The sequence below is a fragment of the Galleria mellonella genome, unplaced genomic scaffold (assembly GCF_026898425.1).
Source record: "Galleria mellonella isolate WM207_F2 unplaced genomic scaffold, CSIRO_AGI_GalMel_v1 utg78, whole genome shotgun sequence".
Taxonomy (NCBI): Eukaryota; Metazoa; Arthropoda; class Insecta; order Lepidoptera; family Pyralidae; genus Galleria; species Galleria mellonella.
The window spans coordinates 5,588,706-6,533,793 of NW_026442151.1; the positions used below are offsets into that span (position 1 = coordinate 5,588,706).

At 34.1% G+C, this 945,088-nt stretch overlaps 35 protein-coding genes, 2 long non-coding RNA genes and 1 pseudogene across 70 annotated transcripts; 20 read left to right on the top strand and 18 right to left on the bottom strand.

Moving 5' to 3' along the window:
• The first annotated feature begins 104,310 nt into the window (after positions 1-104,310).
• On the top strand, positions 104,311-116,867 carry LOC116413393 (uncharacterized). The gene is made up of 6 exons (XM_052901497.1): positions 104,311-104,583; positions 106,855-106,932; positions 108,475-108,634; positions 115,308-115,372; positions 115,842-116,001; positions 116,689-116,867. The coding sequence occupies exons 1-6, from the start codon at positions 104,311-104,313 to the stop codon at positions 116,865-116,867; spliced, it is 915 nt and encodes a 304-aa protein (XP_052757457.1).
• A 76,240-nt stretch (positions 116,868-193,107) lies between these two features.
• On the top strand, positions 193,108-194,796 carry LOC113517606 (uncharacterized). Its single transcript, XR_003402267.3, has 3 exons — positions 193,108-193,285; positions 193,706-193,757; positions 194,633-194,796. It is a non-coding gene; the product is annotated as an uncharacterized LOC113517606 (long non-coding RNA).
• A 54,178-nt stretch (positions 194,797-248,974) lies between these two features.
• Positions 248,975-274,521, bottom strand: LOC113517536 (guanine nucleotide-binding protein subunit alpha homolog). Its single transcript, XM_026902234.3, has 3 exons — positions 273,811-274,521; positions 258,636-258,904; positions 248,975-250,067 (listed from the first exon to the last, which is right to left on the bottom strand). The coding sequence occupies exons 1-3, from the start codon at positions 274,309-274,311 to the stop codon at positions 249,710-249,712; spliced, it is 1,128 nt and encodes a 375-aa protein (XP_026758035.1). The 5' UTR covers positions 274,312-274,521; the 3' UTR covers positions 248,975-249,709.
• Positions 274,522-277,974: 3,453 nt separating this feature from the next.
• LOC113517467 (RNA polymerase I-specific transcription initiation factor RRN3) lies at positions 277,975-287,698 on the top strand. Its single transcript, XM_026902134.3, has 7 exons — positions 277,975-278,385; positions 278,654-278,753; positions 282,201-282,353; positions 283,816-284,031; positions 285,025-285,389; positions 286,326-286,554; positions 287,073-287,698. Exons 1-7 carry the CDS (start codon positions 277,977-277,979, stop codon positions 287,278-287,280), a joined length of 1,680 nt encoding a protein of 559 aa, XP_026757935.1. The 5' UTR covers positions 277,975-277,976; the 3' UTR covers positions 287,281-287,698.
• A 29-nt stretch (positions 287,699-287,727) lies between these two features.
• On the bottom strand, positions 287,728-291,893 carry LOC113517455 (probable RNA-binding protein 18). Of its 2 annotated transcripts, XM_052901651.1 has the most exons (4): positions 291,684-291,893; positions 291,427-291,516; positions 289,932-290,138; positions 287,728-289,360 (listed from the first exon to the last, which is right to left on the bottom strand). In XM_052901651.1, exons 1-4 carry the CDS (start codon positions 291,696-291,698, stop codon positions 289,088-289,090), a joined length of 585 nt encoding a protein of 194 aa, XP_052757611.1. In that variant the 5' UTR covers positions 291,699-291,893; the 3' UTR covers positions 287,728-289,087. The 2 variants fall into 2 exon arrangements, with proteins under 2 accessions (XP_052757611.1, XP_031768408.1); XM_031912548.2 differs by lacking the exons at positions 291,427-291,516; positions 291,684-291,893 and adding an exon at positions 290,230-291,411 and having other exon boundaries at positions 289,932-290,096.
• Positions 291,894-292,957: 1,064 nt separating this feature from the next.
• Positions 292,958-294,670, top strand: LOC113517515 (uncharacterized). Its single transcript, XM_026902204.3, has one exon. It carries the CDS (start codon positions 293,190-293,192, stop codon positions 294,114-294,116), a length of 927 nt encoding a protein of 308 aa, XP_026758005.1. The 5' UTR covers positions 292,958-293,189; the 3' UTR covers positions 294,117-294,670.
• A 3,390-nt stretch (positions 294,671-298,060) lies between these two features.
• On the top strand, positions 298,061-333,443 carry LOC113517461 (SEC14-like protein 2). The gene is made up of 10 exons (XM_026902126.3): positions 298,061-298,221; positions 321,993-322,062; positions 324,783-324,826; positions 325,707-325,824; positions 326,656-326,807; positions 327,846-327,984; positions 329,525-329,724; positions 330,019-330,161; positions 331,029-331,177; positions 332,764-333,443. The coding sequence occupies exons 1-10, from the start codon at positions 298,159-298,161 to the stop codon at positions 332,886-332,888; spliced, it is 1,203 nt and encodes a 400-aa protein (XP_026757927.2). The 5' UTR covers positions 298,061-298,158; the 3' UTR covers positions 332,889-333,443.
• Positions 317,741-320,980, bottom strand: LOC113517460 (armadillo repeat-containing protein gudu). The gene is made up of 6 exons (XM_026902125.3): positions 319,934-320,980; positions 319,541-319,847; positions 319,111-319,456; positions 318,631-319,014; positions 318,337-318,551; positions 317,741-317,929 (listed from the first exon to the last, which is right to left on the bottom strand). The coding sequence occupies exons 1-6, from the start codon at positions 320,530-320,532 to the stop codon at positions 317,798-317,800; spliced, it is 1,983 nt and encodes a 660-aa protein (XP_026757926.2). The 5' UTR covers positions 320,533-320,980; the 3' UTR covers positions 317,741-317,797.
• A 2,055-nt stretch (positions 333,444-335,498) lies between the features above and the next one.
• Positions 335,499-337,358, bottom strand: LOC113517561 (thioredoxin domain-containing protein 17-like). The gene is made up of 3 exons (XM_026902266.3): positions 337,007-337,358; positions 336,090-336,171; positions 335,499-335,759 (listed from the first exon to the last, which is right to left on the bottom strand). The coding sequence occupies exons 1-3, from the start codon at positions 337,149-337,151 to the stop codon at positions 335,606-335,608; spliced, it is 381 nt and encodes a 126-aa protein (XP_026758067.1). The 5' UTR covers positions 337,152-337,358; the 3' UTR covers positions 335,499-335,605.
• On the top strand, positions 336,702-342,205 carry LOC113517531 (uncharacterized). 2 transcript variants are annotated; one of them, XM_052901565.1, is made up of 5 exons: positions 336,702-336,976; positions 338,902-339,033; positions 339,417-339,583; positions 340,387-340,480; positions 340,655-342,205. In XM_052901565.1, the coding sequence occupies exons 2-5, from the start codon at positions 338,922-338,924 to the stop codon at positions 341,767-341,769; spliced, it is 1,488 nt and encodes a 495-aa protein (XP_052757525.1). In that variant the 5' UTR covers positions 336,702-336,976; positions 338,902-338,921; the 3' UTR covers positions 341,770-342,205. The 2 variants fall into 2 exon arrangements, with proteins under 2 accessions (XP_052757525.1, XP_026758029.2); XM_026902228.3 differs by lacking the exon at positions 336,702-336,976 and adding an exon at positions 338,510-338,749.
• An 8,865-nt stretch (positions 342,206-351,070) lies between these two features.
• LOC113517614 (peroxisomal membrane protein 2) lies at positions 351,071-355,332 on the top strand. The gene is made up of 4 exons (XM_026902348.3): positions 351,071-351,347; positions 353,441-353,533; positions 353,971-354,256; positions 354,377-355,332. Exons 1-4 carry the CDS (start codon positions 351,259-351,261, stop codon positions 354,464-354,466), a joined length of 558 nt encoding a protein of 185 aa, XP_026758149.2. The 5' UTR covers positions 351,071-351,258; the 3' UTR covers positions 354,467-355,332.
• LOC113517612 (serine/arginine repetitive matrix protein 4) lies at positions 354,909-382,623 on the bottom strand. Of its 13 annotated transcripts, none has more exons than XM_031912572.2 (13): positions 382,470-382,623; positions 382,023-382,283; positions 378,074-378,181; positions 367,172-367,387; positions 366,555-366,614; positions 366,417-366,443; positions 366,301-366,333; positions 365,910-366,039; positions 363,806-363,858; positions 361,127-363,226; positions 360,039-360,113; positions 359,295-359,390; positions 354,909-356,698 (listed from the first exon to the last, which is right to left on the bottom strand). In XM_031912572.2, exons 2-13 carry the CDS (start codon positions 382,259-382,261, stop codon positions 356,572-356,574), a joined length of 3,264 nt encoding a protein of 1,087 aa, XP_031768432.1. In that variant the 5' UTR covers positions 382,262-382,283; positions 382,470-382,623; the 3' UTR covers positions 354,909-356,571. The 13 variants fall into 13 exon arrangements, with proteins under 13 accessions (XP_031768432.1, XP_031768429.1, XP_031768430.1 ...); XM_031912569.2 differs by having other exon boundaries at positions 359,295-359,423; XM_031912570.2 differs by having other exon boundaries at positions 360,039-360,128.
• Positions 382,624-382,844: 221 nt separating this feature from the next.
• On the top strand, positions 382,845-385,001 carry LOC113517472 (THO complex subunit 6). The gene is made up of 4 exons (XM_026902140.3): positions 382,845-383,121; positions 383,197-383,586; positions 383,950-384,112; positions 384,422-385,001. Exons 1-4 carry the CDS (start codon positions 383,018-383,020, stop codon positions 384,740-384,742), a joined length of 978 nt encoding a protein of 325 aa, XP_026757941.2. The 5' UTR covers positions 382,845-383,017; the 3' UTR covers positions 384,743-385,001.
• LOC113517338 (uncharacterized) lies at positions 384,993-408,017 on the bottom strand. Its single transcript, XM_026901993.3, has 5 exons — positions 407,295-408,017; positions 391,894-391,982; positions 391,252-391,797; positions 388,292-388,512; positions 384,993-386,900 (listed from the first exon to the last, which is right to left on the bottom strand). Exons 1-5 carry the CDS (start codon positions 407,500-407,502, stop codon positions 386,435-386,437), a joined length of 1,530 nt encoding a protein of 509 aa, XP_026757794.3. The 5' UTR covers positions 407,503-408,017; the 3' UTR covers positions 384,993-386,434.
• Positions 408,018-409,413: 1,396 nt separating this feature from the next.
• On the top strand, positions 409,414-411,684 carry LOC113517336 (dynein axonemal intermediate chain 4). Its single transcript, XM_026901991.3, has one exon. The coding sequence runs from the start codon at positions 409,483-409,485 to the stop codon at positions 411,682-411,684; it is 2,202 nt and encodes a 733-aa protein (XP_026757792.2). The 5' UTR covers positions 409,414-409,482.
• Positions 411,685-412,366: 682 nt separating this feature from the next.
• Positions 412,367-416,714, bottom strand: LOC113517501 (rabenosyn-5). The gene is made up of 6 exons (XM_026902186.3): positions 416,160-416,714; positions 415,441-415,588; positions 414,943-415,160; positions 414,172-414,366; positions 412,931-413,188; positions 412,367-412,575 (listed from the first exon to the last, which is right to left on the bottom strand). Exons 1-6 carry the CDS (start codon positions 416,580-416,582, stop codon positions 412,501-412,503), a joined length of 1,317 nt encoding a protein of 438 aa, XP_026757987.1. The 5' UTR covers positions 416,583-416,714; the 3' UTR covers positions 412,367-412,500.
• Positions 416,715-417,277: 563 nt separating this feature from the next.
• On the bottom strand, positions 417,278-433,504 carry LOC113517230 (tetratricopeptide repeat protein 27). The gene is made up of 12 exons (XM_052901433.1): positions 433,263-433,504; positions 432,748-433,136; positions 431,034-431,295; positions 430,202-430,436; positions 422,209-422,433; positions 421,277-421,448; positions 420,660-420,735; positions 420,186-420,360; positions 419,429-419,615; positions 418,504-418,679; positions 417,838-417,985; positions 417,278-417,543 (listed from the first exon to the last, which is right to left on the bottom strand). Exons 1-12 carry the CDS (start codon positions 433,321-433,323, stop codon positions 417,280-417,282), a joined length of 2,370 nt encoding a protein of 789 aa, XP_052757393.1. The 5' UTR covers positions 433,324-433,504; the 3' UTR covers positions 417,278-417,279.
• A 1,297-nt stretch (positions 433,505-434,801) lies between these two features.
• On the top strand, positions 434,802-438,555 carry LOC113517226 (uncharacterized). Its single transcript, XM_026901829.3, has 5 exons — positions 434,802-434,990; positions 435,064-435,181; positions 435,258-435,451; positions 436,373-437,006; positions 437,090-438,555. The coding sequence occupies exons 1-5, from the start codon at positions 434,899-434,901 to the stop codon at positions 438,107-438,109; spliced, it is 2,058 nt and encodes a 685-aa protein (XP_026757630.2). The 5' UTR covers positions 434,802-434,898; the 3' UTR covers positions 438,110-438,555.
• LOC113517229 (uncharacterized) lies at positions 438,395-444,675 on the bottom strand. 6 transcript variants are annotated; one of them, XM_052901438.1, is made up of 6 exons: positions 444,505-444,675; positions 442,211-442,311; positions 441,249-441,388; positions 440,404-440,577; positions 439,395-439,558; positions 438,395-438,533 (listed from the first exon to the last, which is right to left on the bottom strand). In XM_052901438.1, exons 2-6 carry the CDS (start codon positions 442,308-442,310, stop codon positions 438,485-438,487), a joined length of 627 nt encoding a protein of 208 aa, XP_052757398.1. In that variant the 5' UTR covers position 442,311; positions 444,505-444,675; the 3' UTR covers positions 438,395-438,484. The 6 variants fall into 6 exon arrangements, with proteins under 6 accessions (XP_052757398.1, XP_052757400.1, XP_052757397.1 ...); XM_052901440.1 differs by lacking the exon at positions 442,211-442,311; XM_052901437.1 differs by lacking the exon at positions 444,505-444,675 and having other exon boundaries at positions 442,211-442,652.
• Positions 444,676-444,680: 5 nt separating this feature from the next.
• Positions 444,681-445,428, bottom strand: LOC128202173 (uncharacterized). The gene is made up of 2 exons (XM_052901441.1): positions 445,154-445,428; positions 444,681-444,846 (listed from the first exon to the last, which is right to left on the bottom strand). The coding sequence occupies exons 1-2, from the start codon at positions 445,250-445,252 to the stop codon at positions 444,697-444,699; spliced, it is 249 nt and encodes an 82-aa protein (XP_052757401.1). The 5' UTR covers positions 445,253-445,428; the 3' UTR covers positions 444,681-444,696.
• Positions 445,429-446,848: 1,420 nt separating this feature from the next.
• Positions 446,849-575,263, top strand: LOC113517335 (E3 ubiquitin-protein ligase HECW2). Of its 6 annotated transcripts, none has more exons than XM_052901428.1 (16): positions 446,849-446,998; positions 450,704-451,083; positions 494,207-494,308; positions 494,398-496,527; positions 496,612-496,756; positions 497,447-497,672; positions 498,520-498,705; positions 500,677-500,823; positions 503,129-503,221; positions 503,812-503,978; positions 560,857-561,051; positions 562,080-562,346; positions 571,115-571,280; positions 571,513-571,725; positions 572,811-572,977; positions 574,139-575,263. In XM_052901428.1, the coding sequence occupies exons 2-16, from the start codon at positions 450,747-450,749 to the stop codon at positions 574,395-574,397; spliced, it is 4,800 nt and encodes a 1,599-aa protein (XP_052757388.1). In that variant the 5' UTR covers positions 446,849-446,998; positions 450,704-450,746; the 3' UTR covers positions 574,398-575,263. The 6 variants fall into 6 exon arrangements, with proteins under 6 accessions (XP_052757388.1, XP_052757387.1, XP_052757390.1 ...); XM_052901427.1 differs by having other exon boundaries at positions 446,850-447,046; XM_052901429.1 differs by having other exon boundaries at positions 446,869-446,956.
• LOC128202172 (uncharacterized) lies at positions 563,429-566,282 on the top strand. The gene is given in 2 exon segments (XM_052901434.1): positions 563,429-564,786; positions 564,788-566,282. Coding segments are annotated over 2 exon segments (1,239 nt in total). The 5' UTR covers positions 563,429-563,917; the 3' UTR covers positions 565,158-566,282.
• A 794-nt stretch (positions 575,264-576,057) lies between the features above and the next one.
• On the bottom strand, positions 576,058-577,995 carry LOC113517228 (plasminogen activator inhibitor 1 RNA-binding protein-like). The gene has a single exon (XM_026901831.3). It carries the CDS (start codon positions 577,828-577,830, stop codon positions 576,664-576,666), a length of 1,167 nt encoding a protein of 388 aa, XP_026757632.1. The 5' UTR covers positions 577,831-577,995; the 3' UTR covers positions 576,058-576,663.
• A 643-nt stretch (positions 577,996-578,638) lies between these two features.
• On the bottom strand, positions 578,639-580,741 carry LOC113517333 (glutamine synthetase 1, mitochondrial-like). The gene has a single exon (XM_026901988.3). It carries the CDS (start codon positions 580,668-580,670, stop codon positions 579,441-579,443), a length of 1,230 nt encoding a protein of 409 aa, XP_026757789.3. The 5' UTR covers positions 580,671-580,741; the 3' UTR covers positions 578,639-579,440.
• Positions 580,742-581,089: 348 nt separating this feature from the next.
• LOC113517332 (glutamine synthetase 1, mitochondrial-like) lies at positions 581,090-582,889 on the bottom strand (annotated as a pseudogene).
• Positions 582,890-582,922: 33 nt separating this feature from the next.
• Positions 582,923-586,237, top strand: LOC113517542 (DNA-directed RNA polymerase III subunit RPC9-like). Of its 3 annotated transcripts, none has more exons than XM_052901542.1 (5): positions 582,923-583,156; positions 583,234-583,282; positions 584,387-584,507; positions 585,041-585,193; positions 585,977-586,237. In XM_052901542.1, exons 3-5 carry the CDS (start codon positions 584,427-584,429, stop codon positions 586,070-586,072), a joined length of 330 nt encoding a protein of 109 aa, XP_052757502.1. In that variant the 5' UTR covers positions 582,923-583,156; positions 583,234-583,282; positions 584,387-584,426; the 3' UTR covers positions 586,073-586,237. The 3 variants fall into 3 exon arrangements, with proteins under 3 accessions (XP_052757502.1, XP_031768458.2, XP_026758041.2); XM_031912598.2 differs by having other exon boundaries at positions 582,924-583,156; positions 583,234-583,339; XM_026902240.3 differs by lacking the exon at positions 583,234-583,282 and having other exon boundaries at positions 582,925-583,156.
• Positions 586,238-588,228: 1,991 nt separating this feature from the next.
• Positions 588,229-597,526, top strand: LOC113513582 (glutathione S-transferase 1). Its single transcript, XM_052901541.1, has 6 exons — positions 588,229-588,379; positions 593,257-593,408; positions 594,152-594,210; positions 594,835-594,982; positions 596,094-596,287; positions 597,380-597,526. Exons 2-6 carry the CDS (start codon positions 593,265-593,267, stop codon positions 597,504-597,506), a joined length of 672 nt encoding a protein of 223 aa, XP_052757501.1. The 5' UTR covers positions 588,229-588,379; positions 593,257-593,264; the 3' UTR covers positions 597,507-597,526.
• A 1,921-nt stretch (positions 597,527-599,447) lies between these two features.
• LOC113517328 (serine/threonine-protein kinase 17A) lies at positions 599,448-823,335 on the top strand. Of its 2 annotated transcripts, none has more exons than XM_052901512.1 (7): positions 599,448-600,006; positions 818,773-818,944; positions 819,436-819,736; positions 820,140-820,368; positions 820,942-821,225; positions 822,031-822,164; positions 822,256-823,335. In XM_052901512.1, exons 1-7 carry the CDS (start codon positions 599,861-599,863, stop codon positions 822,517-822,519), a joined length of 1,530 nt encoding a protein of 509 aa, XP_052757472.1. In that variant the 5' UTR covers positions 599,448-599,860; the 3' UTR covers positions 822,520-823,335. The 2 variants fall into 2 exon arrangements, with proteins under 2 accessions (XP_052757472.1, XP_052757473.1); XM_052901513.1 differs by having other exon boundaries at positions 599,449-600,006; positions 822,328-823,335.
• Positions 801,555-809,860, bottom strand: LOC128202188 (uncharacterized). Its single transcript, XR_008253633.1, has 3 exons — positions 809,726-809,860; positions 802,878-803,092; positions 801,555-801,647 (listed from the first exon to the last, which is right to left on the bottom strand). It is a non-coding gene; the product is annotated as an uncharacterized LOC128202188 (long non-coding RNA).
• LOC128202184 (uncharacterized) lies at positions 803,627-805,178 on the top strand. Its single transcript, XM_052901524.1, has one exon. It carries the CDS (start codon positions 803,664-803,666, stop codon positions 804,786-804,788), a length of 1,125 nt encoding a protein of 374 aa, XP_052757484.1. The 5' UTR covers positions 803,627-803,663; the 3' UTR covers positions 804,789-805,178.
• Positions 823,336-832,377: 9,042 nt separating the features above from the next.
• LOC113517330 (protein HIRA homolog) lies at positions 832,378-855,107 on the bottom strand. Its single transcript, XM_052901505.1, has 20 exons — positions 854,867-855,107; positions 854,552-854,725; positions 853,872-854,033; positions 853,165-853,322; positions 852,629-852,737; positions 851,800-851,960; positions 851,017-851,185; positions 850,370-850,464; positions 847,945-848,115; positions 847,534-847,691; positions 846,793-846,957; positions 845,781-845,991; positions 844,132-844,234; positions 843,214-843,348; positions 841,797-841,943; positions 840,330-840,426; positions 839,676-839,840; positions 837,736-837,857; positions 836,216-836,307; positions 832,378-835,237 (listed from the first exon to the last, which is right to left on the bottom strand). The coding sequence occupies exons 1-20, from the start codon at positions 854,901-854,903 to the stop codon at positions 835,100-835,102; spliced, it is 2,769 nt and encodes a 922-aa protein (XP_052757465.1). The 5' UTR covers positions 854,904-855,107; the 3' UTR covers positions 832,378-835,099.
• A 112-nt stretch (positions 855,108-855,219) lies between these two features.
• LOC128202182 (solute carrier family 2, facilitated glucose transporter member 1-like) lies at positions 855,220-881,304 on the top strand. Of its 5 annotated transcripts, none has more exons than XM_052901510.1 (13): positions 855,227-855,451; positions 865,866-865,966; positions 867,472-867,541; positions 870,418-870,564; positions 872,035-872,195; positions 873,396-873,520; positions 875,117-875,257; positions 876,059-876,196; positions 876,796-876,992; positions 877,821-878,033; positions 878,851-878,953; positions 879,975-880,143; positions 880,789-881,304. In XM_052901510.1, exons 5-13 carry the CDS (start codon positions 872,101-872,103, stop codon positions 880,895-880,897), a joined length of 1,290 nt encoding a protein of 429 aa, XP_052757470.1. In that variant the 5' UTR covers positions 855,227-855,451; positions 865,866-865,966; positions 867,472-867,541; positions 870,418-870,564; positions 872,035-872,100; the 3' UTR covers positions 880,898-881,304. The 5 variants fall into 5 exon arrangements, with proteins under 5 accessions (XP_052757467.1, XP_052757470.1, XP_052757469.1 ...); XM_052901511.1 differs by lacking the exon at positions 855,227-855,451 and adding an exon at positions 863,452-863,683; XM_052901507.1 differs by lacking the exons at positions 865,866-865,966; positions 867,472-867,541 and having other exon boundaries at positions 855,220-855,451.
• Positions 881,305-887,591: 6,287 nt separating this feature from the next.
• On the bottom strand, positions 887,592-901,998 carry LOC113513957 (calcium-binding mitochondrial carrier protein Aralar1-like). The gene is made up of 9 exons (XM_052901535.1): positions 901,782-901,998; positions 900,375-900,617; positions 899,815-900,141; positions 899,177-899,319; positions 898,281-898,480; positions 892,781-893,058; positions 890,301-890,551; positions 889,347-889,565; positions 887,592-888,812 (listed from the first exon to the last, which is right to left on the bottom strand). Exons 2-9 carry the CDS (start codon positions 900,611-900,613, stop codon positions 888,619-888,621), a joined length of 1,851 nt encoding a protein of 616 aa, XP_052757495.1. The 5' UTR covers positions 900,614-900,617; positions 901,782-901,998; the 3' UTR covers positions 887,592-888,618.
• A 3,887-nt stretch (positions 901,999-905,885) lies between these two features.
• Positions 905,886-911,504, top strand: LOC113509974 (uncharacterized). The gene is made up of 3 exons (XM_052901504.1): positions 905,886-908,196; positions 908,343-908,446; positions 909,717-911,504. Exons 1-3 carry the CDS (start codon positions 905,886-905,888, stop codon positions 911,199-911,201), a joined length of 3,900 nt encoding a protein of 1,299 aa, XP_052757464.1. The 3' UTR covers positions 911,202-911,504.
• A 79-nt stretch (positions 911,505-911,583) lies between these two features.
• LOC113509973 (uncharacterized) lies at positions 911,584-915,564 on the top strand. The gene is made up of 3 exons (XM_026893392.3): positions 911,584-913,361; positions 913,616-913,725; positions 913,796-915,564. The coding sequence occupies exons 1-3, from the start codon at positions 911,597-911,599 to the stop codon at positions 915,368-915,370; spliced, it is 3,450 nt and encodes a 1,149-aa protein (XP_026749193.3). The 5' UTR covers positions 911,584-911,596; the 3' UTR covers positions 915,371-915,564.
• A 1,193-nt stretch (positions 915,565-916,757) lies between these two features.
• Positions 916,758-924,386, bottom strand: LOC113509972 (solute carrier family 25 member 35-like). 2 transcript variants are annotated; one of them, XM_026893391.3, is made up of 6 exons: positions 924,208-924,386; positions 922,090-922,331; positions 919,507-919,709; positions 918,870-918,993; positions 918,402-918,544; positions 916,758-917,483 (listed from the first exon to the last, which is right to left on the bottom strand). In XM_026893391.3, the coding sequence occupies exons 2-6, from the start codon at positions 922,326-922,328 to the stop codon at positions 917,290-917,292; spliced, it is 903 nt and encodes a 300-aa protein (XP_026749192.2). In that variant the 5' UTR covers positions 922,329-922,331; positions 924,208-924,386; the 3' UTR covers positions 916,758-917,289. The 2 variants fall into 2 exon arrangements, with proteins under 2 accessions (XP_026749192.2, XP_026749191.2); XM_026893390.3 differs by lacking the exon at positions 918,402-918,544 and adding an exon at positions 918,576-918,718 and having other exon boundaries at positions 924,208-924,385.
• A 255-nt stretch (positions 924,387-924,641) lies between these two features.
• Positions 924,642-929,691, top strand: LOC128202185 (uncharacterized). 2 transcript variants are annotated; one of them, XM_052901531.1, is made up of 3 exons: positions 924,642-925,289; positions 926,387-926,479; positions 928,610-929,691. In XM_052901531.1, the coding sequence occupies exons 1-3, from the start codon at positions 924,983-924,985 to the stop codon at positions 928,645-928,647; spliced, it is 438 nt and encodes a 145-aa protein (XP_052757491.1). In that variant the 5' UTR covers positions 924,642-924,982; the 3' UTR covers positions 928,648-929,691. The 2 variants fall into 2 exon arrangements, with proteins under 2 accessions (XP_052757491.1, XP_052757490.1); XM_052901530.1 differs by lacking the exon at positions 928,610-929,691 and having other exon boundaries at positions 926,387-927,660.
• A 337-nt stretch (positions 929,692-930,028) lies between these two features.
• LOC128202189 (uncharacterized) lies at positions 930,029-935,191 on the bottom strand. The gene is made up of 6 exons (XM_052901536.1): positions 932,360-935,191; positions 932,086-932,263; positions 931,638-931,842; positions 930,559-930,749; positions 930,359-930,486; positions 930,029-930,253 (listed from the first exon to the last, which is right to left on the bottom strand). The coding sequence occupies exons 1-6, from the start codon at positions 935,189-935,191 to the stop codon at positions 930,029-930,031; spliced, it is 3,759 nt and encodes a 1,252-aa protein (XP_052757496.1).
• Between the last annotated feature and the right edge of the window lie 9,897 nt (positions 935,192-945,088).

Sequence of the window (945,088 nt, forward strand, 5' to 3'; positions counted from 1 at the left end):
TAAAATTATAAATACTTATATTGTAATAACCTCTATTTAAGCAAATAAAGTCATCATTCTTTCAGGCATTTCTTCATGCATTCATTCATTCATGCATGCATTTTTTCATGCATTCATTTATTTATGCATTTATTCATGCATTTATTAATGCATACGTTTATTTTATCATTCAATCAATAGTTAACTCATTCATTTATTCATTAATTCATTGGCTATCTTGAAGCGATAAGACGTAATTTAAGAAAATAACACACATACAAACTTAGCCATAGTATCTATAGATTCGTCGACCAATGTGAATGAGATCTATGTCACAAGTAAAGATCAGACAGAGCAGATGTTGGAATTTTAGACAAGGCGGTACGTAACCGTTACATTAGCATATAGACCACTTCATTGCAATGCGAGACCCGCATTCGTAATTTTTGGAATTTCACGCGGCACGAATACTCCGTTGATGAAACTAGTTAATTAACCAACTTTAAAAATGAGGAGATTCTCAATTCACCTGTACTTTTTATTTGCAAGAATGAAGGTATATTATACAATATTTTTATACATAGTTCTCTGCTGATTCCGATATTCTGTTTGCAATTGTAATCTATCTTGTGGTTCTATATTTTTTTTTATAAAAACTGTATTTTTTATAATACAGAGGTTATACGAACTTGCGGTTCACCTGATGGTAAGTGACTACCGCCGCCTACGAACACCGAAGGAATTACAGGTGTGCTAGTTTTTCAAAAATGATTTTTTTCTTAAAGGTTATGATGTCGTACTAACTTTTGTTAAATAATTATAATTTTAATATATATATATATATATATATATATATATATATATATATATAATTTTGTCGTAATAACAATTTTTATTTATTTACTCGTTCACTTGTTTACTTATTCATTAAAATAATTAGGATTAACGAGATCTTAAATTATTCATAACTTTCATTGCTGCCTAGAGATAGACACATGGATGTGCATAAGAAATTCGATTCTCAGTCAAGTCAATTTAAGAATCTCACTCACTCGGATCTGGTCGTTTTGGGTTGTACACCCAGATGTTCGTTGTTTTATATTTCATAACGCAAGATGAACTAGCTTAAAACACAGATGATTGGTGTAATTGCATAGCACTTCTTATTGAGTATTATTACAATGCTCGGGACCCTTTTTCCGTGTGATGGCGTAGGACCACCACTCTGTTTCTTCCCCTGGATTTCGTAAGAGACGATAAAAGCAATAAAGTAAATGTATCAGTGACAGAAGAAGAATAGGAAAATTACCTAAACCAAGTCAACTAGTAATCGTAGTAATAAAACAGAACTGTGGTAATAGTATAACCGAATATTCTCTTCTCATGAAAGAGACCTCTCACCTACAGTACAATATTGGGATAAGATATAGCGAATCCATTAATATGATATATAGCAAGACAAAATAAAGTTTGAAAATGGAACACCAAAATTTTTTATATTTCCCAAAGCTGCCAAATAAATATACAGCCCGTCTGATGCTAAACGATCACTGTAGCCTACAGACGCCTGCAACACTAGGAGTGCCACGTAGGCGTTGCCGATCCTCGAGAAACTTTAATAAACCATTTTTGAAAAACTCCATACTATAGTCTCTAAGGAAAACCATAATTTATTTATTCATGTGTAATATGTGAAGGATCAGACAGAGTAATGAATGGCAGGAGAAGAGCTTTTTCAACAAAGAATAGATATAGAATATGGTATTTGTAAGTTACTAGCTGTGCTTTCGAATGTATTTGCTCGGATTTCAACCTTAATTATTCATCAGGAATAATATTATTACCTATGAAAAAAACCGATCTTTTAGCAAAATATTCTATTCGTGTGATAAACGTTTATCTAAATCCGTCCAGTATTACGTCATTACGAAACAAACAAATGTCTTCAAGAAGTTTCATAATATCACTCAGTAGTTAAAACAAGCTCCATAACGCAGTAACTTTTTTTATCTGTAATATTTTTCACACTACGGTAATAGATTATGTATATATTTTTTATTATGATATTAAATGGTAAGTGTTCTATTAATACTATTAATTTTATATTGCACATTCGGATATGGTAGAATATAGAATAATAAAGTTGTATAAAAGTATATTTGATTTAATTTGAAGATACTAAAGGACAATTTTACAATTTTTTTTAAAAGTTTCCCTCTGCGTCATCGATTTACGCTGGCGAGGTACTAGTGAAGAATGGCAGGTAAACAAATATGATTTCAGATCAATTGGACTATTGTGACGTATTTACAACGGTGAAAATGGAGAGGATATCAATGTGAATAAAATGCTGATTTCGATTCGATCGGTTGATCCAATTTAGGAAACGTACATTTCTTTACTGGGTCAAGTCTGGATATTACACAATATACATTATTTTAATAATATTTTCAAAGGTTGTAATTTAATACGTAACCTTCAGTAAGTTTTCCGTGTCATCGTACGTCAGACTCAATAACTATGTTTTCAGTGCAGTTTTACAATTGAAGTACGACTATGAATATATGTTCAAAATACGGTTTATATTATTATAAAGATGGCTGCCGAGGAAACAGAAAAATCTTTGTGAAAGTATTGTTCTAAAGCGATGTTTTTTGTATATAATGTCTTTACGTCTTTTTGAGGTATCAAGATCGGTGGGTAATATTTGATGTTGTTTTAAAGTTATGTACAAAACAAATAGTTTTCTAACTGAAAGAATTTCACAATCTCGGTACAATTCATGTGTCGGGTAGTAGATAGAGTGAAATTGCCATAAACTTAAATGTAATAAGACTTAAATTATTTTGTTGTACTGATATACATTTCTTCTTAAAGTGTAAGTTTTCTTTTCCTCCTGATGTAAATTATTTCAATGCTAAGGGGCTCTTCCTATCATAGCACACCTAGGGTGGCTTCTTCTATGCTGAGGCATAAAAGAAGCCACCCCTTCCTATCTCGTGGGTATCGCAAAAGACGAGTAAAAGAGGGCGGGGCATGGGCAGCAGCGTCTCTCTTAAAATATCTCTAATAGTCTAACTAGGGTTGCCAACCCGCCTGCCTACGAGGCAACTACTGGCAAAACTCCCCTTATGGGGAAGACTTGCGTTCAGCAATTAACAGTTGAAATAATAATAATAATAAATTGAAAAACAATAGGGAAATATTCTATTCCCACAAAACCTCTGATCGAATCTTTTTGGACACTTTGATCATTGTCAACAAACAAACCTATATCAACCTGGACGTATAACGTGTTTCTTTATAGTTCGCATATTTAGTAAACAATTTTGGCACAACTTCTTATTGAAATAACAAATGCGTAAAAAACTGACATATAACGAGAATCAAAAAGGTTTCTGGGTTCGTTGATCTTTGTGTATTTTTTCTACCTTTTTTGCTTTACTTACTAATTTAAAAAAAGACATGCATAGACATCCTAGCATATTAATTTTATTTATTTATTTTAACTTTAATGCACAGTAAAATTCTAAGTCCATTTGGCGGACTTAATACCAGACAGTGTTTTCTACTAGTCAACCATTGGGCAAACTGAGAAATAAGTAGGCGGTGCAGTTTTGAATAGAGGAAAAATAAAGTAATACTTGATATTATTCATATAATATAAACAAATAATTAAACTAATATATACACATAATATGTTAAATAAATAAATAAAAACAAAAATAAATATATAAAATATCACTATATCAAACAATTAACTGTAATAGAAAATCAAATAACAATCTATGACTCAAACAGATTTACCATATTATTTAAAAATACCTTTTTTCTTAGGCAATATGCGGCAAGGAAATGTGTTTTTTTTTTAATTTGCTTATAAAACTTGCTCTTTTAGGTCTCCATTTCTCAAAAACTGCCAAAATTTTGAACAAGATCTATATTTTATTAAGAGTACGAAATGCAATACATTATATTTGCTGAAATTTTTATTTTTATCTAATTTATTTGATATCGGTTTTTATATCTGCTGCATATATAGTTTATTAGGAGTTTTCTACTTTTATTTTTCTTCAAATGCAAGCGTAGCGAGCCGAACCTCAGCTAACCGCTAGTGTCACCAGAAGTTTTTTTTTTATTCCGATGGGACAAGAGCCGCTTTTAAAATACTTACCGCAGTTCGTTGAGAGCGTTTGACATTTTTACGACGTACTTTATAGTTGGTACGTGACGTGTGGTGACCCTGCAAAGAACATGCTTTTAAGTACAATAAAATAAAATGACTGAAGCCGAGTTACAAATGCGTTTTTTTTATTTTTTTTTTTCTTCATGAAAATAAAAATGGAGTTACAGTATTTTTTTTGGGAAGGAATTCACGCAATAATTTAGATAAATTTATAAGTAGCGCAAAAGTCTAAAAGTTTTTTTTTTTTAGTTTGTTTATTCATAAACAAAAATTTGTATTCGAATGTTTATTTCGTCATATTATATTTTAGGGCTGGCAACACGCACGTGTTATCCCTGGTGTTGCAAGCGTCCATAGGCTACAGTGATCGTTTACCATTAGATGGGCTGTATGCTTGTTTCCTTTGTGGTATAAAAAATCATTCTTCCATGTTCAAAGTTCCCATAGCGTAGGATACGAATTGTCCACAATTTTTATACTAAGTTTTTTTCATACAACTTAGAATGACAAACAAGCTGACGGCCCACCTGATAGAAAGTGATAACCATCGGCTATAGACACAAGTAATACCATGAACATAACAGCGTATACTGTTTCTCCCCTATGTGTTACCATTTCATAATTTTGCAAGTTTAATAAAATTATAAAAATTTAGAAGTCTAATCATTTTTAAGCGCGATATAAATTAATTTTAAATAGGATTATTTTTTTTTATTATTTTCTTTATCCATAAACAAATTCACCACGTTAACCGTAACTACAAAGTATATACGAAAAGTGTCAGAAGCACACAATTCACTACCGAAGCAAAATAGTTTTCATTGATCAACGCGAGTAAAGAAAATAAGTGTAGGTTTGTGAGCCCGTAAAAATTAAATTACCAAGATGTTGTTTTCCTTAAAAGGTTAAGTAAGGTGAGTGCCCTCCACGTTCATACCTATGTACCCTTAGGCGCGACCTGCAAACACTTCTCTTTTGTTATTTTGATGATATTCTAGTACAGTTAGCTAAATTTTTTCATGCGAATTGGAACGGTAAACATATTATTAGTCTACAGTGAAACCGGTTTTTTTTTTAAATGGATGATAATAGAATGGTAACCCCATCCGCGCTATCGGTATACACCGGCGGGGCACCAGTGAAAAATGATAGGTGAGGATGAAATAGGTCAGTTATCCCATCGTGACGAATTCAACAAGAATTGTTCACGATGGTTTCCAGGAGGAACCACGTGGAGGTCAACTTGATAAGGTATATTGCTAGCAATGGGGCTGTCAAACTCCATTGCTAACAATCCTTTTCCCCCCAGTAAAACCGGTTAGGTCATATCTAATATAATCATCGGGGGAAGGGACTGTTAGTAATGGGGAGGTTACTCCTCATTGCTATCAATACACTCTATTAGAGTTAAGCTCGCTTTTGTACATTTGATTACCTCTGTCATATTCTTATAACTGGTGTGTACAATAAAGAATTAAAATAAATATATCCTATCATGTTGACCTCCACGCGGTTCCCCCTGGAAACCATCGTGACTAATTTATCGTTGAATTCGTCACGATGGGCTAACTGACTTGTCTTTTCATCCTCACCTATCATCCCTTCCTGGTGCCCCGGCAGTGTATACCGATAGTGCAGGCAAGGTTATAATTCCATTAACATTCATTAAAAAAATATAATCATCATCGTCATCATACCAGCTATCCACTGCTTAACATGGGCACAAATAATATAATAACTAATATAATAATAAACTTTTATTATGTAACAAGACGATGTCTGTAGTATTCATAGAAAATATTTAAAAAATATTGATATTGGAGGTGTTAAGTTTTTAATATTTTTTACATTTCTAATCCTTAGATTCTTAATCTATAGCATAGTCTATGGAGCGTTTATTTAATTTTTTCTTTCTCTTCCTGTCAACTTTATTGTAGTATTTGTACTTATCTACAATAATTTATGCTTTTTAAATAAAAAAAAAAATACTAAATTTAAATTTAATTTAAATTGAATGTGATTTATCACAGTTGTGTTCCTAAAGGTTTAATTTAAAAACATGCATTTTTTAAAATTAATGTAATTTTTAATCTTACTAATATTATAATTGAATGCATTATGAAGAAATTTAGTATACAACTAACTTAACATATTTACAATACAAGCCCAGCCGTGGGAAACAGGTAGTATTAAAACAATAGAGATTTATTTATTTATTGTTACAAAATAAGAGACTGAGTTTTAAGACTGTAATTATAATTTCAAAACTTGGTTTACAATTTCTCAACCTGACTGTACCAGTCTATCGCCGGGTTTGGCAATTCCAGTGAGAGCACACAAAATGGGCTATGGGGTTAACAAGGATTGTGTCATGTTTGTGTTAAGGTTCCTAACTCAATAGAAAGACAAAATCGATGTTCAAAGCTGTTTTGTTTCGATAGTTATAGAAAAACTTTGTGTAAAAATAAAAAATATAACTAGGTAGGTATAATGTTTATATTTTTTGTATAATCCCATTAATATTAAATGAAAATGTATGTTCGTATGTTTGTTAGTCAATCACCCTTAAATAGCTTCACCACTATCATCTCAGTTATTATCTGTCCATTGCTGAACATAGGCCTCCCCATAAACTGCCATAAGGAACGGTCCATCTGCATCCACTGACTCGAAGTATATAAGATTATTAACATATTTGGAGTGAGTCATTCAATCATGATGAAATGGCTCAAATGAACAGATTTTTTTTTATTTATTTAAATACTATCTAATTTTGTGTACCTACAAATAAATATAATTAAAATCCTATGTTTGTTTTCCATTTTCCAGTATATTATATAATTTTAGCTCCGACATTAACATCACGTAATACCGGTTTTATTTATATTCTGTGATGTGGAATTTTCTTTTTATGGGTGCCTTACTTTTCACATAACACTCGATGTCATTCACAAAAAAATGAGGAAAATTATTGTAAATTTTCATTCATCAAAGCCTATTGTCGTTTGAGTTTATGAACGTTTGAAATTAAATAAACGTATAGAATTACATAATAATATAACATGCTATTTGCGCAGTTGTTTAAAGAGGTCGTATCCACATATTGGAATTTTAAACATATTAAAATCTATGCAAGAATAATATTTATAATGAACTAAGTATACCTAACCTATATATAATATTTACTTTCCTATGACCTTCCTTTTCCTACAGTTTAATTAATAACCAAGCTTTCGGTCACTAGGGTTGGCCCAGGCATTTCTTTATTCTATAGGGTTGCCAATATTTATTGTTGCAGAGAAATTTACTGGCAATAAATATCAGGCACAATGGATCGCGTTACAATGAGTTCAGGAGTTACCAACTTTCACTACGATTGGCTCTGACTCTTAAAGTCCACTTATTGGTATTTTTTTTTTTCTTTTCGAAAATAATTTATATTTTATATCTAATGTTATACACGTACCAACTTTATTTGAACACTTTATCAATTGAGAACTTTTCAATGAGAGACTTCTAGAGATGATTGATTTATTATTACTTATTGTGTTAAAAATCTTTTTTTTTTACTATTAAAAGGATCCCATTGATTGGATTGACCACGATGACACCTGATGGAAAGCGATGATGTGGTCTAAGAAGGGGCTCGCAGGCCCACGAATACCCTAATGATATGTGCCTTAAATTGGTGCAGATTATATTTAGATGGACAAACATAAGCAGGGAGAGAGTTCCACTCCTGGACGTAGGCATGATGAAGGAAGATCTACATAATAAAAATATTTTTTTCAATTTGTAATACCTTAGACAAATTTGATATAGGTTAGAGAAATTTAGATAGTATAAGCACATAAACTTTAATTATTCGTGGTGTAACATAATAAAAAGCTTATGTTCATTTTTATTCGATATATATGTATGGAAAATTAATGTATTCACTGTATTTTTTCGTTTACGACAATTTTTTTTATACAACTTAGAATGGCAAGCAAGCTGACGGCCCACGTAATAACCGTCGCCTATAGACATTAGCAGTACCATGGACATAACAGAGTATACTGTTTGCCCATGATACTCCCCATGCGTTGCCATTACTGAGGACTCAGGTGTTATTCCTCTATACCCTCCAAACCGAAACACAGCCATGCAAACACAGCTGCTTTACGGTTGAAACACGAATGGGACAGAGGTGCCCAAGCAAACGACTTGTTTTGACTTCATCTAGAAGTCTTCTTTACTTTACAAAATTTCTCATAATTAGTTTAAACTAAAATATCAGCTATCTATAAGCACTTTTCTGTTTATTTCTTTTACAAAACTACTAACTGTGACCCACGATTATATCCACACGTCTTTTCAACCGACTTTTTATTAATTTTTGTTACTTGTTTATATTTTAATGTTTATACATGTTACTCCGTCAGTTGTAAACCGATATGCAAGTCTTTTTTTTTTTATTCTGAAAGGATATACTTGCAGATTGGTTTCATAGAAATTAAAATCGATTAAGTAGTTTAGTTTTTTAATTAAAATAACTGATTTTGTCACAATTGAAGTTTGTCTTTATTTTGTAAGACACAATCTTTAATTATTTAATTGCAACACTGTTCTACTAGTAGTGCGATATAAAAATAAAGGGCAAAATAAAACAGGAAGAAATAGGGATAGGTTAGTTGAAACTTTAACTGAATTCCTGAAAAAGGGTAAAAAAAAGCCGTCAGGTGTTAAAGTATTCAGTACCGAGTTGGAAGTCGTGGCTGCGGTTTTCTTTTTAATTCATTTTACTTTAACAAGGTAGAGAACGGATAAATTGCCGTATCTGTTTGAGCAATCGTTTCTTATAAGGTCCTTCTTCCACAAACATAGAAATGTTTAATTAAAAAGATAAGCCAAAAATAAAAACAGAATAATTAAATATTGTTGTCACTATGTTCGTGTACAATAAAGATTAAAAAAAGAAAGAAAATAAAGATTCTAAAAAAAAACTATTTCAAACTTGATAAAATTCCATGTGGAACTAACAGTTACACCTTTTTTTTTTTTAATAGGTTAAAATTGGAAATAACATAAATTTGAATAAATGTGGCCTATAAGGCCACGTAACATAACACACTGTATTTTTGTGTTACGTTATACAATAACACATAAAAATACGGTTAAAGTTGTTTAAAAAGACACTTATTTTAAACAAACCTTGTATATTGGGGTAGAAGATAGATACTTAAATAGTTTGATCAAGTTTAGTGTCAACTCGTTTTAATATTACAATGTATTGTAAAGTAAATAAGACACCATCGACCGCATTTTATTTTAAAATATGCGTAGACTTTGTAAAAAGACTTAACTGTTCCGATGATCTATGCACAATTAGAGATTATAGCAAGATTTTATTCATTTATTCATTATTGATCACTTTTTCAAGTGTAGAAATTAGAATGTGTTCAGTTTTCAACTTTTTATATTTTTGTATAGTAATAATAATATAACAAAAAATATAACAAAAGAAATATAGCAATATAATAAGAAATATAATATAAATGTATAAAAAGGAGATTTGTACTAATGTCGGCGACAGCAAGTATTCGAAGAGGTTGATAATTCCAAGATAATGAAGTCTTAATATAGTGTTGTATGTGGTATTATATTGTATGTGTAAATTCATTTATATATTAAGAAAAATATTACTTTATCTTATGGTATACAAGAGACATGATGCCCTAGTCCATAGATAAGGTGATCACCACGAAGAAAATATTTTAATCAATCAAGAAAAATTTTTGTTAATATATATCAAAAAGGCTCTTAATATGATATTTTTTATTTATTATTTATTTTAGGATAAGTCCACCATTGTATATTAAATTTTTTAATGTGTCCAATATAAATTATGTACAATAAAGATTTTACAATACAATACAATTTAATTCTATCACTGTTAAGTAGTTTTAACCAAAAAGAACTGCAATTCTTACCAAAACTTTTAATTTAATTAAATTCAAATTTTTTTTTTGTTATATGCAGCATGACATATGACAAAACCGTTTTAAGCGAACACAAAGACAATATTGTCTATAAATACGAACTGAAAAGAGAATTATACATTCAGTTGATCGTAGTTAAAACAATTATAATATAAATTATGACATAATTTTATTACCTTTATTTTAATGTTTACTTGAAGCATGTAACACGAACCTTTGTGTCATCTACGGTCATTATTCAGCAGTGATCATTATGTGGTTGGAAATAGAGATTTTACTATATCGTCGATATTAATTAATCATTGATCCAAAATACAAATCTAACTACTTAACCTAGAGGTTACATACTTAAGCAGATTTGTCGAATCTAATCGACACAACTATTTAAAATTAATGACGAGACATAATTAGATTATTATTCTATTTGCTAGACATTATGTCAATTCAATATTTGCGAAATTTAATGTTTATTGGCTTATCTCCATCACATTGTTTGGAGTCCGCGTAATATTTGTCTCTTCCATTGATACATTAGGTCTCTATAATATTTATTTAAACTTTAATACACAATTATATAAGTAAATGTACATATGGCGGATTTAACACCTAATGGCGTTCTCAACCAGTTAATCTTGAGGCAAGTAGAAAATTAATATATACCTATATACTATATATGTCTAGATCCATTTTTGTTTGGAGCATCTTTCATATAGAGTCCCTTTGTCTTTTCTTCATCCTCTCATTCTCATGTTTAACTTCTTTTTTGAAACATTTGCAGAATGTAAAGATAAGATATTCATTTTAGATTTTATCGCTCGATATTGTCGACGATCTTTATTTAGGCGGAGTAACCTAAATACTGATTTGTAATGGAATTTCTGGCGTTTGCTCATTTTACTGCTGGATGCTTGAACAAATAATTTCACTGTTTGTTATTTCCTTTGATGATGGTTGGTTCGCTTCTTAAATTTAGATTTTGAGTAAGTTTTAAAAGGGTAACTTTGTAAACATAACTTGTGGAATATTTAAAAATATCTTTGAATATGGTTCAAAGTTTTAACAAATTGAAATAGATAGTAGATAGATAACCTTTATTACCAGTATTAAGAAAATAAAAAAATTAAAATAACAAAAAGAAAAAAAAACAATTAATGTTGCTGGTAATAGGAGCCGCCTCAGCTGTTGCTATATATGTACAGCTCGAGCGAGATGTATCTATATAGCGCTGATTTTCAGGCGGCCCCTTAACTCCTTTACCTTTAGCATGCGTGCGGGTCGCCAATGCCTATTTCATACATGGATGGATGTAGTGGATACAGCTGACCTAGGACGATTTCTTGTGATATTCTGAAGGAAGGAAAGACCCTATCTATAATCCGTTGTGGATAATTCCTAGATTACTATTTTAAATGTTAACTTTCTTATTTAAAAATTATTAGCTCTATATGCAGCCTGAGTCCGGCATTCCGGCAGTCCGGCAGTCGGAGGTTATGAATTTTCGTGCATATATTTGATACAGTAAAAATATAAACGTAGCCAAATTTTGGAAATGCCTAAAAAACAACAAAATTTGACTATTTTTATTAAAATAGACACAGATCTTCAACAGTTACACTTGTTAGTAGTAAGTTAGTAGTAATTCTGGATAATATCAATGGTCATAGTTTTTTTTTTTTAAGTTTTTTTTTTCTGAATAATATCAATGGTCATAGTCATCTTAATACTTCGTAAAGAGGGGAAAGGGACTGCTAGTAATGAGGTCTAATATACCCATTGCCAGTAATATACTCTCTCAAGTCGACCTCCACGCAATTCCCCCCTGGAGATCATCATGGTTGATTCTTGTCGAATTCGTCATGGTGGGCCAACTGACCTGCATTCATTCTCACCTTCACTGGTCATCTTCCACTGGTATCCCGTGTCGGTATATACCAATGGCGCGGGCTACTAAGTACTTCTTAAGAATTAAGGTATTACTAGCAAGGAAAACAAATTAACACCAGATCAGTTATCATCTTATCTATATTAAGTAAAAAAAAAAATACAACAACTTGAATAACTCCTTAAAGTTAAGGAAGTTATACTGCATTGTATGAAATATAAAATATTCTAAGAGTTTACATATAGGTTATTTGCTATCAATATTGTTGCAATATTCCTGAATAAACACTTGAGGTTGTATATCAATATTTCCTTTGTTTTCAAAATAAGTCCAAACATTGCTTTCTAAGTACAAATACGCAAGAGAGTTGGTTTAATGATTTGCTTTAACAACTTCTTAGAATTCAAACAATATATAAGATAATATAAGTTTTTATTTTTATTTTTAAATTGTATGAGCCTCTCATTCCATTATAATGTTCAATTCAGACAATGCCACTTGTTTAAAAAGTGTTTGTTCTCTTTTTATAATGTTGTTTTTAAAATATACCTATATTTTTAAATTTATTAATTTTAAATGAAAATACCATTTGCTGATATGATCTCTTTCAGATATAATTCGCCTTTGCTTATTTTATTACTAATTATTACTAATTAATAATTATATACTAATTATTTTAATACTATTATTATTACTGTATGTTTTAGTGCAGATATGTATATATATGTATGTTTTACTGCAATAAAGAATATGTATATATATTTGTTTTTCATTTATTTTATAATTTTCTTTTTATAAAAACTATATTGCCAGATACCTCAAAAGTTTATTTTGAATATCACTGACATTATTTGGTATTAGATTAGCTAATAACAGTTTTATGTGTGCTCATCCGTCACCTTTTGAATATTCAAAATCTCTTTTATTGTGATCATTTAATGAGTGATTCTTTTTACCAATTATGACCCGTGTATGTAGTCAGAAAGAAAGAAAGAAAACAATTATTGCTAACAACAAAAAAGTTACATAAATTATCAATTTAAAAAAAAAAACTTTACATTTGTTATTGCCAACGTGGTCACCACTCAGCATGTGCTGCAGCAATTTAATTGCTACAGCGCTGATATTCTGTGGTGCCCATGCGTGACATCACGAACGACGACAGCTTCTATCTTATATTATATATATGTAGTCAATAGTCCAACTTATTTTTCATATCCGTATATAATACAGACCTCTTTTTTTATACAACTTAGAATGACAAACAAGCTGACGGTTCACCTAATGGAAAGTGGTAACCGTCTCCTATAGACATGAGCAGTAACATAGACATAACAGAGTATACTGTTTTGCCCATGATACCCCTCATGCGTTGCCATTCCTGAGGACTCAGGTATTATTCATCATCACCCATTTCAAACTGAAACACAGCCATGCAAACACAACTGCTTTACGGTTTAAACACAAATGTAACAGAGGTGCGCAAGCAAGCCTATTAAGACTACAGGTATAAATAAGCATTTTAGAAGTGAAGTTACTGAATAGGTATTAACATCCTTCATCATTTTTTCATTTCAGCCTTTCAGTACTTGTCACGCTTGACACGCAGTTTGGTAACCGTAGTTAGACTTTTAGACATATTTTAAGAAAACGCTGCTATACATCCCTCCATCAATAAGTTCCTTTAGTCGCTTCTTACGACACCCACAGGACAGGAAGGGTGGCCTATTCTATGCCAGGACCACACGGACACTTATAACATTACAACTTAAAACTACCTACCTAGTTCTCAAGAATAATAACATAAGATTGAGAGGTGTCAGATACTCGTATTGTGTGGTACTCGTAGCGTTTTTCATATATTTTAATGGATGCCAATATCATGATAGTCGCTATTGGTTTACGCTCACTGTATCTTAGTGTGTGCCCGCACCTACAACCCCGTAAGGGGATGCGGATGAACCTCTGTCTCTGTCTCAGTGTGTTCATTTAACTCTTTGTAACAACAAAAACATAAAAACATACAATGACAAATAATTATTAGTTATTTATTTAAACTTTATTGTACCAATAAAATGTGGTACAAAAGGCGGACTTAATAGTACAGGCATTCTCTATCAGTCACCAATTAGGATGTGTAGAAATCCATCACCCATCATCTTAGTACTAGACTTAATTTGTACAATATTACCAGAGGGAGACTTTGTACAAAACTCGATTGTTTGGGTACCTCTGTCCCATTCGTGTTTCAATCGTGAAGCAGTTGTGTTTGCATGGTTGTGTTTCGGTTTGAAGGGTAGGATATGGCGTGAATTTACTGGGTACAGAGGAATAACACCTAAGTCCTCAGGAATGGCAACGCATGGGGGGTATCATGGGCGAAACAGTATACTCTGTTATGTCCATGGTACTGCTCATGTCTATAGGCGACGGTTACCACTTTCCATCAGGTAGGCCGTCAGCTTGTTTAGCATTCTAAGTTGTATAAAAAAAAACCATCGACAGCTCGTATTTCGCTCGTAGGACAGTTTCCAGTATTTGCATTTTTTGTTTTTTTAAAAACCAGTGGTAGCAGAAGGACTCACAAATAATAATGTTTGTAATATAAATCAAATAAGTCTGGACGTTCCGTAACCGTTAGGATTAATAGCAATTAAAGCACTAATTCAAATGTAGCAATGAAACAACAATAAAATTGTTATAGCCTTGTTTCGAATGGTTAGAAACGAAAGGTCCAAATGTTTCGCTATATATTTCACAAACGCCCAATTACTGTTGTATTCTGTCATCAAAGTGAATCGATGAACGACATTTTATTTGTAACTTGTTGTGTGCGCAACTTCGTTTATAGTGTATGTTCGTATATCGTTGAAACCATAGATGCCAAGATTTATATTATACTAGCGTTTACCCGGGACTTCGTCTATATGATTAGGATAAAAAAAAAGCTTACATCCTTCTGCAGCCTATATAGCATGTGTATACCAAATTACACAGTGATTGGTTAAGCCATTGAGGCGGTATAAGGTAACAAACTTACTTTCATACATACATACATATCTGTCACGCCTGTCTCCCATTAGGGTAGGCAGACACAATGGAACGCCAAATGCTTCGATTCAAACAAACCTCTTTCGCTTCTTCCACATTCATCAGTCTTGTCATACTCACTTTCACGTTTATAATATTTGGAAAAATACCTAGATAGATGATAGATGAGGATGAAAGCAGGTCAGTTAGCCCATCCTGACGAATTCAATTGGAAATGAACAGGATGGTTTCCAGAGGGAACCACGCTGAAGCCAACCTGACAGGGTATATTGCTAGCAATGGGGTTATTTGACCCCATTGCTAACAATCCCTTTCCCCCAGCGCAGGCGGGTTTCTGCTTCATGTTCACCCATTAAAAATACCTACTACTACTCAATAAATGTTTAATTTAAACTTTACCAAAACAGTATATAAATGAAATGCAAAATTATATGACGATAAATATGAATCAATAAAGCGACAAGTAGGATTTGAAAAATCTTTTTGCATTTAATAGTTTATTTCTTCAATAATGTTACAAGCTATTTCAAACCTCGATACGACAGTCAAAGTCACGGTATACAGATAGTTGCATAATTGCTTCACTTAATGATAAGTAGATACAGTATTAAAACCATAGTATAATTCAACTTGTATTCTTAGTTCTTTAAACTGCAAACTTCAAACGACTTCAAAAAGAAGGTTCTCAAATCAGTTGTATTTTTTTTTATGTTTATTACCTCACAATTTCATCATTTAAAAAACAATTTGGAAAAATCTTTTTTCTATCTGAAATAATTTACTTACAGATTAGATCCATAGAAAATAGTAATCTTTATTAACATCGATTCAGTGGTTTAAATTTGAAATCCCAAATAACTAGTTTTACCACAATTGAAGTCGATTCCTTAGTGGAATACAATCGTAAATTATTAACAAGATAGCATTTAGACTATAAGCTAGAAAAATAACAGGAATCTCTAAATTAGTGTACAAAGTAAAATATTTCTAACTACATTGTACTACGTTTCAAAATTTAACATTTTTAAGAGCGGGCAGTAAAGATGGAGGGTTTCCTTATCGATGTTTAATTAAAACATGGACTTTACGACAGACCGACAACAAATTGTATAATTAAATCCAATTTGGAGAATTTGATTTCTAAAGGTATTTTGATATTAATTGGGCTTTAACTAGGTTACTAAAAAAATGTTAAATGTTCACACAACAACAACAACTAATCAATATTACAATATGTTAACTAACACATTGAAACTGCCTTTCAGATATATCCGATAATACACACGGTATCTGTGTTGGGTACACACAAATACAACAAGAGTATACTAAAGTGATCCTTTAATTAAGTTAACCTTTATGAAATAAAAAAATTTAGTCAAATTATATTATTTCAGTGTTCGTATTATATATGTATAAATAAGTACTCTTGTATGTACCACACAACACCTTGGAGGGAGGTAGTGTGGAGGAGGAGGTAATGTGGATTACTAGTCTCATTGCTAGCAATATACCCTCTAAGGTCGACCTCTACGTAGTCCCTCCTGGAAACCATCGTGCTGAATTTCAGGTATATTCATCACAATGGGCTAACTGACCTGCCTTTTCATTCGCACCTATCATCCCTCACTAGTGCCTACCATTGTATACCGTTAGTGTAGGAGGGATAACCGTTCCATTATCATCCATTAAAAAAAACGAAGCAGATCCACAGTTCTGTATTATTATTCACTGAAACAGATGGATGATGCATTTTTATTGCTGGAGAAAATCACTGTTACTTACCATCCTTTACACCATGTACCAACAGTAACCAAAAATCCTTCTTTTATGCCCAGCAATGGGACATCGAGGAATGAACATTCTGGTAATAAATTAGTTAGGGTATTTGACCCCGATTCCGGGCGAGATCCAGATGTAATAAACATTAGGAGGAGCTGCTGTTTTCCCATAATATATAATAACAAAAAACCTCTTTCAAACGGTCAAATTTAAATATTACAATCACGTCACGTACAGACTTCTGGTTTTATGTTACCCTAATGACCTCGTAATGGGACTCACAGAGATACGTGTACCGAATTGTTTATTGTTATTACATATAATTTATTATAAACGTTATATAAAAATGCCTGTTTGCCTAATATCTGTAGACACGACTGCGCCATAGATGAAATTTGACACGGAAATCCGAACACAGCAACCTGAATCTTTAATTCAAGAAAACGTTGATTTCATATTGCTTTCAAAACCATTTATAGATAGTCATTAAACCAGTGTTTCCCAACCTTTTTTTCTTGCCATGCTCCACTTGAACATTTCTAAAATTTGTATGTCTCCATACATAATTTTTCCCGCCAAAGATTACTTGACGACTCTAATCGCCCAATTGATATTTTTGTAACGTCAAACGAAATTATACCCAATAAATGTTTACGGATTTTTTTTTTCATTTACTTTTTTTATTAAATTTGGCACCGATATCTACTCGTAGCATTGCATTTAAATGGATCGGAGCAGGTTAAAATCGCTTCAAGTCCATTTTTTAATTGCCCCCCGTTAACTATCAAATTGCCCCCCTGTGGGGCGTGGGCTCCACGTTAGAAAACATCGCATTAGACGGTCTTTTCAGACTCTTAGTATAATTTATTATATTTTATAGGCCCCCTCTTCCTTTCCTGTGAGTATCGTAAGAGGTTTAATGATAGAAAAATAGACAGTAGGGGCCCTCTTAAAACATCTGTAAAAGTTTAACTGCGATTGCTAACCCATCTTCCGAACGTGGCATCTACTGGCAAAACTCCCCTTATAGGAAAGGCTTAATTTCAGCAGTTCACAGTTAACCGCTGAAAGAAAAAAATACTCAAAAATCAAGTGTTTATTTCTGAGTTAGAAGCTAAACAAAACATTTTTTTCTGTTAATCGATTTCTTATTTATTTATACTTTATTGTACAAAAAATACATTCTTATAATTTATATTAAATAAAAATCATTCTTAATATTTAATTAGTTAAGAAATTTAATCTCCTGACAGTTTCATTCTACAAAATTCGAATCTATAATACATTTCTCAGTTATCAAGGTCTAGTTCGTTCCCAGTTTTTTTTATGCATGATAATGGAATGATAACGCCGCCTGTGCCAACGATATACACTGGCGGAGCACCAATGAGAGTAGATAGTAAGATTGAAAAGACAGGTCAGTTAAGGTAGTTTCCAGAGGGAACCACGAGGAGGTCAACCTGACAGAGTATATTACTAGTAATGGTGCTACTAATCCCCATTTCTAACAATTCCTTCCCCCCCCCAGTCCATTCCCAGTTACACCACGAAAGGAATAAAGGTTTCGTATAATACGAAAATTTACATATGAAATATATAAAATATGATAAGTATACTTAACATCGTCGTATTTTTCCTCGCCCTTGTTCCATAACATTTCCGTGACCCATTAATTTATTCGAAAAACCGAGAGAATTCCACACACGAGTACAAATTTTACAAAAATACCACATTAAGAGTAAGATATAAAATAAAAATACCAGATAAATTAACTAAGAATAAAATATTTATTACAGGACCTTTTTTCACTCATTTTTTGTCTAACCCAACCGTAAACTCTATAAAATTACAATAAATTCTTTCTTTACTAACAAGATAAATGACATATTAGAGAACATTAGTCGTAAATTAAACTACGAGACAGTTCCAACTAACTACAGCCATTACAATTAGTTTGGGACCTTGAACTGTATAATAACGCCGATTTACTCGTGTAATACTAATCTTTAATAAAAGTTTTAACGCACACACGACAAGTATGTGGTAGAATATGGTAGAATATTTTTTACCCTAATATACGTAGATTTATAAAAAAAAAATTGAAAAATTATTTCCAGTACAATAAGAATTTAATTCATCATCATCATATCAGCCGTTAACTATCCACTGCTAAACATGGGCCTTCCAAATAAAGGGGGCAGGGTCCAGTATTTGCCACGCTTTGTATGCAGTTTGGCAACCACAGTTTGGCTTTGGTTATATATTATGAGGAATACTACTGCCCATCCCTCAACCATTAAGAAAAAATTTGGCCCATTCCCTGCCAAGAACATACGGCAAAAGTTCGTTAATATTGGTTAAATATAAAGTTAATAAATTATCAAATTTATAGAAAAAAGTAACAATTCTTATATAATTAATCAACTACCGTTAAATATAGGTCACTCTAATACGTCGCTACATATAACTAGTCATCTATGTCTGTGAATAATGTAAAATTTTGTATTTCTTCAATTATTCTAGCATTAAATGACTCTGTCCTATTTTTGGCGTTATGAGATAGCTACTCAAAATTGTTTTTTATATTCATAACTTTCTTAATGTTATTTCTATATACTTTTTATTGTATAATTTTGTTTGGCCAATTTAATTTGGCCGTGTGATCCCTATATAGATAGCATGGCATAGAATAGCTCATCCCTTCTTTCCTTGTGGTTATCGTAAGAGATGACTAAAGTAACTTAATGGTAAAGACATGGGCAGCAGCGTCCATTTTAAAACATCTCTAAAAGCGTAACTGCGGTTGCCAACTCACCTGGCAAGCGTTACAATTATTGGCAAAACTCCCTTAATGGAGAAGGCAGCAGTTTAGCAGTGGACGATTGAAATGATAGTAATTTATTACTTATATATACCATCGTTAATAGTGTATTTTTGTGCCACTTAGAATGGCAAATAAGCTGACCATCCACCTGAAGGAATGTGGTAACCGTCGCCTATAGACATGAGCAGTACCATGGACATAACAGAGTATTATAGTATATGAGTTTCGCTCATGATACCTCCCATGCGTTGCCATTCCTGAGGATTAAGATGTTATTCCTCTGTGCCCTGTAAATTCACAGCCATATTTTACCCTTCAAACCGAAACACAGCTATGCAAACACAACTGCTTCACAGTAGAAACACGAATGCGACAGAGGTGCCCATGCAAACGACTTTTGTACAAAGTCTCCCTCTGATAACATTTCTGTAACACAGTGTACGTGGAGCCTTATATTATTTATAGCCTATGATATCTCATAAATCGCGATAGGTATTGTTACTAAGAAGTTTGACTATATATTGCGATGGTTTATAATTCCCAATATTTGTTATTATATATTACAAGCATTGTTATGTTATATCTCTACTGTGGCATTAATTTTCTAATATTAATTTTATATTCGTTACTTCGTTCTCTTTGATTTTTTATTTAAGAAAACGAAATAATAATAAAAATGAAATAAGATTCAAGACGGCATAAATCTATTGCCAGATTCTAAGTTGGACCTTCAGGAATATAACCAAAAACCGTATCTAATTTGGCGCAGCATTTTTTGCGTAATGCCGAAACAAACAATAAGACTGACAGACAAAATTTCTGAAAATTATTGTTTTAATATCTATTGATATTTTTAAAACCTCTGATATAATATTTATAAAGATCTCCCATGTACATGCATCGTCTAGTTACAATTTGTCTTGTATTAATAAAATATTGCATACCAACTACAAAAATAAATGTTTCCTATCACAATATAATATTTCAGAGATATTAATTTTGTAGCTTTCTGCTTCCTTCTCGTTGACAGCCGCGAAGTCGACACCGTTCTGCTACTGCCTATCGTCCTGACATAAAAACTCATTTTTGTTGAAGTATTTTTCAATTACAAGCCTCCCCGGCATATAAATCAGTGTTGTTATTGCCTGACGTCGTGACGCCGTCACTCAAAACTGAATTATATATTATATAGGTAATAGCAAACGCTCGCAGTTTCGCTACCCGTTTCAGAATTATTCGCTTTGGAATATAATATCTTTTTATTTCCTACTTCGCCCGCATGAACTCGTTTGACTTGTTTCATGTTGGTCCGCCATTGCTATGCTTACTCTCCCATATATTAGTGGTTTTACATATGCTTATTTACTAAAAAAAAAGCTAATTAATTAAATAAAATAAAAGTTAATAAAAATAATCTATTTTTAATTTGATCCATAAAATTATATTATTATTTAGGTATAAATGTGTATTTATATTTAGTATATATGAAGTAGCGTTTAAATATGTTTCAATACTCTCTTGCACTATTGATGCCCATTCAAGACTTTCTGTACCACTGTTGGGTTGACTAGAAAAGATCTCTTTTGTAGAGAAGTTCACCTCTGCTCACATTATTTCTAATATTTGTCACTATTAGCGGATTTCTGGGTGCAGTAAAGAATATACAAAATACACTTTTTATACATTGCAGAAAAATAATACTTTTGCAAATCATTTAAATAATTATTATATATAGTATGATAAACAAGTTAACCATCGACCTGATGGACTGTAACTGTTTTCTATAGACATCGTTGATATAGTGTTATGCTTTGACTATCCATCATGTGCCGCTACTAAAAACCAAAGGACCGATTATTGTATCTAGTACAATATCGATACCAGCTTGAACCCTTCGACTCAGTGCAACGACAAGCTATAAAAATTGTCGATAATCCTAAGAAGAGAGATGATTACAAACGGTATCCAACCCTTAAATCTTAAGAGAGATTTTGTCTCACTCTTTGCGTGTTCTACTGCTTGTACAATGAATTATGCTTAAAGGAATTGTTCAATATCAAGCCCACGTCCACTTTCTACCATCGTACGACTCGTCATCGACAGTGAGTTCTCCCCCATACGCTATAGTCTTAATGATCGCGTACATTGCGATTTCAAAGATGTTTTCTCCCCCGAACACTCAAGTCATGGAATGTTCTTCGTGCTGAGGTTTTTCCAAGAGACAACAACATGGGGTTCTTCAAAAGAAGTAAAGAGGTTTCTTCAGGGTCGGCAATACATACGCAATACGCCTGGTATTACAGGCGTTCATAGGCTACGGCAACCGCGTACTATCAGACGGGCCGTATGCTTGTTTGTTACCTCAGTGGTATAAAAAAAATATTATTATCGCCGCCATATGCGTGTATGCTTTAGAAAGGCAGTCATGCGAACACAATCCATTTGGCAGTAAATATACATACACACTTTTTGAAGTCGGTTAAAACAAATAGTTGAAATGTGTTTGAAAATTGCCGTCAGGTATCGGAGACGTCGCGACCCTCATTATACTCTGCATCATCATTTCCGCCTCATTCATTCTTTTTATTCTAAATCCCCTTCTGTTGAGGAAGTTCGTTTGTGAAAATCACTTCCGACCTCGATTCGGCGCTCTCAATCAATAGTAAGTTTTGATACATTTTGAAAATATATACTGTACTTCAATAAATATCGATTGACCCAGTCAAGTCTCACTACAATTTGCCATGTTTATTTATTGTTCCTTTGGGTGTAAACTTCTTGTTCTATTTAAATATAAAAAATATGTATTGAAAAGTTCGCAACTTGAACGATTCCAAGTCTCTACATACTGTCTTTAGTAGCTTTGTAAAAACTCTTTTTAAAACTGAAACAGAAGGAGATAGAAAAATGGCGATGCAGCTAGGAGAAAGGATGTTAGTACAAATTTTGTACCTCGTCTGAACATTGTCAAACATGATCCACATAGTAGTAGTAGCGGTAGTACTGTTTAATAATTTACTACTGTTATAAAAACATTACAAAATAGATATTGCTCAATATTATCCGCCCCTATTTAGAACGAAAATTAGGCAATTTAAGCATAGAGCACAATTCTTAAAATATACTATTTGTTTAGAAAATACTCATAAGTTTCAATTTAATAGTTGTATGTATATAAAGATTTAAAAGCAACACTCCAAACCGAAGAAATTAAGTGGTTACTATATAGTATTAAAGGGATCTTTAAAGCTATATTTTGTTCATATCCTTACCATGCAATTTCCTCTAAGGCCATCGAAATCCTTTACAACAACTTCCGAGGTCGCGCTCCCTTTACAAGTTATTTGTAAATAAGTAACCTTGTATGCTATATATAATGCTTTCATATACTTTGTCCAAACTATTAAATTAAATAACGTTATTAATTAAAAAATAAAGACAAATAGTTTAAGAACGTATTACTACGAGTAGTAACACATAGAAGCGCTACACAATAGTTTAGTGTGTTTTCTAAATTAATTGAATCTCTCTATTTCGTATAAAATTTCATTTTTTAGGCAATGAAATTTTTATTCTACTTTTATACTATATAAACTTTATATTTGAAAAGGAGATTTTCAATTCGAATGTATTTTTTATGTTTGTTACTTTATAACTCTGTCAGTTGTAAACTGATTTAAAAAAAAATTATCTGAAACTGATATACTTACAGATTGGTCCCATAATTTTATCAAAATCGATTTATTAGTTTAGTTTTTAAATCAAAATGACTTTAATTCAATTGTAGCAAAAGGTTTTGCTACAATTGAACTCGGTTAGTTCTTGTGAATTTTTTTTTATATGCTATTTTGGTGATAAAGAAGCATATGGCCCGTCTGATGGCAAACGGGATTACAATAGTCTATGGACGTCTATAATACCAGAGATGTCACGTGCGCGTTGCTGGCCCTTAAGAAACCTTAATACGCCCTTAATAATCTTAATTATACGAATGCATAAGAATAAGTACTGTTTATTTATTCTTTTAGTATGTTTTCTTTAGTAAGCATTTTATACAAAGGTATCAACAGAGATAATTTGCCATTTTCCTATAAAAATGGATATTCTGATACTTTACTCACCATACCAGAAAGCATAGATACAAAAGGAAAATCTAAGAATGAATAAACGTTACAATTTATCCGTTACCCCGTTCGTAACTTTTGTTTTGTCTATACAAAATAAATAAACATAAAAAGTTTTCCTCGGATACCTATATTCCTGCCATCTGCTCCTCCATTCCCGTGAGAAAAAATATTTTCAACGGACATATGCGAAGTCGGAAATAATTTTTGTGTTGTAACATGTATGTGGGCTTTGAAAACATGCTTCCTCATGCGAATGGAGCCGAAACTCGTTATGCCAATTTGGTTGGCTGCCATCACTGTAACAAAGCTTTTGTGTAGGTGTCGCGCTGTAATAAAATCTTTTACTCAGTATCACAAAGTGAGAGCTGAAACACGGCTTGTCTTCTGCTTCTGTTAGAAGCTTACCAATCTTTAGTGAAGTATCTCTAATTTGGTATTTTTACATATACCTACTGTAATAGGTATATGAGATTTTAATACCTTAATTTAAGGAGTATTTTTTTTTTTTGATGGGTGAAAATTGTATGGTAACCCCGCCTGCGCTAACGGGATACGCTGGCGGAGCACCAATGAAGGGTGATAGATGAGAATGAAAACAGGCCAGTTAGCCCATCATGATGAATTCATCAGGAATTAACCATGATAGTTTCCAGGGGGAACCGCGAGGAGGTCGACCTGGTTGGGTATATTGCTAGCAATGGGATTCTCAGTCTCCATTACTAACAATCCCTTTCCCCCTAAGGAGTATTTGATTGTCTACTAAACACAATTTATTACGTTATTAGTTTCCAAAACTTATAGGTTTCTTTAGGTGACCGGCATTCATTTCATTGAAATAAGACAGATAATACCATAGCAAAAGTGGCTTATAGGAAGGAAAAAGTTGTAAGTGATGAGATTGAACAGTCCCATTGCTAGCAATACACCCTACCAGGTCGACCTCCACTCGGTTCCCTCTGGAAACTATAGTGGTTAATTCTTATTCAATTGGACTTGGATTACTGGGGACCTACCTTTATCTTCTCTTGTCACCCTTCACTGGTACCCCGACAGTGTATATCAATAGCGCAGGCGGGGATTCTATTCCATCTTTACCCATTAAAAAAAATACTGGCTTATAGTTGAAAATTGAATTTAATTATTTGTTTTTAAAATAAAACATCTAATTTAGCGAATACAATTTTTAACAAAAAAAAAAGTAAAAAATTTGTTTATCTACAAAATTCGTTTGCTTAGGTATCTTTGCAATTGCAACTGATTTATTTTATTGGTATGTTTTAATTATATACTATATATTATAAATTGTATGTTCTAATACTGCTAAGTATTTTGTATTCACACAATTCCTTATTTTTGTAGTGAAACTCTTTGAAAAAAGCAACAGCTGAGTTTCTTGTCCGTTCTTCTTGGCTAAATTTGAATGGGCGGTAATGAAATAAAAATGACAATTCAAAAATGCTTAAATCTAAATTTACTTAAATAAAAATATTTCTTTCTTCCTTCCTCTATATCACTTATTTTTTTTTTGAAGTGATTAAGCTGCACTTGCATGGTTGTGTTTCGGTTTAAAAGGTAGGATATTACAGTGAAATTACAGAGTTTGGATGCATAATATCACATTTCTGAGAAATAGTCACACATGAGTGGTAGCTCTGTCCATATTTATAGATAATAGTTACCAATTACCATTAGATAGACCATATGTTTATTTAATATTCTAAGAATTATAAGAAAAAAATCGACACATTTATTTATGGGTTGCCGAATTTTATTATTACAACAAATCATATTTATTTAGTCGGCAACGCATACGTGACAACCCTAGTGTTGCAAGCATCCATTGGCTACAGTAACCGTTTACCATTGGACTGTATGCTTGTTTTCCACCGTCAAGGTATAAAAAAAGTAAGTAAATACCCAAGAGAGCTAAAAAATAGATAAAAAAGATGAACAGTATAAAAAATATGAATATTTTGTAGTATGGCCAGAATGTATGGCAATATAATATACTGTGCCGGCCCCAAGTAATGGGAAAACGCATGAAGGATAACGAGTAGGATATGGGTATGCATAATAACAACTACGTTTACGCAAGTTACGATGTAAATATATCACAGACATTATTTTAAATAGATGTCGTACTCGTTTCTTTGTATCTACTTTTATTGTAAAAAGTAAACATATTATGTATTATACAGGTGACCTTTAAAGAATTCGCATCTTTTTAAGATAATGTTTTACTAACGAAACTGAATATTTTCATAAAAAAAATTAATGGAAAATATTTTTAAGCTCCCACACTATTGCTAATGCAACGCGGTTTGCTGTCCAGTATTATGGAAAGCTCTAAATATTGCGACATTTTTCGATGCATTTTTTATTTAAAAATCTGAAACATTAATACAATAGGTCCTCATATTGTATCAATGTTGTAACTAAAAGGATGTAATTATTTAGATTTCATTCCTTATTTAGTTTTAAACTTAGCCAAATTGACTTAAATGTATTTTTATTAAAAATACTCAATTATACATAAGTCAATCCATTCGAATACACTTGTTAAATGGCCTCTGCGTAGTAATTTTGTTCCTAATAAACTTAAAATAGACTACTTGGATTCCGGTTAAATTACAATTCGAATTTATCTCGTTACGCTGTTAGTAAATAGTTTTTAAAACATCGTAGTTAGAAGAAAAAGTATGAATGTTCATAAAAATTGGATTCATCTATCTCCGTTTATATCTGTGATGTGCATCCACCTTGCTAATGCAGCATAAATGTAATAACAACTTCGTCCTGGTGCACTAATGGATGCAGTACTTTTTTGCATCCATTACCATACGTAATGTTAGCACACTGCAATGAATATAATGGTATTATTACATAAATATTATTTTTTTTTTTTACTATAAAAATAACCGAATTGATTTAAGTGTTCTTTTGTTTACTCGATCGCTCTCGTTAAAAATACAATATTTCAAATATACAATAATTAAAATATGTATGTATATTTACGAAGCTAATAATACGAAGCGGTAAAGTCCCCCATTGTTTTCTCATTGTGATTATTTCTTGTAATTGTTTATATCTTTATAAGTTTACTATTGCAATCTTTTGGAGGAAACAATAAAGAGTATCTAACTATTTATCTATTAATTTTGTTTAAACAACTGATATTTTTACAGATTAAAATTTACTTGTTATTGTCTTACGTCATATTTAGGGGTCAATTGCCCAAAGGTCACCTTAACCCATTTTAGTCTTCTAGAAATAAAGTAAAATATCATGTTACTTAATATCGGTACCCAATTTGACCCGAACCTATAATACAGAGGGGCTACGGAGGAAATAAGACTTGGAGCTTATTTCCTTCATGCGGGCTAGGCAATTCGGTAAACACATACAGTCACTTTGTTTTGGTAAAAAAATGTATTGGACCTTTTATCTTTATAGGCTATAATTTCATGGATTATCAGGTTATCGTAATTTTATTAGAATACGCTACAGTCCTTTTGGTCAAATGTTTGATAAATATTGAGAATTATTTGCTAATATTACATGTAAAAGGACTATTTTTTCTGAAGTATATATCTAACATATTTTTTTTTATATAACTTAGAATGGCAAACAAGCTGACGGCCCACCTGATGGAAAGTAGTAACCGTCGCCTATAGACATGAGCAGTACCATGGACATAACAGAGTATACTGTTTCGCCCATGATACCCCCCCCCCCCCATGCGTTGCCATTCCTGAGGACTCAGGTGTTATTCCTCTGTACCCAGTAAATTAACGCTATATCCCACCCTTCAAACCGAAACACAACCATGCAAACACAACTGCTTCACGGTTGAAACACGAATGAGACAGAGGTCAAGGCCAAGCAATCGACTTTTGTACAAAGTCTCCCTCTGGTAAAAATTTATGTTAAATTTATGTTTTTGGTTCGCAATACAACGAAGCTACAAGATAAAAACTGTTCATTGTTTTTAATTTGCATTTATCGTTAACTACAAATAAAAAAATAGAAATGAAAAGAATGAAATCTACAAAAATACTTATTAAAAAAATCCCATGCATTTATTTGGTCGCTTAAAAACATAGTTATCATAGAAATATTGAAGTACTTGGGGAAGAAAGGATACAGTTGACCAATCCTTGTTATACGGTCTTCTAAATTTTATATCATATTTCATCAGGCGATATTCAAGACTTCCACGGTAAGGGTAAACTTTCTTGAAATATAATGAAATGATAATAAAGCCAAGGCTTGTCCCTTCAAGGGCCCGCGCCGATTGATCCATTCAATCGAGCATCTTCAACATACGTCACGTATGTAAAAATATCACAGCATCCCTTAAACTGGGTTAGCAGACGAATAAAAAAATCAGAAATCGTAAAACCCAGTACTGAATAAGGTTGTGCTGAGGTCCATTTTATAAGCAACAAGCGGGAATAGGAGCTTGCCTTCTTCTTATACTTACTATACATTACAAGGTATCAGTCAGTTTTTAACTGTCCACTGCTGAACATAAGCCTCCCCCTTGGGGGGTTGTGCCAGTAGTTGCCACGCTTGGCAGGTGAATTGGCAATCACAGTCAGACTTTAGAGATGTTTTAAGAGGGACGCTCCTGCCCGTCCCTCGCCATATTACAAAGTGTGTACTGTTTGTATATTATTATACAGTTCTGTTGGTACAGATACGGATTATTTTGTTACTACGAGATTTTTTTAGTTTTTAATAATATATTTTTTTTTCTAGGAAAAATTTTGAATCCCTATTAATGAATACTAATACTAGTTTTAAGGAATGAATTTCCTTAATTAACATACTATGTACTTGAGAATATATCTTTATACTTGAGAAGCTCTGATATTTTTAACTCTTAAACATATTATATATATAAAAAACATCAAACCTCTCATAAATTATTTTGGCTATTCAACTTTTTTGTCTCTTTCTTTTTTATGTTTAATTCTCAATTTAAAAGTAAGTGACAAAACAGTGTAATAGTTGAAGTAGATTTGTAGTATGTTTAAGTTTTAAAAATACTGAAAATCACATTGTAAATAACAGAAACATTGTAAATACATACCTAATTTTATGTACATTTAATTCAGCCATACTGTTTATTTATTTATTTTTCATATACATAACAAAGGCATACATAGCGGACATAACACCGGAAGGAGTTCTTTATCCAGCAATCACGTCGCAAGCAGAAAGTTTTATACAATGCAATATAATAATAATAATATATATAATGCAGATATTGTTGGTATATTACATATATTACAAATCTAAAACATATAAAATATATTGTTTTGTTTTTAATGAGTGATAATGGAATGGTATCCCTGCCTGCGCTATTGGTATACGCTGACGGGGCACCAGTGAGGAATGGATGGAAAGTGACGATGAAAGCAGGTCAGTTAGCCCATCGTGACTAATTCTACTAGAATTACACTAGAACCGCATGGAAGTCGACCTGATAAAGTGTATTGCTGACAATGGGTCAGCTAGATCCCACTACTAATAATGCCTTTGCCCTCTTACAATATATATTAACTTAACAAGTATTTAACAAGGTAGTTGTCTGGAACCTGACAAAAGGAATACAAAGAAACTGTTGTGCCTATTACTTTAGTTCTATTATGTTTTATTTTCATAATAAATTAAATATTGTACTTAATCCTTAAAGGTGTCACATAGAAATGAAACACTGCCATCTGCTTATGAAATACGAACAAGTTTGCCATCGAAACACCCATTTGAAGTCTGATGCCTGTGTTTTATAGCCTGCAACCGACGATAAAAGTCATCTCTAACAAGTACTCCCTGGGATTTTAGATTTAGAATAACATGATCTTACTAATGTATTTTCTAAAATGTACTAGACAATATCAATTTATTTTTCAAAGGTGATTTTTACAAATTTATTTTTCGATGCTTTAGTATTATTATAAGTACTTATATAAATTGGTTAATTTCAAATATGGATACAATTGAGAGCAAAACATAACTACTGATTGCATCTGTTGGCTTTAATCATCACCATCAATATCTCAGCCATTATCCATTCACTGCTAAATATAGGCCTCCCCAACAGACAGCCATAAAAAATGGTCATGAGCCACATGTAACCATTAACTCCCTGCAATGTATTTGACGTCGTCACTAAATCTAGTGGGGGCAAGAGTCGTCCTACACTTTGCGCTTGCCCGTACGAGGTCTTCGCTCAAGAACCTTCCTTTCACATCGGTTGGCATTTCAGCTTGCTTATCCTTAGGGCTGTGTCGGTTACTTTGGTTTTTTTACTGATATATATTGTAATAAAAAGTATTTTCATCATCGTCATACCAACACATGCCAAAAAACTTGCTTGATAAATATATAAACAAGTATTCGGACGTCGTGACCAACTTTCATATATATTATTTATATTATGAGTTGTGTTAGTTCTTTACTGTATTTTTTCCTAGATTGCATTGAAGCTTTCAAGAGTCGATTCAAATGAAATAGCATGAAATATTCTTGGTGAAAGCGTGGAGAATTGGTTTTTCCAGTCAAATGCAGGAATCTCGCAAGACAGGAGATGGAAATTTCAATCAGTCAGGTGGAACTAAAGGGATAATCTTATACCTAGTACATATATAGGTATTTGAAAATATTGATGACAATATATTAAACACGAGTTTATAAGTTATTATATACATATATGATTATTTATATGATTATTTTTATATAACATACTTTCACAATACAAACCAAATCAGATAGTAAAGATCGAAAACGACTCCCTTTCTTGAAGTGAACGTATTATCCAATTCATTTACAATTTATAAAATTTGTTGGAATTCAACGTAAATTTATAGAACATCACCTGTTTGAGATCCATCGCAAACTAACCTCTTTTAAAATATAGAAAAAATAAAAAACAAATTTTGTATATGACAATTTCATTTGTTCGATAATTTATGTTTCTTCTATGAATTACAAATAAAACGCAATCCTATTTATTTGCCTTTTACTGAAATATATGACAACAAAAAAAGTTGAGTAGATGATTAAATATGGCGTACTTTTGTATGATACCCGACACTAAATGTGCACCACTGGGGGAAAAGGGATTGTTAGTAATGGAGACTGATAATTTCATTGCTAGCAATATAACCAACATCAAATTTTTTGAAAACTATTATGGTTAAGATGATTAATGATATGGCCTGTTTTCATTCTCATCTATCACCCTTCACTGGTGCTCCGCCACGTATCCCGTTAGCGCATAACCAAACCATTTTGAATAAAAAAAAAATATGCACCACTTCTGACTGCAGGTAAAAAATGCACCCATATTGTGCAATGTTTTAAGAGCAGTACAATATCTGGTACAAAAAGTATCTCAACATAATTTCCAAATACGAGTGTGTTTTTGGAATGAATAGAGAAAATACCCTAATAATATAAATAGATAAATATAATCTTTAAATTTCATATCCATTAAACAACCGCTTTTCATCAGAGGGGTACTTCCGTCCCATTCGTGTTTCAACCGTAAAGCAGTTGTGTTTGCATGGCTGTTTTCGGTTTGAAGGGTGGGATGGTGTGAATTTACTGGGTACGGAGGAATAACACCTGAGTCCTCAGGAATAGCAACGCATGGGGGGTATCATGGGTGAAACAGTATACTCTGTTATGTCCATGGTACTGCTCATGTCCATAGGCGACGGTTACCACTTTCCATCAGGTGGGCCGTCAGCTTGTTTGCCATTCTAAGTTGTATAAAAAAAAATCAGGTGGGCCATTAATTTGTATATTTTTTTCATAAATAGTAATAAAAAAATTGTGTTAGATTATAAACACGTTACTAGTAAAAAACCACGGGTTGTAACTAATATGTCCACCAATTAAACAGTCACATACACGTTTATACAAATATTTGGAACACGCATTAGCCTCGATTTAAAAAGTTTGCAAATTTCACCAGCGCAGCGAAAACACTAATTGAAGTTTCTCCCTAATATAGGAACGCGAATGTTATGTAAACACCAATCTACAAAGAGCTCTTACTTTATCTAGATCTAATAAGACCTGCAATGTCTAGTGATTTATTAACCTAGTTTTAATTTTGAATTTTTGTATAAATGACAATTAAAATAGCATAAATGTTTGGATATATGTCACTATCTAAGTGATTTTAATGTATAGCATAGTTAGACCATTTCGAATTAAATAACTGTTTAAAATTTATAGAAAGGCAACACTGAGAGCCGTCTGGCGGTCTCGGCTTAGGTCGGCTTTGTTCGCCACTTCGTGTCATGCTAAGAACAAGGAAGTTACCTGAGTGTCATGCCACCGAATCAAACCAAATCAACGCCTTTGTTTGATATTGTTTAATGTTCAATTAATTACGATGAGAATTAACAGTTTTACAGTCCACTGTTTTATCATTAAACCATCATCCTACATTAGTGAAGGGCTAAATAATAACAAAGTCACAGGTCACAATAATAGTAGGTAATACGCTTTGTAATTTAAAATATAATTAATTCATTCGAGCCTGAATATTACGGTGACAAAATCATAAAAGACACGTTGCTCTAAACCACATAATCCTCTAAATTGAATTTGTTACATAACATACCTTCACCCTTCCGCTGATAATTATCTTCAATTATTATGAATGGCGTAAACCAATTTTGTGCTCTTTCATCAGTCTCTTCAAATCTTTGGCTCATTTTATATTGGATATTAAACATTCACAATTAAACGGCTGGATGGAATTGAATGCAATATATGTATATAGATGAAGTACCTATATTCGTAACTCACTGCATCCTCATAGACGAATTTTTATTAAAGCCATAATGGATTATAGCAAGGTTTTAATAACATTATCAATATAGACAGGAACACTCTGCCACCTACTAAGTAATATGTATATATTATAATATTATCACAAATAAAATCGATATTGTTAGCTGTACGACAGTTTGTGTGTGACAGTCGAAATTTCGTGAATAAAAAAATAGTGACAATATTTTCAATCGCCCATTTTCACTCAATAAATAAATACACCATTTCAGTATGGAGCAGCTACGTAATGACAGACACAAGGCGACTTAAGAAAGAGGATGTAAGTTACTCTAAACTACGCGAAAATCTATCAGATTAGTACTAAACTACGGAAAAAAGTTTTTTCGCTTCCTTATTACGTTTCATTCGATTTTTGTTATACAACTTAGAATGGCAAACAAGCTGACGGTCCACCTGATGAAAAGTGATAACCGTCGCCTATAGACTAGAGCAGTACCATGGACATAACAGAGTATACAGTTTCACCAATGATACCGAAACACAGCCATGCAAATACAACTGCTTCACGGTTGAAACACGAATGGGACAGAGGTACTCAAGCAATCGACTTTTACAAAGTCTCCCTCTGGTAAGATAAAGGAGTATGTCTTCAAATTGTCGATAGACTTTACAATTTGGTGTTTTTTTTTTTTTATCAAGTAATTATTCACCCGTTCCAGCTGAGGGTCAGTCAATTAATATAAAATTAGTTTTATATGTATTTACCTTATTCATGTACACGAGTCGGTAATGGAAGATCGATTATAAGGATAACGAAGAAAATAAATGAGAGAAAGCCGTAAACAAGGGATATTATGTATTTTGTTTTAACGCTTCTAATCTATCTATACTTTCTACTCGTATTTATTTTGGTACCAATTTTGATTAAATTCAAGTTGGTTCGTTTTAGCAACCATATTACTCAACAGCAGTTTATGGCGGAATTTTAGGCTGAAGCTCATCCAATGTGACCGCAAAGTAGGGTAGAGAGTAGAGAATTTTTGAGCACCTCATTAATTCAAAGATTCTTTTAAAGTTTTTCGTGGGGCCTCGGATTAATTAAATTCGCTTTGCTTAGCCGAAATGCACGCGTTTCTTTTCAAGAAATTTCAAGAAAATTGCTCATAGAACGTTGTTAATACAGAAAATGCAGTCTGTATTAAAAGGGAATATAAATTACTTTCTTTCTAGGTGGAGCCCATGTTTTGATTCATAACAACCTATTCACTAGTACTGAAATATCACCTGCCACTTGTTATAGCAGGTTTTATATAAGTAAAGAATACAAAATCTCATATTTATGATATATAAGAAGTTGGCCATAACCATAATATAAGTACTAGAACTATTTCCTAATCCACGCTTGGCGTGAATTTACTGGGTACAGAGGAATAACACCTGAGTCCTCAGGAATGGCAACGAATGGGGGGTATCATGGGCGAAACAGTATAGTCTGTTATGTCCATGGTACTGCTCATGTCTATAGGCGACGGTTACCACTTTCCATCAGGTAGGCCGTCAGCTTGTTTGCCATTCTAAGTTGCATAAAACGCTATTGACTACATAACGTAACTTCCTTTGCGTTGAAACCTTTTTTTTTGTATAGGCATGCACTAATCAAGAATTTTCCGATTTCCACAATACTGAAAAGTATTTAATTCGCGCGAGTGAATACGCAGAAAATAGCTAGCAAAAGAATAAAACTAGAGACTCCCCAGATGTTTCTGATCTGACCTCGAAACTTGTGTAAACCTTACTTGTCGAGCCTTTTACGATTCTGTAAATATACCTAACAGTAACAAATATTTGACAATCTATTACGCAAAGGTGAACTCTTAAAGGACTAAAAGTTTATCAGCTTATTTCGTAAATGATATTTGATGAAACTTCATCTAGAAAGATATTATTATTTCTTTATTTTTTTTTTTTTTTATTTGCTTCAAAAGGAGATGGTGTTCAATTTGATTGTATTTTACAAAAATTACAGTTCAATCGATATTTCTAAGCCAATTTCGATAATACATATTTTTTTTAAAGTAGATACATATTTCCCTTTCTGAATCAACAATATACAATATGGGAGAGGATTTGTTATTAGTAGCAGAAATAGGCCATATATCCCATCAGAGCGAGTTCTACATGGTTCTCCCTTGAAAATCTATCCATTCATCTTGGTTTATTTCTGGTCCATTGTTTACTTACTAGATTTCATTGTATCATTAATCACTCAAATTAAAATCATCTTTATTCAAATAGACACTGTTTACAAGCACTATTAAATTGTCGTTTATACTCTGCTAGAATATACTTATTCAAAGCTCAGGCACGAAAATAGAATGGTATGTCATTCTATTTTCGTCCTATGTAACTTTATTCTCGCCTATCATCTCTTAGTAAACCCCGCCGCTGTAAACAAATGCAGGTTATTCTATTTTCATTTAAAAAAAGAAATATTTTTATTTAAATAAACTTAGATTTAACTATTTTTGTTTATATATATATTACGTTCATTCGGAAGAAGTTCAGAGGGAGACTTTGTACAAAAGGCGATTGCTTGGGTACCTCTGTCCAATTCGCGTTTTTACCGTGAAGCAGTTGTGTTTGCATGGCTGTGATTCGGTTTAAAGGGTGGGATATGGCGTGAATTTACAGGGTACAAAGGAATAACATCTGAGTCCTCAGGAAAGCAACGCAAAGGGGGGTACATATCGATGGTACTGCTCATGTCTATAGGCAACGGATACCACTTTCCATCAGGTGGGCCGTCAAGTTATTTGCCATTCTAAAAATTTCAGGCAAGAATTTATTATATATCTTCAATTAAAGGAATTTCGCTGGAACTTTTCTTTACATCACCTAATTCACCTCACACTAAGGTCGCTGGTTTAGTGTTCCCCGAAAAGTGCTTTGTAATTGTCGATTTTTGAACTAACCTGAACTGAACCTACCCCAAAATACGATGATTTATTATTATTTGCATCAATTTCCAAATATGGTGCTGGCAGTATTCGATCTCGCTATAGTTCAAATCATACTAAAATTTCGCGCTGTCCAGTGTCTATACATCCCTGTAATGTCATTTACAGATATATATAAATATAATGTGTGTTTGTTGTGATAATATATATAGCGAATAAAATTTAAAAAATGCATATATACCAGAGGGAGGTTTTGTACAAAAGTCATTTGCTTGAGCACCTCTGTCCCATTCTTATTGCTACCGTGAAGCAGTTGTGTTTGCATGGCTGTGTTTCGGTTGGGATATGGCGGTGAATTTACAGAGTACAGAAGAATAACACCTGAGTCTTCAGGAATGACAAGGCCTGGGGAGTATCATGGGCGAAATAGTATACTCTGTTATGTCCATGGAAATGCTCATGTCTATAGGCGACGATTATCACTTTCCATCAGGTAAACCGTCTTGTTTGCCATTCTAAGTTGTATAAAAAAAACACTATATATGCTAGAATTCTCGTTATCTATCGTAATCGTTATAGTTCTTTCAGTTTTCATTTTCATATTAATTCGTTGGCAAGAACTGCACAGTCCAAACCTAATTATAGTAAGTTGACCCAACTGATCACCGCAACGCATATCCGAGGCGCTAAGCTGAGCTATTAGGTAACTTTAATGTTACTATCTAGCCCGCAAATGGATCGTTTCAACTGAAGCTTACAAGTCTATGCTAGTTTCACATCTTAACTACGTGTATTACTGCAGTAAGGTAATTATAACTCCCCCCCCCCCCCCCCCGTTCGCCCTCCAAATCACCAATTGCGTTAATTGCGTAGATTTCTTAATGAAACAATTTATTGAGGTAATAATTCGTCTCGTAATAGATATAGATCTACCCTAAGCAAATTAGCTTTTAAACATAAATTGCGCTCCTATTTCTTAAAAAAAGACAGATTTATAAACTTCATTGTCTTTTTTCTACTTTACCTTTAAACTTTACTGGTTACTCTGTTTAAAGCATAGATTGTTTTATTTTCTGTTCTAATAAAGTTAATTATTTGTTATAATGTTATTTTATGTATGTATTAATTATATGTATATATGTTTATTTGTTTTACATATTACCTACGTACTTACATATAATATCAGTGAGAGACCAACTGAGTAGGCAATTTTTTATTCATAGTCAGTTTGAATAACTATTGTATGGATAAGAAGGCCATATTTTAATCAAATATTTACATTTATTTTTACTTCATATTTAATTCATCATTATTTTTTTGTTTTCATTCCTTTTGTCTGTTCGTATTTTTTTTTTTTTGTTAACTCCTGTTTTTGTTGCTTTGTGTACAGCATCTTATATCTATATTATGGCTACTTGTGAAAACCTGTTAGTGGCTTATTTTGTGATTTTAAACTGTATCTATTTGCTCTAGTGTAGCCCTGGTTTTCCTGTAAATAAATGAATAAATAAATAAATATTATATGTATATTTATATTAAGTATTACTTTGTTTCCTCAATTAATGAAAGCACCGCCTATTTATTTATCTGTTTGCCCAATGATTGACTGGTAGAAAATACTGTTCATGCGTTAATTTCGACAAATGTACATGGAATTCCACTATGCATTAAAGTCAAGTCAAATAATATGAATAAGTTCCTAAAAGACAAATATTGAGGGATGGGATAAACTCATCTACAGCGATGACTGACAACAGGCAAGACTCATTATGGGTGCCCTAACTGGACATATGCCAATAAGGCATATACTATACAAGTTGGGTCTATCTTCAGACACATTGTGCAGACTGTACGGTAAGAAATCGGAATCCATGGAACACTTAATATGCAACTGCGATTCATTGACAAGCATGTGTATGAGTCTACTGGGAACGGCTTTTCTAGAGCCAGGGGACTACAGATATTTTAAACCGCGGCATATCGTTAAGGTAACACATAGGACCTATGAAATGATGATATAAGGCAGGGGGAAGCACAAAAGAACCTGATGGGTCGACGTGCAACGGCTTAGCTGACCCCATATAATATAAGATATGATTAAATAAATATGGATAGGTACTTATAAAATGGTATATTTCAATTTGATTTAGCCATGAAATAATATGTATGAAACGACTATTACCTGAATCGCTTTGTAGTAGATATTTATAAAATTTCATTCTTCAATAAATTGTTATATAGTTTCATCCGTAATTACACCTTGATAAGGATAAAAAGCAGTCTATAGCCTCCATACCAAATCCTACGTGTACCTATGTCAAATTTCATAACCTTTGACTAAAAAAAAATTATGACGTCAATATTGACAAAATTAATATGAAACCAACACGGGAGCAGAGAGATTATTATCATATTTTAAAATGTAAAATAAATCTAAACATAACCTTCACGGAATTGGAAACAGAAAACTTCAGAATTGGAGGAGATATTGCGCAATATGTATACAAAAAAACATAACACAATGCGTGAATTTCCTACTTTGAAGTCGATTGTAAAAGAACGAGCGGAGTTAGATTAAAGACCACTACCGTTTGCACACTTCATATTAATTTGCATCAAATTGCCAACCCGATAGGCGACAATTTATTTTGTTTGAAGTTCACCCAATTTCACGGTGGTACGTGGTGTAAAGCTTACGATAGGAGCAATAAGCTCCTCTATAATGTAAGACAGCACGAATAAACAACGTTCATATATTAGTCAGGATCATAAACAACAATCCAGGGAATGATCTATGTGTTGTTACTTAATATTTGGATGATACATGTAGTTTACGTGCCTTATTGCCTAGACACTAATTCTGTTTTTTTTTTTAACTTGGAAGGACAAAAAATAAACTCACCTGATGGAACGAAGTAACAGTCACCTATACACATGGAGAAGGGGGAAAGGTATTGTTAGTAATGGAGACTGAGAATCCCATTGCTAACAATACGTATACCCAACCAGGTCGACCTCTTCGCGGTTCCCCCTGGAAACTATCATGGTTCAATTCGTGATGAATTAATCATGATAGGCTAACTGGCCTGTTTTCATTCTCATCTATCACCCTTCACTGGTGCTCCGTCAACATATCCCGTTAGCGCAGGGTTACTATTCCATTTTCACCCATCAAAAAAAAATATACACATGGAGAACATTTCGTCATAGTCGTAGAATACTGACGGATCTTTACATGTAATCTTTGTCAAATGCGTCAGTATTCTACGACTATGACGATTTATTTTCAATTCATTTCAAAAAGAAGGTTTTTCATTTAGTATTTTTTTTTTCTTGTATTTGTTACGTCATAACTTCGTTAGTTCTAAACCGATTTGGAAAATCCTTTTTTTATCTAAAAAGATACACTTACAGATAAGTCCCATAGTTATATAAATTTTATCTAAATCTATTCAGTAGTTTAGTTTTTAAATCAAAATAATTGATTTTGATTTAAAAACTAAACTACAATTTAAATCAAGTTCTTTTGGTGGTTGGTTGAATGTTTAATAATAATAATAATAATAATAATTTATTTGGAACAAAAACATTGGTTACAATATTATTGAAAAACGATGATATCCGCAGAAGTATAAAACTGTGTCGCGAATATCAACGCCCTCCTCCTTATAGCAGGATTCCAAAATAGACAAAACGTATAGTAGTTATTACATCAACGAAGATAATTGTTTGTATCTAGCAACTAACCAACCACAATACTAAATAATAACTATAAACTACAATAAATAAAATAAAAAAGTAAAAATTTAAAAAAACAGTAGCCTACATGTTAACTTAAAAAATAAATAATAATAATGTGTGTGTATACGTGTGCGTGTGCGTGAGCGTGTGCATGTACGTGTGTGTGTATATGTGTGTGTGTGTGTGTGTGTGTGTGTGTGTGTGTGTGTGTGTTTGTGTGTGTGTGTGTGTGTGTGTGTGTGTGTGTGTGTGTATGCAGGTGTGAGAAAAGTTATAAATTTATTCGGAAAATTTTATAAGATCTTCTGTTTCATTATAAGATAAGGATTGGAGAAATTTTAAACATTTATCTTTGCATAAATGGTAAGGTAAAGGATATATCTTTAATTCTTTGTTTAAGCTATTATATAGAGAGGAACTAATATGGTGATAATGACGGCTCGCTATAGCAGTGCGTCGAGGTTCAACTTTACAAATTTTATAAGAATTACGCTTCGATTTTATCAGATTTAGTTCATACGGTTGTTCAGAATGCTTACGTAGCATAGTATTTAAAATAAATAATTGGCGAACAGTTAAAACCCGACAGAGCACATACAGTTCAATAGTGGGAAATAAAATTGGTTTTTTAGCCATTACTTTCAAAACAGCTCTTTGAGCCCGTTCAAGCTTCAGCAAAACTGTTTTAACAGCTCCACCCCAGGAGGTTATACAGTCTGTAATACAGACTGTGCCAGTGCATAATAGACAGTTTTTAGGTTGTTAAAATCCATGACACCTCTTAACCTCTTAAAGACGAATATCAGTCTTCTTACGCGGGACACAGTACAATCAACATGTTGCCTCCATGTCATCGAACCGTCCAACGTTACCCCAAGATATTTTATACTAGTAACACGTTCCACGGATATACAACTGCAAGGATTAGAAACTGTTGGAGTTGGACAAATATGTGGACGAATTGAAAACGCGGAAGAAGGCCGAGAGACACTGTTTATAGAGAAGGGAATAAATTTTGTCTTTAAGAGATTAAGTGTAAGAAGGTTCGACTGAAGCCACCCCATGACATGTCTCAGTGCATTCTCTGAATGCATTTGTGTCTCCGTCCAGGTACGTCCACTGATGAGGAGAACTGTATCATCCGCATAGGTAACTATTTTACAGTTTTGAATAATTAAGTTACAAAGATCATTGATATAAATTAAGAATAAGGTAGGCCCTAAAACACTACCCTGAGGAACACCATAACTGATATATTCATCTTCACTTACATAACCATCAATAGTTACACACTGAGTACGGTTTGTAAGATAGCTTCTGAACATATCAAGAGCTATACCTCTAACACCCACACTTTCTAGTTTCCGAAGCAAAATAGGAATAGAGACAGTATCAAAGGCTTTAGAAAGGTCTAAGAATATACCCACAGTTTTTTTCTTATTGTCAAAGTCTTTAATAATTGTATTAGTAACTTCTAAAACTGCATCCTCCGTAGATTTTTTATTTCTAAATCCAAATTGGTTAGGTGATAGTATATTACGACTCTCAATAAATGTAATTAATCTACGGTTTAGGATTTTTTCAAATATCTTTGAAAAAACGGATAAGACTGAAATAGGTCTATAATTAGAAATAACATCTCCATCTCCACTTTTAAAAATTGGATGTACTATTGCTTTTTTAAAAGCGTTAGGAAAAATACCCATATTAATAGCACAATTGAACACATATTTCAGTATGGGAATAATTACATGTCTTGCTGACTTAATTATTGAAGTAGAAACACCGTCCCATCCAACAGCACAGTTGGTCTTTAAATTAATGATAATATTTTCAATCTCCTCTTCATCCACATCGAAAAAAGCCATAGAATTGGGAGAAGATGGACTGCAGGTATCATGCCTGTGTTGTAGAGGCGTAGCTGAATCATGTCGTATCCGAGAATTACCGTGAAACCGTGATTCAATGGTGGATGCTAGATTCTTGCCAATGTTAGCAAAGAATGTATTAACGGAATTAACAGAAGATAAGGGATTATTACTTAATTTCAATAATTTTGTGGAATTAGTTTGTCTTTTCTGAAGATTTGCCATTCTCTTTATCAAACTCCATGTTTCCTTTGAATTCTTTTTGACCCTTTGGATCTCATTCTGTTGAAAATTCGTTTTAATTTTTTTTAAGAGATTATTACAAAAGGTACGATACCGTGTGTAAATTAATTTATGAGTTTCATTATTGGGATTCTTCCTAAATTTACGGTATAGTTTGTCTCTATGTCGTATACATTTCAGTAGGCCAGGAGTAATCCATGGTCTAATGATGCGTTTTCTACTGGAAATTTGTATATTACGACTATGAATTTTGACAACGTTGGATACAATACTAACTAAGAGATCAGCAGACATATCAGGATTATTAGAGTCAAATACGGGAGAAAAGTCTGTAGATTCTATTTCTTTTACAACAGCAGAGATATCACAATGTTGAGAGAAACGCCTTGCAGAGGTTGAACTTACTTTAGTATGGCAATGGAATAAAATAGGAGCATGGTCCGTTATGAGTGAATCAAGAATGATGGTGGATGCATAACCTAAAGAGCGCAGCATAACATGGTCTAAGCAATTGTTTTCTCTCGTAGGCAAAAGATGAGTTGGGAGCATTCCATGCATCGCAATTAGATTTAGATATTCATCGGAATTCGAGTCAGTATTAGTGGGTGCTATGTTGATATTTATGTCACCAATTACAGCACAAGTTTTAAAGTTACTTAACATCTTAAGTGTATTATCAAGACTTTTGTAAAAAGAAATTAAATTATTATATGAAGGAGAGCGATATATTGCTATGACGGCAAGGTTATTGGAATATTTTAAGATAATACAATTTGCATCCTGAAACTCGGGAATTTCTACAATGTACTGAAGATCGCTTTTAACATATACCACTACACCATCATTTTGTTTTTTAAAATTAGATTTAAAGGATTCATAGCCGGAAAGTATGGGAATATAAGGAGTTTTGCTCAACCAACATTCCGTTAAAATTATAATATCAATATTTAATTCTATTCTATGAAGTAATGTTATAAAGCTATCAAAGTTACAATTAATACTACGAATATTGACATGAAAAATATTTATTGAGTTTGTGTCCGACTTTAAATTTATAGGAATATCCTCGGGGGAACATCTTAGTGATTCTGATAAAGAAATTTGTTCGATATCATCATTAATTTGATTAGTATTATTCATAAGAGATATAGGAAACAACCAAGGATAAGAAACGCGGATCATGGTTAAACCAGAGAATGGGATCAGTGAGAATGAAATCTAATTGAAATAAATTGAATATAAAGTTATTTATGTCAGAAAATCTGTAATATAGATTAATATTGTATTGTAAGTGATGTGTATAATTGTATGTGTGTGTTATAAATGATTGAAGATAAAAAAGTAGGCTAGTGTATACATTATTAAGAAAATTACATAGTACAATAGTAAAGAAGACTAAACAAATATTACAATATTTCATGAATATGTAGCAAGCAAAAACTGTTTCTGTCACCAGAGTACATAGTCATTTTGATATATTATCCAACACGGTGTCATCTGTTACTGGAATCAATGAACCATTATCACTTTTTTCGAAGAAATATTTTTCCATGGGATACCCAGCAATATTTATAATCGTTAGTTTTTGCAAATTCTCTGGCCAGATAAAACAATTTCTTCATTTTGGAAGACAAATTTTCCGAGATATAAATAGGAGATACTGGCCCACTTAGATGAAGCGTTTCTGTAGTTAATTTAGAGCTTCCCTTGTTTGCTATTAAGTACAGGAGGTTTAAAACTTTTTGTTTTTTTGAGTCATGTAACATTAGGAAAATTTTTTAATACTGACTCACATATTCCCTTAGGTCAATGTTATTTTAATGATTTCAACTTCACTTTAGCAGCCTAAATGGTCGCGTACAACGCGGTTTCAGAGATGTTTTCTCCCACGAACACTCAGGTTATGGAATCCCTGCTGAGGTTTTCCTAAAAGACTACAGCATGGGGTTCTTCAAAAAGGGGGTAAAGAGGTTTCTTCAGGGTCGGCAACGCGCGCGTAATGCTCTGGTATTGCTGGCGTTCATAGGCTACGGTAACTCCTTATCATCAGGTGGGCCGTATGCTTGTTTGCCACCTCAGTGGTGTAAAAAAAAACTTTCTACAGTTTAATAACAATGCCAGTTAACATGAAATCATTTTATATCCTACAGGTTGCGCGAGTCCGGTAGAATAGGAAATGTTACTCTGATAGACAGTCGGATTCGAGTTCAGAAATTTATATTATTTTCAATTGCACCTCAATTCGTCTTCGAGATGAGATGAATAGAACCGAGATCCATTATTTTAATTAATTTACTGGATGAAGATAAAAATCTATATCTCAAGATGGATCAAACAATGCACATAAATAATTTCATTAAAATCGTTAAATTATTTTCTGTCTTCTGTAAAATTTTATCCGTGTTATGAGATATACCATAGACAGAATATTTTATTCCAATCTTACAGAGACAGTCACAGGTAGAACTAGTACAATGTACATTTATACATCGTTTGGTCCCAGCATAGAAAAGGCCACCCCATCCTTTCTCGTGGATATCGTTAAAGGCGACTAAGGAAATATAATGATCATTGGATAGGCAGCAGCGTCCCTCTTTAAACATCCTCAAAGCTTAACTCCGATCGCCAATCCGCATGGTAATTACTGGCAAAATCCCCCAATAAGAAGAGTCCTATTTTAAAAATTGCTTTAACTTGGCAAATATCTTGGCTATCCTGTATATGATATGAGTAATTAATGAAAGAATTATGCGAGCGTATAATTATAATTTTAACACGATCGCATAAGATTTATAAGGCTTGGGAGGATTCGTACGATTCGTGCACACAGAAATATACCTACTCATAATTAAAGTAATTAAAACATAAAACATAAAATTAAGGATACAATATTATTATAACATATACATAAATACAAGTTTAAAATAATCTATTTTTTGTGCAATGCCACAATATAAAAAGCATATTGTTTTTATACTTATTCCTATATCAAATACATGTTTTATTTCAGTTATTTGTACATTTTATGCCCTATATTTTAGTGTATTTTCATAAATTATAAACATTAGCTTGTATTAAAATATAATATAAAAAATTCATTACACATTAGTAAGTTTGAACGTTGGTTAATCACACATACTTAAATGAGATAATATATTTGCAAATAAACTTATATAATATTACCATAAGATCTCATTGTGCCACATTTTAGCAATAAATTTCATTATTTCATTCAAAAAGTATGGAAACACAGGTGGATTATACTCAAAAAATATACTGTGACGCCCGTTGGTCATATATTTCTGTTTCCCGTAAATTAAGATGTTATATCTCCATACCCAATTCACCTTTACATCGGCATCAAACGAAACGATATCATTTGTATTATTAACAATTCTGACAATCTTTGTCCTAGCTATTTTTCATGCAACAGTATCAAATTCCCATAAGGAATTGACTTCCCCATTCTCCATATACGAACAGTACACAAGTATATAAGTATACACAACGGCAGTAACTGATAGGGGTCGACAGGTGTAATAAATAGGTGAGGAACTCGACCCTTTCGGCCTTACTGCATTTCTTTTTCTTTCTCCGTAACTATATTGACCTCTGGGTCTCGAATACTTTGATGGGAATTGGATTGTGTTAAGAACATAAGAACACAATCTTTGGAACCATATCCCTGTATAGCTTGCACATACGCAATTTTGAAGAAACAATCGATACAATATATTGCAGGTATACCTTATTAAAAAAAGGTGAAAGATTTATTTAAAACCTTTTACTTCTTCAATGCAATTTGGAATAGCAAACACTCTGACGGTCGACCTGGAGGAAAATAGAGATGAATAGCACCATGGACCTTACAGAATACACTTGACTATGCGTTGCCATTCCTGAGACTGAAACTTTTCACCATATGTTATTCTACCCTTCAAACTAAGACAGTGTATTAAATAAAGATCTTTTAAAAATAAGTTCACCTCGGATTTTTTTTTAAAATAGAACGGTGGTTACCGTCCCATTTTCACCCAATACTTGTGCTTACATTATACGCTGGTGAAGCACCATCGAGAGATGATGAATAAGAATGAAAGCAGATCAGTTAGGGCATTATGTCGAATTCACGAATTAAACACGATAATTGGCAGAAGGAACAGCATTGAGGTTGATCTAATAGGATATATTGCTAGCATTGGCGATGTTAAATCCTATTACTGACAATCCCTTTTCCCCATAATTGCATGGTTGTTTAGGGGAAGAATTGATTAGGAAATAGAGTTCTATTTGCTAATAACATATCCAGTTAAATCAACTTCCAATCAATATGGTTAAAATTAAGGATAGTGAACGTTTTACTAGGCGTAATTTTGCGGAATTCCATAATATTTATTATTTGATATGAATTATTTTGTTTAATTCCGCTACCATTAGTATGTATGAGACTGCCAACACTCGAAGATTAACCACCATTACCATTATATATTTATATATTTACCATATTTCTTGCAAATAAATATTCAATTCATTCATTCATTACCAAAAGCTTACTTACCACATACTTGCATATTAGCCATCAATATCCGACTGCCATTTCATCTACGCAGGTTTTGCGACTCGTGTTTCACTTCTAAATGAGGCATCTTCAGACAAATGAATAGGTCGCTGCTCGAAGCCTAGCGTTAACTATTTGGCACCCAAACTGAGAACTGTCAATCTTCGTGTGTTGACAGTCACACACATAGTAACGATTGCGAAATTCAACAAAATATTTCTAATTAAATAAGGTCAGTGTATTTTTCATTATTTGGGTAACTGGCCTGAAATTTTCTCATCTATCATCTATCATTACACTGCCAGTGTACCAACGGCACGGGTGAAACTAGTTTTCCAATTTTTTACCATAAAAAATTTACCTTAGCTCAAATATGTATATATGTATAGGTAGATATCGTCTCTAATAATAATGTAATCATTACTGTACTTTATAAAGTGTTATTTGAAACATGTGTTTCAACTTTCTATTAAATTCTCTATAGCCATTCGTCAATAACCACATTTTATCGGCAGAGATGTTTCTAACCAAATAATAATGACAGTCATCAGTAAACCCAGTCAGGTCTCGCCCCATTCATTACTGAGGATTTTTACCAGGCTTTAGCAATGAAGGAGTTCCCGTAGGTTATTGGAAATCGCTAAGTTAGATAAATGATTATGTTCACACTTTTATGGTATCTTGAACGTATTATAACCACCCTATAATTATTTTATTATTATTTCAGCCGATAGACATCCACTGCTGAACATAAGCATTCCCCATAAAGAGAGTTTTGCCAATACTTGCCACGTTTGGCAGGAGGGTTGGCAACCGCAGTTAGGCTTTTAAATATGTTTTAAGAGGGACGCTGCTGCTTATCCCTCGCCTTCTCTTAATCGCCTCTTACGACATCCACGGGAAAAGGGACGGCCCATTCTATGCAAGGACCACACGACGAATTAAAGTAATACAGCAATTTGTATGCACCCTACAATTACAAAACTATTTTTTTTTTTTTAGTATAATTATAATGGCAAACAAGCTGACGACCTATCTATTGTAAAGTAGTGACATGACATAGACTGCCATAAACCTTATAAACTATACAGCGCATTTTGTCATGCTCATTATCACCTCTCATTACTCACTACTCATTGCCACTTATATTTTTTTTTAAATGGATGACAATAAAATGGTAATATACACTGGCGGGGCACCAGTGAGGGATGATAGGTGAAAATGAAAAGGCAGTTAGCCTATCGTGATGAATACACTAGGAATTCAGCGTGGTGGTTTCCAGGGTGGACCACGTGGAGGTCGACCTGACAAGTTATATTACTTACAATGGGACTGGTAGTCCGCATTACTAACAATCTTTCCCCCTCCCCCCTCACTTCCGTAGGTTGTATTTTTACTGCCATATCACTTCAAACTGAAATAGAGGCATGCAAATACTGCTCTTTCATACTCATACAGACGACTTTCCTTAAGACTGCATCTGGATTAATCATAACTCAGAACATAATCCTTTATATGTTTCGTTGAGAAACTTCGAGATTCAATGAGATACTATAAAATTATATTTCGATTTCTTATGACATCACTAATATCATACAATAATTAAATAATTTAATCTTTTAATTTGCAGTTTTTGGATGTAACTATTTGACACAAAATCTCAAACATTATCTCTTTCAGTTACGAGTAGATTCGTTGATTGATATCTCAGTTGAAATTGAATTTATTTCTAATTCTAGGTTTTTTGTAATAAATAATAATGGAATGGTAACCCTGCCTACGATAACGGTATACGCTAGCGGGACACCAGTAAGAGATGATAGATGAGAATGAAAAGGCAGGTTAGTTAGCCCATCGTGATGAATATAACTGAATACAGCACGATTATTTTAAAGAACCTCGTATAAACTATATCTAAGTTACTCATTGAACATTAACTTAAATTGATTCATAATATATTCTTAGAAAAAGATACATACTTTGAAATTATTTGCTTAATAAAATAATATGTAAATAATAACTCTGTGGTACCTGTCGGTGGGAAATCCCAGCCCTGGTATGGAGCCTCTTGTAGAATAGCATCTCGCCTGAAACAGGAGTGCTTCCTAGCCTGGGCCAAAGGTGTGGCTTCGCGAGATTCTAACATCAGTGCCCTTAAAAAGAAGTATAACTTTGCCTCTAGGTCCTTCAAAAGAGTTTTGGCCACAGCGAAGTCAGAGCATATTGGTAGAATTGGCAAGAGATTGGCTAGTTTACCTTCGGGATCTCGAGCTTTCTGGTCTCTTGCCAAAGCTGCACAAGGGAATTTCTGTCAGTCATCTTTTCCACCATTGCGCAGGGAGGATAACTCGTTGGCTCTGAACGCCAAAGAGAAGGCCGATCTCCTTGGATCTCTCTTTGCATCAAACTCGACGTTGGATGACGGGGAGAAACTACCGCCGACCATCCCGCGTTGTAGGAGCTCTATGCCGGATGTTAAATTCACGCTAAGATCAGTGCGTAGAGCACTTCTTGAAATCCATAAGTCGAGCGGGCCCGATGGCATTCCTCCAAGTAGGACGTGCGCACCAGAGTTGGCTCCGGTTCTTACGCGTCTTTTTCGGCTCTGTTACTCATCAGGTATAGTCCCAAAGTTTTGGAAGACTGCTCTGGTGCATCCGATCCCTAAAAAAGGAGACCGCTCAGATCCAGCTAACTATAGGCCCATAGCTATCACTTCCTTATTCTCGAAAGTCATGGAATCAGTTATTAACCATCAACTGCTCCGGTACCTAGAGGATCGCCAGCTGATCTCAGACCGCCAGTACGGCTTTCGACGGGGACGCTCGGCTGGTGATCTTTTAGTTTATTTAACACACCGATGGGCAGTGGCAATCGAGAATAAGGGAGAGGCCTTAGCTGTTAGTCTGGATATTGCGAAAGCCTTTGATCGGGTGTGGCATCGGGCACTAATCTCAAAACTACCTTCGTTTGGGTTGCCTGCGAGATTGTGCAGTTGGGTCGCCAGCTTTCTTAAGGAACGTAGCAGGTCGTAGACGGAGCATGCTCTGACTTAAAACCTGTGAATGCTGGTGTCCCGCAAGGCTGTGTACGATCTCCGACACTGTTTCTTCTGCATATCAATGATATGTTACAGATCAGTGATATTCATTTTTATGCGGACGACAGCACAGGAGATGCATTATACACCGGTCATGCAAAGATCTCGCGGGCACATACCGATGAGCTCCGGAACAGACTTGGGTCTGAAATCGAAACTTCACTCGATAAAGTTTCGATCTGGGGTGAACGCAATCTTGTTCACTTTAACCCTAAGAAGACACAAGTCTGCGCGTTCACCGCAAAAAAGACACCGTTCGTCGTATCACCTCACTTTCAGGGCACTTCCCTTGATAATAAGTCGAGTCTGGGGATTCTTGGCGTCGATATATCTAGCGACGTCCAGTTTTGCGGTCATCTGGAGGAAAAAGCTAAGATAGCTTCCAAAAAGTTTGCTCAATAGGGTAATCACGCCAGAAAATGAAACTATATAAAGTTCAAGTGAGGCCACACATGGAATACTGTTCTCACCTGTGGGCAGGAGCGCCACAGTACCAACTCCTTCCGTTAGACCGCATTCAAAGTCGGGCAGCTCGAATTGTTGACGATCGGCGTCTTACTGTCCGGCTCGACCCACTGAAACTGCGTAGAGATGTTGCATCTCTGTGCATACCGAATTTATCATGGGGAGTGCTCTGAAGAATTGTTCGGATTGATATGCAGATTTTCACCATCGTACAACCCGCCATAAACTAAAATTTCATCCCAACCATCTGGACGAGTGGCGGTCCTCCACCGTGCGTTTTTCAAGGCAACAACCACTCTTTGGAATCAACTTCCAGCAGCAGTATTTCCGAACCGATACGACAACATAACCTTGCATACTTTTTAAAAGGCCGGCAGCACACCTGCAATGCCGTAGGTGTTGTGGGTGACCATGGGCGGCGGTAGTCACTTACCATCAGGTGAGCCGCATGCTCGTTTGCCCCCTGTGTTGTAAAAAAAAAAAAAAAAAAAAAAAGCCACCAATTTAAGGAGATATTGCTTGAATATTTTCTAAGTGACATGACACTTGTAATATTTTACGTAAAATCTTATTTATTCTGAAGCGACAAAAATAAACCACTCAAGTTATTGTACAAGTATGGCAATGTACTATATCTGTAAGAAGCTTATTCCGGTAAGTTTGAGTTCGCTTTAATGCGATTGATTTTTATATAGAAAAAAAGTATAAGTAATATTTCATTAATAACTTAGATTTGTGGGTGAACAAGAATTATTTAAGTATATATAACTTATTTACTTTTATACCACGAGTGCATCAAAATAGTGGCCAAGAGAGAAACAAATAGAGAATGTCCAAGGTGTCCAAGGTTTAAAATAAGCGCCAAAGTCTAAGAACTATTTGCCATCTGTCATAGGATCAATAAAGGATCAAATTCGACGTTGGAGATTGAATAGCGCGGATTCTAATTATCTTTTTTGCATAATCGAACGCCGGCAAAACTTACCCAGCTAAACCAATTTTTTTTAATGGGTGATATTACGCCCTTCATACGATTTCTGTTTTGACCTAATGGTGCCATAAGGCATTAAGCTCGCCACTTGTACAAGGTTTTATTGTGCAATAAAGAATAAAAAAATAAATAAATATTAATTTGGTAACCCCGCCTACGCTATCAGTATACGTTGGTACAGCTCCAGTGAAGGATGATAGGTGAGGATGAAAGCAGATAAGTTAGCTCATCATCACAAATTTCACTCGAAGTAGCCACGATGGTATCCAGGGGAACCGAGTGGAGATCGACTTGATATTTTGTATTACTAGCAATGGGGCAGTTAGACCTCATTACTAACAATACATTCCCTCCCCCAGCGATGCCAATTAGGCTGAGGCTGGCACTGCAAATTAGGTAAATATTCTATGAATGAATTTTTTAATATGATATAGTATAAAGCGTGCAGTAGGGTGATTCTACAGTGGTCACCGCCATTACGAATTCACACTAATCACCGCTATTTTTTAACATCCGTACAGGCTAATCCTTAAAAGCTGAAAATTTTAGAGCCTCCTTTCAATGCTATTTATTAATATTAAAGTCTCCTATCAATGCTATTTATTGATTTTAACTTAACTTTGCCATATATTTTATCATATTCATGCCTATTTAAGTGACACTACCATTTTTTAAAACATGAAGAAAAAATTCGACCTCATTTGCGCTATTAGCGGTAAAGTAGAAAAGACAGTTTCTTTACTTTCATACCATAGAGCTACTTAACTCCGTTACTAACAATTTTATCCTCTCGACATCGCTAGTTTTCATTCAATTGGTAGGTAGACATTCACTAATAGATTAGCATATCTTATTCATACAAAAAAAATAGTTATCTGCCGCGTACAGAATATTTTGTTTTAATTACCAAACCGGTAGTTATTAACTTACGTGTAATTAGATCGGAAAAGCTCGACTAATTTCGGAATCAATTCGTGATCCTTAGTCATGAGTATGATTAATTATACCGGTAGTTATTAAAATATAATATAACATGTGCTTACAAAACTTTTAACGTACAGAGTATATAATATTTACAACATACTACATACACACTTTATTATATAATTAGGAAAAAAATTAAACTCGCTTTATTTACCAGAGGGTGACTTTGTACAAAAGTCGATTGCTTGGATTTCTCTGTCCCATTCGTGTTTCAACCGCTTCACAGTTGTGTTTGCATGGCTGTGTTTCGGTTTGAAGGGTGGGACACGGCGTGAATATACCGGGTACAGAGGAATAACACCTGAGTCCTCAGGAATGGCAACGCATGGAGGGTATCATGGGCGAAACAGTATACTCTGTTATGTCCATGGTACTGCTCATGTCTATAGGCGACGGTTACCACTTTCCATCAGGTGAGCTGTCAGCTTGTTTGCCATTCTAAGTTGTATAAAAAAATATATATATAGATTACTTCATTCTCATTCGTTAGATTGAGTTGATATTTTGTGGCTAATAATGTGGACAAGGAATTTGCCGGCTCATTTATTTTATAGACACTTTATAGAGTAAGGATAAAATGTAAGACGTATACGTAGCAAATATGCGAAGAAAATATCCAGCGTAAATTCAAGGATCAGATTAGATTTTTTATGAACCGACACCATATTATTCGTGACTACAAAAGATCACGCTTTACAGAAAATTTTATTATATAATTTTATATCTTTCATATAGACACTGAGAAAATTAAATAATCACTTCAAAAACAAAACGCTGGATAAGCTATTTGGTATAACAGTATGTTAAAATCAAAACCATTGTCATTTTTTAAGGAAGGAACAAGAAGAAATAGAGAAAGGAACTTGGGTCCAAAAAACGATAATAACACAGAATATCTAATTTTCAAGTTGCTTCGGGAAGAATGTTCTGTTTCGTTGACAGAACTTTTCCATAAAAGAGCTAACCAGAGGGACTTTGTACAAGAGTCGATTGCTTGGGTACCTCTGTCGTCTGTTCGTGTTTCTACCGTGAAGCAGTTGTGTTTGCATGGCTGTGTTTCGGTTTGAAGGATGGGATATGGCGTGAATTTACTGGTTACGGAGGAATAACACCTGAGTCCTCAGGAATGACAACGCATGGAGGATATCATGGGCGAAACATATTCTGTTATGTTCATGGTATTACTCATGTCTATAGGCGAAGGTTACCACTATCCATCAGGTGGGCCATCAGCTTGTTTGCCATTCTAAGTTGAGTAAAAAAAAACAAAAGCTAATGATTTCGATTCGATTCTACATTCACGTTTTTATTTTGAGCTTTCTTTCTCTTGTGTATTGTTTAATGTACTGCAAATTGTTCTCCTAGTTTCGGAATCAGATACTTTTAGAGCAAAAACGGTATAAGTAACACATAAATATCGTATTCAATATCCTAATACGTTAGCAACAAAGCCTAATAATAAATTTAAAGTGATCTTCATTTCTCTCTCGCTTCTCTCTGTTCGACTATTTCACGTCACATCAATTATCTTTCGAGCCAATTTTCGCACCTGAGTAATGAAATGAATACCATACCCTTCTGAATATTTTCTAATGGAATATTATTATTTTTAATGATTTCCAATAAAAGAGGGTTTTTAAATCACTTTTTTTTGTGCGCATTACGCGCTATCTGAATTTTAAAGAATTTTGGGCAATTTCTTTTACAATTGTTAGTTTTATTCCCGTATTTATTTCAAAATAAGCTATTTCCCACGTCTTTACCCATGTGAATCCCGGCATAGAATGGGTCACACTTTTTTTTTCCGTGGGTGTTGTAAGGGGAACTAAGGGAACTTAATGGTCGAGAGATAAGCAGCAACGTCCCTCTTAAAACATGGTCAAAACGTAAGTATGGTTGCTAATCCGCCTGCGTTCAGCAGTGGACAGTTAAAGGCTGTCATGATGATGATGATGATGATGATGATGATGATGATGATCTTATGTATTAAGTTAGGATATCATTTACCCGTGAAATTAAAACTAAACTATTACTTAATTAAAAGTTAAATTATTTCATATACGTATAATTAAACTTGTATTGGATATGTTTCATATTACCATTAATTACTGCAGCGGCAAATAATTTGTCACTGAATTTCATAGTGACAATTATTCCGCGTTGAAGTTAATCGACATTCATTACTTGCTACGATACATTTGGGTTCATGTAACTGACCCATAGCCACTCAACGTAATAGACCAATTCGAAATTGTCAGTTCATATGGAACACAATACAAATGAGTTTCTCGTACACTATGCGATTTTAAATGCTAAGTCATCATCATATTAGCCTTTAACTGTCCATTGCTGAATACAAGCTTCCACCTTGGGGGCGTTTGCCAGTAATTACCACACTTGGCAGGCGGATTGGCAACCGCAGTAAGGCTTTGATGTTTAAGAGGGACGCTGCTGCCTGTCCCTCGCCCTCTCTTAGTCGGTTTTTACGACACTAAATCTAAACTGCTAAAGTTAATAACTTGAAAGGTTATTAATTTACACAAGGACCCATATATATATATATATATATATATATATATATATATATATATATATATATATATATATATACAGTGAGTGTAGAAAGTATTCGTACACCTAGGGTTGTAATAAAAAAAATACGAATTTGATAGACTTTCTTTTATTTATCTAATTTAAATCAATACTATTAAATATTTTAACATTCCCGCACTTAGTTTATGATAATTTTTGTTTTTTAATAAAAAAAATTATACAACATAAAAATATTTTTACGTTAACTAAGCAAATAATGACAAACAAAAAGTATTCGTACACTTATAAAATTTGTAAGTAAATGAATATTAAAAAAATATTAATATTTTGTTGGACCACCGTTAGCATTGATGATAGCTTGGAGTCTCTGCGGCATCGAATCAACTAGTTTGAAAATATAAGAAGACGGTATCAATGCCCATTCTTCGCGAAGCGCAATTTTTAGTGTTTTTTTACTCGAAATTGGTCGATTTCGAATTTTATTATCGAGATAATCCCACACATGCTCTATAATATTAATATCAGGTTATTGAGGAGGAATCTCTAGGTATTTTGGAGCGTTAAACAGGATCCATGCTTTAGTATTCCATGCTTTATGTTTAGGGTCATTATCTTGTAAAAATATCCAATTATTGTTAAAACCCATTTGAGCTGCACTAAAGAGAAGATTCTCTTTTAAAATATTAATATACGTTTTGTGATCCCTAATTCCATCAATAAATGCAAGTTTTCCCACCCCAAAAGCACTCATGCAACCCCATACAAATACTGACCCACCACCGTGTTTTACCGTTGGACATAAATTTTCTTTCTTATATTCCATATTAGGTTTTCTCCATACCATATGATGTCCATCCGATTTGAAAATATTATATTTCGATTCATCTGAGTAAATAACAGTTTGCCAAAAATGATTTTTTTCATTAATATATTTTTTTGCGAATTCTAATCTTTTTTTTTCTATTAATATCATTTACCCAATACTTTTTACGCGCAGTTCTTCCATGATAATCGTTACTACGTAATACGTTCCGAACGGTACTGACAGAAATATGGCAATCATTGATATTATTAATTTCTTGTAACACTCGAGGGGCACTAATTTTTGGATTTTTTTTTTACACAATTTAAAATTTTCCGATCCAATCGAGGCGTGATTTTTGATGGACGCCCCACCTCTGGGTTTGTTTTTTAGTGTTTTAGTAATAGAAAACCGATCAATTACAGTCTGTACGGTTGAACGTGGTCTATTGACAAATTTTGCAATTTCACATAATGATTTGCATTGATTATGCAAATTAATAATTATTATTCTCTCCTCTTCACTCGTTTCTTTTGCTTTACGACCCATTTTTGTAACTAAACACGTCTATACTTGTCACTCTAAAACGTCTAATATCTATACCTACGTATTAAAAATGACCTTGGCATTGTAGGCATATGAAAAATTCGATTGAATAAATGATTTATACAGAATTTCATTTAAAAAAGAATGAATGTACGAATACGTTTTGTTTGTCATTATTTGCTTAGTTAACGTAAAAATATTTTTAAGTTGTATAATTTTTTTTTTAAAAAACAAAAATTATCATAAACAAAGTGCGGGAATGTTAAACTACTTAACAGTATTGATTTAAATTAAATAAATAGAGGAAAGTCTATCAAATTCGTATTTTTTTTATTATAACCCTAGGTGTACGAATACTTTTACATATATACTGTATATATATATATATATATATATATATATATATATATATATATATATATATATATATATATATATAAACTGAACTCATATTTTAACTAACAATGACTGCGATATCTAATTATATTTACAAACATTTAAACATACCACATTCCTTCATTCATGAATTAATTTGTCTAGTCTTTCACCATTTTTCTTAAAAACTCTGTATCATATCATATTACAAATTATTTTGAACAAAGATGTACCTACAGCAACTTTGTAAGAGTTATTTTTCAATAAACCCATAATTGAAAGGAGCATTAATTATCAACGGGTAGTGTAACAAAAATAAAAAAAAAACAGTATGGTTATAATGTTTCTGCTAGTCAATTACGACTATAATTATTAATTATTATTCACTTAAATTATAATTCTATAAGACTATATTAATCAACAAAGACCTGCTAGATAAATCGCATAGCAACATAAAGTTTCTAAATGTGTGGATGACCTTACAGTTGCTACTGTACGATTCGCAGTCACTGTGTAATTATCACAACGCCTTTACAGGTCGTGTAGCGGGCAAATGTAAAATGCAAATCCGATTGTTTTGTCGCTTCGATTTTAAATCACGTCATGATGTAATTAATGTGAGGTCCAGTCTTTTAATGCGGGCAATACTTTATGTTGGTTTTTGTCGCGACGTAAATGTTTATTTTGCTGTCGAATTTTACTTTATTTTATATATTTTTTGTTTATTTTTTCCTACATTACTGATTCAATATTATAAGAAGGAGGAAATAAAATGGATTTTATAACATTTAATAATATTTAATTTTGATTTTTAGAAACATTTATTTATATATTAATATTTCTATATCTCTGTCTCTTAAAGTATAATTAAAATTCCAACGGTTTTGAATGTTTTAATAATTTTCATTATAATAACCGTTGTTAGAGATTATTAGAAATACACTATTACTTTTTTTTTTTAAATAATAAGGGGACAATCATTTTGTTCAAAGTTAAACCTATCTAAGTAAACTGATTGACAATTAAGTCGGAATCAATCGGACAGAAGTATCTTTATAAACAAGTTTATACCGCGTCAAAGCAACCGTGCTGATTGATAATTCAAAGAGGTAGGACAAAGCTATTTATGTAGACAGTTTTGTACCAAATCATTCGATATATCTCCAAATCCAACTAAATATCTTTTTGTTTTTTAATAGTTGACACCAAATCTGCAAATATATATCTACACCGCATTTATCATTGGTGACCTAAATTTTGTTTTTATGTTAAAAAATAAAATTTCATCATTACCCTCACAAATATTTCATAACAAAAGGTTTCATTATCTCGAACAACGTCTAAATTGGAATAATGTAGCGGAAATACAAAATGAAAACGCTGTAAATTACGATGAGACGTCCATCTAGATATGTAACTCTGAATCAGTGCGAGGGTTCAGTACAAATCGAAATCCCATTATAAAGTAATTAATTACAGACTTCGCTCCCCAAAAAAAAACGATGAATTAAGTCAAAATGAAACGAACACGAATTTAAATAAACTGTATAAACTGAAAAAAAAATATAGTTAAAAAGTATATGACTTCACTTACTTAATATAAACAAATACAGGGTCATGCAGGCACGGTTGATTTGTGATAGCAACATGCAATTTATTACATATTTAATTTTGTAATATTATTACATATGGTTTATTTTTTAAATAGATGGTAATGGAATGGTGACCCTTTCCTGTGCTAGCGGTATATACCTACTGGCGGGGCACCAGTGAGGGATGACAGGTGACAATGAAGCAGATCAGTTAGCCCATTATGACAAAAATTCTAGTTTCTAGAAGGAACCGCGTAGAGGTCAACCTGATAGGGTATATTGCTAGTAATGGGGTCATTGAGCCCTTAAAATACAGTCATAGATACCATGACAGACTACGATCAAGCAAATAAATTATTATTTAACTTGACATTCCAATAATTAGTTCAGGCCAATCTAATACCTACCGATTTATTCAAATCTATTAAATAAATCCATTACCTAAGTCACATTATGCTGCAGATACAAATAACGACTCTCTCTCTTTCCATTTAAGAGTTTTCTCCTGTTGGTGCAACTAATTCATGCATTTTCTTCCAGCCAGCTCTATTCCAGGCCATATCATTGACCCCTCACTATACGACATGACAACTAGTGTTACCTTTGTCAGTCCTATGTTGGTATTTCTTCTTTCTTTTTTGCCCTCTATTTTTCCTTTTCCTATAATGACATATATTCGAAAATTATTACTCCCCTTTTCTGTTACTAGATAAAAACGGCCAACGAATGCAACTAATCTGTGACCGTCCCGATGATGTAAATATTTTACGTGACATCATTCCAAAGGACTCCTATCAATATTTCCTATGCCATAAACTGGTTATGTGTTCCTTACTCGAATATCTCACGTCCATGCCAAATTATTTACGTGACACAATTGTCATGAGGTGGATCAATAAGTCACTGTTGTATCCTAGATTCGCTTTAATAACTAGCTTTATGTAAAATAATTTTGTAATATTTCAAACTAATATTATTATAATGTGCCTTTTAAATGTGAAAATAAGCTTGTTTTTATAAAGTCTTCACTCCAATCTTCGTGAAATTTTGCATACGTTTTTTTGCGTGGAGAATTATATATATATATTTTTTTTTATCCTGAGAACATGGAGGAAATCGAAGAACAGTTAGTATTTCATAAAAGAAAGTAGTAATATACGGTGTTCAAAGTTAGCTTAGTTTAATATTTATTATATTGTCGGATGATGTATGGGCTAAGAACTCAATCTTATTAAACCCACTATATGTATATATGTTTTCCATAAGCATTTTATAAAAATGTGTTATACTAGAGATCGACGTTACAATAACCGTAAAACCGTGCTGCTATATTTCGATGAACCCTAAAAATATTGTTAAATTAAGTTGATTTGCAAGGAACGAGACCTTTGTCTATATTATCCTTTTGTAACAGGAAATTGAAAAGTTAATGACTTGTTTTGTGGGAAGCGTTGATCGGGGATCGGTGTAAAATTTGTACAAATTGAACATGGCGATGCGATACGATGCATAACTTATTATTTAAAAATCCCATATTACGATGTTCCACTAAACTATTCTCCGACACCGCTCAAACGATCTCAATGAAGTTTTGTAAATATTAATATTTTCCCCAACGTGAGAAATAGGATAGTTTTAGCGCAAAAGGATCTAGTAGGTATCAGTAGGTATTTGCTGAATCTAATACTAGTGTATATATATATAATCTATCATCATCATCGTCATCATCATCTCAGCCATTATCTGTCCACTGTGAAAACATAGGCCTCCCCCATAGACTGCCATAAGGAGCGGTCCTAAGCCACCTACACCCACTAACTCCCTGCAATGTATTTGATTTCGTCACTCCATCCAGTGGGAGGTCGTCCTACACTGCGTTTGCCTGTACGGGGTCGCCACTAGATAACTTTTCTTCCCCATAGATTGTCGGTTCTTCGAGTTATGTGACCAGCTCATTGCCACTTCAGCTTGCTTATCTTTCCTATAAGATCTATATAAGTTAATTATATGTTACAAAATATTTACCCCGGCATATTTTTTTATTTTAATTTAAATTCAAAATAATATTTATTCAAACAGACTTGTTTACAAGCTCTTTTAAATCATCATCTTTTATGATCCTACTTCTGGGTCCGGAATATTGTTATCTACTGAGAAGAACTCGCAAGAAACACAACAGTTACTCTTTAAAATCTTTGTTAACAATATTTGTGTTTATTTAAATATATTATGTCTATAATGACATGATTCTTGAGCCCATGCATGATCAACTAACACCATGCATGAATGCAATTCAAGTGATCGTTTAACATGTGGTAGGCTTTGCTCAATAAATGTTTCTTAATAGCAGTTTATAATGATTTATAATAATTTAAATGTAGAAATGGTAGTAACAAAAATCTAACAATTAAAATCAAATCATTTACGATTTTGACAATTTATGACAGTTATATAGCCATATATTAATAGTCTCACAGGTACTATTCTTAATCTATGATGACTCTATTGGGACTCCCATAAATAAAACAAATATCACGGTGCTCTGTTAAAATCTATCGACCTTTGTAGATTAATTAATTAAATCTTTAACTTAAAGGGTTGAATGTCCGAATCTTTGATGGATGGATATTCCCACCTATAGTATTTGGAATGGAATAGATGGGAGGAAGGTATTGTTAGTAATGGGGCTAATTAATTGCTAACTTATACCTTGTTAAGTCGACCTTTACACGGATTCCCTTGGAAACCGTCGTGATTAATCTTGATGAATAATCATCATGATATGTCAACTGATCTGCTTTCATCCTCACCTATCATTGTTCACTGATGATGCCAGTGTATACCATTAAAGCATCATCAATATATACATTACATCATCATTCAGACAAAATATTGAGATAACATACATCATATTTTGAGATGGATCATCAGGAATATCGTTGTGAAAACTGTGTTCAATTTATTACAAATAGTTCGTGTAACAAACATACAGACAGACGGGCAGACAGTCAAAAAACCAAAAACTATTGGTTTATCTTGTGTTGCTCCTATGGATTCCTCATATATTTTTTTCTTAAATATCTTTCATGTACAGATATCGTTTAGTTATAATTTTGCTTTTATTTTGAGAAATTTTTAATTAAAAGAATATATTTTTTAATGTACATACATATACTTATTGGTCGATAGATAAGCAGTAACGTCCCTCTTAAAACAACACCAAAGCGGTTGCCAACCTACCTGCCAAGCGTGGGAACAACTAGCAAAATTCTCCTTATAGGGAAGGTTTATTTTTAATGACGTTGACATTGACGGCTGATATAATGATGATGATGATATATATGTGTATATCTCCTCTTTTTTATAGCAGTCAGATAAGATGGAAAACAATAAAATAAAAGAATAATAACAATAGAAGAAAGTTACAACTCACACTGTGAGTACAAAATTACTAGTGAAATTACTTTTATTAACAAATATATAGGACAAAATACGATTCTATCCAGAAAACAATGTCGTCCATACTCCGGTAATCTTTTATTTCTTTCTTTTATTATTGTTGACAAATGTCTAACATATTTGATTTTTTTATATAACATTTCGAATTTTAATGACTCATTTAACATTTATTCTTTTTAAGTTTTAATATTTGCATGCCTAATTATGGCGAAATATGAGGACTTATACTTATTGTAACATCTATACACTTACCATGTTTCTTGTAAATAAATAAATAAAATCGCGAAGATAAAAACAAAACAAAAGACAACACACGAAATCGCTTACCTCTTCTCTAAAATATCCAACCAGTGGCTTATTTTAATATTTTTTTCTTACTGCTTCATTTTGAACAATTATTATTAAGAGTTACATGACACTTTCTAGAATATAAATCAAAAAATTACATACCTAATTGTTTACAATTTTTCAGATAACATTAAGGAGCATATATTAAAAAAAATAGTTAAATAGATTGTATGGTTTTACCGTTCAGCTCTGTCACACTGTAGACAGTAGAACAAAACGGACTTTTTTATCCATTTAAACCTCCTATTTGTTTTATAGTACTCGTATGATATTATTAAAAATAAAGAAACAAAAATTTTACATTTTTATTTTATAAAAATATAATATTTTATAAATAAAAACATCAATTTAGTCCTACGAATTTAATATGACTAAATGACCTAAATGTTAATCACTATATTCTATTAAGCCAGATATTCGCATTTAGCTTATTATTTAATTATTGCCACTTTTTGTTTTTGATGATTCCTTTTATCAGACATGGTACTCGTAAAAATACTATTAATCGTATAACTAAAAAACTTGAATTGCAAATAAACTGATAGTTATAAATAATAATGATGGAAAGTAGTAACTGTGGTGGTTATTTATAGACATGAATACCACAATATATACTGTGACGCCCATGATACTCTTTATCCGTTGCCATTCTGAAGAATGGCATGAATAATATACCTCCTTACTATTTATACATTTACACACATCTTTATTACTTATTAATTATTAATATTATTTGGTGCTTCATTACTTAGATTAATAAGTTTGTTAACGCTATTTACTATCTATACATCATTAAGGAAACCTTTAGCCAGAGTTAGTATTGGTATTAGTTTAAACTTTCAGTCAAATTCAAACTCATTACAAGTGACCTTTCCGAGATAGGCTGGTAAACCACTAAACTTCGACGCTCTCAATTTGAAACCTCTTTCTAGTAAATATACTCCCTGTTTGTGTATAAGAAAGCCTGAAACTGGATTTTCACTAAGCGTTAAATCTATTTCTTAGATATAAATCAGACATAAATCTTTAAGTGAAATGGTGCAAACAAAGTAATAAAGCCCTCTTACATTCGTTTATTCTCGTATCAGGTAACGCGAAAACACATAAGGCATATTTTAAAGTTTCCAGTGTAGAAAATAGTTTAGAGGAAACTAAAAGAATAAAACTGCTAAGTGTGAATTTGACTAGCACAGTTGAGTACCATATCTTTGTATTGTTCAATACATTTTCAATGCTAAAATCCATGTTTTCATTATTTATCACCTCATCACAGTCGATCGCTCTCTAATATTTGATAATATATTTCATTATTATTTCTGCCGGTAACTGTCCACTGCTGGACATAAGCCCCATAAGGGGAGTTTTGCCAGTAGTTGCCACGCTTGGCAGACGGGTTGGCATCCGCAGTTAGGCTTTTAGATATGTTTCAAGAGGGACGCTGCTGTCCATCCCTCGTCCTCCCTTAGTCGCCCTTTACAACACCCATAGGAAAAAAAGGTATGGCTCATTCTATACCGGAACACACACGGCAGTATTTGATAATATAGTGCGGACACAATTGACAGTTTGGCAACTTTCACTACCTGTTTTATTGAATCTACTGATTAAAAATAGTATTTGTGGTTCTAAGTTAAATCTGAAAACTACATTATATTAATTATTTATATTTATAATAAGTTTACTATTGTAATCTTTTGGAGGAAACAATAAAGAGTGTCTATTTATCTATCTATTAATTCTTTTCTATGGTATTAGCAATCTATGAACACCATTTTATATAATAATATTAATAGTACTCACGTCAACTCTCTACTGTCTCACGTCTCATTTTATCTCAAGCATATGCTGTGTCATTGCCATCATATGCTTGATTCATATGTTACTTACAAAGACTAAATGCTTGCCATCTTTGTTTTATTTTAGTTTAAAGGACGGGATATTTGTGAGATTTCACTAATATCCCATCCTTTAAACTAAAAACCGAAGCATAACACTATAGTCCTCTCTTTGTGTCTCACGTCTCATTTTATCTCAAGCATATGCTAGCAATAACGAAATTCATATGTTACTTACCTAGGTCAGTCATGTATAGGTGGTAAATACTTACTGCCAGGACAGTATGCTTGCCATCTTTGTCTTTTGAAATAAACAGACCAGATAGAGACTTTGTACAAACGGTGTCTGCATGGATCCATCTATCCAAGCGTTATTTGCATTTGTATAAAGCAGTTGCATTTGTATGGTTTCGTTTCAGAGTAAAGGATGAGATATCAGTGAAATTACAAACTGGAGCATAAAACCACAGTCCTTAGGAATAGCAGCATGTGAGAAGTATCATGGACATCAATTAAATATATTAAAAATTAAATAATATTCCTGTAAATATAAATATAAATCAGAAGGGGAATATTTATATAAATCAGGAATTTTTCTCTGTATTGTTACAGACTAAAAATTCCTGATTTATATAAATATGGTTAAATATAGAACTAATTTAATTCAATTCAATTCAATCATTTATTGCTATTTCATGTTGTAACAATATAGATCTTAAGTTATTAAAAGTAAAAAATCAACATGAACCCTGGGAGGGCACAGCAATCACATTAATAAATATTTCATAAAGTACATAACTAAATTTTTACATTATATATATGTATCGTCGATTAACATAAAATAAATAAAACATTATTACATTGAAACAAATGGGTACAAATACAATTAAATTATCTCATTGAAAAATTCCTGTAGTGTATAATAACTTTTTGTAATTAATTATTTTTTTAGAGCTATTTTAAACTTTTTAGAATTTTATTGTCATATTGTTTTAATAACTGTTGTATGTCAGTAATGACAAAATATGTGAAACAAACTTTTATAATATTACCATAATACCTTATTGTACCACATTTTAGCATTAAATTTTATTCATTATTTCATTTCTTACAATATATTCGAAAATGTCCGTAATGTCTATAGGCGATAAGTACCACTTTCCATCAGGTGGACCGTTGCCTAATCCATTCTAAGTATCTTAAAAAAAAAAACCTATAAATCTTATATACACAGTAACTCTTTGGTGTCAGTAGTCGTTGAAACAAAAAAAATATGTATAAAAGCAATGCACTGCACCTAGTATAAATCAGGAGGCGGACGCTTGCAAATTGCACCATGAAAATATATGCGGGCTTTTAAAGTTGCGTTGCGGCAGCTTGATGTACTGGGTGCGGAAATAATTTAGTCCCCATATTTCATACACTCCGCTACATTAGAGCAACAGATTTTACAGATTTCATGATGCTCACACATTCGCACAATAATTTACTTAAAAAACAATTTATCTTACGGCGTAAAGTGTTTTAAATTGTTTTCATAGTAATTCGAAACATTTGCGTTTATCATAAAATCATAAACGATATATTTTATCCCATAAATATAATTAATAATATTATTATCATTATAGCGAAAGTGTCGCCGAATATAGGTTTCTCTCCTTCTTTTTCTCATAATAAGAAGAAGACCGCTGTTGTTAATAGATGATATGGAATACCTTGCCCGCACCAACAGTATACGCTGACGGGGTACCAGTGAGGGATAATAGGTGAGAATAAAAAGGCAGAATAAGGCAGAGAATAAAATCGTGATGAATGGTATATTCAATTGAATTGAGATTCAACAGATTCGATCTGATATACCCAGTCATTAAACTTTGGACATATATATATATATATATATATATATATATATATATATATATATATATATATATATATATATATATATATATATATATATATATATATATATATATATATATATAAAAGAGAAATTGGTAAGTTGTGGGCTCTTCTAAACAGATAATAACCTTCCGAACCCTGCAGTAAATTAAAAAAAAAAAAGACGAGAATTAAAAGTGTTTGTAAACAAGTCTATTTAAATAAAGATAATTTGAATTTGAGTGACAATCCCTTCCCCCCAGAAGACTACTCTTATCAAGCTATACAGACAGTTTCTTTTAGAATGAACTTTAGATATTTACTTCTTTTACAAATACATTTTAATAATAACTTTATGATGAAAAAGGACGATAACGTAACACATAATGACATAATAAATAACATGACATGATTATTATAGGCTCACTGACCGAAGTATTAATATCATATTATTAATAATATTTTTAACCGACTCCAAAAAAGAGGATGTTCTCAATTCGGTTGTATTTTTATACTTCACCAGAGGGAGACTTTTGTACAAAAGTCGATTGCTTGGGTACCTCTGTCCTATTCGTGTTTCAACCGTGAAGCAGTTGTGTTTGCATGGCTGTGTTTCGGTTTGAAGGATGGGATATGGCGTGAATTTACTGGGTACGAAGGAATAACACCTGAATCCTCAGGAATGGCAACGCATGGGGGGTATCATGAGCGAAACAGTATACTCTGTTATGTCCATGGTACTGCTTATGTCTATAGGCGACGGTTACCACTTTCCATCAGGTGGGCCGTCAGCTTGTTTGCCACTCTAAGTTGTATAAAAAAAAATTACCTCATAATGACGTCATTTGTAAATTAAACTGAATTTTTAATAATCAGTTCAGTAATTTAGTTAATAAATCAATTATGGTTATCCCACGTACAGTTTTTTTTTTTTGTGAATTCTTATTTTTTTTTTTTGTTACTACAACACTTGTTAAGCGGCAATCAAGCATAGTTTGATAGCAAATAGTTATTGTAGCTCATGCAACCAACAGTGTCACATGTCTGTTTTCGATGAACTTCATATTAGATACACTGCACCACATTCTTTCATTATCGTCATCAACATCTCAGCCATATCTGTCCACTGCTGAACATAGACCTCCCCCATAAACTGCCATAAGGAACGGTCCTGAGCCACCTGCATCCACTGACTGCAATGTATTTGATGTCGTCACTCCATCTAGTGAGTCGACCCTCCACCAAAACTGCGTTTAACCGTACGGTATACAGTAGTCACTAAAGAATCTTTCTTCCCCATTAGTTGTCGGTTCTTTGAGCTATATAACTAGCCTATTGCTACTTCTACTTGCTTATCTTTAATAAAGAATAAATACGGGTAAATACAGATAGTAGTAGGTACATATTATGGACAGATTCAATCTATATTAAGACGATCTAATAAATAATTCATTTTATATATGTTTGTGTACATCTCATTGATCAACTATCCGATAGATTTGGATTAAATTTAGTAACAAGATTATGGAAGAATTAAGTTTGGATATAATTTGATATAAACATTTTTTCACTTATAAGTTCTACTATAATATCGCTATATAATTAATATGCGTTAGAAGAACGAAACATTTTTTTCTTTTTACAGAACTCAATCACACAAGGTCTATTTTGACATTTTTTTACTCTACCTCCATGTGTAACACTAACATCTTTCTGTACCCCCCCCCCCTCCTCTTCCTCCTAAACCTTACATAACATCCTAGTGGCCATTTTTACCTAAAAGTCAAAACACTAACGAATACTGTCAATGAAAATAAAATATTTAAATTAATAAATGAAAACAATATTTTACATCTGGAAATTTCATTACCTTCAGTGTCCTGCTCGTGACAAGTACAATAAAGGAAAAAGGTAAAAACTAAGCTAAATGTATACAGCATATTATTTAATGGGACACCGTAAGTATATAACACCTGAGTTCTCAGGCATGGCACCGCATGAGGGTTATCATGGGCGAAACAGTATACTCTGTTATGTCCATGGTACTGCTCATGTCTATAGGCGACGGTAAACATTTGCCATTAGGTGGGCTGTGAGCTTGTTTGTCATTCTAGGTTGCTTCTTTGAGCGACATCTTCATAAATATAGAGTATAATTTCATACAGATTGCATGAATAGAGTATGTTTTTTATATATTTTCATATGAATATCGAAAAGAAACCATTTATTTTTTCTCTCGATTTCGTCAAATTTGCACCAAATCAGAGAAATACCTGCAATATTTTACAAGACCCCCTCTCCCCCAAATTGCGTCACGTAATACTTGAACGCTCCCAAACGCCGATTTGTATGAAAAATCTAACATAATCCACAGCAAAATTAGAAATACGCGGATAGCTGACAATCAGAAACTGTCAGATAAAACTGTTCTTAAAAATTCTAAAAAGTACACTTGTAATAACAAATATAATGTAACAGTTCCAATGAAATACGAAAGCGGAGTGATATATCAAAGGATTTGTGCATATTGGTACGACCCGACGGCCGGCCCGCCATAAATTTTGTTTGGCTCGGCCAAATAAAAAGTGTACAAATCAAAAGTTACGCACCCTGTTATTCTAGAGAGATATTTTATAAAAAGTTATAATCTTAGTAGAATAATCATACTGGTAGAGAATGCTGCTAGCATTAATTCCGCCTTTTGAACCATATTTACTTTTGATCAATGAAGTTATTTAAATAAATGAATAATATCACAAATGGAGAAAGAGATTGTTAGTATAGTGATTTAATTTCTTATATAATGATGCATTGCTAGCAATATCATCAGGTTTTTATCATATATTTCAGGTCGAAATGCATACGTCCTCCCCTAAAATAATTCCCAATAAATTCCTAACCAAGTGGCCCACACCTGAACTAACTCCAACTTCACCTATGTTTACTCACTAGTACCTTTTTCGCCAGTATATACCAATAACGCAGGCGGAGTTCTTATTGCATCTTCCATTGAGCTTTAGTTGTGTGTATAAGCTGTATTTTGTATATATAGGTTACCAACCGGCCTGTCACGCTTGGCAACTACTGGATTCTGCCTTATTGGTAAAGTCTATGTTACTGCTGAGCAGTTAACGTCTGATATGGTAAGATATTAACATACAAATTGTCCTATGTCACAGTCTACGTGAACTATTGTTTACTGTCTAGCACGTGCCTCTTTATGTCTTTATAGTAACAAATAAAAAGTATTCACACTCTCTCTCTATTATATTTTTTCAGCTTTGTACTATGAAAATATAGAAAGAACTCAGACGACTTTAGTACAAATGATTGCTCTGACCGTTCGAGCATTGAATTTCTTCTTTCTATCAAAATACATATGTATACCTACACATTTGAAATTGTATTTTAAGAGCATCTGTCTAGACTGCCATGATATTATTTTGAAAAGTTCAATAACATTATCAAAATATCCAGATAAATACTATTGAAAGCAAATCGTAAAAGAGAATAGATATTTCCATTGCAACAATACAACTATTAAATTGAAACTTATGAGTATTTTCCAAACAAATAGTATATTTTAAGAATTGTGCTCTATGCTTAAATTGCCTAACTTACGTTCTAAATAGCATATAATAGCTAATATATATATATATATATATATATATATATATATATATATATATATTTTTTTTTTTTTTTTTCTTTGTAAAACATGTTCAGTTTCGTTAGCAGAATACATGTTCTTACACGTTGATTGCCACGGCAATTTACAGAAATCTGGCCTAAGGTAACAATTAAAAACAAAAACAAACATTAAAATATTATTTTATTCCTTGGTATTGAAATAACTTTCATAATTATATTTTTGCTTCGTTTTTAATTAATTTTCTGTTTATGCAAGCCAGCATTCTTATTCTATTCAGTTCCCAGAAGCCATCTATCAATATAGTCCGGTTTAATAGTAGCTGCACAAAAATGGCAAGTAAACACAGGACGAGATTACTCCTAGTGGGCGTCCTAGAAAACAATGCAATCTACGAGTTATCTAATAGTTGGCAGTCAACGTGTTAAAATGGTAAATTACAGTTATACTAAATTAGCCAAAAGTCACAAGCGATTTAAAAAAACCAGCTAATTAATAACACAACTGCGCCCCCGCTGACAATAAGAATTTAATTAGAAAATGCTGTAGTTAATTGCAGTTTAATCTTAAGATATTTCTCTAAAGTCGTTTAAAACTTGTCTTCCACTTCAGGCGCTGAAGAGAGAACTTTAAGTGCCTCATTTAACCCCAATATTGTGGAACTATTCTAATTTCGAAGGCATTATATCGTACTTAGACTATCAGTGTGCAGATGTATAATGGTAATTAATATGAATTAATAGGAGAAAGGGATTGTTAGTAATGAAATTTGACAGCTTCATTGCTAGCAATACACCCTATCAGATCGACCAACACATGGTTCCCCCTTGAAACCAGCGGTTAATTGTTGTGGTCACTACGGGCCAACTGACCTGCTTTCATCCTTACCTGTCACCCTTGACTGATGCCCCGGCAGCGTATACAAACAGGCGGGATTACTTTTCCATCTTCACCCATTAAAAATAAATATGAATGAATATTTTCTGTAAGTTCTCTCTTAAGATTTACTTTTATTACCATAAGAGAATATTTATTTTTATTACAATTTTCACTCACTTAAATGCTCCGTGTGGTCTCGGCATAGAATAGGCCATCTTTTTCTTTTCCTATAGGTGACGTAAGAGACGACTAAGGGAGGATGTAGGATGGGCAACACCGTCTTCTTAAAACATCTCCAAAGCCTATCTGCAGTTGCCAATCTGTCTACCAATCATAGCAACGACTGGCAAAATGCCCCTAGGGGAAGGCTAATGTTCAGCAGTGGACAGTTAATGGCTGATATGGTGATGATAATAAAAACTTACTAAAAATTTATATTATTACAGAGAATAATATTGAAATCGTTAGCTTAGCGTCCTTGGAAGAGACTGTTCTACCGACAAAGTCGAATAGAATATTATATGTAGGACATTATAAATCTTCCATACTAACATAAATAAATTGTATTCCACAAAAAACCGACTTCGACATGCAGTTATTTAGCTTTTTTTTTTTGTTTGCGGTACAGTATTTAAGGCATCTCGTCCTCGCTATTGGATACGGGTGACGAAATGCCTATACAAGAGGGTACATGGTAGACGCAGTTTAGACGCAATATTTGAGGAGCATTAGGAAGGTACTACGGCCGGATACTGCAACAAAAAAAGAATATGTGGTCGGCCCCCGAACTGGCGACCTCTACTGCCTACCGGTCTCCAGTTCGAGGGACAACCGATCACCGGCCGTAAAAAATTACACAGGGCGTCTATGAAAACACACCAATCATGTAGTTGCATTACACTGTGCCAGTTATTTTGATTTAAAAACTGATCTACTGAATCGATTTTGATAAAAATTATACTGGAACAGTCTATAATCAATAAATATGCTGCATGATGCCGGAATAAATATACAGATAGAGAAACATACAAAATTACTAAAAATTATTGTTTTGAATCCTATTGCCCCTTAAGAATCCTCACATCAATTTTTATTAAATATCTTCCAAGTACAAACATTGTCAAATTATAATTTTATTATTTTACGAGTGAATCTATTAATTGTTATTAGTTATAATTAGTTTATTAAAATATTAGTCTACATTAAAATTAATTAGAACCACTATTTATTCTAATTAATTTTAGTTCAGTAAGCAATCTCCGCTAAAGTAGTTCATCATTAAATTAAACTAGTAACTAAGACAAATAGAATGTGCAAGTAGACTTTCTTGGAACGCTATCCAATTAGAAATAAGGAGACTAATAGTATGTTTCTATACAACTTAATGAAATGGTAACCGACTTTTGTTGAAATTATCAGAAAAACACTCTCTAAATAACTAGATGTGTACCAATCTTGTTTCTACCGTGAAGCAGTTATGTTCGCATGGCTGTGGTTTGATTTAAAAGGTATTGCAGTGAATACACAGGGTTTATATGTACAGTAAATTTATGATGCAAATGCAACTAAATAATTATATATTTATACTATCGACGAGATAAGTAGAAAACGTATTGCGTTTTGGACACCTTTTTCTAAAATATAATAGACAAATTGCTTCATATTTTTCCATAGTAAAAAGTAGAAGTGGCCAGGAGGTAGGCTAATGTTAAGCCGTGAACAGTTAAAGGCTGGTATAATGATGAATACACTAGTGCAGGAGCAGGAAAACCCGCAATTAAAACTAATATTAAATGGTTGCCTAGTAACGTAGTAGTAATCTGATATCCTCTTTAAAAAGAAAAATCCATGCACAGTGATGGGCTATTAAAATGCTAATTTACTCAGCTGATATACACCCGTCTAAATAACAAAAATAAGAACCAAATTATTCCATTTCTATTATTATTTTATTATTATTATTATAGCTTTTTATCCACTTCAGTGGTCCCCAAGGGTAAAAGCCTCCTCCATCTTTTTCCACTTCTCCTTATTTATAGCAATACTTGTCCAGTTTTTTCCTGCTGTCTTTATTATGTCATCTGCCCATCTCTTTCTTTGCCTTCCAACATTTCTTTTTCCTGCTGGACCTCGCCATTTGTTGTTTGAAGAGTCCACCTTTTATCCATTTCTATTATCAGTTAAGAATTATTGCGATTTTCTTTTTATGAAAACTTTATTCCGACTATTAGAAACATTAAATAAAAATCAATATTTATAATTTAGGTCAATGGCTCTTTTCTAAAGAAATGGCATATGTTATATCACTCACATTTTATTATAGTATTTACACAAATTGACTAATTGTGTGACCCCCCCCCCTCCCCCCCTCCTTAATAGGCCACCCCTTCCAATCTCTTAGGTATCGTAAGAAGAGACTAAAGCCACTTAATATTGTAAAGGGTCACAGTGAAAAATAATATTCTTTAGAACAAAAATACATATAATACATATAGATACAAGACGAGACAACCATTCTCTACAATCCCTAGAGGTGGAAGGTTGAATTTCAAATCCGATAAATTTCTTACTAGCGTTATACATCAGCTTCTCTTTAGAGGGATGGACAGCAGCGTCCACCTTAAAACATCACTAAAAACCTAACTGCGGTTGCCAACCCGTCTACTTAGCATGGCAACAATTGCCAAAACTCCTCTTATGGGGACGGCTTATGTTCAGCAGTGGACAGTTAACGCCTGAAATGATAGTGATTTACACTGCAATGGCAAATACATCAATAAGAAAAAAAATTCAGCCATCCTCAAGTAATGCATTCATTATCAACGACTGCATTTTTTTTTATTTACACAGATTATATATAACAATTTACCTACAAGAAATGAAATCTGTACCTTTCCAGCTTGAGTGACACGCTACACGATCCAAAATCCCTTTACAAGTGCGAGAAAATGTGATTCAGTAGATTTATAGCGTTCAGGCCATTACGGCTACAGCGTTTTAGCAAATTAATTAAGTCTCGAGTTATCCACAACGAAGGATAAGACGGATTGCCCACTATGGTGTATCCGCATTGCTCATAATCATGAAGCTATTGTTAAGAAAAACTGAATGAATAATCTAGTGGAATGCGAACAAAAGGTGATGATAATCATCACCGTCATCATCACCTCAGCTGTTATCTGTCCACTGCTGAATATAGGCCTCCCCATAGTCTGCTATAAACAACGGTCCTGAGCCACCTGCGTGCCGACTGACTCTGTGCAATGCATTTTAGGTCATCAGTCCATATAGCGACGAGGTCATTCTACACTGCGTTTGCCCATATGGGATCGCCACTCAAGAACCTTTTTCCCCATCAATCGTTGGTTCTTCGAGCTATGCGACCAGGCCATTGCTACTTCAGCTTCCTTATCCTTCGGGCTATGTCGGTCACTTTGATTCTTTTGTGGATATTATCGTTTCGGATTTTGTAACGCAAAGAAAGTCATAATTTAAAAAGGGCTAGCCCTCTCCATAGCCCGTTGTTAGTCTAATAGTTATTGCATTAAAATATTAAAATTTTGAATAAGATGTTTGGGTGTTTTTTACACAAGTACGAATTTTAATGGAATTAAGACTACAAATATACGAGGGAAAGCCGTAAGATATATCTACATAGTCTACTAATATGATAAAAATCCTGTCACTTATAGAAAGCTACATTATCAGCAAGTAACATAGGCTACATATAATTTTCGAAACTACTATCTACTCGTGCGAATCCAGACCGAATCACTAGTATTTTATGTATAAAAAGAGAAACTGTGAGATCAAATACAAAAGAACATTTCGAAAAAAATACGATTTGAAAGAAGTAAGACAACAAACAAATAAATGGAGCTTATTTTATTTCATTCTAATACTAAACAATATTATCAAAGAACTGAAGCAATATCAAATATCTAAATCAAAATATATCAAAACATTTGTTTCACTAACACAAAACAACGATTTGACCTCTAAAATGTCAAACTAAACTTGAAGAGAACAAACTAAAGCCGCTAGATCTGAATTTCTCAAATTACAAAACAACAGCCAGCGAAGTCAACCAGAAACGTATAAAAAGATTAAACTCGATCCCTCGCAACTCGCCGGATATCGACAAAATAAAAAATCGAAATATGATGAGATATTCAAATGTTATGGAAGTTCTCTGAACAACATTAGGGAAATCGCACTCTAGAGACGAGAAGGATCTGCGTCGCCCGTAGCCACATCCAGAGCACACTAGTTGAATACATTTATTTACATTTAAATAGATACCTCCGACTCCACCGTTTTCGTTGTTCTCTTTAAGTATATTTTTGTTATTTCATACGTAACAAATACGATTGCATTTCCACGCAAACGAGCCGTGAATGGAATCTTCTAGTATGAATTATTAAGGTTTGTTGTGGACTGCTTTATTGCGAAATGAAAAATGATCCATTTTAAACTCGTGAAATTGACTTATTTTAAAGAGACAAAAAGTTTTATTCTTAAATCGCGTCTATTTTTGTATGTTACAAGATATCTTTACCAAATAACTTTTTTTTGTGCGACTGAGAACGGCAAACAAGAAAAAAGGAATGGAAAATTGTACCCGTCGCCTATAGACATGAACAGTATCATGGATATAGCAGAGTATATTAGGATTATCCATGATATACCTCATGTATTGCCATTCTTGAGAAATCAGATGTTACGTGTTACGCCTTTCAAACTAAAACACAGCTTTTTTTAAACTAAACTGATTTATTATTTTTAGGGTTTCGTAGTTATAGTACAACTTTATCTTTCCGTCCGACCATATGTCACAGCGCTATATCTCAGCAACTATATGTAAAACTATTCGAAATTTTTACTTTTCGATTTGAAATATTAATATTGTTCAAAAGTTAAGCGGTAAAGTATTGATCAAAGGTTAAGCGGTCTAAAAGCAATACCCAAAATTTCAGAGTTAACCTACTAGATCAAGTGGCGCTTCCTATAAAAAGTCTTCACTTGTATTTTTTAATGGTTTTTATTTTTTATGATGCATAGTTTTTTGATTATGGTCAAAAATGTGAAAAAGAAATTTATTCCCCACTAACCTTTGAAGCTTTTGAGCGAAAAATCTGAAATAATCACAGTTTATAGAGGTAAATATGAATATGTTACTACAGGATAAATCAAACGATGTTACTAACTAGCGCCGTTTTTAAGAAATTGTCAAAAAACCTCCAAAAACAAACTTAGTTATGCGGTCCAATTTTTATCCATACTTATGATCCAAAACTAGAAATTACGAATTGTAGTATCAACAATTAATAACTATTAGGTATCTATTTAGCATGAGAGACGTAATAAAAATATTTTTATCTCATGGAATGAAATGCATGGAAACCTCGACGTGTGAGTTCAACTCACACCTGATCAGTTTTCGTTACAATCAATATACGGTTTATTCTCATCGATATCGGTTCTACGTTAATTACTACTTTAGACTTTGTACAAAAGTTATTTGCTTGGGCACCTCTGTCCCGTTCGTGTTTCTACCGTTAGCAATTATGTTTGCATGGCTGTTTCGGTTTGGTGGGATATGGCGGTGAATTTACAAGGTACAGAGGAATAACATCTGAGTCCTCAGGAATGGCAACGCATGGGGGGTATCATGGGCGAAACAGTATACTCTGTTATGTCTATGGTACTACTTATGTCTATAGGCGACGGTTACCACTTTCCGTCAGGTGAGCCGTAAGCTTGTTTGCAATTCTAAGTTGCGTAAAAGTAAAATTAACTATGTGAACAATGACAGTATAATTAAATTTTATTATGTCTAATAAATTATTTTTTATTAGACATAAGGCCATGAATGGCTTAATATTGTACACCAGAAGCGGGTAGACTGCGTCGTACATCATATTACCTACCTATCAACCTGTAATTATGTGAATTCATTCATTCATTCATTCATAACCGACTCATCCTAATTTTATTTAAACCCATTCAGGAATTTAACCGTGATTAACAAAAATTAACATATCAGCCTTTAACTGTCCGATGCTGAACATAAGCCTCCCCCTTTGGAGGCCTTGCCAATAGTTGCCACGCTTGGCAGACGGTTTAGAAACCGTATTCAGGCTTTAGAGATGTTTTAAGAGGGATGTTGCTGCTCATCCCTTAACAACAACCAAATATACAAACATCTAAATCTCTTCACAAACATTCATATTTTTTTTTAATTACTGATTAGATTTAATAAAAACACAGCATTTGACAAAATAACACCTTAGTCCTCAAGAATAGCAACGCATAAAAGGTATCAAGGGCGATACAGTATACTCTGTTATGTCTATGGTACTGTTCATGTCTGTAGTCGACGGTTGCCACTTTCCATCAGGTGGGCCCTCGGCTTGTTTGCCATTATAAGTTGCATAAAAAAAACAAATATGGAGAGAGTCATGCCGCAATTCGTCGTCACGTCACGGATGATGCATTAGTGTACCGACAAGCATTATAGGGGTCCGCGGCGGCCACTGTCATGTTGTGGCCAGCATAGCCCTACGTGATCGGGGAGCGAATGTGGCGCGTGGTCCGGCCAACGATGGAATAATGTGGATTGTCTTTTACTCTTTTTTTTACTCATGAAAATTGTATCGTGTAGAAACGCACATTCCAAATGTGGCATATCACAACTGCCATATTTCTAGATAGATAAATCCTTTATTATTATCAACAATAATAAATAAAAATTATAGTTAAAATCGTCATCATCATATCAGCCTTTACTTTACTGCTAAATATAACCTCCTCTTTGGGGGGTTTTGCCAGTAGTTGCTACGCTTGGCAGGCGCATTGGCAATCACAGTTAAGATTTAGATGTTTTGAAAGGGGCGCTACTGCCCATCCTTCTTTCTCATCATCATCCTTAATCGCTCCCAGACTTCTGTGGGAATGGAAGAAGTGGCTAATTCTACGCTGAGACCATACGGCAATAACAGATAAAATAACAATAAAGAGAAAAAAAAAATCACTACATTTTGCTAGTAATAGGAGCCGCCTCAGCTGTTGCTATATATGTACACCTCGAGCGAGATGCACCTATATAGCGCTTATTTTCAGGTGGCCCATTAACTCATTTAACTTTAGCATTCATTCGAGTCTCCAATACCAACTATCTACTGGCTTAAAAACTGTATGGAGACCATGTTATTTTCTGTCTCTATAGAACGTACCTAATAAAAATGTAAACTAAAGAACAATTGATCCGACCATAAGACAGTCTGCTATGTTGCAATAGTCAAATGAAATATTGTTTAATTTTTTTTTTTTTATATCACTGAAGTAGCAAACAAATAACTGATTAACTAATTGAATGTTTCCATATGTTACTATTGGTTCCAGGATTACATGAGCTCGGTTTAGTAAAATATAATATATAGCCTTTGATAACCTAACTGTTTTATTTTTTATTAACCGAAGCAAAAAAAAAAATTTAAGATTATTAAACATAAATAAGTATCTTTTTTAATACATAATTATTAAATATTCCTACAGATTGAAACTCGCTCGTACATTTTTTTTCAACCGATACAAAAGGGCGGATGTTTTTAATTCGTTTTTTTTTATGTTTGTTTCCTGATAACTTTGTCAGTTAAAAACCGATTTGGATTTTTTTATCTAAAAGGATATACTTACAGATCGGTGACATAAAAATTTTATTAAAATCGGTTCAGCAGTTTAGTTTTTAAATCAAAGTAACTGATTTCACCAATATTGAAGTGGGTTTGTTTTGTGGAAGGCAAACTTATTTTAATATGGTTCGCTCATCGATTTTCGATTATCTTGTATTTTATTTTTAAACGCAAAAGAGGTTTAATAATATGATCTTATTAATGGAAAAGTGACTTTTTTTATTTTTTTAACTTAAGGCTTAATCAATTACTATGAAATTTACTACACACGTATTATATGAAATGGAGAAGTTTATAGGTTACTTTTTATCCCAGTTAGTAAGCATATCCCGGACACGCGGACAAAATCGGGAGTAAACGCTAATAGTGTAATAAATAAATTGGTTAATTTTTCCATTATTCGTATCTTTTTTTTTTCTTTAATATTCTTTTATATTTACAATTATAAAATAAATAAATTAAAATTGCAGTTATCTTTCCTAATTTTTTTTATACAACTTAGAATGGCAAACAAGCTGACGGTCCACCTGATGGAAAGTGGTAACCGTCGCCTATAGACATGAGCAGTACCATGGACATAACAGAGTATACTGTTTCGCCCATGATACCCCCCATGCGTTGCCATTCCTGAGGACTCAGATGTTATTCCTCTGTACCCAGTAAATTCACGCCATATCCCACTCTTCAAACCGAAACACAGCCATGCAAACACAGCTGCTTCACGGTAGAAACACGAATGGGACAGAGATACCCAAGCGATCGACTTTTGTACAGTCTCTCTCTGGTAAATAATAACGTAATGATTTTTTAAAACTAAAGGTAAGGTCCATATAATAATATTGTTGAGTATAGCGATCTGCTATAAGTATAAAAGTATTTTCTGCTTACTATGTTAAATACTAGGAACCACATAACTGAATCAGATAATATTAAAGGTTAGTTGTTGGTATGTTTACGTTTTGTCGAGCAATTTTGTTAGGAATATTAGGGTATAAAATATGTTGTGTCTAATATATTGTTTGTGGTAACGACTTCCGGGGTGTAGCGGTGGGCGCATTGCTTTACGAGTTCGATTATCACGTGGTGTAATTTAGGAAATGAACTTTTCTAAATTGTCTCGGGTCTGGTTTAACGGAGTTATACTACCAAATAAAAATCTATGTAGTTATTTATTTATAATATCACCAACATAAGATACAGCGAAGCATTTCAATACAATACAGTAGTTGATTAGGTCTAACTATTCTTACATTTTTTCATTCTTACATGCTTTATGTTTGAGAAATATTAAAATGGTATTAAATTATTAAATGAATAAATAAAATATTAATAATATAAACGAATGATAAAAATTATGATTAAAAAAATTATACAAGCATATATCTACGTATGATGACTCACGGTAGTTTATTATCGAACAAAAAAAAATAAAACGAAATATTAATAGAACAGCGTGTTTCAAAGTTACATAGTTTGAAGTATAACAAAATACAAAAAACTTTTTTTTTTACACCACGGGGCAAATGAGCATGCGACTCACCTGGTGGTAAGTGACACGATATCTTTATAAGACACCAGCTAATATGTGTATAAATAATATTGTACGTTCTTGTCCATTCCAGTTTGTATATGTATTTCATGGTGATTGATTAAACCGTTAAGACGCTGCGAGATAAAAAAACAAACACAATTTATAGTATAAAACCTAATTACGTAAAATAAAGACATAAATTTAAAAAAGTCTTAAATTATGTTAACACCATATCAATTTTATATCTATAATGAAATATGTTTTGATAAAAATTTAATAGTCATGTTTAAGTGCATAATATCGTTGTATTACATTAAATTAATTTAAGATAACGTTACAGGTCCATATTGTGCCAGATACGAGTCAATATTTCTAAAGTAAAATTGAAAACTTAACAAAAGACCGATCCTTGGAGAAATCCAGATATATTCAGCGTCAACGAAACGTGAGTGCGTGGCCGTTCCCAAAAGAAAAGCTTCGTGCGGGAATTTTGTGATAATTATATAATTTGCCTGCAGTTTTCTCGCTTTCTATCAAAGTTACTTAAGTAGGACTTAGGAAAAAATTATGTGGAAACAAACAAAAATAGAATTTTTACATTTCTACAATTTTTCCATATTTTTCTTTACATAAAAGACAATTTTTACAATTTTTCTCTTCCTAAAAACCTTTCCGAACTTCACTGAATATTTGGAAAAAATAATTTAACCAAATTGATCCGATCGCGCAACACATGCACGCACGCACGCTTCCGCACGCACACGCACACACAATGTAAAAGTAAGTGTATTTATTTAACGGCTCAACCAACCATCTTGCAATTTAGCATACATGAAGTATTTTTTATAGAGAAGAATACAGATTATACCTTATCTTGTACACTCAAACAAACTCGTGGACATAGCATTTTACTGATATTTTAAATGTGAAAATAGTTGTTTTTATATTTACTTACTTGTTATTTATTTAAACTTAAATATTGGAATAGATTTGATAGACTTTTGTCACACAAACAGACCATATTATAGACTCAGTAGAGGAAACTTTGTACAAAAAAAGGTTTGCTTGCGCACCTCTGTCCCATTCGTGTTTCTACCATGGAGCAGTTGTGTTTGCATGGCTGTGTATCGGTTTGAAGCGTGAGATATGGCAGTGAATTTACAGGGTACAGAGGAATAACACCTACATTCTCAGGAATGACAACGCAGCGTTATCATAGGCGAAAAAGTATACACTGTTATGTCCATGGTACTGGTCATATCTATAGGCGACGTTTACCATTTTCCGTCAGGTGGGCCGTCAGCTTATTTGCCATTCTATGTTGCATAAAAATAAATTACTATATGAAATAATTTTTATCCAATTTCGAATAGACAGACCAGCGTTACAGTTTAGTTATAAACTTCTGTGGTAATGCATTATATTTTTATTATATACTACTTGAATAAACCCTATCTAAAACTATTACCGTAGTATTGTATTTTGAAAATGGCGTACTTGAAACCAAATAAAACAAATATATGGTTTCAAGTACGCCATTTACTTTCTAGGTGTATTAAAGTTAAATAAATATACTATCAGCAAGTATAATTAGAAATGTGTGTTCATTAGAGCAACACAAAACATCGAACAGCGCTAACTGACAGTTTTTGTGTCATGACGAAGGCAGTTAATTGTGTCTTGTTTACTAATTACACAGGGTTAAAGGGTTTGACACCGTGGGTTAACAGCAGTACGTTCACTGAATAGATGATGAGTTTCCGGGAAACTATACCCAGTCACAAAACTAAGTAGCTAGAATATAGAGGGTGAAATGTTAATGAGCATCCTTTTAATAATTCTACTAGTGGAATTAAAAAAGAAAACTGAAAATTTTTAACAATTTACCGAAGTTATCTCGACGTTTCGAATAGACGGATGTAGTATTGTCATGTGTCCGCTTTCAAGGCAAAAGTTGGTTCTTCTCATTGTCCCACATTACACAAATTGTATTCCTACACTGAGAATTTTTAGGTTGAAACCTGGTTGAAATGTCGAAATAATTTCATATATAAATTAACATAATTTACTTAAATATTCGCATTAATTCCCGTTTCTTATAAAGCATAAATGATAAGCCTTATGGTATCGGCATAGAATAGGCCACCCCTTCCTTTTCCGTGGGTGTCGTAAGAGCCAACAAATGAAAAGCAAAGGATGGGCAGTAGCATCTCTCTCAAACCATCTCTAAAGCCTAACTGCGGTTGTCAATCCGCCTGCCAAGTGTAGTAACTACTGGCAAAACCCCCAAGGGGGAGGCTTATGTTCAGCAGTGGACAGTTAAAAGCTGATATGATGATGATGATGATGATAAAGCATAAAACATGCAACAAAGTGGATAATCAACGACTGATTTACTAATATAATCATGGTTGACCGGAAGAAATCCATTTAAGGGATAAATCCACCTGTATTCATTTTGGTATAACCTAATATCCATATTATAAGTGAATATACAAAAGTAAATAAATATATAATAAAAAAAAAATATTTTCATATTTTCTAATGATGATTATTGCCAATTTATATTTTTTTTCTCAGTTAACTTATTAAGATTATTCTTTAAGTAAACACAAACTAGTATCATTATTTATATCTTAAAGTAACTACTGGTCCCGGCTTTACACGGGTGTATTAGTAACGATTTTCCAAAAACACTTTCTTTCAAACAAACCATCTCCTGAGAAATACAAACAAAGAATAATTAGCGGATAACGTGTAGCAGTTCTGAAGTGAGGCGCTTACATATAACGATACTCAATTTTTATTTATATAGATTAACAAAATATTAAACAAATTAAAAAAAAATACATACTTCTCATATGAATGTACACTATCTAATTATATCATTTAATGGACACAGTATTTTTTCATCTTCCATTTTCTCAATCAGTCATTATGCTGTGTTTACTCCCTCTTCCTCGTAATTATTTCTTATCACACAATCCATCAATCTTTCTTTTGGTATTTGTTTCCTCTTATAATCGTCCCCATTCAAGGGTTTAATATGTACTCTCTTCAATTGCGATCCTTTGTTTACATATGCTGTAATAGTTGATTGAATAAAAATATTAAGTTTATTAAATACTAGCGCCCATACTAACTTTTACCTGCAACTTCGTCCGCATGACCGGGACCTTCTCCAGTCCATATAATAGCTGTAAGTATACCAAATTTCATAGTGATTGGTTAATCCATCAAGGTGCTATAAGGTAACAAACGAACAAACTTTATTTCACTTTATACGATTATTTAGCATGGTGTCCGAGTAGGTCCTAGCATAGAACAGGCCACCCCTTCCTTTCGCGTGGATGTCGTAAGAGGCGACTAAGGAACCTTATGGTGGAAGGATAGGCAGCAGCATTCCTCTTAAAACAAAACCAAAATTCAAACTGCGTTAGCCAACTCACCTGTCAAGTATGGCAACTACTGGCAAAACCCCTCTGAGTTTAGTTGCCAGCAGAACATAGTCTTCCTATGGGAAATTGGTCCCTATGGGAAAACGGAAAATTGAAATTATCGCTCGAAAAGAAGTGGGGCGGTGACGTGGGAAAGTGAAAGTTAAATACATGAGTCATTCAATATCAGTCTTTAGTCAAATGAGAGATAAATTTTTGCACATTAATTAAAATATAATTAACACTCCCTTATAAAGGTATGGGAGAGGGTATATTAAGCAGTGGACAGTTAACGGGTAATACAACAACATATGATAATTTAGTATGACAATTATGTTCACAGCGTCCTGTTGGGTAAAAAAAATTGAAAAAACAATCCTAAATCGAAACTTAAACTGTCAATTTTCGTATCAGTAGGTAACTTGTTAAAAAATATAATGTACTGTACTTTACTCCAAAATTTCTATACAGAACTCGCCTAACAGATTAAACATTTTATTCCGTCTATCTCGACACAAGAGCCTATTGGAAAACACTTGATATTTCAATAACGTTGTCCACAGACTCCGGTCTAAAATGAGGGCTAACATACGAACTCAGAAAATACTAATCTAGTCCTTGTGCCCTTGTAATAAAGTTTATTTTGATCGATTGTCATTGGATTTTTTTTTAATATCGGCGTCCGAAGCGAACAATAAGACAGACAAAGGCGGACCGCATCAATCTTAGGCACCTAATATTGTGGAAATGAGCGACTGAGATTGATGAGTAGGTACAAGGAGATATTAAATATCACAGTGACTTCATTTAATTAAGTCGTAATGAAATACCTCCGTTAAAATTTTGACGTTGTAATGCATTGTGTATGTTTGGAATTTGTGTTCTAACAATAATGTTTATTATGTACATTTTCGAACAGCCATATTGTAAATCAGATTTATCATAGCATCGTTATTACTGACATTGAATTATCATCATCATCGTCAATCATACCAGCCTGTGCTGTTCACTGCTAAACATAGGCCTCCCCCTTTTTGGGACTTTTAACTGTAGTTACCACATTTGGCAAGCGGGTTAGCAACCGCAACAGGCATAGGTGATGTTTTAAAAAGGACGCTGCTACCCATCCTTATACTATTAAGTATCCTTAGTCGCCTCTTACGATAAATTACATTAAATGATACTATAATTTAAGATTTTTGACCTTCAATAATGAACAAATTAATATGGAATCAACATTAAATCATCATCATCGATTTAGAATTGGAGAAGATATCTTGTAACGTACATTAAAAAAATATGTGTGATTTAAGATAATAATTCTTTTTATTTCATTTAAAAATAGTTACAATTTAAATAAATTCTAATTTTGAAATTTGGTTATATAAAAACTTAAATTTTATAATAGTTTTATTTATACACATCTACGTAATTACACATAGACAACACTCACACTAACACAAACAAACATGGTTATTGATACGAAATCTAATTTGCAGCTCGATAACTGCGATACTACCATCCGATGATAAGGAGATACACCACTACAATTATAACTGAATAAGTATTTCGAATTGCGTAACCATCTCTTCAGAAAACAAATAAGCTTTTGTCTAAAAGAACTAACTTTCCTTCATATAATAGACGTATCTCCGATAATATTTTTTTGTCTAAAACTTACAAACTTTCACAAAACACAAAATTAATAGGTTTAATCACGATTAAACTATAATATGCAACTAGAAGAATGAAACACATTGCACAAAAGGAGGAACACTTTAAAAATCTAAAATTTCTGAAACATTCAGTTTGTTTCCAAAAATAAACAAAGCCAGCTTCCTTATACGTTGCTAATCCTAAGTACTAAAGTGTTATGTCACCGCTGAAAATTTCACTGCAATATCCCAACCTTCAAAATGAAATACAGCCATCCAAGCGCAGCTGCTCGACGGCAAACACACGAGTGGGACAGAGATTTATTTATAGAGATAAAGTTCTCATCAAAAGATTATTCGTGTCCACACTAAAAGTAATTTCTTAGAAGTAATTTGATGATAAAAATGCTGTTTACTCGTGGAATTTCGTTCCACATAGAAGTTCAAGAGTATGTTTGTTTAAGACACAACTGACCCCAAGATAAGAGACACACATCGGCCGACGGCTTTTAGACATTAGTACAAAAGACGGGGGGAAAGAAATTGAATCTAGAAGCTTTCGTTGCGAAAAACATGAGATACGTCATCTAAATGAATAGGTTCTTTTTTGTATTCTTTTTTGTATTTAAGATAATGCTATGAACAGTGTTGATACATTTGTTCGGCGACGAATATTTTATCGTTTGAACTGGAGATAAAACCTCTAATAACGTTATTTCGGGCTTATTATTAATGAAGACAGATTTAAAGTACGAGTATCACTTGGGTGATATGTTTTAATAATAATAATAGATTTTATTCTACAACACAAAAAACACCTACTTGAACCGTGCCCAATTTTAATTTAAAAAGCAAATTATTGAACCGATTTCGATGAAATTTCTATGGAATCTGATAAATTTTTCACTTTTAGATAAAAAAAGAATTTTCCAAATCGATTCTGATAAATGACAGAGCTACAAGATAACTAACCTTCTTCTTTTTCGGAGTCAGTTAAAAAATGAAATCGGAATTAATCTAGTTATAGACTCACCTCTTACCACATTGGAAACTCACAAACTTATTGCACCCTTAAAATCTTGCCCCCTTAATACTCTCACTCACCCCTAGAATAATTTAGTAGGGTCACTGGACCCAGCAATGAAATTTACTCAAAATACACTTACACTAAAAAGTGGATTTATGAAAGAAAATTACTATAGTAACACTTCAGTGGAAGCCGTTTATATTATATACACAATAAAATATCTTTTAAATTTGATGTTTTTTGTACCATTTTTACTCTTGTATTTTTACTACAACCATAGAGACACAGTTTTTTCCTAACTGACCTGTTTTCATCTTCACCTATCAACTCTCACGGGTACGGCCAGCATTATCATCCATTAAAAAAAATGGGGTCGCGGGAGAAAATTAATTGTTACTAATTAGGTCGCATTGCTAGCTGTATACCCATTATGACCCCTCAGCATAGTGACCTCTGGAAACCATGATAGTAAATCTTGATGATACGTCACCATGGACCAATTGGCCTGACTTCATTCTCATCTATCTTCCCTCACCAGCGTACACCGATAGTGCAAGCAGAGCAACAGTTACATTTTCATACCATTAAATAAAAAATAATGGCCCCCTATTTCCCATTACTAACAAACCTTCCTCCTCAAGGTTTGTACTGTTTTAATTCACATATTTGTTTACTATTATAATTGTATTGTATTGTAAAATCTTTATTGTACATAATACAAATTAAGCACTGATAAATTATTTAATATACAATGGCGGACTTATCCCATAAAGGGATCTCTTACAGTCAACCTTTGAGAAGCTGAAAGAAAACTATAGAATGAATAAGGGTAATAACCGTACAATTAAAGATAAACGAAATAATATTATATATATGCATGCTATATGATTTAAGCAAAACATGTGCACTCTTAAATATAATTATAACATCACTGTATACCATGTTTTACGCAAATAAATATTTATTATTATTATTATTTGTATTATAAATAAACAGGGACAATTATAGATGAGTTTCAAAATTTTCTAACTTCTGTGAGAACAACGGAACGTTTTACTGTATAGGTTGTTCCCAATTACGAATTGGGTCACCCTTTCTTCCCCATGGGGACGGTTACACGATCTCTCTAAAGGAGAAAAAAATACTGGTTTCAGGTAACAGTTGGAAAGCGGACCTTCATTTTCGACTTTATTTCTCTAAATATACTTAACTATTAAATATTATATTGTCAAAACAATTTTCTTTTAGTAATTTTGTCTGTTCCGATGTGTTGTACGTTTTGGTATCTATCGATTTTTGGTATATTATTTTTTCTTAAATATTTCCCAAGTATAGACATGAATTATTTACATTTATTATTTACAATATATAAGTATGGTATATTATATATATATATATATATATATATATAATATACCAACTATAATATACCGTTGCCTATAGACATTAGCAATACCATGGACATAACAGAGTACATTGTTTCGCCCATGATACCCGCATGTGTTGCCATTCCTGAGGACTCATGTTTTATTCCTCTGTACCTTTTAAATTCTAATAATAATTAATAATTGTTAATTAATAATAATAAATTTAAGATAGTTCTTGTTCTTATTTTGGTTGATTAAAATATGACACAAATTACTAATAAATAATAATTTAAATCATACATAATAAATAACTAAGTAACTAAAAGAAATAAGATAAACACTGAATATACATCTACTCATAGGATATGAATGAAGCTACTGGTAAACAGAGCTATTCTTAAGAAGGATACAGTAAACAATAATGTATTAACAATTCTTCTGAAACAATATATTTGGTGTTCCATCTTCCGCTCCGGATGTTGTCTACATGAGAAAAGCTAATAAAATGTCTACTCGTCTTCAGATCTAGGAATATTACGAGATCAGTTTGTTGAACAATTGACAAATAATTTTACATACGAACTGTGTTATGTGTAGTGTATATAATGCCATTGATATATGTATATGTATCCATACAGAGGGAGACTTTGTACAAAAGTCGATTGCTTAGGTACCTCTGTCCCATTCGTGTTTCAACCGTGAAGCAGTTGTATTTGCATGGCTATGTTTCGGTTTGAAGGGTGGGATATGGCGTGAATTTACTGGGTACAGAGGAATAACATCTGAGTCCTTAGGAATGGCAACGCATGGGGGGTATCATGGGTGAAACAGTATCTGTTATGTCCATGGTACTGCTCATGTCTATAGACGACGGTTACCACTTTCCATCAGGTGGGCCGTCAGCTTGTTTGCCTTTCTAAGCTGTATAAAAAAAAATTAATACATATTCCGGGTGAAATGTAACTCTTGCTCATAAAATCTAAGACCATTTATATGCCTATTTTAATTACTGCATTGTTTTGTCAGTTATTTTAAATTAGGAATTTAACAGTCTTAGTCGCCTCTTACGACATCCACGAGAAATAAAGAGGTTGCCAATTCTATGCCGGGATATATATATATATATATATATATATATATATATATATATATATATATATATATATATATATATATATATATATAATATATATATATATATATATATATATATATATATAATACAAGAATAAGAGTCTTAATAAGAGCAATAGATGCGAAGACGATAAATTTAGATTTTTGCCCGTTTGTCACGACATAAACTAAAATTTCATCCCAACCATCTGGACGAGTGGCGGTCCTCCACCGTGCGTTTTTCAAGGCACTTTCTCCCACGCACAACCACTCTTTGGAATCAACTTCCAGCAGCAGTATTTTAGAACCGATACGACAACATAACCTTCAAGAAAAGAGCATATTCCTTTTTAAAAGGCCGGCAGCACACCTGCAATGCCGTAGGTGTTGTGGGTGACCATGGGCGGCGGTAGTCACTTACCATCAGGTGAGCCGCATGCTCGTTTGCCCCCTGTGTTGTAAAAAAAAAACTATTTAATCGAATTAAAATCAAGTGTACGAAGTCACGAGCAAAAGCTAGCATTTAATAAAAAATTAGGCATCAAAGAGATACGTACCTAAATATTTAACTTTATGATATTGGATGCGTGAGGAGATAGCAAGAAATCGAGGTGTCTACACGACGAGATTTATGGATGTAGATGAAAGATAAACCCGTGAAATGTGAATATTTGTAGTCGAACATCGTGTGTAAGATTTATATTATTGAACATTCTAGATTACGGAAACCTAATGTTTATAACCATTATCATATATTTTATGAAATAAAAAATGTTTTATTAAAATAACGAGATTAATTGAAAATTTTCTTTTTCAATCAAACAAATCTTTACTAGTTTGGGACCAACACCGGATGTATTTAATTAAATTTTTTAATTAAAGTTGATCATACCCTATCAATTTATGTTGATTAGAAATCATCGAAATTGATAAAAAAAAACACCCGTATTCTATAAACAAAAAAATGCAGTCAAATAGAAAAACTATTTTTTTTAAGTCACTTAAAAATACAAATAGCCCATAGATCTTATCTATCCATAGACCTACCTATAAGATCATATGATTATATATCTTTAAAACATGTTCATTTTTTTACAACAACAACATATATATATAACGAGATTTTTATGAACTTACTATGTTTGTCGTTTCTGACAATTATTTAGACTTCATCCTAAGACTTCATCCGAAAGTCTCTGTCACAGTGTAAGACGAGATGCTATAACGGAAAGGGGAGTACTCGTATGTCTCCTAAAGAAGACTTCCGGATGAAGTCGAAACAAATATAAAAAATGACAAAGATAGTAAGTTCATAAAATTCCCATTATACATAAATATAATATATAGACGTATGATTATATATTTATAAACATTATATGTTTTAAGTATATTGTTTTTATATTAAAAAATTTAAAATTATTTATTAATACTGCTTACGGCGACACTAACACAAACTCCCTTTTTATACTTACACCATTATATTATATTTCTTCTAAATTGATATGTAGTATATTAAAAAGATGAAAACTGAACGCTTTGTAATTCCTATATCTATTATAAGAATGATTGCTCAATTTAAGATTAACTATCCGTCTATTAATTTACGAGCCGCACCTACAATAATATCCATGTCAAATAATATATTAGTCAAACGACACACAATGGTTATTTATTTAATCTGTACACTGTATTAGGGCTGAATGGCCTAATGTCGAGAATAATCTGAGACGCATATTTCATTCTACGCTGATATATTGAGTAGGTAATTTGTCTCCGTGCGAGCCGCTCGGTGAACTAAATATAATGGAAAAGCCGAGGAAAAGTAAACCTGTATTATTTTTATCGACATGAAAACTATCTACCTTCATAGCAAGTTTCTGGCGGGGTAAGTAGAGTGACTGATTGTCAAATACCTCTATACTTAGATACATCTCTTGCTTCCTGCACTATCTTGACTTGTCTTATGCATGATTGTTTCAGAAACTTGAGAAAGAAAACGGTCTTTCTAATCATAGGTGTTGTTGTAGCTATCTCAGGCACCAGTCTCTCACAATTATATTTATAATTTAATTACTTTAACATAAGTACGTCTCATTGTACTTCACTGTGATTAATTGTGTTTTTATTATTATAGTTTATTGATGAACTAAGAATGCAGTACTATTATTCCTTTTCATCCCAAAAATGTTGAACTTTAATTATATTCAACAGAATTCATAAAGAAGTTTTAAACCAATTTTGAAAATCCTTTTATGTCTGATATTGAAGGGATATAATAATAATAATAATATACTTTGTTATTCAGACTACAATTTGGTCCATTTTGTTAGTAACAGTTTTCTTACAAACTATGTTAGTAAAAAAGAAAAGCAAATTAATTAAAGCAGTTCACTCAGATGTGACCCAGCCGACTAAATCAGCATCCGAATGAAATGCTCAATTACAGGTGAGTTATATTTATCGCCTATTATTTTTAGAATGCTGTTGGTGCTTGTCCTAACCCTGTGTAGTAATGATGCAGTTCTCTTTCTTCTTATAGCGTAGTAGTCATCTACGCGAGATTGAGCAAACATGCTGGAGGCGCTACAAAAGCGTGGTAGCCCCAACAGCACTCTAAAACTATTAATATGCTGGATTCAAGATATACTTACAGATTGGTCCCTAAAAATTTCATCAAAATTAATAACCAGTAGATTACTTTTATAATTAAAATAACTAGTTTTGCCACAATTGAAATCAGTTTTCTTGGAACAGAATGTAACACAATCTCAAATTATGAATCCATAAAAACACATAATGATAATCATGTCTATTCATTTATATTCTTTCTATATTTCTGTGTTTTACACCAACTAATACAAAGCTTAATAGGTATAGACGACTTTAACTGATTTTGATAAATCGATAAATCGACAAATGTGCGGCTTATCTGACCATAGCTTAGGACCTGATTGATAAGTCGACGGTTAAAACGGATGTGAACAACTTGCAAATTAATAACCCGCTCATTTGTAACAATAGAATCCCGACAATTTACATAATTTACAGTATGAGTTTAATTAACAAAAAACTCAGTTCTGTTTTTCATACATAGATACTACGTAATTATCATCTGAATTTAATGCTGGTAAAACAAAAAACTCAGTTCCGCATTAACATTCATTAATACTGAATGGCGGTCTTTCCATGTAAAGGAAGAATGTTAGACTTCTATTACTATGGTCAAGCGGATTGGTTTATAGTTTAGGATTTTAGTATGAGTTTTCCTGGTGTTACAGTACTGTGTATTGAGCTATGTTTTGCTAATTAATTATTTTAGGGATAATAGAAGAAATGATACTTTATCTTACTCTGTCAATACAAGTCGAAAATAGTAGATTCATAAAAAATGACGACTTATAACAAAATTAATTATATATATATATATATATATATATATATATATATATATATATATATATATATATATATATATATATATATATATATATATATATATATATATAAGTAAACTGAATAATAAGTAATTTTAAGTTGTAAATTTTTATGAATCTATTGCCCAGTTCGGAATCTTAAAACAACAGCGTCGCTAGCTACTGGCGCAGCGGTCGACTTAGGCTAATATAAATAGCTTTCTGTGATCAATTTAAACTTCTGACAACTCTCTGGTGATGAAAAATACCATTGACAAATCAAATTTATTACAGCGACGTTGGTGAACTTGTCGCCTAAACTTAAATATGCTCGGAGAAGGTAAGACGAGTACAATACAGTACAATCCAATAACAATGGTTTAGGCTTTATACTAAACTTCATGTAAACTTACTATAACTATTTCACTATTTTTTTTTAATATTTCTATTAACACTATAAATTAAATATATTCATTGATTCATTATTTGAATTTACAACAACAGTTATAATCGTTAAAAAATACCTCTAATCCTAAATTTGTCATTTCATCCATTATACCTTTCAAATCAAATAAGAAAAATCTAAATTCAACACTGGCAAAAATGTACTCTTTACTCTAACAGAAAGTGGATGAGTTGCCGTTAATAAAAATAAAAAGAAGATCAAAGATTAAAGTCGTGAGCATTTTTTATTATATTTCTTGCTATATTTAGATATAATAAATACCCGTAGACGAATTGTTATTCCTTTGACTTGCAAAGAGACATAAAAATCATAACAGAACCTTAATAGATAAACGAGAAAAGGTCCAAATCCGTGGCCAGGGTGAACAATGACGGTTTTTCTTTGGGACCTCAACAGTATATTACGAGATTTGGCGGGTAAAGGATTGCAGACTCGCTTTTGTAGGTAAGTGGCGCTGTAATGTAGATAGAGCAGGTAATTTATGTCGGTGAAGACTCATCGTTTATAGATAGAAACGTTCAAAATAATATTTTGAATTTTTCTCCATAATCTTTACTAACATTATAAATTAAAAGTAAGCTTGATTGTTCGTTACTCTCTAGCGCCTTAACGGTTTAACCAAAATCTATGAAATTTGGTATACACGTACTATATAGGATAGAGAAAGCTACTTTTATGCCTGTTAGTAAGTATATCTCAGGCATGCGGATGAAGTCGTGGGTAAAAACTAGTAATATATATACTAATAGTAATGTATATTACTAGTTTATTAACTAATAAGAAATAAAATGTATTTGTTCTTTTTAGTAGTTCTTATACAATTGTATCGTTATGTTTGTAAATTGCCTTGCTTATTTCCTATATTGTATAATGCAAATAAAGTATACTTATTCACTCATTCTTTTTAGTTTTTGGAGTAAAATTAAAAAAATTAATGTCATTTTAAAAGCGGTCCTCTAACAGTGAAAATAAATATATTCCCCAAAAAACAAGAATCAAAAAACAAAAATTTTTGAATACACACATACAAACACAGAGTATCAAGCATTTTACAATGAAAATAAAATATTTTGCAGGTACAAATAATCAACCAACTTCAAAAAGAAGGAGACTTTAAATTCGGTTGATTTTTTTACATTTGTTACCTCATAACTACGTCAGTTCTAAAGCGAATTTAAAAAATATTTTTTGTCTGAAAGAACATCATACATAACTACTTACAGATTACTCTCATAAAAATGTTATCATAATTGACACAGTAGTTTAGATTTTAGATCAAAATAACAGATTTTGTTACAACTGAAATTGGTTTTTTTTTTTAAAACACAATCTTTAATTATTCAATGATATTTTGTTAGGAATAAATGAAAAATACTTTTCAGAGAATGTATCCTATATGTAACGATAAATTCAAGTAATACTATAAAAGAAAAAGTTTGTAAAGATGTTCGTATAATTTTAAATGATGATTATAATCATCATAAATATCATCTATAATAATAAATTAATCATATTCTTAATTAATACATCGAATAAATAAATTTTATTCTACAATAATACAAACGGATAAAACCACAGCTTTATATTTAAACAAGTAATAAAATATTTTAAGAACAATGATAAATCTTACCCATTCCATTGTAAAGCTTCTAAAGTGACATGTTGCTGAATAAATGTTATTTGGAAATTGCTGCTACATAAATAACCCTTTTTGTTACATTGTCCTAAAACCTTTTTAGGCCCTAGACTATCTTTAATCCCTTAACATTAAATAAATTTAATTTGTATCGATATAATAAATACTTGCGCACATGCCTTCTTTATTGGTGCCCCACCATTGTGCACTATGGTCATGGGCGAAACAGTATACTCTGTTATGTCCATGGTACTGCTCATGTCTATAGGCGACGGCTACCACTTTCCATCAGGTGGGCCGTCAACTTATTTGCCATTCTAAGTTGTATAAAAGAACTAACAATCTCCCCCCCCCCCCCTCCCCAATGCTTAAGATATCAAACTAAATAATATCTAGAAATATTCGATGACAGTTTAGTATTACGAGTATTCTAAACTAATATTATAAATGCTAAAACTAGTATGTCATGCTATCACGTCTAAATTGTTATCGGATATGATGTTATTTGGTATAGAAACAGATGGGGCAATTGAGACATAACCGTCTCAATTGTCTCATCTGTTTCTAGTCCATTTTTCTCATGGTCAATGAACATATCTCGGTCATACGGATATATATATATATATATATATATATATATATATATATATATATATATATATATATATATATATATATATATATATATATATATATATATATATAATTCAGGGTCCGGTTAGATTATGCATCAAAATACAATTAATTGTTGATTTATAGAAATACAAAAAAATCTAAAAAATATTGATATATGGCGGGATTTTTTTCTTTCGTTCCACGTGTTTCCCCCTGGAAACTATTGTGATTGATTTAATTTGCTTAATTGTTGAATTTCTCACTATATGCCAACTAAACTGCTCAGTCATCATCATCTATCATCCCTCCCTGGTACTCTGGCAGGGTAACCATTTCATTATCATCCATTAAAAAAAAAAAACCTTCAGCATTCTACGGGTACATATATAATTTGTACATGATATTATGAATCTACTATCGTAAATATATTATCACTAATCTTTATAAAATTTCAATAGTATTTATTTTTAAAGTCGTGTATTTATTTTTCCTACATATTAGAAGAAAATCAACATCAAACATACATAAAATACTATTCCAACGTCAAGGAAATATCTTAAACAACCTTTATGTGAGTAGAGAAAATAGAAAGAGTTATTGGTATAAAGTGCAAGAGGAATAAAATAAGAAACATGCAAATAAATAAATTGTACGCACCTACAATACATTCATTTATCTATATATTTTAGATTTTTTTTAATGAGTGATAATGGAATGATAACGCTGGCGGGGCAACAATGAGGGACGGTAGGTGACGATGAAAGCGGATCAGTTGGACAATCATAACGAATTCCACTAGAATTAACCACACAATGATTTCCAAAAGGAGGTCAACCTGGGGGTGGTATTGCTAGCAATGGGTCAGTTAGACCCCATTACTAACAATCCCTTTCCCCCTTACATATAAGAATTAGAATTAGGAAGTGGCATGTCCAAAATCAATCACATATTCAACTATTCAAAATCATGTTTTACTTACGTGCCTTCACGGGTTTCATTCAGGATCGAATATTATTTGAATGATTCGGTCACAAGCAGGAAAGGATCGTTTAAGATTCGGACGTCGATTTACCCGCACAGAGACGTTTGTCACGCGCGTGACCTGAATGTTACACAGTTTGTATTGGACGGAGAATATCTAGAAGCAGTACCAACACACAACTTTTATGTAAAACAAGCTCATGCCAGCTGCTTCGCTTTCGCAAGCACATATAGAAGAATGATATATTGCTTTTGTATACTAAACAGTACTCACGACTGTAGTTATAATGTTGTCAGAGCTTCAATATGCTAGTGAGAGTAATAAACAAACTGACGAGCTGCAGTCGCATGATGAAAAATGGTGACCTCTGCGCCGCCTACGACGTGAGTTGCCTTGTACTCGTAAGTACAAGAATTAGGGGTGAGTAATAATATATAATATCTATATATTTTAATTGCAATATCTATATACGGTTCCAATAACAAATATGTTAAAATATCTTATCCAATATTATTTTTTGGATAACTTTTAACATATTCAAAAACAGATATCCGACCGATATGAGCATCGCCCATATCGGATCGAAATCGGAATGGGTGATGACCTTTTTTCCGCCATCAATGTCCAAGGGTACCCAATAAATAGATATCGGATCCAGTATCCATATTACCCATACATACTAGGAACATATTGTATTACCGAAGTAGCTCTTATTCGTCTTCTTTCCTAAGGACTGAATTGTTATACCTTTTGAATCGGACTGTGGGTAGACCGAAACACAACAGTACATGTTTTATATCTTTTGTGATACTTGAAGCACTTTACATACATTGATAACCTAATAGTTTATAAGCATAGTTTGGTAGTTTTGTTTTTGATTCTTGTTTTGTATCTAGTTTTTATCATTAATTCTTTTTGTAGTAAAAATTAACCTATTCTGTTTCATCTCTGTGAATGTTGAGTACAACTATAATTGGATTGCAGACTTATAATGCTATTGTTGTATTCTATTGTTAAAAGTTTTGTTTGTAATCTGTTGTTGTATCACAAAAATAAAAATAAAAATAAAAAATACAAAACTGCCACTAAATAAAGTAAAGGGGGGAGGGGGAAATAAAATAAGTAACGCAGATTCCCAATCCCATTGCTAGCAATATACTCTGTCAGGTCGACCTTCCACGTGGTCCCCCTGGAAATCATCGTGCTGAACTCTAGGCTAACTGACCTGCCTTTTTATTTTCACCTAATATCCTTCGCTAGTGTCCTGCCAGCGTATACCGTTAGCGAAGGCGGGATTACCATTCCATTATCATCCATTAAAAAAAACAGTATGATTTACAATTCTTACATACGTAGTAAAAATAGACAATTGTAACACGCATGTACATATGCATGTGTTACTTTTCTGTTCTCTAAAAATCAGAAGTTAAATAGCAACATGTCTTAGTTAAACTTCAGTTACTTTTTTTTTATTTCCTATAACTAAAAGAAAATGGTGAACTAAAGATATAAATAGATGACACATGATGGTATAGTCTGCACTTGTCAAATTTAATAATCTATTTTTTAATTTAACATTTCCCGAACGCTAATTTTATATTCGTATAATTTTTTTTTAATACATTTTTAATACCAAATAAATATTTATTGTTATGTTATTAAGAATATTATTTTTTAATTACAATATACGCAAGCAGTTAGTATGTAGTAGGTAGTGGCGGTTAATATAATATTCCATACACAGTCACAATAATGGCGTACCCAGTTCTAATTAATTGCTACGATACGAATTCAATTTCACCTTTTCTATAGGCACGTGGCCTTGCAATAATGTAATTGGAAATTTAACCGTTCTGTCTCAGTCGATAACATACTATTCAGCATTTATAACAATAATAATAATATCAACTGTGTTTTATTGTTATATCTCTGTAAGTAAAGACCGCTTAATAGTTATTATTAAATACTATTCACATACATACACACAAACAGACACACACATACGCACGCACGCACGCACGCACACAAGCACGCACACACGCACGCACACACGCCCATATGCACGCATATATTACATATATATACATCCTCGCACTACATAATACTTACCGATACACGTCTTATTGCATGCATAAATCTTTATAGATTCATTAGAAATCTAAATAAAATTATCTGTACTGCTAGAAAGCTTATGATAATTTCTTTAAGCATATATGTATATGGTAATACAAATCCTGTTTCCTACTTAGCCTAGTTAATGTAAGTATCAATGATAAATTTTGTGCTTATATAAACATACTTTATTGTCATAAATACATTTTTATTTTATTCTATAAGTAAGAATTCAATATTTTGATTGTTGTCTCCAAAAATTGTCTCAAAAGTTAATTATAAAAAAATCATTCTATAGTATGATTGCCATTGCATATTGTATATTTTAATGTGTCCAATATAAAGTATCTTCTATATATATTTTACAATACTATTATACGTCTTAATTATTTTAATCTATAATTCATCAATTTTCAGGTTTTCCCAAAAACTACAGTATGGAGTTTTTAAAAAATGCAGTAATGAGATTTCTTCAAGGTCGGTAATGCTCACACCTAGTATTGCAGAGATTTATAGGCTACGCTAACCGCTTGCCATCAGGTAGACAGTTAGCCTGTTTCGCTTTACAGTAGTATAGAAAAAGTGAAAGTGCTTATAAAAACAGTTGTTTTGAGTATATGTTACAGTTTTTTTTTTTTTTTGATGGGTGAAAATGGTATGGTAACCCCGCCTGCGCTAACGGGATACGCTGGCGGAGCACCAGTGAAGGGTGATCGATGAGAATGAAAACAGGCCAGTTGGCCCATCATGATGAATTCATCAGGGATTAACCATGATAGTTTCCAGGGTATATATGTTACAGTTTACTAACTGACCCGCAAGGATTGTTTTTCCCCGTAAGAGAACACTTGCGGATCCATTTTTCTTATCGATGTAAATGTTATCCCGTCGCTCAAGTTGGGGCAAAAAATACACATTTACGATGGTTAAGTGGCTTCAGAGATTAACGTGAACGAACATCAGGACATTATTTATTTATTATATTACTCTCATATGGATTTATACCATAGACCACTCCTTCCTGTCCTGCAGGTGTCGTAAGAGGCGACTAAGGGACCTTAATGGTCAAAATATGGACAGCAACATCCCTCTTAAAATGTCTCCAAAGCCTAACTGCGGTTGCCAAGCCGTCTGCCAAGCGTAGCAATTACTGGCAAAACCCCTAATGGGGAGGCTTATGTTTAGTAGTAGACAGTTAAAGGCTGATATGTTGATGATGATGAATGATGATGACAGATATTGAACGAGGACCGAAACTATGTGGTACTAAATTGGATTTTAATTTTTTTATACCACTGAGGTGGCAAACTAGCATACGGCCCACCTATTGGTAAGCGATTACCGTAGCCTATGAACGCCTGCAATACCAGAAGCATTTTACCAGCCGGCGCGCGTTGCCGATACCCCGAAAGAATATCTTTATTTGTAAATAAATAAATAAAATTTGAAATTGGCTTAGTTGTTATATGATAACGCTATCATATGATATTAAATTTGGATACTTATTGACAAACTTGAAAATTTTCAATATATAAATACAAGTCAGGGTCAATAATTTAAAATTTTTAAAATGAGGTATACAACTGCCAGTTAATATCTATATATTAAGAGATTAAAATCTGTTTTGAGCCCAGTAGTTAGATAGACATATCATTAACTAACCAATATTAATCCATATCTAAGAATCAAGGATAATTTTCTCATTACTTGCATTGCTATGTATATATATTTTGCTATTTATTTGTTCTCCTATGGAAATGTCAAATATAATGGATTCAAATTTATTGTGCTATCTAGGTAAGTCAAGTGAAACACTTCCGTCAAATTGCTTCCAAATAAACATTCTATTTATTATATTAAAGTGGAATTCAATTATATTAACACAATTGAATTAACCCGCTTCAGAATTAAGTAATTGGAAATTTACACATAACTTTTGTTGACAGCATTATCATTCTATAAGTAGACTTTGTGGAATCGACACGTACTTATTGAAGAAACTTATTATATATTATTTAAAGAAATGAAATCGAAAATTAAAATCATAAATTATTTTGTATTTCTCGAAAACCTGTTGTGCATATATCGCAATTTCTACAATTATAATGGCAAAAGGAAATATTTAATATACTCACGGATTTTTATAGAATTATTTATTTATTCTTCCATATATGTTAAATCTCTGACATCTGCACTGAGTATCATATCGTTAACGTTTGGTGAATTATCTATAATCACTTTAATACTGAACACAGCGAATTTTTCATACTCTTCAATCACTTTAATTGAAAGCTTCCGACTGTCTCAGAGTTTCGGTATGACAGTTAAGAACATAAATTCAACACACAATTTCTTTAAAACCGACAATGAATATCGAAAATTACTGAAAATGTTAAACATTTGGTGTTTTTTAAATGCGATGTTTTACTTAGTTATATGTGTAATATTTTCGTCGTCCGCTTTCAATCAATTTATAACAAATGGTTACAAAATAGTTGACTACCTATCTCTTTTTGCCGCTCTATACGATGGTTGGTCACAAACTCGATTTGTAGTCGAAATCAATGCTTTTTTCATACTTATTATTATAATCAATTTTCAATTGAGTTGTCTTAACACATCTTTATCTGATACAATGAAAGCACACCAACGTAATACTTTACAATCCGTCACAATGAAGTTGTCTAATGAAATAAGTATAACGAAAATTCAAGATTGGTCGACTATTTATCGTTATATAGTAACAAGTTGTAAGAATATAAATAAATGTTTTGGTTCCCAGGTAAATATTTGGCTGTCTAATATATATATATATGTATATATTGCCTCACTTCAGAAATTTAAGAACTTTATAGTCTGTTATATTTTGTTTCAGATTCTGTTCACATTCATGGTGGCATCGATATATTATATCATTGTATGCTACCGTTTAATAACCGGTATAATAAAAGAGGTCTGGAGATTTTTTTTTATATTTAATATTTTTTCTGATTAAGCCTGGCCCTGGCAAAGAATGGGCCACCCCTTCCTTTCTCGTGGGTGTCGTAAGAAACGACTCAGATAATCATCGAGATATGGGCAGCCGAATCACTGTTATAACATCACCAAAGCCTAACTACAGATGCAAATTCACCTGCCAAGTGACAAAACCCCCTAATGGGTGAGACCCATGTTCAGCAATGGACGTTTAACAGCTGATATAATTATAATGACTTTTCCCGAGGGAAGCTTTGTACAATATAACTTGTACAAAGCTGTAAAGGCATAGCATAAAGTCTCAAAAATGACATCGTACATGGAGTACTATTGTTGTTGTTTTTTTTATATACAACTTAGAATGGCAAACAAGCTGACGGCCTACCTGATGGAAAGTGGAAACCGTCGCCTATAGACATGAGCAGTACCATGGACATATTAGAGTATACTGTTTCGCCCATACGTTGCCATTCCTAAGGACTCAGGTGTTATTCCTCTATACCCAGTAAATTCACACCATATCCCACCCTTCAAACCGAAACACAGCCATGCAAACACAACTGCTACACGGTTGAAACACGAATGGGACAGAGGTACCTAAACAATCGACTTTTGTACAGTAAATTCTACAATATCCATGGTGCTGTTTACGTCTATGGGCGACAGTTACTTCCATCAGGTATAACATTAGTTTGTTTGTCATTCTATTAGAATCTGCAGTTGTCAAAAGTCTTAAAAGATGATAATGGTCAACTAAAGATCAAAATAACAAATTCTTTACAGACAAAATATCGACACTTTAGCGGCGTTGAGATGACATTTACGTTAATTTATTACAATGCATTAATATTGCCCATTATGTTCTATGGGCAGAAATTATCCAATCAAACGTCGTTGTTAAAAATTTCCTTGACAAGGTTACACAATGATTTGTTATTAAATTGTAAGTATATTATTATTTATTAAATCTTGTCATTACTAAAGTATACTCGGTGGATATAATACCTAAATACATTCTCCACTGGGTAACGGGGGGAAAGGTATTGTTAGTAACAGTATGTAACAGCCACATTACTACCAATATAGCCTATCAGTGGCCCTCCACACGATTCCCCCTAGAAACAATAATGACAATTAGTCACAATGGGCCAACTGACCTGCTTTCGTCCTTATCTCTCATTGATGCCTCGCCAATGTATACCGATAACGCAAGCAGGTTTACCAGTCCATTTTCATCCATAAAATAAAGTTTACTAGGTGACGATTCATAATACCAAAATTTAAAAAAGCCTACTCCAATAAGAGGGGTTTTCCAGTAATCGCCACGCTTCACAGGCGGGTTGGCAACCATAGTTAGAATTTTTTTTATACCACTTAGAATGGCAAACAAGCTGATGTCCCACATGATGGAAAGTGGTAACCGTCGCCTATAGACATGAGCAGTACCATGGACATAACAGAGTATATTGTTTCGTCCATGATGTCCCCCATGTGTTGCCATTCCTGAGGAGTCAGGTGTTATTTCTCTGTACCCAGTAAATTCACGCCATATCCCACCCTTCAAACTGAAACACACCCATACACAACGGCTTCACGGTTGAAACACGAATGGGACAGAGGTACCTAAGCAATCGACTTTTGTACAAAGTCTCCCTCTGGTAAAGGCCAGACTATAATGATATTTTAAATGGGTCACTGCTGCCTATGCCACGATCATTAAAGTCCCTTAGTCGCCTCTTACAACATCCACAGGAAAAGAAGGGATGGCCTGTTTTATGCCGGAATCACATGGCTACTAAGCAGTATAACAAGTAAAATCAATAATATAATTGATTTTATTTATGTACTAGTATTTCAATGAGTAGAACGCTTGTGTTCCCATATAAATATATGTATATATAACATTAGGTATTTTAAAGTCTGTGCGTACTTATTTGTGTTAATGTAGTAAATCGAAATAACTAATAAAAAAGCTACCTTATTTGTTTAATTTTCCTTTAATTTTAATTACCTTTATTCAATAATTTCAACGTATAGATAAATAGATAGATTTATTGTTTCCTCCAAAAGATTACAATAGTAAACTTATTATAAATATAAATAATTACAAGAAATAATCACAATGAGAAAACAATGGGCGACCTTATCGCTAAGAGCGATCTCTTCCAGGCGACCTTTGGATGGAGAGGAGTAATTATAAACAATTTGGTGAGAGGCACGATGAAAAATTTTGTTAGTTCTAAATATGGGAGATGTGATTAACGTATTTAATGTAATAAAACATATTTCCAGATCCAGACCTAGCTATATTGAAACCAGTTAAAGATCTAAAACATCTAGTAACATCTCAACCGTTGGAGTTAAAACTGCTACCAACTCTACATATTCGAATGAATCTACTCCCAACATCGCTTGGATTCATAATCGGATATGTTGTAATCGCTTTACAATTCAATAATGTATTATAAATTATAATTAAATATTATTGTAATATAGTATTATGAATAAAATATTAAATATTAAAAAAATCATCTTACAAAAGCGTTTTCTTTTGATGATTTAAGCATTTGATCCACAATTGGTGTATCTTTTTTCATAGTTGATAATGGAATGGTAACCCCACCCGCGCTATCGGAATACACCAATGAAGGATGATAGGTGAGGATGAAGGAGGTCAGTTAGCCCATCGTGACGAATTTAACAAGAATTGTTCACGATGGTTTCCAGGGGGAACTAAGTGGAGGTCGACCTAATAGGGCATATTATTAGCAATGGGGTTGTCAAATTCCATTGCTAACAATTCCTTTCCCCCTATAATTGGTGTATCAGCCATTAACTGTCCACTGCTTGAACATAAACTTTCCCCATAAGAGGAGTTTTGCCAGTAGGTACCACGCTTGCTATGCGGATTGTGTGTGTGTGGTTGTTACCACAGTTTGGCTTTTGGTGATGATTTCAAAGGGACGCTGCTGCCCATCACTATAAGTACCCTCAGTCGCCTCTTAGGACACTCGCAGAAAATAAGGGGTGAACTATTCTATGGCGGAACCACACGGCTAAAAATGAAGTCTATTTGTTCCATAATAAACTGATTTAAGTCTTGCCAAAATTAATATGGGATGGAAACACGTTAGTAATTTAAGCGATTATTAGTAATGCGAATTACTAGTCCCATTACTAGCAATATACCCTGGATGGTCGACCTCCACGTGGTCCCCCCTAGAAACTATCGTGCTTAATATCAGATGCATTCATCACGATGGTCTAACTGACCTGCCTTTTCATTCTCCCTATCATTTCTCACTGGTACCCCCCAGCGTAAACCATTAACGCAAGCTAGGTTACAATTCCATTATCACCCATAAAAAAGCAAACACAAAAGTAATACAAGTAAATCTCTCGATAAAATGGTTATAAAAATCGATTTAGAATTAACAAAAATATTGCTTATTAACATATGCACTTAAAATATACAATGAATGAATGATTGGCCTGCCTTTCTTTGCAACTGAACCTATAATGAAGAAATGTCTTGATTTAAACATTTCTCCATACCAAATATTACTTTTACCTATGCCAAATTTCGTAATAACTACTTGATATTTTAAAATGTAAAAATATTATATTTATTTAATTTTTATTATATTTATAAAATGTTAAAATATAACAAATTATTAATGATTTATCTTTTTTTGTAATTGTACTGTAATATTATAATTCAATACGAATATAAAAATTTGATCATCCAGACAGACAACAACTATTTGGCGGCACAACACAGATTATCACAAAATTTTGACACAAACGGATTAATGAAATTAAAGGAAATTCAGTAATTGCAGGTGTGCTAGAATACAACTAACAACAACAACAATACAACGCATACAACTCATGCTCTTTTTAGGGCAAAGCAAAAAGCTGAGTTGTGGCCATTTTGTATTACTGTTTTAATCTTTTGTACATGTATCTTTTTTTTATCTTTTTTCACTTTGCTTTTGTATCTTTTGCTGTTTTTGTGCTGTAAGTGATGCAAATAAATTATCTATCTATCTATCTATCTATCCTAGATGAGACATAGAATACTCGTTATCCTATTTTACGTGGGCAAAGTCGCGTGATACAACTGCTATAGTAATACATTGTTATTTCAAAAACCTAGCGCTAGCATGAACTCTGTAGAAACGTCACCATAGAATTATACAAATAATGCTATGATAATATTAAATTTCGTCTGCCTCCAGAATTAATTAAATGTCCATAACTATAAATAATATCATTTAATTAAATTAAGAGTATCATTCGACTAGCAGACACTGCAGCATAGACTCTTATTTCAATAGACATGAAGTGTAAAATTAAAATTATAAACAGTTTAGTGTTTGTCGCAAATATATTGTGCATATATCACAACTTTTATACTTATAGTGAAAGAAAAAAGTATTTAATCAGTAGTCGAATTTTTATAGAATTATTCATTACTTCCGCATTATATGTTAGGTCTCTGATAATTATTGTAAACGGCACATTTTTTAAGATCGGGGATATGTCGTTGTTCTTCGTCGCATTGCACACAATTTTCTTTACATATACCTTTACAACATTAATAGGAATTTATCGACATTCACAATGTTTCTATATGACACTTAAAAGTATAAATCAAGTACATAGTTTTTGTAAAATCGATCGCAACTATAGGAAATTGTTTAAAAAGTTGAACATTTGGTGTATCCTACATCTGATATTCTTTATAGCTCTACGCATAATATCTTCCCGGTCTGTTTTCAATCAATTAATAAAGTCTACAAGTTATTCCGAATTCATACCAGTGTTTGTCATGAACGCGTATGAGACGTGTTCGCAGGCTCGTTTTTTAATCGAACTGAACATGTTCCTGATACTTATTATTGTACTGGATGCCCAATTGAGGTGTCTTGTCAAATATTTGTCTGATACGATAAAAATAAAAGTGTATAAACAAAGCACTTTAAAAACAAACAGAACTAAGTCGATACATGAATTAAGTACAACAATTGTTAAGGATTGGTTGACTATCTATCGCCATTTACGGACAAGTTGCAAGAATATAAATAAATGTTTTGGAACACAGGTAAATATTTGCCAACTTATCTATTTATTGATTTAAAAAACTTTTTTAATACTGTATCTCCATATTGAAGTTATTTTTTGCCCATTTAAACGCCGGTAATAATATTACCTATTATTGTAAACATGAAAGTTTGTAAAGGTTTTTTTTTTTATGGATGGTAATGGGATAATACCTCGCCTGAGCTAACAGTATACACTGGCAGGGCACCAGTAAGGGACGATTGGTAAGGATAAAAAGGAATTTCAGTTAGCCTATCGTGATGAATTCCACAACAAATTAGTCGCGATGGTTTCCAGGCGGAACCGCGTAGAGGTTCACCTGATAGGGTATATTAATGGCAATGGGGACTAACCTCCTCATTACTAAAAATCCTTTCCCCCCAGGAGTTTGTATTAGGCATGGGTAATATCTGTACCACTCCGATATTTATATATTGGTTCTTCTGAAATGATGGCGGAAAAAGCCATTTCCATAACGCCTATGCCAGGCAGATTTAACTAAATGTTTCTAACAGTTGCTTTATTTCAATATTATACATTGGAAAACCGATATATAACATACTTTTTATTGGGCAATATACAGCTATTACTACGATATATAGATATAACTATATATTACCCATCCTTAGTTTATATCCTTGTTACTCAATCATGCTTGTTTAAGCTGAACAGATTTAAACGTAAGTTGGAAATACTTAACCTAACTAACCAAGTTAATCTACCCGTTGTATATGTAAATATAGACTGCTCTATATACTGATAAATGCGAGTAAAGTCGCGGGAACTACTAATATTTATATAGATATATCATAGTAGATTAATTGTGATTATTTGTGATGTATACAAATAATCACAATTAATCTGGTAGGTATATATCTAATGCAATTCACACTATGAAACCGCGCGTATGCGTGCGCGTGTGCGTGTGCTTTTGTATCTCTCTCTCTCTCTCTCTCTCTGTGTGTGTGTGTGTGTGTGTGTGTGTGTGTGTGTGTGTGTGTGTGCGTATTTAGTGCGTGTGTATGTGTGTCTGTTTAATAGAACTTTATAAATAAAGATTACCTGCATAAAATTTGTTCGCTAAATCACCCTATAAAGTATAACGTTCCATAATTGCACATAAATAATGCTATAAAACTTTGCGAATGCCATAAGGTGAAATCGTTCAGTTATAATAATAATAAAATTATATACTATCTTATCTTATATTCGTATATGGGGTCAGTTAAGCCCTTGCACGTCGATCTATCAGGATCTTTTGTACTTCCCTCTGCCTTATACCATCATTTCATAGATCCTATATGTTACCTTAACTATATCCCGCGGTTTAAGATATCTGCAGTCTCCTAGCTCTGGAAAAGCCGTTCCCAGTAGACTCATTCGCATACTTGCCAATGAATGACAGTTGCACATCAAATGTTCCATGGATTCCGATTTCGCACCTCACAGTCTGCACAATGTGTCTGAAGATAGACCCAACTTGTATAGTATATGCCTTATTGACATATGTTCAGTTAGGGCACCCATAATGAGTCTAGCCTGTTGTCAGCCACCGCTGTACATGAGTTTATCCCATCCCTCAGCACTGTCGTTTAAGAACTTTTTAGAATGTCTAAGACCCCTCCAGTTTTCCATTCGTTTTGCTATTTTTTCTTCACATACTCCTCAAGGGCAGAATTAACAACATTTGATGCAAGTGCAACATATGGTTTAGGATCTATCATTTTTTAATTTAAGCCCCTTCTCGCCAACTTATTGGCCCTTTCATTACCTTTAATTCCTTTGTGTTTAGGGACACATACCAAACTAACCCTATTATGCCTACCCAAAATTTTTAAGTTTTGAATAATATTTAAGGTTAACCATGTTATATACTCACTACTACTAACTTTTGGGGGAAAGGGATTATCAGTAATGGAGACTAATAGCCCCATTGCTAGCAAGCCCTGTCATGTCGACTTCCACGCGGTTTCCCCTGGAAACTATCGTGACTAATTTATTGTTGAATTCGTCACGATGGGCTAACCGACCTGCCTTTTCGTCCTCACCTATCACCTTTCACTGGTGCCCCGCCAGTGTATACCGATTGCGCAGGCGGGGCTACCATTCCATTATCATCCTTTAAAAAAACTACTGTTTATATTCACGGGAGTCGTGCAATGTATTCATAACAAATAAATTTGTTGTATTACACAAAGTGATCGAAGTTCAAACAATGTCTCAGATACGTAAACTCGTTTATTCTTTATTGATCGCGTGTATTTTGTTTCAGATAATGTTTTCGTTCATGATGGCTTCAATAAATAGTATAATAATATGCTACCGTCTTATTACCATTGTAGTTAAAAAGGTATGAAAAATAATTTTAGATTAATATTAAATTAATCAATGATTACCGATAGGAAAGAAAGATTCTTTAGCGACGAACTCATATGAACAAGCGCAGTATAGGACACCATTAGATGGAGTGACAACCTCAATGGCATTGCAGGATATTAATGTACGCAGATGGCATGGGACCCGTTCCCAATGGCAATCTACAGGGGAAATCTATGTTTAGCAGTGGACTTTTTTTTATACAACTTAGAATGGCAAACAAGCTGACGGCCCTCCTGATGGAAAGTGGTAACCGTCGCCTAAAGACAATGAGCAGTAGCATGGATATAACAGAGTATACTGTTTCGCCCATGATACCTTCCATGCGTTGCCATTCCTGAGGACTCAGGTGTTATTCCTCTGTACCCTGTAAATTCACGCCATATCCCACCCTTCAAACCGAAACACTGCCATGCAAACACAACTGCTTCACAGTAGAATCACGAATGGGACAGAGGTACCCAAGCAATCGACCTTTGTACAAAGTCTCCCTCTGGTGAAAAGGACTTAGGAAAAAGGTGGCTGATTCATTGAAATTAATGCCTTTCATTTCGGCTTGGGAATTAAATATATCAAGAAGTCGATGATAACCTCAAACATGAGGTTAAGCTGGTATGCTACTTAAATGTCTGAAAAAATATTTCAAGATGGATCAACTAATACTGCTCTATCGATTGCAAATTCAACTCCACGTCAAATATTGTGATCATTAATTAAGAATTATCAAAATATATGTAATTTTTTTTTATTATTTCTTTAAAAGTAGAAGTACATCGACTATGTTTAAACTTTTCATTACTAAATTTCATTTCGATTGCATTAATATTAATTTGACATCTTATATAGCACTGTGACGAACAGACGGACGGGTAAAATTGCATCACAGTACTTCTTTTTAACTTTTCAATATAGAACCTTAAAAAAAGTAATGGGTCTTTTAGGTTTCTGTTATGTCTGCTATGTAAACCACTTATTAGTAAGCAATAACTGAAAGCAGTTAAAAATTTTGATTATGAACTGCTTTCTTGGTCTTTCTCTATAATAATTCAAGATTATGTTCCACGAAATGCGACTTCAATTTTGACAAAACCAGACATTTTGATTTGAATACTAAAGTACTGAAACGATTTTAATATTATTTTAATATCTGTGAGTATATTCTTTCAGATAAAAAAATAATCTTTGAAATCGGTTTACAACTAACGTTATAAGGTAACAAAGACATGAAAAAAAAATAAAGCAATTGAGAACCTCCTTTGGAATCTCGGTTGAAAAGAAGATCAATCTTCTTGGTTCCTTACAGCAATACACCAGTTAAACGACCAAAGACAGATTTTTACTGGTACACCGCACGCTAACTCACGTAACTAACGTGTTGCAGGCATCCATAGACTACAGTAATTGTTTAACTTCAAACGGGCTGTATGCTTGTTTGCCGCCTTCGTAGTATAAAAAAATTAACAGTAAGAAACTTCATCTGCATATTAATTAACAGACTATATCATACAATTTCCAGACCCAATATCGTTATTTAAGTGGTACAAATATGTCACTGACGTTATGTTATTACGCTGTAGTAATATTACCCATTATGTACCACGGACAGAAATTGGCCAACCGAATGACATTATTAATAACTTCTTTGGCGAGGTTACACAACACTTTGTTAATAAACTGTAAGTACGTTATTCTTGTACTCTTTAGTCGCGACATAATGTTCAGCCCCGGCATAGAATAGGCCACCCCTTCCTTTTTCGTAAATGTCGTAAGAAATGACTATTAGAACTTAATGGTCGAGGGATGGACAGCAGCATCCTTCTTAAAAGATCACTAACGCGTTGATATAATAATAACATTATTCTTGTATTACTAAATATTGCTTATATACCAATATTTATATTTCTATAACGGAACTACTTAATTTTATATTATTATATCAGCCGTTAATTGTCCACTGCTGGACATAGGCCTCTCCCATAAGGGGGGTCAATAGTCGCCGCGCTTGGCAAGTCGGTCGGCAGTCGTAGTTAGGCTTTGGTGATGTTTTAAGGACGCTGCTGCTCTTCCCTCGACCATTAAATTCCCTTAGTCGCCTTTTATGACACTCATGTGATAGAAAGGGGTGGCCTATTATATACCAGGCATACACAGCAATTTGTGTTCTACAAAAAATATTAAACTTCAATTATAATAAAAACCAGTTATTTTAATTTAAAAACTAAACTACTGAACCGATTTTGATAAAATTTCTATTATCTTTTTAGGACCAATTACTAAGTACATATATCCTTTCAAATAAAAAATATAAAATTTCAAATCGATTCACAACTAACGGAGTAATGAGTTAGCAAATATTAAAAAATAGAATCGAATTGAAAGAGAAGAAAAAAAATTAAGAATTTTTGAAGTCAGTTGTAAATGTTTCTTTATGTAAACATCTGTTATGTCTATTGTAAACAATAATTTTTCGACCTCACCATATTCCATGATGTAATGGGGAGCAAAGACGAACTGAGTATCTAAGATATCGCTTCAAATATTGGATCATTGTTCAGGTGACTCAGGTGAGACTCAGGTGTTATTCCTCTGTACCCAGTAAATTCACGCCATATCCCACCCTTCAAACCGAAACACAGCCATGCAAACACAACTGCTTCACGGTTGAAACACGAATGAGACAGAGGTACCCAAGCAATCGACTTTAAAACGGTGAAAATTTGAGGTTGTATATATTTTTCAATGCTAAAACATAATAAAAAAAAATTTAAAAATTTCTCAAAAAAATATTTTTTTTTTGGGGAGGGTTACCCTTATCATTGAGGGGTATAAAAATAGATGTTGGCCGATTCTCAGACCTACCCAATATGCACACAAAATTTCATAAAAATCAGTAAAGCCGTTTCGGAAGAGTTTGGTAACAAACACCGTGACACTAGAATTTTATATATAAGATTAATCATAATAAAATTAAAGCAATTCAATCACTTATGTTTATTGAAAATATTTTATGTATTTATCATAATTTCCGTACTTTAAAAAGAAGAAAAATATATATCGCCAGTTTACATATAATTATAGAATTGATTTTAATTCTAATCAAATTTTTAATTAACGTTACGTCGATGATCATAGAATTTCTTGAATCTATCGGTGAGATGGTTACAATGACAATTATTTTTCAAATTATAAATTTAATTTACAATTATACAATCATACTTGGTAGCGTTCAACATTCAAAATCTTTTGAGCATTTACTTAAAAGCATTTATGGCGCGCAAGCGTTCTTCAACTCAAATGTTCTTTATCAAAAAATATTAAGAAATTTAAATATGTTTTGTGTAATCAATGGTATATTAGTTCTGATTATTTCCATATCTTATTATTATTATTATATGTGGTGATTATATCCGAATCTTGGTCACAAGCTCGCTTCCTTATTGTTACACACATGTACTTGACACTTAATATTGTAATACAAAATCAGTTAGGGTTCTTGAATAAATCTGTAAGAGAAATCATAACACATTCTTGTGAATCCTTACAAATTGGCCGACCAAAGCCATTTGTCTTGTTGACTAAAAAAAGAATCAAAGATTGGACGACTATGTATCATTATTTGCTGACAAGTTGCAAATTTATGAATATATGTTTCGGTAAAGAGGTAAGTTTGTATTTTCCCTTCTCTCAGTTCGTTTGTAAGTGAAATTACTGTATTTTGTTTTTATTCCAATTACTTGTTACATGAATATTCTTTTTTTTCTAAAATTGTTAATATTAGTAGTACTTCATATTAATAAACTATTTCGCATTTTAGATTTTATTTTCATTTCTCATAGCCATAATGTACCACATAACCATAAGTTACCGGTTAATAAATGTGGTAGTTAAACAGGTACGAAATAAGATTTCATACATAAAATTCTCTTATAACTAAAACTCTCAATTTGAGCGTAAGTGACAATACCTTTTTTTGTTAGGAAGGCAAAAAAGCAGACGATCCGATTCCACATGGAATCGACTAACGTCGCCCATAAATACTTGCAATCCGAGAGAAATTGCTTGTGCGTTGCCGACCTTTTAAATATTTATAAGCATATTTTTTTGAAATGCCGTTATAAGGGGTATTAGAACGTTTTGTCACTTTCTCTCAAATTGAAAATTTAGGTTAATATATAATATAATATAATAATAATATATTTATATATGTCTCCTCACAAACAAATTTACACATAGGTATTTCGGATAAAATAAAATAAAAAAATAAAAACTTACTACACTACAATAACAAAATAGTTATAGACGTTTGACTTTTTATGAATAAGAAGGTAAGTAGATACTAGTATATTATATTACTGCAGATTTATCTCATATAAATCCTACAATATAATAATGTTAGTAGAGGCGATTAGGGGAACAAATCACAATACACTACATAGTACGTAAGAAGGAAATCTTGAAATAAAAACCTAGAATCTAGGTGGTACCAACATTAGTCGAAATACACATACTCGTATGTTAATCCGGGCGTTCTTACATTAAAATATAATGTGTACTTTGGAAAATTTCAACAATAATATTTTTATACCGTTTACAGGTTTACTATCCCTATATGGCTCTACACAGATGACTATTATGTTATTTTATTACATAGGTTTAGCGATTCCAATTATTTTCTATGCACAAAAACTGTCAAATAATTCAAAGAAATTAGTAACTTCTTTGGCGAAGCTACATATTTTATTACTACAGAAATGTAAGTGCCAAGCCATATACGATTAGCTGCTATTTAAATACTAAGTTTTTTTTTACATAAATTTGACAGCAACAATGCGAATTGCGAACGTGGAATAATGCATATGTCCGGGCCAACCTATCATAATCAAATAGACATGTACTTATTTATGCTACTTAGAATGGCAAACAAGCTGACGGCCCATCGGATGGAAAGTGGTAACCGTCGCCTATACACATGAGCAGTAGCATGGAAATAACAGAGTATACTGTTTCGCCCATGATCCCCCCACGCGTTGCCACTCCTGAGGACTCAGATGTTATTCCTCTGTACCCTGTAAATTCACTGTCATATCCCAACCTTCAAACCGAAACACAGCCAAACACAACTGCTTTAGAGTAGAAACACGAATGGGACAGAGGTGCCCAAGCAAACAACTTTTGTACAAAGTTTCCCTCTGGTACTTGCTGAACGGGAGTGAAGCGTTTTTCCAAACATCGTGTAGTCGAGGAAACCAGTTGTAAAGTTGTTAAGTGAAACATGTCTAAACCTGAAGGCTATTAACACTCGATTTTCTCTGCCTACACCGCGAACGACGTTGCGTAAAGATAGACATTTAAATAAATACAATCGCTGTTAAATAACTTATCGTACGTTAATTAAAATAGTTTTTTACAGCTTGAAAAAATTATTAATAGTAATTCTATTTCAGATTCAAAAACATTTACACTGAAATCCCTTAAAGACTTCCAACATCTTGTGATGACACAACCTATGGAACTTAAATTATTTTTATCATCCTTACCCATCGGCATGATACTCTTGCCGATATCTTTTGGATTCATATTAAGTAATCTCGTTGTTATTTTGCAATTAAACCACGCCGTTTAAACTAATAATAAATTTGTCGATACATCCTTTATCTATTAGAGACTCCGTAAATCCTTTAATATCTGTTTTCAATTAGCCACCTGATTGGCAAACTGATAGAAAATTCCGTAAGGAATTAAATTCGCTAACTGTAATCTCAATATTTTATGCCATAGGTATATTCTAAATAAAGTAAATATTGTGATAGCCCGAAGCTATTACATCATGTGTACCCTAAGTTTTGTACAGTATTTAATTAACTCAAAGGTTGTCTGGAAGAGATTGTTAAGTGATAAGGCCGCCTTTTGTATCATTTCTCATTAAAATTAACTGTATTTATTATTTTATAAATGGTGCAATAAAATGTAAATAAATAACTTTAAAAAAAATGCTATAATGTATAATTTTAGTTGTTGCATTTATAGACAGAAGCAGTTGCTTAAATAAAAAAAATACACCTAAAAATCTTATTAGTGCTTCTAATTAATTTAAAATCGAACATAAATTTCATTGTAATTAATTTATTGAATAAAAATTAAATAGAATGTATATAGTATAATTATACTAACATATAAATATAGCGTATGTATATATATAACATTTAACAACTAGAACCCCCAATCAATCACCTTGTCCTTAGAATAAGTGATTGAAATATAATCAAGTAAATGTACGATGTTTTTATTTTATTGTCACTTCATGGTTAATTCCATTTATTTTGGTGTTAGCCTTCACAAGTTACAAGTGTATCAAATATTTATAAAGAATGCCTAAAATCAAATCTATTCAATCATTAATATTTATTGGAAACACTTTATGTATCTATCATAATTTCCACACTTTAAATGGTAGGAAAAAATATTATACCATTGCGCATATTGTTATTGAATTATTTCTAATTCTATTGATATTCATAAAAAATTTTACATCGTTGTCTTTAGTCATTAACTTCGTGGATGGATTATCGGTATTGACAATTTTTTTTCTAAATGTCAATTTGATTCACAATTTTGCGACTATACTTGGAAGCCTTCAACATTCAAAGTCTTTTGATGAATTACTTAAAAATATTTATGGAGCTCACACTTCCTTCAAGACAGATACCCGATATCAGAAGATATTAAAGGAAATAAATGTATATTGTGTTATTAGTGCCATATTGATTATATCTTTACGTTTTTTTTTAAGTTGGCAACTTGTAGAGTATATAAACAACTACGTTGGTCAGGACTATTTTTATCTCTTCTTATTTATTATGGCTGCTATTTCCGAAGCACGGTCACAAACTAGATTTCTTATTGAAATCTACATATACTTGGTACTGGTAATTGTAATAGAAAACCAGTTAAAATTATTAAATGAATCCATAACAAAAACGATAATGGGACCTTGTAAGTTTATATTAAAACAAAAAGCCGATGCAATTGTCTCATTAACAGAAGAAAGGATTAAAGATTGGACGAGAATTTACCGTTTTTTGCAGACGAGTTGCATTAATATGAACGTTACTTTTGGTAGACAGGTAAACTATTAACATTTATTTATAATGCACCCAATCAAAATATAATTTCTTAGTTTAGTTAGTTACTCTCTAAGGTTAATCTAATATTAATAGTTTTAAGTTCTTATTTTTTGTCTTTATGACATGACACATAGTGCACACGCTAAAAACAGTTTTAGAAAGTGCATTCTTCTGCAAAGAAAGTTTTGGACGACAAAATTTAGGATAAGCATAGAAAAAATTGCGTAATGGAAACACAGATTATGGAAACAGAGACTATGGGATTGATAGCAGGATATATATTTATAATTTTAAGTTTGTTACCTTGTACACAGTAAATTACTTAAATCGCTACTGTCTATATATTGACGAAATTGGAAAATAAATCAATGCAACCACTTATCAACCTGCAAATAAAATAACCTAATATTCGTAGCATTATAAAGCTACTTATACCTCTGTACATAATATCAATATCGATAGTATTATAAAAAAAATAACTATGGACTGGTTGCATAGATATCATAGAAACAGTTTTTTGTTCAAAGTGACGCAGGCTTAATCTTGAATTTATTGCTGTTGTTTTCAAATTCGTCATATAAAGTAGACAAAAGCATGACTTATACAACCTACTATTAGTTCCTTTTTATTTTCATCATTTAGAATTCCAAATTCAAAATACCTCATTTCATATTAAAAAGAAAACATTATAAAGACTAATAGATTTGCTACAGCTATGAATGAACCCTTTGATGTTGATACGTGTATGACAGCGGAAAAAATAAATGTACCATAGTATTGTTTTCTAATACAAGTTTCATCCTGGTAGCTATAATGCACAGGCGGTACGCAATAATCAAAACATGTGTGTACTTGGAACACACTTTGTATAACAAATAAACGCACGATCTTTTTCTTTTGTATGCTTCTATTCTCTTTAGGTAAATCATTACATTCCTTTGAAGGTGAAATAAATATAATGATGTAGAATATAAATATATCTAAAACAAGTTGAGAAAATTACATAAAGCTAGTCGAGTTTTGCCTCAAGTTGTCATCAATTAGAAATATTGAAAATTATTCAAATGTTTTTGAAAATTGATAGGTAATTCCATTGCAAACATTCTTAAAACTTATTATTATAAAATATTTTTTAAATCATTTTTTAAAAACTTCAGCCATGAAAAAAATTTTATGCATTAATAATAAATGTTTATATTGTTACTATTTCAGATGCTATTTACAGTTATCGTAGCCATGATTTACTATATAACCATATGTTATCGTTTCATCAACGTTTTAGTAAAAAGGGTAAGAACATAACTGTATTACAGTCTAATAATCTTATAGGTACCCATATCAAAAGTGTCAATATGTTACTGTCATGCGAACAATAATCACGTGCATATTATAGGCAAGTCCGTTACGTGACTAAATTGGATTAACAATCAAATGCGCCCGGGATTTCATTTAATTTTTTTCTTTTCACACTGAATGTGTTAATAATGCTAAATAAACTATTATTTTCAATTTGGAATAAAGAACTCTTTAGTCTTTTAACATAACTACTCTTGAGAGCTAAGTAAAAAATGTAATAAACATTATTCCTTAGCTCACTGACATATAATAAAAAAAAACATTTATTTTAAAAATTGGCGGGAATTTGAAAAACGTATAAAGCGCAACTAGATTAATCTGTATTCAGAGCAAACAAAATCACTAAATCGTACGACATATATCGTTGTTTGGATAAAATTAACATAAAATGTATCATTTACAGGTTGTCTACCCCAATTTCGGTGCAATGCAAATGATGGCTCTAATATTTTATTACACGGCTACAACGTTTCCAGTTATGTTCTATGGACAGAAATTACCCAATGAACTGGCCATACTGAAAATTTCTTTGGCAAAACTACATGTTAATTTACTACAGCATTGTAAGTAAGCTACTATTTAATTTATTAGAATAATGATAGTAGGTAGGTATCTTATTGTTCCCTACAAAAGACAGATTATTAGAAAACTTAGCAAAAACATAAATTACGAGAAAAAGATCACACGTTGATTCGCATTTTTCTATTTACTGTTAAGTACAATAATATTTTATTGTTGGCAATGAACGTTTTATTTATTTCAAGTGTCTATAATTAAAATTTTACAAAGAAAATCGGTGCCTCTAATTGTATCAGATTAATAAGGAACTATACGGAAATATATCTTATCGTTTACAAAAAGATTTGTCAATTTAGATTTAGCAACGTAATCACTTAATACAGCTAAAAAGAAATCAAACAGTTTTAAAGTTGTTATAAATAAACTTTAATAGGGGGAAAGGAATTGTAAGTCATGCGGACCACTAGTCCCATGGCTAGCAATATACCCTATATTGCTGGACTGGTATCAAGTCGACCTCCACGTGGTCCCCCTGGAAACTATTGTGCTGAAATCCAGGTGTATTCATCACGGTGGGCTAACTGACCTGCCGTTTCATTTTCACCACTGGTGCCTTACCAGCTTATACCGTTAGCGCAAGCGGGATTATCATTCTATTACCATCTATTAAAAAAAAACTTTAATTAGTGAATAACTGCATTTTCAATAAAATAAAAATAAATAACTTACAGATCCAGATCTGTCAACACTGAAACACATTAAGGACTTCCAACGACTAGTGACGGCTCAGCCATTGGACTTGAAGTTATTCTTACCCTCCTTACCAGTTGGTATGAACCTGTTACCCATGATAATCGGATTAGTAATTAGCAATCTTGTTGTCATTTTACAACTAAACCATGTCGTGTGAATGTCGTGTATAAAAACTCCTTCAATATTCACAAATAAATATTGGATAATCCTAAAAGTGGCTTAAAACTTCTATTGATCCTAAATATTATCGATGCTTGGTAAACATTGAAATTCATCTTACTTGTATTACATAAACGAACCTTATGAAAACAGTATGTGTTCTCACTTATAAAAATTTATTACTTTAATGAAAAAAAAATTAATATACATAATGGGTGAGCGTTTTGGGAGACTGTAAGGCTCATCCAGTTGTTGTAATAAATAAATAAATAAATAATGGAATTTCCGTATATGTCCTTAATCTATCTATCCTATTTAAGAGCTGCGCTCTTGTCGGTGGAGCTCTCGTCACTCATTATAATTTTCAGCGAGTCTCTTCACCTCTTGATACGACACGACACCAACTCCTACCTTGATCCGCCTGATGTAACTATGCCTTGGTCTCCCTCTTCCCCTCCTTCCTTCTATTTTACCTTCTATTATAATGTTCATAAGTTCGTCGTATTATATGAAATGCCCCAACATTTTTTCCCTTCTGTACTCAATAATTATAATTTGCCTCTTTTCCTTAACCCTAAGCAGTACCTCCTCATCATTAATTACTTAATAATGTTATTTATTTCGTCATTGCTATCATTGCCATTAATGGTATACTGCCAATTATTGTATTATGTATATATTACTCGAGGGACTGTAATACCGTCCATATTTGTACTCATTAAAATCGTAATTAAGTTTATTTTTTTTATAAATAACACGATCTTTAGCACCTAATGTTTTGGGCCGTTTTATTTTTAGATATAGTTGATTATATAAGTTGACTATATTTATCGAGTAAAAAGTATTATTAAATAAAATATGAATAGAAATAATTATATTAATCCAATATTAAACAACAAGATGAAAAGATTATTTGTAGTACCCAAAACAATACATACAAATCTAAAGGAACAGCTATGTTAAAGAAAATTTTCTCTTCCGTATACCTACAGCTGGATAAGATTTATTGCAAAGATATCGTGCCCATTCTCCACTGACATACGATATCCTGCAGTTTTATTGTCTTGGAGTTTGATAACTAAAGAGAATAAAAAGAGAACTTTTATTACTAAATTACTGTAATTGTATACATTTATCGATTTTTTATATAAGTGTCCATAATTATTATGTGGTTATTTGTATGGATTAACTATATTTTTGTATATTGTATAATTCATATCTTAGAAATTAAAGTAGATAATATGGAATTATTCTGTAAAATACAATAAACAGTGCGGCTAATTCATTTGGTATAATCGGGGCTTGTTTTAGATTCTTATATAGAAGGTAGTTTTATGTCATTAAACTATTTATTGCTGTATCTTAACATAGGAACGGTCACGTTATTTGATAACCAAGTGTCTCCATTAATCAATTTTCTTATTACTGTAATGTATGGAAATATTCGGGTGGGTAAGTAATTGAAAAGCTTTCTTTAGTTATGTGAATATCTAGTCAACCTATGTACTCATAAGTACCGGTAAATATTTCGTGTTCAACTTTGTACTTCTTTTTTTGTTTCTAACTGTGTCGTATACAAAAATTTGTTATGTCTAATATTAATATAATTGAATGTTTAATCTACATTGAAAATATCTTGTGCATTTATCGTAATTATTGCAATAAAAATGGAATAAAAAAATATATAGCGAATGCACATATTGTTATAGCATCAATTTTTTCTGTAACCATGTTCGTTTTTAACTTTACGTCGCTGTCTACAGAAATTCGTAAGTCGGCTGCCGAATTTTCAATACTGAAAGTTTCATTTAAAATTGTAAATTTCATTTTCATTTTGATAACACTATTTGGTAGTCTCCAAAATTCTAAAATTTTTGATGAGTTACTGACAAATATTTATAAAGCTCACGCTTTCTTTGAGACAGACGTCCGTTATCGGAGGATATTAAAAAAGATAAATATAATTTGTGCTATTCATAGCATAATCTTTATATACTTACGTCTACATTTGAGTTGGAATATCATACAACGTTCGAACAATAATCAAGGGGAGCCCAATTACTTTCATCTTATAACACTAATTGTTGTAAACGTGTATGACATATGGATACAAAGTCGATTTATCATTGAAATCTACATGTACACTATACTGATAATTATAATGGAAGCCCAATTACGATTTTTGACGAAATACGTGAAAAAAACTATAAAGCACTCACCAAAATCGTTCATGAAAAAAAGAGAGGATACTGTTGTCATCACTAAAGAAATGATTAAAGACTGGTCGAATATTTATTGTCGTCTGCACACGAGCTGCAAAAATATCAATATATGCTTTGGTACACAGGTAAATAATTGGTTTATTAATATTTTTTTTTTTATGCAACTTAGAATGGCAATCAATCTGATGGAAAGTGGTAACCGCGCCTATAGACGTGAACAGTACAATGGACATAACAGACTATACTGTTTCGCCCATGATACCCCTCATGCGTTGCTATTTCTGAGGACTCAGGTATTATTCCTCTGTACCCTGTAAATTTACTGACATATCCCACCCTTCAAACTGATAGACAGCCATGCAAATATAACTGCTTCTCTGTATTACATATTGTGAGCAAAACATTTAGTTTTTGCTTGTCAATATATATTTTTTTATTTGTTATCTAATTTGTAACTCATGAATACTCAAATTTATAAACATCCGTGCAATCAACTGCCAAATTTTAATTTACATACCTACCTATATTGTAATTATATTTGTACTAGAAATTTTCTTTTTCAGATACTATTTTCATTTCTCATATCAATAATACATCATATAACAGTATGTTATCGAGTAATAAATATATTAGTGAAAAAGGTAAGTAAATAATAAACCGGTCAGGTGCGAGGTAAACTCACACGCCGTGGGTTCCGTACTGAAATATATTAATTTAACATAAAATGTTCTTTATTCCATATCTTATACAAAATAGTTGCCTAATTGTTATTTTTACTGATACTACAATTCATAATTTTTTTAGGCAATAATTCTAGTTAAAAATTGGAATCTATGTTTATTTTTAAGATTTTTTGATAATTCTTGTTTTCTAATAAAAATTTGAATTCAAACACTACAAATTATAATAAACTACTTATATATCTATGTACAAATTCAACAATCATTTAACTAGAATTACTTTTCCACAGGTCGTTTATCACCATTTTGGAAGTGTGCAATTTCTATTTACGACATTTTTTTATTTGGTGTTAGTATTCCCAATGATGCTCTACGGGCAGAAATTATCTAATGGATTGGCAAATTTTAAAACCACTTTAGCAAAGTTACATATCATTTTACTACAGATGCGTAAGTAATTTTTTTATTATTCATTGCATTTATTTATTCCGTTAAAGGATTTTTTTTGTTAAAAAAATTATACTACAATCTAATATATAAAATTCTCGTGTCACGGTGTTTGTTACCAAACTCCTCCGAAACGGCTTTACCGATTTTCATGAAATTTTGTGTGCATATTGGGTAGGCCTGAGAATCGGCCAATATCTATTTTTAATACCCCTCAATGATAAGGGTGACCCAACCCTAAAATTTTTTTTTTGACATTTTTTTTTATTTTTATTTTAATATGATTTAGCACTGCAAAATACATACAACTTTAAATTTTCATCGTGATTTTTATATGCTGCAATAGGGTTGCCAGATGGCAATCCAATGTAATAATTGTAGTAGGATAAATTTTCATGTTAGTTTGTAAGTTCTGAAAATAATGTATATGGTAAAACAACGTTTGCCGAGTCAGCTAATTTTCTATTAAAAAGTATCCCATTGAAAATAAATATTTTTAGTGAGGTAGAAGCCAGAAATTCTTAGCGTCTTAACCGACTTCAAAAAAGGAGATTCTGAATTTGGTTAAATTCATTAATTTATTATTATATATAATATATTGAATAGAAAATACTTATTGCCAGAAAAACACTTGGTTATAACAGAAAATAGAGTAATATTATATATAAAAAGTGTCTTATATTAGGCAAAAGGAACAGCTGATGCTGTGAGTGCCCCAGTGCAATGTGTACAGCTGCACAGCGCTGGTTTTGACCAATTCTTAACAAAATACGACAAAAATACAAACAGCAATACTGCAATTGCATGTTACAAGAATGTCTTCATAACTCCATCAGTTATAAACAGAATTTAAAAATTATTTTTTCTCTGAAAGGATATGCTTGCAGCTTCATCTCATAGAAATTTTATCAAAATCGATTCAGTAACTTAGTTTTCAGATCAAAGTAACCATAGTTAAAGCTGTTTTTTTTTTTATGAAACTCATTCTTAAATTATAACTATAAATAGAGACTGTTAAACTTTAGCTTTACTCTAATTTTTTGGGGTACCTTGTTGTTATAGTATGCACAATTGGATAAATGGGGGGACGGATTGTTACTAATGGAGTCTAAGGAACCCATTGCTAGCAATATACCCAACCAGGTCAACATCCACGTAGTCCCCTCTGGAAACCATCGTGCTGAATTCGAAGTGTATTCATCACGATAGGCCAACTGACCTGTCTCATCATCCTCACCTATCATCATTCACTAGTACCCCGCTAGTGTCGGTATAACGATAGCGCAAACGGGGTTACCATTCCATCATCACGCATTAAAAAAAAATTGGAAAAATGACAATAAAATAAAACTTTTCTCCTATTTTTTTTTTATTTCTTTCTGTATGACAGGAATGTATTGACAGATCGGAATAAAGTGGCCTATTAGTCTTTCTCCACCTCTAATTGATATAGACTGTAAATTAAATGTCATTACAATTAATTAAGCTTCTAAAACGCCAAGATAACTGTTCTACAGTAGTAATACAGAACATAAAATTTTAATATTTAAAAAATTAATAGTTTACATTTTTTTGTTCTGGCAACGTCAATTTTATATATATACATATATATATATATATATATATATATATATATATATATATATATATATATATATAAAGAATATTTGTTCTAAGTGGCAATACTGTATTGTAATCTTTTCAATAATTACGCCACGTGGACAAGGTGGAGTGTTATATCAATTTATTAGTGTTGGTTCAATAAACTATGATAAATTAAAAATAAGCATTTTCATTAGCAGTAACAAATAAACAAAAATACTTTCATATCACTACGTAGTATAAAACAAAGTCGATTCCCGTCTGTCTGTCCCTATGTATACTTAGATCTTTAAAACTACGCAACGGATTAGTTTTTTTAATAGATAGAGAGATTCGAGAGGAAACTTTATATGCATAATATAGTAGAGAGACACTGATAATTTTAGAGGTTTCTAATGTAATGTAATGAGAGCCAGCGGCACTACTTAGTATCAGCATTGCACTCGCGCGAAGCCGGGTCGGGTCGCTAGTTTAAAATACTAGTAAAACACCTAAAAAATTCTTTTTTTGCTTTTTATATTTAAACTATTTTGTATATATTTTATATTTAAACTTCAACTATGTGTTTCAAATAAATTATATTTCATATATCTATACTTTGTACTTATGTACCCTTTTTTACTTTTTTCAGAACCAGACGTGCCCATAGTAAAATCTGTTAAAGACTTTCTGCATCTTGTTATGATCCAGCCTTTAGAGTTGAAATTAATCATGCCAACTTTAATAATGGGCATGAACCTACTACCCTTGTCAATTGGACTCATAATAAGCAATCTAGTTGTTATTTTGCAATTTAATCACATCGTATAATTTTTTTCGAAAAGTATAAAAGTATTTATAAATTATGATTGTATTACAATTTGCCTGCCGACTTGTGAAATAGTATTATAGTAAAAAAAATAAATTATAACATATATTATATAACCTGTAATCATAAAAACTAAAACCTTTTACACAATTTTAACTACTTATTACATTCTTTATTACTTTCTTTCAAATTGGGAATTTGACTCGAAAGAAAGGGACAAGCAGTTCAATAGCTAAAATAGGTTTATAAGGCGTTTGAAGTTTTTAAGAATAAGAGGGTAAGAGTATATTTTCTGTCCAACTTTGCTATAGAGCAAAATATTGATGACTACCATCACAGAATATTAATTTGTTAATACTTATTACTTATTAAGTGGTACTAAATATTCTTATGTTTTTTGTATGTATTTGCATGGTATTTATACGTACATCTTTTCCCAAGAGACTACAGCATGGGGTTCTTCAAAAGGGGGTAAAGAGGTTTCTTCGGGGTCGGCAACGCACGCGTAATACCTCTGGTACTGCAGGTGTTCATACACTACAGTAACCACTTACCATCAGGTGAGTCATATACTTGATTGCCACCTCAGTGGTATAAAAAAAAACATCTTACAAAATATAATGGAGTAAAATATTATTAACTTTTTAGTCACCAATAGATCAATGAAAGAAACTTTAGTCTCTTCATACACAAACAGTAAATAAAATGTCTCAAATAAAAGGAATTCAATATAATAAAAAAATTTCACATTTCTTATATACGTATATTGTATATACATATATAAGTAACGATTTGTTGCTGCATTCTAAATTTCAAAATCTAACAACGCTGCAGAATTGCCCCGGGAAACAGGTAGCAATAATATAATTTAGCAATCTAAACTATTAATGCCTTGCAATTTATATAAATAAATGAATGTATTGTATTTGCAGTCTCTAAGTAAGTTAGTACAAGTATATTATACTACATGTATATGTATGGTTGTATCCATTACTCTCGATTCTGTCCTATATAAATATAAATAACAATATCATAGATAGACAAATCGAAACGACATGGTAAACACGGTATAAATGGTGGGAGAGTGAAAAGTCATGTTAGGGTCGCATTTTCTTATAGACTTCCATGGGATATATGTATAGCAGAGGCGTTGTACCCATTCGCCTGTGACAAGGCGCCCTACGGCTATTATTGTCTTTAATAAACTTTGGGGTTCTGTAAATAATGGAATAAAAATAGATTATGTTTCACAAAAAAAAACTCCAACTTGAATTGTGGCAAAATCAGTAATTTTGATTTAAAAACTAAACTACTAGACTAATTTTGACAAATTTTCTGTAGGACCAATCTGAAATAATATTCTTTAAAATAAAAAAAGAATTTTTCAAGTAGGTTTAAAAATTATGAAGTTAAACCTAAGAGTATATAGATAGAGCATGGAGTCTCAAAAACTGACCAACTAATTGTCAAATTAGCTCTTTCGCTTCGCTTTCTTTATAATATTCGTAGTTATTATTGTTTCTTAAAAATTAAGTAAATTTCATCATCCTTCACTGATTTTCCAGCGTAATCCAATAGTGGAGGCGGTGTTAACATCCCATTTTCAGCTATTAAAAAACACCCACTGTATCTAAATTATGTATACAGTATTAAGTATTAGTATACAGTTACGTAAAAACCAATGGCAGTAGTTTAATTAAAACGTTCATTAGATACATAATGGAATTACACATAATGTAATGGTGATTCTGATTTTAAGTGGATTTACCCAAACTTGTATATGTATGTAAGTTGAGAACATTTTAAAGTTTTTTTATTGTGTATAATCGTCATTTAAGAGTTATTATTAAAGGTTTATTAACGTTAAAAACGCAGCAGTTTTTTTTTTTACAAAGTTTCTATGCCAATAGATGGTAAATACGTAATGTAAAATATAGAATGACTGTTAATACAAAATGTCTAGGACTAGACTTCTGTCATTTTCTACACTTATATATTACTTTTAGCTCGATTAGTTTTCAGTGTGTGTATACTGCTATTTCAGAGAGTGAACAATTTGACTTTCTGTCTAAGAGTGCGTAATATACAGCGATATCTATATATTGTAGTTATTTATTTATTTATTTATAAAAGACACACCAACAATATGCTCACAACAATGAAGCAAACAATGTACAACGATATAAGCAAGTAAAAAGTGAAAAACTACTATTAAAAAATGCTTAAATCTAAGTTACCTTGAACAAAAACATCTCACTCCTCACTACCAAGCTTAAGACCATATGAACACATAAATTAAAGGTGTATACAGCTCTCACAGGTAAGCGTCAATTTATACTAAGTAAAAATTATACAATTAGAGAAGACCTAATTATCAATCCATATTATTAATAAGCCTAGTAAACTGCACTAAAGAATCACCAAAGATTACGATATCATGGTCAACGTTTACGGCTTTATTATAGGATCATAACATTCTGTTGAGGGGAGAATTAGATCCTAAGATAGTACGACAAGCGTATATTGAAAATGTGTTAACTATTTTAGCAGTTCTAATATTGAAATCAAGCGTATATCCTTAAGAAAATCAGGTATCAAAAAAAGGCCATTTAAAATCTTGAACAATATTATAAGATCTATAACCTTTCTACGCTGACTCAGTGACTTCATCCCGAAGAATTCCAGACGATCAGCATAAGACGCAGTTATTGGACATAATTTCTCTTTGTAAGCCAAGTAACGTGTGAAACCTCTTATTCGATGTATAATATTAAAATGAAGACACTGATCAAAATTAATATATTCAACTAATTAAAATAAATGATGAATTTTGGAACCCAATATATTGATATCAGAGCGGTACCAATATTACCCATGCCTATTATTAACTATTGTTACTTCTGTCCTGGTTAGTCCATTAGGTACTTAGTATTTAATGTACCAAGTTCCAAAACTTCTTTTTTATATTATTCCTTTTTTAAATGCTATATTCATTTCTCATAGTTACAATATGTTACATAATAGTATTGTATGTTACCAAGTAATAAACGTAGTAATAAAAAAGGTAAAGAATGTAATATAAATCATACCTGATGTATTTAATAATCATTTATAGAGGGTGAAATCAAAATGAGTTCTATCATTGAACATTGAACATACCCAACGAGAAATTGGTAAAAAAACAAAAAACAATGAAGAGCCTCCCATGCTAAATTGACAACTGGATGCGCTGTCAGCTACACTCAGTGTATGCGTATTTCCGAAAGCAAAATAATCGATATCTACTCGTATTATTGACATATAGTGACTATATGTTATTGAATCAGTAGTTAGATATGTCGAATATTTGCAGTTTATGACGGATTTTGCCAACAAAATCTTATTTTTTTTTTTTTATGTAACTGAGAATGCCAAACAATCTAACGGCCCCCCTGATGGGTAATAAAAACCGCCATCTATAGGTATGAACAGCACCACGGACAACATGAAACATGGTATTCATGGACCATATTGTTTCTGTGTTCGCTTAGCATTGTGTTATCACATGACGTACTATAGTAAAAAAGTAAATTAAGGTCCAAAAAAAAACGACTTCAATTGTGGCAAAACTAGTGATATTGATTTAAAAACTAAACCAGTGAACCAATTTAAATAAAATTTCAGTTTTAAAAGATTTTAAATTTTAAAAGATTTAGAGCTGACTAAGTTATGACGTAACAAACATTAAAAAAAATACAAGCGAAATTAAGGACCTCCTTCTTTTTGATGTTGGTTAAAAAACATCGATGATACTCGTCATGTTTTGCCATTTCTGAGAACTATATTGTCATGCCTCCGTACCTTGTAATTTTATCGCCATATCCCACCGTTCAAACTAAAACACAGCCTAGCAAGAACAACTGTTTTACGGCAGAATTACCAGTCAGACAGAGATGCCTATCTCTGTCTGACGTTGACGACTTTTTTTATACAAAATCTTCATTTATTTTGCTAATTTATAATTTTATTATCCTGCCCCCACCATCGCTCCCTCGTAAGGCTTTACACATGTAGAATTTGGGAAGTCAAAGTTAGACAAAGTTAAAATAATTCAACATGGCCGACCGCTAATTCACGAATTTCCTCCATAAAATATACAATACCCAGAAGTTGTTATAGACATTCGCAGGAAAAACAAAATTAAAACATTACTAACTTTTGATTTATACAAATTCAATGCTAAAATATCTACATTTAACCATCCACAGATCGTTTATCCCTATTTCGGCGGTATTCAAATGGTGTATATACTGTTTTATTACATGGCGATAGTATTTCAATCATGTTTTATGGGCATGTTTTATACCCAGTGGATGGTGTTATTTGAAAACCACTTTGGCAAAGTTATATATCAATTTAACGCAGAAGCGAATGAAAGCACTTTTTATTTTAATTCCTAACAAGAATATATCTCTGATTTATACATTTTGATACAAGGAATATTGTTTTACTATATATTTCTATTATAAATGAATTTTTTTCAGCCATCTTTTCCACCATTGTGCAGGGAAGATTACTCATTAGCTCTGAACGCCAAAGAAAAGGCCGACCTTCTGCATATCAGTGATATGTTACAGATTAGTAATATTCATTGCAGCCGACAATATAGTAGATGCATCATACGAGTATACCGGTCACACAAACATCTCGCGGGCATATACGGATAAGTGCCGAAATAGATTATTGTCTGAATTCGAAATTAACTTGATTAAATTTTGATCCGGGGCAAACACTATTATATCGTGCTATACAGCTGTGCAAAAAAACTTCCCGTAGGTATTGAGAATAGTCCGTCTATATATATAGTAAGAAAAATGTATATATGTATGTATATATATATGTATATGTATATATATATATATATATATATATATATATATATATATATATGGAGGTTTATATTTATTTTTTCAAATATATATAATAATTTGTAATTTATGTAATTATTTGTTTGAATTTCTGTTTTGCACTACTCACTACTTCATATGCCACTGTGTTAGGTTGACTGGAAGAAGTCTCTTTTAGAGATAAGTTCGCCTTTGCTAACATTGTTACTGTATGTTTTAGTGCAATAAAGAATATATAAACAGAATCTTGTTCGATTCAACCCTAAGAAAAGATCTTCTGCGCATTCACCGCAAAAAAAAACGCCGTTTGTCGTATTTCCTCGCTTTAAAAGCAATTCTTTTGATAATAAGTCTAAGGTACCTTGGCGTTGATACCAGTTTTGTGAACATTTGAATGAAATGGCCTGCAAAAAAGTGCAAAAAAGTAGATGTTAACTCAATAGAGTAAGATGGTATTTTAGGCCAAAATATCGCTTTTTGCAATTGTATAAAGCTTAAGCCGGTCATATATGGAATACTCTTTTCACCTATGGGCTATTGGACCGCATTCAAAATTGAGCAGTTTGAATTATTAATGATCAGCGCCTTACTATCCGACTCGACCCACTGAAACTGCGTAGAGACATTGCATCTCTATGCATCTTTTATCGAATTTATCATGGGGAGTATTTTGAGGAATTGTTCGAATTGATACCTGCTGCTGATTTTCACCTTCTTACAACCTGCCACAAACTAAAGTTCCATCTCAACCATCTGAATAACGGTCCTTTATCTTGCGTTGCGCACTTTCTTTCATGTACAACCACGCTTTAGTATCAACTTCCAGCAACAGTATTTTCAAACTGGTATGACATCGTAACCTTCAATAAAAGAGTACATACCATTTTAAAAAGCCGGCAGCATGCCTGCTGTTCTTCTGGTGTTGCGGATACTCATAGGCGGCGGTAGTCATTTGCCATAAGTGAACCGCATGCTCGTTTGCCCCCTATATTATAAAAAACAAATTTAACCTTTGGAATATAAATTACTCATGTCAACCTTTCCCATGGGTATAGACCTACCCTAGCTCACCATATAAAGCTATTCAGTTTCACAGACAAATAATAGAATGTCGAGTATTATTTTTTTATGTTATCTTATATAAGAATAACGTAGAATTTATAAGTTTTTTATTCATTTATTCCACAGATCCATCATGTATGTAATAATGGGGCAGAGGCATTGACATTTCCGGGACAATTTGTAAAAAGAACTAACGCATCCCCAAATTGGAATTCAGTTAGGGAAACAAAACGCAAATCGAAATTCGAGTTTCGGGTAATAGACATTGTTTTTCACCGTAAGATTTTTTTTTTTTTATAAATTTTTTTTTGCTTACTATTTATTTCCCGTGGCTTTTCTGACCTAATTCAAAAATAAATTCTTTATATTAAGTAGAATATAACCTACTTGTATACCAAATTTCATTTAAACCTGTTCAGATAGTTATTTAACATGCAAGCACACGAATATCTTTACGAAATTTCACATTTATAATATTGCTAGAATAATTCTTATTATTGTTTTATCGCTTTATTACAAAGGATAAATTATCTTCATTGAAACAAATAATATTATATTAGTACCTATTAGTACTTAGTATTATGCATAAATCATATTAAATCGCTCACACAAAAACAGCAAATTAATGAAAACAAAAAACTAAAGATTAAATGGTAATACACAAAAAAACTAAATTAGCGTAAGTAGCTCGGTACTCAAAATTATTGGATTGATTAAAATTGAAATTAAATTTATTCTTACAATAAAATACTTTGTAGAATTCCAGTAGGTAAATAACGGAAAATATTTACTATTTTTGTAGCATTTCATTAATGAAACTTCGTAATAAAATTATTCTGATGAGTGTACAAGCAACCAACCCCTACCACGTGTTCTTGTGACGGTCGATTCAACTGACCACAAACAATAAATAAAAGAATTGCATCTATTTTGAAAGTCTTTGTCTAGATAAATATATTTTACGAAAATAATTTGAGCAAAACCATAAATTATAAATTTCGCATAGCATATATAAATTATTTTACATATAAGTCCGGAAAGCGATAATCAAAAATAACTCTTTTTTTATTCCATGTAAGTTCGTTGTCATTTTTTAACAATTTTTTTAACGAACTAGAGGGCAAACGAACGTGCTGCTCATCTAATGATAAATGTTTGCCGCCGCTCATTGGCACAATTTGATAATGATTTTGAACAACTTTTCTATCATAAGTTCAGGTTTCTCCCGGTAGGTATTTTTATCCTTTTACTCCCAAATACATGGGCCGATAAAGGAAACACTAGGTAACATGTCGTATAGGGAGATCAAGGATATGGCCTGGGATAGAGCTGGCTGGAAGAAGATGCATGAATTAGGTGCACCGACAAGAGGAAACTCTTAAATGAAAAAAACTCCCAAATTATGCAAGTGCCTATGTACCTATGTATATATGTTTGTACTGTCATCCCTTTACAGAAACAAAATGCCCAAACCACCGTTTTGGTAATTAACTAAAATTAATATTCTATAATTAATTTACATGCATGAATACTTAATGGGCGATTATGAAAATAAAATATTATTCATATATGATTCCATAACAGGCTGATTCTCGTTATTGAATAAATTTACAAAGCCATTATAAGTAGGATTAAAATTCATAGTCATATCCGTTGTGCATTGTCGTCTATGTAGATAACGAAAAAGTTTTTAAAATGAAAAAGTCAGAAATTAAATATCGAATTCGATGTGACTATAATTTTATTTGTTTTGCATTAGTTTTATAATAGTTAATGGTTAAATTGGTATAAGAAAAAAGAAATATAAAATAAACAAAACTACAGCAATGTTTACACATGTATGCAATAACAAATATTATTAAATATTTTTTATTAAAATTTAAGATTTGTAATATCATTCATACAACATAGAAATAGTACACAAGTTTGGCATTAAAAAATTTAAATTCTCATAATCGTATATTCACAAATAATTGTTTTTCAGAAATAATTTCGTCACATGTGAACCAATGGTACCGCGGTAGCATTACCCGAAATCGAAATAAATAAATATCGGGGGCATTAACGAAATACGATACGCGAAGTCAGTCAGATTGTCGGTTGACATTTGTTCGATATGATAGGATTTCGTTTTTGCTGCCAACTCGAGCTGTTATAATAATTATATATAATACAGACTGACTAAATAACTGCTATAATATCAGCGTTAGTGTTCCATCTATATTTATTATTATATTTATAGATTTACCAGAGGCAGATTTGATACAAGTACAAACGAATAAATTCTCTTTATTTATGTTGCTAAATAGCTTGCTTATTGGTCACTTGATTAGAATTATTTCATTTAATTTCGCAACCGTTATTATGCGTGTTGGGGCTAATACAAAAGACCATGGAAAGGTCGTAGTTTTTCTGTCTGAAAAGCCTGTCTATCAATAATAATAATATTAAAAGTTTACATAGTACCGATAGTCCTCTAATCTACAGATGTCATTCCCAACCATTTACACCATAGTCTAAAACAAATAGGTCTACAAAAAAATCTCTACATTTCCCTATAAAAGGCTGTCATATTAAATACTTGCAGAATAGTCAGAAAATTCTTAGATATAGATGAGGATGAAGTAGCCACCAAGTCATACACAAGCATAACCTTCCATACAAACATACATACTGTACTTTCTTGGTCACGTACCCGTATGTGTAATATATTTACCAGCACTAAAAGCTGAGAAATTTAAAAGGCAAGTATAAAAATAGTATTAGTATATGTGCTACTGCCATCATACTAACAGCAGTGAAATAAAATAAAATCTTACTAATTAACTAAACAGTGATAAGGACTTTCGCAAAATAATACCTAAATCAATACAAAAGCTTACTTATGACAATGTTTGATTTAAATATTAAGATATAGTTACAAAAGTACAAGGCTCAATTTGTAGCCCAAGATTTTCATATTACAAGGGATAGGTCATAGATCTCGGCTAATACCTATTGTACTATAAATATACATAGAATACTGTAGCACCGTTTACAAATCCTACGCTTGTCTGCCACTTGTATATATAAGATATTCTTATTTTAATATAATATATGCAATTGTAGTTTTAGAGTAGGTGCACACGTACCTATTCTCTAAAACTACATACGTAAGTAATTTAAATATTATGTTTCTATTTTATCTAGATTTAGTTTTATAAAACCCACTAACCAACAGATCATAAAGCTAGATATTAATCCTTCCTTACCACAAAGCAGATCATAAATAAAAGCACTCGACTTCAGTACGGTATACTATCGCTGCCTTCCGGGCGACTGGCCGCTCCACTTGAAGGATAGCCGTTGAAAAATACTTGTAACACCGCAAAAGTGGCCTATATGGACCTTTATAAGCCAGTAAATGGCAGTTTAACCCATTTACGGTAAGCTATTTATAACGTTATGAACTAAGGTGAAAATAGCCAAGTATGTAATATACCAGTAAAGTAGTAAATTATAAATACGGATTACACAAAGTTTACTTTATTAATAGCGGTCTTTAGAAGAAACAATAAGAAGAGACGATTGGACACAATATATAGTCTGTATTCTGTTTCATTTGCTTTTAATAAAAAAGGGTTCTCAATTCGACTGAATTTTTATACTCGAAGAATTTAAAAATACTTTCCATCTATTAAAATTTGACTATAAATATTATACACACTCATATCTTCGTTACCTACGCGCATACCTACTGTTCCTATCTAAAGAGTACTTACGTAATACAGCTTTTGTGGTTTTTGCTATTACCCACTCGGTTTACGAGGTAATCTTTAGCGCCATCTGTGTTAGTACTTCCATTCACATAATATATTTGATATTATGTAAGTTTTTATACCTACATACATAAATACAGTCGGTATGTATTTATTATTTATTTCCAAGTACATTTTGATGAATTTCATACACATAATAGAGAAATAAGACTCTTTGAAATTGTCAATTTAAACTTCGTGTTATATATAAGAGAATTTTCTTTGACGACAAACAGCTGTGCCTGCAAGGCTTGTTTCAATTTGAAGGAGGACTCCGACAGGTGTTATTAGTTTTTAACCAACTTCAACAAAAAGAAGATAGTTCTCAATTCCGTCGTATTTTTTTATGTCATCACTTCTGATTCTGTCAATCCATTTGGAAAATTTTATTTTTATCTAAAAACATATGATTACAGATTAATCCCATAGAAATGTTATCAAAATCGGTTTGGAGGTTTAATTTTTAGATTAAAATAGCTAATTTTGTCACAATTAAAGTCGGTTTTTTTATGGGATTGCGTCTTTAATTATCGGCAATGATAACGCATAAGAAGTTTTACTGTGTACTTATTCTATAACATCCATGTTGATATTCATGTTTATAAATGACGGTTGACACCTTTCTACTAGGGGATTTTATTTACTTATTATTCCATGTTTAAAAATAAAATTACAAAAGAAAATTCTCAGAATATTTCGATATAAGTTTTGAACTATTACTTGTCTATTCAACGAATCTTAAGCTACTTTGTGTTTATTTAAGGTAACAATTACTTTAAGAACTTTATTTTGACTAAAAATATTATGTGTGTATTAACAAGGACTCTCAGTGAACAGTGCAAACTAAACAAGCATATGGCCCAACTAGGTTTATTCCCAAAAAGTGTTTGCAGATGATTTGTCTCAATGAGGAAGAAATGCCGTGGCACTTAATTTGTAATTATAGCCTACTCATATATAAACGAAAAATCTTCTTTGGAAAATATACACTATTTTTTTTTATACAACTTAGAATGGCAAACAAGCTGACGGCCCACCTGATGGAAAGTGGTAACCGTCGCCTATAGACATAAGCAGTACCATGGACATAACAGAGTATACTGTTTCGCCTATGATACCCCCCATGCGTTGCCATTCCTGAGGACTCAGGTGTTATTCCTCTGCACCCAGTAAATTCACGCCATATCCCACCCTTCAAACCGAAACACAGCGATGCAAACACAGCTGCTTCACGGTTGAAACACGAATGGGACAGAGGTACCCAAGCAAACGACTTTTGTACAAAGTCTCCCTCTGGTAATATAAATCCACGCCAGTGAATGATCAGTGTTTTGTTAGTAATAAATTCTATCAAACCTATTGCTAGTCAGATCATAAACGTGATTTTCACGTGATCGTTCCTAAAAATCATCGTCATTAAAAATTGGTAAATCATCACAATAGGCTAACTAACCTGCATTCATTCACACTTACTGCTTTTCTGCCAGCATATACCGATAGCGTTGAATTTATCACTTCATTTCACCCTTTTAAAAAATCGGTGATAATCTAAATACTACTAATATCCTACCGCTATCATATGAATGAAGCAATCAGATCCATCTGATTGAGTAAGAATAAGTAGGGTATCTCATTTCCTTCATTCGTTGTCACCTGTACCATCAATCACCACGCCAATCGCCGTATCAGCCGATTGCATTCCCAAATCGACATTGACTGATTCAGGACTTCTCATCTACTTGATACACTAATGGTAATACAATTTAAGGAGTATTCTGTAATTTAAAATGCTAAGAAATATCGTTATGTACACGTTTTCTCTATTATTATTAAAACAAATAAAGAATGACTTAAATGGTGTAGTTTAAAAAGAGTGAAGGAGGAATGGGCAGCAGCATCCCTCTTAAAACATCTCCAAATCCTAACTGCCTGCTTGGCAGGCGGATTGGCAACCGCAAAAGTAAAAAGCTGATATGGTGATATATTTGATTTGAAAGTACTTATAAAAGAGTATATTAAAATAAGTATTAAGTAACATTTTCCATTCTTCCATTCGCTTTTCACTTTGTAGTTTCAGGATAAAGAAATATTTCAAAGGTATGGGATGATTATTACATTCGTAGTTAAAGTTTGTCATTGCTTCCATGCCCTAACATTAATTTTACGGGCACAGAAGCCTACATATAAGTGATAATATAATATGATATTTATTACCAAAGTTAAAATGACACTCTGGAAAGTAATTTTACGGAATAATTCTCAATTAGAATAGGCTCCAAACTCGATTCGGTATTCAGATCCGTGGGGATATGTCGACTAATCCCAACATTGTCTTGATTGATATCTGCTCGAGCTGTGATTCAGACAGACTCGGTTTGAATCTGCTTTATTTAATTTATTTTGCATGCAAGCAATTACACGGAGACACAAGGGAACATAGAATGGTATCCTATTTAATTCTGCTTTATTAACCAACGTTCAATCTCACAATTCAATGATCCGGATATATTCAAAAGAGTGTACTGTAATGCTACAAAATATTAATATGAGTGTATATTGTACATCTATATCTGTTAAATTTATAATTGTAAAATCAAACTGTCATTTGAAAAAAGTCGGTCATGTGCAAACGAACACACACACCGAGGGTTCCGTATATTTATATATATGTATAAATATGAGATAAAATGAATTTTATTGTATTTCTCATACGAAAGAGTCATCTAATAGTTATTGTTATTACAATTCGTAATTTCAAAATTTGGGCCATAATTGTTTTTAAAAAACTGGGCCACTGACTTAGGCTAAAATTTTTTTAAAAGGTTTCTTGATTACTTCGCAAAAATGGTCATAATTAGAATTAAATAATGTTAATTAAATAAAACAATGTTTGTTTTATTTTTCCTATAATATTCTTATATTACTACAATTATTTCAGATTTTTCGCTTCAGTAACTTCGGAGTTAATGAGCACTACGCAGCATAAAAATAAATAAAGACCAGTTTTAAAGTGTACAAATAGAGCCCGTTCAAAATTTTGAAATTTTGAGTACCGTTTTTGGTCTCTCTAGCAAAGAAAATAAAAATAGTTTTTGAAATAATTCTAATAGAATATATACGAGCCAATAATATGTAAAACTGTTTCAAATTTCAAATCGATAGCATCATTAGTTACTAAGATATAACGCTGTGACAGAAGGACAAACGAACGGACAGGCGGACGGACGGATGGATGAATAGACGGACGTACTTAGTCGCTCCATAAGATTCCTTTGTATCTTTTTGGTACGAAAGCGTTAAAAACGCCATTTGAATCGGCAGTAGAATAATAAAAAAATAACTATTCAAAATTGCTTATAATTAAATTTACTTGAAATAATAAAAAAATAACTATTAAAAAATGCTTATAATTAGATTTACTTGAATAAAAAATATTATTGTTCTTATATCATCTAATATTTAAATGGATTTAATTAAAATTTTCTTATGATTATAAATATTTATTGAGAGCTAAGTGTAGGCGTAGATAGCGAAAAAATAAGAGCAAAAAAATTCCTCGTCAAGAAATAATACTTAATAGTAGTACCAGAGGGAGACTTTGTACAAAAGTCGATTGCTTGGGTACCTCTGTCCCATTCATGTTTCAACCGTGAAGCAGTTGTGTTTGCATGGCTGTGTTTCGGTTTGAAGGGTGGGATATGGCGTGAATTTACTGGGTACAGAGGAATAACACCTGAATCCTCAGGAATGGCAACGCATGGGGGGTCTCATGGGCGAAACAGAATACTCTGTTATGTCCATGGTACTGCTCATGTCTATAGGCGACGGTTACCACTTTCTATCAGGTGGGCCGTCAGCTTGTTTGCCATTCTAAGTTGTAAAAAAAAAAAAAAAAAACACGTGTACGTACCTAATTAATAGGTACGTAGTATTTGGCACGGAGAATAACACAGCCATACTTTTATCCCGGCCACGTGGACATAATCTTATAATTTAATTTAAATTTATATAGTTATACTAGCTGACTCGGTAAACGTTGTTTTACCATATACATTATTTCTAGAACTATACATGAAAATATATCGTACTACAATTATTATATTCGATTGTCATTTTGCAAACCTATTGTAGCATATAAAAATTGCAATTAAACAATAGAGGTTGATAGTAAAAGCGTGAAAATTTGAATTTGTATGTATTTTTCAATGCTAAATCATAATAAAATAAAAATAAAAAAAAATTGTTTAAAAAATATAAAAATTAATTTTAGGGGTAGGTCACCCTTATCATTGAGGGGTATGAAAAATAGATGTTGGCCGATTCTCAGACCTACCCAATATGCATACAAAATTTCATAGAAATCGGTAAAGCCGTTTCGGAGGAGTTTGGTAACAAACACCGTGACACGAGAATTTTATATATTAGATTTACATTATATTATTTCATTGTACGAAGGCTGGCTAAATTCAATCAATTTCAATTAGGAGGACCTCTAATAATTGAAGCCTACTAAATCACGTTAAATTGAATACCGGGAGAGCACATTTCGTAATTTGTGGTTACAACTAAGCTTTACCTATTACGCTCGGTAGTCCAACACAAATTAATAAGCATTATTTTGTTCACAGCGTAACAATGAATGCCACGCAATATTCGTTATTCAGAAAGTGTGACTTCTATTACACCGTACTGTGAATTGGCGTGAATTTACTGGGTACTCAAGAATGACAACGCATGGGGGGTATCATGGGCGAAACAGCATACTCCGTTATGTCCATGGTACTGCTCATGTCTATAGGCGACGATTACTTTTCATCAGGTGGGCCGTCAGCTTGTTTGCCATTCTAAGTTCTATAAAAAAAGGTTGTATGCTTATTTGCCACCTTTGTGGTATAAAAAAGAATCTTAAGTAAATAAACACATCACGTCATGTTTTGCGTTTTTGCTTATTAAAAGGACTTGGTAACTTCATAAAAGATCTTATGTTTAAAATCTTTGCATAATAAATACATACAACGATATACTGATTTATGTTAAAGTATAGTTTTTTTTTTTTATACAACTTAGAATGGCAAACAAGCTGACGGCCCACCTGATGGAAAGTGGTAACCGTCGCCTATAGATATGAGCAGTACCATGGACATAACAGAGTATACTGTTTCGCCCATGATACCCCCATGCGTTGCCATTCCTGAGGACTCGGGTGTTATTCCTCTGTACCCAGTAAATTCACGCCATATCCCACCCTTCAAACCGAAACACAGCCATGCAAACACAACTGCTTCACGGTAGAAACACGAATGGGAGAGAGGTACCCAAGCAATCGACTTTTGTACAAAGTCTCCCTCTGGTGTAGTTTTAATTTTAATCTATTTTAACATGTTATTAACAACCCGCTAAATGAATATTCTGCATATATTATTTAAAAAAGAAAATCGAAACGAAAAAAAAAACGAAGCTATTCTTGTACTGCATCAAAGATAGTAAGATAGCAAATCTTACTATCTTCGATGCAGTACAAGAATAGTTTCGTTTTGAAGAGATTTCCTTTGGTGAATGGTGAATTTATATTTCTATCTAGATATATATTGTACATATATATATATATAATCATCTTTTTTAATATTTTTTTAATTCAATTCACTCATAATCTTATTTTCTGATATTGCTCACAACTTAGGTTACATGTTTATTTTTGTTATTTACTTAATTTTCTTACACTGTATAATTATGTTAAAGTGAATGCTGTTAATATCTATAATAGGCATGTGCATTAATATTGTATTATATTTAATGTTTGTTATACCTATATGTTATAATGCAATATGCTGTTGGTGTTCCTTAAATAAATAAATAAATAAATAAATCTACTTTTTAGATAATCTCGCAAAAAGTAAAGAAACGTGGCTACTGAGGCACGATGAATAACGTCTCAAACATTATTTATAGTATTGAAGACTTAAACATCATCTTAATGCTCATTTAATACAATTGTTAAAAAGTTAAAAATATCTGCTAATTCTAATTACAACAAATTTGTAGAATGACAATATTCGTAAACCCACTTTCATAAATTGTCACTTAATAAAAACTAAAGGAAAAAAATCGAAACACCAACGGAACGGTGTGTATGTCAGTCGTATTAATCAAGTAGAAGTTTTGCGGTCGTATTAACGAACAATGAAACAGAAACGTGTCACCATTGTTGAATGAAACTCCGGCTTATGACTGAGTGAAATTCTTAACAACGATAATTAGAACGAACTGCCCATTGTGTTGAGGAAATCATTATGGCCTACCACTTGGAATTGATCTCCCTACCTTGAATATTCCTCCTAGTTTCCACAAGCATGTCTCTTTTGAGAGAACAAGATCGACTGAACGTTGTTTCTTGAAGTATTTTTTATGAAGTGTGTCCCAGTAAAGAAAGTTTTAATCATAAATTAAAATTATGTTTTCGGTATTATAACTTTTTTTTTATACGACTTAGAATGGCAAACAAGCTGACGGCCCACCTGATGGAAAGTGGTAACCGTCGCCTATAGATATGAGCAATACCATGAACATAACAGAGTATACTGTTTCGCCCATGATACGACTCACGCGTTGCCATTCCTGAGGACTCAGGTGTTATCCTCTGTACCCTGTAAATTCACTGTCATATCCCACCCTTCAAACCGAAACATAGCCATGCAAACACAACTGCTTCACGGTAGAAACACCAATGGGACAGAGGTACCCAAGCAATCGACTTTTGTACAAAGTCTCCCACTGGTAAACTACTATGGAATATAGGTAAACGTCACCACTACCGCAACAAATCATAATATCCTATTTTTTAATAAGACTGATAAGAGGAAGATATATGCTTACTATTAACATACCGGCCATTCGGTTTGGTATAGTTTTCCTTCAAAGCATGGTGTATCGTTTTTTATTCATATAGTCACTTTATACAACACACACACACACACACACACACACACACACACACACACACACACACACGCACGCACGCACGCACGCACGCACCCACGCACACGCACACGCGCACTCACACGCACACGCACACGCGCACGCACACGCACACACACACACGCTCGCACACACGCACGCACACACACACGCACACACACACGCACACGCACACACGCACGCACACACGCACGCACACACACACGCACACACACATACACACACAGACCTACACACACACATAAACACACACATACACACACACACATTTTATTTTGTATATTCATTTTCACAAATTTTAATTTTAGCTTAATGCAAGCTGTACATGGTGTCCGAGTTGGGGGCCTGGATTCCTGAGATACAGATCTCTGATCTAGTTTAGGGTCCAGTCTCCCACAAGTTTTACAGACCATTTTAATTAAAAAAAAAAAAAAAAAAATACAAGTCTATTGTAGTCACTACCCAAGCCAAATATCACACCCATTCCCCCTTCACCCTTAAACCCCTTTTAAAGTTGTTCCTACTTATTTTATTAAATCTACGTTTGACAATTGATTTTGATCGTATTCATAAAGTTGCTATAGAAATACGTATTTGAAAGGATATAAGTTTTTATTAGCTTAATTTAGAAACTTGAATTTTCGCAGAATACGTTTATTAATTCCAACTTCGTTGCTATCTTTCATCATTCTAAAGAAAACGAAAAAAAAAATAGAGAAGACAAAATATGTATATAGAATGTAGGTTACTTACGATTGTGTGATCTATTGATCAAGGTTTGTTTTATTCTTCTATTAATATATTTTTTGAATATTATATATGCAATTACGTAGACTATCGAAGGACCACTAATTGTATTTGTAAAATATGCTGGTTCTTGTATGTATATATTATTTATTAATTATATTTGTTCGCACACAAATAGAGAAGACAAAATTACAAAAAAAAATACATAATTATATTAATAAATAACTTTGGCAATAGATGAATGATGGAATAAATATAAATTCACGTGACAGAAAAACTTGACTATAAAATATACATATCTTTGACTATTTATGACCGCTGCAGTTATTTTACTATTAAGTTATACAGCCTAGCATTCCCCTAAACTCTCACAGTAATTTTAATCCAAACACACTTTTTATTAAAAATCGTTTAAGCTGCAAATTGCACTAAGCATACCGAACGTACATACAAGTTTACAAGAGGTAGACTTTATACAAAAGTCGTTTGCTTGGGTACCTCTGTCTCGTTCGTGTTTCAACCGTGAAGCAGTTGTGTTTTCATGGCTGTGTTTCGGTTTGAAGGGTGGGATATGGCGTAAATTTACAGAGTACAGAGGAATAACACCTGAGTCCTCAGGAATGGCAACGCGTGGGAAGTATCGTAGGCGAAACAATATACTCTGTTACGTCCATGGTACTGCTCATGTCTATAGGCGATGGTTACCACTTTCCATCAGGTAGGCCGTCAGCTTGTTTGCCATTCAAAGCTGTATAAAAAAAAATTATCATAAAAAATATTGGCTCTTTTTATGAGCAGTCGGATAAAAATTAAATACAAAATATTTTCTATGCTCAAAAATACAAGTTAAACACTATATCGAATGGAGCAAACAAACCCAGCACACCCGCAGTTTGTTACGACGCGTGAAACACATACGAAGCGGAAAATTTATCTTACAACCGACAGACTTATCTCAAACATACCGAATTGTCTATACCTCATACGATTTACCCCATGACAAAGTTATGTCATCGACTCCACAGATAGTGTTGAGACGAAAACAGAGACGAAAAATAAAGTAGATATTTCCAAATAGATGTGCCTAAGTTGATTACTTAAATTTGTTTAATGATTATAATATCCATGGAGAAACCAATGTGATCAATTATATAAAATAACCGAAAGATCAACGAGTTAAAGTGTCAATAGTCCAACCATATTGTTAGAACTATCGGTACTCTCTCTACCGAGTCTCCCTCTTGAAGTTGTTTTTATAAGTGAAAATGGAACGGTAATCCCACCTGCGCTGTCGGTATACACTGGTGAGGCACCAGTAAGAGATGATAGAAAAGTTCAAAGTAAGCCAGTTGACCAACTTTTTTTCGACGAATTGTCACGATGGTTTCCAAAAAGAACAACGTGGTGGCTTATATTGCTAGCAATGTGGCTGTTAAACCCTGTTACTAACAATCCCTTTTTTATTACTAATTACCTCCTGAAGATTGTGGAACCATACAGGGCTGTGTGGTCCCGGCATAGAATGGTCCACCCCTTTCCCGTGAGCGTCTGAACTATGGAAATAGCTATGCTCGGAGTTTCTTTGCGTAACAGTATCCAAAATTAGGATATCCGCGAAAGACACAGTGACCGGTATAGTCCAACGAATAAGCAAGCTGAAATAGCAGTGGGCTGATCACATGGGCCCGATAACAGATGAGTAAGAAACGTTCTTGAGTAGCGACCTCGTACAAGCAAGCGCAGTTTAGGACTAATATGATGATAATGATGATTTTAATCCAGCGTGACCACAACTTTCTTTTGACATTTACTTGTCAACCTTAACCGACGGCTAATGCCGTAATATTTTTTATTCGTGACATATCGTCCGCTCTCTAAAACGAGCAATGCGGTAACGAACTCCCGATTTCACGGCCCGCCGCCCCCTCGACGAGGATGCCGACCGACGTTTGAGGGAAAAAACGATAACACGCTTATAAGCAACTGAGAACGCTGGTCCGGTAAACAAGCATAATATTGATACCTAATGAATAATTGAACAAGCACTGTGACTAATATTGAATGGACTATTTAGAGAGGAGCGTAAGTTTTAGATGAGATTATGTCACCGAAATTCAGTAAATGACATCTAATCGCCTACACGAATGTGAAGAGAATATCAGATGAATGGTTCGCCTAACAGAAAGAGACTGGGAGGAAAGGGATTGTAAGCAATGGAGTTTGACAGCCCCATTGCTAACAATATACCTTATTAGGTCGACCTCCACGTGGTTCCCCCTGGAAACCTTCGTGAACAATTCTTGTTAAATTCGTCACGATGGGCTAACTGACCTACTTCATCCTCACCTATCATCCTTCACTGGTACCCCGCCGATGTATACCACCAGCGCGGGTAGAACTACAATGCCATTATCATCCATTAAAATAAAAACAGAGAGAGACTGGGGGGAAAGGACTGTTAGTAATACTGACTACTTTTCCCATAGCTAGCAATATACCCTGTCAGATCGACTTCCACATAGTCCCGCTGGAAACCATCGTGTTAAATTCCAGGTATATTTATTATGATAGGGCTAACTGACCTGCCTTTTTCATTCTCACTTATCATCCCTCAATGGTGCCCTTCCAGCGTATACATCCATTAAAAAAACATAAAGAAAAAAAAAAGGAGAATTATACATAAGCCATCTCTGTCCCACGTGTATTTCTGTCGTGAATATTGTGGATATCACATTACTTTTAACAATATTAAATTGCTTCATTACACTTAGTTGGAATGGTGACGACGGTATGGCGGTATTTGTCACATTTATTCGAATTATAAAAAAAAATTATTGGAATAATTCGAATAATAATAAAATTGTAAATAAGGTTTTCATTCACAATCCTCGAATTAATTAAAATTCAAACTTCATTATTCTATATCGAATCTCGCCGATTCACAACAATTCGGAAGTGATAAAGTGATTTATAAAGTTAGCATTAATATAAATAATAATTAATTTAATTCCTTCAATTTAATTTTTTATGGTTCATTGCCCTAAAGGTTAAACGGATTCATAATACTGATACTCTGAATCATTATTATTATTTCAGCCGTTAACTGCTGGACATAAACCCCCATAAGAGCAGCTTTGCCAGTAGTTGCCACGCTTGGCTGTCGAGTTGGCAACTGCAATTAGGCTAACACACGATGGACACACATGACAAACTCTGGATCATACTAGTAATTAAATATTTTTTTTAACAGTTTAAAAGATTTTCAATCACAGATAATAATTAGCTCAATTGAAAAGGAAAAATCTCGATAAAAAAAGCTACATAAAAATTAATACAATTATTACTGTGTTTCGGTTTGAAAGGTGGGATATGGCATGAATTTACTGGGTACAGAGGAATAACACCTGAGTCCTCAGGAATGACAACGCATGGGGGGTATCATGGGCGAAACTCTGTTATGTCCATGGTACTGCTCATGTCTATAGGCGACGGTTACCACTTTCCATCAGGTGGGTTCCATCAGCCTGTTTGCCATTCTAAGTTGCATAAAAAAAAAATTACAAAAAAATAATACGAATAATACATAACAACAATAATTGAAAATAATAACAATAATTGGAAAGAGAACAGATAAAAGAAAGAACAATAGACGAAGGAAAGGACACCAATATTAAACAGAAAAAAAAAACATTTGAATAATTTAAGGATCGTTCTAAAATCGAATCCTTTTAATAGTACAAAAATAATTAAAATCTATCCGTAATTGGTAACATAAGGGAGAAACAAGTGAATATAGAACATTCTCCTTTTCAAGTCGATTATAAACAGACAAACAACTAACAACCCAAAATTATATACTAATGTAGCAGTAAGTTTATTTACTCATACATACATACATGACATGTTCAAACTTGTACATACTCGTACAAGTTTGAACATGTCAAACTTAAAATCTCATTTGGCTAAAAGATTGTTTAGAGCGATCCAATTAAGATACACCACACACGAGCGATTAGTCGCGCAAACTCCTGCTTATCTAATTTACTAATTAACTTGCAGTGGTCTCACGGCTTTCCCGGTAGGTATATTAGAATTTACCTAGAAAATACTTTAATCTTTCAACGAAGGTCTCAAAGAGAGTTTATGTTTGGCAATTTAGTAATTTAGAATAGTTATAGAACTATTATTTTCTCAAACATTCTTGGAAATGTGAGCATTATTTCGACAATCTTCTTCTAGATAAATCAAAATTGCCGTACTGGCCAGATACATGCAGGCAGCGGCCGGCAAAAGTTGTATAAAAATCCATATCTGTCATATTTTGCGGCCAGATAAATTACTATGAAAACTCATATCTATCCTGTAATTTAAAAATGGAATGCTTCGAAACATGGGTACCAAGGAGATAACTAATAAAAGGTTTTATTTAAATTTCGAATTTGCTTGCAAATAGAAAGCTGTTTAATGAAAAAAAAAACAATGAAACAATAAGGCGCGTGAAAATTATTATTGTTTGTTATTCGTCTTTGAACTTAAAAAGTAAAATTGTGTTTTTGATTTCCGCGCATTGTTTGAGAAAAGTACTATACAAGCCTTAGCCACAACTAGGCATTGATGGACTCACGTATGTGTGCCTCGGCTACGCCTCGGCCCACATTTGCACGTTCGTCCATCAAAACCTTAGTTGCTGGCCGCTGCAGTAATGTACTATAAAATATAAAAATCATATCCAATTAATAAAATTGTCATATGATTGAATAGTTTTTAATTTCTTTTTTCTCAAAGAAAAAAATTATGTTCATGACAATAGTGTCTGATGGCAGTCATTTTATCAACCGTTAACAGCCCACCACTGAACATAGGCATTCCCCATAAGGGAGGTTTTGCCAGTAATGGCTCCACTTGGCAGGCGGGTTGGCAACTGCAGTCAGACTTTGATGACGTTTTAAGAGGGACGCTGCTGCCCATCACTTGACCATTATATTCCCTTAGTCGCCTGTTACGACACCCACGGAAAAGGAAGAGGAGGCTAATAGCAGTGATGGGGTAATATAAGAGGCATTTTTCTTATATTATTGTTGTAGGTTACACTCGACACACGACATACCTATTTATTTATATTTTACATTTCGCCTAGAGTACTACCTCAGCCAGATTTATTTAATTTGTTATCGCTGTTTTCATCACCAGAGAGTTAATCGAGTTAAAATTACACACCATATTTTTATTGTCAAACAGATTTGAACTTAAACATTAAATCGAAGTTATGGCCATATTTGCTTGTCTTATTTACTTATATAAAAATCCCGTATCACGACGTTCGTTGAAGCTAATCTACGAAACTGGTCAAACGATATTAATGAAATTTTATAAATGTGTCGTACAAAACACAAGTATACAATGTTTGTTAGTAATGCAGACTACCAGTCATATTGCTAGCAATATACCCAAACAGGTCGACCTCCACGTGGTCTCTCTGGAAACAGTCGTGCTAAATTCCAAGTTTATACATCACGATGGATTAACTGACCTGTTACTTCATTCTCACCTTTCATCCCTCACTAGCGCCCCGCCAGCGTGTATCATTAGCACAGGCAGGATTACTATTCCATTATCATTCATTAAAAAAAATACGCATATACAAGACAAACTTGTTATATTAATAGGAGGGAAAGGGATTGTTATTAATGGAGACTATAGGCGACGGTTACCACTTTTCATCAGGTGAGCGGTCAGCTTGTTTGCCATTTTAAGTTGTATAAAAAAAAAAAAAAAAAAAAAAGACTGAGAATCCCATTGCTAGCAATATACCCAACCAGGTCGACCTCCTTGCGGTTCTCCCTGGAAACTATCATGATTAATTCCTGATGAATTCATCATGATGGGCTAACTGGCCTGTTTTCATTCTCATCTATCACCCTTCACTGGTGCTCCGCCAGCGTATCCCGTTAGCGCAGGCGGGGTTACCATACCATTTTCACCCATAAAAAAAAAACTCGTTATATTTTGCTTCAACTTGAAAGATATATTTTATCCCAATAAGAAAAAAAGATCTAGTAGGTAGCAGTAAGGAGTCAACCAGGTGTCCTACAAAATATTTACACTACGTTCCCTATCTAGCTAGAAAGATGACTGTATTAAACATTAAAAAGCTATTACGTCATTATATATAATGATGTAACAGTATAGAGTGCTGTCGCTCGTTAACAATCGTCCTAAGTTTCACTCCTGATTGTTAATGGGGCAGTCGGGTCATTTTGGCCCACTGATGGAATTTCAGTGTATCCAACATGTTCCCGTTGTTTCCACTTCGTTAGCGGAGGGTTAATAGGTTGTTTGTGATTGGTTTAGTTAGCGATGAGTTACACTATTTAAGTAGCGACACAAGGGTTTATGATTAATTTTACACACAATTTAGGTATTTGCAGTACCACGTTATAATGTCTACAGTAGGGGGGAAAGGGATTGTTAGTAATGGAGACTGAGAATCCTATTGCTACCAATATACCCAACCAGGTCGACCTCATCGCGGTTCTCCCTGGAAACTATCATGGTTAATCCCTGATGAATTCATCATGGCCTGTTTTCATTCTCATCGATCACTCTTCACTGGTGCTCCGCCAGCGTATTCTGTTAGCGCAGGCGGGGTTACCATACCATTTACACCCATAAAAAAAAAATGTCTACAGTAAGAGTGAAATGATGGTATAATTATATTAATATATGTATTTTTTTATCCAATACATGGGCGCCGTCATTGCTCTCAAATGCTTTCTGTTTTTAATATCTAGTAAAAAATGCCATATGGCATTAAGCTTATTAAGTTAGTTTCATCCCAATCATCTGGACGAGTGGCGGTCTTCCACCGTGCATTTTTCAAGGCACTTTCTTCCACGCACAACCATTCTTTGGAATCAACTTCCAGCAGCAGTATTTCCGAACCGATACGACAACATAACCTTCAAGAAAAGAGTATATTCCTTTTTAAAAGGCCGGCAGCACACTTGCAATGCCGCTGGTGTTGTGGGTGATCATGGGCGGCGGTAGTCACTTACCATTAGGTAAACCGCATTCCCGTTTGCCCCCTGTGTTGTAAAAAAAAAAAGCTCACCATTTGCACAAATTTTATTTGGCAATAAGGTAGAAATAAATAAATAAATAAACCTGTTTTTCTATATTTGACATATATAATAAATAATCCAAGTTTTGTTATTGATTTTAGTTATTTAAAAAACAAACCATAGTCTACATAGAAATTAGAAATTACGTATTTGCATCTTTGAAAGGAGCATTCTCTATCTACTAAACTGTTTTTTTTTTTTTCTAACGAAACATGGCACAAAAAAAATAAAAATACATTACGCCATATTTTGATTTTCGACACATGTTTCCTTGGGAAAAATATTCGGTTTCATTGGTAGAACATTCCCTTGAAAGGTTTCCAATAGTTTCAATTTCACCCTGTAGTAAACAGAATCCTATAAGTTTTCTTCCCATGGTTCTATGAGTTTTGGTAAATCGATTGCGGCTAACTCTTACATAATTTGGTACATACCACTAAAATGGTTGGAACTTCACAAAAGAGTTCAAACAATAATAAACGGGATAATCGTCGCTAGGGGGCGCCACAATGGGAACAACTTTAGGGTGCCTGATCATGATTGATGGTTGAAGTTTAAGTTTACACCAACTTCTGTAAGATGGAAGTGAAAGCGGGTTAGCGGCGGTCTTTCAGCTTTGCTACAACAAGTTTGCTTCCAGGCGCTGATAATCAACCCTAATTGATGTACTATCCACGTTGTTTCAGGTTGTTACATACTCATTCTATCCTGTTAGGTATGTCTTTACTCCTAAGCTGTATTACAATATAATAATACTTCTTTTTTGTGTGGTCCTGGTATCGAATACGCTACTCCTTCCTTTTCCGTGGGTGATGTAAGAGGCGACTAAGGAAAGATGAGGGATGGGCAGCAGCGTCTCTTAAAACATATCTAAAACCCTAACTGCAGTTGCCAACCCGTCTGCCAAAAGTGGCAACTACTGACAAAAGACTTATGTTCAGCAGTGGACAGTTAATGGCTGAAATATTAATAATCAATACTTCTAAACTCCAATTAAGTTAGTAATCCCACTAACTAAATTATTTTTAGTAATTGTCTTACCATAACCGAAATATGTTTACACAAATCTTCTCAATTGATAAATTTGGGACAAATAAAGAACTCAGGGGACAAATAAAGAAGAACAATGCCATTAATTTTTATAACACGAGTAATATAAAGCAATAAATGTCGAGATGTAGCAATAAATTTGACTATAAATACCCATTTTAGATATTTTTTTTATAATTTTAAGTACATAGAACGTCATATGATTAGTCCAGATAAGCAGTTTAACTATTTAACCTTATTCTACAGTTAATTAAGTTTACTAGATGCTTCTCCAAAGGGCCCAACAGGTCACATAACCAACCACCAACTTGAACTTTCGATTTTAGCAAATCAGACGCTAGAATCAACAGCCTTGTCATGACAATAAAATAAATGAAAAATGTCTCTGTCCCATTTGTGTTTCAACCGTGAAGCAATTGTGTTCGCATGGCTGTGTTTCGGTTTGAAGAGTGAGGAATAACACCTGAGTCCTCAGGAATGGCAACGCATGGGGGTATCATGGGCGAAACAGTAGATTCTGTTATGTCCATGGTATTGCTCATGTCTATAGGCGACGGTTACAACTTTCCATCAAGTGGGCCGTCAGCTTGTTTGTCATTCTAAGTTGTATAAAAAAAAATCTAATGATGCAAAGGGATATTAAAAAAATAATGTCAAAATGACATCGTCGTAAAAAGTTTACTAGCGACATATATAATTTTCATTATAATTTGAAATACCCTTGCGTCTTCTATCTTCATTTATGTCTGTGGTAAGTTTCCTACTAATTGGAATGTCAGGAGGTTAGTTGATCAGTCGGATTTATGTGAAGAAATATCGGCCTGACCAATTGGACCTATCGATTTTTCATTCGTAGACACTTACAAAATACTTAGCTAAACGTAATTAGCGTGACAGCAAACAATCGACAAAACTCATAGTGTGATTTTATTTACTGTTACCATTAGTTATTCTGTACCATAGAACTAGACGTACGTAGTCATGTGCTTATAGACTGAAAATGAAGCAAAAGATATTTACACTAGTAAACATGTATAATATAATAAACGTGTGCATGTTTTATAGCTAACATGCACTAGAATGACTCTTTTATCTCACTCTAATATATTTATTTATTTGCACTTTATTACACCATTTATAAAATAATAAATATAATTAACTTCAATGAGAAGTGATACAAAAAGCGGCCTTATCGCTAAGCAATCTCTTCCAGACTACCTTTGGGTAGATGACATTGAGAAATAAAGCAAAGGATGAGTGACGCACTATTATATATATACCAATATATACATACATATATATAAATAAATATATACATAAACACACACATAATTAATAGCACACATGCAAAACGAGAGAATAAAAGTGAAAGATGAAGAGAGAACACGACAATATAATACTTAAAGGGAGAGATAGTAGGACTCAAGAAAGGTTTTGAAGCTAGCAAGACATTTAACATACTTGTTGGTATATTTTTGTCTTTTTAAATTTACCAGTCTATACATTTTAATCTAAAGCGTTCACTTATACATTCTTGATATTACACACCCATTATTAAAAGTATATCCAACACCCTTGTTAAACTCGCCACAAAATAACCCCAATTATCAATGGAAAGTCATAAAACGCGCAAAACGCTTCATTTATGGCGACGCCGTCTATGTTCCCATAAAATTCTAGTGTTCGTTATAAAAATAAAATAAATCCGACCACCCATCGACATAATGTCGCAAAAAGTTGGTACGACATTATTTCTTTAAATTTGTGACCATAAATACAACTTTAATTTTTATGGCCTAGAGGCTTTTAATCTTCATATATGGCAGTGAAATCACAGGGTACGGTTTCATAATACTCAGGAATGGCAATGCGTAAGAAGTATTATAGGCATCATAGTTCACAGTTTGATCTGTGATTTCCATGGTACCTATTCATGTCCTATTACCACTTTCCATAGGCTGTTAGATTGTTTGCCATTCACAGTATCATAAAAATATTTAACAACATATATATAATTCACGACATCCACTGAAAATGAAGGAGTAGTCTGTTCTATGCAAGACCACACGGCCAACTATTAAAGGCGCAAAAAAGAGGCGACTAAAGGAAGGTAGAAGATAAGCGGCAGCGTCCCTCTTAAAACGTCTCTAAAAACATAACTGCGGACACCTGCCTGCCAGGGGGAAAAGGGATTGTTAATAATGGAAACTGAGAATCCCATTGCTATTGCATATACCCAAACAGGTCGACCTCCTCGCGGTTCCCCCTGGAAACTATCATAGTTAATTCCTGATGAAACTATCATAGTTAATTCATTATGATAGGCTAACTGGCCTGTTTTCATTCTCATCGATCACCCTTCACTGGTGCTCCGCCAGCGTATTCCGTTAGCGCAGGCGGGGTAACCATACCATTTTCACCTAACAAAAAAAAACCTGCCTGCCAAGCGTGGCAACTACTGTCAAAACTCCACTTATAGGGAAGACTTATGTTCGGTAGTGGACAGTTAATGACTCAAATGGTGATGATGATATATATTTTAACAATAGATATTTAAAAATAAATTTGTCCATACGTATAATAAAGTTATAATACTGGCCGGTCAGAGAAACGACGTCCATCCCGAGACAACATGTGGCCGCTGCTTTACGACCGCCATCAAACAGTGGAGTGTCCCCGTAAAATATATGAACCGATATTTATGAGAGTACTACGGCTGTATCAAAATTTTCATATTTTTAGTCTTCTTTATTTTGTATATCAAAACAAAATGTATGTATTTGTTGTTTACTTTTTTTTTTCAATTTTCAACAGTGATAGATAATTTGGCAAATAATCTTTGCGTGTTTTTATTCAAATAAAATTTCATAAAAAAAGAAATAGATAAAATAAAAAAAAAATGTTATGTATTTGTTGCACATTTTGTATTAAATTTTATATTTAAACAACTAGATGCGTTAAAAAACACGATTATACCTACATATATAAAATACGGTAAGAAACATCGACTGACATTTGCCTAATTGTTTCTTTATAAATTTCCAATTACATTTCATCAAAACATTAAAACGGTGATTAAAAACTAAACTTAAAGATACCTCTGTCCCATTCGTGTTTCTACCGTAAAGCAGTTGTGTTTGCATGGCTGTGTGTTCGGTTTGAAGGGTGGGATATGACAATGAATTTACAGGGTACAGAGGAATAACACCTGAATCCTCAGAAATGGCAACGCATGGGGAGTAATATGGGCGAAACAGTATACTTTGTTATGTCCATGGTACTGCTCATGTCTATAGGCAACGGTTACCACTTTCCATCAGGTGGGCCGTCAGCTTGTTTGCCATTCTAAGTTGTAAGAAAAAAAAACTTAATATTTAATATTACGCTTAAGATAGTGTTATTAGCAAATAATCTTTAAGTATCTGGAATCTTGTAGACAACGATGACTATTAGGGCCGCCATTTCGACTCTCTCACTTAGAAAGTATTACGGCGGTACAAATTGCCAATTTCCCGGATAGGCATAGAGGCATATATACCTTAAGGACAGCAGGTGCGCCTGTAATTGAGATTTATTTTACGAGTGGAACCATTTTTATAATGAACCTGCTTTTTACGGCAAATGCCTTTTTGGCTCATCAAATAATCGCAACTATTACGAAGTCGCGCGCCGCAGCTCACAATAAATCCTTAAATCCCCTATTTAAAGCCTTACTAATATTATAAATGTAAAAGTTAATTTGTGTATTTATTGCCTCTTGACACCTTAACGACTGAATCATTTGTCATGAAATTTAATTTTAAAGAATCAAAGGGCTTTTATATCCTAAAGTCATTCAATACTAACCACGCTGAATATATATATATATATATATATATATATATATATATATATATATATATATATATATATATATATATAAGGTAGTGTAGATATTTAGATGTTTGTTATGCATGCCTGAATTTTTTTTATTATAATAATAATTATTGTTAGATAGAGAAACGAGCTAGAATCCACTTAATAATAAGTATTCTATAAATATTGCAACTTAAGTAGTACTACATTTTCTGTTAAGCTTCGTAATGTATTGCAAGGAGAAACGTTAGATGATAGCTCATTCTACAATGTACATATGCAAGGAAGAAAGCCATAAATAATTACAATACAGTACGAATCACGATTATTACTATTCAACAAAGTTCATTATATATAAGCCGTAAACATAAACTCATAGAAGCGACATCTATCCTCACAGTCATTGAGACACTTTTTTCAAGATATTACTACCCAGGTTTTAAGTATGTAAAAATAATCCTAAATATATCATTTGGTAATCATAACAACAACCTACCCACTCAAGCAAATTATACAAGACTACCACTCAAAAAACCTATCACATTATTTTTCTTCGTAGATTATAAGAATACAGAAAAGATTTCTTTTACCTACATACTTACACTTTTTGTTTCTACTTTTTATTTGAAACAACTATGTTATTTCTTTTATGAGATTCATAGAATTCGTATAAGATAATTTATTCTATTTTCCTCCATAATGAAAAGTAAATATAATTCCTAGTGTTGCTAAATAATTTTTAAGTACCGAATATAAATCGATAGTTAAATTGGGTTTGTTAGGATTAATCGATATTATGTTAGTTGCTAAAAATCTATTTATTTTTTAATAATCAATTATATTGTTGTTATATCAACAATTATAAGATTATTGGTGGCCCCAATAGATAATTAATAAAATCAATACTAATAGTTTTTCTTCGATAATATTTAAATTATAATAGATTTATATGCGTAAAACTTTGTATCGATTTGATCCACAATATCGGTACTAAATCGACCTGATAAATAGCATCGATATTATCGATATAAATATTATTCTAGGCAAAAATTCAATTAATTGGAAGGCAACACTAATTATACATATTTCAAACTACTAGCTAATATGCTTTTTGACTATGAGCAGCGGCAGTAAATATCTGTAAAATATTAATATCAATTCTATTGACACAAAACGAAGCGCTTTATGCTAACATGCCAATATGCCTGAAGCTAGCAGCTTTGAATACAAATATATGTTACGATAAATTATGACAAAATACCTGCCAAGCATGACAACTACTGGCAAAACCGCTCTTATGGGAAAGCTATGTTCAGCAGTGGACAGTTTAAGGCTGATATAAAAACAATAACAGCCTTAGTATAAATACCAAAATGCTGCTCTGTAGCAAAATGTGCATAAGCTTTTTATGCATTTGACGATTTTTCAATTTCCGCCAGAGCGACTCTAAAATTTTTATGACTATTGCAAAAAGATAGTCCAACAGTCATATTTATAGTAAATAACACGTATTGATGTCCCACCGAATTGTTTTATAAACATTTTTATGGACATTCTCATTTTAGTGAATTATTCGCCTATACCCACAGGCAAACAAGTTTTTTTAATGGGTGATAATGGAACGATAACCCCCCGGCGCTATCGATATACGCTGGCGGGGCACCAGTGTGGTATGATAAGTGACAATGAAAGCAGGTAAGTTAGCCTACCGTGACAAATTCCACTAGAATTATCTACGATGGTTTCCGGGAAGGAGAAACCGCGTGGAGGTCGACCTGGTAGTGTGTATTGCTAGCAATGGGTCAGTTAGACCCCATTACTAACAATCTCTTTCCCCCGACAAACCGTATTATAATTTCGGGTACCTTCGTACCCATAGTTATAATTATCTTATAATATGAAAAATATAGAAGAATAACGTAAATGAGATTATATGCCGATGACAAAGCAAAACTTTTGATTGCAACTGACATTTACATAACCCTTGTGATTTATAAATTCAACCATAGTATCTTAGATTATATAGATAGAGCCTCGAGCCTCAAAAACGGGTCAACTTTTTGTCAGCTAATTGTCAAGCTGCCTTTTTTATCAGTGTTCTATATAGTTACGCATGCAATGCATCTTGTATCTATATTCCATTATTTAATAAATGAAATGAGTTTTTGCGCATTAAAGAGGTGCAGAATATAAGACAAAATAAATATAGAAGTTATAAAGGAATCAATCGTAACTATTTATTACGTAAAATAGTATGAAAAAGTTAACCCGCTTTTCTCGAAGCATTTATATGGAGCCATATAATCTTATATATCTATATAATCTAAGCATGATGTATGAGATGTTATATGTTTAGGAAACCTATGTGAACTGTAAGTCTGTAATTATATGTAGACTGGAAACGAGTTTATTAATTTCCCGAGCTAATTTCATATTAAATACAAGCTTGCAATTAATATCTTTTCTTTCGACAGAATTTCTACTTTAATTACTTTTAAAATAGCAAATATGAACGTGATATCATCATAGAAGGATTTTGCCAGTAGTTGCCATGCTCAGCAGATGGGTTGGCAACCGCACTTTAGCTTTAGTGCTGTTTTAAGAGCATGCTGCTGCCTATCTCTCGACCATTCAGTTCTCTTAGTGGCCTTAATGGCCTTAAGAGCTTACGACACCCACGAGAATGGAAAGTATGGCCCATTTTATGCCGTAATCACACGGCGAATTTATTTATTTATTTAAGGCAAACAAACAGCTAAAATAATACATAATTATATACTTAAATAATAATTTGGCAGCCACTAGAATTTGCACAAAATAAAATACAAGTAAACGAAACACAAAATTAGACAATACTAAATTAAACAAATATAAACAAAATTAAAGAAACAAATACTATTGAAAACTACAGCAACATTGTCAATAATAATGCTCAGAAGTTAATAAAACATTTTTTCAGAAAAATACATTATTTGAGAATAATACCTATATAACCATTAAAAAAAATATGATAATAATTTAGAATAAAAAAAATAGGAAAAATTAACAGGGTGTATTGCTAGCAATAGGGGCTACTAAACTTTAATAAATACTTAATAATAATTACTAATATTACTAACGATTGCTTTTCCCCCCAGATTTAAAGTGTTTTTTGTTGGATGAAAATGGATTGGTAACTCCGCCTGCGCTAATGGGATACGCTGGCAAAGCACCAGTGAAGGGTGATCGATGAAAATGAAAACAGGCCAGTTAGCCCATCATGATGAATTCATCAGGAATCAATCATGATAGTTTCCAGGGGGAACCGCGTGGAGGTCGACCTGGTTAGGTATATTGCTAGCAATGGGATTTTCAGTCTCTATTACTAACAATCCCTTTCCCCCCCAGATTTAAAGTGTTAAACCTCTGTGCATTATAATTGCTTTTTAAAAATTTTTTATTTAAAATACCAATATTAATAATGTACCAATTTGCATTGTACAAGAGAGAACACATCTGTGAGCCATGTACTGACCATTCTTTGTAAGACCCTCCACAGGTTGGAGCGCCATCTGCATTCAATACCTTTATGTCCAGTGAAGCTGAAAGGTCATGTGCTACCAGCTGTGTTGCAGTAGACCGAAAAGTTATATTAATATCTATATGACTGTTATGTTTATCTAAGTTATTAAAATAAAATTACTTAATAATAAATTAAATGTGTAATGTTTAATCATCATCCGCCTTTAACTGTCCACTGCTGAACATAAGCCTCCCCCTTGGGGGGTTTTGCCAGTAGTTGCCACGCTTGGCAGACAGATTGGCAACCGCAGTCAGACTTTAGAGATGTTTTAAGAGAGCTGCTGCCCGTTTCTCGCCCGTCCTTAGTCAGCTCTTATGACGTCCACGGGAAAGAAAGGGGTGGCCTATTCTATGCTGGGACCACACGGCTTGATAAGTGTTTAATGGATAATAATAGAATGGTACACTGGTGGGCCACCATTGGGAGATGATAAGTGAGGATGAACAAAATACAAACGAATCTATTGATGCGCTTTCTTGCTCTTTTTTTTAGGCGCTGACCGAAACAATTCTATCGATATAACGAAATAAAAATGAAATAATGACCCCGCCTGTGCTATCGATATACACTGGCAGAGCACCAATGAGGGATGATAGGTGAGGATGGAGTAGGTCAATTGGCCTACCGTGAAGAATTCAACATTAACCACGATAGTTTTCAGGGGGGACCGCATGGAGGTCCTCCTTGACCTGGTAGGATATATTATGAATGATAACGGAATGGTAACCCCGCCTGCACTAACGGAATACACTGGCGGGGCACCAGTGAGGAATGACAGGTGAGGATGAAAAGGCAGGTCAGCTAGCCCATCGCGATGAATACACTTAGAATTCAGCACGATGGTTTCCAAGGGGACCACGTATAGGTCGATCTTATAGAGACAGGTAATCCACATTACTATTGGGAGGAAAGGGATTGTTAGTAATGTAGACTGAGAATCCCATTGCTAGCAATATACCCAACCAGGTCCACCTCCTCGCGGTTCTCCCTGGAAACTATCATGGTTAATTCCTGATGAATTCATCATGATGGGCTAACTGACCTGTTTTTATTCTCATCTATCACCCTTCACTGGTGCTCCGCCAGCGTATCCCGTTAGCGCAGGCGGGGTTACCATACCATTTTCACCCATCAAAAAAAAAACCACATTACTAACAGTCCCTTCCCCCTGATAGGGTATATTGAAACCTCTTTGTATATAATCAAAAAAATATATTATATATCTTGTATATATTAAAAAAATGTTGACTTGAAGTAATTGTCATATTTTGTTTATTCGGTCCTTTTCACTTTCTGTTTTCTATTTATATTACCTTTCTAAAGACATCCTGTTTCTATACCAGCTTACAGTCCTATAACCCACACTAACACTACAACTTGTATGGAGAAAGAGACGGCAGGGGCAGGGAACTAGTCTACAACCAATGTGTTAGTAGAAAATTTTAATTCACACACACACAAAGTCAGCATCGGCTAGATTTCAACGCACGACCTTTTCGGTCTTGTCGAGATAGTACACCGCTGGGCCACGACACTCTCAAAGCAGAATATTAAACAGTTTTTAGTAGGTACTAGAGCCAAAGAGTTGTTTGTGCAACTGAGAATTTCATTACCCACAAGGCGGGTGGAAGAATGTTTACCTAACGGAGCGGTTATAAACTAGTATTTCAGATAGATTTATGGATATACAAAATATTTAAATAACATTTTCTAGTCTGTCTTTAAACGCGAAAGACTTGTTTACTGAAGTGCCGGATAAGAAATACATATTTAAGTATTTATAGAAGATGGAATTGTAAATCTATATATTATTTCTATGTTTATCGCTTCCGACAATTGTTTTGTCTTTATCCAGTGCGAGATTACGATACCAGTACGATATTGTGGATGGTTGTGGATTCTAGTAGGCTGATTCAATCTTTGAGTGTTAGCAATCGCATGGACTTAATAACCAGTGATATGGATTTCCGTAAGATAACACCTAGTTCAGTAAAAAACTAAATTGTAAATAATCACAGCTACGTGTGTGTATTTAAAAGTATAAAACCGATAAAATATACGATATACTTATAAATAATAAAACATAAGTCATACACCTGTTTTTAAACTAATCTTTCAGAAACACCTCTATAAATAAATCATTATCACCCAACTACGAGTATGACGCCATTGAAGTACACTGTGTGTTAAACTGGTATATATACTTTGTACCAAATTATAAATCCAATTCTAAAGCCAATTAAATAGGGGGGAAGGGATTTTTAGTAATGCGGAGTACCAGTCCAATTGCTAGCAATATACCCTACAAGACCAACCTCCACGTGGCCCCCTGGAAACCATCGTGCTAAATTCCAGATGTATTTATCACAATAGGCTAACTAACCTGTCTTTTCGTTCCACTGGTCATCCCTTACTGGTGCCCCGGCGTATACCGCGCAAGCGGAGTTACCATCCCAATATCATATTAAGAATAAAAGCCGCGGGATACAGCTAGTCAAGAATAAACTAAAAAGTATCAAATTTCACGAAAACCGCGCCATATAAATCAACTTCGCCAACTGGTTGAACGCTTGAGATGTAGTGATAGTGACTTAGTCGGCCATTTTCTTTCAGTGCACGTGAGGCGCACCTTCAGAAGTTGTTTATCTCATGCATCGTGAACTTTTTACTTTGTAAAGCAGTTGCATTTATGAATACTTATAAGGGATTTTAGAAAAGGGATATAACAACTCTCTTTTCCTTTCGGTATTATTCATAATACTGAATAACTTTTGGGTCAAAATATAAAAATAATCTTTCAATCTTTCACACTAAATCGACCACGGCACCGCGCGGATTCAATTAATAGTTCAAGAAAAGAGCTTATTCATTTTTAAAAGTCCGGCAGCACACCTGCAGTGCCGTTGGTGTTGTGGGTGATCATGGGCGGCGGTAGTCACTCATCATCAGGAGAGCCGCATGCTCGTTTGCCCCCTGTGTTGTAAAAAAAATTTTTTTTCATATTTCTACTCAAATTGTATCTATTTTCTTATGATAGATAGATATAGATCTCTAACATCATATCAGCCATTACCTCTCTATTACTGAACATAGGGTTCTCCCTATTAGGGGGTTTTGACAATAGTTGCCACGCGTGGCAGGAGCGTTGGCATCTACTTTGGTGATTAAAGAAGGACCCTATTGCCCATCCCTCAATTATTAAGTTCCGTTAATCACGTCTTACGACACTCACAGGAAATACAGTAATGGCCCAATCTATTTCGGGACCACACGGCGAATATCTATATAACACCTAATATAAAACTTAACGATCCAATTAAATAGTAGCATTTATTTTACTGTTTTATATACACCAAGCTAAAAATGTCACATTAGTTTGTTTTTTCAAAATTTCGATTATAAAATCATATTCAGTATATAGCAATTCTCTTTCTACCATAGCGTTTCTTATTATTAGATTGTTCCAATAAAATTATTGAATCAATATTTCAGTGTGATTGAATGCGAGCTTGTTGCCATTACTTCGATGAATATTGTGTGTTAACGGTGTTTCCACAACCAGAGAATCTGTTAGAAATTTAAATAAACAAGTTTTTTAGTATCAGCCAAATTCGATCTTATTTAACTTTGAAGTATATAAGTACATATAAGACGATACAGTATACATTATTCTTTTCTAGTGTCCAGAGGACGAATTTGAAGTACTCGAATGTTGACACGTACCTCTTCTTATACTACCGAAAAATAAATGATAAATAAAACCAATCTTGTAAAATTAGTAGCATAGAACCTAGGTGGCTTTACACTCATCTAATTTATACCACGTAAACCTCTGAATACTGTAAAGGGAAATCGTTATTATAAATGTGAACATATATTTACTTGATCCCACAGCACTCGTTGCCCTGGGGCGAGACTTAATTACATTGACAAATAACAGGCGGGAGCTTCATCTTGTGACATGAGATGCCGTTTTTAGACGTGGCTAAATGTGCTTATCACGCCTTTAGCAGAACTAAATTGCCTGCCAAAATCTATGGAGTATAATGGTACAACAACCCCACAAAATATTTATTATTGTACAAATTACGAGGTACTTGATGGAATCTTACTAGACGATTTCTGTAAATAGGAGTTATTTAAGGAAAAAATATATAAAAGGTTTTAATAAAAGCAATAGAAGCGAAAACCATAACTTTTAGGAATTTTATATATCTGTTTATTTATCTATTGGTTTGTCATGTCATGATTGCACTAATTTGATAAAACAATATATATATATATATATATATATATATATATATATATATATATATATATATATATATATATATATGTTATAGGCATGTATAAATAATATAATAGTAAATCATATTATTAGTACAACAATTATCAAGTTTTTTTTCTAGCCGAATTTCTTCAAAAAAATATCATTTTTTCTATCTTTATGCATTGTGTGAGTTTAAATTTAAAATTGCAATTTGATATCACCGCGTAATTTTTATTGTAAGAACCAATTTGAACTAATTTTCTAATACATTTAAATCTAAACTATTAATAATTTTAGTCTTTGATGGTCCATAAAACGATAAATTCACGAAATTATCAAATTATTAAAACACTCCCAGTTGACCCTATTATCTAGTTCAATTTCTAGACTAAGAAAAAATCAATATATCCATAATACTATTAGAGTAGATACGTTGTTTACTGAGGGACAGAAGTGACTTTAACAAAAACTGGGTCTAATCTGTAAATGTGGGCTATAAAAATTAATAAACCAATCTCTCCTATAATACGTAGACCATTCTATAATACCTTATCATACGTACAATTAATTTTAATTATCTAATTGATAGTCAGCATTAGCTTACTATGACCGGTCGTACCAAATAACCATAAACACTAAAAATAATAGTAAAATCATCGATTTACAAAATTATATACCAAGATGCATATTTCCTTGCGAAAGTTACATTTAAAACTGTCCGTAATTAAAAGGAAGTTTTCTTAAGACTAAATTAGAGTGGAAAGGAGTATTTTAAAAAGTATTAAATAATATTGAATTAGAAATTATGAATTAGAGAAGTACTAATAATAGAAAATTTCGTATTTACCAGCGTTACGAAACATTGATGTCATTATCATCATATCAGCTTTTAACTGACCACTGCTGGATATAGGTCTCCCCCTATTGGGGCTATTCCCCTTGGGGGGTTTTGCCAATAGTTGCAACGCTTGGCTGGCTGTTTGACAACTAAAATTAGGCTTTAATGACGTTTTAAATTCGACATAATTAACATCAAATGTCATTAGCAGATTAGAAGTAAATGCATAATTTGGATCAATTTGAATATATCCACCAAACTTTCAATGACAATTTTTAGTTTATGGTTGTATAGGTATTTCGGGTTTTGCTTCGAAGCAGCTTTGTAGATTCTTTTTCCAGTTTCGTCAAGATATGAGCAGTGCCGATTTTCAAATAATGTAGTAATTACTCGCTATGTAATGTCAGGTGCGTTCACCATCTCGTTGTCAGATAGTCAGCCCCGCCATAATAAAATCTCAAACTGTCTACAATGAAACTCGAGTACTTCAAGGAACAAAGTTTAAAGCGTACCTACGACACCGGCTGTTCGCTACTACGTGAGGTGCTATTTAAAATGGTCACGTTTTACTGCAAAACTCCACGGCACCGGGGGCGAAGTTAATGCGCTCTTCACGTTTTTTGAGGTTTTTAGGTCGCAATAAAATTGGATCTTCTAATCTTGAACAGAAAAAATGAACGAAATCTTATCGGCGAAGTGTTTAAAGAGTTCCGTAGATCAAACTTTCAATTCGTCTCATCATATCTCTATAAGTCTGCAGACTGTCCAAGTGACAAGGCATGTATGTCACAAATTTTGTAAAATTAATTACACTAATTAAATCTTAATTTTTTATTTTTTTTAAAATTACACTAATAAAAACTTGTAATTAATATTGACATAGGAATAAAATGTGATTTCTTTGACCGCTATTTAATATATACGTAGAAAGTATTTGTAATGTGGTATAATATATTTACAATATTTGATATAAACACCAATGTATGTAAGAAGAAATTAATCGCATTTTATCAAACATTGTAATAGTCACATTAAATCACAAAATTTTTCATTGTAAATATGTATATATGTATTTTTTCATTATATTTCTAAACTAATATAGTTTATTTTTTCTTGTTAGGTACATTGTACAGATCTCCATCAAGAAACTCTTTTAGGCTGCAAAATTATACCGAATCTACGTGATGACCTGAATTTTGAGTTTCATATCGTTATACCGAATTTTCTACAGGAATTATTTTATTACATTTATCAATTTAATTTTTTTACCTTGAGATGAAACAAGGCGTAGGAAAGAGATAGCGTCAGATCTTCATTAGCTAGATATTCAAAAAGCTAAGTAGTGATTGGATAAAAAAATTGTATATTATCGTCAAGTAAGTTGGGATTCAAGAGGAAATCAGTCTTAATATTATATTACAAAATAAGATTTAAAAACTGTAACTTGACCAGAATAAATTACAAAAACTTTAATGTAACTAAGGCTAAATAAACTTAAAAGTAAATAAACATCTTATTAATTTTTGAATTTTGCCCTCTGACTTTTGATTTTAGAATATACATATGGACAAAAAAAATCTAAAAATGATAACCTTATGCAGACATAGACTAGTTACAATTTAATGTTTAAATGATTTCATCCAAATTGAATTAGAACTTTATGCGCTACGATGAAACATACATAAACGTAAGCATACATTTTTTTATGTATGATAATGGAATGGTTGCGGTGGGGCACCAATGAGGGTTGATAGATGAGAATGAAAAGACAGGTCAGTTAGCCCACCGTGATGCGTATACCTGGATTCAGATTGATGGTTTTCAAGGGGGGCCACGTGGAGGTGATCCTGACAGAGTATATTGCTAGCAATGGAACTGATGGTCCAAAGTACTAATAATTAATCCCTCCGCCTCTCCCCGCCCCGCAAGCATACATTATCTAGACTACTAATAGCCCTACTTTTGCTTGGCTTTGCCGTAGTTGGGACAAAAATATATAAATATTACTAAATGATAACTAGCGATACGATAAATATGTCCATCTATACACAGAACACCGTCAATCTGCTTGTAATATATATACCGGAGGGAGACTTTGTACAAATGTCGATTGCTTGGGTACCTCTGTCCCATTCGTGTTTCTACCGTGAAGCAGTTGTGTTTGCATGGCTGTTTTTCGGTTTAAAGGGTTCCCACCCATAGGGTGGGAACCCGAAACCGGGTACCTAAGGGTATGGCGTGAATTTACTGGGTACAGAGGAATAACACCTGAGTCATCAGGAATGGCAACGCATGGGGGTATCGTGGGCGAAACAGTATACTCTGTTATAGCCATGGTACTGCTCATGTCTGTAGGCGACGGTTACCACTTTCCATCAGGTGGGCCGTCAGCTTGTTTGTCATTCTAATATATATATATATATATATATATATATATATATATATATATATATATATATATATATATATATATATATATATATGTAAGTACATAAAAGTGAAAATGTAGGCCCGTTCGACAATGGGAAGAACATCAAATAAACTGACATTACTCCACAGAAAGTTTCTTAAGGATTCTTGGAACCATATAGGAGATATCATAGAGGCAATGTAACGTACCGACGTACATTATCTGAAAGAGACATACAAATGTACAGGTAGCAGAGTTTCGCTATCTGTGGTAATTGACATTATAAAGAGATTTATATTTCTTTCCCCAAAATAACAGCAAATTATCAATATCCATGTTATTTTTTTAGGATTCTATAAAAACAATTTGCACAGATTAATTTAGTGTCTTAATTGAAGACAATGACAAAGAATACTAACGTGATAATAATATTATCATCGTATTGAGTCATTTACGGCAGGCAAATAACAGAGAATATCAATTGTTTCTTTCCTGATGTTTCTTTCTTACTTCCATACCTCTTACCAGTGAATATCGACCTGACAAGGCATATTGCTTGCTATTGCAAGTATTATCCTATTGGACTCTAGTTTCTAATAAATTCTTCTTGCTCCTTCTCCAACCACCTGATTGAATATCTATTTAATACAACTGCAAAAAGAAATGTAAGAAGATAGAGATTCATTTTCAGAAGTGGTATATAGGATAAAACATGACCATAGCATTTAATGGGATATTTATGGTATTCTTTATCATTATATTATCTTCTTTATCATCTGGCTCTCCATTCCCAATAGTATAAAATAACAAATTACATTTTTTACATAGAGTTTGTTAGGATGGCTCCCATGGTACCCGTTGGATACTATAAATCGTTTGACCTTAAGAATGAATTACCATTATTACTGCACACAAATTAAAAGCTGCTCTCTTCCGTAATACGTATTGTTTTTTTTTTTATATACATAAATGGAATGAGAATCAAACTTGATGTAAAATGGTAAACCGTCGCTTGTAAACATAACCAACACCATCGTAATGTAATTTTACGTTTGTAGTCAAAAACAATATTTAAGTATAGCTAATTTTAAACTTTCGCGATTTATTGTAGATTTTATTTTATTTATCGGTAATCACATCGCATTATATCTTTATCAAGAGTTTAAATAAAATTTAGGTATATTAAATAAAATTTAGACATGTATACAGTATAATAGTACTATAGTATCGTAATCCATTCCTTAAAACCGAAAATCTTAAACTAAAACTCATTAATAAAGTCACAAAAAAAATAGTTTATCTTAGAACAAAAAAAATTTATATTAAAATCTACTGTATATGTTATTAAAATATATTAAAAATAAATTAAAATTTGTACATACCTTGTTTTTTTTCATTTGTACAGAATATTTAATTTTTTTTTTAAATTTTTTTTAATAATATAATTATTTTTGTAAGAGAAATAAATGTTGACAACCCTAAACTTACCTAAACATACATTTTAATACACTGTATTTTATTTATTTATTCATTAGTACAAAACTGTGTACATGGCGGACTTAATGCTAAAAGCATTCTCTCAGCAGTCAACCATAGGGAAGTGTCAGAATACTCGAATGCGGTACTACTAATTATTGATATACATAAATACTAAAATTACATATATAAACGAATAAATATATATGAATAACAAATATATTTACACATATATGATATATACTATATTATACACGAATTTGGGAATAATATAAAGTACTGTATATAGTAGACGTATATATAGTATATATGTATTACCAGTTCTACATTAGATTAGTTTTACAAACCTATCCGACTAGTAGTTTAACTGTTTTCTTGAAACTTACGATAAACACCACTTCGCTTAGTATAAATTATTTAAATATTCTTTGTCGCCTAAAACGGAGCTACGTTCAAAGTCTGGACTAAAACATTCTCTTAGCAATTTATTTCTGTGACTATGGTTAATATTAAAGTGCCAGTCTGGAAGTAACAAGGCTTTATTACTTTCTTGTTTCAGGCATATTGCAAGCAGAATTACCAGTGAGAGACTTTGCAAGAATTGTCTGTATGGGTACCTTTAACCCACTCGTGTTTCTGCTGTTAAATAGCTGGATTTTTAAAGCTAAGTTTTAGTTAAAAGTAGTGAAATTATAAGATTAATTTATATATAATTGTAGTGCTGCTCATGTCCATAAGCGACGGTTACCACTTTATATCAGGTGGGCCGTCAGCTTGTTTGTAATTCTAAGTTGTATAAAAAAAATAGTGCCATAAAATATTATCACATTATATAGAACTACTTTTAATAACACTGTGATTTTATGCCAGAACTGTGATCTTTAGCTCTAATAGCAATGCATGAAAGCTACCAAGGATAAAAACCATTACAGTGTACCTATTCTGTAAGGTCCTTGAGGTTCCAAGTTCGATTGCCGATCGTACCAATTGTGCAAACGATCTTTACAAAATTACCGCTCACCACCAGATTGTTCATTGCCCAAATTCTCATGACACAGATAACCTCGATTGCATTTTTTTATTGATATTTATTTAACGTTCAAGCGTTCAACGTTTGTATACTTTACGTCTTCTACTCATATAATATGCCGTAATTTAAACTCGAATGTTATATAATTTGTATTTTTAAAGGATAACAATATAAAGATAATCCCTTCTGCGCCAGTTTACGATAACAGGATACCTATGAAATTAAAATCTAATTAGTTACTCCTACTATGGATTACCCTCCTTTGCTCAAACTCATTTAATTAATAATTCTAATAATTACTAAAGAAACAAGAAAAAAGACTATTATATGATTTAAGGCAATTGAAAAATAAATACATATCAAACTATAAATTTGTTTTTGAAAAATACTAAATGTAAATGTGAAATAATTAATTTCTTACCTAGTTATTATTACAATGACGGTTCCTCGCAAAAAAAGCCATAAAAATGTTAATAACCAAGGACTCGCCGACATATTCAATTTTGATGTAATTACTAAGGCCTTGTTGTTTTTTAAGGACCGTCGAATGTAGTCCAATCACTTTATTATGCGAAAATGATCGAGCGAAGGCCGAGTACATTGTTTGTTGTGAAATATTTCGATTGACAGGGTTGTTAAAATATACTTTTGAATATTCAACTAAGTAGATTGTATCATCTGGAAGACGAATTTTTACTACAGTGTTGGTAAACAAGCAAATAACCTGTCTGATAATAAATCTTTTTTCTTTCTGACCGGTTTTTTTCTGAGTGAACATTTAGAATTATATAAAAAACACGTTAGAGAGGAACTTCTAGCAAACTCCGTTTGATTAGAAAGGAAAAAACTATGTTTAAATTGTTATTATTCTGTGTTTCGGTTTGAAGGGTGCGATATGGCGTGAATTTACAGGGTACAGAGGAATAACATCTGAGTCCTCAGGAATGGCAACGCATGGGGAGTATCATGGGTGAAACAGTATACTCTGTTATGTATGGACATAACAGAACCGTGCCTATAGACATGAGCAGTACCATGGGGTACTGCTCATGTCTATAGGCGACGGTTACCACTTTCCATCAGCTGAGCCGTCAGCTTGTTTGCCATTCTAAGTTGTATAAAAAAAATGTAAAATAAAAAAGTTTATTAGAACACGCTAACTGCATTCAACTGAAAAATAATTAATAAAAGATATTTAAAACTCATACATTAATAAACAATATTGCATGAAATTCACAGTGAACTGACCCTCTTAAACTCATGCAGCTTCCTGGTACGATCGCATGCACGCACTATAGAACTAGCAGACGATGCCTACTGGTGAACGTATTGCCCCTACCACTTGTACATAATTCCTGTCGAGTTTCTTGTGCTAATTAGACGAGATTTTATTATTATTATTTTAAACTTCAAAACTACTTTATTTATAAATAAATAATAAAAGATATTTAACTTTAATAATGACGATTTTAATTTAAGACACTGTCTATGTAAACAGTGTTTAACAATACTCTAAGTGATTTAATATTATTTAGTCGGTGTAATAATGTTTATTTGTAATTTTATATGCCAAAGTTAATTGGAATATTGTAATAAGATTTATTAATTTAAATACCATTTATTTTTAATAAAAGTGACTTTTTTTGTTTAGACATAAATATATGTTATACACACTTTTGTAGTAAAATTTTTATTCAAATATCGAACACATGTTTAACTTTTTTATAATAAAGCGAAGACAATTACTCAATATGAAGTTAAAAAATTTTACTGATTATTATTATAAGTATCAAAGCGAGTTTATTTATGTACTCGTATTGCCCCTTATCGCCATAATGACTTAATCAATCATCATTAAATTTGGCATACATATAGGTAGTATTTAGAGTGAAGATAGAAATATGCAACTTTTTACCCAGTTAATTTCATATCCCAATCCCTCGAATATAGCTGCAAGAGAAAACTATGTTTAATAACAAAATCTCACCACAAGACTTGAACCAGCTCTTATGACGTGCCAAATCCACAAATTATCATTGTACTTATTTTAAACAAACCGTTGGGAAAAACAATTATTCAGTTAATAAGCAGACGATCCTGAATTTCCATAAAGCGAGTTCACCGCAGATATTCAGACACTGACTCTTATCTTGTAACAACAACCTAAACCGTTAAATTAAAATAAGCATTCCCAACTTCATTTACAAAATCTAATAATGTTGTAAGAATAATTTAAGATTTTATTCCACAGTAAAAAAAGCGCCGGCTTTAATATGGCCAGTGACCAGTTAATTTGATTTAAAACTATACTTTTCTCACTGTGATAATTTCTTGTAATTGTTTGTATTTATAATAAGTTTACACAATAGTAATCTTTTGGAAGAAACAGTAAAGAGTATCTATCCCACTGATTTTTATTCAAAATTGGTTTAGATCTACTAAACTAAATCTGTGGTTCTTCTATGAAAACATGACCTTTCAAATAAACAAAAAGATTTCCAAATAAGTTTGTTATGACATAACAAATAAAATAAAAATAACAATCGAATTGAAACCTCCTGTTTTTTTTTTAAGTCGATATTTTACTGAACTTGGTGTTATTTTGCGGTAGTTCATATTACTGGTTACATACATACATACATATCTGTCACGCCTGTCTCCCATTAGGGTAGGCAGAAACAATGGAACGCTAAATGCTTCGATGGTTAGTTGATTGAAATTATTTTATTTAATTCCGCTATTATTGGTATGTGCCAACACTCGAAAATTGACTACTATTATTGTAACCAGTAAAACAACCCTCCAAATTACCTATCAATCTCTAAAGTCTTTTTTTTATTTAATAGTAATTGATAATGTCATTTAGTGTTGCTTAAACCTTAAACATTACGACGCAAACTAATCTTTGCATCTGTGTAATAGCTGCAGTAATCTAATGTCCCTAATATTAAAGGTTTTAGGCTATCATCGCTCCACACAAATGTCTCTGACCTAGCTTACAGGACGACGAATGTACGAGTATTTATTAAAATAATAAGCGCCAAATACTCAGAGTTCGTTACGCCAATAACTGGTCCACAAATTAGGGTACCCAATGTATAAATTGCTAAGTACAACACTGGATTTGTGTGAAATAAATCAAGCCTTATTTCAGTGGCATAAAGTTTAGGTTTAACATTAAATTTCTACAAATTACAGTCGTAATACGTTAAATTCGGTTATGTTTTATGCGAAATCATAGAACTAACATCTGGCTGCAAAACTCTCGCCATCCAAACTCGGCCAATTTAGAAAAGTTCATTTTCTAAATGGTACTCGTATCTATCGACAAGTAAATCCGAAATCAAATCTCCAAATCAGCAGCTTATTTTGCTAAAGTTCGAAGGTTGTAAAATAAATAATTATCTAGTCTGCATTTTTCTGATGTAAAAAAGGGGAAAATCCTACCACTATCACTCAAATTCCTGAATTTATTTGGTTTGTTATTACTGTTTTCACTAAATTTAATTTTGAATTAATACACAAAGTTTTAGCGCCAGCCAGATTCGTGCAATCGACAAAAGTCGTAAAAATATAAAAACCAATAGTAAGGGATATGAGAGCTATAGAAATAGTATACAAGTGCAACACACATAAATCTGAGAATAGAATGGAGTGAAGTGTTAACAGCTTTGCACACACTCCGACACTTCGAGTTGTAAAGTGGAGACTACAAGTGTTTACTGGTGTCCATACATGAGCACACAAATTCTAGTCTCAAACGAGAATTTCTATGGTTTTAAAATTCGTATTATGAACTTAATTATACAGAACAGTGAACATGAGTTATAGAAAAATGTCTTTCATTTATTAAATAATAATTATAGTAAGTCGTAACGTATTGTCGTAGGCGACTAAGGGAACATAATGAGCAAGGGATGGGCAGTAGCGTCCCTCTTAAAACACCAACAAAGCCTAACTGCGGTTGCCTACCCGCCTGCCAAGCGTGGCAACTACTGGCAAAACTCTACTTATGAGGAAGGTCTATGTTCAGCAGTGGATAGTTAACGGCTGATATAATAACACGTAATATACACGCAAGCTAGCATGCACGCATGCACGCACGCACGCACGAACGCACGCATTTTGTCCTAAATTAAGCAAAGCTTGTGCTACAAATACTGTAAATAGCTGTCAGAGATATTTTAATTTTTTTGTACATGTATTATTAGAAATATTGCTAATATATGAATTTCATATGCCAATAATTATTACGAGACTAAAAAAATTCGAAGTGAACGTTTTTTTAATAATATTTCTAAAATAATAGCATGTCATTAGTAAATTATATTATAGATAAAACGTTTAAATTGTCAATTAATCAGCGGCCATAAATTTCACATTACAAGGTGACACTGCTAAACCACCAATACAAATTAGATTTATATCCAATTCATCCAATTGTCCGAGATTCCAAACCGTCCAATTTCATACACCATAATTAAAAAAAAAAGAGAGCGGAATCCAATAATTATTGCAATTCGACAATAATACCTTTTTGTATAATGATCAGGAAGTTAATATTCGCAGATATGTTCAAAAGCATTATTTATATTCACGTCCGTATCGGAATAAATTGTCTCACGGATTCTGTTTTAAAATTCAGCACGATTATTTCTCGGTGCGACTGAAAACTGGTGTGTTTTATGAGGATGCTCATTTTAATGCTATTCGCATCTATTGATGTGGAATTGTGTGATACACCAGGAGAAACACGAGGTATCTGCTGACTCCATGAAAGAGAATAGGTTATCAATTATACTGCACTGTACACGTTTATTTCTTTGTTTATTTTCTAGGTAATGATTTTTAGCAAGCAACAACCAATTTTGATTTCTATTTATACAATTTAGAGTAACAAATACTTAACTGATGAAAAATTAGACACGTTGTTTATAAATTTGAATAGTACTGCAGATATCCCTGAATGTACTGTGATGTAGGCAATATAGTGTATTCTGATATGGCGATGCCAGTTTGTCATTGCTATGATTAAGGTGTTAAGTTTCCGTGCCAAATAATTTCAATACCCTTCAATCCGAAACACAACCATACAAACAAAGCTTCCTGATAACAGAATCTTGAATAAATATTGTTAGGGGATAAGGACTATTACTTACGATTACTAATGATTTTTACATAATGTATATAATTTTTAAGCTTAATCTCTATAAGCTTAAAAATTAATGTAGGCAGACTTTATAAGTCATAGACAATGGATGACAGTGCATAGGAAAAACCATAGAATAAGGAACTACCCTTGTTTTTAGTTAACTACTACGCAACATGATGGGAACCTGCAACGGTGAATTTAACTGTTAAAATAAAGAGTTCTAATATGCAAGAGCAGTTATTTTGATTATAGTACTACACACATAATATTCTAGCTTCACAGACATAAGATAGCAAACGACGCAAGTATCTCAATTTATATGAAAACTAAGCTTATCATTTCTACTTGCTCTGATATTATGAAAGTTACTTTAGCTAATGCTCCTATTAGTAATTCTATAAAATTTTTATGATGTTTTTATATAGGGACTATTAAGTTTAATTTAGGGCAAAGAATTAGCATGCAAAATACATCGGCATGCTGTGTTGCTAGATTAAGTATTCTTTTCGTAATTTTGGACAAAAATTTTTGCCTTCGCAAAATTTTGGAGATACGAAATGGTTAAAGAAATTTTTGGGAAAAAATGTAATGTAAAATGGCCGTGGAGATTTTGGATATTTATTTAACAATTCTGGTATATATAAATCCATATAACAGTATATAAATTCAACAAAATATGCGAGTGATGGTAAGCAGTAAGTAAGTTGAAGAACTTACTTCTTCAACTTACTACTAACTAAAAGGAGTGTAAAAGCTTTTTTCGTAAAACATAATGAAAACCGGTCCAAGTTTGTAATTGGGTAAAAGTGTTAGAATTGTATCAATTTGGAGCAAAAAAATTGGCATTTGGGTAAAAACCAGTAATCGCATCTGGCAACCCTGACTGCATGTACTGCTGTATCTATTTAAATCTAACCTGTATAGAGCTCAGTGTAATTACAATATTAATTCTTCTCTATTCTGTCCTAAAACTATCAAAATCCTAGCCGTAATCCGGTTACATGCGCCGCTACGCTTGTATCAAAGTGAAAGAGATTAGCACCGTGTGACACGTAATGGAACAGCAGAGTGCAATTTGAGAGGTAAACCATCATGTCGCTAACGCCTATCTAGACATAGAATGTACAATTATGCTTTTAAATAAACTTCAAAAGGAGATGGAACTCAATTCAATGGTAGTCAGATCAAATTTCTCTTATTATGAATTGAAATTAAGGATTAGCCGTGTGTGCTCCGGCATAGAATGAGAGACCCCTTCCTTTACCGTGGGTGTCGTAAGAGGCGATTAAGAGAGGATGGGGGACGAGCAGCAGCGTCCTTCTTACAACATCTCTAAAAGCCTAACTGCGGTTGCCAACCCGCCTGCCAAGCGTAGCAACTACTAGCCAAACTCCCCTTATGAGAGAGGTTTATGTTCAGTAGCGGACAGATAACAGCTGAAATAAAAAAAATATTGAAATGGTTTATATTTGTCATATGCTTTACTAATTAAAATCTTGCTTATTTTTCTCAGAAAAAAGGAAAATTGTTTATTATACATAAATTTTTAAGATATGAGAATGTAAAAATATGTACAATTACCTATGTAGGTATAATTAAATATTTTGTTCTACTGATATACCTGAAAAAGGTAAAAGCCCTTAAAATAATAATAAAAAAAATCCTTCGATTGTTAGGCAAAATTTGAATCATCAAAATTGGTTCAAATTTTGCCTAACATACGCCAAAAAGATATTGTTCAAATGTGAACATGCTTTTTGAAGTCGCTTGAAATTTTTGATTTTACATGTTTTCGAACCTTGACGTAAATCGACAGATCAATAGAATACTAAAAGAGAATAGTCAAAGTGTACGGTACAGTGCGGATAAAAAGTGCAATTTGAACGCAAAGCCTTCACGTCACAGGCTCTATCGGCGTCGAACAGTGTAGGCTTATGACAATATACCAGTTTAATCCGGATCACGCCGGTCCATTGTTTTGGAAGAATGCCCGCATTTCACGCTAATATCTAACTAGTAATTTATCATTTAGTGGCGATAAAAAATACACTAGAGTTTAAAATAAAAATAATACTTTTATAAATAATTTAAGTAATATAAAAAAATGTTTTCATAATGTATTCGTTCATACAAACAAACACATTTAAATTTACATTTACAGTATTATAGTATTCATCGTATGGTCCCGGCATAGAATAAGCCACGCCTTCCCCGTGGGTGTCGTAAAAGGCAACTAAGGAAAGGAAGGGCGAGGGATGGGCAGCAACGTTCCTATTAAAATATCTCCAAAACCTAACTACGATTGCTAATCCGCCTGCTAAGCGTGGCAACTACTGGAAAATCCCTCAAGGGGGAGGCTTATGTTCAGCAGTGGACAGTTAAACGCTGATATGATGATGATGGTCATAATGATGTATATTATACTAAGAATTGCAATCCTATTCCTTCACCGCATTAAAAAAATATAAAATGTGCCAAATAACTTTTTTTTTATGCAATACAGAATGGCATATAAACTGACGGCCCTTATAACTGTATTCTTAGGAAGGGTCGTTAAAAGAGTTACTAATTAGTAAGTGCACTGTTACTATTTTGGTAAACAAAGACATTTATTACATTACAAAAAAAAATTTAACCCAGTATTATACTGTTGTTATTTGATACAATGCTGATACAATTGAAAATGTTTTTTATCACCTTAAACCCGTTTAAAATTCCTCCCAAAGCTGACGCTGGAAGCATCTGAATCCTTGCGGAAGTTTTCAAATAAATAAGTACGTACCCTGACAACCTACTTGGCTAGTATACCGGAAATTCACCGTGTGGCATCTAAAGTTTTAATACCGTTAACTTTAATCTCTTTAATACTGGAATTCAGAGTTCGTTCTTTTTATAAATTTTCACTTTATAAATTAGTTTGAAGTATAATCTCTCTAAGATGAATTTATGGTTAAAGAAAATAAACATGTTTAAAATATACAAATAAAAAATCAAATTAATTACGTACTACGAATAATATCCATAAATAGTATACGTTGTATGGTTTTGAGATAGAATAAGTTTGGATTTTTTTGGATAGAATAGGTTCATAATTGTAATCAGTAAAGTAATCTATAAAAATGTTATAACATTTACTTCTAACTTACTGTCAAATGATGTTTACAATGTAATGTTAGCAAACTGCGTATTGATAAATTTTTGTATTGTTTTCTTTTTAATGGTTCATTTCTGTTTGCAAACTGTTATTGTAACTTATAACAAATAAATAAATAAATAGCACGATATAGGAATAATACATCCAACTTCTAAGATAAAAATTATCTATAACATTTGTTACCTTGCAATAAGAGGATATTCACATTTCTTATGTATTTTTATGACTATACTAGCGGCCCGTCCCGGCGTGGCACGGGTGGACATTTTTACATTTTAAAAAGTGGCCATTAAGGCTGCACACGCGACGGAAGCTTAAAAATGGAGTAACTTCTCCCGTTTTACCAACATTTCCCTTCACTGCTCTGCTCTTATTGGTCGTAGCGTGATGAAAAGTACACTATAACCTGCACAGGAGTATGAAGAATAATCGTACCAAGTTTCGTTAAAATCTGTCGAGTTGTTTTTGTTTCTGTAACGAACATACAGACAGACAAACAGACAAAAATTTTACTGATTGCATTTTTGGCATCAGTATCGATCATTAATCACCCCCTGATAGTTATTTTGGAAAACTATTTCATGCACAGAATTGACCTCTCTACAGATTTATTATAAGTATAGATTACAGAATTACTTCGTCAACTATGGACCAATATTGCTCATTCATGCTTACGTGTTACTATTAAAACCGCTGTTTTGTTAAGCAAGCGAAATCTTTCTTCTTGCGAACCAATGTCTATTTTTATAACTACACGATTCCGTGTTCTAACAACATTACTTCCAATGTTAAATATAACTGAATGCATCGTTTCATTAGCATAAAGAATATCTAGAAAAATGATGAAACTTAATAGCAATAGTTTGGATCGCGAAGCCAACGTTTAAGACGTTAGGTACTTCGCAAAAGCCGTGTCGCTTGCCAAAAACATTTCGAAGTGTTGTAAAAAGTCTGAATTGCTCAAGTATTGAATGGAAGACAAATTATTAGTTTATTAGTGATATAAAACTTTGCCTTCCCACGTTTAAATAAGAGCGACTTAATTGTGCTTCTAAAAATAAAAAATAATTGTAAGACATGATAGTTTAAGATGAAGCAGTTGTGGTTGCATGACTGAGTTTCGATTTGAAGGGTGGGATATTGCAGTTAATTTACAGGATACAGAGGAATAACAACTGAATCCTCAGGAATGGCAACGCATGAGGGGTATCATGGACGAAACAGTATACACTGTTTGGCCCATGGCTTACTGCTCATGTCTATAAGCGACGGTTACCACTTTCCATCAAGTAAGCTGTAAGCTTGTTTGTCATTCTAAGTTGCATAAACAAAATGTATCTATAAACAAAAAAGACTGCCGCCAGCTTGTTTACTAAGATGCGTACAAAATAATGTTATCGGATAATACTTTCTTTTTTTGTACGCCATTTAGAACTTGGGTAACAGTTAACCACAGACAACGCCCGTCATCTGCGCAGGCCGTAAGTGGTCCGTTTTTGCAATTTAATTACGGAACACTAACACCACTATAATGGGCCCGTAAACAGAATTCAATTAGGAGACACACTGGTCCTGTGTTACTTACTAATGGACACGTCCTTAACATCTCACAACTTAGAATTAATGATGTTTCGTATTGAGAAAGAAATTTCGAACACGAAAGAAAGCTGTTAAAGGAACTCGTAACATTAACAAATATATATATATCCATATTGTTGTAAATGTATGATGAATACCACATATATATAATTTAATTTTTAAATATAATTTAAAATTGGTGCTAAAAAAAAATCAACACTAATTGTAACAAAACCAGTTATTATCACATCTTTTTTATTTAATAACCAATCAGAAATTTTCTAAACTGTTCATTTGTTATTAAAAATTGATAAATAAACCCAATGTTGCCACACTCTGATTAGTTTTGCGTACAAATTACTCCGAAATCTTTGGAATTACTCGTAATTTATCTATGCCATAGTCTCTAGAATAACTTTCAAACTTTTTGAAGATACTTATTTTTTTTTTTCTCAACTCAATCATGCTTGTTATCATCGTAATATAAATGTGCACTTCTAAATTTTATATAACGATTCCTAAAGCATAATAAGTATGAAATTCGCTTCAATAAAATTGTCCATACTTTACTTATATGACAATTTATAACGCCGTGTAACCAATCTGTTAATGCGTACATCGACAATTGGAACAAGCCAAGAGACGATTGATTTGTTTTTAAAGGAAAATATTTATTCCAAATTTAACATTTGTTATAAGGATTTCCTTTGAAGTTGAAGTAAATAGATACCTGTGTTTCTATTTACATTTTGTAAATGTAAATTAGTAAAAACAACTCCCTTTTTCATTGTTTGAGGAAGTTGGTGTGAAATTTCAGAATACAGAGGCGTATTCCCATGGCGGGGGATAAGATAGAATCTTTTATTAACCGACTTCAAAAATTAAAGACATTATAAAATTTTGCTCTACACTGTTTTTATGAAAAATAAGAATTTACTAAAAAAAATAACAAAGTTAATTAATTAATTAACAAAGTTAACAATAAAAATAACAATGTTATTTTTTTTTAGTAAATTCACTTCATTTAATCTCTCTATTACGGAAAAACACCGATAACAAATCAAATGAATCCAAGTGACGGCTGTAGACTCGCTTTTTGCTACGTTGAATTCAATATGCTCGACGGTGGCGATATAGTGAGTGTTACGCTCACCACAACGGTGACTGTAGGCAAGTACCTCTAACTATCCTATTATAGATTAAAGTCGTGAACAATATAATTTTAAGAAATTCATCAACCGACTTCAAAAAAAAGGTCAAAAGTCATTATTTTTAAGCAGATTTAGAAAATTCTATTTTGATCTAAAAGAATATACTTTTACATTTGTCCTATAAAAATTTAATCACAATAGAATTTGTATATTAGTTTTTACATTAAAATAGGTGATTTTCTCATGTCAATCGTGAGATAATCAGCTATTTTAATGTAAAACAATGTAAATGCTTCACATTATAAACAATGTAATGTAAAGCCGGTATTTGTTTATGGAAGAAATCTTACATTATACATTTGTAAGATTATTTTTTTAATTAAAAAGATCACTCTTTTGGTAGATATTATATTAATTTGGTTTTCACTGAGTATTTGTGTTTTTTTTAATCCCCAATTGTTCTAGTATAGAATCCGTATCATTTCCCATCTGATCGACCGCACTAGTAATTATGCGGTCCCATCAAATGTTTATAGGCATCGGTTCCACTAAATGACCAATCGACGGTCACTCGTCGTTTCTCGCTCCGGCGACCTGTCAGCTACCCTCGTCCGCAAGCTGACCTGATCGCTATGTGATTGGACAGTAAATGTAAACGGTAATAAAGAACGGATACAGTATCTCGCGTGACATCCGCCCCCTGATTACGTGTCTTGCAATCCGTTTACGATAGCCAATAATTGCATATTTATTGCTGTCAATCTTCTTTTTTGACAGGTTTTGTATTGATGATGATCATGATAATGTCAGCCGTTACTGTCCACTACTTAACATAGGCCTTCCCCATAAGAAGGATATTGCCAGTAGTTGCCACACTTGGCTACCACTGGCAACAACAATTAGGCTTTGATTATATTTTAAGAGGGACGCTGCTGCCCATTCGCCAACAACTAAGTTACCTTAGTCGTCTCTTATGACACCTACTGGGAAGAAAAGGAAAGCCCGTTCTGTGCCAGGACCACATGGCAAAGTCGTTTTACGGTACAAGACAAAACTGGTGGTCTACCATGAAATGAAATTCCGAAATTTCAGGCTCAATTTCGTGTTTTTGTTTATACCAAAATGGGATCAATAAATGGAGTTTAACATTTCGTTCATCATACATCCTATCATAAAAGTTCAAAGGAACGATATTTTAATATTTTTAATCATTTCAAACGTCATGTATTATGTAATTTTAACATCAAATTTCTGTTTCGTTCGTCCCCGAAGTTTCGGAAAATATTTCATGGTAGGCCCTCTGGAATAGCAAAGCGATATAGGAACTAAAAATTTTATTTTATATTATTATTATGTATTTCATAACGGAAAGTGCGTACATACATTCAGATGACCAAAAATTATTATATATAATAGGAAAATAACTCTATTTAACTAGAATATGTACCATATATTGTATAATTTAAAATAAGGCCACTAATATAGCATGACCTAACAGAACTTGTTTTCTCCTGTATATTTCTCATTCTCCAGTTTTTCCTATTGCCGTAGAAATTTTTAGAATTTATTAAAATGATTTATTTAAAAAGTCTATAAACTAAAGAGTGAACATATAGCATACGTACAACATACAGTCCTGTGAAAGTTTTGAAGAGAGCTACATTTTTCAAGCTAACTAGCATAGCCTTCTTTACTTCATTACATTACAATTCAGATCACATTGACTTGGACTGCCGAACTACGGTTCAATCGCAAACTAATCAACTCAGGCCTCACCAAACTTTCCATTGTACTGATAAACTGTGAGAAGTACAATCATTAAAAAAAAAGTAAACAAAATATAACTAGCAACTATCTATTAGGTATTTTAGCTTATGAACGTGCTATTAGCTAAAATAAAAAATGTATAAACTTAAGTTTGCCTAGATCTTTTTGTTTAAAAATTATCGCAATATTGCAAACCGCTCTACCCGTTGAAATTGATGCTCCTTTCCACTTTCGAGTTTGCTGGACGAGAACTCTTTTAAAGTTAAGCTCGCCTTTGTACATTTGCTTACTTCTGTCATATTTTTATGTATTTTTGTGTGTACAATAAAGTATAAATAAAAACAATAATTAAAAAAAAGAACAAACAAAACCCAGTAAACAACTATCCATTAGCTATTTTAGCTAAGTAATGCTAAAATTTTCATTAGCTAAAATAAAAAAAAAGAAATATATTTAAACGTAAAAAAAAATATTATAACTATTTGAAAATTATTATCAGCAGACAGCGATATCGTGCTGAAAAATGTAAACTTCGAATGTTTAAGGTGTTTTAAAAGAAATATTTAATTGATTATAACAAAACGGCTTAGATTAGCCTCACTCAGCTCCAGATTTTTGCAACCTATTCGAGATAACACCAGGATACTTATATTTTACCAGACGGAGACTTTGTACAAAAGTCGTTTGCTTGGGCACCTCTGTCCCATTCGTCTTTCAATTGTGAAGCAGTTAGTTGTGTTTGCATGGCTGTGTTCCGGTTTAAAGCGTGGGTATTGTCATATACAATGAATTTACAGGGTACAGAGAATAACACCTGAGTCCTCAGGAATGGCAACGCATGGGTAATATTCATGGGCGAAATAGTATACTGTAGTGTTATGTCCATGATGCTACTCATGTCTATAGGCGACGGTTATCACTTTCCATCAATCAAGTGGGCCGTCAGCTTGTTTGCCATTCTAATTTGCATAAAAAAATTCTGCCTAACCACAATTATTCCATATTTTAATCTAATATCATAAATATGAAAGTTCATAAACATGTTTAGATATATTTTATAGTTATAGAGCTAAATGGATCTGAATTTTAAATGCACAAATATACCGTTTTCTTTTTTTAATAGACGAAATGCTGAATGTATGTATGTATATTCCTCATGTGACACTATCCACTAAAAACTTTGCCGTTTTCCAGTATAGGAATGATGAGATGACAGTCAGATTTAATATTGAGTTCGAGTTAATATTCATAAACTATAAATCATGCAGTCTTAAAGTTAACAATAGCTTAGATATCGGACGGATAAATCCCGCGCGGCCTTCAATAGTGTTACCATTGAGTACCTAAGCCTAGTACGTAAGAATAAATTTGCCCGTCTACATAAGAAAGAATAAATCTCTTGTAGTATACATGAAAAGCACGTGTTTCAATTAATGGAGGGTTATGGGAAAATAATTAGGTTTTTTTTTTTTTTTTTTTTTATACAACTTAGAATGGCAAACAAGCTGACGGCCCACCTGATGGAAAGTGGTAACCGTCGCCTATAGACATGAGCAGTACCATGGACATAACAGAGTATACTGTTTCGCCCATGATAGCCCCCATGCGCTGCCATTCCTGAGGACTCAGGTGTTATTCCTCTGTTTAAATTCACGCCATATCCCACTCTTCAAACCGAAACACAGCCATGCAAACACAACTGCTTCACGGTTGAAACACGAATGGGACAGAGGTACCCAAGCAATCGACTTTTGTACAAAGTCTCCCTCTGGTAAATAAATATGCTCACGAAACAAAAGTGCCAACACTTTTGTTTAAAAAAGAAACCTTTTTTAAACAGAAGTGTTGGCACCATATTGGACTTATACCAATTTTTAATATAATTTAATATTTAAGTTAGTTGTTTTTATTTAAGATTTTTGAAACAAAATCTTCCTAATTTACATAAACAATTATAGTACGTAGGTAGATACAAAAATAATAATAATATACTTTATTATAAATTACATAGCTAACTCTAGCTTGATATTTTTAATACCATAAACCTATCTTTCTCTATTCCAGATCCTTTTGCAAGAATCATTTGATATTATAGATTACTTCCTAACATATTCGCATTTCATAATATCCTTGGCCATTATGATAACCCAACAATATCGACCCCAAAAGGGTTCCCCCTGAAAACCAACATACTGATTTCCAGGCGTATTCATCGCTGACCTTCCTTTTCATTTTATCCAATCATTCCTCAATGATGCTCTGCCAACGTATACCGTTAGCTCTGGCGGGACCACTCCATTATCATCCATTAAAAAAAATAGGTACTCTTTATTACTCCCTCCAAAAATATTACAGTGATCTTAGAAAAAATACAAAAAATAAATTACAAAATAAGGTCACATTAAGAAAACATTTTCGGATACTTATCTCTCTCATTACATCTATTCCAAGTAATCTTGGATTAAGAGAAGTAATATAATATAAATAGTTAAAAGATATAAATATAAATGAAAAGTTAATTTAAGTATTCAATGTCTTAGGATTTTACACTACAAGCAAAAGCAAAATCTTAACAAAACCAATTAAAAAAATAATTTAAGACACTAAATGAAACTTTAATTTTATTAAAATTCTGTTTTCAAAATATTTAAATTTCCAAACTTATATTATTTTGTTTAATGACAATTCCATTTTTAAATCTAATTATTTATTTCAATTATAAACCAGTTCTTACCTCAAATATTTACATTTATGGTAGATGAATATATCTTTAAATCGAAATGTTTGTATTTCTAAAAAAAATATAATTTTAAAGTCTATTTCCAGCACGGTAAGGTATAAAACTATTAATGACAGCTGTCAACTGAGTAAGTCTAGAATTCTATCGCAATGAATTTCCGATGAATTATACAATGTTTTTCAATCAATATTGTTCGATTGTAACAATTATTTTTCTAAGCAATAATAATTTTATCGTAATAATATTATAAATTTGGAAAATTTACAAAATATGTTTGTTACTCAACCACATTTGAAAAAAGGTACAAAAAATTAAAAATTAAACATACAATAAATCTAATAATAAGTAACTCTAGTTATAATAATATTTTTTAATACTTGTTAATTTAATTCACTAATTATCATATATTACTGATATTATTCACAACTCCTGTTATATTATATTTATATTTCCAAAAGTAATAATGTAACTTTTAATTCATTTGTTATTATTAACTAATACTTAAAAATTGTTCTATTTCTTTGCATACTGTATAATTATGTTAAATAAATACTATAAATATCTGTAATAGACATGTGTACATTGTATTATATTTAATGTTAGTTATATTTATATATGTTATAATACAATATGCTGTTAGTGTTCCTATGAATAAATAAATAATTATGTATAAATTTAAGTTTGTCTAGTACCTTTGTTTGAAAATTGTCACAATATTGTACACAATTCCACCCGCTGACATAATGCTCCTTTCCACTTTGGGTTTGCTGGAAGAGAACTCTTTTAGAGTTAAGCTCGCCTTTCCACATTTGATTACCTCTGTCATATTTTTATGTATAATTGGTGTGTACAATAAATAAATAAATAACTACCTAGTTCAGATGTTTAAGAAACAATGAACGCATTCCTTTCTTACACTTTTATTACTTGCAAGTAAGTAACCAATGAACACAACAATGTGTAGCTATTATATGGCGCGGTCGAAACTTTCCCCTGAAAGCCTTTAGCCAGCCAAGTGAAAACACCACGCTTTGTTTCCACACTCCTTAAAGGCAGATAGGGGCGATTAACATGAAAAAGAAAACCGTTATTTTCTTTTCTTGCGTAGAATTTATTAACGTCTGATAAACACCTTTTGAAAAATTCTAAAAACATTTTTAATAGCGCATCGTGGGTTTAATCCATTGAAAGTATCCATTCTGTGTAGTTTGATGTGGTTTTATGCTATAAAATAAGTATATAATATGTTTTCACTATCCTTTTATGAAGCGTTATAGAAATACACACTTCACTTGAACTTGGATTAAGTTGTTTATCTATACAAATAAAACACAAAATGTATTATAACGATAAATAAAAATCACTAACTATATCCAGAGATAACGAGAAAGTTGCATCACTATTAAAGCCTAACTGCCTTTGTCAACTTGCCTGCCAAGCGTGGCAACTACTGGCAAAATCCACCTTATAGGGGAGGCTTGTTTTCAGCAGTAACAGACAGTTAACGGCTGATATAGTAATGACGATATACAAAAACCTATAATTTTCTGAAAGTAGGGAGACTTTGTACAAAAGTTGATTGCTTGGGTACCTCTGTCCCATTCGTGTTTCTACCGTGAAGCAGTTGTGTTTGCATGGCTGTGTTTCGGTTTGAAGGATGGGATATGGCGTGAATTTACAGGGTACAAAGGAATAATACCTGAGTCCTCAAGAATGGCAACGCATGGGGGTATCATGGGTGAAACAGTATACTCTGTTATGTCCATGGTACTGTCATGTATATATGTACATGTCTATAGACGACGGTTACCACTTTCCATCAGGTGGGCCGTCAGCTTGTTTGCCATTCTAAGTTGTATAAAAAAAAATTAAAAAATATTGTTATTCTAAATATACAAATATAATGATGTAATTATATTGTAAGTAATCATTATTATTATCATTAATTAATGTTTTATATAATTAATCATTTGTATACCTCATGATGGTGAAACATATCGCACTATATTTCTACAACATCAAACATACAACTAAACCTATGTATGTTTATGAAAATAAATTATTGATTGATTGACGAATAAACAATAAAAAAAAAATAACATGGCGTTTATACGCCATTTTATTTTTTTATTATAAACAACCTTATAAATTTAAAAGTGAGCTTATTTGTTTGTTAACTTTTCGCGCCTTAACGATTTAACCAATCATAATGGGGAGACGTGTTCTCTGAATCCGTAAATCGTATCTAAATAATCTTATTTCTACGTTCTATTTTGAATAGAAAAAGGTAAGGCAATTTTTCATTCCACTCACGTGGACGTATTTATAGATATAAACTAGCAATTATATATTAGATATTTATAACGTCCACCAATCTATTGAAGAAGATGTTGACACAGATAAATCGAATCTAAATAATCTTATTTCTACGTCAATGATCTATAAACCGTAACAACAATGGGGACTCTAACAGTATTTCCATAACAGTAAATTTCATGCAGATATAGGGGTACACTGCGGGCCGTTATCAAATCAGCGCGGATAAACTCCAGAATAATAATGATTCTGACGAGCTTTGTTACATAAATTTACATAAATTATTCATAACTGAACGTTTTTATTTCACGTTTCGCTACAGAACACTTTGTTGGCAACATTGTACTCGTATTGTAACGGGGATGGTTCACAACAATTAGGATTTATTATTACAGAATTATTTAATAGTTTGTTAGTTGTAGATATTTTTTATTAGGAATATTTTAAGGTAATGTCAAAGGTCGAGGGACGACCTAAGTGAAGAGATTAGTAGCTAATGATTTATTACCCTTTAACCACAATAATTTTAACAAACAGGTGAGTACACGTTCATTAACTTACAGTTCCCTATAGAGTACCTAATTTACAATGTCAATTTATGGTTTCATTATAATATAATCTTAAATTATACAGATAGAATGTCTCGATACAAATACTTCAACGAAAACTAATTAATTTATTAATAACTGTAATATACAGTATAATTCATTATAGATGTTTAAAATAGAATAAATAAACCTCTAAAAGACTAACTACAGTTGTCAATCCACCTGCCAAGCATATCAAATACTGGCAAAACTTCTCTTATGAAGAAAACTTACATTCAGCAGTGGACAGTTTACGGCTGAAATGATTATAGATGTATCCAATAATTTTTGGATTTATTCATTCAACTAGAATTTAATAAATAAAACAATTCAACTAACTTTTCACTTTTGTCTACACGTCCGGGATATATTCACTGACCAGGATAAAAAGTAGCCTATGTCCTAATCTATCTCATGTAGTACATACATACCAAATTCCATACTAATTGGTTAAGCCATTAAAGCATTATGAGATAACAAGAACACAAACTCACTTTTACATTTATAAATGAGAAATTACAAGTACATTCTGTTATCATTTAATTTTGTGTACGACAAATAAAAATAACTACTTCAAACGTAAATTAATTGTAATATGGGACTGACACAAAATTAAAGTAAAATTAAAATGCGCTTATTACGAAAAAAGAAATGAAAGAGACAAAATAAGAATATCACTTATGTCAGAACTGATATCAAAAATATACTCTATCTCTCTCTTTTCATTTAAGTTTCCTCATGTTGAAACAACTAATTCAATTCATTCATAAACAACTAACTCTATTGATTGTATAAAATTAATAATTATTGAAATAGATTCAAAATTGACAAATATATCTCGCAGAATATATACATATCTTTAAAAAAATAGTAAAATTGCGAAAAAAAAGTCGTATTAAGAACTTTCTTTTTCAAGGGAAAATGCTACCAAACCCTGTGGCTACTTTGTAACTACAGATAATTGGACGCAACGGCATCCCGTCACAATTATTATAGAATCAACCGACCTCGAGAAGCTCGTAAAACCAACAAGTTATTGGGGAACAGAATCGAACTTGTCACATTTTACGGGCATGTATTGTACTTGAAACAATAAATCTCACTAACATTATTATGAATATGATAGTTTGTAAAGATATTTAAATATATCAATAATGTATTTATTTTAATTTTACCAGAGGGACACTTTGTACAGAAGTCCTTTGCTTGGATACGTCTGTCCCATTCGTGTTTCAACCGTAATGCAGTTGTGTTTGCATAGCTGTGTTTCGGTTTGAAGGGTGGGTATGGCGTGAATTTACAGGGTACAGAGGAATAACACCTGAGTCCTCAGGAATGGCAACGCATGGGAGGTATCATGGGCGAAACAGTATACGCTGTTATGTCCATGGTATTGCTCATGTCTATAGGCGACGGTTACCACTTTCCATTAGATGCGCCGTCAGTTTGTTTGCCATTCTAAGTTGTATAAAAAAAAAATTGAAAGTTTATATGGCAATTTATTTATATTCTTGCACACATTAAAATGTTTATTTTTTTTTAATTAATGATAATGAAATGGTTACCGCATCTGCGCTAACGGTATACGCTGGCGGGGCACCAGTGAGGAATGATAGGTGAGCTAGTCCATCGTGATAAATACACCTGGAATTCAGCACGATGGTTTTTAGGGGGACCACGTAGATGTCGACGTAGCAATATACGCTAGCAATGGGACAGATAGTCTGCATTATTAACGATCCCTTCCCCCTACATTAAAATATGTCTACAGGGAGCTTTTGATGCCTGATGGCATTCTACCAGTCAAGCGTAACGCTAAACAGAGAGAGAGAGAGTAAATAGCAGTGCATTCATCTAACAAAATCAAAGCAATCATGCTTAAACGAGTGAATGATCTAATTTACACAGAGGAATCTTTTTTTTTCAATTTGTTTGCAATCCATTGAAAAGTTCTCATTTGTAAAATTAAAACCTAATGAATTTTAAAGGAAGATTGTTGGTTATGTTTATAATTATTACTACTTGTTTAAGTAAATTTTGTTTCACAAAAATAAACACAAACTTAAATCTGAATATCACCGAAAATGAATACAGAATGAGAACAGAAAAATGGTAATGATATTGATTAATTCATAATAAGATATATGTATAGCTGAATTACTTATATATGCATTTAATCACATGACAATCAAACAGCAATCTAACACGTGCAGGAGCCTAGAGCCCTCAAAACGCGTCCCACGACTTTGTTTGGAACTACCTAATAACGAGCTCAACGTTAAAAGGTATGCAGCGGAAACGTTAATACGAAAACTATGAAACACATTTAATTTTCGTTACATTGAAAAAAAATTGATTAAAAAATACTGTTACATCTTGCAAATATAAAGAATAACTAGTTTAAAACTAGTTTAAATAGATATAAAAGTTGAACTGCCTGATAACTTGAATTAAACATCGTTATTTACTGTAATATTATGTGTGCCATGTAAAGGTTAATTAGGTATATCAATTTGTATGTGAACTTATCCCTTCTGTATATAATTATTTGAAATTACTTAAGATTTAAGAACTCGTTTAACACTGATTTATTAAATACTGTTTAAATACTGTCTCTGTTTACTAGTATTATAATAACGAAACTCAATTAGATCAGCTTGAACCACATCATAACTTTCTTTAATCTACCTCTCCAAACACGCCGTCAGCTGTCAAAGTCTAATATCTGTATTGTACCTTCATTTTATTGATGATATTTATTATTCGACTACCCTGTGACTACACCACATTGACAGCTAAAGATAAACGGGATGAATAGACCTTCCATTACCCAAATAGTTCCCTAAAAATCTCATGCAATTATTTAGCGTAATAGTACTTGTAACTAAAAAAAAATTGAAAAACTGATGAAAAAAAATTAATAAGAGTTAGAAAGCATAAATACAATATTACTTTATGCCTAGTTTCTGGAAATCTCTGTCGATTTCTCGAATTATATCTTGCACAATAAAGAAAGTCGTATTTATAAATATCTAGTCTTTTGAAAAATATTAAATGTACCCACGCAACAAGAAAAGATATACCTACGTACACTACCAAAATAAATTGGCAGGCGTAACAAAAGATTGCACGGCGTCAGCAATATATTTCATATTTACATAATACAGAGATACATCGGTTATAAGATAGATGGAGTCTAGAAGTATATAAAATGGACCCATGTAAAATTATATCCATACTTTTTTTTATAACAAAATAGCGGCCATTTCTCAAATGAGAATGTTTGAGCGAAGGGAAATGCATTCGCTCTCTGATGTGGGATATCCCGTATTGTGAAAGGGTTCCGTTACCCCTTATAATATCGTCAGTCTGGCCATGTTATGTCATTAAGTTCAATCATCATGAAATGTTCCGTATAAAATTATGCTCCCAAAATATGATTAATGTTAGCAATATAATAATATGTAACTTTTTTGACAGTTCTTCCCATATCATAAATATGCAAATGAAAATGCCTTCAGATTTACTATTCTCCTTATATTGCCATCCGTTTAAGCGAAAATCTCACACAACATCTGCTTAGCCTAGTTAATTGATTCCGGCTGAAGATTTACAAGATCTCTTGTATTGAAATCCTTATCGGTTAAAATTATTTATTTTGCCCAATACATTAGTCAACACATTTTCAGATACAAACATTACCAAAAGAAATGTACCAAAAGTATAAGTAAAAAAAAAATAGTAACCAGTATCTTCGATTGGCCAAGATTAAATCACTCTAAAGTCCTGATTAACCGGTTTTCAGAAAATTAAGGACTCTTTTGTGCAAAAGTAATAAGTAAGTATTAACAAGGGCTCTTACTGGACACTGAAAACTAAACAAGCACATAGCCCAACTAGGTTTATACCCAAAAACTGTTTACACAGTTTGTCACAATGAAAAAGAAACGCCGCAGCACTTAATTTATGACTGTAGCTCACTCATAACATAAACGATACATCTTCTTTGGAAAGTGCACTTTATATCCTGAGGAGATAAAAAACATCGCTACAAAGAACATCTTAAAATTTCTATCACTGATAGGAATTAGAAGCGAACTTTAAAAAGGGCGAGTACAAAAGAACATGGAAAGGTCACAGTGTCACAGGATTTTCTGTCTGAAAAAGTCCGTCTTTCAATAGTAACAAAATCTCGGATCTGTTAGAATTTTTTAAATTATTTCCTTAGTCGTTTCGTTACATATAGTTACATAAAGTTTGGTAATATATATTTTTTTTTAATTAACAAATTCAAAACAAATAAGTTATTAATTATATTTAAACGGTATAGTTTATTTATAACATATATTGTCCTACTGCTACATATAGGGAGACCAACTCCTTTCTTTCATTATTTCTCTATTCTATTCTTACTATTTGTGGGCCATTCCATCTTGAATACGTCCAACTAAGTAAATAAAATTAAACATAGTGTCTTCTTTAGAGCTTGATGAAAATCCTTTGACATATTACTCTAATCTACCGCTTAAAGTCTCAAGACGTGAGTACTTCGCTTGCATATGCAACAAAGTTTACTAGCAAACTTACCTTTTCATCTTCGTCTGATGAAATGTGACTGCTGCCGTCGACACAGGTGAATATATTTAATGAAATGTATCTCATACGACATTTCAACGTAATATATTTCATATTTCAATGTTTATATTTCAATTTCAATTTCGAAATTATTTTTAAAGACTATGATATTAACCGGGTTACACACAGCATAGAATAGGCTGCCCCTACCTTTCCCGTGGGTATAGTAAGAGGCGACTAAGGGAGGGCGAGGGAAGGGCAGCAGCGTCCCTCTTAAAACATCTCTAAAACCTTAACTGCGGTTGCCAACCCGCTTGCCAAGCGTGGCAACTACTGCCAAAACTCCCCTTATGGGGAAGGCTTATGTCCAGCAGTGGACAGTTAACGGCTAAAATAATAATAATTTTTGTACTTTGTTTTACTGAACTAGGTATTAACATGCGGAAGTCCATATCACTAGTAATTTGATTAAAATTATTTTGTTTAATTCCGCTACCATTAGTATGAGTGTGGCGACCAACACTCGAAGGTTGACAACCACTATTACTATCAGAAGTTCCACAACCATTCATATTATTATCAATTTTCATCTGCCATTTTATTTACTCACGTTTTGCGACACGTGTTTCAGCTCTAAACGAGACATCTTCAGACAAATTATTAGATCGCTGCTCAGAGCCTAGTGTTAACCGTTCGGCTCCAAACTCCAAGACTACTTTATTTGAATTCTATCTGCATTTTACATTAAATATATAATTTAATTGTAAATAAAGAAAGAACTTATTTTAAAATGTTACAATTTAATTCGTTTTAACCGTATATTTAGTATGTAAATTCAGTTAATCTTATATATCGATTTCTCGTCACAGTATTTGTGACCGAATGAGAATGATTGTAAATACAAAAGAATGGTAGAGGACTTGTATTACGCCGACCCCAAATAAATAATTTATATGAGGAGATTTAGCAGAATTCATTTATTATTTTAAGGTATTCACTTAATACGTTCTTACCAAAAAATAGTAGAAACCAAGATAATATCAAATAAAAGCATTTATAATACGGATAGAAACACTTAAAACAGTTTCCAGATGCAACTGCGCCCTCTCAACTTTCAGTATCTTCTTATAGATCTATTTCTTATCTAAATTGAAAATTCGCGACACCTGCGCATTCCCAATTCCCTTTATAACATGGAATAACAACTACAAGTATTGGACTAGTAGAGTTTCTAGACTGTTATGTTTGAAGTCTTAACATTATCGTCGACTTGAGAATTATACATATTTCGATACGTGAAATATCAATAAACGAAGTAATTAGACTCAAATTATTCATCTGCCCAATTCAAAAGCAGAATCAAAGTTAAAACAAAGAAGGTGCTCGACTATTGGTGTTGAAAACTTGACAATGTATAAACATAAAGAAATAATAAATTTAATCTATTTTAAATAGACTAGTGGGACTTAACGCGACGCAATTGCATGTAAATTGTACCTACTCCTTCAGCTCACATCAGTCTTGACGTGACCACGATGTGATGTAATCCATTTCGAAACCTCAACAATCAGGTATATAGGTACTATTTACCTGCAAGTGTGTCGCATTAAGTCCCGATAATGTATTTAAAATATGTGTAAACAACACGATACTTTAGAATTCAATTATATCAGAATACTCTAATGTACAAGATTTTTCGTAGATACATTTTTTGAATTTAGAATGTGTAATTGTATACTAATGAGCAATTGTTTTTCTGCTAAAAAAATCAGCTTCATTTGTTATAAAATTAATATGGAGCAGACACGCAAGGTAACGACATAGAATAGGCCATCCGTTTCTTTCCTGTGGGAGTGAAAGGTTGGGTAACAGCGGTTCTTCAAAACGATCACCAAAAGCCAAACTGCGGTTGTCGACTCGTCTGCCAGGCATGGCAACTACTGCCAAAACCCCCCTTATGGGGGAGACTATGTTCAGCAGTGGACAGTTAATGGCTGATTCAACGTTCAACAAATACGGAAAAAACCCTATAGATTTTAAAAGGAATATTAAAAGCAGTTAAGAATTGGTAAAACAAACGCGTAACATAGTCACAAAAAAATACGAATAAATTAAAAAGGATTCAATTATTTCCCGTTTCGAACTTTTTCAATTACTTAATAATTGTTAGAATATAATTTTCATATTTTAATAATTTTTCTATGTCAATTCGCCGTTATGTTCTAAATTTCAATATTTAAATTTAGAACCTTTTTCTTTTTTATATAAGTCGCTTAAAAATGTGTACCTACTGTCGAATATCTATCACAATAATTCCTTTCACGTTGTTCCAAATGCTGTCTTCACGTTCCCTCTTTATAACTCCAAGAATTGTGACCCATTTTGTAGATGAAAATCATTTTAATTTCCAAAGACTTTGTATTACAATGTTTTCAATTTATTTAGTATTATTGGCTTTATATTGAAATTACCATTCGTTGGTACAACTTGTGTACCGACGTTGTACTCGTAAAATATATACGAACTCTGTAGAAAATTCTATGCAAATATGAAACTAAATTTATATAGATTATATGAAACTGGAATAGATTGTGTGTCCCAGTTCTTTCACTCACGTACAAATTGAATAATAAAAGTAATAATTAAAGATTATGCCCTACAAAAAAAAGACTTCTAATGTGTCAAAACCAATTATTTTAGTCTAAAAATTAAACTAATGAACCGATTTTGATAAAATTTCTTTGGAACTAATCTGTAAGTGTATTATTTCGAATAAAAAAGGAATTTTCGAAATCAATTCAGAACTGACAAAGTTATGAGGTACATAATAAACATAAAAAATATACAACTGAATTAAGAACCTCCTATTTTTAAAGTCGGTTGAAAGAATACAAAACTAAAATATCTATATACTAATTTAATTATTATTCTAGTAAAAACCGGTTTTATATATAAAACTCATTGTTTACTGTGAATGTTGATAACGCAAACGGTATTTTTATCATGCAACCTAATTTAATTTACATCTAAAGCACCTAGTTCGTTTCAAGTAATTTTAAATACTTATCGAATTAAGTATTAAATTTCCAATGCTTCCCCGTTTTTCCACATTAATTAACAGAAGAACTAAAAGAAAATAGATGCGGTTTTCTATAATGTAACGTTAATGCAAAACTTTATCTTGTATATACATGTACATACATATATACAATCCCAACTTTTTATATAGGTTTTTTATACAACATAGAATGACAAACAAGCTGACGACACATCTGATGGAAAGTGGTAACCGTCGCCTATAGACATGAGCAGTACCATAGACATAATAGAGTATACTGTTTCGTCCATGATACCCCCCATGCGTTGCCATTCTTGAGGATTTAAATGTTATTCCTCTGTACCCTGTAAATTCACTGCCATGTTCCACCCTTCAAACCGAAACACAGCCATATGCTTCACGGTAAAAACACGAATGTGGCAGAGGTGCCCAAGCATACGACTTTTGTATAAAATCTCCCTCTAGTAATTAATCGTATGTGAGTATTTTTAATACATACTTGGGTAAATGCCTATTTTATTCAATATTCCTGAATACCGTCAAGCAATAAGAGTATACCTAAGTTCATCATCATATCGGCCATTGTCCACTACTGAACATTTTCATCCCAACCATCTGGACGAGTGGCGGTCCTCCAACGTGCGTTTTTCAAGGCACTTTCTCCCACGCACAACTACTCTTTGGAATCAACTTCCAGCAGCAATATTTCCGAACCGATACGACAACATAACCTACAAGAAAAGAGCATATTCCCTTTTAAAAGGCCGGCAGCACACCTGCAATGCCGTTGGTGTTGTGGGTGATCATGGGCGGCGGTAGTTACTTACCATCAGGTGAGCCGCATGCTCGTTTGCCTCCTGTGTTGTAAAAAAAAGCAGATCTTCCCCTTAGACAGCTGTAAACAACGGCCCTGTTCCATCTGCACTTACTTAAGTACTTAATATTTGGGAGGGAGGGGGCAAGGGATTGTTAGTAATGCGGACTACCAGTCTTATTGCTAGCAATATACCCTGTCAAGTCGACCTCCACGTAGTCGCCTCTGGAAACCATCGTGCTGAATTCCAGGTTAATTCACACGGTGGTCTAACTGACCTGCTCTTTTATTCTCACCTATCATCTTCCATTGGTGCCCTGCCAGAGTATACCGTTAGCGCAAGCGGGGTTACCATTCCATTATCATTAATTAAAACAACATAAAAAAATAAATTTAAACAGAATTAATTTTATTACACATAGTTTATTTCCTACTTATCTTATCCACTAGGTAGAAGAAATTAAGTACCGTCGTATCAAGTTGAAAGTTGTTGTTGAAATTACGTGAAGTCGAATTGGACCGCTATTTTTCTATATAAAGACGTTCATTCGTAATGTAACTTTAATTCGCTACAATTTGCTTTAAATTGCAAACGATTTTATTTATAACATAACAAATTTAAAATGTCGAACAAGACAGCAATGTTATTACTTGTTATTTTCTTTGTTGCAGCAGCTATTTTTGAGGTATGTTCATAATAAATTATATTTATAAATATTATAATGTGTTGTCGATAAGTCATTGATATATCCTATCTAATAGAAAGTGATAACCTACGCCCATAGACATGAGTAGCACGTTAAACTTTGTCGCATACACTATTTTATTTATAGTACCACTCATTAATTTAATTTATTTATTTATTCTTTATTATAAAAAAAAATTGGTACAAAAGGCGAACTTAATACTATATAGCATTTTCTCTCAGTCAGCCATTTTGTTATAAATGAAGTAATACTTTATTGATGTGCATTTATTTTGTTAAAAATCTTTTCTTTCTTTAATAACTTTATATTTTTATTCTATTATACCATAATTATAGCGCAATATATATATATATATATATATATATATATATATTTATATATTTTTTTTTTTTATTTTAGGTAGCGCAATGTTTACCAAACCCGGATCCGCAAACTTTCATTTTGGACGGTTGTAAGTAATCCATTAAAATCCTTTTCATTGAATTTATTGATAGTATAACCACTATATTGGTACCTATACTATAGTAAGAGTACATAGGAAAAGGGATTTTTTAGTAATGAATATCAGTAACTCCACATGGTTCTCCGTAGAAACAATCTTAGTAATTCTGTGAAATTCGTCACAATGGACTAACTAACCTGATTTCGTCCTCATCTATCATCCTTCACTGGTGCCCCGCCAGCGTATAACGGTACCACAGCCGGAGTTGCCATTTTATTATCACCCTTAAAAAAAATAGTACTAGTACTACGTAGTACTACTCCGTAGAGTACTGCTACTCCCTGCACCTCAATTATGACTGTTTATTGAGGAGACTCCTAATAATTATTTGGGAATACAGTAATAGTGTCTGCCAAAATTTCAACATTATAAAAAGAATCATCGTCATCATAACTGCCTTTAACTGCTCACTGCTGAACATACCATAAGGGAAAGCTTTGGAGGGTTTCGCCAGTAGTTGCCACACTTTGCGGATTGGCAGCCGCAGTTAGGCTTTAGTTTTGAGAGGGACGCTGCCCGTTCTTCGACCTCCCTTAGTCGCCACTTATGACACCAACGGGAAGAGAAGGGGTGGCCTATTCTATGCCGAGACTGCATGGCCATAAAAAAATACATGAACGGATTTTTTTTCTTCAAAATGCAAGTTAATTGAACCGGTATTTAAAAAAAAAAGATTATGGACTTTGGAACATTCTACTCTAATAATATTAAAAAACAGCTATATGTTTCATCATATCTCATCAAAGGAGACAAAAGGGTCTAAATTATATAAAAAACTTCACGTCATTTATAATATGATGCCCTAAACATCTTTTTTTTTTCAGACGATCCAGACGACTATGCCAGTATCTAAATTCAAAGACATTCACATTTCACATTATTTACATTCTTATATAAAGAAAACATTTCTAATTATATTTTTTATGTATTTAATAGCACTCCGTAATGTAATACTATGTACCGACATGAATATATTTGAAAACAACTATTTTATGTATTACTTAGAATAGCTAACAAGCTAACAGCGCACCTAATAGAAAATGGTAACCGTCACCTATAGACATAAACAGTAGCATGGGCATAACAGAGTATTCCCTTTATCGCCCATTACACCCTTCATGCATTGCCATTCCTAAAAACTAAAGTGTTATGCCTTTGTACCATTTAATTTAATTGCCTTTTCCCACGCTAAACCGAAACAGCCATGCAAGCTTCACAGCAGAAACACAATTAAGACAGAAAAGGACTCTTTTCCTGCTTACGTTTTTCCATCCAAATATATGAAATCTACTCCAATTTAAAGCAAATGTAAATAAGCTATCCAGGTCCACCTACCATCTCCAGATTAATTGCGAGGCCCTTCAATAGTAAAAAAATTGGTATCTTTTTTTATTATTGCATTTTTTTATATTGCTTAAATAGCAATGTAAATATTAAGCAGATGATTCTTTTACAAAGTTGTCCTCGATAAAGTAAAAAAAAAGGAAAAATGTTCTCCATTTATTTTTGTATAGCTATCAATTCTGATCCGATTTGCGAATTCTTTTACAATCGATATTATTTACTCTTATGTCCAAAAACATCAAAATGAGAAAAATCGGATCAGAATTGGTAAATATTTTGATATTAATTTTGTTAGGCCTAAAGTCGATATTGTTTTGTTGGAGCAAATTTAATACACAAGTGTTGTATCGATTTCATTGAATGCATACTTTTTCAAACGACAATATTATTTACTTATTAAAATAGGTAATACGTATGTATTATTACGAAAAAGAGGTAAAATGTTAGACCGCTTTATACGAAATGACGATTTTTTAAAGAGCATTCTAGTAGAAAAATAGGACAAAAGAGGAAGTAGAAGATCGAGAAAGAACTACATGGGACAGATAAAAGAAACACTAGGTGTCATGTCGTATAGGAGAATCAAAGATATGGCCTGGGATTGAGCTGGCTGGAAGAAAATGCATAAATTAGTTGCACTGACTACCCTTAAATGAAAAGAGAGAGACATATTATTACAGTTCTATTTTTTACAGTTCAAATTACCTTTGGTGAATTTCTTTTCATTCGCAAAATTCATTCATAACTTTATGTCCATTAACAAGGCATTCATAAAATACAATAAAAAAAAAATTATTATGTAAAAAGTTCGATTCTACGAATTTTTCTGTATAAGACAATATACGTAAATATAGAAAGAAATATTAAATTTATTCATAATTTAAATGAACATAATTCTTATTATTATAAATTCAATGAGTCTAATATGTATTTTGATTTATATCCTGTCAGTATATTATATACTTTACATGTTATAATATTTATTGGAGCTCTAACTATATTAAAACAATAACATAATATATATCCGCCGTGTGTACCTGGCATAGAAGGTATCATCCCTTCCTTTCCTGTGGATGTCGTAAGTCCCCACTTAGAGGACTTAATGGTCGAGGAATGAGTAACAGCATTCCTCTTAAAACATCACCAAATCCTGATTTCAATCGCCATCCCGCCTACCAAACATGGCAACTATTAGCAAAACCCACCCTTATGGGGAAAGCTTATTTTCAGAAATGGATAGTTACGGCTGATATGATATGCACATATACATATCTGTCACGTCAGTCTCCCATTGGGGTAGACAGAAACAATGAAATTCTAAAAACAAATGTTTGTCTTATTTTTTTTAAGAAATGAAAAAAATATCATTTTTAAAGAAATATAAAATATTATACGATAGAGATTATGACAACTACGTATGTAACGGAACATAAAAAGAGCAAACATATTTCCAACATACTCTTAGAATTCCCACGAACTAGCACAAAGAAAACTTACGAGTTTTCCAAACACTTATCTGAAAACTATCAAGTGCTTCGGAACAACGATAAGAGATAATATATTTTAGTGGCTATAAACATTAAATCGAGTTTAACGAGTGTGGCGTCCATTTTAAAAATGCCTTCTATACCGCTTGTTAGAGTGCAGATAAATCTATATTTTACGGCTGGACCGTGTTAGTGATACACTATCCTGCAAGACTTTACCGCATCCATTTAATTAAGTACAGACTCTCATAACCTACTATCATCTTATTTTATCTTATTCCTATTTCTTATCCTTACTAATATAATAACATTGTCACTAGATTATGTCTTTACATGGAAATGACTTGGGTGTCGTAAGAGTTGACTAAGGGAGGGCAAGAAATGGGCAGCGGCGTCCCTCTTAAAACATCTCTAAAAGCCTAACTGCGGTTGCCAACGCGCCTGCCAAGCGTGGCAACTACTGGCAAAACTCCCCTAATAGGAAAAGCTTATGTCCAGCAGTGGACAGTTAACTGCTGAAAAAATATGGAAATGATTTAAGAAAAAATAATATAAGAGGTCTTAATAGGACCAAGAGATGGCAAAATTGTAATTTTTAAAAATTTTGAATGGCTATCTGTCCGTTTGTCTGTATGTTTATTTCGACATAATGTAAATGCTATTGCACCAAATTGAATGCAGTTTTTAAAGTTTTGATCCTGAAGGTCTAACTTAAAATCTGGTGTATATTTTATATTAGTACCCCATCGAGAATTGATCAACACTATTGGTTATTCCTACTTAAAGTTTACTCGTACAAAGTACCGGGAAAAGGCTGGTACAAAAAATTACACATTTATACAATATTTGTTAATGACTTACCCAGTGATTGGTATTAAAAAATTGAATAAATCCTTAAAAAATATAGTTTTCAAAAAAGGGTAAATAAAAACATTTATCAATTATCAATTTGAATTTCGAAAAGAAAATGTGTGTGTGTAGTTGTGTATGTATACTAGGTGATTATAATAATCAAATTTAATAAAATTAAAGACCAAAAGTTGGTGTCTTGAAGTCAATTTATTTTTAAGCAAAATTTTTCTATGCAACTTAGAACGGCAAACAAGCTGACGGCTCAGTTAATGGAAAGTGGTAACCGTCGCCTATAAACATGAGCAATACCATGGACATAACAGAGAGTATACTGTTTCATATGTTACCATTCCTGAAGACTTAGGTGTTCTTCCTCTGTACCCTGTAAATTTACTACCATATCCCACCCTTCCAACTAAAACACAGCCATGCAAACTGGTAGAAACACGAATAAGACAGAGGTACCCAAGTAAACGACTTTTGTATAAAGACTCCTCTGGTAAAATGAATAAATTTTAATCTATAAATACTCATATAATGCAACTTGTGCTATAATTTCCTATATACAATACATTTCTACTGCTTTTATTATCTGAACATCATAAAAAAACTACCTAAGGGAACAAAACCAATCGTCTTATGCAAAAGATAGAAAATTCGAAATGAAATCCTTTATATGCGACAAAACTATAATAAACCATCACGAAATGTAGTAAATATTGCCATGAATGTCATCTGCTGACCTATACAGAGAGCGGGGGCGTGATCCATCTGTGGGTGGCTCCTTTATTAGGAATCTGCAGACATTCAATAGATAAATATTTTATAAGGCGTTGAATTCAGATGTTCTTTTGCTTCTTTCCAGGAATAAATCGAGTGTATCTTCATAGTTATATTTAAGTAGCTGTATTCCGTATTTTCACCCGTCGTTGTATCATGGTGTGAAATTTTTTTTATGGATTTTTTTTATTTATTGGATGATAATGGTATGGCAACCCCGCCCGCGCTAACTGTATACACAGGCGGGGCGCCAGTAGGGGCATGACAGGTGAGAATGAAAAGGCAGGTTTAACTGACCTGCCTTTTCACACTGTGATGAATACATTTGGCATTCAGCACGATGGTGGAAGAACATGTAGAGGTGACAGGTTATACCACTAGCAATGGGACTGGTAGTCCACAATACTACCAAACCCCCTCCCCCCTTGATGTGGAATTGTCTACAGACTTCCTCAAGATTTTTATTTTTATCAAGAATTACAAATTCACTTAACATGAAATCAACAATATGTTTACTAAATAAAGTTACTAGAAAAAACATACATTCGGAAGGTACAAATAAATAAAAAACAGTATTTGCTCACCCAAATATTTATATATCAGATATCAATATATCGATATCGAGCACAGAAATGAACTATCAAATGCAAAAAAATTTAAATCCGACTGATAGTTCAAGAAATAAACGCGTTCAAAGAAACTCTTCCACTTTATTATATTAGTTTCATTGCCGTGTGGTCCCAGCATAGAATAGACCACCCCTTCCTTTTCCGTGACTGTCGTAAGAGGCGACTAAGGGATTTTTTTTTATACAACTTAGAATGGCAATCAAGCTGACGGCCCACCTGATGGAAAGTGGTAATCGTCGCCTATACACATGAGCAGTACCATGGACATAACAGAGTATACTGTTTCGCCCATGATACCCCCCATGTGTTGCCATTCCTGAGGACTAAGGTGACCTCCTAGGAATGGGCAATAGCATCTTTCTTTAAACTACCCAAAAAAAAAGTTAAGGAAAAGAAATTTTCAGTAACTGAAAAAAATTTATGGCCAATACTCTATGAAGTCCACTTCCGAGTCTATCCAGTCTATGAATATTTACACAAAATGCACCGCTCTGAATGGCATACTTCGGAAGCGTTCTCTTACCTGTTTATTCAATACAACTTCCAACTATCCACTGTAGCTCACTCGTCAACCAATCCCTAAACTATTCACCGATCTGAATATATAATGTTACAAATGCCTGGCTATTCGTGTGTTTGTCTGGTCCGACAACCATATAAATAACTTTGCACAGTTTCCAACTTGCCGACTACGAGGATGTTGGTATAACAGATTTTGTATATCTTGAATTTCGTGACTCGACTGGGATATATCGTCGTATATTAAATTTATGGCTCGTTCAACGGGATCCTTATTAAAAATGACAGCGTCTTTATTAAAGAAAATTTCGAAAATAAGAGATCATCAATTTGACGGTATTTTTGTATACGTAAGGATGGAGATGTGTCGTTTAGTAATGAGAACATTTACTTAATTACAGACATAATTATTTAGATATACAGACATACATACAGATTACAGACATAACTATTTACCAGAGGGAGACTTTGTACAAAAGTCGATTGCTTGGGTACCTCTGTCCCATTCGTGTTTCTACCGTGAAGCAGTTGTGTTTGCACGGCTGTGTTTCGGTTTGAAGGGTGGGTGGGATATGGCGTGAATTTACTAGGTACAGAGGAATAACATCTGAGTCCTCAGGAATGGCAACGCAGGGGGGGTATTATAGGCTAAACAGTATACTCTGTTATGTACATGGTACTGCTCATGTCTATAGGCGACGGTTACCATTTTCCATCAGGTGGGCCGTTAGCTGGTTTGCCATTATAAGTTGTATAAAAAAAAAGATATAAAGGAAGTCGAGTTCTTCTTTTCAATCTTTTGATTGTTTGTAAAAGTTTTAGGTTGAGGGTTCTATGTTGGTAGAAACTTCAACAGGAGACTGACCTACATCAGACCAGAACTTTTCATTACATTGATTATTATAAATTGTGTATGTTACGTAATTATCTTGGCCAATTTTGCAATAAACAGAGTTTACATCCATGATAATTCCATTGAAGGCCTCATTTTTCATAGTATAAAATCTCTTATCTTATTCTTCATCTGTTATCTTCATTCATTCTTAATGAAACAACAATGATATACTTACGGCTTAAAAGTTATATTTTTGTAATACAACAATGACATACTTACGGCTTAAAAGTTACTTACCATAGGTATTAAAACTTACGGTAACCTAAATGTAACCGGCAGTACACCTGAAATTTCAGTGCTGCGAGTGTTTATGAGCAGTGGTAGTCACTTACTATCGGATGAGCTGCATACTCGTTTGTCCTCTTTGTTATAAAAAAAAAGTATATAAAAGTATTTTTTTCTATTACACATTTTGAATATTATTCAAGGATATAATTTAACGATATTGGACATTAACAAATAGCGTCAGACTACATTTTGTGAAGTTCAATTGCATCCAGAGACGAAGGCAATCTGAAAGCGCAATTTACGGAACTATTCAAAACCTCACCACCACTATTTCATGCTTTGAAAGTTCAATTTGTATACATTTAGAATATTTATTGATTTACGTTCCTTAATAGCGCAATCAATAAATATATTCAATCGCTCCTAACCCGATTTCGACATGATATACACATACTTTCCACTCTTTATTATATACTTTATGATCCCAACTCTTCGTCTTACTTTCGCTTCCGGTTTTGAACCTTGACCCCTCCCTCACGTCCTAGGCGTGCTTGCCTGATCCAGTTCAAGGCCCTTGAACTCCCTACTTGTAAAACCTATTTTTTTTTTAAACTTCTTCATTCCGTGCTACATAACTATGGTACAGACTTCCTTCTAACGTACAGAATAGTCCTTCTATTATTCCCCCTCAAGAAAAGATTGAAATTTTCCTTTTTAACTAATAATAATATTTAATACAATGCCCTTACTTATATACCGTATATATATGTATATATATAATTTATTTATTTATTATTATTATATGTTATATTTTTGTACTTAAACATATGTGTTTATTCACAATTTGTCTACGTATTTTTCTTAGTATTCTATTTACTTTGCTCTAGTCTTTAACGATTTGCAGGGGATACTACGTTGACGATCGCAAATATTCAAATAAGAAAAGATTTTATAGAACCAACGTGTGGTCTTGAGACGGTTTATAAAAATGAATACAGTGAATAGATATATCTAAAGGATAAAGACGGTTGGCACTCTGCGTAATTAATAAAGGAGTCTACGTGAATATAAATGTAAGCAGAATATTACTGAGAGACAACATACTAGAAGCCTCGCACGAAATGTTTGTATTTTTTGTCATAAAGTCCCTCAAATGCTCTAGATGATGGATAGGAACGCTGTCTTTACAAATCGAGAGTTCGTTGAGACAGGCCAGCTTTGCAAAACCTACTCCCACTATATAGAAAGTTATGATTAATTGATCTTTTTCTTCCGGCTGGTAAATAATATTGGCGTTTCCTTTATAATCTAGATAAATACCGAAAATATATCATCTATTCGCATTAACAAAAATTAATATCAATGATAACTTGTGATGTAGTCACTTAAACACACACACACTATTCTAGTTCACTAGTGGAACCATGAATAAAAATATTCTTGCTATTAGACAATTTATTCTTATGTTTATAAACAACGAGCACCACTTCCAATCAGGTGGACCGTCAGCTTATTTGCTATTCTAAATCCCATAAAATGTGTTTATGTAAAAGGAGGGGGATCGAGACATCTTTATGTGTTTTACCCACTCATTTTCACGGGGAACGGTCGCTATGGCAATGAACTGTTGCTAATATAACCAAGGACATCAGACGCCCATCCTTAAAATCCAAAGAATCCATTCGTATTTCAACCGTGAAGCAGTTATGTCTGCATGGCTGTGTTTCAGTTTAAAGGGTGGGATATGGCGTGAATTTACTGGGTACAGAAGAATAACACCTGAGTCCTCAGGAATGGCAACGCATGGGGGGTATCATGGGCAAAACAGTATACTCTGTTATTTCCATGGTACTGCTCATGTCTATAGGCGACGGTTACTACATCCATCTGGTGGGCCGTCAGCTTGTTTGTCATTCTAAGTTGTAGAAAAAAAAATCTTTTTTTATTTCTCTAACTATAATATCTAAGTAGTATATTTTATCTTAGTACATAACACATACCGTATTATATAATCGTGTGGGGGAAAAAAAATCATTAATAATGCGGATTACTAGTCCCATTGCTAGCAATATATGTAAGGTCGGCCTCCACTTTTTCTCCACTGGAAACCATCGTGCTGAATTCTAGATGTATTCATCATGGCGAACTAACTGATCTGCTTTTTCATTCTCACCTATCATCCCTAGTGCCCCGCCAACGTATACCGATAGTGCAGGCCATTTCATTATCATCTATAAAAAAATATGCCTATGAAAATTACATGTGTGTCGTTTGGTTGCTGCGATTAAAAAGCTACTTGAATGAATGCGCCCTAAAACAAATATAACACCATGTTTACCATATCGGCCTTTAACTGTCTACTGCTGAACATAAACGTCCCCTTTGGGGGTTTTGCCAGTATTTGCCGCGCTTAGCGCAGGCAGGGTTACCATTCCATTATTATCCATTAACAAACAACCTAATGTATGTACGTGTACGAGTATTTCTTAGTATACATAATCATACATAGGTAATTGCTCCCGTTTCATGAAAAATATTTTCCAAGGACGTTATTCCATACCGTTGTTTGTTTGTTAAAGCATTATATTACAAGAAAACATAGTGAGACTGGATTTATATCGTGTACTTCGATATTATTTCTTGTTTTTCATTTACTTACTTCCATTAAACAGTTTTTTTTAATGTGTGAAAATGAAGCATTGACCCCTTGAGTTGTTACTCAATCGGACAACGCTTGACTGCCGTTCAGAGATCCCAATGATTAATCTTAGTATAATCCACAGAATTTTTAAATTCATGAATGGATTATTTAAAATTTATTGTTACTTAATTAATCAGAATCCTTTGTGTACTTTTTTTTTTAATGGGTGAAAATAGAAATGGTAACCACTATCGATCTTACCGAACAGTCCTGAGCCTCCTGCATCTACTGACTTCCTGCAATGTATTTTAAATAATAGCTCATTTAGTGAGAAATAATCCAATACTGCGTGGGGGAAAGGGATTGTTAGCAATGGAGTTTGACAGCCCCATTGCTAGCAATATGCCCTATTAGGTCGACCTCCACATGGTTTCCCCTGGAAACCATCGTTAACAATTCTTGTTGAATTCATCACAATAGGGCTAACTGACCTGCTTCATCCTCACCTCTCATCCTTCACTGGTACCCCGCTGATGTATACCAATAGCGCGGATGGGGTAACCATTCCATTATCACCCATTGAAAAAAATCCTATATTGCGTATTCTGTATATTTCAGCGTATAAGATACACTTAAAGCAAACAAAACTAACAAGACGTCAAAAAATATTTACCCAACAGGCGTGTCGTATTTCACATGAAAAGAGCTTCCGCCATTACCACTAGAAAATATAACAACAAAAGGTAGTCGAACACCGATTGTCGCCATCACGTGTCCCGGTTAACGACACATCTGCATTACAAAAAATGTTTTATCGTGTCAGATGTCAGGCTGGGGAACGGCCGGAGTATCCGATAAAGCGCGCGAAATGTATGACTTTTATCGGGAAACTACACAGGTTTTAGAATTCTAAATTGCAGGTTGGGATTTGTAGTGGGTTTTTATTTGCAGTGTTTTACTCTAACGCTTTATACTTAGACTAGCAACTCCTCCTGACTTCGTTTAGGTAGTCAACGACGTTAAAGAATTGTTATAACAAATCCTAAAATCAAAAGTGTATGGTTCCTAATACACAAAGTATTGCTATCCTTTTAATTATTAAAGTCATTAATTAATATAAAAGATATTTTGTGAACAACTTGATTTCATTAAAATTGTTATTTTTGGGATATATGTACATACTTAATAATTAAATTCAAATATGAGAGGTTAGGTGCCTATTTTTAATATGAAATTCGTGGCTTGGAATATACACCGCGGCTTTATGAAATTTTCGACTTAATTAATTCAACATACATTCATAACAAATATTGAATATTCACCTAATAAAATTTACACATTATTATCAGAGAATTTTAATGAAGGCGAGGATAATTCAAAAGTTTTTAAACTTTTATGATTTTGAGTTCCACTTAATATGTATCTATGAGTTTGTTTTTTAATTCTTAGTTCCCTCTTGAAACCTTAACGGTTAAAAAAATTGGCTACTTTAATCAAAATCAAAGCGCGAATAAAAACTAGTACAAAAAATAAGTTGTAAATATTTAACATTTTGCCACGAGATGTAAATAAACTCTTATTTATATTTATATACCTTTTTATCGAAATTAGTCGTTGAAAAATAATAGATAAAATATAATAGGATATAAAATTTATAATAATTAATATTAAACGTAATAAATTATTAATAATAATAATAATAATAAATTTATTTGCTTTAAATAGGGTAGGTATCGGTGGTCTTACATTACATAAAGTTTCGTGCCTATTTAGCCATTACAGAATAGCATGCAAAATGTCACGTTTTTGACAGGCAGAATTGATTAATTTAATTTATGACATCGACAACTATATTAGATATTTATCTATTCTTTCTTGAAAAATTCGTCAACAGAGTAAAAACTTTTGCGAAGAGAGTAAGCTTCCCCGGATATATCTTACGATGCCAACACAATTTTAAATTTATTTAATGGAAGTTCCTTTATATCCGTAGAACGACGGACGAGGTTTGTCTGCTTCAGGGAGGGCAACACAAGTATGCGCTCCGTAAAAGAAAAGTTTTTTAAAAATTTTATTTTACAATTATTCAGGCCTCTTTAAATCAATTTTATCCCAAAACTACAGCCCACAGGACAAAGACCCGAAACAGCCAATTTCGTCGCCTTCTGGAGACAGCTGTGGTCTGAACCTGTGGACATATGGATGCACTTGTGCCGAATAACGCCGATGAACGCCATTGCCATTACGGAGGAGACGTGGTTGCCGCGATCCGTCGGGCTCCGAACTGGAAAAGTCCGGGAATCGACGGATTGCAGCACTACTGGTTAAAGGCGTTCTCGGCCAGCCATGCGACCTTAGCCGTGCAATTCCAGAGTGTCGGACGCTTTTTACAACCGGGATCACTCATTTTTAAGACGGACGATACCGCGGATCCATCTAAATATCGCCCCATCGAAGTCTTACGACAATATATGGTTAACATCCGTTTGAGGAACATGTGTACGAGAATAAGAAGTCAGAACGGGGGCCAAATCCGGCGATTGATGCTGTCGCTGGCCACGTGGTCAAGGGGAACCGTGAATTTCTCCGCCGCCTGGATAGATTATAAAAAGGCGTTCGATTCCGCCCCATTCAATGGAGGATTTTTACAAGATCGACGGTACAAAACTCACGGAACGATGACTATCCAGGGCGCGATTGAAACCGCTGACCGGATAGAGATTTTCATTTGAAGTGTCTGAATCCACTCAGTACTTTACTGGAGAATTCGGGGACTGGATTTCAGTATGGTCTCACCTTCTGTACATGGATGACTTGAAACTGCTAGCTCCGAGCGTTTGACGGAGCTGCTAAATATCGCTCTAAACGATTATAGCAGCTCTATTAGGATGGCGCTCGGAATAGACAAGTGCGCGGTCCTCCATGTGCAGAGGGGACGGGTCACTCAAACTGAAGAGATCGCCACAGATCCCTCTAATATTAAAACCCTCTCCGAGGCTGAAACATACCGGTATCTGGGCATGTCACAAAACATCGGTGTGAAGGAGACGGATATAAACAGACGGAATTTTTTGCGCGCCTTACATTAAAACAAGTTCGACTTTTGGCGTGCTCAGATGGTCTCAAACCGATCTCGAAGCCCTGGATTCCACTATGTTGCATCACCCGAAATCGTCAGTCATGAGGCTGTATATCCCGCGGAAGGCTGGTGGTCGAGCTTGACGTTAAGACCATGCACAACCGCGAGGTTGGACATATTTTCTGGAGAAAATAGACGAGGGTTTGCATAGAGAGGTCATAGAATGTGACAAAGGATTCACCCCTCTTTCTCTGGCTAAAGAGGACTGGCGAAAACCCAAAGTTTTGGGTACCTCTCAGCGGGAGGCCGTATGGAAAGAGAAGGAGTTGCACGGAAGGTTCTTCAAAGCCCTTCACGGGCCGTACGTAAACACGAAGACCTCCGTGCACTGGCTACAGTTCGGTGATCTCTTCGGAGAGAGAGGGTTTTGTCTGTGCAATACAGGATCAGGTGGTTAAGACGAACAATTACCGAAAGCACATTCTGAAGGATGGCACTGAGGACATCTGTCGGGCATGTCGCCAGAGAGTCACTCAGACATGTGCTTTCGGGTTGTTCAGCTCTTGCCAACACGCAGACACAACCTGCAAAATCTCCATCAGCTCTGAAGTACGGCCTCGCGAATGAGAGGTTGCCGTACTATAAGTACGAGCCCCAGCCGGTCCTCGAAAGCGACAGCGGTTTGGGACCGATCCATCATCACGGACAGAACCGTTCTTGCGAACAAACCTGATATCGTGGTGATGGATCGGGCACTCTCGAGGGTGTTTTTGGTGGATGTCACCATACCGCATGACGAGAACCTCGTGAAAGCCGAAACCGAGAAGAAGAGAAAATATCTCGACCTGGCTCACGAGGTGACCGGTGACATCTACCGAAATCATCCCAATCGTTATGTCGGTGAACGGTCTTATCCCAACCAGTCTGGAACAACATCTCAGACGGTTGGGATTCCAGGCGGCTCACTCCCGGGAAAGATGCAGAAAGCGGTGCTCTTAGATTCTGCCCGCATTGTACGCCGGTTTCTCTCCCTGGGGCCCTGAACCCCGGCCGACTGTGCTTCTGCCGGGGGTTAGTTGCCATCTCCTCTCCTTAAGAGGGGAGATGAGAATTTTAGTGAAATTTAAAAAATAATAATAATAAATTTATTTGCTTTAAATAGGGTAGGTATCGGTGGTCTTACATTACATAAAGTTTCGTGCCTATTTAGCCATTACAGAATAGCATGAAAATGTCACATTTTGACAGGAATTGATTAATTTAATTTATGCATCGACAACTATATTAGATATTTATCTATTCTTTCTTGAAAAATTCGTCAACAGAGTAAAAATTTTTGCTAAGTAACCATTTACGTAACACAATTTTAAATTTATTTAATGGAAGTTCCTTTATATCCGTAGGTATATTGTTAAAGATTTTCAAACACATCATATAGGAATTTCTTAATAAACGGCTAGTTTTAGGAATTGTATTGGTCACTAGTTTTTTAGGGTATCTTGCGCTTCTTTGTATTTGCTCTTTTGCTTCTGTAAACATGTGCTTATTCAATTTAACAAATATACCCGCTTCAAGTATATACAGACTGGGAACAGGAAATATATTTAGAGACTTAAAATAAGGCCTACAAGAAACATCAGGTGCAATATTACATATAGCACGTATACAACTTTTTTGCGCGACTAGAATTTTCCCAACATCAACGCCATTACCCCAAAGTAGCAATCCATATCTAATCATGGATTCAACATATGAAAAATATGCTGTAATAGCAGTATTTTTATTGGCTATCTTGGTTAATTTGTAGAGTACAAAAGGGAATCTTTTAATCTTTGCACATACCTTTTCTATTTGTTCTTTCCATGTCAATTTAGAATTTATTGTTAATCCTAGAAATGTCACACAATTTGCATTATTTATAATTTGTTCATTTATATGTATATTAATTGAAGTATTTTTAAAGTTATTAAAATTCATCATTTTTGTCTTTCCTACATTTATTAGAAAATTGTTTTCTTGTGTCCATTTTATAATAAATGTCAATGTATTTGTAATGTCCATTTTATGTTGCAATATTGAACATTCTTTATCTGTAGAGACAATAACTGAAATGTCATCTGCGAAAAGTATTGTTTTATTATTTATTATGTCAGCAAGATCATTTATATACTCGTATACTAGAAATAATAGCGGTCCAAGTACGCTTCCTTGAGGGACTCCGTAACTATTGTATTCATATTCAGATTTAAACATTTGTACCGTTGATTTAGAGTCTAGTTGTTGTATTTCCACACATTGTTTTCTGTTTTCCAGGTAAGATTGTAACCAACTCTTTGCTAGTCCTCTAATACCATTAGATTCCAATTTTAACAATAATTTATCATTGGACACAAGGTCAAATGCTTTAGACATATCAATAAATAACACAGTTGTATAATTTCCTTTATTAACATTTTGCAAAGCCTCATTTACAAGTTTGAAAGCTGCTAATACAAAACATGTGTATTCACTTTCATTTAATTTTATGTACCTACTGTTATTTCCATAAAAAAAAGTCAAAGATCGTTTACCAATATGCCAAATGTATAAAAGCAGATTATACACATGTATCTTACATAGCACTATTAGGCATAGAATAGGCCACCCCTTTCTCGTGGGTACCCTCACATTATCACTATTGTTTTCAATATACCGTAATCACGTAGTGCATATTGCGTTTAAACAAATTATCGCGTGACATAACCTCTCGTATGTGAACTGTCAAAATGACAATTTATGCAAATCTGTGGATATCACTACAGGACTCTCCACAGATAGGGGATTAAGTGTTCAATCACTGGGTTCCATGCTGATGAAAGCGTATATTCATCTTTCTTATTGGAATTTACGTATTTATTTGTAATCGCGTCCCCTTAAGTCTCGATCGTGAATTTAAAATATTTAAAATTAGCTTTATCCATTTTTATAACATACGTACGTATTCCATACTATACGTATTCTTACGATATATGGGTTATTATGTTAGCCATTAATGGTCCACTGCTGAACACAGATTTCCTCCTATTGGGGGCTTCTGCCAGTCGATGCCACGCTTGAGTGGTATCGACTGGCAGAAGTGGTGGTGGTGGGTTGGTAACCACAGTTAAGCTTTAGTGATGATTAAAGGGGGACGTCGCTGCCCATCTCTCGACCAACTGTATTATTACTTACCATTTGTTTTATTTAATATCTTGCAAGTAAACACTTCAAGATACACTTAAGTTTTGAAAACTCTTAAACCAACTCCTTTATACTGTCTCGAGACGTTCCCTAAAAATATATTACAGCGTAGTTACGATCTGAAGGTTGGAAGTTTTTATGATATTTTGTTGTTCACATCAGGAACAGGTAAATGTGCCAGTGTTTACGACCCAATTAACTCGAAGACATTACGTGAGAGCTAGCGCGAGCTTTTTGTCTTATGAGGACTTCATAATAATCCGTATTTTGGAGACCTTAATCAAGCCAAGGCTGATGTCTATACAAATGCTGGTGAGTAAAATATATTATTGTATTAGTATCTAATTTATGATTTTCTAATGTATTTAAAAATAAAAGAAAAATAATTCATTACATGACACAAAATAAAGTAACTCACAAATCCACGGTTTATTTTTATGTCATTTAAAAACGTTCACTCAGCAGCTATCGGAGAATTCTTGCAAAATCACGACGTTAAACTTTTATAAAAGTTTCATTTAAGGAGTATAAAATGCACTTTTAAATAACTATGCTATTTCTTTTATACCACGAAAGAGACAAACAAACAAACAGCCCCTCCGATGGAAAACGGTCACTGTAGCCTATGGCCGCATACAACACTAGGGGTGTCACATGTACGTTGTTAACCCTAAAGAAACCCCAATATACCCTTTTTGAAGAACCCCCATACTATATGCTATATGCTGTTTCTCAAACTTAAAATGTAAATTGGACTCTTTTTCCGCAATAAGCCTCTCATTTGGGCCATTGTGCGTATGAAACCTCTTCTCTCTTCTCAAACATAATTACATTTCCAGTTGTTTAAATGGCGTTCTTTATACTCCTAGAAATTATTACCACACTAACTACTTATCTACAAAGACAAGGATTACCCTTCGCTTATAAATCTCATCTTTTCAACCAACCACTATTTAAACATAGCAAACTGCCTTAAGAATAGCTCTCTGAACCTCCTAAACTATGACTCTCTATAGAACATTTGACATTATCACTACATGTAATGAAAAATCGTCTAACACTACAACTTAGAATGGCAAACAAGCTGACGACCCACCTGATGGAAAGTGGTAACCGTCGCCTGTAGACATGAGCAGTAGCATGGACATAACAGAGTATACTGTTTCGCCCATGATACCCCCTATGCGTTGCCATTCCTGAAGACTCAGGTGTTATTCCTCCGTACCCAGTAAATTCACGCCATATCCCACCCTTCAAACCGAAACACAGCCATGCAAACACAACTGCTTCACGGTAGAAACACGAATGGGACAGAGGTATCCAAATAATCGACTTTTGTACAAAGTCTCCCTCTGGTATGCTATAATATACAATGTCGCTAGACAAAAACCATTCTTCTCCGTTAATTGTTAAGGTTATTCGAGTTATTACTATACTACATGGCCTACTTATTTCCACTTCAGGTTAATTCTTCTATAGATATCCCCATTTCCATCCATTAATACTCATTTTTTATATTCTCAACTAAATTACGTTTACTTTAGTAAAAAAATAACTATATTAAATACACTATTACATATTATATATTACAAATATGTAGATTAGTTTCTTATAATAAATGTAGTGCACTTGAGTTGCTAATTAAAACGATTAAATCAAGATTTTTCAAATTGTAATTCTATAATGTAGTTTCATTATTGGATTTTTATGAGAATCTGACATATAGAAATGGTTTCATTCTTAGAAACTCGTGTAACCCTTGGAATACTTTAGCGATCTCGAGCCTCAAAGGTCTGATCATCCACGCTCAAGCCCATGGGAAATTCAAGTTTGTTTATTACGCGGAAATTAATCACAGGAAAGATGTTAGAATCGATTCACAGATAGAATGTGTAAAAAGACAATTTACGTAAGCGAACTTCGACACGTCTATCTAAAATTTAAATACATATGTACCAGACAATCATTTTATCACTTCTATTGTAATAAGTATTTTAACACACTTATAATTATTACTCACATCGGAAGTCACTATAGTCACGGCGTCATTTTGTAATTCTAAAATACAAAAATATAGAAAGAAATTACAATAAATAGTAAGATTATAACGCGATATCTAAATACTTTTTTTTTTTTTATTTGTATATAGAGAGGCAAAAGGCCATGTCCCATATTATATCTTTTATATAGATCTGACCAAAGCGTTAGCGTTTGTTAGTGGCCAATTGTAACTCATTCTGATAGAAACATTATGCACAGCCAGTCGACTTCAAACAAAGAAATAATCTCACTTTAAAATTTTGTAATATCAATAAGGAGGAGATGAATTTGGAAATCTAAATAACTAATACCAAAAATGTGTAATAAATAACGTACATATCCAATGCTTACCATTACTCCTGAGTTTGCTTATTACATCAAAATTTTTTAACTATCTAATTCATCTTATCAATAAGTTGATACATTAATTAGCACAAGTAACAACGTATGAAAATTCGCAGATAGCAGAATCCGAAGTTAGTCAATCCAACATAAACCACTGTTTATCGTTTTGTATTCCAAATCAATTTTTACTAAAAGTCATAAAAGAGCGTAGGAAACAGTATGTGTTAACGTAACTTTATAGTTACTTGGTAACTTGGTTGTGAGTTATAGAGTAAATATCCCGCTAGAATTTCGAGGAGGCGGAAAATTACACTAACTTTTAACGTATGCATATCAACTAAAGTTTACTTTAATAAGGTTTTTTGTCGACTCGGCTCGTCCGTCGCGAAGTTTGGGACTAATTACTAGGTGTGCGGTGGAATGTTGGATTTCTGAGTTGAATTTTTGTTACTAGACTTTCAAAGTTTCTCACTTAAATAGAGTTTTCCGTAATCAAATTAGTTTTGCGCGAGGGCTTGTAAATTGACACAGCGCCCTAAGAGGATTGCCGGACTAGCGACGTAAAATTAGATTAGATAAATAACGGGCAAACATGTCGGCTGAGATCTGGATAATGTGAGAAAGTTTTCCCTCTTGTTTCTACTTACCTACTTACAAAATTTGTCAAAGGACATATTCTAACATTCCTTATGTAGACTGTCGTAAAGGCAACCTTTTTATATAGATAGATATTAAATTATAATATTTTAATATTTTAATTGTTGTTATTTTAAAATTCTTTTAAATTAGGCAGGCAAACCGCAAAGCCCATACAGCCTAGTCATATAGTATCACATACCCGTTCCGTTAAATGCTATAAAACTGCGAACAAAGGAGCATAGATCGAAAAGTCGGTTAAATATGAAAATATTCTTTTCAATTTTCCATACAAACCGCGCGGTCGCGTAATAGATTTAGTACGAAAGATTCAAAAATTATTTTCATATTTCAAAACATTTTCCTTGCGAAAAGTTATACAATTTCATGAATACTATCGCTGGATTTCAGGTTGTTATCCCCTTTCCGTTAGACGTAATATAACGTACTATGTAGGAACTTATTCTTTATGAATATATACTATAAATATAACATACTTTGGCGCCCAACACAATCCCAATGTGTTGCCAAGGTGTTAATGCGTTTACAAGACGTTATGCCGCTTGTGTCAGAGATTGGATGCACTGGCTATCTTATTATTCAGAGCTAAACGTTCGTTGTCTAATGGAAGGATAATTATCTACATAAATATTATACTAAATTTACATTGCAGTATAAGCCATGTAAAATGACTTTATAAACGTAGGCAATATACAAATATTTCATAAAAAAAACTTCTTTTATGGAAACACACACACACGCGCACACACATACGCGCAAACACACACACATGCACGCACACAACCACACGCAGATGCACGCACTGATACAAACATACACACACCGAAGATCGGCGAAATATTTCATAATCACATACATATAATATTGAAAATATTTGTATTTGTGTGGAATGCAATGCATGTTTTATGGATAGTTTTACCTTAATGCCCCACAAAGAGAAATGGCAGCTTCAATCATAATTAATATTAATAATCAATACCTATGAAACTCCATTGTTTAAAAATAACTGAAATCATGTTTTTTTATGCGATTAGTAGGATAAAGTTATATACACAGTAGCTACCAGAGGGAGACTTTATACAAAAGTCGATTGCTTGGGTACCTCTGTCCCATTCGTGTTTCTACCGTGAAGCAGTTGTGTTTGCATGGCTGTGTTTCGGTTTGAACGCCATATCCCACATATGGCGTGAATTTACAGGGTACAGAGGAATAACATCTGAGTCCTCAAGAATGGTAACGCATGGGGGGTATCATGGGTGAAACAGTATACTCTGTTATGTCCATGGTACTGCTCATGTCTATAGGCGACGGTTGCCACCTTCCATCAGGTGGGCCGTCAGCTTGTTTGCTATTCTACGTTATTTAAAAAAAAGGCTGTCATCCTAATTAATTTTGTTTGTTGTGGATCGTGTTAAATACATTTGTGTTAAGTACTCGTATAAGTTCTTCTCTAAGGTATTTTCACACTTTGACTGTGGCGCTTATTTATGATAATAAAATTGGATAATGATACTTATAAACCAGAGTACCTAATTTGGGTAAATTAATTTTCTTTATGGCAACATTTACAATGCTTCACAGTTTTCTCATTAACTCCCAGTTAACATTACCTACCCAGTAGTCAAAGTAATGGTTAAATCTAGTATGCTTATAAAACAGTTATGGCCGCAGTAAAGCAAAGTTATGCCGTGTTAAGTTCTTTTTATTAGCTTCCATTAATCCACTGGTGTGACTTTGTGAATTTTTCACGCCTCAAAGGTAACTAACTACACAAAAGGAACTGTGTTCAGAAGTTTGAAAATTATTTTTTATTAAATAAAGGTTTATTTAATTAATTAGTCTCACAATGATTTCTAACCTCATTACTGCTCCTTTTTGAAGTTTCCACAACTGAAATTTGAAAAGTTTGGAAACGACGAATAATTATACGATTGCGTCATAATGATGTCGACCAGCTTGCGTTTTTCTCGTGTTTTATTTTATTTGCCTACGTAAAATCTATTTACATATATAGACATATATGTTGTCGATCTGTTCCTAACTGCATGTAGTTACTTTCTTATTTACCACTTGTTGCTCCTTCCTTATTTGAATTACGCACTACAAGTTACATTTAAATTTCGAATACAAAAACATTATCCTTTCTAATACATACTGGTAATGACTTAAGAGGTAATGACCTGTGCCGACAAGAGACTTTGTATATATTCGTGTATTTACGCAACGCGTTCGTTTTAGCGCACATTTTTTTTAAATACATACACACTAAACATAGAAAATATACATACTCAATTATAACAAATCTTTTGAATGTGCTGTGACTAATGTATGCGTGTGTGGTGCACTCTCTTTCAAAGAGTTTTACAATAACACAATTTTTTTTAAATATATATATATATATATATATATATATATATGTACAAGTATGTCATCACTACTCAAGTAAATAAAAAAAATACACAAGGCAAAAGAACACTAGGAACTGCTTTAATTCGTTTACCATTATTATTACATTTAGGAGGAATAAGTAATATATCTACCGGAATCTTGAAGATGAATTTTTATTTCTTTCCAAGTTTCAACACCACGGTTTGTTAGAAGAAAACTTTAACAGGCTTAAGATATCTCATTGTTTTGCTGCGTTATGTTTCTAACTAAATGTCTCTCTATAGAAAAAAAAAAAATATATGTACAGTGGTAAATAGTAAAAATGCTGAAATAATAAATATTGGTCTGATCACAATGAATAAATATTTTTTTAACACATAAAATCACACAATAAATCAAACGTTCCCATATTGAAACAAATTCTCGTTATATAAAATTATTTTGTGGCATATAATTATATATATATATATATATATATATATATATATATATATATATATATATATACAGTAACACATCAATGTCCTATTTTATGTTTAAATAATATCTAAAAATCCCTTTTTATTTTACCTCCCTGCCTTCGATCAATGTCATATAGATCTGTCTATACGCAATTAATCTACTCAACGTTTACCATGTCCACTTGATTTGCATTTCAGATAGACCTTATTTACTTGTATTGTTCTTATATCCTCTTAAACTTCCTACTGTATAAGCATTATTATATTCGGTCACCACGGAAAGTAACTTTCACCCCCATTCGTGTAGGCATCAACTTTTCAACTTGAATATTAATTTTCTACGAAATACGTTCCTCTGTTATTCATTATGTTATATTAACTACGCGTAGGATACAACCATTGATATACAAAAATATAAAAAATACATTCTTATGCAAAAACTACCCTGAAAAAGATAATTACATGCTGGCATATTATATCTTGACAGTCACAAACATACTAATAGTAACAAAATTAAACAAAATAATTCTAAACAAATAATCCGCAAGATAAGAACTAGTCCCGTATATTATTCTAAATACTAGATATATTTTTAAACAATTTATAATTTTTTTATAATTTTCCGAGATACCTTACTATCTGACTACTAATAATAATCTTTATTCACTATCTTTTACATAGTTTAAAAATATACCCTCTAAAATATAATTAAATACCTGTATTAGAAATCTCAAAAATCACTAAAACTCACAAATTTGTACATAATTTGCACCAAAAATAGAATGAAATCTATTTTCACAAATGTTTCAATATTGTTTATTGCACTAAAACAGACGGTAATATAACAATTGAAGACAATGTAAACAAAGGTGAACTTATCTCTAAAAGAGATCTCTTCCAGTCAATCTGACGCAGTAGCATAGGAAGTAGTGAGTGGGCAGCAGTAGTGCAAAACAGAAATCAAGACAATAATAAATGTTCCATTTTCTATATCTTTGAGTTTTTTGCACCACCAACCAATCGATGCAATCGATTTTAATATAGAGCATAGGCTCAAAAACGGGTCAACTTTGTCAGCTAATTTGACAATTAGCTGACAAAAAGTTGTAGTATTCTATATACATATGCATACGATGTATCTTCAAAGCATTATTTAATAAATAAAATGAGTATTTATGCTTTAAAAAGTTGCAAAAATTATAACATAAAATAAATATAGAAGTTATAAAGGAATAACTACTTACTCATAACTATTGTATGCAAAATTGTATGAAAAAGTTGACCCGTTTTTCTCGAGGCATTTGTATGGAGACACTCTATCTATATAATCTAAGTTATGACTATACTGTATTTAGGTGATTTTGGTACTATCTATTTTATTCCCGTACCATATCTTAACATGTATACTTTAAAAACTGTCTTATATATATTAATCTATTAAACATCGACCAGTTATCTTGCTACCTTAGATTTTGTTCGACCGGCTGAGCACCTGCCCCCAGGTGGCACCTTGCAGTGTCCAATCTGGCAGTCCCTTAATAGACTATAAACCTGTTTGGCTGCTACAGGTACAACCTGATGAAATGGAATGTGGTGAATATCTCGAAAAACCTGCGTCTGTGGACATTGTCTCACCTCCTATCCTGTTCTTTGCACCCTTTATCTTGCAAGACAGAGGACCTGAATAAGGCAACCAACTGTGCTGTGGAAGTTGCCAAGTTCCAGTCCAAATATATTTAGGTTGCATAATGATACGAAAGAAGAAAAGCTATTAAAACATGCAGTCGGTTAAGCGATCAAGTAACACTGAAACTACATAAGTGATATATTTGGAAGTATACATTAATAGATATATTTTCCAGGGGAAGGCTTTAGATAGTCATCGAAGAATCTATGTTATCTAAGTTACAACAACTAAGCAACCGTTAACATTAGACGAGCTGTTTGTTTTTTTTTTTGCCATCTTTTGTCTTTCTATAGGTATGAAATATCCTACAAAATGTATATAAATATAAGTATATTTATGTTTAACTCGTTGAATATTAAAATTGGATCTGTAAGAGATTGCCCTAGCGATAAAACCGCCTTTTGTACCTTTTGTATAGATTTTAATCTGTACTTTATGCTACCGTATTTATTAATTGAATTGTTTAATTATCATTGTATATTTTTATATTTAGAGTGCAGTAGAGAGTTGAATAAATAAATAAATATTCAAAATCACATAGTTTCTATACATATCCTAAAATTAATTGAGGAAAACTTTATTGAAATTGATTGATTAAAATATCAAACACAACCTCCATACACGTACATGTAGCTACTACTCTAACGCCAACCGTTATACGATAACCCTCCCAATAATTAATGTTCCACCATTTGATATTTACAGTAATGAACTATTAATATCGATGTACATAATGATGGCAATTTATGTCACCATAACAATTTGTAATAAACATATTTGATATATATTGAAACATATTTTTGTTGTAGAAGAACTAAATAACTCAAACTTGGTAGTTTTTAAATGATTGTTACTTATTTATGTATTTTTGTTCTTTGACGTATTAATTAAGGTAATTTTACTATAAATTCTTGTGAAAATATCCAAACATCTAATAATGTTATAAATATAAATTGTATTATATTTTATCGAATGCTGACTTAATTGTTATAGTTATGTTCCGCATCTTTGTTTTATTTTTAATTATCCATTTTTTATTTTTAAATTCAAATAAATAGATAAGAAGTAGATTGAGATTTGAATACTGAATTTTTGTGCATAAAGATTGTAGTGCTATGTAGTTAATTAACACATAAACTTTTTTTAAATAAAAATACATTAAACGAGCTAAAGCATGCCACGTAGTCGAAGCACTTGGTAGAAGTTAGTTGTACATAATTGTTACATTTTGCGCGCATAATTTCTCAACGTAGGCGGCTTCTGGAACTTTCTTTCGATAAACAAGTTATCTCAATCAAAATTTTCCTCACGGCCGGCTTACTTGGGAGTTTCGTGTCCTCATTAACACGCCTCGTAAGTACGGCTCAGGCATTGCTACGAATACACATATTTTGTATACGTTATTTTATTATCTACAATTATCATTTACTAGTGGCATAATTAATATAGAAAACTATTCAATATCTTTGGAAATAAATTGGAACTTTATTCTCATAACTGCAATTGAAGACGGGATGGACAGAGACAATTGTCGACTGTAAGCGTTATAGTAAACTTATCACCTGAATTTAATTAATTACTGATAATAAAAATAAATATTTATGCTAAAAAAAGGTTAAACACTCATAACATCGGATACAAATTATCTAGGTTTTTTTTAAATGCGTTTATCCTTGATATTGCCTCACCTGAAGGTAATTGATGAAAAAATCTAAAATTGAACACTCTAACCTATAGTACATTACTGCAGCGGCTAGCAACTGAGGCACTGATGGACGAACGTGCAAATGTGAGCCGAGGCGCAGCCGAGGCACACATTCGTGAGCCCATCAATGCCTATTTATGGTCAAGGCTTGTATAGTACTTTTCCCAAACAATGCGCGGAAATCAAAAACACAATTTTAATTTTTAAGTTCAATGACGAATAACGGACAATAATAATTTTTCACGCACCATAATGTTCCTTTGTTTTTTTTTTTCAATAAACAGCTTTCTATTTGTAAACCAGTTCGAAATTTAAATAAAACCTTTTAATGGGTACCTCCTTGGTAGCCATGTTTCGAAGAAAAAGGTCATTCTATTTTTAAATTACAGGACAGATATGAGTTTACATAGTAATTTATCTGGCCGCAAAACACGACAGATATGGACTTTCATACAAATTTTGCCGGCCGCTGCCTGCATGTATCTGGCCAGTACGGCAATTTTGATTTATCTCTAAGAAGATTGTCAAAATAATGCTCACATTTCCAAGCATGTTTGAGAAATAATTATTTTATTAACCATCGATATAAAAACGACAAATTGTATTTTATATACCATACATAATTAACAGATTCTTACTATGATTATTATTTTATTGTTTATTTCATAATAGATAAACTCAAAAACCACTCAAGCGATTTTTAAAATTCATTCACTTTTTAAAAAGTTATATTACCTGTGAGTAACATAGGATATATATTCTTTTCGAACTCTATCTACCCGTTCGAATCCGGACCTGATCGCTGTAACACATAAAATAAGAGTATGACTTAAGAGTAAAAATATCTGTATGTAATCTTAACAACTTATTTATACCCACCATTGAGTATGGCCTCTCCTCTTAAGAAAATAGTATGCTTGCTATAAGAGAGATATAAGAGATAAATGCATTAAATTTCCATAATATTATGATTTTTTTTAGTGTAAATGTGATATTATTTATTTTCTTATATATATTTTTTCTTATATACTTGCGAATTTGTATACCTCTATAGATGAGGTTGATCATAGAGGACTTATTTTAGCATCCATTGTTACCTATGTATCACAAAAAAATGAAATAAATGAAATTTAATTACTGTTGGAAACTCTAGCATAAAGTCTGTAATTAACACTGTGACTGCAGCAAGCACTCTTTGGTGTACTCTCGTGCTATATACGGATGTTTTTTGTATTGTATCTCCAATAAATCAATCTTATTTCATAAATTCTAATATGTTATCTCAAATAATCTCCAATCCAACTCTCCAACACTTACCTACTTATAAATACTGCCACTCTAGTTAGCCAATCCTTTAATAACGTTTTATTTTCTTCTCTTGACCTAATAGGTATATTGTGCTTTATTCCCTTAATCACCTTTTCTTAGTAATAAAAAATAATAGTTGATACATAACAATCTTACTTCATCGCTACACAAATCTTCTGAAAGTTATTATTCTTCAAAACTAAATAAACCTTCTCTTTCCTACTATATAATATTAGTATCGCCTTTATATTATAAATTCGAATAAATAAACAACTGAGCATTTTATAAAACAGAAACCTGCGATAAATCTTCTTGGATCGCTAATTAAAATGTTAATTAATTATAAAAGCTTCTTTTATACCTCACTCTTCGTTTTTTTTCTTATTGGGTGTAGGTATATTTTCTTAAGAAAAATATTTTTTGTAAATATTGTCTTTCTAGCAAAACAAACCACTAAAATTGTAAGAGTAGCTATACTTTCTTTTTTTTTGTGCCATTGACACCAAGCTAGGCTCAGTCCAATTTGCAATATGTTCACATTAAAACGCCGGAATACCTCTGTTCACACATTTCCGGAAATACGGTATCATTATGTGTTACCATTTTCCGTGTAAATCGTTGATTTACCATTTTCCTTAAAATACCTATAGAACTGCTTGTTATTAATATATTTCTACCAATTCCTATTGTTATCCTTGCTAATGTTATAAATGTAAAAGCGTATTTTTTTTGTTGCCATTTGGCAATTTAACCAATCGAATCGCTATAAATTTGGTGTATATGTAGGTAGATACGTACTAATTAGGATAGATAATGGCATAAACCATAGTTTATCCCTGTCAATGGATATAGCCTGGACATATGAACAAAGTTTCGGGTCTTAAACTATTTTTTTAAACTATTTATAACGTTTTTAAAAACAGAAGAACACAAGCGTCAAATGTTGCCAGAGAGCTGTGGTTTTTACTTTTTACTGTGGAAACGTGGCAGTTTTAACAAGGAAAATAAACGCAATGCGAAGTAATTGTGTATTCCACGTTCAGTACAAACATTTGATACCTACCTAGGTATATACGGTTCGAAGTTCTTTAATCAAATTCTAATATTAATGTTAAGTGAATTAAAAAATTTTGCAATGTATAAAGAACCTGTCTTAATGAATTGTAAATAAATTGAAATATTTTTCTCTAATTTTTTCGCTAGCCGAATGATACTTAAAATTTTAGGAAAAAATTATACAAACACAGAAACAGTCAGTTTAACTCTTTATTGCCTTAGTAAAAGCTTGTCTGTATAACATGATATAAAACTACTTAAATACTTTTTAATTTAAATATTTTTTATTATTATTTTAGATAATATTAATTTACAAATTAAGTACATATATTTATTTAATATAATTACTTAATTTTGTACAAAGTATAAATAATTTACTGCTGAATAAGGTACTTTTAATTAATGCGCTCAAAATAATAAATATAATCGTAAAATTAAAAAAGTATTTATAATTTTCATCTGCCATACTGCCCATCAAAAATGTCTAAATCAGCAATGTATTAAAAAAGTATAAAGAGGAAAAATTAAAAATAATACAATGTTCTTAAAACAAAAGAAAATCATTAACAAAGCTGTTAAAAACACAAATTATTAAATATACATTTATTTACGATTCATACAAACTCCGTTCGCTTAGAAAAATTAGAAAATAATTATAATCTTTTGAAAACATGTATTTTATTTTACATTTAAATACAGAGGTACATTTTCATAGAGCCATTCGCGTAATCAGGATACATAGGCTGTACGAAATATGTAGTAAGCTTAAATTATATAGATGGAGAATCGAACCTCAAAAACGGGTCAACTTTTTGTCAACTAATTATAAAATTAGCGGACTTGTTTTTTTTTTTATCAGTGTTCTATATACTTACGCATAAAATGTATATTGACGTTTTATTTAAAAAATAAAATGAGTGTTTAGGCATTAAAAAGATGCCGAAATTAAAAGACAAAATTTAAAAAAATAAAAAAATATATAGAAATTATAAAGGAATCACTCATAACTATTTATCACACAATTGTATGAAAAAATTTACCCGTTTTTCTCAAAGCGTTTCTATAGAGACACTCTGCCTATATAATCTAAGGTAGTGGCCTATCTCCTCCATCCCAATACTGCGTGTTTACAAAATTTGATTTAACAAACGAATAAATAAAAAATAAAACACAATTTCACATAAATAATATTAGTAAGGATTTTCTGTACAGAAAAACAGTAAATTCGAGCCTCCCAAATTAATACTTTTCAGCGCCTTTGACGCGTAACAACCTGACCTTGGACTCGAGAAGGCAGTGAAAAATTGAAATAGGACTCGGAGACGGCTTTATTCGATTCAGTTGCAAAAATGGCGAGCATTTTTCACGCGTATTTGTCACGGATATCTACACTGTGTGTCATTTCGTCGCGTCTCTATTTGAGAATTTTCTTACATGTCTCGCAAAATTATAAATTCGAGTATTTATTTTATGTTACATTAACTGCTATAACTTCATTTGTTATTTATAGCTACGTTGCGAACGCGACCCGTATCTATGATTTCATCCGAAATATATTGCTTGGCCTAATCTAAATCATTGTACTTAGCTAATTTCATTCAAACCCCTTTAAAAGTTAATAAATAACAAACGTCCAAACTCCAAATAGTATTGCAAAGTAAGATCTTCTTAAAGGTAAAAATACATAAGTAAATATATATAAATGTGTATTAAACTACTACTGCTCAAGTGAGCATAGTTCATTTGAACTCGATAAAGGATATATTTAAAACTATATAAAAATCTAAATGGCCAGCAATTCCGGAGCTATCACGTACCAACCGTTCGTTTTTCAAAACCTCCAAGAACCCGCTGCAAACCACATGGCCTAGTACGTGACGCGATTCTCATTGCACGTTCTTATTTTTTTTTTTAATAACATAAATTCCTCGTGCTTTTATTTCTACATTGTCATGTATTTAATGAATCATTTTGTGTCAACATTAAATATTTAGTCAAACACGTAGCAATGTTTTACATTCAAAATTATACCAGCTACTACTAGCGAAATGACTGTAAAAATTTTTGTACGGATTTTTTTAAGTCGGTGCTGTAGTAACTTTAAACCAGTTTTCACTATAATAGTAACCGCGGCAATTCCTAATTGTGCCAATAATGTATTTAGACTGAAGAAATACCTGCTTGTTTGCTAATGAAGTGTCGTAGCGTGGTTGGTGCGGAGCAAAGGATTCGAAAGTCGCGCCGAATTCTTAGATAACCCAAATCAAGTCCAGTATCCTTCGATAATCCAAACCACCTTTTGTCATTCTGAAATCATCTAGGTTAACATATAAACTACTGAACTATTTTTTTTATACAACTTAGAATGGCAGACAAGCTGACGGCCCACCTGATGAAAAGTAGTAACCGTCGTCTATAGACATGAGCAGTACCATGGACATAACAGAGTATACTGTTTCGCTCATGATACCCCCCCATGCGTTGCCATTCCTGAGGACTCAGGTGTTATTCCTCTGTACCCAGTAAATTCACGCCATATCCCACCCTTCAAACCGAAACACAGCCATGCAAACACAACTGCTTCACGGTTGAAACACGAATGGAACAGAGGTACCCAAGCAATCGACTTTTGTTGAAAGTCTCCCTCTGGTAAAACTAATAACATTCTAATCACGAAGCTGATTGAAAGCTCGGACAAACGAAAATACTTCTACATCACTTATTCTGCAGTAAAACAGCAATTCCCGCCTTATCGTGTAGATTAGAAAAGATAGCCAGCGCAGCGTATGAGAGACGGAAGTGTTTAAAAGATAATCATAAATCTCTATTCATGAAAATACATGTACAAGTAGTTCGCGAAAGTGTTCAAACAGGTTTTATTCTCATAAATCAAACGGTCCCGCGGGATAGTCAACAAACTATAACTCCGAATCGAATTAATCTGATCCGCACCAACGACGCTGCGGGCGCCCGCTATTACTTGAATAAAACTGGAAAGTTTTGCCTTCGCAGCACTAGACACCGTACTCGCCTCGTTATATCTAGACTTAACGAGACCTGAGTTTCGCTGGTGTAAACACCCTTTTTTTATACTTCACTAACATTACCAGCTGGCCGGCTAAACCATTTTCCAACCAAGTGTTACTATAAAATCATTTATTATAAAGTTTTTCATTTTAGTTAAATATAAAAATAAGATGAGATAAGTTTTAAGTTTAAACCCTTATACTTTAATAACAATAACGGAGTATGCTCCAAAGAATTAGTCCTAATTGAGTCATTGCATTGAGTGGCGACACCACTAGATGAAGTAACGACCTGAAATGCATTGCAGCGAGTCAGTGGATGCAGGTGGCTCAGGACCGTTCTTTATAGTAGTCTATGGGGGAGGCTTATGTCCAGCAGTGGACAGATAATGGCTGAAATGATGATGAAGAGTTATTGCAGTGTCGAGAAAATGTTGGTAAAATGATCATAAGTATACATCCAATTTGTAAAAACTACTTCAATAGAGCTATAGGCATTCTATAATAGTAAAACTTTATTACTATTGGTAATGAAACCGAAGAGAACAAGCTGTCAACACTTAATGGAAAGTGATAATTGTCAAATACTAAGGTCATTTGACCATTATTATTTTATGAAACATTATGGAAAATAATAATTATCTAGTTTCTACTAATATCTAAATTTAAACATTTTTTACAATTTTTCACATAGTAAAATTGTATAAAATGTTTAAGTTTTAATGGCAAGGTAAAAACAAGGCACTCTCTTTAATGTACAGAAGGTACATTTGATATCAGCAATCTTAATTAGTACAAGGCATGTTACTACATGAGCTGACGATATGATACTGTGATTAGGACGTTGATAATGTAACTACTGTACAATAATTTGCAATAAGCTTAGTACTGTGACCACATTATGCGTCCTGTCCTGCTGTATCACTAAATTCTATGTACCTACATTACGTTGTTATCTGGGCAATTGAGTCTGCTAACCGCAGAGTTACGTTAATTACGTCATTAAATTGTAGTACTCGTAACATTAAGTAAATAGTAGAGACCTATTTAAAAACAATACTTTAATCGTAAAAATATTATTTCATTTTAGACATTATTAGAATTTTCTAACCGTAATGTATACAAATCTTTTTAAAAACATGCTTTAAGTTTCATCACAAAACCAGTTCGACAGTACCATGATATTGTATTGTCATTTACAACGAACTTATATCTGTATGCCAATTTTGAACGAAAAAGTTTACATACTAAAGCAAGTTTAATAAAAACTTGAAAACATTACATCGTAATCGCTACATATTTTGTAGCTAGCAACAAAAATTGAAACGATAACTCGGGCAAAATGCTCAGAGCCCAGCGCTGTCAGATCATCTAAAAAGAGACATTTTCCCGCTACATTACGCCCCACAATTCAAATTTAGAACTACAGTATATCCCAAGCATCTCATCGGTAATACAGCACCGTAACATGTCGCCTGGGTGCAAACATCTGCTGCCTGACATATGAGCCGTTCGATCCGCACATTACGTAGATTGGCCCCCTCGCTACGAGCTTGGTAGTCTACGAATACACATACAATAACGCGTTATTAGCCTTATAAGATGAGGGAGCGAGACGATTGGCCTTACTTCTTTGGGTTCAGTAAGAACCTTAATGGGTTCGGCTAAACGGACATGTAGAATGAGTAAGGAAAATTTATAGCTTAAATTTACGATCTACGACCAATAAATTTAGTATTTACTGGTATCTAAGTAAAGATCCTGACCGATAACTAGATAGGTACTGAAGGTTCTTTTATATTTTTTCTCTAGCTATAACCTGCTGCTAGGTCTACGTGAATATTTATATATAAAGAAAACAATAATTAATAAATTCTTTGTAAATGCGTTGTCTTATCAGAATACGTGTTGTATTTAGAAATAACGTAATTTGTGCATTTTTGTACAGCCACTGTCAAGGCTTGAATACTTATTTTATTCTACACATAGGGTTCAAAACTTATTTCTATGTTGTGATTTTTTTTTTTTGTTTTTATTGATTTTTCTAAAATGTTTTGATTCCTATTGTTTTGCGCATGTTTGTATATTATATTACCCTAAATGTAAATTTATATTCTCGATGGACCCGGCAAGGTGATGAGATGCTAATTAAAAAACAGTATTACTGCTTCTACAGGAACTTTAAGCTGAATTGGCATCCTTTTTCATTTTCATAACATTGACCGATTTCAACTAGACTTTATATAAAAATTAAAACTTGTTTTTTCTATTTTTATAATGTTGTTGAAGTCTAAGTATATGTAAGTAATGTGGTATTTAAAATAAATTTTTATTTATTCATTCATTTTTAAAGCAAGTAAAATAGCAAAGTTACATTGTATTTTTTTACGGACAGTGGTCATAGGAACTCGTAAACTAAGCATGATAAATTAATCATGTTTAAGCTCGTATGATTCACCCATGATAAAAACCATAATCCTATGTGGTGCTTATTCCTTCATTTCTTCTTCATAGAAGCTGTAAACACAGATCATCATCATCTTCATCATCACCACTTGCTATCGTTGCTTCATTAGTATTATTGTATGTGTGTATGTATATTTATATTTGTTTTATGATATACATTTGTACATGTAAGTAATATTTGTTCAATGTATTCATGTAAGTATATTTATAAAATCATAATGTGCAGTAGTTCTCCATTGTATGTATATATATATATATATATATATATATATATATATATATATATATATATATATATATATATATATATATATATATATATATATATATATATATATATATATATATATATAATTTATAAGTTAATTTGGACACGTCCGTAACTGTTTATCTATAACAATTATTGTTACATTTCTATTTTTCCAAAAACTAGGAAACAATGCTATACAGCATCCAGTCCGCCATTTGTACCAAACATTTTTTGTAATGTAATCAATAAATATATATGTATAATGTAATAATATCAATAAAAAATAAATAAGCCTAAAAGGTACAAGAACTTGGTTTCAAAATATGTTTTTAAACAGACTCATTTTTTTTAATGAATGTAATAAAAACGTTCCTTAGACAAAAATATTTTTACCTTCAAGATTTGAAGAGTTTGAAGCGTTTCGCTGTTCAATGGCAGCCGCATCTGCCGCCTCCTAGATGTGATACGATGAATATTACAGGGCGTCATATCTCGCCGGCGCAGTAACGCTTGCTAAGGGCCTTCTAGGCTATTATCATTATGATATGATATATTTATATATCATATCATATATTATATTGCACTAAGCACATAGACAACCTTGATGTCCTTATAGCAATTTAGTCTACGCACCCATCTAATACGCGCTAATAAATTACAAAACCCAACAGAATATGTTATTAATAAATTAAAGATTTCCTTTTAATGGATGACAAAGGAATGGTAACCCCGTCTGCGGTAACGATATATGCTGACGGAGAACCAGTGAGGGTAAAAGGTAAGATAAAAAGGAAGGTCAGTTAGCCCATCGTGATGAATACGCCAGGATTTCAGTATTGATGGTTTCAAGGAGGAGCCACAAGGAGGTCGACGTGACAAGGTGTATTGCTAGCAATGGAACTGATAATACGCATTACTAACAATCCCTTCCCCCCAGTTAAAAATGTTTGTATATTATAAATTCGAATTATAAATGTGAAAGTTTGTAAACATGGCATATGGCCACGGGTGTACACTTTTTAATGAATTTAGTACACAGGGGGCCATATCCTATATTAACGTATAGGATAGTTTTTTTACTTCACTTTTTTATCATAATTTACGCAGGCATAACCGCAGGATACGTTTACCATTTAATCATTCTCAGCAGATTTTTCCTAATCAGCTAACGTTTAGCGAATTCATCATAACATTTCGACAGTGGGGCCGATTCAGCTATTACTATTTTATAAACCATCATAGATTAAAATCATAATTATTTTGACTTCAATCTATTTTTTTTAATGGATGATAATGGAATGGTAATCCCGCCTGCGCTATCGGTATACACCGGCGGGCACCAGTGAAGGATGATAAATGGGGACGAAGTAGGTCAGTTAGCCCATCGTGACGAATTCAACAAGAATTGTTCACGATGGTTTCCAGGGGAACCCACGTGGAAGTCGACCTAATAAGGCATATTGCTAACAATGGGGCTGTCAAACTCTATTGTTAACAATCCCTTTCCCCCCGACTTCAATCTATTAGAAAATTAGTTCATATAGGTCTTTTATTTTAACACAATATTATAATTCACAATGATAATAAATTTAAATTTTAGATATAAGTTTAGAGAAACGACGCCTCAGAATCAATCCCATTGTACGACGTGAAGATTTCCCTATTTAAGAGATGGATATTAATTAACCTACATTTACAAACGAGTCAAACGACTTGGTACAAACTTTTATTTTATATACCCCTTCTCTTCGGTATATGTATTTTTTTTATCGGTGAAAATGGCATGGTAACCCCGCCTGCGCTATCGGTATACACCGGCGGGGCACAAGGGAGCGGTGATAGGTGATGATGAAAAGGCAGGTCAGTTAGCCCATTGTGACGAATTCAATGATAAATTGGTCACGATAGTTTCCAGGAGGAACCGCGTGGAGGTCGACCTGATAGGGTATATTGATAGCAATGGGGACTAACCTCCCCATTACTAACAATCCCTTCCCCCTAGATGTACGTATTAGGTAGATATATATTTTGTTTTGTTATCACCTCTTATGACATTACCACATGAAAATATTTATTATTAAGATGGCTTTAACCTAAAACTTCTACCTAAAATGTTTTTATTAAACAAATAAATTACAGATATGTATTTTTTTTATTATTATTATTCCAAATTTCCATGTTTGATATGAATAAAATAAATTAGCTAATTTTTAATAAAATTAACTACATAGATAAAGAATACCGTCTAAGTTTTTAATCAAATTGTCAAACAAATGACAACAGTATTTCACAGTTTCAATTTCATGTGAACAGCGGAATCTCATGAATTCCTTGGCCGCTCGTTCAGTTATATAGTTTTAATTAAATCTTCCGCGGCGCAATGTGTTGTGCGGACGGCCGTTGACTGGCTCACGACCGGTCAGTGCTCATTATGCCCGCTTTATTAAACGAAACTGTCCGTGCTGCAATCCACCTAGAGATCAGTACCGCTGCGGGACACACGACTAAATTAATACGTCTGACACGAAATTAAAATTAATAGAAAATAATTAAGATACAACTTATACTGACCACAGATAATGACTATCTAAATAATCTCCTAGCGTATTATAATATGCTTGTAAAAACTTTTAACACCAGAGGGTGACACTCTCATACGAATAATAGCAATTAGTTACTTCTAGAAAATTTTAGACAAAAACGGGCTACCACTTTTTTTTCGCGCATTTTGGGGTATATAAAATTGTCATGCAATTAATGAAATTTGTAAGAGGTAATAATCGATTACGTCTATAATATAATATAAAAAAAACGCAACGCACATTGTGTCAAAAGTCCACACTTTAGTTTTTTTTAACCTTTTTAACATATACTCCATCTCGATGATTATAGGATAGAAAACACATTTCTTTTCCGTATTTCCAATATAAGTACCTAATATTATGTCTACTTAATCTTTCTTCACATAGTCCGATACAATATTTGTATCGGATTTTGATAACCGTTATCCATACTAGTACGTAGATACATATACCATGTACTATCTTCATATGTACAAAAACTACGAAAACTAGAAAACAAGCTTTGAATATCGAACAATGAACTAACGGCAATCTTAAATTATGTTTTTAGCTTAAATTTTAATCCTAAAGTTAGAAAATTTAAGCCCAATCTAATTTTGAATGTACGATAAGGTGGACGCGAAGTCATTGATTCAACTAATATAATATCTAATAATACGTTATTAAGTAGTTGTCTATGGTACAAACTAAATAAGTTAGCTGTAATTTTATTCTGTGTGTATCGCCCTATCTCAAGAATTCAAATTTACCTAGGCATGTAGTTCTTAACGCTGCAAAACTATTTCCAAGACCTAAACTTTTCCAGCAAAAGCGATCTTAGTTATATAGATAAAAGACAATGGTATATTGTCTAAATTCCATTTTGTAATAAGAACCATAATAGATTAAGATTTTAATTAAAGATAAACATCATTGTGAGTCCTTTAATAGATATTGTTATTAGGTAGGTATTTCAGTCACTATAGTTCCTAGGTGCCATGCATACATTTCTATTGCTGACATTGTGTTTTGTCTTGCTGGCACGCTTATTTTTTCATATAACGCCATCTAGCGAAAATCGCATTTATGAAATTCAGATTTCCTAAATGCGATTACCACTAGATAGCGTTCATTAATGCCATCAATAAATGCCACAATAAAAAGTCGAATTTTATGAAATGAGCAAACGTTTTAGTTATAAAAAGAATAAATAAGTGCATAGGTACCTAAAATCACTTTCAAATCATAGACCTTTATACAATTTATAGCATATATTAAAAATAATACTAGCAGACTTCAAATAATTATACTAAAGACAATGACTAATTTGATATTTAGAACCGATCCCTATAATACTGATCTCGAATCGCTCTCGGTCCACTCTCGGTTGGATAAAATAATATTACGTAAAAAACACCGTGTGTATTCCACACAAACTGGTCCCGTTTCGCTCAATCTCGAAATGTTTCTACTGACCATACCGAAAGCGGAGCAAGAGCGAATCGAGACCAGCATTATTGTGGGGATTCGGCCCATTTTTAAACTGCAAGAAATGTAGTCGTTAGCATCCTTAAAACTATGTGTATTACTAGCGAAACTAAACCTTCACCAAAGAACATCTTGCATACACCGCATGTGAAGCACAGATATGAGTAATATACCGATTCGATATCTATATATTACGTTCCTCTGAACATTAAAATTTTTAGTTTTACGTACCTACTGCTAACGATTTAAATATCATTCTATATAAAAAGTTCCTATTTTAAATATCTATTATATCTTTAACTAGTTAAAGATATAATAGATATTCTATTCTTTCGTTAATTAATGACTAGTCATTAATTAGCGAAAGAATAGATTATTTAGCATTTAAAAGTAAAAGGGTAAGTGAGTTATAAGTACTCAAATAAACCTTCAGCGCCGCGTTATCTCTTTACAAAGTGTTTCTAATCTAAACGAGCCTTCCCTAAATTTGTTCACAAGTACCATGGCAAACATTCCCCGTACCGACACCATTCACATTTTACCGTCTCGTACGGAACATCGGTAATGTACTTTTTTATGGCTACACCACCCGCACTTCTGGTTTATGCAAGCGACCATTGTAACATTTGTTATGGGCTGGAAATGGTATTTTATTGTTAAAAGTTTCGTAAGCACATATTATATTTTAATATAATAACTACTAATTTAACTTGTGTGTAGTTAGATCGAGAAAGCTCGACTAGTTTCGAAATCAGTTCGTGACCCTTAGTCATGAGTGACTATGATGCGAGCAGAAGCCTGACTAAAAATGGAATTGTAACTTGAATGTGATAAGTTAGGAAGAAAAGAGATTATCGTGACGGATTCACATGATATTAACCATAACGGTTCCCAGGGTGACCTCGCAAATGTTACTAGCAAAGAGATGTTAGACCCCATTATTAACAACACCTCTCTAATACCCAGTCATCATAAACTTACAGCGCAACTTGTAGTGATTACCATTCTATTTTTCTCAACTTCATAATTATGAAGACAATTTTACTGACAATAAAAATATCTCACAGCGGTAATAAAACTATTTTAAAATATTACTTACGAGACGAAGAACAATTTTTTAAATATTTTAATTTATTTTCAAATTTTAATATATACATTTATTATATTAAATATTATAGTTGTTATTCTCAAATAATATATTGCGGGGTGACTTCTGAGCTTTGTTTTTGATAATATTGCTGTCGTTTTCAATGGTATTGTTTAATTTTGTGTTTTCTTCACTTGTATTATACACTTATGCAAACTTAAGTGACTATTAAATTTAAATGTTCAATTATGTATTGTCATATCTGTCTGTTTGCATTTAATATATAAACAAAAAATCACGATTATCTGGAAACTACAAAATATATTTATTTCTCCATCTACAGTAATCATTATAATTTACTTGATGTTACATTCAAATTAAACATACCAAAGCCTACGAGTACTTACCTTTCGAAACATGTTGACGGGAATTAGTGGTAAACTCGTGAAAATGCCTGCCACGGGAACTCCACAAGCGACAGCTCGTTACGTTCATAATAACCTCGACGCGAGACCGAATACATTCAAATTAAACAATATAATACGTGATAAATATTTACCGTGTAACACCTTCATTACAATTAGGGTCTGCATAGACGAGAAACTTGTCCGTGGACGACAAATTTCCCTTTGGCTAAACCAGGGACACGCCCCGGTCTCGTGTGCGTTATGCATGCAATTCTATCTATGTAACCAACAAAGGAAAAGGCTTTCTAAGGTTATCCTTCGCTTGAACATCGCCTAATTTTTCATTATTATTTGAGAAACGTTTCATTTTGCGAGGTGTAAAATTATCGAGTTTTAAGGTCGATGTTACCTCGTTACAATCATTAATTGACTTCAGCGTAATGTTATATTTATATACCTCATATATGTAAGGCAATGTTGCCAGATTAACTATTGTTTTCGCACTTTTGGGTAAACATTTTTTTGTATGAGAAATTTGAAGAAAAGTGGAATGGTCTTGGAGAAATTTGGGTTGTTTTGACAGTTTTGATACTTATAAACCATATAACGATATATAAATATAATAAAACTAGAGATCCTACCCGGCGCGCACGAGTAGATAGAATATTCTAATATAATATACAGCCTATGTTACTCGTTGACTATGTATAATAGCTTTCTATAGATGAAAATTGTTTTGAAATTGGCTGAGCAGTTTTTTTAGTTTGTCCATTACAAACAAACAAACAAATAAATAATTTCTCTGTATATATTGTTATAGATATGTTAATGAAGTAAGCAAAAAGGAGTTTTTTTTTTTATCATTTACTGTGTAGTGTATGGCAAAACACAAGTTTGTAACCAAGTGAAGTCTAGAGTTACAGAGCGGTAGAACATACAAAGGGAGGCTCCCTTTGTGTGTTCTACCGCTTGTAAAATGAATTCTGTTCCGAGGAATTGTTTGAAATGATGCTTACAGCCACCTTTTGTCATTGCAACACTTACCATCGACAAGGAATTCATCCTCACACGCTTGAGCCTAAATGGTCTCGTAAAGTGCGGTTTCAGAGAAATTTTCTCGCACGAATGATCAGGCTGCGGAACAGGCTTCCTACCGAGATTTTCTCTAGAGACTACAGTATGGAGTTCTTCAAAAAGGATATATTAAGGTTTCTTCAGGTCGGCAACGCGCACATGACACCCCTGGTGTTGCAGGCGTCCATAGACTACAGTGACCATTTACCATCAAACGGAATGTATGCTTGCTTGCCACCTTTATGGTATAAAAAAAAATAGGTAAATGTAAAGAAATTTGTATTAATTTAGAAAAAAATATTTGACATTTTGGGTAAAAATAAAAAATTGTATCTGGCAACACTAATGTAAAGACAAAATGGTGCACATTAATAGTGTATATGTTAGTACCTATCATATGTAAATGGAATCATGAAATAAGACGGGTTAGACGGAATTATACAGATCTCTTTCCATAAGAGTAGGATATAAATCTATTATCTATTATCAGGTAGATGGGATTGTTGGTTCTATTACTAGCAATATACTCTATCAGATTGACCCCCACATGGTCTCCCTAGTAACAATCGTGATTCATCCCTGGTGAATTAATCAAGATGAACAGGCTGACCTACCTTTATTCTCACCTTTCATCCCTTACTAGTAACTCTCCAGTGTATATCGATAACGCACGCAAACCATTTCAATCCCATTAAAAAAGAACGTATGTATTATTATTTGCGACTTTATATGTAACAAGGCGCTTAGACAATGTGTTTTTATTTAAAGTTTATCTTGTCTTTTGGATTGTATTTCATAAATACATCTATGTTTATAGACATAAAATTGAAAAATCTTAAGAAACCTTAAAAAAGCCTATAAATACATAAATTCTATATAAGTATAGATATATAAGTATAGATATACATAATAACGCTACATGCGATTGCGTGTTTGTCGATTACTATCGGCACCGCCGGTTCACCCCTATACTGCTCAGTTTGCTCCCACTTATCAGGCTATTTCTCTGCTCAATTCTCTGATTGCTCAGCAGCCAGATATTGATATATTTAATTACAAATTAGATATATTTATTAAATGTTGTTTAAAATTTTTAAGTTTGTAAAATAAACCTATGGCTCACTACACGTTTTAGGATACTATAAGTGTGGTGAGTAATTTATAAATAAATAAATATTATTTTAAGGTTTAGTCTGTGTATTTATCATAGTAGAATATCGATATAAGACACATATCTATTTAATGTTATCTCTCTCTCTCAGGTGGGTCGTCAGATAGTTTGGCATTCTGCGTATCATGGAAAAATAAAATACAATGGTTTATTTAGTTGAGATGTGGGAGGATCGATCTTGATTCCTTATAATAATTAGCAGAAAAATACGAAGATAAACAAATTATTTTTACTTTCACTAATTCTTAAAACAAGGCACGAAGAAAACAAATTAAATATAGAAGCAACAAATAAACTGCCGAGCCGTAAACTATTAGGTAATGACTACAATTGGAATTGAAAAAAAATTAAACGCCGACGTAGATACTTCAAAGGTCATATTGAAAAAAATATTTTAGCAATAAGGTAGTCTGTTACAATTAAAGATGCTTTTAATAGATAATTTAAATATACCAATCTACCTACAGTTAGGTATATAAACTGCATCTACTATGTATCATCATCATCAGCCGTAAACTGTCAACTATTGAACATAGACCTCCCCCTAATGGGGGGTTTTACCAATACTTGCCATAATTGGCAGAAGGTTTGACAACCGCAGTTCAACTTTATTAATAATTATTATTATTATACGCCATTGTACGCCGGTTTCTCTCCCTGGATCCCTGAACCTCAGCCAACTGTGCTTCTGCCGGGAATTAGCTGCCATCTCCTCTCCTTAATAGGGGAGATGAAAATTTTGTAGAAATCTAAATTTAAATTTTATTTTCAGACTACAATTTGGTCCATTTTGATGAAGTTTTAAGTGCCACAAGTTTTAACTTATTACCTGCCTAAGTCCTTATTTCGCATTTAAATAATTTTAATAATTAATATATATATATATATATATATATATATATATATATATATTCAAATATAGTTAATTTGAATAGTTTCTGCTTAGTTTGTTTCAAAGATGACAATTTTAAAAAGAAATAATATTATAAAAGTATTCAATTTCATCAAAAATACCACCACCACCATAATACCACCGAATATTATTTATTATCTTGTAAAACAAAGTTAGGTACAAAGTTCACGTTGGCGCTTTCAAACAATATTGTCTGACAAGCTGACAGCTTATAACCAAGTGGAACTGCTACATCTTGCTCTGCGCCTATTCGCTGATATTACAGGTTCCATTTCAACTGGTTTCCATTGCTATACAAACTCGCAGATATTTTCCTCAATCTGTGTAAGAGAATCAATGGAAATGGTGTTTTGAGAAGTAACAATATTGTTGGTAAACATAATACAGACTTCAGAAATTCGGTAATACGGTCACGCTCGAACTCATTCACGTGAAACGGGCAAGTCATTGCGGAATATTCGTCGCTTTTCTTATTCAAAACTTGACACCTACGTGTCGTAGTTCATCTGGTGTTTCGCAGCGTCACACCTCACGCACCATTTATACAAATATCTCTGTTATATTGATCTCTGAATACGTCATTATACGTATTCCAAACATGTAGCCGATCGTTAAGAGGTACACAAATGTTAAAAAAAAGGAAGTTCTCAACTTGCCTGTTTTTTTATGTGTAAGTTATCTTCTAAACTAAACTGTTCATGATAAAAAAATTTACAATTGATAGTGTTTACTCCAGTCACAGATAATACTTGTAATATACTTATATTATAAAACCTTTCCCGTGGGTGTCGTAAGAGCCGACTAAAGAAAAGCGAGGGATGGACAGCAGCGTTCCTCTTAAACATCTCTAAAGCCCAACTGCAGTTGTCAATCCGCCTGCCAAGCGTGGCAACTACTGGCAAAACCCCCAAAGGGGAGGTTTATGTTCAGCAGTGGACAGTTAAAAGCTGATATGATGATGGTGTTTAATTTTGTTTGGATCTGGCTAAATCAGATGTTGCCAGTCTTGCGGTATAAACCATTTTATTATTTTTAAGACGACCTTTTCAATGTAGAATCAGATCAAATATTTTTCCTCCGCATAGCCAAGTTGCCAAGCGTGGCAACTATAGGCAAAACCCCCCATGGAGGAGGCTTATGTTCAGCAGTGAACAGTTAAAGGTTGATATGATGATGATGAAGTAATATTTGTTTTAGAGCACACACATTCAAATAGCTTTTCACGAGTAATCGCAATAACCAAACAACACACATATATAGGCATATTTTTGTTTATAGATGATAATGGAATGGCCTGCACTACCGGTATACGCTGCGCACTTTGAGAATAAATTATTTTTAGCGCCTCCATTTTTTCACCTACTTAAAAACCACTATTACTTCAAATTAAATTAATCAATTATTGTGTAAATTAATCATTTTTTTCTAGGTCTATTACCACCCCCCTTTAGGCCTGCAGCGTCCACAAGGGGGCCTTATCGCCCACTGTGGGAAAGGCTTGTTTAGATCAACAACAAAAGACAATACTTAATTGACTTCATTAACAAACTATATACGTAAATAAGTTTAGTTTCGATCTAAGAAATTCAATTTAACATCCACAATATGTTTATCGATTCACTAATAACATACTAACGAGAACCATCTTGACACAAATAAGCCTTCTATCTGGCTATTATGATTGACCTATATCAGTTATAAAAACAATACGGACTAAGCTAGAAAGGTGAGGTCAATCTGTAATGGTCGCTCCATAATGACACATTGCAATAGTTTTCGTCGAGTTGATGAGGGTGCAGAGCCGTTCGGGCGGAAAGCCGATAGCAAATATGAGTAGGTGCGCCCTTGTGTGTGTAAATTGTGTATGTTATTAAGTTTGATTGATTATTAACAATAATATTACAAACGTCAAACAGTTTATAGAACTTAGTTTACATGTCTATATAATTACATGTAGATACATACATAAAGTATTAATATATCTCTGAGTAAAATTCAGATGATATCCTAATACTAAAATACAAACAATTTGGTATTAGAATTAACGATTATTTCTTATTAACTAATAAGAAATAATCGTTAATCTATACTTATAATAAATCTGTGGAGAGGTCAATTCTGTGCATGAAATATATTTCCATAATAACTATCAGGGGGTGATTAGTGATCGATACTGATGCCAAAAATGCAATCAGTAAATTTTTTTTCTGCCTGTCTGTATGTTCATTATAGAAACGAAAACTACTCGACGGACTTTAACGAAACTTGGTACAATTATTCTTCATACTCCTGGGCAGGTTATAGTATACTTTTCATCACGCTACGATCAATAGGAGCAGAGCAGTGAAGGTAAATGTTGGAAAAACGGGAGAAGTTACTCCATTTTTAAATTTCCGTCTCGTGTGCAGCCTTAATGGCCACTTTTCAAAATATAAAAATGTCCACCCGTGTGAAGCCGGGACGGGCCGCTAGTCCTTACTAATGTTATAAATGTGAAAATGAGTATTTGATTGTTACATCTTAACGCCTTAACGGTTGAACCCATCATTTTAAAATTTCGTATACACATATGATATGGGATAAAGGAAGACATAGGCTACTTTTTATTCCAGCTAGTGAACATATACCGGTCACGCAGAAAAAGTCACGGGTAAAAACTAATAATATCATAAATGTTGAAATTAATAAGATATTTAGAAGTATAATTTTTTTATGCAACTTAGAATGGTAAATAAGCTGACAGTCCGCCTGATGGAAAGTGTTAACCGTCGCCTATACACATGAGCAGTACCATGCACATAACAGAGTATACTGTTTCGCCCATGATACCCCCATGCATTGCCATTCCTGAGGACTCAGGTGTTAATCCTCTGTACCCTACAAATTCACTGCCATATCCCACCCTTCAAACCGAAACACAGCCATGCAAACACAACAGCTTCACGGTAGAAACACGAATGGGACAAAGGTGCCCAAGCAGACGACTTTTGTACAAAGTCTCCGTCTGGTGAATAAGAAAAAAAAGATTAGAAACCAGAATGGAAGTACAATTACTTACATAGATATTTCAAAATGTGTTCAAACATACAATACCTGGTAATTCGTTACCACAATTGTCCCATACCTCTGTGTGCCAAATCGGATAATGTCCAGTGATTATTTGAGCCAATCGGTCAATCTCATTTGCGCTGAAACGAACTAATTTCGACTGTCCAAATGCCCAATTTAAAATTGAATTAAAATTTATTCCACCATAGTAAATAATTGTGCCCGAGTTATTCTCTTGGAGTATAATAAGGGGGTATGGGAATTATTATTACTATTGATAAACAAGTATGTAGTTTTTTAGAACACCCAAAAACGAACCAAATCAGAACAGTTCTACTAACCCGCCTGCCAGGGGGAAAGGGATTGTTAGTAATGGAGACTGAGAATCCCATTGCTAGCAATATACCTAACCAGGTCGACCTCCTCGCGGTTCTCCTTGAAAACTATCATGGTTAACTGGCCTGTTTTCATTCTCACCTATCACCCTTCACTGGTGCTCCGCCAGCGTATCCCGTTAGCGCAGGCGGGGTTACCATACCATTTTCACCCATCAAAAAACCCCTAAGCGACGGAGGAAAAAGATTGTTAATAATGCAAACTACCAGTCCTGTTCACAGTGGCAGATTTGCAGTCTTGGCCGCCCTAGGCCCCAAGCCATGTAGTAAGTACCAGCCACCCCTTTTTGCCAACTTTATACGAAATCGATTCAGAAATTTAGTTAACTATAACATCTGCTAGTTTGTAATATATTCCGAGGTTTTTTTTAGTTATAAGTACTTTAAGTTATTTCTTGTTATCATCAGTAAATTTTTTGTTACAATTGGCCGCCCCTAATATCTGGCCGTCCTAGGCCCGGTCCTTCTGGGCCTTAGAGCAAATCCGCCACTGCCCGTTCATAACAATATACCCTATCAGATCCACCTCTCTGTGGTCCCCCTAGAAACCTTTATGCTAAATTATAGGTGTATTCATCACGATAGGCTAATTGACCTGCCCTCTAGTTTTCACTTATCATCCCTCACTGGTGTTCCGCCAGCGTATGCTATTAGCGCAGGCAGCGTAACCATTCGATTATCATCTATTAAAAAAAAACTGCTAAGCAACAGGCGGACCGTATAATTGTTTGTCCCCTAATACTGGTAAAAAAAAGCAAATATTGTTTTCCCATCAAATTACACCGAACAAGCTTCCAACTTCATCCGAGCAACTGAACGCCGAATCTCTCGGGAGTACACTAATACAAGTTTCCCCCTGTTTGACCATTAAATGAATAAAAGATGATTTATATCAAAGCTTTACGTTTTATTATTAAAAAAAAAGGGACTTCTTTTCAAAACAAATTTTCATCGTGAGTTTTTTATTGAATATTTAATGCATTTAATAAATTATTCATGTAATACCTTCGATTGTATTTACACGCGAAAAACAGATTTTTCTATTGTTTTCTGTGGAGTGAATACTTATTTTTTGTCAGACTTATTATCTCAGTGATATTTTTTAATGGATGAACCTGGTAACGGCGTAACCTGCCATCGCGGGGGAAGAATTCTTAGTGATGGGGGACTAAAAGCCCTCTGATAGCAATATGTCGACTTTCACGTGATTTTCCCTAGAAACCATCGTGATTAATTCTTGTCGAATTAATTCTACAGGGTCGACAACGCACACGTGACACCCAGCGTTGCAGGCGTCCATAGGCTCAGTTAAAGGCTAATATAGATAGATAGATAGATAGATAGATGACATTTATTACCTTTACTAAGAAATTAAAACAACAAAAAGGAAAAAAAAAACAATGTTGCTGTAATAGGGGCCTCAGCTATTGCTATATATGTACAGCTCCAGCGAGATGTACCTATATAGCGCTGATTTTCAGGCGGCCCCTTAACTTCTTTACCTTTAGCATGCGTGCGGATCGCTAATACCTATTTCACGGATGGGAGACTCAACACGCTTACCAACAAATACATAATACATTACAACACATACATAAAACATTACAATAAATACATAAAACATTACAACAAATACACAAAAAATTACAACCAAAACCGAGAAGAAAAAACTCTGAATAAATTATTGCACTTGACAGTCGAAGTTTCTCAACTGTTTTGAATTTGTTTTCCAATAAGACTTTTTTAAGTTTATTTTTTAAAGTAATTTGGGACATATTAACATGACAACGAAACTTCCTCTAAAGAAAACAGTTTTATGTGCAGGAAGCTTAATTCTGTCTGTAAATTTACTTCTAGTATTTCGACTATGTGACTTTCGTCCAAAAAATTTTTTCATATAGCGTTGCAGGCGTCCATAGGACTCAGTTCAAGGCTAATATGATGATATGATGGTTATTTAATAATTAAAATCCTAACTGCGGTTGCCAACCCGCCTACCAAGTGTGGCAAAACATTCCAAAGAGGAAGCCTATGTTCAGCTGTGGACAGTTTTTTTAAAGGGTGATAATGGAATGGTAACCCCACGCGCGCTATCGGTATACACTGGTGGGGCACCAGTGAGAAATGATAGATGACGATGAAGCAGGTCAGTTAGCCCATCGTGACGAATTCAACAAGAATTGTTGAATTGTTGAGTTCCAGGGGAACCACGTGGAGGTCGACCTGATAGCTGTCAAACTCCATTGCTAATGATCCCTTTCCCCCTAGCTGTGGACAGTTAACGGCTGATAGGATATGATGATAATGATTATGCCACTGATTAATGAAATAAAACATAAAGTATATACATGCATGATATTTTATTACACTGTACAATAAATATTGGACTGTATACAAAATATAGAGAAATTCCAAAAGATATTGTCAACACTCTAGCATACAACAACATGAGTGTAAAATGACTCCTTAACATATGTTTAAAATTCGTAACATATAACTATAGTAACCATTTATCCAGCGGGCTCTGGGCCGTCTTGTTTGTACACAAAAATATCCTATAGGCCTAACCCAGTGCAATTATTATTGATGGAGGATATTTTTCGAGCGTTACAAGAATTGGCACCCCTAAGCGTAATACTAACATTACTCAGAAACTGTAGGACTTCACGGAATACAAAACGTGTGAACTTTGACCTGTTGATGTCCGAAAAAAAAAGGAAAAGAATATTTTAACCTCTGTAATCTGTGATGGTCAAAGGCATTTGTCGTCTGTTGCTTTCATGTTGCATGTAATACGACGTATGAGTACAAAGAAAAATCCTAAACTCTATTTTGAAACATACTAACATAGGTCTACTTTAATATACATATATTTTTAATATATACATACTCTACTTTCTACACTGACTCATCAACAGAAAATGTTTTATAATAGTTGCATATTTTCTATATAGACATTGTCAATAGACAACATATGCCGTATATATATATATATATATATATATATATATATATATATATATATATATATATATATATATATATATATATATATATATATATATATATATATATATATATATATATATATATATATATGGCAAATGCAATCTCTGATAAAAGGCAAAATATCTTATTCCTCAGGAATGACGCAAGAACGATGCCATAGGTGACACAGTTTAACATATATATAACACACATTCTGGTTCACAACAATTTTTTACCTATCAAACCCCCTACAAGTGATAAATTCGATAGACACATTTTTATTACTATATGCATAGAAATATACTAGACACCAGAGGTTTTATATCTCTATGTATGCAGTAGCAAAAGCATATCTTAGTTTACCGCTTGTCGAGGGGTGATATGTTGGTATTTATAAATTTAGGTATATGTCTCAGTCCATATTTATAAAGAGAGTAAGAAACAGAAAGGTTTATCCATAGCCTTGTAATTTCGCACTATGTAAATCCTAATGACTTTATGGATTGAAAACGTATTCAAAAAAAAATTGTTAAACATTCCAAACATTTATCACATCTTTGAAATAATACGCTAACAGCCTCACATTATTGACTATTTATTCAAATTTTAATAGCCTAAATTAGTTCAAATATTATCCTAATAGAAAAAGTTCACAAGTCTTAAAGTTTAAATTTATCTAAATGTAAACGCCCTACAGTTTCTGACATTGCACCATCACAATACCTTCGACTTAGTCGCTATTTGAGACCCATGTTCCAAACTCACTACCACTTACGCTTATGTTACATAATACACGACCGTCCGACGATCTATTGTTTGTAATCTCTCACATCATTAATAATGGATATACACTACAAATAAATAGAGTCGATAATTATAATATTTGTGCAATGGCCAAATATATCTTCAATTCGAACTGTCAGGTACCGTCAGCATGAGACACAAGATTGCTGCATCCAAATTTAAATAGACAGTGTATGTATGGTTAGGATACCTTTAAAACATGGAATAATATACCTTTTTTAATGAGAAAATTGGGTAATAAATCCAATAATAAATAAGTACTGAAAAAAAAAGCGTTAAATTAAGCATTGAGTGAAACAGCAAACTACGTAACGGCCAACTTTATGGGAAATAACAACCATCACTTATAAATAAAAGAGCACCATAAACGTCACAAAATACACAATGACACTTATGATATACTTCATGCGGTGTCTTCCTGTTATACGTTTATACCCAGTCATTTCACTGCTATATGGAATATATCCACCATTCTAATCGAAACATCATTATCTTGTAATCACACACTTGACAATAGAAAAACAAGCAAATCAAAAGAGTTTCGTAAAGTCCCACTGTTCATAGCACCACTTTGAATAAATAGCTATTATGGCAAATTTTAGCGGTTTAAAATACCGCCATGTATTTTTTAAGCCCATTTGCCTATCTATTGCGTCGCTTCACTTTATCATATCGCAAATTAAACAAGCGGATTCCCAACAATTTTACAACTAAGTGTTGTGACAAATATATGGAAGGCTAAATAATGGAGTAGGTAAGGGAAGTTTATATTTTAAAGGTATCATAATTGTATATTGAAATATATACATTCAGAGGCAGTTATTATAAAGGTAAAAATATTATATTTCCTCACATATTTAATAACTTATCCTTTAGATTTATATTTTTAAATAAAATAAACATTAAACCTGAAATAAGGATATCTCATGCAGACTGTACCTACTAAAAACTTAATCTGTCGCGAGTTTGTAACTCAAGATTATTTAGAACACTGTTTTACTTACGACAACCAGTGAAAAAGTAATAAATAATATTGCTTGGAAATATTTTGAGCAAAAATAAACCATCGCTTCTGGCGTGTCTATCGGTTTCATAAAAAAAAAAATCTATTTACCTTGCCACAAGAACAATTATATAATTCAGAACTCTATAGAACCTACACATTCTGCATATATCGTTAGTGCGACATTGTACTTGTATTCAAAGAACTATTTCATTTTACAATTTGGCCGATCACATCTTCCTTATGAATTTTCGAATCTTATACAAGCTTATGGGAAATCACTACACTAGACATTACCGAGATCGTGATACTGTATTATATAAATATCACATCATACATATTCTACAACTGACTTTATCATACTCATATTACCTAATTAAAAAAGAATTAATTCGCCATTAAGCCATTTCCAAATTATTTTTATATCTGTTTATACGAACCATAGGTACTATCCTAAATCTATGGTTCGTGCGGACAGATAATAAAATCAAGGCAGCTTACTTTAAAAAAAATGTGACACGACGATAAATTTCAGATTTTCTTATTAAAAAAAAACAAAATTTAATTACATAACACTATCCACTCGTGTATAAAAAGTACACAAGTTATTTGTATTATGCTATTATTATTATTATTTTAATATCTTAAATATAAAAATTTGCAAAGATGTTTGTATCCAAACACGCTTAAATGACTTAACAGATTAGAATGAATTTGGTATACAAAGAATACCACACGTAAAATACTTGATGCAGGCAAAACCGTAACTTAGAACTATTTTTCTTATATTAACTTTATTTTGTGGCTTTACGTCGCTACATGCAATAATCTTTATGCAGTGATTCCCCAACATCCCTATGTACTTTAATTATATAAATTTACTCTTAATGAGTACAACAAGCGGAAACCTAAATGATAGTAAACAAGGTACCTACTGAACAACGCCTAGGAGCGTAGTCGAAATCTGAAAATATTTCTTTAATACTGTAATACTCAAAAGATTTATATTTCTTTAAATCATTCATAGAATTAAATAAAAAAAAAAGGATTTTTTTTAGTCTATAAAAAAATAAATCAATCATGTGACTACACAGTTTTAGTTTACTTAAAAACCGTTTTCGCCTGTGCTCCTTGAGGAAAATTGTTCAGTTAAATACTTTATTACAATAAACATGTTCAGTTTTAACTATGTTTCGACTTGGTATTCCCATAACGACTAATCCTGTATAAATCTCAAACCACTTCTAGATTATTTACAGTGTTTAATCAATGCCCAAAATATAAGTCAATTTAATTAATCGGTTAATTTAATCGGTGTTCCAATCCCTGATTAGTAACGAAGCGCTACTGACATAGATTCTAGACTCTTGTTCATATCACAATTTGCATGCATAGTAGACTTTGATTTACTTTATGGAAATCGTCAATCAAATTGTCTCATTTCTGGCCATTAAGGATTCCATCCTAATTTGTAAGTATATGCCTCACGGGTCATTCACAAAAGCGCTTGTAACTTTACACCTTAGAATTATCAAAAGTATAAAAGTACGTAAATTTATTATTGACTTCGAATCTAATAATTTTGGGCTTCACTAAAAAGTACATAAAGGAAAGGATTGTTAGTTGGGCCCTCTAAACCCCATTACTAGCAAAATACCGTCAGATCTTCGCGTAGTACCGCTGGAAAATATCATGGTTAGTTTCTGTCGAATTCGAACGAAGTGATCTGGGGGTCTACCTTGAAATGGAATTCCGAATTTTCGGACTCACTTTCGTGTTTTCGTTCATACCGAAATCAGCCCAATAAATGGAGATTAACATTTCGTTAATCATAATTCCTACTGTAATAGTCCAAAAGAACGATGTTTACATTTAAACGGTATATATTATGTAATTTACCATCAAATTTATATTCCGTTCGGTCCCGAAATTTCGGAAAATAATTCATCTTTCTGCTATCTCCCTTATCTATTACCCCCCCACTGATGCCTCACCAGCGTATACCTACTGACAGTGTATACGGAGTTACCATTTACTATCATTAAAAAAACAATGGATACAGTAATAACATAATTACAATAACCAAGAATATTAACCGTTATAATCATTATACTACCGTTATTATACTACCGTTATAAAAGTTGCAATATTAAGTAAAATTATAAGCGCTTTAGTGGAATCTCCCCATTTTGACCTTTGGTATAGATTTTGTTAATAATGAGTATTAACTGGTCTGTTAAATAATTTTTGATCTTACTCTCTATTATTATCAATTATTTGATCGAAAAACTTGACTTTTAAATTGTTGCTTCAGTTTCAAATTTAAAAGAAAAAAATACGGAGTTGCTATCTCAAAAAATGTTCAATAGAATTTAAAAAGTATACCTATAATTTTCTTTACGGCAATCGTGTCGCATAAACGACTTCATTAGATGTTTAACCTATCTAATCTCTACCAAATAGCCGAAATTTCATTAATAAATAAAAATACTGGTAAGTAAAACAAACCTTTGTATTCGACAATCATTAAAACTTTGAACAGTTTCACGTTTTAGCTGGTGTATGGTGGCAACAAATTCCTTACCACACAATGGCACTATTAAATGCAATTTATCACTTCTGGTAATCCATCTATCTGGTCTTGGTAATATCCAGTTGAAAACAATTGTAGGCAATAGATGGCGTTTTATTGAAATTTTAATCATCTCGGCTCCGTATATCAAATCCCAATGATAATTATCAATTCTTTCAATTAATTCTATCAACCAATATTTGTTCTCCTACGAACGAAATTTATAAAAAAAAAAATAAAAAAAAATATTAGGAAAACGCGACCATTTCCGCGGATAAACGCTAATACAGCTGTAAAATTAAGAGGTACATATTTACACATAGCCATAATCCATTAATATAAAAAAAAATTTACAAATGAATAAATAGAGACATCTATTTAAAATAACCATTAATAAACCTACGTTTCCAAATAAATACACTAAAGCTTAAAAGACTTAAACACTAAATTATTATGATCGAAATTATGCTTTAATTATAGAAAAAATAAAATTTCCAAATCAGATCCTGAAGCAGCCGACCCGTAAAATAATATACGACCATTTTACATTTAATGCCTTCGCATATGAGTTGTAGCGTAAACAAAACCGTATAGAGTGTAACATTTGTCGTGTATCGCATAGTACGAGACGATTGGTCAGGATTTATATGAAATAGCACAAGTCGAAGTAGATACGAACGAATACATTGACAGCTGACCGTGTGCATCCAAAATACAGTAAAAGCTCCTTATTCACGCTTCCTTTATTCGCGGATTAAAAAATTACGACCCAATCCCTATATTCGCGGCTAAACATTTCTTTATTCACGGATCTAATCTGTGTATATTAATAAAAAAGATTCGGTGTCATTTGCAAACACATCGGCAAAAGTAGTAACAAAAAAGTAAAACAGACCTTATTACAACTACACTTAAAGTATGTTGTCAAATGCTATTGCCGCTGGATAAGTGGTTCGATTTTCTATATTCACGGTATATTCACGGAATGTATACCCCGCGAATAAAGAACTTTTACTGTATATAATTACACTGGATTTAGTTACATGCATCGTAGTATATATTAGTAACTAGCGACCCGCCCCGACTTCGCGCGGGTGCACATTGCATCAAATCACATTAGAAACCTCTAAAATTATCAGTGTTTCTCTACTATATTATGCATGTATTATACATATAAACCTGCCTCTTGAATCATTCTATCTATTAAATAACCGCATCTAAATTTGTTGCGTAGTTTTGAAGATCTAAGCATACATAGGAACAGACAGATGGGAAGCGACTTTGTTTTATACTACGTAGCGAAATACAGATGTGTTCCACATGGGTGCTAACAAACATTTATATACTCGATTGACTTGTATTTTTTATACAACTTAGAATGGTAAACAAGCTGACGGCCCACCTCATAGAAAGTGGTAACCGTCGCCTATAGACATGAACACTACCATGGACATAACAGAGTATACTGCTATATATTGCTATTGTTAAAATGATAATGAATATAAAAGAGCAAATAAATTATTAAATTAACATGGACCTTTTGAAATGACATAACAATGTAAATAAAAATAGTATTAAGGACCCAACATTTAGATGTCTATGTATGGTGAAACATGTATTTATGCTTTTTTTATATGTAATACATTATATTTCCTATTTCAAGTGCATAATTAACACTGTCAATATGAGAACTCAGTTTGTATTTTGTTCAAATATAAACTTTGAAGTAAAAATAATTTAATTAAAATATTAAAAACCCCGCTCTGACCTGCACCTTTTGACATAAATCGTGCATTATAGTAATCTCGTATTAAACTCTGTACGATTACATCTACGCATCAAATAACATGCGAAAGCACTTATACCGTCATAGTTGTAGAATACTGACGGATCTGACAAAGATTACATATAAAGATCCGTCAGTATTCTACGACTATGACGATATATATAGAGAATAAACAGACTTTTGTGCCCATAGTATTACTTTTATATCATACGAATATATGATAGTGATTCTAGCAGCGTTCAACTGTGCATGGGACGGAATACATCGTAAGTGTAGTTCGCAGTAAAACGAATCATAAAAAACGTGAGCAGTGTTGTAGAAAATGTTTTATTGTAATTATTAAAGCATTCAAAAACGCTTGAGCGGTTATTTTTTATGTTAAAACATCACCATTCCACGTAAAACAGTGATAAATACAAAAGGTTTCGTTGCTGTTTACAGCCTAACACGATTTACAAAATTTAATCACAGTGTAGTCGAATTCTCGATTCTATGTACATATTTTATTCCCGGTAGGGAGTTATCAAAAAGTGTTCCCAAAATCAAAGAACACGAGAATGTTCCCCGCTTTGTGGCACCCTATTTAGAGCAATATTTGTGACTTATCTAAATTGATATTATTATAAATAAATCAATTAATATAATGGCCGTGTGGTACAAATTGGCACTGTAATATAAAGAACCAATTATTAACGCATTAAATTGTCGAAAACAAACTCTTACAACAACAACTACGTGGATATATATATATATATATATATATATATATATATATATATATATTTTATATATATATATATATATATATTTTATATATTTACTGGAAATTTTATTATTCAATCGATACTAAGTTTAGACTATAATTTGCTATATGGGTTATGAATTGTATACAAAACAGTCAAACATGTATACAGAGTGAGTATATATAATGTGGCGGAGTTATAATGAAGATTTTTATTATATTTCTGACAGATGTATGTACTTATCACGATATATACAACTCAAGTGACCCGTCCTCGATTACCATATACTCACTGCATACACACAACGAACAACAAATCATTTCATCATTATAAATGTATTACATTACAATATTCTAGCCCCCTGTGCGTATATATATATATACGACTACACGCGTAGATATATACGTAAAATTGTCCAAAAGTGATCATAATAACATTACATTTCACGTGCAAAATCTAACTTTTTGGTCATAAATATACTGATATACAAATTTTATCATTACAATATGATAATCTATACACAATACACCAAACATTTGCATTTGGTTAATAAATACGTCCTCGCGTTACAAACGTTTACTACAAAACTGCCGACCTTCACTATACATAACTTGTCTTTTCAAATTAGCTTTTACTATTATGCTGTTTTGACAATACAGTGGAGTATCGGAGTGGACTATCTTAAATACACGTGCAGGCAACATAGTGCGTAACATAGTATTGCCACCAGCTATCACAATTTCACTATACCAATAAAAATCTCATGGAAATGAAAATAGGAGTAACGCCGCCGCATTCGTCACTGCAGCATAAGAGATTCTAGGTTACGATTGAGGATCGTGTCTTTGACTGAGTTGAAGACCACCTCAATGTTGTGCGTGTCTATGGCCGTGGTGAAGTGGTGGTAGAGGGTTGTCTTTGGTTCCCTCCGGACGTTGGCGAACATGTTTAGCAGGAACATCTGCACGTCCCGCAAGTTGTGCGGGTCGCCCGCGAACTGCGGATAGTACCAGCGTATGTCCGTCTCCTTGCTGGCGACCTTCTTCGCGAGCAGATCAGACTTGTTCAGGAACAGGATCACAGAGATGCCCTTGAAGTTCACGTTGTTCACAATTGTGTCGAAGATGTTCAACGCTTCTTCGAGACGATTCGTTTTTCTGGAATTAGATTGGGATATTTGTAAATAATGTATAATCGAAAAGAAAACTATTGTCTACACAAAATAGGCCACAAATCGGTTTAAAATTGACAAAGATAACGTGTGTCGTATTACACATTGATTGATAATGCTATATTATATTGATTTTTTTTATATTACTGAGGTGGCAAACAAGCATATGCCCCACCTCATGGTAAGCGGTTACCATAGCCTATGAATACCAGGGGCATTACGCGTACGTTACCGACCCTGAAGAAACCTCTTTATCCTTTTTTTTTTTGAAGAATCACAAGCTGTAGGATTATGGAAAAACCTCGACAGGGAGCTGATTCCATAATCTGAGCATTCATCAAACAAAATCCGAAGTAGTTAGTTAATATTTTAACAGATTTAATTATCGATTTTTATAATAAAGAGAGCGAAACGAAACTTATTTAAATTATACTGCTGCGCCACAGATGTGTACAAAAAACCTCCGGTCACGTGCGAGTCGGACTCACGCAACGAGGGTTCCGTACAAAATCATCAAGGCTAATTTTTTTTTTTTTGGTGAAATCACTACAAACTTACGGTTTTTTGGGCTTTTTTCTTTACTTGTATTACATAACATTCATGACAAGCTACATGATTCTAGATCAACGGGAAGTACCCTATACGTGTCGATTCCCTTTGCGGATGTCAAAATATGCGATATAAATGTAACATAAACGGCCGTATCTTTTGATTACGTCGATTTAGAACCTTGATTTTTTTACTGCTTTAAGAAATTTCAGACCTGAGCATATAATATTAATATCAACTTGACACCTCTACGTGTTCCCAAAAAAAAAGTCCTTGACAGATGGACGGACGGACGGACAACGAAGTGATCCTATAAGGGCTCCGTTTTTTTCAACTCTAAAAATGTGTTAAGGTACGTATGTATTTCAATAAAAACAAAATAAAGTTAACACGCATATAATAGGATAAATAAAGTTAACAAACACATAATAATTGGTCGAATATATGGCCATAGACGACACAAGCCAGTTACTGGTGTCCCTCTATATGGAATATCTACTACTTACGCGTAATTTATCTCAATCAAGTGAGAACAATCATCGTCTTACATAAATAGGGTCTTGTTACTAACGCAACCAGAAGGTATGATTAGCTTACTATTAGTCCGCAAATAGGCAGATAGGAAGGTCATTGCCCTCTTTATAAGATAGCAGTTCAAGAGACGCAGTCATATTTTTTGCTTGCTAAATATAATAAATAAAGATAATAACAGACGAAAATTTATGTTTTTCACTTAGGTTAGGTTACTACTAAAAATATAAACAATTTATATTTAATTAAAAATATTTAATTAAAAAAAAACCCGTGTGTGCCCCGCCATAGAATGGGCCACCCCTTCCTTTCCCGTGGGTGTCGTAAGAGACGACTAAGGGAGAGCAATAGAGGGACAGCAGCGTCCTCTTAAAAAATCTCTAAAAGCCTAGCTGCGGTTGGCAACCCACCTACATTGCACCTACCAAGCGTGGCAACTACTGGCAAAACTCTCCTTATGGGGAAAGCTTATGTCCAGCACTGGACAGTTAACGGCTGAAATAATAGACTACTTATAGCAATGAACATTATTGTAAAATCAATAAATTATATCAAATAAAAAAAGAGATCTGCAATTCACTCAGATAATACCTTAAAGTTTATTTTGAATTTCAAAAGAGCCGAAGTTTCTTAGTTTTTTTTTTTTTTTCATTTAAGAGTTTCCTCTTGTCGGTGCAACTAATTTATGCATCTTCTTCCAGCCAGTTCTATCCCAGGCCATATCCTTGACCTCCCTATACGACATGACACCTAGTGTTTCTTTTATCTGTCCCATGTAGTTATTCCTCGGTCTTCGTCTTCCTATTTTGCCTTCTACTATGCTTTAAAAAAAAATCGTCATGTCGTTTAAATTGGCCCAGCATTTTGCCTCTTCTATTCTCTATTATTTTAATTAATGTTCTTTTCTCGTTCACTCTTTTCAGGACTACCTCATTCGTTAGTTTTTCTGTCCAGCTTATCCTTCTTCTTTCTTAGTTACAAGTGCAAAAAAATTGCATAATTTTAATTATTTGTATTATTTTATTAATTAAGAGCTTACTTTCAGAATAATCCTATACTACCGTTCAATCGTTATATATGCACATATGTGTGTTTCATAACAGAAATATCGACGGTTGTGCAGTCTTTTACCGTATTAAACATACGGAAATCTAATAGACCTAACATATTGAACTTTGATAAACAAATAGTAAATTGAGAGATGCCTTAATATTACTTTTATTTACAAAAACAATTTAATAACTATCTGGTATCGTTATTATAACTTTTATATAAGTACAGATAATCTTTCATCAAATATATATTTTTTTTTTCTATATACAGACAACGCGTGCCCGAGTCACGGCTATGACCTCGAATCAGTCGCCGGATGTCATTCTGAATCATTACAAATAGACAACATTGTATATAGTATAGACAGAACAAAATATGTAATTATTTAAAAAGAAAAATTACTGTTTACTTGTTAAGTTTTAAAGTAATTACTGAGAATAACAAGGATGCTTCATTTATAGGGTAAAGAAAATATATCATTTTAAATAAAACATGTTCGTAATATAAATCTTATTATAATTTTTGAAGCTATTTAGCTCATAACCAACGATAAGTAAATTTCTTAGACACCTTTTTTACTATCCAGAATAACACACACCAAAAATTCTTTGCATTTTTTTATCCAGAAATAAAATTAAAATTATTATTTTAAATTATATATATGTCGGTCGTACAAACTAGTACTTATTTATAGGACGAACCCATAAAGATTAAAAAAAACTACTGCAGTAAATATTTAAATAAAAAAATAAAATGGTCAAAATCAAATTAGAATTTGCGAAGATGTAACATAAACACAAAAACATACAGGCAAATGACCTCTTCGTTTCCGGAATAAGGATTCCGGAAGGCCTGTAAATATTAGTTTTCAAAGGTGAAAACTAATATTTACAGTGGATCGTAAAATCATTTAAATTTAGAATTAAAATAATAAAGTACATATGTAAAAACAATGTACAGCCAACACCGTGGTGCTAGGTCGTAACGCTTGGGCCAGTAAGTACTTACCTACTTGTAATTAATATTCTTTACCACGGACTATGACACCACAAAATGGACAGGAGTACCTAATCACCGACTCATACTATAATCTAATTGGTTAGAGTGCTAATCTATCATTTACAGATATGATTAAAGGTTGTAAATAAATAAATTAAAGGAAATACCAGAGGGAGACTACAAAAGTCATTTGCTTGGACACCTCTGTCCCATTCGAGTTTCTACCGTGAACCAGTTTGCATGGCTGTGTTTCGGTTTGAAGAGTGGGATATGGCAGTGAATTTACAGAGTACAGAGGAATAACACCTGAGTCCTCATGAATGGCAACGCAATGGGGGGTATCATGGGCGAAACAGTATACTCTGTTATGTCCATGGTACTGCTCATGTCTATAGGCAACCGTTACCACTTTCCATCAGGTGGGCCGACAGCTTGGTTGCCATTCTAAGCTGCATAAAAAACATAAAAAAGAACGGAAATGTATCCCGCCTGCGCTATAAATATACGCAAGCGAGGTACCAATATAATGATTGGTAATGACTAAATCAGTTTCTTCAGTCAGATTTCCAAGAAAAGCCATGTGGAAATTGACCTTTTTTTATGACCATTTCTTAATTTTTCAATAGTAAAATCAAGTAATTGAGTGCATTATGCAAATCAAGACCAACAGAATTCCCATAAAGTTTATCTACTTTGTTACCTTTTTTCAAATTATTACAGCTTTACTTAGATGATTAAATAAAAAAATAAACTTGTAATGCTTTGTTTGCGCAAATCTCGCACGTGTTCCTTATGTGTCTAGCAAACATCATCATCATCATCATCATATCAGCCTTTAAGTGTCCACTGCTGAACATAAGCCTCCTCCTAGGAGGGTTTTGCCAGCAGTTGCCACACTTGGCAGGCGGATTGACAACCACAGTGAAGGTTTAGAGATGTTTTAAGAGTTACGCTGCTGCCAATCCCTCGCTCTCCCTTAATCGGTTCTTACGACACCCACGGGATAGGAAGGGGTGGCCTATTCTATACCGGGACCACACAGCCAAACATACGAGATACAAACAGATTTTCAACAAAGCTAAATGGTTAAAATACTTAATCCCAATTTAGTTTTTATCAGAAACATTTAAAATATCATTTGACATTGCGTCATTTGTGGTTAAATTCAATTCCAATAACATGTGTTCTTTGTATATAAATATATATTTATTTGCATAATATACTATGTATTTAAATATACAAGATTCCCCCGTAACCGCAAACTTACGATGCTCAAAGCTAATTTTACGATAAAAGTTTATAATTAGCAATATTTCATAGCCGGACAATTTTTACGAGCGCGTAAATCTTGCGAGTCCATTAAAAAACATTCGTTAATAATTTATAATATACGAATAACACATAAATCATTTATCATCACACACACTTTGAAGACTAGATTCAAATACCTGAAATAGGTTATACAGGTTAGTTATCCAAGATTGAATATATCAGATGAACTCATAAAGCACTGTTTTTCTAGTTTTATATTGACTTTTCTCTCTTTTTTTTATACCACTGAGGTGGCAAACAAGCATACGGCCCACCTGATGGTAAGCGGTTACCGTAGCTCTCTCTCTTCTTATTTAAAAGTTTCCTCTTATCGGAGCAACTAATTCATGTATTCTCATCCAGCCAGCTCTACTCCAGGTCATACCTTAAGTGTCATGTCGTATAGGGAGCTTAACTCCCTATACGACATGACACTTAATGTTGGGGGGAAAGGAATTGTTAGTAATGGGATTTGACGGCCCCATTGCTAGTAATATACCGTATCAGATCGATCTCCATCTGGTTCCCCCTGGAAACCATCATGGGTAATCCTTGTTGAATTCGTCACAATGGGCTAACTGACCTGCTTGACTGACACTGGTGCCCCGCCATTATATACTGATAGCGCAGAAGGGGTTATCATTCCATTATCACCTATTAAAAAAAAGACACCTAGTATTTCCTTTATTTGTTCCATTATTTCTGTTCCAATTATTTCTCGGTCTTCCCCTTTCTCTTTTGCTATGTTTACAGTTGCAGTTGTAGTTTTATATTACAGGAATTTGTTTTAGTTTACTTATAAATAACGTTTTAAATTTCACGCATAGAAATAGAATGCTACTATTATTAAAAATGTGAAAGTTTGTTATTCAATCACGCTTAAACCACTTAAAGGATTTCAATGAAATTTGATCCGTAGGTAGGTTATATCCTAACTGAAGACAATATTTTACGTACTGATTAACGCGGGCAAAGCCGCAGTAAATGGCTAATTGTCAGTAATTAAAAAATAAACTAATTTTAAAACTACCCGCAACTTTGTTAACGTAGACCTTGCGTGACGGGGATAACAATTCCAAATATTTGAGCAGTTAAAGGTAAAAAATAAACAAATTTACTTTAACATTTATAAAATTTATTATTATTATCAGTCGTTAACAGTCCACTGCTGAACATAAGCCTTCCCCATAAGGGGAGTTTTGCCAATAGTTGCCAAACTTGGCAGGTGTGTTGGCAGCCGCAGTTAGGTTTTTACATATGTTTTAAGAGGGACGCTGCTGCCCCTCCCTCCACTATAAGTTCCCTTAGTCGCCTCTTACGACACCCACGGGAAAGGAAGGGGTAGCCCATTCTATGCCGGGACCTACACAGCGATAATATATATAACATTAGTAAGGATGGATACCTTTATAATTTCCCGTCTTTAATAATGTAATAACAAGTTAACATACGAAGCACACGTAATACGCGTTGGATGCCATTAAAAGATTTCCATAACTATGGAATTAAGATAGCTACTCGCTTTGAGGGACCGATATACCCCGAAAGAGATAATTAAAAACATTGATTACACGTTTCGATTTTAATTAAGAGATACACTTCAACGAAAAGAAATAAACTGATCCCATAAAATTAATGAGGTAAATATCATTTGATAGGATGCCATGGATTTTTTCAAGCAACGTTTGATCATAGAACATTAGACACGGTCAGTCAAATGTATTGAACTTACATCCAACAGATTGTCCACGGAAACTCGAATGCCATAAAAATATATAGGCGTACCCCAATCCTAATATTTACCATACGCAATACAGATCTGTAACACTACATTCAGCTCCTCATAAACAGCATTCATATCAGACTTCACTGCTGAACATATGCCTCCCCTTGCGTTTTGCCAGTAGTTGCCACGCTTGGCAGACGGATTGGCAACTGGAGTTTTTAGAGATATTTTAAGAGGGATATATTCGCCTTTTACGACACCTACGTAAAAAGAAGAGGTGACCTATGTCGGGGCCACACAGCTTTTTAAAAACGGTTATTAAAAACAGCATTGTGCTACTAATATCTTAAAGTTGTTTGTATGTTTGTTACTCAATCAAGCTCAAAGGCCTAAACGGATTTGAATGAAATTTGTTACACAGGTAGAGTATATTCAAGCTTAACACATATATTATATATTGATACAGGCTAGCGAAGTCATAGGATACAGCTAGTTAAATATAATGTCGAACGAAGCCAAATTATGGAATAGATAAATATGTGACCAAACCAAGTAAGCATTAACAAAAGTAATAATCAAAATCGTAAATAAAAAGAACGAACGAATGAAGGACCGCCTTCCATTTCGAAATCGCTCAAAATCGACTACTCTTGCAATAATGTCAATTGTACGTGTATCTGTATAAGATCAAACATCAAACGAGATCGCCGGCGAACTTTCATATTGGGACCAAAAAACAATTCTTGGGATTCAGTGTGTATATAAACAGCTAACGGGTGAGCTGTCAATCAGATGAATTCCACTCACTATACAAAAACCGACATGTGTACAATAACTCTAGCGATACGTAGAAAACCATAACCGCGCGTATCATAAAAAATTGCCATATTCAATAAATGGAATGGACAATCCTTATTATTTTGATAGAAAGATCGGGCTTTTTCAAACAGATTAACCTGTGACACGGGGGAATGGGATTGTTAGTAATGGTGACTGAGAATACCATTGCTAGCAATATACTCAACCAGGTCGACCTCCTCGCGGTTCTCCTCGGAAACTATCATGGTTAATTCCTGATGAATTCATCATGATGGGCTAACTGGCCTGTTTTCATTTTCATCGATCACCCTTCACTGGTGCCCCACCAGCGTATACCGGTAGCGCGAGTGGAGCTGCCATTCAATTTTTATCCATCAAAAAAAAAATCTGTGACACTGTGACGTTTCCATGATCTTTTGTATTCGCTTTTTGTTAAGTTCGCTGCTAATTCCTATTAATGATAGGAATTTTAAGATATTTTTTGTAGCGACGTTTTTTATCTCCTCAGAATATAGAGTATATTTTCCAAAGGATATGTATGAGTGGGCTATAGCCACACATTAAGTGCTGCGGCATTTCCTTCTCGCTGTGACAAAATTTGCAAATACTTTTTGGGCATAAGCCTAGTTGAATCCTTACTAACATTATAAATAGGAAAGCGATTTGTTTGTTACCTTTTAGCACCTTAACGGTAACTAAGAGAACAAAGCACCATAGCAGTGCAAAAATAGAAAAAATCGAAACTCTAGTCAGCGTAGTAATAGTAAGCTAAACATTTTGTTGTAAAAACTATGTACTATATACTTGTAGCTATTTCTGGAACATTTATGGATTAAAGTACTTTTATTGTAAAGGCAAACAGCTGATACTCCTTCTGTTAATAAGCAGTAACGACCATATAACTTATTCTACAGATTATGCATTGCACATGCATTTACCGTAAAAATAGGCAAAACGATGATACATACTCGTAACTAGGTCAAGGCCACAAAACTCTACGACAGACAAAAGATGCAAGTTTAATACTTGCTGTACTTTTATGTATAGTAAAATCAGAAGTAGATTTAAGATAATAATCTTACTATGGAAATCTTTGTTTAATGGGCTATAACTTTTTAGTACAACTTCTAACTTTACAGGGTTATAAGGTCCATAGGTCATGAAAGTTAACTCCGGAACACTACTCAATCTAGCTCTTTTGCAAATATTCAGTGCAAAAAAGAATACTTGCTATTACCAGAAAAAGATATCATGTGTATAATGGTATACTCTGTTGTTCGTAGTGCTGTTTTTATCTACAGACGACGTTTACTACTTTCCATCAGACGAACCGTCAACTTATTGGCTATTCTAAGTTTAAAAAAAAGCATATAGTGAATCTGTTCCGAACGCTTAAAGCTATCAAAGTACGGACTAAAACGATCCAATAAGGAATTCCTTTTATTACAAAATAGTAAAAAAATAATAACGGAATGCGTCATAGTAAGAAAATTCTATAAAACACGCAACTATAGCATACATAACTAATTCCTAATACTAAATTTGAAAGTTAAAAAGCAACATTACCTGTCTTCTGACAACACTTGGTCGAACTCCGAGGATGACACCAGAAACAATATTGAGGTGACAGAGTCGAAACACTGAGTCCACTTTTGCCGCTGCGTCCTCTGCCCTCCCACGTCCACGAATACAAAGGGTACGTTGTTAATGTTGATTGTACATTCCGAGATGCCTTTCGTGGCTTTCCGGCAATGTAGGATGTCTTGATGGGAGGGCACATAGTCGGGCCGAGCTATGCGTTCTAGGTCATCGAAGAAGTAGCTCACTGAGTCGCTCTGAAATCCAATAAGGTAACCCATTAACAAATCTTACAATATGGTGCTCGCAAATTCGAAAGAACCAATGTGATGTATATTTCTGTTATTATAGCCGGGTGACTTTAACACAATCAAATTAGGATCAAATAGGAATCACTTTAAGACGTCAATTAGACGTCACATTTAAGTCTATTATAATAAGTTTACTACTGTAATCTTTTAGAGGAAACAATCAAGAATATCAATCTATTTGACGTTTCTCTAATATGATTCCGATTTGGTTATGTCAGAAATGACTACACTGGACTGAACTCTGTATAAATTTTTTGATACAATCTAAACCACAATACTGTACGGCCACACTCGTTTTTAAATTATTTATTTTTCATGTATACCTCAATGTATATGTATCAAAGAAACATATTTTCTTTCTTACTTTTGAATGTATTTAATTGCCATTAGCTACAGGATATGGTGACACAGATCGAGATAGTCTACATAAGTACAATTTATATTTAAACTAAGCGTGTCAATACAAAATAAACTACTCGGTATGATGCTATAGAAGCTATTTAATTGATAGCAAACCTTTGCCGCACAAAACCCTTCTTAGTATATGTATTTTTTTTTTGGTTTCGATATTTAGCAGAGTCAATCAGGTTTTTAAGTCTATTTTAAAGGCAAAATTGGAAAAAAAAAACAATAAAATAAATATGCTTAAGACAATCCCTAATGAAGTACAAACAATACAATAAAGATACCAAAATATTGTCAGGTGTGTAGGTACCTAGCGATAAATATGAATGTACACATTACACATGAATGTAAATGAACAATAAAACGCACATTAACATAGTAATATACATAATTACATACATAATGGTGATGAATACAAAAAAAAACCCACTACTTAAATAAATCTAGTAAAAGTCAGTGTATTAAATGTGTTGCTTAATTATATTATAATAATACATGTATAAATAATAATTACAGAGAAAACAGAATGCAAGAATCAAAATACTCTCTTTGTTTTTCCTTCACATTAAAATAATTGTCTTTATACTTAGATCACGTTATTGGAATTACATACACTCGTATCAGCTGATATTGGTTTCCATACAATACCTACCTTAATAATTTAATCATCCAAGATTTTTAATTTCCTGCAAAGAGGCTATAAAAATACTTCGGTGATAAGAATCACAAAGCCAGTGTTATGAATAACTGTATTACATTATATGGACATTGACACTGAACAATGCACAATACATTAACCACGCCAAGCAAATGTACCTACACATAAATAACAAAATGTAAGTCCCAAACAATCAACCAAATTGATCCTCAAACCTCAAACTTTATATGATTGATCACATACGAAAAATCTGGACGTCGAACTAATCCAGAAAAGCGTTTCCTGTGTATATTAGTTCGGCCGAAAAACAACATGGGCAATGTGTTCGACCGTAATACAACTACGACATAAAAACAGCATTTTTAATAAGTACTCGTATATGGTGAATTAGGAGCCGTTTGTGCTAAGTGGTCACCATCGTGTTAGATATCCATCTAGGTAAGGGCATAACAGGTTCATCACTATTCTAAGGATGTGGAATGCTCGAGGTACAGTGTTAATGGTAGTGGATAACAAACCAGATTACAACACCATGTAACAAAACACCATGTAACAAAACAAAAGAAAAATGATTATTCAATTATTTGAAACTCAAGATATAGCTTTGATTTTATGCTTAAAATTGGAACTACTAAAAGGAACATAGAAGACCGCGAAGTAGTAATACCTACTGCGGAGTCTTGGTCTGGGAGTGAATCAGATTACCATAGCTCCTGGAAAAGAAGGGTTTATTGATTTTAACGTGCAAGTTGTAAAGTCTCCAAAGCCATAGTATATATGGTACGGGGTATATACATACCATTAGGTTGTTTTGTGCTTCAAAAGGTTGGGATTATAAGTGATTATATTTCACTAATGCACAGGGTACCTATACCTGGGCCTCTAGATAAGTGGCATCGATGAATTCATTTGCCAATTGTTAAATAGAAAACTGAGAATTAGTGTCTATCTAACGCAAAAAAAGATCAAACGTGCTACGACTGCAAGTGCTCTAAGTTCTCATTTTTACTCCAAATAAGAAAAAAGTACCTATTTGGACTTCGACTAAATCTCCACTCGGAACACTCAAGAGTTTTTGACGATAAATAATATTAGACTTGCCCATGTAAGAAAATGCAGCATTACTGATGAATATCTTTCAATTGATAATTGATTCAGTATAGAAAAGGTTATCTGTCGCTAAAGTTATATCGAATAATAATAAAATAGCACGCACAATAACAGTGTAAGACTAAGAAAAACTGCATCAATGGTCAAAATGTAAAATTGCATCATAATAATTGTTATTCACATGCGATGCTATAATTCGAAGAAACTGTAATAAAATAGTACAATTCAAAACACTACAAAGTCCAATAAACTTATGTCACGAATTAAAGTTATAAAATTATTACATAATTGTAGTTATCTTTATTGTTACGTAGCCAACTGGGTTTAATTTACCTTGGTCGAGATCATAGATTTGCAATTCTAAATAACCGAATATTTTAGTAATTTGGTACGGTAAACCGAAACCGGTCGAATATTAAACCGGAATGTCTACGTAAGAAACCGGATGGCTAATTATCTGAACCCCGCCTTCTGCTGCTGGCAGATGAGCTTGTACACAAGCCAGGTTCGATTCGAACTTAGTCATATGTTTATATCTATGACGTCACGAAATTACTCACTCCTCACAGACATGCTTGGTTTAACCAGAATGATGTATTGTGGATATAAAATAAATAAAAAGATTGCTTTTAATCTCGTTGGACTAATTGAAACCATGGTCAAGTTAGAAGAGAATTAATTGAATTTTATATATATGTAGTTTTATATACAATGTCATCCCAATGTTTCTTTTTTGAGAAAAAGAAAAACATTCTCCACGTTTTCTAAAATGGGAATAGAATCACCTTACGATATCTATTTTTAATCGAATAATAAACATATTGTGAATACAAACTACTCTGAAAATACAACTCGTATTTGAAATCGTATTTCTTAAACCACTTGTAAAATCCTTTATTTGTTTGTGTGTAAATATTATGGTACTCGCACAATTCTAAACCAATATGATTTTTTGCATTCAATGGAGTTTACTCTCATATCAATTTTGCCACCGATTGAAGCCGTAGATAGATCGATAAATGGATACCTAGAAAGGGAAGGGATTGTTAGTAATGCGGCCTACCAGTCCCATTGCTAGGAATATACCCTAACCCCCTGGAAACCATCGTGCTAAATTCCAGGTGTGTTCACCACGATAGGCTAACTAACCTACCTTTTTATTCTCACTTATCATCCCTCATTGATACCCCGCCAGCGTATACAGTTGGCGCAGGCAGGTATACCATAATCATCCATTAAAAAAAACAGATAATCTTTATCCCTTCAAAATATTACAAAAGTAAACTTATAAATACAAACAATTACAAGAAAATATAACACGCATTTTTTTTTTCTGGAACAATATCTTGAATAAATCGTTCGTAATACGAGCACAATGTTAAAATTCACTTCCTTTACAAATATTTATTTACATTTTACCTCTCACATCAAACAGGTTTCGAACCAAAATTAACTCTTTAAAAAAGGTTTCATTTACACAATGCCGGTCAGATCTTTTATTCTACGAATTCTTCAAGGTAAATTACCATAAATTGGATATCATCCATATTTTTTTTAAAAACCGAGTAAGTAGCGACGCCTGTGTTATGACTTTTATCAGTAAAAGGTTTTTGACAGTTGAAATACGAATTTGAATAAATTTATTTAACATATGTATATATACTCACGACTATAATTCCTGAGGGAGTAGTCCAAGGTATCTGTCGACTACTACTTGTGTAACTAACGTAACATTGGAAAATCCAAGCGCCGGGCATATTACAATCCAACGTGAGTAAACTTGCCGCTATCATCTGAATTATTGGTTTGTTATTATCCTGTGGTCCTTAAATAGAATAGGCCACCCCTTTCTTTCTCGTGGGTGTCGTAAGAGGCCAATAAGGGAACTTATGGTCGAGGGATGGACAGCAGGGCCCCTTTTAAAACATCTCTAAAAGTCTAACTGCGGTTGCCAATCCGCCTACCAAACGTGGCAACTCATGGCAAAACTCCTCAAATAAAAATGGGGAAGACTTATGTTCAGCAGCGGACAATTAGCGGCTGAAATAATAATAATAATAAAAAAATATCGATATTTTCCAACTTTAGTCGGAACTTTAAGACCCAAAACTGACTAAAAAAAATATAAAGAAAATGTTCCAATTAATGTTTACAACTGAATTTGTACCCTAAAAACAAAACTTTGCATTTTATATTGGTCTAACTCAATAAAAAAAGACCTTGACTTTGATATTAACGTAAGTGACCAACATATGTTTGAGTAAATAACAAAAATTGAAAAAGTTTAAGTAAAAAAATATATAAATGAGTGTTCCATTATTTTTAAGTCTGTTATTGATTATTAAAATTCTAAATGAAGTCATAAATTACTATTAGTCTAAATTACCACATACTATAAGGTAGAATATCCACCGCATTATCATCTTTGTATAAAATTGATATAAACAAAACCAACGACGTCCTAAAGTATACTGTGCCACCCATAACATCCACATACGATGTCTTTCATATGGCTAGATCATTATTACTTTAGATTAATCTTTCAATCATATTTAATCAGTTTCTTTGCCATTCGCAGTCGTATAAAATAACTTATACATTATCATTCGATTCATCACTAAAATGACTTCACCATTATTATTACCAGAGGGAGAGTTTGTACAAAACTCGATTGCTTGGGTACCTCTGTCCTATTCGTGTTTCAACCGTGAAGCAGTTGTGTTTGCATGGCTGTGTTTCGGGTTGAAGGGTGGGATATGGCGTGAATTTACAGGGTACAGAGGAATAACACCTGAGTCCTCAGGTATGGCAACGCATGGGGGGGTATCATGGGCGAAACTGTATACTCTGTTATGTCCATGGTACTGCTCATGTCTATAGGCGACGGTTACCACTTTCCATCAGGTGAACCGTCAGCTTGTTTGCCATTCTAAGTTGTATAAAAAAAAACATCTAAAAAACACAATGGAATATAATCTCCAACTAGATAACCAAAAGGACCTCATAGTTTCATCACTGGTGAACATAGGCTTCCTCATACTGGGAAGATTTTGCCAGCATGTTTTTGGTATTATTTTAAGTGAGACGCTCCTACCCATCCCTCAAATATTAAATTTCCCTAATCACCTATTACGATATCCACATGAAAAGGGGTAGTCAAGTCTATGCGGAGACCACACGACAATTCAAGTAATCTATGGCTACTGGTAATTTAGGTTCATCCTATATTTTATCTATACTCAGTCACCTAGACTACCAAGTTGACGAAGAACCAGTTTAAATCAATTAAAAGGTACATGTACGGCGCTTATCTGTTATGCCTACATCAGGTTATGAAATTCATAATACAATTATGACCTATTACATTATACTAACCGAAGTAATTGAGTAAATGAATGAATAATTACTATCATACTTTGCAGTTGGTCGAATCGATACGATTGCCACATTGCACCCATCGAGCGCTATGAGACTAGAATAACAAACACACGATTATAATAACATAATAACTTAGTCACAACACGAGCAATTAAAATACCAACACGCCAAATTATAAATGCAACTCTATAACAAAAGAACAGAGCTCATAACTGAACGTAAAATTAAGCAGGAAGTAGGGCAGATCTGTTAAATCATCGAATTTGAAAAATTACATCCTATTGTTATTTGTGCACGAAATGGGAGCAAATTATGTGAATCATAGAACCTTGTCGGATAGTGCTATGTGATAATTAAGCCCTAAGTAATTGTAATGGACATTAACACACTACGTGTGTACGCTGCGTTTTAACTAAGCAAGTATCAAGGTTAAAGCTTACGCCAAGACGTTACACAATGCAAAAAAAAAGCATAATTTAAGATGAAAAATAAAATGTCTAATGTTTAACTCGGTGTCCTGAGAACAAAGGACAACAACACAATATGCGACTTATCACGTCGGAAAAGTTTCTTCTAAGTCAGTCAGCTCCAATTTCTGAACAAGTAATCCCCCTACAGTAAATATAGAAAAAATATAATAATTAATATAATAATTGAAAACAACACTAATTATTTATAAAGAAATCAACGAACATTGTCACATTCCAAAAAAAATAATAAATCGAAGGAATCCGGATCAAAGATATGTCATATTATGTATTATAAAGATAACGATAATACAAAAGGCGAAAACACAAATCACCAAATTTCAGAATATATTGCTTTATTTATATAGATAGCGGTTATCTATTATGGTAATGAAATCGACTATCTCGTATTATGAAACCCCGTGTTGTTTCGAATTACTACGGTGTATCGGTGATTCATAAAAAAAATATGCATACAGGTACTAGAAAAATCAGCGAGCTCTTACGTAATGATTTCATTTCAATTATATGTTGAATTTACGGGAAAAACAACATCAATGCCAGAAATGTTGGTAAAATCACTCAAGGTCAATATACGTTTTACAATACTGCGACAGATAAACACGGGACAGTCCATGTAATGAACAGTGGTAAACTTTTTTTTTTTATACAACTTAGAATGGCAAACAAGCTGATGGCTCACCTAATAGAAAGTGGTAACCGTCGCCTATAGACATGAGCAGTACCATGGACATAACAGAGTATACTGTTTCGCCCATGATACCCCCCATACGTTGCCACTCCTGAGGACTCAGGTGTTATTCCTCTGTACCCAGTAAATTCATGCCATATCCCACCCTTCAAACCGAAATACAGCCATGCAAACACAACTGCTTCACGGTTGAAACACGAATAGGACAGAGGTACCCAAGCAATCGACTTTTGTACAAAGTCTCCCTCTGGTTCATGCTGCGATCATGTAACGGACAACACCAAAGACGTCACAGAACATTAGCCCATGGAGGTCATAATGTATTCTACGATGCATACTCATCTATTACCACTCCTGGAGTGTAATGAGTGTTGCCTCTTATATCTGAGAACAAGCTATCTTCAGACGGAAACAATGCTGCTGCGGCACGGCAGAAACATAGGTAGTGCATACCTAGGAACTCGCACAATATTATACCATTATACATAGTATCATATCATACCATATCAGCCGTTAACTGTTCACTGTTGAACATTTTTTTTTTTTTTTTAATGGATGATATTATACCATTATACAGTGAAGGATGATAGGTGAAGATGAAGTAGATCAGTTAGCCCATTATCATATCATACCATATCAGCCGTTAACTGTTCACTGTTGAACATTGACCTCCCTCATAAAGGGGATTTTGCCAATAGTTACCACGCTTGGAAGGCGGAATGGCAACCGCAATTAGGTTTTTTTTTGTTTGATGGGTGAAAATGGTATGGTAACTCCGCCTGCGCTAACGGGATACGCTGGCGGAGCACCAGTGAAGGGTGATAGATGAGGATGAAAACAGGCCAGTTAGTCCATCATGATGAATTCGTCAGAAATTAACCATGATAGTTTCCAGGGAGAACCGCGAGGTCGACCTAGTTAGGTATATTGCTAGCAATAGGATTCTCAGTCTCCATTACTAACAATCCCTTTCCCCCCACCGCAATAAGGTTTTGGTGATGTTTTACGAGAGATACTGCTGCCCATACTTCGACCATTAAATTGCCTTAGTCACCTCTTACCACACCCACGGGAAAGAGGGATGGCCCATTCACCCACAAAGAAAATAAAAAACTGTGCGTAACATCGCAGTTCTCAAACGAATTCGTCGGATGAAAAGTAGAAAATATTTTTTTCTTAAATAAAATTTATTTTTCTTCTTTGTTTTAACTTCAGCTTCTCAAAGGTTGACTGTAAGAGATCCCTTTATGGGATAAGTCCGCCATTGTATGTTAAATCATTTATCAGTGCTCAATGTGAATTATGTACAATAAAGATTTTACAATACAATACAATATTTTCCAGATTTTCTAAATAACGTAATTTTATAATTATTAAATAAACTGTGTCCCGAAGCTTTCCACGCGTGAATTAGGATAAAGTGTAGGTGACTGTGTTCATTTACTGTGCGTATAAATCATTACAAGCTTACAAGCAGGATTAAATATTAATTACTAAAATTTTAGTGTATATGAGCAGCGCATACCGAATAAATGCATCTGTTTTAACGATTATTATGTGATGCGCATTCATTAGAGCAAATGTACTTATTCGCACACATGGTAATGTCATTCTATTTCAAGAATTGATTTGGCAGTTTAAAGGAACCTTGGATATTATAACATTTGTTCGTTACTAATTTTCATAACATCCCAAAAGAGTGACGCGTAATTATCTTTTTTATAAAGTTTACCATTTTTTGTATTTTAGTAGGTACCTGTATGTAGACAATAAGAGACAAAATAATTTTACGCGTAACAATGAAATGTCAAATATTCTATGTATATTATATACTATATATTATATTAAAAAAAAAACAGACTTTGAATAATACCATATTAAATCTAGTCTGACAGGTATGGTATACTTAAAAAATGTAAATAATTTTAAATACTTAAATAATAATATAATTTACTTCCATCTACTATCGCCATTAAAGGATACTTCTCAGAGACTTATTTTAACCAAATCAAATATTGACGACTCTGAGAATTTTATATAATTTTTCAGCCATTAAATTGTGAATTGTCAATTATATTTTATATTTTTGTACTATTCAAAATTCATTCTTCATAATCAATGATATCGCTGCATAAATTTATTATGTTCATGGATTGTTATTGTGGGGCGTGGCAAAATTTTATCAAGTTTGGAAGCACGCACGTAATACCCTCAGGGACAGAATATCATAAAGCCACGGCCAAGTCTGGAGGACACGATTTAAGGTTCGACAATTTAAGCAATTTTAAACACATTAAAAAACAAGTTGTCTAACATTCAGAAAGCGCTAAAAAGTCAAAACAGAATATTATCTTACACGTTCTACGAAGACGCGTGGAATAAACCTATTTTATTGCTTTCTTTCATATTCATAAAACTCAAAAATATAATATTAATCGAAATTCTTTTTTGTCCTGTATTGATCAATCAATCAATCATTTATTTGCAAAAACATAGGTACAGCTATAAAATTTGATGTTGTAGAAATGTAGTTCGCTATTTCACTATCATAGGATATACAAATTTTCAATTATATGATCTTTTATATCTTTTTGACATACATACATTGCCCCCGGGTATATACCAGTACAAGATTTCTCCACACCCTGGTTTATACTTCGATTACATCTAGAAAGTGTTGGCCCTAAAATTTTGATATCAATTCCACGACAACCGACATCAAAAAATGTGTGTGCCAGTTTAAAATATCAACAAACAAGCATGACGAATATGCAGAGCACAGCACGTCACGTAAATTATACTGCGACTCTCTTGCACTTTCACATTATTACGTTGATACTACTGACGACTAAAGTGTATCATAATTGGTACACCTGGTGGTCTACCACGAAATGAAAATCCGAATTTTCGGACTCAATTACGTGTTTTTATTTATATCGAAATCGGCCGAGTAAATGGAGCTTAACATATTATTCGTCATATATCCTACTATAATAGTCCAAAGGAACGACATTTTAACATTTTGAATATTTTTAAAGGATATATATTATTAGATTAGTATGTACTTAATTACATAATACATACATACGATTAAATTTCTATTTCGCTCAGCCCCGAATTTTCGGGAAATATTTTATGGTAGACCCTCTGATTGAATTATGCTCAAAAATATCTCGGAAAAAACAGTCAATTTGGAGGAAATTATTCTAGCAACTTTTATCACTACTATGATAAATTAAGGACTAAGCTGTTAAATACTCGTAAAAACACTTCAAGATTAATCGGATCTGGAATGGAACTGATCTAAACGGTAGTATGAGTACACACTTTGTTTCTAACATAGTGATATTATAACAGATCGAGATCGAACTGAGAACGAACCGAGTCCGGCATAGTGCCGGCTTGTCTTCGTATGATCTCTTTTCAACAGACTTCAAAAAAGAGGGTCACAATTCGGTTGTATTTTTTTTTTTATGTTTATTACCTAATAACTCCTTCAGGTGTAAACCGATTTGGAAAATTCTTTTTTATCTGAAAGCATATACTTACAGATTTGTTCTATAGTAATTATATCAAAATCAATTCAATACTTTAGTTTTTAAATCAAAATAACTGAATTTGTCACATTTGAAATAGTTTTTTTTTTTTGTGGGGCACAATCTTTAATGATTTAATAAATTGTTATTCCTTTAGGAATATAACCAATAGGTACGGGCCTAAGCAATTAATTCTCTATTGATGGGAAATAACATTAAAATCTAATTAATCCGATAGTATTTAGAACTATAGTCATTAGACATTATCTTGGACAAAATTCTATTATACTATCTAAGAGCGAACCTCGAAAATTATGATGGATGTGTGGAGGAACGAAATTGGACAAAATGTAACAAAATACGTGTAACTGCGATTTTGTCCGCGTCACCGGGAAATAATATTTGAAGGATATAAAAGAAGAAAAGTATAAGGCCTATAATCCTTCATGCTAAATATATATATATATAGTCCAAATTTCATGACTATCAAACGGACATCAAAATTTCATTATTAGTAGTATAGACTAGAATACATTTTAAATAAGCATAAAGAACAAACAAAAACAGAACCAGCAACTGAGAGCAAAGATTGGTTCGATTTTGTGTCCATAGTCCACTAAAAGTATTATAGGAAAGGATGCGGTTAAAAAAATAATAATTCCGCCATATTTACATTTACTTATATAAATGTTAATTGAAGTTTAAATAAATAAATAATTAAAGTCTTAAACATACTAATGGTAACGGAATTCAACAAAATAATTCTAATCAACTAACCGAATAAAACAACTAATTGACTAATGGACTTCCGCAAAATAACACCAATTTCAGTAAAACAACACAATAAACTCGCCTTTACTGAGGACTTAAATGATATCCCTCTTGTATCGGATATTGTATTTCTACCCTTTGTTGACCTTTCTAACCAAAAATGTCTCGGATTGATGCTTCATAATAAAAATAGGTAAAATGTTAGTACCTATCCAGAGAAGTAAAAACTTTACCATCAGTGCAGTGCAGAGTTAAAATATTGAGAAAAGACATGAAGCAAAATGGTACCTATCCTACAGATTAGAATGAAATTTAGTACAACGACGGACCATATCCTGCCATTAAAAAATAGGCTAATTTTTATCCTAACTCATCGTTATATCATCTGCAAAGCTACGGGATATAACTAGTACTTCATATAAACGTGCTCTCTCAAGACGATTTCGTATATGTATAAATAATTAATTGTAATTACATTTCTTATCTCGTTTGATTAGTCATAGACCGGTTGCGTCATGCGTCATACGCAAGGCTTTAGAATACAAGCATGTATTATTTGTGGTATCACAATAAAAATTCAATATTCCGTCGACTAAGAAAAATATTATTGTTCGTGGCGTTGTAAATGCATAAATGTTTAAGGAAAAGATATACTTGTATTTAACGTGCTTAAAGGCCACTGTTAATAATTGCAAATTTGTACAAAATTAAAATAGAAGATTGTATCCACTGGAATACTCATATAACAATCACGTGTCATGATATTCCCCTTCACGCCAATCTTCAAAACCCCTCATCCAATTTAATGAAGTTTTGTAAATGTCATATTATGTGCTAGAGTAACTTGAGAGATATGATAGTTTCTATTCTAATAAGAAAAATAGAACCAGTAGATGGTCAAGAGTTTATAATAATATAAATTATATGTGTTAATTATATTATGCCACATTTACACAAATGATTTATATATAAACTTGACTAAAATTGTATAAAAACATATTGCCATAAAATGACTGGTTATTAAGAGCAAGAAAAATAAAAAATAGATTATAAGAACAACAATTCTATTGTGTTCTATAATTTATTATATGAATCATTTGTTATTTTATAATATTCACAATGATTTCTATTATATCGCTACAAAATAATGTATTTATGTCCTACACTTACTTACTTATTAGAATTTTAATTATTTATTTATTTCATACAAAAAATTGTCACTATTGAGTAATATATAAATAAAAATCATAATTAAAAAACATATATTTAGAATTTAAAGGGGGTTTTGTTATTTAAAATAACATAATAACTATAAGTATACTCAATCAGTATTTTTTTTTCTATACTGAATTTTTTTTATAACTCAAGAAGGGGCAAAAGAGCTACTCATCTGGTGGCAAGTGACTCCGCCGCCCATGACCATCCACAACACCGGGAGAATAGCAGGTGTGCTGCGGGCTTTTTAAAAACATATAAGATCTTTTCTTGAAGGTTTTTTTTTAATGGGTGATAATAGTATGGTAACTCCACCTGTGCTATTGGTATACACAAGTAGAGCACCAGTGAGAGATGACAGATGAGGATAAAAGCAGGTCAGTTAGCCCATCCTGATGAACTAGAATTAACCACAATGGTTTCCAGGGGGAACCATGTGGAGATCGAGCTGACAGGGTATATTGCTAGTAATGGGGCTATTTAGCTTCATTATGAACAATCTATTTCCCTTCTTTCTCGAAGGACTATATGTACTGTATCAGTTCGGAAATACTGATTGCTGGAAGTTGATTTCAAAACATGTTTTATTTATTTATTTTTTAATAGACGAAAATGAAATAGTGACCCCACCTGCTATCAGTATACACTGGCGGGGCATCAGTGATAGATCATATATGAGGATGAAAGCAGGTCAGTTAGCCCATGTGACGAATCCACAAGAATTAACTACAAAGGTTTACAGGGCGAACCGTGTGGTGGTCGACCTGATAAGGTATATTGCTAGGAATGGGGCTGTTAGATCCCATTACTAACAATCTCTTACCCCCTGTAAAACATGATTGTGCATGGAAGTAAAAGACCGCCACTCATACAGATGATTATAATGTAACTTTAGTTTATGGCCAGTTGTATGATTATGAAATTCTACAGCAAGTATCAAAATCGATATCAAAACACTCCTCATGATACATTCTATATATATATATATATATATATATATATATATATATATATATATATATATATATATATATATATATATATATATATATATATATATATATATATATATATATAGATAGGACAGGACATAAAAAGTTGTACCTCATAGTATGCCTAATGTATTGCCAATCCTGAAAGCTAAGGTCTATCATATTGTATAATTGCAAATGTTACATATATAAAGGTTTTATGGCTGATTGGCAAACAATGACAAGGTTAGAAAAGTCATAAAATATATTTGTTTTAACTATTTCTTTTATATTTATAGTAGCTGTGCTGTAATACCATAAAAGTCATTTGCTTGGATACCTCTGTCCTATTCATGTTTCTATTATGAAGCAGTTATGTTTGCATTGCTGTGTTTTGGTCTGAAGGGTGGGATATGTCAGTCAATTTACAGGGTACAGAGGAATAATACATTAATCCTAAAAAATGGCAATACATGAGAGGTATCATGGGTGAAACAGTATACTCTGTTATGTCCATAGCACTGCTCTTGTCTATAGGTGATGGTTACCACTTTCCATCGGGTTTCCAGCTTGTTTGCTATTCTAATTTGTTGTAGTGTTCTATCACCAAGTAGTTGTGAATGAATGGCTGTGACTATCAATGAAAAATAAAAAAATAGTACAGAGACAACATCTGCTAAGGAATGGCAATATATGCTTTACCAGTGGAGTCACAGTATGTTGAGGGGCATCCATAATATTTGTGTCGATAGATGATGCTACAAGTTTCCATCAGCTTACATTATCTTTCAGATTTTTACATTGTATGATTAAACCATAGTTCATAAGAAACAAGTATTAATTAATCCTATCACCTCATTTAAAATCAAAAAGGTATAAACAAAATATATGTAACATTAAATACAAACATATCAATATGCATAGTAAACACCAACTTTAGGTATTTAGTATTGTTGTATGTTTTATATTTTACTTAATAATTTTGTCCTTAGATTTGCAATATCTATATATCTTACTTGATAAAAATATTATGTACCTAGTAATCCATTATCAATTCTGAAAATTATATTATAAATAATTTCTCAGAATCTATTTACGATACGACCATCTGATGTGGCAAATATTGTTTTACTTGCACCTAACAGGCTAATTTTTTCTTGTCAAATAAAAACTATCCTTACTCTCAAATTGAAGCACATTTACAATACTTCATTAGAATCAGTTGAACATGTTAAATATGTACAGTTGTATTTGTATAATAAAAAAAATTGTTCATGTTACATATATATTACTTGCTTTAAACTTGGAAACCTTTCTTGTGAGATTACATTAATTTTTTATTTATATGTTGCTACATAAAATAGAATTTAAGAACTGAAGATCTGAATTTTGTTTATTATTAAAAATAATTTAAAAATAGCATTAACATTTTCAATTCTATTATTATGCACAAATAAACTATGTATGTATATAACTCTTATCAACTATAGTTAAATCCTTTGTCACATTCAATAAAGTATTCACTGGAATGTCTAAAACCGCAATGAAAAATCGCAATAAGCCTATGTAGATACAAAGGATACAAGACCCATTGTTTACTTAGCAAATATACATTAATTTATCACTTACCAATTGAAATTCTCTTCGCCTGTCGTATGCCCTTTTAATGGCTCTGTCCAACCACAGGGAGTGAATATGCGGCGCATAATGCATGAAAAGTCTGCTGTCCAACGATGATGTACTATTGAAATGTAAAGCCTGCTGCCCCACGTCCAAATTCCTAGGATTTTCCCACGGTATAGCAAGCTTATCCCTTGCGTCTACCAAAACTTGTATACCTTTCACAATATTTTGATATATTACGTGCTGATACTCCCGCACAAGTTCTGGCTCAAACTTCACCTTGTGTATTATCCTCATCTGTTTCAGGAATGTTGACTTTCCGCTTTCACCCGCCCCTAATAGCAACAATTTAACCTGCCGCCGCAATGTCTGTTTGTCCTTCTCCAATATTCTGTCGATCTCTTTACTTCTGTATCTCTGTTCTATTTCTTCTGGTGATAATTTGAGACGAAGCCAGCAGGTCAGAGCCTCAGAACAACAGGTACATGACCACCAATCGTTGGCCATTTTGCATGATTATCAACGCCCATAGAAAAGATAGAAACTAAGTCACTTAAGTTACATTATAATTTTATAGTTTTTCATGTGAGCATTTTCGTAATAACACTGCGTAATCACTGATAAAACAATATAATAAACTACAGTACATAAATCCGGAATTAGGAAATACACACGCATTACACCCCTCCCAAACTCAAAAATGAGAATGTACAGATTAAAGATAAAATTTACAATACACTACTATCTATTCATTAAAGCATCTGTGGTACAGATAAACAAAGAAAGAAACCTAAATTAATGAGTCTCGTCAGCGGTCAATTATATATTTATTTCTTATCACATACGTAATATGTTTGTAATTCTACAATATTACAGTAATGTCACACACATTAGTGTCACAGACATAATTAGTGTAATCGTTTTTTGAAAATGGTTTTTTCTGTAAATATATGTATGTGACCATTCTAGAGTTATATGTAACTGAAATTGTAAAATTAATAAAATTAACGTAATTATTATAATTTCTATTTCATATCGTAAACGTTCAAAACTTTATCAAATCTTTGGTTATATAGATGAAATGTCTCCATACAAATGTTTCACTAAAAGTAAGACAAATTTTTATCTTTTTTTTTATTATTTAATGTTTTTTTTTTTTTTACTAAATCTTATACAAAATATTTCTGATTATTATATGATATTGCATTTAGAGAAATAAATGTTTAAAACGTAATTACATTAAATTGTGCAATTTTGTGGTTCTTTTTTTTTATTTATGTAAAATCCTAAAAAAAATTAAAACTAATTTCACTTCAAAACGCAAAAATAAAACTTTTTTAATTTGATTCTTTCGAATGCGCTCTGTACCGTGTCATATAAACAGGAAAAAAAGAATAGTTTGTTCATACTTCCTCTAAATCAGCTTCAAGTTTATATTGTGTACACATACATTATTATGTTTTTCCCTTTGCATTGCCAATCTATTACCCTCATATATTATAATTTCAATTCGTTGACTTTCAGAACTTTATGTAAATATGGCGCCTGGAATATATAATAAATTACCTAAATCTTTCATAGCCATAGGTGACATAAATAATTACAAAACTAAACTGTATGAATGCTTGAAAATAAATTTAATAAATTTCCTTAATGTAGGCTTTTTATACTTTAAATGACATTATTGTATTTCTTTTGTTTTTTTTTTTCTTTTATATATGTAAATTTGTATACTTCGTTGTATGAAGCTGATCATAGAAGACTTTTACCATCCATTAATATCTACTTATGTATCACAAAATAAATAAATGAAATGATATACAGCAGCAACAAATGTTGGTCGAGCTTGATCAGCGAGTACACTTGACAAATGTAATAACGCCAATTACATATCTGGCGTAATTTCATTTCATGTTGGCCGTCAAATGAAGGTGAATGATCAGATAGTCGCCGTCGCTACAATATAGAATACTAATAATTTTCGTATTATTATACGAAAAACCGACAGCAAGCATGTCGCCGACAACCGTTGACAAATACTCAAAAATGGCTAGTATACGTTCATCGAGTGCACTTCCCAAGTATTCACGGCCAACGTGTACTGAAGTCTTTAAATTAAATATTTATTTTTACCAATTCTTGTTCAAAATGTTCTTTTGAGAGTTTTTAAGGTTTTTACAATACGTATTAGCTTTTAAAGAAGTAGCTTTTTATAGTATATTTATATAAAAAATATAAAGTGTTTCTTATTTATTTATGTACCTTTCAAATAATGAGGTTAATCCTGAAGTGCCATTTTTCTATCCCTACCTCTAAAGTTAATATTTCTTTTTGATATCACGGCCAAATCTTTATTCTAAAGACCAATATGAACTAAATTTCTATTAGATTGAAATCAATTGACAATTAATTGTAAATATTTATTTATTTGTAAGACTATAATTTCGTGAAACTGTTCAAATTCATCATCGTAATTTTTTAAATTTGCTACTGGGTTCGAAATATTGTTATCTGTTGAGAAGAGCCTGCAAAAGACTCATCAGTTACTCTTTTAAAAAGTATATTTATTTAAATGTACTTGTGATATATCGTCATAGTCGTAGAATACTGACGGATTTGACGAAGATTACATATAAAGATCCGTCAGTATTCTACGACTATGACGATATGTGGGTACACCTAATTTTTATAATAATTATATTTGGAGGTTTTTGTCTACGATTAGAAGTGATTTGATCAAAGTGTGTTTTATTTCTCTCCGTCATATTAATACCCAAATATGATAAATAACTATCAGATAGTAAAGTACTATGTCCGAAATTACATGGTCGTTAAAAGCCTGTGCATGATCGACTAACACTATGCTAAACTATGCTCATTTGTCATTCAAGGAATCGTTTAGTGTATAATAGGCTTTGTTCAGTGGGTGTTTTTTAATAACAGTTTTAAACTTATTAAAAGGTAGATCCAGCATATCTTTCAGTATTTTCTTATAACATTTAATGCCCATTCGAATAAAAGACCTATTAACTTATTCTAACCAATACTTAGGAACAGCAAATTTATATTTGTATCTAGTGTTAAGATTATTGAGATTGATATTCTTAAGAAACAGTTGATGATTCCTGCGTATACACAAAATGTTTGCGTATAGGTATTGTGGAGCTACGGTGAGAATATTTGCTTGTTTAAATTTGTGACAAATTATAAGTTTTTTTTAACTGGTTTAAAGAGAGCTTTAAAAAGAATAACGTCTTAGAATCGACCCCAGTATTACTTAAAATTAATTACCTACATTTTAAAATGTGTAAATAATCAGAATTTATAATGTTTTATTCATGTCTCACGCCAAATCATTTTCGAGCCTATAATGTATACGTAGACTTCTATGTTTATTTATCTCACTCTGATGTACACAAATAACTTAGTATATTCATTACATAGATTAAGAATAGTACCTGCGGTCTTCATTATGTTAAATTCATAATCTACGATATTAAGGACTTGACAGCTGTGCTTGACAGACGAAAAAGACGAATTGACAATAATTGAAGCGACATTAGAAAAATAAAATTCCAGACAAATTATCTTTTTGAAGACTAGGCAGCATGGTCTCCGACCTTAGCCTGTTCCAAACGGAACAAACGTACTAAAAAAAAAAAAAAAAAAGACGAATTGAAAAGACTACATGCGACACGACACGAATTCTTTTATTTGTCGTGTATAACTTTCCTTGAGCACGTGTTCTTGTGTTTAAAATTCAATTTTTCACAATAAAGCGCAATAGTTTGTACAGACGGAACATTAAAATACAATTTAATAAAAAGTATTTCATACAGGTGACAAAACCATAAGTTACAATGTAATTTTACGAAGAACTATGTCTAAAGAAGGTTATAGTGCAGAAAAGAAAGAAGGAGATAATAAAGTGGTATTAGAGAGACTACAATCTTACCTGAAAGATAAGAAAACCACAGAGAGTGCCGACACAGTTGCTGGTTGCAGCAAACCTAGTACAAGTTTTGAGCAAAGTGTACTTACAGTGCCAACGGCTCTTGAAGACAGTAGTAACGTTTTAAGAGAAGTCCTAAATCATAAAAAGGCAGAATTACTGCGACAGCCTGAAGTAATTGCATATTTGAAATCAGTATCGTTGGACCTCAAGAAATAAAATGGCTGTTGCAGCTCGAAAAAGTGTTGTATCTCTGATGCAAAAAACTTTGGATAGACAAGAAGCTTTATCCAGACTGAAATTTAAATTCAATAAAAACCAAGTTGAACATATACTATTAAGTTATATTCATAATGGTAATGTAAGCGCATATAATGATTTACTGAAAGTGTTGCAAAATTATCCATTGAATGATGATAATTTCCACATTTTAATTGAAGACAGTTTGTCATGTGTTGTTTTGCTGGGGAAAGATTGCAGCCAATTTGTTGAACTAGTTTGTGGTGTGGAGTGGGCGAGCCGTAGCCAGGAGCTGGTGGAACTGTTTAATAAATTTGTTATGAATGTTGTTACTGCACACTCATACCACTGTCCAAATGTTATGAGTTCATTATTGAAATTTTTTAAAGGTAATTTTTTTTAATAATTTTTAAACATTAAGATATTTAACATATATAGTATTAAAAACAAACCCACAGGTCTTCTGTTTTACTATAGTACTCTTCAAAATTATTTATGTAGCAATAGTTATAATGGCAGTCTCAGACTAATTATTTTATTTATTATATCAAGACCAAGTATCATTTATTTGTTTTTTGTACAACAGACAACAATATTGACAACTTTCATAATTTCATTGCTAGGATTTATTTAATTTGTTATTTCATCATATTACAGTTGATGGTGAAAATTGGGATGACAGTCCACCTGCTGAGAAAATAGCCATTTGGTCTAACATTCATACAATTATTGCACAAATTGTTGCAACCATTCCTATGTAAGTACTAATAATAATAATAATAACCATTAATTTGTATATAATATTTATTGAAATTACAATTATAAATTAGGTACTATAATAAATAGATTTATTTTCTCTTCACAATTCATCACAGTGAGATACAATGAGACATGCTTATATTAAAATAATATTATGAATGAGGTGTATTGAAAAAGAAGATAATATAAAATGCAGTTCATAAAAAATACTTTTTTTTTTTAAATATTTCTTAAAAATGTTTTATAATTTAACAGTTAAATGGAATTACTTCTTAACTAATGCAGAAGAAATATTATAGGAAACTGTATTTCAAAAACTAATTACTACATATTGATGTAACTTTTTTGTCTCTATATAATATAAAAAAGGAGATAAATAATTAAATGCTACATTAATTTAATTACTTATTTAATAATTAATAATATGAATAGAAGAATATTTTCTATTGGTATACACATTAGAATGTTTAGAATTATTTTCCAGGGTGGCCTGGAATCTTAAAAAAAAGTGCATACATACACTCAGACATATTTTTGTGAAGTCTCTCTCACATCCTTTGGGTGAGCACAGTCTACCTGGTGCCCCCTAAAATTTGCCTATATGGTATAAGAGAGAGTGAACTTCTATAATTTGTTCACATATGATTATAATAGTCTGAGTGTAATGTAATAATACACACATATCTTTAAATGAAAGGACGGCAGATGATCATTTAGTTCATGTAATGGTAAGAAATTACCACAGACCATGGACACTATAGATATTGTAGGAGTTGTCTGTGTATTGCCCTCCTTTTAATAAGGTATTTTTACAGTCTGTAACAGGAAATTTCTCATGAAATATATACTGTAGTGGACTGTCATCCATCAAGATTTTGTTGATGTCAATTAAATATGTGTGTATTGTGGAAATTAGTTGCTGATACTAAGTTGAATAATTTCTCTGGACATTTCCTGTGGTACAAACTGTAGGACCTACAATGAGATGCAACATCTCTTTGTGTAGACAGAGAATCTGCTTGATTGGAAATTTCCAGATCATTAATGATTCGATATGCTCTATATTTGATGTGATTAAATAAAAAAAGTTCATATTGCAGTGCTTTGATCCAGAGATGAGAGCAGTACTCGAGAAGATACCTGTGCCTTGTAGAATTGAAGGTATTAAATTTATTTGAAGTACTGCCTCACTCTGATAAGCTCTCTGAGCGTTTTAGAAGCCAATTTGGCTTTCTCTTCCAGATGACCGCGAAATTGAACATCATTCAAAACATCGATGCGAGGGTTTTTGATGTGAGGGGTAAATTTAAGGGTGTGCCTTTGAAGCGACTTGTTATGACAAGTGGGGCCTTTTTCGCGGTAAGTACATAGGGTTTTTCCTTCAGGGGGTTATAATGCTGGAGGTTTTATGCGCCTCCTCTCCCTCATACCCGGCGTAATCAACGTCTTTAACGTACACACAATTTGGATTATAATAACATAATAACGATACAGTTTCGTTATTGAAATCCAAAAGAAACAGTAAGAGATAATATGAAGATTTGTAGTACACTAGCATTCACAGGCATGGAATTAGAGCATGATCTATTTACAATAAAGTACTCGAAAGCTCTACTCTGTGAAACTAGAAATCCAAGTGCACAATCTTTTGGGAAATCGAAAGCAATGAAACTTAAATAGAAATGCTTTGTACCATACATGTTCAAAGGCCTTCTCTATGTCCAGAATATCGATTAAAACCTTGCTTTTATTCTCCGCTGTTTTGGCCCAGGTAAGTATAATTCAAAAATATTAAAAGATTACCACTTGAGCAGCCCTGAACGGCGGAAGACATATTGGTGATACTCCGGATATCCCAGCAGTAACCAGTTGTTTGCGAAAGTGAATTGATAATTCAAGTAAAAATTAAACAAATTTACTGTGAGAATGTGAGTGTGTATCATTTACTTCTCAACTTCTTTTAGTCTTCAAAAAACCCCAACATATCTATAACATAACATAGTCTAACCAAGTTTGACACTTGGTTATACGACGCTGAGGTGTTTTGATTTCCATTTTGTAGTAATATTTTCCAAGACCCTCAAAAAACGCCTTAATTTCGGAGATAATATCACATCAATTCGAAATCTTCGCGCCTAAACCATTTTTTTATGTTTGGAAAAAGGAAGAAATCACTCGAAGCTAGGTCAGGAGAATACAGTTGATAGGGAAACATTTCGTAGCGTAAATCTACCAGCTTGGACATTTGCAATGGCGGAAGAATGAACAGGAGCATTATCGTAGTGAAACAGGACTTTCTTCTTGACAAGATGAGACCGTTTTGTTTTGATTTCTTAATTGAACTGATCTAAGCATAATACTCTCCATTTATTGGCTTCCTTTTTTGGAGGAAATCAAGATTGTACCTTGTGCTTCTCAAAAAACCATAACTTTGCCTGCTGATGGAATCACCTTGGCTTTTTTCGGAGCACTGCCACCGACTTTGACCTATTGCTTAGATTGTTGTTTTGTCTTTAGTATGTAAATATTAATCCATATTCCATCTATAATGATGAAACGATGCAAATACTCATCTGGGTTTAGTTAAAACAGCTTGGGAAAGTGTTACTCTTTCACGTTTTTGGTCAATTGTCCACAAACACAGCACTCATCTTGTCGAAAACTTTTTTATGCAATATGTCAGATACTTGTTCATATGAGATAGTGTTGACTATCTCTCTCACCTCACTCGTCAACCTCCCTATATGATTTCGTGGATTTTCATGATCATTTCTGTAGTGGTTACCACAATTGGACGTCCTGAGCGAGGAGCCTCCTTCGTGCTTGTTCTACCACGACAAAACTCAGTAAACCACTTGTGAATCATCGTATGTGACAGAGAAGATACACCATAAGTCTTATCAAGAGATTTTTTCTTTTCCGTGATAGTATTTTTGAGTAAAAAGTAATGTTTTATCAACATTAAATTTACTTTTATATTTTTACAAAGAATAGCTTGTCTAGACTAGGTCTACATGACTGTCAAAGCAATGCCAATTCAAATATCGGTTTGAAATTTCGTGTATGTATTCGCAAAACAATAACCTGTCCAAAAATATTGTAACTCGTATACTGACTGGTATTACCACTTCATTAATTTTTACGGAATTTAACAATATTCAGTCGTATATTTTCCATAATATTGGAAAATAAATAAGTAATGGTAATACGTCGATAGTTGAAAGGCTTTAAGCTGGTACCATTGTTAAGGAATGTGGAATATGTGAATCCGAATTCACATATTTAGTCTTTCAAGAATTTAGATCTACGCCAAAACAATACAGGTGACAAACAATACTGGCATCTATACCAAACTCGCTCCAATTCTAACACGAATATTCATCTTACAAGCACTATCTGGTACAGGGTTAATTTATTATTAATTTATTAATGTGTTTATTTACAGGACTAGTGCTGTTCTCATTCAAACAGTTTTAGAAGAATTCCCGTACTATAAAGCCAGCTGTTACATTAACAGAGTGTTCGTACATAACTTGATATGGATGAGCAAATACATACCTCTACTACAAGAACAAATTGTGACAGTTATCATTAGCAGGTAAGAAACAATTAGCTTTAATTTATGTTCATTAGCTCCAAAGGTGGGCGCTATCGACTACATGACGAACTCATATTTAGTTAATTTTGAATTGATTGTTCAGTTTTTTTTAACAATTTACTCTCCACTTGTTCATATTCAACTGGTATTCTGAATTTTGTATCCAGCAAGAGACAATCCAATAATGCAAATTTAGAAGATAGTATAGTTTGTGATTTTATCAAAAGATCGTAAGGAATAGTGTGGAAAAGATGTCAATTGCACATCAGTAGACTGCTGGTCAAAGTAACTCTTAGTATACATAATTATCTGTCACGTCTGTCACCCATTGCGATATGCAGCAATAATGGATCGCCAAATGCCTCGATGCAAACAAACAGACTTCTTTCACTACATCAATCTTTTCGCGTGTATGAAAACCGGAAAATCGCCGGTTACAGGTAGTTTTAATTTGGCCTTTCTACCACGTCACCTATTTGGTCCAAGTTTGTCTAGGACTCTGGGGCGACCCCTACTGACCTCTCCATTCATTTGTGCTCGATAAATCTCTAGTAATTTTTTAATCCATCCTCCCCAAATGGCCAAACCAACACAACATTCTCTTTTTGATCTTTGTCTCTGCATCATAATTTAATTCACACATCTCTCTAATCACACTATTTCTGGTTTTTTTTTTTTTATGTAATGTACAACACACTTTCCAGATCTTATCTCTACAACATTAATCCTGCTTTCATGCTTCTTCTGCCATACCTACTCACTTCCATACATGAGTGTTGCTGTCAGTACTTCCTGAATTATGGCATGGCGAACTCTGCTCAATACATTATTACTTGCCATAATTGTGAGCAGTGCACCGTTAGCCGTGTTTTCCGCTATTGCTCACATTTCAATGTCTCTCTTACACTTTCCATCCGTCGTAAACAATAAACTCAATTATAGAAACTTTCTTACTCCACTCTTCTTCTTTTATCTCCTTACCATTATCTGACATACTGTAAATCTTTCATTCCTCTCAATAATCATTACCTTCGTTTTCTTCGCATTTATTTTCATACCTTTTCTTACTTATGCTTCATTAATTACTGTCACCAGTTCACCAGTGTAATCGGTCAGCGGCGAATAAGAGTTAGCTTTCTTATAATGGAAAATACCATTAACAAACCATATTAATTCGAATAGGCAGTAGGCCACATTGCATTCTAATATATTCGACGAAATGTGGACTTGTATGCACCATGATTAATAAGTCGTGTAATGCCTTAATCCTGAATTATTTTATGACCTATATTAATTTGTTAATACTAATAATATGTGATTTATTGTTCTCTCAAGTATACAAGTACAGAAATCGACTTAAATTGATGGATTGAAAAAAAACTGGCGCCTGTGCTGGGCAGGATAGAACCGACCTGTAATGCCCTGTGCCTTTTTTGTTAAAAATAAATCATATTTCTTGCAGAATGGTACTAATGGATGTTAATATAGTAGAAAATTCTAAAAATAAAATGCAAACAGAAATATTTGAAATGGACATAGAGCAGGAGAATAGTGTATCAGAAACTCTAGACTACTGTATGTTGGAAATATTGAAGTGGCTCGAAGACGAGAGGGACACTGCGCTTAGTATATTTTGTAATGTGTTTGAGAAGGTTATATTACCAACTCACGGTATTAGGTAAGTTGATTTTCTTTTTTGTAATTTACATTGAACTATAATTTGATATATCTGTCTGGAATAAATTTACATCCAATGAAAAGTGCTTGTATTGAGTACATAATTAAAATAAATAAATAAAATCAAATATAAAAAACGATTATTTATGTCTTCTGAATGCTTTAATATTAGTAAGTTTGGTTATAGAAACAAATTACTTGCCTCTTTTTAAGAAAAAGAGGTTAGGTTAGGTTTATTTTTATTTATTTATTTATTTTATATTTAATCGTGTAATTTTATTCTAAAGTTGTTAAATTTCGAGAATATTTACTGAGATTCTTATTATTAGTTTTACCCTCTTATTCACAAAATGTAAAATGTCTCTTAAACCTTTTTAGCTATTGAAGTGTTTTGTGTTTTTGTTTCGTAGCAGGAATTCGATAGAATTCCCAATTTGATAGAAAATGACAAAACGCTCTAATAGCTATAATAGTCTTGTAAAACACTCCTTCCTTTCCCGTGGGTGTCGTAAGAGGTGGCCTAACTGCGGTTGCCAGTCAGCCTGCCAAACGAGACAACTATTGGCATAACCCCCAAGGGGGAGGCTTGTGTTCAGCATTGGACAGTTAAAGGCTGATATAATGATGAAGATGATACAAAAAAATAATAAAAGGAAAAATGTAACCCTTAAAAGCCTGATTTTTTAAATCAAATAAAAAAATATATAAGTGTATCCTTTACTATGTTTACTAATGGGGAAAAATATTTAAAAAAATCAAAACGATATTTTTATATATTTATTTTGAAAAAAACATTTAGTATCATTTTTGATACTTTAATAATCAAAATATTTAAATTTATTTAACAATGAAACAATGCAAACCCCGGTATCAAAATTGAAACTTCAGGCATTTAAGGGTTAAAATAATGTACATTACAAATGGTTGATTTATCGCCAAAAAGTGTATTAGAAATAAACTGTAAAAAAAAATTATTTAATCTCTTTATTTACAGGCATGTCCAATTCTTACTGCTGTACACAATATCAATAAACCAGCAGTGCGCCGACAGAATCCTCACAAACTTGTGGGTTGTCGCGGCCGGTCTCCACGGACTGGGCCCCGGCGCTCTAACAACGAGGAGGACCGCAGTCAGCCACCTCGCCGGTCTTCTGGCCAGATGTGTCCGAGTACCTAACACTAGACTTATACATTACTTGAGAAGTATGGCTGAATGGTGTCACTCCTATATAACAGCAACACAAGAGTCAACGACAGCAAGTGACAGCACAAAAGCGCATGGGGCATTCCACGCAATCTGCCACGCCATCTTCTATCTTGTAGCATTTAAAAATCATCATTTATTTATGAATAAAGAAAGTGAGTATGTTATGTCAATTAATATGCATATAAAATTAATTAAGGAAATCTTATCTTCTATTATCTATAATATAATCTTATATTCTATCTTATCTTATGAGAAAATTTGAATATAGGACCGAAAATTTTATCTGCCTTCATAAAGAAGGTGGTACTCAATTCAGTTGTATTTTTTTTTTTTGTTACCTCATAACTCCGTCAGTTGTGAATCGATATGGAAAATTCCTTTTTTTTTCGTCTCAAAGGATATGCTTACAGATTGGTCCCATAGAAATTTTATCGCAATCGGTTCAATAGTTTGTAAATCAAAATTACGTGTTTGTCATAATTGAAATATTTTTTTTTAACAATCTTTAATTATTATTGTATGCGACTTAAAATAGTAAAATAATGGCAGATAATTAAGTAAAATGGCAAACAACCTAATTACCATTTGTTGATAATTGTTAACAATCCCCATAAACACCACAAAATGCCAATAAAGCAAGCATTTCTACATTACAATAGAAATAGGTAAAACTAACGTAGCAAAGGGGGGTGGGGTTATAATTTTATTAATTACAGCTACTCATATGTAATAATAAAAATAATTGTTAGAGTATGGTATACCAAGATGGCAATAGTAACTAAATTCCCATCATTTTCTGCTGTTGTAAAATAATTGCATTATAGAAAGCAGTTACACAATTGTCAGTACTGCTAAAAGCCTATTTTTAATATCGATATGCATGTATATGATAAAACGAATTCTGTTTCCTACAGGACAGGCTCAGCCTAGTGTAGGAAGCAATGATAAATTCTGTGCTAATACAAACATACTTTGTTAAATAAATATATCTTTATCTTACCTTTCCAACGTACAAATATTTAAAAGTGATATAATGATATCTGCGTTGACAAATTTCATAAAATTAATATAAATATATCGCATTTCAGGTCTCAACTTCATCGAGTCCCTAAACCTACCTAGACTAGTGAACTGCAACCTGAACCCGCTTCTCACATGTCCACCACAAGTGACACACGCATTCTCCTCAGTGACGAGAGCTCACCAAGTGGTATATTGCCAAGCTATTATAGACAAAAACATGAGACACACATTACAGTCAGCAACAGTTGAACAATATGACGAATGGTTTCCATACGATCCATACTCATTGCCCAAGTAAGTAGTTATTTTCTTTTATACGATTTAAAAACAAACGAGCAAAGCTCCGGACAGTGGGACTATTCTCTATGAACGTGAAAATCAGTTGTTATTAGTTTAAAAGGTATAAAGGCATTGACAACTTTTTGATCCAGATCTTATGGTTGTACACACTCTGATGGTGGTATTCTGAATATCTGGTGGTAATATGAATTTCTGATTGAAATTTAGTTTGATTATAGCAACTACATTGTAAACAGAGAATCTATCGTGAAATGTTTTTTGAAATCTCGGAGCCGAACAAAGCACAAATTTGATGTTAAAATTACATAATACATATTGTTTAAAAATGTTTAAATATAGTTCTTACGCACTTGTATGGTTGGATTTATGATGAACTAAACGTTAAGCTCCATGTAGTGGTCCGATTTCGGTTTAAACAAAAACACGAAATTGAGGTCGAAAATGCGGAATTTCATTTCATGGTAGACTGGTATGTAGGTAGGTCGCATTATTCAAGATATACTTACTTTCAGATCTGGAAAAATAATATGGCCCCTCTGCATTGAATATAAAGACTTCCTGAAAGAAGGTGATGACGAAACTCAATACTCTCGCATGAAAAAGAAAATGGAAGCTGAGGAAGATGATTACCTGGTAGCAGACCCGTCTCAAAAACTAGCTAGTTCTCTTACAAATTCAATATCACCAGGTTTTCGAACAAGTGAAAGTATATTTGTATAATTCCACAATACATGAGTAGCTATTAAGACCATAAATTATTATAGATTGAATTTATTTTGAATTATTCAATTATAAATAAGTATATAGAAACTCCATTGTTTTTAAAAACAATGGAGTTTCTATATACTTATTTATTATACTTATTTTTAAAAACATCAGATTTCTATGTTTTTATTATATAAATGATTTGTTTATGATTGTGGAGAATTTGCATACAATATATCTATATTATCTGGACATGCGTATTCTCTTTTAACTAAAAAGCTTAAATGCGTGCATTCTCTTTTAACTTCATTATATTTTTTTTTTAAAAACAGACTTATGTCATTGAACCTGTTATTTGTACTCTACTGTCTATACAGATTAAGTTTGTTATACTTAACCTGTTTTTATTATAATAAAATATTTAAAAATGAAACTGGTTTTAATTACAATCAAACGACAATGTAAAAGTTACCTTTTATTGGAACAAATAGATACAACATTTGTAATATCTAAAGCCAATGATATTATAATAAAAAAATCATTGTATCTAGCAGTCCCTTTAGCTAATAACATTTCAAAATTTGTTGAGTTTCTATAAATTATACATTTGCAAACATTTATTACTTAAAATTATACTGAACACAGAAGTATTATTAATTGTTAAGTTTCAAATATCAGAAGATACTTTTAGAAACTAATACTTAAATTAAAAACACACATTCACTTCGTATTTTATAAATGGAATAATATCTTATGTACCAGCAGTTTATGCGTAGCGTCACCATATAATAAATCGGCAGTATGCGTTAGTATAGTCGAGTGCTACAAATTTTTTAAGCAATAAATATAATAACAATACTATAGTGTGTCTATACAATAGATAATATTTTAAGGAATCCATTGAGCAAGTTGTGTGTTATCGAGTAATGCACAAAATATGCTCTTCAACTTGTTTCTAACTATCAGCCACCTGAGATTTACAATTATTTTTATACATCATTAAAATCTGTTATAATTATATAAAAAAAATTTAATATTTAATAAACAATTTAACACAATGAAAAGTACCACACGAAATATATAAATAATTGACGGTGAATCAAATTAATTCATTGCTTAGTCTGCGCATTGTAGCATGATGTGGCTGAAAAGTCTTTTTTTATACCATTTATAGATGACAAAAAAGGATAGGGCCCACCTGATGTCTGCAATACCAGGGGACAATAATAATTACGCGCGCGTTGTCGAACTTAAAAAAACCTCTAGCCTACAGCGTGGGGTTCTTCAAAAGAGGGGTAACCTCCTTTGAAGAACCCCATGCTGTAGGCTCTTGGGAAAACCTTGGCAGGGAGCTCATTCCATAACCTGAGTGTTCGTGAGAGAAAACCTCTCTGAAATCGTGTTGTACGCGACCATCTAGGCTGTAGGCTATGAGGGTGTACTCCCTGTCAATCTCGAGTTCGTAAAACCGTAAAAAAGAATACTAAAACGTAACTTACGGATTCAACAAAACATTTAATTGTAGTAAGGACATATCAATTATATATATTAGAATTGACTCCAATGTTTAAAAAAAATAGAACTTATAATATTGAGTATTCAAAATAATTAATATAATCATAATAAAAATTAAGAAAAAAAAGTTTATAATCAGTTATTTGCTCTTGCAAACTGGTTACATTTTACTGTAAGTCAACTGTTCTGGTACAGTTGTTTCCCTAAACTTGCTAGAATGTTAGCATCTAATCATACCATGCTATAACATGCAGAAGTTAGGTGAATTAAAGTATGGTATTTATTTAAAAATAAAATCTTAACATGATTATCTTTTTTTATGGTATGGATGTCGTCTTTTAAATGAACTAATAGATTTATTTGGTGGTTGATGTTGTTTCGACTGGTACTGAGTAATGACTGGTGTTTCATTTGCTGCTAACTTATTTATAACAAAGTCATCGCCTGGTTTCATACTTTCCATCATCTTGAGTTTGGCCTCTATGGATTGAATGGCAGTCTTTTTGCTGAGTTTCAATTCTGGTTTTGCTCCTGCCAACACTGCAATTCCCAATTCTGGTTTTGGTTTATCTTGATCTTCCTATGAAAATAATAAAAAAAAAATTGGTGCCTATACAAAATAACAATGAAAATAATTTTGTCATCAACAGTCCCATGCAATTTTAAGCCGCATGAATTAGTTTATAAGGGAGGAAAGGGATTGTTAGTAATGGAAGTAAAAGCTACATTACTAGCAATATAACCTATTAGGGCAATCTCTATGTGGTTCCCATAATCTTGTTAAACTTGTCACAATGAGCCATCTGACACGCTTTCAACCTCATTGATCATCTCCCACTGTTATCCCAGTAACATATAGTAAAGTGTAAACTTTGTGTGTAAAGGTAGAATAGTACAACCATGTACCAAATTTCATATCCGTTCTGCCGTTTAGTATAATCGCATAACAAACATAACACACTTTTGCATTTAGAACATTAGTGATATTTTTTATAATTAAAAAAGCTGTCCATCTGAAATTGCTGTCTCAGGCTTTAATTTGTGTAAATTTTTATATACTATATAATATACAATTATATCTTCTACATTATTTAATGGTGTTATAATAAAATAAATCTAAAAAATATCTCAATATACAAAATTATACTTACTGCCATATTCTTAGCAAATTTCACACTAATCCTTTTCGTGCCAAGTAGCTGGCCATTCAATGAGTTCATGGCATTGATAGCATCTTGCCTCAGCTTGTAAGTAACAAAAGCGAAGCCTCGTGGTTGCCCAATATTGGGCCCACTCCGATGAAACAGCATGTCGAACTTCTCGATGTTTCCATACACACGGACCATTTTCAGTAATTGATACCGGTAATAGAAAAAAGGTATAGTTTATTAAAAATATTCAAAGGTATTCAGAAAAAATATATTTATTAATTTAAATAACTCTATTCACCAGAAGAAAATATGGTACAAAAAGCAGACTTAATGCTAGTAGCATTCTTTATCAGTCCACCTATACAACAATATATATCCAACAAACTATACTATAGATAGATTGTAGAGTTATTTGCTTTACCTTGGTAAGTACTACAGTAATGTTATTAGTCATGGAAATGATTTTCAATTATTGTGAAACTAGTAATTTTTTTTTTAATTAAAATTCCTCCTGAACGAATTTAGGTAAAAATTCTATGAGACCAATGTGAAAGTATATTCTTTCAAATAAAAATTTCGATTTATAAATATTTCTTTTATTTAATTATATTAAAATAGATTTATAATAATTTCGAGTTATATGATAACAAACAGAAAAAAACAACCAAGGAGAGAATATCCTTCTTTTTTTAAACTGTTGAAAATATTTCTATAAAACAGTCAACTATTATAAAACAAATGACTATGTGCATTGTTGTTGTTAATATACAAACTGTGCACGTGGTGATAGAGTGAAAATACAGTCTATATCACTCCATTTTATACAGAATATGTCATAAAAAGAGATTAAGGGAACAAAGTATGAGAGAAGCAAAACTCGAGATAAAACCTTGTATGATATGCTTGGCCACCTGGTTAGAGTGGTAATAGAAGACAACATCATCCACTTACAGGCATATCTATGTTTAGCAGTAGAATGTTATTGATTGCTAAGTAATCTCTAGCAAAAATCCCTTAGGCCTAAAAATAATAATTTGTAATGCAAAATATGACCCCTAGAGGGTTTGATGACCTCAAATGCATTACAGAAAGTCAGTGGATGCAGATGGCTCAGAACCGTTGTTTATGGCAGTCTATGGGGGAGCTCAACATTCAACAGTGGATAGATAATGGCTGAGATGATGACAATATGACCATACAAATGTAAACAACATAGGCAGGTGTTGCCTCTGTAAATGGTGTTGTTGCTTTATAATAATATAATGTAATAAATAACGTAAACATCATAATCAACATTTCAGATTCTAACCTAACATTTGATTTCCTTAAACTTACAATGGTGAGTGGATATTAATGAACATGGCAAGACTTGTTTGTAACCTATTTAAATGTAAAACCTAATTCTAAATCAAGTATGGCAATTACATTTTGGTTAAACTTTAGTATTTTTGATTATAATCTAAAACATAATTTATAAATAACAGATAAAATAATCATACTCATTAACTCGCGTGTCCAGATTGCCTATCCAAAGCCTCTTGTCACACACCTCATTCTGCTGAACGGGCTCCAAGTGTAAAGGTAACTGTAAATAAAAAGATATCTGATCAACCTGTCTTTGGATCATAGAATTTAAAAGTGGCCACAATTCAAGGCAACTGAATTAATATAAGTATAAATAATGTAATGTGTTTGTCATTTAAAGTAAAAATACCCTAGCGTAAAAACTACATGAATGCTAAAAATACATACCGTAACATCATCCATGTTGATGACGAAAATAATTATAACAGATTTGTAAAATTAGTAATCTAGATGTCACGTCAAATACAGAAAAACTGTTTTCATGTTGTATTTATACAAAACTTGACACAAAAAAATAAAACAAGAAATTGATCGATTCAGTGGAAACAACAAGAAAAAAGAAGACCATAATTTTTTTTTTTGTTTTTTTTTAGTACGTTTGTTCCGTTTGGAACAGGCTAAGGTCGGAGACCATGCTGCCTAGTCTTCAAAAAGATAAATTGTCTGGAAAAGAAGACCATAAATTAAATGACAACTTGACAATGACAACGACTACTTTTTTCCATAATCCCAATTTTCTCGAGATTGGTCAAGCAATGATCGTTTGTCCAAACAGCTTAATTTTATTTTATTAATTGCTCATCTTCGACAAATTAATTTAGAGCAAAAGACAATTGCTTTATTTTCAAATGACAAAATAAAACATGTTTATATTTGTTTATACCCAAACATCCATGGCAAATAGAAAAGGACGCTAAATAATGATCAGTACTTTTCTCTGGCTCTATTTATTTAAGCTACTTATAACATATCTCTTACATGAGTTCGTGACTTATCACGATCGTATGTATATATAATGTTCTACTACCCAAGACATATTTCTGTGAGGCTAGTTTAATTACGAATTAACAAAAAGGACCTGATAATACAACTCATATCCTCTTTTTGCTAATTATATTAGCGTAAGAAGAAAGGAGGCAACCGTATATTTTTATTATTCTTGCTATGTTGTCTTTGTTCTTAGGTACCTACAACGTGAATTTGATAGTGCCATAGATATTATATATATTTATTAGACACGTATTACTATCATAACTTATGCCATAGTAGATCCTAAGAACAAGGAATTATATAGAAAGAATGATACAATAAAAATGTAAATCATATGGTTGCCACCTTTCTTCTTATGCAAATATAATTAGTAAAAAGAGGACAAAAGATACACCATCAGTTGCTATTTTTCTCAATTCATAGCAGGCTAGTGTCTTTTGACAAGGAATTACATAAAAGGAGTAATAAAATTGTCAATTCATAGCTAGCTAATTTAGCATATAGCTAGTGTATAAAAAATGTACCAAATTCAGATATTACCAACTTGCATACTTTGTACATAAACATTATATAATTTGCAGTTTTATCATTCCTTCTATGTAATTCCTTGTTCTTAGAGTAGATCAAAAGTATTACATATGACAGCTTGCGACAGCGAATAAAAACTATAATATAATACGATACGAATGACATTGACAGACTCACAACAACGAAATAGAATTTCGACTCGAATTTCTATTTCATTAATCCATTATTCCTTGTTTATATACTCTTTGTAATTGTAATCCATTTAATAATACGCAAACGAAATTTTGGGATTATATTTTTTGGATACTTAATCAATTTCATGACAAGAAATAAAACGCAATATCTTCATGATCACTTGAAAAGTTTTTCATAGTTATGAAGAAAATAAACAAGAAAATACCTGGTATTCTCCCGCCTCCTCCTAAAACTGAAATTGATGGTAAAATCGTTGATTTATCATCTAAAACCATACAAGAATTGCAAGAACTTAGCAACAGACAGTTAAAACTCCTTAACAATAAATCTTTCATAAACAAATTACCAGATAAAGGAGCTAAGATACAGTCATTTTATGATAAAATAGTCAATACTTTGAAAGAAAAGAAAGAAGAAGAGCAGACATGCCGATTGTTTAGTGGTATGAAACTTGCTCTTGATAATGTGGCTGTAGAGAATGTTGAATGGGAAGGGAAATTAGCAAATAAGAATGATGAATATCTAGATTCTGATGATGATAGTGAACCAGAGGATGTATTACACATTCTTAGTCAAAGCACATCTCTTGAAAAGAAAGTAAAGGTTTTAGAGCCTGAGAAATCCATAATAACACCAACAGACTTGGCAGATATACCACATGTAAAATATTTGGTTGACAAAGCTGAGCACAATGTGAAATTAAAACCTGTGGGACAGTTCAAACCATACAAAACAACAAAATCAGATGTACATAATCCTGAAAAAGAGATCCATAGGAAAAAGCATAAAAACTGGGAGGTTACTGCTGCTACTCCACCGCCAATTGTGCATGGTCCAGCAAAATTATTGTCCTTAGAGGAATCATTAATACTCCAAAAGTCATATAATGCTCATTTGAAAGAGATTGAAGCACAACATGCTGCTGAGAAATTGCTAGCTCGAACTGACATTAAAATAGGTAATTTACCCGAGGACACCTCTAAGTTTGGGAAGTATCGAGAGGCAGATAGTGATGATTCAGATGTGTCGGACATTGAGGGCAGTGATAAGGAAGTTCATGATGAGGAACCAGAAAGAGGTGGAGTAGTTTTTACTGTTATGAAATAATATCAACATAACAAGACTGTTATATGTGATAGATCTTTTTAACATTTGAAGTTCAAATTATTTTTGGATTTCATTTTGTTAGGTTCTTTCTTTATCATGAAGGTGGGACATAAGCATACAACCTAACTGGTGTTAAAATGTCACTGTAGTCTATGAATACCTACACCAATAGGTGTGTCACATGTACGTAGCCAACCCCAATGTTACAAGAATATTATACTTTTAAATTAATATATTTTATCTAATGTTCAATTTATATAATATATCTTATCTATTATTATTAATTTATGAAAAAGTTATCCCTTAACCAAAAATCCAATAAATAGTAATTTTTATTTAGTGATCACTTTCATGATATATTATGGACTTTATTTCATAAATTCACCTCAATTTGTCAATCGACAATATAAAAATATATAAATTGAGAATTACCCCTTTTTTGATATTTGTAATGAAGTTGTGTAGTTTATAATACATGTGTACATATAAAAAATATTATGGATATAATAATTATAGTCCATAATTTATTGAACTATAGAAAATGTGATTTTAAAATTATTTTTAATAAATATATTTTTTTAATAATAATTGATGACTTTTATTTTGTTTTGCTATATTGCATTTTATTTTCATAGTTTTTTATATGAATATGACTTTTTTTATATCTATGTGTTAAGATTTATAATATTTTTATATTTAGTTTGGCAACAATTTTAACTGAAAGGGTTTCTGTATTAATTTCAATAAAACTTGGTTAAATTTGTTGAAACTGTTACGGAAACACAGTCTAAATGAAATTTTATAATAAATTTATTTTTATTTGTACTACTATTGCATATTGGCAGACTCTGTTGATTGAGTTAGTTATGTTATTCATTTGTTTACATTTTCATTAAATTCTATTGAAATATTATGATAATGATAAGCACACGATAGAATATTGAATACATATAAATATTAGATATAGATCAAGGAAGGACTTGGTATTGTGTCGTACAAGAGGTGAAGAGACTTTCTGAAAATCATCGTGAGTGGCAAGAGCTCCACTGACAAGAGTGCAGCTCTTAAATAGGATAGATAGATATTATTAGAAAAATAATGAATAGTATATTCACAATTTATGAAAGGGTACAAGTATTTTACATTTATACAATATTTTTTATAATATAAATATTACACAATAACAGAAAATATCAAAATAGCACTCCAATACACAGTGTGTCAACTGAATGAGTATTGCTATTGTCTTACTAATGTATTAAAAATGGTACAATATATAAAAACTAGATGATACCTACACATGAAAGATAAGTACTTAAAAAAAATATGAGGAGACTTAATATGACTAATCATTGCCAAAACAAGTAAGTAACTTAGTAACTTCGTCTGTTTGTCTGTATGTTTGTTGCGGCATCACAAATAATTTTCACAAAATTGGATTCGGTTTTCACAGTTGTATTTTTGGAAAACTTAAGATCTGGTATATGTTTAAAAGAGGTCTGTTTAATTGGTTTCCCTACTTCTGAAATCCACGCATATTAAGTAGCGGGCAAAAAAGTAGTTATATAATACGTTAGCATCACAGGCCTCGACCCAATCATAACACCTTGTTTACCTTACATTTATTATTACAGGTAGCTATCGACAATCTATGCATTTCATAATATTCAATTACGAAACATACCTACCCAAGGGTCTAATGTAATTAGCAAAGGACTGCTAAATGCCTTCAGTCATCGTCGTCGAAATCTCTTGTACTAATCCACAGTTTTATATATATTCTTTATTGCACTTGTATGTTACATATAAAATAATGTATTTATAAATGTGAGCAAGGGTGGATTTATCTCTGACAGAGATCTCTTCCAGTCAACCCAGTACAGTAAGAAAGCCGTTTGTTAGCGGGCAGCTGAAGTGCTACAACTATTAATAAATAAACAAATATATAGTTAAATAAAATATATAATAAAATATTACATAAATACATACACTATAAATACATATAATACCTACCTACTTATATAATATATGTTAAAATAAATGAATATACTACTTACATTATAAATTTAATGATTTTAAGATTTGATAGTTCAATTAGAAAAATACAAAATAAAAAAAAAATTACTGAAGGGAAAGAAAATGTGATTTCAACCTTTTCTTGAAAGAGGTAATAGAGGAACTCTCTTGTATGTGGGAAGGGAGTTTGTTCCATAACTGGACTCGAGAAAGAGTTGCTCTTAAAATGTGTCCTACACACAGGTAGTTCGAGCTTCCTGGACTGAACTTGACAGCGTTTAGGACGGACTGGTGGTGGTAATAATTTAAACCGGGAGCTGAGGTACGATGGAGAATTGGGGAAAGAAAGGATGTACATATCACGTCGAAGTCGGATAGGGAACCATTTTAACTGGTTGCGAAAGGCAGACACGTGATCGTATTTACGAAGATTTTATCTATAAAATTGACTGGTAAAATAATAAAAATATAAAGACCAAAACCATAACGTTAATAAATAAAATAAATATAATAAAGTAAGAGTTCTAAGTACCTGTGTGCCTTATGGTGGGAGATAGTGTGAAGATAAGAAATAATCCAATATTATTTAAATATTATTAAAAAATATTATAATTGAGTAAAATATTATCTATTTAATCAATAATGTATATAATATGATCGATTATAAAGGACAATATATTATTGTTTTAAAATACCTAGCTCTCAATTATAATCGATTATTTTGTATAATACATATTTCACTACAAAAAGGCCATTGATAAAGTAAGGTCTTGATAGAATACCCAAAATTTTTATGCTATACGAATCTATGGAGGGTTCGGATTACAGTATATAGGTATATTGAAAGGTATTTTTTGAAATGATTCAATAATTGATGTAATCAAAATTACAAAAAAAAAAAATATTACGTATTTTAAATACATGTGAATTATTACACTTTTTTCAAGTAATCTGTTATGGAACTTTGACGAGTGGTATTAATTGATAAAGAAAATGCTTTATTATGTATATTTATTATTTATATTACAGCACTGCATAGCATGACCAGATCAGCCGTTAACTGCCGACTATTGAACTTAGCTTCCCCATATTGGGGAAGTTTTGCCAGCAGTTGTTACGCTTAATAGGCGAATTGGCAATCGCAGTTAGAGGCTTTGGTGATGTTTATAGAGGAATGCTCATGTCTATCCTTTGGCCATTAAGTTCCCTTAGTCGCCTCTTACGACATCCACGGGAAATAAAGAGGCGATTCATTTTATGCCGGACCACACGGCAATGGCCGGAAACACTATAGATTAACTGATAATGGATTATTTGGTAACTTTAGTTGGTGATGACGGTTACTTTGCGTAAATAATGTAAATATGGGGCAAGTTCGTTTCTTAGTAAATACGATATTTTCACACAAAACGGTTTTTTTTTTTAAATTAGCTCTTATTTAAATATTCTGTACCCCTAGAAGTTCCGCGGGAGAGGTCAATGTCCATTGGCAGTAATATACCCTGTCAGGTCGACCTCCACTCACAGTGGATTACATAGTGATTAATTCCCCCTGGATAACATCATGATTAATTCTTGTTGAATCCGTCACAATGGGCTAACTGACCTGGTTATATCACATATCACCACTCACTGGTGCCCCGCCAGTGTATACCAATAGCGCAGGCGGGATTACCATTCCATTATCATCCACTAAGAACTCTTCGACGTTCTCTCCGTCTTTTGGTTAACAACTTCAATACTCTTAGGTACCTACTTGAGAAATGTTGAAGCTGAACGTGCGTGCACAATTGACTGCGTACAACGCACAATTTGTTATTGTTTACTCGGGCTGCACAACGATTGTACATTCAACAATATACCAACACAACAATCATCCGATAAAACCTTTCCAAACCATTCACGCACAAACTAAATACCTAGAAGATACTAGGCAGGCATTCGCGTGTTGACGCTCGCTCGTGAAACACGTGTAATATCAAAACGTCTTTATTTTTTATTTATAAATTAATTTTGTTTTGTGATAATGGCGCCAGTGTCGAACACAGTGGTCGGAATCGATGACGATCAGAGATTTGCTTTAATGAAGGTATGTACTTCTAAAGATTTATTTTTGACTTTATTTTGTGAAATACTTTTTCGAATTATCTAAGCTAAATGATTTCTATTCAATCCCATCCTTGACACTGCATTTATATACTCGACGGAAGTGATACAACTATTGTTATTTTGAACTTAATATATGTTGCTAATATTTAGATTCTTTTTGTACAAAATGCCGTTTTAATATTTTTTCCTGAATTTTCTTTTATTAGAATGTAGATATATTTATGAAATTATATTATCAATAAACAAGGTATCTGTTAAAGTTAATGAATCAAGATATATGTCAGGGTTTATCTATATAATGGTAATTGAGGATTCTGGCATACCTTTATCTACCTACTTCGTAAGATCCTTGGTGATGTAGCAATTTAATACACTGCTTCATCTTCTGATGGTTGCGAGTACAATCCAAGCGCAATACAAACATTTGTTCCCATTCAAGATTATATCTGTTTAGGTGGTTTCTATGTAGATATAATATAGATATAGAATGTAGTTATTTTTTTTTTTTATAAATATTGAGTCATTATGCTGTATAGGGAAGAACGCTGCCTATCCTAAAGTACAAGATTATCTATTTGGAGAGCAAGGTTTCACCTATGTTTAAAGATGTTTGTTTCATTTACTTTGAAATAAACTGTTCTTATTATAGTGCAATATCTGCTTAATTGTGTTGCTGATAATATTTAGTGCAAAAAAACAGGTAGAAAAATATATTTTATGTTGGCTATTTAACCTGTATATAGCAACTAATGTTCTTATTTACACCAATTTATTTTATTACGAATAAACAGTGTTTTTTTTTAAATGGGTGATAATGGTATGTTAACCCTGTTTGCGCTATCGGTTTACACTGGCGGGGTACCAGTGAGTGGTGATAAGTGAAGATGAAAAGGCTGGTCAATTACCCCATTGTGACGAATTCAATGATAAATTAGTCGGGATAGTTTCCAGGGGGAACCACGTGGAGGTCGACCTGATAGGGCATATTGATAGCAATGGGGACTAACCCTTTCTATAACTAATAATCCCCCCTACACTTTACACATGTATAGTATAGTATTAAATTAAAAATTAATTATATTCTGTCCATGTATATATAAGTATGTTACAACGTACGTACGTACATAGACAACTCATAATGTAATCAGAGTAGGTACTTGGCTACAGTTTTATTAATGCTCTACATGCATTGTCATTAAATGAATGTAAATACGTGAACAAAACCAGTATAAATAAATTCAATTCAATACGAATGACTCACGTTAGCTATTATTCAACAAAATTATAATCTATACCACAAATGAGGCTATGCCAAGTGTTTGAGTATCACTTTCAGTACCACCATTACTATTAATGCCATTGATACTCGTATAATGGTAACACCATCTGATGTCAAGTGTTTATAGACTACGTTCTTAATACACGGAGGCCTGTGACGCCACATCTGAACTAGGGGACGCCAGCGGAGCAAGGTAACGCCCTCTGCTATAAACCACCTTCTAAATACACGAAGGCTATACCCAACCAGGTCGAGGTTCTCCCCGGAAACTATCATGATTAATTCCTGATGAATTCATTATGATGGGCTAACTGACCTGTTTTCATTCTTATCTATCACCCTTCACTGGTGCTCCGCCAGCGTATCCAGTTAGCGCAGGCAGGGTTACCATACCATTTTCACCCATCAAAAATAAAAAATACACGAAGGCTCATGACACTATGTTACATCCAAATTAGGGAGCGCCAGCAGTATTTTTTTATGTTTCTTATCTCATCACTCCTATCTAACTTTTCATTTGAAAACAGAGCTACGTATGTTGATGTATGTGTCTTTGTATGTTCTTACAGATATTAAAAGAATTTACCAAAACGGTATACAACTGACAGTGTAATGAGGTGACAAACGTAAAAAAATACAACTTGAGAATCTTTTTTTGAAGTCGGTTGGAAAAAAGCAAAGGAAAAGAGAGACAAAATAGTATCTAAATCTATTACTTAACGTGTAGAATAATTTCACTTTCTATATTCTACGAGTTATCTTAGAATAAACATTAGTATAAAAACATAGATCATAACACACAGCGTCATCTAGTCTCAAACTGGGAAGAACTCGTTCTATGGGTACTAGACAATTAATAGACATACTATTTTTTTTTTATATATACATATATATTATACAAAGAAAACACCCAAACAATACAAACAGACATATTAAAGGAATACAACAATTGTTTTGTGCGAGGAACGAATCTGCTTGCATCAAAATATCGATAGATAAATCGTCGCTATCGTATATATGAAATAGAACGAAACAGCAACATCCGGCATCTTATTCTTTCACATGCATTTTCTAATAAAAACTTATCTGTAGATAGATTGGTTTGTGTCGTATCTAAGGGACTGGCTTGATTTCGAATTTATTAATTCAAATATATTACGTCTATATCCGTGATTAATTTCCTGTCGATTGCTCCTTTATACCTGCGTATAAAACAAAATTAAGATTGTTTTTATAGGCCGCATTGGATGTTGTTGCAGACCTGTGTTTGAAAACAAATATTTAAATTGTTTATTTATATTAATTCTCAAGATAATGGCAATGTTTGTTCATTTACTCGTGTAAGAGTGACACGGTGATGTCCTTTATTGTCAGGCTTCTAGGACGTCTCCATCGTAGACGAAGGCCTCTGACGTAGCTTACTTGTGTAATGAAAAACCAATCGAGAGACAATAATTATTGTAAATAATTCATTAAACATTTTGATTTAATTTTGTAATGAGCTGATACACTGTTACATTCAATTGCTTTTTTTTTAATGGATGATAATGTAGTGGTAATCTTGCCTGCACTAACGGTATACGCTGGAGGGGCACCAGTGACGGATGATAGGTGAGAATGAAAAGGCAGGTCAGTTAGCACATCGCGATAAATACACGTGGAAATCAGCATATTGGTTTCCAGCAGTGACCACATGAAGGTCGACCTGACAGGGTATGTTGCTAGCAATGAGAATGGTTGTTTGCATTACTAAACAACCCCTTCCCCCCAGGTTAGATCGTTGGGCTCCTTATTGGTTTATTATCCTTATTGGTTGAACACAACGATGACTGTTTCATCCGTCATACTTGTGAACGAGTGCTTCTAGTAGGACTGATAAAAAAACTGTCGTACTTACCTCAGCCCATATAAATGTGTAAATATATATATAAGTATAAAGTGTAAGTACCTTTATATTTAATTTACCATTATACTCATTGTACTACCATTTATAAATATATATTTATGTAAATAAATAACAAGTGGATAGACATTGCAAAAAAAATCATCTACACCACACTTTTCTTCTATTTTTCTCCCCTTTCACTTCGGGTGTCTTGTCACCCGTATCAAAAGTGAGGACGGGACACCTAGTTTTATGAAGTGTATCAAATTAAAAAAGTAGAGCCTAGTCTTTTTAAGAATATTGTAAGAGACTGTAGTTTTTTTTCTATTTGAAGTATGTCATTCATTTATTCCATTTGAATTTTTATCGTAAACTCAATTCTTATTTGAAAAAGTCAACAGTTGAGTTTGCCTGTTCTTCTTAATTGAAATTACATTTTGAATTGGGCGGTAGAATTAAAAAAATTAAATTAAAAAATTAAGTTAAGAAAAAAAATTTACTTTATTAACCAAACATGAAATTAATGAATTATTTTTTTAAACCGGACCGAATAAGATCTATTACTGCTATAGACACCAACTTGGTATTAGTCACGTGACATCATGTAACATACCGCCAAAATAACATTCAATCAATAACCACATTTTTCTTATTAATCCGGTTGCGTCCGTATATTATAATAACAATCTAGTTTTTTAATTAATTGATTTAATGGTACGAATTAATAGGCATAATGGTATAAACGAAGCTATCGTTTAAATACATTAACAGCACCAGTAATGTTTATTATTAAATTCATTATTTATTTCATAACAATATGCATTTTTTTTATACAACTTAGAATGGCAAACAAGCTGACGGCCCACCTGATGGAAAGTGGTAACCGTCGCCTATACATATGAGCAGTACCATGGACATAATAGAGTATACTGTTTCGCCCATAATGCCTCCCATGCGTTGCCATTCCTGAGGAGGCAGGTTTTATTTCTCTGTACCCTGTAAAATTCACTGCCATATCCCACCCTTGAAACCGAAACAACCATGCAAACAACTGCTTCACAGTAGAAACACGAATGAGACAGAGGTGCTCAAGCAAACAACTTTTGTACAGTCTCCCTCAGGTAAATGCATTGTGTCGAAAACATTAAATATCTAGCTATGCATTAGACAATGATTAATAAATGTTGAATTCTTGAATAACAATATGAATAATAACTAACAGCTCTCCGTACCTAAACTGCTAGTCGTCTCCTTTAGATATGAAAAACAAACGGGTCGGTGAATACAATGAATTTTATTGTCATCATCATCAGTTTTTAACTATCGACTACTGGCTTTGATGATGTTTTAATGGGGACACTGTTGCCCATCCCTCTAGCATTAAGTTCCCTTAGTCATCTCTTACAACACCCACGGGAAAGGAAGGGGTGGCCCATTCTATATTGTCTAATTACAATTTTGTTTTTGGGGGGAAAGGCATTGTTAGTAATGGAGACTGAGAATCCTATTGCTAGCAATATACCCAACCAAGTTGACCTCCTCGCGTTTCTCCCTGGAAACTATCATGGTTAATTCCTGATGAATTCATCATGATGGGCTAACTGACCTGTTTTCATTCCCATCTATCACCCTTCACTGGTGCTCCGCCAACGTATCCCGTTAGCGCAGGCTGGGTTACCATACCATTTTCAAACATAAAAAAAAAAATTACAAATTTTGAGGGGAAGCGATAGTTAAGTCTAATAGCTCCATTGCTGGCAATATCAGGTTAATCTCCACACGTACCCCTGGAAACCATCATGGTTAATTCTTGTCGAATTCATCATGGTGGGCCAACTGATCTGCATTCATTCTCACCTATCATTTTCCACTGGTGCCTCGTCGGTGTGTACCGGTGACGCGGGCGGGGTTGCCATTCCATTTTAACTCATTAAAAAAAAAAATTTAATAAATCATAAAAGACATCAGTAAACTATACACACAATTTTATGTATATGAAAAAGTTTATGGCGATTGATTAGGAGAAAGAGGTAACAAACAACTTCATTTTCAAATTTACAATATTAATAAGTGTCTTAAATTAATGTTTAATTTTCTTTTTGTGTTATTGTTAGTAAATTCTAATCTTAATACGCACGTAGCTTTGATGTCTGCCTAACCTCGCTGCCTTAACAGTGACGCTGTCATGACATTATTTTTTTTTAGAGTTATGTCAATGACTGAAGACATATATTAAACAATAAAGACTAAGTTATAAAGTTCCTTTAAAATTAGAAATTATAAAGTTTCTTTAAGATTTTCAAATGAAAAACATTTGATAATCATCATATAAATAAACCCTTAAAAATGTATAGAAAGCTTTATATTTATTCCATGTTTTAAAATTAACAGGCAGGTAGAAATTAACAACATGTTTTTATACATTTGAATCTTTATCTTAAAATAAAAAATGCCAATATTAATGAGAAAGAAGGCTTACTTATACAAAATAGACATTTCTATGTCTATATATTTTGTAATGATTTTTAAAATTGCCTATTGCGCAGTATTAAATTGTACGTAGCTAGTGTAAAAACCAATAATCATAGAATCACAAATAACATCTATAGCTGATTAAAAATATTCGCATACCTACAATAAAATATAATACCTATACTATTTAAGTGTCGATTAGACTGTGATTGTAGTTACATATAGTACTTCAGTATTTTATAATAACGTACAAGTCTTTTATCATGATGATGTAATTATCATATGATATATATATATATATACCAATATACCAATTTTAATTTGTAAATTTTTTCAGTAGCCTATCTTTTGTTTTGTTGTAAATTAGTGGATCATGTTTAAAACTGTGAAAATGGAGACAGGAAAATACACACAATATTTTCATAATTCACAAGTGCAAAAGTAAGCAAGTAAGCTTATAATTTTACTAATTGGTAGATAGATACACACTAACTATCATACAAAGTAACCTGCCAATTCGATTTTTAATGGAAAGCTTTTGTTATAAAATTGAAATCATTATTGAAGCATAGATACTGATCATCCTAATTCTAGGATTTCGTCCAACCATATTCTGTTATATTTTACACCATTACATTCTCATTTAACGTTCATCATTAGAAAAAAGCAAGTAATAAAATAAATAATTAATACAAATTACTATCAGTGGACAAATTTCTCAACCATTTTTTTCGAATGTCATTACGACTGATTCCCAAATGGAGGGTTACAGATTTTAAAATATTTTCAAATGACTTATTTTTATTCTGTGTCATTTCATTCATAAGCTGTGACCACAACTTCGTCTAGATTGTAATCGAACATAACTTAATTCTAAAAACGTAATGTAACTTAAACCACGAGATAATTTCGTAAATTTGTTTATCATACTTCTCAAACATTGTACTTGATTGTAAAAAATGTAACTTAAACCACGAGATAATTTCGTAAATTTGTTTATCATACTTCTCAAACATTGTACTTGATTGTAAAAGATTTACTCGATTGATTGATATAAAATAAATTAAATATTATAAATAATTGATTGGTGTAAAATAAATAGAATCTGTATATTCATGACTTATTAGTCTGATTACTGTTTTTTTTTTATGGCATGATAAATAAACCAATAAAGACCAACTTATCTGTTTCATTACCTATCATCTTTCATTGGTGTCACGCCAGCGTATAACTATAGCGCAGGCGTTACCATTTCATCCTCACTTATTAAAAAATCCATTTGTTTAAATCCCTTTCTTGATCAATTATATATTTATATAAACGACAAGATAAATAAAAAATGCGTATGTACACAGTTAGCAATAAAATTCTATTCTATTCTATTCTATTCTGAAGTTTTATTATATGTCCCCGTACCTAGTAGCTCAACTGCCTTCAAATCGGGGGGAAAGGGATTGTTAGTAATGGAGACTGAGAATCCCATTGCTAGCAATATACCTAACCAGGTCGACCTCCTCGTGGTTCCCCTTGGAAATTATCATGGTTAATTTCTGATGAATTCATCATGATGGGCTAACTGGCCTGTTTTCATTCTCATCTATCACCCTTCACTGGTGCTCCGCCAGCGTATCCCGTTAGCGCGGGCGGGGTTACCATACCATTTTCACCCATAAAAAAAAAACTGCCTTCAAATCCAGTAAGCAAAACTTTTTGGCGGGAAAAATACGAGTACCTAATACTTGACGTTTATGCAACAGGTGTCATTAAAGTCATAAGAAGGAGATTTAGAATACGAGTACATTGTTAATCCCCTTAAATAATATTCGCGAGCAAAACTTACTGCAAAGATAGACTTTGACCCTTATTACCTGATATTAGAGTTATCATTTGCATCGATAAGATCTATAGATAATAATTGTAAGTAACGTATTAATACATAAGTATAAACAACATTTTTGACATCTTTTAGATTTTTTCTTGGAAACAAAACAATTAATACAGTGCCCTGGATGAATGTGATATACATACCTACTTATATAGTAGTGCCAAACTAAGACAGTCTACATATGTATGTACAACAATAATCTCTATACTGAGGCACCCATCAGCTTCTATTATCAATATTTATTTATTTTCATACCTATCTACATATTATTATCAATTTATAGGCAATAAATACTTCTGACTTCTTCGTGTATCCCGGCATGGAATAGGCCACCCCTTCGTCGTAAGAGGCGACTAAAAGAAGACGAGGGATGGGCACCAGCATCCTTTTTAAAACATCTCCAAAGTCTAACAAATGTGGCAACTATTGGCAAAATCTCCCAAAGAGGAGACTTACAAATTCACTTTCCCATTTATAATATTAAATAAGAGGGGGGAAGGGATCGTTAGTAAAGCGAGCTACCAGTCCCATTGCTAGCAATATACCCTGTCAGGTCGACCTCCACGCGGTTGCCCCTGGAAACCATTGTGCTGAGTTCCATGTGTATTCATAACGATTGGCTGACTGACCTGCCTTTTTTCATTATTCACCTATCACCCCTCACTGGTGCCCCGCTAGCGTATACCGATAGCGCAGGCAGGGTTACCATTCCATTAATCATCCATAAAATAAAGACATCTGTTGAGGTCTTGAGCAATTATTTAATTACAAAGGTCATACATTAATATTAAATACATTATAACTTACGATTATGTAAAATTACAATCCGATTCCAAGCTGTCGAAAATTGTTACCGTACGTCAATTTTAAATTGCGTCACGATATTTTATGTATTCTTGCACCATAGAATATTAACACCATAAGAATATGGAATGAACCTAATACTATGTACAGCGTGCGTACTGTGTACAGCTTTATGTCTCTCATATACCATACACATACACCATACACCTATACTTGTGTAGATGTCTAAATTACAAAAAATAATTATTTTCACAAAAAAAAAACATTTATTAAACTAATTAAATAATAATTTACAAACATTGTAAGTACATACCATTGTACATAAGGAATGTATTCTACGTCGTCCATGGTATTGTACATGTCTAAGTGATGTTTACCACTTTCTATGAGGAGGGCCGTCAGCTTGTTTACCGTCTTAAGTTGCAGAAAAATATGCTCAGTTTATCTATCTAATGTAATAAAATTGTAACTCAACTATTGTTTTGGTGTACCTCTTGACTTTCTATATTAAACTTAATAAAACTTCTGCATTTCCATTAATATATTTATTTACTTTTATCTTTCTTTTTTTATACCACTGAGGTAGCAAACAAGCATACGGCCCACCTGATGGTAAGCGGTTACCGTAGCCTATGAACGCCTGCAATACCAGAGGTATTACGCGCGCGTTGCCGATCCTGAAGAAACCTCTTACCCCCCTTTTAAAGAACCCCATGCTGTAGTCTCTTGGGAAAACCATGGCTCATTCCATAACTTGAGTATTCGTGGGAAAAAACATCTCTGAAACCGCGTTGTATGCGACCAATTAGGCTGTAGGGTATGAGGATGAACTCCCTGCCGATGGCGAGCCGTACGATGATAGAAAGTGGCCGTAGGCTTCATATTGAATAATTCCTCTGAGCACAATCCTGTATAATCAACAACTCTTTCTTGTAGTACGTTTTCTAATCATGGACAAGACTCTTACCACAGATAATACAACATCCATAAACTATTATATTTGTACATGGAAGACATTTAGAAAAATCGATATAAGGAACTTTCATAAGAGCAATACAAGCTAAAACAATAATCTCAATTTAGTGGTTTTTAAATTTAACTTAGAATGGCAAACAAGCTGACAGCTCGCCTGATGGAAAGTGGTAATCGTTGCCTAGTGCTGTAGTTATTGCGTGTTGTTAGAACAAACATACAGATAAACAGACAGACAGACAAATTAACACCCCTCATTTCAATTATATTAGTAAAATAACAATATAACTATATAATATAATCTTAAATTGTATAGATAGAGTGTCTCCATAGAAATGCTTCGAGCAAAGGGGGTCAACTTTTTCATACAATTTTGCATGATAAATAGTTATGAGTCATTCCTTTATAACTTCTATATTTATTTTGTCTTATAAATTTTGTATATTTTTAATGCGTAAACACTCATTTTATTTATTAAATAACACGTCAAGATACATTTTATACGTAATTGATTAATAAAACGAGTAAGCTAATAGTCAAATTAGCTGACTCGTTTCTCGACTCGCTGACAGGTCCACAAAAAGTTGACACGTTTTTGAGGCTCGATGCTCTATCTATATAATCTAAGAATATAACATATATGTATAATAAGAAAACAGTAGTCTTCTCTGTTCCAAATACATATACTAAATTTGGCTATTTGGCTGACGATTGGCTGAGCTGAAATGTAACAAACAAATTTTCTATTTTGATTCATACTGCATCCAGGTACAACTAAATATTTATTGCATTGCTCTGGAAATTGTATAAATGTGCTACTATTTTATAAGAGAAACTTCACATGTGACTTGGATGTGTGCATCGTTTTAGATATATACAAGTGTGTATGTAGAAATCATTTTTTTCTTAATGGATGATAATGGAATGGTGGCCCCGCTTGCGCTATTGGTATACGCTGGCGGGGCACCAGTGAGGGATGATAGATGAGGGTGAAGCAGGTCAGTTAACCTATCGTGACAAATTCAACAATAAACCAATCATGATGGTTTCCAGGGGAACCGCGAGGAGGTTGACCTGATAGGGTTTATTGCTAGCAATGGGGTTGCTAATCCCCATTACTAACAATCCCTTCCCCCCTGTAGAAATAATTCTGCGTCCATGTTTCTATTCTATGACACTAATTACGTTCTTAGAGTGAAAGTAACTCCATCTTTGTTCTTATGGTTGTAAGGCTGAACAAATACTGATGAAATTTCGTAATATCATCATTTTTGCCGTTAATTGTCCACTGCTAAACAATATATATATATATATATATATATATATATATATATATATATATATATATATATATATATATATATATATATATATATATATATATATTTATACTTATGCTGGTTTCGTATCAATTTTGCTGCCGCCATTTTTGTTTGTGGAGCAAAATAGATTATATATATATGTATATGTATATGTATATATATATATATATATATATATATATATATATATATATATATATATATATATATATATATTAGTGGAGCAAGATAGATTGCTTTCCACGTTCTATATTGAAATACATTCAATCTGTATACGAGAAGACATCTTGTCATGTTTATGGTAGGTGTTTTTTATTACGGTTTTAGCCGCTGTTTTTTGCGCAGCAAAATATACTATTTGCAAGATGATACATTAACCTAATCTCTATGAAAGTATACAAGATATGACGACGCGTAGATACAACAAGCATCCAATCACTATACATTACGCTATGCATGCAACTCACAGCTCATACTTTCGAAACTTTCTATCGTCATTCAATTTACGTAGCATATTATTAGGAACTAAATAAGTACGGTTAAGTATTTCTATTACTAGTATTTACCAGAGGGAGACTTTGTACAAAAGTTGTTTACTTAAGCACCTTTGTCACATTTGTGTTTCTACTGTAAAGCGGTTTTGTTTGCATGGCTGTGTTTCGGTTTGAAGGGTGGGATATGGCAGTGAATTTACAGGGTACAGAGGTATAGGTATATCATAGTCCTCAGGAATGGCAACGCAAGGGAGGTATCATGGCTGAAACAGTATACTTTGTTATGTCCATGGTACTGCTCATGTCTATAGGCGACGGTTACCATTTTACATCAGGTGGGCCGTCAGCTTGTTTGCCATTCTAAGTTGCATTATAATAAATAATAGTTTCTATTATTATTCTTCTATTAGAAGTATCTGTATAGATTTTATATAAAAAAATCCATTTACAAATCGAAATGTGCTTTAATGACATTTTTTTTATACAACAAAGGTTGCAAACAAGCATATAATCCGTCTGATGATAAACGGTTCCTGTAGCCTATGGACGTTTGCAACAGTAATGCTGTCACGTGCGCGTTGCTAACTCTGAAGGAATCTTAACATACCTTTTTTAAAGAGCCCAATACTGTAATCTCTATTGTATTCTAATATGTCTATTTAAGTCATATGTAGATATCGAAATATCTATAATTCTAATATTATTACGTAAAACGCGTACGTAACCTGATTTAGATTTTCTCACAAACCACAATTTCTCAGCTGTTATGCTGTCGTTAGAGAGCATAAAATCAATCGAGTCATTATTACTATTTGATATAGCCATTACTTCATCGGCGTTTTAGTTGCTCGCAATAATTTGTGGTAATCTGAATTCTATTTGAAAGTCCAATTTCGTTTTTTTTTCGACAAAGTTACAAAAGTAAGTTGCCCAAGATCGATCGTAAAATAAGGGCCATTCGAGGTTATGCTTCGTAGACCTTTAGGGACACGGTAAGATTTGTTCGGATAAAATAATAATTATAGTAAAATATCTATGTTATCTGTGACTAGCTTTTTGATCGCCGCTTTGTGCGTGTTGAATTCAGAAATAAAAAATAAATGACTAGACCACGTCTAAATGGTGAATCAATATAAAATATAGTTATACCAGATTTTTATTTACACTTGTGAAAACCGCATCTAATTTGGTGCAGTAGTTTTTGCTTGATACCAGAACAAACATCTAATAACAAAATTTCTAAAAAATATTGTTTTGCCATTAAAAATTATTTGTCTTATTAAAATCCTTCATACATAGGTATATATATATATATTTTTAAATAACTCCCATTTAGAAACATCGCCTTACTATAATTTTATTATAACCATTAATTATCTGTGATAAGTAGATACAATAGAATTTTAGTTTAATTGACTAATAACTGAGCTAAAGCTTAATGAAGTCAAAAACCTCTATTTAATAATAATTCAGTATAATTTGTTTATTGTGTTTGCGAACCTAGGCGGTTTATCAATTAAAAACATTAATAATATATTAAATAGCTTAATCAATTAAAATTATTAAAAAATAAATGCTAAGCGGAAATAAACAATAGTTTTTGTTATGTATTGAATTTATACAGAACTAATAAAGTAAGAACTTTAATGGATACTCATTAAAGTAAGAATTTTAAAAAATATTCATTAAAGTAAAAATTTTAATGTATACTCAACAAAGTAAAAATTCTAATGAATACTCAATAAAGTAAGTATTTTTTTAATGTATTTTTTTTTTATACAACAAAATAAATGGAAAGTGGTAACCGTCGCCTATAGACATGAGCAGTACCATGGACATAAATGTATACTTAATAAAGTAAGAATTTTAATGTATTTTTTTATACAACTTAAAATAGCAAATAAGCTAACGGCCCACCTGATGGAAAGTGGTAACCGTCGCCTATAGATGGAAAGTAGAATTTTAATGTATTTTTTTATACAACTTAAAATAGCGTCGCCTATAGACATGAACAGTACCATGGACATAAATGTATACTCAATAAAGTAAGAATTTTAATGTATTTTTTTATACAACTTAAAATGGCAAATAAGCTAACGGCCCACCTGATGGAAAGTAGTAACCGTCGCCTATTGACATGAGCAGTACCATGCAAATAACGACATAAATGTATACTCTAAAATAGCAAATAAGCTAACGGCCCACCAAATAAGCTAACGGCCCACCTGATGGAAAGTAGTAACCGTCGCCTATAGACATGAGCAGTACCATGGACATAAATGTATACTCAATAAAGTAAGTATTTTAATGAATACACAATAAGGTAAGAATTTTAATGATTGCTTATTAAAGTACTTACTTTATGCAAAAAGAACCCTTTAAGATTAATTTCACAGACTACGTTTGGAGCACGAGTCTAAACACGCGGAAAAACATCATTTAATATTGCATATAAAAAGATGGCTGATGATGGATGACGAGGGAAGGGCAGCAGCGTCCCTCTTAGAATTTCTCTAAAGCCCAACTGTGGTTACCTCAGCTTACCAAGCGTGGCAACTACTGGCAAAACCCCCATGAGACAAACTTATGTTTAGCAGCGGATAGTTCAAAGATGATTATATAAAAATACATTATCTATTGATTCGACAGTAACGAAAAAATACCTAATTTTACTAATATAACAAAATTGTAATTAAACAACCTCTTTCTATAAGGTGTGATGATGAGAATTTATTTTATATATTTATATGTTGATACGTTATTAGGTCAAGAGTATGAAGTAATGTATGATTTGGCCGTTTTATTCATCATCGCTACCGTTGAGAAATGCATTGAGCGAGGTCATGGCGCTACCACTAGCATCTTTAATCGTTGTGTAAAACGTCGTATTTTGAATGTGGCATACAAATTTGTTGATGTTGGTTGTTTTTGGTTGGTTTACTTTTTTTTTTATATGTATCGCAATATAATGTGTTCACCAATGATTCTTTTCGGTTTTTAATTCCATATATCTTCATAAAAATAAAAAAGAAAACACATATAGATTGTATCCAATAAACATAAAAAAAAAATATTAAAAAATAATCGTCAACATCATCATATCGGCCTTTAACTGTTCACTGTTGAATATAAGCCTTCCCTTGGGGGGTTTTACCAGTAGTTGCCACGCTTGGCAGGCGGATTGGCAACCGCAATTAGGCCTTAGAAATGTGTTACGAGGGACGCTGCTGCCCATCCGTCACCTTCTTTAAATCGCCTCTTACGACACCCATGGAAAAGAAAGGGGTGGCTTATTCTATGCCGGGACCACACGACCAATAAAAAAAATAACTACATCAAATAGTTAAATACTGTAAATTAAGTATATACATCACAGAGAAATTCACCTATTTGTTCTTATTACAATTATATTGTTTAGCCTTGAAAGATTAATGTTATCCGTAAGTAGGTAAATAATATTGTTTCTTGTAGCATATATTTGCATATTTAAATGTAATGTTTATGCAACTATTGAAATATCAGAACAATAATCACATTTATATATTTAGTTCAAGATAAATATAGCGCTGTTATCAGTGCATCGCACTTGCTTATGTATATATAATAAGCTAATATAAGGCTAATGTAGTAAGCTAAGCTAATGTAGGTAACATTTATGTAATTAAACAGAAATATTTGTTATTCATTAACAAATTAACTAGATATTAATGTATTAAACGGTATTACTGGGTGACCACTCAATTCGATCGATTTTTTTTTTCTTTTTATGTTAAATCGTGTCTAATTAATTTTGTAATGGACTTTATTATTTTATTTTTTTATTGTTGACAAGTATTCGACGTATTTCATATTTTTGTATTTTTATAATATTACGAATTGTTTTAATGACTCATTTAATTAACAAATGTTAACATTAAATATACTTTTTAGGTTTTATATTTTGTATGCCTAATTATGACGAAATATGAGGACTTAAACCTATTATTAACATTTAACACTTACCATGTTTCTTGTAAATAAATTAATTGATTAATTAATTTTGTATTTTTTTATGAAACAAAATATTATTTTAATATATTATGACACTGCTGTTCACCTCTCAACCATTAAGTTTTTTTAATCGCCTCATACGACACCCACGGGAAAGGAAGCGTTGACCCATTCTATACCGGGACCACTATTTTAAATAGAATTTATTTATTTTTAATTCGTTAGCAGACACGTTATTATTATGAATTACAATCTTTTACACGTACAAAAAACGGCAAAGTTTAAAAAAAATTGAGGTCAAGGTTAACTGCTTTACTACTCAGCAGGTAAATGTACAAATACGAGTACATTGCAACTAAAATCAAAATAAATACAAAAATATATACCTAAATAAACTTGCAGTGGAATTTTGAAATAAAAAGCGAAGTGACCTTCATTATCATCCAAATCCAGAGGACTGATTAAGGACTTATTATATTACATATAAATTTAGTATTTATTATAAGTATAATTTTTTTTATTTAATTTTTTTTGCACAGTTATATAATTATAGTTTATATTTATTGTATACAAAATTTACAATACTATAATTTATATAAAATAAAGATGTACAACAGGCGAGCTTAACTCTGTAAGAGTTCTCTTCCAGCAAACCCTGAGTGGAAAGGTGCATTAATTACCAGTGGGCAGTGTGCGTACAATATTTAATACATAACTATTTCATACATAACACAAATAATACAATATAAAGTTAATTAATTAATTATCTATCCGTTATAAATTATATATTAAATTGCGAATACCCTATTAATGTATAATATTAAAATTTATGAAGCATGGTACATTATGTTATTTAGTATTTACACTGTATTATGAATGCTAAGAGGTGAAATTAAAAATCCGTGTATTTTATAGTAACAAATGAAATATGTAGGTATTACATACAATACAATACATGACTAGCAATATATCCAATCAGGTCGACCTCCTCGCGCTTCCCCCTGGAAACTATCATGGTTAATTCCTGATGAATTCATCATGACTAACATGGCTAACTGGTCTGTTTTCATTCTCATCTATCACCCTTCACTGGTGCTCCGCCAGCGTATCCCGTTAGCGCAGGCGGGGTTACCATACCATATTCACCTATCAAAAAAAAAAAAAAAATACATGACTAAACAATAAAGTTATCAGACGTATGACTACTATGGTACTTAATACAATGAATGGCGTAATATGGAAAAAAAATTGACGTACAACAGTGAATTATATTGCTCCACAGGTGAAGGCGAAGGCTGATATCTCATCAGAGGAATTAATTATTCTATCGACAATAATGTTGATAAAAATAAAAATGAAAGATAATCAGCGCTTAACAGTGATTCTTGAAGATAATTATATTATACATTAAAAAAAAAAATTAACAAAAAAATTACGTACAGCTACAGCATACATAGGTGTTTTACATTGTCAAATCATTTGAAAAAGGATGGTGTGATTAAAACAATAAGAAGAAACGAGACAACCAGTGTTTATCATTTACACGGAAGTACGAATATACAAATGTTATAGTGGTGTTTATTAACATTAACTTAAGGATTCATTTTCGTCATGTTTTTAACGTAGGCATCCACCTTCTTTTACTTTAAGCGAACTTTAATTCAATTTCTTTCTTTTTTTTTTGCCGTGTGTCAGCCAGGCATAACCTTGTGGTTCCATAACCGTGTGTTACGAAGCGAGGAATCTCTTCCTTCCGTAGAGATTAAATAATCGCAAACAAGATTTGTGTAATCGAACAAAATTGGAGTATTAAAATTGAAGATAAATATTTTAATAGCCTTAAAGTTTAAACATTTGTCTGCAAAAGGCGACTCCGATCCTAAGCTTAATTTTATTAAAAATATTTATTATTTAAGCGGCGAAATTAAATGAATAATCTATTTTACTGTGCAACAAGCAGTTTTTTTTTTTCGCAAAGTAAAGCGGTACCTTCAAGAATTAATATGAGTTTAATTCGGAAATCTTTACTAATATTATAAATGTGAAAGTGAGTTTGTTTGTTTGTTAGCTTATAGCGGCTTATACGGTTTAACCAATTACAATTAAATTTGATAACTCACGGTCAGTAAACATATTATATCACGCGAACAAAGTCGCGATTTTACTCGCTAGTAAAAGATATCATTTACAAAAAGAACTGAAATCATTAGCCAGAACTAACGTCGTAATCGACGTCATATAGTCACAAAAATTAAGATTATTTGAAAACATCTTTAAAAATTTAAAAAAGTTTAAAGTAAGTATATATATTTATATTTATGTATGTATTTGGATGTATGTGTTTATTTATGTATGTGTATGTATATATATGTATGTACTATGCTGTCACAGATATTATTTTTTACAGATCTATTTCTTTTAACGCGCCACCTACCTATTTATGCTTTAATTCCTTCTTCCCAAAGGTTGTTTGGAAGAGATTGCTTAGCAATAAGACCGCTTTTGTACTACACTATACGTATTGAAAATTGTTCAACCAATCCTGTTATGATGGTGCAATAAAGTGTTAAATAAATAAGTCGTTTAAAAATTAACAACTACCACGAATTGTCATGCTGCGTATAGCGGCCAAGCTTATGACTCATTGTAATGCGCGGGAGTGAGTGAGCCGCGTAATTACAATATGTTATGGTTCTGCATCTTCATAGTTAAAAACTAAACCTTTTTGGAATCACTTTGTATTCCGCCTGTTAGTTCATCACGATCCTTTTTTGTGCAGATCAGCTAAGGTGTCAAGCTGATTTTTATATGTAGCGGGTACTAAAGAAAGAATTAAGGTTATGAAACATTAAACACACCTATATAGATACCTACCAATTCCCATAGTGACAAGAACGTGATCAGATTTATACGTTATATATTTTAATCACAGATTATTGACGGTCTCTATGGCGCTGATTTGCGTAAAATAATTTTCGGGTATGATTCTTGATCGGCCCAATATTGGATTAAGCTTAAATCACTAGGTTTGGGATACAGCTAGTAATCTATACTTATCTATGCGGAAAAATTACACACTGTCGATACAGTTTTATTTTCGGTCGTACAAAATCTTGTAATTTGGCATTTATAAGTATATTGATAATTTTTGCTGTATGTACCTACATAGAACGGACCATTCCTTCCTATTCCGTTGGTGCCGTAAGAAGCGACTAAGGGAATTAAATGATCGAGGGATGGGCAGCAGCGCTCTTCTTGAAACATCACCAAAGGCTTACTAAAGGCTTGCCAACTCGCCTGCCAAGCGTAGCAACTGATGACAAAATCCTAAGGAGGAGGCCTATGCCCAGCAGTGCAGTTAATGGCTGTTATGATAATACTAGTAGATTTTATAGTAAAATCGTACGAAACCCTCGGAGCGCGAATTCACCAGTACATGTCCTAGTTTTTCCATAATCTTAATGTATGTCAATAAGTCATCAGTTTATCAGTGTCAGTGTCGGAATGGAAGGTTTATTTACAACATTGTAGCATCACTACATTTTAGTTTTGAACATTAATTGGATTTGACCAAATCGCAATGGTATGATATATTGGAATAAGGTCTAACATAGTGTAACAGTATAGACGTAACACAGTAATTATTTGTACAATAATTAGCACTGTAAATACGTAATGTCAATGTCAAATCGCATTATTGCAGTTCATGTTAATAATTACCTACGTAATGAGCGCAAGCTGCAAGAACATAGGTATTTATTAATTAATTTATAATCTGATTACAATATTGTTGTAACTACATGTAATAGGTGGGTATAGATTTAAATTATTTAGCTTATAATCCAAAAATATAATATTGCTATATAAAGATTAGACATTGTAGAGAAGAACTATTTAATCGTGCTTTTTTTTATAATATATACACAAAATAGTAAAAGCAAAGCGCCGTGTGGTACGTCGCTTTTTGTAAATGGGATCATGGGTTATTCTTACTCAGGCCATCTTTTTCGAAAATAAACTTTAAAATACTTCAGTTGTCAGAATCAAGTAATTTTATATTATTCTGGACTGTTTTCTCTCAGATGTTCATTGTCTGTACGCAAAGAATACTAGCTTAAGTTAAGGACTAAGCAGTTGATGGAATTATGTGATTCTTATTATTTTTAAACCGACAGGTTTATGTAATTATTACACAACAAGAAAACCTTGACTTTCCTTCATATGGCTCGCAATTCCTTTCAGGGTCCATTCCTGCACTAAAATTGATCTGATTCATATCGCCTTGTATTCGAAAAAGGTTACTTGGTATTATTAATATTGTAAATATTTAGTTAAAGGATAAATTATAATAATATTCGTGCATGCATGAAACAAGTTATAATTACAAATCCAAGTTTAAACTACTATTTTATTATTAAATTATTTTAATTGAATTTATCTCAAATCATGATAATTATTGCTTCAGTTTAATTTTCTCCGTAGCAAGAGCCAATTTGCGAATGTTACAGAGGCAGCCAGCAGACGCTTCTTGTAATATTGGGTCTTTAGATCCGATTGTTTCCAACAGGAAATGTACTACCCCAGCCTGTAAAATATGACAAATTATAAATTACTTTTTTACATAAGAACGTTTTAATAAATGTATGAGAACAAACGAGTGATTGGGATTCTGTACTTCTGCAAACACAAAATTTTATTACCATGACGTAATGAGTATATAATACAGTTTCGGCATTTATTGCTTATACGTAAGTAAGCATTATTACTGTAAGAATAATATTTAAGAAATAATTGCTACTATATTGTAAAGACGCAATACTCGACATTTGCTCATTTCGCTGAGCATATTAAAATTTATCGCCAAATCCAAATTCACGAATTAAGGCTTATAAATCAGAGTAGTTTCACTAAATTATATTTTTTATATTTAATCTATTGATAATTGATATATGATTAAATAAAATATTGAATAATTATAATCAAAATATTTACCGCGTGCATTGTAACACAGTTTATAGAGTAGAAAGAGAGATGGTATAGAGCCAATGCAGTTGCTCTGTGCACGCTGGGATCACGAGATGTCATATAATTGACCAAGGGAGTAATGGCTCCACGTTTACCAAACTCTTGACGATTCTGTGCCCAATCGCAACAATAAGCAATTGCTACGCCCAGATTAGCTCGAAGATGGTCGTCTGTTGTACTAACTGCAATCAAAATTGTACGTTAAATAACTTAATATTATGAATAAAGATGCAATCGATATTATAACTTATAGATACTCGCCAAGTTTCGATAGCTTTCCAACAACGCCATGATCAGATATAACAGCTAAATTCTCATGATCCTTAGCAATTGTTGCTATAGCAGCGCAAATGGCGGACAAAACGTTATGATCATCAGAATCTAATAAATCAACAGTCAATTCTAAAGCACCGACAAAAGATCTGACCATCTCGCCTGAGTCTGCCGCATTCTGAACACAAGGACTTAATGCTAATGCAGCGTTAGTTTGAACTTTTTTAGAATCGTTTTTCAATAACGACCATATGAGTCTAACGCCATCTAATTCGTCAATTTCGGTCATACAGTTCTGTTCCTTGGCGCATTCCATTAATACCAATGGCACATTCTCCAAAAGAGGTTTATGTGTATTGTTCAAATGGTGAACTGAAAAAATCATAGAAGTGAATGTTGCAAAACTTACAAATAAATCAATAGTATTTTAAATTATATATATAGAAGCTTCATAAACTCTGTACTTACTTAGCATAGGAATACCACCTGCACTTCTAATTTTATCTCTATTAGGAGGATATTTAGCGCATTCCGCTAAAGCTCCAGCTACATTAGTTAAGACTCCGTCATTTTCGTCATCCAATAATTTAACCAATATAGGAACTGCACCAAGCTGATCTAATTTCTTAACGCTAGCATCGCTGTTAGCACATTTCCATAACGCACCAGTTACGGCTGCCATCAGTGGTTTGTTAGCTCTGTTAGTACCATCTTGAGCAGCTTCTACCAGTAGCTCTAGTCCTCCAGCTTCACGAATCATGTCTCTTGTTATAGAATCACTTGCGCATTTATATATGGCTAAACTACAATACGTCTGTGAAAATATGTAATGAAGTGCTACGTTATAGTTTATCTGTTTATTTTGAATTATCACAATGCTGATAAAATATTAGCATACCTTCAGATCCTTATCTTCGTTAGCCAAATGTTTTATTAAATCATTGACCATTTTCTCAGTTTGTATAGCTAACTGAAATGAAGTCTCATTTGCACACATTTGTAGAAGTCCAACTGCAGGGATTGCCACGTCTAGATGAATTGTTTTGAGCATCCGTGCGATTAGAGGTATCATGCCATACTTCCTCATTGCTTCCCGATTTCTTTGAGATGATGACATAGACCAGAGAGCTTTCGCTCCAGCTCGTGCAATATCCAAAAACTGTAACTCGTCGTGATTTAATTCTTCACGTGGTGTAACTAGATACCTGGTGATCGTAGATAATATTAGTTATAACTTAAAATTTTTGTAAATAACGTTACATAATTTCGTTGAATAATATTTTCGACTTACCTTTCTTTAATATCCAACAAATCAATTAATTTGGGTATTCCGCCGAATTTTCTACAGAATTTTCTACTTTTACGAATTCTGCCTAAATTGGCAATAGTTTCCGCTGCGAGTATTTGTACGTCTCTTGCTGGGTCTGACAAAAGTCCCACAAGCAACGGAATCGCTCCCAAATCTGTAACTTTCTTCCTAATTTCAATATTTGGTGTTATATCCTTTAAAACGGCAAGGCCTCCCAAAATACAACATAAATCTCTGGTCTCTAACAAATTTACAAGCAGTTCTAATCCACCGATTTCTTGAATCGCTCTTTGGTTTACTTCTATTGTAAGGTCGTGATCCTTCAAACAAGACAGTGCAACCATAGTAGCTGTTTGATTACCAGCCTTCATATATTTGACGAGTTTTTGTATATGCCAATATTCTGGAGGTATTTCCGATGACTTGATGAGATCTGCCCAGTTGTCCTCAGTTGATGATGTTGATGAAGCAGAAGATGCTGAAGTATCAGATCCCTCAGTAACCATAACAATTCTAGGTAATCCAACAGTATCCTGTCCCCCATCCACACTAAACGTAGATATATTGTCGCCTTCCGCCATGATTTATTTAGTTGTATAAAAAAATATCGTATTTAAAAAAGTAATATCAAATGAACAATCTTAGTAATCCTAGCGTCGTTATGTCAATGTGGTTGCTTAGTAACACAAGTATTTTTTAAGTCCTAATGAACTCTTATGTACGTACTGTTTTTCATTTTAATCTAATTTATATACGTACATTACAAATATTTATTATTTATATAACTAATACTATTTTCTTCTTCTTTTTACGTTGATAAATTTATCCGATGTCTATAATATAATGCTATATAAGTATATATGCAATTAAATACCCTAATCTATGAGTACGTATATAGGTTGATACTTTACATAATTCTTTGCTTTTCCCAAAACAATATGTAATTTTTTACGTAAAAATTGCTTTTCTCAAGATCTCATTTACTAAAACTCCCAAAATATATTTGAATAAGTATGTAATGTGCATATAAACAAGTATACGGAACTAAATTTAAACGAAAAGACGGCAGTAAAATAATTCTTTATTATAATTATTTATCTATTCAGTAAAAATTGTACGTTCTTAGCTTGTTCTGTCCTTTTTCTACGATTCTTTTGTTCTATTCTTCCTGTTTGATGATCTAATAAATATAGAGGCCAAACTAGTCACGTCGGAACAAATATATGTCACCGTAAAAAACATTTACTTCGTTCTCAATGTTGATATTAAATAAAATAAATATATCGGTATTAAGTCAGACCGATGAGCTGAACAAATGTTTTATATGAGTAGGTACTATTGTGTAATTACTAGCAATCCGAATATATAATATCAGGTTAACCTCCACGCGACCCTCCCTATTAATCCAAGTAAATTTGTCATAATGGACTTTTAATCCTTCATCGTAGTAATGGTTCGACTGGGAGGGAAAGGGATTTTTAGTAACATGGACTGAGTTCCATTGCTAGCAATATACCCTATCAGGTCACGTAGTTCCCCCTGGAAACCATCGTGCTGAATTCCAGGTGAATTCATCACGGTCGGCTAACTGACCTCCCCATTCATCTTCGCCTATCATTGCTCATTGGTGCCCCGCCAGAGTATACCAGTAGCGCAGGCGGGGTTACCATTCCATTATCATCCACTGAAAAAAATGATCCAACTGATCTTACTACATCTTTATCTGGTTACTTTCATAATATGACATGTGATGACATGGTTTCTAAAGTAAAGCTGTATATTTTATGTAACATTTATTATACCACTGAAGTGACAAACAAGCATACGAACCACCTGATGGTAAGTGGTTACCTTAGCCTATGAACACCTGCAATACCAGAGGTATTACGCGTGCGTTGCCGACCCTGAAGAAACCTCTTTACCCCTCTTTTGAAGAACCCCATGCTGTAGTCTCTTGGGAAAACCTCGCCAGGGAGCTCATTCCACAACCTGAGTATTACTTGCTTACCTCTATATAAACATATTGTGTTCTTTGTTTCAGTTCCGGAGAAGCGTGAAAGATGTGGTGAAGCCAGAACATAACGATCATTATTTACTGCGATGGTTAAGAGGTAATATATTAACACAGTAGTAGTTTTATTTAGTAGATGTATTTACACTTCCTCTATTCATGTATTCACTATTCACGGATTAAAAAATTGCGACCCAATACCTAAATTCGCGGCTATATAACTTTATTCGCGGATCTAATCGGTACAAATTAATAAAAAGAATTCAGTATCATTTGTAAATACATCGGGAAATGGACTAATAAAAAGTTAAAACAGACCTTATTACGATTACGCCTAATGCATGTTGTCAAATGCTGTGAAGTGGTTCGACTTTTTATATTTACAGTTTCTACATTCGCGGTATATTTACGAAGCATATACTCCGCGAATAAAAAGCTTTTACTATATATTGACAAACATTTCATAGAAGTGAATTTTGCAAAACCTACAAATATTTAATTAGTATTTTAAATTCTATATCAGCATAAGTACAGAGCGTCATGAATTCTGTACTTACTTAGCATAAGAATACCATGCACCCTTCGAATTTTATCTTTATTAAAAGAATCCTTAGTGCATTCTGCTAGAATTCAGCTACATCGGTTAAGACTCCATCATTTTCGTTATCCAATAATCAAACCAATGCAGGAACTGCACCGAGCAAATCTAATTTCTTGACGCTAGCATCGCTATTAGCCAACACAACGATATTACGATGGTTAAGAGGTAAATTGTATAACCTCAAATACATTAACAATCAGCTCAGTAGGTACCTTAGGTTGAGAACTGCATCTACGTGTAACACGTTACGAAATCAGAAGTCGACATACGCAAATATTAAAACCAATCTCAGAATAGTGGAAACATTTTGTAAATTTTAGCTTATTATAAACTTTTTTTGTGAATCAGAAAAATATAATAAAAATTACTTACACTTAGTATAAAAGATGTTGATGGACATAATAATGAGAATTGCAGGTACTTAATCTATGTGACAACAATGTTTTATTATTATCTTAATTCTGGCTTTTTTTATCTGTGAATTGGTTCGCGTGACTTGGGTACATATATTAAGGATAGTAACTGAATGATAAAAAAAATGGCCTAAGTACATAGGTACTCTATCCCAAATACTACATAATACCAAATTTTAAAAGTTAAAGCACAAAGAGGTAATAAAGGCATTTTATTCAGATTTTTATATTATCTAGTTTGTATATATATATATTTATATATATATATATATATTCTTTATTGCACAAAAACATACAGTAACAACAATAAGTTAATAACAATGTTAGCAAAGGCGGTGTTTTTATTGGTGATAATGGAATGGTAACCCCACCCGCGCTATCGGTATACACCGGCGGGGCACCAGTGAAGGATGATTGTTGAGAATGAAGCAAGTCAGTTAGCCCATCGTAACGAATTCAACAAGAATTGTTTACGATGGTTTCCAGGGGGAACCACGTGGAGGTCGATAAGGCATATTGCTAACAATAGGACTGTCAAACTTCATTACTAACAATTCCTTTCCCCCCTAATATTACTTAGAGGGGGGAAGGGATTGTTAGTAACGGGGAGGTTAGTCCCCATTCCTATCAATATACCTTATCTGGTCGACCTTCACGTGGTTCCCCCTGGAAACCATCGTAAACAATTCTTGTTGAATTCGTCACGATGGGCTAACTGACCTGCTTCATCCTCAACAATCATCCTTCACTGGTGCCCCGCCGGTGTACACCGATAGCGCGGGCGGGGTTACTATTCCATTATCACCCATCAAAAAAAAAATATTACTTAGAATTCATACTTTCACAATTTGTAACAAACTATATATAAGTAGGTACCTAAGTTCATAATGATCATTGTCAATTCAGTGTTAATGATTACCAGTTTTAACATAATCTTATGTATATTTATTAATATAAATATTATTTAAGTGTCTATCGTTCATGATTTGAAATACAACATAAGTACCTACTCGTATTGCATGTATTAAATGTACGATAAATTGATGTAGTTTCTCTTTTCTATTACACTTATATAAAAAGAGTTACTAATAATTTATTTAATTACATGGTTACGTAAACTCTCAAACATAGACATTTGTTATTGACTATGGTATACAGCAAACTGTGATTTGGGTCTTTATACACAAACCAGTGACCCGTCTCGACACGGATTCAATTGGCTACTTAATATAGCAACGTATCAAAATCCCGAAGTATGCTGTGAAACAAGCAAACATATAATTAATACTATGTATTTAAAAATGCTACAGGCTTTCATACCTACAATACAGTTTCATACTTACAACTTATTTTATACATTATACTTTTCATACCTTAGTACGACCCATTAATATCTCACTGTTTTTTTTTTTTGTGATAATGAAATGGTAACCTCGCCTACACTATTGGTATACGTTGGCAGGACACCAGTGATAGATGATAGTTGTGGATGAAAGCAGGTCAGTTAGCTCATCGTGACAAATTCTACTAGAATTAACCACGATGGTTTCCAAGGGGAACCACGCGGAGGTTGACCTGATAGGGTGTATAGCTGGCAATGGGTCAGTTAGACCCCATTACTAACAATCCCTTTCCCTCCTTCCCCTCCAATATTTCACTGTTGATCATGGATAGAAACACGTAGCTAGTATCTCGATTCGAGTAAAGCACCTTTAGGAGTATTATTTCGCTTTATTTCTCTAGGTTTTATCTTGGCATATTCATAATAGCTGAAAGTTTGTCTGATTAAACTTTATTATATTTCAGCTAGAAACTGGAATCCAGATGCGGCAGAAAAAATGCTACGAGATGTAAGTATTTCAATACTTTTTTAATTTGTATATCTTTATATTGCTATTACTTATTAACTTATTGTGACGGTAACGCTTGTTATCGAAACTACTTATTTTAATTCAATGTAAAAGCCAACAAAGATGTCTGATTGGTTGTTACTCGAGTACGATTTAAGGACACGAATAAAATTCAGTACACACATGGACCATATTCTAGATCTTGCTTGCAACAAGTACTATTTTACTTTGCAAAGAAAAAGGCAACATTAATCGTTACAAAATTAAAATTACAATACGGGAGTAAATACTATTAATTGCCTTTTTGCGTATTTTAAAATACAACAAATGGTGAAGGTTCTTCTTTTGGAAGTCACTTACAAATAACAAATTACGAGTACAATAGTTTATTATGCAAATTATCGGTTTGTATTATCCTTACTTGTCATAATATATTTAAATTGCATATTATTGTGAAAAATATATTTTAAATAAATTATTTTTCTCTACTTTAAACATCACCAAAACCTAACTGCGGATGCCGATCAGCCTGACAAGTGTCGCAACTACTGGCAACCCTCTTCCCCCCTTACCTCCTAGGTAAATGATAGTACACTTAAAATGAAACATGAATAACAGCATTTTACTTAGATATGTAAGTGAGAAGCAATCTTTTATTGAAATCGAATGAAAAGAGAAATTTAAGTATTATTTTTAATAAATTAGCTCTTTATTTTTTTTGTCAGTAGATATAATTTTAATACCAGCATTAGTCCTTGGCTTTCCAAGTATATAAACAGATAAAATCCTTATTATATATGAAGTTAGGATATAACCTATCAATAGGTATACAACATCCATTAAAACAAAAAGTGTGATCAAGTATTGATTATGTTTACAGTCATTAAAATGGCGAGAAAAGTGGGGAGTGGACGAGCTACAGCATTGGGAAGGACCAGAAATTCTACAGAAGTATTTTCCCAGTGGCAGCACGGGATTTGATAAAGAAGGATCGCCTGGTATGTAAAAATAAAAACTGTTAAAGAATGTGTTGCAAATTATATAACTTTCCCTGTACATATTGTATTATCACGTGCTCTCTATGCCCTATGCTCGTACATGCTAATCTTCGAAAGCATCCAACCGACTTCATTTTGTAATACCATCGATGAAGTGCAACATATAGCGGTAGAGTGGCGTATAAACTCGATGGATGTGCCACTTTAACCTGAATAAATTAAATATTATTCTTATTCAATCTATATTAGCTAAATCCAAGTCAGAAAATTTTGTATATCTCTGTAAATTATTCATACCCATTAATTCCTCTTTTTCCGTGACTAAGGAAAGTAAATAAAACATTTTTTGAGAAAGAAATATAAATAAAAAATAAACTTTTGTGATTGCATATAATTGGTACCGGATTGAAATATAGAATAATTTTGCATTATAAAAGACGGGAATTAATGCATTTTGATAAACGGCCTTAGTCAATATACTCGTAAAGACGGTCCGTGTAATCTGGTCGAAACGTTGAGATAACCCAGGCAAATTATCATAGTTTATCGACCTCTCTTATAAACCATAAATCATGCAACGCGAAAAATTAATAGAATATTTTTGGACCCTATATGTGGCGCTATTGTCGAGATATGAAACACCGTAAATGATATCAAGATAAATACAAATAAATTACTATTTATTTCTCTATCTTTCCAGACAATAATCGATTTTAATATATTTTGAGCCTTGAACAGACAGAATTCTTTCAAGTTTCTGTCAATTCCATGTACCTATAGATAGTTTATTTTCCTCAACATGCCATGCCATTCTTTACGGTCTATTTTCAGTTATAATTGTCCCATTAGTGGGCCTTGACGTGTGGGGTATGCTGCATTCATTAAGCAAATCTGACGTGATCCGAATGGTGATAAAACACTTGGAGAACTACCTCGCCATAGCGCAGAAGCAGGCGTTAACTCATGGACCCGCTGCTTTGCAGGTAACTTTCAGTATCTTTCGTAATTTTTCATTCTAAAGGCTGTCTGTAATTAGTATATTTTAAGAAGCCATTAACAGACCACTACTGGGGATAAATCTATTTTTTTTTATATAACATAGAATGGCAAACAAGCTGACGGCCTACCTGATGGAAAGTGGTAACCGTCGCCTATAGACATAAGCAGTACCATGGACATAACAGAGTATACTGTTTCGCCCATGATACCCCCATGATATCCCACCCTTCAAACCGAAACACAGCCATGCGAACACAACTGCTTTACGGTTGAAACACAAATGGGACAGAGGTACCCAAGCAGTCAACTTTTGTACAAAGTCTCTCTCTGGTCTACCTCTTCTATTAGAGAAGGATATTTATTAATAATGAGGTATAACAGCTCCATTGAAAACAATACACTCTATTAAGTAGACCTCTACGCAATTACTCCTAGACACCATTGTAGATTTGGATTTTTGATATTGTTTGTATAAAATTAGGAAAACAGATGGACAATGCCCTGAAAATATATGAAGGATATGTCACGTTGACAAAATTGTCGAAGTTAATTTAGTTAAATTTAATGTTTTGTGTTGTTTACATATACATATTTCAAGTCATGATCAGCGCGATCAATTCAAAGCGACGCGTTTATATACATAGGTATCTACTATTTGTTCGTAATCGCGTCACGATAAATTCCGATTATGAATTTAAATACAGCTAATAGATATATTATTATCAACCGATTTCAAAAATAAGAAGGTGCTCAATTAGATTGTATTTGTTAACAGACGGAATAATGAGGTAATAAACATATTGTTACCTCATCAAAATATGTTTCTTACCTTATAACTCCGTTATTTGTAAACCGACTTGAAAAATTCTTTTTATCTGAAAGGATATACTTACAGATGGTCTCAAAGAATTTTTAAAAATCGATCCAGTAGTTAAGTTTTTAAGTTAAAACAACTGATTTTGCTACATTTGAAGTAAATTTTTTTTGGGAAACAATCTTAAATTGTGGGTCTCGTATTGCAGGCTACAGTCATCTTCGACCTAGAAGGATTCAGTATGAAGCAGTACGCGTGGAAGCCTGCCGCCGAAATGGTGTTTACGTTGCTTCAAATGTACGAAGCAAACTATCCAGAGATACTTAAGATATGTTTTATTGTAAACGGTATGGAATTTACTTATATTGTTTACGATAGATTCTAATCAGCTCATGATTATTTTAGTAGGATAAGGTACAAATTCAACAAAAGAATCAATTATCATAATTAATACATTTTGTACAATGATAATATGAATTCTGATCAGATACAATCAAAGCATTATCATATTTTTATATATGTACATTATCGTTATCACTTCTCTATAGTATCAACTAGTTATCTGTATAATAGAATAAATAACAAAAAAAAAAAAAATACTCGGTATCAAAAATAAGCTTGAATGCTACGATACTATCAGCCTATTTTTTTTTTTTTTCGAAACTTTAGAGGCGAACGAAAGAAAAAATTTATATTACATTTTGAAAAAATGAGGTTCTTAAAAATAAGCAAATCGACGACATTCGTCTCGAAAATGACCTCACTGCACTCGCTAAAGACCAAGCGAGCAAAGAGGAACGCGCAAAATGACTGACTCATTAGGTCCCTCCAATTATTCTCGACCATTTTACTTATAAATCTATTTTAAATCGTGGCCATTTATCACGTCAGATTTCCGTATAAGTAAAGCTGTATATTTTATGTAACATTTATTATAACCACTGAGGTGGCAAACGAGCATACGGCCCACCTAATGGTAAGTGGTTACCGTAACCTATGAACACCTGCATTACCAGGGGTATTAGGCTCGCGTTGCCAACCCTGAAGACCTCTTTACCCCCTTTTTAAGAACCCCATGCTGTAGTCTCTTGGGAGAACCTCGACATGAGCTCCCTCATTCCATAACCTGTGTGTGTTTATATGATTGTTGTGCCCTTCCAGGTTTCAAGTTGATACTGTACCTTAAATCCTTAAGATCTATATTCTTACAACATAAAAATATAATAAATGATTGAATTAAATTGTATAAGGTTTTTAGGGCTGCGAAAGTGTCTAGACACGTAACAGGCAGATAAGTACTATCATATCATAATGTCTATGATCAGTGGTACCCTGCACTTTAGTTGTTTTGTTAAGAGAGGGACTGGCTGAAAACCAGCGCTGTGCAGCTGTTCACATTGCGTTGGGACACTCACAGCATCAGCTGAGCCGGTTCCTTTTGCCGAGTATGGGACACTTTTTGTATATGTTATTTATATTTTATATTGTAATTGTAAGGCAATAAACGTTTCTATTCTATTCTATTAAAGAATTAACCCTAGTGTTTGTAACAGGGGACTTAAAAATCAACAAATGTCAAATGCATTTATAATTTAGACGTTGACTTTATAGATAGATAGATACTCTTTATTGTTTCCTCCAAAAGATTACAATAGTAAACTTATTATAAATATAAACAACTACGAAGAAATAATCACAGTGAGTAAATAATGGGCGACCTTATCGCTAAAAGCGATCTCTTCCAGACAACCTTTGGATGGAGAGGAGTAATTATAAACAGTTTGATCGGAGGCACGATGAAATTCCATTATTACTTTAATTGTATTTCAACCACCGAAACAAATAAACTTGCCAATTTTTTATTTCCATTTCATTTTCTAATTCCAGCACCGAAAGTATTTTCTCTCGCGTTTTCCGTTATCAAGAAATTTATGCACGAGTACACCATATCTAAAATCAAGATCTACGGCAGTGACTCTAAAAAGTGGCAGGCACAAATACTGATGCACGTGGACAAAGACCAGTTGCCTGTATTTTACGGCGGCACTATGGTGGATGAGAACGGAGACCCAAAGTGCAGCCTAATTGTAAGTATGCCAAATAAATACCTGCCGGTGAGAAGGGAGCGGGGTGTGGATGTAATCTTAAGTATACTAATAAAATCCAGATTTCCAAATGAAACTTAGTTGGCATTTTCCAATTTTGAACACCTTTTGGACCTTCTAGTAAAGGAAGTAATATTTTTTTTAATAATTTACGTTGCAATGTACAGGTAGATGAGCTAGCTATAGAATATCGCCGAATATACAAAGTATAGGCGACTCTAGAAGTTTTTTAAACTATTTTTGCACTAAATCATCTAAAAAAATATTTTATTTTAGGTGAAACCTGGTGGTAAAGTGCCAAAGAGCTACTATTCAAAGAATTCCGACAAAGAATCGTCGAAAGAGTACACACGAGTTACGATCAAGACTGGCGAAAAGCACTCGGTAGACTTGTTATGTGACTCTGATAGTGTTTTGAAGTAAGTTAATTTTGATATATATGTGGTGAGATAATACTCACCAATGTTTATAATATATATCAACTTTTATAATATAATTGAGTTTTAAAAACAAGCAGACAAACAAACATTTTGTTATATATATATATATTTTTTTTTATTCAACTTAGAATGGCAAACAAGCTGGCGGCCCACCTGATGGAAAGTGTCGCCTATAGACATGAATATATATCAACTGTTTCGCCCATGATACCCCCCATGCGTTCCCATTCCTGAGGACTCAGATGTTATTCCTCCGTACCCAGTAAATTCACGCCATATCCCACCCTTCAAACCGAAACACAGCCATGCAAACACAGCTGCTTTACGGTTGAAACACGAATGGGACAGAGGTTATATATATATATTTATATCATGACGCTTGGACACGGCACTCACTCGCAAGATGCGCGCGCAGGTCGCGCAGGCGCTTTGTGATTTTTGGCTGCGCGCGCATACCGCGCACGGGCCAGCGACGACAGTGTTTTGTTAACTTGGACAATTTAAAAGTTTATTTGTTTTATTGTGAAATACTTATTATTTTTTTTTTAATTATTGATTAAATTTATTTACAAGATGAACCCTACTATTAATCCTACATATACATTAGATCTTTGCAAAAGAGCACACTCATTTCTAGTATAGAATTTATATATATATACACTTATTAACTTACATTACCTAATTACTTACTTATAGAGGGAAAGGAATTGTTAGTATCTAGTTCTTGCAATCAATATAATTTGCGTTCGTGTTAGTTTATATTCATTTTGTCACTATTAAAACAGCTTTTTTTTTTTGTAAAATGTAATTCTAAATTATTGTCCTTAATTAAACTGTATATTACAGATGGGAAGTCGGCATAGACAGTCACGATATAAAGTTCCTAATAAAGCGAACCGGCGAGGATGGCACCGAGAGCGTCGTGCACGGACCCAGGAAGGTGTCAGAGGGGCCGTTGGACATCGGCGTGTTGCCCGTCACAGGACCTTCCACTTGTAAGGCTTCATTCAAAATAGTTCAAAACAACACAATAATTCTATTAGAATAACCAATTCGCGTAGGAAAATACTTAGAACGGCGAATAGACAGATTTTTTTATGTGCTAAATCAGGGGTGACCAACTTGACTAGACTCATGATCTACTGTTTACTGATGAAACCCTGTGGGATCTACCAATTACATATTTCTTGAAATCCTGATCCGGGAATACCAGATGTGTTTTTTTTTTGTCTAATTGGCAGTTTTTTTTTTTTCGTTTTTTATCGATACGTTTTAATTTTACCGGATCACAAATTTGTATCGATTTTCAGTACATTAAGGCATCATAAATCGACTGACGAAAAAGACTTACCTATTTTTTTAAAGTTTACCTTCCTTGTCTTATCCCCTCTTTTGTTTTGCTACCTTTATTCATATAAATATACTAGCTCTTATTCGCGGTTTCGCCTGCGTTAATATTGATTTTGTTCAACAATTCTGGCTGTTGGTATAGCCCACCCTCATTAAGGAATAATTTGAAAAAAGAATACTTTAATTATAAATTATAAACAATAATTCTGCACAGTTTAAAGCAAATCGGAGGACGCAATAAAAAAAATCATACAGTAATTACCTCTCCCTCACTCCATCCTCTAAAAATATTTCACTAAAAAGTAGCCCATAACCGTTTCCAGGGTCATATCTATCTCTATACCAAAATTAATCGTAATTGATTCAGTAGTTTAGGCGTGAAACTCAACAAACTTTCGCATTCATAATTTTAGTTAGGATACCATTATAAAGTTTATAACTACCAAAACTGCCAAAAAATTATCCAAATTTCTAGTTCATTTCAATTTTCTCCAAAAAGATTTCCAAGATTTTTATTTCTCCAAAATTTCGCAAACAAGAAAATTGCGTAAAAAATTACCCAATCTGGCAATGTTGCCAGAATCTCAGGAGCGCAATCGAATATTCTCCAGTTTAAGCAAAGCCATTAGAGAAACGAAAACAATACTTATAAATACAATACAAAAAAAATAAAATACAATAAATACACCAGTATAAGCATTGCATTTGATTTCCCTAATGGCTTCTTGCAACATGCCTACTAAAGAAATGAATATTATCATTGAGAAATTCTGTGACTGTAGAATGAGTTGCACCATTCGCCTCGTTTTTTTTTTTTTCAATTAAAAAAAATACTATTAAATATTCAGCCGTTAACTATCCACTGATGAACATCAACCTTCCCCATAAGGGGAGCTTTTCCAGTAGTTGCCACGTTTGGCACGCAGATTGGCAACTGCAGTTAGGTTTTCACAGATGTTTTTAGACGCTGCTGCCTAACCCTCTACCATTAAGTTTCCTTAATCGCATTTTACGACACCCACAGGGAAAAAGGCGTAACCTCTTAATTTATACTTTACATACATACATATCTGTCACATCTGTCTACCATTAGGGTAGGCAGAAACAATGAAACGCCAAATGCTTCGATTCAAACAAACCTCAATTTATTCTTTAATTATATAATAACCAAGTTTATTACAGCACACTTTCATAATTAGTCATATCTTATCTTACATTATTCCTTCCACAGATACCGTCATATTTGATAACTCTAGCTCTTATCTGCGGAGTAGAAAGGTATTCTACGACTTACTAATTACAATACCGACCAGGGATCTCAACATAAGCGACGAGCCAGATGACAACAGGAGGTAACCTGCCGTTCTCAACAATTCATGAGATTCCTAATTAACTAATGTACAACTACTTAGGTTACGTACTTTGTATAGTTAACTATAGGTAATATAATCCTTAGTGGACAAAATCAAATTGTAAAAAAAATGTGCTAAATTCTATATATTGACTGTGTAAAATCTGTTTACCATGATCACCATAATGTAATTAAGTAATAATTAATAAATATAAATCAATAATTCCGACCCAATTCAAGAATGTTCTGTGATAATTTTTGTTTATGTTTTTAAAATCATTCTAAATTCTGATGTGGACAATCTGTTATACATCTATAAATTTTTATTGTTTTTTTAGTACCTAAGTGTTGTAAACTATATTTCCAAATTTTATTTTAGATAATAGATACTACTTTAATTTTTATATGTACTTTAATATAATGTATTATGTATATATACATTTATATACCTCGATCTCAAATTTTTCAAAAAGACAGTCCAAATAAATTTGATAATTGTATTTTTTTTTTCTGCTGATTTTGATATTCATTATAATCTAAGATATTTATGGTATAGGTATTATTTATTTTATAGGTATATACGAGGTCTGTCCGGAAAGTTCGTATAAAAGTGTTCTGGAATATAATGTATTAGTTCTGGTATATATACATTTATATCGAAACTCGGCAAGAATGGCCGTGAAAGCAAAGAGTGGAAGACATCCCGGGAACCACGAACAAAAAAATCAAGAAAATCCCGCTCAAATGTCAAGACAATGTTGATTGTTTTTTTCGATGTTCGGGGGATTGTCCATCAATTCGTCCCTCCAGGCCAGACAGTTGATGGAAAATTCTACGTCGATGTGCTCAGACGCCTCAAAGCTCTTGTGGCACGAGTTCGTCCAGAATTGGCGCGAGAGGGGCGTTTTTTCACCACGACAATGCCCCTGCCCACACCTCTCTTGTTGTCCGTGAGTTTTTGAGTAAAAATTCCATTACGGTGACCGATATTCGTGTGACTTCTTCTTGTTCCCAAAAACCAAATTGGTACTTCGGGGGCGGCATTTGGGGGACATAAATGAGATAAAAAAATTACGACGGGGCATGAGTATAGGTATTATTTGCATTATGTTATGAAGGTATAAAATTGATACCTGAATAATTGTAAAATAAAATTTTTAAAAAACTTTTATACGTACTTTCCGGACAAACCTCGTACATTTGTGTAATTCAATTCCGAAGTAGAATTTTATCACTAAAATATTATAAATTGTATTATCTACGTAATATATATCCGTCACATTAATAATCTTAAATGATATTGATATAATTTCTATAGTAATGAAAATGTTGGATATATGGATTTTATGTCCCATCCGAGATCAGTAAAGTGGGAATTACGCCTGTCGTGTTATGACGGTAAGCACTTATCATTAGGCGAAGTGTATGCTTGTCACAAGTATTATATAGAAAAATTGCGCAAATAAAAGAGTAAAGAGAGGTATAAAAAAAAGGTTGTTTACAATCATAATGACTATCAAAAATAAGCACATTATGTATTTTATACGGATTAAGATTTTTATGTAAGCTTAAGCATTCTAATTGTACAACACGGCTGATAAAAATAGCAGGTTTATAGGTTTGTAAACAATTTTTTATAATTATCTATGACTATTAATGACTGAAATGTTTTAAATACATATAAAATTTTAGTTACACCAACGGTATAGGTATAAATATATCAATTCTAAAGAATAAATTCTTATAGATTGACTTTTTTAAAATAATTTTCAGCATTTTTTTTAATGACGGGGGAAAATATGTAAGCTCCTATTTTTTATTAATGAGTATGATGTTTTTAATATAAATTTATAAATTGATTTTGCAGTTTCATTTTCTTCAAGAATTATTTATATTACAATAAGTATTCATGAAATCCTAGAAAAATTAAGTTTTATGAACTTAGAATGGCATACAAGCTGACGGCCCACCTGATGGAAAGTGGTAACCGTCGCCTATAGACATGAGCAGTACCATGATACCCCCCATGCATTGCCATTCCTGAGGACTTAGATGTTATTCCTTTGTACTCTGTAAATTCACTGCCATATCTGCTTCACGGTAGAAACACGAATGGGACAGAGGTATCCAAGCAATCGACTTTTGTACAAAGTCTACCTAAGTGTACCATTATTAAATTTCAAGACAGTGATTCATAGTGTAGGGCTCTTAAACGACTTCTGGGCCCTCGCTAACAGGGTACTGATTCGAAGCACGCACATTTACTGAGGGTATTCAGAAGGAAAATAAATTTATATGAGACGTGGAATGAACGATATTATTAGGCCAGAACTAAAGATGAATTTATTTAAAATGATAGCAGACAAGATTAGCATTAATAACTATGATGTATACATGTTAAACGCGTGAGGTATATAACGCGAAGTTAACTCCCTACGACCGCGGACGGCCAGTCTCCATGCAAAACCGGTTCTTAAAGCGTCAGCGCAATGTTCATAAGCAGAGCGGAATAATATATTTAAGAATATTGTATAGATTTATAAGAAATCTAACTGATCCAATATAATTAGACAACATTTGAGAAACCGCTACTATATAGAATAAAAGTAATAGAATTGTTAATGAAAAAATATATTTATTAACAATAGAGCTTATGATTATATTTTATACATAACATACAATGCGCAATACAATACAAAAGTGACTAATTAATTACAAAATATTAGTCTTCTTCTTCAAAAAGCATCTGCAGTAGTTCCCTTTTGGTACATTGCTCCCCTTCTAGTCTTTGCACACCCTTCCATTTAACAATAGTTGGGATCACCATGAGTCGTGTTCGACTATCCGTTCTGAAGGGGCAGGCTTTGTCCTTCCAGCTAGAATAAATTATTTTATTAATGATTACACTCTTTAAACTTGACGACTTCAAAATGAAATTGGCTAGATGCAATTTTTCAATCAATTTCAAAAAGAGGAGGTGCTTTTATTTTAAATTTTTCATTATTGTTATACAATGAAATTCAAAAATTAAGTAAAAGGATTTATTCCCATATTGCCCATGAGAGCAACAAATTATAACAAAATAAGTATGAACTTATTTTGTAAAAACAAAGGTTATTTAATGTTATCTATGAACAAAGATAGATTTATATATATGTATAAATCTACCTTTGTTCAATGCTAATTATGCCGATCACAATACTTACTATTCTCTATTCCCAACATCAACATATGCAAAAATTACACTCTTCTTCAATTCAGTTAGATATGCTTTCACAATGGGTTCCGCTGCAATTTAGAAATTGGTACTTTAATACCTTTGAGAGTATTTAAGTGTACATATACCAAAATACTTTATATATAACAAATAAAATGTTTCTAAAATATTTATAAATACATTTTAGATCTTTATATACTTAATAAAATAACTTTATCCAAGATTTAGTTAAAATGACAATAGTTCTTTGACAATATATACACCAAATCCTTCCATTTTCTTATTTACTCCTAGAAAACAAAAAGTAAAAGGTTTGAACCTTTTTTCAGGCATGGTATTGATGCATTTAATAGTTTCTTCATAGCTACATAAAATGAAGATTTCTATCTTAGATTTTGGTTTTGGCTTTCCTTTTTAGGTAAATACATTTAAATGTAACACTTGATACAATAAAATAAAAATAGTAGAAGATTTGTCCAATTATTTTTATAAATAGATATTACTTAAGTCACATTAATATATGACAACTCTTGTATAGAAAAGTTTATAGATTAATAACAAGTTTTAAATATGTAATTGATTATAAAATTATTTTGTCAGATTTTAAATATATGACATATATACGTGACTTCGTCCGCGCAAGCGGGCATTATATATTTATGCATGACGATTGGTCGTATCATTTAACGTGTCACAAATCAATAATAACAAATAAAATATAGCTAAATAAAAAAAACTCAATTTTACATTTAGAATAAGAGTAGAGATTATATATGATCATAGAAAGATATAAAAATATCTACTTCGGACTTATCAACTGTGAAACTGGATAACGATGAAATTGTTATCTTTGGAGAAAATTATAATTTATATTATGTAGGTATATTTATATATTATAATATTAACCTTCTACACAGTCTGGACACCAACTATTGCCGTCTGCGCTTTTTTCACCACTAAAATAAAAAAATACTGGAGGACCGTTAGGATCTATATTCTGTGTATATTTTGCAAATTCCTGAAAACCTTTGATTTCCACATTCGACACCATATTGATATTAAGGCACTTTATAAGTTCCTATTACAAAATAAAGTCAGATGACTATACTAACGGCAAATTAAAAATGTACAATATTATAGAACAAAATTTAAAAAGTAACAAATAATTATGATAATAAATAATAATTTTAAAAATTCCCAATTCAGTAATGAACGACACCGTACACAAGTGGATTAGTGATGGGACTCGAGTGATTTTTTTTCACTCGAGTCACTCGGTACTGATAACTTACTCACTCGAATGCCACTTGAGTGAAGATAAAACTCGAGTGATTTTTATTGACTCGAGTCACTCGGAATATAAAACTCGAGTGACCAAAATTTTAAAACGAATAAAACAGTATTAATTTTACATAGAAAATGTGTATTCATTTTCTCAAAAAAAAAAAAAAAATCTAAACAAAATGTAAAAAATAGAAAAACTAAACCTGTCATACATAATCAAGAAACCTCTTATATCAACTATCAGTCAAATTAAAATATTATACCATAATCTACTACTAATAAGTAATCCAATTTAATTTATTCTAACAAGGAACTTTCATGAGATCCAAATATAAACAGTTTTATTATGTTCTTACACAATTTAAGTAATAATATACGTGTTTTAAAATTAACTTAAATAAAACTTAAATAAACTCAACAAAAAAAAAACAAAAATAATGTATCTTTAATGAGATAACAAATTTAACTGAAATTGGTGTAATAACTACTTTATAAAAATAAATTGATAAATTTTTTCCCTACCAAACGGCTTCGATAATATCGACTTCAGTACACTTGCTAAAATAATAGAAGAATGTTTCTCCGTAACCTCTTTAGTAGTAACAGTTTGCGAAAAAAGTTTTGAATTATAAGTATTGTAATAGTTAGGTATGCTTTATTATTGTCAGAAGTCCATAAATCTGTTGTAGCAGCTGTATATTCAACTAAATGTAGAATATCTACAATTATAGTGCGTGCGGCATGATAAGCATCAGGAAGAATTTTTACTCTTAAAAGTTTCCTGCTACCGCGGGTAAACCACTCGAGTGGTACGAGTCAACTCGAGTCACTCGTAATTCGAGTCGACGCGAGTCACTCGAAACTTGAGTCATCAAAAATTTAACTCGAGTGCATGATCGAGTTGAATCCCATCACTAAAGTGGATACAGAGTAGATAGTTGACGACGAATTGACGCATGACAGTTAAAGCCATAGAAAGATAATAAAACATAGTAAGAGATATGTAAGTGCTAGATTAGAGAATAAGATAACACGATTGCTTCCAGAATTGCTTATAGTTATTAATTATAGTCTTGGTAGATACTATTCATATTCATTTACGTACCGTTGTCCATCTTTATCTATGTCAAATTGATTGTCAACTACGGAACGGCGATTATGCGGCGGTATGCACTAGCGCATGACAGTTATGTCAGTTGATAAAATATGAAAATAGTTTTATTTGAATTTGTTTTATATAATTTGATTGTGTTTCGTTTATATTTTGTAATTCTAATTGTTTTAAGTCCTAAGTTTTTTCCAAAATGGACGCGACAACATCTATAAAACCAAAAACTATGGCGGAATTATTACCTGGTCTTAGTGGTGTGTATTTTTTATCTATCAATATAAAATATTTATATAAAGTTTAAAATCTGCTTTCTTTACTATTATATATCAAATAAAAAACCAGTAGTTACGTTATTTGTCCATCATAAATATTATATATGTATAATTTTCATAAACTATGTTTGTAGGTATTCTTTCAAGGGATGTAATGCAGACGCTTACCGCTAAAAAACAACCAAGGCCTACAATGGCACAGACTCGTACAGCTGAGAAAGTTTTGAAGCCATTAACTATTGCTGAAATGCGTGCAGACATACAAGGTACAAACACATTATTCTTAAAGAATAAATGTTTTTATAATTTATTTATAAGATGCATTCAGATGTTTACCAAATATTTAAACAATTACTGGATTTAGTCACTTTCTTCACCTTGATATACCTATAGCCTAAAGCTTTATTTCTTATTATTGGAGTTGATGCTAGATATTATTAGGATTTGAAATTCAATTTTTAAATATCATGTAAATAGAACAAGTGTTCTCGCTTCTAAAATATATTGGAATTTTTATATTTGTGCCACTTTGTTTTTAATTTTCATTATTACCCAACTGCATGTTATGGTATGTAGAGAATTTTGTTTACAAAAAGTAATAATTAATTTAAATTTTCTACTTTAAATAGTTTCCATAATACTTTTTCAGCTTTGAAAATACAGTCTCCTAGAAGAGTCGCCCAAAGTACAAGAGCAACTAAGAAAAAAATATGGAACTCTTCTGTAAAGATTGATAAGAAAATAAGTCATACAGCAGATGGACAGATGAAGAATAATCCAGTCAGAAAAGTGCTCAACTTCCAAATGAAACCCAAGGTAAAGTCATAGTCAAGCTGGTCTCAATTTCATATAATATTATTTTTTTAATGAAGTTTGAGATGTGTGACAACAAAAAATAATCTTAATGAATATTATAAACAGGAAAGATTTGATTTTTTATTATAATGAATAAACTTAAAAAATACCTGATTTTAAATATTCATTCACCTATAGAAGGCTATATTATCAATGAGTGACTTGAGCTGTATTTTGTTTGTATTTCTACCCCTATCTCAGGGGCAAGTCACTAGTAGTACATATAAAATACATATATGGAAAGAAAAAGAAATAATATTTGTTTAATAAATTTAAATTTTTACACGAAAGGAGCAGATAGATTTTCAAAATAATCATATTTTAGGTAGCTTTTTACAACCAATTCAATATTATTTGATGAAGTATACATATATACCTATTATATTTATATTATCTATATATCATATTGTTTTATATTGTACTATTTTAATTTATTTTTGTATATATATATATATATATATATGATATATAAATATCCTAAATTTTTTATTTGCTTATTACATTAAGCTGTCATTAATATATTTTGTTATTTTTGTCCACTATTGACTGGTAGATAATACCATATGGTGTTAAGTTTACCTTCTACAGTGTCTAGATGTATTGAAGGTCATTAAAAAATATATGATCAGCAATTAAGGTCAATTTATTAGTCATCCAAACTACGAAATATATTTTGGTATTTAAAAATTGATATCATTCTAGTTGCAAAATTTACTTTTCATCTTGATATACTGTGATTTGAGAAATAATCGTAAATTTTACAGTTTGTTACAAACTCAAGAGTCATTGTACACCAAGTAGCAGAGACACCAAGATTTCCAAAACCTGATTTTCGAGCAAAGAAATCACTTCTTCAAGGTATGTTTTTTTTATGTATTTCTACCACTGATTAACATCAAATTATTGAACACAAATCCTTTGTTGATAAATACTTGTAATATATTAATAATAAATATTTATTAGATAAAAGAACAAGTACTTACACCTTTTTTAATCATCATCATCAAGTAACTGATTACGTGTTATTTGCAGCCAAAAATACAGTGAGGATTAGTGGTGTTTGTAATATACCAGATACACCAGTGGTGGCTAAACCAATTAAAAGCAAGGTGACTCTTGCAAACAAAGAGAACAACTCAAACCAATCCAACATCATAAAAGATAAAAAACAAGTACTGCAAAGACCTTTAAGCAATAAAAAATTGTTACCACAATTAAAACCACCTGAAACACCACTATCTAATGAATCTTGGAAATCTAATTGTGACGCCAGTTTTCTTCAAAGAGAGAAAGAAATAAATGATATAGAGATGAAGATACAAGCCATTTCTGAGGAGCAAACTCTTGAAAACATTGCAGAAGTGTCTCCACCTGTTTCTACTCCATTCAAAGAGTATCGGAATGTGAAGGAGTATTTTAATAACTCAAGTGAATTAGAGAATTCGGGTCTGTACAGTGATAACACAATTATGTGCTTTGATAAACCTGTCGAAACTGGTGTCAGCAATAATGATAATAAAAGAGAAGAGAGTGTTATAGTCTCCCTCTGTGATTTACTCACCAAGACAAAAGTTACAAACCAAGAAACGATTAGCGCTGAACTTAATGATTTGTTACAAGTTGCAAAACAGACTGAATACAATATTAAAATCATTGACAGTGGTATTCAGACGCTCAACACTATCAAGGATTCACAAATTAAGTCTTTGCAGTATGTAAAAAAATTAATACATGACAAAAGAAATGGACAATCAATTCCTGAATGTGATAAAGACAAAACCTTAATGATTAAAACCAAAGTTACAGCAAATGATTTAAAACAAGAATCATTAAGCACTGAAAAAAGTCCTATACTTGTAGAACGTTGTTCTGTTATTAAATCACCTTCCTATAAGATACCAAAAAAGAACATGTGTCTGAGAAAAAAAGTGTTTTATAAGTCAATGCCAAATATTTCAAATAATATTGGAACACCTAACAAAGATATAGACAGACGAGCTTTGGACATGTATATGAAAATGAAAGAGCAAATGAACTTTTTGAATACACCTCGAGTTAAAAACAATAACAGAGCCGTACCTGACACCCCTACTGTTACTTCACACAATTTACAAAGACAATTAAATAAATTGTATGGCGGTAGTTAGGGGCATTTTTATAAAACAAGATATTAAAGAAATATTTAGAAAAAATATGTAATGATTTTACAATAAATTAGCATAATTTTTTAAGTTTGTATAATTTGTGCTTTGTTTATAATATGGCTGCGGGATGGTATTTAAAAAAAATCATTCCATTCTATATAATAAGGAAATAGCTGTGCTATAAGGACGAATATAATAATTACATATTATATCCTCTAATTTAACACAATTGTATAATATGTTTTAGTATAAAGAGTGAATGCACTTTATTACCAATAATATTTTTAGTGTGACTATTATACTTGTGAATTTTTAATTGACTATTAGTGGTATAATACACTATTATATTTATAAATGAATAATTGAAGAATATAATTTTAATCTCTTTCTAAAATTTGCAGTATCTGATAGTTTAGAAATAAAAAAAATAAGATCATTCCTAAGTGGTTTCCATTTCAACTCTATATATATGATTTTAATTCTAAAGTATGCATATAATATACTGGTCGAAATCTATAACATTATCATTTCTTAAAAAAAAGAAAAAGAAGAATTATACTTGTAAACATTGTTAAAGAAATCTCGAATCTCGAAAAACGACAGTCATTTAAAATTCCTCTCATACTAATATTACAGTTAGAATACTTGTCTTCAGCGCGCTGTTTCATACCTTAAAATATTGTTTTACTGTTAGAACACTCAGATGATGCTAACATATCCTCTATATTTCTGACAATAATATAGCACTAGAGTTTCAGTTTAATTCCTCCTCTATACAATCAGATCAGATGATCTATTTAGTTGCATACATTTTTTCTATAAATTAATCTGTATAATTTTATAAATTAAAATTTTAAGTTTTATCTAAAATTATAATAAGAATTAATCATGTTTAGGTGCAAAAATTTAATGGCCACCCATAAACTGTTTCCCATATATGTTTATAGATGTCGCTATGTCATATCGATGTTCAACTACTGATAAAAAATATGTAATTTTTTCCACTTTCAATAAATAAGAACCATCCACTTCAATGCCCCGTCAAAACCAAACATGGCCAAGCTAATAATGCAGTGTAAATACTTGTTTTTAATAGTTTTTTTTTTTTTTTTTTTTTTTACAACACAGGGGGCAAACGAGCATGCGGCTCACCTGATGGTAAGTGACTACCGCCGCCCATGATCACCCACAACACCAGCGGCATTGCAGGTGTGCTGCCGGCCTTTTAAAAAGGAATATACTCTTTTCTTGAAGGTTATGTTGTCGTATCGGTTCGGAAATACTGCTGCTGGAAGTTGATTCCAAAGAATGGTTGTGCGTGGAAGAAAGTGCCTTGAAAAACGCACGGTGGAAGACCGCCACTCGTCCAGATGATTGGGATGAAACTTTAGTTTGTGGCGGGTTGTACGGTGGTGAAAATCAGCAGCAGGTATCAATCCGAACAATTCCTCAGAACACTCCCCATGATAAATTCGGTAGAAGATGCACAGAGATGCAACATCTCTGCGCAGTTTCAATGGGTCAAGCCGGACAGTAAGGCGTTGACTATCGATAATTCGAGCCGCCCGACTTTGAATGCGGTCTAACGGAAGGAGTTGGTACTGTGGCGCTCCTGCCCACAGGTGAGAACAGTATTCCATATGCGGCCTGACTTGGGCTTTATATAATTTCAGGCGGTGTTTTGGCATGAAATATCGTCTCACCCTATTGAGCACTCCTAACTTTTTGGAAGCTATCTTAGCCTTCTCCTCCAGATGACCGCAAAACTGGACGTCGCAAGATATATCAACGCCCAGAATTCCTAGACTTGACTTTTTATCAAGGGAAGTGCCCTGAAAGTGAGGAGATACGACAAACGGCGTCTTTTTTGCGGTAAACGCGCAGACTTGTGTCTTTTTGGGGTTAAATTGAACAAGATTTTGTTCACCCCAGATCGAAACTTGATGGAGTGAAGTTTCGATTTCAGACACAAGTCTATTCCGGCACTCATCGGTATGTGCCCGCGAGATCTTTGCATGACCGGTATATAATGTATCTCCTGTACTGTCGTCCGCATAGCAATGAATATTACTTATCTGTAACATATCATTGATATGCAGAAGAAACAGAGTCGGAGATAGTACACAGCCTTGCGGGACACCAGCATTCAAAGGTTTTAAATCAGAGCATGCACCGTCGACTACGACCTTAATGCTACGTTCCTTGAGAAAACTGGCGACCCAAATGCACAGTCTCGCAGGCAACCCAAATGAAGGTAGCTTTGAAAGCAGCGCTCTATGCCACACCCGATCAAATAATTTTTAAACTGTCAAATAGTTTTTAAACTGCTCTTGTAATTTGTATTTAAGACTGATAAACCACACCAACGTCACAAAGCTTGTTCTTCATATTTACTTTTGACTTTCACGCTGCTTGTTTTATATTTTATAAGAGACGGGAAGTAACGCAATCATTTAGGCAAACTATAATAATTTACCTGAATTATCTTGAACTTTCGAATAAAGAAACGGTCAGTTTTATGTACCAAAAACCCTGAATATAGTGACAATTAATGTGATATGGGACTATGAATGGATAGCAAAAAATACTTCTATCTCAGAGACGAGATAATGCCCTACAACAAGACAAATTTACTCGTGACCACAGCTGGTGTAAAATGAGTTTAAATATATTTGTAAATTTTACTCACGCAACATACAAATGTAAAAGTAGCCTATACCTTCTTTATTAGTTATTTTATGCATGACCTATTATACCTGATAGTAGGTAAATGGCTATGACTTTAATATTTGTCACAAATGTATTTCATTTTGTGATGATATTTTAGGTACAAATTGCCAGAAAGCTCTTTTCATAATTGTTGATTTTAACCGACTGTCAAGAAAAGAGGTTAATATATTTTGATGTATGTAGATATCCATGCATGCCCGAGTATATAACAAAAAGTGTTTGTAGCCTACACACACTAGTAAACTAACGTGTCAAATATTCGGACTAATCTGGACTTGAAACGGACCTAATGGATTTTTTAAATTTAACGGCGTTTGGCTTCAATCAACAACAAAGTTGGAGTGTTCTCAACTCCTACATTGTACAGCCATAAACTGTCAAAAATCTGAAAATACCTAGTTTATAAATATATTTATTTTGTTAAGAGCATCTTTGTTTTATTCTAATAATTAATTTCTTCAGTAATATACGTTAAATCTCCTGGCAAAACTATATTTTTTTTATGGTTAAATTAATAAATATAAGCATTGTAACTTTAAGTCAAAATACCGAGTTATTAATATATTTAAAAAATATTTTTTATAAGTAATCTAAATAACTATTTGGCAATAAATTATATTATTAAATTTTTTTAATCTGTGTCACTTCAGTGATAACCATATTTTTTTTTTTTTTTTTTTTTTTTTTTTTTTTTTTGTGGCGTTCACCCCGATATTAGGGTATTTTGCCAAGAACAAAACGGGGAAACGATAATAGTAATAAAAATACCTAACACAAACGAATTTAGAAAGGATAAGGATTAGGTCTAGGATATTTATAGGATATGAAACATATACTTGTACATATGAGAATATACTTATAAATATATAGGAAAAGCAATTGATGCAACTATAAATGTATTCATGTAATATAACTAAATCTTAATATTGTTATCATATATATATGAAGATAGTATTTTATAGATAATAGGATCATTGGAAGAAAGTAGAGTAAGAATAGAAGTTGGGAATGGAACACGGATGGATCGGAGATGATTAAAAAGGGAGGTGTGGTCAAATTTAGAACATGAGAAGAATATATGATTCAAGTCCGCCACTTCAGCACCGCAATTACACGACGAACTTTGTACAATACCAAGCTTGTATAAATGAGAAGGTGTGCATACGTGACCTAGACGCATACGAGTTATAATACTTGTTGCGGTCTTTCCAAGCTTTAATTTACAAAACCATGGTTTGAAAGGAATATCGGGTTGTATAAGGCGATAAAATCTTCCTTTTATTGTACTTGTTTTTTCCCAATATTCCTTCCAGGCATACCTTAAATATATTTTTGGGAGACAAGCTAGGTCACTACAGTAATTATGATACGGATACATATCACCACAAGTTACAGCCTCTCTTGCAATAAGGTCAGCTTTGTCATTGCCGCTAATACCACTGTGTCCTGGTAACCAGGCAAAAGAAACGGAATAACCTCTCAACATGCAAAGATAAAGACTTTGTCTTATGTCACAAATAATGGGATAAACTGGTTTTGATTTAAACGGATATTTGGCTAGAGCTTGCAAAGAGCTCATAGAGTCAGTGAAAACTATTGCCTTATGTAATTTCATTAAAAGTATATATTCTACAGCTTTTAAAATACCATAACATTCCCCGGTAAAAACTGAAGACTCCGGTGGAAGTTTAATTTTTTGAACGATATTAAATTGTGAATGAAACACACCCACACCTACACAACCGCTATTGTCTGGTTTTGATGCATCAGTAAAGATGTAGTGCCATTCATTCCATTCAATGTCAGTTATAAACATAAATTTGGCATTCAATTCTGAATCATTTTTTAATAACCCAAAATCATATTTAATATTAGGAGATAAAACTAAAGATTGATATGAGCATTTATAAATGGGAAAACAGGACGATGTAAAAGTGGGAGATTCTATGGATTTATATTTTTCATAACTTTGTATTAAACATGGAGGTTTTTTATGTTTCCAATAAGATGAAGACGAAATAAAGATATGTAGTTGAGATAACTTTTGAATAAGCGGATGATCAGATAATTGTAAACAACGAAAAAAGAAGCGATCAGATAGATATTGTCTTCTTAAAACCAAAGGTGGATCACCGATTTCGAGCTGTAAAGCATTGATTGGACTTGATTTCATTGCTCCAGAGATAATCCTCAAGGCCTTTGATTGAATTAAATCCAATTTCTTAAAAGCAAATGAACTTCCTGGAGCTAACAAAAAAGTTCCATAATCAATGACACTCCTTATAAGACCATTATAAGCAAGTTTTAGTGAAACGGGATGTGCTCCCCACCAAACTCCAGCAAGGCACCTAAGAATGTTGAGGTTACGCTCACATTTCGTAGAAATATAATTACAGTGGGACAGACCTGTTAATTTATTATCTAGCACGATACCTAAAAATTTAATTTCAGTCTTTATAGGAATGTATGAGTTATCATAAAGCACCTTAATTTGTTGCGGTGATCTCATTCTTGAAAACAAAACTACACTACTCTTGGTTACAGAAAGATTAAGACCATTTGCATCTAACCACGTTTTTAACAAATCTAATGAATCAGATAATTTGGCAGAAGCAGATTCTATGGACTTCGCAATAAAATATAATAAAAGATCATCAGCATATTGTAAAATTTTGACGGATTTATCAAGGAATAATTCTAGATCGTATGTGTATATGTTAAATAAGATTGGACTGAGAACAGATCCTTGTGGAAGGCCTTTCCATACTGTTCTAGATAATTTGGTATCTTCATCTAAATTCATATATATTGTTCTTTCTGATAAAATATTAATAATGAAATTAGAAAGCATTACCGGTACATTTAGAGCTTGTAATTTAGTTTTTAAAATAGAAATTATTACATTATCATAGGCAGAATTTATATCTAAAAAGGCTGAGAGGATTGACAAATTTTGTGAGAAAGCTATATGAATATCTGAAATAAGAATGCTCACATTATCTAAGGTGCTCTTACCTTTCCTAAAACCAAACTGGTTCGGGGATAGTAAGTTATTACTTTCTAAAAACCATTCTAGACGGTTTTTCACTAAATGTTCAGCTAGCTTTAGTAAGACAGAGGAAAGTGCAACAGGACGGTATGAAGATGGTTCAGAAGGTGGTTTATGAGGCTTTAGAAATGGTATAATAATCTGAGACTTCCATGAAGTAGGTATATTTCCCGAAATAATTATGGAATTAATTATATTTAAAAAGTAAATTAATGTCGCATCGCTAGCATTTTTAAAAAAGGAATACGGTATACCGTCTTCTCCCGGTGCAGAGTCTTTAATAGAAGCTAGAACACCTTTAAGTTCTACTAGAGTAAAAGGAGAGTCAAGTTCGAATAATTCGTCAGAGACGGATAGAGAAATATTGTAAAGGCATTCCGGCACATAACTAGGAGCAAGACGATCTAAAAATTTATTCGCTAAAGTTAAATCGAGTGCAGAACGTGATGTATGATCACTAAAGGCAGATCTGAATCTTTTAATATTATTCCAAACGACTGATGAATTAACTTCTGGACAGATAGAAGAACAAAATCTTCTCCAGCCTTCTAATTTCTTTTTTTTCAGTAGTTTTCGAGTAGAACGTGAAACTGCGGTGTAAATTTCAAAATTTTCTGGTGTCATGTAATTATTATAATTTTTTTCAGCCTCTTTACGATTTTTAATTGCTTCCTTACAATCTTTGTCCCACCAAGGTGGCGAGGGAATTTTCCCTGAAGCACTATTTTTAACAGGAAATAATAAATCAGCAACCTCCTTCATATTTATCATCAAGTCATTACAACATTGATGTTCATTTCCATGGTAAACAATAGGTAACTCCGATATTTTATTATCTAAATATTGTTTGTAAATATTCCAGTCTACATTTGATAAATTATATTTAAGCCGAGGACCACTCTTTCGACTTGAGGGAATGGAAATTGGAAAAGAAAGAATGAGGGGAAAGTGATCGCTTCCGAAAGTAGAGGAATGAGGATACCACGACAGTGAAGAAGCTAAATCAGAAGAACATATTGAAATGTCAGGAGCACTAAACCCTTCATTCGGTGCAGTTCTACGTGTTGGTACATCTGAGTTAATAATACATAAGTTGTAAGTGTCAATTATCGTCAGGAGTTTTCCACCATAAAAATTAGAAGTAGAACTGCCCCACGATTGGTGTTGAGCATTAAAATCGCCCATTACGAGAAAAGGTTTAGGTAAAATTGAAAATAATTGTTCTAGTTGTGAATATATTTGGCATGTAGGATCAGGAATATATAAAGTAACAAAACAGATACCATTTATAATTATAGCAGCTGCATTAATGCCGCTATATACAGGAAGCGAAAAAGAAGAAAAAGGAAGGGAGTTTTTGACCAATATGGCAACACCGCCATATCCGTCAGCTCTATCATCACGGAGACTTGTAAAGCCTGAAATCCTAAAAGGATATCCTGGCTTTAACCAAGTCTCTTGGAGAGCTATTATAAAAGGATTATATTTATTAATCAAATAAAATAAGTCTGATTTCTTGTTTGTTATGCTACGACAGTTCCACTGAATTATTAGGACTTTGTAATCCATTGTGAGAAGTTAATAATTGAGAAAATACATTGTAAATGGCATCGTTGGACGGTGGTAAAGTTGTTTGTATCATTTTCGATTGCGATAACACTTTAATAAGCATGAGAATAATATCAAAGATGGATTGATTATTGTCAATATTATTTGATGATAATGCACAACCATTAGAGGGAGCAGGAATATTATATTCCTTAACTATGGCTTCATGGGCAGAACGATCATATCCTTGTTGTGCTTTTTGAGGAGAGCGTGGTTTAAGTGTAACTGTTTTTTTATGTGATGATTGAATATGTGGTAATGATGATTTCTCTTTGAGGAAAGAAGATTGAAAATGAGATTTATTGGACGGAGATGATGATGTTAATACATCTGAATATAGTTTAGAAGTGGGAGGATGAAATTTTGATGCTTCAGCATAAGAAACACAACTGTGGGCCATTGTTTCTTTAATGGCTTTCTGACGTGCATATTCAGGACATTTCTTACTAATTGCTGAATGAGAACCATTACACAAGATACAAGAAACATTTTCCTCATCTACTTCACATTTATCACCTGTATGATTTTGCCTGCATTTATAACACCGAGGATTTGAACGACACTGCATCTTGACATGTCCGAACCTACAGCAGTTATAGCATTGGATAGTGGGGTAAATGTACAAATCTACAGTTAATGATGTGTAAAACATAAATACTCTTTTTGGTAATATTTGTCCATCAAAAGTAATAACAATGGTTTCAGTATTAATAAAACTTGGTTGTCCTTCATTAATGGTCTTTTTCTTAATTCTTCTGGTTTTTAGAATTCTCCCACAACCTATAGGTACTGATATATTTTGGATTACTTCCTCTTCTGTCCAATCTTTAGGAATACCCCTCACAATTCCCATACGGGTTACATGGAAAGAAGGTATAAATGCCTTAAAATTATGTGTTTCTAAGTGACTATTATTTAAAAATGCATTTGCATTTTCAAAATTTGAGAAAGAAAGCGATAAACGGTTTCTTCCTATTNTTTTGAGGCTACCATTCACTATATTATTTATCTTATTAGTGTGTAAAAAGCGACCAAATGCAATAGGATGTAATGTAGTGTTATCATTAGGATGTGTTTCATTTTTTTGTACATGAACGACATAAGGAGCTACATCCTCGGCATTGTACAAAGTTCTGCTTAAAGTACTAGGTGGAGAAGCAGGTTTAACAGACTCGGTATTATTTACAACTGGTATTGATACTAGAGTTTGATTCTCATCCTCAATACATTGACAATCACTATCTTTAATTTTAGATTCGAGACCTTTGGTGTGCCTCCTTCGTTTTTTATTGCAATGTTTGCAAATGCGACGTTCGCCACGTACTCGCTTACGTTTAGAACTTGCAACGCTAGAACCATCTGTGTCCATACTAGATTCACCCAATATATCAAAACTATTATTAAATGGGATAGTTATATTTGCAGACACCTGGGGGTTGTCCCCCCAGGGTCTATAGGTGGATCCATAATGTCTAATTAATATAGGTAATTTACTTACCAATATTTACAGCAACAAACACTATTACTACAAAATATACAATTATATATACAATCTAATACACAATATATAAATAAAACTAATCCTTATATAATTAAAAATAAAATTAATTTAAAGAAGATCAAAAAACACTCCCGCTTTTTTAAACGTTTCCCGCGCTTTTTCATAACCATATTCAAACGTCACCTTACATACCAGTCAATTAGCAGGTGGTGATGGCGCTGATGTCGCTATCAAGAAGTGAATTAATTCTCTTTTTGTAGCTTAAATTGAATAATAGGTTATGTAATTTATTATTAAGAAAAAATAAATTTATAAATTATAATCTTTTATATTACGCAATTAAACTTAATACGAGTATATTAATAAATTGTCCCCATATGCCATTAGTTCCAATTTTGAACACCGGAAAAAAAAACATAACCTTTAACTAACCTAACTATATGTTTATTATGTTAATGTCTACATAGTTGATAAATGTTATCAAATAATAATAATAATTGACTATTCATTTATCATTGAGCGAATGCGACGTGTGTGTATACATACATATCGTTGGGTGCTGCCGTGATAATTTGTTTATAGGACCTATTGTGAATCAATCAAAATGTCTCTATCGAAGCCTATTATGAAATTATTGTCATCTTATTTCCAGAATCTATATTTACATCCCATTAGAACAAAATCTATAACAAGGTAAGTACTGTTTTATATTATACTTCTTAGTTTTATTTCCCCAAGAAAAACTTGACAATATAAAGTATCAAGTCACTGCTGATAGGGTTGTTTACTTAAAGTTATTTATAATTGCTTCAACTCAATCTATACATATACTGAATTATTAAAATTGTATGTTATTCATACTTACACTATTAAGTCTGTAAAAATTACTTCGAAAATTTTTCGTAATGTTTTGTATTTAATAATTAGTAAAAACAAATATTGGGCTTCCATTGACCTAAATATCTAAATAGGTGAAATTTGCAACCTATTTTAATAGTTATTAATTCGACTATATATGTATATATTTGTTTATAGGATATTTTCGTCAATATTTGTACTTTTAAACCGATTTTGTTGTTGTTGTTATTTCCACACACCCAATGTTTTTAAAATTCATGTCTACTTTTTTAGAAAAAATAGGTCAGTGGATATCCTTAATATCTTAAATTATTGATACTTAATATCAGGATCGATCGAATTATATTTATTTTCAAATCCTGTTATAAACGACAGTTTGATAATGGTATAAGTTATTACTATTCGACTGCGAATATTTACGTAATTAGATATTATTGACCTTTTGAATCGGTGCATAGTAAGTTCATACTGTCTGTTCAAAAATTAATAGGTAGTTAAAGAAAACATCTTGTATCTATTGACGCTACTATATATAATGTACTTCGGACTTGTTTCGATTTTATTCGCGATTGATAAAGTTATATTTGTTGAAATCGTTATTATAGATAACAATTTAGCATATAATTAGGTACTTACCTACATTTTTATTCGTAAGCAGTGGTTCAAACATTAAAATGTAGTACTTCATATAAATATATCGAAGTGCTTGTTGTTTAAAAAAAATACGTAAAAGTGATTTGTTTATCTGTTACTTCACCTCATCTTACTTTTATAAGATTATTTATGATTAATATGGATTTATGGAGAAAGTCATGGGCTTCAATTTATACCGACCAATCAACATATCTTGGTCACACAAATGCAGTTGCAGGCAATGTCTAGTAAAATAAAAGCTGGTGCTTTAGCAATACAGCAAATATTATGTGATATTAATACAAGTATTATAATTATATATAATGAAATTTAGATTTTGAAACCATTTATTTTTCTATCTATTTAGGCTAAATGTTAAAAAAAAAAACCCTTTACTGATATCGAAAGTGTGTCACTAGTTTATTTTTATAAATTGATCGATATGATCATTTATATACCTTACCTATAATTTATAAGTGTTTATACACTGTTTTGTATTTATTATAAGTAATATGCATTCGTGCATACACTTATATTCTTTCATACCTTCATATTCGAATCTCATAACATTTCGCAATGGTATCTTCATGGTGATAATACGGATTATGACTCAAATCAGTCATGCTATGCTCTCAAAACAAAGAAGCTTTTGAAATTCCTAAAAAAAAGTAACCAGAATTATTCTTATATCGCCGCCTACAACGACCATAGTCATCAATAGAAGTTATTTATTATGTGAAGGTTTATTAAGAGCTAATTGCCTCTAGCGTCAGAGGCTCTGGTTAAGTCTACTCTTCTTTATTGGATGAAAATGGAATGGTAACCCCGCCTGCGCTAATGGGATACACTGGCGGGGTACCAGTGAAGGGTGATCGATGAGGATGAAAACAGGCCAGTTAGCCCATCATGATGAATTCATCTGGAATTAATCATGACAGTTTCCAGGGGGAACCGCGAGGAGGTCGACCTGGTTGGGTATATTGCTAGCAATGGGATTCTTAGTCTCCATTACTAATAATCCCTTTCCCCCCAAGTCTACTCTTCAGGCTACAATACTGGAGCAGCAAAAAATTGTTCGTTCACTTCTTGCTGCTTCAGATCAAAATTAATTACCTAACTATTCACTATACAAAACTTAATAATTAAGTTAACACTCACTATACCAAATATCCAAATCTATTGAGGCGTTTCAGCGTAATTACCATACAAGTGCATCCATTTGGCCAAGTAAAGTATTATTTAGACGGCCCCATATCCGATGTGAGAACTTATTGTATTATATGAATGTATTGCAGCTGCGTGGTGGGTGTAACAGGCAGTGTAGCATCACAGTTACTGGATGGCGGCCGAATTAGGCTAGATCCCGTTTTGGCTTTTGGACTTTATGGGTAAGCTATTATACGTGCACATCAATAGTTCATTACAATTACCTAGTACTAAATAGTAACACATCAGGAAATTTATTTACCATATAGACAATGTTACGTCACCAGTGATTAGTTGCCATGTAGCCATGTAAGATTGGTGATAAATGATACAATAATAATATTAAAAATGGATAATTTGCGTTTCAACTCGGAAGTTATTCATGTAACTTGTATATTTTCCATTCAACTTTACAATTAATATATTTAAATTTGCCCTTAGATATTGGTAGATGTTACCTAGGTGTAATCTTAACACCTAGGTGTTTGCCGAGCTTAATAATTAGCTATATTTAGCTAGTGTTTCTTCAAGGATTAAAATTTTTTATTGTTTACACTAACTAGAGGTCTAAATTCAACAATTGCACTTTTTTGATCAAATACATTTTTTTAATTTCCAGATTATTATTTGGTGGATCTATTCCTCATTTCTTTTATGGAGCACTGGAGGGACTGTTTCCGGAAGATGTAGTCGCATTCCCAATAGCAAAGCAACTGTTATTCGAAAGATTACTGTTTGCTCCCTTCATGCAAGCGTTCTCCCTGTACACGTTAGCCAGATTTGAAGGCAAAAACCATGCAGCGGCATTGAAACAATTGCAAGTTTTATATTGGCCTATTTTACAAGCAAATTGGAGATGGTTAACTATATTCCAAGTAATCAATTTGGCCTTTGTGCCTTCGATGGTAAGTAGACTTTCTATAATGTTAACTTTATATATTTGTAATAAAATACTGACTAAATATTTTACCTTTGAATAGAACACTTAATACCTCCTAACAATTTACTTTCATTTTCCTTTTCAGTTACGGGTACTCTTCATGAATTTAGTTGGACTGGGTTGGTGCATATTTTTAGCAACAAAAAGACGTCAGCAATCTCAGAAAAAAGAATAAGCATGATCAGAATTGGTCATTTACAACAGGGTGGTGGATGTGAATAATTTCAATTACTATCATAGGGACTGGAAACCTTGTCATAATCACTTGCTTACGATACAGCGGTATCTTTCCATCCACTGTATCATATACTATCTCGTTATCGAATTGTTAATTTGATATAATTAATCGAAAGCATTTGATAGAAAAAAAAGTCCATAAACGTCCAAAAGTAGGCCTTTTAGAAGATGCTCAAACAACGAAATCACATCACTGATTTTGTATAAAAAATAAGTATAAATAAGTAGGTACTGGGATTCTTACTTTAAATAAATGCATAGTTGTCATGCAAATTTTAGAATAAAACATTCCTCAACTATGTTAATCGCTTACTATTTCTGCATTTGTAGAAGATAAATATATTTTTGTAAGACTAATATAGGTGTAAATAAGAATGATGCAATTCTTTTTATATTAATTTATTTGACAACAGCAATTGAATCCATTAAATCGTTAGATATTTTGTCTAATATATTCTGTGTAATCGTCTAAGTATATGCTGTTATTATCAAATCGAATCAATTCTTTCGTTTAGCGGTGCAAGATATTTGTTATATTTACAAAGTTTTAGGGAAATCAATCTCCAAAATACTGGTTGACAATAACCGAATAAAATTATAAATTAATAAGTCGGAATTGTTCCACGTGGGTGTATGTAGCATAGATATATCGCATGATTTTTTTACAAGTTATAAAAAATATGGGTATGAGGATCGAGATGATTTCCCTTTAAACTGTATAAATATATATATATGTATAAATGTTGATACATTTACAATTTATACATTACGATAATTTTATAATAAATATTGTTGTCGTTACAAGAGTTTGTTTTATTATCGAATTCATCTTTCACGTTTCATTTATTGCTTAATAAATAGTAATAGTAGATCAGTTGTTTAAATTTTATTATACACAATATTTCGACTAGTCTTTATCACTAATAACTATCGTTTTAATATCAATAACAATATCTTAATTTAATATAAAATAAATAAGTTACTGTGACTAGAGAATTAAAATATTTAAATAAATTAGTGTAAATACCTGCAGTTGTCAATAAATATATTGCACTATACTCTAAAACGTCGGTACTTAATGACTATTAATGTAAAGTACATCTGGTACTAATGAGTTATGTACCATTTACAAAAAAAAAAAAAAAAATTATACAAATAATATTATCAACAACATAACTTTTAACAAAAAAAAAAAGAGTATAAATATGAGATCAGAAATAAAAATAATTAATTTTGGAATGAATGATCGCAGTTTGTAAAACTTTTGACTAGATATAAAAAACCTAGAGACTACACATTTGATATTTAAATCGCGTATTTTTTTTTATAAGAACGCAAAAATAATATATTCACCTTAAACATCTATAAATTATCGTCTGTAAACATCACTCAGCAATATAAATATGTTTATTACACATATTTTATCAGTCAATATGATCATGTATTGCGTTGTACTAGTATATTACGTGCGCTCATATCGTGTCTTTACGATTTTCTACTTTCAGTATTCAAACTTTTTAGTTAATAAATAAATGACTAGAATAAATATAATGAATATTAAGTAATCAATAAATAATATCAATTTGAACGTGTATATATATCACTGCAATAATGCACCATAGAACTTATACTTGTCTAATTACGATTATCATTTGAACTGAAACTGTTAAACATCTCGTAAACGGTTTGTTCTACAGAAATTGAAAGCTTACGGCTCGCTGTTTGTTCCCTTGAAATGAACTAGATGAGACTCATATGGCATTTCCAAGAATTACCACCAAATAAGAATAGTAGGATAATTTTAAGCTTTACTAACAAGAAAATTAAAAACAATGTGAAAATATGAAACAAAATAGTAGAATGATTATTTTAGTAAAACTGCTATGTTGCGTACATTAGTAATAATTAGTTAAATTAGTAGATAAAGTGGGGAAAATACTACCCTACTATTCTTACCAGTAGTATAATTAGTAATTCTGGAAAAATCCCGATTATCTAATATTTCCTATTTTTGCTAATACGGTAATTTGTTCCAAATTGCTATTAGTCGTGCTCAGCTTGCGGCGGTGATCTGGACCAGCTTCTTTGCGAGGATCTACTGCTGTAGTAACTGCCGCTGGTCGGCGTCGACGGGGTCGGCCTCCGGTACGGTATCGGACGCTTTCGGGCGCTGTTAGTGTTAGTAAGCATTTATGATTGTTAGTCATGTTATTAGGTGATTAGTGCAACCATGCATGCTCATGCGTGATAAGCGAAATTGTAATAAAAATTTAAATTTGTTTAAACATTTAATGAAATTTACATGTTTTTAATGGAATATTTTGAAACAAATGAGTTCATTATTGTAATGTTGGTATAAATTGAAGCATTTGTAATAAATTAAATCACTTACCTTAATTTTTATTGAACTGATATAAGAAAATAAAAAAAAATATGAATATTATGTTGCCATAAATTTATCAACAATCTACGTCTAGACATAGATTATATATTTTATTTATGGAAGTAAAATATATAGTCTCTGATCAGAGCATAACAAAAGTACTAGCTGCAGCTACCATGCGGCGAAACAAAAAAAAAAAAAAAAACAACAATTTTCAAAATAAAATTTAATAATAATAATATAATAAATCAAACGGATTATAAATGAAACGGGAAACAAACATGTCCTTTAAGCACACTAGCACATGTCTACATTGGATCGACGACGCCTCCCAACATCTCTTATTCACTGCAAATAACATCCCATCTATCTTCTTCTATACTTGTATTTATTGGGCGGATAAGTAAGATCTATTATGGGTGCGCTACGGAGGAAAAAACAATAGGTAAATTAATGTGAACTTACTTCTAATTATTCAGTTTAATACTGACTGATATTATATTTATTATCTAACTTTATATAAAAAAAAAACAATATTTTAATATTTATGTGTAGCAGTCTTAGAATAATAATTACAAGCATTGAAAATAGGACTTCATATTTGATGCTATACACACGGTATATCATCAGAGAATATGTAAGAATATGATAATACCTAAAACACTATATATGTGTATATATTATAATAGCACACCCATGTTAGCACATCAAAATATTAACCGATTATGTTAGATTCGCAAACACTCAGATTAATTCAAACATTAAAAGACACCGACTGATAACACTACGAATATTATATTTATTTCACAGCCAACGTCAACATCTTTTATATCGAAATAAATGTATTGGATAGTGAATAATATATCAATAGTGAATAAGAACACTCGTTGAAATATAATAATGGGAATTATAATAAAAATTTACGACTTATAATAAGCAATACACAATATAACTTAAGCTAAATTATCGCACAATCACTGCACACTAATCGGAGCTACTACTTGTGTCTTCTGAACTCGTGCTATACTTTCGTGACTTTTTTCTATAAAGAAAGAAAAATAAAACAGATAGTAATGGGCCAGAAATAAAAAAAAAAAAAAAACAAAATATGCCACGTCACGATAATAGTATATCGGGTGGAGGTATTTGCCGAAAATAATTGTTTATTATAATAATACATTTGAAATATTTTTATGTACCGTGACGTAGCATAGACGCAAAATAAAATATCGAAAGCACAACCGTGAAATTAAAATATATGAAGCGCCACACAACAATAGGTTAACATCTAGCATAGTTTTAATGACATCTGTTTATTCTTATGTTTGGATATATGTTTTTTTTTTTAAATAATCACTAGTGAAACTGCATTTCAGCTATTAATATTACAACATACAAATGTCATTAATACAATACAATGTCATAAAAAAAAAAACATTCCCTAAGTTAGTTTCACACAATAACAATGCTTTTGGTAATATTTATATGTTATAAGTAGATTTAGAGAATTACTTTGGTTTCAATATCAATCTACTGGCATTATTTTCGAAGTATTGTGACCTATTGTTTGGATTTTCCTCATAACACTAAAATTATCTTTCATTTACAATTTATTTTTCATTTACATTATCTTTCATTTACAAAATTACGCGTAGTTCTTAAATGTTAATGTTATTAAATAAATGGATTAATTTTAAAACAGAAAATCTTAGACTGTTAAATATTACCATCTAACAAATAGATCAGATATAGTGGCAATAATTTATCACAAGAAATAGTATAAAGTTGGGATTTTTTTTTCTATTAATAATAGGAAACTTAATAATGTTTCTAAAAATGTATCTAAAAATCTTATATAGAGATTAAGTTATTTAGTTATCAAGTTATTGAGGTAAATATAAATCCGTATATTTAGAAATTTTAAATAACTCAAAAATCGTGCTCTGTCTAATCAGAAGTTGACACTGAATTGCTTAAAAGAAGTAAAGTCCAACATCATATTATAAATTACTACTTGATTCTATATTATAAATATTTTAAAATACATATCCTGCATTACTGAAACTATCCAATAAAGCAGCGTATTTATTTTAAAACATAATATAATATAATATTTATTTAAGAAAGATACAGTTGCATAAGGTACAATTTTCAATTTTTACAATTTATATTAAACGAGGAAATATCTGCATTACCATCAGTCCCCAAACTAGGCCAGGTCTGTATCTTGGGGACTAGACTTACTTAGAGAACTTTCAAAGTCTGATAAGGGCACTGAATAAAATTTCGACGCTGTAATACCAAAAGCATTGTGTGGTAGTGTCGTGGGAGGGACGCTGTGTGTGTGTGTGTGCGTGTACAGTGCACGTCCGGGCGCGTGTACCTCGTGATGCGCCGCCGGTCCAAGAAACTGGGCGAGCCGGCGCGCCGCGGGATGGACGGCGAGCGCGAGCGGCTGCGTGCCGCCGACGGGCTCGATCTACGGTAATCGGCGTACACGCCCGTCATTGTTCTGATCGTCAGTGCGGTACGCGGTACGTATGTCGCATGCATGCATCGTATCATCGATATCGAGTTCATTAGCGGAAAGAGAATTGAAAACTTGTATTAATTATTGCGGTCGCTGTCGTATTTAGGTGTTAATACGGGTGAGCCCTTTCGATCTGTAACTGTACGACCAAAATGTGAATAGTACTGATTTCGCCATATTGTGACGTTAACAGTTCAAATGTAAGACAAATAATTTAGAAAAAAAACTGTTACGCAATGCAAAATAAATATTCTTGTGAACTTAATTTATTTTGCATTCGTTGATCAGTTGATTGTTCACGCTTTTATTATTTCAGTAGCGCTGTACTTAAACTCCTCTTATTCATAAAAATAACCTATTTAAGCTATTGAACTATTTCGTCTCTTTCTTTTACACTAAACTCTCAATTTGGAAGAACGTGACAAAATAATATAATAGCTAAAGCAGACTTGTTTTTTTTTTTTTTTTATTAGTTTTTATGAATAAGGCAGTAAGAGTACATGTTCATAATAAAAAAAGAAAAATAATGGAAATGTCGAAAAAGCTCACGTAACTTGTCAGTTATAAGATACCACATTCATAAAGTGTATCGGTTACCTCGACGAGCGCGTGGACCTGGAGGAACTGCGCGAGGACCGCGACGAGCTGCGACTGCTGTACGAGCTGGAGCGACTAGAACGAGAACGCCTGCAATTTATAAAACAGCCGTTTTACAATTATTGCGCAGTAATACTACAAAGCACACTACGAAATTGAACATGAAATACTAGATGTCACTGGAATCGCGACTTTTTTTATTATTTTGTAATTAAAGAAAATATGAAGAAAAGAATCTAAATTGACAAGTAATTAATATATAATAAAAAATATTTATTTATTTCTGACCAAAAACTTCTAACTTTGAAAACGACTGGTTTCCATTTAACCGTTCAATCTTTATTTTACGCTTTTAGGGATTTCCAAAAACCCTTCCTCAGTGGATGTTCCTATAATAAAATGCATCAACTACCAAAATTTCAGCTTTATAACCCTTGTGGTTTAGGTCGTGTGTTGATGAATTAGTCAGGATAAACGATTTTATAATTATATAGATAGTAAAAAATAATTAATATAATAATTAATAAAAATGAAACTGAAAAAATGTAAATTCAATGGTTAATATTTGATCATGCCATTTGATGTGACGAAACATAATGGACATCTTGTAAACTTGACAAATGCAATATTTACAATGTTTCTGGCAAATAAATTTAATTTCTAATTACAATTGCCAATCTGCCTGCTGCTTCTACCTCTTATGGGGAATGCTTATATTTAGTAATGTATTGTTAACGACTGAAATAATAATACTATAATAAATATAGTACTAAATACCAGAGGGAGACTTTGTACAAAAGTCGATTGCTTGGGTACTTCTGTCCTATTCGTGTTTAAACCGTGAAACAGTTGTGTTTGCATGGCTGTATTTCGGTTTGAAGGGTGAGATATGGCGTGAATTTACTGGGTACAGAGGAGTAACACCTGAATCCTCAGGAATGGCAACGCATGGGGGTATCATGGGCGAAACAGTATACTCTGTTATGTCCATGGTACTGCTCATGTCTATAGATGACGGTTACCACTTTCCATCAGGTGGGCCGTCAGCTTGTTTGCCATTCTAAGTTGTATAAAAAGAAAAAAATTACCTGGACGAGGAGTAGGAGCGCGACCTCGAACGGGACGAGCGGGAGCGTGAGCGGGAGACAGACCGCGAACGGGACTTGGAGCGCGAACGTGGCGAGCGAGCCGAGCGAGCCGAGCGGGCCGAACGAGCCGAACGAGACGAGCGTCGCGAACGCGACCACGAGCGTGACCAGCTGCGCCGGGAAGCGCTCCTGTCGTGCCGTTTCGCGTCGGGCGAGTTCTCCGCTACCTTGGGACTTTTCTCTTTTTTAGGACTAGCCGGCGCCGGACTGGCTTTCTTCTCGACGACCACCGGAGACTTCTCCTTTTCTGTCCCTGAACAGATTTTGTCTTTCGACTTGTCGTCGTCCGGTTTCGACTCATCCCGGCCGGCGTGGGACGTCGACGGCCCGTTCGTCTCCTCGATCCACCGCTTCGACGCTTTTGCCATCATGGCCATTTTTTCTTTCAATCTATTCAGCTCCTCGATGTCGAGCTCATCCTGGCGAGCTCGCTCGTCCACCCTGAGGTAGTCGTCCGCGGAGTCGTCGTTCTCGCTCGAGGAGCTTCTCAGGCAGACTGCCATCGGCTTATAATTCTCTACTAACTCCTTACTTTTCTTTTTCTTTGGTTGCAAGTCAGACGGTGATTTTATGTATTTACGTTTATCTTTTTCTGGTAGCTTCTCTATGATGTCGCGGTAGCGCTCGGGGCTCCGCCGCGCCGGGGAGTAACTGAGACTAGACGTACTTCTGCTTTTTCGCGCAGAGCGAGATCGCGACTTGTCTCTGTGAGAATCGCGACGCTCATGTTTGCGGTTTTTATCATGTTTGAGATCACCCTTAGGTGTGGACATACGGCGATCAGACTTTTTACTCTTTAAATTATTTGGTGGATTATCACCCAATTTATTCTTCTTTGAACTTTTACGATCTGGAGAAAGAGATTCGGACTTAGATAGGGATCTTTTACGCTTTCCTCTTACATCGGGTGATGGCGACTTTCTTCTTGAGCGGCTTCGTTCCCGTCTGTTATCTGTGTTTTTGTTTGTTTTATATTTATCAGATTTGTTTTTGGAAGGTGGTGATTCCTTTCTTTTTCGACCTTGTTGTTCTGAGGGGCTCTGTCTCCGCTGTTCTCTAGGAAGCGGAGATATACTTTTCTCTTTATGGTGACGAGCCTTGTTTTTCGAACTTTTATCTGTCGCGTATTTAGAAGGTCTTTCAGATTCTGAATCTGATGTTGACGGCTTTCTTTCTGATTTAGAATTTTTAGAACACCGTTCTATTTCTCGACGAGATTCCCTATTTTTATATGTCTTATTTACTGGAGATCGGTCTTTATATTCGGGTGACGTGTCCCGCTTATCCCTTGAAGGGCTTCTATTTTTCCTGCGCCTGGGTGGTTCATCGTAACTTTCTCTCTCTTTGTCCCGGCGCTTTAACGATTCTTCTTCATATCGATCGTGATTACTTTTTTTACTCTTTTCATACTTTTCTTCTTTTTGATTCCTGTAATAATCTTCCTGTCTCCTCTTCCTGTAATCAGGAGATTCACTTCTTTTTTGCATTCTCAAATCTTCCCGCGGCGAACTCTCTTTTCGATTTCTACCTGTGTCTTTCTTGTTGTAATAGCTTTCTCTGATCGGACTATCGGCTCTTCTCCTATCAGGCGTGGGGCTTTTGCGCCGCTTCTTTTCGGGTGGTGGAGATGAACTAGTGTCCCTGTTATGTTGTCTTTTGTCTCTTTTTTCTGCTTTACGCTTGGGTGGCGGTTCTTCAGAATCCGATTCGGGAGAGGAGTGACGGCCGTGTTTGGAGTGCCGCGTCGTTTTTGGTCTTCCACTTTCTCTAGACGGTTCCCTTTGTGTTCTATTTTCTACTTTGGTAATATATGATCTATGCCGGTATTCGGGTGAAGGTTCACGTTCATCCCTCGAGGTGCTACGATCGTCCCGCCTCTTGCTAGACTCCTGTCGAGAATTCCTGTTGGCAGTTTCATCTCTTTTGTCATATCTTTTTCTTTCCCCACGCTCCTTATCCTTTTTCCTGTTTTGTACATCGTCCTGTCTGCTCTCACTCCTACGTTCTCGTGGTTTCTCTTTACTGTATTTAACTGGAGAGCTAGAAATATAAAATAAAAATAAATAAATATTTACATCTACAATTTCTGATAGAGTAGTTAGGGGTTTGTCAATGTTGCCGTAATAAAAAAAAATAATAATTACGATAATATACAACTACCACATAAAAGTTAAAGTTACTGTAAAAATTATAGTTAATATTTAAACAAACACGGCAATAAATATCATATAACAGTTGCAATATCATAAATGTTCTTTTTGTAATGTTTATGCAGGTGATGAAACAATAATAAATTTGCCAGGAGATAAATTACCTCGTTTGTTTGCCTAAAACTTTCAATTTAGCTATGTGCGTAATAGGATAATAAACTTCATTTGTTTTCAACAATTCTATTTACGAACATTTGGCCTCATTTCTTTCACGTATTCTAGCTACAGCCATAAAAATCGACATCTTTTACAGGGTGATAAAATAGTTTATTACATTTTACGTTTTAATATTCAACATGTCATGCAATAGTTATTGTTTTTATTTTTTACAGGTAACTCTAATAAACGTGACTGAATAAAACTGCTATACTGAAACTTTAATTATGTAGTAAAATGAAAATTAACGCACCTCTCACGACTCGACGCCTCACTACTGCCACGACGCCGGCTACTCGATTTTTTCTGTTTAAAATTCAACAAAAACTATAAAAATCACATTTCACGAGAAATAATATGAAACACCAGTGCCAATACAAGAAGACTATAGTGGTAAAGGCAACTAAAATATATGTATTACTAAAAATACAAGAAATTCTTCAGAGCCTTTTTATATACATATATATGCTTTATACGCAATTAACCTTTTAAAAAAGGGATGAAGAATTTCAATAGAAAAAAAATAAAATACCACTTTACACATGCAATCTAATAAGGAACCATTTAGAACATAATATAGGCATTAAATTAATTAAAACTTTATATGAGAAAATTAAAAAATAAATACTTTTAAGCTATTGATGGAAGCAAGTATAAATAAAGGATTAATAACTGGAAATTTTCATTTTATTATATAGAATGTTATCAGAGTCTATCCATAACATTCTCATGTAAATTAGGAATACAATTAAATATAAATAATACATGTATTGTAAACAAAGTTACAACAATTGTTTTTGGCACCAGTGTGTGTCACTTAAAGTACGTAATACTATGTTAGTAACACATTACAATAACAATATTCTCAAATTAAGTATATAAATAAACGTAATACACAAAAATCAAATGTAATACACTGGGGGAACGTACCTTATTTAACAAACGGTGGTGGTATTGTATACCATTTAAACATGTGGAGCATCCTTAATTAGTTTTGGGTAAATGAGAAGAGGGAGAATGTTATGGATTAGTTACATTTGAACATTCAATTATCTCGTTTTATAAGATGTGCCATACAAAAACGTGGCTTGTGACCTGAATTGTATAGAATTCTAAATTTAATAAAGCAATTTAATAAATGCAAAAATTGTGTGAGCAATTCCGCTATACTACAACGTTAGTATAGAAGATGGCTTAGTAACATGTTGGGCACGTTTTTCTAACACACATCTGAGTAATCGCGTCATTCGGACATATTAACCACCATCTGTTTTAAGGACTACAAACACCATGCATGTAAATAACTGTGCACACGTATCCCCATAACCGCCCGCTGTCTCTAGTCATCAAACATGTTAATCACAATGTCATACTTCAAAATGCATTACCAAATTCTCACGTTGAACGTTATTTTAGTATTCACCTAACATAGTGTCTTACTGAGTGTTATTGTTTTGTGATATACTTACAGTATACGTTATTTCTTCAGATAAAGATGGCTATCCTATGAAATGATGCACAGTTAAAGAGATAATTTTTACTGGCTATTTCTTGTATTTACAGAAAAATAAAAAAAATAAAATTAAAATAAGGAGACAAGAACCACATTATTACATTGGACTGTTTCGCCCCCGGATGGTAAATTGATTGATTATATCAAGTGTAAATGTGTGGGGAGATTCAGCTATAAAGATTGAAAGCTGAGGATTGGACATTCTACAGAGAGCATGGCAAAACGAGCTGGGTGGTGCCCACGTTAGTCACAGCTGGTCGTCTGATGCAAGATGAGGACAGAGGGTTGTGTAGAATTCAAAAAAACTCATGAGAATCGTGAACGTGGAGAATGCTAAGATAATGGAAATTACTAACACATCAGGATCGTTATCAGATAGGTGTCTCGGGTATTCATGTGAAACAAAGGAAGCACAGTGCCATATCAGCTAACAGTCCCGCAACCTTCCTACAAAGGGCTTCAGATTGAGTAAAGGTAGTGAACAGTTGAGTGTTGGCATGATAGAACAATCCCATAATACTACATGTAACATGTGTATATATAATCATATTTTATATTATATTGTAGTCCCCAAAAACCCATGAAATTATTAACCATTACGTTAAAATATTTTAATTCAAAGATTATATTTCAATATAGTCCGAAAAAAAAAATGTTAACTTACATAAAAAAAAAAAAAAAAAAAACAAATATTTACAAGATATCATAGTGAAATATATATAAAAGACGCTAAATATAATCTTTGAACTACACATAACCTACTCGGTCTAAAGATTCAGAAGCTAATTGTCATGAACAAGTTAACATAGAGTCGAAGGTTAAGAGGAAATCAAATAACAATTACCTTTTTCTTCTTTTTCTGCTTCTCATCTTCGGAGCTGCCGGAATCGCTGTCCTGGGCCGCTTCGGAACTACTCGAGCTGTCCGTATCCGGTGATTTGGAACGCTTTTTCTTCTTCTTGTTTGATTCTTGTCTGAACAAAAAGAAATAAGTAAGTGACATAAAGAAAACAATATAAGAAACAAACATCGAAAGGAAAATAATGCAGTATAGAAGCACCAGATATGAATCACAATTTTCAAGGTCATACAAAATGAAGCACACCTATTGAAACTGTAAAGACAGTTGCACACTATTAATTATGTAAAACAATTGCATACAACCTTTTGTTCGTAGCAATACTTAATTTAATTTCATACTAATTTATGCAAGTATAAAATTATGTTTACTATACCTACGAATGTAATCCCATAACAATTTTCTTTCGCTGTAATTATGAATAATAAAATGAGGCGTATGTTTAGCCATTATATAAGATAATGTCCAGAAAAACAAAAACATTATACTTGCCTCTTGGACAACTGAAGTGTCACCTGTCTGGATTTAAACAATAATTTGTAAAACTAGATAAATAGGTGCGTCATTAATTTGAAATTTGTTAAAATAAACCTTATATATATATAACTTGTAATACAAAACCGAACATACTTCTCTTTCTTATTCTTCTTCGACTTTTTCTTCTTTAACTTCTTAGCTTCTGGTGATGTACTGTAATATATTAAACAATTTTAAATTAAAACAACATATTATCAAAAGCAGTTACATTAAAAGTTTGTAAGTTATTGTTAATTAAAAGTTACACTTTAATCAAACAAAGCTAAAAAGTAATAATCCTTCACAATAATGAAATAAAATTAAACAGCAGCAGTCGAGAAACGAATCTCGTTAATTAGACACGCTTTAATTTCATTTGTGCTATGAAAGTAATTTGAAAGAGAAAACATTTTTTATGTTATATTAATGTTCATATTTAACCAGAGGTGGGAGACTTTATACAAAAGTCGACTGTTCGGGTCCCTCTATCAAAGTCAATGTATGCAAAGCACCTAGCATGACTGTGTTTTGATTTGAAGGGTGGAGTTTAAAGTAAAATTACTATATTACAGACACATAATCCTCAGGAGTGACAATGCATGAGGTACCATTAATCTATGACATCTACAGCGCTGCTCATGTCTTCAGACGCCAGTTACCGCTGTCCATCAGGCAGGCCATCAACTTATTGTGTGCTATAAAAAAAAGCAGGTAAAAAAAGGGACAGGTACCTTCTCTTTTTCTTCTTTTTGGTGACGTGCACATCGTGCGCCTCCCTCTCGTGGCTCGGCGTGCGAACTAGAGGGTACCGCTGGGCCTGCTCCCGCGCCCGCCGCTCCGAGTCCAGGCTGGTGCCCTCCACGAAACGAGGCGAGATACCGAACGCGTCGCGCAATCTCGCGTTTTTCTCTTGCTGCGCCTCGGCGATCGCGTGCGTTTCACGAACGCTGCAGAATGGAACGCACCCGATACAATACAGTACCATCGCAAGTACACGCCGGCGTCACTCGCTTTAATTTATAGTGATTACCGAAACAAAACATCAGACATACGACAACATAACCTTCAAGAAAAGAGCATATTCCTTTTTAAAAGGCCGGCAGCACACCTGCAATGCCGTAGGTGTTGTGGGGGACCATGGGCGGCGGTAGTCATTTACCATCAGGTGAACCGCATGCTCGTTTGCCCCCTGTGTTGTAAAAAAAAAAGTTTCATTTCATTCTGGATAAAAATTCTTTTCCTTCTAGACGTATCAAATGTACGAGGTCTGTCCGGAAAGTTCGTATAAAAGTGTTCTGGAATGCTGGGGAGGCCAGGTAAGCGCAGGACCCCTTCCTTATGTTAACAATGCTTCAGTTCTGGTCTGACCGCCGTGCGGTTCTTGTCACGCCATCTGTGAAGTTACCTCTTAACGAAACCCCGTCTGGAGCCCGCTTCCGTTGAAGAGCAGCGCGTCGTAATCAAGTTTCTCTCGAAACTCGGCAAGAATGGCCGTGAAATTTTTGCCGATCTCAGAACAGTTTATGGGGATGATGCTGTGAAGGAACCAACCGTCCACAAGTGGCTAAAAAGATTCAGAGAGGGCCGAGAAAGCGTTCAAGATGACCCACGTTCAGGACGTCCTTCCACTTCACTTTCCGACGGAAAGACTTCGAACTTGTGTTAATGGGGACCGTCGTTTAACGGTCAGACAGGTGGCTGAAGAGCTTAATTTGGGCAAAACCGTGGTTAAGAAACGAACTTCAAATGAAAAAAATTTGCGCCAAAAGTTTTTGAGTAAAAATTCCGTGTGACCGAACACCCCCCCCTATTCGCCGGATTTGGCCCCGTGTGACATGTTCCCAAAAACCAAATTGGTACTTCGGGGGCGGCATTTGGGGGACATAAATGAGATAAAAAAAGCTACGACGGGGCAGCTGAGAAACCTACAACCAGAGGACTTTCAAGGAGCCTTCTCACAGTGGAAACGGCGAGCACAAGTGCATTATGTCACAGGGGGAGTACTTTGAAGGGGATAAAATTGATTACCTGAATAATTGTAAAATAAAATTTTTAAAAAAACTTTTATACGTACTTTCCGGACAAACCTCGTATGCTATACAACTTTGTTAAAAACCTTCTTCGTTACAATAAACTCTATTTTATTTGTGCACAAATCGTGCAAACATTTACATATTCACGCGATAGAGATGATTAAATGCAATCGACACTATTTTCATGTGATATGACAACACAATAATTTAATAATAAGTATGTTTTTTTAATCTATGCACCGACATTTACTCTCTCTGTTTAGCGTAACGGTTGACTGGCAGAGAATGCCATCGGGCATTAAGTCCGCCCTCTAGACATATTTTAATGCGTGCAAAAGTATAAATAAATAAAAAATAAATGAATAACACAATATAAAAACCTAGTCATAGTGAAGCGTCAAAGAAGACTAACGAATATTTACCTTGGAAGCTTTTAAGTGCGCTAAAAATGGGGAAACATCAAATAATTTAGCAAACTGTACTAAGTTCGATCATAACAAATTTTCTATATCGATCTGGCGTCGCCTATTAAAAATCATTGTTGGCTTTGACCGAGTATGAAATCAGTTAAATTTCAATTAACACAGTTGCTTTGAGCTTGTAATTCTTAATTAAACATCGGCTGCGGTGACTAGCGCCTAACGACACACATACTAAACGTTAGCAGAAATTAATCGATAAAACTGAATGCACACCTTATAACAGATCGCATGGACTTCCTCTCCTCGTCATTGGAGAGACAGACCTGCAAATTGTCGTTAAAATTGGTGCGCTCCGGTTGCGAGCAATTGCACCGACAGCAGCATGAGTTTCTCAGGCCAGCGAGGAGAGTTCTCAGAGCGGGTTCTAGACTGTCCACCACGTGGGACGGGCCCTGCTGCATGGTCGCGGGGACCACCGACGACTCCGAGACGGGATCGTGAGAGGAGGCCCGCGCTCTCTGCTGGGGCCCCGCGAGCACCGCTTGGAATGTACCCCGCCAGAGCCGTTCGAATACGACTCGGTTATTTTGTTCGCGACGCGGCGCCCTACCCCTTTGCATCTTAATGTACGAACTTAATCTAATGGAAGACTTGGTTTCTTATAGCTAATACTTAAACTAATACATGGCGGTGTGACCGCTGGAAGACTTTGTTGAGGCGTGGGGCGTCTGATTACATTTCAGAGCGGCCGGCGGCGGGCCGGCGGCGCTACTGAGGTCTACCGATAACAGGAAACAGCGACGCGCGCAACCTGCGCAAACATCGGAAATTCGCTTGGATGCGACGCGTCCTCTCAAAGGGAATGTTCACCCTCTCCCTTTGAGGCGATATAAGCTAAATGCCACCGAACAATCGCAGCGTTTTGAACTTTATTATAACGGTAAAGTTCACCTTTGATAGAAATATTGTCGCATAAATTTGCCACCGATGTGAGACAAAGGATGACTTATCAATAATGATTGGCGTATTTTATATATATATATGCTTTATTATGGACCAACGGATGTTATTTGTTAAATGTGAATCGAATACGATTTGCCGTGCCCGCTTACGTGCTGAGGTGACGAATGTCATCGTGTGTGCAATCTGACATGAGCATTGAAAGAATAAAGATATGTATGTATGTTAAATTACAGTTATTTTAACAACCATAAACTGAATTTAGATATAATTAAAAATATTTGTAAAATCAAGTATGTAACATATATAACGCAACACACATACACACACACACACACACACACACACACACACACACACACACACACACATACACACACACACAAACACACATACACACACACACACACACACACACACACACACACACACACACACACACACATATATATATATATATACAGTGGGTAGTTATATATACATAAACATTATAAGTACATAGAAAAATTTGTTGCAATGCGCATAGAGCTTAATTTTATTACGTCAAATGACGCTACTCAAAAATTTAACAAGCCAGTATGTAATTGTATTTCTATTGACAGACTTTTCAAAATAAAGAAACTGTAACACAATTCAATTGTTATTTTAAATTTATTGGTTCTTAGAATAAAATAAAATACGTATTATATTTATACCCAGTATTTTTCTTGGCAAGACTCCCAATAGTGAAAAACTTACATAATAATTTATCAATCTGTCGATACTGTCCTCTAACAAATATAAAAAAAAAACTATTATGGGCGCCCAATTTAAAAAAAAAAGAACAATTAACTTATACAGGCATATGTGTTAATAGAATATATATGAAAGGCGACAAATATTATTTTAAGGGCCTTAAAAAAGACTGAATATGCACGATAAAGCAGGCGATCGCATGTAGGGGTTTAGTATGAAAGTTAAAAAAAAGGCAGGAAGATGGTGCACCTTCCTGGCTTTATCTCACATCATTTAAGGCAGCGTAATATTTATATTTTCTATTCGCCTCTGCAGCCATTCCAGTCAACTTTCCCTTTCTGACCTCATTTCTTTTTAAATCTTCTCTACCTTCATAATCATGTCTACGTATTTCTTTTCATATAATTCTCTCTCTCTCTCTCTTTCTCTCTCTACGCATGCTTAAAAATAATACTCATATTATATTCCATTTGTTTGACGAGTTTCCAGTTTGAAAAATCTAATCACTAGGTTTCGTTTCGGATTATTATTTCTACTCATTCGCTCTAACACACTCGTATAAGATGCTCATGTAACGTGGATGTCCACTAAGAAAGGATTTTTGAGAATTTACAAAAGGAACAGGATAAAAGGATTTCCGCGCCGGTGGATTTATCTCTAATAGGCCAGGATCCTATTATTTTATTTTTTACTTTTTCCTACGAGTTTAGATAGAATTTTGTAGACAAGTAATCTAACCTGTACTGGACTTTACCAACGTATTGTACAATCAATATATTGTACTGTTAAATCTTTATGGTCCATACTTAACATTGGACATATAAAAGATTTAATATACAGTGGCACACTTATCCCATAGATGGAATTCTAACAATTAAACTTTGAGAAGCTGAAAGAAAACTATAGAATGTTTGAGGGTAAAAATTATATAGCTAAAGATAAAACTTAATAAATACCTAATTAAAATTAAACATACTGTTTCATACCTATATTATAATATTAAGTAATTATATACACCTACATATTTAAACACACACACACACACACACATATATGTGTGTGTGTATGTGTGTGTATGTATATACATAAACAAGACATAAATATATATCTATTAGGCGCAGTAAATATGCTAAATGCAACATGAATACAAACCAGAGGCGTCCGCGGCAGAACTAGTGCGCCACTATCTTTAGCCGCAATCACAACATTTAGGTGCGGTAATATGTTTTGGCACGCATACACTGGGCGAAACCATTAATTACAATACACATTACGCCTGTCTCTCCCGTAACATTATTCGAGCGTTTTCGTGATGAAACGCGACTCGTCACGTGGCACAATTATTAATGTCATAATCGAGTACCATTTCCATTGGGATTTTCAACCGATTCTAAAAAGAATGTGATTATTCGGTTATATATATATTTTTATTATTAGGGGACATTCAAGTATTACAGAACGCAATTTATGAAGATTTTTGACCCTTTCTCCCTCCAAGTAACGCATCGTAATATTTTTTCTGTACCTCCCCCTACATGTTACATAACACCTCAGTGCCCATTTTTACCTAAAAGTCACAAAACTAACGAATACTGACAACGAAAACAAGTAATTCTGTGTTTATTTGTATAAAAATATCTGGTTTTGCCACAATTAAAGCCGTTTTTTATGCAATCTTATCTTAATGATATTTAGAATATTTTGTATTTTGTTTAATTCCTTTTTTTGTATTTACTGTGTCTGACTTGCGCCATCTACCTTTCTCTCTGTACTTATCCATTATTTATGCCAGGTTGTCTGTAAGAGATTGCTTTTAGCGATAAGGCCGCCTTTTGTATATGCACATTCTGTATAAATACTCCTTGTATACATCTCTATTGTGCGCAATAAAGAGTTTATTATTATTATTTATTATTAATGAATTACATTGTCTCAAGGGCTTAATAAAAAAATTATATTACTAGTAAATTGCGTTGTGTAATCGCTTCTAAGTTTATTCAGCAACTAGTAATCCACCCCGACTTAGCACGGATACATAATAATCTATACTTATAATAAATCTGTAGAGAGGTCAATTCTGTACATGAAACATATTTCCAAAATAACTATCACGGTGTGATTAGTGATCGATACTGATGCCAATAATGCAATCAGTAAAATTTTTTCTGTCTATCTGTATGTTCGTTACAGAAACAAAAACTACTAGACGGATTTTAACGAAACTTGGTACAATTATTCTTTATAGTCCTAGGCAGGTTATAGTATACTTTTTATCACGCTACGATCAATAGGAACAGAGCAGTGAAGGGAAATGTTAAAAATGTCCACCCGTGCGACGCCGGGACGGGCCGCTAGTAACAAATAAAACAAATTTTGATTTGTTGAAATTAATATAATACCTACCTATAATATTCACTGATAATGTAGCTTTCTACAGATGAAAAGACAGAGAAAGAACTCATTTATTTTTGGATAGTATTATAATATAAGTGAATTACATTATGTTGCATGTTAATCTATACATTTTTAATACGTAATCAACTATTTTTTTTTTTTTTTTATTGGTGAAAATGGTATGGTAACCCCGCCTGCGCTAACGGAATACGCTGGCGGAGCACCGGTGAAGGGTGATAGATGAGAATGAAAACAGGCCAGTTAGCCCATCATGATGGATCATCAGGAATTAACCATGATAGTTTCCAGGGAGAACCGCGAGGAGGTCGACCTGCTTGGATATATTGCTAGCAATGGGATTCTCAAAATTTCAAAATTTAAAAATTAAATTTAATTTATTAATTTATATAAATTTAAATTAATAATTAAATTATCTTTTAACAATCGACTTGTTAAACAAACTAGTGTTAGCAAACAAATGTGTAATCGAATATAAACATTATTTGAAATTCCAGAGTATATGATTCAGTGAGAGAATTAAACTGCATTCACTTGCATTGCATTTAGATTCGCACAAAAGTCGAAGACAGAACCTATATTTGTCGATTATGCTAAATTGCATGCTTCAACACCGGAAACCGGAAATGATTGGATGCATGTATCGGTATTATTTTGTTATTGGTAGGTAATTTTACAAAATAAACAACCATAAGTTTTTGATAAAACTAAAATATCTTACTGATATTATTATAAATAGACAATGTTCGTAAATGGGAAACACATAAAACATATAATGAGGCATCTTAATGAAGCCAATAGAAGCCAAAACAATTATTAGAAATTTAGTCTTCTCTGTATGTATGTGTTTCGGCATCATGTAAAAACTACGGCACCAATTTGGATGCGGTTTTCATAGCTGTGTTCCTGGAAATGTAACTTAAAATCTGGTGTATGTTTCATCTTTTAGTACATAAAGTATGAAACATACCTTTATAGCTAGATTTGGCCTCTTCATTACTTTTCCTTCTTCTGAAATCCAGACATACCAAAGACTATATAACACGATATTAATATACTAATACTTATAGTACTGTTCCTCTTTCGATATTCTGGGGATAAAAGAGTGGTAACATATTGTATCAAAGGGCACGATAGTACTTCCGGTAAGTAGAGCACAGCCCTACTATCCTTTTCTCGAACACACGGCACTTTTAACCCCCTCCCCCTCAATAACTTCATAGTGATAAGTTTTTATTACATCATCACATTAACAGACATTAATAGGTACATAGTTATTATCATGTGTAAACTATGTCTAAACAATAACCTATTTCTGACCTTAACATTTGCAATACTTAAACATGAGAAGCCTGAATTTACATGAAACAAGGTTCTAAAATAAACAAGCCCTTAATTTATTATTTAATCTAACGCCTATACAGAGGAGCTGCGCTATTATTGAACTGGGGTGCTCCAAGCGACATATTAAAATCCTGCCTCCCTTCTAAGGGTGTGGGGTACGGACGTCATGCACCACGATCGATATACAACAGCCACACTAGTCGGTCGCGACGATAAAAACGTCCTGCAACCTTTCCATTACTGCTTTCCTGATAACCTAGATATACTAGAACAGCGTAAACTACCATTGTATAATAATATTAGATCAAAGAGGTTTCCAAAGCGGCTAAGTTTTTAAGTTAGTACATGTATTCTTAACATTTTTCGTTCATAAATCATTAGGTTGATATTGGCTTTTATAGAAATACCTAATAGTGTGTTGAGGCAATGGATTTCATTTATTTATCCACTGAACTTTTAATAGGTAGTTTCTGTAACCAATTTATTAAAGACTAGCGGCCCGTTCCGGCTTCGCACGTGTAGACATTTTTACAACATTTTAAAAAGTTATTTATTGTGACATAACGATAATAGTTGGATATATAGTATCGCTAAGTTTTTTATAGTTATTGATATTTTCTTCAATATTATAGAACATACTTTTGTTCTATCACCAATAGTTTCCGCAACGCACGCGACGAAAGATATTTTATAGTATTTTTTTACAGCTTGAGTTACGTTACTAAAGTTTTAGTAAGGATCCCTAATCTTTTCTAGCAATAAATATAGCCTATGTTACTCAGGGTGAATGTAGCTTTCTAATGGTGAAAGAGTTTTTGAATTGGGCAGTTTTTGAGTTTATTCATTACAAACATACACACAAAAATACAAATCTTTCCTCTTTATAATATTAGTGTAGATGAGTGTGTAACCTGCAAAACCCTTGATGTTGTGGGTGATCATGGGCGGCGGTAGTCATTATCAGGTGAGCCGCATGCTCGTTTGCCCCCTGTGTTATTTAAAAAAAAAATCCCTCCTTTTTAAAATACAGTGAAACTTGGTTAAGTAGGACCTGAATAAGTGAGAAACCTCCATAAATGGAACTCATGTTCTGCTAGTGGGACGAAGCAAACCTCTATATCTCAGATCCGTTCTTTTGATTTTATAGTCATAGGTACCTCTATATCTGAGACAGTGAGTGAATTTCATATACATTAACCTCTGTAACTGAGAAAACATCAATTTATTACCTCTCTAACATGGACTATTTTACATTTAAATTTGTTACTTACTTCTTCTAACCACAAATTAACCACTTAATTAAAGACAATCAGTACCCACAAATCAATATTCTTCAGGCGATGAGGTTTGTTAGGAAATCTTTGTACAGTTATTTTGAAATGACATCAATTGGTGACCAAAGTATATTGGATAAAATTTGTCTTAGAAAAACATTTAATGGTTAATACTTCCAAAAGACAAACTAAAATGACCGATTTTTATAATTGATACATTCTATTTAATTTTGTTTCTTACATTTATTACCTTTAATATTATTTTATTTGTTCTCTAAGATTAAAACTCACTTTTATTTGATAACCACGCTTCCACAACTGAAATAACCTGTATTCTGACCTCTATTAAGTAACCCTTCCCCCCTTCCTTTGTAAATGAGACAGATATTTATTTATACCTGGATAAATGATAAAGTGTAAGTGAAAGTGGAATACCTCGATAAGACAAAGGTTCCTTAGTGTCTCACTTAACCAGGTTTCACTGTATACGCCAGTCACTCATACGAAGGCGTGGGTAAAAACTAATATAAATTGTCTCTTTCCAACCCTAACAATATAAGTATATACTGTCTCCCTCACACGACCCGAAGGAAATACAAAAGTAATTAACAATACTCAGTAGCTATTGATTCGATTGAAAGAGGAAATCGCGCGTAAATAATTTGTTACACATGTGGTGTGTGTATTTTACTGTAGTTTGTGAAATAAATAGAATTCTGAATAAAATACTCATTTCAGTTTCCTATTTTTAATTACTGCTGGAATTCGTAAGGCACGTGTGTTAATTCCCACGGCCTTATACCAGGATGGAATAATTTACAGAGTACCGAAGTATATTTCTCAATAATGGTAACCTAGTATATTCTACGGTGCCCATGGTACTATTCGTATTTATAAACAAAGGCTACCACTCTCCCTTTAGGCACACTATTAGCTTATTTGTTCCAACCATCATGACCTAAATGGTGGCCAATTAGACCACAATATTTGCAACTTGGACACATGCAATTCCAGAAGAGTCTTACAGTGAACACTCAGCTTGTGAAATGTTTCCAGCTAAGGTTTTGTATAAACAATTAAAGCACTGGGTTTCTCAAAAGGTGTTTCAACCGTGAAGCAGATGTGTTTGCATGGCTGTGTTTCGGTCTGAAGGGTGGGATATGGCGTGAATTTACTGGGTACAGAGGAATAACACCTGAGTCCTCAGGAATGGCAACGCATGGGAGGTATCATGGGCGAAACAATATACTGTGTTATGTCCATGGTACTGCTCATGTCTATAGGCGACGGTTACCACTTGTACATCAGGTGGGCCGTCAGCATGTTTGCCATTCTAAGATGTATAAAAAAAAATTGGGATACCTCTGGTATGGCAGACATCTTTAAGTTACTGTAACCATTTTCTATCAAACAAGCTGTACACGCCTATTTACGTATTATCTCAAGGAAGAAATCGTAGTTTTTGTTACCTATTCAGTAACAGTGTGTATAGTATAATCGATTACAAAAATAATTAATACGATCAATCAAATATTGAGTTTTCTATCGCTTATTGCAAACAACTTTGCAATAAACAGTAGGTATTTTTTTATGTTTAACACATTGTTGTTGAGAATTTCGTGACAGAATAGGCTGAAGCCAAAACATGCGCATAAACAGGCCTCGGTATTAGCACATCTGCAAGTCCAATTAATTAATCATCTTCCAATAGGCTGTGCAAATACATATATAATATCCAAACAATTGCCGCTCGTTATATTACTGTGTACAGCGACAAGGGTTGTACACTTACAAATTGAGATTGCGTTTTTATGTGATCATAAAATAAAATCTTGCAATAACACGAAAACGTGCATGTGCTACAATTACTGAACGTTATAAAGTTTTATCGATAATGTTTTAAAACAATATTTATCTGTAGTAACTTTACTATCTGCTACTGTAATCCATTCTTTATTTTAGAAAACAGAAACACAGATTTATTTAAAACTATTCAAAATTCCAAATAAAAAGTAAAAATACAGTTTTTACTGAATAAACTTACTGAAGATAGATTATAAATATACAGTCAAAAATAGTCTGTAAATAAACAATCGACCTCCGTGGCGCAAAAGTTGTTTTGCATAAATAGGGTCTCGGGTTCGACTTTCGGTTGGGTGAATTTATGAACAACATATTTTTTATATTACATCAAGTCTAGCTTTGAATTCTGGCTCCAGCTATCTATTAGGTATTTAATCCCAATCTTAAAACTGGTAAGACTTTGTACGAATTAATAATACCGCCAACTTCCAAGTTTAATATTAACTTTTCACGCTACTGGCGTTTCTAAAAACAAACTACATCCTGTTTCGCGCTAACTATGATCGAAATACGTTGCTAAACGTGCCTACCAGCACAAACAATTTGGTCGAAGTTTCAGATAAATAAATTTACGAACAAGCAATACTCACGCTACCCTCCCGAACTCGTCTCTGGGCACGACCTTGTCCCCGGCACCAGTCTCCGCGAGTTTCGCTCTGAAGGCGGCCACCCGAGCAGCTATCTCCTCCTTCGGCAACCTGCGTAGCCAGACCAATGAGACACTCATTACTGTACGAATATACAAAATACGGCGCGACCGTCCGCACTGGACACGTCAGGCACGCATGTTATCACGGCGAGACTGCACTCTACAGCTGAACAAGTGTAAATGAGTGAAAATAATAAATGCTCACTGAAACCGCAAACGGACCACCTGAACCTACCAATGCATGATACGCTCGCTGCAATCGAGGGAATTACTTTTTGAGAACTATAAAATAGCGATAAGGCGCTCCGGCGCGTAGTACTAAACTGAGGTCACCGTGCCCAGTACGTAGGGTGGTATGGTCTCGCTCGGTTGAATTATTGATTTGACTCCGGCGCAACAAGGGCTGCCGCCCCTAAAAAGAGGGTGCGCGACCATCGCAATATCTACAGGGGTCCGTTTTCTATTATACAATATAATAAAAGAAACAAAGGGATTTTATTGGGCCGTAAATCAATAACAACACTTGAAACTGGATAAACATGTGTGATTTGAAATAAAAATGCTACAGGTTGCAATATTTAAACTTTTTTTTTATAATGTATCTAATCTACTCATCCAACATGTACATTTTCCTTTGCAAAACAAAGCCATTTTATTGAGACAAAATATAAAACGAAATATGTCATATACCTATTGTAAGTAAACAAATTAGATTGAAAAATTCGAATTTAGAATGCGGAGCAATCTACGAGTAGATTTCGCTGCACAATTAAAAACAACGTACCTTTCAATTATTACAATAATAGAATACAATCTACACGGGAGTAAATACCATCGATAGAAAAAAATCTAATTAGTTCAAAAATGAGCGACGAGCAACGTAAACACGAAAAAAAAAACAGACAGGTTAAGAAGACGCTTAAAAATATATATCTATAAAGTGTTAGGACATATGTTGGGATGTTATTCTATGTTATTTGAATATCTAACATCATTGACCATAAACGGAAAAACGTATTTGAATGATATATATATATATATATATATATATATATATATATATATATATATATATATATATATATATATATATATATATATATATATATATATATATATATATATATATATATATATAATAATTACATATATATAATTAAAATACTTTCGATTGACGTAACAAAATTGAAGGAAATGCGACATCGGCCTGTCTACACATCTATTTATCTGTACTTTACAAACCTGTCAAACACAAATGTAGTTGTTTTGACGTGGTCTAAATATTTATTTTAACAAACAGTGAAGTTTGAAAGTTTTTACAGAAATGATTTCACTAGGCTTTTTGGACTATTCAACACTAGAGTTGATAGGCATTTTATGTGAAGTTATCTCGGTCAGTTTTAGTTTTGACAGCTTAAACAGCTGATCCGATTTTATTGAATATTGAATAGTCACTGTATACCATTAAAGTTTATATGCTACAACGTCGTCAATTCGGAACAGATTGGCACAGTTCCTTTTGCAATCGATAGGGTTTACTCCCGCGTTGATTCCATATTGTGTGCGTGTGCGTGTGTACGTGCGTGCGTGTGTGCATACATTCGCGCGTGCGTGTGTGTGCGCGTGTGCGTATTCGTGTACGTGAGCGTGTGCGTGTACGTACAGGTGCACAGTCTAGTTAACAAATAACTTTAAAATCTACCTATTACTACAAAATCCTAATGCAACGCGATTCAAATGGTGGATAAAATTTCTTTGCGTATCCTATATGTTAGTTCATAATATCACTGCCAAAGATGGGTAATCAACATGTTCTGTCTGAATTGGGTAAACATGTTCACAGAACATGATTTAGAAACCCTTTATATTTTGTAGCTGAGGCCATTCTTTGAACAATAATAAAATGATAAAAATATAATAGCGTAGTAATTCTAATAGATTTCATAGTTGGCAGATTGCCAATTTTAAAAATAAATGTACTCTACCAATGATTGATACAGTAACTGTGGGATTAGTTACCAATAAAAGTAAATAAATTAGATCAAATTATATTTAGATTGAGTAAAAATGGATTGATTTCAAATTTAACTTTGTATAAAGATTTAAGTCAATATTATTATTATTAATTAATTAATTCTACAAGTAATGTTAATGCAATGTGATTGGAATGAAAAAAATGCCCATTTCTATAATATAGAGATCTTAAATTATCTAAAAATCTATTCTTGGTTGGATATTAGTTTGTTTAAATTTCAATAAAGCTAATTAGTAAAACACTTTCAAATCAGGGTAGCAACTCATTGAGATTTACGTTATTATCAAATTCTGGGAAAGCATCCAAAATATCTATCTAGGCTACCTATTTCCAAGAAGAATAATTTGCTATTTTTTTTTTACAAAATATTACAGTTCTGATAAAATTATCATAAGACCAACACAGGAATAAATAGTTTATATTAAAAAAAAGTAATCAGCAAAATCAATTCAGTCAGGGAAAAAATTTGTTAAATTAATTAAAAAGAAGCGGTTTCTTTTTGAAGCTAATTGAAAAGGAGTATATTACCAACTTAGAAAAGTTTATACCAAATTAGTAACAAAACACTGATTTTAACAAATATAAGGTGGCTACAATACACAAAATATTTATGTGAAACCTTTAAAGTTATATAGGGTGAAATTGGAATCAATGTGTACAAGTGTGTGCTGAAAACCAGTATTATGTTCAACTAGTCACAATCTAATAATAAATAAATAATCTTCAACCTAATGTATATCTATACTCTGTTAACAAGAAGAATTCCGCACAACAAAAAAACTGACATCATTAAAAATCAAATATAGAACTAAAATAGATACCTATTTAGTATAAGGGAAGTGTTTATAACTTCTCATCTAAAACATATCTACATTCTTGTAAAATAAATTCATTTTATTTAATTGTAAACCCCACTGATTGTAAAAATATTTACCCATAAAAATGTCAAACATCACATAAACCAATTTTAGCTATTATAATATTATTTTGTTTGATCTTTTTCTTTTGTACTAATTTATGAATTTGAAAGATAGTGACAAAAAACTCTGGTAGCGGAGGGAGGGGGATTATTAGTAACATGGACTATCAGTCCCATTGCTAGCAATATACATTGGCAGATCAACCACCACGTGGTCCCCTCTAAAAACCACTGTGTTGAATTCCAGATATATTCATCATGATGGGCTAACTGACTTGCCTTTTTTATTCTCACCTATCATCCCTCACTGGTGCTCCGCCAGCACATACCATTAGTGCAGGCGGGGTTACCATTCCATTATCATCCATTAAAAAAAACAATGTAACAGTAATATATGTAGGAATTTTTAGTTTTTAAGAATAATAGGGTGAACTAAAAACACAATACACAATAAATATTTCAAATTAAGACATTCTTCTTTTTTTTCTTAATGATAATAATAGATATGATTTTTTTTCTCAGCAAATTTTACAGAAAAGAAGCCACACAAAAAAAAAAGTTATGATAATTATATTAATACTTAATATCAATTAGCTCCCAATATAATTATAATTACGAATAGAAAGAAATATGTATAAATTAAAAATTCAGAAAGTCAATAATGGAATAATAAAATTATAAAAAAAAATATATATATATATATATATATATATATATATATATATATATATATATATATATATATATATATATATATATATATAAATTGAGTAGTTAAGATTATTTACATTTTAATGGGAATTTAACTGTCTAAATAAGGATATTATATTGTATTTATTTTCCCATAACACATGTGTAAAGCATTATTTAAAAAAAAAACATTGCAGTGACTATTATATATAGTTTTACCTACCAATTAGTAATTGGTAAACTCACCCTTGCTCTTCAAGACTGTCTTCAAGTTCTGCGCACTTGACTTCAATCTTCCTCTTCCTTTCATGATCAAGGATTTCTTGATTAGGTTGTTTGTTTGATGCCGAATCCAATTTTGCTATTTCTTCTTCAGTGCGATAGTTCACAGAATCTTTTGTTTTTCTCACTGAAGCCCAATTTCTTTGAACATATCCATTGGTGCCAGAGCCTCGGGGTGTCGTCAAACCGATGCCGTTATACATTTTATTGGTCTATTTTGTCTTTCTAAAAGAAAATAATATTTAAAATTTAGAAGCAAGACTTTTACAGCGCAGTTTGACACGAACGCTGATACTAAAGACATGTGAAAATTATATAAAATGCTCTCGGACTTTGATGTAATTCATTAATTTATTTTAATTTTTAAATAACTCTTTTTAAAGAAGGACAATTTGGTCACAAATCACTCACCATGTAATTCTATAAATGTAGGTTTCGGGTTTTATATTTCGCACGGGCAATAAACGTCCATCTTGCTAGAATTTATTTTTTTATTTAGTGATGTACGTATATTTTCTTAGTTTAGTATGCTTTTACAATCCATCGATTTAATGTTCTCCATAGATAGTTGACTCGAGCCTGTATCTATCATATAATTATGACTTCTTTTTCATATAGCACCTATAAGAAAAAGAAAGCATATATCTCTATCACTGTTCTATAAGCGTTAAATTTAGCGCCTATATATATCGTCAGTAGAGCTTATTATGTTTTTACCATAGATATCTAACATTAATTATGACATTTACAAAAATTAAAGATCCATCATATTGAAGACTAGGCAGCACGATCTCCGACCTTAGCCTGTTCCAAAACAGAACAAATGTACTTAAAAAAATAAAGATCCTATTTTGAGGTTATGTTATTATTTACTTAACTATTTTCTTTAACATATAACACGGTGATGTTTGTTGTATATATTGTTAAAAAAGTACATAAAAAAGATTCAATTTAAAAATATGCTCGACAAAATTTTATATAACACCGTCCTGTGTCAAACGTTTTCAAGATGTGGGAAGTATTTAATTGCCGGTAATATTTACGGACAAATCGCTATATTCGAGTACGTAATACTCATTTTTAAATTTTATACATACAAGTAATTGATTTCGTCGATTTATTATAGTTTTACTTACAGCCTCGACCGTATACTTAATCCAGTGGCCGAGCTTCTTACTGTGGATTTTAATAAGCCCAAACACATCCATACACTTGAGTCCGAAAAACAAGTATGCAGTCTAGTTACTACAGAGAAGTTCCTTATCGTTGGATCTGTGAATGAAATATCAGGATGGGATTGGAAAGGATTTCTTAATTTTAAATTAAATAAACCCTCTTGGGTAATAAAAATGCCATCACATTCAATTTTGGAACAAATAGACGTCAATAGTTTATGGTTATCCGAAGATGAAAATAGATTGTATGCAGGTTGTGGAGACAATAATGTTTATGTCATCAACTTAGAAGATGGGAAAATTGTATCCACATTTACTGGCCATGAAGACTACATACATTCAGTACATGGAAAGTAAGTATAAATATCTTTACATAATCTTTGTTACAGTATGCAGGGTAAAATAGCCAATGCAGTTTCTAATGACCTCAGTACAACATGTGTTAAAGTCGTTAGAGGGTTGATAGGGCCTAGGTACATGTTTAAATAAAAATGTATTCACCAATAAAAAATACTGTTTAAAACTAGTATAATTATGTGCCAAATATTGTATATATTGGTTTTTTAATAAGGATACAGATTAGAATATTTACTGCCATGATAATTTTTTTATTAGCATATATGTATAATTGATAATTTTCTTTTTATAATTTAATTTAATGAAATTTATTATAATTTTATCAATAAAATGTATGAATCCAAAAAATATATTTCTAGAAATCAACAGTTAATAACTGCAGGTGAAGATGGTTATGTCCTACTATGGGATTTGAGAATGGGCAAAAGCCATAACAAACTAGAACCACACGACAATAGCAAAGTGAGCCGACCTGATATTGGCAAGTGGGTTGGCTCTGCTACACTGAGTGATGACTGGATTGTAAGTAGCTATTGTTTTTCCTATATCGATTAATACTTTATGAGTATTAACAAAATCTACATACTGCAATATATTAGAAAATCTTAAAATTTGCTTGTGAATTGGGTTTTTTTTAATGGGTGATAATGAAATGGTAACCATGCCTGCGCTATCGGTATATGTCCATGGTACTGCTTATGTTTATAGGCGATGGTTACCACTTTCCATCAAGTGGCCAGTCAGCTTGTTTGCCATAAAAAAATCTGATAAGTAAATAGTAGTTCTTGAAAGATATGTTATATTTTAAACAAAGCGTTAATATTTTTCTAGGTATGCGGCGGAGGACCTCGTCTCTCATTATGGCACCTCCGCTCCCTAGATGCCGTCACAGTATTTGATATCCCCGACCATGGTATTCACGTGTCATTCTTCCATGATGACTGTGTGGTAGCCGGTGGCGCGGCTAAACACCTCTACCAACTAAGTTATTCAGGGGAAGTCAAAGTGGAACTGCCTGTTTCAGCTACAACTGTCTATTCAGCAATATTACGGACACAGCCACACAATGTCCTAACTATTGCTGGCTCCAGTCCGGAAATCGATCTGTGCACTACATTCAACTACAGGGATCAAGTTTTACATTTCCGTTAAGTAATACCTACCGGTTTAACTTACGTGTAAAAGCTTAACTAGTTACTAAATCAATTCGTGATCCTTGGTCATGAGCGCCTGTAACGCCAGCAGGAGGTTGACTGCGTATTTCGATTTAATTACACGTAAGTTAAACCGGTAGTTATTAAAATATAATGTGTGTTTACGAAACTTTAAACAATAAGAGTTCCGTTAAGGTTAACTTAAATATTCATTTAATGATGGTGAAGATATGGAAAATAAAATATCATTACAATGTAACAACATTTTTATTATTTATAACAATTCCTACTAATTCTATCAATTACCTGCTACCTCCAGCTTCTACCGCATCTAATCCGGCGATGATTGGGTTTAAAATTCTCAATTTCGATTCAGATCAATAGTTTGCAATGAATACTTTCATTAATAGACTTATCTCGCAATGGATTGCCTAAACGAAAAAAGGGTATGGGCGCTTTTATAATTTACAGCAACACATAACAAGGCACATTTATATACATACATACATATCTGTCACGCTTGTCTCCCATTAGAGTAGACAGAAACAATGGAATGTTAAATGCAGGTAGAAAAGCAAAATTATATATGTATGTATATCAATCAAATAAGAGTTCTTATTTTTTGTTGATGTTGGGGACATTCACGACATAACATCATGGATAGAAAAGTAAATGTGTTACATATGTCAACCACATATATCTTGGTTTTTCATTATATTGTAACGATAAAATCATACCGTGACGGTACAATAAATTATAAAAACGCCCTTGTATATATACAAATCCATATTTACATATAATTATAGCTAAAGTTTGAACGTTTATTTTCTATTAAAATAACAGTACATGATATCATTCATACATATTGGGAGCAATACTGAGGCGCTATTTCACTAAAATTAAAATTTCAATTTGACATCACAGCGAAATCTTTATTCCAAGGATCAATACAAACCAAAATGTCTACTAGATTTATAATAATAATAATAAATAATAATTTATTCAGTTACAAAACATACAAACTTTAATGGCAACTTTATACATTAAAATAATAATTATGTAGTAGCATTTTAAATGGTCCTCACTCAGCTTAAGCTGCAGTGTATTGCTGCAGCGCTGATTTCTAATGGGACCACTCGATAGGTAGAACTTGAGAAACAGTATTAAATCTATAATAAACTATTAATTGGACCTTATAAATGATATCAATATTATATATGAATAAAAAATATATTGTTTATTGTATAACATACATGATACAATAAGGTATGTATATAGTAGATAGGTTCTGTAAATAATTGTGTATTGTAATTTTATCAGTTATAATTTATCTGCCAAATTACAGTTTTTGTACTTGAATCAAATGTATTTTTAAACGATATTTAAAAAACAAAACTGCCAGATTTGACAGTTTCGCCAAATTACTGTTTTACTAACTTAATTTGGCGAATTTACAATAATTTTGAATTAAATCTAGGTATTAGAAATTCCTTAAAATAATGTTTTCACTGTGATTGGATTTTTAATTTTAGATTTATGTTTAGAGAAATACCACCTCAGATCAGCGTTTTCTTTATGTGCAAAATGTTTTAAAAAATTAACTGTAGGATGCGGAATTACAAAATAATGATTAAAAAAAAAACAAATTGCCTCTATCTGGCTCAACAAATCATTACTTCTTACACGAATTTTAAATATAGCCATGCCCAGCAATAACTGCAGGTATGAACCCGTGGCTCCCGTCCCTCTTCGTCACGTAGAACCAGTCAGCATCCATATCAGTTTCCACCCCTTTCCCTTGTACCAGCGTCACTACATCACCCTGTTTTACCGATAACGTCTTATTTAAATCACTGCCTTTAAAATCACTGGTCACCACCAATAAAGTTTGTCTTTTCACTGTTAATTCTTTTATATTTTCTTTTTCTGCCACTCTATCAATGTTGGAGCAAACTGATTTAGTCCTTAAGTATAGGCTGTCAAAGTCTTTTTCCGCGCATGAATTTTTCAGTTTCTTCTCGATGCGCGGCCGGTACTGGCATTCTGAGCGAGTCCTGCCGCGAAGTTGTTCCTTCTCTATGTCGGTGAGGTTGCCGCAGGGACGGGGATATATGTCCGTACTGCTCTCCCAGCACGGAGTCTTTCTTTCTGGTGTTCTGTAACATTAAATATATTCCTCTATTATATATAGGAGAAGAAGTGACAATTGGCTGGTCTCATAGCTCGAAGAACCGACAACCGATAGAGAAGAAAGATTCTAGGGTCACATAGCTCGAAGATATATACTTTATCAGATCGACCTTCACGCGGTCTTCTCTGGAAATCATTGTGGAATTCATCAGTATAATATACAATAAAGTATATTAGGAACCAATATCATCGCTCATAATATATTAAACGAATTGAAACAAGACATCTTTTTAATAATACATTATATCTTTAGTACGATAAACATATAGCGCGTTTAATTTATCAAAAATAAACGATTAAACAAATATAGTTTTTATATAAATAATATAATTAATATATTTATTTATTTATTATAAAAATTAATATAATGTACTAAAATATATTAATTACTAAATAATAAATTAATAAAATCCAGGGACAAATGCAAAAACCTTTTTTTTTTTATTGCTCATTGATGCTACAATGATGATAGGTACATACTTAACAAAGCAGCTTTTCGTACATATGTACATAGATTTTAGAATTAAGAAAACCAATAGAAAAGAGCACATCTAGAATCTGGCGAATCAAAATAATACATAAAACAGATTTAAAATTAGACCTTCAGAAAAACAACTAATTGGATGGTATTATTTTTTTTATACCACTGAGCTGGCAAACAAGCATACGGCCCACCTGATTACCTGAGTGGTTACCGTAACCTATGAACACCTGCAATACCAGAGGTATTACGTGTGCGTTGCCGACCCTGAAGAAACCTTTTTACCTCCCTTTTGAAGAACCCCATGCTGTAGGCTCTTGGGAAAACCTTGGCAGGGAGTTCATTCTATAACCTGAGTGTTTACTATATACTATAATTATACTTATTACCTGTGAATTGATTTAGTGGTTACGAAGATTAATGTGAACAAACATCGTAACACAAGATTTTTATATTAAGACATTACATTGACAATACAATACATACAATGACATAAGACATTAGCTGACTCGACAAACCAAATTTCAAGTCGGTATAGCTTTTCTTTTCTAAAAACTTAAAATGCCACATTGGTCCAGTGCAGTGGCGGACTAGGCCCATCAAAGGCTCGAGGTGGCAAAGCCGAATGAGGCCCCAGTTTAAAAATTTGATTTAATTTTACTAGCTTTTTATTCAGTTTACATTTATATGTATAACTTTTTATGTTACAAAGAATTTAAATCTTACAACTGAAATTTAAATTAAATTTAAACATCCATAGTCTAAACAAATCTCTTAAATAAATAATAATAAATAAAGAGTCAAATAAATAAATATCTTGACCATCCATTGCACGAAGCATAGAAGAAATATACACGGAATACAACAAAATCTTACCTATTAGGCAATATTCCCAACGGTAGGCATGCGCTGTACAAAACATAACCCTCTTCACCATGTGGAGTTTGCACGTATAACCAGAGTTGGTTTTTGAACACTGCATTCACAACTGTACCAAGTGGCAGCGTCAACTCCCTCTGCTTGTCCTTCTGCGTCTGGTACAAAGTGGTAGGATACGCCACCACCACGGGAATGTTCCCCGGACGGTCTATGGATGCCTGGAAATAATATTGACTAGACTTAATAAAGCTGAGGAGAAAAGATTTTTGAAGATGGAAATAAGTATGACCTGACAAGCTGTATTGCTAGCAATGGAGCTAACAATCCCTTCTCCCCCTCCTTCACTTCTCTGGATTGCTAAATTTATTTTTTGCACATAATACCGCAAAAAGCCGAGCATAGCACTTTCTATACTACTATGGTGGCAAACAAGCATACAGCTCATCTAATGGTAAAAGGGGTTAGCATAACAGTTGAGCCTACACCTTTTGAAAGAAAGAAAGAAATATTTTTATTCAAGTAAATTTAGATTTAAGCATTTTTTAATAGTAACTTTTTTTACATAATGCACATTTTGTAATGTAATGTAATTTTTGAGTACATAATATACTTAAAGCCCTGCACTCAATCTTTTTTATTGAAACACCATTGTAATTAGGTATTCTTGTAGAAGAAAAAAAAGGGTTGTTAGTATTGAATAATAGATAATCAATTGGCTTATCTATTATTCAAGCTAGTATTATTCCTATTACGTCGATCACCTGTGCCTTTGCCGTGTGGTCCCGGCGTATAATGGACTACCCCTTTCATTCCTTTAGGTGTTGTAAGAGGCGATTAAAGGAACCTAATGGTCGTAGGATGAGCAGCCCTCTTAAAACATCAAAGCCTAACTACAGTTGCCAATTCTCATACCAAACGTGACAACTACTGGCAAAGCCTCTGCCTATATTCAGCAGTGTACAATTATCGACTGACATGTAATGATAGTGAAGTCGATCACCAGGTGGTACTCTGGAAACCATCAGGTTAATTCCTAGTCAATTCCTCTCGATAGGTCAACTGACCTGACATGATGTGACCCATTACCATTCCCTGATATAGGCGGAGTTGCCATTCCATTTTCATCCTATTGTAAGTATTTATCTATGATTATCTAATCTGTACAGCCAACCAAAAAGTACTCTGTGAAGAACGTGATGAGCTACATTTGTACTCGTATTTTTGTAATTGTGATTTCTGTTATTAAATCAAATTATAACAAAAAGAGTATTTTATTTTATCCCATACACATCCCATAGTAAATAAACTTTCACTCATTAGATATTAATGTACATGTTCCATAAGACATTAGTTTAAACCATTCGCTACTTACCCATATTTTTAAAACTGCAAATAATCATTTTTGATATAACATAAACATAGGGTTCCGTGGAAATAATGATTACAGAATACAACTCTGGGAAGATAAGCGGTATAATGATATTAAACGCTCGCAAGTTAAAAGGAGTTCCTTTTAACTTGCGAGATTCTGTAGATTTCCTAGTAGTGCGCTATTTCGGTAGATAATGAAGAAAAATGGTCAGCAATTGGTATTCTCTGTGTTATTTACACACTCCGTTTGTGCTATAGTCTCCATAATGAAATTTGTGTTCTAATTTGCGACCTGATATATTCATGGTCGAAAAATATCATTTATGCCAGTATCTAAGTGCTACTGTATATTTTATATATTATTTTTAATCTTTTTTGTATTACGTATAAAAATATTTATGCTATATACGTATTTCAATAAAATTAATAATTTAATATATAATTCCTTATTTATATATTCTTTATTTCACTTGTAAGTTACATATAATGTAATGCATTTATAAATGTTGTGAGCAAGGATGAACTATATTTTTTACCAGAAATATTTTTATAGGGTTTCTCAAACAATCTAGTACTTTATTAAAGAAATATAACAATAAATAAATAAAGAAAAGGTCAGAGACAAATTACAGGAACTTTGTAAGGGCAACTTTTAAATCTCCCATGACATATCATATTACCCGTCGGAATGCTCTGGCGCAATTAACACCGTGACGTTTAACCTCAGGAAGATATATTGTTGTTTTAAATAAACCGCATTGATGAATGGACCTGTCCACTCGTGGTTATCGTCGCGACTAGCCCCAAGTGACACAAAAAACGTTCAAAAGAACACACGCAATACGGTACATTATCCCGAAAATTATAAGCACTTCCAAATTACCGTTGTTAATAACTGTGCCCCAAATCCAATAGCGAAAATCATTATTAAGCCCTCGGAGAGAATTTCGAAAATTGTAAATGCCGTGCAATTTATGGCTTGCCCAATTTTGCGCCAATTTCGCGGCTGCATTGTCTTGCTCCGAGGTAGAGCAAAAAGCTAAAGGATATATGCCATAATGTCATAATAACATCGCAGACGTGAATAATGATCGAGATTTACAAGTGCATTTAAAATTCTTTTGTAAGCGAAATCTGTTAATACCGTAATAACGTACCCCGAATGTTGGATTTTAATACGAACATGTAACCTGAACGCAATTGTGATTTTGTAATACGTAAAAGATTTTCATAATTTCATCTCTAGAAGAAAATGGGGTAATCTTTAATCAGTAATAGTACCTACATTATAAAATTATATTTTTGTAACAATTATTGGACTAGTAATTGTGCTTTAATCCATTGATCCCAATCCTTATTTTATTATACTATAATATATTTTAACATATAGCTCTTGTGATTCTTATTAATTTTTCCGAAAAAAAAAAGAAATGTTTCCTCAAGTTGAATTAGTTAATATTATTTTTAGAATCTCAAGTAATAACTGTACAATAAATCACGTTGACCATTAGTACAATTTAGAAGTAAAATATTATTATATTTTTATTAATAAATATATAATATGTATAACATGTTTTAAAACTTACCGCACTTAAAAAGCTGTCCAAATCCCTAATATCGTAGCCAAATTTGTTGTTTTGATGTTTTTTCTTCCTCCTGTGCCGATGCCTGTGTTTTCTCCGTAAATACTCCTCAGTACCAACACTTGTATCAGAACATGTATTCTGTCCGTTTACAAACTCATCGCATGCACTCTTAAACCTATAGTTGTGATAATATTCGTTGCGCCCCATCACTCTATCCTTCATCTCCCCACTCTTACACTTAGCTTGATCGGCTTCATTAAATTTTTGGTTGTGCCTTTGATGTCGATCTACATCACTTCCGATAACTTTTTTTGATTTTTCCTCAGTTTGTCCTTTTTGCGGTAACTTGTTATTTTCAATATTCTCCTTCAGCACCCACGTTAGAGATATTTTGGATTTATGCCTCTTAGCTAGCGGTGTCGAATGCCATAAACCCATCTCTTGGATCTCTGCGTATTCAACGTGAGATTCCGAATCGTCATTAACTTGAGACGTTATTTTACAATTAACTAATAAATCTAGGACTTCACATGGCGCAGCGTTATTCTGAAATAGTAATTGGGCCTTAGTTTAGATCTGCATCAACAAATAAGTAAATTTAGAACTTATTAATTTATTAATTCCAAATAAAATAGCAATTACCGAATTATGTAACTCTTGCCGTGATTGTTGCCCATTGTCGTTACTATCAGTCTCCCGGTACGGTGGTGGTAAGTCTTTGAACGTAATATCTGCAAGCAGAACGCGCCGATTAAAAATTACAATCGATCGTAACTCTTCAACGAATATGATTAATACTGGTGTTATTACCGCAGTCAGCTGAGCGGATTATTGGGCATAAATAATCAAAGTGCAGTCAAAACAATGCAAGTGGGCGAGAGCGCGAAACAATGCCCTGCCGGGGGGATGCTCGCTCCCGGACTACCCGGCTGCCGACTTCCGTGGCAACTACACTACACGCCTCTACGCGCCTCACGGCCACTCTGGCCTGCGCGAGCGCCGATCGCCATAAATCCTGAAACGCGCGCACGCGCCGCCCACCGTCCGCGACTTCGCGCCCAACACTGGCCGCTCATCGCTGATACACTATCGAGTTGACCCTCTAAAAAATCTCGGAACATTCTCACGGCGGTGAGCGTGCGTACGCCGTACTCATGTGAACGCAATGGACTACGCCGAATGCGCCTCAGGACACGATTTGCAGCCAATACAAACTTTCGGTCACCATGACGCTGTGTTATGCATATGTACATATTTGCGTAATTTGTAACACTGTTGGACAATGATACAACAGATTTTGAAGCGCGATTATGTTGTTTTAATCCGTTATGATGATGATAGTGTCGCATGATTACATTTCTGTTGAATGTAAAGTGTTACTCTGACAGATGAAACTGTAAAGCCATTCGTCACGTTTCTGTAATTAGATGTTAAGAGTGAAACAATAAGCTTTGAACGGCGCGTCGTTTAACACTTCTCACGCCTTTGTATTAGACGCCTTGATGTTTCCACACCTGTGTTTGCTTTTCGTTAGTGCAGTTTCATCCCGTCTGACATCGAGGGTAAGTATTTGGAATCTCCTTACTGAACACGAATTTACTTTTTCCTTTTTGGATCCATTCATTTTTTTATCATTATATTGTTCATATAGATTTTTAGGTACATATTTTACTTTTTTAAATATTGTTAATAAGCAAATCTTTGTGAATTTATTACAAGTTAAGAAAAATTTATATTAAAACTGACGTTGACCCATTGAAATATATTTTAGTCCTCAATTAAAATGCAGCATAACTTTTGATCACAGCCTCAGCTCACAACAGCAAAATATCAAAGTATCTCTAGATATATACGGAATTATAGGCATATTTATAGGGGAAGGGGAGGGAGAGTTTAAAAAGTGCATGTGCACCTTATTTAAGAAGCTAGTTACTCCTGGAAGATAATCTTAAATACATAAATGCATGGGATCACAGGTTGAGCGCCAATGCCTCGGCCATGCCGGCGCAGCCGCAAAGCGTTCCTCTCCTCGCTATTCATCAACACGTGCCTAATGAAGTGCGCGGGCGCATCGGGAACATCACGCATTCGCCAAGAAAATTGTTTACTACGAATTGTGTGAATATTCAAATTTCTTACAGTTCATTGACGAATAATGATGGGTGATATTATGCTGTTTTATTGACTATATAAAATTAATTTTATCTACGTCTTACTAGAGTACCTAATAATTTCATCAAGAACTTTATTACCCATGCAATACTAATTGTGCCCAGACTCTCTTAATGTTAAACTCAAGCTCTATTTTATATTAATCACGACAATTGCGCCAAGAGTTTATAAACGTAATAAACGTACTCACTTTCACACATAAAAACTATATTATTCTTATCTGTGATATATATGTGGATAAGAAGAAATAAAGAACATTAGGTGTAAAGTTTGTCGTTTATTATAACCATTATTTAATGAGTTTCTTATATGCAAATACGATCTATCTGTCAAGATAATTTGAGTCCAACAATTCAGAATATAGGCCTTCGTATTGCTTGGCCATTGGTAATGTTCTGTTTATTTAAAGCAACGCCGTTAAAACGCTCGCCGCCATATTTTCGGCGATTTTTCTTTTCACCGATAGTGACAATTTTACAACTTTCTTTATGTTGCCGCTTGCGAAAATAAAAATAAAGTTACATGAGCAATAGCAGTTTGCGTACTCTTAGCATTCCTCAAAATTGGAAAGTGAGACGCCGGTTCGTCGAACTGGTATCTTTTATAGTATTTAGATAATATTTTATTAGGGATTGTGCGAAAAATTTGTCATCGTTATTAAATTCACGCTTTAAGAAACTTGAATCGTCCCTGCTTGAATATTTCGTTTAAATGTCCTAAATCGAGTGCTCACTCAAAACCTTTTTCTTCATTTCAAATTCGTAAAATTATTCCAAAAATCGTCTCTTATTCAGAGTCTGAAACTCACATAATATTATTATTAATGGCAATTGACTTTTTCAGTATTTTAGTACTTACATTTTATTTGTTAAAAATGTTTCTTAATTTCATTAGCACTTAGTTTTTCTGAATTTGGTATGTTTGTTGTAATTTTCATAATAGTATTGTTTCTTATAGTGTATTTCCTTCACATGTACTAAGAATCTAAGCAAACTTTTTTGGCTGATAAAATATTTAGGTAATTGTGTACTTCTAATAGGTGTAAACTTAGAAAAAAAAGTTATACTTCTAATAAATCTTCTATTTTAAAGGCTGATATGATATTAATGATGATGATGAGCACGGCCCACTCAACTTCCCTTCTATACACGCCTATTAATACATGTATCGTATACTATAGAATCGCCTTATATGTATATATATTATCTACACTAATATTATAAAGAGGAAAGATTTGTATTTTTGTGTATATGTTATATTTATTGCTAGAAAAGATTAGGGATCCTTACTAAATCCTTACTTTAGTAACATACAACTCAAGGTGTAAAAAAAAATGCTATAAAATATCTTTCTTCGCGTGCGCCGCGGAAACTATTGAAAGAAAATATCAATAACTACAAAAAATTTTGCGATACTCTATATCCAACTATTATCGTTATGTCACAATAACCACTTTTTAAAACGTTGTAAAGATGTCCACCCGTGCGAAGCCGGGACGGGCCGCTAGTTAGTATATATAATGGTACAAATAAACATTATGTGTAGTACTACAGTTTCGTCTTTTTCTCTGTAAGTCCTAATCCGCCTTCGAGTTACACTGATCCTAAAGATTAGCCCGCTTTTATACTATAGTTTATTAGTAAATAAAATTTAAATATATACACAATATCTTTGTGGATACAATGCAATTACATTGTTCATATAATTTTCATCGGTCTGTCAGTTCAGTATTGTACCTATATATTTCAACTTTCACCGGCGCGCGGCGTCTCGGATACGACAGCGGCGTTCATCTCTCTCTTATTTCACGGTTTTATTGCGCTCAATTATATTTTTATTAGTGTGTGCTGTAACAGTTGCTGTTATTTAATTGTGGTGCCATTATCTAAGTCGCTAAGTTCTGGTACAATGCGTTTGGAAGCTTATCTTTTATCTCGCTGCAACCTACGTCTGTATTAATAGCTACAATTGATTTATTGCCCTTTAAAGATATTACCAAAAAGTTTATTTTAATTTTAGAAATATGCTTTAATTCTATAAATGGTTTCGTTAATTCAATAAAAATTGTGTGATAACGTGCTGTGTTATTATCAATCAAATAATCAATCAAAGACTATGGTATCATACTGTTGGATAAAGACCTCCCTCAGTTGCTTCGCACGATCGCTGTTCAAGCCGTACCAATCTTTTTAGTACTGGTCGTTTCTCCATCGCATACGAGGTGTTCCACGACTTCGTTTTTTTTTTCTGGGAACTGGGAAAAATGTGCAGGTGGGCCAAACTACCTACCGCTAGACATGCGACTCACTCAATGTCCTGCTTAATCCCACTTATAATACAAGTACATACGTAGTTTAAAAGTACCGAATACCTAACCATACTATTTGAAAAGAAACAATATTAAAATAAATCTACCTACGAGGGTTTCAAAATACCTAATTTATTTATTTTTTATTATATCCTAGCTCCTTAACAACTTAACCAATCCCTTTACACATACTATATGGAATGAAGAAAGACTACTTTTTATTCCATTCATTTAATAAATAATAATTTAAAATTAGACGACATTGTTGTATTTAATGCTAAAAATAATGTTTTAATAGTTATCTATGAGTATAAAAGCTCTTTCAAACTAAATGTAAAAAACATTTTTCATCCCTTTTTCCATGTAAATATGTATAGCCTAGAGCACGTTACATTGAGGCACTAAGTACTAGCCAAGTGTTGCAAGTTACCTGAATGAAAGAGCAAAGCTATCATCAGTATGAATTAACCGTATCATCTACGTATTCATCAGTTGACCCTACGTTATGATTTTGTTACATTTTGCCATTACATCACCATTAGTTTACATAGTAACTAAATTGTTGTAGATAGATACGAACTAATGTTACAAGCATCTACTATTGAGTAGATTAATTATTGAGACTTAAACAAAGATTATATTAAATAAATTTAAGTGCTTAAGAGCAAACGAGCATGCGGCTCATCTAAAGGTAAGTGACTACCGCCTCCATGAGCATCCACAACACGGAAATAACTGCCGGTGTGCAGGGGAAAGGGATTGTTAGTAATGGGGTCTAATAGCCACGCGATTCCCCTGGAAACCATCATGTTTAATTCTTGTCGAATTCATCATGGTGGGCCAACTAACCTGCATTCATTCTCACCTATCATCTTCCACTGGTGCCTCGTCGGTGTATACCAATAGCGCGAGCGGGATTACCAATCCATTTTTACCCATTAAAAAAAAAACTGCAAGTGTGCTGCCGTCTTTTTAAAAAGGAACATGCATTTTCTTTATCTTAGACGCAAAAGCGTATCTAAGGAGGGGGGCCTGGTGAGCAGTACTCACCCTAGAACTGTCTGATGCCCAACGCAGGACTAGGAGAGGAGATTTTAGTTATGGGCAAAATCATATCTAAAAGTAGGTACATATGGACTTTTTTTAAGAATCAAGCCCTTCTGAAAATTAATCCTAAATATACGAATGCTTAAACTAACTGAGGACACTGCATTCAGCAACAATAGGGTGACAGAGCAGGCAAAATGCCAATGGGGTGGAGCTCGTGGTAATTACCAAAAATGAAACTACAACATCGAGATTTTTAGATAAGGGAAAGCCCCAATCTGACGAATTTACCATGGGCCTTAGATGCTGTAGGGACACCATTCTAATATTTTACCACGGGATTCAGATGGTATAGTTACGCCACTATCTGTACTGATGGGATGAAAGATGATAACCGTTGTTTTTAGACGTAAACAACATTATGGGCATCATAACACACACTGCTATATTATCCACAGCGCCTATATAAGAATTATAAAATAATTTAATACGGAAGTTATTATTACATATCTTATAATGCATACAAGTAGTAACAAACCATATAGCAAGTTTGTTACTCTGGGGCAAAAATATGTATAATAATTTGAATAGAAATACATATTTGCTATTTTTAAAGGTCAGTCACCTTCAGTTTCACGGCGTCTCACATTTATCGCTCTGGGCATTTGCCATACTGGGTGATTGCCATAGATTAGATACCATTTTATCACAATTAATAATTATTTAATAATACACCGTCTACTTATTTTTTGGTTTGCCCAATGGTTGACTCGTAGAGGAATTTAAATGTGCATTACAGTTTAAATAAATAAATATATCTAGTGTCTTTTTAAATATTGTAACTAGTGGATTGATCGATTAAAACTGGCCGAGCGAATGGTGGATGTATTGAGTGTGATAATGCGATTTATACATTTTTGTCACATATCCCGCACCGCGCTGTGAAAATAGAAAACAAAGTATTAAAGCCGTACGCACGAGCATATCGCTATGAAGGGAATGTGTCCCCACAATGAGCCGGTGCGGAATGCCAGGATAAATCTCACGACGGACGGCCCAAAACGTGCGCACACGCTACCACCGTGACGATACTGTGCACGCGTGCGCCATTGTTACGCCGAAAATTGTGTATTTTTGGAATGCCCCATAAAAATCTTTATTATATATATATATATATATTTTATATACAACACTACTTACTGCTTCTTCCATTTTAATCAGTATAAAATTTGATCTTTGTCACGTCACGCCATTTACGATTCGTACATTCGATCCAGCGAAAGTGACTCCCTCTAATAGTAGTTTTAAGGCCAATTTCATTATACACGAAAATCAACGACACAGCTTACGACACGAGACGACCGCTTTACATTTTCTCCAAATTCAAAGTACGGAAGAAGTAACTGTTAATGAATTCAAAGGCCTAAATTTTAGTATGTGCCACATTGAATACGGCTGGTTCTTCAATATCAACTTAAATTTGTTAAATTTAAAGTGAACTTACAAAAAAATTGTATAGAATTGAGCATTTCTTCTTTATTGAAGCAAATAAAATTGTGAGCCTACTTTCCGAGATATAGTACTCACATTGTAACATTGATGACAAAATAAAAATATAACAAATAGGGCAAATCGCTGCTATCCTCTGAACTGAAGAGACAGGACACATTAATATGAAAAAAAAGAAAATAAAATTTACACATGTGTGAAAAAAAAATTATACATCACTATCGAATTCATTTGGCGAGAACTTTATATTGATCACATGCTGCATATTAACTACGAAATATTATTTTGCTTATTTTTTTTTATTTAATACTTATTAAACAAATAAAAAAAACATTCTTTTACCAATATGCCAATGTACGTATGTACCTAATGTATTATAACAATGTTATGCTGTCCTCTCGTCACTTTGCGATTTAAAATTTCTTATCCATAGTCATAGTTACGTAACTTCTGTGGTAATGCAATTAATATTATGATGTTATGGAACCGGTCTAATGTCAGAACCAGAAAGTGGGCATACGTGCTTCATAACAAAACATTGCAAACCCATTGAAATTGTTAATCACAAATAATTTTAAAAATCTAAGCTAGAAAATTAAGTAATTCGTTATTTACGTTTAAATTATTTAGTCAAACTTAATAATAAAAAAATACTTTAAACAAAACTATTAATATTTTATTTAAAGTATTAACATTGTCATTAGTGAAAGAAACAAAAACAAAAAAAAAAACTTTTTTAGTATATTAACTAATAGAAATGCAATTTATTATCGGTACAAAAACCTGTATTAATTAATAATTAATTAATTCTTTAATAGCGATTAAGCCATCCACTCTGCCTGTATATTGCATAATACCAGAATTAAGATTACGTAGATATTAACCAGATGTCAACGGATGAGATTTTAGGTCAATTACATACTGACTGACAACTGTTTATGTGCTGGTAGGTAAAGCTAGTCGAAATTATTGCCAAAAAACTTTTTTTTAACTAGGTATGACCATAAATAAAAAATAAATTAATACCACAGATAGATACGATAGATGGTGCATTAATTAATTTTATATCATCATCATCTTCCTGCCCTTATCCCAATTATTATTTGGGTCGGCGTAATATAGTTTTACCTATCTATATTACAAAAAGATTTGGCTTATATGAATAGTTTTACGACTGGCTGCCTGTCTGACGACAACCCTTTTTGGGGGTTTAATTAAATTTTATATAATATCTATCTCACACTTTAAAACAATATTCAATATGCAGGCAAAATGCAAGTCTCCACAAATAGATGTTACAGAAATGAATGATTGTACCTCTCCAGACGATTTTGTATCTACTTAAGTTTCTCTTAGCATAAATGTAATTATAATTTTTATGGTAGCAACAATTTTGTGTAACATTTTCTGACAAAAGTCATGACGTGAGTTTTCTAATCCACTCAACTCCCAATACACTGTCTAACCATTAATTTGAGCATATCTTTATTATGATCATTATCGATAAGTCATTATGTTCGTCCACGAAATACATTATCCACGCCCACGCCGGTTAGAAGAATTAAATGCACCTAATAATTATTAACTCGGATCACTAAAAATATACAAGTATGTATAAATATTAAGAATCTTGGCTAGTTGCGTAGAATTTTGTTTTAAAAGCGTCCAGTTGCCAGACTTACGAAGGGCCCATCCTGGAATCACTGTCGGATCTGGTAGTGTGCAGTATAAAATTAAGGGTAAGTGTAGGCACCCGATAATTGCACCGTGAGAACGCATGCGCCCGCCGCGGTCTGCGCGCGCGCCGTCAGCACAAAAGTGACGTGATTTTGTTTTTAGCGAGATGCAGTGAAAGTCTTTAGCTGCGTATAACATAATTCAATAACGACATTTTATCGTTATACGTTGTTCCGTTATTATTTATTTACATGCCGAAGTTGTAAAATACGCTTTTATATCTTTTAATAATTACATATTTGGTGTTAGTGGCCATAAATTGTCGAAATTAGCTTTCCAACGGTTAAATACAAATATAATATACGTAGATATATTTTATATACGGCAGCTATAAAAAAATCTTTATTTAAAACGTTTCTTGTAGCATTTTCTTTTAGGGTATATTGTTATAGAATTTAGTTGCTAACCCTACCTCCCCTATGCATCTCCAGACAAGAGTGCACACAGCAATCGGCAAAATGGTAAATTACTGCGCGAGCGCATTACATCGAGCAAGCATGCCGCATACACGTAACAATATATGTTCGGCACGGATAGAAGTGAACACAAAACAGTCTTATTAGTAAATTATGTACTTATTAATATAAATAAGTAGCAGTAATGCTGCCATGTTAGTAATTTTGAATAAGGAAAATGTTCAAGTACAGTGACACCGGAACTCGTATACTTTCGCAAAAAAAAATGCTTGTAATTCATAATAATAAAATCATTATTGGATCAACATGAAAATTAACTTTAACAATGGCAAAAATAATAAAAAATCGATCAATTCAAATTTTTATACTGGAACATAAGCTAGTAAGTTGAATGTTGGTTAGTATTATAATGATGTATTGCCGTGTGGTCCCGACATAGAACGGCCCACCTCTTCCTTTCCCGTGGGTGTCGAAAGAAGAAACTAATGGCCGAAGGATAGGCAACAGCGAACCTCTTAAAACATCACCAAAGCTTAAAAAAAAATCACTATTTGATTTGAAGATATTGCGTAACATGTAGGAAGCTTATTAGGATAAAAAATAAGTCAATCCACTCAGTTGTTAAAATAGTTTTTTTTATGCAACTTAGAATGACAAACAAGCTGACGGTCCAGCTGATAGAAAATGGTAAACGTCGCCTATAGACATGAGCAGTACCATGGACATAACAGAGTATACTGTTTCGCCCATGATACCCCCTATGCGTTGCCATTCCTGAGAACTCAGGTGTTATTCTTCTGTACCCTGTAAATTCATTACCATATCCCACCCTCCAAACCGAAACACAGTCATGCCAATTGAGCGGATTCGGAGATTAGCGAGAATGAACATCGTGACACGGAATTTTACATATTTAGATGCAAAGCCATGTAACTAACAAAACTCCATAACAAAAGCTGAGACGAGTTTAACTCTTAATTTTGAGACATGGTAGATACTGTCGCCATCTACCTATAGCTATTGTTTCTACAGACAGCTAAGTCGAGCAACGTTTTAGTCACAGAGTACTTTCTTTGTATGATTTAGTCCGGAGGTCTCAAGATCGAAGCGGAAGCCTAAATTCCTTATATATTTTTTTTTAATTATAGTCAATCCTCCTTACTTCGAGAGTCAATAAGCTTTCATGTACAATAGTCTAGAAGCTAAACATCAGATTGTACCAACCATATACTTCTAGTCTTTTTTTTAATAAGTGTAAAAGTAATGGTAACTTCGCTTGGGCTATAGTCTACCATATATGAAGCTTATTTGTCCGTCGTGACAAATCCGACAAGAATTTATCACGATTGTTTCCAGGGGTAATCGCATGAAAATCGATCTGACAGAGTGTATTGCCGACAATAGAGCTATTGGACCCTATAATAATTCCTTCCCCCCCCCCCTACAAATCTAGTAGTAGCAATACACATACTATTTTAAATATACAATCTTATTTCTTTTAAATTTTAAAGGCTCTCGCCCAATGTATATAAAATAAAATATCGTTAACACCACGATGTTTCAGTGAACTCGAATAAACATACGAAATAAATTCTGTGACAGAGAATTCAAAGATTATAATATTTCATCTTTGCACTTTCAACCGTATATTAGAATTATTAATTTGATTTGCTTTAATGTGCGAACGTATACTGGCAACAAGTAATAAAAAAAAAACAAGTTTTATGATTTGAAAGCGACATTCTGGCTTGCACCATATTTTATTGGCCTGAAGACACATCGATCAAAGAAAGCGAAATGGTCCGTGGTTAGGTTAGTGAAACGACTGCTGGTGCGGTCGCAGACATGGTGAATAATGGTGATACTGTGACCAATAGATAATGACCTACAACCGCAATCATTGGTCATGGTCATTCGCTTATACCATACGTAATGGTGAAGTGACATATTGGCAGCTTGTCAAGTGGTTGGCTTAATACGTCATCCTACGAATATTGTAAATATAAACATAAACGAATATTTGTTATTCAATCACACTTAAAAATATGAATTATTGAATGTTTGCTTAACAAATTTCGCAAACCATAAATACTGAAAAAAAACAGTTATAAATAAATAACTGAGTTTTAGTTTTTGATAAATACACGAGTACCTGAAGGTCGTAAGAGGCGATTAAAAATACCTAGTAGTTGAGGGATGGGCAGCAGCGTCGCTCTTAAAACATCACCAAAGCCCAACTGCGGTTTCCAATCTGCCTGCCAAGTGTGGCCACTACTGGCAAGACTCTTCTTATAGAAGAGGTCTATGTTCAGCAGTAGACAGACCTGATATGATGATGATGATACGAATATCTATATAGCAGCTGTAAAACATGACATGCGAATCGTAGCGTCTGTTACTAGGTTACATCTAGGTGTCATTTTTATAACTGTATCACTGTGAATATTGTGACAACGTGCATATTAAGGCACATTTGTGATATTGATACTGAGCGAGATATCCGACGAAATCATAGTAAGTAAACTGCAGTTTTTATTGTTTGATAAACCACAAAGAGAAGTAAATTGTTTTTATCGCTGAAATTTTTTTGCTTTAGCTGTACAGATAGCATGAAACTTTTAACATTTAATTATTACATCTGTGCAGAGTTGCAGAGGTATCATTAACAATTCGACGTGGCTGATGCTATCACGAATGCCCGATGATCACTGGCTGCTTTTCGGTATTCCGACGCCCGCTATTCGGGAAACCGATTAAAAATTCACAAAAACGAGCTTTACGTACAGTAATTTAGGGTCAAGAAGGAGCGTGATCTCGCGCAGGCGCAGTGGATAAAAATTATTTATTTGCGTGGGGCGCGGCAATTAGGGGGGCGGAGCGCGTCTGCGCGCACGACCTCTCGACCCCCAGCCTGCGCCCGCGCCTCCGCCCGCCTGCACTGTGGACACTCGCTCTCCCTGACACGGTGACGGCCCGGCGAAAGAATTTCAAAATTGCATCGCTTCGCTCTCTTGGACACGATTTCGCTTACGTTCGTGATCATTTCTTTTTTCGCGGAAACTTTATGGATGAACGTTCGGCAAAACAAAAAACGTTTTAAACTGTACAGGCTTATTTTTACTTCAAAAAACAAAACGACAGTAGGTATCATCAATTAAAACAGTTGTTAGCGGGAAAAAGGATTGTTAGTATTTCATACTAACAGTCTCATTGCTATCAATATACCCTGTCAGGTCAACCTCCACATGGTCCCCCTAGAAACCATCGTACTGAATCCCAGGTGTATTCATCACGATGGGCTAACTGACCTGCCTTTTCATTTTTACCTGTCATCACTTACTAGTACCCCGCCAGTGTATACCGTTAGCGCGGGCGGAGTTGTCATTCCATTATCGTCCATTTAAAAAAAAAAACATAAATGTTACGGTGTCAGTCAAGATTACAACTTACTGGCGTTTCTACTGTTCGTAATAATGTTAAGTATCTATAATTAACTGGATACATTCATATTATTATTACTTGCATGGTTAAAAAGATGCAATTACGATTAAAACATTATGCATCGATCGACGCACGTGAACGCATGCGTTGTCCAACACTCCAACGCCGCGGCGCGCCGACGAAATGTGGGCGGCGCGGGCGCGGGTAGATATTACCCCGTCTCTAGTATCTGATGCCGTGCACTTAGCCGTAAGCTTTTGCTTTTGTTGACTCGGAACGATCTCAACTAGCCATGAAGTCGATTAATTTAACCGATACACTCTCAAACGATTATTCGATATGTAAGTTATATAACGCTCTCACTTTTGATAACATAGCTGTAATGTTATGTTGTTGCTGTGATTAGATTCGTGATTTAAATATTTTCGAAGTGTGATCGGTAATAAAATATTGGTTTTCTGATTTACTTGGGTAAAATATCACTGTCTACAATATGGTGTCTGTGGTTCCTGTGCTCGCTCGGAATGATGTGGTCCCATGGCGTGCTATAATAATAAAAACTTACCTGTTTCCTATGTTTTGTTAGAGTATGGTTGAAGGCATTTTTTTTTTTGGTTTAATGAATGAGTTTTCTGTTTCTATTAAGATACCACTCATAGTTCCTTGTTAGTATAAAAATACCCAACAAACAGAGTCGCCAAATTGGGTAATTTATTTATAATTTTGAATAAAAAAAATTCTGTTCGCGAAATTTTGGAGAAATCAAATTCGTGGCGAAATTTTTGGATAAAAGTGAAATGGGCTTGAAGAAATTTGAGTAAAACTTTTTGAAGTTTTGGAATTTGTAAATCGCGGCATATAAATTTCATTAATTTTATATGCCGTATCGCGGCATAAAGGTAGCAAAACAGAAGATGGGATAACACAAAGAAGTTAAAAATGGAAACATATGGAAACGCGGATTTTTATTCCTCGTTCGCTTTATTATTCATAACAAAACGTGAAAATCAATACAAGGCGGGCTTAGTTAATGCTAAAAACGTTCTTTCCCAGTCAACCTTAGGGAAGTGTTAAAATACTCGAATGCGGTCTAATAATAATTGATATACGTACAAAGTACATACTAAAATTTACATATATAAACAAATAAATATATATAAATAACAAATATACTTACACATAATATATTTTTTTTAATGGATGATGGAATGGTAACCTCGCCTACGTTAACTGTATACGCTGGCGGGGCACCAGTGAGGGATGATAGATGAGAATGTAAAAAAAAAGAAAAAAGCAGGTCAGTAAGCCCATCGTGGTTTTCAGCACGATGGTTTTAAGGGGGTACCACGGGGAGGTCGACCTAGTTGGTATTGCTAGCAATAGGACCCTCAGTCTCCATTACTAACAATCCTTTCCCCCCAGAGGTACTTACTACGATATTATACGCGAAGACGAGAATAATAGACAATATTCACTACTCGGATAAAGTGAACATAAACATTTTTTTACGACCGTTTAGACGAAAGTCTCTTGATGGTATCAGGAAGAACTTGAAGGTGTGATTGGGTTAAAATAAAGCAAATCGTATAAATTTGGAGAAAAAATATTTGGCATTAGGATAAAAATAGAAAATCTATCCAGATTATAAAATTTGAAAAGATACTACTACTTCACGATGTATATATAAATTCCATCTAGAAGAAGTCACGAGGAAGAACCAGTTCGTAATAACTATTAGTAACAACCGGCACTCAAGATTCAAATGTTGCACACTTAGATTATAGTTGCACATTATTATTTTATCTGTGGTTGCAGCTCAGGAAATCACAATCGTAAAAGACTTGTTCATACTCAATTAAGAGTAAACAGAACTTTATTTAGTAGAGAGCTAGTCGATTGTACTGTCAACATACTCATATATACGTTTAGTGCATCGTCACTGCATCGAGAGCGCGACAAATCGCAAGAATGCATCAATTTGTTGAATGCAAATAAAAAAAATCCTTGGCCAATCCTTCACAATTACTAAGGTACGAACAAGGAATGTATAAAAATTTTACTCTGACGAAATTATTCGTAGGACGAAGAATTAATAACAATAATATTATTTATTGCATTGAAACTTACAGTAATAATAACAATTAGAAATAATGTAAGCAAAGGTTAACTTATCTCTAAAAGAAATCTCTTCCTGTCAACTTAATTAACTACCAAAGAACAACAATTCAAAGTATTTAATTACAAAATTAATTTACTTTTTAGTTTCGTTTCTAAAACTACTCACTAAGGAATTCTCCTTTCTTTATAATACTGAGGACAAACGAGCGTACGGCTCACCTGATGGTAAATTATTTTACTTGCTTTTATCCGCAGATTGCCTTTACAACTACAGCGGGCGCGTGCAGGAGCGAGTGCAGATGGTACTCCAAGCCCGTGAAAGGGGAACGACAGAGTGTCGGCTCTTACCGATAAATTGAAAAAAAATTGCGAAAAAATATGTCTCAAAATGATTCGACGAAATGACAATGCAGCTGACTTACAATTGGCATACTATTGACACTTAATGCTCTATCTGTATAAAATCTATTTAATCTACGATCGCGATATATTTTTTTTATAACACAGGGGGCAAACAAACAAGCATTTCACCTGATGGTAAGTGACTGCCGCCGCCTATGAGCACCCGCAACACCAGAAGCATTGCAGGTATGATGCCGGAATTTTAAAAAGGATTATGCTCTTTGCTTTCCTACTAGGGATTTAAAGATTGATACGAACTTTTCTGAATTGATCAATTCTGAAAACTAAATTTCCTAAATGATTGAAATAACGCCGGTGTGGATCGTGAACATTAGCGATATAGTTCTAGGGCATCTCTGACGCCAGGATAAAGAGGAGATACAAGGATCAGGTAAAGAAACTTAAATTCAGTTTGGTAACAATTTAGTACTCCGTCAAGCATACAGAACTGGGGGAAAGGGATTGGTAGTGGTACAGTCCACATTACTTATGCGGACTACCAGTCCCATTGCTAGCAATATACTCTGTCAGATCGACCTCTGGTCCCCACTAGAAACCATCGTGATGAATACACCAGGAATTCAGCATGGCTAACTGGCCTCCCTTTTCATCTCACCTATCATCATTCACTGGTACCCCACCAGTGCATACTGTTAGCACAAGCGGGGTTAGCACTCCATTGTCATTATTCATTATTCAAAATAACATTCAAAAAAGTACCTACACATTTTTTTACTACGGTAAAATATCTCATATTCATACAGGAGAGAAAACTAAGTTCGTTAAATTATTTATCATCTATGTACATGTTCATCATCACACACATAAATATTAGATCAAGAATATTAAACCTAATAAATAAAAATATTATCAAAAAAGTAACAAGAACTCACGCTCGCGTAACTTCCTAATGAACTTCTTCATGTCGAGGTGGGTGAACTGTCGCCAATCCAGGGGTGAGTGGAAGCAGGTGTGTTGGCACGCGCTCGGACCACAAATGCACCGGCTCGGAATAAAGCTGTCCACAGTCACGGACGGTTGCCCAGCCGGTAGCGTCCCGGGGTGGATAAACTCTACATCTTGGCTGCACCATGTTACCATACTCTTTGATCCGTGGCGTGCGAATTTGGTTACCCATTACATCTGCCATTGTAAAGCTTGAATAATTGCTAGGTATTGTCTTTTTTTATGATATAACCAACAAGTATACCTACATCTGTACAGTATAATCCTACCTATAGACATATACCTAACTACTAACATTTATCCAAATATGAAAATATAAAAGTTGGTGTTTCACATTACTTAAGCCACCTAATAACGTATTTCCAAACTAATACTAAGAAAGTGGAAACATTTGTTTTTTTTTTTTGCAACTTAGAATGGTAAACAAGCTGACGGCCTACCTGTTGAAAAGTGATAACCGTCGCCAATAGACATGAGCAGTACCATGGAAATAACAGAGTATACTGTTTCGCCCATGATACGCCCATGCTTTGCAATTCCTGAGGACTCAGGTGTTATTCCTCTATACCCTGTAAATTCGCTGCCATATTCCACCCTTCAAACCGAAACATGCCATGCAAATACGACTGTTTCACGGTAGAAACACGACAGAGGTGCACAAGCAAACGACTTTTGTACAAAGTCTCCCTCTGGTAATGTTTAGTTATTCTTTCGCCTATAAAAATTTTAAGTTTAGCTACTAGTACCTTAGTGAAGCCGAGACGAGTCGCTAGCATATAATAAAAGTTTAATTATAATTTACATTTCTTTAGATACCAAAATATTACAAAAAAAAAATTACCAAACTCATTTTGCAATTTTGCCGCTTAAGGAAAATATATGCTATTCTTTTTAACAGTCAACGTCTCTGATGATTTCTAATGATTATTCTTCTAAATCTGTTCAAAACTGGGAAAGATATAGCATAATATACACTTATAAAAATACAAGCATAGGTACTGCTCTAAAGATCTGAATATACCTAATCCTACTACTTGGGGGGAAAGAGATTGTTAGTAAAGGGGTCTAATGAATCTATTGCTAGCAATACACCTTATCAGGTAGACCTCCACGTGGTTCCCCTTGGATACCATCGTGATTAATCCTTGTTGAATTGGTCACGATGGGCTAACTGACCTGCTTCATCCTCACCTCCTATCATCTCTCACTGGTGCCCTGCCAGTGTATACCAATAGCGCGGGCGGGGTTACAATTCCATTATTACCCATTAAAAAAAACCTACTACTTAATGCAATAATACGAACACCTAAAAATTACATCCTATTTCCTTGGAAGTCAAGTAGTCGCACGATATGTATGTGAGTCAGTTCTAAGTCAAAATCTGTTAAATTTTTTGCATTTGTTCAAATGAAAATCGAACCAGGAATCTCATTTTACGCTTAGCGGTACAGAGGTCGTCAAATTTAATTCGCGTGATAGGCAATACAATTTTAATTTCATAGTCTCAGAGAAACTCTTTTTAACCTAGAAATGGAGATTGCATAAATGTGGTATTGCGTAAGTACTTACTAAAAGTAATGTAAAATCATTAATTCTTTATTATTTCCTGTGTGCCTATAATCAGTTTTTTTAGAACTCATATATAAGACTAGCGTTTATGGACTGTAACATAATAAAAGGACCGTATGCTTGATTTTCACTCTTGTCGTGTAAATCTTCCATAGAAGTCTCAGCTATTTTGAATTTTTCATACAGAAAATAATATATTAGCAGTTAGATGTCTAATGTTTACCATATGTTATACAAAGTTGGTAAGGCAGCCACGCGCGAAAGCGGATGTGCGCTTGGCTTACCAGAAAGCAACAAGAAGGGCGTGCGATATGGTCTACGGAACCTCAATTAAGTAATTAAATAACATCTATGTTAGCTTACTTTGTAATAGATTTTAATTTTATGCAAAAAAACTTTTTACGATTATGTAACTGAACCGTCATGACGTTTAACATAAACATTTTGACGTCACATTAGTAATCAATTCGAATTTTTTATCAACTAATTATTTTATTAGACATATTTAATTTATACATTTCAGATAATAAATTATAGAAAAAAAAAATGTCTGTGTTAACTGTAACTACCCCATCAGTTCCGAGTACATTTATCTCGAAGACGGAACATTCACGAATCAGCTTCATAGAAGAGTCTTCATCAAAAACTAGCAAATTGACATTCTCATTTATGGATAAACGGCAAAAATATCGCGTAATGGTAGATGGTGTCGAATTGACACCAGATAACGTCGTGGATACAGATTACGTGACCGTGGAGGACACATTTACACACGCAGCCTTTGAAAGTAAACAGCGGGTTAGGAGCGACGTGGGAATAAAGGGTTCTAGATCAAAATCCAAAATAGCAGCTGACGCAGGCATGAAATTATATGCGACTACCATCTCCCTTGACGACATCCGTATCGATTACACATGCAATACTGAAGAAGAATTTGTAGCGGAGGATATAGATTTAGAGATAGCCCCTTCAGCTTTTTATTTACCTAAAAGAATACCAATAATGTCTTATCCACCAGAAATATTTGTTACTCTTAAAGAAACTGAAACGCATTTCTTATTTGAACTGCCATCATTTTCTTATGAAAAGGGAACATCAGAAAACAGTGCTATTGAGGAAGAAAATGAATATTATCAATACATTACCGTCGGAAAAGGCAGAAATCGTAAAATGGTGATAGAAGAAACGCAAACTAAGCAATGTATTACGCAAACTCGCCATACGTTAGCTACTAGACCCCAGAAGAAAAATGCTTTTGCATTCGCGTCCACGTGGGACATGCATGATACTTACGCGCGCCTTTCAAAAGTAAAGACTAAAGAAGAACCTGATGAGATGGTCATGTACCAATCGGCTGCACCAAAGTTATTACGTAAAAAAAAATCACTAGTGTCAGAATCAGACGAGGAAAGAAAAGGCAAAACTTTAGAGGAAATTGCAAAAACACCAGAATTTTACGATGCGGCACTTTTAATAGAACGCGTACTGTCCACTTCAGAGTATTCTGAGGCCCAAAAGAAATTCCGTGGTCTTGTTAGCATTAATCCACTGTCGTTAGATTTAGTATATATTTATTCTATGAAACCTCTATGGACTTTAGAGTGTGAAGAGACGACTAACCGGCCAATAACAGGGATCTCTTTCAATCCCAAAAATCCAAATATTTTAGCTGTGGGTTATGGTAAATTCTGTTACGCTGAATATCATAAAGGTATCGTCTGTGTATGGTGCACAAAGAATCCTTGTAAACCAGAGAGATTGTACTACTTTGAAGACCCGCTAACTTCTGTAGCTTTCTCTGAAAAGAAGCCCAATTGGTTAGCTTGTGGCTTTGCTAATGGCGATGTGCTAATTTTAGATATAACATCTTATACGGTTAAAATCCTAGCAAAAAGTAAACGCGACACAAATCCTTGCTTTGAGCCTATATGGGTCACTAACTGGCGCGTCATGGAAAGCCATAGCGAGTTCGTCATGACTACTTGTCAGGATGGAAGAATTAACAGACTCACGAGCACGAAGACACACGACTTCATTTGCAGTCCTATGATGCGGATATCGACCGTCGAAGGGAAAATGAAAGGTATAGAAACAGCAAAACCTTGCTTGAAAGTTGACGTCCCTATAACAAGATACCCGGCCGCTCTGTGCATGAAGTGGCATCCAACTATCGACCATATTTACTTTATTGGGACTGACGAGGGTTGTATTCACAAATGTTCCACCCATTATTTAAATCAACATATAGAAGTTTTTAGAGCTCACGCAGGTCCGGTCTACGATATACAGTTTTCACGGTTCATGAAAACGTTGCTGGTTTCTTGTGGTGCTGACGGTGCTATCAGACTATGGATGGAAGGTATGGACGACGTCATAATGACGCTGAACTGTTCATCAGCGGTATACGGCATCGCTTTCTGTCCTATCAACGCCACAATCCTCATATCCGTCAGTGAAAACGTGTTATCCATTTGGGACCTTCGACGAAAGACACACATCCCCTGTGCGGAGTATACATTTCCGGGACACGTTGTATTATCGTATATAAGATTTTCAGCTTCTGGGGACAACGTGTTCGTGGGAGACAGCGTGGGGCGTGTCCATACATTCCATCTGGAGGATACGCCACTCCCGCCGTTCTATCAACGGAAGATGCTCGACGAAGCGATCAAGAAGGCATTATGTACGAGGCCGCAGTTGTTAAAGCAATTAGACAAATTGGAGAAGTTTAGAGAACAACTTAAGTGACTGTTGCCGCAATAACCATAGGTTTACTCCTCAAAAAGAAATGGCGGTCTCATTCGTGCGATACTGTACAACTGCGTTTAATTTCAGCTGATCAGGTAGCAAGTAAACTTAGCACAAGCGCGGATCCATCCTTCAAAAAAGGTTGTGGTTACAGCCACCCGTAAATCTGCCAAGCGTGAGTCGGAATATGGACTCAGTCGTAATCGGTATAGTACATTCGTACAAAGGAGATATTTATAATAGGTATATGGTATACCTTGACTAGGATTTACTACAGTGAATAGTACCATGTGGGCTAAATTGTGGACCAAACTTTTTTTATGCTACTTAAAATGGTAAACAAGCTGCTGCCCACCTAAGGTAAAGTGAAAAAAAAAGAAATACTAGTAAATTAATATAATTATAAAATAGTAGTTCGCTCACGAAAGTTACAAAATAAATAATAAAAGTAATAATTAAAGATTGTGTCCCACAAAAAAAAAACGACTTCAAATGTGGAGAAGCCAGTTATTTTGATCTAAAAACTAAACTACTAAATTGATTTTAATAAAATTTCTTTGGGACCAAATGGCCATTAGCCGCCTATTTTTCTGTGCCTAACCTGTAAAAGACCGTGATGATATTTTGTACTATTTTTTTCTTTACAAACAGATAGGAAGGTGTGATCAAGAAATAATCATACTTTTTGTAAATTTGTTTATTTCTTATACCTAAAATAAATAATTAGGTACAAATTTTACAACTAACCAATAATAGCTTATTAAATATAAAACAAATGGAATAACATATTTAATTAATAATTTTAATTTAAAATGACTAGGTTTTGTTAGAGAGCATTTGTAAGTGATATTCTTTCTTCAGATCTTTTAGATTTGCTTCTAATATTGCGACCTGTAAACAAAATTAATATTTTAATATTTGGCCAAAACACACAAAATTTGAACTAAATGGAATTGTTTAGTAAATTATAAAAAGATCACCTTAGACTACCACCTATCAAGGCTGACTACTTATTATTTTTTAAAACTTATTCCTATTATCTATGTTAAATAATTGCTCATGAAATTCTTCAAAAAGGTGTAATAAGGTTTCTTCAGGATCGACAACGCACGCAAGACAACTCCTAGTGTTGCAAGCATCCATAGGCTACAGTGACCACTTACCATCAGATGGGTCCATAGCCGGTTTGTTAACATAGTAGTATAAGAAAATACTATTTAGATATATAAATGAATAATCAATATACCTCTTCAAACCTAAGCTCTTTCCTAGCTTCCTTGATGTAGCCTCTAATGATGTTCATTTGCTCGATCAACGGGTTGTCATCGTCGACATCATTGTGCTGGACCCTGGACGAGCTGGGCCCGGCCGTGTCCACAGCGCGTTCCATTTCCATCCGCTGCCGCTCCATTTGTATCTGCCTCTCGGCACGCTCGTACCGCTGTCGCCGGACTTCCTCTATTTGAGCTTCTGTTGGTAACTTGCGGAGGGATATGAGATCCTCCTAAAATAAACAATATATATTATATATAGACTTATTTGTTTATATTTTTTTGTATATATGTTCAATCACTTTAAATATATGATATATATTTATACATAATCATATATTAGGTAAAAACAAAAATGTACACAGATGTATTTATCCCTTAAAAGATTTCTTCCAGTCAACCTTAATCCCGTGCCCATCTCAGATCATATGAGCAGAGCATTTAATTATGTAGAGTACACGAAGTGTCATTTTTAAGGAGGCAGGCCCAGTCTGGAAAATAATCTTAAATAATTTGTTTTTTTTTTATGCAACTGGTTTTTTTTTGCCCACCTGATGGAAAGTGGTAACCGTCGCCTATAGACATGAGCAGTACCATGCACATAACAGAGACATAATGTACATTACTAATAGCAGTGTTTAAGTATGATATACAAACTGCTAATTCTGTATGAATTTTGATATTTTTGCATTCTATATATGTACTGGTCCCATACTTTTGTTACTATTTAAGCAGGTTGTTTTGTACAAAAAAATCTTAAAGTACGATTATTATTATGTATTTAAATGAATGGTAGAGAATATCTTAATAATATATGTAATATAAAAAGATCATGAATAATTATAATTTCCATACATGCTCATCCATTTTATGCGTTTTTTTTTATGGGTGAAAATAGTATGGTAACCCCGCCTGTGCTAACGGGATGCGCTGGCGGAGCACCAGTGTAGGGTGCTAGATGAGAATGAAAACAGGCCAGTTAGCCCATCATGATGAATTCATCAGGAATTAACCATGATAGTTTCCAGGGAGAACCACGAGGTTGACCTGGTTGGGTATATTGCTAGCAATGGGATTCTCAGTCTACATTACTAACAATCCCTTTCCCCCCCCATTTTGTGTGTATTGCATGTTTCAATTTGGAAGATGGAACAGTTTCTATCTCATTAAAAAAACCCAGTAAGAGCAAAATAATATTTGCCAAGTAGGCTAATACCTTTATATAATGTGCTGCAGCCTGTCTAATAGAATTCTGTAGCTTTAACTGTCTAGTCCCAGGCTCTGCTGGGAAACTAGCTATCTGCTTGCTCAGTAAGTCAATACCCTCTGCTAACTTGCCTATGCGACCACGCATTGCATTCACATCAGAAAGGTTGTATGTTGTCTCGCCATCAAATAAACTTTGACACATCTGAAAAAAAAAATATTTACAAGGCAGAATATGGTATGCCCAATATATTATTATAATAATATATTGATAATTATTAATATGATCTTACTTATATAGTAAAATTGTAACTGGATGATGTCTATGGATGGGAGATATTTTTGAAGAATTTAAATTTGGGAGGTCTTAATAAAAGCAATAGAAACCATAAATTTATAGTATTTTCTCTCTGTATATCCAACATTACACAAAAATGTTTGTTATGTTATCACACAGAAACTATTACACAAAATTGAATGCAATTTTTACAATAGTATTTCTATAAGTCTAACTAAAAATGTGGTATATATTTTATCTTAGTACACCTTCTGGAAGTAGCCTACTTCATTGGTTGGAAATAATATTACTAAAGATAATTATCATAAGATCAATATATATATATATATATATATATATATATATATATATATATATATATATATATATATATATATTTAATTAATACCACTTGTATTCCACAGTTGAAATGTTATACAGCACAGAATAAGTTTTTATCAACAGTAATTTATCAAGATGGTACAAAAAGTTTGCTATACTAACTTTTTCATACATAGCAACAGCTGATTTAGCCTGTTCCATCAAACTTCTCATCTGCTCATAAGCTGTCATCAATACAGTCTTAGCGTTCCGACTCTCCTGCACTTGTTTCCGTAGTTCTATTAGTTTATAACAATGCTCACAAAGTCGTAGCCGTGACCTTTCTGAATCAGGATCTGGTTCTGAGGAAACCTGAGAGGCTGATGGGTCAACAATCCCTCCTAAAATTTAAAAAAAATCTTATATTGTACCTAAAAGTATTTATATAATTCTTAATCTTGTCATTGTATTACAATAGGACATAGATCAATTTAGGTGCAAATAACTTTTTTATTAAAACAAATATAAAGACTGAGTTTGCATAATAGGGATCTCAAAAAGCTCAGCAGTTTCTTAAGGAATTTGATACAATCTTGGCTCGATCTAACTCAGAATGGATAGCTAATTAATTTTTTAAGATAAACAAAAACTTGAATAATAGAGAACATGAAAAAGACTTACTAGCAATTTTTAAATCAAGGAACACAGAACAATCATGACAAAGAATGGAGCCACACAATCTACAATGATGTTTTCTTCTAGTCAGGTTGAAAGATTTAGCACAGCTTGGACAAAGTTTCACTGATGTCCCATCCAACCATGGTACAACCTGCAAATTTTTTTTTTTTAATTAGACTCATGCCTCAGTAAATAGTAGTTTTTAGGTTTAATTACATTTATTTTTAACTTTTCACTGAAAAGTTCTATATAAAAAAGTAAATTAGGAAAATTGTTCAAATATTTTAAATTATTATAAAGGTTATTTCCATTGTTTTTATTACATAACACTACAAGGTTGTGATTTATCACCTGGAGATAAACAAGATAACCGATGATTTATGTCAATTTTATTTTGACATAATTTTTTATTATCATTAATTACTTTTTATACATAAATTTCAAATGTATCATAAAAATCAATTTAAATTATGCTAAGATATTAATTATTTCTATACAGATAACCAATATATTTATAAGTGTATGACTATGTAAGTCATTGATACTGAAGTTGTTAAATTAAATATAAATTAATATAAAAGTACAACTTAGATGATATTGAAATAGTTGTACACAAAGTATTCATCTAAATACATGTATGCCAAATTTTTTGACAATTAATGTAGCTGTTAAAGTTCAACATATAACAAACTCACTTACATATTAATAGAAATAGTACTTACTTCCTGTTCATGCTGTTTTCTTTGGTTTGGTTCTTCTGGCATATTACACACTAATTTATCTAGTCTTATTAGCAAATTATTAGTTTCCGTCGCATACCTCTCCAGTCTCGAAGACCGTACAGCCTTAAAATAGTCGGTAGAACTTCGGGACACACCTATTACCTGTTCTTCTTGAGAATAATATTGCTCTTGTTGATTAAATTTTAACGCACGATCAAAGGTTTCTTTCAAATCCGTATCGTCACTATTCAATATAATCTTTTTCGCTTTACCAAATATATCCTTTAGAGATTTGAGAACATCTTGTTCTTCTTGGTGTAAATTCTCAAAGTGGCTCGTTAGTTGTGACGCTGATTTCAAGTCAGCTTTACAAATAGGACAAAGAAAGCCTTCTAATATTTTATCCTCGTCAGCAGCAGCCATTCTCGGTATTTAATTTTCAATTGTACATTCTAAGACCACAATTAATAAAAAATAATGGTAATATAAACTAGAAAAGTAAATTGAAATAATGTAATTGAATCACTCCCACCAATTACCAAGACTAACTGTCAATGTCAGTGAGACAAATTGATGCATAATGCACAAATCAATTGACATATGACGACCACAGATAATAAAATTATGTCCCCAGCAAAGATTGGCCTTGTTCTTAAGTCCCATACTTCGTAGATATAGAAAATTTGAAATAAATTCTTTTTATAAGTTACAAATGGATTTACCTTTTATATTTCAGTTAGAAATTAATGCACTAATTGTAATAAAAAAAATAAATTAATAAAATATCTGACTAACATCATCTGCCTCTCTTTATTCCAATTCTTTGGAATGCAATATAATTTAAAACGATCCTTTATAACACTCTTAGGAATTAAGTAAATTTTATTCCTAAATTGTACAAAAAAGACAGCGTCGATACGTTTACGACATTAGATAATTTTATCATTACATTAAAAAATTACTTATACGCGTTGCGTATGTTCAAATTTCATTTTTATTAAATATCAAACTACCTTTAAAATAGACTGCAGGAATGTGAGAGTGAAACACTGCTACTGATGATATAGATGACTGGTACTGATGGGATACGTCAATACTATGTTACAAAATAAACACTCTTTTACATAATTGATTTCATATATTCAGTTATTTCAGAGAAAACATTCTTCAATTCCTCTAGGGCAGTTTTCGTTTCTGGCCAATCTTGCTTTTCGACGGCGCGTATGACACCTTGCGCAGTCAGTCTGGCTGACGACAGTTGTTGATCGCATTGCAGTTTTTCTTTGTCTTCTGTTTCTTTCCTAGCTTTCATACTGTAGTCAAGAAGCGTTTGAGCGAGTTCTATGACTTTCTTACATGTTTCGGGGCTGTTGGTCCAGTCACTCTGAAAATGTGAAAGCACAAACATTTAATATAGTTGGTAAGGGATCACATTGTTAGTTTTAAAAATTAAAATGTTCCGGAAAATGTGAAACTATCCACAATAAATAAATTATTGCTAAATAAATAGCAAAAATCTTCCAGGCAACCTTATTTTTACTGTTTAATGGCTTAGTTTATAAAAGACGTTATAAAAACGTTACAAATAATATCAAATTGTCTCTAATTATAATAAAAACATTAATAAAATAAAAAAAAAATTATTTAAATTGATTTATTAACTTTTTACGTTGTTTACCTGTGTGAAACCTCTATAAGCTTTAAGTAGTCGCTGCGCTTTTAACAAGTAAGTTGGACTTAAATCTGAGTACAGCTGCCATATCTCCGGCTTATTCTGATGTACTGATGTGATTCGACCAAATAATTCCAACACCCGTTTTCTTAATCTAAAAAAAAGAAAAATAATGTAGGGTACTGTGACGAGAGCACGAGCCTAACTGTCAGTCAAGTTCGTACTCACGTCAGTCGTTCATAACTAAGGATCACGAATTGATTTCGGAACTACTAGAGCTTTTTTTCATCTAATTACACGTAAGTTAAACCGATAGTTATTAAATTAATTTTAACAATAAAATGTAGGGTCAATAAGATCCCAATGGAATGTAATCGAAAATGATGGAGTTCTGAGGAAACAAACATATACATAATAACACAATCAAATTTAGAACCTCCTTCTTTTTTGAAGGTGATTAAAAAATATATAAACACTTAGGCAAAGAAAACAAAAAGGTAAAAAGAAATTATAACAAATAAATAAATATATTTATTTATGAATATAAATATTTGCATTGTGTAGGAATCGAACCAGCGACCATTGGAAAATGAGGTGGTAGGTTAAACCGCGACATACCCAAATTCATCATTATGAGATCGAGATGTTCTTTTATTGTAATTGAGCAATTACCTGGCGGTACTATTCCCATCAGCGTCCTTAGCATCTTGCACGATAGCGCGAACGAGAAGCGACAGCACGTCTATATCTTCATACTTGTGCTGGAGGTCTAGCATGCGGTGGCAGCCGCGTATTACGTCCTCAAAGTGGCCGGTGTCGATGCTAACTAGTATTACATTCTCCCATAACTAAAAATAACATTATCAAAAGCCAATATAATAATAATAATAATACATCATTTTATTTTCTCTTCACAATTCAAACGGTAAAATACAATGAAATATGTTTATATTAAAGTAATATAATCAATAATGCTGGCAGAAATATTATTCCATTATAAATAACAAAAAATTGGGTTGTCAAAGTATATCTTTAATAGATGATAATAGAATGGTTTATCTGACGTTAAATTTCTAGCTCCCTTTTATGATACGAAGGCCTATATGTGTTTTTACTACATGACAACTTTACATACCCTTCAAAGCACGTGAAGAGTCATTTTTAAATGATCCAAACATTCATTGGAAAATAGAGGTAAGGCATATATCGGAACTGCCAAACACAATAACAGATTTTAAAAAAATCGGTACCGTTCCATTGAAATCGTAATAGCTGTTCCAGTTGTATAACCGATCACATCGACTTAACACGAAACATGCTCTTATCGTATCTAGCATATGGAGTTAACCTATGTTAGAAAGAGATCGCAGCTGTTCTATGCTCTAAAACAGTCTTATTAAAAGACTATTTCAATATAACATGTTATTTTGAAACAAGCTGTTATTTGTTACAAGGACCACATCTATTTGAATGTTTCAGTGGTTTAGTCTGTTCCACCTTGAGACCACGTCTGGACCACATTAAAACTTTGTCTGGCTGAATTGTAACCTTTATAACTTCATACTAAATACTTATACTTATAAACAGAAAACAGTACCTTCCAATTGTCATAGTTAAATCTGAGCGCCTCCATCAGCGCTTTGTAAGCACGCTTCTTGTCTCCCTGCTTGACGTACACTTTGGCTAGATTGTTCCACGCTTCGAACGTGTTCGGCTGGAGATACGTGTAACGACGGTACGCACGCGCTGACGTCTCCCATTTTTCAGTCACTAATGCTGCGTACCTGCAAATATATATATTATAATAGTGATAATAATGAGAATTAGTTTGTTTACGTCAATGGAAAAACTAAAACGAGTTGATTATGCAATGTTACCTAAGATAGACTTGTTTATTGATACGTTGTTACTCAGAATTTTTTGTAATAAAATCACTTATATTAACTTACATTTATTTTAATACTAATACATAATTAATTTTTAGTACAGTAGAAGGAGGTAACATTGACATACTTAAAACTACTTTCAAGTGAGGCCTGGCCCTTAAAAAAAGATACATTTGTACTTTCAAATATGTCTTTGCAAAGTTACGCATGCATCCTGGAATTAGAACGATCCTTCCCCCCCCCCCCCCTCCCAATACGATGTTCAGAAATGATAGTTTTTTTTAGGTCTTTCTCTTAATAGGTTCGGATGCATCGGATTATAGTCAAAACGAACAGAAAGAAAACCAAATAAACATTAAGTTGACTCAAAATCGGAACCGGCAATCTTAATGCTAATGAGGGCATTCGACTCCAAATGTAATGGACGTGAGATAATGAAATAGAGAGATATATTAAATATGTACTTACCCTAATCTGAGCCAAACACTCTCCTGTATAGAATTAATTTCGACTGATTTCTCGTAATGTGGAATGCACTCTTCATACTCCTTGTGGCTGAACAGAAAGTTGCCCCAGTGTCTCTGAGCTCTGCTGCTTTTACGATTTGAGAACTCCCATGCTTTTTTATAGTGGGATACATCATCTGTGTAATAGATAATTGAAAAATTATATATTTATTAATTATCACAATTTTTTTCGAAATTTCTGTCGCTCCTAATCGCAAATTTTTTATGCAAAAAAGCTAACCAGTGAAAATCATGGTAACATAAATAATACACGACGAACATAAAAAAATTATTTATTTGATAAAATTATTATGAGATCAATAAAAACTTTTTGATTATAAAATAACCATTAAAATATAGTTCTCAATAATAAAAAAAAATAGTCAAATTGCAAAAGATGCCCCTATTCAAGTTGATTGAAAAAAAGGTACAATACCTGTAGCGTCGCCAAGCAAGCAGTACAATTTCACTGTGGGGTTTACATCGATTTGCTGTTGAATGACCTCCGCTGCCTGGAATAAAAAAAAATGTGTCTTAAATTTAAATAAACTTTATTTGAGTAGTTTTACACAAAATATCTTTTAAACTTTAAATCCTCATTTTTGGGGCGAAAAGTTTGTAACCTGCCCCTCTAGACAAGTGGCAAGCGAATTCGTCGATGGAATCAACATCGCTATCGAGTCCGTGAGACGAAGAGAGAGAATTCGCTTGCCACTTGTCTAGAAGGCCGAAACAGTTTGCGAGTAGTTCAGGGGTCAGAACCCCATCAATATAAATTAACATTTTTATTAAATAAAACATCTTATAAATAATCTTTATAATTATATCAATATATGGCCCTTAAAACATCACCAAAAGCCTAACTGCGATCGCCAAGTCGCCTGTCAAGCGTGGCAAGTACTGGGACAAACCCCCTTATGGGGGAGGTCTATGTTTAGGAGTGGACGAATAACGGCCAATATGATGATGGCCCTTGGGGAAAATTGTTAAATTTCGCTGTTTCAGACATAATGTCTCTGAATTGTAACATACAAATACATATTTTGTAATTACCTTGTGCCGTAGTTGTAATATGGTATAGCATACTATAATATCCTCCCAAAGTTGTAGCTTCTGGTATTCCTCGAGCGCTGCTTTTATAAGACCCAAGCTCACGTAGAGGTCTGCCAGCTGCTGCCTCCAAGACCAAGCAGGTTGTAACCCGCTCGCCCAAAGATATGACAATCTGAAAAGTAAATCATTAATATCATCTTTTAAACATTGAACTTTCTCATTATTATTGTATATTTTTATGCATTATTTCGATGCAATATAGAGTCAATTAAATTAATAAATAAGCATATTATTTGGGGTTGGCACAACAAATTTAAATAAAATAAAAAAAACATGCTCATGTTTACATGCTTACTAATATTATAAACGTAAAAGTGAGTTTATTTGTTCCTTATAGCGCCTTAACGGCTTAACCAATCACTATAAATTATACTATATAATACACATATCGTCATAGTCGTAGAATACTGACGGATCTGACAATTATTGCATATAAAGATCTGTCAGTATTCTACGACTATGACAATATTACGTGGGATGGATGACAAATTTGACAAGAATTAACCAAAACAGTTTCCTGGCTGAACTGCATGGAGGTTGACCTGATAGGGTTTAATGCTAGCAATGGGACTGTTAGACCCCGTTTTTGAGAAGACCTTTCTCCTCAGGATTGTGGTTTTTTTTAATGGGTGATAATGGAATGGTAACCTCGCCTGCGCTATCCACTAGCGGGGCACTAGTGAGGGATGATAGGTGGCGACGAAAGCAGGTCAGTTAGCCCATCGTGACGAATTCCACTAGAATTAACCACGATGGTTCCAGGGAAAACCGCATGGAGGTCGACCTGAGGGTGTATTGCTAGCAATGGGTCAGTTATTAACAATCCCTCTCCCCCTCCCAGATTGTGGTATTAAGTATGATAGAAATCTGACCTGGTAGTGGAGGCGACCCCAGTGCGGTCGTTGACAATAGTCTCGCACTGCAGCATGGCGCGCTCGACGGTCCGCTTGTGGCCCGCCTCCAGCTTGCAGCGGATCAGCAGGGCGGCCACGCGCGTCGCCCACGCGCCTTTCTTCTGTGATAGTACAGCTTCGATGTACGGCTGCAGCTCCTCATACATCAAATCGTCTTTGGGCTGTGACTTTTGAATGTATTGTCTGAAAAAAAAAAAGAAACAAAATACTCAATTAAATTTATATTTTTGTTTGATATTCGAATTTTGTAAGACATAGGCGTATTACTAAAAATGCGTATATTTCTCTAGCAAAGCAATAACGCTAATATTCAATCTCTCGGGCAGTGAAATTATATGGTATGAAACTATGAAGGTATAACACCTTAGTCCTCAGGTATAATAACCCATGAGGATGTCACAGAGTACACTGTGATGTTGATAGTTCAGTCCACATCTGTAGGTGGCGATTACCTATAATAACCTATAATATACTATTTTCTATAAGGTAGATCATTTGCTTGTGGGCAGTTATAAAAATTAATTTAGTACATCTGAACGGTGTGGACTGCCGTACGGTGAGCGTGGACTGTAGGGGCGTTGGTTCAGGCTGGAGTGAAACACAGGGATTACTATTCTGAAGCCTCCGGTACCGTCTGAAGAGAGTATTTTTTCTTCTTGTCCTATTTCTTCTCGAGTGTAGTGCGCCGCTGCCCGGAAGCGAATGCCGCTCGACGGGAGGCGGCCTATCTTTATACCCGCCCGCTCGCACGATAACGTTTCCAACTCGCGATAGCGATCTGTGCGAGCGGGACGGGGCGAAAATGAACGAGACGCGTGTCTCTTCAGATCGGTACTCTATAGCGTCTATTTATTTATTTTATTTCAATTTACAATTTCTTAATTCTATTTATTGTTACAATTTCTATTCGTAGGTAATAATGACAACACGCAAAGGAATACTTTATTTAACTTACACTATCTTAAATCTATGTAAATCTATATAAAATAACAGAATACAGAAACGATTAACTAGGACTTAACAACTATAAATTACGATTACATATATACAAATAATGTCGCGAACATAATCTCCCGCCGCAGCTCTCGTAGCTGGAGTTAACTCGTGTTCGCGTCGCTCGATGTCGATGTGGGCAGTATGATCAGCTTCTTAGTGGGTCGCCGTAGGATGCCCTTGTTCGTCCGCACGTCGACTGCTCGGATCTCGCCGTCTGGTCCAGGGTAGGTCGTCACCACCACGCCTCGCGGCCACGTGTTGCGAGGCAAGGTCCCATCAGCTATTAGGACCAGGTCGTCCATTTTGATGGCTCCGTGTGTAGCTCGGGGCTCCCGCCGGTGTTGCAACTCGGGTAGGTACTCCTTCACCCACCGGTTCCAGAAGCAGTCAGCTAGCCTCTGGCTGGCACGCCACTCCTTGTGTCCTGCCGCGTCGCTCTCTGTGAAGCTGCCTGGCAGTGGGACGCGCGATGGACCGCCCAATATGAAGTGATTGGGGGTTAGGGCGCTGTCGTCGTCTGCCGATGTTGACACGTGGGTTAGCGGTCGACTATTGAGGGTGTGCTCGACCTCGACCAGCAGAGTGTGGAGGACTTCTTCCTTGGGCGCCCGCTCGTTCAACGTAGCGGCTAGTGCGGTCTTCACGCTACGCACCAGCCGTTCCCACGCACCTCCCATGAAGGGTGCGCTCGGGGGAATGTAGCGCCACCGGATGAAATGGACTGATGACTCTTCTTGGATGGCTTCCTCGGCTGCTTTCTTCAGTTCGACGTCAGCACCTTTGAGGTTGGTGCCTTGGTCGGACCATAGCTCAGTGGGACACCCTCTGCGGCTTATGAAGCGCCGCAGGGCCATTATGGCGGAGTCCGTGCTGAGGCTGCCGGCGATTTCTAGGTGGACTGCGCGCGTCGTTAGGCAGGTGAAGAGCACTCCGTATCGTTTCTGGCGAGTGCGGCCCACTGTCACGGTCATAGGCCCGAAGTAGTCTAGGCCGGTGAACGTGAACGGTCGTTGATGATGCGCCAGCCTGCTCTGTGAATGGTTGCCCGTTGACGGCTGCGCCGGTCTTGCTCTTCGTAGGCGGCACAGCTGACACCTCTTCAGTTCACTGCGGACGGCGTGTCGTAGGCGCAACACCCACAAGTGTTGTCGCACCTCGTTCGTGGTGATCTCGAAGCCGCCGTGGTGAAGTTTCCGATGCACCCATGCGATGTATAGGCGCACCCAGGCGTGGTTTCCGTCGACGATGGGGGCTCTCGTTGCTCGGCTGACAGATCGGCGGCGGCTGCTATCCTCGATCGAAGTCGCAGAATGTCGTCGTTGTCTATGACGACCGACAGCTGTATGAGTCGACTGGATGACGGCAGCTGTTTCCCATGTTTCAATGCTGCGATTTCGTCGCCGAACGCCTCTTGTTGTATCGCGCGAATCCATAGCCGTCGCGCGCGATCTAGGTAGTGTGTGTCTATGGGGATGAAACACACAGATGGACTATTGCTGTTCTTGATTTTCATCTTCGTCTTCTCTCTATCGACTTTCTTCGTGCGGGTCCAAGTGGGGTCGGCGCTCTCTTTCTTCTTGTTTCTCTTTCGGATGGCGGTGCAGCGTTGACTGGTCGGTCGCAGGAGGTCGATGAACTGCAACACCCGTGCTGAACTGCGAACAAGTTTCAACCAATTAGAAAAACGTGACGGATCGGGTAATGCTATAGACAACTGCGTCGCGTTCTGTAGCTTGTGTACGCGTTCTTCTCCCGTTTCCGCTTGACTATCGTCGCTCGTACTATCTTCACGCGGCCACTGCTCTTCGGGGAGGTACAGGAAGTCCGGCCCACGGAACCATCTATGCTGCGAGCCGAAGTCCGTCGGTGGGTCGCGTGTGGCGTCGTCTGCTACGTTGTGCCGCGTCGGTATCCATCTCCACTCGTTCGTCTTCGTTTCTTCGACGATCTCGGCGACTCTATGCGCGACGAACGGCTTGTATGCGCGAGGACCGGTGCGTAGCCATGCGAGCACGGTGCGTGAGTCCGACCAGTATACTCGGCGAGCGGGCTTCAGGTCGTGTTCTTCGACTGCCGTGCGCGATAGGCGACACCCGAGGACGGCCGCTTGCAGCTCCAGTCGCGGTATCGTGGTCACCTTGCTGAGTGGGGCCACTCGTCCCTTTGCCGCGATCAGCGACACGTGGACCTCGCCGGTCGCGCTTACGGCCCGCCAGTACACGGCACAGGCGTACGCGTCCGAGCTGGCGTCGACGAATGTATGCAGCTCCGCTGTATCGGCCGTGGCTACCTCCGGGTAGCACCGCGGCACCTCCAGCGCGGACAGCCGTCGCACGTGGTCCATCCAGCTCCGCCAGGCGTCCGCTTCCCGTGGTTGCAGCTCGGTGTCCCAGTCGATACCGGTACGCCACGTCTCCTGCAATATCTTCTTCGCCTGTATGGTGATGGGAGTGGCGAGGCCCAGTGGATCGAACAGCGACATAATCGCTCGTAGCGCTTCCCTCTTCGTCGGCGTCTGTTCCCCGCTGGCTATCTGTGGCGGAAGCTTGTGGTCGTTGAAGTTGAAGCCTAAGGTGTCTTCAGAAGGTCGCCATACCATCCCCAGTATCTTCTCCGCGTCGAGTTGTACCACGCTGTCCCCGCCGGTGTCGGAGAACGCGGCGCGCACTTGATGCGAGTTCGACGCCCACCGTTGGAGATAGTAGTTGGCTCGACCGTGGATCTGTGCGACCTGTCTTGAGACGCGTACGGCTTGCTCTTCCGTGTCGAAGCTGGCGAGGTAGTCGTCGACGTAGTGGTTCATGACCACCGCCGTTGCTGCCTCCGGGAACTCTTCCTTGTACTGTTCTGCGTTCTTGTTCTTGACGTAGATTGCTGTACACGGTGACGATGTTGCGCCGAATATGACACTCTTCATCCTATATTCCACAGGTGGACCCTCTCGTCGATCTCCTCGCCACAGGAACCGTTGCATGTCCCTATCTTCTTCCCGTATGGTGACCCGCATGAACATGTCCTTTATGTCCGCCGTGACTGCCACCCGTCGTTGCCGGAACCGCATGAGGACCCCCGGTAGCGATTGAAGTAAGTCGGGGCCCGGCAGCAGCATGTCGTTCAAACTGATGCCCTTCGTCTTGGCTGCTGCGTCGTGCACGATCCGCAGTTTCCCCGGTTTCTGCGGGTTGATGACGGCGAAGTGTGGCAGGTACCACACCCGTTGGGAACTCCGTGGCGGGGCGACTTCGGCATACCCGTTCTTGAGTAGCGTGTCCATTTGTTGTTCATACCTCTTCTTAATTTCTTCATTCTTGTCGAGTTTCCTTTCGACCAGTTGGAGACGTCGCATTGCCGATTCGTAGTTGTCCGGCGGCACAGGGTCGTCCTTCTTCCATAATAACCCCGTCTCGTATCCTCCCGCCGGTAACGGACGAGTTTTCTCCTCTAAAATGCGTAGGGCGCGACGTTCCTCTTCATTGTAAGACTTCTTCGGTGCGATTCCCAGCGATTCGAGCGCGAAATGTTGCTTCATCATTTCTTCCATCGATTGTTCCTCTTCATGTGTCGTCACTATGTGGCTGATTCTGTGCACCTGCTGTCTTGTCCTGCCGCGACTCGTACCGTGCAGTACCCATCCCAGGTCGGTGAGTGATGCGACCGGCTGCGTGTCGGATCCTCTTCTGACTTCGTGGGCCAGCAGTAGGTGCCAGTTGTCTTGCCCCAGCAGTACCGTCGGTTTGCCCTCTTCGTAGACCAATTCCCTCTCTATGTCCCGCAGATGTGGACAGCCCTTGATGACGCTGCGTGGTACCGACTGCGGTGATAACTGCAGTCTGTCCATCGTCCGTGCCCCCACTGTGTATTCTTGTGAATTCCGCCCGCGGATCTTGAAGTGAACACGCGTCGATTGAGCTGCGTTGATCCGCGCCCCGGCCACACCTTCCATGTAGAATGGTGCGGGGGACCCGTAGCACCGATTCGCTCCGCCACCGTCGTCTCGATGATGGTGCAAGTCGACCCGTCGTCCAGTAGCGCGTAGGTGTCGCACGTTCCCGTGGGACCGGTGACTCGTATCGGCAGGATCTTCAGGAACGCGATCTTGTCGTTTTCCCTTGCCGATGCGGTGACTGCGGCGGACTTGTCCTCGACGACGTGTGTTGTCACTTCATTCTCCGGCTGTTGTCGCGTGGTGTGCAGCAGAGGGTGATGAGTCTGCGTGCACTCATCTACTCCACATCTCTTGCTCTTGCAGGCGTGGCGAAATCTTCTCACTTTGAGGCAACGGAAACACAGCCTATGAGTCTTCGCTAGCTCCCATCTCGCCGATGTGTCCGCTTCCTTCATCGTCTTGCAGTCCGATGGAGCGTGTCCCTCTCGTCGACACATCGGGCACGGTGGTGTAGCGGGTTTCTCCTGCGTCGTGTATGTCTTCGCCGTCTTCCTAGGAGCGGACTCCCGCCGGTCTTCGGACGGTATCTCCTCGGCGGGGGCGAAGTTTCCACATCGTGCGGCGGTCCTTTGCAGGAACTGAGAGAGTGTTATGAGGTCCGGTTGTCCCTCCGGTTGGTCGTTGGCGAAATCGTAGTACTTGAAGCGTAGTACCGACGGCATCTTCTCTGTGACGTTTCTCACTATTTCTTCGTTGTATAGGTAGTGACTCTTGTTCAGCGCTCGTATCGTGGCGACGACGTTCTGCACCTTGCTTGCGAAGAGGCAGACGTCTCTTGCGTTGTCCGAGAGTCGTGGTAGCGCGCGGAGTTTGTTCAGTTCGGCTGTGACGAGTGCTCCAGGGCGGCCGAACCTCGCGGCTAACATCTTCATTACTTCTTCTGCGGTCGTAGACCCGACGAATAGGGAGCGTGCCGCGTCCTTTGCGGCCCCCTTCAAGCTTCTGCGCAGTCTTGCTAGGTTCTCTTGTTCTGTGAGTTGACTTGCGCTCTCTTCATAGGCCATCTTCCATGGTAACCACTCGCTCGACGATCCATTGAAGACTGGCAACTCGGTGACTCTTGACGCTGTGGAGGGCAGTATGTTGCGAGCGGCCATCTGCATGGCGATCGCAAACTCATTACAATCGATGCCCACCTTCAGCACCGGTTCTTCTTTCTTCATCGACTGCATCGCTGCTGCTATCGTAGGCATGGCGGCATGTGGGTCAACGTGGCGTGCGTGGTCCCGGTGAAGTGCGTCGCTGCTCGGCTGTGGCGGCGGCGCTCTCGAATCCTCTTCAACGGGTCTCGATGGGACGAACCCCTGACGCTTGCCGGTGACTTCTTCTATCTCTGGTACATGCGGCTCCATTGTGAGTGCCAGCGTGCTTCGACGAACCCAATCCGACGTTCGTTCTCTTCTGACGGTAGCGTCGTCGTCTTCTACTTCCTCGTCGTCCTCTGATTCGGCTTCCAGGGCGGCGACACGTGCGGCGGCCAATTCCACCTCCTTTCGAAGTAGCTCCTCCCGTGCCTTGGCCAGAGCCTTCTTCTTCTGCGAGGCCGTGGTGCGAACCGTGCGTGCCGTGCCGTGCTTCGGTTCCTTCTTCCTTGCTGTCTCCTCTGTCGTTCCTGTGGCTTCGGTAGTCTCCGTGGCTCCTGTGGTCGTCGTATCGCCGGACGTGTTCGCAGTCGATGTGGTGGCGGCGGTAGACGACGTGGCAGCGACAGAAGGCATTCTGACAGCCGCAGACGACGTGGTGGCAGCAACGGACGGCGTGGCAGCGACGGACAGCGTTCCGGCGGCCGTAGTCGACGTGGTGGCGGCGGACGTTGTGGCTTCGGTGACGGCGATTTTTTGTTGCGACGACTTCATGTTTCTCGTAGTCGGCATTTCAGCGATCCGGCTTCAGAATGGTCTTCCTCCAGCGATCCGGCTTCTCGATGTACCAACGGTGTTCCTCCAGCAATCCGGCTTCTCGAAGGACCACAATGAACGGTGTGGACTGCCGTACGGTGAGCGTGGACTGTAGGGGCGTTGGTTCAGGCTGGAGTGAAACACAGGGATTACTATTCTGAAGCCTCCGGTACCGTCTGAAGAGAGTATTTTTTCTTCTTGTCCTATTTCTTCTCGAGTGTAGTGCGCCGCTGCCCGGAAGCGAATGCCGCTCGACGGGAGGCGGCCTATCTTTATACCCGCCCGCTCGCACGATAACGTTTCCAACTCGCGATAGCGATCTGTGCGAGCGGGACGGGGCGAAAATGAACGAGACGCGTGTCTCTTCAGATCGGTACTCTATAGCGTCTATTTATTTATTTTATTTCAATTTACAATTTCTTAATTCTATTTATTGTTACAATTTCTATTCGTAGGTAATAATGACAACACGCAAAGGAATACTTTATTTAACTTACACTATCTTAAATCTATGTAAATCTATATAAAATAACAGAATACAGAAACGATTAACTAGGACTTAACAACTATAAATTACGATTACATATATACAAATAATGTCGCGAACAACATCTATTTTATAAAATTAGTAAATAAGTCATGATAATAAAAATAGTATGTTACAAAAATGGTAATTAATTTATTTTATAAATGGATTCACTGTCGTAAATAATAAATTCACAGATTAAGAGAGATAATTTATATGATAAATAAAGCCTCAACACTCAGCATTGAAGGGATGATTAAGAAACGGAAAAAGTACATTTAAGGCAATATGATCCTCAAGATTGGCAATGTATATATGGTGTACCATGGGAATCAGAGTGACTTCTTTTTATAGGTCAAAGTGAAATGGTGACTGACGGGGCTCTAGGTGAGAATGAAAGAAGGTCAATCAGCCTATCATGACGAATTCAACAAACTATTAACTAATATAAGTTTCAAGCGGGAATCACATGGATGTGGACCTAATAGAGTATATTGCTAGTAATAAGGTATTTTCCATCAGGTGGGTTGTTAGCTTGTTTGCCATTCTATATTGTATTAAAAAAAATAAAAAAAGAGTAATTACACAGTCAACAAACATAAAATCTGCTCCAAGCTGGGTAGCTCTGCTTGGGTAATCTTCTCATTATAATCAATCTTATTCAGTCGCACATCGTCTTGTAATTCAATCTCTGGTGGAAGCTCTGATGAACCATGGCTTTCTTCAGCTGACGGACGATCCACACTCAAGTCCAGTTCACTAAATAATGCTAATTGTGGTAAAGATCGCTGTTGAAACTTTGTTCTTTTACCTAATATACCTGTACAAAATAAATGTAGGATGTTGTACACAATTATGATAATTTTGAAAAAATGTATTACAAAATATATAATAATATACATACATACATATTTCAAATGCTGTGTCTATACTTAAAGTTATTTAACAATTATTATTATTATAAATCTAAAACAATGACTATGGTTCTCTAGAAAGGAAGACTTATCACAGCATTTATATCTATTGATTTAAAATTTGGAATTGTTTTACATATGCAAAATTTATTGCAACAAATGTGAAATTAAATATTATTACATTGTAGTATCACTAATAATAACTATCAAGACTCTATTTCATATAAGATATGCTATAAAGGTCATATTAATGTACAGAACCCTCAGCATGTAAGTTCAAATTGCACCTGGCCAGTTTTGTTATAGTATATATATATATAATTGTAAGTTAATACAACTTTATATCAATAGATTTATGATTTAAAAGTAATTTTTAGATCATAAATATACATAATCTTTAAGCCTAATCTAGAACTAATACATATTGTTTGAGTACAATATCAGCTGATAAAAATTATAATGTTGACTACTGGAAATGTAAAATAGATGAAATGTATATTTACCTGTGAGCTCCAGCTTCAAGCCAGCTATTTCTCTTGCCTTTGATAAGTACTCCTCAACTTTATGTATCCTAGCATAAATCAGAAATGCCTGTGCAATTTCCAGAGACAGCAAAATTTGTAATCTTGGTTTGTCCTGTAGTTTCTGCAGCTCATTTGTAAGCTTTGCTATGATAAGCTCCAGTTCAGCATACAGTGTTGCACTGGTGTCCTCCAGCGCCCTCTGATGTACTACTATTGTTCTGAAATACCACCAGAGGTGCAGCTGAAAATTATATAAAACCTTATTTCGTCATCATCTTTGTAATAATTAAATAATGCTGGATATGTGTTTTTTCTCATAAAAAGATATAAGCCAACTATAGTGACTTCGGCCAAAAAGTTCATTTTTTCACATCTCACATTGGTGTATTATGCTTTATCCCTTTAGAGTATATAGAGTATATATGTATAGTATAAAAAGTACAGTAACACATTCTATTTTTACCTCATTTATAAAAGACCTATCTCACTTAATATTATAACGTAAATAGCTTTTATTCTTTGAGGGTGGCACCCAGGTGTACTGAAGCCTCAACAAAAATTAGATTAAAGAAAAAATACTAGCTTTTACCCACAAATTTATCTGCGCATTCTGGATAGTTTCACTGACAAGGATAAAATTATCCTGTGTCCTTCTCCATCCTGCATAGTAAGTATATGCCCAATTTCATAGTAACTGGTTAAGCCATTAAGACACTAGCTGTTAATGGCTTAATGGATCACTACAAAAACCTTTTAGCAGAGGTAACAAACATACAAACTTTCATATTAATAATATTAGGATATAAGGCTATTTGTATGGATTACAAACAATCAGACACTACATTATAATTTACAATATAATTATTTAATATTACAATGTAATATCTGTGATGACTTTCACTAAATTGATTGACAGATTTGAGTAAAATTTGGCAGACAGATAGATCCAAGACAGATTAGCATATACTTTTTGTCTTAAAAGAAGCAAAGCAATAGATTACAATCAGTTATATAATTGATCTAAACAAGTAGCAATAATAGACAATGCTTCTGTCTCATTTAATTACATCAGATATAACTTGTGGCAATAAAACATGGAGGGAAGGGTATGTTAGTAATGCATACTACTAGTCCTATTGCTAACAATATATCATGTCAGGTTGACCTCCATGTGTTCCTCCCCCCTGGAAATCATTGCGCTGAACTCCAAGTTTATTCATCATGATGGCTAACTGACCTGCACTTTCATTCTCACCTATCATCTCTCACTGGTGCCCCGTCAGTGTATACCGTTAGAGCAGGCCGGGTTACCATTCTGTTATCATCCATTAAAAAAAAAATAATAAAATATTTGAATACAAAAGCAAATGTATTGACCCAGCCATATACTATGATTCTATATATGAATAGATATGGTCATTTTAAATTTGACTGATACCAATAACTTTGTGTCAATTCAAATTTCCAACAAACTATTGAGTGAGGAGAAATATCTACAAAAACCTAAATTAATATTGAGTGACTAGTAGACTCTCTTTTATATGTTCAGTTGAAATATGCTCAGCAATATGCTAGCATACTCATGGTTATACTCACCATGATACCAATTGTCAACGAAACACTTTTTACTACTCCTTTAGGAACTAGTCATGAAAAAATTTAAAACTAAAAAAAGGCTATCAATCACACTCACCAAATTTTCCTCTATTGTATACAGTGCTCTAAATATTTGTAGAGAGAAATATAGAAGTTCTGGATATAAAATGTTTACAAAAACAGGTTCCGAATCTCTCTGTAGTTTTAGTGTGGCATCAATATCTTTAGGCCAATTTGAGCGTAAGTAGTTGTCTAAATCCAATTTATCTGGGTGCGGATTCCAATTTTGGTCACAAAATGTCAAGAATGATTTAATTGCGATACATAGGATTGGTTCAATACAATTTTCGTCTTTCCATGAGTTTATGTATTGTACAAGCGAATCTATGTCAAGTTTAGTATCCAATAAGGTTTTACATACATCAGTTTCATCTATTGACCATATTCCAGACCACATGTTACTGATAAATTTATCTTCTTTGTGATCTGAAAAGTGCGAAATTATTTATGATTAGCCGTGACAGATTAGCGGAAATAATTTTTTAATATAATTCATATAAATTATTACTTCATTATTTTTTATTATTTTTAACATATAATAAACGTACATACCACCAACATGTTGATCATCGAAATTGCACAAAAGCAAAATATTGCTATCGCTACACTTCATAATATTAGTCAACTATTATTTCTTAGGTAATACTTTGAATTATATTTGAAATCGTAATAATTATTCGTACATTTATAATAAATACAATTTCAATTTTTAAAATAAATTCTTTATATGATAACCTCAATAATAAATAAATGTCAAAACAATATGTGAGGAATCAAGTTTATAAAGTGTCAAAACGAACTATTTGACAAATGACATTTAACATTTTCTACTACTGTCATAGATTAAGGATTACAGGTGCTATTATTTTCTTAATTCATAGACTAAGAACAAGGAATTATATAGAAAGAATGATAAAATAAAAACTGTACCTCATATTTATTTATTTTATTTATTTATTTAACACTTTATTGCACCAACATAACATGATTTGTTAAAACAATTTTCAATACGTATAGTGTAGTACAAAAGGCGGTCTTATTGCTAAGCAATCTCTTCCAGACAACCTTTGGGTAGAAAGGATTAAAGCATAAGTAGGTAGGTGGCGCGTTAAAAAAGATAGATTTGTAAAAAATAATATTTGTGACAGCATAGTCATATACATATACATACATAAATAAACACATACAACCAAACATATACATATATATACATACACATACACATATAAATATACATACATATACATATATACGCATAAATACATATAAATATACCATATTAATACACATATATATAACACACATAAAACTGGAAATACGTAGGACTAAGTGATTATAAGGATAGGTAGTGGGCTTTAACTAAGTTTTTAAAAATGGGCAACGATTGAGCGCACCGTATAGGGGTAGGGAGTGAGTTCCACAAACGAACTGCTTGCACGGAAAAGGATTTGGAGTAGAAAGAGGAAGAATGGGTAGGAATTATGAGTTGGAGGTTGTCAGTACTACGTAAAGAATAAGAATTAGAATTGCTCTCTCCAAGAAACATAAAACGTTCTTTTAAATAATGAGGTGTAACTGGATTAAAGAGAATTGAGTAAAGAAGGGAAAGGATGTGCCAGTTACGACGAAGACGGATAGAGAGCCACTTGAGTCGTGTACGATATTGGGATACATGGTCATATTTGCGAAGTCCAAATATGAACCGTATACATAAATTTTGAAGACGCTCAAGTTTATTTAACTGCTCTTCAGTGACATTTGAATAACAGGAATCGGCGTAGTCAAGGATGGGGAGGAGCAATGTATGAGCATATGGGTGCCCCCTTTCTTTTTATGCCAATATAATTAGTAAAAAAAGAACGAAAGATACACCATTAGTTGCTATTTTTCTCAATTTATAGCAGGTATTTTTTACTAATTATATTTGTATAAAAAGAAAGAAGGCAACCATATGATTTACAGTTTTTATTTTATTATTCCTTCTATGTAATTCCTTGTTCTTAGTACGAAGATCACAAAAACTGTAATAATTATCTATCTGTGATTTAGGTAGGATATATTTTATCTGTGGCTGGCTCCTATTCTCTGTGACTGGACATTACACCCTCTGTGGTTGAATTTAGCGTGCTTTTAGGTTAAGGAAATATGAAGTTTTTCTATAAAATATATTAAGTAATATTTAGGAAATATGAAAATTAGCCATATTATGGAATTAGTGTTGGTTCTACTAATAACTGTTTTGTGCAGTATTCTTGTATTCAAATTACTTTACAAATTAAAGTAAGTGTGCATATAACATACCGCTTTCCCGCCTGTTAAAATATCATAATTAATTTTATATTCTTTGATGTAGGTCAGCAGTACCGTGGCGTGTGAACTGTTGGTTCTGTAACAATAATTTTTGGATAAAATACTTACATCGGAATTCTTGGACTTGCCCTAATTGTGACCAGTATAATGGATTCACTAAGGTTCGACATTCATTATATTTTAAGTCAAATTTCACTTTTCTTAAATCAATATGTTGATCAAATATATGTTTTTTAGGACGGTGATTACAATAAACCTATTATCACTACAAATGAGCAAACGTTTAGTACGCCAAAAGTGTTTCAGAAAAGTCCTCCAAAAAATGGTCTCTGTAAGATGTGCAACATAAATCAGCAGTTGAAGGTGGCACAGCTTGCAAGCTTCGTGCCAATAAATGAGAAGAAATATGATGAAGAAATAGATACATATAGGTGAGCATAATTAATAATTACTAATAAAAAAGTATATTCTCTTTTCCCCATAAATTCTTCATTCTTTTTTTACCAGGTCCCTTTACAGGAAGTAAAAATAAAGTCCCCTTCTTTTTCCTCGATCCTTTCCTTCAAATATGATTTGTTGGTAGCAAATATCACCAACAAACACATTCCTAAGGAGGGTTTATGTCCTGCAGATGGCCAGTTGTAAAACTAAAAGATAAAACCTTGAGTAATATATGTAAAAACATATTACATTGACTTCAAATAATTGGGATAAGGGCAGGAAAATGATGAATTACTAATAAAATATATGTAAATAATTACATATATGGATGGTTATAAGGAAAAGAAACCTAAAAATGCTTATTAAGAGATGTATGTATGAAAGATAATATGGCTAGAAAGTGAGTGAATAATGAACTATGCATTATGTTAACCTCAATTGGTTATAGAATAAGTGCACAATAGTATAACCAAGTTAAAACTAAGTAGTGACTAATTGCTTATAATTTTGTAGTTTATTTTTATAAGATTTTTTGCATGCTTTTAAAAGCAAGCTAAGATTGGGATTTTGTAATGCATAAAATATAAAAAATTTAAGAATTGTTATTACTTGGAGTTCAGTACAATTATTAAATTTCATCAAAATTTTAACTGTGAAGATTGCTTCCAATTTGATGTAGTTTTTGCATGACCAGAATAAACATACAGACAGGCAAAAATTATTGATTGCTATTATTAAAACCACTCATATTGATTTTCCATAAATGTCTCATGTACAAACATATAGTTACAATTTTATTATATTTCTATATAAGATGATTATTGACAATGATTATTGATTGATTTGATTATTTTATCTGTATATGCACATTGTGAACACAAAATAATTATATTTGGTATGTTTCATTTCAGGGCGCAATTAGATAAAGCCTACAAATTATGCAGCCCGTGCAAAAGAGTCCTCCACATGAAGCTTTACAAAGAGAAACAGACACTTCTCGCTACCAAATTACTGGAGACTAGATCCACAGATAAGAGAAACCAACACAAAGACAACCAAAGTCAAGTTCTTAAGAGCTTCATAAATAACACCTCGATGATAATAGCGGGCATGTTATTTATTGCTGTGACATTAGAATTTCATAAAAACATAATGAAAGACAAGAAATTGTATACCTCTGTAACAAACATAAAGGAAATTGTATCTGGTCTTCTAGAAAGAATAGCTTGTATTATAAAAATGAAGACATTGATGACATTTCCATCATTAGAAAATTACCTCATTGACTTAGACAATGTATTATTTTATAATGATAGATGGCCAAAACTATTTACTTTTAATATTAGTAAGTTAGATAATATTATAATATTGACGCAGAAAACGCTAGGTGGTTTTGTATGTTTGTTACAAATAATAGGACATATATGGAATGTAAATAAACAAAAGTATACAATTTTAATTGATTTACTGTGGTCAGTGTTTGTATTGACCGCTGTAGCTCATCATTCCACTGCCATAGATCCAATTATTATGAGTATAATTAAGGTGAGTTTATAATAGAATAATAAAAAATAATAATCAAATAATGTAATTGAATGTATAAAAATCTATGGTTTTCATTGTTACAGCTGTCCAGCACTTTGATAGTGCTATTAGTGTATAATAAGATGAAAACTAAAGCCTCTACAATTATAAGAAGTTCTGGAACGCCAAAGGGAATGAAGAACCTTACAAATGGTACAACTTATCCATTGCTAGATGATGAAGATACTTTATCCTTTGGTACCGATGATGATGTGTCGCTGAGTAAATTTGGTTTACACAACTTTTCAGATTCATCTACTGAGACTATAAGTCCATTGAACAGTGGCTTACTAAATGGTAAATCATTCTCATCACGATGTGATAGCATCTGGACAAAACCCAAACATAACTCTACATTTTGTGTTAACCCTGTCATTACTAAAAGTCCCAGTTGTGTTTCTGAAGCTGTTACTGCCAAATCTTCTTTCAATAAATACCAGAATTTAGTTAAAGATGACTCCGATTCAGATTTAGATGAAAGTATAAGTTCTTTGCGTATTGGTAGCCCAAAGAAACCAATGAAAAGTAATTCTGTATTTTCTCTTAGAAAATTCAATCCCACTCCCACTTTTGCGACTCCAACGCCATTGAATCGCTCAAGACCTCTTATATCGCCAAGTAAGTTGGGTCATAGTACTTCATGGGTCGCTGGTGGTTATTGGGGTTCTGAAGGGGATCGACAGATTTTCAATGTAAACGGCAGTCGTTCCTCCAGTCAAAGCTCTGGGTTTGAATCTCAGACATCTAGTATGACTCAACGTAATATTTTTTCGCAGCCTCCTTCACGTGAAGAATCTATTTGTGGCGAACCTATGGTCATAGACAACCAAGTTCCCAGTTTGAATAGTTTTCAATCGCCTCAAAATTTCCGTAGCGTCAATTCACCAGTGTTCCCCCAAATGCAGTACAATGGCCACGTGCACATACCTCAGCCAAAATTTGCTCAACCGAACTTCATATCGCAGAGTGTATTCACACAACAGCAGCCACACATACCAAACAGCATGTTCAAAACTCCCGGGCTGATTAAGTTGCCTCAAGTAAATTCTTTTGCGTCTCATTAAGTAGACTAGTCAGCCTTAACTTCTCTTATATGTGAAAATAGTACATTATATTTTTTGCCTATTTTTTTCGCTTCGATATTTAGTCTTTTTATTTTGTTAAAGGTTCCATGAACTGCCATTATATTAAAATATTTGTTAAGTTATCACGTAGTATTTGTAAGTGGTTGTTAGTCGTAATGTTTGAGACTAAAGTTAGCGTTAAGACTATTTGCTGATCTCGTGTTGAAGCCTGTTGTGGCTATGTGAAAGCATTAAGAATTATTGTATTGTTACAATTTTTATACGGACGTCACTGTCCTCTTGTCGAACAAAATGTGATATTATAAAGACTCGTAATTTATGCAAAAAGTGAAGAGAAAATGATTCTTGATGTTATCATTGTTTTGGTTTTGTCATTTTAAATCTGAAACTTTTTGTGAAGCTCCTGCAATAAAAAATGTAAAATATTATTGAGTTTATATATTATATTTAAGTTAACTAACCGAAAAATATAGGGAGGAAGAGATTGTTAGTAGTGTGGATCACCAGTCCCGTTGCTAGCAACATACCCTGACAGGTCGAACTCTACGTGGTTCCCCTTGGAAACCATCGTGCTGAGTTTCTGGCGTAATTTTCACGGTGGTATAACTGACCTAACTTTTCATCTCATCTATCATCCCCCACTGGAGACTCGCCAGCGTATACCATTAGCACAAGCGGGGTTACCATTCCATTACTTACCTTCATAAAGTTTCAGCCAATTCAACTGATCGGTTATTTTATAGCATGTTATACATGAGCCTTCAGATTGATATAACTTTTTTATTTATAAACCGATTGAAATAATATATAAATAAATATAATAATAAATAACGCTGAGATTAGCGTGCGTAATAGTTTTTCTTATATTTCGTCCATGTACAGAGCGGCCAGTAATATATATATATATATATATATATATATATATATTGATCTCATTATTAGGGTCGATATCCGTAAGTTAAGCAAGATAGATACACTTGTTTCCTCCAAAAGATTACAGTATTACCTATTTTAGATACAACCAATAATAAGAACTGTTCATTGTGGGAACAATTAATGAAAAAAAGAAAAGAATGTAACGACAAGGAGTGGCAATGCATTAGAAGTATCATGGACGCCATAGTATATATTTTTTACAGATGAAAATAAAATAGGAACTCCGCCAGCGCTATCCGTAAGCTAAGGTTGTTTTTTTGTTTCCTAGAAGATATTATTTCTGTAGAAAATATTTTCTTATATAGAAAAACTTAGACATTGTACTAACGAATTTCGTGCCCTTCGTTCACATTTTTGGAGATATTGATGAGGTTGTGGCGGTAAGTAGGTATCTTCGTACAGAGTGGATGTATAGTCAGAGACATCGGTGCAGGCCCACTCGTGCTGTTTGAATTTCTTCAAGCCCCATTCAGTGACATTTCCCTGTACAGACTATAGCTACAAATGATGTAAAAAAATAGGAATAGGATTATTAGTAATGGGGTCTAAAAGCCTCATTATGAGAGGGAAGGGATTGTTAATAATGGAGACGTTAGTCCTCATAGCTATTAATATACCCTATCAGGTCAACCTCCACGCGGTTCCCCCTAGAAACCATCATAACTAATTTACAGTCGAATTCGTCACGATGGGCTAACTGACCTGCCTTTTTTATCCTCACCTATGATCCTTTACTGGTGCCCCGCCAGCGTATACCGATAGTGCAGGCGGGGTTACCATGCCATTTTTACCCATTAATTAATTACTCACTGGTATACACTGGCGAGATACCAGTGAGAGGTGATAGATGAGGATGAAAAGGCAGGTCAGCTAGCCCATCGTGACCGGGGGGGAAAGAGATAGTAATGGAGACTAAGAATCCCGTTGCTAGCAATATACCCAACCAGGTCGACCTCCTCGCGGTTCCCTGTGGAAACTATCATGATTAATTCCTGATGAATTCATCATGATGGGCTAACTGGCCTGTTTTCATCCTCATCGATCACCCTTCACTGGTGCCCCGCCAGCGTATCCCGTTAGCCCAGGCGGGGTTACCATTCCATTTTCATCCAATAAAAAAAAGCCCATCGTTACGAATTGAACAATAAATTAATCACGAGTTCCCAGGGGGAACCGCGTGGAGGTCGATCTGATAGGGTATATTGATAGTAATGGACTCCCCATTGCTGACAACCTGCCCATTACTAACAATCCTTTTCCCCCTATAGGTGATGGTTACCACTTTCCATCAAGTGGTCAGTTTATTTGCCATTCTCAGTAATAAAAATATAACATACGAAACATTTCATTAGATCCGGCTGAGGGTAAAATTGATGAGCACTCCACTTGTAATATCGTTGAATAGGGCCGCACAACGGCTTTGGTAGATGGTTGTAGACAAGATCAGTGATGGTAGCGAAGTTTGCACAGGTGTCGTGGGTATCGTGACGTATTATTGCAGATACGTTACCCTGGAGAATATAAACAAAAACATCTAATAGATCTAGTACTAGGGATATTCAAGACAAGTACGTATTCATAATATTTGTGTATTAGAACTCGGACGTTATATTAGAACTTGGTTCTCCCTTGTGAAAGGTATAGTTAAAAGTCTAGGATATAATAAAAATCTCAATCGAAGTAATTGTATATAGCAGCATAGGACTAAACCCTTACGATTTTATATAAAAATATCTAAATCGATTCAAAATTAATGAAAATATTACGTAACATATTACCAAAATAATAATATTACAAACAAAAAAAGAAAATTATTCAGTAAATGCGTCGTGACGTTACAGTCCCAGAGATTAGAAAGGGCGAAAGATACAGTAAAATAGACTCTAAGTATCCACAACTGAAAATAGGACTCCCTCTAGACACAAGGTACATTCTTGAGTCACCTGCTTTTAATGATCTATTATCTGCGGACATCCTTATTTTAGATTCTATCATGCTGATAAACTCATTGATATCCATGTAATATGTAGCTCTTCTCTATAACTAGCTGAGAGAGTTGGATCTTCCTCATAACTGTATCAGACCATTATCAAATAAAATTCATCGTAGAGAAGACGGTATGCACGTGCTTTAAACAATAACTACACCTAATTTCCGGTTACCACTAAGTATAGTTGAGTACCTGTAAACTGTTTAATTTATTTAATCTGAAATCAGGTTGTCTCGACTCTGGTTTCAATTTTTCTTTGTCTATAATGTCTTTGGGCGGGAAATATAACGTGCCACCTTTGGGACATTCGGTCTTATCCTCCACCCAATTGCCTGTAGTAAAAAAAATCACAAATAGCTTATGTAAAGATAGAAAAATAATAAAAACAAACGTGGCATAATCGCAGTGATAGATATTAATTAGATAGCCAAGTACATCATTTTGTAATTTTTCTATAAATCTGTAAGTCATGTATTTATTGGGTTTTTATCCAATAATTTCCTAAAAGTTCAGGAAATTTATTGTACCGTTATATTTATTAATAGCTTTTTGCCCAATGATAATAATAGTTTTTAAGTTAGCTTTTCACGACCGTGAAAATCGATGCAAGTAGTATTTCCGTGATGCCAGAACAAATATTTAGACAAGGGGGGAAAGGGTATGTTAGTAATGGAGACTGAGAATCCCATTGCTAGCAATATACCCAACCAGGTCGACCTCCTCGCGGTTGCCCCTGGAAACTATCATGGTTAATTTCTGATGATAATTCATGATGGGCTAACTGGCCTGTTTTCATTTTCATCTATCACCCTTCACTGGTGCTCCGCCAGCGTATACCGTTAGCGCAGGCGGGGTTACCATACCATTTTCACCCATTAAAAAAAAAATATTTAGACAGACAAAAATTCTAAAAAAATATTGTTTTTGCTTCTACTGCTCGTATCAAGAACCTTCATATATTTTTTTCTTAAATAACTCCCATTTACAGAATCGTCTAGATATTCTTTTCTCATGATGTGGCAAATAAACAGGCATGAATATTACGATATTATTGTTCTATAAGTGATCGGTTAAAAATAAGACAGAAAATTAGCATATAGAACAGATTTAAAGACAAAAGGAAATTAGTGTTTATATTCGCAACTTTCCCTTACCTAAAAGTACTCCTGTATTAAATACAGGAGTAGGTTTTAAAGCTTTGGCGATAGCTTCAGCGCGTGTCGGCGACTTTGCTCTGGTGCTAATTGTCGTCATTCTAATAAAATAATAATGTGAGTATTGGTAAATAATTTAAATAAAACATCGCTTATAATTCCGTTAACATCTTATGAAATTGGCATTCCTGTCACAAAGACTGAAATAGTAATGTTACAAAGGTTTTATTCTTTATCGGTGTAAAATAAATTTTGTAGTCATTTACTTTACTTCAAAGTATGGGATAATATAGCAGTGAAATTATAGGATACAGAGACATAACGTCTTAAACCTCTGGATAGCAAAGAATGAGGGCGTCACAGTGTATTCTGTAATGTCCGGTAAGCCTCCAAGATATTTTTTGTTTAGTGAAAATGGATTTTTTTAAATGGATGATAATGGAATGGTAACTCCACCCGCGCTATCGGTATACACCGGCGGGGTACCAGTGAAGGATGATAGGTGAGGATGAATTAGGTCAGTTAACCCTTCCGTCTGGGGACCTGCTGGGTCCGTGGCCCAATGGAGGCCATTAAAAAGGTCACCACCGCGGTGCATATCCGCATCGGTTGGGTGTCGGCACGGACGAAGCTGTTGCAGCAAAGGCAACTGCGTTGCTTCCGGTGCCTGGAAAGCGGGCACGTGAGAGAGAAGTGCTCTTATAAGGAGGACCGCAGCGGTGCATGTTTCCGCTGCGGTATTAATGGGCACAAAGCAGCGGAATGTACCACCACCCCGCGGTGTGGGATCTGCGTCGCGGCGAGTCGGCCGGCGGATCACTGGGTGGGTGCAAAGACATGCACCCCATCCAAATACAAGCAGCTGAATCGGCCAGCCGTTCAGGCCCCCTCTACAGGCCGCGGGAGAGAGGAGATGGACACGGATCAAGGTCCAACGTTCTACTCCGGCGATCAGGGCGGCTAGCCGCCGTTCGCCAAAGGGCTGGGGTGACGACCGCGGGGGCGGTCCCACCCCAATTAACATGGCCCTGGGAAGTCGCGCGCGTATCCCCGCGTGCTTCCCATTGAAGAGTAGGCGGGCACTTAACATCAGGTGCCTGCTTCATATTTGAGTCGGGGCCCGCAAGCCGGTGCGGGCCAACGCCGTTGGAGCTCGGTGGATTTCGAAAGAGAACCCGAGTCCCCAACACTTTGGCGCGGCGAGGGATGCCGTGGTGGTTTTAGCCGGTAGGAGTCCGGCAGTATCCATATGCCTCCCCCGAGGCATATGGGTCTGCATGAGGCATTTCCCCACGAAAAAAAAAAAAGGTCAGTTAACCCATCGTGACGACTTCAACAAGAATTGTTCACGATGGTTTCCAGGGGGAACCGCGTGAAGGTCGACCTAATAAGGCATATTCTTAGTAATGGGGCTGTAAAACTCTATTGCAATCCCTTTCCCCCCAGTGAAAATGGATTAGTAACCCTATCTTCGCTATCGATATATGTTGGCAGAACACCAGTGAAAAATTACAGATGAGGATGAAAGCATGTCAATTGGTCTTGACGAATTCAACAACAGTTAATCATGATGCTTTTCAGAGGGACCCGGATGGAGGTTGTCTAATCAAGTGTATTGCTAGCAATATGGCTGCTAGGGCCCATTATCAACAATCTATTTCCTCCTCCTCCTAGTTAAAAATCACCATTTTTTTAATGGATGATAATGAAATGATGACCCCACCTGTGCTAACGGTACCTATATAGTATATGCTGGCAGGGCACCAGTGACAGATGATAGGTGAGAATCAGAGCATAATGGTTTCCAAGGGTGACCAACCGTGGAGGTTGACCTCAGACAGAGTATATTGCTAGCAATGGGACTGGTAGTTCACATTACTATTCCACCTCCCAATGGCTACCATTTATATGAATTATCTACAAATTTAATATTATAAGCTTAAGTTAGTAATGAGACTAACAGATTCATTATACTTTTTTAGATTGACCTTCTCACAGCTCTCCATGGAAAATGAAACCAACCTAGTAAATTTGTCATAATGGGCCTGCTTACCCGACTTTATCCTCATCTATTATCCCCTGTTAGTACTATGCTAGCATATAGTGTAGAAGAGTCGAGTATCAATTCATTTTTATTCATAAAAAAATCTAAGGCAATATAGCTTTCAGTACAATTCTTAACAACCATCAAAGGATTCTCCAATAATATTTGTATGTAGGTATTTGAAATGAGGATATTCTTAGAGTATATATTTTTTTTAGACCATTTTTGCAAAAATAAAATATAAACATACCTACATACAGTTGATTCATAGGCAGACTGATACTGTTATGCCTTACTATTTGCTTGGGTCTCTAATATGTTAATTTTTGGATTATACACACAATACCAAGGACTGTGGATACTCTATTGTGTATTAACACAAATAAAATTTGGAGAGGATCACTACCAATTAAAAAATAACAACAGTTGTGTTATAATAATATTATTCGATTTCCATAGACACATTCAGGTTTTCTTTTGGTAATGAATGAAGTAAAACAGACAGCTGGCTTTCTAGAGGTCCCGACTGTTTCACAATGTTTGTTAAATTCTTTTCTATTTCCAATATATCATGATTGATAGTCTCCATACTCTGAAATAAATATTAATGTCAAATGTACAACTAATCAAGGCAAGGATTACTGTCAATGTTTTGAGAACTTTTTCCTTATCATTTAGGTTCCTAAGGGTACTCAGTGCTCTGAATAAATAGCCGTCATATTTCTCTATCTTAAATACTACGTATAGACTTCGAGAATTTAAAAACAATTGGTTGATCACTTACTAGTGGATTGAACCGTTAAAGCGCCAAGAGATAAACAATACTTAAAATATTAATAAAGATATATGAACATACTACTGAACTCATTTAGAATAGTTTGTTAATATGATCCACTTACCTCGATCATAGATATGTATAAGTGTTTAAAATGTTTGTTGCTGTACTGTATAAAACCGCTTACATTGGACTCTGTATCTGATGGCGGTATAGAAGCCATAATTATTATAATTTACAAACAAGATATAAGTGATTTTGTTATTTTTTATAAATTTCTATGTTGCTTAAAATGCAATATTTTGTATAGGTAGCTATTTAATAAAATGTATTTTTAATTCAGTTAAGTTTATAATGAATATTTTAAAATTTTGATTTTTTTTTTTTTTTTTAGTACGTTTGTTCCGTTTGGAACAGGCTAAGGTCGGAGACCATGCTGCCTAGTCTTCAAAAAGATAATTTGTCTGGAATAAAAAAAAAAAAAAAAAAAAAATACTTAATTAAAAGATAGCAAATTGAAAATATACTAATCTGTGATAATGTGTCTGACACTGCACAGATGCTACAGTACAAAGTCCGTTGATCGGTTGGTAGTAATTTAGCAGACTACTGGCTAACCTAAGAAAAAAAACAAAAAAATAAATTATTGCACGGTATTAAAATATTACACTGTTAATTAGGTACGTGAGATATGATTAAAGCAACTAAAAGCAGATTGATGTAATTAATCGCATTTACTAAATAAAACAAAAAATTAACTAAGTATATAATACAATAGCGTTGAAAACTACGTGATAATTATGATTGTATGATTCGTGATTCGATTATGATATTTACTGCCTATGGTAGGTAGCGTAAAAAAAAAATGTTACTTAAAAAAAGCGTCTACGATTTACTTATTACGGAGATATTAATAATCAATGTATAAATAGATATTACGATTTTAGCTTTTTAATCTACAAGACTACAAAAAAACTAATGAAGTAAATGGCAATAACCGTTTATGGTTTGAAATTAATAACTACTTAGATTAAAAATAAGTGATTAAGTATTATGGAATTATGGAATGAATTCACTAATGGAAAAGGTTAAATGAAGATAATATGATGATGGAAAGCAAAAAGATAGATAATGGAGCGATCTCACGGTCTTTATGCACTATCCATATAATCCTTTTTGTTTTCTTGTCTTGAAAAGCGTTGTAGGGCCCGTAGAATTCTGGTCGGAAGACTAAACAGCAACAAATTCCCAGCTCCAAAACGTTGAAGAACGGCGTTGAAAGAAGCCCGTCAAACCGTTGAAAGAACCGTTGATCGAAGACGACCGCGTCGTTGTTGGAAGCCGGTGGAATTTATCACGATGTAATTTAAACAGTCCAGTAATTGAATAGAGCTTGAAGGACCATATGTTCAGGGAGAATAAGAGCGGAATGTTGTTGTAAAATACAAGTTTAGCCCGACAATTTATTGTGCGAATATATGCGTGTGCGGTTGCCACTATGCTGTCTTAAAATTTTGATTTAAACTGCCAATTAAACGTCAGTTAATCTGTGTTGTTGCGATGTTCGACTAATTAGCACAACTATCATTGTTCATCACACAGCCGTGTAAAAATAGCAAATATTTACGTTTATTTTATTTTGATAGGCGTTTATAGCTTTATTCTAATTAATTAAATATTTTTTCTCCTAAATGATGTAAATCCCAAAAAAAATAAAAAGAAAACCGTTAATGAAGTCCTTAATAGTTTGTTTTTTTTCTGTTCAAGAATGTCAATGCCGTGAATGTCAATGTCATGTACGTATGTCAAATCATTTGCTCCTGCTGCGGTTGCTTTTGCTGCAGTGAAAAAGAGTCAATGTACCTATGGAAAAAAAGCTTAAAAAGAAAAGCTTTTCATTTCAATACTAAATAAAAATTACTTTCCGGTAAAAATAATGAAAATTATTGAAAGTTTTACAGTGAAAAGTGTATGTAGTGTACTTATTACAAATTTTTAATTCTAATACGTGAAAATGGTAGGAAAGAGTTGTTCGTTGGTTTTTTTCAGTGCTTTTGTTTATAAATTATAATAATTTTATTTGTCGATTAATGCAGATTTTCTATTTATATTTTAATTGCGTTTGTACAGTATGTTATTTAACGAAAGCCACTCCTTACAATTGGTTTTAATATTCATTAAAAGGGTCTCAAAAACATTTTTCCTTTTTTCCTACATTGTTTATAGTACCAAAAACTAAATAAAGAAATAAATTCTCAGAAAAAAGAAAAAATATTGTGTAAAAATTTTTTTAGTCCTTATTGAACAATACTAATGTTAGTTTTAAGAAATGCATTTTATTAATTAACATACTGTATTAATTGTTTGTAGTATTTTGAACTTAATCATTTTTATATTAAATATTAAGATTGAGAATATTTTAGTGGTTTAATATTTTATTTACATATTTCTACTCCCATACTCCCATTTCTACTGACTTTGCATGTAATTTTTTTGTAAAAATACCATTAAACAATTTAAAAAATGTATAATAAATTAATATAAAAAATAAATTTATATTGTATAAAAATTGTGTGGGGTCTGGTAACCTTATTAAAGAATTTATTTATCCAAAAATGCAATTTATATTTATCATATAAGTCTATTTTGTATTATTATTTGTTAAATAAATAAATATTAAATTTCTTAGTGATTTCACATGTTCTTTGTCTAAATAATGAGGAGTAAGTATGCTTGTCCTTAATAATATATTCATGATATATTTTTATCTACCATTAGTTGATCCAACAACATAGTTTGGAACAGTACATAATGGAAAAAGAAAAATAGTTGTTATTGGCTATTTTTTTCAATTATTTTCTTCATAAGAATCATTCTCATACCGAATTTCTATTTAATTTAAGTTAAAGTTATAAAAAAAATATATTAATAGGAAAAAGATTATTTTAATAGGAATGGCATGTCGAATAAATTTTAGGTTTTTGGTAATGTATATAGAAAGTTAGATATTAAATATGTAACTTTGTAAAAAAAAAATATGTTATCATAATATTATATTCATGTATATATAGTTGGGCTTCCTCAAATTTAAAAAGTGAGTAAAGCTAATATAAATAATTACAATATCAATAACATTCATTGTAATAGTCTTTCATAATAAATAAAGCAAGAGAAGCTTGTAAGAATAAAGGCCTTTGGCACATATTTCTCTCTGCCTACCCAATTGTTAGTCCTTAGGCACTGATAATATAAAGTATACTAATACTTAAAATATAAAGATAAATTGCTTGTAACTTATATGCAGTTGTTTAATGATATTTGCATGATATAGTATACTCTTATGACAGTTACCAATTTTTATCAAGTGAGCCGTCAGCTTCTTTGGCATTCTAAGTTGCATAAAAATATGTTTATAATCTTAGAAAAAAGGTTGATATATATATATATATATATATATATATATATATATATAAGTAGATATATGTATGAATGTTAGTTTATGTTTTATCTAAATCCTTTTACCTAACACGTCCAAGCATCTTAACAAACATTTATATTTATTGTAATTATATTACTAGGATTGTTTGAAAACTTTTTTGATAGTTCTTTAGAAATAAAAAATATATTGAAATTTTTGGAGTGATATTCTTTTTTATAATATAGTATGATTTTTCAAGGATTTGTCTATAATAAGAAATAACTAAAAGTACTCTTATTATCATTGTATTTAAATAACAAAAATATTATTGTTTTCAAAATATTTAAGAAGTTAATCAAAGGTTAAATACATAATAATACATACATAATTATTTATTACAGAAAGTACTTAGAAACATAAAAAACTACCTACATAAAAATTTTAATTGTCAATAAGCAATAATAAGATTTTTCATTTTAAAAATTTTAGTGATACAGAGAAGAATGCTATGTTTTTATATTTCATACATTGAAAACACGCATTATAAAATTAGATAAAAAGTGTGAAATTGGTCAAATATTTATCGTAAAAGTGTGTGGAAAAGTATATTTTTTCTGGAAGTCACAATGTGAAATTGTGAATGAGTTTTTCTTTCATATGATATCCCACATGGTTTAAGGCAGCTTCTTTACAAAAAAAATTTTTTTTTGCAGTATGATTGGTTAGGTTAGATAGTTAATTTTAAACTTACGCATTTTTTCACATATTTTAAATACACTGTTGGGACTTAATGGGATGAAAAATTTCATATAAATAGTTCCTACATTCCTTGTTTTTTATTGCCGACGTTTCGACTTGGTCACGACGTGGTACAATCCCGATAGTATATTTATAATAGTTTAATAATATCTAAGTTTAAATTTTTTATATAAAAACCTAAAAATACTTTAGTGTTACAATGTATGATATCACAGACAGCAGTGTATTGTCCGCGTTTGAATTTCTAAAATTCATATAACTTATCTATCTTTATGCCAAGTCCCTTGTGGGATAGGCAGAGAGAACCGATTGCCAAGGTCATAACAATGTTTTTTTACTTTCATAACTTATTTTATCTAACTGAATTAGGTATGTGTTATTAGAATAGAATAGAAACATTTATTGCCATACAATTACAATATAAATTATAAATAACATATACAAAAAGTGTCTCATACTAGGCAAAAGGAACCAGCTCAGCTGATGCTGTGAGTGTCCCAGCGAAATGTGAACAGCTGCACAGCGCTGGTTTTCAGCCAGTCCCTCTCTTACATAATATTATGATCAGTTGAAATTTTGTTTTAATTAATAAATACAGTAGGGACTCGATTATCCGGGCCTCACTGATATGGTTTCGTTATTATCAGGATTGTCAATGATAATTTAAGAAAATGTCTTAATAAATATTGATTTTGGTTGATAAATTTAATTTGTTTGTATTATTTTGTATAAAAACCTGTACACGGACGAGATATATTTTTAAAGTTAATAATATAATTTCATGTATTTAATTATCCAGATTTTCGATTAATTGAATGCCTTACTGTATCAGTGAGTCTAAATAATCAAGTCTCTACTGTAAATTCATTCTTGATCAAATTAATATGATTCATCGTTTTATCTATTATTCATCATGAGGTGAGAATAAAATATTTTTGGATAAAATTAAAATCATCAGAAATCGGTTTAGAATCGGCAAATATAAATAGATAAAAACATATTTATTGTTGTTTTCTTCAAAAGATTATTATATTATGTCACATTAAAAAATAATACCGTCAAATTGAGAACGAGCATTCAAAGTGCTGCTACAAGAAAATTGTGAAAATGAATATGGTTACAAGTTAATGAATTGTCTAAATTAAAGAAACAGTAGGTCGGCGACGGCGCCGGCCAGGCTGGCGTCGCGACGTCGCCGCCTCGCGCCTGCTCACCCCGCTACCTTCCACAAATGCTCCCTCCTATCGGTACTCACTACACAGACAACACTAGTAGCCCTTGCTCTTAATATCTAAAAGGTTCTAATTTTTGTACACTGGTTTCGTTCGCCTATTTTATACTTATCTTGTCGCATTAGAGAAGATTTTAAAATAATGGAGTGTTCTTATTAGTCAATTAGAGAATAATGTATAAGTGGTTATTTTTTTAAAATACGTCTTGTTTTTGGGGAATGTTTGCAATTATACAAGTGACTATTGTCTGTTCAATATTTTTCAGTTATATTCGAAGTAATGTATAAATAATAGACTCGAAGAACGTCATGTCAGAAGAACATGACGCTGATTGTGCGACAAGTAATAATAAATACCGAAATGATCAAAAAAATGAGAGCAGTGAATTTGTGAATATCGTACCTGATGAGCTGAAAGAAGAACAGGAAGAAGAATATGCCAATACAGCTGAATTAATCACAGAAAGTGCCATAAATAATAAACATTTAAATAGTGAAAAAAGTAGAAATAATGACGAATGTAGTGCCAATGATAAACTTCAAAGCGATCTTAGATGGACTCTTGAAGGTGCTGAATTTAAAATATCATGGAGTCTTCCGGAGGGATTGGCGACCGGAAAGGACTACATCGCTTTGTGTTATGCAGGTAAGGAAATAATACTTATATATACCTACGTAGTTTTATAAAAAATCATTCATATATTTTCTTTGAAATAATTTGCATTTGATACGTTGATTCATAAATTTTTTGTTTTATAAAAACCTCAAGGATCTATGCAGTAATCGGTGCCTATCATAAACAAATCAATTTATTTTTGTTTGATTATGTTCTGAATTATTACGTTGTTTACAGCGAGATCTAAAATAAAATTTCCACCATAATACGAATTATATACTTAGTTACAATTTTATGACGCCTATAAATATGCACAATTTGTGTTGATCGACATGTTTTCTAGCGAAGATGTGAGCTTTATAGCTTAGTTATATTGAGGTTTACTAAATAATCGATTTATGCGGCGACCACTTATTCTGGTGCATGCAGATTTATCTGTATCTGATCATTTCTTTTTATTCAGCGACTCTAAGAAGAAGGTTATAAATTTAACGCTATTTTTTTGTGTATAAGATGCTATATTTTTAGGGTTACTGCTCGTGTTGTTCCCGTACTAATAGTGAATCATTTTCAATTAAACAGTTTGCAAAATTATTTAGTATTGTTTGGCAAACAGTTGTCAATTCATTTGGTGGATAGTGATAAATTTAAGTAGTAAGTTAATGAATATAGAACACAAAAACTAGGGATATCTTAGATTGCTTTAAAAAGCAAAGATGACTAGCAACTCATAGCACTATTTTATGGTGATGGAGTAAGATTACAATGTGTCGGTATTACTTTTCGTCGCAAAGATGTCTATTTTTCAACCGATTTAAAAAAGAAGGAAGTTCACAGTTCGGTTGTATTTTTTTATGTTTGTTACCTCATGACTCCGTCAGTTCTAAATCGATTTATAATTTTTTTTGTTACCTGAAAGGATATACTTACAGATTGATCCCATAGAAATAGTTATCAAAATCGGTTCCGTATTTTAATTTTTAAATCATAATAACTGGTCATGACACAGTTGAAGTCGGTTTTTTGGAACACAATCTTTAATTATTAATGGATCAAGATGGGCAATTAAACAATTTTAAAATAACACATCTAGCCATATAACGCTACCAAATTATAAATTTAAAAGGTTCAGTAACAAAAAATACAAATACCCGGGTTTTTTTTTTCCATGTTAGTCACGTATTGTATTTAATATTTGTATAGAGTTAAAAGAAAATTATAAATACAGGGTTTATAGCAGTTGTTCTGTTTTCACTATAAAAACATGTGTAAACGCAATACGTAACTCGGAGGAGGGCCGATCTCCTCATGTAACTGTACAGCAGCGGTGGCCGGTCCCGGCAACTTATTGCATTAATTGGCAACAGGAAGTGAGTTCACTGTACAACGTCTGCCATAGATGTAGGCAGTATCGCGGATTGCGGTAGTCTGCTATCCATAGCCGTTATACTTGTGGTTATGAGGAAACGGTATTTTTCACAGAATAGCCACTTCTACATTATTTATTTATGCTACACCGGTGTGCTCCATGTTTTTAAAATTCTGTAATCATACACTATACGACCTCCTTGTTCCTCATCTGGGTAGATAGTGGGATTAAAACAAACATCTTTCGTTTCCCTTACATCAATCTATTTACATCTTATAAACTCGTAGATTTCCAGTTATTAGTCTTTTTTTAGCACATCTATTTGGTTGATATATATCCCTGCTTGGTGGCTCCTACTGACGTGTTCACTTATTCATGTCCGATACGTCTCTTCAGTAATTTTTCTTTTTTTTACACAACTCAAAATGGCAAACAAGCTGACCATCCGACAAGTGTTTCTCTGGTTTTTCATCTTGACATTCTCTCGAAAGTACAAGGAATGAATAAAACCCATATGATTTTCAATCATATGCTTTTTAAGGACTTTTTTTGTTCGTCTGTCAAGACCTTTTTTTTTTTCAGGAACAGATGTAGGTATCAAGTTGAAATTAATATCATATACTCAATTGTACAATCCATTGAAACTGTGGAGAAATCAAACTTTTTAGTCAACGCAATTGAAATATACGTTCGTCCATAGTGTACATCTTAGTGTTTGAAATGGAATCAAACTTATAAAGTACTTCCTGTTGACTTAGAATCATGAAATTTCACGAGAAACAACAGTACGACAGTACAGCATAAGGAAAGGGAAAAGTCTGGTAACCATAAATTTGTAGTTATGCCACAAAAAATACACATTTTTTTAAATTGTACTTTGTACATAATATTCGGTGCAGAAGTCCTATTCGCACTTTGTTTTTTTTATTTTAAATAAATATAATATGAAAGTGTACCATAAGCCCACTAATAATTTTACATTACATATATGTTAAATCTCTGAAAAATCAAGATACAGTATTTGCTTCTTTAACCACGATATCTTGACAATTTCTTTAATAGGGTTTAATGTGTTCCATAAACGTAGAGCAGTGTCTATTTTACTAATTGTGTTGCTAAGGATCGTATCCAACAATAATAATTACTTATTGTAGTTTGGTTCAAATGATAAATTCCCCTGTCAACATTATGCCAAAAAATATTCTTTATATTCAGGCAACAGCTTTTTGCCATTATCATTTAAATAGAATTTGGCAACAATTTTAATAAATTCTAAAACCATATTTTGACATGCTAACCGGGCTAAAAAACATTTTGATGGAAAGATAGCTTTTTTAATTCCTCTGATCTGTGCAATCGATAATGTGTTCTGGAGAGACGATAATTATAAAGAAATTCCTGAGGTAATCTCGTGTAATTATGACGACTGAGTCAACAACAAAAAAGCAAACTGCATCATTACAATATTATGAAGCAACAACAGCACGAACTGTTCAAGATGCTGTTACATAAACCGCTGCATTGTGCCCGTTTAGCCTTTCACCAACATCGGTGCTTGTAATTTTCTTGTTCGAAATGTTAGCAATGCCGTAATCGCATATCGTGAAACCTTAACGGAGTGTACAAATATTCACCTTCTCATTATCATTATGGTCACAATTCCATAGATAGCTAATCGATTAGATGATATGCTTGTTGCCGCAAGATGACTCCTACACCTTCAACCGGATTTCGATTATTAAGTGCTTTCCCTTCCAAAATTGTAGGATAAATATTAACTTTCCTCTCTATAGACGAATATACATTTGACAGTTCTTATTTATAAAATTGTTTAACATGTTTAGGTAGAAATTAACGTTGTAAAATGTTGTGTTATAATGGTCGATCAGAGCATCGTTACCATAAAATTGCAGGTCACCAGCTCCGAGCTCGGTGACCGCATGAATGGGCCCAGCGGGTCGGCCCCGCACGCCTGTGCCCCGCCACTCGATTTGTGAATGAACCGGCGCGTGCCGCCTTCTCGTGGTGTCGTGGTCGTGGCTCAGTCGCGCCGACGAGCAACGCGTCAACACGCGAGCGCATGGGTTCGTTCCATTTTTGACGTTTCGAAATTTGAATTTGTACGTGTTTGTGTACGTTTGACGTTATTTGACAATTGACTCTTTGGGTGTGAATCGATTGCAGTTTATAGCTGATGTGCAGTTTCCTTAGTAACGCTAAGTCTTGATCATTTTACTAAAGGTGAACCAGCCGTTGGGGAAAGTAGCCATTCGCTGACATCGGTTCTTTTACGGTAAGCAATACTTATATTGTTTTTCATTTATTACGAAGACTAGGCTGGCTACCTAGACGAGGTGACACGTAGGTAGGATGTAGTGAACGACAAATACGACTGTGGGTTGGGTTTGTAGGTGGGAGCCCACGTAAATTGATTATAGTAGGTGTCGTATATGATAGGGTATTCTTTAATATTTAGCGCAATTCGTTTAAGCAATATTTTACTACAACTTTCACTGTCACGTTACAAATAAGTACATGTAGTCCAATGATCTTCAAGTTATTGTCTGAAATAGTAGAATTGTATATCTGTATATTTTTATTTCAATAAATAGTCTTTAAACATACGTTTATTGTTAATACATTAATGACCGGTTTATCAGGTTTAAATAAGAAATACTTAAGCATCTATTTATCTTCATCATCATTCATCATGTATTAAAAATCTTCATTAAGATAACAGACTTTATGTACTTTACAATGTTCTTTTAATAAGTTTCCTATATGTTTTATTCCTTTAAAATTTCGGATCTCCCAGCTATTAGTTTGCTTTTTGTCACGAATAGTGCATAAAAATCTTTGAAAACGTTCAGATTTTAAGCGCCGGCCAAAACACAATGGCCCATACGTTTAATAAGGCGCTAAGGTTCCTACCTGATATATTTCTCGCCAAATGGTTCAATGCAATGTGTCGTCTCATAATTGATGGGCCCCCATTGTTTAGCGCTTATCGCCCCATGATGCGGGTTTTTCTATTAAATTAATTTGTCGAAGGACGAACAATATAAATGTAAACGTTTATTTTAGGCGTTCATTTATAATTTGAGATATATATATCTGCACACTCGTGGGATATTATTAAAAATCAATTGCCAAATGTATGTAATCGCATCCCTAAAATGTCTGCGCCTATTTGGATATTTCTTTATTGCTGTGTTTGCAATAAAACCAGTAATTTGTTTGTAACCTTGTCCTGGTGACAAGATTTGTATGAAAGAAAATGTTTGAAAAATCATGTCAAAAAGTGAAAAAACTAGATAAAAAGATCTACATGATTATAAAATGTGCCCCGTGTATGCAAGCAGAAAATCAGCGCTGAACGCACATCAGTCCAGCAAAAGCTGAGTTTGTATCTATTACCAGGCATACTGGTACTTAACTATGTATTTACTCATATATGTGTTACTAACATCATAATTATTGTACCATATCCGTAAAAAATAACAAATATTATTATTATTATTACATGTAAAATAATGTGTGATTAACACAGAAGATAGTAAGGAGATCTTTAAAAATATAGACAAAATCGACAGACTGACAATGAATTATGGTTAAAATTATTTGTCATTTTGTTTCATTGCATCGTTAAGGGAAGATTTGGTCTCATTTTCTTCTTTAGTATACTCGTGCGAAGCCGAAGAAGGTAGCTTCTTATTTGTATTTCTTTCATTAATTTGATTCAAATTTGAAATTTCCAGAGAAAAGCATATTTTTATGAACACTACCTGTAATGTAAAGTTACGTCAACTTGCACTTAAAGTGCATATTTTTGTAAATCTTAATCAGTCACTGAAGAATCTGGCTATGTATTACTATACAAGTCTTCTTTCTGATTATTATTTGAATTTTTCATCATTTTAGAGATTCTAATATTTACGTATGACTTAGAAATTACAGTGTGGGTTACCATGAGTGGGTACGCAATTTAAAATGTCAGAGGGGTTTTAATTTTACCTCTTAACAGTAAGCGGCTTTAGATAGTAAAGTGTAGGCATCTAAGAAGCGGGTGGAGGTCAATAAAACCGCCATCCATCAAGCCGCTAGTCCACCAGCGGATATTAAATTGACACGCCTCGCCCTGAACGCTTCTCGTCTCAACCCATTACAGTAACATAGTCGACGAATTGCTTTACGATGGATAATGTTACGTCTAATGATACTGGACTTAATGCACGCTCTTTTTAAGGGAAAGAAGGAGGTTCATCTAGAGATCCTTTTTATTTTTTTTTTATGATAACGGATCTGTCTGCTGCAATCGAAAGTCGTGACGAGTGAAATTGCTAATTTTTAAATTGAATTCAAATATTCTATGCAAAACAAAAGATGCTTGTTGCAAAAAGCAAAATCTCATTGAAAAAGATTTCTCTTCCTAATTCAAATATTTTTATGTATATATTAATGTTTTACTAATACCTAATTATTATTTATATATTAATTAATTATTGAGTTAACCAGGTGACTTGCTAGTGTATACTGCTTTATTCCTATAGTTACTCTTACTCCATCATACGGGTGAAAAGAATTGGTTACACATCACATTCTTATGTCATCACCAAACTCTTACCTTGGAATATCGATTCCATGAAATTTTGTCAAAATGCGGAAAAACTATTCGTCTCAGAGAAACAAACCTTGGGTTAAATTACACTGGTCTACAAAATTTAACCTTTTGTGTGTCTTTCAATTGAATACTATATTTTCATACTACTTTGAAGTTACTGAATACGTAAACACGAATATTTTTTTTAATTAGCTCTTATTTCAGAAAAGTACCTAAAATACAAAATTTGACTTTTAATAACATGTTAAAGTACAAAACAATTTATTGAAAAAACAAAAAAACATTTATTTATTATTATTTTTTTTACTTTTTATATAAAATTGGGAATGTATGTATGTATATATATATATAACTGAAGGTTCTTAAATCAAGATTTCATCGAAAAAAGAGTTTCAACAAATATATTAAATAGGCTAACCGCACGCACATGCTATTTATAGAAATCTTAATATTATAAAGCCAATGTTTTACTTCCATTAACGGTTCAGAATCAGAAGTTCTCGTTATCAAAGTTTCATTAAACTTTAATTAGCGGTAACGTTTCATTGTTCTCATGGATTTCGTTCGACTCAACAGCCATTACTCAGGTAGAGTGTTGCGACAACTAATGAAATTGTGGGAACATTTCTCACGAGAGTACCAAGTCACACAATTGGGATACAGACTCCTGTTATATCACTTAACACTTTTTAAATATTAACAAGACGAAATTTTAAGACATTCTTAAATTTAATAGATGTCATTAGTCGAATTATGCTTACGACTAACTTTTTGCTTGTTGCTTCGGATGTGTGAATTTCAGAAGTAGGAAAACCTTTGAAATTGATCACTTCTGGATGAAGATAAAATATATGTTTTTAAGATAGACTTAAGTGATACAAGTGTGACAATTGCATCTAATTTGGTGCAGTAGTTTTTACGTGATGCCATAACAAATATACGGTCAGACAAACAAATAAAATATCTAACAATTATTGTTTTGGCATCTACTAGTCTTATAAAGTCTCATTATAATATATTTTTTTAAATGTCTCCCAAATGGTAGATATCGTTTACTTACAATTTTATTATACTATTAAGATGAATATTATGTCATTGTAATTGTCAATCGCAATTCGATTAACGCCAGGTGCTTAACGTAGGCATAACGATGACTTGCACCGATCGTTTAGAACCAGACTCGTCAAAGCATATTACTCTTCGACACGTCGTAAAGGCATTAACTTCACACTCGAGGGCCAAGCATTGTTGCCGAGTGAAAAACACAGAGAGGAAACGATAAATTATGTTTGAAGTTTATACGATCGGCCGGTAATGGGCTATGCGTTCTTGAGCTCGAACTCGCACCGTCCTCGGCACATTTATAATAATACCTTTGAATATCATCACTTATGAAGTATACTTGATTGTGCATAATGATGATTTATAATTTGAGGTTTGGTTCTACAAAAATGTTTCCTAAAAGTTTACATGAGAAGCATACGAGAGCGAAGCCCAACCGAATGCAGATAAAATGAACAAAATTGTTGCAGAATTGACAAAGATATCGTGTCTTGTGCACTTACAAATACAAACAAATTCAGAACCACCTTTTTTAATTTATCTAAAGAGCAGGTAACTGAAACTAAACGGAAGCAACGGAGACGAGAACAAAGGGTCGGTTGACTTTTAAATATATAATAATATTCGTTCTTCCGGATCAACCCTCGATGTAGGGCGGAACCCCGCAAGAAGCGGAAGTAGCATACGTCCGCCATACTTTGGTCTCGTAATTGGTGGCACGGGCTGTGCTTCCGGTTTCTTTTATGGGCTCTAATAATAGCCGAAAATCTCAATAAGCGAACCGTCTTGTTATAGTAAACAATGATGTCAGTTATTTCTACAAAGATTAAATCCAGTACCGAAATTGCAATAGTTCGTCGGTTTTAGCTATTACCTACTTAAGAAAAGGAAATTAAATTATATTAATTGTTTTACAAACAGACTCCAGTTTTGATAAAATTAATGTGAGAATAACGAGGAAATAAAACCATCTGATTTATTAACAAAATTAATGTAGAATAGGACCATATGTGAATAAACTCTTATAATTAAAAATAAGAGTTTAATCATCAAAATCAGTTCAGAACTGACGAAGTATTGTGTAACAAAAACCTCTTCTTTATTAAAGTCAATTGAAATAAATAGATTTTAATTATACAAGGCGCGGCGATTGTAATTGCTTTTTTGATTGTATAAAAAACTCTTGTATAAAAAGATATGATCTGGAATAGAGCTGGCTGGAAGAATACATGAATTAGTTGCCCCGACAAGAGGAAACTTTTAAATTAAAAAAACCCTTTGTCGTTTGATATATTCTGCTATCAATATAGATAAAAATTTGTTTTTTGTACCATCCAATACATTGTTTACTAACTCGTTGGTGATAATTATATCGTTAATAGGTTAACTGACAGTTCAAATTGGGTTCGTCCCATACCGCGATCAATACTAATATGTTCAATAAAGTGTAGTCAAGTGCTAACTTTACCCTATAAATAGTAATAATTTACAAATTGACTTTGAGTCTCACTTCTTTCAACTGAAATTACTGTGGTGAACATATTTAATTTTAAATTGTTCCAAAATTTTTAGGATATATTTTATATTAGTTTAGTGCTCAATTGTGGTATGTAAGGAACAACTTAGAAAATTGTTTCTTACATAACAGAAGTGTAAATGTAAAAATATATGTATAAATATTTCTTTCTAGACCTAGCGGTCTTAGGTAATAGACAATTATTATAAGTTCATACCATCTTTTGGTTTAATACCGTGTTTTTGATTACCACCTTCGGGGTATAAAAAATTATATCGTCATTTGCTTCTATCATGACCTATGATAGCTTGTCTTTCCTGGGACTTTGATTTCTCGTTAGGATGTCGCCAATTTAGTGGACGTGGGAGTTGCTAAAGTGGGCGAACCTTATCAGATAATGTTTATTACTGTTCAATACTTAACATGTAATGTTCAACATTACGGAATTACATATGGAAAATGTTTTTATAAAATACTAAATAACCAATGTTTAGAATAGTTTGGAATTCAGAAATGCACACATGACTTTGGCCTATTTTGTCCACAACAACGTTTCTGATACTGAAAACAGTAAACACCTATGTGTAAATAGATTTACAATTATTATTATTATTATATATATTACTATTCTCAGATTCACTATTCTATAAATCATAGTGGCATAGGAAATTAATATAATATAGATTAAATTAATAATTTTTAAAAATATTTTATTAGTGCTTTTTAATCCGTGAGACGGTGGCAGATTTAACCTCTGCTACATTGAACTCGAATACGATTGGCATAATGTATTATAATATCGATTGTTTTCGCCTCAATTACAACAGTCGACAAATGCCTCATCAAGGTTTATAGTTGCGAAAAAAGATATGGCTTGATTAACTCCAGATCCATATTATATAAGCCCAGAACCAGACTATGGATCCATATGAACTGTGGAAAATGCGCCACATTGCAAATTTTCAGAAACGCACTTTAAATTTGTGTTTAGCTGTACTATATTATCGTCTTCTGACATGGACACGACGTGTGTGATACGTGCGTAGAATACAATAATCCTCATGTATCTCAACATGGACTTGTAGGTACAATCGGTAGTTTTTATTATCCTGTAGCCCATATACCAAGCTGGCACTTAAGCAGTGAAACCAAGGACGATCGTTGTTCAATCCGGTCAATGAAGTCACGTATTCAAACTATCCTGTCAGTTCATTATAGGTACGTGACAAAAAAATATCGCGTCTGTCGAAATTTTAGCCGCTCTCCGCCTTTTCTCATGGTGTTCTTATACCCATAAAAAGATTAGTGAAGGGTGGAGGTGCTAATGCATGTGTGTACGCACATCCGGTCCGTTAGGGTCCGTTAATTGGTCCACATAAAAGGGATATCGTGTAGTATGCCCCTGCGCTCGGCCTGGCTTCCTGCCCGCAACACCAGAATGACATCCCGGAATCGTGCCGATCGTGCGATATACCACTGCGGGTAAATGTAAAATAGTCGTAGTCGACGATACATTAAACAAAAGGCACATAAAATGTCCCAGTCCTATTCAGCCAATATACGGTTAATGAAAACTTTTTAAAATTGAAGTAATTTAACTTTCTTCTTTATATAGAGTATTGGGCATGATTTTAACGTTATAATCCTAATTTCATGTATAGAATAATAATAATTCCCTAATGAAAATGACATAATAATGTTTTATTGAAGAACAATTTTTGCAATTATTTTTTATATTGTTTCTTTCTATTTTATACTGTATTATATGTATATAAAATGATGTGAGTAACGTTTTGCATTACAGCGCTAGTAAATGAACTTGTGTTGACAGATTTTCTGTTGATGGCGTACTTGTTTTTTTCTTACACTCTCTGTTAATAAACACATCCGTTTCAATTATAATGAACTATTCTGTATTTTTTTTTATTAATAATTTTTATGATTGACGTCATTGAATTGCGTACATATTTTTTTATGGGATAATGGCAAAGGAGCTGTCAGTTCATTTGTCGAAAAGTGATTATTAGTATTAGTGGTAGTAAAAAGCAGGTACAGAATAAACAACGTCATGCATTCTCTTCATTAGTGCATTATCTCTCCTGTGCTGCTACTTCCAAGAACATTATTTTTTTAGATTCGGAGGCGCAACTTTGAGGGACATCTCGTTTTTGATAAAGCGGGGGACGAGATGCCCATTCTTACTGATTTTTATTTATTTGATTATATTTAACACTTCCAAGGACCAAGCTGTTATAAAATAATATATAGCCTGGAAATATACAATGCATAACATAATTAAATCGAGTGTTATGTTCGTCATGGGTATAGTTTACAAATACTTTGAAATTACTTCATCAGGGAATACTGTTGGTCTTTGATATAAAAAAAATTGCTAACGGTTTGTTTTGTACCAAAATTCTTATGGCAGTCTATTGGAGAGGCCTATGTTCAGCAGTGGACAGATAATGGCTGAAATGATGATGATAACAAGATCTATTAAATGTCAATTCTCAATTATGCATCATTGTTGTACATTTCTAAGGATTATCAGTTTATAACGAGGATATAAGTAATTGAATCATAGGCGTGCTTTTTCCCACGACTATCTACAATTATGGGATGTCTGTAATTATGAACCGTGGCATGTACGTGGTACATAAAATATTTTCTTTGATACTTGTAATCTGAACGCCAACCCATGTTCCCGTGACGTGTTTCTCAACTGTAACCATACCTGACTATCATATAAATTCGTGCGCATCGGAGCATGCAATTCACATTCATTATTCTCGAATATATCAGAAAATTTAAATATATAAGAAAACATGATACAAATATATAAGTAAACATTTCAGGAATCACTATGAATTTCTAATATAGAGCCGTTCTGTTTTCCTTTCCAATTTTCCTCTACATTAGTAATGTAAACTGCTTATACGTAGTGGAGATTCGAGGAAACCCTCCGAATATTATAGATATTCCTGGTTCCAAAACCAAAGGTACCGTCCTGAGAACAAAACAATAGGTAATGTTCTTAGAAACCATCAAACAGCAAAGATGGTAGTCGACGGCGGAAACAATAGGTACTAACTGTGTCGGTTAGCAGACGGCTCTAAAAGGAAGATGTGTGCTGATTACTGACCAGCGACGTGTTGGCGTGAAAACTTTGAGGGTTTGATCAAATATTTTTACTCAATATTAGCTTCTATTCTCAAGGCAGTAAGGCTGCTTTAAGCGAATACAGAACGTATTATCTAATTTGTATGTTATTTATGGCAGCAATTCGCAATGCGTTAGAGGACATACGCCGTGGTCCAAGTGTTTATAGTATGCGTCGTATATAAATAGGCCGGTGTATTGATTGCGATATGAAGTTTGTTTTGGTTAGTAGTTGTATTGTTATCATTGAAAACTCACACATAAACGTAAGTAATGTTGTATCTTGAATAGATAATTGATCGACCCTACATTGTATAGATCAAATAGGCAGTAGTTAAATGAGTCGCGATGACTCGATCGAGCTTGTATTTTTTTTATTAATAGAGCTTCGAATACAGATAATATAGTTAATAACAGCGATTACTCACAATATGAGCAATTATCTTTTTAATTATTCTAAGCCTGTTTAGATAAACGGTTGTTAGTCTCTCGATTCAATGGAAATTCAAAGGAGGAAGTAATTTTTCATAAGTTCTCATAATTGTATACAAATCAAATTTCTGTTTATTATCAATCGAGAAAATGCTTTATTTTCTTAGGACATTGCAAATATTTTTAAGTGATAGATAGAATGCGTATAAAATATACAAATTAGAGTATAGTAATTACTATGATTAATTTAGCACGAGTACATAGTGGCGATGTTCCGGTAGGCGCGTGCGCAGGAAACCCACAGGATATATCAGAATTAGAATCGCGAGCCGATGAACGGTGGACCATTTGCGTTATGTCGACCGCACTTCCCATATCCGCTTATCAAAGCCGTAAAATGTTTTAGTTTGTTATATTCAATTTATCACTAAAAGTTAAGGTTTCCTGGTAAAATGTCCCATTGCTAGAAAAAGATTTCCATCAATAAACATAAGATATTTCTATATACGGCCCTATATATCAAACTATCATATGTAATACATATGCAGTGCAGTTACTAATTCATATAGGTAATCCAGTGGATATAAGTTATGATAATTCATTATAATCTGCTCCAATAAATTATTTGCAAGTTGCTATAACAAGTTCTATCTTCATACTAGCTTGTCCGGTATGTATTTTTAAATTCCTCTTCGTCCTCCCATTTGACCACTCATTGTTTTGTAAATGTTTAGCAAACTATATTTGATTGGATCTAATACTTAAGAGTATTTTCGACGTTTCTTGCCGACCGATGCCGACGGAAGTCATTATGCGGTTCCCGCCGTGAGCCGCTGTACTGTCGTCCTATAAAAATGTATTCATTAAATCGGCTATTAGCACCACACGCTATCTTCCGTATAATCGTTTCTTTGACATGATTCCCAGTGTATTGTTCTCACTATGTCCATGTTTGGAAACTGATTGCGGATGTTTTACCTCTCGTATCTTCTCCCGTATTAATTTGTAAAAATATAAGTTCAGGAATTTCTATTTTTATAATCAGTTACTTCTTAAACCACTGAAACAATAACTGAAATAAGTACAGATTATGCATTTGACAATCAATTTTTAAATATTAAATAGAATTAAATTGAAATATTAATTATAAAAAAAAATATGATTCATCACTAAAAAAACAAAAACCCGTTTTAACCCTTTTATCTCCGTCTTATTCATGAAAATTGAAAGGCTGTCGAACTACCTAATTTTGTTTTTTATTTCTATTTATTATTAAGCGTGCGATATGTAATTTATATCGGTATTTTCCTTTAAATCTCTTTTTTTATAACTGTATTATGAATTTTAACTTGAGGCCCCAAGCTCCATTTTCACTGTGTGCCTTTCTTTCTTTTTGTTTTTCTTTTTCATTTACATTCCCGAATCATATTACCATACAGAAATATAAAGTTTTTTTTTTAATACAAAAGCAATATACCAATCAAATTATATATTACTACTACCGCATCGTATCAGTAAGGTGTGTATTCTGTCAATCTTACGACAAATATTGACATGACAAATCGTTAGGGAGTTACACAACATGTTCCTTGCTTACATTTATGCATTTATGGGGAGCATTTAGTTGCAACGAACGAATGGTGTGTACCGATAAGGCCGTGCGTGAGCTGTTGGGATGACTACTTTGACTATACTACAATGTTTGCACAGAGCAAATCGTGTTTGCCCATTTTGTCCTGAAGATCGGAGGCATGGATCGATAGCTGTCGGATGTATGCTCGCTCACGTTTTATTTGCTTTGCATGAGTTTTATGGGTATACTAATATTGATCTAAAGGTATGCCTAGGGAGTTTTTGTTATCATTACTCCTACGTATTATGCATGTGCATAGTGTGACCTCTATTTTTTAATTAGGATTTCAGTTGTCAATTGAGAACTTCTCGATAGCATTCTATTGTGACTTATAGTGAAATTTATTGACACTGACTTAAGTACCTATTTAGATATCATATTGTTTACGTATAATTTTTTTTTCATTTCAAAAATTCGACACGTACATTTTTACTAATCACCTCAGTAAATCTTCTAATTTTATTTTTTGTTAAATTTTTATGGTTTATGTGTTGTTGCTTGCACATTCAAAATTTTTGTGTCTATGCATAGTCAGTCAAATAAGCTATTTGTTTTAATATCTACTACAAAATATTTGTATTTTATTGATATTATTTTATTAATATTGTTATAGAACTTATTGAAGTTCCGTAGCGGAATTCCACAATGCACACACACAGTCAGTTCACTTTCCTGGGCTACTTAAATTTACAGCATATCTATTACCTCATCACAACTTAGATTTACAATATAAAATACTTTTAAATCTATAATTTATAAAATTAAAAAGTGTTTCTCAATTGTGTGACATTACCCACGTAGTAAAGTTCATTTGTCAATGCATTAGATATCCGTAAACACGGGGCCACAAGGCCATCTATGTAAATGCGTGTTTAAGCGTTAGACCGAGAACACAGAAATATTAGTGGTGGAATTCAAATGTGTACATTAATTATATTCTCTAGCTAAATCTAAATATAGTCGATTATTTTGTAATCAATTCAATATTGATCTACATACAAAAAAGTCGAATTCATTTGTACTTGCAGTGGTTTATTCGATAGTTGCAAATCACCAACGGAAGCTGATAGTAGTAATGAGCTTCGGATATCGCTCACCTATTGTGCCAAGTTAATAGATATCAACTTCCTCAGTGCTACAACTGATGGCACCAACTGTCGCTTATAATGAGGCATTGTTCTGCATATAGAGGATCTTCGCATTTTGTTACTTTGATTGAACACTAATAATTGATCTTACCTGTATGTTAAGAGACCTCTGTATAGAATTTATTAAAGTAAAATTTATTCGATTATGTTAATTTTATATGAATGAAACTTTGATGATGAAATGAGCTATACTCTTAAGCCTGATCGACACTGATCATAGATATTGAACAATATATCTTCGCTATATATATATCAATAGGTCTTCGCTTTAACTTGAGCTATAAGAATTTTGGAGATCAGTAACAATCGCACATGCATAATTATCGTTAACTATTCCTAACTAATCGATCCAATTCCACGTAAGTTAAACCGGTAGTTTTTACATTGAAATATAATGTGTGCTTACGAAACTTATAACAAATAAAATTCTTAACTAATACAAAAATTGATAGATCAAAGATCAGCAGGTGTACTCTTGAATCCAATATCGATATCAATCCAATCTAATGCCAATGACAATTTTGTACTGCACTCTTCTCTTTTCATTTAAGAGTTTCCTCTTGTCGATGCAACTAATTCGTGCATTTTCTTCTAGTAACTTCTATTCCAAGCCATATCTTTGACCTCCCTATACAACATGACACCTAGTATTTACTTTATCTGTCCCATGTAGTTATTCCTCAGTCTTTTTCTTCCTCTTATGTCCTCTATTTTTCCTTTTACTATTTAAAAAATTATCATATCGTATAAGGTGGCCCAGAATTTTGCCTCTTCTATTGTTTTTATTAATGTTCTTTACTCATTCACACTTTTCAAGATTTCCTCATTCGTTACGTTTTACTTATTCGGTACTGCAGTCATCTATTAGGAATTAAGTTAAAATTGGGATTTCTTTGCAAAAGTTTGCATTGACAAGTTGCACTAATATGCATCTATCAGAACAGTATGGAGCCATTATGTCAGTAGTGTTGAAATACGAGAATGCGAAACGTCTCAATTCCAATATCGAATCATTGGAATTTATTTCAAGAGTAACCTCATTGTTTGTCTACTAAAACTAACACGTCTCAACTTTCTGATCTTAAATTTTTCTGCTTGAAAATAATCAGTCAAATCAAAAAGAACGAGACAGTATCTTCGGTATCTGATTTTCTTTAACATGATTCGTCACCTCGTCAGTTAGTTATTCTGTTTTCTTTTTCTTGCCTGTATTATTTAGATTTTAGAAAATTTTACTATATTTATTTAAAATTAATTGCGTTCTGTTATGTAGAAATCAGTTATTAGTGTTTAATATTTACGAAATCAGGTCGTTGCTCGATCACGGATACGCAGTAGAGTCACTATTGCATATCCGGACCGGCACGAAACGATAATGGCCCTGGCATTTACTCTACAAATTACACAGAATTCCAATTCGTGCATCATCTAAGAGGGAGGTACTAGATACTAGTAACTATGCTGTAGATAATTATTGATCACGAACTAACCTCTTCCTTTGTAGGTGATTAAATTCGTAATCTTTTTCAGTCTTTCCTATTTTCTTTACTTTTTTTTTTTTATTTATTTATTAAGAGCACCTACGTACTGGAATTATTGAAATGGTTACGTTGTAATTGTAGTACCATATTTCGTTCCTTGTTTCCCGATTAAAATAACCGATAATTTTAAACATACACATGATAAATATTATAAAAAATCAATGTATGCTCGTAATAATAATTATTATTAAATATAGTACCTATATTTAATTATTATTATGCAAACTAGATAATCCGGTTATCAACTACAACGTCATCTATTAAAAGTAATCCTAAGTAGCAATTCCAATACAAAATTATCTATTTTTTATTATACAAAAATTTAAATATAGGTAACTTTAATTTTTTTTAGACTAAATTATTAAGATTAAACTAGGACTAGACTAAGAAGATAAGATTAGACTAAGTTATTATTATTAATTATTAAGAAGAAAATTATATTCAAATCAGTCGAGCCGTTTTTGAGTTTCAGTGAGACCCAAAAACTGCAATTAATATTATATATATATATATATATATATATATATATATATATATAATAGATATTATATGTGTATGTATAGGTGTACCTAATTAGGTCTTCATCAACATGGCAACATTATCGGATTGTCACTTAACTATTTTTTATTAACGAAAGGGTCAACATTTATTAGTATTAAAACTTGAATGTAATTTGAATAATGCCGGAAAACATAAATTTCATTATGTCCACTGATCGTAACAAACACACAAATTGACTGTTTATTTCTCAAGATTGGTCGAGTGGATACATCTTCATTGTAACTTAGTTCCTGGCGTTCCGCGACTTGCCTGGGAACCGGTGCACGTAGTTAATCAAACGGAACCTAACTTATCCAATGTTTGCTCAGCATTTCACTTGAGATTTTTGCTATTGGGTCAGGTTCTATAGCCTTCATTAGGATTATTATATAACGATGTTGTATTGAACCTGTTCGTATAATAATGTTGAGAGAGTGAACACTATTATGCATTAGGAACACGATGTCTAGTACCTGTGAAACAAACAAATTATATTTTTTTATATATTTTTTTACTTAGACCAATAAATTTTTTTGTGGAAGTATGAGTTAGAAAGTGTGGTTATTTCTTATGTTTCGATTATTTCAGATGTATATTTTTTGTTCAATTTTAAATATCTCTTTCAAAAAATGTTGCCTTCCTATATAATGTTTACTTTCACATAACGTCTACAATCCTAAAATATTCGTTTAAAACATACTTTAAATTTACTTATTGTATCAGTAATTTAAAAATAAAATATTATAGTTTTAGTGTACAAGTTATACAAATAGCATTACAGATGTTACTAATACATTACATTACATAGAGGATCCATTACAATGTAACACCTCTTAAAATCTTTAAACGGTATTTTAGGTAGTTAAAAATTATTCATTTTGATTAGTTTCTCGTCTATTAAACATAATAAATCATCATCAGCATACGCTGCAAGCTACAAGTGGCTATAAGCATTAGGCCACCTTATAATCCGCGGGCAACACTCGCGACCACGCACCGTAACTGGGTTACCATGTCGATCCTCGTCACTGCAAGGTCGAATCATCTGTTTTAACTCACGTGATTTACATAACAAGCCTCACAATAACGTACCATACCAAAATCAACTAGACTGAACAGATAATGGACAGGATGACAAACGAGTTTCGTCAGAAATATCGTAAGGGAAGAGATTTGGTCGAAATTGTTGCTGTTTTATATCTAGCTCGAACATTAGCGTCCTTGATATGGTTGGACTCGTTTCACTTCCTGTTACGAAGCAAATTGTATACACAGAGCACGTCACTCATTCAAACTCCAATCAAAGGATCGTGAATGAGATGTTTACCGCGTACTCGATTAAGTATGTACGTATATTATTATGTGGTAGAATTCAAGAGTTTCCTGTTTTGCGTTTAAGACTTGACGGCGCATATAGCTAATTGAAACTGGCATCAATAAAGAAATGAAACGGTAAAGGTTTTTTTTTTCCATTTTATTTCACCACTGATGCCAAGCGTCGATCTTTACTGATTAAAGGATTTTACGAATTCCGATTATCATTGAACCTATCACAGTGTTAGATTTTTTCAAAACCCGCCAAATCGTTCGTCGTTAAAACTAAACAACGCACGCATGATTTTTTCCCCTTCACTTAGAAACTCAATTTAAATTACATGCAGTTAGTTTGACTGGTCGGTGATTACAGCTGGTTTTACTTATATAAAATTGAACGTGAAATCTTTTTGAATAAATCAAATATTTACATTGTAATTCCCATTTTTAATGTTTTCAACGTCAATAAACAACACATTTAATACCTAGTTCGGCTTTTATTTTTGCAATATATTGATACCTAGCTCCGCCATAGGGCAAGGAGGACTAGAGGGCCGATCTGTCAAGGCCAGCCGGTTCGTTAGGGCCATTCATGGATGCCTGCGCGCAACCTCCCACCGTTCCCGCCGCGACAGGATATTCTCCTTCGTTGTGTGCTATGCTGTCCGATTGATCGGTTTCTTTTTAGAATCCAACACGGAGCAAAAAGACACCACGCGCAATCGTAATTCACCGGATGCACTAACGAGTGTAAAATTTTTTTTAAGGCAACAGCAGTTTGTTTTTGCCGAATGCCTGGTTTTCCGCTATGACTTTATTCATTACTGTACACATGCATTTGATTTATACTTTCATATATATATATATATATATATATATATACACAAAAAAGTCCTGATAGTATTAACACAAAATACTTTAATATCGATCGGAGCAAAATCATGTGTTAATTTATATTCTATTCACAGCAGGAGGTAATAAACATAGTACACAGCTATGTAAGACTAGTTCAAAGCATGTTATTTGCTGTTTCCTATTACGTAGATAGGTTTGAATAGACCTTAATAAATAGACGACGATGCTTTTTGATCTGAATAGAAGCATGTTTGTTCCTACAGAAACGAGCTCGACTTTTCCTGAAAGGTATAATTTTGAATGTCGCTGCTTAAATCAGAATGTTTACTGCTAGATTAAAATTGATGATTTTAGAATAAAATGTTCATTAGTCTTATAACAATCTTTAATAGCTTACATACAGAAAAGAATAAAATATCAATATGTAAGGAAACGGGTAATGAGTTTGCATTATACCGGTATCGCAGGACCTGTGGCATATTTCGGACGTGCATTGTGGGCAATTCGTCATGATTTGCGTATGTAAATCAATGGAGTTTGGTTATGCGAACATAACGGTATTTTGGTCGGTCTATGGCAGGAAGGCGGATGTTATAAACACACTTTCAGAAAGCATCGTGCGATACAGTGCTTTTGGCAATAAGATGACGAATTCTCGACTGAAGTATGCGCCCGTCGTAATGTATAATTTATTGAAGCCGCAGCGACATGTAAATCTGTAGGTGCCATGTTCTAGGAGGTTGGCAATTTTAACTTTGTTTATCACCATTCTTTTTAAGGGATCTGGTGATCATACCGAACTACTGCCTAAGGTTTTTTGAACGTGAGGTTCTGTATGAGCCTGGTTTTCGTCGATCCTAGCATCTTAATTTTATTAAGATTTAAGTTACATAGAATAACACCATAGTCCTCAGGAATGGCAACGCATGAGGGGTATCATGGGCGAAACAGTATATTCTGTTATGTCCACGGTACTGTTCATGTCTATAGGCGACGGTTACCACTTTCCATCAGGTGAGCTGTCAACTTATTTGCCATTCTAAGTTGCGAAAAAAAAATCATAAATATTAATCATATTATTAATGTTTAAATACAAAGGTAGCGCGAGCCATCTTATAATTTTGTTGATATCTCTAAAATATTCCCGGCAACACGTGCGCATACATTTCGCCAACAGATTAGTTCCTCCTTCGCACCCGTATGCTGGCCCCCGATGACGGTTGCTTTTTTAATGGCTGCGGAACCACGTCTCAGTTTTTATGATCACGACTTTTTTCGTTATTTCCGCTCCCGTATTATTTTCACAATTGTTTGTTTTGTTTCATTTATATAATTTTTAATTTTAATGTTTTTTATTTTTAATTTCCTAGACATGTTAAAAAATATGGGAGCGTGTTCACCTGTAAATCAGAGTATGATAGAAAAGTAATTAAAAATTTATGATACCTACGTTAATAAAGTGTACATAAATTCGGTAATAAAAGCTATAAAATATTATGAAATTCTTCTTGTCTACTTTATTACTATCACGAAATACGTTATATCAAACTACCATAACACTGTCTGTAACTAATTCATAAGCTTCTGATAGAAACATGAATTATGTTCATGCACTGCCATAAATTTTAGCAAAGAATATATCAACACGATACTCGAGGAAAAGTACAAGTGTTCCCATTTATAAAGTCAAATCAACATGATTTATTTCCGTGATATGAGGAATTAGTTAATCGTATAATAAAATTTTATCTCGATCTTTCTTTTTAAATTAATGTTATATTCAATATGATAATTATGACCATTTATTTTATTATCAACACTTCCTTTCCTTGATTTAAATATTAAAGCTGATCTAAATATAGTTTTGATTTACATAAAAATACATGAACGCCATTATCTAAACGTTCGACGGCACTGTATAAATTTACAAATTTCTAAATTTAATAATATAAAGAAGATATTTTAATTAAATAAAAGTTTAATAACTCAAGGGAATGCTTGAGAATGGATAGGAAGATAAGATGGATAAGAAAAATAAAATTAATGGCTAAAAAGTAGTATAGTTGTACGCATACACGTCATGCTGTAACCAGTATCCAGACTTATATTTTTAAGCAAGTTCTAAAAGGTTTTACACACTTTCACAATTCTTTTTGCAGTCTATATGTAAGGTTAACTTCCATTTTGGTCCCATATTATTACAATTCTTGGTTCAGTAAGTTCAGTTCAAAATTAGTTGGATTTGTACAAATCCATATGCTTACGTAAGCTACAAAGTATGTATATGAAAATTATGATTAACTTTTGGTGGTGACCGTACTAAATATATTAGCCTACGAGGTATAGCCTATGACGTATCTAATATGGTATGGTGTGGTGAAAGTAACAATGCGTGCCACGAAGCCGTAGTCCTTAAGGAAATTGTGCTCGACGTCAGAATATTACTCATCTGTGTTCATTACTGTCCTGTCAAATAACATTAGATACAGCAAGATGAGTAACGCTTAGGTTACCCAATGCAACTTGTTCATGTGTCCTTAAAAAACGCATATTGAACCATTCGGCGAGTACAGAGGACGTGTAACATATGTGTAAGATTTAAATGTAGGTTATTATTCTCCATTTATTGCGTATAAATTATGTTCTAATATATTCTATCATATCTTAAAAATATTTTTTATTATAGTATTTAACATTGATTTCCCTTATAATCAATTAAACTGTTAAAAAAATTATAGGTTAAAGAACGAAGTATACACAAAACAATAGCAATAAAAGTGTTATAAACTGTTTATAAGTTATTTTGATACCCCTTCTTATTTATCCTATTACTTAAGATAACATTATGAAATTATTTAATTCATTCGAGTGCATATACTTGTAATTAAAAAGGCCTGTTATAATCATATTACGAGAGTGTAAGCCGATTAAGTAAGTGCACAGTACACTATGGTGTAGAAAGTTATTAATTTTAATTCTAATAAGTATGATGGATCCATATGTATGACGGAGGTGGCTGCGTCGGTGTCAATACTTCCGCTATCAACCGCTTGCTCAAGTCGACTTGATGTAATTACACATTAGTCTCACCCACTGACACATGGTACACCAAATGTCAACGAGACGTTGTTTACGTAAATGCGAAAACTGTTGCTCGTATTCCACCTTTGCATAACAGACACAAGCTGATTGCGGACTTCCCGTCTTTTCTTGTTATGCAAGGCTGCCCCAAACGATTTATTCATTTACCGAACTAGAGACCATAACTTTTAAATCAACATAACGTCGCTAAGAGGTACTCCGTCGCCCTCGGCTTTAGGAACCTACGCCTACGTACACACGTATATGCATACATCTCCACCCTACGTATGTTTTTACTTGAAGATTCTACTGCATTTACACCACCTACGCTATGACGTTCGTTTGAAGTTAATTCGATAATAAATAATAATATGGAACCGCTATTTAAATAGGTCAATCAACAAAATATTGAAGACCTGTTACTCGAAACGTTGTCACTCCCACTACAGAACTTTTCATCGAAGGATCGATTGAATTTAATCAATAAGTATGGTGAATGTGGTGGGCGATCGGTCGTCGAACTGCGCGGGCGCTGCATGCTGGTGGTGTGCTCTAATTCAATTTAACAACATTACAGTGCTCAAGATGACAATCTGCTCAAATGTCACCAAGTGTATGTCATTCATTAGCTCTTGTACCATGATATGACAAGGTTACAGTTAGCTTGATGCTTACAGATTATTGTTGTGAAATCGTTGATAAACTGGTGTAGAAATCCAAAACTATATATTTTTTAAACTTATAGATAACTAGTGATCTGACCCGACTTTGCACAGATAAATAGAATTTTCGAAAATAATATATAGCTTGTGTTACTTGCTGATAATGTAGCTTTCTATAAGAGAAAGAAGTTTGAAAATCGGTCGAGTAGTTTTTGAGCTTATCCATTATAAACAATCAAATATTACCTCTCTATAATGTTAGCACAACGAAATCGATACGATTTCTTTTAAAGTGACAAGTATTAACTAAATAGCGTCTTGTGTCAAAAGTTTCCCATTTCTCAGAATTTATGTATCATTAACATAGGTAAGTTATTTTATATGGTCATAGTATCTAAAATACCATCTTATTTGTGTTTAAAATAGAACGATGGGAAAAACTTTATACTGTTTTCAAAATAAAGACAAATTAGTATAATAAACGTGCTTTTCTCGCACCGGATCTGCAAGGATGGGTTGTGTCACCTTGAATGCCGGATGCCGGCATTCTGAGGTGCTATCGGCCGTCAATCGTGTGAGCGTCTCGTCACATACATAACATAATTTATATACGTCTGTCTGTTTGTCTTTGCTACTGCCAGAGCCGTTTTTATTTTACGAGCATCGACGTCCGCTCTGCGAGACCTCGTTCAAGGTCGACGATTCTTATAAGCGATCAACGAATGCATCGGCTGGAATTTAAAGTGCATATACCTGTCGTGAACGTTTTCTGTCATGCGAAAATAAACAGCAGTCCTGTTTCATACGATCAAACAGTATTAACTGGCATGAGTATTTCAAGGGAAGAGTGTGTCTCGTGTGCGAAGTCCCCGCCGGAAATGGATAGGACGTGGGCGACGCCTACGAAGCAGCGGTGTGCGCGGCTGACCGCCCTCCGCTCGGAAAAGTGACAAATTTAATTCAATTATCTTTTTCGTGAATCTTGCTTGTGCTCTCTTCAATTATTTATGTTATCTTATTCTTGTTCCAGGTAAGCGCTGTTCATTAAATTCGTCACGACCAGTGAAGGTCGATCGGGCACTTCATCAATCAGACTCTTAGCGAGTGAATTGTAATTATTTAAGTACGGCCTTCATGTGCTCATTTGTAAGTATGTTGCGTGCGACGTTTACACGTGGTTGCTATAGTTTGAATTATTAATATTTAGTATTAAAGGAAATAATATATACTTATTGCTCAATTGTTTGAATGATATCGTCGTGACCATTCTTCACTTATCTAATAATATAATATAATACACGTGAGGTAACACAATTTGTAACACTACGACTTATTTCCGCATCCGCTATTGTAGTGCTGTCCACTGCAATTTAATCCTTACTTCAAGTGGCAAGATGTATTAGGACAGTTGTGCGGTCACTGTTATCAAATGAGATTGTTGTATTCTTTAGTCATAATTTTAAGGTTGAAATTTGTTTGCCTTGCGAAGTAATGGGCGCCCTTTGATGTAGAATAGAAATATCGACAAAGACGGACGTCCGGTGCCGGTCAGGATTTGTTTCACACAACCGTTGCGACTCCTCGAGTTTGTATGAGATCAAATCAAAATTTCTAGAAATATTTTATTGAGATCTATGCTGCATAAAGTTTGTTCCGAGTCTGTCCCGATTATGGATTTCCGCTATCAAATATTGGCATTAGAACATCGTTTTTCTTTTGTCGATATATTATGACATAATAATAATTTATTTATTTACAAACAATAAGCCAATATATTTAGGAAGTAGTGAAATATGTACAATGCCGCTGAGAATCCTTCCGGTCCCTTTCACATCTCGGGTAAGCGGCATTCGTAAAATTCAAAAGATTTGAATGCTTGGGTCTGAGTAAACATCATTTGTTACCGCTCATGTGATTTTAGCTTTTTGTGTAGTTTTTGCCCTGCGTTCGTGTTGTCCGATTCAATCTTATTATCTTTGTATATCCGGATCTTGAGCATAGGTTAAATGTCGGGTTAGAATTAATTACAGTCTTTTGTTGGAGAGCTTAGGTATTTATAAAAATCCGCTTATCCCAAAACTATAATATCACAAATATTTTTAAACTTTTTTTTTATGGAAATGCTTTCCGTAAAGTACCTACGTATTTTGATACTATTAAGCATCATCTCACTTTGAAAAATTGTCTAGACAAAAATTTTGAATACTTTGTTGTTACTATGATATACTTATTTACAGTTTTGAATACTTGTATAAACAACTTCGATATTTTACATTTACGAAGGCCTTTTAAAAGTTGGTGACACAGGCTATTATAATATCTAATGCCCTTCTTTAACTTCAGCTTTATTGGAAAACAAACCGCTCCCACGGGTTGGATAATACGAATACCGTTATTACAGTTGTATTGGTTGGTATTTGGCGACGTGTGTCAACCCGCTAGTGTTTTGCATACAATGCCCATATTGGCAGCGCTTGCGCAACAGCGCGGTCATCAGGCCGGATGTGACGATGCCACTGCGGCTGACGACGTGCCAAATTGTGGAGCCCAATATTTCATATATTTAGGCTTACTTGAATTGTTCTAAAATGTATAAATAATATAAATAGAGTTGATGGACAACATCAATTTAATGTAACTTATTGTAACTGAAAGTCCTTTTTTAATTGTTAATAGCTGATTTGTGCTAGTGCAAAAACGACTAGGACTAATATGGTACTTGAATCTGTACATGAAAGGCCCTCCTTATGTGTTGAAAGTTTAGTCATAGTACTTACCGAAATTTTTATCAGCATCTCGCATATTATTTTGTCTAGGTGTTCTTTAGTACATCAGCAGGCTTGAAGCATCACTACAAGTTTTTAAAGTCAAATAATTGAAAGAATTTTGTAGTCCTAATACTGTATACACAAGGTTGAATATTGATTTCAAATTCTGTTAGCTAGTAATGGGAATATCCGTACATGCACCGCACGATGAACAAACGATGCCGGTGCTCGACATCCGGTCACAAGCACTATGTAAATCGGTGCCTCATTGGAGTACGTTCATACAACCGTCCTTGGAACTATCGTTCCACATATTTATTTGGATTCAATGTATTCTATTGAATTCAAATCTATGACTGTATCATACGTCAGTCTGTCATATTATAGTTTAGTATTATGTGAATAAACTCTTATGACATAAAACGTAATAATGGTGTTTAGTATTATACGTTATTATCTATGTCCAGTAATTGTTGGCGGTTACCGCTATTTTTAATTTTTATTTCAAATATTTTCTACTAGTGAGAATAAACAACTTAGAATACTATCTTGCTTTTATGCTCCTTATCAGTGTGTGAGTGACACTTCTGTCTGTGTAAGAAATTTATTGCACTAATTTACTTGATGGAAACTTCGTACGAAGTAATTTTTCATTGCTCTCTATCTGGCGATTTCAAATTCTAATGCCAAAAAGCTTGCAATGTTTTGCATACTGTATCGGTAATGAATGAGAGAGTGATATTTATGCTGTTAAAGTTTTATGGACTATGACTGCTTAGGAACTGGCAGACGGTATGCCTGTATGCCACTCTAGTGTAAAAATTGAAAAGTATCTTATATCAATGCAGCGATAGTTGGCGTTTCCGTTAACATGATTATAAAATGTAACTTTAAATAATACATTGCAATAAAAAATTGTACCCAAACAAAAATAAAATTATTTTGAAAAGAGTGATTGCTATATTACTTGCAGGCTCTTTGGTAGAATCATAAAAGTGTTGATTCTAAAGAGTTTTTAAAGAAATTTATTTTAATAAAGATATGCACCAGTTTATGTAAGCTCATTCATAACTATGATATCAGATAATTAATTGTAATGAACTGCACAGATTACATCTAATAGTACCGTAATGTATTCTGTTTCCGTCTGACACTTAAGCTCACCATATAAGATATGATTGGGTATAATATTTCTGTAATGTGAGCTGCGATCATAACCGCGCCTATAAGAAACGTAATATATCGTCTTTTTGTAATATTATGAAGTATTTAAACTGTAATTTAGACTCGTTTTCAAATTGTCATTTCCGAGTCGTCAATTGGTGTAAAAAGTTTATTTAAAGCGACATCCAAAAGGAGATGTTTTCTGATTTGATTATATTTTGTGATTACGTTACAAATTATGAACCGTATATTAAAATTTTTATCAATAGTCTTTTTGTTGATCCCATATTAATTTTGTAACACTTGAACCTGCTTTTAGACAGAGTAAAAAGTACTTATTACGAATCAAAATCTACTTGCAGGTAAAGGCCCAATTATGTGTTCTAAATTCAAATATTTTTAGTCCAATATCTATGAAATATCATCAATGGTCAGTATGTTTTGTTATTTGTTGAAGACGCCATTGTTTTCTAAACTAAATGTACTTGCTGTACTTGTTTGCAACCAGTTTTAAATATAAACGCATTACATGTATTACCAATTTTGACGTCCATGCAATTGCAAACCGGGTCTGAGGGCACAGCAACCTTCTGCCGTGTGAATGTAACATTACGACCAGTTTGAGCACAACTCCGTTGATAGAACGATATGAGCTTCCGCGCCACTCGTGTGGGAAACGTCAGGATATCGATTTTGTGCATACACTGCTACGTTACTGCATACAACTTGTTTTCACTAGTGTTAGGTTTTATGCTAATTCCGTGGGTGGGAGTCTATTTATGCTGTGAAACTACTGTATCATTATGCGTGACTCTCAATCCACCATTATTTTCCAGTTCTATAATATTTTTGAGTTCTATTCTGGCTATTTGCCATTGAAAGACCATGAATTGGAACAGCACAAGAACAAACCAATATAATATACATATCGATACAGAACCAGGTAACCTCAGACTTTAGATCAAGACTGTCAACTGAAATTTTAGTTCTCCAGATGAAATAGGGCTTAAGAAAATACCCCACTATTATAGAATCAAAAAATAATGTACAACGTTAGTCTGCTCTATCTTTCGTATAATAAAATTATTCAGCTTTGTATTTTTTTAGTTTGTCTTATTTTAATATCAAGATAAAACTCTCATGTGTTAACACACATGAAACATAGAATCTTTATTTTATATAAACGAGATAACATAACATAAAGGAAGTGGTAGTTCTGGTTTAAAATACAACGGGTAAATTTAGCTTAGCTAGCATGAGATGGGCATTTTGCACAATTGTCCGTACCATTGTCATTGTCTTAGGAAGTGAGATGCAATAAGAAATAAGTCCGCTCTCTGCGTAGACAAAAGCGCATAGAATGGTGGGAATGTAACGGTCTACTTGTTTTTGCAGTTGTAGTTCCGTTAGGACGCCATTTAAAAATATAATGTTACGATTCCGCGTTGTTTTCTAGAAAATACCATATCTTAACAACGATTCATTAACCTCCCCCTGCTGGGCACAGATCTCTCACCATAAGAGGAGAATGTAACCTACTAATACTATGCTGGTCAGGCGTCTTCGTCTAGGCCCCAAACCAAGCTGCTTGACATGGAACACGTTTTATTTCTCTTGCACTGGTGTATTTAACAGACTTCAAAAAGGATGAGATACTCAATTTGGTTGCATGTTCTATGTTCGTTATCACATAACTCCATCATTTATGAATTAATTTGGGAAAACCTTTTTTTTATCCTAATGGATATGTTTTCAGATTAATCCCACAGAAGTTTTATCAAAATCAGTGTGGTAGTTTAGTTTTTGAATCAAATTATCTGGTTTTGTCATAATTATATGTATTCGGTATTTTTATAGATCCAAACGTTAAATTATATAATTTCCTTATATAGTCGCGTCTTTGTACATTCTCGAGATGAATGTGGTGACTGGTGACACATTGTATTCTAATTTCATCACCACGCAGAGAATATCTAAGATATTACTTATTATTTACAGGGTGCAGAGGAATAAAACCTGAGTTCTCAGTAATGGCAACGCATGGGGGTATTATGGGCGAAACAATATACTCTGTTATGTCCATTTCATATTTATTATTATTAATGACGACATCAATCACATGCAGAGTAGTAATAGATATTTATTTAATTATTATAGATATTATCCTTTACCAGAGAGTCGTCCGAAAATTTTGACTGGCATAATCGATACTCGATGTTTCGGTCTTATAAGTGGAAGTAGTAGTAAACCACCGTGCTATACCGCATTCCTATTAGTATTATCTTTTTTGTATTTATAGATATAGGCACATGCTTTTTGTTGTTTACTATAGTGTCTTGAAAGTGTGTCATGTATTAATTCAGGAATTTAGGACACCCATAACATTTCACTTAGGTCAATCAATGTGTGGTCGATCTTGGTAATTTGTTAATTATAATATAAAGATGAATCATGATAGAATGGGTATACTTTATTTGCATTATACTCATACAATGTAGGGAATAAGCAATTAATAAATGTAATGATACAGTTGTATAAGTACAATAAGGCGGTTTTACTGCTTAAAACAAATTTTTCAAGACAACCTTTAGGTAATGGACTAATTGTTGTACAAGTAGGTATGATAATATTGTATAATTAACAACTTAAAAATTAAATCATGATATGTGCTTCCACAGTACAGTAGCACAGTATTTTCAAATTTCGACTAGGGACAGAGAAACGAGCGTGATGTGTGACCAAGTTATAAAGTCTATAAGGTTCTTTATTAGCATGCCATGCCTGGATCTTTGATATTTTGTCTTTGCCATGATTTAATACATGTAAGTACTTATCGTAAAATTTTATTTCTAAAACGACGCATTTGAATCTTAGATTTCAGTAGACAATAAGGCTTTGTTATTTCATATGTTCTCACCGAAATCTGGATAATGAGACAGTAATAAAATTCTTTTGTAGTTTCCGAGATTAGTTTCTGCAAACCCATTGTTCTTCTGTACGTAATGTTCCCACATATTAAAATAAAAGCTATTTTTAAATCGTGGAGATTGCCTCAAACGTTCGAGAAGTTCTGCGATTACGATAATGCTACCGTGATTAGAATATCGATAGAAACAACAATGCGGAAATCCTTAGCGGTGAACTCTGACATTAAGGCTTAGCTCATGGTCAGTGTCAGAGACACTATCGCAACAATTACAATCAGCAACGTATTCTCACCTCGCTAATAAGTATGCGCATCGATGAGCCTTTCTAAGAGTTGTTTTTTGACGATACACTGTTCAAGCAGGAAGCGCGTGCGAGCATTCGGTTTATTATGAGGCCGACACTACGTCGCTCGCTACTAAACTTGAGACCGTTGTCAAAATCAATAAATATAATATTATTGATGTGCGTTTTACGAGGTTTGTCCGGAAAGTACGTATAAAAGTTTTTTAAAAATTTTATTTTACAATTATTCAGGTAAATCCATTTTATCCCCTTCAAAGTACTCCCCCTGTGACATAATGCACTTGTGCCAACGCCGTTTCCACTGTGAGAAGGCCCCTTGAAAGTCCTCTGGTTGTAGGTTTCTCAGCTGCCCCGTCGTAGCTTTTTTTATCTCATTTATGTCCCCCAAATGCCGCCCCCGAAGTACCAATTTGGTTTTTGGGAACAAGAAGAAGTCACACGGGGCCAAATCCGGCGAATAGGGGGTGTTCGGTCACCGTAATGGAATTTTTACTCAAAAACTCACGGACAACAAGAGAGGTGTGGGCAGGGGCATTGTCGTGGTGAAGAATCCAACGCCCCTCTCGCGCCAATTCTGGACGAACTCGTGCCACACGAGCTTTGAGGCGTCTGAGCACATCGACGTAGAATTTTCCATCAACTGTCTGGCCTGGAGGGACGAATTCTTGATGGACAATCCCCCGAACATCGAAAAAAACAATCAACATTGTCTTGACCTTTTTAGCCACTTGTGGACGGTTGGTTCCTTCATAGCATCATCCCCATAAACTGTTCTGAGATCGGCAAAAATTTCACGGCCATTCTTGCCGAGTTTCGAGAGAAACTTGATTACGACGCGCTGCTCTTCAACGGAAGCGGGCTCCATGCCGACGGGGTTTCGTTAAAGGTAACTTCACAGATGGCGTGACAAGCCAGTTCGCACCGCACGGCGGTCAGACCAGAACTGAAGCATTGTTAGGGACATAAGGAAGGGGTCCTGCGCTTACCTGGCCTACTCCTCTTTCTCGCATTCCAGAACACTTTTATACGAACTTTCCGGACAGACCTCGTATATGAAATACCAAAAAATATTCCCTTTAATATCATAGAATTTTCATTGTATCATCTCTCATTAAAGATTCTATGATGATATATATACACGATATCATCATAGAACCTTTAGGTGCGTCGTTGTCTACAAAGATATGCGGTTTTCTGGCTTAGTAAATTATAATTTTATAAATTTAAGAATGCGTTTAATTTTGATCCAAAATCAGCCCGAGATAACGTGAGTACTTTTCACCATTGCTTATAATTCAGACTTGGATTCTTACTTCACCTGTGTTCACAATTCGATCGACTGTTGTTAGTTTGCCAAGAACAGTCTGACTGCAACATAATGTTTTTCTTGATTTATTGCATTTCGTCTGCGGCCGGGTCACATAAGTCGGAGCATTTGTATTCGTTCTGCGGACGTGGAGGTCGTTCGTCCCGGTTCTCGGCTGTTAGTTATTATTTTGCATTCCACGAGTTTGAGTGCGATTCAGATTTGCGCATCGTTCTTACAGACAGTATAGTAATTGCGATTTAGCCATCGTAATACAGATTGTAATCATTTTCCTAAATGATGTTTTATATAATGAGTAGATTATAAAAACGATTTCATTAAATGCTCGAATAATCTTTTTCTAAATTATTCATATCCTTATACGTAGGTAGCATAGAACTTTTAGAATCCGGTAGGTGTTTTCCTAAAGCGAGATACACGAATTTATGACCGTCATAACTTGTTTAGGAACGGAGTAGGTAAGTGCTCAGTCGATAACCGGTCGATTGGCGAGGATGTCGCTGGCAACGTTCCCATAAATTCCACGGAATCGTACAAGATTTATAATGGCGGCAGCGTAACGGTGGGCACGCCGCGCATGCCGAACGCACGCGCCTACGTGACGCGCGAGTCGCGCCCTCGCGCCTGCGCACAATGCGTGCGAAATCTAGATGACATCGATCTGTATACATACATATTGTTTTTGAATAATGCAAATTTGGAAACTTAGGCATCTCTTTAGAAAACTAATGAGTACAGCCTTGTGTTTTACAAAACGACGAGCTTGATATGAATGAATTGATTATAAAGCGTATCAACCTAGAAATATACAAAGCAGTATATACAGGTATATATTTCCCGTTCTGAATTAATGAATTACCTACTTACTAATATAATTAACTGCAGAGTTGATAATTAAAAATTAACCACTGATTAGCAATGCTTATTTTACTACTTGACATAATTCTCAAAAACACTTATGTTAGCATATTTTTTTATATCACTGAGTTGACAAACAAGTATACGGCCTATTTGATTGTAAGAGGTTACCATATCGTTGCCGATCCTAAAGAAATCGTTTTACTCCTAGCATATTACTTTACATGAAAATTATCAAGTATACAGTATGTAGAACACTTACTAATGCTCCAAAAAATTCGGACTGTGTAGACGACATTAACAAAGTACCTATATCAAAATCAGAGTAATCTGATACGCTCAAGGGAAGTTGTGGGCGCATGCTTGCTTAGTACACAATATTAATAATTCTATACAATCAGAAATGTTGTTCGAAATCTACTTTGAAGTACGCATATTCCAGTTATGTATCAGTGATTGTCGATCCATTTACCTCCTTTTACGTGTTTCCTCACTTTCAACTCTCGTTAGCAATTTGTTTAATCTTCATTTCTAATATCCGATATGAATTTCTAATATGATAGATCAAATTAATGTTTATTAAATTGATGTAAACGTCACGTCAACATCAATCAGCGCTTATTTATGTACACAATATATAAATTTGTTAATTTTATGCATACATTAAGATTTTGATGTCATGTTGATATTCTAAATTATTAGCGGTTTATAAAATTTTAAACTATGTCGATTGTGCATAGTTTTCTCATCTTTACATCATTAATAAGGACTGTCTTGTTATGTCTATACTGCTACCATAGAAGTTTATGCCTATATATATATATTTTTAATGGATAATAATGAAATAGTGGATCCTGCTCATGCTAACGGTATACCGGCGGGGCACCAGTGAGAGATGATAAGTGAGGATAAAAAGACAGGTCAGTTAGCCCATTAGCAGGTTGGTTTCCAGGGAGAACCACGTGGAGGTTTTCCCGGTTGGGTATATTGCTAGCAATTGGGTTCTTATTCACCATTACTATAAACATTCCCCCCCACCCCTGTCCATATGATTATCACAAGCTACCCATCTAAAAGAAGTATGTGTCACATGTGCTATCAAACGTGTATTCCTATATGAATTGTAACACAGCTCAATCTAATCCATGAATCTTCGTTAACAGTCACTGTAACGATCTCGGCTCCCTTCATCCCCTGCGACTGCTAAGATGTTTATACATCTTATGTCAATTATTGCAACCTTGACATCAAACGCAGCAACACACACTTAATTTCTCTCGACAGCAATAAAGATGTAGAGACAATTGACATTCTGTCAATGTAATATATTCGAATCTATATGTATTTGGGCATATAATTAGATTGGAAAATACTCACAAACATGGTTCTATCACCACCCACTTAATAGGATCAAGAACTTATCGATGTCGCCCCCGTACACTTTCTAGTTACTCCATTTTGTAGTGCTAGATAGCTAGTAAAACATTCGTAGGAGTTTATTGACTTGTGCCCAGGCATGCGGCAGGTTGGCGGATGTAGGTGTTCGCAAATATTAGCGCTTACCTAATTCAGTACTCGGAGACCATGTTTGCTTTATTACCTAATCGGCTAGTTAAATTAATATTTTAGTTGTCACCTACACTGATATTTCGGTTTTGGTTTTGCGCTATTTTATTGTTCCGTAGGCGTACGTTCAGGTGACATGCGCGTGACATCAGTTTGACAACGGTTGAACAATATGGTATCTTGTCTCGTTGATGAAACATGAATTACTGAAGTATTGTTAAAAGCGTTCATAACTTTTGCTTACCATTGTATGTGTGTCGCAATTGTCTGTCAATTTTAAAAAAACAATTGAACATTTTTCTGTATCTCTAATTGCTTATTTAAAAAGTTCTCTGCTGCTGAACTAAAACTAATTATGCAATAATATTCTTATAAGTCTATCACTAAAATTTTTAAATTTATTGGCAAATATTTGAAAATTTTTAACGCAAAATATGAAGTAGATGCAAAGATTATAGTGATATATTTACGTGCAACATTTTCTATGACTAACATTTTAGTTTACTAACGGAGTACTCGTTAAATAATTAATCAGAAACATTGAAAAATATTTAGTTGTTCTTGAATATTGACAGATAATTGCGACGTTGCCGTCCTTCGTTTGAATACTCTTATTTATTCAAGTATTTATTATGGTTTACAAAACGGGTTTTGTTATGATTGTTACCACATAAGATACAACATGGATCAACAGATAGATCAGACATACTACGTCATAATCCTCTTAAGAAATTAACTGCTTTGTATAGGTTAGAAAGAGGTAAAACCTGCCTCTTGTCAACTGTCACAAGTAACAATTCTTGTCTACGAGATCTATATCCTTGAGGGACTAAAAGAAGATAATCATGAGAACTAGATCGTTGTTTGGCAAATGCGAGCTTTATGTGATATAATCGGCGTCAAATAAGTATTATCAGTTATTCACTATTTGCACTTTAGTCACGTATCTTTATACTTATTCTTTATAGATAGATAATTTGTTTACATTACTTACAGCACACAAATTACAATACTGTGTATTATGTGTATGTTTATACACATAATACACAGTAAAAGAGATAAAAGAATGAAAATAAAAAATCAACAAAAAAAAAACAAAAGCAAAATATATAAAACAACAATTTCCTTTCCTTTTTTTATATTCGTCCTTATAGGTTTATTCATCCGTAACTTTCAAACCATATCTCTAACAATATTCATCGAAGTAGGATCAATAATTTGCTTGTTCGTTTTTCGTTTACGTATGTATAATACTGTAATAATCATGTTAAACAAGTAGCTTATCTCAGAGTTCAAGATAGCCTAAGAAATTTTATTACAATCAGTTCAAACCGTAAAAACCGAGTAGGTAGACATTCCGATTCATAATTTTAGTATGTATTAGATTTTTTGCCAGTTCAACAAACTGATGTAAAAGTACGAGGCGCGCCCGCCAATATTGCGAGTGCGCCACGGCCGCGGCGAGGTCGCGGCTCTCGCTTCGTGGCCGATGCGCGTGCGCACTATGAATGAGAGATCCCCCACTACGCGGCGTTTCCACGATCAATGGACCGCACGTGGCGATAAATAAATTCAATACCTACTTATATTAGTTCTCATGGAAATATCCTCATACGCAACAAGTTTATAGTCAATATTGATTAAATTTTAACTTTGATATATTATTATGAAAATTTAAATTCTTAAATCGATGATTCCATTTGGTAGTCATCTATTTATAATAAATGCTATAATACAAGACAAGGTATTCATTAGCACTTGTTATTCGCTTAACATTCATGATTTAATTCATATTTTTATTATGAAGCACAGTCGATAAAAATGATTTTGTGTTGTGCCCTAGTTTTTAACAGACAGACACAAATACAAAAACTTATACAAAATAGAAATAATATTTTGGCTTCATTATTGCTGTTTGTTTTTGACTGACAAGAGTGCTACCTATTTGGAAGTATGCGTCTTTGACATACGCTTCTTAATGATATAGGTACAGAAGAGACCTCTACAGTATGACGATGTAACGATAAAACTAATATGATGTATAAACTATTTTATTTAATATTTCCAGTTTTTGAATTGTTACTATTTTTTTATAAGACAAACATACAGACATATCAACCTGTATACCACCTGCGCCGCGTGCTGATGGGACATCGTCACCTGTCGTCCATAAAATTCGCTTTTTATTAGATATATAAAATATTTATGTCTCCATTAGCGAGCCATATACGGATACAGTATAAAATGTACTTATATAATTATATTCAACGTATTATTTTACATAATAATGAATTTGGTGATGATGAATGATTTGTACTCGTTCGTTGATGTTTGTTTGATGATGAAATTAAGACGATTTTTCCTATTACCCTAACGTTGTCTTGAAAAGGTTGCTTTTAGCACTAACACTGCCTTGCTGCACTTATACAACTGTATCTGTTATATTTATTATGTTGTTTTATTTCCTATGTTGTATAATGCAAATAAAGTATACCCATTCAGTTATTCTTTCTAAATAAATCAAAAACTATTATGGTTTCTGAATTGAGTGCAAAATGTACCTATATCTCTGTGATGATTTCCCGCATGAAATAAACATATCCTATGGGAACCATACAGCAAATAATGATTATTTCTCCTTTTCGGCCTCATGGTATTATGAGAGGCATCTGAGAAAACAAAGCATCTTACAGTAGGAAGACTAAATAAAAACCAAGCATGGCTTCTCGTTGGCTGACACTAAAATGGAGAGAACATTTACGGAATGTCAATGGATTATTATAGTAATTAATCTTTATACCAAGTTTAGTTTTTATTAGTTAATATTGCATTGATTATCCTTAATAAAGGATATCAACTATGCTCCTTATTGATAGTTTCATATTATCAATATTTTCAATATTATCGCTGAATGTCATGGTATATCCACTCCATCTATTACGAGTAAGTCTATATAATACGTATATGATAATCAACACCATATTCATTCAATAATACAAACGGCTTGTATTATAGCATAAAGTAACGTAGATGGAGATAACGGCCATCTCCCTGGCAGCCCTTATTGGGAAACTAGCACGACCGGCCTTTGGTGGATGGGCGTTGGTCAACGCAGTCAGTCAATGTGACCCTTATAAGATGAACAACCATCAACTGAGCAGATAACACCACGCCATATACAGTAGTGCAGTCGAGGCGATGTAACTCTAGATACAAGGTTATTTGATTCGTTTGTAATTACAAACGAATTAAATATTCCTCGTCTATATTTTTTTTGCTGGGTGAAAGTGGTATGGTAACCCCGCTTGCGCTAACGGGATACGCTGGCGGAGCACCAGTGAAGGGTAATAGATGAGAATGAAAACAGGCCAGTTAGCCTATCATAATTAATTCATCAGGAATTAAATTATGATAGTTTCCAGGGAGAACTGCGAGGAGGTCGACCTGATTGGGTATATTGCTAGCAATGGGATTCTCAGTCTCCATTACTAACAATCCCTCCCCCCCTCCTCGTCTATATGGGAACAGTTATTATTATTATTATTAGGTTTAATGGCTAAACCTAGTATAGTATTATATTATCTGTGACTAAACTATTGGACCATCTTGATTGAAGCTAGATACAGATTTTGTTATAACTTGTCCATCTAACTGTTTTTAACATATTACGTCATTCTAATCTATACGCAACCATACAAAATATGTGTTTGGATTCAATAGATTCTGTGAAATAAAGTCTCGTTTTTAAAAGACTTTAATTAAGATGGTGATAATTTCAGTTTAAATTCAATACTCCTTCTTCCTACATATATATCTTCGTCAATCATCATCATCATCATATCAGTCGTTGACTGTCCACTGTTAAATATAGGCCACCTGCTATTGGGAGGGTTTGTCAGTAGTTATTACGTTTGGCAAGCAGATTGGCAAATGCAGTTAGGCTTTGGTGATGTTTTAAGAGAGATTCGGCTGCCTGCCCTCGACCATTGAATTTCCTTAGTCCTCTCTTACGACACCCACGGGAAAGGTCCGTCTGAAGTGGTCCCTTCTATGCCGGGACCACACGGCTTTTTCAATACCACATTAGAAAGAATATATACTATTATTTCTATAACTTCACACTTATAATACTGTATTGATTTTGATAATTCTTTTTGTTATCGTTGCGATTCCGTGTTGATCTCACACTAATTTTCTCACTATTGTAATCAGATTATCGTAGGGCAATTTATGTCCATTGCGTATGAAATGACAAATCTTTTTATTGCTCACCTTGAGGGTTTACCGCGAAAAATCATTATTCTAATTTAATGAATCACTGCCACAGTTTTTTTATATAACTACAATTTACATCAGAGGATTGCGCACACGCAGTTTACTATTAGGTAGTCGTCGTGATTCACTCCGGATTTACACACTCACTGGCCGCGTGTGAAAAAATGAATGCTAGAAAAAAAGAATATATGCTCAAGCATGAGGTACTCTTTCTGTGAAATCACGGGATCAATTACCAGGAAAATGCTAATGATTTAGCAGACAATGGCTACATCATGTTGCATTACCATTTTCCGTTCATTATGAAATCAGAGTATTCGGGTCGATATGCTTCTTTTATAAAAAAAAAAAACTAAGTATTTATAGTAAGTTTTATAATTATAAGTTATTTAAAGTAAGTTTGTATAAATGTCTAAAAATAGTGACTAATTCATTTAAAAATAGCTTGTATCGTATAGTACAACGAATAAAATCTAGTAGAAGTATTAGTAAACTCTGATATAGGTATATTTAACATGGAAATGGCACCTCTGTCCCATTCGTGTTTCTACCATAAAGCAGTTATGTTTACTGACTGTGTTTCAAATTGAAGTGTGGGATATGGTAGTGAATTTACAGGGTACAAAGGAATAATACCTGAGTCCTCAGGAATGGCAACGCATGGGGGGTATCATGAGCGAAACAGTATACTCTGTTATGTCCATGGTACTGCCCATGTCTATAGGCGACGGTTACTACTTTCCATCAGGTGGGCCGTCAGCTTGTTTGCCATTCCAAATTGCATAAAAAAATGGCAGTGGTTCCGTTAAAAATATTTAAAAATAAAATAATTTCTAATAGAAAAAACGTATAAAACTTTTTCAATATGTAGTATAAGAACTAGCTATAATATGTCAAATGTAGCATCATATGGAGATTATATAGTATAGTTTACTTAAAATTGTGTGGAATTGTATAAATATGATGTTTTGAGCGAAATAAATACATTTATCACTAAACTACAAAGATATTGTACGATATTTTATTGATATTAAAAATCAATCATTGCTTTATAAACTGAGATACGATCCTACATATCTATTTGAATGTATTATTATATCCATGGGAAAGAAAGACTGAAAAAGTTGATTGCTAAAGAATGCTATATAGCATTAAGTCCGCCTTTTGTACCTAACATTTTTTTTTTTTTTTGTAATGAGGTGAATAAAGAATAAATAAAAAAAAAAAACAGAAAGGAAATTTCTTCTTATGCCTAATTTTCCTGATTGACGAAGTTCTAAACTAAGTATGAGAATTGATTTTGTAGCTGAAAAATAATTAATTATAATTTTTAAAATGAAACGTTTATTCATATTCAATCGTTTTTTACTGCTGACTCAAAACTTCGACTCGTAAACTCTTTAAGTACAAAACTCGATTTCAAAGAGTTTACTGCTTTTCGAAGACAAACTAAATAAATCATTTTAAAATCTATGCTTTTTTATTTTGGTTTTAGTAAAATGTCTCCATTCGTGCCTTCTATCTCGGTAGGTGCTAATAGGTACTCTTGTAGCACTGTATTTAACCTTCAATATCCGGCGCAATTCACTTACGGAGGAGGGAATTTTAAGTGGTCCCCCACTCGTAAAATTAGCCGCTCATAATGGAGTCTCGAACGAATGGAACGGAATTTTTAAATGCTTTGACTAACAGGCAATTTTGTGAAGGAAACTGGTGGAATCATCATTGCTTACGGGTTTTTCGTACAAATCTAATCGGTTTTTTAATTACATTAAGTTTTTGCGAAGCTCTATTAGCAAAACAGTATAATGATTATATTCTTTATCGCAGATACATTTAGTATTTTATTATATTAGCTGCATGCCGCGGTTTTGCCGTCGTAAATAGACATATAAATTATCCTATATGCTAAGTTAGAATATAACCTATCAGTGTAGCAAATTTTATTCAAATCCGTGTAGTAGTTTTTATGTAAAAAAGGAAAAAATATCATTCATCCATCCACCCTTACTAACTTTCACATTTACAATATTTCCTAATAATATTATAAACATATACAACAACTTCTGCTATGGATTTGTTACTTCAGTGTTGAAAAAATCCCATTCTTTCCTCTGCCTCTTTATTTGTACATGGCCTTTTTACATTTTATCCTAGCTTATCCTTTGACATTATTTGGAAGAATTCTTAATGCGCTGAAAGACGCCGTGTGAAAGTTTGGAAGGGATCAATAACATGTCAACATACCCTCACTACACTCGTGAAACCGTTGTCTCATCACTTCGCTAATGGGAATCTGTCAGCGACCCGACCCCTTTAAACTCTCATTTCCGGGCTTCAGCTGTAATGTAGCTTATTTTGAAACGGATACACTTACAGTTTGAAATACTACATACCTGCTGTTATATTGTTAAGATGTATGTAGATTGTGGAGTACAGAAATAAAAATCAAAATCCTTTTATTTTTTATCTGTTATTTTAAAAGTTCTGTGACTGAACAATACAATTTTATAAATTATTTTGTCCATCAGTCCGTTTATTTGTAGATAGGATTAAGATTCAAATGTTATATACCTCTTATTACCTCATTTAGGTTTAAAGTCATATTTTAATTTATATTAGCATTACATTTGACAAAATAAGTGATATCTCTACATGGATTTAAGTTATAATAAAAAAAAAATCATTATATTAATTTTTTTAGATAATAAAATTTCAGCAAAGAGAAATATATATCTTGTGATGATATGGATCATTATCATCACAAGAACTATGGCGTTTCACATTAGGAATCAAATTATCGAAAGAGCATGGTACATATTGACAGCTGTTGCTGTTTATTTTGGGAATATCAAGGCGTCAACGTTTCAAGATCTCGTGTGAAATGAGGGTCCACTTAAAAACATATCATAGTCGATATAAAAACGGTTAAACAGTAGGGCGTGGGTGTAAGACAGCTGAGTGGATGGGGTCGTGGAATGACCGTAGTTTAGTTTAACTACAAGCTTCCGCCAAACGAGCGATCAAGTTGCTTCATGACTATTCAGTGTTAGTCCGCTGTCCATGTAATTGTTGCTAAGAACTTTTTCTGTAACTTTTGTAAAATTGTTGTTTTTAGAAAACTGAATGTACAGAAAGTTTTTGAACTTGTGTCTCGAATTCTAACACCTCGAACATAGATTCGTAGTAGACGTATGTATTAAATAAACAATAGTGATTTGATTTAATAACATACATATGTATATCTTCACATCGTATTACTAAAAAGATTGATTGGAATAGTATTTCGAAGAATACTTTTAATAGACAAGAAGACTGAATAATTTTATTCGTGCGTTCGCTACATAGTTCGCAAATAATACGATTTATTTATTTTTATCTGTTCCCCTGAAAGATTAAAAATAATTCAGAGCAATCATCACAATTCAGTAGAGAATTCCTGAAAATTAGACGGAAGTTGCCGATTGGAATTTTATTAGATATTAACATTCTTTAAAACGATATTACTTAATATATCAACTGACTTTAAAATGAAAGTTGAAAATGTAAACGAAATGAAAACTTGTTATTGAACTAAGATTATTTTTTGTGTAGGTTTTATATGTTCGGCGATAACTATGCCAAGATCTTTAATTTTGACGCTTTTTATAAGAAGCATATATATTTTGTATTGATCCCATACTAATTTTGTAAAAATGGATGTTTCTTTTTACGACAAAACTTATATCTCAAGTACATATAATAGTATAGGTTCTATGACACATAAATATATCTAACACTATGTAGTCTTATCGCAAATCCGCGGAAACAAGCCGGCTGATCTCTATAGTGGCGCGACACTTGTATCTCCTATATCCTGCGAGCGGAAGAGCGTGGAAGTTGCGTCATCACCGGAAATAGACGCCCTCTGTGTCAGCACGCAGCACAACGCACCGCGTGTCGTCATACGCACATGTACTCCACGCACCGTCATCAACCGCTCCACTAATCAGCGCCCGCGTTAACGTATAACGTGGTCCACACCACTGTCTAATCATGCTCGTTAACCGCCTGCAGGAAATTACTACCATTAAACAAATTTTCAGTACACATAAGTGCTTAACTGTTAATGGTGTTCCTACCAAAAAGCTGAAGTACAAATCGGTGTAGGTAAAAAAGTAATGAAGTCTATCGATCTTCCCGTACTTTTTCTTATTTTAGTAAACGGGTAATTATTACTCAGCGGAAACAGCTTGAGATAATACTGCGATTTATCTTTCGCAGCGTGTGTCCGTTTGTTTATTTGCCACACAGTGGGTTCCTTCCCGCATAAATGAATACGAGCACTCATTACGGATGTGTTTTTCAGGAGTTTATGTGTCAGAAAATACTGCCAAGAAATGAGCATAAATATTTCAACCGGTTTATATTATTAAAAGCGTACAACACTTAATCAACTGCAAGATGACTGAGAGATGTTAACCGTCCTCTCGTACGAGTACATTAATCCAATCAAAATATGGTAATGGCCGAGTGCACCCAACTAAATATTGTGATACGCTTGTGGAATCAATTTTCGTTCGTGTAATTTATGTTCGTGTTCCCCAATTAACTGGCAATTCGGTGGCTTCGATTATTTCGCATAAAATGTACCGGCGACTCCCGCATCCGGTGATTACGTCTGGCGCATAATTTGTGATGCGCCTGCGCCTGGGCCCGACCTACGCTCGCTCTTAATTTTTGTTTGATAAAAAACGGAAAGGTTCGCCATGACCGGTGTCTGTAGTGCACTCTGTTTGTTTGTTGTTTGTTTTTACTGTCAAATATTTTGCACCTGCGCACTTTTTGGTACTTTTTTCTACTACAGATACCTGGCCTAATGAGATTTTTCAAATCACAGTACTTAAATACAAATACAAAGACTTGTTTTGTTATTTTTTAATTATACAGATCAGCTAATAACATTTTATATTTTATAACTAGATATCATTATATATAAATTAATATTATTTTGGTTATAATTGATCTAATAGTATCATTATATTGTTGCAGAATCGGCGAGCATCGCTGGCGTCGTCAGGCGCGTGCCGGCGACCGGATGCGCCACCGGCGACATAATGTGGCTTCTTGATGAGCCGAATCAACCTTATGAAGGTAATTCAATTATTATCGAATAAACAAATAATATCTTTAAACCCGAGTCCGAGTAAAGTATAAAACTAAAGGATTTTTTTATATTACAGACTGTGAGCAGCTACTTTGCTTTCGTTATTATAATGGCGAGGGTGAAGAATGTGTGGCGGAGTCCCCGACAATACCACCGCGTTTCAAGGTAGACCTGAAGAAATTACCTCTTCGCCTCAAAGAAGGTATTTCAAGAAAGCGGAGTGGCGATCAAGTCTCGCCATTTTCCTATCACAATGAAAGTTTTGAAATGAATTCAGAGAATCCACCTCGGGTTGAGTTTGTCTCCGGTACCAGCCAAGACATCAAGCATCTTAGCGAAAATGTCAACAAATGCTCAATTAGTGCTTTAGAAAGTAACGGGAACAATATAAATCTCGATCAAACAAAATGTGATCCTAGTAAATCTCTAGTTAGTAGTGTAAGTAAAGAATCTCTTTCTGTAAATAGTGAATCTCAGAGTGCTATAGACTGCAAAGCTACGTCATCGGGTGTTAAGAAGAAATGCCCTCCGCCAGTAGACACAGGCGGCGGGCAAATATCAACTGGCGTTAAAAAGAAAACAAAAGCGAACAGTGGTTTCGAATCACCGACTTCGCCAGGTACGGAGTATTATAAAATATGGTCACCAAAGAATCCTTGTAAAATAATGAAGTTCGTATATGACGTTGAAGGTGCCAATGTGCCAAGTGATGCGGAAAAATCACCTGTTCCACCCCTACCTCCTCGACAATCCCACAAACCACTGGAAAGAATGCACGCATTATCTCCACCTCAGGTACCAAGACATCGGAAGCCAAAAAAACTCACAAAACCCGAAGATGCATTTACATTTGAGTTGATAGATATAGATGAACAATTTTTTACTGATAATAATATTACAAATTCTGCTGTATTACAAGGTCAAATAAATGACTTCAAACCTGGAGAATTTTATTCAGGTAATCAGGTCTCTATGTCTTCAACGACTTCATTTTGGAGGGGAGGTCAAAATGTCGCTCCTCTGGCTACACCCGAAACTGATGGCAGCTTATGTGATTCCATGGTCTCTTCTATGAAAATATCTAAGTTAAACGAGGAAAAGAAAGATAAACTTGTACCTGAAAGCTCTACTAGCATTAGTAAAAATAACATAATGTTCATTAAAGATATAGGACCAGATAATTATATAACTACAACATTTGCAAGGAAAGATAAATCTAGTCCCTCTAATGATGTCGTAGATAGTGTTATTCTAACACCAAATCATGCGAAATCAGAAGAGAAAGCTCAAAACACTTTTCTTAATGATATTAGTAATAATTCTGAATTTGAAGATGACAACAGAAATCAAATTGAAGAGAAAGAAATTACTATACTAAAGAGCCATAAGCCTTTAACGAGACAATGTTCAGGTCGTGCTACACCCACTATGATGACAGCTTTTCTGAACTCTTCACACATTGATGCACCGACTAGGGAAACTGATAATAATAGCCCTAATGCACCAAGTTCTTGTAACTCTTCACATTCATCATCACCCGTAGATGATCCAAACAAAACTCTGCCGTGTGTAGGAACTTTGCTAATGAATCGAAAATATTCATGTGATAGTTCAACGCCAAAGCATTCTAGTTTACCTCGGCATTTATTAAAGACCCTCGGATGCGAAAATACGCCAAAGCACTCTCCGCTTAAAACACCTAATAAAAATAACGAGGAGAGTCCAGTGCGGCCACATCCTAGGGTACTAGCAAGAGTGGCCGCTTTGGCTGGTGCCGCAGTTCCTCAATGTCCACCTACGCCTACACATCATGCGAGAAGGCCTCGGCCTATGCCTCCACCAGATCTCCATCCACCACCAATAAACTTAGAGAATAGGCTACACGAGAACTTTGAAATGGTGGAATTTACAAGTGAATTACGGACATCAGAGATCAGATCGCCAAATCTTGAATTTGTTAACAGTAACCACTTTACTATAGTTCACGCTGGACCGCCTGATGGGGTTGTTCTTCGAAGACCACGACCTATTGAAGATAATGATGATAATGACAATGCTGTAGCATCACCAACGCCTCTGAGGCATATGGCTGGAATTAGGTTACCATCGATACCTGAGAGAGCGTCAAGGCAGATGGCCTTAACGGGTGACTTCCCTGCCAATATGATCGGAGGGATTATTGAATGTGAAGAGCCCTTACCTGCAGGTATTTAAAATTTTAATGCATATATACTTTATATATATTATTTTGCGTTTAAAAAAAAATACACGAACATTTCAACAATTTCAGGTTGGGAGGCGCGCATGGATAGTCACGGACGTGTGTTCTATATAGACCATATAAATCGGACCACGACGTGGCAACGGCCCGGCGATAATGGAACAACACCAAGAACACCTGCTCCTGAAGTGCAGAGGAGGCAACTTGATAGAAGGTTCGTGCTTCCATATAACGTAGTATAGCCGTTAGGCTAACGTTATCTTTTGTTTCGCGACATTGCCTTCTGTCCTTTTTTTTGTATGATGATGATTTTTAAACATTTTACGTATAATAATATAAATAGAAACATCGATATTAAAATGTTGTGTGGTGACTCCAAAATTTAGATATTTAACAGTCTCTTTTTTACGCTGAGTACTCAATGCTAAAAATTATTCATAATTTTTCCCACTGGGTCTGTCACTGTCTATTTGTTTGGATATGATATAATTTGGATATTATTTGAGACCATCCTGAAATTTTAAAATAAAATGGAAGTAAAAAACGTTCAAAATTTTGCTTTTCGAAATATGGCAATGTTGCGATACGTGTCAATTTTCAAAAACAAGCGCGCTCAAAGAGAGTGCACTAAAACGTTAATCATATAATATCAGCTTCATCATATCAGCCGTTAACTGTCCACTGTTGAGTACAGGAGGAGGACTTAGGGTGTTTTACCAGTAATTGCCACGCTTGGCAAGCGGATTGGTAACCGCAGTAAAGCTTTAACGATGTTTTAAAAGAGCCGCTGCTGCCGATCCCTCAACCATTGAATTCTCATAGTGGCATCTTACAACACCTACGGGAAAGGAAGAAGTAGTCCATTTAATAATTTTTTATTTAAATATTTAATAAATAATTACAGGTACCAATCAATCCGACGGACGATGACGCGCACGCAACTAGCGGACGAGGGCGGCGCGTGTGCGTCCCCGCCGCCCGCCCCCGTGCCCGCCGCCGTCACACACTCGCCCGTTGCCGGCGCCGCGCCCGCTTCCGCCTCCGCCTCCGCCCGTACTCCGCACGCGCCACACCCGGCTGCCGAGTTCCTAGCCCGACCAGACTTCTACTCTATACTTCATATGAATCAGGCATGCGAATTAAACCTAGTTATAATTCTTACATATCAGCTTTATCAGAAGGAGACTTTGTACAAAAGTCAATTGCTTGGGTACCTCTGTCCCATTCGTGTTTCAACCGTGAAGCAGTTGTGTTTGTATGGCTGTGTTTCGGTTTGAAGGGATGTAGCGTGAATTTACTGGGTACAGTGGAATAACACCTGAGTCCTCAGGAATGGCAACGCATGTGGGGTATCATGGGCGAAACAGTATACTCTGTTATGTCCATGGTACTGCTCATATCTATAGGCGACGGTTATCACTTTGTGGGCCGTCAGCTTGTTTGCCATTCTAAGTTGTATAAAAAAAAATTGCAAATGGCGGTAACGTTTTAGTCAGAGAAACAATTTCGATCTGCATATTACTTGATTGAATTCCAATTCGAGCCCTGAATTTTTAAATTCATATTTGGATTATTATAAAAATTATTTGTCACTTAAAAGAGTTTAGATCGCAGAATCTATTGTATCCTTTATTATATTTCATAAATTTCTACGCGCAACGCCATCTAGCGGTAGAAACTATTTATATATCTACAATACCTACCAACACAGTACCACACTACTAGATGACGTTACAATGACAAAAATTTTAAAATAAGCGTGTCACAATGATAGAAGATCAGATGACCAAAATTCCAATAAAAAAGTTCTAAAAACTAAAAATAATTTTCTTTTGTTTTTTGTGTCGTCTAGCAAGTCTTATCAAAGGCTGTCATGTTTAAAGTAAGCGTCCTAGAAGTCTACCATCATAGGGCGCAATCACCGCGCCATAGTAATTTAACACGTGAAGGTAAAAACTAATATAAATGCATGTACAGGAGGCATCGTCGCTGTACAACTGCAACTCGACGCTGAAGCACATGATCTCCAAGATACGGCGGGATACGGCGTCGTTCGAACGGTACCAGCACAACCGGGACTTGGTGGCGCTCGTCAACATGTTCAGTGAGACTGACCGCGACCTGCCACTCGGGTGGGACACCAAACTCGACCGCAATGGAAAGGTATTCAAACAATCAACATTTATTTATATTAAAAACCTATTGGCGTATTTAACATTATTTTCTAGAGTGGGCTTGGGCTTTTAAAACAGCCATATTTTGTACTCTATGACGTGATGTCTTTGCGTATAGTTAAAAGTTCCGCACAAACCGTGGCATGGGCACTAGTTAATTCTGGCTTGAACAAGGTCTACCTATTGAATATGTCTATGAAGAAAACCAGAGCTATACGGTTTAATCATCGATAATATATACCGTTCCGATATCTATATATTGAGTTTTTCTGATATCTACCGATATCGCCCATATAAGACGGATATCTACTTCGTTTTGATTGGGTTCTCCATTGGAATATTTTATGTTGATATTCTATATTTAAAATGTCCATTATTTTGACAATATATAGATATTGTTACTACATTATATAGATATACATAGCTATATAATATCACCCCTACTGCAGGATATTTAAAGTTGTAACTACCTCGCCGATATTTAACCAACCACTAGTCTCGCTGTGTCACATAAAATTTTACTAGTGTAGGATCGTTGACAAACCGAAATATATACATATAATATACATATGACAGCAGTAGTTTTACCTTGCAATTATAAGTCTTTTTATGCCATCTAATTTCGTGTCGTGTACCTCGATCATTGATACCAACTAGATAAAATCATGTGTATTGAAATAATATATGATTATTCTTTGTCTTGTTAATTGTATTGTCAAATATTTCATATTTATTTGTAATCAAGTAATGGTAATAGTATTGGAATGTATCGATGTTATTATAATTGCTGTTCTTAAATCGTTGCATGCCCGATAGGGTATAACTGTTGATACTGATGTCAAATCCAAAACAATGGTTACTGCTATATGTATGTACACAGCAATAAAATTCTATTCTATTCCATTAATATGAGTATCATTTGTCCATAAGTAGAAATATCTTTAAACTCATTTACAAATAAAAAAGTATAGCTTTGTTCGTGTTTAAGAGCCCCGCTTTTCAATGAGCTGATATTCGTTCGTATATTTAGTAATATTGATGATCGAAGGACACTTATATAATATATTCCTTTATTATTATATACGTAACTAAAGTCAATAAATATGTTTTTTCTACACACAGGTGATGGTAAACACTGTTAACCAACTAAACATCTTTATATTATCATAAAAAAAAAAATCATGACTCACAAAGTGGATTTTATAAATTAACATTTATCGTTCAGAAAATATATTGAGAGCAGTACAATGATTATAGCAGATTCAAACGAATTATCACTCATTAAGTTGTTTGTGTAATTAACTTCCGTCAATAATGACTGACTCTCTTAAAACACAGTAGAAATGTTTTTGTTAGTGCATATGAATCACGGATGAATTTGGAGAGAGGAAACTGTATTGATATTGGTGAGATAAATAATCCGAATGACACCATTTTTTCGTATTTTCTCTGGCCGAATGAATCTATTTTCTTTTATTTTTTCTTTATATAGGAGGGATATATTTCCCAATATAGGAGGGATGTCATCTTTTCAGGAAAAAGGAACGTAATTAAAAGTATATATCGACAATTAACTATTAAGCAGTTTGATTGTAGATAAATCTATATATATATATATATATATATATATATATATATATATATATATATATATATATATATATATATATATATATATATATATATATATATATATATATATATATATATATATACATACATAGCGTTGGTAGAAGTACCATTTGAATTGGAGCACTTGTCTAACTTTATATGGTTTCTATTCACCCCAATCTCCTATATATGGGTGACAAAAATATGTATAATAAATATATCCCTACAAAAATATCATCACACTGCCTCGGAATATTCTGGAACAGCCTAGTCATTTTCGTAAGGATTTCGTCAAATGTGGTATAGGATGTACAGTGGAAGTGAATGTTGTGGGTTGCGTGTTGCGCAGCGTTTCTTCGTGGACCACGTGATGCGGCGCACGACGTTCATCGACCCCCGCGTGCCGCCCGCGCCCCGCGCCGGGCCCGCGGCCGGGCCCTACAGCCCGCTGCTGCCGCCGCGCCGCCGCCCCGACCACCTCGCCCACCTCGTCCAGGTCACCGGAATTATCCATCTCGTCCGAGGCCCTTATATTGCCCAACTCACCTATTTCGCTTGATATGCCGGTGTCGTCTAGGGCATCCATATTGCCCGTCTCATTCGTTTGATTTGCCCACCTCGTTTAGTTTCTGCCTGAACTCATCCACCTTACCTGACTCATCCACCTCGCCTATATTACTAGCTGATTTTAAAGTAACGTGCTGACGCGTTTAAAGTTAGACCTCATTTTTGTTATTAAATACGTACAGAGGGTATAGAGGAATAACACCTGAGTCCTCAGGAATGGCAACGCATGGGGGGTATCATGGGCGAAACAGTATACTGTGTTATGTCAATGGTACTGCTCATGTCTACAGGCGACGGTTACCACTTTCCATCAGGTGGACCGTCAGCTTGTTTGTCATTCTAAGTTGTATAAAAAAAAACGTACCTATTGGAAATAATTAGTGCATCCTTGTCACTCTGAAATCAGTCTTTATTTCGAGAGTTGATAAATAATATATACTAAACCTAACTGATCGAGAATTTTCGAAGTATTTAGAACAACTATAACTACATTATTTTATTATTACTTTATCGGCCGATAACTTTTTTTTATGGGTGAAAATGGAATGGTGGCCCCGCCTGCGCTAACGGGATACGCTGGCGGAGCACCAGTGATGGGTGATAGATGAGAATGAAAACAGGCCAGTTGGCCCATCATGATGATTTCATCAGGAATTAACCATGATAGTTTCCAGGGGGAACCGCGAGGAGGTCCACCTGATTGGGTATATTGCTAGTAATGAGATTCTCAGTTTCCATCACTAACAATCCCTTTCCCCCCTCAGCCGATAACTGTCCACTGCTGAACATGACCCTTCCCCATAAGGGGCGGGGGGGGGGGGGTTTACTAGTAATAGTAACTAACCACGCTTGGCAAGCGGATTGGCAACCGCCATTATGGTGATGTTTTAAGGGGGAAATTACTACCCATCACTCGATCATTAAGTTTTCTTAGTTGCCTCTTCTGACACCAACTGGAAAAGGAACACATTACAGTAATGACACTCGATGATTAAGTTCCCTCAGTTGCCTCTTCTAGCACCAACTGACACATTAACGTAATGATTATTTACTTAAATATGATATTTAATTTGTCCTATTAGTTCCTGTTAGTAGTTTTCCTGTTAGTTCATACTAAAACGAGTTTATTTAGGGAAATAAAGAGCTGTGTGTAATTACAATGATATGTTTATAGTATTTATCAGCTCTCGTACATTACTGTTGTCCAGTGTTGGCTTGAACAAAACGGCTTTTAATCAAATAGTTATTTGTTACGTAAATAATTTTATCTTATAATTTAGACTGTTGTTATTTCATATAGAAATATCATGTAAATTGAAAATGTTGACTGGTGGAGAATGACATTAAGTCAGCTTTTTGTACCATATTTTATTTTAGTCAATAAAATTATTTAAATGAATTACTCATTATTTGTCTATTAAAAGGCGTTTAGGTATTTTATTTTTTGTCATTGTATATGTATTCTGAAACGCATGATTGAATTTCTCATATTTTTTTTTCAGTTGATAAGTTTGTACATCACCTATTGCTTTGGGCTATATATATATTGGGGGGAAAGGGATTATTAGTAATGGAGATTAAAAATCTCATTGCTAGCAATATACCCAACCAGGTCGACCTCCTCGTGGTTCTCCCTGGAAACTATCATGGTTAATTCTTGATGGATTCATCATGATGGGCTAACTGGCATGTTTTCATTGTCATCGATCACCCTTCACTGGTGCCCCGCCAGCGTATCCCATTAGCGCAGGCGGGGTTACCATTCCATTATCACCCATCAAAAAAAAAATGTATATTACAAACAGAAAGTTTTTATTTCATTTTTTAATATATTTCAGCGTCGCAAGTGTTTTTTGTTTATTTTCGCTCTTCGTTGTCAAATATGTTATATAGAGAGTTGTTTTTATGACTTCGACCAGTTATGTACAAGTATTTGATACTTATTTTAAATTTAGATAATCCATAATTGCACCATCTTTGCATAATGTTTGGTTGTTTTTCATTCAAAATCATATCGAGTTGGTTGCACGTTTGTGGGTGCCATTGTGTCATGTAATTGTGTCTTGTTGTCATTTATTTATATTTTTTTTATTACTCACAATTTAGTTATTTGTTCTTAGCTTCGGTGTTTGTTTTAGCGCATGGTGTTGTACATTGGTATTATTTAGTTAATTTTGTGTTATATTATTTTGTGAATAATCAATGAAATTGCAACTGTTTTTGTGTATGCGCAGGCGCCGACGCCACCGCCGCGGCCGCCTCTCACCACGGTCGACACGCACGCGCACAACTCACAGGAGGAAATACCTGTCGCTTACAATGATAAGGTATATATTGTTTATATTTGTCTGTATTGATAAATAAATAATTTAAGATTGTATTCTCCCAAAATTTTCCCAAAAAAAAAACTTTAATTGATAATGTATCTGAAAGTCTCCGTAGCAAAATATAAAATAGACATAAAAAATTATATGCTATGTATTCAGAGCACTTTTTAAATAACCAGTCAGAAATATTACAAAAAATTAAATTAAATTGTACAAAAGTCGATTGCTTGGGTACCTCTGTCCCATTCGTGTTTCTACCGTGAAACAGTTGTGTTTGCATGGCTCTGTTTCGGTTTGAAGGGTGGGATATGGCGTGAATTTACAGGGTACAGAGGAATAACACCTGAGTCCTCAGGAATGGCAACGCATGTGGGGTATCATGGGCGAAACAGTATACTCTGTTATGTCCATGATACTGCTCATGTCTATAGGTGACGGTTATCACTTTCCATCAGGTGGGCCGTCAGCTTGTTTGCCATTCTAAGTTGTATAAAAAATAAAAATATTGTTGCTGAAGATAATTGCGACGTTGCTACAGTTCGGTGGTCAATAGTTATGAACGCGTTTACTTATGAAATGCGCGGGCGCAGGTGGTGGCGTTCCTGCGGCAGGCGAACATCATGTCGATCCTGCGCGAGCGCTGCGGCGCGGCCGGCGCCGGGCCCGCGCTGCGCGACAAAGTCCGCGCCGTCCGCGCCGACGGTGTCGCCGCGCTCGCGCGCTACCAGTACGACGTGCAGTTCACCTGTATGCTCAGGTCAGTGATTTTTTTATGTCAGAGGGCGTAAGTAAGTAGTTACCGCAGTCCATGGACATTGACGACACCAGGGCAGTCGCAAAGACGTTGCTGATTTTTTCGACTATTCGCCTCTACCTACCGAATCTTGATATATAAAAAAATCGTGTTACCGATACCGCTCAACTGATGTTAATGACATTTTTGTAAATGTCATTAAAATCAGAAAAACATATTGTGATGTACGTACTCAATATTTTTATGGGGATAAACAACATTTATCGCATCAGATACTGTTGATATATTTTACTACCGTATATACTTGTATAGTTGTCAAGAAACTACATGCGTCCAAATTCGTTGTATTATAATAACGCCATCTATACGTTACAACTGAAATCTCTTGATTGACTTCAAACTCATACTATTAATAGAACTAAGTTTAACAGATGGCGCTAGTGTAATATAAAAATATTGAGGATGAATAAATATTTCCAAAGATTTCACAAATAACCCAATTCCGTAGAGTGTATAATATATATCATCGATTCTTTATGTACGAGTATTGAATAAAATAATATATACGATATATTTTAATGGAAGAGAAAAAGGATTATTAGTAATTGGTATTAACAACTCCTGTCAGGCCGATCTCCACGTGGATTCCCCTGGAAACCATAGTGCTGAATTCCATATGTGTTCATCACGATGGGCTAACTGACCTGCGTTTTCATCCTCACCTATCATCCCTCACTGGTGCCCCGCCAGCATATACCGATAGCACGAGCGGGGTTACCATTCTATTATCATCCATTAAAAAAAACCTGTCGTGCTTTCATTTTCACATATCATTTTAACGGTGCACCGCTAAAGTAACTGATAGCACAGACGGAATTAACATTTTATTCTCACCCGTTAAAAAAAGATATACTTTAATTTCTTTGCTTAATACTTAATTAGTATACGCCATCTATCGATATGAGTAAAATAAAACACATTATAAAATGTCATCTCGGTTAGGTACCTCCTCCACTAATGAAAACTTGCGTTTCCATGCCTTTAAGTTTTCATGAAAATCAAACATAAAATATACAATATAAGATAAATATTATAAATATTTTCTTTGTATGAATATGTCTATAATTAAAAAAAAAAACTACCAATTCTGGTAATATTTTCGTAAATATAATTAAGGCGAAATGATGAATGTGAATGCACCAACTCAAAAAATAGATTTTTTGATAATTATATAATTCAAATTGATATAACATAACAGAGAGAAAACAAAATCAATATTATTCTTTCATCATCAATACACATAGTTATTATAATAATAATGCGTTTATTATGTTGTGTCACCTATCATTGTAATTTAATAATTGCACCCCAGTTTGATAATTATATATTTTGAATGTAATTGCTTTGAGTTTATATATTAAAATTAATTTTAATTTATTAATAGATTCTTCTTTTTTGAGGGAGGTCTATTATAACAGGAGGCAAATGAGCATGCGACTCACCTGATGGTAAGTGAATATCGCCGCCCATGAGTACTTACAAAACCAGAGATATTGCAGGAGTGCTGCCGGCCTATGTTCAACAATTGACAATAGACGTCTGATATGATGATGGTGATATTTTGAATTACTATATTGTGATTTAAGTTAAACATATTTAATTATGATAACTTTGCTATATAGTAATTTGAATGATAACATTTTTTATTATTTACTAGCGATCTGGCGCGGTTTTGCACGGGTAGATATAATTTTCGAAAATAATATATAGCGTGTGTTCCTCGCTGATAATGTAGCTTTCTATATCTGAAAGAATTTTAAAAATCGTTCGAGTAGTTTTTAAATTTATCCAGAACAAACAATCAAATCTTTCTAATATTGGTGTATAGATAGATATTATATATAGTATAGATATTAGCGAAATACTTACATGACACGTTATTCGCGTATCTTGCAATCGCTTTTAGTGTGACAATACCTTTAAACTTACTTTAACGTACATCTTGCATTTTGTAAAAGTTATTATATCAATTTTTAAATTCCTGGTATACCATTCTATAATTCCTTGTGTGCACAGGTACCTAATGATGACCACGCAATAGTTAGCGTTAACTACATAAATGTAATATGATTATTTAAGTACTTATATACACATTAAGAATCTTAGATTTATACACTTGATCATGTCATTTTTAGATAAAGAATCTTTCTATGAATGCTTCAACAAAATGGCCTTACATTTTTTTAAATGGCGTATTTTTCGCGAGTTCTTAAATTAGACTAATCTTGTATCTTATTATTTTTTTTAAAACTTGTTATTTTATTTATTTATATTCATTATATTATCAATATTATGCTTTCAAACTTTTGTAAAGTATGAAAAAACAATGTGGCCGCTTTTAGTTGTCTGATTGTTTTTTGGGACATTTTATAAAATTTAAGCTCCATCTAAAAGAAGGCATGTATAATAACTATGTCGCCAGGAAGTCATATGGAACTCTGACCAGTTAAAAAATTGTAGCAAAAGTCTATTAAAAAAGTGCTGTAATATTATCAATTTTATTTAATATCATTATACAGCCATTAACTGTCCATTGCTGAACATTAGTTTCTCCCATGAGGGAGCTTTTTCCAGTAGGCGCTGCGCTTGGCAGGCGGGTTCGTAACCGCAGTTAGGCTTTGGTGATGTTTTAAGAGGGACGCCCACTGCTGCCCATCCCTCGACCATTAAGTTCCGTTAGTCTTCTCATGCGACCCCCATGCAAAAGGGAGGGGTTATTAATTCTATGCCGAGACCACATGGCAGTTTTTTTTAATGGATGATAATGGAATGGTAAAATCATTTCCCGCCTGCGCTAACGGTATACGCTGGCGGAGCACCAGTGGAAGATGATAGGTGAGAATGAATGCAGGTCAGTTGGCCCACCATGTTGAATTCACCAAGAATTAATCATGATGGTTTCCAGGGGAACCGCGTGGAGATCGACTTGATAGGGTATATTGCTAGCAATGCGGCTATTAGACCTCATTACTAACAATCCCTTTCCCCCCAACCACATGGCAATTAGTATAATAGTAATAAAATATCCTTTATCTTAACGCAAAAAACGTATTTTGGTTAGAGCAAAATCTCCTGTAGAAATAATTATTTCACTGTAACTGCGTATTTTTTTTTTAAATATTATAGGGGATAAATCTGTACATAATGACATACCTTCAATGTTTAAGAGAACGTTTCCTCTTTTTATATTATTATTGTATACATTTATTTAATTTCCTCGTGGTGCACGCACGACGCTGCGGTCGAAGGACGTGCGTACGCGCAGAAGTCCAGCCGTTGTACAGTCTGTTCATTAGACGATGTAATTAGGTATCATTACTGCACAGCACTGATATTAAATTGTACGTTTTCCCCTGGCAGCTCATGATAAATACACTTTGGGAACTTTTTCCAGGCAGTAACTGAAAATCAACGGTTAGCTTTATAAGCAGAAAACCTCACTGAGATATTGTCTGTTTGCATCACTGTACGGTACACATATTCATTACATTTTCATATATTCTGTTTCTTTCTTTTTATTTAAGAGTTTCCTCGTATCGATGCAACTAATTCATGTATTTACTTCCAGCTAGGTCTATCTTAGGCTATATCTTTGACCTCCCTATACGACATGACACCTACTAGTTCTTTATATTAAATTATGTAAAAAAAATGTATATATCGCCCTTTTATTTTATTTTTTTCTTTTCTCTTACTATTGTCACGATTTTTATGTATGTCTTGATGCAATAAAGAGTTTCTCTATCTAAATATATAAATCTAAAACCACGATAACTTAATGAACAGTTAAACAATAAATAATAGAATAATAACAAAATTGTCAGCAGAGACCTTTTTTGTCTCCGAGTGACTTACATGTCCTTTTCGCAGTCGCACACAAACCCTAGATTTTTCTGTGCTGTCCCCATACTCTGTACTCCGTATAAGAGCCAGATTTTTTTACAGATTCGATTTTAAATTTACGAACACATACAGAGTTAGTACGCCATGTAGTCCTGGCATAAAATGGGCCATTCTTTTCTGTGGGTGTCGTAATAAGCGATTAAAGGTATTAAGAGTCGAAGTATGGACAGTAGAGTCCCTCTTAAAACATTACCAAAGTCTAACTGCGGTTGCCAACCCGCTTGAAAAGCGTGACAATTATTGGTAGAACTTCCCAATTTATAGGGGAGGCGTAGGTTCAGTAGTGAGCAAATAATGGCTGATGTATTCCGTAGAGAATTCTGAACGGTATTCATAATAAGTCACCTAGGCCTACTAAGAGCGACAGATAACAAGGAATCCTCAGATAAGATCCTCACGATAACATTGTGAGCAGTTTAAATTCATAGTAGCAGCACGCTGTAGACGCCGCGTCGTCTGTACTCAATCGCCAAGTTCATAATTCTGTCAACTCATTACCGTTAGCTACGTGTTTGTTTATTGAATCTCGTAATTCGCAGTACATATTTATTCCTAGAATGCAACAATGTAATAATTATATTATACAATTAAATGGGTTTGATTACATATATAGTTAAACATATAGATGTCGCTACTGTATGTATTTTGCGTGCTAATATTTGGACCTTATTAGGCTCATAAGAGCCTACTTGAACTGTATTTCTATTCCTATTTGTTCATTTTAATTTCATAAATTTACGTCGAAATATGTTTAGATATTTACTAAAAATAGAATTACAAATGGTGTTTTTTTTTTTTTTAAATGAATTTAGCGCAGAAGTATCGTTACTAATAAGTAACTTGTATCAAATCTGTGATATTATAATAAGCTATTTAATAGTCTAGTAGTAGTAGCACGCTTAGTTTTCATACGTATATAGTACTTATGTCAGATAAGCAGATTGCGGCTGATAACACTCATTTGTAATCATTTACCACATCTAAATAGCTTGGACGCTGTGAATTGTCCCACGGGATGCAACGCAATTCGAATAATAAAACATCTGTTGTATTCTTGCCAATATTATAAATGTGAAAGTATGTTTGTTTGTTGCCTTTTAACGGCTTAACCAACCGGAATTGATATTTTTTTTAATAAATGATAGTGGAATAGTAACCCCGTATGCGCTACCAGTATACGCTGGCGAGATACCGGTGAGGGATGATAGGTGAAGAGCAAAGTTGGTCAGTAAACCCGTCGTGACTAATTCATTAAAAATTAACCAAACCAAGAATCTTGATTGACAATTTTACTGGAACAGATCTGAATGGATTATTATGTTATATAATTATATATATAAATAAAGGAAAAAAAATCACAGGTAGACCTTCAATAGCAAAACTAAAATAGCAAAAAAGTTGTCGTTTAAAAATTAACTACTGAAAATAAAGTTTTTTTTTTTAAAAAAATCACGATAGTTTCTAAGGGGATCCAGGAAGGTCGACCTGTTAGGGTATGTTGCTAGCCATTACTGACAAAGTAATGAGATAACAGGCCTGTCCCTAATCCTTCTCCCCTCCCCCCCCCCCTCGCCCCACCACAAATCATTAGTTACAGTACAATAGAACTGAGGTAAATTCCGTTATTTACAAATTAAATTATAGGCCCACAATAAAATCAATTGCGGTTAAGTGTAGACGTAATAAAGTCTACACATGTCAGTGACCTTTCAACAATGTCCGTTTATAAATAAAACATTGTAACAAACCAAAGCGTTAATGCATAAGGTACGTATCAGCCCAAATTAGGTAACCAAACAAACAGATTTGCCGATCGACACCGCCTCGTATTTGAATCGACAAAGACATTAACAAATGTATCAACTGACAATGCCTGTGTAGGTATCCTTGTGTATAGTTTATACAGTTCAAAATTAAGTCACTCAAGGTTCGTTTTGTGTAGACAATCTATAAAGCAAGTAAATAGATCTGTCACGTATATAAACTTACTTGAATAAAACATCACTATCGGTGCACCTTTATATGTACAAAACTCGCGTTTGACAAAAATAGCGGACTTTATTTGTAATCTTTCTGAAAGTAGACCTTTCTAATAAGAAATAATTAAGTTTGTGTTCCACAACATGCCGTTGGTGTTGTGGGTGACCATGGGCGACGGTAGTCACTTACCATCAGATAAGCCGCATGCACGTTAGCCCCCTGTGTTTAAAAAAAAAAAAACAAAACAAAAACGAATTCAGTTGTGGCAAATCCAGTTTCTTAATTTAAAAAAAAACTGAACTACTATTAACTAAACTAATTTTAATAAAAATTCTATGGGACCAATCTATAAGTATATTCTAAAATAAAAAAAAATCCAAATCAGTTTACAACTGACGAAGTTATGAGGTAACAAACATAAAAAAATACAACCGAATTGAAAGCTTTTTTCTTTTTAAATTAGGTAGAAAAGGTCTCTTCATAATTTTACACAAAAAAAAAACAGGATATCTCGCATACTAGTAATCATTAGAGTAAACTACCAATGAAACTGAATTTTCCCCTAAAAATGGTAAATTTTATCTGTTTAGAAATATTAATCTATAATAATAATAATTTTTTTATTCAAGAAAGATACAGTTGCATAAGGTACAATTTTCAATTTTTACAATTTATATTAAACGAGGAAATATCTGCATTACCATCAGTCCCCAAACTAGGCCAGGCCTGTATGTTGAGGATTATAAATCTATAAGGACTTTTAAACTATGCAAATGTTAAGGCGACTGCTTCAATAATTCTAATTCTAATAACTGAATCTTTTAAGTATAAAAGACCTATAATGTATTCAGGGATAAAAAAAGAGAAGAGAGACTTGGCGTGAAGATAGATAAATAAAATTATACCTACTACATGCATATTTGTAATACAAATATGGATGTAGTATGTATCCTTATTTAAATGTCACGGAACGGAATATTTAAATATTCCGATCCTTGTTTTAGTTATTTTAAAATTTTAAAATATTGCCCCGTGACTGAAATTTATGTTACAGACAATAAATTATTCGCGATGTCTGTACTGTGGTCGTTTAAATAATATTTTTCGGCATGACAAGGGCCTGTCAGTTTCGTCTATTAAGAGATTTTAATTAGATATATTTCTTGGAAACATCGTTTCATTGTGAGCCGAATATGTGGCTATCTGTCCGAATGTATGGATTCCAGTAAGCGTTGTTCCGTTGCTGACATCATTCTGTACATAACAAAATGTTTTTTTGTCTTTTTTAATCAGAACATTGTAATAATAAGTCTCTTCAAAAAAGGGATAAAGAGGTTTCTTCAGGGACGGCAACGCACGTGTAATGCCCCTGATATTGGAGGTGTTCATAAGCTATGGTAAACGCTTACCATCAGGCGCGCCGTATGCTTGTTTGCTACCTAAGTGGTATAAAAGAATATTTCTATTTTTTTTAATCAATAATATTAGAAAAACTCCACCAGCATTATTAACGTATACAGCCAGCAAAGTATACGTTAATAGGCTACGCCAAAACTATTATCCATATAAGGATATCGCCCTCTGGTGTCAACAGTATCTAGGTCGTTATCGTTATAAACGAAGATCTGTGAGGTGGTTACCCTGATGACGATTTTTTATAACTTCGGAAGAACGACAGTCATATTTATATTGTCTAAACTAATTTTAAAATTCAGAGGTTCAAGCGGAGAATTAATATTGGGATCTTCGGACCGCAGTCAAACGTTATTTGCTCTATTTATTCACTTACAGTTACAGATTACTTAATAAATAGATACGGCGTAAGTATTTTTGCTTCTTAAGAAAAATCCTGTAGATGATGCGTAATTTAGTAAAAAAAAATTTACTCTAGGTACACTAGGGCCTAAGGTATCTCCCTCTTAACTCTGAATGGTGCGTACTCACCCAGATGAGTAACACCGTGAACATTATTCTACCACCAAGTATAATACAGATTTATGCATCCTTATATAAATATTGATAGAACTATTATTATTAATTCTACTAATACTATTAATTCAGTATTTTTCAATATAATACTTGTTCAATTAATCATGTTATAAAGAAAATTGAATGGAAAAATAAGAAATCAAATTACGTTGTTTTTTTTCTAGACGTTTCATATAAATTATGTACAGACTAATGGATTGTAATCACATTAACTATATGGAAACATTTTAATTGCCTACTCCGAATGAATATCTAATGTGTGATTTGTATCGTTATACCCATATATGTATACAGATATAAAATTTCCTATCTAGATATAAATCTAGCGTTGAGCAATACAGATCCAAATAGTGAGTCATACTCGTAAATAGTCATAATAACATAATTAGTAACTAGAAATAATTACTATAACACATTATAGAAACTTCACAGCATTGTACAAATATCCTTAGTGAGAGTACAGTTTTTTTATGCCACTGATACCACCCATAGGCATACCGCCCACCTTAAGCAGTTTCCGTAACCTATGAACGCCTGCAATATTACTTGCCGATCCTGAAAAAAACCTCTTTACACCTATTTTGAAGAACTATGCTGTAGTCTCTTGGAATAAATCTCGATAGGGAGATCATTCTATTACCTAAGCGTTCGTGAGAATAAAAATCTCTGAAAGCGCGCTGTACGCGGCTATCTAGGCTCTAAAGTGTGGGGGTGAACTCCCTGTCGATGGTGAGCTGTTCTATGGTAAAAAGAGGCCGTGAGCTGTTTTTTATACAACTTAAAATGGCAAACAAGCTGACGGCCCACCTGATGGAAAGTGGTAACCGTTGCCTATAGAAATGAGCAATACCATGGACATAACAGAGTACAATACTGTTTCGCCCATGATACCTCCCATGCGTTGCCATTCCTGAGGACTCGGGTGTTATTTCTCTATACCCTGTAAATTCACGCCATATCCCACCCTTCAAACCGAAACACAGCCATGCAAACACAACTGCTTCACGGTAGAAATACGAATGGGACAGAGGTACCCAAGCAAACGACTTTTGTACAAAAACTCCCTGTGGTAAGTGTTTTTTAAACTTCTCAAATTTTGTATTTTGTGATTTCTTGAGTATGTTTAGTGGTAAAATTCGAGTAGGTAATATTATAAAGCCCGGTAAACACAATAGATTAATTCCTTCATTTGAGGAGGAACAATAAAAATTATTGTAAATAAAAAAGATTCCATTCAATTTTGTATTTCTAATTATACTGATGTCTTTCAAATACTTATTGGTTTTGTTTAATGTAGAAACACTGAAATACTGAGTCACGATTACACCATTAAACTCTTAAATAGAACTGTTTCTTTCCATAATTGAAATACGAAATAACAAGATAATTGCAATCAAGAATACATCTTTCCTTCATGAGTATTACTTTTCATACTACCTACTTTATATTTTTTACCTTCATATTTATTTATTGATTCATTAATTTTCTTATAAGTGTAAACATTGCTTTAACCTTAGTACCTGCTATCATTCTTTTTTCTATATTATTCAGAAGATCGGCCTATATCTATCTTCTATCCAATATGAAGATGACATAATAATAATGTACAGAGGGATAACACCTGAGTCCTCACGAATGGCAACGCATGGGGGAGTATCATGGGCGAAACAGTATACTCTGTTATGTCCATGGTACTGCTCATGTCTATAGGCGACGGTTACCACTTTCTATCAGGTGGGCCGTCAGATTGTTTGCCATTCTAAATTGTATAAAAAAAATATATTGAAATCTCATTTCAACTGTCTATTTTCCTTTCCTGTTCTTTTTTTTGTTAGATATACGTTACTACCATTTATATATCCTATTTAAATTGAGTTTATTTCTCGTTAAACACTTTGAACGAATATTAAATATAAAAATTCAAAATTATATATTTTTATATATACTAAATATAAAAATTAAGGAATTTTAAAAATAAATAGTCCAAATTGATCTAGTTATTTTCAGTAAGTGTACTTACTAATTTTTTTTTTTAATATAGATAATAATTTTAATTTTTTTTTCTTTACTAAGAACTGCCATTATGAAAATAAATGTTGTCGATCAACTAAGATTTAGATGAAGTACCGTTCTAAACCTTTAAACGATATTCTCGCTTGATGTTAATACCAAAATTTGAAGGTTTATTATAAAATAATGAGGTAATTACTAAGTAGTGCACCGTGCATCCGAGTAGGCCAAATTATATAAAGTTTGTTTACACTTATTATTTTAAAACACCACGTTTTAAAATAATAGGAGTAGATGCAGTGTGGGAAGAAATTGAACTCCCTTGTGAACCTTCAACTTAAATTTGTAGCAGATAAACTAACAATCACGTTATAAATAGTATTAATTCGTTGGCTGAGTAAACAACTTTGATATTAAATATAGTTATTTATTCGACCACATACATGTTGAAAATATTTATATAATTTATTTATTACTTACCTGCAGTTTACAGATGATTAAATACCAACACACTTTATATTTTTATTAAAATTATATTTTTTTATACATGTCAAACTTTATTTAGAACGTTTAAATATCAATAAGTATTTACAAGAGATTGGCCTTTAATATCAAGAGTCCATCCCACCTTTTTTTTCTGCCTACCCTAATGGGAGACAGGCGTGACAGATTTGTATGTATGTATCGACCTCCACGCGGTTCCCCCTGGAAACTATTGTGATTGATATATTGTTAGTCACGATAGGCCAACTGACCTGCTCCATCCACACCTTTTGTCCCTCACTGGTGCCCCGGCAGTGTATACCGTTAACGCAGGCGGTGTAACCATTCCATTTTTTTTAATGGGTGATAATGAAATGGTAACTCCGCCTTTGCTATCGATATACACTGGCGGGACACCAGTGAGGGATGATAGGGGACGATGAAAGCAGGTCCGTTAGTCCATCATAACGAATTCCATTAGAATTATCTACGATGGTTTCCAGGGGGAACTGTGTGGAGGTCGGCCTGATAGGGTGTATTGCTAGCAATGAATTCATTAGACCCCATTACTAACAATCCCTTTCCCCCCTAACTATTCCATTATCATCCATTAAAAAAAATATACTACACCGCCATACATGTAAAGATAAAGCGAATCAAAGTTATCTTTTGTCCTGTCCTGTGTCAAGGCTGTTATTACTTGGTAAGATGTAACGTAATATAATTACCATTATCTATTATCTACAAAAGAGTGCCAGCGGACGGGTTAAGCTAGATTCACACTGTAATACAGGTCACGGTTCGTTCGATCTCAGTTTACCACGACGGGCATTGTAGTGTGAATATAGCCTTATCCATCGGTCGCGTTCTTGTCGACCTAATTACAGCAGTAATTTCATTGTTCTGCGATGGTGCGAGTGCGTCGTCTCTATAATAGATGTCGTGTAGTGGTCACGTCTCGTTACCTATGTACTGGGATAATTAATAATAATAATTTTAAAATATAATGTTTAGATAATACATTAAAAATAACCAAAAGCATTATACACACATACGTATCTATCACGTCTGAAGGCAAAGGCATTGTTTACGTGTATTATAATCTCGTAAAAAAAAAATACAGTCGTATTGATAAACTCATCCTTCTTGAAATATTGTCTAGTGGCATTTTTCAATTTCGTTAAGTATATTAAAATCTAAATTCCGAGACGGGCCTATCGTTGTCATCGTGTTCATATTTGTCATCAATTGAAAGTCGATTAAAAGTTTTTTAAATGGACGCAAATTTCACTTAAATTCGATCTCTAATATTGTATTTGATCAACATGCTAATTCAGGCGCGATTTGGAAGAAAGCTTGATACAGCTAGTGGGAATCTAAAAATATATATTTTTAATATGATTAATAATATACATATGTTTTTCAATATGAATAAATTTCTGCATTCTGAGAAGCTTATCACCGATTCATCCACTAAATTGGTTAAATATGAACAAGTAGTTTTTTCTCTAAAAAAAAAAAACAGTGTGTCCAATTGTCTTAAAATTAATAAAGACTATCGATCTAAATAAGTAATCAAAATCGATTAAGAATTAGAGAACATAATATGAAAAATACACGCAAAATATACAGAAAAATATATATACAAACCGGCTTCAGTTAAAAGTTGCTTGAACACCTCTATAATTGACTTCACTTTACTCATTAATGGTATGAAATGAGTGATTAAAATGGAAGTGATTTTTTTTTTCCAAATAAACTTATCCGCTGGAGCGATTAATTAAACAGATGTCAACATATTTATCGCCACATAAAGATGATTCGAAGTTCACTGTAAAAACTAAGTGTATTGTTTTTCTAAGAAGTGGCATCTTAGCCATTATTTTTAAACTACGCGTGTGGTGTATATTATATATTTTTATATAGTATAGTATACTGTACATAGTCTATATTAATATTATTATAAAGAGGAAATTAATATTTTACTTGTCTGACTGACTGATAAATTTCACAAATTTCACTCTTTTTTGTTCATCAAGCGTCGTATCTATGTCAGAATTTGGCTGAAATAGGAACAATTTATAGACAAACACAATATACTTTTTTTTTTTCAATAGGTGAAAATGGTATGGTAACCCCGCCTGCTCTAACGGGATACGCTGACGGAGCACCAGTGAAGGGTGATAGATGAGAATGAAAACAGGCCAGTTACCTCATCATGATGAATTCATCAGGAATTAACCATGATAGTTTCCAGGTCGAATCGCGAGGACGTCGACCTGGTTGGGTATATTGCTAGCAATGGGATTCTCAGTTTCTATTACTAACAATCCCTTTCCCCCCTGTCAGTAATATACTTATATTAGGCAATGTTCGATTTTTAAGGACATTTATTCCTGTCTATCTGTTTTGTTAAGGTTTGACTTTTCATCAAGTAAACCGGCAGCTTGATTCAATATTCCCAGTATCTAGTATGAAAAAGGCAATAAAAAATATTTAACCAACGACTATAAAACCTTGCAAAAGAAATTACATCTAACAAAGACAATGCCTTTGTTTCCAGTCAAGAAGAACCTGTAGTTAAATGACTAATTTGTAATTAATATTTCTGTGCAACTTTTATTCTCTCGTTTGTTATTTTACACGCAATCATTAGTGTTGTGGTTTTTTGTTTTCCATGTTGAAACACTCGTGATACAATAAATTAACATTCAAATAATAATTTATTAAATTCCGTGTGGAAAACACGATCGAACTTGACTAAAGCAATTGGTTTATTATATGAATGTCGATTTGTGTATGGTCCCGGCATAGAATAGGTCACCCCTTCTTTTCCTATGAATGTCGTAAGAGGCGACTAAAGGAACTTAGTAGTAGATGGGCAGCAGCGTCCCTCTTAAAACGTTTCTAAAGCCTAACTGCGGTTGCCAACCCGCCTGCCAAGTGTGGCAAGCCTTCAGCAGTGGACAGTTAATAGCTGTAATGATGATGTCGATAGCGTCTCTATTCTTCGACTATAAATTTTGCTAAATCTTATTAGAATCGCTCTAATACTTAAGCCGCTAAATTGTATAAACAGACAAATGTACTTTTGTATTAATTAGTTAACACATAAATTAACTATTCGTTTATTGGATAAAGGGTTTCGCAAGTTTAGATTAAACCGTTGATCAGGGCTCAACTGCCCTTGATGCGCGCGCGCACGCCATGCGGGCATTTGCATACAATCGTCAGTTAAACTACTCATTCCCAACATAATACTAACCCACTTGTTTGTAATTTAATTGATTGATTACAATTCTGTGACGGTCCTTTAATTGAATGGCTCTTCGGGTTAATAAACTATATTGACGTCTATTAGATTGTGATGAGTGGGGTCTGACATATCTGATTCGAAGCACCTGTTGTAATAGATGATTAATAGCTTTTATTGTACACCAATACTAGCTGTGTCCCAAGGCTTTGTCTACGTGACAAGGTGACTCGCTCACCATAGAAAACTTGTTGCCTTCTCTAGAAACGTCGGTCATTTCTATATGTAAGAAAAAAACATTAAAAGGCATAGTATAGATTAATCGAAACGATTGGAATCCTCCAAATTTCAAATAGTTCACTCAATCTTAATCGATGAGTTAAGGTGATCCCATTAGTAAATTTTAAATTACATTTGCTAAATAAAGATTTTATTACCTAAAGCCTTCTGTCAAGTGAGCCACTCTTATAACATGTTGACTTTTATGACTATCTGTCAGCATTCAATTTTGTCGCTAAAGAGTCTGAGGTCGAATTATATGTAAGGATTGTTATTCATGGAACTGGCCGAAGCAAACCTTATTTCAAACGTAATAAGATTTATTTTGTTTAGCCAATACGCGATCCAGAGTTGTTAGTATACCAATTCTAGGAATGAGTTGGTGTTATTTATTCCTTTTGGATTCCGTACTCAATTAGCAAATACGGAATTCTCATAGGATTCTATATTTGTTGTAGAAAAAAAAATGATACGTATTTTTACTTGTCCATGAAGAAACGGCTGTATATCTATATCGGCTATATATAAGAAACGGCTGGTTTCCTGTCATAATTTGATTAAAATATTAAAATAACTGTAAAAAATATATTTATTTTTATATTAGAAAATTAAAGGTACTTTGATTAAAATTTCTAATAAGAATATTACAATATACGTATACTAGTTCTAATTATACTATATATTTTTGTATACAAAGCATCTTATTCAAAATATCTATGTATAAACAAAATTTTCTCTCTAAATATTATTTCTTGATAAAATTAACGATCACAAAGATGCGCTTGCGCCGCGGTGGCCGCTATTTTCGCACGACGCCTTACGCCCGCATCGACTATTTTCAGTACGTCCAACGATCCTGCAGGGTATTAAAAACAAAATAATGTTGTTTATGCTTTTAATATAGGAATAGCAAACTGATGATAGACATTGCTAAATTTTATATTGATTAATATTATTGCTACTAAATAAAATATAGGTGATGATTTAATCTAATAATAAATATTTTCTTCTGTTGTTACAGGTAATAATGCCGGAATTTACTTTCTAAATAAAGCTATGTAATGTGTAAGTATGAAGAATAATATTGAAGTTCTGTATTTTGAAATATATATTAACTTTTGACTTTGTAAAGGTTTAGTTTCCTAATTGATTTTGAAATCATTATCTCATGTTCCGAATCCATAGGTTTATGTATTAAAATTCTTAGTAATTGACACTTCATACCTTTCTCAAACGAAATACACCTTCATTATTATCTTTGTGAGCTTCCGGTATTTGAACGCTGTTACAGTTCCTGTAATGTTCTGAACTACTGTGATGTAAGTTTAGAACAGTATTTGATTTGCTCTTTGAAACTTGCATACTGTTAATCCTTGATCGTTAATAACTAGGTTATACAAGCAAGCTGTCACGCGTATACTCCCACATAGCCTCCCCGGAGCGGAGACTCCCACGTGCTGAACTGAGCACGTGTTTTATAACGTAATATAGCTTTTTGTTTGCTTTGATGAGTTATGTTTATATTAGTTCAGGAAAATAAGTTTGCCAATCTGAAGAATTCTTCTAGACATTATTTGGTATTAAGGTTTTTAAAATATAGTACATTTCGTGGTTTTGAATTAATATTTTAATTACTTTTGTGATGCGGTGGCAAAACTGGAGTGTACGTAAACGAGATCCCAGAACTGATTTGCAGATGTCCAAATTAGGAACAGTTTTGAAATAAATTCTAATAAATTGATATTGAAATTTTCGCACACTTGAATTGCATTACGAGTAGATTAATGGTTCCATATTGTTCTGATAGATGCATATTATATTACTCGTAAATTGCCAATGCAAACTATTGTAAACCGATTCCAATTATAACCTAATTCCTAACTATTATTTCATGAATAGACTGATATCAATATTAGATTCAAGAGTAAGCTTACTGTTTTCTATTGACTTAGGTTTGGAATATGGCCACAAATGTTCTTGTGATTTTCCACACAGGCTATCCAAGTTCTATTACTACGGACATAATGGTACGCCAAGGATTAACCAACATTTGTGCAGGTCTTAAGTAAAAAAAAAAACTGTAGTTAGACGAAGACAAGTCTAAAATTAGCGGGTACATCTCCGGCGTTTCCTTTACTTGTTGTCATATGTATGGCTCAGTGATCAAACGACATGTGACTTCCTTTACATGTTCGAAGAAAGACATTAGAGTTTCTTTTTTATCTTGTGATCCGATTATCACTTTCTCGTTACAAGATGTATTTATTATTCGAACAGTGTGACCTTTTTAAATATACACGTAGATATAGATAGATATTTGAGCAGATACACAGATTATTCTGTAATGTCTTTTGTATATGTTCATATCTTTAGACGACGGTTACCACATTTTTTTTTTTATTTTAAAATTCGAATGAGTATGCTCTCAATCCCATCTGATGTTAAGTGACGATGTGCTCTAAGTTGGAGCATGCAAACCAAAATAATGTCTATTCACTCTAGCCTTGAAGGACGACTTTTCATCAGGTGGGCTATCAACTTGTTTCCTATTATTTTACTTAAAATATAATTCTATATCATAGGTTACGTAAAGTAGGTGCTACCATCGGAAAAGATTCCACCTCCATATAATATATGACACAATTTCATCCTTAAACTATTTATCGGCGACTTCATGGATTTCTGAATATTAATCTAACCTTGTCCTCAAAACTGAATATCCACAGTTAATCCAACGCAAATGTATATAGCAGTTAAACATAAGCCTATAGTATCAAGACAAACAATGGTCACGTAAGGCGATAACATCAGTGATGACTGCGGTAATGACTGCCGAGATAACGCGCTGGCCCTTCGTACTTTAATAGGTAGTTGACCGGGATGTTGCCAGCTAAATAAAAACTCACTCAGGTGATTTTATTTTACAGAATGATATATAGAAGAAAACGGCAAACCGTTTTCTGATTTTCTGTATTTATGCTACTACTTCATGGTTATTTCGGTTTGAAGGTTCTTTTTTCTATTGGATGATAATGGAATGGCAACTCTGCCTATTGGTATATACTGGCGAGTCCCTAGTGAGGGATGATAGGTGAGAACGAAGTCAGGTCAGTTGGCCCATTGCGACGATTTTGACAATAATTAATCATGATGGTTTCCAGGGGAAACCGCGTAGAGGTCGACCTGATAGGGTGCATTACCCTGATAGGGTATTAACGTCCCCATTACAAATAATCCTTCTCTCCACGATTTCAAGGTTGGGATATGGCAGTGAGATTACAAAATACATAGATATAATATTACAGAACCATCAGACCACATGAATGGTGACACATGAGGAGAAACATGAAAGACTTATAGTGTACTTATGTAATATTTGTTTTGTTATTCATATTTTTATAGCTGATAATTATTTGTCATACCAAATTGCATTTGAATAAATACATAGGTATATTAAACAATATTCAATGGTAGCAATACTGAATTATTCATAAAATGTTTCATGACGACCAATAACGTATAGAGCTAATCTAGGTTATGTGAGAAAAATTTGTAAATTAGCTCAAAATGTGTTTTTGGTTGCTAAAATTTTATTAATATTTGACTAGAAAAAGAACCTACTTTGCAAACCAAGCGTGGTGCTGTCTGTCAATATTTTAGAATTATGCTGTGAAAAATATAATTGTAAAAGAATTTATTAATTTATTTTTAGTATTTTAAAGTAAATAAACAATAAAAACGCTCACGACTATAAATAATTCCGTTAGATTTGGTCTATATATGTTAATTTTTACAATCTACATTTTGGACTTTTCAAAATGCAACACCAGTTTTGTTTTATTACTTCTTAGTGCTGGATTTTTGGTTTCATGACCTCTATTATGCTGTTTACGTGACGTCATAAACTCTAAGACGCGATAAAACGATCAAGCCCTTTAATGTCTATGGGGTACTAAAAAAACTTCAGTACGATTTTATTACATTTATTTATTTTGTGATACATAGGTAGATTAACAATAGATGGTTAAAGAAGATAAGTTCTCTATGATCAACATCACAAGGTGTAGGGTTTACAAACATACACACACGCACACGCACACACACTTACATAAATATATATCCACTCAAACGATATATATGTATATATATCGTTTGACTATTATTATATATTTGTATCTAGTGTTAAGCTTAAGGAGATCGCTGTTTTTAAGAAATAGTAGATTCCTGCGTAAATATAAAATGTTTGTTGATATGTACCTATTGTGAAACTACGCTAAGAATATTTGCTTGTTTAAATTTTTCTCTCAGTGATTCATGACTTCCCATAGAATAAATCGCACGAATAACACATGTTTGTATATGAATATGCTTTGGATGGCGCCTGCTTTACCCCATAATAATATTCCATAAGACAGTATACTATGGAAGTAACTAATCTAGCAATCAATCAATTAAACTATTTTTTATTTATACTTCTATTGGACATCAGCAGATTGTCTTATAGTTGAACCAATTAATCGTTTGTTTATATTTTCATTAAGTTTTATTGAAACAAACCATACATAAATATACTTTTCCGCTGGCAATATTTCTGTATTTTAAAACTACAACTTTTGTAGAGCTTTTAGAAAATCGGCTAATAATTCAATGGTTCGGAATAAGTCGCAGTTACTGAAACTTTGTAGTAATGGAACAGTAAATATATTAGTATCCGGGTACTCGTACCCAGCACTGATCCGTGTACGACCGTTTCGTGGCTTGCACAACGCGTTGCTCCAGTTCACCGGATATTTACAACTTTATGTGTTTGAGCAAATGCAATCAGTTGATGCAGGCGTCAGAACAAGGTAAATTGTGTGCGTAATTGACTAAATCGTTTTGGTTGAACTGAAATAGTAATGTAACAAAATTAATACTATTTTTGTGTAAGTATTAAAGATATACCATATATGTAGGTAAAATAACCATTGTAATATATATATAATATATTCGGCAAAAGATACACAACAGCTTTAATCCCCGGACAAATCTAAGCTAATTTTTTAGTTAATAAAGACATAAAATACATTATATAATAAAAAAATTACTAAGTGTTGTCTGTACGAGTACATAGGAGGTGTTTAAGAAAAAATATACATTCATGAAAAGTCCTAGTTAATTTTAAACTTTCGCCTTATATATCTATATTTAAATTTACGCGTCGCATTATGTTTTATTTATTTATTTATATATTCAAAACAATAATTTTTAGAATTTATACCTGTCTGTATATGTACCTACCTGTCTATATGTTTGTTTCGGCGTTAAGAAATATAAATAAATGTTATTAGTTACCTTTTTCCAAAATCCCCGTTTTCTAAGTCGATGGTAAATCGAATAAAAATTATAAAAATGTCATTATCGAAACAGAGGGTAGGCAACGCGCGCGTATTGCCCGCGGTATTGCTGGCGTTCATTGGTTACAGTAACTGATTACCATCAGCTGTACCGTATCCTTGTTAGCCACCTCAATAGTGTATAAAATAAAAGTAATACAAATAACAAATTGAACACAGTTATAGAAAAATATATTCAAATACATACTTATTATTAAAGTTGTTTATTACTAATATCAGGGACAAAAACCAAAACCTCATTGTAAATTGGAATCCTAATAAATACCATAAATCTCAAATACCGCAAAATTTGCTAAAAAAAGACAGGCAGCAAGTACATTTCCCACGATGTGCATAAAGCAACTCTGTCGTGTACAATAATAGTGAACTCGCGATGCGCACGCGCAGGTGCGTTCGTACAATGAATGTAATCCGCGTGTAGAGCACATACACGCATAACTGTCTCCTATTGTGAATCTCGTATTTCGTATATTTACTAACGGAATGTCATTTGTTAGCTGAGATGTTCGGAAAATGTGGATTTTTTATATTGCACGTGTATCAGGTTACTCTGAAATCGAGCGGGGGCAGAGAAACATGCTAGATATTTTTAGGGGTCTGTATCTAATAAATATAATAGGAGTAGATAACGTCTATTTCTCTTCATGTCTCGGATTGTTTCCATATAGTTTTTCTTCTGTATATACATAAAGTACATATTTTTTTATAAAGATTTCTCATCTTTTTATAACAATAAAGATTATTTACCTTATGACAACAATTTTTGAAACTTAGAAATTTGCCCAAATATGCCATAGACATCAGCTGTTCATCAACCCTTGTTATAGAAATATCTAGTATCCAGCGATATCACTGTTACAATATCTTCTTCAAACTAGGATACAGCTTATAAGGAATCTGTTTGAAAATATTAGTGAATAGGAAAAAAAGAAATGTATAGATCATGCAGGCGACTAGTATGAATCCAACTGTCTTTTTAGTTTTATGTTATTAAGGTTTGCCTTTGTTGGGGAGTTCTTATTTATAATTGCTCAGTGATTACAGAGAGAAAGTATTTTAATGTAAGAACAACCAAATTGACTTAAGTGTATTTTAATCGCTGAGAAAAATGGCATACGAAGTTCGTCAGGTATGATCACGACTAAGGGTCGCGAATGGTCCTGATAATTGTCGAGCATTCACGATTAAAATACGTGTAAGTTAACACGATTGTTTTTAAATTAAAATATAATATATACTTACAAAACTTTTAACAATAACATTTGCTAATCGTTGCAAAAGAAAATTCTTCCAACTTGACTCAATTTTAAGAAAATTATTTAAATATACTATGTATTGTATTTTAAAAACTTTATTATACATAATTTACATTAGACACATTAAACTATTTAATATACAATAACAGACGTATCACATAGAGTGGATATCTTATAGTCATCCTTTGAGAAGCTGAAAGAAAACAAGAATATTCGAGCGTAAAAACTGTACAGCTAAAGATAAAACTCAATAATTCCTAGTTAAAATTGAACATATAATACAATAAAAAATAACTATATACACCTACATGCATATATATTCACAAATGTCTCAATGAAATGGAAGTTTCAGAATTTTGTAAAGATACCTACTTTAAAGGATTTTATTGGCTGTGCCATCTTCAAGTAATTATGTAGTTGAAACTTGATACAGTTGGAAAACCTAACTCTCCATTAACGCCTTTATAAGTAATTGGATATTTAATTTAGAATTTTCCACTTTATATACAGTATCTACAATTCAAACATATTTTAGAAAGTATTAGAAAACATTTAACTCTTTTGAAAGATGTGATAGTAATCATAATCCTTAAATTAGTTTTTATTGCAAACAGCTTACATCCGGCAATTATTCCCAATACCCATCGATTCTTTGTGGTAACACTTCACGTCTTGTAACGTCACACAGCTGTTGTAATTTCACGCGTTTATTTTTTTTTATTCACAATCAAATGCGGGTCAGCCTACTGATCTGTGATTGCACCCTTCCCTGGCAACACTATTTTTTTTTTATCTAACGGTACGTAGTATGGTCGGGTCGACTCAGGTAGACAAGCGCACGGCGACTGATGCCTCCCGGCGGTATCATTTCTTTAGTTCAGGATTTTCTAGAAAAATTGAATTTTTATATCACATATGTATGTAATAATAAATTTGTCTTCTAATTTATTGAGTATTACAATGTTTACATTTTAACTAATATTATAAAGAGGAAAGGTTTTATTTTTTGTTTGTACTGTTTGTAATTTTTTTTTATACAACTATGAATGGCAAACAAGCTGACGGTCCACCTGATGGAAAGTGGTAACCGTCGCCTATAGACATGAGCAGTACCATGGACATAACAGAGTATACTGTTTCGCCCATGATACCCCCCACGCGTTGCTATTCCTGAGGACTCAGATGTTCTCTGTACCCAGTAAATTCACGCCATATCCCACCCTTCAAACCGAAAGACAGACACAAATTCAGACGTACATGATTGATTTTAAAAATTCTTGTACTTATAGAAAGCTACATTATCAGTGAATAATATAACTATATTTTATTTACAAAATAAAAAGATTCCATACAATAATTGCAACTATATGCCAGTGTGAAGCCGGGGCGAGTACCTAGTCTTTGAATAAAGGTTAAAATTAAATGCACATATAATTAACGTCAATATTAACGCTAGCACTGCGTGTTAGCACTGCATGATACCCAATATAATATTAACTATGTTAATACAATTTAATGTAGAGCCTTGCAGAAAAAGAAAATATTCAAATGCCTAGCAGGCAATCGTACTTGGTTAAGTATCTCACTAGGTATCTTGGCCACTGGAAAAAGCATTGCCCACACGTGTGAGGGTTTAGATATTTAGATATATTGCTCTGATATTTATGCTATTATTATATAGTTTTTCTTAAAAAATGTCTCTGACAATAGGATTAGAAGTGTTTTTTTTTTCTATTAATTTTATTTATTATGTACATACATTATGTCTGATGATGATACACTATGTTAGGAGAGCAAAATGAATGAATACTGTTGAATGCAAGTAGGATCGCCAGTACATAATCTTTACATTTCATTTACTGCGCATATGTAATACAGTGTTTAGATAGTAGACGGGAAATTAGAAAAGAGGAAATTAACAATCATAATTTTTCAATTGTCCCTATTCTTAATTTTGTCCTATAATAAGTATTATTTTGTATTATAACAAAAAATAAAAACTATTTGATAATGTTGTTAGTAAGCAAAGCAGTGCTATAAAAATAACAGTAATACTTAACCTGAATCGAATTTTTGTTGTAAGTTGATGTTATTTTTTTTTTTACTTTTTTGCCGATAAATGAGTATTTTTATTACATTAAAAATTATAAAAATTTAAACATTAAAAAAAAATATTTCAACTTCTTTACACAGTAAGTAACATTGTACGTTGTATTTCAAAGAAAAGGTTAGTCACCTTCAATGACAATTTCAGCTCTATCAAAATATTAACACTATACAAAAACAGTCATATTTGCGTGTCTAAATACATTTAACAAATAAGACAACCTCAAGGTTTCCTATGCATTTATAAAATAAACCGAAATGGTGAGTGACAATCTTAAAGTTACAAGTTGTTAGTTAAAACTGCATACATATCTGTTTATACATGCAAATTGTCAATAATCACATACATGTAATAATATACGAGTATCAGTTACAAATACTGTGTAGTTGATTGCGTTTTTCAGTTTATTTTTTTGATAATTAAGTGATTAGTTTACAGCTTACAAATTATATTTTAAACACTGCCAATTTCCGAATAAATTCGCACATGCATCCCAGTAAACTCCTATTACTATTAAGGCCATGAATTTAATTTTGTTGAATCTATTTTCAAATTACTTCCTTGAACACTTCGGTAACTTTAAAATAGGCAGGAATTATTACTCATATCGATATTTCGATACCGCTCCGATATCCATATATTCGGTTCCCCTGGATATCGATGACGAAAACAAGGTCATCACCCATTTGGATATCGCCATATTCGACATTAAATAATATTAATAACCTATTGCATAACCATGATTGTAACAAATTCAGCACTGGTAATAACAGTAAAAGTAAGTACGAATTCATTTGTACATTTGGATCAGCTTAAACATCTTTGTCTGAACTAGGTTATAAAACCTGTATCTCAGATAACAGCGCTCAACCCTCATATATAATACTATATAATACTAGCTTTTAACATTTAATATTAGCTCAGCAAAATTTTATAAATATTGGATAACACACATTTGCCATATTCGTCATTGGATCAGTGTTAATTGATAAATAATAAATAATTGATAAATTCGTTATTGCTATTAAAATATATATTGCTATATTTATTACCCATCTATACATTAAAAACATCGACTAGTTGCGATGCTGTATGTAACGTAGCATTGACGCGTGGCGTAAACAATACAATACCTTAGCATAATAAAATCCCTTTCTTTGCCAACTAATGGCTCAGTAATTAGATGACAAACAAAATAACGTTACATGGAGCATTTGAATAAAACGAGAACACGAGGTCGTCTCCCTCGGTATTGTCTGAAGATTGTGAAAGTAAAAGTCAATGGGTGCCCAGTTTATGGCACTGAAAACAATTTGGAAGGTTTGTTTAGTAGAAGGCAGTTATTCCAATAGTCCTTTAAGTACCTCTTTTTAGCGCTTCCTTTTTTTTTTTTTTTTGGATGGTTGCTCAATTTTTATATGCTGTGTTTTAATTCTTTTCTAATGTCCCGCTATAGTAATAAAACAAAAAAAAATTTTGGTGAAACATGCATATTTACTTAGGTCTCCTCTGTCCCCTATCTGTAGGCGAGAACAATAAAATAATAGTTTTAGATATACTCAAACATTAAAGAAGGATCCTTTATATCACAAAGTTTTTTTTTAAGAATTTAACAATTTGAAAGAAAAATTTGGTAAAACATTACAGTATTTGAATACGATAAAATAAATATCCAGACTGTATATTTATTTTAAAATCCGATAATTTTATAGCCGAAGTTTAATGTACTCGTATATCGAATCCCATCGGCTATCTGATATAATTTTTTTTTTTATTATTGTCGACAAATAGTAAATGTGGTGTAAAATTCGATACGATTGTAAACTAAACGTATGCGCACAGAAGCGAACCGGTTACGTCCAGCCTCATTCCTACAGCCCGACGACCCATTTGCTACTACGGAGTGACAGCGACACATGATCACATAGTTTGATGAGATGCGCGTGCGCCGCCCGCAGTGTGCACGCAGCTTTTGATCCCTCTGTTTAGATTAGATACAGGACTGACTTATGGTCCTCATTTTAATTTTATATTCAGAATAAATTTAAATTGTAAATCATTGACAGAATAATCCCTGATTTGCCGTTAATAATATGTAACAGTTTGATCTTTGTATTGATGATTGGACTAGTAATCTGACTTGGATGAATAAGAAGCACTGTAAAAGTAAGTATTTTGATAAATGAAATAACTTGAATTCTTTTAAAGACGTAGGTATGCAATTTATTAGTTGTGTCTAAAAATGTTATAAAATATGAATATCGTTGATACAACTAATTAGCTTCATAAGAAGTTGTCTTATTGGCTTTTTGTTTAGTTTTGATTGCTTGATTTTAATTTGAAATTAAGCACTACACAACTAGAGATGAAAGACCACAGAGCGTATGTAACTAAATTCACTTACGGATCAAGTTATATTGGTTACTTGTTAAATCCAATTGTTTCACATAAAAGGAATTCTATATATAACATGTTTGTAATATTATGTATCGTAAAGCCGTCTTTATGTAATAGGAATTTGATTTGATTGTTATTTACGATTCGCATGAATGTCTAATACATTATCTAATTTATTTTGCAATTAGATCAATACAAGGCTATTTTGCTAGTTTAGTGTTTGACCGCCAATTATAATTTTATACAATAAATATTTTATATTTATTTATTACTGTCTAATTTCCTCTGGTAGAGAATTTCAGAGGAAATTAAATAAGTACTTATGAGCAGTGGATGGAGTTTAATTGAAATTAAATAGATTTAATATAAATAATATGACATTCCATATTTTCGTTAAATGGTACTCATTCCTGGAGATAGGTAATATATAGCAGTATTTATATATTAAATTAATACCAAATATATTCGGTTATCCAATATATGATATCAAAATGAAGAATCCGATTGAAAAGAATATAGATATCCAACTAGTATGGGCGATATCGAAATAAGTGATGACTTTTTTACCGCCATTAATGTACAGCGGAACCCAATATACAGATTTCGAAGTAGTACCGATATTACCAATTCCTACTCGTTAATGCAAAATGTTCGTAGATTCGAGAAAAATATATAAAAAACAAATGAGGACTAGCTTAAGTGGAGAGAGGTGATTTTGGTATATAATAGAAGAATATCTCTTAAATTAAAAAAGAAATCCCTGACAGCGTTTATATGCAGAACTTTATTTTGTAACGTAACATTTGAACGATATATTCATAAAGCGTGAACGGTTACCAATATTTCATAATGGACCTAAAACGCACGGATTGCCTGATCTTCAGCTATTAACATTATTACAAGGAGCAGGTCATGACCATCTACAGCATCACAATCGAATATAATAATTGCTTATAAATTTTAGCATACTAATCATTTTGTAATAATTACTTTGTGGTTTGATTATGTACATCCTGCAATGTTAGTGTTTGTTACATAATGATTTTATCAGAGCAGTGGATACTGTCAAACTTTGTAGGAATGTAGTTATCAGTTCCATTGCTGATCGATCTTGGTCTCGGGGTCAAGACAGTTTAAAAAAAAATGAAATTTACAATAATTCACCATCCTCATATCAGGCGACATACGCATAGGCGACGGTTACCACTTTCCATCAGGTGGGCCGTCAGCTTGTTTGCCATTCTAAGTTGCATAAAAAAAAATGCGGGTTGGCAACCGCAGTTAGGCTTTGGTGATGTTTTAAAAGGGACACTGCTGTCCATCCGTCGACCATTAAATAATTATTGATTATATACTGCATCAAGGTAAACTGAATTTTTTTTTGTTTTTATTAGAAAGATGGTACTGAAAAAATTCAAGTTTCTATCTCTAACCGATAAAAGATCATACGAAGCTAATTCATTTACTTTCATTATAAATATCAAAACTTTATTAAATTTTTGAAATAATGAAAAAAAATTACTCTTACGTTTAACGTTATGACGTTAACTTAACGTCCGTCTTCGGTTTTTATATTTTTTTGCGTTGATGATAAAATGATCAACGATATAATGACTCCATATATGATATCATGACTTTTGGAGTATGGATTGACAGTTCAGGCATGTCGTGTTACATTATAAATTGAACAAAAATAAAATAGGTATTCAAACGAGCTGTCATAATTCTTTTCATAATAACCACGATATAAAAAAAATTATATAAATATAAATGCATGCAATGGTATCATCTTGTAATTAAATGATGCATCATCGACTCAGAATGGTCACATCATATCTATTATATTTAGCAAAGCAGAAGTTCATATAATCGTGGCTATATGTGGTTGTATTAGTAATAAGTTTTGTTTACAAATTATCGATCCATCCAGATTTCGCATAGATAGATAGAATTTTCCAAAATAATATATATCCTGTGTTACTCCCTGATAATCTAACTTTCCATAGGAGATAGAATTTTTAAAATAGATTTGGTAACTTTTGCATTTATCCATTACAAACAAATTATCAAACCTTAATAATAATATTAATACAGATAATCCTTTATACGATTAATTTAACACGTGAAATGCCTTGCAGGAATTATCCTGCAAGGCATTATTATGCATTAGCATATCTCTTTGTTCAGTAATACAATTCGTGCTTTATATTGTCAACCATTATAATAACAGTGGAAACTACTAGCAAAACCCCCCAAATGGGAGAGGCTATGTTAAACATTGGACAGTAAACGGCTGATGCAATACAATACCAATTGTGAACCATATAAATTTGCATGGACAACAGCTTTATGTTCCCATAATAATAGGTCACAAAACTTTTATAAATGTATGTGTAGTGATACAAAATAATATTGCAAAAGTTTAGTAACTAAGCTATTATACTTCTTATATTAAATATTTCGATGGCTTCCTTTCCTTTTGAATATGGTAGAAATAGATATCTGTCCACCATCATCTCAATTAGTTATATTAATAATATCTTTATTGCAGATATTCTAAGCTTAGCCTAATGTTAGTACATCTTACAAAAAAAATATAACAATTTTACAAGTTTGGTTCTTTCTGTGGTATCAAATTTGTGGTTCCACAGCAGTGATCAATGTAAGGGCAATCCAATCATATTCAGGATGTCGTTGGTGCTGCCCAGCACTCTACACACTAGGGAGGCGCATCTTTTACGCATTGTGGCATAAAAGGCATAAAATCGACGCGGGCTCCTGTAAATGTCCCTGATGATTCATTTATGTGTAATAGATGAATGAAAGAGGAAATATTTCCATTTCGATTCATTCTATTTCAGCATTATCTTCCTTTCTAACCATATCATTTTTCACACAACTGCTCTGATTGCATAAAACTCTGAATCCCTGGAATTAAATATTGTATAATGATTTCGTGTTATACTGATAGAGCAATAATAATTTTGAAATTAGGGTTATTTTTTTATTCAAAATATTTCGTGCAAGATTTGCGTGTACGTTTTTGCTCATTTACTGTAATCACCTTGTAGGTGTATGACATAATCAATGTTTTGTTCATTTCACAATTTTTGTTGCTGTAAATTGCAAACTTGGTAAAAGAAAAGCAGTTCGTTCGCTGTTTCTGTTCGAACTAATTGGTTAATAACATGCTTATTTTAACTAAGGATAAAGATAGACCAAACAAATGAAATTTTGTAATACGCATTGTAATTTTCAAGTTTTTTTTTTTTCAAGAATACAAATTTGGAATTTACTTTTAAAATTTCAAGCTTCTAGGCCAACGGGAAGTAATTTTGCTACCCCTATGTGTTTTTATCATATAGTTCGTAAATAAGTGTAGTTATGTGTTTGCAAATTATGCACACTGTTTGTTATTATATACATGATGAATATTCATCACCGATACTTCGACCTGCGTGTTTCTAATATTTCATAACAATATTCTTATTAATATTATAAATGTGAAAGTGAGTTACTTTTTTTATACAACTTAGAATGGCAAACAAGCTGACGGTCCACCTGATGGAAGGTAGTACTGTCGCCTATAGACATGAGCAGTACCATGGACATCACAGACTTTATTATTTCGCCCATGATACCCCCCTCCCCCCATGCATTACCATTCCTGAGGACTCAGTTGTTATTCCTCTGTACCCTGTAAATTCACGCTATATCTCACACTACAAACCATGTACAACGAAACACAGCCATGCAAACACAACTGCTTCACGGTTGAAACACGAATGGAACAGAGGTACCCTTTTGTACAAAGTCTCCCTCTGGTAAATGTTTGTTACCTTATAGCGCTTTAACGGCTTAACCAATCACTATAAAATGTAGTAATATACGTACTATATGTGACGAAGAAGGATATAGCGGACGCGGACGAAATCGCGGGTAAAAGCTAGTATGTGTATACAGAGCTAAGTATGTGTACGAGGTCTGTCCGGAAAGTTCGTATAAAAGTGTTCTGGAATGCGAGAAAGAGGAGTGGGGAGGCCAGGTAAGCGCAGGACCCCTTCCTTATGTCCCTAACAATGCTTCAGTTCTGGTCTGACCGCCGTGCGGTGCGAACTGGCTTGTCACGCCATCTGTGAAGTTACCTCTTAACGAAACCCCGTCGGCATGGAGCCCGCTTCCGTTGAAGAGCAGCGCGTCGTAATCAAGTTTCTCTCGAAACTCGGCAAGAATGGCCGTGAAATTTTTGCCGATCTAATTCGATAAGACATCCGGGGAACCACGAACAAAAAAATCAAGAAAATCCCGCTCAAATGTCAAGACAATGTTGATTGTTTTTTTCGATGTTCGGGGGATTGTCCATCAAGAATTCGTCCCTCCAGGCCAGACAGTTGATGGAAAATTCTACGTCGATGTGCTCAGACGCCTCAAAGCTCGTGTGGCACGAGTTCGTCCAGAATTGGCGCGAGAGGGGCGTTGGATTCTTCACCACGACAATGCCCCTGCCCACACCTCTCTTGTTGTCCGTGAGTTTTTGAGTAAAAATTCCATTACGGTGACCGAACACCCCCCTATTCGCCGGATTTGGCCCCGTGTGACTTCTTCTTGTTCCCAAAAACCAAATTGGTACTTCGGGGGCGGCATTTGGGGGACATAAATGAGATAAAAAAAGCTACGACGGGGCAGCTGAGAAACCTACAACCAGAGGACTTTCAAGGAGCCTTCTCACAGTGGAAACGGCGTTGGCACAAGTGCATTATGTCACAGGGGGAGTACTTTGAAGGGGATAAAATTGATTTACCTGAATAATTGTAAAATAAAATTTTTAAAAAACTTTTATACGTACTTTCCGGACAAACCTCGTATACTGGCATATCACTGAATTTCCTGCAATACTTCTGCAGTCATCCCTCCATCTAGTGGGAGCCCGCCTTACACTGCGGTTGCTTGTAGATGGTCGCCACTTAAGCGAAAACCGTTATTTCAAATTTAAACTATGTGACTGATCCTTCAGTCGATATGGTCACTTTACTTCTTCGACTGATTTCCCTGTTATGGTTTTCTGTTGCACACTAGGTTGTATCCTATGATATGAGTAACTGAACACCATAGGTCTCCGACAATATTGATAAATGTGTTTCAACCGTGAAGCAGTTGTGTTTGCATGGCTGTGTTTCGGTTTGAAGGGTGGAATATGGCGTGAATTTACTGGGTACAGAGGAATAACATCTGAGTCCTCAGAAATGGCAACGCATGGGGGGTATCATGGGCGAAACAGTATACTCTGTTATGTGTATGGTACTGCTCATGTCTATAGGCGACGGTTACCACTTTCCATCAGGTGAGCCGTCAGCTTGTTTGCCATTCTAAGTTGTATAAAAAAAGTCGATTGCTTGGGTACCTTTGTCCCATTCGTGTTTCAACCGTAAAGCTGTTGTGTTTGCATGACTGTGTTTCGGTTTGAAGGGTGGGATATGGCGTGAATTTACTGGTTATGTCCATGGTACTGTTCATGTCTATAGTCGACGTTTACCACTTTCCATCAGGTGGGCCGTCAGCTTGTTTGCCATTCTAAGCTATATTAAAAAAAATATCACATACATTATTTGCAGTACAAATACTATTGCAGGTGTCGCTACATTCTACAATTAAGTGACATTGAGACTCATTTACATGTAGTATCAGTTCCTTACCTTATTTAAAACGAAGATCCATATCCGCTTTTGTTATTTGTTTCCATGAAATAAAAATTAATTTTCACAAATTTTTCAAAGTAGTAAAAATGGCATGGCTACCTCACCTGGCCTAGTGACTAGCGGGGAGTAAGTGATGATAGGTGAGGATGAAAGATAAGTTCAATTAGCCTATCGTAATGAACGACAAATAAATTAAATAACAATTAGTGAGCTACTAGAAATTAATCACGGTTATATTGTTAACTATAAGGTCATTGGACTCCATTACTAACATTTCTTCCGCTCCTCATTTTTTACACTGACACTTTTTTTTAGCCATCGAGTGATAATTACCATTATAATAGACAAATCCAATATTGTTCAATATTTTACTGCGAACCGAATCGCTTTTCATGTCTTCGAATACTTGACATTTTGACATTACCATTAACCGTTGATTAGTCACGGAAATTAAACCTTATGGTAGTACATATTAAAATCTATTCTTGTAATTACTGTCACAGTTGTTTTTTTTTTCTATAAGGCGACCGTTTATTAGCATGTCCATACTCGTATCTGTAGCAAATTTAATTCAAAATGTTCAGCCGTTTAAGCTTGATGGAGTCATCTAAACATCTTTTCAAACTTGTACATTTATAATATTACTCGTACTCCGATATACAAGATGAATGAGGAATAAATAAGGATGTTCACTGAAGAACCAAAGTTATTGACATAGCGCGAAGGATAAGTAAGCTAAGGTAGCAATGGACTGGTCACAGTTCGGAGAACCGATAACGATTCTTGAGTGGCGACTCCATATAGGTAAACGCAGTGTAGGATGATCTCTCGCTAGATGAAGTGACGACCTCAAATGCGTTGCAGGGAATCAGTGGATGCAAGTGGCTCAGGACCGTTCCTTATGGCAGTCTGTGGGGAACGCCTATGTTCAGCAGTGGAAAGCTAATATGATGATGGTGATACAAGAGGAAATATAATTCATTCGCGTCCTTTTATGAGAATGTTTTATCTAATGTAACTCGACAATTGAAAGCACCGTGTTAACAAGGTCGGTCATAATTTATGACGTTTTTAAATGAAGGCTTGTTTGGGGCAAATGTTCAGTTCCACTGGTAGAACACTCCCATACATTGTCGGTAAAAATGATTTCGCTTTCATGCCATAAACACCTCAAATTTAAATGATACCATGGATACCTGGAACCACATTTTCGAACAAGTTCATAATATGAGTACACTCAGTTAATGATATCAGATTTTCTTATGATACTATGGTATGGAATGGTACTCCCCTTTTACACTATTGGTATACACAAGCGGAACAGTGAGAGATGATAGTTTAGATGAAGCAAGTCAGTTAGCCTACCGTGACGAATTCCACAAGTATTAACTATTATGGCTTCCAGGAGAAATCGCGGGAAGTCGACCTGATAGGGTATATCACTAGAAATGGGGCTGTTAGACCCCATTACTAATAATCCCTTTCCCCGCAATGATATCAGTTAGGTATCAAGGAATCTTTATGCTGATTATATTGCAAAAGTCGGGTGATGCTGTACCTCTGGTTTCCTAGCGTTCATAGGCTCCACTTACCATAAGGCGAATCATATGCTTGTAAATCATACTCGTTCTTTAAACATTTTGTTTAGGTATATCATACCAAAGACAATAAATTTAGTACGAATTGTGTTTTTAATTGTGTGATTTGCATTTATTGTTGGATTTAAGGTGACTTCATACAACCAGATGACGCATGCACCATCTAGACATATTAAATAGTAATTAAATAATTTGTTAACCTGTTATTTTGGTAGCTATAACTGATCGACAGAAGATCACGCGTAATGATCCAGTCTGTCTAATCGTTACATTTTGTCTAAACTGCGGGCTTAGATTATCTGAGAGATATTTTGATATTCTCCACCCACGAGTGAACGTAATTTGTGTTTATGATAACTAATCCAGCCATAAATTCAAGTAAATATTTGTGAATTAAAACAATATCCTATATCTCAATACCTCTGTCCCATTCGTGTTTCAACCGTGAAGCAGTTGTATTTGCATGGCTGTGTTTCGGTTTGAAGGGTGGGATATCGCAGTGAATTTACAGGATACAGAGGAATAACACCTGAGTCCTCAGGAATGGCAACGCATGGGGGGTATCATGGGTGAAACAGTATACTCTGTTATATCCATGGTACTGCTCATGTCTACATACAAGCGACGGTTACCACTTTCCTTCAAGTGGGACGTCAGCTTGTATGCTATTCTAAGTTGCATAAAAATAAATATTCGTGACGTAAAATAGGTTGAAATGAGATAATGATGTCCAAGTCTATAGGATGTATACTATATGTATGTATACAAATGTATTACATAATAAATTAGAATAACTAAATATGATTATGTATTTTAGTTGGTATTATTACTTTTTATACATAGAACTTTTGATTGTAAACTGTACACGTACGAGTATATGAACAGTTTAGTAGATATAGATGGACAAATAGTTCATATCACTATTATTATACTGACATATTTTTTACTGTTTTAACTATTATTATATTGATATATTTTACCCATCACTTCATATATGTGTTCTAAATTTTTTGCTCGACTTGAATAAATACCTTATATATCAAATTTTATAAGGATTAATTGCCCCAACAAACAAACTCATTTTCACATTTACAATATCAGTAAGCATGTATTGTGCAAACAAAATATATTAGTATTTTCTACAACTTTGTTCTAGTAAACAGTTCGTGTTGTGTCAAAGCGTCGTGCAATAAAAATCATTGTTTAAAACTGTAGTAAACTTAGCGAGAAAATAATCCAATACTGTCGGCTGCACTGCTTAACTTGGTTATATGACTCAGACGCAAGCACAAACAAAGCTTAGTTGTTGCAGTAAAACTTGTATCCACGTAATTTTGTAAGAAATATATCCAGATTGCATATGCACTGTTGTAACTACGAGTATATATTTATTCAGTAGAGGACGCAAGATGGGCAAATGCCAAGAGCGGCAAAAAATTTGGACCGCTTGATAGGTAAAATGAGCGACAAATTAACGTTTAAATACTAACATTTCTTGAAATTTATAAAATATTTCTATTTTTTCCAATTACATTATTTCCTTCCCTATGTTACATCTACAAATTTTTATTTCTATGAAAACAAATTATTTTTTGGACTACTCATATTTACAGTAAATTCAGAATTAGAATATTTACTGTCTCCTGTAAAATTTTGATGGTGTCGTGTAAAGTCAAAAAATATTCCCGGTTAATTAACGATTTTTGCACGAAGCAAATTTCTTAGTTTGGACAATATGTGATTAAATAACAAACGTATGTATAAACTTTTTAAGTTTAAATTCTCATATTAGCCGTATGTACAATATATATTGAAAACCTACTAAGCAGCCGACTTTAAAACAAGTTCATTAATAGAACTCCTAACTCGTGATACTAAACTTAACCTATATATGTCAAATATTTAGGTTGGGGCACGGTGAGGTGCCCCTCCCCCTGTACCATCCCACAGTCCGATCTATAAACCTCGAGAGAGAGTGGTAGACCACTTGACCTGGTTTGTTTTATGTAAAAGTGAACCTTATTTATGCACAGGGAGATTAGCTCGCCTTTGAACTAGTTGTCAGCAATCTGTACATTGATCATATTGCAAAATGTGATAATAATAATATGTATACATATAATTTTAACATAATAATAGGTATGTACATACATTGTACTGTGTAGTACGGTTGGTACAGATATAGGTAAGTTTCACTTTATCTAATCCCAGTAATGTGATCCATATAACTGCAACTATGCACTAACTCTATATAAAATCACTTTCTTTTAATGCCAAGAAAAAAACTGACAAACATACTAGTATTATTTGCCTAGCCTTTGTTGCTGTTATACATTAACGCAACATCGATAATTGCCACAATAAAGACGAACAACAAACACGTTGTAAGTGTAGATAATATGAGAGTAGTCGCTAAACAATATACTTTATGATCTATGCATTGTAAATAAACATATAAAAAGTTTTTATCTAAAATATTTTGTTGCAAAGCTGATAAGTTATCATAAATTTCTTAAAAAATGCAGACTTCAAACAAAAACCCGACACTTGTTCTTATTGAATTTTATTTCCCATGTATTAATAATAATTATTGATGAGAATTAGCCTCTCGTCCAAATAAAATCTTACCTGTTAATATTTATACAAACTACAACAATAAAATGTATGACGAAACTTCTGTTTGAATATAAAACGTTCAGCTCAGAACATTTTGGTCGAAGTTGTTATGGATGGATAGGTATAATTTAAGTTTCCGTTCTAATCGTCTAGTGCTTCATAAACAAACCAGTCCTCTTTCATTTCGATATATTCCTCATCTCGTATATAGGTCAAACGATGACGCACGTGTGCATACACACCCTATACCCATCTCACATTAACGCACCACTCCTGCATACTTAAGAAACACAATGTATCCCACTGTTTGTTTACATAATTGCCTAGTCTGTTGATTTTATATTTCAAAGATTGTGATCGGCATAGTAATATTCTATTACAATTCCAAGTTTTTTTTTTTCTAAATAACATATTATTAACAAATCATTCCACGCCCATCTATTAAACAATATAGCAATTGTTGGACGAGCTTACAAATTCAAGTCTGTGGATGTTTGTCGGTAACAATGGATATGAATTTGTAAATATGTAATCATTGCAAAAAGTTCGCTTTTGTATAAGTACTAACATACCTAAACAACTCAACACAAACGTCTATGCATGTAAATCAACGATTAATCTATCTTTGCTGTAGTTCTTACTCGATTACCTGTTGTAATTAGAATCAATTTGCAGTCTTATAAATAGATATGGTATTGAAATTACCGCAGTGCTTTTATTTTCAACCGTCTTAAAAAAGAAAGAGGGTCTCTATTCGGTTGCATTTTTTTTATGTTTGTTACCTCAACTCTGTCAGTTATAAACCGATTTGGAAAATTCTTTTTTTTATCTGAAAGGATATACTCACACAAATATTTAGTCCCACAGAAATTTTATCAAAATGGGTTTAGTAGTTCAGTTTAGATATACAAATGACTAGTTTTGCTACAATTGAATTCGCTTTTTTTATGAAACACAATCTTACGAGTATATAAGTTAGTTTTTTCACTTTATATATATATTCTTTATTACACTTATAAGTTACATATAAAATAATCTAATGACATTGTAAAGTTTTAATTAAGTGATCTCATATCTCTAATTTTAATACATAGATGTGATTAAATAAAATTATATCTATATTGTAAAATGCTGCAACAATACGAGTAAAGGATAAGGCAAATGACTCAGGTCAGTGAGCTCATACTGACATCAACCGATCGACGCTGCGCAGATTTCACTTATACTCTGCTAATTTTAAACAAGCGTAGGATATTGACAACTTTACAGTTCAACCCTATGTAATATTTGAAATTACATCATTAAATCCTTTTATGTAACAATAATAAGCAAGCAAATATAAATCGGATGCGGTGATCGAGGTTCACAAGCGGTCAACACTACACGCGACTTGCGCCTCTAGGCGTTCAGCAATCAAACTGTAAGCACGGCCTGCCAATTGCATTTAATGGTCACATGTTGCTTTGTGACGTGGCCAGAGGCGGTTTCCGTCAAGATTTTCCATTCAAAGGAAACGGAATTACTATAAACTTTATGCAGCCCTGAAGATCGGCGACAATGAATGCATGTGAGTGACTCGAAAGAGCTTACGAGGTCGCAGAACTGGCACCCCCGTAGCGGCGCAGGGCGGCCGTAGCTGCGTTCTTCGCTTCTACGAGTAGATAGCGCGTCATTTCAGTGTAGTCCGAGCCACGCTGACGAGTGCACGCGTCATGACGATGCCATCCACTAGCACTGCGATGTAAATCCAATACATCGTGACGGTGCAGTCAAATTTGATATTCTAATTGGATAATCAAATAAGTTGTAAGTCACCAACAGTGTACAATTGTATTGTAATGAGGCAGTACGCACAGCAGTCGAGGGCGGACACACGAGAAGTAATCTAACCACGTGAACATCTTCAGTTCCATGGATGAGAGGAACTATGGAATTCGTGCCCAGTGATAACCAACCTTATTTCTAGTGAAGTGACTTGAACAGTGATGAAGGGATTATTCAAAGGTTACCGGAGCCAGCAAAATTAATTCTTACGCGGAGTTCGGAACGCGCGCGGTGACGTCCCACGGGACGCGCCGCCGCCAGTTCATCAAAGGTTGGAAGAAAACCATGGGGGTCATCTCCAAGACGGTTGGCGTTGTTTTCAGTCTGTGAGTCCCAAAATTCTATATACAACTATTAGCAATAAAATAGGAAAAGTTTCGGTTGTGACATTCTATTTATGGTTATCTCTGTTACATCGTTCTTTATTACACGAATGTTGGCGAGGATTAATTTATTTTTATTTGTTGACATTATTTAATTTAAAATTATCTATGCAATTTATCAACAAAAGTCAACTAGTCTAGAATGGAGCGGCAATAAAAGCCTTTTACTGGGCTACGGCGTCCCTGCACAGACATCGCTTGCGCAACTGCTCCTATTCGCACGTTCGTTGATACTCACGCGCTGTCGGCCGCACAATCGTAACCTAATGATGTCTTGTTTTTCTTTGACTCCATTTCCGGTTCCCCTTCAGAGCGTATTCTATTATGCACAAATTATAATGCACACAACTATTCATTAATTGTTGTCACTGTGTCATCACTGTTTACATTGTGCTTAGTGCGCTCTCATATTACGAGTAGTTCGAACGCTTTCGCTTTAAATGTGTTAATGACGGTTTTAATCTAAGTGTAACATATCAGATACGCAACAGTGCGATCTTTCGAGGACGAGTGAAACTGAATGTAAATGTAGTTTCTATTGTTGTATTTTTAGATCTGACCATCTTACTTTTATTTCAACTAGAAAAGAGATACAATGTTTTTTTTTTTCAGGATCTTTCCTATACGTGACTATTAATAATACAACTTTATATTGCGGTTTGAAATATTTAGGTTATTACAATTTCGCTATAATTGTTTGTTTTCCTGTGTTCCTCAAAAAGTAGAACGTTGTATGTACGGTACATTTGTTTTTGTATTCAATACTATATCATTATTTCTTTGTTATTATTTCCAAAACGGTACCTATTGTAATGTTTATACATACTGTTTCAAAGACATTTTGGACGCATTATTGTTGTTTGTAATTGCAATTCTATATTTAAAATAGGTGACATTGTTATTAGCAATCCCTTGAAAATGAACGTGATTTATGAGATAAATGTTTAACATCCGTGGTACAGCACTGTAGGACCGTTGCTTTATAAAATAGGTTTAATTTTCGGCTGGGCCAGTTGTAGACTTTTTTAAATTGGATCGTGCCCGGGTGTTTTTTGCCTGATTTCTTATAATACAGGATATTTTAGGTTGACAACTAGGCGATTAGTGTGACAATATAGCAGTTAGTTTTTTTATTAATCTCATTACATTTAAAATTTTCCATAATATCTATCAGCGGTTATTTTTAAAAAAATCTTTGAATATATCGTAAGACTATACGATCAAAGTAAATGGTTCATTTTACAATTTCAACTCGCAAATAATATCAGTATACAACATGGTATACGGGGTAGGTGATTATGACGTCATTAAACATTAGCCAACGCAAGCCGTGCCACGAGCGGCCCCTACCATCAACTTCTATCTAAAATTAATAGAGTACAACAACTCCGTAATGTGGAAACGGACCGTTTATCTTGATTGACCTAAAATGTGGCTTGAATTCAATAGAAGCTAGAATTGTAGTGCCAGCAAAATGTTCCCTTGAGCAGAATAAGACCAGCCCCAATCACGATGGTAGAATGTTGTCTGTCATTCTTATTCGTTTATGCAAGTTTTCAATTCAATAATATATTTTAGTCTTCTGAAAAATCTGTTACTTTGGTGCGAACGTCTATTCATTATACTGACAATCATACCGGCATATCTATCAGGCAGAACTTCATTCTTCTCATTTATTAATATTCTTATAAAGATACAAATTTCTTAAACAGAAATTTTATTGCAAATAATTTCTTTATGATACAAACAAGTATACAATAAAATACTAATAAGAAATATATCTCATTAATAATTTGAAATGTTTCAAATTCTAATTCAGAAATTTATTAATTTTGAATGTTTTTTTTTTTTATTTCATTACAACAAATCTTAACTTTAGTTCATGGATAATTTATTGGAAGACATTTATGAATATTATAATACAAAACTCACAGTAAGGTTGATGAATGTGGAGGCAGCGGAAGAGACTTGTGTGAATCAAAGCATTTGACGTTCCATAGTTTCTGTCTACCCTAAAGGGAGACAGGCGTGACAGATATGTATGTATATATGTAAAACTTATTGTAACCATCTCCAACAAGTATTCGTCCAATTTTGGTATACGTAAACCTATGTTTTCCACAAATCACTCGAATTATATAGCACCACTGCCTCTAATTTATTGATCGTCGCGAGTGCTCCGTAACATTTATTTGGCCAGTGTCAACAGTCAACGGGATTTGTTATCTCGCATTGATAGCGTTAGTTCTTAATTTACAATCCTCACGGTAACTACAAGGAAAGGTTCTTTCTTGTAAAGGATCGCTTTTGTGGGACCTCGATTCGGGAAGCGGCTTGCGACAAAGCGGCGCCCTTTGTTGCCCTGTAAAAGCGGTCGGTAGTTACAGATACGAAATACAGCTTTTTAATTCAATCTACAATGTTTTTAGAACGAAGAAAGTAAATACCTCTATAAAGGTACACGTAATTCCTTATTTGTTATAAAATACACTACTTTTAGTAGAATACGCTTCGGAGATTACGTCTACGTTTAATAAAAACATAAATAATGGTTTACAATAGCATACTTACCTAAATAAGTTATTATTGCTAGAAGCATCCTGGATTGTCACAGACCACAGCCCATATATATAGAGCAAAATAGCCAGGACAATATTTAATGCCAGAAACATAACAACTTATTATATTGAATATGATCATTCCTGAGGACTTCATCATGCCCCCCCACATGAGGAAGTCCTCAAGAGTAATAATGTTCTGAGATTCTATAATATTTATAACATTTATAACGATGTTTATTATTTGCCCATAAATGATATTTCGTTTTGTTTAGCATTTTGAATTGTATAAAAATAGTCCTACATCTAAGACAGAAAACAAATTCCACAAGAAGATTCTCGTTACAACTTCTTTTTTGTATGTATGTTGCGCAATAACTTCACCGACTTTAAACCGATTATGACAAAAAAATATGTCCCATATTGTAATTTGTGTCTTTTTTGTTTGGGGAACAAAATCTTAAATTATTCAGTTGTAAATGCATTAGATAGTTTGTTAATTAACGAATTATGAATTTTCACATTTTTGCTACATTTTCAATTATGTCACCAGTTTCTTATCTTTCAAAGGAAGTGGCCAAAGGTTAGCAATATTAACAGGAATGCCGCTTGAAATATCATCGTCTTGACAAAGTCTAACCAAGCGATAACCTCCCTAATGAGTTTTACTAAGAAACTTAAAACTATTACGTAAAATGTAAGAAAGGAGTGATATATTGTTACAGGACAAAAAGTTCATTAGAATTTTAAAACTAAAACCACCGAGGCCATTTGACTGCGTTAATGCTTGATCGTCCTAAACAAACTTAGTTAATTTGTGATTTATACCCCTCCTGTTGGTTTTAATTTATCGACAAATAGGAAAGGCGAGAACTTTTATAACAATCGTAAATCGTTTACTTTTTCATCTAGTCAAATCTGTGTTCGTGCTCCCATATAGTTAGTCGCGGTACAATCAAAACGTCATAATGGTTTCGGTCGTAAGTCGTAATCCACTCGTTCGATATGGGAACAACCATTGTCGGAGATCGTCTAGATACGGTATCGATATCCAAAGCTACACAACTCTCTCGTGATATAGAATAATAAACCGTAACGCCTCGATATAATGGTCAGTTGGCGCACTAGATAAATTTGGCGTTACTCTTTAAACACGTTAGTATCGGTCATCACGTTTTGGACAAACACCATGATACGGATTAGAGCGTGTGTGGATAATTGGCGTTACTCGCGCACATTGATATTGTAACGAGTTTTATTCTTTCAAATAATGATTAGGACACGTATGTTATGGTATGGTCTACTAAGTAACGCCTACTTATTAAGGAGTCACATTAATTTATTAACAAATATACTTTTTCATTTATTATATACGGTGAAATTTGCTGATTAATATATTGTAACCATTGAGTGGCAATACCAAGAAGTGCTAAGTGCTCGTTACATGTTTTAAAAAAATTATGTTTTAGCAATTTCTAAAAGAGTCACGCCTATAGTGCCGATTGCCAGACTTCTTTTTAGCAAAAATTATAATAGTATTCGGGATTCCCCTAATAAGAATGTAACAGATGTCAAGAGGCCCACATTATCTTTCTCGACAAGAAATGAGGTCCTTCATTCATTCACTGTTTTTGACTAAACAAATATTGGTCTTATATAAACTGCATCTTGTCACACTTGAGTCTAAATAATAATGAAAATTGTTGGTGCCTTATAAATTCTTTTTTCTTTCCTATTCCTTTAATTGTTATAGATAGGCAAGTTAGGTAAATAGTTTGAAATTAATCTGGGATATCAATTCAAGGTACGATAAGGTCGATACACCTACATAAACTAAATCCCTTAAAAATTATAAATAAATGATCGACGGTGGTTCCGTATAAATACATTTGATTATTATTATATCTACAGATTATAATTAATGGTATAGAAAATATATCTAGCCTCTCCAAACTCTAATCAGTAAGGTTCAATACACCTGAATAATAATTATCCAAAATGTAATTTATAGTGTAGTGTCGCCTCGAGCTAAAGCTTGGACCAAAGGATACATATTCATGAATTGTTTACAAAATCTATCAATATGTTAAAGTTGTGAGATCATCCTGATAAAATATAAACTATTTGTAGGCTTCTTATTTTAAAACTAATACCTAGTTTAACTTAATTAGTTTACCGGTGATGGAGTTGTTACTCGCGTCTCTCATAGACGACGCGACATCGAACGACGTATTAATTATTATTTAATAATAATTCGTGTGTCATTGAAGTTGAAAGGTAGACAATTTTAAAAATTTTTTAATGATACATTAGTTTAAAATTATGAATATTATCTAAATTGTTGTTTTTCAAACATTTTTATGTCACGACCTACGAAAAAGCCAAAAAATTAAGTAAAAAATCTTGCGACCCCGTCCCTAAATCAGTAATATACTAATTTCTGTATTCGTATGATTTTACTAATTAGTATTCGTACAGAATAATAAAAACAAAGCCCTTTCCCTGTATCCACAACTACCACACCACTACCTTAATAATTGGTGACAACAAGTGACTAGCAAAAAAAACTACGTTCATATCCAATATACAAAAAATATTTTTAATAAATACAATACAAATTATACAAATATTTTTAATAAATACATTGACAACACTTATGGCCATTAATAAAAAAATGACAATCCAGTAATCTGTTCGATCTGACTGTGTTTAGTAGAAGCTATAGTGGATGAAATTAGTCGTCGAATGATTTGAAAGTCATTCGACTGTGACCCCTTTTTAATAACAAACACGACCCCCAGGTTGAGAAACGATGATCTAAACTAATATTATGATTTATGCTCAAAACATATTTACCGATTTTAAAAAAATTATCACCTGTAGAAAGCTACATTATCAACTAAAAGGCTGAAAAAAGAAAACCGGGCAATGATGTGATCGTTGATAATGAACCTTAACAGTAAACATTTAAGAAATAATGAATAACGACGTATGCGATTTTCATGTCGATCAAATTGCTTTATAATTGTTATTCAGGGATGAGAATGCTAAAATGATTTCTATTACTGAGTCGTTATGATATTGTTTCACTTTTTTTTTTTTTTGTAATAATCGGGCTACTGAGTCCTCTCTGTAGATATGAAACGAGTGAAACAGAAATGCGTGCGTTGTTTTCGGTGGAAAGGTTAAGATGACAACTGTACCTAATCTCTGGTATAAAAAGTGTAACTCGTAACAATTAAATAATGTGCACACACTGTACGCAGTGACACGGTTTGTTCACTGATGCTCTGTGGAAACAAGTAGTTTATATAACTTTCTGAAGTTTCTCCCGTTTAAATATCTAGTATATAATAATATAATAGTAATTGTTTAGGGAAGGATAAGCAAGCTGAAGTGGCAATGGGCTAGTCACATAACTCGACCACGGGCAAACTCAGTGTAGGACGACCCCCCCATTAGATGAGTGACGACTCAGGACCGTTCTTTATGGCAGTCTATGGGGAAAGCTTACGTCCAACAGTAGACGTATAATGACTGAAATCTCTCCCTTGGAAATTTCGGTAAATTCCTTCTTAATTTCGTCCTTAGTGTTCATTTACATTATTTAAAGGGTTTTTTTTTTGTATTTCGAGTTGCGCCCAAACTAATTCAGTCTCGATTGAAGTTAATTTTTATTTTTGTATAACATAACCTTGTCCAAAGCCCAACGGGATGGCTCGCGGTCACCTGGTGGTATAGTTGTTCTGCTTAGAGAACCGGGTCTGTCCAAGGAGGACCAGGTTATATACGTTCTCTAATTACATACAATTGTTATGTATATAATAAATACAGTTCATGTTGAAGGTTTTTCAAAAGAAGGAAGTTCTTGATTTGCTTGTACTTTTTGCGACGCAGATTTGAACCGATTTTGATAATTCTTTTTGCAATCAATATAGGTTACTCCTTTTCTTATTATTATTATTGTTGGAATATAAATTTTGTCAAGATTGAAGACGTTGTCTTTTTTTTTAATATATATTTCTCCTATGTCGTTATTGTTCTAATTGTTAAGTACAATTCCTGCATTCCTCAGGTCATCATAGTTCGACTGTAATAAGTAATCTATTCTTTTTAATAGGTGTGATAACAATAAAACATTAATTAACATAACAGTAATTGAAATAATTATATAAGATACTGTTTTATGTTCGACTTTCAAACATAACTGATTATTAAATAGATAAGAATGTTTCAGGTCCCTCTGTCAAAAGCCAATTCTGGATTTGTATCAAGATGAAATATTAACGATACTTATTATCAACACAGATCTTCTACGTGTATAGTAGGTAGAGAGAAAAGAACAATGCAAAAACTCTCTGTCCTTACAAATAACAACGAATGAATGAAATTTTATTGCAGTACAATTGTAACATCTGCTACATACTCGTAAATCCACTTCCGTAATTTGTCTTGTGCATTCACGTTGTTTTCGGAGATTTTTAAACTGCCTGTAAATATTTGATAGGATTACATATCTTTTCAACGTACGATTACTACCAAATCTAACCACTACTACAGTGTTTCAATACAAAATGACATCGAAGTCATTAAGCATACGTAAAACGAAGAATATACTCACGCTATAATAATGAATATGATGAATGCTCTACCATAAAAAAAAAGAAACCATCTTTAGAATATTAATTATATCTATAGGACAGATTCTTCGTGAATTTTTTTTTTAATTTTGTCTCCCATATTAACTTTACAGCTGGACGCGTCGTATTAGTAACACGGGAGGCTTAAATTTTCTGTCGTGAAAATAATTCATTATACTGATAGAGCGCTGCTTTAAAATTATTTCAAAGGGCGGCGGTAGTCACTTACCATCAAGTAAGCCGCATGCTCGTTTGCCCCCTGTATTGTAAAAAAAAATTCAATCTATATGAACCAAAAATAGCAAATAAAAATATCCATTTCTGCAACTCTGTGGCATTCGCTCTTGTAATTATGGAGTACAATCAAGCTATACACCAACTCTATCCCTTCCTTTCTCGTAGGTGTCGTAAAAGGCGACATTATGCGAACTTAATGGTCGAGGGATAGGCAGCAGCGTCCCTCTAATAACATCACCAAAGCCTAACTGCGGTTGTCAACCCGTCTGGCAAGCGTGGAAAATGCTGGCAAAGCCCCTCAATAGAGGGAGACATGTTCAGCAGTGGACAGTTGACGTCTGATATGATGATGATGATGATGATGATACACCAACTCAACCCTTACCACTCTCATCGCACTTCACTTCAATGATTTAACTTGATCTAACTTTAAATAAATTGAATCGGCTGAATTAAAAATAAATGAACTCACAGAAATGTCACCAGTTACGTCAATACCGTCTACAAGTTCGAATCCTGAAATAATACTTCAGTACGTCAGTAATACGGCAACGAGTAATCATAAGGCACCAGAATGAAGCCCACGCCTGTTTGCTTACGTTTGTGAAACTAAATAATACTTCTACGACACCCACTTTAACTGGAAACTTTTTAATAACTAATAATAATGTAACGGCTAATAAAACCGTTAAATATCAAATTCAAAAAGGTTTTTTTTTTAATGGGTGATAATGGTATGGTAACCCCGTCTGCGCTATCGGTATACACTGGCGGAGCACCAGTGATAGATGACTCATGAGGATAAAAACCGATCAGTTAGCCCATCCTGATGAATTCAACTAGAATTAGTTGTGATGGTTTCCAGGGGGAACCACGTGGAGGTCGACCTGACAGGGTATATTGCTAGTAATGGGGCTATTTGACCCCATTACTGACAATCCCTTTCCCTCCATTCAAAAAGGGTTCTCACTAATAACGTTAAATTTGTTTTTATGCAACTTGAAATGTTTAACTTTTTTTATGTAACTTAGAATGGTAAACAAGCTGACGGCCTACCTAATAGAATGTGGTAACCGTTGCCTATAGACATGAGCACTACCATGGACATAACAGAGTATCCGGTTTCGCCTATGATACCGTCCATGCGTTGCCATTCCTGAGGTCTAAGGTGTTATTCCTCTGTACTCTGTAAATTCACTGTCAAAACAAAACAACCATGCAAACACAACTACTTCACGGTTGAATTACGACTGGGACAGAGGTACCCAAGCAAATAACTTTTGTATAAAGTCTCCCTATATTCCAAACTATATGACGATCACTTTGAAAACTGGTAACCGTCGCCTATAGATATGAATAGTACCGTACATGTTTCAGAATATACTGTGGCGTCCATAGTAATATTTATACGGGCAAATTCACCGTTTCTAAGAACTGAGTTGTAGTCTCTATACCTCTGTATAGATACATATACATAAAACATTACATACAAACGGGTAAAAATGAGCAGGTACTTACGACCTTGCATTATATGTGATCACGAACAGACTTTATTGTAACAAACACCATTAAAAAATCAATAATATTAATAATTATATAGAAATGAGGTTTTTTAATGTACCATGTAGTGTTATATATATATATATATATATATATATATATATATATATATATATATATATATATATATATATATGTATATGTATATGTATATATATATATATATGTGTATATGTATATATATATATATATATATATATATATATATATATATATATATATATATATAATGAGAAAGAAATTCACCATGTTCTGCAATTTTCCATTATTTTTTCAACTTCATCCGATAGTCTTCTTCAGGGACGTATAGCGCTTTGCGTCACAGCGTCTCGCCTTGTACTATGTTATATGGCGTGAATTGAGTTAAAACTTTTTGGTTGTTGGAAGAAGAAAAGGTTGATAATTACTTCAGTGTAAGTTGATCATACGAAACCAATAACTTTATGTCAATTGCATTATACATATAAGTAGTAAACGAATTAATTAGGCTCTGATGATCCTCAAGAAGAGGTCAAGAATATCAAAAGATCTTAAAGAACCCTAAAACCGCTTTTTGTTTTAGTGGATAAAAATGGAATACTCAATTGGTTTTCGCTGGCTTTATAATAAGGGATAATAGGTGAGGATGAAGTCAGGTCAGTTGGCCTAGCATGAAATATTCAGTTAGTAATAGTATAGTACAGTAATAGTTTTCAAGCATTCATAGACTATAAACGTATGGATATGTAAAAGGCAAAATTAGTTCTCATTATAAAAGTTTACTCATTAAACCATTATGATTAACCTAGCCTTAAATCAGTATCTAATCGCAGTATACGTATATGCTTCAAGTATATCATTAAAAGACAATTTTATGGTGCCCTATAAGCAGTAAAGATAAATTGACTTTATGGTGGAATATTAATAATTACTACGCTTCACAGGAGTGTCCTTACGCTCTACAAATTGGTCATTGTCTTCATTTCCTGTAATAGATAACATTTCGACCAATTTCATTTATAAACGCTTCGATATAGCTTCTTTGTAAAAATCAACTCGTGAATACATTGTTATCTAACTTTGTCTTTGTAATTCATTACTTCAGTCGATTCAATGTGATATTTTAGGTCCAAATTAAAAAAAGAGGAACCCTTACTTTATTGTATATATATTTACGTTATATTTTCATCAATTTTTAATTTTGGGAGTTTATATTAATTGAAAGATTTTTGTCTTATATTAGCAACACTAAAGTCGATTTTTTATGGAACAAAATTTTAATCTATTATCATCATCATCATCCTGTCTTTATTTGGGGTCAGCGTAATGTTTTCTTCCATTCATTCAGTTTGAAAAAATTTAGTTTTTTATTCTCTTTCTAAATTTATCATCTTCACATATATATCACATTTACATACACTATCTGTCTCTTTTTTATTTTATTTTTTATATAAAGTATGACGGATAATCATCAGAATATCAACATCAGTCAACATGATGTGCTACAATGGTGTCAGACACGATGTTTTCAAATTCGATTTCACATGCATATATAATGTTAGTCAGGATACAGTATTATGGTGTCTACTTAGAAATGAATTTACAAAATAATTCATCCATAATTAAGTGGCGTGGCAACAATCAAGAGGGTCAGAGTTGAGTCAGCCCCATGCTTTTGTTCCCTGTAGCATTGTATCCGTTTCCTGTCGCCGGCGCTGTCTGTATAAACGGCATTAATTGACGAGCATTAAGGGCATGGTTCGGTGCTGTTTGTTGACCCGCTGGTTGCCATGTAATGATATCATTGATGGAAAAATGTATCCCTTTAATTAACGAGTGAGATCGTTAAAATCGGTTCACGATTGGCGAAAATATCACATAACAAACACAAAGCCCAATTAAAAAGTGCCTTTTTGAATCCTGTTAAAAAATACATGCTATAGCTTGTTATGCTTATAACCGCTTTCATTTTAAATATAGGTATATATAGATTGACTACGATAACATGGCACGTCCCTTCAAAATCTAAAGAATTAAAAATGTGTAACTGATAATATTTACAAGGTTTTGACCAAGGTGTATTTGTCTTTGGCCAGACCGCTACTGAAGACGTTTTCTCATAAATATAAACAGATCACTGTTTTGCAAACAAACTAGCTAAAAAGAATAAGTTTTTTTATGCAACTTAGAATGGCAAACAAGCTGACGGCCTACTTGATGGAAAGTGGTAACCATCGCCTATAGACATGAGCACTACCATGGACATAACAGAATATACTGTTTCACCCATGATACCACCCATGCGTTGCCATTCCTGAGGACTCAAGTGTTATTCCTCTGTACCCTGTAAATTCACTGCCATATTCCAATCTTCAAACCTAAACACAGCCATACAAACACAACTGCTTGAAAGTTATGTTACTTTAACAAATCAAGATAAAAGTAATCCATGATAACGTTAATCGCTTGGTTGTTTACCACTGATTTTACTAAAATTTCTTTGCAAAATCTACGAGTTATTTTCGACACTACTTTGATGTGTATTACTCTGTGTACAGACAACTTCAAAAAGTATTTACGTGACACGGTGGTCTGTATTGTTATAATAATTTTCAATTTTATCTTGCCATTAAAATTTATCAAATTATTGTTAACAAAACAAAACAATTAACGAATTATGTATTTCTTCAGAACAAAGATCACTAATTACATAATTATACCTACATCATTAAAGGGGGTCTTTTATCTAAGCATATTTTTCTTGTTTTAAGTCATTCTCCAATATAATAGTGAATATCTCAATATCTTATACAGTTATCAATATTTCATCCCATATATTATCCACTATTTAACATAGTTCCACACAAAGTACAATCTCGCACCACGTTCATCCATTGCCTTTCTGCAATTATAAAACACATATTCGTCTCAATAGACACTGAAAAATTTGTTGCTAAAATAATTATTATATTGATTACTTTAGGCAAAGTCATGGGCCCTCTTCTACTTACAAAACTTATTAACTATTATATAAACTTTAGATACATAATCAGTTTAGATTTATACACATTTTTACACACAGTTTAATTGTTTCTGTTATTAGAAATAAGTCTTAATTTCAACACAACCACAGGACTCCCAATATTTTTCTTAGTCAATCTAATGTAATGTCTTGCTTTTGTCTCCTTCATCTTTTCTTCTCTCCTAACATTGAAGTTACTATGACAATGTACATGAAATTGATTTGTGACCCTTTCAGTAATTTGAACTTGATTCTAACTATATAATGCTGTAATGTGTGAAGAGACAGAACTTAAGAATCAAAGACATGTTTGTTAAGTCATTCATAAAGACAGTGTTTGTTAACTAAATAACCTTCATGACTGAATAGAACCGTTTATTGTGCGAAAGATTTATAAAGTGTAATGGTCGGATGGTCTTAAATAAATTTGTTATATATATATATATATATATTGTCTATATCTTGCAAAAGGATCGCATACTTATTTGTCCGTATGAAGGCGGAAACAGCTCAGTAATATCCTAATATTGTAAAGTTAGCATGTTTTATAAGAACTAACACTCAATTTTTACATCCATGTTAATTTTAAGAACCTTGGTTTTGTTATGGTTTTTAGTGTATGTTCTAGTATGCGAATAAAATGTAGATTGCAAGACCAAATGCTATGAGATTCTGTTAAATGAACGACATAAAATCAAAGTGAAATCGTAAGCATCCTTTAAAAGCAGTGATCTACCATTGTAACGAAACACTTCTCTAAAAAATCATAGGTCGAAAAACGATAAAAAAAATTGTGCCTACCATATTAATACGGCATGTCTAGCTTGTCGAGTATTGGGGTATATTTGGAATAAATAAATAAAAAAATTGAATTATATACATGCCTTAATTGAACCCTCCGCCTTGATGGCCAAAGCATTTTAAATTTTAGCTCATGAAGTTAGCTTTGATGCTTAGCTGTATCGACAACATAAAACATTGTTAATTTTCGAAAACCTTTTTTTATCTCAATTTTTATATTTTAACGCAAATTTAATTTGGACCTCGACTCCTGTTATTATAACACATTAGCGGCGGTGATTTTTCAATTTCCAAAATTCTCAGAAACTTTAATTAAGACAAAAAAGGATAAGGGGCCAGGGGTCATTTGTTATACTAGTATAGGTAATGGTGAAGCTAATTTTAGTCGAAATGTATTAGACAAAGATAGTTGTTTATATGAATTATTTATTATCGATGTATATATACGTTTTAACTTTTGACCTAGAGTTTATATATTTTTTTAATAACTTTATTGTCCAAAAAAATATGGTACAAAAGGCGAACTTAATGCTAGTAGCATTCTCTATCAGTCAACTTTTGGGGTGATTAGTAAATCACGAACACTGTACTTCATTATTGGGATAGGTACTTATTACATAGTTCCTTTTCTTCAATTTGAATATAGAACATTTATTTTTCATCTTTTCTTCATTTATTAATTACTATCTGAGGACCAAATAATCATGTGGATATTTAGAAAATTTTACAATAATTGTTACATTAATTGATATCCAATTTACTGGGTACAGAGGAATAACACCTAAGTCCTCAGGAATGGCAACGCATGGGGGGTATCATGGGCGAAACGGTATACACTGTTATGTCCATGGTACTGCTCATGTCTATAGGCGACGGTTACCACTTTCCATTAGGTGGACCGTGAGCTTGTTTGCCATTCTAAATTGCACAAAAAAAAATAAAATATCCAAGCACTTATCTGTGCCTATACATATTATTTTTAATAAATTATTATTTATTACAATTGTCATTTATAAAATTTATTTTTGCAAAATGAGCCAGTTTGTTTACTATTCAATCAATACTACCAACATCTGAGGTAGCTTAGTATTTATTTTCCACATATACTCTAACTTTATGACACTTTTAACTGTGTTTCAAACACATTGTTATTTTATGTCAGCCTTGTATGAAAATAGTCTTGCTTGCAAACAACAACCGGTTCAAAAAATACTACGATTTGAAGATGCAGCAAGGTCGCTGTACACGTGACGTCTAGAAGCTAAAGAATTTTTGGACGCCTATTACAGCGTGCCTTATTGAGTTTTTTTTATAGGTGAAAATGGAATTGTAATCCCGCCTTCGCTATCAATATACGCTAGCGGGGTACCTGTGAGAGGTGATAGGTGAGGAAAAACAGGTCAGTTAGTCCATTGTGACGAATTTGACAAGAATATACCATGATGGTTTTTAGGTGGAACCGCGTGGAGGTTGACCTGACAAGGTATATTGTTAGCAATAGGACTATTAGACCACTTTGCTAACAATCCCTTTCCTCCCCCTCATTGAGATCACTAGGGAGTGAGAGACATGATAATTTTTTTTTGTTGTCTCCTCATAACTCTGTCATTAATAAATCGATTTAGAAAATTCTTTTTTATTTGAAAAAAAAAACAGATTGATCTCATAGAAATATTATTTAAATCGATTCAGTACTTTATTTTTTAAATCAAAATAACTGATTTGGTGTTTTTTTGTGAAACTAAATCTTAAATTAAGTATAAAAACAAGTAATTAAATTGAAAACTTTCATCAAAGAAACATGGGTTTAAAAACTTTTATTAAAAAACTTATTTCCAATATAAGCAAGTTATCTTAATTTGTTCTTTATTGAAATCAGTTATAAATGTAATTGTTTATAAAATGAAAAATTATTTATCATAGGAAGTAATTTATTATAATATAAGACACGTATCAACTAACTTATTTCCAATGAGGTCGCTCCAATGTCGTGCCACTTAGTAATTTAACTTCGCCTTCTGGGAATAATCACTCGAGAGTTTATTTAAAAAACTTAAAACGAAATCTATTGTAGTAGAACAATTGGATTCGTTTCGGGCTACGTGTCAATATTGGAATTATTCTCAGAAGTAATTTGATACTTTTTCAATGTCCTCCCCGTACAAAACTTGAGGTCCGTCCATTTGTAATAGTCTTGTAGTGTTCTATTACTTATTTCCCTTTACCGCCTCCGTTTCCATTAGATTGTAATATTTTTAAACTACGATGCCTTATTGCTATTTATAAAAAAAAATTGTAACAGTATTGTATTTTTTTTTTTACTGCTTATAGTAATCTAGAACTTTCCAGTAGAAATTGTACTTATTCACTTTCCAGTGTTATTTTTTATTTAAGATTTATTCAAAAAAGAGATATGTAAGAAAGCAAACACTTTTTTACTTAAGTAAGTTATTTATACAGGGTGAAGTCCAAAATATTGGCGGTACGTATACCTAACCCCTTGTTCATAAAAGCGTCAAACCTGTCATAAACCCATTTTAACTATTGAACTGTTTTGTCTCTTTCTTTAGTGCTAACTTCCTAATTTGAAAGAAAGTGACAAAATAGTCTAATAGTTTTTATGAATAAGCGCGTAAGAATCTACCTATGCTTTAGATTAGAAGATATTAGGATAGGAATTTTTTTAATCAAAATTCAAAAACTATAAAAAAAAATGTTCAATCTCTCATACTAACTCAATACCTGAATGCGCCGTGTTAGTATCGAAGGCTCAATAGTTTTTGTCGTTCGTTTATCGACCATGTCTCGTTGATGAAAATACTCGTGTTCAGTTTCGCTGATTTCCTTCAAAGGATTCTAAAGATTTCTATTAATATTAAATATTTTTATTCTTACTATAGTTATAATGTATAGTATGTTATAACTGCCTAATATCAAGAGAAATTATATCTTCAACTGTCTTTTATAACAGTATCGTTGGTAATGACTACAAACAACGGCGATACTTGTGTACCTGCTTCATAGCACCTGCGCGTGCGCTTACTGGGTACGACAGCGCTGCCTCGCCTCGCCTCGCCCGGGGCCCGTAACACGTGGTTTACTTAGGCCTAGCGGGCCATCACGACGGTTATAATCGCCTAGGCATTTTTAAAATATCTTTGATCACATTCTTATAGATACATGTACTAAAGATAGAGTCAACTCTGAGATTTTATAATTTTTTTACAGTTAGCTTTAACCAATTTTATTTAACAATTATTTAGCACGTTTTGATCTCATGCAATACATTGTATTGTATTGTACTGTAAAATCTTTATTGTACATAATTCAAATTAAGCACTGATAAATAATTTAATATACAATGGCGGACTTATCCCATAAAGGGATCTCTTACAGTTGTACTCTACATTGGTATTTTAAAAGCATTTTTAATTAGAATAACACATTTCATGTAAATCAAATTTTATGGATTTACACAGAAAACATGAAATTTTTGTTCAGCAATTTTTTATTCACTGCTCTAGTTCTTTGTTACACCTGTCTATTTCATCAGATCCAACTATGCAGATACAGGATCAGGTTTATGATAAAGTCTATCTTCTAGCGCAACTATTTGGGTCACGGAAAAAAAACAATGTATATAAACCAAGTACCTGTGAGAATCAATCGGCTTTTTTGTGTTATGAGGCTTTATTTGCATTGAACCAATTGTCATCCTATATATAACTGTTGTACGTGTAAATTTAAGGTTTATTGCAAGATTACGAAGTTAATTAAAACTTCATTAGATGGGTAAAATACGTTAAAATAAAACTCTCGAAATCCCCAAAATAACATGACCCGTGTCGTCTTAACTTCGTATAATGAACCAGCTTGTCAGACCAGGAATGGTGAAAGTTTGTTTTGTACAAAGACAATCATATATTTATGTCACTACTCTCTTATTTGTCTTACTTATGACCCACTTATAATTTATTACCTACACAGTAGTGGACTAATCCTGTAAGTTTAGTGACCATTGTTGATACAAACTAAACGCTCGTCACTCTCTGAGTCACTGTTAATTGAATAACTACCAGCTATATCGGGCCCAGGGGATCTTCCGCCGCGTCATCCTCGGTACACCCTGACACTGTATCAAGACGTCACGCGTATCATTTGGGCGTTATCTTGAAAACTATCACAGAGATCGGTATACAATGAGGGGCCGCGGGCGGGACACTCCTCGCACACCTGTCTACGCGAGCAGGGCAGGGCATCTAGCGATCAATAAGCCAGCAACACAACGGCTGCGTGCTCGAGCCGCGGGCGCGGACGTGTCCAGCGCGTGCGCCCGCGCCGCTCGCCCTCCGGGGAAATGCCTCCGATAGTCATTAACTTTCGGGGATTGGTGGCCTTTCAATGATATATGTGTGGGATGTGCCGGATGCTTATGTAATGACTACGAAGAAGGTGCTATTACCATGAGCATTTTTGTGCTTCATTTTTCTAAAATTTTTCTGTCGCGCCCGGAGCTGTACGGCCTTGGTGTTGAAATTGTGGATACCAATAAATATAGTTCAGATTGTTTATCAGAGTTCAATATCTGCAGCATAAATAAATATTTTCTGATATGAGTAACATGTAAATGATTAATAAATATATAAATCTAGAAGATACGTTTTGGTCTAATGCCCCGCAACATTAGAAACGATATCAATCGGTGTGAGTTTTGTTATTACGGACAACAATACCTTTATGTTAATTTAAATCCCAACTTACTCTTCAATGATGGTAAATATAATAATAAGCGAACCTAATTTGTAAGCTTTTCTTTTGCTTTAGATTTTTCTAGTATACTCTGCAAAATTGAATATGACATAGACTACAATACTATTTTCAATTTTATATTTCCATTTTAGATCTGACTCAGTAACAGATAATTACCGAGGTTGTTCCCTTCTGTAGGTCAACATACAGCGAGAGGTAGCCAGTGCCACACACAGCCACCGCAAAGGACAAATCGTTTCCTTAATTTGTTAAGCATTTGTCATTCAAATGGCTACAAATCAATTATACAGACAATGCAGCTGATTGCCAAATGACTATTGATATTGTACACACAACTTACATAATAGGCAACTATCATAATCGTAACAGAACGCTCGTTTCTGAAGGTTTCTCTCTATAAGGATTCAACCAATTTATTTGGGTGGCACGAACGTGATAAGCCCGTTGCTATTATTGTGAACCTATTGTTTATAATTGCGCCGAAAAATCGCGCGTTTTGTTATGACTGGACCGTTGCTATGTGACGCAACGATCACACCTGGATCCTCTTAACAAAAGAAAATTATAGGTATAGACATCCATTTGAATTCCGAACACACATCGAAGATTCAAAATTTATCCGTCGTCGATCGGTGCGTGCGCATACCGCGTACCCTCACGTATATTTCACCGTGCCCAAATGAAATTATTATACTAATTACCAAATCTCGATCACGAGCGGGGGGCGGAGCGGTTCTAAATCTCGGCCCGCTCGCCTAAATCGATTACGGGTATTACTAGCCTAGAGCCCCGCGTTTTGTCTCTGTCTAATGTGGGCCGGCCTTGCTCTCATCTTTTTGGATATAATCTTTTATGGTTCATTGCACCTCGTGGGCATTTTAGCCGAGACCGTTTTACTGGAAATAGGAAAGTTCGGTCTTATGGTGTCCGACAGTTTGTTAGTACTGGTTACTGGATATGAATGTCAAGTTCCGGCAGCTTTCATCAGCTTTGTCCAAGATTACATTTTGCAATAACAATAAAGATTTCAACGGTTGTTGCATCAATTAGTCGTCGGTTTCACACTGACATCGAGTTCACTGCATATTACGTTCTTAACAATCCGCGCTCTGATACCGAAGAAGTTCGCAGACTTTCACACGCTTTGGCTATTTTAATAAAAAAGACCGAAAATCAACTTGAATATGTGATTTTTGCGAATTAACATCTATTTCGCACGACTTTCTAAGCATTTTAATGTTATCTGCTCTTAACTAAGGATTGCAATTGTTTAAAAGAAAACAAGTGAAACTTTATTCGTGTTTTCGTCTCTCTGTAGTTTGTGAGACAAAACATGGTTATGCTCCGCATAAGTGTGACACGAAATTACTTTAAATGCATTCCATTATTTCATAAACAGTCCGGCGTCTTATGTATTCGACATTGAATTCAATTCACTTGTTGTAATATTCACTGCCTTAACATTTATAGTTAGTTTATTTTGTTTGTAAATAATGATTATAATTTGTTACATTACATCATATTTAAATAACTTTTCATCGTTTGTAATTATATTCTTATGTATATTCGTATATCGTTATGTAAACTAAATTTCTTGGCTGTTTTGTTCCCTTGTAATATTTAAGAATTGGCCAAGGTCGAAATGCGGCAGGTGGGTACAATGGGGAGTCACGCACGAATGTCCGTTTATTTTCAACTTTGTATTTAACTTTAGAACAAAATGACGTCCTTCACTTACTACAAATATTTCCAAGTTCTGTTTTGAAAATGTTAAGTTTCATTTCGGTTGTTCTGTCAGTTTCTCTTCAGTTTGATTCTTCGTTTCAATTCCGTCCGTCAGTTTTAAAACGATTATTTCTTTCTATATATTACCTTAAATATATATTATTTTAGTAAAAGAAAGAATGTTAATACTATCTAACTTAGTTCCTATCTCAGTTTCTCTCTCTATTTGTTTTTCAAGGTAATGAATGATCTACCTAATAAAGTGGTAACGGTCAATTCAAATTAAACGTGTCTAAGTTTAAGACCTTTCGTGAAATCTCTTGTACCAAGTTCTTACTCTATCTAATTATTGTCGACAGCCTGTTCGAGCAGGAGATCATGAGCTACGTGCCGGCGGGTGGGTGCGGAGCGGGTGCGTCCCCCGCAGCGTCTCCGGCGGCCGCGCGAAGCACGCGTGCGCCCGCGCCGCAGCGCCGAGACTTCGAAGCCAAACTGCGAGCTTTCTACCGCAAGCTGGAGAGCAAAGGATACGGCCAAGGACCCGGGAAATTAAAGTAATTGATGTCATCTCTTATAACCTAGATGAACAGGAAGGCAAATGAAGGGTATAAATAACAAAATAAAATCATTTTCCATTGCAATTTGACAAGGTCTATTAGTTATAGACATGTTGTTTTCCCAAAAAGTGATGTTGCATTTTCGGTTAGGCCAACTTAAAAAAAGAACTTCACTAGCTTGGATTGTATTCTGATTTAGACTTTCAGAAGTTCGTTGTTCAGATAACGAATTCTCATAATATATAGTTGAAGATTAAGTCCAGATAATAGGTGAGATTAGTAGATAAAAGACATATTGTATATCCAAACCTATGTAAGAATTTGGATGTATCCAACATTTGAAAATTCGTACAAAATGTGTCAGAGAGACACTGTCATGTCGTGTGCATTTATTAGTATCTGTCTTCCGTTCCTGATTCTGTTGTCAAGTAGTATTGCACTCACAGAGTTATCTTAGTCCTAAAGAATGACAATTAATGCCTCTTATACAAGGAAAGCCATCAACTACTCTGTTCTGTTCGTGGTGCATTAAATATCTGTAGACGAATTTGGTGACTGCCATCACTATCTATCACATAGGCTGTCAGCTGGTTTTCCTTTAAAAATTGTGTAAAGAATTATTTATTCATTAATTGTCCAAGATGCACAAAACATGAGTTTTCTATGCTTAGAAAGGCAAATAACCTAATAACAAATCAGATGCTATTTTCGCTATAGTGGCGGCACTCGATAAGAAGTCTACTAGGACTTTTTGATTTTAGGGATTTACGTTCGAAAGGAGGAGACAGGTATATCTGTGATGTTAAAATTGATTAACAGAAGTTGGTATTCTTTTTTTAACTACTTCAAAAAGATGGAGAGTTTTATTTCCCTTTTTTTATATGTATCTTACACGATGTTTTCAATTTTAAATTTGTTGTGATAATTCTTTTGGCATTTAATAGAAATATTGAATTATTCTAATTCTTCATTAATAAATCCATCGTCACTAGTTTTCTAATTTAAAGTATAACAAACGTTTCCAGACTAAACATACGCCGGGAGCACCTTTTAGAAGACGCGTTCAGACGCATCATGTCTTGCGGAAAGAAGGAACTACAGAAGGGCAAATTGTGCGTGCTTTGGGACGGCGAGGAAGGACTCGACTACGGCGGCCCCAGTAGGGAGTTCTTCTTCCTGCTGTCCAGGGAACTGTTCAACCCTTACTACGGCCTCTTCGAGTATTCCGCCAACGATACGTACACGGTCCACGTGTCGCCTATGTCCGCCTTTGTCGACAACCACCATGAGTGGTGAGTATTTTGATTTTATTGCATTATAATCATCACCATTAACCTCATCATCTTCTTGGCGACCTTAATGGTGTAGCGGCTTATTACACTGCCTCATCTTCCTATGGTTGCGTATTCGGTCCCCGCTCAATACAAAAATTTTTTTTTATTCAACTTAGAATGGCAAACAAGCTGACAGCCCACCTGATCGAAAGTGGTAACCGTCGCCTATAGACATGAGCAATAACATGGACATAACAGAGTGTACTGTTTCGCCCATGATACCCCCCATGCGTTGCCCGTCCTGAGGACTCAGGTGTTATTCCTCTGTACCCTGTAAATTCACGCCATATCTTACCCTTCAAACCGAAACACAGCCATGCAAACACAACTGCTTTACGGTTGAAACACGAATGAATTTATAGTAATTAAGTACTTATATCTGCTTGTATTGGTCTGAGCGTTTTCTATGTATGTGTATATAAATAAATATATTCAGTTAATTTTATCAGTTCCCAAGTATCAATAGTACAAACCTTACATAGTATATGACTAGACGAACGCTATTTATTCTTAATTTGAAATTTTGTTAATTGGACGGGACGGATGATCGCTTCATTAATATCCCCCTCATGGATGACGATGGACATAAAAGGCAGGATAGGATATATATAGTATATTGGTGAACATGTTATCAAGTTTTATTGAAATTGTTAAATCAACACTTCCTGAATGAAATTAGTAACAAATAGAAATATTCAATTAATTAATCTATGTTTTATTTGCACTGCTATTTGATATTAACAAATTATCTTATAAAATGCATGATATGAGTATTTATTTGCCAAAAACACTTTTTACGAATTGCACACTAGGCATGCAAGCCTGTATCGTGTAATTCAGAATTATGGTTAGATTAATTGTTTGTTTGTTTGCGTTTTTATTAAATTCTATTAAAACAGGATATATTTATACAACATGATGAGTACATCATGATGTATAAATATAGTAATAACATATAATTATTCTTAGCTATGCATTACGAACTAGGAAATACGTATGCATTGTAATTCCAGTCTTCCTGGTTAACAAATGAGAGAATTAGACAAACCTATAAAATAACATTATAGTTGATTACGTACTATTATTTTAAATATCTGTGATTATCTAGTACTTAATACTTAGTTAGTGAGTGACAGCCGCTGCTCCATCATTGGGTCTATCTGACCTTCAAATCGGTATATGTACTGGTGAACAATATGGGTAGGTAATCATTAACTTAAGTGTTCCATACCATTTGACACTTCACAAATGTTATAAAGTGTCTAGGCACTTAACGACAGTGGACTAATGTCTTGAATCGATCGACTGATTAATTGATTTTTGACGAGCTAACACTACGATTTATTAACCTACAGGAATTATTTATTTATTGCACTTTAAAACTGTTAAATAATTATTATGGTACATGTTACTAATTTGACAACTAAACAAATTTTTTTTGTTATTTTTCAACCCATGTACCTACAGTCGCATGCGCGTGTTCACGGGCGTTAGATGTGTTTTTTGATACGCGAAATACTTCCGCAAAAATGTCGTGTACTGTGAAATGTGCTACCTGTAATATTGTAATTGATGAGCTTCTGTCTTACATACAGAACAAAATATCGATAGCTGATGAAGAAAGCTTAGTAAAAATCTGTGCATCATCGTTTACAAGTGAACAAGTTCAAAAGTCACATACGTTACTATTTGAATCAGTGTCTTCAGAGTTACGAAGAATCGCACGTAAAGGAAAAGGAAAGGGAGATCGTCTGTTGTACAACATACTCAGCTTCTTCAAAGTCACAGATCCTGATATGCTGCCTATATTTGTTGCTCGTGACCTTGAAAAACTGCCACCTATCACCTGGGATCATTTGGACGTATCTAAAGTCCTGAAAGACCTATTGATAGTACAGTCTGAAATTAAAACAATTAAATCATCGTATGCAACTGTTAAGCAGCTAGAAGAAGTTAAAAAGGAGTGCTATAATTTAAAAACCGTTTCGCCACCATTCTCTGCCGCTAAGATTAACATAAAAAGAGGTGCTTATCGTGACAGCGGCCCTATAGCTTTATCGGTTATGGATGAGTCTACTATAAGTAATCATGAAGATGAATCCAGTGGTGAAATGTCTTCTACACGGGATAATAATTTACATTATAGAAATATAAATATAAACACAAATTATCCGGAGGGTAGTAGTGATACACTTATCGATGCAACGTTCCATCAAACGTTTGAAACTGAAAATAGCCGTGTAACCGACAATACGAAACGCGATGAGTCATTGTTGACATGTAACCGGCAGTCCACGCAGCCAACGGTCGGCAAAGTAGGTACAACACTTGTTGAATCTTATGCAGGTGCCGTAAGGTCTAATAATGAATGGACAATCGTCGAGAAGAAAAGAAAAAAAAAATAGACGCATTGAAAGAAAATTAGGGACAGTTGTAATCGGAACAGATGAGATGTTTAGAGCTGCTGAGAGAAAAATACCACTGTTTATTACTAATGTGCATAAAAATACGTCAGAATCAGATATCGTTCGATACATTTGTAAGATGACACAAGAAACAGTGGCATTAGAGAAAATATCCATTAAGCGTCAATGTGATTACAATGCATTCAAATTCTTTGTAGCACAAAACAAAGTCTCGTTGTTTTTGGATGAGAATATATGGCCAGAAGGGATAATTTTTCGACGGTTTATTAATTTTAAACTAAAAAAATCGACTGGAAACGCACATATTTCCATTGACGGCATTACACACCAAAATTATGGATAGTGGGATCTACAACTTTGTTACCTTCAATTGTAAGAATGTGAAGCGCTCTGTAGAAGGGATACGGGAATTATGTAAAAGATCGGATATCATAGCCCTGCAAGAAACGTGGTTGTTGCCGAGTGACCTATCATATTTGTGCAGCATAGATTGCGAGTTTACCTCTACGGGAACGTCGGCGATCGATACAACGGAGGAAATACTGCGCGGGCGACCGCACGGTGGTGTCGCGATCCTCTGACGGCACAGTGTATTTTCCAATGTTGTAGTAGTGCCATGTGATAATCCCCGCATATGTGCGATAAGAATAATGTTAAAAGGGCGGTCAATCCTAGTGATGAGTGTCTACATGCCTACCGATATGTCTACAAACTTAGTGGAATTTACGGACATTCTCGGCTCGGTAAGTGCAATCATAGACAGTAATAATGTGGATTGTGTTTATATTATGGGCGATTTCAATGCTCATCCCACAGAATCATTCTTTAAGGAATTATCTATATTTTGTGAGGAACAGGAATGGACTTCTATAGATATAGAAATGTTGAAGGGTTCATCGAACTGTTTTACGTTTGTGAGTGAAGCTCATGGGTCGCAGCGGTGGCTAGATCATTGTATAGTATCGAAAGCGGCTGTGTCCTCTGTACGTAGAGTGCACATACAATATGACATACTCTGGTCAGACCATTTTCCGCTGATTCTTGAGTGTAATTTAGACGTAGTTCCACCTAAGATAGAAGAAGTAAAATGTGAACGTAACAATGTTTTGTGGGGTGACAGAGGCATAGAACAAATCGACTCATATTATAATGAGTGTCATTCTCATTTCAAACTTCTTAAGTTTCCATCCGAGTTCCATAACTGTGCCGATCAGACTTGTAATGTTATACAACATAGACAGGTCATTGATAAGTTGTATAATGATATAATAAATGTACTAAAGAGAGCGGCTGTAGCTAGTAGAAATAACACACATTGTAAGCGTAAGAAAAAGAAAATTGTAATAGGTTGGAATAAACATGTTAATGAGGCACACAGGAATGCCAGGCAGAAATTTCATGTTTGGTGTGATTATGGTAAACCTAGAGTTGGCTCCATCTATAATGATATGTGTGAGGCTAGAAGATACTTTAAGAAAAGTCTAAAGTGGTGTCAAGACCACGAAGAACAAATAAAGATGGATATTCTAGCTTCACATCATTCTAATAATGACTTTCGGTCTTTTTGGAAGGCTACGAGGAAGCTAAGTACAAAGTCTGCCCTTCCTGTGTCTATTGAAGGCGTAAGTAATGCCGAGAACATAGCTGATCTTTTTAAGGATCATTTTACTGTTAAATCCCCTTTGGGGCCATCGCGTGCGGAGTTGAATGTTGAGACTGGACGTGTGGTGGAAATTAGATGTACTGCTAGTGAAGTAGATCGAATTATAAAATCTATGAGTAGAGGTAAATCTCCAGGACACGACAGTCTCAGTATTGAACATCTAAAACATGCTGGGCCACACTTGGCGAGACTGTTGGCAATGCTCTTTAACTTTTGTATAAGTCACTCGTACATGCCGGAGGAGATGATTAGAACAGTGGTGATACCTGTAGTTAAGAATAAAATTTCTGATATAACAGACAAAAATAATTATAGGCCAATCTCCTTAGCTACTGTTGTCTCAAAGGTGTTTGATAGCATGCTTAACTCTCGACTGACTCAGCATATAAAACTTCATGACAACCAGTTTGGCTTTCAAACTGGACTGTCAACTGAAAGCGCTGTTCTTTGTGTTAAGCATGCTATTAGATACTATACAAATCGAAAAACGCCAGTCCATGCATGCTTTCTCGACCTGTCGAGAGCTTTTGATCTGGTTTCTTATGACATCTTGTGGAAAAAGCTCGAAAATTTTCAATTACCATCAGAGCTCATAAATATCTGCAAATATTGGTATGGAAATCAGCTCAATAGCGTGCGATGGGCGGGGACTATGTCGCAGTCATACAGATTGGAGTGTGGTGTGAGGCAAGGAGGGTTGTCTTCGCCGGTACTATTTAATCTGTATATTAATGATCTGATTGTTGCTTTGAGTGGTACCCGTGTCGGCTGTCACATAGACGGCATTAATGTTAATAATATAAGTTATGCTGATGACATGGTGCTGCTCAGCGCGTCGATATGTGGGCTTAAAAAACTCGTGGCTATTTGCGAGTCATATGCTGCATGCCACGGACTGATATACAATGCTGTGAAAAGTGTGGTCATGGTCTTTGAGAGCAGAGGCAAAAACTCAATAGGCTTTCCAGATATTAAACTTAAGGGTATAACGCTGAAGAGGGTGTATAAATTTAAATATTTAGGACATCAATTGGCCTCGGATCTCAAAGATGATGATGACATTGAACGGGAGCGGAGGGCGCTGGCGGTGAGGGCGAATATGATAGCACGCAGGTTTGCGCGGTGCTCTGGACAAGTTAAAATTACGTTATTTAGATCACATTGCACATCTTTCTATGCATGCAACCTGTGGGCTGTATATACTCAAAAATCCTACAGCGACCTCCGTATCCAATATAATAACGCGTTCAGGGTGTTGATGGGGCTGCCACGATTCTGCAGCGCGTCAGGGATGTTCGCTGAGCATCGTGTAGATTGTTTTTATGCCACGATGCGAAAAAGGTGTGCATCCCTGGTGCGCAGAGTACGTGCCAGCACCAACAGCATCCTGAGTATGATAGCAAGCAGGCTGGACTGTGTGTACGTTAATCACTGCTGCGCAATTTCCAATGGAATTGTGCAGCGGTGATTATCTGTATACTGCTTAATATATTGTATGTGTGTATGTGTGTGTATGTGTATTGTGTATGTAAATTTACTAACATTAGTTTTTAAGAATATTGTTACTAATAAATATTTAATGGACCAAAAAGTCTGAAATAAAAATTATTATTATTATTATTATTATAGGAATATATTTTATTTCACTGGTAACGAGCTATAATAAAGAATAATCTAAATTAAATTAAATACAAGTGAAACTGCTAATAAAATAATTTTTTTTTGGTACCTTCGTAACTCAACGAAAACAGGCTAAGATCGGAGACCATGCTGCCAAATCTTAAATATAAAAAGTTTGTCCGGAATTTTATATTCTCAAATAATTACTGGGATTTTCCTTGACCTTCCAATAATTGAATTTTCACTAAATGATTTAGAATTTTTATTTAAACTGATTTTGATGATATTTCCATGTTAAATTTATTCAGGAAATGAGACCATTCAGAAATGTACCTATTAGATATAATAATTTGAAATTTCATTAACAATTCTCTCACGTATAACAGTTAATCAATATCAGTACTTTATTTTTAATTAATATGTATATATTTATTATTTATTCCGATCTCAATAGATATAAGACTTCCGTCGATTGTAAACGTTCCTTTTCGTCTATATAATGAATTCAAACCTCATCCCACATACAATCTACGTCCACAGGCTCGTAATATTGTAACTTGATGTTGTCCAAACAATGCGACCAGCGAGCCTCCGTAACGGTACACATTATCATTTGGACTAGCCCTTTATTATAAGTATAGCCATGGCCAGGTACAAAACTATAGGCACTTACCTGTTCGTTCTAATGCGTTATGGTGCTTTAAGTTGATAGTTGTGGCATAATAGAGTATGGCCGTGTTCATTGACGTATTTAAAATTATTTTCTAGGAACTCTTGGCCCCTTGTAATAGACACATATGTACTCTCGAGTATGTTTTTTTTTTATGTAACTTATAACGGCCCACCTGATTGAAAGTTATAACCATATCTTTGCCGGGGGAAAGGGATTGTTAGTAATGGAGACTGAGAATCCTATTGCTAGCAATATACCCAACCAGGTCGACCTCCTCGCGGTTCCCCCTGGAAACTATCATGGTTAATTCCTGATGAATTTATCATGATGGGCTAACTGGCCTGTTTTCATTCTCATCTATCACCCTTCACTGGTGCTCCGCCAGCGTATCCCGTTAGCACAGGCGGAGTTACCATACCATTTTTACCCATAAAAAAAAACCATATTTTTGCCCATAGATAAAATCCCCGCTCTTAATATTGGGGTGGGCACTAGACACTTCTAGGGTGGACACGATTCACTAGATCCACCTCTAAGTATGCCTATGCTTATGTTGTAATTATAGCATGGTGTGTCTGACAGCTGGGTACACGAGGACCTAAGTGTAAAAAAAAGATACGCGTCAAAAATAAATCCTGTTTTTTCAGTCATTTTTTTATATCACAAGGGGCAAACGAGCATGCGGCTCACCTAGTGATAAGTGACTACCGTCGCCCATGATCACCCACAACACCAGAGGCATTGCAGGTGTACTGCCGACCTTTTAAAAAGAAATATGCTCTTTTGTTGAAGGTTACGAAGTCGTGTCGGTTCGGAAATACTGCTGCTGGAAATCGATTCCAAAAAGTGGTTGTGCGTGAAAGAAAATGCCTTGAAAAACACATGGGCGATATATATCATAATCTAAAAATATTTTTCATTTAATATTATAAATATATATATATATATATATATATATATATATATATATATATATATATATATATATATATATATATATATATATATATATATATAGTCGAGATGATATTTTTATGGCTTTTTATAATTAATACTAATGAGTAGTCAAATAGATTAAGTCATCATATGATAGTTGAAAATATTTTTCGCATAATGAACTAGAACAATTTATAATATAAACGACACGCCCAGAACGGTCTATTCCTTTTTCAACATAACGGTCTGTTAATGAAGATCTTAGAAAAAGATATATTGGTATTAGTAATTTATTAACTTCTTCAGATATTTAACATAAATAATAGATTTTCATGTTGTAGGTAAACTTTTATTTTAGTATAATGAGTTTTGTATGTAGTTTAGAGAGAAATAAGAAAACATTTGGAATTTATTAATGGCGAAGATTAGCGAAAAATTTATTATTTTTTGTGTGTTTGGTAAAATATTATAATTCATATTTTTTGTCTACTAGCTCCAAGCCAAACAGAAACTACATGTATGAGTAATTTCATAGCGATTGGTTTAGCCGTTAAGGTGATAATGGGTAACAAATAAATTCAACATAACATTTCATTACTCCATAAGTTGTAAACTATTATTTTACTTAACAATATATTGAGAAACGCCATATTGATATTATACAAAAATAATCAGTTGACAGCCTATTTAAGCGTCGTGTGTATGACTATTTTTAACCGGCACAGTTCCGGTACGTCGGGAGCTGCGCCCGCGCCGGCCCCATACACAAAACTCGCATCGTATTACAACAAACACCGAATATCGGATATCAAACAAACACTATGCACTCACAGCTGTACCTATATATTTTTTGCGTGTCTGTATGTCACGCAAAGTTGATATAATTGTAACCGAATCATATAATAATGGTACTAAGTACCATTTGTTATGATCCATATTTCATTTCCAATTTATATTCGTAATCATTAACTAGCTACATATTAAAAAAAAGCTTACCAGAATTGTGTTTTCATTAATATATTTGGTTAACCTTGGGCAGTTGGGAGAGGGGGGAGGGGGAGGGAAGGAATTATCAGTAATGGGATCTAACTGACCCATTGCCAGCAATACTCCCTCTCGGATGGATCTCCACGCGGGTCCCCCTGGAAACCATCGTGGTTAATTCGTCTCGATAGGCTAACTGACCTGCGTTCATCGTCACCTTTCATCCCTCACTGATACCCCGCCAGCTTATACCGATAGCACACACGAAGTTACCATATTCCATTATCACCCATTATAAAAAAATTCGGATGCAAGCAAAGCTTCACAAAGACACACATGAGAGCACATATGCCCAATTTTTAGGAGACCAAGGCTTCCCTTTACAATAATCTTAAATATGCCTAATAAAAATTGTTGTCATCAGGTTCCGTTTCTCTGGGCGCGTACTGGGCCTGGCGCTAGTTCACGGCTACCTGCTCGAGGCGTGGTTCACGCGAGCCCTTTACCGGGCGCTTCTCCGGCTGCCACCGGCGCTGGAAGACGTCGATGCGCTCGATGCACAGTTCGCTGCGTCGCTGCGGTGGCTACAGGTAAATCTAATGTTATAGAGATAAAAGATTTTTTTTGTATTTTGTTTGTAATGAATAAACTCAAAATATGTTCAGCAGTGGACAGTTAACGTCTAATATGATGATTCCTAAAGGCCTAGCCTAAAAATTTATGTATGTTTTATTTGGATATGCCATCTAGAAATAGTCTATTTTATTAATTTTTCAAATTCTAAAGTCCAAAACCTAGTTAATTATATAAATTTATTTCCAGTCGGCTCGTTGCGTGTCGTCTCTGGAGCTCACGTTCGCTGTATCCGAGCGCCTCGCAGACGGCCGAGTGCTGGAACGAGAGCTCAAGCCTGGCGGGAGGGAAGTGGCTGTTACTGAGAGAAACAAGAAAGAGTACCTGGAGAGGGTGGTACGGTGGCGGGTAGAGCGGGGCGTTGCAGAACAGACCGAGTGGCTCGTTAGGGGATTCCACGAGGTGAGAATTGGGGTTTTTTATTTTTAATATGTGTTGGAACCTGTGGATGAGGAATATTTTTTATGTAACTTAGAATTACAATGGAAAATTATGGACCACCGCGTATAAACATGAATGGCACAGAATCAACTATAACGCTGCTGGTATCCCTCATGTATTTGATATTAAAATATGCGATATGAGCGACTACAGTTCTAGCGTTGGACAACGCTCGACTGCGGTCTGGAGATCTTAAAATCGAATCTTCGCTCGGATTTTAATGTTCGGATCATTTAAAAAATATTGTCACTTCATGCTTCGGTGAGCACACGTAAGATACATCAAAGACCTTTGTGTATACAGAAAGCGATCTAGCATTGAAACATTGACGTATTTAATGTGAGGTATCGTCTGGTGTGTGCCTTGCAAATTCCGGTATAGAATAAGCCACCCCATCCTTTCCCGTGGGTACTTACAATCGAAGGTTGGGCAGCAGCGTCCCTCTTAAAACATCTCCAAAAGTCTGTCTACGGTTTCCAACCTGCCTGCCCAGCGTAGCCAAATTCCCCAATAGGGGAAGGCCTATGTTCAGCATTGGATAGTTAACCGCCGATATGCTGATGATGATCGTCTGGTGCCATCCCAGAATCAGGTGCGAAGCTTTTAGCTGTTGCCAAACATATGTAATTTTAGTATGTATGTATATCAATAATTAGTAGTACCGCATTCGAGTATTCTGAAACTTCCCTATGGTTGACTGGGAGAGAATGCTTTTAGCATTAAGTCCGCCATGTACACATATTTGTACTAATGACAAAATAAATAAATAAAATATCTGAGAGTACATACACGCCTTTTTTAAGCATCAGGGTCTTCATAGAAAATAATATTAAGTACGCCAATGCCCCCGAGGGTAACGAAACCATTCTACGATTATTAGTAGCATTGATTTGCTATTATTATCAATGGACTTTGGCAGGCAGAAAAACTTGTAATACTGCAACCTCAGTGATCAGTCTTTTTTTCGCTGCTAATTCCTATTAGGAGTTTTAAGATGCTCTTAGTAGCGATAGAGATGTGCTAGCGTGCGGTGACCGTCGTCGCAGGTGGTGGACCCGCGGCTGGTGGCGGCGTTCGACGCGCGCGAGCTGGAGCTGGTGATCGCGGGCGCGCCCGAGCTGGATGTGGCCGACTGGCGCGCGCACACCGAGTACCGCGGCGGCTACCACGACGCGCACCCCGTCATCGTCTGGTTCTGGCAGGCCATCGACAGGTACCATACCACACTACGCTACACTACAGTCGCTACCTCCTCGTGAATTGGAGGAAAGGGGATATTTGATTTCTCGTATGTTTGTTTGTTATGTATAAGCTCTTAAAACTACTTAACAGATTATAAAAGTTCTTTCACCTATAGAAAGCTACATTATCAACAAGTAATATGCATTATATTTTTTATTTCGAAAAAATTAGAGATTTCTATGAAAATTAAATTAATGTAACCGAAAGTTTACATTTTTGTAATTTTCATCAATTAATTTTTCTATCAACCCCTGCGGCTCGCTAATTTAATGAGGTTGATCTCCAAGCGATTCCCCCTGAAAAGCGACATGGTTGATTTCTCATAAATTTGTTAATTTGACTTCTTCCTCACCTGTCATCCCTCAATGCTACTTCACACTCATAAACAATATATAGGAGGAGTTTCTATTCCATGATCATCCATTAAAAACATACACAGTTTGCTAATAGTTGTAGTTGGGACAGAAAGAAATTTTTAGTAATACTCGTAGGATCTGATAACGTCATTGCTAGCAATATACCATATCAGGCCGAGCTCCACACGGTTCCCCTTGGAAACCATAGTGGTTAATGCTTAAATTCGTCATGATGAGCTACATGACATGCTTTCATTCTCACCTATCATCGCTGACTGGTGCCCAGCCGGTGTCCACCCACCGATAGTGCAGGCGGGGCTACCATTCCATTTACACTCACAAAAAAAATAATCATCATTGTCGGCATTAGGAACTTTGTATACATATTGATATTATTAGAAAATACTGGTACTGTTACACAAAAAAAGTTTTATAATAAATACCTGACCGGTTTCGAATGTGAAAGTAAATTTGTTTTGTTACTATGTACACTGACATTTGATATACACGTACTGTACGGAATGGAGAAAGACAGTTTTATCCCAGTCAGTAATCCTATCCCGGTGATATTGACGAAGTCGCGGGTAAAAGCTAGTAGTGTACTAGTTGATATGTAATTTTTCTACTTATTTAAAACATGAAAAAATATATTTTTCCCAAATCTGGGTCTATACTTTCATTATGTGTGAAAAACCTTCGATGCCCTCCACTAGTTAAGCAAAGTGTCATATTAGTAGGCAGCTAATACAATTATAACAATATGTTACGTTGAACAGATTCACAAACGAGCAACGGCTGCGGCTCGTCCAGTTCGTGACGGGCACGTCGTCGATCCCCTACGAAGGGTTCTCGGCGCTGCGCGGCTCCACCGGCCCGCGCCGCTTCTGCATCGAGCGCTGGGGACGCGTCGAGTCGCTGCCGCGCGCACACACCTGCTTCAACCGCCTCGACCTGCCGCCCTACCCCACGCCGCAGCTACTGCACGAAAAACTCCTACTAGCCGTTGAAGAAACGAACACGTTCGGCATCGAATAAATACAATTTCTATCAAGCTAAACCCACACTGATTTATTACCATGCGGATATTTCACCACTATTCTATTACGTATTCGCAGGAGAAAACCGCACGGGAATCATTCCGAATACGCATATTGAAATTAGTATAGTGAAAATTCGCTGTGCATACTTATCTAAGGGCCTACGCAGATGTAGGGACTCTTTGTATACAGCAGAAAAAAAAATCCCTTATTATTTATCCGCGGACATGTAAACTCGTATATCCGTTGTGTTCTATTTTAGAATATATCATAAAGAAACCTCATGGCGGAGGCCATTAGCTTACTACTACTACATTAGCTACTTATAATCTATGCACGCGCAGAGTTAACTAAAATGCTTCTCTGAAAATTATATATTGCAATAACCGAACTAGACTTAACCATGGAAGTCTTGTGACTGATAAGCAGCTATCATTAGGTTCGATGCCCGCAAAACGCATTAGCAGATGTAAATAGTTACTAATTATTATTTAATCTTTGGTCAATGTAAATAATAGTCAATTGATAGAATAGACGGAAACAAAGATAATGTAACTTGAGTTGTTAGACTCTGTCTGTAAATTTATTAACGTAGACGTGCCTCTAGACACTTATAATATTACTAGCCACCCCTATGTATCGAGGTTTGTACTTTATAATGCTTTTATTGTAAGTGAAGTATATTGTGGCTGTGAACTGGGATTCGGGTCCCATAATTAGATATTACGCTTTGTCACTAATTTATGATCGTAATAACGACGATACAGTTTATAGAGACGAGGACAGCTGTTATACAAGTTCGTAGTAATAAAATAAAATGATCCCGGTTTGTTTAATTGAAAGTTATATTAAAATATTTCCATTTACAAAACAGCACTAGTCAGCTACATAGAAACCGTAATGCTTGAAATGTTAATAGTATATTTGCCATATATCACAATTTTAAATACAAGTTGCTACGCTGATCTAACTTGTTTTAATTATTTAAAATTAAAACTGGTTTCTTATTCATGAAATAATTTTATTAATGGTTCATATTTATTATATCTAAATGCCTCTGCAATAGCCAGTATATGCTCAAAATTCTAAAATATTCCTATTGTTGTCACATTATTTTTTGTATTATACAAAATATTTCTTTAATGCTTTCACACATGATGTCACATTAGTCATGTATGGAAGCATCTTAGACTTCAAATACCCAATCTTATTAATATAATGTAAATAGATACATTATTTATTGTTTACTTACACATTACACAATGTGTAATTTCAGTTTTAATTTGTAAGTAATAGCTATATTATGTTGAATATTTAATTCTGTGTATTGTTTCAATGTGAAAATTTTAATTGTTTTGTGCGAGTGATAAAATGTGTCAATATACATCATTACTTACAATGTTTGTTTTATTTACTCATTCACTCACAACTATGTCCACAGTGGTGTGGTCATTGCTGTCTACCAATCATTTCATCCCTCTACAATACTATCATCAAATATGAGTGGTGATTTGATATCATTCACTATTCTCTAATGATGAAAAACAATACTTTTATTAGTAACATTACCTACATAATGAGATGGGGGAGGAAAACCTTACAAAAAAAAAAATAGGAACATGGTCTTGATAGGAAGCAGCTCAGAAAATAAGAATAAATCACACATACAAAATGTTTATTTTTCAAGAAGTTTGTGTAACAACAAAAATCAACCTTGTTAAGACCTTATCTTTTAAACATATATAACTATTTACAGTTCCCAAAGTCTGCATTTGTCAACACAAACTCATATAAAATGCAACAAGGGTTATTTTCACAAAATGTTCTACACTAACTTGTGACGGAGTTAATTCATTATAGTAAGTCACAGTCTGCAAGTTTAAAATCTTATTCATACAACTTTTCGCAGTTAAATTATAAGCTGATGCGATTACAACAAGAGAAAAGCTACTATTATGATAGTCATATGTGTTATTTGTAGCTGTGTATTCAAAATTAAAACTTAATATTATCCTCCCCCTCTACTATATCCTGCGGATAAATGAGTATAATGAGCCGACTTTCTCGTCACGATATTCTAAGCAAACTATATCATTCAACTGATTCGAGACAGTCAACGCCAAAACTGACAAACTCAATGTAATATAATACACACTTGTGTAAATATTTTGTATATTTACTTCAAAAATAACGGTACATACAATATGTTATTTGTATTTCTATCGTATTGACGAAAAGAAAATGAGCTTATGCTCACTGCGAGTTTATCCGAGAGAGGGGAAATCCTTGCTGTCGTCAACTTTAGGAGGCGCAGCCTGCTGGCGCGGCTGCGGGCGCTCCTCGGGCGGCGCGTCCTCCCGCGGCGGGGCCCGGCCTCCCCGGCCGCGTCCACGGCCCCGGCCTCTAGGTCCCGGACCACCACGTCGCGCCGTGTCGTTGAACGTGAACTCGATACCGAGCACGCGCTTCTGGCGACCAACACGCTGCGGATAATCTGCCATGTCATACTCCTCATCGGTGTCGTCATCCTCACCACCCTCCTTCTTCTTCTCGAGCATCACCAAATTTTTCCACTGGCTGAGGTCCTCACCCTCGCCGGCCTTGCGCAAGTTATACTGTGGAGCAGTGCGCTGAGCACTGCGCAGTGCCTTGTACTCGTCCAGGGTGAGCTCACGCGGCTCTTCCTCGGCCGGTGCGGCACGCTCTGCCTCCGGTTGCTGCCCGTCGCCGGCGGCAGCAGCCTCGCCAACCTTGGCCTCCTCGACGACCTCGCCCTCAGAGCCGGTTTTATTCAAGTCCTCTATTTCGTCCTTGAACGTGCCCCAGTTATGTGGGCCGCCACCCTCACGCTTGTCCACCGGTTTGACACCAGTTTTATCGGAGCCAGACCGCCTGTCAAATTCACGCTTGCCACGGTTGTCGTACCCTGGACGCGGCCCGCGCTGTCCGTCACGATCACGCGGCTCACGTGGAGGTCTCTGGCCACGGCGTTCAGCCCCCTCCGGATTGTCCGCAAAGTTGCGCCGCTCAAAATTAGGCCTGCGGTCGCTAAATTCACGCCTTGGGGGTCTAGGCGCTCCTTCCTTGTTATCAACCGTACCATTCTGCGGTCGATCTTCGCGACGCCGTGGAGGCGGGCGTTCCGAATTACGATCATTCGGTCGCGAAGGTCCCTTACTTTTCTGATGATCGCCATTCTTGGTCTCCTGCGATTTAACGTTTTGTGTTTCTTTGATTCCTTTTCGGGCACCGGTAGTACCGCCTTTGGGTTTGCTTTCAGGCTTACCCTTATTCTCCTTTTCTGCTTCTTTGGTTTTCTTTTTAAGCTCCTTGGCTTGCTCTCGGGCTTTTAAGGCATCAAGAGGATCGGACTCATCGTCCAAAAAAAGAGCGTATCTGTTATCAACCCCCACACCGTAGGAATTCTCCATTGTACTTTAATTGATGATTTAATCACACAAAAACTGGATGTTAATGGATACTTTAACGCACTTTAGTAAGGCGACATTTTGTCTTGTTTTATTGATTTCATTTAATATGGCGGACAAACGCGAAACACTCCATATGACGAAAGGAATAGAGTAAAGACTTAAAATGGCGGACATCTCATATTTTTTTTTAAAAAATGTCTATGGTTGGTGGCAAAAGTTTAAATCGAGATATAATTATAGTCGACCGACTTCAAGAATCGACTTATTTATTTCATAATAAACTTTATGATATTAAGTTAATCCATTGTACATAATATATATTTTTTTTCTAATATACAGATTTACATACAGAGAATTTATTCTTTTACTTCGCCTTCTAAAATTTTAAATCTGAAATAGGAGTATATATTTTTACAATTTGACCGTGTACGAAGCCATAAATAGTGAGAAGTTGTACGCAATTTCACACAAAATTATATAAATATCCCTAATAGTGCCTAAATTATGATATAACATCTCAGTTTACCTAATCTTACTACTATTTTAAATGCGAAAGCATGTGTGGATATGTAGAAGGATATTTGTTACTCTTCAACCAAAAACTACTGAATAGATTTAAATAAAATATGAATATAGAACGCAGTAGAACACTGGTTACTTTGTATATTAATTCACGAGGGCAAAACCGTGGGATACAGCTAATTTACAATATTTTACACTTATTCAATTCTATGAACTGCTGAAAGTCACACATCTTATCGAAAACACTTTCAATAGTGTAATTTAAAATTTTGATTCACCAATTATTCGCTAATAAATAAAATTACTATGACAAAAACTATATTTCGATTTTATTAACGCAAAAAGTTCCGCTTTTGGCTGGGTACAATTATACAAACTGTGACCGATCGTGTATAATTCAAAAAGACGGAGAGGATGTTATTATATATTTATCTTTTTCTAATGCATTGCTAACGTTAACTTCATAAATACAACTAACAATATACTATATGAATCTTTGATTCCAACTAGTCTATTCTGTTCTCCTCAATCGCAAATAATAAGTACGTGTATAAAAACAAATCCTCGATTGGTTGAGTCACTAAGGCGCCAAATAATAAGAAACAAACAAATAATAAAGATGCAAATCCGGTACCAATTTAGTGATCATGTTATAATCTCCATCTATTGATTGATTCTTAAATTAAATTATATTTATTTGATTGATTCTTAAATTTAATTATATATTGCCTTTAATTTTATTGTAAACAAAGATAAGCAAACAAGATTAATAAAATAAAACAAGATTAGCAAGATAAATATAGAAGTAAATTTCTTTATTTATCTTGCTAATTTTTTATTTATATCTAATTATATATAAATTTAGAATTTTACTTTTTACAAGTCTTAACTTGTTTTGAACATATTTATAACTGGTTTTCGACTACAACTCTATACGCGTTAATTTTAGAAATAGGTAACCATTTATACATGCATGCACATTACCTAATCATTTAAAAAATATTTAAGAGAACATTAAAATATTTTTTTGGTTTCTGTATAGAATCAATAGTTAACAACAAATTATCAAATTAAACACAAAAAAAAAATTATTTCTTACATGAGTTTAGTTTTGGTGTACAGACTGAGCCTCCTCCAGTACCTGGACCGCCTAAACAAGTCTCCATTATTAATCCACAAACAAGATATGGATCGCAATCACCTCCGGGTCTCCGATCTTCGATGAAACCTTTCCCTTTCTCTTTTATGTTTCTCGGTAGACGAATAGACGCTTTTCTATTAGCAATGCCCCATGAAAATTTTTCAAAAGGTGCTGTTTCAAATTTTCCTGAGAGACGCATTCTATTAGTGGCTTCGTCATTACCATAAACTTTCATGTGCTTCATGTGATTTTTTTCAAGTTTTTTAATGCATTCTTCAATAAATTTATAACCACCATCGGAACGCATCCGCTTTGTACTAAAGTTATGATGCATACCTACACCGGGATGTAAAGTTCCAAATGGCTTCGGATGGTAAGTAATATCAACGCCATAATCTTCACCTACTCGTGACATGATATATCGAGACATCCATAAATCATCTGGAGCTTTAATACCTACAGAAGTACCAATCTGCCATTCCCAGCATCCATACATAACTTCTGCATTAGTTCCCTCAAAATCCAGTCCGGCATAAAGACAAGCTCTAGCATGAGATTCACTCACATCTCTTCCTGCTATGTATTTGGCTCCAACTCCACAGTACGAGTATTGATATTTGACTGCAGGAAATCCTCCGCCTTTAGGCCAACCAAGTCCCCAGCCATCAACATCTAACATTGTATATTCTTGCTCGAGACCAAACCAAGGTTCTTGCTCTTTATGAAATTCACATAAATCATTACAATATTTTCTGTGATTTGTACTTGCAGGTTGTCCTCCATCCCCTATGTATACGTCACATAATACAAGAACATGTGGTTCTGTTCGAAAAGGATCCCTGTATATTGCTGCTGGCTGTAATTTAGTGTCAGAATTATCAGTAGTTGCTTGCCCTGTCGAGCTACCATCGAATGCCCAAGTCGGTGCAGCATCCGGTGCATAAGGCACGCAAGTCAATATTCTATCTTTGCATCGCATGTTAATACCTGAGCCATCAATCCATATATAGGTAGCCAATACTTTATTACAAGGAAATGGGAGTCGCATATACCTATCCATAACTTTTTTGTTCAATATGTGATTAATATTGTGTTTCATTAAACTTCTTTTAGGAGTAAATAAATAGATACTTTTATTTTTTTGTAATTTAAATGCATACTTTAAAATTTTATGCATTTTCAATAAACTCTTATTTAGGTTTAAAAAATATGAAATAGGTAGACACTTGTAAAATTTTAAACATATGACAATCGTGACATTTTTTTATTCTTTTAAAAATATTTTACAATTATGTCATTTACAGTAAACAGATAACATTGATTGCGCTATAAAGATAAGAACTTTTATTGCAAAAGAAAATAGACTATGTAACTGTAAGGGCTAACTTCCATCCTAAAGGTTTAAACCACAATTTTAGATAATAAACTTTTTGTAATTGTAATGTTTATAAAATCCTCCCTAAATATAGAAAAAATAAAATATAAAAATAAATATAGAACATGAAGAAATAATTATAAAAAAAAATATAAATATATCGCAACATGAGCAATAGTACTACTAAATAATAAGGTTTATAGTTTTAGACACAAGTTTCTTCAAGAAGGGCACAAACTATATGAATCAAAATCACCTGCTGAACGACGGTCCTCGATAAAACCTTTCTCTTTAGATGCAAAACTTCGTTGAAGACGTACTGAGGTATCGCGATTAGCCACAGCATATCTGCAGGCATCGAAAGAAGCTGTTTCAAATTTTTTTGTTAATCTTTTTCTATTCTCGACTCCATCACCAAGACCGTAATTTTTCATGAATTTTTCATGTCGGTCACAAAGAATTTTACATACTCTTTCAATTTCTTTTATTCCATTATTGCAACACATTTTGTTAACACTAAAATTATGATGACAACCAATTCCAAGTTGGTCTTTGCCCTTAGGCATTAGGATGATAACTAATAATTACTCCGAAATTTTCAGCTTTTCTGTTAAGAAAGTAGCGTTCAATCCAAAGATCGTCAGCAGCTTTGATACCAGATGTAGTACCTACTTGGTATTCCCATGATTCCTTCATAACTTCAGCATTAGATCCTCCATAATCCAAACCCAAATAGACACAAGCCTTTGCAAGACACTCAACAATTTCTCTACCGGCAACATGTTTTCCGTTACTACAATATGAGTGCTTTGCCTTTAAATTTGGATAGCCTCTTAATTTTGGCTAACCAAGAGGCCACAAATCAGAATCAAACAAAGTATATTCTTGTTCTATACCAAACCATGGACTTTGATCTGAGATTTTACTTAATATTTTTACAGAATGAGCTCTATGATTTGTAAGAGTAGGAGAACCATTAGCATAGTATGTTTCACAAAGAATTATGACATTTGGACTTTTGCGAAAAGGATCCTTATATATTGCGGAAGGTATAACCAAAATGTCTGAATTATTAGTTTTAGCTTGACCAGTGGAACTTCCATCGAATGACCACTTTGGAACCATTGATAAATCATATGGACCTTATTCAACACTCGGTCCTCTGAACGTAAATTAATACCACTTCCATCTACTCAAACGTAGGTTGCAAACATTTTATTTTTTGGTAGTAGTAAAAATAAAGTGACTATAATAGGTATCTATTGGTGTATTTACGGATAAATAAGGTTTTCCATATTGAAAAATATACTTGGTTCGTTAATTTCCTTGCAAGTCTACTGAAAATCATTTCAGATAATTATTTTAGTTAAAATGTAAAAGACAAATCAAATGTTTGCTTTATAATAAAATATAATAAGTATTGGGTGATACCGGAACAAACAGAGAAAAAAATCTAAAAATTCTAAAATAAAATCTAATTGTATTATAATAAAATTTATACACATTCGAAACCGTGGGGGAATTCCAAAGGGTAGGTGATCGCAAGATATTTTTACATACTAAGGGGATGACAATATATTTTTATATAATAAGGGGGTCGCATCATGAAAAAGATTAAAAAACACTGATCTAAGGTTATGTTTTTTTTTCTCTCTTAGATTGTCAATCTATTAATAAAATTTTTATACTGCTAAATGGTACGGATGTAGGTTGATATCTGTACTAAAAATTATTTTTTGAAAATTTAAGAATTATTATTTATTAAAGATAAAACTCAAGTATAATTCACGTGCAGAGAAAATGGTGACCAATCAAAACCAAGACAATCTCGTTGTACCCTGTTCCAGGGCTAGGAATAATGTTGCTTTTGGGAAATATATTCAGACTAGTTGTATTACTTTTTTATAAATGGAAAAATAAACATATTTATTCAAGTCGAATACGGAACCATAACCAATTTTTATTTTTGAGATTGTAGCTATATATAAATATACTATTTTACTAAAGAACCATAGAGACATTCGACTATTTTATTTACTGGCTGAATTGTCAAAGCTAATGCGAAACATCATATTGACTGTGACAATTCATGCCAATTACAAATTAAATATTTTCTTTCATCATTCATTTAAATCCCTTAATCGTATTCTTTGATTTAAACCTTCTTTCTAACCTATTTTATTATTTAGGTTGATTTTATAAAAATTAAGATACTCAATTGAAGTGGTAAAATGCCGTAATAGTAATAAAAATTCCATTGTAGATGTATTATTTCAAATCATGGAAACGTAAGTCGCCTATTTTGTGTCTTTTTACATTATTTAGTTCATAGTATTTAATATTGAATATCTTACTCTATTTCCAGTATACACTATGTTTATACGGTACCTATGAAAAATGATGGTATAGGAAAGGTGAATAAACTTTTAATTAGATTGATATAAGCTAGGTGCACCATTGAGGAATAATAGGTAAGGATAAGAGCATGTCAGTCCAGTAATTATAATAGTTTCCATAGGAGATCGCATCTAGATCGATCTGGCATTATCGCGAATAGCCAAGTTGACCCGAATTTTCTCTCCAGAATTTTTTTTTAATACGTGATAATGGAATGATAATCCCGCCTGCGTTATTGGTATACACTGGCGGAGCACCAGTGAGGGATGATAAGTGAGAACAAAACAGCAGGTCAATTAATCAATCATGATTAATTCCACTAGAATTAATCATGATAGTTTCCAGGGGGAACCATGTAGAAGTCTATCTAATGGGGTGTATTGCTAGTTATAGGGAAATCAGATCCCATTACTGATGAGGTGGGAGAAAATTATTGTTAGTAATGGAGAATTAAAAGCCCCATTGTTAGCAATATACCTAATCAGTCTGATCTCCACATGGTTTCTCCTGGAAACCATAGTGGTTAATTCTTGTTGAATTCATTATAAAGGATCAAATAACTTGCTTTCATCCCTATTATCTTTCACTGATGCCACTCTAGTCTATATTGATAGTGCAGTTGGGGTTACCATTCTATTATCACTCATTTAAAAACCCTGACAGGGTATATTACTGGCAAGTGGTGGTGTTGTTTAATAAGCTACCTAAAGAATTAAAGTTACTGAATGATTTAAATGTCTTTAAGACAATTGAAGTCATTATTGCTAGAGAGGTGTCTGTACTCAATTGACGAATTCTTACTATCATAAATTTAAATATATATGTTGTTTGTGTTAAAATATTACTCTAAATTGTCTGTAATTTTTATTTTTGTACATTATTTAATTTATTTTTCATATACTGTATATATTTTATTGTACCTACATTTAGATGCAAATTATTGTTTATGAATAAATAAAATAAAAAAGTATTGGTTAGAAAAGGATTTTTGTTGTATGCCTGTAATAAGTGTTTTTTTATCATTTAAGAGTTTCCTCTTGTCGGTGCAACCAATTAGTGTTAAAATATATTTAAAATAAATATTATTATGTGAAAAATATAACATTTTATTCAATGTTCAGGATTAAAGCAAATGCAGCATTTCTATGTAATTATGAGGTGATGCAAATTCTACAACAGTTGAAAGACAACACACAGAAGAAACACAAACGGGAGAGTTCTCTTGCCACTGTCACATATGAGGTAATACAAGTTACAAATTTAAAATCAAAATACAGTGATCATATATTTATGGAATGCAACACAGAGCCAGACCTATTTCTGTATATTTTTTATTATAAAAAAGTGATTTGTTGATGAAATGATATATTTAAATAGATTTATCAATTTAGGGGTTATAATAGAAATACATACACTTATTACTACAAAGTCAATTCTGAAATATCATACTCCAATCTATACATAAAATTAAAATTTGGTATCATAAATTCTTTGATCTATGTTCATAGGCCCTATATAAATTATTATTATTGTTAGTCATAAGTGTTACTCAGATTAATGACTGGTATGAACCAGACAGGAGTATTATTTTATGAATTAAGTTCACATCATAGTCTCTGATAACTTCAAACTGATCTTTTGAAGATTGCCCAGTCATCTACTAAAAGACGAGACTCTCTGTTGATTGAATCATGATATAAAATTATAATTATTAAAATAATATATATTGTTTATGTTAAAATAATATAAAAGACATGTTTAACCAAATGTTTCAGACTATACATTATTTACAAGATTCAGATTGCAAGAATCAAAGTGCACAATCCATACATAAGTTTCTAGAAGCAATGAAGAGGTTCAAACTGACAAAGACAGAAAAACTGATGATGGTAAACACTCCACCAAGAACAGAGCTAGAGATACAGCTGGTAATTTCTTGATTTCAATTTTTACATAATACTATGGGAAACAAGCTGACAGTCCACCTGATGGAAAGTAATCACCATTGCTTACAAATACAGTCTCTTTGTCAACACAATATTATAGCAATCGTGCCTTGACATTTCTGAGGACTATACATGCCTCTATATCCTCTAATTTCACTGCCAATTTTTTTTTATATCTATATTATTCTTTTTGCCTGCTACTTTATTCATGAATTTTAGGAATAGAAAAATATCATTTTTAGGTGGTGTATCAAAATAAAACATATGCTAATTTTTAAGTTAGTCTTTTAGGAATATTACTGTCAAATCATATCACTATATCCAATTTAGTGCAGTAATTATTGTGTGATACTAATATACAGACAAATAAATATCTATACAAACTAATATAAAACATGTTGTTTACTGAATCTTGTACTATTTTAAAATAGCGAAACTGCACGAAAATATGTATCTAATAGAAGGCATTAGTGTCTAAGATACAGGCTAGGCCTAGTTTAGACACTAATATGCTGGGCATAATGCTACTCTTTATACACATATAATTCACTTTGAAATTTCTGTAAACCTATGACTGTATATTTTTATGTGCAATAAATCTTTATTATTATTATTATCTAAAAAATATTGTTTTAAGATTTTTGCTTCAATTGTGCTTGAGACCCCTTATGTAATTAATAATTTTTTCTTAAATATCTTCCATATGCAGACATGGTCTAGTTACAATTTTATTATATTAGTATGACTATTTAATTAATATTACAGATAGTCCAGGAAAGTGAAGAACGTCTGACAGATGAAGAAGTTCAAAGCATTATTGCAATAGCTAATGAATATCTGCCAGTCACTAATATTACGTAAACCAGAAATATGCTGTTATAGTGGACAGTTATTAAACTCTGGTGAACGCTGAGTGTGAAAACATTGTTTATCATAAGTTGAGATGTTTAAGGTACATTTAATGATATATTAGATAAATTAACGTTTATTTACTGTATTAAGTAAATTGTATATTTTTAAAAACAATTAATGTTTTTTTTTTTTGTCAATCATATTGATTCTGCTATCATTCACTGCATATTAGCAATGCAAAGTGGCAATAAGGCTATATTGCTTATTAGTTCTGTGAAGTTGCTACTGACGCTGGTTATATTCTGTCAGTTATATGCATAAGGTTTCTTCTGGATAACAGGACAGAGGGATGTATTTTGAATGAGGTTCTGTTAATCTTCCTACTTTACATAATCTTGGATGGATCTTCATGGTATTTATACAAGATATTTTTTTCTTATACAGCTTAGAATACCCCCATGCGTTGCCATTCCTGAGGACTCGGATGTTATTCCTCTGTACCCTGTAAATTCACGTCATATCCCACCCTTCAAACCGAAACACAGCCATGCAAACACAACTGCTTCACGGTAGAAACACGAATGGGACAGAGGTACCCAAGCAATCGACTTTTGTACAAAGTCTCCCTCTGGTAACTGCAGTTAGAGGTCTTTATTTATTTATTGACAATGTTAATAATGTGTAATTTAAATTATAGTAGTAATTAGGAATAAGATCTTAGACCTTTAAAGTGTTTCAACCGTAAAGCAGTTGTGTTTGCATGGCTGTGTTTCGGTTTGAAGGGTGGTATATGACAATGAATTTACAGGGTACAGAGGAATAACACCTGAGTCTTCATTAATGGCAACGCATGGGGGTATCATGGGCGAAACAGTATACTCTGTTATGCCCATGGTGCTGCTCATGTCTATAGGCGACGGTTACCACTTTCTATCAGGTGGACTGTTAGCTTGTTTGCCATTCTAAGTTGAATAAAAAAACCTTTAAGGTGTGGAAACAAAATATTGACTGTGTCAATATAGACTCCAAAGTCTATATTGGCAGAGCATCAGTTAGGAGCGATAGGAAAAAGATAGGAATGGTAGGTGGCGAATGAAATGGTAACCCTGCCTGCTATATGTATATGCTAGCTAGGTACCAATGATAGATGATAGGTAAGGATGAAAAAAGGTCAGTTAACTAATCATGAAGAATTCTATGAGAATTAACTACGTTTTCCAGGGAGAACTGTGTGGAGGTTCTGCCTGCTAAGAAACATTGCTAGCATTGGAGGTCTGGTTTACTAACAATCCTTTTCCCCTCTGCCTTTGGCATTTGGTTTTCTATGCCTAACAGTAGCAGACTTGGCGTGTAGTTAGACCTGTCCAAATTTTGAAAATGTATATTTCCAAAATTGGAGCTAGTTATGCAAACCTCCATCTCTTGTTCAACCATCGATATACGAAAAAAAATAACAATTTTAACATTCCCATACATATTTTTTACACTGAAATAAAATAAAAATAATTAAGATATGAATGGAGTATTTGCTAAAAATTTCATAAACTGCTTGTGGCATTATATAGTTTTACAACATTTATGATAATACTATCTATATCCCACGGCATCGCCCACATAAATTAGTATATAAAGTGTCCCATGTGGTAAGTTAGAATATAACCTATCCAGGTACCAAATGTCATTCAAATCTGTTCTGTAGTTTTCGCGTGAAAGAGTAACAAAAACCCATTGATCATTATAAATTCTCGAATTTATAATGGGATTTCAACATATTGGATAAGGGGGGAAGGGATTGTTAGTAATTGAGAGGTTAGTTCCCATTGCTATCAATATACTCTATTAGATCGACCTCCACGCGGTTTTTCCCTGAAAACCATCGTGTCTAATTTATCGTTGAATTCGTCACGATGGGCTAACTGACCTGCCTTTTCATCTTCACCAGTCATTTCTCACTGGTGCCCCGCCAATGTATACCGATAGCATAGGCGGGGTCATCATTCCATTATCATCCATAAAAAAAAAACATATTGGATAAGAAACCCGAAAAGAATATATTTTGGTAGAATGCGCTCTACTTTCAATAGTTTCTAATTTCTGATGGTACATCTTGAGTTTTCTATTTATCAATGCCATATCGAAGCACCGCGTATCATCATGCGTGTCGATACAAGTCGCTTATACGATAAGTGTGTATGTAGGTATATATAGGCAGATAAGTGACAGCTATATTCGCCACAATTGGTTTTTCGCTTATTCAGTGCTAGTGTCTGTTCGAGCAGACATTATTGCTCGTGTTACCGAGTCCTTGAGTTGTAGGTGAGTTTTTATAATATTATTTGTTATTTATAGTCTTCTAGAATATTCTAGATGTGCAATATAATGTTACCGATGTGAACAAAGCCTAAGACTGTCAATGTCACCTTGAATATAAATAGATATAATTGCCGTGACAAGTTTAATTATATAAATGTAATTATTTATTCTTCATGATTAGAAGTTATTACGTTTTTATTGTATTTTTTTTTTTTTTTGTAGTATTCATATTAAATGTTAACTGTCCACTGCTGAACACAGGCCTCCTCCAAACACTGTCATACGGAACGGTCCTGAGTTATAGGATTTTGGCATTAGGAGCTTGCCAGTAATTGCCACGCTTGGCAGGCGGATTGGCAACCACAGTTAGGCTTTGGTAAAATTTTAACAGGGACGCTACTGCCCATACCTTCACCATATTTTCAATTTCAATTTCAATTCAATTTATTCTGTAACAATATTACATTGTGTCGAATATTATAGGATTTTTATACTGTAAAGCTGCAAAATCACAAACATGCAGCAATTTTTACATATAAACAATGTCACATACAAATAATGAATTAATAATAATAACAATTTAAATGAAAAAACAAGTAACTATACATAACTCACAGTTATTATATTTCTAAAATTCAATTATTTTATAAATACATTTTTCCAACAAAAGGGCATGGAGTTTGATTTTTAATATTCTCCAATTTTGGATAGTCTTCAGAGCAATTGGTAGTCTGTTATACAACTTCCTTCCCTGAAACTGCGCTCCATGTATAACTACGTTCAATCTTGGTTGTATGTCACTCATAATGTCTTTACGTCTAGAACTTGTTTTGTGTTGTTTCACATCTGGGTAGATTTTTAACAAAATTTACTACGACAATCAATATATTTAGACTGGGCACTGTGAGTATGCGATACTTTTTAAAAAAGTCCCTGCAAGACTCCCACTGCGGAATACGAGCGATTATTCTTATTGCCTTTTTTTTTGTAGTCTGAAAGCCCTTTCTATATTATAATTGTAGCTGTTTCCCCATAATTGAATACTATATCTAAACTTTGATTCTACTAACGAGTAATATACTGATTTAAGTTAATCTGTAGTTAGCACGTCCTTTAAACTCCTTAAAGCATAGCACGATGAACTAACACTATTGCTGATGGAGTGCAATTCACTTTTCCAGTTCAATGCTGAGTCAATCTGTACGCCTAGATATTTTACGTCTTTTATTATTGCAATTCTTTCATCATTTAGGAGAACGTCCAAGGTATCGTTATGTTTTGTAGTAGACTTAAATAGTATGGCGCACGTCTTTTCCACGTTTAGTTTTTAATCCATTAGCAGAAAACCAATCATCAAGAAGCCCTACTAATTTGTTAATTTTTATCGTTAGTTCTTGTATGTCAAACAGCGGAAACTATGGCATTTGTGTCACCTGCGAATATAACCAATTCAACATTGTTTATTGAATTATAGATATAGTCTATTAGGTCGTCGATAAACAAAATGAAGAATATTGGACCCAATATTGAGGCTTGTGGTACGCCCCTCTTAATGACCGTCAATTTTGATGTATGTGAGGTTTCATAATTATTTTCTATATTTTTTATTTCAATATATTGTCTACGGTTATTAAAATAAGATTTTATTATATCAATTGCCTGTCCATATATGCCATAATACTCATGTTTACTTAAGAGAATGTCGTGGTCAACTGTATCAAAAGCTGAACTCAAGTCTAAAAAAAGCCCTGCAACCTTTTTTCTGTCATTCAATTTATTTAAAACATCATTTATAAGAGTTTCCATCGCATCCTCCGTACCTACGCCATTCTGATATCCAAACTGTCTTTTATTAAGTATTTTATTTTCAGCTATATGCTTAAGAATTCTAGAATTAATTAATGTTTCAAATATTTTAGAATGTGTTGGTAATAATAAGATTGGTCGGTAGTTTTTAGGGTCAAACTTGGATTTCTTTTTATAAATTGGTATCACACGGGCTATTTTCAACTGTTCCGGAAAAATACCTTCCTCCAAACATATATTGTAAAGATGAACAAGTGGTTCTGCCAAAAATTCTAAGTTTTCTTTAATAATGGATATTGGTACGTCATCGTATCCGCAGGATCTTTTAGTTTTCATGCTTTTTATAACTTTTTTGATTTCCATGGATGTGATTAGTTGCCAATATAACTGGGGATGTACTATTTTTACATTATCATATAAAAAAATTTCAGCTTTTAATCTGTCTTCTGGTAAAATATGAGACTTGCGTTCAAAGTTCGACGATAATATTTTTAAAATCTCCTGTGGATCGTCAATAATTGCAGTGTCAACTTTAAACTGTATTTTATCATGGGTGTATTGGTTTTTTTTTATTTAATTTCTATGTTTGTTTACTACATTCCAAATACTTTTATTATCTTTCGCTTCTGCTATTTCATTTTGTACATAACGTCTTTTAGAGTTTCTTATGATTTTGTTATATATTCTTAGGTATTTTTCTCGATAATCTATAATACTTTGATCAATGCTAACCTTATTATTATTGTTTAAGAATCGCTTCATTAAACTAGATACCTTAATTCCCTTTGATATCCATTTAATATTACAAGTTTTTATTATTTTAATTCTCTTCCGAGTTTTCTTAAAGCAGCGTTTAAATATGTCATTAAATTGATTGATGAAATTATTAATATTCATGTCTGTCCAATTTATCGTTCCAATTGTATCTTTAAATTTTTGTTTGTTATTTGAGGAAAACAATCTTTGATTTTTTGTAATAAATAAATTTTGACTAAGAGAATGCCCACTTATTTCCAGTAACAGATCACAAAAAATGGCTGCGTGCCCATCTGCCAATTCATTATGATCAATATGACTATTATATGTCTATAAAACATGTATGACTATAAAAATTAAACGAATAGTTTGTGTCCTTATTTGCACATATGTGCATATAATGAGCATTGTTAAAATGTGAACATAATGATTTAAACATGTTATTCAGTTTGGAAACATTCAGGTATCTACTGTTTGGTACATTACACAGAAGTACATTAGTGTCGTTTAATTGACTTAAGTAATAATATAAATGAGCATGCAATTTAGTTGGATTGCGGTCATTTGAACCACCCAATATCAAAACAAAGTCTGACATAGTAAAGTCCCTGCACAACACTTTACATGAGTTCAAAACATTATCCAGAGGTGCCTGAGGTTTTATGAACGATGTAACAGTGAACATATTTCCTAATACATTTTGTAGCATACTAACATAAGCTCTCGTAGTTGCCTCTTACGACAACCGCGGCAAAGCATTGGATGGCCTATTCTATACCGGGACCTACACGGCTAGAAATTATATAAAAAAATAAATGATATAAAATGTTAATTTGGCTCTTCAATTAAAATAGGTGCCTGTACATACCTACTGATAGTTATATTTTAAATTCAATATTTAAATGTTTCGAGACCAAATATATTTGTACAAGTTGTTATTGACAAAATCTGATGTGTCATGCCTGAACGTCTGTTGGTGGCACGTTGTTATCGATGCGAATTTAAACATACTGCTTAATCACGAGACAACTGCTTGCAAACATGAAATAGTAATTTATTTTTCTGATTATACCTATCTGCGTTGGTACAGTAATTCAGACACAGATAAGTATGTTTCGGACATGTTTTTACAAAGATAAAAGTATATGTATGTATGTATGTATATATAAGCAAGTTAAAGTGGCAATAGACTGGTCACATTACTTGAAGAACCAACAACCGAAAGGGGAAAAACGCAGTGTAGAACGACTTCCTATTAGATGGAGTGACGACCCCGAATACATTGTAGCGAGTCTGTGGATGCAAGTGAATCAGGGTATTTCCTTATGGCAGTCTACGGGAGAGGTCTATGTTCAACTGTGGACAGATAACGGCCGAGATGATGATATTGTATTGAGAACAGGATCTAATTTCTCATGATTGCAATTGGTTAACTACTACGATGGTGGGGGGAAAGAGATTGTTAGTAATGGAGACTGAGAATCCCATTGCTAGCAATATACCCAACCAGTCGACCTCCTCGCGGTTTTCCCTGGAAACTATCATGGTTGATTCCTGATGAATTCATCATGATGGGCTAACTGGCCTGTTTTCATTCTCATTTATCACCCTTCACTGGTGCTCCGCCAGCGTACCCCGTTAGCGCAGGCGGGGTTACCATACCATTTTCACCCATCAAAAAAATACTACGATGTCGATTGTCTTGTACGTTAACATGACACGCACCTCCAACTTTTTAATTCCATGTGTGTGACCATATTCAGACGTAATCGACTATTTGTATTTCTAAAGAAACATTTTCAGTACCGGTCCGGCTAGAGGAGTATTATATTCCTTGGACGCAACCTAAATAATTTTACATACTTACACATTTTTAATTCTTTGGATTTGGTAGAGCCGTGCCTCGTTATCGTAGACAATCTATATCCGATATAGCAATGTCATTACTGGATATAAAGGCATGATGTCCCTTATTTTAATCCGGAGAAATCTGCTATGGTAATCCCCTTGTCCCGGGGAAGTCGAGAAGAAGGGATGATATCTCAGAATGAAAGTAGGTTAGTTAGCCCATCGTGATGATTTCACTACGATGAGCTTTAGAATGGACGACGAGAAGGTAAAAAATTGCTGCGATTAAATTATATTAATTTATAATTATTAAGCCATCTAATTACTAACAATGCCTCCCCCCTTAGCCAACTGATCGCTGTCTATTATGGGAGATATTTTGACAGTCGATATTCTCTCTTAATCCATCTTAATACATATTATGTAAGTTCCTTTTCACATGGTCTCTGATGATGGCAAATTAAACCCAGTTTCAGCGATGCCCCGACCGCTGCTATACTTCTTGCCAGGGAGCCCGCCGGCTCGCGCCGTCATGATGCTAGCAGACATCATCGGTTTGGAGCTAGATATAAAAGAGATCGACTTTTTGAAATTGGAACACAAATCGGAGGCGTTTTTGAAGGTATTGTTTGAAAGAAAAATTTTTATTCATTAATGTATTTATAAATGTTGTGAGGAAGGGTGGACTTATCTCTGACAGAGATCTCTTCCAGTCAACCCAGTACAGTAAGAAAGCATTTCGTTAGCGGGCAGCTCAAGTGCTACAACTGTTAATACATAAACAAATATACAGTTAAATAAAATATTAAAATATATAATAAAATATTACATAGATACATACATTATAAATACATATAATACCTACCTACTTATATATATATAAATGTTAAAATAAATTAATTTAAAAATTTAGAGCAATTAGTGGCCTAAACAGCTTGATGGGTTTTTGTAAATGCGAATATAATTTTACGGTCGGATTTTGGTAATTTTTTTACTTCTACTTTTTGCATATATAAGTTATTATAAGCTATTACAACTTCGTTTATAAAATATTATAGCACCGCCTGAAAAGAGCAAGTGATTTATTGTATAATAAATATAATAACAAGTCATACCACAGATAATACAATACTTTACTAGTAGTCATACTATATTGTAAATACTTATAGCGGCTTTACTCACTTTTTAAATTGGAGAATGCTCGACTAATGTTAAGCTGAATAGGAGCCCTTATTCATGAGCATGGTTCACGCCTATGTCACGAGTAGCAGTAAAAAAGAAAACGTGAGTAAAGCCGATATAAATAATGACAATACTTCAATTATTTTTTTGGTGCAAACTTAATATATGTAATTTTTTTTTCAGTTAAATCCCATGGGCACAATCCCAACATTGCAAGATGGTGATTTCGTGATATCGGAAAGGTTATAAGAATTTTTATTTTTTTTAATTAACACATAGATCAGATTATTACTTTTACATACTTTTTTTATGTAACTTAGAATGGCAAACAAGCTGACGGCCCACCTGATGGAAAGTGGTAGCCGTCGCTTATAGACATGAGCAGTACCATAGACATAACAGAGTAGAGTAGTTTCGCCTATGATACCCCCATACGTTGCCATTTCTGAGGACTCAGGTGTTATGTCTCTGAACCCTATAAATTTACTGCCATATTCCACCCTTCAAACCGAAACACAGTCATGCAAACACAACTGCTTCACGGTAGAAACACGAATGGGACAGGAGTGTCCAAGCAAACGACTTTTGCACAAAGTCCTATACTGTAGCCTGTGGGCACCTGCGACACTAGAGGTGTCACCTGCTCGTTGGCGACATTGAAGAAACCTTAATATATCCTTTTTGAAGAACCCCATACTGTAGTCTCTAGGAAGCCTGAGCGTTCGTGGGAGAAAATTCCTTTGAATCCGCGCTGTATGCGACCTGTTCCTGACCTGTTCAAGCGTGTGAGCATTAATTCCCTGTCGATGGCGAGTGATCATGAAGATACTAAATAATTAACAAAAAAAGTTCTCATCTGCTTTTAGTCATACCATCATGAAGTATCTGCTGGAGAAGTATGGCGGCGACAAACGCGAGGTTCTATATCCGAGCGACATAAGAACCAGGGCCCTAATCGACCAGTGCGTGTTCTTTGAGACGGGCGTGTTTTTCGTCAGGCTAAAAGTGGTTGTTGTAAGTATTTTTTTTTTTAATAAATGAAAATAAAATGGTAACCCCGCTCGCGCTGTCAGTATACACCGACGAGGCACCAGTGGAAGATGATAGGTGAGAATGAATGCAGGTCAGTTGGCCCACTATGATGACTTCGACAAGAATTAACCATGATGGTTTCCAGGGAGAACCGCGTGAAGGTCGACCTGAGGGGGTCTATTAAGTATTAAGAGGATCATAAGTCTTCGTATGGGAGAAAAGGATTGTTAATAATGGCCTCTAACTAACCCATTGCTAGCAATATACCCAACCAGGTCGACCTCCTCGCGGTTCCCTCTGGAAATTATCATGGTTAATTCTAGATGAATTCATCATGATGGGCTGACTGACCTGTTTTCATTCTCATCGATCACCCTTCACTGGAGCTCCGCCAGCGTATCCCGTTAGCGCAGGCGGAGTTGCCATTCCATTTTCACCTATCAAAAAAGTATTAAGAGGATAATAAGTCTTTGTAGGGGAGAAAGGGATTGTTAGTAATGGGGTTTAACTGACCCATTGCTAGCAATACAGCCTATCAGGTCGACCTCCACGTTGTGGTTAATTCTAGTGAAATTCATCACGATGGGTCAACTAGACTACATTCATCCCTCACTGGTGCCCCGCCAGTTTATACCGATAGCGCAGGCGGGGTTACCATTCCATTATTACCCATTATAAAGATAAGTCTTCGTTTATGCTGTAGACGGATCTACTTCGCAGAACATTGATTTGCACATGAAAATGTGTACTCGTGTGTGTAAATTAATTTGAGCAGGAAATGGTATAAACTTTATATATTGTATTGTGTAGTTTTTTTGTTTTGTTCTGTATTTATATACGTGGGTACCATATGTATATATGTATTTATATTTATATGTACATATGTGTGAGTACCATGATTCTTCGAAGAAATTATTTCTTTCTTAATAGTCGAGGGATGGGCACCAGTTAAAGCATCTCTAAATCGTAACTGCGGTTGCCAATCTGCCTGCCAAGCGTGGCAACTACGGGCAAATTCCGTCCAATGGCAAACTGCCATAACGAATGGCCCCGTTTTTTATGGCAGTATTTATAGGATTTATATAAATTGCAGTTACCAGCAATCTTCGAAGGTCACCCAGGGCCGACACCTAAGCACATAGCGGACATCGAGGAAGCGTACGGAGTGGTGGAGGCGTATCTTGGAAACAAACCTTACTTAGTCGGGAACCACTTGACCCTAGCTGATCTGTCCCTTGGTGCTACGACCACCGCTATGGAGGTCATACATAAAGTGGATCCCAAGAGGTGTGTATTTTTTTATAATATTCAGAATGGCATACAAGCTGATGGCTCATCTGATGGAAAGTGGTAACAGACGCTTATAGACATGAGCAGTACCCCATGGTACTGACATAGACATGGCATAACAATGTATAACATTCTGTGTATACTGTATAAAGAATTTAGGTATGCTGGTCAAACACAACTTACGAATATGACAATTTGCTCAGAAGTCCTTAATTTTTGCCTTAAAACTAGGTAGGCATTATATAGTCTGTATAGAAGTTAGTAGACTATTCCATAATCGAATATTTTGCACAGTAAACAATTTGTGATTAAAACTTCTGAAATGTACTGGTGTCTACAGCTAGAGGCTCCAGACGACCTCAGATTAAGAAAATTAATCATATGTTATATAATAACAGACAATTACTGCTCATGCAGATTGCTTTTGTACAAAGTTTCTGACAAAATATTTAAAATAAATAAATAAAATAGAATAAAAATAGCCTTTATTCCTGAATTACAGATTCTTTTTTAAATTGTAAATATGTATAAATAATTAATGTTGACATCAGCAACATCTTATTTTTCAGGTTGTTCTAGAACATAGGCCTCCTCCATATTTCTCCATTGGTAACGATTCCTTGCACCTTGTCTACCTCGGTTTCTTTTTCCATCACGTGGATACCACTCAAGACAAAATATTTAGTGTATATTAATATATTTACATATGTGTAATAAAATTGCATAGAATTGAGAACTATATAATAAATATTTTCAGAAATATATTTTATGCATAGGCTAGAGAAAATTTTAAAATTTACAAATGGTAACCCCATTATATTATATGTGTGTGTGTGTGTGTATTTTTTTTTATGTATGTTCTTTATATGAATTAATTTAATACTAGCTTTTACCTGCAAGTTTGTACCTGAAACCGGAATATGTGCACTGACCGGAATAAAAAAGCCTAAACCATCTTGGTACCATATAGTACATGTATTCCAAATTTCATAGTAATTGGATGAGCCCTTAAGGCGTTAACAGGTAACAAACAAACTCACTTTCACATTTCTAATATTAGTAAGAACGTATACGTTTTCATCGTTGCAGGTTCCCACGGGTCACAAACTGGGTCGCCCGCTTGCAGAACGAGCCATTCTTCAAGAGCATCAACGCGGAGGGCGTTGCTTCATTCTCAGAAATTCTGAACGCTTGCTGGGCAAAAAACAGGAAATAAACCGTTAAATAATTAAATAATTGTTTTATTTTATTGCCATTAAGAAGTTGATTTTTTCTAAATTATTTATTTTATTCTATTCTTTTTTCACCAGAGGGAGACTTTGTACAAAAGTCAATTGCTTGGGTACCTCTGTCCCATTCGTATTTCAACCGTGAAGTAGTAAATACATTGCATGGCTGTGTTTCGGTTTGAAGGGTGGGATATGGCGTGAATTTACTGGGTACAGAGGAATAACACCTGAGTCCTCAGGAATGGCAACGCATGGAGGGTATCATGGGCGAAACTGGTAGAACCCCCCTGAGGGCTATGTTCAGCAGTGGACAATTAAGCTGGTATGATGATGATGACTTGAAATATAAGAATTCTAATGCTATATTCTTTATTGCACTTAAAAAAAACATACAGCGATAAGTTTAACAATTTGTTAGCAAGGATGGGCTTATCTCTGTAACAGATCTCTTCCATTCAACCCAGAGCAGTGAAAGAAAAAATATATTTATTATTTTAGATCGTCACTTTCTAAACTGATCACTAATTGTCACTTTTAGCTTGTTATACTTTTTTATTGCTCGAAGTAGATACTGTGAAGTCCGGTGTGGAATGACCGGGAAAGCGGTCAGTTTGGATTACTTACGAAAATTTTAGCTAAACCGAATTCACTTGAAACTCTTCGAATTGCATCAATACCGCGAAATAAAAGTACGTATATAGAATGCTTTTGATATGGTTTTGAATAAACCTGGATATTTTTGACTGAAACATTTGTGTGAACTTGTTAAAAAGGCGTCAAAATATAATTAAAAAAAGATTTATTTTATACCATGGGGCAAACGAAAATGTAAGTCACCTGGTGGTAAGTGACTACCGCCACCCATCAGCATGTTAATACCGGAGGTATTGCAAGTGTGCTGTCTGTCTTTTAAATGTATTTAAATGCTGAATATCAAAGTTCGTTTATTTTGTATTCTTACAGAAAAAAAAACCCTTATTTGGCAGCGGTGAAAAACAGAAATTTTAATTTTATTAACTACTTTTGAGCAGAGTAATTTACGCGGTTGATAGAGTACATTTATTTACCCTTGTATATTTTACAATTTCCTAGATATGGTAAAAATATGTTAAATTTGTGAGCAACAATCGCTTTCCCCCCTACAAATGCACTATTTAATTTATATCAATAAATAAGAAATAGCGACATCTAGGAGCGATTATACTGTAATACTATTACATGGATTAAAATTATTTCCCTTACAACTCAGTAGATGTCACTTTACAGTTCCAACTAGTACAATGTGTGAAAGTTTGGCCACAGTGCTATATATATTAAGCTTTTCTTTATAAGTTATTCTCTGATTAATAAACTTGCAATATAGAGATAGTGATAAATAAATAGATAATTAGTTATATATGTTATGGACGATTAAATCTTTTTAATAACTTGTGAACCACTGTTACCGTAATATTTTCAGTGACATCTGGAGTAACTTCCAAACACCTTTACTTCAATACTTTGTATTATGTACAATAGATGTAGATAATATAATAGTTGCTCACTATATATATTAATATATTTTTACCATATCTAGGAAATTGTAAAATAAACAAGAGTACTTGGATGTAAATTTTTGCTTAATTTCGCTGTATTATAATTAACTGTGAGATGAATATCTAGAATTATTACCGATTTACAAATAACAAGCAATTCACATATTATTGATATTATTTTTAAACTATGTTTAACATATATAAAAGGTAGGTTTATCTAAATACGAACATAAAAAAATCCCAAAACATTTTGTTTCAAGATTTTTATGAAAAGCGCCATCTAGTAATAAGTATAAACATTTTTAAGTTACATTTTACTTTTCGTCCTTGCCGTGCAACTTTCGAACTTAGAACGCGACATTCAGAATTTGAATGGTACGTTGCGTTTTTCAAGTTCCCTCAACGGCAGAAACGTGTACGGCGAAGTGCGGTCGACTCGTCGATGCGCAGCTGTCCCGCCGCGCTTGTCAATTTTGTTTTGTCGAAAACGTGTGTGTAAACAATAATTTATTACTTTTCATTACGGTTAATGATGAAGTGATACAAATGTTTGTTTTATAATCGTGTCGATTTACAGTGGAGAGTTTGAATGAAACCGTAACCGCTTCTCGCAATGACAAGGGAGAGCACTCTGTTACCTTTTGAGAAACCGGAGGCATTAAAATGTTTCATGTGGTCTAATTGATGCCTTTTTTACATGTATAAGTGTATACGTTGATTGTAAGAACTATTGTGAATCGTTTAGTGACATTTAAAAGTTAATCATTTCCGTTTCGACTCGGTCGTCAGTCGTCTGCACGTTAAAAATGAGTGTTTTGAAAGGTTTGAGCAAAGCTGACTTCACGACAGCGAGCGATGGCCTGCTGGAGTTGCCGGAGGAGAAGCTCCGCAGCATCATGCGCTCGGAGCCGATCACTGACGTCTACCACGTCGAACAAACGCCCTTTGCAAGGTAGTTAGTTTTACATTCCAAATCCAAACTTTTCTAGGAGTACCTACTTAGTTTTGTTTCATATATATTAATGACTTTTTATTTCAGAGGCTAAGGGATCTTTATCTCTGGTACAACCAATTTCGTGATTAAAAAAAACTTTGCATAGGTACCTACTTTAAAACAAACAACCAAAGTTTTACCTGTCTACTCTGTAACGACAACAAAGTTGTAAATGTAGATTTATTGTCAGTTTAGCTATAAAAATATAAATAGTTCACACAAATTTTATTTATATAAAACTAGCAATCGATAAAGAAACTTTGTAGCATCATTAGGTAGGTAATCAAAGTTTACCTAGGTACATCATAATTAATCACTATCATTATAGATATCATATCTTGACATATATATATACATATCTAATTAAAAATGCATTTCCCTTTAGACATTTCATGGCAAATGTTGATAACTTATATAACCTATCAACTCTGCTATGAGTATTACCAATATGTGTCATGCAATATAATGACCATGTGATGTTACACTTTATCACAACTATAATTTTATTTTCCTAGATTATATTTTATCTTTTAGTCAAGATAAAGAGTGAATGATGAGTGAGTACATCAACAGCTTGATAATTATTGATAGCAGGACTGTTTTGGCACAAAGTTTTACAATATTCTGGTGTAATTACTAGTGATGTTATATATAGCTAGGGTTGCCATCTGTTAAGTTGTCAAAAATGCAAACAGAAGTTTGATGATGAGTTTTAATTTAATTAATTTATTACAACTTGTACAATTGTACAACATGTAATAAATAAATACTTTTAATTGATTATAAAACTTCTAATCAAGTTTTATATATAGTATTTTGTTTTAGAATTCTCCCTGTAGTTTTGGACATCCTCGAAATGAGGACAAATCCAGAATTATGATGGGATCCTAATCCATATATTACCATTGAGAACTTTTTTAATTATCTGAACAATACAGGAATTTTTTATATGATTTAGAGGGTTTACATAGATGCTAGGAATGGTTATCAAAATCGAAATCAACAATTTATAAAAGTATTTTTTAGAGTTACTCTATAAAGTATATATATTGTGAAGACATCAACAAATTTTTATATTAATTACTCGTTGAGATTTTAAGAGTATTAGTAAATAAAGTATCTAGAATCTCAGAAGCAAAGTATTGAAGAGTTACCAAATTTACTAATAGTGATATTGATAATGAATTTATTGTTTAATTATGATTTTATGATAATAAAAAGAGTTACTTTCTCAATAATAATTAAAAAATATTATATTGATAAGTAGTATTGAATAATTATTCATTTCTCATAAATATTATGTTTAAAAAAACATTAAAATCTGTCAATTTGAGCCCAAGTAATGGAAAAGACTGCGGGATAATGGTATTTATTACATTAAATATAAAGTAAAAATGTAAATTAAGCAGTCATGTGATAGGCATTATTATTGCAATCATCAGAATATGAATAACTATTGATAAAAACAGTAAGTAGACTTGTTTTTGAAATATTAAAGTAATTTGTAAAGAATATATTAAGTTCATAAAAAAGTATGTACCTATTAATTGTACATGAATAAATTATTTTCCATTAATTACCTGTCAAGGTAGATCAGATTTCGATGATTAAACTGTAATTACAAACAATGGTTCTTAGTAGAAACTCAACAAAATGTAAAATACCTATTTAAGTTATATACTTATTCTTTGGAAATATCTGCTTTTTAGAGGTTATTTTTTTATGCTAGGTTAAGAGATCAGTGTATTTCTGCTAAAATGTAAAATAAAATAATGTTAAGGAAACCCTATGCTAGTAGCAAGGAGAGCAGGTTAATAAAATTATTCAGTGTTTGAAAAAAAAAGTAGTTGTATTTTTAAAATTTATTCATAAAAGGAAGTGTAAAGGATTTAAGCCATAGATATATATATATATATATATATATATATATATATATATATATATATATATATATATATATATATATATATATATATATATATATATTTAATTTGTGGTAATATTATGTGGTCATCATGTTTTACTCTCAGATGAATTACTAGGTTTACTTATACCTACATACCACCTGCCTATCAAGTCTACATTACTTTGAGCACAACATTTTTATAGGAAATCTATGCAACCAGTCCATTGAATTTGAATATTTGAGGAAAGTCGCTAGGTCTTTCATGATATTTATAAATAACCATATTTTTGGTAAAGGTATATTTATTAGTTTAACAACACTGAATATTTATTGTATTGACACTTCTACATGGTTGCATATACTTGTTTCCCACTTTCGTCAATATAAGAGCATTGCCTATTCTTAAATTACGTAATGATTACTCTGTGCTACCCTTAGACATATTATAACGTATCTAAGATACTACCTCAAGGTTCTATCTTTCTAGATAAGAGTCTTAGCTGTATGAGCCATGCTTTTTGCCTGTCAGTTATGGACGAATTTTAAAACAACTATAACTAGATAAAGTAATAACTAGAGGTATGTGATTTCATAATTTACACATTATTAAAAATCTTCTGATTCCCGAATTATAATGTTGGGCAGCAAATTTGTTAAATAAAAAAACCTGCATTCACTAGAAATAAATTATATAAAATTTTATTGGTCCATATTGCACAATTTTGGGCAAATTTTTAATTAAGCGATGATGTGTAAATTTAGGATCTCTAGCTGGCTTCTTTTCCGTGTATATCGACTGTAGAAGTTTCTTATTAATCCATGGTTATATTCCTGACTTTTTCATAATTAGTTTTATTTTTATGTCTCTGTGAGTTGATTTTCGAGTTCGTAACATTTAGCACTAAGTGCATGGTTCGTTAATTAATTAATTTGTTAATAATTAAATATTAATTGCCCTTTAACTGTATTAGTAAAATCGAAATATAATAGGATTGCTCGTTTTAAAATAAAAGATCTAGCAACACAATACTAATAATTTAATTCAACGTTTTATCTAAAAGGAAATGTAATTTTGTAGGTTACCATACAATCTTTGATGTAATCTTGTTTTTGTACCGCTATGACGTCAATTTTTAGTGGCTTATTACGTATTGTTTAAATGACCGGATCACCTGATCAAATTGACCTACCTTTTGCATTACACAGAAAAGTATCAAGCGAAACTGCATAATACGTGCCGTACTGTACATAAGTTTCAATACATTTGTTTGTATTGCCTATATATGACGTACTGGATGTTTCCACACGTAGTGACGCGCAAGGTCGTCCGATTCACTCGACTCGTCACCATCGGTCGATAACGTGCTCCGACAAAATCGACTAATTGCACTTTTTGTTTGCGACTGCTGCATTCGGGGTCGGCCAATCGAAACTCGTTCCGACCGTGTTCCAGTCCCACTGGTTTGTGAAACGATTCCATTTCCCCTCGCTGACCGTATGTCGGTTTGTGACAGTTTTTAATTTTAGAAGCCGGTAGAAATAACTTCAATCTCTGATAATTTTTACTAGAAATAAAAAAGAAATGCGTTTATAACTAAAGAAGAAACAGATTTAGGATAGAAAACAAGTATCACTTTATCAGAGTATATAACCTAGTTATATATTGAAAAATCTCCTCAAACTAGGCTAGACCTGTATCTTGGGAGCTGCGAGCTGGGAGGAGCGCAGTTATCTAATGTTTGCACACTTTCAAGATATACCTGATAATAAAAAACAACTGAGTAAAAATTTAATAATAATTGCTTTTGACAAACCACGTGTTTGTTTAATTACTTTGTTAGAAATTACCATTTGATATTAGGTGTTTGTCTTTATATATCAAAGTAATTTGAGACTGAATTATTGTTCTTACACTTATATAATTAATAACGTACCTATTTATTTGCATATATGTACGCAAATTACGTGTCTAAATTTACATTCAATTTTAAATAGTGATAGCAGACTCTATTTACACTATTAACACGTCAAATCTCTATTATTTAGCTTCTAGATATCTTATTAATTAGTGGCGTGCTTTGTTATGAGAGGTTATGAGTTGGCTAGGCAATTATATTCAATCAATAAATGTGTGCCAAAGATTCACTTGTTCGATTTATAAAATTTCTTTGTCTAACTTTACCTTTAAGGTGATGAGGTGTCTTTGATGGAACTATAATAGTCAAATTAAATATCTTTAACAATATAAACTAAACGTTTAGTACTTAATTAAATATTTACGTACGAACGTACATTTTCTTACTATTATGTAATTTCATTGATTATATAGGAAATCTAAAACAAGTTTATAAATAACAGGCACTTAATGTATGATGCTAATTTTATTAATGTTCATTACAGCCTAATGAATTTCTTAATCATTATTCCGTTTATAGTAGAACCACTATTAAAAACCGCAAATGATTCATATTCCTTGATAGAATGTTGAAACAGTGGTATTTTGATGACTGTTGTAAAGTGTCATGTAAACTATGATGGTACTCACTCTAACTTACCCTACTCTAACCTAATAATTTTATTATTTGAAATAAACTGATCAAACGAATCACACAGGCTCTAAGTGGTAAATATTCATGTCATATACTTGTTAATAAATCGCATACATACAGGCAATGTATTGTTATTGTGTAATATAAACTATAAATAAATACAATCATTTTACGTGTATGAGGCTATATTCTTCAATATTTTGGCGAAAATAACGCGATTGATTTGAGATGATTTTCAAAAGGTTTTTTACTTCTACAAAAAGTTTTGAGTCTATATGTGATGTATGCCACTCTCGATGCATGGATACATTATAGCCCCTACCTACACCATAATCCATAAGCAAAATTAACATTCGTAAAAACTCTTACTATCATGTTTATGATCCAAGAGGCTGGAGTTCATGACTGACTTCTCTGGTGGAACAGCTTTGTTTTGGTTGGAGAATTCTGACCTCTATATATGGGAATTATCCATGTCAAGATTAATAATACAACTTTCCAGTTCTATGGTTTTTTTTTTTATTATTAAACCATTACATTCTTAAGCGTACATACTAGGCAATATGCGGTCTAGATATACGAAAACTTTTCTGTAACCGGAATCGCCAGTTCCTTCCAACATTGCTTTATATTACATACATAAAAAGTAATGTTAGATAATTTAGACGATTAGAGCCGCAGTGATTTATTTCGTGTGTACAAAACGCGACTATCGGACAACGCCTCGGGTCATTCGGTTACGGCTAGTTTAAGTGAAATTCAACATTTGAACGAGCGTCGTCGGGTTCGCGTTAAGTAAATGAAAGGAATCGTTTAGCGGCCGCTAGCTGTTGTTGGCAATTTCACCGCGCGATGTCGCCTGGGGCGCCTCGTTTCCCGGGAGCCGGCCGCGGAGATAGCAGTTTTTGCTCGTCCGGCGTCGCCGCCGCTGCAGAGATGTAATCGTGCACTTTCTACAGTTGAGCGGTCGGTTGGACGGAGTGGTTTCACTTTCGTGCGGCGGCGGAATGCGACCGGACCTCCGACCCGCGCCCGCGTGTCACCGTCACCCTTTGCCAGCAGTACACCGCTTGCACTCCCGATATCCCCCTCGCCCACCAAGATTTGCATCATAATACTTGTTTGATTACCAAGTTTAATTTGTTTTACTAAACTCTTCAACAGTTACATTACACAATGTCAAACAAAACTGTATTTGCCTATGAGAAACGTACTTATTGAAGTTTATCGTGAACATGAAGGAACAAAATGCTACATAAAAACTTTCATCATTGCAGTTCATTTTTATTCACATATATTAATATTTGCAATTCAATAATTATTTATCAAAAAGTAATCTTTATAAAGTAATAATATGGTACAAGTTCACACTGTTCCATGATTTTTTGTCAGTCTCAGTCTCAAACGATGTATCAATGTTTCTATTCATTGCGACGTTAAATCATAGTTAACGTTATGAAAATACAAGCAGTTGGTCAGTTGTACAAGCGGCCCGAATACCAGAGTAGGATGCGGCGCCGGCTGGCGAGTTATCCGCGCTAATATCTTATTCGTGTCATTAGTGCGAAATGCCAGCCGCTTGGCACCCGCGGCCGCGACTGGCCTCAGCGTTCCCTCGCGGCCGATGCACCGCCCTGGACCGCACCAGTTAAATTCGGGATCGTTGCATCACGCATCACTTTCGGTTTCGTTTGTCACGAGGCTATTTTAGATAGACTGTCGATTATTAGAACTCTGTTTTTAGCTGAGCCGACCGTTGGCCGCTCCGACCATGTTAGTCCTCATGACTAACTAGTATGGCACTCAGGAAACTTTACTAATCGATCGCGAGCACAACCTCGCATTTCTTATTCAAATAGGCCATCGAGAACTAAAAGAGGTCGCAATAAGGCTAGGCGCGCATTTCAAACGCGCCTCGAAGTATGCAGCGGCTCTCTGCATCGTGCAGCAGTTATCTCGAGTTTGCGGAACGAAACCCGATCTGTATGCAGTGGCACGCGAGCGAGGCCACCGCGTCCGTTGTGTCACCCGCACAGACCGCCACACACATCATGCGTTCGTTATTTACGCGTCGGCCGACTGAAGAAGCGACTACATTATACATATGAATTCTTTTTGTTCCCTTACCAAACCCGATACAGGACGTGTTCCGTTCCCACGTGCTGTGCATTTATTTGTAACGCGTATCCGGTCTCGCCGGTTTTCTAATATAAAATTAAAAATACGAGGAAGCAATGTGAGCTTGTTAGTGCGCTGCATCGTCATGCTCTGCGGACGTCCCGGAATGGGCCATGGTTGTCGCGGTAATGCCCTTCGTTCGCAAGGCCATTGCTCATATTCAGTGGGCAAATATTCACCTGCATTGGGAGGTGCGGGCGGTCGGGTCGCCCATGCGGCCTGTGTTGTGCAACCGTCGCGACACCTCGTCGCACGTGGGCGATGAACGCCTCTCGAGAACAATCGCGCCACTCATTCGAATAATCGATGGTATGCAAGCTTTTGATATCATTACAAAATCAAATGTAATGGTGGGCCAATGTCAACACAGCTCCCGTATTGACGCTGGATTGTGTCTATGTAAATGCGTTCGTGGTTGCGGCGTGTATCAGCTCACATTCGCGTAGGCGACTAGATTTTCCAACACTCGGGTTGGGCACTCGCATAATGTAGCCACGCAGCATAGCGAAAGTCTGGCCGACCTTCGGCGTCTAGATATGGGCGGTAATAAGTGACTTGGATCTAGAGACACCTAATTATAACTCTAGTTTGTCGTATAGGTGTTGGCTAAATGCGGTCTATAATAATTTTACTGATGGGACTGCTCCCTCTAATCTAAGAAATTTTTCAAAGGTCTTTCTGTATGGCTGAGAGAATGCCAATGGATTGTGGTAGTAATAGATCAGTTTAATATTTGAAACCATTTTAATTTTTTTACTTGACATATGATTTTGATCCACCATTGTCTATACAACAAAGGAAATACTCTGATTGATAATCCATTACTCTACACCACTTTAAATATTCAAAACACATCTGCACTCAACGTTGCTTAACCAGTTTAATTGACAGCGTACTATTATAATTCAGTCTTAATTTGCGAGGAATCCTATATGGTGCTAATCTTCAAAATTTCCTATTAAGTGTTTTAAATGAAGCTACGGCTTTACATGATTTTTTGCATCTACTACAAATTTAATACAATATGCAAAACTTATTATTTTATTCATGATATTGATAGAAATATAAATTTGAAAAATATAATACCTAAAATAATCTTGACAAGATAAGCCATTCGCTAGAAGTTCTAGTCTTCCAATCGCATAAATGGATCGCATATCCAAAGAGATTACTCATGATACCATCGCATCGTCGACACTGCCCCGTTCCGTGTTGACAATATTTTTAGTAGTAACCATGCTAACTATTCACGCTGCGATTTCATTTTTTATCAGCTTTGTGTCACCAGATAAATTTTAACATCGATAAAATATTCTATAGATGTTATTCTCCTTTTAATCCTCTCTTTTCAATTTGTGAAACATATTCTTAGTATTTACCAATGAAATGCATGAATAAATTTTGTATTATGTGCAAAATAAATTTGCTGGCTTCCAAACGATTTCTGTATCAAATAAAATGTGCATTTTTATAGAAATATAATACTCATTTATGTGTATATGAGTAATATAGTATCCATTATTTAAATTTTCTGTAGTGATGCAATATCGATAAAATACCATGTGTCAGTATCCAGCCAGAGTATCGAGGGGTCGATTATCGCATCACCAGGCTGAATCAGTTAGACGTAACCGTGACTCAGTGATGTAACACGATGAGTGCCGTGTATCAGAATTCGCATATTATATGCGTTATATCCTTATAACAAAATTGTAACATTTGCTACGTTTGCATAGAAGCAATTTTCTATAAAACCATGTGCAATTGAATTTTTTCAGTTTTGTTTTTAGATGATAATATGTATTTAATATATCATACTTATACCATTATAACTGTGATATATTAAAGCGTAAAAATTTTTGATACTGATTTCTTATCAAGAGTTTTGTCGCGGTTTGTTTCTATCGTACCCTTATCGTCTTCTTTTATCTCAAGTTGCAAATTCAATATGCTCAGTTAGGTCGCTCATAAAGCGACCTCGCTGCGAGCTAATATTGACGTTCTCGGTTACATTGTTTGTATTGTTGATGGATGCGGTTCGCTGTTAAGATTCTGTTTACATTCCCTTCCATTAACCTTGGGTTAGGTTCACTAAACTCCAGATCACATACGTATCGCGTACGTCTCTAAACGTATGTATCCGGCGTATTTCCATCCACAACCAGGACCTAAGATAAAAGGAGACACGTGCGTCCTGACGGTTCTGATCAGACAAGATGGACTCTTTGTGTAATAAAGTTGATTTTGAACTCGTTCATTCATCTAAATATATAGACAAGCAAACACGACTTGATAGACGGGAGCGCCGAAACAAAAATAAACATCGAACAACAAGCTAACGTCGAAACGAATTAGATTTTATCGCTCGCTCCCTAATTTCGAACTAATACATGTGTCAGTGGTGATGGATCTTATGAGCGGGCATCGTATTGGCCGTAAACGGCAAAGTTATTCCTGCATTCCATCGAGGATTTATCGCGCGTCGACTGGCGCTGCGTAAATATAATTAGAGAGGCTATTTATCAGCACGGCGGAAGGGCGCTGGGTTTTGCCGCCGTAAATCTAGCGCCGTCGCTGACGGCTCAATCCGGCGAAGAAATGGAATGTCATACAAATGCTGAGTGTTGGCGAATTTGTCCGTCCGCTGCGTGGATCTATCCGCCATACATTACAATCAGCCGGGATTACGATGGTCAACAGGCCTATTCTGTGTAGTTGTATCTAACTGTAGACGCCGAGTTGGTTGTATAGACGGGATTAGCTTAATTTACGATGACTAAATTTGCCTTGGATGCTAGATTTGTGTTCGCCTAAGTACACATCTAATGCTAATGTTTAATACACTGTGAACTTAGTGAACTAAGTAGCTAGTCCAAGGGCGGCATCGTCAGCGGCGCGTGCGCAGCCGGCCGAGTAATAGGAGCCGTCTCCGCGTCACGTACCCACACCCACCACACCGTCAAACAACACAAAATCCATTCCATACGATAAACATCATACTGTGTAACTAAGCATATACTCCGATTTATTTTAATTAAAACCAAACAAGCAAAGAGTCAGACGTATGTGTCGAGTGTTATTACGTCTCTTATGACAGAGGAGCGTATTAATATATAACCGTGTTCTTCATACGAATATAACATTAGTAAGATAGAAATTATGAAGAATGTTCTGTGCTTGGGAGTGGCAGCAGTGCCTGATTAATGAATGCATGTATTCGGCATCGCGGCGAGATGGCTGCACGGCTAGTAGGGTGGTCAGGCGAAGGTTCCAGCGCTCTACGACATTAGCATAAACCGTGCACTCTTGCGCACCGCCCCGTAGTTTTGCTTTAGACGCGGTGCAAGTTAATAGCTGAGAGGAATTGGAACTTATCTGCAATTGTTTACAAATGCAAACCAAAATTATGGGAAAGTTAAATGATTTTGAGATAAAACATTAGAGATTAGAGATATCAGCAACAACTAATAAATTTTAATATTACTAATACAAAAGTTATTGCCATGGAATAGCTTTGCATATAGAATAAATAAATAAATAAAACGTCATTTGCAAATGTAAACTCTATATTAAACGTCACACTTGTTTGTTTAATTTAAAACATCATCATAATAAATGATCATGTTTTAAATTAAACCAAATTAAAACATCATCATAATAAGTATCATGTAATTGTACCAAGCTTTGTGTGTTTTTAGTGCTTACTGACATATATGAGAATGCCCCATGAATATTTAATGGGGCATCCACCGTAGCCCTGACCTTTATTTTGGCCTTTTCTTTGTGGCTATTGTTCTTGTAGATCTAGCTTGATGGAATTTTCTCTAATGTTTGCATCTTTTGTTGCAGGTAAGCTGACACACCTAATAACGAATTTGCTACAAGGTAACCTATGTATTATGTTAATGTTTGATAAATAGCTACATTAAAATTGCTGGCTCACGTTCCTGACTATATCTATGATTCAAATATATGTTTTACTAAGAAAAGTCACGACGATTTATGATTTATCTGTTTTTATTTTAAAAGGCAAACAACAAAATCTTAGATCCATTATTGTAAAAGAAAGGACTAAAATTGGAAGAGTTAGAAATATTAAAAAAACAAAAAATATTCGAGATTGTTTTGACTATTCAAAGGAGAGATGTTTGGAAATTATCAGTGCCGAAAGGCTTCTATAGAGGATAACTTGTTGAATTTACTGATTGTATGTATATTGATACTGAATCTTTTAAATTCTATGTTGAAGAAGAACTAATGATAATTATGAGTCACAATTATTTTATAAATATCTTTATATCGTACATTTTTTATGCATGTCTGTCCATTTAGAGAACTTGTTAAGTTGGCGTCTACTGAGGCGTATTATGTAACCAATCACCATTTTTCGTTTTCTGTTGTGTTATCCTTCAAATTTTGACCTGCTTTTATAGCTGATCTTAAAAAAAAAAGAAGATCTTATAAGGCTGACGTAATCGATGAACGTTCTAACCGATTATCCTTTCAGCTGACTCACCGGGCTCGGTCGGGCCTCGGGCGAGATTGTTTTTAAATATTCATTTAATTAACTTTTTTTCATATGACTAATCTATCGAGTATTCTGTGTTGTAAGAGTCGTTGAAAAATCATTCTCATACTGTATATTATGATGACTAGGATGGTATCTATATTGCATAATGTAACTTATAAGCCTGTTTATGAACTCATATTCTTTATAGATTTCTTTGTAACAAGATGACTTTTGCAAGACATCGAGTTCAACGTACGCGAGACGCATTGAAAACGGGCTTTAGGTGCGTTGTTAACATGTCCAAAGAGGCCATTAGTCGTGATACTCAGCGGCTGTTCTATGTGTCACTAGATAGTTTTTTGTCGCCGAATTCAACGAGTTGTCTTCCTCGTCGGTGCTTTGATTAACGACCGTAACAAGATACCTTGTGTTTTCATATCTCCAGACGTTCGGCCCACATGAATAAATTATTTCCCACTCGCATGTATCGCGTACACCCACATTATATACCACTAATATGGACTACTTCATGATTGTAAACATATTAATAACTTCAAATTAGTATTAATCTGCGTCGTTATTTGTGGTAATTCGAATATCACATACCTAGTTTGATTAAAATCATAATTTTTATATTGTTTGATATTTAACCATATCAGAGATTCAATTTCCAAAGAACTAATTGTAATTGAAATTATGTCACCGGAAATTACATTCAATACAAATTGTTTGTTTCGTCGCTCAATAATTACGGCAAATAAGTTTCTCGTAGATTCGATAGATGGTTTTTGATTAGATGCTTTCTGTCGTGGAAAAAGCGTTGTGCATTCGGTTAAATCGGGGTCCAGATAGTGTTCGAATAACGATGTCGATGCGGAATCCGACCAATGTGTGAGATCAAACAACGCGTGAAGCCGAGTGCGGGATGCCGGCGCGCCAAATGTGCGACTTCTCCACGTTCATGAATACACAATAAACGATCCTCTCGCTTTCTCGCACCAGACTGTCCATAACCCCGTCCCTGTCTGATCTCTGTTTGTTCGATTTTGGGCGAGTATGGTCGATGACAAAGCGTCACTTTCTACGGGCGCACGCGCAACGGCAAATGAAGTGTGTCGCGTACGCAGACAGCTGCGCGATAGACTCTGCTATAATGTGCACCGGAAACCATCAATTTAGATAGTGCGCCGGTTTGCCGCCGCGAAGCTTCTGCCTGTAGGATGCAACTATTATATAGAGGAAACCGTGATTTATGACCTTCATTGTTTTGTATTCAAGATCTCTTACATTGCATCCTCATTTAATTAAATGTCTGCTACTGCTGCAAGAATCAGTCGCTAAGGTTTAAATTGTTTTAAAATGTCTAAAACCCTATTATTATCTCTTTTATTTTCAGAACATTTGTACTCGCGCAATGTCTATAATCCTAGAATTTCTGCTTTCTATAATATCCGTATTTATTCTCGTACTATTTACTAAACCCATTTGTTCTTTAGAATCATGTATTTAATTGACAAATGCCACAACCCCATATGTCTATATATTCTGAAACTCGAGTACCATAACATCTGTTTCATCCCCGCTGTAAATCCACTTATCTGGGCCACCCCTTGGAATAGACAGTTATTTGTCTCTATTACTGCTGCGTATCCAATGGAAATGTTTATCATGTGCAGCATTTATTTAACTAATAACGGTTTCATTTTGAATAAAATTGAGCGATTTTAAAAGTATTTCTAAATTTATAATTTAATTCAAGATCTAAATTTAAAGTAATTCTGAGTCTAGTCTGTTATAGATTTGATTCGTATTTATTATAATAATTTGTATCCGATTTGTACTATTATATTTTTTTACTCTCATTAATCGAGCCCAGTGTTTGTCTCCCATGTCTGCAATCTTTAGAAATTCGATTTGAGTCTAATCGGTGTCACAAAGTTCTCACCAGGAAAGAAAATAAATTTGCAACAAAACAGTCTACTGTGGCGAATGTAACATTATATTATCGACGTCGTACCAATAATTTTACTAACTCCAGTGAGATTTAGCTAAATCGATATACGCTTCGGCTCTTGCGTGTTATCGACTTTCTCGCGCGGAGCAAATGCTGCGCCAGTGCTACGTCCAAGTATTGTTTATGAAAAGCGGGTCATAAGAAAACGACTGGTCATTCGTTGATATCTCCCGGTGAAAAGGTCATGGCCATTATACCAAAATAAACTGAAGACGGCCACGTTTCGAACAACAAATAGAACGTTTATTGCTACCGTAACTGTAACAACGGTTTTTACGAATCCGTGAACGGCCGATGATGGTACCGATTTCTCTTTTTGCTTATTTTTACTGTCGCTAATTGTCGCCGCATTTGTGCTGTGCTTCTAGTTTAGAAAAAGTTTGTTGCGTGTGTGGTTTGTGTTTATTCATATGTACTAGTTTAGTGTGTTGTTATAAGGTGTGCAGTGAACTGTCGACAATGGATAGGTGCCCTCGCAGTGCTCTGTGTCGAATTTAAAATGTGTTTGCACAACATGCGCAACATAAGTGAGACAGTAATGCCGATGCATCGCAGACAATGGTCGCGTCTGTGGGAATTCTTTGTTTAAATGACCACGTCTCAAGGTCGGGCGGCGCGTATCATTCGCTTTGTGATCTTACTTGAAAACACAAGAATTAAGAATTTAATTATAAGTTTTAAAAAGAGTTTTATGTGATTCGTATACTGATTTACCTATTTCTGTCGCGTAAACAGTTTGCGTGGTTTGACAACAGAAATAGTTTAGTAGTTAAATGTAAATTTAGTCTCACATATAAAAATCATGACACTTTAGACTTTAGGAATGGCAAAACTTGAAGGGTATACGGCACAGTTGGTATATTGTATTATTTGTGCTTCCACTTTCTATCACTACTTACCGTCAGGTAAGGCAAATAGCTAATGCCAGGACCGTTTATTGTATATATGTATTATCCGATATCTATATATTGAGTTCTTTAGGACATTAATAACCTTTCATTGTCGCAAATACCAGTCGGATATATATATTCATTAAGAGCGGGTTCTTCTTTTCAATATTTTATATTGAATAACTGATTGTTAATATATCTGTTATTGGGATATTAAGTAAGGGTGGGTACTTCTTGTTGATGAACATTTCTTTTAAAATACCAAAGTAAAAGTTTACAACCTTACAAAAAGATAATTTAAGGTTTCGTATTACATTTATCTCATGCTGTAAAATACGCTTAGGTACTGTTGACAAATTTAGCTAGTATTCTGTATCACTGCCGCAAATGCCGTAATAAAATAGCGAATTATACCATTTCATGCATAATCGTTGTGTTGGCTGCGGTAAATAAATATAAGCATGCGACACGAGTCGCTATGCGAATCGGAGCTGGTATCTGCGCCTGCTCAGGCCATATTTCACCGCGGCGCTGCATCCCCGTAATTGGAATTCAGCATTTTGTCCGGGCTCACGTCGATAAAACATCTCTTTCTCTTAAGCTGTGGAAATTTAGAGGTCCTTGTGCATGTATATTCTGGGATATCTTCACGCGTGTTCACTGCATGTTGATACTTGTACGTTTGGATTTAAATTATACTATTATATTTCCCTCTGGGTAATATTAGTATCATTTGCCTAATGCATGATATTTTTGGTTTAAAAATTAGCCAGTACATTTGTTAGATACTTGACGTAACTGCTATACTTTTTATAATAAATCTCGATTTCAAAACTATCAGATTAAGAGAATAGTGTTACCATATGTCTGAATATTTCTGGAATTGCTGTTCTAGTTTCATTATAATAACCTAGTTTTTGCAGAAATATCTAGAGCTCTCTAAATCATTAATCTCAGTTTAATAACTTGACATACGAGAGTCCTAGATTACGCGCCAATTGGATTTACATTTCGCCTATGATGATTACATTACATGTGACAGGTGACATTGACAGCAGTAAGATGTTCGGTATTTGTTGTTTCTTTGTATTGTTTTTTACGGCACTGAACTCTAGCTTTGCAATTTTTCTTCAATTGTAACTGAAATAATGAATAGATCACTACATGTACATTTGGTAAGTTATAATCTATAGAAAGAATTATTATACATGTTTGAATGCAATAGTTGTTATACCTAGTTAGATATGAGTAATTACGATACTTACGATAGATACTTAAACACATTCCCTTAATCTTGTAATAAAACAAAATGTCCATTTATCTTCTTGTTCTTCTCAATAGCAATGTGGTGATCTCTTATCAAATTACGTGGTTTTTCATTATAATTTCATGCCAATTCCAAAATCAGGAGATTCTTAATTCTTCTGGTTTTTTTTTTTTAATTTTTAATTTTGCATGATATATGTGCCAGTTATGATTTGTTCATAATAATACTTTTGGCGAAATCTACTAGCTTACGCTATATTTTATATGATTCTATAATTTAAAAACAATTTCTGGAAGTTCTACAACCTTCTTCTAGTAATAAAAATAGTAATCTTGGAGTGTTGACAGTTGCACACATATTAATATTAGTGCAATTAAACAAAATAATTCTATACAAATAAACAAAATCTTAATTTTTTTCTATTTCATCGTGTTTAGATAAAAATAGATATAAGACAATAGTTTTTTATTTTACCTGGTTATAATTAAGCGTAGTTTAATTAATATGCTAAGGCGAATTAGTATCGTGTACGAATAGCTAGCCAGTATAATAAGTTAATAGCATGTGGGCTGCGCCCACGCAAGCCCAGTTCAATAAATCACAGGCATTTGTAATGTCCGCGATCTTTTCACACCATACTACGCTCGTATTAAGTAGTTGTACAAAAAGCATGTACCATCATTAGTGATTAATTGCTATGGCTGTATTTCGTGGGCATTGTGCCTGTATAAAATATCTACATGCGTTGAATAAGACTTATAGAAGAGCTAGCTTTTACCCGAGAATTCGTCTGCGTGACCGGGATAAAAAGCAGCATACATTCTTCTTTATCCTATGGAGTACGTGTATACTAAATTTTATAGTGATTGCTCGAGTCGTTAAGACGATATTAGGTAAAAAAACCAAACATACTTTCACGTTTATAATATTACTAAGGATGTTTTGTTGAAATATTTTTATATAATGTAAATATTTGTTTGCCCAAATGAATAAAAAAATAATATAAAGCCAAAGAGGCCTACATCAAAACATGTCAATAAAAATCTTTCGCAATTTTGAAGCCTTGTCACACCGCACTTTAATATCCAGTACTATTTTCAGTGTCAACATTAAAATTTGCCTAGAATATATATTTTTGTTCTCTTTAACTGTCTCATCTTGAGCCACGAGTACTTCCTTTTTTGTCTACGCTAACCAACGGTACAAGTTGATAAGTCGCAAGCCAGTTAATTGGCAGTGGCAGTAATAAGCGAAATAAGTATAATCGCTCCTTATTCTAAGCGCCTGGGAACGCAGCCAAGCGTGTGATGCGCGGAGGCATGCAATACTGTTTCACTTACCATACGATGTGAACTTTTTGAACATAAGGCTTCCTTTAACGCCTTTTTAACCGACATGTATATCAATGCATTGCTGAGAGATCAAATTGTAAAAGTGATAGTAGATTGTAAAAGTGATAGATAAGTTCATTATCACATAGTTAAAATGACAACCCTTTTATAGAATTTTTTGCTTTAATTAACTTTCGTGTGATAATCAAGATATGTTTTCGAGTTAAAATTATAATGACTAAAGTAAATGACAAATTAGCAATTATTTTAAAAACATTTACTTTGCATAATTTGCAAGGTACGGACTTTTCACAGTGCTCGAATTCTGTTTATTCTTACATTCATTTTGAACATTCCAATATATTAAACAAGTAAATAAGTCACAACGCAAGATATATATTCACTTTACAACAATAAATATATTTATAATGACTGTAATCCCTGGTGAACTACTCAGAGACTTGTGGTTGTTTTCAGATTGCATAATTTAGTTGCAATACTTAATACTACAATAATTTTATTTCTAATGGCACATTCTAAAAGCACTAACATTTTCGGATTAAATTAGCTTTTCAGTCAAATATATTGTACTTATTCACATAAATAAAGGCATTGACATTGCAAAAGCATTAGTATAATGCGTAGTATATATAAGCTCCTTACCACTTTTTATACCAGCCATTTAAGACGAATTAATCTGTTCAAGATTTGCATAGGTAACATGTGTAATCTGGCTTGATGGTATCATTAAACGAGTCTAAACTACCTTCATAACAGAACAAAGGAGTCTGGTGTGAATTATCTAAGAATTTATTCAAATATCTAAAATCTTTGTTCCTTTTCACATTTTATATCACAAAACTATGCTGTAATTGGAAGACCCATAATTCTTACAACGGGAACTCAAAGGATCTTTCTTGCTTTTTAACTCGTTGGAGTGATTTATACTGGAAAAAAATGAGATATTTTTAATTAAATACAACTGCTAAAAAAACTTGTTTGAATCATCTTTCTTGGAATTACTTTTCAAGTTCTAATTTTGTATTCTTTCCATTCGAACACGTTTTTTAAAATAATATTATTTTGTAAAAATGTATTGGAATGAAATGCCATTATTTCTGTTATTTTTTTTTTATTATACCACGAAGATGGCAAACAAGCATGCAGCCCATTTGTTGGTAAACGGTTACAGTAACCTATAACACTAGGAGTGTCACGTGCGGTGTTGCCGACCCTAAAGATACCTTAATAGAATAGAAAATATTCATTGCCAGAAAGAAACATTTAGTTACAACAGAAAATATAGAAATATTATATATAAGAACTGTCACATAAGGCAAAAAGAACTGGTTCAGGTGATGTTGTAAGTGCCCTAGTGCAATGTGTATGCACAGCGCTGGTTTTCAGCTAATCTTTATTCTATCTCTTAATATCTCTCTATAAATACCCTTTTTTGAAAAACCCCATACTGTATTCTCTAGGGAAAACTTCTGTTCCTCAGTAGATAAAGAACTCGTCATCAAGAGAGCCCGAAGCAGTAATAAGATACGATACGTGTATCTTTAAAAGTGCTTGATAGTTGATAAACTATCGAATATTAAGACAGTGCTTCGCAAACAATCATCGCGGTGTTCATTAATCCTTCACTACCTCTTTCATAAACATACATTTTTAAGATTACATCTTCACTTTACCATCCAGAGCTGATCTCGCAAAATAAATAGTATCTAATCCTAAACGCTTCCGCATACAAACCGTGATCAGTAACACGTGTCTAATACAAATTTGTACAAAGTGAGAACCGATTCGAGCGCAATGTGGGTGGTAGCTGGTACTTCAACAGTTTTTGTACCAACCAAATATAATCTGGTGATTCAGACCTCCTGCGTGGCGTTCTAATTAAATAAATTTTGTTATGGCAATTAAATAATATATTCTTTAGCAAGTGTTTACTGTTGATGAAATTTTAATGTAATTAATACTAGTTTATCCTCCATCGATTATCTATAATTTTATCATAAAGATTTACATATTAATTTTGTTATTATATTGGATTTTTTATATAATCGGAACCAAAGTCAAAAGTGATCTGAGTCGACTCAGACCTGTCACTTTAGTTAGCTGCTACATAACAAGTATTAGGAGTTTATCTAATCCTTCAGAAAGGCCAACTTGCTGTTCTGTGAATGACCGATTAACCGGAATTTGTTGGTATCACGTTTCTTTGAGTGCTAAAATCGTGTGGATTGACTTCCGCAGATTAGATTTTATGCTTTAGCTGCTATGATTAGCACTTCCAACATCCTATTAGTAATGGCCTATCATAGTTATATTCGTCATTTTTTTATGCAGCAATATTATCATTATTGGCTGGTAGCACACCTGCAATGTCGCTGGTGTTGTGGGTGATCATGGGCGGTGGTAGTCACTTACCATCAGGTGAGCCGCATGCTCGTTTGCCCCCTGTGTTGTAAAAAAAATTTATTAACAATTATGGTTTTTACAGTTGCTACGGTTTATGTTAAGTACGTAATTATTATTAGATTTTACACCTTCGTGGTATTAAAAAAATCTGTCTTTGTAACTATCTTTCTCACTGGTATCAATAAAATAGTAAATTCAGTTTGAAGCAGATGGTTTAAACATTTTTATAGTAATTCTTTATATGTATGTATATCTAAAAATTTATTTATCATGCTCATCGTAAATTGTGTATAGGTTGTGTAGTGATAACTAAATATATGGAAATATGTTGGTTTTTAATGCGCTTTATGGTTATTTAAGTTTAATACGAATGTAAGTTAGTATGCTAAACTACTTTGATAAAATATTGCTGAGAATTTGAGGCCTCTTTATGATACATTCATGATTAGGTCTCAGTATCTTAACAGTATTAGTGACCGTGCGTATTCGGTGTTTCTGTTTTAAAACTGATTACAAAATGATTTTAAAATAACACTAATTTTAAGTATAATTATTTTATAGAGAGAGAAAGTGCGCTATTCTTACTACAATTAATTTATTTTACTTGGGTTGCCAACAGTGACATCAAATAACATCTAGTTCAGTCTAGTATCGACATGGTCGCAGTAAACATAAACATAAGGTTTCTTCAGGGTCGGCAACGCACGCGTAATATCTCTGGTATTGCAGATGTTCATAGGCTACGGTAACCACTTACCATCAGGTGGGCCGTATGCTTGTTTGCCACCTCAGTGGTATAAAAAAAAAAAAACATAAACGTAAAATAAGACTTCTTATCATAAACTTGTGCATGCGACTAAGCTTTTCAGTAAGAATATTTTTACTACGTGATGATATATGATATTTCTTATCGTCTTGTATTTCACCAATTACTATTTAATAACAATCAATTCTGTTTACAAGACGGACGACGGAAGAGCTGTTGGCTAATTAATATCAGTTGATATTTCTCTCGTAAAACCGCAAACTTATTGGTTGTTAACGCGGAATTAATGGTTTAACCGGCGTGACCTCCAGAACACTGCAGTCGGTTCTTTGTGGCTTAATTTTATCTGAATAGGGCCACTTTGTTGCTGTTAAACTGTTTATCGCGGCCAACTAAATCGTTTTTCACCATTTATAGTATGGTTATTTTTAAAATGTTCGATTTCCGCACTATTATTGCTCGAATGATTTTCTACGTCATGATGTTATTATAAATAAGGATTATAATAAAATATATGTTCATGATTGTTGTCACTGGTGGGGAAAACATTGTCGATTGTTATCGGCGATGTATCTGAATACCCATAGTGAAAAAGTTGATTTAGTCACATTTCATGGAATAAGTTCATATTTCAAATGGTGGTTTATTGTCGTCTCATGCATTAATTACATTTAGTAACTCTAAACCAAAGTAAATATAAAGAGTTGCAATAACCTACACGTTAGAAGAGTTTATATTATTGGCTGCCAGTTTCTGTATTATCTTTGGACGCTAAAATCTCTCACATAGGTACAGTATTGGGTAATTTTTATATAGATTTTATATCTGTAATGAGTTTTTCGATTTCAATGGTTCATAATATTCATTTCCTAGTGCATTTGATTTTCAACTGGTTTCAAAAAGAAGGAACTTTTCAATTCGGTTGTATTTTTTATTTATAATCTTTTTTACCTCATAACTTATATAATCATTTCTAAACTGATTTGGAGAATTCTTCTTTAGCTGAAAGGAATTAGAGATTGGTTCCATAGTAATTTTAACAAAATCGATTAAGTAGTTTAATTTTTAGATCAAAATATCATCAATCAATATTTTATACAATAGTATAGTTGAAGTCATATCTAATACAGTTAAATAATTCATAGGAGTTAGCTGTGTTAGGAAGCGTTTGTTGCACAGACATTATAAACATCGTACATGTCATTAATCACAATATTGTCTGCCGGCGACGTTTTATCTAGACCGCACCAAAGCAGGTGGGTGTCAAACCGCTTTAATATTAATTGATCCTGCAACATTTCTGTCGTATCCGTGCAGAATTGTTCCCTTAGCGATTTCATTATGGCCTACTGCTTCCTCATTTGGCGTGCCTTTCGATGTTATGTCATAAATTCCTTCTTGTTTATGTTTTAACTTATTATTACCACATATAGCTTTATCAAACGTAGTTATTGTAGTTGTATTTGTTCTGATCATATAAAAACAATTAATATGACCTTTAAAGTTATCGTCAAATGACCCATGTAATCATAATGATTTTTAATAAACTTAAATGAATTTTGTGTAACTCACAAATTCAAGTTCTTTTTTCTGTCTATCCATAGAATCATTGTGCGATTTGTAATTCTACAAGTTAAAAGGTAATTTGTAATCAATGCAATCTCTGATACAGACGTAGTACCTTAGTCCCATACGTAGTACTTTATCATCTATAAGATTGTACATGTTTATAGTCGTATACACGACGGTTACTTTTTAATTTCTATAAGATTGTTTGCTAAATTTTAGGAACGATTAGCAAAAAAATACTTATGTAATTTCACAATTTTCTCTTCTTTGTATCATGTTTAAAAATATCGAAGTTTTTATAACTTTAATCGATTGTTTTGTCTTTTAGGAACGTAAAGATATAAGACAAACGTATATCAAGACTTTATGCGTGGCACAGATTTTGTTTGTACGGGAACCACAAGTTCGATATGATTTCAATCAACCGTAGCCAATGAAGTAGTTATCGAACGATCAATAAAACATGGCTCGCATGTCTTTAATTTGATGATTGCGAATGTTTATCTGAACAGTTATTCGGCATACTTCCTGTCCGTCGTATCGTATCGGGCGTCTCTTTGACGCCACAAACTAACCGTCGCATCGTGATCTCGACCCCTCGACCTATTCAGAGTGTTGAGGATTGACCAGTTTAGGCTGATCCTTGGTTCCTTGTTCGTCCAAGAGTGGAAGGGCTTGTGTGGCTGGGCACGGGTTAGAAGGACCGTTAGCTAGGAGGTCATCGGCAGGTGCTGATTTGCACTTGACAAGCGCGATTCTCCCATTTTGGTTTTGGATTGTTAAGTAAACGTGTCTCGTTACGGGTTGTCTTTAGGTTCCCATGCTCGGCCAATGTACTCATTGAATTCGCTTTGGATAAATTGTTAATCTTCATTGTATCCAGTTATGCTTTTTTTGTTGCTTATTGACAGGTGATAATTGCTTTCGACGTTTCTCTTTCATTGAAATGATCGACTGTAAATTGTGACGGTAGCTAATAGTTGATAACATAAGTATTACATCACTTTATACATAACTTATTATGTATTATCTGCATAGCTTGCTACTTCTGTAAATCTCGTGTTTTTAGCCGCCAACTAGATTTGCTTGCATGACTTTGAATTGAAGAGTAGGATTTGGCATTGAAATTATTCAATACAAAGGTATAACACCTTGGAGGGGGGAAGGGATTATTGGTAATGTTGATTACTAGTCTAATTGCTAACAATATACCCTATCAGGTCGATCTCCGGAAACCATCGTGCTGAATTCCAGATGTTTTCAGCGTGATGGGCTACCTGACTTGCCTTTTTCATTCTCATCTATCATCCTTCACTAGTATACCGTTAGTGCAGGCGTGGCTACCATTTCATTATTATCCATTATAAAAAAAAAAAAAAAAACTTTAATTCTTGGGAATGACAGTCTATAATAGGTCATAAGTGTCACAGTGATTTGATGTCTATCCATGATGCTTATTGTATCTTACACGCGCCAGCTTGTTTGCTATTCCAAATCGAACAAAAACCTAAGACAATATTTGTAGTAAACATAATGAATATTAATTTATTAGTATAAATACAGTTGCAAAAACTAGTTTCAGCATGACATCTTAGTCTTTCTCTATAATTCAATAAGAAACATTTCTCAGACCAGCTGCGTGCTCTTATCAGTCCATCAACTATCTTATTACTTACCTGTGCAATCTACACCCATTTTAATTAATGATACTTACTGCATAGTTACGATAAGACGACACGTTACTAATTTATTTTCTCTGAAAATAAAATAATGAAATACATCTCACGTACGCAGTAAAAGTAGTGATTTTTTTTTAATACAGGCAGTCTTATTCCTAGTCAATAAATCAGGTTTAATTAAAGATTTTGTTTTGCGCGAATAATATAAATCGAATACAGTATTCATTGAATTAAATATGAAGTCTTTAATTTTCTTGACTTATTTTTCTGTTCCTCGTATAAGGCAGGGGTTATAGTAATGTTCCTTGTTCAATTGGCTGCTATCAACCCGTTGCCATGTTTGTTTATATATAAATTATATCATGACGTTATTTAATAAATAATATCGTATTTATTTAATAAACGTTTTTAATAAATCTTTCGTTTAAATCGTCGTTTAAATTAAATTATAAGTACACTATATTTATCTGTAGAGCGTATTTATCAAGAAATCAAGTGTCCACATCATCGCGGAAGAATTTAAATGCCGTCCATTGTTCATCCTGATACATTGTAATCATTCGCTGTGATGTACGAAAGGTAAATTGATTATTAATAACACGTACATTAATAAAATAGCCAAAAACGCGTAGCGAATGAGTGCCCGCCGGGTTTGCAGCAATTTATGTTATTACCCAGCCATATCTTGTAATATATCCGACATCTTAAACGTTCTGTCATTAAAATAATGTTTTGTCTTCTTCGTAAAGTTTAGTTATAGTGGACTCTGGAAAATAAGGAAACGATTACGGGCACATGTTAATGATCACTGTACACGCGGAGTGCGAACTTAATATATTTAAAAACATGTTTCAATATGGACTAATTTATTTTTTTATTAGCCGCTATATTTGCGACACCTTTTGCGCTGTCTTTTCTTTTCTCTTTGAAATAAGAACATTACGTCTAAATAAATATTATCCGAATTCCTTAGTTTATTCTGTATTGCTTCAACTTACAATCGTCGGGTCTTCAAAAGACACATGAAAAAGAAGATATTAAGTCGCCATAATGAGGTTTAGGTTCACCCAGCTCACTAATTGATCCTATTCATGAATTGTGCATTGAATCATGCTTCTGTAGGAATTTGTTGCTCCATCGCTTCTCAAGTTATTATAAAAAAAAGGTATCAACATACCAAATTTTATTAAATTTATCAGTTCAATAATTTCTATTCTATGTGTATACATCTGGGCTATTTTATTACGTAAGTTAGGCTGTTTTTCTGTTACATAAGTACTAAACTCTTAAAACAAACACCCAAATTTGGAATAGTCCCTACATCCATAGATATCTTTATAATTAACGACTAGGTATTCATGATTGAGTTCGGCAGAAATAATATAATGCTTGGAGTCAAATGTACTTTATTTATTTATCCTTCTTTTGTTCGTCCTATCTAAATGTCTGCATCAACGTGATAATTCAAAGCCTGTAAAGTTTTTGTTACAACACTATTAATACTTAAATTAAATGTAGTGTTACAGTTAACTAATGTTCTCGAATAATCATTACAGTTTATCCCCGTTTCATTATTTTATTATTACATACCGGATTATAAAATAATATAAATCAATACGTGATCCCCAAAATATCACAACTTTAAAATGTACTTTGTACATTCATGTGGTCCTTTTTAAAATTACCAGTCGTTTATAAACACCATATTTTCCAAATTGGTAACCCTAACAAATCGTGGAATGTGAACATTTTGCGTCTTCTGGTCATTTAATAAATAAATTGATAATAATATCGTATGCGTTAAAAAAATGCGTCCCAAATGAATGACCGCCGGGTTTCGTCGTAATTTATGTTATTACCCGTCATCTCTTGTAAATATCCGACACCTTATTGGTAGCGCCATTATAATATTCTTTTGTCGATTTATAAGATTCTGCAAAATACGGAATCGATGACCGTTTCTTTTTTTATGCAAAATGCGTCGTGACTCGTACCAATGAATTTGGCATGACATCGGTATATGTAAAGATTCTTGGACATATTGGTGAGAGATATACATGCAAAAGTGTTTATTTTTTTATACAACTTAGAATACCAAACAAGCTGACAGCCCACCTGATGGAAAGTGGTAACCGTCGCCTATAGACATGAGCAGTACCATGGACATAACAGAGTATACTGTTTCGCCCATGATACCTCCTATGCGTTGCCATTCCTGAGGACTCAGGTGTTATTCCTCCGTATCCTGTAAATTCACTGCCATATCATACCATACCACATGTCATATGAGTATAAAAATTAGAGCACTGTTAAGTATGATTTTTTAAATGACGTCATCTAGTGTCATTGTAAAAATAGAACTAATTGTGATCTAAGCCGTACGAAATGATCATTTAGCTCTTTGTTAATTATTGTATAAATTACATATGTGTAAAAACATCAATTTTGTATAATGAAAGTTTTTTACTCCATCGTCTGTATAGTTCACGTTGTCAACACTTACCAGAAGAGTTCTAGACTGACCTATCATAAGAATAATCTTATGGCAAAATGTAGATTCTAGAATATGGAAATAAATGAACCAATATGTATGTTTTTTTTATACAACTTAGAATGGCAAACGAGCTGACGGCCCACCTGATGGCAAGTGGTAACCGTCGCCTTACCGTTGACCTGGCGTCATCATTTAATCGTATCAAAATTTTTAAGCTTAATTTTGCATCCTGGTAATGTTTTAAATGTGAACGTTTATAATGGGTGGATGAATTTTTTTAATGGATGATAATGAAATGTTAACCCCGCCTTCGCTGATGGTATACGCTGGCAGGGAGTGAGGGATGGGTTTGAAATGAAATTTGGGACATGGTGTAGGATATATCCTAATTCAGCACATAGGACACTATGTACTGTTTCACACGGGCGAAACTGTAGTATACAGTTAGTTTTTAAATAAAAGTTTTGCATATTGAGTCAATGCATTAATTACCATATTTTAATTCCTCATTAAAATATTTATGTTAATTATAAATTATTCATAATAGTATTTTAATAATACTTAATGCACTTTGCATTTATGCCATCGATTTGCAAAAGATAACGGAACGTCCTTAAAATGAAATATTTTATTATTACCGACTCACAAGTATAAATACTTTATGTTGTTGGGATGATTAATAGGGTTAAATAGACCGATTAATTTAACTTAGTTGAAATATATAACTATTAATCCAAAACCAGCAGTTTCAGTTTCCACGATGTTTCACCATGTGGTTGGTCGAAGTGGTATTTTTTCGCCAATATCATTGACTAGTCATCGACTAATAGGAGTAATTAGAATAAAAATGCCACTTTCATATGACTAATAATAATTTATTAACAATTAGCTATTTCTTTGCGGTCCACGTAAAACAGTACATATAAAATTCTATGTAATAATTTGGGAATTATAACCTACGCGTAAACCAAATTTCATTCAAAAAAGAATAACATATATCCATCCATCGTATCTATTCATTCATCATTCTTTACAGATTTATGTATTTATATTATTAATAGTTTACAGTCTGTTACAAAAGCTCTTTATAGTTTTTTTTTCCTATAAAAATAAATATATTGATACTATGGTCGATTTAGAAAACCTAATAAGATTGCTAATCTTTATCTTTGGGTAATATGTTTCCTTCTGTTTTTTTTTTCTATTTAAAGTACACTACCATACATTTGTAATTTTGTCCTACATACATACATACATATCTGTCACGCCTGTCTCCCATTAGGGTAGGCAGAAACAATGGAACGCCAAATGCTTCGATTCAAACAAACCTCTTTCGCTTCTTCCACATTCATCAATCTTTTCATACACGCTCGCCGGTTACAGGTACTTTTAATTTGGCCCTTCTTCAGCACGTCACCTATTTAGACGACATACGTCCGTCTAGGGCGGCCCCTATTTTGTCCTAAAAAAAATCAAAATCATTTAGCGCAATATTCGTCAGTACTTATAGGGATCATCTTCGCGGTCGTTCATAAGAAGCGAGAGCAAGTATTTTTTACAAACTTTTTGAATCATATAGTTAGATAGACAGATAGACTATTGTTTCCTCCAAAAGATTACAATAGTAAACATATTATAGACACTACCAATTACAATGAGAAAACAATGGGCGGCCTTATTGCTAAAAACGATCTCTTCCAGGTGACCTTTGGATATAGATATTAGGTCTTATTACATTGTCCGATAACACTCTAAAACATGAACAAACAACCTTCAGACCACTATGCCGAATAGCAAAACAATCTATTACTCGTTGAACAACCCACAATGGGCCGTTAATTATAATTCATCAGCGTCATAGGGCCGACACGTTTCGCAACGTGTCTCAGATTGATCAAGGCGGGAACCAAATGGGTCGTCGACACGATTCCGATCCGATTCGACACAATATCGATTGATTGCACAATCATATAGGTTAATGCCGGTCACGGACTTGGCGACTGCACCTCGGATCCTGTCACGCCGCTAAATTAACAACTATAGATTAGTAAATAGGAGCCGCTATGCGACTAATTCGACAGGGTTCAGGGCTGTTCATAATCGAGTTCTCGATACGCTCGATTTTGTAACGATTTAATTTGACGACGCGTGTCAATCGTTGGGGAATATTCATTAGAATTGCTGACAGTCGTTGTGACACGAAGCGTGAATGATTTATGATGAATAGTGCACACCCTGGTATGGGTATAAATAGATATAGCAATTGCATGTACTATGCGTTCCAATTTTTTATCCTAATTAATACAATATCGGCAGTACTGCCAGTTTCAAAGTTCCTGCATGGACTGCCGAAAAAAAAGATTAAATTGATAATAATATTAAATCTTTTAATGTATTCATTATGAATTATGTACAATAAATATTTTACAATACAATACAAATATTTATAAAGATTTAGCCCCACAAAAAAAAAAAAAAAAAAACTGAATTCAATTGTGATTAAAACCAGTTATTTTAATCTAAAAGCTATTGCACAAATTTTTATTATTTTGATTTTAATGACAAACACATAATTTTCCACATCGATTTAGAACTGACGGAGTTATGAGGTAAAAAACAGTGTAAAAAATACAACCGAATTGAGATCTTCATTTTTTTTCATCGAAAAAGTTCAGTGCGAATAAGGAAATACTTTTAATAACTAGATTTCTAACGTTACAATAAGTACAGAAAATAATACATGCATGGTTTTCATATCGAGGTACTTGTATCGTCTACTATCTATATCTGTTATGCTCACGATGTTATTTTTAACAGGGTTTCATTATATTTGATTAATATTTAAACAACGACATAAAACCTTTAAAATGATGGAGTAGTAAATTCCAACTCATTATTTTGAATCAATTTATCAAGTGATCACTGAGCAATAAGTCGATCGGTGTCCCTTATCGATTCCATTTATCTCCGATTGAAACCGCAACATTTCGTCAGCTGGTATCGAATTAATTGGGGTATTGACTTTAATTATGGCTCAATAAGATATAATATTGTTTCTTAATTATAGACAAATGGCTTTAAATCACAACCAAGGCGTTCTTTAGTGTTAAATTGAATTGTGAATTGTGACCTTGCACTATGATATGGGCTATCTCGAGTTCAATCGATTGTGCAATTATATCGATTTTATAAACGGGCGATTGAATTATTCGTGTTAGGGCGTGCAAAGCGTGACCCACACGTCACATGCCTGCGTGACCCCCGCGCCCTTGTGTCCACTAGCATCAATCTACAGTTAAGACCAACACAGACGATGGACGTTTGGGCCCAGTCATTGTACAGTATCTTAATCAATTGGGGAAAAATATGAGGATTATCAGAAAAATAAACTACAAAGTATCTTATTTTGTATGATTTGTAACATATGTTCACACATATGTTACAAAGACATGTTATTTGACAAAGACAATAACTTGTCTTTGTCAAATAATAATATTGTATTTATATTTTATATTATCTAGCGACCTGCCCGGCTTCGCACTGGTGCACACTACTTCTCATCACATTAGAAATCTCTAAAATTATCAGTGTTTCTCTACTATATTATACATATAAATCTTCCTCTTGAATCTATTAAAAAAAACTGTTTCAAAATCCGTTGCGTAGTTTTAAAGATTTAAGCATATATAGGGACGGACAGACAGCGACAGCGACTTTGTTTTATACTATGTAGTGATACACTTGTTACTTCACATTTGTTTAAACGTCAAAGCGATGTAAGAATATGTAAATCATTGCAAAAACTGTAAAACAAGATTTTACCATAAAAAATGTTGTCGATGTTTCGTTTTAATAAATTGCACAAGGCACGAATATTAATTTTTAAACGAAAATAACATAATCAGGACATCTCACGTGTTTCTCGGTTATTTAGAGATCTTCATATATAATTTCTATAGGCAATGTAAATACTATGTTTGAGTTTATGTTTCAAATATTTAATTTCTATATTGTTGCAGAAAACAAAGATCAATTGTAATAAAGTATGTTTTAAACTTCAATATATTAAAAATTAGCTTTTTTTTTTTTAATATATCAAAAATGTCTTCTTTCTCTTTTTCTGCCAAGCTTTGAAGTCCGGCGATAATTTTCGGCTTGTTTTGTTGTGTTAATCCAATCATAAGACTTCTAAAATTGCATGTTTATCCCAATTATTTGGAGGCGGCATATAATAAAATAGAATAAAAATATTAATTGGCTAAAAAATCCACAAAATGCATATAATCATAATTAGAGGAAAAAATAAAATGTTAATAAAAATATGTTTTTGTTTATAATACACATTTGGTTTTACAATCGATTGCCTGCTTGACATCAGCCCTCCATGGGAAGTATACAGTATAGAGAAAAGGGTTGAGGGAAAAGGAAGGGGACGTCGGGAGTAAGTTAAAGAAGAAGAAAAGGGAAGGGGGAATTGAGAGGATACTGGTCAGAAGCTACAATTGTTCAGGGAGATCGGGGTCACATACCTGTGTTTCTCTTAAATGGGACAGATCACTAGAGGAGAATATCTCATATTATATATATGTATGTATGTATGTATATATATATTATATATATAAGTCCTTGTATACAGTATCAGTCGTCTGCGCAAGCCTTTATACTTACTGATGTTAATGGGTTGATTTTGTAACGAGGCATACTTGTGACGTTTTAATTACATGAACGATGTCAATGTTACACGTATATTAAGCAGTGAGGATTTGAAACAAACATTAGGCAATATTGCCTTGAAGGACCTTATCTAAATAACGAATACGAATTAAGTTTCGTCAACAGATAACGATAATAAAGTGATAAAAATTCTGCTGCACAGAAAAAAAACGACAGTTGCTTCAAATAAGACGAAATTAGTACATAATGGAGCCAAGCTTTTCGATTAAAAGCAAAATCATTCAAAATCGATTCATATCAGAACTGAAATGTAATTTTTGCTATGAGTCCTGCTCTATCTACAAGTAAAGATTATCCTATTGATATCAAATCAATGCTAGTTAACTTTTTCATATTAATAGTGACTGCTTATCGTCATTCCAAAGTGCCGTATTCCGAAGCTTGTTGTCAACATAGAAAAAAATATATTTAGCGAACATGCATAAGATAAATGCTAAGCTTATTAAGATTGTAGTCTTAAAATTATTAAAATTAAAGAAAAAAAGATACGAGACTATCGACTTCATGAATTGCGACGAATGACCAAATATGTCAGTGGAGATAAAACTCCTTAAATAGTAACAGATCACAGATAACATTTAAACAGAGATAGGAACCTACAACTTCCGCAATTATGGCCAGACACAGGCGCCAGGTACATCTGTTTTTGCTTAAGGTTAACAGTGTGAAACATTAAGCTCATTAAACGTCAGATGATAACAAAGCTATGTGAAACGTAGTGTGAATACAGCGACGTCGTTTATTGATCGTTTTATGACGTTATGTTACCTATTCTTAAGACTGGAAAGGCGTTGTTGCCAACGGGGATTAGTGATCCAGCAATGTAGTTTGTCGTGTGGTCCCGGCATTAAATAAGTTTCCCTTTCCTTTTTCGTAGGTGTCGTTAGAGGCGACTAAGGGTACTTAATTGTCCAGGGATGGGCAACAGCGTCACCACAAGTCTAACTGCCGTTGCCAATCCGCCTGCAAAGCGTGGCAACTATTGGAGAACCCCCTTTATGTGTGAAGTCTATGTTCAACAGTGAACAGTTAATGGCTGATATGACGATGATGATGAATGTATTCTGTCAGGATCGACCTCTAAATATTACCCTCTGGAAACCAACTGAACTGATTTCATCAGTCATGGAAGATCCTGCTGACGCTGAAGACGCTGCTATTCTATTTTCCTTAGTGTTTATTTCAAATTAATCTTTTACGATTTTTATAGCAGAAAGTGTGTTTTCGGCCAAACATTCTGCGGTCTTTTTTTTGCTATTAATGTTGCTAAATAAACATAAAACAGCTTCAGTTTTTAAGGTTGTAAACTATGTATCCATTATCAGGTATGTTAGGTAATATTATTTACGCCAAATGTTCGATAAAACCTTAACAGTTTTGTCATGTCTCTATGTCGATATAAACCTATGTCACATCACCCATTTGCATTCACTAAACACACAGTACTGCTAAGTATTTAGAAAAATCACGTATTTACGCGAGTTTTTATAACGAGATGCGTATGTGCTCGCGTTTACCGCAAGACCCGATTACGTCGCGAATAAATTGCAAGCGACCGGACGGACTACGCTGGACAACTTAACGGTAAATGCCGAATTCGTGTTTGATTTCTTGATTGGGGTTTTAATTTATGCCACTGAAGTATACAGTGATAACCCAAATGAGGTTTTGCACGCAAATCTAAGATAAAATTTAAGCTGATGTGTTAATCTGTATTTTTGTAAGCGAGCGAACGTGTTTTATTGGAATTTTGTTACTCAAAACAAGATGATAGAAGCAAGGCTTCAAACAAATTCATCGGGATGAATGGTCAGGTAAAATCTCTGGGCTTCTTCTACGGTATTAGAAAGGAGAATAATTTTAAAATTATTTAAATATGGAACGTTAAAGAAAGAAATAACTTTTTTCAATCGACTTCCAAAGACGAGGTTTGCATTGTTCCTTTTTTGAATATACGGTCTGTTTGTTAATTATGAACTTATGTTGATAAATTAGTTTTGCAATATAGGAGTGAACCAGGATTTAGTCCTGTGTTTGTCATATACTCATTTTGTATCGATTGAAGCTGCTTTTTTGTAAAGAACAATCTTGTTTAATGTAGAGTCAAATCTACTCTTTAAGAAATGTAGGATAACGAAAGTCGATCGCCTCTTCTACGAATAATCACAATATTGGGCTAAATGCTCAAATACTTGAAATTATTAATGGAATAAATGTAGATTCTCTCTGTTTGACAATCTTCACGACTAGGTCATATATTTTCAACCAACTTTAAACAGAAGGATGTTCTTAATTAGGTTGTATTTTTATATTTATTTCCTCAACTCCGTCAGTTGTAAACCGATTTGTGAATTTCTTTTTTTTTATATATATAAAAGGGTATAAAACTTACAAACTGATTCAATAGAAACTTTATCAAAACCGGTTCAGTAGTTTAGTTTTTAAATCAAAATAACTGGTTTTGTCACAATTGAAGTCAGTTTTTTTTTTGTGGAATAGACTGTGTTATTACTCTTTTGTAATACAAAGCGCTCTTATAATACGGAGGTAATGAGATTGTTTGCTCATGACAGATTATTTGAATTGTCCCACTCGACATGTTAACGTAGCAACGACCTAACTGTTCCCCTTGTTACCCACCATGGTGCGAGTGTGTCACGGCGCCATTGTTTGCACGGAACTGCGCACAAATTGAAAATGCCACTTAACAAACATCGCCTAAGCTAACCTAACTGTTCTTTTCTACTTGTAAATCTCTTGTTTAATTATTTAAAACGGGGATTAGTAAAGTTTTTTTTTTCATGGGTGAAAATGAAATGGTAATCTGGCCTCCGTTGGTTACTAGCGTATACCAGATAGCGCAGTATACCCTGTCAGGTCGGCCTCCATGCGGGCCACCCTGGAAACTATCGTGACACCATGTATATATATTTATGAACCGATTTTGAGGGTTCTTTTTCAATTGAAAGTATTTTCGAATTGATATAATACTTATTTAATCAAAATTAGAATCGGTTTATGTTACTTTTAAAAAATATAAAGTTGTTTATTATCACCCATTATCTCTTTCTGACTACCCGTCACAATTTTTTTTTATACCACGAATGTGGCAAACAAGCATACACCCCGTCTGATGGTAAACGGTCACTGTAACTTATGGCTATTACAATTGATTATTATAAGCCAATGGCTATTATAAGCCACGAGTAATAATCAATAAAATATGTATAATAACGTAATTTTAACGTTTAAAATGTCATTTGTTAATGTTATTTAAGTTAGCTGTTTTGCGGTATTGCATTGTGATATTACTGCGGCCACAACTAACGGTGCATATAGACCATTCGTGGGAAATGACAAAATGTTTATTTTATGTATTAACTGTGAGAGTGAGGGAGACCGCGAAACTACAAGTGTAGTGTAGGTTGAGCGACGATAGCTTTGCTGGTAATCATTAAAAGCAAAGAGCTAAAGTTATCCGTGTGGTCCCGGCATAGAATAGGCCTTTCTTTTCCGTGGAACTCGTAAAAGGCGACTAAGGGAGGGCGAGGGATGGTCAGCGTCCCTCTTAATACATCTCCAATCCGCCTGCCTGCCTAGCTTGTGTCCTCCCTTATTTCAAACCTCCTAATGTATACATTTCTTTCATTTTTTCCTTTAAATTTCAAAACCATTGGTTGAGTTATTAAAATACTAAGAGATAGCAAACTCACTTTTAAACTTATATGCATATTTTATATAAGGTATTATATATTTCAATTCTCGTATAAAATGGATAAACATTCCGTCAACCAGCAGTAAGTACATATCTGTCCCATTTGGCGACGCGGTGGCCGTCCATCTGTCCCATCAGAAGTTAATTTCCATTTATTAACCGTGATTGGCTCGAGGAGTCGCAGGTCAACAATATTGTTGTAACAACAAGCGCTATTGAACTATTTGCCTCGGCACATGCTTATTTGTCTCCGATGAGACGCAATACATACTTCCGTGATGTTGTTTTTTTAATTTGATAAAAATGGAACGCAATCGATGCCCTCCTTTAAGGTCTTTTATTGAGTGAACATGAAATAGTGACGCCTGTGCTATCAGTATACGCTGGCGGGGCATCAGTGTGAGAAGATAGGTTTTTTTTTAATATATTATAATAGAATGGTCACCCCACCTGCGCTATCGGTATACATTGTCGGGGCACCAATAAGGTGAAGCAGGTTAGTTAGCCCATCGTGACTAATTCACCAGTAAATGAATAACGATGGTTTCCAGGGGGAACCTCGAGAAGGTCGACCTGATACAGTATATTTTTAGCAATAGGGTTGTTAATCCCCATTACTAATAATTCCTTTTCCATCCGAGACGATAAGTTTTTTTTAATGGATGAAAATGGAATGGTTACTCCGCCTGCACTATCGGGATACGCTGGCGGGGTACCAGTGAGGGATGATAAGTGAAGATAAAGTAGTAGGTTAGTTAGCACATCGTGACCAATTCACCAATTAATCAATCATGATGGTTTCCAGGTTGACGTTGACGTTAAGGCGCTATAATATAAACAAACAAAAAAAACTAATTTTGTAATATTAGAATGGATATGTTTCCTTTGCACATTATTAAATTATTGTTCTTTTTGTTTTCAGGTATGAAATATGGCGGTGTAAAATGGACTTCTTATGGTAAAAATCTAATCTAAGGAATTATACTTTGTAGAGAATTACAGAGAACAACTGATGTTCTTTTGTCATTAGAAGTAATATGATTTTTGTTACAAAATTTGTATCTTAAACTGGTACATAATTTAAAAACGACTGTACTGAATAATAACAGAAAAAACTGAACAAAAGTTCTAAAATCACAATAACTGTACCCTTTTAGAACTATAATATTTTTATTAGTAAACTTAAGAAAGTACAGTTATGTTTTAACTTCATTTCATTTCAGAACAGACAAATGAGTAACTTTTTTACCGTTATTATTAAAATATTGTATAAAATAAAAACTATCAGAAAACAATTGTGGGACTCGTAGGTATATAATATAAACAATATATTAAATGTTCATACAAAATGAATGAACTTGATAAATGAAGTATGTCTTCATTCTTATGAAATATAACAAATTATGAATACAACTTCAATTATAAATTGATGAAAACTATTTTATTAACCTGATTCTTATCCAATGTAATTAATAAATAACAGTAATACATTAAGTTAATTTATCCATCGTGATGCAACTTCAATCAGTCCTCGTTTATTTATCAGTTGATTAATTCGATTAGCCCTGAAGTAATTAACAAAGCAATTGATGAATGATGTTTGCCATTAACCATTTCAATTCAGGTCGAGATTGCTGGCGCAACCCTATCATAATTTAATAAATAGGTGTCACAATTTGTACTGAATAATAGAAGTGTATTATATAGGTAGAGGGCTAAACAGCAATGACCCTCTTAAAACATCTCTAATGGCTAACTGTGGTTGCCAACCTGTATGCCAAACGTGGCAGCTACTGGCAAAACCCCCCAATAGAGAGGCCTATATGGTGACTTAGGACAGTTCTTTATGGCAGGCATCAGAAAGGCCTATGTGCAGCAGTGGATAATTAACAGCAGATATGGTAATGGAAGTGTAGGGAATCACGAGATTCCTCAGTCTAAGACTACAGCGTTGTAAGAGTACAAAAACTAATTTAAGGAGTGCATTTAGAAGTTATAGTGTAATATAGAAAGTCACATACATCAAACTGTATACATTACACTTTTTTTGGCTCATGCCATCATCATCATCATCATCAAGTGGCCATTATCTGTCCACTGCTGAACATAGGCCTCTCTCATAGACTGCCACAAGGAACGAGTGTTAAGCCACCTGCATCCACTGACTCCCTGCAATGCATTTGAGGTCGTTACTCCATCTAGTTGTCAATAATTGTAATCTATCAGCTAATAAAAAAAAAACTCGAACTTTTGAAACATAAAATACCATTTAACAAACACCTGCGCACATCAATGCCACCACTTGAATCTGCCACACCATCATGTTTACACAAAAAAAGTAATAAAAATCGGTGTTATTGCATCATTAAACATAAAAAAACCGTAAAATTGAACGTGGGAGAAACTCAAATTAAGATTTCAAGTTCGCAACTTATATGCGAATAGTGTTTGTTTTTGCAATTGTAAATTATAGACTAAGCAAACTGGAAAACTAGGGCGCTTCTTTACGAAACACGAAGCTAAGAGTGTATACATAGTGTTGTGCTTTGTAACACGCACGCACACGTCGTGCGTCGTGGCGAACAATAGAAAAATTTGATTGACTCAACCGGGCCATTATACCTTAGTATTGTCTTAAAGGTGAAAATTAGAGAAAAGCGGTCGTTTACTCGAGTTTACTGTAAAGGTTATTGAACCTTTACCAATAAAGGAAATCCTTATCGGAAATATTTGCTCTCTTAAGTTGAAACAACTAAGAAACTTGATATTTGAAAGTTTGTGTTACGTTTCTAGATAAACAATTGATTGTTTATTTTTTTTTAAGATAGTTTTAGGGCTTTGGATGTTTCCTTTTAGTCCATATTGAATTGTGATTATTTTTATTGTAGTAATTTGATTTCTCGAAAATTTTATATATATTTTTGATTTCATATCTTCTTGTAATTACAGTCTTGAATTAGGAATGAGTAATATGCAGCGATATTTCCAATTTATTGTCCCAATAAAAAACAATATCGTTGTCCAATATATATATAATATCGAAATGAAGAACCCGAATGAAATGAATATGTTAGTAGATATCAGACCGGCATGGGCGATAACGTTTTTTTTTCTACCATCAATTTGCAAAGGAATCCAGTATCATATATACTGGGTTCCACAGATAAAGATGCGGTACTGAAATTACCCATGCCTAATTTGAATAAGAATTGATATAAATAGTTCACATCACTATCTATGATCAAGTACTATATGAAATTATCATGTATTTTATATCGACTAAACTGTATATTGCGTCTAATTTTACAAGAATATTAACTACACACAGTAGAGACTTGATTATCCGGACGTCAGTTATACGGATTGACGATTATCTGGATCGCCAACAGTAAGTAATATTTAAACAAATCAAATAATCAAATTTAGTTTGTTTTTGAATACCTATCTATCATTATGTATTAATTTTAGTAAGATAAGTAGTATAATCATATGCAAGCGACACAAGTTGTCTTTCTAGAGTTGATGAATGTAAAAAAAGATAAAATTTCTTTATACGTCCAATTATCCGGAATTTTGATTATCCGTATAACTTGTGACAGTCTGAATAATAAGTCTTCACTGTATCAGTTCTTAGACGCAGTAGATAAGAATTTAAGAACTTACATCTTGCACACGATTCTTTGTGTTGTAAAAAATTGTTTATAATGTTTTATCTTTATAATCAAGGAAATTGTCACGTACTTATTGATACATGATCGTGAATGCTTAGGTTTTGTTGTTTGTATTAATTTACACTTGGTATTTTTTTTGAAATACTGTAATATTTATGAAACAAGCTGTGTTTTTACAATATGGATATATTATGTGCCTACTGATAGCATTTTATGTTTAAGTATCTTACATCATATGTACCGGAAAACCTTCGTATTACTGTTGACCTTCGATACAACATTAAAGCAATATCAAAATGTACCTGACCTTTGAGTGGACAAAGTTATATCATAAGTACGAATTAGTATCGTAAACATGTCAAGAATGTCATTATTTTTGTTTTTCGCAACTTCGGTAGGAGATTCGTAATTCGACTTATTTTTTGTATGAATATTACGGGATATATTCGTCGAATTTGGATTTTCGAAATTTTTGTTATGATACATGGGCCAAACGTGCATGCGAGGGAGGGGATTGTTAGTAATGGGGAGATTAGTCCCCATCACTATCAATATCCTCTCTCAGGTTGACTTTCACGCGGTTCCCACTGGAAACCATCATCACTAATTTATCGTTTAGTTCGTCACGATGGGCTAACTGACCTGCCTTCGCATTCTCACTTATCATTTCTTACTGATTTCTCGCCAACGTATTCCGTTAACGCAGGCGAGATTACCATTCCACTGTGGTCCATTAAAAACTATATAAAAAATAGACAACATTAGAGAAATAACAAATGTTTGAAGGCCTTTTTGATAAACACACCATATACATGCCCCTATTGCCCTATCTGTCTATAATTATTTGTCAACAGTTGAGTAACAATTTGACAGTTTTCATTATTTCAAAACAAGAAATACTTTACCTTATTTCCTTAGAAAATAGTTGTTTATTGTAAAAATTAAAGGCTTTTTAATATAATAAACTGTATTACATTATAGAGCATACAAAAGTGAAGTAAATTACCTTTTGTACTGTTTAGGTGTTTTGTTTGTTCGCTGTCAATCTTGATAGTAGTTTCACTTGTAACAAAAACATTGTTGTTATTGTAATCGACTTCTATTTTACGGGCGAAATATCTTATCGTAGCAATTAACAGCGTTTTTGTGTCGGCCGATAATGGTTACCGACAGTTTGCTACTTACACGGTAGTAAACGACTTGCGTAAATTCTTTAAAGATATAGAATGGTTATCTATTTTATTTGATTTTTATGCGCTAGAGTAGTTTTAAAATGATATTTTGTGACCGCAGTGTAATAAACAAATATTAAATTAATAGCTGTATTCGTTTGTGTGATTAACGGGAATAAAAAAAATTAAGATTGTGTTTTACAAAAAAAAAAAAAATCTAGTTCAAATGTGGCAACACCAGTTATTTTTATTTCGAAACTAAACTTCTGAACCGATTTTGATAAAATTTCTATGAGACCAATCTGTAAGTATATCCTTTCAGATTAAACAAGAATTTTCCAAATTGATTTACAACTGACGGAGTTATGAGGTAACCAACATAAAAAAAAAACGAATTGAGAATTTCCATCTGGTTTTACTATAATTGAAATCAGTTTTTCTTTGTGCTACTAACATATGAAAGAAATCTGACGCCTCCACTGCAAATAAATAATAATTGTGAATGTAAAGTGATTTTTTTTTCGGAAAATTGACTAAAACAGAGTAGACTTCATGTTACAACTAGCTGCACTATATCCTTCCTATTATTTCGCCAAGAAAGTCAAAGCCAAGTGCACATTATAGTATTTTACATTCTAAGTATTGCCGTAACTTCCTGTAACTCCGTATTTTATGTCACGATTCAACCCTAACGGTGCTTTATGGAGGATACGGCGAATATTAATATTTCAAATGAACAGTGCCTGCTTAGACTTGAGCTCATAACAGATTCAGCTTCGACAAGTGGGTGGTGCATGCGGCATGCGCCGGCGCCGACCCACCTGCCTACTTGCACAGAGATTTATGGGTTCGGGTGCTGTGCTAGCGCTGGCGTACGTGTGGACCGCTTGAAAGCTGCAACTGTGCTCGTGTTTACGTACGGATCAATAAACTAAGCCCCTTTATTTAATATGTAATTTTCAAGAAGTATTACGAACTATTTGGATTTCGAGTCTTTGGCCATGTGAATAAGGATTAAGTATCCTATTCTGTTAATCTAAGATATGACCTGTCTGTACACTACTTTTTTATTGTCTCGTAATATAAATTTAAATGGATTTTTAATAATTAGGATGTAACAATCCCATTGCTGGCAATATACCCAATTGGGTCGATCACCACGCGGTTGGTCCTGGCAACTGCTGTGGTTGATACCTAAATTCGTTAAGATGGGCTGGAAACTATCGTGGTTAATTTTAAGAATTTCATTGTGATGGGCCTATTGACTGACTTCATTCTCATCTATCATGTCTCACTCACTAGTTACGTGACGTGAGTGAGTAACTCCATTAATGCAGGCGAGGTTACTATCCCATTTTCACTCATTAAAGAAGCAGACTGACATTCTTTAAAATTTTGACATGTTTAAAGGGATATCATAATCTTCACCAGCATGCAGCTGTTGATTGTACCATACATTATTAATAGTTGTAACGCTATTTAACGTAAGGAAATTTTTCATCCAGCGAAAAAAAAATTCTACTGCATGCCCCTGGTAAGAAATGGATACTACTGGACTCTTAACAGCGAAAGCTCCAGGGCATTCCACCTTTTAACCATAGTGCCGATGCCACGGTTTTCCATTCCCGTCGATGTATAATCCTTACGGATTTTTTTTATACAATTATTGTGGTTATCAAGCATTCGGCCCGTCTGATGGTATACGGGTTTTCCGTAGTCTATGGACGTCTGTAATACCAGTGATTGCGATGCGTTGCCGACCCTGACGATTGAATTGACAATTCCATCGGGATTATGGTATAATGGGAAAACAATTAAAAAAATATCATCGTGACCCGTAAAAAATCAATCGACCTCTATTCGACGCTCGTCTACAGCTAATCCGCCATTTCAAGGTTCTCATAGAGTTATTATAACAGTCTAATCCATATTCATTTAGTAATTGTGATGTATTGCTAAATTATAGTGGCCTACGCATCAAAATCGACTATTAACGACGAAATTATACCCAATCTCTGGCATAGAATATGAATTATAATACATAATGGAGACGATATTCACCGTGTTATATCGCATTGATTCACACTCTCGTTAAAAAATAATTTAATTTTATGTTTATTTCGACAGCCATAGAGAGTGGTATGTTAGATGTCAAGATTTGTAGACGAAATAGGTTCTTTTTTATTTTACTGCTGATGTGACTCTTAATAAAAGAAATGCGACTAATTCGTGATGTTCCTGTTAAATGCAAACACAAAAAAAAATCAAACGACGAATCTACACTAAATTATTTATGTTACTGTATTTCGCTTGAATTATTCGATTGTCATTCTATATTTTTATGTTTCTAGTGCAATAAAGAGTTAAATAAATAAATAAATGGAGTGACGACCTGGAATACATTGCAGGGAGTAGATGGATGTAGATGGAGGGATGTAGATGGCTCGTGACCGTTTTTTATGGTAGTTTATGGGGGAGGCCTATGTTCAGTAATAGATAGATAAAGGTGGTATGACGATGATTATAATTCTCTTTCAAATTAAAGTTTTAACAATATTATAAATATGAAAGTATGTTGTTGACGATTTAACGGTACGACCAATTATCATGAAGAATGGACGAAGGATGTATTATATATATATATATATATATATATATATATATATATATATATATATATATATATAGATAACGAATATAGTTTACTATCAAAAATCAAAAGATGGGAAGACGATTTACATAAAGGATGGAGAAAGTCATCTTCTAGGGATAGAGAGAACTGGAAGCAATTGGAGTAAGCCTATGTCGACAGACAACCTGATCAACACAATGGTTGCTAGTAAACTAGCTAGTAATAAGTAGTATGTAAGTTTAAAATTGTGGTTAGCGAATAAAGACTTTATGTTTTATTTATTAATAACGAATATAGTCTGCTATCTAAAAATAATATTTGATAACAGACATTTAACATATTTGAAAGAGATATCCGACCGATATCAAAATGGGTGATGACCCTTTTTCCAACACTTTTCTTCTTGACACCTTTTTTGACCTTCCAACAATATCCAGAGGAACCCAATATATAGATATCAGATCGCTATCAATGTTGCCCTTTCCTAATCGTTATACATGTAGATACTATTTGGGATAAAGAAGAATTTATGTTACATTACAGTATATTTTTTATCACGGTCGATCAATATATTCCGGTAACGCAAGCGAAGTCGCGGGCAAAACTAGATAATATACCTACATATTTGTTTTGATGATTTCGCAAGAGTATTTGCGGACACCAACGCACTACCGTCGAAAGTCGTGATCTTGAACCTGTAAGCTCGAATACTCGATATAAAGATGGCGGCTCGAAATCAGCTGTCAATCCGTCATGCCAGCTTTCTTTGGTAACCGGAAATTTTCAATAGCCGCCGAAGAAAGGTGAATGTTATGTTTTGGACGTAACGGAGGCGTGACCATCGATTTGGTGGTGTAATATATTTAATCGATGTAAGGTTTGGTAACTTTTCCTGTCACACGTTTCGTGGGAATTGCTGGTGTTCAATTACTGTAATTATATATTAAGTTATCAATTCTCGATTGATCAAATTCATATTTTAGACACTACAACATGCTTTACGGTTTGTGTGAAATTTTCGAAACAAACAGTTGATTTACGGAACTTGGAAGAAAGCATTTACAGATTTTTTTTCTTTTCATAGTTTTATTTATACGAACGAGATTTTTTAAAAGTTCTCTAATAGTCTGGAATTGAATTAATTGTAAATAAATTATAATACTATGTCACTATTATGAATTATTTCAAAATTTACGACGATGGTTTGAGCTGTCAAGACACTAGGAGCTAACAAACAAACTCAATTTCACATTTATAATATTAATAAGGATATTATTTATATTTATTTAACCTTTTTATCCCGAAGGATAGGAAAACATGAGGCAAGAGAGAGAGAGAGAGAGAGAGAGAGGGTACTGCCTTAGTAATAAAATGATAAACACTGTAAATCCTCATACAATTTCTTCAAACTAGAATGTCTATTTCAGTATGACCTCTGAACTGTAGTGAACGAGTGTACATTTTATTCATGTAACGCTGCGTTGTTGTACATTACATAATACTTTGTTTATGATTACGTACAGTTTACAACAAAAGTGTTTAAAGTAACATTTTTTTTTAATTCTTTACGTAAAATAACGGATACCACAGGTGGCCGGTCGTAATATAATGTCAAAACCTTTGGTAATATGGATAAAAATTTATTACGCTGACCCTAAAATTTATATAATTAGGATGAGAGTAGGAAGACGTAATTTCTTTACATGAAATATATTAATGAAATAAATGCTTTTTCTTTGAGAATACTAAATGATTTTTAATATTAAATAAGTAATTTGTACATTTTCTAATATCTTATTACTCAGTTCAACTGCCACACGTCGAGATAAAAGTAATTACGTAAGTTACTTATTGATAATTAAGTAAAACTAATTAAAAAGTTGCTTTTCCATGTTTGAAATAATATCACCGAACAATTGTTGTGATGCAGTTTTGTTAAAATATGTCCGTTTTATACATAAACTAGAGTTTTGCCCCAGCTAAATACGGGTAGGTATGTATTTTATATTTAAAATACAACTCATGTTTATCATCATCATCATCAGTAGAATAAATAAAAAAAAAATTAATCGATTGAATTTTTCGATTCGTTAATAATGTCATTCAGTGTTTCTGTAATCATTTCAAAAATACTTGGTTATCGTTTCATTAAGTAATTTATTAAGCTTAGTTATTAATCTATATTATTAATCATCATCTCAGCCTCTAACTGTTCACTGTTAAACATAAGCTGCCCCCTTGGGGGTTATTGCGGTTGCCAATCCGCCTGCTAAGCGTGGCAACTACTGGCAAAACCTTCCAATGGGGAGGCTTATGTTCGGCTAATAAATTGCTTAATGAAACGATAACCAAGTCTTGTTGAAATTATTAACAAATTCAAACATTCAATCGACTAATCAGTTTATTTTTTATTTTTACCACTATTGAACCTCAGCAGATTGTCTTAAACAATTATTCGTTTGTTTACATTTTCATAAAGTTTCATTGAAACAGGCTACGTTGTTGCTAACCATACATCAATGATGGTAAACCTGCATCGGAAGTATGGATTAGAAAATTGCGCTTACGCATCGTACGCGACCACTTTCACTGACATTGAAACAGTGGGATTCGCTGGTGGGCAGTTTTTGATGGCGATTATCAAATTGCAGTATTTAAATGTTATGTAAATTATGTTTTGGTATTGAATAAATTTATAGTGTTTAGCCATTTCTTATGTTAATTAATGTTTTGAAATTAAATGTAATAAATTTGTATCCTCGGAAAATCAATGTGAGAATTTAGTTGTAATTATATATGACATATATATGCGCAAAGTACCAAATTATATGTACATGTATGTGTATATATATATATATATATATATATATATATATTTGATGGGTGAAAATGGTATGGTAACCCCGCCTGCGCTAACGGGATACGTTAGCGGAGCACCAGTGAAGGGTGATCGATGAAAATGAAAACAGGCCAGTTAGCCCATCATGATGAATTCATCAGGAATTAACCATGATAGTTTCCTGGGAAAACCGAGTTTGGAGGGGGTGGGGGGGGGGGGGGTTAAACACATTAGTTCCTGGAATATAATATATAATATAATATCCGTAGTATTATTAATGCGTATGTTTAAGCTACAATTACCACTTTATACTAGTTAAACTACCAGATAAAAGGTAAAATATATACTAGCTTTTACCCGCGACTTCGTTTGCGTGACCGCGATAAAAAGTAACCTATATTCTCTATTCCATATAGTAGGTGTACCTTCATAGTGATCGTTTAAGTCGTTAAAGCGCTATAAGGTACAAACAAACACACTTTCACAATTATAATGTTATTAATTATAAGTATTATTGTACAAAAACCGATTTTAATTGTCTCAGAATTAATGTGAGACCGAGAGTGAACCGCGCCGACTGCAAGAATTCTGAATATTTGTTCTGAATTGGCGAAGTAATCACGTAACATAATGGCAAGAAATTCAGGTGAATTGGAAGTTGCAAGTAATTATACATTGTTGATAGTAACTAGCGCCCTCTTTGCGCAGCCTCACACACTAACCCAGGTGATTAATTGTGTCACCGTAATAAAATTATATCTCCAATTACGCATAAGAACTGTTTACATTCCTCGCTCAAGCTACCGTATTGTTTGAGTATGACTATATTTGTTCGACTGTACTTAAATATTTACAAGAAATGTTTTTACTCGATCACTTACCAGTTTAGTAACTAATATGTATTATGTGTAGTAACTGAACTTTTAAGTTATATTAATGGTACTAATAATATTAGTAATTACTACTTTTAGGGTAGTAGTTACTTTAAGGGTGGGATATGGCGTGAATTTACTGGGTACAGAGGAATAACACCTGAGTCCTCAGGAATGGCAAAGCATGGGTGGTATCATGGGCGAAACAGTATACTCTGTTATGTCCATGGTACTGCTCATGTCTATAGGTGACGGTTACCACTTTCCATCAGGTGGGCCGTCAGCTTGTTTGCCATTTTAAGTTGTATAAAAAAAAAAACTAGTAAGTAATTAAGTAAAAATGTTAATATGTAGTATAAATACAAGTATATAGTTTTGGTGTTATAATAGGTTACTAATCCAGCGCGAAATTAGACGTAAGATCGTGTATAGACTAAAACTTTTAAATTACTTTTTTCTGAGATACTACGATGAGATTTTGGTGTAGTTCCGGCGTAGAATGGGCCATCCCTTCGGCCTTGAACCGAGTTTGAATCCCTATTGGGCCAATTAAGGAAACGAAGTTTGTTGTATTAGTTCCGGTTTGGATGTTCCGAGTTCTGCCCCAAATGTTTGTTATCCGGTTTCTCATAAAACAGGATATCCTGGGTCAAGGACCAGGCAATTGGTAAAAACGCAACTACATTTGTGACAAAACCATTTATTTTGATCTAAATTACTGAACTGATTTTTAATGAAAATTTCATGAGACCAAGCTGTAAGTTTATCCTTTCTGATAAAGAATTTTTGAAATCGATTTATAAGCAAAAAAAATTACAACCGAATTGAATACCTCTTTCTTTTTGAAGTCGGTTAAAAACACCTTTTATTAAATAAACACAATACTGTTGTATTATGCACACGGTAATAACATAATCTACCATTGATATAGTTGTTACAATAACATTTTGTAAAGTATGTAGCTTGAAAAATGACGTCGTTAGCTCTGTCGTGAATAAACAGCTCTCAAACAATCGTTTGTCTCATCTAGAGCCTAGTATGTAAAGTTCGTGTAACAATATTGCGCAAGCGCCGCTCACGGATTGTGTGATCCAGTGTTTGTGTACACGAGAATAAGCCCTTTCGAATGTAATTCGTGGAAAGTACACGCATAGAGTTCAATGACTGGCAAAAATGCCCTTTACACGTTGTAGTCTATGGTTTGTGTTTTTTTTTTTAATAAATGCTCTTGCGCAACATGGAAAGTGTTTCAGAGCGCGCCACAGTTTTCCAAGAACCATTCGTAACTCACAATTACGCCGTGGCTGTATAATTTTCCTTTGGTGCTAAATATATATTATAATGAGCTGTATATTGGAAGGCGGTAAAATGTCTATCTGTGGATAAGGTCTCCCTGACACGTTTTGCTCACATTTGCATGCAGCCACACCGCTCACCTCGTTTATCTATTCGCCAGGTTTGGGTCACACCGAGCTCTAGTCGTATAATTATTACCACATTTTATTGTTCACATTTTATAATCTATACTACTTGATAATGTCCTACTTAAGCACCCATTCCACGTTTAACGTGTTCACACGTGCATTAACCGAGTGGATGGAATCTTTGTCGCTATGGTAACTAAAGCTACTAGTAATATTATAATCGTTTTTAAATTTTAACACCTAGAAAAGAAATATGAACTTTTGGTTTTATACAAAATTAATATTATTAAAAAAAAAATCAATTCAATTCAATCATTTATTGCTATTTCATGTTGTAACAATATAGGTCTTAAGTTATTAAAAGTAAAAAATCAACATGAACCCTGGGAGGGCACAGCAATCACATTAATAAATATTTCATAAAGTACATAACTAAATTTTTACATTATATATATGTATCGTCGTAAAATCGATGTTTAGTGATTTATATCAGTAATTAATTATTTATTTATTTTATTTATTATATACAATAATATAACTTGTAGCCAGTACTTAGACTGTACTTTGGCTAGAAGTACTTACACCAGGTAGTATTTTCTTTTAATACTATGTTTCATGTGTATTCAAACAAAACACATTGGTATTATTAAATTAGATAATTTCATATTAAGGGCATGACATAAAATACTTTTTCTGTGGCTTCTAAAATGAAACGATTGTAGTGGCGTTAGATTTATTAATATTTATTCTTATACAAGGGAGTTCCGCAATTATTTGAGAAAAATATGTAATTGATTTTTTATTATACATTCCAAAATCTATAGCTTATCGCTAAATAACTTTGATTAACTTTCATAAGGGTACAATTTTAGAGCATCAATGTTTTCATATTTGGTGTGGTGGACCATTCTATGCCGTGTGATCCTGGCATAAAATGGGTCACCCCTACCTTTCCCGTAGATGTAAAGCGATTAAGGGAACTTAATTAAGGGTAAGCAGCAGTGTCTATCAACCAGCTCCCCCCCCCCCCTATGGAGGAGACCTATTTTCAGTAGTAGACAGTTAACGTTTGGTATGAAAGTTTTTATAAAACGTTTATTATTTCCAATGACGTAAGAAATAAAAAAAATTGAAAATTATTCTTGTTAATAAACGAACTGTACTACGTCCATTGCATCATAATCTTAATAAATTATTTAATAAATTTTATATGATCGACGTGCTCAATACCCGTCTAATAAATGGTAAATATATTTATGCTTTGTATCATTATTTATGAAGTGTTCAAGGTTAGTTACTTGAATTTTAAAAATGCATTTTGCCCGCCTCTTTTGTGTTAAGTAATATAATATAAACAATGTCAACTTTTTGTTCGAATAAAAAATATAACAATATATTTAATTATTAAGCGATATAATGTACTAATGTGAAATTTATCTAAATGAAGCATTGATTAAGAACTAAAAGTGTCAGGAAAGTAAGGTTTTGATTTTTTTTTTTATAGCATACAGCCCGTCTGATGGTAAATAGGGTTATAGCTAAAAAAAGAATTTAATCAAAAGAACAATGTAAGAAGAACGGTGGAACAATAAAGGAATATTTTTAATGTTTGTAAAATGCTTTTAGTTCCTTTATAGCAAAAAAAATGAGAAAGTACCAAAGATGGTTTTCTTGTGTAGTCTTATTCATATATATATATATATATATATATATATATATATATATATATATATATATATATATATATATATATATATATTATATATATAAAAATACCCAGACCGTAAACAATTAATAAAAGTTTACGAGTATTTTCTAAATTGGAACAACCGAATCGAACTTACTTCATTTACGCTGAGGCCTGTCACACAATTACGCTATTTATATTGGCAGTTTGAAAATAATAGAGCATTAAATCGACAAAATAAGTATGGCAATAGTAAATTATTTGATATACTTAGTAACAACAATAAGGTAATAACAGAAGGCTATAAGGAAGTATTAATGTATCGATAAAAGGTTATTGGCACAATCTGCAGTATTACTACAGGTAGGTTAGTTTCTATAACCTATTTATAGATATAATTTTTTATATTAATGTTTATCAGCCAGCCTGTCGAATATAATAAAATAAACTATTATATAACGGTCTGATTACATATTTCGTAAGGATTTTTTTGTATATAATAATGATGTTGAGTTATTCATTTGTCATGGAAATTTGACATAATTTTTTTTTTTAATAATTTATAAATAGGTCGATGAAAAGTTTGATGGCAAGTGGCAATCGTTGTTTATATATATCGTCATGGATGCCAGACAATAATGTGTTCATCTTGATGATTCTTGTCCCAAACCTAAAATTTAATCTGTGTATCTAAGAATTTCTTACTGGATGGTAATGGAATGGTAATATCGCCTGCTCTATATTGGTTCACCATTAAATTAACCCTGCACTAGAGGAATTCACTAGTAATTTACCACGATGGTTGATGGTAGCATGTTGTAGCTAGTATTAGACTAAAGAAGGACGTAGGATTGGTAACGATTATTGCATAAAATGATTCCCCATTTTTTGGATTTTATTTATTTATTTAAGGAACACCAACAGCATATTGCATTATAACATATAGGTATAACAAACATTAAATATAATACAATATTAATGCACACGCCTATTATAGGTATTCACAGCATTCACTTTAACATAGTTATGCAGTGCGAGAAAATGAAGTAAATAATAAAAACAAACATGTGACCTAAGTTGTGAGCAATATCAGAAAATACGATTATGAATGAATTGAATTAAAAATATTTAAAAAAAATATATATATTATGATAATTAGAGTTAATTTTTATTACATTATTGTACAAAGTGCTTCGGATTTTATTCAAATCAGATTATCTGTAAACTCATTATGTACATGTAGTATTTAATAGAGTAAGTTTTGGTAATAAATACACACAGATAGAACATTAAGACATTGCAATAAACAAAGAAGTGTTTGATCTCGCCCTACGATCTAAATGCGGCCCTCTCGTTTAGCGGCCTGACCCTAATTACCTACGATGGTCTAAAAAGATAACAACGAATGTTCATACTGTGCGAGATGTCTCGACAATTTAATGACTTAATCATGTAATCTACTCCGCAAATTGTGTTTGGGAACGTTTTATTGCCCTGATAATTTGTGTGAAGCAACCAGCGACAGATATTAATTCACCAGGCGACATAACCACGTATAATGAACACGGTTCCGTGTTTTGAATTCGTATTTTATAACGTACAGGTGGAATTTATTTGTATTACGTACTCGTGTGAGGGTGGCGCCCTCTGGAGTAAAGAATGTCTAGGCCGCCTACGTTATACTCGAAATCTGTTTTATAGTACTCCGATGTAAACAAAAACACAGCCGCAGGTAGCGACTTTTTTTATACTATTTCGAGATAATATCAAACTTTGGATAATAAAAATAATTATAAATGTGAACATAATGCATTAAATTTAGAATAAAATATATATTTTGTTTATTATTCTCGTAAAATATACTTCCTATATGTAGTAACTTTCGAAATTATTTATTGTTTCAATCATTTATTTTTATATCTACACGTTGAGTGTTAGACTTATAAAAAAAACTTGCTACATAAAAAATGCGATGCGGAAATTCATTACAACGGCTACTGTTTTTATATCAATAAAAAAATACTTGTTATACTTAACCGATAATAATTGCAAGCCTTTTTTTATATCGGAATAAAAGGAGCATATTAGGTTTATCCCATTTTATTTTGTTGAATGGATTTTTTTATATGGTTATTTTATTGTTAAAAGTTTCATAAGCATTCATTATATTTTATAATGTAATAACTACCGGTTTAATTTACGTGTAATTAGATCGAGAAAGCTCAACTACTCCCGCTCTTGTCACAGCCGCTCATGATTTAGGATTCCGCATTGGTCTTGAAACTAGTCGAGCTTAAATAAAATTGGGTTATTTTAATTTACAAAATGACCGTCAAAAATGTATAAACTTATGTTTATACATTCATTAAAATAATTCAGAATATTACTTTATTTATTTACCAGTCTACCACATAAATCTTACATTTCTCATGACAAAAGAATGTTGTTTCACTTACTTTACCTCATCAGTATCGATTATTCTTTCTATACAAAATTCTTTTCTAACAGCTGGATACATAAAAGAATTTATTATTATTGTATTGCATATTTTGATCCGGTTCACACCAGGTGCCGGTAAGTAGGTAAGTTGTAATATCCTATTAAGAAGTGGTCATTTTAGACCCCCTGTAAACTTCATGTCCAATAAACACTTAACAGCTGCGCGTAATTGAATAAATGAATCGATTTCAATCGACTTTCCATTTGACCTTAAAAAAGAAGTTCTCTACTGCATTTTTTTATACTACAACGATGGCAAGTACGGCTCGTCTAATAGTAAACGACTATAATAGTCTGATTATAGTCTGTTTAAAAAAAACCTAATGGAAAATATAACCTAGTTAATTTTAATTTAATTTAACACAAAAAGCACTATCTACATGATTTTTTTTTTTATTTTAACGTACAATCAATTAATTGATTTTGGAATATTAAATTTTTGAACATTGATTCTGATTTGATGATTGGTACAACTGTTCGTTGGATCACTTTTAAATTGATTACAGTATCGTAGTTTATGGATGTTTGTTGCACCGGGTAACAGAGTATTGCCGAAAAATAATAATTTAATATTTAATTAAGTAAAAAAAGAGATAGATAAACACTTAATTTGAGCCATTTATGATACACGTAAATTAACAAATGAGTTCATACAATCAAATTAATTATACTCTTTCTTAAATATAAAACAAAAGATAAAATACGAAAATATGTTTTCACCATGTGTGTCGCAGCGACCAAAATAGGTTACAGCTCAGTGATAGTTTTGCTTAAAAGCAAAGTAGAGATTTTCAGCTGCACCCTGAAGTTAGGCTACACGGACGCGTGTAACGAACAGAGCGTAACTCTGTATGACCAAATTAACAGACAAAGATAAAATTGTATTATATGGATACATACTTATATAAATGATGCATAAATAAAAAACAATGATTTGTTTAAGCAATATCATCGATAAATCTGAACTAAATTTGATGATTCCATTTCTTTTCAATCGAAAGTATTTACTACTTTTGTCTAAGTCGAAGTCTATTTTTCGTAGTATAAAATATTAATTATTCAAGTAGCAAAACCAGCTTATCATCCACTCTCAGATACGAGCGAAGTGCGAGATTGTATGCTATCCAACGCCTATATTTCACGCCGATACATTAATGTTTACTTAGAATGTCTGATTTGAATAATTCACACGGCGCGAATTACAGTTCGGAACGTGCGAGCTGATCTCGAATAACAAGTGCTCGTATCTCTGTACATTACTAAAATCTCAAATCTCCCATCGTTTTTTCTTTCTATTATACTTCCAAAAACAAAGAGGTTCGTATTTTTTTGCAATTGATTATTGTTTTAATTTAATTCAGAATTGACGAAAGATTTCGCGTAATACGAGAAAAGATAAATAAGTAGACGTATTGGCGTACTCTCTTCTCGCGCCTCTTTTAAGTTGCTTAAAGATATTGTCTTTTTGAAAAATGGATCTGACTTTTTATAACATAGAGGGCAAACGAGCATGCATCTCACCTAATGATAAGTCATTACTGCCGCCCATAAGCCTCCGCACCATTAGAGAAATTGAAAGTGTGTTGCCGGCTTTTTAAGAAGTAATATGTTCTTTAAGATTTAAAATCACTGCTGTAATGTAGAACCAATTTCTCTTCACACTTGTTTTATTTACCTATATAGGTTTTAGTGGGTGAAAATACAATGGTGACACCGCCCGCGCTATCGATATACACTGGCGGAGTACCAATGGGAGATAATAAGCGAGAATGAATGCAGGTCAGTTAGCCCATCGTGATAAATACACATGGAATTCAACACGATGGTTTCTAGTAATGGGACGGGTAGTCGATATTACTAACAATCCCCCCTGTCTGTTAAGGTTTTTTCTTTTTTTTGATGGGTGAAAATGCTATGGTGATCCCGCCCGCGCTAACGGGATACGCTGGCGGAGCACCAGTGAAGGGTGATAGATGAGAATGAAAACAGGCCAGTTAGCCCATCATGATGAATTCATCAGGAATTAACCATGGTAGTTTCCAGGGGGAACCGCGTGGAGGTCGACCTGGTTGGGCATATTGCTAGCAATTGGATTCTCAGTCTCCATTACTAACAATCCCTTTCCCCCCAGTCTATTTAGGTTAGATACGCTAAATAATATAGCATAATTCAATACAGTACATTTGAGATCCTATAAATGATCCCGCAATGCGTGTAAACTGTTTAACTGTTCACAATTGAGCTATTAAAAATCCTAGTGCCAACTTGGACGCCAAGAGATTTTATATGCCAGGGCTGTTACTCTCAGCATTCGTATGGAAATCTCATCGAGCCTGCAGTATCCATGGTACAGCTAAATGTTGTTTAGGCGCCATTTCTATTACGCATTTCTGAGAAGCAATTTGTTGCGTTAAATATTCCGTCTAGTGTTTCATAGAACTTTGGGTTTAGATCAGAGAACTAGTAAAGTGAAGTAGACGAACTGATGGAAGTAAAAGTACTTTTCTTCATACATCTCTAGACTTTAAGTCCATCACAAATGATCGGTGGACCTAAAAGTCCACAATATTATTTTTCTTTTTTTTTTATACTATAAAAGTAGCAAGCAATCATACAGACCGTCTGATGTTATCTCTTTTCAAATATTGGTACAAAGTATTCAAATTTTGTCCAGCGAAACTAGTGCAACAATAATTCTAGGGCGACACTGTTATGCTGGAAGAAAGGGATTGCTACTAACAGCGGCATTATTAATAGAATTACAATTGGTAATGTCAGGTCGACATCCACTTGATCCGTCTTGGAATTCATAGTGGTGAATTCTTTTTACCCTTCTTTGCATGTTTCAAGGAAAAAATGGTTAAAAAAAATATAAATTTGACAGCTATGTTTTTTTCTGCAATAGCCATTAAAAGGTATCCTAACACGATCAACTTAAAGTGAACTTGTTTCTTTATATAATTTTTGGGCATTCTTTGTTATGATGGAAATTTCCACCATTATGCAAAGAAGGGTTAACTACGCCTATCATCACTCGCTGGTACTCCGCCAGTTTACACCGGTAGCACAGGCCAGGACGCCAATGTTATGTTCGTTAAAAAAACCACTGTTATGCCGTTAACGTTTTGAACTTTGTACGGATGGAATCTAAATTGTCATCCCTGTCCACAGTCGACCGTTATTCGCCGTTTCCTACTTTGCGTGCGCTCTCTGTCGCCCGACAAATTACTAGCCAACGTCGTTTCGGTGACGCGCAATTGCCCCTTAACGGGCTATTCGCCAGATTTATTCGCCTACATGCGATTTAAGAGGCTGTTCCCCGTCAATAAGGTGCTTTTAAATTCTGACATTCACCCGAACATAATCTTCTGTTTGTACGTTTATAGTTATATATATTTTATTGGTATTATATTATGACCACTATTAGATGTCTCTTAAAACACCACCAAAGCCTAACTGCGGTTGCTATCTGGCCTGCCAATTGTGGCAACTACTGGCAAAATAGGATGACGTCTGTGTCCAGCAGTGGACAATAAAGGGCTGATATGGTATAGTGACGATTAGATCATGTTTTTTTATACATTTTTTTTTTATATTTTTATTAATATATAAGATTATCATTAATGGTAATGGTAACTAAATGGTACATAACTAATGGTAGCCATGTGTAAGTTTGTTACTTTTGATTGATGTGCTTTATTCTATTTTCAACTTTATTGACAATTTTATTGTATGACTGTAAAATAATTAATGTTATGTAGCTAATTGTATTGTATGCCCGATGTATGGTTAGACTGTGTTTTCCTTTAAGACGTTAATAATATCTTACGAATAATTATAATATACAGCTCACAATAAATATTTATTCTATTCTATTCTATAAAATATTATATAGTACTGTTTTGTTTGTTACCATGTTACAGGCATGTTAGGCATTACAATTTTTTAGGTTTACCTTAGCATAGTCATACAATAAATTGTTATCACATTTATTTACATTCATTATTTATATATGATACAACATTATAAAAAAGTATGACCTATTTTATTTATTCGTATCCTATTTTTGTTATATTGTTACTTTATATTTTTTATTAAAAAAAAAAAAGAAAACTTATACATTTCTTGTACTGAATCCTATTAATATTATAAATGCGAAAGATTGTAAGGAGAGATGGATAGGTAATTTCTTTCTCTTTTACGCAAAAACTACATAACGAATTGGATTAGCATTTGGTACACAGGTAGAATATATCTTAACTAAGCATACAATTAGCCTTGATTACGCCAATGCCACCAAAGGCATCAGTAGTTACAGGTATGTGTAAACTTTACTGCGTATATATTTCCTAATAGTAAATAACAAACGCATATATATATATATATATATATATATATATATATATATATATATACATATATATACATATATATATATACATATATATATATACTAAATGAGGATTTATATCCTAACTAAGCACATAAGACACTTTATATGCGGCCAAAGCCGTGAAACACAGCTAGTCTAAAATAATATGATGCCTTAATTCTTTAACACATTCACAAGAACACTCGGTCAGCGAAAACAACTGTTAATCTTTGTTGTTTCGCTGTTATTTTCACGTGGCGAGTCGAGACATTCCTTGAATGACGGTGCTATACGCGGTAACGCGTTATAGCGCCGTTAACGACTGCACGAGTAACGCGATATTATAGGTGTAAACACCTTTCCAGGAATACGATTATTATTAGTACCTGGAAACGACTTAGGTGGTGTTCCAGCTAATGAAACCGCCTTTAAAATTATGAATCAGCTATTGCAGAATTAAAATAATACCCATTTTGTATATTGTTCATTTTGGGTCAGTCTCAGTAACTCAGTAGTCATCTAGTAGGGATATTAAATCTTATCGGAATAATTATTCTGTGTTTATACTTATAAATAATACATAAGTCGATTGCTTGGGTACATCTGTCCCATTCGTGTTTCAACCGTGAAGCAGTTGTATTTGCATGGCTGTGTTTCGGTTTGAAGGGTGGGATATGGCGTGAATTTACAGGGTACAGAGGAATAACACCTGAGTCCTCAGGGATGGCAACGCATGGGGGGTATCATGGGCGAAACAGTATACTCTGTTATGTCCATGGTACTGCTCATGTCTATAGGCGACGGTTACCACTTTCCATCAGGTGAACCGTCAGCTTGTTTGCCATTCTAAGTTGTATAAAAAAAAATATATTAATAAACTTTTATTAAAATTATTTGAGCGGTTTCAGAGATTTAAACTTAAATGAATATTGTAATACGGGATTGTGATATGTTAAGATTATTGCAATTAGATTTTAAAATAAAAAATATAAGAGTAAAATGATATTATCACGAATAGATAGGCATATCTATAGGGGCCGCCTTGAACTGTCGTATATCGACCAAGTAGGCGTCCTGAAGAAGGGCCAAATAATATGAAATGGTATAAAAATATTGATGAATGTGGAGAAAGAGAAAGAGGTCTGTTTGAATCTAAGCATTTGGCGTTCCATTGCTTCTGTCTACTCTAATCGGAGACAAGTGTGACAGATATGTATGTACAATATGTATGTATAAGAATTAACTTTAGTTCATTTGTAACAATCTATACTTTTGATGTTAACACTAGTAAGTTAACTTGACATTTAAGTAATAATTAATAACAAGTTGCATGATTATCAAATTATATCTGCTAACTATGTAAGTACACCGTAACTTCCGGAACATTTATGACGCAAATTTAGTTATTGATTTAACCCTATTATGGTATTGTTGGAAATGTAAAGATAATCACAATTATAGTGTACAGTATGTTTATAATGTGTACATATTATATCGGTTATAATATGTACAAAAGGTGTGCGTCTGGCATTATTTGAACAAGTAACTAAAATGTGTTTTTAGGTCCTAAACGTTGTTATGTACTTATATGTCATAATGTAAAACCATCTGCATTTGTGAAATAGGAACATTTATTTACACTATTCACGTTATACAGATAAATAAAAAATACACATCCAAAATACGTGTTGTAATTCAAACTTGCTCCTGGAAACTTTCAGCACATTTTGGGTGCTTTGAGTAACAAAGATGATGATGGAACAGATAGGCATTCAAAATAGGAATGCAGAATATACAAGCTACATAACAACAGCGACATCTATAATAATTATTGTAATCTATATTAATTCTCGCATATGTAATTTTGAATATGACAGTAAGAAAATCCATAGTTGTTATTTAGGATCTCAATGTACGAGTAAAATAGTTAACATATGGACAATATGAAAGGTTCTAAAACCCTTTTCAGTCATCAATTTCTAACTGTTTAATAACGGTTATATAGTAAGTTAAAGTTTATAATAATAAGTGTTATATAATTAGTCTACATACATTATTTCACGTGTTTCATCTTTAAACGTTGTATCATTATTTTGTCACTGTTTACATAAATAAATGAAAAAAAATATATAATTATCCAAGCTTGTTTAGTTCGGTTTTAGCCATTCGACGCGAAGACTGCAACTGCTCAATCACAATCATGTTTAGGTGTTTTATTCTACCGGGACTAAGAAATATGACGAGTATTGTTATTCGGCTAATCGAGACGAATGAGGCAAAAGTCATTTTGTTCGTGTTCAAAAAATCCCTCGTTTCGCAAGCTATTTTTTGTTTACCATTTATTGTCGTAGGGAATTGTGATTCGCTTGGGTACTTATTGTTTAATATGTAGATGGGAGCTAAATATTTAATAATTTAACTGTAATGTCGTAAATTAATGTAATTTGAATGATAATGAAAAAACATTATTACTCTTATCTGTGTAAAATGTAAACAAATGTTATTTCAAACTGCGCATGATTTTCTTATCGTCAATTATTTTGATAAAATTCCATACAAATGTTTGCTTATTTAATTCTTTATAAATATCATAATGTATATGAGAAATCTTTATTTCTTTGCATTTTAAACTGACGCCTGTTTTTCTTGTATAATTTATGTATATAAAAACTAAATCAATCTTTAGTGCTAGGTTTGTAACAAACCATTTTAAAATTTTAGAGTATTTTACAGCAATAAATATATATTGTTTTAAAGCGTCATTTGAAGGTAAAGAGCACAAACAATTGTAGAATACCAATGTACAATGCAATATGAAGTTGGCGTCATCTAATGGCCATCGCTACATCACGTATAAGAAAAGCGTGGTCTTCCAAAGCTTGCTTGCTAACAATGGTGCGGTTCGGCGCCGGGCGTGTCTCGATGCCCACAGCATCCACCGATAACACGCCACTAACAGGATGTTCAAACTCCTATAGCATTATACATGCCTAGTATTGGCAGTAAAAAAACTACAACCAAGATCACAAAGATTCTTTTTTTAAAGGTGAAGTTTTTAAAAAGAGAATGTTGCAATTTTATTTCTTTCAATTGTCTCATAAAAAATCTCCGGCGGGAAGGTCAAATAGCAGCAATATATACTGACCATACAATGTAGAAAAGATGCTATTAAATAATATTTTTTAGTTAATAAACTGTAATTTAGAACTGATACTGTTGGTCCTTTTACATTCGAAATTTAAAAATGAAGGTGATAGCGAACATTCTACACGAACACTGTGTTTAACTGTTATTAACTTCTAGTTGCTCGGTAAAGTCACATGGTAAATGTCATTTGTTATTATTGTCATGTTCATTGTCTTATGGACCCTTATAATGTCTGTCACGTAATATAAATGGTGACAGGCGCATCCCGTTATTTACGCAGTGGTCTTTTCACTGACTAATACGACTCCTGCGCATCGTTCGATCGATTAGTCACTTGAGAGATGGATTGCTACTCGGTTTTATATCCAAACATTGTTTGATCATTTTAACAGCCAATTCAAATGTTGTAATTATCCCGCGATTGATAAATCACCAAGAAATATTTAACACACCCTGTGTTCCTAGGTCGCTGGCGTGCGCTGGCGCCGACTCCTCTAATAATAGTCGCATTCCATTCCACCGTCCTGGAAGGGCACCACGATATGGCGTGCGCACCTGCCGCACTTTCCTTTTTCTTTCGCTAACGGTTTCCCGCCTTATTAGCAAAATTAAACAAAAAAAAAAATTAATTGTAATTTTTTGAAAAGAAATGAATATTACAAGTGTTGTCAGTAATATGTTAATGACAATCATTCATGTTACATGGAGAAGATGATCAATACTTGGAAGTCAATACGGGAGAAGCAAAAGATTATACAGATCTGTAAGATTAGAATTTTAATGACTTGCGCGATGTATCCATAATACTTTAAACTTATTGCACATGGATGAGTTCTTCGTAATACTGAATTTATCTTATTTTGTTCTGTACCGTTTGACAACTATGTTGTAACGTCGTATACAGGCAGCCTTAGATATTTTTATATAGGCTTACGACTATTTTATGATAGGAAATAAGACTTAATTGTACTCATAAACATTTATTATCATCAGCCAATTTTAGCCAAGTGTTGCTTGATTATCCGCTCGCCGCATTCATCCTACCATGTATTCTCCTTCAATAATTTGGTCAAGGATCTGAAAGAGGTATCTAACTATTTACTCTTAAAAATATAATACAAATATAAACTTCATTTTACAATTTTAATTGTTGTTGTTGACCATAATCTTACTTTTCAACGGATATAGTAGAGGCCAACGTACCTGGAGTCATTAGGACGTCCAGGAGGCGTATAAGGTGGGTATCCGAGCGGAACCAGGGGTCCAGACATAAATAGTCGTGAGAACATATGGATATAAATATTTATTTCTACGTACCGACTTACCTTGGAACTTTCACACGCGAAGTGGTAAAAGTAGTTCTTGTGGAGTAAATCCATGACTAGGAGCTGTTTACTATTCGCGTTTAATAAGAAATAGTCTTTATTGTCAATTCTTTAAGTAATGCAACTTTTTTTTTATACAACTTAGAATGGCAAATAAGCTGACGGCCCACCTGATGGAAAGTAGTAACTGTCGCCTATAGACATCAGCAGTACCATGGACATAACAAAGTATACTGTTTCGTCTTGTTTCATGATGCCTGCCTTATCGCCAATAGCAGTCTGTATCGAACAATATTCGGATGGAGATAAGCAATTTCATAATGTAATAACAGATGCAACAAATGTATATACTTATTCATAATATAATAACACAATATTTTTGTTAAAATAAAAGTTAATGAATATAATACAATGCAGTATGAATATACAAAATAATATAAATTTAGACATAATACAATACAATATAAAATGTAATCAGTATATGCCAGGTACTTAGCTACTGGAGAAATTTGAAGTGTTTTTTACTTATTCTTTGAAAGACAAACGGAAAATTTCGGTTTAAAAGGTTTGGCAATAAAATTACAGGGTATACAGGCATAACACATTAGTTCTCAGGAGTGGCAACGCATGATAATATCATGGGAGATATGGTATACTCTGTTATGTTCATTTTACTGTTCATGTCTATAGACAACGGTTACCACCTTCCATTAGGTGGACCGTCAACTTGTTTACCGTTCTAACTTGTATAAAAAAAGTCTTTTGAAAAACCTACCGTATATACTTGTTTATTAAAATGGAGTCACTTTTAAATTTCCAGTCTCCTTACCCTAATTAAAGTATAAATAACAAGTTGTAACAACATATATCATAAATGTATGTAATAAGCGCCTATATTTGAAAAATATTAGTTTGATTTAAATTTTCTTAATCACAATATTTAATTCCTTAATCAAGCATAGCGCTTTGCATGTTTAGACTGACGTTATTTGCAGTTCCGCAGTTCGTTCGTAAACTTTGAATCGAAGTATTGTATTGAGATTGGATGATTGTGTACGGGTTTTACTACATGCAATGACTAGTCGTACAGGTTTAGAGCCTTACAATTCCGTTACTGTATTTTCTAGTGTCGTTTCAATTTACAAATAAAGTCTCCCTGCAAAAATTCAATTTCTAGAAACCTTAATATCGTAACAAAGCATAACCTCACAAGTTATGCATATTTATTTAACGATAAATAAACAAGATTTTTAAATACAAATTCCTTTGTGTTTTTGTAAATACATACACTATTGGAATATTAATTTTACAAGAGTTTTCCTCCTTTACATTTATATTCTACAGTGTATAAGGGTAAGTTTCCAATAGCACATCGCCATATTAATTAGCGTATTGAATATTAAACACCTCGAACCACAGAGGAGCCGCCGGATGGAAGCTTCCGTTCCATCTTCTGATTTACCAAAGGAGTACACACCTCAATTAAATTTCAAACGGATCTGCAACTTATAATGTCGTACAAGCTCACTTCACACGCAATTATGTTGAGCAAAAAACAAACAAAAAAAGACACAAATGCACAGAAGGCGAAAACTCGTTAAAACTAAAGTTGTTTATCAACCAAGGGCGGTAGATAATTGATAAGAGGCAATAAGAGTCGTATTGCGCACACGTAAATGGCTACGATCATTATCTTAACTTGCCAATCGTTTACACTGCGCTAGAGGACGCAATTATCAACAGCACACCTGTTTGCTCTATGCAAATGGCATTCGTAAATCACAGGTGGCGACTAATATCTAGGAATACAACGTGGATAGTCACGCGCGCTCCTTTTGGGGATTACCACGGTGTAGGTTCAATTACAAGCCGGCGACGCCCACTAGCTACTCAGTTAAACCGTATTTGGGTAATCTTAAATAATATCTTTGCAGTGTACTTACCTGATATTACCTATCTAATCGTCCTAAAACCCATCATTAAATGATTGTTCGTAGATGTGTTTACGTTGCAGGGATTTAAGTCACGACACGTCTCGAAGGATAATACTTATATCAATTACCGACTTATCTCTTTCGAAACTCGTGTTACGTTTTAATTTTGTGATACGCACACTTAAGTGTCAGTTCATGTTATAACGCTTAACAAATTAATCCTGCCACTGTCACCGTGAAGGCCAGCCGTTTAAGGCGAGACTCAATTAAAGTTAGCTTCGAAGATGCGTGTTCTGAGTGCGAGTGTCGTCGCAAAGGTTTCCTTGTTAATTGTTTTGATTTACGCACCGTAGCCATCCTTGGCTGGGCGTGGTGTAACCTGCAACCTTCCGCAAAAGGCCTCGCACGGTGATTCATGAATATTTGCGTTATGCGTCGTTTTTGCTACAATAGATGTGGCCATATTCGGAAACCGCGGGCGGCGCTTTGTTTGGCCAATCAGTCAACGACCGGGAGTTTGTTTCCTGACAAGATGCATGTTAATGATATGCAGGATCGTCCGTTAGAGCGCGCCTTCACTTCCCGTGAACCGAGACAGCTATGATTTTTTCGTGAAGATAAAGTGTGAAATGCCAACGACTTTCGTCAACGGTCCGTCTCTTTGAAATTAGTAATCGGTAACTGATGATCAGCTTGAAGACATATGAATTTCTAATTTCGCTCAATATTTCACAAAAATAATATGCGTATTTAAATTTATAACCTCATGAGAGCTCTTAAGCGTTAATTTATGTGCAGTTTCTAAGCAAATTAATCATTGGAAGCAAAACGGTGAACTTCAGTTATTTAATTTTGCACTTGGTTAACACACTCGGAGCCGGCGGCCGTTTTTGTGTTTACAAATTAAGGTAATTACCGTAATATCCCTGTCACAACCTTTTAAGTTCAACGTACGCATTATGTCTCGCGAAGTCATTAACACAAAAATAATTCTGAGTCTTATTCCATTTGTATTAAGGTGTTAGCCGAATATATTGGAATTCCGTGAAATATTATAGAGCGCCCTTGGATGTTCAGTTCCGGGAATATTTAATGTCGTTTAAATTAAAATATGTACTGCGCTCGAGGGGACATAATTGCAACGCGAGAAGCTGCAAATCACTGCATGACAGGTCGAGTCTGACTGTCACAATTTAATCAGCCAAGTTTTTCGACTGTCAGAATAATATATGAAATTATAATAATGTTGCACTGATTTGTTATAGGAAATGTTAACGCCGAAATATATCTCGGTGAATAATGAGCATTCCCATATTCGGTAATGTGAAATAATGAAAGGAGTACTTAATAGCTCTTATCATATTTATTACAACTTCCTAAACTGTTCACACTTACAAAATTACGGTTATTACCTGCGAGCTCGCGAGATTACTTGAATGGGAAAACGCCTCATATCAGCGTAGGGGACGTATTCACAACTGGTTCTACTAGATTTGTTTGGAGTTCCCATCGCGCCTTCCAGTCGTTCAAACATAACGCCTTGTATTATGGTGCGATCGTTTGTAATCTCCATCTTATGGCCTACGTTATCGCGCCAATGTAACTGTTTGATCATATCATAATATATACAACCTCTACAAGCGTTCCCATGGACAAGGGTAATAATCTTTTACGAGCCTAGATGAAGATATTGGTCATGGATATGATTCAGTCAACAAAAGTATATTCGTTGCTATTTGTGACAGAAAGTAACAGTTTTTTTTTATTTCTACGAAACAATTGATTTTTAACTGAGAACCATCGAATTTTTGTAGAGATTCGTGTTGATTTTTATTTTTGCGCAAACATTTGCTATGCCTGTTTTCCAAATGTATATGCCATTGCATTCATTACTACGAGTCGAAAATTAACAGTGGCGTCATGTTGACGCATGACTTTGACTGTGGTTATCGAAACCGCTGGCGCCTGTAGCAGCCAACTACCTCAGCCCGGATCGGCTACGAGATCACAATGACGCCCGAATTACCTCATTCACAAGTTGACAGTGACCTAGTTAAGGCGCTAATGGGCATTCATAGGTATTAGTAGCTTTGCAGGCACGTTTCAAATCCATGTTCAACAATCATACATCACTTGATAAATAGATCATCTTTCATCAACATATCATATTAGATAATCATGTGACAAACTTCGATCTAGTTTCGTTATTTGATTTGGCAATCCCGTTAGCGTTCGAAATTTGCCCATACCTATTTTCGGTTACTTTATTTCGACGCGTAATGCTAGGTTGCGCAATCGAATCCGTTTGTAATTGAATCGGGGGTCAATGTTTGTAACGGTCGTCCCGGGTGCACAGACCGAGGTGTGAGATGAATTACATTAAGCAGGTGCTTTGATGAGCAATGCCTGTGTATAGGTCGTTTACATCACTATGCATCGGTGCGTCGCTGCAAACAATCAGCAGAAAGTAAAACTGTGTCCGCGAACCGTAAAAATGTATAAATATCGTTTCAGTTTTGTAAAATTACTAGCTTTTTATTTGTTACTTCATACGCGTGAATTTCAGAAGTAGAAAAACAATTGAAATATATCATTTCTAGAGAGTGTATCAAAATAAATCATACACCAGATTTTAACTCAGACTTTCAGGAAAATAATTGTGAAAACCACATCCAATTTAGTGTAGTAGTTTTTCAACGGTTGTGAGTGAAATTAGGAGTGGGTAATATAGCAATACCTATATATTTTAGTTACAATATCTGTACACTAATTCTAAAGCGAATATGTTAAAAGTCTGGTATCCTAAAAATAATATTGGATAACAAACTTTTAACCTATTCGAAAATAGATACCCGACTGGTACGAGCGATATCGAAATGTGTAATGACCTTTTTTCCACCATCAATGTCCAGAACAACCCAATATATAGATATCGGATGGGTATCCATATTACCCAAGCCTAAATGAAATTTGGTACGCGGATAATCCATATCCTATTAACATACACGTTTAATTATTATAATACATATTATAATAATTATTTGTATTATAGGACATTTGGTATTAATTAAATTAAAATCTATAAAGATGTGGAAATATTATTATATATAGAAAGCGCTTTGTGTGTGAATATATGAAGAATGGCAAAGGTGGAGTTGTCTTTGAAAGTGTTTGCCTTGACACAATACACTTTATATTTCAGGCGAGGTTTACTTATGCATAATTGGTGTTTATGCGTCCTTTATAAATAAATGTGGGTTCGTTTTATGCCCTGGCTTTTAAGTAATCAACGACGGCTTTTATGACTCTGCCGGAATGGTAACGAGTAAACATTTAAAAAGTACAATAACTCGAAACCAAAATAAATGTTGTTCGATGATTGTTTGTTTGGCCGTCACAACGGCGACACGATGATTATTCAAGGATGTTATTATATGACTTGTGCAGTAATTTACTTGTTAATATGCAGCTCGTGCGTCCATCGTCCGTCATTTCGCCAGGCTCTTCCTAGAAAGCGAAGTGGCCCACTTGATGCCAGGAACCCAGTTGGACCGGATATGACTACGACGTCATACTAACTGTTGAATTTCACTTTTATTACGTCTACTTCTGCTGCAATAATAAAAGTATTAATAGAAACCAACAATAAGTTAATATTCAATATCTCTTTGCCCTGATTTAGTACTATGGCACTGACTACAATAAATTAGGGGAGAGGAGCTAAGTTAATTATCTTATCAGTATATATTCAACTAGACAATGTGCCCGCTGAGATGCGCAGGCGCACGGCACGTTATCTCGACCACCCGCCGCCGATGAGAACAGATACCTCCTTCGATTTTGTAATGTTGCCAACATTATAATATATAAGCACCAAAGCCAAAGAATATGATGCATGCATCTTCAACGGAAACACAAGTGTACGCAATATGATTGGTTTTCAAAAATATCAAATGATTGAACTTATAAAATTTCTCTTCTTGATAGAACAACTCTTAGAATTTGCTTAGTAGAAATTTTGGCGTCTCGTAATAAATTAAAGACTAATATATACTGTAGGCATCCTTGAAGTTGTAATGACCCCTGTTTTATGGACTATGTGTCCACTCAGGAGAGCAAATTATTGCATTTTTGTGCTATCGATTTAGATTGAAAGTTACCCAATTATTCAATATTTCTTTTGAAAATACTGCTTGCTGGTTAATTCCAATCGTTACTATGAATTTATCATTCCCTGTAGTCAGTGTTATTAAAATCGTTGAATGGTCATTTTGCCATTTTAACACTGTCGTTTTCTTTCAAGTGTTATTTATTGCAATTTCACCTAATAAAATGTTACGTTAAGGAAAATTGATTTACGACCACTAAAATAATTGAATTTACCTGTGAGTTAGATCAGTACGCCGTTGAATAGCTTTTATCTGAAGCGTAATAAATCGGAGTGGCCGATCGCGATTGAATCGCGGCCAGGCGCCTGATTAATGAGTTAACATTTTTTAATTAATTACTACCCTACGGCTCGATTTCTTAGTACGTACTTGGTACATTTGCTTCATAGTTGCGTTTTAACCGCTTGCCAAGCTTTCGATTGCGCCGTGTTCATCTAAATTATAAGACTCGTCTGAAGAGTTAATTGCTTGTTTACTATCGACATTACCTGTTGCTGGTACGATAATGGCGACGGGGCGGTCGTGTCGTGATCCAATGTTTTCCCATGTTATGCAACGGCCTTTTGTTGTGTTTGGTTCACATGGCGCGTCTACACAACGCGACACCACCTACGGACCGCGATCGGTATCGGTTTCGGATAATAGTTTAGCTAGTATTTCATTTTTGTCATCGGTCTCACGAATAGTTTACGACATCTGCGTCACGATTCCTGACGTAATTCCACTAGTTTCCACACTCCGATGACACATTGTGTTAATACGCTATTTTGTCTCTTTCATAATGTCTCATGGTGGATTGTCTTATGGTAATGGCAAGTTATAATAATGGACCTGTGGTGTACAGGAATGAAGAAAATGTAATAAGTGTGGAGTTTGAACGTGGATGGTAGTGAATACTAAAATGACTGCTAATAGAGATAGATAAATTGAAGAGAAAAACTACGCGTTACTGGTGGTTTATATCCTTAGGATATAGAAACTTTATATACTGAATCACGCAGTCGAAGCCACGGTTAATCTTCGTATTATTATGATTATAATGTGACGTGACCCCTGCTTAGAACCGTTAGCCTGACTCTCAGTCCTGCCAATGATAGTTGTTAGAATTTGTTGAACGACTGCAGTTCTCTGAAACCGGTGAAATTCACCGTATCTCATACTGTATATGTTACTTGACCTGCGAACCCTTCCTCTTCTATGCTAGTTGCAAGGCCCAAACAACAGACGGTTATTGGTTAATATGTGCAAAATGATAATGCTACATGAACTTTCTTAAAGAAAATCGATGTTTTAAGCACAAGAGTTGGACTTTGAATGACATCTTTAGTTAGGTGTTATTTTAGACAGGCTGTAAAACCGTGTAGGTTTTAAGGCAGAAGTTAATAAGTGATTTCTTTGAACATCATGACAATTGTAATAGCCATCTTAGTCTTCTTCCAATTAGCCTTGGCTTAAATAAACAATATTATAATTATGTGGCTCGCTATTACAATGGCATGCAAATATTTAATTAGAGATTAAACTCACGTGAGAGTGGAAAATTCATTGAAACGTTCGTTTGTGAATTACGAAGAATAAGAATGATCAAATTCAATTAAATTAATCAATGGGACGTGACATTTATTTAAATTAAGAACGTGGTAATGGTACCATTGACTTAACATTATGATTGGATAGATTCGATATTAGATTATAAATTCCACCTTGAACCGATTCCGCCATTTCGCGTTCAATCATTGCACAATGCGGACGTTCTGTTCGCCACGAGGCTGCTACCGATTCGTTTCGTTCGTAATTCAATTATGGAAGCACATGTAAATGTCATAGCAGATAATGAGACTATTGCACCTCTTCGTAGTCAGTAGTTGAGCAGTAGGTTGCGCAAACCCATCTCCCGCAATATTCTCTTTGTTTAGTGTTGCTCTTAGTTTTATGAAGCAATCGTTACATTATTTACTCGATCATTGTTTTATTATTGAATTACACTGATCGTTTAATAACGGGTTGATCTCGGCAATCTCTAAACAAGCTTATTTACTTTATGTTTATTACACAGTCTTCTAATGCAACTACGCTTGAAGTGATCGCTAATTGGCAATTTGTTTGTTACAGGTAAGAAGTGGAAATTTCTGGAGCGGGAGGTATGCGTCAACCGAATATGTGACTATTACGACCATCAGTATAACATTGCTCATTAGGCATTCACAGAGGACGCGAGCATTCGTGTCTACATCAATATGCGCCCGCGCACCTCACGGACACGATTTGACGAATGAATCACTTCATTTTCTTCGCAGTCGGTTGTTCACGTGACGTCACGATTTCGGTGTCGCACGCGCAGCAACCACAAAATTAAATTATGATAATTAGGTAGTTTACATTTCCGCTTGTAGATTACTTTAATCTTACCAAGCTAGAGACAGCGAAGATTTAAACCTCTACTAAATTACTTTTACTATAATAAAATCTTTAATTCCTTTTATTGGTTTGAATATACAATAAGTTCTAAACAAAGCATTGATTACGATACTTTATATGAAACTTTTTAAAATAACTTTATACATATCAATTCTCCGTTTCACAATATTTTTGAATACTTGGAGGCTTTTATTTGTGGACGTCCAATCGTGTAACAAGATTTTAAATTGAAGGATTCAAAATTACACAGCTATTTTTTAGTTTATTAAACCAAATTGCAATTGTAGATAGGGGTAGAGCACATGTTTCGGTTTCTATTAAAAGGCTTGCATGTGTCTCCACCAAATCATACATAACAACGTGCATTTCAATCAATTATGGCAATAGCTACTTGGTTTTCTTGAGTCATTTTAACGTTGCATCGGTTCATTCAAGTTTCTATCTTTGTAATCGGATATGTAATTGAATAGGTACAATTGTTTAGCCACATATAAAATTCGTACCCACAGAATATAATAAACTTAAATGTACGGCAACATCCATCATACACGACGTATTCAATACTCGGCGGATGAAACAGGACAAAGCTATCGGGGCAGCCACACCAGCTTCATAGCCAATCGGTCAAAACGTCGACGGGAACCATTTAGTTCCTGCCGTCGTTTATGGCGGTCGTAGCCATTGTGCTGCATTTATTGCATCTCTCTGCCGTTGCTGAACAATGGAGTTGCCGAGTGCGATGCTTAAAATCAGCTTACTTTTATTATACTCGCCCTGTATAATGTCAAGATGCGTTTATTGCGCGCAGGAATGCAATATTGTCTAGAGTGGTTAGTTTCAGAGCGTGTGCTTAGCAGATAGCGAGCACCGGTTTCGATTGTTCGGCCGATATGCAAGCATTGGGACGGACCCCACTGTTGTTATCGTTACGCTACGTACCCTGCATCTATCTTGTGTAAGCATCGTACACGAATGAAAAACGGTTCGCGAGGAACCAGTGCGAAATTGACTCGAGTAGCGGTCTCACCGCAGGGCAACCTGGGCGCGCAAGTAGGTCGCGGAGATTACAGCGTTTCCTCAAAGTTATTAAGCGTCAGCACAAGCCACGGCTCGCGCTGCCAGCGGCAACCAACAGCCTACAAATTCGTTAGGGTCGCCGCCATTTTCCACCAATATTCAGATTACTCATCCGCAGTTGCGGTGCTCGTAATGGACACTGGAAACGCGATATATCGTCCGGACTCTCTCCTTTTACCGCTCATAGAAATGCAAAGCGGAACATTTCCTAGTGTCTCCCAGCGGAACTTCACAACGGCATTTCATTTCTATTGTCGGCATATATTAGATTGGGTCGTATAGTAGTTCAGAGGGCAGCCGCCGTTACGGCGCCGAGTTCACACAATGGAAGCGAGAGTTACCTAGCTCTCGAAAGTCTAGCTTCCGTAGATTGCTATCACACTATTGGACCTCTTTAACGTTCATATATGACTTCCGAGTTACACGAGCGAAATCTCACTCGTGGACTTTACAATTTATGAGATTGTTAGATAATGTTTTGTCGCTGTATCGGTTTAGAGGTTCTTATAAAGATGCGATATACATATATAAACGAGATCATATACAAATATATGAAGACTCACAATACTTTAAAAACCATCTCTGCCAGCAATAAAGTTATCCTCAGTTTTGGATCCTACTATTACGCATTTTTGCGGCACGGTATGTCGCGCCCTGGCCTTAAATGGCATGGTTCGCAATAACAGCGGTAACAAGCTACTCTGTGGGTGTACCACTACCTCTACCATTTTGGACTTCATTTTAATACAACGGATGTCACGTTAAGGTCGTGATAATGATCTTCGCTATTTTGGCTGTTAGAGGTCTTTTCATTTTTCGCTAATTCGATGAGGCTTTTCTTATTGTACTTAATAGAATTATAATTTCTGAATTCGCATCCAAGTAACTAGTTTATTCGCAGGCCAAGTAACTAGTTTATACATCATATAGATACTCTAGCAATATAGTTTTTCTTTTTAATTACAATATCATGGTTCCGAAAAAATATTATTCAGTCTTATAAATATTTTATCATCATTACACTTGACTGCGAAACATCTAGTTTCGTTATAACATTATTGATAAGGCAAATTGACACATTTACTATATCTGATTATGATATCTTATGATACCATATTTACTCCGCTATTAGCAAATTCCATGATGTCAAATCAGGAGCGCCTCAAGCATTACAAATGTAGACCACCCAGTATAAACTCAACTAGAACACTGAAATCGGTATGACCAATAAATTGATTACTTCTGAAGTAAGAAGCCTTTAGTTTTATCATTTACATAATCAATTGTGTGCGAACCTCAGGGAATAGGTTTTTAATTTTGTTATTTGGTAGAGTAGATTAAAATGACCTTATTTTAGTAAGCAAATTATGCATGTACTTTAGTATAGTAAAGCAATTTAAATTATGTGTAATGTTTTATTGTTTTCGCTTAATATTTCTTCTTCAAATGATTGGGATAAAGACAGAAAAATTAAATGATGGTTTATCAAGCAACGTAAATTAATATTATTGTTGATATTTGACAATATGAGTCGAATAATAATATACTAGATAACCAAAGAATAAGCGTCAAAGAAGCTTTACACGAGAGAATTTGATGATGTCAACATATAAAGGATTTTTAAGACTAATTTTTAATAACAAGGTTGGGATATTTAAATGTGAAAATCAAAAGACTAGTATGTAGCCGATGCTAGTGAGTTTCGTCTGTAGTTTCTTGCAACATCGTATCTTTTCTCCTTAAACAATGGAGCTCGCTAACCGGTGATTATTTCGAAGTGTCGGACATTTGCATGAGCTTGTCTGTTCGCGGCGACCCCCTAACCGGGGGCATTGTTTTCCACAATTTGAATGGCTAATAATAACCGAGCCTTCTGCGGATTTCGTAAGTGGAACGGACATAAGCACTAGTCTTAAGAAATTATATATTAAGGATTAGGGCTGTACAGATAGAGGTCTTTGGCTAGATGAATACCATAGAGGAGAGCATGGTCTTTTTTTAGTATTTTATGTAGGTAAAGACAGCAAGCTGTATAAACAGTGTGAAATTAAAATTATAATTATCATTTTAAGGTAGTTTTCTATCAGTAAAATTTAATATTCCTCAAAAATCAATGTATGTCCAACTGACACTGACAATTGCATTAATGTATTATTGTTATTTTCTTTATTTCCACCGTTGTTCTCAGTTTAATTTTAAGGAATCGCATCATACGTTAAAGTAGTAGGTACTTTAAGCGAGTGCATAGAGTTCTATGAACTTGCATTCACATTTGCCCTCATACATACAAACATGCAATCGGTCGGCAGGGAGTACACCGCTGTCAGTGACCCTCAGTGCCGCGCTCCGGCGCCCATTAATTATTCTATTACGGCAATGGCACTCGTGATCGTTGCGCGCGCGCACATCTTTGATCCAACATGCTCTTTAATTCAATAGATTGCTCCCACAAACTGCACAAAATCCGAGTAGCAGCACTCTGTTTTTCTTCTTTTTTAATTGCCAACATTATATTAAGCATTTTATCTTGATGGCTACGCCCATTCCACCGCTGTTTTTACGATGCACTTACAAATTCCAGTAAGCTATTATGGAATGCATTTCGCTGTAGCTAATAATGTTTATAGATGGTTGTCTTTTGATTTTTTGTAACGTTCCGTCATTTCTCATATCTTCATCACGTCAATCATGTATTTTGTTAGTACGATCATTAATATGGTTTTTGCAAGAGGTATGCTTAACATATTCGCGGTCTAACTTTGGATCTTTTATATTATATACATACGTGCTATTTAACGATATTATACACTGGTTTCTGACTATCAATGTTAGGTACATTTTTTTAATGTGAATGCCTTGTATAAATAATCGATATAACATTAATATCGATTTTAAATGATAGATAAGAAACAATCCAATACGTGACCTCTGCTAATTCGCATTAAGGTGAAAGGAGGTGTGTATACGAGTATGTGCATTGGCGGTGCGCACGCGCACACCGCGCGCGCCGCACGTTGCCCCAATTCCGCTAAGTGGCCGAGTCGCTGATGAATGGGAATTAATTTCAGTTTGAAGATAAACACCTTATTGCGCATATTTCATAGGCTCCGGTGTACTCATAAATTTTAATAATCTAAAGTGAATATAATTGATCCATTTGAGTAGCCATGTTTGATTGAATATTTGAGAATGTAAATAGTCTTTATTTGAATTATTGAGGGCAATGGTAACTGGTTGTTTTCTTTGCTGTCGTTTTGCAGATGTGGTTTGGTGGTTTTGCAATAATATTTAGGTCAGTAATGTTTGTGTATGGCCCATAACAGTACAAGCTGTGCTATGTCTTTCTTCAATAGCTGTTTACAGCTCTCTGTGTAGGTTTGGACAAATTAGAACATACTTGAGGTTACTGTTTTGAGTCCTTCGAATTTAGTCCTTATGTCAGTAGAATAAGTATGTTTCAAATTGATACAACGATCATTCAATTTATGCTTATCTAAAATAGATACAAACGTAATCTACATTTACGACTGCGAATATCTTAACGAGGCTGAGTCGAGGGCAGCCAAAGTGAGTCAATTTATAGATTGCACAGGAGCTCGATTCACTAGAGTTCAATTTACTAATAATGTATATATTTACCGAGTGGCTATTTACCGGCGCCGCACTCAATGATTATTTATTTGTTAGTCCGTGTCCTAGGTGGGCATTGCATAAACGTTGTTCGACAACACGAGCGTAGTGAATCTACCTATCGTAAAACTTGGCTTCCCAATCTGGAAAGCTAATTGCAATTCTAATTTATTTTAATCAACACATCTTGTGTGCGTAATGCGTGCTTGTTACCGTCATTATAATGTTTACCGAAGCCTATGATATAACGCACGTAATACATGAAATGATGCAATGTAACAGTCCTTTTAGTGTAGTAAGTAGTCCTTAGAGATTTTCATCGGAACTGTTCTTGAGTTCACATAACATTTTACTTTTTTAAATATCTAAGTAACGTTGTTTGCCTTTCGAAGCACGAAGCAAGAAACAGTCAAATTGAAATGATCCCAACATGAATTTAAAAAATTCAGAAGTTTGTCCTATCGATAGGGAGTTCATCCTCATATGTTATAATAGTAGTGGTCGCGTATAGTGCGGTTTCAGAGGACTTACTTCCCGTTAACGCTCTAACTGCATTGATCTCCTTGCCGACGTTTTTCCTAGAAACTGCAGTATGTGGTTCTTCAAAAAGAACTTATCAGGTTTCTTTAGGATTGGCAATACGTACATGATATTTTGGTATAACCCTGGTAATAGGTACGGTGAAGGCGTCCATAGGGTATAGTAATCGTTTACCGTCAGTCAAGCATACAGACTATGTATGCTTGTTTACCGCTTTTGTGGTGTAAAAAAAAAGTAAAGCGATAATATCCCAACGTTTTATATAATATATCGCTCAACTAGGACATAGTGCACATGAATGGCGATGCCGACGCGTCGGCGTTAGTGCGTCGGTTCGCGCATCTCTTCAAATGCACTCATTGCGATGGATCAGCTTCTAATTGTCTGTAATGAGACGCATCCTCCCCGCCGGCGCCGGCGCATAAATACAATGCGCTGAGGATATTGCTTCATGCTTCACCTAAAACACATCATCGGTTTGTTTCGCATCGCCGATCTAAATTGTTTAGCATTTACATATGTGTTTATTTTTACTCTGTAATAATAAATTCGTGGTTTCTCCGAAGTGTAATTTATATTTTATTAATATCTCAGTGACGCATTTTAAGTCGATCTTCTCTTTTAGTATTTATTAATAATTTTTCAATTCACTTAAATTGTGACTTTAAAATGTCCCAAGATAAATACAAAATTTCTAAATCAATTATAGCGTCTCGATGTCTGTTGATTAATGAATATTCACATCTATGATAACTGCATGCATTTTAACGATGATGTAGCAAATTATTTCAATAGCATCAAACGAAAAATAGATGGAAAAAATCTAAGATTTAACTTTTACGTTGACAATATAGTGACAAGCGATGCCCGTCAAACAATAAACATCTCTCCACAGCACCACACCACTGGTTATAATTTTCTGGTTCCCATCAAATGTTTACTATTTTTATCTCATTGAGTTTAAACTAATAAATACATAAAATAAAGTATTTGACCTATCCCATAAGGACTTCCGTGAAGACAGCTATTTTATAGAACTAGGTGTTATCTTGCGGAAGTCCATATCATTGGTTATTTGAATAGAATTATTTTGTTTAATATCGCTACCATTAGTATGTGTATGACTGCCAACCCTCGAAGATTGACCACCACTATTACTACCAGAAGTCTATTATTACAATCTTCCATATTGTATTATTTTACAGCTAAAATGATGAAAACTTACTGTGCCTCGTTCATACTCCACTGTTTCTTATTTATTCTTCTCTTGGTTTCAAGACTGCTTTTAAGATCATTATAATATACTCTGATGTAGGTACCTATCAGTACTTATACAGCTGAGATATTTATCATAGCCCAAAATGTCACAGGTACCCAAGTGCAATCGCCCGCGGCGCAGTAAAGGCGCGCGCAGCAGCACAATGGAATATTTCGCTCGCTATTAGAATACAATAACAAGGTCGCACCAATCCAATTTGCTATTTGATTATAAACGATCTAAAACGCAGCTTGCAGTACATACGTATAAGTCGTCTACTTTCTAAGTACGCCCCGAGTTGCCCTATTAGCAGCGATTGACGTTTGAATGACTGCCAGTCCTGGACTAACCGCCGATCTATGCACGTCTAGTAATTAGGCCTTTCAATGTCAAACATCGATTGTGTGGGCATCAATAGGAGGACGTGCGTCGTCTGCGACTATAAGTTTGTTTTGTTCATGCAAATGCAGAGTTATTAATATTTAATCACTAAATACATACTCTTGAGCAGCCGAGATCGTGTGGTCCTGGTGTTCGAAATTGTTTTCAATCGTCGTATGCGATTTAATCTAAATCAAAAACATCCCTGACAGATCGGATTCTGCACAAGTTACTGAGTACTAGTATACTAATCTTGAAAATAAAATAATTTTATTCATGAATATGATGAGATGTTTTGTAAACACCTTACATGGGAGGTATTTCGTAGATTATTACCATACCCTACATTGTAAATGTTTGAATTTAGAACGTGAAATCGTGTGTTTACATATAGATTTTGCTTCGCAATGATTAAATGTTTTGCTTAGCAAAGAAAAAAGATGGTTTTAAACCATAACAAAATGGGACCATCACGGGAATAACCCAATTGCTAAAGTAATTGTAAAAATCGGTTCAGTATTGGCGACTTGATCACCTAGTATAGCGGCAAAAACAATTCTAACAAATAGAGAATCTGTTGGAATGCGATTAAAAACTAATGCACGCACTAAATAGACGTTAGCGTCTCCTATAAATCCTGTCAAGGGTGGCGTCACCTTGTGTTCGTTATGGCAATAGTGCTAACAATTGTTATGCCGAATTGCACAGCCTCCGTTTACTTTCTAGACGTTACTGTTTTTGCACAAGGTGTCGTAAAATGCAAATAGGACCACGTACCGTTCCACTGACATCGATCCGCAAACACCGGTGTTAGCATGTCAAGATCGATCTCGCATTGTGCTTACATCTGATAGGCTCCCACTGTCCGCACACTTGAACTTGTTGGCGCGTAATCTAAGTTTAGAATATTTAATTTTTTTTATAATGTAAACACAATTACTTTTGGTTACGAGTGCTTTATGTTTTTTGCATTTATAACGGTTCGTTTCGCGTATCTTGTTTTATCTGGTGTTAAGCGCAAAATTTTTTAGTGTTATTAAATCGATATAATTAAAAATTTAGTCTAGTTAAGCTAATTATGTAAATATCGATAAAATATAATAAATTCTATGATAGGTTGCAAAAATTATTACAAAATTAATTAAAATTAATGAACACATCAATGAATTTAGAAAAAGTCCAATTCGAAGTCCATTATTCTATTCCAAGCTTAGACCATTTAAATTTTGTAACTATGGATTAGTTTATATTATGTTGTCGCTCGATAATAAATATTGATGTAATTACATGAATATATTTTTTTTATTATATAAATATAATTATCTACTTATATGAATCAGCGCAATATTATTTTATTTGCTTATTTTCTAGAAGTTGAATGCACCCATTGAACATGTTTTGTTTTTATTCGCTGCATAAAAGTAAATAAATTCCTTATTACATACTAGTCATCTAATAGATAGCTACGTAACATTGTAAGTAACATATATATGACAGTCATAAGCTACACTATAAATATGTTAATTGTATAAAAATATCAAAGCTCGAGTTGATGGTACTACTAATATTATCCAAGAAGTAGATGCCATATCAAAATCATGTCAAAATATGTACATATTTATAACCCACAACTTAAAATAGCATGTGTATGCAAAAATAATCCGTGATATGACATTAAAAACAATTTTGTCTATTTATGAATTGCGACATGAAAGACATTACCCTCATTTCCTTAATATTTCCGTTATGAGACCTACCGAACTCAAAATTGAAATTCGCGTATAACTGTCATTTCCAAATGATATTATTAATTGAACTTTGACATTAACAGTATTAAACAGTTAACTCTGTAACTTTATCGTAGACAAGATGATGCCATACGCGTCGCGATGTCTTCGAATTTTAAATTGTTGTTTTCAACGGTTTTTGAGTGATTACTGGACGCGGTCACTCCTGATGACTCAGCGAGGTCGGTATACAGGTGTGCCTTCGTTGATCCAAACGCGTTTTGCAAAACAAGTCACGATTATGACGGTTTTGTTAGTATTTTAATTTAACCACCTATTATTTTGTAGCCTGCTATTGACAACACAACTTTTAAAACGCATCTATATTATATTATGACTTTTAACGTGACATGCCAGACTCTAACAATGTTAACATTGTTGATACAACTGTATCAACTGCATCGCTCGCTTTGTCTCTTAACTATGCATAGCAAAATTCCTTAGCTAAGAACAATAGTGTATATTGACTATCCACATAGCTGTCGTTAGTCACAGGTCAAATATAACCGGCGCATCGCATGTAAGTATAATTGCTTTCTAGGAGTATAAAGCTATATAAACTAACGGATGCTAAGTGTTTAACGCATTCGACTAATGGGTAAGCGGTACCGTACGGCCTTCACGGAAATAAGATGTACAGATACAGCAATTAGCGCTTCGCCGATAACTGAACGTCGCGAACTTTTTCTCTGAATCACAATGCAAACTCGTTTGCATACTCTTTAGTGATCGGTGTTCTGAACTAAAGATGTTATTTTTAACGTGTCTGGCATTCACTAGACACAAAGGCGACGACGGTCTCCACTGTCTATTCTTATTTATTTCGAGGGACGAAGCGGGGATGTTTTACATAGTTGGCCATCGGGAATTCGCTTGATAAAATATGAAGTAAAAAGTATAATTTGCAGTACAATACTCAAGCACAACAATGGATCTTTGTTGCATATTTGTCACAAGACGTTCCCACGGCGGTTAGATTGTCATTCGAGCTTGTTGTACACGCACCAGTTTCTTGTTCCCCGGACATCCTCAAACTCTCGCATAATTGATAAAGGATAAAGGATGTGATGTGACTTATGCTCGTCACTGCTCGCCCACAGTTGATTAGCGAAAATGCGATAAGAGACGCAATTTGGCACGACCCAAATACGAGCACGCGATGTACTCGCTGATATGGCTGCTGTTGCATGTCAGCTATTAAATCTTTATGCCGTAATTGTATCACAATATAATATTAATTTGGAGTGCGCCAACGCTGTAAGAATATGTGGGCGATTGGGGATAGTTGGAGGCGAATGGGATATTTCGTCACCTCGGTCGTCAATGCGATCATTTACAAATTTTAATATTCAAGCAAACGATGTTCACACTAACTCGACTTTATTTAATTGGAATGTTACAGTCTTTTATGGTTTACGTCATTTCAGTAACTTTTTTCGTCCAAGTAATTCCTTGTAGTTTTCCGCGATTAAAGAATCCCAAGTTACAAGAGCTTCGCGTTAGCGCTTGCGCAAACGGTGTGGTGTTTCTGTCGTAACGCGCATTGTCTCCGCGCATCTAGAGCGACGATTCGCGACAGCTAACGCCTACCGCGAGTTGTGCAAGCGCCGCGACCGTTCGCTAAATACACGTATATGGGCATCGGAATCCTGCCCGACTCAACCAGATATCACATCGTGTCATTAGCTGGATCACGTTCACTAGCATCATTAGAATATTTGTCTGTTATGCAAAATATAAGACTTTTAGGTTCATTATTCGTAATTGAATATTTGTATATGTACTTATATTTGTACATTGTTTGTGAAAAACGCAATCTCTTTGTGTACTGGTATAAAACAGAAAGAAACAAATTTAAAAATAGGTGTACCTCAAGGTTACGTTATAGGTCCTATTTTTCTAATTTAAATAAATGACCTACTTTAAACAATTGAATAGATAATGGATATAGTTTTATTTATTGAAGGCACTTCTTTATTGTTAAAACATTTGAGGATTTGATTGTCGAAACAAGTAAAAAGTTTATATGCATTTTTTCGTATCTTGATTCGAGGTTTGTGATTATTATGTGACAAATAGTCATAATTATAATAATGATTACATTTATTTGCCAGTATACAAGATGTAAGGTTTATGTTCAGTTGTTTATTGCTGTTTATATAATTTTTTTTTTATGAGGATAGTATATTAACCTTTTTAACGTCGGTTCCAAAACTTAAATTACAAACGTACATATTTTCGTAGTTCTCTTATGTGCTTTGACAATCACTTTGCGATACTATGTAACAATCTAGATAAAAGATGATAATGTAATAGCTAAATAACAGTTCTGTGTCAGAGATAAACAGCTGCTCCACATAAGACGGGAGCATTTGTCGACATTTCGCAACTTCGCAAGTGAACACTCTCCAAAGCGTCTTATCATACATGATATGTGATAACGCCGCGGTTGTGCAATCAACACCTCTCAGGTTGATTTAGCCTAGTTCGGACTGCGTAATTTAATCGACTCTAAAGTAATTTAGTCGAGTTTTATCTTTTTTTTTTTATTTGAAATGGCGAAGTAACTGCTCACCTAATCTAAAGTACGAGCAGTAGCCACCACCTATGAACATGAACAGTACCTTGGACATAACAAGTACACTGTGATCTCTATGATATTCCTAAGGCGATGTTTGCGAATATTATACAAAATGGTAATCTACAGATAGTTTTAGTAAAAGATTTTGTTGATTTGGTTATAATTTTATACCATTATTTTAGAGGTATAACTGCCCCTGTTCGTTGGCGTATTTAGAATTATTAAACTCATAATATACTCTTAGATGTGCCTTTGCCCATAGTTAAAAGCACCACTCCTATTGTGGGGGGGGGGGGGCGGATAACAATTCTGGGATGGGCAGGTAACCCCCCCCCCCCCCCCCCCCAGTATTAACGAAACGATTTTGACATTATTTACATTACCGTTATTATATATACAGTTCATTAGCTTAGCCGCAAATATCGATTCGCGGCAAATAAACATAAGTACTCTTAACCAACCACTGCAACATTTTTGGACAGTACGAGGTTTGTCCGGAAAGTACGTATAAAAGTTTTTTAAAAATTTTATTTTACAATTATTCAGGTAAATCAATTTTATCCCCTTCAAAGTACTCCCCCTGTGACATAATGCACTTGTGCCAACGCCGTTTCCACTGTGAGAAGGCTCCTTGAAAGTCCTCTGGTTGTAGGTTTCTCAGCTGCCCCGTCGTAGCTTTTTTTATCTCATTTATGTCCCCCAAATGCCGCCCCCGAAGTACCAATTTGGTTTTTGGGAACAAGAAGAAGTCACACGGGGCCAAATCCGGCGAATAGGGGGGGTGTTCGGTCACCGTAATGGAATTTTTACTCAAAAACTCACGGACAACAAGAGAGGTGTGGGCAGGGGCATTGTCGTGGTGAAGAATCCAACGCCCCTCTCGCACCAATTCTGGACGAACTCGTGCCACACGAGCTTTGAGGCGTCTGAGCACATCGACGTAGAATTTTCCATCAACTGTCTGGCCTGGAGGGACGAATTCTTGATGGACAATCCCCCGAACATCGAAAAAAACAATCAACATTGTCTCGGCCCTCTCTGAATCTTTTTAGCCGCTTGTGGACGGTTGGTTCCTTCACAGCATCATCCCCATAAACTGTTCTGAGATCGGCAAAAATTTCACGGCCATTCTTGCCGAGTTTCGAGAGAAACTTGATTACGACGCGCTGCTCTTCAACGGAAGCGGGCTCCATGCCGACGGGGTTTCGTTAAGAGGTACCTTCACAGATGGCGTGACAAGCCAGTTCGCACCGCACGGCGGTCAGACCAGAACTGAAGCATTGTTAGGGACATAAGGAAGGGGTCCTGCGCTTACCTGGCCTCCCCACTCCTCTTTCTCGCATTCCAGAACACTTTTATACGAACTTTCCGGACAGACCTCGTATAATAAAATAAATATGCCCACAACTGAAACGGTCAATATTTTAGATAACAAATTACTCGCCACTTGACTAAATCACTAAACCAGTCCGAACTACGTTTAGAGTTGGATAATTGAACCGTCCACGCCACAGTGGGCGGGTTAGGCGGCAATTTAATTACCTGTGTAAACAACGTGTTGGATGTTGTGCAACAAGACAGTGACCGCGGGAACCTACGCGCGATGTACCAACAAATATTGCGATAGACCGCATCACTAGCTTGCCTGCAACTTTTGAAAATGTTATAGAAGGATATTCTATTTTTGAATATCTACTCATTGGTTGTTCAAATGCTCGAATAAGTTTAGATTATAAAAGAATAACAATTGTATACTTACATATTATAATCTTCAAGAAAAGAGCATATATCTTTTTAAAAGGATGGCAGCACACCTGCAGCAATACCTTTAATGTTGTGGGTGATCATGGGCAGCGGTAGTCATTAACCATAAGGTGAGCCGCATGCTCGTTTGCTCCTTGTGGTATAAAAAAAAAACTATATTCGTGTAGTACACTTTGTAATGTCCAATAGGACATTTTAACAACAATGTCGGTTAGATAAAGCCTCTAGAACTGAAACAACATTGCGTCGTCTAATTTGATGAAGAATTAAACACAATACACCAAGTGAAGATAAAATCGAAATAAAATTTATTTTTTATATTCCGTGGAGTTTTGTAGCATTGCGATCCTTTATAATTACTATTTAGGACTTGGGCACAATTTCTAAAAATGTCCCGTTTTGTGAAAAAAAGTTACAACTCAACATTCGTCTCACACTTTACTATAACAACTCGCGGCTCAGTCGAGTTATTTTAGTTCGGGGAAGTGAACTTCGAGGAAAGTAAAAGTCGGTGACGGGGTATGGTGCCTGTTTACTTTATATCATTGTTTAGTATTCAAACTGGTGTCAAGGAGGGTTGCGGTCGGTTGTCATGGATAGACGGCTTCCTTGATACTTGCTAGGAAATAGAAAATACTAGTCTCATACTTCAACGAAAGATGAAAATAAAACAGCTTTATCGTTTATGGGCAGTAGTGGACGATAGATGTAATTAGTTTACCAATTACTGGAGTTGTTTATAAATATGATAGTAACATAAAAATATGAGTTCAAAAGTAAGCAAATTATTGAAGTTATAATGGTGAATAAAAATAAAAAAATTAAAACTTTCAAATAAATTTCCTTTCACATAAAAAAATGTAGACAAAAACTAAATTACAAAAGGAAATAAAAAGAGGAAAACGTCAGCAATTAGTAAATTTACCAAATTCTCAAAATGACAGTTTCTGATATAGCTAGATCTATTTAATAAAATCATCTGATAAACTGATAGAAAACACAGCTAAAGTGTTGGCTCTAAACCACGCAATTACAAGTTCCTTAAATACGTAACTGGTTAATAATAATAAAACATATTTATTGACCTTTCGCATACACCTAGCGTTATTAATAAACTATCGAATCTTTAAAACGATAGCTTGGTAACGGTCGTCTGGCGAATGCACCAGAATTCGGGCACGACATTAACGGAGCTACAACGGCGACACCGCCCCTGTGACCCCCATTAATGCCAACTAAAGGCCGAATTAAATGTAAACAGGCGAACACTTTTAATAATGCCTGTAGAGCTTGGACCCTGAATTGTCAGCACTTGTAGTGCTACTTCCGGGAAGTGACACCTCGCTGTCAACATTTATAACACCAGCATTTAAATTTGGAATTTAAATTGTTGAGCATTCGATTTTTTTATTTCAATACTGGCATATATTTATATACCGTAATAACTACGTCTTTTAGAGTGTTTAACAATATAATATAATTGTAATAAAGTTATGTCACGAATTTAGATTATTTTGTGGTGGGTGGAATTCAAAAATACTATACATATTTCTTTCCGCATGGCCATGGAGTAACAATATAAAGTGTCATCACACTTTATCATCTTCAGAATGATTCTTAAAAGGCCAGCAAAGCACTAGTAAGCACTTTTTTTTTGTTGTTCATGAACGAACGACAACTATTTACTCATCAGGTGAACAACAGCTCTTCTTCCATCCTAAATCCAATAAACAAGTTCCAATGTAAAGCTAGTCTCAGTTAGCGCTTCAGTATCGATGAGTAAAATATAAAAATATATGAATAACTCTTTTAAATATTTCATACAATTGTATGTAATTAGACATCACTAACAAGCACTCATTGCTCCATCCACATCATCAAGAGGCACTTGTATTTTATGATTCTTTTATGCTATAAATAAACATCGGTAACATTCACACCCCGTGAGAATTTACTTAATAATACTTGAAAGAATGATGCGGAGCAGGGCTACTATTATCTCGTGTCAGAACCTATTCTCCTTGCCATGTAATTAGCGTTTACCGTGCAAGAAAATTGATTTATTTTAAATATCAGGTAATTAGACCCTACGAGAACGCCTCCCACGTGTGAAATGAGACTACCACGTCGGTTATGACAGAGTAGCGTGGGCGGTTTAATTGTAGCCACTTAAGAGACAGGTCAAGGCCTCTAACCACTGAATCAATGGCCAATACAAAACAATAACATTCAATATCAATATGTCTTTACTAATTACAAATGTCAAAGTCAAGCATGCCTACGTAATACGTCATAAGAGACAATGAGGCGGCGAAACGGAATGTATGTATACAGATAGTGATCAGCGACAATTAATGGTGCATAATCGCATTATTGTACACAATGGCAATAGTGGAGTGGTACCGCCTCAAGATATATCCACTAGTCCTAATAAATGAACTGTCAATATTGACCTTACCTTCACTCGCAACTAAATTGAAGTACTAAATTACACAAACATGATATCGATGAGTAAACATATATTAGTGTAAAGAATATAATGAGCACTTGCATTAAAGATATAGTTACATACATTGGCAATTCAATCGTTAATTCAACGTACTCATTATAACCTTCTAAGGTTTTGATTAAATAATAATTTTAATAAAATAAAAACGAGGAAACTTCAAACCAATGCACAAGGTGAAACTCATTGAAAATGCGCATTCTAATGGTACAAGACAATAGAGTTAGCCCCTTACTGTGCTTTGTTCGCTCGGAGACTGCACTACGCCCCGGGTGCGCCCGTTTTGACGGATACATGTCTATCCATTCATCGGACAATGAGCTGTCACAGCTGTTGGACCTTGAAATCTATAGCTTTATAAATGAATGTGAAAAGCTTCTTACGACTTTGTTGTAGATGCGCTGTTATAGAAACGTGACGTAATCACGTGTAGCTCGTTTTATTTGATGTGTCAATGTTTTGTAGTCTTTTACATGATAAATTTTGTCGTTTAATTTGTACAGAAATTTTAAACCGAAGAAATAGACTGTATAAATAAGTATGATCAATAATACGTTGTTAGAGTTTATCTTGTTTAGGAATGCAGTATTAAACTTAACAATTAGTAGTTAAGGTCCAAGACGCGCTAAATCAGACGATTTGTCGGACACGACATTAGTTCCGTGCTCTGACCGGGTCACATCGTGTCCGACATGCAAGCTCTGAGTGGCGGCTTTTTGCTTCTCAAGAGCAGCCAAGTGGTCGAAGACGTGCTGCCTCTTGGAACTCTCCTCTAATTGTGTGCACGCGGCATTTTTGATCTGTTTTTGCTCAGCCAAGTTAACAAGCCATATATGTTACCGCGTCTACACCCGTCTAATATTGCGTATAGTTTATTTTGCGTAGTTAACCTAACAGTACTACTAACAGTCTATTAATTTCAATATATGTTATTTATGTGTTGAATTTTCTAAATACTAACATTACCTTTCCATTTTATTTTAGGATCTTCAAAAATTTTGAAGTATAAAGTAAATATAATATGTAATAACAAAGAACATTGTCATGTTCATCGCATAGTTACACAAAATTCTCATCTATACGGTTTTTATCTTGGCTAATTTAAACATTGTCAAGTATTATACGAACCATGTATATTCATCAGATAGAGAACAGTAACTTTATACTCTATTTTTTTTAACTTAAATCAGGTTTGTGATTTCATCAAGGACCTGTAGTGCGTCATTATACTGTTTATATGTGACAGTTGTAACAGTAGCTATAAAACAAACAAGCATTATAATATGTGGGCACCCATAACTTTACTTGCTTTAAATCACTGTTTTACGATCACTGACCGAAACTGTTTAGAAATTCATCGCATGTCTACGTTACTTAATAATGGTAATGCGAAAACTCAAGGTTTCTAGGACAAGCCAAGCCATTGCGGTGCCGCGACTTTGATATCGTATAATCAGTATCATCTTAATGAATATGATATAATTATGAAAGAATGTGGGCTTTAAGCCATAAAGGAGATATTGGGTCAATGGATTAACAAGTTTTCGAGGTTTCAGATACGTGGCCGGTTTTAAAGCGATAAAAACTGAAGTATCAGATTACAAGAGCTGTCCGTGCAGTTGTAGATCTGATGAAGTTTGATTCATAATTAAGATACAAAAGTCGTCTCGATGTACACTTTTTAATTATACGTTGGTTTTCTCTTGAAAAATCTTGTTCGTGATAAAATGCTGTTTACCAACGACGACCTTAGAATGATTTACATAGTTGTAAAGAAACGGGCTGCAGATATTTTTTATGGTAATTGATATATTTTTATACCACAGTAATGTATATAGTTAATTTGTTGGATAGTTTAGTAGTGTTATTAGATTAAAAATACAAAACAAAAGATACAACCGACTAAAAGAATATTGTAAAAATTATTTGAGATTGCATTCGAGCTACATTATAATGCTTTTAGCAATTTTACAGTAAAACTTAAAAGGAGCAGGGAAACAATAAAAATATGCTTGGTTTATCCAACTCTTTCTTTATATAGTTGAAATATGAATACTTATTAGAATATAAAAACATATGACAGCTAACATGTAAAATCCACGAAAATTTAAAAAATATTGTAAAATTGTTTAAAAGTGAAATTTATATATGTATTATCAACAAAAAATAAAAATGTTTCTAGAATTAAAATTCTTTGTATAATATGATTATTGCAAACATAACTGCGTCACTCGCGGTTGAATCGAACAAATTACTGCCGGCAAACTTGAATCAAAGAATTTGTAGTAGTTAACCGTCCCTAACAAGTTATTAATTACGTCGATTTTCCAAGCGGACGCCTACATAGATCACGTTTATTTTCCTAAAGGCGCAGTAATCTGATGTGCGCGGGCGCTGTTTTCTTTGCACTAATGAGCTAAACTGCTGAGATTTGTCCTTGTAGTTTATCGTTCAAATCTAGGAGACGCACGTTGTGACAAAAACTGTAATGTGGGTTTGTAAACAACCTAGAATGTGTTCGTGACTAAGACGAAGAAGTACTCGTATATATTCGTAGTTGCTTAAATAATTTTATAATGTATGTATTATGTTTTAAATTAAACAATAAAATTACGAATAAACATCGATTTTACATTATCCAATTCTGTAATCGTATATTCATTAATCTCATGTGAAATGATACAAAACGAACATTACCTACATGGTTACTTAACCCATAAACGCTAACTTTCTCAGATTACTGCAAAAGGCAAATCGAATTACTACAGTTCGATTTATTTGCTTCCTAGTTCTCTTTCTCATAAAGTCTTGCTCTCGCCCATTGTTAGTTTCGAAACGAAAGTAATGTTTATTCCCTTTTTGAGTGCTCGAGACCTTTGCTCTTTGGCGCTGGCGTGACACGCGGCCACTTTGTTACATCGAGTTTAACAATGGTTTTCTTGCTATCACTCGAATAATCGACTCTGACGCAAAGAAACAAAGTTGATTTTTGTGTTGCCAAGTGCAACTATCATGTTCAACTCTAGGGCAGAGGGTAACCCTTTGATCTGGCCGCAGGCTATGGACGGTCTACAGACCCATAAAATTCGCGATTTACCTGGCGATTTGTCTTTAAACTCATTTCTGGGGAAATGCAATACAGTTCCCCTTTATTGCGTACACTTGGCGATGCAAAAATGGTAGAATAAATTTTATTGCTATTTACAGGAGTTGTAAAATTCTATTGCCCTTTTAAAGTTGCAATAGGATTGTAGGCACTAAGATTGAAAATAAGTCATAAAATGCATTCTAAGCTATGATTATCCGGATTTAGTGTTTCCAATTTGCTCCTGTTTTGTAAGAACTTCAATTTTAATATCATTAGGTTATCTAATTGTTGAAGCTTATTTATATCAGGTTGTAAATTCATTTCTGTTAACTATTTAAATAATATTTGTGCAAGTTTAAACTTTTTGGATTTGACCTTAATTTTGTAGATCATATAGAACACGAGGAAGTAGAATTTGTAGCGGCTGATTTTCTTATTTTATGAAACATTGAAGATGTGAATAAAAGATATTTCCATGCAACTAGGATCAGATGTATAATAATGATAAAGGATTTTGTTTGACCACTTCCGTAAGTGATATGAAGGTGTATAAAACAAAGTGGGTCGCGAGTTAAATAACTCTAATTATGCACGATTACGCGCTCTTTATGTAATTACCATGTAATACAACTCACATTATTGTTGTATGGCGTGTGTGGATATTATTAACCCGTTCGACCTTTTGTAGATATATATATTCTTATTGCACCTCTTTATGAAGGCTTTACTCAACTCCTTGTATTTGTTTACTCTCGTCTTTGTTTAAAATGAGGTTATACGATTTTAAAATTCAATATGATTATCTTTTATTATTTTTTGATAGCGTTTAAATGTAAACTTTTATCCAGAATCAATGACATAACATTGAACGTTCACATTAAATTTTAAAGAATGCTTATTGTATAGTTTCAAATATGTTGCTTGCATTTTAGTTCCAATATTAAAGTCGGAGTTAACGATTACAATGAATTCATTGTACACTTTTTACGATCATGGGAATTTCTAAAAATTCTTAATAGATGCCAACCTCACTTCAAGTCTGACGAAAACCGTAAAACCTTTATAATTTTTTTTAATGGTCCTCTCGATTTATGGCTTGTCAGTCACTCGTATGTCGTGTACTTGTATATTTATAGCTTTCTTCTTCTTGCTTAATGTATTAGCATACTTCTTTTCTCTATTCACTTCTTCGTTCACATCTGTTTAGTCTACTTGATCGAATTCTTGAAATAAAAAAAAAATCCTCTATATATGTTTCGAACTTTGTTAAATCTGTTCTTAATTATTTGAATCGCATGATCGGATATATTTAATAAAAACGCCATTCACAAATTTATTACACAGTAGGTAATTGCAGAAAGTTTTAATCGCAGCTTGAAACTGGTTATTATAATTTAAATATGCAGTAATCAATTTAAAATATCGAATGTAATATTTTAACGTTTTGTTGTTATTGATGTAATTAAAATATCACTTTCTCAAGTGTCAGTTGCAACGTATTATTCGATTTTGAACTTTAAATCTTTGTAAGTTTAAATTGTAGGCTTGTAAATTTTAGTTGTCCAAAATTCATTTCACTTAACTGACTGTGTATATTAACTACTGCGTACCACCGTCGAGTACTTACCACATCTGTAATAATTATTATTTTGCTATGAACGAATCTGTTTAATTATAGAGTTGCTTTAGCAGCTGATAAATTTTGTTTTTTAAGTGGTGCCAAAGCGATTTGAGCTTCCTAAAAATATATATTGTCTGAAATCAGTTATGTACATACGATACAAGCAAATTTTAAAACTATGTTCTTTTAATATAAAGACCAAAATTACTAGCAAACAAAAAATTTTGGGCAACGCTTCGTCTTTGTTATTTGGGCTGTAAATTTCTTGTAAATCTATGATATTCTTAATATTGGATAACATATTTGGTTGTTGGTAGTACATATATTAGATTGTTATGCTTAAATAGTTAAACAGATTTAAATTAAATTTAGTATATGAGTAGACTATCCTAACTTAACACATAGGATATTTTGTATACTGATTCACGCGAACAGTCAAGCATAATATTAAGCGTGTGATATTTTCATTTTTTTTAAAGTTAACTAAGTAATGTGGCGTAGCTATTATTGTATATAATTGAATTACAAGCTATTGTAAAATATAATGGGCACAAATGGATCTGGCCATTGTTTGCTTCCATAGGAAAGGCTGAATAGGAGCGTACTGCGCGTGCGCAGCGGGCAGCGCAGTTTCCGGTATACTTGACCCAATTCACTGTTATTATATCTGTTTATTAAAGTAAATGTGTTTAAATGATAGGAGATATTTAATACTGGACAAACTAAGCCAATATAACATTAAATGCACCTACTTGTACGTTATATTATATCAATATATATAGTAATGTAAATTGTCCAATTTTAAATAGAATTCTGACAAGTGTACAAAGGCACTTACTTCCTACTTGGGGTACTATAAGCTATTTTTAACTCATTGTAGTAATTATGTGTTAAATATTTGTTCAAGTATAAATAAATAAAGTTGTCTTTATGAAACTACCATATATATTATTACTTATATATTAATATACGACCACCTTATTAAGTATACCGTGTACTCAGATCAGTTTACATATTACATATTCATTCATACAAGAATCGATTCTCACGTGAAAGACAATAACCGAAGGTCGGGTTGCGCAATCGATCGTTAAAACAGTTGTATTTGTTTGATAAATTGCCGGTTGTCACCCGACAACTGTAGACAACCACGACGCGGCTAACGATTGTGAAACATACTAAACTCGCGGTTGCCACAAAATGGCAAAATTCAATCACGCTCTCGACTCATTTAATGTTTTATATCTCACGTTCAAAAATCACGTTCGAAAAATTTTAAAAATCTCGGAAGCCGATATTGCTGTTGTGAAAAACGTTGATTAAAAATTAATCATAGTTTACAAAAGTACTTCTTGAATAATTTTGAAATATGTAAAATTGTTGGATTTTTTTTTTTTTGTATTTAAATTAGGATTTTGTATTTTTTTTTTAATTGTTGATAAATGGAATGGTTACCCCACCTGCGCTAACGGTATACACTGGCGAGGCACCAGTGATGGGTGATAGGTGAGAATGAAAAGGCAGGTCAGCTATCCTGTCGTGATGAAAACACCAGGAATTCAACACGATGGTTTCCAGGAGGGACTACATAAAGGTAGACCGTATATATGCATATTGCTAGCAATGGGACTGATAGTCTGCATTACTAATAATCCCTTCCCCCCTAAGGATTTTGTATTGTCCTTCTGTTTGTTGGTTTTATTAACAATATTATCTACTATAAGGTAATAAATTGACACAGACGTTGCCAGGTATGAACACGGCGTTTCTTTGCAGGGTGTATTGTGCGGACAATCAAGATGCTATCTTTATAGTATACTTAACTGCGTAATTGAAGGTGTTCCTAGAAATTATTTCTGAGATCGAATTAACATTTAACGAGTTCTTTTGTCAGAAATGTGCGACATTGCACTCAATAAAATGAGCTTAATTGCGGTATTTATTGACGTGCTTTGTCAGAGAACATGAATATAATTAGAAGTCTTTGAATTTCTTCGGATATAATTTTTAAGACTTGCTTTTCATAAATAGTCAGTCGCGAACTGTGATGGTTTTACATGGCTTATTTACCCAGTGTATACTAATTCAATAAAAGATGTTATAACACATCTTTTACGGTATTTGTTTTATACTAATATTATGAAAATATAAAAAAAACTTATAACACCATCTGAAAGATATTGGACTTCTGCTTCTATTTTTTTTTAATGCCGTGCAAATATATTTATTAAAATCGATTAATCTGATTGGACGATTATTAATATCTAAAACTAAAGCAGAACTTCAACATTTCTTTTCTCATTGTGATTTTGTAATTTTGGTGATATTTAAGCGATTTTTATATATATTTTTTAATAATAATCCTAGTTTAATTACACATCATTGTCACAAAATAATGATATATCAAATTCATCTCTTAAAGCTTAAAGATTTCAAAAGTTATTTTCCTCCATAACAGTGCAGCTAAACTAAACGGGAGTTTTCCTGCATTATCGTCGATTTATCGCGTCTATTGAGAACAGTTCGTTTTACACAAGTTAACGGGCGACGGTGTAGCCCAGCCTTTTTCCAGAACCGCCTAGCTGCATCTAAATTATATGTGGGCACATCTAAGTTATATGTAGGCCATCTGAAACGGTTACTCTTGTGCGAACCATAATGTATAGTAATTTATAACCGTTGCATTTACCCTTAGGACTTACCGACAACAGTTTTAATAATGTTTTATAATATACTAGCTTTTATCTGCAACTTTGTTCGCGTTACCGGAGTACCTTTACTGATCGGGATAAAAAGTAGCTCTTTTAAAATTCGAGGATGTCCAACTTATTTCGAACTCAAAAGGAGCCCTTTTTCATAAGCGTGGTTCACGGCTGTGTAGCCCTGCGCGATGGTTCAAATCTTGTTAGCTAATCCAAAATTATGCCCCGAGATAAGTGTCCGAGGTCTATGTCATTATCCATACAGCCATCAGTTAGCGTATAATTATTGCTGCCAAAGTGTAATTTAGTGAGTGACCTTAACAATTACGGTAGCATTGGTGATTAACTGTCAAACGCGGAGTTAATCACTTGCGCAATGATTAATTGATACATAATACCGTATATAATGACGTAATAGTTAATAGATTTAAGTTAGTTTTGTAACTGGTAAAACTATCCTGTCTTACCAATGTTATATATGTGAAAGTTTGTAAGATATTGTTTGTTATTTAATCACGGTTAAATTCTAAATGGCCGTATGGTCCCAGCATAGAATAGGCCACCCCTTCCTTTCCCATGGGTGTCGTAAGAGCCGACTAAGGGAGGGTGAGAAATCTTTAAAGTTTAACTGCGGCTGCCAATCCGCCTGCTAAGCGTTACTACTGGCAAAACCACTTCTAAAACGCCCCAAGGCAAGGCTTATGTTCAGCAGTGGACCGTTAAGAGCCGATATGATGATGATGATGATGATGATGAAATGCCTGAAATGGATTTGAATAAAATTTGATACACGGGTAAGGTTTGTAATGTAATACATAGAATATTTTTTATATTGATTTATGTGGGCAAAACCGCAGGATAAAGCTAAGTTTCGGAGAAGTTTTTTCTCTCTAACACTCAAGTTGTGGAATGAACAGTTTTCCCTAGAGACTAAAGTATGGGGTTCTTCAAAAAGGGTATATATAAAAATTCTTCATGGTTGACAACGCGAACGTGACATGTCTAGTGCTGCAGGTGTCTATTGGCTACAGTGATGGTTTACCATCAGACGGACTGTATGTTTGTTTTACCACCTTCGTGGTATAAAAAAATATCCTAATATATAACTTTAAAGGATTTTAGAGGATAGCTGTAGTAGTCTATCATAACTAAGTAATATGCGGTCTGAGAAACAATTTTAAAGGCTTTGAAAGTGGTGTGTGTTTGCTTGAAAAAATGTACATGTATGTACGGATAGAGATCTTTAGTATCTCTTTGATTCTCTACCTACCTTGGGACAAAAGAATAGATTAACTGTTAGAGAGCTATATAAATAATTAAAAAGTTCATATTATTTTGAAATTTCGTTAACTGTTCTTTATATTCAAGACGACTATATGAAACAAATGCAACGAAAATTTCTATTGTCGCAAGCAAACCAATAGATGAAATTTGTTAAATTTCAAATTATTATTTTAATCTATTATGCTTACTTGCAATCAGACGCATCTGTAGTGTTCTTGTGCTATTTATTATCTATGTTTATATCGGCATACACGCACCAACTACATTTGCCGAAGTGTTACATTCTTAACAGTATGTAACTACACAGCGGCCGGCCATAAACAAAATAAATCCAGTCACAGACAGTGTAAGTACATACAGTACACGAGGGTTGTGAAGGCGATAAATCTCCTCTGTGGTCGCTGTCATTGTCCATAATGCATCATTGAACCAAGCCCGTGTGTGGTCGCTACCATGTAAGGTCATTGCAGTAAAACATTCAATTTTAATTCATATTTACCTAAATAAGGAGTAGTGTTCAATGAATTAGTTGGCGGTATACTCACGCCTCGTAACTAAATCGCCTGATTAATTAGGTATTTATTGGTGTTATTTGTATATTTTATTCGAGTTTTTTTTTTTCTTATATGGTCCTTCGAGCCGGATGTAGTTGTTTTTTATGGTTCTTTACCAAGTCTTTTAAAAATAATTTTTATATACGAGTATGAGTGACCGTCGGTATTTGTGCTTGCAATATAGCAAGCACATATACAGAATATAAGACATTATAATAATAATAATAATAATAATAATAAGCCGACCGGCCCCACCACCTGGTCGGTCCGACCCCTCGCCATCGACATCAGCTGGCTTGGCGCCGGCAGGGCCGTCACAGGCCCAGCAATCGGTGCCCGCCACTGGTGGTACACGTCGCATGAGGTGGACAAGAGCCATGAATGAGGACCTCATGCGTGCGTTCTTCAGGGCTACAGGGACAGAAACAGGCAGAACAGGATACCGGGCAGTAATGCACCGCGAGTTTCTGCGTCTTTTACCGGATCTAACCGTCTCGGAACAGAACCTAGCCGACAGAGTTCGGTACATACAGCGCTCTGGTATGTTTAGCGCGACCGAACTCGAACGATTGCGAAGTGAAGTTGTTCCAGAAGCAAACTCCGCGACCGTAGAGCAACCCATCTCAGACGTGCTACCTAGCGTAGAGGTGGTTGCCGAAACGCTTTCAGAAGCGGATGCGGACGGAACAACTTCCCAGGATATAGAGCATATGAGGAGCATACTAGAGGAGGCGATTCTAGAGATCCGAAGAACTCCCCTCGAAGAGAGACCGAAGCTTCCCCGGATATATCCAAATGTGGCGACGCGGGATGCCATTGAGGCCACAAATGGACTGCTGCCTCAGTACCTTGAGGGCAGCGGTGACCTGGGAGAGACGAGTTCAATCCTGTTTGGCGCTGCGTTGGCAGTATGCCGATATACCGGCGCAAAAATGCCCCGGGCTGGACGTAATATCCAAAGGGATAATATGAAACCAGCCTGGAAAAGAAGGATTGAACGACGGATCGCCCAGGCCAGAGTCCTCATTGGTAGACTGCTCTGCTTCAGGGAGGGCAACACACGCCCGAGAATTATGCGCTCCGTAAAAGAGGCCTTTGCTGGGACAGGTGTACGTCTGTTCCAGCCGGACTTCGGGCACAAACTTACGGAGCGCATAGATGAACTGAAGCAGAAGATCGCTGCATGGGGGAAGCGACTCCGACGGTACTCTGAGAGGGTTGAGAGGTATCAACAGAATAGCCTCTTTATGAGTGATCAACGGAAGTTTTATAGGAACTTGGAGCGCCCAAAACTACAGCCCACAGGACAAAGACCCGAAACAGCCAATTTCGTCGCCTTCTGGAGACAGCTGTGGTCTGAACCTGTGGAACATGAGGAGGGCGCATGGATGCACGATGTTGAGGAAGCATGTGCTCGAATAACGCCGATGAACGCCATTGCCATTACGGAGGAAGACGTGGCTGCCGCGATCCGTCGGGCTCCGAACTGGAAAAGTCCGGGGATCGACGGATTGCAGCACTACTGGTTAAAGGCGTTCTCGGCCAGCCATGCGACCTTAGCCGTGCAATTCCAGAGTGCCCTCGAAAACAGGGCGCTCCCGAACTTCCTTACAACCGGGATCACTCATTTAGCTCCTAAGACGGACGATACCGCGGATCCATCTAAATATCGCCCCATCACTTGTCTTACGACAATATATAAGACGTTAACATCCGTTCTGAGCGCTAAGATCTCTCGTCATGTGTACGAGAATAAGATCCTATCTAGCGCTCAGAACGGATGCAGGGGCGGTAGCCGCGGATCGAAGGAGCTGCTCCTCATTGATGCTGTCGCTGGCCACGTGGTCAAGCGGAACCGTCGGAATTTCTCCGCCGCCTGGATAGATTATAAAAAGGCGTTCGATTCCGTGCCCCATTCATGGCTCCGGAGGATACTCGAGCTGTACAAGATCGACGGTACAGTTCGAGTGTTCTTGGAGGCATGCATGGGGCAATGGACGACGATCCTGACTATCCAGGGCGAGCGATTGACGGATACCGCTGACCGGATAGAGATAAAGAGGGGAATATTCCAGGGCGATTGTTTGAGTCCACTTTGGTTTTGCCTGTCCCTGAATCCACTCAGTACTTTACTGGAGAATTCGGGGACTGGATTTCAGTATCGGAGAGGAGGTACACGAGTGTCTCACCTTCTGTATATGGATGACTTGAAACTGCTAGCTCCGAGCCTCGAACGCCTGACGGAGCTGCTAAATATCGTAAACGATTATAGCAGCTCTATTAGGATGGCGCTCGGAATAGACAAGTGCGCGGTCCTCCATGTGCAGAGGGGACGGGTCACTCAAACTGAAGGGATCGCCACAGATCCCTCTAATATTAAAACCCTCTCCGAGGCTGAAACATACCGGTATCTGGGCATGTCACAAAACATCGGTGTGAAGGAGACGGATATGAAACAGTCAGTCCGCGAGGAATTTTTTGCGCGCCTTACAAGAGTACTGAAAAGTTCTTTGTCGGGCGCCAATAAAATCCGAGCTTATAACGGCTGGGTCATACCCGTACTCCTTTACACTTTTGGCGTGCTCAGATGGTCTCAAACCGAACTCGAAGCCCTGGATCGGAAAGTCCGCACAACTATGACCCTCCATAGAATGCATCACCCGAAATCGTCAGTCATGAGGCTGTATATCCCGCGGAAAGCTGGTGGTCGAGCCTTGTTAAGCGTTAAGACCATGCACAACCGCGAGATTGACAGCCTCAGGACATATTTTCTGGAGAAAAGAGACGAGGGTTTGCATAGAGAGGTCATAGAATGTGACAAAGGATTCACCCCTCTTTCTCTGGCTAAAGAGGACTGGCGAAAACCCGAAGTTTTGAGTACCTCTCAGCGGGAGGCCGTATGGAAAGAGAAGGAGTTGCACGGAAGGTTCTTCAAAGCCCTTCACGGGCCGTACGTAAACATGAAGACCTCCGTGCACTGGCTACAGTTCGGTGATCTCTTCGGAGAGACCGAGGGTTTTGTCTGTGCAATACAGGATCAGGTGGTTAAGACGAACAATTACCGAAAGCACATTCTGAAGGATGGCACTGAGGACATCTGTCGAGCATGTCGCCATCCTGGAGAGTCACTCAGACATGTGCTTTCGGGTTGTTCAGCTCTTGCCAACACAGAGTACTTGCACAGGCACAACCAGGTAGCCAAAATACTCCATCAAGAGCTAGCTCTGAAGTACGGCCTCGCGAATGAGAGGTTGCCGTACTATAAGTACGAGCCACAGCCGGTCCTCGAAAGCGACAGCGTCAGGCTCTACTGGGACCGATCCATCATCACGGACAGGACTGTTCTTGCGAACAAACCTGATATCGTGGTGATGGACCGGGCACTTTCGAGGGTGTTTTTGGTGGATGTCACCATACCGCATGACGAGAACCTCGTGAAAGCCGAAACCGAGAAGAAGAGAAAATATCTCGACCTGGCTCACGAGGTGACCGAAATGTGGGGGGTGACATCTACCGAAATCATCCCAATCGTTATGTCGGTGAACGGTCTTATCCCAACCAGTCTGGAACAACATCTCAGACGGTTGGGATTCCGAGGCGGCTCACTCCCGGGAAAGATGCAGAAAGCGGTGCTCTTAGATTCTGCCCGCATTGTACGCCGGTTTCTCTCCCTGGGGCCCTGAACCCCGGCCGACTGTGCTTCTGCCGGGGGTTAGTTGCCATCTCCTCTCCTTAAGAGGGGAGATGAGAATTTTGGTAAAATTTAAAAATAATAATAATAATAATAATCGAAAGCGACAGCGTAAGGCTCTACTGGGACCGATCCATCATCACGGACAGGACCGTTCTTGCGAACAAACCTGATATCGTGGTGATGGATCGGGCACTCTCGAGGGTGTTTTTGGTGGATGTCACCATACCGCATGACGAGAACCTCGTGAAAGCCGAAACCGAGAAGAAGAGAAAATATCTCGACCTGGCTCACGAGGTGACCGAAATGTGGGGGGTGACATCTACCGAAATCATCCCAATCGTTATGTCGGTGAACGGTCTTATCCCAACCAGTCTCGAACAACATCTCAGACGGTTGGGATTCAGAGGCGGTTCACTTCCGGGAAAGATGCAGAAAGCGGTGCTCTTAGATTCTGCCCGCATTGTACGCCGGTTTCTCTCCCTGGGGCCCTGAACCCCGGCCGACTGTGCTTCTGCCGGGGGTTAGTTGCCATCTCCTCTCCTTAAGAGGGGAGATGAGAATTTTAGTGAAATTTAAAAAATAATAATAAATTTATTTGCTTTAAATAGGGTAGGTATCGGTGGTCTTACATTACATAAAGTTTCGTGCCTATTTAGCCATTACAGAATAGCATGCAAATGTCACATTTTGACAGGAATTGATTAATTTAATTTATGCATCGACAACTATATTAGATATTTATCTATTCTTTCTTGAAAAATTCGTCAACAGAGTAAAAACTTTTGCTAAGTAACCATTTACGTAACACAATTTTAAATTTATTTAATGGAAGTTCCTTTATATCCGTAGGTATATTGTTAAAGATTTTCAAACACATCATATAGGAATTTCTTAATAAACGGCTAGTTTTAGGAATTGTATTGGTCACTAGTTTTTTAGGGTATCTTGCGCTTCTTTGTATTTGCTCTTTTGCTTCTGTAAACATGTGCTTATTCAATTTAACAAATATACCCGCTTCAAGTATATACAGACTGGGAACAGGTAATATATTTAGAGACTTAAAATAAGGCCTACAAGAAACATCAGGTGCAATATTACATATAGCACGTATACAACTTTTTTGCGCGACTTGAATTTTCCCAATATCAACGCCATTACCCCAAAGTAGCAATCCATATCTAATCATGGATTCAACATATGAAAAATATGCTGTAATAGCAGTATTTTTATTGGCTATCTTGGTTAATTTGTAGAGTGCAAAAGGGAATCTTTTAATTATTGCAAGAAATTATTTGCTCACATCTAAATCTCCAAGCTCGTAATAACAAGTTAAATTATGTAATATAGAAATTAATATAATGAATTTTAAGATCTTTTTTATATTAATAAGTTTAAGTAATTGTTTTATAAAAAAAATTTAAGGTAATCTCAATAATAAACTTATGTGTATGTATTTAAAAAAAAAAAAATTTTAATCTTTGTACGTGAACACTGTATGTTTGTAATTTCTTACGTGCTAAGTTAAATATTATTATAAACATTGTTTGATATGCGCTTGTGTTATCGTTTGCGATATGAATAAGCAGGTTTGTTCCGCATCAGATAGCGGCCTGATAAGGGACCTTATAATTGTTTTATTAGAATAGAAATAGTTAAACATTACCTTCATTAATTCAAAAGGAATCCGGCTTACTTCCTTGTGTACTGTTTTTAAGAAAATATTTTTTATATTTTTAAGTAGTAACCAGAACTATTTGAGCTTACTGTATGAGGATATTTTAATTTTATTGGTGGAAAATGGAATAATAGTCCTGCCTGTTGTATAATAATAATAATAATAATAACTTTATTGCAATTACAGTAAAAGTAGGTACGAATTCATTTGTATATTTGGATCAGTTTAAACATCTGTGTCTGAACTAGGTTATGAAACCTTTATCTCAGACAACAGCGCTCAACCCTCCTTAGATAGTATAATATTAGTTCAGCTAAATTTTTAGTGATTTTTGTATTATTTTGCACTGATGGGGTATCAGTGAAGGATGATAGACAACGATAAAGCAAAATCAGTTTGATCCATCATGACTAATTCACTAGGAATACATCATGATAGTTTCCAAGTGGACAGTGAAGATCCCGGAATACTAGGGTTAGGAAAACTGGAGTTGTGTGCGTGGATTCCATATGAATAAGATAGGATTTTCTGAGTACGGCAGATAATGGGTTCCGTGCAGCAAAAGTTTCAAGAAACAGCCAGTACTAAATTAAACACTCGTAGATTAGGAAATTGCCGAGTTGCTATTATTTTAATTGGATGTCTGAATAGTATTTTCTCAACTCAAAAGCGGCTGTAATAAATATTCACACACAATCCATCGCAATGCGAACTGAAACACTATACGCTTGCGAAAGTCAGCTGATATTTAGAATAAATGGCAGTGCTTTAGCAATCCTTTGTTCCCTAGCCGCTAGGGTGAGCTCGTGACGCGCGTATTGTGGCCTTAGTTGCAGCGTTACATCCGCTTGTGTGCCCGCTTATTAGGAAATTAAAAAAAAAAACAAATTTTTCTTTTTTTTTAAAGTTGTTTAATAAATTTATTGCTTTACTTTGGAGATGTTTTAAGAGGGACACTGTTGCCCATATCCTTAGTCGCCTCTTAACGACACCCATGGGAAAGGTAGGGGTGTCCTATTCTATGCCGGGACCACACTGCGGAATTTATATTTTTTTTAATTAACAATGTATATCTATCAGCTGTCTAGTCCCTTTAGCACAAGTTCTGCTTATTTTGAGGCTAAATGGAGGTGAAAAAATTCGCTGAAAATCGTAGTGAGTAGCAAGAGCTCCACCGACAAGAACAGATAGATAGGATTAAATAGGATAGATAGATTTAAAAAACAAATATCTTCGGACATGTTACTCAGCTTGTAACACAGAAAACGATACACACTGCAAATTTAATGGAAATGTAACGCTTATAGATATGAATCTAGGCTTTGCTACTGCCAAAACTGTGCCTCTTGTTTCAGTGATCAAGACTACAGGTCTCTATGTTAACTTTAAATAAAAAATATATAACTAAACAATAAATATAAACGCCCGTGAAATCGGATAATGTGACAGTTAACCCGAAACGAAGATTTTTATTTAATAGTTAACAGTTATAGACGTTTAAATTGTGAAACAAATACTTATACTTCTTGTACGGATATAAAATAAAACGACTTTACGTGATTAATAACTTATTTACAACGCGAATGTTACAACAGTCTTGTTAAAACTGAATGCCAGGTTGTAAAAATGTAAATCATTTGTAGGTGAAGTTTAAAGATCACCAGTTCACCCGTTACGATTGATTTCTAACTTGAATGGGGATAATTTTGCGAACGTTACGCCACACCGATGGAGTGTTTATATATTTTATTTTACCAAATGAGGTTTGATTCATAACAGCGGAAGTAACTACATTTAGTTTAACAACAGTGTTGCCAATATACATATATATATATAATAAAACATATTGTTTATATAATATTTTAGATTTTACGCGAGATTTTTATATATATTATTTATATATTACTAGCTTTCTGCCCACTACTTCGTACGTGTAGATTTCAGAAGTATAATAGGTGACGTATCAAAATAAAACGTACCTGGTGTATGTTTTAATTAGACCTTCAGAAATACAACTGTGACCACATCAAACTTGTGAAACCGCATCCAATTTGGTACAGTAGTTTTTGCCTAATGTAAAAGAAACATACAGACAGACAGATAAAATTTCAAAATATTATTGTTTTGGCATCTGTTGGACTTATTAAGACCGCCCCCCCCCCCCCTCCTATTAATTTTTCTTGAATATCTACCATCTATAGAGAAAATGTAAGAAGAGTGTAATGGCCCAACATGTAGCTATAGCTGTGAGTTGCCCTGACAATGGTATGTCTTTGTTTCAGGTAAGCATGGTGTTGTGAAACGAGATTCCGCGAACGGCCAGCTGATCCCTCCATATGCCACGTGGCATCGTGATTGATGACGGTAAGCCAGGTCCCCGAGACATTACTGTTGTAATATGAATGGGGTTCCATTTTTTATGAGATTGTCGAGAATGGATAGCTACAAACATTGCCCATAAGAATACTTTTTCTCCTGTAATACCTATTTGTGTTCTTCATTTTTGTATTTTTTTTTACAACATAGGGGGCAAATGGGTATGCGGCTCACATGATGGTAGATGCTAGCCGCCACCATACTTTAAGATGTTAATGAGTAACAAAATATATTATTAGTAAGAATTGAAATGTCTTATTCCAATTTAAGAACGATGTCTTCATAGAAGCCCAAAAAATGAACTAGCATTAAATACAGTGTGTTTTGTAAGAAGATCCTTATTAATATATATTATAAATGTACATAAAAGTAAGTTTGTTTGTTACCTTTTTGGTACCTTAACTGCTTACCCAATTTCATAAAGTTTGATTCTTCATGAAATTTGGCATGCACCTATTATATGGAATGGAGAAGAACAAAGGCCCTATATATCCCCTGGTCAATCATTCGGAACTCTAGGAAGTCAGTAGTACAGTAGTGATAATAACAGTTACATATCCTAACATCCCTTAATAGCCCCCTATTAGAAAAGGATTGTTAGTAATGGAGACTGAGAATCCTATTGCTAGCAATATACCCAACCAGGTCGACCTCCTCGCGGTTCTCCCTGGAAACTATCATGGTTAATTCCTGATGAATTCATCATAATGGGCTAACTGGCTTGTTTTCATTCTCATCTATCACCCTTCACTGGTGCTCCGCCAGCGTATCCCGTTAGCACAGGCGGGGTTACCATACCATTTTTACCTATCAAAAACATCCCTTAATATGCTTAGCTCCAAAACCTTCCACTTACAGAGACATAACAAAGTCAACAAAAGGCTCTTTTGACTGGCGATACCATTAATCGCTATTGACATTATCAACACCGCATATAATCACAATTATGCTATTAATCCGCGGCCGCCCGCTGCGCGTACGCACCTATCATAACTTTAGTCCCCGGCACCGCTCGTCTGCCGTCCAGTTCCTACAATTATAGCCGCACGTCCGAGCCGCAATTGGCCGCCATTACTAACTATCTATGAGGCATGTAAATACATTCTGAATATTAATAAGGTCCTGTCAGTATGTGAAAACTTAGTATCAACTGGTAGGAACATTTTCCGCACTAATAAGACCATTCGAAGGAATTCAACGCGTTTGCATAAGTTGTTTCGCGTAACCTATCAAAGATTACTATTTCGAATTGAAACCACCATTTGTTGTTTCATAATAAGATCATTACCAGAGGGAGACTTTGTACAAAAGTCGTTTGCTTGGGTACCTCTGTTCCATTCGTGTTTCAACCGTGAAGCAGTTGTGTTTGCATGACTGTGTTTCGGTTTGAAGGGTGGCGTGAATTTACTGGGTAATTTAGAGGAATTACACCTGAGTCCTCAGGAATGGCAACGCATAGGGGATATCATGGGCGAAACAGTATACTCTTTTATGTCCATGGTACTGCTCATGTCTATAGGCGACGGTTACCACTTTCCATCAGGTGGGCCGTCAGCTTGTTTGCCATTCTAAGTTGTATTAAAAAAAAATCATTACCAGATAAACAACAATCCTGTGATATTCTTTACTGTAAAGAGAAATAGAGCGAATAAAGATTGTGTCCTGCAATCCGACTTCAGTTGTCACAAAGCCTGGTATTTTGGTTTAAAAATTGAATTTTTAAATTTCTATGAGGCCCGTCTGTAAGTATATCCTTTCCGATAAAGAATTTTCCAAATTGATTTAGAACTGACGGAGTCATGAAGTAACAAACTTAAAAAAAAAACCGAATTGAGAACCTCGTTCTTTTTAAAGTCGATTAAATAAAAACTAATTAATGTAATTTCTGATCGATTATATAAATATTACTCGTATTGTATACTTTTATCGTTGTTCTACATTGAATCAATAATCGTTTAAGCGATTTCAGAATTCATTTTTAAAATGTCTGCTGTTGCCTGTTATTTTTAGTGGGTACATTTTTGAAAATCGAATTGTAACTCCGCCTGCACTATCAGTGTACACTGGCGGAGCACCAGTGAGGGGTGATATGTGAGAATGAAAGCACTTCCGTTGGCCCATCGTGATGAGTTCAACGAGAATTAACCATGATGGTTTCAAGAGGGAACCAGTGTGAAGATCGACCTGATGGGGCTTATTACTAGCAGTGGACCTATTAGACTTCATTACTAATAATCTATTTTTTCCCAAGTCTGTGTATAAATTGTGTGTATAGATTTTGACTGAACAGATTTTAATATATTTTTTTTTGTAATTTATAGTCTTCCCGTTATGGTCTCATCTTAATTTGGTTACGAATTACGATTGAAATCTTTTGCTTCTAATATTGTAAATATAACACGCAATTTTCGTGTATTCAAGCGTGTTGCATTTTTGTGTTACAAACGTAGGACTTTCTTTACGCAAATAAACGTAAACACGCTGCAGTATTTATCCATTCGATTGACGAATGAATTTCTAAGCGAGACCGGCTCCTGTGCTACCTATATTAGTAATAATTTACATCGCAATCAGGATTCGAATGCTTAACGAACGCGCACGAAAGTGAATTGATAGTATCTTTAACATTTATGAATACCGATACGGCATTACAAGCTTTTATTTTCATTGGTCTGATCTCGCAGCGACGGGCGCATCTCTGAACGGTATCAGAGTTGCGTGCGGCCGGGTTATGCAACTCGGGCGACGTCCTTGCTCCGCAGCGGGGGCCGGAGGGCGGAGGGCGAAGGCCGCCACGGGGCGACGACCCCGCTGTTCGGTAACCACCCCGGTTTTTATTATAAATATGTATAGCCCCAGCAACCCGCCCGCGAAACCTGTCCCGCGAGGTATGCCCGCCGATAAAGTAGGCGTAAGCACGCCGTGGACAGGAATAGAAAATTCTATGCTGTTTTTAATGTGCTACTCTTAGTTTGATGCAAGAGATTTTCCTCTATTTGAATTTGAATTTAGAATGTTTTGTAATTTTTCAGACTTAAACTTTGTTTATTGCCAACAACAAATAGGTTTAGCGCCTCTATGATTCTCATACACGAGAACATTACTCTAACAACTCTCTTGCTTCCTCTGTTCCACTACATCGCTGTGCTTTTCTTTTTAATTCCTTAACTCTTGAGGTCTAACTCTGGAATGCGCTACCCACTGACATAAGACAAGTGTCTAACAAATTTGCTTTTAAAAAGTCCTTATATCTCTTATGAAGAAGCTGTGAAAATAGTTTGTCATCATCATTATCATCACCTTCGCTCTCTATCGTTACTTTATTGATTGTAAAATAGCATAATAGATTATTGTGTATGTCTGTATGTATGTTTTTACATGTTTGTATATGTCTAGTAGTATTTGTTTAATGTACTCATGTAAGTATATTAATTTGATCATAATGTGTAGTGGTTCTACATAATATATGTTATTTAATTTATGAGTCAGTATGTTGTTTCCAACTTTTATCTACAACAATTTTCAGTATTTACACCGCATAATTACATTTCTATTTTGTCAAAGATTCACTGGTAAAGAATGCTATATAGCATTAAGTCTTCCTTTTGTTTCTATTTTTTTTAATGTTCTCAATGAAGAATGATTAAATAATCAACAAAACAAACCTAGGAAAGGATAAAGTTAAGTACTTTATCCTTTGTCTTAAAGACTTCTTAAATTACCATAACATGAATTCATTGATGAATGAATGATGAATTTTTCAAATCTTTTCATATTGCAATTTTTTATGATCTATATCTAGTATGAACGACATTATAACCCTTCGTGTATGACGAAGACTGCTTTGAATTTTTTGACGCCAGATGGCGACACCTTCTTACAAGTATTTAGTAGTTAAGGACAGTTTATGATGTGATCAAATTCTGAAGCCAAGTAAGTCAGAAATCGCGGATAAATAAACTCATTGAAAATATGTAAAAATTCTTATCTCATAACTTTATTATTAAGTTTATTAGATTGAGAGTTACTTGTTATCAAACTCTTTTTACAACACGAATTGGTGATTGAAGCACGTCTGCGCCTGCGCACCGCATCCCGGCCGCCGCGGCGCAATAAATAACGCAGATACACAAACGTGCGCGGGCGCATACCGATATCATTCTACGAACTTCGCTCCAACCTCGCGCAGTACACGAGGCATCTTTTTTCTAAGACGCAATAAAGAACCTCGCAATCCGCGGCGAAATTATGGCTCTGTAATGTTGTTTTATCTATTACATTATCGAACGTGTTATTGCAGTGAACGCTATGTTATATGTTCACGACTATAATCCTAGATGGGATAATTAAATGCATTAGTATCAAATTTCAATGTGGCCGTTATATTCAAATTGCAAGCGTGAAACTTAATTATCATTTTTGAGTAATTTTATTTATAATTCTATATGTCGCAAGTATTAAATTTAAAATTTTAATTTTGAGCGTTGACGTTTATAGTTACCCACTTATTCATAACAACTAAAATTTTCTACAAACCTATTTTTTGTCACTGTTTTGTCACTTTTATTCTAATTTAGAGTTTAGCACAAAAGAAAGAGACAAAAGAGTTCAATAGTTAAATAGGTTTATGACAGGTTTGACGTTTATTCATAAAATTGCCCCCCCTAATCTTTGTAACGTTACTGGTGTTTACAGACAGATTATTCCATCGTACCTACTACAGTATATTCTTTCGTATTGCGACAAAACAAGCCACTAAGACAAAACGGAAAGTGCATCAAGTATAGAGCGGCCATGAGATATCCGCTATTTCACAATCTAATGCACTATGATGTAATATTATGATACACTTATTATGTATCTCATAATGTTGATGTCACATCTAACACGGAAGATGTTTGCCGAAATCCGGCGGTTTCCGCCAAAACGGAAATCGGTACGATTCCATTTATTTATTTACTTATTTTTATCCGCGACTTCGTTCGCGTGGTCAGGATATGTTTACTGACCGGGACAAAAGTAGCCTATGTCCTTCTTCGTTTCATATAGTACGTGTATACTAAATTTCATAGTGATTTGTTAAGCCGTTAAGATGCTTTAAGACAAACAAACAAACTCACTTCCACTTTAAACATTAGTAAGGATTTAAAACAAAATTAAGTATTAAACTAGCAAATAAAGTTTGCACAGGTAAGTTTGATATTAATAAAAATATCTTTTTTTTTATTATGAGCGAATTACTTTTTTTAAATTACTATGTTAACTACTTGTACCAATGTCACCATTTTGATCTTTTGTCTAGATATTTGCCAAAACCTACCAATGTGCGTTTAAAATATGCTAAAACGTTGCCAACTTATAGAGTAATAATTAAAGTATATCTTTTACTAATTCTAGCAATTCCGCAAGTGAATCTTGAAACGGATTGAAATGAAATTTGGTAGACAAATAGATTACAATAAGCCTCATTAATACGGACGAATTTGCGCGTTACTGCTTTTATTATTGTATTTAGTTACAAATGATCGCGTACGAAGTCGCTGGCAGAACTAGTATTTATACAAAATTACCATTTAATATACCATTTAAATTACATGATGAATGAATCGTTTAAATAATTGCTGGATTAAGTTCGCAAGCCTATTAATAAAACTTACGCGTTATTTGAGCTGAGTATTTTGTATGACTTTAATCGAAAACTGGACAGTACAAGGTTAGTCGACATTGACCCGCATTCGTCTTCCTTGTTGCGGCTTGTGGCACTTTATTTTCCGTATTACATCACCATTGTATCATAACACATAGTTGCCATAAGAATATATACAGTTAGAACCGATATTTCCGTCAATTCAATAATAATAATTACGTTGATGCGCTAACAACTCGCGTTCTATTCTAAGAGCTATTCATTCTAAGACCTAAATCAATCAGGGCTTGCAAACAACAGACATTGCGTCATATCGGAAAATTATTTGTTTATTGCAAAAAAATATGTGCGATAATTCTCTCAAACATTGCTGAGTCTGAAGGGGAGTAGGATACATTTTGGCAGTTATATATATGTATATATTATTGAGACGCGAACTTTTTCAGGTAAAAAAAACCGATGACACTGCTATCTTTCCATGATCTTTTGTGTTCGCCCTTTTTTTTTAAAGTTCGCTGCTAATTCCTATCAGAAAGCGATTTTGGAAGCTTAAAAGCTATATCAGTCAGGTAGTAAGTAGTAAATTTGTGACAACCCTCTCAAATCTTTGTTAAAGTCCGAAGAGTCTGTACGGAAGAAGGATACGTTTTGTTGACATTAAAGTATATGAGAGAGATATCTACCCAGTCTGTTTATTTTTATGCCTATACCTTATATCATCAAGTTTATTGTATACTTTGATATTACCTAGTGTTATTTATTATTAATATTTATAGCGTCGAGTTGGCGATAGGAGCCAGTCCATGTTATTCTAGGAAAATGTAAATGTTGCTTCCTTTAACTGCAACTGTTTGTTGCGTTGTAAATGATAATACTAACTTACTGTGTAAAGTAGTCGCAATCCTTACTTAATAATATTATAAATGTTAAAGTGGTTTTGTCTCTTTCTTACCTTTTGGCGCCTTAATGCCTCAACCAATCGTCATGAATTTTATTATACGTATACTGTTTTTTTTTTAATGGAATGGTAACTTCGCCTGCGCTATCGATATACGCTGACGGGGTACCAGTGAGGGAGGATAGGTGAGAACGAAAAGGCAGTTCAGTTAGCCCATCGTGATGAATACACCTGGAATTCAGCATGATGGTTTCCAGGTGGGACCACGTGGAGTTTTTTTTATCGATGATAGTAAAATGGTTACCCCGCCTGCGCTATCGGTATACGCTGACGGGGCACCAGTGATAGATGACAGGTGAGGATGAAAGCAGGTCAGTTAGCCCATCGTGACGAATTTCAGAAGAATTAACCACGATGGTTTCCAAGGGGAACCACGTGGAGGTCGACGTATATTGTTAGTAATGGGGCTTTTTAGATCCCATTATTAACCCTTCCCCCAACGTGTACTGTTTAGGACAGAGCAGGACAGATACAACTATTTATTCGTTCGTAGGATTTTTAAATAATCAGTCAGAAACGTTAAAAATTGTTCAATTGTTTTCGAAAATTTACACATAATTGCGTCATAGTCATACTTCGTTATGAACGCTCTTAATCGGTGTTTTGTAACGATAGAGGTCGCTGTACGCACTAATCTGTGAACGCTGCGCTGTTTATTTTTTAGTCATCTGTCAGCTTAAAATTGACTCGTGAAAAAGAAATATCTGCTAATTTGATGTTTAGTAATCGCACCTCGAGTTCTCTGGTACCAACTCGAATACCTGTTCGGGACGCGTTTGCCGAAGCGGTCCGCTTTGATTTAAGTTCTCAGAAATGCATTAAAATTCGGCCTGCGATCCGTCCGCCAGCGGGGTAGAAACATAATTTGTTTTCGACTAAAAAACAAAATTAAATCGGAATACAATAAATGTTATTCATATATACATATTTACTAGGCTATTTTTAGATACAATATCACTTTTTTTTTGGGGGTAAAGGGATTGTTAGTAATGGAGACTGAGAATCCTATTGCTAGCAATATACCCAACCAGGTCGACCTCCTCGCGGTTCCCCCTGGAAACTATCATGGTTAATTCCTGATGAATTCATCATGATGGACTAACTGGCCTGTTTTCATTCTCATCTATCACCCTTCACTGGTGCTCCGCCAGCGTATCCTGTTAGCGCAGGCGGGGGTTACCATACCATTTTCAGCCATCAAAAAAAAACTTCTTTTCAATCCAGGTTTAGACGAGGGTTACTGTACCGTCATTACTATATTATATAATCTATACGGAGTTGTTACATTATTCCTATCTTATTTCTGTTATAAATGCGAAAGTTTGGGAATTGTTAGGATGGAGGGATGTTTGTTATTTTTCACTCAAAAACTATTGAATGGATTTAAATTAAATTTAATACTCATATGCGCAGATACGCATCCTATCTTAGCTAGCAAACACATAAGGAACTTTATGTACTGATTATGCCAACAAAGTTGCTGAAAAGCTAGTTTTCTGTATACTCCAGCATACAGTTTTTTTTTCTAGATCTTTATCATCATCTTATCAGCCTTTAACTGTCCACTGCTGAACATAAGCCACCTTCTTGCGGTTTTTTCCAGTAGTTGCTGGGCTTGGCAGGCGGATTGACAACCGCAGTTAGGTTTCGGAAATATTGTAAGAGGGATGCTGCTGCCCATCCCTCGTACTCCCTTAGTCGTCTCTTACGAGCTCGTATTAATTGTATGTTATGTTTGAACATATTATAACCTTAGCTCGGGTCGTCTGTGGGACGCGTCTGCAAATAGCACAGTTAATGGAATGTGTAGTCTGCTCTCCGATGTTATCCAGTCTCTAAGGAGCATATCTAAATTAATAGTTATAATTAACACACACATGTACTGTAAAATATTTCTTTTTCTTTCTTTAATAAATAAAATTATTCGTTTTAGTCGCAGATTAAAAAGGCTTTGATCTCATTAAGTAATTTCTATGCAAGTTATTGTAAGTGTACTTCTGCAAATTAATATATTTCAGGGAATTAAGAATACAACAAAAATAACCACGGGTTCTTAGTTACCATTAGTTTTTTTTACACTAATTCGATAAGTATTAAATATACAATATTGTGGAAGAAAGTACTCCGTTCAGCTATATTACAAAAGTAGCACCGCCTAGGCGATTTACGATAAAATAATAATTAAACAATCTATTAATATCATAATTAAAGTGAAAAAAAAAAACTATCACCATCATCGTCTCAACCATCATCTGTTCACTGTTGAACATAGGCCTCCCCCATAGTCGCCGTAAGGAACGGTCCTGACCCACCTGCATCCACTGACTTCCTGCAATACATTTATCGTCACTCTATCTAGTGGGGATTGTTGTACACTGCGTTTGCTCGTACAGGATCGCCATTCAAGAACTTTTTTTCCCTATCTGTTGTCGGTCCTTCAAACTATGTGATCCGCACATTGCCACTTCAGCTTGCTTATTCTTTAGACTGTATCGGTGATTTTGGCTCGTTTGCGGTTATCCTCATTTCGGATTTTGACAAAAGCCATACTTAAATACAATTGTAATTCCTAATGAAATTGTCAGATTTACACCTATTTATGGTCATGGTTGTAGATTATGGTACTAAACATTTTTCCATTTCGCCGATAATAAAGCCATTCATTTCCATAAATAATAAATTTATTTTCAGACTATCTTTATGCCCGCTACTTCTTATGCGTGAGTTCCAGAAGTAGGAAGATCAATAAAATAGACTACTTCTAGATGGTGTTTTTGCGTCATCCCAGAACAAACCTACTGACAGACAAAATTTCTAAAAAAATTTGTTTTAGCTTCTTTAGAGCTTTAGCTTATTAAGAGTCCTCGTATACATTTTATTTAAATATCTCCCGTGTACATCATCGTCTAGTTTCCATTTGATTATATTAGTAAGGTTTGATATATGATTTCAGATAAGTTCTATTTGTATGTGAATACCAAATTTTATTATGACGACGAACTTATAAAATTGTTTCGCATTATATCCTAAAAGTAAAAGGTACTTATAAAAACGAAACATTTAAAATTAGACTGAAAATATTTTTCTTTAAATCACCGTCTGGATTAATTTTAATTTTTTTTGTCATAAATAAATAAGTTCAGCTATTAATTTATTTTCCCTGGCAACCCTATCGACGTTCGGACACGGCGTCCTTCGAGGCGGGGACGCGCCGGCCTTCGCCCGGGACTCCGCTATAAATAGCCTGCCCTTGAGGGAAACGTCAAACAGGATTTATCGCCCGCCAAGCCACGCCGTGCCTTGTTTTATAATGTTTTTATTTTATTAGATTAACGGAAATTGCAGTGTTGCCCTAACACGAATAAAAAATAACATTGCAACAATTTAAAAAGCAATAGAAATGCCTATGAATTATTGCCTGTCATTTATTAAAACTACTACTAATAACATGGCTGCATATATAAGTCAATTAATATAGCCATAATTTTTAGAATGTAGCTTGTAATTTCTCCATAATATTTTTTATCTGATTGAAAATAGATAAAGCTGTCTTATTGGTATTATAATGCGAAAGTTGAGTCAAGATGTTTGGATGTTTGTGACTAGAATATACCTAAACAACTAATCGTTTTAGTTCGAAATTCGAACTCGAAATCGAACGAAATTTAGTGCACAGATTGATTGTATCCTAGAGATTAAGAGGTTTCTCTTTTTTTAATTCACTCCTGCGTTTTTTTTCTCTTGCTCAATGTATTTTGTTCCTTCAGTCGCTTCTTTGTTGTAAGCCAGTGATGACATATTACCATTAATATTGTATACTTACAACCATTATCACACACAAAAAAAAAAATATAAATCCATTTACTCACTATCCAGAGTCCAGAGTGAGGTCTGCGTGTCTCTTAAATCGTGCATCATATTTATAGATCACAAAAACGCATTAGTCTAGCAGTCTTGCTGTTAAAGGTTACATTTTTATCATCATAATGGAGCTGAATGGGAAATAAATGTCTCTGCAAAGAGTAGCTTACGGTATGCCCATAAAACTTATTTTCGAATGCATAAAGAATCGGTTACTTGATAGCGACACACGTGGCCCATTAGTGCATCGGGATGCACCCGGTGATCGCTGTGAGCACTTTATACTACACACTGTGCTCGCGCAGTGCGTCCTTATAAGTACGTAGAAGTAGATTTACGCGCTAAATATTTTGCTTTTTAAATAGTTCTGTATAATAACTTTGAGGACGATTTAAAATGATATGCTTAATAAAAAATAAACGTCAAAATGCGTTTGTTCTTTATTTTTTATTGTACATAAAATATAATGTTAAGCACAATTCATTTTAAACCTAATGCACAAAGGCCAGCTTATCTCTAATAAGAGATTGTTTTTTATTTGTTATTACCTTACTAGCTTAATCGAACGTTTTAAATTGTGCCATTTTATTTAAGATGAAGTAAGACTTATTATGTTGGGGTCACGTTTGTGAAATGGCAAATTTGAAATAACATCTAGTGTTAATAAATTTAAACTTTTTAAAATTTAATACCTTTATAAAAAAAGTGATATTAACAGATTATAGATTAAACAATGATCTTTTTAAATTGTCGTCCATTGCCAGCAAGGCGTCAGTCAATCCAGCAAAATTGTAAAAAATAAGCGATAATTATCGAGGATTTACTGTGTTCACAATACGAGAGGATTTACCACAAATGACTGATGTAAAACTGAGCCAAAAATGTTGTAGCAAGTATTAGATGCATTTTTACTATCTCTGTTAATTACTAAAGATTGTGTTCCAGAAAAGAAAAAATCTATGAATTTTGACAAAATCAGTTATTTAATTTAAAAACTAAGCTACTAAACTAATTTTGAAAAAAAAAAATCAATGGGGCCAATCTGTAAATATATCCATAAAATAAAATAAGAATTTTCGAAGTCGGATTATAACTGACAAAGTTACGTGGCAACAATAATAAGAGAACAACAATAATACAGCAAACTTTCTTCCACGCATGACCACTCTTTGGAATCAACTTCCAGCAGCAGTATTTCCGAACCGATACGACAACATAACCTACAAGAAAAGAGCATATTCCTTTTTAAAAGGCCGGCAGCACACCTGCAATGCCGTTGGTGTTGTGGGTGACCATGCGCGACGGTAGTCACTTACCATCAGGTGAGCCGCGTGCTCGTTTGCCCCCTGCATTGTAAAAAATCCTTCTTTTTGAAGTCGGTTAAAAACAAAACATTATGACTGTCCCAGACACGTGACTGTTGTTTAGTTGAAATGATTTATATGCAATTACTTACAATGAATTCTCATTCGGAATTACGCGTACTATTCATAACCGGACACGTGTCGACTCGAATGAACTTCCAAACGCGTCGAGAGGGCTCCGTGAGGATTTGAACTCATCGGGCGGTCTTAGTTCAGTCAATGGAATAATATAAACATAGAAACAGAAGTAATAATTTCGGAAAGGGGTAGCCATTAGCAGCACGCGACTTATATACAATATAACATACATACATACATATCTGTCACGCCTGTCTATGTCTTGTTATATACAATATAATTCCGTTTTATGTGCACCAAGTCAGACGCGCCAGTAATTGCTAACTATTAATTTAGTTTAGAGCGACACAAAATAAACTTTTAAACGCGTAATCTATTTGGGAGGAAGGGATTGTTATTAATAGGGTCTAGTTTCCCTAACTAGTTCTAACTGTCCACTGCTGAACATATGTCACCCTATTAGGGGCTTTTGCCAGTAGTTGCCACGTTTGGCAGACAGATTGGCAACCGCAGTCAGGCTTTAGAGATGTTTTAAGAGGGATGCTGCTGTCCATCCCATCCTTTTATTATATTAATAATATAATATTGATTTTCATGATTTTCTTAATCAAAAGGGTTTACTCCTTTCTTGGTATAGATAGATAAATTATTTATTCACCATTACAAGCATATAATTATATATATATATATATATATATATATATATATATATATATATATATATATATATATATTTTTTTTTTTTTCATACTGTATAATTATGTTATAATAATGCTGTGAATACCTGTAATAAATAGGTATGTGCATTAATATTGTATTGTAGTTAATGTTTGTTACATAATATGTATCATAATATAATATGCTATTGATGTTCCTATGAATGAATAAATTATCTCTTACACAAAACTACTAAATAGATTTTAGTGAAATTTAATTCACAGATAGGTTATATGCGTAACATGTAAGATACCATATAAACAGATTCACGCGAACCATGCCGCGAGATAGCAGGTTTAAACTACAATGAAGTTGAATTTTTAAAATGTTAATATCTATCTTCACGCCAAATCCCATACGGGGTAAGCAGAGAGAACTTTTTGTTTAAATTATGCATAATCCTATATCCCGTCGATTTAGGACGAGTTGATCCGACCGAGGTCACTCCGGGCCGCTATTGTCTACAGAATGAGCGTAACGGTTGTCTAAACGCCTCAAAGATTGTATAAATTCTAATTTTATGCGTAAACTGCGTAACGGTCTTTGTCGTTTTACCATAACGATCTGGTCGGCCGTTTATAAGCATAACATGCTATATCAATTCGCCTACATATGTTGTATCAGAGATAATTAATCGCTTGTCGCTAACTACTCCGTATCGTTCTTTTAGGATTGCGTTAAGAGCAGGACTTAAGTTTGACGAAATGTGGCAACGTCGCAAATTATCTGTCAATTAAAAAAAATACAAAATTTTAATGTTTCTGATTAATTACTTAAAAACTTGCTTAATTATTAATTTGATTAATTAAACATTGATAATTATTAATTTGTTTTTTTTAAATATACCTTAACAAATTAAGTACAATAGAAATCCTTGAGTTGGAAGCTTGGTTATCTTCAAGACAGTTTATCCTAGTACCACATGGTCGTGGCTAGTGGGGGGAGGGGGTACTACCCTACCTTCAAAGGCCCAATGCCCTACCTTAAAATGAGAGACTCCAAGAAAATTAGATAAATTCGCTTTTTCGAAGTCACTTAATTATAGCTTCTGACCTATCAAAAGTATTTGAGTCTAGTCTACAGCCCTGTAGTACCGATGTAGCTGTAAGTTTTGTTATGTTGTTATTTTGTGAGAGAAATAAAAAAAATATCTTTAAAAAAAAAGATACTCGTGTCGTTACCATACTTTGTCAGGCTAAAGTTATGAGTGCTCTTAAAAACTTTATCATCGTCACATCAGCCCTTAAATGTCCACTACTGAATATAAGCCTCCCTCTCGCTAGGGGAGTTTCGCCAGTAGTTGCCACGCTTTGTAGGCGGCTTGGCAACCGCAATTAGGTTTCGAAAATGTTTTAAGAGCGACACTGCTGCCCATCCCTCGCACTTCCTTAGTCGCCTCTAACGACATCCACGGGAAAATCCACTCCTTAGTCCCTTTTTCCGACACCCATCTGATTCTGATTTCGGATTCTATCACGCATACTGTGTTTTTATTTCATTCATAACTATTGGTATTTAAATCAAAAAGTATTTCTTTACCTAACAGTAACATGATACACTTATGATATTCCATTTCAAATGGGTTTATGGACGCAAACAGCAATGAGAAATATCTCACGGCATTCCACAGTTATTAATTCACATCACGGCATCTTTATTGCATCTCTTTTATTATCTAGACGCAATTTGCACATACGAATCGACACAGGCACAATAACATTCAATTAATAAACGTGTAAAGTAGCAAAGGTTTTGTTTGAAAGTATTATAAGCAATAATAATATGAGATTTATGCTTTCCCGTGGGGTCCCGGTATAGAATAGGCCACGCCTTCCTTTCCCATGGGTGTCGTAAGAGGAGCGACTAAAGGAGCTTATGCTCGGGAAATGGGCAGGAGCGTCCTTCTTAAAACTTCAGCAAAAGCCAAACTGCGGTTGCCGAGTTGTCTACAAAGCGTGGCAGCTATTGGCAAAACCTCTCTTGTTTTTTTAATGTATGATAATAGAATGGTAACCCCGCTCGTGCTATCGCTATACGCTGGCGGGGCACCAGTGAGGGATGATAGGTGAGGATGAAAGCAGGTCAGTTAGCCCATCGTGTCTAACTTATGGGATAGGCTGTGTTTAACAATGGACAGCACGCCTGCAATGCACCTGGTGTTGTGGGTGATCATGGGCGGCGATAGTCACTTACCATCAGATGAGTCGCATGCCCGTTTACCCACTGTGTTGTAAAAAAAAAAGTTAACGCTTAATAAAAAATACTAAATATATATATTCCAGTTGCGCGAATTAACTAAGTAACTAGAACCCGAAGTAACGGGTTAAAGCTAGTATTGTAATAAATAATGTTTATTTACTTCAACAATAAACACTAGGTCATTGTAAATGATCGTGATAATTGTAATGCAAAGTGATCAGTAGTTAATTTGGTGTGGGCGGATTTGAATGCGGTTAGCTCTGTCGGAAGTGGCGGTTCCTAGGCCAGATTGAGGTGATATCTCGTTATTGCTTTATTTGCCTAATGATATAGATAAACTTGTCATGTATTACTCATAAATTATATTGTATTACAGTTTCTTCTTGTTGACATGATTAATGAATGAATAGGAAAATAAAACTGTTTATTTAAAGCTTACAAAACAAAAAGACGGTCAAGTGTGAGTCGGACTCTCGCAATGAGGGTTCCGTACAAAATCATGAAGTTTAAATTTTTTTGTGAAATAACTATAAATTTATGATTTTTGGATTTTTGTTGACATTGCTTCTTTTCAAATTTTATGTTTTTAGGTCAATGGGAACTACCCTATGGGTTTTGATTCCCTTTACGAATGTCAAAATATGCGATGTAAATGGAACATAAACGGCCGTATCTTTGGATTGCGTGAATTTAGAAGCTTGATTTTTTCACTGTTTTAAAAAATTGCATACCTGAATATATTATATTAATTTCAACTTGATACCTCCGTATGTTTCTAAGAAAAAGGACATTGACAGAAAAAAGAACGGACGGACAACGAAGTGATCCTATAAGGGTTCCGTTTTTTCCATCAGAGGTACGGAACCCTAAAAATATTTTTTTAAACAAAATTAAAAATTAATAGTGACCTAATTTTTCTTATTTTATCGTTTAATAACACCAGTCAGTTTAGTTTAATTAGTTAATACCTTCGAGTGGATCAGTATTTTTTTTTTTTAATAAAACCCTAGCTTGAGCGTAGGAAACGATGTATCAGATTTCTAAAACCTAACTGTACAGTTTACTGCGACACCGATACCGTTCGTAGAGGTGACAATAAAAATTCAATTCTCACATTACCCACGTCGTTTTTATGTAAAATTCTATGATATTGTGTATAAACCCGTCGGTGCTGACGCCTTCATTAGGCACTGATATTGATCAGTGCAGCAAAAACGGATATGTATCGAATTTTAATGTTCGATATTACATATTAATTCTGGCATTCTCTTTGTAAACACTGTATATTAGTAACATAGATATCTTCACGGTATATATTTATTTTATCGCAGAGAGAGAGAAAGAGAAAATAATATATATTTATAGTCAGGCTCGCGCTCGTGTCTTAGCCGCTCATGACTAAGGGTCCCGGATGGTCCAAAAACTAGTCGAGCTTTCTCGACTAAAATACACGTAAGTTAAACCGGTAGTTACTATTTTTTAAATATTTATTTTTAATACCTACATGCTGTATGTAAACTTATAAACTTGTAAATTTATAAACGTGTGCACTCCTTATTTTTACTAATTTACTAATAAATTGTAAACAAATTGTAATTTCGATAATGAACAGCCTGACTAAATTTTATTTTTAAATAACAATTTATTTCACATAAAAAAGTTTGCTGGAAAATATCTCTTATTACAGATAAGCTCGCTTTTATATATTATGTTTAAAATGAAATATTTTTATCACTATGTCTGTAAATAATAAAGACTAATCCCTAATTCGGCAACATGTCACTATTAATATGTTATTACATTTTATAATCTGTCGCCACGATTGTGTGTGTAAAATAACCAGATGTAATTTATTATTCGAATGCACACAGACGAGGGTTACCGCCAAAATCTTATCGGCAAGTCGGTTCATTGGCGCGAAACACATTTTTAATCTGCATAATTCGGACTGAACTTTTCTCACGGGATTGCGTCATTCGTTTGCGAAAATGATATTACGATTTTTATAATTTGAGTACGTGTTATGATTATGACATGTTTAAATTCTGTACAATCATGTTCTATTGCTTCACGTCATACTGTTGCCATAATAATGCAAATTATGTTGACAGTATTGTCTTAAAAAACATTCTCTTATCTATGGTATGATATTTATAATTATCCTTAATCTATGTATTTATATTGTACAATACAAAAGTACGTTATACTCAGTCTATGTACAATTTGGACATATGAGATAAGGCGATCAAACAACTTACTATCACCACAGTAGTTCAAGCTTGGGATAGAGATTTGATTTTAGTTTTTTTAGCTAGTACTGGCGACATATTTCCTGTTGTCTCATTTAACATTGTGAAACCAAAAAAGAATGGGATCAGTTGTTAACATATTAATAAGTACCTTAAGTTAGGACTTATTTTTTTGGTTTTTTTTTTTAGGCAATGACGGTAGCAATCAAGCATACCATTCCGTTAAAGGTCACCGGCTAGTCTATGTTCGTATTTAACAGTAGAATTGTCAAGTCTTGATTATCAACCATAAATATTTGAAATACCGTACTTTAATATTTTAGGAATACTTCTAGGAAACTGAGGTATTGTTGTAAAAACAATATGTTTTCGTCAATTGACACTTGTTAATTATAAGTTGTTATTTCATATACAACGCTTTACGAGATTCATTAAGATACGAATGTCTACACACCAATAAATAAACGAGATATCCGGAAGGTATTAATTATAACGTGTCTTGTACATTTTACGTTCATTAACGATGGCGAAGTTCAGTAATATTTCGTATGACTTATTATATTGTGTTGACATTTCATGATAGGCAATTGTCATTATTTTTTCTCGACTTAGTTTTGACAATGTCTAAAATATATTCTTTATTTACTAGCTTTTACCCGCGACTTCGACCTCGTGCTTACTGAAAGAAATAAAAGGTATATACATATATGTACGTGTATAACAATTTTGATAGTGATTAGTTAAATCATTAAGCTGCAATAAGGTAACAAACAAACAAACTCACTTTGACGTTTATATATAGTAAGGATTGTACTCGAAAATACAATAATATTAACAAAAGAAATAATTAAAGCAATGGTGAATTCTCTAAATGTGATTCTTTCCAGCCAACCTAATAAAGAGATGTAGAAGGTTTTGAGAGTGTTTTTACCAGAAATTCGAAATTGATAATAATGATATTCATAGGATACTAAAACGTGGGTAAAATTTGAAAAAATATACAGAATAATTGAAACCTAAATTGAAAAATAATTGAAATTGTAGTCGTACCGCGGTGTTGAATAACCTATTTCTCTTCAAGAAAACTATCAAATTTAAAAGATTTTTTTTTTCAAATTCGACTATTTTAGAATTAGCGCTTTCAAACTGACAAATTCTTCTGATTTATTATATTAGTATAAATATACCATTATAAAGATTCTACTGATGGGTAGGGGTCATTACCCATGATTGAAGGCAGTATTAACCTGCTGTTACTGTATTAGTCAGGCGCTTTGGAATAGTTTTTTTTAGTTTTCCGTCTCTTACACCGATGATATTTGAGGTGAGTTGCTGTAATAGCCTATTGCGGTATTATTTTATACTAGTTTTTATTAGTGGAAATATAATGAACTATATATACCATTTCTAGATGGCGTGTCGAAATGCATACACCAGATGTTAAGGTAGACCTTTAGGAATACAACTGTGAAAACCGCATCTAATTTGGTGCAACAGTTTTTGTGTGATATCGTAACAATGTACAGACAGGTGTAATTTATAAAAAATCTATTATGATATATTTGTTATTATGTTAAATATATTCTTGCATCTATTAGTCTTGTTAAGGCCTCTCATAATATTTTTCCTCAAATATCTCCCATGTACAGCTATAGTCTAGTTACAATTAAAAACACACACATAAACACTATATGTAAACGTTACCTGTATGCACCATGTACATATCTGTCTATATATGGACATATAACACCTGCATTTTCATTTCTGGTTACCCCATAAGTGAATGCGAAAAACCGTCTGCGAGGGGCGAGCGGCGGCACGCGATGCATCAGTCCTCCACGTGATATAAGCAAGACTAGATGTATTGCCGTCACTGATATCTCGAAGGGAAAAGAAAGAGACACCCTCAATTAATGTACACAGTTCGTAGTATGCGTTTGGTGGTTTAATGCACATATGAGACACGCACTCAAATCGCAGTGTCATCAAGCTGCTTTTAAGCAACCGTTTGATGTATGCTTTGTATGCACCGGGGAATTCGTCGTTTCCATTACGAGGGATTATTTTCAGCAGACGCGAAGTTTTTCCCAACATGCATATGTACCAGATTACATGGTACATATGCATGATTAATCACATAAGTTTTTAATATACTTCAAGTAATTTACAAGCTGATTCATTTTCTTAAAGTTTCACGCAAATAATAGATACTATAATAGAATTTTACCACTGATCTGTTTAGTTTATTCATTTTCGTAAACGTTAACTAGTAAAGGTATTATGAAACGTGACTTCATACAATAGAAGTATCAAGTCGTACCTCGTGAAAGTAATTAAAAGCCATACAATCATAATTGTCTGGTAATCAAGTTAGGATACGTTGTGTTTTGAGGAACTAGGAAATCAACATTTGAAGGCGGTTGTGCCCTCAACTGCCAGAATCAAGCCAATTAAGAAATGTACATTTCCCAAATTGACCCGACTGGAATTGTACTTGGGACTTTATTATGCAAAGCAAAGTGCCTACCGTTACGTCATAGAGGTTGTTGAAAATCCGTATTATTTTGATAACCTTTGAATATATAAAAAAAATCATCCGTTTCCACATCTGACGCAAATTTCTTTCTTTTTAAAGTACTTATTTAATTACTAAATTTAAATACATCATGTAAGGAAGAAAAAATAAGAGAAAATGAAAAAAAAAAAAACAGTTTTTTAAATTTTGTGACTCTAGCTTTAATACGCTTTGAAGTAATGTGAATTATTCAACCAGTACTTTAAAAACTGTGAACAATAGTTTTAAACGTAGATAAAACCGCACACAAAATTTAGTATTTAAGTTAATATACCTAGCTGGTGTCTACAAATAGGCTGCTTAATTGCGAATATATGTTAATGCACATACTCCAAACATTAATCATCACTTAAAAATCCCAGAAACATAACAGGTAAACGAACTTGTGGTATTATGGAATGACATCATTCTATTTGCATACACTCGCTGTGTTATACACATACTTGTTTACAAACTCAATGGCAAACACATGCCCAATTGCTCCCACCCTGAAATAAGTACAGGACAATGAATATATTATAGTCTTACGGTTTATTTTCTTTAAAAACTAGCCAAAGATCTCCACGATTCATAAGGTGCGATACTTTTGTGAATATACTACGAAACATATTCATAGTAAAACTGAGATCGACTTTGGTTTATTCGTCATAAATCCGACCATATAGGTTTGTCTGATTAAGTTTTTTAAAAATTTTATTTTACAATTATTATAAATCAATTTTATCAATTTAAGAGACATAATGCTGTGCCAACGCCGTTTCCACTGTTTGAAAGTCCTCTGGTTGTAGGTTTCTAGCTGCCCCGTCGGCTTTTTTTATCTCATTTATGTCCCCCAAATGCCGCCCCCGAAGTACCAATTTGGTTTTTGGGAACAAGAAGAAGTCACACGGGGCCAAATCCGGCGAATAGGGGGGGTGTTCGGACTAATGGAATTTTTACTCAAAAACTCACGGACAACAAGAGAGGTGTGGGCAGGGGCATTGTCGTGGTGAAGAATCCAACGCCCCTCTCGCGCCAATTCTGGAATATAGCTTTATCTGAGCACATCGACGTAGAATTTTCCATCAACTGTCTGGCCTGGAGGGACGACTTCTTGATGGACAATCCCCCGAACATCGAAAAAAACAATCAACATTGTCTTGACATTTGAGCGGGATTTTCGTTACGGATGTCTTGTCGAATTAGATGATTCTTGCCGAGTTTATCACGACGCGCTGCTCTTCAACGGAAGCATCATCGATCTCTCAGATGGTGGCTCGTCATCGGTCAGACCATGAAGCATTGTTAGGGTACAGGGGTTCATCTTCAGAACACTTTTATAAACGAACTTTCCGGACAGACCTCGTATAATATCTGATTAATTTGAAGTATTTATATCAATTTAAGAGCATTTCTTTCGTTATTTTAAAATCAGGTATTATTTGGTTCGCCACCGAATCATAATAGAGGGAAAGGGATTATGACTAATGGGGCCCAAAAGTCTTGTTGCTTGCAATATATTTTATCAGGGCAAATTCTTGCCTAAGACTCACTGCCCTTGCTAATTCTTGTCGAAATCGTTATGATGTACTAAATGACTTGTTATCAACCTTACATCATCATCTCTCACTGGTGGCTCGTCATCGTACATCAATAGTACAGGTTCATCTTCACCCATTAAAAAAGAAAGCATTTTCATAATAGAAATGCTCATAGGTTACGATGTTAAGATTGGCTGTTACGTTGTGTGCTTACCAACTTGTCACTTGCGTGAAAAGTACATGTCTTTGTTTTCTTTAGCAAAATACAAGTTCAGTTTATGTTCATTCTACAGCCTGAATAGATTACAAATTAATATAGTAAAAACTGAGTCCATTAAACTCAGTTTTGCGACTTATGTGTGATAATAATGTGAAATGATGCGCGCGCGCATAGGAAACGTCGCATTCCTATGCGGGCGCAAGGTCGCTGAGTCAACATGCGTCTGTTCGTAGTGATCAAAGCCTATTGTTTTACTGCAGCTGTGAGACACCTGACACGAGAACGAGACTCACCAAATATCTGTTTTGACTCCACTATCTTGTCTAACAATAAAGCACTACAGTCTGACACCACGCGATAGTTTTCCTAACCTAAAATTTACGCAAATGATTTCGCAAAACTTTTTTTTTTTTACAGGGGGCAATCTATTATGGATACCAGCTCATTTCGGGAGAGATGGGAATAATAATATACGAGAATAAACTGGTGTCTTTTTTCTTAAATAGACAAACTTGCTCATCTCGCTCGTCCACGAGGACTTATGTTCAGGACTAGCGCGTTCTTAATAAAGCAATAACAATTTAAGTATCAATGATAGCGGTTACATTGTATTTGAAATGTTCTAGTCAAGCCTATTATTGTTCATTTGCAGCAATAAGGGTTAATGTTTATGTATGGCTTGCCAGCCATTTTTCTTGCAACCATTTAATTTACTGTTGAAAAAAAGAACCTAAATTGACATAAGACTGACATTAAACTACACGCAACATCGTTGCATTCAAAACGCGCCAAAGTGGGTTATGGGATAACAAAGTATTTTACGATGACATTTGGTCAAACATTTTTTTTTATCAGTAGTAAATTGTAGCTATTATATATAATTTAAAAATACAAACAGAAGTCATTATATATTATATGCACCTATTCAAATTGAAGGAAAACGTGTTTCAATAACAAAATTTTTGTTATATTTCTAATTTTGATAATTACGTGAAACTTTGATATATATTCTTTATTGCACTTGCAAAAAAAAAAAAAGATACAGCCATAAGACACAACAACTTTTATGTAATCAGTGAGTGAGGACTTCTTCAGGTTACGTGGTTGTCTATATTCATTATTTGTAGTAATAAATTTATCGATTACATTTAACTTTATTTACTTATATCTCTTATAAGGTGCCCCGAATGAATAAATACTTCATTTAAGTGATTTCGTACATTTGGAGCTTTTGCTCATAATTAGAACAATACGTGAATACCTTTAATGTAAATTGTACAAGAACAAAGTTACAATTAAGTGGATATTTGCCAATCGACCACGATAAAAGCGGTATAAACATGTCACAATGTCTGTTGCAGGATCGTGAGCACTCTTACGCATCTTATGCTCATTCTAGTCTCACTAATGGGTCCTTTTTACAGAGCTCAAGTATTCGTGAATGGTGCACGTTTCCATTTATAAACTTTATTAGTACGTCAAGAGACTGCGTAATTTAGCTGTCGTTGAGATTGAATTTCTTTTGTTGGATTTTTTCGCCATGTACAATAAATAATCGTTTGGTGATTCATAGAGCATATACTCGTATACGAGTAGTTCTATACAATACAATAATTAACGTTGTAATCAATTGAATGTGGCTTAATTGCATTACCCTATGTGAAGGGTTCTACGTTAACGATATTCGCAGCAATAATCAACTGGTACCGCTGACTCACGCAAGACCCTCACCGCCCGCCTACTGCCGTACACGGACATGCACCACACATTTTTATCCCATATATGACTATGTGGGAATAACTAGAATCGATTGAACTATGGCATATTGCCAACCATATTATCTACCATGACAACTCTCAGCAGTCAGCCGTGTAAAATCGTGATCTATTGTTTCTCAACCATAAATTCGTGAGATACGCGCTCGCGGTGTCCCGTTGACATTTTGTGACGTATTGCTTGCTAATCTGATTTTATTAGTGTCCGATACAATAAGCGAGATGTCATAATATCAGATTAATACAGTCGTGGAACGCAAATGAAGCGGTCATGTACTGTCGACAACATAGTTGATGCGCCATGATCAAATTTTGATCTTATAGTGAAGAAATAGAGCTCTCGAATATGATTTTGGCGTCAACCGTACTATGGTGCAGCACGCAACAATGGCGGCGGACTTTACAGCGATAAATCGTGCGCTGGCGCAGGGCTGCGACGCGTCGCGCGTCGGCGCCGCATGTTATTGTTGTTGGGGCGCATTGTGCAACCAGAACGCCCGTCTGCTGCCCCTTTGTTGTGTCTCTGGGTACATGGAAACGTGGTAAATTGCCTCATTCAGCGGGATGAATTACTTAAGTCCCGGCCGGTCGTGTACTAGAGGTTCGTGTGAGATACTACGCCGATTACCGGCCCGTGATTATTATACATTTTCTACACGACGCCGGTGCACGGCGCAAATATTTTGTAATGGCGCCATCGGGCGCGTTTAAAGTAATAATTAACGTCGTTTAAGTATGAATGCCGCTTCCCTTAACCGTTTCTCCGGAACTATAAAATTACGGCAGAGGTATGCCGTCCCGTCTGGTCCGCAAGCAAAAACTGCTATGATAGCGGACGGACGAGCTAAAAATAAGCGTCCCGCGGCGGCCGATGTTAATGAAGACTATAACTGGATTGTAAGTGACAGCCGGACTGCCGGCCTGATGGATTATGGTCGCGGGGTCGTTGGCTGCAGCGGGTGCTGTTAAACGCAATCGTGGCATTTTTTAAGCGACTTCAAAAAGGACGTTCTCAGTTCGTCTGTATTTTTTTTTTGGACGAGTATGTTACGTCATACCTTTACCAATTCTGAACACATTTTTACAAATCTTTTTGCAATAGATAGGGTTGTGTGTTGTGTTGCACACAAATTGATGTTGATGATTTTTTTATGAAGTAACATCTTAAATTATTCCATTACATTACGAATGTTAAATTTGCAATTTAGATTATACAGTCAGCATCAAACGAATCACAGACCGATCATTGTCAAAGAGATGGTCACATTTATTATAAAGAACATAAATTCAGTCAATTTATTTTTTTATAGTTACATATTAGTTTTAGTTAGTTATATATTAGTTTTTTTTATAGTGTACAGTAAGTACACTATCAAAAAACTATTGTTGTAATCATTAAAAATAATAAATACCTTGGCAACATCTTCATTTGCAATTTTATTAAAGATATTGGTATATTTATGTTTAATATTTATATCAGATATCTGTTAGTCTTTGATGTAAGAGAACACCTTAATCATTTATAAATGACAAAGTATAGGGTTTCGTATTTGTTTACGATAGATAAACTTAAATCATAAATAAATTTGGTAACTTCCAAATTGTTTAATATAATAGCTTAATTCCGCAACTTTGCCCGCATGAATCAGTAAGTACATAAAGTATTCTATGATATATATTCTTTATTGCACTTAGAAATACAGTAACAATTGTTAGAAATAATGTGAGCAAAGGTAAACTTATCTGTAAAAGAGATCTCTTCCAGTCAACTTAACAAAGTGGCATAGGAATCCTTAAATGAGCATCAATATTGAAACATATATATGTATTATTCTTATGTGCTAAGTTAGGATATAACCTGTGTACCAAATTTAATATAAATTCGTTCAGTAGTTTTTGCTTGAAAGAATCCATTCATTCATCGTCAGAAATTTTCGTATTTATAACATTATTTATTATTTATGAAGCCGACTGTACGTTCTCCCGTTCCTGCGCTGCTATTGTGTTGTATGCACCTATTGCGCAAACCCGTCGCCGACGTGTGGCCGACCTATTTCGATTAGATCGCTAGTTTGTAAACGACAATTGTTACTGATCACGACTCATTTCGCAAAGGTGAAAAATACGTTGAGAATGCCACGACTTGTCATTTCGTAGTCACGATTCAAGTTAAATGTCATCCCAACTACAAAATAGTGCATTTTGTGTAATGTGTGCATTCGTGAATTTGTCACGAAAGATATTTTTTACTGATGATAGGAGAATTTGCATTGTGGTTTTGACAAGAAATGGACAACCCCTTTCTTTACGTGTGTGTCGAGCAACAACGTCCCTCTTAAAACACCACTAAAAGCCAAACTGCCATCCCGTTCCTTATGACGGTCTATGGAGGAGCCCTATATTTAGCAGTGGACAAATGATGGATGAGATGATAATGATAGTAGTTTTTTTTTTTCTAATTACTAATCTTTTAACAATAGAATAGACATCGATGAAGAAAGATATGTCAATATTAGATTTTGCTATCTCTATAGTATTTTGTATGTAATCCGACGAGCGTCTTTCAGCGTTCTCACTTTTACATTGCTACCTCAAGGCCCTCAAACATCGTTAGGGCACGTAAAATGCCAGCAAGTGGGGAAAAAGGTAAATATGTGAGGTCGACACTCGTCGCACGTGTGTGGGACGTCTGCGGTATTTAGTCCAGCGCCAAGGCGGTCTCCCTGCGCGCACGCAGGCTGCACTTATTTTATTCTTTATTCAAATATCTGCAAGTCTACAATCAACATAAATAGTGGACTTAAAGTGCTAATGTTTCTGCATTTAAAGGGAAGATTTTTTTTGTATTCTCATATTTTTCCTCCAGTTCGATGCTCTCGTCGCCTTATTAACACACCTCGTATGAAGGTCGGACGTACATTTATTTACTGTTGAACAGATTAAATGTTTTCAATTAAATAAAGATTTCTTTTTCTCGTTGACGGCTTGTGTTAAAATACCTTAGGTCGTACACGTAAATACACTTTACAAAGATGAATCAAGATTGTTTTTTGTTCTATTTACATTTAATTGAAAATCAGTACGTCTAATTAAAGACCTGTGTGTGTGTGTGTGTGTGTGACATTAAAAGTGCAATATTGTAGCATTAAGTACAGTTACTACTTTTGTACTTACGCTACTATCGACTACCAGGCTAGTGGTACCACCTTTTTAATGTCAAATGTAATCATCCCAAAATGTTCTCAGAGCAGTCTCATATCGTTAAACTTGTTTTGTATATTTGCAGTGTTCCAATAGTTATTTTTCAAACATTTACTAATTTTGAGGAGGCAGTTAGGAAAAGGGAAGGACTGTTGGTGCATCATACAAATAAAAAAATATGCGAGTCGTGTCGTATTAACATATAAGGTAAGATAGAAGGAAGAAGGGGAAGAGGGAGACCGAGACATAGTTACATCAGGCAGATCAAGGAAGGGCTGATCGTGTCGTATCAAGAGGTGAAGAGAGCTTGGTATGGCAAGAGCTTTACCGACAAGAGCGCAGCTCTTAAATATACCTATAGATAGATAGTCGTATTAACAAGTAAGGAAAACTTGTTAAAAATGTTTTTAAGTGGCAAGAGCTACACCAACCTGAGTGCAGTTTTTAAAATATACCTAATGTATGAATAAATAATCATTGTACATCTATAAGAATTAAGTATAATGTAGTAAAATTGTGTTAATAATAAATTTCTAACATACAAAATATTAATTTAATTATCATTCAAATTCTATTAAAGTGATATGTGTCTTCAAACTAACGTAATTTATAAATTAAAAACATCCACACCTTTGATTTATACAGACGTAAATCTAAGCTTTTTATGAGTAAACCAAACTCCATAACTCACGTACTCCACAGTATCGTTGTTGTTTATCATTAAAAAAATTCCCGAGCTCAACTCGCGAGATCATTAACCGACATCAATGAACGGCGGCCTCTAAGATAAGAATAGAAAGAAGTGACTATTACGTGAAGCACGCAGTGCCGCGACCTTGTGCTCAGTCGGCTTCAGTAATTACGCGAGCCTTAATCGCCGCTAATGACATCTCGGCCGCTTCCTCCTCGGACGCGAAACGTGACCGGGCCGAACCATTCATCCGTAATTTGAACATTCTATGTCTTAATGAACCCCTGCCGAGTGCCATGGTACAAGCAAAAAGCGCTGTAACCGCGTAATTGGTTGACGAATCTTGCCGACGGACTTTGGGCAACGCTTTAATGCTGGCCGCGTCTCGGATAGGGTTGCCAGGTGATAATTTAAGAAATGGGCTAAGGCTCCTCTTAAAAATAAAGGAGAATTTATAATAAAGGCAAATGAGTTACTTTTGTATTTTTTTATTTATTTTAATTATTCTTAACCAAGAAACTAACTTAAAGAATTTTCTATGACGTTAGCCAAAAGGATGTGTTCTCGTTTAGAATGCCATCTGGCAACCCTAGTCCAGTCTCGTCCAATGGTCGGCCTCGTCTGGACATAAGAGACTTCTTATGTCCATCAAGACCATAAGCAAAAGCATAATTTCCCCATTAACGACTGTTAATGGGAAAATTACACTTGCGTCACTTAATTACGTGACTATAGCTTTTGTAATTTGGATTTAATAATCCTATTAAGTATTCTAACATGTTTAATAAAATGTAGGAAATCGATATTCACTAAAATACCTTTTGCTGCCTTTGGAATTACGACCGTGAGCTTATACTCGTATTCAAATTTTCATTTTCAAGTACAGTTATAATTTTTTTTTTTTAATTCATTCGTAGGAACGTAAGCTCTATTTATAAAAACAAACGGAAATATTAGTGATAAAAAATTAACAACTTTCGTCTTCGATTGAGAGCTATCCCTTAGAATGTGCATAAATTGCACACATAAATACAACAAATTTTTACAGCAGCTCGCAGTTCAGTTTCAAAATCTTGTTGTGGTTGCTTTCAAATATTATATATAATATTTTACTTTAGAATATAAATATTTTAATTATGTTTTGTTTATATAAATGGTTCATCAATACTCGTAAAGGTATCGGGTGCGCATTCTGAACGAGTCTTTCAAGATTTTTGAGCCAAGAAATGAGTTTTTGGCTAAGTATTTTCCAGTCCTTTCTCTTCCTTTGGATAATTAGTTACAGTAAACACATACACACACACGCACGCACGCACACACTAACACTCGCGCGCACACACCCATATATACCATACAACTACGCATATCTACTTACATTAAATGTTATAATATATAAATTAACTTTGCTCGGTGCACAAGTGTTAAATTTCTTGCTTTGACTTCCACGAGACAAGCTTTGCATAGTGTGAGGTCATAGCTATATTGTATCATAAGCTAATTTTGTTTAAGGAAATAAAGTTATTCCTGTTCTTAAATAGTAAAGCGTAACTCATTCTGCATTATGTATATCTACTAAGCTGCATAAACTAGTGTTTTCTTTCTCTAAGCATCACATACAAGGTAGATCTCATAACTATTGTAAAGTTGTATTTGGTGTGAGGAAACGTCAAAAGACGTCATTAGTTAGTCCGCGTTCCCACTGTCCGTCCGTCCTCTGAATAGCGCATCGTAATTAGTGACAGAGCGAAGCACGAATGCGCGCTCATCAGGGCTTACCATAACCGGCGTGATGCCGGTTCGCACGCTCCAGTTTGTCGTTGTGAATCCGTTTGTGTACGATAATGTTTATGCAGCCGACTCGCATGAACCGTACTGCATAATTTTTGATGCAACCTGGAATGTTGAATTGCCTATATTCTGAAAAGTTGATTTGAAATCAATATTACATTTAACAAATAAATAAAGTAAAATTAGTGATATAAAACACCGAAAATCAAATGATTCTAAATAAGGGCCGTAGGTTTTAGGTTTGAACTGTTTGACTGATGTTGTTTATATTTGGACGATAACATTAAAAAAACTACTTTAATTTTTAATGTTTATTATTACACACAGGGCATCAAACTTGTATCTTTAAAAACAAACCGATGTATTTTTGCCCAGTAAACACTTGTAACGAGTATGCACGCAATAAATTGATGTTTATATTTGGACGTAAACTTTTGTTGGTTTTTCTAGCATGCTTGTTTATTACTTTCCAGACAAACAGTATTAAATTGATAACAATATTATCTGTTGCATTATCCAAAGAGGTTTGACGTCAGGCAGGCGGCCGGTCGTAAAACTATAAGCTAAATCCTTTTGTAATATGGATAAAACCATATTACGCCGACCCCAAATAATAATTGGGATAAGGGTAGGAAGATGATGATGATTACACAATCACACCAATCGCTTGGTTCTCAATCTGGGACATGTTATAGGCTGTGTTATGAACGATACGAACATCACAGAAGGGAATACGAACAGAAGGGGCACCCAGTCTCAAACTTAAAAAAAAGTTTGTTCCTTAACCCTACCAGGAATGAAACCTAAAGTTTTTTTCTAATGGATGATAATGGAACAGTAACCCCGCTTGGGCTAATTGTATACACTGATGGGGCTTCAGTGAGGAATGAAAAAGCAGGTCAGTTAACCCTCCATCGTGATGAATACACCTGGAATTCTGCACGATGGTTTTCAGGGGGAACCACGTGGAGACGATCTGCTAGGGTGGGTATATTGCTGACAATGGGACTGGTAGTCTGCATTACTAACAATCTCTTTCTCACAACTTAAACATATTATAATTTAAAATTTCCCACTACTATATTGGAATGGATACTGACTCTTCCATTGGCTGTATAGGTGGAGTAATGGGACACCACTTCCAAAGGAACTTTTTTTCGCCAGCATTACTAAACTAAAAATATTATTAAAAATATTTAAAACCAACAAGTGCCATTATCTTAATATTAATTTGTTATATTTGCAACTTTTTTGCAATTTTACATAGTTGCATACACGCAGCATAGACGCTTATCACAGTTCGCCATTGTTCGCTCCCGTTCGATACAATCACCCATTGGCGTGGGCCAGTAAATTTAATTAAATGACCTGTCGCGTTGGCTAGATTGCGTTATCTGTATGGTATAAAATAAGTAAGCGGTAAAAAAAGAGACTTCATAGATAACTGGATATTGATAGCGCCAAGATTAATAAAAGCCCGACCGAACTGTGTTAATATAACATCTTTAAAAGATTTATCTAGTTGAAATATTTGAAATTTCATAAGTTTAAATAAAATTAGGTTTACAAATTTCCATTATGTGGACCGTAAGCTTGTTTGGTATTCTAAGCTGCGTCTAAAAATTGCAACTTTTCATGTATGTACGAGTATACAATCAATTATTAAGGTATTTCTCAATAACATGATATGTTGACTTAAAGTACATAAAAGTTCAAAACAATAACCTTCTAAATAACATAAAATTCTTATTTGGCATTCTTACTTAGATTTAATTATCTATTACTATCATTACAAAAAAAAAATATATCTAGAAACGAGCGAGGAGCGTAAACAACCGAAACGTCGTTAAGCGTTCATCATGCGCCCGCGCACCGAACCTATTTAGTTATTTTTGCTGTCCGCGTCCCCCATTTCCGGCTCTTGCTAATGAGTTACAAAAAGCCAGTTTACTCGTTCATTACTTTGTTGTATTGAATTATGTCCGTTTACAGACACAGAAATGTCATTTCTTTTTTCTTATTCCTTTCATTTAAATAATTTATGGTTATGAATCATTGAACATCGTTCATTGTAGAGTTATTTTACTATTTCATGTCTCAGTGTAGCAACTTCAGGGATTTTTGTGGCGATAACTTTTGAATAACAACGATTGTAATCATATGGATACTTTAACCATTATAGACATCGATTTGTTTACGTCATAGATTGCGTAAATATTTATATATTAAAATCATCGGTCGTGATGTAATCGATATTTAATCGAAACAAATGCATCGCAACGTCCCGACCGACGCGAATCGATTCGGTCTACAACAGCCAAGAGCCGTTTTTGCCGGTTTTCGACCGCGTTGCTTGACCGAACATCTGAGGAGTTCATTTACGTTGCGGTAATGCAAACAAAAAACTTTCTCAGCTAAAGAAAATAGCTCTTAATGTTTGCCAGCAAAAAAATATCACGTTTTTGGCAATTAGATAATTTGAAAATATGATTTCCGTAATGACTGGCAACACTAAGTGTCAGGAACCTCATTTTATTACTGGCCACGAAAAAAATCTGATGATATTGCGAATAGAGATTTTATATGTCTGGAAAATTTGTATATGACAATTTTTGGAGAGTCTCATGCTACATGGTTAGCTAACCATTATTGGGTGCCAGTTTAGGCCCTTACTATCTGAATATGTTGTCGATTAAGTCAATATGTATGGGTTAAATATTATTATTATCTTTATGACATTCGTCAAACTGACAAATTGCGTTCCAATTTCGAATTGATCCCTGACCTTTGCGTCTTATATCAAGTCACGAGAGACCTTGGGTTCTGGATATTGGGTTCTTTATGATACCTGTGTCTTTCTAATCGTGCCAAACATGGCCTTCGGTTGCCGCTCCCTATCTACATGCGATTAAAATCTAGTAGACTTATTTCATTACAAAATGTCAAGCTATTCTTTAAGACAGTTACGTTAAAGTCCACGTTTCATAATATTGAACATAACGGGTGTAACCTCTACTAGATACCTTGTTTTTTAACCCGTTATAAGCGTTAAAAATAACACTCATAAAAACTGTCTATTGAATTTCTAAAGTTAAATCATTTTCTCAAGTCTTTGACAGTTTATGTTCGTTATAATTTATTTTATATTGTCGTTACATAGCCTCTAGCGGTCCTGCAATTATCGAATTCAACTAAACCCAATCCCTACTAAGTTACAAATGTGAAAGTGAGTTTGTACGTTACCTCTAGTCGTTTTAACGCCTCGACCAATCGTCATGAAATTTTATATGCCCAGTTTTTAGGATAGAAAAGGACGTAGTTTATTTTTTGTCCCGATCAATCAACATGGTAATATGGATCTCGTTTACGCGGACGAAGGTGCGTGTAATTTAGTTTACTTTTGTTGTATACTTGAGTTCAACAATTTCAACGCGAACAACAGTAAAAATCGGATATTTATTTTCTTATTTTGAATTTTGTCTGCCCGCCATAATGTTTTTTTGTTGATAGACGTAACATACTGCGGTCCTCTTGAATACTGAAGACACAAAACAATTAATTTATGAAATTTTATATGTACATTGCCTTGTTATGTTTGTGCCGAAAAAAACTCTTCCTTTCTCGTCAGTGTCGTAAGAGGCGACTAAAGGAACTTAATGGTCGAGAGATAGACAGCAGTGTCCCTTTTAAAACATTTCAACATCAACGTCTAACTGCAGTTGCCAATCTTGGCAAGCGTGGCAACTATTGGCAAAACTCCTAATAGAGGAAGGTTTATGTTCAGCAGTGGACAATAAACGGCTAATATGGTATTACTTTGTTATATTATTACTGTAAAATAAAAGGAGAGTGTAAATTTTATGTGGCTTTTTCGTTGATTCCTCTCTCTATAAATTTGATTTGGCGAAATTTGACTTAAGTCTCCCCGATTTTAAACTAATTGCTTACATTTTCATTTGCCTAGTTTGTTAATACTTTAAAACAACAGACTATTGTTTTCACGCTAGGTAAAATATTATTTCCTGTGTTGTTTGCAACTATAAAACATTTCTATAGAAGGAAGGAAAATTAATTGTCCAATGTATATTCAACTTGTATTACTTTAATTGCATGTTAATTAAGTTGTTAGAATTAATTATGTTGACGACATCGTATGTACTGTTCATAATATAAAGTCCGGTATTAGATAAATATCTACAAAATATACAGAATGTTTTTTGGCCGTGTGGTCACGGCATAGAATAGGTCATCCCTTCCTATCAAGTGGGTGTCGTAAGAGCCAACTAAGGGAGGGCGACGGATGCGCAGCAGCGTCTCTCTTAAAACATCTCTAAAGTCCGATTGTGGTTGCCAATCCGCCTGCCGAGCATGGCAATTACTGGCTAAACCCCCCAAAGGGGAAGGCTTATGTTCAGCAGTGGACAGTTAAATGCTGATGTGACGATGACACAATTTAATATTTGTTGCTCAAAAATCTTCAATTATGTAGTTAAAACGTTTTTATGAAAAAAGAGAGTTTGTATTGTATTGTAAGATCTTTATTGTACATAGTTTACATTGAACTCATAACAAGATTTAATATACAATGGCGGATTTGTTCCATTGAGGGATCTCTTACAGTCAACCTTTGAGAAGCTGAAAGAAAAAACCGTACAACTCAAGATAAAATTTAACATATAATACAATAAAAAGTAACTGTATATTTGTTTGTATATTCAGCACTCGATATCAACGTTGTTTAATTAACCTGCTAGATAATTGTATCTATATTATGAGCATTTATAAAGCTTTAATTATCTTTTAAGTTAATATTATTGTATACATGTGTATCACTATGTATACTCGTATTGCCATCTAGAAGTGAGATCTATTTAATATTATTTCTGAAAGTAATGCGTACGAAGTCGCGGGCAAAAAGCTAGTTATTATCATGATATATTGTTTCAATCATATATTGTCAATAGAGTAGGTAGGTGAACGTATTCATGACAACATTTGTGTTTTAATCACGGAGCTCTCCTTGGCGATGACGATTGACGAGGTCCTTGTAATGTGCCTCCAGTTCTGTATCTTTCCAGTGCAAGGGCATTCCACAATGAACTGCTGCTTGGCCGTTCTAATGAAGTCAGATCATCTCGTCGATGTTCTATCCTCGAGAACGTGCCCCTTGAATTGAACCTTGGACAAATAAAAGCTCTTTACAGTTTTCGTATCATTACGACCTGATATATTTATTTAAAAGAAAATCACCTCACTAGGATCCGAATAGAAACCGCAATAAAAATATCTATAAGAAGCAGAATTTGAGTGCAACGTTAAAACTTCATTTTATGGACAATTAAATTATAAATAAACGAATGCATCAGAACGTGACGCGGTTCTGCCGCCAGCATAATGTACTCACGGGCGGCTCTCGTTGTACCTATTTCTGTGCTACGAATTCACCCTTTTTACCCGACTGCATACTAAAGAAGACAATGTTTTTTTATTGTATTGGCGCAAAGGTCAGAATTAACAAGTAATAAACCATAGTTGTTAATCACTTGTTAATTCGTCACGAAGCTCTATTTGACCTCACTTCTCTTCTTCCGTCCTTCATTGATACCCCATCCTTATATACCAATATAGTCCAGACGAGTCTAAAGTTATAATTACATTTTCATAGTTCCAAAAAATAGTTCTTAATAAATTTTATATTTTGTATAAATTCTTTTGAGCTGTATCACCATAGTTTATACTCTGGATTAAAAATTTATTTCATCTATAAAAAGTTACGTTATCAGTGACATAGTATAATCTATTGTTTTCGAAAATTCTATCTAACTGTGCAAATCCGGGCGGGATCGTTAGTGTAAAATAAATATGACGGCTGAACTATCAAGAAGTAATTTTACAATTAGGTTTTTTGTGACTTTATTACATTTACATATTTCTTGTCCAAAAGGAAATTACTTTGATATTATTATTTGTAGTCGCATCATAACTACCGACCCAGTTATTTCCTTTACTGTTGCGAAGGAGCGTATATCTACCATATTTACTAGTGCTAAAAGACTAAATAAAACAAGTCCAGCTTTCAGTGAGCACTCAATTAACATAAAAATAAACTAATACCCTGTCAACCATTGTTAACTGCAAATCGATTTTGCTATAATGACAGTTAAAGCAAATCCGTAGAAAGTTAACAGGCAAATTATTGCAACTATACTGTTGACTGATTAGAAATTTGCACTTTGCAAACGCTTCAGAGAAATCTGCAGTAAAATGAGCATCGAACAGAAGTATCTTTGTACGTTGACAACATTGAATTTATTATTATTACGAAATTTTATTATCGAAACGAATTTTATCTTACAGTCTTTCTCTCAAAAAATTTTATGATTAGATATTAAATTAATATAGCGACTTAAATAGAAGAAAGTGTTATCTACGTGATTAAGAGGAAGATTTCATATATCACAAATAAAAATAAATACCAGAGATAATATACATGAACAAATGACAAATAAAATGACTCGACTAAAAGCAATTTTTCAAATAGCATTTCAATCAAAACGCCATTCAATTCTTAACAAAGGCAATAAATATATCTTTGTTTCAATGTTCAGTTATTGTTCTGCCACAATCAATTCTTGGTTTTGTTTCGCCATCCAATAAAATTTGTTTAAAATCGAAAAAGATTTGGCATTTGATATTATGAATTCGTTCACTTCCAAGTATGCGGTCTGCGGTCCTTCCCCATTAACTGCTCGTCGTAAAAATTCATCCGGGTTAAAAAATAAAAAGCCTATTTTCATATGCAATAAACGCTGGCCTTGTTCTTTGAGCGATCCCTTCGCGCTATCCATTAGTCTCGCTTCGCAGATTCAGATGGAAAATTGGCCTTATTTGGTTGCTCAATCGGACCATACAAATGTTGATTAAATTAATACCTCCCGGTGTAGGAGTGGTGCGACTCTTTGTTGTATGAGAAGCACGTGATCGTCCGCAAATTGATGTAGGGTTTCCAATCTTGGGTAAAAATCTGATCTTTTGAATCAATTGAATTTTTTTGAAAATCGATGATTAAAAGAATGATCTCGATCATTTGTATAGCTCGTAAGAATAATGTGTATGATAAGGCAAAAAATAAAAGTGGAAAGGGCACTGAAGATTTTTTTCTTAGTTCTTTTAGGTAAATTGCACAAAGAATATACATTGGAGTAAATCGTTCTCGATATGCTGTTTTATCTCTAATCTATCCAAATTAATCAAAAAATGTAATCGGACAAATCTAAAATTGAATTTAATTGAATCGAATCGAGATCGGGGACCCTAAATGGAAAGATACTAGTGATTATGACTGAACATTTTAGCATAGCTTATAGTCCTTCGTCTATAGCGCAGATTCGCAACCTTCCGCATATTGATACTGAAGTATTGTGTAATAGTGTTGCCATTGTGTGTGGTTTCTAATTTGAGCATGGGCGTTTAATGGGTCGCTGATTGCTGCTTCTGCGTCGATTCGTTTCGGCTACGGAACGCGGAAAGACCGGTAATTGCTGCAAATCAGTTTTGACATTGCGTTCTGAGGAGTGTAACAAACCTTGAACTTCTTTTGTTGGTTCAAGCTAGCGTTAAATAAATTGACATAGCAACAAATTGAAAATATTCGCAACTGAATCCGTTTTGTAACTTTCGATTCGCGTAATTTTATCGTATTTCTGCAATGTTTGTTAACGGTGAAAATATAAGTTCAATGAAGAATTTCTGTTAGTTTTTATTACAAAGGATTCCACAAAATACCAATACATATGTTTATCAAAGATTGACTAACCCTTGTACTTAGATATTGAGTATAGGTCGTGTAACTATTATTTTTATATTGTTACAATAAACGGAATCTATTTCATTTACTAACGTCTAATCATATATTATTTGGAACACTGGAAATTCTAATGCTACTTCTAATCTCTAGGGTATATAATTTAGTAAATATATAATACTTATTAAGTACAATTGATATTTTAGATTCTGGTAACTTCCTTAGATTGGAATTTTTATGCAACAATATACCGTGTCTATTTGTACCTAACTATAGAAATATAAATAAAACGTAATCATATGTAAATTTATCTGTTTGCATTCACACTAGTAATCCCCTACAATCCGGGCAATAAGTGATAATGGTGTGTTGAATTTTCCGTTGGCTTTAAGATTGTATGTAGATTGAATAGCAAAATAATAGAATAATAATATAAGTGTGTGATTAGAATTCACCGTTGTACTTATCATGCCGAAGTCGAATGTCCATCGGAGAATCTTACATCCGCACACGCCTACGACATAGCCGTTTGACTATTCATTTGAATAGATATATCCAGTTGACATTTCCTTATCAATACTTATCATGAAATGGATCTTGTCAAGCCTCAATTGATATTAAAATTAAAAATGTAAATATTTCACATTGTTGTATTTGACTTGTTTAAATATATGTTAACATTTACAAATTCTATAGTATATATACCAAGGAGTAGACTACGTCGTCTGCACGATTACCTCTTGCCAACTTGTGTTTCTTTCGCTAAGAAACTGTATCGAATAGTCGCGTGCAAGGTGGAATATAGGAGTGAAATTTCATGGTATTAAGGTATAATATCTTAATCTTCAGGAATGACAACGCATAAGTGGTACCATGGATTACCATTTTAAGGACAGTGTAAATCAAATTTGGAATACAGACATACTGTATCCAGGAGCTATACCATATGATATTTTTATTCTAATTTACGCGTACAAAGCCTCAGATTTCGTCTAGTTTACAGTGTTATTAATGTTATAAGTATTCCCACTCTCCGTTGGATAAAAAGCGGTCATATCGATATATCCATTGCAACAATAACACCGAAGTATGTGAACCACTTCCGCCATATGGCGCACGCCCGCGCCGTTTACGACGCGTACGTACTGTCGCGGTTGCAACGTCGGTTTTTCTCTAAACATCAGGGCACAGCGGCCAGGACGCCCTAGACCACACAAACTGTTCTACGTAACCCACCATTGTATCCTGTTCACTTGTATACACACACGGAAACCTGTGTGGTCTCCAGTCATTCCGAAATACAGAAATGTAAAACAAGTTTATTTTTATATCACTGTCGTCGACAATAAAGTACCAGTTTGGACAAAGAGACCGGTCTCTATATTTTAACATTTAGAACACTCGATTCGCCCTTGAGTAATTGACCATAAACTTATTTTTTCTTTTTTTTTTTCAGGTAAGTGAAATCAGCCAGCCACACAATACTCGTCCAACGACATCGAGGTATAGTGACAATAAATTGTTATCAATTCAACAACCTCCAATATTTTTTCGAGAAGTTTCCTTCGGAGTGCTTGACAACTTTTTTAACTAGAAGTTGTAATAGGAAACCTTTATTAGGGTTATATCAGATATTCTAACAGATTAACTATTATTTATAGAATAGAAATTGACTTGGGTGGTCCCAAGTGGTGGTGGTGGGTGGTTGTTAAAGTTAAATTCATTATTTGAAAAGACTGAAACTGCACTAGTTCCAACAGCTATCTACTAAAAGAGTAACGCTTATCTAAATAATATTGTATTCAACAAATCTCTCCTACAAAACGTTTAAGTAATGATCAGAGTTTGAATTTAAAATAATAATTATAAATGTACACTATAGGACAATACAACATATATATACAACTGACCTTTTGACAATTTTTATTCTAAATATGTAACTAAATACAGTTCAGTATTCGGTGACATTTTTGGTGTCAAAATTGATGTATAAAGTGTACAATACTCAACTCGTACATGATATTAGTAAGATTATTTTGATTTCAAGACGACCACGAGATACTAGACCATATCAGAACAACACCAGAACCGAATCCTTGACCCGCCGGGCACCTGTCTCGTATCCTTTCGTGTCGGACAAGCATGTGTGTATGAAACAATGGGCGCCTAATGCCGCTGAACGTTAAACAATGCCAACTAATGCGCCCCCTGCTCAACATCCGATTATTGCATTGTCCGTTGAAAGTATCTGGTTTCCTATATGATGATGCACAATCTTATACGCATATGTTATAAAAATGTTCAACTTTTTCCTATACAGATGGATGTATAGGTATGTAGATTAGAATTGCAGATTTTTTTTGCAGAAAACTCATTTTCTACCGACAGGAATTTCCAAAAACTCATATATTCAATTATTGAGACTGTTTCTTACGATCTTAGTAAATTCGTTTAATAAATGATTGGTATCTCGTGATCATCAAATTTTGGTGACGCCTAAGGAAGTCTAAGTAGGCATATACAGGATCAGGCAGATTGTATGTCTGATTATTGGATTCTGGGAGATGTCCCTTGTATGTATAATAAAACATTATTAATTAATGGTGGCTCCATTCATAAAATCAGCCTTTGATCAATTTTAAATTATAATTTGTACTAAAGATGATAGTAATATATAAAGTAATAAGCATAATAAAATAGTTCACCAGACAGAACTTTAGCTCCGACTTTAGTCTAACTGTTCCTCGCTGCTTTTCCAACAATTTTCATAAATCACCCAGCTTCCTGCTCAGATCGATTATGACATCCCCATACTCATATTTCACAAACTGTCACCTCGCAAGGGTAATTGGTAGCCAATCGTGGTGAAAGTCGAAGTCGCGCCGGTCCTCCATCATATCGTGACACGTTGTCCTGGTTCGCGCTTGTTCCACTTTGTTATTGTCCAAAAATATGAGCGCCTTGGTTTCTCCAATTTACAATGGTATAGCAAAAGTTGACAGTTGTCTCTGGGTTATACATTACAACGTTAAAACTGACAGGTTTAAGATAGGCGTTGTTAGATGACAGATTGGTCAATTTGTCATGAATGGATTGTGTATAATTTTCTTAGCTTTTTTGCGATTATTGTTTTTTTCTGTCTTCACACCAATTTAGGAACTTATTATGGAGCAGGCAGAAAGAACTGAGTAGTAAAGTTTCCTTTCTCCAAAGGTCTTGTCTTTTATACTTTTATGCATATTTTGTTCATCAGCTTTCTTAACTTGTTCGTCTTCTGTTTATTATGTCAGCTAATGTTAACAGGTTTACAAACGAGTAACATTATTATTTTTATTTCCTATTTAGTTTCTTTTGTATTCTTTAAAATCCGTTACACGTTACCCGTGCTACCTAAGATATTATTCCGAAATGCACATAATGTATTCACAAGATATTTTTCGTCCGGCGTTATTCATTAACCTGACACATATTTTGCAATTTCGTTCAAGAGTACCGTTGGCGAATCATATTTTTCTGCCAAATTGTCCCCATAAACAAATCCGGTTGCGTATTGCCACACGACCCGTAATTTGCCCATAAGTCAATGCTTAACCCGATGCAAATTGCCTGTTACCTCCCTCATTAATCGAGCTTCGTTGACCGATACCATGCAAATATATGCTAAGTAATGTCCCAAAAAATCGTATAACTTTTTAAGGTCCATTGACTTTGATGTACGACCATTGTAATTCTGTTGTATAACACGCGGTAATCTGTTTGGAAATTGTATTTTAAATGTTCCCATTAAACTTGATAGATTCTGATGTAATTGCTAGGTGTTCGGCGTATGGATATAGATGAGTTCGTAACCCGTGTTATTGTTGTTATGTAAATCGGTTCTGACGCCTGCGTTTAAGATGGTAAGTATTATAGTATGGCGTAAGACGGGTAGCTAAGTTCTAAGTTTCGCCTCAATGGCAGCTAAATGATTTAGATGTTAGAATTACAAAAAATGCAATTTATCATAAACCTTATTGACAGAGAAACCCATAATTATTTCTATCTTATATTAGTATCTTTATTTACTAATATTATAAATGTGAAAGTGAACTTATTTATTCCCTCTGATACCTTAACAGTTCAACCAATTGTTGTGAAATTTAATATACCCATAGCTTTTACTGTAAAGAAGTTTAAAGAATTTGGGCTCACGGCTAGTTTACTATGAGTACAAAGGAAATAAATTATTACAATATTTGTTTATACCGCACATTAAACTTTTGCTGTATCATCATCATCATCATTATCATCGTCATCATCATATCAGCCGTTTACTGTCGTTTTGTTATACACTCGTATTTATTTGTAAGTGACTGGTCATGTTATGTTAAATAAAAATTTATTAGTGTCTCGGGAACCATTATAAAGGAAGGTCAATGAACCAAACAAAGCGAATTGTGTATGTTATAATAGATCCTGTGTTTATTTAGTCTTTAAGTAGAAAAATTATATCAAAAGCAAATTGAAACGATACCGAAATATATCTGTTAAAATCACGATAATTTTTGAACCTGGATTTTATAACCAAAGATTTATAACTCCTTTTCGTTGCATTACCAACACAAACGTGTTCGTTCGGTAATCAGCCAAAATGGATTTAGCATATCGTGTATTCCATGTGCTACTAATAGGTGCTATAACATAATTTATAGCGTTGTCAGGTGATCGGTAGACCGGTCGATTTCGCTCGAGGGTTTGCTTTATTGCCTCTATATAATTGTTGTTTGCACAGATTCGAACGTTTATTGCTAGTACGTCTTGATCGATTTCTTCAATCTGTAAATCTTTAACTCCCGCGGCTTTATTGGTTGTTGTTCGTTTTGTATTTTATATAAGACGATCTCAACCCTTCGAGCAAGTCGAGGTAATTTCTGAATAATCCATCGATCGTGCATAAATAAACGTTTTATATTTTATTTCCATAGAATTCAGTGCAAATGTAAACAAAGAAATAATTGACCCGACCATAATTAATTCCATCCCATTACGTATCACATTTACTGCAAATAAGTTAATATCATTACATTTCATAAGAAATTCAGCTGATGTCCAATAGTCCATATTAAAAACAGATTAACAGATTGAATGCTTTGATTTGTTCCTAATTCCATTTAGAGAGGGATTCTCTGACAATTTCATCAAGACATAATACCTTTTCATTATAAGTTCTATTATTACAGACTATAGTTACAATTTGAATATATTGAATGCCCATTCTATGCTGGTCATAGCATTGAATGGGCTACCCGTTCCTTTCCCTTGTGTGTCGTAAGAGGCGACTGAGGGAACTTGATGCTAGCGAGATGGGTTGCAGTGCCCCTCTTAAAACATCACCAAAACGGTTGCTAAAGCCAAGCGTGATAACTATTGGCAAAACCCTGGAAAGGAGGAGGCTTATGTTCAGCAGTAAATAGCTGATATGATAATGATTATATGAATTAGAAATAATATTTGTTTTTATTCCTGATGCGAAATGATTGAAGATTTTATCATTATGTCTTTCTTTGTTGTTGTTTATTTTTGTTGGCTGGTTTCTTATAACACAGGATGTTCTAATTACAGAACTAGACTATTGGTGTCTTTCACTTTTTTATTTAGTTATAACATTGTAACTCCCAAATTATGCCTTATTGCTTTTTAAAGTTCATTACATCAGGATTGTTCGTAGATACTCGCATGTTCAATGGAAATCTGTTAAATCATTTAAAAGTCAAAGATCTGTCTCCTTGGTGTGAAGGTCTCAGTCATACAATAGTTATTTTATCTGATCATATTTGAATACATAAATTTGATGATTTTGCAATATTTTCTTAACCTTGGCTCAGTAAACTAAAATAATGTAAATATTTCTCCACAACTTATCAGATATTGGATGTCTTTGGACCTCTTTATAATATTTGAGTAGAAGTCACAGATTCTTACCTTATATTTATTATTAGATAGTTACCTATTAACTATGGTACCAACACGAGTTTATGCATAAACAAAAACCATCAAAATGGAACTTAATTTGCAATGTTATTGCGTAACAGTGTTTTTATTTTTTTTATAATTTTCCTTTTACTTTAAAGTACCACCAACAAATATCTCTGTCCGACGTTAGTCTGACTAGAGAACGCCTTTCGGTGTTATGATCACCATGTACCTTTGTTATGTACATAAAAGTTAAATAAGTAAATAAAAACCCGTCAATTTAGTATCTATTTTATGAAGTTGTTGAAAAAGGCGTAGGCACCGAAGTGTGTCTGGGTGCGACGCAACAAAGACAATATCTGCGAAAGTCATTATTGTATAACGAATAAACGCTTTTCATGCTTTCTAATTAATTGCGTAATCTAAATTGGCGTATCCAATTAATGTATCCAATATCAGCATTTATATCGAGTCATCCGATCTAAATCGATACGTCGTTAAATCGATTTACAGCTCCGTAAATCTGCATCGGTGTCGGACAAATATTTTCATTTCTAAGAACTAGTTCCACAAAATCCACTAACCCCGATCCAAAAACCAGTCCCCATTTTAATCGATACAAGTAGCATCGAATAAATTCTTCCGACGTACACATTTTTCATTAAACAAATAATTCGGTGAAATGATCGCTTGAATCGTATATCTTTGATGTTTTATTTTCTTCATCTCATCAGCATAATTTCTTGACTGCCGTAGCGATACAGAGACCGTTATTTCGTTAATCTTGAAATAAATTTAACATGCTTAATAATGAGAAATATTAATGGATATTTCTGTTTCTAGTTTCATTTTTTACTAGCTTTTACTTGTGACTTCGTCCGCATGATCGGGATATGTTGATTGATCGGGACTAAAAATGGTCTATATCCTTCTCCATCCCATATAGTATGTGAATACAAAATTTTATGGTGATTGGTTAAGCGATTAAAGCGCTAAGAGGTAACAAACAAACTCACTTTCACATTTATAATATTAGTAATATACTACTATTATGTAATAATAACAGTATTTGCAAGACTATCATCTGTCTTATCTATGGGTATTTTAGCCTCCCAGCAGCTACATGTTTGCCGGTTGCATAGCTGTGTTCCGGATTTTGAAGAAATGCAATTACCCGGTATCTATTGTAACTCAAAATCTACATGTCACAAACTGTGTGAGTGTTACCTCTTATGTTCATGATGCCCAAAGACCGTAATCACCATAAAGCGCATCGATGTTTTGCCATCGTCATTCTATAAAAATACACAATCAAACTTAATGAATCAGAAGTGTTTACGAAGCGTCTTAACAATCTGATAATTCATATTGCTCACACACACACATTACCTATTTGTGGTCACTGGTAATGATTTATTCGAATGACGTCGACTCGGCCCTTCTCGTCACTTAACATGCGAGCGGCTCGCAAATACCACTGTCACGGTCTTATGTCCACGTCACTTTTGACAGGTCATTGCGTAAAGCACATATGTCTTCGGCGTCAAGCCCGCGCGTCCAATTGATGCGCCCACGCATCTCTCACAGGCTTAGTCGGTTCGCGGACACGCCAATGGAAGTCACGAATTCACAGCGAATTTACCGTGTTACCGACTTTCATTTTCATTTTCGGGAGTGATTTAGAATTTTAGTTTAGTCTCCTTGGCTTTCTTCAGTATATTCAACGTGACAATGTTTTTCAGCAGATTTCAGAAAGAAATAAGTTCTCAATTCAGTTGTACTTTTTACTAATGTTTGTTATCTCATAACTTCTTCAGTTATGTCTAACTAATAGGCGTTTAGTAGTTTTAGTTTTTAGATCAAAACAACTGGTTTTTATCACAATTGACACGATTTTATTTATAAGATTTAATATAACAGATGATTTCAAAATGAAGCAGATAAACACAGAAAAAAATGACCCATTACTAACAATCTTCCTCTCCCCCCCCCCCCCCCCCTCCTCCACTTCGTTATAGAATGTGGTAGTTTATAATTTAAGATCTCGGTCCTCCGCAGAAAAGAAGTTTCATCAATAGACCAAACGAATTAGCACCAATACATTAAATTGCAAAAATAATTGTAAAAATTCGTTTAATTAATAATCGATGAAAATATCACGTAGCATAAAAAATACAGTCAGATTGAGAATAGCAATCGTTTAAAAGTCCTCACATCTCGTTAAGCAGCCGACCACAATGAAAGTAAAATTAAATATCATATCCACTACATAATATACATCCACTACATATTAATGAGATCTACTGACAAGCGGAACGATAACAAAAAGGCACGCCGCGCACGAGATATGACCGTTCAATGATAATTGTACTATGCAATGTGCACGGCTCAAATGTATAAGGCGATGCAATAAAGCCAAATAACCATAACTTCGTCATTATGGCGTCTGCATTACGACGCGGCAATGACTCGGGTTTTATCGATCAAAACGATATCGATCTTTCAATCTCGACCGATCGATTTTATGGTCCGATGTTATTGAATGAATAAGTGGGCTTTCGCTCTTAATGTTCGACTAGCGTACCACCCCGGTTTTGCGCGGTTAGATAGAATTTTCTAAAACAGTATAATACCTATATTACTTACTGATAATATAGCTCTTTAAAAAAATCTTTTACCTAAGATTTTTTAAATCGGCCGAAGAGTTTTTGAGTTTATCCATTACAAATAAACAAACAAACTCGCTTTCATATTAATAAGGATTATCTATTATATATGCCGTGTGATCCCGGCATAGAATGGGCCACTCCTTCCTTATCTGTGGGTGTCGTAAGAGGCGATTAAAAAACTTAATGGTCGAGGGATGGGCAGCAGTGTCTCACTTAAAACAACCTTAAAACTTTAACTGCGGTTGCCAATCCGCCTGTCAAGCGTAGCAACTGGCAAAACCCCCCTTATGGGTAGACCTGTGTTCAATAGTGGACAGTTGATATGATGTATTATTATATATTTATTAGTACGTATAGATATACAAACTTTTTTTAAGTTTTATTTGTTCCACTTTTTTTTTTAATTTATGTTCTTGGCGTACACTTGTGTTTATTTACTGTTTACAACCATATTTAGCTGTGGTTGTAGGTAAATAGATAATATCGTTTTCCTTACTCGTTTCATTGCTTCAAGAAATCAATTGTTGGCTAAAGGTTATTTTTCTTTATAAAGTGTATAAGTATATTTTTTGTTAAGTCATAGTTGTTTGTCAATTTAGCTGTATTGTAGTGCAACACGTATTTAGTTCGAAGATAAATACGAGTATCTTTAATATTATAATATCAAGGACAATACTAGCATTAAGCTCGCCACTTGTACAATGTTTTGTTGTGCAATAAAGAATAAATAAATAAATACTGAACTTGGTAAGACTATATTTTTTATTTGTTTATATGCTTTTGTACATTCACTTCTAATATAGATATTAGGTTATAACAAAAAATGTACACAGACGGATATTTCTTAAAGGGATTTGTTCCAGTTGAGAACCCGAAAGAAGAAGGTATCTATAGGGTTTGTAGATAGAACATAACATATATGTTAACCCCGTCTGCGTTGACGGTTTACGTTGTCAGGGCACCAGTGACGGATGACAGGTGGCAATGAAAAGGCAGGTCATTTAGTCACTTTAATTCACTTAGAATAGGACCCGACAATTTCTAGGGGGAACCGCGTGGAGGTCGACCTGACAGATGTATTTTGCTATATATTGCCCATCTCTATATGACACTACATAATTGAAATGTCAATGATGTATGTTCGTGTTTCAACCGTGAAGCAGTTGTGTTTGCTGGCTGTGTTTCGGTTTGAAGGGATATGGCGTGTATTTACAGGGTACAGAGGAATAACACCTGAGTCCTCAGGAATGGCAACGCATGGGGGGTATCATGGGCGAAACAGTATACTCTGTTATGTTCATGGTACTGCTCATGTCTATAGGTGACGGTTACCACTTTCCATCAGGTGGGCCGTCAGCTTGTTTGCCATTCTAAGTTGTATAAAAAAATGTGGTACTTGAGACGCTACCTCCTCATTAAGGTCACACGACACACAGAACGCCACATGATCGATGCTGAGCCAGCTAACGGAACCCTTCCGGTGTTAATGTTTGTACGCAACATTGTGCAACCTGCACTTTGTCAGAATAATACACACTCGGGCGCATGTGAAATAGATGGATTGCTGGTGTTGGTACTACAGTTTCAATGTTGCAAACTATGCTATATATTTTATTTAAACCGACTTCAAAAAAAAGGAAGGTTGTATTCTTTTTTTTTTTGTTTGTTACCTCTTAACTACAAACACATTTGGAGAATTCATTTTTTTTTTTATCTGAAAGAAAGAAGACAAAAAAAGAAAGAAAACATTAATTACCAGCAAAGGATATATCTTTAAAGGAAATAAAAACACACTCTTGCGCATGTGAAATAGACGGATTGCTGGTATTGGTACTACAAGTTCAATGTTGCAAACGAAGCTTTTTATTTTATTTAAACTGATTTAAAAAAAAAAAAACAGAAAGGTTGTATTCTTTTTTGTTTGTTACCTCTTAACTACAAACTCATTTGGGGATTTTTTTTTTATCTGAAAGAAAGATGAAAGAAATAAAACATTAATTGCCAACAAAGGATATATCTTTAAAGGAAATAAAAACACACTCTTGCGCATGTGAAATAGACGGATTGCTGGTATTGGTACTACAATTTCAATGTTGCAAACGCAGCTTTTTATTTTATTTAAACCGTCTTAAAAAAAAAGGAAGATTATATTTTTTTGTTTGTTACCTCTTAAATCCGTCAGTTACACACAGATTTGGAGATTTTTTTTTATCTGGAAGGATATACTTTTAAAGGAAATAACACACTCGTGCGCATGTGAAATAGACGGATTGCAGCAGTTGGTACTACAATTTCAATGTTGTCAACTATGCTATATATTTGTTTTCAACCGATTTCAAAAATAAGGAGGTTATAAGGAGGAATACGGTTTTTTTTATGGGTGAAAATGGTATGGTAACCGCGCCTGCGCTAACGGGATACGCTGACGGAGCACCAGTGAAGGGTGATAGTTGAGAATGAAAACAGGTCAGTTGTTAGTAATGGAGACTGAGAATTCCATTGCTCGCAATATACACAACCAGGTCGACCTCCTCGCGGTTCTCCCTGGAAACTATCATGGTTAACTCCTGATGTATTCATCATGATGGGCTAATTGGCCTGTTTTTTTTATTATCATTCTCATCTATCACACTTCACTGGTGCTCCGCCAACGTATCCCGTTAGCGCAGGCGGGGTTACCATTCCATTATCACACATAAAAAAATAAATATATATATATTCAAAAGGTTTCCTTTATTTAAAAATATGATAATCATTCTTCCATTATTGTAAATGTATTTTCCATTTTATCTCACCATCTTGATTACAAAATCACGTTCATTACTACTATTAATCTATAAATTCACTATGTAAAATAATACGAACAATTTAATATCTCGTCTTGCGCTCGCTCTAGAATCACCTTTCAATTCATTATCACCGCGCATTCATAACTCGATTGTTATTCGATATTGTTATCCGATTAAAGAATGATACCGCTCGGCACTCGTATCAATATTAATCCGCTATCTTCGCCGCTACATGTCCCTTTCAATACGTTATCTCTTCAAATACAATTAAATCGCTCTTCATACGTCTGCGCAAAGCAATAACAATATTAACTATCATCTATAATCGAGGCCGCTACGGGTGGTAACAATAGCTTATGAATTTGTATTCATATTAATTATGCACTTTTTTTTTAATACATAATACCGTCTAATTCGATTATCGATTCGAAACGCTACGAATTATTATTCGAATGTAGGTCTTTGCCAGTAGTCGCACAGTTAGACCGGAGTGTTGCAACGTTTGCATTATAAATATTTTTTTATTTGATAAAGTATTTTCAATATTCCTGAATAATTCTTTAAAAATTCCTTAGATAGATCCAACTAAACTGAGGGCCTACCATGAAATTTTTTCCGAAATTTCGGATTCAAACGAAACAAAAATTTGATGTTAAAATTACTTGATACATACCATTTAAAAATATAAAAAATGCTGAAGTATCGTTCCTTTTTACTTTTATGGTAGGATTTATGACAAATGAAATGTTAAGCTCCATTTATATGGTCGATTTTGGTACGAACAAAAACACGAAATTGAGCCTGAAAATTCGGAATTTCATTTCATGGTAGGGGGTCTAGGGGGTTTTGCTAGCTAAAATAAATATATGAACAAGATTCTTATTAACAGCAAAATGTGTAGTACATCATAAAATAGTAATAAATTTATGTACATAATGTTCTTAGTTTAATTTTATTTATATATTTAAATAATTTTATTAACCAAAATAAACTATGGTACAAAAGGCGGACTTAACGCTAGCAGCTTTCTCTATCAGTCAACCTTTGGGATGAACAGTGAATCACGAACGAGGCATTAAATTGTATGGATAGGTAAAGAATATAACAACTAATAATGTATACCTATACAAAATAAATAATACATACATAATATATACATAATTTAAAGGAATATGTATGTGTACGTATATACGACTAAATAGATACCTATATAAAATATAAATAATATATAATTACTCGTGTTTCAACCGTGAAGCAGTTGTGTTTGCATGGCTGTGTTTCGGTTTGAAGGGTGGGATATGGCATAAATTTACAAGGTACAGAGGAATAACACCAGAGTCCTCAGGAATGGCAACGCATGGGGGTATCATGGGCGAAACAGGATACTCTGTTATGTTCATGGTACTGCTCGTGTCTATAGGCGACGGTTACCACTTTCCATCAGGTGGTCCGTCAGCTTGTTTGCCATTCTAAGTTGTATAATATATATATATATATATATATATATATATATATATATAAATTGATTAGTTTCCAATTTGATCGCTATTTAAATTACCCATCCAACATAATGAAAATACGTAGTTTCAAAATTTTGAAAAGTGTCATAATACACGAACGTTGCCACACATCACGTATGAACGCTCTCAATTATATGTTATTTTAATATAAAAATAGCAATTGTATGTCGCAACGCGTCAAGGGTTGATTGATGCGACAGCGACGGTCGTCCCAAATCACGATGTTGCGACGGCGATATTGAAATACTGTACGTGTAATTACCACCGCATAATTACATGTTATTAATAATATCCCTAAGGTTGCAAGCCTATATAAAAGTAATACAATAAAAGTGCCCCGTTTCTCCCACTCCATTGGCACTGAATGAAGAAAACTTATATGATAATAAAAACAATAATTAAAAACAGCTACCAAAAAAATTTTATATTTGCAATGTTAATGTGTTGTTCGTCGAATTATAAAGTACCAAAATATACATAATTTAGTGCTGGCATAGAATAAGCCACCCCCTTCCTTTCCCATGGGGTTGTAAGAGGCGACTAAGAAGGGTGAGAGATGGTCAACAGCGTCCCACTTTGAACATCTCTAAAGCCTAACTTAGGTTGCCAATGCGCCTCCCAAGCGTGGCAACTACTGGCAAAACCCCCCAAGGTCAGTTGAATTCTGATATGATGATGATTAGTAGATATTGTAGTATATGTATTATTTAGATTATTGTTCACAATTGCGCAGTAGGTATATTTAGAATGAGTTTGTAACCTTATATTAAGGTGGTATATATAGGTAGTTTTTTTTTTTTAATGAGTGAAAATGGTATGGTAACTCCGCCTGCGCTAACGGGATACGCTGGCGGAGCACCAGTGAAGGGTGATAGATGAGAATGAAAACAGGTCAGTTAGCCCATCATGATGAATTCATCAGGAATTAACCATGATAGTTTCCAGGGAGAACCGCGAAGAGGTCGACCTGGTTGGGTATATTGCTAGCAATAGGATTCTCAGTCTCCATTACTAACTATCTCTTTCCCCCCATATATAGGTAGTTATCGAAGTTCGTTTTCAAGCTTATTGTTACGTCTTGATTTTGAACTGAAGCATTACATTTTATTTGAAGGATGGGATATGGCAGTGTACTTACAGGGTACAGAGGAATAACACCTTAGTCCTCATGAATGGCAACGCGTGAGGGGTATCATGGGCGAAACGGTATACTCTGTTATGTTCATGGTACTGCTCATGTCTGTAGGCGACGGTTACCACTTTCCATCAGGTGGGCCGTCAGCTTGTTTGCCATTCTAAGATGCATAAAAAAATTGATTCCACCAAAATTTTATACAACCTTGTAAAGGTAAAGTTTGTATTATTTTATCGTATACCCATAAAACGATTCTTTGTTAAGTGCCATTTGTGTAGAAGCCCTGACATGTATAATGGCAATTATGATAAATAAATGTAATTTATCCCTTTGTTACCTCAGTGTTGTATATTATTGTCACATATTGACATATCTTTTGCAATAGGTAATAACTCTGTCAGGTTAGCATTAGAGGCAATTATAATTGTCATGTATCATAAAATATGACAGAACATAAACCTTATGAGAAATGCAAATGGACAGATACATCACTAATCATCGTACTGTATCATCATTATTAACTGATTAATGATACAAGTATTTACCTTTGATTTCGAGTCCATATTAGACAAGTGTTTGATTATATTTTTCTTTTTAACGTAAATTATGTCAACGTTGCTAGTTTGTGTCAATTAAAAAATATATGTTTTTTCTTTAAAATTGAATTATGATGTCTGTATGGATTTTTAATGGAATACGAGTATAAAATACGTATTGCACTCATATTTGTGCTGTATAAACTTTTTTCATGTATGTATTTATTATTTTCCTGTGTTATTGAATTGCTTTCAATTATTAAACGTATTATATATAATTTTAAACTTAGTTTAAGGAAAGTAAATTAAATTTTCCTCTTATTTAAATTTCCCTTCACGCGTTGTACGCTGTAGGTATGTATAATGTTTATATTCAGGAATGGCAACGCTTGGAGGGTATCATGGGCGAAACAGTTTACTTCGTTATGTCCATGGTACTGCTCATGTCTATAGGCGACGGTTACCACTTTCCATCAGGTGGGCCGTCAGCTTGTTTGCCATTCTAAGTTGTATAAAAAAAAAAAAAATTATAATATTGTAAAATATACAATGTGTAAAAATAAAAAAAAAAAATCTTAAAAATAAGGAAAAAAATGTTACATTAAAATGAAATTTTAATGTAACATTTTATTCCTTATTTTTAGTAAGAGTATATAATTCATTATTTGTTTTGTGACTTCTAAATGGAACTTCATTACACCGACTATATAATATTAATCAAAATAATATAAATCATATAAATCTTGTACTTTGCCCCAATGTCCATTTTTATTAAACTTAAAAAAAAGGAGGTTCTGTGGTCGACTGTATTTTTTTTGTATGTCCACCGATTTCTCCGTTAATTAAACTTTAAACAAAGTACTTTAAATAATATTTTATAATCGATTAAATTAAGCCTAGAACTGGAAAAAAGCACGAAATAGAGTACCATTGTAAACGAAATATCAACATAATATCTAAGATAAACAAAATAGGTAAAGACAATTATCTGTATCTAGAGCAGTATTATATTTTAGCCATATATTTTCCTTTCCACCATTTCAAGATTGAATGAATACGAATAACGTACAGAAGCATTAGTTTTCTGAGACGTGCAACAAAAGCGCTTTATGGTCCTCAAAAGACTTTTTGTTCGGTCGAGTGCTATTTTCTTACCCGGTTCCAAAGCGCAAGTGAATAAACGTTGGACAGCTTAGCTACATTGCTGAGGGCTTAAGTCCTCCATTGCTGAGGGCTTAGGTCCTCCATTGACGAGGGCTTAGCCCCTCAGTGAGTGTAATGTGTGAATATGAACTATGTGATTTTTCACACCACAATATCGAGGTGCTCAATAAGGAGAAGCGAAAATTGGTATACATATTATAAGACATAAAATTTTATAATTTTATGTATATTGTATCTAATAAAATTCCGAATAATAACTTACGAAATCAACAAAGTTTTGTAATGACTTTACAAGCTATATAAACCATTAAAATACTATAAAAATATTAATTTGTTTACAACATTATTAAACGATCAGAATTTGTAGTTTTATACCATATTGGGCTTAGTTTTCATCAGATCATTGGGCCATGTATCTTGAATTTTGCCTTACATCTGTGTCACTAATCAGGTGAAAAAAAAAAAACCTAGAACCCTCGTCTTCTGGTCTATATTCGTCTGATAATGTTTATTTTTAATAATTAATTGGAACTTAACAAAATATCGGAACATATTGACTGCATGCTTCGACTTGCTCGTGCTCACGTCACAGTAGCTCATGACTAAGGATCACGAATTATTTCCGAAACTAATCGAGCTTTTTCTGTCTAATTACTTGTAAGTTAAACCGGTAGTTATCACATTAGAAAATAATGTGTGCTTACGAAACTTAACAATAAATTATCGGAACAATTATGACCATTCTTAAAAAATCCTTTCCATTAATATAAATGTAAAAGTGAGTTTACAAGTTATTTTTTAACGTCTAAACTAATGAATATAAAATTTGGCGATATACAGATATTATATGAGATAAAGAAGGACAGACCACTTTTTATCCCAGTCATGGAACCAATCCCGGTCACGCACACAAATGTTGCAGAATCGTTACCAAAAATTTCAACTTTCCCTCTCTTATGGCGTGCAATATAGACGATATGATCACAACGTTTAATTCAAGTGTTATTGTTAAGTAAATGTTTAAAACTTGTTTTTGGTTTCACTTTAATATCATTTCACGCATATAATTGGTTGCAAAATTTTCAATTATCATTATTACCCACCTTTTATTGTTGCGGACTTATTCCTGAATAAGTATTGCACATTGCTGAATACGGTGTTTATGTTTCATCGAAAAATTATCGTTTTACCAGAGGAGGACTTTGTACAAAAGTTTTTCGTATTTCTACCGTGAAGCAGTTGTGTTTGCATGGCTGTGTTTCGGTTTGAAGGGTGGGATATGGCGTAAATTTATAGGGTACAGAGGAATAACATCTGAGTTCTCAGGAATGGCAACGCATGGGGAGTATCATGGGCGAAACAGTAAACTCTGTTGTGCCCATGGTACTGCTTATGTCTATAGGCGACGGTTACCACTTTCCATTAGGTGGGCCGTTACATTGTTTGCCATTCTAAGTTGTATAAAAAAAAATATTTAAGCAATTTTTGTATAAATCTTCAAAGAAGCTTATAATAAAATTATGACTAGACGATACATGTTCTACATGGGAGAAAAAATAATATAAGAGATCTTATTGGGAATGCAAAATAATAAATTTTAGAAATTTTCCGTATTTATTTATTCTGTACAATGTTTGTTCTGGCTTTAGTTGTGTTCCTGAAGATCTAATTTTAAATTTGGTGTATGTTTTATTTTTATATACACACACATGCATATATTTGGATATAAATTTAACTTTTATTAACGAATTTGCTGCTTCAGCAAAAGTTGTTTTGTACTCTTAAGTAATACAAAATTTCATTTAAATCAGTTTAACGACTTTCAAGATGAACGTAAAAGAGTATAGCTGAATAGAACGACCTTGTTGAATTGTTTTGCCCTGTGAATTATATTTCCTATTTATTTAAAAAATAAAAGAGTACTTTAACGTAATTAATATAACTATTGTTTTCTTCAACTCTTTCATTTGTCCATGTTTTGTTTGAAATATATGTATATAGCATATACCAGCTTCTGTTATTTGAATAGCTATAATACAGGCACTTAGAAAATACACTAAAATTTATAAGTTAAGTGAAATCAGCTAAAGTGCTTCCAATTTATTATGCCGTTTTACGCTGAAGTATAAACGTTTGACTAGTTTACAAACAGCCGCTAACGGTTTCAACAACATTCACCCAATTGATTGATTTGCGAGGCTTAGTAAAGTTGTGTACGGGACCTTAAAATTAATTAACTATCAAGCAAAATTTGTTGCTAATAAAATTAAGCAATCTACAATTACTTGGAGTTGGAGCGGCCTTAAATCTGCAATTGTTATCATAAACATAATTGCCATAATGCCTTTTCCTTTTGACATAGATAGATCATCATTTGCTTTGTTCGTATCATGATTTCTTTGTTTCTCTAATTCATCATTGCTGATGGTAACTAAGAATTATGATAGATAACCGGAGAAACATTTAGTTGTGTAGCGAACTCTTTGCTACATTTTTATATTCTTATTGTCATTCGAAATTTATATATTTTTTTGACATATTGTTTTTACATATTGTTTAAAATATATTTTGCTAATGTCTGTCTCCTCATCTTTTCTGTAGTTTTCCATTCTAAAATCCTCTCATTGCATATTAAAAGCATTATCTCCCTTTCAAGTTGTAATTAGTTGGTTTCCATAGTACTTAATAAAAATGTAAACAAATAATGGTGCCAATGGTTAGCTCAAGATCAGTTTGCTTTTTTTCAATCTAGCATGACATAAGACCACACCATCCTTAGAGAACACAGAGGCGACATGGTCGTTGTATACGACCAACCGAAAGATAAAGTTCCACTCTCAATGATTGACTACTAAGTGCTTTTTCACACTACGTTTGAAGGATCCGCGTTTATAGGATAGGAAACACTGCTGATAAACATCAGTATCAATAGTATTATAAAACTATAATTTATAGATCTGTTAATTTGATTTAATGTTTTGAGTTTTTACTAATTTATTTTAAAGAGTGTTCTGTAATAATTTCTATGAAACCTGGTCCTTTTTTTGTTAAGTTCTATTTAAAGAGATTATAATGAATTAATGACTAAATTCTATTCCGAACTTTGCTTGCTCTCGGCCGAACACTCTCTTATTTCGGTAGCAGTCTTAGAAATTCTATCTTACTTACTCTTTGCCCCCTAACTTACACTCTGTCGCCAAATATTATATGTATACTCAATGTGCGCAATAGAGCACGCATCACCTAACCAGAGGAAAGATGGATTGCCTGAACAAATGCACCTCCAACTATAAAAAAGGCGGAGATTGTCTTAGAACAAAATTATGACCATTCAACGCTAAAGTGCGCAGACGCACGCTAGGCGCAAATTTACGAATTTCACCCGCCAATTATCTGTCGGTGATAAAGTTTCGGTCAATTTTCGTCGATTTGACCAACACACGAACTGGTTGGTGTCTCGTAAAATTCGCTCAACATCACTCATTCCACCTCTTGTCGGGTATTAAGAGAATTGATAATTGCCGACTCTTTCGACGTTATAAACGGCTATTTATTTTTTTATCCGTAGTAATTTGGTGTTTTTACTAATCTATGGTTGCGTTTTTTTTTTTTTTTTTGTGTTAAAATGCTTCGTTTTATATTGGCGATCGAGTGTAAATTCGTTTAGGGCTTTATCTACTCGTATTTTATATTTTTGAAGTTTTAAACGCCACGATTAATATTTTGTTTCTTAATTGAGATAAAAGTAAATAGCATTACTAGACTTTACAAGAAGGATTTCTCATTCCGATCGATTCTGTTTTACTTTTTAAGAAAATAAAAATTATTTACTTGAGATTAAAAAAATGTCTCCAAGTAGAGAATTCTAGGTGTTTTGCATATTTTAAACATAATTTATCCACGGTAATTTCTTATATAAATATTGCAAGATTAATTAATTGCAACCTGACACATTTAATTGGCTGCGGGTATGTGCGTCACCGTAAATTGCGCCTTGGATTAATATTTGAAATGTTCGTAATGTGTTTATTTATATTGTAACATGAAATTGGTTAATATAATAGAATTAATTCTTGTTTATTAGCTTATAGTAAGGAGCTTTTGATACAAATTTTGCTTTATAAATCATATCAGAAAATGTTAAACTTACGTTAGTTGTGGTAAACAGTTACCGTTGCTTAGTAATGAATCTTTGTACCATATTAATATACCATACAAGGGATATATAGTAGATGATCTTGAGATAACATTAAATAAAAAACTTGGACAAATGGACAGAAAAGGGCTCTTCCCTTTTCTGTCCATTTGTCCAAAGATTTAAAGCAAAATATACAAATATGCTGAAATTATAAGTGTTTTGATCTTCGTACCCTAAAAGAAAGAGTCGCGATTGTCCGCCGCGTCATCGCGTGTAAAAACAACATCAGCAGTTATTACATAAGGTTACATGTTATTATCTCTCTCGCGCCGTGATGTAATGAAACAATGCACATCTCTTTGTTCGTACGTCCTTGGATATGTCCGGTTGCTGTAAACATGCACTCACCTTAACACATGTTACCAATACATAATGTTACGAATATTTTATGTTTATATTTTTAAGTGACTTATATAAGGAGGTTCCAATTCTGAACAGACTTGTTTTTTATTTCAATCGATATCATTCACTCCCGTGTCAGTGCCATATTGCACCTTATGTTCTTTACGATATAGACTGTGATCAGTGTGGCTGAATATGGCTCTCCCTTTAAATAATATAATACCTGTGTCCCGTATCTCTTTGGGTTTTAAAAATCTCATTTAGACTTCAAACGTGTTAATCAATAAATTGCCAAGTCATACAGCGAGTTTCGGATACAGGTAAATTTAATTTATTGTTTTATACTAATAATAATAAGAGAAAGCAACTGTCATCCAATAACAAATGTAATTTTATTTAAACTTTATATATTTACAGTGTTTGTGATGCCGCGCCATCTAGAATTTGTGTATCAAGTGATGGCAGTGAGCGAGAACGAGCGCGGAAGCGATCCGTGAATTCGTTTATGGGGGAAAATTCTTTTTGGAAATTATGTTGTTTTCAATAATTATCCTCTTGTAAAGTATAATTAAGAGCATTAAACTCACCCGCGCATATTATGTTGCACTCCCATTTTTGGTCGTTCATCTTTGCTGCCTCATGTTCGTAATACTTTGAGATCATAATAGTGATTGCCTGTAAAGAAAATTGGTCTCCTTTTTCGGAATCTTGCATTTTGATTGACGCGAATGACATGATGAAAAAAATTCCATATGGCCATGGCATTTGGTCGGTAATTGTTTGTATTGTGCTCTTTAATCTACTCGCAAAAATGAATTTGGTTGTAATCGTAAAATATAAAGTCGCTTTAAGTTTGTCGTTCAACACATGCGCGGACGCCGTCTCCGGTCTCCCTTTTTTGTAAACACCACGTAGGTGGGGGAACCTTTTTATTATATTATGTTACCATATGTAATAGGGACTATACAACAATAACAATATAGAGATAACGCGAGACAAGGCGAAGGGACCCATTGTTTTATTTATTTTTATTTATCATTCCCTTTGCTTAATTTTAAGGTTTGAGGGTCTACTACGAAATGAAATTCCGAATGTTCGGGCTCAATTTCTTATTTTTGTTCGTACCGAAATCGGGATAGTAAATGGAACTGAACATTTCGTTCGTCATAAATCCTACCATAATAAGGAGTGATATTTTAACATTTTAAATATTTTTGAATGGTATGTATTACTTAATTTTAACATCTATTTTGTGTTTCGTTCGGCCCGAAATTTCGGAGAATATTTCATGGTAGGCCCTCTGGTTTTTACCCGTCTTCCCGCTACAATTAACACACCCGCCGTGGGTGCGCCATGTCTTTTTTTTGTTTTGTCTACAAATGTGATTTACCTTTTTCTATTCTTGAACCGTGGCGATAAGTGATGGATGGTGGGAGCTTTAAACCTATTTAATTTTACCATTCGAAGTTAGTTAACTTTCAAGATTAATGGGTGACGAATGGTGATGAATGATAAAATTGCTACGGAGCTTCTGAATTAAGACAATAATTAATGATTACATGTTCATAATTTTACGCTACATTTGTATCCAGTAGTAGGTTACAATCTTTAAATGTTGGGGGGAAAAGGGATTGTTAGTAACGAGGTCTTACTGCCCCATTGCTAGCAATACACTTTATCAGGTCGACCTCCACGTGGTTCCTGCTGGAAACATCCTGGTTATTTCTAGTACCATTCGTCACGATAGGCTAACTGATCTGCTTTCATCGTCACCTTTCATCCCTCACTGGTGCTTCACCAGTGTATACCGTTAACGCTGGCGGGGTGACCATTTCATTATCACGAATTTAAAGAAAAATCTTCATATATTATACATATATCAAAGTCATAGCTTTCCATTCGCGCCTCTGATTAAATTTATGGAACATTACATTTCTCATAGTGTTGTATTAATATCGGGCACGTGACTCGGAATAAATTATCCGTCGTATAGAACTATGTGTTCTGTACGCCGTACGCTGCCGGATAATGCCCACGGATCTCGATCAACAGTACTAGTAATATCAATATTTGTTTTATTCCGATGTTTTAGTTTTAAATTAAATATTCTAAGAACCTAAAACAATCAAGTTCTAGCATATTCTACTTAATATTCTTTGAAATTTTTGGTACATAAATATATATGTAGTTGTATATATTTAAGTATACCGGAGGGAGACTTTGTACAAAAGTCGATTGCTTAGGTACCTCTGTTCCATTCGTGTTTCTACCGTGATGCAGTTGTGTTTGCATAGCTGTGTTTCGGTTTGAAGGGTGGGATATGGCGTAAATTTACAGGGTACAGAGGAATAACACATGAATCCTCAGAAATGGCAACGCATGGGGGGTATCATGGACGAAACACTATACTCTGTTATGTCCATGGTACTGCTCATGTCTAAAGGCGACGATTACCACTTTCCATCAGGTGAGCCGTTAGCTTGTTTGCCATTCTAAGTTGTGTAAAAAAAAGTATTTTTTTACTTAATTAGATGTTAATAACATGGAAGTCCACATTGCTGGTTATTTGATTTCTGTTATTTTATTGAAATCCGTTTCCATTGGTATATGTGCGACAGCCAACACTCGAAGATTGACTACTTTTATTATTATCAGGAGTTCTACAACCTTTCATATTTTTTTTAATAGGTGAAAATGGTATGATAACCATGCCTGCGCTATCGGTATACAAGTTACCAGTGAAAGGTGATAGGTCAGGATGCAAAGGCAGGTTAGTTAGTCCATCGCGATTAATTCAACTATAAATTAATTACGATAGTTTCCAGGGGGAACTGATAGGGTATATTGATAGCAATGGGGACTAACCACCCCATTACTAACAATCCCTTCCCCCAGCTTTTCATATTAGCCATCAATCTCTGAATTCCATTTCATCCACGCACGTTTTGCGACACGTGTATTGAATGTAGGCTATCGCACATATACTAATGGTAAGCGGAGTTAAACAAAATATTTCTAATCAAATAACTAGTAAGCATAAATTGCTTCATTACGCATGCTGGTCTGGTGATGGTGGCCATTGGTGGCTTGAGTGTTATGGGCTTGCTCATTGTCATGAAACAATATGCGGTATGGTTTCGGTCTAAAGGTTTCGACATAAGTATCAAGATACAACTAATCCGGTAGACCTAAATATCTAAAGATCATCCAGACTTTCAGATATATATATATATATATATATATATATATATATATATATATATATATATATATATATATATCTGAAAGACTATTTTAGACATTAAAATTATTTTCAACAGCCCTAAGTTATAATTAAAATATAATCAAAACAAAACACTACGGGGTTGACGAGTCTAGTACTTTTTCAATACGTGTTTTTTTTCATGTTACTCTTAAGTAACAATCATTTATTTTGTCCCACAATTTTAAGGATTTATTTATAACATAAAAATAAATAAATAATTGGGACAGGTACCCGAATACGTGTCACTGGCGCGCACCAATTTCATATTGACCAAAATAATTGAGAAAACGACGGGCGGTCGATGGAGGGGTCCATTTTTCTTCATTCGTCTGTTTTTATAACGCGCTGGACTGTCGACCGAGTATTTTATGGTCCCGTGGGTGTAATATGAATCGGCCGTATTTCAAAACGATGGTTTTATTAAATTATTAAACGGTATTAACTGTTCATGATACCGGTTTATATTGAACCGTAATGTGACGTCTCTTTTGATGAAAAAGGCCGATAAATAAATACTATTGTGCTTTTGTGACTCTGTATTTTTCTTTTTTCAATAATAATAATAATAATATCTTTGTTAGAGACTACAATGGTCCAATTTGATTGTAACATAATTTTAGTAGACAGTAAACATAGTCTTATGTTAGTACACTTATCTTAGAAAAAAGAAACAGTTTGAAAAATTTGGTAACCGCTGTGGCATCCCATTTGATATCCCACATCATTGACTTTCTTACATTGACTATCGTTTTTCTAATTCGTAAAAGGTTTCCGCCCTGTGGTTCCGGCATAGAATGGGCCATCCCTTCTTTTTCCGTAGATGTCGGAAGAATTTTTAAGAGAGCTTAATGGTCGAAGGATGGGCAGTAGCGTCCCTCTTTTTTTTATACTGCTTAAAATGGCAAACAAGCTGACGGCCACCTGATGGAAACTAGTAACGGTCGCCTATAGACATGAGCAGTACCATGGACATAACAGAGTATACTGTTTCGCCCATGATACCCCCCATGCGTTGCCATTCCTGTGGACTCAGATGTTATTTCTCTGTACCCTGTAAAATCCTTAAAACACTACCAAAGCCTAATTGAGGTTACGAATCCGCCTGCCAAGCGTGGCAGTTACAGGCAAAACTACCCTTATGGAGGAGGCGTATTTTTAACATTGGACAGTTAATGTCTGATACAATGATGTTGATGATGATGTTTGTTTTTTTTACATATGTTACCTCATAACTCCGTCAATTGTAAACCGATTTGTAAAGTTTTTTCTTTATCTGAAAGGGTATGCTTTAAAGATTAAATAAATAAACAAATAATCCTGTACTTAACGAATACAGGGTTGCACTGTTACATATTTTATGCACTTTGGCCTCATAGAAACTATCAAAATCAGTTCAGTAATTCATAAATATATATATATATATATATATATATATATATATATATATATATATATATATATATATATATATATATATATATATATATATATATATATATATATATATATATATATATATACTAATGGGGGACAGGCGTGACAGTATGTATGTATGTATGTATATATAATAACTGGTTTTATCACAATTGCAGTCGGTTTATTTTTACGTGGCACACAATTTTCTACTTCTTGTGTTTCTTGTTTTGCGTTAATATCAAAATATGTTTGTCCTTCTCACATTCTGGTCAACTTTGGATCATTATTTGCTTACATTTACTCGTATAATGACTGTAAGTTTAATTTATTAGTATTTGATGGCAAATACGCATTGTCGTTCGTTTTTAGAGCAATGTCATTTAATTGAAATAAATTATTCATAAGTTTTTCTTCATATAACTATATATAGTGTTTTCCTGTTGACTTTAACTAATTAGTCACGTCGAGGGCAGGACTTTATACATGTCGTATTTTAATAGTTTACTAGAGGGAGACTTTGTACAAAAGTCGATTGCTTGGGCACCTCTGTCTCATTCGTGTTTCAACCGTGAAGCAGTTGTGTTTGCATAGCTGTATTTCGGTTTGAAGGGTGGGATATGGCGTGAATTTACTGGGTACAGAGGAATAACACCTGAGTCCTCAGGAATGGCAACGCATGGGGGGTATCATGGGCGAAACAGTATACTCTGTTATGTCCATGCTACTGCTCATGTCTATAGGCGACTGTTACCACTTTCCATCAGGTGGGCCGTCAGCTTGTTTGCCATTCTAAGTTGTATAAAAAAACTTTCCGAACAGTGACAGTAAAGCAAATATTTCATACATATGATTTTCTTACTCGAATATAAAAGTCGAGTGTCATTTCTAAATTACTGTTAAACTTAATTATTTTAATTAACGTATAAATTATTAATTTTTTTTATATTAACCAATACCTAATATCCACAACAAGCGCGAATTTATAAAATAGTTAATATGATTTAATTTTCAGTCGACTTTAAAAAGAAGGAGGTACTCAATTAGTTTTTTTTTTAATATTTGTTGTTTTTTTATGTTAGTCTGAAAGGATATAGGTACTTACATATTGATCCTATAGAAATTTTATCAAAATCGGTTCACTAGTTTAGTTTTTAAATAAAAACGGTCTAATTGCCCCCTCCCCCTGCCCCTTAAATATTCCTATGAATAATGCGGTTTAAAAGTAAGAGATAATGCTTCATACTCTTTATTCTATTAGGAGAAAAATAAATAGTATTATATATTTATATATTACGTTTTCGTGCTTCTACCACTAGGAGAGCGTAGTAAGAGAACGCCGGAGTTACTATTCCATTTTTATCCATTGTAAAAATAATCACATCCAAAACGTGTTTTCAACCGGCCTTAATATACCAATCTCCCAATTTTATTCTAAAAATGTCGGCGACCATCACATGCAGTGGGTCTGAATTCGGCTTATCGCGGCATCGCGTGCGCGGGCGCCGAAACGGCAATGAACTTGCTCGGGCGTGTACCGTCAGCGACAAAACTAGATGCACGCTCATGAATAATTATTATATAAATTTTTTTATCATCCGCTAAACGGAAATATTAATAGAACAATTTAATTATGATAATATATTTTATTTTATTGATGCATTAAATAGTTCTTACTTACTTACTTTGTTTGTATTATTATTTTTCTTTTCTGCCCTTTATATAGTTGTTCCATCTCTAATGTTTATTGAAATTCAATTAATGTATCGGCTAATTTTATTGCTGCCGGTACGTTAGGGCACTTGCATTGCGCCGCCGCACAGATTGGTAATCTAAATCTACCTCGCCTGTATATTTTATACATGAGCATGATATAATATCATTTGATCTGCTCGTAAACGTTGAATATGTAACGTTGATAGTGATCACGTGCATATGCATTTTGAACATAGACCGCAAAAGTTTATGTTTACATGGCTAAAAATTATTTTAAGTAAAATAATGGTAATACAATAACGAGATAAAAATCTATTGCCAGATGTAACAATTATAGGAGTAATAATAGGTGGGTATTCTAAAAAAACTATTATTTATCGGGCAATAATGTCTGTATAATTAGACATCAATTTAATATTCAATAAAAAATGTTCGCTGTGGCTAAAAATAATAATTGCAAACATATCGATTTCTTATTGTAAAATAATGATAATGTAATACAATAACATATGACAGTACATTATAGCGACATCTTTATTATCTGAAAGGCATAAAATTTCCAATTAAGCACAGTCAAGAGTTAGTGAAGAAAAAATTTTTTTCCACCTCTAACATTGAATTTGGAAAAAAGTCACCAGATGTAACAATTATAGGAGTAATAATAGGTGGTTTTTTATTATTATTATTTTATTAATTAGTATTCTAAAAAAACTATTATTTATCTTAAAAATTAAAGATTAAGGTAAGGGCCCTTTCACACTGATGCGTGACGGTGTACAAAGCGGTTGGGATAACATCGCTTATCGCGATTTAGACGCCGCGCGACGTGGCGGCGCACATCCAGCGTATTTTTTTGGGTGGGTAAGATAGAAATGGTAACCCTATTTGCGCTATCGGTATATACTGGCGAGGTACCAGTAAGTGATGATGAGTGAAGATGATAGTAAGTCAATCAGCCCATCGTGATGCATTTCACACGAATTAACTACAATGGTTTCCAGAGGAAACTGATATTATAGATAGAGCAGGAAGTAAGCTTTATGCTCTGATGTTCCAGTGATCTAAAGATCAAATACGTTTAGATTGGGCATTGAGTGAAGAAAAGCATCTCAAAAATCGACATGTTATTCGTTAAAATATACATCTCTTGTGAAGGTGTACGAAAGTCTCAAAAAATAATATTGAAAATACTAAATATAAATAAATAATATTAGTTTTCCTTTATACTTGTCAATTGGAAAATTAATATAATTTTAAAAGCCCACCATTGTGACAGAAAGTTTTTGTCTATGTGTGATTTTTTCAACGTAATGTTAGTCCAAGTTTAACTTTGTCCTCAGTAATAGAACAAAGCTAAGACAAAACTTAGTCAGCATTGCTATCCTGTACAAATATTAGACTTGAAACTTCTTTTTGCACTTGCTATGGTTATTAACATCTCATTTTATTTATTGGAATGATACATGAGAGTTTTTAAAGTTGCAATATTTATAATCCATATTCATGGCACCATTAAAATATGTTCACCCAATAAGGATTGAACATGATCACATTAAATATCCCAGTTTTTTCCTATGTCCGACAACTACTTGACCGGTTATTACTGGTTTATAATTGAGATAAAACCCCTCTTTATATCATAATGACAATAGTGTCATTCATCGAGCCCCTATCGATCCGATTGAGACGCGTGGGTGTATAAAAAGACTTTATACCGTTTTGAAACATTTCACGCCCACTGAATATTACAAATCTGGCCTGTATGAAATTTCATCGGAACCTTTTTTTCTGTCTGAAGTCGTTTCCGTGCGGGAGCGTTGACCCCACGGGTTCATGACCGTCACGGGCGTTTAAATGCAATAAAACACGCGCGAAAACCGGCAGATGAAGGCGCGGCTGTTTGTTTGATGTGTTACCGCAGACCGCGCGGGTGTTCCCGTAACCGCGGCATCTATACGGGTATAATCATCTTGTAAGCGCCGAAAAATCCGTAGAGTTCTTCTTTTCCAAAAACTTTCAATTGCAATAAATATGTTATTATAGGCATTATGTATCTTGCTGATCCTTGTGCTCTCTTAAGTCACTCAATAATGAGCTGTAAATAGGCGATAGTTCTTTTTATTTTTTCTCATTTTAGTATACTATTCCCCGTACACCTGCTTGTAGGGAGGAATACAAGAACATAACTAATCCTTGTTCTCCTATAGCACAACGACAAACCGATCCTCGTTCTCCTATTGGTAGAAGATCAAGGGCATACTATTCCCCGTTCTCCTATTGTTAGGAACACAAGGGCATACTATTTCCCGTTCTCCTACTGGTAGGAGAATAAAGACGTACTATCCTTTATAAATATGTTGCTGACCGTACACAAAACAAACACGTAATCCTATAAATCACCAGATTGAAATGCAACGCCTCAATCGATATAGTTTGACATATAAATTCCACCACTGAACAATTTATGGATTTGTTTGGTACCCAACCAACATGTTCGATATTATTTCTATGGCGAATTTATTTTTGCTTTGGCTTAATGATATTTGTTACACTGTTTCTTGGCTTATAAATAATAGTCATACATACATCATACAGAAAATCTGTAATATATTAATAGAACTTAATGAAAAGGTAAAATTATCTCGGAATCATTCTCTAAATCATATTAGTAACAAATCGATACATTTGACCTATTAATCGATTTTTTATTTGTACTATTTGTTACACATTAAAAGACAGTCTTATGATTGAATCACTAATTCGATTGTTTATATTTTCGTTAAATTTTATTAAAACAAATATATTTTGTCAATTCTTTTAAAGGTTGTTAAAGTTTCGAAATGAAATGGAAGATAGATACAAGCTAACATACTGTTTCCACTTCTTATTGTACGCATACTGTCCGCTGATAATTAATGCTCCTTTCACTCAAAATTTGCTGGAAGAGAACTCTTACAGAATAAAATTTGCCTATTATACATTTTTATATAAAATAAAATCTAATTATTTAATTTTTGTGTACAATAAAGTATAAATAAATAAAATAGATTTGCAAAATATATCTGTTTTAGACAATTATTTATTTTCAACTTATTGCATTGAAATTTCAAATGTTCAACATCACATTTCGAAACATCCACGCCTGCCCACTCAGACATTTAACCGTCTCGTCTCTCCATAAAATGATAAAAATATGGCTGTTACTTTTAAAAGCTCAAGAATTCGCGTGGAATTCTATAAGCGACAATAAATCAGTTCCCGATCTCTGTAAATGGACTGACATGTTAATGAATGGCACATGAGGAGCGATAGTGATATATGCACCCGCCAACTGTCATTTGTCTGTACTCACAGTTGCTTCCAATTTCATGCTATGCAAGCAAAAGGCGTTTTTCATAGTTTATTAACTAATGTAATTTATTTATTTAATATTCCTAATTTATATATAGTATGGAATTTCTTCTCTTCCTTCTTCTGAATCACTCAACGTATTTTGATACGAGTGTTATTTAGGTATTTTTAACTGACTTAGAAAAAAGAAGACGTATCGCAATTTTTTTATGTTTATTGTGTATGCAAGGACCTTGATTTCTACCAACAATCCTTGCAATCTTACATTAAGGCTGCCAATTTGTTACTTTAAATTTATAGCCGTCATTCTTTTAATGTACGAGTATATAATATCGAATGTTATGCAGAGCAGTTATTGGAGTGCAGATTTAATGCTGTTTTATGTAATATTTATTTTATAAATGTATTAATTTGTAATCTGTTGCCTTGCTATAAATAAATAAATAATTCTGCCAGTTATAAATCGATTTAAAAAATTCTTTTTTTTTTACCTAAAAGGATGTATCTTCAGATTGGTGCCATAGAAATTTTATCAAAATTGACTTAGTAGGTTAGTTTTTAAATCAACATAACCGATTTTGCTAAAATAGATATAAATAGATATATGTAATTCGTTTGATATGAACTTAATTCTATTATTGGTTTCTATTATTAATGTTAATGTATAAAATAGGATAGTTGATGTTTTACTCGAAAACTAAATATGTTTGAATGAAAAATATTCTCCTCCTTAAAAAAGAGTTTAGATAAATTTTCCCTCAGGAAAACGTCTCGGTTGTAAAGGTAGGGATACGGTAACCCGCATCCTAACTAGTACAGAAACTGTGAGATAACTAGATCGTACGCTTTTATTAACTCTGTTAATAGCGAGTACCGTAAAGTATAAACAATACAATTATTACAAAAAAACTATACGTTTAATATAGTTTTTTCTATTTCATTAAAAGTATCCATAATTTTATACTTCTAGCTTTAATAATACATTGGAACACGGGATATTAGTAATGTTTTTCTGTCATCATATCAGCTTTTAACTTTCCACTACTAAACATAAGCTTCTTCCTTGGGGGGAGTTTTTGCCAGTAATTGCTACGCTTAACAGGCGGATTGGCAACTATAGTGAGGCTTTGGAGATGTTTTAAGAGGGACGCTGCTATCCATCGCCCTCCCTTAATCGCCTCTTACGACACCCACGCGAAAGGAAGGAGTAGCCTAATCTATGCCGGGAGCACACGGCGAATGTTTCTCTATAATAATATCAAATGACACGTCAACATGTGAATGTTTAAAAGTAACTGTTATTATATTTGTTAACGTGTTACAAAATTGAATAATATGCATTTCCGTATACGTTAACATTTACATAATTGTCTACTTTGTCTAACGTGGTATTTTAATGATTTATAGTGTTGTAGTTAGTTAGGCGCCAGTTATTTGGAACATCGCATGGTATCTTATTTTCTGTTTCAAAAGTTTGTGGAGTATTATAAAAATTCATTTAAATAAATGAATGAATAATTTTTTCCGCTTCTTTCTTAGTTTTCATTTAGTCACACTTTTTTATTTCAATTATTCCTTAATTGTAAGGTTGTTAGTGCAACATTAAGTTATCGAAATGATTCAAATTGTTAATTCATTGGTTTGAAAATAATTAGTAATTGGAATGTATCTGGTATTGACATAAATATACTTCTTTCTTTTGTTATGATCGAGCCTTCGTTTGCATTACATTTAGATATACCTATATTTTCTTCGACATTTGCTCAACTTAAAAACGTTGATTTGCAGATAGATTCTTAACATCATTCTTTGTCTCTGAATTTTACCAATCTTTTAAGGTTTATAAAAATAATCAGAATATGAAGGTATCAATTCCAATATTTTGCGAAAAACTTCATATATTGCCCATGTACTTAGATACAACAGATATCCTGTCTAGAAACGTGATTATGATGGGCAAGTGAAGGGTCAGTCGCAAAAAGTCTTGTCTCCACAGCATCCGGGAATGGACGAGCACCGCGAGTGCAGCCTAACTATTCTATCTCGCAAGAGACAAGGATGGATTCTGTAAGTTGATAGCCAACCTACCTTAGTTGGAGAGGCATTATAAGAAGAATAATTCTGATATGCAGTTTTGAATTGTCTAATTTTTAGATTTGAGGCAACTTAATACTTCACAACACCGCTGTCTCCTATGTTTTGCGCCGGAGTAAGTGCGTTAAAGCGGCGCGGCGTCGGATGGAGTCGTCGCGCCGGCGCCCGCCACACTCATACAATATTAATGTTCTACTGAACAGCTACCAAGCAGCGATTACTCGCCGACCAACTAATTAAATGCCCATTGCGCTTAGAAAAAATGTTGTCCAACATCCCACTACACATATCGACGCTGGAAAGGCAAAATGTATTAAGCGCCACTTTGGCCGATATCTAATATTATAGAGAGAGAGGATTTTTTTTTTCATAATGGATAATCTTAAAAATACTTGACAAATTTTAAAAAATATTTCACCTATAAAAGGAACGAAAAACTAGATTATCAGTGATTAACTATGGGATGTAATTTATCTGTCTTTCTGCCTATCTATCCCAAGCTGTGGCAGATCGCTAGTTAAGTGATATACATACAGAATGGGTCACCCTTCCCTTCCAGTGGGTGTCATAAGAGGTAATTAAGAGAAATTAATGCTTGAGAGATTGGCAGCAGTGTTCCTATTAAAACATCACCAAAGCTTAACTGCGGTTGCTAACTCGCCTGTCAAGCCTGGTGGCAAAACTCCACTTATAGGAGAGGCTTATGTTCAGCAGTGGACAATTAACGATTGATATGATGATGGTGATGGTGATGAAATATATAAATATTTTTGTTTACTCCGTTGAATGATATATTTTAATCAATTAATTGGGATTACTTCAAAGCAATTTAGTGAAATCACAAAATATTTTGTTCTATATAGTCCACAAATTTTGTTTTTTTTTTTTTTTATTGATATCAAACACATCTAAAAGAACATAGATGTTATATGTTTTACCATATAGCTGCCATTAGCTAGCTGCCTATTATCACTCATTTTACCTGCTAATTCTATCATGTTTCTTTTTGTTCTTTTGTAAAATTCACTGAATGGGGCTTACTTAATACATTTTGTCTTTCCAACGTTATTATAAAATAGACGTCATACTGCGATCGATCCTATCGCAGCCATTGAAATAGACGAGGCAAATAGAAATAATGTTGTATCCAAGAGAAATTCATTTGAAGGTAAATTTCGTGAGAATTGGAAACTTGAATATGAATGTCAAGACAGATTCAACGAGTGCGTAGGAGTTGATAATTTGGAGGCGTGCAGTCTTCAAAAGGTCATTTGGAATGGAGTTATAATAATAATGTCCGTTTGTTTGATAACTTTATTTTAATATTGTTTTACTAGTTATGATTAATATAGAGAGACGGGTTAATCTCTATAGGGGTTTCCTTCTAACCTTTTAATTTGTAACCTATAGTTTTTTTTTTTTAACAGTAATTTGAGTTTTTGAAAACATTAACATACTTGCTTAATTTGGACATTACATAATACTTATCTTACATTTGTTGAGAAATTATATTTACATATTAATATACTTAATTAGTTAATGGAAATGAGTGTAAATAAAATTAATGTCTTTTCTCTAGGTCATTTTGTAGTTAAAGTCGAATTATTTAAAAAGACGTATAAATTTTTTAATCTAAAAACACAATTGAATGACAAAATCAGACTTCAAAACTACAAAAAGATATGCTTTAAATTAAAATTTTTTGAGTAGTTAGTAGTTAATTTACATAAGGAACTGAACAATAATTTATTCTCTGAATCGATTCTAACACCTAGACATCTCAGCGGGATGAGAATGAATCAAATGAAGTTGAATCTTGCGAGGTTCATGCATTAAATTTAATCCCCCGTTGATTGCTTTATAACAGTCCCTTGGCAGCTAATGAGTTTAAATCGCTCCGATTTGTCAAACAAATTGCCAACAACGATGTGGAAAATCTAGGTACCTATTAGGATTTATCTCACTGCTTTGAACATGTACATATGTTCAATTTGTATGGGTGTGTGTGTGTGTGAGCGTGCGTGCGTGCGTGCGTGCGTGTGTATGTGTGTGCATATGTACGCATACGCGCGTGTGTTTGTGTATTTTAGTATGTTAAATTAATTATAAGTGTTCGATTTATATTAAAATTTTGCTCTTTTATTTATTTCATTGAGAACCAAATAAAAGGGAAAGGATAAGGACTTACTGTATTTCGTCTGCTGCCTTTTCTTTAGTCTCGGGACACTAGTTTTTAGCCTTTCGGAAATTTTCTTTTACACACACCACACGTCATGAGATCCTTTTTTTAACTGTCAAAAACTAACAATCGCATTTCGTGCAACAGAGGGCGCGAGGGTAGTTATACAGCATGAATAGGGAGGGAGTTTTAGAAGGAATTATCGGTTCTCTAACAATAAGTTTTTTCGCGATCACTGCACCTCAATCGGTTTCTGTTTTTAACTTGGTTTTTGTGACAATAGGTTTTTAATATTGCGACACTGTCATGCCCAGCAAATAGGACGGACTCTCAAATCTTATATAACATAATAACATAGAACCTTTGTAACTCGACCGTGAATTACCCGATCACTTTCTACTGAACTGAGCTTGTGACGGTTCGCCTATAGTACAATAGGTTTAATACCATAAGTACATAGAAAAGAAACAGGGGTTCCTATGGGTGACCGCTGCGAAAGCTGAGCTATTTAATATAAACAAACTTTAAAGTCAAGGTTCACAATAGCGTACAGAGAAGACGTTACCATATATGAAATACTGACACAGAAGGGAAACTCCTTTGATGTGTTTCCAAAGTGTAGTAGATGTCACAAGAAAATTAAATAAATTAAACAAAAATATATTATATTTTATATATAACCAAATTATAGTTTACCTTTTATCATCAGGTGTAAAAAGGATGCATACAACACAGTTTAATAAGGTTTATGAGAGCCTTTAAAGTTTTATAAATTCGATAATAAAATTAATAGAAAATACCAAAATACGTTAACATATAATTAAATTGAATTTGAAGAAAAGTTCAGTTCGAATAATAGGCTAAATCTGATTATTGAAATATCTACCCTTCGGTGACATAATCTATGACATTATTAGAGAAAGAATAGAAAGAAATAAAAAAAAAAGAGAGACGGCAGATCGGCGGGCGCGCGGGAGTCGGTTTTTAGGAATTGCGCAGAAAAAAAAAAAAAAAGAAAAAAAGGATCGAAAATGGCGCGGGAGTCGTGTTTTAGGGATTGCGCAATAAAATAAAAAAAATAACTGGGGGATAGAGCTAGGAGGGACTGGTTCGATGAAGGGGTTTGAGATCTTGGTGTGTCGCTATGGATTAAGTGTGTGAAAAGAGTCAATGGAAGACTGGAGAATCCGGTGAGCTTGTTCCATTTATTACTACGTGGTTAGATTTTTGACTGTGATCACAGGCAAAGTTTATTAATATTTTTCCCAACAACTATTAAAATACGTATTTAATCGAGTCCATATACCTTTAGGTAATGCGTATATCGTTAAATGCAATCACATTTGAACAAAGATCTACATCAATATAATTTACGTAATAATAATACATACTTACGTTATTCTACTCATATACAAAATTCAATTATATGGCTGTTTGATAGAAATTCATCGATTTGACTCAATATTCTAATTGTCCAGTTTTGGCAAATACTTATTGAATCAACTATTAAACTATTATAATACTAACTAAATTCATGTCTAGTTACTATAAATTATTTATTTATTGAGGATAAATAGACTGAGGTGACTGTGGTCTGGTCTCATTGCTGGGGAAACAACCATTGATTAGACAGAGGGATTATTGAGTGGCGACTCTGTATATGCAAGTGTGGTGAGGGCTGCCTCCATTGATTGGAGTGACTGTTTTATGTGTATTATGGGGACTCGGTGGGTGCAGGAGTTTGGGGCCGTTCCTAGTGGCAGTCTATGGGGAATTGCCTGTGTTCAGTCGTGGATTGGTGATGGTTGGGACGATGATGATGATGGAATAGTTGTATTTATTACACTATTACAGTGTTGATTTGGAACACCTGCTCATGCTTAACGTCTCATGGTAAAGTGTTTTCATACCATTGCTTGGTCGACTGTACTAATGATTCTTTTGTATACTTTTAATTACCCATGATTACATGTGGGAATTTGTTTTACACCAGATGTACAGAGAAACAGCTTAGCTGTTGCAGGTGATTTTATGTGAATGTATTACTTTTAATACATTATTGTGTTAGTAGATAAATTCATGTAACGGTGGGATGTTTATGGTAAACAAGCCTATATTGTTTAAGTAGATATTTTGTCTTGATTTATTATAAACTTTAATATTGATATATATATATTCTGTGTGTATATATATATAATATATATATATGTGGATTTAATTCCTAGTGGTAATAAAATTATCAAAGGATTCTCTGACTATAATTACTATTATCTAGGTAACTGTACCTCATGTACAGTATAAAATTAGTACTAAATGACAAGTATGAGTTATGTATTTTACTCATATTTAGGAAGAAAGTTGTCATGGCGATAAAGTTGTATGTGTGTTGTTTGTTCATGCTATATTGACTAGACAAGTTCAGACAGGGTTAATATTAGTGAATCTTTATTGGATTTATATTTAATATACATATTTTGAATATTTTATGGAAATAGAATGGAGATATACAAGTAGTAAAATATATTTTATGCATTTAATTATTGAGTTAGTTGTATATGTTGGGCTGTATTCAAGGGGATATGATCTTATTAATATCAAGTTAGGACAATTACTTTAAATATTAATAAAGCAAACACTAACACTGATTATTCACTTCTTTAATAAATTTACATTGGAGGTTGGGAATCAAATAGATAGCATATTGGGAAATCTTCACCACACATGTATTTGAGGAATGTTCTTGATAATTAGTGCTGTATGTATATATTGTTGCAAGTACAATTGCAACAAGAATGTTAAACTTCTAATCCTCTGTTCATTCTTGAATTTGAAAGTGGGCTTGGCTACTGATATGAATATAAAACTGCGGCATTACTGGATACTATTAATTGTTTCTGGTGTAAACCATGATTATTTATGTCACTGATAATTTAGTTGTATATTACGGTTGATATATGATGATTTTATATTTAATTATATTAAACAAATACAAATAAACAAACTTGCTAGTATTTGTTACGTTGACAGTTGTGATAGATAATCAAAATTCAATTCAATACATCAATACGTCATTCAATACGTCATTAATATGACAGATGTCAAACAAAAGGAGATTATACACGTTATGATTCTATATCTAAGTCTATAGAAAATTTATATAATTTTCTGTTATTTTATAATAACTGTAGGGGAAATATTGGAATTATTTATATGAGAAATTTCACTTAAATGATATGATAATTATTTAAAGACCTAATTTCTTAGGGATTTAATCATGATGATTTAAACACTAAAACACTTGTTTATCGGAGAAATCCTCTTAGTAAATAGGTTTACTAAGACACTAAAAGGAAGTAGATATAGTATAACTATAGTACAGCTACAATAATTGTATGGGACTTACTGTCCTTTCTATACAAATATATATTTAATCTATATCTTTCACATTATAATTATGCAATATATTGCCTCTACTACTACAACATACACAAATAGGACTTATTGTCCTTCCTATATACCTATATATAATAATTGACCTGGCACTTTAATGTGTAATTTATCAGTACTTATGACAACAACCAATTAGGACTTATAGTCCTCTCTATAAAGCTACATAATTATTTAATCTGATTATTTCACAATGTGATTAATCAAACCTCTACAAATATTACAAAAGATCTCTATTACTCTCAACACAATAATAGCTTGTTGGACTTAGTGTCCTCAAACTTATAGAAAACCCAACTGGTTATTTCACGAGACGTTGTTAACTTGTGATTAATCAGTGTCTTTTAAAGGACTTATAGTTCCTTTAGATATATCTCTCTGAATAAATAATTGGTTAATTCACAATGTGGTTAATCAACAATAATAATATTAAATATAATTGACTGGACTTATAGTTCATTCAATAGCACTCATTACTTTTAGTAGCTCTCGACCTATGGGTTGGACTACTCGTTCTTAGGCTCTGGCCTAATTAACAAATGTAACTTGAACCTTGAGTATTCTTGGTATTAAGTAAATAATATTAAATTGACAATGCTATGTTATGATATAGCAATTATCAACATTATATGGCTTGGCCAATTCCGGGGTGTGGAAGGTATCCCCTATCACACAAATCTTCATCTCTATCGGACTGTCTTCACAGGTGATCTCTAATGTCACATTATAGGGCCGAAGGGTTATGTCCCATCAAAGTAAGTTCTGGTGTCTGGGTGATCTCGCTTCTTGGTCTGATCTCTTGTGGAGCCGAAGGGAAACCCCATTGAGTAAGCTCGTAACAGGGTGACGCTGGGAAACAGTTTCGTACTGTTAGTGGGTGATCTCTATGTCGCCATATAGGACTGAAAGGGTCATCGCCCATAAGTAAGCTCTCGTGTCGGAGTGATCCTGGGATTTCAGTTCCGATCCGTTTGCCTCTGGCAAACACTAATTTATACTGGAAGCATCGTGGGGCTGGTGGAGCCACTGTAATGTTGAAGTAAATGTACATATGTTTGGTTTGGAACTGAGAATACTCATTCCCTTATTACCATCAGAGTGCATTAATAAATAGTAATACCCTTCCCTACCTTTTAGGAGGAAGAGTTATAGATAGTTGGAAAGTCTTCCACTGGTCCGGGCGTGTGAGGGGCCCGACCGCTCCCCCATTTTTTTTATTATTACAGTTATTCTGTAATTTACTATTAAATTAATATATTATATTCTAACTTCCTAGTTACATGAATTATGAGTATAATTCATTAATTATTCTTAATCCTTAAATATTTATCAATCATCTTCATTATTTAACTCCTATCATATACCAATTAAAGAACCTTTTGGTTATTACACACAACGGGTCCTACATTACTAGACGATCACACATTTATTTATCTGGCCAGATGATCAAGTGTTCTACTATAAGATCTGTTCAATATTATATGTTTATTGTAAAGGTTATATGATTCATAGGGTGTTTGGGGTATATAAGGCAATATAGGTATGGGGTTATATTGAGGGTGTTAGGCCATTCCTTAGGGTAAGTTTTCATTAGATTTTCATGAGTTTTCATTAGGTTAAGCCTTCGTAGGCTTTTCTTAGGCTTTGTAGGTGTTCCATGTGTAGGTTTAGTTTGAGGGTAGTTAGATTATATAGGGGTGCACAAGGGGCACAAGGGGGGATCATCACAAGCTGAAGTGGCCGATGTTTGTTTGACCTGTCACACATCCGAGTAATGTTTGCGAAGAAAGTTGTAAAATAAAGTACATAGATGTCAAATTAAAAAAAAAATAAACATAATTGATAAGGTACTAATTTTGTAATATGAATTTACAAACACGCTTACTGCGTAACTGATGGAAAATGACAGTTGACTTTAGACAATGATCTAGTGTCCATCCACAATGCTTGCAGTTCGTTCATGTCTATAGGCACCGCTTATAAGTATGGAGAAAACCATTGCTTTTTTATTTTCTTTTTTAGTAATTCATGCATTTGCTTGAATTTGGTACATTTTACTGTTATGTATGTATTTAAATAAGGTACATTTTACTCTATAAGAAACATGTTCGCCGAAAATATTTGGTTTAAGAGACTAGCCGTAGAGCGTTTTTCGCGGACTTGTATTAACCAACTAATTGTTTATTAATGCATCATGAGGATTTAAACATATGAATACATCAATTGTCCTCTACATGAACCCTGTTAGGGTGTTTATTATATGTATCTTGTACCTATTAATAATTTGCATGCTTTAGAATATAAGGCGAACATTTGTACTTCACCTAATAGATCAATATCTGTAAAAAACAATGTTCTCGCAAATAAAGAAATCTAATCTAATCTAATTACAATAACACCATAGATACATCAAAGTTGTAGAGAACTGGTGCCTGAACTGGGTATCCAAAGAACCCGTATCACAAGGCACCAGGACCCCTCCCTGGCATGAAACATTTTATGGTAATACATACAAACGGAGAACACAAAAGTTGTTAGGCGTAGCAGCTACAATGCGAACACATGATAATACATATACTGATAGATAGATACTTTTTATTGTTTCTTCTAAAAGGTTACAGTAGTAAATATATTAATTTTATCAAGTAATTAACTATGTAACTACTTTCAATTGTGTCCAATCAACGTAGATTGTTTTCTTTTTACAATTACCGGTTTCTGTCATTGCGCTTTGTCATGGTGATAAATAGAAAAAAATTAAAAAATTCAAATAATAGTGTTTTGAGGAAACATTGCAACAAACATTTGCCTCATAATTGACTAGTAAAGGAAGCCTTTAAATATTAAGCTCATCAAATGTACCTTAGTTAAATAAATAAATAAATTATTAAAAAATTCCGAAAATATAAATATGGATTAATTTTCTATTATTGCAATTTTTATTTTGTATAAATATTGCAATGATTATTTTATGTTTGTTGTCTGCCATGTAAATGGATTCAATACAAACATTAACATTGTTTTTATGCGTGTATCTTACATCTGTATGTGTATATGTATATAAAGCTATTTCCTTAATGTCCACAATTATAGGCATGTGACGTTTCGTAACGCAATATGCTATTAATTATTTATTTCGCATACGCAATGTCGTATTCGCGCCCGCAATGCAGGCGCCTGCGCACGCGCCGCACTATTCATCTGTATGCACATATTATTGTCTATGCTTTGATTTATAGTTGAAATATCAATAATTATTGTATTAGATCTCTATAATTGTTATGATGCTGACATGTTAATTATTTGCAGTAATAAATTGCATTAATTGGAACATGTAATCGCTTGCTCGAATTATTATTGCTTCATTGTACATTAATTAGTTAGGAGGTACTCAGACGTCTATTTGTATTAGAGTTTTTAGCTGTGTTGTTGTAGCTTGTTTCAGTCTATATTTTTCGTATATACCATTGTCTATAGTATTCACTGTGATAGTTACAGTGATCATCAAGTCATTATTCTCTATTCAACTCATTTAAACTGATTCACTCAAGTAATATAAATACATACATACATGTTTGTTTTACTTTTAAACATTTTAGATTTCAAGCATATGGTTTTGTACACAAATTAAACTACCTTTCTTTAATATATTTATACACATTACTTTATTCAGAATTAACAATCATTTGTAAGTCTACATTACTTATGAATTAACTGCCTTTGTTATTTATTGTAATCTGTTATTACCCTAGCATATAAAGGATCAATTAAGTGCATACACGTCTTAAGCAGATAAAGAAAATCCTGTTCACAGTTGCAATGAACACATAATACAAGTATATATATAAAATAATGTACGTTTCATATTATTATCTAATAAATTATGTATTTAATTATACATAAAGGATAAAGTATACTGCACAATATTCCATACAGATAATCTTATTCATTTAATGTAGTGTTAAACACGTGTGACGCGTGCTTTGATCCTTTTTTGTTGACTTCCAATCATTCGAGATCACTATTTTTATATTATTGATCTAACGTTGATGATGAATGATTTAAAGTAGATAGAGTACGTAGATAATTTTGTAGGTTTTTAAGCAATTCCACAATGTTACTTAATGCCATTTATAACTAAGAAAATGATTGAAAACTAAGTAAGAAATTGAGATATATTTTACAGATTTCACTCTTAGGAGTGATATACGGTCAGGAAATGTGATTGTTTGAAAAATATCATTAATAAAATGTGTATAATGTAGTGTTTGTACACTTTTTGTCATAGAATAAAAAGAAGATTTGATTTTGTGTGTTTTTATGTTTTGTTTTAATCATCCTCAACTGAATTGTTAAAAAATAATAAAAATATGGTAGCTACAGTTACAAAGTAGCACATTCTCTTGTACATATATTATCTGTTTCATAAATGTACACGGAAGAAATAGTATAGAACATTGTTCTAATTTATTATGAGTATATATTACAATCATTTATAACTATGTTTGCAATTTTAATAATTCTTTCTTTAATTACAAAACCAACTGCCGACACTCTTTATAATGTATATCAGTTAATAGGAACAGCAATACTTTGTGATCTGCGGCTCCAGTTATGACATTTTATTATTATTATTTCATTAAGATGGTTATTAATTTATGCAATAAATGAAGCGTGTAATTCAGTGCCAAAATCTTAGTTCATCATTGGTTCCCATATGGATGCTAGTCTTCTATTAGTGAGTAGAAATCATGTTTGTTTACAAAAAGTTATAAATAAACCAATGTTATTTATTGTACTACAAAATCATTATTCAATACGTTTAGACTTATTTGGATCATTTATTTCTTGACTGCTATTGACTTTCCATTTTGGGATCTCAATAATATTCTATATTTGGCTATTACATTAATAGGTCCAATAAAGACATAGATACTGCGCAATGAATGTTGCATTGATTTATTATTGATATTCCGTTAGTTGCTTTGCATATCTATTGTGTAAACGTTCGAATAATACGAGTATAACCAGATTCATAAAAACTATTATAAATTTATAACGGCCACATTGTAGATTCTCGACGTTCCCGACAAGAGTTACATCGGGATCATGAGTAGATAGCCAGAGGTAGTCATTTCTTAGCTTAGTAACCGGTCTAGGGTCAATTTGCTCTTAGCCGTCCGTTAGAGGCCCCTTTCTCACGCCTCTAAACAATGCCCTGCACAATTCATCTATTTTCTTACCATTGACTTGAAATCGAGATCGTGTTCGCTATCGACCTAGATATCTCTACTAATTTTACGTTCTAAGGTCTCAAAGTCAGGGCTGTCCAGTCAAGGTTCACGAATGTCGTAGTATTTGGGTGATTTTCTCGCAAGTAAAAAGGTGTCTCGCTCGATCTTAGAATAATTAATTCGGAGTTTCTCTATGTTGAACCGTTCGGTCTCGTTTGGTATTTGTAACCTTCCTTGTTGGTAAAGAGAGAAATTAGGTAATTAAAAAACTGAATTAATTAAATGATCATGATATCGACTTACTCGATCCAAAACGGTCAAATTTATCCCTTTTGCCTTTTTATAGATTTTAATTAATTTCTAAGTTTTTTTTTTTTTTATACAACTTAGAATGGCAAACAAGCCGACGGCCCACCTGATGGAAAGTGGTAACCGTCGCCTATAGACATGAGCAGTACCGTGGACATAACAGTATACTGTTTCGCCCATTATACCCCTCATTTGTTATCCATTCCTGAGGAACAAATCAGGTGTTATTCCTCTGTACCCAGTGAAAATATTCACGTTTTTATATATTTTTTTTTTCAAACCGAAACACAGCATTGCAAACACAACTGCTTCACGGTTGAAACACGAATGGGACAGAGGTGCCCAAGCAATCGACTTTTGTACAAAGTCTCCCTCTGGCATATTAATATTAGATTAGAGTATATTAATATTAGAGGATTAAATGTAGCAATTGTTGATTATATATATCTGGTTATACATACACAATTTTTTTATTGTTTAACACATACTATCTCGCCATAACTTTATATCGTAACTTTTTGTTATCTTTTTACTGCAGTTGAACAAATAAACACTTTGCTTTTGTTATCAAAGTGAAAATATTTCAAGTACACTACATAAGAGGTATAGGTTTTTAGTCTCTGAAGACTAAAATCGTCTAAATGCTTTTTATTAATGTTATCTTCAGCATCACCGTATCAATTACGAATGACATCAAGTCCTGGTACAGCGATGTGTCTCCTTGATAAATCAATGTGTTCGTATCGATCGGCTATCAAGGTGAAGGCCGGACAGGTTGCGATGGGATCACGATCACAACGGTGACGTCCGGTCGTGCGTGACGCCCGGTCGCTGACATCCTGTGCGGTTGCATTACATCATTTCATTTGAACGGCGATATAAGCCGATGTTGTTACTGCGTACAATTATTCTTTATCATTGGATTTGAATACATTAAGTTCTAATAAAATATATGCTATATCAAAAACTACTTTGGCAGATTGGATTGGAACTGAATCATGCGAAATTTAAAAGTTTCTCTCTGTTCGGGATGACTATGCAGTTTTTCCCCTACATGCAGCAGCTACGTTACGCTACATTTGACCTCGACTGGTATGCAATGGTTCCTGGTTTTCATTGCCGGTTCACTGGCTTTTCCAAGGTTATTGATATGTTTGGGTTTAGAGAAAGATACGATTTCAATGTTCGACATCATTGTGTATTTTAGTTTTAATATTTGTTAAGAATCGGTAACTAAAGTTGATCAGATTTTGGGACATAGATGTGCAATAAACATGCAATAGAATTATATTCATACACACTCAATTAAAATTAAATGTTTCCAACTGCTAACATTTTCTTTTTCGGGTCGCTTTACATAGAAAATTAAATAATGTTTCGTAATATCGTTTCACATAATGTAATGTAACGCGTCTCTCTGTCATCTCAAGATCATCATATCAGCCGTTAACTGTCCACTGCTGAACATAGGTTTTCCCTTATTTGGAGGTTTTGCTAGTAAGTAGTGCCACGCTTGACAAGCGTGTTGGCGACCGTAGTTAAGTTTTGGTGATGTTTTAAGAGGGACGCTGCTGCCGATCCCTCGATACTATCATCTCTCTCATCTACGTTGGTTTAATTATTATAGTACGGTTGATTATCTATTCTATTTTTGTCGAAACAAATAGTTCCAGTATTAACAACTATTAATACATTTAAAAGTTGAGTATTGACAACGTTTCCCTTGACCCCACTGTTTATAAGGCAATTGCCCTAATCTGAGTGCTAATTATAGCCATAATAGTAGTAATAGAAATTACGCGTGTAATTGCGTGCCACATTCCTCTTGTTCATGAACTCGATCATTGTTCGCGTCGGGTTCCGTATTTGGTTTTCCCATGACCCCGTGGTGCTCTACTTAAATGGAAATTGCTTTTTCGGTTGATTGGTGTGCATTTTGTTCTATGGTAGGCATTCTAACAGTTTTAGGATTGCTTGTAGCAATTGAAGTTTTTCCATGAGTTTCAGTACGGGAAGTTTATTCCAACTGTACAGCACGATATGCAAATGAGACCCATAAAATGGGTTTTACCAATCTTAAGCAGAGTATATTTTTGCCTTTAGTCCCTTCATATGGTTAAGGTAAATTGTGTAGACCTTCATGAATTAATATCTTCTCAGTGAAACAAACTGAAAATAAAAATTATTTTATTATTATTGTATTAATTATATATATAACTATATGATATATTTATATTTTATAGTGATATAGTAATAGAACTACTGAGCTGATTTTGCACTCAAACTGCGAAGTATATTACCCCGAACGGTTAATACTAGGCTCCGAGTAACGATATAATAATTTGTCCTAAGATGCCTCGTTTAGTGGTGAAACACGCGTAGCAAAACGTGCGTGGACGAAATGACAGTCAGAGATTGAGGGCTAATATGGAAGGTTGTAGAAATTCTGGTATTAATGACGGTGGACAATCTTCAAGTGTTGACAGACACATATACTAATGGTAGCGGAATTGAACATGTTGAATAGCACGTAACATTCCTCAAGAATTAATGTATCATATGAATTTTTAAAATCCCACTAGTACTTCCAGATATTAACATGTTCAAACAAACATACACTCTTCCGCTTTATTATATTAGTACTTCTCGTATATACTCAAGTCATTTGCTGGACTTGTGTCGCGTGGGTCGTCTGAATGGTTACATGTGAATGTAATGCTCTTCAATGCCTTAACTATATGAATGGAGTGGTCATTCAGATATACTGGGAGGTTTCTGTGATACTACGCGATAAATGTTTATTCAAGTTCACAAGAGGTCTTTGTTTTCCACACTGTCGATGAAATTGGCTACAAATAAACTGTTTATTGCTTTGTAGCTCTGCTATGTAGTAGATACATGCTATTCAACCTCGTGACCATCAATCGGATTTATCAATTGTACGTGATTGACAATTCTCATTGAGAGGTTACAAATCCAATTGAAATCATTGTCCATCTTAGTTTTACCATTGAAGATAATAAATCAGAGATTTATTATCAGAAACGTCGACGTGAAAAAAAACAGAAAGTAAAAATTTAAAAAGTAATTGGAATGACAATTTTTCAATGTAAAACATCGTTACAAAGACGTATTGAAGGTGCTAATTCAATGGCTTTGCTGTTTTTTTGATGATTACCTCCGTCATTCACGTCGACGTTTCTGATAATAAATCAGAGAAAAGTAAAAATTTTAAAAGTTTTACCAACTAATGATATTCGTAATGAATAGATCTACTTCAATTGGTATTGTCAATAATTTAAGGTAAATTGATAATTGCAAATCACGTCTCTGCAGTCATGTGGAATAAGTTTTATGTTATTTTATTCCTTAATAGCTCATAAATACTACACTATCAGCGTCGTCACCCTCCTTTGTGATACGAAGATTTGAGGAAATAATTTTACTCAGTCTTCAAATAATAATTGCAGTATGTAAGCAAACTACTCCACACCAGAACATTGTTCGAAGTCTCTCTGGTCATAATTTCATTTCACATCTAATTAAATTCCAAAAACGTGAAGAATTTAAATACTCTTTAATTGTCATCATTAAAGGCAATCAAAAAGTCCTTATACAATGCACAAATAGGCTAGTTCTGTTGTGTCATACATTTTTTGTACTAAAACGGAATCTGAATATGCCATCGCGCAGTTAGTGTCACCGTGAATGGCGCCGTCACCATTTATGGCTTTGTGGCAGATGACACCAAGAGCTGCACATGGGTTTATTGGTGTTTACCATGGGCTTAGTACATTCGTAGTACTAGTAATCGTTTTCATAGTTTCTATTTTTTGCTAGCTACGTGCGATTTCTTTCAAAGGTGCTTCTGTTTTTATAGCCAAATACTATGAGTGTGTTAAATTTCATGACAATTAATTGAGCCGTTCAAAGCTCCAAGAGGTAACAAAAACAAATAAAGAACAACGACCTTATGATTTATAATAATTAAAGACAGAAATGGAAGAAAGTGATATGTCGCATTTTTGGATTTTCGGTATTACATTATTACCAAAATGTAATTATTGAAATTGTTGTTTTTATGATTGACTGCTGCAACCAGCCCAAAATTAATGTGACACCGAAATGGGAATAAATCCTAAATTATAAAATGAAAATATCAATATAAGCGAAGTATCAGGAACCTGACCCCTAGATAAGATACAAACGAATCTATCGACAGAATTGCTTCGGTCAGCGCTCATATAAGAAAGAAGAAGACAGGGCATCGTTTTATCTCACTCGCTTTTTTTGTAGTACATTGAAAAGTTATTTCTTCTAGATTTTTGAAGACTGATATATAGAAGAAAAAGAAGATAACAGTTTACAAAAATACATACAATCCAAATTACATCAAGCCCACGACCCCGTCCATAGTACTGCTAACAAATTGATCTTGCGTCGCGTCGTCTAGACATCCTTACAGTTGGCCAGACAGTGCTACTATGTCACAGACAGAAACCCACACCGATATATGAGTATACATAGACATTCTAGCAGACTACAGACCAATAAATAATATTTTATGTTATTCCCCAACGATAAAGTAATAACATTACGATCAGCGAAGTCTAAAAGTTAGAATGCGCTTTAAAATTCATATTCTTACAAAATGTCTGACATTCTATAAAATTGTATTAAGAATTTAGTTTGATAACATTATATGCCAATAAATGCTGTGTGGTCCCGACATGGAATAGGCCATTCCTTTCCCATGGGTGTCATAGAGAAGACTAAGGGAACTTAATAGCCAAAGGTTGGGCAGTAGCGTCCCTCTTAAAATATCATCTACGTCTAATTGCAATTGTCAACCCGATCGCCAAACTTGGCAACTACTGACAATTCCGTCTTTATGGGGGAGACCTGTGTTCAGACAGTTAACGGTTGATACAATATGGCGAATATAACCAATAGAATCCTCGTCAATATTACAATTGCAAAAGTTTATTTTTATTGTAATTGCTAACTCGCCTGCCAAGCATGACAATTACTAGCAAGCCCCCCCAGTAGAGTGAGGCCTGTGTTCAGCAGTGGACAGTTAACGGTTTATATCAAAATAATGATAATTAACTAGTTTTTAGCCGCGACATTGTTTCCACAGTATTTTTGTCCATTCTGAAAGTATTATGTCTTATGTATTAAGTATTATATATTAAGATTGAGTTAACTCTCTAGTGTATTAAATTTGCTATTTTTTTATCGACTAAAATAAGAAATAGTACTATATTCTATGGTGTGCATCGTAACAGCTCATGTCTATAGACGATGCAACAGTTACTACGTTCCAGGTGGACGGTCAGCTTGTTTGCCCTTTTAAATTATATATTATATATAAACGTGTTTAATAAATTAGACCACAATAAATTTCGAATTTAAATAATCCTCTTAAATTTCGATAACATTATCTTTAATACGAACTCTATACGATCCCTTATGAAATTTTAATTTCGCCCACGCATATTCATATATTCAATTTGCTAATTTCGCAAAATATAAGCAAAACCTGTCTGTTGAGACGAGTGTTTCATAGTACCCAAATAGAATTTGCCAACATGCAAAATATTGCGACGGTACATACTAAGGCAGACACGACAAATGTCATAATGCGAAAATAATTAATAAGTATTACGTATAAAGCAAACACAGATAGGCAGAGATATTAAAAAGATAGATGGAGCTAATTTATACGTAACTGTTTCATGTATAAGAATGGTGGCTGTTCTATAATATATGTATGAAAAGTAAATACGTAATCTGTTTTAAATAAAAAAAAAAGTGTGCTAATATGGCATATAGTCTATCTATGTGCCAAATTTTAATTTAAATCCATTCAGCTATAATTGAGATAAACATCGAAATTACTTCTTTTATATAAAAAAATGTATTATTTATTTATTTATTTTTTATTGCACAATATATATATATATATATATATATATCTATTATTTATATTATACTAGCTGTTCGCTCCAGTTTCGCACGGATCTACTAACGAAGAAAATGAGACCAAAACTTAATTTAAAACTTTTGCTTTTTTTACACATATTTTAAAATTCACGATTGGGACTTAAGTTTCTACTCTCTTTTCCTTAACCCAATTTTTTCACTTTAAACATTTTCTTTCATGCAAACTTTATCTTGACAATTACAAACACAACCAAAAAAATAATTAGTATTACCAAAGATATAAGAGTAGGTTCTGAAGTGATGCGCATGCGCTTACATAGATTGGTCAATTGATTTTTATATTTATTTATATTTCTCAAGTACTCAAGCTGGCCTTAAAGACGTAGACATAATATTAAATTGCCATGAAATTATTACGCCTTCTTACATCTTCGTGTAGATTCACCTTTCGTGTAGACACTCGATATTATAATAAAAAAAAAAAATCGATTAGGTACCACTTCCCATCATGTGGATCGTCAGCTTGTTTGCCATTCTAAATATAAAAAAAAAAAAATCATGGACTTTTCAAAATAATACCTAATGATAATTTATTTACAAGAAGAAATAATAACAAAATATTACTTAATCCAATATAACATTAAAAAATTTAAAAATATATATAATTAAAGATAAACAATTTCTTTGAGAAATACCTAAATAATTAATATACACTCCAAATAGGTAGAAAGGTGATGATAATCCAAACAGTCGCAAGTCACTCATTTTGTCATCGTCATCATGGCCAATGGCAGCGGTGCATTGACCGTCATCGGTAGTCGGACTGATGATTATCCTGTTAGGTGATCGTCAACGTATCATTACGTTACAATCTATCATCTTACAACGTTTTATTACCGTACCGAAGTTTCGGGCGTGGGTGGACACCTTCGAGCTGACCGTTGGCCCCTCCCACGTTATCGCGTTTAGTAGGCTGCATATGTGTTGCGACATGTCTCAGAAATTGGTAAATTTGATTACTTACTGCTTTTGACCTGGGGCCTGTAGCATAAACTATATAACCTCGTATTACCTCAGATTTATTAAAAATATTATTACAACCTTACAAGACTTCTTATAAAAATATTGAAAACTAGCTCTGTACCGTGGCGTCATCTGCGTGAATCAGTATATAAAGTGCTAAGTTGGAATATAACCTACCCTTGTACAAACTATGGATATCTTAAAGGTAACACATAGGATCTATAAAATGATGGTGTGAGGCAGGGAGAAGCACAAAAGATGACAATGGGTCTACATTAGCAACTGCTTAATTGACCCCATGCGCGAATAAGATATCCTTGTATCAAATTTCATTCAAATCCATTCAGAAGCTTATATGTATATGTATTATTGTATACAGATATGTATGTATTTTGATTTTAATTGTATGAGTTACTTATATATGTCAACATATTTATTATTTTTTAATAGAAACATCTATAATGTTTCCTTCTATTATTGTACGCATACTGCCCGTTAGTAATTAAAGCTCCTTTCCACTCAGGGTTTCCTGGAAGAGAGCTCTTAAAGAGTTAAGCTCGCCTGTTGTACATCTTTATTATATATATTTTTGTGTACAATAAAGAATAAATAAATAATAAAATAAAAAGCTTTTGCGTAAATTAGTAACATCCATTCATACATCGTTACAGACTTTCGAATTTACAATAGTAATAGGGTATACGATGGGGTGTAATTTGTTACATTAAAAATCGCAGATTTTATTACATAATAATTAAAATACTTGTATATTTATATATTTACTCGTAGTTTAGTATAAGTACATTTTAATACGCAGAAAAAGAACTGCGAATTCAATTATGATAAAACATGTTTTGTTAAAAAATATTTGAATTTAGAACGCAGTATTATTAACAACCAGATTTCGTACCACAACAATAAGACTTACTCCGCAAAAAAGCTGTTTCAATAGTCATAAAATAAATATGAGATCAATACGGGAATATATTCCGTCGATGCAAGATATCGGCTCAGAAATAACAACGTAATGGCGTCACGAAGTCATAAAAAATACACGGATTGAGAGTCTAATCTTTTTGAAGTTGTTTAAGAAGGGCATGCATCATCTATCTTTTTGTCTATGGACTGGGAACCATGGAAATAACTTCACAATTACACCGACTTAAAAAAAAAAGAAGGTTTTTAGTTTGATTCTATTTTTTTATGTTTGTTACCTCATAACTCTGTTAATTATAAACCGATTTGGAAAATTCTTCTTTTATTTGAAAGGATATGTCCTCAGTTTGATCTCATAAGAAGTTTATTAAAATTGGTGTAGTATTTTAGTTTATAAATAAAAATAACTGATTTTGTTATAATTGAAGTCTGTTTATTGTGAAACACATTACATTATTTTTAGCATTTATTAATTTTGTGCAATTTTGTTTCAGGTGAGTGAATGATAAGGTTTCGTTCCCCCATGACATTGGTACCGGTGAGTGACTCGCATACAGGCCGTTCAACTTCACGCCTAGTTTTTTTGTGTTGTTTTTTTTATCTCTTGTTATCAATTACCGTTTCATACATATCCCATATAGCTCTGCTTACTTCAAATTTCGTATATACGCCTTAAGGGGACTTTTTAGGGTTCCGTACCTCCAAAGGAAAAAACGGATCCCTTATAGGAACACTTTGTTGTCTGTTCGTCCGTCCGTCCGTCTGTCAAAGCCCTTTTTCTTAAGAACACGTGGAGGTATCAAGTTGAAATTAATATCATATACTCAGGTCTGCGATCCCTAAAAGCAGTGAAAAAAATCAAGCTTCTAAATCGATGCAATCAAAAGATATGGCCGTTTTTTATTTCATTTATATCGCATATTTTGACATTCGTAAAGGGAATCAAAACCTATTGGTTACTTCTCGTTCACCTAGAATCATGAAATTTGGCAAGAAACAATGTCATGTAGCACAGGTAAAGGAAAAAAAAATCCGAAAACCGTTAATTTGTAGTTCTTTCACAAAAAAAAAAAATTAACTTGATAATTTTGTACGGAACCCTCGTTGCGTGAATCCGACTCGCACTTGATCGGCTTTTTTTTTAGTTTTATGAACATTATTTTAAACTTGATTCGGTCATTTTAACCTTGCACATTGAATAACACTTTAGTAAGTGTAAAGGCGGAAATTTATCTGTAGATCATTCTATCAACTGTCACCTATAAGTCATTATTCATATCATTAATCATTTATTATTTGTATGAAATATCGTTAAAAGTTGTGTAAGTACATATTATAATATAATTAAAAAAAAATTAAAAATTATATAATAAAAAAATTAATTAACTAATTATATTATTATTTAATATTTATTTTATTTATTAAAATATTATTTTAATGTAAAGACATCCGGATGAATCCTTCTTTGCATGATTTTTTCTATTGGTGATGTAAATTAAGGTGATATAATTCATGTTTAAAATTAATGGAAAAATGGTTAAAAAAATAAATTTAACAACTATGGTTTTTTTGCTGCAATGCAAACATTAAAAAGGTGTCCAAACACGATCAACTTGAAGTGAAATTGTTCTTTTATATAATTTTTGGGCATTTAATGTTATGATGGAAATTTCCACCAGTATGCAAGGAAGGGTTAACTTATGTGTATTTTAGTCAAAAATGTTCGACTAGTATCAGGACTATCCGGGATCCTTAGTTTTTTAGGACTAGAATATACTTAGCTAATCCGGGTGTTTTACATTAAAATTTGTATGAAATATGATAAAAAAGACGTTTTCATTTATCCATAACTACTTTAAACGTTATACGTACTAGTATTTTTAACCGACTTCAAAAAGAAGGATGCTCTCAATTGCGTTGTATTTTTTGTTTATTTCCTCATAACTCTGTTAGTTGTAAACTGATATGAACAATTTTTTTATCTGAAGGAATATACTTACAGATTGGTCTCATAGGAATTTTATTAAAATTGGTTTAGTAGTTTCGTTTTTTTTTGTTTTACTAATTGAAGGGTCCCGCGATTGATCATGATCTCACATGATGAAAACCAATGATGTGGTCTAAAAAGGGTTTGCGGCCCCACGAAAAGTCAATTTATATTTGCCTTAAATTGGTGCAGATTATATTTGAATGGAAAAACATAATAACTAACTGGTTTTGTAACTCGAAAGTTAAATTGAACGTTGAATTCAGTTTTTTTTTTATGAGTCACAATTTTTCAAAATGATTTTTTAATGGATGATAATGGAATATTTATCCCCTCTGGAAACCATCGTGCTGAATTACAGGTGTATTCGTCATGATAAGCTAACATGGGGACCTGTCTTTTCATCCTCATCTGTCATCCCTCACTGGTGCCTCGCCAGCGTATAACGTTAGACAGGTGGGACCACAAGAAGATCGAAGGATAAGCTAGTAATAGGAAAGCTAGACATCACTATTGACTCCCCTCCCCCCGGCACTTCATATTAACAACTGTATTTGTTTTTCCTCGTACGTTATTACAGTGTTTTATCTAATATTTATCTATACGTGGAAGTCCAATAACATTAATATTCTGTCATGGGAATTACGTCACAGGCGATTATGTGTATATTAAACATATTAAGCAATTTTCAAATAAGTAGTACTTGAAAGTAATTATAGTTGCTTGTAAAAAAAAAAACAACTTCATGCTACATTGATTTTTAATTTATCAAACAACATTTACACTTTACGCGAAAAACGATCAGTTATATTCCAATAATTAATAGATCTTTTCTGCAATGTGATTAGTCTATTGCCAATTGACCGTTTTGATCACAGAAGGTCTCGCCAACTTTATAACACATCTGTAGAAACTGTTTAATATTATTTGTTTACCGACTAAACCGTTGACCTTTCGGCATGACTCACCGGACAATCGAGTGGGCGGGCATCGATACTCGATTGTCGATTCGCGACGCAAAAACTGGAGTTATCCTGATTCGGTCATAATAAATTATCTTGTTATTCGAATGTTGATGTTAAACACGTGCCTTTGCTACGATGATTTCAATCTTCTGTATACATTTGTTTTCTAAAGACTATTTTATGCTATTCAACTAAACTGATTCATTTTGGTTGAATAGAGATTGAAGAAGTGAAAGATAATGTTGAATTTATTAAAATTACATTGAATTGTCCACTGTTATGTTTAATTTTATCACCCGAATTGAAAGGAAGATAGGAATCATGTAATACGACGACAATAATATATCTAGAATTGAAAGATTAAATATTTAATTCCATTAACATCCAGATCTTTATTTATTATTTCATGTTCTGCTTTTTATTTTGTTCTTGTGCACTTTAATCTTTATCGAGAGTTCATCTTCTATTTGTATCAAAGTTGTCATTCCTTTAATTGTATGAATTTTCCTCATAGCAAAATAATCTTCTTTACCTTCCTAGTTATATACTCTACTAATATTTATCCTTCTTAATGCAAAAGTAAGTTTTAATTGTGATATCTTTTCCAATTTCAACCGTGAAGCAGTTGTGTTTGCATGGCTGTGTTTCGGTTTGAAGGGTGGGATATGGCGTGAATTTACTGGGTACAAAGGAATAACACCTGAGCATGGGTGAAACAGTATACTCTGTTATGTCCATGGTACTGCTCATGTCTATAGTCGACGGTTACCACTTTCGTTTGTTTGTCATTCTAAGTTGTATAAAAAAAATATTGTATTGCTTTTAAAAACATAACATAGAGAAAAACAACTTGTCAATAACATTACACTTTCAAAATCTTTATAACAATCTTCACATAACGTTTATATCGTCATGAGGGATGAAATTAAAAATACATAACTTCCTATTTAATTTTTCACAAGTTATCCTCTGGAGTTGAAAGTCTTCGATACTTACGTATCTGCTTAAGAAACTACCAAATTGAAGGATACTTTTTTTTCCATATCTGAGAAAAGCACCTATATCAATAGACAATGAGACGATTTCACAAGTATTCCTGTTTTTACAATTAGTTTTTGAACCTTAAACTGGTAAAACAATAAATATACCACACCTACTATTAATAATAATATATAGATACTAAGACAAAGTAGAAACTGACATATTATTGAGTAGGAGTACTCAAGGTGATAAAAATGATCATTAAAATCAAGCATAAATACTTAACACTGGCTGTCTAAAGGCAATAATTACTTGCCAGATACAATCGGCGAACACTATCCGCTTAAGTAGTCGTTAGTATAAAATCGAACAATTAATGAACCATTCTAAAACTAAACCCTGCCTTTACTATAAATATATTATTTTAATATTCCGAGCGTCGTACTCCTAAATAACTATGTGGCCAGTCACTAAACGCATCCACATTCCTTCATTTGAAAGATTTGGGAAATGTCATCTTAATCTTATTGAAATAAGAGCTATAACAAGATATCCGCAATTAAGTGGTAAATAATGCAAATGCTAAAATCACAGTAATCGATCGGCAGAACGCGTTAGGCGATAATAATGCTCTTGATATGTGAATAGTTTCAATGGCTTCCAATGCAGCGCGTTGCACATTCCTACTGATCGTGTTACAACAGCGGCGACACGTGACACGTGCCAGGGAATTTGTCACCGGGACGGCTTTCACTTTCCTTATTAGAACAGAATGGAGATCCATCGGACCATCGGTCTATTCTCAAACGGTTCGACGAACTGACTGTTTATTCAACAAATCGTGCGGTGATTCTCGTCATCGCATTCTATTATCGCTATGAAGCTTAATGAGCTATAAATTCATTCGGTATTATGGAGTGGCCGCACCTCAAATTTAAATGAACGTTGACCGACCGCCCCGGCATCCCATTCATGTGAAGGCCGAGAAAAACAAACGAGAAATGCTACAAAACGCCGCCACCGTCGCCGCCGCCCGCGTGCCGCTAGTTTCCGTTATTCTAAATTTAAGATCACATAAAGCGTCCAGACGCCTGAGTGCATTGAACAGGAAATCGAAAGTAAACTCTGCTCCGAGGGGATTGGGAATAAAATTGTGGCGCAAATTACGTAAAATGAAAAAGAACACCGCGGGAGTCGTCATCGCAATGAACGCGATTTCATTCCAAATTACGGCGCTGTGATGATTCACAGTGCACCCGTGACTTCAGCGGTCTTTTGTGAGACTTACTACAGACACCACTACGGGATCTTGAAATTTTGCCAATGGAAGTTTAGCAAGCCGTGATTATCGTAAAATTCTACGGCGGTGCTGGCAGTGACCCATATTGGGACAGGTCACGGGCAAGGATCGACTACTAATAGACGGTATATATTAACGTGGGTCAACGTCTTGTTCATTTACAAACGCATCGCCGTTATTCCACGTCTAGGCGGAGATAAGCGGCTAATTTACGACCTCTTTGATGTGAAGCGGCGCGTACGGCGCGGTGGGCGGAATACGAGATGTCGCACCGCGAGCTATTGTCCATTTACAGTTAGTGCGTTGCGCTTTATACCGCCAACGAACACAGATAAAGAACAGCTAATGCGGATCTCATGTTGAGCAGCCAAGGACAACGCGGAAATCGTATGCGACTGATATACCACGTTTTGCTCCCTTGTTTTTGGTGCGCTTTTACGTATTTCTTACGAAATCCCTCGTGCAAGTATTTTCGCTGGAATTTAAAATGTCTGTATGTGCAATAGTGACTATCCCGCAGACTACTAACAACGCACTAATTCTGCATTGGCTGCTGCGCGGGCGCATCGTTATCGTAATATCCATTTCCGTCGATATCATTCACTGAGCCTCCCTCTCAGTCCGTCAATCCCGATGATTTATTACACCTCATTATCCATCTTTACTAGAGATACCTTCTACTGTAATCGAGATCTCAAACACTGATCTCTATAATTAACGCGAAACATATTATCTATGTAGTTGCAATAGCCAATTAGCGATCATTCCATCAATCATTGGCTGTCGACGATAATTTAACGTTTTTAAACAGTAATTGTGTATGACCTTGAGATATTCTCCTTCGTCATTTTTCATAACCAACGACGAACTATAAGGTGACATACAGTAGCTAGCCAGCAATTAGTTGCAAAGTACAGATCGCCAGAGGCGTAAATATTGACTTGTTGACAAAATATTAATTGATACGAGATTCGCTATCAACCTACAGACGACATTCACAAATGTAAATGATACACCAGAAATGGGCGGTATTTAATATCAGTACAAGTGATTTGTCCTTACTGATTATTTGTACTACTAGATTACAGAAATACTTAATGGAGAAGGTGAAAGCTTAGAAGTTGTTTATAAACTACCACAGTCTAGTTTAATGTTAACAGAGTATTTTATTCCATATGTTTCTTAAAAGAATGAGCTGATTCTTTGGAGCTCTATATGTGTAGGTGTGGGTGGTGTTTGTGACTTTGTATTGATATTCGATACCCTTGAATTTGAGAATACATATGTAGGTTTAAGTTTGGAGCTAATGACACAGCAACTAATAAATGTTACCTTTTACCTCTAGTTGTTTTATCAAGTGTAGTTTCGGCCGTAAGAGGAATAGTTGCAGTCATCAGCATTGACCACGTATGATGGCTATTCCAGTCTATCGGAGTACGAATACGAGTGTGATAAAAGTAACATTAAAACTTTTTTACTTACTAATGCCTTTACAAAAAATATAATAACTCCCATCTGTGGTAACACGATAACAATGGTTGCGCCTGCACACACAATAAACGCACGACCTTGCGCTCTTTCCGTCGTTAGTATTAACGTGCAACATCTGAGCGTTTTCTGAGACACGCAATGTATCGATACATCACTCACCTTAGGTTTCGTATTTCAATTGTTAATCAATTTAACGGAATCATGTCGGGGGTCGGTAGGGTCGCTCTTAACGACCACTTACATTACTTTCCGGTATCAGATCTCAACGCGACGGCTTAGGAGTTAGGAGACGAGTAGAAAGCGAGTCCTCCGCATATGGACGGTAGTGCGGATCGAAAGAAGGCGAGCTCTCGTGAGGTCAGCCGATACGAGATCGCAGCGCGCATTCCCCGCCCCTGGAAAGGTTATCGAGAGAAAGTAGCGAGCGGCACGACTCGCGCGCGCATCTCTTTGTGCGCGCACCGATTCAGTCGTCCACTAACGAGTGACCGCCGGTTTCGGGTAAATAAATAACGTGGGAGCGTTGATCGCAAACACGACGGCATTGTTGTTGTTCCCCTCGGTACTTTTCCGCCAACATTGTGCTAAGAGATCGATCTGTAAGTAGGCCGGCGGCCTTGAAACTGGCGCTTTCTTTCGAGGGACATTGTTCGCGGTGCGAAAGAACGTGGTTCGATGCTAACTTAATTAGCTCTTACGCTTAATTGACCACTATCTCCTTTGGTTTCCGTTTCTTTCTGGGTCGATGCTCGAAAGTTATGCTAGTGCGTTCTCGCATGTTATCTCAGGTATCGGAAACGGGATCTTAATAGCCGATGACAATAGTCCGATTTAACTCCATACCAGTTCTCGTTGTCTCCATGTAAATAGTGCACTGTACCTATTATATTGTTACAGGTATGTATACTTCGGAAGTAGCAATGTTTCACGTTCTTTATACATATGCTGTTTTCGCCTAGCATGAGGCTAGGCGACGCTCATCACTTCACGCACAAGTCTCCATAATAGTTGCGAAAGCGTATTTTGACAATGATGCTGCAAATCTTGGCGCTCCGTGCTATTGTTATTCACCTAGTGCACTTGACATAAATGCAAATAAAACCTGTTTTTTCAAGCGGTGTAGTTTGCGATTATGGGTGGCCGCGGTGCTTCAAAGCGGCCGAAGCGTAGGCGACACTATTAATAATGGTTCGTTTTGCTTCCACACCGGCGCCCGCGCATTGTTCATGATTCACTATAGGAATATTCTGTAATTCCTTCGTGTCTGTGATAACCTCTTATTTCTTTTATTAGATATAATGCCTATCTGTATAAGCTTGCATTTTCCAGAAGTATTCCTTGGTTCTATTAGTTTTTTTTTTTTCCTCTTTTATATTATTCGATTATCAGGGATTTTAAGCTTATTACCATCTCCAACATACTTTTTTAATGATTGAAAATGGAAAGGTAACCTCGACTGCACTATCCATATACGCTGGCGGGGCACTAGTGAGGGATGATATGATAGGTGAGGATGAAAACAGGTCAGTTAGTCGATCGTGATGAATAGACCTGGAATTCAGTACAATGGTATTCAGAGGGGACCACTTGAATGTCGACTTGTTATTGCCAGCAATGGGACCCTTAGTCTTCATTACTAACAATCCCTTTTCCCCCAATCCCGCATGTTTGTTCCGTCTATAAGATATGACAACCCTAATTGTAATCTGTAGACTATTATTCCATTGTTTATTGAATACCTATACCCAGTCATTTAATCAATTAGTGGCTGTTTCCGTTATTGACATTGTTCAAAATAGAAATACACTGAGATATTACTTAATAGGGTTGGCAGTTGACATATTTAAGATGTACTTATTTATTTGCCAACATTACTGTTTGATACATACACTGATAAACTAATTTTAAAACAAGAATATAACTTTTAAAGATAACTTGGTTGTAGGTACGAAATAAAGGACTTGTAAGTTTTAAACATAATCTAAAAGGGTGACCGATAAAAATTTGTAAGTTTATCTTTGTTGTTACGATTCAGTTTAATTTTCAATTAGACGCCGAACATGAAATATCTTAACGTAGGTTTCTATTATCTATGATTGAAATTAATTTATTAAATATATTATTAAACGTTTAAATAAGGTTACAATATAATATTTCTCTACAGGTTTTGAGATTTTCTTTTTATTCCAAGTATCTGTCGGCGCCAGCTGTGCGCACGCGCACACCCGGCAGGTGCTCTCGTCCCGTGCGCCGATTGCGCGATACCCTGTCCCCCGACGTCCCCTGCGCCCCCTCGCCCCCCGCGTCACTCGGCAGTGCTCTGCACCCGCTGCGGGAATTTTAATTAATCTAATTTGCATGTTTGCACCGCGACACGCCCGCAATAAAATTATTTTGTATTCAAACATGTATCCGCCGTGTACCCGCAATAGGAATTTTCTCAGCAGATTCTGGTCCTTTGGAATGCTGCAGTGTGCATAACGCAAATGATTCGACACTTATTATACGATTACATATCTGCACTGCAGGAAACCAATCCGGTGTTTTATGAAAGTGCTTTCAAAAGTAGCTGAGTTAACTAACTAGAGAAGTCAATAAATAAATATTTGCATAACTATTCTTTGTATCATTTATTGTCAATTAAGTACAGCACAATATTTTGCCATCATTGGACGTACATATATATTACTTACTAGTTCTATCCCGCGTCTCCACCCGCGTGAATCAGTACATAAAGTATCCTGTGTGCTAAGTTAGGATATAACCTGTCTGTGTGCCAAATTTCATTCAAATCTGTTTAGTAGTTTTTGCATGAAAGAGTAACAAATATCCATCCATCCATCGATCGTTACAAACTTTCGCTTTTATTATACTAACAGGGTTAGCTATAACCCGTGGCTTTGCTTGTGGTAATTAGTAAATAAAGTATCCTATCTTCAAAGTTAGGATATAATTAACCAGTCTGATACAACCGTGTGTCTTCTGGTTAGATCTAAGTTTTTTATGCAACTTAAAATAGCAATCAAGCTGACGGTCTACCTGATGGAAAGTGGTAACGGTCGCCTATAGAGATGAGTAGTACCATGGACATAACAGAGTATACTGTTTCGCCCATGATACCCACCATGCCTTGCCATTCCTGAGGACTCAGATGTTATTCCTCTGTACCCTGTAAATTCACTGCCATATCCCATCCTTCAAACCGAAACACAACTGCTTCACGGTAGAAACACAAATGGGACAAAGGTGCCCAAGCAAACGACTTTTGTACAAAGTCTCCCTCTGGTAAATAATTAGTAATTATTTGTAAACTTTAAAATTAATATACTACTTTTCTATAAGTTTGACTTCTTTAGCTTCAATGCATCGATCAATAGTCATACAGTTTATTAGCATTCATTCATTGGGATGGAAAAGGACAGGTCAATACGAAGACGAAATTGTTGGCACAGCACACAACTGAAAATTAATTTTCGTCCTTTCACCTAACCTCGTTATATCTAAACAAAGTTACATGACTTTGAATGTCACATTTAAAGTCATTTAGGTCAAAACAAACTCCTTCGTTCATATTGCACTAAGAGCAACCTAATTGGTCTCAACTCAGCAGATACTTATCTCGCATATTAATCCAATCAATAACTCGATTATGTAAAATTAATTACTGAATGAAGGGTAGGACGACTAATATGGTTAAAGATAAGGAAATCCGTTTGTGATATATTTACAGTATAAACACGTTTTTTCATCTGTGTGTCATGGCACGTGTTAATAAATTGTTTTTTTTTTATTTATTTATTATTTTCGAGGAAAGCTTATAGCTCTAATAGCTTAATAATTAACTATACATGACAATAATAAGCTAATTTAAAGCTACCACATAATTAACAAAATTTGAATTACTTACAACCTAGATAATTAATGAATGTAAAAACACAGGTTAAATGTCGTTAAAATTAATTAATTAATAATTTACGATGTATTTTCTTATATAACTGCTGCTACTATTAAATATATTTATTTCATTATCCCTACATACCTACTACATCAATGAAAGTGGTGAAATTGCATAAAATGATAATTAAAAGAACATAAAAATACACGTCACATTGTATTAATTGTGTTTTTAGTACACGTGTCCTCAATAACGGAGGCGTTGTCAAACAAATCTATAAATATATATTAAATGGGTTGTACGATAATTATCTCAATAAAACACGTCAGTATATCTCACTTGCGCGACCACGCCCCCGGCCGGCGCGGGCGCTTGCTCTAATAACTTCGACAAATAAATGTACTAGATTACACTTGTAATGTCGCTGCCTGTTTAATATATTATAGCTTGAGGACGAAAGATAGATATCAAATATGTTATATTACCAAAAATGTTAGTTTATGCTGGTGCTGCTTTCATCATACGACGACGGATAATCTTGGGCGTGCATTTTTGTTCATTTGGAAATATCATTGAATTTAGAACGCAAAGAAGATTCAATTGATATGGTACCAAGACGGAAGTAAACCTTATCGATTAAGGTGATAGATGGCGCTGGAATAGACATTTTTCTTGATTATTTTGGAATTAAAGATAATATAAAATAAAATTTCTAAATTAGTGAGTGCTTTTTATTATTAGTTATGAATGTGAAGTAACAGATAATATGTAATCTTTTCTAAAATAAATTATATAATTCACTATTGAAATGGTTGTTGTTAGTATGTGTTTTGTTTTTACAAAAATGTACAATACAAGAGGATAAAGACAAAAATTGAAATAAATATACCAGTACAAAATGAAACAACTCGCCAATTTAGAAATTTTATTTTAAATTCTCCTTAATTACAAAATATAATCAACAATAACCACAAGTATTGATACTAGCGCCATCTAGTATTTCCTGTCTAATTTTATTCAGTGACCAACCACCTAAAAATCGTTTATGAAAATGGTATCAAAATTGGTGGCACATTCACGTAACAACCACAAAAAGAATCAGACGAACTTAAAGTCTCCTCCTTTTGGAAATCGCTTAAAATAATGCACATTGTACCAGCTTATTTATTTATTCGATGCAGTTGTTGTTTTGGTTGTTTTCCTTGGAAAATTCTGTCTCATCGATCGATCACTCACAATACGCCCCGATTATTATTGTGGGACATTGTAAATATTCATATTAATAGGGTCGATAAACATTGCATATTAATTAATTAATGATACGATATATTCCATGACGTTGGTGAGTCAGCTCTACTCAAACATCCCGGCTTGGGTTCGCGTGTATTTATTAGAAAATCGTCCTTTATTTACACTTTATTGCACTATTTGAAGAATAATACAAATTATATATGACTTATTAAGTATGGCGGTTTTATAGATAAAACAGTAATTTATCGATGAGCTATTTACCGTGGCTTATCTACTCCTATTCGCATGGTATTTTAAAAAAAAATATTCTTAGAAGATACTATGTCTCAAAAGGATTTGTAGTTAAAATTTCAATTTTCTAGCTTTTACAATTATTTTATTTAGTTAGTAATTCGATTTGTGTTTTTTCCAATGCTATGTCGTGAACCGATGCCATCTATCGGCGTATTATTTTTGTTAACAGTGGTGGCAAACAAACATCACCGACTGAATACTATGCAGTTACGGTAATCTACAATCTCTCACGTGTGTCTTATTTCTATTATTGAATTAAGTGTTGTGATTGTATCCGGTAAATAAAACTATACACGTGTCCCCTATTTTCATATATTAACGCTGCTGAAAGGAAAGCCGGAAAAAATATGAAATTGTTTAAATTCTCCACAATGAAACCATTGTATAAGGCTTCATATATATCATATATAACTTTCAATCGATTTCAAGGAAAAAGTAGGAGGTTCTCATTTAGGTTGTATTTTTTTTTCTTAGAACCTTCTTTAAGAAAAAAGATTGATATACTATTACATTGGTTCTATAGAAATTTTATCAAAATTGGTTTAATAGTTTTCATCAAAATAATTGATTATGCCATCACTAAAGTCAGTGTGTGTGTGTTTTTTTTTGTGGAAGATAATCTGCTTGTAATTGAATTTGATTTAATATAATAAATATCTTTATATATATATATTGAAAAGAGTGCGAAGTTGAGCAATTCTGGCGTATCTGTCATCGTTGCTGTTCCTCTCTGCGCACGCGCTGATCGTAAAGATAACATTGTTGATAACGTCTCTGGTGATGTATTTCTGCGCGTCCCATCCATTTACGTTGTGTAAACGCACGAAATCTGATCTTGGCCAATACAGATCCACGATTACGGCTACTGGGCAATAAAACAAAACAAATTAAACAAAAGAACAATCAACATTTATTGCTTTATCTTTTGTCGAAACAATAAATTTATACTAGCGCCTTTCGTGCGAAGACATTCCCTAAACCAATTGTATAGTAAATTGCGTTAAATTTAAATGACTTATTCACGATTTAAATTTGAATACAAGCTGCAGTCACCCCACTCGAGGGGTACTCATTGCTCTCGTTAATGGTTGCAACAGTCAGTCGGCTGACCCCGCTTACCGGGGCCCGTTTGCATGTAGGCACAACGCAGGGAGCTGTAATAAACCTTTCTATAAATCGAACGAACGCGAGGGAACGACAACAGTAGTAAAGTTTTACAACTTCCGTCCCTCGGCCGCAGACCCGCCGTTTGAGTTTCTTACATTATTCGCGAGGTCACTGCTCGTAGACAAGGGACGATTGTCGGGCTATAGTTTTGCTCTAACAAACAACTACTTGCTTCAACTATAGTTAAATGAACATTTTTTTTTTAATGCAACTAAGAATGGCAAACAAGCTGACGGCTCACCTGATGGAAAGTGGTAATCGTCGCCTATAGACATGAACAGAGTATACTATTTCGCCCATAATACTCCCCATGCGTTGCCATTCCTAAGGACTCAGATGTTATTCCTCTGTACTGTGTAAATTCACTACCATATCCCACCCTTCAAGCCAAAACATAGCCAACCAAACACAACTGCTTCACGATAGAAACACGAATAGAACCTTACAGTCTAAATGGTCGCGTACAACGCGGTTTCAGAGATGTTTTCTCCCACGAACACTCAGGTTATGGAATGAGCTCCCTGCCGAGGTTTTCCCAAGAGACAGCATGGGGTTCTTCAAAAGGGGGATAAAAAGGTTTCTTCAGGGTCGGCAACGCGCGCGTAATACCTCTGGTATTGCAGGCGTTCATAGGCTACGGTAACCGCTTACCATCAGGTGGGCCGTATGCTTGTTTGCCACCTCAGTGGTATAAAAAAAAAGAGGTGCTCATGCAAACGACTTTTGTGCAAAGTTTCTCTCTGGTATACATACAAATAAATACATACATACATACATCTGTATTCTAGCTAGTTCAAATAAGCATGATATCTACGGGGTGAAATCGAAGTCATTGAACTTAAGAGGGAGTGTTCTAGCAGTGAAATTTAACACTTCAATGAAACATGAATCTAAAAACAACAAAAAGTTTTAAACCTGGCATACTAACTTGACAGATGGACGCGCCGAGTGGTTGCGTGAAATCAATCGCAAACTCCCAACTAAATCGGGCGCTCACATACCGTTCTGTTTCTAACATAGTTCTGCGATACCATGGAGAGGTGCCTGCCCATAATCGCTGCCTGCTCATGCCATTTTTGTCCAGACGCCGGCGCCGCAAGGGCATAGTATTTATAGCGTAAACACGCGATCCACCGTGCAAACCTAAAACTTTTATGACATGAGTCACATTTATTACAGTACGGTCGCATTCCGTGCATTAAACGCTTTAATATAGTTAGTTATGCTTTATCTTTATCTCGAGGTGCGATTAAGAAATAGTCAGGGTAGTCCGAGCTGTCAAAGGGATTGGACATGTTTTGAACGTCTTAACAGTTTTTTTAAATAATAAATAAATATACCTAGAGTGCAGTAAATAAGATATATATTAATTTGTTACTCGATTATATTGCTTCAAATTAGTGTAAATAGTACGACTATATACGTAGTAGTTCAAGTGTAAAGTGAGTGGAATAAGTATACAAGTCATAGACCGCAACTACCTACCTACACAGTTAATCATTATACGTATTTTATGTTCACAATTTCAAAAGTTTATTAATTGTTGAAAGTGTAAACAACCTATCGCGACAGTTTGTCATCACACAACGCGAAATATTGTGCAGCTTTCTATTTTGTGAACGTACTTCTATCAATATCGGAGTTTGTTCGGCCTCTTCTGATTGCTTAACCGCATTTTCTAGCATTATAGCTTCGGCACCAATTTACTGTCGGGATGTCTTCTGGAGTGATGCGATGTGCTGGATGTTTTAAGAAAATCGAGAATAATCTGTTTTTGAGCTGCAGCATCTGTAAACAAGCTTACGATCTCCATTGTGCTGATGTGGCCGAGAAATCATTCTGCAATGCCATGTCACACGAGCATCGTGCCGCATGGAAGTGCCCCTTATGTGTCAGTAAACAGCCTAAAACTGACAATACTGATACGCCAGTTCGTACTGTGACTCAAGGGGTTATGACTCGTAGAGGAGCTGCCGCAGTCAGTCCAGTGGATCAGCTCAACATGTCTATCGTGTCGGATGCCCCTATGCGCGGGGATTTGGATGATATAACGGACACACAGATGCTGGCGCTCGAGATACGTCGTTTCAGAGAAGAGTTGTCTGCATCACGAATCCAAATGCAATTACTCAATGAGAATATGGCTAAGTTGTCGACAGGGCTGGATAATTGCAATGCCCGCGTTGATCGACTGTCTATTCGTGTTGACAATTTAGAACGTCAGATCTGCGAGGGTAGCTCGAGTGCTACACCATGTGAGGATACGCTGATGAAGGCTATTGAGCAGCTTAAAGCAGAACTAAATGATCGGGACCAGGAACTCCTTCTCAATGACATTGAAATATCTGGTGTCCCGGAGCAGAAAGGTGAAAATGTGACACATGTTACACTAACGCTGGCAACTAAATTAGGAATTAAACTGTCTGAGGAGGATGTGGTTAGTGCATCACGAGTGGGGTCGGTGCTGAGGACCTCTGATGGACCCACACACCAACTACGGCCCCGGCTTATCGTGGTTCGGTTGGCCAGGCGTACTCTGCGTGATCAGTTCCTTCACGAAGCCCGTATACGCCGCGGTGCCACCACCGGGGACGCTGGCCTTCCTGGCCCATCTTGTAGATTCTATGTAAATGAGAGACTTACTAGAATTAACCGTTATGTGTTTCATCAGGCCCGTGATGTCGCTAAGCGGTGTGGTTGGAGGTTTGTTTGGACTAGAAACGGTAAAATTTTTGTGCGTCATAATAATGAAAATGGTACTGTTCGTCACCGTATCGGCTCAGTACTTGATCTTGTGAGGGTTTTTGGACAGGACAATGTTAGTTCAATTAAAATCTAGTAATAATACAATTATTGGTCATTTTAGCATTGAATTATTGTATAGCTACTTGTTCTGTGCGGTGGCGGAGGGGGTTAATATTAATATTTTCAGGCCATTTATTTGTATTATTGACTGCCACATATTTATAAATTTACAAATTTTGATATTAAGTTTTTATGATTTTTATTACACAGTCATAACAGGCCCTAATAAACAAATTATATGTACTTATTATAATTATGAATTCAATCGCTTTAATCTACTTAGTACTATTATTGTAGTAGCTAATATTTTACCTCATTATATACGCCGACTGTATAAATGCACCGTGAAATGCTACATGCTCGTAATCATTATCTTACTAATATTTTATTCGCCAATTTCTTACAAAGTTATAATAACATGTTTTAAAATATGCTTGCTTATAAATCAATGCTTCTGTTATACTTGTGAATTGTTTAATTTACTACCTCTTAGAGCTGTTACAATAGACGAAATAAATATCTACATATGTGTGATGCAGCTATTTAAATACACTATATGTCGGCACATTATATTCTTTTTGATAATTATATTTACGACTATTTACTTTAATCTCATAAAAAGGAAATTTAAGAGAGGATATGGATATTTTTTTATTTTTTATTTACCGATTGATCTGTTATTATTTATTATTATTTGTTATCAGAATGTGTGTTATGCCAATTATGTCACAAACATGTATATATATCAAAAACCATCATGTTATTTGTTAATCTATTATTTCTTATATATTTGTGACAATACTATATATGTAATCCTGACAAAAATCTTACTTTTATCGTTTTTTACTTCTTACAAATATACCGCAATAATGTATACTGTAACAGCAATGCAAAATTATAGGGAAGGAAACCATCACAGTACAATGTTGCTCCTGATGTATCGTGCGCTCTCGTTTGTATTACCTGATATTATATTCCACACTAACTTTTTACTATGCTTAAATGTAACAGCAAGCACACATGTATTACTGTCACTCGTCGAATGGCATCCCTAACAGTCACTTACCTACTATGTGAGTATTTATTTATTTACATATATTTACAGAAATACCCACATATCAGCAAATTAATCATTATATTATTTATACTCAAATACCCTTATTTTATTTATGTATTTATCTTTTTGTACCGTACTCGGCCTAATCCCTAATAATAAATACCTCAAATTAGGTCTTTACAATGCCGGCTCGTTAAATACAGGTCATGATAATTTCCAAGTGGCTATGACACAGTATAATGCTGACATAGTCGCAATAAATGAAACTTGGCTGCGACCGGGCCAGGAGGGATGCGCACCCGCTGTACCTAATTACCGACTGCTTAGTACTCCTCGCCCTACGAGAATGCGTGGCGGCCGAGGAGGAGGTGTAGCATTTTACGTCAAGCGTGAACTCCGTGTACGTATTCTTAAGCATCCGGAAGCAGATATTGAACAAATGTGGCTATCTATGTGCGTTAATGGATATAAAATTCTTATAGGAACCGCTTACAGACCACAATGGGTCAATTTAGATATCTTTTTGGATTCCTTGACGGAGTCAATTTCGTGTTTCTCCAACCATGATTATGTCGTATTGCTAGGTGACTTTAATGTTAATATGTTGGACACATTGTACTGTAATACTTCAAAAATAATTCAGTTTCTGCATTACACTGATCTTAAGCAAGTAGTTAATGAACCTACCCATTTTTCAACAGAAACAGAAACTCTAATAGATTTAGTATGTACAAATGCCGTAGTCCGTGAAGTCTCTGTTAATACCATACAAGACTCACTTGGACATGCTATGATTAACGTGGTACTCTCCTTGAAAAAAACAAAATCCTCACCCAGAGTTATTACTTATAGACCCATAAAGAATATTGATTTTGACAACTTTAATCGCGATTTAAATTCTATTGATTGGGAAGGTATTGGCGAGCTTCCGTCTGTCGATGCTATGGTTGATAGATTTAATACAACGATTAAATCATTGTATGATAAATATGCTCCAGTTAAAACACGAGTCATTAAGGATAATAAGTCTTTGCCATGGGTTACTGACAACTGTAGGCGGATGATGGATTTACGTAATGCTGCATACGATAAATATAGACGGTCAGGTTCAGAGGTCCATAAAAGTTATTACCTAGTTTTGAAGAAGTTAGTGAAGAGTAGTATAGCTAATGAAAAGAAAGCATATTTTAATTATTATCTAAATTCTCAAATTGACAATAGTAAGAGTTTCTGGAAAGCTCTTAAAAATAAAATATTAGTTGATCCCGGCAAGAGTGATTCTCTCCTTCGTCTTTTGATAATCCTGATGCAATTAACTCTCATTTTCTTAATATTCCTAATATACGCACTGTCCCTAATTCTGTTATAGACTTTTTTAAAAATCATCAGTTCTCAAATAATAATAAATCTTTTAGGTTGCAACCTGTACACGAAAGCGAAGTTGCTACTTATATAACATCTTTAAAGTCAAATTCGCTTGGGTCAGACGCCATTAATAGAGATATGATACTGCTTACTCTTCCTCGAACACTAAAAATTATTACAGCCATTATTAATAAGTCCATCCTCAATAATGCCGTCCCCCAACAATGGAAAGAAGCGTTGGTTACCCCATTGCCCAAAGTTACTGAACCAACTGAATTTAAAGATCTCAGGCCTATAAGTATCTTGCCTTTTTTATCGAAAATCTTGGAGAAGGTCGTACATAAACAGTTAGTGAAATATGTGGAATCGAACAACATTCTACCAGAATTTCAGTCAGGGTTTCGTAAGGGGCGGGGTACAGTAACAGCACTACTAGATGTTACTGACAATATATTATCTGCAGAGGATAATGGTTGTGGTACTATCTTGGCGCTATTGATTTTCGCTTTTACTCTCTAAGTTGTCTTATTACGGTGTAGATCCTCTTTCGATTGGATGGTTCGAAAGCTATTTAAAAGGTAGACGTCAATCAGTTAAACTTGTTAAAGCCAATGGACATTACTTAATTTCTGAATCTAAATTGGTTGATTGTGGTGTCCCTCAGGGCTCTATCCTGGGGCCGTTACTGTTTTCATTATATTGTACTGATCTTGTTAATGTGATAAAGTACTGTAGATATCACTGTTATGCTGATGACGTTCAGTTATATATATCTGAATCACCTGAAAATATTCCGTATGCCGTGTCAATGATAAATGAAGATATGGATAAAATCGCAGAGTGGTCAAGCAAAAACTCCTTAGTACTTAATCCAGATAAATCAAAATGGATGATTTTAGGAACCAAGAAACAAGTGGTTAATATCTTAAACAATAATCCATCTTTATGTATCTTGGGCAGGAATATAGAACGCGTGAAGGAAGCTAAAAATTTAGGTGTTATATTTGATGAACAATTAAGGTTCGAAAGCCATATTTCGAATGTGGTTAAGAATTGTTTCTATCGTCTAAAAATTTTATACAGAATTCGCCATTTGTTATCGGTTAAAGTTCGCATCACTTTATGCGAGTCCTTAGTTTTATCTAGATTCAATTATGGTGACCTAGTGTACGGCCCTCGTTTACTTCGTAAAACGCAGCGGCTGATACAAAAAGTTCAAAACGCCTGTTGTAGGTTTTCTTTCAACATTTCTCCTCGTAGTCACATTTCACCCTACTTGAATATGGCGTCTATGCTTAATATGGAATCCCGGCGACAATTACATTTAGCTACTTTGTTATTTGGTGTAATGAAATTTAAAAATCCGGAATATCTTCACAGTAAGTTGAAGTTCTCCACTTTTTATGATAGGTATTATTCTAGATCAGTGCGACCACCACTGTCACTTCAATGTCATAAAACTGTGGCATTTACCGGCAGCTTTCGCTATCAGGCCACGAAATGTTGGAATAATATCCCACCGCCCCTCAGAATAATGACATCTTTACATACGTTTAGGAAAAATATTAAAGAAATGCTATTAGAAAAACAAAAATCGGTGGCGGAAGCTGTCTCCCTTTGTACAGTACATTTTTATTCTTCTCCGTCGTAGTACTTAATACACCAATATATGCATACTCATATACACATATGTATTATTTATTTGCGTTTATCTTTTTAGTATATTATAAGGATTTAATTATTATTATGATTATATGTAAGTCTATTTTATTTATATTGTTTATACTGTGTTTAAATTGATTCTTACCCATTTTTTCTCTCATATTTTAGTCTTATTACTTTTCTGTCACACCTTTAACAGACACAATTTAATTCTCTCCATCCTTGGGTTGTCTGGGAGGGATCGCTGTCTGGCGATGGGCATGCCTGCTGTTGCCTCTTTAATATGCTTTTATGTAACTAGTTGTATTTGTATAATTTAGGTATTCATTTTGTTTTGAGTGCTTGAAACTGATAGAAATTAACTTCTGACTACCCTTCTTCTAAATAGCGAGTATAACGAACGCACAATCTATATTTCTTTCTTTTTTATTATTTTTTTTTAGTGGTATTTCGCGGCTCACTTTTGGCCACAACAGAATATCAGTGTTTTGCTCTTTTTAGGGCAAAGCAAAAAGCTGAGTTGTGGCCATTTTGCATTACTGTGGCACACGCATGAAGAAAAAAAAATTTATTATGCATTCTGATTTTGTTTTTGGTTTTTTTTTTTTTTTAATCTTTTGTACATGTATCTTTTTATCTTTTTTCACATTGCTTTTGTGTCTTTTGTTTGTGTGCTGTAAGTTATGCAAATAAAAATAAAGAAAAAAAAAAAAAAATACCGCCGAGTTGATGGATGGCGTGAGATGCGCATCCTGTTACCAAGAGCGTGATCGATCGATAGCGTTGATAGCGATCGGCCGGGCGGGCGACGACGAGGCGACGCGGCCAGTGGCCGGCGGACTAGGCTCTGACGGGGTACTCTTGTGTAACAACTTATGAATAATTACCAGCGCGGCGTGACGGACGCGCGCTTGATTCACTGCCAAGGACGCCTTTTCGCTTTTAGTCGGTCATCGATCTGTTACGCAACTGGTTCCACGGCGATGGTGTTTCGCTCTCGGCCCCGTTGCGCCAGCGCGATGCAACAGGCGACTCGCTCCGTGAGAAGTGCACGCCACTAATGACGCGTTGCACAACGCTGCACCCGCCCACAAATCGCTTTATTATGCAGAAAGTGAGTCGGAACAAATGGAAGCACCGGCGGTGCACCCAACTGCATCTATTAGGGCCTCAGCATATGCAGAAAGTGAACGCTACTATGAAAGCATTTGTTGATTGCGATTTATTATCAGCATGTGATCAAATGATGTTGGGATTTGTCCAACCGTTTCTTACAGTTGTAAGAATTTAAAAATGTAAGAATTGCTATTGCCTACAGACATGATATTATAACGCCCATGTTATCCCCATACGTTGGCATCTCTCTGAGTACTAAGATGATTTGTCAAAAAAGAGACGTAACATGTTTGTTATCGAATATGATTGATCAATTCAGTAATTGTCTCTATCTTTTAAACTGAAATACGCATTGCTGGCAGAAATGAGAAAAACTGTAGTTCTTACGCAAGCCACTACTTAATAGACTTAAGAGCTAAACAAATTTGTCATGAGCTTGTCTTGCAATCATGATAATATAACGTTGTCATACCATCTTAAACGAACCGTCCGCAATCGTCATATGAAAAAATTACTATTTTATGAACCCAACGTCCGCAGCTCCGCACATTCATAAAACTGGACAGATGCAATAAATTTTTGTTGAGAGAAGTTTATGTAGGAGATAGGGGGCGATAACTTGCGCAATTAAAGATATTGCACGTCGGCCGTTCGATTATGACATACTAATAGCATATTATTCAATATATAATTGAGATTGTTGTATCCTATCTGATAAGATAATTGAATCTGTATCGCGTATTGCAGAAACACTTCCTTCGATTCTTCTATTGAGATGAAATCTTTGGAAGTTCCTGAATAGTTTTTAAATGTGAAACATTTAAAAACTATTCAGTGATTCAATCTGAGTGTTCATGATTTAGTAACTCTTCTGGTTCTTATTATTCTCAGCAGACTAGGACCATACAGGTCTTGAAACCGGGTTACCATATCCTAGTTAGTTGACCAATTGATAAAATTGTTGGCACTTGTTGTTATTGAACGAAATAAGTTGATTGCTCCGACTTTTACATTGAATATATTAATGAAGCAATCAGACAGTGTTACATTTCAAATTAATTTACAATTTATAAGCTGTATAAGATAGTTCGATATATTGCTACACTTTTGGGTAATCATCTGTGTCGGATACCAGCGCTTTATTCAAAGATTAAACTTTATATTTCGAACATAATGTTTCTAGTATTTAGCCTTAACTGTTGCAAACTAAATATGTGACATGGCCTATGACATCTTTTGCGAAATATATCTGACCTCTTGATATTGCAATAAGCAAGTTATGCTCGATCGCAATATGCGTTTCTCACCTCAATAATACCCTAGTATTATCTATATCCTGTTATGCTTCGATCATAAATAAACCTGTATATAGAATTGAATTTATAATGCTATTATGTCATTCATAAATTCCTCGATCGTTGAGGTATTTAGTTGAAAGAGGTTTGATGGATGGCAACTTAGGTTAGAAATGAATAAATACACCTGTAATTTTCGTGTCGATTTATCTAATGGAAATAAAAAAACTGATGTTTCATTTGCATATATTTATAACAGCATTAAAATCATAAGATACTTCCAAAGACCTTAACAACAGTAACGTTTTTCATGTCTTTATTTGCTCCAGTCCAATGTACCATCTTTAATTTGTTCTTCGCCATCGGTTATAATTTTTTTTTTCTTCGTACTATGATAATCTCATTTTTATTTTGTTTTATTTGTTGTTCTTTTGGTACATATTCGGTTTTATTAACATTGTTTTTCATAATTTTTCAGTTTCTATGAGATCGCTTTTTTGGACTGTTATTATTAATTTTATATTGTACACAACATAATGACTATGCCTATCTTTTTTTATTTTTTAAAAACTCAATAAACAAATATTAGTATTATTTTTTTAAACTTTATAAAAATTCTCCTCTCCCCTCATAAGGAGAGGAGATGGCAATTAACCCCCGGCAGAAGCACAGTCGGCCGAGGTTCAGGGCCCCAGGGAGAGAAACCGGCGTTATTATTATTATTATATTGTTTTAAGGGCCATTCCATTTTTCTTTCTTTAGTACACCGCATATGACGTCACAATTGATTGGACTCAGCCGGAGTTATGGGTTGCGTTTCGTTGTGCAAAATAAATCTATTCCGTTTTCAACATATTTATCGACCGTGTCAAATAAATCCGGGTGAAAGGTGATCGTATCATACGCAATGCAATAATGGTGCTAGACTCAATTAAATGTGCTCCCATTGTAATCGCCGCTTAGTTTCAGCGTTGTTACTATTACGTAGGCCAATTGTTTCGACACCTAATATCGTGATCTAGGTTTGAATTTATAAAGAATGTTTATTAATATTTTTCGCTATTCAACAATCAACGGGTACAGACTTTTATAATATATATCCTTGTCCATATTTTAAGATGTTCAATTTGCTATAGCATGTGTTTTGAGTTTTTGTTATTTTATTCCTATAAGAAATTAGATGAGTTTTAGTGGTAATTTAGCTTGAGAACTAGGAAAATTATGAGATTGTGTAGCTTTAAGCGTTCCGTAACCCAAAAGGAAAAAACGGAACCCTTACTCGCGTGTCTGTTATAGCTAATTTGCATCGAAACTACTGGATCGATTGAGTTAAATTTTGGTACACATGTGTTTTGTGAGTCTGTGATCTAAAGGTAGGACGATCGACGATGTGACGTAAATAATGAATTTTAAACATCTGTTTACATAAATCCTTCAAATTTTAGGGGATAAATTAGAAATAAAAAAAAAAAAAAACTATCAAACTAAGCCTTTTTTATAATTTTATGATAAATAATTTTGAACTTATTTAAGAAAATAGGCGAAAATTTACCATCCCCGTCCCGTATCTACGAAACTAGTGAACCTAAAATTTTAGAAAAATATAGAAAATAGGTCCACAAACAAATTTGGGTCAGATTTAAAATTTATTGGACGTTAATAATCAACGGACGGACCCTACGCCATTACTTTTTCTACGCGAGTTTAACTCGCTCTTGTCCGGCTTTTAATTTATTATTATTATTTAAAAAAGTATAAAACTTATCCCAGGCTAACGTAAACTTTAGTCCTATTACAAAATACTTTATCGCTGTACCTTTGTCACCTAGCAACAAACCTCCTGAATTCGAACGCGTTCCGTCCTGTGCATATTTCGGATGGCAGCTGTCGAGGCAGGTGCGGTTTTTTCGGCGGAAACCACCACTCTCGCGCCATATGCTCTGTGTTTATCTCAGTCGGTGGACTTCATCTCATCATTAACAAGTGCGAGCATTAATATTTTTTCGTGACTTGAATGGCAAACATGCGGACGGTCCACCTGAGGGGAATTGTAACAGCAATATGTAATTTTACAGTTGACTGTTTTAGTTTTTTTTTATACAACTTAGAATGGCAAATAAGCTGACGGCCCACCTGATGGAAAGTGGTAACCGTCGCCTATAGACATGAGCAGTACCATGGACATAGCAGAGTATTGTTTCGCCCATGATACCCCCCATGCGTTGCCATCCCTGAGGACTCAGGTGTTATTCCTCTGTACCCAGTAAATTCACGCCATATCCCACCCTTCAAACCGAAACACAGCCATGCAAACACAGCTGCTTCACGGTTGAAACACGAATGGGACAGAGGTACCTAAGCAATCGACTTTTGTACAAAGTCTCCCTCTGGTTTTTGTCTATTATGGAAACACGTAATACGAGTATGTTCTATTGAATTATTATTAGGTCATGTTTAAATTACGAATTTAGTCTCTTATTTTCATCATTATCATTATCAGCATTTAAGCCATTATTCGTCCACTGCTGGACATAAGTCTTTCCCATAGATTGCCATAAAAATGGTCCAGAGCCACCTGCATCCACTGACTTTCTGTAATGCATTTCTGGTCGTCACTCCATCTAGTGGAGGGTTTGCCCGTACGGGGTCGCCACTCAAGAAGTCTTTTATCTTATTCATGTCATATTAATCATATTAATTGTCTACTGCCGAACATAACCCTCTCCATATGGAGGGGGGGGGGGGGGGTTGCCAGTAGTTTGTTACATTTGGTAGGGGGGTTGGCAACCGCAGTTAAGCTTTGATGTTTTAAGAGCAACGCTGCTGCCCATATCTCAGCCATTAAGTACTATTAATTGCCTCTTACGACACCTACTGGAAACCAAAGGGTTGCGCATTCTATGGCTGGATTTATTTTAGTTATTAATATATATATAGTAAAACTGTAACTAGACCATGTCTGTACATGGGATATATTTAAGAAAAATCTATTTTTGTGACTTTAATACGAGCAATAAAATCCAGAACAATAGTTTTTAGAAATTTTGTCTGCCTGTCTTTATGTTTGATTCGGTATCACGCACAAACTACTGCACCAAAACAGATGTGGGTTTCACAATTGTCTTTCTGTAGGTCTATATTAAAATCTAATTATGATACGCCATCTAAAAATAGTCTACTTTAATAATTTTTCCTACTTCTGTAATCTACGTGTACGAAATAGCGGCGGAAAAGTTATTTCTAAATATGTATAAGCAAATACAATTTTTCCTTGTGTCGATGTCGTGTCGAATTTATTAATATTTCTTATCTGTCCTTTATTACACATTAGTTAATAGAATTACATTTTACCTCTTTGTAATATTCCACGCGTAATTTCTTCATCATGTGATTTTTAAAATGTACTAGGAGCAAATATGTTTCGAAAAGTGTTTTTGTTTTTTTTGTAATAAAATCATATTTATACAAATAAACTTGTTTACAAACACTTAAATCGTAATTTTTTCATAAATGCAGAGTTCAGAAAGTTATTACCTGTTAAGAAGAATCTCCTAGAAACTCGACAGTTACTCTCTTAAATCTCTGTTAACATGCATGTGTACAATACACTATGCCTAAAATTGCATTGTCATTAAAAAGCCCGTGCATTTTTGACTGTATATGAACGTGCATGTGTTCTATATTGACAAATAAAAAGTATTACATATAAAACAAAAGAAAAAAACAAAAAAATTATAACAATAACGAAATAGTTTTTATTTTAATGTTTTGATTTCTATGGAATACCTCTCTGACTAATATATTGACAAACAGTCTAAACCGCTGGGTTCGAAGCGACAAATTTGAAATTTAAGTTCCATTTATAATACAGGCCTTCACCATAGGGAAGGATTTCCCAAAATGTCCATAGTGACGGATGATAAAGATTTCCGCGAGGACTGAGTCATGGGAAACGACCAGTCTTAAATATAGTTCTTGTGAGTAATATTGACAATGTGGTAAGATATTTTAGATGCGTGTGTAACTGTTAATCGTGTTTATTATAAACAATGCTCCAGTAATAGGCCAATGTCAACAGGACAAGAGTTACAGGACAATAAAATGAGGGCACGGCCGTGGCACGACCCTTCGATCCGCCGCTGACCCACTTGGACACTACACCTATGCATCTAACATTGTGATATAGGTATTATTGATTGGTTAGTTTTTTTTTTATAATTAGACCGCACAATGGCGGCCTTTTAAAACTTAAGAACTCTTATTTATGGACAGCAATTGTTATCAAAATTCATAAGTATAGAACAATTAAAAAAACGATGGATCGAAATCTTTCCTTTTTCCGCCGTCAGTCTCCAAAAGCATTCTATATGTAGTTCTTTTTAATGGATGACAAAGGAAAGGTAATCGCGCCTGCGTTATCGCTATTCACTGATGGGACACCAGAGAAGGATGATCAGTGAGGATGAAAAGGCAAGTCAGTTAGCCCATTGTGAGGAATTCAACGATAAAATAGTTACAATGGTTTCCAGGGTGAACCGCGTGCAGATCTACCTGATAGGATATATTGATAGCAATGGGGACTAATCTCCCCATTATTAACAATCTCTTTTCACCCATATATGTATATAGATATTGTGGGAAAAGAGATTTTATTGGAGCGATACCAACATTATCCTTGCCGAATATGTACATAATATTTGTATTTTTTTGTTTATAACTCCCGAGTAAAGCAATAGGGACAATGTCAGCTGTTCGTTCGGCCCAGATTGTCAGGAGCAGGACATTTAGGGCACGACCCATCGCCCCACCGCCCTCGGCGCTCTATTTTGATACTGCACACGGACAGGTCATTAAACTACGATTTACGATGCACTGTTATTTGCCATTTTACGATCACCCAGATATTGCTCATAATGTTCGCTGGTGAATGCTAATGAGCCCGTTGAAACAAAGAGATGTTTGTGCACCAATAAACGTGACCACAAAAGGTTTTACTGTAAGAATAAATGTTTTACTTTATGATACTTATCTTTATTTATGTAGAAAAAAGTATTAAATAGTTTTTGAATTCGAAAAAGGAACCATCGTTTTTGTCTATGTGCTGAAATGTTTAAGGGCAAGCGAAAAATCGATAAAGCTACCATGGACACCATCGTTGACTGTGTGAAATAGGTCACGGGGTTCCAAAAATCCCGAGGCTCCACGTTGTAACGAGAGAATTTGTTTTTTACTAATTATCAAAACCAATTAGCTAATTTTAAAATAGCTTGTTAAATTCCGTTTCTTTTTTATTATATATATAATAGAAAAATGTAGAATATATATGTATATGTATAATTTTGGTAATAAGAGTAATATTTGTAAGTATGTGATTTAAATAATACTGTTTGAATTTAATATTGTTCAACACTTTTCATCGGTAATTATATTTTCTGTTATTCCTTTCTACGGTCGATTTGTAGATAACGCCTTATGATGTTAGGCCCGTCATTTACACTATCCAGGTGTATTAAAATTTAATAAATAAATAATTATTTTTATGTGGTATTACTCCTACTGCGTGAAAAGATCCAAATTTTGATTCTTGATCAATTTTTACTCGTAAATCATTGAGGTGTAACGTGGGTATGCAAAAACAATGTGTGAGGCATGACTCAATTGAATCGATTTTTTACCGAGACCCAGTTATAAAACGATCGCTGTTTAATAAAGATCTATATTCTTTGTAATTACACGCACAATATAAACAATAGAGAAGATTAGCAATAAACAAATCTACTGAACTAATGTAGTGTATTCAATGAAGTAAGCTCTGCACGGCGAAATTTTTGTGTTCGTTTTTATACCTACAATTTTTTTTATAGAATATAGAATGGCAAACAAGCTGACGGCCCACTTGATGGAAAATGGTAACCGTCGCCTGTCTATAGGCGACGGTTACCATTTTCCATGAGCAGTACCACGGATATAACAGAGTATACTGTTTCGCCCATGATACTTCCCATGCGTTGCCATTTCTAAAGACTCAGGTGTTATTCCTCTGTACCCTGTAAATTCACGCCATATCCCACACTTTAAACCGAAACACAGCCATGCAAACACAACTGCTTTACGGTAGAAACACGAATTGGATAGAGGTACCCAAGCAATCGACTTTTGTACAAAGTCTCCCTCTGGTAATTTACGTATTGCCAATAAATAAAAAATATTTAATTGATGTATTTTGAATGAAACCTCCTCATTAGCATTTTTTATACTTACTGTTTTCCTTTTTATCAACGGTAACCACTTTCCATCAGATGGGCCATCAGCTTGTTTGCCATTCTAAGTTGTATAAAAAAAGCCAATCTGACAGTTCTACCTGAAAAATGGCAGCTGTCCTCTATGAACAAGTATTTACAGTAAATTATGTATAGCTTCATTATATAAAATTGTAATGTCCATGGTACCCCTCACGTCATTCTTACTATTAAAGTATTATGGCAATATAATTTGCTATATTTACCAAAACATTGTCATGGAAGCAAAGTTGCTTGTTGGCAGACAAATGAGTAGAATCTATTCTGTCTCCAAGCAGTTTGCTGGCATGATATGTTTCTGTCATGGATATATTTATATATTTTTTCTTATCTTGGTCTGTATCTGATATTGATTTTGTATCTTAGTCGACTTCTATAACTGGGATGTTATCCATGATAACAGGGGGACGTATATTTTACTTGCAGTTAGTTATTTATCTATTAATTAAAACAAAATTTATTGTATTTTATACATTAAATTTCAGTTTAGGCGGTACATCATATTTCCCTGTAGTATTCCGCGCTAAAACGTTCGCGTCGACAGCTAGGAGCGCGGCGGGCGGCCGGCGCCGGCGCCGTACCAGTGCAGCGCGCGCGCACATTCACGCGTTACTTAGAATTAGCTGTAAAACGGTTTGCACCTCTTACGCCTCCCGCTTTGTTTGTTAAATTATTCACACAGCATATATAAATTAGCCATTGTTCTCGAGGTAGGTTATGCTGAATTTCCCCATATTATGAAATTCCATAGATACGAAGGTTCAACAGGCATTTTATTAGCTTAAACTACTAGTTAATGAGCTTGTGCATTTGTATAGTGACGTTTACTTGACAACAATTTAATGGGAGAAATCTCTAAGATAGACTAGGTGGATCTCGTTGTTTATCGCCGGGTGCGTGCGCAGGCGCCGATATTTTACAGGCTGGTAATTATCGTGACTAACTCGCGGCTTACGACACTACTGAAATGTTTATGGTCCCTGGAGTATCTTACACGGCGACGGCTAATGAAATTGGCCAATTGCTAATGTAGATTTAGGTTTTGCTCTTGTTGTAGTCTATGCGAACAGCGCATAAATTTTACTGAGTCATTAAACTTTCTACGCTTTCATTAGATAGCTCTAGTAAACTAAAAACTTGTTACTCTAAATGGATTAATTGAGAACTAGATTTGTATTAATTTTATGTCAACAGAAGCTGAATTTATTCTTTTCTTATTTTCAGAGGCAAATTTGCGTCAGTCCGTAAACTGCGACACTTAGTGTCGGGTGAGGAGTACGCAGCCAAATTCATCCGCAAGCGTCGACGCGCGGCGGACACTACGCGAGAGATTCTCCACGAAGTGGCAGTACTTGCCCTTTGCCACGATTGCACACGTGTCGTTCGTTTGCATGAGGTCAGTTGTCACAAATTACGTTCTCTTATTGCACCTAATTTGTAACACTTTACTTTTCCAACTTCAAGTAGTATTCAAAACTACTACAATTATATTATTTCAGATACGAACCTATTGATATCCTATTGATATTGACTTTTGATTCTTAGAACAAATTTCTAAAATGAAAATTTTAATATTAATATATAATTTAATTTTAATTTTATCGAATTATTATTTAATAGTATTTTCAAGGGATCAGAAACTATACGGATCATGATAGCCATTAATTATTAAAGGCACTTACCTTTAAGGTGTTTTCCAACATTTCTTGATTGATCGAAACTTTAATTGGACTGAGGCGCAATGACATTATCTGTTTATTATATAAATATAATAAGATCATCAAAATCAAATTCTTAACATGACAAAGGCTTTTGTTTCTTAATACAGACTACTTTTTATTATCTTCAATAACATTCTTAACGGACACATTTTTTCCTGCATTCCAGGTATACGATACGCGGTCAGAAGTTGCCATCGTACTAGAGCTATGCGCGGGTGGCGAGTTACAGCGTCTTCTGGACGACGACGAGCGTCTGTCGGAGGGAGCGGCCCGGCGTGCCCTGCGCCACGTCCTAGAAGGACTAGCACATCTACATTCACGTCGCATCGCACACCTTGACCTGAAACCACAGAACTTGCTACTGTCCGCCGGCGGCGAAGAGCTTCTTATATGCGACTTTGGTATCAGCCGCGCAATACAGCCAGGAGCACATGTCAGAGAAATTTTGGGCACAAGAGACTATGTTGGTAAGTAAATTATGTATAATTTCTCAAAGTTTACACAATACATCAGTAATATGTCAACACGCATTCAAAATTTTATACACTTTCTAATTTTTTAACCGTTTAACATAAATTATGGTAATTAATGTCGACCAGTTACATCTTCGTTTGTACGACTAAAGAGTGTCATTCAAGTTGACGACACGAACTAATTAAGTTAAAAAAAGGGAATTAAATCACAAATTATTAACTTTTACTGCACATCATTCTATCCGGCTCGAAGGATCAAATTTATAGGTTGAACTGTAATATCAAACCACCTATACTGTAATTTTTGTACTGGTTACTGTTGCATTAAACTATCATATACATGGGTGGTAGAAGATATGAAAATTTGGATCTTAATCGTGATTTCTTTGTTTTCCAGCTCCTGAAATCCTATCGTACGAACCGTTGTCGCTGGCAGCGGATATCTGGTCGGTGGGCGTACTGGCGTACGTTCTGCTGACCGGGTGCTCGCCGTTCGCAGGCGACACCAAGCAGGAGACATACCTCAACATCGCCCAGTGCCAGCTCACCTTCCCCCGGAGTCTGTTCCGCGAGGTATCGCAGCGAGCCGTTCAGTTTATAAAGGAGACCCTTGTCGTTGATCCCAAGTAAGTAGTTCTTTAAGATTTAAATCTATAAAATATGCGAAATTGTAAAATTAATGCGTAGCTCCGAAATTACATTGCGCAATCAGTCGATAAAATTTTATATTGAGAGTATATTTGTAAGTATCTTGTCTATGTAGTGACATAATAAGAAGACAATTTCACCACTCATGATCCATAGGATGTTGTTAGAAGAGACTAAGGGAATCTTCGTAGTTAATGTCATCCTTTATTGATTCTATTCCTTTATCAATTCTACTTTTAGAGTATTTCGCCCCCGGGTGCCGCTGGACTGCCCCCCCTCTCGTCTCAATTCTGTACTGAATGTGGAATAGTATGCTAATATCCTCTTCATAAGGGGACATATGCGCCTTGCCGTGGAACGTTTATGGATTGACACTTAATAGATCTATGAGTATCTATAAAACATCACCAAAAACTTGAATGCGGTTGTCAATGTGCCTACCAAGCGTGGCAGTTACTGGCAAAATCCTCCTTATGGAGAGGCATATTCACAGAAAAGGTCTAAGTACCCTAAGTAGTTACGGGTGTTAATCTAATTATTTCTTTTTTCAGGGGTCGTCTCACAGTGGAAGAGTGCCTGGAGCACCCCTGGTTGAAAGACGAGTCAGACATACCCGCAGTTATCATGGGTGTGGGGTTTAACACCGCTGATGTGGGCAGTGACGACGACGATGACGCGGACTCAGATGACGCCGGCAGTGACGTCACTGGGACCAATGTCAACGGTGTCACAGCGGTGAACGGTGTGAACGGCGTGAACGGTGTTAATGGCGTTAACGGTCACAAAGATGTTAACGTTTGCAACGGCACGAAGGGGACACACGATGACAGTAAAGGTATTGTTGTTTTTCTTTAAGATATAAAAATATTAACAGTTACGAGTTTATATATCTTAGAAATTGGAATCTTTGTTAAAAAACACCCACAGTTATTTAATAAAATTTGTGAAATTAATAAATTTATCAAAAGGGACCCTACCAAACTACACATGCCTATATGTAAGAGTAGCCTTTATCATAAAAATTGTTTTGTGATGTGCATAAATATTTACAATAAGATACCCCAGTCATTTCGTGAAATGCCCTTTGAAATTTTCCGAAGAAAACTACGAAATTGGCTTATTGAAAAGTGTTTTTACACGATAAAAGAATTTGTAAGTCTGAATGGCAGATTAGACTAAGAATGTATTTTACGTAATAATATTATTAATATGACATGTACAATTTTAATGCTTTATAACTATAATATCGACTATTTTTAAATGTTGACATAATTAACTAATTCAATGTAACAATTAATATGTATTTAGAATAATTATTTGGACATACATAATTGATAAACTTTTACTTAACATGTGCTAAGACAAAATTTGCATGCCTTTAGATAAGGCGAAATGTGTAGTTCAGTTACCATTTTAAGACCTTTGTACCACATTTCGAGCAAATAAATTATTCTTATTCTTATTCTTTAATTATTTTATTAGCCTACGATTTTAAATGACCAGCGCCAAACATCTCCTAATAACGACGAAAAATTTAAGAAGTGATTTTTTTTGGGATTTAATGAGATTTTTTATCGTAGCATTTAAAAAGTCGGTACGACTAATAGAAGTGTAGTTAATAGATTAATTTCTTTCCGCAGAATCAGAGTCGCGGGCGGCGGACGCAGCGGCGGCGGCGGCAGCAGCGGAAGCGGAGGAGCGCGACAAGCCCCTAAAGCACGCACACACGCGCGACACCTCGCCGCCCTTCCCGGACGCGCCCTCCACGCCCAAGGTGAGGCGCGCCGACCGCAGCTTATACGATATCACACATAATATCAATATCACATAGTGGAGCCTGTTCTGACGGCCGATTAATTTAACAGCTAGCGGTGATCGCGGCGTTCTCCCCCTCGCTCCGTATCGTGGATGCTGACCGCTCGGACGTACGGTTGCAGGTGTCGCGCAAGTCGCACGCGCACCCGCCGTCGGTGCTCGCGCTGTGCAAGAAGTTCCAGCCGGACTACGAGAAGCCGGCGAAGCTGCCGCACGCGCACCACGCGGCCGCCGACTGCGGCTGCGACTGCGCGCTCGACTGCGGCCGCCTGCGCGCGCGCGCGCCGCCGCCCGACCGCGCCGTGCTCTGCTAGCGGCTGCTGTGCTGCCGCCGCCGGCCGCTAGCCCCACCTGTACATATCTAGTTAAGTTAGACTTACACCAATTGTATATTTTAATACGGTAGGGACCCGATTACGCGAACTCGCCTCGATTATTGTCAGCGCCGCGCGTCGGTCGCGTCGGTCGCGGGCCGCGCCGGCCGGAGTTCGTCGAGTAATCGCGCTCCTACTGCGACGGTACAAACGGCATAATCGTAAGGTCGGGCCGGCCGCGAGCTGTACATAGGCGCACCGCTCCGGTTGATAACTACTTAGGTAATAAAATTGTTAATGTGTCGATCACATCGTATAACATATATTCTAGTATCTAAGTGTTTAGATAGTTTAACAGAGTAATGTATGTTGCGTAGGTTGAAGCGGTGGCGATGTGCCGCCGGCGTGTTGACCCTTGTGCGGGACCAAATTTGCGTAGTCGCAGATCCATATCGGTGTAGAACTTGTTGTCGCGTTTGATGTACAATTTTGAGATTTTAACCACTAAGAGTGGACCGTTTTTGGATTGTTATTAGATAGACGTATTGTTGACACGTAATGGACGCCGAACCGTGAGCTCAAACTTGCGACTTAATTTATAGAAATTAATGAAATCATCGAGTGCCTTCGCGCAGTTGTCTTCTTAGTTAATTCACCATCCATATTAAAATATGTCTATTTACTGTGTATAATTGTTTCATTGTCATTCATGAGGAAGATTAATTTTTAACCATTTCTCAAATAAACACGATGATGATGTCATTTCAGCCTGTTGTGATCCCTCTCATTTGTAAAAATAAATTATTGTGATACATATTTATGGTTTATTATTTATACAATATACCTTGTCCGAATACCTAATATGAAGCTAACAAAAGATATCTTGTGAGGAAGACCTGTTCTCGTTATCTCGTTAATGGGTACTTATAAGTTAAGGGCCCAGAGCCTAAACACATTACCATAATAATAAATAAATTATATAAATGGGGTAAAGATGTTTCTTCCGAGTCAGAAACGAATGCGTAATGCTCCTGGTATTGCAGGCATTCCTAAACTACGGCAACCGCTACCAACTTAGCAACGCTTACGGGCCGTATGCTTGTTTGCTACCTCAATGATATAAAAAAAGCCATAAGACAAGCAGTGTGCTTTGGAATGACTCATATAATGGTGATTCTCGCTATCATTATTACACAATGACAGGATAGTAGTATGCTTACTAGAAGAATAAAATGGTAGGGGCATCGGGGGAACTACGAATTTTCCTCGAATCAAGAGAAATAGATGATTTATCGACTTATGTTACTTTAGGAACCAGAGATAATAATACAAACATGAGAACAAATTATTATTTTTATTGATTACAGTATTTTCAGCTATGGGTCCTATTAATTGAAAAAATCTTGACCGACATGCAAATTTCATTAAGTTAATAATTAGGTATAAACATAAGTACAATACTGTCTCAATATTGATTGCTTATACAATAAAAATATTATGGGAAATCAAATGCTAAATACATTATTTGAATAATACACAGACAATGCTTCCTACTACACAGTAAAGAAAACTAATAAATTGATTTTACAAAATTATTCCAATTTCATATTTGCAACATTTTGTTGCATTTAGAATGCACAAATTAGTGCATACAGTAAACATCCTTGTATGTTTAAATTTGAATATACATACGTATTAAAATTACATATATAAACGAATAAATATATATAAATAACAAATATACTTACACATATATGACATATGCTATAAAAAGGAATAATATAGTTATGTTATTGACAATTCATCCCAGCAATTTGTTCGTTAACCATTAACCGAGTAAAAATCCACGTCAAGATTGTTATAATAAAAATGATAAAGAAAATCAGAGTATACGAGTACATACATTTGAAATTAATACCATAATTAAAAGGGAACCAATTTGACTAGAATTTATAATATATCCAAATAAAAAAAAATACAGAATGTTATAATTAGATACGTGGCAATTATTAATTCCAAATAATTATTGTAGATATATCATAAAAATTTCCGCTCGCTTCGAAACTTCGAATATGATTTGAAAATATGCTTGAGAACTATTTTTCTATCATAAACTGTAACCTCACAGACATTAAATGTTACTACTTAGGGTTTCTCAATTCCTATAGAATACAGCAAATTGGATGTATTTGCATGCATGAATGATACATAGTGAACATTTTAGACTTGGAGGATTCAAATTAGCGATGCAATAAATTTTCGTATTTAGTGCACCGTAATACGTATATATTTACGATAATATTAATTCATAGATAAATTCATATTTTGGTGTCGGAAGACGTTCCACGTTTAAACCTTAGATTATAGAGTGTCTCCATAGAAATGCTTCGAGAAAAACGGGACAATTGTTTCATACAGTTTTACGTGATAAATTATGAGTGATTTCTTTATAACTTCTATATTTATTTTGTCTTATAAATTCTGCATCTTTTAATGCGTAAACACTAATTTTATTTATTAAATAATACGTCAAGATACATTTTATGCGTAAAAATATAGAATAGTGATAAAAAAAAAAAACGTGTAAACTAATTTGACAATTAGTTGACAAAAAGTTGACTCGTTTTTGAGGCTCGATGCTCTATCTATATAATCTAAGGTTTAAACATTGAGTGAAATGTATCTATAAAACCTTTCATTATAGTCTTAGGAATGTTATTAGAAGGAGTAAAATTATGATAGGTGGTTTAATAGAAAAAGTAAATCATGCCACCAAAATTGTTATTAATTTTATTTTTTAAATTATAATAGCATGTGCTTTGTTTATGACCTTCTTTATTAAGTGTAGCTAATCGGCTATTCGACTTTTAGTGTAATCAATATTCGTAATAGGATGTATTAAAGGACTGGAAGTTTCATCGACGGATTATAGAAAACGAGTCGTATGCTGATTCGTATAAAGAAGCTATTTCCTCCTCCAGTCTTTATTTAGTTCACTGCTTACTTCGTGATGATTGCGACCTAAATTCTGAACAAATCCTGTATACCTATAAATTTTCTATTTTACGCTCTCATTATTTCCTTTGCTTTCATTCACTCTTATTTTTCTTAATTGTTATACAGGATTTTAAAGAATAATGCTATGACAGTATCATATGCTGTTCATTATAGCATAGTGCAGGATAACAGCATTAAAATTATGGAATAAAAAATTACTAAAACGTAATTTACGCATTGAAAACATTTTTCGTGACTTCGACTCCATAAACTTTTACAGTAAAAGCTACTAAAATATCTACTGTCATTCGCAGCATGCTATAACGTACAGACTATAGCTAAATAGACTTAGGGCGACGCCAAACGAACGTAATTATCGCAACTTATTTTACGCTGCCGTGTGATACAATCCAACTTATATAAAAAATCGAATACAACGTAAATTACGCGACACAAACAACGCAACTGACAACCATTGACATATAAAAACCCATCACTCGGTTATAATCTCACCTTAACAGTATAATATTTCTCATTATAAGAGATTGGCAGTAGAACAGTCATTTTATATATTAGGTTTCTACACTACAATACAAGTAATGAAGTGAATTCGTATACACACGCACCTACGAGCCACTTCGTTTATTAAGGTTGTCACACTCCGATTTTGAAATGTTATGTTTTTAAAATATTAATTTATTTAAGTTTCTAGTGTGAAATTAAATATGTAATTGTAAAAATTACTATAAATTTAGTGTATTATGATCCATTAACAAGAATAAAAAAAAAAATGTTGTACAACCAAATAAAATATTAGTTTTAAAGAGTGACTAATTTATTGACGAAAACCATTTGTATGCTTTGACAATAACTCATTGGTTCCTAGATATAGCCTGTGTAAAGATCCAGAAAGGTACTTCAGAGTCTACCTCGATGTATCTGCTTATCATACAAATCAGACTAATATACGAAATATATTTTATCCAATATCTATCCAAATACCTGTACCTACGTTGAATCAACGACTATCAAAACTTTTATTACATCTAGACAGAAAAACCCTCAAAATAATGATAGGGACAATAACGGGTCATTGTCCATTAAACAAACATCTATACACAATAGGAGCCACAGATAGCCCTCTATGTCGAGGCTGTTTCGACGCTGAAGAAACGGCTGCTCACGCAATCCTGGAATGTGAGGCTGTGGCTCATCAACGTTTAGAAATCCTCGGAACGGTGAGGTCGCTCCGTGAGGCCTGTGAAGAACCCAGGAAGCTTCTGCGCTTTTGGGCGGAGCTAAGTTGGCTGTACTAGCCACGACTCATACGCACAACGGCCCAAATGAGAGGTTAAGCGCGGAAAATAGAGTCTTTCACATTCACATTCACATCTATCCAAATATAGATTCTTTCGGTTATAAAATTTACAAGAATAAACAAATCCAGGTTGACTTACAAATAAAATCAACAGACGTAGATGAAGAGAAGTAAGCATGCCACTATTAAATAGCTTGTTGCATTATTATTTATTTATTTACACTCTATTGCACCAAGTAAAAAGAGAAATAACAAATACAGTAAATATTAATGAGAAGTGATACAAAAGGCGGCCTTATCGCTAAGCAATCTCTTCCAGACAACCTTTGGGTAGAGGACATTGAGAAAAAGACAAAGGGTAGGTGGCGCATTATTATATAAATATTATCATATACAAACATATATACATACATATATAATATATACACAATTAAATATATACATAATATACACATACTTAACACAGCACACATACAACAGAAAAAAAATTACGAAGGAAAACGAAGAGAGAACACAGGAAAATAGTACTAAAGTGAGAGGTAGTAAGATTTAACAGAGGTTTTGAAGCCAGTAAGAGTTTGAACGCACCGAATAGAGGTAGGTAGTGAGTTCCAAAGACGAACTGCCTGAACAGTAAAGGATTTAGACTAAAAGGAAGAAGAATGAGTGGGAAACTTGAGTAGGAGGTTATTGACACTGCGTAAAGTATGATCATTAGCCTCAGTGAGAAACAAGAATCGGTCTTTTAGATAATCAGGAGCAGCAGGATTAAAAAGGATTGCGTAAAGAAGAGACAGGATATGCAGATTACGACGAAAACGGATAGGGAGCCACTTGAGTTGAGTACGAAATTGAGAAATGTGATCATATTTGCGAAGACCAAATATGAAGCGGATACATAAACTTTGGAGACGCTCAAGCTTGTTTAATTGCTCTTCAGTGACGTCTAAATAACATGAGTCGGCATAATCAAGAATGGGTCAAAGCTATTTTTTTATGGCAAACTCTTTTTCACAGTAAACCATTTCGTAAATATATTTTTCAAATATTTTAAATAATATTATATAGTTGATATAATGAAGTTCTATCAAATAGTCACAATATAATATAATACAAAAAACAATTATATATTTTTTTATTTATACCACGAAGGTGAAAAACAAGCATACAGCTCGTCTGATAGTAAAGGGTCACAGTAGCCTATAGATGCTTGCAACACTAGGGATGTCTGTCACACGCGCGTTGTCGGCCCTGAACAAATTTTTGTACACCCTGTTTTCGTAGAATCCTATACTGTAGAACGCGGGAAGTGAACAGAGAAGGATGAATTTCCTGTCGACATCAAGCAGTGCTAAGATGGCTGTAGACATAATTTCGAACAATTTCAGACAACAAGTTATACAAGCGGTACTAATCTAAAAAAAAAAAACTTCATTACGAGCTCATTAAAGGCCAAAAGTTGACATACAAATTGAATGTTTTATTTACACATCTCTATCTGTGGATTAAAGTCTATGTTTTGTCTATGATAGGAGAAGACACGAATTTAAAAAAAAAAATACTCCGAGACAAAATCGTTTGTGACAACCTTTTTATTATTATATAAAGTCTATAATTTAAAACATATTTAGGTGTCTAACACATTTGGAGTCTTTTATATATTCATTAATATCTTAGCACACACTCAAGGCATTCTGTCAAAAGGCTACATCATCAAACACTCTCATAAGATTGATATGAACACGATTATTATCTAATATTATAAAAAATTTATAATTATTTTCCAATACAAATATCAGGCGGAAAACATAGTGACATGCATCACGCGCGTGAAACGCGGTCATGCGCACGCCAATTACGGACGACCAGTGTTGCCAATTCGGTATAAGGTCGAGCTAAATCAAATTTAAATATCACTTTAATTTATTTAAAAATAAGAAAATAGGGCTAAGTAGATTATACATTTAGTTTTTTTTTTTAATATGGACTCCAGGATATAGGTATGTTCATAACGTGTTTTTTTTTTATACCTCTTAATAGTTTAAATTGTATTCTTTCTTAAATCTATGACTTTATCTATTGTTTCTACGTTTCACGATCTTCTTTACCAAAATATACCGCTGCTGTCCACTACTTGATAGGTGTCTTTTCATTGACTCTCAAAAACAGTAAAGTATACAAGATTTCCAAACAGTTCTGAAATATTAAAAGTAAAAGAAACATGTGCTAAACTTTACAAATCAAATAATGGAATTGATTTATTGAGCCGGTTTATTTTTTTTTTTAATAAAAAACTTTTCCTTTGTTTTGGGGTAGATTTGGGGCTAAGAGCAAAATGAAAACAGATGGTGACGAATGAGCATAAAAAGACTACTAGATGTAGCCCCGAACTAAAATGGCAACACTGCGCACCGTCACGCGTGATATCAGACGTACGCATTAATTCATACAACGGTGAAAAACCTGAAAGGCTTCACCTTGCTGGGCAGTAGTGAGGTCACTTCTTGAAGAGCCATTTCCTGACCTAGTCTCTAATATTTTTATTTCATATTGATCGTTTAGCGAAAGTATTACGTTATAAACCCAAGTAGTTTCAACCTAAATGTTAAACTTAAAAAAGTTCAGACTTTCGGTAATATTAAATTGAAATTGTCGTTTTAAAGATAGAAAATAGCACTTCAGAACTGTCTCCAGTGTGTTTTTTTGCTTAAGTAGACAGCAGACTGACTTTTGTCGCAATCCGAATGAATTAAAAATAAAATTACATCGAATAGACGTAATCAACTTCAAAAATGGAGGAGAATTTTAATTCAATTGTATTTTTTTTTTGTTTTATCATCACCCACTGCTTTTCATATCTGTCCACTGCTGGACATAGGCCTCTCTCATAGACTGCCATAAGGAACGAGTGTTAAGCCACCTGCATCCACTGACTCCCTGCAATGCACTTGAGGTCGTCACTCCATCTAGTGTTTTGATTGATATTTTTTTTATAAATAATTTAGTAAATTGTAAACTGATTTAGAAAAATATTTTTTCATCCGAAAGGATACTTAGATTTGTCCAAAAGAAATTTTATCAATTTCAGTTCAGTATTTTATTTTTTTTTAATCAAAAGGATAAATTTATTGCACTATAAAGTCGATTTTTATTATGAAACAAATTTTAAATTAGTTTATCTTGTATCAATATTTTATGTCTATTCGATGCTATTTCAACTTTTTCATAATTTGATTACAAAAAAAGTCAGCTGGTAGAATATTGCCTGATTTAGAGTTAAACCAGGATATATATATATATATATATACATAATTTATTTCACCATTTCATTGTCAATTTTGGGCAGTCGTAGTCGACTTGGGTCTTCAATTCACCCTCGTACTTATAAAAATCTTATCACTCAATAAAAAAATGACTTAATTTCTACATCAGTACAAAAATTAATTAAACATTGAATACTAACAGAACACTTGCATTTATAATACGTTTCCACCAATATACAACATACGTTAATTTTTTTTTTATACAAGGACGGTGGCAAACAAGCATATAGTCAGTCTGATGGTAAACAGTTACTATAACCTATGTACGCCTGTAACACTAGGTGTGTCACGTGCGTGTTAAAATAATACAGTTTAAAATAAATATATACACAAGTATAAAATATTTAAGTAATTTTTTTCAGCTTCTCAAAGGTTGTCTGTAAGAGATACCTATAGAGGTATCTCTTACAGTCAAATAAATATAAATCCGCCATTGTGTATTACATCTTTTTAACGTGTCTAAAGTAAATTATGCACAATAAAGATTTACAATAATAATATATTGAGTTATTAAGCGACTTTGAAAAAAAAATCGACTTCAATTGTGGCATAACCCGTTATTGTGATTTAAAGTATTGATAAAATCTCTATGGGACCAATATGAGGGTATATCTTTTTAGATAAAGAATTTTCCAAATCGGTTTATAACTGTCAAAGTTTTAAGATAACAAACATAAACAAAATACGTCTAAACTGAGAACCTCCTTTTTGAAGTCGGTTAAAAAGGAGGTTCAATTCGTCTGTATTTTTTAACTTTTTTTTTATAACTATTAAGCCAATTCTCATGTTCACAATTTTATCCCAATCCATATATTATTTATTCTTGTTGGTCTCATATTAAATTTTTTAACGAGTGAAGATTTTCTTCGCAAAACAAATGACTTTTATTTTTAAATTTATTAAGACTTCGACTAGAAAGCCATCTGCCTAAAAAGTTATAAATAAAGACAATTAAGCAAAAGCCTCCTAGTGGCGAAATAAACTCTACTTATACTCGTAAACAATGGATTCCGCATTCCAAATTCAAATATTTTCAATATATTACCATTTGCGAAGAAAACGATCTAAAAATACTGGATTCCGCGTTCTAAATTCAAATATTTTCAATGCAGTACATTTTGCGAAAATAACACTATTTTTAAACATTTGATTCCACGTTCTAAATTCAAATATTTTTAATGTATTATTACTTGCTAAGAAAACTTTACTTATAAATATTGTATACCACGTTCTATATTCAATATCATTTTAATGTATTATATTTACGAAATATTTTGTATTCACAATTGAAGTCGCTTTTTTATTAAGCAAAAAAAAAAAAAATAATTTTATACAAATTATACTATTCGTATGTGGGTGGAAACGAGGGATTATAAATACAATGGTTAATATATACTTTAGTTCTTTTCAAAACCTGAACTCGACATTCCGACTGTATGTCTGACTTAACCATAAGTCGACGTTAGACATCACTACAACAGCTTGATTTTTATAACCTACCATTCATATCAACATCAGAAACCTTGGCAATGAACATTTAATTCTATCTACCAGGAGATCAGCACAATGGTTAAAAACCCCTTGTTATATTAACCTAGTTATTAGTTATACTACATAAAATTGATGGTTACCATACCATGCTACCCATACATTCATCACTCCATAGGAGTGTGGCACATTTATTCGACGAGCTATATAGCTGCTGTCTCTGACATTAAGCTGGCGACCGACTTCAATTAACTTCTTCCTTAAGACTCATAGTAGGTGCCTTAACTGGACATATGCCAGTAAGGCATATACAAGATGGGTATATTCTCGGACACACTGTGCAGATTGTGCGGTGAGGAATCGGAATGCATGGAACACCTGAAGTGAAACTGTGATTTGTTGCGTAAGAAACTACTGGGAATGACTTATCCAGAGTCAGAGGACTATAAATATCATAAACCGCGGGATAATGTAAAGATAATACATGGGACCTATAAAATTATGGTATAAGGCAGGGGAAGCACAAAAGATCCCAATGTAATAATCCCAATTTTAAACTGTAAATTAAGCTAAGGTTCCCAAATAAACATTTTTATTTTTTATTTATAACGGTTCGTCGTTATTGCAACGAAATAAATAAAAAATAATAAATACTATAAATTAAAGGTTATGTCAAAATAATAATTTTTAGATTTTGTCTGTTTATACGAGGTCTGTCCGGAAAGTTGACCCCATACGCGACAAAAATATACTTTTTACTATAATAAAATTGTTATTGGACGATATCTGTATATGGGAAATAAATAAAAAATAATAAATACTATAAATTAAAGACAAATTAATCAAAATTGAAATCTTAATAAGACCAATAGATGTCAAAATAATAATTTTTAGATTTTGTCTGTTTATACATTATGCAAAGATAATTATATCAAATTGAATGCGGTTTCCACAACTATATACCTGAAGGTCTAACTTCAAATCTGGCGTATGTTTTATTTTGACACGCCTCGAAGTGCACTATTTTATTGGTTTTCCTAATTCTAATATCTTGAAAACTAGTCTAATAATTACACTGTGCGCATTCGTATAAATGCAGCGAACCGAACAAAAAAAAAAATGTTACACGTCGAAATAATTTCAGGTCTGTCGCCAGCTTTATGTACAGGATTTTGCTACGGAAAAAAGACTTGGCCTAAACATCCCGAGATATAAATCTACTACGGCGACAAAATTCATTGAAATATATTCAATATTTCCTCATAATTTATGCGCAGACTGTTACATACATTATTTTCAAATTCCACTCATTTTATGACTCACATTTATTGCTTGTATTGTTATTAAAATAATAAAAAAAAAATAAGCATATCTGTGGAACTTCTCACAACAAACATTATTTATAATTAAGAAAAAATGTTCTTTATATCCACATCACAATAGTATAAAAGATACTGTTTTGACCAATTGAGATCAGACCTCTATAACTAATAGAGTATGCCTATATTGGGGTCCATTCCGAGACGCCATTTCTCTAAATTTTATTTTTAAAATTAAAATGACAATTTAAAATTCAGTAATCAAAATAAAATACCAGAGGGAGACATTGTACAAAAGTCGTTTGCTTGACTACCTCTGTACCTTTCATGTTTCAACTGTGGAGCAGTTGTGTTTGCATGGCTGTGTTTCGGTTTGAGGGGTGGGATATGGCAGTGAATTTTCAGGGTACAGAGGAATAACACCAGAGTCCTCAGGAATGGCAACGCATGGGGGGTATCATGGACGAAACAGTATACTCTGTTATGTCCATGGTACTGCTCATGTCTATAGGCGACGATTGCCACTTTCCATTAGATGGGCCGTCACCTTGTTTGCATTCTATTTTGCATAAAAAAAATCACGGCGAAATCTTTATTGTAAAAACCAATATCAACTAATTTTTCAATAGATTTAAGCCAAATTTATTATATTTTTAGTTCATGATGGCCCATAAAAGCGTAATTTTGCTAAATTATCACATATCACATAGAATATAAGTCTAATAGGATTTATTTAGAGAAATGGCACCTTAAAATCTGGCCCATAGTATACAAAATGTAGACCAAACCTTAGATACTATATACACACTTATATAAGAATGATACGAAACACGTTGCACGATCTGCGTGTCTACCATGAAATGAAATTCCGAAATTTCGCACTCAATTTCGTGTTTTTATTTATACCAAAATCGGACCAATAAATGGAGTTTAACATTTCGTTCGTCATACATCCTATCATAAAAGTCCAAAGGAACGATATTTTAACATTTTTAATGTTTCCAAAGTGTTTCGTTTGGCTCCGAAATTTCGGAAAACATTTTATGGTAGGCCCTCTAATAATATTTGACGGTGACGTCACTTATGTGACGTACGGTCGACCCCAAATGACGGTACAACGTTCGTACGTGACGTTCCGTCGACTAGGGTTGGGTAATATATAAGCAATATATATATTTGTCCAATAACGACTATGTTAAATGTCTGTTATCCAATATTTAATGTTGAAATTACGAACCCGATCGAATTTTTTTTTATACAACTTAGAATGGCAATTAATATAGTTATCCGACCGGTAAGGGTGATATCGAAATGGGTGATGACTTTTCCACCGTCAATATTCAAAAAGAACCCTAAATATAGATATTGGTACCAATATTACCCATGCCTACCGTCGACTACCAGGGAGGCTACCACGAAACGTAATCCCGAAGCTTCGGTACGAAAATTGAATAACGATTATGAAGCGATGGACGTTCATATCGAAATTAGACACAATTTAGACAACAAGACAAAATATAAAACATTTCGTTCGTCACAGACACTTCTAGGAAATGTATGAAGTTTCACTTTCGTGATTTTAACTTTAAGCTCGTAATGTTTCACTCCGAAATTTCGAACATATTTTTGTGGTACGTAGGCAGATCACAGCAACACCAGTGATATGACGTAGTCATAGTGCCTGACGTGTCAGCGTACACTAGAGATGTAATGTCGTTTTCTTGTGACGTTTTCGGCGATCACTAGTGATGAAATAGTTTGATTGTGACGTGCCGATGATCAGTAGTGCTGTGACGTCGTTTGTACGTCACGTACCGATGATTAGTAGTGCTGTGACGTCGTTTGTACGTCACGTACCGATGATTAGTAGTGCTGTGACGTCGTTTGTACGTCACGTGCCGGTGATCAGTAGTGCTGTGACGTCGTTTGTACGTCACGTACCGATGATTAGTAGTGCTGTGACGTCGTTTGTACGTCACGTGCCGGTGATCAGTAGTGCTGTGACGTCGTTTGTACGTCACGTGCCGGTGATCACTAGTGATGTAATGTCGTTTGTATGTGATGTATCGATAATCACTAATGGCGTGACGTCGTTTGTACGTGATGTGACGTCAATAATATTGGAGATGACGTCGTCAGTGTCCATTGACGACGCCGTTGGTCTGCTTGATGTCGTTCAACTGTTCCGAATACTCTGAGTACATCCGTTGCCAACGTAATTGCCTCACTAGAAGTGCGAGCATCTCTTCTAATATGTCGTGTTTCTTTATGCCCTACAAAAGAAATAATTCACACAATAGATACAAGGTAGTTACTCGTCTTGCGCCATCGGTTTACGCTGACGAGGTACCGGTGAGAGATAATAGGTGAGGATGAATGTCGGTCAGTTACATAGCAATAGGTGTGAGGAATTCCACATGAATTAATTAACTAAAACTAGTTTATAGGGGGTACCGCGTGGTGGTCCACCTGATAGGGTATATTCGTAGAGTGAACGAGACGTACAACTTCAATGCGGTGTCCGTCATTTGAAAAACTTGACAGATGTTTTTGATGGGTAAAAATGGAATGGTAAACGCGCTTGCGCGATCCGTATATACCAGTGAAAGATGATAGGTAAGGATAAAGCAGGTCAGTTGGCCCATCGTAACAAATTCGACAAGAATATCCACTATGATTTCTAGGGCGAATTGCGTAGAATTAGAACCAATAGCAATATTGCTAGCAATGAGGCGTTAGACCCTATTACTAACAGTCCCTCACCTCCCCCTCCGCTATGATGGACTAAGCTCATAATACGACGCGATTTATTTGCATTTACAAAGCACCAATGCATTTACAAAGTAAGCTTTGCCCACAAGTTCGTCTGCGTAACCGGGATGCATCCATAGACCAAGACAAAAAGTATCCGATGTACTTGTCTATCCCAAACGAATGTGGATACTAGATTTTAGAGCTATTGGTTAACTATTAAGGCGTTAAGAGGTAACACACGAACTCAATTTAACGTTTATAATATTAGTAAGGTAAGGAGATAGTCTATAAAGTTTTCCATCTCATATACTATCTAATTTCATAGTGATTGATTATGCCGTTTAGGCGCTATAAAATAACAAACAAACAAACTCATTTTCAAATTTATAATATTATTAAGGGTCGTGGATCATTAAATTCACAGGAGTGCCAGTTCTACGTGAATATTTATGTTTATGATAATTTATATACCGTGTATTTGAATTAATACAACTTACCAATATGGTCGACTGCCATTTCTTGGGTGTGGATGTGCAGTGGCTGGGCCCGAGCATGTCGTCCAGTATACTGCGCAGCTGATCTTCAGAGCCTGCATAGTCCACTATTTATTATAAGTTTGTTACATTATTTATATCTTCTATACTTAAAATAAATCTATAGAGAGGTCAATTCTGTACATGAAATATATTTCCAAAATAACTATCAGCGGGTGATTAGTGATCGATACTGATGTCTAAAATGCATTCAGTAAAATTTTTGTCTGTCTGTCTGTATGTTCGTTATAGAAACAAAAACTACTCGACGGATTTTAACGAAACTTGGTACAATCATTCTTCATACATACATCAATAGGAGTAGAGCAGTGAAGGGAAATGTTGGGAAAACGGGAAAAGTTACTCCATTTTTAAGCTTCCGTCGCGTGTGCAGCCTTAATGGCCACTATTTTAAATGTAAAAATGTCCACCCGTGCGACGCCAGGACGGGCCGCTAGTTTAAAATATTCAGAGATATATCTTACAGTTCAAATTTTCATTACATTCCCATTCGTGTTTCTATCGTGAGGCAGTTGTGTTTGCATGGCTGTATTTCGGTTTGAAGGGTGGGATATGGCAGTGAATTTATAAACGAATACTACCCCGAGTTCTCAGGATTGGCACCGCTGGGCGAAACAATACTCTGTTATATCTATGGTACTGCTTATGTCTACGGCGACGGTTACCACTTTCCATCAGGTGGGCAGTCAGCTTGTTTGCCATTCTAAGTTGCATAAAAAAAATTAGTTTACTTAGATTTTAAAATAAAATATTTAAAGATACGTCGTACATAGAAAACAAAATAAAAATGACGTACAATACAGTCAAAAGATTCTCCAAAAAAAAAAACGAACAGGGTTGTCAATTTCCCTTTTTTTAATTAAAATTAAAAAAAAAAACAATGTTACGGAACGTGTTGTTCGAACACTCCTCCCCCTGTAAAGCGTCGTAACGTCACACAAGATGGGGGGGGGAGGGGATCATATTAAACATTACAAGACCCTCCCCCAAATTGCGTTACGTAATATTTGAACGTTCCTATTTCCCTAAACTTAACTTAAAAATCTGGCACGACCGGGAATTGAACCCGGGTCCAAATTACGCAACGCAACGTGCCTGCCGCTGCGCCAGGGATGCGTCCTACTCATCTTTTTTTTTTTTTTTTATACAACTTAGAATGGCAAACAAGCTGACGGCCCACCTGATGGAAAGCGGCAACCGTCGCCTATAGACATGAGCAGTGCCATGGACATAACAGAGTATACTGTTTCGCTCATGATACCTCCCATGCATTGCCATTCCTGAGATGTTATTACTCAGATGTTATTCCTCTGTACCCAGTAAATTCGCGCCATATCCCACCCTTCAAACCGAAACACAGCCATGCAAACACAACTGCTTCACGGTTGAAACACGAATGGGACAGAGGTACCCAAGCAATCGAGTTTTGTACAAAATCTCCCTCTGGTAAATGATCGACTGACCGTGCGAGACGAGGTGCGCGAACAGCGACGTGAGCCAGTGGCGGTAGTCGCGCGGCAGCCGCAGGTGCAGGCTGGCCGCCGCCTGCGCCTCCAGCCAGCTGCGCGCGCACTCTGCGCTGTAACTAAGTACATCATTTTTTTTTTTTTTATACAACTTAGAATGGCAAACAAACTGACGGCCCACCTGATGGAAAGTGGTAACCGTCGCCTATAGACATGAGCAGTACCATGGACATAACAGAGTATACTGTTTCGCCCATGATACCCCCATGCGCTGCCATTCCTGAGGACTCAGGTGTTATTCCTCTGTACCCAGTAACTTCACGCCATATCCCACTCTTCAAACCGAAACACAGCCATGCAAACACAACTGCTTCACGGTTGAAACACGAATGGGACAGAGGTACCCAAGCAATCGACTTTTGTACAAAGTCTCCCTCTGGTAAATCATTTTGACATTTTATGTACAAATCACTTTTTCTTTATAGATAATAATGTAATGGATACGTAAATACTTACACAAGCACCAGTCTCTCACAAAATTGGTCTTCATATCAAATTGTACCTCATGTTGTTACTTTATTCCACCTTTTGTGAAGGGAAAATAAACCATTCATTCATTCATTCACTTACGTAATATAATAACACCATTTGTGCTAATTGAATACACTGACAGGGTACCAGTGATAGATGATAGGCGAGGATGAAAGGACAGTTCAGTTAGCCCATCGTGATGAATACACTCGAGAAATCACTAGTTTGGGCCGAGTAATTGTATAGGACTTCAAAAAATTTAGATAATCCCGAGGTTTATTGGAAAAATTGAATCAATTTTTTTGGTATTTTTTACAGGCACAAAAGTGTTTTTGATTAAGCAAAATAAGTTTTTAATATTGTTACTTCACATCGTATGCTATGTAAATTTGAAGTTAAAATAAAAAGCTTATAAATCATTGGATAAACTGTAAAATAAGAATTTATTATACAATTAAAGTGACATTCATATGAAGCTATATATATTTAACATTGTAAAATAAATAAATTTTAAAATACGACCTTTTACTATTGATTAAAGAGGGATAAGTTTGGTTACGTGACTATTCTAAGGTGCATATAAGAATGTTTTCTCGTCAAAGTCTTAATAAATTAAAAAATAAAAATCTACGACGGCATCAAATTCGAAATTCAATATTAAAGCTCCGGCTGTATGGTTTACTTCTTTTGCCTTTACCATTGTATACAAACTGATACTAGTTGTTCGAAATTCAAATTTCTCGTGTACAAAACTAGAAGTAGATTTAAAATGAAATTTTCAAAATAGGAACCTTACTTCCTTTGTCATTACTATTCTGAACAATTGATACTACTACTAGTTCGAAATTCAAATTTCGCGTGTTTTTTTTAATACAATTTAGAATGGCAAACAAGCTGACGGCCCACTTGATGGAAAGTGGTAACCGTCGCTTATAGACATGAGCAGTACTACGGACCTAACAGAGTATACTGTTTCGCCCATGATACCCCCCATGCGTTGCATGCGTAGGAATGGCAACGCATGGGGGGTATCCCCATGCGTTGCCATTCCTGAGGACTCAGGTGTTATTCCTGTGTACCCAGTAAATTCCCGCCGTATATCGTGTACAGAACTAGAAGTAGATTTGAAATGAGAATTTCAAAATAGATTTTCAATTTGCATGGCTGTGTTTCGGTTTGAAGGGTGGGATATGGCGTGAATTTACTGGGTACAGAGGAATAACACCTGAGTCCTCAGGAATGGCAACGCATGGGGGATATCGTGGGCGAAACAGTATACTCTGTTATGTCCATGGTACTGCTCATGTCTATAGGCGACGGTTACCACTTTCCATCAGGTGGGCCGTCAGCTCGTTTGCCATTCTAAGTTGTATAAATAAAAAAAATATATAAAAAAAGGAACGTACGTGGAGGTGCGCGAGGGCAGCGCTCGGTCGCGGCGCGGCGCGGTGAACGCCGGGTGCAGTGGCGTGCCGGGCGCGGCGCCGGCGGCGGGCGGCGGCCGCGGATGCCGCGCCGCCAGCGGACCGCCTGCACGCCACACCGGGTCGCCCGCGTCCGCCCACACCACCCTGCGCACAGGCACAACCAACGAAACATTTATTGACAACAACAAAAACAGATACGTTCACTGTCAATAGAAAAAAGGAGAAAGGAAAATGTAATATACATCAACAGCAAGTGAGACACGACCGTCTGCGCCGGGGGGAAAGGGATCGTTAGTAATGGAGACTAAAAATCCGATTGCTAGCAATATACCTAACCAGGTCGACCTCCGCGCGGTTCCCCCTGGAAACTGTCATGATTAATTCTTCATGATGAATTCATCATGATAGGCTAACTGGCCTGTTTTCATTCTCATCTATCACCCTTCACTGGTGCTCCGCCAGCGTATCCCGTTAGCGCAGGCGGGGTTGCTAATCCATTTTTATACAACAAAAAAAAACCGTCTGCGCCGCGGAGGCCAGAGTGATGCGCACACGCACATCGACACTGACACGTCATTGCATATCTCACGTACGACCACGGTTTGCAATACATTGCGTATAATATGAACTCACCATGCATACAACTTTTTACTGTAGATGTAAGTCTTGCCATTACTGAGTGAGATCATCGGGTTACCATCCTCTAGAAGAGAGCAGTTTGTCACCGTCACTAGAAAAAAAAACGAAATATTAATAATTTAGTAATTACAATATTAGGTCCTTACATATGAAATTAGCGTTTTGTCGTACTGGCCACTTTGATCTGAAATATCTTCTCTTTGGTTAAGAATTCCAAATTCAAATTTATAAATTCATTTAGCTGGTACTATTGAGTTTTGAAAACAGTCACTCATTTGTTTTTTCTCATATTTTTTTTCTTTGGGGTCGTTTATTACCTCACAATGGAAAACATGAAATATTGGTATATGTATGAATACGAGTTCTACCATGGCATCAGTGCTGCAGAAACAGCTCCAAGGATTTTTTTTATACAACTTAGAATGGCAAACAAGCTGACGGCCCACCTGACTGAAAGTGGTAACCGTCGCCTATAGATATGAGCAGTACCATGGACATAACAGAGTATACTGTTTCGCTCATGATACCCCCCATGCGTTGCCATTCCTGAGGACTCAGGTGTTATTCCTCTGTACTCTGTAAATTCACGCCATATCCCATCTTTCAAACCGAAACACAGCCATGCAAACACAACTGCTTCACGGTTGAAACACGAATGGGACAGAGGTACCCGAGCAATCGACTTTTGTACAAAGTCTCCCTCTGGTATTAATGATGTGTACGGTACGTTTTTGGTTTCAACGTTTTCGTTCTGGAAAGAATTGTTAGCTAGCCAGCAGCGTGCAGTAGGCAGCGAGTGGACAGTGGAGGTGGTAACCTTTCAATTTCAATTTTTATTTAATACTGGCGGCCCGTCCCGGCTTCGCACGTGTGGACATGTTTACATTTTAAGAAGTGGCCATTAAGGCTGCACACTCGACGGAAGCTTAAAAATGGAGTAACTTCTCCCGTTTTCCCAACATTTCCCTTCACTGCTCTGCTCCTATTGACCGTGGCGTGATGAAAAGTATACTATAACCTGCCCAGGAGTATGAAGAATGATTGTACCAAGTTTCGTTAAAATCCGTCGAGTAGTTTTTGTTTCTATAACGAACATACAGACAGACAGACAAAAATTTTACTGATTGCATTTTTGACATCAGTATCGATCACTATTCACCCCCTGATAGTTATTTTGGAAATATATTTCATGTACAGAATTGACCTCTCTACAGATTTATTATAAGTATAGAAGATATAAATAATGTAACAAATTTATAATAAATAGTGGACTATGCAGGCTCTGAAGATCAGCTGCGCAGTATACTGGACGACATGCTCGGGCCCAGCCACTGCACATCCACACCCAAGAAATGTTATTTTGGAAATATATTTCATGTACAGAATTGACCTGTCTACAGATTTATTATAAGCATAGATAGAAGAAGATAGATAGATTTATTTATTATATATATTATTTACCTTTGTGCGCGAGCAGGTTCCGGAAGCTGAGTGGACGCAGCAGGCAGGCGCCGGCCGCCAGGTCCCACACGCTCAGCTCGCCCGCCGTCGTCACGGCCGCCAGCCGCTCGCCGCTCAGCGACAGCTTCGCCGCCTGCGACATCAGCGCTGCGGCCAACAACAAACTCAGTTACTGGGGGGAAGGGATTGTTGGTAATTGGGACGTTAGTCCTCATTGCTATCAATATACTGTACCAGGTCGACCTCCACGTGGTTCCCCCTGGAAACCATCGTAACTAATTTATCGATGAATTCGTCACGATGGGCTATCTGACCTGCCTATTCATCTTCACCAATTATCTCTCACTGGTGCCCCGCTAGTGTATACCGATAGCACAGGCGGGGTCATCATTCCATTATCATCCATTAAAAAAAAAAACTCAGTTACTGGTTTGTCGACGCGACAGCGACACAACATGTACTCGGATCACCGATCGCTTGTAAACATACTTGTATAGGGGGAAAGGGATTGTTAATAATAAGGTCAAATAGTCCCATTACTAGCAATATACCCTGTTAGGTCGACGTCCGCGTGGTTCCCCCTGGAAACCGTCGTGACTAATTCTAGTTGAATTCGTCAGGATGGGCTAACTGACCTGTCTTTCATCCTCACCTATCACCTTTCACTTGTACCCCACCAGTGTATACTTAGATAGATAGATAGATAACCTTTATTACCAGTAATAAATAAATAAAAAATTAAAACAAAAAGAAAAAAAAAAAACAATGTTGCTGGTAATAGAAGCCGCCTCAGCTGTTGCTATATATGTACAGCTCCAGCGAGATGTACCTATATAGCGTTGATTTTCAGGCGGCCCCTTAACTCCTTTACCTTTAGCATGCGTGCGGGTCGTCAATACCTATTTTTCGGATGGGAGACCCCTGGAGACCATCGTGTTGAATTCCAAATGTATTCATTTGATATTAAAAAAAATTGGTTTCCAGGGAGGACCACTTGGAGATCGACCTGGTTGGGTATATATTTTTTTTTAATGAATGATAATGAAATGGTTACCCTGCCTATGCTAACGGTATAGGCTGGCGGGGCACCAGTGAGGGATGACAAGCAAGAATGAAAAGGCAGGTCAGTTAGTCCAACCTCGAGGGTATATCGTCTGGTTTTTGGTGGGTACACCCCTTACCTTATGGGGGGATTCCCACAGTACCCATTCACCTCCCACAAGGGTATGCATAAAGCATTTTTCACACGTTAAAAAAAAAGGTCAGTTAGCCCATCGTGACAAATTCCACTAGAATTAACCACGATGGTTTCCAAGGGGAACCGCGTGGAGGTCGACCTGATAGGATATATTGCTAGTAATGGCGCTCTAAGTGTCCACTACTAGCAACCTCTTCTCCACCAACGGTTCAGTGTTACCTATTGGCGGCAGTGCCCTGGCGACGTGCCGCTGGTCGTGCGGCTGGTGGTGCAGGCGCCACGCGTGCAGCAGCCCGTCGGCGCAGCTCACGCACGCCCAGCGCGCGTCGCACGCCACGCACGTCACCGGCGACCCTGCACCACGCACACCACAAACTTAATGGTTAGCTGCTAGAGAATGCCATATGGCATTAAGCTCGCCATTTGTACAAAGTTTTATTGTGCAATAAAAAAAAATTGGTAACAGCACTGATTTTCCGCTATTTTGTAATTTCTTAGTCGTCAAATCTATAGTCGTAAACTTTAATAAAGAGGGAGACTTTGTACAAAAGTCGATTGCTTGGGTACCTCTGTCCCATTCGTGTTTCTACCGTGAAGCCGTTGTGTCTGCATGGCTGTGTTTCGGTTGACTATACTGGGTACAGAGGAATAACATCTGAGTCCTCAGGAATGGCAACGCATGGGGGGTATCATGGGCGAAACAGTACACTCTGTTATGTCCATGGTATTGCTCATGTCTATAGGCGACGGTTACCACTTTCCATCAGCCGTCAGCTTGTTTGCCATTCTAAGTTGTATAAAAAAAAACACTAAATTATCTTTATTACTGAGTTCAATAGGCATTAAGTAATATTTAAAGAAGTCTTCAAAAGGGGGGTAAAGAGGTTCATAGGCTACGGTAACCGCTTACTGATGGTAAGCCATCAGGTAGGCCGTATGCTTGTTTGCCACTTCAGTGGTATAAAAAATATATATAAGAGAAAAAAGAAAATTAAATTATTGAAATAAACTCAAGAGGAAAAAGTTTAATGGTTCCAAGTGCAAATTCTGGCCATTTCTAAATTATTTCAATCACAAAATAATTATTAAAACAACAATTGTTAATTTGTTGTGTGTTGAACTAGAAACGAATCTTACCTAGATATGTTTCCCAAACAGGGTCGTTGGATACAGAGTTGTTGGGCAGTAACTGCAACCGCGAGAGCGTGCCGTAGTGTGTGTTGTACGCCTTATTTACAATCTGTAGAATAATATTTATTGTTACCTCTTGTTTATATATAATGCTGCGCGGTGTTTGTTACCAAACTCCTCCGAAACGGCTTTACCGATTTTTATGAAATTTTGTGTACATATTGGGTAGGTCTGAGAATCGGCCAACATCTATTTTTCATACCTCTCAATGATAAGGGTGACCCATATCTAAATTTTATTTTATTTTTATAACAATTTTTTTTATTTTTGTTTTATTATTATTTAGCATTGAAAAATATAACTTCAAATTTGTAGTACGATAAATTTTCATGTATAGTTCTCGAAATTATGTATATGATAAAACAACGTTTGTCGAGTCAGCTAGTATATATAATAATATATAACTATTTCTTATATATATATATATATATATATAAGAAATAGTTATGTGGTCTCGGCATATGGACCACCCCTTCTTTTCCCGTAGGTGTCGTAAGAGGCAATTGAAGAACTTATTACCGAGGGATGGGTAGCAGTGTCCCTCTCATAATACCATCAAAGCTAGCTCTCCTGCCAAGCGTGGCAACTACTATCAAATACGCCAATAGGGTCGCCTATGTTTGGTAATGGATAGTTAACGGTATATTACTAGCAACCCTTCTTGGATGAGGAGATGTATCTTTCGGTAAAATTTGTTAAGTATTTTTTGAGTTAAATTGTAACAAACAAAAAATTTATCATATATCAAAAATTTTCACGTTATTTTTAATTTACATTAATACACTATCTAAACTTTCGGATGCTCCTAATCGGACGCAAGGCGCGGGATTACAGGGCGCCCCCACGGCCCAGTTGAACCACGGCGACGCCAAATTAATTTCGTTGCGCATTATTTTGATTCTGCTATATCTCTTAAGGTTATTAATTTTAATTATTAATTTAAATTTAATTTGCACGATGTAAAAAGAAAAAATAATATCAAAATAGTTAACTAATTTATTTAAAATCATAAGGATTAATACCGTAATAGCTTTATAATTGTCCATTTTTAAAGTATTAAAATGGATATAGTATGTTATTTTAAAGAGATAAACATATGCCATCGCGGACTTTTCTATAGATCTGTATAAGATACACAATTCCACCATACATTATTTTGTTATATTTCAAAGGGTTAAGTAGCATTTTCGTTGAAAACTCCCGGATGGCTTATTTTTTTCCGACACCTCCAACAAATATTGTTATATTTTAGTCGACGTATATAAAAACTTAACAAATTATATACTAAAACCTTCCTCGAGAACTACTCTATCCGCTGATGTAAACAGAATGAAAATTGGTGCAATTATTTTTGAGTTAATCGCGAACAGACATACAAACGCGGCGGAGGACTTGTTCTTATTTATTTATATATTCTTTAAAAATAATTCCATCATTATGACAACAAAAGCCAAATCAATGTTAAAAACCTAGTGTGCCAACATATAAAATTGTAACAAAAGTATTTAACCCGACTCCAAATATATGTGAGCCGCTTCTATCTTTGGCAGTTCTATAGTATGTAGTGAAGGTGACAGTTTGCAGAGTGCAGTGACCTGCAGCCGCAGCGAGCCGGCGGCGCGGACGACGGGCCCGGCGGCGCCGAGCGCGGGCGCGGGCAGCGGCGGCGGTGCAGGCGCGGCGGCCGCGGCGACAGCGGCGGCCGCGGCGGGCCCGGGGCTGCGGCCGCGCTTGGCCGCCACGTCGTCCGCGCGCGGCCCGGGCAGCGCCGCCGCCGTGCGCTTGCGCAGCCGCTGGTCCAACCCGCTACAAATTATACACACATACTCTTTACGCTACTTAAAAACAGAGGTCAACTTATTCCTAATAACCGTGCATAAAGACTAGACCTCGTAATTAAATAAAAGCCTCGTCTCTCACGTTCGACATGGAAAGGTTGTCTTGTAAAGGTTGCTCTCAGCAATAAGACCGGCTTATTGTACTTGTACAATTGTATCGTTGTTTGTTAATTGTCTTGCTTATTTCCTATATTGTATAATGCAAATAAAACATACTCATTCATTCATTCATCCATATGACTATGAATATATTTTTTTAATGGGTGAAAATGAAATGATAGCCTCTGTGCTATCAATATACGCTGGCAGAGCATCAGTGAGAGATAATAGGTGAAGATGAAAGTAAGTCAGTTGGCCCATTGTAACAAGTTCATCAAGAATTAACCACGATGGTTTCCAGTAAGAGCCTTGAACCCTCCTGGAGATCAAACTGTTCTTTTTTATAGGTGAAAATGGCAGCCTTGCCTGCACTAACAATATACGTTGGCAGAGCACCAGTGAGAGGTGACCGATGAGAATGAAAACAGGCCAGTTAGCCAATCTTGATAAATTGAATTCATCAAAAATTAACTAGGGAAACAGCATGTAGATCGACCTGGTTGGGTATATTGCTAGCAATGGGATTTTCACTGTCCATTCCTAACAATCCCTTTTCCTCCGAGGTCGACCTGTTAGGATATATTGCTAGCAATGGGGTTGTTAGATCTTATACTAACAATCTCCCCTCTCCCCCCTTCATATGTATATTTGTAGGGACGGTGCTACTAACTTGTCGTTGAGCCGCGTGCTGCCCTGCGAGGTGTTGATGGCGTGGTTGCTGACGTTCGGGTGTATGACGATATCGTCGCGCACCTCCACGCGGATCCGCGACTTGCTCTGCGACGATGTACTGAAGCAGTTCTCCATGCCGCCCGGCTGCGAGCCCAGCGACTCGCTACAACAATAATAATAAAGACACACAATCACACCATTTGCCTGATCCTCAAACTGTGTTATAAGAAATCAGTAACGAATACTTAGAGCAGGGATTTCCAGAATGGTCGATCTACATAGGTCGGCATAAATGAAAACTTATTTTTAAGGTCGATAAAATCTTAAATATCAAGCGTCATTAATAATTATTAATATATTACAATACATTTACCAGAGGGAGACTTTGTACAAAAGTCGTTTGCATGGCTGTGTTTCGGTTTGAAGGGTGGGATATGGCGTGAATTTATTTACAGGGTACAGAGGAATAGCACCTGAGTCCTCAGGAATGGCACACATGGAGGGTATCATGGGCGAAACAGTATACTCTGTTATGTCCATGGTACTGCTCATGTCTATAGGCGACGGTTACCACTTTCCATCAGGTGGGCCGTCAGCTTGTTTGCCATTTGTATAAAAAAAAAAACACATGGGAAAGGAAGCTGTAGTCTTATTCTATGCCGGGACCACACAGCCCACGAAATTTTTTCAAAGAAAAACTGTCATCTGGGAATTTGAGAAATAAATAGATGAGTCTTACTTGGCATCGGCATTAGTGAGAGGTATGAAAACGGGCGTGATGCGGCGTTTCCCGTCCGAGGTTCGCGTCTCGATCTGACGGTCCATCGGCCGCAGCGGGGACCCGCTCGCAACTGATACGGGCGATGCTAACAATGGGGCCAATGCTGACTTCGCTGTCTGCGGATAATATACAGCAAAGTTAGCGCTACATTCAGCGTAACTTTGGCGGATGAGCATGGCAGTAACATTTAGTATATTTTTAGTCTCTGATCTTCGGTTGCAAGATTACCTATTGTCTGCTTCTTTAAAACTTAATGACAATATTATTCTCATATCAGCCTTTAAGTATCTACTGCTGAACATTATCCTACCCCTTGGGGGGTTTTCCAAGTATTTGCACTGCTTGGCAATTCACATTTCCATACATTACCTGAGACTTTTCGCTCTTAGGCATAGAGTCCTCCTTGATAGCTTCCTTCTTAGCTTCTTGCTTCTCTCTGGCTAGCAAGATTTCAGGACACTCGACCAGGAGATTAGTGGACAGGTCTCCTCCAGACTCGTTGGCCAGACATTTTCCATAGATTTTCTCGTAGAAAGCATTCTGTGTTTAAAAAAAAACATTTGAATAACCTATTTATAAATTTACTCTTTGTTTCCACTAATAAATATCGAATAAATGACGTATTAGTAACAGTACACACATATACAACATATACATTTATCATACATATATGATATTTGAATGTACGAAATACAAAACACAAAGGGAAGTATTGATACAGAAATATAGTCTCAATAGACAGGAGATTGGTTTATTTTCAAATATACTCGCAGAACCACATTCCGGAATGGCAAAATCTTTAATTACCATATTTTTGTATCAATAATTCTCTTTATGAAAATAGCCTACTAAGATATTTATGTATTATTTATTTATGTATCAACGTTTTAAGTATGTGAGGTATTTTATAAAATTAGAGTATGATGAGGCTGACATATCCTTATAAGATGAAAGCCTCTAAATAAAAAAGATAAAAAAAAAACATATACATTTACATAATATATACTAAAGTTCTAAGATCGGTGTTATTAATAAACGACTATTGACTGATCTTTGTTAATATTTTACTGAATTAGACTATAATTATTTTGTTTAATTCCGCTGCGCATACGCTTGCGACTATTATTATAACCTTATAAAAGTTCTAGAACTTTCCATATTAGTCATCAATCCTCGATTTTGTTGTGCAATAGTTATAACGATTTTACAAGTACTATGAAGAAGTGCACATCTGTTATACAGACAAAGGACACAATGTAATAACAGCCGAAATATAGTTTCGCCAATTGTTCAAACTTTTAACAACTTTCAACAATAAAAACACATTTAGTTTCTTATTTTTAAGATACTTCTGAGATTAGAACGTCCTATCAAGTTTTTATAATCAATTATGTACATTATTTGGCCTTATTGGAAAAATTAGACACTGCAAAACCGCCTTTAAAAAAAACAGACAAAAACCAGTATGACTCATTTCAATTGAAAGATGAAACTGACCATTTCAAAACAAATATTCATTCCTAAAATATATATCTACAGAATTATGGAATTAATAAAAGAAAACATTAAGTAATAATGTTACTGTCAGCTTATTTGTCCATCTAAGTGTAATAAATAATAAAAAAAAAAAAACTTAACATAAAATTAAAATAAAAACCACAAACAGCACCAGCGCGACACACGGTAAAGCAGTTCCAACTTTTTTTTTAATTTGACATAACGTTCCAAAGCTAACACACTGACATTTTACATCACTACTACAGTAAACTTTCCGATTATATTAAATAATACGCATAGTAGAAAATAAATTAGCATTTAAAGTTTGCTTTCTAACCCATTTAAGATCTATTTAATTTGTTATTTATATTTATTTGATTTTATATGACTATATTAAATTATTCAAAAGTATAACGCATTGGTGTTTCAAAACGGCAGTATCTAGTGTTGCCACTAATTAATAAAAATTAGTGTTGCAATTGTAATAATCTGTGTAAAAAATTATTGGATCCTGATAACCTGATTAAAGAATTTTTTATTAGTTTTGGCTTAACAGATGGACAACTATACAATGGCTAAGCACCGTTTATTAATGGCAACAATGGGGCCGATTCTGAAATGTCATTTTTCTTAATCTAATATTTTAATTTGAAACATTCGGGAAATCACTTTTTTATGGCTACATTTGAAATAATAATCATATTGATTAAATCTATTGGACAATTAGTTCATATTGGTTTTTATAATAAAGATTTTGCTGTGGTATCGAATTGAAATTTTAATTTTAGACATAAGTTTAGAGTAAAGGCGCGTCGGAATCGGCCACAATGCATAGATGTACAGTTTATACAATGTACAGACTGTACATGTGTACAGTCTATAGATTGGGGCCGATTATTCACTGTATAACTATACGTTTGTTTAATTTTATTATTTAATAGCAGAATCAAAGCGGTCACCGTGAGCGCAAACGTTCAGGACTCATCATAATCATCATCACGCAGTTGTTAAACGTTTGTAACATTATATCAAACGTTATCTGTTTAATGCTGAACATAGGTCTCCCCTATTTGGGGGGTTCTGCAAATGGGTGCCACGCTTGGCAGGTGGGTTGCCAATTGCAGTTGGGCTTTAGTGATATTTTGAAAGACGCTGATGACAATCCCTCGACACTTAAGTTTTCTTAGCCGCGTTTGACGACACCCACGGGATAGGTAGAGGTGGCACATTTTATGCTGGGGATAGATAGTACGTTTATATAGAACATTATTGTTAGGAAGGCCATATATGTATATACCTTTTCATCCATGGTTAGTGGGGTGCCAATTTCTTTATTGGTGAACTGAATGCAAGCCACTGTACCATCCGAGCTGCAAGCCAGAAGATTTAACCCTGAAAAGTATTTCATAGGAATATGAAATTATCTATATTGATACAATAAAAGCAAAAGTTTTATTTTTATCATGTTTACTACACAAAGGAAGTTTTGTTTATTCTTGAAATTAGTAATTTTTAGAACTTTCAGTCAGATTTGAAAAAAATATTTTTGCATTTGATAGCTCACTTCTTGTGGAAGGTTATTCAACATTACGAAGGGATCATGATCGATTCCTTCAATATCTTTCCTTTCACATGTTAAATGGTAAAACGCTTACATCAAACAATTTATGTTATTTAACTAATATAGAGGAAAAATTTGATTTTTGTTTGTAATAGATATAATAAAGAAAAATCTTAACTAATTTAATAATTCTTTCACCTATACAAAGCTACACTTTCAGTGAGTATAATGGGCTATATTTTATTAAAAACAACATGCGATGCCCGGATTGTGGACTAGTATTAAAAAATGTATGCACAGAATGGAAATATTTCCTATTTTTTAGTTAAATTTTTAGACGTCGCATGGTATATAATAACTGCAGCACAATGTCTATTACTGACCGTCAGAGCTCCAAGAGAGGTCCAGAACGCTGTCACTGAAGAGGTCGTGTACCACCACTAGAGGCCGCTTGAGCGACGTCAGCCAAATAGATAGAGCACGGTCCCGGGACCCCACCGCCGCGCAGCAGCACTTCTTGCCTTCCTTTACGAATATGTTGTTGTTGAATCTCTGAAAGAAAGAAATTTTTTTTCTCTTTTTATTAATATTCTAGCTGTATCTTGCAGATTCATTCGCGCGAATTACTACATAAAGTACCCTATGTTCTAAATAAAGATATAAACTAACCATGTACCAAAGTTCATTTAAGTCCGTTCAGTATTGTTTGCGTGAAAGGGTAACAAACATCCATCCATTTATTATTATAAATTTTCGTATTTATAATATTAAAAATGCAGAAATTACTCTTAATATTAGTAGGATTTGCAATTCGTCTAAACTATAACCAATTGTGTTAAGTTACATATACTATTTTATAGAGAATAGGGCCATTGCTCCTGTCCCGTATAATTTATTTTTCATGAGGCATTTTTTATAGAGACTTCTGCCCTCTTAAGTCTTCCAATATTGCATGGCGGTGATAGTATTTTTGCGATAGGATGAGAAAAAAGATAATTCTTTTATTTCTTCCTATAGAATTTTATTCCGTCAAAATCTTGGCATTTGGAGGTAGGAGTGAATTAAAATTCAAAAGTCGTATGAGAACTAGGGAAGACTCAATAACGATCCTTAAGTTTTAAATCACAAAAAAAATATGAATTGGAGATTCTATTGTAAACACTGACCGCACAAGTGACGGCCTTGCGATGTCCCACGAAGTCTTTGTCGCAGCGCCAGCCGTCGCGCTCGACGACCTGCGCCGTGGGCCCGCCGCCATTCATCGCGTGCGCCGACAGCACGTACTGCCCGTCGGGGGACCACGACAACCGCAGCACGTGCGTTGTGCCTGCACACCGTCACACCACACTCGATTATATTTTTTTAAAGTCAACCATTTAAGATAGTTGATATAGCCCTACGTAAGTAAATAAGTTTACCAGTTGAAGTGACAGAGGGACAGTCTCATCTGTAGGTGGGACGACATATGTGGGAAAAAAACTTTAGAAGAGGCCTCCGACGGCGTCCGCGACCTCCTACTAATGGGCCGCCGATCTTTCCAAGATAGCAGGAAAAAATTGGTTAAAAGAAAGTCCTACATCCAGAAGTGAATTGGAATAGTCTGATGATGAACCAAGAAGGAACACTTTTATAATTTAAAATAAATGTCACTATAATATTATATAATTTAATAGTTTAAACATAGGATAAGAAGTGTCAAGAAAAATCTAGAACACTTGAGTTTTATTCAAGAATGTAACTAGGATGTGAGAGATTACAAAATGTGTCTGAAAGCAGTAAAATTACCATGAGCATTAAAGAATGATCTGATAATTTGGTGCTGCTCATGTCTATTGGTGATGGTTACCAATTTCCACTAGGTAGGCCATCAGCTCTTTATTTGCCATTCCAAGTTGTATAAAAACAATCAGACAATGCTTAGCTCCATCAGTACGCAGCTTAGCACAACATCAATTTTAACAGATCTATAATGAATGGTTAATAATTAACATTTACCTCCACACTCCTCAAATGGTTCAGTTATAACAGTTTCTTGTGCCCAGTCTGCTGTCTTCCATACCCTTAATGATTTGTCGTCTGATTGAGATGCAATATATTTACCAACCTACAATGAATAAAATAACTTTAGAATTGAAAATTAGAATAAATTAGAATGTATGACTCAGTTTTTTATATTACAGGCAGTAGCAATTATAGAGTTGCAATGTAGTGTTGGCCGCTTACTATCATGGAGATCATATGCTGGTTATTCTCTCTTAATGAGTTCAAAATATTTTATTTTTCTAAAAAAATGAAATTAACTTATGCACAATATAATTAAGTTCATGACTATATTCATTGTTGTGATGACAGATTTTACATCTTCTATTTACTAAAAAAATTCAAATGTTTAATAAAATAAAAAAAAGTATAAGGTGTGCTTTAATACAAAAGTCACAGCTTCCTATAAACAATTGAATAATATATGGTACAATTACTAAATCAGCTTCTATTCAGTAACTTTATAATTAAAAAAGAAAATCTAAACTCACTGGATCCCAAGCAACACCCTTAACAAGGCCAGTGTGTCCACTCAATACACAGACCATTTCTGGAAACTTTTCTGCATTCCAGATTATTATGGTGTTATCGACACTACAGCTTGCTAACCATTTGTCCAATGGTGACCATGCTAGATCTAAGACATCACCTGCAAACATTATGGATGGAAGTTATTAAAAAAACTACTGATAAGTAATATTTTTGGAATTATTTTGATTTTGGCTGTATGTAAATGTTCAAGGGCATTTATTTATATTAACACATAAAATCTATGATAGATGTGATTTCTTTTTTTATAAATAGTTACATCTATATCAAAGAATGTAAAAGTTTGAAGTTTTATTGATATCAATTATTATTAATTATTAATCTATTATACAACTATATATATATATATATATATATATATATATATATATATATATATATATATATATATATATGTTATATCTTGACAATTAGAGATCTACCATGAGTTTACCGAGTTTGTGCCTAAAATTGTAATTGGCAGCTATATACATTAAAGAAAATGAAAGAGGTATTGTGTATTGCACTTATTTTTTTTATTATTTTATTTATATTTTACTGTACTTTGTGGTTCAAGGATCTTATGACATATGATATGAACTAGAGTAATGGATGCAGTTTTGTTCTTGAAAATATGGAATAAGTACCAATAATAATAATTTTTATCTACCTGCATGACCTCGTAGTGTGGATAGACATCTCCAAGTTTCAGCTTTGTGTTTACCAGATGTTCCAGCAGCCACACTCAACCCCCAGACCATAACTAGGCGGTCATCACCTCCGGATGCCAAGTAACGACCACCATTACTCCATCTTACACAGTTTACACATGCTGAAAAAGAAATATACAGCAATATTTACTATTATTATAAAAGTAAAAGTATGTTTGTTTGTTACATTTCAGTGTCTTAATGGCTTAACCAATTAGTATGAAATTTGGTATACAGGTATTATATTGAATAGAGGAGATAAGTTACTTTTTTTCTATTAGTAAACATAATCTAGTCATATAAAGACACAGATAAAAGCTAATATGAACATAGTGCAAAAAACTGATTGGTACTCTTAAGAGCTTTTTTGAAATGTTACATTCTAGAAAATGTCTTTTTATGAAAATGTATAATTGATTCTATTTTAAAATGATGATAAAATATGTTTTTGAAGCAGTTAATCTTTTTTTAAGACAAAAAATAATAACATTAATCTAAATTGCCTGTAAGATTATATTTTTTAAGCAAAAAATAAAATCTTTTTAAGTAAATATTTATCATCAATTAAATTAAATTAACAATTAAATACCCATTAAGAGTACAAGAGTTTTATATTAACCTATAAATTTATTAAACTTACCTAAATGATTGTCCATTTGACATAGCATTCTGGGCACATTGGGGTCTACCTCAACAGACTCATACAGGACCGAATTGAGATTCCATACAACCACACGGCCAGAGTCGCCGCCTTGTCCGCCGGTTGCAAAGCGTTTTCCAGTAGGATGGATATCCACAGAAAAGATTGGTTTATCTAAAAGAGATAAGTTTTAATAGAATATTAGAAAGTTCTATTTACCAAATAAAATAGTTTTGTTACATAAAAACATTTTTATAAGTATTGAAAAATCGTGAAAATCTTTGAATGAATAACAATAAGGAAATTTATATTTACCATCGTGATTCACCCAACTGGGTTTTAAGAGCTTCATTTGTTTGTATTTAGTTTAATTTTTATTCAAACCCTAATGGATTAAATACAAATTTGTGTAGCTTTTATTTATAATTTAATTAATGAAATTTATAATCTTCACACTGACAGTTTGACTTTGACAGTGACAAGATGATCAACTTCAACTATATACTTGACTAGTAGGTAAGATTATAAAGTGAGTTCATAAACAAAGTTATTTTTTAGACAAATATTAATAATTCTTTATCTATGTCGAACTATTGCTGACATCTGTCTGCCGTCACCTTGACAGTCAGTATTATTCACAACAAAAAAAAAAAAAACAAACATCACAAACATATGAAATTCGTGTCGTGTCGTGAGTGTTACGATTTCGATATTTTATTCTTGTTCATTATAATAATTTTAAAAAGGCATGCGAGGTGCTAGCACATTGATACCAGCACGCTTTTTGACCCTTGTTGGCCACCTCTGTGTGCTGGTGACATTATTATGGGAAAGCAAACAGACTGTTCGTCATTGCACACCGAGCCAACACCACAGCTATATCCCGATATATCACACCCGGTGAGTGCAAAGACCCATTGTCTTTTTGCCCTTGTAGCTTAAAATATGTCTGTTGTTTATCACAGACACCAATTATTAATTTACAATAAACTTTTTTTTTAAGATTTTACCAAAATATGCTAATGTATTATGTTGCTAAGTTTAATAGCTAATCACTGACCCAAATATGCAATATGTAACTAGGTTTTACGAGTTTTATGAAATAAGATTATATAATCTAATATGCATTATATTATCTCAGATTTCATTTAGACTAAAACTGTTTAAAAAATCAGTTTATTACAGTAACAATATAATTACACTGGATTTATTGACAATATTACAGCAATTTATATGAACAGGTCCATACTAAAAAAAGGCCAATGGACAATGTGTGACTCTATTTCTTGTTTTGAATTTATACTGCAGATATATCACCATGACAACAGCCCATAAACATTTCATTACCATCCATACATAAGAACTGAATGAATAATAGTAATAAAGGTTTCCTGGAAGAAATCTCTTATTAGAGATAAGTTCACCTTTGTATATTATGTTTAAAATAAATTGTGCTTATTGCAGGCTGGTTGTCTTGGTCTATGGTTTTTCTTCCCTTATACCTTGCATTAACGTATTGTGTATTTTAATGAATATTATGGGGATGAAAAGGATTAGTCATCTGTTATATGGCTTTCGGTCATCTTATGACAGTTTACAATTGGGGGGTGATTTGCCACGCTGTAATATCTCGTGTATATATATATATATATTATAAGGATATTTGTTTTACCTGTATAAAACTGATTTCAAAAAAATAAGGTGAGCTTGATAAGGAATTCAGGTGTTTGATGTCACTAATAATTTCATATTCATATCATATCATTATGACAAATCATGAGTACATTATCTATGTACTATTTTTAATAATTCTAATAAGCAGTAATAGAAATATCTATAGTATTTTATAAACAGTTTGCTTCTTTTTTATACTACAACATAAGCAGGTAAGTGTTGTGGTCTGCCGGATAGTAGGTAAATGGTAGTCTAATCATCTGATACATAATAATAACCTATAATAAATTATAATAATTATTTAAACTATTAGTATATTTTCTCCTTTTGATTGTATGAATAGGGATAAAAAGCTATTAAATTAAAATCCTTTCAATAGTTTAAGTGTGATTTAACATTTCTAGATCTTTACAAATTTATTTATAACACATAAGCGAAATTGAGAGTTAAGACCAAAATAAAAAGATGGCTAAAATATGTATCACTCACATAATTTACTTTTTATATTTGTATATTTTTATTATTTGTTATTTGTATATATTATATGTTTTATAAATTGTGATCATTACAATTACAATTTTGATATTTCCTTGTGTAATATTGGTTGGGTAATATTTAGAAAACAGTCATTGGTAATTGAAGTTTAATGTTGATAAACAATGTCTTATGGATGGATTATATCAAATATCCAAATGTTTGATATAATGGTTGTCTCTATAGGATATATGCAACAAGCAAAATATTTAAGTTATTAAAAAACTACAATCAGATTTATGTACATGAATTTATAGTAGAAAGTTATGTAATATGTTAAATAAAACAAATTGTTCAATTTGCAATTAGATCTATTTATATTTATGTTATGAAAGTACTTTGATAAATTTTCACATTTTTTATGAAGCACACAGGTAGCAGAGTCTAAATTATGAAAAGGTAAACATACACATATATTTACACAAACATACATATACACATACATATATATACACATATGTACATAGTGATAAGTAATGCTCTCTTAGACGACGCTTAAAACTATATGCCGATTCCTATGGCAGACTATTCCATAGTCGAATGGATATAACTGTAAAGGAATTCCTGAGTTATTTCTTAGAAGTAATCGTACTTGAATATAAATATTCGCATGCAATTATCTAGAACAAAAAATAGGGATGACAAAATTATAAAATTAAGAATGATGGCTGAAAATAATATTACCAAAAATGTACTTCAATTGTGGTGAAACCCGTTATTTAGACATAATAATTACTGAACCGATTTTGATAACTTTTCTATGAGATGAGTCTGTAAGTATATTTTTTCATATAAAAAAGTAATTTTCCAAATTCGATACCGATATGAGGTACAAACATAAGGGTGATAACTCTACCTTCCTTTGCTTTCTTACCTACTTATCATAGATTAAATACACAGATTTATTACTTTTTACGCTGATAATATAGCTAAAGAAGGCATTGATAAACCAATGAACAATATTATATTAAGGAATCCATTTTTCCCATTTTATGGTATAATCTCAAACATAAGTTTAACACCAGATGTTTATAATAACTGCTCATTTGAAATATACATCAGATTGACTGTAGTTTGAACTGGTTAAATCCAGTTAACTGGGACCTGTGTTTGATTTACTACACCATTGTTCCACATGTGTACCTTTTACAATACGTTTGTAAGTGGCAGGGCTGATTCATTGGACGTTTGGTTATCACTTATCTGTCAATTTCTAATAAAAAGGATTAATTTTAACAAATAATTTTCCTTATAAAGCACTATACAAAATCTTAAATATGTTTTTTTTAAACACGTTTCATTTACACGTCGAAACGTTGGCAATAAAAATTTAGGTATGTAGGTACTATTTACCTGCAAATTCCTTCGTCGCTTTAAGTCCTGATAGTGTATTTAAAATATGTGGCAATAATCAGAAAATTTAAAATTAACTATACAAAATTGTCTGGTCAGCATGTTTCCTTGGATTTCTGTTCATGGATTCCTGTGAGTGGATTGACGACTTCCAAATATCCAACACAGATTATCTAGCTTTATAGGGTAAGTATAATATATATGAGAAAAGTTATCAAAATATGTAGGTATTCAGTATTAATGTAAATAAACATAATTAATAAGATATTGTGTAAAATACACACATAAAAATACAAACGAATTCAGAAATCCTTCTTTTAGAAGTCGCTTAATTTATTAAACATTTACATGGATTGAATGAACCTACTTTTTGTTTCCAATACAAAGAAAATAAAAGGGCAAAAGGTTAATTTGAATTACATATATTCACGAATATTCAATCAGCCATTAACTGTCCGTTGCTGCACATATACCTTCCTCTATTTGTTGGGCTTTGCCAATAGATGCCACGCTTGACAGGCGAAGTGGCAACCGAGCTGCTGCCTATTTCTCGAGTATTAAGTTTCCTTTGTCGCCTCTTACGACATCCACGGGAAAGAGGTGGCTCATCCTATGCCGGGATCACACGGTATATTCAACGATGTGATTAAGTAGCTATCATTAAAATTTACAAATAAAAAATCTTTTTTTATATGTATATTGTATAAGCTATAAATATATACCGTCATGAATGTGGAGGAAGCAAAAGGCGTAAGTAGTCCCGATGGTAGCAGACGTAGTGATAGTATACATGGTTTCGTGATTGAAAATGTAGTTCGTATTGAGTCTAGACTGTCTCAGAAGCCCCGAAAATAGCTTTAATTAAGGAAGGCTTTCATCTTGTTTGCTTGACCAAGCGCCTGCATTCGTGATGAATTTGTCACAATGGGCCTAACGTTCATCCTTAATTATCACCCCTCACTGGTACTCCGCAGGCGTATACAGGGTATATTCAGCTCGACCTCCTAGTAGGAAACCATTGTAATTAATTATTGTCAATTTCGTTACAATAAGCCTTTAATTTGGTTTTAATTTCGCCTATTATAGTCGTAGAATACTGACGGATCTGACGAATATTACATATAAAGATCTTACCGGTGGTTGGTCAACGTATTCCGATAGCGGAAGCGCGGTCTAAAAAACAACAGGCACCTGCCTATTATCAGTCATTTGTGGTACTTTCGAAGTTCCTCGTTTGTCCTTATTTGATACATCCTTGTTATTTCACATATTCATCTGAGAAATAACACCTGAGTCCTCAGGAATGGCAACGCATGGGTGGTATCATGGGCGAAACAGTGTACTCTGTTATGTCCATAGTACTGCTCATGTCTATAGGCGACGGTTACCACTTTCCATCAGGTGGGCCGTCAACTTGTTTGCTATTCTAAGTTGCATAAAAAAACATATCCATCTCACCGTTCTCATTTTTGCTGAGTGCAGATGTTTTTCGTATGCCACTTCCGTTCATTTTGAAAATCAATCCAGAATTGTGGGCAACCCTACAAACGATCACTGAACTCATATCCAGTGAAGTTTAGTTATATTGCAATTGTAATGCTATGTTTACCAAATACGAGGTATTATGACCAGCGTTCGATGTCATTTCTGCAATGCGTCCTCGGTTACTCGGACCGAACGGTGTCAAGTAGGTAATTTTGGCGCTTCTTTTTTGAAGTGCTTTGTGTATCTTCATGGTTTAATTATTTACAGCCAGATAGTGCGGGAAATAGAATAACTACATGAGATAAATGCATTTTGTGTTAAGTGATTGATCCGCATAACAAGATTGTAGAAACTCGATTTATGGGTTCAACTGCCTCAAGTGAGGTATGTAAAAAAAAATTACTTGTTTATTGTCAAGTAACTTAATTTCTTGTAAGTTCTTTGACGTTACATAGGTAAGTAAGGATGTAATCTTGTCATATAGACATGCTGTTTTCTAGGTTTCGGCGGAAGGTACAATCCATGTTTCAAGTTCCGGCGGCATAACGTCTGGAGGGGAAAGGGATTGTTAGTAATGGGGGTCTAAAAGTCCTATTGCCAGCAATATACTCTGTTAGGACTCTACGCGATTCACATTGGAAACCATTGTGATTAATTCTTGTGGAATTCATTACAGCAAATGACTTGATTTCATCTTCATCTATCTATCATCTTTCACTGATGATCCACTAGCGTTTACGATGATGAAACAGGTCACTTGGTTCATTGTAACGAATTTCACAATAAATCAATCATAATGATTTCCAAAGGGAACCGCTTGGAGGTCGACCTAATAGTGTATATTACTAGTAATGGGATTGCTAATCTCCATTACTAAAGAGAGCTACATTGCCAGCGAGCAACATGAACAGTTTTTATTTTTAAAAATAAATTAGAGATCCTCTACCGTGAACGAAAAAATACGAAAATATTTTTTTTCGTCCATATCCTCTACATCAGGGGTTTCTAAATTTTTAAGATAACGGACTACTTACCAAATACCTTTTATTTTATGGAACCCCATATCAAACAATTACAAATCAAAAACACTGTAATTTAAATAAAAACAAAAGCTTTTATTAGAAATATTTTAAAAGTATAATTAACTTTATAGTTTTCTTTAATTTTTTATGTGAAGAATGAAGTTGTTTCACTGCATAAATAATTTCGCATTATCTTGGTGGCTTTTTTTACGGAACCCCTAAATTTCGCGGTACTTACTTTAGGAATTGCTGTTCTATATATCTAACCGTGCGAAGCTGAGGCGCGTCGCTCGATTCTAATATGATGTTCACGTCTATAGGTGATGGTTACCACTTTCTAACACTTGATTTGCCTTGTACTCGATGCGAACAAACAGTCATCTCTAACGTTAGACCATTTTGATTTTACGAGTCTTGTTATCAATGTTATGAAGAAAGGTTTTGAAAAAAAGTAATTGCAGTTGATCATTTCAGTTATTTCGTTTATAATGCCAGGTTTACATTATTCCAGTCCAGTAATATTTCAATTTAGCGATCTAATCTACGGCTCGGCTGTGTCCTTCCAACTGGAATAAAATATTCAGGAATTTAAATCCAGGCAATGAAATTACATCGCTAATCCAATCAGTGTATAGGATTTCTCAGTTAATCCTATATATATTTCACAGTGCCTGTTTCACACGTCAGGATGTTCTCTAGAAATCTGTCTAGATTTTATTCTTCGATTCTAGAATAAGTGTATACGGGTATGCGACCCTGGCCTCCCGAGCCGCTACAGTGCCCCAGTCCTTTCCGCATCAGCAATGTCCTCCCTTCCTTTTCCTTTCCACATAAGTCCATTCCTCTTATTATTAAAAGCATTCCCAAAGAGGGTTGACGTCAGGCAGGTGGCCGGTCGTAAAACTAAGCCAAATCATTTTGTAATATGAATAAAGAATATATTACGCCGACCCCATATAATAATTGGGATAAGAGTAGGAAGAAGAAGATTTCACAGTGCCTGTTTAGATTATTTTAGTCGTTATTCAGTATTGAAGACAGACAACAGATAACGCTTAATCGAAGGGGGTCGCGGTAAGGACTGTATGATACCTAGCTGCGATGACGCTGCATATAGCGTGTCTGACCTCAATTCGTCACGCCGCGAGTGAACAATGGGCCATCTGTTTCCACGTATGCTACTCGTGTCGTTGCCATGTTCTTATTATGCACTTCCAACATACTTCAAGACCATCACTTATCGTTGAATGATCAAGTGGAAGAAATGCTCATGCCCATAAAACCAGTTCTTGTTATTCTAATTCGTGTCACTACTACACCTGTAGATTATGACGGATAAGTATGTCTATGCTTTAACAAGGATAGTGGCCATTATCACACTGTCTACCAGTGCATACCACAAAGGTGACATTCTGGAAAGTTTTGGTATGTACTTTCCACTCATCTTCTATAGTTTTCTTATAAAGTATCTACGATGTAGATACTTAGTAATAACATTGCAGTCATGCTTTTGACCTCAGTCTACGTCTGATATAAAATTACACGTTTCATTACACGTCAATGACGATGAAAAACAATTCAGGAAACTGAAGACCATTTTCTAAAAAATACATGTAAATTGAACCCTTTTCCGTGCTTAGCCTCTCATTTGGATCGTTGTGCGTATGAGTCGTGGCTAGTACAGCCATCCCAGCTCCGCCCAGAAGTACAGAAGCTTCCTGGGATCTTCACAGGCCTCATGGAGCGATCTCACCATTCCGAGGATTTCTAAACATTGGGCCCCTCAACTCGGCTTCGCTTTCTAGGATTACGTGAGAAGCTATTTTTTCGGCGTCAAAACAGCCTCGACGTAGAGGGCTGTCTGTGGCTCCCATTATGTATAAATATATGTTTAATGGGCAATGGCCCGTTATTTAATTATTAAATATATAAATAAAAGAGATCCTTTTTATAACGTAAGAATGTTTCTATATTGATAAACTTACGCAATGAATGATGACCTTTGGTTACGAAACCATTAACTCGTTCGTAGAATTATATATTTACGTTTTAATACAAATGAAATATTAGGGCATCCATTGGCTTGGATTTGGGATTTATTATACATGTACTATTTGGAATAGAGAAAAATATATATTATTTATCCCGGACAATCAACGTGTCCTGGTCATGTGAAGTCGTGGATAAAATGTATTATCTGGATAAAAGCCAGTATCCGATATGGTAATTAAAGATTGTGCTCCCAAAAAAATCGATTTCAATTGGGCCAAACCAGTTATTTTGATCTAAATACTATTGAACCGATTTTGATAAAATTTCTATGGGACCAATCTGAAAGTATATTTTTTCAGATAAAAAAAAATAAATTTTGGAATCGGTTTACAATTGACGGAAATATCGGGGTAAGAAAAACAAAGGATAAACAAAAAATCGATTTGAGAACCTACTGCTTTTTGAAGTCGGTTGAAGAGGCGTGGCCTCTTGAATCGGATGGTCTTTTTTTAAAGCGTTGCTAGGCAAATGCCCAGAGTGGGGGACCTTAACATGATGGACTAACTTCATCCTCCAACAGAAACCCACCTATAAAAGAAATTGGTCAAAATGTGGGGTGGCAAAAAGGGGGTAAATATTATTTTTGCCCATAGCGGCAAAATTGCTAGATAGACCACTGTTTCGACAAAAATAAGAATAAATAACTCAATATGTATCCACGTATATTTTATAAGGTAATATTGAACGTCGAGTACAAACAAAGCGATTCACAGAAGACGATTACAGTTGGAAATACTATTTTTGCCCGAAGCGGCAAAATTGCCCAATCGGGCTCTGTTTACAATATAAATAAGGATAATACAACGTGTAGGTGCGTACGTATTATAAGGTAATGTAAGACCCGGAGTTCAAGGTGGTTGTACACACAGAACTACATACAGAAATCGCTTGTAGTTACTGTTAGGTACTCATTAATGCGTTGCTGGGTATTGAGTTAAGTCGAGTGGAGTGTTTTAGTGAAATAATTATATTTGTGAATTGTAAAATGTTACGCCAACATGAGGAGAAAAAGGTTATTAACTGTTATTTATCTGTTTCTTCTGTGTTGTGTTTGAATGTTAATTAACTACATAATTTTTGTGTGGTAAATACATCATCATTATTATCTCAGCCATTACCTGTCCACTGCTGTACATAGATATGATGCTCTTTTATACATAGAAATGTCTAATTTCTTATAAATCTGCTTTAGCTATTGAAGTGTTTTGTCTTTTTCTATTACACTAATTTCGCAATTTAAAAGACAGTGACAAAATACTCTAATAGTTAAAGTAGACTTGTGGGACGTTTTAGTTGTTGTGAATAAGGGGGATGGAGTTTATCATAGATATTAGTTAATTATATTTTGTTTGTTAATGTCACCAGAGGGAGACTTTGTACAAAAATCGTTTGCTTGGGTACCTCTGTGTTATTTGTGTTTCTACCGTGAAGCAGTTGTGTTTGCATGGCTGTGTTTCGGTTTGAAGAGTGGGATATGGCAGTGGATTTACAGGGTACAGAGAAATAACACCTGAGTCCTCAGAATGGCAACGAATGGAGAGTATCATGGGCAAAACAGTATATCCTGTTATGTCCATAGTACTGTTCATATCTATAGGCGACGGTTACCATTTTCTATTAGGTGGGCCGTCAACTTGTTTGCTATTCTAAGTAGCATAAAAAAAGACTTCAAACACTAATCTCTACGAATGACAACGCATGAATGGTACCATAGGCATAACGTCGCATTTTGTGATTCCATAGAGCTGTCAAGTATTGGTTAGGTAGGCCATCGACTCAATTGGTACTGTAAGGTGGCGTAAAGAAAATTTGCCGCCGACTTCAAAAGAGTGTATGTTTTTTTTTGTGTTTTGTTTATTTATGTTACGCGATATCCTTGTTAATTCTGATTCGATTTTAATTCAATTTTTTTTTTAACAAATCTTGCCTTTTCTTTCGATAGAATTAATCAGCTTTTTTTTTGTTTTCTGAAGAACAAAATTGTTACTCAAAAATATATGATTTTAGTACTAGTAATAATATTGTCAGAATTATTTGAACTTAATTTAAAATAGTTCAAATAAAAATCGCCAATATATATATATATATATATATTCCTCTACGGAGGAAGTGGTCATTCCTTTTATTTAAGTAAGACTTGCATTCTTTCAAAATAAATTCATTTCATTTTTGTTGTTTTATGTGTATTTATTTATAAATATATTTACATATGTACAAAATTTTTAATAAGGTATTAACAATTACCATTAAAATCCTGTTTACATTAAACGACAAGGTTATATCTCTCTACCTTGGCGTTTTGAAATGTATCTTATAGTTACTTTGTATATAAGTTATCAATCATTCAGACTTATATGTGTCAGCTAATTATGCTACTAACTTCGGCCACGTTCGGTGTGGATAGTAGATACGATGTCTCATTATTTTTTGATTAATTTTCTTATTCTCATAAAGGTTTAGTAAAAGTTGGCAATGTATAATAAAAGAGAAAAATATAACATGTATATGTTGGAGCGAGATAGTGAAGTAGGAGACTCACCTATACAATATAAGCTTGAAGCTGATTTGGCGGGGGCATGAACTAAACAATTGCCGAGTGGGCTGTGCCCACCTCAGAGTTGATTGGTATCCATTATATACATACCTCATTTTTATTGTCGACGTCTCAGTTAATATACTCTGTGGACGAAGTCTCTGGTAAAAGTTAGTGTTATAAATGAAAGTGTGTTTGTTTATTTATTTATTTATTAACATTTATTTATTTGGTGTCTTAACGACTCGACCACACTTCATGAAATTTGGTACATGTACTATTTTGCATGGAGAAGGCCGAAAGCTTTTTTTTTAATGGGTGATAATGGAATCATAATCCCGCATGCACTAACAGTATATGCTGACGAGGCACCAGTGACGGATGGTAGGTGAGGATGAGGTTAGTTGGTTAATCGTGAGGAATTCGATAATAATTTATCACGATTTCCAGGGGGAGCCGCAAAGAGATCGAGCTGACAGGATATATTGCTAGCAATGAGGATTAACGTCCCCATTACTAATAATCCTTCTCCACCAAGGACGAAGGTTATTATTTTTCTCGGCCAGTTAACATAATTCGAATAGGCGGACAAAGTCACGGGTTAAAGCTAGTCAGGTTTTAAATGTGGGGTTGTTCAGTAACCGCATGTGCATGATTTCAGATTGGTAGCGGGCTTCGCAACTTCAATAGCCCTAGTGCTGTTGGAGATGACAACATTCGTGCTTGGGCTAACAATGTTCTCACCTACTGTCTCTTTGATTTGTATCCTTTATTAACCACTGTTGTAATGTCATGTACATATAATCATCGACAAGAAATAACTTCGTGTCGCATCACACACATACACGCACACACACGCGCACACATGCGCGCACACACACACACACACACACGCGCGCACACACACACACGCAAACACACACATGCACACGCACGCACACACACGCACACGCACGCACACACACGCAAACGCATACACATACACACACGCACACAATAAGAATGTAGTATTAAAAATAAGTATAGATACTCGATGGTGATATGGCACGTTCCTCCAACTTTTTACTTCAATGTGTGTAATCATATATAGACGTGGTACGTGGTGGTTGGTGGTGGTCTTCGGTAGCGTTCCGGCTAGAGGAATATTAATATTATATTCCTGTGTCGAAACCTTATAAATATTTTTAATCATGCATTTTTAATTTGTTTATATATAATAGTGCGCCACCTAACCTTTGTTTTTCTTTCTAGTCTCAATGTCCTCTAATCAAAGGTTGTCTGGAAGAGATTCCTTAGCGATAAGGTCGCCTTTTGTATCATTTCTCATTACAGTTAAATGTATTTACTAGTCTATAAATGATGCAATAAAGTGTAAATAAAATTTTTTTTTGGATTTTGGAGGGGCTTTCCATGTTATCATAAACAATCTACACTATACCCCTTTCTATGGTTAATATATAATAAATAGCGGTATGCGCATTAAAGTTATTAATGGTTCGAAATTTTAAATCACACACTAACATATTGGAATATTATTTTCATATTTTCATAATATTTCTGTGTCAAATTAAGTAAATTGTCAAGTGTCTAAAGATTAATATTTTTTTTATTAACCGTTCTATTTTGTGTAGTTAATGGTTTTGTCTATGACAGTTAAGAAACAATACCTAACTTTTATAATTAGTGTCATGTACATACCATATAATCATCGATAAGAAATAACTTCGTGTTGCATCATTCACACACGCACATACACGCACACATACGCACACGCATATACATACACACGCATACATATATAATTAGTGTCGATTGTGTACCATGTCCATACATATTTGATATTTTCAATTTTTTATTTTATTCTTTTATGTTATTTTTCCATCTAGTATGTTAAATCTGCTGTCTGTCTAACAACAAATTAATATTTCTCTTTTGCCATTGGTCTTATCTATGCTCATTGCAATAACACAAAAAGACTTTAACATTAGCTTCATGCCTTTTTCCCTTTAAGGTAAACAGCGTGACAGATAATCCAGAGACTGATAAATTACTAATTAGCTAGTTTATTTAAAAAAAAATTGTCAATCTTGTAGGATGTGCTTTCGTAAAAGGCCATCTTAATTCACTATGGTACTGGCAATCTAGGGTTTTTTTTTAACTAATTAATAATTTTATTTTACTAATTAAGAAAGACATATTTTACATCTAGTCAACAGATACAATGGCATTTGCATAGTACCTTTAACAATTCCTTAAGTCCACTTCAGCTATTGGTGCCCACGGTTCAGCTGCGATCGCCCTGACCTACTTTGTACTAGATGGCTGGCTGTGTGATTGGTACTGGCCGATCTTTGCCGTCTGCTCAGTGTTGCCTGCGCTCGCCGACACCCTTGTCGCTCTATTCGCCCTGTGCACGACCAAGTGGTGACGAGACTGTTATGTGGATTGAAAAAGTGACTTTTGCTTGTGTTGTGTTTACTTAAATGGCTTTTAAAAAACTTCTCAGTGTATTCGTAAGTTTGTGTGTTTTTTAAATATGCTTTTTGCTTTCCTGTGGTGATCTAGATCGGCGACTTCTAAATTGGATCTTGGAGGGTTCCGTGAAAGAGTCAGGTTTTCGAAATTCTGTGCCATTTGCCAATTCAATAAGTTTTGATATTTGGCCACGGATGTCGCGAATGTTTAGGATCCACTGACCTACGAAGTAGGTGTGGGTACTATATAGCAATATCTAGTTTAAATAATCTATATTTTTGTTACAATATACTGATCAAATAACGAATATGTTAAAAAAATATTATCCAAAACATAATATTGGATAACAGACTTTCAACATATTCGAAAATAAATATCCGACCGATATGGGCGATATCGAAATGAGTGATGACCTTTTTCCCGCCATCAATGTCCAGAGGAACTCAACATATAGATATCGGATCCGTATCCATATTACACATGCCTACTAGACATACTCCTATAATATATTTTTTCGCTATATCTTGTAATTACAATAATTATATAGTACAAGGTTGTTTGAAAGTTAATTCTAATACCATATAATAATTAATTAACAACAAAATTTGAAAAAAAATCTTTTTTTGTGTGTAGAATCTACGTAATGAATGAAATTGAGTATAGACTCAATTTTTAATCCAAACACATTCTATTAATTTTACTAATATGAATAAGAAAGATTGTAAAGTTTTTTTTTTTTATGTTACTGATATGGCAAACAAGCAAACGTCCCACCTGATGGTAAGCGGTTACCGTAGCATATGAACGCCTGCAATATCAGGGACATTACGCGCATTGTTTCAAAGAAAACTTGTCTAAATGTTCGTATTTAATGATGCTCAAATAAACGATTGTACCGATTTGAATGAAATTTGGTATTCAGACACGTCGGGTCATCTAATTTTAAATGCCATTTCCATTTGCGGCAGTCAACAACAAGCTAATTTCACCTGTAACATGTTTCTGTGAATGTTTGTATGAGAATAAGCAATGTTTCAGTGTGCAGAGTGCATGCACTGTGCATGAATAGGGCTGCCATGTCACCTAAATTGCCGACACCGGATGAACACGGCAAAAATCCCGGACATTTGAGCGAAATATGGTTTTTCCCCGGACACATCTGAAAAAATATTTTTTGTAACAAAAATAAAAACATTGTTATATAAAAACAGGGTTATTGTGGATGAATTTGTAACTAAGATTTATTTCAATTGATCGCCTACCTATAACAAAATTGAATTTCCCCTGACAACAAAAGTGTCCGGGTTATACTCGGACGCTTTACAAAAACCTCTGCCGGACGGCCCCTGGACGCCCTTCAAACTAGGACAAATCCGGGGAATTCCTTACGGATGGCATCTTTATGCATGAAATGTATTCATATTTGTTTTATAAATTAAAAGAGATATCTTTAGAAATTCCATATGCGCAGGGGTCACGCGACAGTCTTATACCTTACAAATATAATAAAATTGTAATAGGACTTGAGAGATATTCAAGAAAAATTGACATATATTTGCCCTCTATCGTTGCTTTATTGGTATTCTTAGATTATATAGATAGAGCATAGATTCTTAAAAATGGGTCAACTTTTTGTCAGTTTACATATAAATATTAATATAACATACTGCTCGTATGTACGGTACTATATTATGTATTGTAACTAAAGAGGTTTCTTCAGGGTCGGCAACGTACGCGTAATACCTCTGGTATTGCAGGTGTTCATAGGCTACGGTAACCACTTACCATCAGGTGGGCCGTATGCTTGTTTGCCACCTCAGTGGTATAAAAAAAAAACTTAATTATTCGTAGACGTATTGAAAAAAGGCTTAAATTATAATTTGCATTTAGTAATTCATATGAATTATTGAAAATGACTAAATATTTAGTATTTTATTGTGAGATATCTTCGTTTAATTGTGAACTGATTCATTTTTGCATTCCATAGAGTTTGCTCCCATATTCACATTGCCCGATGGTGTTTTTTGACGGATAATTTTGAATAATCTCTAAAGATTTGGTGCATACGTTAGGGCCGATTCTAAGACGTTGCTACATCTACCCGACTCCCCCTCTACCCCTTTAAATACGCTTATGTGGAAATCCTTAAAATTATCCTAACAATTTCGGTTCCACCCTTATTATCATGATGATGATCATGATAATAAGGCAATGATCAGCCGTCAAATGTCCATTGCTGAACATAGATCTCCCCCTATTGGGGGGTTTTGCCAGTTGTTGCTACGCATGGCAGTAGGGTTGTCAACGCAGTTAGACTGGTGATGTTTTATGAGAAACGCTGCTGCCCATCTTTCGCCCATTAAATTCCCTTAGTCGCCTCTTACAACACCCATAGGAAAGTAAGGGGTGGCCCATTCTGTACCGGTACCACACGGCAACACTCTGTATAAGGAAGATACTGCGATTGTCAGTAATGCGGACTACTAGTCTCATTGCTAGCAATATACCCTGTCAGGTCGACCTCCACGTGGTCCTCCTGGAAACCATCGTGCTGAATTTCGAGTGTATTCATCACGATGAGCTAACTGACCTGCACTATTATTCTTACCTATCATTCCTCACTGGTGCCGCTGGTGGGGCACCAGTGAGGGATATATATACTATTGGGGCAGGCGGGGTTACCATTCCATTATTATCTATTATAAAAAATATTTTAAAATTCTCTTTCTCTTTCTCAGGTAACCAATGAACACCAGCATCTGACCCAGTCGAATGAGTACAAAGCCGGATGGTCGTTTTACTTGGTACTGGCCGGTGTAGCCACCACCCTGGGGTCGTCACTGCCGGTCGGATACAACATCGGAGTTGTTAATACGCCCGCTGAGGTAATTATGAGCTTCTATTGTATATATAGATATGTATTGATATATATATATATATATATATATATATATATATATATATATATATATATATATATATATATATATATATATATATATATATATATATATATATATATATTGGTTTGAAGGGTAGAACATGGCAGTGAATTTACAGGGTACAGAGGAATAACACCTGAATCCTCAAGAATGGAACGCATAGGGGTATCATGGGCAAAACAGTACACTTTGTTATGTCCATGGTACTGCTCATATCTATAGGCGACGGTTAGTACTTTCCATCAGGTGGACCGTCAGCTTATTTTGAGGACTGACCTAGAAAAAAAGTAGAAAGTATCCGTGGTGCTTCTCCATCCCAAATGCTATGTGTATACCAATTTTTATAGATTAGTTAAGCTCTTAAGCCGACTAGCAGTACTTACAAATTTATTATGCTGAATGAAATTGAATTCCTGAAATCTGGATTGAAAACAAGAAAAAAATATTAAGTATATATGTATTTTTATAGTAACATGAATAGCAGTTGAATATTTATAGCTGTACATTGTTCTCTTAAATACTTGAAATAATGCAATTAGACAAAGTGGCATCGATGTAGTCTAGAAAATAGGTATTACTGATAATTTATACATTTTATGCAGCACAGTGAATATTGTGATGCAGTAGCTGTGGCGTGACAAACAACCTTAACATCGTTTGCACGCTTTATAGGGTATTTATACCTATAATATTTTTTTTTTATTTTTTTTTCTATTCCTTATGTATGGATTTCAGAAGGATATCAGATTTTAAGTTATATCTTTTTTTAAATGGACATAATTAAATTGTAACCCTGCCTGCGCTATAGGTATACGCTGGCGGGGCACCAGTGAGGGATGAGGGGTGAGGATGGAAAGGCAGCCAGTTAATTCAACGATAAATTAGTCACGATAGTTTCCTGAGGGAACCGCGTGGAAGTCGACCTGATAGGGTATATTGATAGCAATGAGGACTAGCCACGCCATTACTAACAATTCCTTCCTCCCAATTAGACCTTAGGAAATGTGAAAATCGTATCTAATTTGGTGCAGTAGTTTAAATTAGAATTGTACAATTTCTGAAAATTATTGTTTTGTCTTTTATTGGTCTTATATATGTATATATATATATATATATATATATATATATATATATATATATATATAAAATATATGCATAAATATCATATATTTAATAGCACACATACAAGAGAGAATGACAAAGGAAAATTAAGAGAGAACACAGAAATAGTAGGGAGGGGTAACGACAGAAATAGTACTGAAGGGAGAGGTAGTAGGATTTAAGCCATTTTTAGTTGCATAAAGATAATAAAAATCCCGTGTCCCGTATAAGCTTTACAATTCTCTTTGCTTGCTGTGCAAGGGACCTGCCATGAAAGTAGATAAATAATACTTTTTTGTTTTTTTTTTTCAGGTTATAAAAAAGTTCTGCAACGAGAGTTTCATAAGCCGGTACGATGTGAGTCTAGACGAGAAATGGATGAACGTGCTCTGGTCCTCTGTGGTCTCCATCTTTATAGTGGGAGGATGCACGGGTTCCGTACTCGGCGCCATACTCGCCGACAAATTGGGCAGGTATGGTGTACTTGTTTTTTTATAAAAATTCATCGTTCTTGTAAAGGGCATAAGAGTCCTTAGTATTATAAATGTGAAAGTGCGTTTGTTTATTTATTACCTCTTAAAGTTCTAACGGCTCGAAGTCTACTATATTTGATGGACATAGGCTACTTTTATCCCGGTCAATGATCATATTACGGTAAAGCCGACGAAGTCGCGGGTAAAACTAGTATTGTAAATGAGTTTGTTGTACAATAAATATCGTGAGTCGTGAGTCATAAAAAAATTTATACTTGAAACAAAGAACTGTGTGTCTGTACTAAGGGCATTATACAGTAGAAGGAGTTTTCATACCTAATATTTACCAGAGGGAGACTGTACAAAAGTCGTTTGCTTGGGCACCTCTGTCCCATTCGTGTTTCTACCGTGAAGTAGTTGTTTTTGCATGACTGTGTTTCGGTTTGAAGGGTGGGGATATGGCATTGAATTTAAAGGGTACAGAGGAATAACATCTGAGTCCTCAGAAATGGCAACGCATGGGGGGTATAATGAGCGAAACAGTATACTCTATTATGTCCATGGTACTGCTCATGTGTATAGGCGACGGTTACCACTTTCCATCAAGTGGGCGGTCAGCTTGTTTGTTATTCTAAGATGCATAAAAAAATGAGTTTGTTATAATAAATATCGTGAGTCGTGAGTCATTAAAAATTAAATACTTGAAACGAAGAACACTTTGTATCTGTACCAAGGGCACTATACTGTACAAAGAGTTTTCATACCTTTTATATTAATTTTTTTTTAATTTATGGTACTTTTTTTTTAATGGGTGATAATGGAATAGTAACCCCGCCTGCGCTATCGTGTGCGCTGGCGGAGCACCAGTGAAAAATGATAGTTGAGGATGAAGCAGGTCAGTTGGCCCATCGTGACGAATTCAACAAGAATCGTTCACAATGGTTTCCAGGGGGAACCACGTGGAGGTCGACCTAATATTGCTAGCAATGGGGCTGTCAAACTCCATTGCTAACAATCCCTTTCCCCCCCAAACTTTATGGTACTAAAATTTTTTGTCTAGGATTTTTTTAAGATCCTTATAATGAATACCAACAATAGTTTTATAAAATGGAATTCGTTAATTAAAATGCTGTGTTAATTTATATATGTTTGGTTTTGTATTAGTCTATGAAAATATTGTTTTTTTTTTTTTTGTTGCAGAAAGAAAGCTACGATTGTTACCAGCGTATTGTTCTTGTTTGGTGCCTTATGTTTCATGGTGTGCCGCGCCGCGAACTCTGTAGAATTGCTCATCCTCGGAAGGTTACTGGTTGGTCTGGCGGGTGGTGAGGAACAATATAAATATTTATTCAGTGTAAAAGTACCGGGAATTAAAAAAAAATTAACACTAAAATGTGCTTTGTTGCTTTTGGGTCTCTTTCAATACAGGTATGTAGTGGGGTCGACCACAGTTAGGCTTTGGTTAGGGTTTAAGAGGGACGCTCCTGTTCATCCCTTGACCGTTAACTTCCCTTAGTCGCCACTTACTGCATCCACGTGAAAGCAAAATGTGGACCATTCTATGCCGGGACCACATGGCAATTTCTGGTCTTATCTATCTCTTAATCTAATAATTTAATTTGTTTAAAAAATATTATGGATTTCTTTATGATATTAAATTGAATTAATTTTAGAGATAAGTTTAAAAAAATCCACCTGAGAATTGACTCCATTGCTTGATACAGTCCCCTGTATATTTTTCGTAAGCTGATTGGGACATCTACTTCTTCAACAAATTTATATGCCCTTTAGATCGATTCAACGCTTCTTTCTTTCTTAATATGGCAACTTTATTAGTCTATGTTTGATGTACGTAGAGTGATGCTCTCTGGTTGCTGTCTAGTAATTGTAAGAAAAGAAATATGTCGCCTATAATGCATTGTATAATTTAAATATATTAATAAATATATAAATATGAATAATGTGTCTAAATATAACAATAAATACACTGCTAAATTACTTCAAAATAAAAAAAAAAGAAACTGTAAGAAATAATGAATCACAATAAATCTTTTACATCGTTTTCAATGATGAGCATGAAAATTTCGTATGGTATTCACGCAAAAGTTACCCTATTTTTACACAACTATTCAAAATAGGAGTGTAATGTTTTCAGGTGTATGTCTTTCTTTATTCCACCGTAACTTCAAAATTCATAAATGATTTTTATTGTCAGATTTCATATAACATTTCGAGTGGTACTGGCTATAAATTATTTGAAAAAAGAGTAATCAGTATGGCGGCTGTATGGCGCCATTTTCAAATGTGGAAAATTTTTGGCTTTGCAATTATGTTTTTTAATTCCCTTTTTTTTAATAATTAAAGTTTGTGTTCAAATAATACTTCGATAGAAAAATCTCAAATCAAACATTTAAAAGTGTAGGCAACAAAAACAGCTACTGTGATCCCATTAAGTGACAGATAATAATTAAATTTCGCGCTATAGCCTATCACAGTTTTAGTTAGGTTTTTTTTTCAATGGATGATAATGGAATGGTAACCCCGCCTGCGCTATCGTTATATAACGCTGGCGGGGCACCAGTGAGGGATGATAGGTGAGATGAAAGGGCAGGTCAGTTAGCTCACCGTGATGAATACACCAGGAATTCAGCACGATGGCTTTTAGGGGGGACCACGTGAAGGTCGACCTGATAGGGTCTATCCCCCTGCTTTATTTGGGTTAGGTTAACTCAGAACAATAATTCAATCTACGTGTGTTACATACATTCTAAAAAAATATTAATTCTCGGTACATACTCATAAATACCAATATTTGTATTGTGCGGGAATCGAACCCGCGTGCAAGTTCTTCTTTATAAAATTATAAATGTATTTAAACTTCAAAACCAAAATATACAAAATAACAAAACAATTTGTTACAGGTTTAACAACAAGTATAGTGCCAATGTATTTAACAGAACTGGCTCCACTAAGTCTGACAGGCGCTATGGGTGTCGCGTGCCCCATGGGGGTGAATGTTGGAGTCTTAGTGGGACAAGTTATGGGGCTTAAGTTCCTATTGGGTATGTTTAATTATTTAAAATCGTATTAAAGTTCTTATTTTGAAAATATTCAGTCTTATTTGAAAATATTTTGAAAATTTTTTATTTTAAAAATATTCAGTCTTCAGGATAAAAGTGCCCACGCAAACGACTTTTGTACAAAGTCTCCCTCTTGTATGTTAACCCCAGATTGTAATCTCTAGTGAAAACTTTGTTACTTTTTTTTAAACAATACATTAATAAAAAAAAAAAGTAGGTATTCCATAGAGATTACAGTATGAGGTTATTTAAAAAGGGTATCTTTAGGTTTCTTCAGGGTCGACAACGCGCACATGACACTCCTAGTGTTACAGGCGTCTATAGGCAACAGTGATCGTTTACAATCAGACTTACTGTATGATTGGAGGGAGAGGGAGACTTTGTACAAAAGTCGATTGCTTGGGTACCTCTGTCCCATTCGTGTTTCAACCGTGAAGCAGCTGTGTTTGCATGGCTGTGTTTCGGTTTGAAGGGTGGGATATGGCGTGAATTTACTGGGTACAGAGGAATAACATTTAAGTCCTCAGGAATGGCAACGCATGGGAGGTATCATGGGTGAAACAGTATACTCTGTTATGTCCATGGTACTGCTCATGTCTATAGGCGACGGTTATCACTTTCCATCAGGTGGGCCGTCAGCTTGTTTGCCATTCTAAGTTGTATAAAAAAAAATTATTGGCACCTTTCTGGTTTAAAAAAAAATTATGTTTTTTAGTCTTTCACGAATGGATTAATTGTTACAAATTTCATATTTATAATATTGATAGGATGTTTTGTTTACAGGCGGTGTCGACGACTGGCCCTACCTTCTGTCCGTCTACGCGTTGCTAGTCATTTTATGTTTACCAATATTATTTATGTTGCCAGAAAGTCCAAAGTATCTTTATGTAGTTAGGAAGAATGAAACTAGCGCTATTAATGGTGAGTTTTATGGATTTATTTATTTATTATTATATGATTTGTTAACTCTCCACTGTTTAACGAAGGCCTTTCCAATAAAGGGAGTTTTGCTGGTAGTTGCCACGCTTGGTAAGTGGGTTGGCAACCGCAGTTATTCCCCTTATGGGGGAGGTCTACGTCCAGCAGTGGACAGTTAATGGCTGATACAAAAAAACTTGAATATATTTGAATGTAAGTTTGTTTATATATTATTTTAATTTTTTTTTTTATGCAACTTAGAATGGCAAACAAGCTGACGGTCCACCTAATGGAAAGTGGTAACCGTCGCCTATAGACATGAGCAGTACCATGGCATAACAGAGTATACTGTTTCGCTCATGATACCCCCCATGCGTTGCCATTCCTGAGGACTCAGGTGTTATTCCTCTGTACCCAGTAAATTCACGCCATATCCCACCCTTCAAACCGAAACACAGCCATGCAAACACAACTGCTTCACGGTTGAAACACGAATGGGACAGAGGTACCCAAGCAAACGACTTTTGTACAAAATCTCCCTCTGGTTATTGTTATATTTGTGCTATTTAACATAAATAAATTTCTAATTTGTACCAATTCAGAATTGAGCCGAGTCCGTGGCGTGTCGGCTAGCATTCTCACGGATGAGGTGGACAGCCTGCGCGAGGAGTCGCGCGTGGAGGTTGCCGACGATGACCACTGGAGCATGTTGCGGCTGGTGATGGAACCGCGACTTCGGCTGCCTCTGCTGCTCGCCTGCTCCATGCAGGCTGGGCAGCAGACCAGCGGGATCAACGCTGTGAGTAGCCAGTTAGCTATTCTGCTGAATATGAGCCTTTCCTATAAACTACCATAAAGAACGCTCCTGAGACATCTGCATCCACTGATTCCCTACAATGTATTTGAGATTATCACTCCATGTAGTGGGAGGGAGGGGGGGGGGATTCTCCTATACTGCGTGTATGGAGTCTCCACTCAAGACCTTTCTTTCTTAGTTTGCTATTGTTTTAGGGAAATTTACAATGGTGAATTTACTAGCAGGCTGAGTAGGCTGAAGGTTAGTACGGCATATTTGAGGTAAATTTTTTTAATCAATATTTTTTTAATTAATATATGATGCCTTCAGGCGTCGCCCGATCACTCCACCGCCCCTTACGGCTGGTACTGGGTAAGTCCAGGGCCGGCCTTAGCCTACCTGGCGTCTTTGGGTCGATTTTTGACGGTGCCTCAATATGGACAAAAAAACTCACAGACGATCCCTTGTTTAGTCTAAACTGATTCTATGACGCTCTTCTTATGACTTGGTATTCTTCTTTGACTCTATATGAAGATGTATGTAATACACAGATTTTTTTTATGGATGATAATGGAATGGTAACCCCGCTTGCTCTATCGGTATACGCTGGCGGGGCACCAGTGAGGGATGATAGTTGAGAATGAAAAGGCAGGTCAGTTAGCCCACCGTGATGAATACACCTGGTGTTCATCACGATGGTTCCGTGGTCCCCACGTGGGGGTCCATCTGACAGAGTATATTTCTTATAATGAGACAGTTCGAGTTACTAATACCCCCCCCCCCCCCTATAATACACAGTTGTAAGTCGTGTATTATTTATAATGTCTCCAGGTGTTCTATTACTCGCAAACGATCTTCAAACAAGCAGGCCTGTCGGAGGCGAACTCTCAGTACGCGACCATCGGGTGCGGCGCGATCAACGTGTGCACGGCGGTGCTGATGCTGCACTTGTTGCCGCGCCGCGGCCGCCGGCCCCTGCTGCTCGCGTCCGTGCTCAGCGCTGCCGTCATACTCGCTGTACTCGCCGTCACTATGATATATATTGTGAGTGCTACTACGAAACGAGAAAAAGGCTTCACCGTGGGTGTATTTAAAGGAGGGGGGGGGGATAGCGGTTGGGCCGTGCCCACTGGGTACACATATATATATACACACACACACATATACCAGTATGTATGTATATATATATATATATATATATATATATATACATATATATATATATATATATATATATGTATGTATATGTGTGTGTGTGTGTTATATATATAATGAGTAGGGATAATATATTATTATATGTATCACATCTCCCATATTTAGAACTAACAAAATTTTTCATCGTGCCTCCCACCAAATTGTTTATAATTACTCCTCTCCATTCAAAGGTTACCTGGAAGAGATCGCTCTTAGCGATAAGGCCGCCCATTGTTTTCTCATTGTGATTATTTCTTGTAATTATTTATATTTATAATAAGTTTACTATCGTAATCTTTTGGAGAAAACAATAAAGAGTATTTATCTATCTATTTTAGTTACAATATCTACTAATACTGGTCCTATAACGAATATGTTAAAAGTTTCGTAAGCTTTAACTTACATGTAATTAGAGCACGGGCTCGAGTCAGGCTCATGATCACGTCGCAGTCACTCATAACTAAGGGTTACGAATTGATCTCGAAACTAGTCGAGCTTTTTTGATTTTATTAATATAAAATTGATTGACATGTCTGGGATTGCACATACTCCTGTATTAAATCCCTCACTCCCTCTTAAATACGCCTATAGGTGGAAACAGTCTAACTAGTCTAGTGTCTGTGCTGCCCTGCAAAACATTGATGTCATGGGTTAATTTATTTTGCAGAATATGCTATCGTGGATGCCCTACGTGTGTATGGTGGCCGTGCTGTCGTATGTTCTAGTCTATGGGTTCGGTCTTGGGCCCATACCATATTTTATAGCTTCAGGTAGTAATATTTAATTTTATTATTTTTTTTTTCATGTAGTCACGTTATAGACATAGCTATATTATATAAACGACGTAAAAATCTCAATAAATAACTGAAATGTTTATTTAACCAGAGGGAGAGTTTGTACAAAAATCGTTTGCTTGGGTACCTCTGTCCCATTCGTGTTTCAACCGTAAAGCAGTTGTGTTTGCATGACTGTGTTTCGGTTTGAAGGGTGGGTGGGATATGGCGTGAATTTATAGGGTACAGAAAAATAACACTTGAGTCCTCAGAAATGGCAACGCATGGGGGGTATCATGGGCGAAACAGTATACTCTGTTATGTCCATGGTACTGCTCGTGTCTATAGGCGACGGTTACCACTTTCCATCAGGTGGACCGTCAGCTTGTTTGCCATTTTAAGTTGTATAAAAAAAAACGATTTTGAAACCTGTTTGTCGTCGATATAACAGCTTATTTGTAATCTTTATAAGGTAGAACATACTTTTACTATTTCTACATCGTCATCATCATCTTATCAGTTATTAACTGCCCCCTGTGGAATATAGACCTCCCTCTTGGGGGGTTTTTCCTGTATTTGTCCTGCGCAACCGCAGTTAGGCTTTTGTGCCGTTTCAAGAGGGACGCAGCTGTCCATCCCTCGAGTATTAAGTTTTCTTAATCGCTTCTTACGATATTCACGGCAAAGGAACAGCTCATTCTAGGCGTGGACTACGATGGACAATGATAATATTATTTCCATTTATTTTCTCTAAAATCTAATTTAATATTAAAAAATTATTATTTTTGTGTTTGTTTGTTTATGTTAAAATTGAAAAATACTTATTCGATATTAAAACATTTACCATAGAAAGCTACATTATTAGTAACTTGGATTGTATTTTGTTTAAATAAAACTATGCGAAGGGTTGCCAGTATCAAATAAAGAGACTCAACAGGCGTCTAGATTTAAAAAGACACATCTAATGTGATTAATAAATGCCCCCTACAAATAAACGTTAATATTTGATACTGAACAGAGATCTTCGAGGTGCCCCCGCGTCCTGCAGGCATGGCTTGGGGCTCGCTCGCCAACTGGGGAGGTAACTTCCTGGTGGGCATGTCCTTCCCCACAATGCGAGAAGCTATCGGGCCCTACTCCTTCATCGTCTTTTCTGTCATCACGGCAGCACTCTACGTCTTCCTAAAGTGAGTATATCGTTGCTGATTTATTGGCACTAGTATTTTTTTTTAATGGGTGGAAATGGAATGGTAACCCCTCCCGCGCTAATGGTACACACTGGCGGGGCATCAGTGAAGGATGACAGGTGAGAATGCAAAAGCAGGTCAGTTAGCCCATCGTGATGAATACACTAGGGATTTAGCACAATAGTTTCCAGGGGAGACCACGCGGAGGTCGACCTGACAGGGTATATTGCTAGCAATGGGATTTGTAGTCCGTTTTACTAACAATCCCTTCCCCTCCCTGGCACTAGTGTTATTCGTTCGAGGGCGGCGCCTCCTGGTGACAAGTTTTTAAATCTTGGCTGGTTTATTTGCATCTGATAAGCACTTCAGTAGGTGTAATAGAAATCATTACCATATTTTTTAGCTTTACACAAAGACATGTCTGAATACCCTTAGACATATTTTTGTGAAACTTTTTTCGAATACTAGGGAGGACGGTCACGACTCCCCTTTCCCCCCTGTTCCCCCAATACGCCCATGATATTTATTAAGAAAAAGTAAAAACATAAACACACAATAGCAAACTTGACACTTCTGTCACATGAGAAGATAACAGAAACTTATAATACCTGTTAGATAATCGATTGCCAATTATTCACTTCACAGAATCTATTTCCCGGAGACACGCGGTAAAACACCGAGTCAAGTGTCGCAACTGTGCAGCCGCGGCTTCCAATCTCGGCCGCACAATACCCCCGGCCTTACTGGAATATGACACCGTTCGGCCCGTGCGGCCGCCGAGTACAGACGAGTGGGACACTGGCGAATTTATCTGTTTGTGGAAAATAATACGTAATGTCATCTCTGTAAGATATAATTTAGAATGGCAGTTATTCATAAAAACGTCAAACTTCTAATCAACTGCTGTGAAATGCTTTGTCTCTTTCTTTCAAGTGGAATTCGATAGAGACAAAGAAATAGTGGTAGGAGATTACGTTTTTGTGAATAACAGTTCTTTTTTACCTCACTTAAAAGCGGTTTGTGATGGTTATATTAAATATGTTTTTCATATATTATTCCTTAATAAATTGTAAACACCAAGTAATATTTTAAAGTACTAATTAGAAGCACAAGGTTATAATGTTATAGTAAGTCTAGTATTCCTCATTTAATAGCCTAAAATTCCGCAAGTTTTTAAATCTTGGCTGGTTTATTTGCATCTGATAAGCACTTCAGTAGGTGTAATAGAAATCATTACCATATTTTTTAGCTTTGACTTTTGCAAGTATAAGACTTTTTATTGAAACTTGGTTTAAATGAAAAAATGAAAAGTTTGAAAGAATGAGCTAAAATATAATACAATGCACCTGGATTATCTGCTTTAATTTTATTTAATAGTAATCATGATGAATTTGGTAAATTCATCATGCTTTTTTGATAAGATCTATACCAAACAGAATATTATATATCTATTATATCCAAAGGTTGTCCGGAAGAGATTGCTTAGCGATAAGGCCGCCTTTTGTATCACTTCTCATTAATATTTACTGTATTTGTTATTTCTCTTGTTACTTGGTGCAATAAAGTGTAAATAAATAAATAAAAAAATTATATTCTATACTCTGTAACTTATGGTTGCTTATAAAAAATGGTTGTAATTAAGGATTGCCAGCATTTAAAGTTTTGCTGTAGATGATAGTGCTGTAATTATAGGAAATTTGTTTTTTTTTTTAAACCTACACTAAATGGAAGTTTATTTTTTTTTCCTATATGGAAATATAAGGGTTGCTATTAAAAAAATTTGTTGCCATCTGGCAATCCTTACTAGCGGGTGGGTAACTGAAAACGGGCAACCCATGTCCATTGTTTTATATTTCAGCTTATTTTTCATTTAAACAAATTTTCAATAAAAGGTCTTCCAGGAGTCGGCGGCGAGATTTTAAGTAATAAGTCTATTAAAATTAATCTCTCCTTTAGAATCTCTTGCGATAGTGATATTTTGGAGCAAAATAGCTATATATATATATATATATATATATATATATATATATATATATATATATATATATATATATATATATATATATATATATATATATACTAAATATAGTCCAAACAACCACTTCAATAATAAAAAATCTTAATCAACTTATAAAAAAAAAAATTTACCAATATACTACTTCCAAAATATAACAAATAATATATTAAAAATATATATCTCATTAGCATTAAAATTTTCTTGAATAAATCTGGCAACACTCGTTCATGACTGATAGGTATTATTAAAAATATTCTAAGCTTGAAAATTATTATTTTTGGAATTTAAACGTCTTGGAAATAAGATGTTATGCTCAAGTTGAATTTTATGTTGCCAGATAGAAGTAAAATAAATTGGATTATTTACATATAAGCTTATCAAAAGACCTTTGAAGTATATAGGAATTTTATGAATTAATTAACAAAATATTATTAATAGAAACACATACTTATCGTTGTGATAGCATAAGCTAGCGTCATATTTGATGTATCTTCGGGCGTCGAAGACAAACGACCGAAGATACGCCAAATGTGCTGTTAGCCTTATATTAGCTTATTTTTATATTATAATAATATTAGTATTAAAGCATAGATTTAATTGGCTATAAAGAAAGAAAAAAAATGTCCTAAAATGGAAGACATGAACATTTCTAAATTCTTTAGATATACTGGGTTGCCATTTTTAATAAAAATAATTGAAAAACGTGTTCGTTAGAAAAGGATAGCTAATACGAGAGATGTTGGTGCTCGGGTACTGATTCTAGTTAGCCAAATTAGGTAGGGTTATGAACAAATTGTGTGTATGGGAGTAATCACTAAAAATATGAACAAATTCTTAAATCTTTGACTAATAGATTCCTGTTCAAAATGTACCTCTTTCACAGATGACACAAACTATTATAATAATAGTTTATTTAAACAAAAAGTCGAAAGAGGTCTCCGGCTCGAAGGACCAATAAGATGGTTCTGTTAATTTTTATTTTATGCACAAACCAAATACATGTTTGTTGATATCTTTTTATTTATAATTAATTTATTTAACACTTGAAAGAAGTCTAATATTATAATATCTTTAAAGAGGTTCATTTTGAATAGTTCTCACGGGGCCACAGGTACTAATTATCGTTGGCACTCCTTTTGCCGGGCGATTTATGAATAAAAAATTGCATTGTAACTATTATAAGGCCCGTCCATGATTAGATGGCCATTGGTGGCGCTATTTGACTGCGGAAAGTCCATTAGGAAGCAATGCTATGTAATACTATTTATTATTTTTGACAATTACCAAGCTGTAGGGAAATGATTGATTATTTAAAATGACAGGTAACTCAGATGTTGCCATATTCGGTATGAACACTGTGATGTTTATGACTACTTGACATAACGACACAAGTAAATCTACAATGCGTGAACCATAGACAAATATTTTTTGGCTTAAGTACAAATATTTATGATAGGTTTATATAAATAAATATATAATTTAGCTTTTGCACAATTGTTAGTAAGTTAATATAATTTTGTTACGGCGTTATATTTGGACTGAATTTGGCACAAAAAATGTAATGTATAATTATTCACATTATAGTTTTATTAGTAGTGGTGTTTTTTTTTATTGTATATTTATTTTAAATTTAATATATATAAAATTGATATTTTACAAAAAAATGCTATGATACTGAGAATTATGACCAATTTTTGTACAAACTAAAAGTTTTTTTTTTTTGTGAATATAATTATAATGGTAACCCCATTTACGTAATATGGATAAAAAACATATTACGCCGACCCCAAATAATAATTGGGATAAGGGTAGGAAAATGAATGGTAACCCCATTTACGCTATTGGTATACGCTGGTGGGACATCGGTGAGGTATGATAGGTGAGGATGAAATAAGGTCAATTAGTCCACCATGTTTAATTTATTAGAAATCACTAATCTCCAATACTAATGATAAATAAATAAAAAAGTATTATTTTTTTGCAATAAAATAAAAATACAATATACCCAGCTACTGAATTATCTTTATACCAAATTTCATTAAAATCCGTTTAGTAGTTAGGTCTACAGAGACCGTAAATTAGTTTTTTTTTTTATTTATTTAACTTTAATACACCTAAAATGTGTAAATGGCGGACTTAACACCATATGGCGTTATCTACTAGTCGACCGTAGGACAGGAATAACAGAAAATGTAATTGACGGTGCAACGTAATGAACAATGTATTTTATTTTTTTTCATGGGTGAAAATGGTATCGTAACCCCGCTAACGGGATACGCTGGCGGAGCACCAGTAAAGGGTGATAGATGAGAATGAAAACAGGCCAGTTAGCCCATCATGATGAATTCATCAGGAATTAACGATGCTGGTTTCCAGGGAGAACCGCGAGGAGGGGTCGACTTGGTTGGGTATATTGCTAGCAATGGAATTCTCAGTCTCTATTACTAACAATCCCTTTCCCCCCTAAACAATGTATTTATGTAAAGATATAAAACTATTACGCAGAGTTTTACCGTCAAATGTCGATTTATTAAAAAATAAGCCTTCATCATATTCTTGCTCTTGTCCTAATTATTTGAGACTATATATTTATTATATCGATTTAAATTTATCCATATTACACAAAGTTTTGCCTTTTGGTTTTACGATTGGTCGCCTGCCTGACGTCACACCTCCTTGGGGATGTTTTTGTTGATGGTATTAAAAAAAATGCTCTATTGGTGATAATTCTCAGTTGGAAATATGCAAGTTGCCAGAAACGTATCGAAGGCTTATGAAGAATCTCTTGAACAAACAACACTGGATCAATCGGAACGGACATACTTATAGACAATGTTACAGTCGGAATGAATTAATGAAAATTTTATTTAATACACAATGTTCTCGATGTAGATAATCTTCGATTAGATTAGATTAGATTTCTTTATTTGCGAGAACGTTGTTTTTTACAGATATTGACAAATGTTCGCCTTATATTCTAAAGCATGCAAAATTATTGATTGATTTTTAATTTATCAACTACTTTATGTCAATTTACTTATGGTAATTCTGTAAATGTAAGTCCCACGGTCTGAATTTTCAATAAGCCAGATGGAAGGTCGTAGTACGATCTGTCTATTGTAGCAGAATATTCGCTTCCGTTAACAAGTGGCAGACGAATTTATCGACAGATATGTTATCTCTCCTATATGCATGAGATGGAATGAGATAGTAATATCTGACGTCTTTTTTTTTATATATATGTAATTTAGAATCGCAAACAAGATCGGTCCACCTAATGGAAACTGGCTGTTGCCTAAATACTCGAATAGCACTTTTGACATCACAGAACACAAGTGTAGGCGATAGTCTATAATTCCCCTTATGTGTTGCCATTCCTGAGAATGACGATATGCCTTACTATACAGTCATCTCATTGCCAACCCTTCTAACTAAAATACAGCCATGTATGTACAGATGATTCGCGACAGAAACTCGAGTTCTATAAAGGTACTCAAGCAGACCACTTTTGTAGTCTCCCTCGCATGAGTTGTACAAAATCTCCCTTTTTCTGGTGAGTTGTACAAAATCTCCCTTTCTCTGTTGAGTTGTACAAAATCTCCCTTTCTCTGTTGAGTTGTACAAAATCTCCCTTTCTCTGGTGAGTTGTACAAAATCTCCCTTTCTCTGGTGAGTTGTACAAAATCTCCCTTTCTCTGGTGAGTTGTACAAAATCTCCCTTTCTCTGGTGAGTTGTACAAAATCCCCCTTTCTCTGGTGAGTTGTACAAAATCTCCCTTTTTGTAGTGAGTTGTATTCTTCAAATTCAAATCATTTTTATTTAAATAGGCTTCTTTACAAGTACTATTACATCGTCTTTTTTTTATCTACTGCAGGGTTCGAAAGTTTGTTATCTGTTGTGAAGAGCCCGCAAGAAACTCAACAGTTACTCTTTTCAAAATTGTTTATTTTAGTTTCTGTATTTTTTTCTTTTACTTTTTATTTAATATCTACATCAATATATATATTTGATAATGAAACGGTGCCCCGTGTAGGTGCAAACTGAAAATCAGCGCTGAACGAACATCAGTCCAGCAAAAGCTGAGTTTGTACCTATTGCCAGGCGCATACGATTACTGCACAATATATTGATTAATTAATATATGTCACATTATAATTTGTGAAGAATGGCAATAAATTTAATTATTATTATTATTAAATCTTTGTTAACATTATGTGTATTAATTTTAATGTACTATACTTAAATTAAGTTTATTTAAGCATACAAAGACTTTCTGGCTTTTTCATATGTATACTAACTGCAAGTTTTTTGTTTATGTTCCCACGACCTGTCGTCCGTGGTCGTCACGATTCGCCAAAATTCGGACCGTGAGATTTAAACACTTGTCTATGCCTTCCATCTTGATACTTTGTGTGATAGAAATCCGTCGCTCAATTTCAAGGTAACGTTTTTAGTAGAGCACGATTTTTATTTTTAAATGATATTGTTATTTTTAATTTAATCAAATGTAATTAATAAGTGTACACGGTAATCATGTGTGCTTATATGTACCTATAATAAATGATTGCCAAAAAATATTTTCTTTTAATTAAATTACTAAAGTATGTATTAACCCTTTGCACTCGAGGCCTTTTTCGCTTGCGCGAACCAGCAACTCGAGACGATTTCGGCCAAATTCGGCGAACACATTACAAGTAATTGAAAAACATTTATAAGCAAACAAACGTATATAAATAATAAAATTTCACTAGTTTATTCATTTATATGTCGAAAACAAGAAATTTTAATAAGTATTACAACATTTTAATAAATATTACACTCTGTAATTAGTTTTGGTGTGATATTTTGTGAAACAATATCCAAGATGCATCCTAGGTTTGTCAGCTGATCTGATCTTCCTTCATATTTTTAGGGTGCAAATACTTTTTAGATCCTATATTTACTGCCAAGACTGTTTCAAGCGAATGCTACGCTGAGACTAACTAAATTGAGCTAAGATTTGGCTACAATGTAAGCAGAGCCTAGTCCACGAAAGTACTTCCGAGAAAACTATCTTATCGCATATTGTAAATAAGGAGATCTAGTTACAAAAGATCATAGCGTCGTAGCAGCGTAGTTCAATTTAAAGTTTTAAAACACTCGGGCGCCGCTTGAGTTGCCACTTCGAATCGGCCAGGCGCCGTATCGGCGCCGCTCGAGTGCAAAGGGTTAAATATTGAGTAGAAATGTTAATACTGATTTAAAGAAGTAATATTTATACCAGTACCTATTATTAAATATTTTTCTCACAAAGCTTACACTTTTTATTTTTTCAACTTAAGATTTGAAAAAATAAAAGTGTAAAAATAAAAATTTGAGTTCCCAAGTTAGTATGAGATGAGAAAAGATAATAGATCTCGTAAAGATAATTAAAACATAGACAAAATAATATAAAACAACAACTTTTATATTTTATTGTCATTATTATTTAAGTTTTATAAAAAAAAAATAGATATAAAAATTGGAGTTGCTATAATGAAAATAGATTTGTTTTAAGCGACTAGCAGAATCACAAAAAATAATGACACCATAGACAATATAATAATGAAGCGACACAAAACAACAATAAAAGAAAAAAAAAAATATAAAAAATACAAGGAAGCACACGAATGTTCGTTGGAATGGTTACCAAAGACAGAGCACTTCACAAAATTGTTCTCTTAGAGATTAGACTTGAAGGTAATGTTTTTAGTTAGGTTTCTACTATAAAAGTTATATAAAATGTTTGTAAAATGCTTTTAACAATCAATAACAAAGTGTAAATTTATTATTATCAAAGACAAAATTTGTAGTACTTATATATTTATAAAAGTTTGTTCAAAAATTTTAACTTAATACTATTACATATAATAACACGTTATAAAAAAAGTAAAAATAAGTACACTCTGATTTTAGTAATAAAAGGTAGTTAGAGTTATAGTGAGTTGTTGTCAGAGAATACATAATACGTAGTATTTTGTCGTTATAGTGAATATACCACTTGATATTCAGCGAAATAGTATAAATAATTAAAATTCATTTAAATATCATCCAGGGAAACAAATAATTTACAAAAAAAGTACGGTTGATAATTAACGATTCACCCTTATTCATAAAAACTAAATCCTATTGCAAATCTGTATTATCTATCACACTGTGTTGTCACTTTCTTTCAAATTAGGAATAATAAAAAAAAAATTGACAAAACAGTTTAACAGTTAAAATAGGTTTATGAGATGTTATGGATTTTTTTTATGAATAAGGGGATTAGAGTCCCTCACAGTATCTCGAAAGCTGAATTCCCCTGGTTTTTGTACTAGGCTATCAATATTCAGAAGTGTTGCTATTAAAAAAAAAAAAATCACTGCTTTAGAAAGAACATAAAAATTTCAATTTCACACTGCATATTATATCAACTAAATTTAAAATAAGTAATGTACTATTTCCTCAAGTAATCTTCTAGTATCTTCAGTTGGTCCCAGCACACTAGTAGCAGTACAGTATGTGGGCCCAGTCTCAGGTAGTTAGCTCCAACGCCTTTGTACAAAGAGCTCGCACCTTCAGTGCGTATCATTTTTATGAAGCAATCTGTCATGCCGCTGTATAATTGCCCGCGGTTTTGCGCGTCCACCGCTGAAATAACATGTATGCAAGTAATAAATACACTTGACTAATGATTATTAGTGTTAAAAAAAAATAGATATTTTGTTTTATACAACTTAGAATGGCAAACAAGCTGACGGCCCACCTGATGGAAAGTGGTAACCGTCGCCTATAGACATGAGCAGTACCATGGACATAATTTGTTATGTATACTGTTTCGCACATGATACCCCCCATGCGTTGCCATTCCTGAGGATTCATGTGTTATTCCTCTGTACCCTGTAAATTTATGCCATATCCCACCCTTCAAACCGAAACACAGCCATGCAAACACAACTGCTTCACGATAGAAACACGAATGGAACAGAGGTACCCAAGCAATCGACTTTTGTACAAACTTTGTACTTTTTGTTTTCCTAGAAATAGAGCTGCTAATCCCTATTATTAAGAATCCCTGTCTTTTGCCATAAAGTTGGCAATGAGCAAGATACATCTAGTGTTGCAAGTGATCATGGGGTGCAGTATGAAAAAATAAAATCCCATAAAATTTTTTGAGGACATTACCTTGGTTAGACAATCTGGTGGCCACAACATCGAACGGGTTGAGGCACAACGTCATTATTATTCCACCGAGGTTCGCTCCAATGAATGAAAGCATAATTGGCGATTCAGTGAAAAAGTTGCGCTCCCGTAACCACTCCTTGGCGTATGCGAAGCTGACCATTTGTGAGCTGCTACCGACCGCACCCCGAGGGATTTGGGGGTAAACGCCACGGAAAAGACCTGTGGGATATACAGTGTCATCGTCGCGCTGTCATCTGGTTACGTTCAATATCACGTCAGTCAGAACTAATTCTAGTATGCTCGCTTAACTCGCGCTGTTAAGATTTTTTTTTTTAAATGGATGATAATGGAATGGAAACCGCGCTATCGGTATACACCGGCGGGGCACCAGTGAAGAATGATAGGTGAGGATGAAGTAGGTCAATTAGCCCATCGTGACGAATTCAACAAGAATTGTTCACGATGGTTTCCAGGGGGAATCACGTGGAGGTCGACCTAATAAGGTATATTGCTAGCAATGGGGCTGTCAAACTCCATTGTGTATAAATATTGATTAATAAACATAATTGATGTTTTTAGTAGCAGCCTGCCAAATACATTATTTTTATTATTGCCGCCAACCGCAGTTAGGCCTTAGAGATGTTTTAAGAGGTAATCCCTCCACTGTTGAACATAGGCCTCCCTCATAGACTGCCGTAAGGAACGGTCCTGAGCCACCTGCATCCACTGACTTCTCGCAATGCATTTGAGGTCGTCACTTCATCTAGTGAGGGGTAGTCCTACACTATATTTGCCTGTACAGGGTCGCCAATTAATAACTTTTCTTCCCAATCGGTTGTCGGTTCTTCAAGCAATGTGACCAGCCCATTGCTACTTCAGCTTGCCTATCCTTCGGGCTATGTCGTTGACTTTGGTTCTTTTGCGGATATCCTCATTTCGGATATCCTCACTAACCTTTAAACCCTTCTCTAGAATAAATATCAGCGAGAGCACCAAAAGTGCTGGAGTGCTTGTGTTGGTGCCCGACTGCGATGGCTCGCGCCGCCTGTGCTTGAAGCCGGGTCTTCACGAGGAAGAACGGCGTACCAGCGATAGATCCCAACGCGCCTCCAACGCCGGCCGCCGCAGCGCCCTTCAACACCGAAGTCCGACCATTCACATCTGCCGTCAGACCCCGCCGTTCTGATATTCTGTATACACCTAATCTGAAATGATAGGGGGAAAGGGATTGTTAGTAATGTGGACTAGTAGTCCCAGTTTACCAGAGGGAGACTTTGTACAAAAGTCGATTGCTTGGGTACCTCTGTCCCATTCGTGTTTCAACCGTGAAGCAGTTGTGTTTGCATGGCTGTGTTTCGGTTTGAAGGGTGGGATATGGCGTGAATTTACTGGGTACAGAGGAATAACACCTGAGTCCTCAGGAATGGCAACGCATGGGGGGTATCATGGGCGAAACAGTATATTCTGTTATGTCCATGGTACTGCTCATGTCTATAGGCAACAGTTACCACTTTCTATCAGGTGGGCTGTCAGCTTGTTTGCCATTCTAAGTTGTATAAAAAAAAAAAAAAAAAAATTTTTTTTTGTTGGGTGAAAATGGTATGGTAATCCCGCCTAACGGGATACGCTGACGGAGCACCAGTGAAGGGTGATAGATAAGAATGACAACAGGCCAGTTAGCCCATCATGATGAATTCATCAGGAATTAACCATGATAGTTTCCAGGGAGAACCGCGAGGAGGTCGACCTGGTTGGGTATATTGCTAGCAATGGGATTCTCAGTCTCCATTACTAACAATCCCTTTCCCCCCTAGTAGTCCCTTTGCTAGCAATATACTCTGTCAGGTCCACGAGATCCTCCCTGGAAACCATCGTGCTGAATTCCAGGTGTATTCATCACGATGGGATAACTGACCTGCCTTTTCATTCTTACTTATCATCCTTCACTGGTGCTCCGTCAGCGTATACCGTTAGCGCAAGCGGGGCTACCATTCCATTATCATCTATTAAAACAAAATATAAAAAGATTAGATTTGTTTATAGGTGCATTTGATGTTATTTATGTGTATGCAATTATGCCCCCCTTCCTTTCCCATGGATGTCGAAAGTGACGAGTAAGGGAACTTAATGGTCGAAGGATGGGCAGCATCATCCTTCTTAAAACGTCTCCAAACCCTAATTGCGGATGCCAACCTACCTGCCAATAGCGGTAACTACTGACAAAAGCCCCCCCCCCCCTATGGGGGAAGCCTACATTCAGCAGTAGACAGTTAACTTTTTTTTATACAACTTAGAATGGCAAACAAGCTGATGGTCCACTGATGGAAAGTGATAACCGTCGCCTATAGACACAGAGTATATTGTTTTGCCCATGATACCCCCCATGCGTTGCCATTCCTGAGGACTCAGGTGTTATTCCTCTGTACCCAGTAAATTCACGCCATATCCCACCCTTCAAACCGAAACACAGCTATGCCAATACAACTGCTTCATGGTTGAAAAACGAATGGGACAGAGGTACCCAAGCAATCGACTTTTGTACAAAGTCTCCCTCTGGTTGACGTGATGAGGATGATCATAAGTACATATCTATTTACCTATCTCCACGTTAGACACCTACGTAGTAGGCAAATAGGTGTACCTTAAAAGAGACGCAGGATGAGCCGTGCTTACCTTAGAATTGTTTGGTGCAATGTTTGACGATGAGGAGAGCTTTAACTATACACAAAGACATGTCAGAGACTACATAATATGTACTTTTTAAGGGGCCAGAAAATGGTCTTAAATACGCCAATATGTAGGCAGAGAGAATGAAGTGCTAAAGGCCTGTTAAACTTCACCATCGGGTGAAACATCTATATGGATCATATATCTCAGTTTGACTCGTCTTTTTTTCTGTCAATAAGTTATATTTTCAGTTTGAAGGGCAGAAGAGAAGGGAATATTACATTGAATTTGCAGGATACGGGATTTAACGCCTTAGTGGGAAATAAACCATGGCAATTAGTATATAACATATTATGGCACGAATGGTCATGGCACTGCATGACAATAACCATAACAATGTAGTTTAATAAACTGTACATTAATGGTGTTTTTTTTTAATGCGTGATAATGGTATGGTAACCCCGCCTGCGCTATCGGTTTACAATGACGGGGCACCAGTGATAGATGAGAAATGAGGATGAAAGCAGGTCAGTTAGCCCATCTTGACGAATTCAACTAGAATTAGCCACGATGGTTTCCAGGGGGGACCACGTGGAGGTCGACCCGACAGGGTTATATTGCTAGTAATGGGGCTATTTCACTCCATTACTAACAATCCTCTTCCCCCCACATTAATGGTGTTTCCCATGTACGAGTATATAGGCGGCCGTAACCTTTAATTTTATGCCCTTTCAAGTTGTATAAGAAATGTACTTATCTTTTCTTACCTGAAAGTGTTTAAAAAGAATTGAAACCCCAACATGGCAGGCAGTCCACTCTGCAGTGCTACGAAACCCTCATTTCTTGCTATAACGAACAGTCCATGCGGTACGTTCTTATAATGCATCACGTGCTGACCTTTCGATGTTAACTCCCCTTGCAATTGCAGACGGGTCTTCACTACTTCTAGCGGATTTGTGAACAGTGTTGCAAACATAGCAGAGACTCCGCCCATCGCCATGTCGGTGACATCGCGGGCAACTCCATCTTTGTTGGCGGCCATTTTTTATCTGAGAAGATGAATATTTTTTTTTAACTAAGGACGGATCAAGCATACAGTTAGTCTGATGATCAATGGTGATACTGCAGATATAAGACTCAAGTGTGGTTGCAACTATAAAGATATCTTTCATGTGATGTTAAGGTCTTGACTCAAATCGGCCAGTAATTTTATTTGAATAGGAACCCCTTCGTAATAAGCTACTTGACATAATTAATACATGGTCTTTATGCAGCGTTTGTTTTTTACAGTTCCCATGGGTAAAATTGCTATTGTGCCTATTCCTAAGGCCTAATTTAATTCACTATGTGTGTGTAATTCATAATCATGACATTCAACTACAATATTTATGAAACTAAATAACTTTCCCCAAGAAACGTCCAAGTTCAGGCAGGTCAGTTAGCCTATCGTCATGTATACACCAGGAACTCAGCACGATGGTTTCCAGCTGGTAATGGGACTGGTAATCCGCATTACTAATAATCCCTTCTCCCCCAACGTCGAAGTTTGGTTGGTATGAAGAATTAATTGGACGATCCTTAATATATTTAGTATGTATGTAAAGTTAAAAAATTGTAAGTTCTTTTGGGGAAAATTGTTCATTTTCATGAACGCTTATGGATTCAGACTGTCAAGTTTGGAATCGTGTCTATTTTCGATCGATTTTATGTAAGTGCGTTTGTAAATAGATTAAAATATATACCTATTGGTAGTTAATATCTTTGTGATGGAGGCCTGTATAGTGAATTACTGAAATGATTATAAAAATCATTTACTTTCCTATTTGTTAGGGTTTCGCTTTTAGAACGAGAGGCTTCTTGGTACAAAGAAAAATAAACAATATTATGTAAATTTTTTTACGTTTTATAGTTACTAAATTATATTAATAATATTAATTACTAAATTTTTAAATTATTTTCAGTTTTAATAACAAAATTTCCATTAAAAACAGCTAATAATTTCCACTCTACCATATGTACAGATATTTGTAATTTTTTATACAACTTAGAATGACAAACAAGCTGACGGCCCACCTGATGGAAAGTGGTAACCGTCGCCTATAGACATGAGCAGTACCATGGACATAACAGAGTATACTGTTTCGCCCACGATACCCCCATGCGTTGCCATTCCTGAGGACTCAGGTGTTATTCCTCTGTACCCTTTAAACCGAAACACAGCTATTATTATCTATTTATTTTACTCGTTATTTTTATTATTTAGGTATGGGCGTTACTTACATGGGACTAAAAATGAAAGTCATCGTAAATAAAAACAATTATTTATTTAAATAAAATACCGACATAATTCTGTTGTAACACAATGCGAGGATTCGATTCACTTGAGACTAATTTACCTACATTTAATACTATTATCTTTCATTATATTATTTTAAAATGTAAAATTATATTCATTATGTCAGATTTACACGAGCTTAGTAGTTGATACAAGTTTCTTAAATAATTAACTGTAAGAAGTTGCAAGTTAACTTGCAAAAAAGGTGTTGGTTACAAGTGAGATGATAGAATTTGGTATTAGAAGAATTGTATTACCGACTGATATATGCGTAGGTGATAACCAAGTAATGTGGTTGGATTCGTCGATTTTTCACTTAGTAACTATATTTGCTAATGTCAAAACTCCCTAATAAAGAAAGGTCTATATTCAACAATTAGATTATATAAATAGAGCATCGAGCCTCAAAAACGGGTCAACTTTTTGTCAGCTAATTGTCAAATTAACTGACTCGTTTTTTTACCAGTTTTGTATATTACACATAAAATGGACCTTGACGTATTATTTAATACATAAAAAGAGTGTTTACATATTAAAAAGATGCAAAAATTATAAGTCAAAATAAATATAGAAGTTATAAAGGAATCACTCATAACTATTTATCGCGCAAAATTGTATGAAAAAGTTTACCTGTTTTTCTCGAAGCATTTGTATGGAGACTAATCTAACCTTCAACAGTAGACAGTTAACAAGCAATATGCTGATATATTGAACCATATTTAAATAAAGTATTGAGTATTAAAAAGTAGCTACAAATCTCGTGTAAACACGGTATTATGATTTTAGATACGTATCTTCCGGTATAAACTCCATTTGTGTAACAAAGCATGATAACATTTTATTAGTAATTAGTTTATATATATATATATATATATATATATATATATATATATATATATATATATATATATATATATATATATATATATATATATACCAAATTTAAATGCAATGTAATTTTATTTAAAAAAGGAAGCTCATTATGTTTGGCGCGTATTTTTTTCATTGAACTAATATTCGGTAAAAAAAAAATACGCGTCGAAGGAAAAAAAAAAGTAGGACGTATACTTATTTTTAGAGTCAATTTATAAAATTTATTTTGAAGTATAATACCCAGTAGGTATTATATTTTGTAAGGTAGGCTGTTTTATTTTTCTAAAAATCTCATCATGTCTTCGAACTCACAACACTTAATTATACAAGTATATAACGAAGCAGGTGAGAATTCATGAAGACGATTCTTCATCTTGACTGTATGGAAGACAATGAAGGCACCAATAACCTTTGTAACCTCTGACTAGCAAGAGTCGATAGCTAAGCTCGATAGCAATACAGAAAGTTTAAAGCAGTGATGTCTACAACCTCAAGGAAACTGGCGTGATAGCATACAATAATAAAATATAACAACAAATAAGAGTACTTAATCGCAAATGAATTAACTTTTTCATTTATCAGATACATTTATTTTACAATGTAATGTAAAATTACATTTACACTGTGTATTAAGGAATAATACATGAAATAAATAAATTTATGAAAAATGTATCCGATGAAGAAAAAAGAAAATATATATGGGCAATTGTTATTTTTTTTAAATACATAAATACATATATATAAAATATTCAGACTAATATAAACAAACATGAATAAATTATTGTATAATGTGGGAATCATATCTGCGATGATCAAAAGGTGAGGAATTGTGTCGAACCGTTCACCATCAAGGTCGTCAAGTACATTATAATTATATATATATATATATATATATATATATATATATATATATATATATATATATATATATATATATATATATATATATATATATATATATATATATATATATATATATATATATATACGATTCATAAAATACGAAGTCGAGTTTTCGCGTTTAGGACTTACAATAATAAAACTGAAAAATGTTTAAAACAAAAATATTTTATACAACAATTATCATTAATCTCTTAAACATTAACAATTAAAAACATTTTAATCTTAGTTAACTAAGACATTAATTAATAAACAATTCTAAGTACTAAGTCCACTTACCAACTAATTAAAATAATTAAAATTCACTAATTGTTTATTTTGACTATTATATAAGTTGTGTGGGCGGTAAAAAATTATCAATATCTCTGACCACATCATTATCATTTTAAAAGTAGCATTTATCTGGCCGATTTCTTATGTAACCATTCATAGCATAGGTATTAAACGTGATAATACAATAAAAAAAAATGATTTATGTATATTTTACATAATGTATATGTAAATTTCATGACTTTCATCATTAAAATGTTGACAAATAGTTTTTTTAACTCATCACATCATACCTATGTGTTTTTTTTTTAATATTGTTTTGAACTAATTAATTTTAATAATAACAACATGTATTTTTTAGAACTACTCGTTTTCAAACTAATGTATTTTTAATAAAAAAAGTAAATAAATAGAAATGTGTTTTAGTTCATAACAGTAAACTGAATATCTGATCAACAAATAAAAGTCAAAGTAAACATTTTGTCTCAAAATACAAACAAACATATAGATACAATTCCTTTTAATAGAAGCCCAATACGTATGCGTTTTGTGCATACATTTTCTACGTAAAAAGTCCCATGAGAATCAATCCATGGACATTTTTAAGCCCGGGAAGAGAAACAAGGTAGGGAGGAAGGTAAACAGATATTATTATTTTGTTTAATTCCGCTATTATTCATTTCATAACAGTAGCGGAATTAAACAAAATAGTAATTAAACAAAACAGCGATATGGACTTCCACAAAATAAGACATGATTCAATAAAATGTCTATATTTTATACACTTATAATAATCGATTTATGTTTATTCAGTAATAATCAAAAATGCGTTTCGCACCAAGAAGTCGTTTACTTATATTTTATTAAATGCTACTAACAAATATTTAGAACATTGGGAGAGAGGTATGATTAACATGACGAATACGGACTTCGCTTAAAATAATACTGCGTACATATTATTCCATGTGTAATCATTCAGGTACTTATTTTTTAATAATTTTAGGGAATAATATGAGAATTAACGTCTTTGGACACCTTACAGCAACACAATGTGATCATTGGTTTATTTAAATATATTTTTATGATTTCATAATATAAATTCTGTTTTTATAGGTACTTGGTATATTTTGCGAACAATCTTAGCATGTCTTATCGAATTTAGTCATTAAAAAAACTGACAAAAAGTTACAATATGCAAATAACACATAATCAATACATTTTTTATTTAAGCTGTTTGTGTATTTTGTTTGTTGTGATATTTAAATAAAAAAAAAGTTATGTGTTTACTAAATATGAAAAGTATAAAAAAAACAGCGTAAGTAGTGTTCTAGAATAATTGTGATTACGGTTGTAAAGGACGAGGATACGATGTGGACAGATCTATAGGATAGAGGTGACGTAGCAATATTATAGGGCGTTTTTCACTTATGATTCTTTAAATAGTATTTCTAATTTAATCTACACACTGATTTATTTTATATCGTTCAAATGCATTATGTGATGCATATCGTGGTTTCGTTGATTCACTGAGTTAGTTATTAATCTGCAAATTAGCTAATAATACATAACATAAAAAATAACCGATGTATATGTAGTGATAGTGAAATTATACATAGTGACAGAGTTTAGGCAACTGCATTTTGTACTCTCTGCCTATACCATTAAAGAAATAATGTGATTTATAACAAGTGTTGTTAATTTTAGTAAATGAAACTAACATAACATTTAGTAACTAAGTTAGAATGAAAGTGTTAACAAAGTTTCCTAATCATAAAAAAAATCTATCTAATCACAGCATGTAAATATTGCATATAAACAATGTTTTATGTCTAACATATAAAAACAATAAATACCTACAACTGTAACTATATTTAAAGCACTATACTTCATCTTATTTCTAATTGTAGACTCTTCTGTAGATCCTTGAGCATATCCCAGAAGACGAGTAAGAGTACAGTATGAGGAGCCTGCCTCAAATACGAAGGGCCCATGCCTTTGTAGAAAGCTAATAGACCTTCCGTTTTCGTAATTTTTCTAGCGCAATCAGCTATTCCTGAATAGAGTACACCACGACCTTCGGCGTCAACAGCTGTAAATAAAAAAAAATCTATGTTTTAAGTACATTAAATAAATACACTTACGATGAAACAACAATTACAGTAAAAGAATTTAAAGTCATTACCCCTAAACAAAAGAATTGAAATCAAGAATTTTGAAACATACAGTCAACATAATTTGGAACACAAAGTATAAAATAAGAAAAAAACAAACAGTATATCGGAGTTTGAACAATTCTTTAATAACAAACGCGTTATTTATCCATATATATTACAAGTATAATTAAACAAGGTAGGAAATGAGCAGTCTCTTGAATTTAACCACCACTGCAAATTTTACCTCCTATACAATTTGCTATAAATCCTCAGACCATTGTTTTTCAACAGGGGTGTCATAACCCTATCGTTGCATTTATTATTAAAGGGGGTCGCAGTCTGTTGAAAAATAATAAGACCTCGAAAGATTCGTTTAAGATAAATACGCGATTATATTAATCCTAGTTGGAATCCTAATTATTTCTGAAAAATACATCCAGATTATTCGAATGATTTTCAAATAGTTTGACTACTATATTTATTTATTCGACTACTAATTTCATATACTATATATAATTTTATAGTGAGGGGGGATGATTTGCATGATTTTTTACTTAACTGTTTGGCATTTTCGTGGCCCGTAATATAAAAATTGTTGAGAAAGAATACCTTAGATATATATTAGAAGTTACCTTGATTGTACAGCCGTGTCATGATGACGTCCATGGGGGTCAACACTGCCGTCTTGACTATTGCCCCTATGTTGCTAGCGACAAACGCCGACAAATACTTTGACTGTTGGAACATATTATTATCGTCCATCCACTCCTTACATCTGCAAATATAGTCGTCATGATATTTATAAGATAAAAATATTAAAATAACGTTCAGTTAATGTTTTTTAACTTTTTTATTATTGTCATTAAAAGTAAATTAAATAAAAAAAAAAAACTAGAGATTTTACAAAGTATAAATTAAAATCTATGGTGACCCCCAGATACAGAATTCTTTATAAAATGTTATTTTATGCGCCAATAGCATTGTCTGAGTACTCTAATTCCAATATAATAAATAATTATATTTTATTGTGGTTAGTCCATTAAAAATGAAAATGGAGTTGGATTTATTATATTTATATATATCTGTAAGCTCAGATTTATATGCATCATAAAGATGGTTTGTCCAAAAGTGGACACTGTGATATAAAATCTCGGTGCATCATAATGTGAAAAAGTTTGAGAACCCCTGCCATTAAGTATGTTCAGGTGCTTAAAAAATCTACAATCTCTATTCAATTTTATGTGAATATATAAAAAAAATATGTACATACACAGCATATGCAGAGATCTGTGATGCTGATCCCATTGAATTCCTCAACATCATTCCATGTGCTCCTCTCCACAGCCCACCGAGGCCATTCTTTCTATAAATCTTTGATAATGCATATACAAGTCCTTTGTGGGCATGTTGGGTTCCTACAGCTATTTTCTCTGAAGAATATGACATGAGTTGTGTCTTTACAAGCTGCAAGGGACTGCCCACAAAACCACCACTTAAGCCAGATAGGGATCCAAAGAACAAACTGTTTAAAAATTTTGTATTCCCATTCTCATCTCTGAGGTAGCCTAAATTATCTGCATTTTGGTATATACCTAACCTGAAATATACATATAAGATAATTACATTGTATCTTCCTAAACAATTAACATTGTGCAATATGTGTAATATACTTTAATTCCCTTAGTCCAAGTTATTAGGTTTATCTCTATCAGTTATTATTACATACAATAATTCATAATTAAAATAATATAATAAATAAACAACCATACTATAAATAAATATCAGTTTATAAATTAAATAATAATGTTAGATGCATTGGAAATTCCTTACCGTACACCGTTGACCATTAATTGAAACCATAAAGCCGGTACAAGACCTTTCTGCAAGGACGAGAGGCCATCATGTTTAACAATAGTATACATAGCATGAGGTATGTTTTTATAATATACAGCATGCTGTCCCTTAGCACGGAGCTCGCCTTGGAGTTGCATTCTAGTCTTCACCACATCAAACGGGTTACTGAAGAACCCAGCACCTACACCGGCCAGCCCGCCCACAATAAATTCCATTGTGCTACAAACGATTACTCCATCACAATTTGTAAGTAATTTGTTATTTTAGTATTGTTAATTTTGTTTTCATGCACTTTGATTTTTGTTTAAACCGGCTAATCTTCACTCAACAATTTATTTATTAATACTTCATCACTATTTATGAGTAATTTCATAGTTTAGTATTGTTATATTTTTCATGCAAACTATTTTTATTTTTCCTAAATATTCATTTGTATGTTAGAATTTCTTTTTAAATTTTAGATTTGTAAAATAGGTTGTTTACAATCAATCTCACTTCTATTATTATATTTATAATCTATATTAAATCTAAATAAATGATTAATATTTCACTAGGTAAATAATTGTAATTTCATATTAATTTCTACATATTTATAATAAATATTATTACCAAATACCAATAGAATACATATTCATTTTATGAATAATCTTTATATATGTATTATTTGCAATACAATATTATAAAAAAAAATATATTAAATAATTATTAAATACCATCAAATTTAAAATTAAGCATTTTAAAAATATAAGATGATTTATTTATAATAACAAAAACAGTTAATAACTTACCTACCTAGTTTTTAGTTACACTCTGCAATGTTAATACTTTTGTTGCAACTAATATTTATTTTTATGTAGAGTTTTAGTTCTTTAATTAAATTACATAATAATATAACAATTTATTTAATATTTATTATAACACCAATAATACCTTATATTTTATAAACACTAAATATTTAGATATAACAGTACAGTCTATTTAAAAAATAATTGGCAATATTGTTTAATTCGCTGTTAGTTAAAAAAAAAAATTGCGCCTTGTGCGATGTGTTTAAAATTAAAAAAAGCACAAGTTTTAATTTAATAAAAGTTAAATTATAAAAATCGGAAATAGTAAAATGATAACACTCTAATGTAAATAACGGAAATATCGGATCTATTTTAGAAAACATTACCCACTAAACGATAGATGAATGAAGTTCGTAAGTTGATGTCATTACTTAAATCGAAACGAGTTACACGTGATTATAATACGTAATTTTTGTCATAATTGCAAGCAAGATATTACACTATATTCGTGGAAATATTTTCATTATCTTTAGTTATCATTGTTAGATCCTCTTCAAGTTTAAACACAAGATATTTAATCAAGCTTATAGGTTACCTTTTTATTTAAACAGTAGATACACGAATATCATCTTCTACATTTTATTGTGAATTCGTAACTTGTCATTGTATCCTAAATTAACACTGCTCTAAATCATGGAAATTTTTATTCAACTTTGTTTCGTAACCCTTTAGGATAGGCCTCTAACATCTTTGGTGAACGTCAGAAAGTTTCAGCTTTTCATGACGTTTTATCAGAAGTCCAAAGTCATTAAAAATGACAGATTTGACAATCAAAATGACGTGAGTGCTAGCAAGTCAGCTGATATCGGATGATTTCGTTACGTTCAGCATTTCACAACCACAGAAAATTCAATAAAGATTAGCCTATCTTTTTGTTCATAACTTCCGCATACACTGAGAGAATTATCTTTTCGATTAGCCGGAACGATCTATTTTTATATGTATATTTGAGACTTCATCAGACATTTTCGGGACTTTTTTATGATCACTAATTGACCGAAGAATAAACTTTACAAACTGGATGCATGGTATTAGTATAGTTTAAATATTATTAAGGTTTTCACAGACCGCTTGCTTGCATTCTTGGTAATTGAAAGAATAAAATATAGCCAGGGTACCATAAAACTGATAGATTATATATATATATATATATATATATATATATTTTTCACGTGAAATTTATTATTATCTATAATAATTAATGAATAATTGCAAAAAGCTCATATCAATAAAGTGTTGGATAAGTTTATATGAAGAAATATTTGTGTTGTGTGGAAATATAACTCGTACCCACCGTCAAGGACGGGCCATGGGGTTATTAGAACTAAAAATAGACTAGCGGCGCCGTTAACTGTCCACTGATGAACTTAGGCATCTCCCTTGGAAAGTTTTGCTAGTAGTTACCAAGCTTGGTAGGCAGGTTGACAACCGTAGTTAGGTTTTGGTAATGTTTTAAAAGGGACGCTGCTGCCCGTCCCTCGACCCCTAAATTCCCTTAATCTTTTAGGGCACTCACGTAAAAGGAAGGAGTGACCTATTTTATGTCGGGACCACACGGCCAAGTAATCTAATATATAAAATTCTCGTGTCGCGGTGTTTGTTACCAAACTCTTCCGAAACGGCTTTACCGATTTGTATGAAATTTTGTATGCATATTGGGTAGGTCTGAGAATCGGCCAACATTTATTTTTCATACCCCTCAATGATAAGGGTGACCTACCCCTAAATATTTTATTTTTATTTTTTCGACATTTTATTTTTTTATTTTTATATTACTATGATTTAGCATTGAAAAACACATACAACTTCGAATTTTCACGCTTTTACAATCAACTCTACAATCAACTCCTGTTTTTTAATCGCGATTTTTATATTCCGCAATAGGGTAGCAAGATGGCGATCGAATATAATAATTGTAGTACGATATATTTTCATGTATAGTTCTTGAAATAATGTATATGGTAAAACAACGTTTGCCGAGTCAGCTAGTAATTATATACAATACTTGTGAATTATTTCAAAAGATAATGTGTAAACGTAAGATAAAAATTTTATCCGCACTCTTGACAAAATGTTTATCAAGTAAAGATAATGTCTCACTATAATATCGTAGGTACCTAATATGCGCACTTTGTACTTTGGTAGCTGAGAACGTCACCAAATATCTTTTTTTTTTTTTATAAATACAAACAGGGATCAAAGAATCATCACCACATAAAATTTTAAAATTAATAGATATATCCCTAATGGGATTATCAGAGCCACTTCGAGTAATACATAAAAGAGATTTCTTTTTATTTATTATTAGTTGCCCGCTTCGGCTTCGTATGTGTATACTTAATTTTTTCATTTTTTCATATGACATTTTAAACATTTTCTTTCACATAAAACTTGACTTGACGATTACAAATACAACAAAAAGTTACAGAAAGTTACAGAATTGCTTAACTATATCCCAATATGGATCGAGCCTATACCTGGGGAACCTATGCATTTATATACTTTTACAAATTTGTTATTCCTATTACAGTAATTGGACAGTTATAATTTATAATAAGTAGGTGCAGTTATATATATATATATATATATATATATATATATATATATATATATATATATATATATATATATATATATATATATATATATATATATATGAGGGGAAAGGAACTGTCAGCAGTGGAGTTTAACAGCCCTATTGGTATCAATTATTAACAATATTGGTATCAGGTCGACCTCCACGTGGTTCCCCCTGGAAATCATCATGAATTATTTTTGTTAATTTGTCACAATAGGCTAACTGATCTGCTTCATCCTTATATATCATTCTTCATTGGTGTCCCACCGATGTATACCGGTAGCGTAGGTGGGGTAACCTTTTCATTATCACCCATTAAAATACTATTTTTCATTTTTTTTTTATTTTTATTTTACTATTTTTCCTTTATATATTATATATCATGAACACAGAAAGTTACAGAATTGCTAAACTATGTCCTAATATGGGTTGAGCCTATATCTGTGGAACCTATTAAATTATACACACTTTTACAAATGTGTTATTCCTATTACAGTAACTGGACAGTTATAATTTATAATAAGTAGGTGTAGTCGTTCTGAAGTGATGCGCTTACATATCATATATTCGGCAATTGTGTTTTATTTATATAAATACATTACCATGACCTTGCTTTTTGTCCTTTACAGTTGTATTACAACCATCGCTTCGCTTCGTTCTTGTTGTGTACCCATTTATAATATCTATCTCTGGATTCCAATGAAATATTTTTCTGGCAATGTTCCATGATACATCGTGTCTGGTTTGGTAAATAACTACGGAATTTATTTCCGTATAAACTGTGTTCTACAAAAAAAAACCGATTTCAATTCTGGCAAAACCATGGCAATTTTGGTTTTAAAACTAAATTACTGAACCGATTCTGATAAAATTTCTATGGGACCAATGTGTAAGCATATCCTTTTAGATAACAAAATTTTTTATTTTGATTATAACTGACGGAGTTATGAGGTAACAAACATAAAAAATACCTTCTTCTTTTTGAAGTTGGTTGAAAAATAGAATGTTCTTGTACAGTGATAGAAAAAATAAAATATTTTGTGTTAACAATGGCATGACGTTATATTTATCCGACTGCCAAAATAGAGGGTAATGTTTATCTTTTTTTTTAATTGATGATAAAAGGAATGGTAACATCACAAACAATCATCTTTCATTGGTACCTTGCCAGTGTATATACTTGTATATAGCCGATAGCACGGGTGGGGTTACCATTCCATTATCACTCATTAAAAAAAATATTTCCAGTTATATGTATTTTATAGGTATTTTGACATGAAAAATATAAACTACAATTGACTATAGCAGAATATAAATTTTTTCAAAACCCTGTTTTTACGGTTGGAATTCTAATTATAATTCATCTCTTTGATTTTTATCTTTTATTACAGTGGATATTGTATCACAAATAAGAAAAACCAGTTAATCGTCAAATATGTAAATATTATTTTTAGGTTCTAAGAAATATTTTTAGAAAGAGTATTTTATCAGAAATTATTTTTGTCAACGTATTAATACTAAGAAAATTTTCATTTATCTCTTACTTAATATATATTTATAAAAATCAAATTTATTTCATATTTTGGAGCTACATATAAATCTTAGATTGTAAAAATTTAAATTTTAAGAGAAACGGCTAAATAATTAAAATGCTAGATAATGTAGTTCTCTTTTGTCATATCTCTTCTTCATCGGTGGAAAACATAAAGACTACGAAGAACAAAAATACAAAAAAAAAAGAAGATAGAAAATCGATAGAAAAATATAATAGGCATATTATGATAGCCAGTAATATGCCACAAATTTTTTATTGATGCTTGTTTCGAATTATATTTAGGAGAATCTCCGTAGAAACAGAATAGGTTTGTAGATATTATCCTTCATCTACGAGATTATACGTTTAAAAAAGGTACGTACGAAGTGATTTGTAAAACAATACTGGCATTTATTATTAGTGTTGTTAAACAAATTACTTCAGTCATAGAACAATATTATCGTTAGCACCATGTAAATTTTTAGTATTTTTAAACATATTTTTTAATAAAAGCCTAAAATATAAAAATGGCTGTGACAAATGGAATGTTTCTTTTTGAAGTGGTCGTAGAAAGAATCAAGAGTTTGGTAGACAGCCGTTGTTTGATCATAAGAAGCGATTTTGCTGATATATTCTCACTGGAGCTGAAAGATCCCAAACAAATGCATATTGTTATGCCAGAGCCTCCACCTTTGCCGCCAGAGCCAACTGGAAAAGGAAAGAAAAAGAAACCACCAAAACCAAAAAAAGGGAAGAAAGGCAAAGTGGAAGAATCTCCTCCAGAACCAGTAATACAATCGGGACAGTCGGTTTTATTTACGAGTAGTGCAGAATTTCTTATACAAAGCATGAAGAAATTTCCAATGGAAGTCTCTTTGTGGAGTAAAGAAGATAATTTGGTCTTTATTGGCTCCATTAGTATTCCATGGGATGATATATTTTTAAAATATTTAAAAAAAATATGCGATTGCCAAGAGCCTTTACCTGTTACTTTAAATGAAGAATATAATGTTTTCGAAGAAGGCACAGCAAAATTAATGGCGAAAATAGGTCTTCAAATCAAACTCACCTACTTGACTGATAAAGTAACAACAACATTTCGCACACTCTCTGAAGATCCGACAGTGAAGAAATATTTATATACGGGCGTTAATTCCAAAACAACCTCTTATATTTGCACTATGAAAACAACGGATGCTGTTTTTGAAGAAAATTGTAACAAAATTGAAAATACCTTTGTTAAAGATAAACCAAAGCTAAATAAAATCGTTTATGCTGATTATAAAAATGCTCCTGGTGCTAATCTAACTTTCTTCAATGAAGGCGATTATTGTTGCATGAGTAATGCAGACAAACCACCAGAATCTATTTACAAAGCACCAGAAACATATCCCGATATAGATTATATTATTGATTATGTTCGGAAAATTATTATATCTTGCAATGATAATATGAGAATGCTAACACCTCGTCCAACAATTAGCCCCAGAGTTAAAGCTACTGATATAGATAGACTTTGTTATTGCAAAGAGACTAGATGGCCTGATGGTAAATTAGCAGGAAGATTTAAAAAAGAAGTCCAAAACGATCCTTGTCCTGTTTGTACAAAGGCTGAAAAAAAACCCGAAGGTTTTCGTGCAGCAACATTGGATATAGCCAATATAAGAGGTCCTTGTGGTAGAGCTGACTGTAAAATTGCAAGAGCAATGAGAGCTTATTTAGAAAATCTCATCGCAGAAGATAATAAAGAATTCAACATTGATGATATTATCGGACCTTGTGGTAGCAAATCTTGTAATCTTGCTGAAAAAATTAAAGAATTCTTACGTCACGAGGGTGTATTTAGCCAAGGCAGTAATCTTGAAGGTCTTTCTACTCAATGCGCGTGCATAAATCAAATGCAAGTAGCTTTGACAAAACGAAAGTCTTGTTCTTCAATATGTAGTAAAGATTGCGAAAATAGTGAAAGTGAAGCCAGTCAGTGTGAAGGAAAGGGATGCCCCTTTGCTAAAAAACCACAGGTATACAATGTCTACTATTTTACTGTTGAACACGACTACGACAAGGATGGTGGGCCTACACCCACGCCGGCTTCTGAAAAATCTTTAAGATTTAAATACTGTTCATCTGATTGCCCCAGCAGTAAAACTTCTGACGTCACATCATTCACCAAAAGTACATGTAGTAGCGTGACTGGTAAAAAGGTTTATGAATGTTCTGAAGATTCAAAATGTCAAGAACCAACTTGTCTAAGTAAACGGGACTTTCCTCCAAGCCCTGCGGACAGTGATATTATTATACATTTTGATGATATTCATAATTCATGTTGCGTTAAAACATGCGATGTAGCTGAAAAAGTAAAAGATTTTATATCAGATGGTGTGAATAGTAAAAAATATAAGACTATGCAAGATCAAGATCCATGTTATTGTGATTGTGTATGTAATTTTAATTTTTCCAAAAAAACTACTTATTGTGCTGTTTGTGGTGGTTACGAATGCCTGGGAGATGACATGAAAGATCAACCGGTATATGCTAAGCCTCATCCGTGCCCTGTGTATCACAAGTTATATGATAAGAAATATATAAATGTTAAAAGTCCATTTCTAGAAGAAAAAAAGTCTAAGCAACAAGCTGATAATGTGAGTACTAAAAGTTCAAAAACAGTAGCTTCTCGTGGAGGAGGTATATTAGAGAGTAGACTGACATCAACTCGTTCTGTAAAAAGCATATCTGATAGAGGATCAGAAAAAAAAGATACAGGAGAGGAGAAAACTAAGAGAGTAAAGCAAGAAAAAAAGAAAGTTGGCAAATTCACAGCAAACGTTGAAAAAGCACGTGCGTATTATGTTTATAAGGAATATCAATTATAGGAGTTAACCTTAAAATTTAATCTGTATTTTAGTTCAATATAAACCAATAATGTCATAATTAAAATGTATATTTTGATAACAAAGCGTTATCGTTTAGCGTTTATCTTTCAGTGGCTCCGGTGGTAGAAAAAAAACCTGACACCAAGTATCCCTATCCTCCAGTTCCTAAATATATGGGGTGGAATTGGGTTGCTGAAGACATTCCTGGAATGAAGGTACTTGAATATATATTTGAATTAAAATATTTCGTACCTTAAACTGGAACACGGTTGCAGTCTTTACAACGTGCCATATAATCAAATATTATGTACTATGATATTGTATCAGGCCTTGTACTTTTTAATTGTTATTTCACGTAAAGTTGCAAAGTGTAAACAAACATAATAATTCATAATAATAACATAATTTTCATTTTTTATATGTCATAAAGTACGACTAATTACTATGTTTCTTTTTTTTATATGTTTTTGGTAAGTTTTGATATTTTAAATATATTTTTTTATCTTAGTTTGGTTTGGATAGGTATCTTATTTTGGTTCATTTTTTTTATACAACTAAAAAATATAATAAATAATGGCAAACAAGCTGACGGCCCACCTGATGGAAAGTGGTAACTGTCGCCTATAGTCATGAGTAGTACCATGGACATAACATAGTATATTGTTTCGCTCATGATACCCCCCATGCGTTGCCATTTCTGAGGACTCAGGTTTTATTCCTCTGTACCCTATAAATTCACGCCATCCCACCCTTCAAACCGAAATACAACCATGCAAACACAACTGCTTCACAGTAGAAACACAAATGGGACAGAGGTACCCAAGCAATCGACTTTTGCTTACCAAACCATGAACAATTTAACAATTTATAATGTTTTTGATAGATTATTTAAAATGTTCTCTACCAGTGAAAGGTAATCATGCAATAATATATAAAGGTGTCAGTGATAATTTTAATTTGAATGGCCAAAATATATTTAAAAAATTCCGAAGCAAAATATGAAGTAGGTGCAAAATTTTTGTAGGAGATTTATATGCATGGAGCAATTTATGATTAACTTCTTAGTTCACTAGCAGAGTACATTTTAAATAATCACTCAGAAACATTGAAAAATGTTCAACTGTTTTTGTTTTTTGTTTGAAAATTGATAATTGCGACGTTTTCATACATTCGTTATGAACGCTCTCTTAGCAGTATGTTTTTATTACAGGATAGAAAATGGAAATACAGATAATGAACAACTCAAAGAAATTTAACAATATAAAATTAAATTATAAGCGATTGTTTAATATTAATTATATTAGAATAAGTGATATTTAAATAAGTAAATTGTAATTTGGTTTTATGTCCAAAAATATATTTTCATGATACATTCTTGATATTCTTTTTTAATAGCAAAATATTTTATTTAACTAATGAAATGTAGGTGATGGTGAAGGTGATAATAATTAAGCGTAATAATCATAATGAAATTTGTCTTTGCAGCCTCGACCAAAATGGAAGCCAGGTGCAGCCAACAAAATCTTGGTCAGACGGTACAGAGCAATGAGAGAAGGTATCGATATTATAGCAAAGAAAAAACGGGCTATGATGCAACGCAAAAAGAAGATAGAAATGAAACCAACATTAGTTGTAAAAAAACAGAATGGAGAGTATACAGTGCAAATGGAAGTGTTTAAGAAGTATTCAAAGGAACGATTATTGTTTCAGTATCCATATGATGAAAAACCACCGTTAATATACACAGTAGGTAAAACTGAAGCAGAAAAGCTTAAAATACAAAGGCAACGAGAAAGAAGAGAACGTAGGGAAACAAGACGTAAAAGTAGACTCTTACAATCGACTTTTAGAGATAAATGTCAAGAGATTTGTTTAAAGGCTTATAATCAAGCTATCGGTTTACTCCCATTACCAAATCCCAATGATCCTGAATGTCCTTGTTATACAGAACCTGAGAAAAATATTAGTCCACCTATAGATTCATGTTCTTGTTCCGAAGAAGGATCTATTTCAAGTAGCGATACAGACGGTGACGAATGGACCATAGAGTTTACTCCTCCAGCAGCTAGATGGGATGTGAAAGTTAAACATCCACCTATTTTAGTGGAAAATGAGAGTCAGTACTCATATTTAGATTACAAAGTTAAACTGCTCGATAAGCACGGAAATCCTTTACCACGATATTTTAAAGGTCCTGACGGTAAACAAGAATGTAGTGATTTAGGCGGATTTTGGGGTCCTGGTCATGTTTGGATGGAAATTAATAAAGACGGTTATATTGGTTCAGATAATCGATGGGTACCGATGAATTTTATTGGACCTGATGGTATGTTTTACTCAGCTGAAGAGGGGTGTTTTACTGATAGTAGTGGTCAGCTATTGAAGATTGGCATAGATGGATACGTAGATAAAGATGGCAAGTGGGCTTGGTATTCTAAAAGAAAAGGACAAAAGGATGGTAAATTTAAATCCAATATGTCAATGTCTACAGCAGATACAAAGAAGTCTGGTAAAGCTAATGAACAGGAGAAAGCCACAACGGATAAACCTAATGTTAAAGGTAAAACTTCTCCTGATACAACGACTCATCAAACGAAAGGCACTATACCGGCATTAAAGAGCAGAGGAGATAAAGTAAACAAAGCAGTATCTCATTCATCTGTCAAAGCAAAGAATCCTATTGTGATGAGTGTTTCAGTTGATTATAATAGAAACAGACATCCCCGATTACCAATAAAAGGCAAAATGAGTTATTTGGATACAAAAAAGATAGCTAAGTATCGTGAAATAATGCAGGGATTACAAATATACGAGGATTTGGGGGAATTCAGAGCACCAATGAAAATAAACAGAGCTTCCAATACATCAAAAAAGAAATTGTCACCATATAGCAAGAGCGGCACTAAGAATACTTACTTGACTACTGTCCCATCGTCAGCAAATAAAACAAATCCGTCGTTTAAATCTTAAATGAAAAATTAAATGAGATACATTGCTATTACGTACAATAATTTCGTCATCGACCATAGTATGGGCATGAGTATTATTATATATATTATTATCATGTGACATAGGTGATCAGATTTATATACTTACATATTTCTATTTCTATTTAATTCTTTATTTACACATCAATTAATATTTAGTTACATAATTATACTAATATTTTGTACTCCGTACGTATTATCTATAAGAAGTTTTTATATTTTTAAATACATGTATGAATTATTAAAAATAAATAAGATTTCAAATTTTGACATTAAAATATTGGCTTTTTAAAAATTGTAAGTGAGATAAAATTTATTTCAATTTTATTTGGTTTTAATAACGAATACAATTTTTAATAGAATAAGTAAAAACTAAAAATGTCTTCTTTGCATTCAATGTTTTTGTTCGAAATAGTAGTAGAAGAATTGAAAAGTTATATAGAGTGTACAGATTTTCTAATAAAAATTCAATTTGCTGATGTTTTTTCACTCGATTTAAAAGACTCTAATAAGCTGGCTTCTTTTACCAAACCTAATGTACCAAAGCAGTTTAAAAAGAAAATAATTAAAAGAAAATCAAAGGTAAGAGTTCATGCTGCACTTATTCAAAAGGCTCCTTTACAATATAAAGTGCAAATAAGACAATCGGTACTATTGGCAAATAATATTAATATGCTTATATCTAATATGGAAAACTTTCCAGTTGAATTGTCCCTTTGGAGCAAAGTAAATCCCAAATATAAAATGGGTTCAACACATATTTCTTGGAGCCATGACTACATAGATTATTTGAGTAAATTAAACACCAAAAATGAACCACGTTCAGTATTAATTGGTGGATATTATAATGTTTTTGATGAATTTACTTCAAAACGCATAGCTACAATTAAACTTTCTATCAAACTAAGTTATTTGAAGGATAAAATTACTACACAATATAAATCTGCTTCTGAAAATAATCCAGATAATTTCATGTACACGAAATTTAATTATAAACCGACTGCTAGTTTGAGTACAATAAGAGAATATCATGCTAATGCGGAAAACATTGAAACTGGAATTATTAAAACAATATATAGTGGTGAGAAAAGAAAAATTAAACAATTAAATAACTATAACAATAATATTACAAAGCAAATTTCTAAAGTCATTGATACACAAAAGAAAATAACACGTAAAGAGTCACATTTAAATATTAAAAATAAAAAAATTAATGCTGAAACTATAATTAAAGAATATATTAATGCAGAATACAGAAATACAAGTCTTGTGAAAAGTGATACAGTCATATATCAACATCAAAAAAATCTGCAACAATGTAGATCCTGCTCAACAGTAAAGCGTTTAAATGCGTTGAATTACATCTTTGGAGATGAAGGGAGTTCGTACGGGAACCAAGTCTATTATGTAGGTTATTTTATGGTTGAAAAAGATCCGACACCCTTTGGTAGTTCATTAAAAGGAAAAAGTTCAGAAAAATCAAGCGAACCTCAACCGAGTTATAAAATCAAATTATGCGACAGTGAAGTACAATGCAAAAAAGAAACAAATTGTTCTTGCACCCATAGTTATTGTTCGTTGGATTTACCAGTGAAAACTTCACGTTTGATAAGTGTTACAAAGTGTCAACAATTTGATTGTGATCACAAGGTGTATAAAGCACCTGTAACAGATGAGCGTATTTTATTAGATATATCTAGTATGCAGAAAGAATGTTGTGGTATCACACAAGCTGTTGAAGAAGTAGTTGGAGATATGAAAGCAAAAATGAAATTTGAAGAAGATCCTTGTTTTTGTACATGCGAATGCAGATTCGGTTTTACAAAAAAGACGACATATTGTAAGGTTTGTGGTGGATATGAAACTACTGGAGATGATGTAGTTGGTCAAGAACCATTTCCATGCCCCATTTTTCATAAATTAGTTGATAAAAATAAACTTAAAACTTTGAGTACATCTGGTAGTGACAGTAAAAAGAGAACTGACGACAGCCAGAAAATGTTTAAATCTGCTTCTAAATCTTCAAATGAGAAGCGGCCAATTGTTTCGGAAAAGAGCGCTGAATCCGAAAAAGATCCTAAAAAGGGGAAAAAGAAAAAGAAGGATGATCGTTTCAAGTTCAACTATGGTTATCAAGGTATACGTATGTATTTAACGATATTTTTATTTTATTTTTGTTGCTTTGTATTTTTTTTTTATTATATATTGCACACACAGGTTACATTGTTATAAATTATTTTAAACAAAGATGTGCTAGTTTAATTCTGCAATAACTTTTCTTCCGAAACCCAGAATGGACAGGAGAATTAATTGTATTTTATTAGTACAATAATATATTCAGTGTAGGCAGCGGCGTTATTTTATCACAATGAAGTCGACGTTTATTTATAATTTCAGCGCCTCAAATTGGACACGAACATTGTGCTATGCCCTGTACAGGAACTCTAGGTTCAGTACCTAAGAATATGGGCTGGCTTTGGACAGCCGAGGATATACCCGGGATAAAGGTATTAAGATTGTAGCTATTATTTTCTTTTAACAAGCATATTTTTTTAATTTTTTAATTTTTTTTTATAGTTTCGTCCTTTGTGGAAACCAGGAGCAACAAATAAACATGTAGTAAGATTATTACGAATGGCTAAGAATCCTGGTGTAGTTATATCAAAGAAAAAAAGGAAAGATTCGCTACTTAAAAAGCGGTCCCTAAAACGACCTCTCCTTATTGTGCGTAAGAAGGATGGCGAATATTCAGTTACTATGGAGACAATGAAAACTTATGCGAAACCTAGAACTTTTAATCAATATCCTTATGAAGATAAACCTGTTTTGACTTATACTATAGGTAGAACAGACAAAGAGAACAAGGAAAGGCAAAAAAAGAAAGAACGAGAGCGACGGCGACTTGAAAGAGCTCAACGTCAATTTATACAAAGTGCATTTAGAGACGTATGCCAAGAGATATGTCTGAAAACGTATCAACAAGCATTAGGTATACTACCTGATGCAGAAAGTCCTGGCTGTCCTTGTTATCCCGTTCACCCTAATGGCGAGATGGCAAATGTAGGCGTTTCTTGTTCATGTTCTGAAGAAAAGTCTTCCATTGGTTCTGATACTGATTCTGATGAGTGGATAGTTGAATTCACACCACCTAATGCCACATTTGATCCTACATTTAAAAGTAAAAAAGTTATTAAAACAAACAACACAACCCAATATTCATATTTAGATTACAGAGTGAAACTAGTTGATCGTTTCGGAAATCCTGTGCCGAGATATTTTAAAGGACCAGATGGTAAACAACAATGTAGTGATCTAGGGGGATTTTGGAGTGCTGACCATAATTGGCTAGAAATAAATGTCGATGGCTACATAGCACCTGACGGAAGATGGGCGCCCAATATCTTCATAGGTCCAAATGGTGAACAAGTGGATGCCGAAACTGGAAAGTTTCAAACCACTAGCGGTAAATGGTTAGTTGTTGGTGTAGATGGTTATATCGATAGTCAAGGAAGATGGCATTTCTATTCAAAACCTCGTGGTACAGTATCACAAAAAAAACGGGGAATATTTGGCGCCAGTGACAGAAAAGGTGGAGCAGGCGCCAAGGGGCATGTTCTTTATCATGATAAAACTTCTGAAGTAACTTGGAGTTGTTTTGGTGATGCTTCTCTAAAACAGTTGTCAAAGGTGGGAGTTATTGGTCATGGGACTGACAAACGACTATTGTTATCGAAGTTAAAAGATATGCTAGCACGCGGCGAAGATGTAAAAATACCGGAGCCTTCCTCAGTGCCTCGTTTACCATCATCTAGAAAGGGTAAAAGAACAAAAATGCTCTCTCCGAAAGGTTTCGATTCTCGCAATTTCTTCTTAAAAAGAACGAAATGTAGTCATCCAGTACCTTCAGAGAAAGGTATAGTGGCTGTTGATGCACATGGAAATAAAACATTCTTTAGGCTAAAAGACTATAACAATCAAAGACCTAAGGAGAGGATCGCTACTATAACAGACCAGGGTATCAGTTTAAGTTCGTTCCACGTGCCTTGTTTCCACTCCTTTATCAATACCGAATTAATGAAACAGCAACAGCGTAAACTGCTATTTTCATTAACAACTGATAAAAGTAAAGTCGTTTCTACACAAACTGGCTAATTAATTTTACATTCTGTGTCCAAGCAATGTATTATTTTGGATGTGAGAATTTGTATTGTGTGATTAGAACTAAGTGAAAATTTTATTCGACATTGTTCTAGGTCAAATTTGTAACGTTTAACTGTAAGGTCAATAAATATTTATTATAGATTGATTTTTTTTTATCTTAAACTGATTTGAAGACATGAAAATATGAAAGTAAGATATATATTTTTATTATTTTTTTATGTAAAAATGTAAAAATATGAAATATATAATATATATATATCAAATATTTTATGAATAAAATTGCATTCTAGGTGGCCCATGGTTGGAGACCTGGAGCTATATCTAAACACCTACTGCGTAAACTAAATAAAGCGAAACGGATAAAATCTTCTGTTGTATTGTCAAAACCTTCAAAGAAACCCAAAAGGTGCATTGAGGACAAACCAACTCTTATTATAAGTAAACGAAGTGGTGACTACAGAATTGAAATGCAAGTAACACCGTCGAGTGTGGGATATCAAGACCAGTGTACTCCTTTAGTATACAAAATAGCTAAAGCTGACAATGAAGACAGAATAAGAAAGTTGGAGAGGAAAAAACGGAGGCTCATAAGGAAAGCTGTTGGAGATGTCTGGTCTGATTCTTGCCATCCAGAAATATGTGAGAAGACTTGTCTGAAAGCTTACAAACAAGCAATTGCTCTTTTGCCTTTGGATCCCAACAATCCTGGTTGTATATGCGATATTGAAGACAATATGGAAAGAAGCTGCTCATCTGACGAGGATATTATTTCGGATTGTAGTTCAATGGATATGGATTGGGAGATACGTTATTCTCTTCCATACCATAGTTAGGTATTTTAATATTTTTGTTCATTGTTTTTGGAGTATTTTATGGAAAGATAATAAAATTTTTAGATCAGATTTTAATTTTCAACCATCTTGTTGTACTGTCCACTGATGAACATAACCTCCCCCATAATGCATACTACATGGGATTGGCAACCGCAGTTTGACTTTTGGAGATGTTTTAAGAGAGATGCTGCTGATTATCCCTCGTCCTCCTTAGTTGCCTCTTGCGACACTCACGGGAAAGGAAGGGTGGTGGTATTCTATGTAAGGACCTACACGGCTACTTTTTTAACGATTGTTATCACCTCGCCGTAAATAAAATATTATCAAAATCAGCTTAGTAGTTTTTAAATAAAAATAATTGGTTTTGCCACAAAGTTTTTTTTTTAGTAGAACACAAATTTATATTATAGTTGTTTTAATCAGTAAGATTTTGGTCATGAGTTGTTTATCTGGCATAATATTACTGCTTATTCTTAACATCTTTTTTGTAGAATTAACATAACAGTATTTGAAAAGATTCTGAAAGAAATGTATACAGCATGATGTGGTAATTCTATATGTAAATATAGTTTAATCAAGTAACAACGTAACAATTTATATATACTTATTTAACAGATTGTCTTATCGCTTAATAATTAAGTGGGTATATATGTAATTATATATTTTAATCTACCCAATAAGGTTTAAGTTTACATTGGTCTCTCCCTATACAAGAAGGATATTAGCTTATTTTATGCTAGCCAGGCGGATTGTTTTGTAGAACTCATTTATTCTATTGTATTAATTTTATTATAGATCTTGAACATAAATGAAAATACGATATATGCATTTATATCAACGACTTTATAACTTAGCGTTCAACAGATAGTAGTAGTTGAAATAGTCCATTTGAAAAATCCACTGAAATTGTTTCTTTACGAAAATATCACAATAAGTGTTGGGGTTAATTCTGAAGCAGCACTTTTTATATTTCAAAATCAGTTGTAAAATTCTAACGATATAAAATTTTAGTTACGAGATAGATATTGGAAATGATACTTCAGAATTGACACTAATTATTTGCATATTATTTTCGAATTACAATTTTAAATTTTCACGTTTAATTAATGTATTGTTTAACAAGTCCCAAATAACAAGAGACAAAGTGGTCTGAGGAGCTATGCGCAAATACAGTGGACCAATCCCCTTGTACAGCCCGATAAAGCCTTCAGTGCGGCATATTTTTCGGAAACAGTCCCATACGCCATTGTACAGTGAATCCCTGCCAGTACCTGCAAAGCAGTTTGGTATTTAAAACTATATGCCAAGAGTATAATATAATTATTAAGGTTAATGTAACATAGCACATAACATAACAGTTAATGTAACACGGCACAAGTCTTCACATGAGGGAAGGGGACAGGCGTATTTAAGAAATGGCCTATGCTCAATCCAGAATTCTCCGGTGCCAAGCCCAGAATCCAAGTAGAGTTATGAGTAAAGATATCTGAAAATCTACAAATGCGTCTTTTTTAATGATACAGGCCATTTGGAATGATCTTAAATACGCCAATGTATGTAGTTAGTGTATAATATGGGATGCTCTCTAGTGGTCGTATTAGGTACTAAGTTTCAGCGATTAGGAAGAACAAAGCAGTTTGACCTAAGTCCTTGAGCTGGTTTGTTCCTTTAATAGGCTTTTACGATAATCTAAATAGTAAAGATGAAAAGAAGGACTCTCCCAGTACACGAAGAGTGAAATTGAGAAGAATTAAGTGAGTCTACTTCAATGAATGAGGGTACTATAGTTGCTCGTGCGATGCATTTCTATATCTACCAGTTATTTTCCGAGCTATTAACTGCCTGATCAATCAAAATGTATATAAAAATACAAAATTTTAGCAATTCTAAAGTTACTGTAATGTAAATTTCACACATAAGTGTAAGTGGTAGAGTTAAAACGTGAATCGCTCATTAGATGTCTAATTATATATGATTTTGTGGCAAAATATTTTGTAGAACCTTATACAACTTTCATTTGGATTGTTATAAATTGTATGTATTAATCATGGGTGAACTATACAGGTAAAAGATTTTGACAGAAAAAGAGGTGTTTAGTTGAGTGCTATATTTAAAGGAAATTACATTTACTTCAAAACCCAATACCCACATGAATATGTTGAGAATCGGGAAAAATATCTTTAAATTACCCTGATTGTAAAGCCGCGTGATAACGATATCCAATGGCGGTTCAAAGAATAGAATAAAAACACTGGAGACAAGACTCGAGACAAAAGCGAGCTGGTACGGCGAATCTTCGAAATATCCGCGAACTAATAGCTCCTGTTTCATTCTGTAATATTTGAAAAGAATTCCATCATTACCCTGGTTATAGAGACGGACGCTGATGACGTCGAAGGGGCACACGGTAAATGCAACGATGATGCCACTCAGAGAACTCGCAGCGAATGCGAGCCCAAGCGCTGAGTTGTTGCATATTTTGTGATTCAGCAACGCCTCTTTTGCTCTGGGAATGTGATTGTTATTCATTTATTTATTTTCCAAGTACTGCACTAATATTAACATGATAGGTTAAGTACAGTAATAAGAGTGCAAAGTCTACTATCGTTAATTAATATAAGATTAATCTATTATAAAGAAAATGAACAAGTCTTTACACAGAGAACGTGGTGAGTTGAGCTGCGCTGCCGACCGCTAATCTGGTACAATTCGCGCTGATCCCCGCAAAGAATCCTCTCATACCTTCAGTCTTATATATTGTCTGACAGCCGTGCCAGAAACCTGAAAGAACAAGGAAAGAGGGATTTTCCTTTATATATGACCTTTATTCCAAAATCATCATCAGAAAGGTTTTCAATCTTTATGGGGAGGATAGACAGTTGGCTGAGATTACCTTGTTTATGCCTTCCCCATAAGGGGAGTTTTGCCAGTAGTTGCCGCGCTTGGCTTGCGGATTGCTGTTTGTTTGTCAAGCGCAGTTACAAGTTAAGTTTTACAGATGTTTTAAGAGGGACACTATTGCCTATCCCTCCACCATAAGCTCCCTTAGTCGCCTCTTACGACACCCACGGGAAAGGAAGGGGTGGTCCATTCTATGCCGGGACCTACACGGCGATACGTTTTATCTTTACCTATATATATAGTAACCGATGTAGTGTGTGTTACAATTTTTTGGAACCTACTTACAATAAGTAAGTAGGTTCCAAAGAATTGTATGTATTTATACTTCTTTTATTGGATGGAAATGAAATGGTAACCCCGCCTGCGCTATCAGTATACTGTATTTATACTTACCTTTATAACTATGCTGTTTACCGACAGCTATGCTCGGGTGCGAGGCAGCCTGTATTCTTGTCTTCAAAACAGATGCAGGATTGCTAGCTACGCAGCTCAAAATGCCGCTCATGCTAGACCAGAATGCACACTTTGCGAGACTAACATTTCCCTCTTTGGTTTTTGTCCAGTCTTGCACTTCTGCGACATGATATGTGCCTAATCTGAAAAAATCAGGGGGGAAAGGAATTGTTAGAAATGGAGACTAAAAATCCTATTGCAATATACCTAACCAGGTCGACGTCCACGCGGTTCCCCCTGGAAACTATCATGATTAATTTTTAATGATGAATTCATCATGATTGGCTAACTGGCCTGTTTTCATTCTCATCGATCACCCTTCATTGGTGCTCCGCCAGCGTTACCCGTTAGCGCGGGCGGGGTTACCATACCATTTTCATCCAACAAAAAAAAACTGAATATATATATATATATATATATATATATATATATATATATCTAAACAAATAAAGAGATATAAATAACAAATATACTTACATATAAATAAAAGGTACTATATTATACGCAAAGATGAGAATAAAAGATAATACGTACTGTTCGGATAAAATATAAAAGTAAACATTTTTAATGACAGTTTAAACCGTCTAAACCGTCATTAAAAAAAGTCATCAGGGAGCGTTTTCCAGAGCCATGAAGAATGTAAAAAAAAAAAAATTGAGGACAGAGAATTAGAGAGCATCACAGGAGCATAAGTTTTTGAAAAAGGTACTGGAATTTGCTGCTTAAGTTAACTTGGAGTAAAGAGTAAAAAGAGTCCAAACTGTCCTAAGATTTCAGCATTAACGAATAGGAAGCCATTTGAGCTGAGACCGACAGAGAGATATGAGATCAAACTTACGAAGGTTGAAGATAAATAAAACACAATGTATTCCACTCTGTTATCACACAGAGAGTAGACACATAATATAAAACGTAGATACCTAAACACGTTAATCATATGATATAATGAGTGACTTTTGACCTAAACAGATGATTCGTTACTTGTCTAATTATTTGATAACACTTGTTGAGATAAAATTGAAACTTTGCTACCAAGTTTCCAGGATATTGACCACTCTATCACCTTATATCTTTAAGATGCGAGTATCTTTCAATGTCAAGTCGTAACAATTGTATTATTTGTATTATCTTAATTAGTTCACGGCATGCATTTATCTATTGAATCCATTTACTGTTTATGAATGACCAACAAGTTATAGACATTAGTTTTTTTTTTTTTGATGGGTGAAAATGGTATGGTAGCCCCACCTGCGCTAACGGGATACGCTGGCGGAGCACCAGTGAAGGGTGATCGATGAGAATGAAAACAGGCCAGTTAGCCCATCATGATAAATTCATCAGGAATTAACCATGATAGTTTCCAGGGGGAACCGCGAGGAGGTCGACCTGGTTGGGTATATTGCTAGCAATGGGATTCTCAGTCTCCATTACTAACAATCCCTTTCCCCCTATAGACATTAGTAAAACTATGGATATAACAGAATATACTGTGATGTCTGTGTTAGCTCTCATGATTTACCGTTATAATAAATACTACAAGAGTATCAAATTAAATGATTTGTCTATCATCGTCTAGTACACAAATATATATACATAGACCAGAGGAAGACTTTGTACAAAAGTCGATTGCTTGGGTACCTCTGTCTCATTCGTGTTTCAACCGTGAAGCAGTTGTGTTTGTATGGCTGTGTTTCAGTTTGAAGGGTGGGATATGGCGTGAATTTACTGGGTACAGAGAAATAACACCTGAGTCCTCAGGAATGGCAACGCATGGGGGTATCATGGGCGACGGTTATTACTTTCCATCAGGTGGATCGTCAGCTTGTTTGCCATTCTAAGTTGTATAAAAAACAAGACATAAATATATACTTACACATACAAATAAATACAATATGTTCATAAAGATAAAAGATGGTCTAAGTCTGCTGTTAAAAATATTTATGGTTTGATTCTCACGAATAGGCATAGTATAGGCAGTAAAGGATCTACTATAGTGCGTAGACGAGTGAGAAAGGATATTTTTTTTATTAGAATCTATCGAAACTGGCATTCATTGCCTTCTTACGAAACACTAGCTATCCACCTCGGATTCACTTATTTTTTTTAAAATGAAATACATTGTCATTCGCGGTAGCTTTCTATATTATATAAAAGAATTTTGAAATCAGCTATTTTGTAAGTTTATCCATCATAAACTAAAATTTTAATCATTCCTCTTTATAATCATCATCGTCATCATATCAGCCTTTTTGTCCATTGCTGAACATAAGCCTCCCCTTAGGCAGGTTTACCAATAGTTGCCACGCTTACCAGGCGAATTGACAGCCGCAGTCAGGCTTTGGAGATGTTTTAAAAGGGACGCTGCTACCCATCCCTCGCCCTCCCTTAGTCGCCTCTTACGACACCTACGGGAAAGGAAGGGGTGGCCTATTCTACGCCGGGACCACACGGGAATCCTCTTTATAATATTAGTTTATATTTGAGGTCATAACTCCATCTAGTGGTTAATTAAGTTGTACTAACCTAACAGAGTTCATACTGAATCCCAACAACACAGCGGGCACGAGACCTTTCTGCAACGCGAGCGCACCGTCCGCGCGTGCTATCACATACAGCGCGTGAAAGATCCCTCTGTATCTGGTGCTCTGTTCACTGCGCGTGCGCAGCTCGCCTTGCAACTGCATGCGCGTTTTAACCACATCTATCGGGTTGGTGAACACTGTTGCCCCCGCACCCGCAAGCCCGCCAATCAGGAAGTCCATGATCTGTTTAATGTTTGAAACGTTTGATCTGTAAGACCTATTGTGACAAAAGCTGGCGACTAACTAATACGTAATAGGGGGGTAAAGGATTGTTAGTAATGGGGTCTAACTGACCCATTGCTAGCAATACACCATATCAGGTCGACTTCCACGCGGTTTCCCTGGAACCATCGTGGTTAATTCTAGTAGAATTCATCACGATGGGCTAACTGATCTGCCTTTTCATCCTCACTTATCATCCCTCACTGGTGCCTCACCAGCGTAAACATGCGGGGTCGTTACCATTCCATTATCACCCTTAAAAAAAGCATACGTAATAACCAATATCTATATATTGGGTTCAGATTTTGATATTGATAGAAAAATGGAGTTACTTGTATCAGTTCGCTCGTACTAGTCGAACATAAATTAATAACCGACATTTTATTAATCCGTTATTAGTCTAATATATATTAGATATTGTTACTGCAATATACAGATATTGGCATATGTTACCCATCCCTTCGACGACTCATGTCGTTATGATGTAAATTGGTATCATTATAAACTTGAACATCACAGAATACACTGTGACGCTGTGTTATTATTTATAGGACCTACAGTGACATAAGTTTACAACACATGCGAAGGAAAGTTTAAGTAAATAAAAAATAATAATAAAAGTTTTGTTTGAACAGTCGCCTATAGATTTGAATGTACACTGTGACGCCCATGATTTAGCTTATACACTACCTCCGTGTCCGTAATTTCGCTGTCATAAAAACTGAAATATAGCGAAAGAATTTTAAAAAATATTTTTTTTTTAATGGATGATAATGGAATGGTAACCTGCCTTTGCTAACGGTATACGCTGGCGGGGCACCAGTGAGCATTAATAGAAGAGAATGAAAAAGGCAGATCAGTTAGCCCATCGGGTGAATACACTTGGAATTCAGCATGATGAATTCCAGGAGGGGGGGGGGCACGGGGAGGTTGGTCCTGGTTAGCCTTCTCCCCCAGAAATATGGGTTTGACAGAGATACGTGCCTGTAGACAGAGGGCTGCGTACAATCTCTGTTCTATTTAATATCTATGTTTAATTACTCTAAAGGCAAGTATATACTTTGATAAGAAAGAGTATCTAACTTTATTATTATTATTATAAAGGTGAGTACACATTTTGATAAAATGAAAGTTTAACTAGTGAATACGCATTTAATAAATGTTACCACATGGAAACTTTGTACAAAAGTCGTCTGTTTGGGTACCTCTGTCCTCTTCGTGTTTCTACCGTGAAGCAGTTGTGTTTGCACGACTGTGTTTCGGTTTGAAGGGTGGGATATAGTAATGACATTACAGTGTACAAAGGCATACCATCTTAGTGTGGGGAAGGGATTGTTAGTATTCGGGAAGTTAGTCCCTGTCAATATATCCTATCAGGTCGACCTCCACACGGTTCCCCATGGAAACCACAGTGACTAATTTATCGTTGTATACGTCACGATGAGTTAACTGACCTGCCTTTTCATCCTCACCAATCATCCCTCACTGGTGTAGTTACCATTTCATTACATCCATTAAAAAAACCTTAGTCCTTAGGAATGGCAACGAATGAAGAGTATCATGGGCGACACAGTATACTCTGTTATGATTATATACTGTTCATGTCTGTAGGCGACGGTTACCACTTACCATCAGGTGGGCCGTCAGCATAAGTCTAATCCTAAGTTGCATAAAAAAAATTGAAACGTCTTTATCATTCAGGTATTTATTTAATAAAATCTGAGAAAAAGAAATACGTAAGTAGTGCCTGTTATAATTTTACCTATAGCTCAATTGTTAATGTAAAATGTACCTTATTAGTTACATAGATAAAGTTAATATCCACACATGTACTTACAAATTCCTTTTTATCCTCGCAAATCACCGGCTACTCTAGAACAATCTATAACAATACGTATTTACATAGTAATAAATTATATATTTAATTTACATCACGTAATTTGCTAAAACATATTAGGATAGGAAGCGTCTCTCATTGTGAACGCCATATGACTGGTTGGCGCGCTCGCGAAATGACACCAGATAACGTATTATGCAAACAATGTAAATGTGACGTAATGAACGTGTACGATCGTCAGTAAAATTTGGCGAGACGCGTGAATAGAGACTTATTATATGTATTGTACTCAATATAGATACATGGATTTAATATATAAAAGGCCAAAGTTAATTAGGAATACAATTTTTTATTCTCCCTTTTTATGACAATTTTATTTATTCTTTATTTGAAATTAAAAAATATAATAAAAAGTGTGCACGACGCACCTTTTTAGTTTCTTTTTTAAGTTTATTAAAAAGATGTTCTTTTTATAATTTGAAGTCTGTGTCAGTTTCGGTTTTGTTTTCGCCTTCGCTTTTTTACTCCGTTGGTTTGATATGTATATTTTTTATATTATTATATTATCTTTCTAAAACACCGTGTTTCCATACCAGCATACAGTCCTTTCGCCCACATTTTTGGTCCTTCTCCCTTATTTTATTATATTCAGTGAATCAATATTCGAAATTTTCAAAAAAAATGGAAACACGGTCGGGTCGTAAACTGAGTTCGGCAAATACTCGTACGGCAATAGCGTTGCCCCTACCACCGTCGGGAGAGGAAACGCACCCTGATGCCGCCGCCTCGGCGTCGGTGTCCACCGTACCACCGATCGCAGTTAGTGCTCACAGCACATCGACCTGCAGCCGCTCATCAGCTACGGTTCGTGCTAAGAAGCTTGCAGCGGAAGCGCTACTCGCACAACGGCTCGCCAAGATCGAGTTGGAGGCAGCCGAAGCACGTCGCCGCGTTGAGTTGGAGGTGGCGAGAAAGAAATATAATGCAGAAATTGCAGAAATTGAAGCAGCCAGCTGTCGGGGCAGCCGATCTAGTGATCATGCTAGTATTGGTCGTAGCTGCAATGAAGATGTGGATAAATGGTTAGATGGTCACGATTATTCTACACCTTTAAAATTTTCTAATAATCCACAGGTAAATACACACCCCCCTGCTGTTAATTTAATCGAACCAATCTCTGCGTTGGTGTCTGCAGTAGGTAAATTAACAGATAAAATTGTTGCTCCTCCGAAAGGGATTAATACGAAGCTTCCCTATTTTGACGGAAAGTCCCCTACGGAGTGGCTTTCATTTAAACGTGTCTTCCAGGACACACAATCATTTTATTCTCCTATAGAAAACTTGGCTCGCATAGGCCACGCATTGCGAGGTATGGCAAAAGAAACCGTTGATAAGCTCTTGGTTACCGCCCTTGGCCCAGAAGTTGTAATGAGTGCACTTGAGGTTCGATTTGGACGACCAGAGTTAATTATTTTACAAGAACTTCATTCGGTAAGGTCTTTGTCGAGATTGACTAACGATAGGGACTTAACAGTATTTGCCAGTAAAGTTCGTAATTGCACTGAGACATTACGCCTATTAGATGGTAATGACTATTTAAAATCACCAGAATTGTTCAAAGCAGTGCTCTCAAAATTACCTATTGTGTTAAAAAGTAGGTGGTATGACTTTGCTGTTACCCATGAATATAGTGGTCAAAGCAAACTAGAGATGCTTGCAGAATTTTTAAATCGAGAGGTAGAGGTACAAGCTAAATTCGGTATTGTTGATATTTTCAATTTTAATATGACTTTTAATTTCGACAGGCATAAGAAATTAGAACGAGTAAATGCCACAGAGGTGTGTGATAGTTTGGAACACGACACGCAAGCTTCCGAGACCGATTTCTGTGTCGAAACATCTCTTCTTACAACGACTGAAAACTCATCAAAAATTTCATCAAAACAGTCTTGTTTATATTGTCGAGCATTTCATTCATTAATCAATTGTAATAAATTTTTGGCACTGACAATTGATGACAAATGGCATTTTGTTAAGAAAAATAAATTATGCCACAAATGTTTAAAAAGAGGTTTACATAATTATAATACCTGTCGTATCAAAGGTGTTTGTACTATAGTCGGTTGCTCTCGTAAACATCATAAAATACTTCATAATTCTAATTTTACACATTCCATAGCTAGCACACAGGAGTCCGGAGAGTCAAGTTCGCATGCTGTAGACAATAATGCGGACCAGCCGCGTTCAGAATTGGTGACTCAGACGTCTTCAGGTAGTACCACTGTTTCTCGTAAACCATTATTAAAGGTCGTCGCCGTCACAGTATCGGGTCCATCTGGTTCTGTTGATACTTTCGCATTACTTGATGACGGGTCTACGGCTACCTTTATTGATGCTGAAATATCTTCTCAGATAGGAGTAACGGGTCAAATGGGACAAATAGACTTACAGTGTGTGGGTGGTTTATCAAAGGAATCGGAAGTTCAATACGTTGATTTTCAAATTAAAGGGCGGAAATCAATAAAAACTTTTGATGTCAAACAAGCTAGATCTATTAGTAATTTAGGTTTAGCAGATCGTTATGTTAATAAAAATGAGATTAATACTTTTTCGTACTTATCAGATATAGCTGACGAGTTATGTTATGATGCAAAACCTACCATTATAATTGGTATTGATAATTGGCATCTATCTGTACCTATTGCGACTAGACAGGGAACTAGGTCTCAACCAGTTGCTATTTTAACAGCTTTGGGTTGGGTTCTTTTCGGTTTTGTGTCAAGTAAAACGAATGTTGTTCATTTCGTAAATAATGTGTGTGATTGCAACGCAGGTAGTGATGCGTCTATAGAAAATATATTTAAAATGCAATATCGTCTCGACTGTATAGATATTATGAGACATGAAAAGCGTGAGGGTTGATTCGAGGTTGGCCTTTTTGTGGAAAGCTAATAATTAATGATGCAGCCGCTAAATCACAAGGAGTTAGTTTATACGATTTACTTTTAACCGGACCAGATCTTTTGCAATCTCTGCTTAATATATTAATGCGTTTTCGTGAGGAGAGTGTCGCGATTAATGGTGACATTAAAGAAATGTTTCCTCAGGTTAAAATTTGTAACGCAGACCGAGATGCACAGCGTTTTCCAAGGCGCGATAGTCCTAATGAACCTTTGAAATTATTTCGTATGTCTTTAATGATTTTTGGCGCTGCATCAAGCCCGTCCACACAGCTTTGTTTATTAAAATAAGAATGCTGATGATATTCAACAGCAGTTTCCTGAAAAGGTCCATGTAATCGTTCATGACCATTACATGGACGATTGCATAAGTAGTGTAGAGTCTGTGGAAAGAGCTGCTCGTGCAATCTCTGCTTAATATATTAATGCGTTTTCGTGAGGAGAGTGTCGCGATTAATGGTGACATTAAAGAAATGTTTCCTCAGGTTAAAATTCGTAACGCAGATCGAGATGCACAGCGTTTTCCAAGGCGCGATAGTCCTAATGAACCTTTGAAATTATTTCGTATTTCTTTAATGATTTTTGGCGCTGCATCAAGCCCGTCTACAGCTTTGTTCATTAAAATAAGAATGCTGATGATATTCAACAGCAGTTTCCTGAAAAGGCCCATGTAATCGTTCATGATCATGGACATTTGATCACGGACACATGGACGTTTGCATAAGTAGTGTAGAGTCTGTGGAAAGAGCTGCTCGTTTGGTAGCAGATATTGTTGATATACATCAGAAAGCAGGATTTGAGATGCGTAACTGGATATCTAATGAACCAAGGGCGCTATCACTAATACCTAAGAGTTTGTGTCATAGTCAGTCATTAGATACACTTCAAGTAGATAAAGGTGATGTTAGTACACCCGTACGCACACTTGGTTTATTATGGTACCCAGGCACTGATTTAATCGCTGTTAATACCGGTCTTCAAAAAGATTTTGTAATGCCTACTAAACTCACCAAACCACAGGTTCTTACTTATATTATACGGGTCCACTAGTTTTATTAACACTAATACTCGTCAGAGGTCGCGTTCTTTTAGAGCGCGAACTCCATGTTTTTTTTTTATGATGTCAGTAAAGTAGCTTATTTAGTAGTAGCTTACTGGCGCTTTATTCATTCTAATAATCATCGAAGCTCATAATTAACTTAACCTCATTTGCATCAAGTCAATCAGATCACTTCATCCAGTTCGCAGTTGTCACTCTCAGCTGATCTATTACGTTAATGGATTAGATTCATTCATCTTTATATGTTCATGGATTAGATTAGTACGTTCAACAGCAACTGCGCATAAATTCATTTTTATATTGCGATTGCGTAGTTTACGAAAACGAGAAGTTGATATTTCTAAATTAATTAAATTAAATTATTGTATTTGTTCTTTTTTAGATAATTCTATTAATGTAACGGCACTTAACTTCGTGTAGACAGTCTAATATTTCAAATATTCTAACGGCGGAAGCTTTAAATCTCGCTGAGTCACATATACTACGTCGTAGCCAAGAAGACGATTTTCAAGAAGAGATTGCATACATTGCTAATAATCGGCCACTTAACCTCAGACTCGTCTCCGCAAGCTGTCACCACAAATTGGTCCTGACAAACTTATACATCTCTGGTCGTATTACAGCGGTTTTAGATGTCAATGAAGAAGATAAGTTTTCTATTTTTTTAGATGGAAACATCCAAGTATTCTCCTTTTAATTCATTATTATCACGTTTGAACTCCTCATGGAAATACGGAAACCATTATTAACGAACTTCGACAAAAATACTGGATTCTTGGATTACGCAATGCTGTGCGATCAATTGCTCACAGCTGGCAGCTCCTTACCAGCGACGCTGCAATCGAGATCTAATTCACGCAATAACTGGAGAATTGCTGTATGACTAAGTGACATGTTTTGGAGCCGGTGGGTAAGAGAATATCTCCCCGGTTTACTGCCCCGTCGTTCAAGTTCCAGCTCTTCAGCACCAAGTATTTCTATCAAAGATGTTGTTCTTATAGCTGATGGAGATTTACCCCGAGGTACATGGCCGCGAGGTCACGTGGTTGCTCTGTTTCTTGGAAGAGACAATTTTGTTCGTGTGGCTGATGTTCAAATGGTATCAGGAACGTTAAGGCGTCCTTTAAAAAGTTAGTGCCGATAGTTAGAACTGAATAATTACTTTTGTTTAGTTTTCGACTAATAATTTCTGTAAATAAGTAATCTTTTTTTTTTAGTCCTAGACGATGTGCACGACGCACCTTTTTAGTTTCTTTTTTAAGTTTATTAAAAAGATGTTCTTTTTATAATTTGAAGTCTGTGTCAGTTTCGGTTTTGTTTTCGCCTTCGCTTTTTTACTCCGTTGGTTTGATATGTATATTTTTTATATTATTATATTATCTTTCTAAAACACCGTGTTTCCATACCAGCATACAGTCCTTTCGCCCACAAAAAGTTTTTATGCCAGTATTAATTTTTGTTGGAGTTTCCAACATGCTCGCCACACCAGCGGTTTATTAGTGGATAAATTACCAGAACAGTAACATGTGCTACATAACATATAACATATAACATAAAATGTCTTTACTTCATACTAATACAACTTGCATAAACATAACAAAACCATAAAAATATTACAGTTGATTGTTATATTAGTAAATCCAATATTGTGGGTGATGCCCAATTACATTAAGTATAACAATAACAAATTGTATAAATAACTAAACAATTACAAATAACATATTCTTACTTCTCTTTATCGTTATACATTAAAAGAAGAAGAAAAAGAAAGCAGTTTAAAATGAGCAAATAATAATTAAATCTAGGCATCATTTATAGGAAGAATACATATACCAGATAAGGAACGTTTATAAGTTTTACCATTAGGTGTTACAACTTCGAAAGCTCTAACCTTCCCATCTCTACCTGGAAAAACCTTACTTATTCTAGCCATAGGCCAGTGCAAAGGAGGATTGTTTGGGTCCTTGAGTATCACCAACATTCCTACTGTTACATTAGGATAACTCTTTTGCCATTTGGATCTAAACTGCAAAGCATTTAAATAGTACTTATGCCATATTTTCCAAAAACATTATTTTAAATGTTCACATTGTTTCCAAAAACTTAGTCTATTAATAGGTAAATCTGATACATCATTTTCAGGATAAGCTACAATAGCATTACCAGTCAAGAAATGACCGGGAGTTAGATAACTAAAATCCGTTATATCAGAACCCATAGGTAAAATAGGCCTTGAATTTAAGACACCCTCTATCTGAACTAAAATTGTGTACAATTGCTCATATGTTAACAAAAGCTTTTGTAAAATCCTTTTTAAATGAAATTTGGTACTCTTGACAGCAGCTTCTGCCAGGCCAGCAAAAGTAGGTGAATAACTGGGTATGAAGTGAAATTTCATCCCTTGCTGCGCTGCATACGCTTGTATTCGCGTTTGATGACCCTTGGAAGCTTGGAGCCGGTAAAGTTCAACAAACTGGTTCGCCGCACCCTTGAAAGCACCTCCATTATCAGCGAAAATTTCACTGGGAAGGCCACGTCTCGAAATGAACCTTTTAAAACAGGCGAGAAAGATTTCGGTGCTCAAATCTGAAGCTAGTTCAAGATGAACCGCCTTCGTTACGAAACAGACAAATACACATATATAACCTTTAGTTTCGATTGCATGTCTGACTCTAGAATTCTTAACTCGAAGTGGACCGGCAAAATCTACGCCAATGGTCTGGAAAGGCCTACAGGCAGTAACACGTTGATATGGTAGCGAACCCATCAGTTGCTTTGCCGCCTCTGCCTTCAATTTAAAGCAAACAAAACATCTATAAGTTATTTTCTTAACTTGTCGCATGCCATTAATCAGCCAGTACCTTTGATTAAGACTCGAAAGGAGCAACTTCGGACTTGCATGAAATAATCTAATATGTTCATTCTGAATTATAAGTTCGGTTATTCTCGATTGCTTCGGTAAAACAATAGGATGTTTTTGATTATAAGATATTTCAGCATTATGAAGCCTTCCACCTACCCTTATTAGACCGTGCTTATCCAGGAAAATATAAAGAGGTTTTAAAATACCCTCTACATCTTTGCTTTCAGTCAACGATTTTATTTCCTTGCTAAAATGGATACTTTGTTCGTGTTTAATAATGTTTTGTGATGACTGTTGCAATTCCTTTGTAGTTAAATAATTACATTTAATCTGATCATTTTTATTTTTAAGATTATGACAAAATCTTAATATCTAGGCTAACACCCTGATCATTTTATTTATATCCGAGTACTTATCTATAAGCTGATAGATATCACTCTTTATTTGTGTTGAGAGGGATACTACCTTAGAGGAATATACAGCCGCACCAGAATTCTTCAATTCAGGTAAGTCAATAGGTAAGGAAGCCTTGTTTGTAAAATTGTACCTATTGTCTTTTAGAAAGTCTGGTCCGTTCCACCATAGAGAGCAAGATGGTAATTCTTTTGGATCTATACCTCTACTTATTAAATCGGCTGGATTTTCCTTTGTGTTAACATAATTCCATTGAAATTGTACAGTTTTTTCTGTAATCACTTTTACTCGGTTAGCCACATATGCTTGTAAATTAAAAATATCAGTATTCAACCAACCTAAAACAATCTTAGAATCGGTAAAGAGATAAACACTATCAATTGAAAGTTTGAGCTGTAACGTTTCACATGTCCTCCGTACTAGACTTGATAGCAATAAGGCCGCATTCAACTCTAATCGTGGTATTGTTATTGGTTTCGAAAACGAATTAATTCTGGACTTCGCACATAAAAGAAACATGCGCACATTACAATCAGAGTCTACCGTTCTAAGATATATACAGCATCCGTAGCCTATTTTACTTGAGGCATCAGCAAAGCCGATCAATTGAACAGCCTTAGAACCTAATGGAATTGGTATATTTCTATTAATATGAATAGGTTCCATTGCCTTAAGACCGTCAATAAAAAACAACCATTCTTCTTTAACATGATCGGAGGGAGAAGCATCCCAACTAATAATACCTTCAGCCCACAGTTTCTGCATAATAATCTTAGCCTTTACTATAATTGGACACACAAATCCAAGTGGATCATAAAACTAAGCAATACAGCTTAAAATTGACTTTTTTGTTACCGATTTTATATCAATAGTTTCTGGGCATGTGATATTAAACCAATCATTCTTTATATCTAGATTTAAACCTAATACTTTCATGCTATAATTATCCTTTTGCAACTCTAGCTCGTCAAAATGTTGTTTACTAATTGGAACATCAGACAAAATTTCTGGATCATTAGCTGACCATTTATGTGTTTCAAAACTTCCTTTTTGTAGCAAAGACTGTAATTGTTGCTTAGCTTCTTTTATTTCACTAAGATCTGATGACGAATAGAGGATATCATCGACGTAAGTACAGTTTCGCAATATAAATGAAGCTATAGGAAATTCTTGACCAAATAGTTCAGTAAGTTCGAGTAAACAACGAGTTGATAAATAACTTGAACTTTTCATACCGTACGTAACAGTATTTAAACGTATACATTTTATTGCCTCATCAGGATTATTTCGCCAAGGAATATTTTGAAGAGCCCTGTGTTTGGGATTCACCAGAATATTTCTAAACATACGCCTTATATCCGTGGAAAACGTATATTTACCAATTCGGAACAATAAAATTACATCAAAAAGCTCTTTCTGGACTGAAGGTCCATTCAGTAATAAATCGTTTAATGAAACCTTTTTATCCGTCTTCATTGAGGCATCAAAAACGACTCTTGTGCGAGCAGTTTTACTCGATTCATTAATGACCGCATGATGCGGTAAAAAATATACAGCATCTTTGTCAAAATCATAGAAATCAAAGTTAATAAAATCGCCATGACCTAGCTCTACATATTCGTGAATAAATTTATTATATTCTGACAATAGATTAATATTCTTTTGTAAACGCCTTTCCAAACTTAAAAATCGATGCCAAGCTAATACAAAAGAATTACCCAAGTAATTATGAATTTCATTATCCTCGACTTTAAGAGGTAAATTCACCTGGAATCTATTATCAATCAATTCTACAGATTTCTGAAAGATAGTTTCAGCTAACTCTTGTTCACTTTGATTCTCAGAAAAGGTTTGTGGTATACTCTCAGCTTCCCAAAATAATTTGATATTATCATTGATTTCAGGATCGCATTTAATACATAATAGTGATGTTACCTGTTTTGAAGCTTGCTGATATTCAAGCATTGAACCACCAATAATATATCCAAAACGTGTATTGATAATGCAGGGCGTAATGTCATCTTGACTAGGTAGCGGCCGGTGCAGATTTCGAGACCACGGTCGCTCAGGCTCATTGGGCATTATCACATGGAAAAATATGTCAGCACCCATTAAGAGATTTATTTCAGATGGAACATCAAATTGATCATCTGCCAACACTATATTGGGAGGTAATTTCAATTGCCGAATATCAAGTTTTGTTTGTGGATGCTTGCAGGTAATTTTTTCGACTACATAAAAATTGGCAGTCATATTAAAAGAAGAATTCACAGAGTGTATGTTTAATGGAATACAATATCTTGTATTATTCTGAGCATTGCCTACACCTATTATATTTGTATTGTTGGGTGTTGGAGTTAAACCCAATTGCTGGATTAACTTGCTCGTAGCGAGGGAGGCTTGTGAACCTGTATCTAAAATCGCCTTCACTATTATCGTCTTTTTATCCTTTGTGAATAATTTCACTTGTACTGTGGGAAGCAAAACCTTAGAATCGTGGCCCTTGGATAATAAGGAAACAAGACCTTCGTCACATTCGCCATGATGAACTAGTGAGTTGTGTGCCTTTTTGCACTGATCGCATTTGAAATGAAATTTGCATTTTCCATTGTGCTTATTCAAACAAATCAGACATAACTTATTGTCTTTACAGAATTTATAGCGTTCCACAGAAGTTATTAATTTGAATGTATTACAGAAAAATAATTTATGATTGTTGGACTTACAGTAATGACACGTCACCGCCTTCTCACCAGCAGCCGCTACGTTGATTGATAAACCCTTGGCTTTTGTAGATGACATCGCAGTTGACGGCGCAGCGTTCTCCAATGCAAGTGCCCTCTTCTCAAGATACTCGATGAAGTGCTTGACGCTGTGTTCCTCGGCAGTATCTCTTTCCATTTGATACGACCGAGCCGTGTATGTATCTAACTTACGATTAAGAATACAAACAATTATTGGATCCCAAGTTTCAACCTTCACATCTAAGTTTTGCAGAGCAGCCAAAGTCTGCTTAAGACTCGCTACAAAATTTCGAATGTTTTCAGGGGTTGATTTGACAAGCGCAGGTAAGTCTAGTAATTGACCAATATGTTCATTTACAATACGATACCTATTGTTATATCTCTCGTCTAATAATTGTCTAGCTTGATCATAGCTACTGGCTGTTAATGGTAAGTTCTTAATAAGATCATACGGTTCGTTTTTTAAATAAGACCTAAGATAATACAACTTCTGAACATTATCTAATGTTAAGTCATTATGAATCAATGAAGTAAACAATGATTGAAACGCTACATATTCAACATAATTACCAGAAAATATGGACATTTGAATCGCGGGCAACTTAGTTTTTGATCGTGCAATAGTACTAACATGACCTTTAGAGTCCTCTACACTAGAAGTCTTACGGCTAATCACTTCATTAAGAACGGTAAGAGTATATAGATATTTATTTTCAACAGCTGCTACGTCCTCGTCATCATCTGGTCGCATTGAAAGAATCCGCATATTAAATCCTTCATATTCACGGAAGGCTGTGAGCAGTCTTTCTTTACGCGTTGTAAGGGCCTGTAAGGTACTTTCTTCTAATTCAGACTCGTTGCTAACAAAACTGTGAAGACGAGTAATCGCCCCTTTAACATAGCCTCGCGAGGCGCGTAGTGAAGTTTCACTATCAGTGGCCATTGCACGACGATTGCCACAAAATTAAAATATGTAGATGTTATGGAAAATGTTCAAATGTATTTATTGAATATAAAAATCGTAGTTCCCACCTCGTGTCATGAATGAATTTGCCGTTGTTCGATGTATATTTTTCTTGCAGGCCAACTGAGATAATCGTTTGTCGTAGTCTATATAAATCTCTTAATTGACAACTAAAGAAATTGTAGTTACCACTCGGAGAAAAATATAATATTTACTTGTAGACTTCAACAAAATTGCAATCGCCTGTCGAACGCACGGAGGAGAATAGATTTCATATATGTTGTATTCTTGAAACAATGGCGCTTCTCGTATCCACGTATATTGAACTGAGATTTTTTGTAATTCGCTGTTTCTTGCCTTACGATGCTCGAAATGGACCAAATTTGTATTGTACTCAATATAGATACATGGATTTAATATATAAAAGGCCAAAGTTAATTAGGAATACAATTTTTTATTCTCCCTTTTTATGACAATTTTATTTATTCTTTATTTGAAATTAAAAAATATAATAAAAAGTTTTTATGCCAGTATTAATTTTTGTTGGAGTTTCCAACATTATAAAGTTGGAGATTAGATATGTAAATGTGTGTTGACATTGCCAATTTAGTATATTGTCTGTGACATAGATAACAGATTCGTGAGTTGATAGCAAATTAACGTTTCATTTACTGACATTATTACAAACATTTTTGCGTTGTCATTATTGGTGGGAGAGGGAGAGGGGGTAAAAGTCGCTTTATTTATTTATTGTATTATTTGTCGTAAGTACTGTATGTCGCTTTCTTTATTGTACCAGAAACATAAAAATATACAACGACAATTAAGCAATTACCAGAGGGAGACTTTGTACAAAAGTCGATTGCTTGGGTACCTCTGTCTCATTCGTGTTTCAACCGTGAAGCAGTTGTGTTTGCATGGCTGTGTTTCGGTTTGAAGAGTGGGATATGGCGTGAATTTACAGGGTACAGAGGATTAACACCTGAGTCCTCAGAAATAGCAACGCATGGGGGGTATCATGAGCGAAACAGTATACTCTGTTATGTCTATGGTACTGCTTATGTCTATGGGCGACGGTTACCACTTTCCATCAGGTGGGTCGTCAGCTTGTTTGCCATTCTAATTTGTATAAAAAAAATTAAGTGAAATATGGTAATATAAAGTACTGATTAAATTATATACGTAAAGGTACAAAAGGCGGTCTTATCGCTAGGGCAATTTATATGAATCGTGATACGACTTTTTTTTATTATATCAGCCGTTACCTGTCAGTGGACAGTGGACAGATAGATAAAACCGGTGGGTTCTGTCAGTAGTTGCCAAGTTTGGCAGGTGGGTTAGCAACTGCAATTAGGCTTCAGGTAAGGCGATGAGAAAGATACTGCTGCTCATTCCTGGACAATTAAGTTAACTTTGTCGTCTTTTACAATAGCCACGTGAAACAAAAGGGTGGCCCACACCGCAACGTAATATGATTAATTCCGTTTAATGATTTTTTTTTTTATTTTATCATAATATTATTGGTTACGATTAGATAGGTTCTATCTGTAAGATAAGATAATTATAATACGTATGAACACATCTCCCCCTCAGGGCACATAATTAATCAGTTTGATTAAATGAATAATAAATATAGTGAATACAAAGAATTTACAGGGTACAGAGGAATAACACCTGAGTCCTCAGGAATGGCAACGCATGGGGGGTATCATGGACGAAACAGTATACTCTGTTATGTCTATGGTACTGCTCATGTCTATAGGCGAATATACTTTCCATCATTGCCCAATTCAGAGTGGAGTTCAGTTTCGAAAAACTGCCAAGGAACTCAGCTGTTGTTTTTATTATACAATATGTAGTCAATTATGCAAAAAAATATGTGATTTTGACACTTACATTTTTTATTCACATGGTCTATTCACAGGGTGTATTCATAAGTTCTATTCATAGGGTCTATTCACATGTTCTATTCACATGGTCTCTTCACATGGTCTATTCACATGTTCTACTCACATGCTCTTTTCACATGCGCTCTTCACATGGTCTCTTCACATGGTCTCTTCACACGGTCTCTTCACATGGTCTCTTCACATGGTCTATTCACAGGGTCTATTCACATGTTCTATTCATATGGTCTCTTCACATGGTCTATCCACTTGTTCTATTCACATGGTCTCTTCACATGGTCTATTCATATGGTCTGTTCACGTGGTCTATTCCAGAGAATATTAAGGAATTAAAATATTGGATTAAGAGATATAGAAATGGCACTCAGAATCGAACCTATTCAATTTTTTACGTAATAGTAGAAGGATGATACAGTTTCGTAACTTTATCGTAATAATAAACCGTAACATGCTAATGACTCGATTTATATTAGTAGTACAAGCGAAGGGCGAGAAGGTCAAGCCCTTAGCCGATCTATCGGCTCACGGTGATTCATACATCACAATCACAATTCACCCCTGCGAACTTGACCTTCTGACTGTGATTCAACTAAAAGGTAGCCGATTTCACGTTTGGTGAGAATTCAGTGCTTAACTCATTGTTACTTTAATGGTTTGATATTAAGATTGTATAGGTGTATGTTTTAATATTTTATATAATTATTTAATAATAAAACAACAATAATTAAGTTTGGTCCCACAAAAAAATCGACTTAAATTATGACAAAATCAGTTTCAAGTACAAAAGAATTTTTCAAATCGGTATATAACTGATGAAGTTGTGAAGTAACAAACATAAAAAAGACAACAGAATTGACATTGTCCTCCTTTTTTAAGTCGGTTAAAAAAATATAGGTATAGAGTTGAACCCATTACTTGTGTGAATTATGATTCTAGTAAATTTTCTTTAGAACTTAAAAATCTATTACAAAATGTTATGTACAAAAATTTGCTTTCAGCGACTCTGTTCTACACGTGTCTCTCTTTTGAAGCAGTTGTGTTGCTTCAATGACATAATTCCTCCATAATTGAAACCTCCATATTATGGAGGTTTAACGCCATCATCGCCAGTCCTCAGGATTTACGAATGGGAATGTATGAGCGGAATGCATGGTTCATGTCTATTGATGACCGTTACAAATTGCCAACAGGTGGACTATCAACTTTTTTCCATTTAAAATTAATCAAAGGAGACATTCGTTTACATTATTCCTCTACACCACATTATTAAGGTCATATACCATCAAGGATCAAGGGTGCTCAAACCTTGTTTGACCTTGACTAAAAAAACAGTAAAATTCCACACTGAGCTTTGAGCTTTTTTGCATTGCTGAGCACACACGTGCAGGTATATTTACAAGCTATATTTTGTTTGTTGTTTTCTATGTTCCAAAATTGATTTAAATTGTAATTAAATGCTTTAGATGCAAATACATTCTTTATCTATCTATCATATTGTACGGAAAAGAAATGTCTATGTAACGATGCACTCTATTTGTTAGCTCTATATGTTAGCCCCTTTCATATCATAAAAATATTCAAACAGCTAAATTTAAAAAATACGGAAGACCTTTGGGGCATGTCTGTAAAAGTAGTTAGTTCTTTCATAGATATTGTTGCTCCATATCTAGCCACTATTTTTAATAAATGTATTTATAATGGCGTTTTTCCACATTTAATGAAATTTAGCAAATTAATCCCACTATTTAAATCAGGAGATAAATTTGAGCCAGGGAACTATAGACCTATATCTATTTTGCCAGTTCTAAGTAAGGTGTTTGAAAAGATAATGTTAAATCAAATGTTACATCACTTCAGGGTTAACGGACTGCTTCACAGTCAGCAATATGGTTTCACCGCCGGCAAGTCTACCACTGACGCAGGTGTTGCGCTAGTGACACATATTTTCGAATCTTGGGAGAGGTCACAGGATGCACTCGGAGTTTTTTGTGACCTATCAAAGGCATTTGATTGTGTGGATCATAAAACGCTTTTGTACAAGCTCGAACATTATGGTATAAGAGATAATGATCTAAAATTAATGAGAACTTATTTAGAGGATAGGGTTCAAACTGTAGATATTGACGGTGTAAAATCTAAGGGAGCTAATATTAAGATGGGCATTCCACAAGGGTCAATCTTAGGCCCCTTTCTCTTTTTAATCTACATAAATGACCTTCCCTTTATGGTAGAGAAAATTGCAGATATAGTGCTGTTTGCGGATGATACTTCGTTAGTGTTTAAAATTGGACGTCAAAGTAATCAATTAGACGATGTAAATTGTGCTATGTCTGCAATATTAAATTGGTTTACATGTAATAACCTATTATTAAATTCCAGCAAAACAAAGTGTATAAAATTTACACTTCCTAATGTAAGACTAATAAATACACAGTTATTGCTTAATGATGAAATAGTAAATTTTGTTAATGATACAGTTTTTTTAGGTATAACAGTGGACTCGAAATTACAATGGGGGCCCCATATTTCAAAATTGGCCAGTAGACTCAGTTCTGCTGCATATGCAATTAGAAGAATTAGACAATTAACAGACGTGGCAACGGCTAAACTTGTATATTTTAGTTATTTCCATAGCATAATGTCTTATGGCATACTGCTGTGGGGTAAAGCAGCCGATATAAATACTATATTTGTTTTACAAAAGAGAGCCATACGTTCTATTTATGGTATGGGTTCGAGAGAGTCATTACGTCAGTGCTTTAAAGACTCAAATATCCTCACAGTTACTTCACAATACATTTATGAAAATATTATGTATACACGGAAGAACTTAGAGAGTTTTAAAAAACTCAAAGACTGTACAAGTAGAAACTTACGCAATATAAATAAGCTTATTTTACCTAAATGCCGTCTGCACAAAATCAGTAATTCATTCTATGGTAATTGCATAAGATTTTATAATAAACTGCCGGAATCTGCATTAAATCTGACAGAGAGGCAATTCAAATCTTATATTAAACAATTTTTATGTAAGAAAGCCTATTACAGGATAGACGAATTCATAGATGACAACATATCAAGTAAATAATTAGTTTATTAGCATACAACTTTATAATTTTATTTTCTCATTGCTTTCTTGATTTAATTGATTAATTTTAGAAATATGAAAGCGTAGCGGTTTTTTGTATTAATTGCCGCATGCATTCTTATGTAAAATGTGAATACTATAACTATCAGATGGCAATTGTGAGTAGCTTTGACGTGGTCTAGTGTTTTGAGTAGTCATGCTCACTAAAATGTCCAGACTTGTGGCGGCGTGGTGGGCCGGGTCATTGGGCTCCCTAAAATATGGTCGAGCGCAGTGATGGCTGGCTCATCCGTCATACTCGTGAACGGGTGCTGCTTGTAGGGACTGGTCTGCTCTAATCACTATGACTGATTTCCTCTTATTAATTGTTTAACCAGTTGGTTATGTATTCAATATTTTTTTTCTTTTTGAGTATTTAATTGAATTAGTGCTAATTGGTGGTTTGTATTCACACAATTAAACTTGAAAATGTAAAGTAATAATAAAATTATTTAAAAGAGCAACACGCAAGTTTCTTGCTCGTTCTTCTTGTGATGAGACAGCTTTCCGAACGAGCGGTAGATTAAAAAAAAAATGTAATGACTTTTCAAAAGTGCTTCAATGTAAGTTTATTTGAATAAATGATTTCTATTCTATTCTATTCTTCTATCTAGGCGACTTGCAGTCTCTCAGAGTCTAACAAGTCCAAATAGTCTAAAATATTGAGATGTAAGGGAGGAAGGGATTGTTAGTAAAGCGGACTGCTAGTCCCGTTGCTAGCAATATACTCTGTCAGGTCGACATCCCCGTAATTATCCCTGGCTGAATTCCAGGTATACTCATCACGATGGGCTAACTGATCTGCCTTTTTATACTCACTTGTCATTCCTCACTGGGATTACCATTCCATTAAGAAATTAATAGTTGATATTAAAAAAAAATATTGAGGTAGATTGCCAGCAGCTCAAGTTTAAGGACTCCTGCCATAGACAATTTTTTTTCTGTACTTTTTTTTTCTGTATATATTGTAATTTTGCGATCAATGCAGCTGGCAGCATATTACAAAGCATTTTTATTTCCCACATCAGTAATGCGTCGTCGGGTTAACTACGAGTATCATGCTTAGTAATTGAACATTAATGAGCCAGTAGGCACTACCTGGTGATTTTGTCCTCGACACGTGGCATTTCCCCCAAAGTTTATGCGCTTGACCCAAATATGGTTTCAAAGGCCGCTGTTGATGTCTGATATTTATCTAGATTGTATTGTAATAATGGGCTTGGATTGTGTATTTGTGGATAGAAGAATAATTAATAAACTAGATATTTAGCAGTAAGTGAACATCTGTTTGGCCATGTGGGCATATGGTCCCGGTATAGAATAGGCCACCCCTTCCTTTCCCGTGGGTGTCGTAAGAGCCGACTAAGGGAGAGCGAGGTATGGCCAGCAGCGTCCCCCTTAAAACATCTATTAAGTCTGACTACAGTTGTCAATCCGGGTGCCAAGCGTGGCAACTACTGGCAAAACTTCAGAAGGGAGGCTTATGTTCAGCAGTGCTTTAAAGTTAAAGGCTGGTATGATGCTGATGAACATTTGTTTTATTACGCTCAGTTCTCTATTGATTTGGTACCTATATATTGATAGGTAAAGTTCAAGCCAAAACAAAAAATAGAGGGACAGTCTCGGTGTCACAGTATATTATAGGATGTTCACGTTTGTGGGCTTTAAATTGAACAAAAATTATTCTAATCAATTATTTTTATTTTTGTTTATGACACCATTGACATGTTATAATGGTATAAACTGTTACTGCAGTTAGTGTTATTAACAGATTGGTCATAGAATTTTTATTTTTTAGAAAATTAGCTCAGTAGTTTAGTTTTTAAATCAAAGTAACCGGTTTTATCGCAATTGAAATCAGTTTTTTTTGTGGAAAATATAAAAAAATTAATTGATCAATTTAAAATTATTTTCATATATAAGCATAAAGTTTCCTACATAAATATTTTTAAACTCTTTGGAAACGCGTTTAGTCTACCATATTTAGATCTCATGTAGAGACAAGTTTTTAATATTGATGAGACCCAGTATAGAATATAGTGGATATTTTTTCATATTACAATACTGACAAGATTTGGCCAGAATAGAATAGAATAGAATTTTATTGCTAACTGTGTACATACATATAGCAGTAACCATTGCTTTGGATTTGACATCAGTATCAACAGTTATACCCTATCGGGCATGCAACAGTTTAAGAAAAACAATTATATTAACATCGAAACGTTCAAATGCTATTACCATTACTGGATTACAAATAAATATGAAATATTTGACATGAAATAACTTATAACTAATCAGACTAATAGTAAACCACTTCAATAGTCAATAGCTCCCGTCCCATCGTCTACAACATGTGAGATGTCATATCCCTTTCAGACCCAAGATTTTTTTTCTTTCAGATTAAATATATTTTCGTGTTTTGGAGCCAAGCCATCTTGCCGGCACGCACGAGACTACTGCACAACCTAACCGCTAAAATGATTTCTTATTGGCTGGTTTAGAATCTCACTATTATGTTATTTCAGCTTCGTGCGTAAAAATGAATTGCGGGCGGTTTTAGAATTTTTTAAAGTTACAACTCACGCCCGTATCGTTCAGGTCTGAAAGGAATATATGCGTTCCAAACCGGTAAAAAACGATCTCATACAGTAGTCTCCAAAACAAATTAAACAGGAAAACTTATTCCATAAACATTTCGAAATTATTTCCGAAACTGTTAGTTTGTTTGTGTCAACTTGTCCGTTATTTGTATTTTTTTTAATTTTAAATAAAAGTCTACAGAGGCAATTTTGATTTAAATTTCTCGCGAAAAAAGCAACGGGTATTATCCAATATGTTCTTTCTGTTTTAAACTCCCTAAATCAGGGGTGACCGACTTGACTCTAATCAAGACTTGGGTCTACCCAAGATCTACTGTTTTTTTTTTTTTTTTTTTTGGTGGATGAAAATGGTATGGTAACCCCGCCTGCGCTAACGGGATACGCTGGCGGAGCACCAGTGAAGGGTGATAGATGAGAATGAAAACAGGCCAGTTAGCCCATCATGATGAATTCATCAGGAATTAACCATTATAGTTTCCAGGGGGAACCCCAAAGGAGGTCTACGTGGTTAAGTATATTGCTAGCAATGGGATTTTTCGTCTCCATTAGTTAGTAAACAATCCCTTTCCCCCCTCCCCCCCAAGATCTACTGTTTACTGACGAAACCCTGTGCGATCTACCAATTACATACACAATATAGTCACAAATGAAATAACATAGTTCAATACATAATTATGTAATGTTGTAGTATTTTTTACTTTAAATTTTTATACATAAAACTGAAAATTATTCTGTAACTGCTTATTTATAGTAGTGTGAATATTGGGTCTGAACATTTTTCGCTATATTAGTCAAATATTATATTTTTTGCCTTGTTACGATCGACTGGACTAATTAATAGTCGCGATCGATCAGTTGGCCACCGCTGGCCTAAAGTAATTACTATAACTAGTAGATAATATAATAATATCTTATAGGGGGAAAGGGGTTGTTAGCAATGGAGTTTGACAGCCCTATTGCTAGCAATATGCCCTCTCAGGTCGACCTCCACGTGGTTCCCTTGGAAACCATCGTGAACAATACATGTTGAATTCGTCATGATGGGCTAACTGGCCTGCTTTATCCTCACCTATCATCTTTCCCTGGCGTCCCGCCGGTGTATACCGATAGCGCGGATGGGGTTACCATTCCATTATCACTTATAAAAAAAAATATCTTATAGATATAAATAGATTTGCCTTTATTGCAAATTGCAATGCGGCAAATTTCTAGCAATCAATTACATTAATTTAAATGAAACATCAGCAATAATATCATAACGATTGAATAGGCGACACGTGTGACTGACAATGTTTCTTGTTTGTAAAGCCGTGAAGGTCGCCGATCGATTGAAGTAATGATGGTCAATTACACCACTGTCCACCCGCCCCCACGCCGGTACTCCGTCAAAACTGGCGACGGGATTATAAAGTTTTACTAATAATCAATAATCCTATTACATTGTACTTTACAAATATGTTTTTCTTTCCTTTTCATTTATAATACTTAGAATGACAAATAAACACGACCTGACTCTTCACCTCATATTGTTTTTTTTTTTTATAAAAACTCCATGTTTTTATATCTTGTTTACAAAGTAGTAAAATTGTCAAAAAAATACTACTCAAATTTTTTCAAATCCATTTCATTTTTCAAATTTCTTTATCCAATATTGTGAAAAACGTATCCAATCTAACAATGCTGGTGTTAACCGTTGCCTATTGACATTAACCGTGGACCTCTCAGAGTACACTAATGATCATGGTAACTATTGTATGTTTTTTTTATACAACTTAAAATGGCAAACAAACTGACGGCCCACCTGATGGAAAGTGGTAATCATCGCCTATAGACATGAGCAGTACCATGGACATAACATGTGTTGCCATTCCGGTGTAACTCAGGTGTTATTCCTCTGTACCCTGTAAATTCACGCCATATCACACCCCTTCAAGCCGACAGTGAAGCAGTTGTTTTTGCATGGCTTCACAGCCATGCAAAAACAACTGCTTCACGGTAGAAACACAAATGGGACAGAGGAACCCAAGCAATCGAATTTTGCTTACCAAATCAAAGATTCAATTAAGGTAAAACATGTGTACAGTCTTGAACACTTTAAGGTTTGTCTTAAACTACTTGTTGGATATCATAATAATGTTTTAACTTATCATGCAACAAATTATTTCGCCATTAGAGAAAAGCAAAGATCTCGGTCTAAAATGTTCTTAGGGGAAAAGTTATTTTATTTCCATTCCATTCC

Coding starts and splice junctions, on each gene's coding strand:
- LOC113517515 (XM_026902204.3), top strand. CDS start 293,190: ATGAAGAAAATAAACAAGAAAATACCTGGTATTCTCCCGCCTCCTCCT.
- LOC113517229 (XM_052901435.1), bottom strand. CDS start 441,527: ATGACTTACAGATTTATAGAAAAATTACAAAATGATGTACTTGGCTAT. Junction 440,578..441,248: donor ATAAATTAAACAGTTTACAG/GTACTCAACTAT, acceptor TATATTCTCCAG/GGTAACGTATCTGCAATAAT. Junction 438,534..439,394: donor GAACGAAGGGCACGAAATTC/GTTAGTACAATG, acceptor TTTTTATTGCAG/GAGCTTCACAAAAAGTTTCA.
- LOC113517333 (XM_026901988.3), bottom strand. CDS start 580,670: ATGCATAAAATTTTAAAGTATGCATTTAAATTACAAAAAAATAAAAGT.
- LOC113517542 (XM_026902240.3), top strand. Junction 584,508..585,040: donor TTGCCACTGTCACATATGAG/GTAATACAAGTT, acceptor CAAATGTTTCAG/ACTATACATTATTTACAAGA. Junction 585,194..585,976: donor CAGAGCTAGAGATACAGCTG/GTAATTTCTTGA, acceptor TTAATATTACAG/ATAGTCCAGGAAAGTGAAGA.
- LOC113509973 (XM_026893392.3), top strand. CDS start 911,597: ATGTCTTCTTTGCATTCAATGTTTTTGTTCGAAATAGTAGTAGAAGAA. Junction 913,362..913,615: donor CTATGGTTATCAAGGTATAC/GTATGTATTTAA, acceptor TTATAATTTCAG/CGCCTCAAATTGGACACGAA. Junction 913,726..913,795: donor AGGATATACCCGGGATAAAG/GTATTAAGATTG, acceptor TTTTTTTTATAG/TTTCGTCCTTTGTGGAAACC.
- LOC113517338 (XM_026901993.3), bottom strand. CDS start 407,502: ATGGTAACATGGTGCAGCCAAGATGTAGAGTTTATCCACCCCGGGACG. Junction 391,983..407,294: donor CATTAGGAAGTTACGCGAGC/GTGAGTTCTTGT, acceptor TTCTGCTTGCAG/ATATTACGTTCAAAGACTTA. Junction 391,798..391,893: donor GGCAAGAGTTACATAATTCG/GTAATTGCTATT, acceptor TTACTATTTCAG/AATAACGCTGCGCCATGTGA.
- LOC113517226 (XM_026901829.3), top strand. CDS start 434,899: ATGAAAATTAGCCATATTATGGAATTAGTGTTGGTTCTACTAATAACT. Junction 434,991..435,063: donor AAATTACTTTACAAATTAAA/GTAAGTGTGCAT, acceptor TCTTTGATGTAG/GTCAGCAGTACCGTGGCGTG. Junction 437,007..437,089: donor TTATTATGAGTATAATTAAG/GTGAGTTTATAA, acceptor TCATTGTTACAG/CTGTCCAGCACTTTGATAGT.
- LOC113517228 (XM_026901831.3), bottom strand. CDS start 577,830: ATGGAGAATTCCTACGGTGTGGGGGTTGATAACAGATACGCTCTTTTT.
- LOC113517328 (XM_052901512.1), top strand. CDS start 599,861: ATGAGTGTTTTGAAAGGTTTGAGCAAAGCTGACTTCACGACAGCGAGC. Junction 821,226..822,030: donor GACACACGATGACAGTAAAG/GTATTGTTGTTT, acceptor TTCTTTCCGCAG/AATCAGAGTCGCGGGCGGCG. Junction 822,165..822,255: donor ACGCGCCCTCCACGCCCAAG/GTGAGGCGCGCC, acceptor TTAATTTAACAG/CTAGCGGTGATCGCGGCGTT.
- LOC113517460 (XM_026902125.3), bottom strand. CDS start 320,532: ATGGCGGAAGGCGACAATATATCTACGTTTAGTGTGGATGGGGGACAG. Junction 319,848..319,933: donor TTGTTGGATATTAAAGAAAG/GTAAGTCGAAAA, acceptor TACGATCACCAG/GTATCTAGTTACACCACGTG. Junction 319,457..319,540: donor ACGAAGATAAGGATCTGAAG/GTATGCTAATAT, acceptor ATATTTTCACAG/ACGTATTGTAGTTTAGCCAT.
- LOC113517330 (XM_052901505.1), bottom strand. CDS start 854,903: ATGAAGCTCTTAAAACCCAGTTGGGTGAATCACGATG. Junction 841,944..843,213: donor CAGGGCACTGCCGCCAATAG/GTAACACTGAAC, acceptor TGTTGGCCGCAG/CGCTGATGTCGCAGGCGGCG. Junction 836,308..837,735: donor CGCGCACCTCGTCTCGCACG/GTCAGTCGATCA, acceptor TGGACTATGCAG/GCTCTGAAGATCAGCTGCGC.
- LOC113513957 (XM_052901535.1), bottom strand. CDS start 900,613: ATGGAATTTATTGTGGGCGGGCTGGCCGGTGTAGGTGCTGGGTTCTTC. Junction 898,481..899,176: donor GACACGGCTGTACAATCAAG/GTAACTTCTAAT, acceptor TTTTATTTACAG/CTGTTGACGCCGAAGGTCGT. Junction 890,552..892,780: donor TTCTTTTTAAACACTTTCAG/GTAAGAAAAGAT, acceptor CTATCATTTCAG/ATTAGGTGTATACAGAATAT.
- LOC113517336 (XM_026901991.3), top strand. CDS start 409,483: ATGTCTGTGTTAACTGTAACTACCCCATCAGTTCCGAGTACATTTATC.
- LOC116413393 (XM_052901497.1), top strand. CDS start 104,311: ATGAACGCGTATGAGACGTGTTCGCAGGCTCGTTTTTTAATCGAACTG. Junction 106,933..108,474: donor TTACCATTGTAGTTAAAAAG/GTATGAAAAATA, acceptor TACAATTTCCAG/ACCCAATATCGTTATTTAAG. Junction 115,373..115,841: donor TCAACGTTTTAGTAAAAAGG/GTAAGAACATAA, acceptor TATCATTTACAG/GTTGTCTACCCCAATTTCGG.
- LOC128202173 (XM_052901441.1), bottom strand. CDS start 445,252: ATGGCTTCTATACCGCCATCAGATACAGAGTCCAATGTAAGCGGTTTT. Junction 444,847..445,153: donor TATACATATCTATGATCGAG/GTAAGTGGATCA, acceptor TATTTATTTCAG/AGTATGGAGACTATCAATCA.
- LOC113517455 (XM_052901651.1), bottom strand. Junction 290,139..291,426: donor ACACGCGAGTTAATGAGTAT/GATTATTTTATC, acceptor TATTACCGGTAT/CAATTACTGAAAATGGTCCG. Junction 289,361..289,931: donor AATTTGCTAAGAATATGGCA/GTAAGTATAATT, acceptor TTATTTTCATAG/GAAGATCAAGATAAACCAAA.
- LOC128202185 (XM_052901530.1), top strand. CDS start 924,983: ATGCCGCCGCCTCGGCGTCGGTGTCCACCGTACCACCGATCGCAGTTA. Junction 925,290..926,386: donor AATGAAGATGTGGATAAATG/GTTAGATGGTCA, acceptor CACATTCCATAG/CTAGCACACAGGAGTCCGGA.
- LOC128202184 (XM_052901524.1), top strand. CDS start 803,664: ATGTCTTCTGGAGTGATGCGATGTGCTGGATGTTTTAAGAAAATCGAG.
- LOC113513582 (XM_052901541.1), top strand. CDS start 593,265: ATGCCCCGACCGCTGCTATACTTCTTGCCAGGGAGCCCGCCGGCTCGC. Junction 594,983..596,093: donor TCAGGCTAAAAGTGGTTGTT/GTAAGTATTTTT, acceptor TATAAATTGCAG/TTACCAGCAATCTTCGAAGG. Junction 596,288..597,379: donor CATAAAGTGGATCCCAAGAG/GTGTGTATTTTT, acceptor TCATCGTTGCAG/GTTCCCACGGGTCACAAACT.
- LOC113517230 (XM_052901433.1), bottom strand. CDS start 433,323: ATGAAGTGTAGCGATAGCAATATTTTGCTTTTGTGCAATTTCGATGAT. Junction 419,616..420,185: donor AGTGTTTGGCTCAGATTAGG/GTAAGTACATAT, acceptor ATATATTTGCAG/GTACGCAGCATTAGTGACTG. Junction 418,680..419,428: donor TTAACTATGACAATTGGAAG/GTACTGTTTTCT, acceptor TGTTATTTTTAG/TTATGGGAGAATGTAATACT.
- LOC113509972 (XM_026893391.3), bottom strand. CDS start 922,328: ATGGACTTCCTGATTGGCGGGCTTGCGGGTGCGGGGGCAACAGTGTTC. Junction 918,994..919,506: donor TAAACAGCATAGTTATAAAG/GTAAGTATAAAT, acceptor TTGTTCTTTCAG/GTTTCTGGCACGGCTGTCAG. Junction 918,545..918,869: donor CAACTCACCACGTTCTCTGT/GTAAAGACTTGT, acceptor CAAATATTACAG/AATGAAACAGGAGCTATTAG.
- LOC113517561 (XM_026902266.3), bottom strand. CDS start 337,151: ATGGTGTCGAATGTGGAAATCAAAGGTTTTCAGGAATTTGCAAAATAT. Junction 336,172..337,006: donor GTGTCCAGACTGTGTAGAAG/GTTAATATTATA, acceptor TCTAAATTGCAG/CGGAACCCATTGTGAAAGCA. Junction 335,760..336,089: donor GATGTTGGGAATAGAGAATA/GTAAGTATTGTG, acceptor AATTTATTCTAG/CTGGAAGGACAAAGCCTGCC.
- LOC113517501 (XM_026902186.3), bottom strand. CDS start 416,582: ATGGCTGCTGCTGACGAGGATAAAATATTAGAAGGCTTTCTTTGTCCT. Junction 415,161..415,440: donor CCTTGATTTAAAAATTGCTA/GTAAGTCTTTTT, acceptor TTTAAATTTTAG/GAGGGATTGTTGACCCATCA. Junction 414,367..414,942: donor CTGTTGCTATGTATGAAAAA/GTTAGTATAGCA, acceptor TTTTTTTTTCAG/ATGTGTCAAAGTTTATTTGA.
- LOC113517612 (XM_031912568.2), bottom strand. CDS start 382,261: ATGTATAACGGCATCGGTTTGACGACACCCCGAGGCTCTGGCACCAAT. Junction 366,040..366,300: donor TTATGGGATTACATTCGTAG/GTATAGTAAACA, acceptor CTTTTTGTTCAG/ACAAGAATCAAACAAGAAGA. Junction 363,859..365,909: donor AGCAGAAAAAGAAGAAAAAG/GTAATTGTTATT, acceptor AATTTTAAACAG/AAAAAATCGAGTAGCCGGCG.
- LOC128202182 (XM_052901507.1), top strand. CDS start 855,377: ATGGGAAAGCAAACAGACTGTTCGTCATTGCACACCGAGCCAACACCA. Junction 855,452..870,417: donor ATCCCGATATATCACACCCG/GTGAGTGCAAAG, acceptor TCTCTTTCTCAG/GTAACCAATGAACACCAGCA. Junction 875,258..876,058: donor GGGGCTTAAGTTCCTATTGG/GTATGTTTAATT, acceptor TTTTGTTTACAG/GCGGTGTCGACGACTGGCCC.
- LOC113517335 (XM_052901428.1), top strand. CDS start 450,747: ATGTCAGAAGAACATGACGCTGATTGTGCGACAAGTAATAATAAATAC. Junction 451,084..494,206: donor CATCGCTTTGTGTTATGCAG/GTAAGGAAATAA, acceptor ATATTGTTGCAG/AATCGGCGAGCATCGCTGGC. Junction 562,347..571,114: donor GTCGACAACCACCATGAGTG/GTGAGTATTTTG, acceptor TGTTGTCATCAG/GTTCCGTTTCTCTGGGCGCG.
- LOC113517614 (XM_026902348.3), top strand. CDS start 351,259: ATGTCTCTATCGAAGCCTATTATGAAATTATTGTCATCTTATTTCCAG. Junction 351,348..353,440: donor AGAACAAAATCTATAACAAG/GTAAGTACTGTT, acceptor AATGTATTGCAG/CTGCGTGGTGGGTGTAACAG. Junction 354,257..354,376: donor TGGCCTTTGTGCCTTCGATG/GTAAGTAGACTT, acceptor TTTCCTTTTCAG/TTACGGGTACTCTTCATGAA.
- LOC113509974 (XM_052901504.1), top strand. CDS start 905,886: ATGGCTGTGACAAATGGAATGTTTCTTTTTGAAGTGGTCGTAGAAAGA. Junction 908,197..908,342: donor AGCAAACGTTGAAAAAGCAC/GTGCGTATTATG, acceptor TTTATCTTTCAG/TGGCTCCGGTGGTAGAAAAA. Junction 908,447..909,716: donor AAGACATTCCTGGAATGAAG/GTACTTGAATAT, acceptor TTGTCTTTGCAG/CCTCGACCAAAATGGAAGCC.
- LOC128202189 (XM_052901536.1), bottom strand. CDS start 935,191: ATGGCCACTGATAGTGAAACTTCACTACGCGCCTCGCGAGGCTATGTT. Junction 930,750..931,637: donor GACTTTCTAAAAGACAATAG/GTACAATTTTAC, acceptor TGGCCTTCCCAG/TGAAATTTTCGCTGATAATG. Junction 930,487..930,558: donor GGCAGAAGCTGCTGTCAAGA/GTACCAAATTTC, acceptor ACACAATTTTAG/TTCAGATAGAGGGTGTCTTA.
- LOC113517467 (XM_026902134.3), top strand. CDS start 277,977: ATGGCTGTTGCAGCTCGAAAAAGTGTTGTATCTCTGATGCAAAAAACT. Junction 278,754..282,200: donor ATTGTTGCAACCATTCCTAT/GTAAGTACTAAT, acceptor GTTTATTTACAG/GACTAGTGCTGTTCTCATTC. Junction 282,354..283,815: donor GTGACAGTTATCATTAGCAG/GTAAGAAACAAT, acceptor TATTTCTTGCAG/AATGGTACTAATGGATGTTA.
- LOC113517472 (XM_026902140.3), top strand. CDS start 383,018: ATGCTCGACAAAATTTTATATAACACCGTCCTGTGTCAAACGTTTTCA. Junction 383,122..383,196: donor GGACAAATCGCTATATTCGA/GTACGTAATACT, acceptor TTTTACTTACAG/CCTCGACCGTATACTTAATC. Junction 384,113..384,421: donor CACTGAGTGATGACTGGATT/GTAAGTAGCTAT, acceptor ATATTTTTCTAG/GTATGCGGCGGAGGACCTCG.
- LOC113517531 (XM_026902228.3), top strand. CDS start 338,689: ATGGACGCGACAACATCTATAAAACCAAAAACTATGGCGGAATTATTA. Junction 339,584..340,386: donor ACTTCCAAATGAAACCCAAG/GTAAAGTCATAG, acceptor TAAATTTTACAG/TTTGTTACAAACTCAAGAGT. Junction 340,481..340,654: donor AAAGAAATCACTTCTTCAAG/GTATGTTTTTTT, acceptor TGTTATTTGCAG/CCAAAAATACAGTGAGGATT.
- LOC113517461 (XM_026902126.3), top strand. CDS start 298,159: ATGGCGCCAGTGTCGAACACAGTGGTCGGAATCGATGACGATCAGAGA. Junction 324,827..325,706: donor CAGAAAAAATGCTACGAGAT/GTAAGTATTTCA, acceptor TTATGTTTACAG/TCATTAAAATGGCGAGAAAA. Junction 331,178..332,763: donor CGTCACAGGACCTTCCACTT/GTAAGGCTTCAT, acceptor TTCCTTCCACAG/ATACCGTCATATTTGATAAC.
- LOC113517536 (XM_026902234.3), bottom strand. CDS start 274,311: ATGGCCAACGATTGGTGGTCATGTACCTGTTGTTCTGAGGCTCTGACC. Junction 258,905..273,810: donor GGCGAAGAGAATTTCAATTG/GTAAGTGATAAA, acceptor ATTGGATTTCAG/AGCGACTCAGTGAGCTACTT. Junction 250,068..258,635: donor CAAGTGTTGTCAGAAGACAG/GTAATGTTGCTT, acceptor ATCTAATTCCAG/AAAAACGAATCGTCTCGAAG.